We start from the raw sequence: 974,008 nt of genomic DNA on the forward strand, positions 1-974,008 counted from the left end.
ATCACGAGGTCAGGAGATCGAGACCATCCTGGCTGACACGGTGAAACCCCGTCTCTACTAAAAATACAAAAAACTAGCCAGGCTAGGTGGCAGGCGTCTGTAGTCCCAGCTACTCGGGAGGCTGAGGCAGGAGAATGGCGTGAACCCGGGAGGCGGAGCTTGCAGTGAGCCGAGATCTGGCCATTGCACTCCAGCCTGGGTGACACAGCAAGACTCCGTCTCAAAAAAAAAAAAAAAAAAAGAATTGATCAGCACTTCCCCCAGTAGACAGAAGCTCAGATGTCATCCAGTGACCCTCACATGATGCTCAAAAATTGAGTTCTCATTTTCAGAACAAGAATTTTATTTTATTTTAGTCCATTCAGATATCTATAATAAAAATGTCATAAACTGGGTGGCTTATAAACAACAGAAATTTATTTTCACAGTTCTACGGGCTGGAAAGTCCAAGAGCAAGGCACCTGCAGATTCAGTATCTAGTGAGGGCCCCTTCCTTATAGACCGTGACTTCTGGCTGTGTCTTCACTTGGTGGAAGGGGCAAAAAGCTCTCTAAAGTCTCTTTTATAAGGATTCTAATCCCATTCATGAGGGCTTTGCTCCAAATACCCAATAACCTCCTAAAAGCCACACCTCTTAATACCATCACTTTGGAGATTAGGTTTCAGCATATAAACTTGAGGGAGGGAGACACAAACATTCAGATCACAGAAATCTTCATGGCATATAAATGTTCATTCCAAAAAATAAACTTAGTAATATAGCACATAATTGCAGCAGTAAATCATTTGCTTTTACCCCTCATCTCATTCCACCAAGACCACTAAGGCTGCCAAAAAATGCAAATAAGTTGTCTGCTTATGTTATTGATTGCTTATTTTGCTGTGCATAAGTAGGTTTATTGGAGCACTATTCACAATAGCAAAGTCATGGTGTCAACGAATGTGTCCATTAAGAGTTGATTGGAGAAAGAAAATGTTGTACATATACACCATGTAATACTATGCAGCCATAAAAAAGAATAAAATTGTGTCCTGTGCATCAAAATAGATGGAGCTGAAAGCAATTACCCTAAGAAAGTAAGTCAAAAACAGATACTCAAATACAGCATGTTCTCACTTATAAGTGAGAGCTAAACAATGGGTACATATGGACATAAAGACGGAAATTATAGACACTGAGGACTTCAAAAGGAGGGAAGCTGGAATGGGAATGAGGGTTGAAAGATTGCCTGTTGGGTACACTGTTTATTATTTCGGTAATGGATTCACTAGAAGCCCAAACTCCAGCATTATGCAATATAGCCATGTAACAAACCTTCACATGTATCCCATGAATCTGAAATAAAACAATAAAATAAAATAGAAAATGCAAATAGCAAACTGAGGAATGTGATTTGAAATGATCAGCTATCGCTATCTTCCTCTGCCTTCATGTTGTATAATCTGGGGAGGTGTTGATTGTTCAATTATCTGCACATGGCCTTGAAGCTTTTTATTTCAGTTTTTGGAATCACTTTCATTACCTCATTTTATTCACAATGCTCTAACATAGATACTGGGAGAATTATTATTATCCCCATTTTACAGATTAGGAAACTAACTTGAAGAAATACAAAGTAATAAATGCAAATTTGTGCTTCAATAGTATTAGGCAAAGCATCTATCTGTGCTCAAGTCCTCTCACGTGGTAAATCCTCAAAAATATTTATTTGCTAAATGAATGAAGTAATGGATGATTTTTTTCCACCAAAGTATTATGTTTTAGGGTACAAGCAGAGTAAGGTAGAGATGTGAAGTCACACCAACCTGATGAAAGAAGATGATAGTCGTAGCTAACATTAATTACATGCTTACTATATGTCAGTCATTTGATAAGCACCCTATGCTAATTTATTCCTTGGAAGAAGTTATGAAGGTGGGTAATAGTATTTTTTACATTATACACATGAGGAAACGACAGAATGTATTTTAGAGCTGGAATTCACACTCAGGTAGGCTGACACCACAGCCTATGCTCTTAGCTCCCACCACTCCAGGTAGAATCAAATCTAAAAGTCAGAAGTCACAACGATGGCAAAGAGCAGCCTTTGGAATAGCAAGGGGAAGCCAGGCAAGTTGGGAGGTCTAATATCTACCATGTGCCCAGCCTTCAACTAGCTGCTTTACATAGATTATCCCTAGTTCTCAACTTAAGCCTAAAAATTGATATGAGAATCTTACTTCATAGATAAGGAAGCTGAAGCTCAGAAGCTAAATGACTTCCTCAAGGTCATTCAACTAACAATTGACAGAACTGTGGTTCACATCAGGCCCAATACCAAACCAGGTCATTTTTTTCATTATACATAATAATCTATGGAACTAATCTGCAGAGGAATTCATATGTGTCTTTTTCACCAAGGAACAGTCTTTCTCAGTTTGAAAAGTTCACCCCTTTTAATGGAACATATATATTAATGCCTCCCGAGAATAAACAAGGAGCTATGAGGAAAAAACACACTGTTGTAGATGTTGCATGGTGTGTATACTTCTTTGTATTTGAGGATATAAAAATGATGCCACATATCGATGATGATCTCTTTTTAGCTTTCTGGAATTGAATTCAACTTTATTCTAGAGCAGTGGTGCTCAAACTTTAGGATCAAGTGGAGGGCTTGTTAAACAGAAAATCTGGGGTTCTACCCCCAGTTTCTGATTGAGAAGGTCTGAATTTGGTCTTGAAGAATTGCATTTCCAACAATTTCCCAAGTAATACTTATTGTACTGGTCAGGGAATAATGCTCTAAAGACTATGGTTCTAGAGTTATTACAAGTTTCCAATTTATTCCTCTTTACCCCAGACCCATGTTCACCATGACACAATATTAGCTTTTAGGAATGAGCAATATGTTCTTTGAGCAAAGTGCTGAATTCCTTGACTTCAGGTATAACAAGGCCTCTAGGGAACTAAGTACTGACTTGCAGATGTTATGCATTTCATAGTGAGTTCCACATTTTCCCTAAGCTAAAAAGCATGGATATAGATGATAACTAAAAGTTAAAAATAATAATGCATACAAATGCAATGTATGCATAGGCCCTATACTTTTTAGATTATTTGAGGTAGCCCTGCAAAATAAACATAATCTAGAAAGCTTCACCTGATCAATATTGTAGAATTTGTTCATTTTTTCTGCCAATAATCAAAAAGAAATAAGGCTTTGCTCATGTTTTGCAAATGTTTTAAAAACAATTTTCATAGCTTCACAGCAAGCCTTGGACTTTTCTAGTTGTCAAAATTCAGCTAGGAAAAGCTATGACTGACTGTTTCATTCTGACAGTTCCTTTGGAACAATTACTTAATGTGAGCATTATTTAAATGTGAGGGTGGAATGAATATATCTTGGAGTGGCTTTTAAAATTTAGTCTCAACATCTTATCTTCCACCTACATTTAAAACAGCGCATTATCCTTTGCTTCCTGCCTTCTATCTAGAGTTAGCCCAGAGTTTACATATTGGGAGAAGCAATTTTGATTCAAGAGCAAAGGATAAACATAGTAATGTGCTATCCTTGGCTCTGTTACTCTGTTAATCCCATCTGAAGAAAAATAATGTTGATTTTAAGCTGAGAAAAAAAATATGATCCCTTTTGAACTGTACAGTTGACATCAGAAACCCACACAGTCTTCAAAGCACTATTTTAGATCTCCTGGGTATGTATAAAATTACTTTCACTGGTTGCCATTTTGAGGAAAAACCCTGACGTGAATAGAGTCAATGAAGGAAGGCTGCTGTAGCCTTTCTCTTCCGACATGCGGGAATTACAGTTATATTACAACGCAGTTATATTATAGCTATTTTTATAATGGAGTCCTGGCCACCCATTCTAAGATATTTAATAGGTAATGAAGGAAACATTTGAGAGTCGACAAAGCAATTATCACTGTTCTCCTGGGGAGATGGGGTAAGGTGGAAATGCATAAAAAAGAGTTAGTCATTTACTTCCAAAAAATGGGTAGTGTTCAACTGAAGGGGACAATCTGAAGAGTTTCTGTATCTTTTCCACATGCCATTTCTCTCAAAAATCATCAGACAATGGTGTTATACTCATTCTGGAAATTGCCTTTATGTACAAATAGCATTCATTACATGCAGCTTTTCTCAGCTCTAAAGGGCAAGGGGAAAACAAATTATTTGTAAAATAAAAAACAATAACACTGGCATGGATTTTTTTTTTTCTGGATGAGTGAGAAAATGCCTGGATGTTGTTTTCAAACATTCTAGCCATCAGCTCCAGAGAGCATGGACAAACATAATTTTCATTGTTGACATAATGAAGATGATGATGCTTTTCAACCATTTCCCAAAGCATAAACTCATTTTCTGTGTGAGCTTGGCAGTGTGACCATAACAAATGCTAGTGATGTGGGAAAAACAAATGCACAAATGAAAAACAATGAGTCAGATAGCTCATTCATTGCTGTCGGTAGGAGCCACAGATCCCCAAATCTGCTTAATATGCTGCTATTGTATAATCTGAAGTTCGTTGCAGACCATTTTCACTTTGAATAAAATGTTAGAACTGGTTAGGAATAAACAAAGCCATTATGTTTTCACTACATCTCAAAAAAGATTCGGAAATTTATTTTCTTGCTGTATGTGCTCATTAGATTAGGTACAAATAATTTTTTTCAGTAGGAAAAACTAAATGAAGTTGAAAATTGATGTAATTATCTCAACAGTATAGATAAAACACTTTATTCTGCTTATCAATTATCAGACAACTAAAACTGTTCTGATTTAAATTACCTGAATATTTTCTCATAAAAAGATAGCATTATAGATAGTAGCATAAGAAGACTAGTATTAAAACCAATTATTTTTCCTTACTGTTCTTAGTCCATATTTTTATCAACTTCCTTCCTGTAGTTTTTTCTGTGTGAACTCTTATTATATATAGTTGTGTATTAGTCCACTTTCACACTGCTCTAAAGATACTACCTGAGACTGGATAATTTAAGAAACAAAGGAGGTTTAATTGACTCACAGTTCCACATGGCTGGGGACACCTCAAGAAACTTACAATCATGGCAGAAAGTGAAGGAGAAGCAAACGCTTTCTTCACAAGGTGGCAGGAAAGAGAGAGAGAGAGAAGGGGGAACTGTCAGAAACTTTAAAAACCAGTAGCTCTCATGAGAACTCACTCACTATCATGACAACAGCCTGGGGGAAACCATCCCCATGATCTAATCACCTCCCACCAGGTCCCTCCCTCAATACCTGGGGATTACAATTCAAGATGAGATTTGGGTGGGGATACAAAGCCAAGCCATATCATACTGCCACTGGCTCCTCCCAAATCTCATGTCCTTCTCACGTTTCAAAACCAATCATGCCTTCCCAACAGCCCCTCAAAGTCTTAACTTATTCTAGTATTAACCCAAACATCCAAGTCCAAAGTCTCATCTGGGACAAGGCAAGACCCTTTCACCTATGAACCTGTAACATCAAAAATAAGTTAGTTACTTCCAAGACACAATGGAGAAACAAGCACTGGATAAGTGTTCCCCTTCCAAATGGGAGAAATTGGCCAAAATAAAGGGGCCACAGGCCCAATGCAAGTTCAAAATCTAGCAGGGTAGTCATTAAATCTTAAAGCTCCAAAACAATCTCCTTTTACTTAATGTCTGACATCCAGGTCATGCTGATTCAAGAGGTGGGATCCCAAGGCCTTGGGCATCTCTGCCCCTATAACTGTGCAGGGTACAGCCCCCATGACTGCTTTCACAGGTTGGCCTTGAGTGTCTGTGGCTACCATTCTGAGGTCTGGAGGATGGTGATGCTATCATTCTGAGGTGCATGGTGCTACCATTCTGAGGTCTGGAGGATGGTGGCCCTCTTCTTACAGCTCCACAAGGGTAGCAGTCTTCTGCTTGGACATCCAGGCATTTCCATAGATTCTCTAAAATCTAGGTGGAGGCTCCCAAAACTCAACTCCTGTCTTCTGCACTCCCAAAGGCCCAATACCACATGGAAGCCACCAAGGATTGAGGCTTTCACCCTCTGAGGTGCAAGGTCCGAAGATATGCCTTGTCCCATTTTAGCCACGACTGGTGCTGGAGCACCTGGGATGGAGGGCACCAAGTCCCAAAACTGCACAGACAAGTTGGGCCCTGGTCCCTGCCCAGAAGCCATTTTTCCCTCTTAGGCCTCTGGCCTGTGATGGGAGGGGCTGCTGTGAAGCTCTCTGATATGCCCTGGAGACATTTTTCCCATTGTCTTGACTATTATCATTCAGCTTCTGATTATTTATGCAAATTTATGCAGCCAGTTTGAATTTCTTTCCCAAAAATTGTTTTTTTTTTTCTATCACATAGTAAGGTTGCAAATTTTCCGAACCTTTATGATCTACCTCCCTTTTAAACATAAGTTCCAATTTCAAACTACATCTTTGTGAACACATATAACTGGACACTTTCAGAATAAGCCAGGCTACCTCTCGAATCCTTTGCTGCTTAGAAATTTCTTCTGCCAGATACACTAAATCATCTCTCTTATGTTCAAATACACTAAATCATCTCTCTTGTGTTCAAAGTTCCACAGATCTCTAGGACAGGGGCAAAATGCTGCCAGTCTCTTTGCTGAAGCATAGCATGAGTGACCTTTACTCCAGTTCCCAATAAGTTCCTCATCTCCACCTGAGACAACCTCAGCAAGGACTTCATTGTCCATGTCACTATCAGCATTTTGGTCAAAATCATTCAACAAGTTTCTAGAGTGTTCCAAGCTTTCCCACACCTTCTGAACCCCCCAAACTGTTCCAGCCTCTGCCTGTTACCCAGTTCCAAAGTCGCTTCCACGTTTTCAGGTTATCTTTATAGCAGTGCCCTATCCCCAGTACCAATTCTCTGTTTTAGTCCATTTTCACACTGCTATAAAGATACTACCTGAGACTGGGTAATTTATTTAAAAAAGGGGTTTAATTGACTCACAGCACCACATGGCTGGGGAGGCCTCAGGAAACTTACAATCATGCCAGAAGGTGAAGGAGAATCAAGCGCCTTCTTCACAAGGTGGCAGGAGAGAGATTGAGAGGGACTGAGAGAGAGAGAGAGAGAGAAAAAAAAAAAAAAGGCAGAACTGCCAAACACTTTTGAAGCCATCAGCTCTCATGAGAACTCACTCACTATCGTGACAACAGCATCTCTTTTACTTGCAATGGACTGTGATTCTAACCAATACAAAAATGTGTACCTTAAAATGACATGAAACTCATAATCAAGTAATCTAACACAAATTAACGCTATCTATAATATTTAAAATTTTACTAAACAGCTAAATCAAGTTGTTATTAGTTTACTCAGCTGTCTACTAATGGTACAATATCTATAAAACTATATTAATACTAGCGAATTTCCCTGTAATCAATGTTCAGTTCTTCAACCTTTATCTTTCACACACACCAACACACACCTATTAATATACAAGGAACTTTGATCAACTCTGTAAACTGGAGTTCTTTATTCTCTCCATTTCTCACATCCCAAGTGGTGAATGAGAACTTAGTCAAGGGAAACAATTAAAACATTAAAAGAACAATGACTACAAAAGGTGAACTAACTAATTAATAAAACTTAGAAGGCATATTACACCTCCAATATATTCAAATAAAATATGACTGAAAGTTTTCTAAGTAAATTAGGAAAATATCATCTACTTCATGAAGTTGTTACAATATGTATTAGATATAAAAAGTATCTACAAGTAGTAAGTATACCCTTCTTCTTAGTTTTCCCCTATTACATATAGATTAAAATAATACTTACATAACAGGAAAAGCTAGATGATTCAATTATAATTCATAATTTTTCTTAAAAAATCTAATATGCAAAAAAATTATGAGATCAAATTAAACTATATGTAGATATTGCCTTATTTGCCTTAGAATAAAAAGATTTAATATAAATTTTAAAATGCAGATTTCTTTTAAGAGTGCAACATAATTTTTTAAAAGCTGTTGAAATATATAATTCTCTAGTAGATAAGTACTTAGATTTCAATTACACTAAGGAGATTTTATTGCCCCAAGGCTTCTGAAAAATGTGATATTGTTACTAATCCCCTAAGATAAGGCTTTTAAGAGAAATACAGTGTAATTTATTTACAGTTCCTTTATCTCTCAAAGAGGTCAGGAAATTCGGAACTTTAATGTAACCGTAACCGTTCTTTGACAATCTATGGGAAAAGCAATATAAGTTTTAACAACTTGGAAAATTTATCTTACAAACTGAAAAAAAACGAGTGATTTGTAAGTGACTACCTCTAGATAAAAGTACATAAAGGCAACCAGCCTTTTAGTATTTCCCCATGTCCTATCAACCTGAAGAGATTAAAATGAGGGAACAAGAGTCACCATCATGTAGGCATTAAATAAACCATACACAATGAGTCAAACACTCACCAGCATCACTATTGGGCACCTAGTGGCCCAGTCTGTTACTTCCCAACTTTGTTGCTTTATCTGTTCCCTCAGTAAACTTGGGCTGAGAAGTCCAACCCTGGCCATAACCTTTGATGTGCGTGTCCTCTATTCCAACATTGCTTTCCTCATTAGAAGAGACAGATGGCTAATCTTAGTGCCTTAAGTGACGCTAGTGCGGGGACTCTTTCCCTATGGAACTCCTCATCCCTGTCCATCACTTGGCTTGGGATGAGTGCTAAGGGACAGCATATGCAGCATGTAACTTTCCTCATTGGCTCATGGTACACTAATACCCACCTCCAAAAGCAAATTTTAAAACATAAGGTAAGTTTGATGAAAAAATATAATAACAATCAACATGTATGAATTTACCAAATGCATCCACAAATATCACATTTATGACTTATGTAGGAGCTGACAAAAATCAATGTCCTTTGATCATTGTCATTCACCTACTTCTGCCAGGCAGAGTTTGACTTTCAGAACTAGCCTTGGGCTAATAACACTTCCAGAAGTTCCCCATGACACAGAATACTTCCCTGAATGACTAACACTATTTAGTAGCACTCCAAAAAGCCCTTTGGAGAAACCTTCACATAAGAGACAAAGATAATAAAATGTGATTAAATAAAAAATACAGACTGGGCACAGTGGCTCAGGCCTGTAATCCCTGCACTTTGGGAGGCCGAGATGGGTGGATTGCCTGAGTCAGGAGTTCGGGACCAGCCTAACCAACATGGTGAAACCTCATCTCTACTATAAATACAAAAGTTAGCCAGGCATGGTGGCATAGGCCCGTAATCCTACCTACTCAGGAGACTGAGGCATGAGAATCGCTTTACCCAGGAGGCATAGGTTGCAGTGAGCCGAGATTGTGCACTCCAGCTTGGGTGACAGAGCAAGACTCTGTGAAAAAAAAAAAAAATTCCAAGGATGTTGCTGAGAAAAATAAAGGGTACTTTGAATGAAAGCGTTTGGCTCCAGGGCCTCATTGTGGACTTTGGGTGCCCTGAACAGGTCTGAGGGAATCCACAGCCAGAAGGGTTATAATACAAACTTGATACTCTGTCAATAGTGGTAAATAAAATATAAAAACAAAATCACTAACATTTGTATCCAGCAGCAATATGTAATTAGAAAGTTTAGTTCCTAGAAAAGATTTCGTTTACAATAGCTGCCAAAACCTATGACAGCTACAAATAACTGTAACAAAAGTTTTATATTATGAACTTTTATGGAGAAAGTACTAGACTCAATTGAAGGTATTGCAGGAAGACTTGAATAAATGGATCCATAAAACAAGATTGATGATGGAAAAATCCCTCAGTATCAAAAATGTGGCAATTTTTCCCCATTAATCTACAACTTCAATGAAATTCCAATCAAAGTTTTAACATAATTTTTCTCATATCAGCTTTGAATAAAAGTAAGATGCAAAAAGAGCCAAGGCAATTCTGAAGGCCAAAGAGGGGAGAAGGAGAGAAAAGGACTTTCTTATAAGATACACAAAGTAATAATTGTTGGAACATAATTCAAGCCGGAAGTTATTGAGGCAGGAATGTAAAGATGTCATGAAACTGATCTGTCTCAAGATAAAGAGATTTCAGTAACATGCTATTGACTTCAAAAATCAGCATGTGACATAGTGTGATAAGGAAGTATAAAATATGATAACATTAAAACTCTGTTGTTCGAAAAATATCCACATGTAGTAATCATTTTTTAAATGGATGGAAAGAAAGCATGCAACTTACTGACAATGATCCCTCTGGACAGACAGTTAAAAGAAATAGAGTAGAGAGGAGGACAAAATGGACTTCAACTTACATGAAAATTTTTTTTGTAGATCTGAAACAATTAAAAAATATGTGCATATTTGTTAATCCAAGATGATAAAACTTCTGTGGTTGTTACATTGCTGTCTGCAGTTTTCTATAAGTTTGAACGTTTCAGGAATCAGAAAGAGAAGAAAATTATAGAAATTATGGAAGACAAGTTTGAGGAGAATTCCTATGGGTCTGTGGAAATACCTCCTCGGGAGTGAGCCACATGGATTTGGAAACCACTGCAATGGTAAACAGGCAAAGTTCTTTACACATCCAGCTATGAATCCAAGGCCAAATGTGTGCACACTTCTTCAGCCTGGCATATCTTTGTAAAAATAACCATAGGTCCTACTGGTTTAATCACAATATTCATGGCAACTTTCAAAAGAGTTTCTGATAAAGTCTTAGAGGCACGAATCGTCCATGTTGATGATTAATTTGTGAAATAAGAGAAACTCTCAATATATATCCATTGACAAGGTAGAAAGAAAGCATTACAGTGTTTCTTTTAATTTTTAAATTCTTAAATTTTTTAAGTAGAGACAGAGTTTCACTATGACCAGGCTGATCTTGAACTCCTGGGCTCAAACAATCTGCCCACCTTGGACTCCCAAAGCTCTGGGATTACAGGCATAAGCCACCATACCCAGCCTGTATTAAAATTTTTAGTGAGCATTAGTGAATTGCCTTTGTTCCACATTGTATTTATAGAGTGAGATGAGATACCAAAGAAGCACCTATGTCTTATCTTTACACGATTCAGAAGAAATTATTGGGTTCCATTTTCTTTACAATGAGAACCCTACATCATTTTCTGCCATCTCATTTTATCAGTCACAAAATATACATTAGCAAAATGATAGCTTTTAAATAAATAAGTTCAAATTTCCAAGTCATAAATAATTGCTAAACACAACTATATTTCCTCTGGAGTAATTTTTCAGTTTAGCCAATTGTTCCCTACTATAAAAATAAATAAATAATTTACAAAACTACATACAGGAGAAGAAATAGCTTCAGGACCTGTATAACTCTGAGTCAGGGTTCCATGAAATTGTCAAACCACAGCTCTCCCAAGATCTTCTAGTGTTAGTTGATTAGTTAAACCAGCAGGATTATTCAGTAATGGATTTTGCTCTGGGCAATGCTAACGCAGCTATGCTCCTGATGAAAACTAACCTCAAAATTTGGGTCATGTTGCCTTTGACTAAAGCTCCATGTAATGATTAGCACTGCTCCTTTCTACACAGAAAATGGAAGAGAAAATTGAAGTAATTATGTTGGCAATTTAAATAAAAAAGGAAATATCCAGATACTTGAGGAAAAGAGGAATTGGAGATTTGAACTAAGCAGATAACAATCTGAGTTCTCAATTTCACTTTGCCAAGAATACAAAGCATTTTATAAATGAAGATTACTGAGCAGAGATTTCTAAAGGTTACGTCTAGTCCACATGAGCAGAAGCCCCCAAACTAATCCTCTTCTGGATATCTCAGCAAAATGTGGCATTAATTAAGGCTATTTCAGTTTTCTTGTGTTATTCAAATTTTCAGAGACTGCATTTGCCAATAAGCTGTCAGGCAAGATATCCTCACAAACATAAATATATAACTTTTTAATTCAATTTTCACTTACCTTTGAACTTCTGCAGGACGGGCAGCTGTCATGAGGAATGTGGGTAACAGCTGTCAATGATTCTCGTTCTGTCTCCCACCAAAGAACTAGTTCCTCCTAAGAAGTGGCAGCGGCCTCTTCTCCCAGAGTCCAGCGGCCCCTTGTTGCATTTGCCCCCTATTATCTCAGCTACTCTGTTTTATGTTCTTTCCTGCTTCCAGCCTGTTGTCACTGCTGATGTCATTATTCTTCTCCTTGGCTACCAGCATCCCCGATGCCAGCCCTGTAGGATATGGGTCCAATAAATACCGCCTGGCCATGTATCTTTGTACTCTGTTTCTCTTGATGCCGAGGAATAATTTTGTATAACTTTAGAGTTCATCACTCCCCACCTACTCATGGCCCTGTTTTTCTTCAATTTGATCAATATTATCCAGGTAATATAAAAGAGGACCCTCAATTCATGAACCCTTACCTCCAGACAGTAAATAGTTTTAAACCATTTCAATTGCACTGTCAGATTTTGTAACACTTTTATTTATTAATTGCTTAATATTCCTGGACTGATTAGGAAGTTTAGCCTTTTAACAGTATGATACCTCCAATCAGTTTGGCCCTCCTGTGAATAATAATGATTTCCTTCTGCCTACCTGCCTTTCAAAGTTGGACTTTTGTTTCTCCTGCCTTTGGATTGCATGGAAACATCAACTCTTCCAGGGCCTCAAGCCTACCAGCTTTTGGACTGGAACTACACCATCAGCTTTCCTGGGTCCCGACCTTGCCAACTGCAATTCTATTCTTAGGACTTGTTAAGTCTCTAGAATTATGTGAGCCAATTCCTTATGTTACACACACACAAATACTATACATACACACACACACACACACACACATCTTATATAACACACATACATATTAAATATATATAATCTGTGACATAGATACCAATATCATATATTCTTTTTCTCTGGGGAACACTGACTGATACACCAACTCCAGCTCACTCTGATATTTGTTTTGTTTACTATACAAGTATTTTTAAATTTTTTTCTAAATTATGAGTTTAGATTGTTTTATTTTAAATGTTTCCCCACTTGTAAATAATTGAAGAATCTCATTCCCAAAGGCAGTTGCTCTATGATCAGCTTTCTCTTTTTCTTATAAATATGGAATCAAAATAAATGCGTGCTGGCCCTCCATCCTGTTGCAATTCCTCAAACTATTCTTCATATTATGTTCATGACCCGTGTTCACAAAAAAGGGTCTCCCATGAACTTCTGCTCTACTCTAACTTCTGGAAGTTTACTGTCTGTGAGGCTTCATAGAGTGGCCTTACATTTTCCACAGCTGACAATGCCCCTCATGAATCACCCTGTCTTGTGAGGCTCCCAAAGCTAATTGTCAATACTTAGGGCTCCGGGTAGTGCCCAGTTGTGTGAGATTGGATTATCCCTGGGTCAGGAAAAGGATTTTGCCTCAACACTATGCCACTTTCCTACCAACCCTCCCCCAAGACACAGATCCTGCTGGCACTTAGGAGAGACTGTGAAATTCCGGGCAGAAGCCAAGCTCCTTGTCTTTCCAGTTTTTTTTTTCTGTCCTACCAAAGTTTTTAAAATTGTAATTTCCATTTTTGTTAGAGCTTATGCTCAAAGAAAAATGTCCTTCCTTACCTTTAGCTGATATTAAGAATGTGTCTCCCTGCACAGGGCTCAGTATAGAGAGGGCAGACTTTACCTACATATAGAGATCACTGGCCTTCCCTGTTGCATTAGGCAGCTTATTTTAGACTAAATCTTTCTTAATACAGGTGCTCCTCAATTTCCAATGGCGTTATGTCTCAAAAAACTCATCATAAATAAAAAAAAAAATCACAGGTCAACAATGCATTTAATGCCCTGATAAGCACATCTTAAAGTCAAAAATTGTAAATGTAACCATCATAAATTGGAGACCCTCTGTATTTGTGAAAGTAGGAATAGGATGTCGAGAGCAGGAAGGAGGAAAAAAAAAAAAAACAGGTCAACATTTTAAACCATTATTTTATTAAACGATCATCTTTTACATGTCATCAGACCTTACCCCTGAAGTGCAAAAAACAGTTTGAGGTATTAAAACTGAAGAAATGTTTGCACATATTTTGTAAGGTTTTTCACACTATAATAACTGTAAAATTCAGTATAACTAAATACTCCATATAACTGCAGATTTATAAGAACAAAGTTGTAAAAAACAGGCTTGGTTTATCTCATTATAACTCTGATTCTTCCTTTTATGATGAAAGGGTGGCAAAAAATAATATGATACTTAAGTTGCTTCCCAAATGATATGTGTCCATTATTCGATTCTATAAAATGGAGTATAGAATTCAAAAGGCCAACAGCTGAAACAGCGGCCGTTCCAAAAGCACAAAAATCAAATTGACAAAACAGCTTAAATGATATAATGTCTTATTCACAGAACTTAATCCTAGAATCAATGGCAATTCACTTAAAGTATCTGAAATAGATTTACCAGTATATTTCAATACTATCCATGTACACATAGGGTAACATTAGTAGTATGGTCAGTTAATCATGTTAACACAGATAACGTTCAGAACAGTCACTTCAAAGTTATTTTGCAGTAACACAGGGAAGAGTAGACTGGCTTTTTACGTGATTTAAAATTTTTTGTGTGTGAATAAATTATCCAGAGACTTTCCAGATCCCACTTCCCTTGGCGTCTACACCTTGAAATAAAAAGTTGATGCAATTATATAGCTAATTATTGCAATATAAATACTTTCTCCTGAAATATTCAGGCAAATTGGAGAAAAAGTGTTTTTCAGCTTGAGGACTGATTTAATTATTAACTCACATTGTAGACATTTCATTTGAAGCAATCTAATATTGCTTGATGATTCACATGCAGTATAACAAATTAAGCCCCGACTAATGGGTCACCAACGTTGAATAGAAATTAGCGATTACAGCAATTTCTTATAGTTAACATGGCACTTCTAGTAACTTCACATGCTGGGTTTTGGTTGGCTATTAAATTGTTTTATTTGTTCAGCGCATAGGTAGCTGAAACAAAGAGAACGTTGATTTTTTTTGTAAGAACATGGGCTGCTTAAAACTTGCTTTTCTGCAAAACTGATAAAGGATCAAATGCTTCTTGCAGTTTACTATTAGAGGAAAATATTGTTTATTCATGGCAATTATGAAACCTACAAGAAGATACCTTAAAAAGAAACCCTCTCCTGATTAATTGTATTGCCTGGCACCAAAAATATGGGGGGAAAGAATATCTTTTAATGTAGATTCCAACAATGTTCTGCAAACGACACTTAACCTAAGTTTCCTTTTTGTTTTAGGAAAAAGGGAATCTAAACTGTTCAAAACCCTTCTAGGAACAGTAGGTTTATGAGCTGATGATAATGTTCTCTTTTCACAACTACAGCTTGTTTTCACATGTTATGATTCCTGAATTAAAAATAATCTTTGCATAGTTACCTCACTGCTGGAAGCACAGCTGCAACAGCAGTTGAACTGTTTACCTGGGAGGAGAGTTAACATGTGCTGATGTTCTCACGTGAACCAGAAGAAGAAAACCGATCACAACCATTCCTATTCTAACAAATAATGATCTAGGGACACTTAGTACTAGGACACTTGGAAGCTAACAACTATTTTCACTATCTTCTATACAAAAGGATGCCCCAGTTTAAGAGATATGTCCCAAGAGTTTCTTTTAAAATGAGTATTGTCAGACATGGAAATCAGCCAAAAACACAGGAGGTCATAGAATGAGTAGTTACATCTCAGGTATCCAAATTGGCCAGTCCAGTTAAAACACATCCTGAAGCAGGGAATATCTGGATTAAAACAAAAAGCAACATTTATTCTAGGACCACATGTGCAAATCTAAATGCCGCTGCACTGGGCTTTAATGCTTAAGGGGGAAATGCAACACATTTCATTTTTTGTCTACTCCAACCTTTTATCTTTTAACCAACAATCAAAAGCAAACTGACGTAAAATGAAATATTACTGATCCTGGAAGAGCTAAGTCCTGAATATTTTTCACTTATTGTCAATATATTCATTGGTGGCATAAAAGTACGGCTGGCCACATACATCAGTGACAATAGCAATATTATAAACCTCTTTCACTATCATTACGCTGACAAGCTACACTGTGAAATTTATCAAACCTACAAATATTGAATGTGGACTGACATGAAATTCAGATGGAACACTGACTGCAGTCACACATAGTTTAGTCAGTGAAGCCTTCTCTAGAGAGGAGGCACCTGTTACAGTCAGTCAAAGACTGGGTTTCTTATGCCATTCAACACTAAACTGGTGGGTCCCTTCCTGTGCAGAAGGGCCAGTGAGCACACAAGAAGAGAAAAGCTCATAACTCCCAGAATGACCATTCCTGATATCAGTGCACTGGTGATGGCGTTCAGCTGGAAGGGAGGCACACTTGGAGAACCTGCAAATAACGAAACACACCCAGTTGTAAAGGCCCCATATAATATTTATCCCACCTTAACCCAATTTTACCTGCAAAACGTCTTTCATCAGCATCTCATAGAATAGCAGCATGGCACTGAATTGTGTTACAATCTATTTGACTGTAATTCAACCCAATACCAAAGGATTGTATGGTTTAGAGGCTGCCCATGGGCCGCCAAAACCAAAAATACCAAAAAGCTATCAAATGCTATAAAAATTGACCAATAGATCACATATGAGCTTGAAAACCCTCAGTGAACTGTTATCTAAAATGTACCAAACTTGGAAAACTCAAGCTCATTACACTGAGATGATTACAGCTTTGTAACTGATCACCAAAAATGTAAAAAAAAAAAAAACAGCAAAATATGTTAATTATCTTACCAAGTTGTGAATTGTTGGTTGGAGTCTCATCTGAGGGGAAAAAACAGGAAAAGAGAAGTGACATCATCTCTCCAAATATTTACCTTTGTTTATTCTGATCAATAATTACTTTGTACCTACATTTTTACCTATATCTCCTCTTACTTCCACCCATAATCTCCTTGAGTAAGGCAAAAATGAAAGGCCTCCTAAATCATTCTGCTTTTCCATGCCCTGTTTCATATGTCCTGGATTTCATCATCTTTCTATTCCCCAAGCCCACATTCTGCACCTGTCCTGGGTATACAAATGTAATCGAAAAAAATCTACACTATGTTGTTTTCTTGCCTGCCAACTTTGTTTCATCATTAGCTCTCCAGTCAGGTTAGTGGGGGCAGTAATTGTTAACAGCTATTACATTTTTTATGGTCCTATAACCTGCTATTTGTTATTCTGTTATACAGAATATTCATTATTTAGTGCCACTCTATTTTAAGTATTGCCAATTTGTCCAACATAATCTGCAAACACATCACTTTAAGTTCCAAGATGATAAATTTACACTTAATAACTATATGAAAGGAAAACATGACTACTTAGCTTGAGTTGTAGTTTTATTTGCATCTGTTAAGTAAAAGATTGAAGCTGTTGATTTTTGACTTTTCCCTGCCAAATACAATAATAGATGTGATAAACATATTACTTGATTTCCCAATTTTTATTGTCCAATTTGTCATCATGTTGCTATTAACCCTTGAGCTTGTATGAGCTCATATTTCATATTTGAAATAACAATAATTTCATATTTGTGTTTTAATATTTGTGTTTGTTATTTGAACCATATAATGTGTGCAATTGACTGTTTATTTCTGGAATATAAATATTATTACAATCAATATGTGTATAAAACTACATAGTTCATAAACTGCTGTTTCATACATTATCACACTTCATTCTCACAGAAGCCATATGGTTTGGATATTATTGCTACCCCCATTTTACAGATAAAGAAATTTCCATCTGTCACAGCCTTTATGACAGAGTAAACATATGCTTAAAACAAAGCTCAGTTTCAGAGTCCTTTTCCTAAAATAATATAAACTGGCCAAGTATGAAAACTATTTCTGGTGATGAAGATGAATATCTCAAGCTATGAAACTCTAGGATGAGTATTTAAAACAAGTAAGGGGAGAACCTGGTGAGATATTTATAAAATATCTGACACCATTTTTTTTTCAGACACATGAATCTTGGCAGAAACGATGCTGTCTGATCCTGAAGTACAATGCTCAAAATTAATACGGTACTCATTCATAGCACTCTTTTGAATGGTGCAATGCATCGCTATAGGACAAAAAGAAAAATAACACACATTTTTATTATACAACATTCAGAAAAATCCTAATCTCTAACCAACACTACTTTATAATCACACTTGCTTCTCATGGAAACAGATGGGATGAATGGACTATGACAATTCTTCCAAAATATCCATGTGCTCTTTTCCCAAGATGAGCTGCCTCACTGGAACACAGGGGGAGAATATATAATGGTACAAAATTTCTTTTTGAAAGCTATTGTCTTTTTTAGAAATCACACTTAATTGCTTTAAAATATTTCAACTAAAAAATAGAAAGTTCCTTTCTAATAAGTGTTCCAAATAAGACAAAAGTGCTATGACTAGATGCCCTCTCTGCTATTTTCTGCCTCCTAAGGTTAACAAAAGTCAGACTGTCCCCCTCACTCCCCATATTACCACCAACACTTTCTATAGAAGCAATATTTCAGGTGTCATTAATGAGGACTTGGCTGTGGACAAAATCTCCCCGTGTGGGGAAAGGACGCACCCTTTTCCAAATGAGACTGGAATGACAAAATCCAGGTTCCAGGACTCTGAATAAATGAAAGCGTACTACCTTTGGCAGGTGGTTGAAATCAAAACCTGTGATATTCTAATACTATTTGGAATTGTATTTGATAGTGGATAAAGGTGGAGAGAATTGCTTTATCTAGTTGCTATTTCTGGTAGCCTCCAATTTTTATATTATTGCAAACAAAGCAAACAAACAAACAAAACATCAAAGCACTGTAAAGCCTTGAAAGGGAAGGTAGACATTTTTTCAGGAGACTTTTATCGCACCACAGCTTGTTTTTTCCTCGAACCCACTTGGTCTTCACACGTACATATATGCTAAAAGAAACACCTGAAGCCTTCTGGAATTAGAACTGATTGGAATACCAAACTTTTGGGGGTCTCCAAGAGTATATTTATCTATTTGAAATCCTATAGGAGGAAGGTGATAGCAGCAATGCCACAGTCATTTGAAAGCCAGAAGTGGCAGATAAATTGTCATTCTCTGCTTTCTCATGTAAGTAGTTGAAATAATAATAATAATAAAAAGACCACGAAAGATATATGCAGAATAATTTTTTTTCTCTTAGCACTAGAAAACTATTTTTTTAAAAAACTTTAATAACCTATATAGTAAAATAGACCACACATTTCAAGTTAATAAGCGCCGACCTTTTTACTTTCCACAGTGTTATGTTCGTTAATAGTCTGTTTCTACCTCTGAACTCTAAGATCTCCAAGGACAAAGTCTGTGGCCTGTTCTCTGTTGTATTTCCAGTTCCTAGAAGAGTGCCAGTCCCATGAAGAGACTAAACAAGCATGCTCAAGTGAATTATTAACTACTCTAATAATTGAACAAGAATATGGCTTGGGTTTCTCCACAGGAATTTAATTAAACAAAACAATTAGGTATTGTTTTCTGGTGTTGGTGCCTTTAGATTTCCAGAATTGCACCCTTTGATAAGCACTCCCCTATCCAAGCACCTTTAGCATTTTGAAGTTTTAAATAAGAACACTTCAGGAAATTTCTCTTGAGGGGTTGCATTATGAGGGTGTGAAGATTTTCCTAAGTCAAGTAACAAAACTATTAACAATGTTGGGTAAAAAAAATATCCAGAATGGATTTGATTTCATTAAAAAGCAAAACAAAACAGGAGTTCTGAGGTTTAACAACTTACTGAACTTGACCTAAGCTAGATGTCTAGGGACAAGGAGTGGTTCAATGAGCAAACAGAGCAAAACTTCCAAGAATCAGAGAGCTTTGAAGAGAGCAAATCAAGCCTGAAATTGGACTTGTCTATATAAAATTGACCACAGGACCTGAAGAGATAAATTCTAGCTGACCTAAGATAAAAATAAAGCGAAACTAAGGAAAAAAGGTAGTTCTGGTCATGAAGCTGAACATGAAGTTTACATAGGATTTGCATATGGATGGATAGGGCTTGAGTTCTGAGTTCTGTGTTCATGTAGAATTTTTAAAAATATATTTTTTCATGGGTATCATAGTATTACAATGTAAACATCTTTATATATGTTCCTCTAAGCAGTGAGACCACCATGATGACTAAAGAAGACCATGCCAAAATGTATCAAAATTATTTAAAAATAATTCCAGAGAGAATGAGAGAGGATTCAAAGGAACTCTGAAAGTGTGAGTGTGCTCCTCTGGGGGCTCTGCCGATGGAGAAACTGGAGGTGATCCCGAGACAACTCTAGCAAGTTGGGCAATAAGTGACATTCTTGAGGTGGAAACTGGTTGAAAATTGGAAAGAAATCCAGGCATGACATCAGAGGCATTGTGATAGCTCTTTGTGGCAACTGGACATGGCATGGATGAAACCTATAAACCTAGAGAACTGTTTACTTATGTTAGAATTAGAGACTTCTACTTATTTATCTTTGCTGGGATTTGGGGGATCTTAGAATCTTTTTTGAATTTTAAAAATTATTTTACACTAATGATATGGTTTGTGTACCCACCCAAATCTCATCTTGAATTATAGCTCCCATAATACCCACATGTCATGGGAGGTAATTGAATCATGGGGTCGATTTTTCCCATGCTGTTCTCATGATAGTGAATAAGTCTCACGAGATCTCACAGTTTTATAAAGGGCAATTCCTCTGCACATGCCCTCTTGCCTGCCACCATGTAAGACATGCCTTTGCTCTTCTTTTGCCTTCTGCCATGATTGTGAGGCCTCCCCACCCATGTGGAACTGTGACCCCATTAAATCTCTTTTTCTTTATAAATTACGCAGTCTCAGGTGTTTCTTTATTAGCAACATTAGAATGGATGAATACAGCTAACAAATTATTTAAAAACTGTAATACTTAGTTCTGCATAGGCAAGAAGGAAGACGGTAATTAAGGAGGAAAAGCCATCTACCCAAGATGAACAGAAGAAATATCACTTTTAAATTTCTTTTCTTATAGCAAACTGACTCTAGATATGCTCCATGGAAATAAAAATCTCTTTTATTGTGCCTACCCAAAAGCAATCCTAATTATTGGCAGCAAGAACTGAGTTTCCATTCAATGTAATTCTATGAGCCACTTCTGAAAGCTAGATAGAGATCAAAAATGGGACTTTCACAAGCCACAAACCAGTCTTTTATTTTATTTTATTTTATTTTATTTTATTTTATTTTTGAGACAGAGTTTCACTCTGTTGGCCAGGTTGAAGTGCAGTGGCATGATCTTGGCTCACTGCAACCTGCGCCTCCCTGGCTCAAGCAGTTCTCCTGCCTCAGCCTCCCAAGTAGCTGTGATTACAGGCGTGTGCCACCACACCCGGCTAATTTCTGTATTTTTAGTAGAGATGGCAATTCACCATGTTGCCAGGCTGGTCTCGAACTCCTGACCTCAGGTAATCCACCCGCCTCGGCCTCCCAAAGTGCTGGGATTTCAGGCATAAGCCATCGTGCCTGACCAAACCAGTCATTTTTAAACCAGTCAGAGCACATACCAAAAATCTTCAGGGAGTACGGGCTAAGTTTGAAATTTCATATTTAATATATCTCTGCATTATTGAAAGGGCCTATAGGTTTGTTTTTAAATAATGTTAGGACTACACAATTGTCTGAATGTTTTGGGCCAAAACCACTTTTTACTGATTTGCCTATTTCAGGCAAAACTTTCTTTTGACTGTGGGATGGGCAGCATGGAGAAAAGGTACCGAAAATTTAACTGAAACATAATAACAGCATTAAGGCTAATATAAAATGGAGAAAACATTATTAGCATATAATCCAAATCAGAATTATTCTCTTTTTTGGGAGAAAATTTAGAATGATAAGAGTTAGAAAAAAAAAAATCTTAAAACTTTTATTTTAAAATGAAAAAAACATTTTAAAACTTTTTAAACTTTTTAAAAACTTTTACTTTAAAAATGAAGAAACATTTGCCCAGAGAAATGAAACAAAACCTCTACTCACATGGCATGTTAGAACAAAAGCTAAACGTAGAACCTGTTTTTCCGGCTTTAGTTTCAGAGTTTTTCATGCCACATCTCTGTTTTATCCAATGGACTCCGGAAGTCTCTGGGTTCACACTGACTTAAACCTACAAAATCTACATCCATTTACTGTGTGTGTGTGTGTGTGTGTGTGTGTGTGTGTGTGTGTGTAGGTACATGTATGCACATATATTTGTATACCTGAGAATATGTTTATAAAGAGTTATAAAGAGTTGTGTCCATTAGATCATATAAATTCATGAGCACAAATGAATGCAGTAGATGAGAGTATGTAATATGCACAATTCTGAAAGGAAACAAATGGTACTCAAACTGGGCCATATACGGAGTGTTTAATAGGCTACTTATAAAGACGTAGAAAATTCACAAGAGAGAGGAGAGTTAAGGGACAAGGAGAGGGTTTTCAGAGTAGTTACAGGGAGAGAATTGTCTAGGAGGAGCCCTGTGGACTCCACAATTTCTGTGCCCTCCCATCTGCTTACAGCACCACTGATTGGTCAAGCCCAGCCAGAAACTAGAGGGCAAGGGAGCTAGAGGCTGCAGTCCACTCAAATTAGTAGTCATGGGTGACAGCAGGGCAGAGGAGGGTGAAGCGTATTCACGGGGTGATTACACACGTCCAGCATGGGCCGGGCTCACGCCTGTAATCCCAGCATTTTGGGAGGCCGAGGTGGGCGGATCAGGAAGTCAGGAGTTCGAGACCAGCCTGAGCAATATGGTGAAACCCCATCTCTACTAAAAATACAAAAATTAGTCAGGTGTGGTGGCAGGCGCCTGTAATCTCAGCTACTCGGGAGGCTGAGGCAGGAGAATCTCTTGAACCTAGGAGGTGGAGGCTGCAGTGAGCCAAGATCACATCACTGTACCCCAGCCTGGACAACACAGCGAGACTCCGTCTCAAAAAAAGAAAAAAAAAAAAAAAAAAAAAAAAAAACAGGTCCATCATGGCATACTCGTGTGTGTGTGTGTGTGTGTGTGTGTGTGTGTGTGTGTATAAACAGGAAATGTAGTAAAGACAATATTGCCCTTTGTGTGAAAGTTGAGTAAACAGGAAAACTACTGTGAAATTAAAGTTGCTTAGCAGTTTATCTTGTCTCACAGTTAATTAGTGCTGTTTAGGAACCACTCTGAGTTCTTGTTAGAAGCCAAGTAATGAGGCATTTTGGAACCGTCTATTACTACATACAGAAGGAGGAGCACACTTACCACTCCGAGTAATGATGGGACCAGCAGAGAGCACCGCACTGCCAGAAGAGCTCTGGGAGCTCCAAGTCGTCCTCCTCCCAGCATCTCTCCTTTCTCTGTGGCTGCAAATCTGAGGTGTTAATGAAAACAAATGAAATTCCACACCGGCACAGAATTGTTTCTTTATGGCCATTTGGAAAGCAGATTCTTTTGGAAGAGATACCACATGTTTAATTTTATTCATTTCCTTCTGTGCATTTATTTAATTACTTTGCATGTAACTGCTACAGTGTTTCTTACCCTGGCTTGGGCCACATTTCTTATTTCCTTCCTCTGTAATTGTGCACTGCCTCATTAATTTACATAGCTCAGTGGCTCTCTTGAAAAAGTGCTGTGTTTATCAAACTTTTCTACTTTTATTTCTCTCAAGCCTTTAATAAATCCTTCCTGGAAATGTTGGTCAGCATGGACTCAAGGTAATGTGGACTCTCCATTTACCCCTATCTGACATTGCTTATTAGTCCAAAGGGATCAATGAGTATGAAGAAATAGCTTCCCATTTATGCATGAATTGAACATAAATATAAACATATTAACGGTATTTCAAATTAAAAAGGGGCCTGCGTTTTTCTCAGGTTAATAATGATGTGACCCTAGAGAGCCAGTCAGAATAGAATTTTTAAATTCACTACTAAATGGATCTTTATTTTAATGGTGACTGTATGCAATTCAGATGCACACCTTTCACTGCTTTTTTAGCCTTTAATCTCAGTGATTTCCCGACCATCTGACCACAATCTACCTTTCCAGCACCAGCCCAGTGCGCTCCCCGGGTTTTCCAATCATCTCTACTCTGCTCTACAACCCTCCTGAAGAACTAGAAGCTCTCTGATCACACTAATTTATGTGTCTGTGTCTTTGACCATCGTTTGGCCAGCAGTGTCTCTCACAGTCTTGATTTTGGTTCTTTGGGGTTCAGTCCACTTCAAAGTAACAGCTGGAGTTCATCTCCACCAATCCTCTCAACCTCTCCTGATTTAACTCTCTTGCAATGGTGAATACCGCCTATTACTACCATATATTTGTCTGCCTTTGCACCATAAGATTTTTGTCTTGCTTTCTTCTGTGACTAGCTCATGATCCTAAAAGATAATCTAATTAAATTCAGAATTTGTGCATGCCTCATCTATGTATCCCCACTACAATGCTTGGCACAAAGTAGGATATTTAGCAGACCTTTACTAGATAAATGAATAAATCCTACTTCAAACTATTTGACCTAACACCTATCCACTTTCCAAGCAGAAATTAGTTTCTGACATTTGATAAACTTTCAGCTTAGATCAATTCAACAACTTAGAATGAAGTTCTTCAAAACATACCGGCATAAGGAAGGGACAGTCATCTGCTCTACAGAGCTTGGTAACACAGTGCAAGAAGACAGTGGACATTTTCTGATTCTTGTGTTTCACAAATCGGAACACTTCAAACGAAAACCGGCCCCGCTGGCTTCGGCCATTCTCAATGACAGTGGTCTGAGGATCCTTGTCACAGCTAAATTTTAGGGAACGTGAAAACAGGACATCACTGGAAAGTATCAACCTACTGAGACTTGTAAATTAATTTCTACCGTATTAAGGATCCGCCATTACATTAAGAGCTAACAGAACCATGCCACGTTACAGACATTTAATCATAGTATAAGCTAATTCAACAGATATGACAATGAAACCTGGATCATAAAATTTAAACAGATCAGTTTCTGATTGCAATAATAGCTAGAAGAATTATACTTTCACATAGTTCAAAAATCCAAACAATTTAAAATATATAGAAACCTGCCAGAGGCGATCTCACTTCTTTTCATTCTCATTTATTTTCACATCATTCCCAGGGTTTATGAAAATAGAAACTGAAGCAATGTATTCTTACTGTCCTCCCTCCTTAAACATGTGATAGCATATTGTCTACGCTATGTTGTACCTCGCCTTTTAAAGATTTAGCAGTGTTAGAGATCTTTTCGTATCAACATTTAGAGAGCTTCCTCATTTTCTTCCACAGCTGTATAGTATTTCATCATGGACGTGTTTCAGACTTTATTTAATCAGTTTCCTATTTATGTACATGCATTGTTTTAATCTTTTGCTTTTTTGAAATGAAGTAATAATGAATAGCCTTATGATATATCATGTTGAACATGTACAGGATTATCTACAGAATACATCCATATATCAGAATACATCATTTAATAGATATTGTCAAATTGCCCTATATAAATATTGTTCAATTTTGGACTTCACAAGCAATAGATGAAAACAATGCTTACTTCTCCAGAGCTACATCAGCAAAATGTATGGATAAAACTTTTTATTATTCCCTATTTGAGAGTAAAAATGAACTATCACCCTATAATTTTAACTTATATTTTTCTTATAATTAATGAGTTTGTATATCTTCACATATCTCATAGTCATTTGCATTTCTTTATCTGAAAATGGTTTATGTCTTTTGACCAAATTCTGTTGTGTTGCTGGCCATTTTCTTTCTGATTCTTATGAGTTCTTTTATGTGTTAAGAAGAGTGGTTACTGGTTGTTATATAAGTTACAAATTGTTTCACTTTGTTATTTGGCTTTGGACATTCCGTGTGTGTGTGCGCGCGCACCGCGCGCGCGTGTGTTCACAGTTTTACTCTTATGTAGTTAAATTTTCAATATGTTATTTTGTGGCTTCTAGTATTTAGACTGAAAAGAGTTTCCTTACTCCAAAGTTTTGAGGTATTTCTCTTGTTTTATTCTACCACTTTTAAAGTTGTAGCTTTTACATTTAAATTAATAATCTATTTAGGTTTTATTATGGTGTATTGAGTGAAGTATAGGTCCAATACTATCTTTTATCTTACTATTATCCATGTCCAACACTGTTTTTAAAAATCTACTTATCCCACTGATTTGTGGTTCCACACTCCATCTTACACTAAATTCCTATATGTTTGGGGATCTATTTCTCAGTTTACTGTTCTGTGACTTTTGTCTATGTGGCTAGCCTTGCATAATATGACATTCCTTTAATAATTGTAGACATTTTATTGACTGTGATATCTGATAGAACCGTACTCTGCTCATTTCCATGTTGATTCCCCTCTTATCTTTTTGTATTTGTCATTTATCCCTTTTTTTCTAGATTTGATTAGCTTGTGATTCTCTATTAACGTATTTTTTCAAGGAACCTACTTTTTCTTAACTTCTTCCAGAACATTGATTCATATTTTCATTTTTGATACAAGTCTTATTTATGGGTTTTACAACTTCCAGTGGTGAGGACTTCCTGGTTTTTGATATTGTTATGAATTGTTGTCTCTCTGTATATAGCTTATTGCTTATGTCATTTAGATTTCCTATATCCTGACTTCCTTACTTACTTGTTGGCCACCAGAAGTAAGTTTTCTAAGAGGTAAAATCTCTAATTTTTTATTGTATTTCTATGTCTTTTTATATTTCCCCTGGTTTCTGCTTAATGAAATCTTCAATTTCATCCAGGGCATCAATTCATTATGTCAATGACAGATTTTTTTTTAATTTAGGAAAGTGTTCCTGGATTATATTTTTAAACATGGTGTTCTATTATTTTGACTTTTGGGTGGACAATTCTAATTATGCATATTATACATATATTGAATTCCCTTTCTCACCTTTTTATTTCTATCTTACTTATTCCTCTTTTTATTTTCCTTTATATTTGTTTATTTTTATTTGTATTTCTTATACTTATCTTCCATGTCCCACACTGTTTCTGCTGTGATCTGCACACCTTTTGAATGTCTTCTAATTACGTGTCCCTTCCTTTCATACATTTTTTTATATTTCCATTTATTTTCACTTATCCCAGTTTCCTTTTCACATTTCCATAGCCATGACTTTTACTGTCCTATCCTTACTTACCTAAGTTCTCATAATTCTATCTTCATAACCATGATGCTTTTTGCTTTTTAAAAATGAATGTTGGAATGTATATATTATATATTCCATGGCAACAGTTTTCTGGTGAGTTTAATTCATCTTTAAAATTTCTTTTCTGCCATTTTCGATATTTTTCCTGTAGAATATTGGAATACTGCAAGAAATACCTGCATCTGTTTATCATTCAAGTTTGAAAGAGTTGGATTTCCCTAAAGCTAAAACTTTTAGGACCCCTAAGGCAGTGTGGAATGGTAAATACCTTCCTAAAGGGTTTCCCCAACTCAAGGGCTCCCTCCTCTGTTTTTCAATAACAATTGTCTTTGAATAGAGCAGAACTGTGCAGCTGACTGAGCTTAAAAGATATTCACGGGTTCTACCACCAGCTCTGGGTTCCTGAGGTTTATTCACCAGCCTTGCCACCAAGGCAGAGCCCCTGCCTTCCCAGGTGATTCCTTCACCTTCAGAAGGTGTGCTTTTGCTGGCACTTTCTGAGATCTGCCACTTCTGAGGCTCTGAGCATTCTCTACTGTTTCATTCTTCAGATTCCCCAGCCCGGGGGATAGCAGTTTCCATTCGAAGTAGTGCCCTTTCCTTCTAGGTGTGTATTTCTCCTGCTGCTTCTGGGAGCTGACTCCCTTAGGACCCCTCAGCACCCACTTTTCTTCCCTGCCTTCCTTACCGCCTCTTCTACACTGCTTTCTACACCATTTTCTCTTGATCTTAACTGTTTTCATCAACACTAACATTTCCTTTAGAATTTCTAGGTTTTCTTTTCCTCCTACATTCACACAAAAGGACATTTGGGAAATTATTTTTCTTTATACATTTCACTCTGAATCGTTTCCAATACGAAAACTGAAAAGATTGAGAACTAAGCTGCTTCTATATTCACACAAGAAGTCTGATGATCATATTCCAGATTATTAATATATGAGGATTATAGAAGTTTGGGAAAATAAGAGAAATGTGAAAAAAAATCCATAACCCTACCAAGCATAAATAACCACTGGGAGCCTCTTGCTGTTTCTCCTTACAGTCTTCTCTGTTATATAAATGAAGTTCATTATATATACACAATTATATATTATGATCCTTTTCCTTGATATTTTAATACCTTTAAATGTTAAAGAATCAATTATTTTCAAAGATAGAAATACCAATTAGATAAAAAGGGAGAAGGTAAGAGAAAGCCAACCATTTTTTTTCTATCTAAGACATAACTCTATATGATTGTAATACCTGTATGGACTCTCAACTTACTGGTTGTCCATCATTCACCTAGCTATTTCCTTATGGCTAAATATATAATTCGTTCCCATGTTTTACTATTGTAAATATCACTGATAGACCAGAACATCATACATATTTTAAAATGCATTTCCCAATTTGTAAAGCTAGACTCAAAGAATATGAAACTTTTAAGGCTTTTGATACATACTGACATTTTTTCCCAAAAATGTTGCCCAAATTAACATTTCCAGAAATAGGCTATGTTAGAGTAACAGTTTGACCATACCCTCTGAACGTCATCTCACCCTTGATTAGCCAATAAAGTGTATTCTTTTGGTTTCCCATTACATTACTTCCATCATGTGTCAATAAGCTGCAGTGAGCTGAGCCAACTGCACTTTATAAGCATGATTAGAAGACATTGCTTTACTCTCAAGTCTGTTCGGCTGTCAGATAAAAATGCTGAAAAGGAACTGGGATGATTGAATGGTTTTATGATCAATGTCCTCTTTCCCCAAATGTATATTACATTCACTCTATCACTGTCTATTGGGGAAGGAAGATGAAGTTATTGGCTCTAATAAAAAAAGGAGTGGTAGGTTATATTATAGTTTTATACTAAATACTGATAAATGAACAAAAGTATTTTGGGGTCTAAATTATCCAGACCATTACTTTAATTTTACTCTCCTTTTGACATATGAGCCAGTCTAGCTGCAGATAAATAGTAACCTCCATTGCATTTCTTTTCCTGCAAATAATGTCCTAACTATGCTTTTCCTAAGACAGTGAAATATTCCCATATCTCCTAAACATGAATAAAATATCTTTGGTGGACCTAACTTACTTACAACTCTGATTCAACAATAGCTTTATCAGCATTTTGTGTTGAAAACTTCTCTCAACTTTTAAACTTTCAGCTTTATAAGGACTCAAAGTTCAAAATGTAAAACTTGAAATTCAAAAGCTATCTTAGTGATTTATAATTTATCTGACTTAGATTTTCCATTTCAGTTATCTACAACTGGGTCATTGGTATCAATACAATACTTAGACAGCTAAGTCTTACCTAAGGAAGAGATCATATCGAATGTCATCATTTGGGTTTCCTGATGGAGTTGTATAGCAATAATCCATTAAAACATTCCATCTGAAAGAATGTAAGCAAACATAATCTAGAGTCAGAATTTCTTTTTGGGTATTAGTTACTAATACAAGGGAAGTAAATATTGACAAAATTATTATCTCTTGGAATATAATTGTTTATTACCTGTTATTTGCAGAGGTTTATTGTTTATTAAAACTTTCTCTTATTCCATCCTGCTTATTTCACATGCATGCCTGCATCAAAACATCTCAAGTACCCCATAAATATATACACCTACTATGTACCCATACAAGCTTTTAAAAAGTAATAACTTTCTCCTAAACTCAAAATGTTTAAAAATCTGCACCAAATTGTCAATTTCACAGTAAGGGAGTCAAGGCTAATGTCATAAATAATTGTGTACGAGACAACTGAATGGTCAAAGTCTGAGAAGTAAACTTTAAAATGAGCTACATAGATGCTTATATGTTCACTGTAAACAATAGCCTTTTGTTTCTAGATATGACTGTCTCTAACAGAATCAGAGAATATTATAATAGCAAATACAGCAAAGGAGTTTAGAGCATAAATTGCATATCAGAATCAGTGATTTGGCGATTGTGGAGTCCCCAGTAGACACTGTGTTAGGGAGAAGAAAGCCATGAGGCACATACACATCCACATCCTTCCTCTATAATGTTAGATTTTGCTCACACTTATACATTAGTCCACTCCAACTCTGATGTTATAAAAAATAACTAATCCATGGGTAGTGAATGCCAATGAAATGGAAAAAACTCCTGCATTATTAAAGGACAATTTTAAAGACTTATACAAGAATAGAAATATTTTTCAGGACAGGAAGAGGGAAGGTAAAGAAGAACGAAATTTCTGGAGTATACCAATCTCTTTAGGATGCAAAGTTTAAATAATAATACATGAGCAATCCAAAAGAGGCCATTTTCACATTACTTTTTTTTAATAAGGCAGGGTTAGAGCTTCAGCTTTTGAGTTCCATTTCAGTTTGATTGCTCTGAATTTTCTTAAGTATCATCCAAAATTTAATCGTTTTTTTATAGAGATGTTTCTGGAGATCATTTTGTGTAATTTGGCACACTCTTATGCAGAGTCCTTTCATTTTTTAATAAATTCATATTGAAGAGTAACATACATATGGAAAAGCAAGCAAATCAATTGTTCACAGAATGACTACATCTGGTTAATCATCTTTCTGATGAAGAAATACAACATTTCAGCATCCCAGATCTTCCCATACCCCCTTCCAAGAACCACTCGCCTTCTTTGTGGGAAGACTTGTTATTTTCCGATTAATGACACAACATGAGTGTAACCTCTTAAACTTTGTAATTTGTTATTTCTTTTTAGTAGCATGCCTAAATGGTGTGGCAATGATAATATTTTCAAACTGAGTTTAAAAATGAATGGGCCAACTTTATGACTCATGAGGGTTTGGGCAGTCAAAGTGTTTTGACCTAAAAAAGATAAGACTTTGAAATTACCTGCCATCCAGATTAGTGGCTTGGACAGCTGCAAATACTTTGGTTTTCAAAGGTAATCCTATACTGGGGATAATTAACTGCTGGTTGTAGGTTGAATCCTAATGACAAAACAATAAAAAATCTATTATTACCTCCCCAACAACAGCACACTTACTACTTAAAACAACAATGTTAGAGAGAAAAAAAAGAAAGTAAATCAACATAAATCTACAGAATCAATGGAAAAAGGATTTACGTGACCCTCTGGTTTCTTGGCAGAACTATTATTAAGCCATATCCATGTAACAAATTGATTCCATGCATAAATCTTTTGTTTCCATAGTTTACCATATATGGTGGCTGATGTTCAATGTATCTCAGTTATATTCAGTGGTCATTAGTTAATATTCAGTTTGGTTAATATTCAATGGTCAATATTTAGTTTACTTAAATTAATATGCCATTTATTTGATTATATTAGAGACTAATATTCAGTTTATTTAAATTACATCGGCTTCAATTTAAGCCCTTTACTATAGACACTGTAGGTCTTATACTTCTGATAATATTTTATTTACTCAAAATCACTTACCTGGCAACTTGAAATTGTTAAAATGTAATTGAAAATCAAAGTAAGACCATTTTAAAGTCACACAAGAACAGAAATTTTCTTCTAGGCACAATAGGAGAAAGTACAGGAGAACCACATTTCTAGAATATATCAATATCTTCAAGATGCAAACTTTGAATAATAATACACGGAAAACCAAAATGAGACATTTACACATTACATTTTGTATAGGGCAAGATTCAGTTTTTGAGACAAACACAGACTCCAGGCTGCTAGAATACATGCCGTATGGTTCCTGCACAAATTCCTTAGAGGTCACTCATACAAGGGTATCTCAGGACTTCATTTTCACTTTTCTACCCTTATTTTAGACCAATTCTAGAGAGCTTATTTGTATCATTCTCAAACCCACAGTAGATTAAAGCATCGGATTAGAAATTAAGAAGTGGCAGGTATAATTTGATAATGAAGAAAACCAGAAAATATAGAGTGCAAAAAACAAACCAAAAAAACCCTCCGAATTTACACAGTCATGTAATTTAACGTAGAGGCCAATTGTTTCCCTAAACTTAGTAATTCTGAAGACATTGCTGTTTGGCAGCAAAGAAAAGTTTTTAAGGGTCATTATAAAATCTTAAAATCGTTGGGAAAGACAACATCCCAACCATACTCTCTTTAGAAGGCTTGGAAGAAAGCAACATATTTTAAATTTTATAATTTAAGACAGTAATAGTTCGGATGCTGCACTTTTGAGAAAAAAATGTTAATACGGAATGTTTTATTTCCAAATAAAGTCAAATAATAAATAAGAGATATACTTAAAAACTGATACTCTTCAGTCTTTTGTTTTCTATCTTTTGGTGATAAATGATCATAGCTCCTCTAACCATGGTAGGTAGTATTTTTATGTAATTATCTTTCAGGCTCCCTTTTCCAACTTCTCCAAGTAACCTACACTTCATTAACTATACAGCCCTTTCATCTTATATTTGAATCAATATTATCCAGAAGAATGCTTACTTTCTTTACAACATTATATTGCTGAGTCATATGGCAAATGACATATGATCCAGCTGTGGTTTAATTATGAATCATCAATTTTTTCTTACTGAAATTGCTTCTAAGAGGTAATTTTCCAACTTTAATTTGTATGATGACTTTTACTCATTAGTAATATATTGTCCCTAAAATCAATTATATCCATTTTAATTTTTCTCCAGCATTTAAAAAATGTTCATAATTATAATAACCTTATGTAATATTTGCTGACTCTCCACCCTCTCAGAAGAATCTAACATTTAAGTAGAATTCTAGTACACAAAAGCATCCTTACTTTCCATTTCCACAATGAACAAAACTGACATATTTATATTGCACAAAATAATGCCACAGTTCAATTAGTAATCTTCATACATGAAAATCACGTAGTTGATGTCATTGGTTTTTTTAAATATAATTTCCCCTCAGTATACTTACTGAATCCCAGAACACATAAAACTAAACTATTGTGCTACATCGAACTGAGTACAACTTTTCCTCTCCAAACAACAAATCAGAAAATGAAAGTAGTAGGGATGTAATATAAAATTTCATCATCCTCAAGGGTTAGAAATAAAAAACTTTCCTTGTGAAACAGGAATTAATGGCTTCGAAGATTATAATATTTTATTTGGAATGCTACAATAAAATTACATCTGGCTAGCTACATGTTAATATTTCAGACGAGATCGGGCGCGTTCAGGGTAGTATGGCCGTAGACCATGTTAATATTTCAAACAAATAATAAGGATGATTTTGGATCAACTAATGAAAGTGTATCAAATTTTTTTCTAGTGTAATTTACTAATTTTTAGATATCCTGTAACATGCCAAAATACTATGATGACACTGTGTTAAAAAAATTTTTAGGTTGAGGCATTGAAACTCTTCTGTATTCTTCTGTATTATACATCAATGATGAGCAAATGCCACTTTATATTTATCAAAACCCATAGAATGTACAAGAGGAAGAGTAATCTCAACACAAAATAAATGTCAATTATGAACTTTGGTTAATAATGTATCCATATCGGTTTATTAATTTTAACGAATGTATCACACTAACACAAGATGTAAATAATAGGAAAAAAATGTGTGCAAGGGGAGGGGTATGTTTGGGAACTCTGTACTTTCTAATCAACTTTTCTGTCAAACTAAGACTGCTCTATAACTGATTTAAAATGAGAAGTATTTTGGCACCGTCTATTTCACTTGTAGTCTAATATAAAAAAATTGGTTACCATATAATTAAAATATTAAGGTTATCATCTAATTATAGGCTTTTTAAGCATTATAACTTCAGAGATTCTTTGAAGGATTATACCTTGTTAGCAACAGAACTACAGTACCATCTCTAGTGATAAAAGAAAGACCTTAATAACAAAGCTTTCCTGAAATCCACACTTCTAAATTTTGATTTTCTGCTATTTCAGTGAGAGAATAGTTTAATTTCACAGAAAGTAATAGTATCATTAAATGTCATATGGATATATTTTTCACTTTCTTAGGATCAGGAATTCTCATCTTTGTCTCACTCAATTATAACAAATAATATTAAATCCAACTAGTAAAAAAAAAAAAAAAAAAATCCAACTAGTAATCTCAACTCTACCTCAGAGAGATTATGCATATAAATTAACAGACAGAAATTTTCCAGTTTAAAGTTATATAAATATTGTTAACAATAGTAAATATCTAGCCATATCAAAAATGAATATTGGCACACGTTTGCTGAGTATTGTAGAATCAAGTATCTTGGCAGCTTCTCTCTTTCTCTCTCTCTCTCTCTTTTTTTTTTTTTTTTTTGAGACTGAGTCTTGCCTCTGTCGCCCAGGCTGGAGTACGGTGGCGCGATCTCGGCTCACTGCAAGCTCCGCCTCCCGGGTTCGCGCCATTTTCCTGCCTCAGCCTCCCAAGTATTCGGGACTACAGGCCGCCGCCACCATGCCCGGGTAATTTTTTTGTATTTTTAGTAGAAATGGTGTCTGACCGTGTTAGCCAGGATGGTCTTGATCCCCTGACCTCGTGATTCGCCTGCCTCAGCCTCCCATAGTGCTGGGATTACAGGCATGAGCCACCGCGCCCAGCCGACAGCTTCTCTTTGCAGAAGGAAGTTCAGAAACGACAGAAAGGCAATCTTGATTCTAACACATTTTAATTTGTTGTTTAGAACTCTGTGGTGTCAGATTACAAACTTATAAACATGATTTTTTAAAATGCCTTTGGAAAATGTCCTACTATAATATTTATAGCTCATTATATTCAATGTATAAAGCACTGACTTTTAAATCAGTTGCATGAATTATAACTCGGTGCCATGATGACATGAATAATATTGTAAAAATCCGATTCATAATTTACAAAAATGTTGGTTGATAGATTGAAAAATTGATATTTAAATCAGGCATTTAAAATGTATGAATAAAAATTTTTAATCAACATGAAAATATCATTTAGGGGATTAATGTTAGAGTTATAAATAGAAATCCATGTATTTTTCACGTTTTGCTGCCACTGTCGATATTTACATGACAAAAATTTAGATAATGCTGTGTAGTCAATCCAAATTATTTCAGATGTGACAGAATTGTCATCAGCCAAAACCCATATGGAAAATATTAACACATTCATCACCAAGGATGCCGCCAAGGCAAACACCGTTTGTACTGTTAAAATCTTTGCATCACACATAAAAAATAATTTCCTAAATCTTGAAGCTAACTGTAGCTACTCACACACCCCTACCTAAATAAACAAATAAATACCTGTAAATGTAGATAGACATTTGAAGTAATTATTTAAAATCACACTTATGATATAAAATTTAAATCATTTATCAACTTTCAGAAAATTTAATGGAGATGTTACTATACCTTTATCACTAAGATATATGAAAATGGTAGCAAAAATAGATAAATGTTACCAAGGCATAACAGGGTTAATGTGGCTTTCAGTAGATTTTTATGTAAAAGCCATTCACATAAATGACTCCTCACAACAGTGAAAGAGAAAATAACATCCTTCACCCATCAACTTACGTTATAAAGGAGCAGGTTCAAAGTGCTGACAAATGTGCCATTGTTCTCTCTCACAGAAATAGCAGCTGAGGACCTAAAACACATTTAGAAAAAGGAAAGCACTCATGAGATTTTAAAGTAAAAGTGATACCTGGATGTTAGATTTAAAGCACTAAAACTCCCGAATAATTCTGACATACTGTTAATTATGCTTGAAATTGCTATACTGTTTAAATCTCTGAACAGATAAAATAATAAGAAAGCAAGAGGGAACAAGTAAAGACAAGCTATTCTTCATGATCATTTTATTTTTAAAGCAATCTTTTTTGTGTGTTTTGCATTACTTTTAAGAGATTTGGCAAACAAGGGCTTGAATCTGATGCAAATACACTTTCATCAATTCTATTACAATAGAAGTTTCATGAGATCAGGGAATTTGTTTTACTTTGTTCATTGCTAGAACATTGGATGGTAAATAGGTAAGTGATAAACTGAATAATCAATGAATTTCCATGCAATTGAAGCTCAGGAATGTGTTCAGTGTGGGGAGTAGGGGGCAGAGTGAGAGGCGCTTTCCTGTACAGCCATATTCTTTTGACTCAAAGCCTTTCCTGTCTCATTTTCCACATCAAAGTCTTGCTTCTGTCCAAGGTACTTATCATCACTGTGCTATTAAAACCAGCTATGAATATTTTTTCATGGAAGTAGAATGTGGCCTCCACATTTCCTCATAACTAAGATTCAGCAATAACTAAGACTTCATAATAGCAAATCCTAAAATGGGAGAAAGCGTTCACTTAATCATCCCATTTTGTCAAAAATATTCAACAAATCCAGGTGATTACATTGGAATATGGACATAGTCCTCTCTGGGAGTATGTGCTTTGGAAATAATGAATACACGAATATAAACAAAAGGCTACACCCTCAGTCCATATTTGGAGCTCCTTGACTATATGCCATGCCATGTTTCTGGGAGAATCATGAGCACCCATGCAAGTGACAGCTCAACAGAGGGATGGAGATCCCAGAATCTGGGTAGAAGAGCCCAGCAGTGAAAGCATATGGCCGAGACGGAAGCCAACCAAAATTCAGCAATGTAGTTACCAAATGTTATACAGGCTGGAAACACCACAGGGCCTTCAGGGCCATGAAACACCCAAGGCTCTTGGGCAAAGGGATTGAAGAGAACCCAAGGGAGACAACTGGCTAGTTTGATTCAGCTTAATTTGGGGGAAAAATGGTTTGGGTCTGTTATGGATCATAACAATTAGAGATAGGTAGATAGATAAATACATAGATAATGATAGATAAACAGATAGAGATAAATATATTAGACATAATATGCTTCCCATTACATTGTCTGAACTTAACTATTTTCAATAAATCCTACTATCTTTCTAAGTCCCTGAAAGATAAGAAACAACTGAAGCAAAAATGCCATATGAGAAAGCAGGAATAAAATGCAAACTTACGAAGCAAGCTGGGTATTATTAACCAGGTATTCCAATGGATAGCTACAACTAAATTTGTAAAGAAGCCCAGGTAGATAGCTGATGATTGTTGGTGGGTCTGGAGTATCAATATATCCTGAAATATTTCCTATTTGCACTGAAGTTGCATTTCCATAAGCACTGACTCCAGGAATTGTGGATACCTGTTAGAATGTTAGATTAGTTTAATGATTAAATGGCTATATATACGTCTAGGCACTTCATATGCAAAATAAAACATTAAGCAAGATCAACTATAAAATGAGAAGGTTTTGAAATTGCAAGTTTATAAGTGAGAAATGCGATTTATAAGTGGCCTGTAAGTAAATGAAACTTTGTATTTACCAAAACACTTTACTCATCCTTTATAAAAAGAAAGAAGATTATAGGTTCAGACGGTTACAACAAGTAATCTGAAAACACTCATGGATGAAGCCAAAATTCTCTGGCATGGCTGGAAAAAAAAAAAAAAAAAAAAAAAAAAAAAAAAAACCCTGTTAATCTGAACCTTTTTCCCTGTTAGCTTCATATCTCCAGGCTCCAACTCTCAAAAATAATGCTGTCACTCTCCCTACTTTCCCGTGATGTATCCTACTCCTCCCCAGGATCTCACCTTCCCTAGGAAATTCCCCGGACTCCCCATATGCAGTGTTGATCTCCACCATATTTGTAGGCAGAGCAAGAGCAGCCTGCTCGCTGGGCAGTTCCCTCAGCCATCACCGACACTCTTTGTGGGCAGGGACCATCTTGTCTACCTTTGCAAAGTCAGCATAGCACAGCGACCAGCATCTTGGGCCCCACAAAGGATTTTCAAATAAATGAATGAAGGTCGTAAATTTTCTGAGGACTGATCTTCTCAGGGTCTTCCTGTCTAGTTCATAAGGATACTTATCTACTTCTAGGACAATAGTTTATAGGTGGGTTTTGGGGGTTCATGAACTTTCAGAAGTTATGTAAAAATGTTGTCCATGTGTATTTTCTTGGGTCTGCTTGGCCTTCGTTGAATTCTCCAGTCTTACTAAAATTTAAGATCCACCATTTTAGGAATAATCAATAATTTTTTGACCTTCGTAATACCAGAGAGTTATTCGACCTTGTCAAATACAAGAGGGCATTCATTAGATATTTTAGCAGATACTACTTTATTACTAAGATCTGTGATAATTTTCAACAATAGAGTAAACTTTACGCATGAACCTAACAGCACATGGGTAAAGCTGTGGCAATTATCTAGTTAATTTATAAATGGGACAAGAATCTTTATGAATGAAAACATTATTATTCCAATGCAGAGACTTAGTAGCCTACTTAATTTTTTTCCCATGCAGGAACGATCTTAGAGCAGTTCCAAAGCTGATAGCACTTAAGGCAAAAATGAAAGATAAGCAAATCTTCCCCTCATCCCACTACTTGCTTGATTTGATAACTAAACACACCAATTCTGTCTATGAAAATAAAATACATACATATATATATATATATATATATATATATATATATAGCAATTTTTTTTTTTTTTCTGAGACAAAATCTCACTCTGTCACCCAGGCTGGAGTGCAGTCATGCAATCTCGGCTCACTGCAACCTCCACCTCTTGAGTTCAAGTGACTCTCCTGCCTCAGCCTCCCAAGTAGCTGGGATTAGAGGCACACGTCACCTGGCCCAGCTAATTTTTGTATTTTTAGCAGAGGTGGGGTTTCACCATGTTGGCCAGGCTAGTCCCAAACTCCTGACCTCAGGCGATCTGCCCACCTCGGCCCCCCAAAGTGCTGGGATTACAGGTATTAGCCACCATGCCCAGCCTGGCAATTTTTATAGCAGACTTATTCAGCTTTTTAAAAAGGTAAACAGCACACACATTGCACACTTTTCCTGGCGTTTCTCCTGAATCGTTTTCTAGGCAGCAGGGCAAGGTGACACATTCAGACAAGAAAGGGAAGGAAAGCCTTCAGGGCATGGTGGGAGACGGGGAAATGCTGCTCATCTCCACATAGGCTCTTTCCTTCCACACAGAACAGGAACTTGTAATAATCGACCTGCATCACTCCCCCTTAGGCCCACTTCATAACCTCTCTGCACACAACTCAGAGAGTTGAATAAACGTTTTTAATAAAAAGAGTCAACAATACTCAGGCTGCAGGCTTGGAAATGGTCATGGGCACAATATTCTAACTGCCCTCTGGGAAAAGATAAAGAAGATTCAAAGAAATCTATTTTCTCTGTCTTCCATCTCCCACCAAGTCTTAGAAACCCTGGCCTTGGAATAATCAATCCTTTCTCCTTAATACAAAATAATAACCTGCAAAGAGTAAAAGTCAATATCTCCTTCCCTGAGCTAAGTGATCAGGTTTATTGTGCTTCCTTTTTTATATTTGCAAATTCACCAATAAGATTATATTTAAATAAGCAAAATAAAAAATAGTACTAAGTGAATTTCAGTGTAACTATTTAACTAATACTCCCGTCAAATCACAATATATTCACTTCTACTAATTTTAATTCACTGGAGAGTCAATTCCTTATTCAACTCTATTTTTGGTGTTCCATGCATTAATAAATAAATGAATGCTACAAACTAGTATTTCTAATTCAGGGTGGAAATGTTTGAAGAGATGTTTCAATTTTCACAATGACTACAGAGAGTGTGCTACTGGGATTTCATGGTAAGACTGGATATGATAAACATTTTGAAATTCAAAGGACAGTCCCACACACTTAAGAATATTATACCAGAAATACTGACAGCCCCTTTTTACAAGGCACTCGTATCGATCATTCAATGGTAAGCATGAAAGAAGATTACAAGCTTCCCATTCTGTCTTTCATCTTTCTTTCCAAATGAGGTCACTGAAACAACAGGCCAAGTGGTTCACTGCCAGACTCACTGGAGCAAACATTGTTTGAATGGTCAGACACTTTCTTCTAAAGCCTGAGGAATATGGCTAATGCTAAACTGTAGAAACAGATCCATCAGTGTCACTCACACAAAAAAAAATGCTGCTTAGAGGGGCACAGCTGACCTCAGGCCCTTTGACTGCCCCACTGCTATAAACATAACCATTACTGGAAGATAGAATTGTGTATTTGGGAGTGCATGCCTCAAACAAGGCAAAGGAAAGTGATTTGTTCAATTTTATTATTTTTTTTTCTTAAGAGATAGATTGGGCTTCTTATTCTTTCACGAAATGGGGAGATTTTTTATTTATGACCCCAGACCTAGCACAAAATATCACACTAATCTTACCACCAAGTTGTTTCCACAGCCCTCCAAGGTGCTGAGATTGATGATAAAAATGACCACCGCTGGAAAGGTGTTGTTATTGATGAACCCTCTGCAGTGGGAGTCCCCGTGCCTTCCATTCAGTGCCAGATCTGTTTCCGAATAACCCGAGAAAAGTACCGTGCAAAAATTAATCTTCATCGTAATGGCCTGCACCCCACAATAGACACTGATGTCTCTTTCAGCTGAAATAAAAATATATAAAAACAAACGTAAGTCAGAAAAGCAGAAAGAATCGTAAATGCCATTAACATCCCACTGATATATTTATTCATCTCCTTTGTCTGTGTAACTCATTTTTATATTCGATACACCATAATCCAATGTGCCAGCTATGAAGTAGACAAGAAAAATAGCCTTTTATTTAGTTATTTAAGGAGAGATCTTTGAGTGTAGAGATTACGGTTCACCTCTGTTTCCTTGTGCTTGGTGTCCAGTGGATGTACATTAAGTGTTGATCAAGTATTGCCAAATGACCAGAGAATTGAGTGGAAACAAATCAGGTTACTGAGGAAATTCAGAACGAGAGCAACTGGATTATTCAGATCACTTGTCAAGAGTAGTGAAAATCACTACAAATGATGCATTTTCCCAAGTATAAGGAGAAAACTGTTGAAATCCACCCGAAACCCAATTGTCAAGCACTTTGGTATTTGGTAACCCATCTTACGGGTTGTATAAATAAAAGCCATCCATCAGAATTCAATTTTATTTTGCCTAAATTAAATCACACTAGAGAGAAAGGGAATGAAAAATAGTGTTGATATTATGAGCAAAAATGCACAGCTCACTATAAGAAAATTTTGCCAATGACTACGCATGCCTCAGTTAAAAAAAAAAAAAAATGACCTAAACATGGAAATGTAAAACACAACTTGCATGGTTCTCCATGACTCCGTGGGCTATCTGTGATGGGATCTAGCCCCTGTCTATAGAAGTGAGCACACACACACGGTCTTCATATCTCTTGTTAGTTATTTTTCTACTTGTAATGTAGAAAATGTATAAAGGAAATGGGGAGAGTGGCTGCTAGGTAATTCCCTAGAGGCAGATTATTTTACATTCCTCAGTTCTGGTAACTGCTATGGGTTGAATTATGTCCCCCCCAAAAAAAGATATGCTGCAGCCCTAACCCTCAGTACCTTAGGCTTTATTTGGGAAAAGGTTGTTGCAGATTAAATTAGGTAAGATGAGGTAATACTCGGGTAATTACTGAACCCGTAATTCAGTATGACTGGTGTCCTTATAAAATAAACATCCAGTGAAGAGACAGACACACAGGGAGAGACCATGTGAAGGCACAGGATTGGAATGATGCATCTACAAGCCCAGGCACACCCAAGGTTGCTGGCAAACCACTGGAAGCTAGGAGGAGACAAGAAAGGATTCTTCTCAGACTTTCAGAGGGAGCATGGCCCTGCCTGGATTTTGAACTTCTGGCATCCAGAACTGTGAGGTAAGAAATTGCTGTCTTTTAAATCACCCAGGACACAAGTTTCCGTTGTCTCAAATCACATTGTTTGTGGTACTTCGTTACAACAGCCCTAGAAAACTAAGAGAGTGACTTTACCATTTTTTATCACCCTGGTATACCAATTAGATAAAGAACCTGAAACAAGTATCAAGCTTTCAACGTGTAGAAACAAACAAAAACTGATTCTGCTTTTCAATGGGGAAATGACCTTGATTGTTCAAAAGAGGAAAACCAAACAAAATAACACATATTTTTGGTGAATGATGGTATGTTCACCTAAGCAGTATGTAAATTTCATTCAAGGTTTTTAGCATAGAATTAATTTGCTTAAATAATTCAGTCCTAATCTAACAGTAGAAATGTTCAATAGCATTATCTCTTTAGAGTGTTTATTCTATATACACACTGGGGTTTTTTTTCTAGCAAAGCAAGTCATATTTGGGGAATGTGAATAAGCAATATGGAAACGTCTTATGTTTTTTAATAAGTTTAAACTCATTAAAATTACCTATAAAGAAAGATGAAAAATCTTTTTCATGGCCAAAAACCAAAAGGCTAGGTGTTATAGGAAATTCTACACAGTATTTCCTTTGTTGGTGGAAAAATAATGAATTAATTATGAAGTATACTTCGCCAACCTAGCAAATTATAAACACCATTTAAAATTAAGGGGCTATCTCCATAGCCTTCAGCAACATTAACTATTTAAATGCAAAGATAATTTTTAAATGATAGTTTTTTCTAAAATAATACAGTTTATTTTAATAAATGTTGATGAGTACCTATGAAGTATGTCTTAAATCTACTGATTTTTCTCTATCTACATGCTATTCCTTTGCTCATGCCATCATTATCTCTCCCCTGGAATATTGTACTAGCTTCCTAACTGGTTCCTTTATTTCCAGTCTCAATGTCCTTCAATTAGTATAGCTGTTAATATATTAATCCAGTCATGTCATCCTCATGCTCAGATTTTCAACAGCTACCTTTTCCCATAGGCCAAAAGCCCAAATCTTGAACTAGGTGCTCAAGTCTCTCCATAATCTGTTACCTACCTACCTCTGCATGCTCCTCCCTCTCTCTCTCTTCTATCAACCTTGCTCCCTAAATTTGACTCTGAACATTTTTCATATCTTTAAAGATAGAAACCAGAAAAGTAGTTATCTCCTGGGGTGGAATTGCCTATAATAGGAGCACGAGAAAAATTGGAGAAAAGATAAAAATGTTCTCTATCTTGATTTGGGTGGAGGTTATATAAGTATATACATGTGCTAACATTTCAAGCAGTACCCTGAAGATTGGCACATCTTATTATATGTAAATTATTCCTCACCAAAGTACTGTGGGCATTTTTAAAAGCACAATACAGGAACGCACACAAAGTATGTGCATCAGTGCTCTTTCTTCTGTTTGGAATGCTCCACCTACCCCAAAGCTTTGCCGAAGTAACTCCTACTCATTCTTCAGGTTTCAAATTTTATTTACCCAAATACTTGACCTGATCCCAAGTCTAAGGTGTGCCACTCTGTTTTATGCTGTTTTGTTGACTTAGAATCGTATATGTATTTGTATGTTTTTCTTAATAAACTGTGAGTCCCAGAGGCAGAAAAGGTTTTATATTAACCAATGTATTCCATTGAGTAATTAGCTAATTAATCATAAAAGGTACTGGAGCAACAGAGTGCACTGAGGATTCAAAACATAGTGGTCATATTCCCAAGCACACGAGTCCTCTCTTATCTTCTAGGGATACATTCCAGGACTCCCAGTGGGTGCCTAAAAGCACAGATTATAATGAACCTTATATATAGTATGTTCTTTCCTATACATGCATACCTATGATAAAGTTGATTTTATAAATTAGGCACAGTAAGAAATTAACACTAATACTAATAATTATTATGAGTAAAGTATTATTAAGTAAAATGAGGATTACTTGAACACAGCAAAGCAACGCTGAGACAGTGAATCTGATAACCAAGATGGCTCCTAAGTGACTAGTAGATAGGTAGCAAATGTACCATGGATAAGCTGGACAAAGGAATGACTCACATCCTGGGCAGGATGGAGCTGAATAGCGTGAGATTTGTTTACACTACTCATAAGGGCACACAATTTAAAATGTATGAATTGTTTATTTATGGAATTTTCCACTTAATATTTTCTGAACACAGTTGACTGCAGTTAACTGAAACTATGGAAAATGAAACTGCAGATAAAGGGAACTCCTGTATATTACAGTCCCTTAGAGGAGACAGACACATTAGCGTGACAGAAAGATGGACAGAAAGATCACGCGGAGAGCTATGGAGTAGCATAGAATGCCAGCTTTGCCCAGACCAGCTGGTTAGGAATGGCCTCCTGGAGAAGAGGCATTAGCTCAGTCTTGAAGTATCAGTAGGAGTTAGCTGGATAGAGGAGTGAAAATTTTATAACACAGAGGGGACAAATGTGAATAAGGAAATATGCTCAGCCTGCCTGGGAACCAGGGAGTTCCCAACCATTTGTAATTAAAATGCAAAGGAGGAAATAGCAGGCAATGAGGACATGTGTTAGGCACAGGTGAGATCACAGGGAACCTTTACCTATAAAATGGCCTAAGATACCATCTACCTGAATGTCAAATCAAATCCTCAGCTGTGAGAGAGTTCACTACAAATTCACTTTCTGCTTGGTGAAATGGAACAAGTATCATTGCACTCCTTGATATACCATAAATATACCAAAGTGAATACCTATTCATGAATATGTCACGAAAAGAGAAGTATCATTCTTCTTAACATAAACCAACTAAAGACCAGTTTCCTCAGCTCTGTTTAAGGGTATTAATTAATGCTTAGAGTATCTGAACAAATGGCAAATGATTACTGTGACCAGATGTAGTGCTTTTTTCTGTTTTCTGCTTTATAACCAATTTGTAACTCCTGCAATGAGACTGAATTTGCTACAAGCTTATCCCGCTTTAAGATATGATGACACACTAAAGGCTTTTTGCAGTGTAAGAAAAGAGATCTGTCCAAGTCTTTCCTAACCCAGCTCTCTAAGGACTTTTCACTATTGTTCAGAGAAACACATTCTTTTCCTGGTTGTAGGTACTAGAGACATCCATTCAGCGCAACGCTACCATTTGTGAGGCTTTGAGGAGGAAAAAAGAAGGATACCTCAAGTTGCCAAAGGGCAATTTCTGCCAAAAGGAGAGAGAGGTTTTCAGTTACTGAATAACAGTTGCTCTCTTGCCCTCAACAGCTACATTTTTTAAGCCTTTTACTGTCCAATCCCTGGCCTGAATTATGATGTTCAAGACTACTAAACAACCTGATGAGTAGATATCTTTAGGGGTTTGATTTTTAATGTTTTATGTTTAAAGATACTAAGTATGTCAAATGGCAGGCCTGCAGACAGAGTTTATGTGCAGTTACATTGCCAAAATGCAATGTTTTTTCCCCTGATATTAATCAAGCTAAGCTTTTCATAGAAATTAGCAATAATTGAATACTCAATTGAACAGGGTAAAAATAGTGTTCTGTACTCTGTCGTCCATCTATCGGGCAATGGTTTTATCTATCTCAGATTTTCTAAAATTTTGCAAATTTTAAACATCCTGTCACGTTGTCAGCCACGTTTCTCTCCATGTATAAAATGTGTCCTGATTTGAGGTTCATAGAATATGGTTACCATATAAATGGAAGTCAAGAAGGTACAGATCTAGTTCTATATACATGAATAAGAATTCATTCAACTTTTTTACCCCCAATAAAGTTCTATTCCTAGAACATTTAATTACACCTTTTCTTTTACACACAATTACTGAAAATATATTTGCATTGTATTATTTACATATCTAATAATACATCTAACTTTGGTCTTGCTTTAAAAATTCTGTACTCAATTTGCTTAAATCTAACAGCATTCAATTGAGTCTAACGGTGAGGCTTTTGATAGACTGCATCATTTTCAGATCATCTCAATACTGTTGGAGCCTTCATTTCCCTTCACTAGCATCAGAATGCTTAATATTTTCCAGTTATTTTACAGAATAATGAGTACAGATTGATACAATTATTCAAATAATTTGCACATATATATTCTGCAATACAAAGATGGCAACACTCCAAAATTTGGCTGTAGGCTGGTAGTCAGCACTGTAGTGCAGTGACTCAAGATGTTCCTTCATCATTGGTCTGAAACAGTAAACATCTGCATGAAAAGAAATTCTGGAGGTCAGTGTATAGTGTAAAAGAAAAAAGATGTGGAGGCCGGGCGCGGTGGCTCATGCCTGTAATCCCAGCACTTAGGGAGGCCGAGATGGGTGGATCACGAAGTCAAGAGATCGAGACCATCCTGGCCAACATGGTGAAACCCCATCTCTACTAAAAATACAAAAATTAGCCAGGTGTGGTCGTGCATGCCTGTAATCTCAGCTACTTGGGAGGCTGAGGCACAAGAATGGCTTGAACCCAGGAGATGGAGGTTGCAGTGAGCCAAGATCGTGCCACTGCACTCCAACCTGATGACAGAGCTAGACTCTGCCTCAAAGGAAAAAAAAAAAAAAAAAAAAGATGGGATGCACAAGAATCAAACATGAAAAATCAGTGCCATCAATTTTCCACTAGTCTAGAGGCAATTGGTTTTATTTATTTTCAAGATCTAAACTACATGCCACTTCTTATCAGCAACGTGTTTCAGGAAAGGATTTATTGTGTACATATCACGTGCCACTCTCTGTGCTAGACTTTGAGAAAACAACATTAACAAACGACCCCGTTTCTTCAAGGAGCTTACTGAATAAAGAAGACAGAAGAAAAGTAAACAATTACAATACAGCCTGATATTGATACACTAGAGATTTGTAAACAACATTATAAACAACCTTGTCTTGGTAGCAAAGTGGTGTTTGAAAGGGATTGTTAGGAAGAAATAAAATAGTTCCATCTGGTTAGATTCTCTAAGGAAGTGATGGGAAGATTGAATGAAGAAAAAGGGATGTCACTGATGTGTAGGTTTCTAGCTTTGGTGAGTGGGTGGATTATGCCCTAAGATAAAAAAATTCAGGGAGAAAGATGATAAGCTCAGTTTTTGAGAGGCTGAGTTACTTAGGTGACATTCAAGCAGAAATGTACAGTAGGTAGTTCAAAATATGAGTCTAATATTTGGGGACAGAAAACAAGAAATACAAATTTGAGAATCACCAAATACTCAGTATATCAATAATAAACAATAGTGATAGCTGAAATTACCAATGAGAGTATTCAGATAAGAAGAGAAATAAACTTAAAACAGAAAAATAATTTCAAAGCTGACCTTTGATGAGCCTTTCTGTAATTTTCCCAATGGAGTGTAACCATCCTCTCATGGTCTATCCTATCTCACTTTAACTGTGGGTCTACTGTCTCACTTACATTCTATCTGAGAGTGGATATTTACTTTCCTATTAAAGTATAAACTAATAGTAGAGAGTTCTGGGTTTTCCTAGAGTGTGTCACAAATAGCAAATATTGATTAAAATACATTTATTTCAATGGTGTCTAAGTCTTTAATATCAAGTTCCAATATTTACAAACAAAATATGTGTACAGTTGATATGGGTTCATCTTGACTGTTCATCTATCTGTATTCTGCCAACTGCCTGAGATGATGCCTCTGTTTTCTGAGTGTTCAATGAACATCAAAATCCTTAATGTCTAACTTCAAATTGAGAAAAGGCAACTCATTAAATAATATAAAATTAATAGATTATTGCAAGTTATTTGTATTTTATCTCTTTAAGTGTTTTAGGCTTGGTGACTAGTTATCTTGCCTCATTAAAAACTGAATTTTTAACAGTGATAGGTTTGTTGATACCTATTACTATTAATAGCAAGCAAGTTTGCATGATGGCCAGCTGGGGCTAGTGTAAATACTGTGTGGTTTTGTAACAACATAAAGATAGCAGACCATCATGGGTACCATGTCCTAATCAGCACTTCTTATACTTTACTGTGCAGATGAACCACCAAAGAATCTTATAAAAATACAGATTCTGATTCAGTGGATCTGAGTTGGGGCTGAGTTTCTGCATTTCTTACAAGCTTCCAGGTGATCTTGATGTTACAACTTTTCAGTCAATTCAGGTGCTAAGTCACAGCTTTGTATTTTGACTGGACAGAAGATCACTCATAGGTGGATTTCACCTGGCAAGTTTAAGGCTCCTTCCAAATATCCATTTGTCTGATTTACATGCTTACAAGAGAGAAAAGTTTGGTTGTAAAAGGGACAGGAGGGAGAGTGATAAGAATCGTGAAGGGGCTAGAACTGCGTCTGACTCCCTTTCTCGTCTGAAGAACTGACTGGTTTTGAATCTCAATGAAAGAAGGCTCATAAAATGCTCTGTGAGGCTGAGTCTAAGTAAGCCTTCTTTAGTGCCGCAGTGGCAATGTGTGAAACAAAACTGGGAACAGGATCAGCCTCTTCTCTTACCCCCATCTCTGTCTCATTCTGTAAACCATAGCAGTTTAATACCCGGAGGAAGCAGAGCAGCCCACATGAAAAGGCAGCTATGCCAAGTGGGGCAGTGTTTCCATAAAAAGCATCTCTGGCAGTGGTGGTGCCTGCAGCACTGTGGTCAAGGAGTCCAGACCAAAGAACCTAAGTGGACCTTTCCTGAGCATGTGTGACATGCTGTCTTGGGGAATCGGAAGCAACTGGAGAGGATGGGGGTAGAGTGGCTAGTCCGCAGCGAGCAGGCAGGAGGGTCTGTACAGTTCAGATGCGGAGATTCCTGTGAATATCATCACATTCGTACTGATGCACTGGTTTGTATGTACTTAAAAGCAGTATTGGTTTAAAACTGATAGTATAAACAGCAATCTGTTCAATATAGTGGGAGGAACCTTTTCTGTATGCTGCAGAGTGCTTTGTGGCATGGTAGAAAATCTCACCTGAAAATAATTTACATTCTTGGCTCCAATAAATATTCCAATACTAATTTATACCATCTTCGTAGACCGTAACAATAATTTATATATCAGTTCTGCTTTTATCTCTAAAATGACAGTGGTGATATTTGGTACTACATGGGCTTACAAATTGCCTAGAGAACAGATGCTACATATGTTGTTTTAGCTCATTTTTGAAAGTTAAGATTTGCTCTTACCAAGTTTTTATATAAGATTGAGGTTTTGGTGCTAAAAGAGCTAGAAGTCCTAAAGGGGTATTGATATTTCATCTACACGAAATACCAACAGCTGATGAAGAACTTAAAGTGGATTAGGAATTCAAGTTTCCTCTGTCTATTGAACAGGTTTTGTGCCACCTCAGTTTTTCATCACAACATCTGTTTCTCGTTAGCAAATGCAAGCTGTTGTTTCCAGTGCTGCAGGAAATTCATACGCAGTCTGAGGCAAACTTTGCAGACTTATAATCACACTTGCTGCTCCACATTCTTTGGAACCAGAGAAGTTTGGTCATCTTTTTTCAGGCAGAAAAAAAAAAAAAGCAAATGGGTTTTATTTATAAAAACAGAAAATGTGAAAATTCGTGCAATAAAGAATGCTGTTATTAAAACATGGGAGAATATGGACCTTGAATCACTCAGTGAACTTGCGGATTGCTGTCTTCTCCACTGTACTTTATCATTGTAAATTAACCAGAATGCAATCAGCAATAGCCGCCTGGATTTGTTCTTCTGCCTCATCTGTTGTAGTAATTGCAGTCACAGGTGCAAAGTGGAAAGCAGGCATCCTCTTGACAACTTGGAGACCAAAGCACTATCAGTAAGTAGGAATAAAGGAGAATTGGCCTTTCCTTTCCACCCAGAGGACCAGAATATATTCCCTAGGATAATTATTCCACTGGCCTCTCTTACTTTGTCTTTGGGCACAGAGCAATGCCATGGTTAAGCAAAGCCTAACACAAAATTAGACAGTTCATTTTACCGAACTCACTCATGATTCTATTGATTAAATCATTGATTCTGAATTTTATCTCCTGTAGAACACTTGTGTTCATTGAATATTAAAATATTAAAAATATTACCAATAAAAAGATTTCCTTAGTCAAGCAGGTCTTGAAAAAACTAAGCAAATTCCCCTAACACATGACTTTTCAGATCCTTAAACATGGTAATTTCAATTGAGAATCTCCATACATACATCATTTTTAAAACTTACTATTCAGATTTCATTTTCAGACATCATTGTTTGATGGAAAGAATCCTAGTTTTATATCTCTATTAATTTTCAGATTTGCAATATTTAACAAATTTATATCCTCAGTTTTCCTACTGTAAAGGAAGGATTTAAAAAGATTTTGAAAGTTTGTTGTAAGAAATGAAAGAATTCTGTGAGGTACCTGGTACTCAAAACATGGAACTTATTGCTTGTTTCCTTATTAGTATTATTTACAACATAATATCAAATCACACGTTATGAAACACTGACTCATACTCAGTTTCCCATGACTACTTAGTTCACCTTAAGACAGTGTCAAGCCATAAACTTTCTTGTGCTATAAGCCCATTTTTCTACTTGGATGTGCCTTTATCATTGAAGATTTCTTTAGAGGCCAGAAAGTTTAGTCTAATCCTCATGTACTTCCAAAGAAAGGGCTGGCTTCAGAAAATACACACCAGTCACAAAGGCCAAGTGCATTCATCTGTATGTTTTACGTTAACCAAATAAAGTAGTTGAGTTTTATTCTAGAATCATCACAACTATAATTTTGGTGGTTCATGAGTCTGCTTTTGGCTGTAAGCTTGGATAACCAAGAGTTAACTACCTCTAAAAATTAAATGGCATTCCTTTAAATTTAAATGAATTAGACCATGGTGCAGTCTCTTGGCCCCAGGATAAATGCCATGGAAATTAAAGAAAATAGTTCTAATGTCATGAAACAGCAAAGGTCAGATAGCGTGAGATGATTACTCTCATCATTGTTAACATTGCTTTGCATTTAGATAGCCCCTTTCCTTTGCCAGACTCATTCTCATTCCATCCCATTGCTTAGGCTCTGAGCAGCTTGCGGAGCTCCTGATGACATCAAGGGTGATCGTGATGTGGAAGAGATACTGAGAGTCAAGAAGGCAGTAAGCAATTAATCTTTAGGCTTTATTTGCTCACTCTGATCTTCTTTTTGCAAACAACCTCCAAAAAAAATGGGTTAAATAATACCCATCTAAATATAAAGTCTCTCCTGGGACTTCAGCATTATTTGGATTTTATTAACATTTGTTTTATTAAAATGCAAATTTAATGTTTTTTAAATACAAATTTTAAAATTGTAACTCTGTGTGTGTGTGTGTGTGTGTGTGTGTGTGTGGGTGTGGGTGTATGTGCTTATGAATATATGTCTGGAAAGTTTGGGTGTTTGTTGCCTAAGCCAGATAATACCTAAAGTGCTAATATGTGTAAGAAGAAATACAAACACAAAACACAAATATAATCGAAAATAGAGGAAGACACTTCTCCCTCCCTTTTTCTGAGAGCATTTACTTTAGAAAACTTATAATTAGAAGTACTTTCTCCTCTCTTTGAAGTGTGTATTAATCCTTTTGAAAACTAGATAGGATTCTTGTAAGCTTTATGACCCAGGAATGGCTTTCTCAAGGATCTGAGAGCCATCTCTTTGAAATGTAAACATCAAGGGAGATGGTAGCCTTATGTCCCACTTTCTGCACTGGGGAAGGGAGCCTAATTTTGATGTGAGCCTTGCTCCAAATTGCAAAACTCCCTCCTGTCATAAAGATATGAGCAGTTAATTTTTCCTCTGGATGAAACAAATCAGCTAACACAGATGGTCACCCTACTTACCAGGTAAAGAGAGGATTCATATGCATCACAAATGGTCCTGTCAAGTCCTCTTACTTGAGGACTAGTTATTGTCCATATTGAAAACATATGTAATGAATTGTCTCTGCTTGGCTATATAAAATGGCAAGGTTTCTTTCTGTTTTTGTAATCTCTTACTGATTACTTGTCATGTGCATCATATTCTGGTTTAATGCTTATTTAATTATGAAAGTGTTTTTATGTCTCTACTACCCAGGCAGAGAGTATTTCTAGGTTGGGAGAAGATTTTGTTTTTAGTTATATTTCCCCAACAAATAATTGTGCTTTTCATTGGAATAATTGACTCAAGAAAATGATAGAATACACTATCAGTTGTTCTTCACCATAAAAGTACATTCGATTCATCTGCAGGGTTTAAGCTACAGATTCCCAAGACCACATTCAGAGATTCTAACATCACTTATTTGAGGTGAAACAGGTTGAGTCCCCACTTGAAACAACTAACCCATATGATTTTGATGCAGGTGGTCAGTAGATGCCATTGTACACAGACTTTTTAACATGATTTTTAAAACTTCACCATATGATAACTACTTCTTTTTCCTGTCTTAGTCATTTCATGGCTCTTTAACATGTCTTATTAACCTTTACAAGTATATAATTACCACACCAGTCAGATCTCTGCTGAGCAGTCTTTCTATTACATGGCCTTCTTATCCATCCATAACAGGGTCATGGCTTGACCACCCCGCCCAGGCCTCCAGTGACTCTGATGACAGGGAGTCACAGCCTCCCACTACACTGAGGGAGTGAACACAATTAGCATCTCTCACCTTCTCCAACTGTGTCTTTATCCCTCCTTCTCTTTTAAATCAAACAAACAACTACTACTTTTCCGAGATTAATTCCTTCATCTGTACCGTTGATCGCTTCGGTATTTTCTTTTCTCATTTCATCAATTATTCTTCATTAGTATTTCCATTTTTTGAATACTGTCCCTTTAATCATGTATGCTCAGGCCTCTATAGTCCCAGGAATTGATTTCAACTCCTGCCTTAGGTTGCTCCTTTCTTTTGTTTCAGTTCCTAGTTCAGGTTGCTCGTTTCTTTCTTTTTTTTTTTCCCAACCACAAAAGTTATCTAAATAGCAGTCTATTTTCATACTTTATATTTTCCTACTCTCTACTCATGGCTTATCCACTGCACAGGGAATCAACTCTCATACAGCCATCTTCAGTTTTGATCTCTCTTCTCAGACCCAGCTCCCTATTTCCTACTATTGAATAGAAAGAAACTGCCACTATATATTCTAAAAATGCCTCAAGCCCATTATTTCCAAACTCGAACTTCCTTTCTAACACATGCAAGTGTCCTGTGTTTTTCTTGTCTGTTAACAACATTAACATCCAGTTGTTCCAGTTAAAAAGATCCTCTAATCTTCTATTTCTCTCACTTCCCCAATCAATTCAATTCTTCTTATCTGCTGAGTCTACCACAAAAATCTCTCTTAATAACTGTCCCCTTGTAGTGCTTCCACTGCTACTGCCTTCAGGATATTTCTTTCTGCCTCTTGTCTATCCCAACTTGATTCTATCTTGCACACTTCTCCTAATGTCTCTTCCTAAAACAAAATATGACCACATCAAACCTTTAAAAGGTATGTTTAAAAAGACTCAATGACTCTTGATTGCATTCAAAATTAAGAGAAAACACTTTTATTACACTACATAACACACGTTCTCGCCAAAATAATTGTACTTGAATTTACTCAAACTTCTAGCTCTAATTGGTTTACAGGATAGACAGGGAAAGAGGACCCTGTTCAATGACACCTGAGAGTTGCAGTCGGCCAAATCCAGTGTCAGAACTCTACAAGACAAATGACCAAACTGCTCAAAGAGATAAATAGCATTTTGTAAAAGCAAAGGACAGAGAAGAACAGTTATAAAACAAAATGAAATAAAAGATATATCAACAAATACTCTGTGTGAAGATTTTAGAGGCAACTTGACTGAATTTAATGATATTAAGAAATTACTGTTGACTTTATTAGACGTATACGTAAAGGATAATGATTTTTAAGTTCTTTTCCATCACATACAAACACCAAAGCATGAATAATACATTTATTTTAAATATGTTAGAGATAGGAGTGGTAAGGACAAAGATCAAACAAAATTTATAAATCTTGATAATTGATAATGCTGGATAATCAATATGAATGATCTTTCTACTAACCTCTACTTTTATATATGTTTGAAATTTTCCATAATAACAAATGTAAAAGGAGCTCATTTTTGATATTAAAAGCCATTAACAACTCTGCCTTAGCATATTTTCCCCGAATTCCTTTAGTCATTCCCACCATGACCTTCACATTTTAGTAACAAACCAAGCACTTACATCCTACGTCCAAGTTCATGAAGACATTCAGACAATTTCTGATGTGTGCTCTGTTGCAGAAATCGCGCTTTATCTATGTAACTACCTACTGATTGCTCTATGCAGGTTTGCTGTTCCACAGCATGCTCCAAACACAGGAGGACTGGCAGGTTTTGAGAATGTAAACCATGGCCAAAGAGATTCCATTTGCATGGCAGACTTGGAAAAGTGTGTCTAATTATCTAATCTTTATTTTGTAAATGTTGAACTGTGGTTCCATTACTTTAGCTAATATAAAATGATGAATACTTAGGTAAAACGTTGAGTAACCTCTCATTGGGTGCAGGTTTTAGAAACCTGTGGGACATGCCCATCAATGTTGCCAAATCTCGTATTTGTCATGACATTGATGGGCTTCTGTGAAATTCATTCTGAAGCTCACTGTGTACTTTGGTGGTAATCATCATGTCATTGAAATAGCATTTTTTGGTATTGTACAATATTTCACAATCTTTTTCTTAAGATTATTCCTAAATAAATATATTAGCATTTAAGAGCAGTTTTTTAAAGTCTGAATTAATTTATGAGAAAAAAGATACAAATTTTGCAAATTTTGAATGAAATTAGTCTCTCCCAATTTTTTACACAATAGGCAATATTTTTCATATCTGTGAGCAGCCATTATAATAATATCAACTATGATGAACACTTTGTATGTTAATATGGATGTAAATTACAGCTCTAGAAATATGTCTTGTCATTTGCCATTTGTTAATATCCACTTAATGTAAAGAGATAGGCCCCATTCTCTATATTTATTTAAATGACTTGCTCTTCAAATATAATCACTCTTTCAGAAGCAATTAGAGAATAGATTAGGCTTACACTTACCAGGAAATCTACTGTGGAGGTTGGCATCACAGTTGTAGCCATTGAACTGAGCAGACCCTGAAAGCACTCTAATTGTTAGAAGCAGCAGCAACCGTATTTGTTCCATTGCAAAACCTGGAAAAGAGATATCTATCATGTGGACACTCCTACTTACTCCTTCACTCCTACTTACTGGAAAAACTGAGGCTGATCTCAGCTCACTGTTGGATAAGCAGTCTACATCCATGCAGACAAAGCTCATGAAATAACTGAGGATTATCAGTAGTAAAGGCAGATATTTGGGTTATAACATTTCAATATTGTTTTCATTGTTGCCTTCTGTTGGCTAGGGGTGACAAAGCTAGATTTTCATAGTAGAAGAGCTAACATATAAATCATAAAGTTTACAAAAGGAAAATTCTTTATTATGCATAGGAAGAACTCAAACCAAGTATCTAGCAGATTAGAATAGCATAACTAGGCAGACTAACCAATTTGGAGATGAGTCTACATTTTATAATGCCAACAAATATATAGTCAGAGGAATTTAAATGTTGAATACTTAATTCTAAGAGGAATCTCGATAATCTTAATGACCAAATAACAATTTGCCCTCAACAGAAAAAAATTTCCCCCAACAAAAAAATTCCAGACTACTGCCACTTTTCAAAATCAATGGTTTGTGTGTCATTTTCTTAGGAAACATAGTGATAGAGCAAAAGGAAGAACAGGGAAATATTGTGTTTGTGAACAATATTGCAGTTCCTCCCATGACTGCTCCTTGGTGGGTAGGAAGGACTGATACAGACATAAGAAAACGTTGAATTCTTAGGATAAAGTAATGGAAGATGTTTTAAAATACATCAGTGTGGGTTGAACAGTTAAATAGAAATGGACTTTAATACTTAAACACCGGTCAGTCTTGCATTTAATAATTCTTTTTCTTGGATGCCCATTTATTGGCCTGATAGAGTTAAAACATCTTTCAGAAATACTAATTTATTCTCAGAGCATAGTTTGTATCCTGAAAAAAATCTTTTGGGTTGGTGGTTTTGGTCAATGAATAAAAAGCAAAAAGAAAATAAAATTGCAAATGGTTTACTCAAATAATTTAGTGCATTTTAAAAGCTAGGGTTTTGGAGGGAAAATGGTGTTTTAGCTGTCCTTAAAGATCTGCCTTTAGATAATCAATCAAGTCTTTAGGAAAAGGAAGGAAACACATCTTGCTTTTGAATCATCATTTCACAATAACTAGTTTACAGTGAATGAGGTCACTTTGGTGAGGATGTGGGAAAGAAAGGTATGCTTACTCTCAAAAATAGACTGAAAAAAATACTAATTCAGCAGGCACTTCCTTCCTTCGGCACTATCACATAGTACTTAGGCACAGATCTAAAGACTTTGGAGAGAACAGCCATATGCCTAGTTAGTTCTGATTGCCTGTGACAGTTCATAAGCAAAAGACTCACACCAGTGGCTGACCCAGACCCTAGGCACTCTTGGCCATACCTGCGCCATCATTATCTAGCTCCTCAACATACTTCAAATAGAATAAGACAGTCTTGCTCTTTTGGAGTCTTTGGAAGATACTAGAAAAGAAAGAAGCCTGAATAAGCAATACACTCCACTGCACCCACATTTATTCCATGCCCCACCACTTCCTTCTCATGGTGGGTCTCAAGAACTCCTGGAAGACATTGGAAACTCTAGACCCACACTGTTGTCCCCAACATAGAGTTGTATCCTAAGAAATTACAGAATCAGGAATTTAAGTTGGTGAGTTATTTTGTGGTTCTGAAATGCTTTCTAGCTAATACATTTTTTCACAGGAGAAAATAACATTTCTTGAATGTACACTTTGCACAAAGAAGGCACTTGGTGCCAGATAACTTTCCTGTAGCTGCTCATTTATATTTTTTATAATGATGGGTGAGATTACAATTATTGCTGCATGTACAGAGAAAAGAATGAGTCTCAGGATGTTTAAGTGACACAAGAGTAAGTGGAGGAACTAGAATTCAACCCTAAGTCTTTCTGATAGTAAAGTTTGTTGAACAAGTTACCTAAATTTCATGTTATTAAATTTAAGATTTTCTTTATTGCCATTTAATCATCAGCCTTTTTCTTTAGCTTTTTACATTTTGTATCTTTTAATAGATCTGTTCATCTTATAATGAGTAAATAATTTTTATGTAATTAATACAATTTGCTTTATAGATATATTTTATAATGGGGCATTATGAGGAATAAAATTATTTTTAAAGAGACAGAAGTCCTTATTTCTCATTGTGAAAACAGCAAAAACATTATTATTGACTAAACTAGACACATTTGTGTTGACCAAAAATAAATTAAAAACTCGTGTTAATTGAAACAGCTCACTGAGAACAAGTAGTAAACTCTTAGCCTCAAAGCTTTAAATCACACCTAAGGTTGTCCAAAAAAGGCATGACACTGTCCTACTCTCTTTAAGAAAACCTACTGCATTTTCATGAGGATTAATACCCTAACCATTTTTTAATGAATAAGAGGTGGAAGTAGAAGACAGCTTTCTTTAACAGAAAATATATTGATCGGATTCAAATAATCCCTTCTCAGCCATTCTCTAGATTTGTCATTTAAAAATCAAGATAAAGGCCGGGCACGGTTGCTCATGCCTGTAATCCCAGCACTTTGGGAGACCGAGGTGGGCAGATCACGAGGTTAGGATATCGAGACCATCCAGGCTAATACGGTGAAACACCATCTCTACTAAAAATATAAAAAATTAGCTGGGCGTGGTGACGGGCACTTGTAGTCCCAGGTACTCGGGAGGCTGAGGCAGGAGAATGGTGTGAACCCGGGAGGTGGAGCTTACAGTGAGCCGAGATCGCACCACTGCACTCCAGCCTAGGCTACAGAGCAAGGCTCAGTCTCAGAAAAAAAAAAAAAAAAAAAAAAAAGTCAAGATGATGATCATAGACTTTACAAAGTATAAGTGCATAAAGAATAGTACAGTTTGATCTGTGTTTTAATATTAAGGCACATTAAGCAAGAAATTTTAAAAGGACACCCATATCTCTTATAGAGGCAGTATCCCTATTTTTAATTTCTACACTGTGGGTAGAGCTTATGACATTTTCAAGCCTTCTGGATGTTCTTTATAGTTCAACTATAAATTAAAACGAACTGATGAACTATTATCTTGCAAATTTCCCATCCTCAACCTTACCTTCATCATTTCCCCTGCACGTGGAAAACCTGAGCATCATCTTGCCATAGCAAGCTTGGAGATGCTATTTTACCACAGTCCCTAAATTCTTTTCTGAAATTGAACTGTATGGGATTGGGGGATTATGTTAACACCCTTTACATTCCTCAAAAACATATCATCCTGGCTGCTCAGGCTCCCTGGCTCTTAGACAGGTGCAATTCCAGACATGTGTATTTTAGTCCTGATCTGGTTATAAAGGTTTAGTGGAGTTTCTCTTCAGAATGTAGAACCTGGTTCCTGTGGTTTACTCTGGAATAATCTGAGGTGCTTGCTGTCGCATTGTGGCTCCAGCAAACTCTTGGCAGAGAATCTCAGCAGAAGCATTTTTCACCTTCTCCACCACATCTAAGTGCAGCAACCAGTGTCTCTGCTTGGATTCTAATAGTGGTTTACAAGAATGACTTGCCTAATACATCCAATAATACAAAATATTAATACCACATTTTGAGATGATAATGGCCTTGAAGATGTGTGTGCAAAAGAGTTTTGTATGTGTTTCTTACTTAGAATCTTCATAAGTTTAAATTGATGGGAATGGGGAGGAGAAGGAGGATTATAAGTAAAAGGTTGAATTTTAAGAAATTCAGAAGTGTTTATATAAAAAAGAGACACCCGTATCTCATAAACTGTTACTAATAGAAGAGGAAATCATATGCTAAGTGATTTGCTGTCAAATATGTCAATATTTCTCATACTAAATTTTCTTTTTAAAATAACTTCTTCCAACATGTAAATCTCTAATTTCTTTGCTTAGAATTAAATTTGGAGTCAGAAAAATATAATGCACTTTCAATTCCTCCTCAATTTTATAGTAATTGATATAGTTCTGTCACAAACATTGTTCTTTAGATTTTAATATAAAATAATCTTTGTTTAATCTTTTTATTGAGATCTGTTACTGTATGTACCAGGCACTGTTCTATGTTTAATATTCAACTACTTACATAGATTTAATTTTTACTTATGTTAAAAATGTGAAAACCAAAGCTTAAAGATTTTAATTGACTCGCACAGGATCACAGACATAGTAAATGGCAATGCAGAATTCAAAACCAAGCTTGACATTTGGAATTATGACATTACTCTGTTTGACTTGATTGGAGCTTTTCAAATAAATGAAATTAATGTCCTACTGATTTTCAGAAAGTAAAATATATTAATAATGTATGCTTAAGATATGCTTTGAATTAAATAATTCAGATGATTGAGACAAAATATTTGTTAATATCTACACAATTTTCATGACTATTTCATTTAGGCAGTGAGTGCATAAAGAATATTGTTCTTTTCAAAAATTGATTTAACGCAATACTTACAAGTTTTAAGAGCTGACTGTGTACCAGAGAGTTTTAAGTACTTTTATATGTGTTTTCTAACTATGACACAGGTAATTTATTCTCCTTATACTGGGGAATGAGAACACTAAGGCACAGTAATCTGAAGTAATTTGCCCAATGCTAAGCAGACAGCCAGTGTCAGAATCAGGATTCACGCCCAGAACAATGACTCCAGAAACCACCCTCAACTATTATATGTGGCACTGCCTTCCAGAAAATGATGCATATAATTCTAAATCAAATGGAAATTTGGCAATTTCCTTGGTAAATTTGATCAGTATTGATTTATTCTTGTGTACGCTGTTCAAATAATTACTGAATGTTTATATGTGCCTGGTACTCTCCAAGGGGTGGGGAGATGCTAAGGTACAGCAATTAGAAAATTTTTTATCTGCATATCTGCATAGAACTTACATTCTAACTTCTAAGAGCAGTCAGAAGGAATCAAAATCTATAAGTAAAATATAGAGTATATTTGTGAAAAGCGCTACGGAGAAGAATAAAGCAAGAAGAATAGTAGGAAGTTCTAAGGTGGAAGGGAAGAAATGTTGAAATTTTAAATAAAGTGGTCAGAGATATATAACTAACCCATATAAATGAAGCTTGCTGGTGGGGAACATTGATTATGAATAACCCAGATCTCTGTGTCTATAACGTATACCTCACTTGCTTTTTTTTCTTGCTATTTAGGTACTTCTCAAATAAAATAGACTTTCCTAGTGCACAAATTACTCTTTGGGAATAACTTGGACACTTTAAAAATCTGCATTAACCTTTTCAGATGAATAAAGGTGGCTCTTAGTGCCTGAGAAAAGTAATTTATTAAATAGCACCCCTGTGACCTGAAAAAAAAAAGTGAACATGTTCGAAAGTGCCTTTATCTGCTCTCAAGAAATAACTTTTGCAGAGACAAATGAGCTCAACAGTTTATCAAACTTTTAAACTTCCTTAATTTTATTGCCTTGATATAGGCTGATCTGTTGTTATAGTTGGAAAGAAAAATAGAAAATTCAAACTAAATACCATCTCTTCAAATGTTAAACATCAATCTGAGATTCATGCACTTTTCCCCAATAAACTAAAGCTAACTTTTTATCACACAGATTCACAAAACTATGAAACGAGTTCTTTGGCATTGGTGATGCCCCAGTCCTCTCATTCTTGGCTCTCCTCTGCATTTACTGAGCAGCTACTCTCCATAGGCTGCCTTTCCTGCAGGGGCATGGCCTCAGACCTGGTGCTTCTGTATCACTCACTCAAACCTGCTCTGCAGAAAAGATCACAACAGTTCATTAAGGTTTAAATTACTGGAAACATTTAAAGTTCTCAGGAAAAAGGAGAAAAAAAAAATGTGCGTATTTTAACAGAGATCAAAGTTTAAGTTAAAGGATGAAACTCTACTCCAGCATTGGATAACTAATAGATCCTAGGTAAACAGGCACTAAAGCCACACAGGTAGGCAACTGTATTGCCCAGTTAAGAATCTTGATGCTACACAGTCTACTCTCCAGGAAAAGTACATATTAAATCACCCTCCAAAATCATTAGTGTTGTTTGTTTGTTTGTTTTGTTTGTTTGTTTGTGAGACAGAGTTCCGTTCTTATCACCCAGGCTGGAGTGCAATGGTGTGATCTCGACTCACCACAGCCTCTGCCTCTTGGGTTCAAGTGATTCTCCTGCCTCAGCCTCCTGAGTAGCTGGGATTACAGGCACCTGCCACCATGCCCAGCTAATTTTTGTATTTTGAGTAGAGACGGGATTTCACCACGTTGGCCAGGATGGTCTTGAACTCCTGACCTCAGGCGATCCACACACCCCGGCCTCCCAAAGTGCTGGAATTACAGGCATGGGCCATCATGCCCGACTATAAATCATTAGTTTTAAAGTGCTAAGGATCACAACTCCTTAATAAAGAAACATGTTTTCTGATGGGGCGTCTAGACTGAAGCTCTACATTCTTTATCTTTATCTTGCACTTGAACAATCGAGTCAACATATATATTTTTTAAAAAATGAAAATATATGACCTTCATTGGAAATATTCATTATTATGTACATATACATTCACTAATGTAGAATGTCCTTGTCTTGCTAAACAAAGAAAAAAACACACCATGTACTTTAGGAATAATGCCTCAAACAAAGCAGGAAATATGTTTAGCCATCAAGAAGACATTCAGAAATTTTATGGCTCTTAAGATTCTGACGTATACCATAAGTAAATATGAAAGCTAAAGGCTGCTCCTAAGAGAAAAACCTACTCCAATTTTCTCTGACACAAACTGAGTGTTCATTTATTTCCCTTTGCCTGCCTTCCTCATTTGTCTTTCTGTTGAGGGTTTTCTCAAGTAATCTACAGCATTTAAATGATCTACAGTGTTTAGAACATTTATTGTAGTACCTTACTTTTGGGGGAGTAAGTGAAATGACAGATTGAACTACGTCACTTTAAAAGCTTTCCCTTAATAATTCACCAGGTTCCTTTTCAAGATATTTGCACATTTTATTCTTCTGAAGTAGCATTGAAGATATGCTAGCATATTGACTTCCTTCCTCCTTTCATGAAGTGTAATCATAACAAATTAATAATAAAATAATAATTTTACTAGTTATCTTAATTGCTAATTTCCCTCTAATAAACTTGATTATTAGTATTATTACTTCAGAATAAATATATTTCTTTCTCAATAGAGATGATAGGCAAAATATTTATGAGAAGGTACAACATAGAAATCAATCACAAGGGACACAATGTCAATATCTTTTGGCTGAATATAAACCCACTCCCCAATGTTCAAAAGTATGTTCATGGGCACCAACAACAAATAACGGCAATATAATTTCACATCTTTGTCAACCCTTTCCTAAGAATAAAACAGCTCTTTTTCCAATAGTACTCCTCTCTTTGAGATTTCTGTTAATTAATTAACTTATTTATTTCACATATTTTTGGTGAGCAGTTTCTAAGTGTTGGACTCAGGGTCCTGGGAAGCCAGTAGTAAGCAAAACAAACATAGGCTTTACCCACACAGAGCTTATAGACTAAAGACGGAGGGAGTTATTAAATTAATAATCAAGCACATTAAAAATGTTTACAAAATATACTAGGCAATTGCTATGAATGAAAAGTAAAGCACAGTAGAACCTGATTTAGATGGCAGGTGTCAAGAAAAGACTTTCTGAGAAATGCGATAGTTGAAAAGTATTGAAGAACTGAGTCGAGTTAGTCAGATGAGGGCTGGAGCAAGGCGAACTAGGTAGCATTCATCGCATGACCATAGGTCCTCAAATATCAAAACAGTCAATAGTTTGTGAAACTGTTTTGGAAGAAAGTCCATCATCCTGAGCTAGGAGGAGAGGACCAGAAGTTAAGTCTCCCTGTAGGCAGCAGGGCCGGGCTGTACCTTTTCTCCTAAGTGGAATGGAAAATCACTGAACACCTTTGAATTGAGTGCTAGCGATATACTACTAGGGGTGCATTAAAGTAAACATACTGAAAATATTATTTTGAAAAAGAAATAACAGGACTTGTTGCATTCTAGGTGCAGAATGAGTATGAAAAAGGAATCAAGAATGACTCACAAGTTACATTCTCAGAAACTAGGACTATAACAGAGTCTAATACAACCTTGAGACATGGAGATTCCAATCAGATATTGTATTTCTCATCTTTCTATCTATGTATTTATCCAAACACATATACATCCATCTATTTATCCATCCATCTATCTGTCATGGTAGTGGTGGACACTGAGTCATTTGGAATTAAGTTTTAGATATTATGATCCATATTCCAACACACATCTCATAAGAATAAGGCGCTTCTTCACATAACCACAATGGCATTATCAGTCTCAAGACAGTTACAATCCAATATCAAGTCATAGTCAAACTTTCTCAATTCATAAAAAATATATTACATAGCTTCCCCTCCCCCCAATCCAGGAAACCCTAAAATAGGCCAAGGAGATAATACAACTAAGTGAAAATAATTATGTATTACATTTGGTTGTTATATTCCATTAGTCTCTTGTAATAAAGAAATTCCCCTTCCTCAGATAACATTTTAAATTTGTAATTCCATGGTCCTACCAGACCAGAAGAATGGGAGAAAATGCAAGATTCTGTCAAATCAGAAATAAAGTGGCATGACAAGTTATTCAAATATGTTAAGAATCAAGAAATGCAAAGTTTAATCAAATATTAAAAGCTGCATGGTTGCAGAGAGAATTGGGTAATGCGTCATTTGCATCTAAGGGATGTTAGATACTTAGATACATGAGCTAGATGAGTTATGTGGGCTATAACAACAATGAAATGAATTTCCCTAATTTATTAAGTCCTTACATGGACTATAAATAGGATTATGTTGCATGATGGCTGCAAATAAAAATCTAGCCATGGTACCAGCCAAAACTTTGACTAATAAGTAATTTCAGTTAGTTTAGAAGATAAATGCATTTCAAATGGATGAGCATCATTTAACCCTAGGCATATGTAAGCACATGTTTAAAAGAATCAACAATTAGATAAATATTTTAATGTTAAAGAATCTATGCATGTTGTTTGTTTTAGCAGTTCAAATGTGTTAAAGAATTTGACCTACTTAAGTAACCGGTTAGTCTTTTTATTATGACTTAAAATGTGTAACAAGTAAACAATTGAAACTTCTTATGTAAAACTGAAATGCTACCAAGGTTATATATATCACCAAGGTTACATATATATATGTATAGTTATTTAATAAACCTAAGATTGAACAAATTTATTTTTTAATTTTTAAGCATTAGTTAAATGCTTGAGATTTTTTAATAGCAGATAATTAAACTCCTGTAAACATATTAAACTGCCCCTACTAAAAATGTAGTATATTTGATTTCCTTTTCAGTACATCAATCAACTGGCTTTGTATATAAGATGAAACATTTTTCAAAGCCCACTTAAAAATTATTATTGAATGTTTTTAAGTCAGAATTTGAACTTAAAATCTTGAGGAATGACTAGATTTGGGCCTAGTTTTTTATTTGAATGTTAATTCTTAAAACTTTAGAATATATTTTTAAATAATTCAATGTAGGGGATCAAAAACATCATAGTGAACACAAAAAAAAGTGGTTGCTTTGCTTCGGAAGCCATGTTAAATGTAAGATTCACTTCTTTAAACCGTAAAATCATAGACTACAAGGTGAGATGCTCACACTAAGAGAGTTATATGGGAACAAAAATCAATGGAAGCAAATCTGTTTGATATTGTCTCTCACATTTATACAGGGTCATAAATAAATTCATTGACCGAAACAACAGGAAGACTACACATACTATTTTCATTAATAGCACTTCCCTCTTTTTTCCGAGAATATATAGTTGAGTTTGTTAATAAAAATACCAGTTTGATGTGACTTCACTAATTGCATAGAGTATCTGTTTCTTCCTCAAAAACATTTTAATCAAAGGGAAGCACTTCAACTTTATAATAATCGCATTAAAAACAGTAAAACTTACAGAAGTTAATATAGGAAACTATCTTTATGATCTAATGGTAGTGAAAGATTTTTAAGGAAAAAAAATGCTTTACCACCATAAGTAGAGGGCTGAGCCTGCCAACAACTTTTAGAGGCTCACTGAGATATTTGTGTTTTCATGTTGTCTGTGTATTTCATGTAACATGTCATTTATGCCACACACCAGGGCACTCCTTGAATAAATATAATTGTAGGCTCTGGTTCTCATTCTGCCACTAATTGTGTGTGTGCTCTTGGGGATGTCACATGCTGGGTCTTAGTGCCAAATACTTCATATGTGAAATGAAGTATTGCCCTAGAGATAAAGTGCCTGTGAAACTATGATGTTTTAGCAACTGGGGGATAAAATAGTAATACGTTCCCTAGGACCACCTTCAAATATCACCTCCTTTATCAGAATGTAGGCTTTACTATTCCAAAAAGATTTAGAGATCTTCCATTGTCTTCTTGCTTTATCCATGACAACTGAAGAGTTGGCAAGTGATGCATCCCCACAACACTCATATCTCCCTCTGGTCATTGTTTAAGAGAGAAAATCAGCAAGAGATCTTACAGCCTAATCTCCATGTTGCTAAAGAGAAACATTAGCCCTTCTGCTTTTGGATGATTTTGTTCTTCCTTCCAGACAGAAATGGCAAAATTAAAATTACGTGAAAAAAATAAGTCGCTATTGGTGGTATACTTTTATTTCTTTTTGAGTCTACATTTTTGTTTCTCAATGGCCTTTAGGAAGCAACAATCATGAAATAAAATAGGCTGCTGTAATTTATAATGGTACTTTATTCTGCCCAAAACACATTTTCAACCCTGTTCTCATTAACGTTCGTGATTTTTTTTTTAATTAGTTGTTGACCTGTTTGAGGGGATGTAATGTTAAACTTCATGACCTCACTCAGGAAGGTGTTGAAGCAAACAGAACTGCCTTTGCTCTTTAGATCTGGAAATTGATGTCAAGTGGCTAAATGTTTTTCTTAAATAGTTGCATTATTGCTGTAAGTAATATAAAAGAAGACAACTAAAAACCTCTCCTGAAATAATTTCTAAAATTTATAGCTGCTTGTGAACAATAAAACTACATCCACAAAATATGATACTTTCAGACATGATGAAATCACATCCACAAAAGTTTTAGCCAGTTGGATCAAGTAGCCTATATACCTAAAAGTATTACTGAACAATCAATATTGAAATCTGGGAGAACCTAAAATTTAAGCCCTTAGTTTTAAACACTTCAGTTAGCACTATACTAATTGCTTCTATTTTATGGATTTCATAAAATCACTCATAGACAAATGAAGATAACCATTACACAAATCTTTACATTGGAAATTAATAATTAAAAGGAAAGAATTAAGTATGAATTCTGATTTTTTTTTTTTTTTGAGACAGAGTTTCACTCTTGTCACCCAGGCTGGAGTGCCATGGCACAATCTCGGCTCACTGCAACCTCTGCCTCTTAGGTTCAAGCGATTCTCCTGCCTCAGCCTCTTGAGTAGCTGAGAGTACAGGCATGCACCACCATACCTGGTTAATTTTTGTATTTTTAGTAAAGACGGGTTTTCACCATGTTGGCCAGGCTGGTCTCGAACTACTGACCTCAGGCGAGCCACCTGCTCAGCCTCCCAAAGTGCTGGGATTACAGGCGTGAGTCACCGCACCCAGCCCAATTCTAACTTTTAAGTAGTGGCAGTATTATTGTTTTGAAATGGCTCTTTAAAAAATGTTCGTGTGTGTGTGTGTGCGCGTGTATGTGTGTGCGTGTGTATAGGAAATATGTCAAAATGTTAATGATTATACTAATTATACTATTTCAATGTTTGTATATTTGAAATATAATATAATATAACTAAGTTATAGAATTTGCAAAGGATATTTCATCTAGTAGACTTAAGGCATAGAAGTAGAAATAAGACTAACTTATTTAAAGGATCAAAGTAAATGGTGTCAAGATATTGGAGAATGAAAGCATTGAAGGGAAGGAAAATTATTACTTAAGAAGATAGCTAACATGCTTTTGTGTCTTAGATGAAATGAACATAATTCTAAGAAAATTATATCCCTACCATAGTCAAAGTTGGGGATATGAGACATAACGCTAAACATAACTTTCAGCTCCTATCTCAATAACCAAAATGTTCTTTGGGATCTGAAACACCAGGCAAGCTCTAGAAATAGCTGTGAGCCACAGTAGGCAAGCTAAGATGTTCTAGCAATGGATCTCTGTCAAAGGAAAAGTTACTTTACTGGTGCTAGGACCAGGGGCAGGGAGGAGGTGAGCAGAAAGATGTATTATTCTGGTTTGGATTGCAGATAATGTTGCATTATATCTAGTAAATCAGGATTTTTGGCAAATTTGAACATAAACATTTACAGGCATGAAGACCTCCACCTTTTCTGTATATTATAATATATAATAAATTTCATAATATTTTGGTAAAATTCTATCAAGAACAGTATGAAAATCAAGATTCATCATGGCAAAACTATCTCTACCCAGAGACTCACACAAAAGATATCATCCAGAAATACATAACTACTTGCCAATTGAATGACAATAGCTGTTTAGTTTGGTCTATTCCTTGGTCAGTGCCATAAAACAAAGATGAAATATAAATGGACTTGAAGAAGATCAGGGATTAGATATTTGAAAAACATAAAATAGTCAAATTTCCTCCTGTATGTGATATTTGAACTTCTAAATAAATTAGCTTTCTTCACTAAAAAGAAATCAAAGTAATGGAACAACAACAACAACAAAATAAAAACAGCTATTTTTCAAACTACCTACATACCCTGGAGAGTTTTACTAATTCCCTGTTCCACAGGCCCTGCTGAAAATCACGGGATTAGAACAATGATTTGCAATGAACAATGTGCTAGAATATTGGTTAATGAGTCAAGAGCAGCATTTTTCATGAAACAGAATAGGATAGCATAATATAGGAGCAAATAGAAAGTATTGGAATAGAATGGAACATCTTAGAGAGCACTGTGTATGTACTGTATTCGTAAAATATATATGTGCTTTGTATGCATTTATAGGTGTGTATATATTAGATCACTATTAACATATCTTACCATGAGTCATAGTCAAAAAGTTTAAAAGTTACTGGTTTAGAACAAGACAGCAGCATGGTACCCATGGGCTGAATCTTCCCACCCACAGACAAGTTTTGATTGGGTTCACAGAAGAAGCAAACAAGAGGAAATTAGCATTCAAAGACCGAACACTTACAAGAACAATGTTGAGAGAAAATGTATTTTCCCAAGTTCTAGGTAAAGACTCAAAGTTGGATTATAGAGTTTGATTGATTCTTCAGTTGTGTGTGTCTTGGGAGAATGCTTGTTATAAATATATAATATTATGGTAAGGAAGTAGAGGGAATAGATATAGGGCATTCATTTGTGAATTAAAGGAGAAAAATAGGAAGGTACCTAGAAGGAAATTTGTATCTAGAAGAAAATTTTTCACAAAGGGAAAACTTGATGGCAGAGAAAGGAAATGCAAAAATATGTATATTCAAGACACTGGAGAGACGAGGACAATTTATAACAATAGTGTTTTCTCTTTTGCTCATTGATGCAGTGTTGTAATTAATTCATAGGGAACAAAGTCTGAACCATTGTTTCCTTTCTGTTTCCTGACGGATAAAAGAAAATCATCCCCTTACATAGAGCAGATAATTAATGACTATTTGTAAACAAAGGATTAAGACTGACATCTTTGATTACTTTTTACAAGGATGAATTAGCATTGGTACACAGTTTCTCCTGTAGCACTCTAGTAAGAAAACCCCCATTTCCAAAACAGCTACCTAGGATGGAATATGTGACCTATAGCTGAAGAGTAGAGAATGGGCTGCAGGAAAAGCAAACTCTCAGCCTTTCCATGGCTAGCACACTGCTTACTAGCCATGTTAACCAATCAATTACAGAGCTGCGCAGCACAAAATAGGACTTTTTCAGAGTATGCATTGCCACCATTGAAAAACTCCACGTTGAAATCTCTAGCTATCTCTCCGCTACTTGAGATTCACCTAACTCATGAACGTTAGGTGAGAAATCATAGTCGAGGTCCCTCTTGTACTGTAACAATGTCAGAAAGCTGCTCTTTGAAAGTTGGTGTATGCTTAGAAAATGCACATTTATTTTAATTTTTAATGGAAATAAGAAGGTGAGTTCACTGGAGAAAAAAATATTTTAAAAAATCATTACGGAGCCAAAATAAAATTGGAAGATTAATATTCTGTGTTTATAGGAGAGATCCTTGAGTTAAGATAATATAATGGTCTGCATCCTAACTGCTAATTTGAGTTACCTGAGGAGTTTTAAGAAATATGAATGTCCAAATTTCTCCCGCAGTGATTCTAATAAGCGTTTGAGATTACGAACTACTGAGATAGAGGAATAAGGTTTTGCTATACTTGAGATTCCATTTCTAGTTGTCTTTTGTTACTGGTAAGCATATTTACTTTTTCCTCACCATGACTCCATAGCTGGAATCTGAAAACAGAACTTCCAAGAAAGGATAATGCTCCCTGATGCTACAACATGGCAGTTTAAGCCTGAAGGAGTCAGCCAATCAGCAACATCGCGCGTTTATGAACCCACTGAAAATGAATTCAGTTTGCATTTCTTTGATAGAGTTCTTACAAATAAAGTGAAAAGGTTTGGACCAAAAGTAAAACAATTGTAAGGAAAAAAGATGGGATCCTTCTTCCCACTGAGAGACTCGCTCTCTCTGTGGCTCTTTTCTGATCAAATGATACAACATTTTGTGCTTTCTTAAATAACCATGACATTTCACACCAAGGTTGATGAATCCTATAAATAGACTGCCTAAGCATGTCATGTCCCTGCTTGAAACCCTTTATTATTTTCAACACCATTCAGGAGAAAGCTCCAATTCCATGACACGGCAAAAAACAACAACAAAAAGTTCTTATCTGCCCAATAGAATGTTTCTATTCCCTATGCCCATCGTATCCACTCTAGACTTACTACGGTTCCCAAATTCAGTAGGTTGTTTTCTGTATCCGTATCTTTGCTCACTTTACTGCTTCCAGCTATAAAGCAGCTCTTCCCAAGCCCGCCAGCCCTCCACAAAGCCATCTCTCTGTTCAGATTTTCAAAAATCTTCCCACGCTCTTCTTTCAAGACACTCCTCTATCAAAACAATCCCGTCTTGCGCATAGAATTGACCACTTCTTCTGTATTTTCATCAAAGTCTATGCGTCATTCTATAACAGCAGTTCTAAAAATGCTATGCATTTAGATCAGCATTTCTCAAAGCTGGCACTATTGATGTTTTGGGCCAGATAATTCTTTGTTGTAGGATGCCATAACAGCATTGTAGGATATTTAACAGCATCCTTGGCTTCTACCCATTATATACCAGGAATAGTTCCCCCACAAGTCGTGACATCCCAAAATATCTTCAGACATTGCCAAATGTCTCCTAGGGGGCAAAATCTCTCTTTGGATGCACATCTTTGTTCTTTCCTAGTAAATCTCTAAGCTTCATGAAAGGAAGAGTATTATATTTGTCTTTGTATTTAGGAGCTGCTAGAGTGCCAGATCCACTGCAGATTTTCAAGTAATGTTTGTTAAATGAATGATTACCTTGCTACAAAGGGGATAGTGCCATATCATCAAAATGTAGAAAATTAAGTGTGTCAACATTTAGTCCTCAAGATAATGCTTTACTGTTTAAACATTCCATCATTAATTAAATTAAACTTTTCAATTTCATCTAAACATCAATCAAACTAAAATCATCAAATCAATCTACCCATCACTAGAAATAATGTATATTTATTTTTGTATGTTTTTAATACAAAAGAAAATGGGACTTGGGGTCTAGAAATTGATTTGAAATTGTACCCACATATATAAAACTCACATTAAAAATTGCTTGAATTTAGTGAGTTCCTTGGTTCAGTTTTTTTTAAGTCTCACTAGTATTTTTATGTTCTATAAGTAGCTTTCATTAATTGGTTCACTTTTTAAAACAAGGTTCAGCTGTACTTTTTATGCCCTGTAAATAACTTTGATTTTTATAAACTAAAAAAAGTAAAACAATACAATCTTCTACTAAGTCTCCTTTACACTTCACTGACAGTGATGGCACACATTTTAATAGAATTGATAAATAATTTTAGAAAATAGAAACATATTACCTTACTTTTAAATATTTATTCAATAGGTTTCTAATTAGAATTGCTCTGCCAAAATTCAAATACATGAGCACAAATACATGATACACAAATGCACAAAAGTTTTTTAAATGTGTGTACTCTATGGATAACAATTTTAAATCTCTAAAAGATGAGTAGTTTTTAAAAATTATTCAATTATTATAACTTATTACATGAAAATTGTGATAAATTACATTTGAAATATAAAGAAAAGTTGGTCACAAATTCTTTCCAATTCCATAATATTATATAAAGAAAAATGATTTAATTTCAAAGTACAATTCATGTAATATAAACAAGATTTATATTCTATCATGTAATGATGGTGTGTTCAACTGAGAGAGAGTGTAGTTGTAACTCTGGCTTTTCTCAGATAAGCACATATGAGCAAATATCATACTTTAAATTCTAATGGATAACAATGAGTGGTCTTCAGTCTCTCTTACTTTTTGAATGGTGAAATTTTAGATTCAAGAACTTACAATGTTAGTGAAAGGTTCAAGTTAATCTCATTTTATAGAGAATCTTAAGTTTACAAACAAAGCCACTGACAGTTTCATTTGGCCTCAGGTAACTTTTAATCAAACTAAATATATTTTTGAATTCAGCATCTCTATTTTTCACAGATACAAAAATAGAAATAACAAAATCATTATATTGGTATAACTTTAACTTTACTATTCTTGTGGCTTAGCCACTTTACAAAACTTTGGTTTCATAATTTTTTAAATATTTTTATCACTTTCCAAGAAAAAATCCATAAAGCTCCATGTATATAATTTTGTTTTTTTAAATGTATTTCTTGATGTTCTAGGATATCTTATTGTGACTTCCAGAAAATTAAAATGTAAACCAAGGGATTGGTAAACTACAGCCGGCAAGCCAAATTCTGCCCATCACCTATTTTTGTATGGTCTATGTGCTAAAAATTGTTTTCACATTTTTCAAATGGTTGAAAAAAATCAAAGGAAGAATAACCTTGCATGAAAAGTGAAAATTACATGAAATTCAAAGTATAGTATCTATAAATGAAACACAGCTTATCTGTGTTTAAGTTTTCTTTGGCTGCTTTTGAGATACAGTAGCGTACTTTAGTAACCATAACAGACACCAACAAAAACTAAGATATTTGCGATCTGGCCCTTTACAGAAAAGTTTGCTGACCCTGCTATAAACAATTAGACTATGACTATAAACCACACAACATATAAATCTGGGGGACAGGACACAATATATTTCTAAGGAAATTCATTTCAGCAAATATTGTCTTTCAGTACTCTCTCATTGATATATTCTTTTGTAAGCCTTGATAAAGGCCATTGTCCGTTAGCAATAAAATACCATGATGTTCATTCAAACTGGTGGAATTGATCAGCTGCTTTTTTAAGGTGTACCTTTCTTTACCTCATCATTCAAGTCTTGAGAGTTTGAAATTCCTATAATTTCCCACTTGAAATCAACTTAGACATCTAATAATAATCAGCAGTGACTCTGAATCTGTAATATTCAGTCTAGTGCTTTACTTTATCATGTCTTGGTAGAGCTGTTGTGTCTGGCTTCCAGCTACACCATTTTATAATGAAGACAAACACAGCAAACCAGATCAAGCTTAATTAATAGCCTTGACCTACTTTACATTCCAGCTTAAATACAGAAAGAAAATAAAGCACAAATTAGGTAAATTAACCAAAAAGATGAATTCCTTGCAAGCAAACATTTCTGAATGATACAAAAGATGATCATTCTCTACTCACGAACTTAATGTTATTCAGGCTGCTGAAAAAGCTATGAAAACATGTATCTTTAGCCATTTACTGTTTGATATCATAACCGAATAGATTACAATCTGAGCATCTGCTCACAATTCAGTGGTTCAAAAGTTACGTTTAAAATAAGGAGTCCTTGCAAAAAAAAAAAAAAAAAAAAGTCAGTGGTTTATTACCTCTGCATTATGGGCCCTTTTAAGGGGAAAATAAGCTTTAAATGTCTTGAAAGAAATGTAGAATCTTCCCTTAGTTCCCAGAATCATGAAAAACAAGTGAGAGAGAAACAAAGAAATGTAGAATTTGCTGTAATATCTACCATGATCTTGTTACTATATTACATGGCTATTAACAATAATGATAACTTTGCGTGTTTTTTTTGAGGTTGTTTCTGAAAAATCTGTAAAATGAAAATATATACAACACATTTTTAGATTTTTATATTTACCTAAGTATTATAATAGTAAAGAAAAATAAAAACTTACACAGGGAAACTTAAAAATACAAAACTAGGTGCAGTTATTCAAATGGAAGTTCTGAAATGTGTCACATAAGGGAAAGCTAGTGACTGAAAAATAACATCATAAAGAGAGATTTTCAATTATGTATTAAGAGAAATATTAGATGTCTAACTAAATTCAACCTCTTCGTTATTGCTACCAAATTTATTTAAACTGACAGTTTAGCGCTGTTTTTGATTTTCCTTTTTATTTGACCCTTAAAGTGAATTATAAGAACCAATTCAAAGGAGCAAAATGAATAATGTCATAACCCTGAAAACCCAAAAGATCAGTATCTCAGATACACAAACACGGTCTCTTCCTTAACACCAAAAAGTAACTGGTTTTTCCAAAGGCAAAATGGAAGAAGCCATTGGAATGGAAGGAGCCTTAGAGATCACCCAAGAAATGGAAATCACAATGTTTCCCCTTATTCATAAATAACTTCTCCCAGGTTATGGGAGATTCCATGTCAATTTTAACAATACTAGGCTAATCATTAGAATAATTTTTATTTAAAAGAAAATCACACCATAATCATTTTCAATTATCATATCATCATTGTAATTAGAGATGATGCCACACATATCCAGCCAGCTTCTCTGGTGCAATAGAACCCTGATAAGAAATCTAAAATATACACTGTTTGCTTCCATTCATGGAGCATGTGTGGGCTGTAGCCTGCTGGCAAAGTCTGTGGTTGGAATTCATGTCTGAAACACAATGGTGTGGTAAATCCTGCACAACTTTTGACCTCAAGCCTCAACCTCAAGATTGAAGAAACTGCCAAAAGACTCGGTCCTTTCTCCAAATATAATACAAATATTTGGGATAAATTGAAGTTTACAAAATACAATTTTGTTTCTATCTTCCTGCACCCAAATAGGGGAAGATGTTTGTAACCTCCTTTTGCTATATTTAAGATACTTCCCAGGCCAAACTTTAACCATCACTGGAACCACAACAACTCTAGGAGTTTTACTGGACGTTGTCTTGTGTGTTAAAGAGAAAACGTTATTAAATTAAACTGAATCTTCCATGCTTAGTAAAAAGGCAGCATTTTTAGTCACTTCCGGTGGCTTCAGTGCTGGGCACTTACCCCAGTCCCTGGTTCTGTGGAGTCAGCTGTCCTCCATGTGCTAGGTTCTGCTGCATGTGGCTGAGTGTTCAAATGCCAGACCTTACCAAACTTTTTCAGAAAAGAGTCAAGCCTTCAAATAGGAGAAGAGCTGGTCTTTTTGAAATGTCTTTAAAAAAAAAAAAAAAGAAAGAAAGAAAAAACTGAATTTTAGACAAGCAAATGCTTCCACAGGTCTCACAAGGTTTTATAAAACCAGTCATCACCACCATGAAACCTGAGCTCATCTTTTAGGGACCTTTGTTTCCTTCTATTTCTCTTTGTTTTCATTTCATTCCTTTCCTCTTTTTTTTCCCCCTACCTGTGTTTGATCTTGTATTTTATGCTGTACAGATGTCGTGAGTGGTATATGTGAAGTGAGCTATCATCAGCCTGATGAGGGAAAGCCTGCTGAAAAAAATCATAAAGAAACAAGGTCTGGGATTGGAAGGGGAGCTAATCTGCACAGTTATCAATGTCCTGTTGTGCTTCGTGAAAGATGCCGGGCCCTTTCAATACTACATTTCACGTAGTGATGAAAACAGGATATGGAATATCACCGTGAAAACTTGTTTGATTGGAATAATAATGACTAAGAGGCAGACAATGCAAAAAACCCAACAGGACCCAATTGTCAAGAGGAAGCTAGACACTGAAACTGCTTCATAACCTCTGCTTTTGTTTAGGGGCCTCCAAGCAACTCCCACCTCCACCAGCCTTTGGAGCCTGGGACCCAACTGGAAGTCATCTAAGCATTCCGCTCCAAAAGCTATTATGATTCCTCTTTGGAAAGAAGAGTGGGAAGCTGGGATACAGGCACCACAGCGAACACTTTTCAAGATGTTTTGGCCATAGTGAAGTAGTGAAATACTTTGCTGCTATTTTAGTACTGAAATGCACTACTGTGCTTAGGGATAATTGTGTGCAAGATTGAATGCTTTTGTATTGATTCGTATTACTCCATCTGCCATTTAATAATGGTGGCTACCCTAAAAAAAGCACATTGCGCTACCAGTGATTCCACCGGCCTACACCTTTATAAGATTTCATTTTAGTCTATTGGCTCAGGGTACTTTAACAACATTTACATTCTCAATTACCTCTGGGATAGAGGCAAGCTGCCTATGGCTACTGCAAACTGAGATTAAAATCTAAGAGTTCAGCCTCTTAAAATTTCTAGTCAACCCCCTGGACCAAACTCTTTCCCTAAATGGTAAGTGATTTAAAATCTAATGTAACCACTAAAAATATAATAGCCAGAAGCTATTCACACTGCTTTCTATATTCTGTTTAGTGTTGAGTGAGAGCTTGGTACTTTCTACACCAAACAAATCCAGGCTCATGTTCTACAGGGAAGTGTCAGCTCCACGAAAAAGCATACTTATAATACTAATCTACCCACGAATAAATGTGAGGTGCACGAGTTACTGATTTTTCAAATACCTTTAATATAATCTGTCTTGTATTTGAGGGGGTTAAGCACTCATTAAAAACATAAAAACATTAATGTATCAAATTATTGCATGTACCCCCAAATATGTACATCTATTATGTATCAATAATAAATAAGTAAATAAATAATTTAAGTGATCATGAGAAACTTTTTTTAGGTCTTCCTAATTATGTTGACAGTAACTGCAACTTTTTCTCATTCTCCAGAGACTCATGTGTGTTTTACTCTATAATGAAGCATCAAGCTAGATATTTTCAAGCAATGTTTCAGGTTTCGCTTTGAATGCATATCCATCATGTCTTCTACTATTTTAAAACATAAAATGAAAATGCAACAGGTTCAAGTAGCAATTAACAAATTCTGTCATTTATAGAAAAATATCAGTAGCTCTGTCCTATGAGAAAATGAGCATTTCATAAATATTGAATACCACTACCCACATACTCTACAAGTTGGTTAGCTAAAAAGACAGTAGCAATTCCACTAAAGGCTTTCAGCAAGGAAAAGATAAAATAGTTGAGATAAAGTAGCTGACATTATTTGTTACTATTTTACTTTTAAAATGTGATGAACAACAATGTCATACATTTCACAAAATTTCAAAGGAAATTTTACCAGTTTTTGGAAAACATGGAGCCCCTTATCAGGGAGATTTCTTGTCTTCCAAGCTGGGTGACTTGGCTGAATATTTGATTAGTTGTACATGCATCATATGCTTTATCAGGGAATAATTTTAGGCATATGAAATATTCATCACTATCTGATAGCACCAGAAGTGGAAAGCTCAGGAGTTATCCTGTCCAGAAAAGGACTTAATGTTTCATAATCAGAGGAAAAGTGACCAGTGCCCTTTAGTTCCCTAAAGAAGGCTGAATTTAGATTAAGAAGGCATTCTGACTGGTATCTGTTTCTTCAAACTAAATGGCTCATTCCTGTCATCCTTTAAAAGTCATATAACTAAACTCTCAATGACTCAATTACTCCAGTTGGAAAATGAAAGTAAAAAGCCCTCCTTGTCACAAGGAGCTGTAAATTAAGGATCATTAGTAAGTCAGTACTTTAGGATCTTGCTTGTGGGAGGATTATGTCCTTTATATTATTCAATATAAGCACCTTTTCAATATGAGAAAAGCAGATTACATTTTTTCTTTAAAGCAAAGTTTTAGATTCACACTAAAACATCACATTATAAAACAAATGTAAGAAATTTGTATCTCTAAACCCCTATGCTTCATGACATTTGTAGCATCCATCGAAATGTTTAGCCTCATTTTCAGAGTTCCTTTGTTTTTGCTTTACAATGGGCCTAAACTGAGCAACATAAATATATATTTATATTGATTTTTCATTTGGATTGAAATAATCAGTTAATCCAGCAGCCAGAAAATAGTTTTGAACATCAGAGATCCCACCCCTACCCCCACCCTGGCCCAGCTCATTTTACCTTTTATTTTTAACTAGTATGTTGGTATCTCATAGACACAGTGTAATGACTTTCTTGCTGCAGACCTAAATTATAGGAGAGCTATAGGCTTTTCAGTTAGTTACAAAATGAGTTGTAGTCGAGATACTCTTATTATACACAAATAAATTGGCTCTATGTCCTAATGGGATTTCAGGCCACACAGCATTGTAGACGAATTATAAGAACAGACCCAGCCACACTTGAAAGAAGGCCCAAACAAGCTTCATACATAAGTACAATCGATTTCCCAGTTCAACAAGTGATTTACCCAAATATTTCTAATCTCAGAGTCTAAAAGCTGAATAAATTAGCCTTACTTTTGATCAGCATGAATTGTTAGTTGATATGTTAGCAAGCAGTTATAAGGCTAAAGCTTTATTGTATTGTACATATTATTTTACCACAAAAGGGGAAAATGTTATTTTTAAAATGCTGAATTTATTACTTTAAGACCATTAGTGGAAATACTGATATATTGTTCATATATGGCATGATACTTAAACCTCTGTTTTTGGGGTATTTTTAAATAATTCCCCTTACGTATAAGATTTGCTGATATATTATAGATGGTTTCAATGAAGAAGTCACGGTGAATATAGTATTTATTGTACTGTAATTTCTTCTCAGTTACTTATTTACAGATGATCAATTCCAGGAACTAGCTTTACTAGGTAACTGATATTGAATAACTTTAAGAAAGCTTTTAAATCATCCCCAGATTTGTAAGGCATTTCCTTGTTTCTTGGATTACTTAAGCTTACTTATTTCTGGAAATGCGTAATCAAAAGCATTAAATTTAAAATAATTGTAAATTGGAGTGCTGATGGCTATTAAAGTGCAATTACTGTATCAGCTCGCCAATACTGCTCTATTTGACAATAAAAGCACTGAAAGTATGGTTTGTATTTCCAGCAAATCTCTGTTGAAAGCCACAAACTGGATAATGGTAGGAAAAACCGTTCTAATCATACTTCTATTGTCATAGTGCTATTCCTTTCGAAACCAACAATTCTAAGCAACATGCAAGCTAGAAACAGGCTACTGTAATACTTTCAATACACATTATAGAATTGTGGGAGTTTGTCCTGAACCCAGTAGTTAAATTGAGAATCCCTTCTTCGCTAGAACAGGAAACAAACTTCAAGGACCACCAAGGCTGGAAGGTGATATAAATAAGTGATAAGAGCCACCTGGTGAATGGGCATGTGAACACATTCAGCAAATAGCAGGAATCATGTCCAAATGGAAAGCACACAGCTCGCCTCCTCGCCTCAAGGTAGCAATGGTTGGCTATACTCTTCCAGAAGATTACTGCCATCCAGGGATGCGTTATCCAACATTGCCAGAAACTTCCATTTTTTACCAAAAAAAAAAAAAAAAAAAGCAATCAAGGTTTTTATTTGAAATCACCCAAATTTTATATGAATTTTATATTGAAATCACCCAAATTTTATATGCTGCTCATGTTTTTTAATCATTTGCACATATTTGGACTGGATTAAACCTTTGAGCTTCCAGTTTTCCACCTTATCTAGAAGTCTGACAAGTCGATAATATGTTCTTACTATGGGATCATTTTCTACTAAAATCTCATTGCTTTTGGACAGCACTACCCAGCTAGCCAGTACTGGCATTGTCCTGAATTAAAGAGCAGATTTCGTATGCCCATTTATAGGGAATGTCCATGGGGCTCAGCATCAAAGTTGCATGTATATATGTTCAGCATATAAAAAGCACCATATACTTAATTTTTGTTTCAGGATGGTCATTGTCTAACAGATTTTATAAAACCATTGTCCATAAAGGAGTTTTCTAAAAAATTAAAATACAGATTTTTTATAAGAAAGAAAATAAATCATTTAATAATATAAAATAAGCACTACCCTGTTGATAAGTAGCAATGAGGCTATTAAATGAATGTGAATAAGTTTCCGACACAAATAATTAACTTTTCAAATTGATTTGGAGAAAGTGTCTATGACCGTCCTAAGATCATTGCCTGCACTGTGAACCCCCATCCAGAAACAAACACAACATGGTCTTAGTCATTTAATTTTACTGGTAAAAAAATAGCCTTTTAAAAAATTTTATGACTTAGTGTGAGCTGTAGAATAAGGACATTTAATTTTAATCATTTATTAATATTTATTTATTTATTTCTATATTTATTCTTGATAAAAACTAAGTATAATAAACACCAAAGGACAGATGATTGAAGTGTAGTCTAGCAGAAGTCAAACCAGTTTCTATTCTAGCTCTGCATAGCCATGTAAAATCATTATAGGCTTCAAATTTTTCAAATGTCAAATAAAATTCAAGAATTATTTCAAAAATCATTTGAATAATGATAGCGGCCATCTACATAATCCAATACACCCTCGATGTTTGAATCTCTTCTAACCATTCATGTACATAGTCTCATAGTGTCTCTCCCTCTCTTACACACACACACACTCATATATATACACATATGTGTGTATATAGAGGGATATATACATACATCCCTATCAAATGAAACAAGCCAGTCTGTGCTTGTAAACCGCCTACAGAGCTCACAGTTCTTTGGAGCAACGATGACTATCAGTAAATTTATCCTTATGTTGAAGTAAACTCTTTCTGTTACAGTTACTTATTCTTCCTCCTTTTTTACTGGAGCAATACAAATTATGTGTGACAGCACTATATATTTCAATACAGCAAACTGAATACAGCTATACATCATCTCCAACTTTTCCACTTTTCAGGCAAAACAACTTTAGTTCCTTCAGTCATTCTTATGATAGGTTAAATCCTCCCTAATATCATGTTCACTTCTAAATATCCTACGCTGGTATAGCAGCATCCTCTTCTCTATGTCTGGTTCTAGAATCAAACATAATCCTCTAGGTAGGAGCTAGTGAGCATACCACACAGGATTGAAAAGTTCTGCTACTTAAGTATTCCAAATCATATGCCTCCCAAAACATATTTTTGTTAAGCAAGTATGATGATTAATTTTATGTGTCCACTTGGCTAAGCTATAATGCCCAGCTGTTAGTTCAAACACCAATCTAGATGTTGCTATCAAGATGGTTTTTAGATATCATTGTTATTTACAATCAGTAGACTTTGAGTGAAGCAGATTGCCCTCCGTTATGTAAATAGGCCTCATCCAATGTGAACGCCTAAAGAATAAAGACAGAGGTTTCCCAAGAAAGAAGCAATTCTGCAACATGGAAGCCCTACCTGAGGTTCCCACCTGCTGCAATTTCAAGCTCCAGAATGCATCAACCCCTCACTGGATTTCCAGCCTTCCAGCCCACCCTATAGATTTTGGACTTCCTAGCCCCACAATTGCATAAGCCAATTTCTTTCTTAAAACATTCCCTAGATAGATATATAAATTGATAGATAGACATTAAGACATTGAGATAGATAGAGATATATCCTATTGGTTCTGTTTTTCTGGAGAATCCTGACTAATACAGCAAGCTAATTTTACACATGCTGCTGCTAAACTCCATCTCTCCTATCATATAATTTAATTTTTTTTTAGTTTTTATTTGTCCATACCCAAAATGAAAGAAATTATATTTATTCACAATAAACTTCATTCTATTTGAGTTGACTCATTATTCTTGAGGGAAGGATTCTTTTGGAGACCTAACTCTGGTCTCCCATGTTTTCACTATCTGTCCAGCTTTATCTCAAACACAGATGATAGAATGATACTTGTTTCACCAAGCCTTGTTCCAGAAGTTCAATCCATATAGGAGTTAACTCTGTAAGAAAATAGTTTAACACTAGCAATAACCTATGTGAGTGTTATTCTTGTTTCTCCAAAGTATAAGTAAGTCTTTTTAAATCATACTAGACAAATTATAAAGCTCAAATTTAGTAATACAGTTTATTTCTATCCAGCTTACTAAATTTTCAGAAGAGATCATACCCTTTGAATGAATAATCCCAAATAAGCATTGAATTGAGCCTGTGTACCCCAAGGGGATTTAGACCATCTGCTAATTTTGCTGGGCAAAGGATTTCTTGGTGCAGTTTTACATACTTTCAGCTTTGGAAAAATAGAATCCAATTTGCCTCCAGCTCTCATCCTTTTTTCTCACAGTTAAATACTTTGTCTATTTAAAACAAACTTTTGAAACCACTTCGTGTTATTTAAAACCCAATGTATTTTGTCCCCACAGCGAACACAGCTGGGGATATTAAGGCCACTAAAAGACTATTTTGCAACAGACACAATTCTTTCTTAGGAACTGGGTCCTTTAAAAATTATTTCCCGAAACATTTTTAACCTTTCCATAAACAATTATTAGGTCAAATAATATTTTTATTTAGTCTAATAAATATTTTGGAAGGTGAACAATATTACATTTTGAAGCATGACACAAATCTGTTGGAATTTTTATCTGACCACCATTCCCAGCTCCCTACCCTCTCTGTGAACACAGGCATCTGTAGCAAGCCTTTCATGAACAAGGAATCCATTCAAGACTTGGATTCCTAGGCCAGTTCTCAGTCAGCAGGTTTCCTATGCACTTGTAGGTGCCAAACAGCAACTCTCCTGTTTCTCCAAAAGAATTCTTAATAGAGAGGGGAATAAACTTTAAGTGGCTTCCTGATTTCACCATTTCCAAAGACCAATGTTAGGTTGCTGAAAGATTACTTCATTTGTGCCATCAGGTGTGTAACAAGCTTTAGAACAGAGTAAATTATCTAATGATTTTTTTTCTTCCTTTTTTTGATGTAATAAATATTAGTGTAGCTAACAATCTGTTGCATTTTTGTGCATACGAATTTTTGAACGACATTCTTTGAAAACAGCACTTCTGTGGTATCCTAATTTTCAGCATTTCAGGCTTTCATGAGAAATTGGAGATTAACATTATAGTAATTTTAATAATAATCTGTGTAGTAATAGAAAAAACAAAAGTAAAGAAATGTGTTTGCCCAATACTGATTCTGAACTCCACTCTAAGCAAATATTTACTCATTATCTGAATACAAAAAGTAAAATGTCCTCATGGTGGGAGTGCATCCATAAACTCCCAATCTACAGATGTCAAAAGCCAGGTTGCAGCAATGGTTCCACATATTCATGTTCAATCAGATCAATATGCAATCAAGATGAAAAAGGAAATATAATTCACACTGAAAGGAAGACTCTCCAATTGATCAAATACAAAATTAAAACAGGAGACAAAACACTAAAACTATTACTTTTATGAATATGATCAGTAGTCTGGAAAATGAGTTTCATACAGATATAATGACCCCTCAAGAATAATTTGTGCAAAACCTAATCAATGTTGTTAGCCTTGTGTAAATCATGCCTAGTGCCCTCTTGGTTATGATTTCTTCTCCTAAAGAATGTCCATTATTCTCTATGCTTTCTGAGGGATAAGACTACCGAATAGCCACATTTGAACCACGTGATCCTGCAAGTTAATCTGCGAAGATTTATTTGACTTGGATCCACAGTTGAGCTCTCACCTTGAAATCAAGGTTCGGCATTACTAAAATAAGCAGCTTCACAGAAGTCAGCTTTTAATCACTGTTTCAGCAAGAAATGGAAACTCCATAGGTAATTGTGTTTACTGATATTCATCCTAAGGAATTTTCCTTCTTTTCAGAGGAGGTGTGTGCCTTCCTCAAGTTTTAAGAAATACAAGACAAAAGGATTTAGAAGGATTTGGAAACAAATACTCCATATAATGCTGAAATTAAGGAATTAGATTATATCTTTGATAGTTTAACATGTTTTTAACATAATTTTATTTTTGTATAATTCCTACATTACACAGGGAATATTCTGGGCAGTCATATGTGTGGGCGTGTGCGATGGTTTGAATGTCTCCTCCACAACCCATGTTGAAATTCAATTGCCACTGTAACAGTATTAAGAGGTGGTGCTTATCAGAGGTGACCAAGTCATGAGGGCTCTGCCCTCATAAATGGATTAATGCCACTATCTTGAGAACAAGGAGTGTCCTCCTACACTTGATCTTAGCCAAAAGGTGGAAAAATGATGGAGTACACCCCTGATAAACACATAAATCTGACCCCCATTTTTCTCTCTGTCTCTTGCGCCTTCTCTTTCTCACCATGTGATTGTCCTTCTGCCATGTTATGCAGCCAGAAGGCCTTCACCAGATGTGACCCCTTGATCTTGAACTTTTCAGCCTCCAGAATGATAAGCCAAATAAACTCCTATTGTGTATAAATTGATCTGTCTGCCATATTCTGCTGTAGCAGCAGAAAACAAAGACAGTATGTTTTTGTCAACATTTGTGTATTCTGTTTATTGAGGATCTCAAGGTCCATTGTACTAGATATGTGGTTAAGAAAATATTTTAAGAATCAAGTATGCTTCCTCAAGTTCACCATATTATCACATTCGTTTGTTTAGATTATTATTAGACTTCTAAACTGATTTAAATAATCTTATAAATAAGAAGAGTACATATAATAAAGGTTTTGTGAAAAATTTAAAGGACAAATGTCAAACAGTGAAAAGGGGATTTAGTGCATAAGAGTGTATAAAGGACCATTGACTAAGATATGAACAGTATTTTTAATAGCAACTCACAGAAACCAAAGAACACAGTCATTCTGCTTTTAGACTGTTTCTTATCATTGTTTCTTAAAAAAAAAAAAAAAAAAAAAAAAAAGTTGAGAAGAAAAGTTAAATGACAAGAAATCTCTCTTTCCTGTAAGTCTCTAGATGGTCTTCTGAGAATTTTTCTTTCTTTCATTCTCAGTTTCTGCAGAAATCATCCCTGTGCTAGACATTTTTAAGTGTCCTCCTAATATCTATTCACTTAATTTTTCTTTCCAATAGAATAGCAATTAACTTAATGGCTAATGTTTCTGTTTGAAAATACTTAGCTTTCCACAATCCCATGAATCTGAAGATGGGTGTGTGATCCAGTTCTGGGCAAAGAAGTGTAAATGGCAATTACAGGGTTGGGCTTTTCAGTGTGACTGTCTTCATGAGAAATGGAGCAAATCTACTCAGTGTATCTTTTGCTCTTCATCTTCTCCCTTTTTCTCCTTTTAGAATTGAAACATAAGGTCCAGAAGGGTAATAGTTTTTTTGTTTTGTTTTGTTTTTGTTTTGTTTTGTAAGCATGATGAAAACAACATTACTCTAAGGATGGCCAAACTGAAAGCTAGACGGCATCTGGGACTTCGATGTGATCATATCACGGTAACAACCCTTGACTTTCTGCCTGCAGACTGTTACATAAAGAATAAGATAAAATAATAAAATCAAGCACTTGCGTTAAGTTTCTGTGACATACAGCTAAAAACAACCTTAATTCTTGAACTTCCTTTATGTGTCCCCAGTCCCAGTCTGGTTTAGGTGCTCCTCCTTGCCTCTGTGATATTTCATACAAACCCAGTATGTTTAGAGTGGCACCTGAGTCTCATTGTATCATGCTGAAAGGCAGATAATGGAGGATAGGAAAAATAGCATTTTATTATTTGCTATAAATAAATAATCATAACTCTGCTCTGCTTCAGAACCTTTATGTTGGCACTCAGGAATAAACATAAAGTAAAAAACATAGCAGTAAAAAAGGTAACGCCTCTCTTATCTTTTTCATAGCTCTTATCATTGGCTGATAGTACTGGGTATCTGCATCACTCTATGGCAGTCCATGAGTACAGAGTCATGACTGTGTTCATGACTAGTGCCTAAAAGAGTTCCTAGTAAATAGTTAGATATGAATAAATACTAGTCAAATATACAATCAATCATTGAAATGAAATATTTTGAGAACTGAATATTGTACCTTTCTACTCATTTAATTTAAAGCAGAATATAGATTGTAAATTTTTAAAAATTGATTGTTTATCCCAGGTAGACTCCTAAAGGATGGCATATGTATATATATTTGAAAATTAAGTCTTCTATAAATGCCTGAAATAAAAATTTTAAATGACTCACCTATTAGTTATAGACTTGGTGAGATTTGAGATTGATTTTATATAAATATTGAATAACTTATCTGTATTCCTACTCAGCTGCAGAACAACAGAGTTGGGAAGGACCAAGACTTTTCAGCAATTTCAGTTCTTTCCAAGGTATGTTCAAGAATGCAATTAAATCCTTGGAGCGCAGCCTCATACCTTAACTAAAAAAAACTTTAAGAGTATACTTTAATAATTTTCAATCTCTAACATGTGAGTGCTGAGAAAAATTTAAATTTGAGGAGAATCACACCTTAATGGCATTTCAAGATGAGTTACCTCCACAGAACCTGCAGAATAAACTTGTTAAGCATCATTCACTTGGATATGTAATCATAACTTCAAAAATGATAACTTTCATTTTGGTGAAGTTGACAGTGAGCTCTTACTTCTGATAACATTTGCACAATATGTTCAAGATGACCACCTCATTGTATAAATAAAAGAAACATGTTGACACCATAAATAATTGGAAAATGCAATTCTGAACGATTTCATTCAAAAGAGAAAGATAGGCTCTGAATTACAGCAGTGGATTAGAAGATGACTAGAGGTAATCATTCTTTTTAAAACATTTAAAACTGTGGTTTAGAGTAAAAATCATTTATTTTTTAAGAACTTCTGAATGTAGCAGGTGTTTTTAAAGTTCTAACATAAGAAGTTTGTAAAAATTATCTAGAATTTGAGGAGAAAGTAAGCAAAATATAAACTTCTACAAGTGAAGTTAACCATAACCAATATATTTGATCAACCATCTAGAGAAGTGTCCATCCTAAAAGCTTATATATAAATATCTTGATACTTAGGTTAAGGGTGTATAGACAAATTCCACAGTGGAAGGGACCCCAAAATTATAAGTAATAGAAGATCAATTACATAACTGAAGTTGCAGTACCCAAGGTCTTCAGAAGGGTGAAATCCTGGTAAACAAGAGTTGAGAATTACATATTGCAATTATGTGTTGAGTTGAAGGTAACTTGTGTAGTTGTGTGTCAAGCCTACTCCACAGAAAAGGGTGCCTTTCTAGGTTTAGAAACCTAGTCTTCTCAACGGGTTTATTTCTATAGTAAAGAAGGATGCATAACAATCTATTGGCATGGTTTCAAAGTTAATCTAGACTTTTGTCTGAGTTTTCTGATAATCATCTGATTTTCCTAATAGATATCTCTTCTGTGAAGGGATCCTTAGTGTACAACTTTACGACTTCCATGCCTGGTCATATTAATTATAAAAGTAATATATTATGAAAGCAAGCATTTCTGTCAGATCCCATCACAGACTTCCATTTCCCAAGACAGTTAATTGTCATTGATTCCTATTATATAATGAAGTAAAAATAAAATAGTTTTTAAATGATGTAAAATAGAGAATTTTAGAGCTGGGAGGAATCTCAGGAGGCATACAGCCCAACTCTTTCACTTAACAAAGAGGAAACCAAGGCCCAAAGGGGCAAAAGATCCTAGGTCATCAGCTGGTTAGCCCGAGGGCAAGAAATGGAGCCAATACCATCTCACTCCCAATCCAGGCCTCTTTTAAAGAAATTGAACATGACAAGGAGAAATTTTCTTTTACCAACGATTCAGACTTTTAAAAAAAAATCAGAATTAGAAACAACTTATCTATCTGGTTATAGCTGACACTGACGGAACATAATAGTATAAATTTAGAAGATAATTTGGCACCACAATGAGTAAGGAGTTATCACTTTGATGAAATTTCTTTAGGTTTCATTTAACACACTTTACCTTGGTGCATTCGAATTCAAAGGCCCCTGGAAGAGGTGGACCCGTTCCTCCCAAATTTTAGGTTCTTGTTCCTTATACCACATGACTTCAAGTCTTCTGTTAGTTATCTTGCTTTCCTTTCTGCTACTGATAGTCAACATGTCGATCTGATTTAAATGAAACATTTAAGCAGCTAAAGTAAACATTCTACTTTTATGAGGCATAGATTTGGACAATAAAAATTGAGAAATCACCTTTCTCTTTAGATTCTTAGGTAAGTATAAATAGGGCAAGCTAACTCAAAATGGAATCTTGTGGGTGTTGGGTAAAGAAAAGGAAAGGAACTTCATCTTTTCCCCACAAATCAGAGAATGAACCAAATGCATAACTCTCAACAATCTACTTATTTGGAGAAATGTTTGGATTATTAAGTGCACTTATTATGACTCTTGCTTTGGGATTATCATAAAACCAAACGCTTTTCTCATGACTCTACTCCACTTCACAATACTTGTAATATAGCAAATAGTAATCTATTAATCATAATTATCAAGTAAAGGAATATCACAGGAGCTGTTACAAGCTCAAAGATACTGATATCTTCCTAAAATATGTTGTTGTTTCAAGGACTAGAAAAGTGTACAGTACTATGCTGAGTAACTCTTAGGGGAATGTCTCTGAGAATATTATAGCTTTGATATGGCTTTTCTATTATATAATATGTAACCTTGTGTCCCAGTAAACCACTTGGCTGATGGAGTTATTCCCATTTGCACATTTTGATGCTGGGTGCTGTCTCTAGGAAGAAAAGAAATAGAGAACAACTTTCTATTGTCTAAGCACTTAGAGTTGAACTGGAAATACAGACCATACACAACAGATAGCCGAAGAGTTAGCATATCTTGCTCTGCCTTGGCTCTGGCCTCTACTTACAGTTGTGCTGCTTAGATGTAGATCAACTGAGTTTTGTTTATACCGGAAGGGAAAAATTCACCATCATATGTTACATCGAATCCTAATAGAAACGCCTGCAGCACAAAAGCAAAAGCAGATTTACTATTAACTCACTCTCACCTGAAACATTCATCTCAATTCGAACTTAGGTTAACACATAGGCACTGGTATTGTCCTCTGGGACAGTTCACACATCCTCTAGAATTTAGAATTTTGAAATGAATGTCTAGGTGAAGACAGAGTATCGAGGCAGCCTACATTTTAAAGGCTCAAAATGAAAAAAGGCACAGTAAAATAGGTCAGCGGGACTACTTAGTGGTAAATATCTCATTTTCTTGTTGTGTTTACCCTTCTGACCCAACAGAACAGTAACGTATATCCTCTTACTGCATTCTTAATAAGGTTATTTACACTGCATAAAGGAGTTTATGCTGTATGCAATAAATTCTCGGCTCTGAAACGTGGGTGAGATTGTAGACATCAGTATTGGAGGAATTAACCTTGTAAATGAGGAGCACTCTTATTGAAGTTCTGGATTTTGATTATTCAAGAGTGACACGGGAATATAAGCAGTTTTCTGCAGAATGATAATGATCAGCCTCACAAAATACCACTCGCTATGAATAAGTAATAACATCTGGGCAAGGAGTGAAGAATTCTGACTTCATTTTTTAAATGTCTAAGTACTACTTTGCAATTTTCCATGCCAACAGAGGAAAGAAATATTGTGAATATCTCTGATACATAGAATTAAGGTCTTGTTCATCTGTAGTGATCTGTATCATGAACTGGTTGGGCTTGACAAAACTAGGAGGAGGAAATCTAAGTAGAGTAGAACCTTCTCAATTCACACTGCCTGTTACTCATGCCCCCCAGTATGCCCCAGAGATTCCTTTATGTCCCACCTACCACTCAGCCATACCTATGTGACTTCAACTTCCACAGTTAAGACACATCAGGATAAACTAGTTTATTAATTTCCTGATTTGTGAAGAAGTTGCAGGCATCTACGGGTATGATTAAGCTATTGAATTAAAGCCCAAAAATGGGTTACTGGGATCAAAAGGAAAAACTAATATTTTCTCATTTAAGTAAAAGACTCAGATAATGTTATGTGAATTTAATTTCAGCCAGTTTTCTAACGAAGAAAAGCCTCTGAGGATTAACATGGGACTTGAAGATTCTTCCACTGATTCTTTCTCCACCAATTCATGATAGTTATATATATATATGTTGAAGAGGTATAAGAAGAGGATATGTCGGAGAGTCTGTAATTCAGATGAATATTAAAATTTTTCCTAGTAACTTGGAAACAAAAGCTCATCTATCTGATGTCTTTCAAGCCCATGTCTAAAACCTAACCACCATGCCTAGGAATCAGGGAGTAGATGGATGGAGAATTTTTTTTTCTCTCTCTCTCATATGAATACTTACAGAATATATAGCATCCACAATAGTAAACAGAAATCCCATTGCACATTATGGTATAGGCAGGGTTACAGAATGCACCTATTTGTGAAAACTGTAAAGCTGCTATTTGTGCACTTTAATATCCGTAAATTATATCTCACAAAATAGAACTGTAAATAATAATAACAAAGTAGGGGTGGGAAGTGGGCAGAAGTGAAAAATAAAACAAGAATGGCTGAATATTGATACATTTTGAAGCAGGATGATGGGTACATAAGGGTACATTATGCTATTTTGCTTACTTTGAATAGGTTTGAGCTTTCCCATAAGAAAAGTTTTTAAAAACACTAATAGTTTTAGTTTCATTATCCCACAGTCACAACTTTTATCGATATAAGGACCATGTTTAAAATCCACTAATATCTTTGACATTTAACAATGCAGACTGAAGACATCACCTTCACATGGCCCTACCTGAAGGAAACAGCTTGACATTTTCTAACCTCTGGGTCTTTGCTTGAATAAAGATGGGACATTATAAAAGCATTCTCATAGTCATCAAATATTATTCTATTGCCTCAGAAAGTCAGTGATACCCAAGCAACTCTACACAGTTAGGTTTCTTAGGCCTGCAATGTTGTCTCCATTTCTTTCCACTGCCTTAAATAGACTGAGCCTACTTGGACTTACCAATGTCCTCTCATTACCGACTTAGCCTTTATTAATTCTACCACTGTATTTCTGAGATCCTCAGATTAAAAATACTCTGTACTATTACACAGCATCCTACCTAAAGTACTGATATATCAATACTGAAGTCTTTATAAAAAATGTTTAGTTGATGTTCAAGCTTTGGTACAATTAAAAGTGAAGGTAAAACTGCTTTATAAGCACAGATATCTTCATACTATTACATAAGAAATGGTTAGTGCTCAAAAAAATGTTTAGTGAATGAGAGAATGGTAGAAGGGAGATACTTAAATGATTTTAAATTATTTTCTAATGGACTTCGAACATAGAAGTAAAAAAAGTAGTAAAATACTTAAACTAAAAAAGCATTTTCAAGATTTCATAGTGTCAGTAGGAAGCATTTATGGACTTACTCTGGGCAAAGAAATGCCTCATTATACTGAGGCATTTTTTAAAATACATACAGTATTTTTTAATTATAAAAAGGACTATTGGTCTAATAGCTGCTAAGAGAAGCAGTCAAATCTCTAGGGGAAAAATGCCTCTACTTATAACACATTTATTATGAGGACAGCCTTAGTTTGCTAAGTTTTACTTTGGTTAAAAATTGGTTTTAAAAGATCTAAACATTGAAACCTAAAGTGAGGCAAAAAGCTGTGTGGAGGCTAAATTAGCTGAATAGTTACTTTTTCTCTCTCCTTTGCTACAGTTTATGTGCCAAATATTAAGTAGCAACAGCTTAAGAACTGAAATAATCCTAACCATTCATTGACAAAGGGGGCTATACTAAATTTGCACTAAGCATTCTATACAATGGTTTTCTTTTCATAACAAAGAGTAGCAAGTCAATCATTATCAACATCAAAAGCCAAAACTAATAAATTAAACTTTAGACCAAATCAGCTGGTTTTGCTCCTGCCATATTACGGTGCCTACATGCCCAATCCTTCATTTCAAAGAACATTAGACAGTCAATGCTATTCGTTCTAGAAACAGGCCAAAAGAAGCACATGTAAACTTCTAAGGTATGGTGTGAAAACAAAGCACCAATCCAATGGACTGAGTGCCCACAGTCTGTGAAAAATTCAGAAGAGATCAGAATAAAAGTTTCACATTGTATGCACTTCATACGCAGCCTTTGCAACACTAAGCTTTGCAGTAGCAAAAGCACAAAATGGTGCAGTCCTGTCAAATGTTACATTGCCAGAGCATGAAAATATCAATAATGACTGTATCTAGAAATTGTATTTCGGCAGTCTTTTGAGATGCGTGTGTGTGTGTGTGTGTGTATACACACACATACATATATACACACACACACACAGATACACAATGCACATACACATTCATATACATACACACACATACATACATATGTGTCTGTATGAGAGAGAAAGAGATCTGTCTGCATAGTTCATTATAGAGGAGGAATACTGTGGCCGACACGTCATGCATATGACTAGCCATATAACCAAAAGTTGCTCTCACTAACAACTTTTGGATGCTTTTTTCCTTCAGGGCTACAGCTTGTTTTCTTCTTAGACTAAGCTTAACGATGAGTTGTGATGGAAATTTTGTCCTAAAAATGTTTAGTCGTGAGAGCAATGGGTTAGGAAACGCTAAGAAAGCAGAGGAAATGATTCCTATTGGTTTGAAATTCATGTGGAATGAAAATATTCCACACCTGTGGTCAGCTCCTGGTCTGGGTTAACAGCCTCATGCTGAGTATCATAGGCCAAAGGGAGACTAGTTTAAAGAGTGGTGAGAGGTCCAGACGCTACAGGCAGTAATGGAAAGTCAGCGGGATGATCATTCTTCCTCTTTATATTTTTTATTAGTGTGTGGGTTGCTGCATCAGGTGTGGAAACAGGAATAAGGGTGCGATAATATCTCTACCCTTGAGCATCACACTATTCAAGTGAGGGAAACAAGACATATAAATTAGATAAACAATAAATGATAAAGTATAGTATATTTTAAGGACCAAGTAAATCGTGCAGTCAGTAAATGTAGAAAGAGTAAAGAAAAGAGAGAGATATAGTCAGGGGAAACTTCTGAGGGAGACAACCGTGGTGCTAGCCCTTCTGAGCATGGAGAAGGAAGAGGATGGGTATTCAGCAAAGGGACCCCCCGGCTTATCCCCATAGAGAAGCCTGGGACCCTCCAGCCTGGCAGAAACACAGCTCAGACTTTCCAATGTACATAGCAGGAGGTCAGCTCTTGTTTTTATTCCAGTACTTCTAAGCCTACGACTCATCCTTTAGTTAGCAATAGGAAATGTGAGAGGCTGCGTTCAATATAAAATTTCCTACATAAAACCCTGCTGAGAAAAGTGCACATCAAGGAAAACCGTTCAAGACATTTACTCCTAAAGGATTTCTAAGCTCTATCCTTGGATCAGGTTAGAGCTTCATAAAGCTACATATCATGACTACCTTAGCTTGGACTAAAAGGACTAAAAACTGTCTTCTGAGTTATGCTTTAAAATTAAACTCTCTGGCCAGACGTAGTGGCTCACACCTGTAATCCCAGCACTTTGGAAGGCTGAGATGGGTGAATCACTTGAGCCCAGGAGTTCAAGACCAGCCTGGCAAACATGGCGAAACCCCATCTCTACTAAAAATACAAAAATTAGCAGGGCATGGTGGTGCACACCTGTCATCCCAGCTACTCAGGATACTGAGGCATAAGAATCGCTTGAACCTGGGATGCATAGGTTGCAGTGCACCGAGATCATGCTACTGCAGTCCAGCCTGGGTGACAGAGAGAGGCTCTATCTCAAAATAAATAAATACATTTAAAAAACCCTCTGACTTGGAAAAATATATCAGAAATAATAATCACATAGTCTTTGATCCAGTAATTCTAATTCAAAAAATTATTCCTAAAAACAATTTCCCTTGAGTATATTAGTATGTATTCATGATCATTTTGGTATTTTTTTTTCTTTGTAGTTGAGAAGACTGGGCAAACAGATACACCTTAATTCAGTTAACTCATCCACTGAAAATACGCATTTACCATGCAGACATTTTAAAAAGAATAATTTATCTGTCCAAACACTGACTGAGAACTAGCAAACTAGGAGTTGATATCTACATGATGAGAAGGAACATTCACATGATGATCTTGGATCAGAACATAAAAGGCTTAGGTGACAACAAAAGCAAAACTGTCTAGACAAGATGTCCCGAAGGATCATAATGAAGGCCACCCATGACTGAAGTGAGGTGTATAAGGAATGAGAGGTGATGAGGATTGATATCTGGACATGGAGAAGATCACACATAGCCCTGAAGACTGCGGCAAAGAATGACATTGTAACCTAAAAATAATGGAGCCAGCACAGTATTTTAAGCAGATATCATAGTTTATCTTTTAAAATAGTGACTCTACTCTCTGTATGAACATGAACTATACAGGGGTAACAGCAGAGTGGGGATACAAGATAGGTGGCCTTGCAGCAGTCCCCGCAAGAAACTGAGTGTGATCACAGGGCAAATGTGGTGGAGTAAACGGTGTGGGAGAACATTCTAGAGGTAAAATGCTTGCTTCTTCTTCCTTTTCATAGTTCTTGTTTTGCTTCATTACTAATGTACTAGCATTGTTATACATGTGAATTTTATTGTTCCATCTTGTATCCTTTTTGAAAACAAGTGGTGCATGAATATAAAGTTATAAATAAAAATGTGTGTGTGTGTGTGTGTGTGTGTGTGTGCGTGCGCATAAAAGCACAAGCTAAGTAGCAGCAGTATAAATATGCATGTAGGAAGAGCATGAGCCAAGAATCCAATAGACATGACTTCAGGCTTGTGCTTTTAAAGATTTTATTTTCTTTACATTTAAAAGGCATGATCTTTACTAAATATGATCATGGTAGTATGAAGACTAAGAGTTAATATTTAAAATGCGCAGCACAGGTCACATTGAAGAGGGTCAATAATTGCTTGGGATTACAAATGGGAAGAACCCTGGATATTATGCCACAGAAAAGATCTGGGGGTTTTTGCACAGAGGGCTAGAGTGCAAAACAGTGTTTTAGGAAGATGTCTCCGGAGGTAGTGTATAAAGGAAAGGGAAAGGCCAGTTAGGAGATTATTGCATTCTTTACAACAACTATATTAGAAAGAGAAAGAAGAGATCTCATTATCACCCTTGACAGACAAAGAAGAGAATGACTCACCTTAGGTCAAACAACAAATCAGGGGTAGAAATGAGACTGGACTGGAACTCATACTTCCTGATCTAAGTACGCTAATTCCCTAGACCTCTGCTGCCTACATTATTCAAATACGGTATGTGAATTTGGCTTTCCATATGACCTTTTTCAAATATTAAATCTTGGTGAAACCCACCATATAAATAATACACCAAAGGTCAAGAGAATAGAGAAAATAGTGGTTTTCCCTAAGTTCAAAAAAAAATCCCATTCCTTCAGATTTGTGTCTACTAATTTTCAATTTTTTCCAAAATAAAAGCTTTTATTTAAATGGCATCAAACTTCCTCTTTGCTACTGCTGAATCTATATGTATATATGAGTGTATATAGTATGTGGGTGTGCATTCACACATACATTTAAGTGTTAAAGTGATCTGTCTCCATTAACTCAACTGTGCAGAAAACACTTTTAAAGAGAAATTATTACTTAGCTCACCACATCTTTAGAACAAGTAAAGGTTTTACAAATACCTCAAGGAAGTATTATACTCAGTAAATGTGGGGATTTGAAAGCCCGGATGATTAGTGAAGGTAGTGGCCTAGACGATGAGAACGAAGCACAAAGTCACGTAAGATCCTTCATTAGTAATGAACTGTGCTAATTGCATTAAGATCCAGGGTATATTCAGAACAGGGAAAGGTGAGTGAGGTGGTGTCCTGAACAGGTGGCAGATAATGTCATCTTCTAAATTTGCCCAGGAGTAGCAATGCACAGGACTCCCTGTGCTAGAGAGTCACCTTTTGAAATAGAATACAAGGAACTGACACAACAAAGACCAAATATCATTACTTTTCAAAATTTAAGACTGTAATCTTTAAAATACCTCATCAGAGTTCTCCTACTCACTTCCAATTTATAGTGGAGAAATGCACTTACATTATTTTTGAGCAGTGGGGCAAGACTGGTTGACGTGTTGATTGAAGAGCCTCCCATCAACCCTCCTTCTCCAAGCAACATTCAGTGGCAAAGATAGGGCTTTACACAAGTCTACCCAATTAAGGTATTCCAAAAATATTACATTAACTGAAGCAGTAGGAGGAAAGAGAGAGCGAGAAAAAGAGGACCACTGCTCACAGTCTGTCTGCCATTGATTCTGGTGTGGGAGCGCTCCCCATTGCACAGCATTCTTACATTTCTTGTACTCCCTTAATTCCCTTGATGATAGTGAAGCTAGCACTGGGTATGCGCAAAGTAGATGATCCCCCAAATTTTTTCTGACTGTAATCAAATTGAAGGATATGAAAAATTTGCTGTGAGGAGTGGTGGAATGTATTCAAAAGCAAGTAACATAAGCATCAGTCCTTATTTTCCTCCTCTCTTCCTTTTTATTAAGTAGAATTTACTGTGTGCCTGCAATTAATACTAAGCCCTTTACCTGTATTATTTTATATAATCCTCACTGCAAACCTATGACATAGGTACCAAGAAATCTGCATTTTAGAAATGAGGATACCGAGGCATGGTTAGTAAGTAGTGGGGCCAGAGCTCTAATCACTTAACTTTTGAGCACATATTTTTAACCACTCTGTTTAGAGAAATTGCCAGGTGTGCAAATTGAGACTAGAAAGAGAACAACATGTTCACAGACCACCGAGCTGTTCAGTATAGCTGGTGGAAACAGGAAAGAGCGTAACAGAGTGCAGTGGTCAAAGGCTCAGGCTTTAGCCAGCACCACTGCATCTAAATGCTGCCTCTGCCACCAGCTAACCCTGCAATCTCGGAAAAGTTACTTATCTTCTCCCAGCCTTAGTGTCCTCATCTGGACTGTGCTGTATTAGCTGTTATTCATATTATTACCATATCTCTTTGATGCTGATGGGCATGTTTTTTCACAGTTTTATGTATCTAAAAATCAAGACGTATTATGTAATCAATATCAAATAATCTTTTCAGCTGAAAGATATAACCCATTTGTTTTTGTTCTGAGTGAAGAAAACTAGTCTGCATGAAAGGTGTTTGTTCATTAACTTGTCTGAGTTCATTGCGTTGGTAGCATCGCATGCAATTTAATTTTCACTGAAATATGAATATCCAATTGGGACTTAAATGTCTTCAAAAAAGATTACTCTATGAGGCCTATGAAGCAGCTTGCATAAGAAGAAGACTGTTGCAAACAGGTAATGCAATTAGAGGCAGAAGACAGAGCCAATGTTTTCGAATAAATCACAAGACTTTTAAAAGTAGTGAAGCATAGCATGGTTGATTCATGCTTTGTGATGGACTATCACTGAGGCACCAACATCTGCCTGACAAATGCTTCTACCAGGTTTTCAAGAGAAACTATTAAACTTCCAACATGTAATTCAATTAAAGAAAAAATGGAACCATGAATTAACAAGTAGGAAATGCAAACAAGACATCTTGAAATGACAATATCTGTCTCTAAAGAAGTCATGAACATGCATTGTTAAAAGCAGCATGTCAAGGCCAAACTACATAATTTCTCATAGCCTAAAGAAAGTCAGAAGAATCATTAAACTCTGACTGTAAAGGAAACTTGAGCTCCAAGTTTAATTATGCTATTTAAAATGATAGGAATATGTAATTGATATAAATTATTATTAGTTCATAAAAGAAATGTCTGTATTTTGTACCCGCCTCCAAGTCTTATGAAATTAGTGCTGTGTCTTAAAATAGATGACACCTTGGAGACAAAGTAATATGATGCAACCATTTTGAATGTGCCCAGGTGCATTGGTTTTCTATTACAAATTACTCCAAATATCGTAGCTTAAAACAACACAAATTTGTTCTCACAGTTCCAGAGTTCAGAAGCCCAAAATGGTCTTATGGGGCTAAAATCAAGGTGTCAGCAATGACTGCATTCCTTCAGGAGGCTCTGGGACAGAATTCATTCCTTGCCTTTTCCCATCCCTAGAGGCTGCCCACATTCCTTAGCTTGTGGCCCCTTTCCATCATCAAAGCCAGCATTCACATAACTCCAACCTCTGCTTCTTTCATCAGGTATCCTCTCTGATTCTCCTTATCAAGACCCACATGACTACATTGGACCTACTGGGATATTCCAAAATAATCTCCCCATGTCAAGATTTTTAAATGAATCACATCTGCTATATATGTGTCTGTTAAGTAAAGCAACATAGTCATAGGTTATGGGGATTAGGACATGGATAGCTTTGGAGTCTGTCATTTGCCTACCACTGGAGATAAACAGGTGGTAAATTGGAGTGGGGAAGACTTTGTCTGCCTTGTCAAGCATTTAGAACTTAAGCAATGAAGTATCAGTAAAGGTTGTCATCTACTTCCTGATCCCTCCTTCTACTACCTCACTGACATCTTTGCCATCTTTAAATCTCTGATTTAAGTTTATATTCAGTTTCTAATCTCAAAACCTAGGTATATTTTTGCTACTGTGCTTTGCACCTATAATGGCTTTACCTCTTTCCTTCCTTTTAATTGCCCTAATTAAGAATAATCTTTTGAAAAGGAGAGTCTACCCTCTTAAAAAGCCTTCTTGAAATCAAAATTTATCAGATGTGGTTATATCACCACTCTCAATTTCTTTCTATATTGTACTTTGTAAGGTTGAGAAATTTACAAATGTGACACCAAATCAATTTGTTCAGGGAAGACAGTTCCATGCTTAAATGAAAGGGTCAAACCACAGCACCAGGTGATGTTCAGAGACATGGATGATCGCATCCTAAGGAATGTAGGCCATAATTCTGGCTAATTTTACCAGCCCCTTTTTAAAATAACTTCTTCAGAAAGGTATATGGAGGCTGAGGGTAATTCTTAACACTGTTAACATCAGTGATCAATGGAAACTTTTTTTTTTTTCAGTTTTTTAAAATAAAGGAAGGAAACAAAAAAAGAAAATCTATGTCAATGAAACTTTTAAAGTTACCAATTTAAACATAAAAGCCAGGATATTTAAGTATCCCAAGGGAACATTAGCTTGTTCATATTTCATGTGCTTCATTTTAAGGCATAACACTTAACAGTATAATTAGCAATCAAAAATATTTTATCTGTGTACTGTGGGTGTTTGATGTTATTATGAGATCCTTGAATTTTGCATTTCCTGACTTCTGTGTTTAAATGTGTAACCTTAATGTTGCATTATTGTCATGTCTTACATTAGTTATTGATAGCTTGTAAATGAAATAGATGCCCTAGCAGGTCTTTTCTACCTCTAACTTCCGTAGGTAATTTCTGCAGACACACATTTTATGAACCAATATTACAGAGGCTCTATAAAAACCGTAATGGAAAACAACACAATTCTTGCTGAAATGTATGGGGGGTTCTAAAAGGTTTTTCACTTTGTAACAATTATGTTGAATCTCTTTGAAAGGTTGTTACTTGTTTTGCTTCTTTATGTCATTACATCAATTTTACCTTGCACTGAAAACCTATTTCAAAAAATTAAAGCTCCACAGCAATTTTCAACCTATCAAAGATTTAATGTAGCTTTATAAAGCCTGCATTATGTTGTTTTCTCTAAAAATCACCAAGATCTCAGGTAAAGGACAGAGTAAGTCAGTACTTAAATGTATTCTAATTGTGAAAGTCATTTCTTTCTTTGATATTCAGGATTTTCCATTACCACATTTCACTGGCAACTGGCAAAGTGATAGTAGTTTAAACGCCAAAGAGATTTCTAATAAAATTTTTGCCAAGTCAAAACTAGCTTTCAAACCTAAGTGTTTTATCCAAAGTTTTTTTTTTTTTTTTTTAATCCACAAAGCAAATGTAATGTGGGAATATGAATCAATCTCAGCACATCAGGTTAGGTAGATTTCTGCCATGCCTTCTTGTCCTCAGAATGTCACCCCATTCCCCAATTCACTGACAAGTAAGCAGAATTCAAAACTGCAAACTCTATTAGTTCCCTGTCTAAATCCAAACACTATTATACGAAAATACTCTTTTTCTTTATACTGCACTGGTAACAGTTTGGATATCCAGAGTTGTTGAATCTGCAATTGAAGATAAGATTTTTAAAAATCTATTTAATGGAAGAACAACTTTGAGAAAGTGATTTTTCTAGACAAAACCCTGTGATTTCACTGGTACAATGAACCCATGGAAAAGCACAGTTGCTTAATACACTTCTGGGCTGGTAGTTGACTTTGACATGTTGTCTTAAAATTTAACCAATTCAGTCACCTAAGGAAAAAAAATGCTAAACTTTTTGGTGTTGTATCTTCACACCCTCTATCTCAATTTCCACCTTGGAAAACTTTAGTTCCAATATATAATTATAATATACATTACATATGAATACAAAATATTTGTGTTGACAAATTCATATTGTTTAGGCCTCAGATAAGAAATGTCCGACAATTATAGACCAGATTAAGAAAATGTGGCACATATACTCCACGGAATACTATGCAGCCATATAAAATGATGAGTTTATGTCCGTTGTAGGCACACGGATGAAGCTGGAAACCATCATTCTCAGCAAACTATCACGAGGACAAAAAAACCAAACACTGCATGTTCTCACTCATAGGTGGGAATTGAACAATGAGAACACTTGGACACAGGAAGGGGAACATCACACATCGGGGCTTGTTGTGGGGTGGGCAGAGTAGGGAGGGATAGCATTAGAAGATATACCTAATGTAAATGATGAGTTAATGGGTGCAGCACACCAACATGGCATATGTATACATACGTAACAAACCTGCATGTTGTGCACATGTATCCTAGAACTTAAAGTATAATAAAAATAATTTAAAAAGAAAAAAAAGAAATTATAGCTATACCAGATATACATGTTTGAAGGAAGAGGAAACAAGGCACTATGCACGCATACAGAGATCAAGAAAATGTTTTCAAATTTCAGTTTCCTGCTATTATTTTTTATTCTGAGGTACGTAACACCCAAAATATATTTTCTTGAAATAGTCTATTACATCTTAAGGCGGAAATCAACATGGTTGCATGAAGGTACTCAATAAAAAGTGCAACTGTTTTTGAAACTCAGTTTGGTTGCTCTGGTTTGAGTATTTGTCCCCTCCAAAATTCATGTTGTAATTTAATCTCCAATGTGGCAATATTGAGAGATGGGACCTTTAACAGGTAATTAGATGATGAGGACTCTGCCCTCTTGAATGGATTAAACCATCCATAGATAGATGGATTTACAGGTTAAGGAATTAATGAGTTATCATGGCAGGGCAACTGATGGCAGAAGAAAAAGAAAGAAGGAAGAAGGAAAGAGGAAAGAGGAAGGAAGGAAAGAAGGAAGAAGGAGGAAGGAGGAAGGAAGGAAGGGAGGGAGGGAGGGTGGGAGGGAGGGAGGGAGGGAGGACGGACCACCTGAGGTAACATATTAGCACATGCAATACCCTGCACCACCTTGGAACTCTATAAAGGGTTCACACCAGCGAGAAGGCTCTCATCATATATGGTCCCTCGACCTTGGACTTCTTAGCCTCCAGAACTGTAAGAAATGAATCTCTTTTCTTTACAAATTACCCAGTTTCAGTTATTTTGTTGTAGGCAACAGAAAATGTACTAACACATTGGTTGTAGAAGGACAGTTACGATAAGGCCTTAAGAAAAAAATACCTGAGAGTTCTTATCATTGTTAAGCTTGTCTTCCGGCACAAAACCAGTTGCACTGATTTATACTAAGTGCCAAAAGAAGAGGATATTGTGGAACAACATCATTATAAAGCAGAAGTCAGCAAACTTTTTCTGTAAAAGGCCAGATAAAAACATATTTTCCTCTTTGTAAGCCACATACAGTTTCTGTCACGTATTTTTGTTGTTTGTTTGGTTGATTGGTTGGTTGGTTGGTTGATTAGTTGATTAGGGTTTTCTTTTCAATGGCCCTTTAGAAATGTAAAACTCATTCTTAGCTATGAGCTCTAAAAAGCAGGCTGCAGGGCCTATTTAGCCTGCACATTGCCCACCCCTGTTACAGAGGTATGGAAAACACTACCAAATTTGAGTCCCCACAAAGTTAAGTCTGATTCCCTGATACGGTTATCCCTTGCTGCCTAACAAAGCACTCCAAACCTTAAAACTACAATTACAATCACTTATTTTGCTCACAAATCTGCAATTTGTCTGGATCTCAGTGGGGATATCTGATTGCTGCATCATAAAATAATGGGTTGGAGTGGTTCAGTTGGGGCTGGATGATCAACTTCCAAGATGACTCACTTAGGGCTAGTGAGAAGGTTCTGGCTATTGGATCCTTCCCAGTGGCTTCTCCAGGGGATTGCTTTGGTTTCCTTATAACATGTTCCCAATAACATGACGGTGTTCTCTCCCAAGAAAACCAAGCAGAAGCTGTATCACTTTTTATATCTAGATTCAGAAATCACATCATATCATTTCAGCTATAGTCACAATCCCATTCAGATTCAAGAGGAAGGAACATAGACACCTCACATCTTGAAAACAGGAACATCAAGGAAGGGAATGCGAAATGGGAGACATCGTTGTGGCAATTTGGAGGATATACAATCTGCCACCCCAAAATTAAGTTTTCTGTCTTCGCTTTTCATATGGGGCAGATTTGGACAGAGTTGAGTAGATAAAATATACTTTTATAGTTTAGACTTAGAGAATCTTTTTAAATACTTCATAAACTTTCTGCAACTGTGATGTATTTAGTTGCAGAATTTAAGTTTAGAAGCTAGAATCCATAAGCTCTCTCTCCAAAGAAACTGGCAGGAGGTCAGCTCTTTGGGTTGTATAAAATGAGTTAAGAAAGCCAAAATATATCAGCATATCAAAATGAAAGCATGTGTTAAACACATCCTTTCCCTTTCTGGATTGTTTTCTAAGGAGACTAAAAATTTACTTAGTCTATAACTCAAAAAGGACATGAGGTCCTTTTCTGACATCTTTTTTTTTTTTTTTTCCCCTTGGGAACCTAGAATATCACTGGGCTTACGTGTTAATTATTTGAGGTGCTTTCCCATTTTAGCAGCGTCAACCTACCTTGACATTGTTTCCATTTGCAACATTCCAATAATCTCTCACATGTTGGGATATTGATCTAGACACATGGCTATGAGTGGCCAGTTAAGCAATGTGTGGCAAGGAAAAGACAGGCTGTGGTATGCACCACTGCTCATCTCAGCAATCAATTTCAAGCACCACAACTTTATCAGTTGTTTAGAGATCTATAATCATTGTGAAGACTCACAGCAGCAAACCATGCACTTCATGTTTGTCAAGCTTTGATTTGATTTTCTCTGCTCTAGGGAGGAACTGACAGGCTTAATAGAGGCATCAGCATCATGTGGAATGGATAGGGTGAGGCAATACCTTCAAAACATACTCTTTGCTCTAAATACCTGAGTAAGTCAGGCTTAACTGAATAAAATATTTTAGGATTTTTTTTTTATGGATTTTAAAGCACATATGCCCTATTTCTCAGCAAATCTTGTGAACACAGATAGAAGTATAAAATGTGGTTACATGCTGTTTTCATATTTCCATTGATAGTATGGTGGTACTAACACAGATTCTAAAAAGGAGAGACTTAAGGGTAGAAATCCAGTTGCGGGTACAAGTTGGGAGGCTGCTTTGAGGTCAGCTGGAGTAGAAAGCACGCTGTGTGTTTATTTGTTAGGGCCTAAAATTATCTTTTTGAGTAAAGCACATGGTTTTAATATAGATTGTTTGTTTGAGTGCCTTGAAGAAATCTCATGGAAACTACTGAGACCTAACTCTCTTGCCTCCATCAATTTGTGCCTGGTCATTAATTCTGATAAACTCCCCAAAATCACAAGGAGGGTATAACACATTAAGTATTTCTTTTTAGCCTGCTTTACAAGTATCCCTTCAAAGGTCTTCCTCCAGTCCAAAAATACATTTATATTTTTTCAGTATCTAATATGCTATCAACCCTACCACCATCACATATCCAAAGCAAATAATTCTTAGTAATTCTTCCTTCAATCAGCATCAGAAAACCATGACACTCAGGATCTCATCTGAGAATAAAATCGCTAACTCTCTGTTGCATTAGCTAATGGCTTGACAAGAGAAATGATATTAAAAGTGACCATGCAAGAATATGCCATCCATCTGATCCTCAGTTTATATATTATAACTCAGCCCCATCTCTGGATAAAGCTATAGAAACAGAAAGCTACATAAATGAACCACATTAACCTAGACCCATACAAAATCACTTTCTCTGAGTTATGTCTCAATATGCAGCCCTAAATTTATATCTAGGGTCCAAATGAGAAAGAAACATGAAGCATGCTGCCATCGTACTATAAAATCAAGGTAGAATTACTGCCTTTAAGATTATTCAGGGCCTTCTGCACTGAAGTTTTTTTTAATAGAAAATACAGTGTTTCATTTTTGGTATGTCTTGAGGTTGCCTGTGCATGGCAAAGACATGCTTTTACCTAGAACCTTTGTTCATTTAAGGTAGCTTAGAGGAGTCTGACAGAAAGTAAAGACTTAAAGCTCCCCCCGACCAAGAAGTAATGAATTTATTTTAGAGTTTAATACTTAGGACAACCCTTGAGTCAAGATGACATGTCAACCATATGTGTTGATCTTTTTCGCCTCTGAAGATTTCACCAAATTGATTGTAAAAGAATAAATCATAGTTGAAACAAGTAGTAGCACTCTCTCCAGCACCAGGGCATGCTTAGTCCATTTTTATTTTTTAAGGACCAGCCTTCCTCATTTACTTAATTACCTGCCTGGGCCATATGGGCATTTGAGTGTGCAAACACTATCCACATCATTGAAGTGAACAACAAAGGAAAGATAGTACGACAAAAATGATGATGTGAGGATAAAGAAGCAACAGCCCAGAAGAGTAAAACTGAAGTTATACAGCTGAGGGTGGAGGTTGGGGTTTCTTAACACCATCACATGAGAAAAATTGAGGGAAAAATAGGAATATTGATTAAAATCAAACCCTTGCCTTTCTGTATCACCATGTAGGACGCAGACGTCTATCACTTGGATAAAAAAATCAGAAGTCTCTTCTCTAAAAGATTTCCTGATTCCCCCCAGAAATATTTTTAATTGTAATATTTTTGAACAGTTGTAATAGTCACATGCCTGCCTAATTGCTCTAAAGTAAATTCAAAAACCACTGTGCAGAGAACTACTGACATGCTTAATGTTGCTTTATTTTTAAATATATATAGGCAGCAAAACATCATATGGTATTGGAGGCAAGACCGCACCACGGAATAGAGAAACTAATGGTAAATAGGAAAATGTCATTCCGGAGGAAATTGACAGAATTTAGGGAGTAGAGGAGAACATTAAAATACTGAAAATAACATCCTCAGAGATAAATTAGTATTATATACATATAACAGAAAGACACACACACACAGAGAGAGAAAGAGAGAGAGAGAGAGAGAGACTCTAGGAGAGAAAATCCAATAATATAGCTTAATACATTTTAAAAATTATAGCCCGAATAATAAGTTATAAAATAATTAAAGATAAAAATGTTAAAACATTGCCAAAAATTACAAATATGAGAGAAAACATGTAAGAGAGAGTATACTCTCTCAGTGTATCCTCCAGGAAGGCCAATATCTAACCTACAGTAGTTCGGATGATCAGAGCAGAGTGGAAAAAGATATGAAAATCACGACAGAAAAAACGAGAAAGAATTTCTCAGAACTGAGGCCGGGCGCAGTGGCTCGTGCCTGTAATCCCAGAACTTTGGCAGGCCGAGGCCGGCGGATCACAACGTCAGGAGATTGAGACCATCCTGGCTAACACGGTGAAACCCCGTCTCTACTAAAAATACAAAAAAACTAGCCAGGCGTGGTGGCACCTGTAGTCCCAGCTACTCGGGAGGCTGAGGCAGGAGAATGGCGTAAACCCGGGAGGCAGAGCTTGCAGTGAGCTGAGATCACCCCACTGCACTCCAGCCTGGGCGGCAGAGCAAGACTCCGTCTCAAAAAAAAAAAGAAGCATTTCTCAGAACTGAAGGACATGAATCTTAAGATCAAAATAATGGATGAGTGCTTAGAATAATTAATGAAAAATTACAACTAGACACTTTATTGTAAAATTTTGTAGTGACAAATATAAAAAAGAAAATCCAAAAAGTTTCAGAAGGGATTAAAATTTACATACAGGTCAACAAAAATGACCAACAAAATACTTAACCATAAATATTGGATTCTAAAAAGTAATACAATAATGCCTTTGAAATATGAAAGAAAATGATTCTTAACCTAGAAGGAAGTCCCAGGATTACAACTTTGATCCAAGAGCCAGTCCTGATTGTTAGAGCATGAAAATGGGCCCGTGATTGAGTATAGTGGTCTCTGATAAAGAAAGTCAAGAAAAAATAGGTAATATAAATTTTTTTTAAATGATGACAGAATACAAAAGAGGTGAAGAAATGTGAGAGCATCTCAATATACAAATGCCTGATAGGGTTTACAATGTGTAATTCTCTATAGTCAGATGAATGTGAAAACCATATATTAGCTATCACATTTTAAAACTAATCTATAGGTAAAATACAGAAGACATGGGAAATGGAATGTGTTTTTATCAACTGTGATGATGCAAAAGTAAAAATAGTAGATTTGGGGAAACTTGGGACAATGGAAGAGAAGGCCACAGGCAGTCACATCCTCATCTTATAAAATGAAGAGTCAAGAAAGCCAGCTCACAGTTAATGTACAGGAAAGAACGATGGAGCTACATAATTAAAATTAGAAAAGTAGCCAGTACACAACTGAAAAATAATGATGTAATTTAATGGAAGGATGGAGGAAATTATGGAGGAGAGTAGATAGCTAAATCTTTGTCATGATTGCAGAAAAGAAATAGACAGAAAAAATATTCCATCAAGAAATAACAGCATAATCATCTTATTTAAAATGCTAAGATAACAACTGGGACGGCCAAAAGGATTAAAAATGGATACTTCTGGAGAGGGAGGCTAGAGTTGTTAAGTTTTGTTTTTATTATAAATAATTGTTCATGACTTGACTTTTGAAATTGGCATACATATTTCTTTAATGACTAAAAATATGTTTAAGTAAAACCTATAACTACCAAAATGTAATAATGAATGTACTAACATTTAATATACTAACCTTCTAAATATTATGATTTCAATTTGTCTTTAATATATTCATTTGCTTCAGAAGCCTAACTTTGGGGTGATGAGACACATACACTATTTTTACATAACATTTTATCTTATTTATTTTCAAAATATCTGGGAATCCACAAACAACCCCTTAGGTTCTGAAATTACTGATCAAAGTAAATTTTGGAAATTACTGATGAAGAATACATTTTCAAAAGTAAATTAATTTTCCCATAAAAACTTTACAAACTAGGAGAATACAAAAATAAATTTGCCTACGACGAAAGAACTAAAAAATGCTTTTAAATGTATTCTTAGAAATGTGGAATTTATAGAATGGAGAGTAACCCACTGGGGCACTCCTGGAGGAAAAGTTCTCAAACACGGCTACACAACAGAGCCACCAATATTTAGGGAAAAAAAAGACCCCACTTACATCAATTTTCTGGGGGTGGAGGCCCAGGCATAGGTATTTTTTAAAAGTATCCAGGTGAATCTGAAGTGACACCAAGGTTAAAAACTACTGTCCTAAATGAGGCTATTTCCTAGTATTTCCATGAGGAATCTCTTTCTAGCATTTCTTGGGTAATTTATGTGTTTTGCATTGGGAGAAAAAATCAGTCAAGGAGTGGAGAAAATGGAGTGTGATGATTTCTTGCAAGAGATAAAAACAACAATCAACATAGAGACACTGTTGGTTCGAAGACACCCACTAGTCAAGTTTACTAGTCCAGTGGAGAGCAGAGAGGTTGAGGTTGACATTTCTGGGAACCAGACAAGAGGAAGGAGGAGAGAAGTTTCATGATCTAATCAGGTGTCTTGCTTGTGGCTATTGCCCTGTTTTAAATGTATATTCATGGCCCTGTGTACTACTAAAACTAAATCATATTTGCAAATATTACTTATATTAATAAATGTAATGCATAGCATAATTCAGACAAATCCTATGAGTGATGTCCCAAGAAATAAGTTTAGAAAGCAAAATAAATCTTAACATTGGAGATTTTGGCACATGGTTCTGTGTAGTGCTGTTAACTTTGTAAAGGTTGAGAATATTACATTATTTAACTGTAACTCAGTAGTCTTCACTGGTGTATATGCAAGTATTTAAATATGCACCATAAGCTACAGCCCTTTGTAAATATACAAAATGTAACATTTCATTTATCTTTGTAATAATGTGTTTCAGTATTCATAAAGACTACAAGGAATGTATTTCAAGGATCATTTATGTTTTGTAGAATTCCTGAAAGTCCCCAGGAATTCCAATTGCTTATTGGAAAAATCCAAAGACTCATATATGTCAGAAAGTTTAAAACATTACACCTTTCTTTATAATGGTAGTACCAATTGTGGGTGAGTGCTGTCAAAATCGAAAGTCTTCACACTTACTTCTTTCAGGTGAAGAGGACTCCATGAGTGATGCCCGCGGGCTTTTGGAAGAGGCAGAATGGGGGTGACGATAGTATTGATGGAGCGTTGGCATTGGACCAAGGAAGAAACAACTGGACAAATGTGGAGACTTTTAGAAAAAGGTCTGTGTGGGTGCAGTCACTAATGGAGTTACTGAGTCCCGAATTCACTGAACTGAAAGAAAACAAGCATCAGCTGGTCATACATTCTTCATTTAGTCAGCTTTTCTTTTTCTATCACTTCTACAATAGAATAAGCCTCAGTGCAAACCTTGCAAACATCTTCTACCAAGATTCCCTTTATTTGCTAGCAGTGCATTTTTTAAAGAAAGAGGTGGGGCCAGCGCAGTGGCTCACGCCTGTAATCCTAGCACTTTGGGAGGCTGAGGTGAGCAGATTGCCTGAGATCAGGAGTTTGAGACCAGCCCGCACAACATGGCAAAACCCCATCTCTACTAAAAATGTAAAAATAAAAATAGCCAGGCGTGGTGGCACACGCCTATAGTCCCAACTACTCAGGAGGCTGAGGCATGAGAATCACTTGAAGCCAGGAGGCAGAGGTTGCAGTGAGCTGAGATTGAGCCACTCCCTGCACTCCAGCCTGGGTGACAGAGCGAGACTCTATCTCCAAAAAAAAAAAAAAAAAAAAAAAGGTGGCCATATTTGTATCACAGGAACATCCATCTTCAACTTTTAAATAAAAACTTAATGAAATCCGAGATACAAAATAAAAGTAAAAGTACTTAATATTTAATTTTAAATATGTTGGTCCAGAAAAAAAAAGTTACCTGATTTTTTTCTCAACTAGTGGCAATACTATAACCTACTGCGTTTCTCTCGTCGCCTTGTCCATCAAGAACCAGAGAGCTAAGTACTACAATTAGTCACGGTAAACAAGATTAGGCATTTCTTTAGCCTAATTGTTTTATCTTCCTTTTTGTTATTCTTATTTTGATAGTTCTGCTGCAATGTCATTTTTTCATATTCCTGTGTTTGTGGTAAGCGACCTCAATGGAGTGCAAAGAAGCAGAAGAGAACACAACTTATTAAAAGCATATAATATTCCATATACTTCACATACTTAGTATTTACAACAACCCTATGAGGTTTGTATTATTCCCATTTTACAGATGAGAAAACAAATTCAGACAGGTTTAGTGGATTTGCAAAGCAAATAAAAGTTAATTATCTGTGAATCCACAGCTGGAATTTTAACTCAAATGTTCTCAATGCCAAGTCCATATCCTTTTTGCTGTAGCACAACACCATTTTTCCTTCCACACAAACTGCACTTACTCTATGAGAGCTGACGAAGGATGTTTTACTTGGTTGTGATTACAATATAATTACAGTACACACACACACACACACACACACGCACACACATGCACACACCTAGTCTCATTTGCATGAAAAAAGACAAGGCAATAAAAATTTTAAAATATTCACATGACTAGGTTCTAAGCCCCTTCTTGACTCCTGCTACGGTGACATTTTTTTTCACCCTCAAATCCACCAAGGAAAGTTGCACAAATAAATAAACAGCTCCAAAGGACCATCCAAAGCAAGAGAGAAAGTGAGGCCTGTCCCCATTTATAATCTCTGGAACCAGAGCTGGAAGACTGGGGTGCCAGAGCAGCTCCGAGGTTTCCCCAACATTCTGGTGTATGAGAAGACTGAAATATTTTAAAATTATCTCTACACTGCTGTGGCTTTACCCGAAAAGAAGACAAAATTGAAAATTTATCTCTATCGCTATACTGCCAAAGACAAGTATGATCATTAAAATTTGTGAGAGAGCAGTTAGAATGGGTGGATGTGTAATATTAAACTGTTCATAGATAAATCTTAAATGTTTTGAGTGGGGTAAGGTACTCATGAAATATAAATTTTCAGCAAGTGGAACTTCTCTAGATTTCTGACTATTATGATCTCCTTCTAGGGACAGAAAAGAAAAGCACACTCACATAGCTCCGATTATCCTTCACATTACTGGAAAGATACTGTGAGGTAGATATTAGAGCAACTTGTTAATTGTGATAATGATACAATCAAAACAAATGCTATTAAACATGAAACATTATCGGCTATTGTAATTAGAGAGCACAATTTAAATAATCCATAAAAGTTTTTTTAAATAATAAAGCTGTTCTTATAGGATTTAGACCTTCATTTGCTCCTTTTCCCTCCTGGCTGGTAAATTCATCTAGCTATTATTTATTTATTAAAGAGCTTTAATCAAGGGAACTGCTGTGTTGTCACATTTTATTAAAGTTGGTCCTGAGCTGAGCACAACAGGAGGAGGTCATCATGGTGCTACGCAGCTCCCCCACAATTAGACACTAAAGTAAAATCACTCCATCACTGATTCAATTGATTTTTATAATTAAATAGTCTTTACTTAAAATAGTAAAACGGACACAAAAACATGTTCTGCCTTGTTCAGCATCAGCAGGTCCCTATTTGCATCTTGAGTTTTTCCTCCAGTTATGCTTACACGTCTTTAGAATTTGTTATTTGCTTTGTCTATATCCAAAGCAGTTATATATTTTAAGGTACTCTATAAGCTCTATAAGGCTCAATTATTCTCTTTTTTTTTTTTTTTTTTTTTTTTTTTTTGAAACAGAGTTTCACTCTTGTCATCCAGGCTGGAGTGCAATGGCATAATCTTGGCTCACTGCAAGATCTGCCTCCTGGGTTCAAGCAATTCTCCTGCCTCAGTCTCCTGAGTAGCTGGGATTATAGGCGTGCGCCACCACACCCGGCTAATTTTCTTTTTTTTTTTTTTCTTTGTACTTTTAGTAGAGATGGGGTTTGACCACGTTGGCCAGGCTCGTCTCTAACTCCTGACCTCAGGTGATCCGCCCTCCTCAGCCTCCCACGGCGCCTGGCCTCAATTAACCATTTTTGTTGACTCCTCTGAAAAGTGGGTCGAGACTGTCACTTCATTTGCAAATGGAGAAGAGGGCACACTAAGCATAAGTGAATTATCAAGGTCAGATCCCAAGAATAATTTCAAGTACTATCTTAATATTTTAAGATATTCATCTTAACATTTGTCTTTAAATTTTAAGTGCTGTCAAAGTGTTTAAAAGAAAGAACTGTGTAAAAGGAAGCCATTTCATTATTCTCTTAACGAACATGGTTAGCATGATGTCTCAGAACTAAGAAGTTGAAGATGGCCAAAATGTATAAAAATTTAACAAGTTATAGGATTAACAGTCAAATCAAGCTTTTGGATTAGTTTAGGATTAATAATCAACCAAATACCAAGATCAGAACTAAAATACAGTTTGCACCACATGGCCACAGTTTGGTTGAGGAGTGACAGACTGGCATGAGTTTCATGTGTACTACTCATTAAGTAGCTTTGCAACTCACCCTATGAGCATATTTCATGTAACTCACATAGTTCCATCAGTGTTGTCAGCTTTGACAACATACAACAAGTTTGTTTTTTGAAATTATTCTCACTGCCAGAAATAATTTAAAAAATAGTATACAGTAAAGACCTTACAGAAACAGTGAAAATTATGACTCATCCAGCTAGATGTGGATTCCACATTTCAGTGTGCCCCTAATTACACACCTTAGAGGAGTCTGATTGATGATATCCCATAAGGAAAATACCCTCTTAATTGATTCATCACCCAACCAACCCCAATCCGCTGTTGGCAATGACAGCCACAGAAGGCTGTGTGAGTTAGTGACTAGGATTATTAAATTACTCTAATCCAGATACTTTTCAGTTCTTTACAGTAGATTAAAGTAAGTTCACACAAGTTGACAAGAACAAGACCAGAAAAAGAATGAAGGTCACATAAGAAAAAGCGACTAAAAGATTTTATGTCATTCATTCATCTCACAAATATTTATAGAGTGTCTATTTTGTACTAGGTATAGACTAGGTGCCTCACATACCATGGAGAGAGTAAACAGCCATGACCTTTGTGCTGGTTAGCATTACCATCTGAATGACAGAGAAATATTTTTTAATTCTACTTATCTGCTTTTGAAAGTAACACTAGAGAACAAAATAAAATGAAGGCAAATTTCAATCCTCTTCTTTCCCATTTCTTGCTAGTCATCAGACGCTGAGGCTCTCAATCTAGTTAGTGTGAGCTTGAACTCATTATTTAATTTCTGTGTGCCTGTGTCTTCATTAGTAAAATGGGGGAAATAATGGTACCCATGTTAAAAAATTATTGCAAAGATTAAATGAGTTAATCAATGTAAAATGCAATGTAGAACCCTGTAGGTCCTACAGTAGGAAAACAAATGTTAGCATTTGCTATTGTAATAAAATTTTTATTACAATTCATCTGACTTGTAACCTTAAGTGGTTAAAGTAAAAATCTTCAGAGGTAGTGACAATGTTGATGTAAGTGAAGAGCATGGAAATCACTATATTAAGGGTCAGGTTGTTTTGTCCAGGATTGGGCATGTCTGCTCCAGATAACTGGTGGTACAGAACAACCAAGGTTAGGATTGAGGATATTTGTCCAGGGAGTTGAGAAGTCCTTTCAGGGAGCAATAACTCATCATTAAAAGAGCAAGGCTGTGAATCCAGGATGAGGACAGCAAGGTGAGGCTGAGCATTGAAAATGTCACTCAGATTGTCCTTGTGCTCTTGCTCCAGGCCTAGAATGGGGCATTACCAAAGAAAGAATGCAAAGTAAGTTTTCTTCCTCCCAACTGAATCTCCATAAGAAGTTTAAGGTATCAGCAATGGCAATGTCAGAAATCCCTGTGAGACTTGAGTGAGCACTAGGGACAGTAGGCGGGCACTCCACAGACTTGGCTGGTCCAGCTGCCAGTTTTGGTTCTAGCACCCATAGCTTTCCCACAACAAGCCAGAGCTGGACAGGACACCAATAACAGATATCACAGGATGATCAATTTACAAAGGTCATATGAAACATCCTTGTTAGGAAATTCAACACATTTGGGTGAAGAAACTGAGAATTTTTAGATTTTCTGCAAAATGGGCATTAGCTTATCCAGAGAAACACTGGTTTGCATCTGTTATTTTGACACTGTTGTTAACTCTCAATTTGTGCTATTTAGGGTATGCTAGTTCTGCTACTCTAAAAAGCACTTTAGAATTTTTTAATGGGGAAACATTTTTTAGATGTGTTGTTAAAGTGTTTTAATCCTACCTGTAGTTCGGAAGCAGCAATATTTTTCTTATTTTCAACAGAGAATAAACCCGAGCTGACTTCCTTTCCTGGGAAGTAAAAAGTGCTCAGTATCATTTTTATAGAAGATTAGGTTTACTGTCATAAGCAGTCGTTGCATCCCGCAATGATTTTTGGCACACTCATACTACTTTTAATTTGAGTTGAAGTTTACTAACCAGAAGCACAAAAGATGTTGCTTTCTAACACATAGCTCCAGGGTAATGTGAATTAATCCAGGAGACAGACTTCATCCCTGAGCAAAAGATCACTAGTTCTAGATTAGGGAAAGTTTGAAAGTTCATATCAGACAGCCTCAGATCAATGCCTAACTTTTGGTTTCCTGCTACACGGAATAATTTTTAGGTAAGTGAATTTTTAGCAAATGTACTGAAAAACGGTTCCCAGGGAGTGCTGTTCTTCAAAAACGAATTCATATATTTGAGAACTAGCAACTTATTCCAATGAAGGTTGCTGTTACTCAAAACTTGATTAGAATTCATTCTGGAAATTTTTTCAGAGCTACTTTACAAACTGTACAAAATACCAGATCTATCAGTATAAATTATATGGTCCCATCTATTCTGACCCTCAATTTAATATCAGGTTTGGTTCAGAATTCCTTCTGTCCTCTTCAGAAGCATCAAACCCAACAAAGCAAAAATAACCTCTGCTGAAGTTTTCAGAAGGAAATTCTCTAAAGGTTATATCTCATGAGAGTTGCAACAGTATCTTGAAAAATAATACCGTAGTTACAATATGTTTATAATCTCATAAGCTGTAAGAGGCAAGATTCTTATTTGTTTACAATTAAAAATGTGCATTGTATAATACATGTAATTTGCATACTTCCACCCAAAACATGAGTTTCAGCAAGGCTGAAACAAAAAAAAAATGTATTTTGGAGTTGGTCATTTTGAAAATTAAGTAGCAAGCAATTACCTAATACTGGTTCTTCATAAATTGTTTTCTATGATTAAGTTTTATTTTTGGGTATTTTCTGATTTTTTAAAAAAGGTTAAATCAGCGCCATTCCACTACATCTAAGCTCATCTCTGCATTCCCCCAGGACTTCTGGTTTGCTATGCTGTATTTTGCTAGTGTGTGGTGTATACATGGTGGTCTATGTATGGATGGAATCGGTATATCCCGGATAGCTTGAGTTAGTTTTATGTTTGAAAGTTTTTGTTTACTTTCAAAAACCTTGACACGAATCAACCCAAGTAGGCTAAAAATCTGACTGTGGAAGTTATATTTTCTCAACATATTAGATCAACAACTGAATCACTCTTAAAGGTAAAATGATTTCCTCAACTCCTGGAACACAACGTATGTACTGACCTGTGTCAGTCAGGAAATTCAGAATGCCAGATGTCTGATGAAAGGCGCATTTTCTTAAAAAGAGACCCATTCCTATATAATGGGGGCAGGGAATAATAGCACGAGCATCTGGCACAGTCTGTAGATCAGTTTGCTTGGCCCAGAGGTCTGACGCATAATAGCATTATCGCAAATCCCAGACTCACCATCTTTTGCCCATGAATGTTCGTGGATTTTGGCTGCACAACCAAAAACAAAAGCAGAGGATGGCCATGTCAGGACCAGTTGACTATTGACATACAGAAGATGTATGAATGCAGCCTCTTGATGATCAAGACGGAAGCAAGCATTGGAAGACTACCAAAAGTAAACAGCTTTCCTTGTCCCTGCAGGCATACGTGCAAAATAAATCATTCCTGAGATGGTGATTAATGTTTTATACTTTTCTACTTCTCCTTCCAATTAAATTAAATTAACATACATCTAGTTACTTATGAGACTGAGTTCTTATGGCCTTCTCGAAGGCTAGTTTACTATTTATAAATGTGGTTTGCTGTTGTGCTTTTTATATCTCTTTAATGGCCTTGATAATGGTGAAGACATTCAATGTTATTGTATTTCCTCCATTTAGTGGGTTTTATCTTAGACTCCCCTGGGTTGGGGTGAATTGTGATCTAACAAATAGACCCATTCTTTGTGCTCCCCACTCTGTTTTCTTCCAATGTCTAGTAGGTGCATAATTGCTACTCTTTTTGACACAGCAGCCCCATGTGAACTGTGAAGTTTGCAGGCTGACGTCTTGATCTGGAGTGAAATTTATGAGATTTAGTGCCTTGTTGTTGGATATTCTTCCTCATACCTTTATGTAGCTTCCTATGCTGCCATTTTACCTATTTGATACTCGTATTGATGGATAAATCACTTCTGTTGAATACTTAACCAGGACCGGATCCTGTTAGCATATTTCTAACGTGAACTGGTGTTGTGTAGGTGTCCTAAATGTTAATGAGCTGTCAGCGACACTTACTTCTTGGCTCTCTGTTTAGAATGTTCGAGGTCTGGATGATGTGAAAACCGTGGGAGTCAATGTCCAGCACCCCTGAAACTAAATGAGGGATCTGTTCGAGATCGTTAATCTCTCTAAGTCTCAATTTCCTCACCTGCAAAATATTTTATTAATGGCTTATTTTATTAATTTTATTAATAGCTTATTTTAATATTTATATTGATATGTAATATTTGTACACATTTGTAGGGTACATGGATTATATTGATATATGTATAAAATGTGTAATGATCAAATCAGAGTAATTGAGATGTCCTTTATCGCAAATATTTATCTTTTCTTTTTGTTGGGAACATTGCAAGTCTTCTAGCTATTTTGAAACATATAATAATAAACAATATATTGTTAATTGTAATTCTCCCCCATGCTATCAAATACTAGAACTTATTCCTTCTAGCTGACTGTATTTTTGTACCCATAAACCAAGCTTTCTTCATCCTCTCCTTGCCCTTTCCCTGCCCTGCCTCTGATAACCACCATTCTAATCCTCACTTCCATGAGATGCAATTTTTTAGCTCCCACCTATGAGTGAGAACATGCAATCATTGTCTTTCTGTGCCTGGCTTATTTCACTTAATATAATGACCTCCAGTTTCATCCATGTTGCTGCAAATGACATGATTTCATTCCTTTTCACAACTGAATTATAGTCCATTGTGTATACATATCACATTTTCTTTATTCATTTTTCCGATGATGGACACTCAGGTGGCTTCTGTATCTTGACTACTGTAAATAGTGTTGCAGTAAACATAGGAGTGCAAATATCTCTTTGATATGTTGCTTTTCTTTCTTTTCATATATACTCAGCAATAAGATTGCTGGATCATATGGTAGTTCTATTCGTACATTTCTGAGGACCCTCTATACTGTTTTTCATGGTGGTTGTACAACTTTACATTCCCACCAGCAGTGTATGATCATTCCCCTTTTTGCATATTCTCAACAACATTTTCTTGTCTTTTTGATAACAGTCATATAAAATACTTAAAGTAATTGACCGTCTCATAGTGTGGTCGTAGAAATGAAACAAGTTGATAGAGCTAAAACACCTAATGCCTGTTAAACACTTAAAAAATGCTAGCCACCATTAAATATTTTTAATTTTACAACTATTGGTATAACAATGTTGACAAATTCTATACAATTAATTTTAGAATTACTAATATATTAATTTATTAGTAAACCTTATAACTTTTATTCTTTATCTGGTTATATATATATGATATATGAATTTATTATATGATTCCTTAACAGTCACCTAGCTCAAATAATGCATAAATATGACTGCATATTATTGAATGTACTTTTAGAAGATTGTTGGTGATAGGTATAATGTGGAAGAGAATAGAAATAGTTCAGATTAAATGTAGGTCACAGATATGTCTAAGTGTTATCAACACATCAATCCCACAAATTATCAGTTTTTTAAAAGACCAACCATAGCTTAGAACCCATTATAGTGACAATACAGACACAGCCATTGTCTAGAGGGGATCAAGTTTCTAATTTCAGAATATGTTTACTTCTGTAACATCTTAAATACCATTATGTCTTCAGGTATGAAATTTCACTTCTGTGTCACTTTAAGAAATACTAGTATATTTTCAGATATTGGATTTCAATGATATTAGGTTTCATAGGTTCTCTTCTTTTTAAAATCTCCCTAATGTTGAGATTTATATATAATATAAATATTAATATATTAATAAATATAAATATTATAAACAAATTATGTAAACATAATTATCACATCAATATATAGTATAATGATGATATAATATAAGTAAAATAATAATGGTATAATTTTGGTTAATCAGAACATATCCTAGATTTTTTCAGTCTAATAAATGCATCCCAGGTAATTTCTATGAATTTGCTTTTTAAAATTACAAGAAATAATATCCCTCATACAAAAAAGGGAGTCCGTAGATTGGTATTCCAATTCCCTCTGCTGCATATTCTCAGGGTTTTCCAAACAGTAGATTGTGATATCTTTCCGGAAAGGGGGACAGCTTTCCTCCAACCTAGCCAGCAACTTAGGCAGCTAAGAAAGATAAGACCGTGGGTTTGGATTTGAAGAATATCAGCTTAGTAACTAAACAGCCTGAGACGATGCTCAGGAAGACAGACAGTTCCTCTATTTCATATGACTTCATTCTCTGAGTTAAATTTCATTCCAGGAAGAGTACAAGACTTTGTCCACCCAGCAATTGAGTATCTTTGGTGAAAGACTCTAGCTGCTGATACTTAGGCACTGGACATTTTCAGAGATGAGGGCTCCGGGAACACACACCTGCTGTATTAAAAAGAGGTGGGTGACACAATAGTGGCAGGGAAGGGCAAAGTGACCTTTCTTGATAATTCTATTCTTTGATAACTTTCATAAAAAAAGAAGTTTGTCTCTGCCTCATAATACATTCAAATTGCTATGAAATAGGATCAGTGTTTCAGCATGTGAACTAAGATGTATATTCTCATGTCTAGGGCCTAAGTGCCATGTTAGTCTTTTACTCTCAGTAAGACAGTCAAGTGAGAAATGGTGATGATGAAATCTAACACAAAACCCACAGAACTGGGCAGGCACAGGAACAAGCTTTAAGGGGTAACAGAGTCTGGAAAGCAAACCCAGACTGCCAATAGGCATCAGCGAGGGCTGCTGGATGTTAGGAGTTGGTTTCCATTCCCTATAAGGAAGCAAGGCTCCTAGGTTATAAATAATCTCTGGAGAAAATAGAGGATTTCAGTGCAAAACATGAAATGACGATCGGTCCAAAAGCCCATACTATGAATTGAGGCACATAGAATGATGCTGAACTCAGGAAATCAGATGCAATAGACCTATCCTATTCTCTATTCGCGGAAACTGTAAGGTAAAAGCAATGTGAGAGCTCCAGTGATCAGAGGAAGCACAGTATGTTCCAGATGGGTTTTGCAGTAAGAGTGGCTCAGTGATGCTATCCTCAGTCAGAACAGCAAGGAGGATGGCCCACTGTGAATATTCAGCCAAACTGGGGTGTATAGACTGGAGCTCCTTAAATTTCCTATTAAATCAAATTTCCTGTCAAAACATGCATTTATCAAGGAACCAAAATATGGCTTATCTGGGAAATAAGGCATGATATCAAGGAACTGAGCAGTCTGAGACATGCTGAGGTAAACAGTTACTCTGAAATGGCAAGATCCTGTTGTAAGTGGTGAGATCCACAAGTTCATCGGTGGAGGAGCTGGGCCAGGAAGAGGCATGGAGATCGAGATGTGAGTCAGTGTAGATGGAGTGATTGAACTGACTCAACTGTTTAGAGACACTGTGTGCAGATTCAGTGGGGAATATGCCATATTGGCTGAAAATACTGGATAGGACAATGTCTTGGTTTAAGTTGGGAAAAGAAAACCCAAAGGAAATTGAGTACTTGAAAGAGAAATAGAGTTTCAGATCACTGAAATGAGTATGTGAGTATATAGCATGTGCATAAATATGTTCCCAGAGTTTTGTGTAAGAGCTATGAATTGCAGTATTATTGTCGCTTCCCTTATAGGAACATCTTAGTAACGGCCCAAAGATTGCTTCTGTCTGGATACACTAGGGCTATCACCTCCCCATTATACAGTGAACATGGAGGTTTACCAGCTTCTCAAGATTTCCTTAGCATGACATTTTATGTCTGTGTGTGTGTGTGTGTGTGTGTGGGGTGTGTGTGTGTGTGTGTAAAGCTACAGAGAAGCAAAGAAAGTCTGAGTGAATTAGAATGCCATTATATGTAGCATTTTATCTTCCACAATTTTTGACAATACATAAATCCTATTTATAGAAGCAAGCTTGTGTATTAATGATTGCATGTCAATATTAATGATTAGAGCAACAAAACAATGCCTGTGGGTGGAGACTGAGAGACTGAGATGAAATCAAAGCGGGCACCATGGAAACATTTCAGAAGGAAGAGAGCTTCATTATGGTATTTCACTGGGGTGCTTATCTTATTTGGCACTTCTAATTAATGCACTAAGAGAGAAGGGTAATTTCTTTTATTCAGATTGCTGAATCCTTGTAAACAACAATGCCATGTGAACCATTATTTTAAAAGATGGAAAAGCATTCAAAATTCAGAGCTTTTGTTTCCTAACTTAAATGTACCACTTTGCCTAATGGCTTCCTTATCTTTATCTACTTTGATATTTATTTTTGACATCTTATATCCTTCATCAGAAATCCAAAATTTTTAAATGTGTTTGTTAGCCACTCGTATGTCCTCTTTTGAGAAGTGTCTGTTCAATCGTACTCCAAACCCCAGCATCACACACTCTACCTTTGTAACAAACCTGCACGTATACCTCTGGAATCTAAAATAAAAGAATATCATTATTCTTAATGTTACTAATGTGTTATCAACACATTAAGATCAGGAAATTCCTTCAAGTTCATGCGCTTATAGAGGCCATTCTTTAGAAAATACAGGGTGTCATTAAAAGGTTTTTTTTTAACAACAGATTTGTGCAAATATAACAAAAAGAGATCAAGTAAAGTTTAGAAAGAATGGTAAAATGTAAAAGGAGATGGGGCCGGGTGTGGTGGCTCGTGGCTGTAATTCCAGCACTTTGGGAGGCTGAGGTGGGCAGATGATTTGAAACTAGGAGTTCAAGACCAGCCCGGTCAACATGGTGAAACCTCGTCTCTACTAAAAACACAAAAATTAACCGGGCCTGGTGGTGCATGCCTGTGGTCGCAGCTACTCAAGAGGTGCAGGCAGGAGCATCGCTTGAACTTGGGAGGCAGAGGTACAATGAGCAGAGATTGTGCCACTACACTCCAGCCTGGGTGACAGAGCAAGACTCTGCCTCAAAAAAAAAAAAGAAAAAGTGAAGGGAGATGGGAAAATTAATGAGTGAGGTGATGTCATACAGGAAGCTATTATAAACCTTTAATTTAAAATACATAAATATGCATTTAGTCAGAGTGCAATCTGGAATGAGAAGAGAATGTTAGGAAATCAACAGGAGCCAATATTATACATTTATTTTACAGAAATTTTTAACGAAATACTATAATACTGCAGTGGAATTACACACCAGATAAGAATCCCTAAATTTCCTGGTATTGGAGGCAAAGTCTCTTATAACACCTTCGAAGAGAAGAATACAAATGAAAATACACTAGAAAAAGTGAAGTTTAATTTATACTAAAGTATAAGGACAATGAAAACGTGAGCAGAGAATAAAGGAACAATTACAGGACAGCCCTACTAAGAAATAGGCAAATTGAAATTGTATATGAAGGCAAATTTCACCCATCCTATAAGTTTGCCCTGGGCAGGACTAGATGATCTGGAGCTCAGCGATTTTGAGGAACATATTGCAGTAAGGGTAGGCACATTTGGGAATAATTGCATTTCTTAAATGCAAATGCGTAGTGCTGTTTCTGTCCACATATTTATTATTCATTGTCTAGCTAACCATGAACAAGTGTAAGATCCCTTTCTGGCATGAAAATATATTTGCTTACTTTGTTTTTCAGTCAAGACTTCTCATTCAAGTTTGTAATAAGAATTCGAGCTTGAGTAATCATTGGGCTAGAACTTGTAGAAATATAGAACTTGAATAGGTAGCAATCATATTTTTGTAAGTGATTTCAGCATTAAGAGAAATGTATCATGGTTTCTCAAAGCAAGATACCTTACAGTTGCCCCATGGCATGAACATGAAGATAAATTAGGTTGAACTGAGTAATTAGTTGAAAAATAAGAATGCAAGTAAATATGGAATATATGACTTATACAAGTCTTAATCTTGTTTTCCAAGGTGCATGGTAACTATTTCACTTATTGGAATAATTGGCCAAGGAATTTGTTAGCTAGTAGATTTTGTTAGAATGATAAAGTAGTTGTAATTACATGAAATTTTATAATAGTCCTCATTTTGTTGGCATATATAAGCAACAAAAAGGGAGCCTCTATTTATTTAGGTTACCCTGAATAATTCTTTCTCTTGAACCGCTTTGCTGCAGAAGTTTGCATGGAATTAGCTAGGTTGCTGTACCCTCTACAGGAAGCCTCCGAGAGATTGCACAACAAAAAGCATGTGTGAGATTCAGTCTGATTTCTGAGTACAAGCGCACTGAATCTGGCCTAGCTGTGTACAGACTGAATTCCAACTGACAATCTCTTGGAAGGCATTAAAGATTCTTAGCTCTCTGCTGAGCATGGGTTCTGCCTCTCCTTAGGACATTAAGAAACTCTGTTATCCAAGCTCATTGATTTTGTTTTTTTTTTTTTTTTTTTTCATTTAAGACATGCTTCTTGATTGAAAAGAAGAAATTAGGTTTGGCCACCAAAGAAGAATGAGGTGAAGAGTGGCCTGCAGTTGATCTAAGTCTCCACTCAGATGAAATGTTCCACTCTCCCTGAAGAGGCGGGAGGCAGTATGGTTGGTGAATAGATGTGGACAACAGGACAATCCTAATGGCAATGTCAGCTTGAGTCAAGTCTTCTGGCATAAGGGGTATTTGAAAAAAATAATAATATTATTTATGAAACTGGACAACTTACTTTATATCTTTAATCCTCAGCTTTCTTATCTGGAAAATGGGAATAATGATGGAGCTATTATGAGGCTTAGAAAGATTATAATCAATGGTAGGTATACATGCGGCAACCTACACAGATAGACTACAAATAGTAGTAAAAAGGAAAAAAAATGTAAAATGTTTCTATGCAGTAAAAAGTATGAATTCAAAAACAATATTATTAATAAAATGTAGAACTAGTGGTTATAGAGAATTGAAAAAGTCTGAAAATGAAGTTTTTCATGTTAAATTAAATTTTCTTTATTTCTGATCTCAAGCCCAGATTCACAAGGATACATTAGGTTGGAAGATACATGGTAGTGAAAAACTGAGAGGTGTAAATGCATGTGAAAGAGCCAAGGACAAAACTCAGGATGATGTGTTATTTGTCTGTTTCTCCAACTGCAATAATGGAGGTCAATTAATTAAATACTCAACAAATATTTAATAAATAGTCACTGTGCATTCAGCAGTGCAAATTACCACTGTAGTACCTGCTTTAATTGTAACTCACATTTTATTGAGAGGAAAATAAAACTCTTTTTTTGTTGGCTTTGAATGAATTTATATACTGATATGTGCAGAAAAAAATGAAATCGGAAGTTGTATTCTTTCTTCAGCCCACATCCGATGGAGCATATGTGTTGTCTCTTTGATTTAAAAGTCCACATTACACAGTGTGCCTTAATTACCATATGGTTAGTGGAAAGTGTGCATCTATGGTGCAGTAATCTATTCAATATAGAAAAATCTATTTATGATTCAAGAATAAACCGAACATTAGACTTCAGTGTGTTTTTTTTAGCTTTGCTATAACAACACTTAATCTGGAAAAGAAAATTAAAATTCAAAAAATTATCTTGCTGAATTATAAATTAGAAAAATTGATTTGCAATTATCTAGTTTTTGAATTGTGTGGCTTATGAAAAAGGGCTAAAGCTGTCTACTTGGCTTACTTTAGCTATTGATCAATCAAATAGGTTCATTTCAGGAGAGATTTTCCTATAATACTAGTTAGGAACAATGCAAATCTGCCTGCTACGTGGTCACTAAGATTTTAAATAGAAGAAAAGTCATCTATAGCATGAAATAATGATTCTCAAAATGCAAAAGTTGAACCTAATTTCTAAAAGTATTCTAAAATTGAAGCAAAATTAAAGAACATGGTATGTTGTTAAACAAAAACAAAAATTAACCATTGGTCATTTGAAGGTATGTTTCCAGTGGAACATCGTGAATAGAGAGGATTGATCAAAGGCCGGTCAGAAGAGACATTGTCTCTTTTGTAGACTTAGAGCATCCTCGGGTTAGTTAAAAAGCAATGAAGAGATAAAAAGAAGAATATCACAAATGACTCCATGATGAATATTTAAATGCACACATCACCCTTCCTTAAGCTTCCTATTTTCCGACATTTCAACGAGGTTTCTTCAATTAGAATAAAGCTTTGTGCTGAGACAATTAACAGAAAATTAGAACCACAAACTTTTTTTTTATTATAAATGTCTGGAAAAAAATTAAAGACAAAGTAGAATTTTCTTGACCATTCTAAGGAATAATTAGTTTACATTAAACTTGGACCCAGGCTAAATCTAGAGAAATGTAATAAAGTAGACAAATAAGCCATATATTCCACTTGGATATCTTCCATAACTCCTACAAGTCTTTAATAAAATCTCATGTTCGCCACAAGACCACTGGTGAACATTCGATTAAATACTATAACCTGCCCCCTCTAGGGCACCCCAGTCTCCTTACCTGATGTTCTACATTTTCTTTCTTCCACAGTATCTGAGAATTGAGGCCATCTGATTCCATATCCTTAATTATTAGGACTGAGATACAGGAGGTGCAAGTATCAATATAACACAGGACATTTTTGCCCCAGAAGACAACGCTGCAATCCAATAAAATACATCAATCTTTGCTTCAGAAATACTCATTGATTCATACAGTTTACTCACCTAAGCAATCAGCTCTCCTAGCAAGCAATCAGTTGTTCACACTTATCAAGCAAGCGTTTACTATGCAAGACTTTCTCTACCAATCAGATAATGTCACAAAATCTGGCCAATCCTAATCAACTACCTATTTTGAAACATAAATCTTAAGCCACTTGATCCCAGGCTACAAACATCAGAAACACTCTTCAGCAATCTGCTAGCCTTTTATGGATTTCTTTTGGCTGTGGATTTTTTTTTTTTTTTTTTGTCAAAATTTGTTGAATATGGGGGATCATGGGAGACGGGAAGCAGGACTAGATTGCAGCTCCAGACAGAGCAGCATGCAGAGGCTTGCATTGTGAATTTTAGCTCCAGATCAACTGCAAGAACAAACCAGCAATCCCGAGAGGACCTACAGACTCTCTGAAGGAAGCAGACTGCTCCTACAGGACCTGGGAGACACCCTAAATACTGTGAGTGCCCTGGCTGTGGAAGTGGGAAAGAGAAGTTGAAAGGCTGTTTGCAGGAGAAGTTTCTGACTTTACCTGGAGCTGAGTCAAGTTAGAGAGCTGGGACGAGTGAAATACAGGGGCAGAGGAAGTAGCAGAAAGGCCCTAGGTGCTCCCTGGGTCCCCAAGCAGCCCATTCCTGCCTGGCACCACAGGGATCCATCAGGAGGGTGGCCAGAGGAGCCTGGGGTAAAACTCCACAGGGAAAAGGAATTCTCAAGCTGAACTTTGTAACAATTTGAATAGGGTGAGAAGCCTCCTGGTCAGAACTTGAGAGAGGGCATGAATCTGGCTTGCAGACTTCAAAGGCAGGGGAAGAATTAAAACCCTTTTCTTTAGCAGCTGGGAGGTGGAAAGCCTCGGGCAAGTTTTCAAGCTCATCTCACCCACCATCTGGAAACAGACTCAGGGCTGTTGCAGGGGGCACCGTGGGAGTGAGACCGGCCCTTCAGTTTGTGTGGGAGCTAGGTGAGGCCTGTGACTGTCGGTTTTCCTCCACTTCTCTGACAACCTGCATGACTCAGCAGAGGCAGCCATAATCTTCCTAGGTACACAACTTTAGTGACCTGAGACTCTCACCCCCTCCCCACAGCAGCCACAGCAAGACCCGCCCACAGAGAGTCTGAGCTCAGACACACCTAGCCCCATCCCCACCTGATGGTCCTTCCCTTCCCACCCTGGCGGTGGAAAACAAAGGGCATATAATCTTGGGAGTTTATGGGCCCCACCCACTACCAGTCCCTCTCCATACTACTACAGCTGATGCTTTCTGGAAAGTGCCACTTCCTGGCAGGAGGACAAGCAGCAGAAAAATAGAGCTTTAAAACACCAAAGCTAAGGACCCTCACAGAGTCCATTGCACCCTCGCCACCTACACCAGATCAGGCACTGGTATCCATGACTGAGAGACCCATCGATGGTTCACATCACCGGACTCTATACAGACAACCCCCAGTACCAGCCCAGAGCCAGGTAGACTTGCTAGGTGGCTAGACCCAGAAGAAAGACAACAATCACTGCAGTTCAGCTTATAGGAAGTCACATCCACAGGAAAAGGGAACACCCCATGGGGCAAAAAAATCTGAACAGCCTTCTGCCCTTGACCTTCCCTCTGACAGAGCCTACCCAAGTTAGAAGGAACCAGAAAACCAACCCTGGTAATATGAGAAAACAAGGCTTGTCAGCAGCTCCCAAAAAATCACACTAGTTCACCAGCAATGTATCTAAACCAAGAAGAAATCCCTGATTTACCTGAAAAAGAATTCAGGAGGTTAGTTATTAAGCTAATCAGGGATGGATCAGAGAAAGGCAAAGCCCAATGCAAGGAAATCTAAAAAATGATACACGAAGTGAAAGGAGAAATATTCAAGGAAATAGATAACTTAAAGGAAAAATGGCTGGGTGCAGTGGCTCACAACTGTAATCTCAGCATTTGGGAAGCCGAGGTAGGTGGATCATCTGAGGTCAGGAGTATGAGACCAGCTTGGGCAACATGGCAAAACCCTGTCTCTACTAAAAATACAAAAATTAGCCAGGTGTGGTGGTGGGCACCTCTAATCCCAGCTACTTGAAAGGCTGAGGTATGAGAATTGCTTGAACCTGGAAGGCAGAGCCTGCAGCGAGCCATGATCATGCCTGTGCACTCCAACCTGGGCGATAAAGTGAGACTCTATGTCAAAAAAAAAAAATCCCTTTTGGATACAGCTAAGGCCGTGCTAAGAGGAAAGTTCATAGCCCCAAATGCCTACATCAAAAAGTCTGAAAGAGCATAAACAGACAATCTAAGGTCATGCCTCAACAAACCAGAGAAACAAGAACAAACCAAACCCAAACCTAGCAGAAGAAAAGAAGTAACCAACATCAGAGCAGAACTAGATGAAATTGAAACAAAAAAATACAAAAGATAAATGAAACAAAAAGCTGGTTCTTTGAAAAGATAAATAAAATTGATAGACCATTAGCCCATTAGCAAGATTAACCAAGAAAAGAAGAGAGAAAATCCAAATAATCTCACTAAGAAATGAAACAGGAGATATTACAACAGACACCACTGAAATACAAAAGATCATTTAAGGCTACTATGAACATCTTTATGCACATAAACTTGAAAACCTAGAAGAGATGGATAAATTCCTGGAAAAATACAACCCTTCTAGCTTAAATTAGAAAGAATTAGATACCCTGAACAGACCCAATAACAAGCAGTGACATTGAAATTTTAAAATTACCAACAAAAAAATGTCTAGGACCAGACAGATTCAAAACAGAATTCTACCAGACATTCAAAGAATTGGTATCAATCCTTTGACGGTATTCCACAAGACAGAGAAGAAAGGAACCCTCCCTAATTCATCCTATGAAACCAGCATCATCCTAATACTAAAATCAAGAAAGGACACAACCAAAAAAGAAAACTGCAGACCAATATCCTTGATGAATACAGATGCTAAAATCCTTAACAAAGTAACAGCTAACTGAATCCAACAACATATCAAAAAGATAATCCACCATGATCAAGTGGGCTTCATACCAGGGATTCAGCAATGGTTTAACATACACAAGTTAATAAATGTGATACACCATATAAACAGAAACAAAAATCACATGATCATCTCAATAGATGCAGGAAAAACATTTGACGAAGTTTAGCATCCCTTTATGATTAAAATCCTCAGCAAAATCGGCATACAAAGGACATACCTTAATGCTTAATGTAATGAAAGCCATCTATGACGAACCCACAGCCAACATAATACTGAAAGTTGAAAACATTCCTCCTGAGAATAGGAACAAGACAAGGATGCCCACTGTCGCCACTCCTCTTCAACATAGTACTGGAAGTCCTAGCCAGGGCAATCAGAAATAAAGAGCATCCAAATTGGTAAAGAGGAAGTCAAACTGTCCCTGTTTGCTGACAATATGATCGTTTACCTTGAAAACTCTAAAGACTATTCCAGAAAGCTCCTGGAACTGATAGAAGAATTCAGCAATGTTTCTGGATACAAGATTAATGTACACAAATCAGTAGCTCTTCTATACACCAACAGCCACCAAGCTGAGAATCAAATCAATAACTCACCCCCTTTTACAATAGCTGAATAACAAAAAAGGTAAAAAACTTAGGAATCTACCTAACAAAGGAGTGAAAGACCTCTACAAGGAAAACTAGAAAACACTGCTGAAAGAAATCATAGATGAAACAAACAAATGGGAACATATCCCATGCTCATGGATGGGTAGTATCAGTATTGTGAAAATGACCATACTCCCAAAAGCATTCTACTAATTCAATGCAATCCCCATCAAGATACCACCATCATTCTTCACAAAGTTAGAAAAAAAAGTCTAAAATTTATATGAAACCAAAAAAGAGCACACATGGCCAAAGCAACACTAAGCAAAAAGAACAAATCTGGAGGCATCACGCTACCTGATTTCAGACTATACTATAAGGCCATAGTCACCAAAACAGCCTGATACTGGTATAAAAGTAGGCACATAGACCAATGGAACACAATAGAGAACCCAGAAATAAACCCAACTACTTACAGCCAACTGATCTTCGACAAAGCAAATAAAAACATAAAGTGGGGAAAGAACACCCTTTTCAACAAATAGTGCAGGGATAATTGGCAAGCCACATGTAGGAGAATGAAACTGGATCCTCATCTCTCACCTTATACACATATCAACTCAAGATGGATTAAGTACTAAAACCTAAGACTTGAAACTATAAAAACTCTAGAAGATAACATTGGAAAAACCTTTCTAGACATTGACTTAGGCAAGGATTTCATGACCAAGAACCCAAAAGCAAATGTAATAAAAACAAAGATAAATTGCTGGGATCTAATTAAACTAAAGAGCTTTTGCATGGCAAAAGGAACAGTCAGCAGAGTAAACACACAACCCCAGAGCGGGAGAAAGTCTTCACAATCTGTACATCTGGCAAAAGACTAACATCTAGAATGTACAATGAACCCAAACAAATCAGAAAAAAAAAAAAAAATCAAAAAGTGGGCAAAGGACATGAATAGACAATTCTCAAAAGAGCATATACAAAGAGACAACAAACAGATGAAAAAATGCTCAACAGCACTAATGATCAGGGACATGCAAATCAAAATCACAATGAGATACCACCTTACTCCTGCAAGAATGGCTATAATCAAAAAATTAAAAAACAGCAGATGTTGGCGTGGATGCTGTGATCAGGGAACACTTCTACACTGCTGGTGGGAATGTAAATGAGTACAGCCGCTAAGGAAAACAGTGTGGAGTTTCCTTAAAGAACTAAATGTAGAACCACCATTTGACCCAGCAATCCCACTACTGGGTATCTACCTAGAGGAAAAGAAGTTATTATTCAAAAAAAGATACTTGCAGACGCATGTTTATAGCAGCACAGTTCATAATTGCAAAATCGTGGAACCAACCCAAATGCCCATCAATCAATGAGGAGAAAAAGACACTATGGTGTGTGTGTGTGTGTGTGTGTGTGTGTGTGTGTGTATGAAATGGAATGCTACTCAGCAACAAGAAGGAATGAATGAACAGCATTTGCAGTGACCTGGATGAGACTGGAGACTATTATTCCAAGTGAAGTAATTCAGGAATGGAAAACCAAACAGCATATGTTCTCACTGATATGTGGGAGGTAAGCTATGAGGATGCAAAGGCGTAAGAATGATATAATGAACTTCAGGGACTTGGAGGAAAGAGTGGGAGGAGGGTGAGGGATAAAAGACTACAAATGTTGTACAGTGTATACTGCTCGGGTGACGGGTGCACCAAAATCTCACAAATCACCACTAAAGAACTTACTCATGTAACCAAATACCACCTGTACCCCAATAACTTATGGAAAAATTAAAAATAAAAATTTAAAAAGCTATATTGAAATATGATGTGTCTCACTATATTGCTTAGGCTGGTCTCATACTCCCGGCCTCAACAGATCCTCCCACCTCAGCCTCCCAAAGCATTGTATAGAGGTTTGCAACAATCTCTAATATTTCCTTATATTATTGTGGCCTCAGTTGTTATGTCTCCTTTTTCATTTCTGATTTTATTTATTTGGAATTTTTTTTCTTAGTCTAGCTAATGGTTTTCCAATTTTGTTTATCTTTTCAAAAAAAGAAACTTTTTCTTTTCATTGATCTTCTGTAATTTTTAGGCTCAATTTTATCTATTTATGCTTTGATCATTATTTATTTCCTTCTATTGAATTTGGGTTTGGTTTGCTCTTGCTTTTCTAATTCCTTGAACCTAGTGCATTGTTAGGTTATTTGAAATCTTTCTACTTTTTTGAAAGAGGTTTTTATTGCTATACACTTCCCTCTTAGTACTGCTTTTACTGAATCCCATAGATTTGATATGCTGTATTTTCATTTTCCTTTTGACAGTTTGGCTATAATGTACCTAGGAGAGGACCTGTTTGGATTGAATCTATTTGGGGTTTCCTTGAGCTTCCTGGATATACATGTCTCTCTCTTTCCCAATACTTGGGAAGTTTCCAATTATTACTTCATTAAATATGTTTTCTACACCTCTACCCTTCTCTTGTCTTTCTGAAATATCCATAACGCAAGTATTTGTTCACTTAATGTTGTCCCGTATATCCTGTAGGCTTTCTTTTTCATGTTTGATGTGTCCCTATGTTGTCTTCTGTGCATCTGGTAGAACAGTTGCCTCTTCTAATTTTATGGAGTAGGCTTCATAGAAAAAACACATTAATTTAACAGGGTTCATAGAAAAAACATATTAACAGGTTCTTCGTATGTCAGTTGAGTGGATTGCATTGGCTTTGTTTCTAGGGGAATGCAGTAGTATAGTCTCCATATAGTTTCTCCAGCTATAATCCATACTAGTGACATTCGCAAGTGTCTCAGTGGCCTAGGCTGAGAGAGTTTGCAATGGTGGTGTGTGGCTTTGCCAGGCATAGACTCCCTAGGATGTTTCTCAGGTCGGGAGTGCATGCATGCATATTGTGGGTCAGCCAACTTGGGGTCTGGCTCACAGGGGCTGGAACCACAGCCTGTTACTCTGGTCGGGGGCATGAGTGGACAGTTGCTGGGGTAGCCCATCATGCTGTTTCTCAGGGCCAGGATTTGGACACATGGTTGCTAGATGACCTGGGCTGCGCTTACCAGAGGCAGCCCATGAGGCTGTTTCTCAGGCCCAAGATGTGGGCACCCCGCTGCTTCTCAGGCCTGGGGCATGACCAGAAGGCTTCTTGGTTGACCTGGGTGTGTATCTGATGAGGGTGGCCCCCGAGGATGTTTCCTAGGTCTGGGATGTTAGTGCAAGGCTGCTCAAGTATCCTGCGGGCATGCCTATCAAGAACAGTCCATGGGACTGTTTCTCAGACCCAGAACATTGATGCAAGACTACTCAACTGGTCTGAGGGGGTGTGTCTGCCAGGAGTAACCATGAGTTTGTTTCTCAGGTCCTGATTGCAGGTGCACAGCTTCTTAGCTGCCCTAGAGGCATATCTGCTAGTGATAAGCCACACGACGCTGTTTCTGAAGTTTTGGGTGTGAGCATGTAGTTTGTTCCATTAGCCTGTGGGCATGTGGCCTGCTCAGTGGCTCGAGGACTTCTCCCCCTTGGGGGATGTTGCGAGTAGTTTGGCTGGCTCAAGCGCAAGTTCACCTTGGGCAGTACTGCCAGAGTGTTCCTCCAGCTGGAAGTCCAAGGGGTGCCAATTTATTTTCCTGCTATGCAGGACCAGTGTCACATTTGATCCAGCAATCCCACTTCTGCGTATATATCCAGAGGAACTGATGACAGGATCTGGAAGAGATTAGCACTCTTATGTTCATTGCAGCACCATTCACAATAGCCAAGATGTAGAAGCAATCTAAATGTCCATCAATAAATAAATGGACAAAGAAAAATGTGCTCTTTATATGTATACATGTATATACATATATGAATTTGATCATATGATTCATATTGATATAAATTTTCCTGATGATTAGTGATACATATATACACGTATGTATGATAGTATCCATTTTTAAAACAGAAGAAAATTTTGCAATATATAACAACATGGATAAAACTTGAGGACATTACGCTAGGTAAAACAAGCCAGTCAAAGGGTGAATACTAAATGACTCCACTTATATGAGATTTCTAAAACAGTGACACTCATAGAAACAGAGTAGAATGATGGTTGCCAGAAGCTGGTGGGAGGGGGAAGTGAGAAGTTGCTGTTCAAGTATAAAGTTGTGGTTATGCAAGAAGAGTAAGTTCTAGAGATTTTCTATGCAACATTGTGCCTCTGGTTAATACTGTACTGTGCCCTTAATTTTTTTTTTAATATTGTAGATTTCATGTTCAGTGTTCTTAGCACAAATAAAGAAAATAAAGAAAATAAATTATGAATAGATAGATTGCCTACCTACTGCACTGTGCTTCAGGGAGGTGTGCAAAATGGATAACAGCTATTAACCTCGTATTATAAAAGTTACTATCTATTTATAATAAGAGGAATATGGACAGTGCTCAATAGGCATTTGGTACTATCCAATAGATATCAACTCGTTTAATCCAAAAGAACCCTATAAAGAGAATAATATTAAAAACCTTTATTAATACATGCAACATGGGCACTAACCTGTGAGGACAGGTGCTAAACATAATGCTGAAGCAATATCCTGTAGACCCTCTCCTGAGAAAACAGTCTCTTGCTGAAATCCTGTGGTGGGAAAAGCTGTTCTGAGGCAGTGAGGAGAACGGGAAGCATCAGGGATCTTGAGGCTGCAACTACTTACCAAAGAGTATCGAAGAATTTCAGTGTTTTAACAACTCGCACACAGGTTTATATCCACTGAGTATCACTAATATTACAGATAGTAATATTATGATGCCCATTTCACAGATAAAGAAATGAGGCTCCAGAGAGTCCCAAGCCACACAACCATTGAGTGGAGGAGGTAGTATTTGAACCCAGGGAGTCTGACGCCAGATCCTGGGCTCTTAACTGCTATGCTATACAGTTTCCTATTGGCAAAGAAAATAATTAACTACAAACAATAGAATGTTATTTAGCAACTAAAGCATGTCAGGCACTGTGGAATGCAAGATGTAGAGAGATTCAAACATAAATTAAGTAGAATTCCAAAAAAAATAATGGTGCTAGCAAGAAGTACTAAAAGTCAGGGAAGACTTTAACCCAGAGATTGAGATTTTTCTTCAGTGAACCGAACCTGAAAATTTACTGTTTGCACATATTATCTGAGTAATTGCTCCAATTTTCCATTATGTTGTATCAGAAGACAGTAGTTTGGAAACAGGAATTTGTTAAATTTCCAATAATATCCCCAGGGATGCAGCAGAAGTAGTTCCAACTGCACCTTGGCCAAATCTCTCTTCATTTTGGAAGTAGATCATTAACCATGATGGGCGACGATTGCTGAAGACAGCAGGGGAAAACTGAATCAGTCATGCCAGGAATTCTCCTAAATGCACGATAGAGGGAAGCAGAACAGCACTTTTTCCCTCCCTTTCTTCATTTCTTAATGTTCCCCCACAATGACATTCTTCCTGGTGCAGTCTCCAACCACCTGGGATTAGTTCACTGCACAGCATGGCCAGGAATTTGTGTGTTCAAAGCTCTTGCAAACAATGTTCACCTAAAATGGATCAGCATCACCTTTTGGAAGTAAAACGTGGTCACTACTTTCTATTGCTGGGCTAACCTTTCTTTATAATTAAAGTAGCAATTTGGGTTCAGAGTACCTCCCGTGGAACAATTTTAAAGTGAGATACACTTAAGATTCTGATGATATTGACTTCCTCTGAACCTAAAGAGACTAAAAACTACAGATATAATTTTTTTAGTATTTCTATGACATTTTAAAAAGAATATCATAATAACTAAAAGTTTTAAAGGTTTATGTTATTTGTTTTCCTTGAATAGTAAATAACAAAAAAATTAGAATAATAATTTTAATACAGTGAGCAATTTGATTAACATTTAATAATCTGGAAAATAATAGCAACTGGAGCCGAGAAACCAAATCCCTTAACACCAGCTTTCATTTCAAATGATCTCCAGGTGGCTGCTAGCCAATTTGCCACATGAAAAAAATCCTGACACTATTGGAAAATAGACTCCAAGTATTTAAAAAAAAAAAAAAAAAAAAAGAAAAGAACAATCAGTAGAGAATAGACAATGTTGTGCTAAAAGGCTATGTTATGTTGCCAAAAAAAAATTCAATCTGTGCACAAAATACCTCTTCCCATGTCTTTTGATCTGATGTAGCACTTGTCCAAATGGATGGGCTCCCTAAAGGGAAAACCCATTTCAAACATTGAGGAGCTCTCACAAATGCGAAGCACTCAACCTGGGGCTTAAATATCCCAAATGGTCTCTTGCTGGTAACATGAGAACAAAATCAGTGTTTTACTCAGAAAACAGCTTTCCTGGCTTTTATCTTCTGTTCCATTTGTGCATTGATATGAAGATCAGAGTCATTGACTTGAATGTGATTTAGAATCTTGATACAAACAATGAGACATTAAACACTTTCTAGCCCTCTAAAATTTGTATTCAGACTCTTCTTTTTTCAGGGTATAATCACAGTCCCATCAGTATTCGAGGGATTTGTGCACACAGACTGCCTCTGTCAAAATTGTAGCAAGTGAATGCATTCCAGTATAGCTGGGAATTTTCTAAGGCAAATTATTGCCTCAGAAAAAGACTGTAACTTGGTATTTTGACATATGTTATTTTATAGGGAGTACAATTTTTTAAATCTTTTGGTTTTGACTTCATCACTTAAAGATTTGGAAAATAAAATTAAACTTAAAAAAAAAAGAAAACAAAAGAAAAAGCAAGCATGGAAATAATGATCGAAAGTCACAAAGAAAGGAAGGCAAAAACCTAAATCACCATCATACTATGGCCAAGCAAGAGGAGTGAAGACTGCTGGAGGTGCAAAGTCTTTAGGCTTTAACTTCTTGTCTTTTCAAACCAATAAATAATGTTGCAGCATTTATTTACTCCCCGAGACTTAACAACATGTATTGCTTTCTTTCATCGCTTTGCCAATTTTCTTCAAAGAAATTTACTATTTCAAGCTCTTCATAAATCCTGTAACCTCTATGAGTTTAGTTTCCTCATGAGTAAAATGGGAATGAATAACAATGCCTAGCTTGTGGAGTTGGTATGAGGGTAGAAATAATATATTAAAATCACCTAATAGTGCCTGGAACATAATGGAAGCCATCATTATTATCATTTCCCAAAAGCTATATCTGGACATGTAAATTGGAATAAAACGCTGAGTCCATTTTCAGACTAATTCAAACATAGGAACACATTTTCTTGCAGATTCAAAGTAATTGAGGTAAATGTTAGAACATTTATTTGAATTATCAAGATACATAAATTGTTTCAATTTTCCACTTTACGTGTTCAGATACGGCTTTTCTGCATAACCCTAGAGTAGTCCATCACCGAAAGCCCTCACCACTAAGTTTAACCAGCCTTGATATGTAGTTGCCAATATATTGCCGGACAAGCTCCACTCATTAGTAAGGTTGCCGCTTCAGATATCAAAAAACAAAACTAATCCAAATATGTAGTTCCAATAACTCTCCCCCATATAATTTAAATTGGTAAAATTGAAACTTGCCTGAATGGAGAGTAACAGAATAATGGGTCGTTTTCAGAAAATATCCCTGCCTTAAGTCATTATAATATAATCTTTTAGAACATTCTAGGAAAATTCCCAGGGAAGAAAATAAAATCTGCATCAAACTAAAGGCAGAAATGAACTTGCCTACCTAAAATTATTAAAAAAAAAAATCTTTCGTTTTTGTCTTTTGACACATTCTTAACAGTTGCTCAGGGAAGGGAAATTATACTTTGAGATTTGAAAGTTACCAACTCTATATTTATACCATAAAAATAATATCAAAGTAGCAGTATGATATTAGAGAGTTTGCAATGAGTCAAAATCAGTTTGTGTTCACGTTAGTTACTAACAGGGCACTAAACAATTGTGAAGGTCTCATAATTCTCATCTTTAAAATGAGAGAATCACACTAGATTGGATCTTCTTGTCCCTTGTAGCTATAACATTATTCAATTTCATCATAACGCCTCTATCATGTAATTCACCTTTGGTCCATGACAAATAATCGTAATGCCAATTTAAATTTAGAAGCAGTTATTTTCATTACTAGATTGGGGCTATACTGAAACTCTCTGGAATATTTCACAAGACATAAAACAAGTGAGGGGGAAGCTCAGCTACACAAACACTGAGATTAAGAATTAAGAGAACTAGAAAAGCTCTTAGAGAAAAAAGAGCTCAAAAGGTAAGGGGTCTGATTGGAGCAGGTCATGCAGAAACCACCAAAAAAAAGAGTATGTCTATTGTTCAGAGGCAAATCAGCTAGACAAGGCATATAAGAGGGAAGCAGATGGCTTTTTTGTCCAGGTGGATTATATTAGTCTCAAAAAGGGGTTTTACTTGGTTTAAACGTGGTTGAAGTAAAACGTGATTTCCAAGTTTTACTCTTGGAAAACTTTTAGAAACCACGAAGTCAGAATTTAGATAACAAGAGAGCAAGTTTGACTTTGAACTACTAAATGAGTCTGAGGACAAGCAAGCAAGATTGAGTAAGCCAAACATGACTGTTAAATGAGTGATCTAATTAACCTCATAAGGATCTGTTAGAAGAGAAGCTCCTTAAGAGACCAGTTACTAAAGAAAGACAATTCAAATAACAAGATAGGACAGCCATGATTAACCATGCAATTTACTTCAAATTTTTATACTCAAGATCCTCATTCATTGTAAAACCTGACCCGTAAAATATACCTTTTATTTTTACATCTGAGATTCCCATTTCCACTAGCCGATTGTTAGATTCAAGAGAAGGAAAATCAAGACATGGTATTCAAGGACTGAGTTTCAAAAGAAATACATCCAGCTACCCTGATGCCTTAAGCAATGGCACAGAAATAGACCAGAAGTATGGAGGGTTCTGCTCAGGGGTTATAAAACTGTAAGCTCTTGAAGGTGAAAGTGGATTTAGAAAGCAGCTAATCCATTTCTTTTATTTTACTCATAATGCCCAAGTATCCAACCCCATGCTCTCGAAGATCAGCTCCCTGTGTTATCTTTTTGGAAAGCAGAAAGTCAGTCTCACTCCCTTACCAAATGGTCTCATTAACATCATGCCCTTCTCTGTGCTGTTTCTCACTCTTCCACAGGCCACTGTTTCCCACTGATCCCCACCTGGATTCAGGTGCACACTCCCCTCGAACGGAATATGATGACAGCAAGAGAGAGTAAATGACGCTTTATTCTCACACTTTGTCCCACAGTTCTCTGCAACACCATCAAATAGACTTTACTGAAAAGTCTGGGTAATTCAAGGGAAAGAGCACAAAGAACGTGAAAAGTTAAATTATGTCACAAATAAAACATTTTCAATAAGCAAGAGAGAAACGCAAAACAAGTTTGCTTTAATGCCATCTCTTTTTGGCTAACCAGACATCAGATTTCTCTATTTTATAAAAACCCACCTTCTTTTACCCCCACTTGCCTTTAGGAAAATACTACTAAACTACCCCAAGGATTCTTCTCAACAAGAATCACCTACGTGCCTCCAGCAAGAAGGTCTGTCCCTTAAGACTCATTAATTCTGGAACAATGTCCTGAGGACCTTCAAAGGGTCAACTCATAACGTTCAAAGTTTTATACCATAAATTATATGAGATAGAGCCCTGATGGGCCACTCTTTAAAATCTCCTCACCAGTAAGAGCTGCCTGCATAACTATGTATGCTCTCAATTATATCAATCAGGGTAGGTCCTAAAAATGAAAGCCATTGAGATGAATAAGAAGATATCCATCAGAATGGCTGGGGAGTAACGATAAGAAAGGCCACTGCTAGCTTTCAGGAGCCAGCATGCAGGGATCACAGGAAAGCCTCCCGTGAAGGATCTCAGCAGCCCACAGCGTTAAAGTAGGTGATTCTCAAGAAGTGGTCTAGAATGAGACAAAACCAATATCATATCTACCCCTGCTGATACCCACACACCTGTCCACAGTCACCACTAAAGAATAATAGCTTCTCCTTTTCTTCCACGTTCCAGGTATTACACTAATGTCTCTTATTGGCAGATTTTAATCAGAGGTCTACTGGCAAGAGCCTAGAAAAGTAGTTGTAGAGATAGCTTAGACGGACTGGGATGATCCTCAGTATCATTCAGTCATAACCTTTGGATACTCACCATCCATACATATCTGTTTACCAGTATCTAAGTTTTGAAACAACAAAAGTAAAAAACAATACTATGCTTTCATCTAACTTGGTGAATGTATTCCTTAGACAAATAAAAGCACGTTCTTCCTTTCACCTAAAAGAGAAGACATTTGTCCCTCGAGTCCCATAATTCACTGTATCCAACTCTGTCAATGTTCATTTCTATTCTCAAAGTACCCTTTGTTCTTTAATATTGTAAATATTGAATTATAAGATATTAAGGACTGAATTATGTCCTCCCCAAATTGATGTGTTGAAACCCTATCCCCAGTGTGACTGAATTTGGAGATACGGCCTTTAAGGAAGTAATTAGGATTAAATGAGGTTAGAGGAGTGGGGCCCTAATCCAACAGGACTGATGCCCTTATAGGAAGAGGAGGAGACACCAGGGGTGCATGCACACAGGGAGAAGCACATGTGAGGATGAAGTGAGAAGATACCCATCTGCAAGCCAAGGAGAGAGGCCTCAGGACAATCCAAGCCCGATGGCACCTTGCTTTTGGACTCTTAGACTCCAGAAACTGCGAGATAAAATCTGTCGTTTGAGCCACCAGTCTGCGATACTTCGCTATGGCAGCCCTAGTAGGCAGAGGGCTAACCACCAGTTACATAACTTATATAAAATAGCAAAAAAATAGGGTAGGAAAAATGATTAACATATTGTTTAGTATATAACCAAACAAAGAAAAAAATATGCATAGTTATCACCATCCTCATTTCTGTAACTCGTCATTTATTTTTTCCACAACTCATTCCATGTGCTTATGTCTGCCACATGTTTTGATTCCTGCATGGTCTGAGCCATTTGTGGCCTTGACTTAAATTGCTATTGTCATCCATTAACTTTTACCACTGGTCATGGAAGTACCAAGAGATACCTTTAAAAATCTCCTGAGTTCAGGCTGGGCGCGGTGGCTCACACTGTAATCCCAGCACTTCGGGATGCCGAGGCAGGCGGATCACGAGATCAGGAGATAGAGAACATCCTGGCTAACATAGTGAAACCCCGTCTCTACTAAAAGTAGAAAACATTAGCCGGGCCTGGTGGCTGGCGCCTGTAATCCCAGCTACTCGGGAGGCTGAGGCAGGAGAATGGCATGAACCCGGGAGGCGGAGCTTGCAGTGAGCTGAGATCGTGCCACTGCACTCCAGCCTGGGCAACAGAGCGAGACTCAGTCTCAAAAAAAGAAAAGAAAATCTCCTGAGTTCTACATGCTGTTTCTTATTTTGCAGTGGAAACCCTGTTTCCCTCTGATAACCAGGATCAGTCATCATAGTCAGGAAAGCAACTTTCTTATTTGCTTGTTGGTTCAATGGCCTGAGAAGGCTGAAGTAACCATGCAGCAATCTCAACTGCCAGTTAAATGGAGCCCTTCTTAGTCTCCCAGTGTGATTATTCTCTTTTTAAAAAATAATAGTTTTTTAACCAGCAGAACCAAAATATGCAGAAGGAGAAAGTATAAATTTTGTGAGAGGATTATTTTGGGTAACAGTTAATAAATCCACTCTGTTTCAGTCCCTTGGATCCTGGACTCCAGTATTCTTTCTTTTGAAGAAATAACATCATACTGGTCACTGGTTCACAGCATATATTGCATTGTGTATAACAGCTCCTCAAATTCCTAAGTGTTATAATCCAGGGCAGCTTTGTAACTATGAATCTAATAGGCCATTCCACTGTTCTGTCAGGCCATCTGTGTTTTGCAGTGAAGGAATATCAGATAAAACCAGTATCTCCTCCCCCTGACTCCCACATGGATTTAAGCCCATTACCTCTGCTATTTTACTGTACAAGGTCTTTCTTGGTCAAAAGCAAGATTCTGTGTGATACCTTGAGGCATTCAATTAGTCGTAGACGATAGTATTAGAAGAAGCATTGAAGGCAAGAAAGGCAGAGGGAGTGCCTTTTCCTATGAAGACAAATTGCGGCCCCCTCCATGATGGAAGAGATCCAATGTGATCAATGCACCACCAGGTGGTTGGCTGGTCCCCAGACAATGGTGTATTATCAGGGGCTCAACAGTGGACACTATTATTGGTAGATTAGTTACTCAGCAGTGATGACAGACAGTTTAGTCTGTCATCCACCTCCACCCCTGAAGCTGTAGCTGCTGTGTTCATTAGTCCATTAAAGCAAGCACAGGAATGAATGACTGACGTTCATGGAATAGGTCATCTTGTCTACCTTATTATCAAAAACTTCACTCAAATGGCTTTCCTTTGGTGAACATTCACATGTGATTTAAATATTTTCTATGTCCCCATTCCAAGAGTCCTATCCACAGAAATCTTCCCTAGATTGCTTCTCAGCAACCCATCAATCTTGTGACTTCTAAGTTCCTTCTAAACAAACTGTTAGCTTGCTTCCCTGTGATTACCTTAGATACATACCTTTGCTACCTCTCTTTTCAGGCAAGTAAACAAAGTATTCAAAACTCTGTCCATAGTATTCAGGGCACATTAGTACTAGAGTAGCTGACCTTTTGCTTGCATTACCATATGATGCAGTAGTATCTATAAATAAGGCTAAACAGTCTTTCTTCCTCTGTCAGTTAGTCATAGGGAATCTCCCATAAGGCTATAGGCATGGGTAAAGAGATAGGCAGATGTGTAGCAAGAGTAGGGTCTGGAGCATCTGAGCCACTGGTTCATGCCACTTAGATGTGTTTTTCAGGACATACTTGTGCCTAGTTGTATATACCCACTTCTACATGATAAGGCATGCTATTGCCCAAGCCAAATTCATGACTTAGGTAGTCACATAACATATAGTTTATTATGTACAGGTTATGTCACATAGTTTTCTTAAGAGAAGAATAATTAGAAGAAACAAGCATGCAAAGGCTTTTCTCAAAGCCTTCCCTCCACTTAATCCTTTTCATTCAGCTGCCCGAAGAGTGACAGGGTGACAATATGGAAGATCACCTGAGACGTTTTAGGGCAGGGGGACCCGCAAGTGGCAGTTAAGACCATATGCAGATTCTATTGACCAGAACTCATCTAACTACCAAAGTGTCTAAGAAATGTAGTTTAGCTTCGTCCTCTTCACCCCTAAATAAATAGATATTTACCATTTCATAATTTCAATGAGTTAGGAATTTAAGAGTATCTTAACTTAAGAGTAGCTTGATTTGGTCTGGCTCAAGGTCTTCCAAGAAGACCTTCTAATCAAGAAGTCAGCCAGGGATTTGGTCTCCTAGGGATGTCTGATCAGGGAGGGTGTGTTTTTACGCTAACTCATGTGGTTGTTGGCGGGTTCCACTTCCTCGTTGAAGAATGACCACAGACACAGGCACAGCTCTCCCAAAGACAAACAGAAATCATACATTCTAGACCAGTTGTTCTCAAAATGTGGTCCCTGGAGAGCAGAAACAGCATCATCACTGGGTAACTAATTCCTGTGCCACATCTTGCAGTTACTACACACAAACACCTAGGGATAGGCCCCCAGCAATCTATGTTTTCACAGGTTACCATATGATTCAATACACACCAAATTTGAGAATCACTGGTCTGGGACCAAATCAGGAAACATGAAACTTATCATCTTAGTGGCTTTCCATAATCCCCTTTCAGACTCCCAGAAATAAGAATTGATCCCATCACCCAGTCAAGTGTTTATAGCTTTAGCTACCAAGCTCTAGGGGGAAGCCCTGGTAAATACTCTCAGGCAAGAATCTACATCCTCTTCACTTTCTGTTGAGCTGGAGGAGGAAAGATCACTTTATGCTTTCAGGTACATCATTTACTGTGACAGCCACCAACAATGCAGAAAAGAGTTTAGACTAAATTAATACCTCTCATAAGTGGTATAATTTTAAATCTAAACATTCAATGGGGTGAAGACTGGTCAAGTGGCAGAGCAATCATCTCAGCTATTCTAAAACTTCATATTTTGTTGCCTTAATTTAAAAATCAGTCCAATTACCTCTGCAGTTTCTTTGTAAATGATGTCACAGTCTCAACTATAATGAATTGGAATGATATTGTATATTTTGAAGGTTAAAATGAAGTTTGTGATTACTAATTTAAATTCATTCTAATTTTCATTTGCTTTTTCATTAGTCATTTCAATAACACAAAATTGACCTTTCATATGGAGAGGCAGTTAAATTTTATTAAGTTATAGTTTTATATGTTTTAGTTTGGTAGCTAGATATTAGGTTGGTGCAAAAATGATTTCGGCTTTCCCCATTAGTTTTAAAGAACAAAAACCACAATTACTTTTGCACTGATCTAATAGATATATACCATAAGTTTTCATTCAGAGGGTAATATTTTTTGTGTAAGTAATCTATTTACTGAGTATAAGTTATTATAAGAATTAGGTGTACCATATTTTTATAAATCATTAGTTCTTAGTCATTGATTAGTATTTTAATAAAACAAGAAACTTGAGATGTTCAAATTACAATCAGGAATGATTCACTAACCCAATAACTCATATCTTGTACATTTAGGAAAGATCATATTTATTGGTTATTTACTGTTGTACAACAAACTATCTCAAAGTTTAGCAGCTTAATGCAATAGACATTTATTATTTTTTAATGTCTGTGGATTAGTAATTTAACAGCAGCTAAACTTGGTCTGGCTCAAGGTCTTCCCAGAGGTTGTCGTCGTCAAGAAGTCAGCCAGGGATTCAGTCTCCTCTGAATGTCTGATCAGGGTGTGCTTTGACTCATGTGGTTGTTAGCAGATACCACTTCTTCACTGATGATTGGCCAGAGGTCTGTATTTCTTTTCCCTTGGGTCAACCTAAGGCTGCCTGAGTATTCACAACATGTCAACTGATTTCTCCCAAAATGAGATATGAGAGACAGAGGGTGCATGAGAGCAGCCAATACAGAAGATGAATGCTGAACTTAAATATTTTATCTCATTAATTTCAATTGTGTCCACTCAAATGAAAAGATAGTTTCTGTTAAACCTAAACATCTAATCCAAATCTAATTTATTAACAAAGGCCTGTGTATCTCCCTGTATAGAACACATTTAAACTGTAGACCTGTTCCTACAGACTGAGAAAAATGTATTTTCTGAAACTTCCATTTCATATTCTTAAACTACACAAGACTTTAGAGAGGAGAGACCATAATACAGAGATCATTATTTTTTATTATACCCTAATCTTGGAAATGACTTACCCTCACTTCTGCCATATGTTATCAATCACCCATATCAAACCTGGTACATTGTGGAAGGGGTCTCCACAAGGATAGGAACACATTCAGGAGCCATGCTGAAGGCTTTCTACCACAGCACAGCTATCAGATTTGGCAGACTGAAGATTTTTCATACAATAGTAAAATTATTTACCTAAGATGACTATTATACAATTCTAAAACATAATCCATTTTATACCTGGGTATATTCTGGAAACATATTATATTCTGAAAAGTTTTGTGTAAATAAAATACTGGTCAATTCTGTTTTTCCACATCTGTTTTCCCCTCTAGGTTGTGAATTCATCAGGGGAGGTACTATGTCTTGTTCATGTTTGTACTTCCAGTCCCTTGAACAGCAGCCAAGATATTCATGCTTAGTAAATATGTATTACTTTAAATGGATTTATCTTATATTTTGATTCTCAAAGTATTTTGTTTTTTCTCATTTTTAAAAATTAAGGTATTTTATATATGTGTGTATATATGTATATATAAAATAAAATAAAATATACAGAACTAAAGTGTTCATTTTGATAGGTTTTAACAATCGTATATGGCTATGTCACCCCAAACCAAAGAACATTTTCATCACCTTTGAAAATTCTCATGTGCCTCTTTCCAGTCCTTTCCTTCCTTCCCCTCCACCCTCAAGCAATAACTTTCTGCTTTCTATCACCCTAGTTTACTTTTACCTCTTCTTGAACTTCATGTAAGTGGAATAACATTATATCAAAAACCTCATGCTTATGTATCTGACCTTTCTTGTTTAACACAGTGTTTTTGAGAAACATGTCGCTGTTGCATGTATCAGTAGTTCATTTCTTTTTATTGCTGTATAATATTCTAATGTATGTATGTATATGCCTCAATTTGTTTATTCATTCTTCTCTTACAGAACATTTAGATTGATTCCATTTTGGGCTATTATGAATAAAGTCGCTGGAAATAGTCTACAAATTTTTTGTGGACATATGATTCTATTTCTCTTGGGTGAATACTAAAGAATAAGATTGCTGGATGCCACTGTTTATCATTAATCAAAGGGCGTCTTTGTCTTCTATTGTCTATTTATGAATTTAAGAGCTAATTTTAAAAAGATTTGCTTGTGCCTAACTCCCAAAGAGAATGGAAGCAAAGCAACGATGGAAAGACTGGTTTTTACACTAAATTTCTGGAGGGACCAAGAGCAATAGGCAGCATCCCATTGTGCGAGGTTTGTGTGGAACAAATTCTCCGCACTAGCAGAGAGGCACCTGTGCAACATGGACTGGGAGATGTGTGGGAGCGGTTCACTGAGAGAAAGCAATGACAGAACAAACTATGGCAGCACAGACAGATGTGGGCTTGCCCTCCACTCTCCTTGGGAATTAGCCATGAGTCAGTGGACTGCTCCTCATATGGATTTTGCCTAACTCCCATTTTCAGGACTTTTGACAAATGTCTCCTTCTTGTTATCCACATAACTCTTAAAGGTTCATAATCAGTACACTTCACTTATTCATCTATTTAACAAATACTTATTTAACATTTACTGTTACTAGGAGCTAGGAAAAACAAAGTAGACAAAAATCCCTACCCTTGTATAGCTAAGTATATTTGCACCTATATAATCAAAATGCATATTTCATTTTTATTGTGATTTTACCAAATGGATTAGAATCTTGACATACCTAAATACATTGTAATATTGGATCTATTGCTTGTTATCACATCTCTTACATAACAGGTGCTCATTGCATGTTTGCTGAATGAAAAAAAAAGTCTCAAAGTTTGACATGAATGAAAAAATGTCTTAAAGTTTGAAAAATGCAGTAGTGATTATTATGTAATAAAGAGTTATTAGGTGAGTATATAAATTAGGATTTTCCATGAGACAACTCAGTAATATATTCAGGAATTCTGTACCAAATCCTTTTGGGAGGTAGGTGGACCATACTAACAATTTTGTCACATAGTACCCAGTGTCAGTCTCAGTTAAAGATGAAGTTTATTTTTCCAAGGAAGGTTAGGTCATTTTCAGAATAAAACTAAAAAAAACTTTCAACTTAATATTGTCAGACATTTATCAACAACTTAATAACCACCAAACCAACACAAGGCTTGCGGTTAAAGTTTTAGCATAAATAAATTTCAAGATATAAAGGGAAAATACCATTTTATGAAATACATCTAATTTTTAAAAATCACAGCTGAAAATCCCCTAAGAAAGCTGCAAACTCAGGACTTGCAAGGTTGTGCTGCTTTCAGAATGAATGGGATCAAAGGTTTTAAAGAATATAGGAAATACTTTCAGACAGGAAGACACCATGTCAGGAGGCTATCACCAGTGACCAGTGGATGTTAGAGGATAAATCATCATCGCTAAACTGAGCTGCTTACACACAAGTTTATTTCACTTTTTTCTGATGATAATAGTAACACTTGTCCATTATATATAAAAAAAACTAAGCACACAAAGTTATAAAGAAAAAAATTAAAATCACCAGACACAATCACTGATAAATGGTGAATTTTCTTCTGATCTATTTTCTCTGCATTATGTTTTAGCTAGTGGTGCTGTTTTGCATTTTAAAATTATGTACAGCTTTTCATATCAAATACTGCAACATAAACTTTTCCCCTAGAACTGCAAATACTTCACTATACATCCTCTTAATGGCTTCATATTTCACCTAACTCTTCCCCTATTTTGACTATTGACACTGTTTTTATTTTTCAACATTTTAAGCTATTACTATATTAAATGTTTCTGGAATTTGGGGAATTGGTTGGTTGTGTTGGTTTTTAGAAGCATGGTAGGGAATTTATTATTTTTCACTTTAGATTTATCCTCAGAAGTGAACTTAAATGATGTGAATGTTTTAAGGCATTATTATATATTGCCAAACTATACAACATCATAAATCTAATACATGAAGAGATAACCCACACCCTACCCCGTGTATATATTTCTGAAAACCAATTTCACCTAATGAACCATAGTGATATGATGCCAAGATTTGATATAGATTCAGGATTTATATATTCAATTTTAAATACATAATCTGGCCCCACTAAACTCTGCAATAATTTTTATAGATATATCAACATTCTCTAAATGGCAGTCAGTGTCCTTTTTCTGGTTCTCAGAGAACATAGCATTTTTTAATATTTGATTTTATTTGATGCAAAAACCCTGCAATGGGCAAGAGATAAATGCTGAACTTAAATATTTTATCTCATTAATATCAATTGTTTCCACTCAAATGAAAAGATTGCTTCTGTTAGATCTAAACTAATCTAATCCAAATCTAATTTATTAACAAAGGCCCATGTATCTCCCTGTGCAGGACACAATTAAACTACAGACCTGTTTCTACAGACCGAGAAAAACGTATTGCTGAAACTTGCATTTCATATCTTAAACTACACAAGACTTTAGACAGGAGAGATCATAAGGGGGGCCCAGCAGGTATGAGGAAGGAAAGTTAATGACAAAATAAGATGGATGAACACACACAGACAGACACCTAGACCAAAATCTTAAGTCATTTTTTCTGCGCTAATTCTAACAAGTCGAGGCAACAGAAAGCACTTTTTTGGGTCTTGTTTCTTAGGACTTCCTGATAGATTTAATGCCTGGTCTTCAAGGAATCTTCAACAACTACAGTGGACTCATTTAGAATATGTGGTAAAGGACTAAAATGTTCAGAATCAAATCCAAGAACCTTTATTGATGAACTTTCAATACTGAAGTGAAATGTTGGTCTCAAAATATGATTAGAGGTAAAAATGACAACAAATTATCTGTCTAGTTATGGATGAATAATAATGAAACAGTTAAGGAAATTGGAAGTGAAAACACCATTGTGTGACTTCAGGCAGATATGAAAGATAGCTACACATGTGTGTTCCTAAGCAGCTTTTTTCATTTAAGTGCCAAATGGATCCTTTGTAAGGAACCATTCACCATTACAGTATGTCAAGGGCAGAACTACAAAACCAGAACTAATGTGGTTATACCTAATTCTCTCTTGCTCTACAATTTGCAGGCAATTGCCTGGTGTTTCATTTTTTTAATTCAGCAGACATATATGAGCACCAGTTCTGAGCTAAGCACACTACTGAGTACTGAGGATACAAACAGGGGTAAAATGTAGTTTTCTTCCCTCAAGCCATGTTTTATCTAGCACTGTTTTAGAGCAGAAAATAAAAGTTGCACTATGACCAATTGGGTACAGTCATACATATTTCAGTAAATACTCATTTTATCTTTTGTACAGACATAAATAATTCAAGTCAATTCATAGAGACATTATTTCATTTAATGTCACAAAAATCCCTGTGTGGTGGGCATTAGTATTATTCCCAATCAGTAGATGAACAAATATAAGCTCAGAGTCATGTGTCAAGTACCAAGAAGAGCCAAGATTCTAGACAAAGCTCCCTCATGACAGTAACCACAGGGTCAGAGATTCCAATAATTAAGATGCCACCCATCTGATATTGCAGTCATTAGAGTTGAAGATATCTTGATAAATTATAAAATTAAATAGCCTTGATTACTGAGGCATATAAAAGTCTCTCTTCAGATGATATTTTAAATCATAAAATGTGATAGTATTTTAAATCATAAAATATGATAGTATTTTATATCTATATAAATTGTGTGATTTATATATATAAATCATAAAAATATGATAGTATTTTTAAACATGATATATATCATATGTTTAAACATATGGTATTTATCATAAACATATGATATATAATATAAAATATGATGTATAATATATAAAAATGTGTAAATATATAATTTAATATATAGCATAAAAATATGATATGAAATATACAATATTATATGATATAAAATATTATGATATGAAATATTTAAAAATATTATATTTTTAATATGATATTATATCATGCCCACAGAGCACCTCCCCATTATCCACTGTCAGTTGAAGAGTTTATTCCCATAGTTGGCCCCCTATTTCCTAAATAATACACCCCCTTTTTCTATTGCTGTCTTTTTTCCTCCTATTCACAATGAAAGTTGTTTTTCTTCCTTACTTCTGATTCACTTTTGATATGGTTTGGCTGTGTCCCCATCCAAATCTCATCTTGAATTGTAATTCCTACAATTCCTACTTGTCATGGGAGGAACCCAGTACAAGGTGGTTGAATTATGGGGTGGGTCTTTTTTGCACTGTTCTCATGATAATGAATGAGTCTCAAGATCTGATAGTTTTAAAAATGGGAGTTTCCTTGCATAAGCACTCTCTTTGCCTGCTGCCATCCATGTAAGATGTGACTTGCTCCTCCTTGCCTTCCACCATGATTATGAAGCCTCCCCAGCCATGTGGAACTGTAAGTCCATTAAACCTCTTTCTTTTGTAAATTGCCTAGTCTCAGGTATGTCTTTATCAGCACTGTGAAAACAGGTTAATACAACTTTCGACCATTTCTACTTTGTTTCATTCCAAGCAGTACAATTCACTTGCTCTTATCAAGAACCAATGTACACTTCTGAGTCATCTTATCTCTGCTCAGCTTCATTCAACAGGGCCATTCATGACTTTCTTGACTTCCATTTTTGCTTTTCTTCCCTCGAGCTCTCTCCTAGGCTCATGATATCCAAGTGCCCTTCTCCATTTCCTTTGAGGGCCTCACAATTAAATGTTAGAATCACGCCTTTCTTGGTCCTGAGCCTTGTGCTTTTCTCAGCAATCTCATTAACATCAGTAGCTTTATATAGCCCGTCTTTATGCTAATGACTACCAAATTTCTATCTCCCAACGGCTTCTCATATGAGTGCTAGATTATATAACCAGTTGTGTACTTGACATTCCCACTTGGCTATCAAATGAGAGTCTTGATTCTTACTAACATCTCCCCAAAAATATATTTCTCTCCTAACTGTCCCATTTCAGAAAATTATTCCATAATCTTATTCAGTTGCTAGATAAAAACCTACAAGCCATTCTTGATTCCTCATATTTCCCACTTTTTTTCATTCAACCAATCATTAAATGTTCTCAATTATACCTCCAAAATAAAGTTTGAATTTGTCCGCTTGTCTTTATTTTCATTCCTACTATTCTTATCTAAAACACTATATATCTCATATATATTCTTACTATAGCTTTGTATCTGATCTTCTTGCTCTAGTTCAGCCTGATCCTCCCCTAAAAATCCATTGATTAATTCAATAATAAATATTTACTATGAGCACACTATGTGCTAGAGACTTTTCCATCTGCTGGGAATGTGAAAACAACAAAAATCCTAATCATTATAGAACTTCCACTCTAGTTGGAACAGCAGACAATAAATAATAAGTAAATATATACAGCATTTGAGATGGTGACAAATACTAAGGAGAAAAGTTAAGCAAATGAGAGATGAAAAATATCAGATGAGAGTAGCTCATAATGTAAATAGAGTGCTTGGGCTCATTCTTGATATAGCTAAGAGGGTTATAACTTTTTAATACAAAGAAGTTCATGTAACTATGTACCTTAAAAGTCTCCTAACAAGCCACATTAAAGAGAATAAAATTCAAATTCCTCACTTTGGTTTAGAAAATTTTCATACTCTGTCTCCTGCCTACCTTTTCAGCCTCTCCCTCATCACTAGATGGCAAATGGCAGCTTCTCAGCAATCCCAATTTTTGTGCCTCAACACCTTTGCACGAGGTGCACCTTTGCACCTTTCCTCTACCTGGAGCACTCTCTCTTAGCTCTGCTCTTAGCAGGCTCCTTCTTGTCCTTTAGGTCTTTGCTTAGATAGCACATCCCCAGAGATGCCTTTGTGAGCATCTGATCTTAAATTGCAAAACCATCTTCTAAGCGTTGCTTACTTTGTTTAGTTCTTGTATAGCCCTTACCGTACTTATTTTGAATACATATTTTTGTACTATTTTATTACCTGTCTTTTTCAACTAGAATGTATGCTGCATGAGGGCAAACCCTCATGCTTTCTCTATTCATCACTTCTTCCCCAACTTAGAATTATGCCTGGCACAAAAAAAGCACTCTGTAAGCACTCATTCATTGATTGGTTGAAGGAATGAATTTAGATTCTAATTCTAGTTGTTATTGTTGAGCCAAATTTATTGAACACCCATTTTGTGCCAGACATTGTCACAATTCTTGACATTTGACTGGCCTGTAGAATGCGGGCTAAATATTCCAGCTTATTTAGAGTTAGAGAAATGTGAAATTCCAGTGATGAAGAGAATTTAAAAATGATTTTTAAAAATCTAATCTCTCCAGTAAATTTAAGCTAATAGATGTTTAACAATATGTCCAAATCACCTAACTTAACAAGAGTGCAGTAAAAACACTTTCTTTAGCCGAAGACATCTCATTCCTAGTACATTGCCTCTTACAAGACACAAACATTGTAATGAGGATGTAAAAAGGAAAATGTCAGATTCCAGAATGTTGTTGTGAGTTTAGGGAATGTCCACAGGGAATGTCAAATGATGTCAATGTTAAATAAAAATTATAAATTTTTATATATTCTAAGTAAAATCCATGATAACCCCTGTAGGGGATGTAAAACTCTACCTTCAACCTCTTAGGGTTCCTGCTGGGCCCAAGAATAAAAGTGACATAAGATAGATAAACAGGAGAAAAGCATATACATTTATTTGTCTAAGTTTTACTTGACTGGTGCACTCATGAGGAAACGAAGATCCACAGGAGCAGCTAAAGTCAATCACATACACACTGAAATGGAAAAAGAATATTAAATTGTAACACGTGATAAGGCAGAGGGCTTATGCTGGAATAGTTAACTGGGTAACGAAGTGACCAGGAAGATAAGGGTTAGTCTCATAAGATTTGTCTGGGCAGATTTCTCTCAGCTTCAACTTTCCATCTTTGATTATAGAATGCTATTCTCCTTTGCTTTAAAGAAGGCATCTTTCACATGGGAACTTCATTTACTGCTTTTAAGAAACAGAATAAAGGTCAGAATGATCTTGCAACTGCTGGGTTTTTTTTTTTTTTAAGTGCTTTTAATTCAAAATAGTCAAGCTGCCAGAGTTAGCATATTTTCGGGGTGGTATATTTTTAACTCCTTCACAACTTTCATTTGCAAGTTTTTGCCGTGAATTCCTGAATGGATATATTTAGAGATCAAATTTTTTGTGACGATCAAGTCTTCAACTAGACTGGGTAAATTAGTGATGCAAGGACAAAACTTTGAAAACCCCAAAATTTCACGTTTAGAAGTAATAGATTGACTATTATTATCTCCTTCCTTTACCAAGACCCCAGTAAATGAAGCCATAGGAATAAAAACAGTATAAATACCCATCTACAGAATAGGGCTATGGGAGGAAAGGATAGAGAATACATTCCTAGAAAATATCTAGAACAAGAGGACTGCACACAGGTATGTAACTGAGGAAGGAGGACAGAAAAAGTATAACCTGAAGCATTCACAGAGGGCACACAGGTGAGGGGAAACCACTCTCTCTGCAGAATCCCAAGAGGCTCTCACCACTCAGAAATGTCAAGTACTTAGGAAGGCAGAGGTGAGAACTGAGACTGAAAACTGGGAGATAAACTGAAATTTAGTATATGTAAAAGTTGACTTGACATCTGAGGGTCAAAACTCACTAGCTGAGCGTCTTGACCTGAGCAAGGTATCAAAATGCTCCTTCCTGAAAAAAATGAAATGCCTCAGGACATCTTGGCACATACAAAATCCCACAGCATGATTATCAGATCCCCATTCAGCCCTCTGAAACAACGCCACCAATGGAGAAATCTAATTCACCTACGATGGACTACAACACCCGTCTTTTATTGTATCATTTAACAATGTTTCTTTTCCTGTGTGGTTTTTGGTTTTTTTCTCTGCAGCTCATAATTACCTTTTATTTTGCTTACATTCCATCGAAACAGACCATCGAAAGTTACCAAACTTTTAAGACAAACTTACAATACAAAAGACAGAGAAAGAGAGAGATAAGCCAATAAGAAAAAATTTACTCCAGAGGAAAAAGTTACCAAACTTTTAAGGAAAACTTACAATATGAAAGAGAGACAGAGAGATAAGATAGTAGGGAAAAAATTGCCCCACAGGAAAAACGGAGCTGATTCAGAGAACAGGCATGAACAAAATCAATATATAATTCTAAAAAGTACTAATTAGTATCTCCAGACAGATAAGAGAAGACAATTATAAATATAAATAACATGAAAAAGTTATATCATTTCTCAGAAATAAAAAAATACAATGACCCAAATTATAAATTTATCAATAAGGTAACAATAAAGTTTTATTTAAGAAAGAAATCTCCCTGAAATCAAACAATAAGCAAATGAGATATAAGATATAATCTTTTCTGATGAGTGATAGAGAGGATTAATCCAGAAAGAATAATATCCAATGAAAAGAATTTCAGGGAGAAAAGATTGGGAAAAAAAAATGAGAGAAAGTTATTACAGAAACAATATTTAGAACTGAAGGACCTATCAAGGACCCTGCAAAAATGACTGAAAATAGAGCCAAACCCAGACAAATTTAAGTGAAATATCAGAACACCAAGTATAAAGAGAGGATATAAAGGAATCCAGAGGAAAAACAGACCATCAACAAAGAAGCAGCAAGGAAATTATAGCAGCGTTTTCAACAGCGATGCCAAATGCTAGAAAGCCATTGTTTCGAAGCAATGCCTTCAAAGTTATAAGGAAAAATGATTTGTAGTTAGACCTCTACACCTATCCAAACTATTGGTTAGATGAAAGAGCAGAATGGAGATACTTTAAAACTCAAACAATGTACCTTCCATCACCTTTTCATAGGAAGTTACTTAAAATGTGACTTCTGCAAAAGGATAAAGTAAACCAAGAAAGAAGACAAGGAAATAGAGGATCTAACTCGGAAAAAAACAGAGAAGAAAAACCTACATGGCAGTCATGAAGCTTACGTAGAGTTCCATGGTAAAGACTGGAGAAGGGCAAAAAAGAACTCCAGGATCACGGTAAAATGTGGTGGAGGTGAACTACCAGATATAATGAGAATTTGAGAAAACCAAAACTGTGAAAAAAAGAATGTATGCGAAATAAAAGGTAATTGTGAGCTGCAGAACACACACACACACGAGAAAAGAAACATTGTAATAGTATATTGTTTTTCAATAAAAATATTTCTATAATCATAGCAATATATTTACACCATTCATCGATTTGACTAAAAGTAGCAGTGAGCAGGATATAGGACTATGTAGTGCTGGCCTATCAGGGAATTAATAGACACTATTTAGATTAATAAAGATATATTTTATTGGCACATTCATAAAACATATGGAAGTAACAGAGTAAATAAGTGAAAACACAAAAAGTATTTTTTCTGGATAATGGATCTAAAATAAGGGAGTGAATAAGCAGAGTCAGTCAGTGTTTGCTGTAATTTCGTATGTATTATGCCATCTGCATGTGCTGCATTTTTATTTTAAAAATTACCATTTTCTCCCAAAAGGCTTTGTATTTTAAACCTTCTCTTAATCATGTAAAAAATGAAAAATGATTATTATCCTGCCCTACCCTTTCCCACTTCTTTGTCACCAATTATCACTTGGAGAGCCACCCGTCAAGCTCTCAGTTCATGTGGTTTTAGTGGAATTGACTCCACTTTCTTTTATATACTTTCGTCACTCTAAGTTAAGAACATTTTTTAAAAATAATAGCAATAGAAATTCCAAAGAAAAAAATTTAGGTAAGACAAGAGCTGAGAGAGGTAAACATAAGCCTAGTGGATCTCAAGTGCAGGCATGAGGAAGTCAGAAATCACATTTCTGAAAAGAACAGTCACCTTAAGGACAAAGAATAAGGACAACAACAGAAACACTGAACTTCATGTGAACGCTGTGGTCCTGGGAAACAGCGACTGTTAAATCTCTCCATGGAAACCACCTTATTGTAAAGAAACATCCTTCCCCACATGACTTATGTAAGACTCATAGATGCCCCTTCTTGTCTACATATGACAGGATCAGACACAGAAGCTCCAAATTCCCATTCACATTCTTGGCCTCACGAATGATTAGTTGACTGTTTTGTCCCCATTGATTAACTTCTCTCCTTCTTCTAGGCCCTGTTGATCCAGCCTCAGTCTGGGCCAGCATAGAGCCCTTCCCGAAAGTACATTGATCTTGGTGTAAAACATTCTCTTGTCTTGTGACTTTTCACAGCCACTCACTCATCCTATTTCCTTACATCTGGTTCTTGTTATTCCTTGTTTATTCCTCCCTCTAAAGGACAAGGCTTATCTGACCAACCTTTCAGATACTTGCTGATCTCGTGGCCCAAGCACCCTCCCTATTGCAATAGTGTCCGTTCCTCTGTTGCAAAGGTCTCTTTCCCCCTCTTGCAATAAAGTATCTCCTTACTTAAGTCTAGATTTGTTTTTATTTGATATTGATTAAAATTCAAAAAGTAAACACAAACATTAGAGAGGGGGTAAGGAAAAATCTAAAAGAAGAGACAGAAAGAAGACAGAATTTCTCCAAGGATTTGGCACCCAGGTTGATGTGTAGGGGAGGGAGGGAAGCTTGTGAAGTCGTTGAGATTTCAAACGACGTCAGAAAAAAGCACATCAAGTGTCCAAACAGAACAAAAACCTTCTTGGACTCCTTGATAGAAAGTAGGGCCAGAGAGAATGACTCACCCCAGGATGGGAATGGAAAAGGCCAGGCAGTGGTCAAAGGAGGTGCAAGGCCAGGGCCTACTGGAGAGACCGCCAGTCTACAAATGAGTGAGGACAGGTGGCAGCTGGAAGGCTTCGTGCTGAATGTTAAAGCAACACCATTGAAAAAGCCAAAATCCAAACTGTCAGCCCTGTTGATCAAAATAACTGTCAATCCCCTCCTTCCAGTCAGGCATCACAACCGCAACCTTAATGAGAGCCTCAACGTGTGTGGAATCTGAAGGTGTACAGGAGTCATAAGGAAGAACACCTTTTAGGCTGCAATCCTTCTGATCTTACTACTCAATAAAAGTGGTGAAGCCTTAGGCATAGAAAACTAAGCTTTTCCTAGTGCTCATTAAATATTGTTAGGGCAACTCTGCAGGGGAGTTTCTGATCCTTTGCCCTGAAGCACTAACTCAGGAAAGAGGGAGGAGCAGGGGCCTATCTTTTAATTACTTGCATTTGCAACCATCAAAGTAAATTCATGATTGTATCCTTAGCAGAACATTGCAGTAGAATCTTTGTTTTCAGATCTGGTGAATTAGCCTAGAGCAGGATTCTCAACCAGTAAGTAGGGAGGGATGCTATCTTGGTATTATGCAGAAATAGAGTGCTTGATTTCATAATATAGCTAGCAATTTACAATGACATGCGGCTATTTCATGTCCTCTATGTCATTTTATGCCCTTAAAGTGTATTATAATGTCATTTTATGCCCTTAAAGTGTATTATAAATGATGAATGTTAAAAAAAAAATCTATTCATTACAGGTTATTTATGTTTTAAAAATTTAGAAACAACCAATTTGGGATTGGTTTAAAAATTTATAGTATAGCCATAAAATACAGAAGATACTTACATATTAACATGGAAGGATAGCTGCAATATGTTGTTGAGAATAAAAAAGCAAGTTACAGGATATCACACATACACACACAGAGATATATTCCAAAAGAAGAGATACTAAACCATTAATGTTAGCTCCCTCTAGGAAGCCAAATTATGAGATAGTGAGGGGTAAGAGTCTGGGTTTTCCATTTTTTTGTTTCATGCACTTTAGTATTTTTTTTTTTAAATAACTTTGGGCTGCTTTTATAATTCAAAACCATCAATTTTGATGAAAAAAAGTAAATGTCAATCAACAGACAAATGTTCTCTGAAAATGTGCCCAGTTTGTTTCCAACATAGCTATCCTTTCACAGAACATATGAAATATGACACAGTTTTACAATCCACAAAACAGCTATCCCACCAAAACAAGAAGACATTTAAAATCTGGAGAAAACAGCAAAGCCAGAATCAAAATGTACCCTTTGAACTATGCTTCAGCCTAGGAAAGTAAAAGCTGCTAGCAGTCGTGATTAGCAGGAAAACTACATCAGAATTTTCTGCCACATTGAAAAATATGTTGCTTTTATTTTCTTTCATCTACTTTTGTTGTTAATTACTACTCTGCTCACATGCATGCTTTACTATCCCCTCAGACTTCACTTACAAAACACGACTTCAAAAATAAAATTATGAAGAATTCCAAGAGGATGACAGCACAGTTTTCCACCAAAAGTGAGGCCCTGCTGAAAGTGGGGCCCTGAGAAAACATACTTGTCACACGCCTGTAGAGCCATTCCTAGGTTTCCCCTGAGAAACGCAAGAAGTTGCCACACTACCACGTAGCAGGGTCTGTGAACAATTGGGGCATTTCTATGCCAGATGTATGTGAAATACATGAGGGATACAGGCTGAGATGTTCTGCTATGTAAAGAGGAGTCTGAACATTGTAACCACGGGGGTTTTGAAGTTTATTGAATACCTATATGCTTTATTGTTTGGTAACGCATTTTAGCTTGTTTTTCAATAAACTGTTTCATTTATGAGAAGCTAAAAAGTCATAAATGCATGTTTGTTTTAAAAAATAAGAACTCAAATTCTGTTTCTCAAGAAAATTGGTGATGCACGTGTAATTTGCAATGTGTTTGCAAGTTCACCATCTACATATGGACCCATAGCGATTTCATTGACTCCTTGAAAAACAAAAAGTATCAGAATCTGCTGAAGAAGCATCAGCATCCATTTCAAAAGTTAATAGCTGTTTTCAGGAAAAATGTGATCAAAGACAATAGTTTAACATGTACATCTGTACAATTCTATGAAGCGTAACTTTTCATTATGATCAAAAGACTATCCTTCTAAATTAATTTCACTTACTTTTGCAAACTTATGAAATGTGAAATGATAGCTGTTAGTGGGCTGTCTTCATTAACTGTAAAATTTTATAAGCAGTTGAATAATATCAGTTATATACTAGTGTTATTATATGCTACCAGCAGAAAAACAATTCTAATAATGGTTTAACAATTTTCATATAAGGCAAGCAAGCTGAGTCTTGGCTTTGCCCAGGAACGAATTCAAGAGCATGCCAGGGATAGAAGAAAATAGCTTTAATGAAGCATCGGTGTTACAGCTCCAGTGGTGTTATAGCTCTGTGACTGCTCCCAAAGGGCACCCCACAGGCAGAGGGTAGCAGCTCAGGGCAGTTTTGCAATCATATTTATACCTACTTTTAATTACATGTACATTAAGGGGTCATTAATGAAGAAATTTCTATGGAAGGGGTAGTGACTTTTGGGTCATCGGGTCATTGCCATGGAAAGGGGCAGTATCTCCTGGGTGTTGCCATGGCAATGGTAAACTGACATGGCACACTAATGGGGGTGTCTTATGGAACTCTGCATCCACCTCACCCCTATTTTGCCTAGTCTTCAATTTGATCTGGTGTCCAAGCACCACTTCCAGAGTCAAGTACTGCCTCCTACTTCAATTTCATGCAAAGCATAAAATCAAAATAAAGCTCTAAAAAGTTCTTTCTGTCAAAAAAAAAAAAAAGAATATTTAGCCTTATTTTTAAAACCAAATTTAGTGAACCGTAATTTTAATATAATAAAATTCACCCATTTTAAGTATATTGATAATTTCTACAAATATGGACAATTAGATGATTACCAGCACAAAAAAAAAGATCTAGAACATTTCCAACATTCCAAAACATTTACTGCCAACCCTTGCTAAGTCAAATCCTGTCCCCAGGCAACCACTAATCTATTGTCACTACAAATTAATTCTACCCGTTCTAGAATTTAATATAAATGAAACTCTGCAGTGCCAGGACCAGCTCGGTCGGGGAGACCCTAACCCAGCAATGCTAGAGGAATTAAAGACACACACACAGAAACATAGAGGTGTGATATGGGAAATCAGGGGTCTCACAGCCTTCAGAGCTGAAAGCCCCGAACAGAGATTTATCCGCATATTTATTAACAGCAAGCCAGTCATTAGCATTGTTTCTATAGATATTAGATTAACTAAAAGTATCCCTTATGGGAAACAAAGAGATGGGCTGAAATAAAGGGATGGGTTGGACTAGTTATCTGCAGCAAGAGCATGTCCTTAAGGCACAGACCGCTCATGCTATTGTTTGTGGTTTAAGAAAACCTTTAAGTGGTTTTCAGCCCTGGGTGGGCCAGGTGTTCCTTGACCTCATTCCGGTAAACCCACGACCTTCTAGCGTGGGTGTCATGGCCATCATGAACATATCACAGTGCTGCAGAGATTTTGTTTATGGCCAGTTTTGGGGCCAGTTTATGGCCAGATTTTGGGGGCCTGTTCCCAACCATGCAGTACATATACTCTTTTGCATTTAGGTTCTTTATACCCGGCATGACATTCATTTATGTTGTTGCATGTATCATTACTTTGTTCTTTTTGTTGCTGAGTCTATTCAATTGTATCCATATACCATGATTTATTTAACCATTTACCTGTTGACAATTGGATGTTTTTCATTTTAGGGCTATAATAATTCAAGCTGTCATATTGTTGTGCAGATCTTTTTGTACAGACATATGTTTTCTTTCCTCTTGGTTAAATATGTAAGAGTAGGTTTCCTTGATCATATGTTAAGTGTATGTTTCATTCTAAAAGAATCTGTCAAAATATTTTCCAGAATAATTGCACATTTTAATACTTCCCCAAGCAGTGAATGAGACTTCCAATTGCTCCACATCTTTGCCAATACAAACAAAGAAATTCTTTCATCGTGCCAGGAAGTATATAGTTATAGCTTATTGTGGTTTTAATTTGCATTACCCAGTGACTAATGATGTACAGCATCTTTTTATATGTTTACTAGCCATTCTTTTTGCTTTTGGTTTTGTGATTTTTAGAGATGAGTCTCACACCGTCGCCTAAACTAGAGCAGTTTATGTTGTCATTGTTCTTTCCTTTTTAAATTCTTTCCAAGACCTTTGCATTTACATTTAAATTGTAGCATACTATGTATTTCTACAAAAAAAACTGCTGTGATTTTAATACAGTATAATTCTTCATTATTTGTATCTTTAATTTCTCTCATAAATGTCTTAGAGTGGTTTTCATGGACATATGCATATTTTGCTAAATTTTTCCTAAGTATTTTATATAACTTGATGTTACTGTAAATGATTTTTTAAATTTTGTTTTCCCATTGTTTGTTGCTAGTATACACAAATACAATGGGATTTGCATGCTGACCTTTACATGCAGATCTTTTAAGCAAAATATACTCATCAAAATGGTCAAAACTAGAATGAATGAATAGGTGTTATGAGGAGGGAAATTCAACTCTAATATTAAACAGTTTTCTTAAAGCAGTTGCCAGCTAACAATATGATAGACTACCTGGTAGAGTAGTGAGTTCTCTATCACTAGAAAAGCCCAAGATAATTAAGGGGCCAATCACAAGAGGAAAAAAAGCCCAAGGGACTAATCATATCTGCTACCAAGAAAAGTTTGACATTGTATGAAGAAATCTTATATTTTCTTAAGCAAATATACACTAAAGCTAAATTTTAGTGGTGTTCAATTCCCTATAATTGTTTTGCCAAGTATTATGTCTTGTATGAAATAAAAGCAATTCTGTCTTATATATTTACACACATACAAATATACAGGTGTATTCTAATGAAGTTGCTTCCACTTTCTGGGTCAAACTGATTCATATGTTTGTGTGTGTGTGCACACACATATGCACAATATATGTAATAAGTTATGGATGTATACATATATTTTTTTCTCATCCCTTTATCCATGGTACACAATACACATTACTTCTGAAAGAAAGATAATACCGTGAGCAAAAGTATTTACTTTAATATAAAATCATTGTCTCATTTTCAAAGGACTAAAGATAAGACAGCTGTTTTCCTCATAGAGATAGAAACTTCTGAAAATCAGGTTTTAAAATAAAAATACGAGTATACCTTAAAGCACTGCCTTAAAAAGGCCAATAAACAATGAAAGAGATTACCTCAAAGGAAAGCTCCATTGTTCCTGATCTCAAACAGCCAAAATGGAAACCAATTTTTAAAAAAGAGGTGCTAGCTGTTGAGAAGATGGGTTTTAAGTACCACTGATATACGCTACACTCTGAAAGAAATATGAACAGCATCTGGCCTTCCCTCTCCTGAACTTGGCTGATTGCACTATATAGAAAGATGCATCTGTTCCTCTCATAGAACAGATAGTAGAGTCTTTAAAAGGATACTCAAGGAATCCACAGGGATCCTGAGGCAGGACTGTTAAGCACAAACCTTGATGCATGTGGCTGTTTGCTTGACGCTGTGTGTACCGCACACACTGCTAATGTGTATCAATACCGTCACCAAAGCATGGAAATTAAATCTTCATTAAGTGCCAACAGCAACAAAATTTCAAAGCCAGATATTACTAAAGACAAATGGACACTTTGGCCTGAAATATTGAGCTTTTGCAAAAGCATTTCTTCCCTGAATTAAGGCTTGCTTATCTGTTTACCTCTAAGAAGCAAAAAAAAAAAAAAAGAAAGAAGTCTACTCTGAAATATTCTTTAAAATGAAATGAATAATGCAATAAAATGAGAGGTCCACAAGGAGTTTTGTGGGAAACGGAGGTTTATTCAATTTTAGAGATGCATTTTCTATAGCTGTACTATCCAACATGGTAGCTACCAGCCACATATGGCTGTTTAAATTTATATGAAATTTAGTTTAATTTAAAATTAAGTTCAAATTAAACACTCAGTTCCCCAGTCACATGAGCCATATTTTAGTGCTCCATAGCAAATGATGCAGAGCTGGTGGTGCTCCATAGTGGCACATGATGACCATATCAGACAGCACAAATGTAGAACACTTCTGTAGCAGCAGAAACTCTGTTGAAGTTTCTTTTTGAAGAAAAGCAAACAATTTTGAAGAAAAGCAAACAATGTGTTACCCAGACTTGAGCTATGGACACAATACAAGCAGAAAAATTGAGAACATTGTCAAATAGATTTTTATAAAGTCCTACCAGTTAAGGAAAGGAGAAATATTTGGCCTTGCCTCTCTAAATCTACTTTTAATAACTATTAAGATGACTCGATCCTTAAAAACTCATTGAGGCCGGGCGCGGTGGCTCAAGCCTGTAATCCCAGCACTTTGGGAGGCCGAGACGGGCGGATCACGAGGTCAGGAGATCGAAACCATCCTGGCTAACACGGTGAAACCCCGTCTCTATTAAGAAATACAAAAAACTAGCCGGGCGAGGTGGCGGGCGCCTGTAGTCCCAGCTACTCGGGAGGCTGAGGCCGGAGAATGGCGTGAACCCGGGAGGCGGAGCTTGCAGTGAGCTGAGATCCGGCCACTGCACTCCAGCCTGGGCGACAGAGCGAGACTCCGTCTCAAAAAAAAAAAAAAAAAAAAAAAAAAAAAAAAAAAAAAAACTCATTGAATAATAAGCAGACAATGGGGAACACAAAATAAAGTGCATTGCACAAATAGCAGGTGACCAAAGAATTACCATCAAAAATGAAACACTGAGTTGCTGCAGGTACACAGAAGAGACAGGTTAGAAATTAGCAGAGATTTCTAGAATTCAAGGAGGCTGGAATCTTAGATGATTTTCCTTCTTCTTGAAATAATTTGTATGTTCATTCTGTAAATCTTTGGAAGGCATATCCTAATTTTCAGATTTCTGTAACAGAAAATTATATGCATGAATGAAGCTGTTTATTGAAATAGCTACATTCAAACAAAATAAGAAACAAATTATTTTTCTCACTACTGACTGGGGAAACTTGAACTTCTCCAATCCTACATGATAACCCTGACAAAAACATACAGCTTTTCTAGCAACTTTTAGGCCAACAAAGAGTCCTGTCTAATATAACAAAATTACTTGCAGCTATTTGATTCAAACTTCTCCCTTGCTCCAACTAAGAGCACTTAAGGGAAAGTTGAGTTGGAATCTTCATCTTTATTTATCCACCTTGCTCCTCGATTTCCTCATTCATTGTACTGAATCTGGTCTGGTCAATATTGCAACAGGAGAAGGCAAGGGAAAGAAGGGTCAGAAAGTTCTTGTTTGACAGACTGGGTATCTTAGATTTCAAAGGTGACTTTATTTTTTGTGGAGTAGTTTGTATCTTCTTGAGAGACACGTACAATGCCCCTGACCTACCTGCCACTCTTAGCTCTGTCAGAACAGACAGATTCAGCCAGCCAATGTCACTGTTTTCACTTCATAGAGAAGCACATCAGTCTGCTGCCAAAAGCAAGGGAGTTGGCATCAGAACAAGAATAAAAATCCTTTCTCTTCTACTTTTTACCCATTCAGATTGTGCGATCATTTTACCTGTTTACACCTCAGTCTTCTCTAGGAATATTTAGGGATTACTGTGAAATATAGGATTATTACAGGCAAGATAAATAAAACAGAGTCTGTGTGTAGGGTTTCTTTTCCTTTCATCTATCCTCTCCCTTTCTAATGACTAGTATCTGTAGTTAGATGATCATGTTGATAAAGCATTCTGCTCCATTTACATTATTTGCCTAAACTTATAAGAGAATTGCCAAATATAAAATTAGTTGATTTTAAAAGAAGAATATTTAAGAAAATTCTGAAATGCTATCAGAATTTTTTATTACCAAATAATTGAAAAGAATACTGGTGGATATTTTAATTAATATTTTTTATCCATTGCCCCAATTTACAAGAGGCATAAACATGCTGCAAAAAGATTTTAAGAAACTTTTTAACAGTTCTTTGAAAAAAAAAATACCAAGATACTAAAATAACCAAATGTTTAACATAAAGCTTTCTTTTTATAAGCATAAGATCTTATTAATTCATGGAATTATATTTTTCTCAATAAAGAACATTTTAAATAGTCTTATATATAAGTAGAAAATAGTTGACACAACTTGTGGGCTTTGTACCCAACTGCCTATATTTGAACCCAAATTCCAGCATCCACCAGCTAGTGACCTTAGGCAAGTTACTTCACCTCCCTGTTACTCACTATTCCCCTATAAAAGGGAGACATTTCAATACTCACCCACTAGGCCTGAGTCAATGCATGTGAAGTGCTTGCATGAATACCTCACAATGAGTAACTGCTCATAAATGTTAACTATTATTTTTTATTTAGAAATATTTTTGTTTTAAATATATGTCAGCTAATAATATGAGGAAATTAGTATCAGAACAAAATTAGAACTCTGTTTTCTTAAGGCAAAATATAAGCACTGTTTTTCTGTGCCACAAGAATGTTACTCTAACCCTTCATTAAGCAACTGAAGAAAACTAGAAAATTTAACTTATCCAAAGTTACCCAATAAGTTGGTGTCAGAATAGAAAAAAAACATCAAACCACCAACTGAGAAGGTATTAGTTACTTTATTTAAAGCTAATAAAAAAGGTAGTCCCCAACCTGGATTCCGGCTGTAAAAGAACACTACAAAACAGAATATCCAAACCCTGTGGGACAACTCCAAAAGGTGAAATGTACATGTAATGAGAATAACAGAAGGAAAAAAAAAAAAGAGAGAAATGCCCAGAAGAAATAATTCAAGCAATAATCACTGAGAATTTCTCCCAAATCAATATTAAACATTAAACCAGAGAATTGAAGATCACCAAGCAGGATACATGCTTAAAAAACGACACCTAGGCATATCATAGCCAAACTTCAGAAAATCAAAGATAAGGAAAAAATCTTGGCAAAAGCCAAAGGGGTGGGGTGCGGGGGGGTGGGGGCGTGGTTAGAAACACCTTACCTATAGAGGAGCAAAGCTAAGAATTACATCTGATTTCTCCAGAAACCATGCAAGCAAGAAATTAATTAAGTGAAACATTTAAAATGTTGAAAGGAAAACCCCACTAACCTAGAATTCTGTACCTTATGAAATTATTCTTCATAAGTGAAGGCAAAATAAAGACTTTCTCAGACAAACAAAAATTGAGGGAATTTGTTGCCAGAGATCTGTCTTGCAAGAAATGTTGGGAGCAAAGAAAAAGTGGATCTCATGGAGGTGAAGAATCAATGATGGTTAGAAGAGGCTGGGAAGAGTAGTAGGGAGGGCAGGAGGAAGAGAAGCTGTTTACAGGGTATGAAAATACAGTAAGATAAAAGGAATAAATTCTAGTGTTTGATAGCAGGATGACAATAGTTAATAATAATTTATTGTATATTTCAAAGTAGCTAAAAGAAAAGACTTATAATGTTCCCTAAACAAAGAAATAATGAATGTTTGAGGTGACAGGTATTCTGATGACTCTGATTTGATCATTACACATTGTATGCATAGATGAAAATAGCACATGTACTCCATAAATATTTACAATTAATATGTATCAAAATAAATAAATATTTTTAAATGTGGTATATATACACAAGGCAATACTATTTGTCCTTTAAAGGGAAGAAAATTCTGTCATTTTCAACAGCATAAATAAATTTAGAAGACATTATGCTAAGTGAAATAATCCAGGAATGAAAAAACTAACAATCCTTTATCCAACTTATATGTAGAATCTTAAAAAGCATAACTTACAGAAGTAGAGAACAGAATGGTAGTTAGAGACAGGAATCCCAGAGACTGGGACTGAGGGGAGAGCAGGGAAAGAAGACACAGTAGTCAAAGACTAAAGCGTTTCAATTGGGAGAAATAAACTCTGGTGAACTATTGCACAGCATGGTGACTGCAGTTTTAATAATGTACTGTATATTTCAAAATTGCTAAAAGTGTAGATTTTGAATAGTCTCACCACAAAGAAAAGATTAATGTGTGAGGTGATGGCTGTGTTAATTAGCCTGACTTAATCATTCTATATTGTATATGCATATCATAACATCATACTATAGCTCATAAATATATATAATTATTATTTATCTATTAAAAATAATGAACTTAGAAAACAATAAGTCATTAGCTAAGCTAACTAAGAAAATAGAGAGAAAACACAAATTACTAACATCAGAAGTGAAAGAGAATATCACTATAGATCTCATGAACATTAAAAGGATTGATAAAAGAATAGTATGAACAACTGTCTTTGCCCACAAATTTGATAATCTAGATGAAACAGACCAATTCCTTGAAAGACACAAATTGCAATAATAAGAAAATAAACATCCTAATTTAAAAATGGGCAAAAGATTGAAACAGATGCTTCACCAAAGAAGATACAAGCACATGAAAAGATTTTCAACATGCACTAGGGAAATGCAAATTATGACCACAATAAGGTATCACTACACACCTAATAGAATGACTAAAATTTAAAAGACCCTACCAAGAGTTGCCTAGAATGAACAGCAACTAAAATTCTCATGAAGTGCTGGTGTAACTTAAAATGGCACAATCACTTTGTTAAACGGTTTGTCAGTTAATAAAAAATATAACTGTACACCTATCACACCACCCACTCAACTCTTAATTATTTACTCACAAGAAAAGAAAGCCAGTATCTACAACAAGACTTGTAAAAGAATATTTGTCTTTATTTATATTAGCCAAAAAACAGTAAACAAACTAAATGGCAAATGGATGAACAAATTTAGCGTACCCATACAATAAATTACTACTGAGAAATTAAAAGAAATGGAGTGTTGAGGTGGGCAAAAACACGAGTGAATGTCAAAATAAATACATTGAGTTGAAGATGCTAGACAAAAAAGAGTGCATACTATATGATGCCATCTATATTAAATTCTAGAATGTGCAAACTAACCCACAAAACAGGGGTTTGAATCATCATTCTGAAAGATACAATCCTGAACACCACAATCCCAAATGCTGAAATTCCAGAAGATCAAAAATGCCTAAAGTCCAAATTCCTACAGTCTAAACTCTCTAACGTCTAAAATCCCCCAAATCACAATCACAAAATAGTTGCATCACGTTTGATTGACTTATTACCTTGTTATTGTCTAAATGCAGAAAAAAAATTCAATTGAGTCCCCAAACCATAATGACGGATTTGGAATTAGATGTGATCAAAGCTTCTAAAAGTGAGTTTCAAAGTGTTGTCAATAAAGTTTGTTTTGCTCCATTCAACCCAATGCATTTGTTAGAAAATTCAGAGAAGTGGATTGGCCATGAGATAATGGCAATGATAAAAACTGCTGTTTAAAAATGTGCCATTTTCCTGCATTGACATTCCTTGTAGCTGATGACCTCTCAAGAGATTTTAATTAATTGAAACCACATTTGCCTGAAGAAGCCAGTGAAGTCACTGACTGGCTTTAAAACAATTATGTGCATGGTAGGATGAGAAGGCACTTATGCAATGGTGTTGCTGTTTGATCACCAGTATTATTTCCAGCAAACTTGTGGTCTGTGTATGAGTACGTGCAAAGTGGGTTTTCAAGTGCCAAAAACAACATAGCAGCATAGCATAGAAGATAGAAACACTAGTTTCAGTGTATATCAAATCACAGAAGAATTTCACAAAGAGAAAGACCACATAGAAAATGAATGTGAGTGTATTCTCCAATGGCTATGTCAAAAAAGAAAAACAAAAAGGCAGCTATTTATCATGTTGTAAGGCCTCAAAATATAGTTAATAATCATGAAGATCAGCAACCTCTTATGGACTGTCTGCATGCAATTACTCCTAATCTATCCCTGTCACCCCGTCATACACTTTTTTACATGTTGAATTTTCTTTTCAGCTTTTTATTTTTTCTTTTATTTCATTTTTTCCCACTATCTTAAATCGTCAGCATTAGTTTTTACAATTCACTGTGCTGTGTATTCCATCTCTGCATCATTTCCAATACTGGAGGCATAAGTTGTGTTGGACTATTAGTGAGTTCAAATTCATTTTATACAGTTTTTGCAAATGTGCATTATCATAAGGTTGACTGTATGTAAACATGATGCATATACATTAAAAAATGGAAACTTCCTTAGTAAGTGAAGAGATGTCCTTTTTGTACATCTGCATTTGTGACAGAAAAAATTCACGAGACCTTGGGTCTTTGGAGGGCTGGCTCGGTGGTGATGCTGGCTTTTGGTTGAGCTGGTCAAAAACTTCAGTTGTCCATCACAGTATTTCAGATGACTGCAATTATAAAGCTAGGTACACACAATTACCACCCATAGTAATAGGTTTTATACGTTTTGGTTTTTTGACTATTTCTTTATGAATATAGTTCATCTGCTCATAACTACTATACCCATGTGACTGTCATTAGTATACCTCAGTGTTTATCCTTACAAAAACATGTATGTTATTGTTGCCTATTTTTTTGCATTTTTGCATAAAGTGATCTATGAAGTATTGTCATGCTTTTATATGTTTCTCAAATAAATCCATTTTAAAAAGATAAACAAATATATTTTTACACATCTTTAAAATTTTTTCCAAAATTTTATTTCTAGGATTTTGAGATTTGGGGATTTCAATATTTGGGATTATGTCATGCAGGATTGTGTCTTTTGGGACTGTAAACAGCTCCCATGGCAAAAAACCTATTAGACGTGCCAGAGGGACAGCACCGGAGAGAAGGAGAGTCAGAGAAGTTGGAGGGGAGAATTACAAAAAGGAAAAAGAAACTTTAGGGTGTGCTAAAATGTTCATTATACTGACTGTGATACTTTAATGTGTATACATATGTGTCATAACTTGCCAAATTTAATATTTTTAATAAGCACAGTTTATTTCATGTCAATATACCTTGATGAAGGTATAAGTAAGTAAAATATTACTCACACAACATGCTGATGTGATAGCAAGTATGCTCTAAATTACAAAAAAAAATACATAGTTCTCAAAATTAGAAGTGTTTTCAATACCTTTAAAAAATAATCAAACGTATTTACTACAAAATGTCAACATTAAGAGATTTCTTCCTGGCCTCTTAGTCACATTTAAACGTAAAATGTATATTTAAATGTAAAACATTTTTAATAAGTTTCTGAAGTTTTAACACCTTAGTGGAAAAAACTTATTCTTAATATACTTAAAAAACCCAAACGTCATGCCAAATAGCATTATTTTTGAGGTTTGAAGCCTTCCTCCTTGTAGATGTTTTCAAAGTGAATTTTTTTCTCCTAAGTAACCCATATTTTATACAACCAACATTCGTTTGACATTCTTACTCTTTAATGTACATTAGTTTGTGAAAACCTAATTAAACATTCTGAGTTAAATCAAAGCAAGGATGCAAGTAGATTATTTGATCTTTTTTCTCATTTTCCAAAATCGTAAGTCCAGCAAAGTAGTATATATGAAAATTTTCAGGACAAAATTTTTTAATAAGAAGCAAGATCTTTTATTTTACGATCTCTTTTCACGGTCTCTGCCATTTGCTGTAAGTCTTCTTCCAAAGGATATTTTTGCTTTAATGAACTCAGCGTCATAATCTCTATACATGTATAATAAATACACTTCCATTCTTTATTATTACCCATTGATAACATGATTAATGTGCCTTTCAAATACCAGTGACCCGCAGTGCAAATATAGAACACTCTACCTCACACCTCTAACCTCAGGCGCAAGCTGACCCTTTGTAGTCAGATTTTTAAAATCATTTGGCTATCTATCTTGCTCAGCATTTACTATGATTTCAGTTTGCATTGAAATGAGAAGTGCAAAGAGTTAAATAATCAATAACAGAGCTAGTATATTCTATTTTGTAGCATTAACATATCTTCATGTTTAAAGGCAGAATGCCATTCTTTCTCACTATTCCAACTACAAGTATTTAGAAGATGATTATCTTAAAGATCTTTAAGCATTTTTAAAAGTAGGCTAAATATTTTAAAAACAATTTTAATGTAAATGTCTTTAGACAGGCATGCACTCTCCAAGTAGTTGCATCTCCACCACTCTCTATAGCAAGCCAGTCATTTCACACATTTCTATGATGGCTGGTCCACAAGGCATTTCAGTTTTTCACACCTAATGTATAAAGCATTAGAAGTTTTAGATTGAAAGACTGTTAGAGTTTAAAGGATCTTAGAAATATATGCCCAACCTTCTCACTTTACTAGTGAGACACAGATAAAAGATTTGTTCAACACTAAACATTAAATTAGCAGCAGAATAGCAGATAAATCAAACTTTCTCACTCCTAATATTCCTTTTCCATTACAATACTCTAGTCTTTCTGGTTTAAGGTCTTAAACCTAAATTTTTCTCCCCATATAATGTAAGCTTCAAGAGAGTGGGCTATTTATCTCTGAAGTCAAAAACAATCAGAACTTTCAAACAAAAAAGTGATTATTAATTTTTGATAAATATACGGGTGATGCTTAGTCAGAAGTTGTATGAGCAGCAGGAGAATTAATATTAACTGACTTAAGTTACTTCCCAGGTATTTCATATATGTAATTGCGTTGAACCCTTCCAAAAACTGCAGGAGAGAAGGTATTGCCCCATTTTATAGATGAGTAAATTAAATATAGTAGGTGACAGTATATACAGTGTGCCTGATTCTAAAATCTCATACTCTGTTCACTACAATGGTCTATAGCTATAACGCAAAGAACCAGTAGTGACATGCTTGGTTTTAACATATTTATGATGTCTACACAACATAATAAGAGCACTTGTAATATGGTAGACATTGTGGGTAAATTTTTGTGGCTTTAGTGCTATTATCTTACTAAAATGGAGATTTTTATCCTCATTTTCCAGATAAGAAAATGAGGCAAGACAAATGTTAAAACTTGCTTAAAGTCAATCTAGGACATGGCAGGATCAGACAGCCATGCAAGGAAGTTGGCTCCAGCGTTCATGCCTATGACCAGTACACTGAACTACTGCATAGACCAAAATGATGGTTCTGAAAGGATGGTTCCCTGAAGAGCAGCAGCAGCAGCAGCATCACCCGATAATTTGTTAGAAAAACAAGTTATTGGGCACCACCCAGACCTATTGAATCAGAATCTATGGGGCTAACACTGAGCATTCAGTATCTTAACAGCCTTCTGATGCACACTAAAGTTTGAGAACCACTGAATGAAAAACATGATATAATTGTTTTTAAGATGCTTTTACTCACCTTTTCATATATACACTTCTAGAATTTTTGTAAGCATGTACATACTTTCAAAAATATATAACAACCTGTACTGTTTTGTCATTTTTTCTCTAATTGATGTGCCATGAACATTTTTGTATATTGATAGTATTTTTCGAGATCATAACTTTCAATAGCAGCTTAGTACTCTTTCAAATGCACTTAACTTACTAGTGAAGTCCCTGTTGTGTCAAGAACCACGAAGAGTCTGAGATTTTTACCCCACTAGTAAGCTAAGAAGTTAACTTGTTACTGATTCACAGATGGTGACAGAAGACACAAGACTGTAAGTAGGAGAAAAAAGATTTTATCACTCACAGGACAGCAAGAAATAGAATCATATGCATACTTCCATTGTCCTCCCCTCCCATCAAGTCCCAGGAAGGTGTACCATGCTTTCAGCTGACACATGTATACAAAAAAAAAAAAAAAAAAAGATTGCATTACAAGAGAAAAACCTGGGACCAAAAGTCTGAGGCTTTTTGACAAGCTGCCAGTCACTGTAGCCAGCAACACGTAAGCCAGGCTTTCTCCTCTGAAGGTATGTGCTGTTATAAATTACACGGTGGTCAGGTTGTGGTCATCTTGACCTACTCATTTGACTGTGTGACTAGCTGCATAAGCTACTCAGAACACAAAACATATAAGCCTTGCAATCTGGAACACTTTCCAAGAATGTGGAGGAATACTCAGGACCCGTGGAGGATACCTCTCTCAACAATTGTTGGACATTTCGAGTATTTTAAATTTTTTATTGTTTTAAATAATGTCACGGTAAACCATCATGTGCTTAAAATTCTTAATTTCTTGTTATTTATATAGGATACATTCCTGGAAATAAAATTGTATGGTCAAAAGTCTCTTTCTCTCAGCTTTGACTAATACTTCACTTAGATTATGTGAGGCCGGCACGGTGGCTCAAGCCTGTAATCCCAGCACTTTGGGAGGCCGAGACGGGCAGATCACAAGGTCAGGAGATCGAGACTATCCTGGCTAATACGGTGAAACCCCATCTCTACTAAAAAATACAAAAAAACTAGCCAGGCGAGGTGGCGGGGGCCTGTAGTCCCAGCTACTCGGGAGGCTGAGGCAGGAGAACGGCATGAACCTGGGAGGCGGAGCTTGCAGTGAGCTGAGATCCGGCCACTGCACTCCAGCCTGGGTGACAGAGTGAAACTCCATCTCAAAAAAAAAAAAAAGAAAAAAAAAAGAGATTATGTGAAAACCCCCTTTTGTGCAAATTCTTACCAACATTAGGTAGTTTTTTGTATTATTAAAATTTGGAATGTCTTTTTTAAAAAATCACATTATTAATGCTAATCATAATTAGCACTCTTTGGTTATCACTAAAGTAAACTTTTTAATACGTGTATTAGAATTTGTATTTCTTCTGTGTGTTACCTGTAATAGTATTTGCCATTTTTTCTTAAGATTATATATTTGAGGGGGGCAGAGCAAGATGGCCGAATAGGAACAGCTCCAGTCTCCAACTCCCAGCGTGAGCGACACAGAAGACTGGTGATTTCTGCATTTTCAACTGAGGTACTGGGTTCATCTCACTGGGGAGTGCCGGACGATCGGTGCTGGTCAGCTGCTGCAGCCCGACCAGCAAGAGCTGAAGCAGGGTGAGGCATTGCCTCACCTGGGAAGCCCAAGGGGGAAGGGAATCCCTTTTCCTAGCCAGGGGAACTGAGACACACAACACCTGGAAAATCGGGTAACTCCCACCCCAATACTGCGCTTTAAGCAAACAGGCACACCAGGAGATCATATCCCACACCTGGCCGGGAGGGTCCCACACCCACGGAGCCTCCCTCATTGCTAGCACAGCAGTCTGTGATCTACCGGCAAGGCAGCAGTGAGGCTGGGGGAGGGGCACCCGCCATTGCTGAGGCTTAAGTAGGTAAACAAAGCTGCTGGGAAGCTCGAACTGGGTGGAGCTCACAGCAGCTCAAGGAAACCTGCCTGTCTCTGTAGACTCCACCTCTGGGGACAGGGCAATAACAAACACAGCCGAAACCTCTGCAGACGCAAACGACTCTGTCTGACAGCTTTGAAGAGAGCAGTGGATCTCCCAACACAGAGGTTGAGATCTGAGAAGGGACAGACTCCCTGCTCAAGTGGGTCCCTGACCCCTGAGTAGCCTAACTGGGAGACATCCCCCACTAGGGGCAGTCTGACACCCCACACCTCACAGGGTGGAGTACACCCCTGAGAGGAAGCTTCCAAAGCAAGAATCAGACAGGTACACTCGCTGTTCAGAAATATTCTATCTTCTACAGCCTCTGCTGCTGATACCCAGGCAAACAGGGTCTGGAGTGGACCTCAAGCAATCTCCAACAGACCTACAGCTGAGGGTCCTGACTGTTAGAAGGAAAACTATCAAACAGGAAGGACACCTACACCAAAACCCCATCAGTACATCACCATCATCAAAGACCAGAGGCAGATAAAACCACAAAGATGGGGAAAAAGCAGGGCAGAAAAGCTGGAAATTCAAAAAATAAGAGCGCATCTCCCCCGGCAAAGGAGCGCAGCTCATCGCCAGCAACGGATCAAAGCTGGACGGAGAATGACTTTGACGAGATGAGAGAAGAAGGCTTCAGTCCATCAAATTTCTCAGAGCTAAAGGAGGAATTACGTACCCAGCACAAAGAAACTAAAAATCTTGAAAAAAAAGTGGAAGAATTGATGGCTAGAGTAATTAATGCAGAGAAGGTCCTAAACGAAAGAGATGAAAACCATGACAAGAGAAATACGTGACAAATGCACAAGCTTCAGTAACCGACTCGATCAACTGGAAGAAAGAGTATCAGCGATTGAGGATCAAATGAATGAAATGAAGCGAGAAGAGAAACCAAAAGAAAAAAAAGAAGAAAAAGAAATGAACAAAGCCTGCAAGAAGTATGGGATTATGTAAAAAGACCAAATGTACGTCTGATTGGGGTGCCTGAAAGTGAGGGGGAAAATGGAACCAAGTTGGAAAACACTCTTCAGGATATCATCCAGGAGAACTTCCCCAACCTAGTAGGGCAGGCCAACATTCAAATCCAGGAAATACAGAGAACGCCACAAAGATACTCCTCGAGAAGAGCAACTCCAAGACACATAATTGCCAGATTCACCAAAGTTGAAATGAAGGAAAAAATCTTAAGGGCAGCCAGAGAGAAAGGTCGGGTTACCCACAAAGGGAAGCCCATCAGACTAACAGCAGATCTCTCAGCAGAAACTCTCCAAGCCAGAAGAGAGTGGGGGCCAATATTCAACATTCTTAAAGAAAAGAATTTTAAACCCAGAATTTCATATCCAGCCAAACTAAGTTTCATAAGTGAAGGAGAAATAAAATCCTTTACAGATAAGCAAATGCTTAGAGATTTTGTCACCACTAGGCCTGCCTTACAAGAGACCCTGAAGGAAGCACTAAACATGGAAAGGAACAACCGGTACCAGCCATTGCAAAAACATGCCAAAATGTAAAGAACATCGAGGCTAGGAAGAAACTGCATCAACTAACGAGCAAAATAACCAGTTAATATCATAATGACAGGATCAAGTTCACACATAACAATCTTAACCTTAAATGTAAATGGACTAAATGCTCCAATTAAAAGACACAGACTGGCAAACTGGATAAAGAGTCAAGACCCATCAGTCTGCTGTATTCAGGAGACCCATCTCTCACACGCAGAGACATACATAGGCTCAAAATAAAGGGATGGAGGAAGATTTACCAAGCAAATGGAGAACAAAAAAAAGCGGGGGTTGCAATACTAGTCTCTGATAAAACAGACTTTAAACCATCAAAGATCAAAAGAGACAAAGAAGGCCATTACATAATGGTAAAGGGATCAATTCAACAGGAAGAGCTAACTATCCTAAATATATATGCACCCAATACAGGAGCACCCAGATTCATAAAGCAAGTCCTTAGAGACTTACAAAGAGACTTAGACTCCCATACAATAATAATGGGAGACTTCAACACTCCACTGTCAACATTAGACAGATCAATGAGACAGAAAGTTAACAAGGATATCCAGGAATTGAACTCATCTCTGCAGCAAGCAGACCCAATAGACATCTATAGAACTCTCCACCCCAAATCAACAGAATATACATTCTTCTCAGCACCACATCGTACTTACTCCAAAATCGACCACGTAATTGGAAGTAAAGCACTCCTCAGCAAATGTAAAAGAACAGAAATTATAACAAACTGTCTCTCAGACCACAGTACAATCAAACTACAACTCAGGACTAAGAAACTCAATCAAAACCGCTCAACTACATGGAAACTGAATAACCTGCTCCTGAATGACTACTGGGTACATAACGAAATGAAGGCAGAAATAAAGATGTTCTTTGAAACCAATGAGAACAAAGATACAACATACCAGAATCTCTGGGACACATTTAAAGCAGTGTGTAGAGGGAAATTTATAGCACTAAATGCCCACAAGAGAAAGCAGGAAAGATCTAAAATTGACACTCTAACATCGCAATTAAAAGAACTAGAGAAGCAAGAGCAAACACATTCGAAAGCTAGCAGAAGGCTAGAAATAACTAAGATCAGAGCAGAACTGAAGGAGATAGAGACACAAAAAACTCTCCAAAAAATCAATGAATCCAGGAGTTGGTTTTTTGAAAAGATCAACAAAATTGACAGACCACTAGCAAGACTAATAAAGAAGAAAAGAGAGAAGAATCAAATCGACGCAATTAAAAATGATAAAGGGGATATCACCACCGACCCCACAGAAATACAAACTACCATCAGAGAATACTATAAACACCTCTACGCAAATAAACTGGAAAATCTAGAAGAAATGGATAATTTCCTGGACACTTACACTCTTCCAAGACTAAACCAGGAAGAAGTTGAATCCCTGAATAGACCAATAGCAGGCTCTGAAATTGAGGCAATAATTAATAGCCTACCAACCAAAAAAAGTCCAGGACCAGATGGATTCACAGCTGAATTCTACCAGAGGTACAAGGAGGAGTTGGTACCATTCCTTCTGAAACTATTCCAATCAATAGAAAAAGAGGGAATCCTCCCTAACTCATTTTATGAGGCCAACATCATCCTGATACCAAAGCCTGGCAGAGACACAACAAAAAAAGAGAATTTTAGACCAATATCCCTGATGAACATCGATGCAAAAATCCTCAATAAAATACTGGCAAACCGGATTCAGCAACACATCAAAAAGCTTATCCACCATGATCAAGTGGGCTTCATCCCTGGGATGCAAGGCTGGTTCAACATTCGCAAATCAATAAACATAATCCAGCATATAAACAGAACCAAAGACAAGAACCACCTGATTATCTCAATAGATGCAGAAAAGGCTTTTGACAAAATTCAACAGCCCTTCATGCTAAAAACGCTCAATAAATTCAGTATTGATGGAACGTACCTCAAAATAATAAGAGTTATTTATGACAAACCCACAGCCAATATCATACTGAATGGGCAAAAACTGGAAAAATTCCCTTTGAAAACTGGCACAAGACAGGGATGCCCTCTCTCACCACTCCTATTCAACATAGTGTTGGAAGTTCTGGCTAGGGCAATTAGGCAAGAGAAAGAAATCAAGGGTATTCAGTTAGGAAAAGAAGAAGTCAAATTGTCCCTGTTTGCAGATGACATGATTGTATATTTAGAAAACCCCATTGTCTCAGCCCAAAATCTCCTTAAGCTGATAAGCAACTTCAGCAAAGTCTCAGGATACAAAATTAATGTGCAAAAATCACAAGCATTCTTATACACCAGTAACAGACAAACAGAGAGCCAAATCAGGAATGAACTTCCATTCACAATTGCTTCAAAGAAAATAAAATACCTAGGAATCCAACTTACAAGGGATGTAAAGGACCTCTTCAAGGAGAACTACAAACCACTGCTCAGTGAAATAAAACAGGACACAAACAAATGGAAGAACATACCATGCTCATGGATAGGAAGAATCAATATCGTGAAAATGGCCATACTGCCCAAGGTAATTTATAGATTCAATGCCATCCCCATCAAGCTACCAATGACTTTCTTCACAGAATTGGAAAAAACTGCTTTAAAGTTCACATGGAACCAAAAAAGAGCACACATCTCCAAGACAATCCTAAGTCAAAAGAACAAAGCTGGAGGCATCACGCTACCTGACTTCAAACTATACTACAAGGCTACAGTAACCAAAACAGCATGATACTGGTACCAAAACAGAGATATAGACCAATGGAACAGAACAGAGTCCTCAGAAATAATACCACACATCTACAGCCATCTGATCTTTGACAAACCTGAGAGAAACAAGAAATGGGGAAAGGATTCCCTATTTAATAAATGGTGCTGGGAAAATTGGCTAGCCATAAGTAGAAAGCTGAAACTGGATCCTTTCCTTACTCCTTATACGAAAATTAATTCAAGATGGATTAGAGACTTAAATGTTAGACCTAATACCATAAAAATCCTAGAGGAAAACCTAGGTAGTACCATTCAGGACATAGGCATGGGCAAAGACTTCATGTCTAAAACACCAAAAGCAATGGCAGCAAAAGCCAAAATTGACAAATGGGATCTCATTAAACTAAAGAGCTTCTGCACAGCAAAAGAAACTACCATCAGAGTGAACAGGCAACCTACAGAATGGGAGAAAATTTTTGCAATCTACTCATCTGACAAAGGGCTAATATCCAGAACCTACAAAGAACTCAAACAAATTTACAAGAAAAAAACAAACAACCCCATCAAAAAGTGGGCAAAGGATATGAACAGACATTTCTCAAAAGAAGACATTCATACAGCCAACAGACACATGAAAAAATGCTCATCATCACTGGCCATCAGAGAAATGCAAATCAAAACCACAATGAGATACCATCTCACACCAGTTAGAATGGCGATCATTAAAAAGTCAGGAAACAACAGGTGCTGGAGAGGATGTGGAGAAATAGGAACACTTTTACACTGTTGGTGGGATTGTAAACTAGTCCAACCATTATGGAAAACAGTATGGCGATTCCTCAAGGATCTAGAACTAGATGTACCATATGACCCAGCCATCCCATTACTGGGTATATACCCAAAGGATTATAAATTATGCTGCTATAAAGACACATGCACACGTATGTTTATTGCAGCACTATTCACAATAGCAAAGACTTGGAATCAACCCAAATGTCCATCAGTGACAGATTGGATTAAGAAAATGTGGCACATATACACCATGGAATACTATGCAGCCATCAAAAAGGATGAGTTTGTGTCCTTTGTAGGGACATGGATGCAGCTGGAAACCATCATTCTTAGCAAACTATCACAAGAACAGAAAACCAAACACCGCATGTTCTCACTCATAGGTGGGAACTGAACAATGAGATCACTTGGACTCAGGAAGGGGAACATCACACACCGGGGTCTATCATGGGGAGGGGGGAGGGTGAGGGATTGCATTGGGAGTTATACCTGATGTATATGATGAGTTGATGGGTGCAGCACACCAACATGGCACAAGTATACATATGTAACAAACCTGCACGTTATGCACATGTACCCTACAACTTAAAGTATAATAATAATAAATAAATTTAAAAAAAAAAAGATTATATATTTGAATTATACATAATTGACATATTTTAATAATCCTCATAAGCTTCTCCCTTATTTTATGTGAACACCACAAATACATTATCTATATATGTCTACAATTATTATAATAATAATCTGCTGAAAGATTGATTTTCTAATTATTGCTAAAAGACCACACCACTGCAAATTTTTTTTAGCATTTCTTTAGGTAAACTACAGTTAGAAAAATCCACTTTTGAAAGATCACTCTGCCGCTCAAATAAAGCATTTTTTTCAATATAATTTGGTATTGAGAGTTCTTAGTAGATTCAATAAGAGTTCAGTAGGAGGACTACAGGAAAGTTTCAATAAGTTTTTGTTGTAAATTTGCATAGATCTTTCTTTGTTAATGCTTTGGTACTGATGGTTCTTCCTCATTTCTGCCAGCAGTCAGTCCTATTTTAATGTAAGCCCATGATTTCAAAAATAAGAATTTGCACTGGCTACCAAAATCTTATTTTAACACATATGTATCAGTTTACTCTCTGCAGTAAAAGTATGAATATATTTCTTAAGGATATTTTGTTCTTTGTGGTGTCCTCTGTTACTTGTGGTTCTTGTTTCCACTTTGTGACATAACCCTGCAAACTACAGTAGAACTGTACATAAAGGAGCTATACAGAACAGGGAAGTATTATTATAAGTGAACATCTAAATGACTCTTCTCAGCTCTGCTCATCCTCCCAGTTCTGATCTGCCATCTTTATTCTTAAACCCATTGATTCTCTCTACATTTCTTCCCTGAGCCTTTTCATGGCTGACAACAGCACCATCCTAGCACCAGTCGCACTCCACGTAAAAACGCAACCACCAAAATAAAAATAAACTGCAAAAGTGCTTTTAGGAAAGAATTTGTGATGTTCCACTAAACTGCACTATTGTTCAGTCTTCATGCCCATAATTCTAACAGTTTCTAAATGGTCTTCTCATCCTCCTTCAGAATGAACCATATACTTCCTGAAGACTACAGTTCATAAAAGAAATCTTCATGAGGTAGTGCTATAATGGAAATACTGATACATTTTAGCCTTCATACAAGATCAATGGTCTCGTGAGCCAGTATTGACCTTAATATTATTTTCTATAATACTTACCTAGGATCAATAAATCTTGATTGTTGATACCAGCTTCAGTCACTATCTGCCTATTACAGTTGGAATACAAATAACTAAGCAGTTTTTTAAGTGAATATCATTAGCAGAATTTGTGTTTTCTTATTAAGGTATTGTAAATCTTGGTAAAGATTTACAAATAAATTAAAAATGTCCTAAGTCAAAAATTACTTAATTTTGGAGAATCAAGTCATTTCTTTCTGTTGTATAACAAGTATGGAACATTCTATCTGGGAATGATTACAAAAGTCAAAAAGAGAATAGCATGCTCATATTAAATTATTTGTCATGAAATGTGCCTGAGTGCATTAAAAATCCAAAGAGTTGGTCCCAGTCACCCAGCAAGTAGGAAGAAGGCCTCTGGCATGCAGCTGAGCCAAAGCTGGATGGGCAGGTATGAGAACAAATACAGCAATGGCACTGTGGACACAGGCCTGGAGGGTATGGTGTCACTCTGGAAAAGCCATGACATGTAACCTTGGTCAGGTTACACGTGACCAAGATTGCTGGGTGGGCATGCAGGGGCAGTCAGGGTACCTCTGCAGACTCATTTTGCACTGTGTAGTTTCCGCATTAGGAGGACCACATGAAAGTGTAAAACAAGTCTAGGTTGGGGTTGTGAGATCACTGAGGGGGTGTGCACTGTATGCATATAGCTGAGGCTCATGATGCAACTTCAGCAGCATAAACAAAACATAGCACACCAGACCCAGTAGAACATCCCTTACCCTAGTTACATCCCTCCAGCCTAATCTACTAACAAAGCTTGACATTATGCTCATTTTAAAAGAGGAAAAGAAATTCCAACCAAAAATTTTATACCCAGACAAATTAAGTTTCATAAGTGTAGGAGAAATAAAATACCTTCCAAACAAGTAATGGTAAGGGAATTCATTACCACCAGACTTGCCTAAAAAGAAGTCTTTAAGAAAGTGGTAAACATGGATATTACAGACCATTACTGGCCACCACAAAAAAACAATGGTCTATATATGTGCTTATGTTCATAGACCATTGACACTATAAAGCAACTATGCAATCAAGTCTGCATAACAACCAGCTAATAACAAAATGACAGGTTCAAATCTGCACATATCAGTAATAGTCTTGAATGTAAATGGGCTAAAGGACCCACTTAAAAGGCACAGAGTGGTAAGCAGGATGTCAAAGGAAGACCGAACTATATGCTGTCTTCAAGAGACCCATCTCATACAATGATGCCCATAGGCTTAAAGTAAAGAGATGAAGAAAAATTTACAAAGCAAATGGAAAACAGAAAGGGCTAGAGTTGCTATTCTAATTTCAGACAAAACAGATTTTAAACCAACAATGATTTAAAAAAACAAAGAAGGGCATTACATAATGGTGAAGGGTTCAATTCAATGAGAAGACTTAACTATTCTAAATATATATGCATCCAACACAGAGCACTCAGATTCATAAAACAAGTCCTTAGAGACCTACAAAGAGACTAAGATAACCACACAATCATGGTGGGAGATTTCAATTCCCCACTGACAGTACTAAACAGATCATTAAGACAGAAAAGTAACAAAGATATTTGGGACCTGAACTCAGCACTTCACCAAACTGACCTAACAGACATCACAGAACACTCCACCTAACAAAAACAGAACATACAATCTTCTCAGCTGCACATGGGACATGCTCTAAAATCAACTACACACTTAGCTATAAGGCAAATCTCGACAAATTTTTAAAAAATGACACCAACCACATTCTTGGATCACAGTGCAACAAAAATAGAAATTAATATCAAAAATATCTCTCTAAAATCATACAATTAGATGAAAATTAAATTAAACAATAGGCCCCTGAATGACTTTTTGGCAAACAATGAAATTAAAACAGAAATCAAAAAACTCTTTGAAATTAATGAAAATGGAGATACAACATACTAGAATCTCTGGGACACAGCAAAAACAGTGTTAAGAGGAAAGTATATAGTGCTAAATATCCATATTAAAAAGTTACAAAGATCTCAAATTAACAACCTACCATCACAACTAGAGGAACTAGAAAAACAAGAGCAAGCCAAATCCAAATCTAGCAGAAAAAAAGAAATCATGAAAATCAGAGCTGAACTGAATGAAATGGAGATTAGAAAAAATATGCAAAAGATCAATGAAACCAAAGGTTGATTCTTAATAAATAAATAAGACTGATAGACCACTAGCTAGACTAATTTAAAAAAGAGAGAAGATAAAAATAAGCACAATCAAAATTGACAAAGAAGACGTTACCACTGTTGCTACAGAAATACAGAAAACCCTCAGAGATTATTACAAACACCTGTATGTGCACAAACAGAAAACCTAGAGGAAATGGATAAAGTCCTGGAAACACACGACCTCCCAATATTGAACTAAGGAGAAATGGAAACTCTGAACAACCAATAATGAGTTCTGAAATTGAATCAGTAATATAAAAAAAAAGCTACCAATCAGTAAAAGCCCTGGACCAGACAGATACACGGCCAAATTCCACCAGATGTAGAAAGAAATGCTGGTACCAATCCTACTGAAACTATTACAAAAAATCAAAGAGAAGTGACTCCTTCCTACCTCATTCTATGAGACCAGTATGATCCAGATACTGAAACCTGGCAGAGACACAATGAAAAAAAAGAAAACTTCAGACCAATAACCCTGATGAATATAGATTTAAAAATCCTCAACAAATACTAGCAAACTGAATCTGGCAGCACACCAAAAAGTTAACCCACCACGATCAAGTAGGCTTTATTCCTGAGATGCAAGGTTGGTGTAATCTATACAAATCAATAAATGTGATTCATCACATAAACAGAACTAAAAACAAAAACTACATTACCTCTCAACAGGTGCAGAAAAGGCTTTCCACAAAATCCAACATCCCCTCATGCTAAAAATCACTAACAAACTAGGCATTGAAGGAACATACCTCAAAATAATAAGAGCTATCTATTACAAACCCAGAGCCAACATCATATAAACAGGCAAAAGCTGAAAGCATTCCACTTAACTGGAACAAGACAAGGATGCCCACTCTCACTACTTCTATTCAACAAAGTACAGGAAGCCCCAGTCAGAGCAATCAGGCAAGAGAAAGAAATAAAAGGCATCCAAGTAGGAAGAGAGGAAATCAAACCACCCCTGCTTGCAGACAATATGGATTTACACCTAGAAAACCCCATAACCTCTGCCCAAATGCTCGAACTGATAAACTAACTTCGGCAAAGTTGCAGGATACAAAATCAATGTACAAAAATCAGTAGCATTTCTGTACACCAACAACAGCTAAGCTGAGGGCCAAATCAAGAATGCAATCCCATTCACGATTGCCACAGAAAGGATAAATTACCTAGGGATACAGCCAACCAGGAAGGTGAAAGGTCTCTACAATGAATTACAAAATACTGCTCAAAGAAATCAGAAATGAAAAAACATTCCATGCTCAAGGATAGGAAGAACTAATATTGTTAAAATGGCCATACAGCCAAAAGCAATTGACAGATTCAGTGTTATTCCTATCAAACAACTAATGACATGGTTCACAGAATTAGAAGAACTGTTGACTGAAACTCATTTAGAACCAAAAAAGAGCCTGGCTAACAGCCAAGGCAATCCAAATCAAAAACAGACAAACCTGGAGGCATCACACTAACCAACTTCAAACTATACTACAAGTCTACAATAACCAAAACAGCATAGTTCTGGGTACAAAAACAGACACAGAGACTACTGGAACAAGATAGAGAACCCAGAAATAAAGCTATACACGTACAACCATCTTGTCTTTGAAAAAGCTGACAATAACAAGCAATGGAGAAAGGACACCTTATTCAATAAATGGCTCAGGGATGACTGGCTAGCCATATGCAGAAGATTTTAGCTGGACCCCTACCTTTCACCATATTCAAAAATCAGCTCAAGGTGGATCAAAGACTTTAATGTAAAAACCCAAAACCACAAAAACCCTAGAAGAAAACCTAGAGTATAACATTCTTGACATAGGCCCTGGCAAAGACTTCATGATGCAGACTCCAAAAGCAATTTCAAAAATAAAAATTGACAAGCAGGACCTAATTAAAGAGTTTCTGAACAGCAAAAGAAACTTAATAAACAGAAAACCTACAGAATGGGAGAAAATATTTGCAAACTAAGCATCTGACAAAGTTCTAATATCCAGAATCTATAAGGAACATAAATCACAAGCAAAAACCAAACAACCCTATTTAAAAATGGGCAAAGGATATGAACAGATACTTCTCAAAAGAAGAAACACACGCAATCAAAAAGCATATGAAAAAAAGCTCAGTATCACTAATCATCAGAGAAAGGCAAACCAAAACCACAATGAGATACCATCTCACACAGTCAGCATGGATATTGTTAAAAAGTCAAAAAATAACAGATGCTTGTAGAGAAAATGGAACACTTACACATTGCTGATGGGAATGTAAATTAGATCAGTCACTGTGGAAAGCAGTCTGGAGATTTCTGAAAGAAATTAAAATAGAAATGTCATTTGACCTAGAAATACCATTGTTGGGTACATACCAAAGGGATATAAAGGGTTCTACCATAAAGACACATGCACGTGTATGTTCATTGCAGCATTATTGACAATAATGAAGACACTGAATCAATCTAAATGCCCCAACAGTGGTGGACTGAATAAAGAAAATATACTTCTACACCATGGACTACTATGTAGCCATTAAAAAAAAACTGAGAGCATGTCCTTTGCAGCAACATGGCTAATCTAATTTACATTCCCACCAACAGCATATAATCATTCCCTTTTCTCTGCAACCTTGTCAGCATCTGTTATTTTTGATTTTTAATAATATTAATACTTATGCTGACTGGTAGGAGATTGTATCTTATTTTGCTTTTGACTTGTATTTCCCTAATGATTAATGATATTGAGCTTTTTTTCATATGCTTATTTGTTATATGTATGTCTTCTTTTGGAAGTGTCTGTTCATGTTCTTTAGTCACTTTTTAATAGGATTGTTTGTTTTTTGCTTGTTGATTTATGTTTCTTACAGGTTCTGGATATTAGACCTTCATCAGATGCATAGTTTTTCCTTTGTAACAACATGGATGGAGGCTATTATCCTAACTGAATTAATGCAGGAACAGGAAACCAAACGCTACCTGTTCCCACTTATTTGTGGGAGCTAAACACTGAGTACACATGGACACAAGGAAGGGAACAATAAATACCAGGGCCTGCTTGGAAGTGGAGGGTGGGAGGAGGGTGAGGATTGAAAAACTACCCATTGGGTGTTATGCTGATTACCTAGGTGACAAAACCATCTGTAAAACAAGCCCCATTATCTACAATTTTCCTATGGAACAAACTTTCACATGTACCCCTTAAATCTAAAAGTTCAAAAGAAAAAAAAGATTCCAGTCCATTATATTGGAGCAGGTACTGAGGGTTAATTTGGAGCTGAGAGGCATAAAGTTGATAACCATGTTGCTGAACACGTTGACACTTTGGTCATTGTTATTTATCCCTTTGAAAATTGTTCTTGTCATAATCATATTTTTCTCATGGAATACTTTTATATCTATTGTTTCTACAAATCCTTTACATGTTAACAATGCCAATTTAAATAGCTCATCATTTATATTTTGTTTATAGATTTTGGACATAGCAAAGCATTAAGTTTTATGTAGAAAAACTGTATTTTTTTTTCTTTTGTCTAAATATCTTTTGTCTATATGCTTAAACTTTTCCTATTAAGATCAGACAAATAATCGCCTACATTATCTTCTGCTCTACTTTCTTTTTATTTAAAATTTAAACCCCATAGGGAATTCTTTGATATATGATATGAAATAGTAATCTAATTTTATTCTTCCCCAAGTGTTTTCCAATTATCTCGAAGGCTAAAAGAGCTATTTTTCCTTCTAATTGTCTTTATTTTATGTCAAATTATTAAATAATTGATGTTTACAGAAACAAAAATTGATTTTATATATACCTATGAACCCGTCACATATATGTAACAGATGTTACCAACATCACACATATGTAACAAACTACATGTTACAATGTAGTCACAAATTTTTAAAGGAAATAAAATGTTATATACAGAGCTATAACCCCCCTCTGTTCTCTGTTTTTTCCTTTCCTTTTTTTTGAAATGGAGTTTCACTCTGTTGCCCAAGCTAGGGTGCAGTGGTGTGATCTTGGCTTACTGAAACCTTTGCCTCTCGGGTTCAGGAGATTTTCCTGCCTCAGCCTACGAGGGGCTGAGATTACTGGCACCCGCCATCACACCCAGCGAATTGTTGTATTTTTAGTAGAGATGGGGTTTTGCCATGTTGGCCAGGCTGATCTCGAACTCCTAACCTCAAGCAATCAGCCCTCCACGGCCTCCCAAAGTGCTGGGATTACAGGCATGAGCCACTGCACCAACACTCTGTTCCTCCTTTCTGCCCCCCTCATTTCCCAGAAGTAACTGACATCCTCATATTGGTATATAATGTTAGGCTGTGTGTTTTAATATTTTATCATATATATATGTATACTTATTTGAGTGTTTTGTGAGTGTATGTAAATGGTATACGCTATACATCCTTTAGCAATTTGCTTTTTTTTACTCAACATTATGCTTTTCAAATGTACCTAAGTTGATAGATACACACACACTTCCTTTTAGTACCGTGTAATGTTCTATTTTATGAATAAATCACATTTATTTTTCCTTTCCCTAAAACTTAGAGACAGTGTGAACCGAAATGGTTTTAATGACTTAACATCTCACCTACAACACATGAAGTTTGCCTTTGCGCCACAACTCTACAGATTGATATTATCAGAAATTTATTTTTGTTGATGAGTTGGGTATAGAAAATGATCTCGTTTTTATCTAATTTGTGTTTTCCTAAGTACTAGTAAGATTATATGTATTGACCACTCAAATTTAATTATCCATGAGTTGCCGACCATAAACTTTCCCATTTTTCTTGGAGAAATGTACAAACAGGACGTCAATTGTTGCGGTACAGAGAGCCATGGGTTCAAGGTAGACTAATTTGCATAGAGACCCCAGTTTCTTTCCTACAGAAAAATACTAGAGACACTAAGCTCTGCACTACAGCAAACTTGAAATGTTGCTATTCTCCAGGAAAGGATTACTGCATCACTAATAGTAATAATAGCAGTCACAGTGATAGTAAGAGCACACATTTCCTGCAAATCTTGGAGGTGCCAGGCAGTTTGCTTGATACGTGTTGTGTCATTTAATTTTCACAATACCACTATCAGATAAATTCTATTATTATCTTCATTTTATAGAGGAGGAAACTGAGGCTCAGAAAGTTCAATAACTTGACTTAAGTCACACAGCTAAAAAGAAGCAAAGGCAATATTCAAATTCAGTTCACAGGACTACAGAACTCAGAATCTTAACCAGGCACCCTCTACATTAACCCAAGAGTGCAGGGAACCCAACGTAGGAACTTAGACTAGAAAGGCGTCACCACAAACTGGTGAACATTTATGGAACTGGACAGAACCAACCTTCAATAATGGCGTCATATGGCAATGGGAAACTATAAGTAGAAGATTAACACAAATTTGCAATTACCTTGGAAATATGACTGCTAGCTTTTGGTCTGAGAAAGCCAGCTGAACAATCTGGAATGACCAGGAAAAAAAGCACTCCATCGGGAGATGTTAGACTTCCTGCTAATAGGAAACTCCTGTTGTTTGAATGACTAATTAGCAAAATAAAAGAGATATGATATATTGCTACTCCTAGTTGGTGAAGCAAGTCATTTTGTGAATGTTAACCTAATCTATAATGTATATACATGTACATTAGTGGATTTTAGATTTATAACTGCTTTTTAAAGGAAGGTGGAGATGTTTGGAACATGGCCCTAGCCTTTTGAGTTGATACAACAAATGGTAACGATATGCTGCCCTAAGACAATAAAGGAAGTACATGGGACACAGTGTCAACTGGAAAGAACACATGTTAAGGTAAAGCCTGTATACTAATTATTGTCCTTAGTATATCGCTTTGCATCAGAGACTCGTCAATGACTTGTAACTCAATGTTACTTCTATAATCTTTAGGCTTTTCTACTCATGATTCATCTAGTACTGGTTTCCTAAAAAATTTAGAATACCTTGCTGCTTTTTTGTTCAAAAAGGAATACCAATTTGAAATGAGCTTTACAATTTTATGCAAAAAATCTATCCATCCTTATATCAGTAGTAATTGCTCAATTATAATTAATCATTTTAGATAACATGTTATTGTTTATTTTTTATTATTAGTTTTTGTGTGTACATAGTAGGTATGTGTGTGTATGTGTGTGTATATATATATATATATGTAATTTTTATATATCTCATGTGCCCTATAGAGAGGGTATATATATATATACACATACACACACACACACACACACATAGGGTACATGGCATGTTTTGATACAGTCATATAATACCTCATAATTACATTAGGATAAATAGGCTATCCATCACCTCAAGCATTTACTCTTTCTGCTCCAACCATCCAATTATACTTTTAGTTATTTTAAATGTACAATAAATTATTGTTGACTGCAGTCACCATGTTGTGCAATCAAACACTAAATCTTATTTAATCTATCTAACTATATTTTTGTACCCACTAATTATCCCCACAACCCACTCCCCCAACCCGACCATCCAAAACACTTCCCAGGCTCTGGTAACCGTCATTCTACACTCTATCTCCATGAGGTCAATTGTTTTACCTTCTTCAGCTCCCACAGATAAGTGAGAACATGTGAAGATTTGTCTGTGCCTGGCATATTTCACTTAACATAATGACATCTAGTTCCATCTCTTCAATATACTGATTTCCTTTCTTTGGGACATATATCTAACAGTGGTATTGCTGGATTATATGGTAGCTTTTTTTGTTTTTTGAGAAACCTGCATAGTGTTCTCCGTGGTGGCTGTACTAAATAACATTCCCACCTACAATGTATGAAGGTTCTCTTTTCTCCACATCCTCGTCAGCATTTGTTGTTGCCTATCTTTTGGATATAAGCTATATTACCTGGGGTAAGATAATATCTCATTGTAGTATTCATTTGCATTTCTCTGATGATCAGTCATGTCAAGCACCTTTTCATAGATCTGATTGCCATTTGTGTTTCTTCTTTTGAGAAATCGCTATTAATATCTTTTCTCCCTTTCTAAATTAGATTATTAGATTTTTTTCTATAGGGTTGTTTGAGCTCCTTATATATTCTGGTTATTAATTTTTGGTCAGATGAGTAGTTTCCAAATATTTTCTCCTATTATATGTGCTTTCTCTTCATATGGTTGACTGTTTCCTTTGCTGTCCAGAAGCTTTTTAACTTGATGTGATCCCATCTGTTCATTTTCGCTGTGGTTGCTTGTGCTTGTGGGATATTACTCAAGAAATATTTGCCCAGTCTAATGTCCTGGAGAGTTTCTCCAACAAGTTTTAGTAGTTTCATAGTTGGATGTCTTATATTTAAGTTTTTAATCCATTTTGATTTTATTTTTGTATATGGCAAGTGATCAGAGGTCTAGTTTTATTCTTCGGCATATGGATATCCAGTTTTCCCATCACTGTTTATTGAAGAGACTGGTTTTTTGCAAGTATATGTTCTTGGCACTTTTGACAAAAATGAATTCACTGCAGATGTATAAATTGATATCTGGGTTCTCTATTCTGATTTATTGTTCTATGTGTCTGTTTTTATACCAGTACCATGCTGTTTTGGATACAATAACTATGTAATATAATGTGAAGTCAGGTAATGTGATTCCTCCTGTTTTGTTCTTTTTGCTCAGGATAACACTGCCTGTTCTGAGTCCTTCGTAATTCCATGTAAATTTTAAGATATGTTTCTATTTCTGTTAAGGATATCATTGCTATATTGATAGGGATTGCATTGAATTTGTAGATGGCTTTGGGTAGAACGGATACCATAATAATATTGATTCTTCCAATCCATGAACATCAAATATCTTTCCAGTTTTTGGGTGTTCTCTAATTTCTTGCATCAACGTTTTATACTTTTTTTTTTTTTTTTTTTTTTTTTTTTTTTTTGTGACGGAGTCTGGCTCTGTCACCCAGGTTGGAGTGCAGTGGCACGATCTCAGCTCACTGCAAGCTCTGCCTCCCAGGTTCATGCCATTCTTCTGCCTCAGCCTCCCGAGTAGCTGGGACTACAGGTGTCCACCACCACACCCGGCTAATTTTTTGTATTTTTAGTAGAGATGGGCTTTCACCGTGTTAGCCAGGATGGTCTCGATCTCCTAACCTCGTGATCCGCCCGCCTCTGCCTCCTAAAGTGCTGGGATTACAGGTGTGAGCCACCACGTCCGGCCTGTTTTATACTTTTATTGTAGAGATCTTTCACTTCTGTGGTAGTCTATTCTTAGATATTGTATTTTATTTGTAACTACTTTGAATGGGATTAATTTCTTAATTTTTTTCAGATTGTTTGCTGTTGGCATATAGAAATGGTATTGATTTTTGCATGTTGATTGGTATCCCACAGTATAACTGAATTTGTTTATTGGTTCTAAGTTTCTTGTTGGAGTCCTTTAGGTTTTTTCAAACACTAGATAATATCATCTGGAAACAAGGATAATTTGAATTATTCTTTTACAACTTGGATGCTCTTTCTTTCTCTTGTCCGATTGCTCTAGCTAGAACTTCCAGTACTATGTTGAATAACAGTGATGAAAGTGAGCATCCTTGTCATGTTCCAGATCTTAAAAGGCTTTCAGTTTTTCCCCATTTAGTGTGATACAAGCTGTGAGTCTGTTGTATATGGTTTATATCGTGTTGAGGTATGTTCCACCTATACCCAGTTTTCTTAGGGTTTTTATTATGAATGGATGTTGAATTTTATCAAATGCTTTTTCAGCCTTGATTGAAATGATCATATTGTTTTTGTCTTTCATTCTATTGATATATCATATTGACTAATTTGTGTATGTTGAACCATCCTTGCATCCCTGGGATGAATCACATGTGGTCTTGATGAATGATCTTTTCAATGTGTTGTTGAATTTGGTTTGCTAGTATTTTGTTGAGCATTTTTGCATCAATGTTCATCAGATATATTGGCCTGCAGTTTTATTTTTTGACTTGTCTTTTTCTAGTTTTGATATTAGAGTAATATTGACCTCATAGAATGAGTTTGGAAGTATTCCCTCCTCCTCAGTTTTTCAGAATAGTTCGTGTAGGATCGGTATTAGTTCTTCTTGAAATCTTTGGTAAAATTCAGCAGTGAACCCAACAGGTCCTGAACTTTTTTGTTGCTGAAAGAGTTTTTATTATAGCTTCAATCTTATTACTTGTTACTGATCTGTTCTGGTTTTGAATTTCTTCATGGTTCAGTCTTGGAAAGCTGTATGTGTCTGGGAATATACCATTTCAAGGTTTTCCAATTTATTGGTATATATTTGCTCATGTAACCTTTAATGATATTTTGTATTTCTTTGGTATTGGCTGTGATATCTCCTTCTTTCTCTCTGATTTTATTTATCTGGGTCTTCTCTCTTTTTTCTTGGCTAATTTAGCTAGAAGTTTGTCAGTTTTGTTTACCCTTTTAAAAACAGCTTTTTTATTGATCTTTTGTAGTGTTTTCTTCCTTTCAATTTCATTTATTTCTTCTCTGATCTTTACTATTCCATTTCTTCTACTAATTTTGCATTTGGTTTGCTCTTGCTCCTCTAGTTTTTTAAGATGCACCATTAGGTTTTTTATTTGATGTTTTTCTAATTTTTGATGTAGGTGCTTACTGCTATAAAATTTCCTCTTAGTACTGATTTTGCTGTATTCCATAGGTTTTGGTATGCAGTGTTTTCATTTTCATTTGTTTCATGAAATTTTTTAGTTTCCTTCCTTCTTTCTTCATTGACTCACTGGTCATTCAGGAACATATTGCTTAATTCCATTTGTTTGTCCAATTTCCAATATTCCTCTGTTATTGATTTCTAGCTCTATCCCACTGTGGTTCAAAGAAGATACTGTATATGATTTCAATTTTTTGAATTTTCTCAGGTTTATTTTGTGGCCTAACTATGATCTATCTTTGAGAATGACCCATATGCTGAGAGGAATGTGTATTCTGAAGCCATTGGATAAAATGTTCTGTAAATATCTATTAGGTCCATTTGTTCTATTGTGCAGATTAAGTCCAATGTTTCTTTGTTAATTTTATGTCTTGATGATCTGCCTAAAGCTGAATATGGGGTGTTAATGGTTTCCAGCTATTACCATATTGGGGTCTATCTCTCTCTTTGGCTCTAGTAAATATTTACATCTCTGAGTACTGCAGTGTTGGATGCATATATATTTAAAATTATTATATCCTCTTGCTGAACTGACCCCTTTATCATTAAATAATAATTTTATTTGCCCCTTTTTACAATTTTTGTATTAAAATCTATTTTGTCTGATATAAGTATAGCTACTTATACTCTTCTTTGGTTTCCATTACATCTTTTTCCATCCCTTTACTTTAGTCTATGTGTGCCTTTACAGGTGAAGCATGTTTCTTCTAGGCAACAGATCATTGGGTCTTGTTTTTTATCCATGTAGCCATTCTGTGTCTTTTGATTGGAAAGTTTAGCTCATTTACATTCAATATTATTAATGATAAGGAAGGACTTACTTCTGCCATTTTCTTATTTTTTTTTTTTTTCTGGCTGTTATATGGTCTTCTCTTCTTTCTTCCTTTTTGTCTTCCTTCTAGTGATGTTGATTTTCTCTGGTGGTATGTTTTAATTTCCTGTTTTTTATTTTCATTTTTTTCACATCTGTCATGTATTTGTTAACTTGTAGTTACTGTGATGCTTGCAAATAATATCTTATAATCCATTATTTTAAACTGATAACAACTTAACACTGATTTTATAAAAAAGTAAACGGAAAACTAATAAAGACTCAACACTTAAACTTCTTCCCCCCTCTTTTTAACTTTTTATTGTTTGTATTTATATCTTATTGTACTCTCTATGTATGTAAACATTGTTTTAGTTATTATTTTTGGTCATTTCCTCATTTAACCTTTCCACTAAAAAAATCAATAATTGGCACACCTCAATGAGAGTATTATAATATTCTGTGCTTTTCTGTGTACTTACTATTACCAATGAGTTTTGCACCTTTAGATGGTTTCTTATTTCACACTGAGAAATTCATTTTAGCATTTCTTGTAGAACAGGCCTGGTGTTCATAAAATTCCTCTGTTTTTTGTTTTTCTGGGAAAGTCTTTGTTAAGCCTTCATATTTGAAGGACATTTTTACTGCATTTACTATTATAGGATACATCTTTTTTTCCTTCAGAACTTTAAGTATGTCATGCCAGAGACATATTTAAAGTTTCTCATTGTAAACTTCACCTGTCTCCTGGTCTGTAAAGTTTCCACTGAGAAGTCTGCTGCCAGATGTATTGGAGCTCCACTGTATGTGATTGGTTCCTTTTATCATGCTGCTTTTAGGATTCTTTATTTATCCTGGACTTTGGGAGTTCGATTATTAAATGCCTTGAGGTAGTTTTCTTTGGGTTAAATCTGCTTGGTGGTCTATAATGTTCTTGTACTTGGATATCAATATTTTTCTGTAGGTTTGGAATGTTCTCTATTATTATTACTTTGAATACACTTTCTACCCAAATCTCTCTCCCTGCTTCTTCTTTTAGGCTGGTAACTCTTAGATTTGCCTTTTTGAGACTATTTTCTAGCTCTTGCAGGCATGCTGTAGTCTTCTTTTTTAATCTTTCCAGTTTCGTCTCTTTTTACTGTATTTTCAAATAATTTTTAAGCTCATTGATTCTTCTGATTGATGAATTCTGCTGTTAAGAGACTCTGATGCATTCTTCAGTATGTCAATTGAATTTTTCAGGTCTAGAACTTCCACTTGATTATTTTTAATTATTTCAATCTCTTCGTTAAATTTATCTGATAGGATTAGAATTCCCCCGCTCCGTGTTATGTTGGATTTCATTGAGCTTCTACAAAATAGTTATTTTGAATCTCTGTTTGAAAAGGTTATATATCTTCGTCTCTTTAGGATTGGTCGCTGGTGCCTTATTTAGTTTGTTTGGTGAAGTCATGTTTTCTTGGATGTTCTTGACGCTTGTGGATGTTCATTGGTGTCTGGGCATTGAAGAGTTAGGTACTCATTTTATTTGTCACAGTGTGGGCTTGTTTGTACCTTTTCTTCTTGGGAAGGCTTTCCAGGCATTTAAAGGTACTTGGACGTTGTGATTTGGGTATGCTTACTGCAGTCATACCAGCTTCACAGGACACCCCAAGCCCAGTAATGGCATGGATCTTAAAAACTCAAAGAGGTACCACCTGTGTGGTCTTGGGTAAGAGCCAGAATTCCCTGGATGACCATAGACTCTTGTTCTTTCCTTACTTTCTCTCAAACAAATGTAGTCTCTGTGCTGAGCTGCCTGGAACTGGAAGATGGTGACATGAGCACTCCTTTGGCCATTACCACTGGAACTGTGCTTGCTCAGACTAAATGCCAGCACAGCACTGGGTCTCACTCAAGGCCCACAGTGGCCAGTCCCTGCCTATTTTCTATGTTCATTCAAAGTCCTAGAGCTCTACAATCAGTAGGTGAAAATCCAGGCAGGCTTGGGTCCTTCCTTTCAAAGCAGCATGGTCCCCCAGCCCTGAGAAGGTTTGGAGATGCCGTCCAGGAGACAGGGCCTGGATTTAGTAACTTTTGGGATCTACCTGGTGCTCTATTCTATTATAATTGAGTTGGTACCCAAGCTCAAGACAAAGTCTTTCCCACTCTTCCCTCCCCTTTCCACTTTAAATGTCATGCCACTAACATATTTTAAGATTTAAGCATAGGAGTTTCTCCTTGTGGCCACCACAATCCCAGGCCGTAGCAAGTACTGCTTGGCTACTGCCAATATTCACTCAAGGCCCAAGGCTCTTCAATCAGCTTGTGGTGAATGCTGCCAGGCATGGGTCTCTCTCTTCAGGGCAATGGAACCTCCTGGCCCAAGATAGGGCCAAAAAAGTCATCCAGGAGCCACCGTCTTGAATTGGGAACTGGAAGAGCCTGCTTGGTCTTCTGCTCCATTGCAACTGAGCTGGTAACCAAGCTGCAAGGCATTGTTCCCATTGTTCTTCCTTATCTTTTCGCAAGCAGAACGAGTCTCTTCACATTGTTACCATAGTTGAGAATTCACTGGGGTCACACCTGAAACAGCACAGCTCTGAGTCACACTTAAGTCCCACTGCAAGTACTGCCTGGACCACTACTGATTATTCAGAGTCTGAGGTCTCTTTACACAGGTAATGGATACTTCCAGAACTGTGTCCTTCCTTTCAAGGCAACTGGTTCCCTTCTGACACAAAATGTGTTTAGAAATGTCATCCAGGAGCTAGGGCCTGGAATGGGGGCCTCAGGACTCTGCCTGGTGCCCTCTCTTGCTGTGACTGAGCAGTATTCAAGTTGCAAGACAAAGCCCACTTTACTCTTCCCTCTCCTCTCCTCAAGCCATGGGAAGGAGTCTCTCCTGAAGCTATGAGCTACACTGCAGCCTGGGACTGAGGGAGAGCTGTCACAAGTACTTCCTTGGTTGCATCAGCCAGTATCTCACTATGTCACATGCCTTCCAAGTCCACTGACTCTGGGCCCAGCACAGCACCAGGACTTGCCCAGGAATTGCAGTTCATATGATCTAGATTGTCTTTCAAGTTTGCCTTTCAAGTCCTTATGGTCTAGATTGTCTTCCAAGATTGCCTTTTATTTAGGACCTCACTACCCTTTAGCCCACAGTGGCAGGGATTGCCAGAACTCATGTACCAACTACTAGGTGGACGATTTGACTCTGGCTAGAGTTGGTCTAAATGCTCCCTCTGTAGGTGCTGACTGAATTCTGTCCTGTATTGCTTCCCACTATAACAGGGCATCACTGAGTTCCAATGCAAAGTTCCACAATCTATGTGCTCTTCTTTCCCAAATCACACAGATTCTGTCTCCATGCCACATGTCCACATCCAGGGAATGGGGAGGGGTAGCATCAGCAATTCAAGGCTGTCTTTCCTACCTTCTTCAGTGTATTTTTTTCTTGATATGATGTTAAAATCAGTTATTATGATCACTCACCTGATTTTTGATTCTCATGAAGGTGCTTTTTTGTGTGGATAGTTTTTCGGTTTGGTGTTTCTGTCAGGGGTCAATTGCTGGGGGCGTCTATTCAGCCATCTTGCTCTGCCTTTGCTGTTACTGCTTCTTATAAATCAACTGCTGCTCCTAATTTTATAAAACACATTTCAGTAACTTCCAATTTTTACCAACATCATATTTCATTTTTTAAAATATCTTTCTTAAAGTTTTAGGACTTAGAAGAATCCCATAGATCCTCTGGACCAACTTTAATGATAAGAAAATGGCCACTCAGAAAAGTTTTGTCTTTTACTAGTGGCAGACCTAGGGCAAAAAGCTAATCTCCAGACTATTTTAGTAAGGGCTCTTCCCACTACACTTCTGAAACCCCTACCTAGAATCAGAAAAAGCATGTTCACTCACATTTGTGCATGCACCACCTTCCTTCCTGCTAAATATAGATACAGATATATTTGCCTTAAATCTTTTAACCTTTTTGATTGTCCTAACTTTTCTTTCTCAGTTGCTGCACAGACAGTGGTCTCAATACTTGGCTGCAAGGAAGATCCCACCATCCTATCCTTAAAGGATCATTTTGGTTAAGAAAAGTTTTCTTTGAACACATGACTAATAATATGTTATTTCATCCAACACAACTGCAAAAGAAGCAGATTGATGATTTTGTAAAGCCTTAATGACCTTAATTTATTATCCCTCCTTGTATTTAGATTATTTGCCATATGACTTTCCAGTTCCTCCCCAGCTATGTGGATTAACCAGTGGAATGTTAACAGGTGTGATGAGACCAAGGCTTGAAAAGCACCTGTATGTTTGGGTGTGCTCTTTTGTGACTTTGTCATGCTATGAAAGCTCATGCCCTGGTTAGCCTGTTGGTCCTAACATGAGGATGAGAGACACATGGAACTGGGGGAACCCACTCCAGGCAAAAAAGCCTAGCACAAAACCTCTCAGGTGACCCACAGATCCATGAGAACAAATGATAGTTGTTTCAAACCACCAAGTTTTGAGGCAGTTTATTACACAGAATTTTGTGATACTAGGTTACTGATATTCCAGAGTATACAGGGTATAATAAATATATCTGACACATGCTGGACAAATACCTGCAGACTGTATAAGACATAGTGTTAGTTTCTCTTTATTATGGATTCATTTTTGAACAATCTATATTCCAATAAGAGGCTGAGGATATAATATTAGAGTAGTGATTTAGAGCACGATTGAAGTTAGATTGTCTGTCTTTGCTCCCTTCTATCTGATGACTCTGGGCAAATTACTTAATTTTTCTGTCCTCAGTTTTCTCATCTATAATTGGAGACAATGTTAGTATCCATTTAGCAGCATATCTGTCATGTAGTAAGTCCTCAAATAATATTGGTAATTAATAATAATGTACTGTCTCATCATATAATCTTGGAGTGTTGGTTAATAAGTTTTTAATTTATTATGCAATCAATTCTCTTTTCAGCTTGATTCTGAATTCATAATAGTTTTTTCTTGGCTTCTGTTTCTAACATACATCACCTTTAGATATGTGCTTATACTTAGTAAGTTTTTATTACAAGAAACCTCTCAACGACTTACATTAATACTACAAGTAACTCTTTTATTATGCTTCTGTGCTTCTTTTATGTTAGGATTCTTAGTTAACAACTGCATGAAACTCACACATCATTTCTTCAAATAATTCATGACAACTTAGACTTATTGATAAGTCGTATTTGGTATTTTACTCATGATACCCCGTGTCTTCTTTTCTGGTTTCCTCTTACATTTTGCTAAAGAACAACCTAGAGAAATTTTAATTTTTTCAAAGATGTTCAACTTTCCATCTTTAAAATTGTCTTTATTTTTCCTTTTCTCTTGAATAACAGCTTGCCTAATGAAGAATCCAAGATTCAAATCCCTCAGGATTTTGTAGATATGGCTACATATTTTCAGGCATTTGGCGTTAGAAAACGCCAATGTCATTCTGATTTTTCTTCCTTTTCAGATAATGTATTTTTACTCTCTAGAAAATTGTAAGAATTTTTCTTTCTCCTTCGACTTCCTAAATTCTTCCCCGGTATTCGTAGGTCCCTTGGTGCAATATTGCTGCTCTGCATTCTAATTTTTTAAATTAAAAAAAAACAAACCCCAGTACCTTCTCTCAGTTTGAAAAAAAGATATTATTCTATTATTACTTGGATTATGTCATTCCTCCTATTCTCTCTAGCTTCTCCTTATACAAGTTTTTTTAGGAAGATTTTAGAATTTCTAAACATTTTACATACTTTGTAAATATCTAAACCTCATATACTGAATGACATCATTCCTTCCAAGTTTCTTGGACAATTTTCGTCGACAGATGAAATCATCGACAGATTATTGCACTACATTCCAAGAAAACCTCTTGGCTCGATATTCCGTAACACTGATTTGGTGTTCAACCACAAGCATTCTAATATTCAGGATTTTCTTATTGTCCTGAAGTTTTGTTTTCTTGTAGTTTCTTATTTGGCTTTGGTAACAGCGTAATGCTGGCCTCGTAAAATGAGTTTGGAAGTGTTTTCTCCTCTTTCATTGCCTGGAAAAGTCTGAGAAGGATTGGCATTAATTCTTTCAGTGTTTAGTAGAATTCGTGAATGAAGCCATCAGATCCTGGGTTTTTCTTTGTTGAGAGGTTTTTTATTACAGTTTCAATCTCTTTACTCATTATTGGTCTGTTCAGATTTTCTTTTTTTTATGATTCAGTTTTGGCAGATTGTATGTTTCTAGAAATTGATCCATTTCTTTTAGATACCCAGTTTGATGGCCTATAATTGCTCATAGTAGTCTCTAATGATACTTTGTATTTTTATGCTATCAGTTTTAAGGTCTTCTCTTTCATTTATAATTAAACTTGAGTCTTATCTTTTTTCCTTTAGTCTGGCTAACAGGTTGTAGATTTTGTTTATCTTTTCAAAAATCCAGCTCTTGGTTTCATTGAGCTTTTGTTTTTCTAGCCTCTATTTCTGCTCTGATCTTTATTGTTGATATTTAGTCAATTAGTGTAATATACCTCAGCAGTTAAGGAGTATGAATTTAGCCACACCTTTTGTATTTTTCAATTGCTGTCTAGCTGACACATAACTAAGTTGACATCTCCTTCTTGAGGTAGTCCTTTCTCTCCCTAATTTCACAAGAATTCAAAGAATTTGCTCCAGTCTTTGTCTACTAAGCCACTGGACTTTTCATAAACTTGATCGGTGAGAGAGGTGCTAACAACATTGGACCTTAAAAGGGAAAACATTGACCTTCATGGAAAACTCTTTCCCCATCTCATAACATTATCCCATGCAAATATTCCCATCTCCTCACCAGTAACCAACTCAGCATTTCAAAATCAGATTAAAGGCATCTTTCGTTAGCCAACATCGTCCTTATTATCTTCTTTCACCTGGACAGTGGGTTAAGGTACCCATTCAAGTGGCCCTTTTCTGAACAAAAATCAGTCCAACGTGACTAGTCTTGTTCATCTAGATGAAAAACACTTTTGGAAATTAAGAACTTTACATTCCACATCAATTGCTCTGTTATATTCGCTTCAGTAAATATATGTTTATTTTAATTTCTATGAAATTTCCTTTTTTTTTTCACTTTTTCTTAGTGGCCTATTCTAACTACGTGAATGCAGTGTCCTTCAAATATCTCTTAAGATACAAATTAAATTGTTTCAGTAAGTTTTTCTATATTTCACCAGTAATTCAATTGTTTCAAGAGTTAACTTCAGTTTGTTTACTTTGGTGGTTCATTTTTATGCTTTTTTTCTTCAATATATGGAAATTCTTAGTTGTTCATTTATATTTATAAGTAGTTCATTTATATTTACAGGTGGCTAGTGTGAAAGTTACAGCTTCTTTGATAATGAATATGATTACAAATTATAGAAGCCATCACTATAGTTAGTGAGCTAGGTGGTATCTTAGTCCATTCAGGCTGCTGTAACAAATTACCATAGATGCAAGGCTTAAACAACAGATATTTATTTCTCACAGTTCTGTAGGCTAGGAAGTTCATGATCAAGGTGCTGGCAGGTCCAGTGTCTGGTGAGGGCCTGCTTCCTGGTTCGCAGAAGGCCATCTTCTTGAGGTGTCTTCACATGGCAGAGAGCAAAGATAGAGGAAGCAAGTTTTCTCATGTCTCTTCCTATGAGGCACTAATCCTGTCATTAGGGTTCCACCTTCATAACCTAATTACCTCCAGAGGCCCCATCTCATAATACTATCCCATTGAGATTTCGAGCTTCAACCTACGAATTCTGGGGGACACAAAAATGCAGTCATGTAGTGGATGGGAGTTTTCCATTAGAAGGTGAGAAAGTCTAGCCCTGTTGGCAGCTTACATTACCCAAGAGCACCATTCCACTTTTTATAACCCCAGTAGTCACTTTAAATATCCCTTGCCTATCCCCAGTGGCAGAATCCATCTGCTCCTTTATTACCTTTCAAACTGTTCATGCCAGTTCTGTTGGATCTGGGTGGAAATGCCCTTTCCAGGTGCTTGAAACACCCCAGGTTCATTAGCCTTCCCATCAAATGCCACAAAGTTGAGTATCTTCCTTACCTCCTCATAATTATGATCCCTGGGCTTTTCCAAAAAACTCCAAACTTTTCAAACTTCTGTTTAAAATTGAACAAACTCCTTTCTTCTTCCATCGCTACTCTCTTTCATTTGTATTAACTGTACTTACCAGTTCTATTTGGTTATTTCCTCAGACTAATCAATCCCATCTGCTTTATATCATCCAGAAATGTTTTGCTTCTGCTGGTATCACTCTTCCACATTTCCTAGTGCTGCTTTAGTGTTATGCTTACTTTTCTCCCTGGTGGAACTTTAAGGACAGAAAAGTAAACATATGTGCTTAGTCATCAAGAGGGCACTTAGCTCCCAAGTGGCCTTTTCGCTTTGTTGTTTTTCTTTTTTCCTTCCCTATTTATTTGTATTACTTCCACTGATGTAGTTTCTTTCATTTTGTTTTTATTCAAATACATTTATAAAAGCAGTACTGGCGTAGGAATTAACTATTCCTTTATTCTAATCATGTTTCTGTGATTCCTGCCTGACACACAGCAGGTACTCATTAAGTATTTTTGAGCAAATGAATAAATGAAGCAAATTATCACATACTCCCCACCCCAGACTTCAGCTTTTCCAATGTGAAATTAAGAGGCCTCTGCAAGTAATAGCAAGCTATGGTTCTTCTTGGGCTTGATAAAAAACATTTATCGTCACTGAATATCAAGCACCAAGAGGAGAGAGGCAGCCAGTGTATGAGCAACACCAACCTAAGACAGAAAACTGTGATCAAAAGCCTAAAAAGAGACCTATGACATCAGAGTCTCAGAGGAGTTCAAAGCAATCATAATTAGGCTTAATAACTGACTCTCTGGTAGCTACATAACTATGATCAGGCCAGATGGCAAGTGAGCACTGACTGAGTAAACTGAGAGAGCGAGGTAATAACACAGTCTGCCTTTAAAGGACCTATGTGAAGATCTCCCTTTTCCCAAATTCCCTTCGTAAAAACCAATGTAGAAAAAATCTGTAGGGCCCTCGGGCCTGGAAACCCTCTCTGGGAAATTATTTTAACCTCCTGGATGGGAGATCTATGAGCTGTAAGTCTGGAATTAAACACTGTCTGCAAGGTTGACAATGATGATAAAGTTACCAAGTCAAATGGTAAGTCTGACGCAAACACTCAGGTACTCCATACCACATGTGCTCATCAGAAACTATTCATTAGCAATGAAGTTGGTGGACAAAACTAAAAGTCACAATTATAACAATGTTTTCAGGAAGTCTTTTACATTTTGAATCACCTTATTACCATACTATTTCTGAGAAATCTAAGTAAGGAAAAAGAAGAAATTACAAATTTTATATCTGCTTAATATAGTGATCTTCAAACACAGTCACCTGGAGGCTTGTTAAAACACAGACTGCTGGTCCCCACCCTCAGTTTCTGATTCAATAGGTTTAGGATGAGATCCAAAAATTTGCATTTCTAACAGATTCCCAAGAGATGGAGGTACTGCTTATCCTGGGACTATACTCAATAATTTCAAAATGTCTGCTACATCTGAGTCTGCTTTTGGTGCTTACCTTGGTTTTTCACACTGCGTTTTTTCTTGCCTTTTGACATGTGTTATAATTTTTTGTTGAAAACGACATGATTTATTGAATAATAGGAACTGAAGTAAATAGGCCTTTAGTGTGAGGTTATATGTTTATCTGCCTAGCAGTTAGGCTGAATTTAATATGTGGTACAGCTACAGGCATCGGAGGCTTCAATCACCACTGGCCACCTTGTTTTTGTCTCCCATGTTGTCTTTGGGTTTCCCTAGAAATTCATTCTTGGATACAGTTTTTGTCTTTCAGTGCTCCAAGTTGTAACTCACTGTTATTATGTAGGAGCCCTATTGGTGTAGTGTGATGGTACTGGGAAGCATTCTATAATATTATGATTAAATTGCCATTTCTTATGGGCCTGAGTCCTCAGACTGCGACCTTCAGAAGTCTTTCTTAGACTTTTTTTCTCCCTTACTTGAGGCAGAAAGGGTACAGAGGATTCGGTTGTCAAATTGCACTTCCTCTACATAAGATAAGGCTCTAGTAAGCTAGTTTTCCAGCAGGGCAGGACTTTGATATAAAGAACACACTGGGCTTATTTCAAAATGGTTACTGTTGCCCTGCCAAAACCACAAGGGGATTTTTCTCCAATCTTCACTAAAAGAATCTGGTAGGAATCTGCTACTATATGAATGTGAGTGTACCCCCAAAATTCATGTGCTAAAATCTAACCCCTAAATTGATTCTCTTAAGAATTGGGGCTTTTGGGAGGTGATTAGGTCAGGAGACTGAATACATTATAAAAGAGATTTGGGAAAGCCTGTTTGCCCCTCCTGCCATGTGAGGACACTGCAAGAGAGACTATCCATGAGAAATGGGGCCTTCACGAAATGCCAAATCTGCTAGAGACTTAATCTTGGATATCCCAGCCTCCAGAATTGTAAGCAATAAATATATATTGTTTATAAATTACCCAGCCTGGTATTTTTGTCATAGTAGCCTGAACAGACTAAGACAGGATCCCACAAATAAATCTCACAAAAGCGTGACAGGTCCAGGTCCTCCTGAGACTGGGCTCCAGGAGTTTTTAACTCTCAAGCTTGTCCACACTCAGCTTCAGCAATTTTTCAGTTACCTTTAAGAAACACTCAAATGCTCCTACCCATTACTAGCTCCAGTTTTTTGTGTTTCTGGTAAGCTGTGATTCTCGTATTTGCCTGTCTCTTCAGCTTCCTAAACAGCAATTTACCCTGTCACCTCAATTCCCTGATAGACTAAGAAGAGTTATTGAGCTACGTTTTCTCTTGTGGTGAGGACAGGTGAGACATCTCTAAGTTATTTACATTTGTAAGAAGAAACCAGAAGTCAGGACTGTTTGGGGATTATACTTTAAGAACCACTGGTTTAGTGAGAAAATAGCCACCTTCAGTCAATCTCAAAATACATGAAAGCTTTAGGCTCCACTGCATAGCCTCCAATACCCACCTTAATTTAATAATTATTTGTAGCATTATTTTCTTCCAGCCAATGTCCTTCATGTCAAAATTAATACATGTGTCAAAAAAGGGAGAAGACCCAACACCCTTGATTGAGAGGTCTCATGTTGTACATGTCTGAGCCTGCCTCACCCTGAGTCACATCCTCACCCTAAGCCACATCCTCGAGTGTACCTGTTGGAATGCTTTTAGCTGCAAGTATCAAAATACCTGACTCAAACGGTAGGAACAATAAGAAGTGTTCTAACAGTAAGTATTGACGACCTAAGAGAGACTCTGAAGCATAATGGACTGCCGGGCAGTGAACCTAAAGGCTCAACTATGTCATCAAAGCCACAGGTTCTTTCTACTTTTCATCCTGCTATTCACACTCTTTATTTTATTCTAAACTTGGTTCCCCTTATGTTTCCAGTAAGTTCTCAGTGGCAAAAAGAGGCTAAATGTTTTCCTGTTCATGTCCCCTGGGAGAGAAAAAACGAGTTTTCTCCAGCAATCAAAGAACTGCTCTTTCTTTTATACTGTTTGGGACAACTTAGGTCATATGCTTACCTCTAAACCAATACAGATGCTCCTGAACTTATGATGATGTTATATCCAGATAAAACAATTAAATGTTGAAAATATTGTAAGTCAAAAATGCATTTAATACAGTTGACCTACTGAACATTATAGCTTAGCCTAACCTACCTTAAACATGCTCAGAACACTTACATTAGCCTATAGTTGGGCAAAATAATGTAATACAAAGCCTATTTTCTAATAAAATATTAAATATGCAATTTTTTGAATACTGTATTAAAAATGAAAAAAATGTTGTATAAGTATTCATCATTAATGTACACAGCTAAAAGCACCATCATAAAGTGGAAAAATTGTAAGTTGAAGCAAAAGTTGGGAATCATCTGTAACTGCTGCCACTTGAAGCTATGAGCCGATTGGCTTAGGCTTAGCTTCCTGAACCACCATATTCAAGAAGTATGAGACATATACTGTGTTTTAACTAATCAAGAACTAACAAGGAGCTCAGTCAGTTCTGTAAACTACAAATGGGAAAATAAAGATCCTTACAGCATAGAATTTTTGACATAATTTTGACATGTGCTCACATGAGTCTAAATTTGAGAGTACACACCATTAGTGGCTACGAATAATTCCAGCGACACATTTTTAAAACGTCTGGTCTTAAATATAAAAAGTGCCTTGGACACAATACCTGTCATGCCCACCGAAGATATTCCTCTAAGGACATTCTCACCAGACGTGAAATCTCTTCTCCTTCCCTTAAAAATCTTCAGTTGGCTTCACAACTATTTAACAGGAGAAACAAAATAAACTTTAGCATTCCTTTCTTCTTGGACTCCTTTAGAAAGTTGTAGAGCATTATTTTCCTTTTGTATTTCAGCAATTCTGTTTGTGGGCAGCTTTTGTTTTTTTTTTTTTCTCTAAGCTGATCATTATGGATAAACATAAAATCTCTAAATAGATTTTCCTAGTCAGTTAACCATATTCTTGGGGGAAAACATAAGGTAGAATCATTATTAAAAAGCATTCTCAGTAATACACACATCTTTATTATGTCAGTCTTTTGCCAAAAAATAATAAGATTGATAGTAAATTCCATTTAATTTTTTTCTTCACAAAATCAAGCCATCTGCCTCAGAACACACCACCAGCCTCTGTTAGATGAATTCACACATTTAAAAGCCCCGAAGTAACCATTTGAATGGAAATTGGACACTTCTTGTCATTTAGGAAGCTTTTTTAAACTGGAAAGGCTTCTCGTTTGTTCAATTAAATGTGTGTGTATGCAATACACTTTATGAAATTTATCCCAAAACAGTGAGGGCTGAAATAATATTTGAAACAGATGGCACAGCTGCTGTACTTAGAGAGCTACCCATGGACATAGATGGGGACATTGAGGGAACTATGGAGTGCAAGCCAAAATATTGTACAATCAAGACTCTTAGTCACAGCCATTAAAGATGGGAAAATCTTTTTAATGTCAACCTCTTCCATAATGGAGGTGTGTGGAAAGGGCTACGATGTAAGTCAAGTGGAATTTATATCCTTTTCTGGATGAACACTTTTCTTCTCAGTTGAGCCTTAAAATTTGAAAATACTGGATCTGCTGCCTTGGAGTTTTCTCTCTCTTGAATACTATTTGAAAACGATGCTGAAAGTATCATTCCCAAGGGAATGTTAGACAGTGGCATATGCATAGCAGAGAAAAGCAAATTATAGTGTTTAAAGCTAGAGGGAGGGAACTGATGGAAATCACAGACATCATTTCTCTAGTACCCTAATTTTATAGGTGAGGAAACAAAGGCCAAGGAGGGTTAAATGACTTCTCCTCCACCCCACAGTACTGGTCTCTGGAGACTCACTCCCAGGCAACTTCCGTCACAAATACTGCTTACTAAAAGGAAAGGAAAGTTTGGGTATTTTTTTTTTATTTTATGCCATTTTATTTCATTTCGTTTTAAATAACACTGTCACATTTTTTAAAATTCCATTACTTATGAGGCAGATTTGAAAGGCAAAGTAGAGAAACAGATCAATTTTTTCTTAAAATTGCTTTAAGGTAAATTATTTTACAAAAATGGAAGTATATATGCTCTAATTTGGGGAAACTGTGTGTGAACAAGATATTTGGCTAGATTTTTCATTTCACATTAATCATGTGGACATAATTTGCATGTTGTTTTACAACACCTAACAATTCTGCATATTAATCTAATCAAGGAGGCTAATTTTTAAACACAACATTTTTGAACTCAGAATTTGTGAGTGGGTGTAATATGCCTGTAATATTACAACCCCCAATTGTAATATGCAACCCCCAATCTTCTGCCCTACATATAAGTCATAAGCAGTGAACAGAAGGAAAATATTCCAATATTCGTAGCAACAATTCTTTTCAAATGCAGCAGTGTCTGGAGTCCAAAGGTTCATACATTTCCCTCTCTGTGGTGGCTTTACAGACATGAGTGTTGAAAGCAGATGCCTTCAGTTTCTCTCAGGGAGATCCCTGAACTACTGAAAATGACAAATCTCGGCAATCACCTTCAGGTTCCCATATTCTTCTACATTGAAAAGAAATGGGTAAAATCTTTCATAAGAAAAGCAACAAATAACTAAGTTTATCCATCATCTTCTCTGAAGTACTGCTAACGAAACAGAAATGAAGCCATATCCATCTGCAAAGGAACTTTTTCCCAGTAGACAATGATTCTGTACGTCAGTGGAGTCCTCCTGGTGAGGGCAAATTGATTTTCTAGAACATTCTTGGTTATTCCAGGGAGAGAATAAAGTCGCAGCCTGACACGTTAACCTCCCACTACATTTCTAAGACAGGATCTATACACCTGGAACAGAGAAATAATTAGGGCAACTTCAGGTCACTTCAACAGAAAGTCTATTTAGGTCTGAATGACCCCAACAATTGGATTATTTACTACCTTTGCCTCACCAATTATTTCACCATGGCTCTGTGAATGCATGGTTGTAACACAGTCTTTGTCTCCGTGAAAGTCAGAGGAGTAGTTCCTGAAAAGCAATAACTGCACACAACTAACATGTACACTGATAACCAGCATGGCGTCTCTCCAAAGTAAGATTATACTTCTCTACCTTTTGCACTCAGGGAAAACAAATAAATTTCTCCAGCACCCTGAAAAGTATCAATCTATTTGTTTCCAATGCATGTTTTTGATGGGTTTTTATAACAAATTTTAAAATTAGAAAGGCTCAAATACACTGATCTTAGAACTTCTTTTAAGCTGCTGACATTTCCTTTCTCACATAATAAGTGATGAAAGCCAGTCAACAGTTAAAGGGTGTTTCCGTTTCTTTGATGTGGTCTTCTGTGTTACAAAACCTCACTGAAATTCATTCCTATGAAGTTCTACATCAGGATGTATAAGTCATCCATACAAACGCACACATTCATTCACATATATGCTAATTTGGAAATAGGGAGAAAAGGAGAATTTTATTTGGGGAAAAAAAAAGCAGCACAGCAAACCTATCTTTGAATTACTTCTACCATTTTGTTTTTCTATTAGTATACTGGAATGTCTGTCCTAGGGCAACATGGATAGCTAATCTCATATTCATTCCTGAAAGTTCTAATTAATGATCCAGGAACTCATTCTGAGGTAAGAGAGCCTACCATTTGGTGTTCCGTGTCATTTAGGGTCATTTGCAATTGAATGCTGCAGGAGATGATTTGCAGTGCTGACTTGTAAGTATTGCTCAAGTTATCTTATGTCAAACTACATACTCTGGAGGGACTGTGAGAAACTGAAAGAGAGAAAAAAAAGAGTTTTAACACAAAGGACTTTATATGAAACAAGAAATGAAACCCTTTATTAGTCTCTAAATAAAGAATTGTAAGACAGATGAGGAGAGTGTCCATCCTTAATCTGTTTGATGACGGGAAGAAAAGCAAAGACTGCTATAGAGAAGAAAAATACCATCAACAATGAGTGATCAGTTCCCAAAGACCTGTGAAAGTCAGAGTAACAGTAAGAGGGGCCACAGCAGCAGGGATGGACACTACCAGGTGATGACCGAGAATTTAAGCTTCCAAACAAAATATATAGACCACCCTAAAAAATTAAAGTGGTGTTTCTTTATCCTCTACTATGCATTTGAAAGTCATCTGCTTCTACTTCTTGAAAGTTCACACTTTTCAACCCAGGTTAAGACCTTCTGTCACTTCTCCATGGGCCCCTGCTCCCTCCATACAACAACCTCCAAGCCTTACCATTGTGAGCAATTATGATAGGTGTATTTTTCTGGAGGTGTATTGTATCACAATGAAATAAAGACACAGCCACAAATTAACAGACAAATATGAAATACGTCAAACCACACCTAGCCAGTTCTGTTTCTGAGAAAGATGGTGAGTTGTTCAGTGTATTCTTTGCAGCCTGAATTTTTTAACAAGAGAAGATGCATCTTCCTCAGAGCTAAACCCCAGCCTCCTTCCCAGAGTTTCCTTCCTCCCTGGTCTTATTACACTACTGAACACTACCATCTTACATGGAGCTGTTACCCATTTTTCCTTCTGTTCTGCAATCTATAATTTTCATATCACAAGTTGGCATATGAAATTTAATAATATTCTTAGATTTATTTAATTCTAATATTCAGTTTCATGTTGTGATTTTGGAAAAACATAACTTACTGGAACCAAGTTATTACTCTTAACCATGAATGTTTCAAATACCTTTCAAAGGATAAATTATCTTCTACTTTTTCCAGTTTAACCAACCCCACCCACACGGATGCACACAAAATCTTGTAAAAGTTGACAATTAAAAGGCCAACTTGAAGTGTGCTTATGAATGGCAATCTAAAGCTTGATAAAAGTAAATTAGAAATCCAATGATCAGAAAAATCCAGTTGGGATAACTCAATTCACAACCATGATCTTTAAATAATTTCTTAAAAATAAAAATCTCAGCCGGGCGCGGTGGCTCACGCCTGTAATCCCAGCACTTTGGGAGGCCCAGGCGGGCGGATCACGAGGTTAGGAAATCGAGACCATCCTGGTTAACATGGTGAAACCCCGTCTCTACTGAAAATGCAAAACAAAATTACCCAGGCATGGCGGTGGGGGCCTGTAGTCCCAGCTACTCCGGAGGCTGAGGCAGGAGAATGGTGTGAACCGGGGGGGCGGAGCTTGCAGTGAGCGGAGATAGCACCACTGCACTCCAGCCTGGGCGACAGAGCGAGATCCCGTTTCAAAAAATAAAAAAATAATAATAAATAAATACAAATCTCATTCTATACTTCCAATCAATGTCGCTCAAGCAAATGCATCATTGTACATAAAGGATTAAATTCCTCTATGTATCTTAGATGTCTGTAGCTTTTGAATGAGAAGACAATTTCTTGGCAGAAAATAGATAAAGTTCCATATGGCTCCTGTCTATTTATTTCAAAAATTCTGTTGCAATTAGGATCCCTTCTCATAATAAAAACATGATGAGACTGACAGTTTTCTGAAATCATAGCTAGTATATTAGGAAAATTTGCTCTTGGTTTTCAATAACTACAGAGCATAACAGTGGAACAAATTATTGATCAAAGAGGGCCTGAAATGTTAACCACCTTCTTAAGGAATTGTATTTACCTGAAATTCAGTTCAACTTTAGGAAGTTCTCATGTACAATGGCAACTTGTTATAAATTTCTCCATTTTTATAAATTACTTCCTGCTAAAATTTGCTTTAATTTTTTTTAAAAAAAAAAAAGATAAATGGAAATTTGAAAAGTAGAAAGTAGATTGGAAGATACATCGATCTTGAGAAGGTGAAGGAGTCAAATATCACATTTAAAACTCTATTTTCCAAGGTGGCCAAACATAAGCCTTCACCCATCATTTTCCCTGCAAGAACACCGAACTGGACAACTATCCACACAATAAAACATCCTCACAGGAACCAAAAATCAGGTTTGTGATCAGAGTACCTAGTTTTTTGTTTTTGTTTTTGTTTTTGTTTTAGACGGAGTCTCACTCTGTCACCGGGGCTGGAGTGCAGTGGCGTGATCTCGGCTCACTGCAAGCTCCGCCTCCCAGGTTCCCGCCATTCTCCTGCCTCAGCCTCCCGAGTAGCTGGGACTACAGGCACCCGCCACCAGGCCCGGCTAATTTTTTTTATTTTTAATAGAGACGGGGTTTCACCGTGTTTGCCAGGATGGTCTCGATCTCCTGACCTGGTGATCCACCCGCCTTGGCCTCCCAAAGTGCTGGGATTACAGGCGTGAGCCACCGCACCAGGCCAGAGTACCTAGTTTTAACTTTATATCACAGAAAGAGACACTAAAGAGGATGGGAAAGACAGTCTTGAATTGCCAGAGCCAACCCTCTTCCTTCCTGTGGCAGTGGTCACATAGCACTGAAAGAGAATCTGTGCACTTAGGGGAAGGAGAGCACAGTGATTGTGGGACTTTGCATTGGATCTCAGCACTGCCCTATCACAGTGAAAGCAACACCAGGCAAAACTCACCTGGTGCCCACAGAGGGAGCATTTAGTCCATTTCTAGCCAGAGAGAATCACTCATCTCAGTGGGCAGAACCAGAGTTCTGGCAAGCCTTGCCACCACAGGCTAAAGTGCTCTGGGGTTCTAAATAAACTGAAAAGGCAGTCCAGGCCACAAGGACAAAAATTCCAGGGTAAAACCTTGTTGCTGTGCTGGGCTCAGAGCTAGTGGACTTGAGGGGCATGTGACCTAGTAAAACATCAGCTGGAGTGGCCAAGGGAGTGCTTGCATCTCCCTAACCCCAACCACAGGCAGCATAGGTCACAGCTCTGGAATAGACTCTCACATTCCAAGCCCTAGTTCTTGGATGACATTTCTACAAACACCCTGGGCCAGAAAGAAACCCAATGGCTTGGATTAAGATGATGGATAGAAAGCAGGACTAGCTTGCTTCCCCAACTCAGACAGAAAGAGCAGCATGTAGAGACTCACATTACAAACTTTTGCTCCACGAACTATTACAGGAACATACCAGGAGTGACAAGAGAATCTACAGACCCTTTGAGGAAACTGGATCACTGCTGCAGGCTCCCCGAGATGCTGGAAAATTGGGAATCTGTTTGCTTTCTCAATGGGGAGGCTCGTGGTCTGGGGCAAGCTCTCAGCCCTAGTCACTGGCTTCCTGGAAATAGAATTGGTACTGTTGGGGAAGATGAGGGGAGTGAGACCAGCCTTTAGGACTGCAGGCTGTGTGGGAATGGGATGGGGCCTGTGACTGCCAGCTCTCCCCAGCTTCCATGGTGGCCTGTATGACTCAGCAGATGTGGCCATAATCCCTCTGAAAATATAATTCCACTGGACTGGGAACCATACCCCCATTCCCAACAGCAGCTGCAGCAAGCCCTGCCCAAGCTAAGGCTGAGCTCAGACATGCCCATCCCTGCCCCCACGTGGTGGTCTTTCTCTACCTGCCCTGGTAGCCAAAAACGAAGTCCATAATCTCTTGGGAGCTCTATGGCCCCGCCCACTGCCTGAGAAACCTGAATACTTAACCAGGTGTCCCTAGGGTGAGTTTGCATCCTCCTCCCTGTAGGACTGCAGCTGACGCACTATTGAAAGTGCCACCACCTGGCTGGAGGCCAAAAATTACAAAACCGGTGTGCTAAACAAAAATACAACCAAGGGCCCTCACAGAGTCAACTTCACTCCCCTGCTACTGCCACTAGAGCAAGTGCTGGTATCCACAGCTGTAAGACTCGAAGATGAATCACATCACAGGACTCTGCAGTCACTCCCCAGTACCAGCCCAGAGCCCAGTAGCTCTTCTGGGTGGCTAGATTCAGAAGACCAAAACCAATCCATACAGTTCGGCTCTCAGGAAGCCTCTTTCCTAGGAGAAGGGGGAAAACACCACATCAAGGGAGCATCCCATGGGACAAAAAAATCTGAACAGCAGTCCTTGAATCCCATACCTTCCCTCTGACATAGTCTACCCAGCTGTGAAGGAACCAGTAAAACAATTCTGGTAATACGACAGAAAAGGTTCTTTAGTGCCTCCAAAAGATCATACCAGCTCACTGGCTCACTGGCAATGGATCCAAACCAAGACAAAATCTCTGAAGTGCCAGAAAAAGATTTCAGAAGGTCAGTTATTAAGCTAATCAGGAGGCACCACAGAAACATGAAATCCAACTTAAAGAAATCAAAAACATGATACAGGATACGAAAGGAAAATTCTTCAGCGAAATAAATAGCATAAACAAAAAGCAATCACAATTTCTGGAAATCAAGGACATACTTAGAGAAATACAAAATGCACTGGAAAGTCTCAGCAATAGAATTAAACGAGTGGAAGAAAGGACCTTAGAGCTTGAAGGCAAGGCTGCTGAATTAACCCAATCCATCAGAGACAAAGAAAAAAAGAATTTTAAAAAATGAACAAAGCTTCCAAAAAGTTTAGGACTATGTTAAACATCTGAACCTAAAAATAACTGGTGTTCCCAAAGAAGAAGAGAAATCTAAAAGTTTGGAAAACATATTTCAGGGAATAATCAAGGAAAACTTCCCTGGCCTTGCTAGAGATCTAGACATCCAAATACAAGAAGCTCAAAGAATACCTGGGAAATTCATCACAAAAAGATCATCCCCTAGGGACATAGTCATCAGGTTATCTGAAGTCAAGATGAAGGAAATAATCTTAAGAGCTGTGAGTCAAAAGCATCAGGTAACATATAAAGGAAAACCTATCAGATTAACAGCAAAATTCTCAGCAGAAACCATACAAGCTAGAAAGGATTGTAGTCCTATTTCTAGCTTCCTTAAACAAAACAAATATCAGCCAAGAATTTTGTATCCAGCAAAACTAAACTTCATAAATGAAGAAAAGATACAATCTTTTTCAGACAAAGAATTCACCACTACCAACCCAGCACGACAAGAACTGCTAAAAGGAGCTCTAAATCTTGAAAAAAATTCCTGAAATATACCAAAATAGATCTTCCTTAAAGTACCAATCTCACAGGACTTATATAACAATAGCACAATGAAAAAAATGAGGCATTCAGGTTACAAAGAGCATGATGAATAGAATCATACCTCACATCTCATCTCAATACTAACATTGAATGTAAACGGCCTAAACGCTCCACTGAAAAGATACAGAATGGCAGAATGGATAAGAATTCACCAACCAAGTTTCTTCTGTCTTCAGGAGACTCACCTAACACATAAGGACTTAAATAGACTTAAGGTAAAGGTGTGGAAAAAGTTAATCCATGCAAATGGGCACCAAAAGTGAGCAGGAGTAGCTATTTTTATAGCTTTGAAGCAACAGCAGTTAAAAAAAGCCAAAGAGGGACATTATATAATGATAAAAGGACTAGTCCAAGAGGAAAATATCACAATACTAAATATATATGCACCTAACACTGGAGCTCCAAAATTTATAAAGCAATTAATACTAGACCTAAGAAATGAGATAGATGGTAAGAAAATAATAGTGGGGGACTTTAATACTGCACTGACAGCGCTAGACAAGTCATCAAGATAGAGTCAACAAAGAAACAATGGTCTTAAACTATACCCTACAACAAATGGACTTAACAGATATTTGCAGACCATTCTACCAAACAACTGCAAAATACACATTCTATTCATCAGCACAGGGAACATTCTCCAAGACAGACCATATGATAGGCCACAAAACAAGTCTCAGTAAATTTAAGAAAATTGAAATTATATTAAGTACTGTCTCAGACCCCAGTGGAATAAAATTGGAAATCAGCTCTGAAAGAAACCCTTAAAACCATGCAAATAAATGGAAATTTAAAAACCTGCTCTTGGTTGATCATTGGGTCAACAATGAAATCGAGACGAAATTAAAAAATTATTTGAACTGAATGATAATAGTGACATGACCTATCAAAACTTCTGGGATACAGCAAAAACGGTGCTAAGAGGAAATTTCATAGCATTGAATGATTGAATGTTTACATCAATAAGTTTGAAACAGCACAAATAGACAGTCTAAGGTCATACCTTATAGAATTGGAGAAACAAAAACAATCCAAACCCAAACCCAGTAGAAGAAAACAAAAAATCAAAGATAATAGCAGAACTAAGTGAAACTGAAACAAAGAAACAAAAACCACAAAAGACAAATGAAACAAAAAGCTGGTTATTTTTAAAAATAAAATAATACTGATTAACCATTGGGAAGATTAACCAGAAAAGAAGAGAGAAGATCCAAATAAGTTCAATTAGAAATGTAAAGGAAGATACTACAATGGATACCACAGAAATATAAAAGATTATGCAAGGCTACTATAAACACTTTTACGTACATAAACTAGAAAACCTAGAGGAGGGGGTTAAATTCCTGGAAATATGCAGCCGTTCTAGATTAAACCAGGAAGATATAGAATCTCTGAACAGACCAATAACAAGCAACAGGATTGAAATGGTAATTAAAAAAAATTGCCAAAAAAAAAAGTCCAGGACCAGATCAATTCACAGCTAAATCCTATCAGACATTAAAAGAAAAATTGGTGCTAATCCTATTGACACTATTCCATAAAATAGAGAAAGATAGAGAATCCTTCCTAAATCATTCTATGAAGCTAGCTTCACCCTAATACCAAAACCAGGGAAGGACATAACAAAAAGAGAAAACTACAGACCAATATCCCTGATGGACATAGATGCAAAAATCTTCAATAAAATACTAGCAAATCTAATCCAACAGCATATCAAAAAGATAATCCACCATGATATAGTGGGTTTCATACTAGGGATGCAGGGACGGTTTACTATATATGTAAGTCAATAAATGTGACACACCACATAAACAGAATTAAATCAAAAATCACATGATCATCTCAATAGATACAGAAAAAGCATCTGTCAGAATCCAGCATCCCTTTATGATTAAAACCCTCAGCAAGATCCGCATAGAAGGGACATACCTTAAGGTAGTAAGAGTCATCTAAACAAACCCAGAACCAATGTTATACTGAATCGGTAAAAGTTGAAAGCATTTCCCCTGAAAACTGGAACAAGACAAGGATGCCCACTTTCACCACTTCTACTCAACATATCATTGGAAGTCCTTGCCAGAGCAATCAGACAAGAGAAAGAAATAAAGGGCATCCAAATCGGTAAAGAGGAAGTCAAACAGTCACTGTTTATTGAGGATATGATCATGTACCTAGAAGACCTTAAAAACCCATCCATAAACTCCTAGAACCAATAAACGAATTCATCAAACTTTCAGGATACAAAATTAATGTACACAAATCAGTGGCTCTGCTATATACCAACAGTGACCAAGCTGAGAATCAAATCAAGAACTTAACCCCCATAGTTACAAAAAATAAAATAAAATACTTAGGAATATACCTAACAAATAAACGTGAAAGACCTCTACTAGGTGAACTGCAAAGCACTGCTGAAAGAAATCATAGATGACATAAACAAATGGAAACACATCCCATGCTCATGGATGGGTAGAATCAATATTGTGAAAATGACCATACTGCCAAAAGCAATCTACAAATTCCATGCAATTCCCATCAAAATACCATCATCTTTCTTCACAGAACTAGAAAAAATGATCTTAAAATTCATATGGAACCAAAAGAGAACCACATAGCCCAAGAAAAACTAAGCAAAAAGAACAAATCTGGAGGCATCACATTACCCAGCTTCAAACTATAAAGCCATAGTCACCAAAACAGCAGGGTACTGGTATAAAAATCGGCACATACACCAATGGAACAGAATAGAGAACCCAGAAATAAACCCAAATACTTACAGCCAACTGATCTTCCACAAAACAAACGAAAACATAAAATAGCAAAAGGACACCCTATTCAAACAATGGTGATGGGATAATTGACAAGCCACATGTAGAAGAATGAAACTGGATGCTTATCTCTCACCTTAGGCAAAAATCAACTCAAGATGGATCAAAGACTTAAATCTAAGACCTGAAACCATAAAGATTCTAGAAGAAAACATCAGAGAAACCCTTCTAGACATTAGCTTAGTCAAAGACTTCATGACCAAGAACCCAAGAACAAATGCAACCAAACAAAAGATAAATAGATGACCAAGCACCCAAAAGCAAAAGCAAAATAAAAAAGATAAATAGATATAACTTAATTAAACTAAAAAGCTTCTGCACAGCAAAAGAAATAATTAATGGAGTTAACAGACAGCCCAGAGTATGGGAGAAAATCTTTACAATCTATACATCTGACAAAGTACTAATATCCAGAATCTACAATGAACAAATCAGCAAAAAAAAAAACAAAAACAAAAACAAAAACAAAAAAAAATCCCATCAAAAAATGGGCAAGACATAAATAGACAGTTCTCAAAAGAAGATACACAAATGGTCAACAAGCATATGAAAAAACACCCACCATCACTAATTATCAGGAAAATGCAAATCAAAATCACAATGCAATATCACCTCACTCTTGCAAGAAAGGTAATAATCAAAAAACCCTAGATGTTGGCATGGATGTGGTGAAAAGGGAACACTTTTATGCTGTTGATGGAAATGTACACTAGTACAACCACTGTGGAAAACAGTGTGGAGATTCCTTAAAGAACTAAAAGTAAATCTGCCATTTGATCAACAATCTCACTACTAGGTATCTGCCCAGAGGAAAGTCATTATACAAAAAAGATACTTGCACATGCATGTTTATAGCAGCACAATTTGCAATTGCAAAAATATGGAACCAGCACAAATGCCCATCAATCAATGAGTGGATACAGAAAATGTAATATATATATATGTACATATATATACCATGGAATACTATTCATTCATCAAAATGAAAAAGGGAACAAAATAATGGTATTCACAGCTACCTGATTGGAGACTATTTTCTAAGTGAAGTAACTCAGGAATGGAAAACCAAACATCATATGTTCTTACTCATATGTGGGAGCTAAGCTATGAGGATGCAAAGGTATAAGAATGATACGTTGGGTTTTGGGGACCCTGGGGAAAGGGTAGGGGGTGGCAAGGAATAAAAGACTATACATTTGGGTACAGTGTACCCTACTTGGGTGACGAGTGCACCAAAATCTCAGAAATCACTGCTAAAGAACTTATTCGTGTAACCAAATACCACTTGTTCCTCAAAAACCAATTGAAATGAAAAAATTCTTGAAAAATAAAATAAGTAAATAAAAAGAAACTCACTGACCTGAAGAGAAAGATCCAATCATGGAAAGATTCATCACCTACTGCCTAAAGAGCACCTGGGCTCTAAATAGCAGCAGTGATACACAAGCAGTACTCATCATGGGACTTGTGTGAGACTCAGAAACATGTTGGCTTCAGGTGTTATCCAGCACATTCCCAACTGTGGTGGCTACAGAGAGAGACTCCTCTGCTTGTGGAAAGTGGAAAAAAGAGAGGGAAAGGCTTCATCTTGTGGCTCTGGTGCCAGCTCACCCAGAGTAGATAGATAGATTCCTAGGGTTTTCAACTCTACCCCTGGCTCCCAGACAACATCTCTGGGCCCCTTCTGGAGCTTGGGGGAACTTGCCAACCTGAAAGGAAGGACACAGGCCAGGCTTGCCATCTGCTGATTGTAGAGCCCTAGGGCCTTGAGTGAACATAGGCAGTGACGAGGCAGTGGTCACTGTAAGCCTTGGGCAAAACCCAGTGCTATGCTGGCTTCAAATCTGACCCAGTACAGTCTCAGTGGTAGTGACCATAGGGGTATTGATGCCACCCCTTTCTCAACTTCAGGCAGCTTAGCACAAAGAGAGAGACTCTGTTTGTTTGGGATAATGTAAGGGAACAGAACAAGAGTCTCTCACTCATAATCCAGAGAATTCTTCCAGATCTCATCCAAGACCACCAAGGCAGTACCTCTGTGAGTCTGCAAGAGCCACAGTGTTACTGGGCTTGGAGTGCTCCCTAATGCAGATATGGCTGCAGAGAGCAAAAACTTCGATTATAACACCCAAATCCCTTCAAGTATCTGGAAACCTTCCCAAGAAGGACAGGTGCATACAAGCCCAATCTGAGAAGATTATAATACATATTTAACTCTTCAATGTCCAGAAGCTGACGGATATCCACAAGCCTCAGGACCATCCAGGAAAACGTGACCTCACCAAATGAACTAAAAAAGGCACCAGGGACGAATCAGGGAGAGACAGAGATATGCCACCTTTCAGACAGATAATTTCAAGTAGCTATTTTGAGGAAGTTCAACAAAATTCCAGATAACACAGAATAAGAATTCATAATCGTATTAACTACATTTAACAAATACAGTGAAATAATTAAAAGGAAAAAAAAACAGAATTTCTAAAGTTGAAAAATGCAGGGTTGGGTCCAGATGGTGGACTAGAAGCAGGTCATGTGTGCTGCTTTCCTGGAGGGGAAACAAAAAGGCTAGTGAACACTGACCCTACAAGCAAATCATCTGGCAAGAAACCATGTCAATATCCATCAAGGTAACAGGGAGACACAGAGAACAGAAAGGAGCAAAGCTGGGCAGCAGACCATCTGGGATTGACACAGAGCCAAAAGAAGCTCCCCAACACAAAAAACAGTGAGGGAGTGATTGTCCCCTGGGGAGCCACACTCTCCACAGGGACCTGAGCAAGCCTGGGAATAGGAGAATCCTCCATGGTGCCCCCACCCCCATGCTGTGCTTCTAAACTGAGACAGAGAGCCACTCAGAGCTTTTGCTGAGGCAACTTTCAAGTCCACAGGGACCTCTAAAAGCCTTGGACCTTGAAATACACAGGCATCAGTGTCATAGCCCAATAGAGGCAACAGTCACAGTGACTGGAAGCAGTAAGATCACTCTATCCTGTCACCAGAAAAGGCATGGTGCCAGTTGCCGGCCCAGTGGTCATGCTTCTACATGAACTAAACCAGGGACACAGTCTCCTGTTGTCCTGGGAAACTCCACCCTCCTCTGCTGCATGTAGCCAGGCAGGCTATAGCTGCTAGAGCTTCCAGGCAAGTAGTCCCACTTCAGCCAGAACTCTGCAGGCAGGTGAAACTCCATGTTCCCCTGGAAAGCACCCACACAGTGGATTAGGTGACCCTAAACACTCCCACATCTTCTATTTGAGTGGGACTTGCTGGTGTGGGCAGTGCCCAAGCAAGGAGGAGCCCTCACTCCTTGATCACTGAGAGAAATGAGACACCTGAGTTCGTGGGTCAGTGAAGGAGCAGGGTGTGCCTCCCTCTGCAAGGCTGATCCAGCAAGAATACAGACTATCTACCAACCACAAACCATGCCTGAGGGAGCCCTGTGGACCAGAATACTTAACAAATGAAATCTGGGCACAGAGCCAGTGATCAAATTGTGTTCCTCTAAGACCCAGGAGCAGACTAGGTGAGCAGGCCATCTCTCTCCCAACCCCTTCCCAACAACAAAGCACTACTGCCAACTGTGCCAAAACACAAAACAGCCATGCCCCAGAATATAAGACTGTATTAGTCTGTTTTCACACTGCCATAAAGAACTACCTGACACTGGGTAATTTATGAAGAAAAGAAGTTTTGTTGACCCATAGTTCTGCAAGCTTAACAGAAAGCATGGCTGGGAGACCTCAAGAAACTTACAATCATGACAGAAGGGCAAAGTGTAAGCAAGCATGTCTTACCATGGTGGCAGGAGAGAGAGATAAGGCGGAAGCACCACACACTTTAAACCATCAGATCTTATGAGAACTTACTCACTATCAGAAGAACAGCAAGGGGGAAATCCACCCCCATGATTCAATCACCTCCCATGAGGTCCCTTGGAAGTTCGTTACTTCCAAGATAAAATGGGGGGACGGGCATTGGGTGAATGCTCCCATTCCAAGTAGGAAAAATGGACCAAAACAAAGGTACTATAGCCCCAAAACCTAGCAGGGCAGACATTATGTCTTAAAGCTTCAAAATGATCCTCTTTGACCCCATGTCTCATATCCAGGGCACACTGATGCAACACGTGTGCTCCCAAGGCCTTGGGAAGCTCTGCCCATGTGGTGATGCAAGGTACAGCCCCCTGGCTGCTTTCATGGGCTGGCATTGAGTGCCTGAGGATCTTCCAGGCACACAGTGCAAGCTGTCAGGGGATCTACCATTTGGAGGTCTGGGGGATGGTGACCCCTTTCTCATAGCTCCATTAGGCAGTGCCCTAGTGGGAACTCTATGTGGGGGCTTCAACCCCACATTTCCCCTCTGCACTACCCTAGTACAGGTTGTCCATGAGGAGTCTGCTCCTGCAGCAGATATCTTCCTGGACATCCAGACATTTCCATACATTCTCTAAAATCTAGGCAGAGGTTCCCAAACCTCAACTCTTGCCTTCTGTGCACCCACAGGCCCGTCACCATGTGGAAGCCACCAAGGCTTGGGGCTTGCACTCCCTGAAGCAACAGCTTGAGCTACATGTTGGCCCCTTTTAGCCACCGCTGGAGTTGGAGCAGCTGGGATACAGCATGCTATGTCCCGAGGCTGCATAGAGCATGAGAACTCTGAGCCCAGCCCACAAAGCCATTTTTCCTTCCTAGGCTTCTAGGCCTGAGAATGGAGGAGTGCTGTGAAGGTCTCTGACATGCCCTGGAGACATTTTCCCCACTGTCTTAGCTATTAACATTTGGCTCTTCTTTACTTATGCAAATTTCTGCAATTGGCTTGTATTTCTCTCCAGAAAATTGGTTTTCCTTTTTTACCATATGGTCAGTTTGCAAATTTTCCAAACTTTTAAATTCTGCTTCCCTTTTAAATATAAGTTCCAGTTTCAGATAATCTCTTTGTTCATACATATGAGTGTTCACTTTTAGAAACAGCCAGGTCACTTCTTGAATGCTTTGCTGCTTAGAAATTTCTTCTGCCAGATACCCTAAGTCATCTCTCTGAAGTTCAAATTTCCTGCTTTCATGCAGGAGCAAAATGCCACCAGTCCCTTTACCAAAGCATAATAAAAGTGACTTTTAATTTAGTTCTTAATAAGTTCCTCATCTCCATCTTAGACCACCTCTGCCTGGACTTAATTGTCCATATCACTATCAGCATTTTGGTCAAAACCATTCAACAAGTTTCTAGGAAGTTCCAAACTTTCTTACATCTTCCTTTATTCTTCTGAGCCCTCCGAACTGTCCCAATCTCTGCCCATTATGCAGTTCCAAGTCAATTCCACATTTTCAGGTATCTTCATAGCAGTGCCCCACAGTCCTGGTACCAGTTCTCTGTATTAGTCTGTTTTCACACTACTAGAAAGAACTACCTGAGACTAGGAAATTTATGAAGAAAAGAGATTTAATTGACTCACAGTTCTGCAGACTTAACAGGAAGCGTGGCTGGGAGGCCTCAGAAAACTTACAATAATGGTGGAAGGATGAAGGGGAAGCAAGCATATTTTGCCATGGTGGCAGGAGAAAGAAAAAGATAAGGGAGAAGCACTGCACACTTTAAACCCATCAGATCTCATGAGAATTCACTTACTATCATGAGAACAACAAGGGGGAGTTCCACCGCATGATCCAATCACCTCCCACCAGGCCCCTTCTCCAATTTAACATAAGATTTGGGTGGGAACACAAATCCAAACCATATCGTATCCTATCTGCCAGCTAACACTCTTAAGCACCACCTTCTGACGGCAGCCCAAAATACAGTAACAATATATTTTACCAGTATGCATTGCCTGTGAAAACTAAGGCAAAGATCCAGCCACAAATAAACATTTTGTAGAGTGCTGACCCTCTGAAAACACTCAGAAATGAAGCCAACTGACTATATTCAACCTACATCATAGTTAAAAGAACAATAACTCTTACACATGAAAAGGAATCAGAACAAGAACTCGCAACTCCAAAAGCCAGGGTGCCTCCTTACCTACAAATATAAACACTACTCTCCCAGATACAGTTCTTAGCCAGATTAAGATGACTGAAATGATGGGTACAGAATTCAGAATCTGTATGCCAAAATAGCTCAATGGGATCAAAAAGAGAGTTGAAATCTAATCCAAGGAATCCAATAAGACAATCCAAGGGCTGAAAGATGAAATAGTAATATAAAGAAAGAACCAAACTGAACTTCAGAAACTAAAAAATTTACTTCAAGAATTCTACAACATAATCAGAAGAATCAAAAGCAGAATAGATCAAGCTGAAGAAAATCTCAGAGCTTTAAGGCCAGCTCTTTGAATCAACTCAGTCAGACAAAAAAAAAAAAAAAAAGAATTATAAAATGAGCAAAGGCTTCAAGAAATATGAGATTATGTAAAGAGACAAAATGTGTAACTCATTGGCATTCCAAAAACAGAAGGGTAGAGGGTAAGTAACTTGGAAAATATATTTGAGTATATAGCCCATGAAAATTTCCCCAAACTTGGTAGAGAAGGGGACATACAAATTCAAAAAATACAGAGAACCTCTGCAAGAGACTATGTAAGATGACCATCCCCAAGGTATATAGTCATCAGATTCACCAAGGTCAAAACAAAAGAAACAATCTTCAAGACAGCTAGAGAGAAGGGCCAGGTCACCTACAAAGAAAACCCCATCAGGCTAGCAGCAGACCCCTCAGCAGAAAACCTAAGACAGAAGAGATTGGGGGCCTATTTTTATCATTCTTAAGGCCAAAAAAAAAAAAAAAAAATCTAACCAAGAATATTATACACCACCTAGCTAAGTTTCATAAGCAAAGGAGAAATAAAATCCTTCTCAGACAAGTAAGCACTAAGGGAATTTATCACCACACCACCTTTATAAGAGCTTCTTAAAAAAAGTGGCAAACAAAGGACAAAAGCCTGCTACCTCAAAAATATACTCAGATAGCCCACAGACAATATAAACAACTACATAATCAAATCTTCAAAACAATCAACAACAGGATGACAGGATCAAAATCTTATCTATCAATACATTACCTTGAATATAAATGGTCTACATATCCCACTTAAAAAGCACAGACTGGCAATCTGGACAAAAAGACAAGACCCAACAGTCTGTTTTCTTTAAGAGATGCATCTCACATATGATGAAACACACAGGCTCAAAGTAAAGGGATGGAGGATGATCTACCAAGCAAACAGAAACAAAAAAGAGCAGAAGCCTCTATTCTTATATCAAATAAAACAGATTTTAAACCAACAACAATCATGAAGGACAAAGAAGGGCAGTAAATCCTGATTTAGGGGTCAATTCGACATGAAGATTTAATTATCCTAAAGATATATGCACCCAACATAGGATCACCCAGATTCACAAAACAAATTCTTCTTGACTTATAAAACTGTAGATGGCCACAAAATAATAATGGGTGATTTTAACACCACCCTCACAGCATTAGACAGACCATTGAGGAAGAAAACTAACCAAGAAATTCCAAACTTAAACTTGACACTTGACCAATTCAACTTAATAGACATTTACAGAGTACTCTACTGAAAAACCACATAATATACATTTTTCTCATTTTCTCATTCATATATGTAACATATTCTAAGATTGACCACATGCTTTGCCATAAAGCAAGTTTCCATAAATTCAGAAAAATCAAAATAGTACCAAGCCCACTCTTGGACCACATTGCAATAAAAATAGAAATTAACATCAAGAAGATCACTCAAAAACTACCCAGCAAAGTGGAAACGAAATAACTTGCTTCTGAATAACTCTTGGGTAAACAATAAAATTAAGACAGAAATCAAAAAATTTTTTGAAATAAATGAAAATAGAGATACTACATACTAATGCCTTTGGGATGCAGCTAAAGCTGTGTTTATAGGAAAATTTATAGCACTGAATGCCTTAATCAACAGGTTACAAAGCTCTCAAATTAACGACTTAAAGAGCAACTGGAGGAACTAGAATTAAAAAAGAACAATCCAACCTCAAAGCTAATAGAAGAAGAAAATGAACTAAAATCAGAGAACAACTGAAAAAAAGGAGATCCAAAAAATCAGTGGGAGCAAGTATTGGTTTTCCAAAAGAATAAACAAGATTGATAGACCATAAGTTATATTAACAAAGAAAGAGAAAAGATCCAAATAAGCACAATCAGAAATGACAAAAACAACTTACAACTAATCTTACAGAAATACGAAAGATCCTCTGATCTATTATGAATATGCTATGCACACAAATTAGGAAAACGAGAGGAAATAATTAAATTCCTAAAAACATACAATCTCCCAAGATTGAATCAGGAGGAAAGTGAAAATCTGAACAGACCAATAACAAGACTGGAAATTAAATCAGTAATAAAAATTCTTACTGAAACTATTCCAAAAATTGAAGGAGGAAGAACATTTCCCTAACTCATTCTGTGAAGCCAGTATCATCCTAATACCAAAACCTGGCAGAGACACAATAGAAAAAGAACACTTTAGGCCAATATCCCTGATTAACATAGACACAAAAATCATCAACAAAATACTAGCAAACCAAACCCAGAAGTACATCAAAAAGGTAATTTGGCATGATCAAGTAGGCTTTATTTCTGGGATGTAAAGTTGGTTCAGCATACACAAATCAATAAATGTGATTCACCACATAAACAGAATCAAAAGCAAAAACCATATGATTATCTCAATAGACACATAAAAAGCCTTTGGTAAAATCCTACATCCCTTCTTGATAAAAACTCTAAACAGATTAGGCATTGAAAGATGATATGGTTTGGATCTGTGTTCCTACTCACATCTAACATTGAAATGTAATCCCCTCTGTTGAAGGTGGGGTCTAGTAGGAGGTGATTGGATCATGGGGGTAGGTTTCTCACAAATGGCTTAGCATCATTCCCTTGATGCTGTCCACACAATAGTGAGTGAGTTTTCATGAGATCTGTTTATTTAATAGGCACCTCCCCACCTTCTTCCTCTTGCTTCTGCTCTGGCCACGTGCTGTGCCTGCTCCCTCTTTGCCTTTCACCATGATTGTAAGTTTCCTGAGGTCTCCCCAGAAGCTGAGCAGATGCCAGCATTATGTATTTTGTACAGCCTGCAGAACCCTGAGCCAATTAAACCTCTTTTTCTTATAAATTACCCAGTCCCACATATTTCTTTGTAGCAATGCAAGAACAAACTAATATCAAAAGAACATACCTCAAAATAATAAGAGCCATCTATAACAAACACATAGCCAACATTATAGTGTTATCAAGTGTAAGACAGTTATAGAATACTAAGCAGATTTAATTGAAAGAAAACTACCTCAAGACATTTAATAATCAAACTTCCAAAGATCAAGGATGAAGAAAGAATCCTAAAAGTAACAAGAGAAGAGAAACAAATAACATACAATGAAGCTCCAATACATCAGGCAGCAGACTTCTCAGTGGAAACCTTACAGGTCAGGAGAGAGTGGCATGACATGCATAACATGCTCAGGTTAAAACACTTTTATCCTAGAATGGTATATCCAGCAAAACTATCCTTCAAAAGCTGAGGGATTTTATCAACACCAAACCAGTCCTACAAGAAATGCTAAAGGGGGGTCCTCAATCTGAAAGAAAAGGATGTTAATGAGCAATAATAAATCATCTGAAAATAGAAATCTCACCGGCAATAGTAAGTACACAGAAAAACAAAGAATATTACAACACTGTCATTGTGGCATGTAAATTGTTAATGTCTTGAGTAAAAAGACTAAAAGATGAACCAATGAAAAAATAGCAACTACAACAACGTTTTAAGTCAGAGACTACAGAGATCTAATTTTGGATCTCATGTATCTTATCTACAAAAAGACATAAGTAAAAACAACAGAAAGTTAAAAAGCAGGGGAAGGAAGTTAAAAGGTTAAGTTTTTATTAGTTTTCTCTTTATTTGTTAATTTACTTATTTGTTTATGCAATCAGTGTTAAGTCATCTATTTAAAATAGTGGCTATAATATATTACTTGCAAGAGGCATGGAAACCTCAAATAACAAAACATACAACAGATACACACACAAAAGCAAAAAATTAAATATCACCAGAGAATAACACCTTCACTAAAAGGAAGACGGGAATAATAGAAAGAAGAAAGGGAAGGCCAAAAACAAACAAAAAACAGTATTACATTTAATGTAAATGAACTAACACTCCAATCAAAAGACATAGAATAGGTTGCACACAGTGGCTCACACCTGTAATCCCAGCACTTTGGGAGGCTGAGGCAGGCAGATCATGAGGTCAGGAGTTCGAGACCAGTCTGGCCAAAAGACCAGCCTGGCCAATATGGTGAAACCCCGTCTCTACTAAAATTACAAAAATTAGTCGGGTGTGGTGGTGGGCGCCTGTAATTCCAGATATTTGGGACGCTGAGGCAAGAGAATTGCTTGAACCTGGGAGGCAGAGATTGCAGTGACCCAAAGATCACGCCATTGCACTCCAGCCTGGGAGACAGAGTGAGACTCTGACTCAAAAACAAACAAAACAAAACACAACAAAACAAAACAAAAAAGACACAGAGTGGCTGAATGGATAAACAACCAAGACTCAATGATTTGCTGCCTATAAAAAACACACACACACTGCACCTCTAAAGACATACACAGACTGAAAATAAAGAAATGGAAAAAGATATTCCACAAAAGGGAAACAAAAAAAGAACAGGAGTAGCTACGCTTATACAAAAAGATTACAAGATTTAAAACTATAAGAAGAGACAAAATAAGTAATTACATAATGATAAAAGGGCCAATTCAGCAGGATATAACAATTGTAAATATATATGCATCCCACATTGGACCACCCAGATATATAAAACAAATATCATTAGAGCTAAAGAGAGAGATAGCCCCCAATACAATCATAGCCAGAGATGTTAACACCTCATGTTCAGCATTGGACAGATCATTCAGACAGGAAATCAACAAAGAAAATCAGACTTAATCTGCATTATAAAACAAATGCACCTATTATATATTTAAAGAATATGTCCTCTAGTGGTGCATAATATGCATTCTTCTCCTCAGCACATGAAACATTCTCAAGGATAGGCCATATGTTAGGCCACAAAACAAGTCTTAAAACATTTTTTTAAAATTGAAATTGTATCAAGTAACTTCTCTGACCACAATGGAATAAAACTAGAAATCAATAACAAAAGAAATACTGGAAACTATACAAACACATGGAAATTAAACAATATGTTCCTGAATGACAGTGAGGCAATGAAGAAAGTTAGAAGAAAATTTAAAAATTTCTTGAAGCAAATGATAATGAAACACAACATACTATACCCTATGGGATACAAAGAAAGCATAATAAGAGGAAAGTTTATAACTATAAGCACCTACATCAAAGAACCAGAAAAACTACAAAGGAACAACCTAATGGCATGTCTTAAAGAACTAGAAAGAGAAGAGCAAACCAAACCCCAAATTAGTAGAAGAAAAGAAATAATAAAGATCAAAGCAGAAACAAATGAAATTGAGATGAAGAAAACAGAACAAATGGTCAAACAAAAAGTTGTTTTTTTTTAAATACATTTTAAAAAATCGACAAATGTTTGCCCAGAATAACTGAGGAAAAAGAAAGAAGACTCAAGTAAATAAAATCAAGGTGGAAAAGGATACATTACCACCAATACCACAGAAACCGAAGGATAAACAGAAGCTACTCTGAGCAACTGTATGCCAATAAATTGGAAAACTTAGAATAAAAGCATAAATTCCTAGACACATACAGCCTACCAAGACTGAAACACGAAGAAATCCGAAACCTGAAAAGATCAATAACAAGTAGTGAGATCAAAGCCATAATGGAAACAATCCCAGCAAAGAAAATCCTGGGACCTGATGGATTTACTGCTGAATCTTACCAAACATTTAAAGAAGAACTGATACAAATCCTACACAAACTGTTTCAAAAAATTGAGGAGGGAATACTTTTAAATTCATTCAATGAGGCCAGTATTGCTCTGATACCAAAACCAGACAAAAACTCATCAAGAAAAAAAAACTATAGGCCCATATCCCCAATGAACATTGATGAAAAATCCTCAACAAAATATTGGTAAACCAAATTCAACAACACATTAAAAACATTGCTTATCATGACCAAGCAGGATTTATCCCAGGGATGCAAAGATGGTTTAACATACACAAATCAGTCTATGTGATACACTATATCAACTGAATAAAGGAAGAAATCAATATGACCATTTCAATTGATGCCAAAAAAGCGTTTGATAAAATTCAACGTCCCTTCATGATAAAAAATCCTCAAAAAATCTGGGGATAGAAGGAACATACACAGTAAAAGCCATTTATAACAGACTCATAGCTAGTATCATACTGAATTGGGAAAAACTAAAAGCCTTGCCTCTGAGATCTGGAAGAAGACAGGGATGCCCACTTTTACCACTGTTACTCAACAGAGTACTGGAGGTCCTAGCTAGAGCAATCAGACAAGAGAAAAAGGAAAGGAAGGGAAAGGAAGGAAAGGGGAGGGAAGGGGAGGGGAGGGGAGGGAAGGGGAGGGAAGGAAAGGGAAGGGAAGGGAAGGGAGAAAAAAAAGAAAAGAAAAGAGAAAAGAAAAGGCATACAAATTGGAAAGGAAGAATACTAAGTATCTTTGTTTTCATATGGTATGTTCTTATATTTGGAGAAACCTAAGGACTCCACCAAAAACTATTAGAATCGATAAACAAATATAGTAAAGTTGCAGAATACACAGTCAACATAAAAAATCAGTACAACTTCTATGTGCCAAGAGCTAACAACCTCAAACAGAAATCAAGAAGGTACTCTTATTTACAGTAGCTACAAAAAAATAAAATAAAATACCTCAAAATTAACTTAAGCAAAGAAGTAAAAGGTCTCTACACTAAAAACTATGAAGCATTGATGAAGGAAATTGAAGAGGACACCAAAAAATGGAATGATATTCCATGTTCATGGATTAGAAAAATCAATATTGTTAAACTGTTCATACCACCCAAATCAATCTACAGATGCAGTGGAGTCCTTATCAAAATACCAATGATATTCTTCTGAAAAAAAACAAACAATTTTAAAATGTATATGGAACCACAAAAGACCTAGAATAGTCAAAGCTATCCTGAACAAAAATAACAAAACTGGAGGAATACATTACCTGACTTCACATCACACTGCAAATGTATATTAATCAAACCAGCACGGTACTGGCATAAAAAAAAAATAGACCAATGGACAGAATAGAGAATGCAGAAACAAATCCATACATCTATGGCAATCTCATTTTGATAAGTATTCAAGAACATACACTTGAAAAGGGACAATTTATTCAATAAATAATGCTGGGGAAATATTCATATTCATATGCAGAAGAATGAAACTAGACCCTTATCTCTCATGATATACAAAAATTGAATCAAAATGGATTAAAGACTTAAATCTAAAACATCAAGCTATGAAACTACTAAAAGAAAACATTGAGGGAATTCTCTAGGACATTGGACTGAGCAAAGATTTCTTGAGTAATATCCCACAAACACAGGCAACCAAAGCAAAAATGGATAAATAGGATCACAACAAGTTAAAAAGCTTCTACACAGCAAAGGAAACAGTCAACAGTGTGAAGAAATAACTCACAGATATGGAGAAAATATTTGCAAACTATCCATCTAATAAAGGATTAATAACCAGAATACATAAGGCGCTTAAACAACTCTACAGGAAAAAAAATCTAATAATCTGATTTTAAAATGAACAAAAAAATCTGAATAGAAGTTTCTCGAAAGAAGACATACAAAAGGAAATCAGGTATATGAAAAGGTGTTCAACATCATTGATCATGAGAGAAATAAAAAACAAAACTACAATGAGATATCGTTTTACCCAGTTAAAATGGCTTTTATCAAGAGACACATAGACCAATGGAATGGAATAAAGAGCCCAGAAATAAGGCCACACACATCTATGACCATCTGATATTTGACAAAGCTGACACAAATAAACAATGAAGAAAAGACTCCTTATTCAATAAATGGCGCTGGGATAACTGGCTAGCCATATGCAGAAGATTAAAGCTGGGCTCCTTCCTTACACCATATACAAAAGTCAATTCAAGATGGATTCAATACCTAAATGTAAAACCCAAAACTATAAAATCCCTGGAAGGCCAACCTAGGCAATACCATCCTGGACATAGGAACAGGTAAAGATTTTATGACAAAGACACCAAAAGCAATCACAACAAGAGCAAAAAATGACAAATGTGAACGAATTAAACTTAAGAGCTTCTGCACAACAAAAGAAGCTATCAACACAGTAAACAGACAACCTAAAGAATGGGAGAAAATACTTGCAAACTATGCATCTGACAAATGTCTAATATCCAGCACGTTTAAGGAACTTAAACAAATTTACAAGAGAAAAACAACTCCATTAAAAAGTGGGCCAAGGACATGGACACTTCTCAAAGGAAGACATACATGCAGCCAAGTGGCATATTTTAAAAAAAGCTCAATATCACCGATCATTAGAGAAATGGAAATCAAAACCACAATGAGATGCCATCTCACACCAGTCAGAATGGTGATTACTAAAAAGTCAAAAAATAACCAGTGCTGGTGAAGTTGTAGAGAAAAGGGAACTCTCATACACTGTTGGTGGGAGTGTAAATTAATTTCGCCATTGTGGAAAGCAGTATGGTGATTCCTCAAAGAGCTAAAAGCAGAAATACCATTCTACCCAGCAATCCCATTGCTGGGTATATACCCAAAGGAATATAAAGCATCCTACAATAAAGATTGTGCACACAATGTTCATTGCAGCACTATTCACAACAGCAAAGACATGGAATCAACTAAAATACGCATCAATGACAGACTGGATAAAGAAAATAGGGTACACATACACCATGGAATATTTTGTAGTCATAATAAAAAACAAGATATCTTTTACATGAACATGGATGAAGCTATCTGGCAAACTAACACAGAAACAGAAAACCAAATAGTGCATGTTCTTACTTATAAGTGGGACCTAAATGATAAGAACTTATGAACACAAAGAAGGAAGCAACAATCACTGAGGTCTACTTGATGGGGGAGGTTGGGAAGAGGGAGAGGAACAGAAAAGGTACTCATTGGGTACTGGGCTTAATACCTGGCTGATGTAATAATATGTACAACAAACCCCCATGACATGTATTTATCTACGTAACAAACTTTCACATGTACCCCCAAACCTAAAATGAAAAGTTTTAATTAAAAAGGTATAGTAAAAGTAATTATAATTTTAAAAAGTAAAATAAATAAAACGGCTTTTATCCAAAAGACAGGCAGTAACAAATGCTGACAAGGATAAGGAGAAATGGGACCCTTGTACATTGTTGGGTGGGAATGTAAATTAGTACAACCACTATGGAGAAGAGCTTGGAGGTTCCTCAAAACTAAAAATAGAGCTACTATATGATCCAGCAATCCCACTGCTAGGTATGTACCCAAAACAATGGAAATCAGTATATTTGAAGAGATAACTGCACTCCCATGTTTATTGCAGCACTATTCACCATAACCAAGATTTGGAAGCAACGTAAGTGTGCATCAACAGATGACTGTATAAAGAATATGTAGTACATATACACGATGGAGTAGTATTCAATCATACAAAAAATGAGATTCTGTCATATGTAACATGGATGGAACTGGAGATCATTACGTTACATGAAATAAGTGAGGCACAGAAAGACAAATTTCACTTGTTTTCACCTATTTGTGGGAGCTAAAACTGAAAACAATTGAATCTCATAGAGAAAGGAAGTAGAATAATGGTTACTAGAGGCTGAAAAGGGTAGTTGGGTGAGGGGCCAAGGGGAGATGGCTAATGGGTACAAAAATATAGTTAGATAAAATGAGTAAGACCTAGTGTTTGATAGCATAACAGGGTGACTATAGTCTACAATAATTATTATATATTTTCAAGTAACTAAAAGTATAATTGGATTCTTCGTAACACAAAGAAAGGATAAATGCTTGAGGTGATGGATACACCACTTACTCTGATGTAATTATTATGCACTGGATGCCTGTATCAAAATAGCTCATATATTCCATAAATATATATGCCTGTTACATACCACAAAAGTTAAAAATAATTTTTTAATTCCAAAAAGCCTCAGAATTTCATATTCTCCTAATGATATGGTTAAGCTTTCTGTCCCCACCCAAATCTCATCTTGAATTGTAATCCCCAGGTGTTGAGGGAGGGACCTGGTGAGAGGTGATTGGATCATGGGGACAGATTTCCCCCATGCTGTTCTCGTGATAGTGAGTGAGTTTACATGAGATCTGACAGTTTCATAAATGGCAGTTTCCCCTGGACTTTTCACTCACACTCTCTCCTGCCACTTTGTGAAGAAGGTGCCTGCTTCTCCTCCCGTCATAATTGTAAGTTTCCTGAGGCCTCCCCCCGTGAAGAACTGGGAGTCAACTAAATGTCTTTTCTTTACAAATTACCCAGTCTCGAGTATGTCTTTATACCAGTGTGAAAATGGACTAATATACGTAAGCTGAGAAACTTGAATATGTTTCAATGACACAAAATTATGTCTACTGCCTTTTCCAGGTGTTTTCCATCAGCTATCTGCTTGAATCAGTCTTATTATTGCAAGGCTGTCTTTAGCTTCATTTTTCAACGACAGGTTCAGGCTTCTGATTTTGATACCATATGCCTCTTTCTCTCCCTATAACTCTTTAACTTTGGTCCCAGAAACACTGACTTCTACTATTTATTGAAATTGTACAGCCACAGCCCTTTTCCAGATCCTAACTACTTTACTCTTAAATACCATAAATTATTATGACCAATAACATTATCAGCATTATATTCATAATAACAAAAAGCTTACTACTTCAAAGTTATTTTAATATAAAAGTAGAACTATCCCAAATAGCATCATATTAATAAAGTCAAGTCTGATGTCATAACTTTATACATTTACACCTCAAGTCAGGTGAATTCTATGTCTGAATCTGTGTCCCAGAATTCCCTTAGTATTTAGCGCCATCTGTAAATTTTTAACCAATGCTAAATAAAAACGTAAATTTAAATAGCTACCTCCAGTCTAATGCATGCAGACTTTATTATGGTATTTTATTCAGACTCGATTGTCAATTATTATTGACTATTTTTGACAAAATTCTCAGGAAAAAGTAATTCACTATCACTCAATTTAGAATGATATCATTGATAGTGAAGCACAAAGAACTCACATCCTCCCCTGAGAAGATTGCTGAAGTAGTCAGAAGAAACAAATGCTAGTTTGAAGGTTGCTATTTAATTTTCCAGTGCTATTATACAATCTGCACAGTAGATAATACTGGAAGAGAGGAAGCTAGGTCAAGCCATAAAAGAAGAAAATATCTGTAACATTGAATAAAAAGATGTTTAGATCTAATTGTCTTCCTCTTCCACAGGGTAATCACAACATAAAGGCAAACAAAGCAGCATTTTTATTTATGAGGCTTTCATCTCTTGTCAGCAGGAAAAGCCAAGAAAGCTCTCAGATCAAGATGCTAATCTAATTCCAAGGAAACTAATGCATTTGATCTAAGTTCTATGAGAAGGATGGCTTATGAATATAGCCAGATGGAAAGCCACATAACTTTGCAGGGGAGAAATTCACATGAGAATTACAATGTGAGGATGAGAGGAACCCCTACAAAGTTCCAGTTTCCAAAACTTCCCAGCATAAATTTAAGCAAATTAAAAGCTTTGGGTACAGCTGAGATAGCCAATACTATGAAGAAATATATTAGAGCAAAAGCTATTTAGAAGTATTGAAGTATTCCCAGACTATACCAATATGGGTGCATATCAGCTTTTTCATTCACAAAGACTATGCTTTCATTACTACCCATTCCCATAAACTCAGAAGAGAAAAAGAGTACTTGAATTTTCTGTTTTTCGTGGGATACGCAGCTCAGGCTGAGGACTTTTAATTCTAGTGGCAAAGTGGCAGCATGTGGAGAGCAAATATTGTATGCTTGGGCCAGCGGTCCCAATTACCCATCTTCCCCATATCCACAATATCTGCTTCCCCCCAAACATGTATGATTTTGTTGGCAGAGTTCTCATTTCTTTAAACTGGCTCAAGTAGTTTGGCAAAATCTGGATGTGTTAGACGATTACAAAATAGATTTGTCAAATCTTCATAACTCAGGCCAGTGAGAAGGTCAATGAGTCCGAGAGTAAGAAAAACGTTAGCTTACAGTTGCTGCAGTACGGCAGAAAGAGAACAGCCTCTGGGAGTCCATTAGTCTTCGCACCAATAGAAGCAAAGGAAGATTGTCAAAGATAATGGACACAGCAACCTCTCCATGACCTTTTTCTTTCTTTAGCCCTCTTTCCTTCTTCATATATCCAGTCAAATTACTCTCTCATGCATGTTCACCTCTAAAATTATCCTCCCTATATGTTGATGGCCAAATTTTATTTTCTTAACCTTTGATTTAGGTTTGGGGGTGCATGTGAAGGTTTGTTACATAGATAAACATGTGTCATGGGGGTTTGTTGTACGTATCTTTTTATTACCCAGGTATTAAGCCCAGTACCCAATAGGTACCTTTTCTGCTCCTTTACCTCCTCTCAACCTCCCTGTCAAGGAAACTCCAGTGTCTGTTGTTTTCTTATTTGTGTTCACAAGTTCTTATCATTTAGCTCCCACTTATAAGTGAGAACATGCAGTGTTTGGTTTTCTTTTCCTGTGTTAGCTTACGAAGGATAATAGCCTCCAGCTCCACCCATGTTCCTGCAAAAGACAATCTCATTCTTCTTTATGACTGCATAATATTCCATAGTGTATATGTACCACATTTTCTTTATCCAATCTGCCACTGATTAGCATTTAGGTTGATTCCATGTCTTTGCTATTACAAATAGTGCTGCAATGAACATTTGAGGGCATGTGCCCTTATAGTAGAATACTTTATATATATATATACACACACACACATGCACACACACACAAATATATATACACATTAACATCTATATGTTATTTTTAATATATGTTAAATAACAATAATATAATTTGCCTGATTAAAAACTTTTTACAGTCTGGTTCTGAATCCTGGTATTAAAACCTTTTCACAATTTGGTTCTATATTTCTCTACATCTTTTTTATCCAAATATCTTATAAATGTATGATTCAATAAAAAATATTTAGTAATAAAAGAACTATTTTATGAATACTAATTTAATCCCATATGCTATAGTACTGATTTCTCCACTTTTTCTCAATCACAGTACATATTTTCACACTCGCTAACCTCTGTTCATCCCATTCCTTCTGTCTGAAATTCGTTTGCCTCATCTCTACTTCTGGAAACTTTAGTCAACCTCAAGAGCCCGATTATATGTCCTCTCCTTCTTAAAGTTCTTCTTAATTCCTGTTTTGCTTTCAACTTTTAGAGGCATTTGGTCATCCTCATCTCAAAGTTCTTAATCTTAATCACATCTGGATAGTACCTTTGCCAAGTAAGGTACATATTCACACATTCTGGAGTATTAGACAGAAATCTTTTGGCGGCCATTATTCTGCCAATCACATTATAAAATGCAAACTTTTTGAGGGTAAAACAATGTTGTACTCCTCATTTCTTCTCAAATGTCCAACAGTGCATTTTCCAAAGTAGGAATGTACATAAATAAATGTATCATTATATGTATTTCAGATAGTTATCAACTATATATGACTAAGAATTGCTGTATTTCAATAATGGACAAGCAGTGAGGCATTGAGAGAAATGCCATTAACACTACAGAGCTGGCCAAAATATAAGTAACAGTTTTCTCTTTTTATTCTCTATTTAACACAGGATTGGTGAATCTGGAGTAGTGAGTAAGAAACAACACAAACTCCAAAAGATACTACCTCTTGGCTGACTGATGGCAGCAGCTTCTTAACCAGTGCCCTCTATGTTACTCCTTTCTCTCTCCTCTCTCCAATCTATCTTTCTTAAGCAGAGTTGTAATCAAATAACTTCCCTGGTAAAGACTTCAATGACTCCCTCATTTCCTACTAAATAATGTCAAAACTAATTACGCTGAAATTACAGCTTGCTACTCTCATCCCAAACTTTGCTTGTACACATTCCAACCTGCCATTTTATGAGTTAATGATTCAGTAATAAATGTTTTGGGAATATGACCTTGAATGGACTCTATTGCTAGCTGAAAATTCCTAGTTTTCTCAGTGACTTTGGTGATGCCCTAGTAGATTAGTATTTGGATAAATTTATCACACAATAGAGTCACTGGGAATCCTTTAAAATCACTCTTAATGAGATTGCTTTAGACTGCAAAAACAATAAACCACTTGTATGGGGATTTCCAATTAAAGGTAAAGGAATAAATGATTTTTGTTTACCAGTTCTCCCCAAAGCACACTGAAAGCAACAAAATGTGAAGAAAACATCATCTCTAATGAAACTGAAAATGCACCACAAATCCAAACCTCGAACTAGGAAGAACATCGGCCAAAAACAATAGTGCCTCACAAGTAGGGAAGCAGGCCAGAGGAGTGACAGAGAACAGAAGAGAGGGGAAGTGGTAACTGCAGTTCTACTGTTGGCTAAAGTTATATGTGCAGATTTGTAAATATACATGCTAGACTAGCACATGGAGGATTTATGACATGCCAGCTTCCCTGCAATCCACAAGGAACTCCTGCTCATCCCCAGAAAAGAAGAGCTCATAAACTACAGGGAGACCTACCTCAGAGGAAAGGTGATGGAGAGATCTTGGTAGGAAACTGTTTGCGATTACAATCCAAGACTGCGTCAATCCCTCAGCCCTCCTGTCTTAGCTTGGACTGCTATAACAAAGTATCATTCATAGACTGGGGGACTTGAACAACAAACATTTATTTCTCATAGTTCTGGTGCCTCGGAAATCCAATACCAAGGTTCTAGCAGCTTCTGTGTCTGGTGAGGGCCCACTTCCTGGTTCATAGATGATGCCTTCTTGCTGTGTCCTTACATAGCAAAGATGGGAAGCAAGCTCTCTTAGGACACTACGAGGGCTTCACTGTCATTACCTCCTCTAATCCTAAAAACCACCCGAAGACCCCACCTCCTAATATTATCACATTAGGGGACAGGGTTGCAACATACGCATTTGTTGAAGGACACAAGCATTTAGTTCATTACAGCTCCCCACATCTGTTGAGCAAATAGGTGGCCAAGATTTAGGAAGCCTCACTCAAAGGTGAACAACAGTCATAAAGGAGCCAACACAAGGTCTATACAGAGGTGTTATAAAAGAAAAAAGTGAGAAGAATATACGGAACGAAAATAATTGGTTGAAAACTAAATATCCAAAGACGTATTGCAAAGAAATTGTACAGGAGAAAATTTCAAATAAATTCCAAAAGGTAAACAAATAAATAACTTGGACTCTGGGGCAAAATGAGGCTCAAAGAAGACAAGGAAACCAAATGAGAGATAAGATAATTTGACAGATGACAAACAGCAGTAAAAAATAAAATAAAATTATTAGAGAAGTGAAAGCCACATTAGAAGAAGCTAACATTAGAAAACAGTTCTGAAAATCTGGTCAGAGAGAACAGGATTAAGAGGATAAAAAGATTAGAAGATGCTTGTCATTAGGGAGAAGACAATAGAGCAGGAAGACATACATATAAGATCATGGTACTTACATTAATATTGCTGAAGAAGATACAATAGATGAAACCCTTTTTTATTTCTGTGCAACAATGTTTGTAAATTGTTACAGGATCAAAATTGAACCCGAAAGTTACATATGTAGCCAAAATTTATTTAAGAATAAAAGCAACAGACAGATCTCATCAGAAAAGCAAGAAATATAAAATATCTCTGAGGATTTCTTAAAAACTTCTGAAAAAAATAGTTTGAGTAAAAACAAAAAATCATTAAAAGGAAAAGCTCAATAAAGGAGCTATGGAATGAAGAAACTGGAAATGTCTACAAGACTGAGGGAATTACAACTGTAGAACAAAATGCAAATATTTTTAGAGATAGATTATTGAGAGGGAAAGTGGTACAAAAGTGTGAATGTGTCAATTGCCACAAAATTTCAGACGAGAATTCAACACAATCCATCTAAAGTCAAGAAACTGACTTAAGTACATATGCAAATTTAGATTTATAACCACTAAAGACTTAAACATGTATTATAAATCTTCCTAATTGTAAAATGTAAAACAAAAACAGACCATTTAGCAAGAGAAAAAAATAGATTGGATTTTAAAATCTAACTGCTTGACTATATGACAGATAAATTGAGGGAAAAATGACTCAAAATATGTTTAAAAGGGGATAAGCAAAGTCATAGCAAACTAATCTAAATGAAAATAAGGCAAGCATTGCATTGCAATATTAATACATAAAGGGTGAATTCAAGGAAAACTCCTTACACAAAAAAGAAGAGAGATTTAAAGCAGTAAAAATAAAATCCACAATGAATATCTCATTTGTTTGAAACTTTTTTTTTTCTAAAGAGACAGAATCTCACTGTTTCCCGGCTGGAGTGCAGTGCTGCAATCATACTGCAACCTAAAACTCCTGGGCTCATTGCTCGAAACTTTTGGCCCTAATTAACTTAGAACCAAAGCACTTAAAGAAAATAATGCATGAAAAGCAGAAATAAACAGAAGCAAGTACAGTAACAGGAGTCTTTACCCTAACTCTCGGAACCTTTGATGAATTAAGTAGACCAAAGTCTAATAAGTAAAGGTTCATAGAATACTAAAATATCATAATAAAACAAATTTAATGGGTAATTGTCAGAGTAACGTGTTTAAAACATAGATCAGATTATGTCATCCTCTGGTTCTAAATTTCCCAGTGGCTTTCCAAACTCGTTACTGTGGTCACTGCCACGTTCCTCCTCACTCACTCAACTCAGGCCACACTGTCGATGTTGCGATGTTGCTGCTCTTCTCAAATCCCCTGGTTTTGTCACCTGCAAGTGTCTTTGCTGTTGCTCCTCTGGCCAGGCATGCTTTTCTCAGGACAATGCTTCCTCATTGGCTTCCTTTTAGTGGCTGCTCAAATGTCACTGCTTAAGCAGGCCTTTGCTGAGTATCCTTCTAATACCTCCCCACCACCCATCCACCTCCCCAGCCCAGCATTCCTCGTCTCCTTACTTGCTTTATTTTTGTCAAAGCATTTGTTAGTACTGAAAAAGTGTATAGGCCAGGCACGGTGCCAGCATTTGGGAGGCCAAAGCGGCTGGATCAGAGTTCAAGACCAGCCTGGCCATCGTGGTGAAACCCCGCCTCTACTAAAAATACAAAAAGTTAGCCAGGCGTGGTGGTGGCCGCCTGTAATCACAGCTACTCAGGAGGCTGAGGCAGGAGAATCGCTTGAACCTGGGTGGCAAAGGTTGCAGTGAACCAAGATCAAGCCACTGTACTCCAACCTGGGTGACAGACCGAGAATCTGTCTCAAAAAAAAAGTGTATTGTATTTATTTGCTTGATTGGACTTTCTGATTGATTTTCTGTCTCCTTTGCTAGAATGAAAGCTTCATAAAGGCAGACATTTATTTTGTCTTATTCACTGCACAATCCCTGGTGCCTAAAGTAGAATCTGGCACACACAAATACTTATATTTAAAATGAATAAATATGCATTCACAAATAACTTGTTGAAGAAATGAAGGAATGATTTCATTGAATTCTATGTCTCCCAAAAACAGAATGTCTCTTTATCTTTTTCCAGGGGCCATGGAACATTTAAAAAAACTGATTTATTTAAGCCACCAAGAAAATCACAATAACTTACACAAAGTATAAATTGTACAGGCATATTCTCTGGCCATAACACAATAAAAGAAACACATGTAACAAAAAGCAAAATGAAACAAAAAGAAAACTCCAACCAGTTAAAATTTTGTGTTAAAAAATGTAGATTAGCGCATATCTGATAAATAACAATTGTGGATGCTATGTACATTGAAATCTACAGAACACAGCTACTGCAAAGTTCTAATAAACAATCATGGTCTAAAATGTATTACTAAGCAAGGAAAAATAAAATTAATAACAACCAAAAAGTTATAAAAAGAACAAAAATTTTAAAAAGTTAAATAGAAAAAGGATAAATTAGGCAAGGGAATATATCCGAGGGTTGAGTCCTTTAAAAATCAAATAAAGCACATTTTAAAAGTACTTAAACTAATCAAGATTTTTTTTAAAAAAACATACAAATGGACAATTTAAAATACAGAATATTCGGTTTACTTGAATTATTCTTTTTAAAAATATGGTTTTTTGAGACAAGGTCTCACTCTTGTCACACAGGCTAGAGTGCAGTGGTGTGATCATGGCTCACTGCAACCTCAAACTGCTAGGTTCAAGTGATCTTCCCACCACAGCCTCCTTAGTAACTGGAACTTATTATTACTGTTTAACGTTTTTAAATTTTTACAGGCAGATGCCACCACACCTGGCTAATTTTTTATTATTCTCTTCTAGCTATTTTGAAATGTACAATTGAATAATGTTAACTATAGTCACCCTACTAACCTCTCGAACACCAGGCATCATTTCTTCTAAGTGAATTGGAGTGTTCCTAGCATAAATAAAAGGTAAATGTTTATGGTGATGGATATCCCAATTATTCTGATTTGATTATATGAATGTATCATGTAATTTGAATGTATCAAATTATCATATGTACCCAAAATATATATACATCTAATATGTATCAATAAAATAAATAAAAATAAAATTAAACAAAATTGAAACAATAAAATAAAATAAATATAGGACCTAAACACACAGAAAACACTGAATTACAGGAAGAAACATTGTTTTATAGTGTGCAAACACATTTGAAAATGTGAATGTAATTATTGCCCAGGTAGTGTGAATTTTATCAAAACTTCAAGAAACATTCTGAGGCTAAAGATTTCAAAAGCATGGAAAATAAGGCAAATTTTCAAAATCTTATTACAAAGAATAAGCTGCAAAATACAAAAATTATTAACCTAGATGGATAGATGATAGTTCAGACACATACATACAATACTGCAAGCCAATATCATGTTTAAACACACACAAAAAAACTGAAAATATGGTGGAAGAAAATACCTTATTAACAAAAGTGGGGGAAACTAAAAGTCAACATAACACAAATCCATATGATTTATATGAAGAAATCTCCACACCGTAAAGATGTCAATTCTCCCTCAAACCCAATCTATGAAATCAATGTAATCCTATTGAATTAAATTACAGTGTCCCTTAATGATGATCAAGGTCATCAAGAAAAATGAACACACTTGTCCAGCTAAGAAAATACTGTGAAAGAATAATGAGAAAGAACTAGCCCCACTACATAGTTACCATTCTTTAAGCTGTTATTATTGAATTTGTTTGTTGTCAGCACAGGAACATACATAGATGAAAGGGGCAGAATGGAGTGGCAAAATAAAGCTAAATATGCAAGGGGATTTCATTTTTTTAATAAACACAGAATTTTACTTCATTAAGAAAATGATTAATTATTCAATAAGTTAAGACAACTAACTAGCCCTTTGGAAAAAAATAATTAAAATAACTTCTGACTTTATTCCTTCCTACAAATATATCCTAGATGGAATAAAAATTTTAGAGTAAACAAAATTAAAATACAGAAGAACTTGAATAAAACATGAGTGAATATATTTATAAATGTGGAGTGAGAAAAACATTTCTAAACATCACATAAATCCCAGAAACCCTAAAAGGATTTGATCAATGTTGGTTTACAAAAATTTCAAATTTTATGTGAAGAAAATAATTATTACAAGGTCAAAATACAAAGAACTTACTAAGAAAAGTATTTCCAAAGCATTTGAGAGAATATGAATAATTTTCTTAATATACAAAAATGTCTGTCAAGTCAATAAAAGTAGTTAAGCAATCTCTCAAAAAAGTAATCCAAGGGTACAAACTAACATTTCAGAGAAAAAGAAGTTAAATGAGAAATAAATATAGGAAAAGATTCCCCAATCTCACTCCTTATTAAAGTTATATAATATATAGCAATAGGATACTGCTGTTCACTATCAGATCATTTGATAATACGCAATTTCATTGAGGGTGTTAGGAAACAGTTTCCTGCACGTTTATTAGATAGAAGATGCTGATAGAGCTCTGTAAAGAACAATTTGGAAATAACCTAGTTAAATGTAATATACATACACATGCTCCATTTGGTCAAGCAATCCTTCAAGTAAAAATTTTTCTTTTAGTTATATTTACATAAGCATGTAAAGACATGTACAAAATAATCCATCAAAGCGTTTTGTGGGCACATGTTCATGAATGAACATGCGCGCGCGCACACACACACACACACACATACACACACACACAGCAGGAAGAACAACCTGTTCATCAGTACAGAACTGGTTAAATAATTATGGCAAAAACACAAATGCAGTAACGTGCCACCATTTGAAAAGAGATTGGTCTCAATGCAGTGATTTGGAAAGGTAAGACTAATAACATATTCTGGGAAGTGAAAAAGGCAAGGTACAAAAGAGTATGCATATAATCATTCGACTTGTATAATCAAAAGGATATGGAATTTTAAAAGCTTGTGTAACCATAGTAAAATGCCCTTACAGGAGCATAAAAATTTTCTAAAAGAATACATTAAAAGTTATAGTTAACCTCTAGAAAGTGGAAATAGGAGGCAGAGAAAGATACGTTTTTACTTTTCATTTTATACTACATACTGTTCAAATGTTTTATTATGTGCATGATTACTTTGTTACAATAACAACAATATATTTTAATTAACCCAGATTCCAAAAGGTATGATCACAAAAATTAAATTATGTTTTATTGCCCTAATCACTTGGGTTAATTTCTTTTATCTTCTAAGTATTTTGAGATAAAAATAATTTATATTGTCAGAACAAACATAAAGGAAAGCCAAAAGGACTATAATTTAAAGGTTTTGTGAAGTGAATTCTCAGTTGGTACAAAAAGCATTTCAAAAATCACATTAGACAATAAATTGACTCAAGTCCAAACTTTACTTTCAACTTTCTGCATCCATAGGTGAGTCAAAACTTGAGTAGTTTTACTTCCCTTTATGATATTTGCCACTAACTGAATGCCACAGAGGTTCATGAGTTATATACTTTGTAAAGCACAGTGAGTCCTTTAGAAAAATAAATTGATGTGTAATGAATCTCCAAGGGGTCTGTTAATGCTTTTTCACCCTTTTATTATTTCCTTGGAATGTGTTCCTTACCAATCAGTACAGCTTACCTTAACAACACAGTTACTTCCTGTCTCCCTTCTTTGCATAAGTTCTAATAATAGGATTTTTATGTAGCCAAACTCCCACTGATTCTAATCAGTCTAGCCTTTGGTTTTAGTGGCATGTTACTGATAATAATTCTCAGACGTTGCTTTTTCAGTATGAAGCCATTTCGTTCATCTCTTACTAGTTACGTTAAATTATACCCCAAGGATATGTTTCTAATAATGCCCCATTCTTCTTTCCCAAATATCTATAACACTCACAATGCAATAGCAATTTTCACACAATAAAAAGTAAATATGAGAAATTCAACTCTTTCTTGGTTTGCAGAGAACTTCAGTTGAATGGGAGTTACTGCAAAATGCATTCCCTCCAGAAAACAGATTCAGTTTACAGCTAACATCCTCCTATAATCATATATTGCTTTAACACCAAAAAATACTCAAAAAAATTCAGCTATGAAACAGATCCATCTCTTCATAACTTTTAGGTAGATGTTTCATTTCATCAGGAGTTTATGTTTTTAAATTGTCAATAAGAGCTAATAAATCCCAACATATGGATTGTTTTATTACAGTGATGGAGGTATATGGCTCCAAAGCGAAAGTTTGCCCCCAATTTGATTTTCATATTTCCTTTGATGAGTTGCTCTAAAATCCTACTGATTCCAAAGAGAAGTCTCCTTATGAAACAGATGTGTATCAGTGGGAATTAGGCAGACATTCGGAGGCCTATTATCAGGAATAACATTTTTTTTTTCTTAGAAACATCACAACATGAATACTTCTGTTCCAGGAAAGCTTTTTCCACAAATGAATCTTTGAAACTGCCTATGCGGGAGAATATTGTTATCAGTTGGTGGAACATGGATAAAGGAATTGTGGAGAACAAAGGGAAACTATGACCACATCCTTACCACAAGAGGCAATTTAGAAAAATTTAATGGGAATGACGGAAACACATCCAAAGAGCAAATCTCCAAGGTGAGGCTCCTGGGATTCCTACAACGTGCACAAGACTGAGAAAGACATTTCAATCCCTTCCCACCTTAATAGGTTGTAAGTTTATGATTTGCTGATGAAGGAGGTATTTTAGGACTGTCTGTCTTGCTTTAATCATAAACCAGACTAAAAGGGAAGAGAAAGGGAAGACCAAGTGTCCACTGCAGTGACTTAACCACCAGCAATGAGGGACTGGGCCAGACAGTGGCAGCAGCAAGTCAGAAGAAAAGTGAAGGTGAGGGGGAGAAATATGCAAAAAGAGGAAAGGAGTCCCATTTAAGGTGTCTTCCATCTACAGAACACTTCACAAGAACTCTTCCATTTATGTTCTCACAACAATCCTACACAGATAAGACACAACAGGAGTGATATTCTTTATACCAACGAGGAATCTGAGGCTCAGACAGGCTAACTGCCATGCCACTATTACGGGTCCTATTCTTGGGATGGAAGCTAGAGGGAATATAAAAACAAAATTAAACACAGCTTTTACTACTCTTACAACCATATCGTATACTACACAGACACTGTGATTAAACAAACTGCTGGGAACATAGAAGGAGCTTAATAAATATTTGAATGAATGTTGAATAAATGAATTAATAAATGAAACTTGTTCACTTTTTAATAACTACATTTTTTTCTGCTTCATTTATATATCTTTCTTTTAAGAGACAGGGTTTCACTCTGTCACCCAGGCTGTAGTGCAGTGGCATGATCACAGCTTGCTATAACCTCAGAACTCCTGACTTCAAGCAATTGTCCCTCCCTAGCCTCCCTAAGTATTGAGATTACAGGTGTAAGCCACTGTACCCAGCCTTTTTTTCCTAAGTTCTCTGCAAAATGTTGAAGGAAGGGTCTACATCTTGGTTTTCTTTGAACCCCCAGTGGGCATGACTCTAACTAGATCCACTGTTTTTTGTACTCCAGCCTATATAGTGATCAAAACTGGGTGGGGCACCGGCTCATAGTTCATCATCATCCTCAGTCCATGCACAGACCTCTTTCTATTGCCATCTCCTGCATCCTAGCTTTTTGTCAGCTATCATCCCAGATCACATTCCTCTCTTTTTATTCCCCCCATACAGACTCAATTTAATGTAATTAATGTGAATTTTTTCTAATTCACTTTCCTGACTTTATTTTACATTATAAGCACCCACAAGCTATATATATTTTTATGAATATATTTTTATCCAAACAAATGAAGTGTCATGCTAAACATCTCATTCTGTTTACACTTCTACTTAACACACTTAGAATATACAATTCATTGGTTTTGACTAAAGTATGTATTTGTATCATATATATTTATATTTATATTTATTTATTTATACTCATGTTTTATAGACATGTCATTTGTTTCCAATTCTTTGCTACCACAGACAGCACTGAAATGAACATTCTCTTCCACATCTATTGGCATACATGTTTAAGAGAGTTTTAAACTTAAAATAGTGCAAATAATTAAATAGAAACAGTCACTTTTATATAAATCTGGATATTGATTTTATTTTGAAAAATAAAAATAGAATTTGGCAACTCTGAGCCCTTTTTCCTCAAAGAAATAGTGGCTAGAGCTGATCAGAACTGCGTGTTGTGCAGGCACTCTCCAGATGGCCACAGTACCCACCATTCCATATTGACTCCATGTCTCACCTTCACTGCTTTATGTTATTTTCTGTATTAATTTCTTATTGCTGCTGTAGCAAATTAGCACAAAGTCAGTGGCTCCAAACAACACAAATTTATCATCTCACAGTTCTGGAGATCAGAAATCCAAAATGGGTCTTACTGGGCTAAACAAGGTGTCAGCAGGGCTGCATTCTTTCTGGAGGCCGCAGGAAAGAGTGTATTTCCTCGCCTTTTCCAGCTTCTAGAGCTTTACTGCCTTTCTTGGCTCATGGCCTCCTTCCATCTTCAAAGCCAGCAATGACTTTCTCACATTGCATCACTTTGGCAGTGACTCTTCTGCCTCTGCAGTCCATCATTTAAGAAGTCTTGTGATTACACAGTGTCCACCATATAATCCAGCATAATCTTATTTTAAAGTCAGCTGATTAGTAACCTTCATTTCCCATTGCCGTGTAACATAACGTATTCCTACGTTCTGACAATTAGGACTGGACATCTTTGGGAGGATGTTATTCTGCCTACCATACTAGGTAACCCATGCAGGCCAAGTGGTGTGTTAATTCTGTCCTATGGCATCTAAGTATTGGCCTACAGCTATAGAAACTTAATAATTGTCTCTGAATTGAATCTAACAGCAACTCAGATAGTATTTTAGACACATTGATCACAGGATAATTCAGTATTGAGCAATGAATTTATTCTTTGAAACACTGATCACTCTTTTATCAGTAGTTATACGATTGAGCCATATTGTTGAGACACTGGAAATAACCTGGCTAACAGTTTGTGTTGTGGTTATTTTTGTTCTCTTCTTAGCTAAATTGAACTGCTCATTCAGTGATTGCTTTAATCACTCTCACAATTACAGAGAAAATGTTAATGAATCTTCACATCCTCACTTATAGTGGAAGTATTTTACCTTCCCCAGTGTCCAAGGGAGTAACTGGACAATGCTGAATCTTAGTTTAAATAGTGTGTAGAATTAGTCTTACTTTTCCTAAGGTTGACAGTACATTTTTTCCTCTGTATCCATGAGGATACAGTGTGTCCAGGACACTCACATCTGCCAAAACCCTCACCAGCATCAACAAAAAGCATGCGCTCTGTATTCGTGAATTTTCACATCCTGCAAATACTGTTATGTTCCATCTGCCTTTGGTTGAGGAAATTCCATGTAAGTGGACTTCACAATTCAAACCTGTGTTGTTCAAGGGTCAATCATATTTTAGCATTGGGTTGGAATGGCAAGTATTTGGAGCCATATTGTTGAGACACTGGCAATAGCCTGGCTAACGGCTTGTGTTGTGGTTATTTTTATTCTCTTCGTAGCTAAATTGAACTTCTCATTCGGTGATTGCTTTAATCACTCTCACAATTACAGAGAAAATGTTAACGAATCTTCAAATACTCACTTATAATGGAAGTATTTCACCTTCCCCAATGTCCAAGGGAGTAACTGGACAATGCTGAGTTCCCTCCAAGTTCCAATAGTCTACGATTCTGCAAAACCTTAAAGGATGATATGAAGAGGGCTACTGTTTGGTGTTCTTGCTTGAACGTCTCCTGCTCCTGCTGCCTATATTTTCTTACCGGAGCCCTCTTCCATGCTGTCGTTGTTTGGAAAATAAGGTGGCCTGGTCAGGACAGTCTGCTGCTTTCTACCTAGTGTTGTCTCCCTTTGCAGTACAGGAGACACAGAACCAGGGTGTCACCCAGACATGTGACCATCTGGCCCACCTCCTGCCCTGCTCTATCTAGATTATTTCAACTATCTGTACATCCCCAACCCATTATCTTTCTTCAGCAACCTCCTTGTGATCTAGGATCAATCCAAATATTCATCTTCATGGTTCCACCCGGTGGCTGCAGAAGTTCTCTAGAAAAAAAAGCACCAAATTCTATAGATTTGCTTTTCAATAAATTTTTAGTTTTCTATGTCAGCCACCTCTAGGGTGACCAGTTTGCCTGAAACTCAAGGATTTTCTGGAGTGTGAGAGTTAAAAACCAGAACAGTCATTAGCCAACCAGAACAACCTAACTGCATCGTTAACGAGGCTCGAAAATCATTCATATCTCAATTCAGATTTCTCCTCCATTCCACACGTTCACATCCCACTACTATCCCATACGTTCTCATGTGCACGGCTTTTCCTCTTTCTTTACGAAGAAGACTGAGATCATCAAGCCACTGCATTTAAATAGAAACAGTACATAGAAAAGGGAAATCAACAGGAAAAGGCCAGATGACTGCCTACACTGAGCATGCACAAAGTAAAATTGTGCTCACTGCATTCGCCACAGTCTAGGGACTGGCTTTTAGCTTCCAGAGACAGGGTGAGAAAGGTGGTTTTATTAGCACGCTGACTTTAAGAGGTGGGCTTTCATAAATCAAGTTCTCAAGGAATGATGTTATATAACAGAATGACAATATATTCATTTATAAGAGGCTCAACCATCAGGTAGAAATACTCACACCAGTACGCCAATGCATTCTCTTTCCATGAACAAGTGACATGAAGACTTAAATTATGATCAGAACACTTTACTGATGTTTACATTTAAAACATAGCTATCAAGCAGAGCAGAGAATGTGATCCATTAGTCTGACTGGTACAGTATTCTTAAATAAGATAAGTGGGAAATTAAATGATCAAAAAATTACAGCTGTTAATACTGACCAGAACAAAGGAAGATGGAGAATCATGAAAAGTGTCCTCCAACAAAGCTAATGAGAGGTGCTGACTCACATCAGGGGATCTCATCTACAGTACAACACAATGCTCAATTCCAGAGAGGCATAGCTCACATATGAGTACACAATCCACATGGCCATTCATCATAACCCTGGTAGCATACTAAATACACTATGTACCCTGGTTTTCATATTCATAATATATATTGGAGACTCTTCCATATCAATTCTAAAGAATAATATTCTTTTTATGGTTTCATAACATTCTTTGCTTTATACCACTTAAACTATTTAAATTTCCAATTCAGGAGGTCAGGAGACTCTTAATCTAATTTTCCCTTCTTTTCTATGCAGTCTAGGTCCATTAATCTTTCTCTCCTATATTTTGTTTCCCCACTCCACTGCCACCTTCCCCATGGTGTATACACAATGCACAAGTCTTTCACTTGATTTTTTAAGCCTTTTTCTCACTAGTATGTATCTCTCCTTCCTTTTACAATCAAGATCCTAAAAACAATGGTCTTCACTCAAAGATGACCTGTCTCTATCCATTTATTACTCAATCCACTGCAATCAGGTTCCTGTCTCTATAGTTACACTAAGGCTTAGCCAGATATAATCACCAATGTCCCATTACTTGCCAAAACTAGTTACTTTTAATGCCCATCTTACTTGACCTCCTTATCAACCACATTCTATTTGGAATTCTCTCCCAACTTGGATTCACTTAGATCTTCCTTAGTCTCTTTTGCTAGATTCTCAAACTCTTCCAAGGGGATGCAATCCAGAATTCTGCATTTAGCATTCTTCTCACCTCAGTCTGCGTCCTCTTTAGACTATCTCAAACATCCAACATTCGTCTACGTGTGATTATGTCAGTATCCACATCTCTAGTCAAGGACTCTTTCAGCTCCAACCTGTGCACCGTACTTCCCTGCTAGGCACTTACATCTTGATGTTTCACAAGTACTTTAAATTTAACATGTTCAAAATTTAAACTGTTTCTTGTTACACCCTTATGTCTATTCCCCCTCTTCCTCCTTTATCTTTCATAAGTTTTCAGAGACCTACAGTAACCTCAACAACAGCAAATGCATTTTTTTTCCAGGCTTGACACTATTCAGCCTCCAGGAATCTGCTGCCATGTCAAACAGCTTTGTTGGATGGGAGCGAGGATGAAGTTAGGTTATCTCTGATAATATATGGCTCATGAGAAATTATCGCACATTCTTTCCTCTGACAAACTCCAGGAGTTCAGGGTTTCCTCATTCATCAATTTCTCCTTTGTACCCTCAGTACAGTATCTAGCCAGTCACTCATCTCAGATCTCTCAAGCATGAGTCAGAAGCAGGTCCACCATGTCATTCAAGCCTACAGGGACACATTAAATTATTTAGGGTGAGGAGAGGAGCAGGCAAACCCCATTCAATTCTGGGAGACACAGCAAATGAACAACTGGTACCCCAAATTCCCTTTGATATTCAAATTATGACCCTTTAATATTCTCGATGTTATAAAATAATTAAGACCAATGTAACTGGCTTTTAATAATCATAAAATTTGTCATCTTTTCTGACATCACCTATGGAATTTGTCATCTCTCACATCTTGTTACCTCAACCAAAACTTCCATTTTTGTCATATTATCATACTCTCTAGACTAAAAATTTTACATCAGTGATTCAACACCAAAAAAATAACCCAGGGTAGCAAAAAAAAAGTCTAGTTTACAAAGATTTCCATTGCATCTCTACAAAAATAATGAAAACTATGTAAATATTCAACAACATGAGAATGGCTAGGTAAGTTACGGAATCCGCACTAAATAGAACCCACATATCCAACAATAACTTGCATTGTCATGGGGACAAGCTTAGGTTATAACATTGAGCTAAAAAATATATATCCAAAACTAAACTACAGATGAACTGGAGAACTGTTTACAAAAAGGTTCTGCATAGAAAAAGTAAAAGTAAATATATAAGTAAATTGTTAATAGTTTTCTTTATATGATGCTATTTTATTTTTTCCTTTCCAACTCACAAATTATCCATGATGAGTATTTGTTACTTTCATAATTGGAAAAATAAAGCAACTTTTTAAATATGTGCTAAAAAAACTCTCTGTGAACAATAAAATAGATTTATCTCTATAGTAGGTTTGAGATCACTTTCTTTTGAGCCAAAACTCCATGCTGGAGTAGATAGAAACATCTAAACTGAGTCACCTTTCTTCTTTCTCCAAATAACTAAATAAACTGTCCACTAAGTATTTTAATAATATGCACAAATAAACCTAACAGCTGGTAATGAGACATTGAGCTGTCATCTCACTGCCCAGGAAAGATGTTTGAAGAATGACTGAAAAATACCAAAAGCTGAATAATTTTCCAATATTTTCTTAGTATTACAAGCTAGTTATCTAAAGACTGGAAACACTGAATTTTTATTTTTTAATCAATGCATCAGGTAAGGAAGCACACTCTGAAGGATATTATCTTGCTGCTTCAGCGATCAACCTACCCATGTTTACCACTTTAGAATTAGTTTACCTGCCAATCTCAATCTGCCAGGACTCTCTCTTAACTTTCTAAATGTGAACTGTAGCAATTCTGCAGACCAGTCTATTCGGCAGTTTGTCAAGAAATAACTGCTACTGTTTATTACATTTTGTCTTTCCTGATGAAGTTATTGGGGACTAGTTCAGGTTTTTAACAGTTTTAATGGACATGTTTATTAATTCTTACTAATTCTTACTTTTTGTGTGTATTATATGTAGTGTCGGCATGCCATGTCAAAACGCTAAACTTTACAATTCAAAACTCACCACCACAGTAGGTAACTTCCTTAGGTTATTAGCAAATGTCACTAATGCAATTTAACAGTGAGTATTAAAATAAAATGTCTGTCTTTAGACCTTCTTGGTAATCTCAAATAGTAATTATATGCATTAGTGATACACTCTGACAATGAAGCTCTTAATTTTTAAAATCCACAGTGACCTTTTCTACAACTTCTTAGCAAAAAATGGAAAGAAACCGCAATTAGACTATCGGGACCACGTTATCATCATCCATCTTCTTTCAATTCAAAACAGTAGGTGATATAAGAAGGAAAGTTCTAAAGTTTTTTAATTGGAACTAATTCCTATCGACCTCTAGCAACTTTGGCAAAGCTCAAAATAGCAGATAATAGGATGATTAATGCTTTAATCCCCTAACAAAAGAGTGTTGAGCCCGTTACTACTGCTCATTCCCTTCTCAGAATTTATTTAATTTTGTTTTGCTTGATTCAGAACAATTGCCTTTAAATGAAAGACTTATGTATAGCCCAACCACGTGCTTGCTACTTACAGGAAGAATAAATATAGACCAAGACAGAAAAGACAGGGATTCTGTTAGAATCTAAGAAGTGCTTCCTCAATTTTTGTGATGCTATGATATTTAACATGTATTAAATGCCCCCATTACTTAATGTGATACATAAAAAAATACAAATTCTTATCTTTGAAGACTTTATCTGCTTCTTCAATATTTGTCAACATCCAACTACACTTATTACATGTGTACAATGTACAGGTATAGAAGTGTAAGATGCTCTCATGCTCAAAAGCCTATGATTTCAAGTTGAAATATATAACTACTTGATTTACATTTACAAGAGATTAGGAAGGACATGAGTCAAACTAGTCCCACTGGTGTGGGATAGATTATTAATATGATAAGAATTCAGAGAAGGAAAAACTCCGGAGGCTCTTGAGTGGTCAGAAGGGCTTCCCGCAAACTGGCAAATGGGATGCCCTTGAAAGACAGCTTGATATGGTTTGAATGCTTGTCCCATCTGAAACTTATGTTGAAAGTTAATCTGCAATGTAGCCATATTAAAAGATGGGGCCTTTAAGAGGTGATCAGGTCCATTCATGGATTAATGGTTTAATGGATTAATGGGTTATCACAGGAATGGATTAGTTATCATGACAGTAAGTCTGTTATAAAAGCCATTGTGGCTCTGAGCTCACCCCCTCACCCTGGGATGCCCTCTGCCATGCACAGCATGAGGCCCTCACCCAAAGCCAACCAGATGTAGACACCTAATCTGGACTTCCCAGCCTCCAGAGCCATAAGAAATACACCTCTTTTCTTTGTAAATTACCCAGTCCCAGGTATTTAGTCATAGCAACAGAAAACAGACTAGGACACAACTCAAGTTAGGATAGGGAGGAAGGAAGGGTACTTGTCTAATCCCTTACAAAACCCATCAGCTACTTCATTTTTGGCTCTGCTTATTTTCTAGTTGTGTTTTAAATTTAAAAGACATTTAAATTTTTTTAGAAAAAGGAGACTTCAATAAGGAAAAAAGTGCTAGAGAAAAATTTTTGGAAATTCATAGTCTTCTCTTCTTCCATAATGCAGAATTTGAGGAATTAGCTTGGGCCAGGAAAAGAAAGAAATTGGTGGTGGAAGGCAGGGTAGATGTCCAGGGAAGATGCTAGAGAAGCATATCCATAACCAACTGATGAAGACAAGCACCCTATCTTTCTTGTTGGTGTTTAAATCTTTACAATTAGCTTCATAAGTCTACTGTCCTGCTTTCCCAAACCATTTTTTCCTTTTTGAGACGGAGTCTCTCTCTGTCGCTGAGGCTGGAGTATAGTGGCGCAATCTCAACTCACTGCAACCTCCGACTCCCTGGTTCAAGCGATTCTCCTGCCTCAGTCTCCTGAGTAGCTGGGATTACAGGCATGCACCACCACACCCAACTAATTTTTGTATTTTTAGTAGAGACGAGGTTTTACCATGTTCGCCAGGATGGTCTCGATCTCCTGACCTCATTTCCCACACCATTATTACGGCAACCAACAGCCAACCCTAGCATTCCAGCCATCTGTACTGCCTCGTTTATATGAGACAGATCACAGGCAAGCAGCAGAGATTTACTAGCATACATAAGTTACACAGAAGATTTTTCAGTAGATTCTCAGCAGCCAGAGGCTGCAGGAAAGCTGAAAAATCTAAACTAAGTACAACATTTAAAAAATGTTTAAATATACATCATTTGTACCATCACAGAAAATAAATTCTTTGAGAATGCTTTGGGTTAGTTTGAGTTTAAAATCTCATGGTACTTAATGCTTTTGCTTCTCTGACTTAATCGAATAGTTTACATGAAAATAAATTATTTTTGGTCTTAGAAAAATTGCTGTCTTCTGGTTTATTCTCAACTTATTCAGTCCCCAACATTACTTTATATGGTTTCCCTTCCCACTTTCTGTCTCCACCCCCAAACAGTAACCTTAGAATAACCAGTTCTTTCCAAGCCACTTGATTCTCTCAGAATGTATCTAAAAGTGTCCCACTCCCAAATACCTTTGAAATTCTATTCATATTCTTTGCTACTCAGAAATTGCTTATGCTATATTGATTTATCTCCTTTTGCTAAGAAGTCAAGCAAAAAACTATGAAGGTCAGAAAAAGCTCCTCAAACTGGGCTTCCCCAAGGTTGAATTTTCATTTTCATAAAATGAAATTCTCTTTGGAATCCAAGGAGGTTCTTCTCTTATTTCCATTATAGTGGGTTATGAGCCTGGCATGTTTTCTAACTGTCTTCATTGCCAAATATCTGAGCTTTGCCCCAGACTGGCCCGGAATCACCTCTATGACAATATCAAAGCCGTCCTCTGGAGTGCTAAGGAAGCAAGGGAGAATGGCGCCAATGTTTGCTGGGTAATAGAGGTTACTTCTGCTTCATTACACATCTAATAAATGAAAACTACAAAGGAAACTTAGCAGATTGTCACTAAAATGTCAATAAGCAGGGGAAGTATTAAACATGAGGCTCATAGTAGAAAGCTCCCTAAGATGTGTTCTCCTTTCAGTGGATCTGGAGTGCTTAGGATTTCCTCTCCACTGCTGCCACCACCATATCCTACTGCCTGATGCCAGAGCCAAAAATGCAGATGGCCACAGGAGCATTATGCAAAGGCACACATGTGGAGAATCAGGCACTCATCACAGTAGACAGCCTGCATTGTTATCAGTGGCCCTCTGGGCTCAGAGCCCCAGTCTCAAGGCCAAGTTAAACAGAACCACGTAAGCATGCAGAGGCCAGACGTGACTGATCCTCTCTCTAGGTCTGAGATGAGTATGGGTAGGGGTGTCCAGTTGAGAAGTCAAGGCAGAAATTGTGCAATAAAATTATTTTTTAATTTCTCTTTTCCTCGTGTCACCGGTAAAGGAATGTTGTAGGGCCAAGGTAGGTATTTGGGATTTGTGGAGGTCAGCACATTAGGATTGAGGGCTGTCTACCTGCACACATCTTCATGAGCGGTCCAGATGTACAGCATGTGGCAGAGGTTCAGTAACTTACCCAAGGTCATATAAGCATCAGAAAATAATAATAACAATTAATAATAATAAACTCTCCTCTCATAGGCTTCATTCATATTTAAAAGTGTTCTCCACTTGATAAAACATTTTTTCAGGGACAAGAAAAACACAAATTATTCTTTGTTATTAAAAATATGCAGAGCACTTTTGCATTATAAGATATTCATTGTCATTTAACCATTTTTCCCTAACAACATCCTTGAAGGGAGAACCAGTAGTTTCGACGAAGCAACTGAGACACTTAGGTTTATATTTTCATGAACGAAACAGGACTAGAAAATATGATTGATCTAATGAAAAAAATTAAAGTCCTATAAAGAGAAGCCTACATGAATTTGAATGCATTTCAAGGTTTTTTCTGATCTTAAAAGTTTGCTGTTTTTGTAAAAGTGTCAGTAACTTAAATCTAAACCAAAGATGTGATGAATTCTAACGAGTTGAGAAGATATTGTATAAATCATAGAGCAATATTCTCCAACTCAAAATCCTCTTTAATTATACAGAAGATGAAGCACTTTTTCTTTCTCTATTTTTTCATTTGAATACAAATAAAATTCCCATGGATTATTCTACTGTTTCCCCATCATGTTTATGTTCATTTGTCACTTCAATGATTAGAATTACACTAACGCTGTTGCTGCTGCTGCTGCTGCTGTTGTTGTTGTGGTTGTTGTTGTTGTTGTTGTTGTTGTTGTTGTTTGAGACGGAGTTTCACTCTTGTTGCCCAGGGTGGAATGCAATGGCACAATCTTGGCTCACCACAACCTCCGCCTCCTGGGTTCCAGCAATTCTCCTGCCTCAGCCTCCTGAGTAGCTGGGATTACAGGCATGTGCCACCACGCCTGGCCAATTTTGTATTTTTAGTAGAGACAGGATTTCTCCATGTTGGCCAGGCTGGCCTCGAACTCACAACCTCAGGTGATTCACCTGCCTCAGCCTCCCAAAGTGCTGGGATTACAGGCATGAGCCACCACGCCCAGCCTTTTTTTTTTTTTCATTTTTTCCTAATTTGATTTTGGATAAATGACTAGTATGCCTACGAAAGAAGAAAGTTCAAAATACAAATAATGTATTCTTGTTGGCTGTGGCTTTTAAGTTGATAGTACTTAATATAAGAATATTATTTTTATAGTCACTCAAATACTACTTTTTACATAAACAGGCATAAAAATATTAGCAAATTATTATATAAATATTCTGGTTGAAAAGCAGAAAAATGTCAATGGCAATAAGTGAAACAACCTATTGAAAATACTTCCACTAGAAGAAGTAAAATAGTCATTGCTCAGACAGTTAACTGAAAGTACATAAAACATAGTCAACAGACAGAGAAGAAAAAAAATATATTGTTCAATCAGGAAAGGATGCAATAGGTCTCTTTTCCTTAATAGATCTCTTTTAAGGTCAGGGGTACAAGTGTAGGTTTGTTCCATAGGTGGAATTGTGTCATGGGGGTTTGTTGTACAGATTGTTTCATCACCCAGGTGTTAAGCCTAGTACCCATTAGTTATTTACAACACACACCAGGGCCTTTTGGAGGGTGGGAGTTGGGAGGAGGGAGAACGGGAAAAATAGATCTCTTTTCCTTTTCTCTTACGAGACTTCAAGATTCTTTCTCCTTTCCTTGTACTTTGAGAAAAAAAAAAATGAGCTTTTTGTTATCGGTGGCTCTGTAATGTAATTGCTAGTCATTAAAATAATTTGGCTCAAAACAAACTCCAGGCAATCAGCCTTGAGGTTTTGTGCATTTAGCGAGGAGCAGGATTTAGAGGCCTGTGCAGGGATGGGAGATGAGGGTACTCCAGAAACAAGGGGAGCCTCACAGAATCTCAACACTTTCATAAGTATCATTTAGAAAGCAGCACTCCAATTGCCCCACACTACCGAGCAGAAAAAAGAATAAGCAGCTCTTCCCTGCCTTACTGCCTACTAGAAACCAATCTACACTCCTGCTAAAGTACGCTTCCCAAACCATCACTTTGGACAGGCTACGTCTGCCCAAAAGTCACCAGTGGCTCCCTGTTGCCAGCATAATAAAATTCTAAGCTTTGATGTAAATATCTGCTCTGACTTAATTCTCCTCTTGTAAAGATTTGTCACATTTCCTTTCTTGTATATTAACCACTCCACGAGCAACCTCCCCGCCTTTGCTCAATGTGTTCCACCTGCCTAAGACAATTCTTGTTGCCTGCTACACGTCCTTCATGACCCAGCTCAAGTCATAACTTCTCCACAAAGTCCTCCCAATTGTCCACTTCACAGTCATCTCAATGGTACATTTCACAGTCATCTCACTTCTCTCTAGGTATTTGTCCTTGCTATGCACTGGCCACTCAGCATATGCTGTCCTGTTATACCCTTTATATCCTGAGATTATAACTTTAGTATAACTTTATTGAATGCAAGGACTATATATCAGACAATATTTCTCCTGCATTCATCATAATGCCTGATATGAAGGAGTAACAATAGCACTATATATATCGCTATATATATATATCACTATATATATATCACTATACATATATCACTATATATATATACACACACACACACATACATACACAGAGAGAAAGAGAGAGAGAGAGAAACACTTCAGAATATACAAAGCACTTGCAACTTCCAAGGTAGCCATACTCCCAGCAATATAAACACTGGACCCCACCATCCCAGCCTTGCCCCCAGAGGCTCCCACACCTATTCTCACTATTAACTCTTTGCTTTCAGTTTATAGATGAGGACACTGACACTCAGAAAATTCAGTTTCCCTATAAGTAAGTCAAAACCTGATTCTTCTACTTAACCATACTGCCTCTATTATGAGCATTCAAAATGTTTTTGTGGACATATGCCATTACTATCAGCACCACCACGAACTCCAGCAAGTTAGTAGAAGAGCAAAGATGTGTATGTGTGCATGTGTTGTGTCAATGACCGAGTGTGGTAGATAAACAGTGTAGCAGTAGCAAAGATATAAAATTAAGAAAAACAAACATATAAGTAATAGTTGTGATATTTAAGAGCTTCCAAGTTTTAAGCCTGTCACTGATTAGCTGTATGTTCTTGGGCAAGTCATCTGCGACAGATCTCTGCCTGGTGCCCCAACTCAAGGCAAAGATAATATAACCTCAATCCCCTTGTCCTTGGTCTCTCAGTCAAAAACAAAAGAATTTACAGGCCTGTACCACATGTCAGACCATAACCAATACCTAACCAAGGAATATAAGGATGATGATTATTTAAAATGCCAGTAGACATTAATTGAAGTTGAAGCTAAAGCACCAAGAAATATTACCTCCCTTGGGATTATTTGGAAAAAGAGATAATTACAGGTCTGAGATGCTTAAGATATATTTGATTCTGTTTAAGGTAGGAGTGTGGACTTAGTGCACTGTTACTATGTTCCATAAATCCCTATTGTAGAGTTTGTAGGTGAAAACAATATGAAACTCTAATCTTGGAAACTGGATTAGTAAGAATTAGCTGTGTAACCATGTGGGACAATTCACTTAATCTTTCCACACTCAATAACTCCACCTGTGAAATGAGGAAAGTGGTTAGGTCAAAGAATTTTTACAAGATCAGTGCTCTAACCACTGAGCTATGGAGCCCATGTAGGTCAAAGAATTTTTGAGATCATTTACATGGGTTAAAATCTTCACCTAAATATTATTGATAAATTTAAAATAGATCCTTCAAATACATTTTTTAAATCTAAGCTGAGTTTTTTAACTGATCGTTATAGATAATTTTTTTAAATAGTGTAGGAGTGTTAAGCAGTATATTCATAAGCCTGTATATAATTTTAATAACTTAACTGCTAAGCATAATTAATCTTATTCATTCCATGCCCAGCTGTTTACCTAAATCTTTACTGCAATTTTTAGCTAGGTGGGATCTCTCTGTGACTCTATTTGAAAGAAAACAGAATCCCAAGAAGGCTTCCAGAAGACTTCTTTTAGAGCTCTGCTGTGAGGATTAATGAAGCAAAGTCCCCTGCTATGAACTTCAATTCCAAGAGAATCAATGGCCCTGGGAAGGGGTGGAAGGAATTCCAGCAGAAGTCAGAATAATACATTCTCTTCCCATCTATTTCACTAACCATTGAATCAAGAGTAGTACGTTTCAACTTGCCCTTCCTCATTAGCTCCAGCTGTAAAATGGAGGTAAACATACAGTCAAGAACTCTTTCCCCTATAAGCATGGGCAGAGCAGCTCCTACCACCATCTATTCCATAATTCCCAAACTGCTGGCATTTGTTTTCTATTGCTGAATCCAAATTACCACAATCTCAGTAGCTTAAAACAAAACACATTTATTATCTCACAGTGTCCTTAGGTCAAGGCATGGCTTACCTGGGTCCCCTGCTCAGGGTTTTACAAGGCTGCTGGGCTGCATTTTCATCTGGAAGCTCAAATGAGTAAAAGTCTGCACCCAAATTCATGGAAGTTGTTGATAGAAATTGTTTCCTTGTGGCTATAATACGTAGGGCCCTGGCTTTTTGCTGGCAATTGATTGGAGGTCACCTCCAGGTCCCAGAAGCTTCCCGTTATTCCTAGAGGCTGCCTGCAGTGTGGGCTTCTCCAACATGACTGCTTACTTCATCAAGCCCACAAGGAGTCTCCAGTTCCAGAACTCATTTAATCTATAGTAGCCACAGAAATGACATCCATCACCTCTGCCAAGTAAATACCTAAGCATGAAAGTGCTGTCATGCTATTGCCTAGAAGCAAATCGTAGTTCCTGCCTAAAGCCAAGGGGAGAGCATTACACAAAGCTGTGAACACTAGGAAGTGGATGGATTGGGTATCACCTGAGGGTCAGACTGCCAAGCTGCCCTTAACACCAAAATCAACCATCAGGCCCCATGGCTGAAACACTCCACTCTTACCAAGAAATTTCTCCCTCAGCATCCTCCAATTCCTCTTCAATCACCATTGCTTTCAAAGTCATTCTGACTGCCTACAGCCAAGCCACACTCAACACAGACCCTGTCCATTCATTCTGCAAAGCTTATTGGTCTCCTGATATGAGCCAGGTCCTATACTAGTATAGAATACAGAATAATGTCATCCCCCCGCCAACCATCACTATAAAAAAAAATGTCTAGTTCCTGATTTCCAGAACCTGTGAATATTATCGAATAAATCACAAAGGGGAATTTAAGTTGCAGGTGAAATTAAGATTGCAAATCAGCTGGCCTGGAGATAGAGAGATTATCCTGATTTATTCAGGTAGGTTCAATATAACCGTAAGTGTTCTTATGAACAAAAGAAACAAGAGAGAGTGTCAGAGTGAAACAATGTAAGAAAGATTCAATTGGTCATTTCTGGCTTTGAAGATGGAATGATATAATAAGCCAAGGAATGTGGGCAAGCTCTAGAATCTGAGAAAAGACAAGAATTTGGATTCTTCTCTAGAGCTTCCAAAGTGGAATTCAACCCTGCCAATACCCTGATATAAGCCCAGTTATCCCTATTTATAATTTCTGACCTCCAGAAGCATTAAGCCATTAATAGCCTGATGGTTGATTTTGGTGCTGAGGGCAGCTTGGCAGACCAATCCTAAGGTGACACCCAATGAATCCACTTCCATGTATTCAAGCGTGTGGAAATTTGTTATAGTAATCATAAAAAATGAATACTCCTAGGATCTAGGGACACAAAGATAAGAGAGACAGGGACATGATCCTTGCCTTGGAAGCTAGTAGGCTAATGGGGTAGATGACGCACAGATAACTTCAGGGAAGGGGATAGGGCTGCTGTTCACCATGAACCAAGATCAACTCTTCAGCACTGCATACACCCTACTCCTTCTGAGGCCATTGACTGACCTGCTTATGGCTGTGGAGTAAGAGGAGCTCTCCCTTCTTCTATGAAACAAAGATGACATGTTCTGCCTTATATATTAATGGGAAAAAAAAAAAACAAGGCTTGGCACACCCAGTTCAACACTCAACTACAGAGCATTTTACTAAGTGCCAGGAGCATGAGATCTTTGCCTTCAGAGGTTTCAAATCCTTAAGGAAAACACACATGCATCCATAAATTGTATTTAGTGGTAAGTCCTATAAAAGAACTATGTACATAGGCCTTCGGGAATACAGAGAAGAAGTAATTAATTATGCTGAGAAAGATGAAGGAGAGTGATATAATGTTCCAGAAATAAGGTGACTTGTGAAATGGATCTTGAGGAGTCAATAGGAGAACGCCAAGTACACAAAGAAAGTCAAGTAGAGAGAGCAGCATAAGAAATGCCTGAAAAGATAAGAGAATACATCACATTTGAGAAATCTAAAGTGGCTCAGAGTAATTAGAGCCTGGGATACAAGTGAAGGGAAGGAAGGAGAGGGTATCAAGGTAAGACCTCCAAGGTTAGAAGGAGTCAGTGGAGAACAGGTCTACTTGCTATGCCCACAAGCATGGACTCCTTCACACAGAACTCAGGTTCACATAAGGGATCTTGCCTGGAAGGGTATAATAAGCCTAAGTGTGTTTCAAATGGTTACTCTAGTCACAGTGTGGAGAGTGGACTGGAGTAGGGGAGGTGACAAAAGAAGCAGAGATACCTGATAGAGGACCCTGCCATGGACCAGGAAAAAAATTATAAGGACTTGACCTAACACAGTGGACATCAAAACAGGGAGGGAAAAAGGATTTTTGAGAGCTGTGTCTGAGGCTTGAGCAAATGAATTTAATATAGGAGGTAAAACAAAGGACTTAGAAAGAATTCTCTCCAGGTTTCTGCTGAGGCAGCCCAGTGTAGAGTGATGGCGTAAACCCATGCTGCTCAAACACGAGGATGGTTGGCAGGGCTGGTTAAAACACACACTGGCCCACCCCAGAGTCTCAGGTGGGGCACCACTGTAAACTGGGCTAGGCAGGGCAAGTAAACAAACAGGTTTTAGGAAATTAAAATGAAACTAAATTATGGGTAAGAAAAGAATGAGCAATCTAAATTCCTTAAGGGAAGAAGCTCTATGAATTTAAGCTGTGTTATCTTTCAAAGAAAACCTCCGTCAAAAACTAATCAGGGTTGCATTAATTGGTTTTGTATTATCTGAGAATGATAAAATCTAGTGGCTACTCCAAATCTAGCACATTCTAATGTCAACTCTAAGAAGCTTTTATCAATGTAGATACAAATATTTAGATGCACCATTATTTTAGCTGTTAAAACAAATTTTTGTAATAAATTATTCAGCAATTACCAAAATAACCATCTTATTTCATATAAGAAGGGGATAAGAAGAGGAAAAAAAGTAAGATAGCAAAAAGAGGTCCTTGTGGGAATTACCTAAAATTTATTTTTAAATTTGAAATTAAGGAGAACACTGGAGAGTGCATATTTATGCCTAATTGGTTACTAAATTATACTAATAATCACTAATATTTGTTTAGATTTCTTTCCCACTAATATTTCTTTATATTTCCAGAAGTGTGTGCTGACCCATATGTTTACATTTGTCTGTGCATATGCATGGCCCTTGCTTTTGTTTGTTTGCTTGCTTTACTGTGCCAGCAATAGACCAAAAAGTTAAAGCTTGAGGTCATAATTTTACAAGAGCACACTGAGAACTGAAGAAAAGTTTGATAATCCAGAAGCTTAGGCTAATTTGTCACATGAGTGTGGTTACAAGGATATAGACCTTTCTCCCCAGGGCATCAAATTCAAGGAAGCATTTTAGAAAATTCACAAGTATTAAGAGGTGAAAAGGAATATGAAAGCCTGGAAGATGTACATGTCGCTATAGAAATTGTGTGGGATCACAGTAGGTACGAAGCAACTCCTCTACTGCTAAAGATTACCTCAAAAAGAGAAATGTAAATACATAGCTACCAACTTCCTAACAGCTATATTTTTCTAGAACCAGAAACAAGTTTGAATCAAAATTTTTATTTACTTTTACCTGGACTGATACCACAACATCACAGTTGTCAGGATTGAAGAATAAGTTTTGTAGTGATGGAGGAAGATGTTTCAGTGTAAAACTAATCAAAATGAAATCACAGTTATGCCCTAGCACGTTGCTACTCACAGTGAAGTCCAGCAGCATCAGCATCACTCGAGAACTTGTTAGCTATGCAGGATCTCTGGCCTAGTCACAGGGCTGCTGAGTCAGAATTTGCCTTTTAACAAAATGCCCAGGTGATTCATATGCACATTAAACTTTAGGAGGCATTATCTCAACACGTGAGCACCAAGTCAACACAGTTTACCACCTACAGCGTGACAAATGGGTTACAGTTGGGCAGAATTAACAATTTCCACAGCCCTCAGCAGAGCTAGGCAGAGTCCAGATCCTTTAAAGCCACTGGGCCAGCCTCCTCTAGCCGTGTCCTGGCTTGTCCATTTACCCTCATATGCTGTGCAAACACAGGCTTGAATTTTATATGTGTACTATGTACACAAAGGAGAATGTTATGTACTTTTCATGTACTAAACACATTAAAAACATTAGGAAGCCAGCACTATCCTAACCAACTAAAATGAAACAACTGTTGGAATGTGAATTTAACTTTGTGCAGTACTCGATGTCATGAAACATGTCATAAGAGCGCCAAGTGTTTCGACACCAGCATTAACAATACACATCAAAATTCTAGAATTCGCATAGCTGCTACTTTGTTTGAAGACTTACTATTTGTTATCCTAGGAGTCAGGATGAAAACTCAACCAATGCTTTTCTGAAAGTAGCTTTTGGAATTGGTTTGAGGCATCTCTTTTTATCTGATGGGAAGTGAAAGCCACTCTATTGATTAGAAGATGATAGTACACTCCAAGGCTTAGAAGCGAGTCCCTTATATCTTCCTTTCAAAAAAAATCCACATCTTACTTCTTATCCAGAAAGATTTTATTTTAACATTCTTGTTGGAAAGGGAGCATCACTATAAATAAAAGCATGTCAAATTCATAACTCAGATTCTTTGTAATGCAGGGCAACTTCAGAACAAAACATTCTATGTGCTCAGCCATCTTCATCTCAACAAAACTCATATCTTCCATACCTATCTAATACAGTCTAACACAGTAGTCACTACCCATGTATGACTATTTAAATTTAAGTATAAATTAGTTGAAATTTAAATTTCAATATTCATTGAAATAAAGCAAAATTAAAAATTCAGCTCCTAATTTTCATTTACTACATTTGAATTGCCCAAAAGTCATATATGAGTAATGGCTTCTATAACAGATGTATAGATATAAAACATTTCCATTATCACAGAAAGTTCTATTGAATGGCACTACTTTAGACTTTCCAGATACATTATGTTCCTTTGCTAAGTTCCGGCAGAAAAAGAGACAAAGGGCCTCTTTGTGTCATATTACTGCCCTTTAACGCAACTGACTTAAGTCCAGTAATAAAATAGTGAGCCAACCACACATTTACTCTCGAGCTCCTTCCTTCCTTGCTGCTCCAGGATCGGGAGCTAGTAAGACTTCCCTGATCATTACAGGAAGATCACAGACCCAGGGCGTATTCCAAGAGAAATGTGGTTAGAGTGCTTTTAACCAGACTACACATTCTTCTTTTATAGTAGAGTGTTGAAGCATGCCCACTCCATTCCTATACCACCCAAAATGCTCTGCCCAAATGGCCACCATTTAAAAGAACTAAATTATGTCTATTGGTTCATTCTTTCAATTCTCACTAATATTTGCATTCATGAGGTAATCCATTCTACAAATGTGTATTGAATGACAACTATAATCCAGGCACTGTGCTACACACAGAAGATACAGCAATGGCCAAGACAGACATGGTCATTTTTCTTCATGGCACTAAAAGTTTAGCAAGAAACAATGAACAAGCGATTACCAGTGTGATAAATAAAACACCAGAGAAGTAGCCCATAATAAAACAGAGGTCTAACCTAGTTTTCTGAGTTAGGAAAAGCTTTCTGAGCAAGTGATATTTGAGATGAATTTTGAAAGACAAGACCCTATTTAGAGGAAGGGAATAAAAAAGAGACAAATGGCATCCCAAACAGTGGTAACATTATGATCCAAGGCGTCGAGTTTGCAAATAACAAAACAAAAATGGAAAGAGAATCAGTGTGACTGCCTCATAGAGGTTCAGTAGAGAGTGGTAGTGATCAAGATAAGACCAAAAGTGTCACCATCTGATTTACATTTTTAAAGGTCACTGACTACAGAAGATACATAGGAATGGAGCAAGAATGGATTCACAGATATTATTTAGAAGTTCTGTGCAAAACCATGGGCTGGGGAAAAAGGCACAGTAAAAGTGGGAATAGTAGCAAAAAAATGTAGAGATAGAGAATGAACAAGCTTTAAGATTGAATGGATATCAGGAGTGAAGAAGAGAGAGGAGTTAAAAAATGACTCTCAGATTTCTAGTTTTAGGGCTTGGTTGGATGATAAACTGGCAAACACTGGAAAAATTGTGAGTTGCAGGGGACCAAGCATTAGAGTTAAGTGTGAGATCTGTGAAATTAAAGACTTCTTTGAAACACGTCAAAATGAAGATATTGAGTAGGTAGCAGATAGAGCTATAGGTCATAACCATGGATGTGGATGACATTGAAATCACAGGGGTCAATGTGATCACCTAAGGAGAGAATATGAATTAAGAAGAAGAGCCCCCACAATAGAGACTCACACCTTGCCACATAAAGGGCTACAACCTATGTTCTGAGAAGGACAGCCCTGTCTTCACAAGATTTAAAAGCTAATAAATTAAATATTCCATTCAGAATCACTCAGGATTCAATCTCAGCAATCAAACACCTGCAGTTGGCAAGATTGTTTCTCCAAGGTTTTCTGCAAGATTTGAAATATTTAAACACTTTCAGATCTTCATCCCTTCATCTCTTTGGCTTAGGGAAGAGAAGTAGTGCTCATGGTAGACTTTGGCAGTTCTGGTCCAGAAGAGATGTCCTCCCTCCATTCCTTGAGATGCACTGCCATCTGGTGGCCATCACTTAACAGACGAACTCTTACCTTCTCTTTGGGTTGGTTTGAAATCCACACACCTTTTAGATGATCTCCTATGCCAACTAAGCTAATTTTAGCTTTTTTTATGGTATCATGACCTTGAAGTATAATTGAGCAGGAAGATCTAGCGAAAGTAAAAACAATCACACTTTCTCCCTCTTTTCTTCAAATATTGTTTTATGCAAACATTGGAATCCATGGGCTTTGCTAATGGCAACAAAAAATACAGACTGTGGAAGTCCTCATAAATTGCTGTAACACCATAGACGTTCCTACCACTGATATTAATTAATATCACATTTTAATTGATTTATGGAATTCAATTAACTCGCGTTTATGGGGTTTTTCCTAATATTAAACCAAATTCTGGGCAACAAAATGTATTTAATTGCTGCTAAAATAAACCAAGATGGTTACTTTACTTCATGGTTTCAGTGTCAGTTGCAAGCTGTCAAGCATAGTCCCGATTTTAACAGACAATACTAAATTAACTCGTAGTATACTTTTCTGTTCCTTCCCAAACTTCTCTTCTTACAGAAAATATATTGTAAATGCATAGAAAAATTATTTCGTACTTTCAAGGATCGGCTATGTCACATCAGTGGTGTCTCCTACACATATGTTATGATATATAACCCTACCTAATGAAACAGTTTTCTATTTGGGCTGAATTTCAACAAAAGCAATGAACTAAGATAGGTTAAGGTAAAGAAATTGATAGCATCACCACTCCTTAGTGTCAGGGAACCATAGAAAGGGTTAGACACTGACTTTTATTATTTTTTTCAAACCTCCAGTTGCATATTGCACAAAATAATTACATAGATTGTGTTTTTCTGAGATTTCTCATTGACAAGAGATCAAACATTCTTTTGTCACCTGAGCCTAATGGACAACACTCAGTTGTTTTAAGAGAGATGAAACTCAAAGTCAAAAATCAAAGCAAAATTTAACAAATGACAAAATCATGAAATAAAACCAAAGAACCAGTATGAAATCATGTGCTGTCTTAATTATCTGAGTTCCCTACAGTTCAAATGTTATAAAAGCATCCCTATGGAATTGTTTGGTCTTTTATCTGAAAGATGTCCAGAATTTTCATTTCTCTAAAACCTATCATAATTATTGGATGAATCATTGATGGATAAACATGAAGAGTGCTGGGCTGTGTAGCATTAAACAGTACACTAAATAAGACAATTGCTGTCCTTGCAGTAATCTAATGTGGCCAATGTATAAAGCAAATAAAATAGAGAAGCTGGGAAAGCACCCTGAAAATTACAAATCGTGCAAATAAGCATTATGGTAATAATAAAAGAGAGTTACATCACAAATATCATTATAGAAGAGAGCTCCAACTCTCTCTCTCTCTATCACACACACAAACACACACACAATTTGACCAAGTTGATGAAATAAATCAGATAAAGAAATGCACAGCAGAAGGTAAAAAGTTATGGCAACTGTGAAGGTAAGACTTGGCCTTGATCCTTCCTACTAATTTTTGGTTTGGGGATTCATCATTTATGAGGTAGCTTAATGAAACCCCTTATCCTTGTTTTTTTCATTGTAATTCTCTGGTTTTCTTTCAATCGAAATTCTCTGAATAACTATGGAGCAGCCACCAAGCTTAAAGCAGAAGGCCAGATTGCTAGCAGCACCTCTCTAAATATTGTTTGGGGTACAGTGAGCAGTGGTGTGTGTCCAGTCAGTGCATGCAGTAAATTATGTGCAACAACCATCCCCAAGAGTCCCATGTTACTATAACAGGAAGTTCACAGTGCGTATCTGAAGGATCTCTTTGTTCATGAAGGCTTAAGCAAAGCTCAAAGAACATCTGCTCCCCAGTGGATAATCTTAAATCAAAATCAGGATGCCACACGCTCGATTCATGAGCCTATAAAACCCTGTGAGTCCTGACATATATGGACATACTCTTGAATTCCCAGTAATTCTTTTGCTCTTTCTCCTAACAGCATCAACTTTCCTTGGGTCATCTTCACATCCTAGGAGTTTGTACAGGAGAAGAAGAAAAGCAGGAAAAATTTCAAAAGCCCCTCTTAGAGTGCATTTCTTTAAAAAATACTTGACTGTTTATTAGGATTCAAACAATCCTATTATCAGCCTTGAGTCCTCAGCTAAGAACACTTAAGAAAGTGATCTATTTTTGTCACATGAACTTAGAGGTGACCTGCAATGCCAAGAAACCTAGAGAGATTGATATTGACCTCTCATGGCGAATACATACTAGACATGATCCATCATATCTGCCCAACTCAACCCTGTATTAGTCTGGCTGGGCTGCCTTAACAAAGTGCCACAGATTGACTGGCTTAAACAACAGAAATTTATCTTCTCACAGTTCTGGAGGCTGGAAGTCCAACATCAAGGTGCCAGCAGGGTTCATATATGGTGAGGCCTCTCTCCTCGGCTTGCAGACAGCACCTTCTCTGTGTGCTCACATGCTCTTTCCTCTTTGCACCGGCACTACTCCTGGTGTCTCTGCCACTTCTTATGAGAACACTAGTCCTACAGAATCAGGACCTCAAGCTTATGACCTCAGTTAACCTTAATGACCTTCTTAAGGATCCTGTCTCCACATCCATTGGGATTAGGGCTTCACCATATGAATTCGAGGAGCCAAATTCAGCCCATAATAAACCCACTTTTATCAAGAATACGATAAGAGAAGGATATGGTTCTAGACCTAGGAAATGCAGAAATGAATAAGACATTGTCCCTAGACTCAAAAAGTACACACCTTAATATGAAAAGGCCATGTGTGTACAATTATGTGGGGTGAAAAGTGAAAACATCAGAATCTAAGCGAGTGCTAAGATGCTATAGAAGAGACAGAGCCAGTGGATGCATTTATAGGAAGGTTGAAATATGGTAATGTGTCCTTTGGAATGATCATTCAAATAACAGTGTGGAAGGTGGACTGGGGTAATGAGACTGGAAGCAAGGTGGAAACTTAATAGATTCTTATTAACCCAGAATATGGGAGGGAAAGCTTTAGCTAAACCAGTGCGAATATTGTTGAAGACAAGGAGACAGATTTAAAAACTTTCAAGAAGTAAGGGTAAGAGAATTTGGGGAAATTGATTATTTTTGTCACAAAGGACTTCTGAGAGAGCACTACTTTAACTTTTTTAGTTTAACTTTTCTCACTTTACTCATTCATTAGCGTTCCCATATCCCCTTAATTTACATCTCTATTAATATCAGTAGCAAATACCTTTAATTTAACATATTCTGACATAACATATTCTGATAATATATTTCTAACATATTCTGATAATCCTTCCCAAATTTATACAAAATATACTTTAATTTTATATATTTCAACATGTTAGCTATTGTCAGTGGATACAGAGAGTAAAGACCCAGTAAAAAAATTCCCAACAGCCTTAGCTATAAATTCCTTAATATATGCTTAGAAATTACATCTCAAGTTTAACCTGTAAACTGTAAATTGATCTTACTCTCAAAGCCAAAATTAGTTGGTCATCATTATTATGTTCTCCTTCTCTGTCATGACACCGCCATTCTACTGGGCACCCAGTCTGTTCTATGCCTTAGAATCACCATAGACTTTTCCTTTCCTCTGATTCTCTACATCATAAGTTATGGAGACCTGCAAGCTGTCCTTTAGCTTCTAAAGTTTAAAATGCCTTTAGTATTCATCCTTACCTTTTCAATACCAGCAGAATTCTTCTAATCCAATCTGCTTCCAACAACCACATAGACCGTGCAAAGACATGAGTCTGTCGACGCACTCAGATGTAAGACCTCACCTGACTCCCTCAGGCGGAGTTAGCACCTTCTCATAGAGACTGCGTCATAATTACCTATTTGCCTCCCTCCAACTAGATTGTAAGATCTTTAAGTATAAACTTCATACCTTGTTCAATCAAATCCACACCACACAGTTTCAGATCTTGTGTATACTTTATGCTTGTCAGATTAATTAACTGATTAAGAGAGTCCTTGTGTTAATGGAGCTTACATTGGTGATTGCATTAAATATAGTGTTGCATAAGAATATGCTGTTTCCCCTGCTCATGAGTAAAGTACTTGAGTGCCAGGCCAAGGCACCGAATGTGTTTATATCTGAGAGAACTTGAGGTAATGCTTTAAATTTACTAGATTTAAGTATCACCTAGCTGACACTTGTGTTTGAAGCAGGCAGTGTCTACTCACCTCTGCACGAACTGCAATGGGTCAGAGTCAAAACGCATTCCCTTACTTACCCTGTATTAATACGTTTTATTCAAGAGATCACATAAGATGGCTATTTCTCAGATCCTCTTCCAAAATGCATTGAGCCGACATGAAGAATTAACTAGTCCCTGACTCTACAGGACTTCCATCTCTGCTTTGTTTGGGAGCAAAGACTGAAAAGGGGACTATAGTCATTGTAGGGGATCAGAAGCCAAAGTTAAAAACTGAATTTTATAGCCAGAGCCAACTACTACTCTCCTGTCTTCTTTGAAATGTTGTCATGCTCTGGCTTCTAAAAAGCTTATGCCATCAGCTAGCTGCCAACTGCCAAGTCATCAGATCATCTCAGAGCCAAACAGTCAAGCTATGGAGTGAAAAATAAGCCCTGTCCTCACCCCACTCCCACTCCTTTTCTCTAAACTGAAAATGTTTTGTTTATATAGGTTGCCTTACTGAAAGAGGCACAAGCCATAGGGAACAATATTAAAGCAACTCTGATATTTTATAGGTGCCTTTGCATTGTAAGAAGCTGTATTTTAACCTGGTACTATTGAAAATATCAGACTAAGTTCATATTCAGCAAATGGGATCAAATGGATTGCTCAATGCAGTATCCAAACGGCTCATTCATAACAATGATAGAACATTTATGGAGTGCGCCCCTTGTGTATCAGGTACTAAGTGCTTTATACACTTTCGGTCCTTTCGGGCACATTCTAGCATTTACATCTCACAACAATCCTAAATGATTACAATTATTCCTGTTTATGTATTAAAAAGATGAGGCTGAGAGGCCCCATATCATGTCCAAGGTTACACAATTCGTAGCTAGAATCAACCCAGTTCAGTCTGACTTCCAAACCCATCACCTTAATAGTCATTGTAGGGGATCAGAAGCCAAAGTTAAAAACTGAATTTTATAGCCAGAGCCAACTACTACTCTCCCGTCTTCTTTGAAATGTTGTCATGCTCTGGCTTCTAAAAAGCTTATGCCATCAGCTAGCTGCCAACCTAGCTACCTAATCTTAGCTGAGAAACTCAAATTCAAGGGGTAATTGTCAGAGTGGCCAAAAAGACTGAAAGTCACAGGATAAATATGTTGCATTTTCCTGGAGCAATTTTACTCAATGTCAAAGCAATTAAATGTATTTTAATATATTAAAACAAGCATAGATACACGTTAGTAGAATGCAAACCTCACAAACATGTTTGAAATAAAATAGAAGGCACCAAAAAATTCTCTTTTTTTGAGGGTGGACTGATTCAGGCTTTGTCTCAGACCCTGCCTGGCTCCTTTCCTTCCCCTCTCACTCCGAGGAGTATTTATTTGGTGCTGCACTTTATTAAAAAGCTGGGATGCACCGGGCATGGTGGTTCATGCCTGTAATCCCAGCACTTTGGTAGGCTGAGGTGGAAGGATCACTCTAGGTCAGGAGTTTGAGACCAGCCTGGGCAACGTAATGAGACCCTGTCTCTACAAAAATTTTACAAATTAGCTGGGTGAGATGTCATGCACCTGTAGTCCCAGCTACTCAGGAGGCTGAGAGGAGAGGTTCACTTTAGCCCAAGAGTCAAGACTGCATGAGCTGGGATCATGCCACTGCAATACAGCCTGAGTGACAGAGTGAGATCCTGTCTCTAGAAAAAAAAAAAGTAGAAAAAGAAGAAAGAACAAGTACTCGGATGTGACCCAGAGAATTGTCCGCATTAGGAGATACATTTTAGGGGCAGAGGGGCATGGGCAAGACATGGTCATGGTCAGTTTCTTAGGTAAGCTGTTCACATCCTTAGAACTGTTCTCCCCAAGCAGGAGATGAAGGATTGAATACTGCATAGAAGAATCCTAGGCAAGGTAAAACCCAATAGAAAACAGAGTTAGAAAATCCAAAGCTGGAAGGGTACCAAGAACTTTCCCTTCAGGTTCCAGATACAGGATCTGCTGGGAAGTGAAGAAGAGAAAAGGATAGAGAAGCCGAATGATAGTGTGGGGAGGGAGAGGGAGTTATTTGGGATACTAGTTAGCGTTTAAGTGTCTTACCAATTATGGATGACCACCTGAATTTAGTCTTCGTCAGTATTCCTATATCATTGTCGTTGGTTGCCTAAACCAGCATCTAAATCTTTTTCCCATTTGATGAATTTCTCACCATATGAATCTTGATAGGAGGCAGAAGCGAATCCCACCCGAGAAGCTGGAAACGCCAGCCCCTGGAATATATGGCCTAAGAGCTGCTTATCAAACACACCTGCACAGAGGCAGCTGCTCTCCTTTCTGCTCCTGTCAGGACTGCCTCAGGACTTGGGGCTGGCCTGGGCTGAAATTAAGCCCATCAGTTGATCCAGCTGTGTGAAAAGCTAAAATATGCCAAAATCAAGGAAAAATAGGGACAGCTATTTGATGATGATAATTGAATGGAATTTTTGTATAAAATCACAAGGTCTTAGAAACAGCCATGAGCCTCAAACCAGTGTTTTCCACTAAGGTAAAAAATCCATAAATTTCTGCTTGGTCTTACCTAATGACAGATCGGCTTCCCTCTTAGCTGCTAAACAGTCAACGTGATTAACAGCCCAAGATGATTTCTTTTTTCTGTGCTCCTCTACCGCCACCTTGTGGGCACAAAGTCAGAGTCAGCTGCAACTCTGGCTTCCCTGTGATCCACAGACAGTACAAGCTTTTCCCTGAGTCTATAAGTGCAGGTCTGTTAGGGCTTTTGTGGCTGAAAAATATCCCTACCTTTTACGGGGCAAAGTATCCACTTAGCTGCAGAAAACCAATATCTTGAGGTATCATTCTGCCAAGGGCTAGAATTGCACATTCTGAACAGGTTAGTTTAGTGATAACTGGTAACATTGGTTTTGTATTTATGTTTCTTATTGAAAATTCTACCTTTATAATATTTTGATCTTGTCAGTAATTTTTGCTGCATTGCAGCACAATATACTATAGAACACAAAGAATTGACACAAGAAAATAGAAGCTCCTGATAACAAATTCGTGTGGTTCCTAATGCCCTCTGCATTCTAACTAGTACGGAGGTTAAACATGGCATACAGATGTGACAATGAAGGATCAAAGAATTTTTGAGCTTAGGAAATTTTAATGACCATCTGATAAAGGTAAAAATAAAGCAGAGCAAAATACCTACAGGAGATATTGTCGAAGGAACTTATTTTCAGGCCAGACGCACCAGTGCATATTACATGTAGCTGATACTGCTGCTCTATCTCCTCTCCTTTCTCTCAAGGTCATTTCACCTGCCTATCCAGCCCTTTTCTCCTCTAAATTTACTGTGGTTTTTTTCATTGGCAAAAGTTACCTTCTCCAATAAGAAAATTATTAAAACATAGAATCACAGAATGTTAGAGAAAAATATTTTTCAGAACCTCTAATTCTAGCTTTGTATGAACAGGATCTAGGTATTTTCAATCACTTGCCTGTAACAGTCACAAAAGCAGCTAGTTACACAGCCGCTGGGTGACAGCTTAAGGCAAATCTGGAACACTCTGAAAAAAAAGGAAGGGCCATTGCATGGTAAAGGCAACTATATGTAGCCATGTGCACAGGACGGACCCATGTCTTGATTTGGGAGAAAATCATTTTAAGGAGCCATAGATGTCCGTCTTATTTTGCCTTCACCTTTTTTCTATATGTCAGTTTCCGCCCTGGAGAAATGCCCTCAGGGAGCTGGCATCAATGCATGCAACAGCCCATTATGGTAGGTATTATCACTGGGGAAAACTACAGAGTGATTGCCCATCTGAACACATGCAAAGGGAGCATTTTGAATCCCATGCTGCCCAAGCAGACTACTTCTGAAGGCCACATTCAGTTTGATGATAGCCAGACTGCAGCCTGTAATTAATGGTGTCACTAAGAAAGATGTTCAAAGTAAGGCTTCCAGAGTGGCTATCAGTGAATCATTTCACATCAAGTTGTTGGACATCATTACCAACAATCAAGGAAACTGAGTTCTACTACACACATTTTCTCTAAATCTGTGTTGTAAAAGATGATAAAAAGAGAAGGAGAGCAAAACATAAGAGGCCAAATATAGCAGTACATTTCTTTAAGTATCCCTCTCAGGTAGACCAACTACATGGCCAAGTAGAAACAATAAAACAGGGTAAAACTGAATATAGTTTATATTCCATTATCATTCCATTCAGCACACACTTTATGTGCCATCTGTAGACTTGTATAATTGATTGCTACAGGACATAATTATTTTAAAAGACAATTAATTTGATTACCAGCAATGAAGTTTTTATCTATGCAGACTAGGAAAGGACAATCTGATGAAGAAAGTAATCAAGTTTCCAAAATCAAAATGCAAGATGCACCGTTCAGGGGGATGGAGAGAGGAATTCATCTTTTGGGAAATGTTGGACTGAGAAATACTGCATTTCAGGGATTTCCAGTTTCTACTTCATCTACCCAGTGGTAATTCTGCTTCTAGAAACCGGATCTTAGACTACACTGAATATAAACCTCCTCCACTACATGCAAAATCTACTGTTAGATATTTCATCTACTGATTAAGCCAAGGGAAGAGAAGAGAGCATTGCTATTGCTGAGCACCTATTGTGCACCAGGTAGTTTGCTAGGTGTGTTTTATCTATCCTCTGTTTGAATCCTCATGACCAATTCAATAAGGCTGGTTAAGAAGATTAGACCTACATCACACAGCTGGTAAGAGACTGTGGCAGGCTGAATAAAAAACCCACTCGAGATGTCCATATCATAATCCCTAGAACCTGTTAACGTTACCTGACATGGCAAAAGCAACTTTGTAGATGTGATTAAAATCAGGATTCAAAGGTGGCAAAATTACCCAAGAAATCCAGGTGGCCCATAAATGTGGTCATGTGTATCCTCATAAAGGGGAAATTTTACTACAGAAGAGAAGGCAATATGATCATGGAAGCAGAGGTTGGGGTGATGTAGCCAGGATCCAAGGGATGTCAGCAACCTTTAGAAGTAGGAGAGTCCAGAAAAGGATTCTCCCCTGAAGCCACCAGAAGGAAAAAATCCTGCTGACGCCTTGTTGCCCCTTAAAATGTATTTAGGACTTTTGATCTCCAGAAATAAAGGAAAGTAAGTGTGTGTTACTTTAAATCACTCAGTTTGTGGTAATTTGTTACAGCAGCAATAGAAATGAATGCAGAGAAGAATCCAGAATTCTAACCCAGGTCTACTCAAACCTGAAGTCTGAGTTATTTTCAACTGCTTAACACAGCCCGTGGTTTGAGTAAAACTCCTGGAATTGAGTACAAAAAGATTCATATGTTGTCCCAATTTGAATATGCCTGACATTTAGAACTGAATATTAGATTAGTTCACTGAATTGTCGGTCCGATTAAATCATTACAATCGTCTCACTTACTAAGACTAATAGTTATAAACCATTGACTCAAAAAAATCAAAGAAATTCACCATTTAAATGTAGCTAAACCAAAATCAGTTACTTTGATTCAGATAATGCCATAAAACTCTGGAACTTTGGGCTAAAATATACAGATATTGAACCAAAAGTGTTTTGATGCTTTTGACATTTCAGACAGCCATTAATTGTATACACCTAAGCTTATTCTTATCAAGAATCTTACAGACTTGCATATTGACTTTTCTCTGCTAATACAGTCATAACAGTGTAGAAATCTAAAAACCTGGATTCTGGAGCTAGAAGAAGAATGGTTACCATAAGCTGGGAAGGGTAGTAGGAAGGTATGGGGGAGATTGGGATGGTTTAATGGGTACAAAAAATAGTTAGAAAGAATGAATAAGACCTAGTATTTGATAGCACAACAGAGTGACTATACTCAACAATAATTTAATTGTACATCTTAAAATAACTAAAAGAGTGTAACTAGATTGTTGGTGATACAAAGGATAAATATACTTGACGGGATGGATACCTCATTTTCCATGATGTCATTATTACTCATTGCATGCCTGTATCAAAATATCTTATGTATCCTATAAATGTATACACCTACTATGTATCCACAAAAATTAAAATTAAAATTGTTTAGAAACTTGGATTCTGTCATCATTGACTTCTCTATCAATTAGCTATTCAATTTGTATCATCACTCATCAATATCTCCAGGCCTCAGTCTCCTCATCTGTGAAATCAGGGAGTGGGTAGAAGCCTGCCAAGCAGATCATCTCTAAGGTTCCTTCCAGCTGTGAGATGGGACGATAGTAGAATTCTCACAGCAAAATTCCTAAGTGGATTTCAAATGTGCTTGTTAATACGAGGTGCCACTAGAGGTCAGATTAAGTTTGGTAATTCTGTCTAATCGGTCATGCAGATGAAGCAAAAGCAAAAGCTATCCTTAGATGGATGCCTTGCTTAGCAGGCCTGGACCTTCCCCCTTCTGAGCTGATTAATGTTGATCCCAGTGTTAGAATAAAATACGAAAAGCTCTGAAACCCAAAATTACATTCATTAATCTGTAATTTGTAATTGGCTGCTACCAGAATGCTTATCTTTCTTTGCTTGCCTGAATGTCATTAATTAAATGTGTCACCTGAAACTCTGGTACTTCGTGTTTGCTCGCGTTACTGTGTTAATCTATCAGTCACACAAAATTTGAATCTGAGAGACTAAAAACGTTACTCTTTGTGCATCTGGGTGTAACTGTATTAAGAACATGTGACTATGTGTGGGACATTTGACTCACAATACATATTCAAAGTGAAGTATAAAGGAATTACTGAAAAACAGACAGAATGAGAGGGAGCACACATTGTCCTCGGGTACGTGCCTTGTGAAAGCTGCTGATCAGGACTGGTCTTAGGCACAACTGTGAAATCTATAGAATTAGATTTTTGTAGCTATGATTCTCTGTGTAGTTCCCCACCTTCCTTCAGCTCCCCGGCTTTCTCAACATCCCTTTCAAACTCTGCTCTCAAGAGAGATCCAAATAACTCAAATGCAGTAAGATATAAAAAGCTAATGAGGTGATTTCACTCTCCCTTGCATTTTGTCAGAGAACAATGCCCATTCAAGGGTGGAATTCTAAAAGTAGAATTGTAATCATCCAGAAAGCTACTAATGTGGGAACAGAACATTTGCAAAATCATCCCACAGAGCCAACACCATAGGCCAATGGCAAAGGTTAGCCTTGCCTCCCACTAATACACAGTATGAATTGCTAGTTATTCCCTTTTTAAGAAAAACAAGTATTTATTGAGCATTCACTGTACATGAGGTTCCCAAATGCACAAGATTGCTGCATGAGGACCCAGTGATTTCTCCCTGCATGACACACTAGGAAGCAGTGGAAGCCTCAGCATTATTTCCGTGGCAAGGCCCTGGGGAACAGGGATCCTCCTCCCCTTCCACTCTCTCCCCTATATAAAAGTAAATGTGTTTGTGGTAGTGGGCAGGAGTGGGCAATTCTGAGAGTGGTACCAAAAGGAAGGATGTTCTGACCTGACCACCCAGCAGGTGGCCTCAGATTATCGAGATAGTTTTGTGGTATGAGAACAAGGCAAAATCTCCTAGTGGCTGTCACTTGAGAAGATCAGACGCAAGTCAATCTCAAAGCCTCAAGGACCTCTTAATTTTTAAGGTGCTGATGCAGTAACATTTGGGTTCACAGACCTGACAATTCTGCCTCCGGCTTCTTCTATATGAGATCACCCATCATGGCTATAGCCTAAGTCTATCTTAAAACAGCTGCCACAAATCCTCAATTCCCTTTGATATGTATATTCTCAGTAAACAGAAATAATACTTTGTATTTACCTAGTACTTGGTACTTTAGTGAGTGATACAGAAAATCCTTTCATCCATCCTGTGAAGTTAAATACTATCATCCTGTCCATAGGCTCACATTTCATACATTTTTAGAGGTGGCAGATCATCTACTCCACCCTCACCTCTACATTTAACCATCTTGCATTGTCCGATCTTGCATTTAACCATCTTGCAATGTCTGGCACTTCCCAAGCAAACCCCTTCCTTTCACAGCACTCAACACCTCCTTTCACAAGCACAACTATTTTACAGATGATGAAACAAATCCAGATACATTAGGTGACTCTCCCAAAAGCAGAACATATGCAAGTGGAGGATCCCAGTCTCAGACTAGTTAAGCATTTTTCAGTTTTCATTGCATTAAACCTCTCAGCAGTATTCAACACCCTACTGCTTTTTTGAGCCATGTCTCTGAGTTTCAGTAGCACTACACCCTCATTTTTCTGTGGTCCCTTCTTCTCATTCTCCTCAGGAACATCAGGTTGGTCAGGCTTAGTCCTGAGCAACTCTTCTTTTCTTACTCTGTAGTCTCTCTTTCATTTGTCTCCTTTATTCTCAAAGTTTTAAATATTATCTATGGAAGATGGCTGAATAGGAACAGCTCTGGTCTGCAGCTCCCAGCGGGACCAACACAGAAGGTGGGTGATTTATACATTTCCAACTGAGGCACCCAGTTCATCGCATTGGGACTGGTTAGACAGTGGGTGCAGCCCACGGAGGGTGAGCAAAAGCAGGGTGAGGCGTTGCCCTACTCCAGGAAGTGCAAGGGGCCCGGGGCCTCCCTCCCCTAGCCAAGGGAAGTTGTGAGGGACTGTGCTAACCAGCCCAGATACTATGCTTTTCCCACGGTTTTTGCAACCAACAGACCAGGAGATTCTCTCGGGTGCCTACACCACCAGGGCCCTGGGTTTCAAGCACAAAACTAGGCGGCTATTCAGGCAGACACCAAGCTAGCTGCAGGAGGATTTTTTGCACCCCAGTGTTGCCTGGAACTCCAATGAGACAGAACCGTTCACTCCTTTGGAAAGGGTGCTGAAGCCAGGGAGCAAAGTGGTCTTGCTCGTTAGTTCCCACTCCCATGGAGCCCAGCAAGCTAAGAACCACTGGCTTGAAATTCTCGCTGTCAGCACAGCAGTCTGAAGTCGACCTGGGGTGATTGAGCTTGGTGGGGGGAGGGGCACTCACCATTACTGAGGCTTGAGTAGGTGGTTTTCCCCTCACAGTGTGAAGGAAGCCAGGAAGTTCAGATTGGGGGGAGCTCACCTCAGCGCAGCAAAGTGGCTTGGGCCAGACTGCCTCTCTAGATGACTCCTCACTGGGCAGAGCATCGCTGAAAGAAAGGCAGCAGTCCCAGTCAGGGGCTTATAGTCAAAACTCCCATCTCCCTGGGACAGAGCACCTGGGGAAAGGAGTGGCTGTGGGCACAGCTTTAGCAGACTTAAATGTTCCTGCCTGCCATCTCTGAAGACAGCAGCAGATCTCTCAGCACAGCACTCAAGCTCTGCTAAGGAACAGACTGCCTCCTCAAGTGGGTCCCTGACCCCTATGCCTCCTGACTGGGAGACACCTCCCAGCAGGAGTCGACAGACACCTCATACAGGAGAGGTCTGGTGGCATCAGGTGGGTCCCCCTCTGTGATGAAGCTTCCAGAGGAAGGAGCAGGCAGCAATCTTTGCTGTTCTGCAGCCTCTGCTGGTGATACCCAGGCAAACAGAGTCTGGAGTGGACCTCCAGCAAACTCCAGCAGACCTGCAGAAGAGGGGCCTGACTATTAGAAGAAAAACTAACAAAGAGAAAGCAATAACATTGACATCAACAAAAAAGATGCCCACACAAAAACCTCATTGAAAGGTCATCAGTATCAAAGGTCAAAGGTAGATAAATCCATGAAGATGAGGAAAAAAAAGAACAAAAATGCTGAAGATTCCAAAAATCAGAACGCCTCTTCTCCTCCAAATGATCACAACTCCTCTCCAGCAAGGGCACAAAGCTGGATGGAGAATGAGTTTGACAAATTGACAGAAGTAGGCTTCAGTAGGTAGGTAATAACAAACTCTGAGCTAAAAGAGCATGTTCTAACCCGAAGCAAGGAAGCTAAGAACCTTGATAAAAGGTTACAGGAATTGCTAACTAGAATCACCAGTTTAGAGAGGAACATAAATGACCTGATGGAGCTGAAAAACACAGCATGAGAACTTTGTGAAGCATACACAAGTATCAATAGCTGAATCAATCAAATGGAAGAAAGGATATCAGAGATCGAAGATCAACTTACTGAAATAAGGCATGAAGACAAGAGTAGAGAAGAAAGAAAAATGAATGAAAAAACTCTCCAAGAAATAGGGGAGTATGTGAAAAGACCAAACCTATGATTGATTGGTGTAACTGAAAGTGACAGGGAGAATGGAACCAAGTTGGAAAACACTCTTCAGGATATTATCCAGGAGAACTTCCCCAACCTAGCAAGACAGGCCAACATTCAAATTCAGGAAACACAGACAACACTAGTAAGATACTCCTTGAGAAGAGCAACTCCAAGACACGTAATCATCAGATTCTCCAAGCTGAAATGAAGGAAAAAATGTTAATGGCAGCTAGAGAGGAAGGTCAGGTTACCTACGAAGGGAAGTCGAACAGACTAACAGCAGATCTCTCTCCAGTAACCCTACAAGCCAGAAGAGAGTGGAGACCAATATTCAACATTCTTAAAGTAAAGAATTTTCAACCCAGAATTTCATAATCCAGCCAAACTAAGCTTCATAAATGAAGGAAATATAAAATCCTGTACAGACAAGCAAATGCTGAGGGATTTTTGTCACGACCAGGCCTGCCTTACAAGAGCTCCTTAAGGAAGCACTAAATATGGAAAGGAAAAACCAATAATAGACAGGCAGAGAGCCAAATCATGAGTGAACTCCCATTCACAATTGCTGCAAGGGAATAAAATACTTAGGAATACAACTTACAAGGGACATGAGGGACCTCTTCAAGGAAAACCACAAACCACTGCTCAAGGAAATAAGAGAGGACACAAACAAATGGAAAAACATTCCATGCTCATGGATAGGAAACACGAATATTGTGAAAATGGCCATACTACCCACAGTAGTTTATAGATTCAATGCTATTCCCATCAAGCTACCATTGACTTTCTTCACAGAATTAGAAAAAAATCTACTTTAAATTTCATATGGAACCCAAAAAGAGCTCGTATAGCCAAGCAATCTTCAGCAAAAAGAACAAAGCTGGAGGCCTCATGCTACCTCACTTCAAACTACACTACAAGGCTACAGTAACCAAAACAGCATTCTACTGGTATCAAAACAGATATATAGATCAATGGAACAGAGCAGAGGCCTCAGAAATAATACCACACATCTACAACAACCTGATCTTTGACAAACCTGACAAAACAAGCAATGGGGAAAGGATTCCCTATTTAATAAATAGTGCTGGGAAAACTGGCTAGTCGTATGCAGAAAGCTGAAACTGGATCCCTTCCTTACACCTTATACAAAAATTAACTCAAGATGGATTGAAGACTTAAACATAAAACCTAAAACCATAAAAACCCTAGAAGAAAACCTAGGCAATACCATTCAGGACATAGGCATAGGCACAGACTTCATGACTAAAACACCAAAAGCAATGACAACGAATGCCAAAATTGACAAATGGGATCTAATTAAACTAAAGAGCTTCTGCACAGCAAAAGAAACTAGCATCAGAGTCAACAGGCAACCTACAGAATGGGAGAAAATTTTTGCAATCTATCCATCTGACAAAGGGCTAACATCCAGAATCTTAAAGGACTTAAACAAATTTACAAGAAAAAAAACAAACAATCTCATCAAAAAGTGGGCAAAGGATATGAACAGACACTTTTCAAAAGAAGACATTTATGCAGCCAACAAACATGAAAAAAAAAGCTCATTATCACTGGTCATTAGAAAAATGCAAATCAAAACCACAATGAGATACCATCTCACACCAGTTAGAATGGAGATTATTAACAAGTCAGGAAACAACAAATGCTGGAGAGGATGTGGAGAAATAGGAACGCTTTTACACTGTTGGTGGGAGTGTAAATTAGTTCAACCATTATGGAAGACAGTGTGATGATTCCTCAAGGATCTAGAACCAGAAATACCATTTGACCCAGCAATCCCATTACTAGGTATAAACCCAAAGGATTATAAATCATTCTACTATAAAGACACATGCATTACATATGTTTATTACAGCACTATTCACAATAGCAAAGACTTGGAACCAACCCAAATGCCCATCTATGATAGACTGGATTAAGAAAATGTGGTACATATACACCATGGAATACTATTCAGCCATAAAAAAGAATGACTTCATGTCCTTTGCAGGAACATGGATGAAGCTGGAAACCATCATTCTCGGCAAGCTAACACAGGAACAGAAAAACAAACACTGTATGTTCTCACTCATAAGTGGGAGTTGAACAATGAGAACACATGGCCACAGGGAGGGGAACATCACACACTGGGGCCTGTTGGGGGGTGGGGGTCATGGGGAGGGAGAGCATTAGGACAAATACCTAACACAGACAGAGCTTAAAACTTAGATATCTGACAGGGTGATGGTTGCAGCAAACCACCATGGCCCATGTATACCTATGTAACAAACCTAGACATTCTGCACATGTATCCCAGAATTTAAGGTATAATTTTAAAAAGGATGAAAAAAGAAACCGACAAGAGAAGTAAAAAAAAATAAGTATTATCTACGATATACCTATTTCCAAATGTATGTCTCTAAACCACACCTCCTTTTTGAGTTACAGGTTTATTCATCCAAATGTTAACATGTTTCCATCTTGATATTTCTCCAGCTGAATGCTTTATCTTCTTACCCAAATCTACCTCTACAGTCTTCCTCATTTAAGTATATGACACCCCTAGAAAACTGTTTCACCATCAAATTCCTCTCTCTTTTCTCCACCATTAAACCAATCAAACAGAAACTAGTGTAGAATCTATCTTCAAAATATATCTTGAGCCCATTGCTTCTATCTTCAAAAATATAATAGGAGAATATATTTATATATATTTATATATATATAATAGGAGAATAAGGAAAAATATAATAAAATTATAAACAATGAGAAAAAAATAGAACATTAAATATTTCATAATATTGGAAATTTATTGTTAATTTTGTTTGTAGTCAGTATTATAATCATTTTTAAAGATGTGCACTGAGCCATATAGATAAAATTATGTTATCTAGAAATTGATATAAAATAATCTGAAGTATAGGTAAGTAGGGAGGCATAGATGAAATAAGATATGCCATACAGTTATAATTATTGAAGCTGGAAGATAAGCACATCAGGTTCATTATGTTCTATTTTTGTCTATGTGTATAAAATTTCATAATAAAGTTATATATAAATTTTTAAATGGTTGCCCCAAAGAATGTAAGGAAACAAGATAATGTTATATTGTATAGATGTATTTCAATAAGTTCTTTGTCAGCCATATTACGTGGTAAAAACAATGGCCATTTACCCTGATATTAATTGTGTAAAATGATTCAAAATTTTCAAGAAGACTCTATGAAATATAGTTTATATCCACTATATTTAAAGATTAGTCTTACTCTAAGTAGATTTTGTACTTTAAAATATTAATGATCATTTTAAAGCCATCATAATTACTAACACATAAATCACCATACAGGATTACGAAGGCAAATATCAACAGGTTTTTAAAATAGTGGTTCAAAGTATCATGTAATAACTAACCCAGGACTTCACAGTATTTCATTAAATATGTAATAAATATTTAATCTCCTACCTAAGGATTAAAGAAAAACTATATACCATTGGGAAACATCGTTCTTTCTAAAGTAAATGCATCTGGAAAATAAAACACCTGGGAAATAAAACAGGTACAAAGTATAATGCATACTTTTGTTAGAAAATACTATTGGAAGACACAAAAACCTTGAGGATTTAAGGAAATAAATATTACCTAGTGTGGGAAGTTTGTTATACAATTGGATAAAAGTATACCTGTTTTTCAGCTTATGATATATTCTAGTATTCTAGACTTTTTCCAATTATTATATATATACATATATGACACTAACTTTATTGAGAATAAGGAAAAATATAATTTTCTACTCATAAATTATTTCTCTAATGTATGTATAAAAATTTTAAACTACTTGTTGATGGAGTAACAGCTTTGACTATAATAAGAAATAAGAATAATTTCCAGAGTAAGTGGTAGAGAGAGCAACTCACATGAAATTTTGGCACTCCATTGTTCAAAGACAAAGCAGAAGAAAATACAACAAAGCAGATGAAAAAGAAACACACAAATTGCTACCAAATGGCATTGATGTAACCGATTTTACAAAAACAAGATCTTGACAATACATTTTAATGAGATGGAGAGTAACCATAAAAATCTTTTGTGCCTCATGAAATTCCCCCAGTTCCGCTATGGCAAAGTACTTAAAAGAAGTCACACTTACTGATAAGATACCCATTTTCCTTTTACAAAAAGGCAAGTGATGCAGATTTGTTGAGCTTTTCTTTAATGCTATGTGGCTGTCAGTAGAATACACTGTTGCATATAATTTTTAAAATAAAAAAAGGAATTTCTGTCTCTTCAAATTAGAAGTGATGCTCCACTTACTATCTTTTGTTTGTGTTTTTGTGTTCTAATAGCCATCCTAACAGCTATAAGGTGTTATTGTGATTTCAACTTGCATTTCCCTGATGATTAGTGACATTACACACTTTGTCACATACCTGTTGGCCATTCGTATGTGTTCTTTGGGAGAAATGTTTATTCAAATCCTTTGTACATTTTTAATAGGATTTTTTTCATCATTGAGTCATAGTAGTTCCTTACATATTTCAATATTAACTCTTTTATCACATATTGATTTCCAAGTATTTTCTCTCATTTGGTAGGTTGCCTTTTCATTTTGTTGATTGCTTAATTTGCTCTGCAGAGCTTTTGGTTTGATGTAGTCCCACTTGTAGATTTTCACTTTTGTTGTTTGTGCTTTTGGTATCACATTAAAAAATTGCCTAGACAAATATCATGAAGCTTTTTCCCTTTTTTTAAAGGAATTTTACAGATTTAGAAAATAACAAATGTTGGAGAAGATGTGGAGAAACTGGAATCTTTGAACATTCTTGATGGGAATGCAAAATGGTGCAACCACTGTGGAAAACAGTATGGCAGTTCCTAAAAAATATTAACAATGGAACTACTGTATGATCCAGCAATCCAATTTCTGGATATATAAGAATTAAAATCAAGATCTCAAAGAGATACCAACACTTCTATGTTTATTACAGTAGTATTTAAATAGGCAAGATATGGCAACAACCTAAAAGTCTACCAACAGACAAAAAGATAAAGAAAATGAGGCATGTACATACCACATTCGATTTTTTAAAAGAAGAAAACGCTGTTACATACAATAACAAAGAGGAAACTTGAGGACACTATGCTGAGTTAAATTAGCCAGTCACAAAAGAAAAAATATTGCATGATCACACTTATGTGAGTTATCTAGAATAGTCAAGACTCATAGAAACAAAGAGTAGAATGGCAATTGTGAGAAGCTGACAGGAGGGAGACATGGTTGCTGTTCAAGTATAAAGTTTCAGTTAGGCAAGATGAATAAATTCTAGAGATTTGCTGTATACGTTGCACCTGTAATTAAAAATACTGTGCTGTGCACTTAAAAATTTGTTAATAAGATTTCACATTGTGTTCTTATCACAATTTTTTAAAAGTTATGCTTCAGTGTTAAGTGAGGAACTGGTTGATTTTTCTAAAGAAATTTTAGAAAAAAAGGATTCTGAAAATGTGTATTGAGAAATATTTTCATGATTATGAGCTTGTGTTGCTATAAATGATGTGTACCTCTTATAAAACCTTTTATATCTGCATACTTAAGAACATGGAAACAGAATTACTTAACCCAGCTAAATATCTTCCAAATGAAGTATTTGAATATGTTTTGAATCTGATTTTGATGAGTTTTAAAAGACTAATGCCTTATGGAAGATGGATATTACAAACAGAATTTCAACAAAACTTTAGCATGATTGGTGTATGAGAGTTAAGAATGAACATTTGATAGAGCAATAACAACGAATAATATACTTCTTTATTTGGATCTGTTTATTGATATGTGTTATCTTTTTCACACATAACATTATACCACTAAAACTAAGTATTGAATTGAATTGTGCTTGAAACTAGAACTTTAATTCTCAATATCACATTGTTTTAAAAATAATGCAACTATTGAACCACAAAAATATTATTTATCATTATTATTGGCAAAAAAATTTTCATAATTTATAACCTATTTTAAATATGACTTATGACATCTAATGTGGTTTGGCTCTGTCCCCACCCAAATCTCCTCTTGAATTATAATCCCCACATGTCAAGGGAGGGACCTAGTGGGAGGTGATTGGATCATGGTGGCAGTTCCCTCCATGCTGTTCTGGTGACAGTGAGTGAGTTCTCATGAGATCTGTTGGTTTTATAAGGGGCTTCTCCCTTTGCTCAGCACTCATTCTGTCTCCTGCTGCCTTGTGAAGAAGGTGACTGCTTCCTTTTCTGCCATGATTGTAAGTTTCCTAAAGTCTTCCCAGCCATGTGGAACTGTAAATCAATTAAACCTCTTTCTTTTATAAGGTACCCAGACTTGGGTATTTCTTTATAGCAGTGTAAGAACAGACTAATACAGTAAATTGGTACTGCACAGAGTGAGGAACTGCCATAAAGATATTTGAAAATGTGGAAGCAACTTTGAAACTGGGTAACAGGCAGAGAGGTTGGTACAGTTTGGAAGGCTCTGAAGAAGATAGGAAGATGTGGGAAAGTTTGGGTCCTCCTGGAGACTTAAATGGTTTTAATGAAATGCTGATAGTGATGTGAATGCCAACATTCACATGGTCTCAGATAGAGATAAGGAGCTTCTTGGGAACTGGAGCAAAGGTCACTCTTGCTATGCTTTAGCAAAGAGACTGGAAGTATTTTGTCCCTGCCCTAGAGATGTGTGGAAATTTCATCTGAAATTGGAACTTATGTTTAAAAGAGGAAGTAGAGCATAAAAGTTTGGAAAATTTGCAGGCTGACTGTAAGATAGAAAAGAAAGACTCATTTCCGGGGGAGGAATTCAAGCCTGCTGAATAAATCTGTATAAGTAACGAGGAGCCAAATATTAATGCCAAGACAATGGGAAAAATGTCTCTAGCACATGTCAGAGATCTTCACAGCAGTCCCTCTCATCACAGGCCTGGAGGCCTACAAGAGAAAAATGGCTTCATGCGTTAGTCCCAGGGGCCCCTGCTGCTCTGTGCATCCTTGGGATATGGCACCCTGTGCCCCAGCCACTTCAGCTACAGTCATGGCTAAAAGGGGCCAAAGTACAGCTCAGGCCCTTGCTTCAGAAGGTGCAAGCCCCAATCGTTGGCAGCTTCCATTTGGTGTTGGGTTTGCAGGTGCACAGAAGTCAAGAATTGAGGTTTGGAAACCTCTGCCTAGATTTCAGAGGATGTATGGAAATGCCTGGATGTCCAGGTAGAAGTCTGCTGCAAGGGAAGTGCAGCCCTCATGGAGAACCTCTGCTAGGGCAGTGTGGAAGGGAAATGGGGGGTTGGAGCCCCCACACAGAGCTCCCACTGGGGCACTGCCTAATGGAGCTGTGAAAAAACAAAAGCCACTAGCCTCCACATCCCAGAATGGTAGCTCTACTGACAGTTTGCACCATGCACCTGGAAAAGCCACAGACACTCAATCCCAGCCTGTGAAGGAGCTGCCCAAGGCCATGGGAGCCCACCCCTTGCATCAGTATGCCCCAGATGTGAGACTTGTAGGCAAAGGAGATTATTTTGGAGCTTAAGATTTAATGACTGCCCTGTTGGATTTCAGACTTGCATAGGTCCTGTAGACCTTTTGTTTTGGCCAATTTCTCCCATTTTGAATGGGAGCATTTATCCAACGTCTGTAACCCCATTGTGTCTTGGAATGAACTAGCTTGCTTTTGATTTTACAGGCGCCTAGGCAGAAGGGACTTGCCTTCTCAGATGAGATTTTGGACTTGAACTTTTTGGTTAATGCTGGAATGAGTTAAGACCTTGTGGGACTGTTGGGAAGGCATGACTATGTTTTGAAATGTAAGAAAGACATGAGATTTTGGAGGGGCTGGGACAGAATGATATGGTTTGGTTCTGTGTCCCCATCCAAATCTCATCTCTAATTGTAATCCCCACGTGTCAAGGGAGGGACCTACTGGGAGGTGATCAGATCATAGGGGCAGTTCCCCCTATACAATTCTAGTGATAGTGAGTGAGTTCTCATGAGATTTGATGGTTTTATAAGTGACAGTTTCTGCTCTTTCTCTCTCCTGCTACCTTGTGAAGAAGGTGCTTGCTTCCCTTTCCACCATGATTGTAAGTTTCCTGAGGCCTTCCCAGCCACGAAGAACTGTGAGTCAATTAAACCTCTCTCCTTTATAAGTTACCCAGTCTTGAGTATTTCTTTATAGCAGTGTAATAATTAACCCAATGCAACATTTCACCCTTTTTAACTCCAACTTTTATATGTGTTTTGTAATATATATAATATGTCAGTATAGTAGTAAAATCATATAAAATAAGTATACATTTTTAGGAGAATTGGCTAATTTTTTCATCTAATGGGATGCCTCCAGGATTCAAGTTGGAGGATGGACACTTAATGCAACCTCGTGTTCCACCTTAAATAGCTCAGGGCCACCTTCCTTCTGTTTATAAAAATGAAATCAGTTACAACAAATTTAAAGGGCAGCCTTAGAAGGACAAGGAAGAATAGGGTATCTCATGAAAGTTCAGCGCAATGTTTAAGGTATTTATTACCAGGTAGCCAGAATATAGGCATTAGTAAACACTGAGTGAGGTAAGATGAGGAAATTGCTTCTGATGGTAGAATAAAGAACTGTTAACAGATAAATCCTCTCCACTGTTCCAACAATGTCTAAGCCATGCATAGTCTCAAACTTTTCTTACGTACATGGACAAGAACCAGAAAAAGCACTTATTGAACAAGGTTATTATAATTGTTAAGAATGTGTTATGATTAGATCAACTCAGAAAATCTGCTAGATGACAATTTTCTTATACAATCTTCTGGTAATGGAATTTTCCCTTTCATATTATCTAAGAAAAAGTGGTTTGCTAAGCAAATAAATAATACAACGAAGAGCCTTCTTGAGAGAGAAGACTTTAGAGGAAGTACACTATTAAAAGAATATGTCAGTTAGGAACTATTTGAATGTACTTATTAAAATACAAGATTCGCTAGCACAATGACTTTCTAACTTTTTGATGAGGACTCACAGTAAGAAATGCGTTTTACATCCTATCTCAAACACATGAATATGTAATTGAAAAAGGTTTCATAGAAAAAATGTTGCCCTTACTTCATAGAACGTAATATATTTTATTAAAATTCTTTTTTTAATCTTTTCATAACTTTTTAATTTGATTTTCTTCCCACCAGTGAGTCCACATCTGCAACTTGAAGGACATTGCTCTAGCACGTATAGTTCAGCTCAAACAGCATTATGCTACGTATCTGCAAGTAGCAACACTACATTTTTAAGTTTATATTACTCCACACTGTTTTTGATCCAGAGAGGTTGTTTCTCCAAATAAGAGTGAGCTCACAAAGTTTATGAAACTTCACTGTTCTTGAAAGGTTTTGATGGAGTCAAGGATTTGGTCCTCAAGGGCAGGGGTTTTATACACAGGCAAGTGGGCCAGGAAGGTGACACAATGGGCAAAGCCTCCTGATTCAGAGTGAGAAACACAGCAGCATGAAATGATGATAAAAAGCAGCTGATTAACAAACATATAGAGCACTTGTCATGTACCAGGCACTGTTCTAATCATTTTACATGTACCCTTGTTTATTTAACAACTCAATGAGATAAGGACTATTACCAATCTTATTTTACAGATAAAGAACACAAGGGATGGTTTGGCCAGTTAATTCTTTCACAGTAACCTGTTAGTCAGTTTGGGATTTGAACTGGGACTCCTGGCTCTAAGAATCATACTCTTAACCACTCTACTGTCTACCTCGAGACCTCATATGAAGTCCCTCATTTTTAAATATTAACACATTTTTTTACTTATATGCAGGTCAACCAAAACTTGTCCATGAGCTAAATATGATCCCTGAGCTAGCAATCTGCAAGCTCTGCCTTACAGTAACAGAAAAGAAAGGACAGCCCAACAGAGAGAAGCACCAGAGCAGAAGGCAGAGGATGAGGTTCATTCCTGCCTCTGCCTTACAGTGGACTTTGGGTAAATCATGTTACTTCTCTGAGCTTCAAAACCCTTACCCCCCAAATTACAATCGTGAGGCAGATTATCTCTAAAACATGCCACCTCCAACATTCTGTGAGCCTAAGAAGCTCAGGAGACATAGCAGATCAAATCAAGAGAGAGTATTAAAAATAGAGAGAGGATATCTATACAAGAAAGGGCCAAGGAGGTGGAACAGGTGAGAAGAAAAAGAGTAGGGGAAACAGCATGAAGAATGAGGAGACCCACAATGAAGAAAGCTCATGGATGATAAGACCAGATCAGTGCGTTCTTCTGAGATGCTACTAAATAAAGTAAAATGTAAATGAGATTATAGTTAAAAAATATTTGCATGTTTTTCTTCTTCAAATTAAAGTTAAATTTGAAGTTCATTAAAGTTCATGTCTGCAATCCCAGCGCTTCAGGAGGTTGAGGCAGGAGAATTGCTTGAGGCCAGGAGTTTGAGATAAGCCTGGGAAATACAGTAAGACCCCATCTCTACAAAAAAATTCAAACATTAGCTAGGTGTGGTGAGGCACGCCTTTAGTTATAGCTACTCAGTAGGCTGAGACAGGAGGATTGCATGAGCCCAAAGGTTCAGGCTGCAGTGAGCTATGATCATGCCACTACACTCCAGCCTGAGCAACAGAGCAATACCTCCAAACAATAAATAAATAAGTAATAAAATATAAGGTTAAGGAATTAAGACAACAAAGTCAAACAGATGACTAAAGATATGGCATAAACATGGAGCAGGCAATGTCAAATATAACTTGCTGCTAAGCTTAAGAAATCAGCAATAGGGTGTGGGAATTTGGGGAAGAAGTTTACAGGGAGTGAAAGAAAAATCCACATAAACATCCTGGCCAATCTCAGAAAAAAAATCTATGCCCTTCTAGCTTAGAATCAGGATCTGAAAATCCTTCACATGGGCAAAAATGTCTCCTGTCACTGAGCCATCGTTCTGAATTGCGCAGTTTTTCCTCAGAAATTGTTTTGGCAAGATGGAAATGAAATTGTGGGCTGAAAACCAGCCATGGAATGCTCAGAACTGAATTTATTCTGAGAATTTGTTGCTTTTTGAAATTCATTTGTCTGGAAACGTTTTGAAGCAAGCTGCCTGGAAACTGGGAGTTAAGCAGATGCTCCCCACCCACCCCAACATCCCTAATTGCCCAGGAAAGCCTATCCACTGCCTTCTGGGAATGAAGCAAACTCAAACATGTCTGAAATACACTAAAAACCAAGACTTCACCACTATGTGATATATGCGTGTAACAAAATTGCACTTGTGGGAAAGGGGTGGAAAGCTCCAATGATCATACGTCCTGTAAGAACAACAAGTTAACAACCATCTACACACACACACACACACACACACACATACACACACACAAATCACCTTTATAAGAACCAAAAACCAGGTGAGCCCTCACAGTACCTAGTTTTCACTTCATATCCCTGAAAGAGACACTGAAGAGGGTAGGAAAGACTCTTGAGTCCCCGAGGCCACCCCATCCCGTCTGCTAGCAACAGTCGCATGGTGTGAAGAAAGAATCTGTGCATTTGGAAGAGTTTAAGCATGACAATTGTGAGACTTTGCATTGAACTCAATCATGCCCTCTCACAGCAGAAAGCAAAACCAGGTTGAACTCAGCTGACGCCCACCCATGGAAAGAGTATTTAAACCAGTCCTAGCCAGAAGGGAATTACCCACTCCAGCAATTAGAACTTGACTTCTGGCAAGCCTCACCACCTCGGGCTAAAGTACTCCGGAGCTCTAAATAAACTTCAAAGGCAGTCTAGGACAGGAGTACTGCAACTCCTAGGCAAGTTCTAGTGCTAAACTGGGCTCACAGCCAGTGAATTTGGGGAGCACATGACCTAGTGAGACATCAGCTGGGCTGGCTAAAGTAGTGCTTGTATGACTCCTTCCCCAACCCCACGCTGCACAGTTCATGGCTCCAAAAAAGACCCCTTCCCTTCACTTCAGGAGAGGAGAGAGAGTAAAGAGAACTTTGTCTTGCACCTTGGATACCAGCTCAGTCACAACAGGATAAAGAACCAGTCAGAGTCATGAGGCCTCCTTTCCAGACCCTAGTTCTCAGATGGCATTTCTAGGCATACCCTGGGCCATAAAGGAAGCAGCAGTGTTAAACAAAAGGACCAAGTCCCAGCACGACCCATCACCTGCTGACTAAAGAGCCCTTGGGCCCTGAGTAACCAGAAGTAATACCCAGATAGTACCTGATGGACCTTGGGTAAGACTCTGAGACTCGCTGGCTTCAGGTGAGACTCAGCACATTCCCAGTTGTGGTGGTTACAGGGAGAGACTCCTGCTTGAGAAAAGCAGACAGAAAAGTAAAGGGTGCTTTGTCTCATACCTTAAGTGCCAGCTTGGCCATAGCGGGTAGAGCACCAGATGGGCTCTTGGGGTCGACAATTCTAGGCTGTGGCTCTTGGATGGCATTTCTGGACCTGCTCTGGGCCACAGAGAAGCCCAATGCCCTGCAGGGTGAGTCCCAGGGAAAGCAGCATTCACCACAAGTTGACTGAAGAGCCTTTGGGCCTCAAGGGAACATCAGCAGTAGCTTGGCAATACTCCTCATGGGTCTGTGGCAGTGGTGGCCACGAGGTGAGAATTCTCTGTTTGTAGAAAGAGGAAGGAGAAGTAGGAAGGACTGCATCTTGTGGTTTGAGTAACAGCTCTGCTACAGTACACTAGAACACCAAGTAGACTTCCAAGGCTTTTAACTCCAGCCCCTGGCTCCCAGATGGCACCTCTGGACCTGCCCAGGGGCATGGGGGAACTCTCTGCCCTGAAGGAAAGTACACAAGCCTGGATGGTTTCACCACCTGCTGATTATAGAGCCCTAGGACCTTGAGCAAACATAGGCAGTAGCCAGGTAGTGGTTACAGTGGGCCTTGGGTGAGACCTAGTGCTGTGCTGGCTTCAGGTCTGATCCACTGCAGTCCCAGGGGTGGAGGTCACAGGGATGTTTGTATCTCCTCACCACCACACACTCAAGGCAGCTCAGAAAAGAGAGAGACTCTGTTCGTTTAGAAGAAAGTAAGAGAAGAGAAAAACAGTCTCTGCCTGGTAATCCAGAGAATTCTTCCAGAGCTTATCCAAGAATATTAAGGCAGTACATCTATCAGTCTGCAAAAACCACAGTGTTAGTGGGCACAGGGTGCCCCCAATGCATGTATGGCTGAAACCACAACACCCAAATCCTTTCAAATACCTGGAAAGCCTTCCCAAGGCTGATTACAAACAAGTCCAGACTGCAAAGACTATAATAAATACATAAGTTTCCAATGCCTAGTCACAGATGAATATCCACAAGCAACAAGACCATCCAGGAAAACATGGCCTCACCAAATGAGCTAAATAAGTCACCAGGCACCAATCCTGGAGAAATAAAAATATGTTACCCTTCAGGCAGAGAACTCAAAATAAGTTTTGAGGAAATTAGAGATAATACAGAGAAGAAATTTAGAATTCTATCAAGTAAATTTAACAAAGAGATTGAAATAATTAAAAAGAATCAAGCAGATATTTTGGAGTTGAGAAATGCAATTGACATACTGAAGAATGCATCAGAGTGTTTCAATGGCAGAATTGATCAAACAGAAAAAAAGAATTAGTGAGCCTGAAGACAGGCTATTTGAAAATACATAGTCACGGTAGACAAAAGAAAAAAGAATAATAGAAAGCATGCCTACAGGCTCTAGAAAATAGCCTCAAAGGGGCAAATCTAAGAGTTATTAAGAGGAGGTAGAGAAATAGATAAGGGGAGAAAGTCTATCCGAAGGGATAATAATGGAGAGCTTCTCAAACCTAGAGAAAGATACCAATATCCAAGTAAAGGAAAGTTATCAAGCAGCAAGCAGATTTAACCCAAAGAAGACTACCTCAAGGCATTTAATAAACTCCCAAAGATCAAGAATAAAGAAGGGATCCTAAAAACAGCAAGAAAAAAGAAACAACATACAATAGAGTTCCAGCACATCTGGCAGCAGACTTTTCAGTGGAAACCTTATAGGTCAGGAGAGAGTGGCATAATATATTTAAGCTGCTGAAGGAAAATACTCTTCCCCTAAAATAGTGTATCTGGCAAAAATATCCTTCAAACATGAAGGAGAAATAAACACTTTCCCACATACAAAAATGCTGAGAGATTCCATCACTCAGACCTGTCCTGCAAAAAATGCAGACAGAAGGAAAAAGACATTAATAAGCAATAAGAAATTATTTGAAGATACAAATCTCACTGGTAATAGTATGCACACAGAAAAACACAGAATATTACAGAACTGTAATTGGTGAGTAAACCCCTCATCTTAAATAGAAGGACTAACCAGTGAACCAATGAAAAATAATAACTAAAACAATTTTTCAAGACTTAGTACAATGGAACAATAAGATGCAAATGGAAACAACAAAAGGTTAAAAAGTGGGGGGATGAAGCTAAGGTGTAGAGTTTTTATTAACTTTCTTTGTGCTTCTTTATTCATTTGTTTAAGCAAACAGTGCTAAGTTGTTATCAGCTTAAAATAATGAGTGACAAGATAGTGTATGCAAGCCTCATGGTAATGTCAAATCAAAACATACAATGGATACTCAAAAAATAGAAAACAAGAAATTAAATAATAGCAGCAGAGAAAATCTTCACTAAAAGGAACAGAGGAAAAAAAGGAAAGAGGGTAAAGAAAACCAGAAAACAAATAACAAAATGGAAGATATAAGCACTTATTAATAATGACATTGAATTTCAATGGGCTAAGCTCTTCAATCAAAAGATGGAGTGGTTGAATGGAATAAAAAACAATATCCAATGATCTGTTACCTATAAGAAACACATTTTACCTATAAAAATATACCAAGACTGAAAATAAAGGGATAGAAAAAAATTTCAAGCCAATAGAAACAAAAAAGAGCCACAGTAGCTATACTTAAACCACATTAAATAGATTTCAAGACAAAAACTGTAAAATAAAAGACAAAGATGATTATTACATAATGATAAAGGGGTCAATTTAGCAAGATGATTCAACGGTAAATATATATGCGTCCAACACTGAAGCACTCAGATATATAAAGTAAATATTATTAGAACTAAAGAGAGAGAGAGATCCCAATACAGTAAGAGCTGGAGACTTTGACACTACTTGAAGCACTGGACAGATCTGATGGAAAATCAACATAGAAACATTGAACTTAATCTACACTCTAGACCAAATGGACCTAATAGATATTTACAGAACCATACCTAATTTTTTAAGAGTTTATAGCATGAAGGGCTGTTGTATTTTGTCAATGGCTGTTTCTGCATCTATTAAGATAATCATGTGGTTTTTGTCTTTGGTTCTGTTTATATGATGGATTACATGTATTGATTTGCCTATGTTGAACCATCCTTGCATCCCAGGGATGAAGCCAGCTTGATCATGGTGGATAGACTTTTTGATGTGCTGCTGGATTCGGTTTGCCAGTATTTTATTGAGGATTTTTGCATAGATGTTCTTCAGGGATATTGGTCTAAAATTCTTTTTTGTTGTCTCTCTGTCAGGCTTTGGTATCAGGATGATGTTCACCTCATAAAATGAATTAGGGAGGATTCCCTTTTTCTATAGATTAGAATAGTTTCAGAAGGAATGGCACCAGCTCCCCTTGGTACCTGTGGTAGAATTCAGCTGTGAATCCATCTGGTCCTGGACTTTTTTTGGTTAGTAGGCTATTAAATATTGCTTCAATTTCAGAACCTGTTATTGGTCTATTCAAGGATTCGACTTCTTCCTGGTTTAGTCTCGGGAGGGTGTATGTGTCCAGGAATTTATCTATTTATTCTATATTTTCTAGTTTATTTGTTTAGAGGTGTTTATGGTATTCTCTGATGGTAGTTTGTATTTCTGTGAGATCAGTGGTAATATCCCCTCTATGATTTTTTTATTGTTTCTATTTGATTCTTCTCTCTTTTCTTCTTTATTAGTCTTGCTAGCAGTCTATCAATTTTGTTGATCTTTTCAAAAAAAACAACTCCTGGATTCATTGATTTTTTGAAGGGTTTTTTGTGTCTCTATCTCCTTCAGTTCTGCTCTGATCTTAGTTATTTCTTGCCTTCTGCTAGCTTTTGAATGTGTTTGCTCTTGCTTCTCTAATTCTTTTAATTGTGATGTTAGGGTGTCAATTTTAGATCCTTCCTGCTTTCTTTTGTGGGCATTTAGTGCTACACATTTCCCTCTACACACTGCTTTAAATGTGTCCCAGAGATTCTGGTACATTGTGTTTTTGCTCTCATTGGTTTCAAAGAATATCTTTATTTCTGCCTTCATTTCGTTATGTACCCAGTAGTCATTCAGGAGCAGGTTGTTCAGTTTTCATGTAGTTGAGTGGTTTTGAGTGAGTTTCTTAATCCTGAATTCTAGTTGGATTGCACTGTGGTCTGAGAGACAGTTTGTTATAATTTCTGTTCTTTTACATTTGCTGAGGAGTGCTTTACTTCCAACTATGTGGTCAATTTTGGAAAAAGTGTCATGTGGTGCTGAGAAGAATGTATATTCTGTTGATTGGGGGTGGAGAGTTCTGTAGATGTCTATTAGATCTGCTTGGTACAGAGTTGAGTTCAATTCCTGGATATCCTTATTAACTTTCTGTCTCGCTCATCTGTGTAATGTTGACAATCGGGTGTTAAAGTCTCCCATTATGGTTGTGTGGGAGTCTAAGTCTCTTTGTAGGTCTCTAAGGGCTTGCTTTATGAATCTGGGTGCTCTTGTATTGAGTGCATATATATTTAGGATAGTTAGCTCTTCTTGTTGAATCGATCCCTTTACCATTATGTAATGGCCTTCTTTGTCTCTTTTGATCTTTGTTGGTTTAAAGTCTGTTTTATCAGAGACTAGAATTGCAACCCCTGCTTTTTTGTTTCTTTGTTTTCCATTTGCTTGGTAGATCTTCCTCCATCCCTTTATTTTGAGCCTATATGTGTCTCTGCATGTGAGATAGGTCTCCTGAATACAGCACACTGATGGGTATTGACTCTTTATCCAATTTGCCAGTCTGTGTCTTTTAATTGGAGCATTTAGCCCATTCACATTTAAGGTTAATATTGTTATGTGTGAATTTGATCCTGTCATTATGATTTTGCTCATTAGTTGTTGCAGTTTCTTCCTAGCATTGGTGGTCTTTACAATTTGGCATGTTTTTGCAATGGCTGATACCAGTTGTTCCTTTCCATGTTTAGTGCTTCCTTTAGGAGCTCTTGTAAGACAGGCCTAGTGGTGACAAAATCTCTCAGCATTTGCTTGTCTGTAAAGGATTTTATTTCTCCTTCACTTATGAAGCTTAGTTTGGCTGGCTATAAAATTCTGGGTTGAAAATTCTTTTCTTTAAGAATGTTGAATATTGGCCTCCACTCTCTTCTGCTTGTAGAGTTTCTGCCGAGAGATCTGCTGTTAGTCTGACGGGCTTCCCTTTGTGGATAACCCGACCTTTCTCTCTGGCTGCACTTAACATTTTTTCCTTAATTTCAACTTCGGTAAATCTGACAATTATGTGTCTTGGAGTTGCTCTTCTGGAGGAGCATCTTTGTGGTGTTCTCTGTATTTCCTGAACTTGAAAATTGGCCTGCCTCACTAAGTTGGGGAAGTTCTCCTGGATAATATCCTGAAGAGTGTTTTCCATTGGTTCCATTCTCCCTGTCACTTTCAGGTACACCAATCAAACATAGATTTGGTCTTTTCACATAGTCCCATATTTCTTGGATGCTTTGTTCCTTTCTTTTTACTCTTTTTTCTCTAACCTTGTTTTCTCACTTTATTTCGTTCATTTGACCTTCAATGACTGATACCCTTTCTTCCACTTGATCAAATCGGCGACTGAAGCTTGTGCATGCATCATGTAGTTCTCATGCCATGGTTTTCAGCTCCATTGAGTCATTTAAGGACTTTTTTACACTGTTTATTCTAGTTAGCCATTTGTCTAATCTTTTTTCAAGGTTTTTAGCTTCTTTGCAATGGGTTCGAACATCCTCCTTTAGCTCGGAGAAGTTTGTTATTATCGATTGTCTGAAACCCTCTTCTCTTAACTCTTAAAATTCATTCTCCATCCAGCTTTGTTCCACTGCTGGCGAGGAGCTGCGTTCTTTTGGAGGAGAAGAGGTGCTCTGATTTTTAGAATTTTTAGCTTTTCTGCTCTGGTTTCTCCCCAACTTTGTGGTTTTATCTACCTTTGGTCTTTGATGATGGTGATGTACAGATGGGGTTTTGATGTGGATGTCCTTTTTGTTTGTTAGTTTTCCTTCTAACAGTCAGGACCCTCAGCTGCAGGTCTGTTGGAGTTTGCTAGAGGTCCACTCCAGACCCTGTTTGCCTAGATATCACCAGTGGAGGCTGCAGAACAGCAAATATTGCAGAATGACAAATATTGCTGCCTGATCCTTCCTCTGGAAGCTTCTTCTCAGAGGGGCACCTGGCTGTATGAGGTGTCAGTCAGCTCCTACTGGGAGGTGTCTCCCAGTTAGACTACTCAGGGATCAGGGACCCACTTCAGATCTCAAACTCCATGCTGGAAGAACCACTACTCTCTTCAAAGCTGTCAGACAGGAACGTTTAAGACATTTCTGCTGCCTTTTGTTCAGCTATGCCCTGTCCCCAGAGGTGGAGTCTACAGAGGCAGGCAGGCCTCCTTGAGCTGTGGTGGGCTCCACCCAGTTTGAGCTTCCCAGCCACTTTGTTTACCTATTCAAGCCTCAGCAATGGTGGATGCCCCCCATTGGCGGATGCCGCCTTGCAGTTCGATCTCAGACTGTTGTGCTAGCAGTGAGCGAGGCTCTGCAGGCGTGGGACCCTCCGAGCCAGGCACGGGATATAACCTCCTGGTGTGCCGTTTGCTAAGGCCATTGGAAAAGTGCAGTATTAGGGTGGAAGTGTCCCGAATTTCCAGGTACCATCTGTCATGGCTTCCCTTTGCTAGGAAAGGGAATTCCCTGACCCCTTGCACTTCCTGGGTGAGGCGATACCCCGCCCTGCTCTGTGGGCTGCACCCACTGTCTGACAAGCCCCAGTGAGATGAACCAGGTACCTCAGTTGGAAATGCAGAAATCACTCATCTGCGTCGCTCACACTGAGAACTGTAGACTGGAGCTGTTCCTATTCAGCCACTTTCAAATGCTTTACACTACTGTTTCACCTAGTCCTTTTGAAGAGCCTATGAAGTACATATAATTAATATTTCTACTTTATAGATAAGAAAGCCATGGTCTCAGGAGGTCAAGGAATTTGCTCAGCATCTCACAGACTCCAGAAAACCTGACTCCTGCGTGAGTGTGCTCAGGCACAATGCTATATTGCCACTCAGTACTTGGTGGTGTTTTTGTTTCTAAAATTAAACGACTGTACTAGGTAATCAGTAGTCATTCAGTAATTATTTATTGGTGTTTACTATGTTCCAAGCACTATTGTTTTTCCTGGAGACACAAATTCCACCCTCATGAAACTTATATGCCATTTCGACAAGGCAGACAATAAATATGACATAAGTAAATTACATTAAGAGGTGATGAGTTCAACTGGGAAAATAAGAACCAGGTAAATAAATGACAAGAGTGCTGAGGACACTGTACTCAAAACAGTATGGTCCAATTGAGCCTCATTGTGAAGGTGAGATTTGAGCAAGGTCTTAAAGAAGGTGAGAGATTGATTTGGAAGAGAATTCCAAGCAGATGGAAGATGTAGTGCAAAGGCCAAAAAATAGAAATGCACTTGATTTTTCAGGGGAATCAGGAGGCCAGAAAGGTTGGAGCAAGAACTAAGGTCAGTGATGTACCAAGGTGATGCAGGCCAATGTTATGCAGGGTGTTTAGGCCATTGTAAAGACTTTCTGTGGTGACTCAGAACCTCCACAGCTGTGGCTCTTCTCAGCTTCTCAGTAAAACTCTGATTTTACTCTGGAGGAAATGGGGATTATTAGAGAGTTTTAAGTAGAGAGTGGTATGGCAAACCTGCATTTTAAAAGAATCTCTTAAAATACTGTTAGCAAAATAAAAGCTGAAGCAGGGAGAACAATTAGAGGATGTTGCAATAATTCAGATGAGGGATGATTGATGAGAGGAGGACTGGATGGCAGCAATCAAGGTGGTAAAAGTTTGTTGGGTTCTAGATGTATTTTAAGGATAGAGCCACAAGGATTTTCTGATAGATGGGACATTGAGTGTGACAGAAAGAGAAGTGTCTAGAAAATCTCCAATGTTTCAGATCCAAGCAGCTGGACAAATGGAAATGCCATTAACTAAGAAGTCAATGACTGTAGTGAAGCCAGTTTTGTTTGTGGTGTATTTGCATAGGTGTGGGAGAAGATGACGGTTTTGGCTTGGGACATGCCAAGTTTGAGATATCTATGAGGTATTTAACTAGACATAACAAGTAGGCAGATGGATATGTAAGTCTGGAATTCAAGGAAGTTCAGGCTGGAGATGTGATTTGTCAGTAGCTAGATAAATAATCCATGGGTCTGAACGAGATCATCAAGTAAGTGAGTGCAGAGAGCTCTGGAGCACTCCACTGTCACTAAATTAAAAAAAAAAAAAAAAAAATCCAGGAAGCATATGAGAAACCAGCAGGAGAGTGAAATAAATAATGAGAAAGGAGGTAAACCAAAAAAATACAGTGTCCTGGATGTTAATAAATAAAGAAATAGGAGGGAGTGATCAACTGTATCAAGTACTATGGATAGGTCATTAAAATTGGCCTTTGAATCTAAGCATGTAGAGGCTGTTGCTAACTTCAACAAGAGCAGTTTCGGTAGAGTAAGTAAAAACGAGGTTGAGTTGCATTTAAAAGATTGGGAGGAGAGAAACTGTAAGTATAGAAATACTACAAAAGGAAAAAAGAATACATTTCAGCAGTTTAGGTAAAAAGGAAGGTAAAATGTGCTAGTAGGGAGAGGAAAAAGTAGGATCAAGAAAATGTTTTTTAGGGTGGGTGACACAATACCATGCTTTTTGCTGATAGGAATGATATAGTAGAGAGGGGTAATTAATGATATAGAAAAGAGAGGAGATGTACACAAGAGAAAAAACTTACTGGAGATACTTCCTTGAGTATCAAGTTGGGATGGAATCCGGTGCCTAAGTGGAGAGGTTGGCCTGTACATAATAAAATGGATATGTCATCTATGGTAACAAGTGAAAAGACAGGATATAAGGAAACATGTCCTGATAGCTGAATAAATAAGGTGTGGGAATTTTGTGGAAATTCTAATTTGATGGTTTCAATTTTCTTATTGATTTAAAAGACAAAATCTTCAGTGAAGAGGGAGCATTGGGAGACAGCATTCAAGTATTGAAGACTAGTTCTGATCCTCCAAGAAGCAGGTATCAAGATAGAAGTAGATACAAAAGAGATTCACTGGGGAAACATCCATGAATAATAATGGGGGAGAAAGCAAGAGATGCGGAAAGAGTCTTCAAACTTCAATCCAAATCTCCCAGCTTTGAAATAAGAGAGGAAGGAGAAAGAGACTTAGACTGAAGTACAATTCTGAAAATGTCTCACCAGGCCAATGAAGTGTCCCAAAGCAAAGGATCCCATTAAAGCAGTCTCATGTTGGATAGGAGTGGCCTGGTTCTAGTACTCCCACCAATCACTGGCTGGGAGAAGTCCAGGGGAAAAATGGCCTTCGTATGAATGCCACAGTAAACCCAAATGTGCAGCAGCTAGAGGCTGTCCATCACCTGTGCCCCACAGATACTCTCAGTAGGAGATCTGAGTGACATACCTCCATGACTACCATGAGGTTGGAGGAGAGAGGAGAAAGTATAAAACAATCATCTGGAATAGAGGGCAAGTGAATGGCTAAGAAAATGTAGTCTTTTCTCAGTCAGCACTAAGGGCCTCTTGATAGAAAGGTTCCTGACCCAGTGGCTGTGTTTTTGCCCGGGTGTATGAAGTTGCTCAGATTCAGGGGCAGAGTACGCAGAAAATGGGTTTTAATCAGGATTGAGGTTCTGTCAAGTTATAATAAAGCAAGAGAGGGGCTTGAGGTATTTGAGGCTGTATACATGGGAGTGAGTAATAATTGACATGGAATTTAATCTGGATAAAGAAAGAAATAAAGACATAAGGAATAATAAATAGTGAAAAGGTAGAAGAACCAATACACTGAAATCCATGCTGGAATCAAGGGATAGATGGAGTTCAGGTACTAAAGAGAGTTAGCTAGAAATGTAGGGCACTAGAGAAAGAGATCAGAGGGTGGCATATATAAAATTGAGATTATGAAGGGGTTGCAGCCATTGGGAATAATAAGGCCTAGGATATTACCAGGGAAATGAGTAGTTAAGGTAGAATACAGAGCAATATCATCTTTGTAGGGCAGTTCCATAAATGGAAAAGGCCAGTGTTGAAGGAATCATTTGTGTCATGATTTTTGTTGAAATCACCAAGAATTGAGACAGGAATAGTATTGAAGAGTGTAATAAAGAGCCAGTAGCTAAATTCATCCAGAAACAAATAATCCAAGGACCAGAGATGAAGAGGAGCAGAAGGTATAGTTTGATGAAGTGAGACTCAAAGTTCGAAGAGTTTAGGGTAGAATGGAAGAAGAACAGTCTGAAAATGGTAGTAAGAAACAAGGAGGGGCACCTAACCCATATCTAGACTCAGTGGAACTAGAGTTTCAAGAAGGGGAAAAAAAAAAATGTCACCAAAGGAAAGGGCTACAGGGGAAGTAGGATCCTCAAAAAAGATCTTGGTTTTAGTAAGAGCAGGAAGGTAAACAAAATTGTATCAGGTCCAATCAGAAGAAAATAACCCACATCAGACAGTTTATTTTACTCAAAGAATTGGTATATTAATAAAAGTTACTGGAAGAGTTGAGAAGCCCAGTGAGGTACAGTAAAGAATACTCAGAGATTAACAAGAGTAGAAGGCCACTGTCAGTGATTTGTCTGGAAAGCCCAGAGAAGGAGCAGACGGTTCCATGCCCAGGAGCTCAGCCACCTGGCAGGACCTGGAACCAAATGGAAGCTGGGACCACAGAGGAAGTTCATCCAGAAGGAATGAGAACGAAAGAGAAGACACTGCGAGAGGCTCATGTGGAGAGGATGTGGAGGAATGCCCTGTTTCTCCTTTGCCACCACTCGTTAATGTTCCACCAGTGCTTTCTATTTTCTGAGCCTAGATGGCAGCCAGGTGACAACGGAGCTTTTGACGAGCTCTGTCACCTGTAATAGAGAGCAGAGGAGAGGAAAAGTGGGAAATGGACCTGAAAACAAGCAGGCAAATGATGAGCACAGGAATCCAAACAGCTGGTGCTACAAAGGTTTGACTATGATGTTCCATGAGTCCCTGAGGGTCCAATGGAAAGATTTCAGGAGTTGGGGAGGGGTTGGACATGGTACAAAATTGGTATGTGCAGAATCACATGAAAAGCATGGAAGATAAAGGGGGAACAGAAGAAGTCTTGGACTTCTTACAGCAACTGAAACAAACAGGAGTCAAGAAAACAATGAGATTGGTCCTAGTGAGCTGCAAACAGATGGCATCAGGGAGAACTGGGGATCTGTGCTTTACTATTTTTTGGCATTAATGTTAGAAAAGGCCTGCACACATATGTAAGTCAAGAGAGAAGACGCTATGGAAAGTAACAGAGATGGATAACAGCAGAAAAAAGAAGAGAAAAGATTAAAAGAAGAAAGAACAGCTAATCAAGTGTAGGAAGCATCTTAGTCTCCAAATTCTGATATGTTAGAAATACAGCTTTATTTGTTTCAGAAACCAATCCCTTTCTTGAGTCCCTATCCCATTGAGGTAGTAGAAATGTAACCTAATTCTCTCCAAGTTTTATTTCCATCTAAATTCTTCAATCTTACCTAGTGCTAAGGTATGTATGTGTGTGTGGTTGACATGCATGTGTGTCGCTAGTGTGTGTGTGCATATGTGTGTGATGGGAGTGGACAACTGAAGGAACACTTGCATTTGAACCTCAGAGTCATCTCACACTGGCATCTGCTGTCCCATCTCAGATCACACCTCCCCCTCAGTGGCTGGTCCATCTGGGCGCCTGAAAAAAATGTCCTTGGTTTCCACCTGCACAGTCCCTTCAGGAACTCCTTCTCCACCATTCTTGGATGCAAAGATGTCATTTGCTGCTCCCTCATAATAATGTGGTGTGAGAAACTCTAGGAGCTGTCTAACATCCCATCTGGTTAGAGCCGCATGGCAGAGCCATTTTCCCTTCTCTCACCAGCTGCTCTGAAGAGAAATGAGGCATAGGCTCTCTCCTCAGATCCCCCATGCTATCTGGAATTATTGCCAAAGCCTCCAGGTTGGCACAGGACATTTTTCAGGAACCCCCTGAGCTTACTTGCCTTTTCTCATTTATTTCTTATTCTGATAGCCCAAGGAATCCTTCCTCGTTGGGGAGGCCATCCATGAGAAGTTTTCCTCCCTATTTTCCAAGCCACTTCTGTCTTGGCCTCACTCCTGTTCTAAGCCCTAATGAAGAAACGAAAGCACCAACAAAGCTTTTTCTCTCTCCTGAGGCAATACATATGGGCTAGTTATTTACATGGAGGCAAGTAAGAGACAAAGAGGAGAAAGTACCATAGGAAAAAAAAAGCCATAGGATAGTTTTTCAAAAATATTACACCTTCCAGAATCCAAGAGAAGGTAGCAGCAGGCTGGTCTAAGCATCACACAAGAGCGGGAGGAAGCCTAAGAGTAAAGAAACATTTTGAGTTGGAGATTACAATTCATACTAAATGGTTCTATTTTCTTAAACATTTCCCTTTTCATGGGACGAGCTTCTCAGTCAGGAAAAAGATGAGATACTTTCTGGGAGTAAAATGAGGCAGAATTGAAGACTGTTTACTAAGGACAATCAGCTCTGTTAGCCCTTTGAACCATTAACACATGGGTTTCTCACAACAGGTAAAGTTGTCATCACGATTCCCTTTTACAGATTACAGAATGAAGGGCTGGGGATTCATCCAAAGTCACATGAACTGGTGGGGGTGCTGTGAAGGCTTGAGGTGAGTGGAAACATGTATTCCCATCAACTCCGGGCTTCCTTCTTCTCTCATGACTGAGCTTTAAAACGTAACTTATCTTCAAGTGTATAAAACTCTCCAATCAGTGATTTAAGAAAAAAATGTCCTGTGACATTGACAGGAGTTGTTGCCTGCCTGAGAAAATGAAACCAGGACATGACTCAGCATGGAAAAGTGGGAAGTGATTTTGTGGGAACATTATCTCCTACAGTAACCAATTTTGCTGGGGCTTCGATTTGCTAATGAGCAATACTTCTGCAGAAACATACATATTTTCATCGTATAACTCCTAAGAGCATGTGCACCTGCCTCCTGGGGCAGGCTGGCACAGGCACATTCTTATGCCGGAATCTGTGTCCCAGGGGTCAAGTGGGATGTGTGGAATACATTTCTAAAGCAGCCTGAAGCAGAAAGAGCCAGAGCTGTGTAATTGTTCAGTCTTCGGAGAGCACCAAAAAAGCAGGCACTGGAAGCAGAGTTTGGTCATCAAGTATAGAGCAGAGAGGACACCAGAGGCAAGGTCTGCAAGTCCAAAGCAGGTATAAGTAGCACAGAACTGAAAATAATAGTCTAGGGGAAGCTTAGCCCTCCAGTCTTTACAAGCAGTCAGCAAGTGATATTAGAAAAGAAATAGTTATGCTTTAAATACCATCCCCCATGCAAATATTTCTTTTTTTAACTTCATTTTTTAATAAAAATGGGTTATAATAGGCAAATGATTTTTTTTTTTTTGAGACAGGATCTCACTCTGTTGCCCAGGGTGGAGGCAGTGGTGCTATCATGGCTCACCACAGTGGGGCTCAAGCATTTCTCCCACATCCACCTCCAGAGTAGCTGGGACTACAGGTGTGAACCACCACATCTGGCTAATTTTCATTTTCATTTTTATTGTAGAAATAGGATCTCACCATGCTACTCAGGCTTGTCTCAAACTCCTGGGTCCAAGCAATCCTCCCACTTTAACCTCTCAAAGTGCTGGAATTATAGGCATGGGCCACTGCACCCAGCCAGACACATGATTTTTAATCTGATATTTTTCTTCATATATTATGAATGTTTTACCTTTTCTTTCTTTTTCAATCTACATCAGTTTGGTTTTTGCTATGACTGCTCCCTTGTCTGCCCTAATAAGGGAAACAAGAGGTACAATCATTGCTAAATCTAAGACCACCTCCAGCCTTGGCTTACTTTTATCTCCCTTGGCCACTTCTTCCATAATCAAACATCCATCCTTTGACTTTCTCAATATGCCTTTATCCTGGTTCTCATCTATTTCTAACTGTTCCTTCTGATCTCCTTCTTAGTCACTCTCTTCTGATAACCCTTGAATATAAAGACCAGATCCTTCTCCCTTTCTATTTTATTTTACTCACCACCTCTGCATTTCGATGCATATATTCAAATATTTGGCCCTATCCTCTCCTGACTTCTGGACTCTTATTCAGCCTGGATTTCCCACTGACTCGTTAAACTCAACATGCCCAAAGCAGAATTTCTTATCTCTTCTTCCTTCTCGAATATGAGGATGTCTTTCTTTCAGCTTGGAGGCAACAATCATCACAGTGCCCTCTTGCCTCTTCACCTTAGTAACATCAGTAACCACAGAGTTGATATTTGTGGAACTCAAATGCTATGTTAACACTTTACAGACATTTTTTAGTTCTCTCAAGAAATCTATGAGGTAAGTATTATCATCACCCTTACTTTACAACAAGGAAACTAAAGCTTAGGAAGGTGAAGAAACTTGCTCAAGGACACCCAGCAAACAAGTGACAGATCTAAATGTCAGACATAAAAATGTGTCTCCATACCCCAGAGATCATGCTCCTAGTAGCCCCACACACTCTCATAAAAAGACTCACTAAGTCTGGTTGTGAAAAATGAATGTTTAAAAATGTGAGAAAATAAAATTCAAAATATAAACATTGATTAAGAAGAAAAGCACGTTGTTTATTCAAGTGTAAGTGTCCATCTGGATCAACCTGGCTGGCTCAGCTTGGCAGTCAGTTCTGATTTCTTCTTGCCACAGTCTTGTCTCTTTTGAAAGCTAGACCACACTGAGCAGACCCTTTGTCCTAGGGAGACCTGGCTTCCAGATCCTGTAGGATCTTCAGCTTCTTCCAAATGCTGCTTATTAGAATTAACCTCACATCTTTGAGGAGGTAGACTCCCCTTTTGTTCTGAATTGACCCTCTGAGCCCAGCCACATTCCCTACAATAAGAAAAGCACTTCCCTAACTTAAAACCAAGTTTCAGACCTCTCTGAAACTACTCGCTCCTCTTCCTCTCTCTAAATGACTCAACTGGAAGTTCTGACATTTCCATAACCCATTCTTATATGTGTGATTTGGTACCGAATGCTATGTTAGACTAAGTGATTCCCAAGGCTGGTGCGACCCCTTAGTAAAGACCAACATTACCCATCTCCCATAACCCAGGCTGTTGTCATAGCCTGTCTAGTGGTTCTGTGGCCAATTTCATCATCCTTTGACCCAATCTGGGTTTGTCAACTCCCACCCAATCCCCACCCCATTCCTGCCCTCATCCCCAAGGCCTAGAAGACTTTTTAATGATTCCTTCAGCTTTTTAAGACACTGTCCCTTCACCAAACTTTCCCAGGATATATTCTTGTTCTCAACTCATTTGCAGGGCAGTGATCTGTATAGTTTGTTTTGTTTATACAAACATTTATTGAATACCTGCTATTATGCCAACCACTGTACTTTGAGATTGTGCTGAAGTTAAACAATGAGAAACAATCCCTGAATTCAAGGAAATGTTAGTCCATGTGCAGAACCAATAAGCACACAAATTATACAAGGCAGTGAACCAAATGCTCAGTCAAGTCTGAGAATGGAGCCTCCAAGCTGAAATATTAGTGTTTAGAGCAGAGGTCCTGTGGGCACTATACCTTTAAGGTTCCTAAAGACAGGAAATGAATCTTGTTTATTATTCTACCTCAACCTCTAGCAAGTACTTCAGTACACAGAGCCAGTGCTCAATAAATAGTTGTTAAATGAATAATTGCATCTACTTACAAATTCCGGGTGATCTCAGTTACATTACGCAGGTTTCACAGAGGCAGACCAGGTAAATGAGAGTACTCTTAAATTGTATCCCAGCAGTGCAGTTCAAGAGAAAGAATTCTAATGTTGGGCTGGTCCTGAAATCAATGAAACATGCGATTTCTCCTAGCAGCCCCATCTGCCCACATGACTTATCTCTATTGAATATATCCGACAGATCCTCAGGTTCAACTGGGTACTTGAGCCTGCAGTCTTTTGCAACTTGTTTGAAAACTTCCAGAAGCAGAAGATTCACTCTCCATGGGGCTCAGTGCAGCTCAGACAAACCTTGACGTCCTTCTTTTTGATGAGATGACATGTGTCTTCCTGAAACCTCCACACATTTGCCCTAGGTTTGGTCCCTGAAAACACAAAGAACAAATATGATACTTCTTCCAAAGAATAGTTCCTCCTCAGATACATGGAGGTTGAAACTCATTGAACCTTCTCTTGGGCTGCCTAAAACTGTCCTCAATGTTACCAACTATCCTTCACTTTCTGAGTCCCCTCATGATCTTGACTAGTCTCCATTAAACACACCCTTAATTTCTCACATCATTTTTTGAGTTTAGTATCCACAATAGAAGAATAGAATATAGTACTCCAAGTAACACCTGATATCAACATAGAGAAGACAAGTGCTATCACCTCCTCTACTCTAGATATTATGTCTTAATTAACATGGCCTACAATCATATTAAATTTTTATCCCAATCATAGCACATTTCTGATTTATGTTGTGTTTACTATCAAATACATTTTCATATAAGGTATTGCCAAGTTGTATCTCTTCATCTAGGCATTGTACAGTTGATTTTTGACCTAAGGGAGGGGTTTTTCACTTTTTCCCTATTACATTTTATCACGGTAGATTCAACTTATAATTCTAGTAGATCTCTTTAAGGTCCTAAGTCTGTCTTTCAACAACTTCAATATTTTTTCCCAGTTTAAGTTAATTCATTTATCAATTTTAAATGGGTAATTTATTGAGTGCTTCCTGGGTGCTGGACATTGCTCTAAGCACTGAGGATTCAACAGTGAACAAGACGGACAAAGCTCCTCTTTGTGTGGAAATCACAAGTGTTAGGGTACAGGTAGGAGAAGGGCTGGGAAAGGGGGCATTGTGAGGTGAGGAAAGAGAACAATTCCCTTTGCCACCTCCCGATGCCCTCATGAGATGGGCATGCCTTCTATATGTTAGATGTTTAATAAGAATTAAACTGATCTCGCTCTCCAAGTTGAGAAAAACACTGGGTATGTTCTCCTGACCAGCTACATTTCTCAGTTTTCTACAGGAATGCCCACTGAGAACCTGGCATCAACAGTATGTGGCACTTTCTTGGTTTTCATCCAAGTACTTACTCAGGTGCCCTAAGAAAACCTTTCATAATCCCCTTGGGAATATAACTGGTCTGACTCACTTCACCAGTCTGAGGTACAAACACATTCATATCTATTTGATTTTTCTAATTTGTCTATTAATCCCAACTAGTTCTCCTAAGAGAACTGCATACCAAGGGAATACAGATAAAAGCTGTCTTCATAAAATCCAAAGGCTCCTGGGATCCTTCCCTCAACATAACAGATGCCTCTGTTCACATAACTAAAGGGAACTTATGATTGTTCATGGAGGTATAAAAATATAAGAGAAAGATAATTTGCTATCTTCACTTCTGTATTTAGAAGAGGCTAGAATATTAATTTTAAGTACACTAATCCTATTAGCAGTTAGGGGAGGGATGGCACTTCTTCATAAGAGATCAATTTGAAAAAAAAAATACAAAAGGCCCTAAGCATTTCCAGGCAGAGGCTTTAAAAGCCCTGGCTTATGTACATAATAAAGATGAAAAAGGTAGAGAGGTAAGAGACCTAGAAATCAGATCGACTTTTCCAGCAGGCAAAGGAGGAAAATGCTCTTCTCTTTTTTCATGGTTTCTATTTTTCTTTTCTATTTTAACTTCGGAAAAAGAAGTCAAGTCTGAGGGAAGAGAGACTGCTGAGCTGGAATAAACTGCAGAAGCTGGGTTAGAAGACAATGAGCTGGCCAAAAATACAATACATTTTTAAATTTCAGCTTTCCAAACTAGTCTTGACATCTCACCCCAGGCACTGGCAACCTATCCCATATCCAGCTACAGGCAGCCTGCTGGGGAATTTCAGTGCCACATGAGCCATTCACCTGCCCTCGGCAAGATACGCTCCCTCACCTTCCTACCTCCTTCTTACCAGCCTGGTCCTGCAGGCACCCAGGGGCTGGCACTCCACCAGGCCATTCCTCCAAACAAAGTCAGCCTTTCACCAATGGTCCCAAGTGCAAGATTCCCCTTCCTACACACTCTAGGCATCGGCACATCCTCATGCCTTATCCGATCTTGGTTATCAAACTCTAGATGGAAAAAATGAAACCCAGTTCATTTATACCTTAGAAAAGAGTTTGTTAACCAAAACACATTTCTCAGAAGTGGAATATGACTTACTAGGCTTTATATTATTCCATATTAATTTTTCTCCATCTAACTACCAAAAGTGAAAAACACAGGACATCCACATGACTCATTTGAATGCAACTGCACCCCTGTGTTAGCAAGTGACTTGCACCAATGCCATGGGGCTCAGTCAGAACAAAGAGTCACCACTTAGAGGAGGTGAGGTTTGACCAACAAATTCTTTAGACCCTGATAGTCAGGGCAAGGGCTTCTGCTGCATATAATAAGAATGATAATAATGTTAAAAGTAATAGCAGCAGCTAATATATACACAATTAAACAATGTACATTACATGGATCATCTCATTTCATACACGCAACAATCCTTTACAATTATACCAATTCCACAAAGCAGGGAATTTCTGTTTTAACTAGTCCTTCAAGAGGCAATGACTTTACCCCAGTGTTCTACTCTTAGGACCGGAAGGATGAGACTTTGCGACCAGAAAGACCCATCATTAGAGTGGGCAGCTCCTTCCTTCCTCATGCCACACCCACAGGCAGCTGCCTTCCCTTTCCTGCAGCAGACAGGTCCCATCATATTCCACAGATGCAACAAAATGATTTCATCTTGCTTTCAGCAATTACACGAAGAGGCATATGACTAAATCAGCCTATTATCCTCATTTCTCAACAGCCCCCACAATATTGCATTTATAAAATTTTGGTGTCATGACCTTCAAAACACATTGGTATTGTGACGTTCCTAGAATGATCCTTTAGAGTCACAGATACTTATTAAAACAAAGACCATGTTGTCTGGTAATAAAAGCTAAGGGAGGGTATGAGAATTTATTCTCCAGGTTAACAAGGACAAGATAACCCTGAGCATGTATCCACAAGTACGATGCTGTGTGGAACACTCCCTTACCAAACTCTTCCCTGCATAGTAACCCTCAAGAGAAGCCTGAAATGTCTTCTTATTGTTATGCTTCTGCATGTGCACTTGTATTACCAATAATACCCTGTCAATGCATTGAGTTTGTTTGCTGTTTATTTCCTAACAAGAAAGTGTTCATGGTATGAAGTAGAGAAGGAGTATTTTCATGGGATAGGCATTTTGGAGAAGAAAAAAAGCAAATGAGAGAAGTGGGGAAATGCTTTCAGTGAAGGTGTTTGCCTTGATTCACATTTCTTCCAGAATTTGATTTCTTTCTCATTACAAAGGTTGGATTTTGAAAGTCTTTGTTACCCAATGAGTTTAAGAGGTGCTTAGAGGCATCTGAAAGCAGAGCCTTGGCCAAGTAGGTGGCCTATTCTTGCTCTACCACTCACATTTCTATTCCTTTCACCTTTCACATTGGCAGTGAGAGGTTAATATCTGCAAGGTAAAGCACTAAGCAAAATTTAATGCCTGAAGACTCCCTTAGCCTTTGATAATTGTTAATTCTTTGGCAATAAGAACGTTTACATCTTTCTCATCCCCAGGCCCAGCACAGTGGCTGGCACTCAGAGAGCAGATGATTATTTGGTGAATTTACTTGAGTCAAAATGAACACCCAACCAACTCATGAGCCTGCCAAGGAAGAGGAGAAGCTCTTTGGGACAAAGAGGTAACAGATCAGACCAAGTGGTAACAGATCCCACAGAACCATAAGCTTCTTCCAAAGCTGCCCCAAAGCAGTATAAGGAGAATGTTATTAATTAATAAATCCAGATATGATAAACTTATTTCTCTAAACACAAGAGAAAATATATTCCCCAAAATCAGAAAATAGAAAACAAAGCAACATGAATCTACCAAGAAAAGGTTAACAGTTAAGCACTTTGCTGCTGAACTTGGGTTATTGTAGACGGACGATGTTAGTATATGAGGTAAACATACAGATTTTTGTTACTAGATTTTTCAGAGCTGATTTAAATAGAAACCAATAAGATATCTGGAATCTGGAAAACTTGTGTGTTCCACTGGCAGCAGTAAATCTAATCTTTTGGTTTTGGTTTATTTCATTCTTAATTTTACATAATGTAATTTTTATCATTCTGAATTTTAAAATAATGAGAGTTGAAGCAAACAACAGTCCTGATGACTTCCCTCTACAAGCCTCCCACTTTGAGGAAACTATCTTCTTTCACTGGAGCAAAAGCACATACTTTCATACTTTTTCTTTCTTTCTTTTTTTTTTTTTTTTTTTTTTGCATACCCTTCCTCAGACTTAAATATGAAATGTATGGGAGTTCTTCCTCACTGTAATAGTCAAGCAAAAATATAAACCAGTTAATGCTCTTTGTGTTTGCCCTCCCTCCTCACTCCCACAGTCACTTTGCAATACCAGGTCCTCATCACCTTAAGTTTTTTTCTAAATAAGACTTTTGATAGCCTCATCCTCCCCATCTCCAGCCCAGACTTCTCCCTTAGACTGCTTCTGCTTACCTGTAATTTCCTTAAGGGCAGGCACCATATTTATTCATTTGCATTCCAAGCACTCTGTGCACCGTCTAATACACAGTGAGTTTTCTTTAAACGATTGATAATTGAGGGAATGGATAACCAAGCTGGCTTCCTAAATATAACTCATTGCATTATTCCACTGCTGAAATCTTGTTAATGGCTGGCTACCACCTGCCTCATCAAAATAGAGTTGATGGCATTATTACATATTTCCTATTTGTGAATTCACCTACTTGCTAAAATTTCTCTGTAATCCCAAAATCAACACTCAAGTGCTTTCAAGGTCACTCATGGGCATGTGCAGAGCAGCAAATTTTGAGTCACCCAATGTGCATGTTCCTAGCTGAGGCTGAACAGGGCAACGCTCTGCCTTCTTGTTTCAGCTCTCAGACGTTAAACAAGTGTCCCTCATAAACAAATGGAAGAACATACCATGCACATGGATAGGAAGAATCAATATCGTGAAAATGGCCACACTGCCCAAGGTAATTTATAGATTCAATGCCATTCCCATCAAGCTACCAATGAGTTTCTTCATAGAATTGGAAAAAACTGCTTTAAAGTTCATATGGAACCAAAAAAGAGCCCACATCTCCAAGACAATCCTAAGTCAAAAGAACAAAGCTGGAGGCATCATGCTACCTGACTTCAAACTATACTACAAGGCTACAGTAACCAAAACAGCATGGTACTGGTACCAAAAGAGAGATATAGAACAATGGAACAGAACAAAGTCCTCAGAAATAATACCACACATCTACAGCCATCTGATCTTTGATAAACCTGAGAAAAACAAGAAATGGGGAAAGGATTCCCTATTTAATAAATGGTGCTGGGAAAATTGGCTAGCCATAAGTAGAAAGCTGAAACTGGATCCTTTCCTTACTCCTTATACGAAAATTAATTCAAGATGGATTAGAGACTTAAATGTCAGACCTAATACCATAAAAACCCTAGAAGAAAACCTAGGTAATACCATTCAGGACATAGGCATGGGCAAGGACTTCATGTCTAAAACACCAAAAGCAATGACAACAAAAGCCAAAATTGACAAATGGGATCTAATTAAACTAAAGAGCTTCTGCCACTCCGAAAGAAACTACCATCAGAGTGAACAGGCAACCTACAGAATGGGAGAAAATTTTTGCAATCTACTCATCAGAAAAAGGGCTAATATCCAGAACCTACAAAGAACTCAAACAAATTTACAAGAAAAAAACAAACAACCCCATCAAAAAGTGGGCAAAGGATATGAACAGACATTTCTCAAAAGAGGACATTCATACAGCCAACAGACACATGAAAAAATGCTCATCATCACTGGCCATCAGAGAAACGCAAATCAAAACCACAATGAGATACCATCTCACACCAGTTAGAATGGCGATCATTAAAAAGTCAGGAAACAACAGGTGCTGGAGAGGATGTGGAGAAATAGGAACACTTTTACACTGTTGGTGGGATTGTAAACTAGTTCAACCATTATGGAAAACAGTATGGCGATTCCTCAAGGATCTAGAACTAGATGTACCATATGACCCAGCCATCCCATTACTGGGTATATACCCAAAGGATTATAAATCATGCTGCTATAAAGACACATGTACATGTATGTTTATTGCGGCACTATTCACAATAGCAAAGACTTGGAATCAACCCAAATGTCCATCAGTGACAGATTGGATTAAGAAAATGTGGCACATATACACCATGGAATACTATGCAGCCATGAAAAAAAGATGAGTTTGTGTCCTTTGTAGGGACATGGATGCAGCTGGAAACCATCATTCTCAGCAAACTATCGCAAGAACAGAAAACCAAACACCACATGTTCTCACTCATAGGTGGGAACTGAACAATGAGATCACTTGGACTCGGGAAGGGGAACATCACACACCGGGGCCTATCACGGGGAGGGGGGAGGAGGGAGGGATTGCATTGGGAGTTATACCTGATGTAAATGACGAGTTGATGCATGCAGCACACCAACATGGCACAAGTATACATATGTAACAAACCTGCACGTTATGCACATGTACCCTAGAACTTAAAGTATAATAATAAAAAAATTAAAAAAATTAAAAAAAAAAAACAAGCGTCCCTTCCATGGTCTATTTAGTGCCATATTGTCACACATTTTTGTGCCATTCATTCATAATTTTGCTGTTTAAAATGACCCCTAATTGTAGTGCTGGAGTGCTACATCGTGTTCCTAAGTGCAAGAAACCTGGAATATTTCTCAGGGAGAAAACGCATGTATTAGATAAGCCCTGTCCAAGCATAAGCTACAATGTGTTGGTAGTGAGTTCAATGTTAATGAGTCAACAACATATATAAGGTGTCTTTAAGCAGAAACACATATCAAACAAGGTTATGTATTGCTTGGTTGTAGAAAATGTGAACAGAGGTCCACAGGAACCTAACCCCGAATTTCCCCTAGGATCAAAAATTCAGTATTTGCTAATTCAGTGTTCAAGGTGACCTCATGGCTGCCATGAATAACTAGAACCTGTTATAAATTGTGTCTAATTGCATCCCAGGGCCCTCAGATTATTGAGGACCATGCCTATTACCTCAGCCCCTCAACCCCTCAGCAGTAAGTATCCACACAGTTACCTTGCTCCCTCTAAACCAGGCTTCTGTCGTCTGCTTTCCTTCATGTTTAACTGTAAGATCCTCTCCAGATCTCACTTTCTCCATGAAGTCTCTTCTACAGAGTTTAGCCCCAATTAACGGACTCATCTTTGAACCTTTAATGTAACTGTTACCTTGTCTGTATCATAATACTTAACATTTAACGATATGCAATCTTGATTTAGTCCCTACTTAATTAATGTTATTTGCTAGCCAGTTTGGTTACAATCACCTTAAAATCACCTCATATTTATATCAGTTTCCTTTATTTATATGTATATATAAATATACTATCTACCTAATAAGGCCAAGTGGTTCTAATCTACCTTTTTTCATATTATTATAGAATGATGGAGCTATAAAGAGCATAAAACTCCTCTAGGCCATCCTGTATTTTTATAAAGGAGGAATCCAGGACCTAGCAAGTGCTCAAGGACATGTCATTTTTATGTCTGAAACGGAAGTTGGGGCCATGACTCTCAGCTCTGTGCAGTTTCCATTGCTCTAAACCAGCCATAATGAAATCCTTTCTGTTAACATTTATTTTTATAGAAACAAAGCTAATGCATACTTACATCCATGATAATAAAAAATAGGAGTCAGCTGTAGCTGAACCCTAATTCACTCTAGAAATGGGTCATGTTCATCCATGGACATATGAACCAACCAGAGGGAAAAATAAGCCACTACCAACTCCATGAGAGGTGTCCCATCAAGGACATTTTCCTTTTAAGTTAATGATTGTTTCAAATTGTCTGTGTTTTGATTTTGTGTATACTTTTTTCTACATTTAAAGCCTTATAGTCACAGAAAATTACAAAGTAATTTAAGCTTCAGTAAATATTTTTGTTACAGAAAGATGAGATAGGGTACTTAAGATAGGATTTTGGAGAATAAGACAAAATAGGATAAAATTAGAAAGGAAAAGTAGAATAGAAATATAAGTACAAGAAGCTAACAAAGCAATCTCAAACTTCTGACTGATAAGAAAATGTGTTCATGTATATTTTTAATGAATTTTTGCAATGTCTATACATCATCTTAAAATATTTCAACACATATCGTAATTTTTTTTTGTTTGTTCCAATTAGTTTAAATGTTCACTATAGGAGAAGTCCGTTGCCTTAATCAAAACTATGCTGTCCAGGGGTGATCAGATGGGGACTTAAAAGGGAACTTTCTAATCCAAATGCAGCTAACAAAAGTCTTCTATTATCCACGTCTCCACCAGAACAGAGGCTTTCTAAATGAATATGGTGAATGTCAGAAATGGGTTTTAATTAACAGAAATACTGGCCTGTAGATCAGCATGATGAATATTGAAAATTGGCTCTTTGACATAATTAAGGGAATTCAGATATGTGGCTTGGCTAAACATACTTTAGACACTTGTGTATATTTGTTTTAACAGACTATGTGCTAGGCTTGATTCCGTAAGTCCTGACTCCAGCTAGTGGCTTAACAGGAATATTGGATGGCTGGTGCTAATTATTCATATGACAGAATCTTTCCATAGAGTGTTATTCTTGGCCTTAAGAGACTCTTTCAGACAAAGAGTAGCTGAAGCACATAGAAGAACAGAGGGCTGGTGTGTCACTGAATTTACAGAAAAAGTTGCAAGAACTGAGTTGAAGCAACTTTGTTACTTAATGTTTGTTCATCAGTATCTGCATGGTGGCAAAATTTGACATGAGATGCAAGTCCATGGAAGAATGGCTGCCACTCCCTCAATCATTTTTTGCTTTTATCATTGCCAAGCCCATTACTATTTGATGATGCTGTGTTAGAGCACATTTTCACAGGTCAGTTGGCTAAATAGGTGGTAGAGTATATCAAACTGCTAGAGTATCTGGATTCCATGGTACACATTTAAAAGAGTAACGTAATTTCTGGTAACACTATTTAAACATAAAATGAATAATTACAAGTGCCAACTGCAAAATGCATGATTAGGTACATAGTTCTGCTGCAGGATTTAAGTGGTACGTGAGCAAAAAGTTTGAGCATCACTGTTCTAAGCTGCCTGCAGGACTATCTTGGCTAAGGACACTTACACGTCTGTTAGATGTGGTTCATCTGATCCCACTTACTGCTTCTGCTGCACAGTTCACCTTCCCACTTGCCTCAGTTAATTTACCCTCTGCAGAGCAGCTCACCTGAACTCCCCCCAGACCTCAGGAGTGACAGCAGAGAAAACACCACCTAAAAAATGATTATGGTAATGCAATGGCCCAGAACCTACAGAAGCATGATAATGTGGGTAGGAAGAGTGCTGAGAGAAAGTGGGACCTGAACGTCCATGTGAAACCTGCACCTAGTGTGCAGGCTAGAGTGGTTGCCACAACAACCCCTCCTTAAGGGCCAATTTGCAAAGGCTGCCTTGCACCCAACCGAGCAGGACTTCTGAGATCAAGCAGTAGGTGAAAGACTTAACTCTTCCATCAGGGACGATAACGGGGTGATGGAGGTATTTGAAATCTCTTGAGGTAAGCAGTGTATGATATTGGTGCAAACTCAGGGTCTCCTTCTCCAGGCATAGAAATTGGCTATGCGAGTGGTGATTACATCCAGAATGCTACTTCTAAAATACACAATTAGACATTTCCCTAACTTAAAGCTTTTTCGCAATTTCCTGTAACTTTCAGGCTGACAGTCAAACTCCTTAACTGAGCACGCAAATGCTTCATAATGTAGCACATTCCATACTCTCTGGCTTCATCTCCCAGTACTGCCGGAAAGCACTCTGCATTCACTATGGCTATCTCCAATGAGGAGCAGGCCTCCAGCTGTGTCAGGTTATTGTCCCAACTTTAGGACTATACAAAAACTAGTAAGTCTGCCTAGAGAGCCCTTCCCACTACTTCACCTGGCCTGCACCTCTTCCTCAAAGACACAGCTCAAGTATCACCTCCCAGACCTCACATTTCCATTGTTTATTTCCTTGTGCCCCTAAAACAACCCTGATTTGGCATTCATTATATTGTGCTGTATGTATTCATTCATTCACTGGCTAGCTCTCCTTGCGATTTCCTAGCAGGCAAGGCCTGAGGAAAGAGGAAACCAGTTAATTATATAAATGAACTAAACAATGACATAAAAGGACCTGGGAGATGGAGGAGTTGGGATAAGAAGTAGAAATGAGGAACAGGAAGAGGTTCAGAGGCAGAGGGAATCAATGGGTTCTCCCCACCTGCTTTCCCATCCCAACATGCTGGCCTTCGCCCCTGCTTTGTGCTCTGTCAGAAACACCAGCAGGGCTCAAAAACCAGCCCTGCCACTTAGCTGTGTAGCATGGCATAAATTACTAATCCTCTCTCAACTCCAGTTTCCTCCTCTCTAAAAAAAAGATATAATTACATTAACTTCCGTCACAGAGTTGTTATAAAGATGAAATTCGATAATGCTTATGATGCACCAGACACAGAGCCTAGCACATAATAAACACAGGGATAGATATTAGCAAAAAAAAAAAAAAAAAAAAAAAAAAATGCATTTCTAGCTCATGTTGGAGAATAAGAGAGCACACTTTTTGTTGTTTTGTTTTTTATTTTTCTTTAAGTTCTTTTGTTTTTTTATTTTTCTTTAAGTTCTACATGGGCAGCACATGCAGGTTTGTTACATAAGTATACATGTGCCGTGGTGGTTTGTTGCTCCAATCAATCTGTCATCTAGGTTTTAAGTCCCGCACGCATTAGGTATTTGTCCTAATGCCCCTCCCCCGCCTTGCCCCCAACTCCCTGAGAGGCCTCCATGTGTGATGTTCCCCTCCCTGTGTCCATGTGAGAACACACTTTTTCTCAGGCTTCATAAGGCACATGGCCTGGACTAAGGCATTGGACTAGTCTGATAGAAAGTTATACTCTGATCCAGAACATTTCATCTCAGTGTTGAGCATATTAGAGCAAACCTAAATCAGTAATGTCACCACCAGTTTGAGTCCATTCTTTAGCTGAAGGATGACAGCAATAACAAGCTTGGGGTTGGGGTCAGGAGGATTTTGCTATTATCTGTATTAACAACATAGTTTTAGTGTCTTGACCCTTAGAAAGAAAATTAAAAGGCATATGAGGTTGTTATAGGAAAGATCTAAGGAGGATCCAGCCCCACAACAAAAGAGGCTTCACTTAGCAGGGCCTGAGCTTCGCAAGCCTCCTGGGAATGCTAAAAAGTTATTTTTCTTCTCACATGCATAGTAACAGAGTATTTGCCTGTTGACCCAACCACTAGACTGGATTCGGAGGTAAAATATTATCCAGTTGGATTAATTATTATATCACATTGGACTGGATGCCTCTGCCATGCATCAGATTTCTTGGTTGGTCACTGATTAATAATTATCATCTTAACATTCTAAACATGCTGCCTGATTAGTAGTTCCTGGCAGCAGTGGCTGATAGCAGTTACTGGAATCTCTCCTTACTGGGTGATTACGTAATAGCTACACCTAGCTGCACAGCTGGTCACGATAAGCCACAACGTTTGTCCTGAAGATACCTTCATGTTCACCACACTGATCTCCTCATTATTTGCTCAGCACGCTTCACTTTTGCCACCTTTGTGCCTTGCTCTCTCTCTTTCCTCCCCCTACAATGACTTTTCTTCCTCTCTAATTGTCCAATTCTACAAGTGTTTTAAGGCCCAAGTCAAATGCCCCTTTTGACCATCATGAATTCAAGTAAAAAAGCTTGTTTTCGAATTCCCACTGCACTTTATTTTCTATGCAGTGATTTTTGTTTTAGATCCTCTTTCTTTACTAGCGCAATGCCTCACACACAGTAAACACTCAATGACAGTTTACTGAAGGCATGAACTAGTGACCCACTACAACTAAGGCTGCAATAGATTACTTGAAAATATAAATAAATAGGTCATCTTTGTGAAAAGAAAACACTTTACTCCATATGAGGAAATCCTGCTTTGTAACCAACAGCTAAGTCCACTTCCTGCTCTGTGTCTCCTGAAGGGCTTGGGAAGCAGACTCTAGGTGGAATGCATTCTAGAATTTCATCTCTGGCTTGTCACCAAAATAACTTGGCCCTGCTCTCAATCCGTGGATACTGAAACTATGCCCTAAAGTATTAGCAGCAGAGTTCAGAGTTAGAGAAATTTGGAAGTGATGTGATGACTTTAAGTTGATGCTTTGGATTGAAGAGAAAAAATGCCCTCCACTTCGTGGCTCTACTCATTCCTAGAAATGAGAGTCTTTGAGGGCCTAGAGGTGATCAAGAGTTGGGTCAGGGTAAAAGTTAGGGAAAAATAGAGGAGATTTATATAGACTCAAAATTCAGGAATTATTTTCAATGGTCAGATTGAGCAATGGCATGCTTGTTACGAAATAGAAAAGCCTCACCAGTTAGAGATGCAGGCTGCAAAATGACATGATTTCTGGGATTTGCTTGAAATACTCAAGAGAAAAAAAGGAGGAATGAAGAGGGAGAGCAAGATCTGCAAAATGTTGATAGCTCTTTAATGGATTGATTAGTGCATGAAAGCTCATCATACTAGTCTCTCTACTTAAGTGTATTATGATGTTTCTACACTAAAAAGATTTAAAAGAAACACTCCTTTAAGACAGTAGTTGTCCTCTTCTAGCTGATCTCCACACAAGAGTTTTGTCTGAAATGACAAAGAAGGGGGAAGGGGAATTATTATATAGATCACCAGATTTTGCCATCTGATTTAATCCAGACAACTCCAAATGTTATGTGCTCTGTTAAGAAAGTCAAAAATCTATGTGTGCACCATGACCTGGAAAAGATATCCATTGTCTTAATTTCAAACACACTAAAAGTTATTTACATTGTGTCCTCAGTTGAGACTTCAGTCGTACTCCGGTAGACCAGTTCTTTGGTGTGTGTTTGTGGAGTGGGTAAAAGGGAAGAGAGATCATAAGTAGCCTATAGGTTAATAAAATTCCTGGCAGTGTACCTGGTAATAATCTTGGTAAACATGTAGTTATTCAGCATATCTGTCCTGATTTAAATTTAGCTGTAAACCATTAATCAAATAAAGTATCTTTCACAGAAGTTAATTAATAACTCTGTGCTTTTCTTTACTTTTTTTTTCTTCACCGTAAGGCAAAAATCAAAGAAATTCAGACCTTTTCCTGTTGTCTTAGAGTAAAATGGCCCAAATTTCTATTCACAGAGTAATGTAAGACACCAAATGGATTTGTTTTGTTAAATATAGCTTGTTGCTGTTTGCAAGTACCACCAAGGACTGGAATCCTCAGATAGCTGAGGAACATTTTTTCTTCATTGCTATTTTTTTCCCTGGGATGAGCATATGTTTTTAGAAAAAAACCGTACATATTTTGGTCCCAACGTCACTGAGTATCAGATGGTAGAAGATGATAGAAGAGACAGGAAGTAATTTAATTGACTTGCCTAATAGAACTGGCTTGGCAACATATTACAGGAAAAGGAACACTCTAGTTAAGGTTAAAAAATAAAAATAAAAAACCTTAGCGAGCCCCTTTATCAGCTGCTACTTGCATAGAAAGAATTTTACAGGGTTTGCGGGCCTAATAATACTTTAGCAGATCTAGGCTTTGGGAAGTGGAATTGACTAAGCTCAGCTTAAAGAAGCCGGCAGAGATACTGAAACTGGCAGCTGCCTACATTTTTACATTCCTCTGTCATTAGAGTATTATGTTCATTCGAATTTCTTTGGAAAAATCATCGAATTCAGCATTTCTTAAATATGTTTATGGAATTGAACTATTATTAATCATTATAAGAAAAAGTGCTTCATGGTCAAATGAAGCTAGGGAAATTCTGGGTCAAATCAAGTTCGGGTGTTTCTTTACTTTGAGACTCTCCAGTACCTTTAATATGTTAGTAGGTATCATGACTCTTCAAGAAGAGAAATGCTGTAAGACCAGAGCAGTTTTCAGAAATCGTCTTGCAAGACTAGTGTTCCAAAAATACATTGATGACTATGATCTGAAAATAAACCCAGGTACACACACATACACACACACACACACACAGAGTGAACATTAACAAACTGGAAGATATTTGGGGACCATTTTCTTTACTAGTGTGAATAAGTCTAAAGGCAACTACAATTTTATGCCTACTGACCAGGGAATCTCTCTCTTTTGTTCAAAGAAATAAGAAAGACCTATTTTCCCAGCAGCCCTTCAGACTAGTATCTGGGCAGCTACTTCCTTCCTGCTCTAATGCTAGCAAATCCAGGAACCAAGAAACTGTTCAAGAAGGAGATGCCTTCCTTTCTGCTTTTAGGTAAAGAACATTTATTACTGTGGCAAAGAAACAGGCTCCCTATAAGCTCCAGGGAACTTACTAAGACCTGGCCCTGACTTTCTGTAAGCCTTGAAAGAAATCAGTAGATAAATTACTTTCATTCTTTCCTTTTCCCATCAGAATAAAGCAAGTATCCTTTAACTATCTTAAAAGCCATGGCTATCCAAAAAGAATTTAGTACATTTATACAGTAAATGACAATAATCATACACTGCCAAATGGACATTTGATGCTATGAATGTGATTGTTTTAGCTGTCTTGACGTAAAAATTAAAACAATTCCAATCCAATAATCACAACTCAATTCTGATAATAATAATAAAGACTATGACTAGAACTGACCCCTGAACTGGGAGACATGTTTATTTAATCATTACATTTAGTCACAACTCCAGTTTCCTTTTCCATTTATTATTTGTCGGAAAGGAAAATTACTGCATGTTAGCCTGAATTGTTCATATCCTTGGGACACTACACCAAGAGCTCATATCCTCTCCATAGTATTGAAAAAGCAAATGCAAATTGTCGTTACAAAGAGTACAAATACCCTGATGCATAAGCCAACAATTTTCTTTGTTGTCATTTATAATAGGAACAGGAAGGAGCTTGATACAGAGAAGAATAATTAAATATCTATAAATACGTTAAAGTTTTGGAGTGAGTTTTGTTTATTTGCTTGCTTTTTATCTTTTTATTAAAGATGCACACTCATAGAATGATACATGCCTACCATTACTTCTTGTTTTGATTGTATTTTGATTGTATTCACTGATTCCATTAAGAAAAATGTTCATAAAAGATCTTTTTAATATTTTCAGTAAATACACTTTTATTTTCTTTCAGGAAAAGGAAATAAGACATTAACTCCATTGGAGTGACCCCCTATTTTGAGGATCCCAACCCTTCGTGCCAAGCATCCTGTCTCCAAATATTCTCAAAGGTTCCACCATGCAGAATACTAGAGCAGTCAGTGCTAGGTTCTATGGGGAGAAGCAACTCAACTTTTCCCAGCTGTGGTTCTAGATTGGCGGTAAAGGAGAAGAAAGCAGAGAAAAGGGTGATTAGTAACTAAGAGATGTGACCAAAAGGAAATCCAGAGGACTCCTCAAAGGAAGCTAGAACATTTATTTTTTATAATTCTAAGTGTATATGGTTATATATAAATTACAACTGGTTAAAGGGATACAGGTATGCTAGGTATTCAATGCAAGGCACTGACACAGGAAATGGAAAGAAATTTCTGTTTGTGTGTGTGTGTGTGTGTGTGTGTGTGTGTGTTTGAGAGAGAGTCTCGCTCTGTCATCAGGCTGGAGCACAGTGGCGCAATCTCAGCTCACTGCAACCTCTGCCTCCCGGGTTCAAGCAATTCTCCTGCCTCAGCCTCCTAAGTAGCTGGGACTATAAGTACATGCCACGATGGCCACCTAATTTTTGTATTTTTAGTAGAGACGGGGTTTCACCATGTTGGCTGGGATTGTCTCGATCTTTTGACCTCATGATCCACCCGCCTTGGCCTCCCAAAGTGCTGGGATTACAGGTGTGAGCCACCGCACCTGGCCGATAGAAAGTAATTACTTAGGCAGATAGTGAGAGTAAAGGACTCCTGGGCAAGGCTTCCCTTTTAACAAAAAGCAGCCCCAAAATCATTTCTTTTCTAACAAAGAGCAACCTGAAAAATTGAGCTGCAGACATAGGTAAGCAAGCTGAAAGCTGGCATGGGTAAATGCTGGCAGCTGTGCCAATAGAAAAGGGCTAACTGGAAGCCAAGTATGTTCAACATGGAGGCGCCATCTTCCATTTTTTCTGTCACCACATGTACGGCAAAGAACCAGGCAACATGGCCCCTGCCAGGCAAAGAACCCATCAGCATAATAAGAGGTTAGGGTGGGGCAGCCAGCTTTATCACACACCATACAAACGGCACACCTAGTACTAACCAGTTTTTTGCACCTTATGCAAATAGCACACCTGGTCTGGCCAATTTTTTTATGCCCTATGTAAAACAGACACCGTCTCCTCAAGCTCATCTATAAAACCCATTGCATTCCACCACAGAACCGGCAACCCGTTTCTCTGGGACCCCTCTCTCTGCAGCAGAGAGAGCTATTCTTTCTTTTGCCTGTTGATCTTCCACTCTTAACCTCCCTTCGTGTGTCCACGTCCTTGATTTCCTTGGCGTGAGGCAATAAATCTCAGGTATTTACCCCAGACAATAACAGCGCTTCAATAAAAGAGCAATAGGAATAACTGGTTATGGCCCCATGTGCATAGCTTTATGTTTATGTTCCTGAGATTCTTACATGAGGATTTTGTCCTCCCGTGAATAAAAAAAGAGGGGGGAGGGTCATTGTTCGGTTGTTTGTTTGGTGTTTTTGATTTTTGTTTTTTGTGTTTTGCTATTTGCAAAGAGAAAAACTCTAAACTCTAAATATGAGCTTTATTATATTCAACGACAAAGCTTCCCAACGAATCTGGAAACGCTTTGAAAAGGCCCAGTGATGTATGGATAGACACACTCGTTTGTGGTAGAGGTCAAGAATATGTTCTAACCACCAAATGGAAAGTCTGGGCATTTTTGTTTCTTTTTCTATTTTTACATATGTATTGTTTGAATTCACACCACCAACTTGAGAATACATTTGCAAGAACAATATTACAAAAAAAGCAACGACTTGTAGTATGTTTCAATTTTGAATAATATATAGCTACCAGCTTTCAATTATAAATCAACGGAAATTATATATTTCTCATTTATTTAACACCAGAGAGAAAACATACTTCCACATGATTAGATAAAAACCCAGTTTTTGTGCTTTCAGCATAAAATGCCCTTCATGTTTTTCTCCCTTTTCACTTCTTCTGTTATATAAAGGAAAGAGTTCAACAGAAACTTATGAAAGAAGACAGACCAAAAAAATTCCCTTATTTGGAAGTTGATGTGTGATGCCAGTTCTGAGAGACTACAATGGCTTTTAAAATAACTTGTATAAACCCAGAAGTCTATGTAACAACTTTATGAAATGATCCAGGGTAAGATAAAAGAAACATTCAATCAAAATCTAAGAATAAAGCCAAGGTTAAATTAAGCTGTGTTTACCAGAAGTTATAAATTAATGACAAAGGTATGCAATTTTATATTTAAAAGTATATATATATATATTACTTTAAACATTTTATTTTTAGAAAGCTTTGTTACATTGTTTGTGTTTAAATAAAGAAACTTTTTATGAAAATAATTTAAAAGTAAGAAAATACATTAATATCAGTTTACTGAAGATTACGCCTAGTTCCAGAATGTAGTCAAGGTACCTCATCACTATCCAATAGGAGCCTAACTAGTTAAATTAAAAAGTGATTTAACCTCCTTAAAATAGGCTCTGCAAATAGAAATGCTAAACAATAATTTCACATAACAGCCCCTTTGAATATTTTTAACTAGTAGTCAGAACTGGCTAAGAAAAAGGCATACTCAGCTAACACCTGCAGCATTTGATGAGAAAATTCTATCTCTTCTCAATGCTGAGGTGGATAGGTATTTATGGAAAGTCACTGGTGAGCAGTGTAGCTCTTCACAAATATGGGCTTCTGTCTTCTTCATACTCACATATTGACTCATGGATTTTCATGTTTTTCACTCTCTTTCTCACAGTTTTATCTCTTCTCCATTCAGTCCAACCCAGCCTCTATGAATCAGCCCACCACAGTCTAGGTGCCAGCCTCAGTTCTACTTACACTATTGCTGAGACAGAGCCTGAGGGGGAACTCTGTTGACAATGGTTGCCAAGCCAACTGCAGCAGCTAGAATTAAGGCAAGAATTAAGAGTGAAGTCTAAGCCCATGAAACCCAGGTGGGCAAAAGGTCAGGTGCAATCCTACATGATGGAAGGAGAGAGCTAAGTTTGAAGAGTTGGGGGGTAGATTTCAATATGGCCAGAGATAAGACCCAATCCTAGAAATAGTCTACTACATTCAGAGGGATGGTGATTGGGGAGAGGGTAAAAAGCAACCAGCATCCTCAAGGACCACCATCAGACTTTATTTATTATTACAAACAAATGCCTCTAGTCATGGTAGACCAATGCAGGCATCAGGTTATCTGAAAGTGATGCCAAAGTGTTCTTATGCTATTGCACACATTCTATTCTTCTAAGTAGGATATATCCATAAATAACCTCTTCTGAAGAATTATAGAATGGTCACATTGAGAAAAATACCTGGAGGTCATAATAAGAAAGATATAATTGAATCTTTGTCTTTTGTGAGTAAACATCCTGATATAGTGAACTGGAAATGATTAATGCTTTTCTTCTTTCCTTGCCAAAAGACAGCCATTTGCTTAATTCAATAGAAACAGAAAAGCCTTTTTTTCCCATAAATGGAATGGAACTCAAGTGGCTTTCATAGGCAGAAAAAAAAAATGAAGCTCTCATTAGATTATTTATGGAAGTAATCCAGTTTTGGAATAATAACACTCTCCTAGTGGTTTTCCATGGAATTATGGCAATAGGTAGTTACATGCAAATTCAAAGCTGGTTCAAGTGAATCCTCTGAAGCAGGACTCCATAGACACCACAGAAATATGAGGATATAACAAAAGGTGAATATGTACAAGTAAAAATAAGAGTGACATAAAACAAAGCAATGGAAAGATTTTGATGGGAGAAGTAGATGAAAAAAGAAGATTTCCCATGTACTTTTTGGTGGAGTATGGAAACCCTAAGTCTGACTATTCTGTTATGAAGCTAGTAGCCTCTGTGCTGCCTTTCAGCCCTGCCTGCTTCCCTTTGTGGTCATGTTTTATTTTTACACCCATGAGAATCTAATTCAAACAGATGTCTTGCACACAACCCTTGTTTATTTAGATTATTTTAAAATCTGTGTCAAAGGAGTGAGTAATTGAATTAATGTGTAACGTGAATACTATTTACCCTTTTTCCACCTTCTTCCTTCTGTCAGCTTAATGTCCTCCTATTCATTTTTCACTTTCCAGAAGTTGAGGGAAATACCAATTGCATGTGGGGAATTCTATTTTGGTATATAATAAGGGGATTTCTTGATTGTTCATGTTCTGTGCACTCTAGGTTTCTTGGTGCTTTTCGTATCTTCCATAATCATTGAAAACTCCCCCAAAAAGCATAGGTTATTTTATTGTTACATTTATTAATAAAATCCAACAAACTTTTCTTTACAATTCCATTTTTTTCTATCTTCTGTGAGTTTGGAGGCCACAATAATGTCAATGTTGTCTTAACATTAAATCTTAGTCAAAGAGGACCATGGCTCATTTTTTTTATGTATGCATATTTGATATGGCTTTGTTGTTTTAGCAAACAATTCAAGCGGTGCAGAAAAATATAAAAGGAACATAATTGTCACCTGAAGTCCAGCACTCAGATATTTCCAGTGTTAACGTTTCTCTGAACATAGGCCCCAATGTGTCTCTGTGCCTACAGACACATATGAAAATGAATATATAATTTTATATTAAGGGGATCTTTCTATTCAGGCTATTCGAAACATGGTTTTTTTACTTAACCATATCTTGGACATGCGATTCCATGCTTATAAAATCAGAACTCTGGCCGGGCACAGTGTCTCACACCTGTAATCCCAGCACTTTGGGAGGCTGAAGTGGGCAGATCACGAGGTCAAGAGATCGAGGCCATCCTGGCCAAAATGGTGAAATCCCATCTCTACTAAAGATACAAAGATTAGCTGGGCATGGTGGCAGGCCCCCGTAGTCCCAGCTACTCGGAAGACTGAGGCAGGAGAATCACCTGAACCCGGGAGGCGCAGGTTGCAGTGAGCCGAGATAGCGCCACTGCACTCCAGCCTGGGCGACAGAGTGAGACTGCATCTCAAAAATAAATAAAATAAAATAATAAATAAAATAAAATAAAATAATCCTCGCAGCTTGCAAGGCTGAGTGTAATCTGGCCCTGTCCACTTTTCCTATTGCATTGGCGACTTCTCCCACCTTAGTCAGCTCACTGGTCTGCTTGTCACTCCTCAAGCAAACAAAGCTTATTCCTACCTGATGGCCTTGTATTTTCTGCTTCTTTCTTCCTGATGCTTTTTCTTATGTTTTTTCTTGAGAGACCACGTCATGCTTGACATTTAGATCCCAGCTGAAATATCCTCTATCTAGAGATCTCCCATGATGACTTTATATGAAGGGGCTACTCAGTCCCTCTACATTTAATCACCCTGTTATTTTCATGAGAATATTATCTCTGTCTGAAGTTATTTGATTAAGTTGTCAAATGACTGGGACATTTTTAATTGAATCATCTTAACAATAAGGAGATTAATAAACCAACCAACGGTACTTCAAGCAAATCAAGACATTATCAGAAGCCAAGACTCGAGGAACAATGGGCATGACTTTAGAATAACTTAGGGATCCTTGACTTATATCTACAAACACAAAATGACAACTGGAATGTCATCCAGAGCATACCAAGAAGTCTCACAGTTATCATTTATAAGTTAAAGAGTTTAAACCATCCTGGCATAGCTTTCTTTATTATAATATTTATAAACTGCAAGACAGTTGTCAAAATCTAAATTTTAGGTACATAAGCTTCCAATAAGTAAAATTATCTTTATGTTGTAAGGAAGATTAGAAGTTTAGCTTCAATGATGAGGTCCCTAAGACATAAAAATGGTAATAAAATATTTTTTCTCAAAATCTACTCATTAATAAACAATCTGGCAATGGAGTCTACAGCCAGATTTTCTGTGAGTAATTGTAAATATAAATAATATTAGCATTTGAGAAAAACGTGCATCTCATCTCTGAGAGGAAAATTTTTAGAAACATTGAGAAAGAATGACCTGATTCAATTAACATGAATACCATGGACATTTGAAGAAAAAGGAAACTAATGATTCTAAAAATCATTGAATAAAGAGCATTTTATTTGATTTAAGATAAAAATGAAAACCACTATTTTGAGGACTGTTTTGGTTATTTCTTAGTAATAAATTTACAGGGCTTTAGGACTCTCAGAAGTATCCTGAAAAATGTGAACATGGGCACTAAACATACACATTAAAGAATAATTAGTAGAAAACAATTCCTGTAGAAATCAGGACAAAGTGCTTACAGTTCATTTAAGTTAAAAAAATGTATTTTCCGATTTTAAGGATACTTGAAAATTAAGCATGTCTTTCTTCCCACTGAACTATATTTTTTAAAACAATTTGGGATCTTCGGTTGGCCATGAATGTCTATTGAGTATGGATGTGTTTCCTCTACCCAGAACTTGAACTCATTAAGGGAGTGAAGCATTGTTAATTTCATAATTGTACAGAAAATTCACTTGTAGAAAGGCCTGCTGTAATTGAAGCATTGTGTCGAGCGTTCTGAAGTTGTCAAATGAAATTGAATGATGAGAATGATTTTGGTGATGGTTGTTTTGTACTATTGGGGTGAATCAATTTTTCTATCCTTTTATTAAGCATGTTACAAGTCTGCAGTGTTCTTCCCATTACTCCCCAAATACAATAATCAAAATCTCCCATTCCACTTGCACAACATTCATATCCAGTCTTTTTAGGGCTCCCTTTCCAGGTGTTTTTAAGAGTTTCAGTGATTGCATGTACATGTTCCACAACTCTGTGTAGGTTGTTGGATATCCATTGTCAATTCAGGCAGCTGCTCCACAGATCTCTGCTGCTGCAGCTCTCCGAAGTCCAGATCACAGTGTTCAATAACACTTTACTGAAGACTGGGGCATTATAAAGGGAAATGGGGAGTCAGAGACAGAAAGCTTAAAAATGAAATTAGTTATTTCTCCTCCTAAAGACAATTGGTCATATCTTCTCACTGGAAGTCTCTCACCTGATCTTCATCCTCCTTAATGCTGACGCTCACTGCCAATAGGTTCCTTCCCATAGACAGAAGCATTCTAAAGGGACCATTACATTTCATTGCTCCCCCTACTTAATCAACATGAAACCATAAAATGTGTAGGGATGCCACTCTGCCCACAAGAGTCAAGGTTTCCTATAACAGAACAGTTGAATTTTTCTTTATTCCTAACTTTTCCAATACAGAATGGCATTTTGGATTTACTTATGGATAACTGGAAGGGGACATTAGAGTTTTGCCCAAAAGTAAAACACAATCTTGACCCAAGGATAAATTATGGCTCCACCCTTAGAGCAACAGAGGAAACTACTAACAGCTTTAAAATCATAATCTGGTAGTTTGAATGAATAAATTAGATCTATAACATAAATTGATCTGGAAAATATTAAAATGTTGCAAAATAACATAGCATAAAATAATTTATGTAAATGTATTTTATATAAAGATACATATGGACGGTAAGTGTACAGAAACATGAGCAGGGAGGTTCTTCAACAATCTTAAAATATTGGTTGTGCGTGGGGAAGAAGACAGAATGAGCTATGAAAAATAACACAGATGGGACTTCAATTCTATAAGATTTTATTTTCAAAACTAAAATGAAAAAAATGGCAAAATATGTACACAGTATAAATCCAGGTGGTAGATAAGTGAATGAATAAACATATTTAGCAGTTCTGGTTTTGATATTTGCAGAGTAGCTTATGGTAGATAAATCATTCCATAGACAACAATCATAAAGTCTGGATCAAATTTAAGAAACAACAAGTTGACGTCACTGTAGCATGACCAAAAGAAGATAGATACCAGGAGGGAATTATACTGTGTAATGTAGGTATATTAGGCTTTTCCACTTTGTATATTTTCCAGTCTGTATGTCTCACCTACAATTCAAGCAGAAAGATGCAGGCATAGAACCACTGTCTATAGAAAGGTGGTTAAGAACCTGAACATAACCAGTTTAATTGTCTAACTAAAAGAAAAATATTTTCCATAAGATTTAAACAAGGCCTATAATTTGCTTTGGCTGTATGTCCATTTTAACAACACTGATTCTTCCCATCCGTGAGTACAGAATGATTTCCCATTTTTTGGTGTCATCTCTAATTTTTTTAGCAGTGTTCTATAATTCTCATTGTGGAGACCTTTCACCTCCATGGTTAGCTGTATTCATCAGTGTTTCATTCTTTTTATGGCTGCTTGAAAGTGGAGGGTGGGAGGAGGGAGAGGATGGAAAAACTACATATCAGGTTACTATGCTTATTACCTGGGTGATGAAATAATCTGTACACCAAACCCCCATGACAGCAATTTTACCTATATAATGAACCTGCACATGTATCCCTAAACCTAAAATGAACGTTAAAAAAAATAGAAAATAAACCAGATCTACAGTCACATAACGAAGTATTTAAAATATTCAAAATTTCCAGGACATAATCCAAAATTATTTGATACACAAAATGGGAGGAAAATGTCAACATCTTGCAAAGTAAAAGGCAATTAGTATATGCTAATTTCAAAATTACCTGGATATATTGATATTGTTAATAATGCCTATAAAGCAGCTTTCATAACCATGCTCCAAGAAAAAAGGTAAGCATTCAGGAAACAAACAGAAAGATAAAATGTCTCAGCATATAAACAGAATATATAATAAAGAACCAAATAAAAATTTTAGCACCAAATAGTATAATAATGAAATTAAAAAGTTACTCGATGAGGTCAATAACAAAATGAAAGTGACAGAGGAAAGCTTTAGTGAACTTGAAGATAGATTACTAGAAATTATCTAAGCCACACACACAAAAAGAAAAATGATGTTAAAAAAGATAAACAAAGTCTCAGAGACTTGTGGGGCCATACTAAAAGACCTAACATTCATGTCATTGATATATTAATAGCAAATGAAGAAGACAAAGAGTGAGTGCAGAACAAAAATTTGAATAAATAATGGCTAAAAGCTTCCTAAATTTGGAAAAAGATGTGAACTTATGAATTCAAGTTCATTGCACTCCAAAATAGTATAAACTAAAAGGAATTTATGTCTAGACACATCATCATCCAAACATATGCAAATATCACAACAGAAGTCAAGAAGATAGAAATAGTGGAACAAAAATGAGAAGAAACCAAGATTTAAAAAGTAAATAAAATAGTAGACCTAAATCCCAACATATAAATAATTAAATTAAAAGTACAAATGATACAAATACGCCAATTAAAAAGCATATTTCAGAATGTCCAAAAGTAGATCTAACTATATGCTATAATCAATCTATACTTTAAATGTAATGATACAGGTAAAGTAGAAATAAAAGGATAGAAAAAATGTAACACCTAAATACTAACCAAAATAAATCAGGATTGGCTATATATTATATTGGTCTTCAGAAGGAAAAAAAGCTTTGAGCTAAGAAAGATTTTCAGGGATAATAGGGGACACTACTTAGTGATAAAAGGATGAACTCATCAAGAGACTTAACAATCTTAACCATTTATTACCCAACAACAGAGCCTCAAAACACATGAGACAAAAATTGACAGAATTAAAATTGCTGTTGGAGATTTCAACACTCTCACTCAGTAGTCGATAGAACAAGTAAATAAAAATTAACAACAATATGGAAAAACAACTCACTGTTAACTAATGAGCTGGTTAACATTTATGAAACATCCCACCAACAGAAAGAATGTGCGTTCTACTCAAGTGCACATAAATATATACCAAGGCAGACCATATCTTAAGTCAACAAAAACCTTAACAAATTTATTATTCATTTTTTTAAAAAAATAAAACAATACAAGATGTGTTCTCTGATCACAATGCAATTAAACTAGAATTCAATAACAGGAAGATAACTAGGAAATCTCCAAATCCCTTGTAATTAAACAACACAATTCTAAATAATTAATAGATATGCTCTGGTTTCTCTTCAAATCATATAAATCTTTTACCTTTTACTAAATAATTCACAGATCAAAAAGGAAGTCATAAGGGAAATTGGAAAATCTTATGAACTGAATGACAATGAAAATTCAACATATCAAAATTTGTCAGATGTAGTTAAGGTGGTGATTAAAGAGAGATTAATAGCACTCAATACTTATACTAGAAGAAAAGAAATTTCTCAAGTGAACAATTTAAGTATCTATGTTAAACTAGAAAATGAAGATCAAAATATGCCCAAAGCAAGCAGAAGAAAGGAAATAATAAAAATAAGTGTAGAAACCAGTAAAATTGAAAACAGAAAAATAATATAGAAAATTAACAAAACCAAAAATTGATTAATTGAAAACAACAATAAAATTGATAAACCTCTAACCAAGCTAACACAAAAAAAGAAAGAAGATACAAATTGTCCCTAACAAGGACAAAATAGCAGATATTACTAAAGACTTTGCAGATACCAAAATGATGATAAGGAAATACTACAAACATAAATTTGACAACTTGAATGGAATGGGCCAATTTCTTAAATAACATGAGCTACCACAACTCACCTAATATGAAATAGATAATTTGGATGTTCCCATATCTAATAAAGAAATTGATTTTACACTTTATAAACTTCCCTAAAATGAAGCTCCAAACCCAATGATTTCACAGATGACTGCAAACAAAGATTTAAAGAAGAATAACATTAATTCTATAAGTATCTTCCAAAAAATTGAAAGAACACTTCTCAACTCATTCTGTAAGGCCTGCTTTACCCAGATACCCGAACCAGACAAAGACAATATGAGAAAAGAAAATTATAGGTCAATATATAAAATATTACCAAATCAAACAGCAATATACAAAAGGAGTAGTACACTACTACCAAGTGGGGTCTATCCCAAAAGTGCAAGGTTGATTCAATATTTGAAAATCAACCAATGTCATACACTATATTAACAAGCTAAAGAAGAAAGAACACATGATTATATCCATGTATCTGTTAAAATTCAAAAGTCATTCACGATAAAAGTCTCAGCAAACTAGGGGTAGAAGGGAACTTCCTTAACCTGATAGAGTGAATCTATAAAATTTTCACATCATACTTAATGGTGGAGACTGAATGCTTTTCTTCTAAGATCAGATACAAGCCAAGGGTTTCCCCTCTCACCACGCATATTTAGTACTGTACTGTATGTTCTAGCCAGTGCAATAAGCAAGGGAAAAGAATAAAGGCATACAAATTAGAAACCAAAAAAAAAAAAAAAAAAAAAAACCATCTCTATTTGCAAATGAAATGATTACATAGAAAATCTGAAGGAATCTTTTTTAAAAAGTGGGGCTGGGGGCAGGGTCCTAAAACTAGTAAGTAAATTTGCCAAGACCTCAGCCTACAAGGTCAACATTTAAATATCAATAGTATTTCCATACACTAATAATAAACTATTGGAAAGTGAAATTTTAAAAAAAAGTCATGTAAAGCAGCTCCAAAAAACAAAGAAAAATTTTAACTAATACTTAAATACAAGTATTTTCTACCCCCCTCCCTAATGGGTATTATCAGGTCTTCGGTCTACCCCAATTTTAGTGTCATGAAACAGGATCCTCCACCTCTGCCAAGTCCTAGGCTATACCTTATACATAAATAAAATCTGCAATTCTGATGCACATGCTTTATGATGGCAGAAATCTGTGGAAAGGAAGTTCACAGTTGGTTTGGCAGAACAAAAACAGAAAATACAGATGGCGATAGAGTCATGATTCAAGCCAATGCATTGAGAGGAAAGAGCATTTTAGAGTCATAGGTGACCACAAGAATGTAAGGACTCTGGTAACACAAAATCCTGAAGTGGTGGCATTTGGATTTTCACATGGCATGAAATGAAGATTTGACAAAATTCTACATCTAGAGTAACCATCTGACTCAGAAATGACACCTATGTACTGCTACATTAATTAAGAGAACCTTCCAAGTATTTCAAAGGGGATGCTGTCTCCTCCTGAGCAACAACAAAAAGATTCCTCTGGTTTCAGTTGTGTTTAGACATTATTTTTATTCTCATCTAGGTTCTGTGGCCACTAATAACTAGCTAGTGATTTTGGAAAACTTTCTGGTGCCAGTTTATGAATACTTTCTGAATAGTGAAGCCTCGATTAAAACAACTTTAAAAATACTTCTATTATTCATGTCCCACCAGAAAGCAAAATTTTATTTTTATATCAATACGTGCCACTAGCATTAAAAGGAAGATTGTTGAGTTGGTTTGATTGATTGATTATTCCAAGGGGTGGTAGTGCTTCTGTGAGCAGTGGGAAGTTTGTCCTGTGGATCCACCCTAAGGAGGTTCTGTGAATGTGATTGTGACCCTTGCCTTGCTCTGCAATGGAGAAAAATAATTATTATTCAGAAAGAAAAAAAATAGAAAAACTTGCAATTACATATTATGAAAAGTAATTGCAGCCTTTCTTGAACACTAAACAAAGGATACCCTTTTTAACACTTTTGAGTCAATGTTTTCCTTTCCTTCAGTGGACAGCATGCATAGGAGTAAAATAAGATCATATAGGACATGGCCAATCTAATTAATATGGCTTACTCTCATCTATCTATTTAATCTGTACAGCTATTTCATAATAAAGGTTAATTTGCTAAATATAATATAACCTGTAATTTGTAAACTACGTATTGCCTAGAAATGAAAAGTGGTACCACACAAAGTGTGAATTAAGCAAACTGTATCTTTCTTTTCCACATTGCCTTTCTATGATTTCCCCCCACCTGCCAACCCCAAATCCTTCATTTAAACATGTACTATCCAATATAGGAGCCATTAGCCACAGTTGACTATTTACATTTTAATTTATATTAATTAAAATTAAATAAAATTTAAAGTTCCAATTCCTCAGTCACACCAGCCACATTTCAAGTCTTCTATACTCACATGTTGCTAATAACTACTATATTGAACAGCCCAGCTGTTGAACATTTTCATCATTTCAGGAAGTTCTAATGGACAGAGTTGATCTAGACTCTGAGTCCTTCTGCTCTCCCTTCTCTGGCCAGGATTCTACCTACCCCGGGCACGCCTTCCCAAGTATCTTCAGATTTTTCTTCCTTCCACTACTGTTACCCTCATAACTTCCCTGTGCCTTCTCATGATGTCCCATAAAGAGCACAATTTTGTAATTCCTTCCTTGAGGACCTTTCTCTCAACTTAAATAACTTGATAAACTGGTTCATGCTTAGGCAATTTGGAGTGCTCAGAGTTCACGCATTCTCTCTCCAAAATAACACATTGGTATTTTAGCTGAAAGCTTCTGGAGACATTATGCATTTACAGAAAGGGCTGACTCTCAAAGTGGTGACTTTAGGCACCACGGTAGCCTAGTACCTTGGTGAACAAACCTCAGAATGCAAGTGGCTCTAAAGCACCTTTCAAATTACATTATCCTGTTGGGCTGTTCACCTACATTGGCCTTGGGTCACTATGCTGATTTGTCTCCTAGGAATGCTGGAATATCACTCATTGTTACCACAGAGGCATAATATTTATGCATCTAACATGACATGTATGAATAGTAGGTCCAAAGAAATATGTTTGTTTTCCTCGGAACTGTGAAAGATGCTAGAGTTCGGGATAGAGTTTTCATATCAGAATCCACTTACTCTGTCCATTCTGGGGGCTCCCTGCCAAAGTATCACACAAAAAACAGTTAATAGCAAAATCAGAGATGATATAAGCCCCTTAGTAATAGCTTGACAAATGTTTCCTTCTCCCCCAGTATAATGCTTTGATCAAAACTGAACTAGAAAATGCAGCTTAGACCAAGAGATATGAAGAACAAACAAAAAGGCTTCTTACTCCCTAAGTAAGAGACGATTAGGTAAGCAGACAAACTCTAGTTTGCCCTGTGGTTCATTCACTGGGTTAGAGAGAGGCTGCTGTGACTCAGGGGACAGCCCTCCCTTGCCTGCTTTCCGCATGCAACGAGAAAGACAAGAAATATCCCCTCTTGCTCAGAAGGCCCTGGCTCTCTTAACATGCTCAATAAAAAAGGTAAAGGAGAAAAAGAAGATAGCCAGGCCTGCCTCCGGAGAAACTCAACTGCTGTGTCCAGTGTTCCACATCTGGACTCAGTTAGTTGCTTCCTCATGATGTCATTTAACTTACTTTCCGTATGTAGAAATTTTATATAACTAAACTTCCATTTTTACAAGAAAAATATTCATATCAATGGCATCTCTCCGATGTTTTGTTTGCTTATTTGGGGATTTTAATTATTTTTTGTTGTTCTTTGAAGTAACCCATGCATGTAGTACTCATAGTGAAGTAGTATTAAAAGGTTTGTTTTCAAAAGAAGCAGTCCCCTCTCCTCTCCCTACCCCTCCCGGAAGCCACACTTTCATCTCTTTTTAGCTACTCCTTCTGGTTGTCACTATTACAATATTCTGGTAGTTACTGAATATTATTGTTAAGACATTTTGTTATGGAAAATTCCAAATGCATACAAAAGCTAGAGAGTAGCGTGATGTACCCACCCTTTGTACTCAGGACTTAGCTTCAGTTATTATCAACACGTTGTCAATCCCATTTTATCTATACAGCTACCCATTTACTCACCAACCTCAGTACAAGACAGCATATCATTTTAACCACAAACATACCATTCATTGTATATCACTAAAGAATAGTTCTCTTTTCAAATACATCTAATTCCAATTATCTCATAATTCTTCCTTACAGTTGGTTTATACAAATTAGTGTGCAAGACGCATTTTTTTTTTTTTTTTTTTTTTTTTTTTTTTTTGCTGTCATTTAAGTCTCCTTTTTTAGAAAGAAAAAAAAAATCTATCATCTTAGTTCTCAACTGGAGCAAGTTTGTTCCCAGAAGACATTTAGCAATGTCTGGAGATATTTTTGGTTGTTATAACTTGGTTGAGGAGAAAGGGGGAGAGTTCCAATGGTATGTAGTGCCTAGGGGCAAAGATGCTGCTAAAAGCTCCAAAACACAGGACAGCCGCCACCAACGAAGAATCATCTGGCACAATATATATAACAGGATTCTATTCCCTGCCTCCTTCTCTTATTTCTTGAAGGAACCAGGTCATTTGACCCCTAGAGTTTATCACATCCTGGATTTTGCCGAAGGCTTCCCCATTTTGTCTTGGAACATGTTTCTCATTCCCTATACTTTCTGTAAATTAAGAATAAAGACAGAACACAGGAAAGTACTAAGCCAATAGAGAACACTGAAATATCAAAATTTCCCTGTGAAAATGTGATTCAAGTGGTTGAGTCATAGGAGAGCCTACGGGTTTTTTATTTTTATTTTTTTGAAAGTTCATCCCTCTTGTTTTTGCAAGAACAAGGACATTGAGGCTTGGGGAGGTAATAGGAGTTGGCTAAGTTCACAATCAAATTTCCTGAGTCTCTGCCTCTTTGAAATTTGAGATATAGCTCTATTTTTTTGAGAGATAAAGTCTTAATCCGATTAAGGTTTGATATTTTTGGCTAGAATATCTTATAAGTTGTGATGTGTACTGGCATTAGAAGGCATGGAATATCAGGTTGTCTTTTTTGCTAGCAGTCATTGATGATCCTTGCCTAAAGCCATTATTTCATTAGGGTTTGCTCACCAATGTTTTAAATAGTTCATTTCTTCCTATTGAAATATTATTTAATGAAAATATCTTTACTTTTTGACTATGAAGTTAATGTTTAATTTTTAAATTTGTATTTAACAATACAAATACACGTTTAGTTTTTTTTGGATGGTAATACCAGCCCCCCAAAATAACTGCTCTAAAACTTTGGCTTATATTTTTCCACACTTTTTAGTCATATATACATACGTGCAAAGTGTGATTAGATAATATATGTAATATGACAATTTTGTCATTTTCATTTTTATTTAATAATATATAGGAAAAATATGTTCATATCCAGTACATGCATATCTACTTTTTTCCTCTTTTTCAACATTATAAGATTCCATATATAAGAAATACCCAAGATACGTAAATCCATCGTGACAGAAATCAGGTAGTGCCTGTCCAAGACTGAAGGGGAGCAGGAGAGAAGTGGCGGAGAAAAGACAGTCGTTCTAACTAAGCCCTACCAAATTTACAGATTCATGAGCAAAATGTTTATTGTCGATTTAAACCGCCAAATTCAGAAGCATTTTCTTAGACAGCAATTAGTAACTGCATTCCTCATTATTATTCTTTCCAAATTTTATATTCAGTATTCTTCATATAAAATTTATTATCAATTTTGTCAGTGGTGGATTCTGATTAGTGTATTACTCAACATATAGATTATTTGTGGAGAAAGTTGATATCTTTATCATCTTTCCTCCAAAAAATACTGTATGTGTTTCCTCATATATTGTTTTATATCTTTCATGTATGTTTCATAATGCTCTTTATATAAATGTCTTCCTAGACACTTTCTAGTTTTTATTGCTATTGTAAATCTTGAATATTTTTGTACCAATTATATATAACTGAATAACAAACTCTAAAATTTAATGGTTTAAAACAATACCCATTTATTTGTTCAACATTTTGTTGATTGGACATTTGAACTAAGCTCAACTAAGAAAAGGGTACTTTTTCTGGTCTAACCAGGGTCAGTCATACAGCTGTAGACATATGGTGGTTTCACTGGCACTGGATTTCCTAGCATGGTTTTACTCACATGTCTTGTGTTGGTGCTGGCTATTAGCTGATTAGTTTAGTGGGTATCAGCTGGTTAAGCTCATTCCCGCTTCGCATGGTCTTTTATCCTAGAGACTACAGGATGGTATTGGACTCATCTAGAGGACTTTAGACCAGATACTGGAGTTCTTCACATCATGGAGTAGTGTTTCAAAAGAGCCAAAGGGAAAGCTGCAGGACCTCTTGAAACTGAGACTCAACGCTACATAGCCTCAATTCCCACACATTCTGTTAGTCAAAGCAAGTTCAAAGCCAGCCTAGATTTATGAGAGTGTAGAAATCAATGCCACTGCTCATGAAAGGAGCTGAACAGAATCTGTGGTTATCTTTAATATTCCACATTTATCCATCACATATGTAATTTGCTATATAAGAGAAAGGTTTTTATTTGTGCATAGTAATCTTAAAATGAACCAATGAGTTGAGCTTCTTTTTACCTTTAATATTTTAATGTATAATCTCTTGGACTTTCTATTCATAAAATCCTATCATTTGAAAATAATGATCTTTTTTCTTCCTATCTATGATGCACATTTTTGTTTTATTTTCTTGCTTATTGTATTGGCTAGAATCTCTAAAACTGTTGATAATGAAAATAGTTTCATCTTATTTCAGACACTAGAAAGAACATCTTTGGGTTTTAAATAGCTAATATAATTTTTAATATTGGTTCCTAATAGGTTTCTTCTTTTTTCCAACCAAGGACATGAAATTCAATTAATCAAAACTCTAGGGTCATAATAATATCCTCATTATTGGACCATGAACAGCTCTTTTTTCTCTTTACTTTCTTTTTTTTTTTTTTTTTTTTTTTTTTTTGAGACAGAGTCTTGCTCTGTCGCCCAGGATGGAGTGCAGTGGCCAGATCTCAGCTCACTGTTAAGGATGTTTCTTCTATTTTTACTTCACTAAGAGTTTAACAGTAGATATTGGACTAAATCAAATTCCTCCTCTACATTTACTAATATGATTTTCCTCCTTTAATCTATTATTAGATTACTTTTCATTGTGCTATGTCCCTGGACTAAATCTTACTTGGTCATTGGAATTATTAGTAGCATATTTATTTTTATTTTATTTATTTATTTATTTATTTATTTTTAGAGGGAGTCTTGCTCTGTTGCCCAGGCTGGAGTGCAGTGGCGCAATCTCGGCTCACTGCAACCTCTGTCTCTGGGGTTCAAGCGATTCTCCTGCCTCAGCCTCCCAAGTAGCTGGGATTACAGGCGCCCACCACCATGCCTAGCTAATTTTTGTATTTTAGTAGAGGCAGGGTTTCGCTATGTAAGTCAAGCTGCTCTTAAACTCCTGACCTCAAATGATCCGCCCGCCTCAGCCTCCCAAAGTGCTTGGATTACAGACATGAGCCACAGTGCCCGGCCGCAGCATATTATTTTATAACTGATTTGCATGTATTTGTTTAGGGTCTTTTTCCATTTATAATTTTGCATGAGATTTGTTGTCTTTTCATGAATGGAGTTTACATTGGTATTGTGATTTTTTTTGAAAGTTCATAGGATTTTTGGTCTGAAGACTGAGTTATAACTACTGTTCTTCTACTAATAAACTGGGCAAGTCACTTAACTTCTTTCCTCCAATTATAATAATGTCCACTTACCTATTTGACAAGTTGTCACAAGAAACAGATGAGATAAAGTATATGAATGTTCTTTACAACATACAAGGTAAAACTGCTAGTCATTATTTCAGCAAGCAATAATTCAGAATAACAATAGTTAGCGTTACTGAATGCTTGCTAATACATGAGGTTTTATGCTATGGATTTTACATGAATCATCTTATTTAATCCTCTCAATAAACAATGAGACAGATACTCTTATTACGTTAAAAACCATAGGATTTAAAAAGTTAATAATTCAATTATGGAATTTAATTGTTGAATTCTTAAGTCAGGTTATATCAATTAGGAGAAGTCTGTCATCCTCTGTTTTTGTTCCGTCGTGACCCTCTCCTACAGTGTACAGGCTATGCTGTTTGCTCTTGCAAAACTACTCCTTATACTGCTTTGTGACTGGGAATCCTGGCTTGTATAGACAACATCAATGGATTTCCATGTTCTCTGACTCTGGCTGGGCTCAGCTGATAGACATCACAAGTCACTGTACCTGTATTTTATGCTTAGGAAAAAAATTCAACAAAATTGAATTTGTTGTGTGCCCAAAAGTTATATAACCTACCTTTCTCATCTGTTCTATTTTTTTCCTGACTTTCATTACTGCCCCTCTTTAAGCCTTATATCTTCAGAAATGTAGATAGGCATAGTTATGAAATTATGTTCTTTTTTAAAACTACATATCAAGGCAGGGTATGGTGGCTCACGCATGTAATCCCACCACTTTGGGAGGATGAGGTGGATGGATCGCTTGAACCCAGGAGTTCGAGACCAGCCCGGGCAACATGATGAAACCCTATCTGTACAACAAATACAAAAATTAGCCAGACATAGTGGTGCATGACTGTGTCCCAGCAACTCAGAGGGCTGAGACGGGAGGATCGTTTGAGCCCAGAAGGTTGAGCCTGCAGTGACCAGCGATCATGTCACTGTACTCCAGCTTGAGTAACAGAGCAAGACCTTGTTGAAAGAGAGAGAGAGAGAGAGAGAGAGAGAAAGAAAGAAAGAAAGAAAGAAAGAAAGAAAGAAAGAAAGAAAGAAAGAGAAGAGAGAGAGAGAGAGAGAGAGAGAGAGAAAGAAAGAAAGAAAGAAAGAAAGAAAGAAAGAAAGAAAGAAAGAAAGAAAGAAAGAAAGAAAGAAAGAAAGAGAGAGAGAGAAAGAAAGAAAGAAAAAGAAAGAAAGAGAGAGAGAAAGAAAGAGAGAGAGAGAGAAGAAAGAAAAAAGAAAAGAAAGAAAGAGAGAGAAAGAAAGAAAGAAAGAAAGAAAGAAAAGAAAGAAAGAAAGAAAGAAAGAAAGAAAGAAAGAAAGAAAGAAAGGAAGGAAGGAAGGAAGGAAGGAAGGAAGGAAGGAAGGAAGGAAGGAAGGAAGGAAGGAGGGAAGGGAGGGAGGGAAAAAAAGAGCAAGCATATCAACATGAGCCTGGTTGTTTTTCATCACAGCATTGATTCTCAGATAATTACTTCTAAATTCTAAACTTCTCTGTAATTTTAAAGATATGGTGTAGCTCCAAATTACATATTAAAGATCAAGTGCTTTGCTACCACAAGACATATGGTGGATAGAATAAGAGGTAATAGTATACTATTGGGTTGGTGCAAACATAATTGTGAATGTTTTCCATTACTTTCAATGGCAAAAATCACAATTACTTTTGCACCAACCTAATATCTTCCCTGGCCAAGCCAAAGATTCTTTGTGACCTCACATTTTTTGAAGGCACAGAAAAGTCAGAACATTTTCAGAGGAAAGGGATCCAACTGGCAAGAAAACATACAAAGAATAATAAAAGTTCTGCACGTGCTTAACCTGGAAGGTAGAACTTTGAGGGGGAGCAGGAAAAGAGAGTTGACTTCAGTCTTGAAAGGTGGCCACATTAGAAGGTAATTATGTTTGTTCCATATAGCCATTGCGAGTATTATAGGAACCTTTTGACTAATAAATAAAAAGTGTCTGTTATTAGCTTAATACAAGCATGGTTTGAGCTTCAGTCTAACATCACTGGAGTCAGATCTATCTAGTAAATTAAAGGGACAGGTCCAAGTCCCATTTGCAAGAAAAATTAAGGAAATTCCTGGATGTCATTTCACTGTAAGTAAAGAGGTCAGTGGGCACAAAGCTGTCAACCCAAACACAAAGCTTTCTTCAGCTAAGGGAGAGTGGACTCAGAAATGCATGGTGATGTCTCCTGATTTAGCCTCTTGATGAACTCATGACTGCATCTTCAGCAAGAGAGATGGAGAGGTAGATGGGTTAGTGCCATAAATAATAACCAAAAGTACCATTTTTACTAGCAAGTCTACAAGACTATGGGGCAAAGCATCTCTGGGTTGAGGCCGTACTGACTAAAAGTTATTTAAAGGGAAATTTTTTTTTTCCTACTGACTCACAACACAGGAAAAGTGCAACAGGACAAGAAACAAACAGAGGCTGCTTCATGGTAACTGAACATGACTCACTGAGCACATGTGAAACATTCCCTGGATACACCTCAACAAGCTGGGAGTTGAAGGACATTTTAGGTGATAGGACCCTGTATTATCAGGGGAGGTATGAAAAAACCAAACTCAGGTTACTTAAAGAGACTTATCCACCAGTGTGAAGTATCAAAACATGAAATAAGCGACCTAGAGAATACACTCTCAGGGTTAGGAGAAACACGTCCTCATATCTAGTCCAGCACTCCTATAGAGTAGGCTTTTAATAAATATTTACTGAATGGAAATTTAGCTTTTCTTTTTAAAATGTTTTTATTTTAATTTTTATGGGTACATAGTAGCTGTATATATTTACACGAAATATGCACTATTTTGATACAGGCATACAATGTGTAATAATCACATCAGGATGAATGGAATATCTATCACCTCAAGCAGTTATCCTTTCTTCATGTTACAAGCAAACCAACTGTACTCTTTCAGTGGGTTATAAATATACACTTATAAATGTACAATAAATTATTGTTGTCTATAGTCACACTGTCTGTGATCAAATACTAGATCTTATTCTAAATATAATTTTGTACCCATTAAAAAATGTCCCCCCGTCCGCCACCTCCCTACTCCCCTACCTTCACCCCACCCTCACACTATCCTTCCCAGCCTCTGATAACCATCATTCTACTCTCTATCTCCATGAGTGTAATTGTTTTCATTTTCAGCTACCAAAACTGAGTGGGAACATGCAAAGTTTGTCTTTCTGTGCCCAACTTATTTCATTTAACATAATGATCTCCAGTTCCACTGATGTTGAAGCAAATGACAGGATCTCATTCTTTTTATAGCTAAATAGTACTCTATTGTGTAAATGTATCACACTTCCTTTATCTATTTTTCTGTTCATAAACACCTAGGTTGCTTCCTAATCTTGGCTATTGTGAATAGTGCAGAAATAAATATAGTGGTGGAGATACCACTTCCATGTACTGATTTCCTTTCTTTTGGGTATATACCTAGCAGTAAGATTGCCTAATAATATGTTATCTCCATTTTTAGTTTTTTTGAGAAACCTCCAAACTGTTCTCCATAGTGATTGTACTAATTTACATTCTCACCAATAGTGTACTAGGGTTCCTTTTTCTCTGCATCCTTGTATTTGTTATTGCCTGTCTTTTGTATAAAAGCCATTTTAACAAGGATAAGATGATATCTCATTACAGATTTCATTTGCATTTCTCTGATGATTAGCGATGTGCCTTTCATCAGTCCCTTTTCATATTCCTATTTGCCATTTGTATGTCTTCTTTTGAGAAATGTCTATTAAAATCTTTAGTCTATTTTTAAAATGTATTATTAGTTTTTTTCCTATAGAGTCATTTGCACTCCTTCTATATTCTAGTTATTAATCCCTTGTCAGATGGATAGTTTGCAAATATTTTCTCCCATTCTGTGTGTTGTCTCTTCACTTTGTTGATTGTTTTCTTTGCTGCTCAGAAACTTTTTAACTTGATGTGATCCCATTTGTCCACTTTTGCTTTGGTTGCCTGTGCTTGTAGGATGTCATTCAAGAAATCTGTGCCCAGTCCAATGTCCTGGAGAGTTTTCCCAAAGTTTTCTTTTGCTGGTTTCTTAGTTTGAAATTTTAGATTCAAGTCTTTATCCATTTTGATTTTATATTTGTGTGCAGCAAGAGATAGGGGTCTCGTTTCATTCTTCTGCATATGTCTAGTTTTCCCAGCACTGTTTATTGTAGATGTATGGATTTGTTTCTGGGTTCCCTGTTCTGTTTTATTGGTCTGTGTGTCTGTTTTTATGCCAATACCATGCTGTTTTGTTTACTGTAGTTTTGTCACATAAGTGGTCAGATAATGTGATTTCTTCAGTTTTGTTCTTTTCACTCAGGAGAGCGTTGGCTGTTCCAGGTCTTTTGTGGTTCCATATAAATGTTGGGATTTTTTTTTCTGTTTCTATGAATAATGGCATTGGTATTTTGATAGAGATTGCACTGAATCTGTAGATTGCTTTGGGCAATATGAACACTTTAACAATGTTGATTCTTCCAATCCATGAACATGCAATATCTTTCCAGTTTTTGTGTCCTCTTCAATTTCTTGCATCAACGTTTTACAGTTTTTATTGTAAGGATTTTTTACTTCTTTAGTTAAGTCAATTCCTAGGTATTTAATTTTATTTGTAGCTATTGTAAATGGTATTACTTTCTTGATTTCTTTTTCAGATGTTCACTGTTGGCACATAGAAATACAACTGATTTTGTATATTAATTTTGTATCCTGCAATGTTACTAAATTTATCAGTTCTGATAATTTTTGGTGGTGTATTTACATTTTTCCAAATAAAAAATCATATCATCTGCAAACAAGAACAACTGGACTTTCTTTCCAGTCTGGTGCTCAGTATTTTTTTCTCTTATCTGATTGCTCTAGCTAGAACTAACAGTACTATGTTGAATAACAGTGGTAAAAGTGGGCATTCTTGTCATGTTCCAGATATTAGAGGAAGGACATGAAGTTTTTCCCCATTCAGCGTGATACTGGCTGTGAGTCTGTCGTATATGGCTTTTCTGTGTTGAGATATGTTCCTTCTATGCCCAGTTTCTTTAGAGTTTTTATTATGAAGGGATGTTGAATTTTATCAAATGCTTTTCAGCATTAGTTGAAATGATCATATGATTTTTGTCCTTCACTCTGTTGATACGGTGTATCACATTGATTGATCTGCATATGTTGAAACACCCTGGCATCCCTGGGATAAATGCCACTTGGTCATGATGAATAATCTTTTTCATATGGTGTTTAATTTCATTTGCTAGTATTTCATTGAGGATTTCTGCATCAATGTTCATCAGGGATAGTGGCCTATAGTTTTCTCTTTTTGATGTGTTTTTGTCTGGTTTTGGTATCAGGGTAATATTGACCTCATAGAAGGAGTTTGGAAGTATTCCCTCATCCTTTGTTTTTCAGAATACTTTAATTAGGGTTGGTATTAGTTCTTTTAATGTTTGGTAAATTTCCAGAATAAAACCATACAGTCCCAGACTTTGCTGGGTGATATGGTTTGGCTGTGTCCTCACCCAAATCTCATCTTGAATTGTAGCTCCCATAATTGCTGTGTGTTGTTGGAGGGACCTGGTGGGAGATAGATTGAATCATGAGGGTGGTTTCCCCCATGCTGCTTTCGTGGTAGTGAACAAGTATCACGAGATCTGATCATTTTATGAGGAGTTTCTCCTTTTGCTTGGCTCTCATTCTCTCTTACCTGGTGCCATGTAAGATGCCCCTTTGCTTGTCCTTCATCTTCTGTCATGATTGTGAGGTCTCCCCAGCCATGTGGAACTGTGAATTCTTTAAACGCCCTTCCTTTATAAATTACCTAATCTTGGGTATGTCTTTATTAGCAGCATGAGAACAGAATAATACAGTAAATTGGTACTGGTAGAGTGAGGTACTGCTGTAAAGATACTCAAAAATGTGGAAGCGAGTTTGGAACTGGGTAACAGGCAGAGATTGGAACATTTTGGAGGGCTTAGAAGAAGACAGGAAAATGTGGGAAAGTTTGAAACTGCCTAGAGACTTGCTAAATGGCTTTGACCAAAATGCTGACAATGAAATCCAGGCTAAGGTGATCTCAAATGGAGATAAGGAACTTGTTGGGAATTGGAGTAAAGGTGACTCTTGTTCTGTTTTAGCAAAGAGACTCGTGGCATTTTGCTCCTACCCTAGAGATGTGTGGAACTTTGAACTTGAGAAAGATGACTTAGGGTATCTGCTGGAAGAAATTTCTAAGCAGTAAAGCATTCAAGAGGTGACTTGAGTGCTGTTAAAAAGCATTCAGTTTTAAAAGGAAAACAGAACATAAAAGTTCAGAAAATTTGCAGCCTGATGATGTGAGAGAAAAGAAAAACCCATTTTCTGAAGAGAAATTCAAGCTGGCTGCAAAAATTTGCATACGCAATGAGGGGGCAAATGTTAATCACTAAGACAATGGCAAAAATGCTTCCAAGCCATGTCAGGAGATCTTTGCAGCAGCCCCTCCCATCACAGGCCCAGAGGCCTGAGACGAAAAAATAGTTTTGTGAGCTGGGCCCAAGCCTCTCTGCTTGGTGCCCTGTGTCCCAGCCACTGTAGCCATGGCTAAAAGAGGCTAAGGTATGGCTTGAGCAGTGGCTTCAGAGGGTGCAAGCCCCAAGACTTGGCAGCTTCCATGTGATGTTGATCCTGAGGATGCACGTAAGTTAAGAACTGAGGTTTAGAACCTCAGCTTTGATTTCAGAGGATGTATGGAAATGCCTGGATGTCCAGGCAGAATTTTGCTGCAGGGGCAGAGCCCTCATGGAGAACCTCTGCTAGGGCAGTGCTGAAGGGAAATGTGGGGTTGAAGTCCCCACACATAGTCCCCACTGGGGCGCTGCCTAGTGAAGCTGTGGATCACCATCCACAAATCCCCAAAATGGGAGAGCCATTCACAGCTTGCACCATGTGCCTGGAAAAGCCTAACTCAATGCCAGCCCATAAAAGCAGCCAGGAGGGAAGATGTACCTGCAAAGCCACAGGGATGGAGCTGCCCAAGATGATGGGGACCCATCTCTTGCATCATCAGCATGACCTAGGTGTAAGACATGGAGTCAAAGGAGATCATTTTGGAGCTTTAAGATTTGACTGCCTTGTTTCATATCAGACTTACATGGGGCCTTTACCTCCTTTGTTTTTGCCAATTTATCCCATTTGGAATGGGTATATTTATCCAGTGCCTGTGCTCTCATTATATCTAGGAAGTAACTAACTTGCTTTTGATTTTACAGGCTCATAGGTGGAAGGGACCTGCTTTGTCTCAGATGAGACTCTGGACTGTGGATTTTTGAGTTAATGCTGAAATGAATTAAGGATTTGGGGGACTGTTGGGAATGCATGATTGGTTTTGAAATGTGAGGACTTTAGATTTGGACAGGGCCAGGAGTGGAATGATATGGCTTGGCTGTGTCCCCACCCAAATCTCATCTTGAATTGTACCTCCCATAATTTCCACATGCTGTGGGAGGGACCTGTTAGGAGAGAATTGAATCATGGGGGCAGTTTCCCCCATACTGTTCTCGTGGTAGTGAATAAGTTTCATAAGATCTGATCGTTTTATAAGGGGTTTCCCCTTTTTCTTGGCTCTCATTCTGTCTTGCCTGCTGCCATGTAAGATGTCCCTTTGCTCTTCCTTCATCTTCTACCATGATTGTGAGGCCTCTCCAGCCATGTAGAGCTGTGAGTCCACTAAGCCTCTTTCCTTTATAAATTACCTAGTCCTGGGAATGTCTTTATTAGCAGCATGAGAACAGACTAATACACTGGGGGACTTTTTATTACAGCTTCAATCTCATTACTTGTTATTGGTCTGTTTGGGTTTTGGATTTTTTCCAAGTTCAAGATTGGTAGGCTGTATGTGTCTAGAAATTTATCCATTTCTTCTAGATTTTCCAATTTATTGTAAGTGGAGTGTCTCTCTCTCTTCATGTCTAATAATATTTGCTTTATATATGTAAGTGTTCCAGTGTTACATGCATATATATATATATATATATATAGTTGTTATATTCTCTTGCTGAATCGACCCTTTTATTATTATATAATGATCTTCTTTGTCTCTTGTTATAGTTTTCGTTCTGAGATCTATTTTGTCTGATCTAAGTATAGCTACTCCTACTCTTTTAATGGTTTCCATTTGCATGGAATATCTTTTTCCATCCTTTGTTTTCAGTCTATATGTGTCTTTATTGAATTTTGTTTTGTTATCCATTCAGTCACTTTATGTATTTTGATTAGAGAACTTAGTCCAGTTACATGTAATGTTATTATTGATAAGCAAGGACTTACTCTTGCCATTTTGTTATCTGTTTTATGGTTGTTTTACGATCTTAAGTTCCTTCTTTTCTTCCTTCCTGTCTTCCTGTTAGTGATGCTGATTTTCCCTGGTGGTATGTTTTAATTTCTTGCTTTGTAATTTTTCTTTATCTGTTTTATGTTTTTTGATTTGAGGTTACCATGAGGCTTGTAGATAATATCTTACAACCCATATTTTAAACCTAATACAACTTAACACTGATTGCTAAAGAAACAAAAAAGAAAACAGAAAACCAATAAAAAATCTACACTTTAACTTTTTCTCCCCACTTTTTAATTTTTTGTTTCTATTTATATCTTATTGTACTATCTATGTTTTGAAAAGTTGTTGTAGTTATTCTTTCTGGTTGGCTCATCTTTTAATCCTTCTACTCAAAATATGAGTAGTTTACACACCACATTTACAGTGTTATAATATTCTGTGTTTTTCTGTGTACTTACTATTACCAGTGAGCTTTGTACCTTCAGATGATTTCTTATTGCGTCCTTTCCTTTCAGATCAAATAACTCTCTTTAACATTTCTCATAGGACAGGTCTGTTGATGAAATCCTTCAGCTTCTGTTTGTCTGAGAAAGTCTTCATTTCTTCTTTATCTTTGAAGGATTCCTTTAGTGGATATACTATTCTAGGAAACAAGTGGGTTTTTTTTTTCCTTTAGCACTTTAAATATGTCATGCCTCTCTTTCCTTGCCTTTGAGGTTTCCACTGAGAAGTCTGCTGCCAGACATATTAGAGCTCCATTGTAGGTTACTTCTTTCTTTTCTATTGTTGCTTCTGGTATCCTTTCCTTGATCTTTTGAAGTTTGGTTATTAAATATCTTGAGGTAATCTAATTTGGCTTAAATCTGTTTGATGTTCTATAACCTTCGTACTTGAATATTCATTTATTTCTCTAGGTTTGGAAGTTTTCTGTTTTTATCTCTTTGAATAAACTTTCTACTCCTATCTCTCTGTGTCTCCTCTTTAAGGCCAATTACTCTTATATTTCCCCTTTTGAGGCCATCACTACTAGGACTGTGCTGGGTCAGACACAAAGCCAGAAGACCACTGGATCTCACCTAAGGCCCATGGTAACCACTGTCTAGCTACCATCTATGTTCACTCAAGGCCCAGGGCTCTACAATCAGTAGGTGGGGAAACCAGCCAGGATTGTGTCCTTCCCTTCAGAGTGGTGAGTTCCCCTTGGTCTCAGGCAGGTCCAGAGATGCCATCTAGGAGCCAGGGACTAGAGTCAAAAACCATAATAATCTATCTAGTGCTCTAGCCTACTGTTGCTGAGCTGGCACCCAGGCCACAAGATCTTCCTGTTCTTTCCTCCTAATACCAAAATCATAAGAGTCCTTCCCCATGGCTACCACCACCTCAGGCCTGTGGTGAATACTACCTAGCTACTGTTGATGTTCACTCAAGGCCCAAGTGCTCTTCAGTCAGCCTGTGGAAATGCTGCCAGGTCTAGGAATCCCCCTTCAGGGCAGTGGGCTCCACTCTGACCTATGGCAGGTCTAGAAATCCTCTTTACTCTTTTCCCTTTCCTTTTCTCAGGCAAAAGGAGTCTCCCCCCATAGCCATCACAGCTGGAAAACACACTGGGTCACATCTGAAGCCAGCACATCTCTGAGTTTCACCCAAGGTCTGCAGTGAGTACTGCCTGACTTCTACTGCTGACTATTCAGTGCCCAAGGATGCTTTAGTAAGCAGGTTTCCACTGACCACACAGAAATACAAACTCAGAGACTACTAATAACACCTCTATGTACATAAACTAGAAAACCTAGAAGAGATGGATAAATTTCTGGACACGCACACACACCCTCCCGACTGAACTAGAAAAAAAAATTGATTCCCTGAGCAGACCAATAATAAGCTCTGAAATTGAATCAGTAATAAATAGCCTACCAGCCAAAAAAAGCCCAGAACCAGACGGATTCACAGCTGAACCCTACCAGATGTACAAAGAAGAGCTGGTACCATTACTAACTACTGAAACTATTCAAAAAAATTGAGGAGATACTCCTTCCCAACTCATTCCATGAAACCAGCATCATCTTGATACCAAACTCTGGCAGAGACACTTGATACAAAAATCTAGCAAAAAAGAGAACTTCAGGCCAATACCTTTGATGAACATTGATGCAAAAATCCTGAATAAAATACTTGCAAACTGAATCCAGCAACACAATGAAAAGTTAATCCACCACTATCAAATAGGCTTTATTCCTGAGATGCAAGGTTGGTTCAACATATGCAAATCAATAAATGTAATTCATCACATAAACAGAACCAAAGGCAAAAAACACATGATTATCTCAACAGATGAAGAAAAAGCTTTTGATAAAATTCAACATCACTTTATGTTAAAAACTCTCAATAAACTAGGTATTGAGGGAACTTCAAAATAACAAGAGCCATCTTTGACAAACCCAAAGCCAGCATCATACAGAATGGGCAAAAGCTGGAAGCATTATCCTTGAAATCTGTCTCAAGACAAGAATGCCCTCTTTCATCACTCCTATTCAACATAATATTGGAAGTCCTGGCCACAGCAATCAGGCAAGTGATTGGAAGACAGAACGTCAAACTATCCCTGTTTGCAGATGACATGATCCTATATCTATAAAACCCCATAGTTTCATCCCAAAAGCTCCTTCAGCCTATAAACAACTTCAGCAAAGTTTCAGGATACAAAATCAATGTATAAAAATTACTAACATTCCTATACACCAACAACAGCCAAGTTGAGAGCCAAATCAGAAATTCAATCTCATTCACAATTGCCACAAACAGGATAAAATGCCCAGGAATGCAGCTAACTAGGGAGGTAAAAGATCTCTACAATGAAAATTACAAAACACTGCTCGAAGAAATCAGAGATGACACAAACAAATGGAAAAACATTCCATGTTCATAGATAGGTAGAATCAATATTGCTAAAATGGTCATACTTTGGGCAATCTGTAATTGCTCAAAGCAATTTACAGATTCAGTGTTATTCCTGTCAAGCTACCAATGACATTCTTCACAGAATTAGAAAAAACTACTTGAAAATTTATATGGACCCAAAAAAAGAGTTCAAGTAGCCAAGGCAATCCTAAGCAAAAAGATCAAAGCTGGGGGCATTACATTACCCAACTTCAAACTATATTACAGGGCTACAGTAACCAAAACAGCATGACACTTGTACAAAAACAGACACATAAACCAGTGGAACAAAATAGAGAGCCCAGAAAAAAAAAAAAGTCACACATCTACAACCATCTGATCTTTAACAAAACTGACAAAGACAAGCATTGGGGAAAAACGTCTTTGTTTTTTGTTTTTGTTTGTTTTTAGACAGAGTCTTGCGCTGTCACCCAGGCTGGAGTGGAGTGGTACAGTCTTGGCTTTCTGCAACCTCCGCCTCCCATGTCCAAGCAATTCTCATGCCTCAGCCTCCCAAGAAGCTGGGATTATAGGGATGTGCCACCACACCCAGCTAATTCTTATATTTTTAGTAGAGATGGGGTTTTGCCATGTTGGCCATGCTGGTCTTGAACTTCTGGCCTCAAGCAATCCACCTGCCTTGGCTTCCCAAAGTGCTGGGATTACAGAAAGTACTTATTCAATAAGCGGTGCTGGGATGACCGGCTAGTCATATGCAGATGATAGAAACTGGACTCCTTCTTACACTTTATATAAAAATCAACTCAGGATGGATAAAAGACTTAAACGTAAAACTCAAACTATAAAAACCTTGGAAGACAACCTAGGCAATACCATTCCAGACATAGGAACTGGCAAATATTTCATGACAAGGATGCCAAAAGCAATCACAACAAAGGCAAAAATTGATAAGTGGGATCTAATTAAATTTAAGAGTTTCTGCACAGCAAAAGTAACTATCAACAGAGTAGACAGACAACCTACAGAATGGGAAAAAACATTTGTAAACTATGCATCTGAAAAAGACCTAATATCCAGCATCTGTAAGAAACTTAAATTTACAAGAAAAAAAAATACACAATCCCATTAAAAAGTGAGCAAAGGACATGAACAGACACTTTTCTAATGAAGACATATATGTGGTCAACAAGCATATTGAAAAAACATCTCAATATCACTTATCATTAGAGAAATGCAAATCAAAGCACCATGAGATACCATCTCATACCAGTCAGAATGGCTATTATTGAAATATCAAAAACTAGCAGATGCTGGTAAGGTTGGGCAGAAAAAGGAATGCTTTGACATTGTTGGTGGGGATGTAAATTTGTTCAACCATTGTGGAAAGCAGTGTGATGATTCCTCAAACAGCTAAAAACAGAACTACCCTTTGACACAGCAATCCCATTACTGGGTATATACCCAAAGGAATATAAATGATTCTACCATAGAGATACTTGCACACGTATGTTCACTGCAGCACCCTTCACAATAGCAGAGACATGGAATCAACCTAAATGTCCATCAACGGCAGACTGGACAAAGAAAATGTGGTACATACACACCATGGAATACTACTATGTAGCCATAAAAAAGAATGAGATCATGTCTATTGTGGGAACATGGATGGAGCCTGAGGCCACCATCATTAGCAAACTAATGTAGGAAGAGAAAGCCAAATATCACGTGTTCTCACTTATAAGGGGGAGCTAAATTATGAGAACCTATGGATACAAAGAGGAGAACAAGAGATTTTTGGGCCTACTTGAGGGTGGAGAGTGGGAGGAGGGAGAGGATCATAAAAAATATCTATCTAGTACCTGCGTCACGAAGTAATCCATACAACAAACCCCGATGATACAAGTTTACCTACGTGGCAAAGCTGTACATGTACCCCTGAATCTAAAATAAAAGTTTTTTTTAAAAAAAAAGAAGAATAAATAAGACCTAGTATTTGATAGCACAACAGGGTGACTATAGTCTATCATAATTTAATTGCACATTTAAAATAACCAAAAGAATATAATTGGATTATTTGTAACACAAAGGATAAATGCTTGAGGGGATAGATATCCCATTTTCCATGATGTGATTATTATACATTGCATTCCTGTATCATAACATCTCATGTACCCTGTAAATACATATACCTACTATGTGCTCACAAAATATTAAAAATAAAAATAATTTAAATAATTTTTTTTTTAATTTCAAGGTCATGAAAGATAAGGAAAAACTGAGGAACTGTCACAGATTGGAAAATATAAGGAGACAGGACAACTTGTTTTTCAAGTTTCAATTTCAAAACAAATTGTTTTTCCTACTCTTACACACTTAACCATCACCACACCACAGCAACATAACACAGACTCTTTCTGACAGATTGGAAGCAGGAGCTTCTCCCTACTCCAAGCAGCTCTCCAGTGAACGGCAACAAAGTGTTGTAAAATTCAATTCATTTCTGACATTATCTACCTGGAGTTAGAGTCAGATCCCACCCACACTACTGCCCCCCAACTTCAGATGCCAATAACAGGGTTGTCACCTATACTTCTTCCTGACTGGCTGTAAATCAGGGTATCTATGACTCCCTTCTCAGGTTCAATTAATTTGCCAGGATGGCCCACAGAACTCAAGAAAACACTTCCATTTACCAGTTTATATATTAATAAAGGGTATGATAAAGGATATCAGTGAACAGCCGATGGAAGAGATGCCTAGGACAACATATGTGAGAAGGGGCTTGGAGCTTCCATACCCTTTACAGCTACACCACCCTCCAGGTACCTCCATGAGTTCACCAATCTGGAAGCTCCCCAAACCCTATCCTTTTGCAATCACGGTGGTGGAGGAATATTGTTCTTCTGCAAAGAAATCTGTCAACCAGTCCTAACATCCTAACATTGTTCATTCCAAGAAGTGGATGATAGCAATGGTGTTTTCCCTAGAACTGTCTGAGTTGTGGTTGGGAGCTATTCCTGACTGTGTTGCTCTTGACTGTCCTGCTTCCAAGCCTGGATTTTTGGCCCTCTTCGGATTTTGTAAACTATCGTCTATTGTGTAATAAATCTTTGTCTTATTAAACTAGCTAGTGTAGATTTTGTAGCTGACAATTGAAAGCCTACCGTTTACTTGCTGTGTGCTCTTGAATAAATCATCTCAACTCTCTGGGCTTCAGTTTTCACATCAAAAATAAACAAGATTACTACTTCCTTTGTATTATTTATTTAAGTGATATAAATAACTTTATTCCCTTAATTTCAGTACCTACCATAAAGCAGGTTCTCATGAAGTGTGAGGTATCATTTTCGAGGAAGAGATGGCCTGCTACTCAAAATGTAGTCTGTGGACCAGTGGCTGTCAACAAGCTGTGAGAATGAATCAGTCTTTGATCTTTTTCTACCTCAGTTTCTTTATTTTGAACTGGAGATAATTGCAGTCAGCTCCTCATAGAGTTGTTATGAGGCTTGTGGTAGATATAATAATAGTCTCCCACAAAATGTCCACATCCTAATCCCCAGAACCTGTGAATATGTAAGGTTACATGGAAAAGGGGAATTAAAGTCGCAGATGGAATAAAGGTGATTAATCAATTGAAAATAAGAAGACGATTCTGGATTACCCAGGCGAGCCCTCTATAACCACAAGAGTTAAAAGATGGGAAAGGATAGTAGAAGTATGAACATCAGTCAGAGAGCAAGAGATCTGAAGACGCTAAGCTGCTGGCTTTGCAGATAGAGGAAGGGGTCACAGCCGAGGAATACAGTCATCTTCTAGAAACTGAAGAAGGCAAGGAATTGGATTCTCCTCTGGAACTCCCAGAAGGCATCAGCCCTGCCTTGAGCCCAGTGGGACTTATTTCAGGTTTCTGATTTCTGGAACTGTAAGATAATAAAGCTGTGTTGTTTAAAGGCAAAGAAAAAAATCCTGTTCTTTGGAGTTTTATGGAGGCTTCATTATGTAGGCATGATTGATTAAATCGTTGGTTATTGGTGATCAACTCCTCTTCAGCCCCTCTCCATTCTCCCTTCCCTGGAGGTCAGGGGAAGGGGCTGAAACTTCCAACTATCTAATCACAAGATTCATTCTCTGGCAAACAACCCCCATCGTGAGGCTATCCAGGAGTCCACAGTAATCACTCTTTTGATGTTTCTATCATTCAGAAAACTACAAAACTCGTAGGAACTCTCTGTCAGAAACTACGGTCAAACACCAAACAGTAGAAAAATGATTATCATAGCATCTCTCTCTGCAAAGAGTTGAGGGGCTCCTAAACTTCCTCTCATATTTTCTATTATTTCACAGCTAAATGCAATGCATAATCCTGGAACAGAAAAAAAATGCATTAGTGGGAAAACTAGCAAAATCCAAATAAATCCTGTAATCTAGTTAATAGTAATTGAGTTCTAAGGTAAATTTCTTGGTTTCACAATTGTTTCAGGACCACATAAGATCTTAACAGAGGGAAGGAAAGTGAAGGGGATATGAGAACTCACTGAACTGTTTTTGCAACTCTTCTTTAAGTCTAAAATGATCTCAAAATAAAGAAGTTTTTAAAAATGTGATGAACATATCTTGGAATTTCTAGGACATGAGGAGTACAACACTGGGTAAAATCAGTACACACTCACTAGTGTTAGGAAACAGTTTCAAAGGAAAACAGTTTCAAAAAGTTCAGGGAAATGACAGACATGATCTCACATCCAGAGATCCTGAAGAGAAAGTGATTCAAGAAAAACAGTGGACTCCATTATAAATAGCAAAACGGAGGGATTTCTGAATCATCTTCCTGCCTCTATCCTTCCCTTATAACCAATCAATCTTCTAATCCTATCAGTTCTACGTCCTAAATGGGGCTCATTTCTAACCCCTGCCCTCCATTACTCTGTGCTGAACTAGTCGGTATTTTCATCTTCCTCTTGACTAATGATTTCCCTTCCTCAAGCTGTCTGAGTCTAACACATCCTAAGTTGATGTTACCAGAATATTTTTTTAAAACAGTAATCTCACCATTTTTCTCCTCTGTTCAAAAACTTTCAAGCTCATTCCATTTGAGATAAATCCAATTTCCTTACTATAACATACAAAATCTTTCACTATTCAGTCAGTCCTTAACTTCAGCCTCATGTCTCTTTACTCTCCCAAAAAGTAGATTAGAGTCTAGCTGCAGGATTAGTAATAAAGCCTGGATTACATCATCTACTCTGGCCTCTGTTCAAGTTATTCATTCTTCAGAGGATACCATGTTAGCCTGCTTCTCTGTACTGCAAGCTCTTATTTATTCTTACTCAAACAGCACTTCTGTTTCAGACAGACTTATCTGATTCTTCACAATCTCTCTACCCTATTCTTCATGCCCTGCTAGCAGAATTAACCCTATCCCTCTGCTACACTCCCCCAGGGCATTTTGAATACTGTTAATGAACACATATGGCATTGCACATGGCTTGTGGTATATGAGCTATGAGCTTGATTCTCTTAGTAAAGTATGACTCCTTTGATGTCAAAGTTCATGTCTACTTCAGTGTTGAATCCCCAGTGCTGGCTCAAGACCTGACTCTTAAGGGTCAGTCAACACCATTGATTAGATTGAACTGATTAAAATGTAATCAAATCTGATTCCATCACATGCAAAGGGAGCAGGTGTTAAAGAAATCGATATAGCTACACATGATTTCTATTGAACTCAAATTTTACAATGGCACAAAAAACCTGGGGAGAAAAATCATATGTATATGATTATGGATGAACATAAAAGGGTAGTATAGAGCTACAAGTTTACTACTAGAAAGGCTAATAACAAGAATGGTCTAGGCTTGAAAAAACAAAAAACGTTATTGATAACAGAAAGGGCCCTAGTAGCTACATTAACTTCAAGAAGAATAAGTAAGGAGAAAGCTCACTCTTTGAGAAGATGAAAATAATGTCAAGGATTAAAAGCAGAAACCAGAATTCTTTAACTTTCCTTTTGCTTACCTCTTTTTCCCTCAAGAAGATATTCACATTATAAGGCACAGAAATAAAAGCAATTTGCTTCAAAAGAAATTATATCGGTAGATTCAATTATATCCAAGGGTAAAAACAACTTGCTGATATGAACCATTTACACAAAATTACTGTCAGCAATTTGTAAGAAATTATGAAGGATAGAATTGTGCAGGGGCCTGAAGATGAAAAACAAAGCTGCAATTAAAAACAGAATAAACATGCCGCTACACTCCAGCCTGGATGATAGAGAGAGCAAATGAAGAAAAAGAAAAGAAAACAAAACGAAGGAAGGAAGGAAGGAAGGAAGGAAGGAAGGAAGGAAGGAAGGAAGGAAGGAAGGAAGGAAGGAAGGAAGGAGAGAGAGAGAAAGGAAGGAAAGAAGGAAAGAGAGAGAAAGGAAGGAAAGAAGGAAGGAAGGAAGGAAGGAAGGAAGGAAGGAAGGAAGGAAGGAAGGAAGGAAAAAGGAAGGAAGGAAGGAAGGAAAGAAGGAAGGAAGGAAGGAAAGAGAGAGAGAGAAAAGGAAGGAAAGAAGGAAGGAAGGAAGGAAGGAAGGAAGGAAGGAAGGAAGGAAGGAAGGAAGGAAGGAAGGAAGGAAAGAGAGAGAGAGAAAGGAAGGAAAGAAGGAAGGAAGGAAAGAGAGAGAAAGGAAGGAAAGAAGGAAGGAAGGAAGGAAAGAGAGAGAGAGAGAGAGAGAGAAAGGAAGGAAAGAAGGAAAGAAGGAAGGAAGGAAGGGAGGGAGAGAAGGAGGGAGGGAGGGAACAGAGAGACTCATACATTGTAGGAACTGCGATTCTCTCAGTTTAATATTGAACTCTAGTTAAATTATACAATAGTTACTTGACAAATGATTTGTCAGATATTGTCAAGCTGTGCTATCCAATATCACAATCACTAGTCACATCTGACTAAATTTAAATTATTTAAAATTTTAAAAAATGGACAAACTGCCTACTGAGTTGTACTAGCCACATTTCCAGTGTTTAGTAGTCACAGAGAGCTAGTAGGGTACCATATGGGGCAGCAAAAGTCACAGAACATTTCCATCATTGCAGAAAGTTCCCTTGGACAATGCTGTTAAAGAAAATAGTGATCATCAGAACGCATATAATTAATTGAGAATGCTACACTGAACTAATAAAATCTCTATCATTTGATGGAACTGTTACACTGTTGGAGACGGGAAATGCTGTCAATAGACTCTCTTGATTTCAGCAAAATATCCAACAAAATTCCTTATGAAACCCTAATTGATAAAAATGAAGAAATATGGACATGACATAATATAAATGAACAAACAACAGTCCCCAGAGAGTGCTGATTGATGAACTAATATAATTTGGGAAAGAATGATCTACTAGTTTATCCCAAAATCTTGTCATTGACCTTCTCTTGCTGAATATTTTTATCAGTAATTTGTCTGACAAAAGGAAGAGTTATGAAGTTTTCAAATTACAAAGTAATTTTGAGCTTATTTTATAACGTTCTGGAGATCAGTTTGCTAAAATATGTCAAAATTGGTCACCACTATATTTCCAGCAGTCAGCACAATGTTACACACATTGTGGATGTTTAAAAATATATGTCAGGCCAGGTGTGGCGGCTCACACCTGTAATCCCAGCACTTTGGGAGGCTGAGGCAGGTGGATCATGAGGTCAGGAGTATGAGATCAGCCTAGCCAACATGGTGAAATCCTGTCTCTACTAAAGATACAACAAAATTAGCCGGGTATGGTGATGCACGCCTGTAATCCAAGCTACTCAGGAGGCTGAGGCAGGAGAATCTCTTGAACCTGGGAGGCAGAGGTTGCAGTGAGCCAAGATTGCACTGTTGCACTCCAGCCTGGGTGACAGTGCAAGACTCCGTCAAAAGAAGAAAAAAAAAAAGTCAAATAAAATTTGAATAAAGTGAGGAAAAAATCAAACTATAAAAGAATCTATGTAACATAATTTTTGAAATAAATGTATATGTACTATATTGTGAATGTAATAATATAATATACATATGTGCATAGAGAAGAGCACTGTATAGACATACACTAAAATGCCAATAATATGTATTTCTGGTAATGATATTTATCTCCCTGACAATGAGTTAGGAATCATCTTTGTTTTCTTCTTTTAGCTCATCTGTACTTTCTAAAAGTTCTGTTATAAACGGATGGCTCTTCAGCTTGAGAAAAACATTTTAAACAAGGAGCAATGGTGAATACTGTATATTTGATAAAATAACCAATATTCCAAAGGAAAAAAGCACATTTCAACATGCTAGAACAACAGCCCATAATGTACAGGAGGAAGCTTAAAAAGTATATATAAGAAAATCTAGGTTTGAAATTCTGAAAATCCTCTGGAAAAGTACAGTTTGGAGGAGACTAGCCTAACAACTATTTTGGTAAAATAAACATAAAATTTTTAAATAAATTGAGTACCAAAATTTCCAAAAGAGTGACAATGGACTCATAACACTTACAGGATTTATCTTGCCCAGAACGGGGAGAGTGATGGTTCCTCCGTACTCAGTCACTTTGTTTCATAAAGTAGAGCTTACCAAGAGGTGGAGAACCAGAAAACCGAATGTACTAAGAATCCTACAACATGAGGAAAATTGGCAGAATTGATGATTTTTAGACTAAAATAGAGAAACCATAGGAATTCCTTGATACCTTGTCTTCATGTACTTAAATAGTTACCACCTGGAAAAGAGCTATCACATGGAACAGCAGATCTGGTCAGCAATGCAGAGAACTTACAGGAGATCAGATTTCCAGTTAGTGTAAGAGAAAACAGAACAAGTAAAAAATAAATTGAATTCATAAAAACCTGCATATGAATGTTTATAGCAGCTTTAGTCACAATTGCTAAAACTTGAAAGCAACCAAAATGCCCTTCAGTAGACAAATGCGAAAAACAAATTGTGGTACATTCAAACAACGGAATATTATTTCAAGCTATAAAAAAAAATTTATCGGCCGTGTGTGGTGGCTCATGCCTGTAATCCCAGCTCTTTGGGAGGCCGATGGGGGCAGATCATTTGAAGTCAGGAATTTGAGACCAGCCTGGCCAACATGGTGAAAACCTGTCTCTACTAAAAATACAAAAATTAGCTGGGTATGGTGGTACACACCCATAATCCCTGCTACCCAGGAAGCTGAGGGAGGAGAATTGCTTGAACCTGTGAGGCGAAGGTTGCAGTGAGCTGAGATCATGCCACTGCACTCCAGCCAGGGCGACAGAGCAAAACTCCATCTCAAAAAAAAAAGGGGGGGAAATAGTTATCAAGTCATAAAAAACCATGGAGAAAACTTAAATGCATATTTTTAACTGAAAGAACTCAATCTGAAAAGGTTATATACTGTATAATCCCAACTATATGTATGGCTTTCTGGAAAAGATTAAACAATAGAGACCATAAAAGGATCAGTGGTTGCTAGGGGCTTGGGGAGAGGGAGGAATGAATAGGTATAGCTTAAAGGATTTTGAGGGCAGTGAAACTGTTCTGTATAATACCATAATGGTAGATCATGTCACTATATATATACACATTTGTCAAAACTCTTAAGATATACAGCACAAAGAGTGAAGCCTAGTGGAAACTATGGCCTTTGGTTGATAACGATATGTCAATGTTGGTTCATTGACTGTACCATATGTACCACTCTGGTGTGGAATGATGATATTGGGGGTGGCTATGTGTGTGTTAGGGGAAGAGTACGTGGGAGATCTCTGTATTTTCCACTCAGATTTGCTGTGACCCAAAACTTGTCTAAAAATAATAGTCTACTAGTTAAAAATAAATAAATAAATAACAAAAAAGGCATTGAACTTCTTTGTGAGGTAGCGATCTGCCCGTCACTGTAAATAAAGGCTAAGAGAATAGCTGTCAAGAATACTACAGAAGGAATGTCTGAATTATAGAGAAATTATATGTCTAACCTCTACATTTTTCTCCTATCTCTTAAGTTCCTATTATTTATTTATTCAACAAATACACTTTCTAGTTGTTTTTAAGCCTGAGATATTTGTACCTCGGGGAATATGTGATGGTAGACCAGTAGATACCAAAGCCACAGAGTACACAGGATACATCTTCCAACAGCATTGATTTTTTTAGATTTTTTTAAGCTAAAGCTTATTTTAATTCATGGAAATTCCATTATTTATAAGCACTATAGAAACAGATGTTCTAATTAATTTCCTTTTTCTGTTTCCCTCTTTGAAGTACATTTATGGTCACACAGTGTGTGCAGAGAGAAAGTAAAACAATTTATTTCTATTGTAGAAAAAATTAATACATTTTGTGTGCTGATATGAACAGCAAAACTAAAGAAAGGAAAAGAGAGAAGCCAGACAGAATGAGATTGTTAATGAGAAATGTTAAACATGTTAAGATAATTGAATACATCTTGAAACCACTCAATGTCATAAAAACATTCCTATTGCTACATTCACATTACCAATAAACTGAAATTAGTCATATAGCTATATTCTCTTCATGTCAGTGCACTTCATTCAAGCATGAAGACAAACTCATAGACAACCGAGAAAAGTCAACATCCTTGACTTGTCTTTACACTGTCTGTTATAGGTACACATTGCCTCAAACTTCCTCATTCAACCAACAAAGTAATTGCTCTCCTTTCTAAGCTCCCACCCACTAAATTACTCTGAGAAATGCTTTTCAAATCATTCTCAGAAAAACTGAGAAGAAGAAACCAGCGTCCATGTAGAGCTTTAGGTTGCCAATGGCTCACATATTCTCAGTTTCCGGACTCATTCGTTCTTCATTCCTTTGTTTATTCATTCAGCAAACACATATTGCCCTTCTTCCATGTGCTAAGTACTGTGCTGTGTGGGTCCTTCCCTAATCAGATTTATTGTAATCCATTCATTCTTCCTGCAAACTGTTCCAGCATTGTGCTTCAGAGGACCATCTTTGATGTCACATTTTTCTGGGAAAGGAATTAGGAAACTTACTACTCTACTTACAAAGCCAATGGTTTGGCACTGGGGTCTGGTTTACAACACCGGGGCTGGGAGACTGGCCTCAGGGAAGAGGGTATCCCAGCCCAAGGCTCAAGGACTAACTCATCAGGAACCCTCCTTCCAGAAGGTTCTGTTCATTTACACCAATAGGTGTATGTATACCTGTTGTTTATGTCCATTTACAAAATTCTCCTAAAAGCAATTTAATAGTGAAAGAGAACCTGGCATATCAAAAACTGGACTCCGTATTTACAAGATTCTATAGAAAGGTAAGTACATAAGATCTAGAGAATGCACTGGGTGTCTCCTTCCTGTGAATATTTGAAGTTTACATTTTTATTTTATTTAAGTTATGGAAGATAAGTATTTGTTTTCTCTCGGTGCCATAAAAATTGTTTATCTACAGAAATCTTACAAAAGTCAGGTCAGGACTCCTGCCTAATGAATAAAACCAGATGTCAAGGAAACTTCTACCACAGGACTTTTGCTTCTAATAATGGTGCAGAACTATGACTGCACCAATATTTTATTGTTGATGGGTTTGATTTTGGTTTTGGGGTTTTGGTTTTGGTTTTTAGTATGGGGAAGTTTCAATCAGGAAAAGTAAGGCTAGAAGTAGGGTTTGTCTAGAGATTGGCCAGACACAGCAAGGAAACAAACTTGAGATTTACCACAAGAACAAAGTGCTTCTCATACAAAAAGGGCTCCTGGAAAAGATGTGATGAATGTTATTGGGGTGCTTTCTCTTTCACTGAGAAATCAGGAAGTGCTCGAGTCTTGAAGATTAGACACACACAGGGGACCAAGCCCTCGAGCTCAATACCTGTAATCCCTGTAAATATAAGAAGCAAGGAAACTGATGGTGTCTTTGGCTCTTTGCCTGGTTAGGGGTCTCAGCAACTCCCTAGTGGATGGCAGGATTTTCCTGTTATACAGCAGTGGTAAGATCAGGGCAATCAATAAACATCAGATACACCATAGATTACCTGGGTTTCTAGGTGTCAGGAGTAGCTGGTTTTCAGAGGGCTGCCAAATACTTTTTCATTCATTCAACAAATATTGTTGAACGTGCCTGGCACTATCCTTTCTAGTTATACAGCAATAAACAAGTCCTTTCCCTTCAAGAAGCTTACATTCTAATGGGGAAAATGGGGAAGGAGAAGGAAAAAGAAGAAACAACCAGTAGCTGCTGACCAGAGGTCCCCAGGTAGACCACCACAAAGCGCTTTTCAGTCCAGCAGATCTCATCCTACTATCGTCCATCCTCCATGTCTCGTAAAGCCTATGTAATTGGTGGAAGGCTCAAACTGGGTTTTTGAGACAAAAGGCTATTTTCCAGCAGCAACCCCAAATTCAGATTACAATTTAGGAGCACTTCTATGGAACGTCAGTATTAATTTCTGAGCTTGCAGGGTTATCTTTCTATGCATCTCCATTTCCCAGGTTCCTATGAGTAGCAGTGAAAATAGTGGAAATTGTACAAGCTTTAGAGCCACGCCCACTGAGGCATTTGGAAATTAGGTGACCTTGAATACATTACTTAGTCTAAGTTTAGTCATATGTAAAATGTGGAAAATACTTATCTCATTATCTGATTATAAAATGAAATGATGTACAGAAGGTCTCTACTAGAGTGTCTGGCACATGGCAAGTGCTTTTGACATATAGCTATTATTATTATTATCATTATTATTATTATTATTAGGGTTGTCATTGCCTCCTTAACAGCCTGCCAAATTCCTTGCCAAGCAATACCAAGAGATGCATGTATGGCTGTGCTAGACCCAGGGAAGTGAGGAGTTATGAAAACCACCCTGCAGGTACCTTTGAAATCCATGTGACTGGGTGTACTCAGATATACCCACAGATTCATATAAATTTTAATAACTGCCCAATGTTATAAAATATTGCAAACTCCTTCACAAATTGACTAAGAAGTTAGCCCTGGAAGTTTAGTTGTTAAGCCCTCCCCTATGAACACTGAATTTGTTAAAATATTGTATGCCTCTTCAAAGTGGCATAAGATTCTTGGAAGTTATGGCTGTTCTTTAAGGAGACAGAACGAATAGGAGATAGATTAGATAGATAGATAGATAGATAGATAGATAGATAGATAGATAGATAGATAGATGATAGATAGATGACACATAGATAGATAGATAGATAGATAGATAGATAGATATTAGATATAGAGATATATGAGAGGAGCTTTATTAGAGGAATTGGCTCATCCAATATGGAGGTTGAGAAGTCCCACTATAGACTGTCTGCAAGCTGGAAAACCAGACAAGTTGGTTGTATAGTTCAGCCCAAGTTGGAAGGTCTAAGATCCAAAGAAACTGATGGTACCTGAGACCAAAGGCCCAAGAGCCCCCAGAAGACCGCTGGTGAAAGTCCCCAAGTCCAAAGGCCAAAGAGCCTGGTGTTCTGATGTCCAAGGACAGGAGGGGAAGAGTGTTCCACTCTAGTGGGGAAAAAAAGAAAGGAAGCAGCATGACCTGAATATTCCTCTGTTTCTGCCTGCTTTGCCCTTGCCAGGCCCCCAGCTGACTGGATGGTACTCGCCCGCACTGAGGGAAGGTCTTCCCCACTCAGTCTACTACTTACGTGCCAATCTCCTCCAAAAACACCCGCACAGACATATTCAGAAACAGTACTTCACCAGCCATCTAGGCATCCCTCAATCCAGTCAAGTTGACACTCCAATTAGCCATCACAGCTGGGGTTAACTTAAGTGCCAAAACCAGTTGCCCACTAAAGACTCCTCTGATGATTAGCCAGTATCTAGGGTTTGCCATGGACAAACAGCTGCTCATACTGCACAGGTCGTCTGGTATGGAGTGGGGTGGAGGAGTTAATCTCATGTTGGCTACACGACTAGCTGTGTAGATGTAGAAAGTGAGCAAAAAGACAAGAAGGATAAACCAAAGGTTACCGAAGTGTTGGTATTTGAGGGTATCCAGGACCTAGGAGGCCTCCACAGATGCCTCTGTCACTACCCCCAATGCCAAAGATTTCTTATATGCTTGTAGGGAAACATAGGGAAGAGCAAGTCACCTTCTAAACACACACCAAAAGGCAGAGAGGGAGGATTTTAGTTCTGCTGAGGATAAAATGGAGGACAAAGATGTAAGGAGGAGGCAAAAAGACAGGTAGGCGAGAGCTACTTGAATGGAAGGGTCGCAGAGGGTGTTCACAGTTAGATACTTTTGAGAAAGCTCAGGCTTCCAGGGAGGCAGGAAGAACTGCCAGGTGAGGCTACTCAGTGACAGGGAGGTGAAGAGACAATAGCCATTTTCTATTTTTATAGGAAAAGTGCAAATTGCCTGAATCACAGCAAAGCCATCACTCATGCCTTTGTAAAACATACACATGAGAATGTGGTCCAGAAATGTAAATCCCTGTGCACAGAAGTGAAAGATTTGGGGGATGAAGGTAGTTCTGCTCTTCCCAAGACAAAGCCTCTTTGCTCAGTGAGCCTCATGTATGTAGGCTTTTACCACCAGGTTAAGGAAGAGAAGCAGAACAGACTGTTCATTATGACTTGTCAGAGGAAAGCAAGAAAACGATGATGTGTGGAGTGTTACTCAAGTGTGTTACTCAAGTGTGTTACTCAAGTGTGTTACACCCTGGCTTGAGTAGGTGCAAGTCAGAAAAGCAGCCTTTCTTTCTACTCTGGGCTTGATGGAGTTCACAGCAGGTGTGGGAGTATAGATAGAGGGAAGGCTATGATTTGTGGAACTGGTGGTGTCTCATGGGATGGTACTGAGAGTTTTGGAATGGGCCTGCTGTGGGATTCAGATATGCCTGATTATGTTTAGGAAACTGAAGAATAGGTTGCATAGAAGCATTTCTTGTGTTCCTGAGCAGTCTCTAAGAAGAAAACTCAAGTCTGAGAAGGAGCCATGCGTACTGAGTTTGGCTAATAACAAAAGACTAAGTTTTAATGGGAGATGGACAGGGAAGTATGAGCCCAAACTGGGGGCTGTTACTCTGATATGTCTCCAGTTGTACCTCATAATTGGGTGCTAGAGTGAAGAGAGAGGCTGTAAATAAAAATCTGAAAAGGAGGCTTAAAACTCAGCAAGACCGTAGTACAGATTTGAGGTCTTGCTCCCAGAGTGTAGCACAGCAGAAAAATGGAGTCCTCCTTTTTACTACAACCCACCCCACAGCAGGGCTTCACAAGGCTTCCAGGATCCATCAGTGCCTAAGGACATAGAGGGATCAAGCAGTGGTGCCCCATGATAGTTAAGTGTTTTGTGATGGCATGTGAAACAAACTCTGTTGGCAAAAAATTCTTCATGCCGGGCGCGGTGGCTCACGCCTGTAATCCCAGCACTTTGGGAGGCCGAGGCGGGCGGATCACAAGGTCAGGAGATCGAGACCATCCTGGCTAACACTGTGAAACCCCGTCTCTACTAAAAATGCAAAAAATTAGCCGGGCGAGGCGGCGGGCGCCTGTAGTCCCAGCTACTCGGGAGGCTGAGGCAGGAGAATGGCGTGAACCCGGGAGGCGGAGCTTGCAGTGAGCCGAGATCGCGCCACTGCACTCCAGCCTGGGCGACTAAGCGAGACTCTGTCTCAAAAAAAAAAAAAAAAAAAAAAAAAAAATTCTTCATGGGCACATTACAAGAAATTGAGGTTCTGTGAAAACAGGAGAGGCCGGAGTCAGTGCAACTGGTGATGTTCACACTGTAATGAGACAATATCGCGTTGTTGTTGATCATGTGGACGTGGTAATTAAACCTGGGTTCAAATTCAGGTTCCACACTAACTGGTTATGTGACCTTGAGCAAATGACTTACTAACATCTCTGGATCTGTTTTCTCATCTGCAAAATGGAGATAATCACGAGACCTAATTTAGAGCTGTTGTGACAATTAAATAAGTAAAGAGCTTGCAAGAGTTCCTGGCATATAAGAAATGCTCAACGAGAGTTTGATATTTGTTGCAGTTTGTTTTGCTTTGTTTTGTTCACTAATATGTGTACCCACTGTCAGGTGATACCTAAGAAAATATGTGAAAGAAACAGTTTCTTCATTGACAGCAAAAGAACTTTTTATCACCAACAATAAGACTTGAGGGACTTCTACTGGGCTCACGGATTTATTTTTCTTTTAACTTTTTAGTTTTAGAGGTACAGGTGCAGGTTTGTTATATAGGTAAACTTATGTCACAAGGGTTTGTTGTACAGATTCTTTGATCACACAATAGTCATTTTTTTTCAGCTCCTTTCTCTCCTCCCACCCTTTACCCTCAAGGAGACCTCAATGTCTGTTGTTCTCGTCTTTGTGTCCATGAGTTCTTATTGTTCAACTCCCACATATAAGTGAGAACATTTGGTTTTCTGTTCCTGTGTGTTTGCTAAGGATGATAGCCTCCAGCTCCATCCATGTTCCTGCAACAGACATGATCTCATTCTTTTTTTATGACTGAATAGTATTTCATGGTGTACATGTACCACATTTTATTTATCCAGTCTGTCACTGATGGACATTTAGATTGATTCCATGTCTCTGCTGTTGTGAATAGTGCTGCAGTGAACATTTGCATGCATGTGTCTTCACAGTAGAATAATTTATATTCCTCTGGTTATATACCCAGAAATGGGATTGCTGGGTCAAATGGTAGTTCTGTTTTTCGCTCTTTGAGGAATCGATATGGTGCTTTCCACAATGGTTGAGCTCCCACCAATGAATCTCCTATTTTTTCTCATAACCTTTCATTTGGCTCACTATAATGCCCACCTGGGTACACCTGGCTTCAATTCCACCCTCCACATTACTCTTGGTATAAATTACAACCACAGTTATCTAGAGCCCTAGTTTTCTCAAGGAACAGGTGAATTTCCTTTTCATCTTATAGCAGAAAGTGGAGTGGCTATTCACTGATTTACAAATTTAAAAGCCCTGACTTGCTCAGTGTGACCCTGAAAAAAAGCACAAACAGCTCATAGCTCTTAACACCCTACACTAGATCTTCCCAAGTTCAGTGTTTTTCATGTCCCTGCATCTCTTTGGATAACCTTATAAAACCCAACAAGGAGCCAACTCAAGATGAGTAATGGTGTAGTGACTCAGAAAAGAACAAGACGTCTGTGAGTGAAAGAAAACAGTGTGCTCCAACAGCAGGAAACCAGGAGCAGTAATCAACAGGAGAGCCAAAACTCAGTCTTGAATCAGCACAGCTGCCAACTGCTAAAAATTTCCTTAGGTTGTAATTGAACTAAAATAGTAACTGTGCTCTGGGTAAACTCCAGTGTCTAAAGTATGTTGTCTTCCCCAGTCTCCTTAAGTAAGGTTACCTTTTGAGACACACTTTTTAAGCATCTCTTTGGAACAGGAATTTCCCAAGCTTCTATTTTGCTGTATGGAGCAAAATAGAATCTACCCACTGAGGAAGGATCTGTCAATTCGCTTTTTATTTTTAGCTCTTGGGATGTAGTCATGGTACATACCGCTAGCTTCCAAACCAATATCCTTCTTTTCGTTTTATTTGATTAACAGAATCCACGTTTCAGAGGGCACAGTGATGTTTACAGATAAAACTTATATTACCCAAGTTTCCTTACATATAGCAGTAGCCGCATGACACAGAGTTCTGGTTCGGAAAATGCAAGCAGAGATCATTGAGTGGGGCTTCTGGGAAAATTCTGAAAAGCCTCAGTTAGCACACACCTTTTTTTCTCCTTTTTTCTTTATCCTGTCTGAGATACAGGCTAGAAATGTAGCTGTAGCCATCATCTTGCAAACATAAAGGCAAGAGAATCATAAAGACCTTGACCCAAAGAGCATCAAGCTGCTGAACTAATGCCAGCAACTACCTACCTCTAGACTTCTTGTTATAAGAGAAAACAAAGCAAAATTTGATGAATTACTAATATTTGTGTCTGCTATGACGTGTACCTGATTTTAAAAAGGACTGATATAGTATCTTAAATGGGAAATAATGGAAGTAACTAATATACTATCCATGATCTATGATGTATCCTTTCTTTTGTGCACGTGATGTGTGCATGTGTATGCACATCCCTAGGTATAATACATTAACACTCAGATGATGTTATGTACTGAATGTTTGTGTCCCTGCAAAATGTGTATGTTGAAGCCCGAACCACTGTCCAACCCCCCCCCCCACGATGGTATTTAGAGATGTCTGTGGAATATAATTAGGGTAAGATGAGGTCATAAGGTTTGGTTCCTCGTGACGGGACTAGTGCTTTTATAAGAAGAGATATCAGAAAGCTCTCTCTGTCTCTCCATGTATGCACATGTGCGAAGAAGAGGTCATGTCAGCATACAGCAAGATGGCAGCCTCCTAGAAACCAAGAGAAGAGACCTCAAGATAAAACCTACCTTGCCAACACCTTGACTTCCCATCCATTGGTACTATGAGAAATGTATTTCTGTTGTTTAAGCCACCAGTCTGTATATTTTGTTGTGGCAGTCCTAGCTGACTAAAGCAGATTATTTCTGATTCCCAAAGAGAATCAGTTACTATTTCTGTGGCCCCATCTCTACATAGCAACAATATCAACTTTAGCATAATTAACTTGTCCTTCTGAGTCATTTTTATGTCAATATATAGATATCAGTAGGACCAACAGTGTCACAGAACACATTATATTTCAAAATTTTTTTATTAATTATATTCAACACCTCTAGTATCTCATTCTCTCACTGAATACAGTCCTTAGGAGAATGAACTTTCTTATTTCTCTAATTAATTTTCTTGAGAAAGCCTCCTCATGCCACTTTTGCCCTTTTTGTCTTCAAAGACTGAGGTGGAGTCAGTTAGCTAAACAAATAATGCCCATATGTGTCCCATGAGGGAAGAGGAGGAAATAGGTTATGAAACCCCAGCATCCTAATAATTGTCTGATTAAGCAAATTATTTTATATATAAGATTTATTTTTATATGAACTACCCATTTGTATCTCATACACTAGATACACTTAATAATTGTCACCTATTTAATACATTCTTTTCCTTTTTTTTTTTTATATGGAGTCTTGCTCTTTTGCCCAGGCTGGAGTGCAGTGGTGCTATCTCAGCTCACTGCAAGCTCTGCCTCTTGGGTTCACACCATCCTCCTGCCTCAGCCTCCCGAGTACAGGCACCCGCCACCGCGCCAGGCTACTTCTTTGTATTTTTAATAGAGACAGGGTTTCACTATGTTAACCAAGATCTAGGAGGTGTTAGCCAAGATCTAGGAGATCTAGCCAAGGTCTCGATCTCCTGACCTTGTGATTCGCCTGCCTCAGCCTCCCAAAGTGCTGGGATTACAGGCATGAGCCACCACACCCGGCCCTATTTAACAAATTCTTAAGGTATAATGGGCCTACCTCACAGATAATCCAGGTTGTGTTCCAGATCATCATAGGAAAGTGAATATCACAATGAAGTGAGTCACTCACATTTTTTTTTTTTTTTTTGAGACGGAGTCTCGCTCTGTCGCCCAGGCTGGAGTGCAGTGGCGCGATCTCGGCTCACTGCAAGCTACGCCTCCTGGGTTTACGCCATTCTCCTGCCTCAGCCTCCTGAGTAGCTGGGACTACAGGCGCCCGCCACCATGCCCGGCTAGTTTTTTGTATTTTTAGTAGAGACGGAGTTTCACCGTGGTCTCGATCTCCTGACCTTGTGATCCGCCCGCCTCGGCCTCCCAAAGTGCTGGGATTACAGGCGTGAGCCACTGCGCCCGGCCCACATTTTTTTATTTTCGAGTGCACATAAAAATTATGTGTACACTATACTGTAGTCTATTAAGCATTCCATAGCATTATGTCTAAAAAATGTACATACCTTAATTTAAGATAAGTTATTGCTTTAAAAAAAATTGTAGACACACAGACACAAAGTGAGCACATGCTTTTGAAAAAATGGCATCAATTTTCAATTTGTAAAAATACGCAGTAAAGTGAAGCACAATAAAACAAGGTATGGCTGTATATCTTTCCCAACTTCAAAATATTTAGTGTGATAACAAGTCTTGTCACCTGGAACTCTCCTACCTTGAAATTATTGTCAACATTCAAATTTGTCAATCCCTAAGTGACAACCTAAGACCTCAAGGCTTTGGAAGGGTCTTTGAAAATTTTTTCCTGTAATGGTTGTTGGTTGATGTCTCTCTGGGACTTTACACTTTACAGAGCCCTTCCAAACATGATAACATTTAACTCTTGCTATATCCCTATAAGGTAGAGATCATTATCCTAATTACACACATGAATAAGCTGAAGCTTTAGACAAGAAATTCATGGGGAAATTGTCTATTTTAGTAATCATAAAATTAATGCAAATTAAAATAACAGTAAAACACTATTTTGCCAAAACCTTAACCAAAGAGGTAAATAATGAAACCAATATTCTTGCAGGACAAGTAACAGGTCCATTTTCATATAGTGCTGATCAATGTATAAACTAGTATAACTCCTTGGTGAAACTATGTTCACCAAGAATATAAATATGTTCATGCCTTTAACCTGTGATCTCACTTTTAAGGCTCTTTTCTAAAAGAAACAAGAATAAATTAAAAAAAAAAAAGAAACAAGCTAAATATTTAGCTATAAAGATAGAGTTTAGTATACCAAGGTATTGTGTGCAGTTGATAAAATAATGTTTATTCAAAATGTGAAACAATACAGAAAATGTTTAAAGCTAAGGTATAAAAAATGATAAAATTTTATATACTTACATCCTCACTCTTTAAGTATGGACTAGGTATAGTGACTTCCTTTCAAAGAGTATGTATGAAAAGGAAGAAAAAGCCTAAAGTGGAGAAATCGAACACTACCTCAGCCAGGTGATCAAGGTAACCATCATGGTGATAATACAAACCCTTCAAATGATGTGATGCAATGGCAGTTTATCTCTGTAGTCCTCCTTCCAAAAACCCATAATTCCAATGTAATCATGAGAAAAACAGCAGGCAAATTCTAGCAGAAAGACATTCTACAACATACTTAACCAGTACTCCTCAAAACTGTTGAGGTTATTAAAAACAAGATGTATTAGTCCATTCTCACACTGCTATAAAGAACTACCTGAGACTGAGTAATTTACAAAGAAAAGAAGTTTAATTGACTCACAGTTCCACAGGCTGTACAGAAGGCATGGATGGGAGACCTCAGGAAACTTACAATCATGACGGAAGAGCGAAGAGGAAACAAGCACATCTTCCCCCATGGTGGCAAAAGAGAGAGAGAGAGAGCAAAACGGGACATGCCACATACTTTTAAACCACCAAATCTCATGAGAACTCACTCACCGTCACAAAAACAGCAAGGAGACATCTGCCTCCATGATCCAGTCACCTCCCACCTCCAACATTGGGGATTACAATTCAACATGAAATTTGGGCAGGGACACAAATCCAAATCATGCCATTCTTCTCCTGACCCTTTCTCATATCCTTCTTATATTGCAAAATGCAATCATCCCTTCATAACAGTTCCCCAAGTCTTAACTAATTTCAGCATTAACTCAAAAGTCCACAGTCCAGGGCCAGGTGCGTGGCTCATATATGTACTCCCAAAACTTTGGGAGGCTGAGACAGGTGGATCATTTGAGGTCAGGAGTTCAAGACCAGCCTGGCCAACATGGTGAAACTCCGTCTCTACTAAAAATACAAAAATTTGCCAGGCTTGGTGGCATGTGCCTGTAATCCCAGCTACTTGGAGGCTGAGGTGGGAGAATCACTTGAACCCAGGAGACAGAGGTTGCAGTGAGCTGAGATCGTACCACTGCACTCCAGCCTGGGCAACAGAGTGAGATGCTGTCTCAAAAAAAAAAAAAAAAGTCCAAAGTCTCCTCTGAGACAAGTCAAGTCCCTTCTGCCTATGAGCCTATAAAATTGAAAACAAGTTAGTTACTTCCAAGATACAAATGCATTGGGTAATACACCCATTCCAAAAGGGAAAAATCAGCCAAAACAAAGGGACTACACGCCCTGTGAAAAATTCACTTAATCTCTGAATCTTAGGATTCCCCCGCTATAAATTGGGAATATTAATGCTACCTACTTTATACAGCTATTATGAAGATTAAATGCAATATTTATAAATTCCTTAGAGAAGGGACAACAAAAAATAAACACTCAATAAACGCTGTTATTATTATTGATGATGATGATGATGATGATGATGATGATGGTGATGATGATGTTGAAGGTTATGGTGATGCCCTGAATTGTGTAATTGTCTCTAAACTTGCTGTATTTGCAATGGAGATGATCCTCTGGTAGATGGTAAGTAGCAATCATAGTTTCTGCTTTGTAATAAGTGAAAGTAAACATAACCAAGCATATACTTCTCTCTCTGAATGCAGTAATGTACTTATTCAGGAGTCTATGTTTTTGAAGAATCATAAGGGCAAACTAAGGGGTTAAAAAAACAACAACACAGAAGGCACTAAATAGCCTAAGTGGTTGTAATAAGGAGTTCTTATGTATTTACTTGCCCAAGGGCTTGAAAGGAATTATTGTACCCTAATAGGACTCAATGATAAAAATTATTTTGTTTTCCACAATAGAAATTTTAAGTAGGAGACAGTAGTATAAAGCCTGGGTTTTTGGAATCAGACCTAGGTTCGAAGTTCAACTTCAACACTCTATATTACAGAGCTTCCTACTATCAATCTTCCTCTAACTGTTAATACAACTTTATCTCAGGTTGGTAAAAAACAGTGTCCTTTGGTTGAGTTCCCCAAGAGCAGCCTCATTGAAATAATCTAGCAACAGTAATTTTATTCAAAGACAGGTTCTCAATACAAAAAGACCCAGGATATCTAAAATTAAACTAACTGCTCCTATTGGAGTAATCAGTCTTTGAAGACAGAAGCAATAGATTATTATTATTATAAACACAGAAGGAATATTTATAATATGGTGGAATCAAGTTGAGTCACCAAATTTACTACTTGCTTAGATATGTCTAAAAATTACAGGAAATTGAAAAAGCAATACTCTTGTTGAGTTCATAAAAGCTAACTAAAAAATTACCAATGGAAAATGTAGTGAAAATTAACAAGATGGATTATCTAAATTGAAAAATGAATTCAATTCAACATCATTTAGATGAATAGAAAAGCCCAGATTCTAGAGATAATACCTCAATGACATTTCCCATGTTGCTTTTACAGATGAGTGACCTACGTCTTCAGTTCAGTGGCATAAAGAGAGCACTGTGGATCTCTGGCAATGTTTATCTGAGGAGTTTTCTAAAGTAATATTACTTCTGAGCTGGAAGCACTGATTAGAAAATTGAACTATAGCCCTGTGTTTAAGGGGTTATTATTTTTAATACCACAGACTAAAAAGCACATGGATAAAACAATAAATCAAGGCCTTCTGTGACATACAGACGCAAAGTGGCTATCACCAAATCACACAAGTCCTATCTGGTAAAAACAGAAATGACTTTGCATGTTCTCTCCCTCCCCAGAATTCCTAGGGAGGTGAGGGTTCCTTTTATTAAACAGGTTTTCACACTTCCAATTATGACACAGTGAATTGATTGTGTAATCACATCCCTAACACTGAAGTCACCCTAACTTTGTTTTGGTTTCTAAGGGGTGTGTTTGTTTTTTTCATTTCAACGCAGGATTGTGTATGTTTTCCTTGAGTTTTACCACTAAATGTGGAGCATTCACTTTCTTCTTAAACGTGTAGGCTTATCTTATCATCTACAATACTTTCAGGTTACACTTTGAGCATCTTAATTTGGAAAATTATTTTAACATAGGATTGTTCTGTAACCACTTAGCAAATTAAAGTTAATACTTTAGGCACAAGAAGGCAAATTTGGAGCCTTGGACATCAGCAAGATGACAAAATAGTAATCTCCAGTACTTATCCCTCACATAACATTAATTTGAACAACAACTTGAATGAAAATAGCTTCACAAAAACTAAGGAATTCAGGAGACAGATTATAGCACTGGGTGGAGCACAGAAATAATAAAAGATACAGTGAAGAGAACTGTTTCATAACCTGAGTCACCCTTCTCCCAAGCCCATGCAATGCGGTGCTGAGAAAGATACCCTCAGCTTGGGGGAAGGAGAGTGAGGTGAATATCAAACTCTGTCATGAACCAGACCTGCTCTAGTGAACCCTGATGCCATATCTACCCCCATGGACCCAAGTGCCAGGTCAGCCCCCAAAAACCCAGGCTCTAGGCCTACTGCAGCATCAGGCCAATCCCCATGAACCCAGGCTCTAGGCTCACCTCAACCACAGACGGACTACTGCAAGCCTGGTTCCATGTCAGCCCCCTTGTACCAGATTCCAGGCCCAACCTAGCATCATAAAAACCCACCTGGCCAAAGGCTCCAGGCTAACCCTTGCAGATCCACACACTAGGCCTAATCAAGTGCCAGGCCAGCCCCCATAGATTCAGCTTCCAAGCTAACCCCTACATACCAAGGCTCCAGGTCTACTCCAGTATCAAGCCAGCCCCTGTGGCCTAAATCTCCAGGTTTACACCTGTGTATCCACATTCTTGGACCACCCCAGTGCCAGACCAACCACCCACAGGATTAGGCTCAAAGCCTGCCCCAGTGCCAGGTCAGCCCCCATAGACCCAGGCTTCACGCTGACCCCCAAGGACACAGGATCCAGGCCCAGCCATGTAGACACAAGCTCCAGGTATGCCCAAGTAGACCAAGGTTCCAGGCCCACCCCTATGGACCCAGGAACAAGGCCACACTCTGTGGACACAGGTACCAGACCTGCCTCCTCAATGACCCAAGCACCAGGCTACCCTAACCAAGGACTCCAGCAGCAAGCTAGTTCATGGGCCGCATCAGCTTTCCTGCCCAGAATCTCTGAATAGGCTGACTAGTGAAGCGTTTTCTCTGCCAAAACCAGTATGTAAAGACCTGAAATGGTGCCGACTTCTTCAAATATGCAGACACTAATGTAGGTTACAAGAATCATGAATAATCAGGGAACAATGACACCATAAAAAAAAAAAAAAAAAAAAAAACAAGATCAAGCACCAGTAATCAACCCTAGAAAAATGAAGATCTACAAACTGCCTGAAAAATAATTAAAAATAATTGTCTTAAAGTAGCTCAGTGAGCTGCAAGAGAGCACAGAGAGACAAGTAAACAAAATCAGAAAAATAATACATGAACCAAGACATTCAACAAAGAGGCTAAAACTATAAAAAAGAACAAAACAGAAATTCTGGAACTGAAAAACAAAAATGAACATAGATATCCATGAAGCCCTAAAAATTTCAAATGTATTAAACATAAAGAAATCTTCACCAAAACACATTGTATTCAAATTCTCAAAAATTCACAAAGAAAGAATTTTAAAAGTAGCAATAGAAAAATGACTTATAACATAGGAAGGAACTACTCCATAAAACTAAAAAAAAATTCTGAGCAGAAGCCTTGCAGGCCCCAGAAGAGAACAAGACAATATAGTCAAAGTGCTTAAAGAGAAAAAAACTGCCAACCAAGAATACTACACCTGGAAAATTTGTCCTTTAGTAATGAAGAGGAGATAAACACTTTCCCAAACATACAAAAACTGTGGGAATTCACCACCACTAGTCTGTCTTACAAGAAATGCTAAAGGGAGTTATTCAAGTTGCAATGAAAGAATGCTAATTAATAACATGAAAATGTAAGAAAGTATAGAGTTCACTATAAAGTAAGAATATAGTCAAATTTAGAATGCATTGATACTATAATCGTGGTGCATAAATAACTTTTAACTCTAGCATAGAAGTTAAAAGACCAAAGTACTAAAAATACAAATAGTTACAATAACTTGTTAATGGGTACACACATAAAAATGATGTAAATTGTGACATCAATAAGATAAAATATCAAGGAAAGATAAGTAAAAGTGTAGAATTTTTATGTGGTTGAATTTAAGTTGTTATCAGCTTAAAATAGATTGTTCTAACTATAAAATGTCTTAGGTAAGCCTTATGGTAACCACAAAGAAAAAACCTACAATAGATACATAAAAGATAAAGACAGAGAAATCACAGAATGCCACCACAAAAGAAATATCAAATCACAAAAAAAATGATACCAAGAGAGGAAGAAATAAGGGAAGCATAAAAGTCTGTAAACGGGCCAGACACGGTGGCACACATCTGTAATCTTAGCACTTTGGAAGGCCAAGGCAAGCAGATCACTTGAGGTCAGGAGCTTGAGACCAGCCTGGCCAACATGGAAACCCTGTCTCTACTAAAAATACAAAAATAAAAAAAATTGACTGAGTGTAGTGGTACATGCCTGTAATCCTAGCTACTCAGGAGGCTGAGGCGAAGAATCACTTGAACTGGGAGATGGAGGTTGCAGTGAGCTGAAATCACACCACCACACTCCAGCCTGGGTGACAGAGTGAGACTCCATCTCAAAAAAAGAAAAAGTCAGTAAACAATTTTTGAAATGGCAATAGTAACTCCTTCCATATCAATAATTACTTTAAATGTAAATGGATTTATGTCTCCAATCAAAAGACACAAAGTGGCTGAATGTATTTAAACAAAAAACAAAATCCAACTATGTGCTGCCTACAAGTGACTCACTTTAGCTTTAAAGACCTATATACTGAAAGTAAAGGAACAGAAAAATATATTCCATGCAAACGGTAACCAAAAGAGAACAGAGTAGCTATACTTATATTAGACAAAATACATTTAAATCAGAAACTGTAAAAACAGACAAAGAAGATTATTATAATAATGATTAAGAAGTCAATTCATCAAATGGCTATAAAAATTATAAATATACATGTACCCAACATCAGAGCACCTAAATATATAAAGTAAATGCTAGGAAAAACAAAGGGAAAAATAGATAGTACTACAATAATAGCAGGAGATTTCACTACCCTACTTTCAACAATGGATATATTGTTGAATATATCCAGATAAAAACTCAATATGGAAATAGTAAACTTCAACAACACTGTAGGCCATATGAACACAACAGATATATGCACAACTAGCACTTTGGAAGGCCAAGGCAGGCAGATCACTTGAGGTCAGTAGTTTGAGACCAGCCTGGCCAACATGGTGAAACCCTGTCTCTCCTAAAAATACAAAAAAACAAAAAAAAATTAGCTGGGTGTAGTGGTGCATGTGTACTGGTTCATCTACAGCTGAAAAAAAAAAAAAAGCACATCTTTTCAAGTGTGCATAAAACATTCTCCAAGGTAAATTATAGGTTAAGCCATAAAATAAGTCATAACAACTCAAGAACACTGAAAACGTATCAAGTATCTTTTCTAGGCATAATGATAAAAAAATTAGACATCAAAAGCTGAAGGAAAATTGAAAAATTCACAAATACATGGAAATTAAACCACACACTCCTGAAAAACCAATGGGTCAAAGAATAAATCAAAAGAGAAGTTTTTTAAATCTTCACACTAATAAAAATGGAAACACAACATACCCAAATGTATGGAATGCACCATTCCATACTTATTATTATGAGAAATAAGAGATATCTTAAATAAACAACCAAACTTCTTACCTCAATGAACTAGAAAAAAAAGAGCTAACCCTAAAGTTAGCAAAAGGAAGGAAATGATAAAAAATCAGAGCACAAATAAATAAAACAGAGACTAGAAAAACAATCAAAAAGATCAATGGAACTAAGAATTGGCTTTTTAAAAAGGTAAAACTAAATTGGCAAACCTTTAGCTAGAGTTGAAAAGAGACAAGATTTAAATAAAAGTATAAATGAAAGAAGCATTACAACTGGTAGCACAGAAATACAAAGGATAAAAGACTACTATCAAAAACTATATACCAACAAACTGGGTAACCTAGAAAAAATAAACAAATTCCTAGAAACACCCAACCTTCCAAGACTGAACCAGGAGGAAATAGAAAATGTGAATAGACAGATAATGAGTAAAGAAATCAAATCAGTAATTAAACACCCTCCAACAAAGAAAAGCCTAGGACCTGATGACTTTACTGGTAAATTGTACCAAACATTTAGAGAAGAATTAATGGCAATCCTTCTCAAATTATTTTAAGTTGAAGAGAAGAAAATACTTTCAAACTAATTTTATGAGGCCAGCATTACCCTGATACCAAAGCCAAACAGGAACACTACAAGAAAAGAAAATTACAGGCCAATAACCCTGACAAAAATGGCTTTTCTAATCCCCAAGAAGATACTAGTAAATGAAATTCAAGAGCACATTAAAAGGAACATACACTACGATCAAGTGGGATTTGTTCCTGGAATTCAAAGATGTTTCAGCATATGCAGATAAATCAATGTGAAATTGATTAACAGGAAGAAGGATCAAAATCATATGGTAAGCTCAATAGAAGCGGAAAAAGCATTTGACAAAATTCAATCTCTTTCCATAGAAAAAAAAATCCTCAACAAATTAGGTTTAGAAGGAAAGTACCTCTACCTGCTAAAGCCCACCTTATATGACAAGCCCACAATCAACATCACATTCAATAGTGAAAAGGTAAAAGCTTTTATTTTAAGATCAGAAACAAGACAAGAATGCCCACGCTTCTCACTTATATTCAATATAGAACCAGAAGTCCTAGACAGAGCAATTAAGTAAGAGAAAGAAACAAAAAGCATGAAAATTACAAAGGAACAAGTCAAATTGTCAGTGTTTGCAGATGACATGATCTTACAGAGAGAAAAATCCTTAAAATGCTAACAAAAAAGAAAACTGTTAGAACTAGAAACAAATGCAAGAAAGTAGCAGGATACAAAAATCAATATACAAAACTCAGTTGTGTTTCTGTATACTAACAATGAACTATTCAAAAGAGAAACAAAGAAGCAAATTTCATGTATGATAGTATCAAGAATAAAATAAAATACTTGGGAATGAACTTAACCAAAGAGGTGAAAGATATGTACAATGAAAACTATAAAACTGATGAAATAAATTGAGGAAGACACAAATAAATGAAATAATATCTCATGTTCATGGGCTGGAAGAATCAATATCTCTAAATGTCCATACTACGCAAAACAGCCTACAGATTCCATGAAATCCTTATGAAAATTCCAATGGAATTTTTCACAAAACTAGAAAAAAAAATTCCTAAATTTATATGGAACCACAAAAGACTCAAAATAATCAAAGAAATCTTGAGCAAGAACAAAGCTGAAGCCAACACACTACCCGATTTCAAAATACACTACAAAGCTAGTATGGTGCTAGCACAAAAGCAGACATAAAAATACAGACCAATAGAACAGAATGAGATCCCAGAAAGAAATTCAAGCACTTATGGTCAATTGATTTCTAATAAAGTTGTCAGGAACACACAACGGTGAAAGGATAGTCTCTTCAATAAATAGGGTTGGGTAAACTGAATATCCATACGTGTAGAAGAACAAAAATAAACTCTCACCTCACACTATATGCAAAAATCTACTCAAACTGGATTAATAACTTAAACATTAGACCTGAAATTATAAAATTTCTAGGAGAAAACACAGAAAACAATTTTTTATATAGGTCTGGGCAGTTTTAGCGTGTGTGGGTGGGGGGATAGGGGTTGGTGTGTGTGTGTGTGTGTGTGTGTGTTTGTTTGTTTGTTTTGATGTAACTCTAAAAGTTCAGGCAACAAAAGCAAAAATAGACAAATAAGATTGGCTCAAGCTAAAAAGCTTCCACACAACAAAGGAATTAAGAGAGTGAAGAGACAATTTATGCAATGGGAGAAAATATTTGCAAACCATACACATGATGCAGGGTTAATATTCAAAATATATAAGGAACTCAACTTATGCTGTAGTTCCAATGTATATATATCTTTAAAATTCATATGTTGGAACCTGATACCCAATGTGATAGTATTAAGAGGCAGAACCTTTTGGGAAGTAGTTAAGTCATAAGCACTCCACCTTCATGAATGGGATTGGTGCTCTTGTAAAAGAGATGGAAGGGAGTGCCATAGTCCCTTTTTTTCCCTTCCACCATGTGAGGACAGCAACAAGACACCATCTTGGAAGCGGAAGGATAGGCTTCACCAGACACTGAATCCGCTCGCACATTGATCTTGGACTTCCTATCCTCCAGAACTGTGAAAAAATTAGCTTCTTTATAAGTTACCCAGTCTCAGGTGTTTTGTTATAGTAGTAAAACAAAACCAAGACAACTCAATAGCAAGAAAACAAATAACCCAATTAAAAAAAAAAATGAGCAAAGGACTTGAATAGACATTTGTCAAAAGAAGACATATACAAGTAGCCAATGCGTGTATGAAAAATGCTCAATATAACTAATCATCAGGCAAACGCAAATCAAAACCACAATGAGATATCACCTCATACCTGTTAGAATGACTGTTATCAAAAAGACAAAAGATAACAAGTGATGGCAAGGAGGTGGAGAAAAGAAAACACTTGTATGCTGTTAGTAGGAATAAAAATTGGAACAGCCATTGTGGGAAGCAGTATACAGGTTCCTTAAAATGTTAAAAATAAACCACCATATTATTCAGCGATCCCATTTCTAAGTATATATCTGGAGGACATTAAATCAGCATGTTGAAGAGATATTTGCACTCCCACGTTCATTGCAGTGTTATTCACGATAGCTAAGATATGAAATCAGCCTAAGTGTTCATCAATGGAAGAAAGAATAAAGAAAGTGTGGTAAATATATACACAGTGGAATATTATTCAGCCTTAAAAAGAAGGACATCTTGTCATTTGGGACAACATGGGTGAACCTGGAGGACATTATGCTATGTGAAATAAGTCAGACAAAGAAAGACAAATACTACATGATTTCACTCATACGGGGAATCCAAAAAAGTCAAACTCATAGAAGCAGAGAGTAGAATGGTGACTATCAGGGGCTGGGGTGGTGAGGAGGGAATGGGAAGACAGTCAAAGGGTACAAAGTTTCAGTTATGCAGGATAAATAATAAGTTCTGGAGATCAATGAAGAATGTTGACAATAGTTAATAATACTGTATTATATACTTGAAATCTGCTAAGAGATTACATCTCAAATCTTCTCACTGCACAAATACACACAAAAGGTAAAGTTATGGTCTGAATGTTTGTGTGTCCCCAGAATTAATATGTTAAAACAAAATCTCCAGTGCAGTGTTGTTGGCAGGTATGGTATCTGGCAGGTGATTAGGTTATGAGGGCTCTTCCCTCATGAATGGGATTAGTGCCCTTATAAAAGAGGCCCAGGAGAGTTTGTTTGTCCCTTCTGCTATGTGAAGCACCATGTATGAGGAATGGGCCCTCATCAGACACTGCATCTACTGGTCCCTTAATCTTGGACTCCCCAGTCTCTAGATCTATGACAACAAATTCCTGTTGTTGATAAATTACCCAGTCTGAGGTAATTTGTTATAGCAGCTTAAACAGATTAAGACAAGTAACTATGTTACTTTTGGTGAATATGTTAACCATGTGATTTTTAAAGTGTATGACTATGTTGCATATTTTAAAAATTGGAAATTTAGATTAAATAAATGCATGACACAAAGAAAGCATATAATAGAATAACATATAACCTCTTTGTACATAGAAGAAGCTGAAGCCAAGAGAAGTGAAACGTCAACTCAAAGACCAAAGATGATTAATGGCAGAGCCTACATTGAAACCATGGAGAATCAATTCTGCTGGATGAGACAGAGTAACCAAGCCATCTAGGGTAGCAGGGTGGCCAGGGACACCAAAATCTATAAATCTGGTATACTTTAGCTGTCATCGCTCATCTCTGAAGCTCTTGACATTGGAGCAAATTCTACGTCTTTATAGTACCCGACTTCTAATTAGAATTGCCAAGACATGTGGCATCTACATTTTTAATAAAGAACAATGCTAAGGACATAGAACATATCTGACTAAACGTCCCATGGAGGAATAAAAAAACAAAGCAAAAAGCTAAGAACTGGGGTGTCAAAGTCAATTGGGAAGCAGAAAGGGCCTTGTGTCAAGACCTGGGAAAGTTCCTGGTCACTAACCAGGCTGTTATGATGGGGTTAGATAGGGAACATACAACCAGGCTTGCATTTGGGGGTGATTCCCATAGACAGCTCACACTTAGTACTCTCTTCCCCTCTCTCTTTCCACTACCTTTATTCAAATTTCCTGATATCATTAATGCAAGTCTGTTTCTTCTGCTGAATTGTCTGTTACAGGGAGGTCAAAGGCAATGTCTTTTTCATTTTCACATACCCTATTGTGCCCTGTGGCCCACACAGAACTTTGAACACAAAAGGCCCTTAAATTCTTAGAACACTAGAAGCAGAAAGGCCTTTGGAAAATAAGTAATTTTTATCAAAATTTTAAAAACTTATTTAAAAGCAACAAATCCCTTTTCAGATGAAATATCATCTAGAACCTTCAATATATAAAACAGATAAAAGAGGAGATGCTCTGGTAGAAGAGGGAGTAGGGGAAGGGGGAAACAGACAAAGGTCAACTCAATAATCTTTCATCCTCATTCCTCTCACCAACCCCTGCAAGACTTAAGGGAACACAATTTGGAAATGTCTGATGTCATGCAACCCCTTTATTTTCTAGATGGAGACATTCCTTAAAGGTGTTTTCACACAGAGTTAACGTATCCAAGGCAAGGCTGGTGAGCTGCAAAGGTTTGGGCCACCATGTTTCTCTTGACTATTACCTGAAGTGCTTGCTAAAAACGTGGATTCAGCCAAGACCTAGAATAGATTTGAGTTGAATTAAGGTTGGTCCTAAGGATTGTGCAGGCCCTCAGGTGTACAGCAGGCCCTCAGTAAATTTTTAATGAATCAATAGATTGAAATGTTGAGTTGAATAGGAGTCTCTCATCAGACATTCATAGACTTTCTCATATGCGTCAAGCGTGAAAAGTAAAAAGATAGTAAGATAAAATCCCTGCCACTGGAGAACTCACTGTCCAGTAAGAGACAGAAGTAAACAGATAATTCAGTACTTTATGATAGGTAATTAAACAAAAGTACTTCTGGGGTGCTGTTTGGGCCACAGAGAGGGACACATTTTAACCCAATAGGACACATGCTTAGAATATAATGCCTGAGCCAAGTCTTAGAAAATAACTAGGAATTAACCTATCAATGAAAGGTAAGAAGGAACAGCATAAGCAAAGGAAAACTTGAAAGTAATATATAATATGGTTTATCCCAGTTCCTAGCAGGAAACAAAAGTAATTTTAGGGAGCAAAGAGGAGTAGAGTAGTGTTGCCCATCCGTGAGGTTCTTCCATCTTTGGAAGGCAATGCAACACCAATACCCATACTTGTTCAAAGATCACCTCCAACCACACAGGTAGCTGAGCCTAGTGGGGTGCTTGGGAAGTGGCAGTGGGAGAGCAGAGCCAGAAGCCAGTGAGCCCAGGAAGTCCACGTGGTCTTGAGCCTTGAAGCCAGAGCACTGGGACTGTAGCAGCCGGGGGAGGCTGGCATGGAACAAAGCCTCTAAGGACTCCAAGTAAAAATGAAAATCACAAAGGCCTTGCTTGAGTAGTTCAGTTCTTAGCATTGTAGAAAACATAAATTTCCTTGTCTGTGCCATTTGGAAGGAGTCAGTTGATTCCTTCTATCTGACTGAGTAGGTCAAGGCAGGGGGAGAACATACGGTAGGGAACATAATCTGTGTAGACTCTAGAAACACACATCTTCTTCCTTCCTAGAGTACATATTTGGAGGAGACCCTCATTAGGAACTGGAAACAATATTCATTCTGTCTGGTCCTGCTCAGTTTATAGACTTTCCAGAATTAGTTAGGCAGCTTCCCTCTGTCAGGATAAATGGATGAGGAAGGGAGAGCGCTGAGGTAGTGGGCCCCTCGCCTATTTCAACAAGGGCCATCAATGGACATCTCCTTATTCACCAGATTCAGGATGAAGCAGTTAGCAGATGGCCTGACGGCTATTCTGAAAGGCTTTTTTTAAGATTGTTTGAGATTGGTGAGGATCCACAGACTCTACGAAAAGTTAATCCTTTATCGTGTATCTACTAATTACCTGACAATATTGGGGCAGGGAACAGATTAATAATAAATAAATGAGATCATTTCAAAAAGGAGAAAGTGCTCTGGAGAAAATAAAATATGGTGATGTTTTAGATAGGATGGGAGTAGTTATGTTTTAATAACGAACAACCCCCAAAATATCAGTGTGTTAACAAAGTTGTGTTTTCTGTGTTCTGTTTTCTTACTCATGCATTTATATACCACACCGTGCCAGGGGCTCTGCTCCATGTTGCTCTCATGCCTGGACAACACCAAGGGTAATGAGACTACACCATCACATCACTTCTATGTCCTGTTAGTCAACACTTGTCCCAGAGTCCTACCCACCTGTAAGGGTGTCAGGAAAGTACACTCTTCCCATGTGTCCCAAAGGAGAGGAGAGTCACAGATGAGCACACATGACGGAGGGTCAGGGGAGGCACAGGGGCTGATTAGGGTGGTCTAGCAATGCCATTCCAAGGAGACAACATTTAAGCTGAGACCTGGAGGATGAGAATAAATCCACCATGGAAAGGGCAGGAAGAACACTTCAGGCAGAGGGAACAGCAAATGCAAAAGTTCCTTAGGTCAAAGCAAGTGTACAAGGAAATTAATGAAGGCCAGTTTGACAAGAGAACTGTGAGGGAGGGAGAGAGTGGTAGTCAGTGCAATCAGTGAAGCCAAATGATGAAGAACTTGAGGGTCATGAAAACAGACTTAGCTTTTATTCGATGTGTGCCCCAAACTCAAGTTCACTAATGTTTCCTCTTTTTAATGAAAGCAAAAAGTTATGCTTATGTAACACTGACAATAAAAATTCAGTTTTTGCTTTCCAGAATCTTCTGTGTCTCAGACTAAACTGAACCTTTACCTTTCTCATATTCACCTCAAGTTCACCTTTTTCTAAAACATTTGAAATACCGCAGAACATCGTGACAGGCCGTATAGTGTTTCCTGGAACTATTTACCTCAGTTCTGCGTTTTCTCAGGCCTCACGTCAAAGTCTTGATCAGCACCCAGATCTGTGCTCACAGCTGCTGACGGAACACACGTTTTTTCAAAAGGCAAGAAACAAGGAAGCCACCATTCTGAGAAGAGAAAAAAAAAAAAAAGAAAAAAAAAGCTCTCCAGAGGAATATCTCTTCTCTATTAGAACCCGGTGTTTTTAGAATACAGCCAAATATAGAAAGCTCTACTCTTAAAGAAATTATCTAGATTGATTAATGTTCTAGTGTTTATTGAATTTCCGGAGTAGCTGGAAGGTCAAGGGAAGTCTTGAGATCTTTATCTTTCACGCTGTTTATGTTTAACAAAAATTTCTTCTAATCCAAAATATTGTCGTCTGGTCTCTGACAAAAATAACAATTTAATAAAAACATTTGATAAAATCTCTGTGAACCTCAGGTTTCTCATCCATAAAAATAGACATGACCAGCAATGGTAACAAAGCCAAACATTGAGATGAGAGGGCTGCTGCTGAGTGGGCCCAGCCTCCTTCTCACTTCAGGCCATGTTGACTGTCTGGTGGAGGCACCGTGACTCTTCTCAGTGGTCTAGTGGAGAAGTGAACTCAGCCTAATGGCTTGCATGACACCAGGTGCTGCAGGCTGCTTCACAAAGGCCACTAACATGAACAGTGATTTGTCAAAAATTTGACCGAGCAGCTCTCCTGATAAGAATATATCGCAAAATAGCGACATTTTTGTTCAGACAACTCTGCTACAATATCCTTAATGTCTGCCCTGCAGTAAAGTATAATCATTAAATATGCAGACTTTGGAGTCAGTTAATCTGACATCCGGTCAGCTCACACACTCACTAGCTGTCGATTAACCTCTCTATGCTTTATTTTCCCTTGTTTGAAAATGGAGATAGTAGCGTTTGTTTAATCAGGTTATTGGAAAGATTATGGCATATTTCCTGTAAATCTGTCAGCACAGTACGTGATCCATGGTAAGTCTCAGTAAACATTAACTTCATCGTCATCATCATCATCAACCTTGAAGGTTGAAGAGTCACCACTTAAAAATCTACACATGACTTGGAAGTGTCGATTTTTCAGTTTCTAGCTATCAGGCTTAAATATTTAAGAATCATTCCAAAGAGTAGATTCAAACTAGGGAAGAAATACTGAAACTTCCTCCTGACACTCAGTCTTCAGCTTAAGAATTTCTTCCTCAGTTTTCAGTTTTTGTCCCTCTCTTTTTGTTTGTCCATGTGTTGGTTTTTTTTCCTTTCCTAAGTTGAGATGGAGAATTTCTTCTATGTCAGAAACCCTTTGTATCTGAAGTTTGTAACTGGACAACTCTAAGCCTTCTTTTCTACTAATTCCAGCATTGCATAACACATGAAAACTGAAGTCAGATTCTACTTTCAAGATAATTATCTTATTCTTTATAAAAATTAATGTATTGTGAAAGTGTGTATAAACAATAGGTTTCCATTAAAATGTCAGTCATTATTATATTTATTGTTTCCTTAGATTCTTCAAATGTCATAAAACATTGTCACCCAAACTGTAAAGGTAACTGTGTTAACTAGTTTGACTAAAGTGAGGCCAGTTGTGGGTTTTACTCTGTTCTTTCATCTCCAACATGAACAGATTTTGGAACAGGTCATACAAACCAGAAGAGAAGCAATCAGCTACAGATGACAGCTAAAGAGCAGAGGTGCATAATTTACTCCAATGATGTCTTCCCCAAAACATAAATTCATAAAAATGCCTAAGTTTGCCATAGATGAATGTCAGTATGGCTCCTCTGGTTCAGTAGACAATAATCTCATAAGTAGCATATTCAGCTAAAATTAATTCTAAAAGTCCACAATTTATTCCAAAAGTATAAATCTGCTTTTATCTGAATTATTTATTCATGTAGTACTTTTTGCCAGAAAATAATGGTTTTATGTAAAATCCAAAATTACTAGGGATTCTTCAGAATTTTACATCTGGTATAGGGTTTAACACTTAAAGTGTGGCATAAAGAGAAAATGAAAGATGTAGAGGTTACCTGCGCTTATATTACTACTTCCATTTTTTCCTTCTCCTATTGCAACCACCTAATTTAGAGCCTTCCCATGACAAGAGGGGGTTAATTGGAAAGGTTCCTAAACAGACTCCATGCCTTATATGTAAAATGCCAAACACATAGCATACACTCCATACATCTTCCTTTCTTCCCTCACACAACCCCTTCCAACTTCTGCATTCATTTGCTAGAATACTACTTTATCTGTTTGCTCTTTTTGCCTCTAAAAGAGCCAGTATAGCTGGTGTATAGTTATGTGTGTGTGTATAGTGAATATATTGAATATATATAATGTGTGTATATATATTTGCTATATATGATTATAAAAAATATATTCATATATAGTGAATATATATGTATACATATAATTACATTCACTATATATTCATATATGTGTATATATATTCATATTCACACACACACACACACACACACACAGAGTTGACCTTTGAACAATGCAGGAGTTGGGGCACCAATCCTACCCCCCTCCCAAACCCACCCTCACAGTTGAAAATTCACATCTAACTTTTGACTCCCTAAAAACTTAACTACTAATAACCTACTGTTGACCAGAAGCCTTATTAATACTATAAACAGTTGATTAACACATATTTTGTATGTAACGTGTATTATATACTGGACTCTTCAATAAAGTAAACTAGAGAAAAAATATGTTATTAAAAAAATCATGATTCTTGTTTTTAATTTTAAAAAAGAAAAAGAAAATCAGACGCAGGGTGTGGTAACTCACACTTGTAATCCTAGCACTTTAGGGGGCCAAGATGGGGATATCACTTGAGCCCAGGAGTTCAAGACTAGCCTGGGCAACATAGTGGGAACCCCAACTCTTTAAAAAATATATGAAGAAAATCATGTGGAAGAGAAAATATATTTACTATTTATTAGGTGGAAGTGGATCCTCATGAAGATCTTCATCATCATGATCATCATGTTGAGTAGGCTGAGGAGGAGGAAGAGGAGGGCTTGATCTTGCCACATCAGGGGTAGCAGAGAATGAAGAAAATCCACAGGATTTTTAAAATAAATGTAGTCAGCCCTGGCCAGGCATGGTGGCTCACTCCTATAATCCCAGCACTTTGGGACGCCAAGGCGGGTGGATCATGAGGTCAGTGGTTCAAGACCAACTTGGCCAATATGTTGAAACCCTTTGTCTACTAAAAATACAAAAATTAGTCAGGTGTGGTGGCACATGCCTGTAATCCCAGCTAGTCGGGAGGCTGAGGCAGAGAATTGCTTAAACCTGGGAGGCAGAGGTTGCAGTGAGCCGAGAACATGCCACTGCACTCCAGCCTGGGTGACAGAGCAGGACTCTGTCTCAAATAAATAAATAAATAAATAAATAAGTCAAGCCTACATATCCATGGGTTCCACATCCACAACCAAAGGCAGATCAAAAATACAGTATTCATAGAATGGGAAACTCATGGATATGGAAGGCCAGCTTTTCCTGTAGGCAGATTTCTCAGGTCAACTGCAGGACCTGTGGGACTTCAGTATGCAAGAATTCTGCTATTTGCAGGGAGATGGGGTCCTAGAACCAATCCCCTACAGATACCAAGAGATAATTGTATTCAATTTAGATTAGATAGAAAAGCATAACAGCTCTTTTGAAGAATAATAATGAGGCTTCAATTAATTAGAAAAAGTTATGTAGGAAAAAAAGTAATATAAGAATTTGATATTTATAATTAAAACAATCTAAAAGAGAAATAGACCAATATTTTCAACAAATATTATTCATAGAGGGTATCCATCTATAGTACATAAGATCACACAAACTGACGAGAAAAATCATCAATGTTCCAATAAACAAACGAGCAAGACACAAACAGTTAACTCTACAAGAGCAAATAAATAAATGAAAAATGATTAAGGTAGCTAGCAATAACAAAAATACAAATTAAACAATGAGACAGATAAAAAACTGAAGAACACAGTTTGGAGTCAGACTTCGCCTCAGATCCTAGCTTAATCACCTTACCAGCCATAAGATCCTTGCAAAGTGTTTACAACTCCAAATTTTGGTTCCTTCCTTAAAAACATATTAACCTCACATGATTGTTTGGAGGATTAAATGAAATAATCTTGTAAGATTTAAAATGTAAGCTATATTCATATTGATTTCTAGTTTTATTTCTATATTTTATGTTTATCATTTGTGTCTTTAAAATTAAGTATATTTTACAGTTTTTGAATACAGTATTCTATATATGTTCATCAGGTCACTTGGTTAAATTTATAGTTCAAATTTTCTATATCCTTCTTATTTTTTTCCAGCTTATTTTATTTAAAAGAATGTTAGAATTTTTTTACTATGTTTTGACTTTAACCATTTTTTCATGCAATTCTCTCCATTTGTGCTTATATAGTATCAGGACATGTAATTGATAAATGCAAATTTAGAATTGTTAAATCTTCCTGGCAAATTGAAACTGTTATTATTATGAAGTGTTATTCTTTATCTGTAGGGATGCTTGTTGCCTAAAAGTCTACTTTGTTTGGTATTAATATATTCATACCAGCTTTAAAAAAATAAATAATAATCTTGATGAAGTGCCTAATACTTAATGCAAAGTAATTATAATTACTTAATAAATGGTTATTATGATTATTGCCACTATTATTATTACCGTGTAATTCTTAAGAAATAACATTTTAAATTAACACTTAAATTGTCATTATATATTTCTCAAGATGGTGGTAAAATTTGTGTACCCATTTAATAACAACACCTTTTTATATTGGTCTAACTTTTGCTAAGTTCAAGTACAAAAATATTTATGTCATGGGAAAAACTACTTGTGAACCATATACCTGATAAGGAGTTAATATGCAAAATATATAAGAAATTCAGACAAACTCAATAGTAAGAAAACAAACCATTTAATAAATGAGCAAAGAATCTGAATAGATATGTCTCAAAACAAGACACACAAATGGCCAACAAACATATGAAAAAAATGTTCAACATCACTAATCATCAGACAAATGCAAATTCAAACCACAATAAGATATCACCTCATACCTGTTAGAATGGCCATTATCAAAAAGACAAAAGATAAGTCTTGATGAGGATGTGGAGGAAAGGGAACTCTTGCACACTGTAGTGGTAATGTAAATTAGTACAGCCATTAGGGAAAACAGTGTGAAGAGTCCTCAAAAAGTTAAATAGAGGATTATCATGTGATCCAGCAATCCCACTTCTGGGTATATATGTAAAGGAAATAAAATCAGTATGTCAAAGAGATAGCCATACTTCCATGTTTATTGCAGCATTATTCACAATAGCCAAGACATGAAGTCAACCTAGGTGTCCATCAGGGGATGAATGGATAAAGAAAATGCGGTACAAATAAAGGAATACTAGTCAACCTTACAGCAGAAGAAAATCCTGTCATTTGTGACAACATGAATGAAATCAGAGGACATTATATTAAGTGAAATAAGCCAGGCACAGAAAGACAAATACAGGTATACCTTAATTTCTTATACTTTGCTTTTTTGTACTTTGCAGATAGTGGGTTTTTTACAAATTGAAGATTTGTGGCAACCCAGTGTGGAGCAGGTCTATTGGTACCATTTTTCCTACAGCGTGTGCTCACTCGTGTCTCTGTGTCACATTTTGGTAATTCTCAAAATATTTCAAGTGTTATTATTATTATTATATCTTTTATGGTGATCTGTGATCAGTGATCTTTGATTCTACAGTTGCTCTTGTTATTGTTTTGGGGTGCCACAAATGGCACCTGTATAAAACGGTGAATTCATTAAATGTGTGTGCTCTGACTGGTCCACCAACCAGCTGATTCTGGTTTTTTAACCTCTTCTCAGGTCTCCCTATACCCTAAGATACAATAATATGGAAATTAGGCCAATTATTAACCCTACAATGACCTCTAAACTATTCAAGTGAAAGGAAGAGTCTCACAACTCTCACTTAAATCAAAAGCTATTAATAGAAATGATTAAGCTTAGTTATAAAGGCATGTCAAAAGCTGAGATCGGCCAAAAGCTAGGCCTCTTATGCCAAACAGTTAGCCAAGTTGTGAATGCAAATAAAAAGTTCTTGAAGGAAATGTATAATGCTACTCCAGTGAACACACAAATGCAAATAAAAAGTTCTTGAAGGAAATGTATAATGCTACTCTAGTGAACACACAAATGCAAATAAAAAGTTCTTGAAGGAAATGTATAATGCTACTCTAGTGAACACACAAATGATAAAAAAGCGGAAGAGTGTTATTGCTGATATGAAGAAAGTTTTAGAGGTCTGGATACAAGATCAAACCAGCCAACACATTCTCTTAAGCTAAAGCCTAATCCAGGGTAAGGCCTTAACTATCTTCAATTATAAGAAGGCTGAGAAAGAGATGAGGAAGCTACAAAAGAAAAGTTGGAACCTAGCAGAGGTTGGTTCATGAGGTTTAAGGAAAGAAGTTGTCTCCTTAACTTAAAAGTGCAAGGTAAAGTAGCAAGTGTTAGTGGAAAAACTGCAGCACATTATCCAGAAGACCTAGCTAAAATCATTGCTAAAGGTGACTACACTAAACAACAGATTTTCAACGCAGATGAAACAGACTTCTATTGGAAGAAGATGTCATGTAGGATGTTAACAGCTAAACAGAAGTCAATACCTGGCTTCAAAGTTTCAAAGAATAATAATCTGACTCTCTTGTTGGAAGCTAATGCAGCTGGCGACTTTAGTTTGAAGCCAAGATTCATTTACTATTCCGAAATATCCTAGGGCCTTTAAGAATTATGCTAATTGTCTCTGCCTGTGCTCTATCAGTGAAGCAACAAGGCCTGGATGACAGCACAACTGTTTGCAGCAGGGTTTACTGAATATTTTAAGCCCACTGTTGAGACCTACTGCTCAGAAAAAAAGATTCATTTTAAAATATAAGTGCTTATTGACAAGGCTTTTTTAGTCACTCAAGAGCCTGATGAAAGCATACAAGAAGACTAATGTTTTTATGCCTGCTAACCATTCTGCAGCCTGTGGATCAAGGAGTAATTTCAACTTTCAAGTAATATTATTTTAGAAATACATTTCACAAGGCTATAGCTACTATAGGTGATTCTGCTAATGGACCTGGACAAAGTCAACTGAAAATCTTCTGGGAAGGATTCACTATTCTAGATGCCATTAACAACACTTATGATTCGGCTGGGCGCGGTGGCTCAAGCCTGTAATCCCAGCACTTTGGGAGGCCGAGACGGGCGGATCACGAGGTCAGGAGATCAAGACCATCCTGGCTAACGCGGTGAAACCCCGTCTCTACTAAAAAAAATACAAAAAACTAGCCGGGCAAGGTGGCGGGCGCCTGTAGTCCCAGCTACTCAGGAGGCTGAGGCAGGAGAATGGCGCAAACCCGGGAGGTGGAGCTTGCAGTGAGCTGAGATCCGGCCACTGCACTCCAGCCTGGGCGACAGAGCGAGACTCCGTCTCAAAAAAAAAAAAAAAAAAAAAAAAAAAAAAAAAAAAAACACTTATGATTCATGGGAGACGGTCAAAATAACAACATTAATGGGAGTTTAGAAGAAGTTCATTCCAGCCCTCCTGGATGACTTTGAGGGGGTCCAAAAATTCAGTGGAGGAAGTAACTGCAGAGTTGGTAGAAATAGTAAGAGAACTAGAATTAGAAGTGAAGCCTGACGATGTGATTGAATTGCTGCAATTTTATGATAAAACTTGAATGGGTGAGGAGTTGCTTCTTCTGGATGAGCAAAGAAAGTAGTGTCTTTAGATGGTATCTACCCCTGATGAAGATCCTATGAACGTTGTTGAAATGACAGCAAAGGATTTATATATCACACAAATGTCATTGATAAAGTTTGATATGATTGACTCCTACTTTGAAAGTTCTGCTGTGGATAAAATGTTATCAAACAGCATTGCATGCTACAGAGAAATCTTTCGGGAAAAGAGGACTCAAACTTCATTACTGACTTACTTTAAGAAATTGCCACAGCCACCCCAACCTTTAGCAACCACCATCCTGATCAGTCAGCAGCCAACAACCTCCACCAGCAAAAAGACAACAAACCACTAAAGGTTCAAATGATTGTTAGTGATTTTAGCAATAATACAATAAAGTATTTTTATTTAAGATAAGTACATTGCTTTTTAAATATATTGTGTACACTGAATAAGCTATAGTAAAGTATAACTTTTATATGCATTGGAAGCCAGAAAATTCATATGACTCACTTTATTGTGGTGGTGTAGAACAGAAATTGCAATATCTTCAAAGTGTGCCTGTACCACATAATCTCACTTGCATGTGGAATCTAAAAAGGTTGAACTCAAAAAAACAGAGTAGAATGGTGACTACCGGGGCTGGGGCAGTGTTGGCAGGATGAGCTGTTAGAGAGACATTGATCAAAGGATACAAAATTTCAGTGAGATAAGAGGAATAAGTTCAAGACATATATTGTGCCACATAGGGACTATATTTAATAACAATGTATTGTTCTTGAAAACTGCTAAGGGAGCAGATTTGAAGTGTTCTCACCACAAAGAAATAATAAGAATGTGAGGTAATACATATGTTAGTAGCTTGATCTGGCCATTTCACAAAGTATATTGTACACAATAAATACATACAATTGTGTCCATTTAAATAAATAAGGGAAAAAGTTCATGTATATTTTGTGAATGTATCTTAGAGTAATAAAATAAAAGGTTGAGTTATTCATTTTATGATTATTTATAAAATTAAAGCAACAACATACAACATAATTTTTTTTAAGAAACGATGTCTTGCTATGTCGCCCAGCTGGACTTGAACTCCTGGGCTCAAGTGATCCTCCAGCCTCAGCCTCCCAAGTAACTGGGAATACAGGCATAAGCCACAGTGACTGGTTCTGCAACAACATAGATATTCAACAATTCAGAAATTTTAGCCAGGCATTGTGGTGTGCACCTGTAGTCTCAGGTACTTGGGAGGCTGAGGCAAGAGGTTGCTTCAACCCAGGAGTTCAAGGCTGTGGAGAGCTACGATTGGGCCACTACACTCCAGCCTGGACAACAGAGTGAGGCCCTGTCTCTTAAAAAAAAAAAAAAAAAGTATTAAACTCAGAACCATTAATGAATTAGCCATTAATGAATCAATGACATAGTTGAAAAAATATTGAATGTGGTAAAAGTAGGTGTTGGTGTGTGTGGTGTGATTTTGACTAGAAAATGTTTATAGATATTAAAAGAGTAGGAGAGGGGCATAAAAACATGAACCTAAGGGTTCACAGGTCATAGAAAACAAAGTACCTTAGGTTGGATTCCCCCAAAACAGACCCTGGAGCAGAGCAAGGATTTATATGCAAATAATTGATTGAGGAAGTGCCCCCAGCAGACACTGATAGAGGAGCAGGGGAAGCAGCCAAGAGTAGGGAAGGGGCCAAACGAGGTGTCACTTTACTCAAAGTCTCCCAGGGCAGTTTCAACCTGATCCTGCAGGGGAATTCTGAAATGTAAATTACACTCCACAGTTTCTCCTACTCAAGGAAAGAGGGCTGAACTTTCGTATTCTGGCACCAGTCATCAGCCAACAGTTGCCTACTGAGGTGTGAGGCTGGGGAGAACTCCCAAGCACTCCAGGCTCCCAGTGCCTGTGACAATGTGGACCTCAGGTGACCAGAAGCAACAGCTCACAGAAACTGGAGGAGGGTGCACAAACAGAAGAAAAAAAAAATTGAAGGGGACCTGGACAGAATATTACTAGAATGAATATCATGAATTTTTCTTTTTTGACTTTATTTCAACCATACGTTTAAATCATACATAAATATTGTAAGAGGATTATACTTTCAATAGCAGTCCATCGCTACAGCGCAAAATCCAAATGTGTTGGACTTACAGTCAATATTCACTATAATCAGCCTTACTTTTGAGGATATGCCGCCACCAACATGAGTGACCTCTTTGCAGACATGACCATTCTATCCATCCACTATTCGAGACACCACTTACACACACACCCCACATGCTCCTCTTCACACACTGCCATGGACTGAACTTCCCGGCCTTGGGATGCTTTGCCCACAAGCCACATCCTATCTCCCTTTCCTCACTCAGCACCTAAAGTAAGTAAAGATCCAAATGATCAAAATTGTGAGGCCTCTGAATTTGACTAGAACTCTGCGATGAGGTTCAAGATTCCATATTTGAGTATCTTAGAGGGTTGGGATTTGAGGTTATAAGTGATACTTCAGTCAGTTCTATGGATAAAATAAAATTCAGAAAGCAGCCTGGGGATGCAACTGCAATTTAGAATGTCACTTCTATGAGAAATCTCTAAATTTCAAGCATTTATTTAACAAACATCTTTAAGAAATGCCTCATTCATTTCAAGCATTTAAGAAATATCTTTAAGAAATGCTATATATATATGCTTTCTTTAAGAAATGCTATATATATGTTTTATATATACATATTATATATACAGAGAGAGAGAGAGACAGAGATTCACTAAGAAAATTAACCCCATATTTAAATAGTCTCAAAAGCCAGACATGGTAGCCCACGCCTATAGTCCCAGCTACTCGGGAAGCTGAGACAGGAGGAACAGATGGCTTGAGCCCAGGAGTTTTTGAGGCTGCAGTGAGTTACGATCACACCACTGCACTCCAGCCTAGATGACAGAGGGAGACCTTGTCAAGAAGAAAAGAAAAAAGGAAGGAAATGAAACAGTAGGAGAAAGGCTGAAGGAAATAGGGAATGGTACAAAACATGTAAATTTATTTAATTAAATGTATAATAATGTTGCTTGTGGAGTTGTAATAGCATTGGGAAATGCTTATGCAATACTGTGTGGGAAAGTGTCATATAAAATTTATTAAGTATACTTTCACTGCAATGAAATATTAAGTATATTTTCACTTGGTATATATCGGGGATTGGCTTCAGGACATGCATATACACACACCCCACACCCCACAGCCCAAACCCCACTACCTCACCACCCCTAGCACACCAAAATCCATACATGCTCAAGTCCCACAGTTGGCCCTGCTTATACAAAAGTCCATCATCTGTATACCCTGATCTCACATCCCACAAATACTGTATTTTTAAACTGTGTTCAGTTGAAAAAAACCCTCATATAAGTGGATCCATGCAGTTCAAGCCTATGTTGTCCAAGGGCCAACTGTGTCCAATTAAAATAATAAGCATAACTTGAAGCCTACCTGTAGTTCCTTCCTCAAACATTTCTCTAGAGTTCTGTGGTCTCCGAACACCCTCTGGCTTTAAAATTCAGCCATTAGATAGTTCTATCCTATGTCTTGGAACATATCCCAGTGGCAAACCTGCTCATTCATCAATTCAAATACAGATATATCTAATAGGTGACAATTTTATGTGCCAAGCATAGTCCTGGGAGCTGAAGACACAAAATGAGTAAGGTTTGGTGCCTAAGTATCAGGGAATTTACAATCCAGCAAGGAGCTGCACACAGCGCAGTGCAGCACAGTAAATACAACGGGTTGACTGTATAATAGAGGTGTTAACAAGGTGGTCTGGAGGCTCAGCTCTGGTATACGTCAGTTCGGTTATTTTCGCTCTGTTATATATCTGGTTATTTTCAGCAGTGTCTTGCTTCAGGAACTATTCAGAAAATAATTGTTGATTATTTAATTGATGGAAATTTAGATAAACTAAATTAACGCATTCATTTAACTGAGCAAATGATTCAGCTAGAATCTTCAGAATATCTAGTCACATTACCAACTTCATAGATAGCAATTGACTTTACTTCTATTAACATAACATGGAAAAACAGCGGGCAAGGAAAACATCAGCACATCATGAGGGACAAGAATTTTTAAACTTCAACTCTTCTCTCCCTTCAAATCAGAGGTTCTCAAAATTTTATGTGCATAAAAATGATCTGAAAGATTTATTAAAAATGCAAATACACCTGAGCCTCAAGAATAAGCACCTGAGGTTATTTAAAGGCAGTAATAGAAACATGTCTTAAAAATTCATAACTGTAAATTATTTAATAAACACATTTTGTGCAGATAATATTCTAAAATAATAGCTTTAAAAATAGCACCTTCATTACTGAAAATACTTTTACAAAATGCTCAAAGTAGAAAAAAAAAGCTAAATATATATATATGCTGTGTAAGAAATACCATCACTGTACATACAGACTCAGTTATTAATTAAAGAACATTGAATCTACTACTTACATCTGTCAACATTACAAATTCTGTTTACTCTGTCACTTGTTAAGACAAAAGACACTATTGTGAAATTGGATTTTTAGTATCTGAGTTGTAGCTCTAAGCTTAGCTGAAATTTATCTTTAAACATGGCATGTGTCAAATTTCCTTGCAGACATTCAGCTGGTGACAGGCACACCTAAAGTTCTACTGACTGATCATAAGTCAGACTCCTGAAGCAGAAAGCTATGGGGGAAAGAAAAAATGAAGTTTGTCATTAACTTGTGGGAACATGTTGCCTTCCTTCTAGCTGCCTGTAATCTACAAGTTAAGATTTACACGTGAAAATTGCAGCACTTTTGAAAATCTGCCACAGTAAAAAGAAGGAAAAATCCTAAGACAAAAGAAATTTTTCAAGTGGAAAATCAGCCCTAATATACAACAGTATTAGCTGTGTTGTTGTCATAAAATCTAAGTTTGTTACACAAGATTTTTTAATTCATGTAACTGTTCCAGTGATAACAATGCAGGGGAAGCATCATGCACCAGGGAAAAATTAAGAACTGATTTCTTTTCTTTTGGGGGGGCAGGTGGTGGAGTTATTTATTTACTTATTTTTTGAGACGGAGTCTCGCTCTGTCACCCAGGCTGGAGTGCATTGGTGTGAACTCGGCTCACTGCAACCTCCACCTCCCCAGTTCAAGTGATTCTCCTGCCTCAGCCTTTTGAGTAGCTTGAACTACAGGTGTGTGCCACCACACTGGGCTAATTGTTTGTATTTTTAGTAGAGACAGGGTTTCCCCCTGTTAGCCAGGATGGTCTTGATCTCCTGACCTCGTGATCCACACACCTCAGCCTCCCAAAGTGCTGGGATTACAGGCGAGAGCCACTGTGCCCGGTCCTATTTATTTTTTATTTCACTTTAAGTTCTGCAACATGTGTGCAGAATGTGCAGGTTTGTTACATAGGTATACATGTACCATGGTGGTTTGCTGCACGTATCAACCCATAATCTAGGTTTTAAGCCCCGTATGCATTAGTTATCTGTCCTAATGCTATCCCTCCCCTTGCCCCCAACTCCCCGACAGGCCCCAGTGTGTGATGTCCCCCTCCCTGTGTCCATGTGTTTTCACTGTTCAATTCCCACTTATGAGTGAAAGCATGCGGTGTTTGGTTTTCTGTTCCTGTGTTAGTTTGCTGAGAATGATGGCTTCCAGCTTCATCTATGTCCCTGCAAAGGACATGAATTCATTCTTTTTTATGGCTGCATAGTATTCCATGGTGTATATATGCCACATTTTCTTCATTCCGTCTATCATTGATGGGCATTTGGGTTGGTTCCAAGTCTTTGCTATTGTAAATAATGCTGCAATAAACATACATGTGTATGTGTCTTTATAGTAGAATAATTTGTAATCCTTTGGTTATACACCCAGTAATGGGATTGCTGGGTCAAATGGTATTTCTTGTTCTAGATTCTTGAGGAATTTTCGTTATACACCCAGTAATGGGATTGCTGGGTCAAATGGTATTTCTTGCTCTAGATCCTTGAGGAATCATCACACTGCCTTCCACAATGGTTGAACTAATTTACACTCCAACCAACAGTGTAAAAGCATTCCTATTTCTCCTCAGCCTCACCAGCATCTGTTGTTTCCTGATTTTTTAATAATCGCCATTCTAACTGGCGTGAGATGGTATCTCATTGTGATTTTGATTTGCATTTCTCTAATGACCAGTGATGATGAGTTTTTTTTCATGTGTTTGTTGGCCGCATAAATATCTTCTTCTGAGATGTGAAAAGATTGGGTTTCTAATGCCAGCTCCACCACTGATAAGCTCTGCAACCACTGATAAATCACAGAACTTCTCTGAACTTCAGTTTTCACATATATAAGATTCAGGGTCTGATCACTAGGTGGTCTCTAGTGTCCTTTCCAGTTTTATAATTCTAAAAAGCAAGAAAATAAGTCCCACAGTGAAATAAATTTCAAGCTCACAGAAGACTATGTGTTGACATTGGAAGATGTTCACAAGGTATTGGGACAACCGTATTGCTATTGCCTAGCAAGTCTTTGACTTCTATTAAGTGCTCAGTTAACATTCGGTAGATAAGTAAATGAATGAACCAGTAAAATGACACAGGTTAAGAAATACAGTTTAGTAGTTTAATTTATTTATGTTTCTGTAAAATTTAGGATACTAAATCTTGGTCAGCCAATCAATGAGCACTCAATTTGACCTCTTGTGAAGAAAGGCTATAAATGATTCAAAGGCTCTGGTTGAAGAGATGAATGTCCACACACAAAAAAGTGATACGAACTGGGTACGAAATCCACATGTGAGGATCAGCTGATAATCTGTTTACCAACCTCAGCACAAAGGAAAGCATAGAGCAAGATCCAATGAAGGCTTCCTGAGAAAATGTGTTGAGATCTCGAACCAGGTAAAGTTGAAAGGTTGGCAGATGAGGGCTTTGTGAAAGGGTTAAAAGGGAAAAGTGATTTTAATAATCGAGAAAGCAGATTCACTTGACTAGGGACAAGACCTGAAAATAAATGAAGCTAATGCATGGCAAAAGGTTGTTAATGGGGGAATTTTAACACTGGACATTTTATCATCAGAAATAGGAAGGGTAGAAAAAATGTTCTACAGCTACACTGTCCAATACAGAAGTTACTAGCCACATGTGCTACTGAGTGACTGAGGTGCGTGGTCCAAACCGAGGTGTGCTGTAAGCGTAAAATACACACCAGATTTCAAAGAGTTGGTACCAAAAGAAAAGACAGCAGAGATGTAAAATATCTTATAAATATATTTTTCATCAGTTTGTTCATTTTAGGAAATTATATGTTGAAATAATAATATTTAGGTTATGATGGGTTAAATAAAATGTACTGTTTAAATGATCTTCACATATATTTTTATATTCTTGTAAGGTGGTTACTAAAAATTTTAAATTATATATGTGACTCATATTATGTTTCTGTTGGACAGTGTTGCTCTAGACAGATTGTCCCAGCGACAGTCATCAGTAGTACATTGCTGTGCTAAGAGAATTCAGGAGATCAGCTGAAAGGTGAGGTTGTAGGTAAGAAAAGTAGGAAGAGAGGAATTAATGAATAAAACACAATAGAAAAGAAATCAACAGATGAAAGACATAACAATCACTATATATTCACAGATAAATTAATATATTAAAAGTTTCTAATCTCCTAACATCATGATGGCACCCAAGGTCACTGATGCCTGACCCATGACAGATGCCAATGTATTCCTTTCTGATACAGAGGCTCCTTTAACCAAAAGACTGGAAATTATAAGAGTTTCATTTGGGCAACATGGAAATGAGATGGAGTTCATCGTTTGACTTGCCTGAGGATAGAGACTATTTAGTAAACATTTTTGTAACACTCACTGTGTTCCAGGCCCTCTTCTAAGCACTTTATATGTATTAATGCATTTCACCTAAGATAACAAAACTAGGAATGAAATTCAAGACTTTGGACATATTTAATACAATAAAATGTTTATGATGTCACAGACCTATAGATCCTGAACCAGAATAAACCTCAGAGATTTTCTGTCCAGTACCCTGCTGTAGAAAGTACTTTATGCATGAGGCCACTACAGCCAGGAGAGGTATGTGACTTCCCCCGCCCCGGTGGGAGCCAGATCTCGGATTTCTGGCCACTTAGTGAGGTCATTGTCCCTCTGCAGCCAACCACACCTTATGGATTCATAGTTTTTCAGAGTTGAATGAAACATGTAAGATCATCTACACTAGTGATTCTCTGGGGATATCCACATTTATATCAATGACACTCCTATTGATAACAGGTACTCACTGCTTCCTTACCCCACCTCTCTCTCTCTTTCTCCTACTACATAGGAACTCAATCGGAAGTTATGATGCAGCAACTGAAAATCACTTAAATTGCTCACCTGGACCACACCCCATTACCCTCTCTACTATTTCCTCTAGGGAGGAAGAAACAAGGCCCTACCTTCCCTAGCAATAAGCAATAAGACCAGGCTGGCTTTAATACAATAAAATCCAACACATTTTATTAACTATGGCCAAAGTCTTGTATTTCATTCCTAGTTTTGTTATCTTATGCTAAATGCATTAATATACATATAAAGTGCTTAGAAGAGGGCCTGGAACATAGGAAGTGTTACAAAAAAGTTTACAAAACTGTTTCTTTGTCCACAATAATAGTAGCTCTCAACAGCTTTAGAGAGACACTTCATGAACCAAAGTCAAAAGGCTGAGGAAGACAACTCACCTAGGAGGATCCATCCCTGGAGTGCTCGGGAGAGGCTGGCACTACAGGCAGGAGATACTTCTCTGATCCAGGGCCCCTCTGGAGAAAGCCCCCACACCTCCTCTGAGAAAGCTCTAGGAGTCCCTCATGCCTGCCAGTCCTGCACTCTCTACCCTGAAGGCATGGACAATGAATGAGGATAAATGATCTTATCATCTTAACATTGACTCAAGTTCAGATGGACACTGATTACTAGTTAGTGATGACCCTAGCATTCAATTCTCCGTGTTCATTGTTAATCATAACCATATAATGAAAAAGGGAATTGCCCAGGTAATACAACAAAACAAACTCTCTTTCTTGGTTATAAAATACACATTTTACAGCTTCTTTTCTATTTGTAGCCTAATTAGCTCTTTAAAATACTCTGACTCAAATTACATTAGCAATTCACCTGGAAAGGGATTTCATTAACTGTGTGCTATTTTGATTAAAAATTACATTATCTCAATTGATTTTTTTTCATTTTTCCTTTTTTTATTTTTAATTTTTGTAGGTACATAGTAGGTGCATATATTTATGAGGTACAGGAGATGTTTCCCTAATTGACTTTTAAAAAGATAAAACCAAATCTCATGATCTTGCTAAAGATGGGACCTATAGAAAATTTCTTTTCCAAAGTTTAGTGAGCTCCACTAATCAGGAATGAATTATCTTCCGCACTGGAAAAGTATAAATGTGGAGATAATCCCCTGTGTCAATCAAGATTCAGCCAGAAAATAGAAATCATACTATTTCGACCAGGAACAAATTCAATTGGAATTTTATAAGCATGCAATTGTTGCAAGCAAAAAATTTTTGGATTTTTTTATAAGCACACAATTCCTGACACTGAATTTGGAAGGAGCAAAATGCAAGCTCCTCCTTACATCGACTGGAGGAGCAAAAGCCAGGAAGAAGCTACATGTTTCAGGTCTGTGGCCTCAAAGAGGAAGAAAGCTGCTGCCACCCAAAATCAGGACCATGCAAGTAGCTACTACCAACTTCTCAGCTTCTTGCAGCTCCAAAATGGGTGAAATGGCAACCACTCGCATCTGGAAAGCCTACTCAATTGCCCACCACCATTTCCAACCTGTTTTGTGTTGCTCTAAAGCAATACCTGAGGCTAGGTAATTTATGAAGAAAAGGGGTTTATTTGGCTCATGGTTCTGATGGCTGGCATGTTCAACGCTGAGCAGCTGCATATAGTGGGGCCTCAGCCTGTTTCCACTCATGGTGAAAGGGAGCCAGGGTATGCAGAGATCACAAGGTGAGAGAGGAAGCAAGAGAGAAAGAGAGGTAAATGCCAAGTCATTTTTAACATCCACCTTTCCCTCCCCCTCACCCCAGCCCAGGGAGGGCATTCATCTATTCATGAGAGATCTGCCCCCATGACCTAAACATCACCCGTTAGGCCCCACCTCCAACACTAGATCAAATTGCAACGTGTATTTTGGAGGGGACAAGCATCCAAACCACAGCACCAGGGAACGAAAAAGAAAAGGTGTTCCCCTCTTCTACTTACCAAACCCATGTGAGAGCATCTCATAGGGATAGCCCTGCCAATTTGAAACTCTGCTAAGCAAGTGAGTCCAAGAAACATAATTCCCAGCTTCCAGCTACAGCAATACAATGGAGAGCTTACAGGGGTGTAAAGGGGCAAGTGTCAGTAAATAATTCTGATGCCAGAATTACCCCAGGAAGTAAGCAAACTTCCAAACTCCATCTTCGTCACAACAGAACCCAGGAAAATGCTTCTTTGGTCACTGAGACAATACTAAGATAACAAATTGCCTTTTAAGTGCATGTAAGTCATCTCCCCAGATCTTTTGTGATCCCGGAAGATGAACTAATCTCTACCAACAAATGACAGAGAAACTAGCCAGAGCTAATATTACATAGTCCCCACCACTAAGACCCATGCTGAAGAGAACTTCATGTAAATGTTAATGGACTATTTCCTTCAATAATAAAAGTTACCCTTATAGCAGTATCAAAAAAAAAAAAGAGGATTTCCTCCTTGTAAGGCTCAATTCATTCCCTCCAAAGGTCTCAAGCAATATTTAGCTTTGTTTTTTGCACCGATGATCAAATAATAATGACAAATGACTTCATAACATTTCCAACATAACACTTTAGAGAAATATCACACTACATTTCAACTTGAAGAATACTTATTTATCCCTCTCTGGTTTTACATTATGAACCTGTTTATATTCTTTCAGTTTCAGTTGAAAGTGACCTTTTAGATGGGGATTTTCCATACATGATTCCTTTTTCCGGAAGAAGAGCCAAAGTTTTTTCATTTACACCAAGTTATGAAAGGTTTCCTTTCCTCTAAAAACAAATTTTAAAAATAATTTTAAAGACCTTGTTTTCAAATCTTTCTTATCTTTACTATCCTAACAAGGAAAAAAAAGCAAAAAATAAAGCTCTGTCAGCTGCAAAGTGCCATCTTTTAATATCTTAATAATTATTTCCTTCATCTGACTCTTTTAAGAATCTTTGAAACGATGTGACAATAAATGCGTCCTTTGGATCTGAGAGTACATTTTCTCCCTAATGGAATAATGAATCTGCCTCTATGCCACAGTAATGACAACATATGTATTTTACCAGGGAACACGTTATGCATATGAAATCTCACATAGAATCCCAAAGGGGGCATCATTGACAGGGAAGAGTTGTTGCAGAGTTGAGGCAGGAGTGGGAGGTTCACAGCCTGACCCTCACAAGAGTTCTGGGGAGCATAATTTAGAGTTATTTAAACCACACAGCTCACACTCTTCCCTATCATCTTCGACACCTGGGTTTAGGATTACAAATGGATGACTTGCCCTTTAAGCTGCCTGCAGCCATTATAGCTAATGGCAGAAGACCTTTCCAGAGAGTCATTTCAGGAGCAACGTGCAGCCCGGGCTCCCCTGGGATAACAGACCATTAGACTGAGCAGACAACAATTCTGTGGTTCTTCTGGTCGCACACCTTCTGAGGATTCTAGTCCAGGGCTAGTCAGAACCTTTTGTTTGTGCATTTCTCTGGCTAATAGGTGAGAAAGAGCAGCAATGGCCTGAAGGCTACCTAATGCTTCTGGCTTGGTCAGCCCACCCCGATTCAGGGCATGGCAGGACTGGCCTTGGCTGTCAGCTAAGCTTACTGACCATTGACAATCAAGGCCCTGAGGAAATCTAGCTTACTATAAATGCAATGACAGATTTTGTCCTTTAATCCTTGCATATAAGCTATTACTTTGTATAGTATATTTCTTAGTACGTGCTCACCACATAAAGGAGACATCTAGAGCCATACTGTTCTGCCACTTACAAGCTCTGTGACCTTGCGTAAGTTAATGAACTTCTCTAAGACGATTTCTTCACTGGCAATCTCGGGATTGCCAACAATGATACATACTTCATACATTCATTGAGGGGTTTAAGTGAAATAATGTGTAAAATGCTTAGCACTGAGGCTCCTGTGGTAAGCAGTGGCTAAATAATAGCTAGTTGTATTTTTATCATATAAAAGCTGTGTTTTTTATCATTTCTATTATTTATTTCTTAAAAAGCTATTGGATTGGTGTGTGTGTGTATGTGTGTGTACACACACAGCCAGATATGAAAAATACTGCATAAGTCATTTCTCTCATAGGGAAGGCTAAAGTTAAGGGAAATTAAATGATCAATTACAGTTGTCTTTTCCTAATATACCCTGTCAGTTTTGATAAATATACAATTTGCTGGACTCTATTTACTGCATATGTCTGATTATTTAACAACCCATGTTGTATGGTCAGCATTATTTGTTACCAGAAGTCAGTGCTGGGTTAATCAGGGATTAACCTGTATGTACCAGCAATTGGATATGACATAGGAAGATCTAGACTCTCCTAAAGTAAATAAACAAGTATTTACAACTGTAAAGTAACCTTTCTCATCTTTACACCTGTAAAACAGGTGCCTACGCATTCTATGATTTCCCTCAACCTCCAGGCCTAGAGTTTCTTTCAGTGATAACAGTGTTAAATCTTTATTATTTTGGGTCTTAGAAATGACTATGAAATTTTTAAATGAACAAAGTGAAAATAATTCAGGGAGATTATTTTCAGCAGATAACTGTCTACCCACCTATTTCACAAGAGGCTAGCCATGTCAAATTCTTAAGAAATTAAACACTATATCCTATTTTTACATGGAACCTTTCCCCTGTGATTATCAAAGAAATTGATAACATTTCCCAGAAGCAAACATTGTATCTTTCTTCTATATCTGGCCCAGGAACTAAAGGATATACCCAAGGTCACACAAATCAGATTGCAGGGCCAGAAATAGGAGCCCTCTTGGATTCCAACTCATGGTTCTCCCTATCACATACCTGAACTAGTTCTTCACAGAGTGAAATGGGATGGAATTGAGGGTATGCCGAGTTGTCACTGAACAGTCTTCATTTTCTTCAAATCCCAGTTGGGGACATATGGATGCATAAAATTAGAATTGGCCTGACATAATTAAAACCAAATATTATTGGACACTTGACATTTTAATATTCTAATGTAAATATTTGTTAAAGTGCCACCATAGGAGTACATATATAACTTCTTAAGATGACAGCTTTGAAATATACCCCTCATAGGATATGGTATGCACACACACATACACACCCCCCCACACACACACACACACAGAGGTATATTCTGGTATGTTCATTCATTCAACAAAGATATTTTGAACTCTAGTGTATGCCAGGCTCTGAGCTAGGCACTGGGGCTATTACAGTGAGCAAAACAATAACGTTCCCAAACTTCATAGAGTTTACATTCGGGAAGGAAACATGCAAACAAACAAGTAGAAGCATAAACTATATTCTCCCCAATGTAACGTGTAGAAAAGAAATCAGGGTTGTCCCAATGTTATGCAGCTGTGTGAGGATCAGAGTGCTTGTGCCTGGGGAGGGCTCTGGGCTCCATGTAGGGACAGGCCAGACCACGCCAAAGGGAAAGCTCATGGTGAAATTCATCCTACTGGCTTCAAGGCAGAAGGCAATGTTAAGGCTGTGAGTATTGAGGAAAAAGGAGAGATGAGGGTTATGCCAGAAATATTCACAGTTCTAGAATACCCTATGCACTCCTGAAAGCGGTATTGTGAACGCCAGGAAAGGACTTTCTTATCTGGTGTGTGAAGAGTTCTGAGACTTCCTCTTGACTCTCAGTGAATCAGCCACATGTACTTTTTCTATAACCCATAGAGTTTTATAGCTCAGCAAACTTGCAAACACATCAAGGTTTTTGGTTTTTGGTTGGAAGTTGTTGAGTGTTTTTGACCATACATATTTTTTCTTTTGTACCTCCTCTCATATCCTGCCATCAGCACCTAAACACTTGATCTACAAGTAATACTAGTAGAGTCTAATGCAATAAAAAAGTGGGGGAGGGAAGGAAGTTAAGAATGGAGGGAAGGAGACAGAGATATGTAGAGAGAGTTGTCAATGTGTGTAACTAAGTCAATGCAAATGATTGATGTAATGAATTATCTGCATCAACTTTAAACCTATTGTCTCCCACATGCAACCACCACATTGCTTTGGTTGCAGAGATCAGTTTAAAGAGCAGATGATTAAAATAATTAACCACACTTTAGAGGTGAAGAAAGTTGATTTTAGGGAGTTGGTGTGGTTTATATTACGTTGAAGGAAACAAGGAAATCCACAGTAAGTCAACCTGAAACAGACTGAGTCATGAGAACCATGGTTTGCCAAGGTGATTACAGTATTCCTGAGGTATCTGAATACACTGAGGTCTATGATTTTTAAGCCACTTCATCATCATCCACTTAGAAAAGTGATGATATCAATCTGCATTGTTGCAACTATCTAAGTGTGCAAGCTTAGTCAATATGGAAAAAAACAACAACATAGTGTGTGACATATAACTGAAAAAAAAAAATAACCAAATTTTAGAAACAATTTTAAATCCCTGGAAAAAAACAAAATAACCTATCAGTTAATGTCATATTCCATACCTGAGGTTCCAGGGACTTAGAGGTGTCTCGAGAAACTGTTTATCTATAACCTTGAAACCTTTAAGATTGAACATAATCCCAAATTCGTAACATCGTTGGTCAGGAAGTCTCCAGGGAAACATTTTCATTCAGAATCACTCCTGGAAACTTTATGCTCACTGTATCTTACGAAGTTTGAACCAAGTCTCAAGTCAATATGAAGTCAGAAAAGACAGCAGATCTAAGCTTCCTAACTGGTCCCCCAAATTGCCTCGTGTTCTTTAAGTTCTACGGTTTAACTAAATGGTGATGGGATCTTTCTAGGTATATGACTGAAATAGAAGAATTATTGGAAAAGGCTATGTGCTAAAAACTCTTTGGCTTCTGCAAATCCAAAGCCCACCCTGTACCCCGCTCTGAGCTGCAGAGGTTTCCCCACTTGGCTGCATTCACAGTCTTCATCATCCTCTGTCCTCTGGCTTCAGATGAGCTCAGCCAAGGAGGAACCTGGGTACAAGCTAGAGGGAGATAGGCCTGCAGAGGTAACTCCTCTGCTCCGGCCTTTACTTGCTCCAGACTACCGCACTGCACAATCTCTTTTGGTTTTTCTCCCTCGTGCCCATAACTTTGTTAGTACTCCCTTTATTAAGTTCTCTTCAAATTATCCTGTTTGACAGTGTCACCTGTTCTCTACTCCTGACTCGTGGGACATTGTTTTTTTCCAAGAACAATTTGGACACTTGGACCTGTTCATTATATAGACTCCTCCCTTTAGAAGAAGAATGGATTCATGTGAATTGTTTACATGCTCAAACATACCTGGCTTGGTCTAACAAGTTTTAATATAAGTTTAGGAGAATTTGGTCAACACTGGAAATTCTATGCTTTCTTCAGAGTCTAATGATTTCAGGAGGAAAAAAAAACCTTTTTAACATTAAGTCTAATCTAAGCACATGGTTTAGCAGTACTTCCACATGGAGGAAGCATTACTTAGTTGGCACCTGAGTATGTGTTCTTAAAATGCAAAACTGACTTATTTACCCATTTACATCAGTTAGGAATTCACTTTTTAAAAGTTCTGTCCTTTTATTGGTGATACTTCTTATAAAGTTTTAAAAAATTAATTATCGAAAATATTTTTTTCCACAGTGATGATGTGTTTGTCCTGACTTATTCATGGCCTCTTGCTTGGGTTTCCCTGTAAACAGGGGCAAAATATGCAAGATGTCTTATGGGGTTTAGCACTATAGCTATGACATAGACTTTTTAAAGATCGTTTGCTCTGTACAAAATTCAGTGACTCAAATAGGAGACAAATTTGTGAGCTTGTCACCTTTACCACCATGTTCAGGTCAAACAGGGTAAACTGTGGAGCCCAATGCACCAGTGAGCGAGCCAACACTCACCCAGTGGTAATAATAATAGAATTAGTAGTAATTACCATTAACGGAATACCCTGTATGTACCACATGTTGTGCGTCTAAATTAGCCCTCACAACTACTCTGTAAAGTGCTATGGAAAGCACTATGGACACTGTGAACTTCTATGTGTTCCATTCTCAGATGATGAGTCAATTTGAGCAATGAATTCCTCTCATTGTGTCTGGGGTAGGATGAAGAGTTTATACATGACCTAAGTTAACCCAATCAATGAAGCAAAGGATTTATATTCCATACTGGAAGGTTGGAAATTTCTTTCTCTCTTCAGCTAGTCAGAACTAGAAAGCATTCATCTCTATTGCCACTGGCAACCACCTTATAATTACAAAGGGAAGCAGCTGGAGATGATGTCTATATCTGGCAAAGGAAAACGTGGAAATATCCTGTGTCACCAATGACATTTGAGCCACTGATTATTCTGCAACAGAAACCCAGGCTATTTCTGGGTTTCCAATTAATTACATGAGATAATAAACTTACCCATTGTTTAAGCCCATTTGAAACTGGGTTTTCCGAGACTAGGCTTCCTAACACAGATAGCTTTCCAAATGATGCGGATATTACTCTCTCCATTTCACAGAGGAGAAACGGATGCCTACAGATCCTAAGTCTCTTCCTCAGTGTTACACAGCTAACAAACTGCACTTGCACAGTAAGACTCCAGGTCCTGCCTTTTGTCCTCAGTTATGTTTCCTCTCCAAATTAAGTACTAAAGCCCCTTAATTTCACAGCATGTGAACGAATGCTTAATGGCCTCTTTCATGGGTAAAAATGCACTTGAAAAAGTGGAAGAGCTTTGCGATTCTATAGCTGTTTCTCTGTTAAAAGCAAAAGATAAGAGTTAAACAATAAATCCATGAGTCAAGACTGATGCTATTAAATATATCAGCCATGAATTTAGACTCTAAATATAGACCAAACTATAAATTGTTCTTGACGTCAACAGACGACTCAGTTATCAGTTGAGATCACTTTACAACCTTCCCACAACTGCCTCACAGAGAAACCTATGCTTTTGTCAGGACCATAAAAACACTGGACCGCACAGGCAGTCAGCCGCTAACTACACAATACACTAAATTCTTATAAACCGTGGATCATGAGACTATCTATGGACAATTCATAAAATCTCATGACCTGAACATAAAATACATTCTGTAAAGACAGCATCCCTTGTCTTTTTAAATCTGCATTACCTGTTTTTAAGGCATTTCAGTTTGAACCTATGCTACTGAAAAAATCTTCAAAGCTAACAGTTTCTGCCATTTGGTAAAAATTCAATGAAATCCATTCAGTTGTTTTCTAGCTAATTAGCTGTATCACATTACTGTTTATCTCAGCTCTAAAACATTGTCTGAAGGCATTTTCACAGCTTCATGTCACTAGGCATCTTTCCATCTGGAGTTTAATAGCAGCAACTACAAAAGAAGAATTGATCCCCTCTCTCCTCTCCCAGTGAACACTGGCCTCTGAGGCTTTTGCCTCTCTCTAGTTACATTTAAAGTAAACAGATCCCTGTGCAACAAGTGGTTCATTCAATGGGGAAAGAAAACCAGGCCCCAGTGTTTGTACTTAACTGGCCCATTAAAACCTTAAACTTAGATTTGAATCTAAGTGTATGTGCCATGTAAACATAACTTCTGGCACACCTGATGCAGCTCATGGATCTGATAGCTCATAAATTCTCCCCCCACTGAAGTTATGTCCAAAGGCCAGATACAGAAAGACATTTTATGTGTGTGTGAACAGATTATGGCTTTATAACTCACCAGCTTTGGAGTAGAGCCATAATTTATGGCATTCGGACAGTACAAACAAGGATAAAGAAATACTATTATTTTCACCATGGAGCATTGAGTAGAAAAGAAATATGAATGTTAACCCACCTGGCATCATTGTATTGCAAGATAGCTGGTTTATGTTCTGTGTGAAATGAGATTTTTTTAATGCTTTTAAGATATCAAAAGAAATTGCACAGACTTGTGGTACCTTGGGGGTTCTACCTGGTGGCTGGTATTATGGAGTGAACCACACACACAATAAAAGAGTTTATAAAGTTTAGAAATTGCCTAATCCAATATATTAGGAACAATCAGATAAATGATATAGGTCCAGAGAAGTTAGGTGTATGAATGCCAGCCCACATAACACAAGGAAATTATTCTTGGGTCTAGGTAGACAAAATGTATTAGACTATTTCTAGCTTCCATTGTGTTGCAGAGATATGGCCTCTGCATTCCAGAGCAGTTAACTGCTAGTCCCCAAGTCGAAGTAAACTCTGCCTGAACAAATTCTCTTGAAAAGATTGATCCTGACCTTACAGGCCTCTGTTTGTGTGTACATCTAAAAATAACCTGGAGAATTATACTGCTAAGAGGAAGGAAGATACGACATATTTTCTTCTGTTTTTAGCCTTTGTCTGCTTTTCTATAAGATAGCTTGATTTTTATATCGGTTCATAATGTCTATTTTATGTTTTGTAGATTCCATCATTTGTAGTTTATATTTTTGCCTAATTTATTTATTATTATTATACTTTAAGTTATAGGGTCATGTGCATCAACGTGCAGGTTTGTTACATATGTATACTTGTGCCTTGTTGCTGTGCTAGTATTTACATTTGCAATCCCTCCCCCCCAATCATGATAGAACTCATTGTTCAAAAAAACATGCGGTGTTTGTTTTTCTGTTCTTGTGATAGTTTGCTAAGAATGATGGTTTCCAGCTGCATCAAAGGACATTTACACCATGGAATACATCTTTTTACTTATAGTTGAGAATGTCTTCTTCACACATGGTGAAACAAACTTTCTCTGAAATTTCTTTGAATATTTTCATTATGTTTTTCCATTTATGTCTTTAATCAATCTCAGGTGGTTTTTTGCATGAGCTGACATAAATAAATTTTCAAAAACATGAAAAGATGCCCCTCTCATCACATCTGAAAGGAAAATACAGCAATATGACATAACATTATGTTCAAATCAGAGTGGCAAAAATTGTACAGTAATCTTTGACGGTTAGCACGTATATAAAAAGGATTCCTGCATACTGCCACTTGGCCTGTGATTTGCTACAGCCTTTTTGAAATGTAATCTGACAACACATTTCATTTGAGAATCTAATTCTTAAAAATAAAAAAGCACTGATGTGTAATATAAAAAAAGAAGTTTAGTGCAGCTCTGTTTATTAACAGTAAAAATCGGCCAGGCACAGTGGCTCATGCCTGTAATCCCAGCACTTTGGGAGGCCGAGGTGGGTGGATCACCTGAGGTCAGGAGTTCGAGATCAGCCTGACCAACATGGCAAAACCCCCGTCTCTACTGAAAATACAAAAATTAGTCAGGCGTGGTGGCGCACACCTGTAATCCCAGCTACTTGAGAGGCTCAGGCAGGATAATCGCTTGAACTCAGGAGGCAGAGGTTGCAGTGAGCCAAGATTGTGCCACTGCACTCCAGCCTGGGCGACAGAGAAGACTTCATTTCAAAAAAAAAAAAAAAAAACACAGTTAAAATTATTCATATGTCTGTCATTAGAAAGACTCCTGCACAGCCAGTTTATTTGGAAGGTGACTTCAAGAGGGGATCATGCGGCCAGGGAGAATGAGGCAGGGAAAATTGAAAAGCCCAATTAAAAATGGAAGTTGATCACTCCTGCAGGCAACAGTACTTGATTCTGCCACCTGAATAACTTACAGAATTGTCCACTGGTGGTCGGGAGGTGGGAGCACAGCCATTAGACAGAGACTCTAGAGAAAAAAAGCAAAACAACTCAAGCCACATACTTGAGTCAAGATGCTGTCAGCACAAGCTGATTCTACTTTCAGGTGGAACTGTCCCCTTCGAGTGTGGCTGACATCAGAGGTGGCCCAACCGGATATGTCATGAGGCTCCCAGTAGGTGAATGTTTGAATAAACTATGGTATATCAGTTATACAGAAAATTATGCAGCCACTTAAAAATGAGTGAGATACACATATATTGACCTAGAAAGATGTAATAATATATTAGTAAAGTAAACTATGGTACACCCATTTTGTCATGTTTTCCTTTTTGAAAATTTTTTTATTTTAATTTTTGTGGGGACATAGTAGGTGTATATATTTTGTCATACTTTCCTTTTTAAAATTAAAAATGCTATGTGTGTTCTTATATATCTTTATATGAGTATAGAGGAATGTCTGAAAGGATATAAACCGAATTGTTAACATTTGTTTACTCAAAGGTAGAAAGTGAAAGAGAAAATTATTAAACATTTCTTTATACACCTCTGCATTGTGTAAATTGCTGCCCCCAAATATTAATACATTATTTTGGGGTATTTTAATTATCTTTTTAAAAAAGGTAATTACTTGAGGGGCATTAAAATTCAACCGATTTACTCTATATCTCATAAGTACATACAATTATTCCATGTCAGCTAAAAATAAAAAATAAAACAAAAAAAAGTAAACCAACTTATCCCTATCTACAGCCTCATTCCCACTTGAGAACTTTCTATGGAAAGAAGTTCATTTCATTGCTGGACAGTCATAATTCTTAACTGCTAGTAGAAACCATTCTATTTCTGAGCCAAAACTGTCTTTCTTTCATTTGTTCTATTTCTGCTGTCTAGATTGTCATTGTTCGATATGGCCTCCAGATACATGGACTCTTAAGTATTTGAAGTGCAGCTAGTCCAAATTTAAATGGCTTTTGTGTGTAAAATACACAGCACTATATAGATATAGACAGATTTTAAAGACTTAATATCTTGTATATGTATTATATAGTATATATACATAGTTATACACATACAGGTTTTGAAAACAGTAATTAAAAAGGGCATAAATATTTCATCATAATTGTATATTGGTTATATGTTGAAATGATAACATTTTGAATACATTGAGTTAAAATATTTTAAGATTAATTTCCTTTATTTTCTTTTACTTTTAAAATATGTCTGCTAGAAAGTTTAAGATTACATATGTGGCTTTTATTTTATTTCTATCGGACAGTGCTACTCTAGAAGAACATTATTTTTTCTTCATGGCAATTAATGTAGTCTTTACTTATCAGAGTTACACCTGCAGTTTCTTCAATCATTTACCAGCTATTATCTTGTTTCCTGTCCCAGAAAGTATCTAACACATAATAAGCACTCAATAAAGATGTGCCGCTGTAAGTTGAATAGTGCTTTGGAAGCTATGAGGAGGTGCTTTCCAGGGAAGAGCTGTCATCAGAGATGAATGTTCAGAGAGGACTTGGTGATTAAGAGGTCATTTGTGTTCTTGGAAGCAACGTGCTTTTCATATTAATATGTAGGACAGAAGTTAAACTGCATGAGATTATGAAATGAATGGGTAGTGATTAAGTGGAGGCTGTAAACAAATTCTTTGTTGGAAGAGACAGAAATGTTAGTTTAAGAGGTCCAGAGAAAGTTTTTTTAAATAAAGGCTTAAGTAGAATTTTTATAAGGAGAGATACATTTCTGAACCTCACTCCATCATTACAACCATTCATCTCTCCTTTTTCTCTCTTATTGAGCTTTTAATAGCCAAACAATGTTCATGATGACATCAACAATTAGCAAGAGCTTGCCTGAAGATGGAAAATACCAAATAACTTTACATATTTTTCATGTGAGGTCACCTTTCCTAGTGGTATGGGTGATGCATTGCCCAAGCCAGGGGGCATGATGCACTTACAGAGTCCTGATTCGAGCTGGTGGATGTCAGCAATGGGTAGAGGTCAAGGAAGAGGTAAGACAAACAAACAGACAAAAAATAACGAGGATATAGGAAAATTGAAACCTTTGTGCACTTGGTGGGAATGTAAAATGGTGCAACTGTATGGAAAACAATATGCAGGTCCTTCAAAAAATTAAAATAGAATGACCACATGATCCAGCAATTTTACTTTTTGGTATTTACTCAAAGGAAATAAAATCAGTGTCTCAACAAGACATCTGCATGGCCTTGTTCATTACAGCATTATTCACAATAGCCAAGATATAGAAGCAACTGAAATATCCATCAACAGGTGAATGAACACCTAAGTGTCCATCTATGCGTGAACGTATTTAAAAATGTGGTATATACAAACAATTGAATATTAATCTAAAACAAAAGAAGGAAATTCTGTCATAAATGACAGCATGTATGAACCCTGAGGACATTAAGCTAAGCAAAACAAGCCAGTCATAGAAGGACAAATACTGCATGATTCCATATATGAAGTGTCTAAAGTAGTCAAGCTCATAGAAGCAGAAAGTAGAATGGTGGTTGCCAGGAGCTGTTGGGAGAGAGAAATGAGCTGTTGCTGTTCAACTGGTACAAAGTTTCAGTTATGCAGTAAGAAAAAGTTATAGAGCTCTGCTGTAAAACATTGTGCTAGTTAACAATAGTGTACTGTTTGTACACCTAAGAATTTATGAGGGTGGTTATCGTGTTATATGTTTTTTACCATCATAAAAAAGAATATATTGGCTCCTTCATGAGTTAATCTATGGCTTTTTCCTGATGAAACTCATTGTTCAATGTCACCGGCATACAAGTATTCAAACTGACCATGTTGCTCAGTTCCTTGTAGTGGGCTTGAATAAAAACTTAGATCAAAAGATAAGCTTTAAAATATGCATAATAAATTTACAAACTAAAAGCTTAAAAATCTGAAATTTAAGAGATTTTTTCTGGTGTCTGGAGAGGATTATGAATTAAATATGAAACCATTTAGTATTTCCTTCTAATGCTAAAGTTTTGTCATAGCAACAGTAAAGTAATTATTTTGTAGCAGCTAGAATTCCGCTTATGAGAAGAGGTGCTTTTGTTGAAAAAAAAAAAAGTTTTGATAAGCCCACATGGGAGCTAAGCCTCATGGGCCTTGGCATTGGGTGGTGATAAAACTTTGTAGAAAGAGAGAAGTTGCTCGTGTAACTGAGAAAAACGTATTGGAAACTCAAAAGAGAATCTGGAAGAAGATATGGAAAATAGAGAAGGAGAAAGAATGCAAATAAAATGATGGATTGCCACGTGTGATGCAACCCTTCCTGGAGCCCTCAAAATCTTTAGTAAAACCTAAAACAGAAAGTATGCAGTACTCATTACATTCCTGTGGAGTCTGGTAAGTTCAGCTGCATTTTAAAACCCTGACACGTTTATAAAATTATTATTTCTGAAATAAACCAGACATGTTATTCCTATCTTCTGCGTAAAACACCAAATTTATGGAAAAATGATTATCTCAATGATATGGGATCATGGCTTTTATTTTATCTAAATTAACTGGAAAAAAAAATGAAGAAAGGTAAATATTTGTATCTAAACTGTGTAGATTGTCTACCATAACTCAATTACAGTATACTGTTCGTTTCCTCAGGTTTTTGTATATGTGTATGCTTTTAAGTTGACCCAAATGCTAACTAACTTTTAGACCTTTTTATGCGCAAATGTTTTTTGATATTCAAAATATCAAATTCATTTCCTTTTTCCGGACTATCAAAAAAACTTTACTTAGCAACCATCTCCAGTTGTGAAGCTCAGCTACCTCCCAGGGGAGGGAGTTCAAAGTCCAAAACCTCCAAGATGGGGCAGGTGGTGGGCAAAATGTAAAATGGATTGATGTTGGAAGCTTCCAGCTCACTTTTCCTCAACTCCCTCTTTTAAGGTTTCTGCCCAAGACATTTCTTACTCATCTAATGTAGCTTAATTCTAAACCTTAAAGAAGAAACTTGCCTTATTAAACCAATTCAAGCTGAGAGATGTGATAGAAATAACTGAATTCTAAAGGAGATTACTGGACATGAGCACAGCTAATCATAAAGAATGAATCATAAATAATACAATATCCACCACCAGGTGCAGGCAATGTGTGAAATATATATTGAGTAGACACCACACAGGTGACTGTCTGGTGTCCCCATGTCTTAGTCTAATCTTGATCCTTTGGACATCCCTCGTGTTTCAGAAATCATAAGAAAGGAAATATTTAGTTTTGAAGGGTCAGAATTTTCTAGAATAAACAAAGATGCCTCCTCATCTTTGGAACAATAAACCAACCAACAGAGTTCAGCTTTCTTGGGTTTCATCAGTGGAGAGCAAACTCCTGTGTATATCACGGATAACAAATTAGTTTGGTTCTATAATTAGCCTGCCAAGCAGGCAAAGCACCACAGTATCACAGAATATCTGAGCTGTTCCTAGAGAACAGACGCTATGTCTTTACAAATCCAGAAAATGCTTTACCCCAGCAACACTCAATAATGTTTGCTGAACAGGTTATCTTAAGCATCATTTAGTAAAACTTTCTCTGCAGCGCAGGAATGAATTTCTGCTACAACATGTAAAGATCTCCACTCAACTAGAAGTGTCATGAAAACAATGCTTTGCTCACCATTGTCTGTCAAAATATCAGACAAATACTAAGACCAAAAAGCAACAACAATTCTGAATGAATGAGTTTTTTAAAATATGCCCACTGTCCAGAACAATGGACCAATGGTAATGAGATTAAATTGAATAAATGCATATACACTATGACATATCCAAAGAAGCAGATGATTAAAGAATATAAACTAAAGAATAGGCTTGGAAGACATGACTGACTTCTTCATGTATCTGACAGGCTATCTTATGTAAAGGGGTTGGACTTAACTGTGTGGCTCCAGACTGCACAATAGAACCAAAGCATTGAAGCTATAAGAAAATATACTTTAAAAGTTTTCTGATAATTAAACCTGACCAGTGGAAGACACTGTCATATTCTATTGTTGTAGTCCAGTTGTTGATTCTACGCAGTAAAACATCAAACTTTTTTTACTTAACATTTAGCTATGCATGCATAATTCCAAAGTATGAGTAAAAGTTCAAATTTTTGTCAAGTATCATAAATTGTAAAACATTAATTGAATTTTTTCTTTTCATCCACCTGCCTTAGTGTCATGCACTTGCAGACTTAATCCTCTCTCAACCTGTTGATTGGATATTCCCAGTGATGAGTCTGTCACTGCCTCCCAAAGCAATCCATTCCATCTCTAAACCACCATGGCAATTTGGAAGTTTTTACCTACTGTGGTAGGCAGAATAATGACTCTCCCCAAAGATTCTATGTCTTCATTCCCAAAACCTGTGAATATGTTACCTTATATGGCAAAAGGAACTTTGCATATCTGATTAGGTTAAGGATTTTGAGATGGGGAGATTACCCTTGGTTATCTGGATGGGCTCATATAACCATAGAGTCCTTATAAGAGGGTAACAGGACCTTCAGGATCAGAGCGATCGGTGACGCTACATTGCTACACTGCTACACTGCTGGCTTTGAAGATGGAGGGAGAAGTCACAACCCAAGGAACGCAGGCAGTCTTGAGAAGCTGGGAAAGGCAAGGCAACACATTCTCCTCTAGAGCCTTCAGAAGAAATGCAACCCTGCCAACATCATTTTAGACCAGTAAGACCCGTTTCAGACTTCTGACCTCCAGAACTGTGTTGTTTTCAGCCACTAAGTTTGTGGTGATTTGTTACAGCAACAAAAGGAAATTAATATATCTTCCATTGAACCAAAATGGCTCTTCCCAAAGCTTCCAATTATTGGTCTCTGGTTCATAGTGAGTAAACTTAACCCTTTCCATATGAGAACACTTCAACTATTTGAAGACCAAAATCTTGGCCTTACTAATAAAACATTCCTTCTGCTTTTGCATCCTTAATTCCTTTTTTTACTTTTAAGTTCAGGGGTACATGTACAGGTTTGTTACATAGGTGAACTTGTGTCATGGGGGTCTCTTGTACAGATTATTTCATCACTCAAGTATTTTTTCTCGTCCTCTCCCTTCTCCCACCCTCCACCCTCTGATAGGCCCCAGTGAGTGTTGTTCCCCTCTATGTGTCCATATGTTCTCATCATTAGCTCCCACTTCTGAGAACACGCAATATTTGGTTTTCTGTTCCTGTGTTAATTTGCCTCCAGCTCCATTCATGTCCCTGCAAAGGACATGATCTCATTATTTTTAAGGCTGCATAGTATTCTATGGTGTACATGTACCACATTTTCTTTATCCAGTCTATCACTTATGGATATTTAGGTTGATTCCATGTCTTTGCTATTGTGAATAGTGCTGCAATGAACATATGTGGTGCACGTGTCTTTATAATAGAATAATTTATATTCCTTTGGGTATATGTCCAAGAATGGGATTGTTGGGTCGAATGGTATTTCTGTCTTTAGGTCCTTGAGGAATTGCTACACTGTTTTCCACAACGGTTGAACTAATTTACACTCCCACCAGGCATCCTTTATTCCTTCATCCTTTTCCTGTATGGCTAGATTCCAACTTGATTCACTTTCCTATTCATTGTCTTCTGAAAAAGTCCCTTTCAGAACAGTGGCTTAGAACAGAATCTTGTTATCACAATGTCATCTGACCAGTACGATGGTAAAAATCTTTGCTGGCAGCAAACTTTGCTAACAAATATCATATTTAGTCCATCCTCTCATTTTCCTTTAACTTTTATTGAGCACAGATGCAGAATGTACTATACTAAGTGCCATGATGTTTAGTATCTTGGATTCAACACAAAACAAGTCATTCTTACATTAGTAGAAAAGTTGTGTGAAGTTTCCTAAGACATGGCCATAGAAACAAATTCAAAATAAAATGAGTTTACAATACTCACGTACAATTATTTACACTTCCTCTTACTGAGAAATTAAACACCGTTTCGGTTTCTGATTCTTTGTAGATATGACCAATTTTTGTTCCTTCTTTTTATTTGTCATTCTTTCTGGAAAATTGTAAGATCTGCTTTTCATTCCCAGTGCTTGGAAATTTCACAATAGGATTTGGTATATATTTTTTATTTTCTGTTGTTAAAATAAACATTTGGCAAAACATTTAATAAAATTTTATTATATTTTTTATAATTTTCTTTCTTTTATTTCCCTGTTTTCTATGAGATATTGATCTGCTTGGACTGCTTGCCTATTTTCTTCTTTTGTCCCTCACTTTCCATCTTCTGATTTTGGTTTGTTTGTCTTGTTGTTTTGTGTGTGTGTGAGGGTGTGTGGTTATTTTGATGTCTTAGAAATGTGCTGTATAGGTTTGCTAGGAGTGTCATAACAAAATACCACAGGATGGCTATTTTTAAAAAGAGAAATGTATATCCTGGGAGTCCTGGAGGCTAGAAGTCCAACAGCATGGTGCCAGGAGAGTTGGTTTCTCTAAGTTTTCTCTCTTCCACTTGCAGGTAGCTGCCCTCTTGCCGCCTCTTGATGATCAACCCTCTATGAGGGACATACTTGATGTCTCTCTCCTGAGTATTAATCACCTCTTCCTAAATGGATACCAGTTATATTCGAGTAGGACTTACCTTAAGAGCCATATTTTAACTTAAGTACCTTTTTAAAGCCCTATCCCCAAATACAGTCACATTCCCAATACTAGAGATTAAGACTTCAATATGGCCAGGCACGGTGGCTCACGCCTGTAATCCCAGCACTTTGGGAGGCTGAGGTGGGCGGATTACGAGGTCAGGAGATCGAGACCATCCTGGTTAACACAGTGAAACCCTGCATCTACTAAAAATACAAAAAATTAGCCGGGCATGGTGGTGGGTGCCTGTAGTCCCAGCTACTCGGGAGGCTGAAGCAGGAGAATGGCGTGAACCCGGGAGGCAGAGCTTGCAGTGAGCCTGGCGACAGAGCAAGACTCCGCCTCAAAAAAAAAAAAAGACTTCAATATATGAATTTGAGGTGAGACACAATTCAGTCTGTAACATTTACTCAAAAACTGTATCAATGTTTTGGTTTAATGTTTAATTTCTGCTGTCATCATTTCTATATTTGATGGTCTTTTTTATTCTCTTTTCATTTTTATAGTATCCTGTTCATGTCCATGGATTCATTATCTTCTCTTATCTCTCTGAGAATCTTAGTTTGGATGTTTTTGTTTTTGTTTTTGTTTTCCTACATTGTCTTTGCTTCCTCTGAGTTCATTTCATGTCAAAGTGTTTTCTCAAATATGTAGACATCTTTGGCTGTTCATTCATTTAAGACCCTGAAAAGCTGATTAGAAGTTCTGTGAAAATACGTAAGACTAGACAGTGAACTTCACTGTAGGAAGCTCAGGCTACAAACTGGCTCATTGTGTCAGATCAAGGGAGAGGAGCGCATTATGAGGAGTGATAAGAAGTGGGCTGTGGCCATGGAGCACATGGGTGAAAAATCATGGGAGATTTGCTTATAATGATTACCCGTACGATGGGGGCCCTCAAGTCTCAACAAATTCCACATGAAGAAAGGTTCAACAGCAATGGTGTGGGATTGCTTTCTCATGTGGTTCAAAAAGATGAGGAGCTTCAAAAGATGAGGAGCTAGCTTAAACCAGCATAAAACTCACAGCCCAACACAAAAGTAGGAGGCAGAAGACTTGACTAGGCAGGAACATAGTGTGGGCTTCCCGATGTAGCAACCATACGGCAGGCAGCATCCTACGACAAACTTTTTGTGCCACCCCATTCAAGCCATCACGTATGTATCACTGCCACTTTGACACTACTCTCTGTTACTCTCATGCAGGTGCAGTGGCAACAAGGGGAGATGGAGGAAAGAGCTTGTTCTCCATTACAATTAGTATTTTTATCATCAGAAGAAAAAAGAATAATTCCGTTTTTGAGAGACTGTCCCAAATGAAGGCTAGTCCAAATAACTTGCACTCAGTTTTAATAATATTTTGTATGTGTTAAAAAAAAAAAAACTTTTCCACTTGACTGTTCCATTAATGTGTTTTGTAAACTTTGAAACACTCTCTAAACCCTTATCAGAGCTGTTGCAGCAACTACTTCCTCCATCCCTTAAGAGCACTCGACCTTGCCCAGATCAACAAGCCCCAGAGCAAAAGACAGTTCTATTTCCTTGAAACCTCTTTATTTTTTTCTGCCACACAGTGAAAAAAATGGCCTGAAGTATCATCTGAAAAAGCAGAACTGCCAAAATCCAAGGAAAAAAAAAATCAGTAAAGCAATGGCTACCTCCAAGACTTTTCTCATGAAGCCTGTCTGCTTTGGGGAGAAGAGGAGGAACCCTGTGCTCAACCTGGCCGAATTCTTTCTTCAGGCAGTCCCTAACCCTTCACTCCGCAGGTTTCTCAACCTGGAATTCCTTCTACCAGAAAAAAAAAAATCTTTGGTTTTATGATTCGAAATGTAACTGAAAATGTCAATACCTGGAAATTACAAATTACATTTACTTTAAATCACATAAAAATGTGTCTGAGGATCCCTTCTTGAGTGAGAGGAAGGGAAAAGTTTGTCTTCTTTGAGTTTTATTTTATTTTGAAAAAAATATAAAAGAGGCAGGGAAATGGGTGGAGAGGACAAAGCTGGGAGCACTGAAAGTGTGCTGCTTTTCAAATTTCAGCCACTTCACCATTCTGCCTGGGGCCCAGCCCAGCAAAAGGGCGTTTGTGCTCAGGCAGATACAGAGGAGTCTGACAAACAACCACTCAGAGTTCCTCAGAATCAGGAAACCAAAAAAGCAAATGATGACAAATATTTTTACAGACCATACTTCGGCTTCATTCTTTTTAACACATTGCAATTAAGTAACATTTATTGAGAGGCAGTAAGGGGTTGGTGTGTAAAATAAATCTTTTAAAGACAAACAGTTCACCTGCCTTACATTGTTTTTAAAAATACAGATTGTGAGATTTCAAATAACATTTTGAATTAAGACATACGGTTTTTTTCTGCTAACAAGAGCTTTGCAAAGAGCTTACTTCATTCAAAAGCAAGTTTAAGAGAATAAGGCCCCACTGAAATAAAGCCCTTATCAACGATAGAGGCTCTGAGAGCTTGCCTTAATTCCTGAAATGCCCATTGGAAATCACTCCTCAGAATTAAGAGACAGAAAGTATTATTAGCAGGCGTGTACATTATGAGAGAGACCTGCGGTCCTGTTCTATCTCTGGCACTTATAAGCTGCATGACGTTTACCCAACTTAATGACACTCTTGATGTTTCAGTCTCTCATTTGTAAAGAGGGATAGTAATACTTCCAAAACTGGTGTGACAATTAAATGAGATAATGTATGAAACGCACCATGCCAGGCACTCAATAAACCATATCTATCATTATTATATATTAGACCACTGACTATGTTCAGTCCTCTAGGAACATGGCAATCTGATATGGGATCTGGGAAAGGAAAGGCTTAGTGGTAGGGATTTTGAAGGCCAGTCCTGATGAAGTCCTCTGTGAAGAGCTCTAAACAACCAGAGATCAGCTTGAGAACACTAAGGAAGAGAAAGAGGTGCTGGAGACCCACGCACAGCGTGACCCAAAGCTGTCCCTGTGTCGTTCATTTGCTTAAATGCTCAGCATAATATTTCAAAAATAGTATTTTGGAAATATGCCAAATACTCCTCTTAAATATTTTTGATAGGCTGGGGACTATATATAGGCTGTGAAGAGAGGGAGGAAATCCAATCAATTTTTTGGATCCTAGCACTCCTTAAATTGTTCCTGACCACGGGCATGTGAAGAATGCTCCTTCAAAGCAAATTTGAATGCTACGAACAGTACTTATTTTCAGACCAGAGAAATCTCAGTGGTCTTCCTTCCATCTCTCACTGAGACTAGACAATACTGTCAAAACTGACAGACAGATTGCCCTTGGAGTCCAAAGCACCAGCACATTCATGAGGACCAGCAAGTCTATATCACCAACCTACATGAAGGAAAGAAGACGAGTTACAGCCTCTCACACACAAGCCTGGTGCTTAGAGGAAAGCAAAGGAAAGAGAGACACTGAAGAATTTAAACAGCAAGTGATTTTAAAGCAGGATGGCTGGCAAGGGATACAGGACTCTGAAAACTTACATTAAGGATTTGGAATTTCAAGTTTTATTATTTAGACAAATCAACTTTAGAGGCACAAATTCCCAGAAAACTCAGAATCATCCATGACAACCTTCAGGTCCTGTTTCTCCAGTGTAGTCACTGATGACATTTGTTTGTTCTTTCATCAAGCCTCTAGAATCTGCCCATTTCTTTCCATGACCACTGCCCAAATTCAGGTCCCCACATCCCCCACCCTTCCTTAAAATCCCCGCCTACTCTCTCACATCCAAAGTTATCACAATCATTTCATAATGAATGCAAATTAAACCACAATGAAATACCCCAGCCAGAATAGCCATTATTAAAAAGTCAAAAAGCAATAGATGTTGATATGGATGTGATGAAAAGGGAACACTTATACATTGTTGGTGGGAATGTAAATTAGTACAACCTCTATTGAAAATAGTATGGAGATTTCTTAAAGAACTAAAAGTAGGTCTACCATTCGATCCAGTAATCTCGCTACTGGGTATCTATCCCAAGGAAAAGCCATTACATAAAAAAGACACCTGCACACATATGTTTATCACAGCATAATGCACAATTGCAAAGATGTGGAATCAACCTAAGTGCCCATCAGAGTGAACAAAGAAAATGTGGTACATACACGGAATATGACTCAGCCATAAAAAATAATTAAATAATGTCTTTTGCAGCAACTTGGATAGAACAGGAGACTATTATCCTAAGGGAAGTAACTCAGGAACAGAAAACCAAATACCACATGTTCTCATTCATAAGTGGTACCTAAGCTATGGGTATGCAAAGGCATACAGAGTAGTATGATGAACCTTGAAGACTTAGAAGTAGGGAGAGTGGGAGGTGGGGTGAGGGATGAAAAAACACCTACTGGGTACACTGGGTACAATGGATACTATTCAGGTGACAGGTGCACTAAAATCCCGGACTTCACCACTATACGATTCATCCATGTAAGCAAAAACCACTTTGTGCCCCTAAAATTAAAAAAAAAGTAACAATTATTTCATGGTTTTTTTCCAGTCTTCCTTCTCCTCTTTAGAGGAAAATCTTCTTTAAAAAAAAGTCTCTAAAAATCCTCTTATATGAGAAATTGGAGCAGGATTCTCAACTAGAACCCAAGAAGTATTTACCTTAGAACATTTCGAAGACTGCTGAGGTGGCCCTAAGGGGACTGGGAGGAGGGAGGTTGACTGGCATGAGGAATTGAAAATAACTCTTGTAAAATCACTTATCCTCAGAGAAGAGAGGCATTCATATAAAAGCTTGGCCTTCTAATAAAGCTTCAGTGTTAGGAGGGAGAGCAGGCTTTTGGTGTGAAATCCATTAGTCAAATTTTCCTCTGGCCCAGGCCCCAAGAACTCACAATTAGCTCCCCAAGAAGAAAGTGGCTGAAAATACAAACTAAAACAATTAATGTTAATATAAAGACAGAAAATAGATTCTTGACACATCAGGGAAGGAAACGAAGTGGTTTTGGTGCACTGTGGATTGGCCCAGAGAATGGCACTGGCTCTATAAAACGTCTAGCCTTGGTGGCAGGAGGTGGAAGCTGGCAGTGGTAGGAGGGAATTTCCCAACTTCCCAAAGTCATCAAAATGTTCTTGGCACCTTTGCATTGGCCTTACCAGGATGAGCAATCCCAGTCCCAGCAAAGGGTCATGAACAGCCAAGGCAAAGATGAACAAGGCAAGCTTTGTGTGTGAGCAAAGAATGCTGCGCTTATCAGCATGTGTGAGACAATCCTGGGCACTCTACAAATTTGGGAGAATTTCTTTGAACGAAACTTACAAGGCCCGTGTAAGAGGCTGGGGACATTTATGCTGCTGTTGTGGTCCCCTTTTCACCCTCAGGTTGGGATGGCCTGGGAAAATGTGGTATTAATCATAGAACAGTTCACCAGGGAAAAGAAATTAATATTTGTTAATGCCTGCAATATATTAAGTACCATGATAGATACCTTCACATATATCTCCTTTAATCTTTAAAATAACTATAAACCAGGGGCTTTTCCCATCGTTTTAATTAAAGATAAAGAAACTGAGATTCAGGCTGGTTAAACCTACTCAGAATCACATAGCCAGCCAGGATTGCACCTGGCTCACCTGAACGTAGGGTCTTTGTTTTTATTATCATACTTGCACTTGTGTGGGAAAAGCATCTTCCTCAATCACTGCTACCAAATGGACAACATCAGAACATGATTGATTCACCACCATTCTACATTAAGTATTATGTCCTGAAAATGCTCTGTTTGCAGCACAACAGATGACTAAATATAAACAAAACCAAACTTGGGGACCCATTATGTTATTTCCACAAAACATTTTATCTGCAGGAAAGAAATCAGAGCAAAAGACAACAGTTGGCAGGTCCCGGTCCCAGTGACAGCTGTGAATTGTCTTATCTACACCATCAGTGAAATTGTAGAAGAGTTGCATTATAGCAAATGAGAATGAAATGAACTTGGCCTTGTGCTTATGCAAGCTTCTTGTTAGTGTTCTGCATCTGGGATTCTTGTGTCCACTGGAAACACAATCTGTTCCATTGCATTAAGCATTCTTTGACCTTAGGGAAATAAATCCTATTTGAGACAAGCACGTATTTGAGTAATCCCAGGATTTACCCACTAATATCTATGCTGCATTGATGTGGGAACACTCCTAAAGTCAACAAAATTGTGTTTTTCTGTGTGAAGTGTGCATAGAAAAGAAAACCAGTGGGCATTTCAGTGGAAGAAATAAAGAGAAAATGAAGAGGTTGAAGAAAGAGATGTTGGTCCCTTAGATATCTCAGAGACATCTCAAACTTCTCTCAGTCTAAGCTAAACTCCTCATCTTGTCCACCAGATCTTGTTCCTCTTCCTGGGTGTATTGTCTCAGTAAATGGCTCCAACATTCACCCAGTTGTCCAATCCTGAAACCAAGCATTGAAAGTGCCTTCTCTCTCCCTTTGTACTCACATCAAGTCATTCAGAGTCCTCTTGTTCCTACCATCTAGTTATTTCTCAATCCTACCCTTTGACTTCAGTCCCACTCACACTACATGAATTAAAGTCACTGTTATGTCTTTTCTGATTCGCAGAAAATTTTTCCAACTGGTGTCTGCCCAACCTGTGTTTATCTGCATTAAACCATTCTCCAAAACACATCAAGGGGAGTATCCTTATTTGTATTTTAATTATGATAAAATACACATAACACAAAAGTAACATCTTGACCATTTTTAAGCATGCATTTCAGTCTACAGCCATACCACTTGTGACTGGCTTATTTCACTTAGCATAATGTCCTCAAGATTCATCCATGTTGTAGCATGTATCAGAATTGCTATCCTTTTTAAAGGCTGAATAATAGTCCATTGTATGTATATATCAGACTTTCTTTATCCATTGATTCATTTATAGATATTTAGGTTGCTCTCATTTTGGTTTTGATTTGCATTTTCCTCATGATTGGTGATGTTGAGTATCTTTTCACGTGCTTCATCAGCCATTTATCTATCTTCTTTGGAGAAATGTCTAATCAAGTCCTGTGTTCATGTTTTAAATTGCGTGTTTGTGGGTTTTTCTCATATTAAGGGTAGTATATCACATTTGTCTTCCACCATGATTTTTTATTTCTAAATATAGTTTTATCAGATTTTTTATAAGTTAAGGCCATATTTAAAATGCATAAAAGTACATTGTTCCTTTTATCAATATGAAATGGCAACCTGTTTCTTTTAACGCATTTTGCCCTGAATTTTATTACTCATAATTCTAATATTGCTATACTAGATACTTGCTGTTGCTGTTAGTAATTGCCTGGCATATCTTTCTTCTTCCTTGAGTTTTCAAACTCTCGGGGATATTTTAAATTGAGTCTCTTTTCACCATAATATAGCTAGATATTTTTAAAGATCTTTTTTAAAAGATCTCATAGTATTTTTTTTTTTTTTTTTTTTTTTTTTGAGTCGCCCAGGCTGGAGTGCAGTGGTGCAATCTTGGCTCACTGCAAGCTCCGCCTCCCGGGTTCACACCATTCTCCTGCCTCAGCCTCCTGAGTAGCTGGGACTACAGGTAACCACCACCATGCCCAGCTAATTTTTTGTATTTTTAGTAGAGATGGGGTTTCACGCTGTTAGCCAAGATGGTCTCGATCTCCTGACCTCATGATCCACCTGCCTCGGCCTCCCAAAGTGCTGGGATTATAGGTGTGAGCCACCATGCCCAGCCTACAAGATCTGATAGTATCTTTTTAAAAAGATCTTATAAAACAAATATCTTATTCAAAAAACTTGATGGCAAGGATACAGATATGACCAGGAAAGAAGGGCCCTACTACTCTTACAGGGGCAATCAACCTGTCCACATTTACTGTGATTACCGTCACATGTATGCTTGTCTCTAATAAATTATTTTGTATTTTCTCCTTACTATGCTTTCTGTTTGTTTCTGTTCTTTCTTTTTTGATAAATTCTGTTATATTAGTCTAGTTTACTTTGTTACATATATTTGTGTTGAATATCTTGAAAAGGACAGTTACATATTTAATGAAATTTTAGTCCCAGCTTGTTACTAAATGCATCTTTCTCCTATTGCTTGTTAAATCAATAAATATTTTAATTCACTAATATGTTTTAACAACTTATTTGCTTATCATTATTTCTTGCTGGAGTATATACTTTAGAAGCTTTTTCATCAAGGGTGTATGTGTGACAAATTCCAGTTATTCTTATAATCTGAAAAGATTTTTTTTTTTTTTTGAGACGGAGTCTTGCTCTGTCGCCCAGGTTGGAGTGCAGTGGCGCGATCTCGGCTCACCACAACCTACGCCTCCTAGGTTCAAACAATTCTCCTGCCTCAGCCTCTCAAGTAGCTGGGATTACAGGCGTGCACCACCACACCCGGCTAATTTTTGTATTTTTAGTAGAGATGAGGTTTCACCACGTTGCTCAGGCTGGTCTCCAACTGACCTCATGATCTGCCCACCTCAGCCTCCAGAAGTGCTGGAATTGGCCAGGCGCGGTGGCTCAAGCCTGTAATCCCAGCACTTTGGGAGGCCGAGACGGGTGGATCACGAGGTCAGGAGATCGAGACCAACCTGGTGAACATGGTGAACCCCTGTCTCTACTAAAAAATACAAAAAACTAGCCGGGCGAGGTGGCGGCGCCTGTAGTCCCAGCTACTCGGGAGGCTGAGGCAGGAGAATGGCGTGAACCCGGGAGGCAGAGCTTGCAGTGAGCTGAGATCCGGCCACTGCAACTCCAGCCCGGGAGACAGAGCGAGACTCCGTCTCAAAAAAAAAAAAAAAAAAAAGAAGTGCTGGAATTACAGGCGTGAGCCACCATGCCCGGCCAAAGATCTTTAACCCTAATTTCTGATGCACGATTTAGAATAATAAATATTTCTGTATTAAAGGATGTTATTCTCTGAGTATTTTAGATATTGCCCTGTTGTTTTATGGCATCTAATATTGCTAATAGAAAACATGATATTATTTTAATGTTTATTCTTTTACTCTGTATCGGGGTCCCCAACCCCCAGGCCACAGACCTGTAGGAACCAGGGCACACAGCAGGAGGCGAGCAGCAGGTGAGCCAGCAAAGCCTCATCTGTATTTACAGCTGCTCTCCAATGCTTGCATTACCACCTAAGCTCTGCCTCCTGTCAGATCAGTGGAGGCATTAGATTCTCATAGGAGCACAAATCCTATTGTGAACTGTGTATGTGAGTGATCCAAGTTGCACACTCCTTATGAGAATCTAATGCCTGAAGATCTGTCACTGTCTCCCATCACCCCCAGATGGGACCATCTAGTTGCAGGAAAACAAGCTCAGGGCTCCCACTGGTTCAACATTATAGTGAGTTGTATAATTATTTCATTATATATTGCAATGTAATAATAATAGAAATAAAGTAAAATAAATGTTAAAGCACTTGAATCATCCCAAAAGCATCCCCTCCCCCATCTATGGAAAAATTGTCTTCCATGAAACCTGTCCCTGGTGCCAAAAAGGTTGGGAACTGCTGATCAATATCATATCTCTGACAGAATTTAGGGGTGCTCTCATTGTATCTAATATTTCAAAGTTTGAGCATAATATCTATGAACAAATTTTTTTGCCTCTTTATTACTTCATGGGATTTTTTTCAACTCAATGATTCATATCTCTATTTCCTTCTGGAAAATTCTCATTCATATATTGGCCATTCAAAATTCTCTTCTATGTATTTTATTAAATGTATACTGAATCTTCTGAATCCATTCTCATGATCTCTTAACCTTTCTTTGCTATTTCTCTTCTCTGTTTCTTCGTGCTGTGTTCTAAGAGACTTCATTAGGTTGATCTTCAAGTTTGGTAATTTGTTTTCCAGCTTATTCTACAGTTGCCATTTCCTACTTTGTCTCTTGGATAATCACATATTTTTTTTAAAGTTCTTTATTTATTCCTGCATTAGTTATAACTGCTCAAGTATCAGTTACTCCATTTATGGTGTTTGTTGTCTATCTTTAATGATGTTGCTCTTCCTCAAATACTTTCTAATTCTCTTACACTCATCTTTCGCAGGTTTCTCCTACATGCATTCTGGGTTGTGACAGTCTCCTGATATGTGTTCCTTCAGTTGCCTCATCCCCAGCTCTGTATCAGAGAGACCTCCAGACCAGGCTGAGACCAGGTACACAAAGGATTGCATCATTTCCAGACAGTTTGTACTTTCCCTCCTTAGACACTCTTAGCATGAGGCATTTTTTAAAAATCGGTAGAGATCAATCTCTCTAATCCAAGATGACTAATGTCCTTATGGAAGAAATGGCATCTGAAGAGGCAAAGACACACACAGAGAAAAGGCAGTGTGAGGACACAGAGAGAACGTCATCTACCAACCAAGGAGTGTCTGAGACCACCAGAGGCTAGGAAAGAGGCATGGAACAGATGATCCCTCACAGCCCTCAGAAAGAACCAACCCTGCTGACACCTTGGTCTTGGACTTCTAGCCTTCAGAACTGCAAGGCAATAAATTTCTGTGGTTTAAGCCACCCACAAAATTTCTGTTGTGGTACTTTGTTTCTGTGTGGCAGAGGAACTCTGGACCCTGCCGAGAACAGGCAGCCCCTCTCAGCCCCTAGCCATGGGCAGACAGAATGGTGTCAGCCCTGCCTCCAAATGTTGAAAGGCTCTGGTTCCACAATCCCAGTGCCCTAGAAGCCCAGTGGATTTAGGCCCTTATTACTATCATGGATTCCTGTCTACTTCTTCTCCCCTCACTTTTTGGCAAGCTTCTGGATTTCTGATTTTTATTTCCCTTTTCTTATTTTCAAGCATGAGATGTATTTAGTAATACAATTTTAGTATACTGATATCAATTCCATATGATAGAGTGGAAAGGGAGATATCTGCCTGCGTTCAACTTGCCATCTTCAGGCAAATGGAATGACCAGTCCAAGCACAAATCTGGCTGCTCTTGCCAGTATGAGTCCCTTCACTGCTCCCATATGCTTTTGAATAAGTCAAAAGATGTATTTATGGCTTCAAAGATTATACGGCCTAGATTCTGCCAACCTTTTCTGACTCATCTCTCACTGTTTCCTAACTTACAGTCTAAGACACAGTCATGAATTTCATCTCCAGGCTTCATGTGTTTTTCTCTCTGTGTGGAACACTTTTCTCCATTCATTTTAGGTCTCAACAAACCTAGGAGTCAATTCCTCCAGGAAGCTCTGTACAACAAACAAAAATCAGATTAGGTGTCCCTCCTAAGAGTAGCCTTAGCTCCCCTTGTAGTTATTCCATTACAGCCCTTACCACTCTGTCCTTGATATCCAGATTGCATGACTGTTACTCACTCTGGACTGGGCACTCCATGAGGGCTAGGGCCATTCATGCCTCAGTGGCCAGCACAGTGACTGGCTCATGGTAGGAATTCAGTGTGTTTTAATAAATAAAACATGCATGCTGCCAAGAAAGAAAGTTGGAGAGAGAGTTAGGGAAGACATTAGGAAGAATTGAAGGGAAAAAAGATCTGGAGGCTCAAAAGGGTCTCAGACAATTGCCTTTATTAATGAAAAGTCATCTTTTTTGTTGAAAGACTTTGAGATCCATCTGCCATTGCTTTACCCCAGCTGCTCTCTCTCTTGCTCACTCTCAGTTTTCAAAGAATGCATTTCTTTTTCACTGGATTTCTCAACTCAATCATTTTGTTAGGGCTGCCATAACAAAGTACCACAACAGAAATCTTGTGCGTGGCTTAAATGACAGAAATTTATTGCCTTGCAGTTCTGAAGGCTAGAAGTCCAAGACCAAGGTGTCAGCAGGGTTGGTTCTTTCTGAAGGCTGCAAGGGATCATCTGTTCCATGCCTCTTTCCTAGCCTCTGGTGGTCTCAGACACTCCTTGGCTGGTAGATTATGTTCTCTCTGTGTCCTCACATTGCCTTTTCTCTGCATGTGTTTCTGCCTCTTCAGATGCCATTTCTTCCATAAGGACATTAGTCATCTTGGATTAGAGAGATTAGTCTCTACCAATTTTTTTTAAATGCCTCATGCTAAGAGTGTCTAAGGAGGGAAAATGCAAACTGTTTTATTGCTGAAATTACCTTCAACAGAAATAATTTTGATGGCACATGAGTCACTTCAACACACTTGCTTTCTACAAAGTTGCTGTCTGCAAGGGGAACAATGGAAATATAAAAACCCTGGTGATATATTCTATTACCATGTCAATGATAAATCTTGATAAACTGGGTTTGGCTTGTCTGAAAGCTAAAGAAAGAACTACTTTTAAGTACAGTTTCCTTCACAAATAACAGCCATTTAAGTATTTGTGTCAGTATCTATTCTCTAGAAACAGGTTTTGTCAAATAAACAGAAAAAAATTACTTTCAACTGTTACATTTTAGAATTCAATTACAGTGCCCTTGATTTTGAAGTCAGTAATGTACTGGGTTGCTGATCTTGGCACTGTGCATTCCAGCTATTGTTATTCTACAGCTTTGCCAACCAAAATGAACGCTTCATTCACCTATTAGTATTTTTCAGCAATAATGGAGATACAAATTTACCCAAAGCAGATGACTTTTTGCTTAACTGCTAATGGAGTAAGTATTATGTTGATAGTCAAAAAAAAAAAATTATCCTTCAAGATCCAAAGGTAATAAACCTGGGAGAGACTGGTTGGGTTCAAGAATAATCTAAAATTTTAGATCAGGATCCAGGTGAATTCAAAGTATCACATCACCTCCCTTTTTCCCCCTCTTGGCCTTCCCCAGACTTAATTTACTTTCCCCAGCATGTGACTCCTGAGTATATACCATAAGCCCAGGTCGGACTTTCCTTCTCAGCCTTCACCATGAGGACCAGCTCCTAGCAAGATCTCTAACCTCCCATTTCAAAGTCACATACCAGGAAATAACAGAAAGATTTATTCACATTGAGATGTAATAAAGTACTGATAAGTTAAATATATTATAAAAGAGACTCAAGCCTAGGTCAAAGAAGTGAAGAAATTCTTTTTGGAATTTTAAGTCAAGCGGGGGCAGTTGTTTGGAGAGTTGGAATTCCCAAGAACCCTAAAAGTCATGCACTTTTTCTACATGTTAGGTTAAAACTTACCTATTTTCAAGAGGATTTTCCCCCCTGCTTCAGATATATGGCCTGTACAATGATTACTTGGAGCACTAGGCTTATCTCTGCTGACACAGAAAGAAGCTCAACTTACTTGGTAGATTTTCATCAGTACTATAACTGTGGCCCATGAGACATAAAATAAAATATAAAACAGGGGAAAGGGATTTGATTAGTGCTACTCTCACAAAAAGGAAAATGTTACAAAGAGGAAAGAGGAGAGCAGAATTCAAATAACTCTAGTCGCATGGCAAAAAAATAAAAAAATATATTAGCTGCAACCTGGACAGGGGGTACCCAATTTGATTTACCCAAGTAAAGTGATTTCAAAAAGGTTGCAGAGACAACCAGATATTACTTTTGATGGAGTACTCCACTAAGGAATTTGTCTTGCTGTAATCTCACTCAAACACACACACACACACACACACACACACACATACCCATTAGAGTTTGCCTCTGGATTAAACAATCAATTTATAGAAAAAAACATATTAAATGACACCATGTCACCATGGAGATCAATTCAGCACAGTCTATACTGGGAAACTCTACAGAACAAGTGACCCACTTTCTTCAACAAATAAATATCAAGGAAAAAAATTAGAAATGAAGAAGCAAACTGACAGGTTAAGAGACTTAAGAAGAATATCAACCAATCACAAAAATCTTATTTGAATACAGACTTAGACAAACTAAGAAATAATAATGATTCATGTAAGACAATTTGAAACCTGAACCCTGTCTAAATATTCCATGATATTTAAAAATTGTTATTAATCTTAGGTGAGATAATGGCATCATGAGTCTTTTTAGTTTTAAGGCCTTACCTCCTTCTAAAGACATGTGAATGACCTAAGTGGGCTGTAAAATGACGTAGTGTCTGGGATTTACTTCTTAATATTGAACAGGGTAGAAGGAAATGGGTGGAAGTATAGGTTATGAAGTAATAATTATAAAATCTAGTTAATGAGTCTATTCTGCTCATTATGCCTTTCTGTCTCCTTTTGTATTTGTTTAAAATTTTCCAATAAAAGGAGGTTAAAATATTGAAAGAATTCACAATGAAAGTTTGGAGATGAAAAAGAAACTTGAGATAGATACAGGCCACACATAATGTGACTGGTTACAAAATCAAATGCCGGTTAAAAAGTTTAGGGTGTTGATACAGCAGATACTGCCTGATTCAACTCAGCCTGTTCACCTGTGATTACTGAAGAATCGTTCTGTAACCCAGTCTTGAATTTGCATTGCAGTCTGTTCTAGGATTCCTTTTTATTTCGATTTGAAATGTATGATTGATATCTGATTTGATATTTTAATTTTAAAAGTATAAAATCATTTGATTTGTTTCTGAATGCATTTGAAAGTTGAGAACCTGATTCACTTGAGTTATGAATCTTTTATCAGATATACAACAGTTGCTTAAGAACTCGGAAAGATGATACCAGGAAGGACATTTGAAGTGTTTGAGAAAATCAAGGTACTTATGTTCTATACGTATCTTTTTAATGTTTAAAGGAATTCAACTTACTAAAATTTTAGTGGGGTCAAGTATATAATTAATCTGTAATCAAAGAATGTGTAGAAATAATTATTTTATTTACAGAAAATTTATTTAATTTATAAATAGAATACAAATTTGGAGGCTGAACTTAATAGCTTAAGAAAAATGTTTTGTAATTGGCAACTTTAATAAAATAAATATTAACTTAAGACCCGGGTAACCACAGATAGTCCTTTCCAAACACAAAAGCCTCTCCCAGAAGCTAAAAAACTTAAATGACACTGTTACTGTGACTTCACATGGACAGAATCAGAACAAAACATCTTAAAAATACTACTTGCTAGCAAAAAAAAAAAAGAGCACATGGGGACATTTACACCTCATTTCTTCATGAGGTTGTGTCTCTATGAGATCATAAAAACCAAAGAAGAGAATAACAAATACATTTATTTTTATTATGTGAATAATAAGAAATAAATGGTTGGACTAATTTATTCTTAATTTTCAGGATCAGATTGACAAGTGAAACCAATAGATCAGTGTTTTCAGAGTACAGGTAAAGATCCATTAGTAGACTGTGAAATTGATTTCATGGGTCACTATGAATTCTCTTTCATGAAACTTTCATTTGGTTGAATTTACTAGGTAGTTATATGTATGTTTCTTATTGAGGATGATGTTCAAAACAGCTTGAAAGCCACTGCCTTCAACTTCTAGGCCTCTTTTAAAGTCCCTTCATAGCATTTTTTCTAAAATATAAATGTGTTATTTTTCTAATTATAAATTTTTTTCACAAACAGAATTTGTGAGACATTCTAATTATAAATGTGAAACACATGTTTTTTATTGTTCCAATATAGAAATGTATAATAAAGATTTTTTTAATCACCTATAATCCCATCACTCATTGTGTTTTATAAAAAGGGTAGATACTTTTATCCATCAAAATTTCTCTAAAGTATTGTATATGGGGAAGTAAAATACTTGATAAATCCTAAAGTAAAAGATAAAACACAGGCCCTGAACCGAGCAGACTTATTCTGTGTGGGGCAGGGAAAATAACTTTTCTGTTGCCCAGAGTAACGAGTGAAGTTTTTAAGAACAGGATGGGTGTGAAGCCAGTAACGGTAGTAGAGGGGGTGTGTTTGAAAATGGGACTTTTTCCCTATGACTCTCTCCGGTCACTTTAATAAAATTACTAAATTCATGAAATGTTTGGGTACAAGGGAATTTTTACAAGAATTGATGCACATTTTGAATTTCTTGGCATTGAACATGAGTGAGGTAGCACATCGAAAGGTAGAAATAGGAAGGCAGAGAGGAGCAAAAGAAATTACTCCCCAGAGTTAGCAAATGTTCTGCAAAAGCATCTGACTCTTTCAAGGCCAAGATATTTGATTTCAGATTAGGTTTAATCACACTATTGAGGAGCAGGAGATCTGTGGTATCACAGCCTTCCAAAATGGGTGTGTAGGTGTGTATATAAAACATATATATTAGGCAGCACCTGGGTGCAGTTCCAACTACTGAGGAGGCCGAGGCAGGGGGATTGCTTGAGCCCAGGAGTTTGAATCCAGCCTGGGGATCAGCAAGATCCCTGTCTCAAAAAAAAGTATGCATATACATCCACTTTTTACGAAAGAGGAATAATTCTACATATGTTGCTTTGCTGTCTTCTTTGCCAATTTTTTTTGTGTGTGTCAGAAAGCACAGGTCTCTGTATGAATAAATAGTGCATGGTATGCACAAACAATGAAGTATTTACAGGTATACATATCCATCAGGATGAATCTTAAAAACACGGATGGGTGGCTCCATGCCCAGAGCAGCTGGATGCAGAGGAGGAACACCCAGGCTGGAGGCAGCTCAGAACCACTGGCGGTGTGTTTGGTGAGGGTCAGGAGGGTGGGGCAGGCAGGCAGGCAGTATGACCAGAAATAAGGACAAGGAAGGGCAGAGGATATGGTGCAAAAAGGGAGGCGTCTCTTCCCATTTCAGCTGAGACCTGAGTGGAAGAGAGCCAAGCAGAGGGAACAGCAGGGACCAAGGCACATAGGCACACCGGAAGGGACAGGTGGCGAGTGAGGTGAGCAAGGCAGCTGCGGACCGGGGTTAGGGAGGTGGGGGATATGGAGGATGGGCGGTCTATGGTGCCCAGGCTTCATACCAGCGGCTGTGAGAGGTCCAGGCAGGGAGGCACTGTCAGAGCCTTCTGGCAAAGGCAGGGAGAGGGTGGTGTGTGCGTAGAGGCCCCAGTCCAGGCAGGAGGCTGCTGCAGTAAAATCCAGCGCTGAGAGAGAGAAGGCCCTGCAGGGTTTGCTCACCTCTGTGTTTTGATGTCCCCACTGTGCAGTCGTGGCCCCATAGTTACATGTGGAAGAAACAAAGGTATTCTCAGCCTGAGATGGTGTCTGAACAAGATGATGGAGGCGAGGAAGAGGGAAGGAAATAGTTCCAAGCCAATATCGAAGGAAGGAACCAACGTGACTTGGAGATAGATTAGACGTCAGGGTTTAGAAAGACACAAAAGCATCCAGAATGAAGCTTGGTGATCCAGGATGGACCTGGTCTGCAAGTCATTGCTGTTTTATCTTTGTACATGATTTTCTAGCCAGTGGATGATAATTCCCTTCACTTGCCCAGTCCCTCTGGCCCCGTCCAGGGATGTCAAGTGTGCCCTACTTGACATCAGGCCCCAGAGGAACTGATACTCTTTGATAAGGGGTATCTGAGGGGTGGAGGGAAAAAAAGACAGCCCAGGAGGAGGAGCCCGCCTCCTGAGTCCCCTCCAATGAGGCACCCACGTGTTCCTGCAGATGGAGACTGACCGCTCAATCCGTCTGGGATGGGGTACTCCTTTTTGGATTTAGATTTGATGTGGAGGGAATTTGGAAGCGAAATTCCCTTTATTATTGCCACATCTCCTGCTGTGGTCAAACATGAAGGAGTTAAGTGGAATGGGAGAGAAGCCCCAGTGTCCCTGCAGCAGGGAAGAGAACCCAGAGTTTGGGGTTAAGGAGGGATGGGGTGGCCTTGGTGGCAGGCAAGCAGCATTATGGAGGTCTCTGAAGAGGCAGTAGCAGTACCTCAGAGCCCGCTCGTCAGAAAGGATGCCACTCATCCCAGGACCAACCATCAACATGGTCCTGAAAGGCCCGGAACACAGGGCCTGTGCCGTCACCTTAGCCCAGTGACCCGACCGTGGCAAGAGCAGTATAGGGGACAGAAAACCAGCTGGGCTGACAGCGCCCCCACAAACACCCTTTTTCTTAATGCTCTAAAATAATTTAATATGGCATGCATATTAAACTTTAACACATTGTATTAAATCTAAAAGTATAAACTATTTAGATAAAAAAATGGATGAATCTCAAAAAGTCTCAGAATACATTACAGTCTGATTTCTTTTTTAAAGTTCAATACCAGTAAAAACTAAGCAAAATCCAATGTAAAGATATCATTACTAGCAATATAAAGAAAAACATGACGTAAAAGTAAAATTAAAGGCAGTGATTACCTCTTTAAAGGGAAACAAATCAAACATAATTGTAGTAAGACTAGAAGAGTTTGGTTAATGTTCTATTTCTCAAGGTGAGTAGTAGTAACATGATTGGAATTTCTTTTATTAATTTTTAAACATGATATATATATATATGTTATTTTCACCCTTCTATGCCTATTTTTGCACACATTTTAGAAGTAAAACTATATGAGAAAACAGATATACACCAATATTTGAAAAAGTTGGCCAGAATCTAGATACTGTTGTGATCTAGATGGCATTTTAAAAGTTTAGACTAAGGGGCCCACATTTTTAAATGTGGAAAGATTATGTAAAAGGCCTTATCTTGAAAACTGAAGGGTGTAGGGCAATACACTGAGCTGAAATAGCACAGCCTGTGGGCTTGGAGTTCTCATAATGCCCCCCCACTTCCTAGTGTTCCTTAAATCTGGACCCCAGAGGCATTCAATTTTCTAACTCCCAATACCATGTTCAATGGCCATGCAATAAAGCAATTCTACCTCAAGCCATCTAATCATAAAACCTGTGTAAAATTTTACAGTTACTTTCTTGGAAATGCCTTAGAAGTACAATATGTGTGTCAAAGGATAGTCCCATTTAAAACAAATAGATATTACCTTCAAACAAGTTGCACCAATTGAAACTGTCACTAACATGTATGAGAACGCCTATAGTCTTTATAGCCAACAATGACTATGAGTAATTAACATTTCCCACTCTAAAAGATAAAAACTAGTAGTTAATTGCTCTTTTAATTTGCATTTATATAATCACAAATAAGGTTTGCTTTTTTTTCAGTCTATGGCCATTTCTAAAGTAAATTTTTATGTCTATTAATATCTCTGGACCTTTTTTCATTATTTTCTTTGTGATTTATAAAGTATTTTTATGTATCAGAAATAGTAAGTGACAGTCCCAGTTTGTCATCTATCTTTAAACATTGTTTATTGGGTTGGGGAAGGTTGTCACAGAGATTTTTAATTTTATGTGATCTGATCTATTCATATTTATAAGGGTCAATTTAGGAAAAACAAAAATATTGACTAGGTGCATTTTTTTCAAACAGGACAAATTTACCTTTCATTGTAAAAATAATGTACTCATTTAAAAAAATCAAACAGTACAGTAATATTTAAAGGAGAAAGTAAAATTCTACCAGCCATGGTGGTCTATATTTCAAATATTGTCCCCTGCCCCCCAGAAAATTTACTTTACACATTCATTGAGCCCCTTGGAGGAAAAAAAATGTATATTCTTATATGTCACTATCTTTACTAAACAGAGGAATTTAACTGATAAAACTTGGCACCACTTTTCCACAATGTAAATATATAGGTTTGCTTACAAAGAAGGCACACAAAGGCAGCTTTCTAATCTTTCATTCTGAAATTCAGTGGCAGGCAGGGCTGTTCATAGAGCTGACAGAGCTTCATATGGCCTTTGGGATGGGGTGAGTCATCAATGACCAAGTACACAGCAACCTGGGAATATCCACTCTTATTCTGGTTGGGCTTTCAAGGCTAATAATCAAGGGCTCTCGCCTTATCTGCTTCTTCCTTAGTCTTCTCAGCACATAGTGAATAGGCCATATTAATGAGGAAGATGAGGTATAGATGCATTTTTTGTGATATTTAAAATATGAATCACCATAGATGGTAAGATTCATGGTTAGTTGTACTTTCTCTTTTAAGTGTTCCTGTACTCTTTGAATGTAAAAAAAAAAAAATACATTATTTTCATAATAAAAGGTAAATTTGTTCTATTTGAAAAGTAATAAAGATAAATACACTTTACCGAAGAGTAGTAATGGTCTCAGTAGTGTATGAGGACGGAGAGTCTGCAGCCTTATTGTGCACTGAAGTGCCCACCTCCCCCATCTCCTCCGAAAACTTTATTTTTCATATTTATGTTTACAGCCTAATCACTTTACATACAACAACCCGTGAATTTAAGCTCAATTTTTGTTTCTCCAAATTCATTTATAAACTCTGTTTCTATTTCTCTAAATTCATCTGTCAGTGAGTACAGTGAGTATTTGAGATAGGTATAATTATACAAACATTCAATTTTGTGCTTTACATTATTCACCTAAATAATCTCTTATGTACTTTTTTTTTTTTTTTTTTTTTTTTGAGATGAAGTCTCGCTCTGCCATCCAGGCTAGAGTGCAGTGGTGTGATCTCAGCTCACTGCAACCTATGCCTCCTGGGTTCAAGCAATTCTCCTGCCTCAGCCTCCCGAGTAGCTGGGACTACAGGCATGCGCCACCACGTCCAGCTAATTTTTGTATTTTTGGTAGAGACGGGGTTTCACCATGTTGGCCAGGATGGTCCTAATCTCTTGACCTCGTGATCCGCTCGCCTCAGCCTCCAAAAGTGCTGGGATGACAGGCGTGAGCCACCGTGCCAGGCCCTCTTAGGTACTTTCCAGTTCACCAAAAGAACCCCCAGAGCTTTTATTTCTAATGCCTCTGTGGCATTCCATCTTCTTATAACTTTTTTTATTATTCGTTTAGCTATTACTTTCTTCTTGAACACTTGGATCATGTTATAAATTCTCAGTATTAAATTTGAAACATGTCTGTGCACTTGTTGTGTACTTGTCTGTGTACTTATTGGTTGTTTATTCGGGGTTTATTTTATTGAAGCCTCGGCTCCAGGTTAAACGTTATGAACAGCTTTACAGCTCAAGTTAGTAGCACTTTCGGTGAAACAGCTGTGGTCTCGTCATGTGATTTCCTTTCACCAGAGTGAGTTTCATTAGTACTAATGAAGGAATAAAGTAGAATTTCTCTAGCGGGAACCACCCAGCTGTGGTCTGCTGCCCATGACATTTTGCTCAAATTCCCTCAGACCTGAGCACCACAGAAATTTTTCAAAAATGATTCTGACCCATTCACTCAGGAGGAAAGAGCTCTTCTGTGGGCAGGTGTCCCCTTTGCTAGCTAGCCTCAACATGGTGCTCCAACCACAGGGGTCTTAGTCCATTTGTTTCGCTATAATGGAACACCTGAGGCTGGAGAATTTATGAAGAAAAGAGGTTTAGTTGGCTCACGATTCTGCAGACTTTACAAGAAGCATGGAGCCAGCGCCTGCACTGGGTGAGGGCCTCAAGCTGCCTCCACTCATGGCAGAAAGGGAAGGTGAGCTGGTACGTGCAGAATACATGGTAAGAGGAAGCAAGAGAGAAAGAAGAGGAGGTGCCAGGCTCTGTTTTAATAATCAGCTCTCAAGAGAACTACTAGAGTGAGAAGGGAACTCACTCATTACGGAGAGCACAGCACCAAACCATTCGTGAGGGATCCACCTCGGTGACCCAAACATGTCCCATTAGGCCCCACTTCCAACACTGGGGATCAGATTTCAACCTGCAGCTTCGAGGGTCAAATATCCAAACCGTAGCACAGGACCTCTGAGGGACTGACTGCCTCCGCCCCAAAGCAGACAGTAGGTACCGCCCCACAAGTCCCAGGCCCATCCCAGACACCATGTTGTACTCTCCCTAGAGGATGGCCTTATTACCAGAGTTACCCATGAACAGCTTGCCCACAGGCATGGCGTCTTTGGAATCTGTGTAGTCCATATTGTGAAGGCTGTCAACCCTGCCCACCCTTCATACAACTGTCAACTCCAAACATCATGAACTCCACTCCCATTAACAAATAAGTATCTTTTCAGGGTTTCCTTCAGCCCTTTCCCCCTAAACTCTGTGCTCAACACAGTGGCCAGAGTGACCCATATAAATGTAGGCCGGATCCCATCTTTCTTTTGTTCTACCCTCTTCCCTCCCTAAAGGCTTCTCAAACCAATGGTCTTTCAATGGCTGCAAGGCCCTGTGCAGTCTGACTCCCTGTTATGTACCTGACCTTTTCGCCTCCCTCCCACCCACTCTGTACTGAACACACTTGTCTTCTTTCTGTTCTCCAGTACATCAGACACACTCCCACCTCAGGATTTTGGCCCTGCTGTTCTCTCGACCAAGAACACTTTTCCCCTAGAAGCCATCAGCATGCCTCACTCCCTTGCTTCCTTTGGGTCTTTGGCCAAACGCCACATCTCAGTGAGCCTTCCTTGAATCTTTTTGAAATTACAACCATCCCTCCCCTGCCACTTACTACTCCTCTGCTTTTTTTCATAGTATTCATCACCCATTTCATATACACCTTGTATTTATAATAGGTCTCTACCACTATACTCTAAGGTCCTTGAGAACAGAGATTTTTGTTTATTTTGTTCACGGCCATATTCCCAGTGACTGCCAGGATGAGTGACGCACATAGCAGGCACCAAACATGTACTTATTGAATGTGTTTCTCAGAACCCTGCACAATGCCGGGAGAGATTTACAGGAACAACTCCTGTCCTCCAGAAACTCCAGAAACTCTTTGCTAATACTTTATAAAGTCAAATCGCTAAGGTTAACACCCTAACATCTTCTTAGTTCCTCTTAGATACTGTGACTGCACCTAAGGGAAGGTGCCTTTAGGAGGAAGGTAGCTCACAGGTTGTGGTTTTGTGGCCGAACCTCCTGGTTTCAAGTAAGCATTGCTGACTTGAACAAAGATCTGAGCTTATTTTTTCTAATCAACTGTGCTTTCTCTATAAACACTGATGTTTTCATTAAAATAGCAAAGGATAATAAATGCCTCTCTTGTATTATATGTAACCCTTGAGGCAGAGAGGTCCATAATACAAAAAAAAAAAAAAAAACCTATCTGATATTTTAGGCAGAGTTTCTCTTGATTCAAAACCACTTTTAGCACATTCAGTAGGATGGTTACTATCAAAAATACATAAATAAATAAATAAACAAACAAACAAACAAGTGTTGGAAAGGATGTAGAGAAATCGGAACCTTTGTGTACTGTTGGTACTAATGTAAAAATGGTGCTGCCACTGTGGAAAACAATAAGATGATTTCTCAAAAATTAAAAATAAGGCCAGGCACAGTGGCTCATCCCTGTAATCCCAGCACTTTGGAAGGCTAAGGCAAGTGACCTGAGGTCAGGAGTTCAAGACCAGCTTGGCCAACATGGTGAAACCCCATCTCAACTAAAACTACAAAAATTAGCTGGGCATGGTGGTGGGCCCCTGTAATCCCAGCTACTCCGGAGGCTGAGGCAGGAGACTCGCTTGAACCAGGGAGGCAGAGGTTGCAGTGAACCGAAATTGAGCCATTGCACTCCAGCCTGGGTGACAAGAGCAAAACTCCATCTCAAAAAGAAATAATTAAAAATAGAATTACCATATGATCCATACTTCTGGGTATATATCTGTTATGGTTTGGATCTGTGTCCTGCCCAAATCTCATGTCAAATTGTAACCCCCAGTGTTAGAGGAGAGGCCTAGTGGGAGGTGATTGGATCATGGGGGTGGAGTTCTCATGAATACTTTAGAACCATCTCTTTGGTGCTGTTCTCGTGATAGAGTTCTCATGAGATCTGGTTGTTTAAAAGTGTGTGGCACCTCCCCTCTTCTCCCTTTCTCCTGCTCTGGCCATGTGAGGATGTCTGCTCCAGCTTTGCCTTCCACCACAATTGTAAGTTTCCTGAGGTCTTCCCAGAAAGAGACGCTGTCATGCTTCCTGAACAGCCCTCAGAACCATGAGCCAATTAAACCTCTTTTCTTTATAAATTATCCAGTATCAGGTATTTCGTTATAGCAATGTGAGAAGAGATGAATACAATATTCAAAAGAATTGAAAGCATAGACATGAAAAGATATTTGTACACTCATGTTCATAGCAACATTGTTCACAAAAGCTAAAAGGTAGAAGCAACTGAAGTGTCTATCAGGGGATGAATGGATAAACAAAATGTGGTACACACATACACACACACACACACACAATTATTATTCAGCCTTGAAAAGGAAGGAAATGCTACAACATGAATGAACGTTGAAAATGTTGAAGCATGATTCAGTCTGTACAATGTATCTAGAATCATCAGACTCATAGAACTAGAAAGTAGAATGATGGTTAGCAGGGCCTAGGGGGAGGAAAGAATGGAAAGTTGTTGTTTAGTAGGTACAGTGGATTGTTTTTTAGTGGGAATATTGAGTTTTGCAAGATGAAAAAGTTCTGGAAATTGGTTGCACAACAATGTGAATATATTTAACACTACTGAACTGCACACTTAAAATTCAGATAACTTTTATGTGTATTTTACCACAATAAACATTTTCAATTAAAAAAATACGATACACCTATAAAATAAGAGAAATCTCTCTATTGGACATTTGAATATGTAGGCAATAATTCCTTTTTGTGTAAGCACATTGGTCTCAATATATCAAAAAGATTTTTTTGAATAAAAAAGGAAGGAAAAATCAGTGGGCATTAGATTGTCTATAGTGGGAATACTACAGTAACTCAAAGTTCCTCTCTATTCTATTCTTCCTCAATTTCCTGAAAAGTTTTCTGATGGTATCAGCAGTCCCTGGGTGATGAGTGAGGGCAGGACACTTTTCATACCTGGGATTCACGCTTTGGTGATGTGACACATCCACCCAGGGCTGCTGGCTCACAAGGGAGGGTGCGTCTACCCATCTCTCCAAGGGACAAAATGGTTAAACAAGAGTAAAGGGCAGGTTATCTGGACCTTGAAGCTTTCTTTAAGATTGACCAGTGAGCAAGATTTCTTCTCATTCCAGACAGCAGATCCAGCATAAGGAAAGTTAGAGAGGCATGAGGAAAATACAGTTCAATCACGACATCAATGAAGACTTCAGTGCATTAGGTGCATGAGGCTGCTTAGGAGAGATCAGCGACAGATAAGAATGTACTATTCATTATTTGGGGAGAAATTATTTAATCTTTCTAAGCTCGGTTTTCTTATTGTAAAAAATGGATAAAACTACTGACTTCACAGGATTGTTGTGAAGGTTAAATGAGGTTCATTGACATGTCCTATTATATTGACTCACACAGAAGAGACACAAAATAATTGTTTATTACCAGTCTTAGCTGTGAATAATGAAAGATCTCATGATCTAAAGCAAAGAGTTTCCTGTAAAATATACAGAGCCAACAAAGGGTTTTTTAAATCTTTAAAGTTTTTGAGAGTGATATGATCACATGTATATTTTAGAAAAGAATATTCAGTAATAACATGTTAGAAGTAGACAAGATTGGAGAGCAATAAAAGAAGGAAGAGTAGTTTCAAGGTTAGTGCAAGACTACAGGTGACAAAAGAGGAGTGTGTAAGTAGTTACACTGTAATTAGCCAAAACAGCCAAAGGGTCCCTGTTTATTCTTAGTCAGCAGAAATGGAAATGTTCACATGAGCATGGGAAAGGCTTTTTATTTTCATTCTCTCTGTGTCTCCAAAAAGGAAAGGGGTAACAGTGGAAATAATAAATAAAGCTTTTTTACCCTAGGCCCTACAAACAACCGAAGATTTTTAATGTTATGCGGGGAGCAAGCATTGTAAGGAAGGGAGGAAGTTGTCTGCCAGGCCTTTTGAAATTATACTCCCCAGAGCTGAAACATACTGGTATCATAAATGAGTACAACAGGTCCTCGAATCATGTGTTTTTATTCAACACAGTTTTCTTATAATGTTTATGAGAAAAAGAAAAATCAATTCCTGGCAAGGATCACTGTCTGTGTGGAGTTTGCATGTTCTCACCAGGCCTGCCTGGGTTTTCTCCAGGGTCTCCGGTTTCCTCCTACATCCCAAAGATGTTAGGTCCATTGGTGTATCTAAATTGTCCTAGACAGAATGTGGGTAGGTGTATGAGTGTGCCCCGTGATGGGATGGCGTCCACTCCAGGACTGGTTCCCACCTTGCCCCCTGAGCTACCCCATGATAGTCTCCCAGGCCGCCTACGACTCTGAACTGGAATACGCGGGTTGCAAAATAAATAAATGAAAACAAGTTATTGTCAAATACAAACTTGTAATGAAATAAATAAAACAATTTTTAAAATTCATAAAGTCTATGATAATCATGCAAACGCATGACAATAAATGATGTGGTATGAATATTTGTAATTGTGTTTGGACCGTGTGGTGGGAGGAGATGCTCTTCACCATTTTTACTTTACAGACATTTATTCCTTGATTTAACTCACCACCACAAAGACTGCCATCACTCACTGATTCACCAAAAATTGGGTACATAATTATCTGAGTTGTTTTTATTAATCTTTCTTAAATGTATGTATAGCTCACACTTATTTCAATGGTTGATATTAGAAGTGTTTTGGGTCAGAAGTTTGGCGATGTTTTTGTTACCAGAAATATGCCATAAGAACTTAACTCTTGTTTATATCAATTAGCCTCTAGTAAAATTGGTTTCATGATGTGTTGTTTCATTTAAAGTCACAATTTCCAAGAACCTATCAACAAGGTCAAGTGAGGACTTACTGTACTTGAAGGATTTCATCATAAGTTAGAAAATCCTGGATGAATTGTTTACTCATAGCTAAAAGTAGGAGCTGATTGCAGTTAAGTAGTGATAGCATACAGGTGAAATCAATTCCCAAATGGATCTGGGTGTTTGGAAAATCATTTGTATAATCCTATTTAGATACAACAAGTTTTCAAAGTATTTTTCTTAGCAGCATGCTTTATTTAAATTAGATTACATACAGCTCCACAATATATTTTAAAAACATAAAAGGTTGAACTGTTTTGACTAAATATGTGCATGATGAATATATGAATCTGGCATGGGTAAGATGAGTGAGGAGAGAAATCCTGGCCTAACAGCATCCTCTACGCTCCTTCTGGAAGCCAGTTCAAAAAGCACTTACACAAGGACAAACACAACTTCTACCTTTGCATAGGAGGCAGTTTGGGGTTTGAATGATGCCAAATGAGAGTACACCTGTAGTAGAATGAAATTCTCATATATTAGCTAGGTACTTCCCACCTATTCTTTGTCTTCTGGCCTTTACCAATGAGTCAGATAACATTCATGCCTCAGGGTCAGTGCCAAAACTTTACACAGCCAGAGAACAAAGAATTTGAGTTGCATTTGTTTTAGTTACACATATACTAAGGCTCAAAGTAGACTTTCATAAATCCATGTCTAGCTCTGTGAAGAATGAAACTGGTGGTTTGATAGAAACAGCATTGAATCTGTAAATTGCTTTGGGCAGTGTGGCCATTTTAATGATATGAATTCTTTCCACCCATGAGCATGGGATGTTTTTTCATTTGTTTGTGTCATCTCTGATTTCTTTGAGCAGTTATTTTGTAATTCTCATTGTAGAGATCTTTCATCTCCCTTCTCAGCTGTGTTCCGAGGCATTTTATTTTATTTTATTTTCTCTTTTGTGGCAGTCGTGAATGGGACTGCATTCCTCATTTGGCTTTTGGTTTGGCTGTTGTCAGTGTATAGAATGCTAGTGATTTTTGTCCATTGATTTTATATCCTGAAATTTGGCTGAAATTGTTTATCAACTGAAGGAGCAATTGTTTATCAACTATGGGGTTTTCTAGATAAAGAATCGTATCATCTGCAAACAGGGATAGTTTGAATTCCTCTCTTCCTATATATATGCCCTTTATTTCCTTCTCTTGCCTGATTGCTCTCACCAGGACTTCCAGCACTGTGTTGAATAGGAGTGATGAAAGACAGTATACTTGTCTTGTGCTGGTTTTCAAGGGGAATACTTCCAGCTTTTGCCCATTCAGTATGATGTTGGCTGTGGGTTTGTGTATTAGTCTGTTTTCACACTGCTGATAAAGACATACCCAAGATTGGGAAGAAAATGAGGTTTAATGGACTTACAGTTCCACATGTCTGGGGAGGCCTCACAATCATGGTGGAAGGCAAGGAGGAGCAAGTCACATCTTTACATGGATAGCAGCAGGCAGAGAGTTTATGCAGGGAAACTCCCTTTGTCAAAACCATCAGATCTCATGAGACTTATTCACTATCATGAGAACAGCATGGGAAAGACCTGCCCCAATGATTCAGTTACCTCCTAACAGGTCCCTCCCACAACATGGGGGAATTCATGGTGAGATTTGGATGAGAACATAGCCAAACCATATCATTCTGCCTCTCGCCCCTCCCAAATCTCATGTCCTCACATTTCAAAACCAATCATGACCTCTCAACAGTCCCCCAAAGTCATAACTTATTTCAGCATTAACTTAAAAGTCCACAGTCCAAAGTCTCATCTGAGACAAGGCAAGTCCCTTCTGCCTAGGAGTCTATATAATCAAAATCAAGTTAAATATTTCCTAGATACAATGGGGGTACAGGTATTGGGTAAATGCAGCCATTCCAAATGGGAGAAAGTGGCCAAAATGAAGTGGCTACAGGACCCATGCAAGTCGAAAATCCAGCAGGGCAGTCAAATCTTAAAGTTCCGAAATGATCTCCTTTGAATCCATGTCTCACATCCGGGTCACGTTGATACGAGAGGTGGGTTCCCATGGTCTTTGGCAGCTCCGCCCCTGGGCTCTGCAGGGTATAGCCTCCCTGCTATCTGCTTTCATGGGCTTGTGGTGAGTGTCTGTGGCTTTTCCAGGTGCACAGTGCAAGCTGTCAGTGGATCTACCATTCTGGGGTCTGGAGGAAGGTGGCCCTATTCTCAAAGCTCCACTAGGCCGTGCCCCAGCAGGGACTCAGTGTGGGGGTTTCAACCGCACATTTCCCTTCCACACTGCCCTAGCAGAGGTTCTCCATGAAAGCACTACCCCCGCAGCAAACTTCTTCCTGGACATCCAAGCATTTCCATACATCATCTGAAAGCCAGGCAGAGGTTCCCAAACCCCAGTTTTTGGCTGCTGTGCACTGGCAGGCTCAACACCGCTTAGAAGCTGCCAAGGCTTGTGGCTTGCACCCTCTGAAGCCACGGCCTGAGCTCTATGTTTTCAGCCACTGCTGGAGCAGCTGGGACGCAGGACATCGAGTCCCTAGGCTGCACACAGCATGGGGACCCTGGGCCCAGCTCACAAAATCACTTTTTCCAACTAGGCCTCTGGATCTGTGATGGGAGGGGCTGCCATGAAGACCTCTGACATCCCCTAGAGACATTTTCCCCATTGTCTTGGGGATTAACATTTGGCTCCTCATTACCTATGCAAATTTCTGTACCCAGCTTGAATTTCTCCTCAGAAAATAGGATTTTCTTTTCTATCTCATTGTCAGGCTGCAAATTTTCCAAACTTTTATGCTCTGTTTCCCTTTTAAAACTGGATGCCTTTAATAGCACCCAAGTCACCTCTTAAGTGCTTTGCTGCTTAGAAATGTCTTCTACCAGATACCCTAAATCATCTCTCTCAAGTTCAATGTTCCACAAGTCTCTAGGGCAGGGGCAAAATATCACCAGTCTCTTTGCTAAAACAGAGTAAGAGTCACCTTTGCTTTAATTCCCAACAAGTTCCTCATCTCCATCTGAGACCACCTCAGCATGGATTTCATTGTCTATAGTATTATCAACATTTTGGTCAAAGACATGCAACAAGTCTCTAAGGAGTTCCAAATTTTCCCACATTTTTCTGTCTTCTTCTGAGCCCTTCAAATTTTTCAAACTTCTGCCTGTTACTCAGTTTCAAAGTCACTTCCACACTTTCGGTTATCTTTTCAGCAGCACCCCACTCTACTGGTACTAGTTTATTGTATTAGTCTGTTTTCATGCTGCTGATGAAGACATACTTGAGACTGGGCAATTTACAAAAGAAAGAGGCTTAATGGACTCACAGTTCCATGTGACTAGGGAGGCCTCACAATCATGGTAGAAGGGGAAAGGCTCTTCTTACATGGCAGCAGCAAGAGAGAGAATGAGAGCCAAGTGAAAGGGTTTCCCCTTATAAAACCATCAGATCTCATGAGGCTTATTCACTACCATGAGAACAGTATGGGAGAAACCGCCCCCCATGACTCAATTATCTCCCACCAGGTCCTTCCCATAACACATGGGAATTATGGGAGTATAATTCAAGATGAGATTTGGGTGGGGACACAGGGCCAAACCATATTAGTTTGTATTCATATGGAACCAAAAAAAAAGCCCAAACAGCCAAGGCAATCCTAAGCAAAAAGAACAAAGTTAGAGGTATCATGTTACCCAACTTCAAACTATACTACAGGGCTACAGTAACCAAAACAGCATGGTACTGGTACAAAAACACACATAGGTCAATGGAGCAGAATAGACAGTGCAGAAATAAGGCCACACACCTATGACCATCTAATCTTCAGCAAAGCTGACAAAAACAAACAATGGGGAAATGACTCCCTATTCAATAAATGGTGCTGGGATAACTGGCTAGCCATATGCAGAAGATTAAAACTGAACCCCTTCCTTATACCATATACAAAAATTAACTCAAGATGGATTAAAGAATGAAATGTAAAACCCAAAGCTATGAAGACCCTGGAAGACAACCTAGCCAATACTATCCTGGAATAGGAATGGGCAAAGATTTAATGACAAAGACACCAAAAGCAATTGCAACAAAAGCAAAAATTGACAAATGAGATCTAATTAAGCTAAAGAACTTCTGCACAGCAAAAGAAACTGTCATCAGAGTAAACAGACAACTTACAGAATGGGAGAAAATATTTGCAAACTATGCATCTGACAAGGGTCTAATTAATATCCAACATCTATAAGAACTTAAACAAATTTACAAGAGAAAAACAAACATTATAAAGTGGGCAAAGGATATGAACAGACTCTTTTCAAAAAAAGACTGTATTAGACAATTCTCACACTGCCAATAAAGACATACCTGAGACTGAGTAATTTATAAAGGAAAAAGATTTAGTTGACTCACAGTTCAGCATGGCTGGGGAGGCCTCAGGAAACTTACAATCATGGTGGAAGACGAAGCAAACACGTCCTTCTTCACATGGCAGCAGAAGAAGTGCTGAGCAAAAGGGGAAAATATACCCTTATGAAACCATCAGATCTCATGAGAACTCCCTCACTATCACAGGAACAGCATGAAAGTAACTGCCCCCATTATTCAATTACCTCCCACTGGGTCCCTCCTACAACATGTGGAGATTATGGGAACTACAATTCAAGATGAGATTTGGGTGGGGAAACAGCCAAACCATATCAAAGACATGCATGCAGCCAACAAGCATATGAAAAACAGCTCAATATTACTAATCATTAGAGAAATGCAAATCAAAAACCACACTGAGATACCATCTCATACCAGAGTGGTGATTATTAAAAAGTCAAAAAATAGATGCCGGAGAGGTTGCACAGAAAAGGGAACACTTACACAATGTTGGTGGGAATCTAAATTATTAATAATTCAACCATCGTGGAAGCAGTATGGCAATTTCTCAAAGAGCTAAAAGTTGAACTACCATTCAACTCAGCAGTCCCATTACTGAATATATACCCAGAGGAATACAAATTATTCTACCATAAAGACACATGCACTTGAACGTTCATTGCAGCACTATTCACAATAGCAAAGACATGGAATCAACCTAAATGCCCATCAGTGACAGAGTGAATAAAGCAAATGTGGTATATATACACCATGTAATACTATGCAGCCATAAAAAAGAACAAGATCACGTCTTTTGCAGAAACATGCATGAAGCTGGAGGCTATTATCCTCAGCAAACTAATTCAGGAACAGAAAGCCAAGTACCATGTGTTCTCACTTATAAGTAAGGGCTAAATGATGAGAACTCATGAACACAAAGAAGGAAACAACAAACACTCGGGTCCACTTGAGGGTGAAGGATATCAGAGTAGGGAGAGGAACAGAGAAGGTAACTATTGGGTACTGGGATTAATTCCTAGGTGATAAAATAATCTGAACAAACCCCCATAACATGAGTTTACTTATGTAACAAACCCTCACATGTACCCCTGAACCTAAAATCAACGTTTTTAAAGCAAAAGAAAATGTGATACATATACACCATGGAATACTATTCAGCCATACAAAAGAACGAGATCATATCTTTTGCAGAAATATGGAAGGATGTGGAGACTATTATCCTTAATAAACTAACGCAGGAACAGAAAACCAAATACCACATGTTCTCACTTATAAGTGGGAGGTAAATGATGAGAACTCATAAACAAAAAGAAGGGAACAACAGACACTAGGGCCTATGTGAGGGTGAAGAGTGGGAGGAGGGAGAGGAGCAGAAAAAATAACTACTGGGTACTAGGCTTAGTACCTGGGTGATGAAATAATCTGTACCACAAACCCCCATGACACAAGTTTACCTATATAACAAACCTGCACATGTATTCCCGAACCTAAAACAAAAGTTAAAAAATAAATAAATAAATAAATAAATCTATGCTTTATACTGAATGACTTGTGAAATGTAACTTTTAAAATATCAAAACAAAAAGTTATCAGCATTAAAAGAAGTTTAGAAGAATCGTTGCCTAGTCATTGGAAGAGAAGAATAAAAGTTAGTTGATTAAGAATTTTTCTGGAATCAGAGAGACATGGGCATTCCCAGCCCTTGACTCCACTCCTACCCATTGGAAGTGGGTAGGGAAGAATGATCAGGGTTTCAGATCTGGGAGATTCTGAAAGCTGGGCCTCATTTCCTGAGGTGTAGATCAAGGAGACAAAGAGCCAAGTGTAGGTCTCAACAGCTTACCCTACATGAGTATGATCTAACAACAGTAGAGTTAAAACTGTGTAGGCAGAAAAAATGGCAGGACTCTGGGTCCCAAAGCACTGTAGAGAAGCATCTGAAAGCTTCTGTGTCTCCAACAGAAGAGGCAGAATAAGGACTGTAAAATTGGAGCAGGAATTTCAAGCTTATTTCCCTGAATTGACTTAGTTGAAACCTTAAATGACTGAGTGGTCACTAATGTAGATGATTTTACCTGAACTTTCCTGTCATCAGATGAAGATGGAATTTGCGGTAAAAGCTAAGTTCAGTTAAAGACAAAGCATTTTTGTGCATCTGAGTTTATGACTTGTAAAAACTTATACCCAAATCACTGATAAGAAATATTTTCATCATCAAAAATTTCAATCTAATGCCAGAAGTCAGTTTATTAAATTAGATTCAAGTAGATAATAAAATTTCTTTTTTTTTTAATTATACTTTAAGTTCTAGGGTACATGTGCACATCAAAACACAGATATACTGTGATTTCTCCATAAGGGCAGTAACAAAGCATCAATCTCATTACCAAAATCCCTGAGGGTAGATGAGTTTCTAAAATCCCTGGGAGTAGATGAGTTTATGAACTCAGAATGTTTCAGATTTTAGACATATAATACTGTATGTTATAGCCCGGAAAAGTCTAGGGTAGCACCCACAATCAAACATAACATGAATATATATACTACATCGACAAAAATCACAGATAAAAATGATAAAGCCAAATCAGTTCAGTTCAGGTTTTTCCTCCAAATTTTTTCAAGTCAGACCAGGTTGTGCTAATGAATAATAAAAGCTTTCCATTTTCAGAGCTTTCTGGATTTCAGAAAGGAAGATAAGGAATGTGAATCTTTCAGAAGCTTAACATGGTTCAGAGAAGGTATCCAAAAATGTGAAGCTTGTGTTGCACCTTGAAGTCAGGGTAGGACTTGAATGGCAGGGAAGAAAGACATTTAGACAGAAGCCATGATATGACTAAAAGATGTATAAAAACATAGACATGTCTAGGAAGTGGCAAGTAAATCGATTTGGGAGGGTTGTGTAAGACCTGAGATTTAAAAGGTAGGATGACGTAAGAGTTTGGAAGGTCAGGCTAAAATTTAATAATTTCTGTTGAAAGCACCCAGAGACTGCAGGTGATTTTAATAAAAAGAATAAGTGCCAGCTCTCAGTACTCAATCATGTACACCAACAATTATGATTGAGTGCCAAAAGCACCCCATTTCTCATGATCATTGGTGTACATGATTGAGTAGCCAGGAGTAGGCACTTATACTGGACAAGAAAGGGAGGCAAGGGGAAGAGCAGAACCCCAGCACTAGTCCTGCCCTTTGCAAGAGCACCCACCAAGATTCTGCCAGACAGGACAGGTACAGTATTAAAGAGTTTGGTCATCTCCAGCCTCAGTTCAGACACACACGCAGGGTCAGGACTTCAAGATGAAATAGCAGGATGTCTCCATCGCCATCAACAAGGAACCAGGTGTCTTCCCCAGCACAAAAGACCACTGAAGTAGGACAAGGAAACTCAGATTTGATTTGTTTAATACATTTACAAGTTACCTAACACTTGGTATTTGTTGTTTAACTGCTATATTAGTTAAGAGAAGGTGGGCTGGGTGGGGTAACACCTTAATTCTCAAACCTTGAAAAGTTTGTTTCTTACTCAAGTTCCTCATCCAGCCCTGGTCAGTAGAACATTGTCTTGCACATAGTGTCCCAGGAACCCAGGCTGGCAGAGTCCCATCATCTTGTGCTTGCACCATCTAGAATATGTCCCCTCCTAGTTTGCCTTAGTTCCACTTATTATTCACTGGCCAGAACTAGTCATGTGGCCCCAACTTAAAAGGCAAAAGAGGCTAGGAAATAAATGGAAACACATACAATGTTTGGTGAGCACTAACTCTCTACGTCACAAGTGAATAGACTATATGCTATAATTTAATTTTTTTAAAAAAAATTGTTATCTCAGGATAACTTTATAGAATGTTGGAAATACAAGTTTACCTAACATCTGTTGTTCAGTTGTACATATAATCTACATTGTGTTTATACTGTGATTCCTCTGTGCCAGAACTCAAAACATGAAGTAGACAATAGTAAAATAATTTCAACAAATGTCAACTGAACAAAATTTGAGATTACCTGGTAAATTGAGTATTAGTTTGGATATCCCTCTCCGCAAGATGTATTATAATGGTAATTGCTTTATTTACCAAGAAGTAATATTTATCTGTAAGGCTTCTTCCAATGAAGAAAATATTCAATGATTATAAAGTAGAAATATGATTTTTTTTTTCCTTCACTTTTCCAGATAGAAAGCAAATTCTGCCTGGTGCGGTGGCTCATGACTGTAATCCCAGCACTTTGAGAGGGCAAGGCAGACAGATCACTTGAGGTCAGGAGTTCAGGACCAACCTAGCCAACATGATGAAACCCCCATCTCTATTAAAAATACAAAAATTAGCCAGGCATGGTGGCATGCACCTGTAGTCCCAGCTACTTGGGAGGTTGAGGTGGGAGAATCACTTGAACCTGGCAAGCGGAGGTTGCAGTGAGCTGAGATCACACCACTGCACTCCAGCCTAGGCAAAGAAGCGAGACTCTGAGAAAGAAAGAAAAGAAAGAAAAGACAAAAGGAAAGAAGGAAAGGAAAGGAAAGGGAGAAAGGAATTCTTTCTTGGGTGGAAAGGAAAGGAGATGAGAGGAGAGGAGAGGAGAGGAGAGGAGAGGAGAGGAGAGGAGAGGAGAGGAGAGGAGAGGAAAGGAAAGGGAGAAAGGAATTCTTTCTTGGGCGGGAGTTGTAGATACATCATTTTCCTGACAATCCGAACCATGATTTGGAAAGATTAATCTGATGGACATATGCAAATAGGTTAAAAACTATAGTCAAAGAAAGCAGTTAAGCAGCTCATACCAAAGTTCAGCTGTGAAGTAAATGATGACTGTGTGCCATTTCACACAAGAAGTACTTCATGAATGAGAACCTTCTTTCAGACTGAAACCAGAAACAACCTTAGTTGCTAAACTTCATCAGGACAGAAGTTACCATGCATAAATGATATGTCTTATGACCACTGGATCTTCCAGATTCCCCTTCCAGTATGTTGGTGCCTTCAAGCGAGAGAAGATAAAGTTCTCTCAGCTTCTTCTCTTGTGGCTGAGTTTGCCACAACCAGCAACCCTGACACACACGATTGGTAAACAGAGCAGAAGTAATGTCACAAGGCATGGGCTTGCCGAGAAGGGTGCCCAAAATAGCAAACCTCATAGCTTAATTTAGAAGAATCTTTACAATGTCAAGCTTACAAAATAGAACTTGGTTGTTATGGGTTAAAAAAAGAAAGAAAGAAAGAAAAGAAAAAAGAAATGTGGAGCCAAGCATGGTGGTTCATGCCTGTAATCTCAACACTTTGGGAGGTTAAGTGTTGAGGTGAGGATATCTTGGAGCCAAGAGTTCAAGATCAGCCTGGGCACCATACTGAGACACTGTCTCTAGAAAAAAAAACCCTTAAAAATTAGCCCAGTGTGCTAGTGTGAGCCTGTAGAACTAGTCACTCTGGAGGCTGATGTTGAAGAAACCCATGATTCTAGGAGGTCAAGACTGCTGTGAGCTATGGTCATACCACTGCACTCCAGCCTGGGAAACAGAGCAGGACCTCATCTCAAAAAAAAATAATAATAAAAGGTAATGTGGTAACATTTTCAAAAAGTATAAACTATGTGGTCTTGCCTACTCACAGATCATTTAAAGATGAAAGCTTTAATTGGGGGAAAAGCAGTATTAGCCAATGGCACTGCAAATTTTTGGCAGAGGCATCATCAATTTTAATAACTGTTATCAAAACCAATGGTTTTAAGCATTCAAGCTTTTATTTATCCCCCCTGTGGTCTGAAATAACCATTGGTGTTTGGAGTTGTTTTTGTTTGTTTATTTAGTTTAATTTGGTTTTGTTTTAATTAGTCTTGAAGTCCACATGCTCAAGGATTTGCAATGTAGGAAGGAGTTCTATGAAGGCAGCAGATTCTTGATTTCTTTCTAAGTCCTCCCCATTAAAAGCCTATACTCTGGCCAAGAAGAACTAGAGGTAGAAAACAAAGTGAAAAGTGAGCTCAACATAGTGAGGTTCTAACTCCATATCTGCGTTCATGGACCCTTGTTTCTCTAACACTTTCCTGGTCTTCAGACACCATGGGAGAATAAAAGTAAGCCACTGGTACCTTCTCCTGCCCTAACCGCTTCTCCAACATAAACACATGTTTATGTTGACAGGAACATAAACACACAGTCACACACACTCATTGCTTTGGAAATGGGAATTCCCATTAAAAACATGCGAGTTTAAATTAAATGCTCTTTGCACTTATTGGTAATTCACTTATACTTATTTTCTTTGAGAGAGTGAGATGGGAAAGAATCTCAAGAATCTAAAGAAATGCAGAGACGGCTAGCTGTGCGTAATAACTGACAAAAAGCAAATTAAGGTCTCCATTTTCAAAAGAAGAGTGAAGTTAGATTTCGCATATTCAAATAATGAAAATATTATCAAAGGCAGGCTGAGCACAATGGCTCACGCCTGTAATCCCACCATTTTGACAGGCCATGGTGGGCAGATCAGTTGAGTCCAGGAGTTCAAGACCAGCCTGGACAACACAGTGAGACCCTCTGTCTAGAAAAAAAGGGAAAGAAATAAAATATTATCCATGACATTAATAAACAGATAGCTTGGGAACTTAAGAAGGGGAAATGATAGGTCACTAGAAGACATCGTGGATGCACTAAGAACACATTATATGAGGCTAAGTTCATTTCCATTTTTGAGAATTCAACTAAGTATAAGAGCAGAACTCTGTAACTATTGTGTATTTAGAGTTTATAACACATTTTTTCTTTCATAATCTCCATGAATACCAGTGAAGAAGTAGATGCTAAATGCTAGTGGCATTCAGTGGTTTAACATAGAATTGAATGACTAAACTTCCCAGGCTCAGAATCTGTGTCCAATTGAGTTAGTTACCTAGTGGCTTGATACAGGGCTCATTCTTATCTCTATGCTACTTAACCCATTTATCAAGAACTTCCATGGCTTCCACAGGGACCCAGACATCATGGATATCAAATGTGACAACCCAAAATGGTAAGACTTGTTGATAATTAGCTCCAAAAATATCTCAGCAAGATGAAATAATGGTCTTGATTTTCAATTCACTAACCATGTTTCAGGTACAGTTTACTGAGATGGAAATAAGTGTGCTTCCTTATCTGGTACAATAAAATAGAGATGTATTTTAAAATAAATGATTAATTATTATACAGAACACATATTTCAAAGGTGATTTCTGGCTAACAATTTAAAAGAAAAAAAGGAATATTAAAATGCAATATTTGGTAACTTTTTCATTAATACTTAACTTATAGTGTCAACACCAAATCTTAATAACTCTCTCAAATTCAATACATTTAAGTCCTTTCTTTGGAATTATGACCAAATAAGGATCTAGAGATTCAGGCTCTCTTAGCATCTTTTTGATTCTTGTTCTTCTCATCAATTTCTAGTTTCCCTTCTCTAGTTAACTGAAGGATAGGGTTTAATTTCCCTTTTTCCCCACCCTTTCTTCTGCAGCTGCAGAAGCACAACTCCCTACATCCCTCCACTAGGTACAGCCTAGTGACCAACACCTTCAGTACTGCTAAGGATCCCTACAGAAGTTCTGCCTCTACTGTCAACTAGCAGAGCTATCAGGCCTTGGCCCAGACCCGTCACCTCTCTGATTCAATGCCCTCATCTCTAGAACTATGTGGCCTCCAGAGTCTATTTGCTCTCAGAATCTTTGACTTCATAATTTCTTACCATAACAAGTGTCATTTATAAATGAAGGTAAAAATGGTCAACTTTAAAAATAATAATAATATAAGAAAATAAATTCAGTAAAACTAGGCCTCTTAGATAGACAATCAAAATGCAACAGAAATCTCTGAAAGATTCAATTGCTCCAGTTTCTTAGAACCCAGTGAGTAAATAGATCCTCTTGTAGAGGGTCTCTAATGAATCACTTTTCCTCTCTCAAGTCAATTTTTGATTGGTGTGTGTGTCTGTGTGCACTGTCCCTCTAGTTAGAGTTCCTCTAGAAACAAGAATAGATTCTTTTCCATCTCAATGTCTATCACATAATAATCCATCACAAACACTTGAAGACTGATAACTGGCTTAAATCTGCCTTTTATTGACAAAATTATATAAATCCTATTTGTCTGCCCTATAAAAAAATATATATGAAATGCGTTAATCAGTTAGACTTTTATTTGGTGTATGGAGGGATAGTGTTCATTGTTTATTATTTCACTGGGAATGCTATCAAATAACTTTATCTTGTTGTAGCACCTATGCCAAATCACATGTACCTGTGAATCCCACAGTTTGTTGGTGCTTCATACACCACATAATCTTTTAGTGGTTCCATGTTTCAAGACATTGTATCTGGTGACATAAAGTAGACTTTACAACCTAATAAAAATGTATGGAGTTTAAAGTGTCATACTTTAAAAATTGCTCAAACCAGCAATCTAAGCTTCTTTTAAATAGAAAGGGGTAGTGCCTTTACTAATCTTCAAGGCTTATTACATTTCTGCATCTAATTTCTCCATCCTTGTTCCTAGGCTGCATAGAATTGCTGGAAAAAATTTTATAGAACGTGCTCAAAGCACCCTGGAATAAGAGAACAAACGACATACATATATAAGGAGTGACAGCCTACAATTCAAACATTGATGGGTAACGTATGTGCTTAAAGGTAAAGCCAATGTAAACATTAACAACTATTCAAAAATTTCATTTTCCTTACTTTGGTATGTCTGGCTTTCAGTTGCTATTATTGAAAGTTCTGATTTCTCATGAACACCAAAGACAGTAGCCACACTCCACAAAATGCTTAAGAAAACCTTGTTTTCAGTTTGACTCTTGCCTGTACTGCACAGATACATTAAAGGGAAAAGCAAAGACAAAACATGAGAGTGCTGGACTCATCTACGCTCTTCACCAACCAGACACTTGTTTTGAGTTCCTCATTGTTATTGCTGTTGTCCCCTGTTACTATCTTTTCATCTTCTGGATTCAACAGTGACTTACTCTGTTATTCTGGCCAACCCATTTAACATGTCTGGCAGTCTCTGTAGAATCTGTCTTATCACTCCTCAAACTAACAGGAGTGCTGTAAAAATCGGGAGACTTTGAAGACTTCAAGAATATTAACTGAAGAGGGTATTTAATGGTGGTATAGCAGGGGAGCTGTAAACCAGAGGTCAGAGATAGATATGGGGACACGGACTCCCAGTAGACACCAGATATGTAGGCCAAAACCCAACATTGTGGCCTGTAGAATCCAACTGACTGTGAACAAGCTTACCTACATCCTCAAGCTCCTCTTGGATTATTCTTCCCCTCACCTTGACCTGACAGTAGGTCAAAATTCCCCAGTGTTGTCCACTCCTGCCACTCCTAAGAATTATCATTACTTAGGAGGCAATATACTCTTATCTCTTCCCAGCCACTTCCATACCACCATTCTACCATGAGCTCTCAGCAATGCCTGGCCTTTTGAAACATCCTTCCCTGGGCCCTTGCTCCCTCCTTGTTGCTGTTTTCAACCCATGTCTGGACCCTTCAGTGCCTTCTTTGATAGTTTTGCCTTTGACTTTAAATGTCCCAACTCATTCCATGGCAACATCTTGTTAATCTCAATATCCATACAGATGGCCCTTCATGCTCCAGCTCAACCTTCTTACACCACCTCTGCACCCTCCACTTATGTACCTATCCAAGATTTGTCCTTGCATCTGACACTGCAGAATTGCTTCCTTATGAGATTTTTAACTGTAAATTTTCCTTCTTTGACCATAATATATCCTTCCTCTCTCACATCTACTGTAATTGCTGCTAAGTCATAGCCTTCAGACTGTTCATCCCTCGATTTTCTTCATTACCTCACTTCCTCCTTGACATGCTTCCTTACCCACTCTTGGTTCTGACAGTGAACAACTTGAAGATTATTCCCGTTAGTACCCAGAATACGCTGCTGAATATTACCAAAGAAAATCTTGAACCCAGGTCACTTATTTTCATTCCAAAAGCATCTTCTGTAGCCTCAGCAGGGCTCTCACTGCTGTTCGCAATTTTAGAACTTATCTCTGGATAAGCCTCTAGCACTTTTGCCGTGGGAAATTGTTATCAGTAACCTCAAAGTCTACCCTCTCCATCATCTTCCAGTTTCCTAATAATGTTCTACATGATGCAACTTTAATTATCTTTTCTTTTCTGTACTTTTAGCACATGCATTCCATTCTCTACTTTACTCCTTTTCAGAAGAGGGCATTTCTGTCCTGCTACTACATTGCCCCCTCTTTTCCCAACTCTTCCAAGAATGTGTTACATCAGTCATCACATTCGTCTCTTCCTCTCTGCCATTACTTCTCAGCCTGCAATTACATTCAAGCTTCCTACACTCATACCAAGTTTCCTTAACCATTCAACTTCCATGAGGTACCACCTTTCCTGTATCAAACTTCTTGAAAGTGTCTATACTTGATGCCCTTACTTCAACTTTCATTTATTCGTCACTTATGTGGCATTTGACCAACAAAGTCAGCCTCTCCAAAGTCATCAATGACCAACTAGTCATCTAGCTTTTTAAATTAATAATCATTTTCACAAAGAACATTTAAGGACATGGGGAAATCCCTACGATGCATTGTTAAATTTTAAAATGTAACAAAATTATAAATAGAGTACAGTGCCAATTAGAATGTTGATATGCAGGTGTGTGTCTGTTCAGAAAGTGAGTGGGGAAAAAAATCACAGAAACAGTAAAAGTTAGACAGTAAAGATTAAGGGTTATTGGTTAAGAGAATAAAATTACAGATATTTTCATACATTTTTATGTTGTCTACATTTTCTGTAATGAATATTACATCCCTTTTCTGTAATGAATATTACATCCATAATCAGAGGGGCAAAAAGGATTTAAGGGTTTACTTTTTTTTTTTTCCTTATTCTTCTTTCTCAATCCCTCTGACATATTTGACCCCACTGATTGCTGCTTCCCAAAATTCTTCCCAGAAACAGCTTCACAGATGTGCAATCTGTGAAGGGCCTCAGACTTAGAAAAACTTTGTTTAGTTTAAGCCTCTCCTGTTTCCATTTTGAAATTCCCAATAAATTTTCAACAAGCCTCACAATTGTGTTTTGCGCTAGGCCCCGCACATTATGTAGCTGGTCCTAACTCTGCCCTCAGCCTCTGACACCACAATGTCTTTTTCCTACCTAACCTCTCCTTTTCTATTTCATCATTCCACTCACTAAACTCAGAAGTTCATTAGAGTGGTTACCATCACCCACCTTACCTCTATCTCCTTTGCTATCTCACTCATGGCTTCAGTTCTTGCTTCATTAAATACTGCCCACATCTATTACCTGAATCTTGAGCTTCAGATCCGCATTTCCACCCGTAACCTGGATATTTCCACAAGGATGTTCAGTAAGCACTTCACATTTAACATGTTCAAAATGGAATTTAGCATCTACTTATGTATTCTTCCATGTCCTTCTTCTTTCCCTCAACTTTATATTTTGGAGATGTATTCATGTTGATGCGTGTAGCTGTCATTCATGTATTTTTGCTGCTCTATAGTATTTCCTTATATGAACATACTTCAATCGACTTCCCCATGTAAGGGTTTTTGTAATATGTTATGTCCTGGTACACACATGCAAGAAGAGTGTCCCGTGAAGTTGCTATGTCATAGAGAACACACAAGTTCAGTTTTACCAGGCATACCCAACTGTTTTCAATGTGGCTGTATCAGTTCATACTCCCACTTGCAGTGGATTAACGTTCTTTTTACTCCATATCCTCACCAACACTTGATTAAAATTTTGGTCAACTTTGTCGTGTCTCATTATGATTTTGATCTGCATTCCCTTGATTATTAACGAGAATGAGCATCTTTCATACATTAATTATATATAAAAAGTATCTTCTTCATGTAGTGCCTTTATAATGAGGAAACATTTTTTTAATTAAGATCTATACCGCAGACTAAGATCTATGTCATGATGGGCAAGTTTTTCAGTCAATCCTGAAGAACACTAAAGATTTACAGTCCTACCCTCACTGAGATGGTAAACTTGACCAGTTACAAACAATTATGCTTTGGGATTTTATTAAGTAATATGCTCTCCAAGTGATAATGTTCTGTGATAAAACTAGCTGTGAAGGAGAAACCAAGTGTGGCTGTTAAACCTTTCTATGGCCTATCATGCAACCAGCATGGAGTTACTTAGTACCGTGTGAGAGACAAATTTCAGGGTAGGCACAATGTGGAAGAAATAATTGTCATTCCACACAGCAGTACCCAACTCCTACCCCCAGCAAGGACAACAACTAGAGAAGAAGATACAAATATCTGTTGGTTGATGAAGAGTCTACTCCACTCAGAAAAGAACATGTGGAAACCATGGGAAATGAAAATACCCTGTCAAACCCAGCCAAATCCAACCTCACCTCTCCCAGACACTTCCCCCTACAGTTTCTGGAGTTCCCCAGGTATGTTCTTTGCATAAGTCACTGTTTCATGTCTATCATTACCTAAATATTTTACATCAGGGAAGAATAAGTGTCTTGAGGCAAGGAATCTCCAAAATTGTTTTGAGGTTAATTAACTATATAGCATATGGGGCCATGAATTTCAGGTTCCTGGATTAGAAAGACAGAGATGACTATTAATTCTGTTCAATCTGACTGATTTGCTAAGCAGCTACTGTGTCCAAGAAGAATATGATAGAACCCTTGCCACTTAAAAAGCAAACTTTATGTACCAAGAACAAGAAAGAATTTCACAGCTCCCATCCTAAAATAGAAAGAGTATTATCAAGCCACACTCTTATTGCAACATATCTTTGTGCAATATATTTAATAAAATTCTAAATTTGATATCTCTTCCTCATTTTTTTCCCATATCTACTGTGAGGAAATTCAACTTGACATTTCTTTCAAAAGACTATTGGTAATTCACAATTACTGCTCTAGCACTTCCTCCTCTGAACTAAAAAATAATAACAGCTGGAAATTTTTTTTAAATTTTTTATTATACTTTAAGTTCTAGGGTACATGTGCACAACATGCAGGTTTGCTACATATGTATACATGTGCCATGTTGGTGTGCCACTCCCATTAACTCATCATTTACATTAGGTATATCTCCTAACGCTATCCCTCCCTCCTCCCCGCACCCCACAACAGGCCCCAGGGTGTGATGTTCCCCTTCCTGTGTCCAAGCGTTCTCATTGTTTAATTCCCACCTATGAGTGAGAACATGCGGTGTTTGGTTTTCTGTTCTTGCAATAGTTTGCTGAGAATGATGGTTTCCCGCTGCATCCATGTCCCTACAAAGGACACAAACTCATCCTTTTTTATGGCGGCATAGTATTCCATGGTGTATATATACCATGTTTTCTTAATCCAGTCGGTCATTGATGGACATTTGGATTGGTTCCAAGTCTTTGCTATTGTGAATAGTGCCACAATAAACATACGTGTGCATGTGTCTTTATAGCAGCATGATTTACTATCCTTTGGATATATACCCAGTAATGGGATGGCTGGGTCAAATGGTATTTCTAGTTCTAGATCCTCGAGGAATTGCCACACTGTTTTCCACAATGGTTGAACTAGTTTACAGTCCCTCCAACAGTGTAAAAGTGTTCCTATTTCTCCACATCCTCTCCAGCACCTATTGTTTCCTGACTTTTTAATGATTGCCATTCTAACCAGTGTGAGATGGTATCCCATTGTGGTTTTGATTTGCATTTCTCTGATGGCGAGTGATGATGAGCATTTTTTCATGTGCCTGTTGGCTGCATAAATGTCTTCTTTTGAGAAGTGTCTGTTCATATCCTTTGCCCACTTTTTAATGGGATTGTTTTTTTCTTGTAAATTTGTTTGAGTTCTTTGTAGGTTCTGGATTTTAGCCCTTTGTCAGATGAGTAGATAGCAAAAATTTTCTCCCATTCTGTAGGTTGCCTGTTCATTCTGATGGTAGTTTCTTTTGCTGTGCAGAAGCTCTTTAGTTTAATTAGATCCCATTTGTCAATTTTGGCTTTTGTTGCCATTGCTTTTGGTGTTTTAGACATGAAGTCCTTGCCCATGCCTATGTCCTGAATGGTATTGCCTAGGTTTTCTTCTAGGGTTTTTATGGTTTTAGGTCTTATATTTAAGTCTCTAATCCATCTTGAATTAATTTTTGTATAAGGAGTAAGGAAGGGATCCAGTTTCAGCTTTCTTCATATGGCTAGCCAGTTTTCCCAGCGCCATTTATAAAATAGGGAATCCTTTACCCATTTCTTGTTTTTGTCAGGTTTGTCAAAGATCAGATGGTTGTAGATGTGTGGTATTATTTCTGAGGGCTCTGTTCCATTCCATTGGTCTATACCTCTGTTTTGGTACCAGTACCATGCTATTTTGGTTACTGTAGCCTTGTAGTATAGTTTGAAGTCAGGTAGCGTGATTCCTCCAGCTTTGTTCTTTTGACTTAGGATTCTCTTGGCAATGCGGGCTCTTTTTTGGTTCCATATGAACTTTAAAGTCATTTTTTCCAATTCTGTGAAGAAAGTCATTGGTAGCTTAATGAGGATGGCATTGAATCTATAAATGACCTTGGGCAGTATGGCCATTTTCACGATCTTGATTCCTCCTATCCATGAGCATGGAATGTTCTTCCACTTGTTTGTGTCCTCTTTTATTTCACTGAGCAGTGGTTTGTAGTTCTCCCTGAAGAGGTCCTTCACATCCCTTGTAAGCTGGATTCCTAGGTATTTTATTCTCTTTGAAGTAATTGTGAATGGGAGTTCACTCATTATTTTGCTCTCTGTTTGTGTGTTATTGGTGTATAAGAATGCTTGTGATTTTTGCACATTGATTTTTGTATCCTGAGACTTTGCTGAAATTGCTTATCAGCTTAAGGAGATTTTGGGCTGAGACGATGGGGTTTTCTAAATATACAATCATGTCATCTGCAAACAGGGACAATTTGACTTCTTCTTTTCCTAATTGAATACCCCTTATTTCTTTCTCTTGCCTGATTGCCCTGGCCAGAACTTCCAACGTTATGTTGAATAGGAGTGGTGAGAGAGGGCATCCCTGTCTTGTGCCAGTTTTCAAAGGGAATACTTCCAGTTTTTGCCCATTCAGTATGATATTGGCTGTGAGTTTGTCATAAATAGCTCTTATTATTTTGAGATACATTCCATCAATACCGAATTTATTGAGAGTTTTTAGCATGAAGGGCTGTTGAATTTGGTCATAGGCCTTTTCTGCATCTATTGAGATAATCATGTGGTTTTTGTCTTTGGTTCTGTTTATATGCTGGATTATGATTGCTGATTTGTGTATGTTGAACCAGCCTTGCATCCCAGGGATGAAGCCCACCTGATCATGCTGGATAAGCTTTTTGATGTGCTCCTGGATTCGGTTTGCCAGTATTTTATTGAGGATTTTTGCATCGATGTTCATCAGGGATATTGGTCTAAAATTCTCTTTTTTTCTTGTGTCTTTGCCAGGCTTTGGTTATCAGGATGATGTTGGTCTCATAAAATGAGTTAGGGAGGATTCCCTCTTTTTCTATTGATTGGAATAGTTTCAGAAGGAATGGTACCAGTTCCTCCTTATACCTCTGGTAGAATTCAGCTGTGAATCCATCTGGTCCTGGACTTTTTTTGGTTGGTAGGCTATTAATTATTGCCTCAATTTCAGAGCCTGCTATTGGTCTATTCAGGGATTCAAATTCTTCCTGGTTTAGTCTTGGGAGAGTGTATGTGTCCAGGAATTTATCCATTTCTTCTAGGTTTTCTAGTTTATTTTCGTAGAGGTGTTTATAGTATTCTCTGATGGTAGTTTGTATTTCTGTGGGGTCGGTGGTGATATCCACTTTATCATTTTTTATTGCATCTATTTGATTCTTCTCTCTTTTCTTCTTTACTAGTCTTGCTAGAGGTCTATCAATTTTGTTGATCTTTTCAAAAAACCAGCTCCTGAATTCATTGCTTTTTTGAAGGGTTTTTTTGTGTCTCTATCTCCTTCAGTTCTGCTCTGATCTTAGTTACTTCTTGCCTTCTGCTAGCTTTTGAATGTGTTTGCTCTTGCTTCTCTAGTTCTTTTATTGTGATGTTAGGATGTCAATTTTAGCTCTTTCCTGCTTTCTCTTGTGGGCATTTAATGCTATAAATTTCCCTCTACACACTGCTTTAAATGTGTCCCAGAGATTCTGGTATGTTGTATCTTTGTTCTCATTGGTTTCGAAGAACATCTTTATTTCTGCCTTCATTTTGTTATGTACCCAGTAAGCATTCTGGAGCAGGTTGTTCAGTTTCCATGTAGTTGGGCGGTTTTGAGTGAGTTTCTTAATCCTGAGTTCTAGTTTGATTGCACTGTGGGCTGAGAGACAGTTTGTTATAATTTCTGTTCTTTTACATTTGCTGAGAAGTGCTTTACTTCCAACTATGTGGTCAATTTTGGAATAAGTGTGATGTGGTAACAACTGGACTTTATTTAATGCTTATTCTGTGTCAGTAATTTTAGCAAGTGTTATATGCATAACAGCTCGTTTAAGCTTCATAGCAACCTTTGTTGTAAAGGTATGTATGCTTTGTCACTATTTTTGTTTCAGGTATAATTCACATGCAATAAATTCACATATTTTAAGTACACAATTTGATAAGTTTTGATAATGTATATTCCTATGAAACCATCAGTACAATCAAGACAATGAGCATATCCATCACCCCCGAAATGTATCCTCATGACCTTCTGTAATCCTTCCCTTCCACTCTTTCCTGTTCTCTTACCCTTCCCCATTTCTAAGCCAATACTGATCTGTCACTGCAGTTTGCATTTTCTAGAATTTTAAAAAGTGGAATGATACTGTACTCTTTTCTCCAGCTTTTTTAATCAGTGTAATAATTCTGAGTAATCCACGTTGTTGTGTCTATCAATAATTCATTCTTTTTTATTTCTTGGTAATGTCCCATTTTATGAATATATCATGATTTCTTTAACCACTCACCTGTGACATTTGGCTAGTTTCCAGGTTTTGGCAGTTACACCAATGAAGCTGCTACAAACATTCATATACAAGTTTTTGAATAGGCATATGCTTTCATTTTTCTTACTTAAGTATCTGGAAGTAGAGGGACTAGGATACTTGTAGATGTATATTTAACAATTTAAGAATCTGCCAGTCCTCATATTGCTGTGACAAATTGCCACAAACTGAGCAGCTTTAAACACCACCAGTTTGTCTCTTACAGCTCCAGAGGTCAAAAGTCTAAAATCAAGGTATCCCCCAGGCTATGTTCCTTCTGGAGGCTTCAGGGGCGAATTCTTTTGCTCCTTAACTTCCAACCTGCCTGCATTCCTTGGATCATGGCCCATTCCTCAGGACATTCTAACCTCATACTTCTGTGTTCACGTCTCCTGCCACTGACCCTGATTCTCCTCTCTCCCTCTTCTAAGGACCCTTGTGATTGCATTGATGTCACCTGAGTAATTCAGGATACTCTCTTGGATTTTCAAAATTTTTCATTTAATCACATCTGCAAAGTTCCTTTTACCACATAAGATAATAGATTCACAGACTCCAAGGATTAGGATATAAGCCTCTTTGAGGGACCACTATTCAGCTTATCCCACTGTCTTCCATAGAGGTTACATCATTTTATATACCCATCAGCAGCATAAGAGAGTTATAGTTCCTCCATATCCTCACCAACACTTGTTATGGTCAGTTACTTTAATTTGCATTTCTCAATAACAAATGATGTTGAAAATCTTTTCATATACTTATTTGCTCTCTATAGATCTTCTTAGGTGAAGCATCAGTTGAAATCTTCTTTCCAATTTTCCTTGGGTGTTTTTCGATTGTTGGATTTTTAGAGATCTTTAAATATTCTTGATACAAGCCTATTATCAGCTATGACTTGCAAATATTTTCTGCCAGGCTGTGGCTTGTTAATTTGTTTTCTTAACAGTGTCTTTCAAGGGAGGTTTTTAATTTTGATTAAGTCTGATTTATAAATTTATTTTTATAAATTAAGCTTTGTGTGCCATATCTTTAAAATTTTGTCTAATCTGGGGTCAAAAAAGATTTTCTCTTATGTTTTTTCTAAAAGTTTTATAGTTTTAGTTCTTTCATTTAGATCTATAATCCATTTTGAATCAGGTTTTACATATAAATCAAAGTTCTTGTTTTCCTTATGAACATCCAACTGTTCCACCACCATTTGTTGAGAAGTCCATCCTTTCTCCACTGAATTGGCTTTGGCATCCTTGTAAAAAAAAAAAAAAAAAAAAGTCAGTTATCTCTAAATATGTCTAATTTTGGACTCTTTATTATATTCATCCATTTGTCCATTTGTCCATTCATTCATCCATGCCAGTGTCACACTGTCTTAGTTACTGTAATTTATAATGTCTGTATATAATTTATAAAGCTGTCCTGGTTATTTTAGATCTTTTGCATTTTTTATTTGAATTTTAAAATTAGCTGGTAATTCATATATAAAAGCCTGTGAGAACTTTGATTGGGATTGCATTAAATCTTTAGATCAATTTGGGGAGAAATGACCTTATAGCAACATTGATTCTTCTGACATATGAACATTGTATATCTCTCCATTGTTGAGTTTTTCCCAGTAATATTTTTTAGATTTCAGTAAACAGATCTTACTCACCTTTTATCAAATACAGCAGTATTTTCATATTTTTGAAGCTATTTTAAATGATTTTTTAAATTTCTCATGTTCATTGTTAGTATGTACAAATACAACTGATTTTTGCATACTAATGTATCCTGCCATCTTGCTAACTCAGTTCTTTTAGCTTTTTGTAGATTCCATTGGACTCTCTGCATGGAAGATTGTATTGTCTATAAATAAAAATGGTTTCATTTCCAAACTGAATGTTTTTAATTTCTTTTCTTAGTGCATTAAATTTTTTATAATTTCTGATTTGTCAGCATCCCACCGATTTCATATGTTGTAATTTCATTTTCATTCAGTTCATAGTACTTTCTAATTTCCCTCTTTATCTCACTTTTTAAATATTTTTCCCTACTTTCTCATCAAGCATGATCCCTTGTGATCATTTCTTTGACCCAATGGGCAATTTAGAAGTGTCTTACTTAGTTTACAAATATTTGAGGATTTGCCAGAAAATCATTCTGTTATTGATTTCTAATTTAATTTCATTGTGGCCAGAAAACAGACTTAGTAAAACTTTAATTCTTTTTAAATTTATTGAGATATGTTTTGTGACCCAGAATATGATCTTTGTAAATGTTCTATATACACTTGAAAGTAAATGTTTATGCTGTTTTTCGGGTGAAGTGCTGCATAAATACTTCTTAATATGAATTAAGTCATTTGGTTGATTGTTTTGTCTAAGTTTCTTGTGTTTTTACTGATTTTCTGTCTCCTTGTTCTATCAATTGTGGAGGGAATGATCCTGAAATACCTGATTATAATTTTGGTTATGTCTATTTCTTCTTGCAGTTCTATCATTTTTTGTTTCCAGTATTTTGATGCTCTGTTATTGATGGTATGAACATTCAGGAATGTTCTTTTCTTCTGGTAAATTGACATCCTTATTATTATAAAGTAACCTTACTTTATCTCAGGATAAATTCTGAAATCTACTTTGTCTGTTATTAATATAGCCACTTCAGCTTCCTTTTGACTATTGTCAATATATTTTTTTCTATCCTTTTATTTTTAACCTTCTTGTGCCTTTATATTTAAGGGGCATTTCTCTTAGCCAACATATACATATTACACAATGTGAAAATATCTGCCTTTTAATTTGGGTGTTTAGTCCATTTACAACTAGTGTTAACTATTGATATGATTAGAAATAAACTTATTATCTTGATACTTTTTTCTATTTTTCACGTATGATCTATGTTCTCTTGTTTATTTTCCACCTTATTCTGAATTAACTGAATACTTTTATGATTCCATCTTGTCTCCTTTATTGGCAATATTAACAATAATAATTTAAAGCTTATAGTGTACATCTTTAACATCACAGATTACCTTCAAGTGATAGTATACAACTTACACATATCATAAGATTGCTTCAACAGTGTACTTTCATTTTGCCCATTTCAGCCTCTGTGTTATTTTTGTCATATATTTTACTTCTACATATGTCCATTTACTTGTTGATTTATGTCAGTTTTCTCATTGGTTTTCTGCATAATAAATTACCATAAACTTAGAGGCTTAATATAACACCCATTTACTATCTCAGACTTCTGTAAGTCTGGAATTACCTCACTGAATTTTCTGCTCAGGTTCTCACAATGTTAAAATCAATGTATTAGCCAGCTGTATTCTCATCTCGATTGTGGGTCTTGCTGCAAGCTCATTTCTGTTATTAACAGACTATAGTTCCCTATGGTTTTAGAACTCAAGTTCCCATTTACTAGTCAACTGTTAACCAGGGGTTACTTTCAGGTCATTGCAGCCACTCTCTGGTCCTTGCACTTGAACCCTTTTATCTACAAACAGATCAATGCACCCAATCTTTCTTGTGCATTCAGTACCTCTGCCTTCCCCTTCTGCTAACAAATGGAGAAAACTCTGTTTAAAAGGGTTTCTATGGTTAGTCAGGTCCACCTGGATAATCTCCCTATCTTAAACTTGGCTGTTCTGTAGAATATAACATAATCACAGGAATGATATTATCATCAGATTCAATGGTTCTGGCGATTAGGGCATGGAATCTTGGGTAACAGTTTTAAAATTTTGCCTACCACCATATGTTTAATACAAACCATACATTACATTGTCATTGTTTTCTTTTAATATTTAATTTTCTTTTAAAATATTTAAATAATAAGAAAAATATCTTATGTATTTACTCATGTAGTTACCATTTTATGTTCTTCATATCTTGTGTAGATCAATATTTCTATCTGATGTCTTTTTCCTTTCACATTTCTTGTAGCATGACTCTGCTAATGATGAATTATTCAGACTCTTGTATGTCTAAAAATGGCCTTATTTTATCCTGTTTCTCAAGGATATTTTCACTGGGTATGTAATTCTGTGTGACAGTTTTTCCTTTTGGTACTTGAAAATGTTGGGTCACTGTCTTCTCACTTGCATTGTTTCTGGTGAAAAGTCTCCTCTTATCTTTCTATTTGTTCCTCTGTACATAATGTGTCTTCTTTCTCTTCATGCCTGTAAGACTTTCTCTTTATCAATATTTTTAAACAATTTAATAATAATATGCTTTGTGCAGTTTTCTTCGAATTGCTTGGTTTGGCGTTTCATTGTACTTCTTGGATCAGTGGGTTTATAATTCACTAAATTTGAGAAGCTTGCAGCAATCATTTTTAAAATACTTTTCTGCATTTTTTAAGGAACTACAGTTGCAGCTATATTAAGCTACATGAAGTTGTTCCACAGCTCACTGATTATACTATTAATTTTTTTGTTCCTTTTTCTCTGTTTACTTTTGAATTGTTTCTATTGCTTTGTCTTCAAGTTCATTATTTTTTCTGCAATGTCCAATTTGCCATTAATCCCATCCAGTGTATTTGTCATCTCAGACATCGTAATTTTCATCTGCATTGGTTTTTGTTTTAGGGATGGAATCTTGCTTTGTCATCCCGGCTGGAGTGCCATGGCACAATCATTGCTCTCCACTGCCTCAAACTCCTGAGCTCAAGGGATCTTCCTGCCTCAACCTCCCAAGGCACGATATTACAGGCATGAGCCACGGCACCTGGCCAGTTTTCATCTCTATAAGTTGATTTGGGTCTTTTTATGTCTTCCATGTCCCTACTTATCTTATTGAGCATACAACATAGTTATAATAACTGTTTAAATGACTTGTATGTTAATTCTCACATCTATACCAGTTCTGGATTGGTTTCAGTTGATTGATTTTTCTTTTCATTACAGATCATCTGTTCCTACTTCTTTGCATACCTGATAACTTTTGGTGGGATGTCAGATGTTGTGATTTTACCTGTTGAATGCAGAATATTTTTTAATTGCAAAAAGATTCTTGAGCTTTGTTCTCAGATGTAATTAAAATACTTCAAAACAGTTCGATCCTTTTAGGTCTTGTTTTTAAAATTTGTTAGGCAGGAGCAGAGCTATGTTTCATTTAGGGCTAATTATTGTTCACTGTAAAGGCAAGAACCTTTAATTAGTCTACCCAACATCCTGTAAATTATAACATTTTCCAGTCTGGCTAGTGGGATCAGATACTAATCCTGGCCCTGTGTGAATGTCGTGCATTATTCCATCTATTCCTTTTGAGTGGTTATTTTTCCAGCTCTGGATAGTTTCCTCAAATGCAACTGCTGGTCAAAACTGAAATGAATACTTGAATGGGTCCCTCTGCAACTCTTCAGAGTTCAAATATATGAAAATACCTTCTACTTTCATTCTAAGAATTTTCTTGCACCTGTCTAATACTTTAGCCCTATATAGTTACTAAGCCCTGAAAGCACCTACAGCAGTGTGTACAATAATTGAAACCCCAGAGTGCTCTCTCTAAATAGGTGTTATATCACCTTTATTGTGCTAAAAATGGTTATAGAACTTAAGGGGTTTTTTTATCTTATACAACATTTTTCATATAGCATTATACAGTAAAATGTATACTACAGATGCATAATTAATTTTCTTGAAGACAGCATGCATTCAGAACATTCTACAGTGATGATTCATCTTCATGCTGCCTTCTAGCCCAGTCAGGTGATTCAAATGACTTTTCTGGTGGGGCTTTCCCAGAAGGCACAAAATGAGTAGCTGGTCACATTCAGGGTCCCTGGTATTTTATATTAAATAGAACAGAGGGGTGATTTAGCTTTCTTTTTGGTAAAGTGAATAAATATGAATTAAAAATTTGGTAAAGTGGTAAATATGAATAAAAAATTCATTTTTTAAATGTGAACTTTAAATCAAAATATAAATGTCCCTTTTTAGCTCTGTAGTTTCCGTTTGTTTTATCTTAATTTCTGGTGATATTTTATCAGCATTGGATTGGAATACTATAGTTTTTAGTTTTTCACACTATTAAGCATTTAGTGATCTGCAAAGAAACCCTTGAGAAATTAACCTTTATCCGAACAATTCTTTTGTAATCCTTAATATGGTGAGTTCTTTCATCTTCTAATTTATCTGTTTACAAATAAGATCTCAAAATACTACTATTAAGTGTTTTGTTTGATCATGTAAAAGAAAAAGACTTGCTGTGACGATTATTTTTTGTGTGTTCTGGTGTAGACAGCCATAGAAATCTTTATGAGGGAGCCCTCTGAAAATCAGTCTTCAGCTGACTCTTGTCTCTTGCATCTTCACCTTCAGCTAAGCCTGTCAATAGTCTCTTCATTCTCAAAACAAAACACACACAAAAAGGTGAAGGGATCTTCCTCCTTTCTTGAAATGTTGTCCTGAGTCTCTTTACCCTTACCACCACCTTACTGAGTCTCCCCTTACCACCAAAGTTTTCCAAACACTTTGCTGCCTCCACTCCTTTATTCCCCGACTCATTCTTAAATCCTTGTAATCTGGTGTTTGCCTTCTACTAATTTACTGAAGCTAGACTATCAGAAGTCATTATCTGATTATGTAGTAACAAGCCAAATTTCCTTTCACCTTTACAGCTCTGCAACATTTAATGTAACAGATGGCCCTTTCTTGAAAATCTCCTCTTCCGTTGACATTTATAACACAACACTCTTGGTATTCCTCCTACATCTACAACCTGATCACCGCCTACTTACCAGGCTTCCCTTGCTGCTCCCAACCCCCTAAGTTCAGGCTTTCCTCAGGGAAAAGACTTTGGAGCCCTTCCCTATTCTTGTTTATACTCCCTCCCTTGACATTCTCATTCAATATCAAGATTCAACTATGACTTTTAGAAATATGGTTCCCAATCCCTCTATCTCCAGCCCTCCAGTCTCTGCTACATTTTTTATTGCTATGGGAGATATGTCCACCTAGGTTTCCCTATAATGCTTCACCCTCACTCTCTCAATGACTGAATGTAAGACTTGGCCTTACAAATGTATTTTATTCTGAATTCTGCAGTTTATTTTATGACAAATCATACACAGTCACTCAGGATTAAAGTCTCACTCTGATGCCCAGTTCAGCTGATCAGATCTGGATTTTCTATTTAAAACTGTCCTCTCCTCTTAATTCCCACTCCCACTATCCTGTTCTCATTACTTCTGTATAGACTGGAGCAATCCACTCCTCCTTTGATACCTCTCTTTCTTTAAAGCATATTCTCACTTATGCTAATCTAATCGGGAGGCATAGCTCTGATCAAACACAACTTCATAACTTCCTTCTCAAATGCCTTTGACTGCAGAAAAAAGTCACAACTTCTTATTGTATAATATATCCCAGACTATTTTTCTACCTTTATTTCCTAAAATACCCAATCAAATATCCAAGACCTAAACCAAATTGAACCACTCTCTCGCTCTCTGTTCCCAAAAATTCTAGCACTTCCCTACTCCAGACCCACAGTTGGTTTAAGCATTTCTTTTTCCTGGAATGCTCTTCTCCATGTCTTTATCTTGTTCTTCATTGGAAACGAGCAAAAATAACACCTCCTTAATTAAGCTTTCCTGTTATCCCCAAACCTGGAATCAGCACTCTTAACCCTGTAACGCTTTATATGGGTCATTATTTTTTTTAACTATTTACTTTGTACTGTAGCTACTTTTATATGTCCTATCTCCCTTGGTACACTATAATCTTATTATTCAAATTACCTTTGCATTCTTCATGATACCTGCATGTCACATGGTAAAAATAATCAATAAATACTTGATGCTGAATTTATCTATCAGTTAATTCATCAAATTTAAATGCTTCTGAGGGGGAAAAATGATATGCGAGATGGGTTCCATAGTGTCTAAAATCACTACAGTACAAGGGCTCCCATAATCAATGCTATGTGGTAGAAGAGATAACAAGTGATCTAAGACAGCCTTACTTAAAATAAGGATGACTAGGGGTGAGAGATCTTCTAGAAGAATTTTGGTGTTTAACATAGGTAGAATGTTATAAGCAGAAATGCAAAGCAATACATTCTAAGTTCAATGTAAACAGAGGCATAGAGAGGAAGGCGAGTTAAGGTGTTCCAAAAACAATGAGTAGAACAGTTTGACCAAAGGAAAGGGTTCATGTCAGGGATACCGAAGGATAAAACTTGAAGGGCAAGCTTGGGGAGAGATCATGTGCTCTCTGGCCCATTGGTGGATGGAGCTAGTGGCAACTGCCAGGAAACAATGAACCCTGGGACCTGATCATCAGCATGATCAGGCTCTCACTTGGCCATGAGGACTATGAGAGTTTTCCTACTGTCGCTGTGGGGAACCACACTATTTTATAATGGTCTGTTCCAGGTATTTTTGTTTCCAGTTTATTTATCCATTTATTTATTCAAACATTCATTAACACCTACTGCATTCTAAACATTGTGCAAGACCCTGATGATTCCAAAATGAATAGCTATGCTTCTGACCCCTGGAGTTGCGCATGTCAGTAAAATTACCAGACTAAACTCTTATGGAGATGACCTGAAATTTTATTTGGAGTACAATCTAAATACATTTTATGATTCATCTATGTTTGGTTTTGCTTTAGTTGCTTGTTGGATTTGTCAGTTAAATATATTGTTTTATAAAAGAGAAGGAAGCTAGGTACTTTTATTTTTACTTTAACAAAAGTACATCAAAAAAACTTTCTCCCCATAGAAACAGTAACAGATCTTTGTGATTCAGATATTTAGTTACTATCTCCTCTCTGAAAGAAAATACCAGAATTGTTTTACCTATAGGTATATTCTTCAATTTGTCACTGGTAAAATGCCCTGAAATATTTAGGCCTCATTTAACCTAGAAATTCTAGCGGTTTTGGAGACAGCAACGCTGTTAAGAATTTTTTTTCCTGAACACAGTTACAGTAAATGATAACTGAAATTTCTTCCCCTATATCCTAACCTAACCCAGAAACTATGAAGTAATCTTCCTGAATTATTTTGTGTCCATCCGAGGAAGAGGAAGAAAAATGGATAAGGGATTTTTCTCTTTTGGATTCTTTGTGATCTCAAGTGCTTAAGACATTAATTATGCTACTCTCAAATGAAACTGCTGACACCATTCTTTTGATGCTCATCAACTTCCTCTCTCTCTCTTCATTTCCTCTTAAATGTTGTTTTCTATTGATATCATACTTTCTTTTATATAATAGTTATATTTTTAAAAGGCAGCAGATGAGGCTGCCCAAAGAGCTGACATAGCTATCAAGCAGAAAATCAAATGTAGTAGCAATGTAGCAATGGCAAGTTCCATATTCAATATCCTCTTTCTCCTTAAAAGAACTGATGAAGAATCTTTGAAAAACAACTTCATTGGCTTTAATGACTATTGAAAGGGAGGTGTATAATAGGGTAATTATACAGAAAGAGGGTAAGGGAATGCCATCTGGATCTTATTGGATGGTTCAGATGGGACAAGATGGTTCTTTGAGAAACTGAGCCAGCAAAAATCTAGGAATTACTGGAGTAAGATTAATTTGACCTTGGCACACACTCCTAGATAATTTCTAGAGCACTGTGGTGCTAAGAACTGGAAATCCTGCCTCTTCCTCCTCTGAGCCCATAGTGAGAACCCTGTATTTGGGAAAAGATCACAATGGGTATGCCTAGTTTGGGTCATGCCAAACTAATGATTGCTCTTCCAGAGTTCCCAAGTAATAAGCTTTTGGCCACTGATACCCAGCTCACTGCCCACTGAGACACAAATGTCTATAGTAACCTACAATTGCCAATATTAGATTTTCTCCAAGGTACCACATTGCCAGAACTTGAAGTTACATGGTGATCTCTGAACCAAATGAATCAAAACAGGGAAAAAACGATATTGTATTTCATTCTGTTCTAATGAAGATAGTGTCAGTCATGCTATTTCAAGTTCTTAAAAGAAAACTAGCATCAGTAAGGTACAGAACATAAATACTATAGTTCCATAGGACAATAAAAAAGAACAAGGAAGGGACATCATCCCTGATATCAATGGAGCTGTAAAAGATGGAAAGAGGATAAAGATGCAGTAACTAACTTAGCATATGCTAAAGATATTTAGATTTCATCTTCCTCTACTGAGTTGAGCAAAGAGACACAGAGGTAGCAGACATAAAAAATAGAAACATAAAGCTCTGGGATGAATGAAAGAATTCGTTTAAAGTAATAGATCATTTAAATGCCATATTCTTTTATTAAACTGAAGAATCTAGGCAATTACTTCCTCTTCGTCTCACAGAGTTGAGGAGTTTTTGGTGAAAAATTTAACCTGAGAGATCTAGACTTACAACACAGAAGATAAGAAGATCAAGAGCTAACAAAAATACACGTAGTAAACAGTGGGGGTAACTGGCTCCCATTTCACCCTAATGCCAGGAGCCAGGTCTCACTTCTCAGACCAAAGCGTTGATAATTCTTCTCTAGAGAGACTGACCACTTGGAAGAGCATCTTACAGACACTGGATCTTGGAATCTCCCAAAAGAAAAGCTGTTCATACCTGATTACCCTTCAGAGGGAGTCACCAGAGTTCCCTTATCCAGTGGAAAATATTCCAATGAGCTTTTTATTGCTTGACTCTTAAATATGAGTGGGAAGCAAGGATCATCAGACACTTAAGCAAAACTTTCATTGTGAAAGAAACTAAAACAAGCAGAAAAGAAAGAAACATAGGTAAGACAGGTCAGACAGAGGGCAGAAAAAGATTTTAGAATAAGCATATTAATTTCTCAGAGAGATATAAAAGAAATAAACTCATGATATATGAAAAGTATGCTATAAAAGGAACAGTCAGGAAACAAGAAAGAACTCTTCGAAATTATACATTTTAAATTGACATAAATTCAGTAGAATAATTGAACAAGTCAAGAAGCTCTTGAAGGAACAAAAAGAAAAAGAGATGAACGATAAAAAAGAAAATATAAGAAAATTAGAGAATTAGTCTAAAAAATTTAATATCCAATAAAAAGGAATCTAGAAGAAGAAAACAAAATATTATAAAATAAGTAATATAGGAAATTTTCTCCAAATTGAATGACATCAAATGCCATATTAAAGCATCACTTCAACTAAAAATGTGTGATGTCACTCTCACTCTAACAATAAGAAATGGATAACTTACAAATGATAAAAGAAAAACTTCAACCAAATTAAATTTAAGGGAGTTTAATTGAGCAATGAATGATTCGCAAGTCGGGCAGCCCCCAGAATCACAGCAGATTCACAGAGATTCCAGTCCAGCCATGTGATAGAAGAAGATTCTTAGACAAAAAAAGGGAAATGATGTACAGAAGTCTGCAGTGAGGTACAGAAACAGCTGGATAGGTTACAGTTGGCATTTCCCTTATTTGAACACAGTTTGAACACTTAGCAGTCTGTGAGTGGCTGAAGTCTGGCCACTGAGATTGGCCAGGACTCAGTTATTTTTACAGGCGCATACTCCTAAGTTAGGGTTTCAATCTTGTCTGACTATCAAGCTAGGTTACAGTTCATCCACAAGGACTCAAATATAGAAGTACGGAGTCCATCTCAGGCAATATTTAGTTTGCTTTAACACAAATGATAGTATTTTTTAAGCCATCAAACCGCTGAGAATGAAAAGGAAGAACCACCACCATCACCACCATGAACTAAGGACTCCAGAATAAGCCCCTCTGGAAATTAAAGCAGTTGAACTGTGATTCATTTACTTCCTTTACCAGGGAGGTGCTGCTATAATAGAAAACATTAAAGAATGTGGGTAACCTACTCTAATCCTTGTTGACAAAGTAACTATAATTCCAAATGAATCAGCTAATTATATTTTATAGGAGAAGGGTCCTTCTCTGTGGACTATTCTTGACGTAAGAATATTCTTATCACTAGTTAAGGATTATTACTGACCCATAATATATGGATTTAGGAGTCATAGCTCCTTAGAAAATGGCACATAAACCACAGTATAAAACGGAGATGTACCATTATTAAACATTTGCTATGTGAGATCATAACCCAATATTTTACTTAGAGATCCTGTCTACTCTGAACCAAGCACACATCTCTGATGTAGAGAGGATCTGAGAGCCACTCTCAGCATCTCTGATCTCTTGCTGCTTTGTCTGAGGCTCTTTATTACCTGACTTGCATACTTAAAATTAGAAGTAAAACTCAATAGTGGTTACTGTCTCCGATTCTTCAGAACCTGATTGGACAATTTGCTTTATCTCACTCTCCTAGGAGAAAAAAGAAAAGAAAAACACCTGTGGCTTCTCTTTTCCTTGCTTGAGCAGAAGGAGAAGCAAGAAGCTGCCATTGACATGGGTAAAACACAACAACAAAAACAGCTGAACTTTTAATAAGCTTTTAAGCCTGATGGTTCAGCATCCCTAAGCTTCTCAAAAACAGAGTCTACACCCACCTCCCAGCTTTTACCCATAGGCCTTCACCATGTGCTTACAAGAAGACTGGGGACAGACCACAGTTTCTGAGAGAAAATCCCCTGGGACCCAGGCATAAAGGACCCACTGGTATCTGAAGAAAGAACGAAAAATCTAAGAGAAATCCTCCAGGTACCCTAGGCCCTAAGTAAGTATGAAGAAGTGGTCACCTGTAGCTGGAATAGGAGCAAAAGAGGTGACAGAGACCCCCATGAGATGCAAGCATGTGAGGCCCACTGAAGTCTGAGGACAGAATAGAAGGACTGAAGGAAACATTCCAGAAACTCTAAACCCTACACTGAGTACAAGGAGGTAGCAGTCTATAGCTGAGGAAGGTGAGGAGAGCTGAGAGAGACCCCCTTGAAGGTTCAGTTATGAGGGGTCTGATGGAGTCTGATGCCAGGGCCGAAGAACTGGGAGAGACACTCTGGGCACTCTGAGCCTTACACTGAGTACAAAGGCAGCAGCCAACTGTGGTTGAGGAAAACAGGATACCTGAGAGAGACTCCCTGAGGCACAGGCATGTGGGGCCTGCTGAATGCTTAGGGCAAGGACATATCCAGGCATTTAGAACCCAAGTCTGCTAGAGGGAAGAGTCTTATACCATCTTCAATTAATTTGCAGCCAGAAGTAAACTGAATATAACTAACACAACCACTAAGTCCATACCCAGCTCAACTACAAACTAGATTAACTCAGTCCCCTAATGAAACTAAAGAAGAGATATGCATTTTATGGGCAAAAATATTATGAACTTCGAGATTTACTGTTCTTTTACACATACAGAGTCCAGTATTTAATAAAAATTATGAGACACACAAAGAAGCAAGGTAATGTGACCTCTCCTTGGGAGAGTGTTATGGACTTAACTATGTCTCCCAAAACTCATATGTTGAGGCCCTAACCATCAGTGTGACTATACTTGAAGATAGGATTTTTAAGAATGTAATTAAGATAAAATGAGGTCATGACAATGGGGCCCTAATCTGATAGAATTTGTGTCCCTCTAAGAAGAGGAAGAGATACCAGAGACCCTTCTCTTTCTCCCTCTCTCTTTCTTCCTCTCTCTCCCTGCACTTGTGCCAAAAAAGTGCCATGTGAGGGCACAGCAAGAAGGTGGCCATCTGCAAGCCAGGAAGAGATGCTTCACCAATACCCAACCCTGCTGGTACCTTGATCTTAGACTTCCAGCGTCCAGAACTGTGAGAAAATTAATGACTGTTGTGTAAGCCACCCAATCTGTAGTATCTTGTTATAGCAGCCAACATAACTAATACAGAAGAGGAAACATCCAATAAAATCAGACTCAGATATAGTCTAGAGGTTATAATAAAACAGGGATTTTAAAATACCTATAATAAAAAAGTTATATTAAAGGAGCTAATGTAAATGATGAACAACATGTATGTACAGATGGGGAATTTCAACGTGGAGATGGAAACTATATTTTTAGAGGTTAATGAAAATGCTGGAAATTAAAAGCCCCATTAGAGTGTAGGTAGCAGATGACTCAGCTATAATTTACATCTCAGCAGATTTGTGTGACTGATGAAAAGACAGTTAAAGTATCTGATATATAATGTATAGCTAGGAATAAACCTGTAACTATTTGAAGGGCCAGGCAAATACCCAGAAGTGAGCCAAAGCTTCATCATGTGAAGATGTTTGATGGTGCTGATAAGCCCATTGAAATATATCTGGTATGATTGAACATATCAGAAGGAAATAATTAATAAACTGAAACTAATTATTAAAAATGAATTACAAAGAGGAAAAAATAGTGAAAAAAATGGAACACCACATCCAAGAGTTGTGTAATAATATCAAATAGTTTAACTTAGAAATAATTGGAGTCTTAGAAGGAAAAGGAAGAGAAAGGAGAGCAGAAAAATATTTAAAGAGAAAATGGCTGAGAATCTTTCAAGACTGATAAAATATATCAACGCTCAGTTCTACAAAGTTCAGGAAACTCAAGCAGAATAATTTAAATAAAACCACACAAAATCACATTGTAATCAAACAGCTGAAAAACAGAGATAAGCAGAAATCCTTAAAAGCAACAAGAGAAAAAAGACAAATTACATACAAAGGAACAATAATAAGAATTATAGCTAACTTCTCATCCAAAATAACGGAATCCAGAAGACAGTGGTACAACATTTTTAAGTGCTAAAAGAAAAAGCACTGTCAAGTTAGCAACCTATAACCAAAAAAACTATCCATCAAAAACAGAAGTGAAATAAATACTTCTTTGACTCATAAAAGTCGAATGAAAGAAAAAATCCCCAACATACTTGGATTACAAAAAATGATGTTTCTTAAGTTAAAAGGCAATGATACCAGATAGAAATCCAGTTCTACAAGGAGTGAGAAACACCAAAGAGTAAATATGTTGGAACATATATAAAACTTCTAAAAATATATATGCATCTAATCCCACCAGAAGCAAAAAAATATATATATATATATATATTCATATATACATCTTTAAATCTCTTTAAAAGACTATTGATTATTAAAAATAAAATAACAACACTTTATTGTAGAGTTTATAGTCTGTGTAGAAATAAAATAAATAACAAAAGCAAAAAAGGCAGAGGGTGGAAATCATTGTAAGGTTTTTACAGAGTTTGTGAAGTATTAGAACATTTTTTGAAAATAAGCGGTAATAAATTAAAGATACATATTGTTATCTTTAAAATAATCACCAAAATTAACATAAAGAAGCATAACTAAAAAGCAAATGCAGAGGTAACATAGAATACTAAAAATACTCAATTTAAGAAAAGAGACAGAAAAGGAGACAAAGAAGAAAAAAGGCATAAAAGGAAAATAGAAAACTACAAGATTGTAGAATTAAACCCAATATTAATATAGCACTAATTGCAAATAAACTTAAACCCAAATTAGAAAGTAGAAATGTCAGAATGGGCAAAAACACAAGATGGAACTATATTCTGTTTTAAAAAGACATACTTTAAAATTAAGGAGACAAGTTGAAAATAAAAGGATAGAAAGGTATAACACACAAACACCAACCATAAGAAAGTTGCTGTGGCTATATCAATATCAGAGAAAGTAGGCTTTAAGATAAAGTGTATTAACAAATTTGAAGAACAATATTCCACAAAAATGAAATGACTAAGTCATTAAAACATAAATCTCTTAAATATGTATGTACCAAACAACAAAGCTACTGAATACAGGAAGCAAAACGTGGCAGAACTAAAGAGAAAAATTATGCAAATCTATAAATATAATTAGAGAATTTAACATTCCTGTGTTGACATAGCAAAGCTAGATATGTTTCATAGAATCCCCTTTTGTGTGGTTTTAACTCACTTTTGGTCACAAGAGAAACTGAAGTGAGATTTAGAGAGCTAAAGTGAAGCCGCAGCCATTACACTCTGAATGTTGATGTAGAACACCAGGTGCTGTTGTAACTCACACATGTTGTTACTGAGCTGTTGGCTCATCTGGCACACATGGATCCTACAGCAACTCAATCTCCCATTGGATCTGCTCTCTTAGCTTCTCTGAGTCCTGAACAATGCCTATGTGCACGTCTATGGTGAAGGCTGACAGTTCCTTCTGCAGGTCACTTGTTTCATGAGAGGAATTAAAAGACATTTTTCTTCTATGTCTCCTACTCTGTCTCTTTTCTTAAATTAAGTATTTTTAGTATTCCATTTTACCTCTGCATTTACTTTTTAGTTATGCTTCATGTTAACTAAAATGAATTAAAGATTCATGTTCTGGTCTATCCTCATGGAGTCCATTTTTTCCTCACAGATTTCAATTTGTAATTTCCTTTCTCTGCTTCAATCCAATTTTTATTTCTCACTACCAGCCCCACTAATCCAGATCAAGTTTAGAGCTAGCACCAGGAAGAGCGGCAACAACAGTTCATAGGCTTCTTTACCAGCTCTTAAAATTGTGTAAAGTCCCAAACTGCTCTAAAAAGTAAGGTCTGTTTTATAATTGCATAAAGTCTAGTTTTCTTTTTCCATATCACTTACTGTTTCCACTTTTCTGACTGAATCCTAATAAATACAACTTGTCTCTCAATAATTGAAAGAACAAGTAATCAAAAAATCAGCAAAGATACTGGAAAATTTTAAAGACAGTATTAACCACCTTTATGTAATTGACATTGAAAGAACAATCTACTTAACAAGAGCAGAATACATATTCTTCTCAAGTGCTCATGGAACACTCACTAAGCTTGACCATATGCTGCACAATAAAACAAAGTCTCAATAAATCTGAAGAGATTAAAATCTGACATTATGTTCTCTGCTCAGATCAGTGTTAAATAAGAAATCAAACATAATAAATGCTTTAAAATCTAAATATGTTGAAAATTAACAACATGCTTCTAAATAAATAATGAGTAAAATAAGAAATGCTAAATTTTAAAACATTTGAATTGAATAGTAAAATCACAACATACATGGGATGTAAACAGTCCATTTGGAGAAACATATTGCTTTCAGCACCTATTTAGAAAAAAAGGAAGCTATAAACTCTGTTTCCACCATAAGAAACTAGTTTTTTAAAAGAGCAAATAAAACTCAAAGTGAATAGAAGAAATAAAAATACAAATGGAAATCAATAAAGTTAAAATTATCAAAACAATAAAAAAGTCAAGGGTGGGGACTGCAGATGGTGGCCAAATAGGAACAGCTCCAGCCTCCAGCTCCCAGCGTGAGTGACACAGAAGACAGGTGATTTCTGCATTTCCAACTGAGGTACCAGGTTCATCTCACTGGGGCGTGTTGGACAGTTGGTGCAGGATAGTGGGTGCAGCCCAACAAGCGAGAGCCGAAGCAGCGAGGCATCACCTCACCTGGGAAGGGCAAGGGGGAAGGGAATTCCTTATCCTAGCCAAGGGAAACCGTGACACACAACACCTGGTAAATTGGGTCACTCCCATTCTGATAGTGTACATTACCAAGGGTCTTAGCAAACGGCACACCAGGAGATTATATCCTGCAACTGGCTCAGAGGGTCCCACATCCAGGGAGCCTCCCTCATGGCCAGCACAGCAGTCTGAGATCTAACTGCAAGGCAGCGGTGAGGCTGGGGGAGGGGTGCCGGCCATTGCTGAGGCTTATGTAGGTAAACAAAGTGGCCAGGAATCTCGAACTGGGTGGAGCCCACCACAGCTCAAGGAGGCCTGCCTGCCTCCGTAGACTCCACCTCTGAGATTAGGGCATAGCTGAACAAAAAGCAGCAGAAACCTCTGCAGATGTAAACGTCCCTGTCTGACAGCTTTGAAGAGAGTAGTGATTCTCCCAGCATGGAGGTTAAGATCTGAGAATGGACAGACAGCCTGCTCAAGTTGGTCCCTGACCCCCAAGTAGCCTAACTGGAAGACATCCCCCACTAGGTGCAGACAGACACCTCACACCTCACACGGCCAGGTACACCTCTGAGACGAAGCTTCTGGAGCAACAATTAGAGAGCAACACCTGCTGTTCAGCAATAGTCTCTCTTCTGCAGCCTCCACTGCTGATACCCAGGCAAACAGGGTCTGGAATGGACCTTAAGCAAACTCCAACAGACCTGCAGCTGACGGTCCTGACTGTTAGAAGGAAAACTAACAAACAGAAAGGATATCTACACCAAAACCCCATCTGTACATCACCATCATCAAAGACCAAAGGTAGATAAAACCACAAAGATGGGGAAAAAGTAGTGCAGAAAAGCTGGAAATTCAAAAAATAAGAGTGCATCTCCCCCTCCAAAGGACCGTAGCTCCTTGCCAGCAATGGAACAAAGATGGACAGAGACTGACTTTCATGAGTTGAGAGAAGAAGGCTTCAGTCTATTAAACTTCTCAGAACTAAAGGAGGAACTACAAACCCAACACAAAGAAACTAAAAACCTTGAAAAAAGATTTGATGAATGGATAGCTAGAATAACTAATGCAGAGAAGTCCATAAATGACCTGATAGGGATGAAAACCATGACATGAGAACTACGTGACAAATGAACAAGCTTCATTAACCGACTCGATCAACTGGAAGAAAGAGTAGCAGTGATTGAAGATCAAATGAATGAAATGAAGCAAGAAGAGAAGTGTAGAGAAAAAAGTAAAAAGAAATGAGCAAAGCCACCAAGAAACATGGGATTATGTGAAAAGACCAAATCTACGTCTGATTGGTGTACCTGAAAGTGATGAGGAGAATGGAACCAAGTTGGAAAACACTCTGCAGGATATAATCGAGGAGAACTTCCCCACCCTAGCAAAGCAGGCCAACATTCAAATTCAGGAAATACAGACAACGCCACCAAGATACTCCTCGAGAAGAGAAACTCCAAGATACATAATTGTCAGATTCACCAAAGTTGAAATGAAGGAAAAAATGTTAAGGGCAGCCAGAGAGAAAGGTCGGGTTACCCACAAAGGGAAGCCCATCAGACTAACAGCAGATCTCTCAGCAGAAACTCTACAAGCCAGAAGAGAGTGGGGGCCAATATTCAACATTCTTAAAGAAAAGAATTTTCAATGCAGAATTTCATATCCAGCCAAACTAAGTTTCATAAGTGAAGGAGAAATAAAATCCTTTACAGACAAGCAAATGCTGAGAGAGTTTGTCGCCACCAGGCCTGCCCTACAAGAGATCCTGAAGGAAGCACTAAACATGGAAAGGAACAACCGGTACCAGCCATGGCAAAAGCATGCCAAAATGTAAAGACCATCGATGCTAGGAAGAAACTGCATCAACTAACAAGCAAAATAACCAGCTAACATCATAATGACAGGATCAAGTTCACACATAACAATATTAACCTTAAATGTAAATGGACTAAATGGTCCAATTAAAAGACGCAGGTTGGAAAATAAAGAGTCAAGACCCGTCAGTTTGCTGTATTCAGGAGACCCATGTCACGTGCAGAGACACACATAGGCTCAAAATAAAGGGATGGAAGAAGATCTACCAAGCAAATGGAAAACAAAAAAGGGCAGGGGTTGCAATCTTAGTCTCTGATAAAACAGATTTTAAACCAACAAAGAACAAAAGAGACAAGACCATTACATAATGGTAAAGGGATCAATTCAACAAGAAGAGCTAACTATCGTAAATATATATGCACCCAGAACAGGAGCACCCAGATTCATAAAACAAGTTCTTAGAGACTTACAAAGAGACTTAGACTCCCACACAATAATAATGGGAGACTTTAACACCCCACTGTCAACATTAGACAGATCAATGAGACAGAAAGTTAACACGGATATCCAGGAATTGAACTCAACTCTGCACCAAGCAGACCTAATAGACATCTACAAACTCTCCACCCCAAATAAACAGAATATACATTCTTCTTAGGATCACATAGCACTAATTCCAAAATTGACCACATGGTTGGAAGTAAAGCACTCCTCAGCAAATGTAAAAGAACAGAAATTATAACAAACTGTCTCTCAGACCACAGTGCAATCAAACTAGAGCTCAGGACTAAGAAACTCAATCAAAACCACTCAACTACATGGAAACTGAACAACCAGCTCCTGAATGACTACTGGATACATAGCGAAATGAAGGCAGAAATAAAGACGTGCTTTGACACCAATGAGAACAAAGATACAACATACCAGAATCTCTGGGACACATTTAAAGCAGTGTGTAGAGGGAAATTTATAGCATTAAATGCCCACAAGAGAAAGCAGGAAAGATCTAAAATTGACACCCTAACATCACAATTAAAAGAACTAGAGAAGCAAGAGCAAACACATTCAAAAGCTAGCAGAAGGCAGGAAGTAACTAAGATCAGAGCAGAACTGAAGGAGATAGAGACACAAAAAAACCCTTCAAAAAAGCAATGAATCCAGGACCTGGTTTTTCGAAAAGATCAACAAAATTGATAGACTGCTAGCAAGACTAATAAAGAAGAAAAGAGAGAAGAATCAAATAGACGCAATAAAAAATGATAAAGTGGATATCACCACCGACCCCACAGAAATACAAACTACCATCAGAAAATGCTATAAACACCTCTATGCAAATAAACTACAAAACCTAGAAGAAATGGATAAATTCCTGGACACATACACTCTCCCAAGACTAAACCAGGAAGAATTTGAATCCCTGAATAGACCAATAGCAGGCTCTGAAATTGAGGCAATAATTAATAGCTTACCAACCAAAACAAGTCCAGGACCAGACGGATTCACAGTAGAATTCCACCAGAGGTACAAGGAGGAGCTGGTACCATTCCTTCTGAAACTATTCCAATCAATAGAAAATGAGGGAATCCTCCGTAAATCATTTTATGAGGCCAACATCATCCTGATACCAAAGTCTGGAAGACACACAAGAAAAAAAGAGAATTTTAGACCAATATCCCTGATGAACATCGATGCAACAATCCTCAATAAAATACTGGCACACCAAATCCAGCAGCACATCAAAAAGGTTAATGATCAAGTGGCCTTCATCCCTGGATTGCAAGGCTGGTTCAACATACGCAAATCAATAAACGTAATCCAGCATATAAACAGAACCAAAGACAAAAACCACAGGATTATCTCAATAGATGCAGAAAAGGCCTTTGACAAAATTCAACAGCCCTTCATGCCAAAAACTCTCAACAAATTTGGTATTGATGAAATGTATCTCAAAATAATAAGAGCTATTTATGACAAACCCACAGCCAATATCATACTGAATGGGCAAAAACTGGAAAAATTCCCTTTGAAACCTGGCACAAGACAGGGATGCCCTCCCTCACCACTCCTATTCAACATAACGTTGGAAGTTCTGGCCAGGGCAATCAGGCAAGAGAAAGAAATAAAGGGTATTCAATTAGGAAAGAAGAAGTCAAATTGTCCCTGTTTGCAGTTGACATGATTGTATATTTAGAAAACCCCATTGTCTCAGCCCAAAATCTCCTTAAGCTGATAAGCAACTTCAGCAAAGTCTCAGGATACAAAATTAATGTGCAAAAATCACAAGCATTCTTATACACCAATAACACACAAACAGAGAGCCAAATCATGAATGAACTTCCATTCACAATTGCTTCAAAGAGAATAAAATACCTAGGAATCCAACTTACAAGGGATGTGAAGGACCTCTTCAAGGAGAACTACAAACCACTGCTCAGTGAAATAAAAGAGGACACAAACAAGTGGAAGAACATTCCATGCTCATGGATAGGAAGAATCAATATCATGAAAATGGCCATACTGCCCAAGGTAATTTATAGATTCAATGCCATCCCCATTAAGCTACCAATGACTTCCTTCACAGAATTGGAAAAAAAACTACTTTAAAGTTCATATGGACAAAAAAGAGACCGCATTGCCAAGACAATCCTAAGTCAAAAGAACAAACCTGGAGGCATCACACTACCTGACTTCAAACTATACTACAAGGCTACAGTAACCAAGACAGCATGGTACTGGTACCAAAACAGAGATTAAACCAATGGAACAGAACAGAGCCCTCAGAAATAATACCACACATTTACAACCATCTGATCTTTGACAAACCTGACAAAAACAAAAAATTGGGAAAGGATTCCCTATTCAATAAATGGTGCTGGGAAAACTGGCTAGCCATATGAAGAAAGCTGAAACTGGATCCCTTCCTTACTCCTTATACAAAAATTAATTCAAGATGGATTGGAGACTTAAATGTTAGACCTAAAACCATAAAAACCCTAGAAGAAAACCTAGGCAATACTATTCAGGACATAGGCATGGGCAAGGACTTCATGTCTAAAACACCAAAAGCAATGGCAACAAAAGCCAAAATTGACAAATGGGATCTAATTAAACTAAAGAGCACAGCAAAAGAAACTACCATCAGAGTGAACAGGCAACCTACAGGATGGGAGAAAATTTTTGCAATCTACTCATCTGACAAAGGGCTAAAATCCAGAACCTACAAAGAACTCAAACAAATTTACAAGAAAAAAACAACCCCATCAAAAAGTGGGCAAAGGATATGAACAGACACTTCTCAAAAGAAGACCTTTATGCAGCCAACAGGCACATGAAAAAATGCTCATCATCACTGGTCATCAGAGAAATGCAAATCAAAACCACAATGAGATACCATCTCACACCAGTTAGAATGGCAATCATTAAAAAGTCAGGAAACAACAGGTCTGGAGAGGATGTGGAGAAATAGGAACACTTTTACACTGTTGGTGGGACTGTAAACTAGTTCAACCATTGTGGAAGACAGTGTGGCGATTCCTCGAAGATCTAGAACTAGAAGTACCATTTGACCCAGCCATCCCATTACTGGGTATATATCCAAAAGATAGTAAATCATGCTGCTATAAAGACACATGCACACGTATGTTTATTGCGGCACTATTCACAATAGCAAAGACTTGGAATCAACCCAAATGTCCATCAACGACAGACTGGATTAAGAAAATGTGGCACAAAATCACCATGGAATACTATGCAGCCATAAAAAAGGATGAGTTCCTGTCCTTTGTAGGGACATGGATGCAGCGGGAAACCATCATTCTCAGCAAACTATTGCGAGAACAGAAAACCAAACACCGCATGTTCTCACTCACAGTTGGGAATTGAACAATGAGATCACTTGGACACAGGGCTGGGAACATCACATACCGGGGCCTATTGTCGGGTGCGGGGAGGAGCGAGGGATAGCATTAGGAGATATACCTAATGTTAATGACAAGTTAATACATTAACTCATCATTTGGCACATGTATTCATATGTAACAAACCTGCACGTTGTGCACATGTACCCTAGAACATAAAGTCTAATTAAAAAAAAAAAGAAGAAGAAGATTATAAACTGGAATCCCAAAATCACAAAAAAAAAAGTCAAAGGTTTGTGTTTTTAAGAATAATAAAATTGATAAATCTTTAGCAAGAGAGTAACAAAAAATAAAGAAGAATCTCCAAATATCAGAAAAAAGAAAGTACATTTCTACAGAGTGTATAGATATTAAAAATAATAATAATGAGACATTTTGACCAACTTTTATCAATAAATTTGACAACTTAGATGAATGCACAAATTTCTTGAAAAATATAACAACAAAACTGACAAAACAAATAATAAAACAAGACAAAGACTTTTTAAAGAGAAACAAAACACAGACTAACTTACCTGGATTTTAAAAAACTAAACATTAGCAAATCAATTAAAACTTTTTTTTTTAAATGCATCATGATTAAAGGATTTATTCCAAAAGTCCAAGATTGGCTTAACATATCAAAATGTCCAGGCTGGGCATGGTGGCTGACGCCTGTAATCCCAGCTCTTCAGGAGGCTGAAGTGGGCAGATCACAAGGTCAGGGGTTCAAGACCAGCCTGACCAACATGGTGAAATACTGTCTCTACTAAAAATACAAAAATTAGCTGGGCATGGTGGCACATGCCTGTAATCCCAGCTACTCAAGAGGCTGAGGCAGGAGAATCACTTGAACCTGGGAGGTGGAGGTTGCAGTGAGCATAGATCGCATAGCTGCACTCCAGCCTGGGCAACAGAGCAAGACTCTGTCATCAAAAAAAAAAAAAAAGGAATGTCCGATGTATCACACTAAATTATAGATTAAAGGAGAAACTTTATATTATCAAGAAAAAGCAAAATATTAACCAAACGCAAAAATCTGTTCATGATTGAAAAGAAGGAAAAAACCTTTCCACAAACTAGGAATAGAATGGACATTCTACAATCTAATAAAGGCATCTATGCTTTTAGTAGGCATAATGCATAATTAGGCATTAAGAAAACAAAAAGCTTGTGTTTTCTTTTTTTTTTTTTTTTTTTTTTTTTTTTTTGAGACGGAGTCTCGCTGTGTCACCCAGGGGGGAGTGCAGTGGCGGGATCTCCGCTCACTGCAAGCTCCCCGCCTCCCGGGTTCACGCCATTCTCCTGCCTCAGCCTCCCTAGAAGCTGGGACTACAGGCACCCGCCGCCACGCCCGGCTACTTTTTTTGTATCTTTAGTAGAGACGGGGTTTTACCGTGTTCGCCAGGATGGTCTCGATCTCCTGACCTCGTGATCCGCCCGCCTCGGCCTCCCAAAGTGCTGGGATTACAGGCATGAGCCACCGCGCCCGGCCCTTTGTTTTCTTAATGGTGAAATATTAAATGTTTTCTCCCTAAAACTGGGAACAGGGTAAAAACATCTGCTCTTACTGTTTTTATTCAACATTATGTTTGGGGATTGGCTTCCTTGAGCAGGGAGCTTGCTCTTGAGAGAAGTGACTTCAGCTGAGGCATTTCCCGCAGTGTGGACTGAAAGCTGAGGGTTATTTGCTGGCAGTACTCCCAGAACTTGGTAAGAGCTTCACTCCTGAGGGAGAAATTAAGGGTCTTATTACTGTGCCCATTACATATTTTGTTTCTGAATCCTCTACATGACCTGTTAAAAACAATTATAGAACAAAAAAAAAAAAAAAATGCCCAGAAACAGTGCTAGGAAAGCCTCTCACTAGAAATTGTGGGCAAATGTCTTTTGTAGCTCATGAAGAAGGTTGTCCCTATCAGAGGGGAAGCTATATGGCTGCTGAGTTTTAGAACATTTATTTAAAGATAGAGTTGTGTCTGTTTACTTCTATCAGAAATTATCAGTGTGTCTATGACTCAAACTTCCTCTAAGTTTTTTATGTTCGTACATTCATATTCTCTGAGTCATTTGTTCAACAGTAAAATCATCTATAAAGTTAGTCTAATCCCAGCAATTTCCACCATGGCTTTCTTTTTTGGAACTTTTCAAACTAATCTCAAAGTGTTTGTGGAATAAAAAATTTGCAAAAATAACCAAAAATATTTTTTAAAAAGAAATATATAAATGGTGTGGGGAAACATGCCTTAGCAGGCATCAAAGCATAGAATAATGTCACAGGAATTCAAGAAGTATATATCTGCCCTAAATTTAGCAAAAAGATGAGTTGACCAATACAGAAATTATAAATCAGACTTATGAATATAAGAATTAACATTTTAACAAGTAGTAAAATGAAGAAATGTTCCATAAATGTTACTAAAATATATCTAATAAATGCATTATTTTCCAACCCTATCAAAATAAAAAGTTCACAAGGACTTCACATTTACCTAGAATGGGTAACAGTGGATATTGACTATATACATTTACCTGGATCACCTAGGCATCCATCAGAGCAACAGAGGATAGGGGATACATCCTACAAATATTCAGGGTCCTGTCACATCAATAAAATTTGTAGGGGCTAGTGGCCTGAAGTATGCCATGATGTTACCTCCAAAATAGAGGACAGGTTCTTGTACTTTGCGCCTCCCACCAAGAAGGAATACAACCCGTAATAGACTTGTTCAAGTTCTGGAGATAGTGTATTGCATACCTAAGATATTGGTTCTACCCATTCACTGGGATACATGAAAGGCTTACAGCTTTGAGTAGGGCCTAGAGCAGAGAAAAGCTATGAAATAGGACTAGATTCTGGTGCAAGTGGCCCTGCTTTTTAAATCCTATAACCAGTAGTCATTATTGCATTAGAGACATCATTGGTGGGGAAAGATGTCGTGCAAAGTTTATGACAAACATTAACGAGAGAGCAAGATTATGCTCCCTGCAGTGGAGAATTATGTAGCTTATGAACAACACATTCTGCTATTCTAGTGAACCCTAGTAGAGATGGAGAGCTTGTTCATGGGACATCAAGTGGACAAGTGGACAGAACTACTGATCATGAGCGGTCAGATCCACAAAATCATGAGGTCAGATGGAACCAGAAACAGGCCATTAAAATGTGCAAGTGCCACATCTGGATTGAGCATAAACAAAGCCAGAGAGTTCAAAAAGGACATATGAGCAGCTAGCCTAGATCTACATGTCATTGTCATCCACCACTACTACACCAACTCATATATATGGTCACATAGCAATTACCATGTGACTAGCTCACTTTGATGATCTTATGTGTCAACTTGACTGAGCCATAGGATGCACAGACATTTCGTCAAATATTATTCTGAGTCTTTTCATAAGGATGTTTTGGGATGAGATTAACATTTAAATCAATAGATTAAGTAAAGCAGATGATCCTCCACAATGTAAGTGAGTCTCATCCAATCAGTTGAAAGCCTCAATAGAAAAAGGTTGACCTCTTCCAAGAAAGAATTCTTCTGCCTGACAGCCTTCTAACTGAGAAAAGAGCTCTGCAAATTTTGGACTTGCCAGTCTTCAAAGTCATGAGTTGATTCCTTATAACCAATACTTTAGGAAACAGGTAAATAGATTAGATAGATAGATAGATAGATAGATAGATAGATAGATAGATAGATAGATATAATTAATTCAGCTTCTCTGCAGAATGCTGACTAATAACAGATTTTGGTTCTGAAAGTGATTCTAGAAGAACAGAATCTGCAGGATGAATTTTCTGAATTGGTTCTAGAGTTTCTGAAATTGGCTCTGTAATCTGGCTAGTTTTAAAGATACTGAAGACTCTATTTCCAGTAGTAAAAAGAGCATTAGTAGTCCCTAGTGTGATCTCGACTATCACAAATAATGGAGATACAAAAAATATGGCCATTGAATACTCCCAACCAAACACTGATAAGGAGCAAGTATCTAGCAACCATGTATATAATAAATTTGAGCATCGTTGTCAAACTAACGAGTATAATGAGATTGGCTGGTTGTTCCTTGTCACTGAACAAAATGGAGAAACAAAAGGATGAGTTCAAGGATTAAAGTTTTTTGCATAAATGACGTGAAAGCTTCTGTATCTGCCCTAAGACATTTATTTCCTGTAGCTGCAGAACTGACGTAACTGAAAACCATACCCAAACTCTGTATCCTGTGAGTGACTGAATTACAAAGCAAATTACTTTCCCAGCCTATCATGTATTGTTTTCCTTCTTGATAGGAAGGACAAAGTACAATAATCTGCCCTTTATTTTGGAAGTGATGTCCTGGCATGCTCCAGGCCACTAAACCCCTAAATATTTTATTGATGTGATAGGACCCTGAATATTTGTAGGATTTGTCTCCTATTCTCTGATGTTCTGAGGGATGTCCAAGTGATGAAGGTAAATATATATAATCAATATCCACTCTTATCCATTCTAGGTAAAGGTGAAGAAGCATTTGTGATTCTTCATTTTGCTGCTCATTAAAAGTATTACTCATTCATATAAGTGTAAGTCTGATTTGGAATCTCTATTTTGGTCCATTCATCTATTTGCTTATCTGGAAGTCATAGACATACTTGTTTTGGCTTTTTTTTTTTTTTTTTTTTGAGACAGTTTCTTTTTATGTTAACAAGGCTGGTCTTGAACACTTGGCCTCAAGTGATCCTTCTGCTTTGGCCTTCTAAAGTGTTGAGATTACAGGCATGAATCACCACACCCAGCCTGAGACATACTTCTTTAATTCCTGTAACATTATTTTATGCTTTGATACCTGGTAAGTTATATTTTTCAACACCATTTATATATCTCTTTTTTAAAAAAAACTTTATTTGGTTATTTTGTCCACTGATAGAGTGAAGGCATCGATTAAGAAAGAATGGGATCCTGAAGTTGCAATGGGAATATGTGGGAAGAACCTAATGGGGTGAGGGACAAAAAGCCTGTACATTCTGATGAGTCTTCTTTGTCAGTAGCAGCAGCCTCTCCACCCTTATCTGTAGGGATTAACCCTGCATTGTCTGAAGAAAAGGTAATGGCCTCCTCTGAGTCCATTGCCTCACAAGGCAATGCTGATTCTCCTCAGGACTCATCCCCAAAATCCCTTTGAATTTTAGACTTATACCTAGACTCAAGTCTCAGCAGGACCCTAATGGTGAGGTACAAATTGTGACCCTTGAGGTGTGCTACTCTCCAAAATAACTACTTGAGTTTTCTAATTTGTACAAACAGAAATCTGGGGAATATATGTGGGAATGGATATTAAGGGTGTGGTATAATGGTGGAAAAAACATAAAGCTGGATAAGGCTCATTGATATGAGCCCACTAAGCAGAGATTCTACACTTAATGTTGCAGCTCTAACAGTTTGTGTGGTTGGCTAAAACGTGGATCAAAAGGTGGCCTACAGTGTTAGAAATGCTGGACTTGCCTTGGTTTAATGTAGAGAAAGGGATTCAAAGGCCTAAGGAGATTGGAATTTTGGAGTAAATGTGTCATTTAAGGTCTACTCACCCACCCTGGCAGAGTCCAGAAGACACACCTTTCACCACAACTGTGAGAAATAAATTTTTGAGGGGAGCTCCAACATGTGAAGATTGCTATGATCGCTCTTCTCTGTAGACCAGATCCTACAATGGCAACTGCAGCCCCTGAATTGGGAAATCTAAATACAATAGTAGTAATTGGATCCCAGGGTAGCAGAAGCCAAAGGCAAGGTGAGTGTGGTCACCATGATGAAGAGCAGAGTCAAAGTGGTAATCATCCTGTGTAATTGACTAAATGATCATGGTGTTCCTACAAGCTAAAGAGATAAGAAGCCTACTAAATTCTTACTTCATCTATGTAAGCAGAAAATATCTAGGTCAAGTGAACCAAATTCTAAAGTGAATCAAAAAAACAAAGGAGTCACAGGCCCTCAATTAACTTTCTGATGAGCCAATTTATAGATCAAGGACCCCTTGAATAAAGGGGAAGATGGTTCCCCTTCAGGAAGGAACTAGCATACTGCCAAATATTTAGACTGTTAATCTTTCTCCCAAAGAGATCTATAGTCTTTTACAAAAGTAAGTATGTACTGAAGGGAGGGGAAAATCAGACCTTTCAGGGACTACTGGACACTGGCTCTGAACTGACACTAATTCCAGGACACTTCAAACATCACTGTGTTTCATCAGAGAAGGGGCTTATGGAGGTCTGGTAATCAGTGGAGTTTTAACTCAGGTCTATTTCACAGTGGCCTTGTATGCCCCTGAACCTATCCTGTAGTTATTTTCCCAGTTTCAGAATGTGTAATTGGAGTAGATATACTCATCAGGTGACAGCCTCCCCACATTAGTTCATTGACCTGTGGTGTAAGGGCTACTACAGTAGAAAGGGCTACTACAGTAGAAAGGGACAAGTGGAAATAACTAAAACTGCCTCTATCTAAGAAAATAGTAAACCAAAAGCAATAGCACATTCCTGGATGGATTGCAGAGATCAGTCCACTCTTAGGACTTGAAAGATTCAGGGGTGGTGATTCCCACCATATCCTCATTCAAAGACCTATTTGGCCTTTGTAAAAGACAGATGAATGACAGATCGTTGTGAGATTAATACAATGACTCTAACTGCAGCTGCTATACCAGGTGTGGTTTCATAGCTTGACCACACCAACACATCCCCTGATACCTTTTATTTTCCTGGTATTTCTTGATACCCATTAGTAAAGACCACCAGAAGCAGTATGCTTTCAGCTGGCAGAGCCTGCAGTACATCTTCACTGTCCCACCTCAGGGGTATATCAACTCTTCTTCCCTACATCATAATTTTGTTTGCAGGAATCTTTTTTTTTTTTCCTTTTCAGACAGAGTCTCACTCTGTCACCCAGGCTGAAGTACAGTGGTGCAACCTTGGCTCACTGCAACCTCCACCTCCCAGGTTCAAGCAATTCTCATGCCTCAGCCTCCCAAGTAGCTGGGATTACAGACATGCACCACCACACCCAGCTCATTTCCTGTATTTTTTTTTCATTTCTTTATTTCTTTTATTTATTTATTTATTTATTTTTATTTATTTTTTATTATTATTATACTTTAAGTTCTAGTGTACATGTGCATAACGTGCAGGTTTGTTACATATGTATACTTGTGTCATGTTGCTGTGCTGCACCCATCAACTCGTCAGCACCCATCAACTCGTCATTTACATCAGGTATAACTCCCAATGCAATCCCTCTCCCCTCCCCCCTCCCCCCTCCCCCCTCCCCCCCCCCCTCCCCATGATAGGCCCCGGTGTGTGATGTTCCCCTTCCCGAGTCCAAGTGATCTCATTGTTCAGTTCCCACCTATGAGTGAGAACATGCAGTGTTTGGTTTTCTGTTCTTGTGATAGTTTGCTAAGAATGATGGTTTCCAGCTGCATCCATGTCCCTACAAAGGACAGGAACTCATCCTTTTTTATGGCTGCATAGTATTCCATGGTGTATATGTGCCACATTTTCTTAATCCAGTCTGTCACTGATGGACATTTGGGTTGATTCCAAGTCTTTGCTATTGTGAATAGAAAAAATTTTGCAATCTACTCATCTGACAAAGGGCTAATATCCAGAACCTACAAAGAACTCAAACAAATTTACAAGAAAAAAACAAACAACCCCATCAAAAAGTGGGCAAAGGAGATGAACAGACATTTCTCAAAAGAAGACATTCATACAGCCAACAGGCACATGAAAAAATGCTCATCATCACTGGCCATCAGAGAAATGCAAATCAAAACCACAATGAGATACCATCTCTCACCAGTTAGAATGGCAATCATTAAAAAGTCAGGAAACAACAGGTGCTGGAGAGGATGTGGAGAAACAGGAACACTTTTACACTGTTGGTGGGATTGTAAACTAGTTCAACCATTATGGAAAACAGTATGGCGATTCCTCAAGGATCTAGAACTAGATGTACCATATGACCCAGCCATCCCATTACTGGGTATATACCCAAAGGATTATAAATAATGCTGCTATAAAGACACATGCACACGTATGTTTATTGTGGCACTATTCACATTTCCTGTATTTTTAGTAGACACAGGTTTTCACTGTGTTGACCAGGCTGATCTTGACTCCTGGCCTCAACTGATCAGCCTGCCTTGGCCTCCCAAAATGCTGGGATTACAGGCATGAATGCCCATGCTATTACCAGCTGTTTGCAAGATTCCTAATCACTCTTCCCTTCCCTTCTATTCCACTGAGCAAATACATTAATGACTTCATGCTAATGGAGTCTAGTGACCAAGAAGTAGCTACAACTCTAGACATCTTGGTAAGACATTTGAGTGTCAGAGGGAGGGAAATAAATCCAAGAAAATATCAGGTATCTACCTTAGTGAAGTTTCTGGGGTTACAGTGGTGTGTGGCAAGTTGAGATATCCCTTCTAAGGTGAAGGGTAAGTTGTTGCAACTGGACCCTTGTATGACCGAAAAGGAGACAAAATATCTAGTGAGCCTCTTTGGATTTGGAGGCAACATATTTTTCTTTTGACTGTGTTACTCTGGCTCGTTTGCTGAGTGACCCAAAATGCAGCTAGTTTTGAACAGAGCTCAGAACAAAAGAAAGCTCTACAACAGGTCCAGGCTGCCATGCAAGCTGCTCTGGCACCTGAACCATAAGATCCAGCAGATCAGATTGTGCTTGAAGTGTCAGTGACAGATAGGAATGCTGTTTAAAGCCTTTTGCAAGCACCTGCTGCACAAGCCCTTAGGATTTTGGAGCAAAGACCTGCCTATCCTCTGTGGATGACTAGTCCTCTTTTGAGAAACAGCTCCTAGCCTACTACTAGACCTTGGTGGAGACAGAATGCTTAACCATGAGCCACCAACTTACCATGCAATCTAAGCTCCCCATTATGAAGTAGATGTTATCTCACCTACCAAGCCATAAAGTTGGGTGTGCACAGCAGTACTGCATCATCAAATGGAAGTAATGTATGTAATGGAACCCAAGAAGACCCCGAAAGCATAAGTAAATTACATAAAGAAGTGACCCAAATGCCCACGACTCCCACGTCTGCTATGCTAACTTCTCTCTCCCAGACAGCACCTAGGGCCTCCTGGGGAGTTCCCTATGATCACTTGACAGAAGACGGGAAGACTTGCACCTGGTTTGCAGATGGTTCTGCATGATATGCAAGCACTACTTGAAAGTGGATGGCTACAGTACAACAGGCCCTCTTTGGAACATTCCTGGAGGAAAGTAGTGAAAGGAAATTTTCCCAGGGGACAGAAATCTGAGCGGTGCACCTGACCATTCATTACTTGGAAGGAGAAATAGCCAAATAGTTGAGTATATACCAATTCATGGGCTGTGACCTATGGTTTGGCTAGATGGCCAGGAACCTAGGAGGAATGTGATTGGAAAATTGTCTTCCCACATAAGCTACCATGATCCCACAAGGAATCATGCTTGCTTTTGCACCAATGAATCCCCCACAACCAAAGTAATGTCTGGTGCATGTTAGGTACTCAAAGAAATATGTGTGAACATCACGAATCAGTTAATGAACAAACCCACTCTAATCTGCCTTCCTTCCAAATCATGCACATGAAGCTGTTCCATGTTTCCAAATCCAATAGACACATTTCTCTATACATGTTATTCCATTTCCCAATTATTCACAATTCACTCTTTGAAACTCTCCTCTTTTGGCTTTCATGAGACCACTCTTTCCAGATTTTTCCCTGGTTCCACTGTGTTTTCTTTTATTAGATACTCTTTACAGGCTCCTCATTGTCTCGAAATGATTGCATTTTGAGTGGCCCAGAGATGTATCCTGGGCATTTAGTCTCCTTAGGCAACCCACGCAATCTATGCTAGACTTGACATGTTACTTCAGTATAGAAACTGCCATGACCAAATCAGTTAGAGGGTGGGGATGATTTCTGACTTTTCCATTTCAAATGAAATTTCTGGTTAGACACTTGAGACTTCAGAATAGATGAAATGATTTATTCATGTGCAAGGTGGAATACTGGGAAACCCCATATCAAATTCATAGCCTTGCCTTAGGGGCTTTGTGATATTCTCAAGCTGTAGTTGCCTGCCCTCCTAGCCTGAATATTGTTCTTTTCCTCTGCCCAGGCTTGCCACCTCCTCTTGCTCTGATCTGTCACTTGCCCACTCCCAGTGCCTGTGTTCTCACACTACACCCTCTTGGTGCCTCCTATCTGCAACATCTATTATGTACTTTCTGCAGGCACACACAGGCGGTGTACAGCAACAAGGTAATCATGCGTGAGAAATAGAAGAGCAATTAACATCTGCACATTTTATCATATGGCCACAAATCACCACCCTGAATGGACTCAACTCACATTTTTTCTGTCATTCATTCATCACTTCTGCATGCTCCCCTCCAGTAGCCACAGTGCCCTTTATTCAGAGGTTAGCCAAAGAAACTAGACTTGCCTCAGTGATGTACCATGACAGCAATGAAAAAGGAAGACCAACAGAAAACAAATGAGTTATAGTACATCCATTTCTCACACTATCTTTCTGGCCAATTTAAACACTGCTGAATCTATAAATCAGGACCACGTTTTGAAAAGGATATCACCTTAAAACACAGGAAAAAAATTAAAGGCCAACCCTCCAGACAAAAATACTCAATTAGAGTTTACAGGCAGAGAATTCCATGGGTTTAAGACTCCCAAACACTTTTTCCTGATAACAGATGTATTTTTCCCTATGCCTATTACCATCTCTCTATATAGTTAACAAGTGAGGTGGGAGGAAATAAAAAGACTCCTGAGGAATTAATCTAGTTATTCTTTGTCTAGGTACTTGCCTGAGCAGATGTATCACTCATAATTAGGAAGCTGATCACTTGGAGACATGTCTTCACAAATTTAAGCAGCTAACACCCTTAGGATTTACAATCTAGAAAATAATGGGTAGTAATTTTTAAATGACCTAAATTATTATTTTATTTACTGTACCATTCCTGTTTATGTTGGTTGCAACGTATTCTGAATCACCTCAGCAGAAAGAAATGTAAATTATTTGCAAGTTCTGCTTGTGTCTAGCTCAGCTCCTGAAAACAAGGGTGTATAGCTCAGGGCGCTGACTTACGCCTTTCCTCCTATTTTAGCACTTAGTACAGAGAAGGACTGTTTTATGATCTATTTTTCCAGGTGGATAATGCAGGGTCAAGCTGTACCATGTTCCTAAGAGAAAGCCAAGAAGATAAGCCACACAAGCCCTCAGGAAGAGAAGAGAATGAGTGACAGTAGACCACAGATGTGAGCAAATTCATGGAGGATGGAAACTGAATGAGGGATTGGCAGCTGGCTTAACTTAATAGAGGAAAGTGTGCTCTAAATACCTATCATGAAAACAACAAAGAGAATAAGCCTATCCACTCCACACATTGGAACTGCCTGTTTGAAAGTTGATCCCCGGCCCGCCACCAAGTCTACAAGCTCCACCTCGAGGACAGAATGGAATCTGTATTCATTGAGGGGTTTTTAATTGACAAATAAAAATTGCATATATTTATCCATGTATAATATGAAGGTTTGAAATATGTATACACTGGGGAATGGCTAAATCAAGCTAACTAACATCTGCATTACCTCACATGCTTACTTTTTGTGGTGAGAACACTTAAAATCTACTCTCTTAGTAATTTTCAAGAGTACAATACATTGTTATTAACTATAGTCACAGTGTTGTCCAGCAGACCTTTCTCAGAATCTAACAAAATGTTTGGCTAGTAATAGGGGCTCAAAAAGTATTTGTGAGTGAAAAGAGTGAATATATTAATTAATTCATTAATGTATTTACTGGCAGGTATATTTACCTAATTCAGTCTTTAAAATAATGTTCTATATTCCAAGTTTTCCTTAGGAAGCTAACCCAATATTATAGCTTGATTCTTTACACAAGACCCATAAAACAAATTATAATAGCAATAGTCAACAAAGAGATGATATTGGCATAATACAATGCTATATTAGTTTTCTTGTGCTGCCATAACAAATTACCAAAAATTTAGTATCTTAAAACAACACAAAGTTACTGTCTTATGGTTCTGTTGGTCAGAAGTTCAAATATGAATCTCACTGCACTAAAGTTAAGATGTCAGTAGGAGGCCAGATATGGTGGCACATGCCTGTAACCCCAGCACTTTGGGAAGCCAAGGCGGGAGGATCGCTTGAGCTCAGGAGTTCAAGACCAGCCTGTGCAACATAGTGAGACCTCAACGCTACTAAAAACAAAAAATAAAAACAAAGATGTCAACAGGACTGATCTCCTTTCTGGAGGCTCTGGGGAAGAATGTTCCCTTGCTTTTTCCACCCTCCAAAAACTACCCAGCTTCCTTGGCTCCTGGCCCTTCCCTCCATCTTCAAAGTCAAAAACAACTGATCCAGTCCTTCTTACAGTGCATCTCTCTGAGCCTGTTTTCATCATCACATCTCTCTCTGACCCAGCTAAAAAAGGTTATCCTCCTGTAAGGACTCATGTGATTAGCTTGGACCCAAACAGATAATCCAAGGTAATCTCCTCATTCCAAGGTCCTTAACCTCAATCACGTTTTCAAAGTTCTTTTGATGTATAAGGTGACATATTCACAGGTTCCAGGGATTAGGACCTGGACATCTTTTGGGAACCTCATCAATGGGACTGGCCTTCCAGTCCAGAACCATTGTGCTGTATCAGGTAAAGGTCCTTGTCGCCTCTTGGAAAGGTCCTCTTCCCCTGTAGCAAGTTCAGTGTCAGTCACGCTGAGCTTGGGAGGGAAATTCCGCCACAGCTAAATCATCAAATATCACCTCAGGGTAAGCCCCCAAATACTCCCCTCATAACAAGGCTTAATACTCCCCTCATAACAAGGCTTAATCTGGCGTCAATCATAATCACCTGATGGATTTCTTTCATCCAGATGTGTCAAGTTGACCCATTTTTTTTCCAAAGAGGTAAAGAAACTAACCATGTAGAACGACACACCTGCTAAAATACACTGAAAATGAAAAAAAAAAAGAAAAGAAAAATGTAAATTAGCTTTCAGAAGAAATCCTTTCAATTCACGCTTCATTGGAATGGTACCTTTCCACTACTAAAGGTCAGGTATCAACCTAGTTTTTGTTATAAAGGTTTTCTTTTCAATTTGGTGATGGTTTTTCTTTTTATACTTTAAGTTCTAGGGTACATGTGCACAATGTGCAGGCTTGTTACGTATGTATACATGTGCCATTGGTGATGGTTTTTTATCTCACTTCTGCCCTTGACTTTTCTGTTATCTCACCATGCAGAATGAACTGGTGGGCTTTTACTGTTCTGTCTTCCATCATTATTGGAGGATATTACTCTCAATCACAACATTCCTGGGAGTAAATTCATCTTCCCTCACCATCTGGTCTTCCTTGGCTTCTGTATCTCCACAGCTCCTGCTGCTGTAGGATTGTATTCAGACAGGCCCTGGTTGGCTGAGTTATTGTTACTCTTCCAGCATCACGACACCTGAGTCAAGAGAGGACGCAAGACATTTATTAACATGCACCTCTGAAGAAATAACACCAGAGTGTTTTTCAAATGCCTATAAGCTTTACTTGAGAATTGATTGTTTATTCCAAACTGAGAGGTTCTTTCTTTGATTCTCCAAGGTCTGAGGGATCACATTAGAGCTCACATTAGATTGCTCCATGACACATTGTTCTTATCTAGGATATGCTGCTGCTCAACCTTCTGTGAAACTGAGCTTTGAGCAGCTGTGAACAATTAAGGGGACATTTCCTGGGAGAAGGGGGATGTGTAATTCCAGAATAAAACTTAAATCACTGTATTTCTTATATTAATTTTCCCAGGTAAACCATATTATGAAATTCTGCCAGTTGGAATTTTTCACTTCCCAGCATTGAGAAACATTCAAAATATGGGACAAATCCTCCTACTAAGAAGTCTATTAACAAAGTTTTATTAAGATGTTTAAATAATATTCCAAATTATCACATAAGTCAAACATTAAGTGACAGTCTACACGTAGATGATAAAATTTCCTGGGTAACCTTAGTGCTGCAACTAGTAATTCATTCTCCCTTTCCCTGGCAGACACACAAGATCTGGGTCCTCTCAGCTTTCCCAAGACATTGCTGCAAATTATATATTTGGTCCTCTCCCACGCTTAGCCACATTCTTCACCGGGTAGGCAGCCCACTCTTTCCATAGAACACCCTCTGGCACTCCATATACTAGACCTTGGAGGTGGCCAGGGAAACCTCCCTCGAGCCCCTCAGCTGCACACTAACTTTCCTCTCTACTAACAGTGACTCTGGCTTCAATTGCATCGGTTTTGACCTTTTCCCTTCCCAGATACTAGAAGGGCGTGGGTCACCTACTGATTCTTGCTTACTGTGCTTCCTCTCTACTGGAGGCCCTCATCACCTACATTCCTTCCATTGTAACTATCAGAAGGGTAACTTATTCATAATTTCTCTCACTGGTGGTCACAGTTTTGTTTCTCTTCCTCCACCATCCCACCCAATAATATGTAATTCTATGCTTTCATCAGTGCCTTTCTATCATGTTTCAATATTTTTTTGATCCACAGTCTCCTTTTCCTATTACACCTCCTACATTCATGGCTGTGAGCTTACACAGGTATTACAGTAGCATCACATAGCAAATAATGATAGGCACAAAATCCCTGCTGAAAAACAGAAAGTTTTAATTGTTATAATTGCTGCTGGTTATGCAGAAGAGTAAGCACACAGGAGGCTATTTACCTTTACTTCTAAGCAACTACTAGAGCATCTCTAGGGTCAATCAATGTCTTATCTTACTCTTAATTGGCTTGCAATAACAAGACAATATTTCAAAGACTGAATAAGGCAGTTCCTTTTAAGGTCCACTGAAATGTGGATCTTCACCTTTTCTATTCATGCAGGGATTCTTTGTTTGAAGCCTTTAGCATGTGTCATAAAACCAAAGCAAATTTAAAAATAAAAGTACGTTGTTAATTACTACAACATTTCTAGGAAATACACGATTGATAACCTATGGTACTTACCACTGTGCCTAACACAGAGTGAGCTCTCAATAAATGGCTATTGAATGGATGGATGAGTTAATGTGAGAAGAAGGTAATAAAATTTATTTCCACATACTGCACATAAAAGTTCATCCATTACTTCACAGTCAGAACATATATGCTGTTTCTTGAATGAGTGCCCAGCATTTTGCAAAGAAGTAGATAACTGAATGTAGATCAAGGTAAAACCCAGCAGTGATGACACATCTCCATGCCATTTGGCTCCATTTTTCGTCTGCCTGTCACAGCTCCCAACCTTCCTGTCAGAACTCATTCTGTCTTCCTTATTGAAACTATTATTCATAGTCAAGGTATCTGCAACAAAAACAAACAGGGAAATCAAATGTTTTGCCTTCATTCCTCTTGGAGACAGCTCACAAGTCAGTCTTTCTACTTTCACCTCTGCAAACTCTTCACCAATCAGCACCTCTCCCACTCTGCCTTAGAAAATATTTTCCCACCCTGACTTGGAGAAATACATATCTCAGTGTTGAATGGAATACCAAAGGGCAAAATAAATACATGATTCTGTATGGGGTCACATTGTACATTTTTTGGCTTCATAAATTCTCTCAACTGCAGAGAAGCAGCAGAACCAAAGCTGAGATTCACAGACTTGAAATTCTGTCTTAACTCAGGGATTGAACCTGTTCTAGAGAGAAAAGTCCAGAAGCTTTGGTCAATTCGTCATCATTTGCATTCTTGGGAGAATGGAGGAATCCATTTGGCATAGGCATTCAGGGACTTGAACCTTCTCTGTGGAAATGTAGTGGGTACAGTTTGGGCCAGAATCACAGGTTCAAACAAGTAAGTCTTTTTTTTTTTTTTTTTTTTTTTTTTTTTTTTTTTTTTTTTTGAGACGGAGTCTCGCTCTGTCACCCAGGCTGGAGTGCAGTGGCCGGATCTCAGCTCACTGCAAGCTCCGCCTCCCGGGTTCACGCCATTCTCCTGCCTCAGCCTCCGGAGTGCTGGGACTACAGGCGCCCACACCATGCCCGGCTAGGTTTTTGTATTTTTTAGTAGAGACGGGGTTTCACTGGGTTAGCCAGGATGGTCTGGATCTCCTGACCTCGTGATCCGCCCGTCTCGGCCTCCCAAAGTGCTGGGATTACAGGCTTGAGCCACCGCGCCCGGCCTCAAACAAGTAAGTCTTAATTTTAGATTCAAAATCTTCCTATTTATAACAGTAAGAAGAAATGATGGGGATGAGTAACAATATCACATGATATGACTCCCCGCCTTACTTGAAACTGTATCTGGGTTAGACCTAATCTAGATTTTAGATGCCTGCAATAGGTTATAGGGAGCCAGCTTTTATAACATTGATTCCACAACACTTATTGCTTCACCAAGCATCATAAGGATAAGGCCACTTGCTTGCTTCTTTCTCAATCAACAACATGGTACAAGAATGCCTCTGTCCGACTGGATTAAGAAAATGTGGCACATACACACCATGAAATACTATGCAGCCATAAAAAAGGATGAGTTCATGTCCTTTGTAGGGACATGGATGCAGCTGGAAACCATCATTCTCAGCAAACTGTCCCAAGAACAGAAAACCAAGCACCACATGTTCCCACTCATAGGTGGGAATTGAACAATGAGATCACTTGGACACAGGAAGGGGAACATCACATACCGGGGCCTGTCATGGGGTCGGGGGATGGGGGAGAGATAGCATTAGGAGATATACCTAATATAAATGACGAGTTAATGGGTGCAGCACACCAACATGACACATGTATATATATGTAACAAACCTGCAAATTGTGCACATGTACCCTAGAACTTAAAGTAGAATAATAAAAAAATAGAATGCCCCTGTCCTGTCCTCCAACTAAACTATGTACTCTACTAATGTAAGGAAGACACATAAACATCTCCTATAAAAGGTCAGATGAGATAAAGACAGTTTGTTTCAGTTTAGCTAGAGAGTCACCATCAGTTCTAGCTCATCTAAGAACTAAAAACTAGAACGCTTTTACAGCCTTTCATCAACAGCAAAGAACAATTTGGTCTGAAGAGACATAATTTACAGATTGTTAACTGCAGTTTCACATAATCTTGTTGAAAACTTGCAAGATTGTAGCGGAAAAAGAGTAAATAGCCCTATGATTAAAGTGAAATTGCCAGTGTTTGATTCTAAAGGGACCAGTGTTCAAAAGCTGCTATGGATCCCATGCTGGAAGGTGAGGTACTCAATGTACAAAGCATTTCCCTCTTCCCCTCATCTCACCACCATCACTCACATACCCAGGATTGTGGGTTGACCTCTGTGGCTATGAGCAAGCCACCAGCCCAACTGCTGCCATGTTCTCTTCTGGAAAGGAACTATCCACAGAGACTAGCACTCGGTGTACTTCAAAAATAAAAGGGTAAAGTTAGCCTCAGGACACCTATCCACATGCCAGGCTGGGAACACCCACACATAAATCATGCTTCCAAACCAGCACTTCACTCCAGTGCCTGCATGCCCTTTAATTGTTCCTGACTTCCATCCTTCAAATCTGGTGCAGCCTCCTATGCCTGTGGGTGGTAGAGTTTTTCTATCTCTGCCACAGCCAGAGCCTCTCAGAACATTAGACCAAATCTGGCCAGTGGGTTATTGTTCATGGAAAACAACTATGCATCTCTGAAGACAAAAATCACAGGCTGTTTTCTAATCACTGAATAAATTGAGGAAAAGTAACAGCCTCTCCTAGATAAATGCAAGTCATCTCCCTAATAGCTCTGGGAAATGCTCCACCTCTGTGCAGAACTCAGTCTTCACTTGCCGCACAGTATGTGATAACCATAGAAAAAATGTAAAAAAAAAAAAAAAAAAAAAAAAAATGACCACATTCCTCTGGGTTGCTAGTGCCTCCCTCAAAATTCTCTTTCACGTGCTACTCCTAGGTCTCTATGGTCAGCTAATAGTTTTTTAATCTCACTCTTTAAGGGCAAACACACAACTCCCAGCCTTAATTTATGAATTTGTATTTACAGATATATTTTGTCTTTCATTGATTTTCTACACACAAGATTCCCAGAAATAAATGCAGTCAAAGAGGTACTGTAACTTACCTACCACTCAAAATTAGTCAGTTTTTAATAATGAGAAAATCTACTTCTAAACCCTTCTCCTAAAGTCTACTTCAGAAGAAGCCCTCTGTATTAGTCCTTTCTCACACTGCAATAAAGCACTGCCCACGAATGGGTAATTTCTAAAGGAAAGAGGTTTCATTGACTCATAATTCTGCAGGGCTGCGAAGACCTCAGGAAACTTACAATCATGGCTGAAGGGGAGAGCAAACACATCCTTCTTCACGTGGCTGCAGAATAGACTGAGTGCAAGCAGGGGAAAGGCCAGACGCTTATAAAATCATCAGATCTTGTGAGACTCACTCACCATCGCAAGAACAGCACGGGGGAAATCACCCCTATGATCCAATTACCTCCACCCGATCCCTCCCTTGACATGTAGGGATTAGGGAGATTATAATTCCAGATGAGATTTTGGGTGGGGACACAGCCAAACCATATCACCTTCTCTGTCACCAAACCTTCCCTTCTTCATGTAGCGACTGGCGCACCACTAGGAATTTGAAAAAATACATAGAGTGAGTGAGGGCTGAGCCTTGCTGAGAATTAAGATCATAGATCCAGAAGAGAGATGAAACATGCAAACCCAAATGTCCAAGATGATTGGGGTTTCTGCCACAGTATTCTAAAGATGGCACAGGAGGAACCAGGAAGCTGGGTCCCCTGAAGCTCTGGTTTATGACTTCCCAAGGATGTCTACTAACTAAATAGAAGTAAAGAGGGTAAGGCAGGAGATTGGAGCAGAGAGTCATAGCCAGGAATAGCCAAGGCAGGGCCACCAGAGTGTTTCTAGATATCTCAAGCAATGGTTCCAGAAGTAACGGCTGTGTAGATTATTGGAGGCAGGGTCACACCCTGGTAATCACAAAGAATTTTACATTGTTGTGATGCATTTACTCCCATTATACTCTCTAGTTCTAAAGAAAGAGAGCATCCAAGGAATATTAAGCACTTTTACCCAAGACATTTCTTTTTAATAATACTAGCCCTTTAGAATTTTTTTTTTTTTTTTTTTGAGACGGAGTCTCCTCTGTCGCCCAGGCTGGAGTGCAGTGGCCGGATCTCAGTTCACTGCAAGCTCCGCCTCCCGGGTTTATGCCATTCTCCGGCCTCAGCCTCCCGAGTAGCTGGGACTACAGGCTTCCGCCACCTCGCCCAGCTAGTTTTTTGTATTTTTTAGTAGAGATGGGGTTTCACTGTGTTAGCCAGGATGGTCTTGATCTCCTGACCTCGTGATCCGCCCGTCTCGGCCTCCCAAAGTGCTGGGATTACAGGCTTGAGCCACCGCGCCCGGCCAATTTTAATCAGTACTTTCAAACACAATTATTTTTACATAAATCAGCCTGGTTTTCTGTAGCATGTTTCTGACAATGGTATAGAGACTTAGCAGTCATGTATTTGATCTGGGAGTCTAAGACCCTGGTTTCTCTCAACCCAGACCCTCCCATAGTCATTGGTTAGCTATCTGGCAGGCAAGTCATAAATAAACCACTCTTTTTATATCTTCCCCCATACAGTGGGGTGGTTAGATTTGAATAGTCTAAATTCCAGCCAATTCTAAGGTCCTTCCATTATTTGGTACATTTATTGAGCTTCCTGAGTACCTAGCATTATTGGAGGCATGGTGGAAAAACACACACACACACACACACACACACAAATATATTTTTAAACGCTTCCACCTTCAAGGAGTTTAAAACTTAATCAGTTAATACTCTGGATCGAACTAGACTATGATTTCCTTAAGGGCTTGTATTGGGCCTAATTTATTTCTGTCTCCCACAGTGTTTAGATGAGTGTGTATTGAATAATTAAATAACGCATGAATGAGCAAAATGCACATACCTGAAGCAATCCCTGTGGGAGTATAACACTGAGAGGAAGAGAAGATCAAGTTCAGAAAAGGTGTGATTAGGGTCAGAGGAAGGCAATGAAAAGCAATGCACGCCAGCCTCTGAGGATGTGATAATTCCAAAGACAAATGATAGAAAAAGCAAGAGTCTGCAGAGAGCTGAGAGACTCGCGATTACTGTGCCCTGGGAGGTTTCCAGGTTTCCAGCTTTCCATCCGGTAAAGCTTCCCAGTAATAATGCAACCTGACCAGAACCCAAAACAGGATGGAATTTGGATAGCTGAGGAGAAAGTAGAAAATTCTACCAGGAATTATTTAGAAAAGAAAGAAATTTAACATGTTTGAGGGTAGAAGTGATCAGACTTACCAATAAATAAATAAGATTTCATGCTAGAGAGTGTATGCATTCATTTGTTCAACAAATATTTACAAATAGTTATATAAATATTGAGCACATGCCTTATGCCAGTTATGGTTCTGGGAACTGGGGAGACAGCAGTGAACAAAACAGACAAAAATTCCTGCCTTGATGGAGCTTTCATTCTACTCGGGGGAGACAAAACAAAAGTAAAACATAGAATGTGTCAGGTAGGAATAACTGGTAAGGAGAAAAATAAACCAAGGAAGGGGGAAATGCCTGTCAGGAAAGGCCTTAGTGCTGGTTTAAGGAATGGAAAAACTAACTTATACATGGTCTCACAGCCCTGTGTCCCTTCAGCTGTCTCTCCTTTGTCTCATTCAAATTCACCCTGCAGTGGCATAATCCCATTTCTATTCCTCACTTTCCCATTTCATGTGTGATAAGTACAACAGAGACCACGTATTTATCTGAAATTCGTACCAGGCTACTTAACCCAGGCCTCTGACTGGGTTGCACCAAGTGTCTCAATTTGCACCAGGTTTCTGACTTCAATCATTGTCTCCAACTTTGATGGAACAGTGAGTCAGCTCACTATGAAACTGGAGAAATCCATATGTGTGAGGTGACAGCCGCCTTTATGACATGCTCCATCTCGTACTTATTGAGCCTACCTCTCCGTAGGCCACTCAGGATCCAAGGTCTCCCATTTAGGCTATGGAAAGCAATAAATGGTTTCATAGTAGAAATAATGTTTGGAGAGGCTCTATCTAGCAGTAGGAAAATAAGGTGAGAGGTTGTTATTTGAGAATGTGAGGTTTTAAAGGTGACAGTAAAAAGGGGAAGGAACATAAAACAAAGTAAATAAAGAACTATTTCAAGGAAATTGTATAGGATGAGGTAATGAATGTATATAGGGACTGAAAGACAAGCTATTTCAGGATTACACAGATAAAACTGGGAGCAACTTAGGGAGGCTTTAAAGGACGATAAATTCAGCCTTGGACACAATGATTTCTGAATGATTTCATAACAATGAAGGCATCTAAGAAGGCAGCTAAAAGTAGTGTTTGAACTCAGGTGAAAATTGGGGGCTGGAGAAATAGAGGCAAGCATTATCTACAGAGAAGTAGGAGTTGGGATCATAAACTAAACCTATTCTCCAGGGAAGAAAGAAAGCACAGAAAGATAAGAACATAATACTTAGGGCCAGCTTGAGAAGCTCCTTCAGAGGCTGCGCGACCTTGTGGCAATATTTTAAGCAGCACTCAAAGCTTCTAGCATAGGCTTCTTGGGGTGGTGAAAGGAGCCAACTCATAGTACATACTTTCTCCTGTGTGCAGAAATTTAAAAACTAAAGAAGTTTTCATATCTTGTTCTGTTTTCCTCCATATGTTTCTTGTACTTCACATTTCCCTGCTGAGGTGGTTTTTTTTATTTTTCTTTTTGGCCCTCCTCCATCACTTCAAACTACAATGCTCCCCCTATTTCTGAAACTCCCACAACCCTGTTTAGCCTTCCACCTATGACAATGGTCCGTCTCCCACAGGCCTTTGGTTGATTTCTCTCTCTCTCTCTCTCTCTCTCTCTCTCTCTCTATATATATATATATATATATATATATATTTTTTTTTTTTTTTTTTTTTTTTTTTTTTTGTAGTCAGTGTCACTATGTTGCCCAGGTTGGTCTCAAACTCCTAACCCCTAACCTCAGGCAATCATCCCAGCTTGGCCTCCCAAAGCACTGGGATTACAGGCATGAGCGGCCACACCCAGCCAACTTTGGTTGATTTCTAAATGCCATTCCTGGCTCACATTTTCCTGTGACGAAACTGAAACTTGTTATTACTGATGACAAGCAACTGACTCTTTACCAATGAATACAGCCAAAAAGCTGTGAGACACTATCTCTGGTCAGGCTTGATCTGTGCAAGCGCAGTTGTCAGGGCTCAGAGGAAATACTATGTCCTCAGAAGCTCAACATCACCACCTCAACACTAGAGAAAAAGGGCTACCACCATGAGAACACTGCCCTTTGAAAAATGGCCCACCTTGGCACCTGTGCTCAGCTAGGAGTCAAAACCAGACTCTTACTTTAGTCACTAGCCAGACAACACTCTAAGTCTCTAGAAACCACAGCATCATGTACAATAGATTACTTTTTTCCTTATGGGACCTATTTCTGTGTTTCTGGGTATGTGTGAGTGTGTGTGTGTGTGTGTGCACGTGTGTGTGTTTAACTCATGGATTCTTTAATTTTTCTCAACTCAGGGGCTGTGTAGATACACTATCTCATCTAGTTTATAGTATATTGCTGCGCATCTGTCTCACCATATAAAATACGTTCATTCGTGTTTTAGAACATTAATTATTTTCTCCTCTAGGGAAGCAAACAGTCCTGAACACAGGGAACGTCAACAAACATTCAAGCATTCAATAACTGGCCAGTGTATAAAGTACTTAAATTTTTTTAAATACTCAAAAATATTTTTAAATGTAACTGAGAATTTTTTTTAACTAACCTAACTGAGCACACACTTCTGCATTTCAAGTCCAGAATGAATATATGACTTGTTCAGTCTGCTTCTGCCTTCTCATGAACAGCAAAATCTAGACAAAAGTCATGACTAAATGACTCTTCTGTGGTTACTCTGGCTTCACAACCAGAATTGCTATGTAACCACAGGGCTTATCTGTTTGTTCATTAAAAGTGCTGTAAATAACAGTTTCTGTGATAGTAGTTTCAATTAACAAAAATTGACAAATTAATTTTAATTTTAATTGTTGTGCCTCACTTCTGTAATCCCAGCACTTTGGGAAGCTGAGGTGAGCAGATCACTTGAGATCAGGAGTTCAAGACCAGCCTGACCAACATGGTGAGAAACCTCATTTCTACTAAAAATACAAAAATTAGCCAGGCGTGGTGGCACATGTTTGCAATCCCAACTACTTGGGAGGCTGAGGCAGAAGAATCGCTTGAACCCAGGAGGCGGAGTTTCCAGTGAACCAAGATTGTGCCACTGCACTCCAGCCTGGGCGACAGAGCAAGATTCTGTCTCAAAAAAAAAAAAAAATTAATTTACAAAATTAACAACATTTAGTTAACAAAACCCAAATTGAATAGACCACATAAATATCAGTCTTTTGGCAATTTGCTTATAATACACAAACTAATCATGAAAAGAGAAATTCTGCGGTTGCCCTAGGTTGCACACTGAGAGCAGAAGACCTAGAGCCACACAGCCAGGCCCAGCAAGAAACACCATGATGCCACTTGACCTCAGGAGGGTACACTGAAGTTCTCCTCCCCATCCACCCCTCAGTTTTGTCTTCCTCTTACTCACCTCTAGTGAATTACCTTGCTTCCTAGTTCACCAAGGTAGTTGAAGCCATGTTAAGATTCTCCATCTGCCATTTCATTTCTACAACTGGGTCCTATACTCATCCTACTAGTCTTTCTGCCTGCAGTTCTCCCAACTTCATAGCACTCCAATTTTCTATTCGCACCTGATCTACCTTCCTAAATCACACTTTCCATCATGTCACTCCTCTGCTCAAAGGTCTTCAAAGAATCTACATGGCCCTCAGCATGGCCCTCCAAAACCTGACCCTGGCTACCTCCAGCATAAATGTTTTCAGCCCAGATCATTCCTTTCTATATTCTACACTCTGCAAAGACTGTCCTTTCTTCTTCCTTATTCCAAGATCTCTAGAAAACGGAAACTGGAGCAAACATTACAGGGTATTCCTTTATTTGGGGAAGTACAATCCTGGGACAACAAGAGTGAAGGAGAAGGACAATGAGACAGGAAAAGATGTCAAGCAATGTGAGACAATGCATAACAAAGACCTCTTCTTCACAATGAGCTGGAAGAGTCTCAGCCACTCCATTGGAGGTCACCTGCTCAGCTACCCAGAATGTCTCTAGACGGACTGGTCAGAGAAGCTGTGCCTCACATGAGTCTATTAGAGGAGGAAAGGAAAAGAGTGTGGTTGGCCCTCCATATCCTTGAGTTCTTCATCTGTGAATTCAACCAACTGTAGATCAAAAATATTTTTTAATTGCATCCGTACTGAACATGTACACTTTTTCTTGTCAATATTCTCTAAACAACACAGTATGACAACTATTTACTGAACATTTATATCATATTAAGTATTGTAAGTAACCAGAGATGATTTAAAGTATATGGGAAGATGTGTATAGGTTATAAGCTAATACTATACCATTTTATATTGGGGCATTGAGCATTCATGGATTTTGGTATCCAAGGGAGGTCTGGAAACCAATCTCCTATGGATACCAAGGGATGACAACACTTATCTGCCCAAATTCTTCCAGCTCCTATTTTTCTCTCACCAAACTCAACTTTCCCACACTTCTAGATTGTATTCTCTGGACTCTCTGGAAGCTGCTTCAGAAGCCACAGCTCATGCGTAGCTGTGTGATACAATATACAAATCTCAAAGTGGTGGAAGAAGCCAGAGACTCCTAGCAAGAAACGGGTCTGTCTCAGGTGCTAGACCCTCATGGACCTGTCATGAGATTATGTCATGAGGCACAGCAGCAACAGCAGCTAAGGCAGAGCAAATGAGTGGAAGAAGTTAAGGTTCTAGAGACAGATTCAGCCAAGAGAATCTGCAGAACTGTGTATGTTTAATATGCCTTCTACTCATCTAGCCAAACAGCCCAGCCATAATGTTTGCCCACTGGAGGTTTCAGTTCTTGAATCCCTTGTTTGGGATACTGTTAGATTGTGATTGTGAAGGTAAATTAAGGGTGTGTGTGTGTCCACCAGGGCCTGTTGTGGGGTGGGAGGAGGGAGGAGGGCTAGCATTAGGAGATATACCTAATGTAAATGATGAGTTAATGGGTGCAGCACACCAACATGGCACATGTATACATATGTAACAAACCTGGACGTTGTGCACATGTACCCTAGAACATAAAGTATAATTTTTAAAAAGGGTGTGTGTGTGTGTGTGTGTGTGTGTGTGTGTGTGTGTGGTCTCCCCAATTAAATTATAAGCTCATTAATAGCAGGTACCAAGCCTACATTTCTACATACACCCATCTCTCAACCAGCATAGTATGAATGCATAAATGTCATCCCATCAGCAGTTGTCTGGTGAGGGAAAGACTGGAATATCCTAGAGAATAGTGGATCTGAGAGTCGCTTTAGCCCAAGTGTACACAAGAATGGCCCCTTTTGGCTCCACAAAAGTATACTCTACACTTTGGAAAAAATCCTAAAGGACACCTAAATCATTCCCTCATCTCACACTCTGTTTTCATTTTCTGAACAGTCAAAAATTAAAATGATGTAAGTTCCAAAACTACTCAGAAGAAATTGACTCTTGTTTTTTTAAAAAGAGAGAAAATGAACTCTTTTTCTATCCAAGAGGAAATTAATAAGAACTAGGTGTTGTGTTCATTGCTCAAATTTTATCTTTTTCTGTGAACAAATATCTATTTAAATTCAAAACCATGCAACATGATAAAATGGTTAAGACCACAGACTCTGGAGATAGTCTCTGGTTCAAATCTCAGCTCAGTCACTTACCAGCTGTTAAGAGTAACTTCACTTCCCTGTGCTGTCATTTACTCATAGATAAAATGAAGATAATAGCACCTATCACAAAGAGTTATTATGAACATAAAATGAATAGGCATATGTAATGCCTGAAACGTGGCAAGCCATATATTAAATGTTTGCTGAATAAATAAATGAGGTAATGGGACTTGAAAAGGAAAGACAGGAACAAGCAAAATTATATACTGTTAAGAATTAGAAGAGATTTTAGAAGGCAGCTATTCTAACTTGCTTTTGTATTCCTTACTTGATATCTCTGTATTTAAGGATTATTAGTAATTCCTTCCCCGACAATACTGCAGCACTTGACTTGTATATAAATCTCTTTATTTTTTTTGGTTTAATATGTGATTGCAAATTCTTAGGGACCAGAGACTCTAACAGTAAATAGCACATTCCTGATCATATATAAGTGTGGAAATTCTGGTAAATAAATAAAGCAAAAGGTATGAGGAGGTGGAGTTAAAAAGCTCAGCTTAAAGTTAAAAGGTCAGTTACTAACTAGATAATATCTAGCCTGCACTCCAAGAAAAGCATTTATTTGACTGAAAAATATGTGGGTCCCACCCAACAGGCTGATCTTTCTATTTCCCCATTCTTCTGTCACCACAGCAGGTGTGGCTTATCATTCTGGACTCATCTTGACTGTTCTATGTGCCCTGTCACCTCTGCTTATTTCTCTCTGTTTCTTAGAACTCACCTTACTGGGTCCTTACCACCTGGCTCTATTTCCTATCCTTATGGCTGCTCTAGAGAGATCATAGAATGGCCCAGGGCAAACCCCAAACCAAACACATTCCAGCTTTTATTACAACTAACATTTTGCTATCCCTTCCCAAAGACCTGGAAGTGTCTCTTCCAAAGGAGGAGCTGTACCTTGGGGGTCACATCCTGGCCCCATTACTACTTTCTGCAGTTCCTCCCATGGTATTCCTCTTCACCACAACCCCTACCCACTTAACCACTTAAGGATCCAAACATGAAAGTATAAATGTAATATGAGGATGTTTCAATACACCACCTTTATAAAGGGATCACTTACTCAATTCCATCTGGGTTGACCTAATATTTGTAGCCATGGGGCCACATCAGCCTTAGAAAGAAATCATGGTGCTATGTTTCATACAGAGGCATTTTATTTCAAACCCACCCCCAAGTTTTCCTGGAACTTAAACCCTGTGAGATTCTGTATCTTCTCTAGAGTTCTGGGTTTCAACATTCTATTGTGTATGGATTTGCACCATGGGTTGGAAGAAGAAGGAAACCTTCTCTCATCCGCTGTGACATTTGCTATATCAAAGGAAGCTAATAGGGGGATGCCTTCTAGAGAGGAGCTTTGAACTAAGCCTCTGAGGTATGCATTGATCATGAATTTCTGGAAGAAAATGAGGAGCAACTTTCTCAAAGCAAAGTGCACATCTTACTAGAGAACATGGGATGAGGGAAGATGAATTTCTACTCTCTTGTTCACTATACCCTGTGTCCATAGGATTTCCTGCTAAAATGTTTATGATAACTTAACCTCAATGCACAGGTTAGGCAATTTGACCACTAGGTCCTTTGAGAATATAAAATATAATAAAATTTTAGAGGGACCTTAAGATGGTGGATTCTAATTTTTTGACTTAAAGTAAGGAAACATGGCCAAGAGAGACAAAATTAGATGGTCACAAAGCTCGTTAAAATCAGAATTTAGGATCTGAATCCAGACCTCCTAATTATATTGACACTGGGTTCTAGTGCAATGATACATAGTAATAAAAGTAACCTGAGAAATTATAACATTTTATGAACTATTAATACAACGAATCAATGCTTAATAGCAACAATGTTTATTATTTTGTTACAAATTATTCTCTGTTTAACTCTAGTGTGTTAAACTCTCTTTGGGCAATCAGACAAGGCTCAGGTGTGTCTGAGCTAAGAAGAACAATTAACAGTTTGTTTATTCTTTCCTTCCCAGGAGTTGCATTTTATAAACTTGTAACAAGGTTAATCATACTACAGAGAAGAGGTGAGTTGCTGTATCTTGCCTTCCCTGGACAATATAACAAACCTTATAAGTGGGGAGCTGAATGATAAGAACTCATGAACACAAAGAAGGAAACAACAGACCCTGGGGTCTACTTGAGGGTGGAAGGTGGGAGGAGGGAGAGAAGCAGAAAAAATAGCTATTGGGAACTAGGTTTAATACCTGGGTGATGAAATAACCTGTACAACAAACCCTTGTGACACGAGTTTACCTCTATAACAAACCTTCACATGTACCCCTGAACCTAAAATAAGAATCTTTTTTAAAACTGCATCAGTGACACACAAAGATAGAAAACCAATAAAAATGCTGGCATACTTTTACATATATTGGATGATTATAGGTAGCCAGAGAGATGAGATTCCCAGGTATAAAGGGACATATTATTTAAGTGGGAATGTTCCTGGCATTTTCCTGCCCTTTCCCATTCATATGGCTTCTGCCAACCCTGCGCTCTGAGAATCCCTCTGCCATAGCCAGACTCATCCCGTCTTTTGTAACACAGAATCAGAAGGAAATGGTGAGGGAGACGCAACACAAATGACGCAGGAAAGATTCTCCTGCATTGGAAAAGAGAAGCACCACAAGGTGCAAAAGAAGGATGAGAAGATGAAAGAAAAAGAGGATGAGAAATGAAAGGGAACAGTAAGAGGGATGACTCTGAGTGGTGTATCTTCTTCCAGAACTTAAGAAATACAAATTCAGTATTTGTATTTAAGTAATTCTAAAGTATTTTAGAATTAGTTTTTGCTTGCTGGACTGTTTCATTAATCAAGTATCACTCTGAAGTAAAGCCATGTGGGCAATTATGAGAAATACAGTTTAAGTTATCTTCAGTTTTAAGTTCTCTTAAATTTATTTTCTATTTTTATTGTTCTTGCCTTTGCTTTTTGAGAAAATGGTCCTTTTATTAACACATAAAAGTTCTAGAAATTATTGTATAATAATTCGTAGAAATCATTCTCATAATACATAGTCTTTCACATGCATGTGGATGTTCTTTGCAGCACTGTTCACAATTGCAAAGACATGGAATCAACCTAAATGCTCATCAATGACAGATTGGATAAAGAAAATGTGGTACATATATACCATGGAATACTATGCAGCCAAAAAAAAAAAGAATGAGATCATGTCTTTTGCAGGAACATGGATGGACTGGAGGATATTATCCTTAGAAAACTGACACAGGAACAGAAAACTGAATACTGCATGTTCTCACTTATAAGTGGGAGCTGAATGATGAGAATTCATGAACACAAAGAAGGACAACAGACCCTGGGGTCTACTTGAGGGTGGAGGGTGGGAGGAGGGAAAGGAGCAGAAAAAATAACTATAGGGTACTAGGTTTAATACCTGGGCGATGAAACAACCTGTATAACAAACCCCTGTTTACCTATATAGCAAACCTACACCCGTACTCTTGAACCCAAAATAAAAGTTAATTTAAAAAACTGCATCAGTGGCACATGAAGATAGAAAACCAGTAAAAAGGTGGCACACTTTCACATATATTGGATGATTATAAAGCACATAAATACTGCAATAAATGTGAAACTTTACCTTTAAAAATAAAATAAACTATTAAACTATTAAAATATATATTATAAATATAAATTTATAATATATATGTTAATATATAATATGTAAATATTTATATAAATATAGTGATTTATATATTTAATTTATAGTAATTATATTAATGTAAAATACATAATACTTATATATTATATATTTTAATATTGTATATTAATATATTTTTTTTTGAGATGGAGTCTCACTCTATTGCCAGGCTGGAGTGCAGTGGCACAATCTCGTCTCACCACAACCTCCGCCTCCCAGCTTCAAGTGACTCTCCTGCATCAGTCTCCCGAGTAGCTGGGACTACAGGCGCTCACCACCACACCCAGCTAATTTTTGTATTTTTAGTAGAGATGGGGTTTCAGCATGTTGACCAGGATGGTCTCAATCTCTTAACTTCATGGTCTGCCCAGCTCGGCCTCCCAAAGTGCTGGGATTACAGGCGTAAGCCACCTCGCCTGGCCTAATATAATTTGTATATATAGTCTTCAAAATATTCAGGCTCAATTGATACAATAATCACACTTTTAAGATTTCCTAGGAAATTAAATATTATTAATTATGTAAAAACCTTTAATTCATTTAGAGGTTTATATCATAATTATTTATAATAGCATAAAGCAGGAAACAATTTAATACTGAATAATAGTGGAATAAAAAATTACACAAGCATTAAAAATTATATAATAAATGTTTATATAAAAAATGTAATAGCACAGGGTTATATACAAAGGAAAGGATTCAGAACACGGGCATTGGCCGGGCATGGTGGCTCAAGCCTGTAATCCCAGCACTTTGGGAGGCTGAGACGGGCAGATCACGAGGTCAGGAGATCGAGACCATCCTGGCTAACACGGTGAAACCCCGTCTCTACTAAAAAATACAAAAAATTAGCCAGGCGAGGTGGCGGGCGCCTATAGTCCCAGCTACTGAGGAGGCTGAGGCAGGAGAATGGCGTAAACCCGGGAGGCAGACCTTGCAGTGAGCTGAGATCCAGCCACTGCACTCCAGCCTGGGCGGCAGAGCGAGACTCCGTCTCAAAAAAAACAAAAAAACAAAAAAAAACAAAAAAAGGACACGGGCACATCAATCCTGTCCAGCAGATTCAGCGGGCTTGATGTAGAGTCCAATATCCATTTTTATATAAGTTCCAAGATGCAACTCTGCAGATCAGCATAGAAACTGCGTAGGGAAAAAGTTCAGTCACAAATTATGAGCTTCCACCAACACTTCTGCCCTCTCCAAGATACAATAAGAAAGAAGTTTCCACACATCTCACCACCTCTGAAGAACCAGAAGAAGACAGAAAGAACGAAGAAGGAAAGAAAGGAAGAAGGAAGAAAAGAAGGAGGAGAAAGGGAGAGACATGGAAGGAGAGAGAGAAGATGAAAAGGTAAGTTCAAATATGTTAGAAGTCACAATAAATTTGAAGGCACTAAATTTACCTATTAAGGTGCTCAAGTTAGGAAAAAAGCACAAAACTATGCTAGTTTTAGATGTAAAAGAAAATGACAAAATGTTTAAAAATACAGATGTAAAAAGATACAGTGTGCAAATCCTAAGCATAAGAAAGCAAATGTGGCAATGTTTATAGCCAATGTCTAATCAAGACAAAGGAAAAAATCTGTTTAGAAGATTTTGTGTTCTTTACACAGTTTTGAAATATATCAATCAAAATTCACAAAAATTATAAGAAAATTACAAATCAGTAAACAATGGGAGACTTTTTACACACTTTTCTCAGAATGTACATATCTTAGAAAATTTAATTAAAATACAGCATAGAAAAATCTGTTCCTTTCTGCAATGAACTATAGCAAGTTGAAAAATATCCAAAGAATGATTCTCTTCACAGCAGTAGTGAAACTATAAAATGCCTAGGAATAAAGTTAATAAGAAACGTGTAAGACCTAAATAAAGAAAAAGAAACTTAAAGATGAGCGAAATCAGCACATAACTGGATAGGAGGACACAGAGTACACAAATATGAATTTTCTCCAGTAAAATTAAATGAAAATCAGATAAATTCTGGTGTAGCTATACTATGGAACAATTTGCTATTCGTTTGTTTAAAACAAAATAAAAGAAGTAAAATTCTTACCTGATAAGAGGCATTAAAGAGTTAGGCATTTAAAAGAAATTAAAAATATTAGAAAGAATTATGGGAAGATATCATTACAATATTAGAGTGGTAAAGTTCTTCATAAAACCTAAAATTCATTTTTAATTGACTAATTATACAACTATATAAAAATTTAAACCCTATGCATTATTTAAAAAAAAAAAACACCAAAAACGAAAACAAGATAAGCAACCAACCAACAAACCAGAAGAAAATATTAGCGATACAGATAAATCAAAAGAAAAAAGTTTAATAACCACAATATAAAAGAGTGTATGTGAATTAACAAGACACCGACCATTCTTACATCAAAGGATACAGATTGGCGATTCACAGAAGAGGAAATACAAATAATTATATTAATAAAAAGAGTAACATTTAGTGAGCATTTAACATAAACCAGAAACCTTTCTAAGAACTTTGCAATTGTTATCTCATAAAGTCTTCATACCATCCCTTGAGTCACAGAGAGGTTAAGAAACCTGCCCATGGGTAATTGTTTAGACAAAAGTCACCAAGTAACAGTTGGAGTCTGCAACCAAACACTATTACTCCAGAGGCTTTGTTCTTACTGACTACCTTTTTCAGGAAATGAATACACGAAAATATGCTTGACCTCACTAGTATCAGGGAAATGAAAATTAAAACAGGAGTTAAGTTTTTAACTATCAGAGTGGCAAAAATTAAGTAAACTGATAATTTTGGAAACAGATACCCTTTATCCATTGTCTGGGACATGATCTGCTTCAGCCTATTCGTGGAGCAATTTGACATTATCTACCAAAGTATAACATGCTCATAACTTTTGAAACAAGTTTTCCACTTTTGTGTATGTTCTAAAAAGATATTTGCACGCTTGCACAAGAATGTTCAGTTCTTGGAAACAGATACCCTTTGGAAAAACTATCTAAAGAGGTGTTTGAAAATTTGCACAAGAACGTTCAGTGCAGCTGTTTGTAAAACTGAAAAACTGGAAATAAGTTAAACATCCATCAATAAAGAGAATGCTTAAATAAACAATGGTGTGGCCATTCTGTGGAAGACCAAGAAGGTGTGAAAAAGAAGAACACAATTTCTATGCACTGTCATGGGAAGGCAAGTTGCTCCCATACATTGCTAGAGGGAAGTAAATTGATACAGCCTGCATACCTCCATACAGGGCAATTTGGCAATATCCATTGTAGGGATGGCAAATTTTTACTTCCATTCTGCTGGGCCCAGTAATTAAATTGACATAAGATAGATTAACAAGCACACAGATTTATTTATTTAAGTTTGACATGGCATGGGAAGCCCTCCCTCAGAAGGAAATGAAGCCCCAAAGAAGCAATTAGTTAGTTGCTTATCTATTAAATTAGACAAAAAACAGTAATTTGTAAAGAAGCAATTAAATTATGTTGGGAGGCTTAAAAGATGAGTTAAGCCTTGTTTTTTTTTTAAAAAAAAAAAAAAAAAAAGGTTGTACAGAATTCTCTTGGTCTCAACGTCTCAGCTTTTGAGGATAAGGATGGTGTATCTTTTTCACGGGAAATTTCATCTTTTGCTTTTAAGAAACAGCAGAGTATTCTTTTTGCCCCTGCTGTTTCTCAAGTGCCTTTAACTTAAATAGTCAATACGCCAGAGTGATATATTTTTAATTCTTTCACTGTCAAGATCATAAATGCGCACAATTGATCCAGAAATGCTACTTCCAGAAATTTATTCTGTAAATATTCTCTAGTGTATATGAAATGCCCTATATACAAAGCTCTTTATTACCACAATTTTTAAATAGGAAAATATTGAAAAACTAAATCAGTAGGTGACAGGCTAAATAAAGGATGAGAAATTCACATAATGTAATACTATACAATGCTATTTATAAAATGCATTACTATCAACTGTATGACATACTATACTACTACAACAATTAAAAGAAGAAGAGGAGGCTTTTCATCTGCTAGTATGGGATAATCGTCAAGATACATTAAGTTTAAAAAAACAAGGTGCAAATAAATATGTATAGTATGCTACAGTTTGTTTTTTGAAAGCAGGGGTTTACAGACTTGTATATGCAAAGAATAGCTGTAGGCAGCCACACAAGAATCTGGTAACACTGGTTGCCTCCAAGGAAAACTACATGATTGAGACACCAAAATAGGTATGTGAGAGGCTTTTCACTTCTTTTCAATCTTTTGAATTTTTATATATATCGTATGTAATTATTTAATGTGTACATAAAATATGTATATAAAATATTTAATATATAATATTTACATGTATTAAATATGTGATATGTATATAAAATACAAATTTTTTAAATAAAGCAAGCTACAGAACAATACATGCAATGTGATCTCTAGTAATATTAAAAACTATATTTTATTATTTTGTTATAAATGTATTCATATACGTAAGTGTATAGAAAAGGTTCCAACAGTATCTCTGTGGGGGAGTGGAAAGGCAGAAAGAGGATTTTAATCTTTTTACCACTTATGGCTTAATATTATAAGCATTTTTATAAAGAATACACACACATATATACATATCACATATATATATGTATCTATGTATGTATGTATGTAGTCTCATAAAAGAAGTATTAAAAAACTTTCAAAATAATGAATGGGAATAAGAAATCCTGAGTTCTCCTTCCTGCTCTAGTAATGGACCTTGGGTAAATCACTGAACGCCCTACAGCCTCAATTCCCTCATGTATAAAGTGAAAGAGTTGGACTCAGTGATACTTGAAGCCATTCCTGCTTGATAGTCCAAGAATTGAATCTATTAATTCATAACACTATACAATGGTAAATGAATTATTAGCCAACCTTTGAAATTTTAAGCAAGAGCATGATGTGCTACCGATTTAAAGAGGAACTATGTTTTAGTAGAAAACTCTCGAAAAATTTTTTAGAATCAGGAGAATGAAACTGTAACCGTAGGATTTCAGGGGTAGAGAAGGTTTTCTTTAGAAACCCTTTCTGAAGCCCCTCCATCACAGACACCTAGTCATAAAGCTGGTCTTGGCTACACTGCAGTCATGATAGTGTTATATGACCACATAAGGTCATGGCCTTCACAAAGGCCTTCACAGCTCTGAACACACGAATCAAATTGTCCTACCAGCTTTCCAGAATAGTGTATAATACTAACCTCCTTTTCTAGCTTCTTTATCTTTCAACTTAATTTTTACTCTTTTTTGTTGACCAGGGCTGTTGCTAATTTTTCCCCCTGAAGTCAGGAGATAAATACAATTTTAGATCTTTCAACCACAGATTTTAAACTCTGCCCTATATGAAAACTAGTTTAGCTCATTCCATGGTTATATTGTCATTGAAATATGGAAAGAATGTGTACCAGCATGATTTCAAAAGTAAGCTAAGCAGGACTTTTTTCATTTTATTTTATTTTATTTATAATGTCATTTTATGTCAGACATGTCATATAATGTACATTTCAGGAGTACACGTATAGGTTTATTAAAAGGGTATTTTGCATGATACTGAGGTTTGGGTCATGACTGATCCCATCACCCAAGTAGTAAGCATAGTACCCAATCATTAGTTTTTCAACCCTTGCCTCTTTCCCTCTCTCCCCACTCTTAGTAATCTTCTATGTCTGTTGTCCCCACCTTTATGTCCATGAGCGTCCAATGTTTACCTCCCACTTATAAGTAAGAATATGTGATATTTGGTTTTCTGTTTCTGTATTAATTCGCTTAGGATAATGGCCTCCAGCTGCATGCATGTTGCTGCAAAGGACATATTTTCACTTTTTTGTGGCTGTGTAGTATTTCTATTTTTTTGTGGCTAGTGTATATGAACCACATTTTATTTATTCAGTCCATTATTGATGGATGCCTTTGTTGGTTCCATGTCTTTGCTATTGTGAATGGTGCTGCAATGAACACGCAAGTGGATGTGTCGTTTTGGTAGAACAATTTATTTTCTTTTAGATATATACCCAGTCATGGGATTGCTGAGTGGAATGGTAGTTCTCAGTTCTTTGAGAAATCTCCAAACTGCTTTCCACAGTGGCTGAACTAATTTACATTCCCACAGGCAGTATATAAACATTCTCATTTCTCCATAACTTAACCAATATTTGTTGTTTTATGAATTTTTATTAATAGCCATTCTGACTGATGGCATCTCACTGTGGTTTTAATTTGCATTTCTCTGACGATCAGTGATGCTGAGCATTTTTTCATTATGTATGTCTTGGTTTGAGAAGTATCTGTTTATGTCCTTTCCCCCTTTTTTTTTTTTTTAGTTTTTAGTTCTGAGGTACACGTACAGGATGTGCAGCTTTGTTCCATAGGTAAACGTGTGCCATAGTGGTTAACCCATCACCTAGGTGTAAAGCCCAGCATGCATTAGCTATTTTTTCTAATATGTTCCGCCCCCAGCCAACCCCTGACAGGCCACAGTGTATGTTGTTCCCCTCCCTGGGTCCATGTGACCTCAATGTTCAGCTCCCACTTATAAGTGAGAACATGGAGAACATGTGGTGTTTGGTTTTCTGTTCCTGTGTTAGTTTGCCAGGGATAATGGCTCCCAGCTTCATCCATGTCCCTGCCAAAGGACATGAATTCATTCCTTTTTATGGCTGTATAGTGTTCCATGGTATATATATGTACCACATTTTCTTTCTTTATCCACTCTATCAGGAATGGGCATTTAAGTTGAGCCCATGTCTCTTCTATTGTGAATAGTGCTGCAATGAATATACGTGTGCATATATCCTTGTAATAGAATGATTTATATTCCTTTGGGTTTATACTCAGTAATGGGATTGCTGGGTCAAATGGCGTTTCTGGTTCTAGATCTTTGAGGAATCACCACACTGTCTTCCCCAATGGTCGAACAAATTTACATTCCCACCAACAGTGTAAAAGTGTTCCTGTTTCTCCACAACCTCACCAGCATCTGTTGTCTCTTGACTTTTTAATAATGGCCATTCTGACTGGCGTAAGATGGTATCTCACTGTGGTTTTGATTTGCATTTCTCTAATGACCAGTGATGAGGAGCTTTTTTTCATGTTTGTTGGCTACGTGAATGTCTTCTTTTGAGAAGTGTCTGTTTATGTAGCAGGACTTTTTTAATATCAAGTAGTTCATAGGTCAGAATTGAAGAGCAGAAAAGAAAATAAGGGGTTACATCAAAGGGGGACTTAGAAATCTTTCTGGCTTACAGTCTCAAAACACCTTTTTCTGGCATCACCACTATTATAAATTTTGTGAATGCCTGTTCTAGGTCAGAAAAGAAACTATAATAAACCTTGACCCTAAAAGTTGTGTAAGATTTTTTTGAGGTTCTGGTCCTACAGGAGCCAACTCTCCTATGCATAAATGTCAAAGCCTATCTAGAAGGATTGTAGATTAAAGAGCACTAGTTTCAATGTTAAAAGTCCTCCATTCAAGTTATGGGTCTCATTCACCAGCCGTGTGACTTTGGGCCAGGCACTTATTCTCTTAGGGCCACAGCTTTGTTTTGTTTCATCGTCTAGGATGTCAGCTCACATTTCTCTGCACTCCTTATAGGGCACACGGTGTTAAGCAGGGACTCAGCAGGTATTCACTCAAGAGTCTAACCCCATGGACCTAGCATGTTCTCATGGCTAGGACTTCTACGCAGAGATTTAACTAATCCCGATGAATTCTGGGTTACATTCCAACTCTGTTCCTACCATGGGTCAGGATAGGAGTTAAAAATTCAGTCCCTGGAGTTAGAAACCCCTGGTTCAAATTCTGGCTTGCCATTTTTTAGTTCTCTGACCTTAGACAAGTTATTACTTTCCCTCTCTGAGCCACCAGTAATACTGGCACCTACTTTATATATGGTTATTATGAGAATTAAATAACACGATGCTTGTAACATATACAACAGCACAAGGGCCCGGCCCGGTGGCTCACGCCTGTAATCCCAGCACTTTGGGAGGCCGAGGTGGGCGGATCACTTGAGGTCAGGAGTTCGAAACCAGCCTGGCCAACATGGTGAAACCACACCTCTACTAAAAATACAAAACTTAGCCGGGTGTGGTGGCACACACTGTAATCCCAGCTACTCAAGAGGCTGAGGCAAGATAATCACTTGAACCCAGGAGGCAGAGGTTGCAGTGAGCCAAGATCGCCCACCACATTTCAATCTGGGTGACAAAGCAAGACTCTGTATCAAAAAAAAAAAAAAAAAAAAAAAAAAACTACATGCTTGAAAAAAGTTTAATTACCGATATTGTTGCTGCCCTTGAAATAACCTTAATGATCATATCCATCTTTTCTCTGGCTATAGGCAAAGCACTGCTTGCAATCAGCCCCCTTGGCAATGGCATGTTATGGAAACAGCATCTGTGTTAAGTTCTAAACTTTCTTTGGTGAACTTTTCAGTATGAAACCTAAGTTCCAACTTGTACCTATCTGTGTGTCATCTTCTAGAAGCATTCATTATACAATTTTTGGTATGCCAAATGTAGTAAATAGTGCCTGAATAGAAGCATAAGAAGTAAAAGCATATCAGCAAATGTTTTATTCTAATTGCTGTTTTTCTTTCAATCCCAACTTAGATGTCACTCTCTTCTGTGAATCCTACTTCCATCTCCCTGCCTTTCATGCCCCATACCCTGAAGTTACTCACTCATTTTCTCTTCTCTGTACCTTTGGCATGTTTTCATTGTAGTAAGTAGGATTCTGTGTTGCCAAATATTGATGCCTGTTTCCTCTTCTAGATTGTACATGCCTCGGGGCAGGCTCTAGGTCTGATTCATCTTTCATCTCCTACTACCACAATGCCTAGAACACACTTTTAAAAGTGTTTGTAGAATAGATTAGAAATAAATTGAATTTTGAGGTTCCACTTGAGAAATATCTAGAAAAATGATCCCCAAAATGGCTAGAAAACAGCCTACAGAGAAAGCCAGAGGAAAAAAAGTACAGAAGCAAGATTGGGGGATTGCTGTAGATATAATATAGGAAGTAGAACATTCTGGGTTTATAAATCAATCCCTGCTCTATTTGGGTTTCCTCTGCTGTGATCACACGTTGCTTGTGAGTAAGTCGGAGTGGAAAGGACCTTAGACTATGAATTTAGAGACCTGGGTTTAGTCCCAGCTCTGCTATCAACTGCCTGTGTCACTTCCTGTCTCTAAGTCTGTGTCAGACATAATGATTCCTAAGATCTCTTCAAACTTCTCCTCACACAAGCACAATATCTGGATCCATTGCCATTAGCCTCATTCCACAGCTAGGACAATTGAGACACAAATACCACAACCAACTCATCCAAGAATTTTACAGCAACTGGCACCCATAGTTAGTGACTGAAGATGGATGGAAAGTCTCCCTGTCTGGGGCCCAGCCCTGCAGAGTCACCCTGCACCTGGTGGGACAAGGGAGTTTTAGGGAAAAGCAAAGCTTCTCTGTCCTCTGCCAAGAACAGGAAGTTCTCACATCTGCAGGAGCCAACTAATTGCATAGTATCAGCTTTCAGTACAATCACAGCTCTGGGATTCCTGGTAGACATGCAAGAATGTCTTAATTAATGTCCCCATGCAGGGATGTTTTAATCAATATTAAGCAATGGGCAGAAATTGCTCAAGCTCCACCTATAAAAACAGGAGTCTTGTCTAGGTCTTCCTATTTGCTCCAGTCACTGGAGCTTCGCTGGAGTCTGACAACTAGATCCAGGACCAAGTTCCAAGTTGAGAACCTGACTGGCCACTTGACTTAACCACCCCATTCAAACAGAATACTTGAAAACCTTGAAAAAGAATAATCTGAGGCAGAGATGTGTGTATCACCTGAGGTCAGGAGTGTGAGACCAGCCTGGCCAACATGGCAAAACTCCATCTCTACTAAAAATACAAAAATTAGGCCGGGCATGGTGGCTCAAGCCTGTAATCCCAGCACTTCAGGAGGCCGAGGTGGGCAGATCACAAGGTCAGGAGTTCAAGACCAGCCTGGCCAACATGGTGAAACCCCATCTCCACTAAAAATACAAAAATTAGCTGGGTGTGGTGGCACACACCTGTAATGCCAGTTACTCAGGAGGCTGAGGCAGGAGAATTGCTTGAACTGGGACCTGGGAGGCAGAGGTTGCAGTGAGCTAAGATTGCACCACTGCACTCCAGCTTGACAACAGAGCAAGACTCTGTCTTAAATAAATAAATAAATAAATAAATAAATAAATAAATAAATGAAGCAAAATAGCCGAATAGGAACAGCTCTTGTCTCCAGCTCCCAGCAAGACTGATGCAGAAGACTGGTGACTTCTGCATTTCCAACTGAGGTACCTGGTTCATCTCACTGGGACTGGTTGGACAGTGGGTGTAGCTCACAGAGGGCCAGCTGAAGCAGGGCAGGGAGTCGCCTCACCCGGGAGGCACAAGGGGTCAGGAGATTTCCCTTTCCTAACCAAGGGAAGCCGTGAGTGACTGTACCTGGAGGAATAGTACACTCCTGCCCAAATACTGTGCTTTTGTCATGGTCTTCACAACTGGAGGACCAGGAGATTCCCTCCCATGCCTGGCTCGGTGGGTCCCACAGGCAAGGAGCCTTGCTCGCTGCTAGTGCAGCAGTCTAAAATCAACCTGGGACACTGGAGCTTGGCAGGGGGAGAGGCATCCACCATTGCTGAGGCTTGAGTAGGCGGTTCTATGCTTACAGTGTACACAAAGCAGCAGAGAAACTTGAACTGGGCAGAGCCCACCACAGCTCAGCAAAGCCTACTGCCTCTCTAGATTCTGCCTCTGGGGGCAGGGCATATCTGAACAAAAGGCAGCACAGCTTCTACAGACTTAAATGTCCCTGCCTGACAGCTCTGAAGAGAGAAGTGGTTCTCCCAGCATGGTGTTTGAGCTCCAATAACAGACAGACTGCCTCCTCAAGTGGGTCGCTAACCCCCATGTGGCCTGACTGGGAGACACCTCCCAGTAGGGGCCGATAGACACCTCATACAGGTGAGTGCTCCTCTGGGATGAAGCTTCCAGAGGAAGGATCAGGCAGCAATATTTGCTGTTCTACAGCCTCTGCTGGTGATACACAGGCAAACAGGGTCTGGAATGAACCTCCAGCAAACTCCAACAGACCTGCAGCTGAGGGGCCTGCCTGTTAGAAGGAAAACTAACAAACAGAAAGGAATAGCATCAACATCAACTAAAAGGACATCCACACCAAAACCCCATCCATAGATCACCAACGTCAAAGACCAAAGGTAGATGAAACCACAAAGATGGAGCAAAACCAGAGCAGAAAGCCTGAAAATTCCAAAAACCAGAACGCCTCTTCTCCTCCAAAGGAACACAACTCCTTGCCAACAAGAGAACAAAACTGGATTGAGAATGAGTTTGACGAGTTGACAGAAGTAGGCTTCAAAATGTTAGTAATAACAAACTTCTTTAAGCTAAAGAAGCATGTTCTAACCCATCACAAGGAAGCTAAAAACCTTGAAAAATGGTTAGACAAATGGCTAACTAGAATAACCAACGTAGAGAAGACATTAAATGACCTGACAGAGCCGAAAACAATAGTACAAGATCTTCGTTAAGCACACACAAGCTTCAATAGCCAATTCCAACAAGTGGAAGAAAGGATATCAGCGGTTGAAGATCAAGTTACTGAAATAAAGAGAGAAGAAAAGATTAGAGAAAAAAGAGTGAAAAGAAATGAACAAAGCCTCCAAGAAATGTGGGACTATGTGAAAAGACCAAATCTATGTTTGATTAGTGTACCTAAAAGTGATGGGAAGAATGTAACCTAGTTACAAAACACTCTTCAAGATATTACCCAGGAGAACTTCCCCAACCTAGCCAGGCAGGCCAACATTCAAATTCAGGAAATACAGAGAACACCACAAAGATACTCCTTGAGAAGAGCAACCCCAAGACACATAACTGTCAGATTCACCAAGGTTGAAATGAAGGAAAAAATGTTAAGGACAACCAGAGAGAAAAGGCAGATTACCCACAAAGGGAAGCCCATCAGACTAACAGCAAATGTCTCAGCAGAAACCCTACAAGCCAAAAGAGAGTGTGAGCCAATATCCAACATTCCTAAAGAAAGAATTTTCAACCCAGAATTTCATAGCCAGCCAAACTAAGTTTCATAAATGAAGGAGAAATAAAATCCTTTACAGACAAGCAAAATGCTGAGAGATGTTGTCACTGCCAGACCTGCCTTACAAGAGCTCCTGAATGAAGTACTAAACATGAAAGGACAACCAGTACCAGCCACAGAAAACATATGCCAAATTGTAAAGACCATCGATGCTAGGAAAAAACTACATCAATTAACAGATGAAATAACCAGCTAGCATCATAATGACAGGATCAAATTCAAACATAACAATAGTAACCTTAAATGTAAATGGGCTAAATGCCCCAATTAAAAGACACAGACTGGCAAATTGGATAAAGAGTCAAGGCCCGTCAGTGTGTTTATTCAGGAGACCCACCTCATGTGCAAAGACACACATAGGCTCAATATAAAGGGATAGAGGAAGATCTACCAAGCAAATGGAAAGCAAAAACAAAAGCAGGGGTTGCAATCCTGGTCTCTGATAAAACAGACTTTAAACCAACAAAGATCAAAAGAGACAAAGAAGGCCATTACATAATGGTACAGGGATCAATTCAACAATAAGAGCTAACTATCCTAAATATATATGCACCCAATACAGGAGCACCCAGATTCATAAAGCAAGTTCTTAGAGACCTACAAAGAGATATAGACTCCCATGCAATAATAATAGGAGACTTTAACACCCCACGGTCAATATAGACAGATCAATGAGACAAACAATTAACAAGGATATCCAGGACTTGAACTCAGCTCTGGACCAAGCAGAACTAATAGACATCAACAGAACTCTCCACCCCAAATCAACAGAAAATACATTCTTTTCAGCACCACATCACACTTATTCTAAAATGGACCAAATAATTGGAAGTAAAACATTCCTCAGCAAATGCTGAGAAACAGAAATTATAACAAAGAGTGTCTCAGACCACAGTGCAATCAAATTAGAACTAGGATTAAGAAACTCACTCAAAACAACACAACTACATGGACATGGACCAACCTGCTCCTGAATGACTACTGGGTACATAACAAAATGAAAGCAGAAATAAGGATGTTCTTTGAAACCAATGAGAACAAAGACAACATACCAGAATCTCTGGGACACATTAAAAGCCGCATGTAGAGGGAAATTTATAGCACTAAATGTCCACAAGAGAAAGCAAGAAAGATCAAATATTGACACCCTAACATCACAATTAAAAGAACTAGAGAAGCAAGAGCAAACAAATTCAAAAGCTAGCAGAAGACAAGCAATAACCAAGATCAGAGCAGAACTGAAGGATATAGAGACACAAAAAACCCTTCAAAAAATCAATGAATCCAGGACCTGGTTTTTTAAAAAGATCAACAAAATAGACTGCTAGCAAGAATAATAAAGAAGAAAAGAGAGAAGAATCAAATGATGCAATACAAAATGATGAGAGTATGTCACCACCAATCCCACAGAAATACAAACTACCATCAGAGAATACTACAAACACCTCTATGCAAATAAACTAGAAAATCTAGAGGAAGTGGATAAATTCCTGGACACATACAACCTCCCATGACTAAACCAGGAAGAAGTTGAATCTCTGAATAGACCAATATCAGGTTCTGAAATTGAGTCAGTAATTAATAGCCTAAAAACCAAAGATGGCTGAATAGGAACAGTTCCAGCCTCCAGCTCCCAGCATGAGCAACACAGAAGACAGGTGATTTCTGCATTTTCAACTGAGGTACCGGGTTCATCTCAGTGGGGCGTGTCGGACAGTCTGTGCTGGTCAGCGGGTGCAGCCAACCAGCGAGAGCTGAAGCAGGGTGAGGCATCACCTCACCTGGGAAGCACAAGGGGGAAGGGAATTCCTTTTCCTAGCCAAGGGAAACTGAGACACACAACACGTGGAAAATCAGGTAACTCCCACCCTAATACTGTGCTTTACCAAGGGTCTTAGCAAACGGCACACCAAGAGATTATATCCCACACCTGGCCGGGAGGGTCCCACGCCCACAGAGCCTCCCTCATTGCTAGCACAGCAGTTAGAGATCTAACTGCAAGGAGGAAGCAAGACTGGGGGAGGGGCCCCCGCCATTGCTGAGGCTTAAGTAGGTAAACAAAGCCGCCAAGAAGCTCAAATTGGGTGGAGCCCACTACAACTCAAGGAGGCCTGCCTGCCTCTGCAGACTCCATCTCTGGGGACAGGGCATAGCTAAACAAAAAGCAGCAGAAACCTCTGCAGATGTAAATGTCCCTATCTGACAGCTTTGAAGAGAGCAGTGGTTCTCCCAGCACAGAGGTTAAGATTTGAGAAAGGACAGACTGCTTGCTCAAGTGGGTCCCTGACCCCTGAGTAGCCTAACTGGGAGACATCCCCCACTAGGTGCAGAATGACACCTCACACCTCACACGGCTGGGTACAACGCTTCCAGAGGAAGAATCAGACAGGAACACTCGCTGTTCAGCAATATTCTATCTTCTGCAGCCTCCACTGCTGATACCCAGGCAAACAGCGTCTGAGTGGACCTCAAGCAAACTCCAACAGACCTGCAGCTGAGGGTCCTGACTGTTAGAAGGAAAACTAACAAACAGAAAGGACACCCACACCAAAACCCCATCAGTACATCACCATCATCAAAGACCAAAGGCAGATAAAACCACAAAGATGGAGAAAAAGCAGTGCAGAAAAACGGGAAATTCAAAAAATCAGAGTGCATCTCCCCCTCCAAAGGAATGCAACTCATCACCAGCAACAGAACAAAGCTGGATGGAGAATGACTTTGACAAGTTGAGAGAAGAAGGCTTCAGTTGATCAAACTTCTCAGAGCTAAAGGAGGAACTACGTACCCAGTGCATACAAACTAAAAACCTTGAAAAAAGAATGGAAGAATGGATAACTAGAATAATCAATGCTGAGAAGACCATAAACGAACGGACAGAGATGAAAACCATGACACGAGAACTACGTGACAAATGAACAAGTTACAGTAACCAACTCAATCAACTGGAAGAAAGACTATCAGTGATTGAAGATCAAATGAATGAAATGAAGCGAGAAGAGAAGTGTAGAGAAAAAAGAGTAAAAAGATATGAGCAAAGCCACGAAGAAATATGGGATTATGTGAAAAGACCAAATCTACGTCTGATTGGTGTGCCTGAAAGTGGGGAAAATGGAACCAAGTTGGAAAACACTCTGCAGGATATAATCCAGGAGAACTCCCCCAACCTAGTAAGGCAGGCCAACATTCAAATTCAGGAAATACAGAGAACACCACAAAGATACTCCTTGAGAAGAGCAACCCAAGACACATAATTGTCAGATTCACCAAAGTTGAAATGAAGGAAAAAATGTTAAGGGCAGCCAGAGAGAACGGTCGGGTTACCCACAAAGGGAAGCCCATCAGACTAACAGCAGATCTTTCGGCAGAAACCCTACAAGCCAGAAGAGAGTGGGGGCCAATATTCAACATTCTTAAAGAAAAGAATTTTCAACCCAAAATTTCATATCCAGCCAAACTAAGTTTCATAAGTGAAAGAGAAATAAAATCCTTTACAGATAAGCAAATGCTGAGAGATTTTATCACCACCAGGCCTGCCCTAAAAGAGATCCTGAAGGAAGCACTAAACATGGAAAGGAACAACCAGTACCAGCCATTGCAAAAACATGCCAAAATGTAAAGACCATCGAGGCTAGGAAGAAACTGCATCAACTAATGAGCAAAATAACCAGCTAATATCATAATGACAGGATCAAGTTCACACATAACAATATTGACCTTAAATGTAAATGGGCTAAATGGTCCAATTAAAAGACACAGACTGGCAAATTGGATAAAGAGTCAAGACCCATCAGTTTGCTGTATTCAGGAGACCCATCTCACTTGCAGAGACACACATAGGCTCAAAATAAAGGGATGGAGGAAGATCTACCAAGAAAATAGAAAACAAAAAAAAGCAGGGGTTGCAATCCTAGTCTCTAATAAAACAGAATTTAAACCATCAAAGATCAAAAGAGACAAAGAAGGCCATTACATAATGGTAAAGGGATCAATTCATCAGGAAGAGCTAACTATCCTAAATATATATGCACCCAATACAGGAGCACCCAGATTCATAAAGCAAGTCCTTAGAGACTTACAAAGAGACCTATACTCCAATACAATAATAATGGGAGACTTTAACACCCCACTGTCAACATTACACAGATCAACGAGACAGAAAGTTAACAAGGACATCCAGGAATTTAACTCACCTCTGCACCAAGCAGACCTAATAGACATCTACAGAACTCTCCACTCCAAATAAACAGAATATACATTCTTCTCAGCACCACATCGCACTTATTCCAAAATTGACCACATGGTTGGAAGTAAAGCACTCCTCAGCAAATGTAAAAGAACAGAAATTATAACAAACTGTCTCTCAGACCACAGTGCAATCAAACTAGAACTCAGGACTAAGAAACTCAATCAAAACCACTCAACTACATGGAAACTGAACAACCTGCTCCTGAATGACTACTGGGTACATAACGAAATGAAGGCAGAAATAAAGATGTTCTTTGAAACCAATGAGAACAAAGATACAACATACCAGAATCTCTGGGACACATTTAAAGCAGTGTGTAGAGGGAAATGTGTAGCACTAAATGCCCACAAGAGAAAGCAGGAAAGATCTAAAATTGATACCCTAACATGACAATTAAAAGAACCAGAGAAGCAAGAGCAAACACATTCAAAAGCTAGCAGAAGGCAAGAAATAATTAAAATCAGAGCAGAACTGAAGGAGGCAGAGACACAAAAAACCCTCCAAAAAAGCAATGAATCCAGGAGCTGGTTTTTTGAAAAGATCAACAAAATTCATAGACCACTAGAAAGACTAATAAAGAAAAAAAGAGAGAAGAATCAAACAGACACAATAAGAAATGATAAAGGGGATATCACCACCGACACCACAGAAATACAAACTAACATCAGAGAATACTATAAACACCTCTATACAAATAAACTAGAAAACCTATAAGAAATGGATAATTTCCTGGACACTTACAATCTCCCAAGATGAAACCATGAAGAATTTGAATCCCTGAATAGACCAATAGCAGGCTCTGAAATTGAGACAATAATTAATAGCCTACCAACCAAAAAAAAGTCCAGGACCAGATAGATTCACAGCCAGATTCTACCAGAGGCACAAGGAGGAACTGATACCATTCCTTCTGAAACTATTCCAATCAATAGAAAAAGAGGGAATCCTCCTTAACTCATTTTATGAGGCCAACATCATCCTGATACCAAAGCCTGGCAGAGACACAACAAAAAAAGAGAATTTTAGACCAATATCCCTGATGTACATCGATGCAAAAATCCTCAATAAAATCCTGGAAAACCAAATCCAGCAGCTCATCAAAAACCTTATCCACCATGATCAAGTGGGCTTTATCCCTGGATTGTAAGGCTGGTTCAACATACGCAAATCAATAAACGTAATCCAGCATATAAACAGAACCAAAGACAAAAACCACAGGATTATCTCAATAGATGCTGAAAAAGCCTTTGACAAAATTCAACAGCCCTTCATGCTAAAAACTCTCAATGAATTCGGTATTGATTGAACGTATCTCAAAATAATAAGAGCTATTTATGACAAACTCACAGCCAATATCATACTGAATGGGCAAAAACTGGAAGCATTCCCTTTGAAAACTGGCACAAGACAGGGATGCCCTCTCTCACCACCCCTATTCAACATAGTGTCGGAAGTTCTGGCTAGGGCAATCAGACAAGAGAAACAAATAAAGGGTATTTAGTTAGGAAAAGAAGAAGTCAAATTGTCCCTGTTTGCAGATGACATGATTGTACATTTAGAAAACCCCATCGTCTCAGCGCAAAATTTCCTTAAACTGACAAGCAACTTCAGCAAAGTCTCAGGATACAAAATCAATGTGCAAAAATCCCAGGCATTCTTTATACCAGTAACAGACAAACAGAGAGCCAAATCATGAATGAACTCTCATTCACAATTGCTTCAAAGATAATAAAATACCTAGGAATCCAAATTACAAGGGATGTAAAGGACCTCTTCAAGGAGAACTACAAACCACTCCTCAGTGAAATAAAAGAGGACACAAGCAAATGAAAGAACATACCATGCTCGTGGATAGGAAGAATCAATATTGTGAAAATGGCCATACTGCCCAAGGTAATTTATAGTTTCAATGCCATCCCCATTAAGCTACCAATGACTTTCTTCACAGAACTGGAAAAAACTGCTCTAAAGTTCATATGGAACCAAAAAAGACCCTGCATTGCCAAGACAATCCTAAGCCAAAAGAACAAAGCTGGAGGCGTCACGCTACCCTACTTCAAACTATACTACAAGGCTACAGTAACCAAAACAGCATGGTATTGGTACCAAAACAGAGATATAGACCAATGGAACAGAACAGAGCCCTCAGAAATAATACCACACATCTACAGCCATCTGATCTTTGACAAACCTGACAAAAACAAGAAATGGGGAAAGGATTCCCTATTTAATAAATGGTGCTGGGAAAACTGGCTAGCCATAAGTAGAAAGCTGAAACTGGATCCCTTCCTTACTCCTTATACGAAAATTAATTCAAGATGGATTAGAGACTTAAATGTTAGACCTAAAACCATAAAAACCCTATAAGAAAACCTAGGCAATACCATTCAGGACATAGGCATGGGCAAGGACTTCTTGTCTAAAACACCAAAAGCAATGGCAACAAAAGCCAACATTGACAAATGGGATCTAATTAAACTAAAGAGCTTCTGCACAGCAAAAGAAACTACCTTCAGAGTGAACAGGCAACCTACAGAATGGGAGAAAATTTTTGCAATCTACTCATCTGACAAAGGGCTAATATCCAGAACCTACAAAGAACTCAAACAAATTTACAAGAAAACAAACAACCTCATCAAAGAGTGGGCTCAGGATATGAACAGACACTTTTCAAAAGAAGACATTCATACAGCCAACGGACACATGAAAAAATGCTCATCATCACTCGCCATCAGAGAAATGCAAATCAAAACCACAATGAGATACCATCTCACACCAGTTAGAATGGCAATCATTAAAAAGTCAGGAAACAACAGGTGCTGGAGAGGATGTGGAGAAATTGGAACACTTTTACACTGTTGGTGGGACTGTAAACTAGTTCAACCATTATGGAAGACAGTGTGGCGATTCCTCAAGGATCTAGAACTAGAAATACCATTTGACCCAGCCATCCCATTATTGGGTATATACCCAACGGATTATAAATCATGCTGCTATAAAAACACATGCACACATATGTTTATTGCGGCACTTTTCACAATAGCAAAGACTTGGAATCAACCCAAATGTCCATCAGTGACAGACTGGATTAAGAAAATGTGGCACATATACACCATGAAACACTATGCAGCCATAAAAAAGGATGAATTCGTGTCCTTTGTAGGGACATGGATGCAGCTGGAAACCATCATTCTCAGCAAACTATCACAAGAACAGAAAACCAAACACCGCATGTTCCCACTCATAGGTGGGAATTGAAAATGAGATCACTTGGACACAGGAAGGGGAACATCACACACTGAGGCCTATTGTGGGGAGGAGGTGGGGGGAGGGATAGCATTAGGAGATATACCTACTGTAAATGACGAGTTAATGGGTGCAGCACACCAACACAGCATATGTATACATGTGTAACAAACCTGCACACTGTGCACATGTACCCTAGAACTTAAAGTATAATAAAAACTAAAAATAAGAAGTAGCCTACCAACCAAAAAAAGTCCAGGACCAGACAGATTCACAGCTGAATTCTACCAAAGGTACAAAGAGGAGCTGCTACCATTCCTTCTGAAACTATTCCAATCAATAGAAAAAGAGGGAATCCTCCCTAACTCATTTTATGAAGCCGCCATCATCCTGATACCAAAGCCTAGCAAAGACACAACAGAAAAAAGAGAGAGAGAATTTTAGGCCAATATCCCTGTTGAACACTGATGTGAAAATCCCCCCAAAAAATACAGGCAAACCAAATCCAGCAGCATATCTAAAAGCTTATCCACCACGATCAACTCAGCTTCATCTCTGGGATGCAAGGCTGGCTCAACATATGCAAATCAATAAATGTAATCTATCAAATAAACAGAACCAAAGACAGAACCACATGATTATCTCAATAGATGCAGAAAAGGCGTTCAACAAAATTTAACAGCTTTTCATGCTAAAAACTCTCAATAAACTAGGTATTCATGGAACGTATCTCAAAATAATGAGAACTATTTATGACAAACCCACAGCCAGTATCATACTGAATGGGCAAAAACTGGAAGCATTCCCTTTGAAAACCGGCACAAGACCAGGATGCCCTCTCTCATCACTCCTATTCAACATAGTATTGGAAGTTCTAACCAAGGCAATCAAGCAAGAGAAAGAAATAAAGCGTATTCAAATAGGAAAAGAGGAAGTCAAATTGTCTCTGTTTGCAGATGACATGATTGTATGTTTAGAAAACCCCGTAGTCTCAGCCCACAATCTCTTTAAGCTAATAAGCAACTTCAGCAAAATCTCAGGATACAAAATCAATGTGCAAAAATCACAAGCATTCCTATACATCAAGAACAGGCAGAGAGCCAGATCATGAGTGAACTTCCATTCACAAATACTACAAAGAGAATTAAATACCTAGGAATACAATTTACAAGGGATGTGAAGACCTCTTCAAGGAGAAATACAAACCACTGCTCGATGAAATAAAAAGAGGACACAAACAAATGGAAGAACACTTCATGCTCATGGATAGGAAGAATCAATATTACAAAAATGGCCACACTGCCCAAAATAATTATAGATTCAATGCTATCCCCAACAAGTTACCACTGACTTTCATCACAGAATTGGAGAAAACTACTTTAAATTTCATATGCAACCAAAAAAGAGCCCACATAGCCAAGACAATCCTAAGCAAAACGAATGAACAAAGCTGGAGGAATCACACTATCTGACTTCAAACTATACTACAAGGCTACAGTAACCAAAACAGCATGGTATTGGTACCAAAACAGAGATATAGACCAATGGAACAGAACAGAAGCCTCAGAAATAACACCACACATCTACAGCCATCTGATCTTTATAAACCTGACAACAACAAGCAATGTGGAAAGGATTCCCTATTTAATAAACAGCGTTGGGAAAACTGGCTAGCCATATGTAGAAAGCTGAAACTGGATCCCTTCCTTACACCTTATACAAAATTAACTCAAGACGGAATAAAGACTTAAATATAAGACCTAAAACCATAAAAACCATAGAAGAAAACAGGCAATACCATTCAGGACATCGGCATGGGCAAAGTCTTCATGACTAAAACACTAAAATCAATGGCAACAGAAGCCGAAATTGACAAATGGGATCTAACTAAACTAAAGAGCTTCTGCACAGCAAAAGAAACTATCGTCAGAGTGTACAGGCAACCCACAGAATGGGAGAAAATTTATCCATCTGACAAAGGGCTGATATCCAGAATCTACAAAGAACTTAAACAAATTTATAAGAAAAAAACAACCCCATCAAAAAGTAGGCAAAGGATATGAACAGACACTTTTCAAAAGAAGACATTTATGCAGCCAACAGACATATGAAAAAATGCTCATCATCACTGGTCATCAGAGAAATGCAAATCAAAACCACAATGAGATACCATCTCACGCCAGTTAGAATGGCCATCATTAAAAAGTCAGGAAACAACAGATGCTGGAGAGGATGTGGAGAAATGAGAATGCTTTTACACTGTCAGTGGGAGTGTAAACTAGTTCAACCATTGTGGAAGACAATGTGGTCATTCCTCAAGGATCTAGAACTAGAAATACCATTTGATCCAACAATCCCATTATTGGGTATATACCCAAAGGATTATAAATCATGCTACTATAAAGACCCATGCACATGTATGTTTATTACATTGCTATTCACAATAGCAAAGACTTGGAACCAACCCAAATGTCCATCAATGATAGACTGGATTAAGAAAATGTGGCACATATACATCATGGAATACTATGCAGCCTTAAAAAAGAATGAGTTCATGTTCTTTGCAAGGACATGGATGAAGCTGGAAACCATCATTCTCAGCAAACTATCACAAGGACAGAAAACCAAACAGCGCATGTTCTCACTCATCAGTGGGAATTGAACTATGAGATCACTTGGATATAGGGCTGGGAACATCACACACCGGGGCCTGTGAGAAGGTAGGGGGCTGGGGGAGGGATAGCATTAGGAGAAATACCTAATGTAAATGATGAGCTGATGGGTGCAGCAAACCAACGTGGCACATGTATACCTATGTATCAAATCTGCACAATTGTGCACATGTACCCTAGAACTTAAAGTATAATTAAATAAATAAACAAAAATAATAAAAATAAAAAGTCAGGAAACAACAGATGCTGGAGAGGATGTGGAGAAATAGGAACACTTTTACGCTGTTGGTGGGAGTGTAAATTAGTTCAACTATTGTGAAAGACAGTGTGGCAATTCCTCAAGGATCTAGAACTAGAAATACCATTTGACCCAGCAATCCCATTACTGGGAATATACCCAAAGGATTATAAATCATTCTACTATAAAGACATGCACATGTATGTTTATTGCAGCACTATTCACAATAGCAAAGACTTGGAACCAACCCAAGTACTCATCAATGATAGACTGGAAAAAGAATATGTGGCACATATACACCATGGAATACTCTGCAGCCATAAAAAAGGATGAGTTCATGGCCTTTGCAGAGACATGGATGAAGCTGGAAACCATCATTCTCAGCAAAATATCATAAGGACAGAAAACCAAATACCACATGTTTTCACTCATAAGCGGGAGTTGAACAATGAGAACACATGGACACAGGGCAGAGAACATGACACACCAGGGCCTGTTGGGGTGTGAGGGGCTGGAGGAGGGATAGCGTTAGGAGAAATACCTAATGTAAATGACGAGTTGATGGGTGCAGCAAACCAACATGGCACATGTGTACCTATGTAACAAACCTGCTCATTGTGCACATGTACCCTGGAACTTAAAGTATAATAAAAAATAAAAATAAAAATAAATTACTCAGGCATGGTGGCACATGTCTGTAATCCCAGCTACCTGGGAGGCTAAGGCAGGAGAATCACTTGAACCTTGGAGGCAGAGGTTGCAGTAAGCCAAGATCACACCACTGCACTCCAGCCTGGGCAACAGAGCAAGACTCCATCTCCAAATATAAAAAAGAAATAATCTGAAAGTATGAGCTGTACGCACCCATTTTAGAGTAAAAAAGCCATTCGACCTCTAAAAGTAAGGTAAAAACCTAGAGATGAATCATAATTTAGTTTAGCATTAAACATTTGTAATGTAAGAAGTTTTTGAGGTCCTAAAGAAAGCCTAGAAGCCTAATACACTGTATATATATTTATTATATTTGCTCTTTTAAAGTATACTTACTCAGTGGTTTTTAGTGTATTCAAAGAGTTGTGCAACCATTATTACTATCTAATTTCAGAACATTTTCATTACCCGAAAAAGAAACCCCACCCTCATTAAGTCACTTCCCTATTCTGGAAATTTCATATAAATGGAATCATACCATATTGGCTTTTTGTATCTGGCTTTTTTCTAGGGTACATTCTTGCTCTACAACTCTGGACAACAGGATCTAATAAAAAAGGAGAAGCCCATCTTGAAGACATCATCTTTCTTTTTCAGAAGTTCCTAAAAATACAGTATGAAATACTAAGAATGTAGAACTCATGGACTAAGATCTGGTCTAGACTATAGACTCCCCAGCCCATTGGGAGAGATATTCCTCAAATTCCACCGACTGATTACCACTTGGCCTAAGTCTGAAGATCACCCTTAAGACAGAGCATGGTGTCATGGGAAATTCAAGAGCATCAGAGCCTCACAAACCCAAACCCTGACACAGCCACTCACTAGCCCCAGGGTGACCTTGAGCAATCTTTTTTTTTTTTTTTTTTTTTTTTTTAAGACAGAAAAAAGAATAATCTGAGGCAGAGGTGGGTGGATCACCTGAGGTCAGAAGTGTGAGACCAGCCTGGCCAACATGGCAAAACCCCATCTCTACTAAAAATACAAAATTAGGCTGGGCGCAGTGTTGCACAGGCTGGAGTGCAGTGGTGCGATCTCAACTTACTGTAACCTCCACCTCCTCGGTTCAAGCAATTCTCCTGCCTCAGCCTCTTGAGTAGCTGACATTACAGGCATGTGCCACCATGCCTGGCTAATTTTTGTATTTTCAGTAGAGATTTTCACCATGTATTTTCACCATGTTGGCCAGGCTGGTCTTGAACTCTTGACCTCAGGTGATCCTCCCACCTCGGCCTCCCAGAGTGTTAGGATTACAGATGTGAGCCACTGTGTCTGGCTGACCATAAGGAATCTATTTAACCTCTTTTATTTTTCACTTTCTTCATCTGCAAAATGAGATGACAGTAATATCTTCTTTGATTGTTATGAAGACTGGAAAAAAAGATGTACAAAATACCTAATGCCTGGCAGAGATAAGGCCCTCAATAAATTATTATGATTATTACAATTATAAAACTATTATTATTTTTCTTCTCTTAAGTGCTTTTACTTATCACCCATGACAAGTGAACAAAGAATTGTTCACCTGAACAAATAATTATATTGGTCATGGTCCTTGTCCTCTCAGAAATGACAAACTATGGTAAATATAAAATATACCTCTTTTTGCAATCTAAGATTATCTGTCCCTGTTGTACTTTAATCTCACTACTTAATGTTGGAGAGGAATACAATGAAGAATATTCTGTGTTCTTTGTGCACATGTTTAATCTACAATACTGGACTGGAAACTTGTGTCAGCTCAACTCTTCTAAGAAGAAGATGCCAAGACAAAATTAGTCATGCAGGAGATTTCTTGGGAGAAATGCCTTGAAGGATTTGGGGAGGGGTAGCCAGCATGGGCAGGGAGGGCCTTCAGACGAGGAGGAAAGGAGGAAGACGGGGTAGTAGGAGTCAGATGACATTGCAGCGCTGAGTCTCAGCCAGGCCGACCAGGAGACCTCAGGCGAAGACTTCTCATTAGAGGAGTCCCATGCCAGCCAGAAATAGCCTGACTCTGGTACCATACAACTACCACATTCAGTTACTAGCTAGAAGAATCCCCAGAAAAGTGTGACTTGGCAGCATGAAAGCAGGGGCGGATCCAGAGGGGCCGCAGCTGGAAATATCAGCTAACTACCCTCCTCATGAGCTTCTCATGCAAGTGGATTTGAGCCATGCATGCCCACAGCCTCTAGAGAACTCCCTGAAGACAAAATGTTGTTGGCATTATTGCTTGTACCTAGTAAGTTCTCAACAATTGTTTGTTGAAAACTGAATACGTGATGGTTTTTAGCAACCAGCAGGAAGAACAACCCATTTGCTCAATCCAGGTGGATTAGGTCTCATAATTCCTGAAGAAAGAAAATGGCTTCCATCATTTCAAGTAAATGACAAGGCCCAGAAAATACTCCTGTGGCATAGCAGATTCCAGCCTCCAAACAATAAGGGGGATGGAGGCGGGGGTGCTGAGGCGATGAGCTGACAGCAACAGGAAGAAGTGTCAGGCAAAAGTGGCCTGAATTAAACCCACCGTTGACTTCATTATGCACTTCATTTCACTTGTATAGACATAGCCACAGGATGAAGTAACCAACAGTGGGTGTGGCCTCAAAGGTAAAAGCAAGATGCTACAAAAGCTGCTTCTGAAACAGATGACAGAGTGGGGAGAGCCTCAGGAGCTTGGGGTGGAGGGAAGATTTCAACTGTGGAGGTACACTTGCCCAAAGCAAGCACCCAGCAACTGGAAATCAGGTCAGCACAGCACTCACTGGAGGCTTGAAAAGGATAACTAACTCCAGTTTTCAAAGAATTCAAATAGCTATGGGTGAGGCAAGAGGAAGAGATGACTCACGAATCTGGAGGTAAAATGAGATCTCTGAGCTGACGACCACAAATAAAGGAGGGCAGAGAGAAGCAGCAGTGTTCTTGTCAGACTCATTTCTCATTTTCATAACAGACAGCTATCTACTTCAATTAAAAATGATTTATTGAGCACCTACTGTGCACAAAATGAAAGAAGCAAGGTTTCAAAAACATTCACATGTCCGACGAGCATGGCTGAGCTCCTCCCAATGCCAGGTATATATGCTGGAGTCTACAGAAGTAAAGAAAATCATTCCCAGTGACTACACTAAATCCCATGAAGGAGACAAATCCAAAAAACAATTAAAATACAACAACATAGCACATTGTAAATCATGTAGTGATAGAGGCAGGTCTAAGTGTTATGAAAACACTCTAAGTAGGGCAATCATTTAACTCATCATTAAAGCAGAACGATTTGAAAGTAGAAGGGGGCATTATCAATAATTACACTGTGACAATGGGCGTAAACTGGGACTGTTCCTGGACATACCAGGATGAATAGCATCCTAGTTATAAGGAATAAAACTGGGGAGAGACCAGGCATGGTGGCTAATGCCTGTAATCCCAGCACTTTAGAAGGCCAGGGTTGGGGGACTGCTTGAGCCCAGGAGTTCGAGACTAGCCTGGGCAACATGGTGAGACCCTGTCTCTATTATTTAAAAGAAATAATATTTTTTAAAGTTGGAAGAAAAGGATAAAGAAGATCCCAAGGTAGTGCAGAGCATCACACAGACAGGGGGCTGAGCATACTAAGATGCTAGCTCAGGTATCTCTCTTATAAACCACAAGTTCCCCTCCAATGATAACCCATTAATCCATTAACTCACTAATTCATCAATTAATCCATGAATGAATTAATCCATTCACCAGGGCAGAGTCCTCATGATCCAATCACATCTTAAAGGCTGCACCACTCAATATTCCTACGTTGGGGATTAAATTGAGCATGAGTTTTGGAGGTGACAAATATTCAAACCATAGCACATAGTTCATTTGCAAAGTGATCCTAAGAAGCTCTAATAGGAGAAATGGGAAGGGGAAAGGGTGATAAAAGGAAGAGAAACAAGCCAATGCCAGGTATTAGTTAGCAGATTACCACAAAGGACACCTGGGAGTCAGTCCTGCTGAGGACCTCTGAGAGATAATAAAGAATATCCCTCAGAGTGGTCCCACCCAATAGATGATGAAGCTGAGTTATTTATCCTCCAGTTTCCATCTGTCACTAGATGAGGACTGCTACTGGCGTTTCAACTTCCCAGAACCTTTGGCCTCCCTTCCCTGCACATGAACCAAGCTTACCAGAGAAAGCTCTCAAATGGAGTATTGGTGATGGCAGTAGGAAAACCATCAGGGTGCACAGCAATGGCAAGTGACAGGGAAATATCAGAAGAATATTAAGAGGGTCTGCTACATAGTTAAAATAGATTTTAAAGGGAAAATCATTACTAAAGGTAAAGAGGGATATTTTACTTTTTAATTTATATAAATTTATGGAGGGCAAGTGCAATTTCATTGCATGAAGAGATTGTATAATGGTCAAGTCAGAGCTTTTAGGGCATCCATCACTCAGATAACATACTTTGTACTCATTAAGTAATTTCTCATCCTCCACCTCTCGGTCACTCCTTGACTCAGTCTCCATTGTCTATCTCCCATTTTGCAGGTTGTCTGTTCACTCTGTTGCTTATTTTCTTTGCTCTGCAGAAGAGTTTTAGTTTAAGTCCCGTTTGTCTGTTTTTGTTTACTGTGCTTTTGAAGTCTTAGTCAGAAATTCTTTGCCTAAGCCAAGGTCCAGAAGAGTTTTCCCTAGATTTTCTTCTAGTGTTTTTATAGTTTCAAGTCTTACAGGTAAGTCTTTAATCTTGAACCACTTTTGTGCATTGTGAGAGATAGGCATCCAGTTTCATTCTTCTGTCTATGGCAATCAGATTTTTCCCCATAGCATTTATTGAAAAGGGTGCAAGAGGGATACTTTAAAAAGATAAAAGTTTCAGTCCATAGACATATATAACAAATATAATTCATCATCTACCCTTGGTAACATAGCATCAAAATATATAAGGCAAAAAAATGACAGAACTAAAAGAGAAAATGGACAAATCCACCATCTCAGTAGAATCTTAGCAATATCTTACTAAAGATATTGAAGATCTGAACAGCACAGCAAAGAATTGGATTTAACTGACACACAAAGGACACCTAAGAACTTGAGAATACACTTTCTTGTCAAGTATAAACAGATACTTACAAATATTGCAAGCCATAAGCAAGTCCTACACATTTCTAAGCTTAACAGTATACATAAAAATGTTTTCTAACCACAGTTCAAGTAAGCTAGAATTAATAACTAACAAATAAGTGAAAATCCCACCTACCTGGAACGTTTAAATATACTTCTAAATAACCTACAGACTAATGAAACAACACAATGGAAATTAGAAAACATTTTGAACTAATGCTAATGAAAATATGACACATTAAATTTATTATGTGTAATTAAAGTTGTGCTTAAAGAGGAATTTATGACCATAAACAAACATTAGAAAAGGATTCAGACTTGACCACTTGCCAGCTGTGTCATCTCGGGTAAAATCACACCTTCTGCTGAACCTCGTTTCCTTACTAACACAACAGAGGTGCCAATAACTACTTCAGAGAGATTTTTTGTGAAGATAGGACGATTTCAAATGTAAAGCTTTTAACCCAGTAGAAGATCCATTAACCATTTGAGAAATGTGACTATTCCCAGCCAGGGGTCCCTTCCAGGTTTAAGCAAGCTGTTGCATAGGAAGCCCAGAAGTTCCCATGTTCTGCATTCAGTGACCTCTAGGATGGGAACGTCAATGCAATAAGCCTTCAGCCTCTAGATTTGAGCTCTTTACACTGCTGATTTGCAGATCAGGCTGCTATGGGTATGCTGTGACATAGTGAAGAAACAGGGAAGAAAAGGAGGGATGCTTCTCAGTAAGACCCTAGGCATTTCCGTCCACAAAACAGCACTTAAACACACTCCATACCAGCACAAACACCAACATAAAGTCATAAGATTGTTTTGGTTACTTTGCAATGTTACCCTCCTCCCTACCTTCCCCACGTCCTTCCACACATTCCCTTAAGCTTTGAGGCCTTTTATAAGAATTTGGTGTCCTATGTTGTTTCCTCTGCCCTCATTGTTCTACTGTTCTGTTGCCTTGTCCATCTTACTTGATGGACAGAGTAGGGAGGTTAAAGGACCCTCAAGGACAATTTATCCCACCCATTCCTTTGACTTTTGTGTTTTGTTTTGTTTTGTCTGTTTTTGAGTTGGAGTCTTACTCTGTCACCCAGGCTGGAGTGCACTGGCATGATCATGGCTCACTGCAGCCTCAAACCCCTAGGCCCAAGCAATCCTCCTGCCTCAACTTCCCAAACAGCTGAGCTTACAAGTGTGAACTACTGTGCCTGGCCCATTCCTTTGATTTTTATATATGTGGGAAATGAATATCAGAAAGGTCAACTTGGTTCAAAGTCTTTGACAGAATGTAGTCTAGAAGCCAGTTCCAAGTTCATTACCATTTCCTCACCTGCATGTTGCCTCTCCAGTAGCTCTGGCCTCTGAACTATCTTCCACAGAGAACAGAATTCCTACTTAATAGATACCTTTGAAACATGGTGTATTAGATTCCTATGGCTGCTCTGACAAACTGCTAATAGCTTGGTGGCTTAAAACAGCACAAATTTATTTTCTTATAGTTCTGGAGTCCAGAACTCTAAAATCAGTTTTACTGGAATGAAATTAAGGTGTAGGTAGGGCTCCCTGAAGTCTCGAGGAAAGAATCCCTTGCACTGCCTTTTCCTGTTTCTAGTAGCCACCTGCATTCTTTGGCTCTGGCCCTTTCCTCCATCCTCAAAGCCAGCAATGTAGCATGTTCTCTCTGTGACTCTGTTTCCTTCTGCTTCTGTCACATGGCCTTCTGTCTTCTGTATTAAATCTCTCTTCACTTCCTTCTCTTTATTTATTTATTTAATTTTTTTTTTTTTTTTTTTTTTTTTTTTTTTTTTTTTTTTTTTTTTTGAGACACAGTCTCACTCTTTCACCCAGCCTGGAATACAGTGGCATGATCTCAGCTCATTGCAACCTCCGCCTCCCAGGTTCAAGCAATTCTCCTGCCTCAGCCTCCCAAGTAGCTGAGATTACAGGCACCCGCCACCACACCAGGCTAATTTGTGCATTTTTAGTAGAGACGGATTTTCACCATGTTGGCCAGACTGGTCTCGAACCCCTGACCTCAGGTGATCTGTCCACCTCAACCTTCCAAAATGCTGGGATTACAGGTGTGACCCACCACACCCAACCTCCACTTCCTTCTTATAAGGACATATGTAAGTGCATTTAATGTTCACCCATATAATCCAGGATAATCTCCCCATCTCAAGATTTTTAACTTAATCACATCTACAAAATCTCTCTTGCCATGTAGGTTAACATTCACCGGTTCTAGGGATTAGGACCTGGATATCATGGAGAACAGAGGGGAGAGGACATTATTCAGCCTACTATACATGGTAACTGATTTAATGAAATGGATAGAAATGGCTTCCAAAATTATGAACCACATAAAAGCACTCCAATACAAACTGAAAACGTGGGGTTCAAGAAGTTGTCAGAGAAAACCTAATATCTGGAGTATAATGAAATGTTTAGAAAATATCTTTGATTTTGTTTGAATCCTAGCTCAACAAATCAACTACACAAATAGATTTTTAAGACAAGTAGGGACATTTAAATGTAGACTGGATATACTAGAGGTTACCCAAGAATCACTGTTAATATTGTTAGATGTGATAATTATGATTATGTAAGAAAATGTTTCTTTTTAAGAGATGCATAATGAAGCATGTAGAGGTGTAATGACATGAGGTCATGAGAAAATTTGCTTTTAAATACTTCAGCAAAAAGTGAAATAAACCAGGCACAAAAAGACAAATACTATCTGATCTCATTTATGTGTGGGATCTAAGAAGTATTGAACTCATACAAGTAGAGAGTAGAATGGTGGTTACCAGAGAGTGGCTGGGAGAGGTGATAGGGAGCTGTTGATCAGAGTATAAAGTGTCAGACAGACAGGAGGAATAGGTTTTAATATCTATCACAGAGCAAGATGACTATAGTCAACAATAATATATTACATATTTCAAAATAACAGAGTAAACTTCAAATGTCTCACCATAAAAAAAGATACATAATTGAGGTGATGGATATGTTAATTTACTTGATTTAATCATTTCGCATTCTATACATATATCAAAATACCACATTGTACCTCATAAATATTTATAATTATGATGTGTCAATCAATCAAAATAATATGAATAAAAAAGACCAGCAAAAATGTAGATTTATTAATAAAGCAAGTATGGCAAAATATTACTAATTATTGAACATGGTGACAGGAATAGCAGAGTTCCTTTCTCTACTATTTTAATATTAAATTAAATATTTAATTAAATATTGAAAATTATTGATTTTATTTTAAATCAATAATTTGTTATCTCTTTGGTTCTGTACATTTGAAATTTTTTGAGGGAAAATTAAAAATATAAAGCCTCCATTTTAGAATATAAATTGCCTGTCCCAATCCCCAACACTCAGCATCTGACCAGTTGCTCTGTAGGAAAGATAAACCAGAAGTGAGGAAACCTGCCTGCCAGAACCAGGGGAGTGATGAGCCTAGGTGTTTCATGTCTGATGGGCTGAGTGCTTGGTAAACATTGCAAAAGAAATCTCAGGGTTTTGACAATAGATCCCCATAGCAACATGTTTGTATGTCAGTGTTGATTGTGTTTCTGTTTCTCAAACCCCTTTCTCCCTGTTTCTTCATGGGATTATAATATTCAACATAAGGCTCCTTTCCCCAGTGAGGTTGGAATATGAAGGGAAGAAGGGGAGAGTAAAACCATCAGCCTCATCCCATCTGCTTCCAAACTCTTTTCCACCATGCTGCCAGGGTGAACTTTCTAACAAATCAATATAATCCTGTCTTCTCACTGGCTTCCCAATCTATGACATACAGTATCTGCACATCTTGACCGGACACACAAGACCCTTTATGATCTGGATCCTCCCAAAGCTGAAGATCGATTTGCTCTAAGAAGAAAATTAAGCTCCAGGAAATGGAGGACAAATACAAAGGAATGTGTGTTTAAATACCAGTCCAACAAAGAATTACATAACAAATAGGAATTTGGAGTCAGGCTTTGGATAATAGGGTAGCAATTCTGTTTGGAGTTCTCAACGTTCCCAGATCTACTTCAAGGAACTACTCAGAATTTAATTGTAAATTCATACTCTGAATTGAAAGATGATTAGGTGGCATTAAGATAGATAGATAGGTAGATAGATAGATGATAGATAGATAGATGATAGATAGATAGATAGATAGATAGATAGATAGATAGATAGATAGATAGATAGATAATCTAGATATATGAGGAATTATGGGGAACAACTCAAGTTGTAAGTGCCATAGAAACTTAGGACACATGGATGTCATCACAAATATTTTCCTCTCATCAATGGAACAAAACTATACAAATAGATATTTTAGTGTAAAGTAAGGGGCCTCCCAGATCGCAAAACTGATCTTCTTGCTTGCAAAAATTGCTTTACTTCTCACTCCCATTCACCATCAATCCATCACCTCACAACAAGCTTTTGCCTATTCTTAAAAGCATAATTGGATCTGGGAGATAAAAGTGTACACAATAAATAAATATATATACAAGATCCTACGTACATCCAAATTGTTTATTTGAAATGATTATGCAACTGTCGCTTATTCCAAGGGCTTGGCTTATTCCCAGAACTCCTCTTTAGTTGGGCAAGCACTATGTCTTCTGGACTTGCACTTTATTTCTTCTCGCTCAGAGTAAACTGATGTAAAGCTAAGATTTTATTAAGGTACTTACATTGTTTTCCCTCTTCTCTGAACAACTATATATTCGTTATCTACCACCTTCAACTGGAAATTATTATACATTGACCTCAATTATTCTCTATTTCCCTGGAGAGTTTTCTCTTTTTTAAAACAATTTCAACTTTGATTTTAGATTCAGGGGGTACGTGTGTAGATTTGTTACTGGGTATTTTGTGTGATGCTGAGGTTTGGGGTACTATTGATTCAGTCACCCAAATACCAAGCACAATACTCAGTTTTTCAATCCTTGCCCTCCTCCTTTTCTCCCCCAAGACTTTTAAAAATTTTTTTTTAAGACTAGTCAAGGGCAGTAGTGAGAAGCGGGGAAAAAGTAGAACAAGAAGTTTGATCTGTAACTCACTGTGAACAGTTTGGATAACTCACTCCCTTTGGATCAACCCCAAGACTTTTCTTTACAAAACAAACAAACAAAAAGTATGTTTCTGAAGGATGTTGAATTTGGTGATGATTTCTTGGATACTATACCAAAAGTACAGACAACAAAAGAAGAAACAGATAAACCGGACCCCATCAAAATTAAAAACTTTCATACATCAAAGCATACTATCAAGAGATTAAAAAGACGACCCACAGAATGGGAGAAAACATTTGTAAGTCATATATCTGACTGTAGATTAATATCCAGAATATATAAAGAACTCCTACAACTCTGCAATGAAAATAAAAACAATCCAATTCAAGAATGAACAAAGGATTTGAATAAACATTTCTCCAAAGAAGATACGCAAATGGCCAACAAGCACATGAAAAGATGTCAATATCCTTAGTCATTAGGGAAATGCAAGTCAAAACCACAATGAGATACTACTTTACATCCATTAGGATGGTTATGTTTTATGGAAAATACTGCAAGAAGTGCATTTACTAAAATACAAACTGCGTTGTCAAGGATGTGTAGAAACTGGAACTCGTGCATCACTGGTGGGAATGTAAAATGGCACAGCCACTGTGGAAAATGTATGACATTTCCTGAAAAAGTTAAAAATAATATTACCATATGATCCAGCAATTCCACTTGCAGGTTTATGCCCAAAAAAGTTGAAAGCAGAGACTCAAACAGATACTTGTGTACCCATATTCATAGCAGCACTATTCACAATAGCCAAAAGGTAGAAAAAACTTAAGTGTCTATCATCAGATAAAAGGATAAACAAAAGTAGCAAATACGTACAACAGAATACTAGCCTTAAAAAAGAAAGGAAATTCTGGCTGGGTGCAGTGTAATACCAGCAATTTGGGAGGCCGAGGCAGGCGGATCACTTGAGCTCAGGAGTCCGAGACTAGCCTGGGCAAGATGGCAAAACCCCATCTCTACCAAAACTACAAAAAATTAGCCAGGCACGGTGGCACGTGCCTATAGTCCCAGCTACTCAGGAGGCTGAGGTAGGAGGATCACCTGAGCTTAGGAAGTTGAGGCTGCAGTGAGCCAAGATCATGCCACTGCACTCCAGCCTGGGTGACAGAGTGAGACCCCATCTCAACAAAAAGGAAGTTCTGATACATGCTGCAACATGGATAAACTTTAAAAACATTATGCTAACTGAAATAAGCCATACACAAAAAAACAAATATTGTATTATTCCACTAATAAGAGATACCTAGAACAGGCAAATTCATGGAGACAGAAAGGGTTACCAGGTGCTAAGAGAAGAATAAGGACATTATTTAACGGGTACAGAGTTTCTGTTTGTGATAATAAAAAATTTCTGAAAATGGATAGTGATGGTTGCACAACACTGTAAATGTACTTAATGCCACTGAACTGTACACTTAAATGACTAAAATAATCATTTCTGTGTTATGTAAATTTTACTATGATAAAAAAAATAATTTTTAAAAGTATGTTTCTTAAAGACTTGGCTAGCCAGCAACAACTCTAGTGTTCTACACAAAGCCCAGGAATGCCAGGCACGCAGTGGGTATTTTAAATACATTTGCTCAATAATTGATCAGCTCGTATGTTTCTTGGTTGCCAGAATCATTATTTACATGAACAGGGAAGGGAATGGAAGACAAGCAAAGAAAAGAATATTAGGCTTTTTGTCCGACATCTTAGCAAGGCTGCTGTGTCCGCTGCTGCTCTGCAAGCTTCGCAATGCCGCCCAAGGACGACAAGAGGAAGAAGGAGGCCGGAAAGTCAGCCAAGAAAGACAAAGACTCAGTGAACAAATCCGGGGGCAAGGCCAAAAAGAAGAAGTGGTCCAAAGGCAAAGTTCGGGACAAGCTCAATAAGTTAGTCTTGTTTGACAAAGCTACCTACGACAAACTCCGTAAGGAAGTTCCCAACTATAAACTATAACCCCAGCTATGGTCTCTGAGAGACTGAAGATTCGAGGTTCCCTGGCCAGGGCAGCCCTTCAGGAGCTCCTTAGTAAAGGACTTATCAAATTGGTTTCAAAGCACAGAGCTCAAGTAATTTACACCAGAAATACCAAGGGTGGAGATGCTCCAGCTGCTGGTGAAGATGCATGAATAGGTCCAACCAACTGTACATTTGGAAAAATAAAACTTTATTCAATCAAAAAAAAAAAGAAAGAAAAGAATATTAGTATCTACTATGTCCCAAATACAGTTAGAGGCTTAAGATACTCTAATTCACTTAATCCTTAAAAACATAAAATTCAAAAAGAACTTCACATCATGATCAGGACCTCAACTGAGTATCCTGCTTTGTCCACTTACTGGCAGTATTTTTACATGTCATCTCATCTTATTTATCAAGAAGTCAACATGTGATATGATCTTGAGTAGATGTGGGTCAGGTAAATGTCAGGTAGCTTCTGTAGGGCAAGCCCAAGCCCGATGGTGACGACAACCACGGGGTTGACCCTGAGGTCCCATGAACAGTCCTACAACCCTGGACTTGGGACTCTCTTCAAAGATGCCCTACTGGTGCTAGACAGGTGAGCAACGTGGGAGATTCCTCATCGATGGAGCCCCAAGTACGTTTAATTGTTCACTTTCATAGTCAACATTTGTCCCTGGCCTCCAGTCCTTCTTTTGGAGGTTGAGGTCGAGGGGGAAGAAGGACCAATGAGGACTTACCAAAGGTAGATGCTTGGTTAGGAAAAATGGTGCTGAGCCTGTATTTATATTAGATTTGGAAATATTAAAATAAATGCCTACATTTTTCAGGTTTTGTTTGTCTATAATGAGGAAAATCCAAACTGCCTGTCAGCTGTTCTTCTGACTGTATGATTCCAGTTTCTGCGACTTTTACCTATAGGTCAATGTGAAATGAAAACAAAGGCATTGGAAAGAGGCCCAAGGGACTCGAGGTCAAATCCCAACTCCATGACTTACCAGGTATATGATCTTAGCAAGTTACTTCATGTCGTTTTTGTTTTTGTTTTTGAGACACAGTCTTGCTCCGTCACCAGGCTGGAGTGCAGTGGCGCAATCTCGGCTCACTGCAACCTCTGACTCCCTGGTTCAAGCAATTCTCCTGCCTCAGCCTCTCAAGTAGGTGGGATTACAGGCATGCATGCGTCACCACGCCCAGCTAATTTTTGGACTTTTAGTAGAGGTAGCGTTTCACCATGTTAGCCAGGATGGTCTTGATCTCCTGACCTCGTGATCCTCCTGCCCTGGCCTCCCAAAGTGCTGGGATTACAGGCATGAGCCACTGCGCCCAGCCATTATTTCATGTCTTTGGATACCAATTTTATCATCTATAAAATGGCAGCTTGCTATCACGTGGCGCCATGTAGCATAGTCCTAGAAGCAGCCTGCCTAGATACAAATTCTGGCTCTTCCACCTACCAGCTGTGAGACCTTGAACAACCTTCTTACTCTTTCTATGCCTTAGTTTCCTAAGCTAAAAAATGAGGATAATAAAAATATTTAACTAATGTGTTTAATGAGGATTAAATGAGTTAATGCTTGTGAAGCCCTTAGAATGAAATCTGGTACCTAAGAGGAGCTGAATTTGGGAGGCCGAGACGGGCGGATCACGAGGTCAGGAGATCAAGACCATCCTGGCTAACACGGTGAAACCCCGTCTCTACTAAAAAATACAAAAAACTAGCCAGGCGAGGTGGCGGGCGCCTGTAGTCCCAACTACTCGGGAGGCTGAGGCAGGAGAATGGCGTGAACCAGGGAGGCAGTGGAGCTTGCAGTGAGCTGAGATCCGGCCACTGCACTCCGCCTGGGCGGCAGAGCGAGACTCCATCTCAAAAAAAAAAAAAAAAAAAAAAAAAAAAATTAACTTTTAATATTATCACATCAGTGTTTAACTTTCTCTTTTAAAAAAATAGCCCCAGAGATTTAAAAACATTTAAGAAATATGACCTTCCGTAAAGCTTGCTTCCAGTCCAGTGACTGCATGTTTTAAACACAAGCAATACACCACAGTTTTGCTTTAGATGGTTGGAGCTATATAATAGAAAATATAAAATTATAATGTAAATTCTTTAGTAGAAACTTTAAAGGAGGAATAATTTTCTATGGTGCTGATTATCCAGAAATCCTTGGAGCATTCCTGCTGCCAAATAGAACAAAAAATAAGCTTTTAAAACACACAGCTTAAATGCCTTAATTCTTTGGAGAGGTTCCCTTTATTTGATTCCCAAGCTCCAATAATAGAGAAATATTGCTTCAGGAAAGAATAGAGAAGCCACACAGTTATGATCTGTTGACATGTTTGTCATAGGATGTAATGTCTGAAGTAAAGCACTGCAGGTCTGACTGGTTCTATTGTCTGGAATAAAATGGCAAGGAATGGGAGCCAATGCCACAGGATATCAGGGATTGAGCAATGAAGGGAAGCTCTATCTTCAGTCCTGGGTTTTTCTTCCTTTCTCTCCACTCCGCTCCCCTATCCCTGCCCCACTTCTGCCCTGGTTTCCAAAACTACAATCTTAATAAAATCCCAGGTGAAATGAAAGAAAGAGCTAAAGTAGCATGTGAATTAGATAAGTTGGTCTTGATTCTTGATATGGTCCTTCAGTTGACAAATTACAACAGCTGAATTGAGTCCACTAATAGATTCAGCGGTTTCTATGTGTGGCTTCAAAGAAACACAATTGGTAAATCCACCAGTTTGGTCAGATTGGTTAGCCTGCTTTGGGTACATATCTACCATAAGACATATGTACAAAGCCCAGAAATTATACTTTGGGAAAATCTCCCAAGATTACTACTTTATTGACAGATTGTTACTGGATCCTCTGAGCAATAACTCAGAACTGTTTCCAATTTAAAATATTGAAGCCCCATCTTGAAATGATAAGCTCAGGTCTAAATTTAAAGGAATATGGGTTCAATCTCTCCATTCACCTCTTTGTGTTCTCACTTCAGTTGGCACTATCATTTACTCATGACACATTCCACCCTCACCAGATCTTTTTCTTCCAGCACAACTCAGACAAAACCACTTATTAGCAGAGCAGAAGCAGTCAGAGCCAACGAGGCAGGAAGAAGTGGTTCAGGGCTAGGAGCAAATGATTCATCGACACAAGTGGACACACTTAAGCCCTTGTTAAATGTTCTCATGATTTCTCCCATGCAGAATTACAAGGAACCAGTGAAAATACTTTTGTCAAACTGAAAATGTAAGTTACTGAGAAGGTCATTTGATCTTGAGGCTTATGAAAGGAAAGAATTGGGAGTGTGGAGGCACGTCAATGGTAGCTGACACTACCATTGGTAAAATCAGCTCACCTCCAACTGACTCAGATTGGGGGAAGAGAATTTGACAATTATATCATATAGGAGTTTACAAAAAGTTGGTTAATGAGTTTAAAATGCTAAGTTGACTAAGGTGTCCTCAGACACACTGAGCCTTCCTGCTGTGCCCTTTAATATAAAGTTTTCCAGATACCCACTCCGATTATCCCAGCTAAATTGCTTTCTAATCAGAACTCATAATACGTTATTAAAACAACTAATGTTTCTCTTATCTATTTAGTTTCTAGCTATTTGTTTCTTTTCCGAGGGCAGGAGCCATATCTTACTCTTCTTTAATTTTTCATAGTTTTTTAAGTACAGTAGGCACCCAAAATATTCAGTGAATGGCTTTAATTTTCCTGTCATGTCCTATTATATGGAAAGATCTCTAATCATTTTTAATGCTGAGGAAGGATTGGCAATAATCCAAATTTCTCTCTTAAATTTTATTTTTAGTGTATTTGCATTCCCACTTACATTGTAATTAGGCTAATTATCAAAAGCTTGATTTCTTTTTTTTTTTTTTTTTTTTTGTTGAGACAGAGTCTCGCTTTGTCGCCCAGACTGGAGTGCAGTGGCCGGATCTCAGCTCACTGCAAGCTCCGCCTCCCGGGTTCACGCCATTCCCCTGCCTCAGCCTCCCGAGTAGCTGGGACTACAGACGCCCGCCACCTCGCCCAGCTAGGTTTTTGTATTTTTTAGTAGAGACGGGGTTTCACCGTGTTAGCCACGATGGTCTCGATCTCCTGACCTTGTGATCCGCCCGTCTCGGCCTCCCAAAGTGCTGGGATTACAGGCTTGAGCCACCGCGCCCGGCCCAAAAGCTTTATTTCAATAGGGCAGAATGGCTCACACCTGTAATCCTAGCACTTAGGGAGGCTGAGGCAGGCAGATTGCTTGAGCCTAGGAGTTTGAGACAAGCCTGGGCAACATGGCAAAACACTGTCTCTACAAAAAATACAAAAATTAGCCAGGCGTAATGGCACAGGCCTGTAGTCCCAGGTACTCTGGAGGCTGAGGTGGGAGGATCCGTTGAGTCCAGGAGGTTGAGGCTGCAGTGAGCTGTGGTGGCACCACTACACATCAGCCTGGGTGACAGAGCAAGACTCTGTCTCAGGTTAAAAAAAAAAAAATGATTTCCCAGAGTACACAACTGTCAAAAGGAGGAAGATAGACCAGAAGAAGGCTGAATGAGTGGCAAGAATAAATAATTTTGGAATTAAAACTCTTCCCTAACTATATCAGGTCATGTTCCCCAGAAAAGAGACTATAGTGGGGATTTGCATGAGGATTTTATTGGAGAGTGATCTCAGGAGTGTCTGTAAGGGGTTGAAGAAAAAAAGGATTGAGCAGAAGGAGAGACTGAACTGTTACATAAAAACAACAGTGGTCTCAGCTGATGTCAGGGGGTCTGGAATAGCCCTTCAGAGTTGTTCCAAATGGAGGTGAAGGAGCCTGAAACATTTTGCATATCACATAGTCATGGGTGCAGGCTGCTTCTGAGCAAGGAGCATAGGTGTATTCATCGGTTTTCACACTGTTGATAAAGACATACCCGACACTAGGCAATTTACAAAAGAAAGAGATTTAGTGGACTCAGTTCCACATGGCTAGGGAGGCCTCACAATCATGCTGAAGGTGATAGGCATGTCTCACATGGCGGCAGACAAGAGAAGAGTGCTTGCATAGGGAAACTCCCCTTTATAAAACCATCAGATCTCATAAGACTTATTCACTACCACGAGAATAGCACAAGAAAGACCTGCCCCCATGATTCAATTGTGTCCCACTGGGCCCCTCCCACATCATGTGGGAATTGTGGGAGCTACAATTCAAGATGAGATTTGGGTGGGGTCACAGCTAAACCATACCAATAGTCTTGGGCAAGGAAGCTGAGGACAATCCCTAGAGTGGGACTTGGGTAAAAGCTATCAGCAACAGCCAATATTCTAAGGGTGCTGAAAGAATGAGTACCTCAGTCTTGACGTGGAGGACCTGGGTGGCACACCATAGTATCCCCTCCACAATCTAATCTAAAAAGTAAATAATCCACACATATGGGCAATGAAGCAAACATACATATAAATAAGTCAACAATGCTATTTAACCAAGAAAGTCAAGTCACTAAGTCATGAATATTTTTTAAATTACTTGGGGAAGTTATTGAGAGAATTATGTATCTAAAATATGATTTCTATCCTTTATTCTGCCAAATTCCTAGCTATATTGGAGAAATCACTCAACATATTGATTTAAATAAAAGTAAGAAGGCTTGGATCCATTGCTTTCCCCAAGAAGGTTGATAGAAACATACTCAGCCTCATGATAACACTAGCTACCTCCCTAGTACTGCTAATACTAGAATGAAGTAAAATAGTGCTACAGTTAACAGTGTTATAGTTAACAGGTCCTAGCTGTGCCTGGTACACACTAAATTCCCTTTAATGACAGTATGGGGGAACATTAATATAAAGACCCAATAACACTAATTGGTTTACAGCTATTCTTAAGTACAAATGCCTATCCCTCAAACAATGCCATTATCTGGGCCTGATATGGCCTTACTACTTACACAAAAGATTTTACATATTTATCCCATGAAGAATGAGTTTGTTTGAATGCACTGATGAGAAACTAGTAGGACCTCCCAAAATTAGATATCCAAACATGCTTGAATGAGTTCAAGTTAGTGAGGCAACCATGATTCTAAAAGTCAGAGTGGCCCACCATAAGAACTGTGAGCCTAAGACCCAAGATGCTAAAAATAATGGTTCTATAATATGAAGACTATTGTACAAATGGAAATACTATCAGTTGGAAGTTAGGCAGAAGTAATACCACAGAGGTGCTATTAAAAAGTAGTTAACGGGAACCCTTAAGTCAGACTCTCCAGAAAAATTAAAAAAGAAACCCACTACCACATTTTTGCTATGTACACTCTTAGGACAAGTCAATTAACTTTCCTGAGCCTCAGTTTTCTCATTTGCAATTAGTAATAGTACCAGTCTCATTCAGATTGTGGTGCTATTACACAGGATTATACGTGGAAAGTGCTTAGCAGAATGTTTTCTATATTTATATATTCAAGCAACCAGTAAATGCCAAAGAGTAGTAATTAATATATTTGAAAATATAGTAAATTCTGAAAAAAAAAAAATGTTTAAGCGAGATAGTTCAGAACTATATTCGGTGAAATATATTCTTTTGGAAGAGAGCCAAAAAAAACCGTCTTTTGAAAGTTTAAGTTATAAAACTTCCCACGGCCCCATGGTATTGTGAAACAATGGTCAGGCTCAATTGTTCTAGTTCAGCATATTCTTGTATCATGATTTTAAACTTTTGGCCCATAAGATTTTTTAAAATCCAATGTAAGCATTTGCATATTTAAGTTACTTTTTATTACAGTGTTTTTTTATTTTATTTCTTATTATTAGGAAAGAGGAATATATACATTTCATGAAATAAATGTGGTCTGACTAATGGGAATAAATCATCATAATATAATTTGATGAGGCCGGGCGTGGTGGCTCACACCTATAATCCCAGCACTTTGGGAGGCCGAGGTGGGCAGATCAGCTGAGGTCAGGAGTTCAAGACCAGCCTGGCCAACATGGTGAAACCCTGTCTGTACAAAAATACAAAAAAAAAATTAGCCAGGCATGACGGTGGGTGTCTAATCCCAGCTACTTGGGAGGCTGAGGCAGGAGAATCACTTGAACCCAGGAGGCAGAGGTTGCAGTGAGCCAAGATTGCACCATTGCACTCCAGGCTGGGCGACAGAGCAAGATTTCATATCAAAAAAAAAAAAAAAATTGAGGAAATAGGTTTTAACTATCTTATTGAGTAATGTGCACCTAATCTGTAAACACATACCAGAAACAGCCATTGCCATTTTAAGAAGTTAGTTGGAAATTTACTATTACACATTTGACCAGTTCTTCATAGTTTTCAAAGAAAACTTTATACTCTTATCTCTTCTGATAAGCTTTATCTCTGAACTATCTTAGGCAGGCATACTACTACTCTTGAATCCTGGTGGCCTTTCTAGAGACATGGAAGGGAAGATGGCAGAAATTCAGCCAAAATTAGGCTGTCCTGAAGCTGACTCTCATTTCTCATGAGAACACCTCTAGGAAGTTGTAGGAAAAGGCTTCAATATTTTCCCATATGTTTTGACTTTCTGTATTTAACTCAGCCAACCACTGAGAGAGCTCTTTTCTTTGAGGGAACTTCTTTCAGTTCTTAAGAAAGTGGAAGGATGATAATTTCCCACATGGTTGATGAACTGAAAATCCTATCAGTGCATTTATAGCTTTCTTCAACAGGAGAGAGAAAAGGGCAGAGAGAGACAAATATATTATAACTGCTAAAAAGGAAAAGGGCAAATTTTATTTTCCATAAGATCATTGGTTCTTGGGTTGTAGGGGAAATATTGACAGAATCTGAAACCTAATTGATTGTTATCAAAAGATTGTGCGGCTAGCTCAAAAACTGTTATGCAACATTCACACCCACCTATTTTCCTGAACTAATATCCTGGAAAAAGCTGAAATTTACCTCTTCAAAATCAATGAAGGGAAAAGATCCCAGAATTATTTAGCCAGAAGCATTTATTAAATATCTAGTTCATTATTTTATTTTTAGATACCTAGAAAATGTGAAAACATAAGAAGTGTTTTAAACGTATCTTTTAACATCTATGTATTATCATTGTGAATCAATAAAAACAAGTGCTATATAATGCAGAAAGTAAATGGGAAATAAAAAGAATCTCCTCTGATGGACTCTTCATACTGAGGTACAAATTAAGGAAGTTTTTTCTACAGCCAGGTTGCAAAGTGTTGGTAACAGCAGAAACTCATTGTTACAAAAATGTGAGGCACATTATTTACCATAAGAAGTTAACTCTGATGTGTTAGGGTGTTGTCATCCAACTAAATGAAATTATTACATTCTAGAATGTCTATGTGTAGTTTACTTGCTTTAGAGCCCAAGTCAATGAAACCAAGCCTTGGTTCCATAAATTTAACCCCCATATTGTTCAGTTACTGGAGCCCTGTTCTGTTATATGACTAAAGCCTGCTCCCCTGATCTTGACCATGCTTTTTAAAGATGTATATAAGGGTTACAGAAATAATCCAGTAAGAAAGTACAGGTCATCCAACAGAAACTCATTCACCACAGCCAGAAGAGCACCTCAAAGTACATATGCTGCTAATGGAAGGACATACTAAAGGATAAGATCACAGAACAATAGGCTTAGGAGGGATCTTTGAGGTCATCTAGTAGGAGCCTTCAGTTTACACATTAAAAAAGCTTAGAATTTCAGAAATTATATAATCTGTCCAAGGTAAGTGGGTGGCAGAGCTTGAAATAAAACATGATTGTTCTGACCATCATATTCAACTGTAAAATTAATATAAAATTCCTTGGCCTACTCATCTCATAGGGTGGTTGTAAAGTTTAAAATAAAGTGATATCCATGAATATAATATTTTAAAGCCATCTAAACATTGCAGTTAAACATAAGCCAGTATTATTTAGGAAGCAACATGGTATATTGTAAAGAAAACCTGAATTGAAGCCCTAGTTTAACCACTTAGAGGATGATTTGGCCAAGTCACAAAATATCTCTGAGCCTGAGTGTCTTTATCTTCAAAAAAGAGAAAATAATGTACTACTTCACCAACCTTACATGATTGTAAAGATCAGTGAGGCAGATAATACATGGTAAAAGTCATAATAAGCTGAAAAGTGCTATGGCAGTGAGACCCAAACATAACTAATGCTTCATGTGGCTCAGTTACACAGAGTCTTATAAAAAATAAAAATAGGCCGGGCGCGGTGGCTCAAGCCTGTAATCCCAGCACTTTGGGAGGCCGAGACCGGCGGATCACGAGGTCAGGAGATCGAGAGGACACTGGCGAACACGGTGAAACCCCGTCTCTACTAAAAAAATACAAAAAGCTAGCCGGGCGAGGTGGCGGGCACCTGTAGTCCCAGCTACTCAGTAGGCTGAGGCAGGAGAATGGCATAAACCCGGGAGGCGGAGCTTGCAGTGAGCTGAGATCCGGCCACTGCACTCCAGCCTGGGTGACAGAGCGAGACTCCGTCTCAAAATAAATAAATAAATAAATAAATAAATAAATAAATAAATAAAGCAGTCCAGGAAAAAAAACACACATGCAAGCTCGCGCACGTTGTTACTGTCTGGTGTTTGACTTTTTTCTATTTTAGCCATCCTAATGGATGAGAGTGTTATAGCGGTTTTGATTTGAATTTCCTTAATATCTAACAATGCTAAATGTTTTTTCATGTGCTTAGTCACCACTCGTAAGACTTTGGAGAAACATCTATGCAATTGATCTCCCAATTTTAAATTGAATTATTTGTCTTTGATTGTTAATTGTAAAAGTTCTTTATATATTCTGAATACAAATTCCTTATTAAACATACGCTTTCTAAATATTTTCTCTCATTCCATTGGTTGTCTTTTTATGTTCTTGATGTTATTTGAAGCACAAAATTTTTAATTTTGATGACATCCCACTTATCTTTTTTTCTTCTGTAGCTTGTGCTTTTACTGTATTTGTTTAAATTTTGTGCTCATTCAAATATACATGCACAATACAGAGAAATTTAAAGTTGGTCCAGGAAAAAGAGGCTACCTGCCCTAAAGCTGTCCTAGCCAAGCTGAATCTTGACTGGACATACAGTACAGATCAGAACCCTGACCTATGGGAATTCATTGATTTCTAAGCTTTTCCACCATCCCATCTCTCCACTCCCATCGAACTCCACCCTAGTTTTTGTCAAAGTTTCTTTTGGAAGATTCCAGTATTATCTCAACTGAACTAAAAGTAAGCAAGGCTCAATCTCTGCCAAGATATGTCAGAAAATCAGTATGCAGTATGCTGTCAATAATCAGAGGTCTTTGTGGTATACCTTCAACTAAAAAGCTCAGAAAGGCCAGCATAGAAAGTATGGACCCAGAATGGGCAGAACTGGGGAGACTCATGACTATTCTTCACCTCTTGGATAAACACCAAAATGGCAACAAGAAATGAGAGCTAAAAGTTCCAAGTCAGAAAAGTAAAAAAAGGAAATACAAGAACCCAAAAGACGTAGTAATCAGTGCATATTTTGCAAAGGAGCAGATTTTTCTTCATGTCTCAGAGGGTATTAAAGGAGTGTTATCCACCAATCTTTCTTTTCCAAAGTAGCTGCAGGTTAGCATTATATCCAGCTAAACTGAGATTAGGGACATCTTAGCATTCTGACTACCATAAAATGTAATTAGACTAAACTAGAAGGTTTTAGTTCCAATTCCCTAATTATAGAAAAGCGTATCTGATTGATCCAGGCCAATCAAGTCATCACCTCTGCTCCAATCAGAGTGGACATCATATAGTATAAACACGACTCCTACAGTAAGAAAACCTGAAAACATATCTATGATAATAGGTGATGGTAATATCACTGCCTGGCAGGAAGAGTGCTAGTCTATCAGGTCACATAATCTCTGGGCAATTCCACAAAGACTTTACAGTTGGGTTTTTTTTTTAATGAGTCTGTCTCATCTGTCTCATTAAGATCAATGGTGTGGTTATCAATAAAAACATGGCCATGGCCATGCCTGTAGTCCCTGCTACTCAGGAGAAAGGTAGGATTGTTTAAGCCCAGGAGTTCGAGGCCAGCCTGGGCAACATAGTGAGACCACATCTAAAAAATAAATTAATTAAATTAAATTAAATTTAAAATGTGGGATTTTATCCGTCAATGTAAAAATAAAATACAATTTTTAAAAAATCAGTGAGGTTTTTTTTTAACCTTTGCATGGACATACACCCAATTCCCATAGATCAGTCAAATTATCACTGCAGTTTATGAGACCAGATACTTCTTGTTCCAAGCACATACTTATGTTTCTCTAAACAGTGAATTCTCCCATAACACAAAATAACCCCAAATTCTGAGGTTTTTTTAGTTGTAAAGTTATACTACATTTAACTTTTTTTGTGAATAGTTTCAAATTGTATTTTCAACTGGGAGCATGGATCAGTGGTTAAAAACAGGAAGTCTGATGAGCAAACTTGAAACCAGTGAAAATACAGAAGATAATGAGGGAAATTCAGAAAAATCTGAAATTGGCAACAGATGTGACAGTTATGGAGCAGTTCCTAAGTTTTCCCATATGAATCTGGTAGTGGAAAGCATGATTGCAATATCCTGCCAAACATGCCAAACAAGCAGTAAATCAACAGAAGGCAATCACAGGCTGTTCTCCGAGGCTGATCGAAAGTGATTTTCTTAGTATTTTGGATATTTAATAAAAGTTGTGTTACTCTTGTTAATCCTGGAATAATAATTGTATGAGACCATGATGCTAGCAGAATTATTTAAAAAACCAATCATGCAAATTTTATAAAGAGCACCAGAATTCAATGAAAAGCACAGTTTAAGAGGCCAAAAAGAAATTTCTTAAAGTTTTCCTCAAAGGTAATTTCTGAATCTTCTTAGAAAGCGAAGCCTATATGCTTGTAGAAACTAAAGTGAAACAGAGAAAGGAAAGCTTTAAAGGCATCATTTCAAATAATTCATTTTTAGACTTCAAAAAGCATCAACAACTGCTTAGGAGAATAAAGTTAACCAGATTTTTTTATCTTGCATTTAAATTAAAACATCGATATTAGTAATTTAGCCATTTTCTTGGTCTTTGCTTGTTAAACTTATAAACGGTGTATTTGATGATGAAATGAGGAGTAAACAAATTTTCCCTGAGTTATGGGTATACATTCAGTCTAAGACACACAAGGCTGTTGGAGGGATGATGGTCATGGCCCAAGCCCTCACAAACCCTGAATGCCAAGCAACTTAGGCAGAATTCAGCAAAACCACACCTCAGAGAATGCCTTCTGATTTTCAAAGTGTGTCTAACGGAGCAGTCAATGCTCTATGTTATGCTTAAACATGTGTTCGAATACTATTCTTTTTAGACAAGTTTATAATGAAACGAAACTTTTTCAACCATATAGATGTGTGCTATTTAACCAGAAGAAATGGCTAGACAGGGCTAAACTAGTAGTTTTCATCTTAAATAACTTTTTAAATGGGACTTAATTTGGCTACTCAAAGGCCTTCTTGGATTATATCCAAGTTCTTACGATTTAAGTTTGTGAAATAAGTGGCTTCTGTAAGGGTAAGATATGACTACAAGTGTTAGTGCGACTTAACAATGGTGTGAAAGCAACACTCATTCAGTAGAAACCATACTTCAAGTACCCATACAATCATTCGTTTTTCACTTTCAGTGCAGTAGTCACTAAAGTGCATGTGATATTCAACACTTTATTATGAAATAGGCTTTGTGTTAGATTATTTTGCCCAACTGTAGGCTAATGTAAGTGTTCAGAGCATGAGGTAAGGTAGGCCAGGCTAATCGATAATGTTCAGTCAGTTGGGGGTATTAAATGCATTTTTAACTCATGGTATTTCCAGTTTGCTATGGGTTTATCGGGATGTTACTCCTTCATAAGCTGAGGCACATCTGTATTATTAACTCCTAGTCAAGCCAAGCCAACACCACCAGTCCCAGCAACACTGAGTGACCTGCCCTAGGCATTTTCTGAGGTGCTTACCTTACTCTTAGATCCCACCCTGAAAGAATCAGACTCTGAGAAGTCTTATCACAAACCTGTGGTCCATCAATTAACAAGCTTTTATTGAGCACCATTCTGTACTCAGCACTTACATTCACGAAACCTTAAACTCCTCTGTGTACTTAGTCTGTTTTATCTCTGCTTCTGTCTTAATAAGTGCCGTTACATGGGGGATCCCAGGATCCCACCAGCCTGCCTGACACATCGGGTTTCAGGGCGCTCCTGTGATGACTTACAGCCCAGTCTTTTCAGTACATTGTCATTTCCTCTCTTTACCACATCTCATTCTTTCCAGGGCGTTTCCTCTATTTTCAAATACAGGGCAGTTTGCCAACATATCTTCTGTTTTGGAATAGTAATTATTACACTATGCCAAGAATTTAAAAAGTATTAGAATGGAGACTGCTTTTAAATCCCCCTCACTCTGTCAGCATAATCCTAGGTATTGCTGCTTCTCTTGGGACACATACTTATTTCTATTTCTTACTTTTCTGACCGAATTCCAATAACTACCTCATAACCCAAGCAAACTGCCCTTTTTTCTTATTATTATTATTCCTCTTATCTTTTCTCTTTCTCTTCTCATAAACGGTGGCACTGTTGTCTGTAAGACTTTCAAGCATGGGTCTGTATATCAAAGTTAAATTATTTTAATTGAACTAAAAGGTTTTGAAGGCCTACAAGACTAGCTACTTAAAAACATAGATCTATTAATTAGACACAGGCTCAAAACCTTATGGTATCATGATGGGAGGAATGAGTAAGTGTGAACAAGTAAATAAATAACCACTAAAATGAGAACTAAGGTGAAGATGAGAGGTACGAAATCTTTTGGGGGACAAAGCAAAGAGAAATTCTATATGTTTGAAGAACCAGGGAAAGCATCATAGATTTCGAAATAGATTTCGAAGATGGAGACTGCATAGATGTCATCCTGACCCAAGAGGAAAGGTAATAGAACAGAGAAGTAAGGACATGTTGAAGGAACAGTGAATGGTACCACTTGGCCAAAATGGACCTCACATGTAAGAAAGTGATGGCACATATGTCTCTAAGATAACTTGGTCCACATGTTTTCCTACTTCATTTTCTTGGAAATAATGAATAATGAAGCCTTCTGAGCAGAAGAGTGTCCTAATCAGAGCATGCACGAAGAAGACAAACCAGCCAGCAGTGAATGGGGTGAATCCAAATGTTGAAGCAGGAGCAAGAGCCATGTCGGGAGCCACGACAACCGTCCAGACAAAAAAGCAACACAGTCCTGAACTGAGCAGGCCACAACAGAAGGAAAAAAGGAGAAAAAAACATGGAATGAGCATCTGCATTTCAGGAACCGCATGAAGTCCTTTATACATATTATTCCATTTAATGGAAAAGAAAGTTGAGTATGAGAGGCATAACCAGGATTAGGGAAAAGAATGAGATCAGTATTTATTAGGACTTCATATAAAATGTGCAGCTCTCATCCAATCCTCTCAACTGGCTATGCAGGGAATGTTATATTTCCTGCTTTATACATAAGGATATCAAGACTCTGGTGAGCTTAACTAACTGGCTCAAGACCAAAAGGGTAGTAAGTAACAAAACCATGATTTGAACTCAGACTTATCTGACTGCAAAATAGATGCTCTTCCCACCCTGTGTACCACAAAGCTTATAGAATCTTCCTTACTCCACAATTTACTAGGCACAGGGCATGAGAAGTAAGAACGAATGAAAAAATTACTTGTGAGTTGTGAAAGATGATTCATTAATAGTGGTGTCATTTATAAAAACAAAATAGAGACAATCAGTTGGAGTTTGGGGTTTCATGAACATAAGTTAGTGGGCTTCGTTTTAGATACACTGAGTTTAAAATTCTGGCTGGTTACCTAAGTAGGAAAGTCTTAACAGCAATTGAAAATTGCTAGATTTTAGAATCATCAGGAGAAAGATTTTGAGATGAAGGGAAAAGAGATTGAAGAAATTCACGTGTAAAGCAATGTGAATAGATGAGAAGTCACATGAGGCAAAGAATGTGGAGAAGATCATATTTTAATTATAGAGCAGGAGAAAGAAAAAGCAGCTAGTGAAAGAGATGGAAGAGAAGTTTCCAGAAAGATAAAAGAACAAGCAGGGCCGGGCGCGGTGGCTCACGCCTGTAATCCCAGCACTTTGGGAGGCCGAGGCGGGCGGATCACAAGGTCAGGAGATCGAGACCACGGTGAAACCCCGTCTCTACTAAAAATACAAAAAATTAGCCGGGCGCGGTGGCGGGCGCCTGTAGTCCCAGCTACTCGGGAGGCTGAGGCAGGAGAATGGCGTGAACCCGGGAGGCGGAGCTTGCAGTGAGCCGAGATCGCGCCACTGCACTCCAGCCTGGGCGACAGAGCGAGACTCCGTCTCAAAAAAAAAAAAAAAAAAAAAAAAAAAGAACAAGCAGGCTATGGTATCACAGAGGCTATAGAAGGAGAATGTTCCAAAAAGTGAAATTTCTGCAGAGACAACAAGGAGAATGAGGACTGAAACAAATCCATTAGATTTGTTGGATATGAAACTAAACTCCCAGTGATTTTCTACAAGGTAGTTTCATAGAGGGGCAAAGGTAGAAGCCATATTACAAGGGGTTAAGAAGTGAGTGTATGAGCAGGAAGTGAAAGCGGAATTTGTATTCTTTTAGAAGAAGTGTGGTAATAAACGGAAGAAAGATAAGGCAGTAACCTGCTACAGCAGCAGGGTCAGAGGGGCGTTATTTTAGGATATGGACGGCCCTGGCCATATTTGTGGCAGAGGAAGAGAGATTGGAGATTGAAGATGGAAGAAAGATAGGGCTTAAAGGATGGAACAAAACTTAGAGGAGGTGAGCAGTAACAGAATTAAGAGCAGTGTTCTTGTCAAGGAAAAAAAAGCAAGTTACCTTATGTTGAGGTAGAGAAAAGGAAAAGAGGGTAACCCTTCAAGAGATATTGAGAGAATTCACATGGACTGGCCTCATTCTCAGTAAAACATAAAATGAACAGCCAATACCAGGAAGAGAAACAGAAGATCTTCTCCAAAAGACTGGAGCTCATTTTCTAAAGGGAAGAAAAATGTTTATGTTGGTCACAAATAGGAATTCAGTTTTGCAACGTTATCAAACTTCAACAATTTCGCCGGGCTACTCTCTATAGCGTGTATTTCCTTTTCCAGAATCAAAGCTGTTGTTCTCTAAAAGTACACGTATTTCCCTCGGACTGCATGGTTATAATTTGGACAAGGAAGATAGCCCTATTGGTTGTCAGAAATAAAGCAACTCTCTGGACACTTATCTGTGTTCTTTTGAGAAGAAAGTTCAAGATGTTCACTTCAGTAATGTTTGCCAAAGCAAGTACTGTTCTCAGTGTTTATTATCAAAGCCTATCAATTATATGATTTTAATTTGTCTACGAGTAACTGTACCATCTTTTAGCAAAACATTCTATTTCATGAGGATTAGAAACAGAAATTTTAAAATAGCCTCAGTTACTGGAGCTGTTTTCCTAGTCCTTTCCATTGTCACCTTTAATCACTAAGATTATAATTATTACATAATTATCATTATCATTCATTGATCTGATACTCCTTGTGGGATATACAGTGTACATGAATATTATTTAATCATCATCTTATAGTATAAATATAATTATTATCATTCCCACTTTGCAAATAAATAAATAAGATTAGGCCACATAACTTCTCCAGGGTCTCAGAGCTAGTAATGGTAGAACGAGTATCAGTCCTAGTCTGATTTAAAAGCCTATGTCTCTAAAGACTAAGTTGTACCACCTCACGATTCAGTTGGATATTTTGTTACACAGTTTTTTCTTGTTCTCTAATTTCTTTGGTTACTTAAGAAGTCTCCTTTTTGTCCCCCTCCTCACCATGAGAGTATAAATTCTTTGAAATCAGATACAAACTTTAGTATCCTTGAAACAGAGTCTGGAATATTGGACATACTCAAAAAATATAAAAGTAAATTGTAATAAGAGTAAAATCAACTCAGAATCTTGCTCCATTTTTCATCACATCTGCTTTGTTTCCACTACACTTCCTATGCTCACCACCCCTCTCATTGGTTTCAAGAGAATATGCAAGTTTGGGAATATAACTATTATTGTGAAAAATAACACCATAAAATGGCTTCTATAAATAAGACTGTTCTTGTCAAGTGTCTAAATGTAGTGAAGATGAACACAGATTTTTCTCATCAACAATTACACAGGAAGATTGGAGCTGAAAATTCCCTGGTTCCTTCCCCTTAGAGATGATGTTCCCTGGTTCACTCAACAGCTGTTCACTGAGTATCCTCTATTTGCCTCATCCAGTTCCTGCCCTCCAAGTTCTTAGACAAGTAGGGGAGACAAACAGGTGTTATACAATTACAGAAGAGCCTGGTAATGCAGGAACAGAGGTAGTAAGGATGGCTGAACGACAGCCTGACACTTTTTCATCATTAATATGTATTTCAACCTAACTTCCCAATATGGGCTCATTTCCTTTTTGCATCAACACGAAGCCTCAAATGAAACCACACAGTGTATTTCATTTCAAAATGAAACTCATGACACAGCTAAGAAGTGAGTCATCCTCAGAGACCATGAAATTTTAATCCCAGTGGTTGAAAGACTGGCTGGGTCTTTTTTTTTTTTTTTTTTTTTTTTTTTTTTTTTTTTTTTTTTTGAGACAGAGTTTCACTCTTGTTGCCCAGGCTGGAGTGCAATGGCACGATCTTGGCTCACTGCAACCTCCGCCTCCTGGGTTCAAGCGAGTTTCCTGCCTTAGCCTCCCTAGTAGATGGGACTACAGGCACCCGCCACCACGCCTGGCTAATTTTGTATTTTTAGTTGAGACGGGGTTTCTCCATGTTGGTCAGGCTGGTCTCAAACTCCCGACCTCAGGTGATGCACCTGACTTGGCCTCCCAAAGTGCTAGAATTACAGGCGTGAGCCACCATGCCCAGCCTGGCTGGGTCTTTTCTATCATTAAGCTGCATTATGTATTTCGTGGGCTGAACTGCTTTTAACCATTCATTTTAATTTAGCTGATGATTGTCAGAACGGCTCCTCTTTGTACTATAATGATAAAACCTGCAACTCTCCACAGTCACTAAAAACTGAGCTTGGAACAAAGGGCAAAGAAAGTGGATAAATTATTTTCCTCACTGACCTAGATAATAGAGGAAATTAAACAATCTGATCACAATTTTTCCACAGTGATTATCCTCACAGCCTAACCTGTATTAATTACTATTTTACTCTATTGTGTGAGCTATAGAATTTTGTAAGTTAACAAAAGGCAACATCCTTTCACTTTGGAATGCAAAAAAAAAAAAAAAATAGAGAGATAGGAAATCTTGGAGTGAAGCATAGATGCAGGCCAATAACACGTTTCAGTATTTGTGAAGATGCCACAAAGGCAGCTTCCTCTGCCATATGGGTAATGCCAAAGCTGCTTGTCTGTTTTCCATCCTTCTCTTGGAAGGAAAAAAAAAAGCTTCAGTAATTTCTCTGGGTTAGAACACAAGTTAGTGTGAACCAATCACCCAGTAAGCACCATTAGACTTCATCAGCCCCATCCTGACACATCAAAACACGCACACATATAGCACAAAAGGAGAGAGAGAAATTACATCTCACTAATGCAGAAACAAATTCACCGTTACCTCAACTTTTAGTTAATTTTTTAAAAGCATTTCTGTGCGTCCCAACACACCAAATCTTTTATGTGATCTTGCATTATCTCAACTTCCATACTCCTTTCCTTCACTGCTATTGCCACTTCTCAAAGTTGTGAAGACACATTTCTACTTCAGGCCTTCCAAGCTAAGGTTGTGTAAATAATGCCCAGCTAAGTGAGTCTGAATTTTTAAAACCTTCACAGAGGCCAGCCCTGAGACTGCAGATCACATGCAAACTGTGTCATGGCTTCCAGTGGCACCAACATGCAGTGAGACAAGAAGTTTAGCTCATGTAGTGCTCACCGGAAAATCCTTTTTTTTTTTTTTTTTTTTTTGAGACGGAGTCTTGCTCTGTCGCTGAGACTGGAGTGCAGTGGCCGGATCTCGGCTCACTGTAAGCTCCGCCTCCCGGGTTTACGCCATTCTCCTGCCTCAGCCTCCCGAGTAGCTGGGACTACAGGCACCCGCCACCTCGCCCGGCTATTTTTTTGTATTTTTTACTAGAGACGGGGTTTCACCGGGTTAGCCAGGATGGTCTCGATCTCCTGACCTCGTGATCCGCCCGTCTCGGCCTCCCAAAGTGCTGGGATTACAGGCTTGAGCCACCGCGCCCGGCCTCGGAAAATCCTAATGAATCACCACCTATGTGGCAAGCAAGGAAACTGACAGCCTGAACCCAACCTCTTTATTCTCTGTAACACAGAAGGGACAATACACCAGATAGAAGTGCTTAGATTTCACAACTTCCGATAGTTTGGTTTCGGTCAAAATCAAGGTCCTTCCTAAATACATATCAGTTGGGAAGATGGGTGGGACACAGAACTACTTCCTGGGTGAACATCATCTATTTTTTTTTTTTTTTTTTTTTTTTTTTTTTGAGACGGAGTTTCACTCTGGTTGCCTAGGCTGGAGTGCAATGGCGCAACCTTGGCTCACCACAACCTCTGCCTCCCAGGTTCAAGCGATTCTCCTGCCTCAGCCTCTCTAGTAGCTGGGATTACAGGCATGCATCGCCATGCCCGGCTAATTTTGTATTTTTAGTAGAGATGCGGTTTCTCCATATTGCTCAGCCTGGCCTCGAACTCCTGACCTCAGGTGATCCACCCGTCTCGGCCTCCCAAAGTGCTGGGATTACAGGCGTGAGCCACCACTCCTGGCCCCGTGAACATCATCCTCTCTCCACCTTACCAATTTTTTTTTCCTCCTTAACCTAAAATGAGAGACCCTACCAATTTCAGTGTACAACTAGAACAATCTTAATCTTTCTTTCTCCCTTTGAAATGGAGTCACGTCTTACTCCAGGAGTAGGTGGGTTAGCCCATAAAGTGAAAATTTTACGCAATTCAAATTACCCCTGAAAACCCCATAAGTCCCCCATAGAGTGCAGTGTCTTCTGTTGGTGATCTTATCAGTTCCTCTAATAGTTCTCTAGGGCTTTTGATTAATTTTCAATTCCCACACTGAGCATGTCAACAAATCAAATCCTTCACCACCGACTTAACGAGTCCCTTGAAAATCTGTTTCACATCTTTATTGTTGACCAGGAAACCCCCTAACATCATTCATACAATCATTCCACGGAAGTGTTTTTTTTTTTTTTTTTTTTTTTTTTTTTTTTGGTGGAGTCTCGCTCTGTCACCCAGGCTGGAGTGCAGTGGTGCAATCTCAGCTCACTGTAACTTCTGCCTCCCAGGTTCAGGCGATTCTCCTGCCTCAGCCTCCCGAGTAGCTGGGATTACAGGGGCCCACCACCATGCCCAGCTAATTCTTGTGTTTTTAGTGGAGATGGGGTTTCACCATGTTGGCCAGGCTGGTCTCAAACTCCTGACCTCAAGTGATCCACCTGCCTCAGCCTCCCAAAGTACTGGGATTACAGGTGTGAACCACCACACCCAGCCCGTTCCATAGATTTTTACTAAAGATATTGACCATTTTGGGCTTGATTAACTCTTTTGCCTACTAGAATGAACAAATAATTACACCACTACTTATCCTAACCACTGAGCCCATCTCTGTCTTTCCATCTCTACTACTGTCCCTGTGTCCCTGCCTCATTTCTTTCCTTCCCTTCTCTTTTTTTCTGCAAAGCTCAATTCCAATAAATTGCTCATAAAATTATCCGTATAGAGGGAATATTCTCAAAGAGCATTTATAAACTCATTTACCTGATTTTCTTTCATCATATTTGTTATTTTTTATTGCTCCCACTTATTCATTCATTCATTCACCCATTCCACAAATAGTTGACACCAGCTACATACCGGATACCATTCCAGGCATTGCGGATATATCAGTATTCATTTTCAGTGGGGTAGACAGTAAAGAGATATACACCTGGTAGACAGTCAGACAGGAGTGAGTGTTAAGATGGGGATTGAGGACAGGGTGGTCAGGCCTCTGAAAAAGTGATATTTGAGCAAAGATCTAAGTAAGCCAGGAGACGAGCCACGTTAAGCACCTGGGAAGCAGTGTTCATGACAGAGGGAGCAGCAAGTGTAGAGGCCTTCACAAGACAGTGGAATTCGAGTATTCCAGAAACAGCAAGAGAACTTTCAGTAGCAATGAGCTGAGAGCCCACAGGGGAAAATGACATGAGATGGGTTTGAGAGCTGGCCAGAATCCAGGAGGACTTTTGGGTTTTATTCGCGAACAGTACGCAAAACCCTGGGCTCTGGGTCCTTTTGAACAGGAGGGTTGTGTGATGTAACTGTGGGCGTTTTTAGAAGGATTTCTCCAGCTATTGTGTGGGAGTGTGCTGTAGAGAAGGAAAGACAGGAGACTGAGGAGCCTCCTCCAACCCTGTAGCATTGCCCAGTGTCTCAATTTAGTGTTTTCCAGAATTTAACTTTTCTGTCAAGGCAGACAATTGAGAAAATATTTCTAGTTAAGTGGTTTTGTTAACACGCCATACAGCTTTCAGAGTCCTTCCTTCCCTCTCTGTAGGTCTGATTCTCTACCAGGAAACCAGCTCTGAAGCTGGTCCTGAGGGCGAGGCACCCTGGTGCCCAGATGCCACCTGTGCCCACGCGACTGTAGTGAATGCTGCCCTCTTTCCAGTGGAGGAGCCCAGCTGCTCCCTTTCTTTTTACACGGCAGAGCTTCTGGAAGCTTTATGAAAAAAATAACAATAGTTCAAAATCAAAGCTTCAATGTTAGTTCTTTGACTCCCCAAAAAAGCTAAATGTTTCTAATAAAGTCATGTGTATTTAACGTGGACAGTAAGTTTTCCGCTGAAATATACTGAATATGCATACAATAACTCTCAAATACCAGGAGAAAAATATTACCTTTGAAAATGTACTTCTTGAGCTTGGAAGACCTTCAGAAAAATCAATTCTGAATAATCTCCTGATGTTTAAGGATCTGAATGTTTTCATTATGGCACACACCTGTGTGCACACGCATACACACACACACACAACCTTCCTTTCATAGTCTCATCATGAGGAGGGTGAGAAGCAAGCCTCTTTCTCTTGAGGAGCAATGACTTTTTGTAAGTGGGTATGTTTTTACGACCAAGGGCCTGTTACTTCAGATTTGTAAAAACTAGTTCACTATTTCATTTTAATCCCTTTACTAAACACCAGTCTAGATAGAATTTTTAGTGCCATGAAAAGTCTGTCAATGTAACAGATTGAGTTTCAAATCTGTAAGAAGTAATTTTTTAACTTTACCTTTGACTTATTAAAAATCAAATAATGAGGGGTTTTTGTTTTGCTGTGTTTTGTTTTGAGACAGGGACTTGCTGTGTCACCCAGGCTAGAGTGCAATGGTGTGATCATAGCTCACTGCAGCCTCGAGCTCCTGGCCTCAAGCGATCTTCCCACCTCAGCCTCCTGAGTAGCTGGGATTACAGGCATGTGCCGCTATGCCTGACTAATTTTTGTATTTTTTGTAGAGACAGGGTTTTGCCATGTTGTCCAAGCTGGTGTCAAACTCCTAGCCTCAAGCAATCCTCCTGCCTCAGTCTCCCAAAGCATTGGAATTAGAGGTGTGAGCCACTGTGCCCAGCCAAATAATGAGGGTTTTTTAATTAAAAAAAAAAAAGATAAAAGTACCTTATGTAAAATATACAGTGCAAATTATCATCACTAAAATCCTCATTTCTTTTATATATGTGTATGTGTGTGTATGTGTATATATACATAGAGGCATATATTTATATAATTTTTTATCAAGTATGTCTAGAGTATTTTTGTTTAAACCTTCTGTCAACCCTATCACTTAGCTCCACTCAATGCCACCACACCCCTATTCTAGTCATTGGCGCTGCTCAACGGCCTGAGTGCATTTACTGCCCGCTGGGGTCATGCCAAGGAAAGTGGATGTGATTCTTTAGGTCATCCATGAAGATTTCAGAGAAGAAGAAGAATGTAATTTGTCGATATTCACTTATTCAAGCATTTGTTGTGCATGAACTATGTATTAGCACTGTGCTAAGCAATGGAGATACAACCACAAATAAGACAGAGCCTACGGCCATACAGAGCAATGTGCCTGCCATGTGGAAAACAGGGAAGCTGTAGGTAGCTGAGTCCCAGGGCAAAAACACAGTAAGAGCCTTTGTCACAGTTAAAGAAGAAGAGATTGTGAAGCTAAAGAAACCCCAGGGACATGGCAGAATTAACTGGACTTCGTCACCCATTAACTGCCAAGTTTTCTTTCTTTGCCAAATCTCAGTTAATTTTCTCCAGAATTTCCCCTATAGAAGTTTATAACACTTTAGAACTCTCTGAGTAATCCAAGTTCAGAGACAGCTATACAGAGTGTCCTGCTTTATTTGCATATAAATAAATAGAATAAACATTATTGATGAGTTTACTTAAGGATTTGAGTACCTGGGTGTTATGGTACTAAAAAAGAGGAAACATGGGCCAGGCGCAGTAGCTCCCACCTGTAATCCCAGCACTCTGGGAGGCCGAGGCAGGTGGATCACTTGAGGTAGGGAGTTCAAGACCAGCCTGGCCAACACAGAGAAACCCCGTCTCTACTAAAAATACAAAAAAAAAAAAATTGGCCAGGTGTGGTGGCGCATGCCTGTAATCCCAGCTACTCAGGAGGCTGAGGTAGGAGAATCGCTTGAACCCGGGAGGCAGAGGTTGTGGTGAGCTGAGATTGCACCACTGCACTCCAGCCTGAGCAACAAGAGCAAAATTCCATCTCAAAAAAGAAAAAAAAAAGAGGAAACACTTCCAGCAAAAGTAAGAAAAATACAGTTTTGTTTTATAAAGGTCATGAGGATAAAGTATAAGTACTAAAGTCCACATTAAATAGATACCACTCATCACTCTCTGTAAAATGTTATAAAACTTTCTGGTATTTCAATAGAAAATGACAAACCTAAAACTCTGGCACAATCTGAAATCTGGCAGGCATGATGTTTGACCACTCTGTAAGGTTGCCTTTCTCCTAGGACCTTCTCAAAGGAAAATGCAAGGCTAGGGGCTGTGGCTCACACTTGTAATCCCAGCACTTTGGGAGGCAAAGGTGGGAAGATCACTGAAGCCAGGAGTTTGAAACCAGCCTGGGCAACACAGTAAGACCCCATCTCTACAAAAAAATATATAAAATAAAATTAGCTGGGTATAGTACACATACCTGTAGTCCCAGCTTCTTGGGTGGCTGAGGCAGGAGAATCATTTGAGCCCAGGAGTTTGAAGCTGCAGTGAGCCACAGTCACACTACTGGACTCCAGCCTGGGCAACTGAGCAAGACCTTGTTTCTAAAATAATTAATTAATTGAATGACAATTAATAAGAAAATGCAGACTGCCTCAGAGCACATTTGAAAACAAATAGTCCATGCCAAGGGAAAGAAGTCTTGATGGGCTATTTGGTTTGCTTTTCAGAAGCAAATGAATAGAATAGAGTTAGGCTGGAGCAAGTCTTTCCAGATTATCACCTGATACGTTTAGCCGCAGAAAGAAGAAATCTAACTGTGAAGGATGAACCCATCCGTGGGGGGCAATAATCTTCTTCCAAGTGAAGAGCCTAGAGACACTTTGCTCTTTAAAACAATTTATCTGCTAAGTCTGGCATCTAGTTTACAAAGATCCTAAGCCAAGCTCAAGTCCAAGTGAAAGCAGTGATGACTCTGTACGCATTTCTATGTCCATCAAATTGATTGAACTTTGCGGATATATGGCTGTGACTACACGGAGAAATGGCGATAGTCAGTAAAGGGAGCCTCAATTGCCTGTGTGTAGGCGTTATTATTTTGGTTATCTAACTGCATAACAAGCTGCCTGAAGCATAGTAGCATAAAACAATAAACATACTATTATATTTCTTCATTCTAGTGGTCAGGAATTTTAACAGGACACAGATAATTTGTCTCTACCCAGTGACATCTGAGGTCACAGCTATGATGACTCTGAAGGCTGTGAGGTGGCTCAAAGGGTATGTCTGGAATAGCGGGGACAGAAGCATGCACTTTCAATGTTCACTTTCCTTACTCACACAGCTGGCACTTGGCCTGGGGTGGGTGAAGGGCAGCTTCAGCTGAGGCTGCCAGTCAGAGTGCCTACATGTGGCCTCAACAGCAGTCTCAGGGTAATCAGATGTCTTCCGTGATGGTTGAAGGTGCCAAGAACAAGCTTTCCAGTGAACAAGAAATCTGCTTCATGGCCTTTTGCGACCCAGTATCAGAGGTCACATAGTGTTACTTCCACTGCACCCAACTGGTCCAAGCAATTAACAGCCCGCTCAGATTCAAGTGGAGGAGAAACAGACCCCACCTCCTAATAGGAGAAATGTCAAATAATAAAAAATAGGCCAGGCACAGTGTAATTCCCGGCACTCTGGGAGGCCAAGGTGGTTAGATCACTTGAAGGTGGGAGTTCAAGACCAGCCTGAGCAGCATGGTGAAACCCCTCTCTACTAAAAATACAAAAAATTAGCCAGGTGTGGTGGTATACACCTGTAGTCTCAGCTACTTGGGAGGCTGAGGCACAAAAATCGCTTGAACCCGGGAGGCAGAGCTTGCAGTAAGCTGAGATCATGCCACTGCACTCCAGCCTGGGCAACAGAGCAAGACTCTGTCTCAAAAAAAAATAAATAAATGAACACATTACATTACGTAATAGAGACACATAACAAAGCTGAAAATTGTTTACCTAAAAAACTAATAAAACTTTCACCAATCTATGATAAAATGGATTTTAAAAAAGCAAAGTATAAAGAAAATCAGGAATGCTAAAAGAAAAAACATTTGAAAACTTAGATGATACATTAAAATGTCTAGAAAAATATCACTCAACAAAAATCCCTTCAAGTAAGACATGTTAATAGTTTTCTAACCATTAAAGATATTGGGTCTGCAGTCTAACCACTTGTATTGGCTTCTATGACATTCTCCCCTCAAATAGTGCATATTTGGTTATTGAAGGCATAGAGTCGATTTTTTTAATATAATTACAATTTAACACAGATTATTCCAATGTATAGAAAACAGAAAAAATACTCAATTCTGTTTCTGAGCTTTGTATAACCTTTATTTTAAAAACTGACAAAAGCAGTACAAAGAAGGAAAATAATAGGCCAGTTTCAATCATGAACATAGATGCTGAAAATTAAACATAATATAAGCTAAACAAGTCACCCCAACTATTCTCTAATGTACTGAAATGACATTAATTTCTGGACCTACTGGGTAGGTCATTGTTCCCACTGAGTGGGTACACTGAGTTTTGTAAACCGTTATCTTTTAAATCGAACAAACATATATATTTGTTCAAATACATTTTGTGTACCCTTCCATTTATAGGATACATTTCATAATTTTTTTTTTTTTTTTTGAGATGGAATCTCACTCTGTGGTCCAGGCTGGAGTGCAGTGGCGTGATCTCGGCTCACTGCAACCTCCGCCTCCCGGGTTCACGCAATTATCTGTCTCAGCCTCCCGAGTAGCTGGGGTTACAGGCATCCGCCACCACACCTAGCTGATTTTTGTATTTTTAGTAGAGACGGGGTTTCACCATGTTGGCCAGGCTGGTCTTGAACTCCTAACACCTTGTGATCCACCCACCTCGGCCTCCCAAAGTGCTAGGATTACAGGTGTGAGCCACCGCGCCCAGCCATATTTCATAATTTTTTTTAAAAAAACACTATTCTCTAGAAACACCTGACACATTCATTCACTGTCATTAGACTCATGTGATGTTCACTAACCCTCTCAGAATTCTGCACTTGGTGCTACACAAAGTGTGATCCAACACCTAGTAGCAGCAGCAGCACCAACATCACATAGCAACTTGTTAAAAATGAATATTCTGGACCCCACCACAGACCTACTAAATCTGAATTTTAGACATCCAACTCAGGAATATGTGTTTTAACAAGCCCACCGGAATATTTGAAGATTCACTCAAACTTGAGAAGCACTGCTCTACATAACAGTGACAAGCAATAGAGGACTTACAAGCAAGAGCCTGGGACTTGAGCCCAAGAGAACTTGAGCCAGAGGCAAATTCGTGTTCAAAATTACACCCACAGCCTTACCTGCAGCACACATTGCACCATGTTGGGTTTTCCTTCTTTGAAGGACCAGCCTCGCCTTGACCAATCTTATTTCACAGTGAGGATGGTAATTTTTCAATGACTCATACCTGAACATGTGTGTTAATTATATGGCTATCGTTCTTCAATTATATTACAAGATTTCTTCTCCACAGTGGTCACTGTGGAAGCCACCCAGAGTAAACTCACTGCTATATCTCTGAGAGAACAGGAAGTGTGTTCATTCCAAATTATCCAGGAACAAGAACTCTCTTTAATTCACTGACTAATCATCTGCTTGTGGGAACATCCAAACATCCTCCTCCTTCCTGCTACCTCTCTTTTGTCATTTTCACTCCTCCCAGAACCCTTGTAAATGAAGGAGAAACAGTAGACAGTTAACTTTCAAATAGGTTCCTCCGGATACCTGCAAATGACTCTGTGGGACTACAGACCAGAACAGTTGGTCAGAACAAGACATCTTTTAATCATTGATTAAAATGCTCATTTTATAGATAGCTACATTAAGCCTTAAGAAAGCTGAATAGCCATCAGTGATAGAATTAAAATAAAATATTTTTTATTTTTATCAGATGTATACTTTCACGTAATTTGAAAAGACATATCATTTTTTTAAATATAAAAAACAGTAGCCCCCGATCCAGAGGAAACAATTTTCCTCTCCTTCAGAGGATTCCTTGGAATTTATCACTATATCTCTAAATAATATGATCATACTGTACTTCTTGATGTCTCAGTTTTAGTGATTGTCTACTGATTTTCTACCAAGGAAGGTAAAGCTTTAGCTTTCTTTAACCCTCCCCTCACCCCACAGTAAACACACTCTTTCCGTTACTACCACCACTCCCTCATTCACTTAATAGAGTTGCACTGAAATTTCGGCTAGATCAACATTCACCGTTTACATTATCGTGACTATGTAAATGTCATTCACAGCTGAGACATGTAGACAACTACAATTAATTTCAATTCCTGCACAAGCTTTTGTTGATTGGGAATGGGGGAAAGAAGGAGCCAGGTGAGAAGGAACTGCTATTTGTTTTTTCTTGTTTGCTCATAAGATTAGTATTATGTTTACTTATCAATTCAATTCCATACTCTGCCAAATATCTAAAATTCCCATCAACATATTGTGAAACACCGTGTCAGATAGTCTATTAACTTCATCTTCTTAAGAAAATATTTGACTGGTAAGATGGCTGAATAGGAACAGCTCCGGTCTGTAGCTCCCAGCGAGATCCACACAGAAAGCAGATGATTTCTGCATTTCCAACTGAGGTACACAGTTCATCTCATTGGGACTGGTTAGAGTGGGTGTAGCCCACCGGAGAGTGAGCTGAAGCAGGGTGGGGCATCACCTCAACCAGGAAGCACAAGGTGTCGGGGAACTCCCTCCCCTAGCCAAGGGAAGCTGTGAGGGACTGCACCATGAGGAACGGTGCATTCTGGGCCAGATACTATTCTTTTCCCACAGTCTTCACAACCCGCAGACCAGGAGATTTCCTTGGGCGCCTACACCACCAGGGCCCTGGGTTTCAAGCACAAAACTGGGCAGCTGTTGAGCAGACACCAAGTCAGCTGCAGGAGTTTTTTTCTTTTTTTCTTTTTTTTCTTTAATTTGAAAGTGAAGTTTTTATTATTGATATTTTTGGTTAAATATAGAATGGACAACTCTCCACTCTTCCTAGATAGAAATACCCACCCCAGCAATCCCTGCAGGAACTAGAGGTACACAAAATGAGGCTTCCATATACTGAGAAGGTGGCCAGGAATAAGTGCCAGATGGCTGAATGTTCTAGCTGGCCATTGTAATTGTTCTTTTTTTTTTTTTTTTTTTATACTTTAAGTTCTAGGGTACATGTGCATAATGTGCAGGTTTGTTGCATATGTATACTTGTGCCATGTTGGTGTGCTGCACCCATCAACTCGTCAGCACCCATCAACTCGTCATTTACATCAGGTATAATAACTCCCAATGCAATCCCTCCCCCCTCCCTGCTCCCCATGATAGGCCCCGGTGTGTGATGTCCCCCTTCCCGAGTCCAAGTGATCTCATTGTTCAGTTCCCACCTATGAGTGAGAACATGCGGTGTTTGGTTTTCTGTTCTTGTGATAGTTTGCTAAGAATAATGGTTTTTTTCATAACCCAGTGGTGCTTGGAATGCCAGCAAGACAGAACCATTCGTTCCCCTGGAAAGGAGGCTGAAGTCAGGAAGCCAAGCGGTCTAGCTCAGGGGAATCCCACCCGCAAAGGAGCCCAGCAAGCTAAGATCCACTGGCTTGAAATTCTTGCTGCCAGGACAGCAGTCTGAAGTCGACTTGGGACACTTCAGCTTGGTGTGGGGAGGGACGTCCACCATTACTGAGGCTTCAGTAGGTGGTTTTCCCTTTGCGGTGTAAACAAAGCCTCCAGGAACTTCAAACTGGGCGGAGCCTACCACAGCTCAGCAAAGCTGCTGTATCCAGTCTGCCTCTGTAGATTCCTCCTCTCTGGGCAGGGCATCTCTGAGAGAGAGGCAGCAGCCCCAGTCAGGGACTTGTAGATCAAACTCCCATCTCCCTGGGACAGAGCAACTGGGGGAAGGTGCAGCTGTGGGTGCATTTTTAACAGACTTAAATGTTCCTGCCTGCTGGCTCTGAAGAGAGCAGAGGATCTTCCAGCACAGTGCTCAAGCTCTGCTAAGGGACAGACTGCTTCCTCAAGTGGGTCTCTGACCCCCATACCTCCTGACTGGGAAACACCTCCCAGGAGGGGTCAACAGACAACCTCATACAGCAGAGCTCTGGCTGGCATCTGGCGGGTGCCCCTCTGGGACAAAGCTTCCAGAGGAAGGAACAGGCAGCAATCTTTGCTGTTCTGCAGCCTCTGCTGGTGATACCCAGGCAAACAGGGTCTAGAGTGGACCTCCAGCAAACTCCAGCAGACCTGCAGCAGAGGGGCCTGACTGTTAGGGAGGAAAACTAGCCAACAGAAAGAAATAGCATGAACACCAACAAAAAGGACATCCACAGAAACCCCATCCGAAGGTCACCAACATCAAAGACCAAAGGTAGATAAATCCACAAACATAAGGAAAAACCAGGGCAAAAAGGCTGAAAATTCCAGAAACCAGAACACCTGTTCTCATCCAGAGGATCACAACTCCTTGTCAGCAAGGGAACAAAACAGGACAAAGAATAAGTCTGGTGAATTGACAGAAGTAGGCTTCAGAAGGTGGGTAATAACAAACTCCTCTGAGCTAAAGGAGCATGTCCTAACCCAAAGCAAAGAAGCTAAGAACGTTGAAAAAAGTTAGATGAATTGCTAACTAGAATAACCAGTTTAGAGAAGAACATAAATGACCTGATGGAGCTGAAAAACACAGCACGAGAACTTCGTGAAGCATACACAAGTATCAATAGCCAAATCGGTTGAGCAGAAGAAAGGACATCAGAGACTGAAGATCAACTTAATGAAATTAAGGGTGAAGACAAGATTAGAGAAAAAAAGAATGAAAAGGAACAAAGCCTCCAAAAAATATAGGACTATGTGAAAAGACCAAACCTACATTTGATTGCTGTACCTGAAAGTGACGGGGAGAATGGAACCAGGCTGAAACACTCTTCAGGATATTATCCAAGAGAATTCCCCAACCTAGCAAGACAGGCCAACGTTCAAATTCAGGAAATACAGAGAACACCAGAGATACTCCTCAAGAAGAGCAACCCCAAGACACATAATTGTCAGATTCGCCAAGGTTGAATTGAAGGAAAAAACGTTAAGGGCAACCAGAGAGAAAGGTCAGGTTACCCACAAAGGGAAGCCCATTAGACTAACAGCGGATCTCTCTCCAGAAACCCTACAAGCCAGAAGAGAGTGGGGGCAAATATCCAACATTCTTAAAGAATTTTCAACCCAGAATTTCATATCCAGCCAAACTAAGCTTCATAAGCAAAGGAGAAATAAAATCCTTTACAGACAAGCAAATGCTGAAAGATTTGGTCACCACCAGGCCTGCCTTACAAGAGTTCCTAAATGAAACACTAGAGGAAAGGAAAAACTGGTACCAGCAACTGCAGAAATGTACCAAATTGTCAAGACCATCAACACTATGAAGAAACTGCATGAACTAGCAGGCAAAATAACCAGTTAGCATCATAATGACAGCATCAAATTCACACATAACAATATTAACCTTAAATGTAAATGGGCTAAATGTCCCAAGTAAGAGATATAGACTGGCAAATTGGATAAAGAGTCAAAACCCATCAGTTTTGACTTCCATTCAGGAGACTCATCTCATGTACAAAGACACACATAGGCTCAAAATAAAGGGATGGAGGAATAATTACCAAGCAAATGAAAAGAAAAAAAGAAAAGAAAAAAAAAGCAGGGGTTGCAATACTAGTCTCTGATAAAACAGACTTTAAACCAACAAAGATCAAAAAGACAAAGAAGGGCATTACACAATGGTAAAGAGATCAATTCAACAAGAAGAGCTAACTCTCCTAAATATACACACACCCAATACAGGAGCACCTAGATTCATAAAGCAAGTTCTTAGATGCCTACAAAGAGACTTAGGCCCCCACACAATAACATTGGGAGACTTTAACACCCCATTGTCAATATTACACAGATCAATGAGACAGAAAATTATCAAGAATATTCAGGACTTGAACTCAGCTCTGGACCAAGCAGACCTAATAGATATCTACAGAACTCTCCACCCCAAATCAACAGAAAATACATTATTCTCAACACCATATTGTACTTAATCTAAACTTGACCACATAATTGGAAGTAAAACACTCCTCAGCAAATGTGAAAGAACAGAAATCACAACAAACTATCTCTCAGACCACAGTGCAATCAAATTAGAACTCAAGATTAAGAAACTGACTCAAAATCGCACAACTACTTGGAAACTGAACAACATACTCCTGAATGACTACTGGTGAAATAACGAAATGAAGGCAGAAATAAACAAGCTGAAACCAATGAGAACAAAGGTATAATGTACCAGAATCTCTGGGACACATTTAAAGCAGTGTGTGGAGGGAAATTTATAGCACTAAATACCCGCAAGAGAAAGTAGGAAAGATCTAAAATTGACACCCTAATATCCCAATTAAAAGAACTAGAGAAGCAAGAGCAAACACATACAAAAGACAAGAAATAACTAAGGTCAGAGTAGAACTGAAAGAGATAGAGACACGAAAAACCCTTCAAAAAAATCAGTGAACCCAGGAGTTGGTTTTTTGTAAAGATTAAAAAAAATAGATAGAACGCTAACCAGACTAATAAAGAAGAAAAGAGAGAAGAATCAAATAGACACAATAGAAAATGATAAATGGAATATCACCACTGATCCCACAGAAATACAAACTACCATCAGAAAATACTATAAACATCGCTATGCAAATAAACTAGAAAATCTAGAAGAAATGGATAAATTCCTGGATACATACACCCTCCCAAGGCTAAACCAGAAAGAAGTCAAATCCCTGAATAGACCAATAACAAGTTCTGAAATTGAGGCAGTAATTAATAGCCTACCAACCAAAAAAAAGCCCAGGACCAGACGGATTCACAGCCAAATTCTACCAGAGTTTCAAAGAGGAGCTGGTACCATTCCTTCTGAAACTATTTCAAACAAGAGAAAAAGAGAGACTCCTCCCTAACTCATTTCATGAGGCCAGCACCATCCTGATACCAAATGCTGGCAGAGACACACACACACCAAAAAAGAAAATTTCAGGCCAATATCCCTGACGAACATTAAAGCAAAAATCCTCAATAAAATACTGGCAAACTGAATCCAGCAGCACATCAAAAAGCTTATCCACCACGATCAAGTCGACTTCATACCTGGGATGCAAGCCTGATTCAACATACACAAATCTATAAACGTAATCCATCGCATAAAAAGAATCAAGGACAAAAACCACATGATTATCTCAATAGATGCAGAAAAGTCCTTCGATAAAATTCAACACTCATTCAGCCTAAAAACTCTCAATAAACTAGGTATTGATGGAACATATCTCAAAATAGTAAGAGCTATTTATGACAGACCCACAGCCAATATCACACTGAATGGGCAAAAACTGGAAGCATTCCCTTTGAAAGCCAGCACAAGACAAGGATGCCCTTTCTCACCACTCCTATTCGACATAGTATTGGAAGTTCTGGCCAGGGCAATCAGGCAAGAGAAAGAAATAAAGGGTATTCATACAGGAAAAGAGGAAGTCAAATTGTCTCTGTTTGCAGATGACATGATTGTATATTTAGAAAACCCCATCATCTCAGCCCAAAATCTCCTTAAGCTGATGAGCAACTTCGGCAAAGTCTCAGGATACAAAGTCAATGTGCAAAAATTGCAAGCATTTCTATATAACAGTAACAGACAATCAGAGAGCCAAATCATGAGTGAACTCCTATATGTAATTGCTATTAAGAGAATAAAATACCTAGGAATACAACTTACAAGGGATGTGAAGGACCTCTTCACGGAGAACTACAAACCACTGCTCAAGGAAATAAGAGAGGACACAAATAAATGGAAAAACATTCCATGCTAATGGATAGGAAGAATCAATATTGTGAAAATGGCCATATTGCCCAAAGTATTGTATAGATTCAATGCTATCCCCATCAAGCTACCATTGACTTCCTTCACAGAAGTGGAAAAAACTACTTTAAACTTGATATGGAACCAAAAAAGAGCCCACATAGCCAAAACAATCCTAAGCAAAAAGAACAAAGTGGGAGGCACCACACTACCTGACTTCAAACTATACTACAAGGCTACAGTAAGCAAAACAGCATGGACTGGTACCAAAACAGATATATAGACCAATGGAACAGAACAGAGGCCTCAGAAATAACACCATACATCTACAACCATCTGATCTTTGACAAACCTGACAAAAACAAGAAGTGGGGAAAGGATTCCCTATTTAATAAATGGGGTTGGGAAAACTGGCTAGCCATATGCAGAAAACTGAAACTGGACCCCCTTCATTACACCTTATACAAAAACTAACATAAGATGGATTAGAGACTTAAATGTAAGACCTAAAAACATAAAAATCCTAGAAGAAAACCTAGGCAATACCATTCAGGACATAGGCATGGGCAAAGACTTCATGTCTAAAACACCAAAGCAATGGCAACAAAAGCCAAAATTGACAAATGGGATCTAACTAAACTAAACAGCTTCTGCACAGCAAAAGAAACTATCATCAGAGTAAACAGGCAACCTACAGAATGGGAGAAAATTTTTGCAACCTATCCATCTGACAAAGGGCTAATATTCAGAATCTACAAGGAACTTAAACAAATTTAGAAGAAAAAAAACAAACAACCCCATCAAAAAGTGGGCAAAGGATATGAACAGACACTTCTCAAAAGAAGACATTTATGCAGCCAACAAACATATTTTTAAAAAGCTTATCATCACTGGTCATTAGAGAAATGCAAATCAAAACCACAATGAGATACCATCTCATGCCAGTTAGTATGGCGATCATGAAAAAGTTAGGAAACAACAGATGCTGGAGAGGATGTAGAGAAATAGGAATGCTTTTATGCTGTTGATGGGAGTATAAATTAGTTCAACCATTGTGGAAGACACTGTGGCAATTTCTCAAGGATCTATAACCAGAAATACCATTTGACCCAGCAATCCCATTACTGGGTATATACCCAAAGGGTTATAAATCATTCTACTATAAAGACACATGCATACGCATGTTTATTGAAGCACTATTCACGATAGCAAAGACGTGGAACCAACTCAAGTACCCATCAATGACAGACTGGATAAAGAAAATGTGGCACATACACACCATGGAATACTATGCAGCCATTAAAAAAGAATGAGTTCATGTCCTTTGCGGGGACATGGATGAAGCTGGAATCCATTATTCTCAGCAAACTAACCCAGGAACAAAAAACCAAACACCGCATGTTCTCACTCGTAAGTGGGAGTTGAACAATGAGAACACATGTACACAGGGAGGGGAATATTACACACTGGGACCTGTTGTGGGGTTGGGGGCTAGGGGAGGGATAGCATTAGAAGAAATACCTAATGTAAATGATGGGTTGATGGGTGCAGCAAACCACCATGGCACATGTATACCTATGTAACAAACCTGCACGTCTGCACATGTATCCCAGAACTTGAGTATAACAGAAAAAAAAAAAAAGAAAGAAAGAAAAAGAAAATATTTTCTGGATATTTGTGATTTGCTTAATTCTGGACATTGTCCTCTATGCCTAATATTGAGCTATTGTCCTGAGATCTCTCTTCATTCATTCTGAAGAGTCTTTCCCATCCTCTTGCATTAAATCTCCTGGTTTGTTTTTTGTTGTTGTTGTTTTGTTTGTTTGTTTGTTTGTTTGTTGAGAGAGAGTCTTGTCACTCACTGCGACTTCGACTTCCTAGGCTCAACCCATCCTCCCACCTCAGCCTCCTGAGTATCTGGGACTACAGGCACATGCCATTATGCCCAACTAATTTTTGTATTTTTGTAGAGATGAAGTTTCACCATGTTTCCCAGGCAGTCTCCAATTCCTGAGCTCAAGTGATCCAACCTCTTCAGCCTCCCTAAGTGCTTAGATGACAGGTGTGAGCCACTGTATTTAGCTAAATTTCCTATGTTTTTCTTCCCATGTTTTTCTTCTTTTTTAGTTTACTCCATTTCGATGGATCATACCAGGCAGTAAATCTCTGAAATCATATCCAGCAGTAAATCTATGAGAATCTCATAGAAGATAAAAATTTTCAGACCTTGAATATCAGAATTTCAAAATTCTGTTCTCATATTTGCTTATGAATTTCCCCAAGTATAAAATTCTAGGTTAAGAATTAATTTTCCTCAAAACTTTTAAGGTATTTTTACACCCTATTCTAGCTTCTGTTGTTGCTACTGAAAAATCAATAAGTACTCTAATTTTTCACCTCTTGCATGTGACTGTTTGTTTTCCATTTCCAGGAGATTTTAGAACTTCTTTGTTTCCCCAGAGTTTCAATCTGGAAACTCTAACCTTTAGTTCTAGAAATTTGTCTTTAATTATATGGGTAGTATATTAGTCCATTCTCAACTGCTATAAAGAAATACTCGAGACTGGGTAATTTATAAAGGAAAGAGGTTTAATTGACTCACAGCTCTGCATGGCTGGAGAGGCCTCAGGAAATGTACAATCATGGCGGAAGGCAAAGAAGCAGCAAGTACCTTCTTCACAAGGTGACAGAAAAGAGAAACTGTGAAGCGGCAAGATTCCTTTAAAAAACCATCACAGTTCATGAGAACTCACTATCACAAGAACAGCATGGGGGAAACCGCCGTCATGATCCAATCAGCATGAGGGAAACCACCGACATGATCCAATCAGAATGGGGGAAACCGCTTTCATGATCCAGTCATCTCCCACCAGGTCCCTTCCCCAACCTATGGGGATTACAATTTGGATTACAATTCAGAATGAGATTTGGGTGGGGACACCGCTAAACCATATCAGGTAGTGATTTCCTCTGTTCTATTTTCCTTCTTTTCTTCCTCTCCCTTTGAAACTCTTGATATAAAGACATTGAATCTCATGATCTGGTCCTCTAAATTTATTATATTTTCTCTTCCCTTTTTCATATTTTCCTTTCGTTCGACTTTTATAGAGATTTATTTAATTTTATCTTCCCACTGTTCCATTGGCCTTCTCGTCTCTGTTATTTTATTTTTAATTTCTAAGAGTTCCCAATTGTCCCCTTTTAAGGCATCCTGTTTGTGTTTCATGAATGCAATATTATGTTATGTTTCTCTGAGGACCCTAATGATGACTTTTCTAAGTAGCCTTTCCTCTGAAAAATTTTCTTTTCTCCTGAGTTGATTTTTTTCTGTGTGTTTGTTTTTGTCTCTCTGTTTCATGGTGAAATCTTTTCTCAGCTAGCTGGTGACCTTGCCTGCCTATTCGTTTTTAAGAGTGGAGCCCTAAAGGAGCTGATTGGAAGTTCTGAGCCTGTGATTGGGACTTGACTACTATGGGCTTTGCTGTAGCTATTAATCTAGCTGGGCCTTGGAGCTCCTTCTCCTCCTTGGAGCTCCCTCTTCTCTATTGTCAGTACCATTACTTCTTATTCTTGGTCTGGTTGAGTTCCTACAGAAGAATCTTCTAGTCTCCTATCTAGAAGATATAGGTCTGCCTGTCAAAATTTTGAGAAGTGGGTGTACAAGAGGTCTGGGGTTGTCTCAGTACTCAGAATGTAAATATTCGCTTAATTCCTCTGTTTTCAGCTCAACTGTATTGACAAATCCTATACTCAGGATGTAAATATTTGTTTAATTCCTGTTTTCAACTGTATGGACAAATCTGAGTGCGGAGACCCTCTATTTTATAGTCTCCAGTGGACAATTTTCTTCAGCTTTCTTCCAAAGTAAGCTGGGGGTAGAAAACAATCGTTAAGTGTATGGACTGGGAAAGGGGGTCAAATTGCTTTTTAAATGGACTCTAAGTTGATGCTTTTTTTTTTAGCACTACCTCCTCTCTTCCAGGAGTGCCCATGTACAGCTCAAGCTTTTAGAAGTCCTGTGGTGTAAATTAGATTTCTTCTCGGCTTTCCCACTGCTGGCTTAAGATTCAGCTTTCTCAAGTATTTCAAATTGTGCTGATTTTGCCTCTCACTTTTTGTCATTTTATATTTACATACTTCTCCTCAAAACATCCATTTATTACCATTTTATGAGATGTTGAAAGGAAGTAAAAGTGTGTGCCCAATTCACCATCTTGACCCAAAAGTCCCAGAAATAAAATGCACACCAAAGATCTTCAGGCATCAAAAGATTAAAGAATTTCAATGATTATCTTTAATCCACATTAAAAAATCAACAATTCCTCAAAAAACTACAAATAGAACTACCACATAACCCAGCAATCTCACTACTGAGCATTTTTCCAACAAAAAGAAAATCAGTATATAAAGAGAAATCTGCACCCCACATTTATTACAGCACTATTCACAATAACTAAGACACCAAATCAACCTTGGTGTCCAATAATAGATGAATTTTTAAAATGTGGTATATATACAAAATGGAATATTATTTAGCCATTAAAAAGAATGAAATCCTGTCATTCGTGGCACCATGGATGGAATGGGAAGACATTATGTTAAGTGAAAAAAGTCAGGAACAGAAAATTAAACACTGCCTATTCTCATGCATATGTGGAAGCTAAAAAAGTTGATCTCATAAAAGTAAAAAGTAGAACAGAGAATATTAGAGGCTCTGTGGAGGCCAATATGTGGAGGAAAAGGGCTGTAGGGAGAGATTTATTAAAGGATACAAAATTACAAGTAGGTAGGAGAAATCAGTTCTAGTATTCTATACCACTGTAGGATGACTATAGTTAACAATAATATATACTTTCAAATAGCTAGAAGGAGAATACTGAATGTTCCCAAAAAAAGGAATAAGTGTTTGAGATGATGGAAAAGGAATAATTATTCTGATTTGATCACTATACATTATATGTTTTAAAACATCACTATGTTGCCCATGAATATGTATAATTATTATATGTTCATTAAAAAAATTTTAAGCCATGTGCTGTGGCTCATACCTATAATCCCAGCTACTTGGGAGGCTGAGGCAGGACGATCACTTGAGACTAGGAGTTGAAGACCAGCCAGGGCAACATAGCAAGAACCACCTCTAAATAAATAAATGAATAATTTAAAAAATAATAATAATCAATAGAGTAAAAAAATTAAAATTACATTAAATTTTTTTTAAAAAGTAAAAAGTCAAAGAAAAGGCAGAAGAAGTCATTAATTCAATCACTTTGAAAAACTGTTGGCAATAAATTTTGGATATTACACCAAAAGCATGAGCAACAAAAGTAAAAATAAGTGGGACTACCTCAAATGGAAAAGTTTCTGCACAATAAAGGAAACAATCAACAATACGAAAAGGCAACCTACAGAATTTTTTAAAATTTGCAAACCATATATCTGATAAAGAGTTAATATCCAAAATTTATAAAGAACTCAATTCAACAGCAAAAAAAAAGAAAAAACTAATGACCAAATTAAAAAATGGACAAAGCACCTAAATAGACACCTTTCCAAAGAAGATGTAAAAATAGCCAATGATACATGACAAAGTATTCAACATCATTAATTATCAGGGAAATGCAAATCAAAATCATAATGAGATATCACCTGACACTTGTTACAATGGTTATTATCAGAAAGACAAAATGTAACAACTAATTGGCAGGGATGTGGAGAAAAGAGAACCCTTATACACTGTTGGGAGAAACGCAAGTTGGTACGGCCATTACAGAAAACAGTATGGAGGTTCCTCAAAACATTAGAAACAGAACCAACATAAGATCCAGCAATTCCACTTCTGGGTATATATCCAAAGACAATAAAATCACAATCTTGAAGAGATATGTGCATTACCATGTTCATTACTGCATGGTCTCACTTACATGTGGACTTTTAAAAAGTCAAACACATAGAAACAGAGTAAAAGGATGGTTAATATTGACTAGCGGGGGTAGGAGAAACAGGAAAATGTTGGTTAAAGGGTATAAGATGAATGACTTCTGTAGACCTAGTGTACAGCATGGTGACTAGAGTTAAAATAATATATACTTGAAATTTGTTAAGGTAAGTAGATCTTAAGTATTCTTATCACCAAAGAAAGCTAACTACAGGAAGTGATAAATATGTTAATTAGCTTGATATGTAATCATTTCACAATGTATACGTATGTGAAAATACCACCTTGTATACCTGAAATACATACAATTTTTATTATTAACTATACTTTAACAAAGCTGGAAAGGAAAAATTATTTGGCAATATCTGCAATAACTGAATATACACAAAATCTATTCCACTTCTACTTGTATATGCAATGAAAGTAGGTACATATGTGCATCAAAAATCATATGCAAGGCCGGGCACGGTGGCTCAAGCCTGTAATCCCAGCACTTTGGGAGGCCGAGACGGGCGGATCACGAGGTCAGGAGATCAAGACCATCCTGGTTAACACAGTGAAACCCCGTCTCTACTAAAACATACAAAAAAAAAAAAAACTAGCCGGGCGAGGTGGTGGGCGCCTGTAGTCCCAGCTACTCAGGAGGCTGAGGCAGGAGAATGGCGTAAACCCGGGAGGCACAGCTTGCAGTGAGCTGAGATCCGGCCACTGCACTCCAGCCCAGGCGGCAGAGCGAGACTCCGTCTCAAAAAAAAAAAAAAAAAAAAAAAAAAAAAAAAAAAATCATATGCAAAATTTTCCATAGTACCACTATTTATATTAGCCAAATACTGGGATCAACCACAATGGCCGTCAACAGTGAAATGTATGATAAATTGCAGTATATTCATGGAATATGCACAATATATACACAAGTGAATACTAGAAAATTATTGCTATATTTAAGAACACAAACATAATGTTGAATGAAAAAAGGCATGTACTACAAAGCACATGTTATAAAATTCTATTTCTGTCAAGTTCGAAAGTATTCTATGGTGATAGAGGTTATAAAAGCATTCACCTTTGAGAACAAAAATAATGACTGGGAGCAGATATGAAGGAGGCTTCTGGGGAGCTGCTAATTCCCTGGTCTGAGAGGTGGTTCCATAAAAGTGTTCCCTTGGTATAAATGCATCAACTGTACACTTCAGAGTTGCTCATTTTTCTATGCTAGGCTTCAATTAAAAAGGTTCCTTCAAAACAAATTACCAGAAGAAAGGGCAAACCGCCGAAGTGATTCATTCGTTACCAAATTCTCTGATTCAAATAGTTTCTTAGATTCAAATGTCAGATTTGCCACTTATTAGAATGTGACTTTAAGTAAGGCATATACATTCTTCTGTAAAATTAATATACAGTCATTCATTCATCCAACAAAAATGTATTGAGTGCCTCCTATTATGTGCACTTGGGATGTAGCAATGAACACAAAACAACCAAATCCTTACCCTCACAGAGCAAATATTCTGAAGGGAAAGAAAAAAATGCGTGTTCTACCTACCTAACATAATTTCTGTGAATCTCAAGGGAGATTATGATAAGCACTTGCTACTCAAAGCATGGCTTGTGGACCAGCAATATCAGCACCGCCCGGGAATTGATTAAAAAGGCAACTTCAGGCCGGGCGTGGTGGCTCAAGCCTGTAATCCCAGCACTTTGGGAGGCCGAGACGGGCGGATCACGAGGTCAGGAGATCGAGACCATCCTGGCTAACATGGTGAAACCCCGTCTCTACTAAAAAATACAAAAAACTAGCCGGGCGAGGTGGCGGGCGCCTGTAGTCCCAGCTACTCGGGAGGCTGAGGCAGGAGAATGGCGGGAACCCGGGAGGCACAGCTTGCAGTGAGCTGAGATCCGGCCACTGCACTCCAGCCTGGGCGACAGAGCGAGACTCCCTCTCAAAAAAAAAAAAAAAAAAAAAAAAAGGCAACTGCAGGCCTACTCTGGACCTGATGAAACAGTATTCTCACTTTAACAAGATCCGCAGGTAATCAGTATGTACACTGAAGTTTGAGAAGCACTGCCATAATACCTCGTGAATCATAAAATGCTGTCAAATGTAGATTATTATTATTATTAGTCATGCTCACCGTGGAACTGGCTCAACCCTGCTGGGTAGTTACATTCCTATTCCAGCAAATAAGGGATATGAGGGTAAAAAAAAAACATGTGTGTACTCCCATTCTAATGTGCGTTCTATTTCCAGGACATGTTCCAGGAGCGTTTTCTTTCTGTTGTTTGTTTTTTAAGTCAGCCTCAATTCTCCAAGTCAGTAGACCCCTCCATCAAAAGCCCTGATAACGAAAATGCTATTGGTGAACCTAATTGCTGTTTTTTTCCATTGGTGCAACAGCTTTCTTGGTAATCCAACAGTGAGCCTAGGAAGAGTACTTTGATAAAGTAATAAAATATTGAACAATACAGACTTGAGATTTACAGAGTTTTATTGGCATGTTAGTGTATGCCAGCTTTATTTTACATCCTTCATCTCCTGACACGCAGAGCTAGCTCAGTGTTTTCCTGCGGGCTGTTTGGTGGGTCTCTGATTAGTCTTGTTCCAACAGCACTTTTGTGGAAGTGAGAACTATTGTCCTGGAAATTTAGGACTAATCAGGCCTTCAACAACTATCTTATGTAAGAAAAGATACTTTGTCAAATTGCCCCTATGGTAGTGTTACTCAAAACCTAATGTGTAGACAAATCACCTAGAAATCATATTAAAATACAGTTTTGGATTCACTAGGACTGGGGTAGGGCTCAAAATTCTTCATTTCAAATATGTTCCCACTTAATATGGATGTTGCTAATTCCCAGACCATACTTTGAGTGGCAAGGTCTTATCCTTCAGGGACTAAAGAAAAAACGAACAGTAATTTTGAAGGACAAGGCTCCTCCAACATACACAGAAATGTCTTCTGAAAACCAATGTCTAGCAAATCTATGTAAGTTAACTTACTGTTGGTTTTGTTTTGTTTTGTTTTTTGTTTTTGTTTTTGAGACAGGGTTTTGCTCTGTCAACCAGGCTGGAATGCAATGGTGTGATCATGGCTCACTGAAGCCTCGACCTCCTGGACCCGAGCAATACTTCCACCTCAGCCTCACAAGTACCTGGGACCACAGGTGTGCACCACCACCATGCCTAGCTAATTTTTGTATTTTTTTTTTAATAGAACAAGGTTTCATCATGTTGCTCAGGCTGGTCTCAAACTCCTAAGCTCAAGTAATCCATCCATTTCAGCCTTCCAAAGTGCTGGTATTACAGATGTGAGACACCACACCCAGCCAACTTGCTGGTTCTTTAGAAATTTTGAAATTAAAAGAGCCACATGTTTAGATATAACTATATAAAAACTGCAAGTGCACTAAAATGTTAAAATTGTGTTTTCTTCTTATCTCTGCATTCTAGATTTTCTAAAAAATATAATTTAATTTTGAAATAAAAAACAGTAAATATTAGTTTTTAAAATGTATTTTTTTTTTAACAAATTAACCTTATCCCACAGTATACACATTGAAGACTAGGTTTAAAAAACAGTTATTGGAGGGGCAGCAGGCAAGATGGCCAAATAGGAACAGCTACGGTCTGCAGATCCCAGCGAGATCAATGCAAAAGGCAGATGATTTCCGCATTTCCAAATGAGGCATCCTGTTCATCTTACTGGGACTGGTTGGACAATGGGTGCAGCCCACAGAGGGTGAGCCGAAGCAGGGTTGGGTGTCACCTCATCCTACAAGCACAAGGGGTCAGGGAATTCTCTCCCCTACCCAAGGGAAGCCTTGAAGGACTGTGCCCCAAGGAATGGTGCACTCCAGCCTAGATACTATGCTTTTCCTACAGTCTTTGCAACCCACAGACCAGGAGATTCCCTCCCATGCCTACGCCACCAGGGCCCTGGGTTTCAAGCACAAAACTGGGTGGCCGTTTGGGCAGACACCAAGCTAGCTGCAGGAGTTACTTTTTCTATGCTCCAGTGGCACCTGGAATGCCAGTGAGACAGAACGGTTCACTCCCCTGGAAAGGGGGCTGAAGCTAGAGAGCCAAGTGGTCTGGCTTGACAGGTCCCACCCACATGGAGCCCCACAAGGTAAGATCCACTGGCTTGAAATTCTCACTGCCAGCGCAGCAGTCTGAGGTCAACATGGGAGGCTCAAGCTTGGTGAGGGAGGGGCATCCGCCAATGCTGAGGCTTGAGTAGGTGATTTGACCCTCACAGTGTAAACAAAGCCACCAGGAAGTTTGAACTCGGCAGAGCCTACCCCACCTCAGCAAGCCCGCTGTGGCCAGATGGCTTATCTAGATTGCTCCTCTCTGGGCAGGGCATCTCTGAAAAAAAGGCAGCAGCCCCACTCAGGAAAGCCCCCATCTCCCTGGGACAAAGCACCAGGTGGGAAGGGGCGGCTGTGGGCACAGCTTCAGCAGATTTGAACATCCCTGCCTGATGGCCTGAAGAGAGCAGTGGATCTCCCAGCACAGCGCTTGAGCTCTGCTAAGGGACAGACTGCCTCCTAAAGTGGGTCCCTGACCCCCGTGTATCCTGACTGGGAGACACCTCCTAGTAAGTGCCAACAGACACCTCATGCAGGAGAGCCCTAGCTGGCATCTGGCAGGTACCCCTCTGGGACGAAGCTTCCAGAGGAAGAAATAGGCATCAATATGTGCTGTTCTGCAGCCTCCACTGGTGATACCCTGGAAAACAGGGTCTGGAGTGGACCTCCAGCAAACTCCAGCAGACCTGCAGCAGAGGGGCCTGACTGTTAGAAGGAAAATTAACAAACAGAAAGAAATAGCATCAACATCGACGACAACAACAACAACAAAAAATGTTCACTCAAGGCCCCATCCGAAGGTCACCAACATCAAAGACCAAAGGTAGATAAATCCATGAAGATGGGGAGAAACCAGCACAAAAAGACAGAAAATTCCAAAAACCAGAACACCTCTTCTCCTCCAAAGGATCACAACTCCTTGCCAGCAGAGAACAAAACTGGACAGAGAATGAGTTTAATGAATTGACAGAAGTAGGCTTCAGAAGGAGAGAAATAACAAATTCCTCTGAGCTAAAGGAGCATGTTCTAACCAAATGCAAGAAACCTAAGAAGCTTGAAAACAGGTTAGAGGAATTACTAACTAGAATAACCAGTTTAGAGAAGAACATAAATTACCTGATGGAGCTGAAAAACTCAGCACGAGAACTTCGTGAAGCATACACAAGTATCAACAGCTGAATAAATCAAGTGGAAGAAAGGATATCAGAGGTTGAAGATCAAGTTAATGAAATTAAGTGAGAAGACAAGATCAGAGGAAAAGGAATGACAAGGAACGAACAAAGTCTCCAAGAAATATAGGACTATGTGGAAAGTCCAAATCTCCGTTCGATTGGTGTACCTGAAAGTGACAGGGAACGAAGTGAGAAAATACTCTTCAGGATACTATCCAGGAGAACGTCCCCAACCTAGCAAGGCAGGCCAACATTCAAATTCAGGAAACACAGAGAACACCACAAAGATACTCCTCGAGAGGAACAGCCCCAAGACACATAATCATCAGATTTGCCAAGGTTGAAATGAAGGAAAAAATGTTAAGGGCAGCCAGAGAGAAAGATCGGGTTACCCACAAAAGGAAGCTCATCAGACTAACAGAAGATCTCTCTACAGAAACCCTACAAGCCAGAAGAGAGTGGGGGCCAATATTCAACATTCCTAAAGAAAAGAATTTTCAACCCAGAATTTCATATCCAGCCAAACTAAGTTTCATAAGAAGTGAAGGAGAAATAAAATCCTTTACAGACAAGCAAATGCTGAGAGATTTTGTCACCACCAGGCCTGCCCTACAAGAGCTCCTGAAGGAAGCACTAAACATGGAAAGGAACAACCGGTACCAGCCACTGCAAAAACATACCAAATTATGAAGACCATCAACACTATGAAGAAACTGCATCAACTAATGGACAAAATAACCAGCTAGGATCATAATGACAGGATCAAATTCACACATAACGATATTAATATTAGATGTAAATGGGCTAAATGCCCCAGTTAAAAGACACAGACTGGCAAATTGGATAAAGAGTCAAGATCCATCAGTGTGCTGTATTCAGGACACTCATCTCATGTACAAAGACACACACTTCCAAAATAATGGATGGAAGAATATTTATGATGCAAATGGCTAGCAAAAAAAAAAAAGCAGGATTACAATCCTAGTCTCTGATAAAACGGACTTTAAACCAACAAAGATCAAAAAAGACAAAGAAGGGCATTACATAATGGTAAAGGGATCAATTCAACAAGAAGAGCTAACTATCCCAAGTATATATGCAGCCATTACAGGAGCATCCAAATTCATAAATCAAGTTCTTAGAAACCTACAAAGAGACTTAGACTCCTACACAATAATGGTGGGAGATTTTAACACCCCCCTGTCAATATTAGACAGATCAACAAGACATAAAATTAAGAAGGATATTCAGGACATGAACTCAGCTCTGGACCAAGAAGACCTAATAGACATCTACAGAACTCTCCACCCCAAATCAACAGAATATACATTCTTCTCAGCACCTCATCGCACTTGTTCTAAAATTGACCATATATTGGAACTAAAACACTCCTCAGCAAAGGCTAAAGAATGGAAATCATAACAGTCTCTCAGACCACAGTGCAATTAAATTAGAACTCAGGATTAAGAAACTGACTCAAAACTGCACAACTACATGGAAACTGAACAACCTGCTCCTGAATGACTACTGGGTAAATAACAAAATGAAGGCAGAAATAAAGATGTTCTTTGAAACCAATGAAAGCAAAGACACAATGTAGCAGAATCTCTGGTATATATTTGAAGCAGTGTTTAGAGGGAAAGGGTATTCAAATAGGAAGAGAGGAAGTCAAATTGTCTCTGTTTGCAGATGAGATGATTGTATATTTAGAAAACCCCATCATCTCAGCCCAAAATCTCCTTAAGCTGATAAGCAACTTCAGCAAAGTCTCAAGATACAAAATCAATGTGCAAAAATCACAAGCATTTCTATACACCAATAACAGACAAACAGAGAGCCAAATCATGAATGAATTCCCATTCACAATTGGTACAAAGAGAATAAAATACCTAGGAATACAACTTACAATGGATGTAAAGGACCTCTTCATGGAGAACTACAAACCACTGCTCAAGGAAATAAGAGAGGACACAAATAAATGGAAAAACATTCCATGCTCACGGATAGGAAGAATCAATATCATGAAAATGGCCATACTGCCCAAAGTATTGTATAGATTCAATGCTATCCCCATCAAGCTACCATTGACTTTCTTCACAGAATTGGAAAAAAAACTACTTTAAATTTCATATGGAACCAAAAAAGAGCCCATATAGCCAAGACAATCCTAAGCAAAAAGAACAAAGCTGAAGGCATCATGTTACCTGACTTCAAGCTATACTACAATGCTACAGTAACCAAAACAGCATGGTATTGGTACCAAAACAGAATAGAAGCCTCAGAAATAATACCACACATCTACAACCATCTGATCTTTGACAAACCCGACAAAAACAAGCAATGGCAAAAGGATTCCCTATTTAATAAATGGCATTGGGAAAACTGGCTAACCATATGCAGAAAACTGAAACTGGACCCCTTCATTACACCTTATACAAAAGATAACTCAAGATGGATTAAAGACTTGAAAGTAAGGCCTAAAACCATAAAAACCCTAGAAGAAAACTTAGGGAATACCATTCAGGACATAGGCATGTTCAAAGACTTCATGCCTAAAACACCAAAAACAATGGCAACACAAGCCAAAATTGACAAAGGGGATCTAATTAAACTAAAGAATTTCTGCACAGCAAAAGAAACTATCATCAGAGTGAACAGGTAACCTACAAAATGGGAAAAATTTTTTGCAATCTATCCATCTGACAAAGAGTTGATATCCAGAATCTACAAAGAACTTCAACAAATTTACAAGAAAAAAAAAAAACATCAAAACATGTGCGAAGGATATGAACAGACACCTCTCAAAAGAAGACATTTATGTAGCCAACAAACATATGAAAAAGAGCTCATCATCACTGGTCATTAGAGAAATGAAAATCATAGCCACAATGAGATACCATCTCACGCCAGGTAGAATGGCAATCATTAAAAAGTCAGGAAACAACAGATGCTGGAGAGGATGTGGAGAAATGGAATGCTTTTACACTGTTGGTGAGAGTATAAATTAGTTCAACCATTGGGGAAGACAGTGTGGCAATTCCTCCAGGATCTGGAACTAGAAATACCATTTGACCCAGCAATCGCATTACTGGGTATATACCCAAAGGATTATAAATCATTCTACTATAAAGACACATGCACATGTATGTTTAATGCGGCACTATTCACAATAGCAAAGCCTTGAAACCAACCCAAATGACCATCAATGATAGACTGGATAAAGAAAATGTGGCACATATACACCATAGAATACTATACAGCTGTAAAAAATGGTGAGTTCATGTCCTTTGCAGGGACATGGATGAAGCTAGAAACCATTATTCTCAGCAAACTAACCCAAGAACGGAAAACCAAATACTGCACATTCTCACTCATAAGTGGGAGTTGAACAACGAGAACACATGGACACAGGGAGGGGAACATCACACACTGAGGCCTGTTGGGGGGTTGGTGGTTAGGGGAGAGATAGCATTAGGAGAAATACCTAATGTAGATGATGGGTTGATGGGTGCAGCAAACCACCATGGCATGTGTATACCTATGTAACAAACCTGCACCTTCTGCACATGTACCCCAAAACTTAAAGTATAATTTTTTTAAAAAAAAGTTTTTGGAAGAAAGCGTGGCTATTCTTCAAGGGTCTAGAACCAGAAATACCATTTGACCCAGCAATCCCATTACTGGGTATATACCCAAAGGATTACAAAGCATTCTACTATAAAGACACATGCACATGTATGTTTATTGCAGCACTATTCACAATAGCAAAGACTTGGAACTAACCCAAATGTTCATCAGTAATAGCCTGGATAAAGAAAACGTGGCACATATACACCATGGAATACTATGCAGTCACAAAAAAGGATGAGTTCATGTCCTTTGCAGGGACATGGATGACGCTGCCATCATTCTCAGCAAACACACACAAAAACCATGTGTTCTTACTCATAAGTGCAAGTTGAACAATGAGAACACACGGACACAGGGAGGGGAACATCACACACTGGGGGCTGTCAGGGGGTGGGGGGGGGGCCAATTAGGGGAGGTATAGCATTAGGAGAAATACCTAATGTAGATGACGGGTTGATGGGTGCAGCAAACCACCATGGCACATGTATACCTATATAACAAACCTGCATGTTCTGCACATGTATCCCAGAACTTAAAGTATAATCAAAAAAAAAAAAAAAAAAAAAAAAAAAGGTTTTGCCTTCTCCACAAGTATCACAGTGTAACATATATTCAGGTTCTCTCTGACTCTTTCTCTCTGTCCATCCTTCCACCAATAACTGGTTCATAGTGGGCAGCTCTGAGCTCTACAAGAGGTCAAGTTATAATGGACTCCAAATGTATTCAACAGTACATTTTCTAAAGTCAAGAATTGCTTTTTCAGCTTTTGGTTTTACCATCCTAATGGTGAAACTGTGTGTGGATTCATTAAAAGTAAATAACTGCTACTCTCTAAGAGTCTATAATGATGAAAAAAGTCTTCATTAGAAAAATGGACTGGCCAGGCACAGCAGCTTACGCCTGTAATCCCAGGACTTTGGGAGGCTGAGGTGGGCAGATCACCTGATGTCAGGAGTTCAAGACCAGCCTGGTCAACATAGTGAAACCCCATCTCTACTAAAAATACAAAAATTAGCCAGGTGTGTGTGGTGGCACACACCTGTAATCCTCGCTACTTGGGAGGCTGAGGCAGGAGAATCACTTGAACCCAGGAGGCAGAGGCTGCAGTAAGCCAAAATCGTACCACTGCACTCCAACCTGAGCAACAGAGATTCCATCTCAAAGAAAAAGAAAAACAAAGAAAGAAAGAAAAGAAAAACCTGGACTTCCGAGAAGCATTTTCTGAGTGCTTTCTTTCATTGATAATTCACCTTAAAGCAATTCAAAGACAAAACGGGTTCATTTTCAAATTCACATCATTGTTGACGATCCAGTCTTACAACCCAGTAGAAAAAATGCCACAAGGGTGGCAAAGCAGTCTGACCAGAGCTTGTTCTCCTACCCACTACCTTCTACTACCTCTAATCATATTCAGCATTTCTTGAGCATTTATCGCACATCAGGGACTACATTAGACATGTTAGAGGAATTATCTCAATTAATAGTCGCAACAACCTGTTTTCCCTACGTTACAGATGAGAAAACAGAGAGGTTAACTAACTTGCCTACGGATATATAATAAGTGGTAAACGAGACAGGATGTGACTGAGTCCAGGCAATACGTGTCTCAATGGCACGTTTACAAGCCAGGGAGCCTATCAAAAATGCAGTGTTTACTAAGTCATCTCATACTTCTTTTCTGAATCAACCCCAAACTTATTCATTATGCTTATCCATTAATTGTTCTGTAGCCACTTATTAGCCGTAGCTTGTCCACTGAGAGCTTGAGAGACTCATCTGTTTTCCAAATTGACTATACGGATTTTTAGAATTTTCTCATTTTAAAATAAAAATTGAGTAGATATGTTAACAGAAGGATTGAACTTCTATTATCACCAATATTCCACATGTTATTGGGTTTTCCATCTCATTTTGTCTTAATTTTTCTCATTTGTGTTGCCCTTGATGTTGTAAGTTTTAGGGGTTAGGGTCCATATCTTTTCATTTGAAAACAAAAGAGCTTCAGAATAAAAGACTGAATGATTAAAAAAAAAAAAAAACTGTTAGCAATGGGTGTTTCTGGGTTAATGGGATTGTGCATAACTTTTTTGTTTCTATATTTCCCAATTTCCAAATTTTCAACAAAGTGCTTATAGCTAGAGAAAAGTATTCTTTTAAACAATTTTAACTTCTCTTGTCTATGACAATATATGTTGATTTCCACAAAATGCCTCATCAACACTGAAAATTATCTAAATGTGGTATCAGTAATAAACAGAAGTAAAATTCTTAGATTAATCCAAGGCAAGGGCTGCATGTGCTGGAGGCCTAGTGAGAGGGAACCATCCAACAGAAGAAAGGAGAAAAATTGGAAGCAGAGAATCTTAGTGCCGTCATCATTGCTCCCCTGAATTCAAGCATCCCAGGTTCATAAACCACGGAGTGTTTTCCACAGCTCCTTAATGAAGGTAGTCAGTACTGGCAAGTTTCCTTCTCAGAGGAAAACCTTGGAAGCTAGAAAGACTTAGGGTTCTAAACAGGGGTTGTTTTCTCTGGCATTGCTGATACGTTGAAATACATAGAAGCCATTGCTCTGCCTGCTTCCTGAGGCTTTTGTTATTATTGTGCCTTGTGATGTCATCAGTTGTGAGCTGGTGACATCATAGTGTATTATTTGAGCCCTAGTCATCACCCAAGTGCTGCTGAGAGGACAGATGATTGAGAGAATGACAAAGAAAATGTTGGAATCTCCACCTATGCATGAGTCAGAGAGGAAATTGCTACCATCTTCAAGGTCTACTGAGGAAGTACATACCGAATGCTGGAAGCACCAGGGGAGATCCCCAGCTGTTCTTGTCAGAGCAACCCTGAAACCAAGATCAGAATGGATGTTCCAAGAGACTGGACCAGGTCACACAGCATACAGAGAAAACAAGGGTGGGATACACGGATACAGAGAAAACTGGCGCGGGAGTGGGTAGGGGGGACATACTTTGGGAAGAAGTCCTCCAAGGAATAGTAAAATCTTTACACAGGGAAATAGTACAATGCCTCCAGGAGGTAAGACAGAAGCAAAACTTGACAGGAGCTCATCTTTAATCCCTTTAGAAATACAGATTTCTCTCTGGGCCAGAATCCTAACAAGGTAGGCCAGTGAATCCTTGAAAAACAACCATTAAAAGCATGATGCTATGATTTATAGACTGACTGACTGAATTAATATCACACTTCTGACATGTACCAGCTGTGATTTAAGGTGATTACTTAACCTCTCTGAGCCCCTGCTTCCTCATCTGTAAAATGAATAATGAGCCCTAATCAGAGAGACGCCATAAGAATTAACTGAGGAAACGTATATAAAGTACTATGTATAGAAAGTACACAGTGCCTAGCTTATAGTGGGCCTACAAAAAAAAATAGCTACCGTGTATGTGTGTGTGTGTGTGTGTGTGTGTGTGTATAAAATTGTGTGTGTGTGTTTGGATATCTGGTATATCTCATGACAAAGAAAGATGAGAAGCATTCTGGTTTTGGTTTTGGACTTATTAAAGGCGGTATTATGCAAAATGTTTTATGTGTCAGAATCCCCCCCAAAAATTAGTCCAAATAACAGTGTACCATGATAAAGTTATCCTATGTTCTGGGTTAATGGCTTTTCAAACTCATTTGGAGTTGGTTTAGATAAAATACTGTGCAAGCTTCTATATGTCAAAGAAAAATTGCACGACTTAGAGCTAAACAGGCAAGAAAGACTTTATTCAATACTTACGGCCATAGGAGTCAAGTCTATTGCAATAGGGGAGAATGATGAAACTTGAATTTTTTAAAACAAAAAGAGGGAGAATTTTTAAGCACTGGAGTGAACAAATAGAAAAGTGCTAGAGGACATTAGCACTGGCCAGTGGAAACAGGCCATCTGTGTTTGCTAGCTGGTGCTTGTTCACTTATTAAGCTAGGCTCCCATGGTCCCCCAGAGACTGGGAAATAGGGGAGCTGTCTTTCTTGATAATTACATTGCAAAGTGATGGCTCCCAGGTCCTTGTGAAAGACATTCCTGGGTTATAAAACTGGCAAGAGGTTGGGAGAGGATTTACCTCTCAAAGGGCCAAAGAATTTACAATTGCAAGCTTTCTAAAGCAAATATTCTTCCTTCTGAACTACAGTTCTATGAAAAAGGGGGAAAAAAAGAAAGAAAAAATGAAGTACAGAAAAAGAGAGGTCAAGGGCCTATACTCGGGAATAAGCCTGTGTAAAGTTTAGTCAAGCTGAGGAGAACTTTAAGACCATCTTGATCCTATACCCAGCTTGGCAGGGTCTGTCTTCATGCATCAGTGAGGAGATTGCCATCTAAAGTATATCTTCTCTGGAAGCACCTGTCTAAAACAAGTTGCCTTCCTCCATTGGCAATAGCCTGACTTTTATGGGTCTGGATATTCACCTCATTTGAGTCATTCTCCTGTGTTAGACAACAAAGGTGGGTACACGGTTTGTAGGAGACCATAGTTAATAACATTGGTGTGATCTGGGGGCAGCAGTGAAGGACCTACCTGCATCTCTTATTAGCCTTTCTGTCAGGGAAAGACCTCAGCAAAATTTTGATGTAGACGAAGGCTTTCCAATCTTTCCTTCGTTTTCAGCTCTTCTTGTTTCAGACACCCTTTGCCCTCAGCCTCTCCCTTCTCCTTTTGTTTTCTCCCAGAAACTAGCTTCTGAATCTTATACTAAAATGGAACAAACCAGCTAATAGCCTAAAAGAAGTCAAAATGTTTGTATATTACTAAAGTCTTAAACTTGGTGAAATTTTTTGTTTGGGCCAGCAGTGAGTTAAAACGTTAGAGGACCTCGCCCTTAATGCTGAAACTGCTCCCCTTCTAGCAAACAGCTGTCACGTTGAAAGACAGGACAGGAAAGCATCAAGGGGACCCCAACCTGCCAAGGACAAACCTAGATAGCTGGGAAATGGACCCATGCCACACCAAGGAAAGCAGGCACTAAGGTGAATGCCTGGATAGGAGGGATGACAGGGATTCTGGAGGCCCTTGACGAAGGATTCTTAAAGAATATGTCTAACCAAAGCCAGGAAATGAATATCAGTGTTTTCTCCCCATAACTTTTGTCTTGAATGAGTTCTAGAGATGAAAGAATATGAGACGCTAAAAAACGACCCTTCTGTTCAACTTTACCCCTCAAGTATTGTCTCAGGCCTTTCCTTCTGGTCTCAAAGCTCTTTTAAGAGATGGAGTTCCCCATACAGTCCAAATAACATGTCAATTGCTTCTATAAAACTGGGTTATAAATACTACTTCTCTCAATAATTCATTTTAATATATATACCCAAGGCACAGTTATATGAGTTAATACATGTAAGACAGGAAAAGAGTTGCTGGTATATAATAAGTGCATATGCATATTAGCTATGATTTTTATCATTATGATGCCACAGCCCTGATTGTGAGGGATATTTGGCAAAGCCAGAGTAGAAAGGTATCCTGATTATAGCTGCTAGGTTAGCTCCATAAAAGAGAGGAACCCAGTACCTATCTGTAAAGGAATATGCAATCATCCTGTTCTTTATAATGACTTAAGATAGCAGGATGGATAACATCTTTCTAGAGGCTGACTTCCCCAAGGATGCCAGTCTTGCTACCTTGTATCAGTCAACTGAACCTATTCTTATTTGGGGTTACCTCTGCCCAGCACCACAGATACATGTGGGATCTGAATGTGGAAGATCTCCAGTTCTGGTAATATTTCTCTAAGATATTTCTTGTAAGAAATTCAACTGTAAAGCAAATATAAGGGAAAGTCCTGTGATACTTGAAGGATGGTCTCTCTTGACTCCTGTCAGCATCCTTCAAAGTGACCATCTAGATTGATTTCATAACACCCAGTCCCAGCAACAGCAGTTCTGCTTCCGGGGGAAGGCCAACTTCCAAACATCACAATAGAACCGTTGATATAGGGTAATTTAGTGCTAAACGGACCCAGCAGGGTGGTTTTATTTTTCTTAAAAGGGAAGAGTGCAGTAAAGATAGTTTGGTTTGGGGCCTGACCTAAATCTTTCACTTCCTCTTACAGGAGAGAAGCAGATGTTAACTACAGGGTTGGGGAGGGAATGGGGAAGATGAAGGAAACAAAATAAAATTGTGGTTCAAATTATTCTTAACACACCAGTCTGATGCTCATTCTCTCATGTAAGCATTTAGAAATTCAACACAGAGAGCATCTTCATTTTTGTTCATAAATTCTTTCTGCCGACTTCACCATTTCTTTAAAAGGACAAAAAAATAAAAGTGAAGCCAGCAAAAGACAAGCCATCTTTTCAATACATGGTGCTGCAATAATTAGATATCTAGAAGGACAAGGATGAATTCAAACCCTTATTTCACATCATAAACAAAAAATTAATTCAAAATGAATCAAAATTCATTGGAATTTATCAAAATTTTTTAACTTTGGTACTTCAAAAGATACCATTAAGAAAATTAAAAGGCAAGTCACGTACGGGGAGAAAAATATTTGTAAGTCATGTATCGGATAAGGGACTTGTATCCAGAATATGTAAAGAAAACTCAATTTTTAAAGTGAACAAAACATTTGAATAAACATTTTACTAAAGAAGATATCGGAATGGCCAATAAACACAAGAAAGATGCTTAATATCATTTGTTATAGGGAAATGCAAACTCTCTTTTTCTTTTTTTTTTTTTTTTTTTTGAGACAAGGTCTCACTCTGTCACCTGGGCTGGAGTGCAGTGACACTATCACGGCTCACTCCAGCCTCAAGTGGAGTCAAGCGATCCTGCCACCTCAGCTTCCTGAGTAGCTGGAACTACAGGTGCATGCCACTATGCCTGGCTAATTTTTGTATTTTTTGTAGAGATGGGGTTTCACCACCTTGCCCAGGCTGGTCTCAAGCTCCTAGGCTCAAATGATCTGCCTGCCTCAGCCTCCCAAAATGCTAGGATTACATGCATGAGCTATTGTACCCAGCTGGGAAAGGCAAGGTAAAGCCAAAGTAAGATATCACTGCACGCCCATTAAAATGACTATAATCCAAAAGGCAGGCAATAGCAAGTGTTGGTACAGACATAGAAAAACTGAAACCTTCATACATCGCTGCAGGATATGTAAAATGGTACAGTGACTTTGGAAAACAGTTTAAAAGTTAAACATAAATTAACCATAAGATCCAGCAATTCTTCTTCTAGGTATGTACTCAAAAGAAATAAAAATGTGCATCCACACAGAAACTTGTATGTGAATGCTCATAGAAGATTACTCATAATAGCTGATATGGTTTGGCTCTGTGTCCCCACTCAAATCTCATGTCGAATTGTAATCCCACACATCAGGAGAGGGACCTGGTGGGAGGTAATTGGATCATGGGAGCAGATTTTCCCCACGCTGTTCTCATGATAGTGAGACATGCCTTACTTTCCTTTCCTTCACTCTCTCCTGCCACCATGTAAGACATGCCTTACTTTCCTTTTGCCTTCTGCCATGATTGTAAGTTTCCTGAGGCCTCCCCAGCCATGTGGTACTGTGAGTCAATTAAACCTCTTTTCTTTATCAATTAACCCAGTCTCAGGTGGTTATTTTTAGCAGTGTGGAAATTGACTAATACAATAGTCAAAACCTTTAAAAAAATCCAAATGTCCATCAACTGGTGAATGGATAAACAAAGTGTGGCATATCCATACAAGGGACTATTATTCAGCAATAAAAAGGAATGAAGTACAGATAACCCCTGGTTTACAAGTTTTGGCTTTACAATTGGTTTATCACAGTATTAAATGCATTTTCCATTTATAATATTTTTGACTTACAATGAGTTTATTGAAAGGTAACCCCATCATAAATCAAGGAGTACCTATACTGAAGGACAAGAATGAATTCAAACCCTTATCTCACATCATACACAAAAAATTCATTCAAAATGAATCAAAATTCATTGGAATTTATCAAAATTTTTTAAGTTTTGCACTCAAAAGATATCATGTAAATGATACATGCTATTACATAGATATTCCTTGAAATTGTTATGCTCAGCAGTGGAAGTCAGCCACAAATGGTTTGACTCTGGTGTGATTTTGTTTACATGAAATGACCAGATTAGGTAAATCCATAGAGACAGAAAGTAGTAGATTAATGGTTGACTGGGGCTGGGAAAAGGGATCTTTTCAGGATGATGAAAATATTCTAAAATTGGGTTGTGATGATAGCAGCATAACTCTGTAAATTTACTAAAAATGATTGAATTGTACAGTTCAAATGGCAGATTTTTATGATGTATAAATTATACCTCAATAAAGCTATTAAAAAGAATACATACATCAAATAAAAAGTAAAGTCAGCAAATACTAACATCAAACAAAATTAGATTTAAAAGAATGATTGAATTGAAAACTAATTTTCTGACAGCCAAGGCAAAAAAGACAAAGACATTCATGAGGCTATATAACATTATTTTTGTTTAAAAACATTAAAAAGAAAGAAAGAAAGATAAAAGCATTCTTGTAATCCCAGCTACTTAGGAGGCTGAGGCAGTAGGACAATTTGAGCTCAGGAATCCAAGACCAGGATAGTTTGAGCTCAGGAATTTGAGACCAGCCGAGGCAACATAGTGAGACCCCATCTGAATTTTTTTTTTTTTAAAAAAAAAAAGCTAAATTTGTATGTTCTCACTCATAAGTGGGAGCCAAGCCATGAGGATGCAAAGGCACAAGAATGACACAGTGGACTTTGGGGACTCAGGGTTAAGAGTGGGAAGGGGGTAAGGGATAAAATACTACAAGTTGGGTTTAGTGTATAGTGCTCTGGAGATGGGTGCACCAAAAATCTCACAAATCGCCACTAAAGAACTTACTCATGTAACCAAATATCACCTGTTCCCCAAAAACCTATGTAAATAAAATTTAAAAAAAAAAAAAAAGCTTCATTTTTGTCTTGGTTGGGTGCAGTGGCTCATGCCTATAATCGCAGCACTTTGGGAGGCTGAGGAGGGCAAATTGCCTGAGCTCAGGAGTTTGAGACAAGCCTGAGCAACATGGCAAAACCCCATCTCTCCAAAAATACAAAAGTTATCTGGGCATGGTGGCATGCGCCCGTGATCCCAGCTAACTGGGGGCTGAGGCAGGAGGGTTGCTTGGGCCTAGGTGGTTGAGGCTGCAGTGAGCTCTGTTCATGCCACTTCACTCCAGCTTATGTGAAAAAGTGAGACCCTGTCTCAAAAAAAATTAAAATTAAAAATAAAAAACAAATTTTTTCTTATCTGTTTCTTGCTGCTATAACAGAACACCACAGACTGGGTAATTTATAAAGAACAGAAGTTTATTTAGCTCATGGTTGTAAAGGCTGGGAAGTCTAAGAACATAGTGTCTGGAAAGGGTCATCTCATGGTGGCGAAAGGGAAGAAGACAGAAGTAATCATGTGAGACAGAGAGGCATCAAAGGCTGGACTCACTTTATAACAACCTGCTTTGTGATAACTAACTCTCTCTTTTAAAAATGACATTAATCCATTGGTTGGAGCCCTCTTATTGAGCCTTACCTCCCTCTCAACACTGTTGCATTGGGTATTAAGTTTTCATCACATGAACTTTTGAGGGAAACTTCAAACTATAGCAACTTTTTTCAGAAACAACTTTTTCTCTGCTTCTGACTTCTATCGAATAAAGAAAAACAAGTCCCAAGTGTTTCAAATATTAGAGAGAGCCTCCATAAAATTTGAGGGTATGTTCTAAGGTCTTAACTTGGACACAGAATTTTCTGTGGAGCCAAAGCAGTAATATACTGCAGAACTGAGTTTAGGGTATAGCAACTCAATACCAAGAAGGAGCTCAGAGAAGCTGAAAAATGAGTGTTTAGCATCTCTCTTTGGCTGTATTTCTCACATGTCATTTTTCCCATATGGGCTTTAACAAGTTTTCCACAGAAGACAATCCAAAATTATGTTTACTAATGAGTTCATAATGTGCATACCTTATTGAAAGGAAAGTATTGGGCTGAAACACCTGACATGTAGACACTTAAGAAAAGTAGAGTCCGTTTTATGCTCTTGCCCAGGAGTATGGCCTTAAACATAGAGTAGGCTGAGAAAATCTACAGGCAAATAAGACTTTTTTCTACAAAGCAGCTTTGGATATATCTCCAAGACACTAACAAGTATGGTGAAGCCCTAAATTTCTGCACCTACAGCACATAAGAGATACACCTGGCCTGAAGGATTGTTGGGATAGAAGTTAGTCTCCATCTGTACCCACCACTTAAGAACTTTCAAGTGGATCCTGTGGAGCTATTAATTTGAAGCAGAATTGAATCTCCATGGCTCCGATGGGTGACGTTGGTCCCAAAACACACAGCACCGCCCCTGAAATATAACTATACTTACCTATCTGTTTAATAAAGCTTATTAAACAGGAGTACATTCTAAAAATGGCATACTTGACACTGAGCTATTCCTCCTGGTAGAAACCAACCATTCAGTGAAGGACCATGTCATCAGCAAAGAAAATAATAGATACCTTCCTGTTTGCTATGGCAAAAGACACAGTATCTGCTTTATCTTAAAATGCTGACCCAAATATTATGAGTTAAAAATAAAGAACTGAGTACAGCCACATTTAATGCTACTGAAAATTGGAATTTACCAAGAAGAGCCACTGTATTTTACAACAGGGACTGTGGCAGAGTCACTGGAGAAAAATAAAAAGCCTTGGACTTAATAAGACCCTACAATATTGCTCTAAATACTTACTGTAAAAATCTTAAAATCAATCTCAACAACAAAAACCTGACTTTAAAAATAAGCAAATGACTTGAATAGACATTTCTTCAAAGAAGATATACTAATAGCAAATAAGCACATGAAAAGAAGTTTAATATCACTAAGTATCAGACAAATGTTCATCAAAACCCCAAGATGCTGCCCATTAGGATGGCTACTATCAAAAAAATAGAAAAGTATTGGTGTGGCTGTGAAGAAATTGAAACCCTTGTGTACCGCTGGTAGGAATGTAAAATGGTGCAACCACTACCGAAAACAGTATGGCAGTTCCTTAAAAAATTAAAAAGTGTTACCATACGATCTAGCAATTCCAGCTCTGGGTAGACACCCAAAAGAATTGAAAGCAGAAACTCATACAGCTACTTGTACATCCATGTTCATAGCAGCATTATTCATAATAGCCAAAAGGTAGGAAGCAACCCCAGTGTTCATCAACAGATGAATGGATAAACAAAATATGGCATCTACATCCAGTGGAATATTATTCAGCCTTAAAAAGGAAGAAGATTTTGACACATGCTACAACATGGAAGAACCTTAAGGCCACTATGCTAAGTGAAATCATCTAGTCACAAAAAGACAAATACTGTACAATTCCACTCATATATGTCACAAAGAATCATCAAACTAATACAGACAGAAAGTACATGGTGGCTGCTAGGAGCTGGGGGGAGGGAGAAATTGGGAGTTGTCTAATGGATACAAAGTTTCAGTTTTACAGATGAAAAGAATTCTAGAGATTGGTTGCACACACACACAAAAAATATGCTACTTACGTATTCATGTAAGGAAAAAAAAGTGAATACACCTACCACTTCTGAACCGTACGCTGAAAATGGTTAAGATGGTAAATTTTATGTTCATTTTACCACAATTGAAGATTTTTTAGTGTTCTCAATTTCTCCATCAGATGAATCATCACGCCAACCAGAAACTGCAGAACTGAGTCCAAAGACTGCCTGATTCTAGAAGCATGTTAAGCCAAGTAAGCCAGACCTGTGGCTCATTGAGAGGAAAATTGATATTAAGTTGCCCTTTGGTAGCTGTTGCATCCTATATTTTGAATTCATCTTTGATAGTCTTCACACATATCCCAGGCTTGAGCTTGGAGAAGTGAAGAACAGAAACAGCAAGATGAAGATGAAAGTTCACTGGCCCAGAAACCCGGCCCTTCATTATTTATTTATACTCATCATTGAATTTGGCCTTTTATTTTTGAGAAGGCTAAAAAGGTTTTGAATGATACATAATGACTTCCAACACACTTTCTTTACCAGCAAGCCTTGTGGAAGGAAAAGAGCCCTCTGGTTACCTATCAATCAAAAGAGCCCTCTGGTTACCTATCAATAGTGATACATTATCAGACTTGCAGCATTCATAACAAAAGGCAAAGACACTTAAGGACAGCAGCAGTGGTGGCCAGTCAAAGGCTGAAATTCCGACGCGATGGAAGGAAAGAAGGAACAATGAAGAGAGAAAACAGAAGGGCTCTGCAGTCTGCAGGAGGCAGGGGAATGCATGAGAGTGGAGGTAAGGAGTGATGTGAGATGGAGAAAGCCACACAAACAGAACCAACTGTCTCCCATACAGCCCGCACCTCAGTTCCCAGCAGACATAGCACCTGTCCCCTCTTCCATGTGTCAGGAGGGAGTGAGAAAGGAGGGTGTGCTCAACTGTGGCCTCACTCTATCTCAATGGTTCCAGAGGCCTCAGAGGGCAATGGCTTCACTAAGAAACCCTGCAACCAATCTTACCTGCACTTCACAGCAAATTAGAGGCCATGAGGCAAACAGGTCCTCACATTCCTACCCACGCCCCTGCCTAAACATTTTGCATCCACACCAGTGGCTCCTTCTTCCTCTCTGTTACAGTGACCGTGGAGTCTCTTCTTTCTTCCTGCCCAAGGCTACTACTTCCATTCCTATGCATTTTCAGGAGCCGTGTTTCACTGTTACTCCTTCTAGCCTCCTATATTTTCATCCATTCCCCTCCCCTTAGCATATATATATATATATATATATACACACACACACACACACACTCTCAGATCTAACCCATTATTTAATAAATAAAAAATAAAAAAATTAAAACTCCTGAATCCTGTATCCCTTTTGTTAAAGTTTATGGGAGGCTAGTGTTTTAGGCCAGCCTCCCGCACTAGGCCCTGGCAGGCCAGACCAAACCAAAATGAAGTCACTCGTGCTAAGTGCCACATAATCAAAGTGAACTTTGAAATGAGCTCATTTTCTAAAAATCAGGAGATTCCAGTCAACCTGAGTCAGTGTAATAGGGAAGTCCCCTCTGTTTTAACCCTATAAGGAAAGTCACTATGAAACAACCAATCTGTTTTTTGTTGTTCATTTCCGCTCTCTTCAGCCGTTTTCTGCCTATAAAGCCAACCTCCTCTGCTCGGCAAATTGGAATCCTCAGAATGAGGTGTTGCTGATTCTAGAATTGCAAATAAAGCCAATTCGATTTTTAAACTAAATTTATTGTAATTCTGTCTTTTGACATCTTTTAAGACTTTCTGTTGCTTCTCAGCTGGAATTCTAAAATTACCTTTTTTTTTTTTTTTTTTTTGAGACAAAGTCTTGCTCTGTTACCCAGGCTGGAATGCAGCGGCACGATCTTGGCTCATTGCAACTACCGCCTCCTGGGTTCAAGCAATTCTCCCGCCTCAACCTCTTGAGTAGCTGGGATTACAGGCAGGTGCCACCACGCCTGACTAATTTTTGTATTTTTAGTAGAGATGGGATTTCACCACATTCGTCAGACTGATCTCGAACTCCTGACCTCGTGATTCGACCGCCCCCCTCAGCCTCTCAAAGTGCTGGGATTATAGGCATGAGCCACTGTGCCCGGCCAGAATTCTGAAAATTTTAGTCCACACTTATCTCTGTTTCCTTATCTCCTCAGCCAAGTGAAATCTCACTGCAACTGATCTCACCAAGGTCACCAATAATCCACCGGTTGTACAATATGGAGACATTTTAAGTTATTGCATTGTGGGACCAGACCCCTTTGACCAGGCCATACTCCTTAAAACCTCTTCTTCCTCCTTTGCTGTCCTTGACTCTGTTCTCTCTTGGTTTTCTTCCTTCCTTAGACTAAGCCGTGCTCAGACTCCAGCAGCTATCATCAGTTCCTCTCCCTGAGGGCCCATATCATCTCTAGCCACAAAATGTAGCAATGTAGCACAATGTTAAAACTCAGTAAACCCCCGGGCGGGTGGCTCACGCCTGTAACCCCGGCACTTCCACTTCGGGAGGCCAAGACAGACGGAGTCACCTGAGATCAGGAGTTCAAGACCAGCCTGGCCAACATGGTGAAACCCCATGTCTACTAAAAATTAAAAATTAGCCAGGTGTGGTGGCATGTGCTTGTAGTCCCAGCTACTCAGGAGGCTGAGGCAGGAGAATCGCTTGAACCTGAGAGGCGGCAGTTGCAGTGAGCCGAGATCACGCCACTGCACTCTAGCCTGGGCAACAGAGTGAGACTCTGTCTCAAAAACAAAAAAAAAACTGAGTAAACCTCTGGAAAGACTTTCATAGACTGGTTTATTCAGTGCAGTGGTGCTGAACCCTCACTGCCCATTAAGTTCACTGAGAACTTTTGCAGGAACATAAATACCCCACTTGGTAGTATATCTGATTTAGCTGGTCTTTGGTAAGTCCCAGATAACAGCATTTTCCAAAGGCTTCTCAGTTGAGTCTTAGTGCTCAGCAATAACCTTGTCACTCCATGCTGGGACTAGAAGGACAGGAAATTTGCAAAATGCATAATTATCATTTTTATAACTTAACCCTTTAGTTGGATTTTAGGATTCTGAGACAGGGTTTTTTCTTATCTTTTGTATTTTGTCTTTTAGAGACAGAGCCTCCCACAGATGGCTCAGGCTGGAGTGCAGTGGTACAGTAATGTCTCACTCCTGGGCTCAAGCAATCCTCCCACCTCAGCTTTCCAAGATGCTAGGACTAAGGCGTGCCACACACCTGGCTAATTTTATGTTTTATAGAGACTGTCTCACTATGTTGTTCGTACTGTTCTCAAACTCTCCTGGCCTCACGCAATTCTCCCACCTCGACCTCGCAAAGTGCTGGGATTACAGACATGAACCACCAAGCTCGAAGTTTTAAAGGTCTCCTTAAAAGTTTACATTAGAAGGTTGCTTAAAATTGGCTCATCTTCGGTCACGCCGGATCTGCAATTACCGCAGATTTCTCTCACCCTCACCCAGCCAGAAGCCCATAGAAACCAACCAAGACATAAATTTTCTTGAATGAGCACGTGGCCCTGTTGGCTGCAAACACTGGAAATTTTTGTCTTCCTCTCCCTACAGAGTTTGCCAGGATTCTTGGGAGTGCCTTCACCTCACCCTACCCTGGCTTCCAAGAACCAACAGGCCCTAACCCAGAGGCACTGGCCTTCCCTTCTGCTTCTGCCTTGAAGGTGCAGAGTCTGTTGTGTGCCTGCCTTGCTAGAGAAATTCTGCCCGTTACTGTTTACAAGGGAGGCGTCTCCAACAGGGATGGCGTGACCGGAGAAACATATTCACACAGAGGCAGTTTTATTTGTTTCATGTGTTTAATTATTTGACTGTGGTTGTGGTTTTTGGGGCTTTAGGGTGAAGAAGTGAGGAAGGAGTTGGCCAAAAGAGGCCTAGAGGATAGGAGCAAAACAACCATAAAAAGCTACGAGACCCGACCACACTAAGAAACAATTCCAACTGCCTCGTCCACCTTTTCCTCCCATCTTTCGCCATACACATCCACCCACCTACCCACTCATTCTAGAGAGGGAGGAAGGGAGGCCACAAAGAGAGACAATACTTCAAAACTGCATCTTCAGTTGCAACCAAACTGTTGTTACTAAGTCACCTTATAACAAAGGGATGAAGTCTCAAAGATCTGACCCTTTCGTGATTGTGGAAGATTCTGGAAATCTCATGTTGCCAGGAGACAAGAAATTGGATATTCCCTCTCCACTCAGTTCTTCTCAGCAAAGCTGCAGAGTCTCACCAGGAAAAACAACAACAAAAAGAATTCCCTTCAAAATTCCAGTCAGGAAAACTTAGGCCTTAATCCGAAACTCAGGATAGTATAGTATACAGTGCTCCAAGTTGGGAATGACTTAAGAACTACATTTATGCTGCTCTTAGTAAAGACCAGATTCTCCATATTTTACATATTGGAAGAGTGGGCTAAAGGGAAGGAGGGACAGAGCAACAGTTTGCAAAGGACAGCAAATGCAGTCAATCAAAAAAGTGATGATGGCAAAACATGTGGCACTGATCCTAGCTTTTGCTGCACTGGTTGCTGTGCTTGTGATTTTAGTGTCATCATTTGTTCTGCTACGCTACTACAAGGAAATGGTAAAAAGTTATTTCATGTAAGAGAGTAGAATTCTGAGTGGTGGGTGACCATTATGAAAAGCAGATTTCAGTTCTGGCTGTCAGAGGGGCTGCTTAGAAAGGCAATGAGATGCCTATGCTATATGTACTCATGGTCATCAGGGGAACTGCTGCTTAGAATTGTAGGGAAAATCAAGTCAGAGGCACTGGTCTTCAAGATGCCTTTGGACTAGAGAGTCAATGATTGCAGCAACACAGATTACTGAAACTGTCTTTCTGCCCCCAGTGATTAACAAATCTACTTCATCTAAATTTTGCTTCCTCATTCCTATTTAACCTTTTAAAATAAGTTTACTGGCAAATTTTAAGAATCTATTAAGTACTCAGCGCAGGGACAGATTTTCTGAATAATAGGGGAAAATTCACTGTGCTAGAGAGCAAAATGAGAAAGAAAGCTAAAGAAATAGAAAAGTAGGCTGGGCACAATGGCTCATGCCTGTAATCCCAACACTTTGGGAGGCCGAGGTGAGAGGATCCCTTGAGGCCAGGAGTTCAAGACCCTAGGCAACATAGTAAGACTCCATCTCTACAAAAAATAATAATAATAATTAGCCAGGGGTGGTGGCACGCACCTGCATTCCCAGCTATTCAGGAGGCTGAGGCAGGAGGATTGCTCAAGCCCAGGAGTTTGAGGTTATAGTGAGCCATGATTGAACCACTGCTCTCCAGCCTAGGCAGCAGAGCAAGACTCTGTCTCAAAAAAAAAAAAAAATTACATTAAATTAATAAAAACAAGAATAGGAAAACAATTGAAAAATCAGAAAATTCCAGAACCCTTTGAAAATCTTCCTCTCTCCCTAATAAAGACCACGGGGCCTCCTTGTCTGTAAAGAAGCACGACTGTCCCAGCATTCTGCCTGGCTATGGCTACTCCCTTGCTTGACTCATTTTCACCTAAGGGTAGAGAGAGCAAAATTACAGGGAAGTGTTTGTTGGGTTTCGGCCACACTTTTAAACTTACCTGGGTCACACTCTGTGGGCTTGGAGCCAGCTGCCTCTCCTTGGTGATTAATGCAGCTCCACAGAAACCTTCTGTTCTCTGTTCCTCCTCCTACCTGGGGCAAGTACCAATGGTTTTCAGGCTAGAGATGAGAGGGAAGGCCAGTATGAAGAACACTTATCTGTGATTAAAATGATGGCAAGATAATGAAGACCTCATGACTTGCTGTTAGTGGGATCACTATAAAGATCCCACTATCACTTTTACTCAGGGATCCCTTGAGTTAAGAATGCCCAGACCTGCAATACCATTCAGGACATAGGCATGTTCAAAGACTTCATGACTAAAACACCAAAAGCAATGGCAACAAAAGCCAAAATTGACAAATGGGATCTAATTAAACTAAAGAGCTTCTGCACAGCAAAAGAAACTATCATCAGAGTGAACAGGCAACTCACAGAATGGGAGAAAATCTTAGCAATCTATCCATCTGACAAAGGGCTAATATCCAGAACATACAAAGAACTCAAACAAATTTACAAGAAAAAAATAACCCCATCAAAAAGTAGGCAAAGGGTATGAACAGATACTTCTCAAAAGAAGACATTTATGCAGCCAACAGACACATGAAAAAATGCTCATCATCACTGGTCATCAGAGAAATCCAAATCAAAACCACAATGAGATACCATCTCATGCCGGTTAGCATGACGATCACTAAAAAGTCAGGAAACAACAGATGCTTGAGAGAATGTGGAGAAATAGGAACACTTTTACACTGTTGGTGGGAGTGTAAATTAGTTCAACCATTGTGGAAGACAGTGTGGCGATTCCTCAGGGATCTATAACTAGAAATACCATTTGACCCAGCAATCCCATTACTGGGTATATACTCAAAGGATTATAAATCATGCTGCTATAAAGACACATGACATGTATGTTTATTGCAGCACTATTCACAATAGCAAAGACTTGGAACCAACCCAAATGCCCATCAATGATAGACTGGATTAAGAAAATGTGGCACATATACACCATGGAATACTCTGCAGCCATAAAAAAGGATGCATTCATGTCCTTTGCAGGGACATGGATGAAGGTGGAAACCATTATTCTCAGCAAAATATCACAAGGACAGAAAACCAAACGGTGCATGTTCTCACTCATAAGTGGGAGTTGAACAATGAGAACACATGGACACAGGGCAGGGAACATCACACACCAGGGCCTGTTGGGGGTAGGGGACTAGGGGAGGGATAGTGTTAAGAGAAATAGGTAATGTAAATGATGAGTTGATGGGTACAGCAAACCAACATGGCATATGTATACCTATGTAACGAACCTGCACGCTGTGCACATTTACCCTAGAACTTAAAGTACAATTAAAAGAAAAAAAAAAAAAGAAGAAGAACACCCAGACCTGGACAGCATTATAATGCAAACACCCTTATCCAGTCCCATGTGTTTTTCCTGGGGAAACAGGGACTTGAAATCTTGACCTTCCTAGACTTCTGTAGACCACAACATCCTCCACACAGCCTTCAGATCTTTCTAAATTACGACCTGATCCTGGTTCTTCCTCGACTGAGTTATTTCCGTGGATTCTTCTCTCCTACATCCCAATTTCCTTCAAAGTCATTGAGGCCCTCCAAGATCTAACCCTTGTTCTCTCTCTCTCCCGTCTCATTTCCCACCATGCCAGGTCTCAGACTCTTGCAAATAAGTCAACACAAAATTCTGTTTCATATCTCTGTGTCTTTTGCACATATCTTTCTTCTTTCCTTTGTTGGACTGACTACCTGACAAACTCATACTATCTGAAGGTGTGGTCAATCCTGGGTTTTTCCTGAGTTAGACCCTGGGGCAGTATGTAAATGAAGCCATGAGGAACAGGCAAGTTCTTGCTCATTTTTATATTGCCATGTGCAATCAACTCACATGTGTAATCAACTCCTCCAGATCTTACTTTTTGTAGGGAATGAACAACGCAACACTTCTCAGCCAGTGTGGTTAGCCCTCTTTTGCCTAGAGGGAAGATGATGGAGAGAGACTTAAGAAGGTGCTTTTCCTTAATGCCATTGAGGAGGACAGTAAAGATTACTTCTCTTTGAAGATTCTAGGTAGCAAAGGTCCACACTATTGAAGACCCTTATAGAGTGTGGGACATGGATCTGTTAGAGTCCTACGCTAATTACCCCCTTCCTCTCCATCTTTCTTCTTACTTCTCTACATCTCACGTCCACCATTTCCACCAAGTTTAGTGTTTTATAGTCACTGGAGTTGGATTAAAGATTTAGCAGAAAGTAATTGTTAATTTAAATATTAATTGCTTCAACTCTTCCTACTAAGGTTACAGGTAGTTTTTTGATACACTGGAGAAAATGTATGTCCTTATCAGGCACACACTGCTGATATGTTTTCTTTGGAGTAATATGTAAAATGTTTTATATCACAAATTCTATCACTAATTAATTGTTTCCCATCTTTGTAGAGTGCATACTTTATACTTGAGCAGATATTATTACGTTTGATCCTTGCATCAGTTTAAAGCCTCATCAGAAATTCTGTCTATTCTGTCTGTTAAATCTCTCTCAGACCTGACTTATCCTCCCTTTTTCTTTTTGCCTCTGCCTTTCTTTAGGCCTTGATCAATTCTCACCTGGATTTTTATATTAGCATCCTAAACAGCCAGCCAGACCAGCCAGTATCCTGTTTTTCTTTTTCCTCTGTCTCCACTGCCTCCCTCAAAGTCCATTCTCCACTACTACATACCTGTCTAAATTACAGCCCAATCCTGTTACCTCTGTAGTTTAATTACTTTGGAGGTTCCCTTTCACCTACAGAAAACCCAAACTTTTCCGTGGTACAAAAGGCTCTCCAAAATCTGTTCCTTGCCTGGCTCTAATCTTGTTTCTTACCCTCCAGGCCTCAAATTTTTAGAGTTGACTGAAGACATAATGCTTTCTTATACATTTATGCCTTTATATATCTTTCTTCTCTGGAATGCCCCTTTGATCTTTGTCTATTTGGTGACACAAACTCATCCTTGGACAGACTAATCTAGTGTCTCCTGTTCTATGAAACTGCCCCCACCACTCAAAGGCAGAACTTACTACTCTCCCCTCTAGTCACAATTTAACCCTATACTTATTTCTATAATGGTGCTTATTGAACTGTTTTGAAATAATAACTTCATTATGTTACTGTCTCCCAGTAAGCTATGAACTCCATGAAAACAAGAAATTTGTAATATTTATCTTTACATGTTTATTGCTTGCACAGTTCATTGCAGTTAATCTATAAATCATTGTTAAGTAAGTGAATGAATGGAGGAAGAAGAAAGATGAATATAGGTCTGTTATTATTATTACCATTTAACAGGAGAATAAACTGGGCTCAGGGAGGTTAGGCCTCTTGCCCAAATTCCACCTCAAGCCCATGGCTCCTCACTTCAGATCCGGGAGTCTTTTCTCCAAACCATCTTCCTCCAGCCAGATGAGCATAATAATAGTATACCTGAAATCTACTGGCACTCTGGATTTTTCGTTTCCTATCTCTGAAACAGGGAACTAAGATCATGCATAGGACTTACAAATCAAAACGTTGTGATCTATGACCTGTATACAAGATAGATCAGTTTGTCTATTGCTGCATAACACACCACTCCAAAAATTAGTAGCTTAAAACGAAAATCACTTATTTTGCTCCTAAATCTGTAGCTTGGACAAGACTCAGTGGGAACAGCTTATCTCAGCTCCATGGTGCCTCAGATGGGGCAGTTCACTGGGAGACTTAAGGATACACTTTCTATTATGGGGAGGTGGGGGAGGGATAGCATTAGGAGATATACCTAATGTAAATGATGAGTTAATGGGTGAGGCACACCAACATGGCACATGTATATATATGTAACAAACCTGCACGTTGTGCACATGTACCCTAGAAATTAAAGTATAAAAAAATAAATAAATAAAGGGATACACTTTCAAATGGCTCCCTTATATGGCTGGTATGCTGGTGCTGGCTGTCAATTAGGACTTCAGTCAGGACTGTGGGCCAGATTCCCCTCCACACAGACCTTTTTGCAGGCTACTTAAGCTTACTTACAGCACGGTGGGTGGTCCCAAGTGCCTCAAGAGAAACAGGCAGAAGCCACATTGCTTTTATGACTTAGCTTCAGGAGTAATGTAGCATCACTTCTGAATCCAGATTTGAGGGTAGGAAATATAGATTCTACCTCTTTATGGGAAGATTGTCAAAGTCACCTTGTAAGAAGAGCTAGTGAACAAGCAATCTGCCATTATGGATGTATCTAATAGTATGGAACCAAAAAAAAAGAAAGAAATGTGAATATAGAACGTATATGCCCAATGAGTATTATCTTTAAAATATCCTTGAAAAGCTACATTCATTACTCAGAATATCTGGGAGGTCCCCTCTGAAATTTTCTTCAGGGCTTGGCATGGTGGCTCATGCTTATAATCTCAGCACTTTGGGAAGCCAAGGCGGGTGGATCACTTGAGCCCAGGAGTTTGAGACCAGCCTAGGCAACATAGTGAGACCTTGCCTCTGTTAGAAAAAGAAAGAAATTGTCTTCAGGATCAATGTTAAAAACATGGAACACTTACTTTTACTGTATACTAATATAAGTCACTGCTAAAGGCTAGTCATGCAAAACTGAAGGCACTTTAACCAAAAACTTGGTAGTTCTAGTAGCTATACTAAAAGATAGAAGTCAACACAAAATACTATTGAAGCTCAGAGAGATTAACTTACAATGGGAAGATAGGGAAACTGTCATTATATAGATTTCTAAAGACAAGTAGGAATTCAGCAGGAATGAAGAAGGACACATTAAAACTTCTGCAAAAAGAAAGTAATAAATATAAATCAATGGGAACAAGGAAAGGCTATTCCATAAGGAACAACATGGGCAAAGGCATCGAGTTGGTAAATATTGAAAGTCAAGTAGTTCAATGTAACTAAGCAGAGTTAATGGCACTATCACAGGAAGTAAGTCTGTAAAGTTAGGTTGAGCTCAATTAGGGAAGGTCTTGATACTTTTATTCTGCAAACAGGAGGCCTTGGAATCAAAAAACCTCATCCCCAGAGTTCAGATTTTAACAGTGGACACTGGCAGCTCTTTATAAAAGAGATTAGAGCAACAAGACATGGGAACTCCTCAGGCAGGATTGCTCAGGCCCTCTGCTCGTGTTCTACTACTATTTATGTTACTCAGACTGGTCGTCTACTTCACTTGGTTTCAAACGATGTTCAGCTGTTCTCAAGAAACCATACCCCCTCTAAGGAGCGAAACTTACTACCCTGGAAAGTTTTAAAAAACAAACCATTCCCAAAAAGTGAAATCCCCAAAGCTGGAAAATCACGATAATGTAGAAATATGCTTTCATTTGGAAGGGGGTAGGCTACATTGGGATATTTAAGTTCAGGTGTGTTTATCAAAAAGAAAGTCATATTACTTTAGAATCGATAGTGGGTATGTATAGAGTGCATATGAATCGGTGAATCTGTGTGTACGGGTATCAACGTGCCAAGAAGGAATTAAACAGTGTGAGGACCCTGTGTTAAGTGCTGTAGCTTTTGGAGTTCTTCCCTGGTAACCATGGCCTCTCTCACTTCAGATAAAAGAATATCTGTCATTTGCCAGGCACAGTGACTCATGCCTGTTACCACAGCACTTTGGGAGGCCAAAGTAGGAGGACTGCTTGAGCCCAGGAGTACAAGCCAGCCTGGGCAACATAGCAAGACCGGCTCTCTACAAATAAAAAAATTAGCTAGGCATGGTAGTGCATGCCCATAGTCTCAGCTATTCAGGAGGCTGAGATGGGAGGATCACTTGAGCCCGAGCCCAGGATGTCAACGCTGCAGTGAAGAGTGATCACGCCACTGCACTCCAGCCTGGGTGACAAAGCAACACCCTGTCTCAAAAAAAAAAAAAAAAAAAAAAAAAGAGATGGGGGGTGTCTGTCATTCAACCACCAACCAAAACCAGAGTAATGACTTAACTTTCAAAATAAGCATCAAGTACCACAGGGTCTGCCTGCTCCTTTGTTGCCTCCTCAGCTCAATTCTACTAATATAAAGGATGAGTTTCAATTGCAGCAAATTATACAGAAGAGAAGTAAAGATTTTATAGACAGAGTAGCATTTTAGTTAACATTATTCATGTCTCGGCCTCTGTGACAAAAATATATATATATATATATATATATATTTACCAATCTTTCAGGGACATTGTGAGATTTAAATCATTTATGTGGTACCATAAGTTTCAACCAAAGTGTTCAATGTGCTTTCTCTACAATTAACTCAGCTGTATAAAACTACAGCTCATACTCTACCTAGCACTTTATTACATAAAATTGTCTCAAGCAAATTTATTATATAAAATTTTACCCAAGCAAAAGTATATAACCACAACAGGGAACTGGCGGAATCATCTTTGTTTTTTCAACCATTTTTTTTTTCCACTGGTTGCTGAGCAAGATTCTAGAATAGCCCTTTGGGGAATCTCACTAGCAAGATTGTAGGCCAATGTGCATTATGAACTCATAATTATTCAAAGCATGTTTTGTTTTGGTAACTTAAACGTTCTCTTTTTGTATGAAATAATGTATTTCCTTCTCCTTTTTTTTGATACTCAGCAGTTTCTTAACAACCAAGACAATTTCCCTTTTCTGGCCATCCAAATATACATACAACAACATTGTATATATATACATAATATATACAACAACATTGTATACATGTACACAATATATACAACAACACTGGAGTCTCTACGAAGTACTGTCCTAAGTAAAGCAATACCTAGAATCGTAAGTTTTAAATGCGGATTAAAATATTCACTGCTCAATACAAGATTTTTCTTTGCAAAGGAAACAATGTTGTATGATAGATAAAGCAGATGCATAATAAAAGATAAGATGAACTGTGCCATGACCTGATATTATTTGCTTTGCCACCTCTCCCGACCTCAATCTTTTCATTCTCAAAAGTGAGATAACCTACCACACAGGGTTAGTAGGAGGAGAAAACCGAATCTGGCCTATGAAATCAGTTTGTAAAGCAAGGAGGTTTATATAAGTTACACTGTCATCAGGATGGTGTAAAGTTACCAACTCTGGATACCTTTCCATTAAAATATGCATACGGTGGGAAGTTGGGATTTGGGGAGAAGAAAGAAGGCACTGGACTAGTTATGGAAAGGATACGAGGGCAGGGGAGAAAAGGTTAAAACTAGGCTTGAGAAAACAGTGCTAGGGAGACAATAATATGGACCTCTGCAGAGTCATGTGAAAAAAACCAAAGAAGTAAAAATGTGCTTTCACTAGAAATTATTTTGCATAAAACGCAACACTTTGTGTCTCCATGTTTTAAAGAACTTATCTTTTTGAGAATGTTTGCCAGAGATGCAAACCTGGTCATTAGAGTTTGGCCTTTTGAAGACAGCGTCACATGAGGTATATGTTTGCCCACACATGCTTTTGCCAGAGTGCCAACAGGACACTCCCTATAAAGAGCGTGGCTCTGGTTGCTGTCTTTCAACGGGCTCACCTTTAACTGCCTCTCTAAATTACATTTGTTTTTCCTTCTCAGCATTCCCTGTTTAATCTAGTCTCATGGCTGTCCTACTTTGAAAGGTTGCAATCACTGACAGAGTAATTTTAATATTATCATTAAAATGTTATTTACCTAAGCGAAGTATACAACTTATTGTCTCTATTGTATACCAGATATTTTATATATGTATTGTTATTCCATTCATGCAAGTTATCAGTGATAACATTTCACAGGCGAGAACACAAAGGCTTGACAGATTCAATTACGTACTTAAAGTCAGACAACTAGGAAATTTGTACTGCTGTGTCTGGCTTCAATACCAATGCTATTTTTCAGACAAAAGAGACTGTATCAGGACTTCTACTCAAGTGATTCTTGACAAAACAAAAAAAAACAAAACTTGAGTCAAACTCTGATGTCGGTGATAGCAAGTGTTGGAGTATTGCACTCCAGAGAGACAAAAGGCGGATCAAAGGTCCTTGCCCAGCCCCTGTAAGCTTTAGTGACTTAGTAGAGAAGTGTAGCATTGGCTTGTATTGTCTATCAGTATGAAGTCAGACAAAGACTTGAAAGAGAAAGAGAAAGGTGATTCCAGGAGGTTGAACCCAAAAGTTCCAGCTGGGCGTGGTGGCTAACACCTGTACTCTCAACACTTTGAGAGGCCGAGGCAGGCAGATCACCTGAGTTCAGGAGTTTGAGACCAGCCTGGCCAATATGGTGAAGGCCTATCTCTGCTAAAAATACAAAAATTACCTGGGTGTGGTGGCCGTGTAATCCCAGCTACTTAGGAGGCTGAGGCAGAAGAATCGCTTGAACTTGGGAGGCAGAGGTTGCAATGAGCTGAGATAGAGCCACTGCACTCCAGCCTGGATGACAGAGTGAGACTCTGTCTCAATAAGTAAATAAACAAATAAATAAATAAATAAAAGTTCCTCCTCTCTTGTATTTCATACCTCCCTGATTTTTGGTACCCTTTTCTAGGTTTCCACACCTAAAAGTAATTATATCACATTATTTTAAGAACAGAACTATTTCTACTAATTTATTCAGCCCCAAGAATGAGGATATAGTACACAGAAAATTGCTCTTGATGGTTTCATGAACTCCTTCCTTCAAAAAGAAACCACAGCAATACCCAGTCCTTGTACAGACATAACATTTGGGTTACTGAGGCATCCTAAAGCATTTCTGGAGTGTGCCACAAGATTTGAGTGTACTCTCCTAGCCCAAGTTCCCCAAGATCAAAATAGCATCCAAGAAATGGTTGGTTAAAAGTTCTCTGAAAATTCCATGCTTCTCAGAAATGTTATACAAGATTTTATTTAATGAAATTTAAGCAAAAATCCTCAGGTTTCACCACTCCCTTGCCGTTTCACTGGACACCCCTAATTCCAGAGCTTATACAACAGAAAAATGCTACAAACATTGAGATGAAATCTACCTTTTGGAGACCTGCACCAAACCTGGAGGACTGAACCAACTTTTTGGAATTCAACTCACAGCAGAAAGCAGGTTCAGAGACAGCATATCAATATATCCATTCATTTCTTTAAATAGCTGTGCGTATTTTATCCCTGCTCTGCCTCCACCCTATTTGTACTACCACCATGTCAAATCTGCCCAAACTTTAGGTTGACACTACCCTTATAACAGTTATATGAGTCATAGCAGGAGGGTGCCGTGATGCTAACTCAACTCACTCCATAGTCCACAGCCTGGGGAGAAACATCAGGAGGACCTGAAAAATCTACCCTTAAATCTCACTGAACAAGACTACAACTCCCGCTTTCTGCTCATAGGCATTTTCCACAAGATCGACTGGACTTTCAGATATTGAGAATAGATGAGGCTTGGATCAGAAAGCGCCAGTTTGTAGAACCTGTTTTTACAAAAGTACGTTGGGATATCAATAAATTCAGAATACTAAGGGCTCCTCTCATAATGATCACATTATCCTGTTCACCTCCAACAATCCTTTAAAAAAGATAGTTTTCTGTCTTCGTGCAACAGGATCACCTCAGGAAATTGCTAAAAATATACTTTCCCAGAGTTCACTCCAAGTCTACCGAACCAGAATCTACAGAATTTCCTGTAGAAACCAGGGATATCTGTTTTAACAAGCTTCCTAGTTGAGCCTAATGAAAATGCAAATTAGAGAAATACTGCTTCAGCCTAAATTGGTGACACAGTCATTCAAGATCATGGTGTAATTCATGCTGCTATGGCACTAAACATTTTATTTAGAACTTGGATCTCTCCTAGACTATCTAATCGCCCTAAGAGATGGCAGTTTCCTTTCCAGAGAGCTCTAAGCTCATGCTTGTGAGCATTCAACAAGGGGCAGATTCCAACTCAGACCCTAAGCCTGGCCAGATGAGATGAAAAGATAGACAATTTCCTCCCTTCCCCACCTGCCTTCACTCCTGGCCAACCAAGAGCCGGCTGGTCACAAATGTAGTTACTTCCTCAATAAGAATCAAATCCTATGTCAGCATTAGTTTGTTTTGGGAGGGCGGGCTCACAATAAAATGACAAAACTAGTTAGGCAGAATACTCCTTTTTATGTCAACAAAAAAGTTTAAAGGCAGAATACATTTACAGAATGTAATATCTTCACTTTCACAAGGAAGAACTAAATCTCCATTTCCGTGGTAAACACGTTGAACACAAAAAGCTTGGGACTAAGATCCCTAGGGTGAGAGTTCAAAATGGCACTGAACACAACAGATAAAGATCTGAATCACAGTGTGACCTGTAGCCAGGCGAGGCCTGAGTTTACTCTTTATGCTCTGAGCCTCAACGGAGAGGAAGTTCAAAGCCAGTTAGCAACTAATGGGAAATTCATATTCATTTTCAGCATTGCCTGTTTTTCCCTTTTTCACTTCCACAGTTGCAAGTTGAGTTTCTATACGCAAGCAGACAGCCACGGGTAAGCCCAGTTGAAGTAGTGCCAGTTGACCAGGTCACACAAAGATAAATGTATAGTGTCTGATAGAAAGCTGGAGGGAACTTCATATGGCCATGTAAAATAGGATCATCAGTGTCTCATGAAAATGGGAGAGTCCTTGATCAAATATTTTCTAAAACATCAAAAAGATACACATTTAAAATAAGCTTGTGAAAATTATTAAAGTGTTCAGCTAAAAATGCAGTAAGAACGTATTCATTGATGCATTCAGAAAATGTTTATTTATCACATACTTACTATATGGCAGTTACTGTTCTAGGCACTGGGGATTCAAAGATAAATAGACAGACTTACCCCAAAGAGCTTTGATTCTCGTAGGTAGGAGACAAATATGTGAACATAGGTTAGCAATAAGGAATTATGGATGTTATAGCAGGTGGATGGACAGGTAACTGTGGGAACCGAAGAGGGAATAGTCAGGTGGTTTTTGGAAAGAAAGCAGGAGATAGCCTGTGTCAAGTCTTCAATAATGAGTAGGTGTTCATTGGCAGATAAAGTGAATAGAAACTTTCAGGGATGCATGAACAAAAGCCTCAGTCATGAAATATATGGTACCTTTGGAAAAATGAAATAATTTGGGACAACTGGAACATCATAGACTGCAAGCGACAAGACCCAATGAGGATGATTCTAAAGAAGCAAGTCCTCCTGAGGAGCTGTAAACGATATGCTAGGTGCTAAGTAAGGCTCAATGGGACACCAGTGAAGAACTTTAAGAGTCTTAGAGCTGATACTGAATATAAGAAAACCAGTATTAGAGGCACGGAAAAACCAGGATGGAGACCATTGCAATGATCTGGACAGGATCATAAAGCCTGAATTAAGGCAGGAATACTGAAATAGAGATGTGTACAGATGTTAGAGCTGTTCAGAGTAGATACAATTCAGAGTAGAAATAATAGGCCATTCACAAAAGCTCAGCTGACCTAGTGTCCCTCTTCTGATTCTTCCAAGTAGTCAAATTATTTGTTCAAATGATTCCACATAAGGCATAAATGCTAAGACAACAGTCTAAATTTGATTTCACATCTCTGATATTTAGGAATGTTACTGAGCAGTAAGATCGCTGAAATATAGACCAAGCAGGATGAAAAAGAAAAGAAGAGCCTGAGGTGATGTAAAATAAACAATTCTCTATGATTGCTGGCAGTTAAAGGTTGGGGATTTGACTACAAAAGTTATCAAGAGGGAATTTTTTGGTGGGGAGCAGAGGGACATGAAACTGTTCTATATCTTGATTGTGGTAACATGACTCTAGACTTTTGTAAAAACTCATAGATCTACACACCAAAAGGAATAAATTTTACTGTATGCAATTTTTTTAATAGGAGAGAAAGGCAAAAAATAGACAACCCTCGATGATAAATCAAGTTCATAAGAATCTGAGACAGGAAACCTACTCACTCTTCAACATTCCTTCATTTATTTAACAAATACTTATTGAACACATACACCACGCCAAAAACTGTGCTAGGTGCTGGTTATGTGGTAGGAAATGGGTTTCATGGAGCCTATAGTCTAGTGGAAAAGACATCCATTAAATAAATATTTAAGTAAATTCAATTACAATTATGATTTAAAAAATAAAATACATGTTATGAAAACATGTAACAAGTTTCCTGGAAGTAGTAATATTGAAGCTAAATTCTGAATTATACATTTAAGTTGATTGACGGGGAACAGGTTGTGCTCAAGGGAAAGAACATTTGGAAAGACTCCGAGGTAGGAGTTCTCACATACCCACATGTGCTCACAAATTCCCTCACAAATTTACGATGCAGGTTAATGTAATTTGAGTTTCTAGAATCCTTTATGCTATATAACATTTCTTTTCTTTTTTAGAGACAGGGTTTCACTATGTCACACAGGCTGGGGCACAGTGGCACAATCATAGCTCATTGCAGCCTCAAACTCTTGGGCTCAAGCAATCATCCCACCTCAGCCTTCCAAGTAGCTAGGACTACAGGCATGCACCACCATACCTGGTTAATGTGCTTATTTTTTGTAAAAACAGGATCTCACTACATTGCCCAGGCTGGTCTGTAAATAGGATTTTTAATTAGTAATTAATCATGTTCAGGTACTAACTAGTAGTTAATTGGTGATTAATTGATTTGTTATAAAGAATTGGTTAATAAATATAAAGCCTTAAAGACAGAACCTAGAACATTAAGTATATAATAATTGTAAGTTATTATTACTACCATTATTTTTAGAAATCTTCTTTTTGTTTCTTAGAGAGGGGAGATGGCTATTAGACTCAATTTTTAGAAACAATGCAGAGAAACTACACTCTACTCCACCATACTAACTTCCTATGAATGGAGTCAGTGTCTGAGTCATAGGAGGGCACTCATGACTATTATTAATGCTTTTTCAGCCAAAACAGAATCTTTGGGCCCCCTCTTTGGTAAATCCATTTCTGTTTACATCATTTAATCTTTAAGAGCACATCTTGCAAACTTTCACTTCCAACTATGACGAAACAACTGGTATAGGACTAGCCCTCCACCCATAAACAATGAAATGGAAAATAACATATGAGGCAATTGTTTTTCAGCATTGGACAACAGGAAATTAAACACTGTGATCTCTGAGAGAGGAGAAATTCATTAGGTGAGCCCCATGATTATCCTGGATCTCTGCAAGGGTACATTTTTCCAACCACAGCATAGCAAGCTAGAATCCAGCCTGAGCACAGTAGTTCTGCTGAGCTGACAAGGCAGAGATCAGAGTTCGGAAGATAGGAAGCAGTATGAACCTGTAGAGCAAGGCACCAAAAAGAAAGGTATTTTGGGGGTGGTGAGAAGGTGGGTCCCAGAAGTTGTATGGAAGATTCTCTATGAATTCTTGACTCAGAGCTAAGGTGCACGTGCCCATGTCAAGACTACCTGGATGCTATAGTAAGTATAGAGAATTGTTAGTGCAGAGACAAGTACAGAACAGAAATTGTAGACATTAAACAGTGCTGAAGAACATTGAAGTTTTGGCCAATCCAGAGTGACAAGATCTTGTTATTAATTTATTAACACACCAAGCATCTAACTGAGATACCAGAAGAGATTAGAACTGTGCTTTAGAGTAAGGTCCACTCCAGGCCCACATTAACAAAAATAAAAACCAAGCCTCATTTTTTTTTTTTTTTTTTTTTTGTGATGGAGTCTCACTCTTTTGCCCGGGTTGGAATGCAATGGCGCTATCTCGGCTCACTGCAACCTCCGCCACCTGGGTTCAAGCAATTCTCCTGCCTCAGCCTCCCAAGTAGCTGGGATTACAGGCACCCACCACCACACCTGGCTAATTTTTGTATTTTTAGTAGAGAAGGGGTTTCACCATGTTGATCAGGCTGGTCATGAACTCCTGACCTCAGGTGATCCACCCACCTCAGCCTCCCAAAGTGCTGGGATTACAGGCATGAGCCACTGTGCCCAGCCAAAACCAAACCTTTAAAATATCTGCAGAATTGGAGGTCGAAATGTGCCAAGATAGAAGAACTTGGGAAATATATTGAGTTTTCCGGAGATGTACCCTAGCAAAGCATGAAAACTAGCCCACAGAAGTGCAAGGTAATCTGCAGGTAATGAAACTGCCTAATAGAAGACAGGGTAACACTTCTCAAAAGAAGAAAACAAAATCCAGAGCCTAAAGTCTACACAATGTATCACCAACAATGTCCAGTGTACAATTTAAAAATTGGTAGACATTTAAAAAAAAAAAAAAGGCAAACATGATCCACATTACCCACAGTCAAAGAGAAAATACCAGTCTCAACATTACTGAGATCTTGGGTTTAGAAGAAAAAAAAGGACTTTAATTTTTTATTTAATTTAATTAATTTATTTATTTACTTTTGAGACGGGGTTTCGCTCTTGTTGCCTAGGCTGGAGTATAATGGCGCAATCTCTGCTCACCACAACCTCCGCCTCCAGGGTTCAAGAGATTCTCCTGCCTCAGCTTCCCGAGTAGCTGGAATTACAGGCATGTGCCATCATGCCAGGCTAATTTTGTATTTTTAGTAGAGACGGGGTTTCTCCATGTTGCTTAGGCTGGTCTTGAACTCCTGACCTCAGGTGATCCACCTGCCCCGGCCTCCCAGAGTGCTGGGACTACAGGCCTGAGACATAAGGAAAGACTTTAAAAGCAGCACCTATAAATGTGGCTCAAAGAATTAAATGATATATGTTCAAAGAATCAAAGTATTGGTTTAATGAGTGAAAAGACAGAAAATCTCAGCACAGAAATGAACCCTATAAAAAAGAACTATATAGAAATACTGAAACTGAAAAGTTTAATGACAAAAAGACATCACAGTAGATCAGAGATGGTAGAAGAAAGGCAGTGAAGTTGAACACAGGAAAACAGGCCAATAGAAAATATTCAGGCTAATAGATGGAGAGAAAATAGATTCAAGAAAAATAAACAGATCCTCAGAGACCTTCAGGACAATAGAAAATGGTATAAGTAAGTATCATTAGAGACCCAGAAGAAGAAAATGAAAATGGGGCAAAATAATTTTTTTAAGAAGTGATAAAAAGGCAAGCCACAGACTGGGAAAAATTCTTACAATACATATATCTGAAATACATTTATATCTAGAATATATATTTTAAAAAACTGTTACAGGCTGGGCGCGGTGGCTCATGCCTATAATCCCAGCACTTTGGGAGGCCGAGACGGGCGGATCATGAGGTCAGGAGATCGAGACCATCCTGGCTAACACGGTGAAACCCCGTCTCTACTAAAAATACTCAAAAGTAGCTGGCATACAAAAAACTAGCCAGGCGAGGTGGCGGCGCCTGTAGTCCCAGCTACTTGGGAGGCTGAGGCAGGAGAATGGCGGGAACCCGGGAGGCGGAGCTTGCAGTGAGCTGAGATCCGGCCACTGCACTCCAGCCTGGGCGACAGAGCCAGACTCCGTCTCAAAAAAAAAAAAAAAAAAACTGTTACAACTCAATAATAATACAATCTAATTCTTTTAATGGATGAAAACTTGAACAGATGCTTCACTAACAAGATATGTGAATGGTAAGTAAGCACAAGAAGAGATGCTTAACATCATTAGTCACCCTGGAAATTAAATCTGTAAGATAATACTATGCATCTGAAAAAGACTGGCAATACCAAGTTTGAGGGAAGATTGAAAAATCTCTTCTGCGTTGCTATTAGAAGAGAAAAATGACACAACCACTTTAAAAAAGAGTTTGACCATTTCTTTTAAGGCTAAACATATACTAACATGAACCAGGTTCTTCACTCCTAGGAATTTAAAATGAAATGAGAACATATGTCCACACAAATACTGTTCATATCAACTTTATTCAATAATAGTCCCAAACTGCAAAGAACCCAAATGTCCACTAATAGGTGAATGGCTCACAGACTGTGTTATGAGTGCAATGGAATTCCAGTCAGCAATAGAAATGTACTTTAGTAATCAATGCACCAATCCAGATGAATCTCAAAAATATCATGCTGAGCGAAAGAAACCCAGAAAATAGTACAGACTGTATGATTCTATTTAAATGAGGTTCTTCAAGAGGCAAAAACTAATCTACAATGATATAATAGAAATCAGATCAATAGCTGTGTGGAAGGAGAGATTGACAGCAAACGGGCATGAAGGAAATTTCTGGGATGTCAAAAATGTTCTGTATCTTGATTGGGTGGTGGTTACATAGGTGTATACATTTGTTAAACTGTACACTTAAAATTTATGCATTAATTACACCTCGCAAAGTTGATTTTTAAAAGAACACTTGCATAATCCTTTAAATTAGGAGCCTTATTATCTTCACCATCATTCTTTAATGAGTCATTCGGCAATAAATTTTATGAGGAACGAGTTATTTACGAATCACGCAAAGGCACCCCAAATGAATGTCTAATCATTCCTTCATTTCTGTGTGCACGGCTGGAGAAATAGATGCCGGTTAAACCAATAAAACCCCTGCCCATCATCTGTGATCCTAGGCTGCAGAAGAAACTGTAATGTAAGTTCTCATCTTAGTTCCAAGAGCTCTTGACAACTGCTTGCTGACCAGTCTCTGAAGTGAGTGTGTCTATTTATTTTAAACAAGTTGTACCATCTGAAATCTTGGCTGCTGCAGAGCTAAGGGGTTCTTTCCCTACAACAGGGTTCCCCAACTCCCCAGCCATGAACGGGTACCAGAGATGGGCAAGCCAGCATTACCGCCTGAGCTCCTCCTCTTGTCAGATCAGCCTCGGGCATTAGATTCTCATAGAAGCGTGAACCCTATTGTGAACTGCGCATGCGAGGAATCTAGGTTGCGTCCTCCTTATGTGAATCTAATGCCTGATGATCTGAGGTGGAACGGTTTCATTCCGAAATCATCTGCTCACCCACACCCCATCGATGGAAAAGTTGTCTTCCATGAAACTGGTCCCTGGTGCCAAAAAGGTTGGAGACCACTGCCCTACAAAATATGCCCCACTCTTACAGTAGAGGTAAATGGCTAGAGTATGGCAACACAGTAAGCTGATGCTAATGCTGGTCAGATATGCTGTCCTAATCACCTTCCCCTGCTCCAGGACCCTTTTATAGATTCTTTTGAAAACACTGGCAATAGGGAAGCTAAACTTTCCTTGAAATTTTCCAGGCTGGGCACGGTGGCTCATGCCTGTAATCCCAGCACTTTGGGAGGCCAAGGCAGGTGGATCATGAGGTCAGGAGTTCAAGATCAGCCTGGCCAACATGGTGAAACCCCGTCTCTACTAAAAACCACAAAAATTAGCCGGGCGTGGTGGCATGCACCTGTAGTTCCGGCTACTTGGGAGGCTGAGGCACAAGACTCGCTTGAACCCGGGGGTGGAGGTTGCAGTGAGCCACGATCATGTCACTGCACTCCAGCCTGGGTGACAGGGTGAGACTCCATCTCAAAAAAAAAAAAAAAAAAGAAAGAAAGAAAGAAAAGAAATTTTCTTATCTGGAATGGGGAAGTGATGGACAAAAGTGAGGTATCATAAATTAAAGACACTGCTAGCCTGTGTAATGACCACACATCCTAAGACGAGTGCCCCCATTTATTGGAAAACTTCTCTTGCTGATTTGGAACCTTAATTAAAATAGCAAGAAATGTATAAAATTGCACTATAAGCTCAAACCCTATGTTATATATTGTATTCACTTTCTATTGCTGTGTAACAAATTACTCCTAAATTTAGCAGCTCAGAACTCCACCCATGTGTTATCTCACAGTTCGGCAGGTCAGAGTCTGGGCGGGGTTGGCTTGACTCTCTGCGTGGAGTAACACAACGCCAAACTCAAACACCTGTCACCAGGGCTGGGCTCTTATCTGGAGGCTCTGAGCAAGAATCTGCTTCTAAGCTTAATCAGGTTGTTGGCAGAAGTCAATTCCTTGTGGATGTAGGACTGATATTCCATTTTCTGTTTTCATATTTAAAAACTACCTGCATTCCTTGGTTCATTGCTCCCTTGCTCCATCCTCAAAGCCAGTAATTGTGGGTTGAGTCCTTCTCAGGCTTGGAATCTCTAGGATTTCCTCTTCCGCCTCCAGCCAAAGAAAACGCTCCGCTTTTAAAGGGCCCATGTGATTAGATGAGTAGTTTCCCTATCTTAAGGTCAGCTGGTTAATAATTACTTTATTTACATTTGCAAAATCACTTTTGCAATGTAACCTAACAGAATCACAGAAGTAACACCTGGGGCAAAGGACCATCTTAGAATTCTGCCTAGATTCCAATACTAGAGTCTATCCAGCACCACTCACCTTCTTTGTGTCCTCAAAAATACCACTAACTCAGGCATCTTAAAGTTGTATTTAAAAAGTAAATGCTGCAGTAGCACACACCTGTAATCTCAGCACTTTGGAAGGCTGAGAAGGGAGCATTGCTTGAGGCCAGGAGTCTGGCCTGGGAAATATAGTGAGACCCCCATCTTTACAACAAAAATAAATTAGCCGGGCATGGTAGTGTGAATCTGTAGTCCCAGCTACTTAGGAGGCTGAAGAGGGAGAATCACTTGACCCCAGTAGGTCAAAGCAGCAGTGAGCTATGATCATGCACTGCACCCCAGCCTGGATGAGAGTGTGAAAAGAGAGGGGAGGGGAGAGGGAGGGGAGAGGGAGGGGAGAGGGAGGGGAGAGGGAGGGGGGAGGGGGGCAGAACGAAAGGAAAGAAAGAGAGAGAGAGAGAAGGAAGGAAGGAGGAGGGAGAGAGGGAAGGAAGGAAGGAGGGAAGGAAGAAAGGAAGGAAGAAAGAAAGGAAGGAAGGAAGGAAGGAAGGAAGGAAGGAAGGAAGGAAGGAAGGAAGGAAGGAAGGAAGGAAGGAAGGAAGGAAGGAAGGAAGGAAGGGAGAGAGAAGGGTAGGAAGGAAGGATAAAGGGAAGGAAGAAAGGAAGAGAAAATGCTGCTAGTCAGTGATTCATAGCTCACTTTCCTGATTGCAATAATTAAGTCTGGAATATGACAGAAAATACCAGATAATGAAAGTTAGAGGAATTGTGTTTTAATCCCAGGAGTTCAGGGAAGAGAGCAGTCAGTATGAGCTAGAAAAAGTTTAATAGAGAAAGTGGCACTCAAGCAGGGCTTTCTAGGATGCACAGAATTTGGGGAGGTGAGGACATGACAAGAGACAGGAATAAACAGAGCATCAGCTGATACAGTGAAGAGACCCACCTGATAGCCCACTGGGGAAAAATGAGATGAGATTAGACAGGCAGGGTCAAGCTAAGGTCAACATACCTTTGTAAACCAGGACAAAAGTTTGCATCTGATTCAACAGGCAGCACTGAGCCTTTGAAAAACTTTCTGTTTCTTTAACAGTATGCCAAGTGGTGGAAATTTTTTGATTGGTAAGAAAAGCAGGAAGATTGGAGGAAAACTAATTAGAAAGCTATTTATTGGGGACACAAGTTACTTATCTATTAGCGATTTTTACTGACAATCTATAAAGCTTGGCGTGGGCTTTAACTTATTCTAGAAAAAAATGTGGGGCGAAAGAAGAAACAAAAATGGCAAAATGTTTATAATTGATGAAGCTTCATGATAGATATATGTGTTCAATATACTATTCTGCCTACTTGTGTGTTTGAATGTTTCCATAATAAAAAGTCAGGTTTCTAAGTCTATTGTGGTAATCCAAGAATAAAGTCTTGAAAACCTATATGTGGGTGGTGGCAGAGAAGATAGAAAAAAATATTTTAACAGACTTTTTTTATCTATGCTATTAACTGATTAACAGACATTTTGACCTTGATAACAGATTTGGTATAACTTTAGCTGAGGAAAGAAACAAAATTGATTGATTTATATAGACAGGGAAATAGAATAATGAGAAACTTGTCAATTGTCTATAAATCCTGCACTTTAACTGATGTACCTCATTAGCCTGTATGATTAGAATGTGTGTAGAAATTAATAACCTGTGTAAATTAAACTTCTGTCTATACATCTTATTACACCACATTGGCGTGATCATGGATGGCTCACTGCAGCCCGGAACTCCTGGACCCAAAGAGTCCTCCCGTTTCAGCCTCCAAGTAGCAGACGCTACAGGCATGTGCCACCACACCTGGCTAAAAATGTAACTTTTAAAAAAAATTTCCAGGAATATTTTGGGTAGAGGCACCATCCAAATGCTTACTTGTTTTCCCAAATCATATATTTTGAATTTTCCTTACATATGTATAAGAAGTTACACCAGACAAAATTGCTATCCTGAAGATGACCAATTCTTCCATATCTGTGAATGCCTAAAAAGGAGAACTTTTTGAAAATTTGAAAGTCTTCTGGAAGGAATACTTCTTGGGAGCAAAAAGAAAAGGATACCTTTTTTAAAGACAAAAGAAAAGTGACATCTAACGTGGAAAAAAAAAAAAAAAAAAAAAAAACTCTGGCTCCCATTCAGAAAAGCAGACTCACAGCGGACACACTCCCACTGAGGCAAACACCAAAACTAACCCTCGAGTGCTGGAATAAAAGAGCAGTTCGCCTCCAGAGCAGTCCACACCTGGGGCTTCCACAAAGGCCAGTCGGGAAGTACCCTACAGTCTTATGCAATCACTCGAAATTAAAGTCCTGCCTGAGAGATGTTCGGCTGCAAATAGGGAGAGCAGGCCATGTGAATTAAGATACCATGAATTGATAAAAATAAATAGTAATTTGAAACTTAAGCCCCAGATCGATTAAGGTAAGGAATCTAGTGTTGTTTCACAATCTGAAATTTGTCCCGATTGTCAAGCCTACAGGAACTACGCTGATCCAACAGGTAAACACATGCTGGATCCAGCTACCAAGTTTCCAGAGCTGCTGACATCTTTATTTCTGGAGCAAGAGCCAGAATCCTATCATTTAAAAAGATAATATCTAGACTTCAAACAGTCTATTTCAATTGAGTTTTAGCAAAGTGGAATCAACTGTTATTCTATGAAACTGGATTTGACCCTTGACTTTTAAACGTTTGCAGTTCTCCGTGACTAACTACTCTACTGTTATTCATTACGAGATCAGATGCTGTAAAGCACAGGAATTTAATTTGATTTGGGATCATGTTGCTTCTCACACGGGCAGCTCTCGGTAGCGTGATCCGAGGTGAAGAGCAGCAGATTCATTCACATGTGTACCAGAGAGCAAAATGACGAGCGATAATCATAAAAGCTTTGCTGGAAGTTTAACATACTAAAAGCTCTTTTAATCATTATCATAATTTTTTAGTTATAGCTCGATAAATATTTTTGTTTCTCTTAAAGTTTATCAGTGGTAAATGAGTTGCCTGGTCAGTGTTTAGTATTATAGCTAACAAATGAAATGGAGATATTTCACCATACATTAGATGAATAATAATATGTAAAAGGTACTCATAGATTCTGAAGACAGGCTATATATAGGATTGCTCAGAAAGAAATACTCATAAGTTCTAGAGATCTGTTGTACAACATCGCCCCTATTATTGTACACTTTACAATTTCTTAGGAAAATAGAATGTTCTTACCATGATAAAATAATTTTTTAAAAAAGGAAATATTAATCTTACTCGTTTTTTAAGAGAAATAATGGTAACAGAAATTATTATAAATCCTCTTTCCTGGTGTAGTAAGTTTTAAGTTAAGGCCGCCCAAAAGATATGTCCACATCCTAATCCTCAGAACCTGTGAATGTGACTTCATTTGGAAAAATGGTCTTTGTACAATTAAGAATATTGAGGCTGGGCATGGTGGCTCATGCTTATAATCCCAGCACTTTGGGAGGCCAAGGCGGGCAGATCACTTGAGGTCAGGAGTTTGAGAGCGCCGTGGCCAAAATGGTGAAACCTTGTCTTTACTAAAAATACAAAAATTAGCTGGACATGGTGGAGCACGCTTGTAATCCCAGCAACTTGGAAGGCTGAGGCTGGAGGATTGCTTGAACCCAGGAGGCAGAGGTTGCAGTGAACTGAGATTGTGCCACTGCACTCTAGCCTGGGTGACAGAGAGAGACTCTGTCTCAAAAACAAAACAAAAAAAAAGGCCAAGCGCCGTGGCTCACGCCTGTAATCCCAACACTTTGGGAGGCCGAGGTGGGCGGATCATCTGAGGCCAGGAGTTCGAGACCAGCCTGACCAACATGGTGAAACCCCATCTCTACTAAAATAGAAAATTAGCCAGGTGTGGTGGTGCATGCGGGTAATCCCAGCTACTCAGGAGGCTGAGGAAGGAGAATCGCTTGAATCCAGGAGATGGAGGTTGTAGTGAGTTGAGATGGCACCATTGCACTCCAGCCTGGGCAAGAAGAGCGAAACTATTCCTCAAAAAAATAAAATAAAATAAAATAAAATTGAGACGAGGTCATCCTGGAGTACTCATGTGGCCCCTAAATTCAGTGGTGAGAGTCCTTGTAAGAGATATACAGAGAGGAGGCACAGGGAGAAGAGGAGAAGGCCATGTGGAGATGGAGCAGACACTGGAGTTATATTGCCACAAGGCAAGGAACACCTGGAGTCACTAGAAGCTGGACTAGAAGGCACAAATTCCACCAGGAGCCTTTGGAAGGCACACGTTTCTGCCAACACCTTGGTTTCAGAATTCTGGCCTCCAGAACTGCGACAAAATGAATTTCTCTTAGTTAAGCCACCAAGTCTGTGGTTGTTATACAGTCCTGGGAAACTAACATACTTGAGAAACTTACACTAGAATCACCTTAGAAAAGTGATTTCTGAAATCAGGAAAAAAAGAAATAAGGCGACTCATGATTGTATCTTCAAAGCTAGTTTCTATACCATAGGATCCAACGTGCCTGGCACACGGCACACCATCAGTTGCTACTTCATCCCCATATGCATTCCAGCAACCCATTCTGTTACCACCACATGGCTACTGCCCAACCCCAGCTACTCTCCAAAGTCTGCATTTCCAAATTAATTTAGACTAAAACTGCACTAGAATCACCACATATAACCTGCCAGAAACCTGAAAACCCGAGAGGTTCTGATTCAGGAAGCCTGGGGTGGGGCCGAGGTATCTGCATGTTTAACAAGCTTCACATAAGATACCAATGTCCACCAAAGACTGAAACCTCGAACCCAGGGCACTCAGCAGCTGCACTCTCTCATCCCCAAACCCTCTTGGGCTGATAGGCAAGGGGAATGGTGTGATGGAGAGAGCAGGGACCACAGGCCAGAGGACAAGGAGTACAAAGAAGAAAGCAAGACACATTTTGAGAGGAATCTACAATCAGTCAGGCTTCATGGCTCACGCCTGTAATCCCAGCACTTTGGGAGGCTGAGGTGGGCGGATCACTTGAGGCCAGGAGTTCGAGACCAGCCTGGCCAACATGGTGAAACCCCATCTCTATTAAAAATACAGAAACATTAGCCAGGTGTGGTGGTGCGTGCCTGTAATTTCAGCTACTCAGGAGGCTGAGGCACAAGAATTGCTTGAACCTGGGAGGTGGAGACTGAGTGAGCCAAGATCTTGCCACTGACTCCAGCCTGGGCAACAGAGCAAGACTCCATCTCAAAAAAGCAAACACACAAACAAACAAAAACAACCAATCTTACCCCTCCTAGAAATGTGCCACCCATGCAATGTTCCTGGGTCTGCACAGACTCCAAAGGCTTGAAGCATAAAAGTACTGGATTAAGTCATAAACTGTATGTGAATAATAAAAATATTTGTAGACTGAAGAATAAATATGCCAAGAAAAAAAATTTTTACAAAGTCTTGAAATTAAATTCAATTTAGGAACTATTTATTGAATGTCTACAATGTGTCAGATACTGTGCTAGGTGCAGGGCCTCTGGTGACTAATAGGGCAGTGTCTCCCCTTCTCTCAAGGATTAATCCAGGGCATCAGCAGGTATAGCCAAAACCTAGTAGCATGGTTACAAGTATTCTCAAACTTTGTACCCAGGCCTGATCTCAGAGGTACCATCACAAACTTAGCCAGTGACTGAAGCTGATTTCTCTCTGAGGTCATATTCAATACAGAACAACTGAGGTTATCAGAAAATGGAAGTTAGTGGCCGTATGTTTAAGTTGACATTTGTTAAAAGTCAGAGACGTTTGAGGAAATTTTCCTGCCCTGATTAAGCAAAAATATAGAAAGGATATTAAATGTTACTGATTTGACTAACAAATTGAGCTGGAAGATTTGGTCTCTGACTCTTGTAGGGATTTCTTAGTCAATATCAAACTACAGCACTAACATTAGTCCTTTGTGGGGTTTTTTGTTTGTTTGTTTGTTTTGAGAAGGAGTCTCACTTTGACGCCTAGGCTGGAGTGCAGTGGCACGATCTCAGCTCACTGCAAGCTCTGCCTCCCGGGTTCATGCCATTCTCCTGCCTCAGCCTCCAAGTAGCTGGGACTACAGGCGCCCGCCACCACGCCCAGCTAATTTTTTGTATTTTTAGTAGAGACGGGGTTTCACCGTGTTAGCCAGGATGGTCTCGATCTCCTGACCTCATGATCCGCCTGCCTCAGCCTCCCAAAGTGCTGGGATCACAGGCGTGAGCCACTGCACCCGGCATTAGCCCTTTGTAAAGACAGACTGCCCGATTTATTTTCTTTAATGAGTCCAACTATGCCCATGCCCATTTTCATTAACATATCATCCATGTCACTGTGAAATCATGTGGCAGAATTAAATTCAGAACCATGATAGTCAATAATTCATTAGTAATTAATAGTATAACTCTGGCTCAAAACATCACCTCCCCCAACACAATCAGTGACTCTAAGTAGGACTGGCATACATTGGTTCACTCATTTAACCAATATTTTATGAACCATTTCCACGTGCCAGGCACTGTGCTAGGCACTGAAGTTACAGCAATGAGCACAGTCTTGGCTTCTGTGAGGCTTTAAGATATATTCAATCAAGAGCCATTTCCCATATTCCTGTGGCAGATATCACGAATCAATCACAGCAACCTCTCCTGACAAGCACCTACGAGCCCAAGGATCTTTCTCAACTTGATACTCGAGAATATTACCAGAGGTGGAACACAAGATGAATTTTATTGGCCACTCCAGAGTCTAACTAACTACATTAAAATCACCTGCTATTCCCACAGACAACTACGCTTTGGTTCATACTGTTTGTTTCTTTCACCTGCCTCTCCTCCCTTTATATGAACATCCAAATCAACTATTCAGAAGATACAGTTCAAATGCTCTACCTTGAATCCTCCCCAGTCAGAAAGAAATTATTCCTCCTGAATCTCTGTACTTCCTTTTTCAATACTATCTAACATAGTCTGCATAGTAAAATAAATGCCATGTAAGGTATCTCTCACGTAAATATCTTAAGGCTAAGAAATGTCTTGTATGTCTTAGCCTCAAATTATTTACATCTTTGCGCGCGTGCGCGCACACACACACACACACATACTTGCTAGATACTGGTTCAACTATGAGAGAATTTGAGATTAAGAGAATATAGAAGCTCACTTGGGTAAAGCTCACTGGACAGCTATATTCAGTGGGAGTACATCATTTCTGCTGTTCTGGTTAACAGGTTGCATTTGCAAAGCAAATTATTCTAAAGATTTTGTTATATGAAAGAAGAAAAATATTTGATGTGCAGAAATGAAACTAGAGTGGATTCTTGTGAGTCATGGTCTTCTGAAGGTAGTAAAGCCCCAAATATTGTACATAGCATTTGTGTGTATACATATATTTGCATTTTTCCAGGGAAAGGATTCATAGCTTTCACCAGATTCTCAAAACAGGCTGTAAGAACTAGAATATATGTGCAGTAATTGTAATGACATACTGACAGATATTGACGTGTTTGTTCTCACACGTCAAAATGGCTTGCTGGCAAAGGGAAGAACCTTTCCCAGGTTTCCATTTCTCTAAGGATGATCCTGGTCATCTCCAAACTGTTTTTCCTATGATTCCCTGCTCCCACTTAGTTGTTTTTTTTTTTTTTTTTAGCATCTAAACATCTGAATGATTGACAGCATCTATTAAACTTCCATGATAATTTCAAAACCTAACACACTTCTACTAGTAAACTTAGCAAATAGATTTTGATGTTAAATCTTGTATACTTTCAGGAAACATGTTATCCAAAAACCCCAAATTAACACATATTAACTCACTCAAAGGCATTTAAAATCATCAATAGTACTTTTTTCTATCTAGGGAAATATAAATAAGGCACTAGGAAAAGAAAATGCATGTAAGACATAATATTAGTGAATTAGTTTATTTAAAACCATCAGTTTTTCCAACATGAATGGACTGGTTCATATCACACCATATTTAGAGATACAAGGTGATTATAACTAATGTGTCTACAAGACATACTGGGTCAAACAATGTGATCAATCCAAAGGGTATCTTTTAAAAAGAAGTTAAGTACTCAGCTGCAAACATAAGTTAGTCACAAATGAGTTTTTTTTTAAAAAAAAAAGGTTTTTAATGAGTCAAATTTATTACAAAAACTTAGTGTGTGTAATCATAGCCAAATGCATTCCTCAGGCATGCCAGTGGCAAGCAAAAGAATGTTAATAGAATGTTATTAAAAACTAAAACTTTTTCTGAATGATACATGTGAAACATCACGGCACATTATCATCATTTGACAACAGAAAGCAGAACAGGAAGACACGTTTCAATATTGACTTTTTGTTGTTTCTATAAACGTAAAAAAACCAAAAATTTCAACAGAACACGTAAATCAGAAATTCTAGAGAGTAAGCCATAAAGAGGTGTTCTCTTCCATGCAATTGCCAGCCGGGCACGGTGGCTCACCCCTGTAATCCCAGCATTTTGGGAGGGTAAAGCAGGCAGATGGCATGAGCTCAGGAGTTCAAGACCAACCTGGGCAAGGTGGCAAGATCCTGCCTCTACAAAAAATAAAATTAGCCAGGTGTGGTGGCGCACACCTGTAGTCACGGCTACTCAGGAGGCTGAGGTGGGAGGATCACTTGAGTCCAGGCCAAGCCTGAAGTGAGTCAAGATCATGCCACTGCACGCCAGCCTGGGTGCCAGAGCAAGACCCTGTCTCGGGAAGGTAAAAAAGCATGCAATTCCCTACAAATAATGTCTAATTTCAATGCATGAGAAAAAGCATCTTTACAATTCAAATATATCTTTCAGCCAACAGAGGAACAACTCCATAACTCCCCATCTGCTTTATCTACAAAGACTTAGTGATTACACAATAAAAACTCCTTGGAATTGTAAAATAAATTTTAAATAGCAACAATTCACTTGTTCTTTTCTATTTTACTGACTTATACATTTTCAAATATGACCATGTTAATGACCAAGTATGTACAATATTTTAAGGACAAAAATAACAATTATATACAGTTTGCAAAGATCAAATTCTAACCATGGACACCTTTCTTCTAGTCCAATGACTGAAGCCTGTCCAGTGCCAGTAACTCCCAGGGACTGCATAAGGCCAAATGAAGCCTCAATGCTGTATTTACCTTTTTCCTTTCACATGCTTTCATTTTTCTTAAAGAAACATTTACAATGTACCTGCTTTGAAAATATTAACAATGTTTTGTGCCACAGATCAAAGTCCTTGCCTACTCACAAGCTACTGTTAATTGAAGGCAATGTTACCACTCAGATCAAATTCGTATGTCTAGATCCCAGATACCTGGGTATGAAATATGCGAATCTGCCAAGAGAAATTAGATATTTTTCTTTTCTTTTAATATAACCCACTATATAATAGTGAACTAAATATGTTTGTTTCATAGAAACAACTTACATTTGCCAATATGAGGCAAATGGTCTATGTACAGATATATCAGGACTGCCTAACTGACAGTGAGTGTTGCTAGCCAGGCTCCAAGCAAATGGAGCTAATACGGTGGAGCTCTCTGCTGAATGGACTTCCCCTTCAGGATACGTCGGATCTGGAAGAGAAACAAATAAAATCTGTGAGGTTTATTTCTTATGGCCAACGCAATGTTATTTCCTTCTGAGTTTCATTCCTTTCTTATACAATCTACACTACTCCTATTAACTTGTAAGTATATGAAGAAATACACACAATACTTCTCAAGATTTTGAGGTGACTCTTAAAAATACTAAACTTTTAAAGCTTATTTCAGATCTCCTATAATAATCTTTGGGTCCAAGAAAGTAAAACATCTCCATTAAAAATTATCTGAAGTTGAAAATCTCCATAAACTTAAATAACGCCTATATTCTTTTCCTAATTTTTAGTCTTGCTATTTGTGAGAACATTTAATATAAGGCAGTAATTAAGGCAAATTATAACATCTCGCTTATCTTGAAGTCAGCCTCAACTAACAGGAACACAAAACCCACATTTTATGACACACACACACAAGTAAATCCTTAATACCATTCGAGCCAAAACAGCTGCCATGATATCCAAGTATTAAAGCATCTACACATAACTTCATGGATCACAGAGAAGATCCCAGCTCATTCAGAGTGGTTCATTTTATAACCCAGTCTGATACATTTTATTTTCTATCTCTCAGCCTCCAGCAGATACGAAGCAACAATTTAGAAGACAGGAGATTGGGGTAGGCGATACAACTGATAGCTGCTAGAAGGAAACATATGATCACAGTACGACGATAAAAGCCAGGGAAAAGACCCCCTACCTGCCCAACACACACAAAATACCAAAGCAAAAAGGAGATAATCTGAGAATATTTAATGAAGAGCTAAATGGCTTAATACCTCAATAATCCCTGAGAGCATAGTTATATGACTGCATACCACAAACAGTGAAGTAGAAGCAAATACTGGGCTTAGGACTCTGCCTTTTTACAAGTTAATGATGGTCCCTGGAACCTCTCTGAATATCAGTTTTCTCAGTTGAAACTTGAAAGTTGCAAAGTTCTTTTAACTATTAAAATATACATGAAAACTCTTTACAAACTATTGAAAGATTCTTTCTAAATTACACAGAGCTCTCTACATAGGGGCTGCTATAACATTATGGTCATAATGACAGCTCAGAATCAAAGAAAAAGCTAAACGGCATTCCACATATTTTATTTTGTGATTAGTAAAGTATGTAATGACCTACCCACAGCCACAATCCCCCTCATTCCCTCCAGGAAAAGAGTTCTATCAAAAACATTTTAAGTTCTTAAAAGAATAAGTTCTTATTATCTAAAAAGTTTACTCATGAAACTATTCAATCCTCAATGATAACATATAACCATATTTGATGAATAAAGCATTAATTCTGTTTAAAGTGTAAAGTATTTCTAGGCTTGAAATTACATAATTTTTGCATTTTTGGTTCAGTATCACTTCGTAGACAGAAATAATTCTAACTATTGATGTTCACTGAGCTCTTCTTACTCTGTACCTGGGACTACTGTCAGCACTCCACATATAACAACTCATTTAATATCCACAATATTTGAAGGCTCATACCTTAAAAGACTAAGATTCTCTTTCCTTGGTATCTGCAGGAACCTTGGTACCTTCTCTTTCCGCACCTTAAACCATTCTGACTTACTCTAACCCTAAGTCTGCGTCACAGAATACTACCTGACCTCTAACCATTTTGAGTCTATGGATAAACCCTCAGATTTCTTAATTGCTCTGTTTCCAAAGCAAGAGGAACACCAAAATGCTATGATGGCTACCGTGAGACACAGACACTGATAGAGCCCACCTAAAGAGCAACAGCTGGCCTCTGCCCTGCACAGCCTAATCTCCCTTTATGTTTCAGACTGGAGTGCCAAAAAGTACTTCCTCTCCCTCCTGTGCCTCTCACCTGTTCTCCCACAGGGCCATCGGGAACCAAATGCACTGGCTGTTCGTTCTCCAAGTTCCGAGTACTTGGGTCGGCTCCCTTCCTCATCAACAGGCGGACGGCATCTAATTGTGTCAGCCGGTACTGCAGGCTGGCAGCAACATGGAGGGCAGTGTTGCCATTGTAAGCCTGAATATAAAACGAAATACCAGACATCAGGAAGGGGGAAATTTCATGAAAGGAGCTCAAAAACTTTGAGAAGGTATACAGAAGGCCATTCCCACTCTGGTGTGGTTATTAAAGCTTTCTAAAAGTACCTTTGCATTCACAAAAGACAGGCAACTGGGCAGCTCCAAAAAGAGGCGAATGAGTTCCAGATTTGCTTCTTCAGCTGCCAAATGCAGGGCTGTGCGGCCACTTTTGCGATCCTTGTCAAAGGCAAGAGGGAGACAAAAAAAAAAAAAAAGAAAATCCAGATACCATGCCTTGGAATACACTTTTCACCCAGTCTCTTGAATGTCTGATTCGGCTTCAGAGACTCACTTTGAACGCTCCCTTCTCCACAATGCCTTGCTTAATCCCAAGCTAAAGGGAATCTTTTATTTCCCTTAAATTTCCTATTAATTTGCCTGTATGCCTCTTATCACAATGTATCTTTTTATACAGAGTGGCCATAAAATGTAGAAAAATAAATGATATTTTTAAATCCTATGTCGTAACATATCAGTAAACCATGTATTATGTATTCACCTGCATTTCCGGACTTGGTAGCCTCCCTGCAGAGTCATATTTAGCTGTATCTCTCACCTCTTTGACTAGACAGTAAACCTCAAGGGTCCAAACGGTTTATGACTTAGGCAATTTTCCCCACATATTCAGTGAATAAAACCAAATTTTAAAAGAATATTTTCCAGCGTAAAAACAGAAGATGAATTCCACATCCCACAACAATGAAGAAACCCTTACAAAAAGCACTACCTTTATTCTCAGTGTAGGAAAACGGAAGCCAAAATGACAATATCAATTTTAGGCATTTTCTTTTCCTTTCAAAGACTAATTTATTTTACACCTAAATGACCTTTTGGATAATAATCCACAGATTCAAAGCAAATCAAAAAAACACATGAAACGATCTGTTAAAATCTGGGCTTCTTAACCACCCCATACATTGCTACTCACACCATTAATTTCAAAAAAAAAAAAAGGAAGTCTGAATCTGTACTTGGAAGCAAGGTCTTTTGCTCTTCTGCTATAACCAGCTTCTCCCCTACCCCATCTTAAACCTTTTCTTTGAATTTACCTTCGCTTCCACCGCTGCTCCCATTTGAATTAGGCACTTAATGGTATCAACCAGACTCTTATTCTTCAGTAAAAGCTCCTGAACTTCAGGTGAATGAGGCTGTTGATTTCTCTGGAGTTCATGGACCACAGCATTGTGGGCTATGACTGCACAATGAAGGGGAGTCAGGCCTAGAAGAAAAGTATAATCAAGCAGTGGTCGAGCATCCCATCAGGTCTTTTGGTCCTTCTTTAACGACAAAAGTTGAGGATGGCCTCTAACTTAACCTACAAATGGGCTTCACAAGAACTAGTAAAGCAATCTGAATATAGTCCCTTTGTTGGGTCTCAGTGCTAATTTTATCTACAGAATATTTTAGCTTTAATTACCTTCCTTCTTAGCATGATACTTAGTACCCTTAGACCTTATGGGTCCCCCTCTCTAAGTGGCTCTCAATCTAATAAAGTTTCAGTTGCTTACCATCATAGTTAGTTGCCTCAAGATCCACAAACTGATTACTTCCCACTGCTCCCTTCTGAATCGCCTGCAGATTTTAAAAACAGACATCTGTTAGCAACACAAGCTGCACATATACCTAACTATTAAAATCCCCAAGAAATGAGTAAGTTAACTCAAAATAGATTATTGCAATAGGCAACCTATATCCAACTTCTAATATCCAACTGTATCTCTCTGGCCTTGCAATGATGGAAGCCTGGTCTGCTGCCTCTTACCTGAAGCACCTGGCAGTGGCCCTTCTCAGCACAGACATGCAGAGGTGTTCTTCCCCAGCAGTCTGTGGTGTTCACCTGCGCCCCGAGGTTCACCAGATCCTGCACAATGAGATGCTGATTGGCAGCCACTGCCACCTGAAAGGCACTCTGTGGATATCCAGAGGAAAAAAGGTATTTTAAACATACAATGTTATCATAACAAGGAATATGAAACTAAACTATGACTGAGGGAAAAACCCACATAGAGAAAATAAATCCTTTGAATAAGCAATCAAATACTGTAAGACAAGGAAACTAAAGTAAGCCGAGGGTGTGGCTTTATTACACTCAGTGTTTGGTCAAATAGCTACAAAGTTAATAACTTCAAGGTTGATGATAGCAAAAAGTCAACATCTCAAAGTTAATATTAACTAAACTCTCTTGATGTTGAGCTCTAAGATGATCTACACATAAGGCTGGTCATCATTCACTTCACCATGACCCCCTCTTTGCCATTTCAGACTCTGTCAAGGTCCTCACCTGTCCATTGTGCTCCTTAATATCCAGCATGTGAAGTGCATTCATCTTTCTTGCTAGAACATAGGAAAGTGCTCTTCTCCCTTGGGCAACAGCAATATGAAGGAACCTGGGGAACATAGAAAGGAAAAGGGGTGAATTATTTCTGATTTCACTAAGTTGTTCTTTTGAAAAAAAAAATCTTCCTTTAGCCCCCTTTTTATATATTGGTACACTCAAATGAAACATTACAAAGCATAATTTGTCTTTTCTGCTACATTGATGATACACCCCAGTTGGAACAGGATGGGTTAGGCTATCAGAAATAAGAAAAAGAAGAATGTCAAGCACCATGCTGATCACCTTACATTTATTATTTTTAATACTCATAAAATCCCTATACAAGAGGTATTATCATTTTACATCTCCAGGAACTGAGACATAAAGAGGTTAAATAACTTGCCCAAGGCCACAAAGGCATCAGGACAGATTAAGATCAATCTGCAAACCAACTCACAGTTTATCCCTAATCATGATCTAATTGTTTCTGTTCTACAGTCTACGCTGGTCTTCCAAACCCAATTATTCAAGATGACACAGATATTTTTATGATTTAGAACAGGTTATTTGTTCAGCCAAAAAATTTCTTTGAAGGAAAACCCTTTCTTGACATATTAGCTATCACTGCGTGGCGGTTTCTATCTATACTAGTCATCTTGGTTAGCCAACCACTAAGGTATACCTTGGTATACCCTAGAAAAATTCTATGCTTACTAGTCCAACAAGTGTGGCTTACCTAATTAAGAACACGAGATAAAAGGATACTCACGTGTCACCATCTGCATCCTTTGAAAGAAACTGGTCTTGGGAAACATTTGCCAATTTGCTTTCTTCCTGCTCCACTTGCCACTGAAAAAATGATTTCCCTAACTGTGTGGTACTCATTGGATTTCCAGGGATGTTTGGGAATGGCAGGGAAGCGTGTGAAGCGTCAGGGGCCATCTCGGGCCCCGCCATGGCCTCGCAGAGGCTGTCGGGCGTCATGCTGAAGCTGTGCAAGTGAGCATCATTCTGCTGCTGAACGCTGGAGGAAGTCGGAACGGGATTAGCAATATTCTCAGATTCCCTTTCATTATTAAGAAAGGAAACTAAGCTTTCGTTCGGGCAAAACGGTGATTCTTGACCATCAAAGAGGTTTGGTTCGTAAGTGGGTGACTGGGGAGGTCTGGAGAAAGGACTGTATTCCAGAGTTGGCTTGTGGGTATAGTGCGGCTGCTGCTCTACATGCTGGTTCTGTGGAGAATACTGGTACAGGGAAGCCTGGTCTATCACTTGTGGGGGGCTGTTGACTTGGAATGGCTGGTATTTCTGAGGTGGAGAAAAGACCTGTCCTCCATGGAAGTCTTGACACTGCTCTGCAGGGGAGCTCTGAGGGACCACCACGGGGTTCAACCAGCTAACTTGAACTGTGTTCAGGGAAACGGGGCTGCATTCATTCTTAATGTTGATGATGTTCTGAAGCAGATCAGCACTGCTGTCCTGTTTGGGTTCATTGTGATGAACATCTTCCATGCTCTCCCCGGGCGTTGGTGTTTGAGGTGGTGTCTGGAAAGAAGTAAAATGCAACTTGCACACTCACTTCCTTCTAAAATTATCCCAGGAATAATTTCCAAAGGATAGTCAGAGGAAAATGGTAAGATACTTACCAAAAATTGGGAATGCAACAGAGCTGGCCTTTTGCAAGCTGGTCCATCAGAGAACAAATCGGGCCCTTTCCTTTTCCCACCATATGATACTGTGTTCTTCCATTCTGTACCCAAAGGAATACAGCCTCTGTGATCATCTTATACATGTTACCCGTAATTACACTCTATGATTTGACTCTAAAGCCCCGAAAAAATTATGAATACAAGTAACTCTTACCTCTGAACTGTTCTATGTTCACACCTTGTGTCTACAAAAGAAAAAAGTTTCCAATTTAGTGTATACAAAATGACTTCCTCTTAATATACATCAATAAGTAAGCTTATCTCTAACACCCCTTATATCTTACCATAAATCTCTGATACGGTTTTTCTATCAATATTTATTTTCTATGTCAATTTTTATTCTATCTTGCAACTTCCTCATTTTCACTTTCACCTTAGCTCAACGGAGGTCAAGATGAAATTAATAAGAGCATGTGATTTTTCCCTTCTAGTTAAAAAGTTCCATTTCGGTTGAGTCCCTGAACTTGCCTTCATTTATTTATTTATTTAAGTTTCTCTTGCCCACCTACCAGGTGTCTGGCACTGGGCTCAGGAGGATACAACAGACCAAATATGGTCTCTGTCCTATGGACTCTGTCATCTATGAAAAATTTCAAGTAACTTACTTGATGACTGGACCTAGGCCATCATAACAACCTTGATAGACTAACCCCTCCCCACCACTCTACACTCAAAACAGAAAAATAGATGTCACCTTAAAATCATCCACAGCTTGGCCAGAGCCCTTCTGTTTATGACTTCGGATGTGCAACAGGAGTTCCTTCACCGAGTTCTTCACCCGAACACCTTGAAAAGGGCCTCTCTGCTGCCTGCCAACCCCCATATGGGGCTCAACTGTTCAAAAGAAAACAAAACATATTCCTGGTTAAATATCTTCACAGACATAAACGTTACTAATCCCAAAAGTATAGCTGTTGCCTAATGTATAAAGTCCCCAAGCAGCAGATTGCAAAACATTTCCAACTTGCTCTGGTCAATCATTGTGAGTCCCGAGCTCTGCTCAAGGCTCCTAAGTTGCCTGATACCTTTCTCTACTGGGTACCCTAAGAAATTAAAGCTCATAAAAACGTGGTCAAGGATCCTCAGAACCAAGAAGCAAACCCAAATGAAGCCTCTCTATCTTTCAGCTCTAACCACCCATGACAATGGATCACCGATTTTGCCATCCTGACTCTCATAGATCTATAATTATTCTTGACTTTGGAAAAACCTTGGGGAGCAAGTGATAAATGATGCACTTTTAGCTTTTTAAACCATTGGTTTTATGATCACATAGAAATTTTAAAGTCTATCAATTCCGCTTCCCCAAGAAGGCACAAAACAACTTCAAAGATCTCAATGTACCAAAACCTGACAATTAACAATGTCTTAGATTCATGTCTTATTATTTCCTTCAATTCAACCGTGCCAAAAAAAAAAAGCTGCTTAAATTAACTGAGCTTAAACACATTTCTACATATGCAAACAGGATTTCCCCTCACTGACTGTTTTTGGACTTACTTACACAGGTCTTCTAAGTAAAAAGGAAATATGCTTGTTTCACTTTTAAATTCTGAAATACACTTTAGCATTTAGTATAGAAGTACAGTACACCTCTTCTGATCACTATTATGTCACAACCTCTTAGTATGTGTGTTCAACATAAATTCACAAAAAGTCAGGAAATGAATAATTCAGCCACTCCATCAAGTGTAGAAAAAATAAGGTGGGGCAAGAAACAACGCATAATTTGAACATAGGTATCTATCATAAATATGTGAGATAAATAGTTCAATGATAGGGTAAGTGAAACATGAGTTGGCTTTAAGTTTAGGGATTTCAAAAGATACCAGAATTGCCAGAATCTAACACAGCATTTTTCTGGAATGACAGCAGTTAATAATCCAACGTCACAGAGATTAAAAAAAAAATGCAGTTTCAGAAATCCCCTGTGGCCGTGTGGTAAACCAAGCGACTAGCAAAACAGTTTCAGCCAGATGAAGGCCAAATGGGGAAGAAAAGGTCCTAAACACATTCTTTCTGGATCTGCTACACAGTGGTTTAAATCACTTTTCACATGATTTTAAATGACTTAAAATGAAAATGAGAAATCACTTTTTAAAATAAATGACAACCAAAACAGGAGTGGCTAAGAGCGGGAAACACCGGAAAGAGATGTTCTTTAAAACCATGCTGATTAGACTCTCAACGGTTCAATTATCGAGGCGTTTTTCTAGCCTACCCACAGGGGCATCCTGTTTTCCCCCAAATTATGCAACTTGGTTCGCTAAGAAAGGAAACCAATTCGCAGCCAACGAAAGATAACATAACGTCTTTCTCTGCTAGAGATGGCTTATCCGTTTTTTTTTTTTTAAGGCATACAGAACAAAAATAAGACCTCAGAAATTCTGGGCAGACTTCCGAAACTCGCCAAACTAAAGGCATAACTTGAGTTGGTTTTCAGCCCTGCTTCACCTTAATAACAGCAGTTTTCTTTTCTTTGACGGTCAAGTATTTTTACTTAAAACTTCCATAAATACTGACGAAGAAATAAGTCATGACCTTTAACGCAATCCCCAAACCCTTATCCTCTGCTACAGCTTTTCACTAAAATAGTCACAAGAAGAAAATTACACCTACATCAGACCCCAAATCTCATCACAGTATATTAATTATAACTCAACAAAGCTGCTTCTTAGAGAGTGAGCGATCTCCTGGTCACTCGCCCGGCAGTCAGAGCTCGGCTGAGCGGTTTCCGAAGCCCCGAGGCCCGCAAGAGGGCGCCGGTACAGCCGGCCGCCGAAGGGCGTGTAGATCTGGCAGGCGTCCGGCCCGGGCAAGGCGGGGAGGGGTAACTGATGGCTAAGGTGCGTACGTTCTAGCTCTAAGGAGGGCGCAGGGGCCACCCTCCATCTGGGGAGTCTTCCAACCTCCCAGGGCGTGCGCGCCCCGAGAACGCAGCGGTGCGGGGCCGGCTGGTACCTGGCTGGCGCTCGGCGCGGGCGCCGCCTCTCGGCCGGGACTCCACGGCGCCGCAGGAGGATACAGACGAGGCGGAGGAGAAGTCCGAGGAGTCGGAGCCGGGAGAGCCGGGCGCCGAGGGGCCCGAGGCCGAGCAGCTAGCGTCGCAGGCGCCCGGGGCGGCGGCGGGCGGCGACGCGCCGTAGAAGTAGCCCAGGTTGAGTGGGCTGGTCATGAGGCCGCAGCCGCCCGCCGCGTCCCGCAGCCCCTCTCCGCCGCGGCTGTCGTCCAGCAGCTTGTCCACAATCATGCTCCCAGGCTGGGCGCTCGGGGACCCCGACACCTGCGCCACCGGCTCGCTGCGCGCGGTTGCCTCCCGGGCGAGCTCGGAGAACTGTCGGCGGGCGGATAGCGCGGGCGGGTACGGGCGCGGCGCGGGGCTGCCAGGGTATTTAACCGGCCCTCGAGCTCGCCGACCTCCCCGGCGCCCGGCCCGGCCATTGGCGGTGCCCGGGCCGCCTCCCAGCCCCTCCTCCGGATGCGGCCGATTTCCAGTAAAATGTACAGGATGAGGCAATGCGCCCTCCGCCCTCCGCCCTCGCCCCGCCCGCCCGGCTCCGCCCAGATCGACCGGTTGTTTTCCTGCCCTTCACCTGGAAACCCCGACAAGGCGCGGCCTCCCGCCTCCTGCCTCTCGCCTCCCGCATTCCACCTCCCGACTGCGGGACCCCGACCCTCGCCCGGGCCAGTCCTGCCCTCTAGGCCCCCGCCGGGCCTGGGTGCCCGGGGAGAGGGCGCGCGGCGCAGGGCTGGGCCTGCAGAGGGAGGCGGGAGTCAGCGGTGGGAACCGGTCGGCCTGGTTCTTGGGGCCTGGCAAGTCCGGAAGGAGCGCGCCCCTCACCCCTCTGCCTGCCCTGGCGCGGTGAGCTGTTAGCCCAGTTAACGCATCTCTGGAAGGTTCTTAAGGGCCTGTCTCCTTGGGCGCCCCAGCGTAGCCTCCCTTCTCAAACAGCGTTTGTCGACGTTTTTAGGCAACATCCCGAATTGAAAGAGATGTTGGAGCATTTTTATGTTCTCAAATTATCTTCTGGGACGCAAATAATTTTTTAGGTGCAGCCATGAATAAAAAGTAATGCCACATTTCTGTATCCTTCAATACTAGAACAAAGCCATCTTAGCAAAATAATTAATACATAAACATATAGGTGTCTAGATGTAATTTTTTAAATTCTGCATAGCTTTACATTGCATCTGATAAACTAACACAGTAATTTGGACTTTTCCTGTCTTGAATACTTTTTTCCAATGGATTTATACAACTATTTGTTCAAGTCCAACTAGCAAAAAATGCAGGAATGATAAGGTTAAGTACACACATGCTATGTTAAAAGAAACCGATTATGATTAAATAACACGAGGGATACAAAGTTCAGTGAGCCACCTAAAAAGAGAAACAACAGGTCTGGTAGAGGAAAAAGGAGGTCAGAAGGAAAATCTTTGCAGGGGTGGTGGCATTTAAGATAGGTCCTAAAGGATGGGGGGGGCATGGGGCCCACAGCATTTACAGAAAGAACAAGAGCAAAGAATTAAGGAGAGGGTTCATATTACAGTGTACAGTCCCCTTTTACGATTGTCAGAAGACGATGACATTAAACATAAAAGGTAACTTGGTGCCTTTGGGTGGAGCACCTCCAGCAGCTGAGACACTGGAATTTTATTTAATAAACATTGAGAAAACATGAATTTTAGGTAAGCAAAATTAATCTGCAAGCAGTTGAGAGAAGATGAGGAATCCAGAGGCCATTAGGATCCACTGCAGTAGCCCAGGAGAGAAATGACTGGGCACTGGGGCAGATACAGTGGGAAAGGAGAAAGTAAATGGAAAGAAAGCAGAGCTGGGCAGCATTGCTAGGGCAGAACCCACAGGTCTGGCTCTTTTGGAGGTGGGGAGCAATGAAAGGGTCCCCAGTCAGGCCATGGCTTGGAGCCATGACCAGGTGAACAGGGCCACCAGCTCCAGATCACAAGGAAAACACCAGAGCAGAATGTTAGGGTTTTAGGAGGGAGGGAGGGACACCATGAGTTTGGATTGTTACTCAGTATTAGTAGGTGGTATAAGACCCTGGTGGGGACAGGTCCAAAGTAAATACAGCCATGCCCCACAAAATGATGTTTAAGTCAACAATGAACTCCATGTACAATGGCGGTCCTGTAAGATTTTAATACCATATTTTTTACTGTTTCTATGTTTAGATATGTTTAGATAGACAAATACCTCTGTGTTACAGTTGCCTACAGTGTTCAGTACAGTAACATGCTGTGCACGTTTATAGACCAGGAGCAACAGACTACACCATAGAGCCTAGGTGACTAGTAGGCTAGACTATCTAGGTTTGTGCAAGTACATTCCATAATGTTCAAACAACGACAAAATCACTTAACGACACATTTCTCAGACTGTATCTCCATCGTTAAGCAATGCAAGACTGTATTTCCTTGTTTCTCACGAGTGTATTTCCCTAAAACTTCTTGCTGTCTCTCCCTCTAACTTTTTGATAACTTTAAAAAATAAATAAATAAAAAACAAAACAAATCCCTTGGTGTATCTGTGGAAAATACAAGACTTCAGTAATTGCAATTCCTTGGAAACCAAAATCATTTAAAAGATGCTCCAAATAAGATGTTGAGTGTGATGGCTAATTTGATGTGTCAATTTGACTGGATTAAGGCATGCCCAGGCAGCTGGTAAAACATCATTTTGGGGTATGTCTGTGAGAGTGTTTCTGGAAGATATTTGCATTTGAATCAGTAGACAGAGTGAAGAAGATCCCCCCTCGCCAATGTGGGCAGGCATCCTGCAATCCACTGAGGGCCAGAATAGAACAAAAAGACTGAAGCTATCTTCTTGAGCTGGGACATCCATCTTTTCCTACCCTTAGACATCAGCACTCCTGGTTCTTGGGCCTTCAGACTCTGACTAGGACTTACAGCACCAGCTCGCCTTGTTCTCAGGCCTTCAGGCTTGACCTAGAACTGCATCACCAGCTCTTCTGGTTCTTCAGCTTACGGATGGCAGATGGTGGGACTTCTTGGCCTCCATAATTGTGTGAGCCAATCCTTCAAAATAAATCCCTTTCTATGTATTTATATGTACCCTATTGGTTCTATTTCTCTGGAGAACCCTAATACGTTAGAGTTTCTCAATAAAATCTATTTGAATTTTGTTTTCTACCTACTAATATTTTATGTATAATAAAGGATTTAAATGCCCATTCAAATAAATCCATAGAAAGTAATTTTTTACAAAATCAATTATCCTCCTGTTTTAATTATCTTCCCATTTTGCATGAGATACGAAAATTCAAGCCACAAATTCGTGACCTCTGGAGAACTTAATATAGACCAAGATGATCAACAAAAGACTAATGTTTCAACATGAAGTTTTCTGTGCAATGCCAAAGCAATAGTACTGTTTGACAAGACCACAACCCCCAATGCCCAGAAGCCCTCCCACACACATCAAAAACAGTTGTTAATATCGCTACAAAAAAATTTAAATGTACTTTGCTTTATGTAAACGTCGAAATACAAATTCAGTTTGATCTATCAGGTCAAATGATAGGATGCTGCCATTGTTCTAATCAGATATGGTTGAACACTCATGCTGTGGGAGACAGCCACCATGTCCTCCTGTGGGAGGACACTGCCTGGAAAAGTCAACTGAGGTCAACAGCCAGCACCAATATGCCCGCCATGGGAGTGAGCTACTTCGAAAGTAGATTCTGCCGCTGCACATCAGGCCTTCAGATGACTGCAGCTCTGGCCGACATCTTGACTGTAGTCTTATGAGAGATTTTGAGCCAGAACTCTGAAAAACACTCAGAGATTTCTGATGCACAAAAACTGTATATGAAATATGGGGCCTTGAGAATTTGTCCAGTTACACTGCTCCATCAAAAGCAAAGAAGAGATTAAAATCCTCATCAAACTGACTCTGGAGCCTCATCTTTTGCTTTAAAAAAAGAGATTAGAGGATTCACTTCCTCCAGACTCAGATGTACTGTCTACAACTAAAGATACTGAAAAAGATGAAATGATATATCAGAGAGTTCTGTGACAACTCATAGAGGGGAGAAATCTAGTCCAAAGCTACTGGAAGAAACTGTAAAGAAGAAATAAATATATGAGAACGCTATCTTTGCCCAGGCTTTATAAATGTTAATAATTTACCTTATTGTATCTTATGCAGTAGAACATTTTTGCATAGTTTTATGGTGTCAATTAACATTGTAACACTATCATGAGACCAATAATTCAGAGTTTCAAAAAAGGAACCGAGGGCTGGGCTGGGTGCAGTGGCTCACACCTGTAATCCCAGCAATTTGGGAGGCCACGGCAGGAGGTATTGCTTGAGCCCAGTATTGCTTCAAGACCAGCCTGGGCAATATAACGAGACCCCATCTCTACATAAAATAAAAAATTAAAAAATTAGCTGGGCATAGTGGCACATGCCTGTGGTTCCAGCTCCTTGGGAGGCTGAAGTGGGAGGATAACTTGAGCCCAAGAAGTCAAGGCTGCAAGCAGTAGGCTATGATCATACAACTGCACTCCAGCCTGAGTGACAGAGCAAGACCTTGTCTCAAAAAAAAAAAAAAAAAAAAGGAATTGGATTTTTTTTTTTTTTTTTTTTTTTTTTTGAGACAGAGTCTTGCTCTGTCACCCAGGCTAGAGTGTGGTGGCACGATCTCAGCTCACTGCAAGCTCTGCCACCCAGGTTCATGCCATTCTCCTGCCTCAGCCTCCCAAGTAGCTGGGACTACAGGTTCCCGCCACCACGCTCAGCTAATTTTTTGTATTTTTAATAGAGACGGGGTTTCACCATGTTAGCCAGGATGGTCTCAATCTTCTGACCTCATGATCCCCTGCTCCTCGGCCTCCCAAAGCGCTGAGATTACAGGCATGAGCCACTGCACCCGGCCGGAATTGGATTTTTAAGTGTAGATGTAATGAACTTTTGAAAAGCTAAGGACAATTTGGAACAGCTTTTCAAACTTGAGATGAAAAAGCCAGTATCTTACAGGATAAGTTATTATATTACTTTGGCTGAAGAAATGAACATCATAGGTGAGAGACCAGTAAAGCCTGACAGAGTTTATTTTGCTGAATGCTTTCTAGATGAAAAGTCAGCAAAAGAAATCACAGCACTGCCACTTTGCAACGATACAGTAGCTCACTGAATTAAAGACTTAACTGCAAACTGGTTTTGTCTGCAGAATTGCACTCTTGCCTTAGAAATGGATAGGTTTATGGACTGTCTGGACTTGCTATTTCAGTTATATTCACTTACAGCACCAGCCAGTCATCAAAGGTCTTTTATTTGAATGCATGACAACAAACACAAGGAATGCGGAAACATTCAAAATGTACAATAACTTTTCAAATCTCATCATTTATCCTGAAACAGTTGTGTTTACATTTGAAATGATGGTACAAATGCAATGGGTAAAACTACTGGTGCCTTAAAACAAATCAAGGCAGTGGCAACAAAAAGAACTAGTAATCACTGTATTCTTCACCACTGTCTACTTGCAGAAAGAAAAAGAAAAAAAAGCCAGTTTCACCTAAGAAGTCCTGGACGAAACAGTAACAGTCTTAATTGACTCTTGTATACATCATTTTAATATTTTATGTGGCAAAATGGGAAATATGCATAGAAGTTTGTGCTGCATCCTGAAATATAATTGTCTCAAGGAAATGCACTTGTCTATTAGCTTGAACAATATGACATTGCCATTTGTTCTAATCAAATACTGTTTTGAGTTGTGAGTTGAACTGCCCTCTGTTTTTCATGGAATACCAATTATACTTGACTGACAAACTGTGTTTCAGACTCAGGTATCTGTCAGTTTTTGGTTTTGTTTTGTTTTTTAATGAACAAAGTGAGCCTGTCACATCAAGGAAAATAACTAACAGTATTTATTGCCAATAATAAAATTCAAGTTTTTGAATAAAAATTACAATTTTGAGAAACTTCTGTTGGACACCTTGAGCTTGATAGCTTCCTAGTTCTAGAAGACTTTTTCGATAAGCCCAATGGTGATGTGCTATTAACAAATGTGATTTTTTAACATTATATAATGAAATGTGGCAACATTTAGAAAATTTGCATAATTTAATTAACTAATAATTTCCAAATGAACAATGCAAGACATTATAAAATCATACATGGGTGAAAGAGCCATTCAAAGTGTGAGAGTAGCCAATGGATTTTAACGTATCAGAATATAAAAAGTTCATTGATATGGTTTCAGGTTCCATCTTGTATCTCTCCTTTAAGGAACTACCACTTGTTCTGGTATAATATTAAATTAGAATATCCAAATTACCTGAAAAGACTATTAAGCTATTTCTTCCTTTTCCAACTACATATGTGTATGAGACCAGATTTTCTTTATATTTTCACCAACATAACATACTGTGACACGTTTCTTTTTTAAGAGACAGGGTTTCACTCTGTCACTCAGGCTGAAGTGCAATGGCATGATTATAGCTCATTGTAACCTCTAACTCCTGGGCTCAATCTCTCCTCCCGCCTCAGTCTCCCCAGTAGCTAGGACTACAGGCATGCTCCACCAGGCCTGGCTAATTTTTTTTATTTTTCATGTTTTGTAGAGACAGGGTCCAGCTGTGTTGCCTAGGCTTGTCTGGAACTCCTGGCTTCAAGTGATCCTCCCACCTCAGCCTCCCAAGTCACTAGGATTACAGGCATAAACCCCTGCACCTGGCCAACTGCAACAAATGAAATGCAGAAGCAAATATGAAAATCTGTCTTCTGTAAAACCGGACGTTAAGAAATTTGCAAAGATGTGAAACAATACTGTTTGCATGAAGTTTTTTTTTTTTTAGAAAATACAGATTTTAAAAATAAATTAGTAAGAAAAGATTTAAATAAGTTTTAGGGATCGAATGTAGGCAATGTCCTATCAGTCAACTCAGTAGTTCCAGACTGGACTCATCATTGTTGAACAGCTGGTTCTGAAACTCTCCTCTCTTCTCTATCTCTAATTTCCACTATCCAAGACAGGCCTTGATCTCTTACCTGATGCAAATGATCACCTATCCAGCCTTGCCCACTTAAAACCCATCCTCCAGACTGCCATCAGCATGCCAACGGGATGCTGCAGTGCCAGGAACTCTTCGACCAGGTCTAAGAATTCCTCCACACCAGTGGTGTTCAATCTTTGGGCTTCCCTGAGCCATAGTGGAAGAAGAATTGTCTTGGGTCACACATAAAATACACTAACACTAATGGCAGCTGATGAGCTAAAACAAAAAAGAAAAAAGAAAAAAAAATCATGAAAGAATCTCATAACGTTTTAAGAGAGTTTATGAATTTGTGTCGGGCCACATTCAAAGCCATCCTGGGCCACACGTTGCAGCCCATGGGCCACAGGTTGGACAAGCTTGCTCTACGCTGTATAAAAATCCTTCAGTTACAAACCTGCATGTTGTGCACATGTACCCTAGAACTTAAAGTATAATAAAAAATAAAAAAATCCTTCAGTGGCTCTCTACTGCTTTTAGCATGGAGTCCAATCTTCTTAGAATGACAGATGTCCAAGCCCTGCCTTCCTCACAAGCTTCATCTTCCTCGTTACCTTCAGTAATATGAAACTGAGTATAGTTTCCCACAGCTCTGGGACTTTGCTCTTGCTGTTCTTCTCTCTTCTTCCTCACCCAAAAACTCATGCTCACTTAATACCCAACACTCACTCAAGACTCACTTAATAGCCAACACTTCTGGAGCCTTCCCTGACCCTCCCTTCCTCCCCTGACCCCAACTGTAACCCCCACTTCTGGGCTAAGGGCCCTTCCTCTCAGTCTCCACACAGACTTCTATCATAGCTCTTAGGATGTGCTAAAATTAACCATTTATGAGTCTGTGTCCTCTATTCCACTATAAGCTCCCGAGACATGTATCCCTTGTCAATAGCCAAGTACCTGTTACTTAGTAGGTAGTTACTTGGTACATATTTAACTGGATGGTAGAAACAAGTGGAAATGCTTCCAAAATTATTTTATGTCAATACTGTACAGACATCAAGACAAATACTTTGGCCCCTTGAATTAGAATCTCCTCATTCTCTGCACTTGGATTATTATAAAACTATTTTCATCTATCTTGTAAATATAAAAACCCAGCTGTCTTTTGCCCAGAATTCTTTGTAAGGAACATAAAATCTTTCAGGAGCTTTCAAAACAGGTATCATCTTATGTGTTGACTTGTTGAATGCTTTCCCTTAAAAATAATAATTTGTTATTATCCCCATAGCAATGTAAAACATACTTCAACATCTCAAGAAACATTTAAACTTCAGGGTATTCTAACAGATTTTTCTAACGCAGATGAGTAAATCAGACCACGTATTTTCAAATTCTAGTTATTCTTCAATATGGTAGTGCTTTATAAATGTCAGGTACTCTTCTAAGTACTGGGACACAGTGGTACATCAGACAAACACTGCTCTCTGTCTTTGTGGAGCTTATACCTGGCTGTGTGAACATTCTGGTCCATATAGTATCCATATAATAGAAACAATTACTATTTCTGAGATATATGAACTCAGTTCTACTGGCACTCATGTACTTCCCAATAGGCCACCTGACCAACCAGGCTATGGCATAGACAGCTGTAGTTAGTAAGTTCTATAAGCTGTTTCCTTACAATGGTGTAACCTATTATTTTGTGTGTTTTAATCTGGAAAGATCAAAAGGTTGTCTTTAAAAGTAATTCTCTAGGTCCTGTTTGCAGTAAATTATTAGCACCTGATGTCAAAGCATAGTATACCATATTGAGGAAATTTCTCCAACCAGTAACCTGATCATCATACAGATGAATCAGCAAAAGGTTTGCACATCTCAAAATGTCCTGCTCAGTGCTAAGAGAATAAACTTGATATGCCATTAAGTACTGTATGTATAGTATATACAATGTTGCATATTATGGACTGATTGTGTGAAGACAAAATTAATAGTGTCCCTGGAGTCATCTCTCTGCAACTTGCTTTTATATGAAAGTATCAGAGGAGATGCCATATACCACTTTGTCCTCCTCACAAATATTTTCTGAGCACCCACTATGTGTGAGTGAGTCATCCACCGTGTAAAGTAACTCCACTGCTTCCCAGCAGGTACAAAAGGTCTGTCCTCTGATGGGCGGCACAAAGTCAGGTCACACAGCTGAACATCCCAATAAACGGATGCCTTATAAACAGACCCTGAATCACAGCAATGCTACAATACCCTGAAATACTTTTTCAGCATCCCATCCTTCTAGCCCAGCAGAAATCCAAGTGTATAAACTGAAAACAAAACAAATTTCTCTTCCCCTTTAACATTTCATTTCTAAAGAAATGAAAAGTTCTTCCATTTGATTTCGGAACATATCTACATACTATAAAATGCATATGTTTCATGCAAAATCACATATATGATGGAGTGGTGTTTGGTGTTAGTCTGAAGGGCTACCTGTGTACCACACTCTCTCTCTAAGAGTAATAACCAAAACTCACACAAAACATCCATATGAAACAAGTACACTTTCTTAACTTTCACCCTGTAAGTGGTTCTTAGCTCATGAGGGTGTTTTCTGGTTTCTATTTATAATGATGAACTTTATCCACTACAGACACTTACAGATAAAAATGAGGTAGGTGAGCTTTGTCCAAAAAGGCAGAGAGCATTACAAGTTCCACGGCTTCTTCTGCTTTCTCTGACTTGCTGACAACTCCAGAAGTTTCATTTCCACACATATGAATGAAAGCATCCTCCTAAACGCTGAATGTGGGAATACTGTCAACTCTTGCCTGCTTTAAAGGACACTAAAATCTGAACTGCCTTAAAACAGAATGGTGAAGGACCAAAAAGTATCTTCTAATCCCAACTCCCCTTTCTCCCTCCTCTTTTCCCTCTCCATTCTTCTTTGTGACACTCTTTCCTACATAAATCCGCAGATTCTAGACAGTAATACATAGTGCAAAATTACCCAACCCTGTACGCTTCCACTGTAAAAAATGTACATGTTCTGGGAAAGGATCTCAGTTTTCAGGAAGAGAACTAATGAGCTAATTTACATTGTACTATAAATACATAACATTGTTATTTTCCTGATAATATTTACTTTTTAAGGAGAAAAATCTGAAGGCAATTAACTCCAAAGAACTGAATATTTTACAGTTGAATTTTAGGATCTACAGAAATTAAGTAAAGAAAATTTTTGACCGAAAGACGCTTCACCATTCCTTTGTATGAGGCTTTGGCCTACATGGACCTACAAAGGCCTAAAGCTAAGAAACTTCTAACCATTATACTTTTCCTTTATATTTTGACTTAAACCTTCTGTTTTCCCCTAAAGAAAAGGCTAAATTTGGAAGGTTAAATTGAGCTTAAACTGAGCTCATTAATATAGAAAAGGAGTAAAGTACTTATAAATGTTCAGTACATAGTTGCTTCATAAACATGTTGATTAGAATTTATGTTTTTCAAAACTTTCATATCTAAAATCTTCTTCCCCTTTCCCTTTGTAACACAGATAACACATATTTGTCAAACTAAATGAGGGATAATAATATAATGTTATGTCTATTTAAAGGCATGAATGCATTATATGCCACATTTTTTCAAGAAGAATTTTAATTCTGGAACTTTTAATTCAGAATTTAAAACTTGACGCTTTTTGTTTTGGGGGATTTTAGGAAATTTTGTTTGTTTTTATAAGTCTCTAGGGATTTATACTGAATTTCTGTAAACAAGGACAATAGTGTGTGCCAGACAGAAAGACTAATTATAAAAATGTTTAAGATCTGAGAAGGAGAAATCAGCTTACATCATGTGTAACATATATTAATACCAACAAAATAGTAATAAATCACAGATCCATACTATAATAATACTTTGGAACACTGATAATGTTTATAATAACTACCACTATTTAATATCTATCATATGCAGAATACTATATACTTTATATACATAATCTCTAATGTATGTAACAGCTGGGAGAATGGTCAAGGATGGAGGTAAAATACGCAGTTATGAAATCTTGCCAAACACAATGAATACTAACAGACAAAATACATCAAACATGTATAGCTATCAACAGGAATAATTTTATGAAGGAATAATTTAATATCGGAATTAGTGAGGAAATCTGAATTCTCAGTTACTAAAAGACTATGCAAATTTAATACAAAGTTGATGACAATTATTTATTCAAACAATCACCTTACCTCCCCCAAATTGCTTTTGCTTACATTTTCTGGATACTTTAGGCCAGGAGTTGGCAACTATGGCCTGCAGGCCAAATCCAACCTATTGCACAGCTGTCACCTAAAAATGGTTTTTACATTTTAAAATGATAATATTTTAAATGTTTGTGTAAGTGCCTGCATAATATCCTCCATCTTGTCTCTTGGCCCACAAAACCAAAATTTTTACTATATGGCCCATTACAGAAACCCCTGTTTAAGCAAAAGTGCTTAGAGGCACTGCAGTGTCATGGCTTTGAAGCCTGCATACCCATCTGTGCCTTTTACCAGCTACGTGACCTTGGGCACATCTCTTAATCTCTGAGCCTCAGTTTACTTGCCTATACATTGATCTACAAGTATCTAAATCAAATTTCTAATATGGCATGAGATAATGTGCAATGTATGTCAAGCACTTGACACATCCTAGACACTTAATAAGTGTTAGTTCCCTTCCTGTTCCCATAAATTATTATGACCATTGAGTAAATCTCCCTCTTATTTGTGTGCATATGGCTACAGGGAGTGGAAAATGATCGATTACAGATTGGACAAAACCTGTTAGTCATACCTCGCATCTGCATTGAATTTTTCTCCCAGAGCACTTTCACACATATGCAATCAAACTGATTACAAAGGAGTATAATCATAAAAATATCATAATTGTAGAATTTGTAAGTCAGACAACTATTATAGTGAACAGTTCCTAAAGATGCACTAAACTGGCCATGGGTTCAGTAAACAGGTTCGACGTCCTTCTCTTTTTCTCTCTTTCCAACAAGCGTGCTCAGAATTTCATCTCCTAATCTGATTCTGGATTTTATAGACTTGTCCTGTTGCCCTGCAGAGTGTCCTCTTCCCATCAGCATACATCATTCCGTACAGTGTTAAAGTTCCATAAAATTCTAGCAAACAAGAGTCTAGGGGACCAAAAGTTAATTCGGCAGTAAAGAGGAGAGGATGGAAACCAATAAAGTCCCCCTTTAGTTTTACATGTTCTGTTCAGCTTAACTCTCAGATTCTTTGATCTGTGATTCTCACCCCTGTGTTTTCCACCTGACAGGTATGGCATGCCCCATCAGAAAGGTGCTCTGTGGCCTGTACGATTTTTCTTTTTTTCTTTTTTTTTTTTTTTTTTTTTTTTGAGACAGGATCTCACTCTGTTGCTCAAGCTAAGTGCTGTGGCTCAATCACCCACTATGATTTTCAAAAAGGGGATGTGCGGCCCTTGAAAACATTTCCTCAGTGATTTTTTAATAGTCCTTTAAGGAAGAATTCCCCATCTGCTGAAGAACTGCTTTAAATGACTTAACACAGTAATTCTAGTGCCAGGTATACCACTCAGACTAGTGAAAAAGAAAAGCTAGATTTACTGAGAGTCTTCACCTGTATGAAACACAAGTAGATTCACATCTACCTTTGATTATGATCCCTTCGAAAAAGGAAAGAGTAGACTTGGTTTAAATGCCTATCCTACCTAAGGTTGTATCTTATGACTTCATGACACCATCCCATAATTGGCAGTACTCCCCGAGAAAAGAATGGAGAATGGTGTAAACAAATTTCTTATGTTTATATCATCTGGCACCCATAAAGGTACAATGAGATGGGAATCTTTAAATACAGGTATGGTGAGCAAAGGGAAAAGAGACCTCACAGAAACCAAGGACTCCACAAATAACCTATGAAAGTTACAAAAAATATAAAAGTAGATACGAATAGATAATCTGATCAAAGTAACCAGAGTATGGAAATGCCTGGCTTTTTAAAGACAGTCATAACTACTTTCTTATAAAGAAATGATGTAGCAGAGAAGGAACCAGGTGATCTTCATTTGGGGAAAGTACAAGTTAAGGGACAATATAGAAACAAACCCAAGTTTTTAGGCTGGATATTTAGAGATTCTCAAATACATGTGTCTATACGTTCATTTATTAAAAGACATTTGTTAAAGAACAAATTTTTACTTTAAGAAAAGATAAAAGGGAAATATCGAGCAATCTAATTATCAAATTAAATGATACTGATTGTAGAAATTCACCTATTCATGGATTCACTCAGTAAATATTTATTGAGTACCTACAATGTTCCGGATACGCTTCCAGATACTATGAATACAGTATTGAACAGAAAGGCCATTGATGCCCTTACAGAGCTTATATTCCACTGGGAAAGACAGACAATAATCAAAAAGCTATATAATATAATGCAGGTGGCCATGATGTGCTATAAAGAAAAGCAAAGCAAGGTCAAGGAAGAAAGCCAGAGGTGCTATTTTACCTAGAGAGTTCCTGGAGCGCCTCCCTACTATCCTCCAAACCAATATGACAACGAAGCAGTTTCAGATCTGAGCATTCTTGTCTCTCGTCCTTTTTGAAGTCTGAGCAATCTCATCCACTTCCACAGGTTCAATTCTGACCTGTGTAGAATTGATTCCTATTACTAGCTCTGACCTTTTCTCTGAGTTCTAATTCCATGTTGCCAAGAGTATAATCAAGTCTAAAATGAAACTTGACATATCCCCCACTCTGTCCCTCTACCCTCACCAAAAGATTATCTTCATTTTTCCAGAAACCCCTAGAGGAATTAAAGATTTGACTATTTCAATTCTTTTATTCCACTACAGAAAAGTGTTAATAGTTCCCTTTCCAAAATGGTTGCCATTCACCCCTTAGTACTCTACTCATTCTAACTACCTTTATGTTTAAGAGTAGCTGGAAGTTTGCTTGAGAAAGCAACGACATTCATGTTTTCCCCTGCTGAACCACAACTCTACCCTGTGAACTTCCATATCAGAACTAAATGTCTGCGCCTGGTTTTCACATCCTCTAAAATCAAGCTACATCAAACCTATCTGTTATGGACTGAATGGTGTCCCCCCAAAATTCACATGTTGAAGTCCTAACCCCCAGTACTGCAGAATGTGGCTATGTTTGGAGACGGCGCCTTTAAAGAGTGTAAGTTAAAATGGGCTGTTGGGGTGAGTCCTCATCTAATCTGACTGGTATCCTTACAAGAGGGAAGAAACACCAGGGATGTCCATGCACAGAGAAAACGCCATATGTGAGGACGTAGTGAGAAGGCAGCCATGTACAAGTCAGGACAGAGGCCTCAGGAGAAACCAAACCTGCCAAGACCTTATCTTGAACTTCCAATCTCCCAGAACAGTGAGAAACAGATTTCTGTTGTTTAAGCCACCCAGCCTGTGGTATTGTATTACGGCAGCCCTAGCCAACTAAAACATTATCCCATCATACTTCTATCTCTATTCTTCAACATGCAGTCCTTATGAGTATCTTCTAAAATAGCACACTAATTCTTGCCCCCAAATTTTTACCCAAGCTAGAATTCTTGCCTGTAATATTCTTCTCCCCTTGATTAAAAGCATGGGGTTCTGAAGTCAAACAAACCTGGGTTCAAATCCAAGCTCCATTCACTTAATAACCATCCAACTTTAATTAACTTCTCTAAGACTGTTTTCTCATCCATAAAATGGGTATATTAACTGAATTCAGCCAGTAAGTAGGTTAGATGTGGTAGTGTCACGAGATGCCTAGCACAACTCCTGGCATATAATATACACTCAATGATGGTAGTTATAATTATTATTCAATTTTCAAAGTTCTAATTAATACTTTATTGTTAAGCATTTTGGCCTCTTTGGACCATCAGCCCAACTTGAAGAGAACATAGGAGAAAAGGAGGACCACAGGGTCAAGTCTGGAACCCTTCAGGGCCTTGATGCTGCCTGCAAACAGTGGGCAGCTGATGTGATGGGGAGCCATTCAGGGGTTTTAAACAAGGTAAAAACACGATCACAGTGGCAGCTGTGTGCAAGTGATCAGGAAAGCCTCTGCAACAGTCAATGTGACAGGTACTGGAGGTCTGAACTGAAGTGGTGCTCCTGGGCATGGAAAGAGGGGAACTGTTTAGAGATTTCACACATTTAATCTATAGGACCAGCAAGAGGCTGAACACAGAAAGAGAGGGGAGGGGCCGGGTGTGGTGGCTCACGCCTGTAATCCCAGCACTTTGGGAGGCTGAGGCGGGTGGATCACCTGAGGTCAGGAGTTCGAGGCCAGCCTGGCCAACATGGTGAAACCCCATCTCTTCTAAAAATACAAAAACTAGACAGGCGTGGTGGTGGGTGCCTGTAGTCCCAGCTACTCCAGAGGCTGAGGCAGGAGAATTGCTTGAACCCGGGAGGCAGAGACTGTAGGGAGCCAAGATAGCACCACTGCACTCCAGCCTTGGCAACAGAGTGAGACTCTGTCTCAAAAGGAAGGGAGAGGAGAGGAGAGGGGAAGGGAGAGGAGGGGAGGAAGAGAGATGAGGGTCAGAGGTAACTCCAAGGCCTTGAGGATTATAGTGGTGGCACCAAGAACAGAAACAGGAAAGCCAACTGAAGGAGAGTGGGGGAGGCACCAAGTCTGATTTTAACCTTCACATTCGGTTCACTGCACTGCTCCTGCCACTCTACCTCACCCCTTATCTGCACTGTGATTGGGGAAGTCTCTGTGCCCTTCTCATCCAGTAAAATTGCAAGAAAGAATCTAAAAATTAATTCACACCAAGGTATCAACAGTAGCCCTTCTTAAAGGTTATTTGCATTTTAAGAGAGGCTCCCAAAAATGAACAACCACGAAGTTTGGAGAGCCGACAAACCTAAGTGAGGTATGGGGTGGAGAAAGCATGTCCTTTAACATTATTATCACTACCCAGTTCACCTCCTGCCTGCTACAATTTGGCTGCAATCTGTCACTCTGCCCTAGATTTTGACATTAGTGTTGGGTTTAACAATCCCTTTCTTATCTAAATGCTGGATACTGTTCAATACTAGAGGTAAACACACACAACTGTTTTCATTGGCTGTTTACAAGATATGAAACCTTACCACAGAAGAGCAGGGTTGGGAAGGTCCATGATATATCAGCCTCTGCCATCTTTCAGACTGTTCGTCTCTCATGATACTAGAAATTCCAAGGGTAAATTTGGCAGCCTTGCCCAGTGATCACTTTCAGTTTCTTCAAACTCTTACCTTCCACCTCAAATTAAACTCACCTCCTTTCCCCATAGCAGAGACAACATAGAAAGTTCTTATGGCCCTCAGAACAACTTTTCACAACTGTTATAATTAAAAAATAAATCAACCTTTCATTTTTTTTCCATCCTGGGTTATTTGTTCAACCAAAATTTATGAAGTCACCCTGTGCTATGCTGCAGAGGTAAGGGAATGGGTGTGGAAGGGGAGGAGAAGGGCAACAATCAGAACTCACACAATTCCTATCTTCAAATTGTCCTCAGTTCATCTTCATTCACAAGACCTAATCCCCACATCTGTGGATCATCTTTGTAGCTCTGGCCCTTTTAAACCTCCAGCAAGCCTCCCTAGGTTTAAGATGTGGAACTCTACTGCCAGTGGTCCAAATTTCCAAAAAGATCTGACCCACATGGAATCTAAGTGCACTGCCTCAATGATTCCCATAGGAGTTATTCCCAACCACGCACATCTTCGTAAGTGTGTGCACTGTAGTATGTGGCCATGCAAGGGTGAATAAATAGGAGACGTTGTTTTAATAGTGGTGCTGAATCATTCAGCAGAATTACTCAGAACTTCGTGTCATTTTCTGTCACATATTCACGGTGTATGCACTTATTCACTGCACCCTGCCAAATACTACACAAAATGAATTAAAAAGAAATTCATCATGGTGCAGCCACTGTGTAGAATAGTATGGCAGTTCCTAAAACAATTAAACATAGAATGACTTGATATATCCCCAAAAGTAATGAAAGCAAGGATTCAAACAGATACTTGTTTGTTCACAGCAGCCATGTTCACAGCAGCATTGTTCACAATAGTCAAAAGATAGAAACAATCCAAGTATCCATGGACAGATGAATGGATAAACCAAGTGTGGTAAGCACACTTACACACATGCTGGAATAGTATACAGCCTTAAAAAGGAAGGACATTCTGACATTTATACAACATGAATGAACCTTGAAAATATTACACTACATGAAATAAACCAGTCATAAAAAGATAGGTATTATATGATTCCACTTATATAAGGTATGTAGAGTCATTAAATTCATAGAGACAAAAAGTAGAGGGGTGGTTGCCAGGGACTTGGGGGAGGGAGGAATGCAGAATTATTGTTTAATGGATATGAAGTTTCAGTTTGGGAAGATGAAAAAGTTCTGCAAATGGCTGGCAGTAAAAGTTGTAATATGAAAAGTACTTAGTGACACTGAACTGTACACTTAAAAATGGATAAGATGGCAACTTATGTATCTTTTATCACAATTTTAAAAAATATTTTTAAAGCATTTAAGGATATAATAGAATAAAACTTTCCTGAAATAAAGAAATATAAAGCCAGGCATGGGGACTCACACCTATATCCCAGAACTTCGGGAGTCCAAGGTGGGAAGATCCCTTGAGGCCAGGAGTTTGAGACCAGTCTTGGTAACATAGCAAGACCCCATTTCTACAATAAAAAAGAAAAAAGAACAAAGAAGCTTGGCATGGTGGCATGCACCTGTAGTAGTCCCAGCTACTGATGAGGCTGAGGCAGGAGGATCACTTGAGCCCAGACGGTAGAGCACACAGTGAGCTATGATCATGCCACTGCACTCTAGCCTGGGTGACAGAGCAAAACTCTGTCTCTAAAAAAAAGAGCAAATCTTTGTGTGGCTGAGGCAGATGGATCACTTGAGGTCAGGAGTTCAAGACCAGCCTGGCAAACATGGTGAAACTCCATCTCTACTAAAAATACAAAAATTAGTCAGGTGTGGTGGCACGTGCCTGTAGTCCCAGCTACTCAGGAGGTTGAGGCATGAGAATCACTTGAATCCGGGAGGCGGAGTTTGCAGTGAGCTGAGATGGGGCTACTGCACTCCAACCATGGGTGACAGAGGGAGATTCTGTATCAAAAAAAAAAGAAAGGAGACAGAGAGAGGAAAAAGAAGAGGAGGAGAAGGAGAAGAAGGAGAAGGAGAAAAAGGAGGAGGAGGAGGAGGAGAAAAGAGAAAAGAAAAGAAACTAAAAATGTTGTTCCTCCTCTGGAAACCAGTACTTTTAAAATCCATGAAAAATGAGGATGTAGACACAAAGCAAGACACAAAAAGACAACAAACCACAGAAAAATCTTTTGACCTCAGTTGAATAAGTACATGCAGAGCATTTACAACGGCATGTCTCAACCTTTCTTTCAGTATTAGACCCGCTACGGAGTCTTTTTAGACATCTTTTTCCTAATCATCCCCTGATGAAAGTTTAACACCACAGATATACTGTATATCTATTATGTACTATGCTCCCTTTCGGAGTCACAAACCATTGTAATAGCTAAGATTTTTCCCTGAAGAACCGATTTTTACCCTCTTGGAGATAATATCACCCTCTCTGAGAATGCATGATTTATAGTATCAGACCCTCTACAGATTCACAGTAGTAGGCTGTCTAGCAAACTTGACTGAAACAATCAGAGGACTGGGGATGCATATAAACTACTCAATGCTAAAATGTATCCAAAAGTCTTCTACTAATATTAAAAGTGCCTGCATGTTGCTAAATATCTGAACAAACAGTGAAAAAATCATTTTTAATATCTCCAAATATCTGGAGGTTGGCATTTTATAGATATAACATCTAGGTAATTAACAGTATTTTGATAAGTTTAATTCAGATATTTGGTATCATATATACAGAACGTAGCATTGTGATTATTGTTTAATATAACCATGAAAGAATTCACCATTTGTCGTGGTGAAGTCTATCAAAAAGACACATGCACCTGTATGTACATTGCAGCACTTATTCACAATAGCAAAGACATGGAATCAACCTAGATGCCCATCAACAGTGGACTAGATAAAGGAAATGTGGTACATATACACTGTGAAAATCTACACAGCCATAAAAAAGAATAGAATCATGTCCTTCGCAGCAACATGGATGCAGCTGGAGGCCATTATCCCAAGTGAATTAACACAGGAACAGAAAACCAAATACCACATGTTCTCATTTATAAGTGAGAGCTAAACATTGGATACTCAAGGACATAAAGATGGCAACAAAGACACTGAGGACTGCTAGAGGCGGGAGGGAGGGAGGGAGGCAAGCAAGGGTTGAAAAACCACTATGATCAGGGCCTGGGTGATGGGATCAGTTGTACCCCAAACCTCAACATCACGCAATATACCCAGGTAACAAACCTACACATGCACCTCCTGAATCTAAAATAAAAGTTGAAGTTATGAAAATAAATAAATAAAATAAAGCTAATTACAGCTACCTAAAATGCTGTAGGGCTAAATGAGATCTTGCTGGTAAGCTCCCAAAACAAGTGTTTAATAAGTGTTCATTCCCAATCCACTAACTCCATCAGTGGCAGTAAATATTTTCATTCACTATGTTCGAAAGGAAGGTATTTTACTTTACAGACAATCCCAAATTAAAGGAACAGAAAGTGCTTTAATCAGAAACCACAAATGCTAGCTTTAAGGAGCCTCTTCACCAAAACTATGAGGGGGCATGATGCTCTCCAAGCCTGTTAAAGATTACTTAACCCTGAAACTGTCAGTAATCAGAGAGCTGATTTCCCCTCTTAGATGTATTCGTATGTCCTCCTGCTATGGAAAATAGCAGAAATTCAACAAATTGGTTTTAAAAAATACTACTAAGCCACACACACATACACAAAAAAAAATCTTAGTTCTCATGAAATCACAGTAAAATGCCTATAAGTAAAATTCAGAGTAATTTTGCAGCAACTTCAAAAAAACGGCTAATTTAAGAAAAGAATCTTAGAAAAATCCCGCCACCCTCTTTGACATCAGCCAGGGGCTAGGTAACACCTGGATGCTACTCGTTTAGAAATATCAGCCCTTCTCACCCTCGGGAGTTCAGCATCAGGCCAAGAAAGCCAAAAGGTGAAGTTCAGCCAGGGCCCTCGAGATCTTCCTGTTAACCTGGGAGAAAAAATCAAGAGGCCTCCAGTTCAGTGTCAGCTATGAGTCAAAAGAAAATGGTGTTTTCAGAAGCAATTCATTGTTGGTCTCAGAACAATTAGAAAATCTTTCCCCTCAGTAATGCTTTCCATGGCTTTGTAGCTTCTGAAAGGGTTTCTTTTGCTCTCTGAGAGCAGGGTCTGTTTCAAGGCAAGAAAAGAGAAGGGTTTGCTTCCTTTTCCTCAGTGAGGAAAAGTCTGTATCTGAACAGCTGGATTATGCTGACCTCGGTCATCACCTCCACACTGGAAAGGATGCTGCCAAACGTTTCCCGTCATCTGCGCTATGCACTGATGTCATGTGCTAACTCCTCTCAGACTGACTCTTCTGCCACCGCAGTGCTCCACGCCTGTACCCTCCCCAACTGTGTCTTTGACCTCAGCAGGATGATGTTAGAAAGACGGTGGGGAGGGGTGGTGGACTATACATTGTATTTTGAAGCCAAATAAAAAGACTGCAGGGTTATCTGCATGTTTAGATGATCTGTGTGGCTGATGCCCTGCTCCATCTGGGATTATGTTGGGTAGTGAATGAGACTTGGAAACTTTTCTCTCCTTTTATTGTTTAAACAACCTACTGTCCAACAGAAGCAAAAAAATATTCCACCCAGCCAAATATTTCTTTAGATGTCAGATTTAAATAGAGGGAATATATATTACCAAATGCTTAAAATTTATATAACTGTCATCCTCTTTGGACAGCACCTTCAGCCACTACAGCAAATTCACTAATCCCAATGAAGAGAATCTCTAATCCATTCTATTTAGAAACGTGCTTTTATTCAAACAAACCCCTTAACAAATACAGATTATCATGAATCTGGGGGTCCAGTCAAATCATCAAATTTCAGGTTTTCCTCATTCATAAAATGGCTATTCATACATTTTAATTTTACAGAAGTAATGTAAGAATGAATGAGGGCATGCTATAAAGTACTTCAATTTACTCTATTTTCCCATAAAGATATGGTTTCATGTCTACGCTTGGTGGGAAAGTATACCTCTAAACCCACACATCAAATCTCCTGGGAGGCTTCTGTCTCGGGATATCATAGTTCTAGGTCACTGACAGAAGATACAGTGTTACATTAGATTTATGATACTTCATCACCCATTCTATCGATCTCCTCCATTAGTATCTTAGTCCTTCCTGGGCCTTTAAAACAAACAGACATGATTCTTGCTATTACTAAACTACAAAAACATCCCTGATGTTCTTTTTCCAAAAAAACTATCCCCCAATATTTTGCCCCAAAGCAAGTATGGCTACTCAAACACAAGAGAGTGACTCCAAAGTTAAGAATCTGACTATGGGAATAGGAAAGAAAAAGAAAAAAAAAAAAATCTTAGCATTTAAGATATTTTAATAAAACATCAAATAATAAAAATATACCTTTGTGTTTGAAGAGTCAAGTCAAACAAATACGTAAGAGGAAATCAATTGTTTCCAGCTCTAATCAGCGATAATAACCCAAGTACGTGACAGCATGAGAAAGACGATCGGTTTCCTTTTGAGGTTACGTGATAAGCAGCAGCTAACAGCCTTTTTCTCTAAGAACTCGCCATCTGACCTCGTGGCAAGAGGAAGCTCGCCCCTCGCACTGGCGCCCTTTATAGCGTTCGCTTTCAGTTCACCACTCGAGTGAGGACGGGGGCGGGGGAAGCTAAGAGCCTGTTTTCTAAAATACAGAATACGGTCATCCTCTCGTTCGAACTGGGTTGCGTGGGCACTGAGAACGGCCAGAGGAGGCAGGGAGCGGGTAGCGAGGACTAGGTTTGTGGATTTTTTTCTGCATACTGGAAATTCCCAGGCCAAAAAGGTACCGACCCGAGTCCCGGACATTCCCCTCGAGGGCCGGCTCCAAGACCTGGACTGGAGCCGCAGGGAGGAATCAGAGGCAACATCTTCAAACAAAACTTTTTCCTTAAAGATGTCCTTTTAAAATGTTCTAGTGAATCTCCTGATGGGCGTTAGAGTTGCCTCTCATCAGATTCACTTCATCTTATTTCACTTTTTCTGTGTGGCCCCTAACCGTGGGGGTGCAGTGGGCGGGTGGAGGGAGTTACCTTTTACAATACAGCTTTTACAATATGGCAATCAAAAAGTAGTATCGCTATCATGTGCCTTCATTGACTAATTAAAGGACAAGGAATCTGTGGCATAAATAAAGCAATGGTCCTGTAACATGAAGATCACTTTATTTTCAAGGGGTAAGGGGAATGGTAATGGGGTAGATTTAACAGCAAATGAACCACTGCACAACACTGAAAGGGTTTCTCCTATGACATTTAGTTTCACTTCTTTTCCATTTAGGACACCAGCTGCTGTAATCTCGGTACTACTTTTTTTTAAGTTATCTTCCCCAAGCAGTGTTACAATCCAGTTGGAATGGGCATTAGATGTACACATCATTAGACTCTTAAAACTAAAAGAGGACCAATAGCCTCTCATTTAACCAGAATATTAAAAAAGAAAATATATGTACACACATATAAATATATTTAAGTTCACACTTTATTTTTTATTTATTTATATATTTATTTATTTATTGAGACAGTTTCACTCTTGTTGCCCAGGCTAGAGTGCAATGGCATGATCTCGGCTCATTGCAACCTCCACCTCCCAGGTTCAAGCAATTCTCCTGCCTCAGCCTCCTGAGTAGCGGGGATGACAGGCATGTGCCACCATGCCCGGCTCATTTTGTATTTTTAGTAGTGACGAGGTTTCACCATGTTGGTCAGGTTGATCTTGAACTCTTGACCTCAGGTGATCCACCCACCTCGGCCTCCCAAAGTGCTGGGATTACAGGCATGAGCCACCGCGCCTAGACCACACTTTTTTAAAAAGTTAAAATATAAAAGCACTTTTAAGAGACAAGTTAGACTGAAGGTGGTGGAGTACAGTGCTCTCCTAGCTTCTGTGTCCTTTAAACTGCTGCCCTTAATCATCCTCTTATCTTCCACCACCTCCACTCCCCTAGGATTCCCAGGTCCCCTTAGCACTCAAGGGGCTGTGGTCTCACCTTCAAAAGAAAAACAACTTCAAAATTTTATTTATTTGCACACTGAGGTGTCAAGAATCCTAAGTACACTAATACTACATTGTAGACATAAACCAGGTAGAATAATGCTTAACACAAGAAAATAAATACACTTAAAGTGGAATTTCTGGCATTAGTGACTAGCTGAGGTTAAAAAGCTGAATTTACCCAGAACCCACAGAGATAATGCTGAGCAGTTTTTTAGAAAGTTGGGGAGGCTTATTTCTGTCATTTCCCTTGGGTGTTTATTTCCCTGTACCTCTCTCAGTGATCACTATTTCCCTGAACAGGGTCCAGAAACAGACTCATTTCTGGCATGTAACACATGAATATGTAAAGGCTTACCATATTTATTCTTGTCAAGTACCCTGATTTACCAATCTGCAAACTAAGTTTTCAGATTGATAAATGTGAAACTGGATTCAGTTATTAAACTGGATCAACTTTCAATCTGAAACTTAATAATTGAATCCAGGAAGTGTCAGTTAAGTGGTCTTAATTAAAATGATAGTTATTCAGAATGGCAAAATGAATCATACTGGAACACCAAAGGTCAGTTTTACATTCACTAAAGAAAGGTGACTTTTGGTAGGATAATTCTATAAAATGTAATTTGCATAGAAAGGCTTTATTATGGGTTCTATCACAAATAGCATCAAATCAATCATCTCAGTTCTGAAACATGAGACTCACTACATTAAATTGTCATTCCAAAATAGAAATTCGTATTTTAAACCACTGAAATTGATATAAACCACTGCTTTTTATTTTATTTTATTTTTTTTGAGACGGAGTCTCGCTCTGTTGCCCAGGCTGGAGTGCAGTGGTGCGATCTCAGCTCACTGCAACCTCCGCCCCTCCAGGTTTAAGCAATTCTCTGCCTCAGCCTCCGGAGTAACTGGGATTACAGGCACCTGCCACCACGCCTGGCTAATTTTTTTGTATTTTTAGTAGAGACGGGGTTTCATCATCTTGGCCAGGCTGGTCTTGAACTCCTAACCTCGTGATCCACCTGCCTCGGCCTCCCAAAGTGCTGGGATTACAGGCGTGAGCCACCATGCCCGGCCCACTGCTTTAATATTGTAAACCTAAATGTCTAACCATAATGACCAACTTATCTAATAATGAAAACTGCAGTAGCAGTACTATTAAGTAGATCTTTATAATTAACTTATGAAGACTATTTAACATAGAAAAATATTTATATGTAAAAAACACAGACCCAAATTACATATTCTCTATAACTATATGGTTAAAAAACCTGCAAGAAAATATACCTAAATGCTAATGTTCATTGCATTCAGATGATAGAATTATGGATTTTATCCATACATTTTTCTTCTGGATTTTATAGTTTTTAAAAATTATGATGTCCCTTATATTTATACTGGGAAATATATATTTAAAACAAACTATTATTTGGCTACCATGCTAATATTCACAACCATATGGCACTAGCCTAAAATAAACTTTTCAGAAGAAACTATTCTATCTATTCTGGGAAATGTTTAAGTGGTATAGTAATCTCTATCAAAATTTCCACACCAGAGTGAAGAAAGACAAATCAGATGGGGGATGAAAGTTGTTCTCACTGATATGTGAGAGCTAAATGATGAGAACACATGGTCACATAAAGGGGAACAACACAAACTGGGGTCTATTGGAGAGTGGAGGGTAGGAGGAGGGAGAGGATCAGGAAAAATTACTAATGGGTACTAGGCTTAACACCTGGGTGATGAAATCATCTGTACAACAAACCCCCATGACATAAGTTTACCTTGAAACACACTGGCACATGTACCCCTGAACTTAAAAGTTGTTAAAAAAAATTTTTTTTAAAGAGAGATGAAAGTGACTGAGAATACCTCAAGAAGCTGTGTCACCAAATCTTTAAGAACTATGTCACCAAATCAAAAAATAACAGAAACTAGACAAGATCATAAGAAAGCATTTGCACAATCAAGTGGCAGCATTCCAAACCACTGGAGGAGTAATGCCCTCTTTCTTTTTAAAATTCTCCTGGGAAAATTACCGCTCAGCCTCCTTTACAAATCCTTGAAGAAATGTCTAGAAGTTCTTTCATGAAAAGAAAAACTCTGGGCTGGGCACAGTGGCTCACACCTGTAATCCCAGCACTTTGGGAAGCCGAGGTAGGCAGATGGCTTGAGCTCAGGAGTTTAAGACCAGCCTGGACAACATGGCAAAACCTAGTCTCTACAAAAAGATACAAAAATTAGCTGGGCATGGTGGTACATACCTGTAGTCCCAGCTACTCAGGAGGCTGAGGTAGAAGGATCGCTTGACCCCAGGAAGTCAAGGCTGCAGTGAGCCATATCATGCCACTGCACTCCAACCTGGGCAAAAGAGCAAGACTCTGTCTCAAAAACAAATAAATAAATACAAACCCTTCTTTATGAAAGTCTCACAATTTTAGCTGAAAAGGGATATGGACTTTTTTCAAATACCTTATTTCAAATCGAAACTTGAGTTCCTCATCTATAAAATGGAGCTAATATTACCTACACTACTGGATCATGAACAGAATTAAACCAGTTATTGGTAAATCCCCTGAAATAATAAACAAGCCATGTTTATTGCCTCATTCTAGCTTACCTCTTCTCTTAGTGTTTCTTCAAGTGTGGAATACCACCATTGCATCAGAATCACTAAAGCAGTTGCCACAAAGGTTGGTTCCATAAATCCCAGAGGCATCATGGTCCCTCTTTTTTTTTTTTTTTTTTCTTTTTTTCTAGAGACAGGGTGGTCTTGCCCTGTTGCCCAGACTGGAGTACAGTGGCATAATCAAGGCTCACTGCAACCTCTGCAACCTTCTGCCTCCTGGGCTCAGGCGATCCTCCCACCTCAACCTCCTAAGTAGCTGGGACTACAGGTGGGTGCCATCACACCCAGCTAGTTTTTGTATTTTTTGGCAGAGATGGGGTTTCACCATGGTACTCAGGCTCAAGCCCCTTTCGGCCTCAAGCAACCCGCCCTCCTCAGCCGCCCAAGACTGTAATCCCTGCTGGGATTACAGGTGGGAGCCACCATGCCTGGCCTTAATTCTTTTATTATTTAACAAAATTTGTTAGAGATAAGATCTCTTGTCCATTGCCCAGGCGGGAGTGTAGTGGCGCAATCATAACACACTGCAGCCTTGAACTACTGGGCTCAATCAATCACCCTGCCTCAGCCTCCCTAGTAGCTGGGACTGTCCGCCCATGCCTGGATCATTTTTTATTTTTTGTAGAGACAAGATCTTACTATGTTGCCCAGGCTGGTCTCAAACTCCTGGCCTCAAGCAATCCTCCTGCCTGGCCTCCCAAAGTGCTGGGATTACAGGCTTGAGCTACCACACCCTGCCATGACTCTTAATTCTGCATTTTTGTCAGATATTACAAGTGATCCTTAGGTACTGTAAAGCCATTAAAATTAAATTATTTAAAATTAAACTATTTTAATATATTTTATTGCCTCATTAGACTCAGAAACAATTAAAAATCTTCTTTCCCCAAAAAATACTTTAAAAACTTGAAGGTGTTCCTCAAGGATAGGAAAGTAAGATCTGGGGCCCTCCTATTTTAAATTAAAAATGCAAATTATTTGACCCATTCTTCTAAGGGTATATATCATTCATACTTCAAGCATCTGTCTTTCTCTTTAAGGCCTCCCTAGTTTCTTCATCTGTCTACTTAGGAGCAACTTAAACTAGACTATAATCTATCATAGCTCAAAAAGAAAAGAGTACTTACTAAATGATCCCAAATTAACTAAACTCATTTAAAATTAATAAGTCAAATAAAATTCATAATTCCATTCTTCTTAGCTAGGCAGTAGGAATAGCAGCTTCTTCCAAGCATGAGCGAATGGGTGTGCCTTTTATGCCCAAATCAAAAAATACCAAAAAAAAAAAAACCTGTCATGAATTTTAATAGCTTATTAATTTCTAATTAGATTTTAACTTCTAATTGTGGTAAGTAGTTCAAAATAACAACAACAGCAACAACAACAACAACAACAACAAAAAAAAAAACACCTGAAACTGGTGGGAAAAACTTCCACAGCTTTATAATACAATAGCATTCTTTACACAAAAGTCAATTCTTAAAACCCTCAAATTTCAGATCATAAAAATAAATTTCCATTTACAGATTTCCCCCTTCCAGTTCCAAAAGTAGTTATTCTAGAGTAAGTATTCAACACATAAAATTTAGCTGAATCAAATAAAAATCACCAAATGCAAATGTCGATTCCAAAGCACAGATTTTATATATACTGCTTTCATAGTTCCCTTTTGCTCTTTTCTAGATAAAAGCAGGAAATTGTAAATATTCCCACTAAAAAACTCGAACCAAGCACACTGGCCTTTTCAAGTAATTCAGAAAAGGTAGATCATCAAGAGAAACTCCTGAGACACAGCAGTCTTCAGTGCATTCACAAGAGCCTCTGACTGTAAGCTTTCTCTAGTTAACCGCCAGAAGATGGACTACTTGTGCTATGCATGCAGATGCACTCCATTTCCTTTACCAGATAAGCTACAAACACTCTACTACCAACCAAACTTGTCCCTTCCATCAGAATATTTTTCATACTCTTTAGCAAAGTAATCAACCCTCCCAGGAGAAGCTAATTCAAATACACTCATTAGCATCTTTGGTTATAAGAGCAATACAGTGTGTAGATGCTGTTAAGAGTTCTACCATGGCTAAGTCAAGATTAGACAAAATCCTATAGGTAGATATAAATGTAACCTGCATTTTCTAAGCTCCTTGTAAGTCATCATATAAAGTCCAGATCTTTTTGAAATTTTATGCCTATTAATAGCAGTCAGCTCTCACTGGGGCCACTTTCTGTAACTCAGGTCAATTGAGAAGGTCATTGAATATGATTCCTCCAGTCCCTTCCAAGACAGGCTAGGTCTCCCAGGCTAGGTCTCCAAGGGGCACACAAAGGACAAGAACATGTCCAGTTGGTTCTTCACAATAACTTCATCTGGATGCAGCTTGTGCGGTAGATAATGGGCCAGGGTCATCTCCCAGGCATCGACGAGATATACTCCAACCCCTGAGAACATCCTCCGAAGGATGGTGTCCAGCTGAAAGTTGTACCAGTCGCTGTTGAAAAGGCTCACCTCAGGTCCCAGCTCCTGGGCGTTGGCCGTCCGGATGACCACCACGGTCTTTGGGCTTCGATCGAGGAGCCGAACCACTGCTCGACGGATGTTCCTGAGCCGCCGGATGTACACTTCCAAAGGGAAGGTGCTGAAGTGAGACCATACAGCTATGGCAACCACTGTGTTCTTCCCTCCCACAATGCCATTCAGCTCATTCGCCACATAATGGAGCTCACTGCTAAAGACGGTTGTGAAGCGGATGGGTGGACCATGGCAGCGGTATTTGAGCAGGATGTTGTGCTTCTGGTCCACTGCAAGGAAGGGACCCACATTCTTGGGACTACCCAAGTTAAACTCCACTAAATCTGAAACAAGGAAAACTCAAGTTCATAAAAACCTTCAAACCACACACATATATTTTGATTATACCTTATTAAGTGGCTTTAAATAACAAGTTTTTTTTTAAGTACAACAAAAAGGTACAATATAAATGTAAAGGGAATACCTATTTCACTGAACTCTGCCCCCTTTTGTATCAATGGGCCTTTATTCTAAGACGTTTATTATTTAAATTATTACATAAACATAACATTCATTATAAATAACACCATCAGTGATAAGACTCTACACTACACCTGTCTATGCCTGAAAAACAAAATAACCCATTTTTCTCTAATTATTAGGCCAAGAAATGTTGCTATTTGCACTGATCATTGCAATTTTTTTAATCTATGTCTAAAAAGTTTCTGTTAACTTTTATTTTAGGTTTGGGGGTGTATGTAAAGGTTTGTTACATAGGAAAATCTGTCATATATTATTTCATCACCCAGGTTTTAAGCCCAGTACCCAATAGTTATCTTTTCTGCTCCTCTCCTTCCTCCCAACTCCTCGACTCAAGTAGACCCCAGTGTCTGTTGTTTCCTTCTTTGTGTTCATAAGTTCTTATCATTTAGTTCCCACTTATAAGTGAGAACATGCCGTATTTGGTTTTCTGTTCCTGTGCTAGTTTGATAAAGATAATAGCCTCCAGCTCCATCCATGCTCCCACAAAAGACATGATCTTGTTTTTATTGCTGCATAGTATTCCACAGTATATATGTACCACATTTTCTTTATCCAGTCTGTCATTGATGGGCATTTAGGTTGATTCCATGTCTTTGTTACTGCGAACAGTGCTGCAATGAACATTTGCTTGCATGTGTCTTTATGGCAGAATGATTTATATTCCTCTGGGTATATACCCGGTAATGGGATTGCTGGGTCGAATGGTAGTTCTGCTTTTACCTCTTTGAGGAATCGCCATACTGCTTTCCACAATGGTCGAACTAATTTACACTTCCACCAACAGTGTGAAAGTGTTACCTTTGCTCTGCAACCTCACCAGGATCTGTTATTTTTTGGCTTTTTAATAATAGCCATTCTGATTGGTGTGAGAACCACAATTTCATTGTGGTTTTGATTTGCATTTCTCTCATGATCAGTGATATTGAGCTTTTTCTTCATATGTTTGTTGGCTGTACGTATGTCTTCTTTTGAGAAGTGACTATTTATGATCATTTAATTTATAAAAATCAACTTGGCATTTACATTTTATTCTCCTAACAGATAAATATTATTTCTTTCAAGACAAGGGCTTTAACTTCTGTTTTATGAGCACATATTAGTAACCAAATACTTCTTTTGGGAAATTCTGTCATTTGTAACAACATGGATGAAACTAGAGGGCATTATGCTAAGTGAAATAAGCCACACACAGATGTCTTTCACGTGGAACTTCATGCAGTATTTGCCTTATACTGACTTATATGTGGACGTAAAAAAAGTTGAAGTAGAGAGTAGAATAGTGGTTACCAGAGGCTGTTAGTGGGGTAGGTGCAATGGGGAAATGTTAATCAAGGTCTCAGAAGGAAAATGTTTTAGGGATCTATTGCACAACATGGTAACCATAATAAATAATAATGTACTGTATATTTCAAAACTGCTAAGAGATTTTAAATGTTCTCACTATAAAAAAGTAAGTATGTGAGGTGATGGATATGTTAATTTACTTGATATAATAATTCCAGTATATATATATATATCACATTGTACCCCATAAATATACCTATTTGCTGATTTAAAAAGAATGTTTTTAAAAATAAAATTAAAGCAAGTTCAAATGTAATTCTGAAAAGTGAAAACAAACACCTGTGGCTGGGCGCGGTGGCTCAAGCCTGTAATCCCAGCACTTTGGGAGGCCGAGACGGGTGGATCACGAGGTCAGGAGATCGAGACCATCCTGGCTAACACGGTGAAACCCCGTCTCTACTAAAAAATACAAAAAACTAGCCGGGCGAGGTGGCGGGCGCCTGTAGTCCCAGCTACTCGGGAGGCTGAGGCAGGAGAATGGTGTGAACCCGGGAGGCGGAGCTTGCAGTGAGCTCAGATCCGGCCACGGCACTCCAGCCTGGGCGACAGAGCGAGACTCCATCTCAAAAAAAAAAAAAAAAAAAAAAAAAAAACAAACACCTGTTTATGCAATAAGCAAAAGAAAGAAGCAACCCTGTTTCTTTTGACTTTCAATTTTACCCTGTAGATGAAAAATCATGTTAATGTCCTATTGAAAAACTTCCGTCTCTATCATGAGAATAACACAGATAGCATCGCTTTTCTCCCTCTAAGTTGTATTTCAAGGCCCAGTTGCCTGGAGACATTCTGAAGGTCCCAGGAATCAGTGGGACTCCTTGTTATTCCAAAAAACTCTGTATAATTCATCACTTAGTATGTGCATCCATGAGGAAAGAAGATGTGTCTCATATCCCTAAATATTCCCTTAAGTGCCTTAAGTAAATGTTGACAATCCAATTCAACTGATATTTCCTAAGCACCTACTTAGTGCCCACTGCTATAGGTGCTACAAGCCAGCAATGCTCAGATGGATAAGCTATAGTCCTTGCCCTCAGGAAGTTCACGGTCAATTTTGAAGAAGTAACATCAGAACAGAATTGTCCTACAGGATGGACAAGGTGGCTCATGCTTGTAATCCCAGTACTTTGGGAGGTCAAGGCAGGCAGATCACTTGAGGTCAGGAGTTTGAGACCAGCCTGGCCAACAAGGTAAAACCCCGTCTCCACCAAAAATACAAAAATTAGCCAGCCATGGTGGCGGGTGCCTGTAATCTCGGCTACTTGGGAGGCTGAGGCAGGAGGATCACATGAACCTGGGAGGCAGAGGTTTTAGTGAGTAGAGATCACACCACTACACTCCAGCCTGGGCGAGAGTGAGACTCCGTCTCAAAAAAAATATATATATATATATAGATAGATAGATAGATAGATACATACATACATATATATATATATATATATATATATATATAAATTGTCATATATTCTTCTTAAGGGTTAAAGTAGGTTTCACTTTTTTCTCCTTGCATTTCCAGGCTTCTCTTCTAGATTTTCCTACCAAACTACTACTTAGCATTCAGCCCCATTTTAACTGAACAAAAAGCTCAAGCTACCACTTTCTTTTGATTAAGATCAAGCACTGACACAAGGCTTTATTTTTATCAGGTGAAGATATGTCTGTAAAGCATATGGTGGGAAGTGATCAAAATAGTCAGTGTGATCCTTGCTATCAAAGGAAATACCAAGCTACATCATTAGAATTTAAGAAGCAACTACAGACACCTAGAAAGGCCCCCGCTGGTCAGCATCACATCAAACCTTGTCTAGCATCATGCCATACAAAGTATTTCCCTTCTCCTAATGCATAACTTATACTTTATCAAACAAAGCTTAGTTATATCTGTTTCCATTTAAAAAACAAGCAAAACAAAAAGTGGAATTGACTTTACACTGTTGGGGACAATATCTACTTCCTCCTTTCCTTCTAAAAATTCAATTCAAAACTAAGTTGAGGCCAGGTGTGAGCCACCAGCACTTCGGGAGGTGGAGGCGGGCAGACTGCTTGAGCATGAGAATTCGAGACTAGCCTGAGCAACTCAGTGAGACCTTGTCTCTACAAAAAATACAAAAAATTAGTCGAGTGCAGTGGCTCACACCTGTGGTCCCAAACGCTTGGGAGGCTGAGGTGGGAGGATCACTTGAGCCCAGGAGGTTGAGGCTGCAGTGAGCCACGATCACACCATTGCACTCCAGTCTGAGTGAGAGAGGGAGACCTCGATCAATCAATCAATAAATAAAACTAAGTTGACCTAACAAATAAAGAGCTGATAAAAAAAAAAACACAAACAACTCCCAACAAACTATCAGGCTTTACTTTATTAAAAGCCTTGCCCACACACAGCCATTAAAAACAGTTCCCACAAAACCATTTATCAGCTCTCTAAATTGTAAGCAGGGTCTTTATTTCTGCTCCTTCAGGATCCCTCCTTCCTTACCTCATCCACACCCCTTCCAGAAAGAGAAGAATGCCCTTGTGAAGAAGGAGTGCGCCTCCAACCACTGGGGTTTGTTCTGAGTGTGGAGAATAGCCCCAGAGCCAAGCAGAGAAATCAAGAAGTTAAGAATGCTGGAACTTACCCAGGCTCCCTCAGGAGGAGCCAACTCCATTTCAGAGTCACACCAATGGTAGGCCCAATGGATGACACAGGGATGGCTTTGCTGCAAGGATGCAATATGGACCACCACAGGTCTGGCTGCTTCCTTCTACTTAAAGCTACTATAAACTTGGAGCTGGATGAGACAGAACTAGGGGAGAAGCAACTGGAAATGCCCACCTCTATTTACAACCCATAATATTAGAAGTGAAAGACACCTGTGAAGTGACATGGTCCAGCTGTCTCATCTCACACATGGAGAAATGAAACCCTAAAAAGTAAATGACTTGTCCAAAGTCATACAGCTCATCAGTGCCATAAACCTCAATGAGAACCCAGTGCTTCCATGAGTACAACACAACACAGCTATTGATGAGAAACTGTCACACCTCTCTCCAGGGTACGAGTACCTCTTTAGTCCTACAGAGAAATAAATGTTTCCTCACCTGATAACCTTTCTTCAGGCACCTGAGTGAGCCTGCTGATTTCAAAGCCGATGTGGGAAAGGGTTATGAAACAAAAGGCAAAGTACCAACCTGGAACAAACGTTGTAAGGTATTCAAACCATTGCCTGATGGTTGAGTCACCAAATAAATGCACCACTTTTCTTTGTAAGCACTCTGTAATGTTGTCAGGGTCATTAAACTGACGCATCTTAAACTTTCTGGGCCTCCACTGGTCTTTATAATAATACCCAGAAGGAAAAGTTCCTAAGCCTTGAGATAGTTCTAGATTGTTAGTCTCTGTAAAGAAAAATGAAAAACAAGTATTTTAATATTCTCATCCAACAATAGATGAAAAATGTCCCAAGAAACAATTATGCCCATGTATTTGTTAGCCTGATGGCATATGGGAAACATTTCCTGCTGTCAGATCTCAAATCCCAGACTTTTCTCCTCAGTAAAAAAAGGTTTTCTACAGCCATAAAAAAGAACGAGTTCATGTCCTTTGCAGGGACATGGATGAAGCTGCAAGTCATCATTCTCGGCAAACTAACACAGGAACAGAAAACCAAACAACTCATGTTCTCCCTCGTAAGCAAGAGCTGAACAACAAGAACACATGGACACAAGGAGGGGAACATCACATACTGGGGCCTGTCGGGGGGTGGGGGGCAAGGGGAGGGAGAGCATTAGGACAAATACAAGGCTTAAAACCTAGATGATGGGTTGACAGGTGCAGCAAACCACATGTATACCTATGTAACAAATCTGCACATTCTGCACACGTATCCCAGAACTTAAAGTAAAATTAAAAAAAAAAAAAAGTTTTTCCTTTGTACAAAAATGGGAAGATCTGAAATGGGCATGAGCATGTTGGTGGACAGAAAGGAAAGGAGGGACTTTCAGCATTCCCTCTACTTACATTTTTTTTGAGATGGAGTCTCACTCTTTTTGCCCAGGCTGGAGTGCAGTGGCACAATCTTGGCTCACTGCAACCTCCACCTCCTGGGTTCAAGCGATTCTCCTGCCTCAGCCTCCCAAGTAGCTGGGATTACAGGCATGCACTACTATGCCTAGCTAACTTTTGCTTTTTTTTTTTTTTTTTTTAGACAGAGTCTCACTCTGTCGCCAGGCTGAAGTGCAGTGGCGCAATCTCAGCTCACTGCAACCTCCACCTCCCGGGTTCAAGCAATTCTCCTGCCTCACCCTTCCAAGTAGCTGGGACTACAGGCATGCACCCAGCTAATTTTTGTATTTTTAGTAGAGACAGGGTTTCACCATGTTGGCCAGGATGGTCTTGAATTCTCTTGACCTCGTGATCCACCCGCCTCGGCCTCCCAAAGTGCTGGGATTACAGGCGTGAGCCACCGCGCCCAGCCAATTTTTGCACTTTTAGTAGAGACAGGGTTTCACCATGTTGCCCAGGCTGATCTCGAACTCCTGATCTCAAGTGATCTGCCTGCCTCGACCTCCCAAAGTGCTAGGATTACAGGCGTGAGCCACCATGCCCAGCCTGATTACAAATGTTTTTATCAAAGCCAAATATAAAGGAAGACAAAACCCAAGAAAATGTGTGGACATAAGCATTTATCCAGCATTCTCCCAGAACAGAACAGTTTCTCACCCACATGCCTGCAAGGCAAGTAACAACTTAGACTAATATTTTACACATATGGAGTGGTATTCACTCACTGTTTTCATCCCATTAAAAGCAAAATTACAATCCATGAATCCTACCTTCAAATTTTATTTTTAATTCCAAAAAAAATCACTTAATATGGAGAACAAACTAATGGCAGACAATCTAACGGATTATTCTCCATAATACAAAAGGTTCAGAAAGTCTTCATACATCACGAACAATGCTAAAAATACATCACCAATGTGTACTCCTGGTTGTAACCTAGCTACACATGATAACACAAGCAAAAGGACACCTTTCAGAGGGAGAGTCAACATCCTTCTGCCCTAACACCTCCTGTAGAAAATGCCACTGTGGAAACGACAAACGTTATATGCTTCAAAACAGATTGTAATGGCTAATATTTCTTGCAAGTTTACTCTGCATCAGACACTATTCTGAGCAAACATATTATCTCCTATTCTCACAGTAACTCTTTAAAGCAGCTACTATTGCTATCCCTGCCTTTCAGAACAGCTAAACAACTTGACCAGGGTCCCAGAGCTGAGCTAGTAAGCAGCAAAGTCAGCACCTGGCCCAAGCAGGTGAGCCCAAAGCCCACGATCTTAACCACTGTGTGCTAGGTTACTTCTCAAAGACAATGTTTATAGATGTTAGCCTTTTTTTTTTTTCTTGAAGATATATATTTATTCATTTCTAACAATTATTCAAACCTACAATCTCTAAGAAACCACCAGTTTACATCATTTTCATACACAACCTTTATCATAATCCAGTCATTCTATAGTCACCTATTAAGCCACAATTTGGAATCTAAATGCTTACATAACTCAGAAATTTAATTGAGTCCCCTATTTGTAACTACTTTTAGTTTATTTGACTTGACATTATCTGTGTTACTCCAAATTATTTTGGTTTTTATCCCTCCAAAGAAGATGCTCTATTTGACAGAGTGCGTATCTAATCTTTTTTCTTCGGCATCTGCTAATTCTTTGCAGGTTCAGAGCCCAAGTAGAAAAGGAAACTGAACGCTGATTTTAAAAAGCTTTATTTGGCCACTTTGGGAGGCCGAGGAAGGTGGATCACGAGGTCAGGAGATCGAGACCATCCTGGCTAACATGGTGAAACTCCGTCTCTACCAAAAATATAAAAACTTAGCCAGGCATGGTGGCAGGCGCTTGTAGTCCCAGCAGCTCGGGAGGCTGAGGCAGGAGAATGGCGTGAACCGGGAGGCGGAGCTTGCAGTGAGCCAAGACCGTGCCACTGCACTCCAGCCTGGGCGACAGAGCAAGACTCCGTCTCAAAAAAAAAAAAAAAAAGAAAAGCTTTATTTGGCAAATGCGATTATCAAAGAAAAATTAGGGGGGGAGGGTAAATATTTCCTTGGCTTGTTCAGAAATAATTTCTCAACACGTTATCAAGTGTAGCTTTACCATGTTACTGCACCTTGTGCAAAGCTCCCTCATTATATCAGTACATCGAGTGGCATAGCTAGAAAGCTCCAGAGACGATACCTAGGGCCCACAGAAAACATTTACTAGAATAAGAATTAAAAGTAATTTTGATGTTACCATTTTTTACCACTGTTAATTCAGCAGACTCCGTTATTCTGTGTCAAATATGCGTTATAAAGGAAAGTATACCTCACACAGGAAACAATTACCATTTCCATTCAAATGTCAATTATATTTACTACCAGAGCTAAGTCAAGGAAAGCAAATCAATGACTAAATCTGACATTAATTCTTTAAACATGCTGCATGTTACATGAGAAAAATCCTATTTTTTAAATGAAATGCACATACCTATGTTGCCCCCTAATGGTCAGTTGGGACAAAAACATTTCCTGACAATTTTAAGACGATTTTTAAGCAGTCTGTGGCTGTTTAAACGGTGTTTCTTGGAACTCAGAATGCATTTCATGTAAGATAGCTGAGATATGAAAGTCTCCTAAATAGATGATATAACCCCTAATTTACTATTCACATGGAATAAAAATAATGAAAACAAAAAAATAAAAATGAGCTATTATTCAACTTTCTGGTTATCCTGAAAATTGCTGGTGAAGAAAAAAGTTTAAACAGAGGTGGTTGTAAAAGCAGATATGAAGACTTGGGCAAAACCAGAAGGGATATTTTTTATTATTTGAAAGTAACGTCCCTGTATCTCTAAAATGTCTTGGCTTCTCTTTAAAGCCCATGGTTTGCCTTTTCCTCAACAGGGTGTCATCCGTGTAATCCATTAGCCACAGGGAGGGCCAAAGATGGAACAAAACAAAGGAGAAAAAGGCATAGAGAAATTTCCCTAAATAATCCAGAAAGAGCTGGACAAAAGGAACACAACGTGAATGGAGGTGGAGCGGGGCGGGGAGGGCCGCGGGGTGAGCACGTGCAGCAAACCTGTCCCTTCATTTTATGGTATGGAATTGTCTGCAGAATTAAGAACAGTAAAAGGCAGGGCAACGGGGAGTACACAGTTTATAAGGGGAAAAAAGACAAGACAGAAGAAATGGGATCAACCAATTCCCTGCACCAGAGATTGCCATGAGCATAGGAAGCTTGGGATAAGGTCAGTAGGGAGGGATAGGATGAGGCAGGATGAGGAATGGGGACAGTGTGTATTGAACTGGTTAGAAACACTCTGCCAAGCGCTGGGAATATGAGAAGGGCCCAGCTACACAGCAATTGTAATGGCTTGAGTTTGAGTTTACGCCTTGAATTCCCCCTATGAAACCCTGGAAATTTACTTTTCTGTCCTATATATTTTACTACCCTAAAACCTCTGCATTTTACAGAGGAAAGCTAAGAATGTTACACAGATAGAAATTCTATGAATTCATAGACTGTTGAATGGGACCTCAGAGAGTAGCTAGTCCAAGTATCTTTTTTTTTTTTTTGAGATGGAGTCTTGCTCTGTCGCCCAGACTGGAGTGCAGTGGTGCGATCTCGGCTCACTGCAAGTTCCACCTCCTGGGTTCACACCATTCTCCTGCCTCAGCATCCCAAGTAGCTGGGACTACAGGCACCCGCCACCACGCCCAGCTAATTTTTTTTATTTTTAGTAGAGATGGGGTTTCACCATGCAGTCAGGATGGTCTCGATCTCCTGACCTCGTGATCCACCCGCCTCAGCCTCCCAAAATGCTGGGATTACAGGCGTGAGCCACCGCGCCTGGCCGTCCAAATATCTTTTAAAGATGAAGAAAGCAAGTAACAGAGTGACTTGACAAAGTTTCTCAGTGAGTATAGAGGCAGGTAGTGGTAGATGTGGTACCATTTACAAAGACAAATACATTTCACTGATATATTGAGGAGGCTTCCTTCCCTCAAATGATTTTTATATGCAGAACATGTGCCCTTTGATTTCCAGGTTAACTAAGTTAAAGACATTCTATATCAAATTCTTTTTTCCAGCAATTGGAAAGTAGTTGTTTTTAAAATAGCTTTGTCCCTTTGACATCTGCATCCAGTTAGTTAAATTTTTAAAAAATAAAATAGCTTTGTCACATTTGTTATAACATTTATCTGCCATTTTTTAGAAATCAATATCAGATGAGGTCTCATCCATAAAATGCCTAGTTTCATTTTTGCTGCATAACATGAAACACTATCATTGACTTCATGATCTGTATACTAGAAGGTTGATACATTTGACTACTGTAGACCGGGCCCGGGCACGGTGGCTCATACCTGTAATACCCAACACTTTGGGAGGCCAAGGCAGGCGGATTACTTGAGGTCAAGAGTTCCAGACCAGCCTGGCCAACATGCAAAACGACATCTTTACTAAAAATACAAAAATTAGCCAGGCATGGTGGCATTGTGCCTGTAATCGTAGCTACTTGGGAAGCTGAGGCAGGAGAATTGCTTGAACCCGGGAGGCAGAGGTTTTAATGAGCCGAGATCACACTACTACACTCCAGCCTGCGTGACAGAGCGAGACACCTTCTCAAAAAAAACAAAAAAAGTAACTACTGCAGGCAAACCAAAGCATCAAGACATCATTGGCCATACCTCCTAAACATGGTTAAGGGTCAGTAGGGAAAATGCGAGATGAAGAGTCACAGGACCTAGTCTAAGTCTGTCTCCACATCTCCAACTCTGAGACTTCAGAAATCATTTAAACTTTCATCTTATTCCCTAACTACACCCTCAAAGTCTAGCCTAACAGAGAAGGAATCAAAACGATAACACAATAAGTGAAATCTCTGGATTCCGGTTACATCATCCATAAAATGGGTCAACTACTAGTAATTTTGAAGGGTTACTGTGAAAATTCAATACTGTAATAGTGTGAATAGTAAAGCGCATGCTAGAGTCCTGGAAACATCCTGTGTGTTCTAAACGTTCAATAACTTGGTCTAGATGGTAGTTATTTTGTTAGTTTTCTATTGCTGTGTAACACATCACCACAAACTTACTGGCTTAAAAACAAGGGACATTTACTAACCCGCAGATCTGCAGGTCAGGAGTTTGAGACACAGAATAACTGTGTTCTCTCCTCAGTCTCACAGGCTGAAATCAGGATGTTATCAGGGCTGTGTTCTCTGAGAAGAGCCTTCAGAAAGGTCATTCAAGGCCAGGCGCGTGGCTCACATCTGTAATCCCAGCACTTTGGGAGGCCGAGGCGGGCAGATTGCTTGAGCTCAGGAGTTCGAGACCAGCCTGGCCAACATACTGAAACCCCATCTCTACTCAAAATAGAAAAATTAGCCAGGAGTGGTGACACACACCTGTAATCCCAGGTACTTGGGAGGCCGAGGCACAAGAATCGCTTGAACACAGGAGGCGGAGATTTGCAGTGAGCCAGGACTGCACCACTGCACTCCAGCCTAGGCGACAGAGCGAGACTCTGTCTCAAAAACAAACAAAAAACAAACAAACAAAAACAGTTCATTGAAGTTACTGGCAGAACTCAGTTACTTGTGGTTTTAAGACCCATTTCCTTGATGGTTATCAGCCAGGAGATGCCCTCCAGCTCCTAGAAGTTGCCTATATTCCTAGCCATGTGGCCCCCTTCATCTTTAAAACCAGCAACAAATAATCTCCCTCACATGGAATCCTTCTTTCTTCAGGAAGAACATGGCCCCTGTTAAGGGCTTATCTGATCTAAGGTCAGGTCTACCTAGGATAATGTCACTCTCTTAAAGTCAACTTTGTCATATAACATAATCAAATCACAGGAATGATACACCATCATATTTACACGTCCCTCCCACACTTAAGAGGAAGGAGATTATGTAAGAGTATAGATCACTGAAAGTCCTCTTAGTATTCAACCTACCACAGCTACAAAGATAACACACAAATGTAAAATTTCATTGTTCTTATCTATACTGTTGCTATTAGATCGAGTCTTATCCTAAACTCTCAGTAAGTTCCCCCCAAAAATATAACCTCAAGTTGTTGATGAGGTTAGAATCTGTCAAGGTTCCTGAGCCACTTAGCTGTGATAATCTGGGGACCACATTACAGGTACTAATGAAAACTCAGCAGTAATTCTGGCACTAGGAAAATCTGACATAAACCAGATGCTTGCCCTTAATAAGGTAGTCAACTAGAATTACAAACTGTTTTCCCTTGCTTTTGACTGGAATTATGACCACAAGTAGCAGTAGCACTGGCAATCTCAAGCAACCTAAATATGAATCTTAACAATAATTTTACCTTGTAAGAATATTAATTAGCTAATACATAAATACAATTTCATAGGGGAAAAAAACTTCAAAATATAGAATTCATAAGTGAAATAAAAGTACAAATACTATAAACCCCTTCTAAGGCTAAAGCAAAGAAAATACAACACAAGCCTCAAATACCTTGTGGTGCCAGAAAGGAAGTGCTCAAAACAAACAAAAGGATGAGAGCACACAGGGTGACAAAAGGGCATAAAGAAGCCAAACTGAAAGCATTCTCAACTGCCAAAACTGGAACAATTTGAGCAAAAATAAAAGAAAATAAAATAATGATGGAATTGGATTGGATTATAACCCAAAGAATGAAATTATCATGAGTCTACACTGATATAAATACTTAAAATGAAGAAGGGACAACTCTTCTTTGCAGAATTCCAACTAATAAACGTTGAAAGATTGAGAGACATTAAAAGTCACAATTAGAATGCCACCAAAATCATTGCCACAGGCAAGATCTGATGAACCCTGATGAATGCTAAAATTAGTTGGTGAAAGTTTAAGCAGAAACAGAATGTTTGCATAGAATGAAGTAAAAGAAGGAAAAATACGAGCCCTTTATTTAGGGTCTTTGAGTGCCCCCTGGTGGTCAATAGAGTGATATTCAATGAAGTTCTGCCAAGCTGGGTTCCTTCTATATTCCATAATGCAATTGCCCTTCTCTTTTCTTTCCAATTATATACCTGTTACAAGAAGATGGTTTTCCTATTAAAAACCAGGATATTCTGCTCCTACTAATTCATACTTTCTTCCTCTAAAAGTATATCAAAAGTCTCACTAATTACCAAATCTATCTTCCCTCTAACCAGAAGAGTAAATCATAAAACCATAGCCACTTCCTGGTTGATCCTCAAGACTTGTCAGGTACAGGTAAACTTTCCAAAGTTCCTCCCACTGACCATCCCTGGGACACCTAGGGACATCACAATAAGAGCAAGCCAGTCGAAGACTGTGAGAAAGGAGGACAGATCCAGTAGTGGGAGAGAGGGCCTCCTGAGGATATCAGACATGGAGAGTGTTTAGAGCACAGTACTACCGAAGAACACCATGTCTACTGACATCTTGACAATCTAAGCAATCTAAGGCCCAAACAGATAAAAGATAAATATTTCCATTATTGAAGTCTCATATACAAAGCCTCTAAAATTAGTAATTCATTTGGTTCAAGTAAATCAAAAACAGCTCTTCGTCAGGAAAAGACTGGGAATTCTTGTGGCATACAATAGTAGAGACAAGGGATATAAACTGGCAGTGCCCTGGCTGCATATGGGCCAAACGGATATCATTTAACCCATACAATATTTTCAAAGTCTTGAATTAGATGTCAATGTTCTAAAATCTGGAGATATCACATTTAAAAAATCAAAGTTTCTGGTTTCTCTTGGAAAAAACAAATCTATGGATCTGCCCATATAGGGTTTGTTTCTACATGGTAACAAAGGAGCAGAAACTGAAAAGAGGCTGCCCCTTGAGATGGTCCTTGCTTTTCAGTTCCTTCCCCACCACTCAAACAAGGCATGTGGCTAATATCCACTCTGCTTGATCCATATGTATTAAATATTGAGCCCCTGAAGCAAAAGGGTTAACAACATCTACAGAGTAGAGTACTATTAGTTAATATACTTATAAAAGCTAGAAGGACCTTGCCCGCCATCTGTATAAGCTTCATTAGTAACGTTCATCCCTTCTTTCTAAAAATCACGATAGCTAATTATATCTGTTCTGCAAAAACATAACATAAACATTTGCTGCTCTGAATTTTGTTCTTTTACTATTAATATTCTACAGCAATAAATCAGAGTCACCCAAAAAGTTTGTTAAAACATGAACTGCTGGGCCCCACCAGCCAGGGTTTCTGTTTCAGTCGTCTGAGCTGGGACTTGAGAATCTGCAATTCTATCAGGTCTCCTGGTAATGCTGATGCCATGGATCCACAGATCACACTTTGAGAACAGCTGCTATTCTCCAACCCAATGTTTTTTATTTTAAACATTTCCATTATAATTTTACCCATATGTCTCAAGTATCTCTAGAAAAGCAATGTCCTACACAACTTTTTGTGATGATGGATAAATTCTATATAAAATGCTGTCTATATATAGTTATTCGGCATGTGTGATTAAATAACTAGATTTTGAATTTTATTTAATCTTAATTAAATTTGAATCACTACATGTGACTAGTTGCTATCACATTGGACAACATTGTTCAAAGACTCAAGGAGCCAAACAGAAGAGGGCTGGCAAGAGAAGAAAATTTTTACATGAGCATAAATAGCAAAACTCGGCCATGCACATGTCTGTAATCCCAGCACTTTGGGAGGCCAAGGTGGGAGGATTGCTTGAGCTCAGGAGTTCAAGACCATCCTGGGCAACACGGCAAAAAATTGTCTCTGCAAAAAAAATACAAAAATCAGCCAGGTGTGGTGGTGTATGCCTGTAGTCCCAGCTACTTGAGAGGCTGAGGTGGGAGGATCACTTGAGCTCAGGAGGTCAAGGCTGCAGTGAGTCAAGATTGTGCCACTGCACTCCAGCCTAGGTAACAGAGTAAGATCCTGTCTCAAAAAAATAAAATAAAATAACAATAATTACGCATGTAAGATCTGATTTTTTAAATCAAACAGTACTTTTAATATTTTCAATTGTGACCAGAAGTAACTATGGCATATAAGTTTTTGCAGCATAAATGAAACAACAGAGCCTCAACCCACTTAGTAAGAAAAACAATAAATCATCAAGCTTATTCTTTTTTTTTTTTTTTTTTTTTTTTTTACCTTTTATTCTTCTGGGAATCACAGTTACCCAATCAGGTCCACTGGAGTTGATTGGCATTTTGATATTGACACCACTTTAAGAGGAATAAAAAAGCACAAGCTCAGGTTCAGGAACATTTATTTTCAGATATATGTCTTTACTTGCAAATGATAAAATGACTAATTTCACAGAGACTTATGATGATGAAACATACTTATGAATGTTAACCAACACAAATAATAAACTGGGTTTCTTATAATAAGCAGGTTATATGTATATAAAAACTGAAAAAAATTAAATTGATTCTTAAAATTTCACTCCACTGTATACTGCTAAGAGCGCAAACTCCAAAATGACCAATTCTGGTTTGAATGATGCACTCCCCTCGGACTCAGAGAATGGCTCACACTGACAAGAATGTCTACTTTGTCATTATCTAGTTTTCAGGCTGCAAGTTCATGCTGCATTAAGTCATGTATCTGACTCCTTAGGCCTTTTCCAGATCTCAGAGGAGTCCTACGTGGGACACTTGCCCCCAGATATTTACTTATGCAGTACTTTGCTCATCATTACCAGGACTCTCTAGTGTCTGTTCCCCTTACTAAAACATGTACTACTCGAGGGAGGCAGCAGGGGAAAAAAGTAAAATACAATAAAACATATACTACTCAAAGACAAGGGTGATGCCTCATTCATCTTTGCATCCTAGCACAGGCCCTGGTCTAGAATCCATACTCTATTTTTGGAGGGCTGCATTAAAACGTGGGGGAGGGTGGAGGTAAGGAGAAAAGCACTGAAAATTCAGGGCAACTATTCCAGAAACTGAGTCACAATAAAACTAGGCCTCATGTACTTAGACCCAAAACAAAAAAATAAAATGTTAACTCCCCAAACTCTTGATATGGGAATATGCAGTCATTTTTTATTATTTCTTCAATTTCAGAAAAAATTGTTTATTCAACAAATAATTCTTAAGCTTCTGAAGCCAGGTACTGTCCTAGAATCCAGGGCTACTACAGTAAGCAAAACACAGCATCTCCTTCTTCATGGAGCTGACACAGAGGAGACAGACAAAAAACAAGTAATGAAGGAAGCATACAGGCCTGGCCACATTAGAGCATACTCGAATTTCATAGTTTAAATAAAGTGATTTTTAAGACAGCACATATAAACTACTTTCATGAGTTTAGAGTTTTATGGTAAGAAAAAAATATACAATTTACTTGTCTATAGTTATAAGAATTATATAATTATTATTGTACAATAATTTTCTTGCAAAAACATAATTTCCTTTATAATTTTCCTGCCAAAATATTTAGCCTCAATCTAATCACATGGAAAGTGAAAACAATAAAGCAAATCCAAAGTAGACTGGGTGTGCTGGCTCATGCCTGTAATCCCAGCACTTTGGGAGGCCGAGACGGGCGGATCTCCTTAAAGCCAGGAGTTTGAGACCAGCCCGGCCAACACAGCAAAACTCCATCTCTACTAAAAATACAAAAATTAGCCAGGTATGGTGGTGCACGCCTAGTAGTCCCAGCTACTCCAGAGGGTGAGGCACAAGAATCACTTGATCCCAGGAAGTAAAGTGAGCCGAAGGTTACAGTGAGCTGAGATCACTGCATTGCACCCCAGCCTGGGTGACAGAGCGACACTCTGTCTCGAGAAGAAAAAAAAAAAAAAAGTAAAGGACATTCTACAAAACAGCAACATCAAAATTGCCAATGTCATACAAAACAAAATAGGCTAAAGAATTCTTTTGGATTAAAGAGATAACCAAACATACTGTGTAAGCATAGATTAAATTAGTTAAAATTTAAAAGATAGCTATAGAAGTCATTATTGGGACAAGTGAAGAAACTTGAATATCTAATATGAACTGCATATTAAATAATAGTACTATAACAATGATAAATGTCCCAAATGTGATCATTATGGTTACATGTTAGAGAAAGTCCATTTTCTTAGAAGAGGCATGTTTATGGAATGCAGAGCCATGATGTCTGCACCATACTCTCAGATGGTTCAGGGGAAAAAATTATACACAGATACATATAAACACAGAGAAAGAAAAGCAAAATGTGGCAAAACATTAATAATAGTGAATCTAAGTTAAAGGTATATGAGTTCATTGTTATTATTCCTGCAACGTTTCTAAAGATTCAATATTTTTAATAAAAAGTTAGAAAAAAGCAGCAATCATGCTAAAATAAAAGGGAAATGTTGTAGGTGATAAGCCCATTCTTTCAAAAGGCCTTCCCTTATATTAATAGGATCTTTAAGGAAACCCCTGTTGTCCTTTCCAAAACTAACACTTTTATTCCCTTACAGATAAAGAACAAAGATGACATTCCTCTAATTGTTCAACTGTCATTTAGGGAACCAAATACCAAGGCTAAGATTCTTCATTCTTTCTGGTTTAAGTAAGGTTATGAGTTACCAAGGAAGAGAAGTAAAAAAGGTTATCAGTTCAACATATTTGGGCCATGAGCTCAAAACAGTACACCCAAAGATCCCCCCAAAAATCAATTTAAATCTCTTTCTTTTTCTTTTCAGATGGTCTTATGCAATATTTTAGAACCTAAAGAGAATAAAGGATGGAAAATGAAAACCAATTATAAGGACTCTGTCAAATGTTTGCTTTCCAAAAACTTACACCACCTCAATCATTGTTTTCTCAGCAAACGTCCAGGTAAATAGAATTCTGCAATTATTCTACAACACTGTACCATCAACCAGCCTCACCCAGGACATGCTAGTAAGGGCAGGGACAAACACATTATTTTATCCTTGTGGGTTCACGGGTGTTTTTTGTTTTAATGGTAGAATTTACAGTCAGAAATACTTTTAAGTTTTACACTAAGTTAGCTCTCTAAACTTTCTCTATTTTCCACATGGAATTTGAGTCAATTACTATGCTTCTTCCTCTTTGCTAGACCACTAAGTAGACTGACAACATAACTCTATAGGGCAATTATAGTTACCAATCATTTACTATAGATTTCAAAAAAATTATGACAGTGGAATTGGAATGTTCCCAACACAAAGATGATAAATGCTTCAGGCAATGGATACTCCAATTACCCTGATTTGATCATTACCTTTTATATGCTTGTATCAAAATATCATATCTACCTCAAAAATATGTACAACTAGTATGTATCCATACTAATTTAAAAATCTAAAAACACTACTCTAACGGAGCATGGGGGCTCACATCTGTAATTCCAGCCCTTTGGGAGGCCAAGGCAGGAGGACTACTTGAGCCCAGGGGTTCAAGACCAGCCTGGGCAACATAGTGAAACCACATTTCTAAAAAACATACAACAATTAGCTGGGTGTGGTGGCACACACCTGTAGTCTGACACGGGAGGTGGCGCACACTCGGGAGGCTGAGGCGGGAGAATCGCTCAAACCCGGGATGTCAAGGCTGCAGTGAGCTACAATCATGCCACCGCACTCCAGCCTGGGTGACAAAGTGAGACTCTGTTGCAAAACAAACCAACCAACCAACCCTCTAAAATAGAGTAACTGAGTAGTCTTCATACATAGGCAAAAAAGTACACAGAAATAAAATAATCTGCTCAGTCACTAATAAACAGCATGTCTGAAACCTGAACTCAGGAATAAAATGAAAAAACTTGTTTTGGTTTTGTTTGGAGGAGCTGTGAAATTTCATTTTGTTTTCATTTTGTACTGAATCATAGAAAATACTAGTCTTCTCAGCAGTACAGTAAACACTGTACATTGAGTAGTGCTCCCTCTGCTGGCCTTCCAAAGGTATGGCATGAATCCACTACACATGTACATAACCCGGTATGACCAAAAGCTGACTTCAGGGTGGAAAACTGAAGGGTTTTATTTTAGGAACTCCTACAAACCACATACTTTATGGTAGCAACTTTTCTCCCATCTGGTAATGAGTGGACATAAACTATGAAATTTTTTAGGGTGCCCAGATGTACTTAACAAAAATACCTCCCTTTTATCCAAGAAAAAAATTCTCTCTACCAAGGACTGTTTAAAAACAATATACTCCATTAAAAAGTAAAAAACATGTATACATTCTTTCAAACAATTGTACTTTTTTGTTGAGGCAGGGTCTCACTCTGTTGCCCAGGCTGTAGTGCAACTGTGATCACAGCTCACTGCAACCTCAAACTCCTGGGCTCCAGCCTTCCTCCCACCTCTGCCTCCCAAAGTGCTGGGACTACAGTCATGAGCCACCACACTTGGCCAAAATGGTACTTTTTAAACATGTAGCTTTTATAATTTTTTATGTCTTAGTAATGTTATGAAATGTTGAAGAAAACACAAATTGTAATTCATATTGGTTCCATATTCCTTTCTGCACATTATTCTATGTATTTATCATCATGCTGAAAATATTTTATGCTTATATTTGAAATAGAAATTTGAACACAATACTGCAATAATTTCAACAACTATATAGCTTAAAAAATATAGTTTTCTGTGGCATTCCTGACTTCCTATGCTTATTAAGTAAACCCAATGTTGCCATATTCATAGTTTTTTAATCAGTATGTTCAAATGATTTTAAAAACCGTTATTATGTTACTTTTTAAAGTTTCAGTTCATTAGATACAAAGACAAAACACCAGCCTGACTACTAGGCCTACCAGCCTGTTCTTGGATTGTATTTTTTCTTCACATAAAATAGATGGGGTCTTGCTATGTTGCCCAGGCTGGTCTCAAACTCCTGGGCTCAAGCGATCCTCCCATTTCATCCTCCCAAAGTGCTGGGATTACAAGCATGAGTCACCACCACACCTGGCCCTTGGATAACTTTTATCTGTTCTGTGAATAAGGGATTTTACTTACACAGCTACTGTGCAAACCCGCTATGTGGTTCTAAAGTAAAACAGATATGAGGGTAAAGAAAAAAACTCAAGGGTAAAAGGTCTTTAATTTGGACTTAGATAAGCACTAAGCTTCACTTGTAAAACACTAACGAAAAATACAAATCTATGTTTATTTTTTTATTCCCTACCTCTTCTGAATTGGGCCACGATGAGAGAGAGATAAGAAACACATACCCAATACCAGAAAGTCTCCTAAATGGGACAAGGACAGTGGAAAAGAACTCTTCAAATTATCCCCAAGAAAAAACAGCACGTACCTCTGGAAGAAAGCACTCTCTGCAGCAGTTAGGAGACCCTTCAGGTATCCACCTTTGAAATGGGTAATTCTGCTGCTGCAAGGGAGCTTCTTTGGTTTGAAGCAGAACCAGGGCTCCCCCGTGTAGAGGTCTGTAAAGTTACACAGGGGCAGATTCCCAGGAAGACACACGTTGCACTCAGTAGTTTCAGAAATTCTTCCCGAACGGAAGAGACTCTTGAAATAGACCCTGTCTGGTTTATCTTCCTGTAAGCGCTGAAGAACTCTGATCCCTTCACTGGGGTGGACCAGAAATATGGACACTTTAACTTTGCCCGGCCATAACAAAGTAAAGAAAACCTTGTAAAACCCATTCTGGTAGTCCACCACCCTGCCCACAGCCCCAGCCTGCAGCCTGGGGGAGTGAATTCTGGCCTGCAGGTAGTCTCCACCATACTTCTTGGGCTTTCTTTGAAAATCCTGTACATGAACCAGCACCTCCAGCTGGCTTCCCACCTGAAAGAAGGCAGCAGAGTTCAAGATGACAAAGTAGCTGGAAGAAGGGTCAGTGCTTTTCACAAAGGGAACTGGGGCCACATCAGGAACCTGTCGGTGCAAGGCAGCCAGCAAGGAGTCCTCCTCCATGCGCTCCTGGCTGGACAGGATCTGCTGATCATAGCCGCAGTAAGGATTTCGGCTAATTCCTGTCACCTGGGAGGAAATAAACTGTCCACTGCTGTCGATGAATGTGGCTGAAACAGTCTCATGTTCCAAGTACTAAAGAAGAAGACACAAACAACAGAAATTACCACTATAATAGGTCTCTGTATTTTCGGCATAAATTCAGAGGGCTCCCCACACTTCTGTGAGTTTTAGCTCCAGGAGCTCACACAGTGAGTCTGAGCTCCAGGATTCTCACAGTGAATATCAAAGAAAAAATTCTCTTGGGCTTCCAGGAAGGGAAAGGGAAAAGGACTCATTTTGAAGTATGCAGAGCACTGTGTTGTTCTGAACAAAGCTGCCCCTCAAGAGAAACTACTTTATGAGAACCTAGCCTATTGGAGTTTTATCAGAGCCTAACCAACCTGAGAGAAGGGAAATACCCAACTCCAGCCCACTTTAGCCACCCAGTCCAACCTAAGATGGTGAAACACCAAGAAAAAAATAAAAGAAAGGAATGGAGAAAGATATACCATGCTAACACTAACCCAAAAAAACCAGTAGCAGCTATATTAATTTCAGAGCAGATTTCAAAGCAAGGAAAGTTATCAAAGATAAAGGGGGTCATTACATAATAATAAAGGAGTCAATTCTCAAAAAAAAATAAATAAATAACAACCCTTAACATGTAAGTACCTAACCAATGAGTATCAAAACATGTGAAGCAAAAACTAACGGAGAAATAGATGAATCTACATTATAGTCTAAGACTTCAACACTCCTCTATCAGAAATACAGAGATCCAGTAGGCAGAAAATCGGTAAGGACATAGTTGAATTCAACAGCACCATCAATAAACTGGATATAGTCGACATCTGTAAACTACTTCACATCAAGCTCACATGGAACATTCACCAAAACGGACCACATTCTGGGCCATAAAATGCACCTTAAAAAATTTTTAAAAATAAAAATCATACAATGTCTTCTCTTAAGCCATAATGAAATTAAACTAGAAATCAATAGAGATAGATAGCTGGAAAAATCCCAGAATGGTATACAAATGGGTAACATACAAAATCTCATGAGAAATTTTAAAATATTTTAACTAGGTGAAGGTGAAAATATAATTTATTAAACACTATAGGATGAAGCAAGAGAAGTGCTTAGAGGGAAATTCATAGTACTATACATATTTTAGGAAAGAAAAATGACCTAAAATGAATAATTTAACCTTACATCTTAGCAAACTAGAAAAAGACGAGCAAACAATATCCAAAATAAGCAGAAGAAAAATAATAAATATGATAGTAGAAATCAGTGAAGTTGAAAACAGGAAATTAATAAAGAAAAATCAATGAAACCCAAAGCTGGTTTTTTAAAAGATCGATAAAATTGATAAGCCTCTAGCTAGGCTAAGAAAAAAAGAGGGAGGACACAAATTATTAATATCAGAAATGAAAAGGAGGCCATCACTACAGATCCCATGGACATTAAAGGAATAAAGGACTATTATGAACAATTCTGTGACCATAAATTGGATAACCCAGATGAAATGGACCAATTCCTTGAAGGACACAGTCCATAAAGAATCCACCTAATGATGCAAAAGTAATATTATAACTAGTGGAAATCAAATATAAAAGAATGAAGTAGGCCGGGTGCGGTGGCTCACATCTGTAATGCCAGCACTTTGGGAGGCTACTGCAGGTGGATCACGAGTTCAGGAGTTCAAGACCAGCCTGGCCAACATGCTGAAACCCCACGTCTCTACTAAAAACAGAAAAATTAGCCGAGCATGATGGCGGATGCCTGTAATCCCAGCTACTCAGAAGGCTGAGGCAGAGAACTGTTTGAACCTGGGAGGCGGAGGTTGCAGTGAACCAACATTGCACCACTGCACTCCAGGTTGGGTGATAGAGTGAGACTCCATCTCAAAAAAATAATAATAAATAAGTAAGAATGCGTAGTGCTTTCTTCATCACTTAGAGTAGAAAGTTAAGATATATTATCTTAGGCTGTTGGGGAAATAAAAGGTCTAAATACATTATTTAATGTTATATATAGAAATAAAATTAATTTTACAAATTGTGGAAGGAGAATGAAGTAAGCAGAGGCCTTATCTTTCATTAACAGTAGTAGGTCGGGTGCAGTGGCTCATGCCTGTAATTCCAACACTTTGGGAGGCTGAGGCAGAAGAACTGCTTAAGGCCAGGAGTTCAAGACCAGCCCGGGCAACATAGCAAGACCCGATCTCTACAATAAATTTTTTTTAAAAGTTAGCCAAGCGTGGTGGCACATGCCTGTAGTCCTAAGCTACGTGAAAGGCTGAGCTGGGAGGATCACCGAAACCAGGAGCTCCAGGTAGTAGTGAGCTATAATCACACCACAGAACTCCAGCCTAAGCAACAGAGCAAGACCTTGTCTCTAACAAACACATAAATAAATATAAACTAAAACTAGGCTGGGCACAGTGGCTCACACCTGTAATCCCAGCACTTTGGGGCAGAGGTGGGCAGACCGGGATCGCTTGAGCTCAAGAGTTCGAGACTAGCCTGGGCAACATGGTGAAACCCCGTCTACTAAAAATACAAAAATTAAGCTGGGTGTGGTGGTGCACCTCTGTAATTTTAGCTATTCAGGAGGCTGAAGCACAAGAATTGCTTGAACGCAGGAGGCAGAGGTTGCAGTGTGCTGAGATCGTGCCACTGCGCTCCAGCCTGGACAACAGAACAAGACCCTGTCTCAAAAACTTTAAAAGAAAAAAAAATAGATATATAGATATATATATACACACACACACACATATATGTGCATATATATGTTTGTTGTTGTTTATTCCCCTGCAGTTTAACTAATTGCATAATGTAAGGTGTAGTTTTCTACATCTTAGGTAGGTTAGTTACATGCCTCAGGTTAGGTATATAACTTTTTTCCTGCCCATTTGTTCCTGTATCCTGTTTACACATATATATGTGCATTGGGCCTCCCAATGTGCTAGGAATCCAGGTATGAGCCATTGCGCCATCTTATGTAATATTTTTAATTAAAACTGAGTCTGCTTTTTAGAAACTGATAAGATATTCCAATCACAAGAGTACAGTAAGTGTCAGAAGCATAGTATGGAAAGGGATTAGGGAGTGAGAGACTGCCAAATTTCAGAGCCAGAGCTTTTTCCCCATTTACTCCAATCTTCTTTATCAATTATCATCACAGTAATAAGCAGCTTAAAATTCATGACAACAGTATCATGCTGGACAAGATGACCTCTTCAGACAGGTGAAAATGCTTATAGCTCCCTCCACTAAAAGATGCATCTGATTTGCAATATCACAACTGTTTATTCAATATTGATACCTCCCTTCTCCATTCAGTAGAAAAGAGTTGGTTCGTCAAATAATTAGAGCTTTTAGCTGGCATTAAGTACGGAAGTTTCCAAGAACTAAAGTGGAACAAAAGAATAATTTTCTAACATTTCCTCCTGACTGTTATAACATTACTGATGTGGGACTGTGGCCTACCCTCTCAAGTCTGTCTGTCTCTCCCTTTGCCTTCCTCCTTCTCTACCCAAGACCTACACAACTATCTTTTTTCTCTATTATAATATTTAGTGTGTTGAATATGATAAAATTAGCACACACATTCACAAAACCAATGCAGGTAAATGCCATGCACACTTAAGGTCTTGAAATGTATTGTCCCTCTGCCATCCTACTCCATCTAGAAATCCATTATTTCAAACTCCATCTAGAAAACCATTATTTCAAACCCCTGTACACAAACCTCCTGGGCTCTACCCTCCTTCTACCTTCCATCTCCTTCACAGCCAGAAACTCCCTGAATGTCCTACTCTCTGGCAGCAAATGTATCTGCATTACCAACCATCATGATATTCTTCCCTCTTAGGTCAGAGAAAGGAATGTGGCTCCTCCTATAAAAGTAATAAAATAAGAATACTCACAATATCCTCATGTTCCTTGTCCTATAGAAGGTTATGTGCTCCACCTGTGCTCTAGATCTCATCCTCTCCTCCCTCTTTTCAGCTTCTCTATAATCTCTTTCCCCACAAATTCAAGTCCCTCAAACTTCCACTTCCGGCCAAGATAGAGAAACAGTAACGCACTTTAGCCTCCCACATGAAACAACAGAAAACAAAAGTCAAAATATATGAAACAATGCTTTTCCAGACACTAGGCATCAGATAATAAAACACAGTGATGCCTAATAGACAGTAAACAAACGAGGTGAGCCCTAGGACTGTCCTTTGCTTAGCGTCTTGAGAGAGTTTCCAGGTTGCAGCACAGGAAGAGGAGCCCAGGTAGAGCATGGCAAACCACCCAAGGCAAGGAGATGAGGCTGAGAGTCTTGAAGACCATGGTGATTATAATTCACAGGAAAGCAGAACAACTGTGAAGAAAAATAACTCAGGAGATCTACAGAGAGTCCCACTCCAGTATTCAACAGAGCAATTATGAACATATGTGTATAAGGAAACTATTGGAGGCTGGGGAAAGAACTACCTGAAAGCAAAAATTAAAAAAATTTAAAAATAAAAAAACAGTAACCTGAGTTTATACAGGAATAGTACTTCCTACCAGCCAGACTGGAAAAGCACAGATTAAAACAAAAACAAAAACAAAAAAACATACACACACAAAACACCTTGTCAATTAATACAAAAAAAAAAGGCAGAATAAAAGGGAAAAGAGAATAAAGAAGAGGTGGGACAAATATAAAACAAACAGCAAAATGGTAGATGTAACCATAATGCTTTCAAAAAATATATTAAAGGTAAACAGGCTAAGCAACCCAACTAAAAGGCAGAGATTATCAGACTGTATTAAAAAACAAGATCCAATTACATGCTAGCTAGAAGAAACTTGCTTTAAATATAAAAACACCACAGACAACATCAATATGAATGGGCAAAAGCTGGAAGCATTCCCCGTGAAAACCAGCACAAGAAAAGGATGTCACCTCTCACCACTTATATCCAACATTGGAAATCCTAGCCAAAGGATCAGGCAAGAGAAAGAAATAAAGGGCATCCAAATAAGAAGAGAGGAAATCCAACTATCTCTGTTTGCAGACAGTAAGATTCTATATCTAGAAAAACCCATAATCTCAGTCCAAAAGCTTGTCCAATTAACAACTTCAGCAAAGTTTCAGAATACAAAAACAATGTACAAAAATCACTAGCATTCCTATACATCAACAACAGCCAAACTGAGAGCCAAATCAGAAAGGCAATCCCATTCACAGTTGTCACAAAAAGAATAAAATACTCATGAATACAGCTAACAAAGGAGGTGAAAGAGCTCTAAAATGAGGATTACAAAACACTATTCAAAGAAATCAGAGAAGACACAAACAAATGGAAGAACATTCCATGCTCATGAACAAGAAGAATCAATATAATTAAAATGGCTATGCTGCCCAAAGCAATTTACAGATTCAATGCTATTCCTATCAAACTACTGACAACATTCTTCATAAAACCAGAAAAAACGATTTTAAAATTCATATGGAACCAAAAAGAGCCTGAACAGCCAAGGCAATCCTAAGCAAAAAGAACAAAGCTGGAGTCATCATGTTACCTGACTTCAAACTATACTACAAGGCTACAGTAACCAAAACAGCATAGTACTGGTACAGAAACAGGCACAGAGACCAACAAAACAGAATAGAGAATCCAGAAACAAGGCCACACATTTACAACCAATCTGATCTTCAACAAAGCTGACAAAAACAAGCAATGAGGAAAAGACTCCCTATTCAATAAACAGTGCTGGAATAACTGGCTAGTCATATGCAAAAAATTGAAACTGGACCCATTCCTTACACTATACACAAAAATCAACTCAAGATGGAGTAAAGATTTAAATGTAAAATCCAAAACTGTAAAAACCCTAGAAGACAACCTAGGCAATACCATCCCAGTCACAGGAATGGGCAAAGATTTCATGACAAAAACACCAATAGCAATTCCAACAAAAGCAGAAATTGACAACTGGGCTCTAACTAAACTTAAGAGCTTCTGCACAGCAAAAGAAACTACCAACAGAGTAAACAGACAACCTGCAGAACAGGAGAAAATATTTGCAAACCATGCATCTGACAAAGGTCTAATACCCAGCATCTATAAGGAACTTAAACAAATTTACAAGAGAGAAACAACCCCATTAAAACGTGGGCAAAGGACATGAACAGAAACTTCTTAAAAGAAGACACACATGTGGCCAAAGAGCATATAAAAAAAAGCTCAATATCACTGATCATTAGAGAAATGCAAATCAAAACCACAGTGAGATCTCACACCAGTCAGAATAGCTATTATTAAAAAATTTTTTAAAAAAAACAGATGCTGGCAAGGCTGAAGAGGAAAGGGAACAGTGTTCGTATGAGTTGAAAATTAGTTCAATGATTGTGGAAAGCATTATGGCAATTCCTCAAAGGCCTAAAAGCAGAACTACCATTCCACCCAGCAATTTTATCATGGGGTATACACCCAGAGGAATAGAAATCATTCTACCATAAAGACACATGCATGCAAATGTTCATTGCAGCACTATTCACAATGGCAAAGACATGGAATCAACCTAAATGCCCATCAATAACAGATTGGATAAGGCCGGGCGCGGTGGCTCACGCCTGTAATCTCAGCCAACATAGTGAAACCTCGTCTCTACTAAAAACACAAAAATTAGCCGGGCATGGTGGCGGGCGCCTGTAATCCCAGTTACTCACGCCTGGGCAGTAACTGCTGAGGCTGAGCAGCAAGTGATGCTGCTAAGGCAGCAGAATCGGGAGGCGGAGGATGCAGTGAGCAGAGATCACGCCATTGCACTCCAGCCCAGGTGACAGTTCAAGATTCTGACTCAAAAATAAATAACAGAGTGGATAAAGAAAATCTTGGCCGGGCGTGGTGGCTCACGCCTATAATACCTGCACTTTGGGAGGCCGAGGTGGGAGGATCACGAGGTCAGGAGATCGAGACCATCCTGGCTAACACGGTGAAACCCCATCTCTACTAAGAAATACAAAAAATTAGCCGGGCGCAGTGGCGGGCGCCTGTAGTCCCAGCTACTCGGGAGGCTGAGGCCGGAGAATGGCGTGAACCCGGGAGGTGGAGCTTGCAGTGAGCTGAGATCCGGCCACTGCACTCCAGCCTGGGCGACAGAGCGAGACTCCGTCTCAAAAAAACAAACAAACAAACAAAAAAAAAAAAAAACAAAAAAAAAAACAAAAAAAAAGAAAATCTTATGTTCCATAAGAAATATAAGAAAATGTAAGAAAATCTTATATTACATATACAGCATGGAATACTATGCAGTCATAAGAACGAACAAGATCATGTCTTCCGTGGGAACATGGATGGAGCTGGAGGTTATTATCCTTAGCAAACTAACACAGGAACAGAAACCCAAATACAGCATGTATTCACTTCTAAGTGGGAACTAAATGATAAGAACTTATGAACACAAAGAAGGAAACAACACACACTGGGGTTTACTTGAGTGGGGAGAGTGGGAGCAGGCAGAGGAGCAGAGAGGGTACTGGGCTTAATAACTGGGTGATGAAATAATATGTACACAAACCCCCATGACATATGCTTTCCTATGTAACAAACCTTCACGTGTACCTCCAAACCTAAAATAAAAGTTTAAAAAGAAATATAATTCAATAAATAAATAAATAGATATAAAAACACAAATAGGTTTAAAAAATAACAACTGGCTGGGTGTGGTGGTGACTCACACCTGTAATCTCAGCACTTTGGAAGGCCAAGGCAGCCGGATCACTTGAGCCCAGGAGTTCAAGACCAACCTGGGCAACATGGCGAAACACTGTATCTAAAAGAAAATACAAAAAATTAGCCAGACGTGGTGACGCACACCCATTGTCCCAGCTACTCAGGGGGCTGAGAGGGAAGGATTGCTTGAGCCCAGGAGACAGAGGTTGTGGTGAGCTATGGTCGTGCCACTATACTCCAGCCTCGGCAACAGGGCATGACCCTGTCTCAAAAAAAAATAAAAAATAATAAAATTATGGGATAAGATGTACTTGCTAACAGTAAACAAAGAAAAGCTAGAGTGATTATATAATACCATATAGAGTACCTTTCGGAGCAAAGAATTTTACCAAGGGTGAAGAAGGCCAACTCATGATGATAAAGCAACTAAATTCATCAAGAGGACACAATTCTAAACATTTATGTACCTAAGAACAGAACTTCACAACACATGAAGTGAAAACTGACAGAAATGCAAGGTGAAATAGACAAATTCACAATTATAATGAAAGATTTCAATAGTCTCCTTTCAATAACTGATAGAGCATGTAGACAGAAAATAGTAAGGACATTCAGAAGATGACCAACACCATGAACCATGTTGATCTAACTGACATTTAAAGAATACTCCACGCAATAAAAGCAAAATGCATTCCTTTCCAGTACACATAGAATATATACCAAAATAGACCACATTCTGTGCCATAAACAAATCTCAATAATGTTTTAAAAGAATTCAAGTCATACAAAGTATGTTCTCAGGGGAATTAAATTAGGACTCAATAACAGAAAGGTATTTGCAAAATATCCAAATATTTGAAAGTTAAATAACACTTCTAAATAATATACAGGGCTGGATGCAGTGGCTCACACCTGTAATCTCAGCACTTTGGGAGGCTTAGGCAGGAGGATCACTTGAGCCCACAAGTTTGAGAAAAGCCTGGACAACATAGTGAGACCCCATCTCTGCAAAAATATAAAAAATTAGCTGGGCATGGTGGCAGACACCTGTAGTCCGAGTTACTTGGGAGGGGGAGGTGGGAGGATCACTTGAGCCCAAAGGTTGTGGCTGCAGTGAGCCATGAGCATGCCACTGCACTCCAGCCTAGGCGACAGAGTGAAAACCTGTCATTAAAAAAAACCTAAATAACACATGGGTTAAAGAAAAGAAAAAGAGAAATTAGAATGTAGTTCAGCTGCATGAAAATGAAAATGAGAGCAATATCTAAATGTGTGGTATACACTAGAGCAGTATATAGAAATAAATTTTTTATTTATTTTTTATTTTTTTAGAGACAGGGTCTCACTTTGTTGCCCAAGCTGAAGTGCAGTGACATGATCATAGCTCATATTGCGTGGAGTATTCTTTAAATGTCAGTTAGATCAACATGGTTCATGGTGTTGGTCATCTTCTGTATATCCTTACTATTTTCTGTCACCATAATATCAAACTCTTGGGCTCAAGGGATTCTTTCGTCTCAGCTTCCCAAGTAGCTAGGACTACAGGTGCACACCACTACACTCAGCTAATTTTTCAAAAATTTTGGTAAAGATGGGGTCTCGCTATGTTGCCCAGGCTGGTCTCAAACTTCTGGCCTCAAGTAATCCTCCTGTCTCAGCCTCTCAAAGTGCTGGGATTACAGGCCTAAGCCACCACACCCAGTCTTGTAGAAGAAAACTTATAGAATTAAACATTTAATTAGAAAAGAAAAATCTCAAAACAATGACTTTAGCTACCACTTTAAGAAACTACGAAGAGACAATTAAATCCAAAGTAAACAGAAAACTGGAAATAATAAAGATCAGAATGGAAACTGACCAAACAAAAAAACAGAAAAAATACAGAAAATAAAATCCAAAGCTGGTTCTTCAAAAAGATCAATAAAACACAAACCTCTGGTCAGAGTGATCATGAGTAATAAGATAAACACAATTCTACAGATATTAAAAGGATAAAAGGGATTTGGGAGATCTATTTCAAGACAATGTAAATAAGACTTAATGCTACTGAGACCAGGCATGGTGGCTCACGCCTGTAATCCCAGCACTTTGGGAGGCTGAGGTGGGTGGATCGCTTGAGGTTAGGAGTTCAAGACCAGCCTGGCCAACATGGCAAAACCCCATCTTTACTAAAAATACAAAAATTAGCTGGGCACGGTGTCAGACGCCTGTAATCCCAGCTACTCGGGAGGCTGAAGAAAGAGAATCACTTGAACCTGCGAGGAGGAGGTTGCAGTGAGCCGAGATTGCACCCCTGCACTCCAACCCAGGCAAAAGGTCAAGACTCCATCTCAAAAAAAAAAAGACAATGCTACTGAGCTGTACACCTAAAAATAACTAAGATTAGCAAATTTTATGTTTTTATCACAATTTTTTTAAAGGATAACAAAGTAGATCAAAGACCTAAACATAAGAGCTAAAACTATAAAACTCTTAGAAGAAAACACAGAGGAAAGGTCTCACAACATTGAATTTGGCGATGATTTCTTGGATATGACACCAAATACACAGGCAACAGAAGTCAAAATAGATAAACTGGACTACATCCAAAGTAAAACTTTTTGTGTATCAGAGGACAAAATCAGAGTGAAAAAGCAACCTACGGAATGGGAGAAAATATTTGCAAATCATATGTCTGATAAGGAGTGAATATCCAGAATATATTAAAAACTCCTACAACTCAACAACAACAACAAAAAAAAAAACAACTCCATTAAACAATGAGTACAGGAATTGGATATTTCTCCAAAAGCACATGATAGAAAGATGCTCAACATCATTAATAATTACGGCAATGCGAATTAAAATTACTGTTATACATTACCTCACACCCACAAAGAAGGCTACTATCAAAAACAAAACAAAATAACAAGTACTGGCGAGGATGCAAAGAAACTGGAACCCTTGTGTACTATTGATGTGGATAAAAAATGATGCAGCTATTATGGAAAACAATATGGTGGTACCTCAAAAAATTAAAATTGCCATATGATCCAGTAATTCCATTTGTGGGTACATATTCCAAAGAATGAAAAGCAGAGTCTTGAAGAAATACTTGTTATCCACTATAGCCAAAAGGTAGAAACAACCCAAATGTCAGATGAATGGATAAAATGTGGTATGTATGTACATGCTGTAGCATGTTATCAGAATTTCCTTCCTTTTTAAGGTTGAATAATATTCCTCCATCTATGTGTAGACAGAGAAGTATTACTCAGCCTTAAAAAGAAAAGAAATTTTGATAACATGCTACATGAGTGAACCTTAGGCACATTATGCTAACAGAAATAAGCCAATCACAAAAAGACAAATACCAGGCCAGGCTTGATGGCTCACACCTGTGATCCTAGCACTTTGGAAGGCCAAAGTGGGAGGATCGCTTGAGATCAGGAGTTCAAGACCAGCCTGGTCAAACGGCATAACCCCATCTCTACTAAAAATACAAAAATTAGCTAACCGTGGTGGCACACTCCTGTAATCCCAGCTACCCGGAAGGCTGAGGCATGAGAATCACTTGAACCCAGGAGGCAGAGGTTGCAGTGAGCCAAGATCATGCCATTGCACTCCAGCCTGGGCAACAGAGTGAGACTCTGTCTCAAACAAGAAAAAAAAAAAAAAAAAGGACAAGTATCATATGATTCCACTTGTATAAGGTACTTAGAGTTGTCAAGTTCACAGAGACACAAAGTAGAACTGAGTGAATGCCAGGGGAAGTGGGTAGGCAAGAATGGGTAATCATTGTTTTTTGGTTTTTTTTTTTTTTTTTTTTTTTTTGAGACGATCTCCCTCTGTAGCCCAAGCTGGGGGGCAGTGGCATGATCTCGGCTCACAGCAACCTCTGCCTCCCAGGTCCAAGTGATTTTCATGCTTCAGCCTCCGGAATAGCTGGGATTACAGGCGTGCACTGCCACGCTCAGCTAATTTTTGTATTTTTAGTAGAGACGGGGTTTCACCACGTTGACCAGGTTGGTCTCGAACTCCTGACCTCAAGGGATCCTCCCACCTCAGCCTCCCAAAGTGCTGGGATTACAGGCGTGAGCCACTGCGCCTGACCTAGGTAATCACTGTTTAATGGGTAAAGAGCTGCAGTTTGAGAAGATGAAAAAGGTCTAGACATAGATGGTGGTGGTGATTGCACAACAATGTGAATGTACTTAATGTTACTCAATTGCACACTTAAAAATGGTTAAAATGACAAATTCTATGTTATGTTTATTTACCACAAAAAAATACTTTAAAAAAAGAGGAGTTTCTAAAATATCTAGACACATCATCAACAGCTTCCAGGTAAAGGAACTATCGGTGTAGGATTGGTAGTGTCTTATATAGTAAAACATGCAAGAACAGTTTAAGCAAAGAAAAAGAAGAAGAAATACCTAGCTTTTATGCCATAAGCCTATTTCTAATAGGAAATCTTTAACAGACTCTTTGACAGAATTACTTCACATTCTCCAGAGTACCTAACAAATGTTCCTCAGAGCGCACAGAAAAAGATCTGCAGGACTTCAGTGTGCCCATTTCACAGTGAGATCAGGTGTTCTGCTAAAACCACAAAGTTGATTCCAGCAGGAGAAACTTTTTTAAAAGCCTATGGCTTGACTTTTAGAGCACCTTACGCTAATAAAACCCAGCAAGAAAAGAAATCCCATAATTAAGTTGGATATGTAATCTGAGAAGTACCACAAGCCAACAAAACAAAAGGACAGCATCCTTTATACAGAAACTCCTCCATAAATTTTGGTTACATAAGTTCACATCGGGGCTGGGGCCAGGGAAGAAGGAACACTACTAAGTACCTTCTTAGTAACAGGCCCTTGTGAGGGGTTCAGTTAAGACATGGTCCCCGCCCCTCAGTACCATCTAGTAATCTCCAAAACAGACTCGTCTACTCCCTCCCTTGAAATACTCCTTCAGCTTCTTCCCATGGGTCGACTAGAAGTTCCCCTCCTTGAAGAGGTTTTTCCTTTATCACTCTAAAGCTATCCTAGAATAGCTCCCTTTCCTTATTGCACTTTTCACCATCTCCAGTTATCATTACTATTATTATGTGATTATGATTACTACTATTCTTCCATGCACACTTATAATATGAGCTCTAGAATGAAAGGCCCATAAGTGAAGAAACGACTTCACTGTACCCTCGGTGACTAGCACAGTATATAACCATTGTGAGCACGCAAATACTTACCAAATAAATGAAAACAAGAACTGTGACTACGATAAGCTTCCGATAACCAACTTTTCCCAGGCTAGCTAGCCCCAAATCCCCAGATCCGGCTCCCTTAGTTATGAGGGATTATACTGGGTACTCACCTCTACCTGAGTAACATTGATGACCAGCACCACCACCATCAACACTGCAAGCAGACAGCAAAAAAGCCGTAGTTTGAAGAAATTGGTCCACATTGTCTGGCTGTGTCTTGTTCACCCATGGCCAACACCATGCTACCTTCACTCTTTAAAATTCCATGTCTTTGTTTTTCTGAGCTGCAGATGAGCTTTCAGGTTCATTTGCTTCTATCCTGCTAGTACCCTTAAGAGCTCTTATGTAGAGGAGAGACTGCAGTTGATTCAAGAAGCACATATTTCTTCAAAGAGGAGAGATGAGAGAACATCACCAATTGCAATGGCTTAGGGTGGGGTGAGAGGAAAAACATCACACTTCCTCTTCCTTAACCTTATCTAAGGCCCAAAGTCACAAGCAGAAAGCAAAGAGACAGAGCACAGTAACGTCTTTTCATTTCCAGACAATCTCAAAGTTTCCTTTTCCAGTGTCAGGCTTCTGTGTAAATACATTATTTCCCCTATTGCCTATTTAGGTTTTAACTTTTAAGATAGCAAGGAAGTATGCCTTCAAACTCAGAAATTGTGAAATAAAAGTAACTGTTAAATTTCTACAGAGACCTCAGTCAATAAAATCACTTCCCTTCCCCTTCCCTTTAAATTATGTAACACTGCTACATTACCCACACTTAAAGAACATGAAGAGGAAACTGTTTTCATGAAGAGCTCTGGGATACTGTGCAAAGCATCCTGACATTCTCTGGAAAACAGTAAGTGCCACCCCTCTCATACAGACGTATGGTAGGAGATGTGACACACTCTTTACACTCTTTAGGTTTCCAGCTCTCCCCACCGCATATGTGGTCCTGATGCTCCCTCAGCTAAGTAGTAAGGCACAGGAGGACACACACCTGCCTGGAAGATGTGGGAGAGGAAAGTCAAGCTTGAAAAATGGGTAACAGGATCCCAAAATCCTTCATCACACCTGCTAGAGGCAGGGGACTTCAGAGTCAGCCGTGCCTAACTGTTCTCCCACATAACAAATTCAAATGCTCTTTCCACTTGCCATTTCGATACAGGTAAACAGAAAATGTCCTAGTATTCTATCCCCAGGGAGACGTTCCATGAAGGGCAGGACACAGAAATAAAGGCAGAAAGGGTACAAAATCATGGTGCAGAGTATCTTAGAACAGCTCAGCTGCATCAACTCTCCCCTCCACTTTGTGTTGGACCTGGCAAGCCCCCATTCTCTCACTCCTCTGCCTCACCAGTCTGAACCAGTCCCAACCACAATGACAATGCCCATCAGCTTCACAAAGGAGATAGGCACAAAGGAGAACAAGCTGTCCATCCTCAGAGTTCCCATAGTACTTATTATTTTCACTTCTCAGCTGATCTCTATTTGTATTTTTTTCTCCCTCACACTCCATTTGTATTTCTTATCTCTCAAACTAGACTACACCAATTATGACTATATTTTTTTTAAAAAACCATATATCAGAGAAAAGCAACTTAATGATACTGCATCATACTTTTCTGATTTGCTCAAGATACTTAGTTCTTTACATGGTACACAATGATTCAACAATCTATGCAACAAATAATTATGGAGGCCTACTCTGTACCACACACTGTACTAAATGCCAGAAATTCCCCTTGAAAAACTTAGGCTCATATTAGACAAGATGTCAGTACCTTTTTAAGAAGAAATAAATCCACCAGTCCTGGCCACCTCCACAGGGATGCCAGGAACTGTGAAAGACTGTGCTTCTCCATTTCCTGACCCCTAACACCTCCTCTCTCCAATATCCAGGCACTCATTCACCTCAAACTGTCTATAACTTCTTGGAAGAAGCTGGCTGCAAAATAGAGGATAACTCTGTCATCAGGGTCCCAACTGTTCTGCTATCGAAATCCTTCTCAAAAAGTTGTCCATAAAAAGAAAAAATCAGGTTTCCACGATGGCCAGAGAGAGAAAAGACCAAAGATGGTAGTCCACAGGAATTCAGTTGCACCATAGGCAGGTGTGGTCATGGGTTGTGTTGACACAAGCCATTTAAAGGACATCAGAGTGGTTCAGCCAGGCAGCAGCAGCACACAGCTGCCAGTGATGCAGAAGGAAGACAAGGGCAGGAGACTCTAAAGCGAAAGAACTACAGGACTAGAGGCAGCAATGCAAGAATCCCCTCCCAGCTAGAGGCTTCTACTGACAATAATTTAGGAGGATCGTGCCAGGAAAAGACCTGACTTTGTGCTGTAAGTAGAGCACTGACATTTGAGAGATCACATTTGTACACCTAAATAGATGTTGCGTGAGGCACACTAGACAGACCTCTCTTTGAAAAGATATAGGCCGGGTACAGTGGCTCACACCTGTAATCCCAGCACTTTGGGAGGCCGAGGCAGGCGGATCACAAGGTCAGGAGATCGGGACCATCCTAACATGGTGAAACCCTTTCTCTACTAAAAATACAAAAAATTAGCCGGGTGTGGCGGTGTGCACCTGTAGTCCCAGCTACTTGGGAGGCTGAGGCAGGAGAAGAGCGTGAACCCGGGAGGCAGAGCTTGCAGTGAGCCGAGATCGCACCATTGCACTCTAGCCTGGGCAACAGAGCGAGACTCCACTCAAAAAAAAAAAATAAGAAAAGAAAAGATACGCACTAAAATTTTAATAGTTGTCACCTCTAGGCAGTTTTTGTTTTCTCTTTTATCTGTATGTCCTAATTTTTCACTGGGAAATGAAAATCACAAATATAAAGAATAAAGCTGGGCCAGGCATGGTGGCTCACGCCAGTAATCCCAACACTTTGGAAGGCCAAGACAGGAGGATTGCGGAGATCAGGACTTCAAGACTAGCCGAGGCAAGATAGTGAGAGCTCAACTCTACAAAAAAAAATTTTTTTTTAATTAGCTGGGCATGGTAGTACGTACCTATAGTCTCAGTTACTCAGGAGGCTGAGGTAGGAGAATTGTTTGAGCCTGGGAGGTCGAGGCTGCAGTGAACCATGATCACACCAATGTACTCCAGCCTGGGCAACAGAGCAGGACTCTGTCTCAAAAAAATAAATAAATAAAATAAAGAATAAAACCAATTTCTAAAAGTAAAAATTAAAGATGAGACATAGGAGAAACAAAGCATTAAATCATATCTGTGAAATCAATTCAACTTAAACTGAAAGATTTCTAAGTAAAAGAAGAAACCTAATTCACGGCATGAGGTGACTGTAGTGTAAACAACAAACTATAACAAGTTTCTGGTATTTTCCTACAAACATAAAACCTACGCATTATAACAAAAAAGCTATTTGCAAGGAGCCTTAAAATCAAGTAAGAACAACAGTGTTGGCAGGGAATGATTCTAGAAAAAAGTTCCTCAGATTAACCAAAAAAATAAAAATATATAATTCAATGTAATTTACCTCTTTTGGAAATTTTCCAAGAAGAGATGTTTACTGGAACTAGAAATTAGAAGTTACATCTAACATTCCTTCCAGCATGAAATCCTGAACTCAGTCAATTTTGATCAGAGGTCCTTATTTTTTTCATGCCACATTTGAAGCACACATCAATGTTTTTTTCATTTTTATACAATTCTTCTTGCTGCAACAAAAATATGTATATGATATAAAGGTTAAAGATACTGAAAATGAAGTAAAGAAAAACATTAGAAATTAAGAGTTCAATTTTACAGGCAGAGAGTTATACATGATACAGTGGGAGGAGTGGGCATAGGAACGTTTCCTTTTCCTTACTAATAAAAAATAGTAATTGTCTATTTAAATACATTAACTTCAACCTGGTAAATCACTCTCAGACCTTGGCAGAAGGTCAAAACTTTATAAATAGCAATATAAGTGAAAAAATATAAACCAAAGATAAAAGCTCCAAATGTTATTTTTCTTAAAAACTATTATAATTTTGTAGTTCAATGATCCAATGATTTTGTTTTCCCCTACAGAAAAAAAGGGGTATCTGTACAGATCTAAAAGTTATTATTCAAGGAATCTAAACTTGAGTGATCCTGTTTTCAAATGTCAGACCACCACTTACTCATGCTTTATTTTTATTAATACGTGCAAAGGACAAGCAAAAAGTTAAATGCATGCTCTGCCTTACATGTGGAACCCAGAATTTGTTGGAAGTGTTCCGCCAAGTTTTTATTAAGCCTACTTCCATATTCAGGACTCATAGTGGCCAATCTAACTTCTTTAAGACCTGTAACAACAACTCCAGACTGCCATTAGGATTCCTACCCCCATCTCACAAGAGAATTACAAAGTAGTCACTTACATCATTTGGAATTACAATTGTCAGTAACACAAATGAAATTCCTGAGTTCAATACTAAACAAAGAAAATGAGATAGCAACCCTGTCCTCTGGGGAGCTAATGTTCTCAGGCAACCATTTCACAAAGATAATATATTAGAGGACAACTGCATAGAAACTGTCCAGTTTCTGAGGCAGTCCCTATCCTAAATACTCTGACCTGTTAGCCACATAAATGTAATTGTACTAGTCACAGCAAGTCTCTGGAACTTTAATTCAGAATATATATTTCAGAAGAATAGTAAGAGACAAAAGCACAGATTTACATGGAAAGTATCTACACTTAACTGCTTATATTTCAAACTTTGCAAAGAGTCGCTGTATTTCATAGGATGCTGAGTAAGACCATGAAACAGGGCAGGATCTAAAGAATGAAGAACTGGAGACCCATCCAGGACCCCAACAATGACAGGTTAACCAAATAGGGTCAATCCTTGAAAAAAGATGAAGCAGGGGCACTAGTCTGCAGGACTTGTTTCCACAGATTCCATTCCTCCTTCATGTCCCCCAGCCTCACATGCCCAAAGTGCTGACTCATCTGGACTTTCCCTTGCCCTTCTTCCAAAGCAGGGCCCCATGTATTCATGGAGGTTACATGGCAGGTGGAGAAGTAATAAAATCAGTTATGTAAGTCACATCGTACTAAGTGCTATTTTTAAAATATTGAACACATTGATAGGTTGTGGTCCTCAACCCTGCATGAACATTAATCATCATCGTGGAAGCTTTTTAAAATACAAATAACTGGGCCCCACTCAACCAATTAAATCAGAATCTGTGGGAATAGGCCCAAGAAGCAGCTTTTTTTAAAAAGGTCCCTAGATGATTACAACGTACAGCCAAGTGGGAGAACCACTAGCATAGAGTGGCCAGGGGCTGTTATTCGTTTCAGTTGGTAAAAGGATGGCCTTTTCAAAATGATGTTTGAATTGTAACTTAAATTGTCGGGGCAGGACAACCCAATTCCTGGGCAATGGGGACAGCTATCCCCACTTCAGTGATTTATCCCTTCGTTTCCTTTCTCAGTAACAAATAACAGCACTCTACCAGCCCCAAAGAGATTGTGAGGATAACAGACATGGGGAAAAAAAAACAAAACTAAACAAAGTCAAAGAAAAGCTGAACCCAAACACTACAGAGAAATGGTATGCTGCTGCCTCCACTCAGACAATTATCAGGGTCTGGGAGTCCTGCCAGTTTCAAATATACCCTGATGTTCCAAATGATAATTAACCACAGTGAGGAGGGGGGAGGCCCACCAGAGCAGTGTGATTCTTTATTTTTGGGAAAAGTGGCAACAATCCCCCTTTAACGTAAATCATGAAAAGCAAATAAAATTTACTATTTTGCACAAATGTTGCATAAATCCTGCCTCGGAACCCCTCTTATCACCACCCTAGTGGCCTTCGATCCGGCAGAAATGGGCAACAGGCCAGGGTCTCCATATCACACCTTGTAAAGTTACACTCGTTTCTCCCCATACGACCTGAATCTGATGTCCCCAAACGGCAGCTCAGTAAGGCCAGAACAGTCCACCGTGTGACAGCAGCGCCAGCCAAGAGGCAGCCGGTGCCCAGAGCAGCGATGAGCCGAGAGACATGAGATGGGCAGGGAGACGTCGCCAAGTGCTCCGCACCGGGTTAGTGAAGCTGCCTGGGGGACAGAAGTCCTTCGCTGAGGCGTGGAGGTCCGAACTGCACCCAGCTGTGCCGTTGCCGCAAGCCGAGGAAACTGAGGATGGAGATGCTCGCTCTCGGCCCCGCCCCGCCCCGCCCCGCCCCGCCCCGCCGGTACTAGCCTCGGCTCCTGCTTCTCAGCTGCGACGCTTTGGCAACCCAGGGCTCCAACTCTGCCTACGCCATCGACCTGGACCTCCCCTCCGTGGGCCCTGCGCCCCTAGCCACGACCCCAGGGGCTGCACGCCTCAGGACGGGGCTGGGGACTCGGGAGCAGATGCGCGCGGAGGGAGGGGCTTCGCAGTCAAAGAGAGCTAAATGAGCCGGGCAATGGGTCGCTCCGCCCGCAGCGGCCCCTCCCGACGTCCACACGCAGACCACATCCCGCACTCACCTCCGGGACCCGCCCGCCCTTCGCTCTCCGGGGGCCAGGGATCCTGACGCCCCGGCCGGTCGCCGCTGCGCCAGGCCGCTAGCCCCCCGCTTCCTCACCCGGCGACGTCTCCTCACCTCCGACCCCCGGCTACGATTGGTGGAGCTTCGGTGGGGGCGGGCCGAAGGCGTTGACTGACAGCAGCACGCGCCGGGCGGAACCCACAGGCCTGGAAGCGAAGTTGGCACTCTGGCGCTCCACGCCGCGGAGCTCCCGCTTGCGACGCGACACTGCAGCTGTCTCCCCGCGGCCCGAGGTCTCGCCCCTCTCGCGACCCAACTCCTCGTGACCTTGGGACATCAGAGTTTCCTGGGAGCATCCACCTACCTCAAGGCTTTTCGCTTGTCAGCCAAAGTGCCTACAACCGCAGTTGACTCTAGTGGGGCAGCCTTTCCTGTGCAGTGATGGAATTTATTGTGCCCTCAACCGGAGAAATGCGATTTGCCAAGTATGAGCACGGATATAGCGGATCCTTGAATCTTTTCCTTGCTTTGAAATTAGTCAGCAACTTCTATTCCGTAAAACAGCCCGTTCCTTTTACTCTCACTGTACATGATGTCGGTGTCTTGGCAAAGCATACTTTCCTCACCCCCCACCATCCCAAATTCTGGGTTATCCTATTTTGAACATTTTTCTAACTGGTGAAATGTCGGTGGCAGTTATGTGAACTTCAGGAACTGAGAGGAGTCCTGAGAAGACACTTGTTCAAGAAACCAGAAGGGATTGCGGTCTGCACCGTGTTTTTCTGTGCTCGGAGCACAGTGGGGTTAACACAGGTCCCAAAAGCAGGCCTGCCCCCGGACTATTATCCCAAAGTTTAAGAAAAACAATTAATATACATGACAACTAAGTATTTTTCCTTTTCTTGACCATGATGGACTCTGCGTGCTCATTCAGGTGCTTTCATGGCAGGCCTGCATCGTGGACAACCAGATCCATGAATGGGATCAAAGGAAGTTCTGCTACAGGGTGGAAGATCTCTTCTGTAGTAATGATCCTTCTTCCTCGAGGAAATACAGCACTCTGGTACCTTTTGAGAACATAAAAGGTAGCTTCCTTCCGCTATCAAAGAAGAGCCGCATATACTAGACCTCTGCTCTGGTTATGCTTTATCTCCCAGTAGGATCCCCCACCTCATGTACAGTTTGGCTGTCTTACAAGGGGTAAAATACTTAGGACAAGATGACTTCTAGGTTATGGTTTTGGACCTCATTGACCCCATTCTCCCCCAAGCACTCATAACCCTGAGGCATTTGAGTGATCTTACCTATATTTACCTATATTTTACAGTCATAACCACAAATAAGAGCAGCCCGACCAGAAAAGCCCATCCATCACTACCAGTTTCTTAAAAGATTTCTCACTGCAAAGTTCCCACACTCCCACCTCAGCACATTCAGTGAAGAATACTGTCACGCACAGAGTATGCACTTTGGATCCTAGCCTACCTGGATCTGGACCACAGCTTTGTTTCTTACTAGTAGTGCCATCCTAGGCAAATTACTTAACTTCTCTGCATTCATTTCCTCTCCTGTAAATTGGGGGCAACACCACTGAATGTTCATTTTTGATCATCTCACAGCCCGTCGTGGTGGTTCACACCTGTAATCCCAGCACTTTGGGAGGCCGAGGTGAAACAGGAATTAAAAGAAATTAAAGAATGTGTAAGTGAAAACTCAGTTGTATGTAAGAAAACCCAATTCCCCCTGAGAAAGAGAGAGAGATAGAGTCCTTTAAAAATTCACCGCCTGTTTTTCTGTGGCTAGTGAGCCTTATCTCTCCCTTTCCCAGGCATTGTGAAGAGACTGCATCTCTAGCTGTGCAGCTGCAAGGTCTCTAGGCAGATAAACTCAAGTCATAAAACACGTTGTTCCTTGAAAAGTAAGAAATGATGTAATGCATGTCTCAATGGAATAACTGTCTTTGTGTCTCGCTTCTGTAATATGCTTCCCCCTGCACAAATCTCCCCCCAACCCACAAAATGCTTAAAAGGTAACCAGAGTCTTTGTTCGGGGCTCAGTCTTTTCGGCTGTTAATCTGACTGAGCCGGTGCACTTAAATAATAAATAATAAGTTTCCTCCTCAACCCCTCAGTCTCTCTGATTCCTAAATTGTCCTGCTGCAGAGGCAGGCAGATGGCATGAGCTTAGGAGTTTGAGATCAGCCTGAGCAACATAGTGAGACCCCATCTCTACAAAAAATATAAAAATTAACCAGGGCCAGGCACAGTGGCTCATGCCTGTTATCCCAGCACTTTGGGAGGCCAAGGTGGGAGGATCACCTGAGGTCAGGAGTTTAAGACCAGCCTGGCCAACATGATGAAACCCCGTCTCTACTAAAAATACAAAAATTGGCTGGGTGTGGTGGCACACACCTGCAATCCCAGCTATTCAGGAAGCTGAGGCAAGAAAATCACTGGAACCCAGGAGCTGAGATCACGCCACTGCACTCCAGCCTGGGCAAGACTCCATCTCAAAAAGAAAAAAAATTTACCAGGTGTGGTGGTGTATACTTGTAGTCCCAGCTACTCAGGAGGCTGAGGTGGAAGGATAGCTTGAGCCTGGGAGGTTGAGGCTGTAGTAAGCTGTGATAGTGCCACTGTACCAGCCTGGGTGACAGAGCGAGGCCCTGTCTCAAAAAAAAAAAAAAAAGTTTATATGATTATATGAAACCAAAGGAACTGGTCATTTCTGTCCCATCTGCAAAAGTGGTTTAGACACTAGTGTTTATTAATGCTAAACTTGATTAAGCAAAACAAAGCATAGATCTAAGCAAAACAAAGAATAGATCTTAAGAGTAGACAAAAGCGGCCGGGCACGGTGGCTCTAGCCTGTAATCCCAGCACTTTGGGAGGCCGAGACGGGCGGATCACGAGGTCAGGAGATCGAGACCATCCTGGCTACCCGGTGAAACCCCGTCTCTACTAAAAAATTCAAAAAACTAGCCGGGAGAGGTGGCGGGCCCCTGTAGTCCCAGCTACTTGGGAGGCTGAGGCAGGAGAATGGTGTGAACCCGGGAGGCGGAGCTTGCAGTGAGCTGAGATCTGGCCACTGCACTCCAGCCTGGGCGACAGAGTGAGACTCCGTCTCAAAAAAAAAAAAAAAAAAAAAAGAGTAGACAAAAGCAAATAAACCTGTCTCTGATGGCAGAAGCTTGAGGCACAAGCACATTAAGTATTTTTATATTTCTTAACCACAGTGGACTCTGCATCCATTCAGATATTTTCACGAAGGCCTACATGCATACTCCTGAGCCCAAGTCAGTTCCTCACTCAGTTCCTTTGCTTCCCCGCTTTGAATAAGTCACTGAAATTTGGGCCCCAAGGCCATCTACCTACTGAAAATTAAGTGATCACTGTCACATTAGGTACCAACCACTCTGTTCCAAAACACCATGAACAGTTGGAGGAGGCTGCCAAGGGTAAGAGACTAAAATGGAGAGAGGTAGTGGTCACTATTGTGTTGGTCCATGCTCTCAAATTAATGGACATATTTTCCTTTTAAAAGTCATAATTGGCTAGGTGCGGTGCTCACGCCTGTCATCCCAACACTTTGGGAGGCTGAGGCAGGTGGGTCTCCAGAGGTCAGGAGTTTGTGACCAGCCTGGCCAGCATGGTGAAACCCTGTCTCTACTAAAAATAAAAACAAATTAGCCAGGCATAGTGGCAGACGCCTGTAATCCCAGCTACTCGGGAGGCTGAGGCAGGAGAATTGCTTGAACTCAGGTGATGGAGGTTGCAGTGAGCCGAGATCATGCCATTGCACTCCAGCCTGGGCAACAAGAGCAAAACTCTGTCTCAAAAAAAAAAAAAAAGAAAGAAAGAAGTTGTAATTAATGATGGCTAAACTCACACACAGTTTAGGGAAAAATGAGATCGATTTTTTTCCTCCATTCTTGATTTCTCCAGTTCAGTAGTCCCCAGATCAAATTTCACTGATAATTGAAATAACATCAGTAGCTTTTTTTTTTTTTGAGATGGAGTCTCACTCTGTTGCTCAGGCTGGAGTGCGGTGGCACAATCTCGGCTCACTACAACCTCCGCCTCCCGGGTTCAAGTGATTCTTCTGCCTCAGCCTTGACAGTAGCTAAGATAACAGGCGTGTGCCACAACGCTCAGCTAATTTTTTTAATTTTTAGTAGAGATGGGGTTTTTTACCATGTTGGCCAGGTTGGTCTTGAACTCCTGGCCTCAAGTGATCCACCTGCCTCGGCCTCTCAAAGTGCTGAGATTACACATGTGAGCACTTTGGGAGGCTGAGGCAGGTGGATCATGAGGTCAGGAGTTCGAGAGCAGCCTGGCCAATATGGTAAAACCCCGTATCTACTAAAAATACAAAAATTAGTAAGGCGTAGTGGCACACACCTGTAGTCCCAGCTACTTGGGAGGCTGAGGCAGGAGAATCACTTGAACCTAGGAGGTGGAGGTTGCAGTGAGCCCAGATTGCGCCACCGCACTCCAGCCTGGGAGAAAGAGTGAGACTCTGTCTCAAAAAAAAAAAAAAAAAAAAAAGAATATTGATCAGGCATTTTGTAGACTATCCTTCAACTTGGATTTGCCTGGTGTTTGTTTACTCATGGTTAGACTTGGGGGAAGAATACCAGAATGAAATGTCTTCACTGCATCAGATTAAGGAACATGCAACATGATTTCTCACTGGTGATGTTAACCTTGATCATTTGATTGAGATGTTATATGCTATGTTTCTCTGCAATAGAGTGGCTAATTTTCTTTTTCCATACTCCATCTGTTAGTAGCAAGTCACTAAGTCCAGCTCACACTCAGGAGAGGGAAATTAAGTTTTATCTTATGAAGGAAGGAGTATCAAAGAACTTTTGGGTACATGTTTAAACCATCATAATAATCAATGTGTATTTAAGGGAAGATACTTTGAAGCTACACAAATATTCTATCTCTTCTTATAGTTTTGCCCACTAATTTTGACATTCATCGTGGGTTTCTGTTGTAGCAATTATTATAGTGGTTTTCCAATGGTGATTTTCCTATTCCCTTCATTCTTTCTGTGTGTGTTATTTGGAAGTCTTCTGTAAGAGTTGTCCTTCTGTACCCTCTCTGAAAGGACTAAAAAACTAGGACAAAAAATGAAAGGGTTGCCGCTTCTTCTTCAGCTATTTATTTGTTCAATAGTTTATTTACATCAGGGTGCACTCATGGATGTTTATTTTATTCCTTGATTTATAATCTGTTATTTTGCTGCTCAAATTGTTCCAGCTTTTGCCATTGGGACCTCTTTCAGGTTGGTTCATGTGTCTTTTTTACATGCTTGATCATTTGTTTGCTTATCACTTCCTTACTTTCTGGCACTTAAGATGTTCTGGGATCATTTTTTTTTCTTTGCCTCACCCCTGGAATCAACTATTTCTCCAAAGAGCCTTGTTCCCTTTTATTGAAGAATGGTAGAGACCAAGACATGGGTGCTAGACGTGCTTGTTGCTACTGAAGGATCATTCTTTCTAGGCCTGTACAGAGCTAAAAATGTATGTGTGTATACTAACCCATGTGTAAACATATACACTGTATCTTTATACTTATATAAACATATATATACACATTTATATTTATATAGACATATATGTCTATATTTACTTCCATAACTACCTGTGTAGACATGAGTTCATACTGACATCTCCAACTCCAATCCAGCACCACAGGGTTCATTCCTGCATTTCTCCTTTGCATATTTGTAATTTCTTTTTCTTTTTCTAACAGTGAGATACCTGGCCATCATTATCTATATTTACTTATTTGTGCAAGCCTAGTATAGATGGCAGTTACAGAATAGACAACCTGTACCCCTGTAAGAAACATTTACCAACCAGAGTACAGTGTTCCTATACAGTTCTTTTTGTCTCTAGCTCAGTGACGTTATGTCATAAATTTGTAATACAGTTGGTGTCATTTGTCATAGTCCACATTCCATTCTGAGATCCCCTTGACATCCTCGGTAGAGATTTATTTTTTGGAAAAACTCGAAAAAAGTTCAGACTTTGTAATGTATTGTTCCGTGGGTTTTGACAAGTCTGTAGACATACATATTCATCATCACAGCACCACACACAAAAGTTTCACCCCAAAACTTCCCACATGCAAGCCCTTTAGCGTCAATCTCTTCCCCAATCTCTAACAACCACTTATCTATTTTTTCTCCCTATAGTGTTGCTTTTTCCAGAATTTCATATAAATAGGATCACACAATATGTACTCCCCAGATTATGATTACCAGAAAGTTTGGGAACCAACACTCTTGCTAATTCAGATACTATCTGATGAAGTACCAACATCCACTTCATCACCAAACTGAGAATCAGCTTCAATTGTTTGAGGGGCAAAAAGGTTTTCTTTTCTTTCAAAGAAAGATGAAACAATACAAGAAAAGCTTTGCTGTCCTACTCCCTCTCCAGAATATGGACTTCCACTTCCACCAATTCGAGTTGTATTTGTTTCTAAACCAGTTTATTCCAGTTATAATGTGATTATAATCATATAATCTAAGTACTTATTATGTGAACCTTTGAAATCTAGTGTAAAAAGAAAAAATATTCAAGGAAAACAAAGTTGAGTGTTTCGGAAATACTCAAAAGTGAATTGCTTAAAAAAGTAAAAAAACTGCAATTGAGTTAGGTACAGGCAAGAAATGTGTCAAAAATCAGATGGAGAAATTATAAAAACCTAGAAACATTCTGCATTCCGATGGCTTTATACATGTTTTTAAATTCTTACTCTATTTTAAAGAAACTAAAAATGGAAATTGTGCATTATAGGTAAAAGTTAGACATAGAACTACAGAGCATCTATACTCAAAGAAAACAACATTAGAAAAAAACAAAGGACTCAAACACTACCAGATTTCAAGACTTAGTATAAAGCTATAGTAATGAAGACAACGTAGTATTGAAATATAGACAAATAAATCACTGGAACAGAAGACAATCCAGAAATGGATTCATACATATATGGCCAGTTGATTTTTTGCAAAGGTGACAAGGCAGTTAAATGGGGAAAGGACAATCTTTTTCAACAAATGATGCTGGATACCTGGATAATAATATGTAAAAAATAAAGAAATCATAAACTTTATCTCGTACCATATAAAAATTTAACATGAAGTGGATCATAGGTTTCAGTTTAAGAGCTAGAACTATAAAACCTCTAGAAAAAAACTTAGAATATCTTTTTGACCTTGGGTATGGCAAAGATTTCTTGAACACAACACCAAAAGCACAAACTATCTTTAAAAATCAACATATTAGACTTCGTCAAAATCTTAACCCTTTCCTCTTCAAAAACCATGACCATGAACATGAAAAGGCAACCCACAGACTGAGACAAAATATTTTATATTTGTTCAAGGACTTGTGCCTAGACTATATAAATCTTTTTTTTTTTTTTTTTTTTTCCTGAGACCAAGTCTCACTCCGTCCTCTGTCGCCCAGGCTGGAATGCAATGGCGTGATCTTGGCTCACTGCAACCTCCACCTTCTGGGTTCAAGCAATTCTCCTGTCTCAGCCTCCCAAGTAGCTGGGACTACAGGCACATGACACCACACCTGGCTAACTTTTTGTATTTTTAGTAGAGACAGGGTTTCACAGTGTTAGCAAGGATGGTCTCGATCTCGTGATCCGTCCACCTTAGCCTCCCAAAGTGCTGGGATTATAAGCATGAGCCACCATGTCCGGCCTAAATAATTCTTACAACTCAAAATAAGGAAACAGACAACCCAATTTATTTTTTTTTTCATTTTTAGTTTTTTTTTTTTTAAGATGGAGTCTCACTCTGTTGCCCAGGCTGGAGTACAGTGCTGCGATCTCGGCTCCTTGCGACCTCCACCTCGCAGGTTCAGATGATTCTCCTGTCTCTGCCTCTAGAGTAGCTGGGATTACAGGTGCGCACCACCACACCCGGCTAATTTTTGTATTTTTAGTAGAGATGGGGTTTCACCATGTTGGCCAAGCTAGTCTCAAACTCCTGACCTCAAGTGGTCCGCCTGCCTCAGCCTCCCAAAGTGCTGGGATTACAGGTGTGATCCACTGCGCCTGACCCCGATTTTTTTGAAATGGGTAAATTTTTTGAATACTTCAAATTTAGGGACACTTAACCAAAGATATACACACAGCAAATAAATTAAAAGATCCTGCACATCATTAGTCATTAGGGAAATGTAAATTAAACCACACTGAAATACTACATGTATCCACTAGAATGGACAAAATTAAAAAGACTGACCATACCAAATGTTAGTGAGGATATAGAAAAACTGGAACCATCCTATACTGCTAGTGGGAATGCAAAATGCTACAACCACTTTGGAAAAAAAAACTGGTTTGGCAGTTTCTTCAAAAGTTAAGACATATACCTACTGTAAGATCCAATCATTCCACTCTTAGGTATTTACCCAAGATAAATGAAAACACATGTTCATACAACGACTTAGTCACAAATGCTCACACCAGCTTCAGTTCGAATAACCAAAATGTACAAATAACCCAAATGTCCATCAGCAGATTAATGGATAAACAAATTTTGGCAAATACAATGAAATACTACTCAGAAAGCAATCAGACGAATCTCAAATAATCATGCTGAGTAAAAGAAACTGGGTAAAATAGGACATGTCATGAAGGGGATGAGGAATCTCTTGGAGATAATAGATACGTTTACCATATTGATCGTTGTGATGGTATTATGGGCACAATGTGTCAAAATTTATCAAACTGTCCACTTTATTTTTTTTTTCACTTTTTTTTTTTTTTTTGAGATGGAGTCTCATTCTGTCACCCAGGCTGGAGTGCAGTGGTGCAATCTTGGTTCACTGCAACCTCCGCCTCCTGGGTTCAAGCGATTCTCCCACCTCAGCCTCCCGAGTCGCTGGGATTACAGGCACCCACCACCAATGCCTGGCTGATTTTTTTGTATTTTTAGTGAAGATGGGGTTTCGCCATTTTGGCAAGGCTGGTCTCGAACTCTTGATCTCAAGTAATCCACCCGCTTCAGCTTCCCAAAGTGCTGGGATTACAGGCATGAGCCACCAAGCCCAGCCAAATTGTCTACTTTAAATATGCAATTTTAAATATGCCTTAAGAATTTGAAAAAGGAAATAAAAATTAAAAATATTTATGTCTTTAAATGTCCACTTTAAATATGCCAATATTTCAATAAAAATATTTTAAAGTTTATGGTGTATAGATACATATATATCATATATATATAATCTTTTATGATTCCCTGCTGTAATTTTTTTATTCACCAACCAACTACAGGTTCCAATAGTGTCAAATGAGAGGGCTTCTACTCAGCTTAGCCCCCAACACTCACTATCTTCACTAGCCCCAGAAAATGTCATCTATGCTCGTTGAAGGATATCTGCTTTTCTCTGTCTAGAGAATTCTAGTGAGTATCTAGAGGTAATGAAATCTATACTGAATAAAACTAAATTAGCATTCCTTCCACTTCGTATCCATTTTCATAAGGCAAGAGCTGTTTTATTGTAAATTCACTTATATAATGAGAATCCTCTGGACATTGCTTAGTAGGGTTCTATTTGCAATTTATTCTGAACTTTATCCATTAATTACAAGCACAATGCATAACAATCATTACTACTAATCATCAAAATAAACAGATGAAGCACTCAAATGTATAAACCTTTTATTTAAAATTAGAGACTCAAATACAAATTAAATAAGTACAATATAAAATAGTAAGCCTTCATAAAACAGATCATAACCACTTTAAATCATTTACTATTTCTACAACAAAATTAAAGAGAAACCTAAATACAGTCCAAAATCAAATTATTTTTAAACTCTTATTGTCAACATTAAAATTATTACAAAACATTCAAAGAGATTTAATTAGAAGATGAACAAGGCCAGGTGCAGTGGCTCACGCCTGTAATCCCAGCACTTTGGGAGGCCAAGGTGGGTGGATCACGAGGTCAAGAGATTGAGACCATCCTGGCCAACATGCTGAAACCCCAACTCTACTAAAAATATAAAAATTAGCTGGGCATGGTGGCGTGTGCCTGTAGTCTTAGCTACTCGGGAGGATGAGGCAGGAGAATCACTTCAACCAGGAAGTGGAGATTGCAGTGAGCCGAGATCACGCCACTGCACTCCAGCCTGGCGACAGAGCAAGACTCTGTCTCAAAAAAAAAAAAAAAAAGGAAATGAACAAAACTACTAGAGTGATTCCTGCTATCCACTAAAATAAATAAGAATTAAAATTCAATGTGATTTCCATTCATCCACAGATAAAAAGCACCTCATTTTAAAAAGACAATTATCTATTTCTTTCCAAGGTTGTGAGGACTGCTTTGTTTATTTGACTTTTAATTTTAATATGGCACAACAAGCTTGATCAGTAAAAGCAATATTATTAAAAATGTTTAAAATGTTCCTTACAGACCCTTTCCGCTTCACTTCATGAATGAGGGTATCATATATGTAACATTTAAAACATTATGATGCAATAAATATCTTTTAAAGGTATGTGGCAAAATAAAAATACACTCTGGTTCGAGCTGGTGTTCGGAAAAAATAAAAATATACATTAAACAATGAAGCCTCGGCCGGGCACAGTGGCTCACACCTGTCATCTCAGCACTTTGGGAGGCGGAAGCAGGAGGATCACTTGACATCAGGAGTTCAAGACCAGCCTGGCCAACCTGGTGAAACCCCATCTCTACTAAAAATACAAAAAAATTAGCCGAGCCTTGTGGTTGCACACCTGTAATCCCAGCTATGCAGGAAGCTCAGGCAGGAGAATCACTTGTACCCAGGAAGTGGAGGTTGCAGTAAGCCGAGACCAGTCTGGGTGACAAGAGTGAAACTGCCTCAAAAACAAAAAAACAAACAAACAAACAACAACAAAAAAAAAAAAACAATGAAGTCTCTTCTTTCCTTTATGATGGGGAAATGATCTTATGCATTCTATTTTTCCTTTTTACTGTCTTAATTCTTGAGAAAAAACGTTTTATATTTTTATTATCAATGTTATAAATCTAATTCTAAGACTTTGCACAAAAAAAAATACCAAGGGAGATAGTATAGTATCTTAAGCTTGTATTTTCCTGAAATTATTGGTAAAAAGTAGAACTAGACTTAAGTAGATAACAGGAAAACACAGTATTATGGTGTTTGTATACAAAAAATAATCCAAATAAAAACACATGCTCAAGATGGCACCCACATTATTCCAGAATAAAGTTATTTACATATATACAATTATATGACTAAATAAATGAACATTTTCCTAAAACATGCATATTGTGAAGTCTTTTATAATTAAACTTTTAAAATCAAACTAAATTGCATATTATCAACTGTCATGATTAGAGCTTTCTGCACACCAGGAGAGTTGAAATTTTAACATCTGTTGTTCTACAAAACGGAAGATAAAATGTCATCAAACTCAGCATTTCTCTAGAAAATTTTATATCCCTCAGCAACCTGTCATACTGCCTGTCATCAAATAAATGGACTCTAAAATGTAATTATTCTTTTCAGAAAAAAATTTTTTTTGTAGAGAGGTGGGTCTTGCGATGTTGTCCAGGCTGGTCTTGAACTCCTGGTCTCAAGTGATCCTTCGGCCTCGGCCTCCCAAAGCACTGGGATTACAGTCGTCAACCACCACACCCAGTCTCTTTTCTAAAACATTAATTTCCACTATTGCTCTTTTGAAATCATTTTAATCAAGTCACGTTTCTTGAAGAAAATTCACTCAGGGTTCTGAAGGAATTAGTTATTTTCTACAAGCAACTCTGTCATGAGTGATAAGAGTTGTAGCTCTCTTAGAAGTTTTTTTCCCTCTTTCAAAGAGAATGAGAAATATGCAGAGATTTCCGTACTGACTCACTAAATGTAAAGATTAAGAGGACATAATAAAAGTTTGGACTACAGTAGCATATAGGTTTTCAGTTCATTTGCTACTAACTAGCTATAACTTAGACAAGTCATTTAACATGCTGTGCTTTAGTTTCATCTTTGAAACAAAGATATTCGAACAGAAATTCTTAAGCTTCCTTCCAACTCTTACACAGTATGATTCTGTGCTTCTGCAGGAATTCTTAATTGATAAACTGAGTCTTCCATAAATCAAGAGAACTGATGTGTACTAAAATAGCACAGCTGAACTAAACCTCTCCTTGTTAGGAAAAAAACACAAAGACCATGTTCAAAGCTCAACTTTCCAAACCTTACTAGACCCAGTCCCTCTTCAGCCAGACCAAAGAATAGCCCATAGGGTTAAAACCAAATATCTTAATTATATAAATTACTTTTAAAGTATAACGTAAACCCATTAAAATATATTAAGTCTATGCCAGTTTTCCTACATTCTAATTTACAATATTTTCATTTTATCTACATTCAAGATAATATGTACAGTTAAGGAAGGGGCTATTTAATATTCTTGCACTTCTAAACACTAGTAAAAGTTAAATAAGACACAGACGAAAAACAGAATATTGATAATTATCATATTCTGCCAAATTGTTAATGAAAGTATGCTGAGTACTCTTTATGGGCTAGAGAAACAAGGCAAAGGTAAAAAATGAAATCCTGCTAACAAGTGCTGATGATCAAATGAATTTAGTTATGTTACGCCATTACTTAAAAGAAGACAGGAGGGAGAGGATTTTAGTAGAAACCTATTTAGGTAATACTGAATCATGACATTCCAGCAGCTTCTATGAAAAACTAATGTATAAAGTAGTATTTTGGTACTAGTGCAGTGCAGATTGGTTTTTCTTTGTATAACTACGGACAGCAAGTGAGGCACTTAACTGTAAAATAGAAAAATAGGGTATATTTTAAAAGACATTCAAAATCATTCTGAAAAGATAATTAGCACTGTTGAAAAAAAGTTAGAAATTCCATTTTTATTTAACATGCATTCAATGTTACACGTTTCACTAAGGAAAATCCTTCTGAAGGTAAGATTATTGTTTTATTTATAAGAAACAGAAAATATTTCCTTTTCAAGGGATTCTGGATTTCTAAGAATAAAATCCAAGTCGTCTCAACCTGAGTGCTACGCATTTATAAACTGAGAAAAATACATCTTACCATACAGGAAAAATGTTATGACTATCAACAAATACCATGAGCTGGGAGCAGTGGCTCCTGCTTATAATCCCAGATACTCAGGAGGCTGAAGTGGGAGGATCACTTGGGCCAGGAGTTCGAGGTTATAGTGAACTATGATCATGGCACTGCACCAACAGAGCCAGACTCCATCTCTTTAAAAAACAACAACAACAAATGCCACATACCATGTAATCCTCAACTTTATCCTTGAAGGATCAGATGCTTTTATTTTATATAACTTCAAAGAAGGGCACCTAATGACTACAACAGAATAATTAATAGATATTTAGCACCTAAATTTAGAGAACACTTAAGTATTGCCATAGTTTTAAATAGCTGTATATCTGTACGTTGAGGGAAACCAAATACATATTGTTCAATGATATTATCCTTAATTACAAATGCATCGGCCGGGCGCGGTGGCTCAAGCCTGTAATCCCAGCACTCTGGGAGGCCGAGACGGGTGGATCACGAGGTCAGGAGATCGAGACCATCCTGGCTAACACGGTGAAACCCCGTCTCTACCAAAAAAGACAAAAAACTAGCCGGGTGAGGTGGCGTGCGCCTGTAGTCCCAGCTACTCGGGAGGCTGAGGCAGGAGAATGGCGGGAACCCGGGAGGCAGAGCTTGCAGTGAGCTGAGATCCGGCCACTGCACTCCAGCCTGGGCGACAGAGCGAGACTCCATCTCAAAAAAAAAAAAAAAAAAAAAAAAAAAAAAAAAAAAAATGCATCTACCTACAATATTCAAACACAAATCTTATTTCTCCCTTATTGCAGACATATATATCCCTTTTAAGAAGTAAAGGGAGGTTTATTATTTCTTCACCATCATTAAATTGTCTTCCAAATGTGGCACTTTTTCAGGTTAGACAAAAAGCAGTTCCTAAAAAGTCATTCATATTCGACCATTAGTATTACTTTAAATGTTCTTCTCTATGGGACAGAGGTCAAAATTGAAGTGAATGGCCGTAGACCTTCTGTTGAAATACATAATATAAGCAGGAACAGAGGAGATGAACATACATTAATTTCTGACAACATATTGGCACATAAATGCTTATCTATAGGGTGAAAAAGCACTTAACGAAAAGATAAATATTTGCCATGACAGTATTTCGAGTGGAGACTAGTGTTTCCTTTCTTCATATCTAAGTGAAATATTCTTATGTTGCATAAGTAAACTTGACTTTAATTCTGGATAGAACACTTTACTTCATATGTTAAAACTGATGCATGACATTAACTGAAGTTTTCCACGAGACAATTTAATCATTCCCATTGAGAAATCTTATAATCCTACCTTTTCTTAATTTACTTATAGAAAGGCTTTCCTTGACTCCAAAAGGAGGGGAAAAGGCTTTAAAAAAACATTTTACACCAGGGAGACTGGCAAATTTCAATAGTTCACAATCCTCATATTTCTCATTTATATTTGCTTTATCAAATTTCATTCCCTACTATATAATTAATTTTCTCAGACACAGAAGAGCCAAAATTCTCTTATTTATATATTTAAGGTATTTTTTTTCTATTTTCTTTAATATATGCTAGCTTATTTTTGAAAGTAAATGAGTACATGAAAGAAACAGGAACATTGTTGATGTAATTCAGTTAAGAAATAAAGTGCATATAGCTGTCAATATAAATAGTTTGGTACCTTACAGCTAAGTAAAAAGCTAACAAAATCAAAATGAAAACTCAGCTCAATATCTAGAATCTGAAAAATATGAGACATGAATACAAATTCTATATAAATAGTAACAAAATTAGGGGTAGGGAGTACTCCCCTCCAAAAAAAAAAAAAGGCAACTGAAAGTATTTTTAAGAAAAGTTAAGTGGGTATCTGCTTCCCAAAAGACCACAACATGCTACACAGTAACACCAACATGCAATAGCTGAAACGCAGAATCACATTCTGGCTGCTGCCCTTGAACTTCTGCATTTAATTTAGAATTCTCTTGTGTCTGGCTAATTTCACCTTGCAAAGGAGGAGATATGCCATGACTCTCATCTATAGAAGCACCGTCAGACAAGGTATCTAACTGTACTGGGAAACAAGCAATGTGAAGTTTACTATCTCTTGTCTCTCTATCAAAACTGGTCCTCTCATCAGCATCTTCCAGCTGTTGAACTGAAGTTAAATACTGTTCAAGCAGACTATTGTCCTGCTCATTATTTGAGCTTTCCTTATTCCATTCACCATGTTCCTCACTAACATCCCCTAAATCTGATTCTTTGCCATATCTCACTGTGTCAATGGAATTCCCCATTATGGAGCTTTCACTGCCTTCTGTGGAACTTTTCTCAAAATCCAACGAATCCTGCAAAGAATGAACTTGTTCTGTTAGAGAGGAATGAAAACCAGAGTCTGGAAAATCTGGTAATGATTTATCTTGAGGAGCTACATCAGAAGCAATGAACCAATCAGCATTTTGATCAGAAGAGGACTCCTGGCTTTGGGTAAATAATGGAGGTTTCGATGACACAAGAGTACTTGATATAGGAGGAACATCAGTATGCCAGGAACTTAGACGCTGGTCCACTGTCTGTTGCCAAACCTGTAGAGACCTTACCTATAAACCAGAGAATACAGTTGTATTATAAAATAAAAAGTGTCTTTTTTGTTTGTTTTTGAGACAGAGTCTCGCTCTGTCACCCAGGCTGGAGTGCAGTGGCACAATCACAGCTCACTGCAGCATCAACCTCCTGGGCTCAAGTGATCCTCCCACCCCACCTCTGCCTCCTAAGCAGCTAGGACTCCAGGTGCCCACCACCATGTCTGGCTATTTGTTTTCCTTTTTTTTTTTTTTTGAGATGGAGTTTCGCTCTTGTTACCCAGGCTGGAGTGCAATGGCGCAATATCGGCTCACTGCAACCTCCGCCTCTCAGGTTCGAGCAATTCTCCTGCCTCAGCTTCCCAAGTAGCTGGGATTACAGGTGCCCACCACCACACGTGGCTAATTTTCTATTTTTAGTAGAGACAGGGTTTCCCCATGTTGGTCAGGCTGGTCTCAAACTCCTGACCTCAGGTGGTCCACCCACCTCGGCTTCCCAGAGTGCTGGGATTATAGGCGTGAGCCACTGTGTCCATTCATCTGGCTAATTTAAAAAAATCTTTTTGTAGAGATGGGGTCTCACTTTGTTGCCCAGGATAGTCTTGAACTCCTGGGCTCAAGCAATCCTCCTGCCTTGGCCTCCCAAGTGCTGGGATTACGGGCACAAGCCACTGCACCCCACCTGTCTATTTTACAATTTTCCTTTGAGCTCTTTTCTCCAGCAGTCATGAAGTTGGCAAATGGTAGAATTGGAGCCAGAAACTGCTGACTCCCTTTATCTTTTCCATAGCATCCCAAGTCTAAAACCAGACTGGCACAAATGGTACATATCCCTAGTAACAAAAGGCCTTCACCAGGAGTGGGGATGGGCCAAAGCAATTCCCTTGCTTCTATTAGAAAAACAGCCAGAAGCACAACAGTACATGTCTAGCTGACTAAGGGGTCAATAATGCACAACAGTACATGTCTAGCTGACTAAGGGGTCAATAATGTATTCAAGATATAATGAGATCTATTCAATAAGACAAGTTAGAGCCCTTGATATAAGTAGATCCCTGTAAAATAAGTCTCATTTTAGATACCCAGGTAGAGATTAGAGTTTTTAAGTATTATCTAACAATACAGTATATGCAACTTTCTAAAATACCTAAAAATATACCAAATTATTGATAATATGACCTCTACATTTCTAAAGTATAACAAAAATTCCAAAATTTTACTGTAAAAACTGTGAACAGGAAAGCAATATGTACAGTTTTTAGTTTCCCTTTGATCCCCCTCCAAGGTAATTACTGACAGCAACTTGATGCATATCCTTCCATACTTTTTTCTAGGTAGTATTTTCAAATACACAGGGAAGCTGAGCACACTGGTCTGTGCCTGTAGTCCCAGCTGCTTGGGAAGCTGCAGCAGAAGGATCACTTGGGGAGTTCAAGGCTGTAATGCGCTAGTGCTGTTTTTTTTACTAAACAGTATTATTTTGGAGATCTTTCCATGTCGGTCAATACTATTACCTTATTCTTTTTAACTGTTCCATGGTATTCCACAGTATTATTACTCTATAATTTAACCATTCCTCTATTGTTGGTAACTACAAAACCTTACAAATCAATAATTATGTTTTCATTTTATAGGTCAAATCCTATTATAACAAATTTGGCCAGGTGATGTGGCTCACTTTAGGAGGCTGAGGAGGAACATTGCTTGAGCCCAGAAGTTTGAGACCAGCCTGGGCAATATAGCAAGACCCAATTTCTATAAAAGAGAAGAAATGAAAATTGTATTAAAATATTTTCAAGAAATTATCATCAAGAAGTATTTGATGTGATACAATGCTAGTAAAACCAACTGCCTAAATTATCCCTAAAATATGCTATTATAGGATTCAAATACTCTCCTATACAGTTATGTATACTTTTTAGGATGTGCATTTTGTAGCCATATACCATCTTAATCATCATTCATTCAAATATTCCCAAAAGACAGATCAACAGCTACATGAAACTTCAAATTGGGGATGCTGTATCTACTGGAAAGCTCTAACAGCCTTCAATTAAGCCACTTTCCTCCTGCTTTATACTATTTTATTTTTCTTGTCAAAACTGTCAGAATATTTTTCTTCAGATTAAATAAAATGCAACAAAATTCACTGTCCTAGTTCAGAGTTAGTGGCAAAGAACACAAGCCATACCCTTAACCTTGAACAAGAGTGCTTAATACACCTGAGTACTCTACGATTATCTCAATGAATATACAATTTTTATTTGATCACATATGAGGTAAGTCAGGAGGGAGTTTACCTGGTTCCAAAGGAATCTGAAAGCTTCTTCTTGTACAAATTTTTTAATACGTTCTTCATCTCTTTCTTTTCGTAATCTACAATAATTCAAAACACATTATTGACATAAGGAAGGGTGCTTTGACTCATACTTCCTGTTACAACTAATAAACACACGCATTGCAAAGAGATTAATAATCTAATAGTTGTCTTTCCCACTTTCAGAATATCTAAATTAAAACCTTATGTTATTTTTATTTTTTTAAACTCAGAATCAAAATGTAACAGTTTTATAAGTGACATTATAAACTTTAATTTTGAACTGTGACTCAAAGTAGAAGCCAAATTAGATATGACTGAAATACAGGTATTAGTTCTACAAAGTATTTCCAGTAATAAAATGTTAAATGGCTCTTTGTCTGGCTTCAGTTTCTCAGCCAAACAAACCGAAGCAACAGAGAGTGCAAAAAAGGAGTGGCTATCCAAAGCCTCCAAAACAATTAAGGGTCACACTTAAGTATTCATGATCGCAGCTTGAAACACCCTCTCCTAAAGACTAATCCCATCAAACTTCACTATTCTGTTTGCCCAAGTCTCTGACCTACTCCCTGCTAATAAGAGACCTCCCATCCATTATTCCTCATTCATTAAAGTCTTGGCTCTGGGCTCACTGCTGTTGTCTCCATACTCAGGCCTATCACCAACCTAAGACTCCTCCTTTAGTGATCCATTATCACCCAAACTGTCAACACCATTTTGTTCCACACCTCTGACCCAATTCTCCACTTTCTCTAGCCCCCCAAGCCTTTCTCCTGTGCCATCTAGGACTCCTGAATTATAATCAGCAAAATCCCTTATATACTGCATCTCTCTCTGAACTTTTCCTTGTCCAAAGCAGACCCACTTCTGAGAGCACTATAGCCCTCTGAAGTAGAAGCTATTTTTCCCTCTCACACATCAGGGTTGAAAGATTGCTTCTGACTGTTGTTTCCAAATGATTCTTCATCTCCCTCCTTTAACTCCTGCCATCCTGCTAAATTTCCCAAAATTATTTGTCAAGTACTGACCTCCCACCATCTGCTCCCGTTCACTGAAGTCTCAGCACCAGGCTTTCTCTTTGCCCCATACCTGTCATAATTTTTGGAGAACTCAACATTCACATGGATGCTCTAACAATAATGTTAGTCACCCATTCTCATAGTCTCATCCTAGACCAAATCATTTTGACTACACCACTTTCAGAAATGGTTCTAAGCACCCAACACCAACCACTACTTCCTATCTTCCCAGTTCACTTGCTATTGTACCCTACTGCAACAATCCTCCAGTCCAATGATCCTTCCCTCCTGCCTTCAGTTCCCTTTTACCTCATTTAAAATTCCAGCCAGGCTGGGCACAGTGGCTCACGCCTGTAATCCCAGCACTTTGGGAGGCCAAGGCACGCGGATCACCTGAGGTCAGGAATTTGAGACCAGCCTGGCCTACATAGTGAAACCCTATCTGTACTGAAAATGAAAAAAAAAAAAAAATTAGCTGGGCATGTGGTGGGTTCCTGTAATCCCACCTACTCGGGAGGCTGAGGCAGGAGGATTACTTGAACCCGGGAGGCAGAGGTTGCAATGAGCCGAGATCGCGCCATTGCACTCCAGCCTAGGTGACAAGAGCGAGACTCCATCTTAAAAAAAAAAAAAAAAAAAATTCCAGCCAGCAAGGTGACTCACACCTGTAATCCCAGAACTTTAGGAGGCTGAGGCAGGAGGATTGCTTGAGGCCAGGAGTTCAAGACCAGCCTGGGCAACACAGACTTCATTTCTTTAAAAAAAAAACATTTTTAATTAGCTGGGCATGGTGGTGCACGCCTATAGTCCCAGCTACTTGGGAGCCTGAAGTGGGAGAATCACTTGAACCCAGGAGTTCAAGGTTATAGAGAGCTATGATCATGCCTCTACACTCCAGCCTCAGCGACAGGGCAAGACCCTGTCTCAAAAAAATATAAAATCTAAGATCTACCGTTATTACTCCCTCTCAAATATCTTCAGCTCTCTTGCCCTTCCCCCGCTCTCTCTACAATATCACCTAGGAAAAAAATCATTCCTGGCTGAACCAAATTAACCACACCTGAATCAGAACAGAACAGCTAAGAATTGCCGATGAAAATCATACATCCTGACCTATTATTTTACACTTTTAAGCATTTTCTCACATCGTCCAGCAACCCTCCTCCATTTTCCTCATAAGGTCATCCTTAAGATGACTACCTCACACCTCATACTTCTTTCCTTACACCTCCTTCACCCCCTCCTCATTTTCAGGCGCTGACCACATCTTATACATTATTGAAAAAGCAGCAGCAGCAGACAGGACTTTTTCCCATCTCCCACCATCAAACCTACCACCTTACCTGCTCCTGCTCCCATCTGAGGCCACTTCCTCTAGTTCAACACTGCATTTCTTCCTCTCTTACCTTCTCAAGAACTGCAATCCTGGCCGGGTGTGGTGGCTCATGCCTGTAATCCCAGCAGTTTGGGAGGCCGAGGCGGGTGGATCACAAGGTCAGGAGATCAAAACCATCCTGGCTAACAGAGTGAAACCCCATCTCTACTAAAAATACACAAAATTAGCTGGGCGTGGTGGCAGGCGCCTGTAGTCCCAGCTACTCTTTGAAGGCTGAGGCAGGAGAATGGCCTGAACCTGGGAGGCGGAGCTTGCAGTGAGCCGAAATGGCGCCACTGCACTTCAGCCTAGGCAACAGAGCAGACTCTGTCTCAAAAAAAAAAAAAAAAAAAACTGCAATCCTGCTCTTCCTCTTTTTTTTTTTCTGCACCATCAGTTTTTCCCTCCTTATTTATTCATTCCATCAACACATGAACACACTCTGTATCTCTCATCTCCAAAAGAGAATGTTCCTTTAATCTAGATTTCTCCTCCAGATACCACTTAACTCTCTTTTTTCATGTTTTCCTCAAAACAACTCTTTCCAAGAATTGGCTACACTCATCCTTCAAACTCTTTACCTCTTATTCACTATTCAACCCATTCCAAAATGGCCTTCATCCCCCTACACCACTGAAACTGCTCTTGGGAAGGTCATTGTGCAGTAAAGAGTTAACTCAGCAGGACTGGGATGTTCAAACACTGTACATTGCAAAGATAAGAAGACTGGTCCTTGACTGACTCCTGGGAGATGATCTCCAAGCCCTTGGAATATCCTGACTGAAATAGAATATCTTTATACACCTGGGGTCTTGGTCCACATTAGGTAGTTTAGGCAATCAATGATTTCTAGTCAACATCTGTTGTGTTCACCTGGGGTCCTGAGCCACGGAGTTATCAGTGTGACCTCTAAGTGGCCTGAGGTCTAAATAGTTAAGATCAGTTACATGGGTACTCATTACCTATGTGATTGGCCCACAATAAAAACCCTGGACATCAAAGATGAGGTAACTTTTGCCAGTTGGCAATACTTCATATGTGTTATCATACATCATTGCTGAGAGAATTAAGCCCTGTCTGTACAACACTGGGAGAGAACAACTGGAAGCTTGCACCTCATCTCTCCTGGACTCTGCCCTAGGCACCTTTTTTCTTTACTGTTTCTAATCTGTATCCTTTTGCTGTAACGAACTATAATGACGAACAGAATAATATTTTCCCAAGTTCTGTGAGTCCTTTTAGCAAATCACCCAACCTGAGGATAGTCTGGAGAATCACCAATACAGTCACCAATAGTCTCCAACTGCCAAGTCTAATGCCTGTGTCCTCTCTATGGCACCTCCGATCTCTCCTGAAACAGTTTCTCCTGTTGAAGGTGGAACTCTCCTAGTTTTCCTACCACTCTGGCTGCCCTTTCTCAGTATCCTTTGCTGCCTCTTCCTCTTCTACCTGATAATACCAATAAATATTACTAGTCGCAATATTAATGAAATCCTAACTTTCCTGGGTTAGCAGTCAGTAAAACATATGAGCCATGGGATTAAGGAATAATCCTATTGTAGTCCTATAGAATTTTAGCCCCTTCTGAATCCCTGCTATTAATTTTTATGTCATGTACTGAATTCCATGTAGACTTCATCATTTTCTCATTTTTATACTTAGTTTTTCAATGTTTTCTGTAGCTTTCTATGTTTAGAATTACAGATCCCTATAAAGCTCACGTTCATTGAACATTTACCACTACACTGCATCTATGTATCAAGTCCTCTGCTGGGGATGGAGATGCAGCAGACAGAACAGATGGTCTCTGCTCTCCAGACGCTTTCAGTACACTGTAGGAGACAACCAAACCAACAGTGGCTACATGGTATGAAAAGTGTTATAATCACAGACGCACAGTGTTCTGAATCAACTGTAAGAATCTAACACCCTCAAACCAGCAAAACAGTACATCGAAAGGACTTCTGACCCACCTCCTTATTTCATCAGTTAAGCAGACAATGTGCTCTTGCATTCTGCGTAGCCGGATTTCGTAACGCACATCTTTGGCTTGAGGGTTGTAGTTCCTGGCATAAAATCCCCGCCAACAGGCCTGAAGCTTGGTGGCTGCATCATTTAATTTCTGAAGGGCAACTTTGTCTTGTCCCAAAACAACAGATCTCTGGGTTAAAATCATGGGAACTTTCTCTGAAGTTGCTTGAGATATGGTTTCTTTATTTTCTGGTTGTGTATTTTCTGGTTTCTTTATGTCTGGTTGTTTCTGTCCAGCTGACTCAGGAAAAAATGTAAGACTGTGGTTATCATCCTTCAAGATAGCGCTGATTATTGTTGGCTCAGAACAAGGTAATAGTCCAGCTTTCTCATTTACCTCTGTATTGATTTCACTTCTCATCATTGGAACAGAATTCTCATTTGCAGCCCATAAAGGCTTTTCCTCTTCCTTATCCAATACCTGGCTTTCCAGCCCTTTCACAGATTCATCTGCAACACCATCATCTTCTAGGCCCAAGTTAATGCCCTGCAGTCTCAGCTCAACTGTAGGCGATAGTGGCGATAGTCCTGATGCAACTGGCATAAAAGTAGACTCTGAAGAGAGAAGACTACAGTTTAACTTGTCCTCATCTGTCTGTATGTCTTCCAGGTGCAGATCATTTCGAGAATATCTTGTAGTATGTACAGAGGCTGGAAAATTATTCTTAACCGCAAATAACTGATCATCATTACTGCTTATCCCAACCCAAGAATTGACTTGAATGACGGGTTCTAGAAGAATCAACAGAGTATCATTTAAACCACTAAATATTTACATTTTAGTTATGTCCCTTTAATGAAATCTATTCCTTGAAATAGAGTAAAATGCGAAAAAATCCCCAGTGATTTCTTCCAATATGCCTAAAACATCAAACCAAACATTTTTAAGAAAATGAATTCTTGTGATAATTAGAATATTCATCAAAGCATCAGGTCTATACAAAAGGTAGCAGTCCTTGAAATGTTTCTTAAAATTAGAAATATAGCAGCTATAATATACATACATATATAGGTGTGTATATACATAGATATGTATAAGATCTAAATGATTACTGAAGTTAGCAAACTAACAAAAAATTATGAAAATATGCACCTTTTTCTGCTTTATGATGCCAGGAAAATTAAACAACTTGGAGAAAAGGGATCAGAGATAAATTAATTTCTTACCACTTTCCTGGGATATCTGGCAATCTTGAACAGGGCTTGAATGCTCAGGAATAAGGGATGCCCTTGTTTCAACAGGAACAAGAGGAGACAACTCTTCATTTTGGCTTTGGTTCATCAACTGCCTCTGGTGAAACCTAAAAATCAATAACATCTGTTCTGATTTAACACAAACCAAAAAAAGAAAGATTTTCTGCTTCCTAAGTAACAATGTCAAAAAGGCAGAAGTTTACAAGTTCTCAAAGTAGGTACTTTTAATTACTGCCAAATTATAAATCCTCATTTGAAAGCACTGCATAGAGAAGGTTAAGAAACTTATTTTGTAATTGCAAAGACAGATACCCTCCTATGCACACATATACACATACAAAAACATTTAAATGCAGGATCTCTGATAAAGAAAGTAAATATTAAATGCTTCTGGCTGGGCGCGGTGGCTCAAGCCTGTAATCCCAGCACTTTGGGAGGCCGAGACCGGTGGATCACGAGGTCAGGAGATCGAGACCATCCTGGCTAACATGATGAAACTCCGTCTCTACTAAAAAATACAAAAAACTAGCCGGGCGAGGTGGCGGGCGCCTGTAGTCCCAGCTACTCGGGAGGCTGAGGCAGGAGAATGGAGTGAACCCGGGAGGCGGAGCTTGCAGTGAGCTGAGATCCGGCCACTGCACTCCAGCCTGGGCGACAGAGTGAGACTCCGTCTCAAAAAAAAAAAAAAAAAAAAAAAAAATGCTTCTGGCAATACTTTTTCTCTTTTTTTCACTGTACCTTTGAAGGCAGATACACCTCTTAAGTATCCAAAAACCCACAAGAAACACCTACATTAAGGAACAAGTAGGTCGGGCATGGTGGCACGCACCTGTAATCTCAGCACTTTGGGAGGCCAAGGCAGGTGAATCACTGGAGCTCAGGAGTTCAAGATCAGCCTGGGCAACATGATGAAACCCCATCTCTACAAAAAATATAAAAAATGAGCCAGGGCATGGTAGTGCATGCCTATAGTCCCAGCTACTTGGGGGTCTGAAGAGGGAGGATCAATTGAGCCCAGGAGACTGAGGATGCAGGGAGCTGAGACTGAGGATGCAGGGAGCTAAGACCACCACTGCACTCCAACCTGGGTGACAAAGTGAGCCCCTGCCTCAAAAAAAAAAAAAAAAAAAGCGGGCGGGCGGGGCGGGTCAAGGGCAGACACAGTAGCTCATGACTGTAATCCCAGCACTTTGGGAGGCCAAGGCGGGCAGATCACCTGAGATTAGGAGTCCAAGACCAGCCTGGCTAACCTGGCGAAAAACCACCTCTACTAAAAATAAAAAATTAGCTAGGTGTGATGGCACATGCCTGTAATCCCAGCTATTAAGAAGGCTGAGACACAATAATCGTTTGAACCGGGAGGTGGAGGTTGCAGTGAGCCGAGATCACACCACAGCACTCCAGCCTGGGCAACAGAGCGACACTATGTCTTAAGAAAAAAAAAAAAAGAACAAATATATTTTTTAAAAATCCCATCCCGTTTCCTGGTATAGTAGCTAATACCTGTAATCCTAGCACTTTAGGAAGCTGAAGCAGGAGAACTGCTTGAAGCCAAGAGTTTAAAATCAGCCTGAGCAACAAAGTGAGACCTCATCTCTACAAAAAATTAGCCAAGCACGGTTGCATGTACGTGTAGTTGCAGCTGCAGTGACCTATCTTTGCGCTGCTTTACTCACAGACCAAGAGACCAAGACTCTGTCTTTAAAACAAAAAACAAACATAAAAACCCTGTATTCCCCCCATGCCAGATTGTTTGGCTGTTTGCAGTGCACGATTCAGCTTCCCTACAGAAATTGCTGCAGTGACAAGGGGACTGAGTGTCCAGAAATGTGGACCACAGCACTTGCCTCAGGCTTACTATCACCATAGCAAAGACTCAGAGATATTTTAACTTGTGAATTCATCAGTTGTTAGAAATAAACGTGTTCACCTCTGTTTGCTCAGAATCTTCTCTAGTTTGGCATCCTCTGCAGTTTGAAGACCTAGTGTAGAAGTGAGGGGGCAGACTGTAGCCAGATATTGGACAAGCTGGATGTGCTGGCCAGGCCGATATGCTCTCCCTTTGCCTTGACTATAGAGCCATTCAGCTTTCAAGCTGGAATTGAGGAACATAAAGAAGAGGAGAGGGCACGAGAATAGTCAATATACATTGTCAGGCAACAATGATCTTCCTTCTTAACTTACCTTTATAACACCACTGGATGTTTTTCATAAATAAAATTCACTTGATTTTTTTTTAATCTACCATTCTGACTCATATTCCTCATTCTAACAATGTTTTAAACCCTTTTTCTTGCTTAGGGGCACTTCCATTGAGCTTGGACTAATGGTCCCAAATATTTTTAAATCATTTTCAAGGAAGCAATGAGTATTCTCTCCATTCACTCTGTCACACTGAAATGCCTAAATAGATGCACTGCATTTAAATCCATTAGTTCATAATGACAGTTAAAAGAAAAAAAACAACTAGCCGGGCATGGTGGCATGTGTAATCTCAGCTACTTAGGAGGTTGGGGTGGGAGGATCACTTGAGGTCAGGTGTCTGAGGCTATAGTGCTCTATAATCATACCTGTCAACAGTCACTGCACTCTAGCCTGGGCAACGTAGCAAGACCCTCATCTCTAAAAAAAACCAAAAAGACAAAAAAACAAACAAAAGTGAACTGGTCACAGTTAGAGGATACTAGTGAACCACCAACTCTTTATTAATTCTATCTTTCCTACACAAACTATGCCAATGCGTAACCAGATAGTTACTTCATAGTATTCCAACTAATAAAAAAAAGAATGATAGAATGTCACCATTTTGCAACCCTTAATGAATTAGCAGATTTAGGCATTGATCATTAATAGCTACTAATAACACAAGAGAAAACTAACCCTGTATGCCTCCCAACAGAACCCACTAAGTAAAAACTCCAATCACTTTTGCACCAACCTTATAGTCCTCCCCTCAAAAAAAAAAAAAAAAAAAAAAAAAAAAAAAAAACCTGAATCGGAGCAAACATCCATATCCAATTTACAGAAAATACAGGAGAGAGGAACATGTCAAAGGACACACAGATATAGCTGGCAAAATGAGCAGATAATGGGAAACTCTATAGGACAAATACTCTGACTTCTTCAACTACAACCAAAAGAAAAAAAGAAAAGCAAGGGAGAGCGAGAGAAAAGAAAGCAAGGAAAATAAAAGAGAGACAGATAGATTGAGAGATTCAAGAGAGTCATCTTGGACATCTAGCCAAGTTAAGCCTTCAGATGACTCTAGCCCCATCTGTGATCTGAGTGCAAGCCCAGGAGGCCCCAAGGAAGAACCACTCAGTCAGCACAGCCAACCTACAGAGCATGCCATAATAATATATTGCTGCTTTAAGATGCTAAACAGAGAAGAAAGAAACTTAAGAAATATATCAACCAATTGTGACATAAGGCCTTATTTGAATTCTGTTTCTAAACTACGAAATTCATTTATAAGGACTGAAAATGTAAGCACTGAATATCTGATATTAGGGCACTTTGTTAAATTTTTTTTGATGTGATAATAGCATTGTGGTTGTTTCCTTAAGAGTTCTTCTCTTTTAGAGACATATACTGAAATACTAACAGGTGAAATGATATCTAATCTGAGATTGGCTTCAAAATAGTATAGAAGAGAGAGTGAGTGAAGGTATAAGATGAAGCAAGGGCCAGGTGTGGTGGCTTACACTTGTAATCCCAGCACTTTGTAGGGCCGGTGGAGGATTGCTTGAGCCCAGGAGTTTGAAGCCAGCCTGGACAACAAAGCAAGACTCTGTTTTCTTTAAAAAAAAAAAAAAAAAGTTCAGTTTATTTAATAAAAATAATTATAAGTATTCCTTCCATGGGTCGGGCGCGGTGGCTCACACCTATAATCCCAGCACTTCGGGAGGATGAGGTGGATGGACCACAAGGTCAAGAGATTGAGACCATCCTGACTAACACAGTGAAACCCCGTCTCTACTAAAAATACAAAAAAATTAGCTGGGTGTGGTTGCGGGCACCTGTAGTCCCAGTTACTCAGGAGGCTGAGGCAGGAGAATGGCGTGAACCCGGGAGGTGGAGCTTGCAGTGAGCCGAGATCGCGCCACTGCACTACAGCCTGGGTGACAGAGCGAGACTCCATCTCAAAAAAAAAAAAAAAAAAAGAGAAGCATTCCTTCCATGGAAACATCCCTGTGGACTAAATCAAAATCATTCAGAATCTTCGTGAAATCCGCTCTAAGTTTCCATACATTCTCCTGCCAAACAAATGGCTTGTTGAAAGGTTGTACAAAAATAGGTCCAGAGTAGAAGACAATCACCAACTTTAGTATTTCCCAGCAAGCAATATTTCTAAGTTATAGATGATCTGTACCGTGGGAAGACAGAAAAGCGAAACTAAGAGACTAGACTAAGGGCTCGAGCTTGAATATTCCAGTTTAAGTATTTGTGGGAAAAAAAACACAAACTGTAGATCATCAACTGCTATAAGATGTTTTTCCACTTTGCTTCACATGAGTTCATCAATAAAGATATCCCTACACAAATTATATTAAATCCTAGGAAAAAAACAAAATTAAAAAAAAAAACCTCCCTGTCAATTAAAATACCATTTTCAATTAAAAAACAAAAAACAAAATTAAGACTCATTCAGCTCTAATATATTAATCTTCTTTTTTTTTGAGACAGGGTCTCTCTGCCACCCAGGCTGGAATGCAATGGCACTATCATGGTTCACTGCAGCCTCAAACTGTTGGGCTCACTCAATCCTCCCACCTCAGCCTCCCAAGTAGCTGAAACTACAGGTATGCACCACCATACCCAGCTAAGTTTTTCATTTTTTATTTTTATTTTTTTAGAGATGGGACCTCACTATGTTGCCCAGTCTGGTCTTGAACTGCTGACTTCAAGTGATCCTCCTGCATTGACCTTCCCAGGCACTAAGATTACAGGCATAAGCCACCAATGCCTGGCCTCTAACATATTAATTTCAAGTCACTGGATGATGACTCCACTCTTGAAAGTGAAGGTACTGTTTACTTAAAACAAGAAGCAACAACTATTAAGAAAGGGAACTTAAAACAACCTGCTATGTGTCTTAAAAAAAAAAAAAAATGTAATCCCAGCTACTAGGGAGGCAGAGGCAGGAGAATTGCTTGAAGCAAGGAGGCAGAGGTTGCAGTGAGCTGAGACAGCACCACTGCACTCCAGCCTGGGCGACAAGAGCGAAACTCTGTCTCCAAAAAAAAAAGGAGTACTGAATAAAAGGATATCTGATATTTGCTTTAAAAATACTCCAACAAAAAACGTGGAATGAAACAAGACCGGTAAAATATTGACAATTGTTGAAGCTGCACGGTGGGTACACTGATGTTCATTATGTTATTCTAACTTCCTATGTATTTGAAATATCCCTTTTAAAAAAGAATATTGGCTAGGTGTAGTGGCTTGTATCTGTAATCCCTGCACTTTGGGAGGCTGAGGCAGGAGGATGTGATGAGCCCAGGAGTTCCAGACCTGACTGGGCAACATAGCAAGAACCCATCTCTACAAAAAAGTTTTAAAAATTAGGCTAATGTTTTTTTGATGGCAGCATCTGTATTCCCAGCTACTCGGGAGGCTGAAGCAGAAGAATCGTTTGAGCCTGGGAGGTTGAGGCTGCAGTAAGCTGTGATCTTGTCGCTGCACTCCAGCCTAGACAACAATGCGAGACCCTATCTCTAAAAATTAAGAAGAAAAATATCTAGCACTAGGAATTTCAACTTAAATAATTTTAAAAAGGAATATTAACTTTCTCCAAGGTTTTGCTCCCATAAGATCTCCAACTAAGCAATAGAGTTATAGCTTTGTGCAAGGTCCTGTCAATAGTAAAACAAATCTAAACACATTCGGAAAGAACTCCAAACACTGAGGTGCCACACAAAGATGCTCGTCTCTCCACAGGTGTGCTTAACTCTGAGAAACGGCTCAGCCAAAGCACCACAAGGTTTGGTTACTGCTCAAATTACTGTTTTGGGTGACACATACACTCAAATCAAGATCTCGCTACAGGACGTTATCAAAGAATCTAGGATACATTTCAAAATGGAGAACTTTAACCTGGGGGTTCTTAGCAAATAACATCCAAGATGGGCAGACTTTAAAAACTGAAAACTCCGGCCAGGCATGGTGGCTCATGCCTATAATCCCAGCACTCTGGGAGGTCGAGGCGGGCAGATCACATGAGGTTGGGAGTTCCAGACCAGCCTGACCAACATGGAGAAACCCCATCTCTACTAAAAATACAAAATTAGCCAGGCGTAGTGGCGCATGCCTGTAATCCCAGCTACTAGGGAGGCTGAGGCAGGAGAATCACTTGAACCCAGGAGGTGGAGGTTGTAGTGAGCCAAGATTGTGCCATTGCACTCCAGCCTGGGCAACAAGAGTGAAACTCCATCTCAAAAAAATAAATAGTCAACGGTAGCTTCATGGGGATAGCACTGAATCTATATATTACTTTGGGCAGTACGGCCATTTTCACAATATTGATTCTTCCTATCCATGAGCATGGAATGTTTTTCCATTTGTTTGTGTCCTCTCTTATTTCCTTGAGCACTGGTTTGTAGTTCTCCTTGAAGAAGTCCTTCACATCCCTTGTAAGTTGTATTCCTAGGTATTTTATTCTCTTTGTAGCAATTGTGAATGGGAGTTCACTCATGATTTGGCTCTCTGTTTGTCTATTATTGGTGTATGGGAATGCTTATGATATTTGCACATTGATTTTGTATCCTGAGACTTTGCTGAAGTTGCTTATCAGCTCAAGGAGATTTTGGGCTGGAACGATGGGGTTTTCCAAATATACAATCATGTCATCTGCAAACACAATTTGACTTCCTCTCTTCCTATCTGAATACCCTTTATTTGTTTCTCTTGCCTGATTGCCTTGGCCAAAACTTCCAATACTATGCTGAATCGAGTGGTAAGAGAGGGCATCCTTGTCTTGTGACAGTTTTCAAAGGGAATGTTTCCAGCTTTTGCCCATTCAGCATGATATTGGCTGTGGGTCTGTCATAAATAGCTCTTATTATTTTGAGATACGTTCAATCACTACCTAGTTTATTGAGAGTTTTTAGCATGAAAGGGCGTTGAATTTTTTTTTAGATGGAGTCTTGCTCTGTCGCTCAGGCTGGAGTGCAGTGGCTTGATCTCAGCTCACTGCAACCTCCACTTCCCGGGTTCAAGCAATTCTCTGCCTCAGCCTCCTGAGTAGCTGGGATTACAAGTGCCCACCACTACGTCTGGCTAATTTTTACATTTTTAGTAGAGATGGCGTTTCACCATTTTGGCCAGGCTGGTCTTTAACTCCTGACCTCATGATCCACCCACCTCGGCCTCCCAAAGTGCTAGGATTACAGGCGTGAGCCACTGTGCCCCGCCAGGGGTGTTGAATTTTATCGACAGACTTTTCTTCAACTATTGAGATAATCATGTGGTTTTTGTCACTGGTTGTTTATGTGATGGATTACATTTATTGATTTGCGTTATGTTGAACCAGCCTTGCATCTCAGGGATGAAGCCAACTTGATCATGGTGGATAAGCTTTTTCATGTGCTGCTGGATTTGGTCAGTCAGTATTTTATTGAGGACTTCTGCGTTAATATTCATCAGGGATACTGGTCTGAAATTTTCTTTTTTGTGTGTGTCTCTGCCAGGTTTTAGTATCAGGATGTTGCTGGCCTCATAAATGAGTTAGGGAGGAGTCTCTCCTTTTCTATTGTTTGGAATAGTTTCAAAAGGAATAGTACCAGCTCCTCTTTGTACCTCTGGTAGAACTCAGCTGTGAATCCATCTGGTCCTACGCTTTTTTTGGTTGGTAGGCTATTAATTATTGCCTCAATATCAGAACTTGTTATTCGTCTATTCAGGGCTCTGACTTCTTCCTGGTTTAGTCTTGGGAGGGTCTATGTGTCCAGGAATGTATCGATTTCTTCTAGATTTTCTAGTTTATTTGTGTAGAGGTGTTTATTCTCTGATGGTAGTTTGTATTTCTGTGGGATCAATGGTGATATGCTCTTTATCATTTTTTATTATGTCTATTTGATTCTTCTCTCTTATTAGTCTTGCTAGCAGTCTGTCTATTTTGTTGATCTTTTCAAAAAACCAGTTCCTGAATTCATTGATTTTTTTTGAAGGGTTTTTCGTGTCTCTATCTCCTTCAGTTCTGCTCTGATCTTTGTTATTTTTTGCTTTCTGCTAGCTTTGAATTTGTTTGCTCTTCCTTCTCTAGTTCTTTTAATTGTGATGTTACAGTGTTGATTTTATATCTTCCCTGCTTTCTCCTGTGGGCATTTGGTGCTATAAATTTCCCTCTCCACACTGCTTTAAATGTGTACCAGAGATTCTGGGATGTTGTGTCTTTGTTCTCATTGGTTTCAAAAAACTTATTTCTGCCTTAATTTCATTATGTACCCAGTAGTATTCAGGAGCAGGTTGTTCAGTTTCCATGTAGTTGTGCGGTTTTGAGTGAGTTTCTTAATCTTGAGTTCTAATTTGATTGCACTGTGGTCTGAGAGACTGTTATGATTTCTGTTCTTTTGCATTTGCTGAAGAGTGTTTTATTTCCAATTATGCAGTCAATTTTAGAGTAAGTGTGATGTGGTGTTGAGAAGAATGTATATTCTATTGATTTGGTGTGGAGAGTTCTGTAGATATCTATTAGGTCTGCTTGGTCCAGAGCTGAGTTCAAGTCCTAAATATCTTTGTTAATTTTCTGTCTTATTGATCTAATTTTGACAGTGGGGTGTTAAAGCTTCCCACTATTTTTGTGTGGGAGTCTAAGTCTCTTTGTAGGTATCCAAGAACTTGCTTTATGAATCTGGGTGCTCCTGTATTGGGTGCAAATAAATTTAGGATAGTTAACTCTTCTTGTTCCATTGATCCCTTTACCATTATGTAATGCTCTTGTCTTTTTGATACTTGTTGGTTTAAAGTCGGTTTTATCAGAGACTAGGATTGTAACCCCTGCTTTTTTTTTTTTTTTTTTTTTTTTGCTTTCCATTTGTTTGGTAAATATTCCTCCATCCCTTTGAATCTATGTGTGTCTTTACACGTGAGATGCGTCTCCTGAGTGCAGCACACCAATGATTCTTGATTCTTTATCCAATTTGCCAGTCTGTGTCTTTTAATTGGGGCTAGTAGCCCATTTACATTTAAGGTTAATATTGTTGTGTGTGAATTTGATCCTGTCACTATGATATTCGCTGGTTATTTTGCCCGTTCGTTGATGCAGTTTCTTCGTAGTGTTCATGGTCTTTACAATTTGGTATGTTTTTGCAGTGGCTGGTACCGGTTTTTCCTTTCCATGTTTAGTGCTTCCTTCAGGGTCTCTTGTAAGGCAGGCCTGGTGGTAACAAAATCTCGCAGCATTTGCTTGCTATAAAGGATTTTATTTCTCCTTCACTTATGAAGCTTAGTTTGGCTGGATATGAAATTCTGGGTTGAAAATTCTTCCAAGAATGTTGAATATTGGCCCCCACTCTCTTCTGGCTTGTGGGGTTTCTGCAGAGAGATATGCTGTTAAGTCTGATGGGCTTCCCTTTATAACCCGACTTTACTCACTGGTTCTTAACATTTTTTCCTTCATTTCAACCTTGGCAAATCTGACGATTATGTGTCTTGGGGTTGCTCTTCTCAAGGAGTATCTTTGTGGTGTTCTCTGTATTTCCTGAATGTGAATGTTGACCTGTCTTGCTAGGTTGGGGACGTTCTCCTGGATAATATCCTGAAGAATGTTTTCTAACTTGGCTCCATTCTCCCTGTCACTTTCAGATACACCAATCAAATGTAAGTTTGGTCTTTTCATATAATCCCATATTTCTTGGAGGCTTTAGTTCGTTCCTTTTCATTCTTTTTTCTCTCATCTTGTCTTCATGCTTTATTTCATTAAGTTGATCTTCAATCTCTGATATCCTTTCTTCCTCTTGACCAATTCAACTAATGATACTTGTGTATGCTTCACAAAGTTCTCGTGCTGTGTTTTGCAGCTCCATCAGGTCATTTATGTTCTTCTCTAAACTGGTTATTCTAGTTAGCAATTCCTCTAACCTTTTTTCAAGGTTCTTAGCTTCCTTGCATTGGGTTAGAACATGCTCCTTTAGCTTGGCAGAGTTTGTTATTACCCACCTTCTGAAGCCTACTTCTGTCAATTCGTGAAACTCATTCTCCATCCAGTTTTGTTCTTTTGCTGGCAAGGAGTTGTGATCCTTTGGGGGAGAAGCAGCATTCTGGTTTTTTGAATTTTCAGCCTTTTTGCACTGGTTTTTCCTCATCTTCGTGGATTTATCTACCACTGGTCTTTGATGTTGGTGACCTTCAGATGGGGTTTTTGTGGGGACTTCCTTTTCGTTGATGCTGATGCTATTCCTTTCTGTTTGTTAGTTTTCCTTCTAATAGTCATGCCCCTCTGCTGCAGGTCTACTGGAGTTTGCTGGACATCCACTCCAGACCCTGTTTTCCTGGCTATCACCAGCGGAGCCTGCAGAACAGCAAAGACTGCTGCCTGTTCCTTCCTCTGGAAGCTTCATCCTAGAGGGGCACCCACCAAATGCCAGCCAGAGCTCTCCAATATGAGGTGTCTGTCAACCTTTGCTGGGAGATGTCTCCCAGTCAGGAGGCACGGGGATCAGGGACCCACTTGAGGTGGCAATCTGTCCCTTAGCAGAGCTGAAGTGCTGTGCTGGGAGATCCACTGCTCTCTTCAGAGCCAGGAGGCAGGAATGTTTAAGCCTGCTGAAGCTACGCCCACAGCTGCCCCTTCCCCCAGGTGCTCTGTCCCTGGGAGATGGGGAGTTTTCTCTATAAGCCCCTGACTGGGCCTACTGCATTTCTTTCAGAGATGTTCTGCCCAGAGAGGAGGAATCTAAAGAGGCAGTCCAGCTACAGCAGCTTTGCTGAGCTGCGGTGGGCTCTGCCCAGTTTGAATTTGCAGGAGGTTTTGTTTACACTGTGAGGGGAAAACCACCTATTCAAGCCTCAGTAAAGACACATGCCCCTCCCCCGGCAAGCTCAAGCATCCCAGGCCGACTTCAGACTGCTATACTGGCAGCAAGAATTTCATCCCTGTGTATCTTAGCTTGCTGGGCTCTGTGGGGGTGGGATCCGCTGCACTAGACCACTTGGTTCCCTAGCTTCAGCCCCCTTTCCAGAGGAGTGAATGGTTCTTTCTCACTGGTGTTCCAGGCACCAGTGGGGTATGAAAAAAAAACTCGTAGGGCTAGCTTGGTCTCTGCCCAACAGCCGCCCACTTTTGTGCTTGAAACCCAGGGCCCCAGCGGCACAGGCACCTGGTGTGCGGGGCTGCAAAGACCATGGGAAAAGCCTAGCATCTGGGCCAGAGTACACTGTTCCTCCCAGCACAGTCCCTCACAGATTCCCCTGGCTAGGGGCAGGAGTTCCCTGACCCCTTGTGCTTCCCAGGTGATGCAACGCCACACCCTGCTTCTGCTCACCCTCTGTGGGCTGCACCACTGTCTAGCCAGTCCCAATGAGATGAGCTGGTACCTCAGTTGGAAATGTATAAATCACCCGCCTTCTGCGCTGATCTTGCTGGGAGCTGCAGACCAGAGCTGTTGCTATTCAGCCATCTTGCCAGCCACCCGCCAACACTTCTTTAGTGCTGGACGACCCCAGAGAGAGAGGCTACCCCAGGTGGGAGCCCATTCTTCCCTATCTCCTGAAGTCTCTGAAATTAAATGTTTGCAAAGCATTATGGAGAAAGCTCAAAAAATAATCAAATTCACTTTTTTTTTTTTTTTTGAGACAGAGTCTTGCTCTGTCGCCCAGGTTGCAGTGCAGTGGCCGGATCTCAGCTCACTGCAAGCTCTGCCTCCCGGGTTTACGCCATTCTCCTGCCTCAGCCTCCGGAGTAGCTGGGACTACAGGTGACCGCCACCTCGCCCGGCTAGTGTTTTTTGTATTTTTTAGTAGAGACGGGGTTTCACCGTGTTAGCCAGGATGGTCTCGATCTCCTGACCTCGTGATCTGCCCGTCTTGGCCTCCCAAAGTGCTGGGATTACAGGCTTGAGCCACCGTGCCCGGCCAATTCAAATTCACTTTAAAGTCACTTGGAATAAAACCATTTCCACGGTATAGAAACACAGACTTTTTTATCATTATTTATCCAATCAACAAATATTTTCTACCTCCTTTAACACTCTCTTTAGTTTCAACAAACTCTTCAACCTTTAGTCTCTATCCTTATAAAATAATACCATTTATTAAGCACCTACTATATGACCAGTCCTATGTTCTATACATCATCCTTAATCCTAACATCCATGAAAGCTAGGTAGTACTACTATTCACATTTTACAGATGACGAAACTTAGGCTCAGAAAAGCCCTAAGGAACTTGACAAGGCCACACAGTTAATAGATAGCAGAGAAAAAGGTGAAGCTTTCCCCTGTCTCTCATAACCAGGTCTCACCTCTTTGTGGGTCTCTCTTTACACCAAACCCTTTATCTCTGCCCACATCACCATGCTGCCTCTCAGACATGAAAATGTTGCCAGTACTACTCCAATAGAAAAAGTCAACAACTGTAGAGAGGATTATCCAAGTAAACCCATATTCCAGATCTAGAACTAGTCACAGTTTGAAACAAAATAAGGTTTATTCTCAGAGCAACATTAATAGCAGGAAAAAAAAAAAGCCACCCTTTCTGGTAGGCAAACTAGACCTGACATATGTCCCTCACCCTACACCAGCACCACCACTATCTAGCTCTTGGCTGCTATTCCTCATGGCCCCCTGCTTTACTCAGAAACTATGCAAAACAGCAGAGAGACAGAGAAGGGAGACACACTCTGTAATCTACCACCCATCCTCCCATCAGGAAACTCCTGAAATAACTACTGTCTGTAGTAGAGAAGAACAAAAAAAGGTGACGGAGAATGTATGTGTTGAGTCCATAATGCATGTGTGTATGTACTGAGAGGAAAAAGTGAAATGAAGCATAGTAGAGACAATAAAGTCATCTCAACTCTCACCATCCCAATTCCACTCCCTCCTTCCCATATCCTAGTTCCTTACCTCCCCTAAAGCTCTCATTCCACTGATCATGTACCAGGATCCAGAAGACTCCATTCTGCAGGGATCCCAGCTCCAAGCCACAGAAACTATTAATGATCTACAGATAGGGGAAATCTTGCTTCTGCTGCCTCACAGGTATAAGAAGGGGAGGACCTGGCCAGGTGCGGTGGCTCACACCTGTAATCCCAACACTTCAGGAGGCTGAGGTGGGTGGATCACCTGAGGTCAGGAGTTCGAGACCAGCTTAAACAACATGGAGAAACCCTGTCTCTACTGAAAATACAAAAGTAGCTGGGCGTGGTGACACATGCCTGTAATTCCAGCTTCCTAAGAGGCTGAGGCAGGAGAATCGCTTGAACCTGGGAGGTGGAAGTTGCAATGAGCGGAGATCGCGCCATTGCACTCCAGCCTGGGCAACAAGAGTGAAACTCCAGCTCAATAAAAGAAAAAAGGAGAGGTGGACCAATCACCATGTCTGCTACTAGTTCCAAATTAAAACTCTGCATTTTCCCAGAGTTATCATTATAATGGGTATTTGGAGAATTCTACGATGTTACTAATACTGCCCTTACATAACATTTGGGGCTGGAAGATAAATAGAAAATAAAATGAAAAAAAAAAAAATACAGCCCCTATATATGTGAAAGATTAATATATTACAAGCTTTTGCGAGACTGATCTGAGATCCTACACAGGATCTATAACATGATGGTTTTAAGCAAAAGTGTTCCAAGCTCCAAACAACTGATTAACAAAAGAATTTTTAGAAATCAAATTGTTGTATGTAGGGCACTAAGACTACTAGCTCCAACCTCTGGGGCCGAGATTTCTTTTTTTTTTTTTTTCAGAGACAGAGTCTCACTCTGTCACCCAAGGTAGAGTGCAATGATACAACCATAGCTCACTGTTAACATTAAATTCCTGGGCTCAAGCAACCCTCCCACCTCAGCTTCCTAAGCAGCTAGGACTATAGGTGTGTACCACCATGCCCAGCTAATTTTTTTTTTTTAGAGATGCATTCTCCCTGTGTTGCCCAGGCTGGTCTCAAACTCCTGGGCTCAAGCGATCCTCCTGCCTCGGCTTTCCAAAGCACAAGGATTACTGGCATTAGCCACTGCACCAGGCCAATATTTATTTCTTATCCTTTTTTGGAAATGACAAAAAATCCTAAATGACCAGCACATAGTCTGCTATATGACTGCACTAATACTCTTGATTTCTAAATGCACATTTTAAGAAATACTCTATTAATCTGTAGTAAACTAGAAATGGTCTTTTCAGTAACATTTGTGATGTTAAAGAGGGCATGTTCACCTTTCCTTCTGAGAAATCACATATCCATCTAGGACTCTGAGGTTTAAGCACCAGCTGACGATGTACGGCCGATAGTCAAATCCTGGGATGGATGGTGTTGCCATCACACAAGGATTGTTCATAATCGACAACTGTTCCAATTCAGTTAAGGATGCCAAAAAAGAGATCTGGAACAAAAGATATTTTTGTTGAACAAAAGGACTATTCAGTGTCAAGCACAAGGTTTCCACTGATTACACATCTTTGGCAGCATTTGAGAATGTGATAATTTCCCTCTTGTTCTGAAAAGTGACAAGTGTCCATTGACTTCCAAAGTTTCAACAGCACAGCCATCTGTCCCTGCTGCACAAAATCCCTTGGCGAGCATCAGCACTGTTTCCTAGCAGAAATAACCCTATTTTAAAAACATCACAGCAGCCAGGAAATGCGGACAGGGTGTCTTATAAACCCTTATAACGTAGATGTCCCTCTACCATCAGTTGCCTCCCAGTGGAATGATAGTTACAGCTTTACAAAGGAAATTAGACCTTAATAACCCACTGACACTAAGGAAAAGTGGAAAGAAAAATAACGATCATCTAGAGTCAAGCGTTTCATCTGAATGGCAGTTTCTTCCAAGATGCTCACAGTCTAAAAGTAAGCTCACAACTCTTTCCTGTGTCTTTCCTAGGCTTTCCAACTTCCTGAATCTCACAAAATACCCTCAAATTTTACCTCATTTAAGTCTCGGATTTCATTTTCTGCCAAAGAAAGTATAGCAAGACTTCTGGGTAGGTAAGCAGGTGCCATTCTAAGAGAGGTGATGATGTTTCCATGTAAAAGCAGGGTCTTGAAAGTAAAAACAGTATGAATTACAAACGAAAAGATTACAAATAAATTGGCCTATTGTGACAACACCAAAGTGGTACATATAAGAATAAAGGAATCTACTTTATTTTATTTCTCATCACACACAAATCAAAGACTGTTAATGCTACAAGGGTCCTTGATGATCTTCCGGTCCAACTCTGCTTTCATATCAACATCCTAACGATATTTTAAAGACTTGTCCAAAAACATATGCTTCGCATAGCAACTAGGCATGCTGTGAGATTTAAGTTATGAGACACTGAGCAATTTCTAACACACTTGTTCATTTTCTTTTAAAATATCAAAATAGAGGCCACAAGTGGTGGCTCATGCCACCCACTTGCATTGTAATCCCAGCATTTTGTGAGGCCAAGGAGGGAGGATTGCTTGAGCCCAGGAGTTTCAGACTGGCCTGGCAACATAGTGAGACCTGGTCTCTACTAAAAATCAAAAAATTAGCCAGGCATGATGGGGTGCACCTGTAGTTCCAGCTACTGGGGGTGCTGAGGTAGGAGGATCGCTTGAGCCCAAGAGGTCGAGGCTACAATAAGCCATGACTGCACCACTGCACTTGAGCCTGGGTGACAGCAAGACTCTGGTGTCTCAAATTAAAAAAAAAAAAAAAAAAAGTCATTAAAACCACATATAAAGCAAATTTTCCAAAAAAGAGAGTGATAACCTACAACCATAATTGCAACTGTATTCTCTAGGTAACTAAAAACCAAGGGAAGATAGAATGTGTTACTTGCAGATAAAGCTGACTCATATTAAGTCAGCAACAACCAAGAATAAACCCAAAACTGAACACTCAGGATTCTGATCAGATAAACAGGCTTCTATTCCAGAAAAAAAAAAAAAAAAAAATTCAATCATCTTTGGTTCATTTGAATTCTCTTAGCATCTATCAGAACAGTATCTGGCTACATCAAATTGTTTAGAATAATTATTGCTAAAAATGATTTCTGCTAAAGTCTGGGAAAAACTGAACTAAGATACTGCTTCTAGGGCTTAATGAATATATCTGATGCTATCTGATGCTAATAATATACAGTGAGGCAACTATATTTAAAACGTCCTACATATGTTTTTCAAGACTGTGATTTCAACTGTTACTTATTTGACTGCATGATACATTCCCCTCCATAAAAAGTGCTATATGCTACATGTTTTTTCTTTTAAGTGAAATTAATTTTGACAATTAACTAACACCTATTACTTTAAAAACAGCAATCCTGAATGCAATAAAAAAAAAAAAAAAACAGACTTAGGACCGAGCGCCGTGGCTCAAGTCTGTAATCCCCAACATTTTAGGAGGCCAAGGCAGGCAGATAACAAGGTCAGGAATTCAAGACCACCCTAGCCAACATGGTGAAATGCCATCTCTACTAAAAATACAAAAATTAGCTGGGCGTGGTGATATGCACCTGTAGCCCCAGCTACTCGGGAAGCTGAGGCAGGAGAATCGCTTGAACCTGAGAGGCAGAGATTGCAGTGAGCCAAGATTGTACCACTGCACTCCAGTCTGGGTGACAGAGCAAGACTCTGTCTCAAAAAAAAAAAAAAAACAAAAAAAAACAGACTTGGTCAGCTCAGTGGCTCACGCCTGTAATCCTAACACTTTGAGAGTCTGAGGCAGAAGGGCTGCTTGATTCCACAAGTTTGAGACCAGTCTAGACAACATAGTAAGATCTCATCTCTGGCCAGATGCAGTGGCTCAGGCTTCTAATCAAAACACTTTGGGAGGCCAAGGCAGGAGGATCATGTGAGGTCAGGAGTTCAAGATCAGCCTGGTCAATGTGGTGAACCCTGCCTCTACTAAAAATACAAAAAATTAGCCAGGTGTGGTGGTGGGCGCCTATAATCCCAGCTACTTGGGAAGCTGAGGCAGAAGCATCACTTGAACACAGGAGGCAGAGGCTGCAGCGAGCCAAGATTATACCACTGCACTCCAGCTCGGGTGACAGAGCAGAACTCCATCGAAAAAAAAAAAAAAAAAAAAAAAATCTCATCTCTACAAACACTCAAAAAATTAGCTGGGTGTGGTGATATACACATGCCTATGGTCCTAGCTACTGGGAAGGCTGAGGTAAAAGGATCACTTGAGCCTGGGAGGTCGAGTGAGATTCTACTACTACACTCCAGCCTGGGTGACAGAGCAAGACTGTTTGTTTCAAAAAAAATACAGACAGACTCAAATTCAGGAATGACTAATCTCAACCTCACCAAACATTATGTATATATAGTAACTAAAGCTACTAGCATTGGTTGGTTGGGCATAGAGGGAATTCCATCATGTTCAGAGAATGGTAAATAAAATTAACCTTAACTACAATGACCAGTTTAACATAAAATAAATCAGTTACAGAACTAACAACAAAAAGTTTCATACTTAATTTCTGGTATTCTAACATAATTTCTTTTTTTTTTTTTTTTGACACTGAGTCTCACTCTGTTGCCCAGGCTAGAGTGCTGTGACCCAATCTCGGGTCACCACAACCTCCACCTCCTGGGCTCATCTAATCCTGCTTCAGCTGAGTAGCTGGGACTACAGGCTAACACCACTATGCCCCACTAATTTTTTGTATTTTTAGTAGAAATGGGGCTTTGTCATCTTGCCCAGGCTGGTCTTGAACTTCTGAGCTCAAGCCATCCACTCACCTCAGCCTCCCAAAGTGCTGGGATTACAGGCATGACCCACCGTGCCCAGCCCATGATTCTTAGCATAAAGCAAGCAATCTGTTCATACACGGCAGGCTAATTTTTGGTCAATGAGATTACGTTCTCTTGGTATTTTGCTATAAAACTTCACAAATAACATAGAAAACATACTTACTTTCAAGGATACCAATTTAGATAGATCACCTATCTGGGATATGTTATTGTCTGATAAATCGAGATGCTGTAGAGCTGTGCAGCTATTGATCTGTTCCATGGCCTATCACAAGAAAAGCATCGCATTATTTAATGAAAACAAAATCAAAAAATAAAATTATTCCCTAGTTCTTTGCAGCTGAAAGAGTGTCTTACCTCCTCTTATTACTAGAAGCAGAGTAGAACAACTTAGCAAGAAAAAAGGGACAGTACTAACAGAATTTAGTAGATTGTCAGGTTATAAACTTACACTTTCATTATCTCTCTATGAGTAGATGGCTACCAAGTAGTTCATATCATCCAAGATCTTTACAGCTTGAAGAAACCAAAGTAATGGCCAGGCGCTATGGCTCATGCCTGTAATCCCAGCACTTTGGGAGGCCGAGGTGGGTGGATAGCCTGAGGTCAGGAGTTTGAGACCAGCCTGGCCAACATGGTGAAACTCTGTCTCTACTAAAAAAATACAAAAAATTAGCCAGGCGTGGTGGGCGAGTGCCTGTAATCCCAGCTACTCAGGAGGCCCCAGGAGGCGGAGGTTGCAGTGAACTGAGATCGCGCCACTGCACTCCAGTCTGGGCAATAAGAGCAAAACTCCATCTCAAAAAAAAAAAAAGAAACCATAGTAATAATATATGACAGTTGGTGGTATAGAACAGAGTTTACAAGTTTAGATTAAAAGCAAACAGCCTGGATTTACATTCTGGCCCTGCGACTTCCTAGCTATGTGACCTTGAGCAAGTTACTTAACTTCTCTGTGCTTCAGTTTCTTCACCTTTATAACATGCATAATGTCTATATCTACTTCATAGGCTGTCATGAGATTGAATAAGTTAATACAGATAAATGCTTAGAACAGTAGCTCATACACGTTAATGGCTTAATAAAAGGCAGCTATTGGTATCATTTAATCTAGTCCTCTTAGCTAGCATGCCAAAAAATAAGACACAGAAATATGTATTGATTTACCCAAAATTACACAGTTACTAAGCAGTGGAAGTAGGTCTAGAATTCAGATCTTCTGACTTTTAAAACTGTATATTCTCCCGTATAGCATTAAACATTTACTTAAAGCTTAATTCAGCATGATATAGTCTCCCTCCTAAACACTCTGGTTTGATCTACTTTTTTCTAGGTACAATATAGATTCTTTGTTCACATTTAAAAGAATATTATGCCATATTATATGTTTCAAAATGAGATTTATTTTTAGTTTATTTTAATAGAGATTAAAGCTGCAGAGTAGGAATGGGTACTTTCACTTTTTAATTTGACTTATTTCTACACTGCTTGAATTTTTTTTTATGCAGAATAGTTTTGTAAACAAAAAAGAAACCACTCACCTTAAGATTATTTCCTGCCAAATTCAGCCATTCCAGATGAACTAGTTCCTTTAGCCCTTCCACACAGCCAATGCTATTATGAGGCAAATTTAATACGCGAAGCAACGTCAGCTTGGCCACACCCATCATCCGAACCAGCCGATTATTAGCCACTGATAACTGTAAAAAGGAAACATATTGTTATTTTTAGTAATAACATATATAAAATATTTCACATTAAAGTGATTTAAAAGGTTTTAGACGGCCAAACACTCTCAAACTCCTTTTGTACATTTCACACATATTGTCTAAATATTCTACAGTATGACTATCAGTTTTTTGTTATTCTTCCTGGGCAATAGAAAATACAGATAAAGCTGAGCAATCAGACCTCCTCCAACTACTAAGACATTTAACACAGCAACAACTTGAGAATGTAAGTTCCACGAGAATAGTGTTCTTAAACTCTCAGTCAAAACTTAATACAGTGCCAGACATATAAGAGGGACTCAGTAGCCATTTCTTTTTTTTTTTTTTTTTTTTTTTTTTTTTTGAGATGGAGTCTGGCTCTGTCGCCCCGGCTGGAGTGCAGTGGCCAGATCTCAGCTCACTGCAAGCTCCGCCTCCCGGGTTTACGCCATTCTCCTGCCTCAGCCTCCGGAGTAGCTGGGACTACAGGCGCCCGCCACCTCGCCCGGCTAATTTTTTGTATTTTTTAGTAGAGACGGGGTTTCACCGTGTTCGCCAGGATGGTCTCTATCTCCTGACCTCGTGATCCGCCCGTCTCGGCCTCCCAAAGTGCTGGGATTACAGGCTTGAGCCACTGCGCCCGGCCAGTAGCCATTTCTTGAATGAAAGAATGAATGAACTCTTTACCCCCATCACGAGGTAAAAGGTTACCTTAGTAACACAGTATTTTGCCAAAAGTAAAATGCTTCCTTTTCTTAACAATGCTTCCTTTTCTAATTTACTCTCAATGTAGTACATGTACGTTCATCTTCAGAAGAAACTGTCATGTAAAAATTTAAGGCAACAATCACTGCTTTCTAGGCCTGCACAGTTACTTTTTGTCAGGTTATTTTATTGTTTTGTTTAATAATAAATTGATCCTATGTCACCATTTCCCAGATTGCAATACCTACCTGTATTAATCGTTTGCATTTCTCCAGATTTTCCAATTTAATAATCTGATTTTTATCCAGAATCAAAGTGTGAATATCAGCTTCACAGGGTAAATTTGGACCTAATTTCTGTAGTCCCTGCCCTGACCAATTGACCACTGATCCTTGAAAAGAAACGGAAATGTTAGAAAACACAAATAAAATAAAACATGTACAACAGCTGAGCATAGGGGTGGAATTATAAAATATCTATGCCATTTCAAGTTAAAAAAAAAAGTAGAGCATAATATCAACATTGTAAAATTAAAGCAATCTTGAGTTCTACATGACCAGATTGAATTACTCATTTTTCTTCAGAAATATCAAATTAAAACATTTGTGATATTCTCCTCAAGTTTCCATACTTTGGAAATCTTCATATACATTTAAATATGAACGATTACTTCCATTTGTTGTGCCTAAGTAAAGATACTATTGTTTAAATGTTACTAAACTTTTGACTGCGATCCATCAGCTTACAACCTAACTACCAACATACCCTAAAGTGCCCAAACTGTGATTTTGAAAATCAAAGTATAGTTCAACTAATTCTCCCATAAAATAGGATAATACACCCATTTTGCTAGCTTGATATGAGAATTAAAAGAGAAACCATATGAATAGTACTTAGCCCCGTTCCTGCCACAGGGCACTCAATAAAGCACTTTAGAATAACATAGATGTTCAAACCCTGGTTCCACCAGTTAACCATTGTGGTATATTAGGCAAATTATTGATTTCTTTTGGGCTCACTTTTCTACTCTGTAAAGTGGGGATAATACCTGCCTTATAAATGTAGTTCTACAGAGAAAATGAGATACTGTAAAAAAAAAAAAAAAAAAAGGCACTGAGAACATTGTCTGGGTCATACAAAGTGCTCTGTAAAAGGGTTAACTGTTATTAACAGTTAAGTAGCCTTGGTGGGCTTGAGAGGTGTGGTTTAAGAAAAACCGATCTCCAAAGAGGGCGGGACCAGAGAAACGGCCAATTTCAAATTTACACCCGGATCAGGACTACTGCAGGAAATAATTATGCCAGATTGCTCTCGTGGAGGATTTCAACGTTTTCCCATTGTCTAATGGCTCTTAACATGTGAGGAGTTGTGAGCCCCTCTGAAAATCTGATGAAAGGGGTGTGCTGCCTCAGCAAAGTGCACAGCCTTTGTACACAATTCCAAGGGGTCGACAGAGAGGTCTGCGAACCATCCACCAACTCTTCCCCCAAGAATTTACGGCTCCCAGAAAATGCACTCCTGGTCTAAGCCATGAAAACGGGCCTCGACCCCTGGGCCCTGTCCCCGATTTAGGACTGACTGCTGCCAAGCCTCGGAGCTGTAACCAAAACAAAAGGAGCTCGCGTCCGGCGCCCCAAAGAGGCAGGTATCTTCAGGCCACAGAAGCACCCACACACTGGCAGCGACCAAACTCAATCCTAGGACCTGTGTGTAGAACAAGGAGTACAGAACTGTGGGCTCTGGATCATCCTCTAGATTTCATCACAGCCACTGGCCACCTGCGAGACGGGGTTCAAAGCCAGTCTAGTCAGCGGTCTCTGAGGGAAGGTTTTCCTGAACGTTCCAGGAACCAAGAAGAGAGGGGAATATGTGAAGCGAAAGAGGGAGATCCCAAACATTTCGCTTAGGCACCCAGGACTCAAAGTAAATGGCCAAGAAAGGTCATCACAGCCCGAAATCCACCGCCTCCTCAGCATCGGGAGCGCGGGAGCCAAGGCGCCGGGCCGCGCGAAGGCTTCTGGGGGTTGTAGTTCCCCGCTCGGCCCTCACCGCGACACCGGAGAGCTGGGCACTGCAGGCGAACTACAACTCCCAGAGGGTAGCGCGCCTCCGCGACGACCACAGATCCGCATCAAAAGAACTGGTCCAGAACTGCACCTCTAAACCTAGGCTTTCTCCTCTCCACTGTTTAATTCAGTTCCATGGAGTAAACCTTAGGACTCGGGTAGTGATCGCCTTACCTTCTCCGGGAGGCAAAGCCGCGTCCATGCGCGCCACCGCCATACTTGCTGCTTGCTAATAATACCAGGCAACCGTCCTCCCGCGGCTCTGTGGAGCTTGTAGTCTGAAGGAGAGAGTCGGAAACTATAACTCCCAGGATGCACGGCTCCCAGACGGCCCAATTGGCTGCTTACGCCTAATGATGTGAAGCTGGGGTTAGAATCTTGAGGGTAGTGAGCTCAGGGACGCTGGCCCACTCGCTTATTTGACAGATGAATTAACTGCGTTATTAGATGATCATTTCACTTCCTTGTCCAGGTGTTTGCGAAATTTGACACTTTTACTGTCGGGATGATTGTAAGGAAGCTACTTAATGCAGACTGAATTTGACAACTCATTGCTGGAAGTCTCTGTGGGGGCTGCTCCATTCTTTTGATAATTGTGAATAAGTTGAAAGTTTTCAACTCCGCTATAGGAATGACCGATCTTGTTGAGATCATAAAAGTGGATACATTTTATTTGAAAAATTAGTTAAGTAAAAGTAAAGTATGCCGAAATAGAAACTTTTATACAGTATGTTTAAGTGATTGTTCTTGAATATTTGACAAATATTTTGACTTAGGGGTATAAATATGAACCAATAACTTTTCCAGGGAGTATTCAAAATAACTTTAAAATATAATTTCCAGGCCGAGCGCAGTGGTTCACGCCTGTAATCCCAGCACTTTGGGAGGTCGAGGCAGGCTGATCACCTGAGGTCAGGAGTTCGAGACCAGCCTGGCCAACATGGAGAAACCCCGTCTATAGTAAAAATACAAAAAAATTAGCCTGGCGTGGTGGTGCATGCCTGTAATCCCAGGCGCTCGGGAGGCTGAGGCAGGAGAATCGCTTGAACCCGGCAGGCAGAGGTTGCAGTGAACCGATATCGTACCATTGCACTCCAGCCTGGGCAACAAGAGTGAAACTATGTCTCCAAATATATATATATAATGATCTATTATATAATATATATATTATTTATATAAATATATTTTTATATAGTCTCCAAATTCAAGAATTACATTGCCTAGTTGGAAGGAAGCAGGCTCACACTTTTTTTTTTCTTTAATAGAGAGAATTTTTTTTTTTTTTTTTTTTTTTTTTTTTTTTTTTTTTGCCCAGGCTGGCCTTGAACTCCTGAGCTTAAGTAATCCTTCTGCCTCAGACCCGCAAAATGCTGGGATTACAGGCGTGAGCGACTGTGCCGAGCCTTCTTTCTTTTGACACAACTGTTACGTGCTAAATGGTGTGATTGTGACTGAACTCGGTAAGATTTCAAGGAATGGAGAAAGAAATGGAATCTGGAATCTTCAGTGAAGACTTGATGGAGGAAGTAAAATGTACCCATCTTTTGATGGGTAGACTCTGAACAGTTCAAAAGTAAAAGGTGAAAAGATTAGCACAGGCTGCAGTTGGTAACAAAGTTGTGCTCACAGGAAGTGAGAAACTAAACAGAGTATACAAAAAGCTTCTGCTTTCTACTACCAGCTCTCCGATTTCCTCTTGCAACCTTTATTCTGAACTCCTCTGTTTCTGAAACAGCCGTCTCCAAAGTCTGATCATTTTTGCTTGGGAAAATCTAGTAACTCATGCTTCTAGATTTCCAGGCACTGGATTCTCTGAGCATTCCCTCTTTCCTGGGTTCTCCTAGCTCTCTACACTTGTTTTAACTCCTTTCAATTCTTGTTTCCTGCTGTTTTGGTCTAAAGACAAATTTCCTAGTTCTGAAGGGGTAATTAAGACTAGGATTGTTTTCCTTTTAACCAAGAAACTCCTTACCTAGAAAACACAATCTTACTATATGTGTAAGAACAAAGCAAGGACTGATTTGTCCACTGTTGTATCCTTGCAAGTTGGCACAGGTTGGCAGGTAAAAACGACCTACTTTCTGTAGAAGTAGAAGCCTATTCTTCACATGTAAGCTGTGATTACTATTTTATCACATCTTAAATATGTAAATCTCAGGCTGCGCATGGTGACTCACGCTTGTAATCCCGGCACTTTGGGAGGCTGAGGCGGGAGGATCACCTGAGGTCAGGGGTTCGAAACCAGCCTGGCCAACATGGCAAAACCCCATCTCTACTAAAAATACAAAATTAGTCGGGCATGGTTGCACATGCCTGTAATCCCAGCTACTTGGGAGGCTGAGGCAGGAGAATCGCTTGAACCTCGGAGGCGGAGGTTGCAGTGAGCCGAGATCATGCCACTGCACTCCAGCCTGGACAGTAAGAGCAAAACTCCATCTCAAAAAAAAAAAGGGGGGGGGGAAGGGGAAGGGGAAGAGAAGGGGGAGGGAGGAAGGAAGGAAGGAAAGGAAGGGAAGGCAAGGAAAGGGAAGGAAAAGGAAGGGAAGGGAAAAAGCAAGCCTGAATACTGCCTCTGCTAACCCTTATTCCCTGGAATAGGCCATAGGGATCTGGGGGAAAGGGTTTACAGTTCTTTCCAATTAAGCAAGGTAATTACTTGGTAGGGAGGTCCTGGAAGCTTCAAAGGTACTGAAGAAGCACAGGTTCCTGCAAGTTCATAGCAATAGCAGAAACATTGTTTGCCTGGTTCATCTGCCCTGGAATCCAGAGGAAAGGACGAAAGGACTCTTTTTATGCAGCTAAGTATAGTCACGGCTTTTAAAGTGAGTAGCCAGATGTTCCTGGGCAAGTTCTCCCATGCCCAAGTGACTCAGCAACCCTTTAAAATTACTGCACAGAAATTCTTTTCCGCTTCAAATAATAGCTTTTACACCCAAAATCAAATTGCTACACTTTAAACTGCCTCATTTTGTATGTATGTTAAACCCTATAAGCTCAAACCAACTTAGGATTCTACTAATTAAGACTATGAACCTCTCAGTAAGGTAACGTCTCTCTGGCAGGCCCAGGCCCTATGAGAAAGACTTTCCTATCGACACAGTATACTTGATCCCTACAACAGCTGATTACCCTGATCTTTGCCATCTCTAATTCATCTGCCCACAGTTACTGGCATGATCTAAGTAAAACAATGCCTTTTAACATGTTACTCCCCTCTCAAAAACTTCTCACTTGAAGTTCAACTTGCAAGGGCCACCATAATCTGGCTTCACCTTACCTCCCACCGTTCATCCCACTGGTTTTCATTTGGTGTTTTTGAGTGAGGGATTGATATAATGATACTTGTGTTGTAGAAAGGTTAAACTGCTCATATAACAAGGATGAATTGAAAGGAAGAAGGCAGTAAGGAGATTGTCGTAATAGAGGCTGGTAACCTTCAACGGCAGTTTCAGGAGAGTATTATAAACAAGTTTAGAGAACAGGAAGTTAAGAGACTAGGTAGACAAGAAACTGGAACATTTGTGGATGGTACAATTTACCTTGAGAAAATGAAGGTGGTTTTCTAATTAGGATTGAAATCATATTTGAAAGAAGTAAATATAACTTTGAAGTTTTCATTCAAGTTTTAAAATGAAGAAGTTACTAATGTAAAGAATTTTGACACTGTAAAGATTTGGAAACTATGAGAATTTTTTTAACAATAAAAAATCTTTTTTTTTAAATTTTTTTATTTTTTTGGACACAGGGTCTTGCTTTGTTGCCCAGACTCGAGTGCAGTGGCACAGTCCTGGCTCACTGCAGCCTCAACCTCCTGGGCTCAAACAATCCTCCCACTTCAGCCTTCTGAGTAGCTGAGACTACAGGTGTACACCACCACACCTGGCTAATTTTTTTTTTTTTTTTTTTTTTTTTTTTTGTAGACAGAGGTCTCATCATGTTGCAATCTTCCTGCCTTAGCCTCCCAAATTGCTGGGATTATAGGCGGCCACCATGCCTGGTTTAACAATAAAAAATCTTCATGCAAAGGTTTAGGTGCATAAAATTATAAATATCTCCTTCCTTGATTAATATTCATATGTAGACTCTTCTGGTCCTGCTTCCTTATCTATGACCTATGGAATGGAAAGAGAGATTGCCAATATTCACAGGTTATCCAGGTGCCCCAAATGAGATTAACCTTCTTCATTATTAGTTATTATTATTATTATTTATCTCCTGCTATGTGGTAGGCTTTGTGATAACTAGTTTACATATATCGACTCTAATTTTCACAAAATCCTTACAAGTAGACGCCAAGAGGTTATGTTACAGTTGTTGGAAACAATATAGGACACCCAGTTAAACTTGAATTTCAGATAACAGTGAATAATGTTTTAATGTAAGTATGTCCCAAGTATTCATGTTTTGTTGCAGTATACATCTTATGTAATACATGCAATATTTAGGACATAGCTATACATAGAAAAGTGTTTATCCAAAATTCAAATTCAACTGGTGTCTTATATTTTTATTTGCATTTATATTTATTTCGTTAATTTACAGCAACCTAAAAAGAAGGACAGACAGAATTTTGGTTTTGTTTGTTTTCTGAGACAGAGTCTTGCTCCGTAGCACAGGCTGGAGTGCAGTGGCACAATATCAGCTCACTGCAACCTCTGCCTCTCGGGTTCAAGAGATTCTTCTGCCTCAGCCTACCAAGTAGCTGAGACTACAGGTGCCCACCATAATGCCCGGGTAATGTTTGTTTTTGTTTTGTTTTGTTTTGTTTTGTTGAGACAGGGTCTCACTCTGTCGCCCAGATTGGAGTGCAGTGGCGCAATCTCAGCTCACTGCAACCTCCGGCTCCTGGGTTCAAGCAATTCCTCAGCCTCAGCCTCTTGAGTAGCTGGGATCACAGGCATGAGCCACCCCACGCCCAGCCAGAATTTTGAATTCATGTTCAACTACATGTTAAACTTTTCAGTGAAGCGCAGTAGCTCACACTTGTAATCCCAACACTTTGGAAGTCCTAGGTGGATGGATCACCTGAGGTCAGAAGTTTGAGACTAGCCTGGCCAACATGGTGAAATCCTGTCTCTACTAAAAATACAAAAATCAGCCGGGCATAGTGGTAGGCACCTGTAATCCCAGCTACTCTGGAGACTGAAGCAGGAGAATCGCTTGAACCTGAGAGGAAGGTTGCAGTGAGCTGAAATCTTGCCACTGCACTCCAGCCTGGGTAACAGAACAAGACTCCATCTCAAAAACAAACAAACAAACCAAAAAAAGAAATAAATAAACTTTCCAATGACTGATGTAAAAATATTATTGCTGCATTTTTTTTTAAATTTCTTAACTTTTTAATACACATGGGGTCTCACTATATTGCCCAGGCCAGTCTTGAACTCCTGGGGTCAAGAAATCCTCCTGCCGAGGCCGGGCGCGGTGGCTCAAGCCTGTAATCCCAGCACTTTGGGAGGCCGAGACGGGCGGATCACGAGGTCAGGAGATCGAGACCATCCTGGCTAACACAGTGAAACCCCGTGTCTACTAAAAAATACAAAAAAAAAAAAACTAGCCAGGCGAGGTGGCGAGCGCCTGTAGTCCCAGCTACTCGGGAGGCTGAGGCAGGAGAATGGCGTAAACCCGGGAGGCGGAGCTTGCAGTGAGCTGAGATCCGGCCACTGCACTCCAGCCTGGGCGACAGAGCGAGACTCCGTCTCAAAAAAAAAAAAAAAAAAAAAATCCTCCTGCCTCAGCCTCTCAAAGTGCTAGGATTACAGGTGTGAGCTACCACACCTGGACAGATGCACATTTTACTTTCGTAATTATAGCCTTAATGAATATGTTTATAGACATATATATATTCATATTTGTGTTTAGAAAGAATTCTGGAAGGAGCCACAAGAAACTATTAACTGTAGTTGCCTGAGGGAAGGGTGAAATGGAAATGGGACAGAGGGATTGATGAGGAACAGAGCTGGGGAGAAATTTTTCACTGAATATATTTACGTATTTTTAAATCATATGAATATTTTGCCTATTCAAAATACTACATTTTAAAAGAAAAGAAAAGAAAAATCAGTTTTGCAAGCCAGGTACAACGGCATACAACCATAGTCCCAGCTCCTCTGGAGGCTGAAGCAAGAACGCCTGAGCCCAGGAGTCTGAGGTGTAGAGCCGCACGATCATGCCTGTGAAAGGCCCCTGCACCATGACCTGTGCAACACAGTGTGAAATTAAATAATTTAAACTTAAAGCTGTTGGAAATTTAAAATATTTTCCGCCTTGAGAGGAATGTGGCTATGTGGCCTGAATCACATAGCATGAAGCTACAACTTCTGCTTCTCCGATTATAGATTAAATCTCATCTTCATTCTTGTCCTGCAAATGATTAGGAAAAACTGAATGGTACTAGAAGTAGTAAGACCTTATCTCTAAAAATAATAATAATTTTTAAAAATCAGTTTTTCATAATGGCAGCAGACAAAAAATTATCACTGCAGTGTCTATGGCTAACAAAAGGCCCCAGAGAAACTAGAGCCCAAAATCCATGACAATGGAAAGAAACCACAATGTAAGAAATGCTTGTGAACAGTTATGTTTGAGTCAGAATGGGAATGGTGATGTTTTGCTGGGTACCAACTAGCACACCTGGTTAATGGAAAGATAACCAAGGTGTAAGTTTTTTGTCTTTTTTTTTTTCCAGCAAATTGCAATACAGTGAGTATACTATGATTCTAGTTTTTTTAAAAAAAATTATATATCAGGAAAGTGTGAAAAAATTTAACGAAGTCTGAACGATGGAGACCCAGACACAGAGCCTATTTAGCATACTGAAGGAGCACTTGGCTCCAAAGCTAGACCATGGAAGAATCCCATTATTGTCAGTTACCAGCCGCGTAATCTTGACTTGTGATTTAAACTCTGTGGTCTGCCCTGTGAAAAATGGTAATATTAATCATTCCCCAATTATATCACTATTGTGATAATCCAATCAATTAAATCCTGTTAGAAATCCAAATAGTGCCTAACATGTGGAAAATACTCATTAAAAGGTACTGATTTGTTGTTGTTGTTGTTGTTGTTGTTGTTGTTGAGACAGAGTTTCAGTATTGTTGCCCAGGCTGGTGTGCAATGGCTCGATCTTTGCTCACTGCAACCTCTGCCTCCCAGGTCCAAACAATTCTCCTGCCTCCACCTCCCAAGTAGCTGGGATTACAGGCATACCACAATACACCTGACTAATTTTGTATTTTCAGTAGAGACGGGGTTTCACCACGTTGGTCAAGCTGGTCTCAAACTCCCAACCTCACATGATCCTTCCGCCTCGGCCTCCCAAAGTGCTGGGATTACAGGCGTGAGCCACCATGCCCGGGAAAAGGTACCGATTTTTAAATTGTTGCTAAGGTGGCACTGTCCAATAGAAACAGGTATACCTCATATGAAATTTTAAGTTTTCTAATAGCCATATTTTAAAAAGACAAAATATATTTTATTTATTCATATTAGCATTTCAAAATATAAACAATATTAAAAATGAGATATTTTGCATTCTTTTAATTTTTTTTTCTTTTTTTTTTTTTTTTTTTTTTGTGATGGAGTTTCACTCTTGTTGCCCAGGCTAGAGTACAATGGAGCAATCTCAGCTCACTGCAACCTCCGTCCCCACCCCACAGAGTCAAGCGATTCTCTTGCCTCAGCCTCCCGAGTAGCTGAGATTCCAGGCTGTGCGACACCATGCCCAGCTAATTTTTGTATTTTTAGTAGAGACAGGGTTTTACCATGTTGGCCAGGCGGGTCTCTAACTCCCGACCTCAAGTTATCCGCCCACCTCAGCCTCCCAAAGTGCTGGGATTACAGGCATGAGCCACTGTGCCCAGCCCCTAAATTTTCAATTGAGAATATAATGAATCATTTTTATAAAAGTTCTACTGCCTTTCAGAAAAACTTCAAAAGAGATTAAATAGAAACGTCAAGGATTCCTTTACTATTCTTTTAAACAAAACACAACTTCTGGTTTGTTTACTTTATTATTTATTTAGTTTACCTAAATAACCTGAAAAATATTCTTGAAATTAATTTATACATCCAACTCTTTTTTTCTTATATTTAGCTGATATACAGGGGGGAAAATAAAATGAATATTTTAGAATCTCATCTTGAGTTGGGTAATTCTTCATTTTTCTGGCCCTGACATTGCACTCTGTTTTGTTTTTTTTTTTTTTGAGACAGTCTCCCAACAGTCCAGGCTGGAGTGCAGTGGCACAATCTCCGCTCACTGCAACCTCCGCTTCTCAGGCTCAAGTAATCCTCCTTTCAGCCTCCAAAGTAGCTGGGACTACAGGTGCGAGCCACCACTCCCAGCTATTTTTTTGTATTTTCACTACAGATGGGGCTTCACCATGTTGGCCAGGCTAGTCTCGAATTCCTAGCCTCAAGTCATCTGCCCGCCTCAGCCTCCCAAGGTGCTAGCATTACAGGCCTGAGCCACCATGCCCAGCTGACATTGCATTCTATTTAAGATTCCTGCTTTAAGCATGTTCTGACTAGGCCGGATGCAGTGGCCCATGCCTATAATTCCAGCACTTTGGGAGGCCGAGGCAGGGGATCGCTTAAGCCCAGGAATCCAAGACCAGCCAGGGCAATATAGAGAGATCCTGTCTCTGCAAAACTTAAAATGAATTAGCCGAGTATGGTGGCACGAGCCTGTGGGCCCAGCTACTGGGGAGGCTGTGGTGGAAGGATTGCTCAGGCCAGAGTTTGAGGCTGCAATGAGCTGTGATCATGCCATTGCAGTTCAGCCTTGGTGATGGAGTGAGATCTTGTATCAAAACTAAAAAACTGTTCTGTCCATCCTCCTGAAATCTCATTGGTTTCAGGGATGACAGGTTGGTAGTTTACCTCTAGAGGAGTAGTGAAAGCAGTTATTCACTGGTCCCCCAACCTGTATTGTTTTTCTCTCCCTCAAAGAGCTTCCTGTTTGTCATGCAAGAAGCCTGGATAGAACCTCATTATAACATAGCAAAGTAATTAACCCTCTGTCTAAATACTGTGGAATTTTGTTGTTGAAATTCTTTGACTTTGGTTTTAAATTTCTTTTTGGTATACTGACCACTTCTGAAAGACCATAATCTACAAAAGTTGTGGCCCCTCTTCTAGACAAGTGCACGGAGAACACACATAAAACTGTCAGTATATAACCTTTCCTACTGTTTGGTTTTTACTATTGTATAACACCTACTCAAAAGCATCATTCTTTCTGACTTCAGAGCAATTGACTTTTTATTTTATTGTGGTTTCTGATTGTATAAGCAATATATGGTTTTTTTTCAACATTCAGGAAAACAAAATAATACATAAAATACAAAGTAAAAGTTTTTATAATCTCACCCCTTAGAGATGCATTGTCTAATACAGTAGCTAATATCCACATTTGCCTGCTGAGCATTGGAAATGTGGCTAGTCCTAAATGAGATGTGCTATAAGTGTAAAATACACACCGGATTTCAAAGACTTAATTAAAAATAAGAATGCAAGGCTGAGCAACATGGCAAAACTCCATCTGTAGTAAAAGTACAAAAACTAGCTGGGCATAGTGGTGTGTGCCTGTAGCCCCAGCCACTCAGGAGGCAGGTGGGAGGATTGCTTGAGCCCAGGAAGTTGAGGTTGCTGTGAGCCGAGATTGGGCCACTGCACTCCAGCCTGGGCAACAGAGCAAGACCTTGCCTCAAAAAAAATAAAATAAAATCACAGCTACTTGGGAGGCTGAAACAGGAGAATCGCTTGAACCCAGCACAGGGTGTGGGAGGGGAGTGAGCTGAGATTTCGCCATTGCACTCCAGCCTGGGCGACAGAATGAAACTCCATCTCAAAAAAACAGAAAAGAAAAACAAAGAAAATTAAGTGAATAAGTTCTTTATTTTTTACAGAACAATATGAATATATTTTTTTAATTCTAACTTTAATTTCTACCTGGAAGATTTCTAGTGCTTAAAAGCTTCGGCACATTATAAGAGTGGTAGTTTTGCTCTTTCCTCCCACCTTTGACTTGATTCATTTTTTTAATTAAAATTGTTTTTATTTTTTAATTTATTATTTTTATAGAAACAGGGTCTCACTATGTTGCCCAGGCTGGTCTTGAACTCCTGGCCTCAAGCAATCCTCCTGACTCAGCCTCCTAAGGTGCTGAGATTACAGCTATGAGCTATCACACCTGGGTGATTATTCTTTTCTTTTTTTTTTTTTTTTTTTTTTTTTTGAGACGGAGTCTCGCTCTGTCGCCCAGGCTGGAGTGCAGTGGCGCGATCTCGGCTCACTGCAAGCTCCGCCTCCCGGGTTCACGCCATTCTCCTGCCTCAGCCTCCCGAGTAGCTGGGACTACAGGTGCCCACAACCGCGCCCGGCTAATTTTTTGTATTTTTAGTAGAGACGGGGTTTCACCGTGGTCTCGATCTCCTGACCTTGTGATCCGCCCGCCTTGGCCTCCCAAAGTGCTGGGATTACAGGCGTGAGCCACCGCGCCCGGCGGTGATTATTCTTTTCTGAGACGGAGTTTCACTGTTGTTGCCTAGGCTGGAGTGCAATGGTGCCATCTGGCTCACCGCAACCTCTGTCTCCTGGGTTCAAGCAATTCTCCTGCCCCAGCCTCCCAAGTAACTGGGATTACAGGCATGCACCACCACGCCCCGCTAATTTTGTATGTTTGGTAGAGACCTGGTTCCTCCATGTTGGTCGGGCTGGTCTTGAACTCCCAATCTTAGGTGATCTGCCTGCCTTGGCCTCCCAAAGTGCTGGGATTACAGGCGTGAGCCACCGCTAGCCTGGCCCTTTTTTTTTTTTTTTTTTTGAGACGGAGTCTCGCTGTTGCCCAGGCTGGAGTACAGTGGCCGGATCTGGGCTCACTACAAGCTCCGCCACCCGGGTTCACGCCATTCTCCTGCCTTGGCCTCCCAAGTAGCTGGGACTGCAGGCGCCCGCCACCACACCCGGCTAATTTTTTGTATTTTCAGTAGAGACAGGGTTTCACAGTGTTAGCCAGCATGGTCTCGATCTCCTGACCTCGTGATCCGCCTGCCTCGGCCTCCCAAAGTGCTGGGATTACAGGCGTGAGCAGCGCGCCCGGCCGACCTTTTTTTTTTTTTTTTTTTTTTTTTTTTTAATGATGAGGAATGATGGTAAATTTATGGGTGAACTTGGCTGGGCCATGGTGCCCATCTATGAGGTCAAACGTTATTCTGAATGTCTCTGTGAAGGTGGTCTGGCGATATAATGTGGGTGTGCCTCTTCCAATCAGTTGAACTGAGTAGAAGACTGACCTCTCCTGAGCCAAAAGGAATTCTGCAACAGACAGCCTTTCAGATTTGAATCACAGCATTGGCTGTTATCTGGGTCTCTAGCCTGCTGGTTCACCCTGAAGTTTTTGAATTTGCCAGCCTCCATAATAATGTGAGCCAATTCTAGCCAGGTGCAGTGGCTCACGCCTGTAATCCCAACACTTTGGGAGGCCGAGGTGGGCAGATCACGAGGTCAACAGTTTGAGACCAGCCTGGCCAACATTGTGAAACCTCGTCTCTACTAAAAATACAAAAATTAGCCAGGCGTGGTGGCAGGCGCCTGTAATCCCGGCTACTCTGGAGGCTGAGGCAGGAGAATCGCTTGAACCCAGCAGGCGGACGTTGTAGTGAGCCCAGACCACCCATTATACTCCAGCCTGGGTTACAGAGTGAGACTCCATCTCAAATAAATAATAATAATAATAATATGAGCCAATTTCTTAAAACAAACCATACACAGACCAGGCACGGTGGCTCACTATAATCCCAGAACATTGGGAGGCCCAGGCAGGGGGATCATCTGAGGTCAGGAGTTTGAGACCAGCCTGGCCAACATGGTGAAATCCTGTCTCTACTAAAAAATACAAAAAATTGGCCAGGCGTGGTGCGTCACGCCTGTAATCCCAGCACTTTGGGAGGCCGAAGTGGGTGGATCACAAAGTCAGGAGTTCAAGACCAGCCTGGCCAATATGGTGAAACCCCATCTATACACATACACACACACAGACACACACACACACACACTAGCCCAGCGTGGTGGCTCACGCCTGAAGCTGAGGCAGGAGAATCGCTTGAACCCAGGAGGCGGACGTTGCAGTGAGGCAAGATCGCACCACTGCACTCCAGCCTGAGCGACAAACGAGACTCTGTCTCAAAGAGAGAGAAAAAAAAGCCAGGCCTGGTGGCGGGTGCCTGTAATCCCAACTGCTTGGGAGGCTGAGGCAGGATAATTGCTTGAACCAGGGAGGCGGAGGTTGCAGTGAGCCGAGATCATGCCATTGCACTCCAGCCTGGGCGACAGAGCCAGACTCGGTCTCAAAAAATAACTAAATAAATCATATGCACACATACCTATCCCATTGGTTGTTTCTCTGGAGAACCCTGACTAATACAAGGTGGTATACAATGGGCTAATCAACTTCTAAACAGCATTTAAATTTCCTTCAGTAATTATATGTAATCGTCCACCTCATTTGGGGTTCCACTGACTGACATCAGTTAGAGCTGAGAAAAATTTGGTCAATTAATGAAGATAATTTCTCTGAAGAGAAAGAAAATTCACAGTATAGGTGAATTACGTGCCTCTCATAACAAAAGAGCTGATCCACTATGGCATATACGGGTCTAGCTAATCTAAGCATTCTAACCACAATGATTATTAGAACAGCTTTCTTACAAATCTACTTGTGTGTAGAATGTTACACAAGTTTTAAAACCTAATTTAATCTGAAGGAAAATCTCCAAAGGAGTTGAAATATAATTTTAGACTTTATTTTCCTCCTTCAAGATATACATTATTTTAAAACATAACATAGCATAGGGCGGATGCGGTGGCTCATGCCTGTAATCCCAGCACTCTGGGAGGCTGAGGCAGACGGATCACCTGAGGTCAGGAGTTTGAGATCGGCCTGGCCAACATGGCGAAACCCCATCTCTACGAAAAAATACAAAAATTAACTGGGTGTGGTGGCATGCACCTGTAATCCCACCTACTCGGGAGGCTGAGGCTGGAGAATCCCTTGAACCTGGTAGCAGAGGTTGCAGTGAGCCGAGTTCGCGCCACTGCTCCAACCTGAGCGACAGAGCAAGATTCGCTCTCAAAAAAATAAAATAGCATGGCCAGGCATGGTGATGCAGGAGAATACGGTTTGGAGGCAGGGAACCTAAGGCCGTTTCATGAACTAAATTTAAAGGAAAACCCTAACTTTCCATGCCTAAGTAGCAAAGCGACCAGAGGGTACTCCCTTTGCAAACCCCCACCTTTTATGTGCGGCAGATGGGAAATTGAAAGCACCTCTGATTGGTTGCAAAAAGCATGCTAGTGTAACTATGTAACTGCACTTCAGCCTCTGATAGTGGGCCACGTCTTCATTTGCATAGAAGTGTGACCTTTGTAACTTCAGCCTCTGATTGGCTGCATTCCATAACCAATCAGACTGATCGCGGGCCACCACTTCATTTACATGAGGCGAGCACCAAGTGGCCAATGGGAAGCCTCTAGTGGGTTACTGGACCAGGAAAGATTCTGAATTGGGGCCCTTGAGCCGCTGCTCCAGCCAGCTCCCGCACTGTGGAGTGTACTGTCATTTCAGTAAATCTCTGCTTTCCTTCTTTCGTTGCTTCATTCTTTCCTTGCTTTGCTGTGCACTTTGTCCAATTCTTTGTTCAAAACGCCAATAACCTGGACAACTTGTAGTCAAGACCCTTTTTTTTTTTTTTAAACAGACGCAGTGTCTCACTCTGTTGCCCAAGCTATTCTCCTGGGATCAAGCAATCCTTCTGCCATGGACTCTCAAAGTGCTGGGATTACAAGCGTGAGCCACTGTGCCCAACCTTTTTTCAAGTAATATGTCTTAAACATTTTTCTGTGACCTATTTTTGGTCATGTTATATAGCCTTTAAAAATGTATGCCGGATGTGGTGGCTCACACCTGTAATCCCAGCACTTTGGGAGGTCGAGGCAGATGGATCACCTGAGGTCAGGAGTTCAAGACCAGCCTGGACAACATGGTGAAACCCCAGCTCTACCAAAATTACAAAATTAGCCGGGCGTGGTGGTGCATGCCTGTAATCCCAGTTACTTTGGAAGCTGAGGCAGGGAATCACTTGAATCTGGGAGGCAGAAGTTGCAGTGAGCCAAGATTGCACCATTGCACTCCAGCCTGGGCAACAAGAGCGAAACTCCATCACAAAAAAAAAAAATTTTACCCTTCAGGCCGGGTGCAGTGGCTCACACCTGTAATCCCAGCACTTTGGGAGGCCGAGGTGGGTAGATCACCTGAGGTCAGGAGTTCGAGACCAGCCTGGCCAACGTGGTGGAACCCCGTCTCTTACTAAAAATATAAAAATCAGCCGGGTGTGGTGGCACACACCTGTAATCCCAGCTCCTCGTGAGACTGAAACAGGAGAATCACTTGAATCAGGGAGGCGGAGGTTGCAGTGAGCCGAGGTTGTGCCACTGCACTCCAGCCTGGGTAACAGAGCGAGACTCTGCCTCAAAACAAAACAAAACAAATTTTACCTTCCAGTGAAGAGAAGATAATATCAAACACAGAAATGTGTAATGTATATTGATGTGCTGAGTATGCTGAGAAAGGCAAATGTGTTTTTCTGTTTAGAAATTGGACTTTTAAAACTTTTTATTTAACTACAATACAAAATCTACAGCACAGAAGGAATATGAATATATGAATAATCTCTTTTAAAATACTAATTCCTTTTCTTTTTTTTTTCTTTTAATTTGAGACGGAGTGTTGCTCTTGTTGCCCAGACTGGAGTGCAATGCATGATCTCGGCTCACCGCAACCTCTGCCTCCCATGTTCAAGTGATTCTCTGGCCTTGGCCTCCCCAGTAGCTGGGACTACAGACATGTGCCACCACGCCCAGCTAATTTTTTTTTTTTTTTTTTTTTTTTTTGCATTTTTAGTAGAGACAGGGTTTCTCCATTTTGGTCAGGCTGGTCTCGAACTCTTGACCTCAGGTGATCCACCCGCCTTGGCCTCCCAAAGTGCTGGGATTACAGGCGTGAGCCACTGCGCCCAGCCGATACTAATTCTTTTTCATGACCTCAAATGAACAAAAATACTCAAAAAGCTGCTATGTATAGATGTTCTCTAGCAGAGGTTGGCCAACTATGGCCTGACAGCCATGTCCAACCTGCTTCCTGCTTTTGTACAGTCCACAGCTAATTATGCTTTGTACATTTTTAATGGCTAGAAAAAAATTTTAGTATTTTGTGACACACAAAAGTATATGAAATTCATATTTCAGTGTCCATGAGTAAAACTTTATTGGAGGCCGGGCATGGTGGCTCACACCTGTAATCCTAGCACTTTGGGAGGCCGAGGTAGGCGGATCACAAGGTCAGGAGATCGAGACCATCCTGGCTAACACGGTGAAACCCCGTCTCTACTAAAAATACAAAAAATTAGCTGGGCGTGGCAGTGGGTGCCTGTAGTCCCAGCTACTTGGGAGGCCAAGGCAGGAGAATGGCGTGAACCTGGGAGGCAGAGTTTGCAGTGAGCCGAGATCGTGCCACTGCACTCCAGTCTGGGCAACAGAGCAAGACTCTGTCTCAAAAAAAAAAAGAAAAACTTTATTGGAATACTGCCATGCTTATTCATTTATCTACTGTCTGTGGCTGCTTTTACACTATAACAGAGTAGTCAATGACAAGAGACCATTCTCATCACTTGCCACTGCTGCTATCCGTTACAAATCATAGCTACACTTTGTAACTTGGCAGCATTTTGAGTAGCATGCACAATGCCATACCTTGAAATTTTATTTATTTTTATTACTAGCATATATCCATCATGTAAAAAAAAAAAAAAAAGATAGGTGTGGTGGCACACACTGTAGTCCCAGTTACTCAGAGGGTAAGGCAGCAGGATCAATTGAGGCCAGGAGTTCAAGGCTGCAGGAAGCTATGGTCACACCACTGCACTCCAGCATGGGTAACGGTAGGCCTTGTCTCTAAAAACAAAAAACTGAGAGAGAGAGAGAGAATTGGACTTAAAATATCTCATCTCTAAGGTGCAGTGAAGCATGGATTATTTTATCAAATTCGATGGCAAAGCATGGTGCTTATTATGCAAATGAAACTATATATGTGCTAAAAGAATGCCATATGTTAATATTATTAGAATAAGCAGTCATCATAATATTCCCAAATTACAGAAAATCAGTCAGAAAACGTAAAAAGAAATTAAAGAGTGTGTCAACACAGAATTTCCTTACAAAAGAAAGTGAGGCTGCAACTAAAGTAAGTTTTCAAGTGCCTCATTTGTTAGCCTAGCAAGAAAAGTCATTTATTACAGCATGTTAATTAAATGTTTGATTGAAGTGGCTGAAGAACTGTATACTTGTCCAGGTGTAGTGACTCATGCTGTAATCCCAGCACTTTGGGAGGCCAAGGCAGGAGGATCACTTGAGACCAGGAGTTCAAGACCAGCCTGGACAACATAGCAAGACCCTGTCTTTTAAAAAGAATTAATAAAATTTTAATTAAAAAATTAAAATTTAAAAAATTAAATTAAAAAAAATTTTTTAATTAAAAAAGAAAAACTTGCTTAAAAGCATTAGCCTTTAGGTGAAAACAGCTGCTTAAAGTGTTAAGGACACAGGAAACAACATCAATAGTAAAACAAGGCAAGTTAGTCACATGAGGTAGCCTATGCCTGTAGTCCTAGCTACTAAGGGAACTGAGTCAGCCCAGGAGTTCAAAGCCTGGCAACACAGGAGATCCCAACACTGAAAAAAAAATTTTTTTGTTTTTAATTAGGAAAAAAAAAGCAAGGCAAGTGACTTTGAATGGTTTTTCTTAGCTTGTACTGAATTGACAGGTGTTGTTGATGTTGCTCATTTGTTCTATATATTCAAGGAGTCAATGATTGAATTGACTGAATAATTAGCTCCAGAAACAGGTGAGAACATTTTTAAAGAAGGTGAAAAAACACTAATTAAGTATACCTGAAGTAGAATATCTGCTATATTGCAACTGATGATATAAAAAGAGAAAGGCTTAGCTTGACAAATTTACAATGCTTATGAAAATGTAAGGTGTTTAAATCCTGTAGTTATAACATCATTGGATTATTAAAAAACAGATAGTTTGTGGAAAACATTTGAACTTACCATGTACAGGTATTATTGAATCTGCAGTATCAATGATAAAATTAATTCATCCTCATGGACTTAACTGTTGTCAGTCCATGAATTTTTGGTCAAAATAGCAGAATATCCTACCTTGCCCTGCCACACAGCATTTGATGACTTAGCAGTGATAACATTTTATTGTGATTTTTTTAAAGCAAAGATTGAAATTTTTCTAAATGAAAAGAATTTCTCTTAACCACTGTTACCTTTACAAATCACAAGACCTATAAATTTAGAAAGAAGACTTTATGTTTTATAAAGGCTTACAGCCAGCCGGGCACGGTGGCTTACGCCTGTAATCCCAGCACTTTGGGAGGCTGAGGCAGGTGGATCACCTGAGGTTGGAGTTCGAGACCAGCCTGGTCAACATGGTGAAAGCCCATCTCTACTAAAAATACACAAAATACAAAAAAAAAAAAAAAAATTAGCTGGGCATGGTGGCAGGTGCCTGTAATCCCAGCTACTCGGGAGCCTGAAACTGGGAAGAGGAGGTTGCAGTGAGCCGAGATTGTGCCATTGCACTGCAGCCTGGGTGACAAGAACAAAACTCCATCTCAAAACAAAACTCCATCTCAAAACAAAACAAAAGAAAGGCTTACAGCCTGCAAGGTGTCCATCCCATAGGCTGAGAAGAATAGCCTCCAGAGAGACTGGAGACGGGGACTTCAAAGGAGGAGTGGTTGGGGTAGGAGCTTTATGCTGAACAGTTTCGTTAAACGTACACATTCAACAGGTTACTGGAGAAACTCTGAATATTTATAAAGGTGATCCTGACACATAGGTATTGAACAAACATGCATGTAACATATGACCGATGTTCACTTTGGAGTGGAGATTTAATACTTAAATGTATTATAATTAGGTCCTATACGTCAAAAGCTCTTTTGAATACATGAAGTCATGCAAGTGTGCAGCCTCTGCAAGCTTCCCAGAATCAGTCCATGGTTGGCGGTCTTATCAGGAGAAAGTTACTGAAATCAGTCTCTTATCCAATCAAAGCTGGTGGAACAAAGATCAGTTACTCAGTGTCTGATGGTGAGCTACGGTTGTTTTAATATTGCTTATCTCTAGGCCAGTGATGGTTTAGCTGTTATAGAAAAGGAAAAACCCTGGGGCAGTTAGAACACAGTTTATTATTTAAGTGTGGGGATATATGACTTAACTCTTACCTGGCATGGCCTGGGGTCTTGTTTTTGATATCTTATTGACACAAAAAGTCCATTCTGTCAGTCTTAGGATCTTCTCTTCTTTAACATCAATGCTGATCGGTTGTCGTGTCTAAACTCCAAAAGGGAGGGAGTGTAATGAGGCATGTCTAACCTCCTGTCCTGTTACGATTAGGAACTTCATTTTAAAGGGTTTTCTGGGGTCCCCTTGGCCATGAGGGTACGTTCATGCAGTTGGCAGAGGGCTCAGGATTTTATTTTTAGTTTACACCACTGACTGAATGACTTTGAAATTCATTTTTGCTAGTTTGCTAATTTTGATGATTTAATGATACTTCCTAATAAAGTCAACATAAATTACAAAGCAAAACCGTACTGACACGCAAAACTTACTGTGATGAAGTCATTTTGACAACCAACATTATTTGAGTCACAAGTTAAAACAAAAAGCAAGCTCTCTATCCTCACATAAGTTTGCAGCGGTTATATTTTTCAAGTTCAAACTACAGTTTTAATGGTATTTTGCAGATCTCTGCAAACACAAAGGAAATTTCCATATTTCAAAATCCATTTAACTGTGCAATTGAGGAGCTTCCACCTAACCATCAGTTAGAAATGATTCATCTGACATGCTAAAAGGCAGATATGAAGAGAATAATGTGCTTCTGTAATTGTTTTCCAAGAGAATAATATACTTAATTTAAATCATATGCCCTTGGGTTGACATCATATTGGGCAGTGCCTGTATGTATGAAAATATATTTTTCAAAGATAAAATCTGTAAAATTTCATTACAGATCATGATTGACAGATGAACATTTGCAATAGATTTTGATAGGGAATAAGAACTTTGAAACCTAATTAAGAAAAATGTTATTCTCCATCTCCCCACAAAAAGAATTTCATTCTTCTGGTTAGCATACCTGATTTACAAAAACTTGTACTCAGTATTATTATATTTTGAATTTCATCAGTGAAAATGTTGTGGAAATTAGTTTTCCGTTTTTCTACAAGTATCTACATAATATCTTCAATTTTGCCCCTTAGCCCATAAAGCCTAAAATATTTACCTTCTGCCCTTTATAGAAAAAGTTTACTGATTCTTATTCTACGGAAAGTAAAATCTAAGTAAGAAGTTAGACAGTGGAAGAGAAGAAAGATTTTCAGCTTGGGCACAGGAGAAAGAACCAATGGGGTATGTAAAAACTAAGCTATCATTCCATACCAAATCATATTTTTAAAACATGTTTTGGCCAGGCACAGTAGCTCACATCTGTAATCCCAACACTGGGAGGCTGAGGTGGGAGGATTGCTTGAAGCCAGGAGTTGGAAACCAGCCTGAGCAACAAAGCTAAACCCTTACCTCTACAAAAAATAAAACTAGGCCAGGAGAGGTGGTTCACGCCTGTAATCCCAGCACTTTGGGAGGCCCAGGCGGGTGGATCACGAGGTCGGGAGATCGAGACCATCCTGGCAAACACGGTGAAACCCCGTCTCTACTAAAAATACAAAAAAAAAATTAGCCGGGCGTGGTGGCGGGTGCCCGTAGTCCCAGCTTCTCGGGAGGCTGAGGCAGGAGAATGGCGTGAACCCGGGAGGCGGTGAAGCTTGCAGTGAGCGGGGATCGCGCCACTGCACTCCAGCCTGGGCAACAGAGCGAGACGCCGTCTCAAAGAATGAATGAATGAATGAATGAATGAATGAATGAATGAATAAATAAATAAATAAATGAAAATAAAAATAATTAGCTAGGCACATGCTACTTGAGAGGCTGAGGTGGGAGGATCGCTTGAGCCCAAGAATTTGAGGCTGCAGTGACCTGGGATCTGTCCACTGCACTCCAGCTGGGCAACAGAGGGAGACACTGTCTCAAAACAACAACAAAAACAAACCAAAAAAAACCCACCATGTTTTCTTGCACTTGCCTTTCTGAGCCAATCAGTAATACCAATTTCTTCCAGAAGATGTCTCCCTTTATTTTCCCTGAGTAATAGGAAAAATTTCAAACACATAAAAATTCGAACAATTGTGCAATGAACATTCATTTACCTACACTTTGATTCTATGTTTTGAGGGTGATTGGGGAGACAGGGTCTGACTCTATCACCTAGGCTGGAGTACAGTGGTGTAATTAAGGCTCACTGCAACTTCTGCCTCCTGGGCTCAAGTGATCCTCCTCCCAAATCAGGCTCCTGAGTAGCTAGGACTACAGGGAGCACGCCATAACACCCAGTTAATTTTTTTTTTTTTTTTTTTTTTAGATGGAGTCTCGCTCTGTCGCCCAGGCTGGAGTGCAGTGGCGCAATCTGGGTTCACTGCAAGCTCCGCCTCCTGGGTTCACGCCATTCTCCTGCCTCAGCCTCCAAGGTAGCTGGGACTACAGGCGCCGGCCACCACGCCTGGCTAATTTGTTTGTATTTTTAGTAGAGATGGGGTTTCATCGTGTTTACCAGGATGGTCTCGATCTCCTGACCTCATGATGCACCTGCCTCAGCCTCCCAAAGTGCTGGGATTACAGGCATGAGCCACTGCACCCAGCCCACACCCAGCTAATTTTTGTATCCATCTATCCATACATCAGTCATTTATCAGTCATTTATGGTGGTGCTTTTTTTGTTTGTTTGTTTGTTTGTTATGACACAGGGTCTGGCTCTGTCACCCAGGCTGGAGTGCAGTGGCACGATCTTGCGATCTTGGCTCACTAAAACCTCCTCTTCTGGGCTCAAGCCATCCTCCCACCTCAGCCTCCCAAGTAGCTGGGACTGTAGGTATACACCACCACACCTGGCTAATTTTTGTATTTGTTGTAGAGATAAGGTTCCATCATGTTCCTCAGGCTGGTCTCCAACTCCTGGACTCAAGCCATCCACCCACCTCAGCCTCCCAAAGTGCCGCACTGGGCCCACTATATTTTTTAGTGGACAAGTACATCTCTCCCTAAATACTTCAGCATGTATTTCATTAACTAGTGTTCAATATTTATTTAGTTTTCTTTCTGCTGAAGTAAAATTTACATACACTGAAATTTTCAAATCTTAAATGAGCATCCCCTGAGTTTGACAAACTGTATTATTAAACTAAAACTCATCAAGATATAGAAAACTGGCCGGGTGCAGTGTCTCACACCTGTAATCCCAGCACTTTGAGGGGCTGAGGCTGGTGGATCACGTGAGGCTAGGAGTTCGAGACCAGGCTGGCCAACATGGTGAAACCCAGTCTCTACTAAAAATACAAAAATTAACTGGGCCTGGTGGCAGGTGCCTGTTATCCCAGCAACCTGGGAGGCTGAGGCAGGAGAATCACTTAAACCTGGGAGGCAGAGGTTGCAGTGAGTCGAGACTACGCCATTGTACTCCAGCTTGAGCAACAAGAGCGAAACTCCTTCTCAAAAAAAAAAAGATATAGAAAATTATTATTCACATGGGAAGTTCCCTCCTACCCCTTTCCAGTTAGTCCTTCCCTTCTAGATAAAGGCAACCAGTGTTCTGATTTTTTCCCCCACCATAGGTTATTTTGCATAATGTAGAATTTGATATATATGGAATCATATGGTATGTACTTTTAATGTAAGTCTTTCAATTAATATAATGTCTAAGACTCATCCATGTCGTGTAAATCAACAGTTCATTCTACTTTATTGTTAAGTAGTAGTACGTTGATATGTATTATAGTTTGCTTATATATTCACCTATTAATGGGCACCTAAGCTGTTCCCCGTATGTGTCTATTATGAATACAGCTGCTATAAGTATGGGGATTTTTTTCCCGTATTTTTTTAATTACAAAGTAATACAAGTGGTTCTTACTTTATTTTTCAGGACTGAATTGTGGGACATAAATTAATCCCAAGACACATAATAATTGTTTGAAACTTTTTATCATGGAAAAGTAGTTTAAAAGTATATAATAATATAGAGACTATTTTAATGAACCCTGGTACCTAATATCCAGCTTCAACCATTACCCACTTCTGGCCACCATCTCTCTTCCCTTCCCTTCCCTTCCCCCTTCCCCCTTCCCTCCCCCTTCCCCCTTCCCTTCCCTTCCCCCTTCCCTTCCCCCTTCCCCCTTCCCTTCCCCCTTCCCTTCCCTTCCCTTCCCAAGACACAGTTTTACTCTTGTTGCCCAGGCTGGAGTGCAAGGGTGCGCTCTCAGCTCACTGCAACCTCTGCCTACCGGTTCAAGCAATTCTCCTGCCTCAGCCTCCCAAGTAGCTGGGATTACAGGTGTGTGCCACCATGACCAGCTAATTTTTGTATTTTTAGTAGCGATGGGGTTTCACCCTGTTGGCCAGGCTGGTCTCAAACTCCTGACCTCAAGTGATCCTCCCGCCTCGGCCTCCCAAAGTGCTAGGATTACAGGCATGAGCCACCATGCCTAGCCCTTTATTTATTTATTTAAATATTTATTTATTTATCTATCTATTTATTTATTTATTTATTTATTTATTTATTTATTTTTAGAGACAAGGTTCCATTCTGTTGTCTAGGCTTGAGTGTATGATCTTAGCTCCAGTGTGGCCAGGCTGGTGTCAAACTCCTGACCTCAAGTGATCCGCCCTCCTCAGCTTCCCATAGTGCTAGGATTACAGGCGTGAGGCACCATGCCTAGCCCGCCCCCCTCCCTCCCTCCCTCCCTGCACCCTCCCTCCCTCCCTCCCTTCCTTCCTTCCTTCCCTTTCCTTTCCTTTCTTTCTCTCTCTCTCTCTCTCTCTTTCTTTCTTTCTTTTTAGAGACAAGGTCTCATTCTGTTGTCTAGGCTAGAGTGTATGATCTTAGCTCCAGTGCAGCCTGCAGTTCTTCGGCTCATGCAATTTTGTAGAGATGAGTCTCACCATGTTGCCCAGGCTCATCTTGAACTCCTGGCTTAAAGCAGTTCTCCCACCTCAGCCTCCCAAAGCACTGGGATTACAGGAATGAGCTATCCTACCCACGAATCATTTTTCATAAATGACTTACACACAGTATTAGTCAGGGTTCTCCAGAGGGCCAGAACCAATAGGAGATATCTATATCTATATATCTCTATATAGAGAGAGATACATAGATATAGATATATAGGGATTTTATTAGGGGGAATTGGCTTACACAATCACAAAGGTGAAGAAGTCTCACTAACAGGGTGTCCAAAAACTGGAGAACCAGAAAAGCTGGTGGCTTCATTCCAGTCCAAAAGCCTTAGAACTAGGAAAGACAAAAGTGTAGTCCCCAATCTGTGGCTGAAGGCCTAAGAGTCCCTGAGAGGCTGCTGGTGCAAGTTTCAGAGTCCAAAACCCAAAGAACCTGGAGTACGATGTGCAAGGGCAGAAGAAAGATGGCATCCCACTCGAGAAGGCAGCAAGAGAAAGAAAGCAGTATGTGCTGAGTATCCCCCTTCTTCTGCCTGTTTTGTCCTAGTTGGGCCAGTTGATTGGATGATGCCTGCCCACCTTGAGGGTGAGTCTTTCCCTCTCAGTCCACTGACTCACAAGTCAATCTCCTCTGGAAACACCCTCACAGACACACCTAGAAACAATGATTCAGCATCTAAGCAACTGTCAATCCAATCAATTTGATAGCAAATATTAATTATCACACCCACTAACTCCACCTTCAGATTATTTTACGGCAAATCTCAGATATATTACTTCTTTTTTTTTTGAGATGGAGTTTCGCTTGTTGCCCAGGCTGGAGTACAATGGCCGTGATCATGGCTCACTGCAACTTCCACCTCCCGGGTTCAAGCAATTCTTCTGCCCCAGCTTCCCAAGTAACTAGGATTACAGGTATGCACCATCACACCTGGCTAATTTGGTATTTTTTTAGTAGAGATGGGGTTTCACCATGTTGGTCAGGCTGGTCTCAAACTCCTGACCTGAAGTGATCCAGCCACCTCAGCCTCCCAAAGTGCTGACATTACAAGCATGAGCCATCATGCCCAGCTCAGACATGTTATTTCATCTGTAAATATATTTAGTATGTACCTTGAAAAAATAACTGAAAAATAGCCACAGTACAATCATAAAACCTAAAAAATTAACAGTAAATCTTAATAACAAAAATCCAGTAAGTACTCTAATTACCCCAGGTCTATCCAGCTTATTTAAGCAGGGCTTAAATGAAATCCATACATTGTAACTGGTTAATAACAAAGTCACTAGATTTTTTTTTTTTTTCTGAGACAGGATCTTGCTCTGTCACCCAGGCTGGAGTGCAGTGGTACAATCACATCTCACTGCAGCCTCAAACTCCTGAGTTCAAGTGATCCTCCCACCTCAGCCTCCCAAGTAGCTGGGACTACAGGCATGCACCACCATGCCCAGCTAATTTTTTTTTTAGATTTTGTAGTAACAGGGTCTCTCTAGGTTGACCAGTCTGGTCTCAAATTCCCGGCCTCAAGCTATCCTCTGGCCTTGTCCTCCCAAAGTGCTGGGATTACAGGCATGAACCACCACACCCTGCCCAAATTTCTTGTAATCTAAAGGCAGAGCCAGCTTCAAGTTGCGTGACCAGTGCAGTTGCATAGGGCACTGTGCTAAGGAGGGTCCCATATTTGAGGTTTAATTTTCTGCAGTTGCTGTCTTGAAAGTCTAATTCTATCTTTAATTTTGTGTTTTATCAGTGAAGTAGTACAAGAGAACAATAGAGCATGTGCCTAGGGCTGGTGTCTCAGCTAACTGTGCAGTCTCGCTTTCTGCTGCTTTCCCAGCTGCCTCCACAGGCTGAGTCTGCAGTTCCCTGACAATAGCCTGTCTTTCCCCTCCCCTCCAATACTATGGCTGCCCACCTCCTTCCCCCAAGCTGGCAGCACCATCATACATTCTGCAAGTGACTTGATGCCCACCCCAGATCCAAGTACGAAACACATCCAAGGGGGGTTACCTGTCCTCTGTGGGTTTGGCCAGGAGGATAGTGGAATGAAATGGTTGGTTAGACTTTCCTGCCCCCAGCCAGGGCACTGCATGTTGGTCCAGTGGCTGGCTGGAGGGGGAACTCAACAGCTGGTGGGCCATGTGGATGCATCAAATCACCTATGGCCCCTGGATACCAGTGAGTCTTGCACTGGCTGAGTAAATGTCCTCACCTGACAAAACATGATGTTAAATAACAAATGAAAAAATACTATGAAAAGTGGAGAGACAGATTGCAGAATAAAGGAAAATGCCTTATATTTTGGTATCTTTAATAGCACCTTTTCTCGGTCTTTTTTTTTTTTTTTTTTTTTTTTTGAGACAGAGTCTCGCTCTGTCACCAGGCTGGAGTGCAGTGGTACAATCTCAGCTCACTGCAACCTCTGTTTCCTGGGTTCAAGTAATTCTTCTGCCTCAGCCTTCTGAGTAGCTAAGACTATAGGCACCCACCACCACACCCAGCTAATTTTTGTATTTTTAGTAGAGATGGGGTTTCACCATATTGGTCAGGCTGGTGGTGAACTCCTGACCTCATGACCTGCCCACCTCAGCCTCCCAAAGTGCTGGGATTACAGGCATGAGCCACCGCACCCAGCCTTCTAGGTCTTTGAAAAAGGGACCTCACACTTTCATTTTACATTGGGCCCTGCAAATTATTTATGTAGCTAGTCCTGTCTATAGGTGGGGGTTTTTGTTGTTTTTTTGAGACAGAGTTTTACTCTGTCCCCCAGGCTGGATGGAGTGCAGTCGTGCAATCTCGGCTCACTGCAACTCTCCCTCCCAGGTTCAAGTGATTCTCCTGCCTCAGCCTCCCAAGTAGCTGGGACTACAGGCATCTGCCACCACGCCTGGGTAATTTTGTATTTTTAGTAGAGATGGGGTTTCACCATGTTGGCCAGGCTGCTCTCAAACTCCTGACCTCATGTGATCCCCTCACGAGGCCTCCCAAAGTGCTGGGATTACAGGCATGAGCCATGTGCCCACCCCTTGTCTATACATTTTAATATCTATCTCTCCTTTCAATTCACATGTTGTTGGAAAAATTTATTTATTCTGTTTCTCAAACACTAGATTTTGCCAACTGCATCCCTCTGGGGTCATTTCACATGTTCCTCTGTCACCTGTATTTCCTACAGGGAAGGTTACTGTAGTAGTTAGATATAAAGGCTTGATTAGATTTAGAGTTTTTATTTATTTATTTTTTGAGATGGAGTCATACTCTTGTCACCCAGGTTGGAGTGCAGTGACTGATCTCAGCTCCCTGCAACCTCCACCTCCTGGATTCAAGTGATTCTCCTGCCTCAGCCTCCTAAGTAGCTGAAATTACAGGCACCCGCCACCATGCCAGGCTAATTTTTTTGAATTTTTAGTAGAGATGGGGTTTCGCCATGTTGGCCAGGCTTATCTTGAACTCCTGACCTCAGGTGATCCACCCACCTCGGCCTCCCAAAGTGCTGGGATATCAAGCATGAGCCACTGCGCCCGGCCTCCCTTTTAAAGCACTTTCTGAAGTCAAGCGTGATTCAGGATTGCAAGCCTTCAGAGAACTATGGTGGTAAAGTCTAAAAAGATAGAATCCTTTCCACACCTGAGAAGGCAGTATTTTTAGAAGGAAACACCAGACTCACACTTAAGTCACTGCAAAGGCATTCATGTTTATACATTTCCGAAATTGTCTTACTTGAACTTTATGTGACTTTTAGCACTGTTAAGACGCTTCCATAAATTTCTATGAGGTTACTGTTATGGATCTCTATCTTCTTTGACCTCATCTGCTCAGCCTCCTTCAATTTATTATTTTCCTCCATTCACCTATCCTTTAAATATTAGTATTTCCTGATTCTTTTTTTCTTTTTTTTTTTTTTTTTTTTGAGATGGAGTCTCACTCTGTCACCCAGTCTGCAGTGCAGTCATGTGATCTCACCTCAATGCAAACTCCAATTCCCTGGTTTAAGTGATTCTCCTGCCACAGTCTCCTGAGTAGCTGGGATTATAGGTGCCTGTCACTATGCCCAGCTATCCTGATTCTTTTTTTGATGACTTACTCTAGGCACCATTTCTAGGGGTGGTAGACACAGAAACATACTATCCAGATCCCCCTTCAAGCAAGGGCTTGCTGCCTCACAGTGGGCAGCATGGGCAGCAGCATCCTCCAGCTATCAGTAGGGCCTGGCTCAGCTGCTGAGTACCCCCTCACTTGAAGTCGTAACCTCCCTGGGGCAGCCCCCATGTGGTGACTGAGTAAGGCAGAAGTATAAAGAGGCTTCACCATTTAGCCCAACACAGAACACTCCAACAAACAATAATTGTTCCATAGCTCCTGGCAGGGTTGACTGAGGTTTATTGATTGATTAATTGATTGCAGTGGCACAATCATAGCTCACTTCAGCCTCAAACTCCTGTGCTCAAGCAATCCTCCCGCCTCGGCCTCCCAAAGTGCTGGAATTACAGGCATAAGCCAGCATACATGGCCTGACTGAGGTTTAGTTGGGTGTATAACATATACGACTTCTTTCTCTGCCTAACACTGTTCTCTCCCCCATCCTTTCACAAGACTTGATCTGTAACAAATATCTTGAACCCCAAAGTCAGTCTCAGTAACTGTTTCCACAGAAGCCAGCTTGTGACAGTAGGTGACATTATCCCACATATTCTGTCACCATAAGTTCATTACTACTAAAATATATCCTTGGCTGGGCATGGTAGCTCACGCTTGTAATCCCAGCACTTTGGAAGGCTGAGGTAGGCTGCTCACTTGAGTCCAGTTCAAGACCTGCCTGGGCAACATGGTGAAACCCCATCTCCACTAAAAATACCCCATCTCCACTGGCCATGGTGGCAGACGCCTACAGTCCCAGCTATTCACGGGGCTGAGATGGGATGATCACTTGAGCCCAGGAGGTAGAGACTGCAGTGAACCCTGATCGTGCCACTGCACTTCAGCCTGGAGCCAAAGTGAGACCCTATCTCAAAAAAATAAAAAATAAAAAATAAAATAAATCATATTACAAACACTCTTCTGAACATATTTAACTTCCCACTACACAGTTGTACCTTAATATCCCTATCAGCATCTTGAACCCAGCCTTTTCAAAATTAACCTTTTCAGGCTGGGTGCAGCGGTTCATGCCTGTAATCCCAGCACTTTGGGAGGCCGAGGCAGGTGGATCACCTGAGGTCAGGAGTTCGAGAGCAGCCTGACCAACATAGAAAAACCCCATCTCTACTAAAAATACAAAATTAGCTGGGCGTGGTGGAGCATGCCTGTAATCCCAGCTACTTGGGAGGCTGAGGCAGGAGAATCACTTGAACCCAGGAGGCAGAAATTGTGATGAGCCAAGATCATGCCATTGCACTCCAGCCTGGGCAACAAGTCTCAAAAAAAAAAAAAAAAAAAAAAAAAAAAATTTACCCTTTTCCTGACAAACCTACTTCCTTCCTCTTATCTATCCTCTCTTGACAAATGATACCACCATTCACCAAGTCCCCATTGTCAGTTTTTCCTTACCTCCTATATTACCTATTTCTATGTTAACAAATTACTCCCCAAAATATAGCTTAAAACAACAAACATTTATAATCTAACAGTTTCCATGGGTTAGGAATTCAAGAGTGGTTTAGGTGAGTGGAACTTGGAAGAGCAAGGAACAGGTTCTCCCTTAGATCCTCAATCCTGAAGGCACACAGGTACCTTGATTTCAGCCTAGTGATACTAATTTTGAACTTACTGCCTCCAAAACTGTGAGAAAAAATGTACCTGTGTTGTTACCAAGTCCATAGTAATTTGTTACAGCAACTACAGAAAACTAATATAGCAGGGAAATATGTACAAATGGGTGAAGAAACTGAAGGGAAGCATACACTGTTCTTAGAGGGACAGAGGCTGAAAAGGGCACCAAGTTTGATTCAGTATTGCTCCATAAATGAATAAAAAGAGAACAGAGTGTAGCTAAACCTTTTGCCTATGATAAAAGAGAAAGCATGGATAAAGTCAGCAATAATTTATGTAGTGTCAGAAGCTCTACTTTATGACACTGTATAATATAAATTCATTTAAGGGTCTCTCTCTGCAAAATTTCTCCCTATTCTAAGAGCATTTTGAGCACAATTTGTTGTTACAAGGAACCCTGGCATACCAACTCAAGAAGGCCCTCCAGTAAAGAGTAAAATACTGCCAAAATCCCTAAGGCCCAGTTTCCTGCATTTCTTCCACAGAACCAGTCAGGCCAAACGTAATTTCAAAGAACAATAAAACAAAATCTTTCTAAAATATTGTGAAGGGACTATAAATTCTGAGGTTCTGTGGAGCAAAAAGGACTGCATTCCTTCAGATGGATCTTGGTTCCACTGGCTACCTAAACTCAGCTGTGCCTTGGATCTTGTAGAAGCCAGGACTATTTCCGAAAGATGTTTTGTTTGGGGTTTGTTGTTGTTGTGTGTTTGTTTTGAGAAGGAGTCTCGCTCTGTCGCCCTGGCTGGAGTGCAGTGGTGTGATCTCGGCTCACTGCAACCTCCGCTTCCGGGGTTCAAGCGATTCTCCTGACTCACCAAAGTGCTGGGATTACAGGCCTGAGCCGCTGTGCCCGACCTCCCTTTTTTTTTTTTTTTTTTTTTTTTTTGAGATGGAGTTTTGCTCTTCTTGCCCAGGCTGGAGTGCAGTGGCGCGATCTTGGCTAAATGCAACCTCAGCCTCCCCGGTTCAAGTGAGTCTCCTGCCTCAACCTCCCAAGGAGCTGGGATTACAGGCACACGCCACCACGCCCGGCTAATTTTTGTATTTTTAGTAGAGACGGGGTTTCACCATTTTGGCCAGGCTGGTCTGGAACTCCTGACCCCAGGTGATCCACTCACCTCGGTCTCCCAAAGCACCGGGATTACAGGCGTGAGTCGCCGCATCTGGCCACCTAACTCATTCTTAATACTGGTTTCAGGCAGGGCGCGCATGGCGGCAGGTGCCTGTAATCCCAGCTACTCGGGAGTCTGAGGCAGGAGAATCGTTTGAACCCGGTGGACGGAGTTTGCAGTGAGCTGAGACCACGCCACTTCACTCCAGCCTGGGTGAAAGAGCGAAACTCCGTCTCAAGAAAAAAAAACAAAAAAGACTGGCTCCAACAAATTTGTACAGTTTGCGTAACATTAGTCAGCCAACTTGTTAGACATTTCAAATCTCTTCAACCAGCTATCTTACAAAACCTTTTTAGCGTGACTTGCATACATAGACAGCAGAAATCAATCATTACATTTGTTTCCTAGTCATATACTGCAGCCTCCCACAGAATTCAAGAATTGCCTCTGGCCATTCCTTGTCATACGATGAAATATGTAACAGATTGAGCCCTTGGCCTCCAAGCGGGGCTCCACCGACCCCCTCAGCTTCACTAGACACCAGCTCCGAATTGTAGTTCTTAGGCGGGTACTTAATAGGAATTCTGGAAACTGAATGAGCTCATGTTTGCAAAGCCTTTGGCGTAATTCCCGGCACAGAGAAAGCGCTCAATGAATGTTAATTATAATTAATGCAAAGCGCCAACGTGCACTGTTTGATTCGCACAGCCTGGGAAACAGTTCGGTTGTCATTACTTTCTTATGGTTAAATTATTCAAATGGTTAAACTATTAATTTGTTTGGTTGAGGAAATGGGCCAACAGGGAAGGCAAAACGTGACTTGTTTTACCTGCGGGGCATTCGTCTTTGGATCTCTTTATGATAAGAGACAGGACACCTTTCTCTTCAGTTCACATTCCCTGCAGCCGTAAGATGGCTCTAGAATACTCGGCAGTAAGACAGAATGGGCCGGGCGCGGTGGCTCACGCCTGTAATCCCAGCACTTTGGGAGGCCGAGGAGGGGGATCACCTGAGGTCAGGAGTTCGAGACCAGCCTGACCAACATGGAGAAACCACGTCTCTACTAAAAATACAAAATTAGCCGGGCGTGGTGGCACATGCCAATCCCAGCTACTAGGGAGGCTGGGGCAGGAGAATCGCTTGAACCTGGGAGGCGGAGGTTGCGGTGAGCCGAGATCGCGCCATTGCACTCCAGCCTGGACAATAAGAGCGAAACTCCGTCTCAAAAAAAAAAAAACAAAAAAACGGAGAGATAGAATGACTCAGATACCAACTGTCTGACTGCCCTTTTTGGCAGGCCCTCTGGGCCCGAGAATCCTCCAGCAGCCTCTGGAAGAATTCCGCCAGAGGAAGTCAGTTGTCACGGAAAACGAGATCTTCCGCCTCGCGATGATACGTCATCAAGGAGCGCCCGGAACATCGAAGGATTTTGGGGGAGGAGATTTCCGGCCCCCAGCCCCTCCACGACCTTATATGGTCTCTTCCCATGATTCTCTCTTTCTCTTCGCCATCGCTTCTTTTCCCGTGAATCCGTCGCCATGAAGTAAGCACGACCCGTGGTTCCCAATCCGCTTACATCCTCCGGCAGAACGCCTCTCTGTCGTCCCTGGCATGGCTGTAGACACCCTCCCTGATGGACTTTCACTTTTTGTTGCAGGGTGGAGCTGTGCAGTTTTAGCGGGTACAAGATCTACCCCGGACACGGGAGGCGCTACGCCAGGACCGACGGGAAGGTAAAAAGCCGCGTCGGCTTAACCTAGCTTCTTGTACTCCGAGGAGGAAAGGCTGGTCTAATTCGGTTTAGACGGGTTCATTCCCCACATCACCATTGACCTCTGGAACGCTTCGTGGACGCCCTGTGGACTGGTCGTTAGGACCAGACACCTCTAAGTGAACCAGCGTTGATTACTTACTGTGAGCCAGGTCGGACGTCAGGAGGGGTTTATGTAACTGATGTCCCTGTGTAAGGGAAATAACTGAGGTACCGAGATAATTGATAGTTTCCCCTTGGAATCCCGGGATGGACAAGAGCAGAATGCTTCCCAGAAGGATGCACCACCCTGTCGTTTGCTATGAGTTTAGATTTCCTGCTCTCGAGAAAAGATTAAACGCAAGGACCTTCATAGTGTCGCACAGTTACCTGCCAGTTACGTGACAGCCTTTTGGTTCTTGTGGGCTTCAGTTTTGTAAAATAAGCCAGAACTAGCATGTTGATCTTCTAAGGATTCCAAGCTCATTCAGCCTCTTGTATTTTGTATAAATAGGTAATTCCTTTGAATTTGTCACTCCAGGTTTTCCAGTTTCTTAATGCAAAATGCGAGTCGGCGTTCCTTTCCAAGAGGAATCCTCGGCAGATAAACTGGACTGTCCTCTACAGAAGGAAGCACAAAAAGGGTCAGTCGGTAAGTGGAATACGCCTTGATATTGGGAGCTATCTCTTAAGTTGTCTGAGCTCTCTGAACGTTGGTTTTCTGCTCTGTAAAGTTAAATCAGACTGTATGCGAAAGAGTTCTTAAACTGTAAAGCATCAGCGAAATGCAAAAGATATTATAAACTGTCTCTATACATCTTAGGCTAGCAGCAACACCAAGTTGAAATTTTAAAGTCAGATAAATTACGTTAAGCACATTTGGGTTATAGGGCAGGGTGGAAAGGCTTAGTTTTCCAGTGGGAGGAGATTGAGAACCATAATTTGGTGTTGATTGGAGTATTTACAGGATTAGCCCTAACGTAGCCAGTCCACCATACTGGTTCATTCTCAAGACAGTGGTTTTTCTGGTCCTTGTTAAGTGTCCTTTTAGCTGGGTTATACATGAGAACAAGTTTGAGTGCCATGGTGGGACTAGTATTCAGTAGGCTTGGGAATACTTAGCACCTTCTGTATGAAGGACTTTTCTAGGTATTGTGAGAAATAAATGCCATCAGACATAAAATATGTTGAAAGTTCAGAGGAAGGAGAAACTTAAAAGTGGATATGACACACCTGTTAGGGTGACTATTAAGAAAAAACAAAACAGGAATTACAGGTGTTGATGAGGATGGGGAGAAATTGGAACCTTTGTGCATTGCTAAATATGTGGCAGCTGTGAAAAACCGTTTGGTGCTTTCTCAAAAGGGTAAACATAATTATCCCAGCAGTTCCACTTGTAAGTTATACCCCAAAACAGTTGAAAGCGGGGACTCATAACTTGTACATCATTGTCATAGCAAATCCGGGGTTGGTGGCAGCGGCTGTACTCTAGCTGCTCCCGAGGCCAAGGTGGGAGGATTGTTTGAGGCAACATAGGAGACCTTTTAAAAAAAAAAAAGTTATTTAGATGGATAATGGTGATAGCTACACAGCGCTATGAATGTACCTAAGGCCACTATACTTTTTTATTGAGACGGGTTCTCTGTTGCCCAGGCTGGAGAGCAGTGGCAGGATCACAGCTCACTCTACCTCAACCTGGGCTTAAGTGATCCTCCCACCTCAGCCTACCCAGTGGTCCACAGGCACATGCCACCATGGCCCAGCTATTTTTTAAATATATTTTGAGGAGACAAATCTTTGCGATGTTGCCCAGTTTTGTCTCAAATTCTTGGGCTCAAGTAATCCTCCTGCCTTGGCCGCCAAAAGTACTGGCATTACAGGTGCGAGCCATCCTGCACGGCTAAATTATACCTTAAGTTAAAATGAAGCCGGGCATGGTGGCTGACATGCCTGTAATCCCAGCACTTTGGGAGGCCGAGACAGGCGGATCACGAGGTCAGGAGTTCAAGACCAGCCTGGCCCACAGAGTGAAACCCCATCTCTACTAAAAATAGCAAAAAAAATTAACCGGGTGTGGTGGCAGGCACCTGTAGTCCCAGCTACTTGGGAGGCTGAGGCAGGAGAATAGTTTGAACCCAGGAGGCAGAGGTTGCAGTGAGCTGGGATTGCGCCACTGCACTCCAGCCTGGATGATGAAGTGAGGCTCTGTCTCAAAAAAAAAAAAAAGTTAAAATGGGCCTAATGCAGTGCCTCACGCCTGTAATTCCAGCACTTTGGGAGGCCCAGGCAAGAGGATCCCTTGAGCTTGAGCCCAGGAGTTTGAAACCAACCTGGGCAATGTAGTAGCGAAGACCCAGTTTCTATTTAAAAAAATAGAAAACAGGCCGGGGATGATGGCTCATGCCTGTAATTCTAGCACTTGGGGAGGCCGAGGCGGACAGATTGCCTGAGCTCAGGAGGTCGAGACCAGCCTAGGCAACATGGTGAAACCTGGTTTCTACTAAAAATACAAAAATTAGCCAGGTGTGGTGGCAGGTGCCTGTGATCCCAGCTACTTGGGAGGCTGAGGCAGAATTGCTTGAACCCCGGAGGTGGAGGCTGCAGTGAGCCAAGATCATGCCACTGCACTTCAGCCTGGGCAACAGAGCAAGGCTTGGTTAAAATTGTCAACTTTACATTTTTACCACAATAAGAAAAATGTTTGTGTTGGTTTGAGACAAAAATATTAAGCAGGTAAATACTGCCATTTACTGTAGAAAAACTGCCATTTTACTGTAGAAACAAGATTTCATCTTTCTAAAAAGTTTAAAATTGGGATGTCTATAAACCAATGTGCTTTATTTTTGTTAAAAGTTTTTAAGGTACTTTTGCATTTCTGTGCCTTAATAAACAACTTTTCACATATACTTTGTTCTTGGACTTAAAGGTGCACTGCAAGATCTTTTTCTCATAAATACTGTAGTACAGGTTTCCAATATAGAATGTACAGGAAATGTTAGATTCCACAACGCCTTCTTAGACATATCCTACCTAACATTTGGTGGCTCTCCTGTCAAATCATTGTCTAACTTGAGTATTTCTCCTAGTGACAGTCCTTTGAGATAAAACAGTTGAATTTGATAATTTTTTTCAATAAGTAAATTATTAAAAGTAGAAATAGTCTTCATTTATACTATGCAGTTCATGGAATAACCATTTTCCTTAGAGTTCAATTTTTTGTGTGTCTCTTTAAGGTAAAAAATGGCTAGGATTTGTAATAGCTTAATCCATAAGTGGAAAACATGTTTTATTTTCAAATAATTGTATGAATTATTTTTTGTTGAATATGAATATTAAAAGACTTCATTTGCCGTGTCTTAAAAGACTTAATTTTTCCTCCCTCTAAATTCTTGAAGGAAGGTTCCTAAGTGTGCCCCTCATCTTTGTTTTACAGGAAGAAATTCAAAAGAAAAGAACCCGCCGAGCAGTCAAATTCCAGAGGGCCATTACTGGTGCATCTCTTGCTGATATAATGGCCAAGAGGAATCAGAAACCTGAAGTTAGAAAGGCTCAACGAGAACAAGCTATCAGGTGAGGAATGCTTTCATTATGAGCGTTTCACCTATTGGGATGGATTTTAGGTTTGGGTCTTCAGTAATTAAAGTTACCATATAGTCTAATATATTTTAAGGTGATTTGGTGGTTAATGAAAATTATTGACAAACTCTTTGGATTTAGCCTACAAATAAATGCAGGAGGGGAAGGAAGGAATATGGTCATTGTACTTGTCCAGTACAGTCTAACTCTAATAGTAAGTTATACCACTAAGGAGTAAAGTGCTTTTGCCTTAAGTTATTTTTACCCCACAGGGCTGCTAAGGAAGCAAAAAAGGCTAAGCAAGCATCTAAAAAGACTGCAATGGCTGCTGCTAAGGTAATTATGGGGTTTCTTGACTTTCTTGAACAATACAACAGGAAAATTTCTTTTTCTTTTTTTTTTTTTTTTTTCCTCCCTCTCTCTTGTTTTTTGAGACGGAGTCTTGCTCTGTTGCCCAGGATATGGAGTGCAGTGGCATGATCTGATCTTGGCTCAGTGCAACCTCTGCCTCCCGGGTTCAAGCAATACTCCTGCCTCAGCCTCGCTAGTAGCTGGGAGTACAGGTGCACACCATCAGACCTGGCTAATTTTTTTTTTTTTTTTTCCCAGTAGAGACAGGGTTTCACCATGTTGGACAGGCTGGTCTTGAACTCTTGACCTCAGGTGATCTGCCCACCTCAGCCTCCCAAAGTGCTGGGATTATAAGTGTGCGCCACTGCGCCCAGCTGGAAAATTTGTTTTCAATCTAAATTGTGATAATGAAAGTTTCACCGTTTTAGGGTATTGATTGCAAGGCTCAATTGGAAATGATGTTGGTAACCAATTAATTGGTTCAGGTCTCCAGAGGGCTCGTCCTCTCCATAAGCCAAAGTATCTGTTACTGTTAGGAATTGGGAAAAATAAAGGTTGGCTTTTGGTTTTTTTTCCCTTCAACACAGGGTCTCACTCTGTAGCCCAGCTGGAGTGCAGTGGCACAGTCACAGCTTGCTGCAGCGTCAACCTCCTGGGCTCAAGTGATCCTCCTGACTCAGCCCCCTAAGTAGCTGGGACTACAGGCAAGCGCTACCATGCCCAGCTAATATGTGTTTTAGTTGAGATGGTTTCGCCATGTTGCCCAGGCTGGCCTCAAACTCCTGAGCTCAAGCGATCCACCTGCTTTAGCACCCCAAAGTGTTGGGATGAGCCCCTGCACCCTGCCTGGTTTTGAAAGTTACTATGGTTATCTACATTGATAACATTGAGAAAAGTTGAGTAAACACTGTACTGTTACTGAGAACTTTTCTGTGAGGTTCTGTTAGGATGCATTTCAGGATCCTACACTGCACTTGGTTGTGTCTCCTTACTTTCCTCCAATCTGTGATGGTCTCTTAGTCTTTGTCTTTTCATTGTAAAGATGGGCTTTAAATATTTAAGGGGAGTCACATTAAAAGATTGTCATTAGGAATGCAGTTAAATTACTAAGACAGTGATCTAAGCTACATAAACAATCTGGATGTGAGAGATGGGTAATAATAGGGTAACAAAAGGTTTGTGGAGTAATATCACGTTACCTTTTTACAGGCACCTACAAAGGCAGCACCTAAGCAAAAGATTGTGAAGCCTGTGAAAGTTTCAGCTCCCCGAGTTGGTGGAAAACGCTAAACTGGCAGATTCGATTTTTAAATAAAGATTGCATTATAACTCTAGGTTGTGCTGGATTTTTTTTTTTTCTTGTAACAGGCATGTTGGATTTACATGGTCATAGGTGACCTAGTAAAGAATGTAAGACATAAGTATTTTATTAAAAAGTCTATTCCTCAGGAATAATGCATCCTATAAAGTAAGCCTCTTCCTTGGAGAGAGGTTAAGCAAAATGATGTAAGAAGATGGGTATGGTCAGATGCTACCTTTGCTTGGCTGGGGTGTATAGGGCACATTACAAAAACTTCATTGCCTTAACTCTTTGGTTACAATGCTGTAAGTATTAGGATGTTGCTGGTGCAGGGGCCTACGCCTGTACCTGTAATCCCAGCATTTGTAAGACCAAAGCCAGGTGATCACTTGAGCTCAGGAGTTCAAGACCAGCCTAAGTGACATGGCAAAACCCCATCTCTACAAAAACATACAAAAGTGAGCCAGGTATGGTGGAGAGTGCATGTAGTTTCAGCTGGGAAGCTGGGAGTGTGGAAAGTGGAAGGATCACTTGAGCCAGGGAGGTCAAGGCTGCAGTGAGCTGAAATCGTGCCACTGTACTCTAGCCTGGGTGACAACAAGACCCTGTATCAAAAAACCGAAAGATGTACTTTAAAAATGATTCTCTTGTTAAACTACCTTTTCCCATGATAGACAAATTTAGTTTATATTGGTTTGCTTATAGTCATTGTTATCTCGCCTACCATTTGCTAATAGCTGAGTTGAAGGTGCTAAAAACTACCAGCTTTATTAATCTGCTCTTGCTTGCAGAAAGTAATGTCTAAATGAAAAGCACTGCTGCTTGAATAAAGAGTATCCTGGCTGGGCGCGGTGGCTCAAGCCTGTAATCCCAGCACTTTGGGAGGCCGAGACGGGCGGATCAGGAGGTCAGGAGATCGAGACCATCCTGGCTAACACGGTGAAACCCTGTCTCTACTAAAAAATACAAAAAAAAAAAAAACTTGGCGGGCGCCTGTGGTCCCAGCTACTCGGGAGGCTGAGGCAGGAGAATGGCGTGAACCCAGGAGGCGGAGCTTGCAGTGAGCTGAGATCGGCCACTGCACTCCAGCCTGGGCGACAGAGCGAGACTCCATCTCAAAAAAAAAACCAAAAAAAATTATCCTTGGCTAAATTCCCAGAGTAGTTTGTTGAGCTGGGGGCTTGCCAGAGCCATGTTAAATTACAAAAATGTCTGAATAAACTGATATGCAAGAGATTTATTTACTTACTTTGAGATGGAGTCTCCTGGTGCCCAGGCAGGAGTGCAACGGCACGATCTCAGCTCACGGCAACCTCCATCTCCTGGGTTCAAGTGATTCTCCTGCCTCAGCCTCCTGAGTAGCTAGGGTTACAGGCAGGTGCCACCATGCCTGGCTAATTCTATTTTTAGTAGAGAGGGGGTTTCTTCATGTTGGTCAGGCTGGTCTCGGACTCCTGACCTCAGGTGATCCTCCTGCCTCAGCTTCCCAGAGTGCTGGGATTAACAGGTGTGCGCCACCACCCGCAGCCTGAGATTTACATATTTAAGATGTGATAAAATAGTAATCACAGCTTACATGTGAAGAATAGGCTTCTACTTCTACAGAAAGTAAGTCATTTTTACCTGCCAACCTGTGCCAACTTGCAAGGATACAACAGTGGACAAATCAGTCCTCTTTAGGGAAACATGATTTTTTTGTTGTTGTTGTTGAGACAGACTCTCACTTTGTCGCCCAGACTGGAGTGCAGTGGCCGGATCTCAGCTCACTGCAAGCTCCGCCTCCCGGGTTCACGCCATTCTCCTGCCTCAGCCTCCCGAGTAGCTGGGACTACAGACGCCCGCCACCTCGCCCAGCTAGGTTTTTGTATTTTTTAGTAGAGACGGGGTTTCACTGTGTTAGCCAGGATGGTCTCGATCTGCTGACCTTGTGATCCGCCCGTCTCGGCCTCCCAGAGTGCTGGGATTACAGGCTTGAGCCACCGCGCCCGGCCATAGGGAAACATGATTTTACACATATACTAGGTGAGGGTATATAGTGAATGTCAATATTTTCCTCCATCCCTATCCTATCCAAGGTGATAGAATTTTTTTTTTTTCTAGTGCATGTTAACATTCAGACGTCCAAGTGTTATGGGTAAAATGAGTAAGTCCTTTTGAGAACATGAAAATGTAAACTAAAATCAATATAAGAAATGGAAAATACAGGCTTTTGCTCATAAAAGCAAAATGTTAAGATTTTGCATGGTTAAGAATCTTTTTGTAATAATGTTATGTTTTATTTAGGGAATTACTGGGAAAATAAAGTCATTATACCCAACTTGAATGTAAAGCTATGCTTGCTAATATTTGGAGAATAAAATGGCCCCTTAAAGTATTGCTTTTCTGGGCTAAATGTTGGCTTTTAAGGAAGTGGAGCTGCCCATTCTCATTGCCCTTGAGTCTTAGGTAACCTGGGACCCAGAAGAAGCTAGAAATAAACACTACCTGTTCTCACTACAGCAAGTTTAGCTTTACTCAGGAAGGCAACTTGGCCACTGGGAAAGCATTTTATTAAAACGTGTATTTCTATTGGCCCAAGGGATAATGCGTGCATCAGCAGGCTTGTCAGTGCTTACAGGTGGTGGTTTGGCAAAAAAGGGATTTTTTTTTTTTAACTCTTCTACATCCTATCTGTATTGTTTACAGATTTGAATGTATTCACTTAATGTTTAATATTTAATATCAATTAACTTAAAATTTTTTTTTTTTTTTTTTGAGACGGAGTCTCCCTCTGTTACCCAGGTTGGAATGTAGTGGCACAATCTCGGCTCACTACAACCTCCGCTTCCCGGGTTCAAGCGATTCTCCTGCCTCAGCCTCCCGAGTAGCTGGCACCACAGGTGTGTACCACCATACCCAGCTAATTTTCTTATTTTTAGTAGAGACAGGGTTTCACCATGTTGGCCAGGATGGTCTCCATCTCCTGACCTCGTGATCTGCCCGCCTCGGCCTCCCAAAGTGCTGGGATTACAGGCGTGAGTCACCACGCCCGACCAAAATATTTGAAGACAGTCAATATGACAGGAGACTGGGGCTGGCCCAACAGGTAGACCAGCTGCACAGAAGGTGCATTTGGTCTTCCGCTCTCACTGCCCCACCCCATGGGGGAAGAGGTGCATCTCCATGTTTAAATTCCTCCTTTGAGCTATAGTGGCAAACTCAGCAATTAAGTAGGTCCCAGGCCTGTAGTTTTTCTTTCGGGACTTGATGGCTCATGTCCCTGCACCTGGAATCTTTTTCAAGGATGTCCGGGCCATCTGGGAACTGCTGCGTGTACACACACACACAGAAACACGCCCCTAACACCAGAGGTTGGGTGTATCATTCTGTTTTCGAGCCTACTGTATTCACCTGTCTGCCCGTCAGCTACTTCTACAAGGGTCAAAGGGCGTCACCCAGAGACTACAGATCCCCTGGTGGAGAAGTGTACTGGCCGTTTCTGCAGCTGGAGCCCTCGGCCTAAAATGTTCTGGCTTTAACAAAGAGGCGACAGTGTCCAACCCCAGTCCCCGAGGAGGGATGTCAGCCCTGGGCTCCTGTGAGCGCTGCAGATTCGTTCCAGAAAAGGGTGACCGGGGTCGCTGCTCCGGGAATACCAGCTAAATATCTGAATTAGCATCCTCAGCACGCGCTGGGAGACACAGTTCAAGTCTGCTCCCCTTCTTGTGCCCTTATATATATTTGGTGCAAAATGGAGAACCTTTTCCCCTACGTTTGTGTAAAAATATATGTAAATAAAGCTTTATAATAGTGTTACCCCCTTTTCCACTCGCAATAAGATTGACTACATATGCTGATCATTCCAGAAAAATCTCGACTCTTCCTTGAGTAGCCTGGAGCTAGCAGGTGCACTGAAAATGTTACAACTGTTAACTGAAATCTAAATTTCCATGTGAATGGGCTGTCTCTGGTCCCCTGTCCAGAGACTAATATTTTTCCAAAAGCCTGAAAATATGCTTTTATGATATCGGGAGTCTCAAGGTAAACGTAAAAACGGACTCCTTTACCCCTTACGGATGTCTCCCATGAACTCACAACTGTCCACCAGCTCCCCCTTCACGTGGCTCCTTAAAAAGCGTGGAAAGGGGAAAAATGAAGAAACTGCCAGGACTTAAGATGTCTGCTTTGAAGACCTTTCGAGTTGCAATGAAAGGCCTACCCGCTTCCAAAATGTCCACCCGCAGTCCTGACGTCACTGGATAGGCTCCATCAAGCCAGAAAACGAGAGTGCGCTCCAATCAGGGCTCAGTCCCCGCCCTTGGCTTGCGTCACTTCCGGTGGTGCAGCAGCCATTTTGTCAGTCGCCAGCGGATCCCGCGCGCTGGGGAAGTGCAGTTCCCCCTGGTTACCAACTCGTCCCCTTTTCCTTCGGACTAAGGGAGCCGTCGAAGAGTGCTCGCCAAAGGCGCAGCCGTTTCTCCCTGCGGTGCCGCCGCTCCTGCTGCAGCCGCCCGTAGGTAGTGGGCCGTTTTTCTCACCTGTCCCTGACAGGCGCCCTCAGGGAGCCGCGGTCCGCGATGTCAAGCGAGGAGAGCTACCGGGCCATCCTGCGTTACCTGACGAACGAGCGCGAGCCATACGCGCCGGGCACCGAAGGCAATGTCAAGCGTAAAATCCGAAAAGCTGCCGCCTGCTACGTGGTGCGCGGCGGGACTCTGTATTACCAGCGGCGGCAGCGACACCGCAAGACCTTCGCGGAGCTGGAGGTGGTGCTGCAGCCGGAGCGACGCCGGGACCTCATCGAGGCGGCGCACCTGGGTCCCGGCGGCACTCACCACACCCGGCATCAGACCTGGCACTACCTGTCCAAGACGTACTGGTGGCGAGGTGAGACCTGGCCCGCGGTAAGGGGGCGGGCTGGCGACTCGTTGCCTGGGCAAGGCTCGCTGGCGAGGCCTGTTTGCGCACCCACGAGTCGGAGGGTCTCGGACGCCTCTGGGCGTCGGAGCTGCTGCTGCCAGGCGGAGCCGAGAGGGTGGGGGACGCGAAAGGAGCCGCACTTCCCACAGGAAGGAGGCCGGCGGAGCTGGGGGCGGGTCCTGGCCCAGGGTGGGACCAAGGGGGCTTCCCCGGAGGCCGGGCCTGCCGCGGGGAGGGGCCGGACGCCTGGGCTGCGCCAGGTCCGCCTCCTTGGGCGGCCCGTGGAGGCTGAGGCCCCGGCCCTCCGGAGGTGGCGTTTGGCCCGCGGCAGTGAAGGCTGCGGGGTGCACGTTTTCAACTCTGTGCTGACGTTTGGAGGGAGGAACTAGTCACCCGAAGCCAGGTCTCCCGTTTCTTTAGTGCTACGCTTGGGTTTTGGCGAGCAAGTATGAGCTGCTCTGGACACATTCGGTAGTGTTCCTCAAATTTCGTCGCTGCCGCGTAAATAAGGGATAACACAATTATTTGCAGAAGTGATAAGCAGTGATTGGGAAATCGCCTTGAGCGTTTTTTTAAGAACAAGAATTAAATGTAAAAGATATCAGATACTCTTTTTTTGGTTGGTTGGTTGGTTGGTTTTGCGGTGAGGGGAGGTTGGTTGGTTGAGTGGACACGGGTCTCGCCACGTTCCCCAGGTTGGTCTCCATCTGGCCTCAAACGATCCTCCCGCGTCAGCCTCCCAAAGTGTTGGGATTTCAGGCATGAGCCACGGCGCCCAGCTTGATATTCGTAACTCTGGATGTTTTATTAATCTTTCCCCTAATGTGAAAAACGCGTTTGGGAACTGTGTAGCATTGTATATACGCAGAAAAGATATGATTACTGTGACTTTTTGATTGTCAAAAAATAGAGCTCTAAAGTTACTTGACTCTTTGGGAACCAGTTGTAGGGGAGGAGAGCAAGTGCCTTGGCTTCTCAACCATCTTCCCTCTCCACAGTTGATGAATATTCAAACTGTCAGAATTAGTAACAGTTTACAGTCTCATTTAAGAAAGTTTTTTAGGAACAGTTCTGTCACTCTCCATATGGCTACGGAAAAGTTAATTCATAAGTCTTGGTTACTTCGTCTGTGAATAAGGAAATTACTGAATAGTTTCTAAATTATTTTCGGTTTATAAACGTCAAGTTTATTTGTTTACGAACTAGTGGATAATCAAATTCTTCCATTTATTTTCCATTTTAAACCAGTATCTGAATTAAATTCCTGTAAGGACAGACAAATGCGAAGAGTAAATTTGAGGTAATGAAGTAATCACTGCATTTTGTTTGGATGGGTTTGGGTAGACATTTGTTGAACAAATGTCTCACACTGAATACTTCAGAATTTGTTAAAGATGATCATTTTAACTACAGGTAATACTGCAAGCTTATATATGCAGGATATAGTCGTTAGCACTTGGCATTTATTTAACCTTCATAAAACCTTAATACTTACCTCCTTTTTTCCCTGGAGACAGAGTGTAGGGCGGCTTGCTTCTTGCTGCAGTGACACGAAAACAGCTCACTGTAGCCTCGACCTCCTAGGCTCAGATGATCCTCCCATTTCAGCCTCTATCTGTTTTACAGATGAAAAAACTAAAAGCACTAGAATGTTAAATAACACAACAAAAGTCACACAGCTGACCTTTGTGATCTTACACTTTTCTTAACCCAGTGTTATGTGGTATTTTGTGTTCAGAATTTTCTTTTTCTAAGTTGATTATCTGTGAGTGATTCCAATCCAGTTTTTTGTTGGTTTTTTAAATTTTTAGTGTGCGGTGTCTTAAAAGACAAAAACCTGAGATGATGTTTTATTTATTTATTTATTGAGACAGAGTCACTCTCGCCCAGGCTGGAGTGCAGTGGCGCGATCTCGGCTCACTGCAAGCTCCGCCTCCCGGGTTTACGCCATTCTCCTGCCTCAGCCTCCCGAGTAGCTGGGACTACAGGCGCCCGCCACCTCACCCGGCTAGTTTTTTTGTATTTTTTTTTAGTAGAGATGGGGTTTCACCGTGTTAACCAGGATGGTCTCGATCTCCTGACCTCGTGATCCGCCCATCTCGGCCTCCCAAAGTGCTGGGATTACAGGCTTGAGCCACCGCGTCCGGCCCGAACCCATTGTTTCTTTCTTCCTTTTTTCTTTCTTTTTCTTTCTTTCTTTCTTTCTTTCTTTTTTTTTTTTTTTTTTTTTTTGGAGACAGAGTCTTGTTCTGTCACCCAGGCTGGAGCGCAGTGGCGCGATCTCGGCTCACTGCAGCCTTCACCTCCCAGGCTCATGTGCTTCTGGTGCCTCAGCCTCCGGAGTCGCTGGGACTACAGGCGCGCTCCACCACAACTAGCTAATTTTTGTGTTTTTAGTAGAGACTGAGTTTTGCTATGTTGGCCACGCTAGTTGTCTGGAACTTCTTATCTCAAATGATCCGCCCACCTCAGCCTCCCGTGCGTGAGCCACGCCCCAAGCCCCACTGTTTCTTTATGTTCTGCAAAAACAAAAAGTCTCTGTAAACCAGTAAATTTGGCAAATTCCTAGGTTAAACAGGTTTCTTCACCGTAGAAGTCAGAGGTTCTGATATGATAATATCAATTGTATATAGCTAAAATTTTTCTGAATTTATGACTTCAGTGTATACTTTTATAATCAGTGTGGGACATAATATAATTTGGAAAATATTGCTTGAATACTATATGAAGATTGAAAGTGTAAGGAACTTGGTGGCTGGGCAAGGTGGCTCATGCCGGTAATCCCAGCACTTTAGGAGGCCGAGTCGGGCAGATCACCTGAGGTCAGGAGTTCGAGACCAGCCTGGCCAAAATAGTGAAACCCCATCTCTGCTAAAAATACAAAAAATTAGCCGAGTGTGGTGGTGGAGGCCTGTAATCCCAACTACTCGGGAGGCTGAGGCAGGAGAATCACTTGAACCCGGGAGGTGGAGGTTGCAGTGAGCTGAGATCCCACCACTGCACTCCAGCCTGGGCGACAGAGAGATATTCCATCTCAAAAAAAAAAAAAAAAGCATAAGGAGCTTTGTATAATTCGGCATTTTAAAACACTTCTCAGGAATATAGTGTATACCTCTATCATTTTAGCTAATAACCTTTTCATTTGTACCTATTTGAAGATTTGAGGGTAATTTTCTGCCCTAGGTATGGACAAGCATGCTCTTGTATAAGTAGAATAATATACTGAAAATCCCGTGACTTCTGGAGGCCTAGCTCTGCCATTTTACTAGATGTGACTTTGGACAAGTTTCGTTCCTCTTAGGGCTTTATTTTCCTCTTGTATAGAATGGGAATTAATTGTCTGTCTTACAAGGATGGTAGTGGGGTGTGTGTATATGTGTATATATATATATAAACCTTATCCCTGTTCCCTCACCCCTACCCCAGCATGCCGGGAGCTAGAAGTTGAAATTCAAAATCGTCTTTTGTGAATGGCTTGTATACAGTCAACCTTTGTTAGATTGCATATGCTATTGTTTCACACAACCCTAAAATCTCATAGCTTTTTTGAAACAAAAGATTTATTTTAAACTTTCATTACAAGTTTTGGTTGTAGTGCTTGTTCCAGGCTACAGATTGGTTTCAGCTTTTTTCATCTGAAATTCAGGTTTAAGAACAGCATCCCTCTGGGACATACTGTTCTTTGTGAGAGGGGACAAAGATCAGAGAACTGGTGCAAAATACTCAGTACCTCTTAAGGTTGTGTTCAGATATGGTACACATCATGTGTGCAGATCAAATCATATGGTCAAGCCTAATGTCACTGGGGTGGAGAAGTATTGGCTTGAGCCATATTAAATTGTTAATTTGTTTGGTTTTGTTTTGAGACAGAGCCTTGCTCTGTCGCCCAGGCTGGAGTGCAGTGGCACATTCTGAGTTCACTGCAGCCTCCGCCTCTCGGGTTATAAGTGAGTCTCCTGCCTCAGCTTCTGGAGTAGCTGGGATTACAGGTGTGTCCCATCACGCCCTAAAGTGTTAATTTGCATAGGTCAAAAACAGGTGAATATTGGCAGTTTCATGTAGTTCCTCTTGCATGAAAACATTGCAACTCACATGAAAATGAGTGGAGCTATATAGTCATCTTATGATTGGAGAAACACATAACTGGGAATAAACAAAAAAAAATTACCTCAGCAGGAGAACATCATTTCTAACCTTATATTTTTTGGAAAAAAGTATATTTTACATTCTAATAAACTCTACATATTTTATGGGATATATACTGAAACATGTTAATGTACACAGATTAATATATTTTACTGTTTTCAGTTAACAGTATTAAATTTGACTTGTTAATATTTTCATTGTAGGTATATTGAAGCAAGTCAAAGATTACATCAAACAGTGTAGCAAATGCCAGGAGAAACTAGATCGATCCCGTCCAATATCAGATGTTTCAGAAATGTTGGAAGAATTGGGACTAGACCTTGAATCTGGAGAAGAAAGTAATGAATCAGAAGATGACCTGAGCAACTTTACTTCATCTCCAACTACAGCCTCCAAGCCTGTAAAAAAGAAGCCAGTATCCAAACATGAACTTGTGTTTGTAAGTGGTACTCTCCAGTCAGCTTTAAGATGTGTAACTAGCGTACTAGTATTTGCAGCCTTGGTGACTTATTTTTCTCGAACCACTAAGACTGCTTATTGAATAAGACAAAATGGCAATGTACTGTGTTATATAAGCTGAACTGCCTCTTCATTTACCATAAATGTTCCTGTTATTTTTTCAGAATGAACTTACTAATAATTACCTGTTGGTTTGCTGTTAATTATCCTCCCTCCCTTCTTTTGTGGTGATATATTGGTGCAAGTAGACAGATTTACATTTCTGGAAGCAGTCTCTGGGTTTATGCCCCAAGGTAAAATTAATCTGGCGAGGTCTTTGTTTTTCACCTGCATCAGTTTCATACATCATCACATTTCTGATCAGTAAGAAGAGGCAGCCAGAGGTGAGATACGGGTTTTCATTAGACCAGGTAAAATGAACATGGCAGAAAATAGAGAGAATAGGACAACATATCTTTTTATTTAAATACATAGATAACAAAGAAAATATCAAATTATTCATACCTGGTAAAAGGTAATATGTAATGTGTCTTGTTTTAAAGTTTGTTAAGGGTAAAAAATACAGGTAATATATTACTCCTGCTCTCAAACTTATTTTGACAGGTTGACACCAAAGGAGTGGTAAAACGTTCTTCTCCAAAACATTGTCAGGCTGTCTTAAAACAGCTGAACGAACAGAGACTTTCCAACCAGTTCTGTGATGTTACTTTGTTAATTGAAGGAGAAGAGTACAAAGCGCATAAATCTGTTTTGTCAGCAAATAGCGAGTATTTTCGAGATCTTTTTATTGAGAAAGGAGCTGTTTCCAGTCATGAGGCTGTGGTGGATCTTTCTGGTAAGGGTTTTCTATTACTCTTGCTTTTTGCTTGTAATGACATTCTAGAAGAGGGGGTTATGTGTGTCTTCCACACAGACTTTATGCCAAAGTAAGAGAAGCCCACTTACAGCAGTAGACTAAGCTGAGCTGAAAAGGTTCTTTTTAGCAAGATTTCTGTGGTAGAGTTATGGAAAAGGGTGTCATTTCCTTTCACTACCTCTTAAGTGAGACAGTTATAGCAGAAGAAGAATTTCTGGGATTTAAACTGTTAAAAACAATTTGAGCTTAATCCATAAGTGCAATAAAATTATTACATTAAATGAATATGTTATTTAAAAATTGATTGTTTAAGCTAGGTGTGGTGGTGCACGCCTGTAGTCTCACCTACTTGGGAGGCTGGGATGTGAGGCTCGCTTAAGGTCAGAAGTTCCAGACTAGTGTGTCATTGTACGTGTGAATAGCCACTGCTCTGCAGACTGGGCAGTATAACAAGACCCTGCCTCTAAAAATAAAAAGTACATAAAAATTGACTGTTTATGTCTTATTTTGTGGGGCATGTAATCGTAGAGTATTTTATAAGTCTTTTGGTTTTTAAAGATTAATTATTAGAGTTTAAGTTCAATAATCAAATTATTAATATAGAAAAGTCAAAATTCCAGGTTTTTTGTTTGTATCATATTATTGTTGTAAATAAATAGTTCGACTTTCTTTTGGCTTCACTAGAATTTATATATTGGCTTATGAGTCAACAAATGAAATTTAGGAAGAATTAAAATAGGTAGCATTATTTATACATTTTCTCATAATATAAAACTTGCTGTAACTTTTGAATTATGTACATCACTTTGAAGTATTTTTTCCTTTTTGAAACAAAAAAGTGACTTTATTCAGGTAAATTCTTAATTATTTAACCACTGATCCTTTTATGCTTTATTCTTTTTAGTCTTATCTCTTCTGGGAAGATACATTTTTTCTTAGCAGTGGCTTTATATTTAGAGAAAGCAATAATAACAGCCAGACACGGTGGCTCATGCCTGTAATCCCAGCACTTTGGGAGACTGAGGCAGGTAGATCATCTGAGGTCATGGGTTTGAGACCAGCCTGACCAACATGGAGAAACCCCATCTCTACTAAAAATACAAAATTAGTTGGGCATGGTGGCACATGTCTGTAATCCCAGCTACTCGGGAGGCTGAGGCAGGAGAATTGCTTGAACCCAGGAGGTGGAGGTGCAGTGAGCTGAGATCACGCCATTGCACTCCAGCCTGGGCGACAAGAGCAAAACTCCATCCCCCTCAAAAAAAAAAGAAAGCACTAACAATTTTCTCTATATAAATAAATATTTATTAAGCATCCACTGCATGCAAAGAACTAGCCTAGGCTCAGGGGATGTACATATGAACAAAAACTTTTTGTAGCTTATAGTTGGCATTACTTTCTAGATTTGTGGTATTTGTTTTTTTTTCTGTGTTTGGTGACTCAAAGGAGAAAATACGTCTTACACTGAGCCATCTGAATATAAAAACCCATCACAGGTTATTCATTTGATATGTTTGCTTTGGAATTTTTTCCCTATAGTTCATGCATCTGAAAGCATAGTGTTGCTCTTTTCTGGTTTCTCAGCAATTTATAGCAAATGAAATGTCTGCCTGAAAAAAACTACGGCACAGCATCCTAATATTCCAACATAATACATCATTTAATCTTCATTCCGTATGCATATTTTTGTATACTGTTCAGCAAATATGTGAGCCAATCATAGGTGAAATAGACATTATTTTACAAATATGTTTGATTTAAATATTAAGTAGATAAGGCCTGGGCATAGTGGCTCACGCAGGTAATCCCAACGCTTTTCAAAGCTGAGGCAGGTGGATTGCTTGAGCTCAGAAGTTCGAGACCATCCTGGGCAACATGGTGAAACCCTGTGACTACCAAAATTTACAAAAATTAGCCAGGCATGGTGTCACATGCCTGTAGTCCCCGATACTTTGGAGGCTGAGGTAGGAGGATCACTTTACCCCAGAAAGCAGAGGTTGCAGTGAGCCGAGACTGCTCCACTGCACTCCAGCCTGGGCAACAGAGCAAGACCCTGTCTGAACAGCAAAATGTTTTTATCTTAAGTGGGTCATTTACGGTATCTTAGTCTGCCATATCCCTGGATGTTGAAGTCCCCCCCATAATTTTTCCTTCTGCTATAATTGTCCATTTCATTTGAGAGAGAGGAGATTTTTTAGTAAAGTTTTTAAATTGTAAAAAAAAAAACAAAATTTACCCTTTTCATGATTTTTCCTTTTTATTTATTTTTAGATAGTGCCTGAAACAGAATAGGTTCAGAGAGGCTCCCTCCTTTTATTGTTAGTTGACATGTAATAATTGTACATATTTTTGGTGTGCAAAATGATATTTTGGTACATGTATACAATTAGTAATGATCAAATGAGGGTAATTAGGATATACCTATCACCTCAAACATTTAGCTTTCTTTGTTGAAAACATTCAAAATTCTTTCATCTTTTTTTTTTTTTTTTTTAGACAGAGTCTCATTCTGTCACCCTAGGCTAGAGTGCAGTGATGCAGTCATGGGCTCAAGCAATTCTTGGGCTCAAGCAATTTTCTTGCTTCAGCCTCTGGTGTAGGTGGGGCCACAGGTGCACACCACCTTGTCCAACTAATTTTTCGATTTGTTTGTTTATAGAGATGGAGTCTCACTTTGTTGCCCAGGCTGGCCTTGAACTCCTGGACTCCTCCTGCCTCAGCCTCTCAAAGCACTGAGATTACAGGGGGTGAGCCACCATGCCAGGCTTCTTGTGCCTCTTTTAATATATACCATAAACTGTTGTTAACTATATACCCTGCAGTGCTATAGAACACTAGAAGATGTTCCTCCTGTCTATCTAGCTGTAATTTTGTATCTATTAACCAACCTCTTCCTACACTCCCCTCCTTTCTCCCTGCCTATCTTCTAATAACCATAACTCTTCTCTCTACTTGTATAATCTAAGGATTTTTTTTAGCTCCCCCATGTGAGTGAGGACATTTGGTATTTATCTTTCTGTCCTTGACTTATTTTACTTAGCATAATGTCCTCCAGGTTTATCATGTCGCTGCAAATGACAGAATTTCATTCTTTTTTACGGCTGAATAGTATTCCATTGTGTATGTTTACCACATTTTTTTCCATTCATCTGTTGATGAACATGTAGGCTGATTTCATTTCTTGGCCATTGTGAGTAGTGCTGCAATAAACATGGGGTGCAAGTATCTCTTTGATATAATTTCTTTTCTTTGGGTAGGTACCCAGTAGTGGGATTGCTGGATCATATGATAGTTATATTTTTAGTTTTTTGAGGCACTTCCATACTGTTTTTCATCCTGGTGTACTAATTTACATGTTTACCAACAATGTATAAGAGTTCCATAATGATTATTATTATTATTACTATTATTACTTTTTTTTTTTTTTTGAGATGGCATTTCACTCTTGTTGCCCAGGCTGGAGTGCAATGGTGCAGTCTTGGCTTACTGCATCCTCCGCCTCCTGGGTTCAAGCAATTCTCCTGCCTTAGCCTCCCAAGTAGCTGGGATTACAGGTACCCGCCACCACACCCGGCTAATTTTTGTATTTTTAGTAGAGATGAGATTTCACCATGGGCCAGGCTGGTCTTGAACTCCTGATCCCAGGTGGTCCACCCACCTCAGCCTCACAATGTGCTGGGATTACAGGCGTGAGCCACCACGCCCGGCTGTTACTATTTTTTGAGACAGTCTTGCTCTGTCGCCCAGGTTGGAGTGCAGTGGCACCATCTCGGTTCACTGCAACCTCCATCCACCTTCTGGGTTCAAGTAATTCTCCTGCCTTAGCCTCCTGAGTAGCTGGGATTACAGGTGTACACCACAATGCCCGACTAATTTTTGTAATTTTAGTAGAGATGGAGTTTTGCCGTGTTGCCAAGGCTGGTCTCGAACTCCTGGCCTCAAGCAGTCTGCCCGCCTCAGCCTCCCAAAGTGTTGGGATTACAGGCGTGAGCCACTGCACCTGGCCATAATGATTTTTTTAAGTGTACACTTCAATAGTATTAACTGTATTCACATTGTCCTGTAATAGATCTCGACAATCTTTTTATTTTGCAAAATTGTCCATTTCATTTGATTTAAATGTTCTGCAGGGAATGTGTATGTAAAAAGATTGGAGGTGGCCAGGCACAGTGGCTCACGCCTGTAATCCCAGCACTTTGGGAGGCCGAGGCAGGTGGATTACGACGTCAAGAGATCGAGACCATCCTGGCCAACATGGTGAAACCCCGTCTCTACTAAAAATACAAAAAATTAGCCAGGCGTGGTGGTGGGCTCCTGTAGTGCCAGCTACTCGGGAGGCTGGGGGAGGAGAATCCCTTGATCCCAGGAGGCGGAGGTTGCAGCGAGCTGAGGTTACACCACTGCACTCCAGCCTGGTGACAGAGTAAGACTCTGTCTCAAAAAAAAAAAAAAAGATTGGAGGTAAACATGGAATACCAAAATTACTTGCCTGTTCTCTTTTGATGGTAGGATTGTGAGTGATTTTTTTTTTTTTGAGACAGCATCTTGCTCTCACCCAGGCTGGAGTGCAGTGGCATAATACCAGCTTACTGCAGCCTTGACCTCCTGGGCTCAAGCGATTCTCCCACTTCAGCCTCCCAAGTAACTGGAACTGCAGGTGCGCATCACCATGCCTGGCTAATTTCTTTTGTAATTTTTGTAGAGACAGGGTTTCACCATGTTGCCCAAGCTGCTTTTGAACTCCTGATCTCAGGCAATGTCCCTGCTTGCCCTCCCAAAGCTCTGGGACTGCAGGTATGAGTCATTGCACCCAGCCTGTAAGTGATTTTTTTGTTTTGTTTTAGTTTATTTTTCTTTTATGGTATTTAAAATAAACCTATGACCAGTATCTTTGTAAAAATGGTATTAGCTATTTAAAATGCTGTTTGGAGCAATGCTAATGTTTTCATGGAAAATTTTTCATATGAATTTGAACTTAGAAATTTAAAGGGTAGGCCAGGCACGGTGGCTCATGCCTGTAATCCCAGCACTTTGGGAGGCCAAGGTGGTTGGATCGCTTGAGGCCGGGAGTTTGAGACCAGACTGCCCAACATGGCAAGACCATGTCTCTACTGAAAATTCAAAAGTTAGCTGGGCATGGTGGCACACACCTGTAATCCTAGCTACTCGGGAGGCTGAGGCACGAGAATTGCTTGAACCCAGGAGGTGGATGTTGTAGTGAGCTGAGATCTCACCACTGCACTACAGCCTGGGCGACAGAGCAGGACTCTGTCTCAAGAAAAAAAGAAATTTAAAGGGTATTGGGTACATTATTTTGTTAGTATGTGATTTTTTTAAAGGAATTTAATGATTTACCTTAAACTTGGTCTCATAATTTATAGCAGCATTAATGTGGTTTCAGCCTATTTAAGAATTAGCTTCCCGGCCGGGTGCAGTGGCTCACGCCTGTAATCCCAGCACTTTGGGAGGCTGAGGTGGGTGGATCACCTGAGGTCAGGAGTTCGAGACTAGCCTGACCAACATGGAGAACTCCCATCTCTACTAAAAATACAAAATTAGCTGGGTGTGGTGGCGGGCGCCTATAATTCCAGCTGCTCGAGAGGCAGAGGCAGGAGAACTGCATGAACCTGGGCGGCGGAGGTTGCAATGAGCCAAGATTGTGCCATTGCACTCCAGCCTGGGCATCAAGAGCGAAACTCCATCTCAAAAAGAAAAGAATTAGCTTTCCCAGGAATGGCTGAATTCACCCTAATGATAATGTTGATGTGGAGTCCCCTCAGTTTTCAGTCTGAGTCCTAACATCTCACATTTTAAGGCTTCTCTCTGTATGCTTGTTCATCCTTCGTAGGTTCTTTTGCATAAAGTACCACAGTTTACATACCTTGAGTCAGAACTGAAAATTACAGCAAAAATGGCTCTCAATTGTATATTTAAAAATCTCTAAGATAAATTATTGTATGAGAAAAGCAAAGTGCAGAAAAATATGTGTAATATGACACCTAGTGTGAGAAGGCAGAATTAGAATATTTGCCTCTGTCTGGGTATGGTGGCTCACATCTGTAATCCAAGGACTTTGAGATGCCGAGGCAGGAGTAGCCCTTCAGGCCGGGAGGTAAAGATCAGCCGAGACAACATGGGGAGACCTCCATCTCTACAAAATATGAAAATAACCAGGTGCATGCCTGCCCTGCTACTCAGGTGGCTGAAGCAGGAGGACTGCTTGAGCCTGGGAGGTCCAGGTTACAGTGAGCCGTGATGAATCCACTGCACTTCAACCTGACAGAACAAGGGCCTGTCTCAAAGTACCTAAATGAAAAAGTAAGGCGAGGTGCGGTGGCTCACGCCTGTAATCCCAGCACTTTTGGGAGGCCAAGGCAGGCGGATCACAAGGTCAGGAGATCAAGATCATCTGGCTAATATGGTGAAACCCCGTCTCTACTAAAAATACAAAAATTAGCTGGGCATGGTGGCTTGTGCCTGTAGTCCCAGCTACTCAGGAGGCTTAGACAGGAGAATTGCTTGAACCTGGGAGTCGGGAGGTTGCAGTGAGCCAAGATTTCGCCACTGTACTCCAGCCTGGCCACAGAGCAAGACTCCGTCTCAAAAAATAAGTAAATACATAAATACATAAAAATATTGACTTGGCTGTATAACGAAATTCTGGAGAGCTATACAAATTCTTAATCATTCTGGTTTTGGACATAGAATTATCACTGTGTAATCTTTTTTCTGATTTTTGATTCATATGAATATTAAGAATTAAAAATGGCTTTTGAAAGTGAATCACTGAGAATTTTAGAAAAGAAACTGACTTTGTTTTCCCACAGAAGAATGTAATACCTCACGTATAATTTCTTAGACCTGGTATAGGCAAACTACAGCCCAAGGACCACTCTTCCCTTCCTTCCCTTTTTGTAAAGAAGGTTGTATTGGAACACAGCCACGTCCATTGGTGTACATCTGCTTTCCAGCTACAGTGGCAAAGCTGAGCAGTTTTAGCAGACATCTCATGGCCTGCAATATTTATTATCTTACTCTTAACAGAAAAATGTTGCTGACCTCTCCCTTAGGTATTGTTTTTTTACTTTTAGTCATAGAATACTTTGTTCAATAACATTTTTATATGGACCACTATTACTTGGAAGTACAGGTATATTTACTGAAGTGAGATTAGGGGACAGGTTGGTTGAACCCTGCCACTCACCTGCCTTCCTCTTTTTTTTAACCCTCCATCCTCCAGCAGCTGTTTCTTGAGGGGAATTTGAGGAATCCCCAGGGTTCTAAGGAGTACGGTTTGAAAATCACTGCCTTACAGCAACTCTTGAGGTAGTAAGTCTGATACTATTTTCTGTATTAGGTACTGAGACGCAGCTCATACAAATGAGTTAGTCCAGGTTTAATAAGAAACCAGAACAAAATGCAAATCCAGGGATGATTAGTTACAGAACAAGTGGTCATATTTGCCTTTGAATTATATTTTATATTGTCATAATTCTGTATTGTGTCATTGGTAATTGACTTTTTTGTCTTTACCTTCTTTGAATTCATACAGGTTTTTGTAAGGCCAGCTTCCTTCCTTTACTGGAATTTGCCTATACTTCTGTACTAAGTTTTGACTTCTGTAGCATGGCTGATGTAGCCATCTTAGCTCGTCATCTTTTCATGTCAGAAGTCTTAGAGATTTGTGAAAGTGTACATAAGCTAATGGAAGAGAAGCAGCTAACAGTATATAAGAAGGGTGAAGTACAAACAGTTGCATCCACCCAGGACTTACCAGTACAGAATGGGGGTACAGCACCTCCTGTGGCTAGCAATGAGGGAACAACAACTTTATCTACTGAACTTGGAGATTGTGAAATTGTACTGCTGGTAAATGGAGAATTGCCAGAAGCTGAGCAGAATGGAGAGTTAGGACGACAGCCTGAGCCCCAGGTTTCTTCAGAGGCTGAAGCTGCCCTGTCATCTGTAGGATGTATAGCTGATTCCCATCCTGCAATGAAGTCTGTTGATTTAATAACAAAAAACAACCAGACAAAACTGGAAACTTCAAACAACAGAGACAATAACACAGTTTCTAATATATACCCGAAACTTTCAAAAGAGAATGTAATTAGTAGTTCACCAGAGGATAGTGGTATGGGAAATGATATATCAGCTGAGGATATCTGTGCCGAAGACATTCCAAAACGTAGGCAGAATGTTGACCAACCTTTAAAAGATCAGGAAAATCTAGTTGCATCAACAGCAAAGACAGACTTTGGCCCTGATGATGATACTTACAGAAGCAGGCTTCGACAACGTTCCGTTAATGAAGGGGCATATATTCGACTACACAAGGGAATGGAGAAAAAGCTGCAGAAACGGAAAGCCATTCCCAAGTCAGCAGTTCAACAGGTATGATGTAAGAAGGGTTGGCCTTTGTAGTTTTAGCTTTAGGTTGAAAGCATTGTATTGATGAACTTACGGCTATAGTGAAAATTGTTTGGGAGGTGAGACAGGTACAAGGTAGCAACTTAATGTTTTAAATGCCAGTATTAATAAGATAATGTGAATTTGAAATCTTCTTGTTAGAAATTTACAACATGACTTTCAAAATTAAAATTGAGTAGATTTACTTAGATTGTGATTTCTATCCCTTATTAGGTGGCTCAGAAGTTAGTTCAAAGAGGAAAGAAGATGAAACAGCCAAAAAGAGATGCTAAAGAGAACACTGAAGAAGCATCTCATAAATGTGGGGAATGTGGAATGGTTTTTCAGAGACGATACGCCCTTATAATGCACAAACTGAAACATGAAAGAGCTAGAGATTACAAATGTCCGGTAAGTATTTGGAAAGCTAATTGAAGATAACTCTAATTCATAATATATAGAATCCAGCTTACTGCTTGGTTATCTTTTCACTTGTATTCTATGTCTTTTATGACTATAAGAGTCATCTTTTGATTTAAATATGCATGTCATTTACTTGCCTCCCCAAAATATTCAGTAACTTATCTCTGCTTCCTCCCGATACCATAGTAAAATAAGAGTAAAAAGATCATTTTAAAAATGTAACTCATAAAAAGGCAGAGAGAACAGGAAATCTTGAAACAACTAAATTCTGGATACAAATAAATAGATGGAGTAACTTATTCAGCAGATTTGAAAGGGTTCATTTCCAGGTTTTCAGTGGGGAAAGCTAAGAATCAACCCAAATTGAATTGTAGAACCACCAAAATGTCTCATGAATTAGTAGTGCTAGCTACCTTGAAAGTAGAGCAATTAAATCACTACCCCTGTCCCCTTAGCCAAAGATCCATCTTCTCCCTGGAAAGGATAAAACCATAACTCCGCTGGGGAGTACTATAATTAGTGAAGCTAAGTGTACTGTACTCAAAACAGGGAAGAGTAAAAGCATACTGAATGTTAAGTTGTTTTTTTTTTTGGAAACGGAGTCTTGTTCTGTCAACCAGGCTAGAGTGCAGTGGCGCAATCTTGGCTCACTGCATCCTCCACCTCCCAGGTTCAGGCGATTCTCCTGCCTCAGCCTCCTGAGTAGCTGGGACTACAGGCATGAGCCACCATGCCTGGCTAATTTTTTTGTGTTTTTAGTAGAGACAGGGTTTCACCATGTTGGCCAGGCCAGTCTCAGACTCCTGAGTTCAAACGATCCACCTGCTTCAGCCTCCCCAAGGTATGGGATGCCAGGCGTGAGCTACCGCACCTGGCCCAAGTTCGTTCTTTTCTCAAGTCCCAAGGTATAGGCATCTACACCCTTAACCATAAAGCAAAAAGATTTCTCAGAGATGAAAAGTCTGAAGCCCAATAACAAAAGACAGCTAATGACTAAAGCTCATGGTTGACAACAGTCCCCTCCCCATTTACATGGAAATTCCAGTGAATTTTTTAATGTCTTATTCTGAAATATGAACAGATATTAGGGATTATTGACTGATGACAAAAGATTTCAAGAAAAACAACTTTGGCTGGACGCAGTGGCTTGTACCTATAATTCTAACATTTTGGGAGGCCAAGGCAGATTGCTTGAGCTCAAGATTTCAGGACCAGCCTGGGCAACATGGTGAAACCCCATCTCTACAAAAATTAACTAGGCATGGTGGCACACACCTGTAGTCCCAGCTACTTGTGAGGGGCTGAGGCAGGAGGATGGCTTGAACCCAGGACTACAGGAAGCCAAGATTGCCCCACAAAGTGAGACCCTGTCTCCAAAAAAAAAAAAAAACAAACAAACCAAAAAAAGGCAACTTTGAGGAATCTAAGACTAGCGAGAAAAAAAAACTAAAAAAAACTTCAGAACGTATGATTTATATAAGAGATAAATGAAAAAATTAAGTTTACAAAACAGCCAGGTACTATGGTTTTTTTGTTTGTTTGTTTTTGTTTTTCTTGAGACAGTTTTGTTCTTGTTGCCCAGGTTAGAGTGCAATGGCACGATCTCTGCTTCCCAGATTGAAACAATTCTCCTGCCTCAGCCTCCTAAGTAGCCGGTATTACAGTCATACACCACCATACCCGGCTAATTTTGTATTTTTAGTAGAGATGGAGTTTCTCCATGTTGGTCAGGCTGGTCTCAAACTCCTGACCTCAGGTGATCTGCCTGCCTCAGCCTTCCAAAGTGCTGGGATTACAGGCATGAGCCACCGCGCCCAGCGGTACTATGTTTTTAAAAGGACACATTGAGGCTGCGCGTGGTGGCCTATACCTGTAATCCGAACACTTTGGGAGGCAGAGATGGGAGAATCACTTGAGCCCAGGAGTTCAAGACCAGGCTATATAGCGAGACCCTGTCTCTACAAAAAAAAATTTTTTTAAATAAAAGGTCATATTGGCTGGTCCAAAGTTAGTGAGTTATCTCGATTGTTCACAGTTACAGATCAAACTGCTTGTTCTACTCTACCCGCTTCTCACTTCTGCACTTGACTAGTGTTAAAAAAAAAAAAAAGCCTAAAAAAATTATTAATATGAACGGTACATTAAAATAACTAAAGAGTTTTTTAGGAATAAAATATATAGCATATAAAAAAATCTCACAAAAGTTGGAAAATATAACTGATGAAATCTCCCAGAAAATAGAGCAAAAAGACAAGTTAGAAATTGGGAGTGAAAGAAAATAATATTATTGGCCTAAGATATTCAGTATACAAGTATTACTTTCAAACAAAACATGGAAAAGAAAATAAAGAAAAATTTCAGAACTTAAGGATAGAAGTTTCTGTGTTAAAGGAGTACACTGAATGCCCAGAACAGTGAATGAAAATCAAACTGTATTAAAGTACATTATAAAATTTCAGAATCAGTGGACAAAAATAAAATAAGTTGCCAGAGGGAAAACAATAACATTGTCAATCTCATAAAAAGGATAAGGATCAGAATGGCTTTAGGTTTTTCAACAACAGCAACAGAAACTAGAAGACAAAGCCACCATGTGTTTAAAATCTAAAGAGAAATGATTTCTGACTTGAATTCTTATAGCCAATCAGTCAAACTTTTAGTTATTTATGATGGTAGAGTAAGAATATTTTCAGACATGCCAGGTCTCAAAATTATTACCTCCCAAATTTTCTCAGGAAGCTGTTGACAGACAGTTTCACTAAAATGAGCAAGACATGTTAAATGGAAAACACGGCATCCAGTTCAACAGAGTCCAAGGGATTCATCAAGACAATAGTGAAGGGAGATCCCAGGATGAAGCTATGTATCAGGTATAGGGAACAATTAGCCCAGGACATAATTTTTTTTTTTTTTTTTTTTTTTTGAGGTAGGGTCTTGCTCTGTAGCCCAGGCTGGAGTGCAATGGCACTATCACAGCTCACTGCAACCTCCACAGCCCGGGCTCAAACGATCCTCCTGTCTTAGCCTCCCAAATTGCTGGGACCACAGGCATGCACCACCATTCTTGGCTTTTTGTATTTTTTTTGTAGAGACAGGGTTTTACGATGTTGCCTAGGCTGGTCTTAAACTCCTGGACTCAAGTGATCCACCCTCTTTAGCCTCCCAAATGCTGGGGTTACAGGCGTAAGCCACCACACCCAGACGAGGACATAATGATTTGACGGAGATTTCCAAAAAGGTGATGGGTTTTAAATCTCCTCCCAGTGCCGTTGGGGGCAGGGTTTGGCAAATTAGTAAGTGCAAAGAGAAATAAAACAAAAAGCAAGAAAGGAAAAAGAATTACAGTGTACTGTATGTGGCCCAGTGATGATAATATTTACATCCTAAAAATGTAAGCCTTGAAATTGGTCTACTCAAGAATATGATATAGGTATATTGATGAAGAGGGGTAATGGAAATCATTTACATATCTAAGTAGGGAGTAGAGGAGTAAAAATGCAAATCAACTTCCGTTATGTGTGTTACATAGAGTTACAGAGAGAAGCATCGAGAGAGTCATACAAACACAGCTGCACTTAAAAACAAAGTCAGAGATAACTCGAGAAGCAAAATATGGTGGAGATGGTTGGCCGGGAGACCAGTTTTACTTATTGTTTTAAAAAATAGGTTTTGCACAGGTTAAGCATATATAACTTTGATTTTAAAAAGAATAAAATTTTCTTGAATCTTCAACTATGAGATAAAATCCAAGGGCCATCAATCACAGCCTTACCTTTCTATTTCTAGCCCCTACTTCTGTTCCACCTGACAACTATTAGTACTCATGCTAATGATAATATTCTTCTCTCTTTGTTTTACCACTCCTGAAAGACCCATTTCAAGCCCAACCTTGTTGATACAAATCTTGTGCTGTCATTAGACTTTAGCCTCTCCTGAATAGGAATTGAGTCTTACCCCTTTTATCTTTACAATCTAGTACCTATTGTTTTTTACATAGTATATGTGTTTATTGATTTATATAATTGTAACAAAAAGTTCAAATATGAGTTGAGCTTCAGTTAACATTTTGTAATGGAAATACATTTAGAGATAATTTTATTTTTCTTTTAGTTGTGTAAAAAACAGTTTCAGTACAGTGCCTCTTTGCGAGCACATCTTATTCGTCATACCAGAAAAGATGCACCCTCTTCATCCTCGTCCAATTCTGCATCTAATGAAGCATCGGGAACATCATCTGAGAAGGGCAGAACCAAGCGGGAATTTATATGTTCCATATGTGGAAGAACATTACCTAAGTTATATTCTCTCCGAATACATATGTTAAAGCACACAGGTGTAAAGCCACATGCATGCCAGGTAAAGCTATAACGTTTATTTTGCTATTTAAAAAACATTAGAACTTAACTATGGGTGCCAAAGAGACTGGTGGAATATGTATTCTCAAGTCACTCTCATTTTTGTAAAATGTCAGGGAAATTTATGACTTCTTTATTGCCTAGACCAAAGGTGATTCCCTATTGTGTTTTTTAATTTGCTCTCTGAAGTTGTAATTTGAATCTGTTTAAGATGTTTGTGAAAATTTAACTAGGGTCCAGAAGATGTATAGGGTGAAAAATAACCAATTTATCACCCCCATCATTCCTTAACCTTCAACTGGACCAACCCAGACTGGGAAGGAACCCATGGCTTAAACAAATCTCTGTGGTCCGTAAAAGTCCTGCCTAAGCTGTGTTCCTCTCTAGAGCTAAGGATTGAGAGTACCTAAATGCCAAAATACTACTCAAGGGCAATGAATCCTGTGATTAGCCAGCTTTGGGCTGTTTGGAACAGTGAAAAATTTCTAGTCGCACTAGAAATTTGTAGCCTTATATATGAGTATGATTCAGTTTGGGGCTTTTTGTCTCTTTTGAGACGAGGTCTTGTTCTGTCTCTCAGGCTGGAATGTAGTGGCATGATCACGGCTCACTGCAGCCTCCCTCTCTCAGAGGCTTATACCATCCTCCCACCTTAGCCTCCCAAGTAGGTGGGACTACAGGTGTGCACCACCGTGCGTGGCTGATTTTTTAATATTTTGTGGAGATGGGGCCTAACTATGTTGCCCAGGCTGGCCTCAAACTCGTGGGCTCAAGTAGTCTTCATACCTCAGGCTCGCAAAGTACTGGAATTATAGGCGTGAGCACTATGCCAGTCCTGACTCAGTATTTTTATTAAAAAACAGTTTGGAACCAATGGGATTTTTTTCTTTTTTCTTTCTGTATTTTAATAGTTTTTGGGGAACAGGTGGTGTTTGTTTACTTGGATAAGTTTTTTAGTGGTGTTTTCTGAAACTTTGGTGTACCCATTACTTGAACAGTATACACTATACCTAGGGTGTAGTCTTCTATGCCTCACCCCCAACTCACCCTTTCCCCCAAGTCCCCAAAGTCCATTGTATCATTCATAGCTTAGCTCCCAACTATGAGTGAGAACATAACGATGTTTGGTTTTCCATTCCTGAGTTACTTCATTTGTAGTGGTGGTCTCCAATCATTTGAACCTGGGAGGTGGTGGTTGCAGTGAGCCGAGGTGGTGCCACTGCACTCCAGCCTGGACAACAAGAGCAAAATTCCATCTCAAAAAAAATGAATTAATTGGCCAGGTGCAGTGGCTCATTCCTGTAATCCCAGCACTTTAGGAGACCGAGGCAGGCGGATCACAAGGTCAGGAGATCGAGACCATCCTGGCCAACATGGTGAAACCCAGTCTCTACTAAAAATACAAAAAATTAGCCAGGCATGGTGGAACACACCGATAATCCCAGCTACTGGGGAGGCTGAGGCAGGAGAATCGCTGGAACCCAGAAGGCGGAGTTTGCGGTGAGCCAAGATCGCACCACTACACTCTAGCCTGGGCGACAGAATGAGACTCCATCTCAAAAAAAACTTAATTTTTAAAAGAGTAGTGGTCTCCAATTCCATCCAGGTTGCTGCAAATGCCATTATTTTGTTCATTTTTATGACTGAGTGGTATTCTATGGTATATATATACACATTTTCTTTATCTGCTCATTGATTTACGGGCATTTGTGCTGGTTTCATATTTTTGCAACTGTGAATTGTGCTGTTGTAAACATGCATGTGCAAGTATCTTTTTCTTTTTTTTTTTTTTTGAGACGGAGTCTCGCTGTGTCTCCCAGGCTGGAGTGCAGTGGCGTGATCTCGGCTCACTGCAAGCTCCGCCTCCCGGGTTCACGCCATTCTCCCGCCTCAGCCTCCCAAGTAGCTGAGACTACAGGCGCCCGCCACCACGCCCGGCTAGTTTTTTGTATTTTTAGTAGAGACGGGGTTTCACCATGTTAGCCAGGATAGTCTCGATCTCCTGAGCTCGTGATCCACCCGCCTCGGCCTCCCAAAGTGCTGGGATTACAGGCTTGAGCCACCGCGCCCGGCCGCAAGTATCTTTTTCAATGAGATTTTTTAAAGACAGGGTCTTCCTTGTTTTATTACCCAGGCTGGAGTACAGTGGCGTTATCTTAACCACAGTAAACTCGAACTCCTGGTTTCAAGCAATCCTCCTGCATCAGCCACCCACGTAGCTAGGACTTCAGGTGCATGCCACCACACCCACCTAATTTTTTTTTTTTTTTTAATGTTTATAGAGACAGGGGTCTTGTTATATTGCCCAGGCTGCTTTTGAACTCCTGGTCTCAGGCTGTTCTCCCATCTGGGCCTCCCAAAGTGCTGGGATTATAGGCATAAGTCACTGTGCCTGGCCTCCAGTGAGACTTTTTTTATATTTCTCTCTTTTATACCTTTTTATTATTTTATAAGAGAATGGGCTGAACCCACATGTACCCTTCACCCAACCTCAGTAGTTACCAGCTCATGGTACATGTGTTTTATGTATACTATTATTCACTACGCTACTCCCACCCCCACCCCCACTCCGCCAGGTTTGGTTTGGTTTGGTTTGGTTTGTTTTGGAGGTAGGGTCTCACTCTGTCACCCAGGCTAGAGTGCAGTGGTGCGATCTTGGCTCACTGCAACCTTCCCCTCCCGGGTTCAAGCAATTCTCCTGCCTCAGCCTCCTGAGTAGCTGGAACTACACGCGCACGCCACCACGCCCAGCTAATTTTTTGTATTTTAGTAAAGATGGGGTTTCACCATGTTGCCCAGGTTGGTCTTGAACTCCTGAGCTCAGGCAATCCAACCACCTCAGCCTCCCAAAGTGTTGGGGTTACAGGCATGAGTCACCGTGCCCGGCTCCACCAGTTATTTTGAAGCCAAGTCCTAAGGATTACTTTATTTGTAAATTTATGGGTTTTTTTTTTTTTTTTGAGAAAGATTCTTGCTCTATCACCAAGGCTAGAGTGCAGTAGCACGATCTTGGCTCACTGCAACCTCCGCCTCCTGGGTTCAAGTGATTCTCCTACCTCAGCCTCCCAAGTAGTTGGGATTACAGACGCCTGCCACCACACCTGGCTAATTTTTGTTTTTGTTTTTTGTTTTTTTTTTTTTTTTTTTTTTAGTAGAGACAGGGTTTCACCATGTTGTCCAGGCTGGTCACGAACTCCTGACTTCAAATGATCCGCCTGTCTCGGCCTCCCAAAGTACTGGGATTACAGGTGTGAACCACCACACCCAGCCATAAATTTAAATACCAAGTATGAGTTGGGCCTCTTGTCTTCCCATGTGGCACTACTCAGAATGTGTGGTCTGTGGACGATAAGTAGAGAAATAGAGAGTAAGCATGTAGAAACTGTCATAGCAATTTGGCATTGTCACATCATTTTTAACAAAAATTTTTGTGTTTAAAAAAAATTTCTCCCAGTGGATTGTGGAAAAGGAAAAAAATAATTAGTTCTTCATCACAGTTTGAAAAGCACTGTTGGTGGAACAGGAAATGATATATTGTTCTTGATTAAGCTTCCATGTCCCTTAATATAAGGTATACTATTTACCGGTCTCAATGATAGCATGAGATTTGTCTGATTTTTACTATTTTGAGAGTCTCTGGTAATCACATGGTTTTAAGATAACAATATATGTTGAATACTGAATCAGAAGAGGGGTCAGCTTTCAAGTTGGTTTCGACTTTCACTTTGTCATTATGTTTAAGTTAAATAATTTAAATATTTATTTAAAATAATATATTCATTTTCTCTGTCCTCGTTCTTCAGAAACAATCTCCCTTTTTGTTTTCTTGACTTAATCACCCCTGTTCTGTCTTAGGTCTGTGGAAAGACTTTTATCTATAAGCATGGTCTAAAATTACATCAGAGTCTTCATCAATCCCAAAAGCAGTTCCAGTGTGAACTATGTGTTAAGTCTTTTGTTACCAAACGGAGTCTTCAAGAACATATGAGTATTCACACAGGTAATGAGAAATTTATATTGACATAGTTACATTTCATAAACTATTAATGATTATGCTTTAATTATACCAGAAATTGCATTCATAAACTGATAGTCATGTGTACTCAATTTTGTATGAGACAGTATTTAAAATTAAAAGCATAGGCTGGGCACGGTGGCTCACGCCTGTAATCCCAGCAATTTGGGAGGCCGAGGCGGGCGGATCACGAGGTCAGGAGATCAAGACCATCCTGGCTAACACAGTGAAACCCCATCTCTACTAAAAATACAAAATATTAGCCGGGTGTGGTGGTGGGCTCCTGTAGTCCCAGCTACTCGGGAGGCTGAGGCAGGAAAATGGCGTGAACCCAGGAGGCGGAGCTTGCAGTGAGCTGAGATTGCGCCACGGCACTCCAGCCTGGGTGACAGAACGAGACTCAGTCTCAAAAAAAAATTAATTAATTAATTAATTTTAAAAAGCGTTTTCTTAGATCTGGTTTTACAGCTGTGTTTGTGTATAGAATATTCGTTGTTTCCCTCAGTGTAGAAAAATGTGTACTAAGTATTAAAATCATGCGTAATTTAAATCCAGGCATAAAGAAATGATCATGCTTTTAAAAAGTTAAATGGTAGGCAGACATAATTGTCAACATAGTAGTTGGCTTATATTTTTTGTCCATGCATACTTATTTTTAGATGTTTTAAAGCAAAAATGTGGGAATAGTCAATGAAGGGTAGATATCTCCTGCAACTTGTATTCAACTCTATTACTATTACAATCCGTAGATCATACAACTGTATCACATTCTTTGGATCATACCTTCTGATAGTACTATAGTTGTTGAGAGGAAATGGGGATTTTGACATGGTTTATTGTTATTCTTAGATGTCTGCCAAATCTTACAGCTTCCATGTCCCTTTGGTAAAGTTACTTCTGAAATAACATAAAGAATTCTGCTAAAGGCCAGGCGTGGTGGCTCATGCCTGTAATCCCAGCGCTTTGGGAGGCCAAGGCGGGCAGATCACGAGGTCATGACATTGAGACGATCCTGGCTAACACGGTGAAATCCGTCTCTACTAAAAATACAAAAAATTAGCTGGGCGTGGTGTCATGTGCCTGTAGTCCCAGCTACTCGGGAAGCTGAGGCAGGAGAATGGCGTGAACCCGGGAGGCGGAGTTTGTGATGAGCCGAGATCACGCCACTGCACTCCATCCAGCCTGAGCAACAGAGTGAGATGCCATCTCAAAAGAAAAAAAAAAAAAGAATTCTGTTAAAAGAAGACTGATTGCTGGATATGTGACAGGGTTATGATTTTTTCTAATAGGAGAGTCCAAGTACCTTTGCTCAGTTTGTGGAAAGTCTTTTCATAGGGGCTCTGGACTCAGCAAGCACTTCAAGAAACACCAACCAAAGCCTGAGGTTCGAGGCTATCATTGTACTCAGTAAGTATTCAATATGTGAGGCATTCAATTAATTTAATTACGTTTTTACTTAGTTTTCAAAAAATATTTGAAGATAATATTAAACTGTAACTTCAGTTTACTCTTGATTTTAATGTCCTTTTTTTCTTGCCTGAGGGTTACTATTTTTAACGTCTTTGAGATGTAAATCATTTACCATACAAATCACTCATTTAAAGTGATTTAAGATTTTCAGATGTACTACCTGGAAGTGGGGTGTGGGAAAGAAAAGTCTCACTGCCAGCCAGTTTCTTTTCCCGGGTCCTCTTTATTTTCCAGAGCCTCCTAAAATCTCTGTTATGATTGAGGTAAAATTCATATAACATAAAATTAGTCGGGCCAGGCACAACAGCTCAAGCCTGTAATCCCAGCACTTTGGGAGGCCAAGGCGGGCAGATCATCTGAAGTCAGAAGTTTGAGACCAGCCTAGCCAATGTGGCAAAACTCCATCTCTACTAAGAATACAAAAATCAGCCTGTCGTGGTATTTCACACCTGTAGTCCCAGCTACTTGGGAGGCTGAGGCAGGAGAATCACTTGAACCCAAGAGGTAGGAGGTTGCAGTGAGCCAAGATCGCACCACTGCACTCCATCCTGGGCGACAGAGTGAAACCCCACCTCAAAAAAAGAAAAGAAAAAGAAAAAAAGTCATTTTAGGGTGGGCGCAGTGACTCATGCCTGTAATTTCAACACTTCGGGAAACAGGTGGGGGGATTGCTTAAGGCCAGGAGTTCAAAACTAGTCTGGGCAGGCAGCATAGCAAGATCCTGTCTCTTAGGGGAAAAAAAAAGCCAGGAAGCTCTCTTTTGCTTTTTTTTTTAACTTTTAGGTTCAGGGGTACATCAGAAAGCTCTCTTAACAGAGATTCAACAATTTTTTTTCTTTGTTAAACATATGTCTGGTCACTGTAAGCTTTTAGTTTTCAGAGTTCCTGGTAAGGTTGATTGTAACAGTTTGCCAGTTTATCCTCTGCTTTTGTGGAGAGATGGGCTTTTGGAGCTTCCTACTTGACATATCTGTTGATGTTACTCTAATTAGTCTTATTCTGCAACAAAGATAGTTTGTTATCAATACATTTTTAGTTATAAGTGAAAGTACACTCAACCCGACCAGGTTTGAATTAAATATAAAGTCTGGGAGTCTGGGTGGTTTAATGTAAACTGGATTCAAATTCATTAGCACTTGTTTTCTCTGAGGCACCCTATGGACAAGACAGTGGCAGTGATTTCAGTCTCACATCCTCTCAGATTCCAAATTGTCAAACTTCTTTTCTGGTAGTTCATCAAAGCCCTGAGGATTACTCCAGTTACATCAAGTTAAGTCAGTCATCCCTGAGTTAATCACTATGGCCAAGGGAATGCTTTGTTGTGGTTAACTTAGGCCCAAGTCATTTGCTGTATCCCTAGGGTCAAAGGTAAAGCCTCCCCTCAACACATGGACTGAGAGTGAGAGGGTTGAATAGGGATCTCAAAGCGGGGTCACTTAGGGGAGAGAGAGATAATAGTAAATTTCCTCTGTAATAACCTTTGGGAACTATGCACGATTCTTTCTAAAACATTTCTAGTAGCCTTAAGATGAAAAGAACCTAAAACCCTGTAGCCTTTATGCAAGATTGGAAAATTAGGGAATTCTTTTAAGTTGAGATCATCTTTTGGAGTTCTAAAAAACTAAAAATAGTTACTGCATTCTTGGAAACTTGTTTTAAAGGAATAAGATTATCCAATTGGGTAACTGAACTTTATTGCAGGTGTGAAAAAAGTTTCTTTGAAGCTAGAGATCTTCGCCAGCACATGAACAAACATCTTGGTGTGAAGCCATTCCAGTGCCAATTTTGTGATAAGTGCTATAGTTGGAAGAAAGATTGGTATTCCCATGTGAAGTCTCATTCTGTCACTGAGCCTTATAGGTGGGTAAATTTGAGAAGGAGCTGAACTTAATTGATACATGTGTGTACTCTGATTATTATGACTGCTGCTTCTTTGGACAAAATAATTTAGTCTTTTCCCCTATTTTAGGTGTAATATATGTGGCAAAGAATTTTATGAAAAAGCTTTGTTCAGAAGGCATGTAAAGAAAGCTACCCATGGGAAAAAAGGAAGAGCAAAGCAAAACCTGGAACGGGTGTGTGAAAAATGTGGAAGAAAATTCACTCAGCTAAGAGAGTATAGGAGACACATGAACAACCATGAAGGTAACTATACTTGGTATTATATGTATCCTTATAGAATAAAATCCAATCCAGTAGTGATTCTCCCTTTACCAGCTCTTTCACCTTCCTTGGTAAAAGATTAATTTCATATCTTTATTCAAATGACAGAGGTAATCCTGAACCTGAGTACCTAATTATTGTGTATATATAAATAGGTTCCTTTTTTAGTGAGCTGAATTCTGTATCCACATTGTTTTTTGTTTTTTTTTTTAATTTATTTATTATACTTTAAGTTGTAGGGTACATGTGCATAACGTGCAGGTTTGTTACATATGTATACTTGTGCCATGTTGGTGTGCTGCACCCATCAACTCATCATTTACATCAGGTATAACTCCCAATGCCATCCCTCACCCCTCCCCCCTCCCCATGATAGGCCCCAGTGTGTGATGTTCCCCTTCCTGAGTCCAAGTGATCTCATTGTTCAGTTCCCACCTATGAGTGAGAACATGCGGTGTTTGGTTTTCTGTTCTTGTGATAGTTTGCTAAGAATGATGGTTTCCAGCTGCATCCATGTCCCTACAAAGGACACAAACTCATCCTTTTTGATGGCTGCATAGTATTCCATGGTGTATATGTGCCACATTTTCTTAATCCAATCTGTCACTGATGGACATTTGGGTTGATTCCAAGTCTTTGCTATTGGTATCCACATTGTTATGCTGAACTAAACTATTTGAAACCTCTACTTTGAAAGAGTGAAGGAATAAATGAGATTATGCACAGAAACTAAAATTTGTCTCAATCACATCTGTCCATAGGAAGATCTTTAGAGAGATTTATAGTTCAGAATCTTGTTTATTCTTTTTTTTTTTTTGGAGACAGAGTCTGTCACTCAGGCTGGAGTGCAGTGACGCGATCCTGGCTCACTGCAACCTCTGCCTCCCAGATTGAAGCGATTGTCCTGCCTCAGCCTCTGGGACTACAGGCGCCCGCCACCACGCCAGGCTAATTTTTGTATTTTTAGTAGAGATGGGGTTTCACCATGTTGGTCAGGCTGGTCTTGAACTGCTGACCTCAGGTGATCCACCTGCCTCAGCCTCGCAAAGTGCTGGGATTACAGGCGTGAGCCACCGCGCCCGGCCCAGAATCTTGTTTATTCCAAGGAAAGCCATTGAGTCCTAAATAAAAGATTGCCACAGTCAAGATAGGAAGGCTTATGAGCTACTGTACTTTTTAATAAAAGGAAGTTTGGTAGGCAGTTTAAGTATATTTTGGTGCTTGCACCTCACTACACATTTTTTTTTTCTTTTTTTAGGAGTTAAGCCATTTGAGTGCTTAACATGTGGAGTTGCTTGGGCTGATGCCCGATCTCTAAAACGCCACGTCAGAACACATACTGGTGAACGGCCCTATGTCTGTCCTGTATGTAGTGAAGCCTACATAGATGCTCGAACACTCCGTAAACATATGACAAAATTCCACAGAGACTATGTGCCTTGCAAAATTATGCTGGAAAAAGACACCCTTCAGTTTCATAACCAAGGAACTCAAGTGGCACATGCTGTTAGCATCTTAACAGCAGACATGCAGGAACAAGAAAGCAGTGGTCCTCAAGAACTTGAGACTGTGGTAGTGACAGGAGAAACTATGGAAGCTCTGGAAGCTGTTGCAGCTACTGAAGAGTATCCATCGGTATCTACACTTTCTGACCAAAGTATTATGCAAGTGGTTAATTATGTATTGGCACAACAGCAAGGACAGAAGCTATCTGAAGTTGCAGAAGCTATTCAAACTGTTAAAGTAGAGGTAGCACATATTTCAGAAGGAGAATGAGTATGTTAATGAAGATAAAAAGAAGTGACATCTCTTGTACACTGAACTCACAGAACATTTGTTTACAATTCTATGTGACTGTCTGCTTGGAGTTTACATATCAAAGCTCGGCTGTTTGGTAACGTAACATTTCCAAACATTTTGTCTGGCCAATGGGTTCTATAGAAAAGTCCATTTAGTGTAAAGAAATTGAAAACAAATCTATTAGGTTGGTGCAGTTACTTTTGCAGCAACCTAATATTTGATGGCAGTGGTTTATCATGATATACCTTTTATGAATTAATGTTTATAAATGACTGTACTGAATTTAAAACTGTACAGTTTCATTTGCATTTTGACATTACTTTATTATACATTTTGCATTTAAAAGGCTGTACCAGTTGGCTTTTCTTCTGTTTTATTCTCAAAATATAGAGATTCTGTGATTTATTTGCCCTGTTTATGGATTAAAAAGAAAATTCTAATATAAAGCATTTCAATAGGATGCATAGGTATATTACGTTTTTTAAATGCTTTAGATCTGTGATTCTTGACTTACTATTTATTTTATCCCCTTTTAAGTCAGGGATTCTTTATTCTGTTTTAAAGCACTTAATGAGTTACATGTTGTAATCAAGTTTGCACAATATATTTATCTATATGAGGAACCCATAAATGAATAGCTAATTTTAAAAATGCCATTAAAATGCATGAAATGCTTATTAAAACCTTACTATACTATTTCTTCAAGGCAAGCAAATTGACCATGAGAAAAGAACAGAGTTATTTAACACTGTTGATGGGAAAATTCTCCTTGATAACATATGACAATTAATGGAAAAAAAAATTCTCATTATTTGCAAAGAATGAACAAGTTAATGAACAAACAAGCTATGTTTGGTATGTTTTCAGCTTTTGTATCATGTTTAATTGTTTAATTTGGTTGAAAAACTGCAGTTGAGAAATCGGATAGCAATATAGATATTCACAGCGGCTCTGTGGATACCATGTAATTGTCAGGTAATTTCAGAATATTGAAAATTATTCAGTGCAGCCCTCATAGTATAATACTTGAAGAAATTGATTACAGTTCCACCAAATTGTTGAAGATAAATTATTTTTAAAGGTTACGAAAACTGAGTTATATTAATTCATATGTTTGATTTTTAAATCCCACCTCCTCAAGCTATCCTATTTTCTGATTTTGAAAATAACCATGAGAGATGCCACATTTCTCTCTGGGAAACTACCACTCAAAGTATAATTGTTAAAAATTAAGCTTTTAGGTATTAGAAGCTGTTATAAAGTATAAAATTAAGACATAAGCAGATCACATGTAAATCATTCCTAAAGCACAAGAAAAGAATGTGCCTTGATGTACATATATTATTAAGATGCCTCTCCCAGTTTACTTTAAAAATGGCTTTAAGGATAAAGAATAAATGTGATAGCTATGCATGCATTATATATTTGCATTTGCAAATTTCCCATTGTTTTACCAGCTGTGTGGCTGACTTTCAATTTTAAGAAGTGAATTGACATACAGCCCTTAACTTTATAATGGCTGCTCATTTATCTTATCTTTCAGTTAGTGAAAAAGCATTTCAACCTGACTAAAATTTGGAATTGTGTCTTTTATGTTCCATTCTCTGTTGTTACTAGATTTAGTTTAAAAATTGTATATGACCATTAATGTATGTCATAAACATGTAAATAAAAGATGTTGAATCTTGTTTAAAAGCATGGACTTTGGAGTTGAGCTTGTTACTATTTTCAGTTCATAAATCAGTTGTTACTTGATGTGTTAATTTTTTTTTAAAAGAGAAAGGAAATCAAACACTAAAAAATAACAATTGGAGGAACACTTAATATTAAAACTTCTTACTCTTAAATATAATTGATAGGGACAAGAGGCAAGGAAATAATGGGTAGAAGAGGGCAGTTCCCCAGCAAAAGCCTGGAAACCCATGGCCCTAAATGGGAACAGGCATTCCTGTTTCGATGTCCAAATGTTGCCTTTTGGTCCACCATGCCTCCCTATCCTGTACCTATATAAACCCTAAACCCCAGGCTCCATGAGCAGAAGAGTGGTGTGGCAGAGAAGGAGAGAAGAGAGGAGCATCTAAATGCCCAGAGGAGTTCAGCTGGGGATGGCGGGAGAGGAGATCAGCCATGGGACAGCTAAACTCCAGGAGAAGATCATCTTCCCACTCCATCCCCTTTCCAGCTCCCCATCCATCCCGCTGAGAGTCATCTTTATCCGGCAATAAAATCCCCCGCATCTGCCATCCTTCAGTTTGTCCATGTGACCTGATTCTTCCTGGATGCTGGACAAGAACCCAGGTACTAAGAGGGCACTGAGCTAGTTAACACTTAACGCCATCTGTAGACAGCAGAGCTAAAGGAGCACTGTAACATGCCCACTGGGGCTTTGGCAGTTGCAACCACCCCCACCAGACGCTACTGTGGGGCCAGAGCCCAAAAGTGCTCAGTCTGGCTCCCGCACTTGCCTGTCTGTGTGCTTCCCCTCCTGTAAGGGGTTTGGCTGAACAGATGAGCCGCACCCCTGTCGCATGTCCTGCGAGGATATCAGGGAACTCTTCTGTTTTACAATCTTGTCACAGGATTATATATTGTGCCATCAACCATCAACTTGAAATAATTTAAATTTGTAAATTATATAAATTCCATGTAGAAACAAATGTTAAGAAGGTTCCAAAACTTCAATGCAGTTTTAATGTTACCAAGAGGGCATTGTTAATTTATAACAATTCCTTTTTAGAAACATAAAGCATATTGCTGTCATGAGATGACCCAAAAACTATGGGTGTCTCCTGATCAAATATGGAGGCCTTAAGCACTTTTGGCTACTTGTTACTGCTACTAAGCAATTTGAATCACTGCTGTTACTCCCTGAAATGCATGTATTGTCAATAGAAATGAAGTAATGCTCTAATAGGTTTTAATATGTTCATTTTACTAAAAGCCAATAGGGGTTTGCATAATTGCACAAGTTACTTAAACTGTTGGATTTAGAGCTAATGCAAACCTTCAGGCTTTTTCTCTCCCCGCTGTTGTTGTTTTCATAGCATTAGTATAAACTAGTGTGGGCATGTTTTTTTTGTTTGTTGTTTGAAACAGGGTCTCTGTTGCCCAGGCCAGAGTGCAGTGGTGCAAACACGGCTCTCTACAGCCTTGACCTCCTGGACTCAAGCAATGCTGCCTCAGCCTCCCAGGCAGTGGGGACCACAGGTGTGCACCACCATGCCCAGCTAGATAATTTCTTTATTTTTTGTAGAGATGGAGTGTCGCCATGTTGCCCAGGCTGGTCTCAAACTCCTAGGCTCAACTGATCCTCCCACCTAAGCCTTCCAGAGTGCTGGGATTACAGGTGTGAGCCACTGCACTGGGCCAGTGATGCTTTCTGGGCTGATGATGCTTTCTGTTCCTGATTCTTTCAAATCTAATCTTTTTGGAGGTTCCTAACAGGGGTTTTACATTCAATGCTTGGCACATATGCAGTAAAAGTTAGCCTTTGCTTCCCCAATCCTATAAATTTATCAGAACTAGTTGTTGAAATGTGTGGAGCAAAGATACATAATTTCTTTAATCACTTAAAATACACCGTACTTATTTTGTAGTCTATTATTTGAAGATTTGATTTTGGGTTTTGGTTTTTTTTTTGTTTGTTTGTTTATTTGTTTTTGGCTAGTCAAGTGAAGCAGTGGGAATGGAGAAGGAACAAAGAAATCTGTAACTGGTTGTGACCAATTAGTTATAAATACCACTGCAATTTTACCAGCCATCAGAAGTTTTGAAGTTTAATACTACTGTTACTAGATTTTTTGTGGGTGGGGGTTGGACAGGGTCTCACTCCCATAGCCCAGGCTGGAGTGCAGTGGCACTATCATTGTTCACTGCAGTCTCGACTTCTGGGCTCAGGTGATCCTCCCATCTCAGCCCCCAGAGTAGCTGGGACTACAGGTGTATGCCACCACATCCAGCTCATTTTTTGTATTTCTAGTAGAGATGGGGTTTCACCATGTTATGGAGGCTGGTCTGGAACTCCTTGCTCAAGTGATCCACCCACCTCAGCCTCCCAAAGTGTTGGGATTACAGGTGTGAGCCACTGTGCCCAGCCCTTCAAGTACTTTGATCTTTTGGAGTATGAGTTAAGCTCCTATAGGGCCTGCTATGGTTGAAACGTTTATATCTTACAGAATTCATGTTGAAACTTAATCCCTAATGCAGCAGTATTGAGGTGTGGCTTTGGGGGGTGATTGAGTCATGAGGGCCTTGCCCTCATGAATATATTAGTGCCTTGTAAAAGGGCTGGAAGCTACTAGCTTTTGCCTTACGGCCTTGTGCCATGTGAGAACACAACAACAAGGCTCCATTTTGGAAGCAGAGAGCAGCTGTCGCCAAACACTGAGCCTAGCAGAGCCTTGATCTTGAACTTCCCAGCCTCCAGAACTGTGACAAAATAAATGTATGTTATTTACAAATTATGCAGTTTATGGTATTTTGTTATAGCAGCCCAAATGGACTAATGACCTTATTTTAGGGAATCTTACGCCACCTACCTAGGTTGAAGATAGTCCTTCCAGATCAGTTTGTTTTCTTCTGCTAGGTTCCTGCAGGAGTATCAGTGGCTAGGTACTATATTTCCATCAACTTCTCAGCCTATTGTTTCCCAGGTGAATAATTGTAAATTTGAACTCTAAACCAGTATTAGAACAAGCCTATTTTGTAGCACATCTTCAGGGTGCCATGGCTCATGCCTGTAATCCCAGCACTTTGGGAGGCTGAGGTGGGCGGATCACCTGAAGTCAGGAGTTCAAGACCAGCCTGGCTAACATGAAGCCCTGTCTCTACTAAAAATACAAAATTAGCCGGGCGTGGTGGTGCATGCCTATAATCCCAGGTACTCGGGAGGCTGAGGCAGGAACATGGCTTAAACCTGGGAGGCAGAGGTTGCAGTGAGACGAGATAATGCCATTGCACTCCAGCCTGGGCAATAAGGGCGAAACTCCGTCTGAAAATAAAACCTCTTCAGGGGACGCTTTTGGCCCACCTGAAGCTCGGCATGAGACAATATCCTTCTCTCTCTGGGGTGGCGCATGGATTTTTTTCTGATTTGTGTTTTCGCTGAAAGTAAAGCTCTTCATTGGGCCCAGCTTTGTGTAGAGCTGTCAGTTTCTATTCTTGTGTACCCAAATCCTGATCTCTTGTCACCGTTTGGCTGTCCAAAGCCAATCCCTTTGAGACTGGCAATCTCATCTACTAGAGGCTACTGCAGTTTCAACTCAGTTTCATATTTGGAGCCCTAGGACATTCCCTTTCTTACAAAGTAAGTACTTTGACTTTCAAAGGATGTTACAGCGGAAATTTTCAGGTGTCTTAGTCTGCCACAAACTGAAAACAATGTCGTGTTGTTTTTAAAAATATTTTTACCCTGTAGTTACTCTCTTCTTTCTTCTTGGGGTGTCGTATTTTAGCAGTCTTCCTTCACGTTGAACATATTTTGGCAGTGTTTTTTTTACCCTCAGTACCTTTGTCTTTCCATCTTCTCCCTTCCTGATAACCTATGACAGTCCCTTGACCTGATTTTTAACTGTTTTTATTCAATTATCTATTGAATTCTTTATTTCAAAAATTATATTTTTATGCTAGAATTTCCACGTTTCTTCATAGATGCTTATTTCTGCTTCCCATTTCCATTCAGCTTACTTTGCTGGTTTTATTCATATGTTCATTTAAAATTCTTATTGAGCCGCGTGCAGTGGCGCACGCCTGTAATCCCAGCACTTTGGGAGGCTGAGGTGGGCGGATCACTTGAGGTCAGGATTTCGAGACCAGTCTAGCCAACATGGCAAAACCCCGTCTCTACTAAAAATAGAAAAAAAATAGCCAATGGTGATGGTGGGTGCCTATAATCCCAGCTACTAGGGAGGTTGAGGCAGGAAAATTGCTTGAACCCAGAAAGCAGAGGTTGCACTGTGTTGAGATTGTGCCACTGCACTCTAGGCTGGGCTACAGAGTGAGACTCTGTCTCCAAAAAAAAAAAAAAAAAAAAAATTGGCTGGGCATGGTAGCACGTGCCTATAATCCCAGCTACTGGGGAGGCTGAGGCAGGGGAATCGCTTGAACCCAGGAGGCGGAGGTTGCAGTGAGCCGAGATCGCCTCACTGACTGCACTCTAGCCTGGGCGACAGAGGGAGAGTCCGTTTCAAAAAAAAAAGAATGTGTCTGTTCTATGTGCTGTGCTAAAAAACTATTACTTTGAATATATCACAAGTTATATAGGATTTTACTGGAAAGTAGTCCCGATCCGGACCCCAAGAGAGGGTCCTTTGACCTCGCGCAAGATTTCGAATTCAGAGTGAGTCCATAGAGTAAAGTGAACGGGCGCGGTGGCTCACGCCTGTAATCCCAGCACTTTGGGAGGCCGAGGCGGGCGGATCACAAGGTCAGGAGATCGAGACCACGGTGAAACCCCGTCTCTACTAAAAATACAAAAAATTAGCTGGGCACGGTGGCGGGCGCCTGTAGTCCCAGCTACTCAGGAGGCTGAGGCAGGAGAATGGCGTAAACCCGGGAGGCGGAGCTTGCAGTGAGCCGAGATCGCGCCACTGCACTCCGACAGAGCGAGACTCTGTCTCCAAAATAAAATAAAATAAAATAAAATAAAATAAAATAAAATAAAATAAAATAAAATAAAGGAATAGGGCCGGGCGCGGTGGCTCAGGCCTGTAACCCCAGCACTTTGGGAGGCCCAGGCAGGCGAATCACACAGGAGATCCAGACCAGCCTGGCCAATATGGTGAAACCCTGTCTCTACTAAAAATACAAAAATTACCTGGGCATGGTGGCACTTGCCTGTAATCCCAGCTACTTGGGAGGCTGAGGCAGGAGAATCACTTGAACCTGGGAGGTGGAGGTTGCAGTGAGCGGAGACCTTGCCACAGCACTCCAGCCTGGGCAACAGAACGAGACTCCCTCTCAAAAAAGAAACAAGAAAATAAAGGAATAAAAGAATGGCTCTGCCATAGGCAGAGCAGCGGTATGGGCTGCTCCACTGAGTATACTTATAGCTATTTCTTGATTATATGCTAAACAAGGGGTAGATTATTCATGAGTTTTTCAGGAAAGAGGTGGGCAATTCCCAGAACAGAGTTCCTCCACTTTTTAGACCACATAGGGTAACTTCCTGACATTGCCATGGCATTTGTAAACTGTCATGGCACCAGTGGGAGTGTCTTTTAGCATAACACATTGTAATTAGCGTATAATGAGCAGTGAGGATGATCAGAGGTCACTTTCATCACCGTCTTGGTTTTGGTGTGTTTTAGCCGGCCTCTTCACCACATCCTGTTTTATCAGCAAGGTTTTTATGACCTGTATCTTGTGCTAAACTTCCATCTTATCCTGTGACTAAGAATGCTTAATCTCCTGGGAATGCAGCCCAGTAGGTCTCAGCCTTATTTTACCCAGCCCCTATTCAAGATGGAGTCACTCTGGTTCTAACACCTCTGACACCATTGATGGGCATTTGGGTTATTTCTAGCTTTGGGCTGTCATGAAGAATGCTGTAAACAACATTTTTACACTTGTCATGTCTCTTGGTATAAATGTGCATGCATTTCTGTTGGGTACATAACTAAGAGTGGAATTTCTGAGTCATTTGGATTTGTGACTGTGAAATCGCTTTGGAAAGGATTATATCAGTGAGAAAATTATCGTAGTCTGGGAGATCTGATTTAGCCAACTTCCCTCTTGTCTTTAGCGTTCAAGCTGTCCTAATTATTTCTGGGTTTAAGATAGTTGAAATGATAATCCCCTTTCCCTAAACAACTGCCTTTGTAAGGCTGAGAGACCACCAGGTTAGGAGGATGGATGAGCCTGAATTCTGCTAAGGTGTGGACAAAAGTGAATGCCAGCCATTATTCCAGAGGTCACAAGATATGCAACTTCCTCAGTTACTCCTGAAGAGAACATCTCCATGTAGAACCTGAGATTGGCCTTTCGAGATATCTTTTCAGGCTTTTTGCATGTCTTACTTGAATGACTTCACCTGGACCCACCAACCATCCTGTGGCCCCAGCCAGAAGTGACTCCGGGCAAGAAGACAACTTCAACTCCCTGTGATTTCATCTCTGAACTAACAAATCAGCAGCAAGCACCCATAGCTTAGAAACCGCTACCCCTTTCCCCAAACTGCCTTTGAAAAATCTCTAATCTGTGAGCCTTCAAGGAGATTGATTGAAGTAGTAACTCTGTCTCCCAGGTGGTGGCATGACTGGCCTTGTATCAATTAAACTCTTTACTACAAGGCAATGAATTTATTTTGTTTTTGCAGCGAACAGAAAGAACCAGTCAGATGGTTACAAATGTTCAACTTTTCTAAGATAATATGTTCAGGCTGGGTGTATCCCAGCACTTTGGGAGGCTGAGGCGGGCAGATCACCTGAGGTCAGAAGTTCAAGACTAGCCTGACCAACATAGTGAAACCTCGTCTCTACTAAAAATACAAAAATTAGCCAGATATGGTGGCACATGCCTGTAATCTCAGCTACTCGGAGGCTGAGGTGGGAGAATTGCTTGAACCCGGAAGGTGTAGGTTGCCATGAGCCGAGATCTTGCCACTGGACTCCAGCCCGGGTGACAGAGCAAGACTCCATCTCAAAAAAAAAATTAAAAATAAAAATAAAACCTGAGACTAGGTAATTTATTGTAAAAAGAGGTTTATTTGGCTCATAATTCCAAAGGCTGTACAGAAAGCATAGCTGGGGAGACCGCAGGAAACTTACAATCATGGTGGAAGTCAAAGGAGAAGTAGTCACGTCTTACGTGGCCAGAGCAAGAGGAAGAGAGAGAGAAGGGAGGTGTCACACTTTTAAACAACCGGATCTTGTGAGAGCTCTGTCAGGAGAATAGTACCAAAGGAGTAAATCCACCCCTGTACTCCAATCACCTCCCACCAGGCCCCACCTCCAACATTGGGGAATACAATTTGACATGAGATTTGGGTGGATACACAGACCTAAACCATATCGGCCATTCAGATATCCTTTTTGTGAAGTAATTATTTCTTAATATCATACCCAATTTCCAATGGGATTTTGTATCTTTTTCTCTTTCTGAATGCAAACTCTTTGTCATTTATGCTTTGCAAACTCCGTCTCCCACTTCAGAACTTGACTTTTCATTCTCTTAATGGGATCTTTTCATGAATGTCCTTAACTTTAATGTCACCCAATTTATAAATCTGTCTTTTAGAGATTTTCCCTGTCAGAAGGTCATTACATTTCCTTAATCTTGTAAAAATTTTATGGGCTGGGTGCAGTGGCTCACACCTGTAATCTCAGCACTTTGGGAGGTCAACATGGGTGGATCACAAGGTCGGGAGTTTGAGACCAGCCTGGCCAACATAGTGAAACCCCATCTCTACTAAAAATTAGCCGGGCATGGTGGCATACACCTGTAGTCGCAGCTACTTGGGAGGCTGAGGCAGCAGAAGCGCTTCAATCCGGGAGGCGGAGGTTGTGGTGAGTTGAGATCATACCACTGCATTCCAGCGTGGGCAATAGAGTGAGACTCCACCTCAAAAACAAAAAACAAAAAAAAAATTTATGCCAGGCACAGTAGCTCATGCCTGTAATCCCAGCACTTTGGGAGGCCAAGGCAGGCAGATCACTTGAGATCAGGCGTTTAAGACCAGCCTGGCCAACATCGTGAAACCCCATCTCTACTAAAAATGCAAAAATTAGCCATACGTGATGGCGCATGCCTGTAATCCCAGCTACTCAGGAGGCTGAGGCAGGAGAATTGCTTGAACCCGGGAGGTGGAGGTTGCAGTGAGCTGAGGTCATACCACTGTACTCCAGCCTGGGTGACAGAGCGAGACTGTCTCAAAAAAATTAAAAGTAAAAATAAATATACATTTTATGATTTTACCTTTTTGTTTTTTGAGATAGGCTCTTGCTCTGTCACCCAGGATGGAGTGCAGTGGCTCAGTCATAGCTCACTACAGCCTTGAACTTCTGGATTCAAGGGATCCTCTCACCTCAGCCTTCTGAGTTGCTGGGGACTACAGGTACCACCAATGCTGGCTTATTTTTATTTTTATTTTTATTTCTTTTTGCCATAGAGATGGGAATCTCTTTTTGTTGTCTAGGCTGGTCTTGAGCTCCTGATTTCAAGCTATCCTCCCACCTCAGCCTCCGAAAGTGTGGTATTACAGGTGTGAGCCTCCGCATCTGGCCCTACTTTTTATATTTAGATCTATAATCCGTCTTGAATAGAGCTAGAGGCCAAGCTTCTTTAAGTACAGATTCCCAATTGTGCATATATAATTTTTAAATGTACTGACATTTCACCACTGTTCAGCAATGTCATCTTTGTCATGAATCTAGGGTACGTGTATATGTGGGTTTCATTCCAGACTCTCTATTCTGCTTCTTTGCTCTATTTTTGTATCCTTGCACCAATAACACATTGTCTTAATTAATGCAGGTTTATGATAATTTTGACATCTGGTAGAGTAAGTCCTCCCACATTGTTCTTATTGCAGTTTGTCTTGGGTATTCTTTCCATGTGAATTTTAGAATCACATTGTCAATTTCTCTTTTTTTTTTTTTTTTTGAGACGGAGTTTCACTCTTGTCGCCCAGGCTGGAGTGCAATGGTGGGATCCCGGCTCACTGCAATCTCTGCCTCCCGGGTTCAAGTGATTCTCCTGCCTCAGCCTCCTGAGTAGCTGAGTTTACAAGCACCCACCACCATACCCACCTAATTTTTGTATTTTTAGTAGCGACGGGATTTCAACATGTTGTCTAGTCTGGTCTCAAACTCCTGACCTCAGGTGATCCGCCCACCTCGGCCTTCCAAAGTGCTGGGATTACAGGCATGAGCCCTTGCACCTGGCCTACTTTGTCAATTTTCATAGCAAAAACCTGCTTGGTTTTGACTGGAATTGCATTGACACTATAAATCAATTTGGGGAGAATTGATATTGTCGATGAAAAGAGTCAAATTCTGTAAAATATTTGAAAAGATTTATTCTGAGCCAAATATGAGTGCCCATGGCCCGTGACACAGTCCTAGGAGGTCCTGAGACCATGTGTCCAAGGTGGTCGGGGTGCAGCTTGGTTTTGTACATTTTTGGGGAGGCATGAGACATCAATCAAATACATTTAAGAAATACATTGGTTTGGTCCAGAAAGACAGGACAACTCAAAGCAGAGGCTTCCAAGCTATACATGAATTTAAACTTTCTGGCTGACAATTGGTTGAGTTTGTGTAAAGACCTGGGATTCATAGAAAGGGAATGTTCAATTAAGATAAAAATTGTGGAGATCAAAGTTCTTTTAAAGTCTTACAGTGGCTGCCCTTAGAGACAATAGATGACAAATGTTTCCTATTTAGATCTTATTTAATCTCTTTAGGATTGGGAGGGTCTGGAAGAAAAAGATCTAGCTATATTAATAGAAATTCTTTATAGATGCAAATTTTCCCCCACAAAGAAGAGTTTTGTAGGGCCATTTCAAAATATGGCAGAGAAACATGTTTTGGAGTATATTTTGATTTTCTTCCTTGTCTCGTAATGTTATGCCAGAGTCAGGTTGGAAAGTAAATCACGATATACAGGGTTAAATAAAACCCATCTAATGAGAATTTGCTTTGTAGGGCGTGACTCCCCAGACCCCTCAGACAGGAACGTGGGCAATATAAAAAATTAGAGTTTTGTCCTCAATATCTTTATAATACTGAATTTTTGTGTACAGTGTTTTATGTTTTATGTGACTATTGTATATTTTTCCACTTATTTAGGTTATTTTTAATTTGTCTTATAGTGTTTTATAGTCTGCATGTGTACATTTTTTGATTTATTTTTAGTTACATTTTTAGGTAATTGTGAGTTGTATTGTTGTGGCTCAGAAAATAAGGCCGGGCGCGGTGGTTCACGCCTGTAATCCCAGCACTTTGGGAGGCTGAGGCGGGTGGATCACCTGAGGTCAGGAGTTCGAGACCAGCCTGGCCAACATGGCGAAACCCTGTCTCTACTAAAAATTAAAAAAAAATAGCTGCGTGTGGTGGCACGTGCTTGTAGTTCCAACCACTTAGGAGGCTGAGGCAGGAGAATCATTTGAACCGGGAGGTAGAGGTTGCAGTGAGCCAAGATCATGCCACTGCACTCCAGCCTGGATGACAAAGTGAGACTCTGTCTCAAAAAATAATAATAATATGCCCCAAAATACAGTGCTTTGGGCGTGCTGAGTGCTTTGAACTAAGGGAGAACCAAGGTCTCTTTGACCTTCTCCAGCTCCCCTGTCCTTCCTCCTCTTTACCTCCCTAAGCACAGAGAGGGGCTTTCTCTGAAGTTTCCTTATCTGACTATGGGAATTTCCTCCAGAAGAAATGCAACTGTCATGAGCACCACCCCCACCCCCCAAATAATCTCATGCATAGGGAAAATTAACTCACAGAAAGACTAACGGTCAACACCACCTATTCTGAGGACTGCTACCTAAGAGACATTACCTGTATAATAAAACAGCTTTATTCACCGTGCTGTTCCTCCCCTCAACATCCCATAACCTGTCAGTACTTCTCCCCAGAAATCCCAAGCCCCTATTTCTATTTTTTCTCTCTTTTTTTTTTTCTTTTGAGACAGAGTGTCACAGTTGCCCAGGCTGGAGTGCAGTGGCACAATCTCGGCTCACTGCAACCTCCACCTCCTGGGTTCAAGCAAGTCTCCTGCCTCAGCCTCCCTAGTAACTGGGATTACAGGTGCCCACCACCAGCCCCAGTTAATTTTTTTTGTATTTTTGTAGAGACAGGGTTTCACCGTGTTGTCCAGGCTGGTCTCGAACTCCTGACCTCAAGTAATCCACCTACCTCGGCGTCCCCAAGTGTTGGGATTATGGGCATGAGCCCCCACACCTGGCCCCCAAGCCCCTATTTCTTGCTGTAGGTCATGACACTAGAACAACTTAAGTCATCTGGTCCTTCTTTATGTCTCATGATTTGTGGGACTCCTGTACACATGCATGTAATAAATTTGCATGCCACGGCCGAGCGTGGTGGCTCATGCCTATAATCCCAGCACTTTGGGAGACCGAGGTGGGTAGATTATGAGGTCAGGAGATCGAGACCATCCTGGCTAACACAGTGAAACCCTGTCTCTACTAAAAATACAAAAAATTAGCCGGGCATGGTGGCATGCACCTATAGTCCCAGTTACTCGGAAGGCTGAGTCAGGAGAATCACTTGAACCCGGGAGGCGAAGGTTGCAGTGAGCCGAGATTGCGCCACTGTGTTCCAGCCTGGGTGATAGAGCGAGATTCCATCTCAATAAAAATAAATATAAATAAATAAATAAATAAATAAATAAATTTGCATGCCACTTGTCCAATGGCAGTGGATCATCAGAACTTATTAACATTAGTGCCACTAAAGCTGGTATACAGACTCGTCACTGTTAAATTTGACTGGCTTTTAAAAACTTGTATACCTTTTCTCCTGCTAATTTGTCTACTGTCAGTGTATTTCACAAACTCAAATTACTATTATTATTTTGAGACAGAGTCTCATTCTGTTCCCAGGCTGGAGTGCAGTGGAGCAATCTTGCTCACTGCAGCCTTCGTCTCCCAGATTCAAGAGATTCTTGTGCCTCAGCCTCCCAAGTAGCTGGAATTACAGGTGTGCGCCACCACACCTAGCTAATTTTTGTATTTTTAGTAGAGATGGGGTTTCAGCATGTTGGCCGGGCTGCTCTTGAACTCCTGACCTCAGGTAATCTGCCTGCCTAGGCCTCCCTAGGAGGAGTGCTGGGATTACAAGCATGAGCCACTGCGCCTGGCCAGACTCAAATTATTGAAACTTTAGCCAGTAGAGGGAAAGTTGAAAACTTCCCTAAGGTTTGTCTTTTAAATTTTTTTTTCAATTATCAGTTTATGTATATATATGTCAAGACAAAATAATTTAGTATATGAAGAGAACTTTCTTCATCTATTAAAAGAAGTCTGGGCTGGGCTGTGGTAGCTCATGCCGATACTCTCAGCGCTTTGGGAGACTGAGGTGAGAAGATTGCTTGAGCCCAGGAGTTCAAGACCAGCCTGGACAGCAAAGGGAGACCCCATCCCTATATTAAAAAAAAAAAAATAGCCAGGCATGGTGGGGCACAGCTGTAGTTCCAGCTACTTAGGGGGCTGAGATGAGAAAACTGCTTGAACCCGTGAGGTTGAGGCTGTAGTGAGCCATGATTGTGCCCACTCCACTCCAACCTGGGTGACAGATTGAGAACATTCTTTTTTTTTTTTATTGTCAGCCAAGCTGCCAAGATTTTTTTTTTTCTGCAAACCTTTTTAAGTGGTGAAATGTTTAGCATTTTCTCTGAGATGAGAAATAATACCTTTTATACAACAACCTTGTTTAATTATCTTATTAATTCAAATTGCTTGAATTGTTTACATATCCAATTGTATCATCTGCAAATAATGAAATTTTATATCTCCTACTCCTGTTCTAGCTTGCCATCTTGCTCTGTATAGGATTTTGCAGTACAATATTAAATAGATATGATAATTGTCATTTTGTCTTTTTTCTAATTTCAGAGTGAAAATTTTCAACATTTTGCCACTTAGAATGTTTTGCTGTAGATTTTTGTAGACATCTCTTGTCACATGAAAAAAGTCTCTAAGCTTTCTGAGAGGATATTTTAAAATTATAAGTGTGGGCAGGTGCAGTGGCTCATGCCTATAATACCAACACTTTGGGAGGCCGAGGTGGGCAGATTGCTTGAGCCCAGGAGTTCAAGACCAGTCTGGGCAACATAGTAAGACCCTGTCTCTACAAAAAAAAAAAAAAGAAAAGAAATTAAAAAAAAAGTATATGCTAAAGTTTATCATAAATTTATCAAGGCTGTGCGCAGTGGCTTGTGCCTGCAATCCTAGCAATTTGGGAGGCCTAGATGGGAGGACTGTTTCAGCCCAGGAATTCAAGACCAGCTTGGCCAATACAGTGAGACCCTGTCTCTACAAAAAATTTAAAAATTAGGCCAGGCACGGTGGCTCATGCCTGTAATCCCATCAATTTGGGAGGCCAAGGCGGGCAGATTGCTTGAGCTCAGGAGTTCAAGACCAGCCTGGGAAACATGGCAGAACTCCATCTCTACAAAAATACAAAAAAACTAGCTGGGATGGTGGCTTCCAGATTTAAATGATAAAATAAATTTTATAGTCTCATTGTATTAATGTGATGAATTTGATAGATATTTTGAATGTCAAACAAATTATCTTCTTTTCCAGAACAGTCCTAAATCCATTAGGCATGAAACAATGAAGTAGGCATTCTGTGGGCTAGAGTGGGTTTCTGAAGCTGAGGTAAGGTGAGGTTGATGTCTATCTTATGAAGGAGGGCTGGACAGCATGGGTTATCAAAGCCTGAGTCAGGAGAAGAGGACATCTGTAATATAATCTAAAAAAAATAAAAAAATAAATCTGATCTTTGTCCCTAGTTCCTGACACAGAGCTTTTAAAAGCCTTAAAATTTCCTGAGTGATCCAACTGTCTTGTTATTCACAATGAGCCCGTTTCTCTCAGTGACTATACCTGAGTTTATGCCAAACAGGTGGTTCACGGTAGGGCCCCTAATTGTTTCACAATGGGGGCTTATTTTAGGAAAAACCAACCTTCTAAACATTGAAAATTTCAGTCCCACCCCGGCCTCCTGGGGAGGTAGGGGCTGGACATTGAGGTCAGTCATGACCTTAGATTAAATCAAAGGTGGCCACATAATGAAACCTCTAGAAAAACTTTTTTTTTTTTTTTTTTTGAGACGGAGTCTCGCGCTGTCACTCAGGCTGGAGTGCAGTGGCCGGATCTCAGCTCACTGCAAGCTCCGCCTCCCGGGTTCATGCCATTCTCCTGCCTCCGCCTCCCGAGTAGCTGGGACTACAGGCGTCCGCCACCTCGGCCGGCTAGTTTTTTGTATTTTTTAGTAGAGACGGGGTTTCACCGTGTTAACCAGGATGGTCTCGATCTCCTGACCTCGTGATCCGCCCGTCTCGGCCTCCCAAAGTGCTGGGATTACAGGCTTGAGCCACCGCGCCCGGCCGAAAAACTCTTAAAGAGGATCAAGTCTGGGCACTGTGCCTCATGCCTGTAATCCCAGCACTTTGGGAGGTTGAGGCGAGTGGATCACCTGAGGTCGGGAGTTTGAGACCAGCCTGACCAACATGGAGAAACCCCGTCTCTGCTAAAAATACAAAATCAGCCGGGCATGATGTGCATGCCTGTAATCCCAGCTACTCAGGAGGCTGAGGCAGGAGAATCGCTTGAACCCGGGTGGCAGAGGTTGAGGTGAGGAGATCACGCCATTGCACTGTAGCCTGGGCAACAAGGGTGAAACTCCGTCTCAAAAAAAAAAAAGGATCAGGGGAGAACTTCCTGGTTGGTGAATATATGAGGTACTGATGTGACAAAAGGCAGTCAAATGGCTAGGCAGATAGGGGCGGGTCCCCAGTGAAACCCCACCTCCAAGCCAAAGATAGTTTCAAGCCTGAAAGCCAAGCTACAAGTTAAATCCTCGGACCAGATTAAGAACTTGTCTTCTCATTTGGCATGCTTTCTTCTGATTGATCCTCACCCTTCACCTATTTTACATATATCTACGTTTTCCTAATTGGTTTTCTACACTGTCATGGCCACCTTTAAGTAGTGTCTTCACTTTAACCTTTTTTGCATACTCACAAACCAATCAGCACACACTCCTCATTCTGAGTCCAGAAAAGTCCCTGGACCCAGCCACACGGGGGACTTTCCTGCCTTCAGGTAGGGGGACCACCCCCACATTCCCTCTCTGCTGAAAGCTGTTTCATCACTTAATAAAACTCCCTGCTTTGCTCACTCTTTGATTGTCAGAGCATCCTTATTCTTCTTAGGCACAGGACAAGAACTCTGGAATTGGAGTGCAAGCCAGAGTCAGCCTGGGTGGGCTGAGTGGGTGGGCCATGTCCAGCAGCAGGTAGGGGGGCCGAGTGAGGCCTGGGTGGGCATCACATGCTGGAGGTCCCCAATCCCATGCTAGTACTGACACACTGTGACTCCACAAGGACAGAGGCCTCTGTGCTCCTGCCTGTCACGCCTTGCCGTATGCATCTCTTTCACTTGGCTCTTCTTGAGCTGAATCCTTTATAATAAAACTTTAAGTACAATACTTTTTTTTTCTTTTTTTTGAGATGGCATCTCACTGTGTCGCCCAGACTGGAGTGCAATGGCCTGATCTCAGCTCACTGCAACCTCCGCCTCCCGAGTTCAAGTGATTCTCCTGCCTCACCCTCCTGAGTAGCTGGGACTATGGGCACATTTTTTCGTATTTTTAGTAGAGACAGAATTTCACCATGTTAGCCAGGATGGTCTCGATCTCCTGACCTCATGATCCGCCCCCCACGGCCTCCCAAGGTGCTGGGATTACAGACGTGAGCCACTGCGCCTGGCCAGTACAATACTTTTGTAGCCTGGTGCAGTGGTGCACAATTGTAATCTCAGCTACTAGGCTGGGGTGGGAGGATTGTTTGAGCCCAAGAGTTTGAGAGCAGCCTGGGCAAAATAATGACCCCACGTCATTTAAAAAAAAAAAAAAAGTAGTGTTTTTAATGAATGCTCTAAGTCATTCTAGTGAATTTCCAAACCTGTGGTCAGAAGCACAGGTAGCTTTGGGGTATCAAAGACTTGCACTGGCATCAGAAGTCAGGAGCAGTTTTGTGGAACAGAGCCCTCAATTTGTGGAGTCTGCATTAACTCCGGGTAGTGGGAGAACTAAATCGTAGGACACCCAGTTCGTGTCAGACAATCAATGTCGAAACGTAGCATTCATGCAGAGGGCTGGTCTGGATTGTGGTGGCAGAGATCAAGTTGGGGGTATCCATGTGGGAAGTATAAGGAATGGAGGCAATAAGGATTGGCTGCCTAAACAGAAGATAAAATACGTAAACATATTAAGGATATCTGAAAACACAATGAGATTCTATGTGGAGGTAGGAGGCGGGACTTGACTCCAAAGGTGAGGCTCAGACACCAGAACAAATTGAGAACTAACAAAAACAGGGACTGGGAGAAAGCAGCTTTCCCTAAACAGGCCCACCAGTGTGCCATGTCAGTTTACCATTGCCATGGCAATACCCAGAAGTTATCCCTCATTTGCACGGCAATGACCCTGTGACCGGGAAGTTACCACCCTTTTTCTAAAAATTTCTGCATAATCTGCCCCTTAATTTCCATATAATTAAATGTGGGTAAAGGCTGGGCATCGGGGCTCACACCTGTAATCTCTGCACTTCTGGAGGCCCAGGTGGGAGGATCACTTGAGGCCAGGAATTCAAGACCAGCCTGGTCAACAGAGCTAGACCCTGTCTCTATTTTATAAAATTACAAAAATTAAAAATTTAATAAAATAAAATTAGATTTAAAATGTGGTTATAAATATGACTGCAAAACTGCCCTGGAGCTGTTCCTCTGGGCACACTGCCTGTGGGGTAGCCCTGCTCCACAAGGAGCAGAACCTCTGCCGCTGCTGTCCACTGCCACTTCAGTAAACGTTGCCAACACCAGCCGCTCACCCTTGAATTCGTTCCTGGGCTAAGCCACACACCCTCCTGGGCTAAGCCCCAATTTTGGGGCTCATCTGCTCTGCATCAACACCAGTCACAATGACTATTATTAAAAAGTCAGGACCAGGCACAGTGGCTCATGCCAATCAGCTTGCACTCCACATTCTGAGTCCATAAAAGGCCCAGACCCAGCCAAACAAGGACTTTCCCGCCTTCGGGTAGGAAATCCCAGAACTTTGGGAGGCCGAGGCATGTGAATTGCTTGAGCCCAGGACTTCAAGACCAGCCTGGGCAACATGGTGAAACCTTGTCCCGACAAAAAATACGAAAATTAGCTGAGCATGGTGGCATGCACCTGTATGCCCTGTAACTCAGGAGGCTGAGGTGGAAGGATCACCTGAGTCCAGGAGGTCAAGGCTGAAGCAAGCTGTGATTGCACCACTGCAGTCCAGCCTGGGTGACAGAGTGATGAGACCCGATCTCAAAAAAAAAAAAAAAAAAAAAAGGATAACAAATCTGTACATGACATGTAGCCATGAGCCTAAAATAAAAGTTAAAAAAAAAAAAAGTCAAAAAAGAACATGCTGGTAAGAGGCTGCAGAGGAAAGGGGACGCTTATACAGAGCTGGTAGAAATGTAAACTAGTTCAGCCACTGTGGAAAGCAGTTTGGAGATTTCTCAAAGAACTTAAAACAGTTCTGGATCAAAACTACCATTTGATCCAACAATCCTATTACTGAGTATACACCCAAAAAATATAAATCATTCAACCACAGAGATGCATGTACATGTATGTTCATTGCAGTACTATTCACAATAGCAAAGACATGAAATCTACCTAGATGCCCATCAGTGATGGGCTGGATAAAGAAAATGTCATCTGGGCATGGTGGCTCATGCCTATAATCCCAACACTTTGAGAGGCTAAAGCAGGAGGATCATTTGAGGCCAGGAGTTTGAGACCAGCCTGGCAATATAGTAGGACCCTGTCTTCACAAAAAAAATTAAAATTAGGTAGGCATGATGGTGCACACCTGTGGTCCTAGTTAGTAGGGAGGCTGAGGTGGGAGGATCACTTGAAACTGGGAGATTGAGGCTGCAGTGAGCCGTGATCTCACCAATGCACTCCAGTCTGGGTGACAGAGTGAGACCCTGAGTAAAAATAAAATAAAATGTCATACATATATACCATGGAACATTATGCAGCCGTAAAAAAGAACAAAATCATGGCCTTTGTAGCAGTACAGATGGAACTGGAGGCCATTATCCTCAGCGAATTAACACAGGAACAGAAAACCAAATATCGCATGTTCTCACTTATAAGTGGGAGCTAAATATCGAGTACACATAGACATCAAGGAGGGAAAGTAACACCGAGGACTACTTGAGGGTGGAGGTTGGGAAGACGGTGAGGATTTAAAAACTACCTATCAGGCCGGGCGTGGTGGCTTATGCCTGTAATCCCAGCACTTTGGGAGGCTGAGGCGGGTGGATCACCTGAGGTCAGGAGTTCGAGACCAGCCTCAACATAGAGAAACCCTGTATGCCTCAATTATAGGAGCAGATTTATTATGGTAAATACTGAGATCAGGAAGCATATGTAACTGTGTCATAGAGTGATTACATCCAGGCATTATTGCCAGCCAAGATTGATAAATATGCCCAATAAGTACCATTGTTCTCTGTGTCAGCCCTTGTTGAAGGAATACTCACGGCAGTGGTGATAATCGCTATCACAGCTACCGTTCAATTACTCATTGTGACTGGTTGTCCCGCTTTCCTCAGGTTTTCTTCCACCATCTGTGACAGCTTCTTGATCTGTCCCCAGGTGGGTGACTGTGTTCGACGGGTGTTGTTCATGACAGTTGGGGTCCTCCTTAGTGTCAGTCTTGACATGGCTGCAACCGGGGGGGTCCTCGGGATCCTCCTGGAGTCTCTTCTTCGGCATCTGGCTCATGATAAGGTTTCAGGTGTCTTGATGGTATCCAAATCAGCTGTTGATTTTTGCCTGGACAAACACAAGCATAACCTCTACCCCAAGTTATTATTTAATAGCTTTAGCTTCTTTCCGGGTAATGCAGCATCTGTGTTTGAGACCAGAGGCATTAACATGGGTTAAATTGTGAAAGTGTCTAGCATTAGATATTGCAGTAGCAACTAGGCAATCAGCCATTTGATTCCCTGCAGTCAAAGGTCCTGGAAGAGGTGTATGAGCCCTAATGTGAGTGATGTAAAAAGGGTGCCTTCTACTCCTAACTGCTGTTTGCAATTGGGTAAATAAAGTCATCAGTTGTTCATCTGTATGAAATCATAACTGAGCATTTTAAATTAACTGTGTGGAATGAACCACGTATGAAGAATCAGAAATCACATTAATAGGCATATCAAAAGCAGTCAATACCTTAATTACAGCCGCAAGCTCCGCTTTTTGAGCTGAAGTATAGGGCGTCTGGAAAACTTTACTTTTTGATCCAGAATAAGAAGCTTTACCATTACTAGACCCATCTGTAAAACAATGAAAACGCTTAGCAGGCTGCAGGTTGTTTACTGCAGGAACTGTATATGCAAACCATTCACAGTCTTGCTCAGCTAAAGGGAGAGTAAAGAAACAGTCTTTTAAATCTATGACTATTAAAGGCCCATTTTTTGGAACTATAGCAGGAGAAGGCAATCCTGGTTGTAAACCTCCCATAGGTTGTATAACTGAATTGATAGCTCTTAAGTCAGTTAACATTCTCCATTTACCTGATTTTTTCTTAATTACAAAAACTGGAGAATTCCAAGGGGAAAATGTTGGAGCTATGTGCTCATTTTCTAATTATTCAGTAATTAATTTCTCTAAAGCCTCCAGTTTCTCTTTACTTAGCGGCCATTGTTCTATCCAAGTTGGCTTATCTGTTAACCATTTTAAAGGTATAGGTTCTGGAGGCTTAACAATGACTGCCACCAAAAATTATTTCCTAATCTTTGGCGGGAACTTTGTTTTCCACTTGAAGTGGTTCTTTCCAACCTTGCAAATTTTTTTCTAGTCCCATACCAGGAACATACCCCATTTCATGCATTGTATGTTGACTTTGAGGGCTATATAATTGTTCTGGAATTAGAACTTGTGCTCCCCATTGTTGTAATAAATATCTTCCCCATAAATGTATAGGTACAGAAGTTATAATTGGTTGAATAGTCCCAGGTTGTCCACTGGGCCCTTCACAATGCAAAATATAACTACTCTGATATACTTCAGGGGTTTTACCAACTCCAACTATGTTAAATTGAGCGGGTTGAATTGGCCACGCAGACGGCCAGTGCTGTAGAGAAATGATTGAAATGTACGCTCCTGTATCTTCCAAACCTTTAAATTTCTTTCCCTGAATAGTTATTTCACAGGTAGGACGTTTATCAGTAATTTGATTCACGCAATAAGCTGCTTTGCCTTGTTTATTTGTCCTTCCAAATCCTCCTGTTGGTTTAATTTCACTTTTCCCCATTCCCACATATGGCACAATCAGAAGCTGTGCTTCCTGGCTCTGCTTTCCAGGGAACAGAAGTAGATATAACAGTCTGAATTTCCCCATTGTAATCTGAATCAATGACTCCTGTATGTATTTACACACTACTTTTAAACTTAAACTAGGCCTTCCTAAAAGCAATCCTATTGTCCCCGCTGGCAAGAGTTCAGACTCCTGTTGGGACCTTTTGCGGGGGTTCCCCAGGCAGAAGGCTCACAGTGTTTGTGCAGCATAAATCTACTGCGGCACTTCAGGCTGTGGCGGGCGACAGACATTGTACAGGGATGAGGGAATGGCCCGAGCTGGAAATGCCCCGGTTTAGAATGGGGCCCGGGATGGGCCCCTCATGGCGTTTCCCGAAATCAGGTTCCCATCTTTATCAAACTTAGAGTGACATTGACTAGCCCAATGTTTTCCTTTTTTACATTTTGTACATATTTCAGGCTCAACAGTTTTCTTTTTTCCCATCTCTGGCGGCCTGACTCGCTGATTTTTTCTACATTCTTTTTTAGTATAACCATGCTTCCCACAGTTAAAACAAGCCGCAGGAAATGGAGTATCCACTCTCAGTCCTGCCATTGCCTGGGCTAGCAGAGTAGCCTTATGCAGATTACCTCTGATACCATCACAGGCCTTGGTATAATCAACTAAATGTGCTTTCCCTCTGATAGGTCACAGAGCGGCCTGGCAATCGGGATTAGCATTGTCGAAAGCTGGTAACTGCAGCACTATACCCTGAGCAGCCAAATCTGCAATCATCTTTTTAAGAGACTCCTGTAACCGAGCTATAAAATCGACGTATGGTTCTCTTTTTTTTTGAGACGGAGTCTCGCTCTGTCGCCCAGGCTGGAGTGCAGTGGCGCGATCTCGGCTCACTGCAAGCTCTGCCTCCCGGGTTCACGCCATTCTCCTGCCTCAGCCTCCCGAGTAGCTGGGACTACAGGCGCCCACAACCGCGCCCGGCTAATTTTTTGTATTTTTAGTAGAGACGGGGTTTCACCGTGGTCTCGATCTCCTGACCTTGTGATCCGCCCGCCTCGGCCTCCCAAAGTGCTGGGATTACAGGCGTGAGCCACCGCGCCCGGCCTCGTATGGTTCTCTTGATCCCTGTTTTATAGCACTAAAGGAAGGGTATTGTTCCCCACCTGAAGTGATGTTTTTTTTTTTTTTTTTTTTTTTTTTTTTTGAGACGGAGTCTCGCTCTGTCGCCCAGGCTGGAGTGCAGTGGCCGGATCTTAGCTCACTGCAAGCTCCACCTCCCGGGTTCACGCCATTCTCCTGCCTCCGCCTCCCGAGTAGCTGGGACTACAGGCGCCCGCCACCATGCCCGGCTAGTTTTTTGTATTTTTTTTAGTAGAGACGGGGTTTCACCGTGTTAGCCAGGATGGTCTCGATCTCCTGACCTCGTGATCCGCCCATCTCGGCCTCCCAAAGTGCTGGGATTAGAGGCGTGAGCCACCACGCCCGGCCTGAAGTGATGTTTTCCTAAGCTCTAATGCACACTCCTCTAAGCTGTTCTGTGGCATCATCCTGCATGACCAGTTGTGCATCTAAACCAGCCCAGCTGCCAACCCCCAAAAGTCGGTCTGCAGTTATATTAATTTGAGGATAGGCCTGGGCATTGTGAGCAGCCTGAATGGAAGCTTCATCTGCCCACCAAGTTTTACATTGTAAGAACTGAGCAGAACTGAACAGAACTTACACAAGCTCGAGTAAGAGCATCCCAGTCAGTAGGAATCATCCGACTGGAAACAGTAACATTCTTTAACAGTCTCATTACAAAAGGAGAACCTGATCCATGCTGATTTATAATTTGTTTAAATTCTTGGAGTAATTTTGTTATGCCTAGACCGTTTATTCCCCGAAGAAGACCACCAGAGTCCAGAGTCAAAGCTAAGCAGCAAGGATCTTTATTACAGGTTCGAACCTGGAATTCTCCTTCGCTCGTGAGACGAGACGGGCAGGAGAGCTTCCTTACTGAGCTCCGAGCAGTGTTATATAGTCTAAGAAAAGTGGGCATAGAGTTATTATACAAATCAGATATATGATTGGCTAGTGTTTGAACAAGGCGATTTGGCTAACTATGATTGGTTCCCGCCATTTCTGATATTTTGGTTCAAACTTTGAGGCGGGAGAGCAGGTTTATGGCAGCAAGAGTTTATCTTACTTAAACATGTCTTGTGACCTTGCCTCAGAACTTACAAAATCTCTGGTATGTGCAAAACAAAATCTCTGGTACGTGCAGAAAACCAGGTACTCACAGAACTTACAACATCTCTGGTATGTGCAAAGATTAGAGAGCAGAACAAGGGTGTAGCGGGTGGGGGGCGGGTACACATCTATCTTTGTGTCCTTTCATTTCCCCCTTCTCATAAGTAACTGGATGTCTAATCTTGGATTTCTAGAGTCTTATAATATAGCCTCACTTTCTGGGTGCAGGAGAGGCTGGTGATGGCTACGGAGGACTATTAGTTGGATGGTATCAAACCTTTCTCTGACAAATTGTAAAATTTTATTTACTACACAGGGGCTTATAGTGAATAGAAGTAGTAAAGACATTAGGGGGCCTAAAAGGGGTGCCAGAAGGGAAAACATTGAAGAGCTCCACCAATTGTTAGCAGCTGTAGTGAATTGTTGCTTTTTTATTTCTAAGCTTAGTTTGTGTAGGCGTTGGACTCTTTCCTTAACTAACCTTGACTCATTTATATAGAAACAGCATTCTTCTTTGAGGAACATACAGGTACCTCCTTTCTCAGCCGTGAGTAAGTCTAAGGCTCTGCGGTTTTGAAGGGCGACCTGTGCTAGGGAGGTGAGCTGCCGCTGAAGGGAGGCTAGGGAATAGGCTTAGTCTTCCATAGCAACAGAGAACTGTTGTAACAGCTTGTCGTTTTCTATCATGGAGTGTTGTAGGGCCCCTCCTGCTAACCCCGCTGCGACGACAGAGGTGGTTAAGGATATTCCGGCAATTAGTGGTAGAAAAACTGCTCGTCTATGTCACGCAGTTTCAGTTGGGGCAGTCTCTGCCCAGCCTATGAACTCTGCCGGGGTCAGCAGGGTCAGTCAGGGAACTAGTGTAACAGGGATGCACAACTGTCCGTCAGAGATGCTTTTGGACAGAGTTTTTAACAGAGTCATATTACACCAGAAGAACACACCAGGGGGAGCACGTATGGGGCTATTAGGGTATGTAGCCGTCTGGTTGCAGAGGCTGCTACTAAATGCTGAATAACAGTAGGGGTATTTCTCTTGGTATGGGTCACGGTACAGGGCTACATCAGGTATTGCAACTGTTGATGAATTAGAATCTGGCATATAGTTTGTGGGTGGGGAGGAAAGGGGAACAGCGGTTAATGGTGGTCTTCTTAAGGTTGCACACATAAAGCAAGAGGACAGGTCGCCTAAACCGGTGAGGTTAGCGAATGCTAGCCCTTCTTGTAATAGGGTTAGCCAGGAGAAGGGCTGCAAGTCTTGTGATAGCTTGGTTTCCTGTCTGTGGATTTGTGTATGGATTAAGGGTCGAATCTGGACTAGACTCCGCCATAAGTACAGGTGGCTACTAGGCCAGCTACTACTGGCATCGTAGTAGACTGCCCTATGTTGGGGCGATGTCCACCGGGAGAGCCTTGGATCTGTTATTATCTAAGTGAATATGTTGGGAGTCCTTGTCGGGTAGCGAGTCCTGAGGAGGTTAGACTTTCTCGGGTATTCGTCCTATACCCTGGCTGAGTGCATTTTACAATAGTGGTATGGGCAACCTGCATTCTGGTGCCACCAATAATTCTTACAATTATATTCAGTCTGATCATATTCAAAACAAATCATGGGTATCCCTGGTTGGGCAATTTGGAAATTAGTGAAATTGAGGTAAATTGGAGTATTGCACCCGGAGGGGGGGCAGTCTGCACTAGCTAGCAGTTTACCCGCTTGGGGGGTTTCCCTGGGGTGAGTTTTGTTCTCATAGAGCCAGAACCTCCAGACATAGGGATTAGACGGCGCAGCAGTTAGGAGAGTCAGATGTATAAGGCATAAAAGCATAGGCAAGCTAGACATGGTTACGGCTATGTGGGTGACGGCGCAGGGTTAGCTTTAAGGGATTGTTCTTAGCTTTGTCTACAGTCCATGTAACCGATGCTCCAGACGGCTTGAGAAGGTCGGATGTTGGGTCCACTGGTTTGACGTGTGTGTAGTGGATTTACGAAGCGATGCCTTCTACTTTGAGAGCGGTGGGAGTAGTCAGGAGTACTTGCAGTGGTCCTTTCTACCTGGGTTGAAGAGTTTCTTGCCGGTGGCGCTTGACTAGGACCTAGTCTCCTGGCTGGAACGGATGAGGCGTTGGCGGAGGTCCTGCCTTGTACAGTTCTCGTAGTCTGGGCCAAATTTCCTGGTGAATTTTCTGTAAGGCTTGTGAGGAGAACAGGAGCTCAGAGACATTTTCAGTTTCAGGTTTGAGTAAGTCATCTTTTAGACTGGGGACCAGGGGTGGGGGTCTGCCATACATGATTTCATATGGTGTGAGGCCCAGTCTGTAAGGGGTATTTCGGGCCCGGAACAGAGCGTAGGGGAGAAGTACTACCCAATTAGCGCCAGTCTCCATGGTCAATTTAGTTAAGGTCTCCTTCAGAGTCCGATTCATCCTTTCTACCTGTCCTGAGCTTTGGGGCCTATAAGCACAATGTAATTTCCAATTTGCCCCAAGAATGGAAGCCAAATCCTGACTTACCTTAGCAACGAAGGCTGGTCTATTGTCTGACCTTATTTGGACGGGAAAGCCATACCTGGGGAGGATTTCTTCCAAAATTTTCTTTGCTACAACCTGAGCAGTTTCTTTTTTAGTTGGGAACGCTTCTATCCATCCTGAAAAAGTATCTCAGTCTCTGACGTTACAGCCGCTCCTGCATACCGCTGGCCTTGGTGGACGTAGCTGCTGCCATCAGTGAACCAGGTGAGTTCTGTGTCGGGGAGCGGACGATCTTGCAGGTCCTCCCGCACCCCATGCACCTGAGCCAGTATCTCAGTGCACTCATGGAACGGGGCATCCAAGTCTGGATTTGGCAGCAGTGAAGCAGGGTTTAAAGAGGTTGGGGGCAGAAAAGTTATTCTGAGGGGTTTAACAGCAGTCCTTGATAGTGGGTGAGCCGGGCGTTACTCATCCATCGGTCCCGGCTGCCGGAGGACGCCTTCAATGGCATGCGGGGTTATAACGCGCAACTCTTGCCCCATGATAAGTTTATCAGCGTCTCGGACCATTAGGGCGGTCGCCGCGATTATCCGCAGGCAGGGTGGCCAGCCAGCAGCCACTGAATCTAATTTTTTTGACAAATAGGCAACTGGCCTCTGCCAGGGGCCTAGGTACTGTGTTAACACGGCTTTTGCAACACCCTTACTTTCATCTACGTATAAGTGGAAGGGCTTGGAGACATCAGGGAGCCCCAGCGCGGGGGCTGATAACAAGGCAGTTTTGATTTGTTGAAAGGCCAGCTCAGCCTCTTCCGTCCAATTGAAGGGCTGCCGTTCCTTTGTTGCCTGGTATAGGGGCTTGGCTAACTCAGCAAATCCGGGTATCCATAACCTACAGAACCCTGCTGACCCCAGGAATTCTCTCACTTGCCGTGTCGACTGGGGTCTAGGGATGCGTAGGACTGTTTCCTTTCGGGCTTTGGTTAGCCAGCGTTGCCCCCCTTTTAATAGGTACCCCCGACTTGCAGATCTGAGCCTTTGTTGCTGAGGCTCGGTAGCCTAGCTCCCCCAGAGTCTTCAAGAGGTCCTCAGTCCCTTGAACACAAGTTTCCGGGGATCTGGCTGCTATTAAGAGATCATCAACATATTGCAAAAGAGTTATTTCAGGGTGTTGCCGCCGGTACTCACCCAGATCTTCATGAAGGGCTTCATCGAACAGGGTTGGCGAGTTCTTGAACCCTTGTGGCAACCTGGTCCATGTTAGCTGACCGTTGATGCCCCTCTCAGGATCCGTCCATTGAAATGCAAAGAGTCCTTGACTTTTGGGAGCCAGAGGAAGGCTGAAGAAAGCATCTTTTAGATCAAGAACGGTATACCACTGTTTTTCGGGATGTAAAGCACTCAGAAGGGTGTATGGATTGGGCACAGTGGGATGTATGTCCATGACCCTTTTATTAACTTCTCTTAAATCCTGTACTGGCCTGTAGTCTGTACTGTTGGGTTTACGAACAGGTAACAGTGGAGTATTCCAGGATGAGTGGCAAGCCCGTAGGACTCCCTGGTCTAGGAGTCGGCGGATATGGGGCGTAATTCCTTCTCTTGCCTCCAGGGGCATAGGATATTGCCGAACCCGAACCGGGTCCGTCCCTGGCTTAACTTCCACAAATATGGCAGGTCGATGTTTAGCTAGCCCTAAGCCCCCAGTTTCTGCCCACGCTTCAGGGAAACGCTGGAGCCAAGAGTCAATTTCCTGATCGGGGGGCTTTTGCTCTTGATGGAGTCGGTACTCATCTTCTAAGGTGACAGTCAGGATAGATATTGGCCTGTTTTGGGAATCAGTTATCTTGGGCCCTTCTGGCTCAAAGTGGATTTGGGCCCCCATCTTTGTCAGCAAGTCCCTCCCTAGTAGAGGGCAGGGGCTCTCTGGGATGACTAGGAAGGAATGGGAGACTTTTCCCGTTCCTAAGTCTACAGTCCTCTGGGTTGTCCAGGGGTATTTTTTGATGCCTGTGGCCCCGTGCACCCAGGATGTTTTCTTAGACATTTTTCCAATTGGTTTGGTTAGGACTGAGCGTTCCGCCCCAGTATTGACTAAGAAGCGAACTGGGGACCCCTCCACTTGCAAAGTTACCCTGGGTTCGGGGAGGGGGTCCGAACCCCGTCTTCCCTAGTCAGAGTCCTGGGTAACGAGTACGGAGGTAGGGTTAGCTGGTCTCCGTTTCTTTGGGCAGTCTTTAATCCAGTGACCACGTTCCTTGCAATAAGCACACTGATCCTTTTCTAATCCTTGCCTAGAGCCTTGCTTTGTCTGCTTTCTGCTTTGGCTATTCCCTGCCTGGGGGAAAGCTGCTACTAAAACTTTGTCATTTCTTTGGTTGCCTTGAACTGTTTTTCTTCTGGAGTATCCCTATTATTAGAAACTCGCTGGGCCATCTGAAGGAGGTCCTGAATCTGCTTTCCCTCTAAACCTTCTAATTTCTGGAATTTTCTTCTAATATCTGATGCTGCCTGGTTTACAAAGGACATTACTACCGCAGCCTGATTTTCCGGTGCTTCCGGGTCCATAGGGGTATACTGTCTGAAAGCTTCCATTAATCTCTCTAAATACACAGCGGGGCTTTCTGTCTTACCTTGTAACACAGAATATACTTTAGCCAAATTGGTGGGCTTGCGAGCTGCAGCCCGGAGACCCGCCATTAGAGTCTGGCGATAAATGAGCAGTCGTCCCCTACCTTCTGCCGTGTTGTAGTCCCATCTGGGCCGGGTCAAAGGAAAAGCCGCGTTAATGAGGTCAGGATTTGCAGTTGGCTGGCCGTCATCTCCTGGAACCAGCTTTCTGGCCTCAACTTGGATTCTTTCCCACTCCTCCGTTGTGAACAGGATTCGGAGGAGCTGTTGACAGTCATCCCAGGTTGGCTGGTGAGTAAACATGACACTGTCTAACAACGAGGTTAGATCTTTGGGATTATCGGAGAACCGAGCATTTTGGGACTTCCAATTGTATAAATCACTAGTGGAAAAAGGCCAATACATGAGACGGGAGAGCCTGGTATCATCGAGCGATCTTATTTCTCTGAGAGGCAGGGCTACGGTGGAGTCAGGGAGTCGGGAAGCTTGGTCCCGCTGTACACGGCCTCGCGTTCGGCCGGCTGGCCCCCCGGGTTACTTTCTCTCTCGGCTGCTTCCGCTTCTCGGTTTCCCTCTACGGAAGCACCACCCTGGGGGACTGGGTCCTGTGGGATAAGGTGCGGATATGGTGGGGGAAGTGTGGGTTCTAACGTTAGGGGGTCCTGGCTGTCTGGCAGCACAGGGGCCGAGGGAGCAGAGGGAGTCCTTTGTCTTGTAGGTCGCATTACTAGGACCTTGCAAGGCTCAAGGATGAATGGAGTTATCCAGGGCGGTGGGTCTTCCACAAGATTTTGCCACACTAGAATATAAGGAATTTGATCAGGATGTCCTGACTGCCCTGGCAGGAAAATCTTAGTTTTTACCTTAGTAATAATAGAGAGACAGAAAGTTCCTTCGGAGGGCCACCCTATGCCGAAAGAGGGCCATTCCGAACGGCAGAAAGTAACTAGCTTTCCCTTCTTTAGTTCTACGCTTAAGTTACGCCCCCGAGCCTTCACATCCTTAAATTGGTAACAAGGAGTGAGAGCGGTGTGCTCTGGTTGTTGCCCATCTTTGGACTGCTCCTACAAAGAGAAGGAGGGACGAAAATGAGTGTGAAGCAGAGGGGAGTATCCGACAGGTCCGGTCCTGGAAGGGGAAGAAAAGGTTTTATGTTTCATTTTGGACTTACACTTAACACTTAACAATAACGGACAGACAGTGAGAAACGATGAGCCTTCGTGAGCGCGTGTCGGACTTCCGACCTGAGTCAGATGGGGCAACCAAGGATGGAGGCCCCCAGATGGGCACTGGGGGACGTCTCCCACCAGTCCCGAGTGGCTGTCTTTTAGCGCGTCCGCCAAGACCATGCCACTTATAAAACAGACCAATACAGATTACAGATTACGGATTTCGTGAAATTTCAGGGAGACAGACAGAGACAAAGACAGAGACAGTGACAAAGCCGGCTTACCTACAGATTAAGATCCATTGACTTGGGGGTCTGGTGGGCTTGGGGGAAATCCCGGACGAGCCCCCATTTGTTATGCCCAGACCGTTTATTCCCCGAAGAAGACCACCAGAGTCCAGAGTCAAAGCTAAGCAGCAAGCATCTTTATTACAGGTTCGAACCTGGAATTCTCCCTCGCTCGTGAAACGAGACGGGCAGGAGAGCTCCCCCACTGAGCTCCGAGCAGTGTTATATAGTCTAAGAAAAGTGGGCATAGAGTTATTATACAAATCAGATATATGATTGGCTAGTGTTTGAACAAGGCGATTTGGCTAACTATGATTGGTTCCCGCCATTTCTGATATTTTGGTTCAAACTTTGAGGCGGGAGAGCAGGTTTATGGCAGCAAGAGTTTATCTTACTTAAACACGTCTTGTGACCTTGCCTCAGAACTTACAAAATCTCTGGTATGTGCAAAACAAAATCTCTGGTATGTGCAGAAAACCAGGTACTCACAGAACTTACGACGTCTCTGGTATGTGCAAAGATTAGAGAGCAGAACAAGGGTGTAGCGGGTGGGGGGCGGGTACACATCTATCTTTGTGTCCTTTCAATTTAAAAGGAAAAGGCTCAAATGTAGCTATAATATTTCCCTGTTGATCTAGGGGGTGTATTCTAACAGGGAACTGCCAAGCCTCTAAATCACCCTCTCGTCTAGTTTGTGAATTCCTGCCTGGATAGAACTAAGAGTGGTCACTTGAGGCACTGCTCGAACAGTCACTGGGGCAACTACTTTTTGCCCAGTGTCCTCTGGAAAAGAAAGATCGGGAGGGTCTTTTTCTTCAAAATAATAATGAGGGGGTGCAGAAGGGTAGGGATGAACCTCTCCTTCCTTTGCCACTTTAGCTTTAGCTGAAGCTAAATAAACGTGCTCTGTAACCTCTTCTGTTACTTCACTATACTCTCATTCTGCCTCCTCATCAGTGTGAAAAAGTTCCAAGGGAGAATGAACCAGACCCCACACCTGTCCCACTGTTACCCTGAGGCTTCCGAGCTCCCCTTCTTACTCACCACGGGGATTGCTTTAAGAGTACTTGCGTGTCCTCCAGCTAGTTTTCCATTCCAACCGTTGCTCCGGCGACCCTTTAACCTGGATTTGAGCCCCCCACGATGGATGCCACTTGCCGAGACCAGCTCGGTAAGGGAGACCCTAACCCAGCAGCGCTAGAGGAATTAAAGACACACACACACAGAAATATAGAGGTGTGACATGGGAAATTAAGGGTCTCACAGCCTTCAGAGCTGAGAGTCCCAAACAGAGATTTACCCACATATTTATTAACAGCAAACCAGTCATTAGCATTGTTTCTATAGATATACGATTAACTAAAAGTGTCCCTTATGGGAAATGAAGAGATGGGCGGAATTAAAGGAATAGGTTGGGCTAGTTAACTGCAGCAGGAGCATGTCTCTAAGGCACAGATTGCTCATGCTATTGTTTGTGACTTAAGAATGCCTTTAAGTGGTTTTCTGCCCTGGGCGGGCCAGGTGTTCCTTGCCCTCATTCCCATAAACCCACAACCTTCCAGCTTGGGCGTGAGGGCCAATATGAACATGTTACAGTGCTGCAGAGATTTTGTTTATGGCCAGTTTTGGGGCCAGTTTACGGCCAGATTTTGGGGGAACTGCTCCCAACAGCATCGGTAATAGGATAAATCAAAACTGTATACCACTTGGCACAGAATGTGATTAGAAGAACACATTACTTGTGATATTTCTGTGAAAGATACATAACTTAAATTTAATTCTAAGGAAGCATTAAACAATCCCAAGTTGAGGGATCTTCTTCAAAGCAACTGACCTGTAATATTCAAAAGTGTCAAGGTCACTAAAGAAAGACTGAAGAACTATACCAGACTAAAGGTGCCTAACACCATGTGACAACTAAGCATGACCCTGAACTAGATCCTTTTGCTGCAAAGCAATTGATGAAGCTTGAACTTGACAAATAAAAATTGTATGTATTCAAGTAGTAATGTAAATTTCCTGACTGTATTGAGGTTATGTAAAAGATGTACTTATTTATAAGAAACATGGCTGAGCATGGTGGCTCATATCTGAAATCCCAGCACTTTGGCTGAGATGGGAGGATCACTTGAAGCCAGGAGTTCAAGACCAGCATGGGCAACATAGCAAGACCCCATCTTTAGCCGGGTGTGGTGGTGCACCTGTTAGTCCTAGCTACTTGAGAGGCTGAGGTGGAAGGATTGTTTGAGCCTGGGAGTTTGTGGTAAGTGTGAACCATGATTTTGCCACTGCATTCCAGCCTGGGTAACAGAGCAAGACCTTGTCTTAAAAAAAAAAAAAAAAAAAGGCCAGGTGCGGTGGCTCACACCTGTAATCCCAGCACTTTGGGAGGCTGAGGTGTGCAGATCACGAGGTCAGGAGTTCAAGACCAGTCTGACCAACATGGTGAAACTCTGTCTCTACTAAAAATACAAAAATTAGCCAGGCGTGGTGGCACAACCCGGTGGTCCCAGCTACTCAGGAGGCTGAGGCAGGAGAATTGCTTGAATCCGGGAGGCGGAGGTTGCAGTGAGCCAGGGTTGCACCATCGTACTCCAGCCTGGGTGACAGAGCAAGACTCCGTCTCAAAAAAAAAAAAAAAAAAAAATTACACATCTATCGCCTCACACAGTTATTTACTAGGGTGGTAGAGGGTTAGTGGTGACAATTAAGATCTATTATCTTAGCAAATTTCAAATTAAAAATACAGTGTTTTTTTCCCTCAGAAAGAAAAGCGTGGGGCCGGGGGCGGTGGCTCACGCTTGTAATCCTAGAACTTGGAAGGCCAAGGCGGGCGGATCACGAGGTCAGGAAATCGAGACCATCCTGGCTAACACGGTGAAACCCCGTCTCTACTAAAAATACAAAAAATTAGCCGGGTGTGGTGGCGGCGCCTGTAGTCCCAGCTACTGGGGAGGCTGAGGCAGGAGAATGGCGAGAACCCGGGAGGCGGAGCTTGCAGTGAGCTGAGATCCGGCCATTGCACTCCAGCTTGGGCGACAGAGCGAGACTCCATCTCAAAAAAAAAAAAAAAAAAAAAAAAAAAAAAAGCTGGACTGTTTCATGAATTTGCATGTCATCCTTGCTCTGCGGCCATGTCAATCTCTGTATACTTCCAATTTCAGTATATGTGTTGCCAAAGCGAGCACAAAAAAAATGCAGTATTATTAACTATAGTCACTGTGCTGTACACTAGCTCCCTGAACATGTTCATCTTACAACTGAAAGTTTGTACTCTTCGACCAACATCCATTTCCCCCACGCTTCAGCCCCTGACCACCAACCATCATTCTATGCTCCGCTTCTTTTTTTTTTTTTGAGATGGAGTCTAGCTCTGTCCACCCAGGCTGGAGTGCGATGGCACAATCTCGGCTCACCATAACCTCCACCTCCCGGGTTCAAGCGATTCTCCTGCCTCAGCCTCCTGAGTAGCTGGGATTACAGGCGCCCACCACCACACCCAGGTAATTTTTGTATTTTTAGTAGAGACAGGGTTTCACTGTGTTGGTCAGGCTGGTCTCAAACTCCTGACCTCATGATCCGCCCACCTCGGCCTCCCAAAGTGCTGGGATTATAAGTGTGAGCCACTGCGACTGGCCTACTCTCTGCTTCTGAGATTGACTTTTGTAGATTCCACATATACGCATATAGTATTTGTCTTTCTATGTCGGGCTTATTTCACTTAGTGTAATATCCTTCAGGTTCATGCATGATATTCCATTGTATATACCACATTTCTTTCTCCATTCATCAGTCAAACATATCTCCGCTATATGCTCTATGTAGCATATATATCTTTGCTATAGTCAAGATACTCTGTATCTTGAAAATGCTGCAATAAACATGAAAATGAAGATATCTCTTTGAGATACTGGTTTTATTTCCTTTGGATGTATATCCAGAAGTGGGTTTGCTGGATCATATTGTGGTCGTATTTTTAAATATAAAACTATTTTTTATTTTTACTTATCTATTTTTTGAGATGGAGTTTCACTCTTGTCGCCCAGACTGGAGTGCAGTGGCACAATCTTAGCTCACCGTAACCTCCGCCTCCCGGTTTCAAGCCGTTCTCCTGCCTCAGCCTCCTGACTAGCTGGGATTACAGGCATGCTCCACCACACCCAGCTACTTTTGTATTTTTAGTAGAGACGGGGGTTTCTCCATGTTGGTCAGGCTGGTCTCGAACTCCCGACCTCAGGTGATCCGCCCGCCTTGGCCTCCCGAAGTGCTGGGATTACAGGCGTGAGCCACCACGCCCAGCCTAAAAGTATTTTTAAAATACGTTGGAATAACATAGACTTATGGTATGAAGAATGAGGAGCTCCACTGACTTGTTCCTCAAGGTACCTGGCAAAAATTATATAAAAAACAAAAACAAACCCCAACCATTTAAAGCCTGTGATCATCAGCCTAAGAGCAAACAGCAAAAGAAGAAACATCTATTCAAGACAACCTGTGAAAACTCATTAAGAAAGGCAAGGGTCTGTGGTATTTTAATCAAGATCACTCCTCCCTCTCCCATCTCAACTCAGTGAGGTGCAGACTCCACTCCAGACTGCTATATCCTAAAACACAGGGCTCCCTCTCCCACCAGCTCCCAGGTGGAGGGCTGTCTTCCCAGGAGAATCGGGATGTCAGTATTTTATTTTATGTATTTTATTTTATTTACTATTTTATCGTGACAGGGTCTCACTGTGTTGCCCAGGCTGGTCCTGAACTCCTGGGCAACACAGTGTTACACGGAGTTACAGGCCGGGGAGGTCACTCACACCTGTAATCCCAACACTTTGGGAGGCCGAGGAGGGCAGATGACCTGAGGCCAGTCTGGCCAACATGGCGAAACCCTGTCTCCAGTAAAAATACAAAAATTAGCTGGGCATGGTGGTGGGCGCCTGTAATCTCAGCTACTTGGGAAGCTGAGGCAGGAGAATTGCTTGAATCGAGGAGGTGGAGGTTGCAGTGAGCTGAGATTGCGCCATTGCGCTCCAGCCTGGGCAACAGAGCAAGACTGTCTCAAAAAAAAAAAGAGAAACTGTTGGTATTATAGGTGTGAGCCACCGCACCAGGCAAGGATGTATTTCTTATCCTGTCCCCTCCAGCTACCTGTTGCTGAGACTAAGTCCTGGGCATACATACTTAAGGGTTTTTTTTTCCCCCACCCAACCCCCACTTGTAGAATGGAAGTTCCACCTTGGACAAAGTGTGATGAGAGGACTGAGACCTCTTTAAGCTCGTGAAGTGGCGGTTCCACACCAGGAGAGGAAAACAAAGAGGACCTCAGGCTGCTGCATCTTGTGCTTAGCTTGCAAAGCAAGACTGTCACTCAGAAACTCGCTATTGTCCCCACCTCCACCTCCAGAATCCTGGCTCAGATATTTTGCCTGAAGAGAGGAGCAGGCTGTAAAACAGAGAGATTCTAATCTCCTCCCAAAGGACTAACTTTAATTTTTTTTTTTTTTTGAGACGGAGTCTCGCTCTGTCGCCCAGGCTGGAGTGCAGTGGCCGGATCTTAGCTCACTGCAAGCTCTGCCTCGCGGGTTTACGCCATTCTCCTGCCTCAGCCTCCCGAGTAGCTGGGACTACAGGCGCCGCCACCTCGCCTGGCTAGGTTTTTTTTTTTGTATTTTTTAGTAGAGACGGGGTTTCACCGTGCTAGCCAGGATGGTCTCGATTTCCTGACCTTGTGATCCGCCCGTCTCGGCCTCCCAAAGTGCTGGGATTACAGGCTTGAGCCACCGCGCCCGGCCACTTTAATTTTTTTAAAAACTATTTGGACGTATTTAAATGTAAAGACTAAAAAAATGCAAACAAGAAAAAAAAAAGAAAAAAGAAAAAAATGTATATAAATCTAAGGACACACCCAAGCATGATGGAGATTCAGGTGAAAGGTACTTGGGAGGAAATTCAAGTTACAGGATAAACTGTAGATCTGATTGTTTGTAGGAGAGAACTAGGGAATAGTACTGGAAGAAGTGGCCAGGCACAGTGGCTCATACCTGTAATCTCTGCAGGTGGCCAAGGTGGGTGGATCACCTGAGGTCAGGAGTTCGAGGCCAGCCTGGCCAACATGGTGAAACCCCATCTCTACTAAAAATACAAAAATTAGCTGGGCATGATGGCCCGCACCTGTAATCCCAGCTACTCGGGAGGTTGAGGCAGGAGAATCACTTGAACCCAGGAGGCAGAGGTTGCAGTGAGCTGAGATTGCACCACTGCACTCCAGCCTGAGCCATGGAATGGGACTCCATCTGAAACACAAAACAAAACAAAAACCTGGAAGAAGCCCTTCCAGAATCAGAACAAATGTCAAACACTGATCTCAGAAACTCTCCATGAATTAGTTTGTAGAGCAATTTGGTTATGCCCTTAATATTATTCAAAACAACTGAGCAATTAGCCATCAATGAGAGGAGTTTAACAGCTGGGGGTGATCAGGGAAAAGGGAAGAAGGTTTCCGGAAATCACTGTCATCTCAAGTTGACTGTGAGCATACTCAGTGCTGCACCTTAGACTGTGGAAGGGGAAACAGACTTCACTAAAAGAACACAGCCAGTCACTAGACACATAAACAAGCAAATAAAGATAACCAGACCTCGGAGGGAGAAAATAGGGGACCAGTACTCAGAGTTGCTACAATAAATACTGTATTATCTAAAATGTCCAGTTTCCAATAAAAATTAAAGACATGCAAAGAAGCATGTCTTATATAAACATACACAATTTAGGCTACACTAAATTTATTTATTTATGTATTTTTTAATAAATAGAGATGGTGTCTCACTATATCACCTAGGCTGATCTTGAACTACTGGCCTCAAGCAATCCTCCTGCCTCAGCTTCCCGAAGTGCTAATATTACAGGTGTGAGCCACCACACCAGGCTTTCACTAATTTATTAAGAATTGCTTTTCTTCAATAATAAACTTAGCCTACTACACTTTTTTTACTTTATAAACTAATTTTTTAAACGTTTAAATTTTTTGTAATAACACTTAGGTTAAAACATAAACACATTATACAACTGTATAAAAATATTTTCCTTCTTTATATCCTTATTCTACAAGTTTTTTCCTATTTTTAAAATTTTGTATTTTTCTTTGTTTTACTTTTTAAACTTTTTTTGGTTAAAAATTAAGACATGGGCCAGGCACAGTGGCTCAAGCCTATAATCCCAGCACTTTGGGAGGCTGAGGTGGGCGGATCGCGAGGTCAAGAGATCGAGACCATCTTGGCCAACATGGTGAAACCCTGTCTCTATTAAAAATACAAAAATTAGCTGGGTGTGGTGGTGCGCACCTGTAGTCTCAGCTACTCAGGAGGCTGGGGCAGGAGAATTGCTGGAACCCGGGGGGTGGAGGTTGCAGTGAGCCAAGATAGCACCAGTGCACTCCAGCCTGGGCAGCTGAACGAGACTCCATCTCAAAACAAACAAACAAAAACTAAGACATGGCCAGGCACGGCAGCTCACGCCTGTAATTCTAGCACTTTGGGAGGCCAAGGTGGGTGGATCACGAGGTCAGGAGGTTGAGACCAGCCTGGCCAACATAGTGAAACCCTGTCTCTACTAAAAAAACACAAAAAATTAGCCAGGTGTGGTGATGGGCACCTGTAATCCCAGGTATTCAGGAGGCTGAGACAGGAGAATCGCTTGAACCCCGGAGGCAGATGTTGTAGTGAGCTGAGATTGCGCCACTGCACTCCAGCCTGGGCAACGGTTTGAGACTGTCTCAAAAAACAACAACAACAACAACAAAACTAAGACGCGAACACACTAATTAGCTTGGGCCAACATGGGATCAAGATCATCAACATCACTCTCTTCCATCTCCACATACTTTCTCACTGGAAGGTTTTTGGGGACAATAACAGGCATGGAGCTATCATCTCCTATGATAAAAAAAAAATGCCTTCTGAAATACTTCCTGAAGGACCTACCTGAGGCTGGTATTACAATTAATTTTTTTAATAAGTGGGAGTACACTCTAAAACAACAATAAAAAGAATAGTATGGTAAATAAATAAGCTAGCAATATAGTCATTTATTATCAAGTATGAATTATACATAATTGTATTGCTATAATTTTTTTTCTTTTTTGAGACAGTCTCGCTCTGTTGCCCAAGCTGGAGTGCAGTGGCGCGATCTCGGCTTGCTGCAAGCTCCTCCTCCCTGGTTCTGGCCATTCTCCTGCCTCAGCATCCCGAGTAGCTGGGACTACAGGCACCTGCCACCACACCTGGCTAATTTTTTGTATTTTTAGTAAAGACAGGGTTTCACCATGTTAGCCAGGATGGTCTTGATCTCCTGACCTCGTGATTCACCCGCCTCGGCCTCCCAAAGTGTTGGGATTACAGGCGTGAGCCACTGCGCCTGGCCATTTGTTTGTTGTTGTTGTTGTTTTTTTTTTGAGAAAGAGTCTTGCTCTGTCACCCAGGCTGGGGTGGAGTGGCATGATCTCAGCTCACTTCCTGGGTTCAAGTGATTCTCCTGCCTCAGTCTTCCAAGTAGCTGGGATTACAGGCGCCCACCACCATGCCCAGCTAATTTTTTAAAATATTATTATTATTATTACTATTTTTGAGACAGAGTCTTGCTCTGTTCCCCAGGCTAGAGTGCAGTGGCACGATCTCAGTTCACTGCAACCTCCACCTCCCAGGTTCAAGCGATTCTCCTGCCTTAGCCTCTCGAGTAGCTGGGATTACAGGCACCTGCCACAGCGCCCAGTTAATTTTTTTTTTTTTTTTGTATTTTTAGTAGAGACGGGGTTTCACCATCTTGGCCAGTCTGGTCTCGAACTTCTGACCTCTTGAGCCACCTCCATCAGCGCTGGGCCTCCCAAAGCGCTGGGATTACAGGCGTGAGCCACTGCACCTCGCCTGTATTGCTATACGTTTATAGGTGTAACAGTGCAGCATACACTAGCATCAGCACGAACGTGAATAATTCATTGTGCTATGACATTACAATGACTGTGATATCTCTGGGTGCTAGACATTTTTCAACTCCATTATAATCTTATGAGACCACCATCATTTATGTGGTCCATTGTTGGCCAACATGTCATTATGCAGCACATGACTGTATGTGCATAACAGGAATACCAGAGGGAGGGGAAAGAGGCAGAAAAATATATTTGTAAAAATAATAACTGAAAACTTCCAAATTTATTTAAAAATAGTAACTTACACATCCAAAAACTCAACAAACTCCAAAAAGGATAAACACAAATAAATGCCAGAAGACATCATAGTAAAAATGCTGAAATGCAAAGATAAGAATCAAATTCTAGGCCAGGCACAGTGGCTCACGCCTGTAATCCCAGCACCTTGGGAGGCCAAGGCAGGCAGATCACGAGGTCAGGAGATCGAGACCATCCTGGTTAACACGGTGAAACCCCATCTCTATTAAAAATACAAAAAATTAGCCAGGCGTGGAGGCACACGCCTGTAGTCCCAGCTACTCGAGGGGCTGAGGCGGGAGAGTGGTGTGAACCCAGGAGGCAGAGCTTGCAGTGAGCCGAGATTGCACCACTGCACTCCAGCCTCGGTGACAGAGCGAGACTCGGTCTCCAAAAAAAAAAAAAAAAAAAAAAGATGAGAATCAAATTCTAAAAGCAGCAACAGAAAGACAAGTCATCACTTACAGGGAAATCCCAATAAGATTAACAGATGGCTTCTCCAGAGAAACAATGAAGGGCAGAAAGTAGTGGGATTACATATTCAAAATGCTCAAAGGAAAAAGGAAAAAACAAAACAGTGTCTACCAAAAGTCCTATATCCAGCAAGGTATTTTTCCAAAATAAGATAGCATAAAGACTACCAGATAGACAAATGTTGTGAAAAATTGTTAGCAGATCTGTGTTAGTGAAATACTAAAGGAAATTCTTCAGGCTGAAAGCAATCAACACAGATGATTATTCAAATCCACACTTTAAAAAAAGCACAGGTAAAAGTAATAATGAAATTATGACAGGCAGGTTAAATGTATAATCATTCTCCTTTCTTCTCTTAACTAATTTAACATGCATCATATAAAATATGTATATAATTTATAGGTGAGCCAATAATACACAGAATGTAATGTGTAATATAATAACTACACAAAGACGTGACAGCAAAGCTATATTGGGCTAAGGAAATGGTAATGGTAAAGTAATAATTATATATTGTTGGGGTCATATCATTAATAGATATGTTTAATAGTAATACTACAGGTCGAGTGCAGTGACTCATGCCTATAATCCCAGCACTTTTGGAGACTGAGGTGGGTGGATCACCTGAGGTCCAGGGTTTGAGACCAGCCTGGCCAATATGGTGAAACCCCATCTCTACTAAAAATACAAAAATTAGCCAGGTGTGGTGGTGGGTGCCTGTTACTTAGCCTCAGTTACACGAGAGGCTAAGGCAGAATTGCTGCCTTAGCATAATTGTTGAAGCAATTCTTGAACCCAGGAGGCAGAGGTTGTAGAGAATGAAGATTGCACCAATGCACCCCAGTCTGGGTGACAGAGCGAAACTCTGTCTCAAAGTAATAATAATAATAATAATACAAAAGTGAGGAAAAGGGAATAGAGCTATAGGAAAAATAACCTTTCTATATATAAACAATTAAATATAAATCTGCTAAAAAAGTACAGATCTGCTAAAAAAGTATAAATCTGACACTGATTTTGATCAGAAGGTTGCATGTTCATCTTATGTTGGGGTTAAAAAAAATTATGGTAGACCAAGCCGGGCGCGGTAGCTCATGCCTGTAATCCCAGCACTTTGGGAGTCTGAGGCAGGTGGATCACAAGGTCATGAGTTCGAGGCTAGTCTGACCAATATCGTGAAACCCTGTCTCTACTAGAAGTACAAAAATTAGCCAGTAGCATGCGCCTGTAGTCCCAGCTGCTTGGGAGGCTGAGACATGAGAATTGGTTGAACCCAGGAAGCAGAGGTTACAGTGAGCCGAGATCGTGCCACTGCACTGCACTCCAGCCTGGGCAACAGAGCGAGACTCAGCTTCAAAAAAAAAAAAAAAAAAGAACTTTCTAATATTCAGTGATTGTCAAAGAAAAGCTTTGGCAAGATTATCTAAAGCACAGGACAGACAATCCTTTGGCACTGGAGGAGAATTAAGTCTTCTTCAGTCTGAGATTCTGTAATGCTATAGAACTCGGTGCTGAGCTAGGTAGACACCAGTAATTCAGAATTTTAAATCCCCCATTACTTTGGTCAACAATACAAACAAGAGCAACACTTGACATTTGTCTCAACTTTAAAAACAAAAACCAGTAAGCAACAATTAAATGGAATAGAAAGTAAACACACTATTGAGTTTGACAAATTTATTGGTACTTTAGTAAAGACATTCATCTCAGTCATTTCTCTCTCCCAGCTTGACCTTAGGTTAATATTTCATTTGGGTCAAGAAAATAATACGTAGGAGAGGTATGTTATTTTAACAAACAGGAAAATGGACAAAAAATGGATAGTTTGCCTACATTAAAGTAAGTTAAATTCATGTATCTTGATATAATTAAATCATGTAAGAACTAAGAGTTCTATATACATTTCCATCGTTTTACTTGGGCTTATTCTAAACTTAAATGCTAGTGAACAAAACGTTAGGAATATACACAGGCTGCTTCTCTGGAGTTATTACCAACTAAAAGACCTCAGCAAGCAGTTACCACCAATAAAACAATCTGAAGCTGCCTCCAAATATAATATTGTAGGAGTTTTCAAGGAAATTTGTATACTGTATGCTTCTTTTGTCTGTGACTATGCTTTTAAAGATGTGTTTAACTGTCACATTTAAAAAAAAGTTCATATACAATACAAAAATACAAAACAAACACCCTACAATACACAAATCTAACAAAGTACATGTGGTGAGATTCCAAAAAATGTTTGAAGATGCATTTTCTTTCCTTCAATTTCAGTAATCTAAAATGTGCTTTTTCAGAGGCCATTGGTCAATATGTACGTATTTAACATAAACCATACAATTTTACTAGTAAGAAAGCCGATAGTTAAGTTCAATTCAAATTGAAGTTCACAAGTTAGTAATTTAAATCCTTAGACAAGGCTACAGAAAGTGCATCTTCTTGTTTTCCATCTTCATACAATGTTGTTTTTTTTTTTTGGTGTTTATACCTTTTAAAAACTAAAAACAGCCAAATATTTAAGCAATATGTACATTTAAATTTTTGGTGGTGGTTTGTGTTTTAAAAGAAACAGCTTCCTTATGATTTGCCTCAAGTTCTGGTGGAAATGCTTACAGGACCTAGCTAATAAACAAAAAACAGGAGAAGCACATTCAAAATACTGATTTACTTTGGTAGCAAATGGTTTTCCTTTGAAGACTAATGAAGATAGACAAGACCCATTAAGGTGAAGTGGGCTATTTCAAATATTCAACAGTTTACATTAAAAAAAAAAAATTCTTTTAAGAGCTAAGCATCTGTATCCACTGATAGCAATGCAATATCTAGTTTATGATGACTTGAAACAAAACAAATGCCCATAAGGAAAAAAGCTGTATTTTATCTAAATTTACTTTCAGTGAATAGTTCAGTAACATCTTCCTCCCAATACAACACTCCCTCTCTCTATAAGGCTGTTCCTGGGAGCCAGACAAGTTTAGGTAATAAGGGAGTTAAGAGAGTAACTGCTTGCAGTTTTAAATAGACAATAACTTTTTGCTTCCCTCTTAATGTGCTAATAGTTGTGTCTAAAAAAATATGCAATTCTTAAAAAGGTACCATTTCTGATTTCTTTATTATCTGTAACCTTTGGAAACTAATCACATGAAACTACAAAATTAGCAAATGTCTTGAAATCTGTATATAAAACATAAATTACCTCTAATTTCAAACTCTCATTTATTAGTGTACCACTCAATCTTTTAAAAAAATGAAAAAGAAAAAAAAAGCGGCTCCAAAGATAGTCTTATACCATTCTTTAAAAAAGGAAACTGTTCCTTTTAACTTTACACCCACCCCACACCCCAATTTCAAAACATCATTTAATTGTCTTGGTCATGGACATTTCCAAGATGAGATTTTATATTTCGCTCCCACAGCTTCTGGTTATCAGAAAACCCATGTTTTCCTTTATTGAAGGAGTTTGGTCCAGCTGATGTTGGTGTATCCCTGTGTTAAAAGAAAGAAAATTTATTTAAAATGCTATATAAAGCCTTTCAGGTTATGATTTTGATTCATTCAATACAGGTTTGTTTAGCACCTATTATAAACACAGACTGAACACTGGAAGCCCCTACAGAGCTTTTTAAAAATACACTTCACAGGCCAGGCACGATGCTGATGCCTGTAATCCCAGCAATTTGGGAGCCCAAGGCAGGCAGATTACCTGAGGTCAGGAGTTTGAGACCAGCCTGGCCAACATAGTGAAGCCCTGTCTCTACTAAAAACACAAAAATTAGCCAGGCTTGGTGGCACATGCCTGTAGTCCCAGCTACTTGGGACTCTAAGGCAGGACAACTGCTTGAACCTGGGAGGCAGAGGTGGTAGTGAGCTGAGATCACGCCACTGCACTCCAGCCTGGGCAACACAGCAAGACTTCATCACAAACAAACAAACAAAAAAACAAACAAAAAAACACTTCACAGACACAGTTCTAGAATTTCAGGTCCAGCAGGCCTAAACTGGGGGTGGGGATAAATCTGTAGTTTTAACAAACATTTAAGGTAATTCTGATACACAGCTAAGTGTGGCAACCACTACAGTTTTAAAAACTGTTGCCTCCCAGCCAGAGCAACATGGTGAGACCTTGTCTCTACAAAAAATTAAAAAATTAGTCAGGTGTGGTGTTGTGCACCTGTGGTTCCAGCTGCTCAGGAGGCTGAGGTGGGAGGATTGCCTGAGCCCAGGAAGTCAAGGCTGCAGTGAGCTATGATCACACCACTGCACTCCAACCTGAGTGACAGAGCTAGATCCCATCTTAAAAAAACAAAACAAAACAAAACAAAAACCCACCAAAACCAAAACAAAACAAAAAAACAAATCTGTTGCCTATAACCTATTAATACCATTATGAAGTCAATGTGATAGCTGGCCACCAGCATTTGTAAAAAAATGAAACAGAAGAAAAACATGAAGATATATTACACATAGAAAGGTTCAGTGTCATTTTATGAACTTCTACTTCAATTATTTATGTTTTAATATATTAATATATGTGCTAGGTGTTTAGGCAAGACAACAATATCACATGTACTTCCAACTTTAAGCTCAGTATGAAAGGAAGGCATGCAGGTACCCAATGGGACTGACTCTACTTGAATCACATGATGAAAGTCTGAAAACTTATGCCTGTGTATAGATTTAGCACTTAGCATTATCATACTGGTAGTTAATTAGGAAAAGGAAAAAGATTTGGCACTCAGTTCTTTGTGGGTTCATACATTTGGAAGAAATGGGGACACAGTATGGGGCTGATGTGGAATTAAAGTTTCTTACTAATCTCTAAGCTATCCACTAATGCACACAGACAGGAAACTGAACATCGTGTTAACTTAAAATTAATGTTATCTCCATGACAACAGCAACAATAGAGAAAATTAAAATACTTTCATTTGTCTTATTTTGGTATTTGGCATATAAGTCATTAAAGAGAAAAAGAAATGTAAGATAAAGTGGTAGAAATGATATCATAAATGAAGTGGCTGGGTATGGTGGCTCACACCTATTTCCCAACACTCTGGGAGGCTGAGGCAGGACTGCTTGAGGCCAGGAGTTTGAGACCAGCCTGGGCAATATAGCAAGATCCTGTCTCTACTTAAAAATTTTTTAAAAAAGTAAAGTGACTGAAAGCCATTTGTTTTGTACCAGGAAAAATTTTGAAATCAGAAACATTTCTCATAGCTATTTCTTATTTGAAAAAAAAGGCTGGGCGTGGTGGCTTACACCTGTAATCCCAGCACTTTGGGAGGCTGAGGTGGGGAGATCACTTGAACTCAGGAGTTAAGAGACCAGCCTGGGCAACATAGTGAGACCCTGTCTCTACTAAAAATAAAAAAAATCAGCTGGGTGTGGTGGCATATGCCTGTGGTCCCAGCTACTTGAGAGGCTGAGGTGGGAGGGTCGTTTGAGCGTGGGAGATCGAGGCTGCAGTGAGCTGTGATTGTGCCACAGCATTCCAGCCTGGGCAACAGAGTAAGACCCAGTCAAGAAGTAGTCTTAAATTATTGTTATGTCTTATGATACTCATTTTCTCTAACTGTGAGACTAAATAAGATCAGTGATAGTTCACAGAATAATTACAGCTATCTTTCTTCATGAGGCTTGATCCATGTCTTACTCATCTTCAAAATCCTAATTAATCATCTGGTACACAGAAAATGCTTTTAAAAACTATTCTGCCCAAATGCACAAGAAAAGCCTCAACACTCCTTTAAGTTAGTGCTTGCCAAAAAAAGAAAACAATTCAAAAAATATAAACAACAACAAAAAAGAAAAGTCTGAACTCTAAGAAATCATGTGCAAGTTATTTTTGTTCTTAATTCACCTTTGTAACTTTCTGTAATATTTATGAAAAATTATAATACCTTCCAATATTCTTCATCCTCATCTTTGCTTCTGGAGGCATTTCCTCTGGTTCACTCTAAAGAAAAAAGTAAGTAAACCACGATAACTGCATACAAACTTATTAAATTCCTGATTACTAATATGCTAAATTTTATATCTAAGTCTTTTAGCATTTTCACCACTGTAAATTTTGATAAAAGGAGAAAATTAGTGAGTTATTTACCTTAACTACATTTAAAAAATAAATGCCTGTCTTCTAGGGTGCTGATTTTGCATAAAGAAAAAAAACTGCTGAAAAAACAAACATTCTAGAACTAAAACCATTTAGCTACTAAATGCTACACACCGTGTTAAATGTTTTTATATGTCCTATCCCTTAAAAATCCTAACATAATCGCATGAGGGAGGTATGATTATCATCATTCATATTTTGCAGGTGAGGTAACAAAGTTAACTCGCTCAAGGAAACAAAGAGAATGAATAGCAAAAGAGTTTGACACCAAAGCAAAGGTTCTTAACCACTTTAATGTACTGCTCCTCAAAAATATCGATTACAATAAAGACATCTTGAAAGCTCATTCCTGGCTGGGTGCGGTAGCTCACACTTGTAATCCTAGCACTTTGGAAGGCAGAGGTGCGTGGATCACCTGAGGTCAGGAGCTCAAGACCAGCCTGGCCAACATGGTGAAACCCCGTCTCTACTAAAAATACAAAAAAATAGCCAGGTGTGGTGGTGCATGCCTGTAATCCTAGCTACTCAGGAGGCTGAGGCAGGAGAATTGCTTGAATCCGGCAGGCAAAGGTTGCAGTGAGCCGAGATCATGACACTGCACTCCAGCCTGGGTGACAAGAGCGAAACTCTGTCTCAGAAAAAAAAAGAGAAAAAGAGAGCTCATTCCTTACTTTTTCTATACTTATAGTTGTTGAAAATTGTGGGGAAAGTTCCTTTCAAACGTAAATTTTCACGTATAAATGCTGCTGCTTAGCTAACTACTACTTTTTAAAAGGGTGTTGATCCAGCTTAAAGGGGCTTCTACTGGTTAAATCTGTGACAATCTGAGCATAATAACCTATTGAATAAAGTAAGATTCCATGAGTATACACTTAAATAAATAAAATTTAAGCATGATAAGAAGCTCTTCCTTACAGTAATAGACAGTTAATAGATGCAGAAAGGATGACAGAATCAGAAAAATCATCATTTGGCAAATCTTATAATTCTGGTGAGAATTATCAACGGATGTTAACACTAGTGAGTAAACGTCCTCAATCATATTATTTTCACATATTCTCAAAGCCTATCCCCACAAAATAAATTTCAATTACAAAAGGTAGAATAGTAATTTGACAGTGAAGAAATCTGGCAGGCAGCACTTTAACCAAATGATCGAAGTTAACAATGTTAGTGATGGGGTATGTTGGCCGCATGTACTCCCTGATATGATGCACTGATAACTTGGCATCACTTCTGTGGTATTTGTGCCTAAAGAAACATGAAACTAATCATGAGGAAACATCAGACAAATCCAAATTGAGGGGGTTTATATAAAATAACTGGCCTGTACTCTTCAAAAATGTTAACACCATGAAATACATATAAAGACTCAAGAATTTGTCCAAATTAGACTACACATATGTAACAACTGGAAAAATATTTTAAAATTTCAAAATTAACTAATTTAAGTGGCTATCCTCTTTGTTCAGTATATTTCAAACTCAGATATATATCTAAGGTTACTTAATTATGATCTCCAAAAAAAAAAAGGAAGATTTCAGATACATGTGTTTTTTAAATCTATGAGACAGTTTATCCTTTATTACTGTTACAGCAGAAAGAATGTTGTCTAAATGCATCCGAAATTTATTTAAAAGCAGGGAAAGCAGTAGGGTATGATGCAAAGAACAAGAAACCAGAAGACCTAAAAGACAACATGTGTGTGCACTGGCATGTGCTCATGCATACTTGATTTCTCCATTTTCATTTTTTTTGGAGATGGAGTCCTGCTCTGTTGCCCAGGCTGGAGTGCAGTGGTGTGATCTTGCCTCACTGCAACCTCCACCTCCTGGGTTCAACCGATTCTCCTGCCTCAGCCTCCCGAGTAGCTGGGATTACAGGCTCATGCCACCACGCCCAGCTAATTTTTTGTATTTTTAGTAGAGACAGGGTTTCACCATGTTAGCCAGATGGTCTTCATCTCCTGACTTCGTGATCCACCTGCCTCAGCCTCCCAAAGTACTGGGATTACAGGCATGAGCCACCACGTCCGGTCAATTTCTCCATTTTCAAAATATGAATAAATATATCACACAACTCACAAATTAAGGGTAAAATAATGTGAAAAGATATCCAAATTGTTAGGCATTTGAAGTAAGCCACTGTTGTAATGTAGGTGCTTACAATTTCCAACCTCTGCACTTTTGTACGTATTCCCTGCATCCTGTATCATTCTTCCCTCCTACAATCTGTACATATCTGAATGGGTTGAATCAAATGGTACCTAATTTCTTAAGATTGTTAGAGATGCCAAGAACTTTAAATATTATTTAAGTCAGTGCTTCTCAAACTTAATTCAGTTCTTCTAACTGCCAGTCTAGTGGTCTTTCACATGCTGCTGCATCTAGTATCTGGCCTTTACTCCTTTTCTCAATTTCCACAGTATCATTTATTCAGGTACTTTCGATTTTTATCTTGTACTGTTTTACATTTAAGTCTGCCCTCCTAGGCTGAGTTCCTAGGGGAATGTTTCTGATTTATCTTTATAACATCACAGTGGCTAACATACAGAAAGCACTCAAATGGAGAGAATAAGTGAAAGTCCGAGAGAGAATACACTGATGACTATAGTAATTTTCTGCTTATTGATTTGGGCTCCAATCATTCCATAATTATCCTTGCTCAAAATTCTTCTACAAAACTCTCCAGTTCAGTCAAATGCAGCTACTCAGTATTTACTACTTGTGACTTGAAAATTGACAGCCTGGCTTACAAAAGTATTTCTTTTCCTTTTTTTTTTTTTTGAGATGGAGTTTTGCTCTTATTGCCCAGGCTGGGGTGCAATGGCGCGATCTCGGCTCACCGCAACCTCCGCCTCCCAGGTTCAAGCAATTCTCCTGCCTCAGCCTCCTGAGTAGCTGGGATTACAGGCATGTACCACCATGCCCAACTAATTTTATATTTTTAGTAGAGACAGGGTTTCTCTATGTTGAGGCTGGTCTCGAACTCCTGACCTCAGGTGATCTGCCCGCCTCAGCCTCCCAAAGTGCTGGGATTACAGGCGTGAGACACCGCACCCGGCCACAAAAGTATTTCTTGATTCACTAAAACCCTGCCTAATGTTTTAGTATCTATTTCATATATATTCTTCCCAAATCACTCCAGTCCTCTGAATATATAAAGTCTCATCCACATAGAACATATAGCTGTGTGGTGGCTCACACCTATAATCCCAGCATGTTGGGAGGCCAAGGCTGAGGATCACTCGAGCCCAGGAGTTTGAGACCAGCCTGGGCAATATGGTGAAACTCTACAAAAAACACAAAAATTAGCTGACCATGGTGGGGCATGCCTATGGTCCAGCTACCTGGAGGGCTGAGGTGGGAGGATCACTTGAGCCTGGGAAGTCAAGGCTACAGTGAGCTGTGATTATGCTACTGCTCTCCGGCCTAGGCAACAAAGCGAGACTCTCTCTCTCTCTCTCACACACACACACACACACACACACACACGAATATACGCCCACATATGCTTTTGGGAACAACTACTGATGCATCCTGAAACACTTAATTGTTACGCAATGATGTCACATCATGAGTGGGGGTTAAGTTTTAATGTCAGAGTCTAACACAAAAACATGTCAGAATTACGCTTGAAACTTCCTAACATCAGTCAGAATTACGCTTGTCATTCATAACATGGGAAGGTAGCGACACTGTGAGGGGCATGAGGAAACTGGGACTAAGAGACAGTCAGATAAGCATCTCATGATCATTCTGGACCACATGCTTTTTGAGTAGAACTTCTGGCAGAATCACCTGCACTATTTAATTGTTATCCCTCCTAGGGATATGGGAAGTGAGCACAATAGCTGACTTTTTTTTTTTCCCTGAGACAGAGTCTTGCTCTGTTGCCCAGGCTTAAGTGCAGTGGTGCGATCTTGGCTCACTGCAACCTCCGTCTCCTGGGTTCAAGCGATTCTCCTGCCTCAGCCTCCCGAGTAGCTGGGATTACAGGTGCTTGCCAGCATGCCTGGCTAATTTTTGTATTTTTAGTAGAGATGGGGTTTCACCATATTGGCCAGACTGGTCTTCAACTCCTGACATCAAGTGATCCACTGGCCTCAGCCTCCCAAAGTGCTAGGATTACAGGCATGAGACACCACGCCCAGCCAACAGTTGGCTTTTTAAAGTTGAATGCATGCATAATGTATCATTACTGAAGACCCCAACTATAAAAATTATTAAGGCAACAGTATTGAATTTTTTTTTTTTTGGATCCTACATACTTCCTAGCACAAATTACTCATAATAAACATTTGTTGATTTCATCCTTAAGCTTCTTGCCCCCAAAGTCAACAATATTCTAAAATAATCCTACAACCAAATAAAATGCAAAAACAGAACATCCAGTTTTTATGGATGTCACACACACACAAAAAAACTACTATAAAGAAAATTCATTAATACTATTAAAACCTATAATTTGCCACTAATACCTTCCTTAAATAACTGGTTAAAGTAAAAAAACAAAACTGGATATCAACTTACATCTTCATCTTCATTAAAAGCTGCTGCTACTGAAAGAGTTTTTGGAGCAAGAGTTGGAACAGTTTCTTTAGGCTTCTGAAGAAGAAACATATTAAAAAGAATATCATGTAAGTAACATTTATACAAGCTTGTTTAATGATATGAATAATTTATCTTGAAAAATTTAACTTTATATTTCCATAGAAATTTGTATAGTAACGAACCCAATACTTTGGACAAATCCATTCTCTCTTTTCAAAAATGTGGATTATCAGTAGGTATGTTTTACTTTACTAACTTGTGGTGTTCATTTGTTGCCCTCCTACAAAATATTTTCTAGTTAGGATCTACAATATCACTTACCTAAGGGGTACTTGGTATAGGCAAGAAAAAATGATTAGTATTACCTTCCCATAGTAATGTTAAATACAATGTGCCTTGAAAGCATAAAAGGAATCACGAATCATCTTTCTGTACTAGCCAGCTTTCTGCTCCTAGGCCTATAAACATAATTAATACAAACCATCTCTTCACACTATGTTTTCTGTTTTTGTTTTTGAGACAAAGTCTTGCTCCGTTGCCAAGGCTGGAGTGCAGTGGCACAATCTTGGCTCACTGCAGCCTGTGCCTCCTGGGTTCAAACGATTCTCATGCCTAAGCCTCCTGAATAGCTGGGATTTACAGGTGTGTGCCACCATGCCCAGCGAATTTATTTTGTATATTTAGTAGAGATGAGGTTTCATGTTGGCCAGGCTGGTCTTGAACTCCTGACCTCAAGTGATCTACCCGCCTCAGCCTCCCAAGGTGCTCTCTACTAAAAATACAAAAAAACAGCCAGGTGTGGTGGTGAGCGCCTGTAATCCCAGTTACTTGGAAGGCTGAGGCAGGAGAATCGCTTGAACTCAGGAGGCAGAGGTTGCAGTGAGGTTAAGAGCACACCACTGCATTCCAGCCTGGGTGACGGTGTGAGACTGTCTCAAAAAAAAAAAAAAAAAAAAAAAAGAAATTAAAAAATAAAAACACCCTTTCCTTGGCTTCTGTAACACTGCTTTTTATTGGTTATTCTCCTAATTTTCCCACCTTTTGTTCTGTCTCTCTCCCTTTCCTGCTGCTCCCCATTTAGAAGATACAGATACCCAGGCGGGCACAGTGGCTCACGTCTGCAATCTCAACACTCTGGGAAGCTGAGGCAGGAGGGCTGCTTGAGACCAGGAGTTCCAGGCCAGCCTGCTCAACACAGCAAGTCCCTTACCTCTAAAAAAAAAATTTTTTTTAAATTAGCAGACAACCAGAATTTTGAATTGTCAGTGATCTTTCCTTCTCTGGTCAATTTCATTCATTCCTAGGTTTAACTACCAAATCCTATGTCTACCCCTAAACGGGTTATCATCTGCCTACTGGACAGCTCCACTTAGGAGCTCCCCTAGGTACTTTAGTTTCACAGTGTTCGAAAGTACTCAAATCAGAAAATCTTTTCCTCAACTTGTAAGGTCCTATTGATTAGACATCTATTAAGTAAACTTAATTCTCCCTCTGCCTTTTCAATCATGCCATCACACTACCAACTTAAGGTCCTTAGCATTTACCTGCCGGGACTACTGTCAGAAATACATCTCCTGGCCAGGCACAGAGGCTCATGCTTGTAATCCCAGCACTTTGGGAGGCCTAGGCAAGTGGATCACTTGAGGTCAGGAGTTCAAGATCAGCCTGGCCAACAAGGCGAAACCCTCTCTCTACTAAAAATACACACACACACACACACACACACACACGCTGGATATGGTGGTGATGCACGCCTGTAGATCACACCTTTGCACTCCAGCCTGGGTGACAGAGTGAGACTCTGTCTCAAAAAAACAAAAAACAAAACAAAAAACAAAAAACATCTCCTGACGCTTCTTTCTTTTTTGAGACAAGGTCTTACTCTGCCATCCAGGACGGAGTGCAGTGGTGCAGTCTTGTCTCATTGCAGCCTTGACCTCCCTGGGTCAAGTGATCCTCCCACCTCAGCCTCTCAAGGAGATGGGACTATAGGTGCACCCTGCCAAGCCTGGCTCATTTCTTATTTTTGAGACACAGTCTTGCTCTGTCACCGAGACTGAAGTGAAATGGGATGATCTCAGCTCACTACAACCTCCACCTCCTGGGTTCAAGCAATTCTCCTGCCTCAGCCTCCCAAGTAAGTGGGATTACAGGTGTGTGCCACCACGCCTGGCTAATTTTTTGTATTTTTAGGTAGAGATGGGGTTTTGCTATGCTGGCCAGGCTGGTCTCAAGCTCCCAGCTTCAAGAGATCCACCGACTTGGCCTCCCAAAGTGCTGGGATTAGAGGCCTGAGCCACCGCGCCCAGCCTTGTTTATTTTTTGTAGAGAAGAGATCTCACTATGTTGCCCAGCCTGGTCTCAAACTACTGAGCTTAAGCAATCCTGCCTCAGCCTCCCAAAGTGCTGTAATTATAGGCGTGAGCCACTGCACCTGGCCCCCCACTTTCTGCATCCTCTTCCTACCAACCATCTATATGGTACCACAGTGATGCTTCTGGGATGCAAATCTGTTTAAGTCTTGAGACTCATTATGGAATAAAAGTTCTTAAATTCGGTCTCATGGTCTAATTTTGGGGGCTGTTTACCCATTTCCCCACCAAACCCTGTCCAAATACTAATGATTTCCTCAATGTACTGTAACCGCCTTTGCATGAAATGCCCTTGTGCTCCTGCCTACATTTAAGTCCAACTCAAAGATCACTTCATCAGTAAAATCTTCTCTGACCTGCTGAAACAAAATTAACCATCCTTTCTTTTATATCACACACATTTTTTAAAAATAGGTGTTTTCTTTTGAAGGAATACAACATGTTCAGTTGTATGCATAGTAACTCTAGAAACACCCTTAATTTTTAAAGATGTCATGTATTTAACGTTGTGGACACAAATAAGCATTTGTTGGTGGATTAACTATCCTCATATAATCAATCCAGCACTTTCAATTATTTTTTAATATTCTACACTTCACCCCCCCCAATAAGACTGTGTTTACACTGTAGTTTATCTTATTTTATTTTTGAGACAGTCTCACTCTGTCGCTAGGCTGGAGTGCAGTGGCGCGATCTCGGCTCACTGCACCTCTGCCTCCCAGGTTCAAGCGATTCTCTTGCCTCAGCCTCCTGAGTAGCTGGGACTACAGGAGCATGCAACCACATCCAGCTAACTTTTGTATTTTCAGTAGAGATGGGGTTTCACCATGTTGGCCAAGATGCTCTTGATCTCTTGACTTTGTGATCCACCCACCTTGGCCTCCCAAAGTGCTGGGAATACGTGAGCCACCACGCCCAGTCTTGCAGTTTATTTTATAAAAACAGATTTGTTTTCCAAAACTAAAAAGTTTTACTGAGTAGTTTTTTCAAAATATAACCCTCCCACCCCAAATTATCAGAAATTACTAATCATGTCAATTATTTATAGAGTAGGCCGGGCGCGGTGGCTCACACCTGTAATTCCAGCACTTTGGGAGGCTGAGGTGGGCAGAGCACCTGAGGTCGGGAGTTCGAGACCAGCCTGACCAGCATGCAGAAGCCCCGTCTCTACTGAAAATACAAAATTAGCAGGACGTGGTGGTGCATGCCTGTAAACCCAGCTACTCGGGAGACTGAGGCAGGAGAATCATTTGAATCCCGGAGTCAGAGATTGTGGTGAGCTGAGATCGCACCACCGCACTCCAGTCCGGGCAGTGGGAGTGAAACTGTCTTAAAAAAATAAAAAAGAGAAAGACGGGCCCAGCTCGGTGTCTCATGCCCATAATTCCAGCACTCTTGGAGGCCGAGGCGGGCGGATCACCTGAGGTCAGGAGTTTGAAACCAGCCTGGCCAACGTGGTGAAATCCTCTCTCTACTAAAAATACAAAAATTAGCCAGACGTGGTGGCGCGCACCTATGGTCCCAGCTACTCAGGAGCCTGAGGCACAAGAATCGCCTGAACCCAGGAGGCAGAAGGTGCAGCGAGCTGAGATTGCGCCACTGTACTCCAGCCTGGGTGACAGAGTAAGACACTCCATCTCCAAAAAAATAAATAAATAAAATAAAATAAAAATAAATTTAAAAAAAGAAAGTAGGGATTTAGATTTAGGGACTATGTTCATGCACAGTAAAATCTATTCTCAAGGGGACATCTATAGTAGAAGTACAGCTGAGAATATATATTTAATATACTGCCTATCAAAAAACATTAAATATTTATGCAGTTAGGTCTACACAAGTTTTATAACTACATATTAAACAAAAAGAATCAGCTGAAATACAGAAATAGAGTAATGAAGTAAGGATGTTATAAGCTCAATGTTTTTTGTTCAGACTGAATTTTTAAAAAAATAGAAATAGAAAAAGGGAAAACAGAGCAGAGTGAGGGTGGGGATTCTAAGTAATAATAGCTTTGCAAAATGAGAATAGCCCAAATATACGGACTGCTCCAGACCATATTTTTAAGATCTTTGAATAAACATCTAATGTAGAATAAAGTTATGCACATCTGGCAATTGAGCATTAACTTTCACAGCACAGATACAAATAACCAACTCAAAGGCAATTTTAGGATTTTTCTCCTCATACAAGAATGTAACCATTTTCCAAAGCCAACAGCAATACACTATTTAAGTCACTTCCTTTTCCCTTAAATAAGAGATCTATTTGGTTGAAGGTTATGAAATTTTCATACTATAGGTCAGAAACAAATATCTACAACTTTATATGCTTCAAATTAATATTTCAAACACTTCCAGAGGTTCCATGGTTAATAAGTATTAATCTAAGGCTTACATCTTAAAACAAAGGATCAAATATTGACCTGTAAAAGACTACCCATTTGTAGTTCCAAAGTAAGATAATTACGTAGATCTTTTACCAAGCAATACCTTACTAATATTAATCTTTTAAGATATAAATAACTGATTTCTCAGTATTATTTTTAATACTACAGGCACTGAAAGATAACAAAATAAACTTTGGAAAATCTTTCTGAAAATATTTTTCAGAGGATTTGCTCAACTTAGAAAAAAGATTTTTATTTTTATTTTTTGTAGGGATAGATCTCGCCATGTTGCCCAGACTGGTCTGAAACTCCTGGGCTCAAATGATCCTCCCACTTTGGCCTCCCAAAGTTTTCAGATTACAGGTATGAGCCACTGTGCCCAGCCAACTTAGAAAAATTCTAAGTTTATTATTTTATAAATCATATTCCCTATAATAGTTGTTCCTTCTAATAGTCCAAATCTTTGTTTCTTACCAGCTTTATTGAGATAAAATTCATTCAGACCCTTCTTAAACAGGGCGCTGATCATCTAAGTTCATAGGTCAAAGATTAGTTCTCAAACAATGTACCTTTTCACCCTTAATTTACCAGAACCTAGTAAATGTCACATTTCCAAAGCAAATCCTTAAGATCCATTACAAACATCATATATGAAATAACAACTCACACTTGATCCAAGTTTGATGGATATGGCTGATGCTTTCTTTGTCGTCTGACTACCTATGGCAAATCCAAACTTGGAGATCTTTGTAGGCTTTGTTGGGAGGTCGGCAGCTTCTTCTTCAGCTGATCGCTTCTCAGCGCTGCGACTGGAACTTTCCCCTCCATTACTGGAAGAAACAGTCTTAGTTTTCACAGGTTTTTCTGCTTCTTCTTCAGGTCCTGGTGAAGTCGAAACAACTTACCAAGATGAGCTATTTTTACTTAGCAGATTGATGGGAGCAGCAACCTCAAAAAGCATCGTTATAAGGAAGATACCTCTGCAGTTGTCACCTACTGACCCACCAGTCTCTTCCACTGTTTGTTAGAGTATACAGCAGGAACTGAGAGTGTGTGGCAGCAGAAGAGGCTCCCATGAATTAACTAGCATCAAATACAGAGCAATTTAAAATTATAAACACAGAGTTCACAAAAAGTAAAGACCCTTCAACTAAACACTACAATTTGCACAATAATCTGGTTATCTGTGGAATTTTGCTTTTTAGAAATCAGATCTATCTAACATCTTTTACACTTAGTAGTTTGTGAGCAATCAGTCACATGGTAAAAGAATATACTTGGATAACAAATTATAATATTCTTCAGTAATGCAGTAATAATCATACAAAGTACCTAGTTATAAACAGGCCCATTATTACCCAAATGACAATGTTAATACAGCCTAGTTATTTTCTTGAGTGATATGTTCCTCATGTAAATCTCACACAATCTTAGGAGTTGAAAAGGAACTTCAAGGTCACTCCCTCTTGAGAATTTTAATTCTACTCTGACAATTTGGTTATTACCTGTTTTAAGCTACCCATAAGAACTATTTAAAAAAAAAATCTTACTTTGGTTTATATCTTAGATTTTTTCATGAAAAATGAGTTAATCATAATTTCAAACAGTAGAAAGCATACATATGTAGGTTTGGAAGGCAAAATGTCTTGCTAATTTTGCTTCTGTTTGTATGAAGTCAATGATGAAATTAGTTCACATTCTGACTTTCTTGGGTCTGTTATGTAAGACTAAGAACATATCAGGCGATAAGACAGAAGAAGGCTGGCTGATCATTAAAAATTTTATTTTCTTTCCCCAGTTTGCCCATTCACCATGTAGGATGTATTCTGCTACACTGGATCAAGAGCTTATTTATGGAGAAAAAGATGATGCTCCAAAAGATGGCCTTGATAACAGTTAAGAAAGCAGGACACAGAGCTAGAATGGGGAGAAAAAAAGTCAAACACAAATAGACTGACAAGCAAAGGATTAAAGATCAGAGGCTACAGATCTAGATCTATATAGTTTTGGACTAATGGGGTCTCTAGATTAATAAGAACTTTGAACAAAACATTTGATTCTGTTTAGATGAAAAATAAAAGAAACTCTTTATTCTCTTTGGACAAGGAGTAAAAGTTGTAAAGTCAGTATAGGGGAGGGAAATTAAGCAGGATTATGTTTTGGGATTTCCCTAAGAGACAAAGATAGCACTGAAATGGTTGCTTGAGGTGCCATTCTCTTATTTATATATAAAATCACAAAAGCACCTGAAAAATTAAAGAATCAAGATTGCTATTCAACAGCTGAAAAATGGAACTCAATTTACAAAGCACAGAATATCTTTGAAAAAGAGTATGATGCAGTTTTGTCAGAGTCTCAGTTTATAACTAAAAGCACTTATGCTAATTTTATTCTGTATTCTATTTGTAGTTCTAATAAAGTATGACATTTCATAGTGAAACCCAAACAATAACTACTTTCCTGTGACTGACACACAGTTAAAATAAAAATCTCTTTGGCTCTACACATTGGAACAGAGAAACATACAAAAAACCTGCTGGCTTTATATGTAGAAACAATCTATACACCAAAGAATGACTAAATACACAATCAGTTTTTTTAAAAATGAGAAAATCACTTATCAATTTAGAACATAAAACATGGATAAAATAGCAAATCACTAGATTCTTTACTAAGGAATATTTTAATAAAAGGAATTTTATCTAATTTGTATTGAGCAAATAAAACATATAATTAATATGAAATAAAATTACACATGGTACTAGCATTTTTTTTTTCATTGACTAATTGGAGAGGGGTGAGCCTTAGAGCACAAAGGTACGTTACTTTGAAAAATTACCTAGTAAGCTGGGCACAGTGGCTCATGTCTGTAATCCCAGCACTTTGGGAGGCTGAGGCGGGTGGATCACCTGAGGTCAGGAGTTTGAGACCAGCCTGGGCAACGTGGCAAAACCCCGTCTCTACTAAATATACAAATTAAGATGGGCAAGGTGGTGAGCGCCTGTAATCCCAGCTACTCGGGCGGCTGAGGCAGGAGAATCGCTTGAATCCAGGAGGCAGAGGTTGCAGTGAGCTGAGATCACACCACTACACTCCAGCCTGGGCGACAGAGCGTGACTTCATCTCAAAAAAAAAAAAAAAAGGAAAGAGAGAAAAAATTACCTAATAAGCAAGTTTAAGTCCATAAGGGTACCCTTCATCATCCATTTGTATTCCAGTTGCTTCCTTTTTTGAAAGAAGGGCAGAGCTACCTCTCTAGTATGCACAGAGGTGTGCAGCCTAAATGAGAAGGTGTTCAAGACCCTACTAGTGTCTGGCATAATAAATGTCAATTTCATTCACGCAGTTCTTGGTATAACCAAAAAAGCTTGAGATGGCCATGATTATGTATGACTAAGTCTTCTTCAACATTATTTCTAACGTTATTTCTCCTAACATTTTTTCAGAGAGCTACACAGATATAACCAAAGAGCAGAGAAAAAAAACTACCAAAGTTTTACCCTATTCTTTAAAGCAGGGAGTTCAAATAAGTAGCTTCTCTCACAGACATAAATTAATGTTGGCCAGGCGCGGTGGCTCACGCCTGTAATCCCAGCACTTCGGGAGGCCGAGGCAGGCGGATCACGAGGTCAAGAGATTGAAACCATCCTGGCCAACATGGTGAAACCCCATCTCTACAAAAAATACAAAAATTAGCTGGGCGTGGTGGCACGGGCCTGTAGCCCCAGCTACTTGGGAGGCTGAGGCAGGAGAATCACTTGAACTGGGAGGTGGAGTTTGCAGTGAGCCGAGGTTGCGCCACCGCACTCCAGTCTGACGACAGAGCAAGACTCCATCTCAAAAAAAAAATAAAAAATAAAAAATAAAATTAATGATAACTACTCATAAAAAAATACTTATACTTCCAACTCAGTAGACTGCTCAACAGGAATTACAATTCAGAACATTCTCTAGTTAAGCCCCTAAGACAAACTTGACAGTGTTTTCAAAAAAGTGACTGCCACAAAATTACCAATTTAGCAATATCCATGGTATGACATATTTTAATTATGACTCCTCTGCACAATTTCATTAAAAATATCTGACATTCAAAAATGGCTTAAATGTAACAGCACTACTTTCTTGTAACGACAAGGAGACAAATTATATAGAAGTTAAGGGATATTACTTACTCTAAGTTACCACGAAAAAGACCATAATAATTTTTCTGATACCAATTAGCAAAGTAATTTTATACTATTTCTCCCCACATGCTAAAATGGAAACATCAATATTCGTACTGTAGAACTAATAACCCTCAACTAAAAGAATGGCAGATAAATTATACAGTGGATTTATGATGACATTCAAGGTACATTTTGACAGCACATTAAACACATCTGCTACCCTCGGTCAAGACAGTTAACGAGATGGCCTTAAAGTCAACACATGATTCTTTAGACTTTTCCTCAAACTACTTCTAAATTTTTTTGCTTTTCCTCAAACTGCTTTTAAATTTTCATGTAATTTTATCCCACAATTTCCAAGACAATTTTTTTGGGAAAAAAATTCACTAGTGAGAAAGCAGTAGATAGTTTAAATTGTTCTTTCATAAGGTATTTTACTAGTCAAAAAAAAAAAAAAAAAAAAGCAGGGGGTGGGGAGGCGAGAGAGATGGAGTTTCAGCTTAACAGAACCATACGTGTTTTTTTAAGAAGGAAATCCTGGGTCCAAAGTAATTAACATTACACTTAATCTTTTCAATAATTTTTGTTCCCAAGGCAATTCACATGAAACATGTTAGTAGGTCTACTAGTGGCCTTCATATGCTATTAATCGTTTCTATTTTCTCATATTAAATAATTTCCGGAATGATAACTGAGGTGGTCAGAATAGAGAACAATGTTTAAAATACTCTAAAAACATTTTAAACAGCTCGCACGTGTTAAGTCACTTGTCTTGTTACGTGCAAAGAGGGAGGGAGAGATTACATGTTTCTTTTCCTTAACGCACAAGACCCGAATTTAGGGAGTGGAATGGACAGAATAAGGATAGCTGTAACCTGAGTTTAACATCGTAACAAAATACAGGAAGAGTCACGCTAGACTATTTAGTTGCCTAAGTATCTGGCAAGCGGTCAGCTGGCAACAGCCTAAGGGAAATACTTCAAAGAAAGGCAAGCAAACCTTAGCCCTAGACCCCACAGCTTAAACCAGAGGGCAGGCAAAGGCATTCCTCTTCCCCTCCATCACCTCGGCCCACCCTGTCACAGGGTCAGTATTAAACTTGGAACTAAAGGAAAGAGAGCAGGCCGGAGTTGTCCACCTCCTCAGTGAAAAGAGAGCAGCAAGCGTAATTAACTCCTGCGTGGAACTGAGAGGCCGGCACCGTCAGAGACTCGGCCTGCGGCCAGTTCCCGCGGCAACTACTCGGTGGCTTGCACTGTGTGTATGTTTTGTCTCATGAGCGTCTCCGGTGTGTGTGTTTTGTGTGATATGCGTCTCCGGTGTGGCGGTAGCGGCTCCTGCACCGCCGCTCTTGGTCCCACCCCGAGTTCGGTCTCCCTTTCTGGCGCCCATCTCCCTTCTCCTCGGAATCAGGGCCTCCGCTGGGGCCAGGAGGTGACGACCAGTGGCCACCTCTCCCCCGGCAAGGAGGCGATGTGGGCCAGGAGCCCAGCGGGCCGCACCGGGCGTGCCCGAGGCAGGTCTGGGCCCAGCACCTGGCCGGGTGAGGTCCAGGTCCGCCCATTCTCGCCCCACCCCACTCCCCCCACCCTGGGGAGCTCAAAGAAAGGCCCGGAGCATCCCACGCTGCCCGCGACGCTGGGGTTGTGTTCACCTCCGGCGGCTCCAGCTCGCTGCGACTTTTCAGGCTTCTCCTCTCCCGCCTTCCCGTCCGCCATTTTCCCCGCCGCGGCCTCCCTTGCAGCCACGCCAAGGACGTCACGACCCCGCCCAGCAACCATTGAGTCTTTGGGGCCAGCCGGCGTGGTGGCGGCCTAGAGCGGTCCCGAAGAATGAAAAGAGGCCCCCTTCGGAAACGGAAGTGGCTGTGATGTCATCGAGTAGCCGCCTCGGAAGGAAGAGCTGCGATGGTTGGGTGGTCTAAGTGGAGTGCTGGCTAGGGACTTTATATTAGAGGGTAGTGAGGTCTTCATGGTCCAGCGACACGTCCCGAGAAGTGAGGGGAAATGGAGCATCTCCCTGGAAACGCTGGGATCTTAGAAGGTTTCTGCATACCCAGGTGTGGTTGCAGCTGAGGCTGAGAGGGTCTTCTGTTCCGGCCTTGCTGGATAACGTATGCCTGCCAACTCTATGTAAACAAAAAGCCCGCATTCTTTTTCCCTATTTAAACGGGAAATCAGCGTTTATGTAGCGCCCCCTAGCTTCAGACGCCTTTCATACACTCGTTTAATCACCGCGATTGGCCAAATATAGAATTCTCTCAATTAGCTGTGAGAGTTGAGGCCAGAGAGAGTAATTTGTCCAAGTCAGGTAGCCAACTGTAAATCTACTTTTTCTACAGGGTGCTTCTACGAAGTTGAGAAACTACTATGTCAAGTTCAGACTGCGGTAATTTTTGCTTTACTAAGAAATCTTTAGTGGATTCCTACAGTCTGCAGAATGAAGTCCGTGAGTTACATTAGGCCCTAGCCTACCTTTTCGGCTTCAACTTCCCCCTTTCTCAGTATTTATCCAGCCCTTCTAGCAAAATGGGGTCTATTACTTGCTTAGGGAACTGGAATTTCTGGGTTTGCTCTACAATATATAGTTAGAGAAAGTCTTAGGAGTCAGAACTTGGATTTGAATCTGTTTTGCCCTTTCCTGCTTGAGTAACCTATAGACTTGCTTACTGCCTACAGACCTACCTTTTCTTCTCTATAAAAGAGAAATAATAATAGTGCCTCCTCAAAGAGTGGTAATAGGGCTCAAATGAGATCATTTTTGTATACCATTATTTGGTCACTTTATACTTCCCTCAATTTGTGTGTGTGTGTTTTTTTTTTAATTTTTATTATTTATTTATTTATTTATTTATTTATTTATTTTGAGACGGAGTCTCACTCTGTGGCCCAGGCTGGAATGCAGTGGCCAGATCTCAGCTCACTGCAAACTCCGCCTCCCGGGTTTAGGCCATTCTCCTGCCTCAGCCTCCCGAGTAGCTGGGACTACAGGCGCCCGCCATCTCGCCCGGCTAGTTTTTTGTATTTTTTTAGTAGAGACGGGGTTTCACCGTGTTAGCCAGGATGGTCTCGATCTCCTGACCTCGTGATCCACCCGTCTCCGCCTCCCAAAGTGCTGGGATTACAGGCTTGAGCCACCGCGCCTGGCGTGTGTGTTTTTAAACTGTTGTCTGTGAATGGCTCAAAAGTTCCTTGAAAACAGAGACCCAGTTTTTAAAAACTGTGCTGTGCGTTTCATATATGAAAAGTGTTCAATATTTGCAGATGGATTACACCTCGGGCTTCAAGTCCAGGGAGTGGAGAAAGAATGAAGAAAGTATCAAAATGTATTTCCCATGACAGAAGCAGGGCAGTGTGGTGGTGATTTTGTGATCTAGGTTGAAGTCCCTGAGCCATCATTTATTATCATGTATGTAAAAGTAACCAGGAAACTATCTTACAGGTACTTAATTCATGTTTGTTTCATTTTCCTCGTGATCTTTTCAAGGTAATCCTTGAGACTGTCCTCCACCTCCTCAGTGAAAAGAGAGCATTTTAAAAATGGAGGTATACGCGAAGATTTTTATTTGAGATTATGTATTTATAGATGCTTGTAATTTTTTTTTTGGTGGGGGGATGGAGTCTCTCACTCTGTCACCCAGGCTGGAGTGCAATGGCATGGTCTCGGCTCACTGCAACCTCCGCCTCCTGGGTTCAAGCGATTCTCCTGCCTCAGCCTCCTGAGTAGGTGGGACAACAGGTGCGTGCCGCCACACCCGGCTGTTTGTATTTTTAGTAGAGAAGGGGTTTCACTATGTTGGCCAGGCTGATCTCAATCTCCTGACTTTGTGATCCGCCCACCTCAGCCTCCCTAAGTGCTGGGATTACAGGCATTAGCCACCGCGCCCGGCCGATTCTTGTAATTTTTAAGTGAAGAAGATAAAGCTCAGAGAAGTCACAAACCTGTATAGGAGCGGATCCAGTTCCCATATACCACACTGCAGAAGTTAAGGATGTGCAGGACTACGTATGTAAGGGAAAAAAACAAAACAAAAAAAGGATGAAGATAGTAATCCATTCACCTTTCAGTTCCGTGAGTTTCATGAGGTGTGCCTGTCTTGTTCGCCACTGTTTCCCCAGCACCTGGATTATAGTAGTCTGGATAAATATCTATTGAAGAAATTAATGCAAACGTCAGTAGCCTCCTACAAACGGGTTAGGAAATGAAAAGGTAGTGCAGTATGAAGGGGTGGAAAGGGGATGATCACTTTCCTCCCCATCAAAAGTCATGACAACATGCTTATAACAAAAGACAGGTTAACGAGAGAAGCCTAACAAATTAATGTGCATAAGCGTGGGGAACAATACAACAAAATAAGAAAACTCAATAAGGGTCAGATGGTTGAAGCTTAAATACTTTTCACAGGGGAGAGAGAGGTGGGGGGACTACAGGCAATTTTAGAGGAGTAGTAAATGATTTTAGGAGATAGTAATGCAGAAATTCACTTGTAAATTATTCTCTTTGTAAACCAAGTGAAACTAGAGAACCAACAATAATTTGAAGGCCGGGGGTGAGTGACTCACTCCCATGATCCCAGCTACTAGGGAGGCTGAGATGGAAGGATCACTTGAGCCCAGGAGGCAAGATTGCAGTGAGCCAAGATCTCGCCACTGCACTCCATCCGGGGTGATAGGGTGAGACCCTGTCTCAAAAACAAAAAACAGTAGTTTGAGGCAAAGTTTGGGCTCTAAGTGTGGTGGTTAATTTTCAGTCTCTTTCTCTGTGATGTGAGTTGTTTTTTTCATGAGACCAGGTCTCACTGTGTTGCCCAGGCTGGAGTGTGGTGGCTATTCACAGGCATGATGATAGCACACTACAGCCTCAAACTCCTGGCCTCAAGAATCCTCCCAACTGAGACTCACAAGTAGCTGGGACTACATGTGTGCACCACTGTGTCTGGCTTTGTGATATGTTTTAATTTCTTCTGGTTAATGAAATTTCAGGGAGGAAGGAGATAGAAAGCAATTGTGTTCTTTGATGGGTCTGGTTTCTAGGTAGATAAGAAACTTCAAAGAACAGTCTTATCCTGTGTTTTGGGGGAGGCAGAGGATTGAGAGGCAGGAGGTTGGGTGGGGAGATCAGAGACACCTTGTGGCTGCTTCTCTAGTTCAGCATGTCAAAGCACTGAATTTTGAGGTATTGTTTTCTGACAATGAATAGGCAATGTAGTCCAAGGCAAAGAGCATTAGTTTTGTACCACACAAAAACTGGACTTAAATTCTAACTCTGCCTTTTGCTAATTCTGTGAGTTTGGACTGGATAAAAATGTTATGGAATATGTTATAACTATACAAATGGAATAATTCATATAAGGTTACTGAAGGCATTAAGTGAGATAATAAACGTAAAATCTATAATATGCTGCCTGGCCATGGTGAGAGCTTGCTTAGTAGTAGCTATGGATTATAACCTCTAATGAGCTATTTAAGTGGTTTAAAAAGTTGGACATGGAAGGTAATACGAGCAATTGTTATGTTAATTTAGATGTGTAATTTGTGAGGTGACAACTATAATATCTAACATTTATTCAAGCTTACTATACACCAAGCATTGTTGTAGGTATTCTACATGAAATTAAGTACATTAAATCATTACAACCCTATGACTTAAGTGCTACTATTACTCCCATTTTTATGGAAGAGGGAATTTAGGCACGGAAAAGGGAAGAAGTGGAGCTGAACTTGAAATTCAGGCCAAGAGCTACCAAAAAAAAATTAGAGTGGAGAAGAAAAGTGGCTAATCATGATTTCACTAACCTTAAATAGGTCTTTTTTTTTTTTTTTTTTTTTTTTTGAGACAGGATCTCATTCTGTTGCCCAGGTTAGAGTACAGTGGCTCATAGCTCACTGCAGCCTTGAACTCCTGGGCTCAAGTGATCCTCCTGCCTTAGCCTCCCAAAATTCTGGGATTACAGACGTAAGCCATTAAGTAGGTTCTTAATGTAGCCTTATAATTCTACTACATGTCCTTAGACTATTCTCAATTTCAGTGTACATCAGAGTCACCCGAAGGGCATTTTATTTTATTTTATTTTTTTATTATTTATTTATTTTTTTTTGAGACGGAGTCTCGCTCTGTCACCCAGGCTGGAGTGCAGTGGCCGGATCTCAGCTCACTGCAAGCTCCGCCTCCCGGGTTCACGCCATTCTCCTGCCTCAGCCTCCCGAGTAGCTGGGACTACAGGCGCTGCCACCTCGCCCGGCTATTTTTTGTATTTCTTAGTAGAGACGGGGTTTCACCGTGTTAGCCAGGATGGTCTCGATCTCCTGACCTCGTGATCCGCCCATCAAAGTGCTGGGATTACAGGCTTGAGCCACCGCGCCCGGCCCGAAGGGCATTTTAAAACACAGATTGCTGGGCCCCACTGCCAGTTTCTGATTCAGTTGACTCAGTGGCTAGGGCCCTAAAATTTATGAAGTGGAGCCTGTCCTTGTTTACACACATCACTATTGTTCCATCCGATTTTTCTTTCTACTATTGAGGCATTCCCAACATCATACATACATACTTTTATGTCTCCCATCTTAATAAAAGACTCTTCTCTTGATCTCATATCTTCCTCTAGCTCCTCATTCCTATTTCCCTTCATATAGAAACTCTTTGAAAAGATTGTTCATACTCCATCTCCTATATCTGTCCATTCTTTATTTTATCTTTTGAGACAGGGTCTTGCTCTGTTACCCAACCTGGAATGCAATGACATGATCATGGCTCACTGCAACCTCCACATCATAGGCTCAAACGATCCTCCTGGCTCAGCCCGCCAAGTAGCTGAGACTAAAGGCACACACCACCACGCTCACTAGCTCAAACTTTTCTCCTTTTTTTTTTTTTTAAATTTTTTTGAGACAGAGTTTCGCTCTTGTTGCCCAGGCTGGAGTGTAATGGCATGATCTCAGCTCACTGCAACTTCTATCTCCCAGGTTCAAGCGATTCTCCTGCCTTAGCCTCCCAAATAGCTGGGATTACAGGCATGCACTGCTATGCCTGGCTTTTTTTTTTTTTTTTTTTTTTTTTTCGTATTTTTAGTAGAGATGGTGTTTCTCCATGTTCGTCAGGGTGGTCTTGAATTCCCGACCTCAGGTGATCTGCCAGCCTCGGCCTCCCAAAGTGCTGGGATTACAGGCCTGAGCCACTGCACCTGGCTTTGTCCACTCTCTTTTAACGCTACTCCAATTGGCTTTCTTTTCAACCCTCCATTGAAATTGCTGTTGTCAAGATAATCAGCAATGTCCTCATTCCTACATTCAGTGGTCAGTTCTGACTTCATCTTACTTGATCTGCAGCATGAAACACTTTTTTTCATTTTGCCTCCAGGACATTTTCTCTCGTTTCTTATTGGTTGCTCTACCTCAGTCTTATTTGCCGGTTCCTTCTCATCTCCCACACCTCTAAATGTTGGAGTACCTCAGGGGTCAGACATCAGATATCTTTATCCACACAGACTCCCCAGATGGCCTCAACTAGTCTGGAGCATTTAACTACATTATTAACATCTCCAGCCAGACCTTGTCCCTGAACTCCAGGCTCATATATCCAACTGACCACTTGACATCTCCACTTGGACATCTAATAGGCAACTGTAAAATGTCCCAAAGTTAACGTTGGATTACCTGCCCCCTCAAAGCTTCTGCATTTCAGTAAATAGTAACAAGTCCTTCCAGTTTCTCTAGTCAACAATCTTGAAGTCGTACCTAAATTTTATCTTTCTCCCATCCAATCTATTACTGCCAGCTTTACCCCTTCAGACTAAACACATTCAGATCTGACTGCGTCTCACTACCTACCTATTATCTCTCACTTTTGTTACTGCAATAGCCTCCTAACTGGTCTCTCTCTTATAATCTATTCTCAACATAGCAGCCAAAGCGATCATTTTAAACTGAATCCAATTTGGGGTGGGGTGGGACAGGTGAGAGGAGATGAAGACAAGATGAAGATCCCTAAATGGGGTGGTGGTAGCAAGTGGGCAAGAAAAGACAAGAATCAGAGAAAGAGGAAGAAATCATCCAAGGAAGGGGAGGAAAAAAATCACCCATTTCAGATTTATATCTGGGCTGGAGGAAAAAGTTTCTGTTAACGTTTTCACGTAGAATATACAAAACCTTGGGGGTGGGTGGTGGAGAATGAGTCACATTCATCTATTCAAATGTTTAAGCACTAGGCTCTAGGGATGTAACAGTGAATAAAAAATAAAAATAAAAAAACAATTTCCTGCCTTCACAGAGCTAATATTCAGTTTTCCTATTAAAACATAAGTCAGATGTCACTTTTTAGTTGAAGACCATCTGATCTTCTGGTAAAAACCAAAGTTCTTATGGTGGCTTAAGATGCGTTACTTGACAGATCTAGCTACTCCTCTGACCTGATCAGCTCCTTTTGCTTCAGGCGCACCAACCTCCTTGTTGGACCTTGAACCCTCTCTCAAGGGCTTTTACACTTGTTCCTTTTGCTTGGAATTCCCTTCCCTCATATCTTCATAGCTTACTCTCACTTGAATTCTGTGGAGATGTCACCTTGTCTGTCTTTGGGCAAATTAGGAAAGGAATACCTCCTTAGTGGATGCAATCTTTTAAGCACATGGCCTAAAGACGGACAGTCTTTGTATGAAGAAATGGCGTCTTTTCTAGCAAATGCAACCCTGCAACAGGGCATCATTCAGGGTTCTAAAATTCCAGCTACTTGGGAAACTGAGGCAGGAGGCTCACTTGAGCCCAGGAGATTGTGGCTGCAGCGAGCCATGATCACACCACTGCACTCCAGCCTGGGTTACAAGGTGAGGCTCCATCACAAAAAACAAAAAACAAAAAAAAGAAATGCATTGGACGCTTATGCTAATTTCCAATTCAGAAATTAGGAATAGTTGCCTATATCATTCCTATCTCCCATGTTTTCAAAAATGTTATTTTTAGTTTCTGAGACAGGGTCTCACTGTTGCCCAGGCTATAGCACAGTGGTGCAATGTTGGTTCACTGCAACCTCCACCTCCCGGGCTCAAGAGATCCTCCCACCTCAGCCTCCCAAGTAGCAGGGACTACATGCATACACCACCACACCTGGGTAATTTTTGTATTTTTTTTTAGAGATGGGGTTTCACCATGTTGCCCATGCTGGTATCAAACTCCTGGGCTCAAGTGATCAGCCTGCGATGGCCTCCCAGAGTGCTGGGATTACAGGAGTGAGCCAGTGCACCAAGCATAAATCCCTTTTTCCATAAGAGGACAAGAAATCAGTTTTATCCGTGAACCCGTTTTTCATAGTTGTATGGAAAACCCCCCACAACCTCAAAGTCCTTTTTCCTATTTTCTCCCTCAACAAGCAACACAGACAGAAGACTTCTGTGACCAAATGTGGGGGAATTTCTCATCAACACACAAGCAATCAGTTCTGCACTGGACACCAGCCGCGTGTTCTGTAATTCAATTCAGATACTATCTACCTGGAGATAGCGTCAGAGCCCACAGGTTGAGGGCCCAGTTCCCGAAACTGCTCCCTCCTTCCACCCCAGCACAAGTTGCAAATCTGGGCCTACAGAACTTCTGACTGACGGGCTTCAAGTTGGAGTACCAACTCCTCGATTAATCTGCTTGAGTGGCTCATAGAATTGAAGCAAACACATTTACTAGTTTACTATAAAAGACATTACAAAACATACAGATGAAGAGATGCACAGGGAAAGGTATGGGGGAAGGGGTGCAGAGCTTCCAAGCCCTCCCCAGGGCACCACCCTCTAGGAACCTCCATAAAAAAGTCTACCAATGGTACAACTATTTATTTGGGATAATTTAAAGATGATTCTGTTCAACAATATTGGACAATTCTTTTTACTTATTATCTTTTTACAGTAAACAAAGTATAATCCCAAAGTTCTGCAGATATTTAATTGGGAAAAGACACAACCCTGCAGTCAGTTGGGAAAAACTACCTTTAGAAGAGAAAAATGAATTATTTGGGAAGAAATATATTAACAGAACTGTATTTCCAACCCATTTACTTTTTAGGCCATGAAATGTTCTCATTTGAGCCACTTCTTCTGTGCACACACATTTAGAGAACCTTTTGAAAATGAATTAAAAGTCTTTGCCTTCTTCAATCTGTTGATAAACTTTTGAGAGTGCTGAGAAATCTCCAGAAAACCAGTATGTTTTCTCTGGGGAACAAATTTCAGAGCCTCTTCCCAATTACCAGTGTTTTTCAGACATAACAAAATACGCATCATTTGATCTAAGGTGAGATTTTTGTTACCAGTATCCCATTGTAAATATTTATCTAATGGAAGGCATTCAGTTGCCAGCTTCAGCCGTTTTGCCTTGGCTAGGGATGTGCCTGGCTGCATCATCTTATCAACAAAAGACCCAATTATATAAACTTTGTCATGCCTGAAAGTAGTCATAACATTGGGAGAATCTGCAGTTAAATAGATAATACTGTCCTTTGGAAATAAATCTACATGAGACTTTTCTGTTGCTGTTAAAAGCAGTTTGTCCCATTTTTCTTCATACCGTTTAACCAACTCTCTGTGATAAGCACTATCTGTTTTTAGATTGCAGAAATAAATATGGAAAGGATCAACATTTCTTCTGTTCCATCCTTCACTTTCTAAAAGCTGGGAAATAGTATACTGCAATTCTTTTGGTTTCATATAATTTTCGTAAGCCATGTCAAAAACCAAAGGTTGTCCAAACTGCATGGCCTGGGCACCCTTCCAGCCCATTGCAATGTTTACATTCCTATCCCAAAGTCGTAAGAATAGAAAGTTTTGCTGTTTATCTTCCTCAGTGGTTTCCAGCAGCTTGACTTTTTTTGCTTCTTCCCTTGCTGCTGCTTTCATTTCCTTTTTTATTTGCTTAGCTTTTTTGTGTTTTTCCTTCACATATAAATATTTTAAATATTTTTTTTTTGCTGTTTTAGAAACACATTCCATAATGGTTTTGAGCTCTTCTTCAGTGATGTGTTCTGGTACTTCTTTGCCAAGCAATCTCCACATCTCAATGAACTCTCTGGTGGCAGCTAGAGGATCTTCATCCTTACTGCTTGAGACTGTTGAAACACATTCTTCTTGCACACTAGATTTCATGGTAGTTTTCCACTTATCCAATTCTAGCTCTTCAGAAGGGGGTGTACTCTCATTATTAGGAGAAGTAACAGCTGGTATTTTGGAAGATATGTACCTCGGCAAAATTGTTGAATATAAATTATTTCTCTTCCTATGAAGGGTAAATGGCACCAAAAACCTGGTGAAGGGTCTGAAGAAATTGACACAAACACTCATTTTGAGGAAAGCAGATATGTAAGAAAACTCCTGTAAAAGAAGAAAAATGCAACTAAAAATTAAGATTTTTAAAACTTAACAACTAATTGTGCAAGTATAAATCTGAAATACCAAAATAAAATCAATTTTTGAAACACAAAGTCAAATCTTTGTACCAATTTTTTTTCCTAGACTCCTGTGGCCTAGAGCCTGTGATCACTCATTGAGCAAAAAGTTTAAAACTTAGTTGGGTTCTTGGCCGGGTGCAGTGGCTCATGCCTGTAATCCCAGCACTCTGGGAGGCCAACGTCGGTGGATCACCTGACGTCAGGAGTTCAAGCCTAGCCTGGCCAACATGGTGAGAAACCTCATCTCTACCAAAAGCACAAAAATTAGCCAGGTATGGTGGCAGACACCTGTAATCCCAGCTTCTTGGGAGGTTGAGGCAGGAGAACTGCTTCAACCCGGGAGGTGGAGGTTGCAGTGAGCCAAGGTTGTGCCACTGCACTCCAGCCTGGGTGACAGAGTGAGACTCTGTCTCAAAAAAAAAAAAAAAAGTTGGGTTTTTATTTTAGAAATGAATTTCACTATTGCTTTAGCTAAAAGGATAACTTTCCTTTTCAGATTTTTATCTAGGGGCCCAGATAATGTTACTGGGCAACAAATTTGTGTATCACCAAGGCAGCTGACATCATGATGCTACATTCTCCTACATTCTACACTAAGCCCAGATACAGAACCAAACACAAGATCCTTCACAAAAGCAACAAAAAGACAAAGGACATGAAAGCAACTGAGAATGGCAACAGGTAAAAAGCACTCAGGAACTGCTGTACCAATGCCCTCATTACAGAAATATACTGAGATCTACTGATCAAAAAATAGCAACAAACTCTTCCCCAGTTCAGGCTTTATTTTGCAGCAAATGTTTTTAACAAAGAAAATGTCCAAGATTGGGACAAATATATAAAAAGCTCCACAATTGTATCCTAAAGGCCTGGATGTCCTTGAGATATTGAAAGTGCTTACAGATGTAAAACTAGTCTCAAATTTGAAGGAAAAGAAATAAAGGGAATTCAAATTTTTACAAAATGCAAATAAAACACTTGAAAAATTCCTTCTTCCCTTGGCTTCATTTAATGACCCTGCACAGGTTTCCTGCTCTCTGACCAGTGCACTGAGGTCCAGATGCCCCTCCTTTAAAGGTGGGTATAACTCTGCATTCTATCCTATTCTTTTTTTCAATCTATATATTTCCCTTGTGCGATGTGACTTACTTCTGTGGCTTCAATGACCATTCATCAGAAAGACACCTCAAATGCAGGCCGGGTTCGGCGGCTTACTCCTGTAATCCCAGCACTTTGGAAGGCCGAGGAGGGAGGATCGCTTGAAGCCAGGAGTTTGAGACCAGCCTGACCAACATGGTGAAACCCCATCTCTACTAAAATTACAAAAATTAGCCAGGTGTGGTGGTGCACGCCTGTAATCCCAGCCACTCGTGAGGCTGAAGTAGAAGAATTGCTTGAAAAGGTGGGGGGGGGGGGGGCGGAAGTTGCAGTGAGCCGAGATTGTACCACTGCACTCCGGTCTGGGCGACAGAGTAAGACTGTCTCAAACAAACAAACAAAAAACACCTCAAATGCAACAAATCGAAATAACCCCTCTACCTTTGCTTCACAATCTGGTCCTCCTTCAGTGTTGTTTCAAGGGATATTGCTATCCATTGGTATTGTTCCCAACATATATTTCTAAGCCTATTGCGGCCAGGTCAGCAGCATCAGCATCTCTAGCTACTCTTCACCTCACACTTTAGTATTCCACCATTAGTTTTCACAGCACTCTTGTCCCTATGACAGTACTTCTAACACTGTACTGTAATTGGCTGGTTATCTATTTGCCTCTCTAGATGGTAAGGACTAACTAGTGTCCATGAGGACAAGGACTTTGTCTATAATGTTAACATTGAATCCAATGCTTGACAATAAATATTGTCAATAAATATTGGCTCACAGTAATCACGCAAATATTTTCCTAATATCCTTGCTCGATGCTTCTTACATTAAAAAAAAGAAAAAAAGTTCAGCCTCCCTTTATTATTTTTTTTGAGGGGTATCGGAGTGCAGTGGCGCCATCTTGGGTCACTGCCAGCTCCGCCTCCCGGGCTCACGCCATTCTCCTGCCTCAGCTTCCCGAGTAGCTGGCACTACAGGCGCCCACCACGCCCGACTAATTCTTTTGTATTTTTAGTAGAGACGGGGTTTCACTGTGTTAGCCAGGATGGTCTCGGATCTCCTGACCTCGTGATCCGCCCGCCTCGGCCTCCCAATGTGCTGGGATTACAGGCGTGAGCCACCGCGCCCTGCTCAGCCTCCCTTTAAAGAGAAAACAATTTACTTTAAAATCCCCGAAATATTTAAGCTGGAGTCCCCAGGCACCAGTCTAATAAACATTGATTTCAGAAAGAGTTTTAAAAGTTTTATTCTTGTAACTGGTAAAGACTTAGAATACCACAGAAATGAAAACCCCACTTGCAAAAAGCAATCAAGGACATCGTTTCAGGAACCACTGATTTTGTTTAAGGTACTGTACTAGTTACAGTTTATTATTCACTGGGCTTCCTCTTACCTCTGGACCTTCCGAGCGCATATGCTCCACTAAGTGCGTCCCGGAACGTCTCCGGCGTCCTCCCACCCCCAACACACACATTAGGAGAAAGAAGAAACTCGCTTACCAGGAGTGCAAAGATAGTGGTTCTAGCTGACGCAAAGTGCAGGGACCCTAGAGGACGAAGGACTCCGCCGTATGGACGCCCAGTGACCCGCGCCGAAGCCAGCACGCAGCTTACCCAACATTCCACACGATAGACCAAAGCGGTTGCTGGGGCTCAGGCGGAAGTTCCGCCCTCTCCCTTCCGGCGCTGCTTTTTTATGTCACAGCACGCAAAGAACGCTTTCCCGGCTGAAAGAAGCGCCGTAGACGAGACAGGTGTCTGTAGGCAGTTGGGTACTTGCAGACTACGCTCTTAGTTGTCATGGATTTGTACCTATGTTGTGTTGTGTTGTGTTTTCCTCCATTTATCCTAAAAACTGTCTCTGGGCCGGCCAGGTGGCTCACGCCTGTAATCCTAGCGGTTTGGGAGGCTGAGGCGGGCGGATCACTTGAGGTCAGGAGTTCGAGACCAGCCTGGCCAACATAGTGAAATCCCGTCTCTACCAAAAACACAAAAATTAGCCAGGTGTAGTGTCGCGCGCCTGTAGTCCCAGCTACTCAGGAGGCTGAGGCAGGAGAATCACTTGAACCCGGGAGGCGGAGGTTGCGGTGAGCCGAGATCACGCCACTGCACTCCACGCTGGGCAACAGAGTGAGACTCCGTCTCAAAAAGCCAAACAAAAACTGTTCCTAATCCTGTTCTCAACTGACTCTCCTCTTGGGCTCCGTATTTATAAACATTTGCTGACCAAGTACTAAAATAAAGTGTGTTTTTTCCCACAGATCTTCTTACTCAGCTTCAAACTCCCTGACGCTAGGACTTTAAACTCTTAATCTTTTTGACCAGTTTATCACCAGTACCTGTCACTATGCTTGGAACATGGTAAGCCACAGTAAGTTTCTCTCTCCTCCTAGTTCATTTGGAAAATTTAATGTGAAATGAAGTTAAAACACTGTTGTAAATAAATTGGTGGCCTTTGGGTCAAAATCCAGCCTCCACATATTTTGTTTAGCTAGCACAGTGTTTTTATGTTTTCAATTATTTTAGTTTAGCTGTCATCTTAAAAACATATGGTACAAGACCATTTACTGGGGAAAGGTCAATCTTTTCGACAGTTTGTGCTGGGAAAACTGCATATACACATGAGAAGAGTGAAGTTGGACCCTTACCTAACACCATATATAAAAACTAACTCAAAATGAGTCAAATACTTAAATAAAATAGTGTAGTGAAAACTATAAAACAGAATTAAACATAGAGGAAAATCTTCATGACATTGGATTTGGTAGATTTCATAAGTATGACACCAAAATCATAGGCAACATAAGAAAAAATATACAAATTGGGCTTCATAAAATTGAAATACTTTTGGGCCGGGCGCGGTGGCTCATGTCTGTAATCCCAGCACTTTGGGAGGCCGAGACAGGCAGATCACGACGTCAAGAGATTGAGATCATCCCGGCCAACGTGGTGAAACGACGTCTCTACTAAAAATGCAAAAATTAGCTGGACATGATGGTGTGTGCCTGTAGTTCCAGCTACTCAGGAGGCTGAGGCAGGAGAATTGCTTGAACCTGGGAGGCAGAGGTTGCAGTGAGCCGAGATTGTGTGACTGCACTCCAGCCTGGCAACAGAGCGAGACTCTGTCTCAAGAGAAAAAAAAAAAAAAAAGAAGAAATACTTTTGTACATAGAAGGACACTGTCAACAGAATAAAAAGGCAATCCACAGAATGGGAGAAAATAGTTGCAAATCATGTATCTGTTAAGGGATTAATATCCAGAATATGGCTGTGCATGATGGCTCACGCCTGTAATCCCAGCACTTTGGGAGGCCAAGGTGGGCGGATCACCTGAGGTCAGGAGTTTGAGACCAGACTGTCCAACATGGTAAAACCCCGTCTCTACTAAAAATACAAAAAATTAGCTGGGCATGGTGGCAAGCGCCTGTAAACCCAGCTACTTGGGAGGCTGAGGCAGGAGAATCGCTTGAACCCAGGAGGCAGAGGTGGCAGTGAGCCTAGATCACGCCACTGCACGCCAGCCTGGGCACGACAGGGTGAGATTCCATCTCAAAAAACAAAACAATGACAACAAAAAATCCAGAATATGTAAAGAACTAGAACTCGACAACAAAAGAAACCTAAACAACTCAATTGAAAGTGAGCAAAGAACTTGAGTAGACATTTCTCCAATGAAGATATAAAAATGCCCAGTAAGCACATAAAGAGATGTTCAACATTATTATGAAAATGCAAATAAAAACCACAATAAGGCTGGGCATGGTGGCTCATGCCTGTAATCCTAGTGTTTTGAGAGGCTGAGGTGGGAGGATCACTGAGTCCAGGAGTTCAAGATCAACCTGGGCAACATAGCAGGACCCCATCTCTACTAAAAATAAAAAAATAGCCAAGTGTAGTGGTGTGTGCCTGTCGTCCCAGATACTTGGGAGGCTGAGGCAGGAGGACCACTTGAGCCCAGGAGTTTGAGGCTGCAGTGAGCTATGACTGCACCACTGCACTGCATGGGTGACAAAGCAAGTCTGTGTTTTTCCTGTCTCTAAAGAGAAAAAAAGCCAAAAAAGTTAAATGTTGGCAAAGACGTGTAGAAATTGGAACCTTGTATATTGCTGGTAAGAGTGTAAAATGGAGCAGATACGGCTGAGTGTGGTGGCTCACGCCTGTAATCTCAGCACTTTCAGAGGCTGAGGTGGGCGGATCACGAGGTCAGGAGATTGAGACAATCCTGGCCAACACGGCGAAACTCCATCTGTACTAAAAATACAAATATTAACTGAGCATGGTGGTGCGTGCCTATAGTCCCAGCTACTCGGGAGGCTGAGGCAGGAGAATTGCTTGAACCTGGGAGGCAGAGGTTGCAGTGAGCCGAGATCACACCACTGCACTCCAGCCTGGTGACAGAGTGAGACTGTCTCAAACAACAACAACAACAAAATGGAGCAGATGCTATGAAGAACAGTTTAACAGTTCCTCAAGAAACCACAGAATGAACATATTCTGCAGCTACTCCTAGCTATATACCCAAAGGAATTGAAAGCAGAGACACAAACAGACACTTGTACTCTAATGTCATTGCAGCATTATTGATAATAACCAAAAGGTGGAAGCAACCCAAATATCCAGGAACAGATGAATAGATAGAAACATGTTGCATGTACATATAATGGAATATTATTCAGTCATAAAAAGGAATGAAGTTCTGATACATGGTACAACATGGATAAACTTTGGAGGCATTATACACTAAGTGAAATAAGCCAGGCACTAAAGGACAAATATTGTATAAATCCACCTATATGAAGTACCTATAATAGTCAAATCATAAAGACAGAAAGTAGAATAGTGTTTACCAGGGGCTGGGGAAAGGGAAGAATGGGCAGTTACTGTATAATAGGTATGGGTTTTCAGTATGGGATGATGAAAAAGTTCTGGAGATGGATAGTAGTGATGGTTGTACAAGAACGTGAATGTATTTAATGCCATTGAACTGTACACTTGAAAATGACTAAAATGGAAATGTTTATATTATATACTTTACCAAAATAAAAGAAGGTAGGCATAGTCTTTTCCAAATGATTTTAAAAGACGAGATCTTTTGTAAGAGACTGATTACCATCATGTTAGAAAGGTGAGGTAGGGCTAGCAAAATAATCATGAGTTTACACCCAAACATGGAAAAAAATCAAGAATAAATATCCTCTAGTGGTTATAACAAATAGCAGTGGTAGGAGTTATCTTTTTCTTGTTCCTGTTCTTTAAAGAGATACATCTGAAGTTTTTCCATTAATATTTTATGAAGATTTTTGCTATATGATCTTTGTCAAGTAAAGGAAATTTCATTCTGTTAAATTTACTAAGTTTCTTTATGTGAAAAATCTTTGGATGTGTTTCTAAAAATATAGCAGAACATAATTTATTCAGTATGTCTGGGATCTGACCTGTTCTAGATTAAGAATATTTCCAGGGTTCAGACATCTTACCTCTAAAAAAAAGCTCAGTGATTTTCAAAATATATGTTTTGGCATAGAAAAATGGCTTGTAATATGGGATGTAAGGTACACAAAAAATAAATTTTAGGCCGTGAGCAGTGGCTCATGCCTATAATCAGCATTTTCGGAGGCCAAGGCAGGCAGATTGCTTCGGCTCAGGAGTTCCAGACCAGCCTGGCCAATGTGGTGAAACCCTGTCTCTACAAAAAATACATAAAAAAAGAAAAGAAAAAGGACTAATTTTTAAAAGCAAGGAAATACATAAAAACCCATAAGGCAATGTCACATAAACACTAGAATTGAAAAAGTAGAAGGTCTGAATGCTCTCTCTTAGCTCATATTTCTTCTTGGAAACAATGGTTACACCTAAGTAAAGGCTGTTTTGTAGTCAAGGCACCCACTCTCCAGTTCCCCAGAGCTTATTCCACCACATGTTATCGTTTCTACACTGGTACAAATGTAATTTGCCATGTATTTTGCCTGCACTGTTTATTATATAATAGAGAACGATTTCTCTATACCAACGTCTCTTTCAAGAGTTGGAAGACAAAGCATGGATTCAAAGATTTAGGTGTTACTTACTAAGTAGGAAACTCTGATTCTCTGCTTTACCTTCAATGTCTACAGCAGTGCTTGGCAAGTATCGGAAACTCAATAATTATTTGCTGATGAATGAATGCTAAATAGATCAGGTAAGTGATGTTAGTGGCTTGGACAAGAGTGGTGGCAGTAGAGGCAAAGAAAAGGGGGAAGATTTGAAATACATTTAAGAGGTGGACATGACAGAATTTGGTGATCAATTTGGGAGAGAAAGAGAGGAACAAGTCAATAGTTTGGTTTGAGTACTTGGGCAGACAGTGAAAAGGAGTATATGGGGTAAGGGCAGACATGGTAAGTATAGTGTTAGATATGTGGCTTTTGAGCTGTCTTCAAGACAGCCAAATGATGTCTCCTTTAGGATATTTGGCAGTTGGCTGTGTGGGTCTGGAGTTTAGGAGAAAGAAGAATGCACCAAAGATAGAGATTTGAGAGTTACTAACAGAGTCTGTGAAACCATATGGGAGGAAGAGATTACCTAGGGCTTGGGTAGAGAACAGGAATGGACAAAGGAAACTGAAAATAAGCAGCTAAAGAGATGGGAGGTAAAAAACCAGAATATGACATAGAAATCAAGGAAAGGGTGTTTTCAAAGACAAGTGGATGGGTAACAGGGTCAAATATTGCCTAGAGATCATGCAATGCAGACTGAAAAGTATCTACTAGATTTAGCAATACAAGGGCCACTGGGACCTTAATTGTGAGGCTTTAGCCAGATGAATGTGAATAAGGAATGAGGAGATTATGAGAAAATAGAATCAGCAAGTTTAAACATTTCTATGAAATTTGTCTGAAGAAAAGACAGCATGCTTAGTCCCTGGGTGTGGAGTTCAGGAAAATTTTCTTCATTATTATTACTGTTATGTTAGGAGAGGCCTGACATTTTAAATGCTGAGAGAATCATCAGCAAAGGGATAAGAGAAAGAAAGGATAATAGGATGGGTAGACTTCCTGAGAAGATTAACAGAGATGGTATTTAGAGGAGAGATGGAGAGATTGGTTTCGTATAAGAGGAAGAAATACCACTTCCATTGTAACAAGAAGAAAGGAAGAAAGTTAGGTAGGTATGGAGGACAATTTATAGACATGATGGCTATAATTTGATATAGTTTGCATTCTCTGTGAAAGAAGTAGACAGACTACCTCTGAGGAGACTAAAGATGGGGTGAAGGTTTATTATTATAAAGAATAATATATAACAAATATATAGAAACAGAAAGTAGAGTGGTTGTTACTGTGGAGTCCTAATTAGGGAAAAGGAGTCAGGCTGGCGGGACCAGGGGAAAGCAAAGAGATAAAACAAATAAGCTATAAATATGCCTTTCTTCATGGTTCAGGACATATAAACAAAAAAGGAAGCAGTTTTTCTTTATGGGTCTGTTTTTCTTTATGCCCAAGGATATATTGTCCAAGACATATGGCCCTCCTACTCAGATAATGTACGTAACTCACAAACTTACTGCTTACCAACAAACGCCTCAATTTATCAAACATCTCAGCTGACAAAAGAATGCAATTTATGCTCCCAGTGCATTGGCATTATCAATCAGCCCAAGTTCTATTCTATAAAATCTCCAGCTAACCTTTGTCTCTTTGCAGTCAGCTCCTCTTTTGCAGGCTTCCAGTTGCTTTATTGCAATGTCTTGTCTTGTCTTGTCTTGTCTTGTCTTTCTTTCTTTTCTTTCTATTTTTTTTTTTTTTTTTTTTTTTGAGATGGAGTCTCACTCTGTCACCAGGCTGGAGTACAGTGGTGCAATCTCAGTTCACTGCAATCTCTGCCTCCCGGGTTCGGGCCATTCTCCTGCCTCAGCCTCACAAGTAGCTGGGGCTACAGGCGTGCGTCACCATGCCCAGCTAATTTTTGTATTTTTAGTAGAGACAGGTTTTACCATGTTTGCCAGGATGGTCTCGATCTCTTGACCTTTTGATCTGCCTGCCTTGGCCTCCCAAAGTACTGGGATTACAGGCATGAGCCACCGTGCCTGGCTTTTCCTACTTTCTTTCATAAATTTGCCTTTCTTTACAACCATTTTTGGTAAATTCTTTTACTCCAGAGCCACTGGCCCAGATTGTTGTCCCTGCCACCCCGTGACAGTTACCAGGAATGGTGGAGTTGTTTAATGAGTTTCAGATATGCAAGATGAAAAAGTTCTGGAGATCTGTTGCACAACAATGTAAATATACTTAACACTGCTGAAATGCACACTAAAAAAATGGTTAAGATGGTAAAGAAAGAAGTATGGGTTGACTAGTGAGACAGCCATGATATCAGGCAGTGTTGATGGTCTAGTTTAGTTTGGGGATCATGAATTTATAGTGGTACCAATCTGTGTTACGTGATCTTGCTCTTTATTTTGCTAATGCTGCTAATGGCTAAGATGTCTGGGTATAACTCAGTTTATAGAAAGGGAGTGGTGTAAAGTTGTTAAATATATTGGTATAGGGGAAGAAATATGACTTGCTATCTTCCCTTCATGAGTTCTTAGCTGAGACTCTCTGTAACAAAAGACAGATTGAACAAGAGAAAAACAAGTTTAGTAACATGTATACATCTTGTATGCAAGATGGGAGATAACCCAGAGAGATGAGTAAATCTTTTTTTTTTTTTTTTTTTTTTTTTTTTTTTTTTTAGTAGAGACGGGGTTTCACCGGATTATCCAGGATGGTCTCGATCTCCTGACGTCGTGATCCGCCCATCTCGGCCTCCCAAAGAGTAAACCTTAAAAAATAAAAATTAACAAAAAAAAATCTTTTCAACTTCAGGCTTAAATATTATCATTTTCTGAAAACAACAACAACAGCAGCAACAACAACAAATAAGGATGTGGAGACAGAGACAGATTCAGTTGAGATGGCCAGCAAAATTACCTTAAACAGAGATAAGGTTTGTTATGTAGATTTCAGTTGATCCTGTCTTGATTGTTTAGGAGTCTCTAGTGATTTAGGGCTGGACTGGTGGCTCATGTTTGTAATGCCAGCACTTTGGGAGGATGAGGTGGGCTGATCACCTGAGCTCAGGAATTTGAGACCAGCCTGGCCAACATGGCAAAGCCCCATCTCCACTAAAAATACAAAAACAAAAGAAAAAAGAAAAAATTACCCAGGTGTGGTGGTGCACGCCTGTAGTCCCAGCTACTCAGGAGACTTAGGCTGGAGAATTGCTTGAACCTAGCAGGTGGAGGTCATGCCACTGCACTCAGCCTGGGCAACAGAGTGAGACTCCATGTCAAAAAAATAAAAACCTGTTTAGTGATTTAATAATCAGTGTCTTCTTGGTGCAGAGAGGGAGACATCCTTATCAATGGAGATTTCCTTTATTGAGATAAAAGGACAACTTTTCATAGCTGCTTCTGTGTCTGCAGCTTCCCAGAATAACTAGCTCAGAATAATCAATATGTCAAAGAGGCGTATTTTAGGGTGATGTGTTCCGGTCTCCTATGGTCATATTTTGGGTTGGTGTATCCTGAGTCCCATCATCAGCATCTGAGTGGCTGCAGGAGTGGTCTATAGAGTCTATAGGAGATCAAAATATACCATCCCAAAAAATGTCTCTCTGGTATAAGGATTATTTTGAGCTGAAGACAATTAATAAAAAGCAGATATAACATGAGCTCTCTGCCCTCTCCTATCTGCCTGAGAGTAAAACATACATTTCCTTCTGTGAAGGTGTTCCTCCCACCCACTCACACACTTCATGAAGTTGTTGTCACAAGATTAGCAAGAATAATGGACAGAAATACAATTATAATTAAGCATTTATCAAGCTGCAGTTTGACTCACTTCCTTGTAACCAAAAGGCACATAGCACCACATTTGCACACCCATTGTTCCTATAGATAGAATTTCTGATATTAAAATCATAAAGTTTTTTAAGACAGGTAGGAGCTCTGATATTAGAATCATAAGAATTTTATTTAAAAAGTGCTTGGCCAGGCATGGTGGCTCACACCTATAATCCTAGCATTTTGGGAAGCTGAAGCGGGAGGATCACTTGAGTCCAGGAGTTTGAGACCAGCCTGGGCAACATAATGAGACTCTGTATCTATAGAAACTAAAAGAAATTAGCTGGGCATGGTGGTGCATGCCTGTAGTCCTGTTACTGATGGAAGGTATCTGAGATACTGGCAGCGACTTTCTATGGGTCTGCAGCAACTTCAGTTCTTGTCTTCTCAGAAGAAAGAATTCAACTGAGGGGCATAAGGCAGGAGAAGAGACAGAGGTGAGTTTCAGAGCAGGAGTGGAAGTTTATTTTAAAGCCTTTAGAACAGGAAAGAAAGGAAAATTCACTTGGATGAGATCCAAGTGGGCACCTGAAGGTCAAGTGTGGTGTTTAACCCTGATCCTAGGACTTTATAGGTGTATTAGTCTGTTTTCATGCTGCTGATAAAGACATACCTGAGACTGGGCGATTTACAAAAGAAAGAGGTTTAATGGACTTACAGTTCTATGTGGCTGGGGAGGCCTCACAATCGTGGCAGAAGGCAAAAAGCACTTCTTACATGGTGGTGGCAAGAGAGAGCTTGTACAGAGAAACTCCCATTTTTAAAAGCATCAGATCTCATGAGACCCATTCACTATCATGAGAACAGCATGGGAAAGACCCAGCCCCATGATTCGATCATCTCCCACCATGTCTCTCCCACATGTGGGAATTATGGGAGCTACAAGATGAGATTTGGGTGTGGTCACAGAGCCAAACCATATCATTCTGCTCTTGGCCCTTTCCAAATCTCGTCTTCACATTTTAAAACCAATCATGCCTTCCCAACAGTCCCCCAAAGTCTTAACTCATCTCAGCATTAACTCAAAAGTCCACAGTCCAAAGTCTTATCTGAGACAAGGCAAGCTCCTTCTGCCTATGAGCCTGTAAAATCAAAAGCAAATTAGTTATTTTCTAGATACAATGGTGGTACTGGCATTAGGTAAATACAGCCATTCCAAATAGGAGAAATTGGCCAAAACAAAGGGGCAACAGGGCCCATGCAAGTCCAAAATCCAGCAGGACAGTCAAATCTGAAAGCTCCAAAATGATCTCCTTTGACTCCATGTCTCACATCCAGGTCATGCTGATGCAAGAGGTGGGTTCCCATGGTCTTGGGCAGCTCCACCCTGTGGCTTTGCAGGGTAGAGCCTCTCTCCTGGCTGCCTTCATGGGGTGGCATTGAGTGTCTGCAGCATTCCCAGATGCATGGTGCAAGCTGGCAGTGGATCTAGAATTCTGGGGTCTGGAGGACAGTGGCCCTCTTCTCATAGCTCCACTAGGCAGTACCCCAGTAGGGACTCTGTGTGGGGGCTCCTACCCCACATTTCCCTTCTGCACTGCCCTAGCAGAGGTTCTCCATGAGCACCCTGCCCAACAGCAAACTTCTGCCTGGGCATCCAGGCGTTTCCATACATCTTCTGAAATCTAGGCAGAAGCTCCCAAACCTCAATTCTTTTTTTTTTTTTTTTTTTTTTTTTTTTTGAGACGGAGTCTCGCTCTGTCGCCCAGGCTGGAGTGCAGTGGCCGGATCTCAGCTCACTGCAAGCTCCGCCTCCCGGGTTCACGCCATTCTCCTGCCTCAGCCTCCTGAGTAGCTGGGACTACAGGCGCCCGCCACCTCGCCCGGCTAGTTTTTTGTATTTTTTTAGTAGAGACGGGGTTTCACCGTGTTAGCCAGGATGGTCTCAATCTCCCGACCTCGTGATCCACCCGTCTCGGCCTCCCAAAGTGCTGGGATTACAGGCTTGAGCCACCGCGCCCGGCCCAAACCTCAATTCTTGACTTCTGTACACTCACAGGTTCAACACCACATGGAAGCTGCTAAGGCTTGAGGCTTTCACCTTTTGAAGCCATGGCCCAAACTCTATGTTTGCTCCTTTCAGCCTTGGCTAGAGTGGCTGGGATGCAGGGCATTAAAGTCCCTAAGCTGCACACAGCACGTGGACCCTGGGCCCAGTCCACAAAATCACTTTTTTCCTCCCAGGCCTCTGGGGCTGTGATGGGAGTGGCTGCCACAAAGGTCTCTGACATGCCCTGCAGACATTTTCCCCATTGTCTTGGTGATTAACATTCAGCTCCTTGTTACTTATGCAAGTTCCTGCAGCCAGCTTGAATTTCTCCTCAGAAAATACGATTTTCTTTTCTATTGCATTGTCAGGCTGCAAATTTTCCAAACTTTTATGCTCTGTTTCCCTTTTGAAACTGAACGCCTTTAATAGTACGCAAATAGCCTCTTGAATGCTTTGCTGCTTAGAAATTTCTTCCACCGGATACCCTAAATCATCTCTCTCAAGTTCAAAGTTCCACAAATCTCTAGGGCAAGGGCAAAATGCTGCCAATCTGTTTGCTAAAACATAACAAGTGTCACCTTTGCTCCAGTTTCCAATAAGCTCCTCATCTCCATCTGAGACCACCTCAACCTGGACCTTATTGTTCATATCCCTATCAGCATTTTTGTCAAAGCCATTCAGCAAGTGTCTATGGAGTTCCAAACTTTCCCACATCTTCCTGTCTTCTTTTGAGCCCTCCGAACTGTTCCAGCCTCTGCCTGTTACCCAGTTCCAAAGTCACTTCCACATTTTTGGGTATCTTTTCAGTAACACCCCACTCCACTGGTACCAATTTACCATATTAGTCCATTTTCATGCTGCTGATAAAGACATACCCAAGACTGGGCAATTTACAAAAGAAAGAGGTTTAATGGATTTTCAGTTCTACATGGCTGGGGAGGCCTCACAATCATGGCAGAAGGGGAAAGGCACTTCTTACATGGTGGTGGTAAGACAGCTTGTGCAGAGAAACTCTTGTTTTTAAAACCATCAGATTTCATGAGACCCAATCACTATCATGAGAACAGCACAGGAAAGATCCATCATCATGATTCAGTTTTCTCCCGCTAGGTCCCTCCCACAACACATGAGAATTATGGGAGCTACAAGATGAAATTTGGGTATGGACACAGAGCCAAACCATATCAATAATATGGTTTATTGATAAGCCAAACCTTATCAATAAGCTTGCCTCTTTCCCATGATTCTTCCCTTAGGATGGGCTGTCTGCATGCACAGTGCCCTTCTTACCCTTGGAAAGTGAGCACACACGTGCAATGTGTTTAGGCCTTTATACACATGCCCATCTGAGGCTTTCTTCCCTTTTCCAATGGAGTGTCCCTGGAAGGTCATACTTCACCATTTTGTCTCTTAATGTGCATGCCCAGGAAGTTGCTTCTCCTTGGCGTCTGCATTCAGCTAACACTTTAATTTTTTTGTTTGTTTGTTTTCTTTTTAAGACAGAATGTCACTCTGTCACCCAGGCTGGAATACAGTGGCACAATCTTGGCTCACTGCAACGTCTGCCTCCCAGGTTCAAGCGATTCTCCCATCTCAGCCTTCCAAGTAGCTGGGACTACGGGTGTGTACCACTAAGCCCAAAGAATTTTTGTATTTTTTGGTAGAGACAGGGTTTCACTATGTGGGCCAGGTTGGTCTTGAACTCCTAACCTCACATGATCCACCTGCCTTGGCCCCCCAAAGTGCTGGAGTTACAGGCATGAGCCACCCTGCCCGGGCTTTTTTTTTTTTTTTTTTTTTTTTTTTTTTTTTTTTGAGACAGAGTTTCACTCCTTTACCTAGTCTGGAGTGCAGTGGTGCCATCTCGACTCACTGTAACCTCTGCCTCCAGGTTCAAGTGATTCTCGTGCCTCAGCCTCCTGAGGAGCTGGGATTACAGGCATGCACCACAATGCCTGGCTAACTGTTTTTTTGTATTTTTAGTAGAGGCAGGGTTTTGTCTTGTTGGCTAGATTGTTCTCGTACTCCTGACCTCAAGTGATCCACCTGCCTTGGCCACCCAAAGTGCTGCTTACAGGCATGAGCCAATGTGCCCAACCTAACACTTTCATGATAATAGCTGTGGATCATCAGGAGATTGTCTCTCCCTGTCACTGACTGCCAAATTATTTTTAGAGAGTCAGTGTGAAAACTGTTGAACCATCATCTGACATTCCTAGTGGGTGGGGAGGCAGAGCCCTGTCCTGCCCTACACATGCCTATTTAACTACCTGTAAGACTCCCAGCCACCCAGGAAGCTGAGTTGGGAAGATTGCTTGAGCCCAGGAGGTTAAGGCTGAAGTGAGCTGTGATTGTGCCACTACACTCAGCCTGGGCAACAGAGTGCGACAGTGTCTAAAAAAAAAAAAAAAAAAAGGTGCTTAAGCAGATTCCAAATTCCAGTGGTACAACTTGAATGTTTGAAGAGCCCCCATAAAGGAACTGAATCAACATGAGGATACAGTTTCTTTGAGCCCAGGAGGTCAAGACTACATTGAACTGTTACTGTGCTACTGCACTCCAGCCTGGGAGACAGAGTGAGACTCTGTCTAAAAAACAAACAAAACAGTTTATTCATTTCCGTCTCCCATAGTTTCACTCTATAATTTTCTACAAATCAACAGTCTCCATACTTCAGCCCACTGCAAAATCCTTAAAATCTCTAATCCCAAACTCCTTGGGGAGATAGATTTGAGGTTTCTTCTTGTCTCCTTGTTTGCAGCCCTATGATTAAAACTCTATCTGCTGCAACCTGGTATCTCAGTATATTGACGTGCTGAGTGTATCAGGAAACAAATCTATTATGGTTACATACCAGGAAGAAAACAACTCATCACCAGAGATGAGATGGCACTGAGAAAGAGTCTACATAAACAAACCTACTGACTAGCCCTTATCTATCATCAGTTTCCCCATATATTTGCCTTCCCTCAATTTGTTACTCATAGAAGCTCAAAGTCCCTTTCCTTTGCCTTGTCTCTTCTCTCTAAGTTTATCTTTCTTACGAAAAAACTAGCTGAGCATGGTTGTTTGCACCTGTAGTCCCAGCTACTTGGGAGGCTGAGGCAGGAGAATTGCTTGAGTCTGGGAGTTTAAGGCTGTAGTGAGCCATGATCACACCACTGCACTTCAGCCTGGGTGACAGAGTGAGACCCTGTCTTGAAAAAAGAAATTATCTTTCTCAGTCCAAATTCTCCAAGCCTAGCTGTTTTTTGGGGGATTTTCTTTTTTTCTATGAGGACTCCTGTGCCTTGTAAAACATTTAACATCAAATAAATTTGTATGCCTTTTCTCCTGTTAATTTGTATGTTGTCAGTTCATCTCTGGAGAACCTAAGAGGGTAGAGGACAGTTTTCCTCCCCTACAGGTCTCAGCTGTATAATGAGAGGCAAATAATAATAGAAGGTGGGATGAAAGACTGTAGAAAGTAAATGAACAGTTGACTGAAGATTTCAAAGGAGGTGAGAAACAGGTTAGTAGATGTAATTGAGTAAGCAAGCTGAAGTGACAGGAGGTTGTGGTAGAATCAGATATCTGCTTTTGTGAGTGTCACGGTGGAGCAATGTCAGGTAATGCCAAGATTTATAATACAACCACAAAAGTGAGTGGTAGGCATATAAGAGGAGAGTTCATTAGAGATGATCTAGGAATGGAGGTCAAAGTATAATTACTGTTGTTTCAAAAGTCAATTTTATTCTCTGTATTTAGTACCATATGAAGGTTCTCTTTTTCTGTTTGGTGTAGGTATTTCTGTCCTAGAGCGTGCCAAAATTAGGAAGGCCTCTCCTTTCTGGGCCCATAATTGCCTGATGAGTTCTTCCTGAGTGCTGCACAGACAAAATCAATTCACTGAGAACCCCACACTGCAGTAATGAAAGTTTAATTGACATGAAACCAGCCACATAGAGGAACTTGAATTCTCAAATCAGTTCTCTGAGAACTAACAGGCTAGACATTTTATGGACCATTTGGTGGCCAGGTGGCTAGGGAATGGGTGCTGTTGATTGGTTGGGAATGAAATCATAGGGGTGTGGAAAACAGTCATCATGTGCTGAGTCTACCTCTGGATGGGGCCACAGGACCAGCTGAGTCAAGAGTCATGGGTCCTGTTGGGGTCAGTTGGTTGCCAGAAAGTCTGAAACAAATCTCAAAAGACCAATCTCAGTGATGTTATCTATAGGAGCAATTGGGAAAGTCATAAATCCTGTGGCCACATGACTCTTGAGGAACAAGGGTTTATAGAAACTATACCAGAGTTCAGTCCCCTCCCATAATCCTAATCTTCTGGCCTTTTGTCAATCTTATAAATGTGGTTATCAATCTCTGAACAAGGAGGGGGTTAGTTTTAGAGAGGAACTATTATTGTCCTTGCTTTCAAGTTAGAATATAAATTCCACCCATGGTTAGCTTAGGCTACGCTGAGGAATAAGCATAGACAGGTTAGAATTTAGAAGCAAGATGGAGTCAGCCATGTCAGACTTCTTTTACTATCATAATTTTGCAAAGGTTGTTGAAGGCCAGGCCTTTTTTGCTTTTTAAAACTTTAATGAAATGAAAGTCTTTGGAAAAAGAGAGTCAGAAACCAAACAAAAGAATTGTGCTGTACAGCAGGTGCTCAAGTAATGTGGGTGTGGGTTTTCTCTTAGTACTCCAGTTTTCTTTCACAATCCAAAGATGTGCACATTGGGTTAATTGGCATGTGTACATTGTACCAATCAGAGTTAATTCAGGTGTGCGTGAGGGCACTGTGCCCCTCTGTTCAGGTCTGGTTTCTGTGTTGTGCCCTGAGCTGCTGGATAGACTCTTGCTATCTTTGACCCTGAACTGGTGGAAAATGAATGAAAGAGTTAATACAGCTTATTGTAAAATAAAATTGTAAATTATACAGTGATCATACAAAATGTATGACAATAAACAGTGTGGTATGAAAGCGCTCAATGAGCCTGCCATGTTTGTGATTGTTATTGAACTGCATGGTGGGAGGAAGTGCTGTTTATGTCAGAGGCATTTGAACCAAAGTAAGTCCATCTTTTTTTTTTTTCTTGAGACAGAGTTTCACTTTTGTTGCCCAGGCTGGAGTGCAATGGCTCGATCTCGGCTCACCGCATGGGCCACCATACCCGGCTAATTTTTTTGTATTTTTAGCAGAGATGGGATTTCTCCATGTTGGTCAGGCTGGTCTCAAACTCCCGACCTCAGGTGATCTGCCTGCCTTGGCCTCCCAAAGTGCTGGGATTACAGGCGTGAGCTACTGCGCCCAGCCTGCAACTCCATCTTTTGTAGGGACTGGGTACAATAAGGCTGAGACCTACTGGGCTGCATTCCCAGGATGTGAGGCATTCTTAGTCACAGGATGAGATAGGAGGTCAGCACAAGATACAGGACACAAAGACATTGCTGGTAAAACAGCATGTGATGAAGAAGCTGACCAAAACCAAGATGGTGACCAAATTGACCTCTGATAATTCTCACTGTTCATTATATGCTAATTAGAATGCATTAGGATGCTAAAAGACACTCCCATCAGCACCATGACAGTCTACAAATGCCACAGCAATGTTGGGAAGTTACCCTATATGGTCTAAAAAGGGGAGAAACCCTCAGTTCTGGGAATTGTCTACCCCTTTCCCAGAAACCTCATGAATAATCCACCCCTTGTTTAGCATATAATAAAGAAATAACTATAAGTATTATCAGTTAAGCATTCCAAGCTGCTGCTCTGCCTATGCAGTAGCCATTATTTTGTTTCTTTACTTCTCTAATAAACTTACTCTCAGTTTCCGGATTCGCTTCAAATTCTTTCTTGCATGAGATCCAATAACCCTCTCTTGGGGTCTGGTTTGGGACCCGTTTCCAGTAACCCCTTTCCAAAAACTTAACAGTTTTTGCTTTGCAAACATTTATTTCTTGATTTAACCCAACACCATTATGACCGTCATCACTACCTGGTTCACCAAAAATTGGACAATTATCTTGTTTTTATTAATCCTTTAAAAAATGTATGTACAGCTCATGTTTATTTCAGTGTTTAATATTAGAGGTGTTTTTTGTCCTTATTTAGAAGTTTTGTAATGTTTTTGTGACTGGAAATATGCCTTAGGAACTTAACTCTTGTTTATATCAATTAGCCTAAGGTAAATTTGGTTTTATTATGCATTATTTAGCTCAAAGTCGCAGCTTCAATAACCTATTGAGGAAAGAAAAATAGCTCAGAGCAGTTTGAGTTATATGAGGTTTGCAAAATTTTTAAGCCCAGAGAAACATGAGTATGGGACTTTGGTCACATACACCCCCATTTCCATTGCTTCCCAACCCAGGCCCAGGGGTAACTGTTTTTTTTGTTTTGTTTTTTTTTTTTTTGTTTTGTTTTTTTTTTGAGACGGAGTCTCACTCTGTCACCCAGGCTGGAGTGCAGTGGTGCGATCTCGGCTCACTGCAACCTCCGCCTACCAGGTTCAAGCAATTCTCCTGCCTCAGCCTCCTGAGTAGCTGGGATTAGAGGTGCCTGCCACCATGCGGAGTAATTTTTGTATTTTTAGTAGAGACGGGGTTTCACCATGTTGGTCAGACTGGTCTTGAACTGCTGACCTCATGATCCACCCACGTCGTCCTCCCAGAGTGCTGGGATTACAGGCATGAGCCACTGCACCTGGCCGCCCAGGGGTAATTGTTTAAAAGCATTTATTCTCACAGCTAGATGCCTCACTTATTATTTTCATGCTTCTGGAATTTGTGATACAAAGAACAATGTATAGACAATCAATAGCTTATGTTATTTTAATGTAAATTTTTGGTAAAAAAATGTATGAGCTGCCTCTTCTCTTTTGCTTTAAAAAGCCACTTGTAACTGCTGCTAATCAGAGTGTACATTTAGGACAACTTGAATCTATGCTCCTCGGTAGCCATCCTTAAGCTTTGAGATCAGATAAACTATTTTTAATCATATTTTCTGAATCTCATTATTTAAGGTTGATACTGTCTATGAAGTTAAATGAGGACTTACTGTAGTTTAATGCTTTGCAAAATTCATTGCTATGTAATACCTTGGCTGCTTCCTCCTCTCTCTGCCTGAAGGTGGTGTCTTCTATTACCTGATTGCTCCAGGACTTAAGAAATGGTATATTATTGTTGGGAAAATACAATTAAAAACAAAATATTCCCAGCATTTTGGGAGGCCAAGGCAGGAGGATCACTTGAGCCCAGGAGTTCAAGACCAGCCTGGGCAACATAGTGAGACCCTGTCTCTCTTAAAAAAAAAAAAAAAAAAAAAATTATTGCTTTTTCCAGACCTCACTGAGCGGGAGGCGCCATCACGGGAGTTGACATCCACCACAACAAGGACCGAAAGGTTCACCAGCGCAAGGAGCCCAAGAGCCAGGATATCTACCTGAGGCTGTTGGTCAAGTTGTACAGGTTTCTGGCCAGAAGAACCAATTCCACATTCAACCAGGTTGTGCTGAAGAGGTTGTTTATGAGTGGCAGCAACCGGCCGCCTCTGTCCCTTTCCTGGATGATCCAGAAGATGAAGCTTCCTGGCCGGGAAAACAAAATGGCCGTGGTTGTGGGGACCATAACGGATGACATGCAGGTTCAGGAGGTCCCCAAACTGAAGGTATCTGCACTGCACGTGACCAGCCGGGCCCACAGCCGCATCCTCAGGGCAGGGGGCAAGATCCTCACTTTCGACCAGCTGGCCCTGGACTCCCCCAAGGGCTGCGGCACTGTCCTGCTCTCCGGTCCTCGCAAGGGCATCTGGGCAAGGCCCCAGGAACCCGCACAGCCACACCAAAGCCTACCTCTGCTCCAAGGGCCGGAAGTTCGAGCGTGCCAGAGGCCAACTGGCCAGCCCAGGCTACAAAAACTAACCCTGGATCCTACCCTCTTATTAAAAAGATTTTGAATGCAAAACAAACAAACAAACAAACAAACGAAAAAAAACTCCCAACCCCCAAATCCTCTCCACAATGGTAGTAGATATAGAAAAGTTTTATTATTGAATGAACATTAAACCACAATGTGATGGACATCATAGGCAACTCATTAAGAGATTGAAAAGACACAAGGAATCTCACCCGTTTATATTGACAAGCAGATGCAACCCATTACAAACATGTTTTCAAGATAAACAAAAATAGGCTTCAAGTAAGAAAACTTGACAGCATATTTTGTCACATATAGTTCATCTTAAGTTTAGCATAATTGTTAGGAGGACCACCAGTGTTAGCTAATTGGTTTTATCCAAATGAGAAGAAGCAAACTCCTCAAATCTTTTCATGAGGATATAGTTTTGAAGATTGGGCCAAGGCACCCTGCCCACCAAAATTCAGTTCTTACCCTCCCAGAAGAACTATGAGAGCTATCTCCCTTGAATACACATTTTGAAACGTGGCTCCCAGGTCCTAAATTGTGAGACTGAGAAGTGGTTTATTTAGCCATTATAAAGATGTAACACACATTTGAAAAGGACAGAAGATTAAATTCTGAAAGAAAAAGGAGAGGTCAGAGCTGTGTCTTCCTTTATTTCTACAGAAAAAAAATTAAGTCTTTTACTTTTTTTTTTGAGATAGAGTCTCACTTTGTCGCCCAGGCTGGAGTGTAGTGGTGCAATCTCTGCTCACTGCAACCTTCACCTCCTGGGTTTAAGCAATTGTTGTGCCTCAGCCTCCCAAGTAGCTTGGATTACAGGCCCACGTCACCATGCCTGGCTAATTTTTGTATTTTTAGTAGAGACAGAGTTTCACAATATTGGACAGGCTGGTCTCGAACTCCTTACTTCAAGTGATCTGCTCACCTTGGCCTCCCAAAGTGGTGGGATTACAGGTGTGAGCCCCCATACCAGGCCAAGCCTTTTAATTTGTTTGTGTGCTTATAAGAAAAGAAAAATAGCTAAGAGCAGTCTGAGTTTTGTGAGGTATGCAGAATTTATCAGGTCCAGAGAGACATAAGTGTGGGACTTCAGTTGGGCATTTTTTTTTTTTTTTTTTTTTTTTTTTTGAGACAGAGTCTCACTCTGTTGCCCAGGCTGGAGTGCAATGGTTTGATCTCGGCTCAATGCAACCTCCGCTTCCTGGATTCAAATGATTCTCCTGCCTCAGCCTCCCGAGTAGCTGGAACTACAGGCATGTGCCACCATGCCCAGATAATTTTTGTATTTTTAGTAGAGATGGGGTTTCACCATGTTGGCCAGGCTGTCTCAAACTCCTGATCTCAGATGGTCTGCCCGCCTCGGCCTCCCAAAGTGCTGGGATTACAGGTGTGAGCCACCATGCCCTGCCTGTGGCAATTGTTTAAAAGACATTTTATGCCTGACTAGCTACCTAAGCCATTATCTTCACGTTCCTAGAATTTGTGATACGAAGAAAAATGTGTAGCTAATCAGTAGTTTAAGTTATTTTAATGTAAATACTTTTTTTTTTTTTTTTTTTTTGAGACGGAGTCTCGCTCTGTCGCCCAGCCCAAGCTGGAGTGCAGTGGCGCGATCTCGGCTCACTGCAAGCTCCGCCTCCCGGGTTCACGCCATTCTCCTGCCTCAGCCTCCCGAGTAGCTGGGACTACAGGCGCCCACAACGGCGCCCGGCTAATTTTTTGTATTTTTAGTAGAGACAGGGTTTCACCGTGGTCTCGATCTCCTGACCTTGTGATCCGCCCGCCTCGGCCTCCCAAAGTGCTGGGATAATGTAAATACTTGCTAAATAATTTAGGAACTGACTCTTCTTATCTGGTTTAAAAACTCATTGTTATGACTGCTAATTGAAGTGTATATTCAGGGCAACTTGAAGTCTGCTCCTCAGTGGCCATCTTCAATCTTTGAGCTCTAGTAAACTCCATACGTAATCATATTTTCTAAATCTCTTTGTTTAAGGTTGACACATTATTGTAAAACAACAGGAAGACTGGTCTTATGAAATGCACCACTTCCTTTACTGCAGGAGAAAAAGATAAATGTTTCAGTTTGAGTCTTTGGGTGAACAAAACAGTGGTTGAGCTAACAGCCTCCTTTTGTTGCTTTTCTCATGGGTGGAACTATGGGGCTGATGATATGCATCATAACTCACACCATGTAAGGTAGATTCAACTTTCTTTCTTTCTTTTCTTTCTTTCTTTTTTTTTTTTTTTTGAAATGGAGTTTTGCTCTTGTTGCCCAGGCTGGAGTGCAATGGCATGATCTTGGCTTACCCCACAATCTCTGCCTCCCGGGTTCAAGTGATTCTCCTGCCTCAGCCTCCTTAGTAGGTGGGATTCTAGGCATGTGCCACCATGCCTGGCTACTTTTGTATTTTCAGTAGAGATGGGGTTTCTCCATGTTGGTCAGGCTGGTCTCAAACTCCAACCTCAGGTGATCCACCTGCCTCAGCCTCTCAAAGTGCTGGGATTACAGACATGAGCCACTGTGGCTGGCCAGATGCAACTTTCTTACTGTAAACCAAAAATAAATTCTAAATAAAATTCTAAGCCCCCAACTGGCTGATGGACCCTCCCCTTGGCCAAGGGCATTCCAAAATTAATCTGAAAAACTAGTTCAGGCTATGATGGGAAGTGGAGGGTGGTGGGTATCAGACATGCCTCACAGCTGACCAGCATTAACATAAACATAGAGACCTTAAGACTGATAGAACAGACTCTAAGTCTGATAAGAAACATCTATAATCTATTCTCTCTGAAGCCTGCTACCTGGAGGCCTTATCTGCATGATGAAGCCTTGGTCTCTACAACCCCATATCATAACCCAGACATTTATTTCTATTGATTCCAGTTCTTTAGGTAATAACTATTTAAACCAATTGCCAATCAGAAAACCTTTAAATTTCTAAAATGTATGACCTGGAAGACACCCACCCCCAAACCCCACTCCCAGTTGTCCCACCTTTCTGGACCGAACCAGTGTACATCTTACAGGTATTGACTAATGTCTTATATCTCCCTAAAATGTATAAAATCAAGTTGTAGCTCAAGTTGTAGGGCACATGTTCTCAGGACCTCCCAAGGGCTGTGTCACAGGCCAACGGTCACTTATATTTGTTTGTTTGTTTTTGAGACAGGGTCGTGCTCTGTCACCCAGGCTGGAGAGCAGTGGTGTGATCTTGGCTCACTGCAGCTTCAACTTCTTGGACTCAAGTGATCCTCCCACCTCAGCCACCTGAGTAGCTAGAACTACATGCATGCACCACCATGCCTAGCTAACTTTGCTTATTTTTTTTGTAGAGATGATGTTTGACTATGTTGCCCAGGCTGGTCTCAAACTCCTGCACTCGAGTTATCCTCCCATCTAGGCCTTCTAAAGTGCTGAGATTATAGGCATGAGACACCATGCCTGGCCAGTCACTCATATTTGTCTCAGAATAAATGTCTTCAAATATTTGAGATTTGTTTGACTCTTTTCTTTTTCTTTTTTCCTTCCGAGATGGAGTCTTCCTCTGTTACCCAGGCTGGAGCACAGTGGTGCAATCTTGGCTCACTGTAACCTCCAGGGTTCAGGCAATTCTCCTACCTCAGCTTCCCTAGTAGCTGGGATTACAGGTGTGCACTACCATGCCCAGCTAATTTTTGTATTTTTAGTAGAGATGGGGTTTCACCATGTTGGCCAGGCTGATTTCAAACTCCTGATCTCAAGTGTCTGCCCACCTCAGCCTCCCAAAGTGCTGGGATGACAGGCGTGAGCCACCACACTTGGCCTATTTGACACTTCATCCATATAACTGACAAGGATTGTTTGCTTGACCTACCTTTACTCAAGTTCCCAAACCTTCTCCTGAGCCCATCTGTGCACTTCTTTGTAAAATCCATTTTTAGGAATGTAGGCATGCGGTTCCAAGATGGCCAAATAGGAACAGCTCCAGTCTACAGCTTCCAGCATGAGCGACACAGAAGATGGGTGACTTCTGCATTTCCATCTGAGCTACCAGGTTCATCTCACGGGGGCTTGTCGGACAGTGGGTGCAGTACAGTGGGTGTAGCCCACCAAGCGTGAACCAAAGCAGGGTTAGGCATCGCCTCACCCAGGAAGCACAAGGGGTCAGGGAATTCCCCTTCCTAGCCAAGGGAAGCTGAGACAGACAGCACCTGGAAAATCGGGTCACTCCCACCCTAATACTGCGCTTTTCCAATGGTCTTAGAAAACGGCACACCAGGAGATTATATCCCGTGCCTGGCTCGGAGGGTCCCAACCTATGGAGCCTCACTCATTGCTAGCACAGCAGTCTGAGATTGAATTGCAAAGTGGCTGGGGGAGGGGCGCCCGACATTGCTGAGGCTTGTGTAGGTAAACAAAGCGGCCAGGAAGCTCAAACTGGGTGGAGCCCACCACAGCTCAAGGATGCCTGCCTGCCTCTGTAGACTCCACCTCTGGGAGCAGGGCATAGCTGAACAAAAGGCAGCAGAAACTTCTGCAGACTTAAATGTCCCTGTCTGACAGCTTTGAAGAGAGTAGTGGTTCTCCCAACATGGAGTCTGAGATCTGAGAATGGACAGACTGGCTCCTCAAGTGGGTCCCTGACTCCTGAGTAGCCTAACTGGGAGGCACCTCCCAGTAGGGGCAGACTGACACCCCACACGGCCGGGTACACCTCTGAGACGAAGCTTCCAGAGGAATGATCAGGCAGCAACATTTGCTGTTCTGCAATATTCGCTGTTCTGCAGCCTCCACTGGTGATACCCAGGCAAACAGGGTCTGGAGTGGACTTCCAGCAAACTCCAACAGACCTGCAGCTGAGGGTCCTGACTGTTAGAAGGAAAACTAACAAATAGAAAGGACATCCACACCAAAACCCCATAGGTACGTCACCATCATCAAAGACCAATGGTAGATAAAACCATAAAGATGGGGACAAACCAGAGCAGAAAAGCTGAAAATTCTGAAAATCAGAGCGTCTCTTCTCCTCCAAAGGAATGCAGCTCCTCACCAGCAATGGAACAAGCTGGATGGAGAATGACTTTGATGAGTTGAGAGAAGAAGGCTTCAGACGATCAAACTTCTCCGAGCTAAAGGAGGAAGTTTGAACCCATCGCAAAGAAGCTGAAAACCTTGAAAAAAGATTGGACAAATGGCTAATTAGAATAACCAGTATAGAGAAGTCCTTAAATGACCTGATGGAGCTGAAAACCACGGCATGAGAACTACGTGACGCATGCACAAGCTTCAGTAGCCAATTTGATCAAGTGGAAGAAAGGGTATCAGTGATTGAATATCAAATTAATGAAATGAGGCAATAAGAGAAGTTTAGAGAAAAAAGAGTAAAAATAAATGAACAAAGCCTCCAAGAAATATGGGACTATGTGAAAAGACCAAATCTATGTCTGATTGGTGTACCTGAAAGTGACGGGGAGAATGGAACCAAGTTGGAAAACACTCTTCAGGATATTATCCAGGAGAACTCCCCCAACCTAGCAAGGCAGGCCAACATTCAAATTCAGGAAATACAGAGAATGCCACAAAGATACTCCTTGAGAAGAGCAACTCTAAGACACATAATTGTCAGATTCATCTAAGTTGAAATGAAGGAAAAAATGTTAAAGGCAACCAGAGAGAAAGGTCAGGTTACCCACAAAGGGAAGCCCATCAGACTGACAGCGGATCTTTTGGCAGAAACTCTACAAGCCAGAAGAGAGTGGGGGCCAATATTCAACATTCTTAAAGAAAAGAATTTTCAACCCAGAATTTCTTATCCAGCCAAACTAAGCTTCATAAGTGAAGGAAAAATAAAATCCTTTACAGATAAGCAAATGCTGAGAGATTTTGTCACCATGAGGCCTGCCCTACAAGAGCTGAAGGAAGCACTAAACATGGAAAGGAATAACTGGTACCAGCCACTGCAAAAACATGCCAAATTGTAAAGTCCATTGATGCTAGGAAGAAACTGCATAAACTAACGAGCAAAATAACCAGCTAACATCATAATGACAGGATCAAATTCACACATAACAATATTAACCTTAAATGTAAATGGGCTAAATGCTCCAATTAAAAGACACAGACTGGCAAATGGGATAAAGAGTCAAGACCCATTAGTGTGCTGTATTCAGGAGGCCCATCTCACCTGCAGAGACACACATAGGCTCAAAATAAAGGGATGGAGGAAGATCTACCAAGCAAATGGAAAACAAACAACAAAAAAGCAGGGGTTGCAATCCTAGTCTCTGATAAAACAGAAAAAGACTATACCAACAAAGATCAAAAGAGACAAAGAAGGCCATTACATAATGGTAAAGGGATCAATTCAACAGAAAGAGCTAACTATCCTAAATATATATGCACCCAATACAGGAGCACCCAGATTCATAAAGCAAGTTCTTAGAGACCTACAAAGAGACTTACACCCCCCCCCCAATAATAATAGGAGCCTTTAACACCCCATTGTCAACATTAGACAGATCAATGAGACAGAAAGTTAACAAGGATATCCAGGAATTGAACTCAGCTCTGCACCAAGCAGACCTAATAGACATCTAGAGAACTCTCCACCCCAAATGAACAGAATATACATTCTTCTCAGCACCACATCGCACTTATTCCAAAATTGACCACATGGTTGGAAGTAAAGCACTCTTCAGCAAATGTAAAAGAACAGAAATTATAACAAACTGTCCTCTCAGACCACAGTGCAATCAAATTAGAACTCAGGATTAAGAAATTCACTCAAAACCGTTCAACTACATGGAAACTGAACAACCTGCTCCTGAATGACTACTGGGTACATAACGAAATGAAGGCAGAAATAAAGATGTTCTTTGAAACCAGTGAGAACAAAGATACAACATACCAGAACCTCTGGGACACATTTAAAGCATTGTGTAGAGGGAAATTTATAGCACTAAATGCCCACAAGAAAAAGCAGGAAAGATCTAAAATTGACACCCTAACATCACAATTAAAAGAACTAGAGAAGCAAGAGCAAACACATTCAAAAGCTAGCAGAAGGCAAGAAATAACTAAGATCAGAGCAGAACTGAAGGAGATAGAGACACAAAAAACCCTTCAAAAAATCAATAAATCCAGGAGCTGGTTTTTTGAAAAGATCAACAAAATTGATAGACCGCTAGCAAGACTAATAACGAAGAAAAGAAAGAATAATCAAATAGATGCAATAAAAAATGATAAAGGGGGCAGGCGGCGGGCGGAGCTGGTCCCCTTGTGCTGCGGCTCCGCTAGGCCTGCAGTCTCCTGAGGGCACCCTGAGCCACCCTCCCGCCTGCCCGCCATGGCCCCTGGGGCCCCGCTGCTTCAGGCCCGGCCGCCCTCCGCCAGGGCTGGTTCCGCAAGACCTGCAGTCTGTGGCCCGGCCAGGCCCTGTGGCTGCAGGTGGAGCAGCTGCTCCACCACTGGCGCTCGCGGACATCCTAGTCTTCCGCAGTAAGACCTATGGCAACGTGCTAGTGTTGGACGGTGTCATCCAGTGCACGGAGAGGGACGAGTTCTCCTACCTGGAGATGATGGCCAACCTGCCTCTCTGCAGCCACCCCAACCCGCGAAAGGTGCTGATCATGGGGGGCAGAGATGGAGGTGTCCTGCATGAGGTGGTGAAGCACCCCTCCTTGGAGTCTGTGGTCCAGTGTGAGATCGACGAGGATGTCATCCAAGTCTCCAAGAAGTTCCTGCCAGGCATGGCTATTGGCTACTCTAGCTCGAAGCTGACCCTATATGTGGGTGACGGTTTTGAGTTCATGAAACAGAATCAGGATGCCTTCGATGTGATCATCACTGACTCCTCAGACCCTATGGGCCCCACCGAAAGTCTCTTCAAGGAGTCCTATTACCAGCTCATGAAGACGGCCCTCATGGAAGATGGTGTCCTCTGCTGCCAGGGTGAGTGCCAGTGGCTGCACCTGGACCTCATGAAGGAGATGCGGCAGTTCTGCCAGTCCCCATTCCCCGTAGTGGCCTATGCCTACTGCACCATCCCCACCTACCCCAGCAGCCAGATCGGCTTCATGCTGTGCAGCAAGAACCTGAGCACCAACTTCCAGGAGCCGGTGCAGTCGCTGACGCAGCAGCAGGTGGCACAGATGCAGCTGAAGGACTACAACTCTGACGTGCACCGCACCGCCTTTGTGCTGCCCGAGTTTGCCCGCAAGGCCCTGAATGATGTGAGGTGAGCCCAGGTGCCACCGCTGATGCCACCCAGGACCTTGGACCTTGGAGCCTGCAGGGTGCCTGGGCCCCTCCAGCCCTGGGCCAGACCTTCTCCCCGCTGTCGCCCACCAATCAAGTGTTACAAGCCCCAGAATGCTGCTTGGCCTGCCCTGCTAGGCGGACTGTCTGTGTGTCTGTCTCTCTGGCGTTCCACCTCGGAGCCTATACCAGCTATGTAAAGGGCCATCTCTCTGCCTTCTGTTTCCCCTCACTCACCAAACACGTGTATTTATAGAAAAAAAAAAAAAAAAAGATAAAGGGGATATCACCACTGATCCCACAGAAGTACAAACTACCATCAGAGAATACTATAAACACCTCTATGCAAAGAAACTAGAAAATCTAGAAGAAATGGATACATTCCTGGACACATACACCCTCCCAAGACTAAACCACGAAGAAGTTGAATCCCTGAAGAGACACATAACAGGCTCTGAAATTGAGGCAATAATTAATGGCCTACCAATCAAAAAAAGTCCAGGACCAGATGGATTCACAGCTGAATTCTACCATAGGTACAAGGAGGAGCTGGTACCATTCCTTCTGAAACTATCCAATCAATAGAAAAAGAGGGAATCCTCCCTAACTCATTTTATGAGGCCAGCATCATCCTGATACCAAAACCTGGCAGAGACACAACAAAAAAAGAGAATTTTAGACCAATATCCCTGATGAACATCGATGCAAAAATCCTCGATAAAATACTGGCAAACTGAATCCAGCAGCACATCAAAAAGCTTATCCACCATGATCAAGTGGGCTTCATCCCTGGGATGCAAAGCTGGTTCAACATATGCAAATCAATAAACATAATCCAGCATATAAACAGAACCAAAGACAAAACCACATGATTTTCTCAATAGATGCAGAAAAGACCTTTGACAAAATTCAACAGCCCTTCATGCTAAAAACTCTCAATAAATTCGGTATTGACGGAATGTATCTCAAAATAATAAGAGCTATTTATGACAAACCCCCAGCCAATGTCATACTGAATGGGCAAAAACTTGAAGCATTCCCTTTGAAAACTGTCACAAGACAGGGATGCCCTCTCTCACCACTCCTATTTAACATTGTGTTGGAAGTTCTGGCCAGGGCAATCTGGCAGGAGAAAGAAATAAAGGGTATTCAATTAGGAAAAGAGGAAGTCAAATTGTCCCTGTTTGCAGATGAAATGATTGTATTTTTAGAAAACCCCATTGTCTCAGCCCAAAATCTCCTGAAGCTGATAAGCGATTTCAGCAAAGTCTCAGGATACAAAATCAATGTGCAAAAATCACAAGCATTCCTATACACCCTTAACAGACAGAGAGCCAAATTATGAGTGAACTCCCATTCACAATTGCTTCAAAGAGAATAAAATACCTAGGAATCCAACAAGGGATGTGAAGGACCTCTTCAAGGAGAACTACAAACCACTGTTCAACAAAATAAAAGAGGATACAAAGAAATGGAAGAACATTCCATGCTCATGGACAGGAAGAATCAATATTGTGAAAATGGCCATACTGCCCAAGGTCAGTTATAGATTCAATGCCATCCCCATCAAGCTACCAATGACTTTCTTCACAGAATTGGAAAAACTACTTTAAATTTCATATGGAACCAAAGAAGAGCCTGCATTGCCAAGACAATCCTAAGCAAAAGGAACAAAGCTAGAGGCATCATGCTACCTGACTTCAAACTATACTACAAGGCTACAGTAACCAAAACAGCGATATAGACCAATGGAACAGAACAGAGCCCTCAAAAATATTACCACACATCTACAACCATTTGATCTTTGACAAACCTGACAAAAATAAGAAATGGGGAAAGGATTCCCTATTTAATATATGGTGCTGGGAAAACTGGCTAGTCATATGTAGAAAGCTGAAACTGGATCCCTTCCTTACACCTAATACAAAAATTAATTCAAGATGGATTAAGGACTTAAATGTTAGACCTAAAACCATAAAAGCTCTAGAAGAAAACCTAGGCAATACCATTCAGGACATAGGCATGGGAAAGGACTTCATTGTCTAAAACACCAAAAGCAATGGCAACAAAAGCCAAAATTGACAAATGGGATCTAATTAAACTAAAGAGCTTCTGCACAGCAAAAAAAACTACCATCAGAGTGAACAGGCAACCTATAGAATAGTAGACAATTTTTGCAACCTATCCATCTGACATAGGGCTAATACCGAGAATCTAAAAAGAACTTAAACAAATTTACAAGAAAAAATCAACCCCATCAAAAAGTGAGCGAAAGATATGAACAGACACTTCTCAAAAGAAGACATTTATGCAGCCAACAGACACATGAAAAAATGCTCATCATCACTGGCCATTAGAAAAATGCAAATCAAAACCATAATGAGATACCATCTCACACCAGTTAGAATGGGGATCATTAAAAAGTCAGGAAACAACAGGTCTGGAGAGGATGTGGAGAAATAGGAACACTTTTACACTGTTGGTGGGACTCTAAACTAGTTCAACCATTGTGGAAGACAGTGTGGCGATTCCTCAAGGATGTAGAACTAGAAATACCATTTGACCTAGCCATCCCATTACTGGGTATATATCCAAATGATTGTAAATCATGCTGCTATAAAGACACATGCACACGTATGTTTATTGTGGCACTATTCACAATAGCAAAGACTTGGAACCAACCCAAATGCCCATCAATGATAGACTGGGTTAAGAAAATGTGGCACATATATACCATGGAATTCTATGCAGCCATAAAAAAGGATGAGTTCATGTCCTTTCTAGGGACATGGATGAAGCTGGAAACCATAATTCTCAGCAAACTATCACAAGGGCAGAAAACCAAACACCGCATGTTCTCACTCATGGGTGGGAACTGAACAATGAGAACACCTGGACACAGAAAGGGGAACATGACACACCGGGGCCTGTCGTGGGATGGGGGGAGGGGGGAGGGATAGCGTTAGGTGGTACACCTAATGTAAATGACGAATTAATGCGTGCAGCACACTAACATGTCACATGTATACATATGTAACAAACGTGCACGTTGTGCTCATATACACTAGAACTTAAAGTATAATAATAATAAAAAAAATAAATACTAAAAAAAAAAATCCAATTTTAGCAAGAACTCTACTAAGTCAGCAAGAACTCTCTACCCCACGTTTACTATCTGATCACCATCAATATTGAGGAAAGCAACGATTACCTGGTGGCCATCAAGCAGATGATCTAGAGGCAAAACTCCTATGTGAGGAATTCAGAAGTAATTAGACTTCCCCATTATCTAAAGCAGGCATCTGGCATCAGGCCTTAATAACAATATATAGGTAACTAGAATTTCTGTACATCTCCGGAATGCATACATATCAAAACTCATTGTGCAACCCTTGCTGACATCAAGGCACCAAAATGTCTATAAATGTGTTCATTTTTCATAACCTACATGGCTAATATGGTCCAAATTACCCTTAAGCTCCCACCTTAAAATCCACAAATACCCCTAAGGGAAAATCCACTACAGTGCACTCAGTTCTTCCTTGCTAAGGTGCCCTGCTGCACCCTTCTGCAGCATTCTTTCTATCTAATAAATTTTTCCTTTTCAAACCTATACTGTTGCCAGTAAATTCTTCTTACCAACCCACGAGTTGACCAGTTTCCATTGCTGGGGCTCTGACACCTCACCGAGCATCTTGGTGGCCCATACGGGGCATTTACTGGTATTTCTCCCTTCTTTTTTCTCCCTACTTCCCTCAATGGTCTGGTTCCTTGGGAGCTAATGATCTGTATTAGTTCATTCCTGCATTATCTGAGACTGGGTAATTTGTAAATAAAAGAGATTTAACAGACCCACAGTTCAACAGGCTATACAGGAAGCATGGATGGGGAGGCCTTAGGAAACTTACAATCATGGCAGAATGCAAAGAGGAAGGGAGCACATCTTACATGGCTGGAGCAGAAGGAAGAGAATGAAGCAGGGTGTGCTGCACACTTTTAAACAACTAGAATCTCATGAGAACTCTATCATGAGACAGCACTAGGGGGATGGTGCTAAACCATTAGAAACCAACCCCATGATCCAGTTGCCTCCCACCAGGCCCCACATCCAATGCTGGGGATCACAATTCAACATGAGATTTGGGTGGAAACACAGAGCCAGAGCATAACATGGTCCCTGGCCAAGGCCACACTTCAGTGGGATCTTGAAGCCCTAGAGAAAGAAAACCTGTCTGTTGCTACCCTTAGGGCTGAGGATTCAACTTTGTTACAGGCATTGCATCTCAAGTCATGGGTGAGTTCTTTACATTAGGTTTGAGCTGACCACTCAAACAATGGCATGCCTGGATTGGTCATCCAGGTCAGGGCAATACCTCTATCTGTGATGGGATGCAACCAAATAGAGTGAGCCAAAGGAAAAAGGAATGTGAAAATCCCTCAGGAATGCCTCAGGGATCCTGTAGCCTGTTATCTACACCCAAGATGCATTCAATTCGTTCCTACTCACCATTGGGTTGCATTCTTAAAAATTGGTCCCATTTTGACCCACAAACTCTAAAAGTATATAATTTTCTGACTTTTTTTTTTTTTTTTTTTTTTTGAGGTGGAGTCTCACTCTGTCACCTAGGCTGGAGTGCAATAGCACAGTCTCGGCTCACTGCAACCTCCACCTCCTGAGTTCAAGTGATTCTCCTGCCTCAGCCTCCCGAGTAGCTGGGACCACAGGCGCCCGCCACCTCGCCTGGCTAGTTTTTTGTATTTTTTTAGTAGAGACGGGGTTTCACCGTGTTAGCCAGGATGGTCTCGATCTCCTATCACACCCACAACTTCACCAACCCATCTGATAAGGAGGTCCTACAGAATGAGGACAAGGGCAAGGGCAAGTGCAAAAGCAAGGACAAGCACCTCTAACTCTTTTTCAGGATTCTGATCAAGCCTCTGAAAGTCATCCTCTAAATGACTGCTAGGGTCTTGAGGCCGTCCAGGCTCCTATCAGTTCCATCTCTACAGACAAGCCTTGGGTAAATCTGATCGTGGCTGAACAGGAGATAATGTTCCTCATAGATACAGGAGCCAGTTATTCAGCTTTAAATGTTTACTATGGCCCAATGTGCCAGTCCTCCATTTTCCTCATAGGTAGTGATGGAAAACCCCAACAAACCTGTTTCATGTCACTACTCCCTTGAAAACTGGAAGGCTCTTCCTTTACCTACTTCTTTTTCATCCTGCTAAGCTGTCCTGTTTCACTATTAGGTTGTGACTTAACTCAAGCTAATTTGTAATTACAAGCTAATTTATAGGCAAGGCCCCTTCTGGCTGTATTAACTCACATTTCACAAAAAGAGCTCCTGCAGTCTATAAAACCTTGCATTCTGGCTGGGCGTGGTGGCTTATGCTTATAATCCCATCACTTTGGGAGGCCAAGGTGGTTGAATCACTTGAGGTCAGGAGTTCAAGACTAGCCTGGGCAACATGGTGAAACCCTGTCTATACTAAAATACAAAAAATTTGCCGGGCATTGTGGTGCAACCCCTGTAATCCCAGCTATTTGGGAGGCTGAGGTGGGAGAATCACTTGAACCTGGGAGACGGAGGTTACAGTGAGCTGAGATCGCGCCACTGCACACCAGACTGGGTGACAGATCAAGACTTCTGTCTCATAAAGACATAAATAAATAAATAAAACATTACACTTTAAAACAAATGCCATTTGAGTGTTGGAATACTTCTATTCCTGTCCATTCAATATCAGCTGCTCCCGTCATTATTCAGCTTAAAAATCCCAATAAGTTCCCTAGAAACCCTCAATACCCATTGAAACCTGAAGCACAAAAAGGGTTAAAGCCTGTAATAACAAAATTTCTAACCCATGGATTATTATGCCCGTGCAACTCACCTTGCAGCACTCTTATTTTAGTTGTATAGAAACCAGAAGGCTCCTATTGACTAATAGAGGACCTCATGATTATTAATGAGACTGTTATTCCTATTCATCCTATTGTCCTAAACTCTTGGGCTCTTTTTGGACACATTCCCTCCACCACAGCTTGGTTTACTGTACTTGATCTTAACGATGACTTTTTCTGCATTCTTGTACACCCAGATAGCCAATTTTTGTTCACTTTTGAATGACAAGACCCAGATACTCAAATAACTCAACAGTTAACTTGGACACTTCTGCCCTAGTAATTCAGAGATAGCCTCTATTCTTGGACAGGTCCTAGCTAAAGACCTGTATACCCTGCAGCTTCTCCTAGATAGCAATCTATTCCTGTATGTGGATGACCTACTAATCTATAGTCCTGACAAGTTTGTTTCAGATCAAAATATGGTATTAGTACTAAACGAACTCGTTGATTGTGGGTACAAGGTATCTCCTTCTAAGGCACAAATATGCATACAGAGAATTCAATTTTGGAGTCTTATTTTAACCCCTGGTACAAAGAGCCTCCCTAGTGTTCATAAAGATCTTATCTTACATGTGACAACCCCAGTAACTAAACAACAGCTTTGGTCCTTCTTGGGTATGGCTGGGTTTTGCAGAATGTGAATTCCTTCCTTTGGAGTACTAACAAAACCTTTATAGGAAGCTCTCAGGGAACTGAGGAGCAACCTCTATGCTGGACTATTGATATGAAGTATGCTCTAAACATTTTTTTTTTAGGGGGACACAGGCTCCAATGTAAACTAAAAGAATTCTCCCTCTAAACACTGTAAAACAAACTTTAATCTGAGCTCCGGCCTTATCCCTACCAGATCTGACTAAGCCTTTCTTTCTGTATGTGTATGAATGAAGAGGAATATCTTTGGGAGCCTTATCCCAAGATCTGGGGTCCTCTAAGTGCCATATAGCATATTTTTCAAGAACTTTTGACCTAGTATCCCAGGGATGGCCCCTGGCTTAAGAGTCTTAGCAGCCATGGCCCTCTTAGTCCAAGAAGCCTCAAACTATATTATCTGTCCCTCCTGGACTCTTATGGCTTTGTGGCACTGCTAATACTTATTTAAACCCTTTTCAAGCTTTGACCCTATCCCACCATGATAATTCTCTTCATTATAGTGATCGTACTCTGGGAACAATGGCTCCCACTGAATTCACTGTCTTGAACATAACTTCCAATCTAGAATTGCATTTTGGAAGAAAAAATGCCCTAGGAGTTATTGTGGCTGGAGTTGTGGGAACTATCACAACTCTCACCCCTTGGCAGGTTTTACTTACCGTGAAATCACACCACGAGAATTTAATGCTTCCCTTGAAATAGCCTTAGCAAAAACTGGCACAAGTCTATCTGCACTAGAAAAGTCTTTAAACTGACTAGTAGGAATGGTTTTTGATAATAAATGAACTCTGGTTTAACTTCTAGCTGAACAAGGAGGAGTCTGTGCTGTCATCAAGAAAACCTATTGCACCACATTTATGTGTCTGGAGCAGTAGACACTAATGTCCAAGGAATCTTCAAAGAAGCCAAATAGCTATACACACACTTTTCTGAAGAAGCCAAGACTGAGTCAAAACCTTTACTTACTATTTTCTAAAAATAACCTGGCTTCTCCCATTCCTTGGACTTTTGCCCCTTGTCAATCTTCCTTTAATATTTGGTCCCTGCCTTTTTAATGCTCTCATTAAGTTTATATCTTCCAGATTACAATGATTCTATTTATAGATGACTATGCAATCCCAATACTGGCCTGCAAGAGCAGCTTCCATTTACATGAGGCCTCTTGATGAAATCTCATTCCTCTGTGACCCCCGTGCCTGCCCTGTGAACAAGTTTTTCATGACTTTTAATCCCCTTCATGACAGAGACCAAGAAGGGGAAAAGCATAACTTATCCCTTCAACATCCCCTTTCAGCAGAAAGTAGCCAGACAGACTTGATGCCCCTTTTCACTGTGCTGTTTTTCCTTTCTTGAGACCCTAATAGGCAGCAAGTAGACATGAGCATAGGGGAATATAAAAGGTCAAAGATTTGACCAAGGTATTTATTGGGGGGAAAATGAGGACAGCAAAGATGGCCTAGTGACCATCAAGCACAAAACTCCTTATATGAGGAATTCAGAAGTAATTAGACTTCCCTATTATCTAAAGCAGGCATCTGGTACGAGGTTTAAGAAAACTGTAAGTAGGCCGGGCGTGGTGGCTCAAGCCTGTAATCCCAGCACTTTGGGAGGCTGAGACGGGCGGATCACGAGGTCAGGAGATCGAGACCATCCTGGCTAAAACGGAGAAACCCCGTCTCTACTAAAAAAATACAAAAAACTAGCCAGGCGAGGTGGCAGGCGCCTGTAGTCCCAGCTACTTGGGAGGCTGAGGCAGGAGAATGGCGTAAACCCAGGAGGTGGAGCTTGCAGTGAGCTGAGATCCAGCCACAGCACTCCAGCCTGGGCGACAGAGCGAGACTCCGTTTCAACAAAGGAAAAAAAAAAAAAAAAAAAAAAGAAAGAAAACTGTAAGTAACTAGAATTTCTATACATTTCTGGAATGTATGCATGTCAAAACTTGCTGTGCATCCCTCACTGACATCAAGGCATCAAAATGTCTACAAATGTAATCATCTATCATGACCTATGTGGCTAATATGGTCCAAATTACCCTGAAGCTTCCACTTTAAGTTCCGTAGATATCTCTAAGGAAAAATCCACCATGGCTGCACTGTGGCAGTCCTCTCTTTCTGAGGCAACCCACTGCACTCTTCTGCAGCGTTCTTTCTATCTGATAAAATTTTCCTTTTCAAACCTATTCTGTTGTCAGTAAATTCTTCTTACCAACCTGTGAGTCGACCAGTTTCTGATGCTGGGGCTCTGACACCTCACCTGGCAAATATATGATCAGGTTCCTCATCTTTTGTCATTCCCCAGTTTTCAGCAAGAATTGTGTTAGGTTTAGACATAATCCCCTTTACTCTGTCCTCCAGAGAACTGTCACTGACACTCCACTCCTTGGCTATAAATTCCCACTTGCCCATGCTGTTTACAGTTGAGCCCAACTCTCTTCCTCACTGTGAAATCACACTGCCATAGTCCCTATCCCTATTGCATGGTCCTGAATAGTCTTTCTTATCATGCTTTATTAAGTATCATTGATTTTTTTTCTTCATCACCCCCCTAGCCTGTCAACTGAAATGAAAGACTGAGGCAGGAGTCTCAATCAGTTGAGGTTTATTGAGCCAGAGTTTGAGGATGCCCCTGGGAAAAACCCAAGTCAAAGAGGCATCTGTGGCCTGTGCTCTCCAAAGAGATTTTCAGGAGGCTTAGCATTTACATTTGTCAAGGAGGAGAGAACATTCAGGAAAATGTGGAGGTGAGGTAGGGGTGAGGGAGGGTAGGCAGTGAGGCAAATGGTCACGTTCTTGTGAGGCTCTAAATAGTACCCAGTAATCTACATTTTACATAAGATAATGTGAACATTCAAAGAAAAGGGAATTAAGAGCCAATTATACAGTCGTTTCAGTGTAGGCAGAAGAATGATTGATCTCATCTTGTCCTTGTTCTGACCTGTGAAGATAAGCTTGTAATTGACATTGTCAATGTGAGATTTAACATATCTTCGTTTTAAAAGTTAAACAGGTTGCAGACCTATGGTAACAATTGATATGTGCTTATTTTATAGAAGGATATATGTCCTGAAAGATTTAGGAGCCAGCAAAGAGTTTCCTTGTAAGCAATTTGTGAGGGCAGCCTTTTGGAGAGGAATGAAGCTTTTTGTCTGTGGGGACGTGGTTTGATGCAAGGTTTCAAAGCAATAGTTATTTGTTTGGAGAAAAAGGATGGCAATGTTGCATGACTCATTTCCCAGGATTAACTCTCTCCATGGCATAATGAGTTTGGGCATCCTGAGATTTTTATTTTCCTTTACAAGCCAATCTCATCCTTTTTCTTTTCTTTTTTCCTTTTTCTTTCTTTCTTTAATTTTCTTTTCTTTTCTTTCTCTCTGTCTCTCTTTCTTTTTTTGAGATGGAGTCTTGCTCTGTATCCCAGGCTGGAGCACAGTGGCATGATCTCAGTTCATTGCAACCTCTGCCTCCTGGGTTCAAGTGATTTCCAGCTAATTTTTGTATTTTTAGTAGAGACAGGGTTTCACCATGTTGGCCAGGCTGGTCTCTAATTCCTGACCTCAAGTGATCCACCCTCCTTGGCCTCCCAAAGTGTTAGGATTACAGGTGTGAGCCACTGTGCCCAGTGCATTCTTATTCTTTCTAACAGTGGTTCATGAAATGTGGTCCTTGGACCAGCAGCATCAGCATCAGTTAGGAGCTGGTTAGAAGTGGCAATTTTTTGGCCTTCACCTACTGATTTTACTGAATCAGAAATGCTGGCAGTGGGCCCCAGCAATCTTTGTCTTAACAAGACTTCCAGGTTGTCCTGATGCATTCTGAATTTAGAGAACCACTGCTTTTGAAGAAACATTGAAAAGCAAACAAGTGTACTTTCCAGTTAATGAGACTTCCCATAGCAAATTTGCAAAAATGATGATACAGGAGATAGAAATTATTTAGGTAGGTAGTTAGGGTAACAGAGTCCCCGACATAAACTTTTCTTCTAATAAAAAAGCAGCTCAGAAATTACTTCCTTTCTAACCACACAAAGTTCAAAGAAATCACTTCTAACAGAGACAGCCTAGAAGATTGGGCTATAAAAATAGATAAGCAACTCTGACATAGAGGGAGAGTTTCCTGGGTAATCACCAAACTTCACATACATACAATGGGTCCCAGTAAATACAGTGGGCCTTAATGAGTACATTCCTTTCCCTTTCTGGGGGACACTAATATAGGGAAACTGGAAGCTTACACAGGGTGGCAGGTGCCTGCAGTTGCAATGAGATACCTGTGACCAGGCACAGAAACTCCTCCTCTGCTTTTTAGCACATGCATGGTGGAAGGAGATAAGCAGTGTGGAGTAGCCCAAGCTAAGAGCCCAACTGCATGATAAAGGAGTGGGGTGGGGGCTGCCAGAGACTCCGCTCTATGCAAATGGTACACCTGGTTCTAACTGGTTTTTCATGCCCTATGTAGATAAGATACCCCCTCCCTACTAGCTCATTTATAAAAACCCTTACATTTTACTGCAGCACAGCAACCCATTTGGGATCCCTCTCTGTGACAGAGAGCTGTTCTTTTCCTTTCACCTATTAAACTTCTGCTGTAATCTCACTCTTTGTGTGTCCATGTTCTTGATTTTCATGGCCATGAGACAAAGAATCTCAGGTGATGTCCCAGACAATGCAGCTGCTTCAATAACATGTTCTCCTTTTTTGTTGAGCTATATTTAGTCTAGTATTGGAAAGTAATACACCGATTTTCACGTGCCTTGCTTAAGAACAATGAGCAATTGATCAATTATCTCCAACTATTTTCCACAAGAAAGCAAAAAAAAATCATTACATGGTGATGTCAGAGGTTTTAGGATTTCCCTAAAGGCCTCTCATATCCGTCTTCTGTCAGCATACATCCCTGGTTTTCAGTTGATAGCCAAAAAAGCAGAGATGTTCTTTATTGACTTCAAGCGGTAAAGACAGTTCAGTATCAGAAGTCAGAGTAAGGGAATACTAAGGGACTAGGAGAGAAAACTTAAAACAAGCTGTGTTTTCAACACAAGTATTTCCTGTCTGGAGCAAAAATGATGACGCTTTGCATAGAAAAACTGTTTCTAAATATACAGAGTGTTTATCAAAACATGAAATATTTTGAAGTGACAAGATAAACATATTCTGCCTTGGTCTATTTGGGCTGAAATTGTTGAAAAAATTATTCAATGATACTTGTTAAAGCATGGTAAGGAAGACTTTATTCAAGACCATGCAATAGGTATAGGGGCCACAGCAATGGCATCACAATATTGGCAAGTAGGAATTTATAGCCAAGTAGTAGGGTGGGGTCAATAGATGAAAATTTCCTAAGAGGAAACATCAAGGATAAGGAGAATTATGGTTAAATCAACCTAACAGGATTTTTGCTGAGGATAGGCCAGGGTGATCAGGCATCGCTGGTGGGTGGTAGAGGATGAGAAACCTGATCAGGTATTGAGGGTGATCCAGCATTAAGGGTGAAGGATTCTTGCTAACCTGACTTAGCAGAGTTCTTTACTAAAATTGGATTTTACAAGGAAGTGTACAGTGGGCCTAGAGCAAGGTTCAGGAGCCTGAGTAAAGTTTGGCCAAGCAAAGAATTGTTACTTTAGCAAAAATACTACAGACTAGGTGGCTTATAAACAACAGAAATTTGGCCAGGCATGGTGGCTCACACCTATAATCCCAGCACTTTGGGAGGCAAGGCGGGTGGATCACGAGGTCAGGGGTTCAAGACCAGCCTGGCCAACATGGTGAAACCCCATATCTACTAAAAATACAAAAATTAGTCAGGTGCAATGGCAGGCACCTGTAATCCCAGCTACTCGGGAGGCTGGGGCAGGAGAATCGCTTGAACTCAGGTGGCAGAGGTTGCAGTAAGCCAAGATCATACTACTGCACTCCAGCCTGGGTGATAGAGTGAGACTCCATCTGAAAAAACAAAATCAAAAAACAAAACCCCAACACACACACACACATAACCCAGAAATTTATTTCTCACAGTTCTGGAGGCTGGAAAGTTCAAGTCAAGGCACCAGCAAATGTCTGGGTTCACTTCCTGGTTCACAGATGGCCATCTCTTCACTGTGTCTTCACATGGCAGATTGGGCAAGACAGCTCTCTGGGCCCTCTTTTATAGGAATACTAACCCCATTCATGAGGGTGGAGGCCTTTATGAACTAATAACTTCCCCTAATCACACCCTACCTCCAGATACTATCATATTGAAGATTAGGTTTCAACATATGAATTTTGTTGGCGGGGAGAGAAGGGGACACAAATATTTAGTCTATAGCCCTCCTAGAGCAATATAATCTTATAACCACAACTGAGTTGAGCTACTTCAATTTTTGCCATTTAAATAGCAAAAAACGCAATAACTTTTGCACCAACCTAATAGTTTCAGTTAGACTGTTTAGTCCAGTTTTAGCAGGCATCCTGTTAGGACTGGGCGCAGTGGCTCATGCCTGTAATCCCAGCACTTTGGGAGGCCAAGGCAGGAGAATTGCTTGAGCCTAGGAGTTTGTGACCAGCCTGAGCAACAGAGCATGACCTCATCTCTACAAAAAATTTTAAAAATAGTGAGGTTTTGGTGGCACTTGCCTGTAGTCTCAGCCACTCAAAAAGCTGAGGTGTGAAAGTCACATGAGGTTTGGGAGGTCAAGGCTGCAGTGAGCCATAATTGTACTACTGCATTTCAGCATGGGTGAGAGTGAGACCCAGTCTCAAGAAAAGGAAGAAAAAAAAAAAAAAAAAAAAAAAAAAAAAAGGAATCCTCTTGAGTCATTTTAGTGAAAATCTCCACCCTTGATAGCTGAAAACCTTTGATATCTGATCAAATTCATCACCCTCCATGCATGATATCTTATCACCCTGGCCTGCCTTAGCAAGAATCCCTCTTAGCCTGTATTAGTCAGTGTTTTCTTAGAGAGACAGAACTAATAGGATGGATGGATGGGGGTGTGTGTGTGTGTGCATGTGTGTCTATAGGGGAGTTTATTAAGTATTAATTTACATGATCACAAGATCCCACAATAGGCTGTCTGTGAGCTGAGAAGCAAGGAGAGCCAGTCTGAGTCTCAAAACTGAAGAACTTGGAGTCTGATGTTCAAGGGCAGGAAGCATCCAGCACAGGAGAAACATGTAGGCTGGGAGGCTAGGCCCATCTCTCTTTTTTCACGTTTTTCTGCCTGCTTTATATTTGCTGGAAGCTGATTAGATAGTGTCCACAAGATTAAGGGTGGATCTGTTTTTCTCAGCCCACTGACTCAAATGTTAATGTCTTTTGGCAACACTCTCACAGACACACCCAAGATCAATACTTCGACACCCTCACAGACACACCCAAGATCAATACTTTGTATCCTTTAATCCAATCAAGTTGACACTCAGTATTTACCATCACATAGCCCTGATATTTTCTTTTAGTAATTTTTCATCCACGGACCCCACCTTGCTCCTTGGCTGTAAATCCCCACTAGTCCTTGTATTCAGAGTTGAGCCTGATCTTTCTCTCCTACTGCAAATTCATCACTGCAGTAGTCCTTCTAGTATAAGGTCTTCCTTACTGTCTTTAACAAGTATATTAGGCCATTCTTGCATTGCTATAAGGAAATACCCAAGACTGGGTAATATATAAGAAAATAAGTTTAATCGGCTCATGGTTCTTCAGGCTGTACAGGAAGCACAGCATCAGCATCTACTTCTGGAGAGCCCTCAGGAAGCTTACAATCATGGAAGAAGGTGAGGGGAGAACAGACATCTCACATGGTAAGAGCAGGGGCAAGCAAGGTCAGGAGAAGTACCACACACTTGTAAATGACCAGATTTTTTGAAAACTCACTATCATGAAGACTGCACCAAGCCATGAGGAATCTGCCCCCACAACCCAAACACCTCCCACCAGGTCCCACCTCCAGCACTGGGGATTACAATTCAACATGAAATTTGGGCAGGGACAAACATCCAAACTTTATCATTCTGCCCCTGGCCCAAATCTCATGTCCTCCTCACTTTGCAAAATACAATCATGCCTTTCCAACAGTCCCCCAAAGTCTTAACTCATTCCAGCATTAACTCAAAAGTCCAGAGTCTCATCTGAGGCAAGGCAAGCTCCTTCCTTGTATGAACCTATAAAATAAAAAAGAAGTTAGTTACTTCCAAGATACAATGGAGGTATAGGCATTGGGTAAACATTCCTATTACAAAACAGAGAAATCAGCCAAAAGAAAGGGGCTACAAGTCCCATATGAGCTTGAAACCTAGCAGGGCAGTCATTAACTTTTAGAGCTCCAAAAATAACGTCCTTTGACTCCATGTCCCACATCCAGGGCACATTAGTATAAGGGGTGGGATCCTAAGACCTTGGACAGCTCCGCTCCTATGACTTTGCAGGTTCTAGCCCCTATAGCTGTTCTCACAGGTTGTTGACAGCCAGGAGCTTTTCTAGGTACAGGGTGCAAGCTGCCAGTGGCTCTACCACTCTGCGGTCTGGAGGATGGTGGTCCCCTTCTCACAGCTTCACTAGGCAGTGCCCCAGTAGAAACTCTGTGTTGGGCCTTCAACCCCACATTTCTTCTTGGCACTGTACTAGGAGACGTTCTCCGTGAGTTCTCTGCCCCAACAGCAGGCTTCTGTCTAGAGAGTCAGGCTTTTTTTTTTTTTTTTTTTTTTTTTTTTAGACAGGATCTCACTCTGTTGCCCAGGCTGGAGTGCAGTGGCACCATCATGGCTCACTGTGGGCCTAGATATTCCAGGCTCAATCTTCCCAACTCAGCTCCTGAGTAGGTGGGACAACAGGTATGTGCCAGCAGGCCTGGCTAATTTTTGCATTTTTTGTAGAGATGGGGTTTTACCATGTTGCCCAGGCTGGTCTTGAACTCCTAGGCTCAAGTGATCCACCTACCTTGGCCTCTCAAAGTGCTAGGATTACAGGTGTAAGCCACCATGCCTAGCCACCCAGGCTTTTCCATATATCCTCTGAAATCCAGGCAGAGGCTGCCAAGCCTCAACTCTTGCACTCTGTGCACCCACATGTTTACCATCATGTTGAAGCCCCCAAGGCTTGTGGCCTGCACCCTCTGGAGCTGTGGCCTGAGCTGAACCTGGGCCCCTTTGAATCCTAGCTAAAGCTTGAGTAGCTGGGATGTGGGAAGCAGTGTCTGAGGCTGCATAGGGCACTGGGGCCCTTGATCTGGCCTATGAAACCATTCTTCCTTCCTAGGCCTCTGGGCCTGTAATGGGATGGGCTGCCTCAAATGTCTCTGAAATGTCTGTCCTCAAGGACTTTTCCCACTGCCTTGGACATTAGCACTTAGCTCCCTTTCAGTTACGCAAATATCTCTAGCAAGTGGTTACTTCACAGCTCACATGAATTCCTCTCCTGAAAAAGCTTTTTCTCTACTACATGGGAAGATTGCAAATTTTCCAAACATTCATGCTTTGTTTCCCGCTTAAATATAAATTCTAAACTTGAGTCATTTATTTGCTCCCACATTTGAATGTAGGCTGTTAGAAGCAGCCAGGCAACATCTTGAATGCTTTGCTGTGTAGAAATTTTTTCTGCCAGATATGTAAATCATCACTCTCATGTTCAAACTTCCACAGAACCTAGGGCAGTGGCACAGTGCAGCCAAGCTCTTTGCTAAGGCATAACATGGGTGAACTTTGCTCCCGTCACTAAGTTCCATACTTCCATCTAAGAACTTGTCAGGCTGGTCTTCACTGTCAATATCACTATCAGCATTTTGGACACAACCATCTAACCGGTCTCTACGAAACTACAAGCTTTCCCTCATCTTGTCTTCTTTTGAGCCCTGCAAGCCATTCCAACCTCTGCCTATTACCCAGTTCCAAAGCTGCTTCCACATTTTCAGGTATCTTTCTAGCAACATCCTTCTCCTTGGGACTAATTTTCTGTGTTAAGGTGTTCTTGCATGCTATAAAGAAATACCTGAGACTGGGTAATTTATAAAGAATAGGGGCTTAATTGGCTTATGGTTTTGATGGCTATACAGGCAACATGGCACTGGCATCTGCTTGGCTTCTGGAAAGGTCTCAGGGAGCTTTTACTCATGGCAGAAGGTGAAGGGGAGCAGGCCACTCATATGGCAGAGCAGGAGCAAGAGAGAGAGGGTAGGGGAGGTGCCACATACTTTCAAATGACCAGATCTCACTCGAACTCACTATTGTGAAGACAGCACCAAGCTGTCAGGGATCCGCCCCCATGACCCAAACACCTCCTACCAAGCCTCACATCCACCACCACGGATTACAATTCAACACGAGATTTGGGTAGGGACAAATACCCAAATCCAAACTATATCAGCAAGTGTCCTAAATAATTTATTTCTGAACACACTATTCCTTCTCAATCTTTCAGCTGTAGCTGAGCTAGACTTCTTTCTCCTGCCTAAAAACCTTTGCATAGGTTGTTCATTTGCCTGTGACTTTGTTCCCCTAGCCAACTACTATTGTTCTTCAAACTAAGCATCATTTTCTTTGGGAAATATTCCTTGAACCCCAAGGTTGGTTAGCTCTCATGCTAGATATTCCATGGCACCCTTTCCTTTTTTTTTTTTTTTTTTCCAAAGACGGAGTTTTGCTCTCATCGTCCAGGTTGAAGTGGAGTGGCACGATGTCGGCTCACTGCAACTTTTGCCTCCCTGGTCCAAGTGATTCTCCTGCCTCAGCCTCCCAAGTAGCTGGGATTACAGGCGTTCACCACCTTGCTTGGCTAATTTTTGTATTTTTAGTAGAGATGGGGTTTCACCATGTTGGCCAGGCTGATCTCAAACTCCTGACCTCAGGTGGTCCGTCCACCTCAGCCTCCCAAAGTGCTGGGATTACAGGGATGAGACACTGAACCCAGTCTGCACCCACTCTCCTCTACTATTTAACACTCTTCACATTTGTAATTTCTCGGCCATTGTAAACTCTGTAAAGAGAAAGGCAATGTTGGGGTTGTTTGCTACAGTGTCCCAAACACCTAGTCTTGACTGGCACATAGTAAGCACTCAGATATTAGTTGAAGATATGAGTGAACACACACACGAGACCAAGAAATTTATTAAAACATTTTTTTTCTTCAGACCTGGTGAACGGAGTACAACAAATTTTAACAAAAAACATAAACAGACAAAGAATGCAGTTTGCTTATGATGTTTAATCTTTATGTTCACTTGTAATTTTACTATGATATTAATATTACAGAAATCAAAGATTGATTCTATATCTAATTTTTATCAATTGCCATTTTGCTGTCATTATATCAAACCATAGCTTTTTTAAAAAAAGATCTTCACACTTAACTAACACTGTAAAATATTAATGATGGCACTGAATTCCCAGTTCATCAATAGGCTACAAAAGAGAATATGTTCACTTTTCAAAAAAGCAACGAAATGGCCGGGTGCAGTGGCTTATGCCTGTAAGCCCAGCACTTTGGGAGGCCAAGGTGGGTGGATCACCTGAGGTCAGGAGTTCTAGACTAGTCTGGGGAACATGGCAAAACTCTGTCTCTAGTAAAAATACAAAAATTAGCTGGGCGTGGTGGCACGTGCCTGTAGTCCCAGCTACTTGGGAGGCTGAGGCAGGAGAATTGCTTGAACCTGGGAGGCGGAGGTTGCAGTGAGCTGAGATCATGCCACTGCACTCCAGCCTGGGCTACAGAGTGAGACTCCTCCTCTTCCTTCTCCTCAAAAAAAAAAAAAAAAAAAAAAAAAAAAAAAAGCTAATGCCTATAATCCCAGCACTTTGGGAGGCTGAGGTAAGAGGTTCGCTTAAAGCCAGATTTCCATACCACCCTGGGCAGCAAAATCAGACCCTGCCTCATAAAAACAAAATAATAAAAAGTAACAAATCAAACCTCAAGCCAGAACATCATATTGTGTGTGAGTTGAAAGTGTTTTTTTTTTTCCTTCCAGAATCTATATTAGCAAAGTTGCAGAAGGACAAAAAAAACCTTAGATGACAAAAGTAGTTTAAGCACTTTGCTTTCTTTTTGTGGAACCTCTAGTCACTATTGGCATTTGAGAGAAATTAATGGTTGTTCTGGCTTTTAAAGCTTTTTTAAAGTACTTAAAAATTGACTGAAGGCTAGAGGAAGGGGCTAAGCTGTACTTTTCTGTACCAGCAGAAACCATAGGAAATTCCTTTTTGAAAACAGTAGCTGCAGGTTTATCCAAAGGCTTAGGACTTGTCACCCATTCACGGCAGTGGTGCTTTATCCATGCTAATAATTGTACATCACTTCCCAGCTGGTGTCCTACATGATGTTCAGAGTCAATAAGTGCAACAGCATATACTTTGCTCATCACTTCCCACCTTCTACGAACAAGCAAGTCCATAAAAACCAAGCCTCCATAACCATGTACAATGAAGGCAATATCCTTGCCTTCAGTCTTTGAAATGAAGTAATCCCATATGTAAGCCATGTGTTCTTCGGGGGTGTTGCTGCATCTTTTTGGAATGCATTTGGGAGGATGCTGGAGAGCGAAAAAGCTCCCACCTGGAACCATTTTTAGAGAAGACGACTCAATATTTTGTGTTAAAAGGCCTTGCCACTCTTTTTCCATCTTTAGTTCCACAAAATTATCATTGGGGTTTAGCACCATTACATCATAATGTGCCTGCAATGCCATTTGAATACACGGTATCTGACTTCCATGTTGGAGACCATGATGTACTATTGCCTGCTGACTCCACTGACCAGCTCGAAAGACCCCATGGTCTTGAAGAAGGACAAGAAGAGCAGAATGGTGATTTGTTAATGCTTTCTCGCTCATAAAAAAGAAGCTTCTTGGTTCTTCTTCATCAGCCTCAGGTGGGATATATACTTTTTGTAATTTGCACACCTTCTCCAAAAGCTCATAAATATATTGTTCAAGCAAATGGCCAAGGGCCTGGTAGCGCTTGCTATTTTTCTCAAGCACATTTTCATAATAGTTAAAGACAAAAGGCCTTTGTGTTTCAGTGTGTCTGAATTCAGCTTTTTCATTGAAGTCATATTTAAGTTCTCCTAGTAAGTCAGATTGTTCAATAAATTTTTGGAAGCTCAGCTCCTGTGTCATTGGTAACCACTGAAAGTTAAAAGAATAATAGTACATCAGTGCTAGTAAAAGTCAAATGAAAATTTCAGCTTGTCAAATTCTTCCTGCAGCACATGATGCTAAACTAAGCGGGTCAGAAAGACATTAACCTTCTAACCAGTGGTAAAGATGTTAATTTGAAATAATTGTGAATGATTCAAAACAGTGAGAGACTGAATATATGAAGGGACAATGGAGAGACCATATGTAAATATGGATTTTTTTGACACACAATCTGCCCAGGAAGCCAACCCCTCATTTACAATAAACAACTCAGGAAGTCAGTCTGGTATAAATCAGACTGGCAGGAAATCAGATCTCTATCACTAGTGACAATTCAGGAAACTAACCAGTAACTTCTACAACACTTGGCGCTAAATGGCAAGAACTTCATTAATATCTGACAGCTTTCCTAATTTTGTCCCTATTTCCAACCTGAGACCAACCAGAGAGAGCCAAATACGTACCCCTAGCCAATCACGCAAGATGTCCCCATTTCTAGTTAGCTCACCTACAGCTTCTCCACGACAACTTGCAATCAGGGCAAATGTGAAGTCTTTTCTTTTTTTCCCCACTATAAAGCTCTCCTACTCTTCTGCTGCCTTGAGTCTCTGCCAAAACGCAAGTGATAGTGGTGGACTCCCTTGCTACAGCAGGCTCAGAATAAATAGGCTTTTCTCATTTGGTTGGTCTTCATTTATTTCTACAGAAGATATTTAATAACTTTTGCTGTTAAATGAATGGCAGAAGATAGAAGCGAGAGTGAAATGTGAATCAGGCAATGGAAATTATGATCAATTCAGTGAATACTAGAAGATACAGTTATTCTGATGTCTGAGAAGGAAGAAAAATACGCTAGATGAGAAATTAACTTAGATAGTTCCTTAGGCAGAGCATAAAGCTGGAAAAAAAGGCTTTGAAAGGTTAAGTGGCTTTCCCCAAAGCCAAACAACTGTCAGAGGAGTGACTGCGGATAAGGCTGACTTTCAAATGAACTTTCTTAACAAATATGTTAACACTCTCCCTTCTTAATTCCTTAACACTGACACTGGCAAACTACAACCCACTTCCAATAAGTAGCACTCCAAATGATTTTCAGTGCAACTCGAGTTGCTATTAGGCCTAAGGCAAAATTCAAATGGTGCTTGCTTGGATGTCTTAAATCTCTTTTAATTTTTTTTTTTCTTTTTTTGAGATGGAGCCTCACTCTGTCGCCCAGGCTGGAGTGCAGTGGCACGATCTCGGCTCACTGCAACCTCCACCTCCCAGATTCAAGCAATTCTCCTGTCTCAGCCTCCTGAGTAGCTAGGATTACAGGTGCCCGCCATCATGCCCAGCTAATTTTTTTTTGTATTTTAGTAGAGACGGGGTTTCACCGTGTTGCCCAGGCTGGTCTTGAATGCCTGAGCTCAGGCAATCCACCTGCCTTGGCCTCCCAAAGTGTTAGGATTACAGGTATGAGCCACCACACCTGGCCAAATCTTTTTTTTAAATTAATTTTTTCCCCACTTCAATAAGCTGGTCTAAGATTTCTTACTCCCTTCTCACTTTCTAAATCTTATTCTCTGACCCCTCTAACCCAAAAGGTACTTTACAAAGGTTTTTGGTTGTCCAAAGCACTATCCAGACTGCTTGCTATTCCTTCCTTTTCTATTAAAAATGCATCTAGTCTTTGCTGATCTCAGGTGTTATTTTTGAAAGACAGGGCCTGACTCTGTCACCCAGGATGGAGTGTGGTGGTGTGATCACAGTTCACTGCAGCCTCGACCTTCTGATCTCACAGTTCACCTCAGCCTCCCAAGTAGCTAGGGCTACAGGCACATGCCACCATGCCTGGCTAATTAAAACAAATTTTTTTTAGAGACGGGATCTCACTATGTTGCCTAGGCTGGTTTGAAACTCCTGGCCTCAAGTGATCCTCTTGCCTTGGCCTTCCAAAGTGCCGGGATTACAGGTGTGAGTCACCATGCTCAGCCTCTCAGATGTTATTATGTAATTAATTTACTTTTTCTAAAGTGTAAATAATTGACAGACTTAACCATCCTTTAAAAAAAAAAAAAAGCGCCGGGCGCGGTGGCTCAAGCCTGTAATCCCAGCACTTTGGGAGGCCGAGGCGGGCGGATCACAAGGTCAGGAGATCGAGACCACAGTGAAACCCCGTCTCTACTAAAAATACAAAAAATTAGCCGGGCGCGGTGGCGGGCGCCTGTAGTCCCAGCTACTCAGGAGGCTGAGGCAGGAGAATGGCGGGAACCCGGGAGGCGGAGCTTGCAGTGAGCCGAGATCGCGCCACTGCACTCCAGCCTGGGCAACAGCTGAGACTCCGTCTCAAAAAAAAAAAAAAAAAAAAAAAAAAAAAAAAAGCCTTGAAAATGGATGCAATGCATGGCAAAAATCCATGCTTCAAAAATCCAAGAATGTTTTACATTGAGGCCATGGTGAAACAATCTAATGGGAGGTCATAACCTTATTCAAAATTTTCAGTGGTGATGTTTGTTGACTTCTTGTTTCCAGACTGGCATGTAAAAATCTTGGAAGTTGCTACTCAGTCCTAACAAGTAAAAAGCTAGACAAACTGAAAATCAAAAGCTCTTCTTCATAGGATCCATAAAAGAAGTAAGGTTATTGGGCATACTACTGCCTCCAAAATCGGAGGGACTGAAAGCACGTCAATATAGAGAATCACAACTTACCAGAGCAGAAAGTAGCTGCTGAAGCCGCCAATGGAACAACTACCAGGATAGGTCAATGTGAAGGATCAGTGTGGACAAGTCAGAGGGACCTAGCCATCCCCTCTTCCTCGCTCCCCAATTTTGTTTAAGCTCCTGGAGCTCTCACAGGTCCTCAGGGTGACTATCCATGCCTCTGGTAGTGGGTGGGGAAAAGGAGCCATTTTGAAATACGCCAGAGCATTTTGTTCTTCTTAACAAGGTCTGCCCTCAGGAGAAGCTATTTAATCAGAGGCTAACCTGCCGGGGTTTTATCAGAGCCTAACTGACTTGGGGGAAGGGAAATATCCAACTCTAGCCCACTCTAGCTACCCTGCCCAAACCAAGGGGGTTGTAGTGAACTGAGACCTGTGAAGTTCACAGTCTAGATGCACAGGCTTACTAAAATTCTCAATAGTCTCCCTTCTCACTCAGAATAAAAACTAAGTTCTTATCATGGCCTACAAGGTCTCACATGGCCATTAGCTCTCCAATGTCATTTCCTACCACTTTCTCACTGGTTTACTCATCCAGTTACATGATCTGGGGCTTAGCTCCTTCTCAGGTGTCATTTCCTACCACTCTCTCACTGGCTTACTCATCCAGTTACATGATCTGGGGCTTAGCTCTTTCTCAGGTGTCATTTCCTACCACTCTCTTGTTTACTTCACCATCGTCGCACCTGGTCTACTTTGCCATCAATTTGTGAAGCAAGCTCCTGTTTTAAGGGTATTCACTCTTGCTAGGCCCACAGCCTGGAATATTCCTCCCCTTTATAGATATCTATAGGACTTTTATTTTAAAGTTTCTGCCCACTTTTTATCTCATCAGAGTGATTTTCTTTGAGCAGTCTATCATGAAGAGTAACTCTCTCCCTTCCTTTTCTTTTTTTGGGCACTTATTACCAACTGACATATGTTTGCTTATTGTCTACCTCTCTCCATTAGAATGTAAATTCCATGACAGCAGGAACAGGGACTTGGTTTTGTTCACTAGTGTATCTGCAGTTGTTGGAATAGTGTCCGGTGCACAGTAAGCACTTAAATATTGTTAGAATTTTACAGTTTTTTGCCAAGCACATGAAGTAAAGCATACTTTAAAAGTCCTCTAGCAATACATTAATACATAAGAAAAAAAAGATGCAAAGCTTTTGGAAAATTATAGAGACTTGTTTTATAATTCTAAACTTAATAAATGTCAAAGGTTATGAATTATTCTTAGAGAATATCCCAACCATCAATTTATATATGCTTTATCTTTTGCAAATCAAGATAAACCATCTCAAGCAAATTCAATATGTTCATTAAACAAAAGAGGGAGAGAATGAGACAATTTTTATGCTTAATTTTCCAAAGAATGGATTAGAATAAGATAGTTTAGGGGAGGAAAAATATTTCCTTAACCCTCATGAGTTCTTAGTTGGAATGAACCTTGTAACAACAGAAAAACAAAGAAGTTTATTAATGCATGCAGTGCACATCACCTTAGAGAAACCTAAATGAGGAGTAACTCAAAACAGTGGCTTACAACTCTGGCTTATGTAAGTATCTTCAACGAAGAACAATAAATTTGTGGAGAGAAGAAAGAACAAAGGAAAGAGTTTTAGACTTCTAAAGTTGAGAAACTGTGGAAATGTAAATCTACAGAAGGAAACTAATACAGTAAGGTTTGTTTGCAGATTTGTCTGGGGCTTTCTGGGCTGGTAAGAGTCTAGAGAGAATTTATGTCCTGCCTTTTAGCTAGAAAAAAGAGGAGAGAGCTTTCCCTCCATTTCCTGCTTCTTAATTGCCTTTGGCTCAAAAATAATTTTTATATAAAAGAGGTATATTTTGGCCGGGCGCAGTGGCTCACGCCTGCAATCCCAGCACTTTGGGAGCTGAGGCGGGTGGATCACGAGGTCAGGGGTTCAAGACCAGCCTGGCCAACATGGTGAAACCTCGTCTCTACTAAAAATACAAAAATTAGCCGGGCATGGTGGCGGGCGCCTGTAATCTCAGCTACTTGGGAGGCTGAGGCAGGAGAATCACTTGAACCTGGGAGGTGGAGGTTGCAGTGAGCTGAGATTGTGCTATTGCACTCCAGCCTGGGCAACAAGAGCAAAACTCGGTCTCAGAAAGAAAGAAAAAAAAAGGCATATTTTGAGGTGACTTTCTGGTTTCCTTCAATAGTTTACCTTCAAGAAAAAGACTATTAGAGCTAGAAGGGACTTTATTGATATGCTTAGCTAACATGTTTATTTTATAAATGGATAAGTTGATGCTTTCAAAGGTAAAGTGGCATGCCCAAAGTAACTGAGGCAGCTCAGGAGCCTGAGAGATTTTTTCCCCTCCCTTTTTGACTTTTATTTTAGGGTCGGGGGAATATGCAAATGTGTTACAAGAGTAAATTTTGTGTCACTGGGGTTTGGTATACAAATGATTTCATTATCCAGGTAGCGAGCATAGTATCTGATAGGTAGTTTTACAACCCTCACCCTCCTCCCACCCCAAGATTAGTTTTTACCAAAGATTTAAAAATGCATAGTATTTGACTTTTTCTTTTATTCATTCACCAAAAATTCAGTGAGGCCATTTGGTAGGCACTTTGTTTCCTATGTCAAGTACTCCAGTCGTTTAATGCAGACTAAAATTTTAAAAAAGGATAACAGCATATACGCATTAGAGAGAATTTGAAATTAGGCTTTTCCAGTATCCTGGATTAGGTGGTGACACAGCTGTAATGATTTATTCTAGGTGTGGTTATTTCTTAAAATAAAAAACAATTGTGAAAATATACATAACAAAATTTACCATTCTAACCATTTTTAAGTGTGTAGTTCAGAGGCATTACGTACATTCACATTGTTGTGTAACCATTACTGACATGCATTCCAGAATGCTTTTCATCTTACAAAACTGTAACTCTATACCCATTAAACAATAACTCCCCATTCTCCTCACACTAGGCACTAGCAACCACCATTCTACTTTCGAGCTCTCTGAATTTGACTTCTCTAGGTTAGGTGTGATTGTCTTTAAAGAAGAGGTGGGACACTGGAATCATAGACGCAAATAACTTTAATTAGCATATTTGGATTTTTAAGGAACCCCTTTCCTTTCTAGGATCAAAAGTGGTTACATTTAACAATATTTACATTTTTCACAGGTGATTAGTAAGCTTTTATAAAGAAGTAATTTTATAATCTGAGAAGTTAAGAAATCCCCTGGTTACAGAGTAATAATCTTATACAGTAATTATAATCCTTTTTTATATTTAGGAACAAGGTCCTTTTGTATATACCATGCCATTAAGAAGCACAGAATAGAGAATACTTTTACTCAGAAAATTAAAAAATATCTAATGATACTTTTTTTTTTTTTAACAATGAGTAAGTTTTCATTTATTTTCATATTTAGGAAAGCAAAACAAAACACAACACCTCTAGAAAATATATTTTAAAGAAAGAATACTGTTTTGGTACAAAAGCAGCACTATTTTTCTTTTCCCAACACAGAAAGTGATTATGCAGTTTTTTAGAAAAATAATAATGCCTGTATTACAATTCCATTTAGTAAATTGTAGAAAATAATAGTGATTGTGAAATTATATCTGTAGAAATTTCAAAATAAGAGGAAAGTACATAATGTCCCTCCCCACTGTTCACCTCTCCCTAGGAAACAAAAAAGCTGTATTTAATCCACCAGAGGCAAGGACATATAGAAAAAATAATATCAGAGATAGGAAAAAAGAAAAGCAGATGTCACTAAGTGTTGGTTTTACCAAATTGGAGTATGTAACAGAATTGTCTGGGAAGTTTATTTTTTATTTTTATTTTTGAGGTAGGGTATCTGTGTGTCGTCCAGGCGGGAGTACCATGTAGTGATCATAGCTCACTGCAGCTTCAAAGTCGTGGACTCAAATAATCCTTAAATCTCATCTTCCCCAGTAGCCGGGACTATAGGTGTGCTCCACCATGCCTGGGTAATTTTTGTTGTTTTTTCTGGAGACAGTCTTGCTTTGTCGCCCAGGCTGGGGCCTGATCAAGGCTCACTGCAACTTCAACCCCATAAGTGATCTTCCTGCCTTAGCCTCTTGAGTAGGTGGGACTGCATGCATGCTGGCCACCATGCGTGGCTAGTTTTTAAATTTTTTTGTAGAGAGGAGGTCTCACTATATTGCCCAGGCTCATATCAAACTCCTGGGCTCAAGTGATGCGCCCGCCTAGGGTGAGTCATGGCATCTGGCCTGTATATTTTTGTGGAGAGGGGGGTCTTGCTTTGTTGCCCAGGATGGTCTTGAATGTCTGGGCTCAAGCTATTCTGCCTCAGCCTCCTAAAGTGCTGGGATTACAGACGTGAGCCACTGTGCCCGGCCCAGCTTGACTTCTGAGTCAGTTAAGTTCTTTGGTTAAAAAAATTAGTTTGTGAGGAAACTGAACATTCAATTATTTTTCAGAAAGCAATGTTTTTGTTAAACAGAAATTAACCAAATAAACCAACAAAATGAAATCCTTACAGTGAACCTCAATCCCAGCAAGACTTAAAGTGTATCTGCCTTGCGGTCATTACTGCCATGTAGAACACTTCCCCAAGCCCAACACCCCACAACACCTGGGGCCTCACCTCTACCTGGGGACTGACCATATTATAATTAGGAAGGCTTGACTCATGAAGAAGGGGACTGCTTT

General features: G+C 39.2%; 9 protein-coding genes, 4 long non-coding RNA genes, 1 other non-coding gene and 3 pseudogenes across 36 annotated transcripts; 6 read left to right on the plus strand and 11 right to left on the minus strand.

The window, feature by feature from the left end:
* Positions 1 to 14,082: 14,082 nt before the first annotated feature.
* On the minus strand, positions 14,083 to 74,760 carry ZPLD1 (zona pellucida like domain containing 1). The gene is made up of 11 exons (XM_050778949.1): positions 74,619 to 74,760; positions 54,969 to 55,082; positions 40,423 to 40,643; positions 37,161 to 37,342; positions 35,707 to 35,779; positions 31,081 to 31,178; positions 29,543 to 29,623; positions 24,668 to 24,839; positions 23,307 to 23,415; positions 16,792 to 16,821; positions 14,083 to 16,384 (listed from the first exon to the last, which is right to left on the minus strand). The coding sequence occupies exons 2-11, from the start codon at positions 55,072 to 55,074 to the stop codon at positions 16,209 to 16,211; spliced, it is 1,248 nt and encodes a 415-aa protein (XP_050634906.1). The 5' UTR covers positions 55,075 to 55,082; positions 74,619 to 74,760; the 3' UTR covers positions 14,083 to 16,208.
* A 106,528-nt stretch (positions 74,761 to 181,288) lies between these two features.
* On the minus strand, positions 181,289 to 325,947 carry LOC126947860 (uncharacterized). 2 transcript variants are annotated; one of them, XR_007723226.1, is made up of 6 exons: positions 325,831 to 325,947; positions 307,420 to 307,808; positions 203,787 to 203,880; positions 199,699 to 199,839; positions 194,967 to 195,113; positions 181,289 to 183,312 (listed from the first exon to the last, which is right to left on the minus strand). It is a non-coding gene; the product is annotated as an uncharacterized LOC126947860 (long non-coding RNA). The 2 variants fall into 2 exon arrangements; XR_007723227.1 differs by lacking the exon at positions 199,699 to 199,839.
* Positions 324,563 to 813,388, plus strand: RPL24 (ribosomal protein L24). Of its 3 annotated transcripts, none has more exons than XM_050778952.1 (7): positions 324,563 to 324,566; positions 807,898 to 807,920; positions 808,035 to 808,110; positions 808,669 to 808,779; positions 811,561 to 811,697; positions 811,976 to 812,039; positions 813,264 to 813,388. In XM_050778952.1, exons 2-7 carry the CDS (start codon positions 807,916 to 807,918, stop codon positions 813,342 to 813,344), a joined length of 474 nt encoding a protein of 157 aa, XP_050634909.1. In that variant the 5' UTR covers positions 324,563 to 324,566; positions 807,898 to 807,915; the 3' UTR covers positions 813,345 to 813,388. The 3 variants fall into 3 exon arrangements, with proteins under 3 accessions (XP_050634909.1, XP_050634907.1, XP_050634908.1); XM_050778950.1 differs by lacking the exon at positions 324,563 to 324,566 and adding an exon at positions 658,107 to 658,110; XM_050778951.1 differs by lacking the exon at positions 324,563 to 324,566 and adding an exon at positions 663,016 to 663,019.
* Positions 335,221 to 336,386, minus strand: LOC126947861 (uncharacterized). The gene is made up of 2 exons (XR_007723228.1): positions 336,117 to 336,386; positions 335,221 to 335,418 (listed from the first exon to the last, which is right to left on the minus strand). It is a non-coding gene; the product is annotated as an uncharacterized LOC126947861 (long non-coding RNA).
* Positions 558,615 to 559,050, plus strand: LOC126947858 (40S ribosomal protein S25-like; annotated as a pseudogene). The gene has a single exon (XR_007723224.1). The product of XR_007723224.1 is annotated as a 40S ribosomal protein S25-like (transcript).
* NFKBIZ (NFKB inhibitor zeta) lies at positions 650,738 to 683,897 on the minus strand. Of its 5 annotated transcripts, none has more exons than XM_050778938.1 (12): positions 683,194 to 683,897; positions 681,687 to 681,762; positions 659,232 to 659,371; positions 658,692 to 658,722; positions 658,475 to 658,578; positions 657,598 to 658,373; positions 656,793 to 656,898; positions 656,274 to 656,420; positions 656,020 to 656,083; positions 655,561 to 655,730; positions 654,578 to 654,688; positions 650,738 to 654,449 (listed from the first exon to the last, which is right to left on the minus strand). In XM_050778938.1, the coding sequence occupies exons 3-12, from the start codon at positions 659,358 to 659,360 to the stop codon at positions 654,180 to 654,182; spliced, it is 1,908 nt and encodes a 635-aa protein (XP_050634895.1). In that variant the 5' UTR covers positions 659,361 to 659,371; positions 681,687 to 681,762; positions 683,194 to 683,897; the 3' UTR covers positions 650,738 to 654,179. The 5 variants fall into 5 exon arrangements, with proteins under 5 accessions (XP_050634895.1, XP_050634893.1, XP_050634896.1 ...); XM_050778936.1 differs by lacking the exons at positions 681,687 to 681,762; positions 683,194 to 683,897 and adding an exon at positions 661,499 to 661,902 and having other exon boundaries at positions 650,738 to 652,425; positions 654,282 to 654,449; XM_050778939.1 differs by lacking the exon at positions 681,687 to 681,762.
* On the minus strand, positions 683,981 to 730,407 carry NXPE3 (neurexophilin and PC-esterase domain family member 3). 8 transcript variants are annotated; one of them, XM_050778946.1, is made up of 9 exons: positions 730,271 to 730,407; positions 729,687 to 729,853; positions 727,293 to 727,473; positions 726,805 to 726,922; positions 723,904 to 724,178; positions 710,161 to 710,915; positions 705,041 to 705,114; positions 695,028 to 695,234; positions 683,981 to 690,316 (listed from the first exon to the last, which is right to left on the minus strand). In XM_050778946.1, the coding sequence occupies exons 5-9, from the start codon at positions 723,994 to 723,996 to the stop codon at positions 689,766 to 689,768; spliced, it is 1,680 nt and encodes a 559-aa protein (XP_050634903.1). In that variant the 5' UTR covers positions 723,997 to 724,178; positions 726,805 to 726,922; positions 727,293 to 727,473; positions 729,687 to 729,853; positions 730,271 to 730,407; the 3' UTR covers positions 683,981 to 689,765. The 8 variants fall into 8 exon arrangements, with proteins under 8 accessions (XP_050634903.1, XP_050634898.1, XP_050634901.1 ...); XM_050778941.1 differs by having other exon boundaries at positions 729,653 to 729,853; positions 730,271 to 730,385; XM_050778944.1 differs by lacking the exon at positions 729,687 to 729,853 and having other exon boundaries at positions 730,271 to 730,385.
* CEP97 (centrosomal protein 97) lies at positions 739,960 to 777,241 on the minus strand. Of its 3 annotated transcripts, none has more exons than XM_050778933.1 (11): positions 776,459 to 777,241; positions 774,467 to 774,609; positions 773,346 to 773,504; positions 771,968 to 772,069; positions 769,000 to 769,113; positions 768,286 to 768,452; positions 755,838 to 756,002; positions 753,881 to 754,014; positions 752,656 to 753,268; positions 748,272 to 748,347; positions 739,960 to 745,989 (listed from the first exon to the last, which is right to left on the minus strand). In XM_050778933.1, the coding sequence occupies exons 1-11, from the start codon at positions 776,499 to 776,501 to the stop codon at positions 745,285 to 745,287; spliced, it is 2,421 nt and encodes an 806-aa protein (XP_050634890.1). In that variant the 5' UTR covers positions 776,502 to 777,241; the 3' UTR covers positions 739,960 to 745,284. The 3 variants fall into 3 exon arrangements, with proteins under 3 accessions (XP_050634890.1, XP_050634888.1, XP_050634891.1); XM_050778931.1 differs by having other exon boundaries at positions 752,656 to 753,445; XM_050778934.1 differs by lacking the exon at positions 776,459 to 777,241 and adding an exon at positions 775,997 to 776,238 and having other exon boundaries at positions 752,656 to 753,445.
* Positions 792,143 to 808,039, minus strand: LOC126947859 (uncharacterized). The gene is made up of 3 exons (XR_007723225.1): positions 801,504 to 808,039; positions 794,647 to 794,755; positions 792,143 to 792,309 (listed from the first exon to the last, which is right to left on the minus strand). It is a non-coding gene; the product is annotated as an uncharacterized LOC126947859 (long non-coding RNA).
* Positions 813,389 to 816,097: 2,709 nt separating the features above from the next.
* ZBTB11 (zinc finger and BTB domain containing 11) lies at positions 816,098 to 848,049 on the plus strand. Of its 3 annotated transcripts, none has more exons than XM_050778928.1 (11): positions 816,098 to 818,220; positions 822,603 to 822,838; positions 823,462 to 823,693; positions 831,267 to 832,108; positions 832,358 to 832,534; positions 836,657 to 836,902; positions 840,757 to 840,901; positions 842,206 to 842,323; positions 844,088 to 844,246; positions 844,356 to 844,531; positions 845,808 to 848,049. In XM_050778928.1, the coding sequence occupies exons 1-11, from the start codon at positions 817,911 to 817,913 to the stop codon at positions 846,323 to 846,325; spliced, it is 3,159 nt and encodes a 1,052-aa protein (XP_050634885.1). In that variant the 5' UTR covers positions 816,098 to 817,910; the 3' UTR covers positions 846,326 to 848,049. The 3 variants fall into 3 exon arrangements, with proteins under 3 accessions (XP_050634885.1, XP_050634887.1, XP_050634886.1); XM_050778930.1 differs by lacking the exon at positions 816,098 to 818,220 and adding an exon at positions 818,590 to 818,724; XM_050778929.1 differs by lacking the exon at positions 816,098 to 818,220 and adding an exon at positions 818,749 to 819,553.
* Positions 848,050 to 880,267: 32,218 nt separating this feature from the next.
* On the minus strand, positions 880,268 to 880,371 carry LOC126949448 (U6 spliceosomal RNA). The gene has a single exon (XR_007723747.1). It is a non-coding gene; the product is annotated as a U6 spliceosomal RNA (small nuclear RNA).
* An 8,162-nt stretch (positions 880,372 to 888,533) lies between these two features.
* On the minus strand, positions 888,534 to 908,301 carry PCNP (PEST proteolytic signal containing nuclear protein). 3 transcript variants are annotated; one of them, XM_050778954.1, is made up of 5 exons: positions 908,115 to 908,301; positions 902,962 to 903,176; positions 897,516 to 897,590; positions 892,772 to 892,827; positions 888,534 to 890,357 (listed from the first exon to the last, which is right to left on the minus strand). In XM_050778954.1, the coding sequence occupies exons 1-5, from the start codon at positions 908,239 to 908,241 to the stop codon at positions 890,231 to 890,233; spliced, it is 600 nt and encodes a 199-aa protein (XP_050634911.1). In that variant the 5' UTR covers positions 908,242 to 908,301; the 3' UTR covers positions 888,534 to 890,230. The 3 variants fall into 3 exon arrangements, with proteins under 3 accessions (XP_050634911.1, XP_050634913.1, XP_050634912.1); XM_050778956.1 differs by lacking the exon at positions 908,115 to 908,301 and adding an exon at positions 903,200 to 903,270 and having other exon boundaries at positions 902,962 to 903,124; XM_050778955.1 differs by lacking the exon at positions 892,772 to 892,827.
* An 8,008-nt stretch (positions 908,302 to 916,309) lies between these two features.
* Positions 916,310 to 917,771, minus strand: TRMT10C (tRNA methyltransferase 10C, mitochondrial RNase P subunit). Its single transcript, XM_050778953.1, has one exon. It carries the CDS (start codon positions 917,769 to 917,771, stop codon positions 916,515 to 916,517), a length of 1,257 nt encoding a protein of 418 aa, XP_050634910.1. The 3' UTR covers positions 916,310 to 916,514.
* A 2,853-nt stretch (positions 917,772 to 920,624) lies between these two features.
* On the plus strand, positions 920,625 to 927,812 carry LOC126947864 (uncharacterized). The gene is made up of 3 exons (XR_007723229.1): positions 920,625 to 920,735; positions 921,243 to 921,342; positions 927,697 to 927,812. It is a non-coding gene; the product is annotated as an uncharacterized LOC126947864 (long non-coding RNA).
* A 7,963-nt stretch (positions 927,813 to 935,775) lies between these two features.
* On the plus strand, positions 935,776 to 939,832 carry LOC126949028 (60S ribosomal protein L18-like; annotated as a pseudogene).
* A 6,236-nt stretch (positions 939,833 to 946,068) lies between these two features.
* On the plus strand, positions 946,069 to 948,295 carry LOC126949029 (spermidine synthase-like; annotated as a pseudogene). The gene has a single exon (XR_007723580.1). The product of XR_007723580.1 is annotated as a spermidine synthase-like (transcript).
* Positions 948,296 to 964,613: 16,318 nt separating this feature from the next.
* LOC126949372 (putative protein FAM172B) lies at positions 964,614 to 969,616 on the minus strand. Its single transcript, XM_050782142.1, has 2 exons — positions 969,328 to 969,616; positions 964,614 to 966,625 (listed from the first exon to the last, which is right to left on the minus strand). The coding sequence occupies exon 2, from the start codon at positions 966,614 to 966,616 to the stop codon at positions 965,528 to 965,530; it is 1,089 nt and encodes a 362-aa protein (XP_050638099.1). The 5' UTR covers positions 966,617 to 966,625; positions 969,328 to 969,616; the 3' UTR covers positions 964,614 to 965,527.
* Positions 969,617 to 974,008: the final 4,392 nt, after the last annotated feature.

The sequence above is a fragment of the Macaca thibetana genome, chromosome 2 (assembly GCF_024542745.1).
Source record: "Macaca thibetana thibetana isolate TM-01 chromosome 2, ASM2454274v1, whole genome shotgun sequence".
In the NCBI taxonomy this organism is placed as follows: domain Eukaryota; kingdom Metazoa; phylum Chordata; class Mammalia; order Primates; family Cercopithecidae; genus Macaca; species Macaca thibetana.

What these genes read in the sequence shown, in the direction of transcription:
- ZPLD1 (XM_050778949.1), bottom strand. Translation starts at nt 55,074, where the DNA reads ATGGAACAAATACGGTTGCTGCTGCTTCTAACAATTAGAGTGCTTTCA. An exon ending in AATAATACCCAGCTTGCTTC is followed by an intron (nt 35,780 to 37,160) that starts GTAAGTTTGCAT and finishes AATGTGTTTTAG; the next exon opens with GTCCTCAGCTGCTATTTCTG. An exon ending in AACCAACAATTCACAACTTG is followed by an intron (nt 16,385 to 16,791) that starts GTAAGATAATTA and finishes CGTTATTTGCAG; the next exon opens with GTTCTCCAAGTGTGCCTCCC.
- NFKBIZ (XM_050778935.1), bottom strand. Translation starts at nt 661,787, where the DNA reads ATGATTGTGGACAAGCTGCTGGACGACAGCCGCGGCGGAGAGGGGCTG. An exon ending in AAGCTGTGGATGATTTTAAG is followed by an intron (nt 658,723 to 659,231) that starts GTGACATCTATT and finishes TTTCTTTTGTAG; the next exon opens with ACACAAGGTGTGAACATAGA. An exon ending in GAACATAGAACAGTTCAGAG is followed by an intron (nt 658,579 to 658,691) that starts GTAAGAGTTACT and finishes CTTTGGGTACAG; the next exon opens with AATGGAAGAACACAGTATCA.
- NXPE3 (XM_050778946.1), bottom strand. Translation starts at nt 723,996, where the DNA reads ATGTGGACCAATTTCTTCAAACTACGGCTTTTTTGCTGTCTGCTTGCA. An exon ending in GATTCCCAGAAGAATAAAAG is followed by an intron (nt 695,235 to 705,040) that starts GTAAAAAAAAAA and finishes TTTTCTTTACAG; the next exon opens with AGACTAACAATCTAGAACTA. An exon ending in CCTTACAACGTTTGTTCCAG is followed by an intron (nt 690,317 to 695,027) that starts GTTGGTACTTTG and finishes TCCTTGTTTCAG; the next exon opens with ATTTAGTGGAGTTTAACTTG.
- CEP97 (XM_050778931.1), bottom strand. Translation starts at nt 776,501, where the DNA reads ATGGCGGTGGCGCGCATGGACGCGGCTTTGCCTCCCGGAGAAG. An exon ending in AATGCAAACGATTAATACAG is followed by an intron (nt 773,505 to 774,466) that starts GTAGGTATTGCA and finishes TCCTTTTTACAG; the next exon opens with TTATCAGTGGCTAATAATCG. An exon ending in GTGATTTCTCAGAAGGAAAG is followed by an intron (nt 756,003 to 768,285) that starts GTGAACATGCCC and finishes CCTCAATTCCAG; the next exon opens with CTTGAAAGCTGAATGGCTCT.
- RPL24 (XM_050778952.1), top strand. An exon ending in ACGCCAGGACCGACGGGAAG is followed by an intron (nt 808,111 to 808,668) that starts GTAAAAAGCCGC and finishes TTGTCACTCCAG; the next exon opens with GTTTTCCAGTTTCTTAATGC. An exon ending in CAACGAGAACAAGCTATCAG is followed by an intron (nt 811,698 to 811,975) that starts GTGAGGAATGCT and finishes TTTACCCCACAG; the next exon opens with GGCTGCTAAGGAAGCAAAAA.
- ZBTB11 (XM_050778928.1), top strand. Translation starts at nt 817,911, where the DNA reads ATGTCAAGCGAGGAGAGCTACCGGGCCATCCTGCGTTACCTGACGAAC. An exon ending in CTAGAGATTACAAATGTCCG is followed by an intron (nt 832,535 to 836,656) that starts GTAAGTATTTGG and finishes TTTTTCTTTTAG; the next exon opens with TTGTGTAAAAAACAGTTTCA. An exon ending in CGAGGCTATCATTGTACTCA is followed by an intron (nt 842,324 to 844,087) that starts GTAAGTATTCAA and finishes ACTTTATTGCAG; the next exon opens with GTGTGAAAAAAGTTTCTTTG.
- PCNP (XM_050778954.1), bottom strand. Translation starts at nt 908,241, where the DNA reads ATGGTTGCTGGGCGGGGTCGTGACGTCCTTGGCGTGGCTGCAAGGGAG. An exon ending in CTTTTAATGAAGATGAAGAT is followed by an intron (nt 892,828 to 897,515) that starts GTAAGTTGATAT and finishes TTTTTTCTTTAG; the next exon opens with AGTGAACCAGAGGAAATGCC. An exon ending in AGGATGAAGAATATTGGAAG is followed by an intron (nt 890,358 to 892,771) that starts GTATTATAATTT and finishes CTTTTAACACAG; the next exon opens with GGATACACCAACATCAGCTG.
- TRMT10C (XM_050778953.1), bottom strand. Translation starts at nt 917,771, where the DNA reads ATGAGTGTTTGTGTCAATTTCTTCAGACCCTTCACCAGGTTTTTGGTG.
- LOC126949372 (XM_050782142.1), bottom strand. Translation starts at nt 966,616, where the DNA reads ATGACACAGGAGCTGAGCTTCCAAAAATTTATTGAACAATCTGACTTA.